Source organism: Corvus moneduloides, chromosome 1 (genome assembly GCF_009650955.1).
Source record: "Corvus moneduloides isolate bCorMon1 chromosome 1, bCorMon1.pri, whole genome shotgun sequence".
Taxonomy (NCBI): Eukaryota; Metazoa; Chordata; class Aves; order Passeriformes; family Corvidae; genus Corvus; species Corvus moneduloides.
The window spans coordinates 96,242,428-97,395,860 of NC_045476.1; the positions used below are offsets into that span (position 1 = coordinate 96,242,428).

At 39.8% G+C, this 1,153,433-nt stretch overlaps 13 protein-coding genes and 1 long non-coding RNA gene across 41 annotated transcripts; 4 read left to right on the forward strand and 10 right to left on the reverse strand.

The window, feature by feature from the left end:
- Positions 1-18,680: 18,680 nt before the first annotated feature.
- On the reverse strand, positions 18,681-227,955 carry MOCOS (molybdenum cofactor sulfurase). Of its 3 annotated transcripts, XM_032119208.1 has the most exons (15): positions 227,754-227,954; positions 201,555-201,644; positions 198,912-198,978; positions 144,253-144,891; positions 106,118-106,194; positions 72,323-72,522; positions 57,876-57,992; positions 54,754-55,197; positions 47,615-47,777; positions 40,992-41,073; positions 36,692-36,816; positions 35,961-36,066; positions 31,874-32,000; positions 29,520-29,624; positions 18,681-22,328 (listed from the first exon to the last, which is right to left on the reverse strand). In XM_032119208.1, exons 1-15 carry the CDS (start codon positions 227,875-227,877, stop codon positions 22,182-22,184), a joined length of 2,613 nt encoding a protein of 870 aa, XP_031975099.1. In that variant the 5' UTR covers positions 227,878-227,954; the 3' UTR covers positions 18,681-22,181. The 3 variants fall into 3 exon arrangements, 2 of the variants coding, with proteins under 2 accessions (XP_031975099.1, XP_031975109.1); XR_004242053.1 differs by lacking the exons at positions 18,681-22,328; positions 29,520-29,624; positions 31,874-32,000 and adding exons at positions 32,007-33,098; positions 33,191-34,095 and having other exon boundaries at positions 227,754-227,955; XM_032119218.1 differs by lacking the exons at positions 18,681-22,328; positions 29,520-29,624; positions 31,874-32,000 and adding an exon at positions 32,007-34,095 and having other exon boundaries at positions 227,754-227,955.
- A 91,490-nt stretch (positions 227,956-319,445) lies between these two features.
- LOC116448599 lies at positions 319,446-337,880 on the reverse strand. The gene is made up of 5 exons (XR_004242057.1): positions 337,730-337,880; positions 333,729-333,796; positions 324,926-325,141; positions 324,718-324,784; positions 319,446-323,109 (listed from the first exon to the last, which is right to left on the reverse strand). It is a non-coding gene; the product is annotated as an uncharacterized LOC116448599 (long non-coding RNA).
- Positions 337,881-351,058: 13,178 nt separating this feature from the next.
- LOC116448603 (poly(rC)-binding protein 3-like) lies at positions 351,059-867,657 on the forward strand. Of its 20 annotated transcripts, none has more exons than XM_032119252.1 (17): positions 351,059-351,310; positions 381,551-381,709; positions 462,671-462,808; positions 563,555-563,611; positions 691,312-691,397; positions 804,739-804,892; positions 819,357-819,380; positions 819,480-819,512; positions 822,279-822,395; positions 828,238-828,369; positions 831,093-831,221; positions 831,953-832,096; positions 836,828-836,884; positions 837,364-837,439; positions 839,239-839,291; positions 847,464-847,633; positions 853,381-855,133. In XM_032119252.1, the coding sequence occupies exons 6-17, from the start codon at positions 804,815-804,817 to the stop codon at positions 853,727-853,729; spliced, it is 1,362 nt and encodes a 453-aa protein (XP_031975143.1). In that variant the 5' UTR covers positions 351,059-351,310; positions 381,551-381,709; positions 462,671-462,808; positions 563,555-563,611; positions 691,312-691,397; positions 804,739-804,814; the 3' UTR covers positions 853,730-855,133. The 20 variants fall into 20 exon arrangements, with proteins under 20 accessions (XP_031975143.1, XP_031975150.1, XP_031975253.1 ...); XM_032119259.1 differs by lacking the exon at positions 381,551-381,709 and adding an exon at positions 486,727-486,769; XM_032119362.1 differs by lacking the exons at positions 381,551-381,709; positions 853,381-855,133 and adding an exon at positions 865,522-867,657.
- On the reverse strand, positions 862,607-874,113 carry ZNF830 (zinc finger protein 830). The gene is made up of 10 exons (XM_032119435.1): positions 873,963-874,113; positions 873,760-873,859; positions 872,645-872,765; positions 872,057-872,090; positions 870,623-870,834; positions 870,178-870,268; positions 869,472-869,535; positions 866,449-866,529; positions 865,021-865,097; positions 862,607-863,271 (listed from the first exon to the last, which is right to left on the reverse strand). Exons 1-10 carry the CDS (start codon positions 874,082-874,084, stop codon positions 863,088-863,090), a joined length of 1,086 nt encoding a protein of 361 aa, XP_031975326.1. The 5' UTR covers positions 874,085-874,113; the 3' UTR covers positions 862,607-863,087.
- Positions 874,114-876,080: 1,967 nt separating this feature from the next.
- Positions 876,081-895,966, reverse strand: BAG1 (BAG cochaperone 1). Of its 2 annotated transcripts, XM_032119481.1 has the most exons (7): positions 895,715-895,966; positions 891,174-891,302; positions 890,940-891,022; positions 890,118-890,231; positions 889,507-889,614; positions 881,872-881,934; positions 876,081-879,439 (listed from the first exon to the last, which is right to left on the reverse strand). In XM_032119481.1, exons 1-7 carry the CDS (start codon positions 895,755-895,757, stop codon positions 879,350-879,352), a joined length of 630 nt encoding a protein of 209 aa, XP_031975372.1. In that variant the 5' UTR covers positions 895,758-895,966; the 3' UTR covers positions 876,081-879,349. The 2 variants fall into 2 exon arrangements, with proteins under 2 accessions (XP_031975372.1, XP_031975382.1); XM_032119491.1 differs by lacking the exon at positions 890,118-890,231.
- A 78-nt stretch (positions 895,967-896,044) lies between these two features.
- On the reverse strand, positions 896,045-905,500 carry CHMP5 (charged multivesicular body protein 5). The gene is made up of 8 exons (XM_032119467.1): positions 905,346-905,500; positions 901,198-901,302; positions 900,431-900,477; positions 898,781-898,874; positions 898,619-898,690; positions 897,632-897,740; positions 897,146-897,258; positions 896,045-896,647 (listed from the first exon to the last, which is right to left on the reverse strand). The coding sequence occupies exons 1-8, from the start codon at positions 905,412-905,414 to the stop codon at positions 896,597-896,599; spliced, it is 660 nt and encodes a 219-aa protein (XP_031975358.1). The 5' UTR covers positions 905,415-905,500; the 3' UTR covers positions 896,045-896,596.
- An 846-nt stretch (positions 905,501-906,346) lies between these two features.
- FH (fumarate hydratase) lies at positions 906,347-920,648 on the reverse strand. Of its 2 annotated transcripts, none has more exons than XM_032119446.1 (10): positions 920,495-920,648; positions 915,421-915,555; positions 914,569-914,679; positions 913,026-913,202; positions 912,069-912,251; positions 910,953-911,118; positions 908,972-909,175; positions 907,669-907,796; positions 907,093-907,246; positions 906,347-906,553 (listed from the first exon to the last, which is right to left on the reverse strand). In XM_032119446.1, the coding sequence occupies exons 1-10, from the start codon at positions 920,621-920,623 to the stop codon at positions 906,411-906,413; spliced, it is 1,530 nt and encodes a 509-aa protein (XP_031975337.1). In that variant the 5' UTR covers positions 920,624-920,648; the 3' UTR covers positions 906,347-906,410. The 2 variants fall into 2 exon arrangements, with proteins under 2 accessions (XP_031975337.1, XP_031975344.1); XM_032119453.1 differs by lacking the exon at positions 920,495-920,648 and adding an exon at positions 917,197-917,220.
- Positions 920,649-922,591: 1,943 nt separating this feature from the next.
- Positions 922,592-937,898, reverse strand: SDHA (succinate dehydrogenase complex flavoprotein subunit A). Its single transcript, XM_032119505.1, has 15 exons — positions 937,795-937,898; positions 934,952-935,038; positions 934,502-934,663; positions 933,582-933,725; positions 933,281-933,445; positions 932,022-932,170; positions 930,688-930,812; positions 928,292-928,460; positions 927,515-927,710; positions 926,546-926,717; positions 925,126-925,244; positions 924,642-924,753; positions 923,951-924,081; positions 923,319-923,432; positions 922,592-922,938 (listed from the first exon to the last, which is right to left on the reverse strand). The coding sequence occupies exons 1-15, from the start codon at positions 937,858-937,860 to the stop codon at positions 922,852-922,854; spliced, it is 1,998 nt and encodes a 665-aa protein (XP_031975396.1). The 5' UTR covers positions 937,861-937,898; the 3' UTR covers positions 922,592-922,851.
- Positions 937,899-938,413: 515 nt separating this feature from the next.
- On the forward strand, positions 938,414-943,039 carry CCDC127 (coiled-coil domain containing 127). 2 transcript variants are annotated; one of them, XM_032119524.1, is made up of 3 exons: positions 938,414-938,537; positions 938,847-938,975; positions 939,582-943,039. In XM_032119524.1, exons 2-3 carry the CDS (start codon positions 938,855-938,857, stop codon positions 940,253-940,255), a joined length of 795 nt encoding a protein of 264 aa, XP_031975415.1. In that variant the 5' UTR covers positions 938,414-938,537; positions 938,847-938,854; the 3' UTR covers positions 940,256-943,039. The 2 variants fall into 2 exon arrangements, with proteins under 2 accessions (XP_031975415.1, XP_031975410.1); XM_032119519.1 differs by lacking the exon at positions 938,414-938,537 and having other exon boundaries at positions 938,861-939,203.
- Positions 943,040-950,432: 7,393 nt separating this feature from the next.
- On the forward strand, positions 950,433-971,015 carry SLC6A19 (solute carrier family 6 member 19). The gene is made up of 12 exons (XM_032120139.1): positions 950,433-950,664; positions 958,894-959,034; positions 960,481-960,618; positions 961,552-961,733; positions 962,471-962,581; positions 963,329-963,441; positions 965,716-965,844; positions 966,573-966,729; positions 966,867-967,071; positions 967,649-967,808; positions 970,069-970,231; positions 970,777-971,015. The coding sequence occupies exons 1-12, from the start codon at positions 950,463-950,465 to the stop codon at positions 970,981-970,983; spliced, it is 1,908 nt and encodes a 635-aa protein (XP_031976030.1). The 5' UTR covers positions 950,433-950,462; the 3' UTR covers positions 970,984-971,015.
- Positions 971,016-973,762: 2,747 nt separating this feature from the next.
- On the forward strand, positions 973,763-997,499 carry LOC116449055 (sodium-dependent neutral amino acid transporter B(0)AT3-like). Its single transcript, XM_032120247.1, has 12 exons — positions 973,763-973,919; positions 982,555-982,695; positions 984,269-984,406; positions 985,424-985,605; positions 986,009-986,119; positions 991,117-991,229; positions 991,525-991,653; positions 992,255-992,411; positions 993,696-993,900; positions 995,473-995,632; positions 996,099-996,261; positions 997,287-997,499. The coding sequence occupies exons 1-12, from the start codon at positions 973,763-973,765 to the stop codon at positions 997,497-997,499; spliced, it is 1,869 nt and encodes a 622-aa protein (XP_031976138.1).
- Positions 997,500-1,001,528: 4,029 nt separating this feature from the next.
- Positions 1,001,529-1,030,121, reverse strand: TERT (telomerase reverse transcriptase). 2 transcript variants are annotated; one of them, XM_032119535.1, is made up of 16 exons: positions 1,029,694-1,030,121; positions 1,026,769-1,028,653; positions 1,023,603-1,023,798; positions 1,019,166-1,019,355; positions 1,017,699-1,017,881; positions 1,016,233-1,016,394; positions 1,015,743-1,015,838; positions 1,013,776-1,013,861; positions 1,011,810-1,011,923; positions 1,010,128-1,010,199; positions 1,008,112-1,008,297; positions 1,006,802-1,006,928; positions 1,006,448-1,006,509; positions 1,004,582-1,004,706; positions 1,004,096-1,004,233; positions 1,001,529-1,002,047 (listed from the first exon to the last, which is right to left on the reverse strand). In XM_032119535.1, the coding sequence occupies exons 1-16, from the start codon at positions 1,029,919-1,029,921 to the stop codon at positions 1,001,944-1,001,946; spliced, it is 3,954 nt and encodes a 1,317-aa protein (XP_031975426.1). In that variant the 5' UTR covers positions 1,029,922-1,030,121; the 3' UTR covers positions 1,001,529-1,001,943. The 2 variants fall into 2 exon arrangements, with proteins under 2 accessions (XP_031975426.1, XP_031975433.1); XM_032119542.1 differs by lacking the exon at positions 1,010,128-1,010,199.
- A 7,442-nt stretch (positions 1,030,122-1,037,563) lies between these two features.
- On the reverse strand, positions 1,037,564-1,064,221 carry CLPTM1L (CLPTM1 like). The gene is made up of 17 exons (XM_032119555.1): positions 1,063,939-1,064,221; positions 1,062,905-1,063,005; positions 1,061,317-1,061,506; positions 1,060,409-1,060,551; positions 1,058,427-1,058,505; positions 1,054,473-1,054,590; positions 1,052,968-1,053,062; positions 1,051,382-1,051,466; positions 1,049,921-1,050,024; positions 1,048,518-1,048,583; positions 1,047,523-1,047,573; positions 1,046,793-1,046,875; positions 1,044,920-1,044,954; positions 1,044,589-1,044,644; positions 1,044,462-1,044,506; positions 1,041,262-1,041,377; positions 1,037,564-1,039,867 (listed from the first exon to the last, which is right to left on the reverse strand). Exons 1-17 carry the CDS (start codon positions 1,064,119-1,064,121, stop codon positions 1,039,789-1,039,791), a joined length of 1,629 nt encoding a protein of 542 aa, XP_031975446.1. The 5' UTR covers positions 1,064,122-1,064,221; the 3' UTR covers positions 1,037,564-1,039,788.
- A 3,431-nt stretch (positions 1,064,222-1,067,652) lies between these two features.
- Positions 1,067,653-1,135,508, reverse strand: LPCAT1 (lysophosphatidylcholine acyltransferase 1). 3 transcript variants are annotated; one of them, XM_032119570.1, is made up of 15 exons: positions 1,135,260-1,135,426; positions 1,131,637-1,131,707; positions 1,129,490-1,129,632; positions 1,127,751-1,127,965; positions 1,118,196-1,118,308; positions 1,116,724-1,116,784; positions 1,114,261-1,114,319; positions 1,109,445-1,109,479; positions 1,106,841-1,106,895; positions 1,103,215-1,103,297; positions 1,092,480-1,092,605; positions 1,086,788-1,086,941; positions 1,085,811-1,085,909; positions 1,081,770-1,081,908; positions 1,067,653-1,076,822 (listed from the first exon to the last, which is right to left on the reverse strand). In XM_032119570.1, exons 1-15 carry the CDS (start codon positions 1,135,348-1,135,350, stop codon positions 1,076,638-1,076,640), a joined length of 1,629 nt encoding a protein of 542 aa, XP_031975461.1. In that variant the 5' UTR covers positions 1,135,351-1,135,426; the 3' UTR covers positions 1,067,653-1,076,637. The 3 variants fall into 3 exon arrangements, with proteins under 3 accessions (XP_031975461.1, XP_031975471.1, XP_031975478.1); XM_032119580.1 differs by lacking the exon at positions 1,131,637-1,131,707 and having other exon boundaries at positions 1,135,260-1,135,508; XM_032119587.1 differs by lacking the exons at positions 1,131,637-1,131,707; positions 1,135,260-1,135,426 and adding an exon at positions 1,130,331-1,130,433.
- Between the last annotated feature and the right edge of the window lie 17,925 nt (positions 1,135,509-1,153,433).

Here is a 1,153,433-nt window from a genome sequence, read left to right on the forward strand (position 1 = left end):
TGTAGACATACACTTCTATTATTATGCTTCAGCTTACCAAAAAGATATGTGGCTTATAAAAGGACATCTGTGATAAAAAGCCAGCATATACCTCTCAGTATTTCTGCTGTTAACTGCCCTGACCTTATGAATCTGCAAGGATGCTATAACTAAAAATCTGAGTGTTCTTCATGTAGGCACACAATCCAGCATGGAGATTGAAAGCATTATCTAGAGGGTCTTATAACTTTTATAAAAATCTGTGTGAGCAGTAAATATTCACAGCTAATAGAATGCCCTTAGAGCAGAAGATGCTAATGTTTCCTGGGAAACAGATCGAACTTGTTTATTATCCACACAGATACCTCTCTGCCTATGAAGAAAGTGCCTCCAAAGGAAAGCACAAATATAACACTGAAGAGTTTGAAATGCATTGTCTTAAGGTGTTTTCTTACTACTTTTGAACAGTATAATTTTGAAGCCATACATTCTAACCAAAATAGCTGATAACACAAGTTAATCCATGAGCTGATGGAAGTGTTTCATTACTCTTTCTTTGATAACTCTCAGTGCCTTGTTCTTACACTGACAATGTCTATTTTCTTTTACTTGTGGCTTTTTTATTATTTGGGTGTTTATTATTTTTTTCTTACTGTATTTCTTAAATAATTTGTGGTTTGCAATCTGATCTTTTTTGACATGCTCCTTAGGACCAGGTACAGTTTGTAATTGAGTGAGTGAGAAAAACAGAAGTGAAATGATGGTCCACTGGTAATTAAGTAAATAAAGGAGATGAGGTAATTAACAGGAAACTGATTCTATTCTTGTTTGGCATATATTTTATGCCATGAGAAAGAGGACTCTTTTTCTGTGTTTGCTGTTAGATGCAAATATCAGTGATCACTGCAGTCCAAATGCTGTGTAGCAAAGGGTTTGGAAAGAAGTGTGAGCTACCACTATGTGTTGTGCATTTCTGCTTCACATTTCAGGCAAGATATCCTGTTTGGTGATTTACATCAAAGTAATATTTGTTCCATTTACTATATCTAGAGTGATACAAAACCAGATATAAAAATAATAGATAACATATCTGATACCCTGTCTCTGAGCAAAGATCCACTAACCAAAAATCCCAACCCTTTTGCAGGATTTTTTGGATACCTTATTTCATCAGTCAGTGTTACCTCAGCAAATAATGTCTTTCAACAGCTAATGATGTAAGCAGGTGGGATTTCTTGCTGTGAGTCAGCTTCATATTCGTGCACTTGCACTTCATTAGCATTTTAGTACAGGTGAGGAGGGAAGTGACTCTCCCAGTTCCTGTACTTAGCCTTGGCCTGAGAGAGCACCAACTGGATCAAACTCCAGCCAAAAAAAGCATTCAGTCCATGGAGTAAAAGAATCCCTGAGGTAGGGATTTTGGGCATGTTCTGTAGAGCCTCTCCTCCTGCTCTGCACTGATTGCTAATGTAGACATGGCCTCAGAGTGCTCGGTGTTTCTACTTCGGTAAAATGCTGGTGAGTGTTTTGGTGGCCAAAATACATCACCTCTGACAGTATATGTTTCTTTAAAACAAAAGGTGTTGGGGCAACAGACCGTATTAATGGAGGGAAGTGTTGGCAGGATAATTGAAACAATTCAGTACCAGGGAACTGACTGCAGTGTGGAGGCTGGGGGCTTTTTGATTGACTCAGTTCCAATTTCTTACAGGATTTTAGCTTTTTCTATATACTAAGCTAAGAACTAAGGTGTTTTAACTTTATCAAAAATGTATTTTAAAGTTATTATTCTGTTTCCAAATGAGAATATATTACCTCAAAATAAAAAAATACAAAAACTAAACCAACAAAACAACCAATGAATGAACAAAAACAATTTATCCTCTAAATCCATGGAAAAAACATCCACGATTTTGAAATACCAGAGTTTCTTACAGGACTAGATTTCATTTTCAAGGAAGCTCTTTTCTTAAATTATTTCTGAACTGGCACAACTATACCAGATATGGCCAAGTACATGTTTCAGAACAAAACCATACACTCCAATTCCTTTCAATAGCTGCTGCCACCTTGCAACCCCTCTATCTGCTGTGAGCTGTTATTTCCCAGGAAAAGGAGGCAGAAAATTAACTTGTACATCCAGATTTGTGGCAAATGCCCAAGAACCCTCACCTTTGCTCCCATTAGCTTGTTCTCCTGCCAAAAAATTCGACAGTGCTCTGCATTCACGAAGTTTTGTGCATTTGCGAAGAGTCAAAGAAAACAAATTTCCTTCTAGTGGTGCAGGCTCTGCCACTTCCAAGGAGGCACATTTCTGAGCAGGCAGAACAGCAAATATTCCCTTCCTTTCCTCAACTAATGCCCTGCCACCACCCACAACATTTGGACTCCTCCCAGGGTCGAAAATGACAGTTGTTTCTCTTCTCAACCTGAAAGATGTGGCATTAAAAACATTAACATGAAGGTGTGTGAATCTTGGAGAGCACAGAGCTTACCTGCCCTGCCAAGGCAGTGGAAAGATTTATAGTTTCTAATTTATTTGGGTTGCACCTCTTTTAATGTGGTAAAAATTATATTGCTTTTTAAAATCTTGCTACTGCTGTTCCCAGACAGGAATAAGCAGATGCTACAACGTGATTTTTCAGGGTAGTCACACAGCAGTGTGCGCAGGGAATTTAGAGCTTGTACAACAGTTGGTCAGTTGTCATGATACAAAATCTCTGTGCAAGCCTTTGGACATTCTGGTAGAATATCTCAGGTCAGGAATGGGCTTTGCATTTGACACCAGTTATGGCCATTTGTCTGCAGGCATTCTGGTTTTATTGGGCAGTCTTACCTCAGTTTCTGTGCAACTTCTCCCTCTTGCCACCCAGCAGACAGGTTAACATTTCCAGTAGAACAAAAGCCTCCTGTGATTTCAGCTGGGACACTGAGAAAGAGAGGGATCCCCTCAAGGAAGCAAGGACCAGAGTGGGGGAAAGATGCTCAGAGTGGGGAAAGATCAGGGCAGTGGTGCTCAGCTGAAATGGTTCAGACAAAAGCAACACAAGAGAAATCAGAGAATGTTTTTCATCATTACACCTTGAGCAATGACAGCTGAGGCTCGATACCATGAATACATGAGAGGCAGTGGGATGATTTGAGGCCTGACTCAACCTCCTGGTCAGCAGGGGTGGAAGTGCTGGGGCTGACCTGCCGTGGCCATTTGGGTAACCCAAAGGCAATAATCTCATTTGAGTAATTTCAAGGTTTTCAACAGTTTCTTAATCTGTGGGTAGCCACCCTGCTGTGTCATGCTTTTTAGGGACAGAGAAGCATCTTCTCCAGGAATGGCCTGCTTCCTTTTCTCCTGGCTTAGTTTCAGCAGCTCCTTTTCCTGCCTTTGCTGGGCATGGAGATAAAAAAGAATGATATATGTGTATATATATGTTTAAAGTTGCTGTTTATACTGGAGAGAAAGGAGAAGGTTGATATATTAGCAAAAAATTAAAGAACTTCCTGAAGGTCGTATTAAGACATGCTTCCTGACACCAGCTTCTGTTAGTGAATGGACTCTCAGACTGCTTTGGAATTCTGCCCATGTCTAAGAGCTTTCTCTTAACCCTTGGCTGGACTAGTTTTCAAAAGTCAAATTGCAGACAAAAAAAATCAGTTTGCCAACATTGTGCACCAAGCACACGTTACTACTAACTCTTGCTAAAGAGCAGCCAATCACAATGTCCTGTGACTCAGTTATTCATAAACTGGTCTAATTTTCCTGTGAAAACTATAAAGAAACTTTCTAATTGCTCGTACACAAATGCTTTTTTGATCAGCTCAGCTCTATATTTGGAATGAGTTCTCATGAACCCGTTGGCAGTGAGTCCTTCTCATATTTATATTTTTCATTCTGTCTGAGTTTAGGGGAAACATGTGTCATTTATAGATTGGCTTATTATATCTTTGAGTTGAGCTCATATGGGGAGTACACTGATCTAAATTAGAGTCCTTCATTATTTTAAATTGTAGCCCTAACAGAGGAGCTAAATACACAATTATATACTCATAATAACATGACTCTGGCCGAAGGGCAGTGGGGAGGTGTAAGATGCTGAGTGAGCCAACTGGTCAAGCAACAACAGAAGTCCTTTGTACAGCCAGCCATTTTCCCCAGGGTGTCCTTGAAACCCAAAGAGCACTGTTTACATTAGAAAACCTTCCCACAGAGGAAGCCCAGGCTGGGTTTGAGCACTGGCTAGCCTTACGTGGGGGCTTCTCCCTCCCTTCACAGCTCTGGTGATACCTGGCAGCCCTGGCTTGGCTCTGAATATTGGACTGGCCTTTAGATGTCAGCTCCAGTCCATAATGCCCACCTATCCCTGTGCACAGGAAAATAGCTGACTGTGACAGTGCATTACTGATGGATTTCCATCACAGTATTATGCTGGGTCTCTGGGACTTCGGGTTAAAATTTATGATGTTTTTAATGAGATCTGGGATGCTTCTGCTCTGGGGAGCTGGAAGCTGAGCACAAGCAGACAAAAGCACTTGATGCTTACTAGACACCCTGAAGGATAGGTCCTGCTTGGAAAAGTCTCATGAACTGAGAGTTAAGCATTCATAGAAAAAGAGGAAAGATAGCAACAAGATGTAGGTCATGCTCTGGAAGAGCAGATTAGGGATGGATCATTTGCAAATGCCATCCAGCTGGCAGCCAGTCTTGCCCTCCTGGTAATGAAATACATTCAGCATTTGCTATCAGTATGAACACAGTTTAAGATTACGTATAGGCTGGACTTGCAAAGCATGACTTTTCCAAAGGCACAGAATTTTTTAGCTTGTCTTCCTCACACATTTAGAAGTATGTACACAGCCATCGATGCGTACTGCAGTGCAGGATAGGGTAAGATGTCTATCACATTAGTTATTGAGATAGGTAAAGAAATTCTTTATTCCAAAGCTCCATTTCATCAGGATTATGAGACATTTCTGATTTGTATCTCATAAGATACCTATACACATGCATTTATAGAATGTCCTTAAAATATATCTCATCAAAAAAGTTGATGAACCCAGCTCATGAAGTACTGCAAACCTCCACACTACTGCACATTTAATGAGGGACACAGCAGAACACGAGCTCAGATTTAACTTTGCTGTGCTTAAACTGCTTCTCAGTTAGAGCAATGCAAGGGGGATTAAAACAGGAGTCCAAATTGTTAGACTAATTGCCCACTGGAAGAGGAAGAAGGGGATTGCAACTTTCCCTCCTAATTTGTTTCTCCCTCTTCCTATCAGGCTGGACAACTTATCTATGTGAGTGCTTCTGCACCCCACAAAAGGATAACACAGCCTCCATGCACTGAGCTCCCTGTGAGAGATAATGTTCTCTGGGTCTGCTCCAGCCCCAGGGCATAGCCTGAAGCAAAGGATGTAGTGGTGTTTAATTTGCATGACCTACTCCTTTGCAACTAGAAAACCAGGCCAAAAATAATTGCCTCAGGGTCTTTCCATTGATTCTTGCTTGAAGGTGCTGTAAAAATACAATACAAGATATATATTCAAGCACCACTCACAGATCCAGTTCCGAATAGAGTGAAGAAGAGAGGAAAGGAAAGTGTCAAGAAAGTCAGGGCACCCACGATTACATGTGTATTCAAAGTATGAGTATTAAAAAAATAGGAAGAGGAGAGCTTAAGCTTGAGTAAAGCTCAGCTGCAATACACAGTAACCACATCATATTTCACACACAAATCCATGAGGAAATAGATCTTCTCCTCAAATTCCCTAGCTGGCACATTGTCAGAGGCCACTGTTTCCTTCACAGCTTCTTCTACATAAGAGTCTGTAACATCACCATTTTTCTCAGCAGTTACACACACTTATCTGATAAAGATTTCCCAGCGTTTATCTGGATACGTTGGGACGTTCTGACCTTGAACGAGAATGTTCTGCACTTCCTGTCAGCCAGAGGCTTTTTTTTTAAGTGGGGTGAAAGGAATGCATGCTGTGGGAAAGCAGGCACTTCGGGAGTCGGTTATTCCTCCCTGCCATGAGGTAAGACCAAGGAGACCTTGTGCAAGAGCGGGGACCTGCGGGAGGTTCGGTGCCAGAGCACGGCTCAGTCTCACGCCGGGGAGAAGGGGTTAGTGCCTCATTTGTCAGTCCCGCTGAGCTGCCGAGAGCCAGAGGGCAGGGATTCCCACCAACCCGAGTCACTTCAAAGGGATATGCTAAATATATGCAAAGGCTGTGAAATCAGATGCAATAGGGAAAGGGAAGGCTGGTTATCTGTGCACCTTCTAGAAGGCTGTGCTGTGCCGTGTCCTCAGGGGGGAAGAAAAAGGCTCCTCGGGACACCATGTGCACTGGGTCATGCTTGCTGTGTCCTTGCTTCTAAGCAGAGCCAGTTAGTCTTTTTTTTTTCCTTTAGCAGTAATATTAGGGCTAAAATCAAGAGAAAAGAAAGTCTGTTGGCTCAGATCAGGACGAATTAGTTGTCAGAGCTTTCTTGTCAAGATAGGGGGAAATAATTGTTGTGGACAATACAAGAATTCAATCATGCTTATGGATAGTAGGGGCCAGTATTATGTTGCCATGCATTTAATGCAAGGACATGGCACATTCTCGTGTTCATTATCAGTCAAAACTCTGATTCAATAAAAGATGAAAGAATTACATTAATCCACGTCCCCTGCTATTTTGGAGGACAGTTGACGTCTGATCGCAAAGTGCTCAGAGGTGCGTGGTGACCCTGCGCAGAGGAAATGGAGAAAACAGGTCTCCTGGTGCCCTGAGTGAAATAGTTATGCAAGAACCAGGCACAAACCACTTCATTATCTAGGGCAGGCACCGTCCCCAGGGAAGGGAAAGGCAGGGAGCTGGAGGCCAGAAGGAGAGGTGTTGTCAGGGACTGGAGCGTGCAATGCAATGTGGCAGCAGAAGACAGCGACCAGAGAGGCTTCTTGTCAGGGAGGAGAGATGAGTAACTCTGTCCAGGTGACTCGCCTGAGGTGTGACCAGCAAAACTGCACCGAGGTCTGGGTACCCCTCTTCTAGAAAGCCAAGTCTGCTTTCTAGTTTCTGTCAAATGCCTGACCAGTGGGAGGTCAAGTGATGCCAGCAATGTTTTCTGAGCTGGGAAGACCGACTTGTCCAAGGTGGGAAAACCAACTTGAAGAAAATTAAGAGAGCTTGGGTAAGCTACAGGAAATTTCTGTGACAAGATTATTTGAAGGGTGGAGGTGAAAAAGGGAGATAAGTCATCTAAGGCAGAGCAAGCACTATATTACATATTTGTACAGCACTTAAAGAGTGATCAGACATTTTATAGAACAAATAAAAATCCATGGTCTGAGACCCTTATGCTCTAGTCAGAGGCATAACAGGATGCATGACTGAAAGAGTGAAAGGCAAGAAAATGGAGATTGACAGATAAAATAACAAGTAATACGCTGAAACTAAGACAGGACAAACTTAAATTGAAATTAAAATTCAAATAAATCATTAGGGCCATTGCAAAATCATCCAAGAAAACTGCTTAAATATTCCATTTATCACACCTGAGCAAAGTGTCATGTATAGTATCACCTGCAAAATGTGTGAAATTATTTCTCCCTGGAGGAATTCACAAACTGTTTCACACAGGAGAAAGAACAGAGATGGGGTCTCAGCAAGGGGAATACAGAAACAATGCAAACAGCAGAGCACTGGACACAAGCATTGGTCTCAATGGACATTGTCTCATTTGCCCACAGAAAATGCAGAACAACCACTGTCATATGAAGACCCATTACACCAGTGATATGTCACTCAACTGGGGTTCTCATAAATACCAAGAGTGTTTCTGGAAGCTCGCTCTGTTGTGTCAAGCATAAAGGCTGGGCCTGTATCCTGATTTCCAGAGAGATTTGGGCTTGATCCTTTGTCTTCTTGCTTCCCAGTAAATCATCTAATACCATGAAACCTGTAATACGATTGTGTGTCCCAACACTACCATCACACTTACTTTATAGCTGTTCAAAAGACAACCTAGGATGCAAAATAGCTGTTCTTTAGTAACATTTTTCTCTAATATTGAAATATTGGATGCACACAGGACCATCTTATAGGAATTTTATGCCAGGAAGTCCACTGGTGTAATTGCTAATTACACAAGACCTAGATTGGGATCAGCTCTCAGGGCAACTTTATTGATTTCCTCATTCTATTTCTGATTTCTTACACTCATTCCTCACTGACTTAGCAGCAGTGAAAGTAATGATCAATGTTAATGCCTAGAAAAGTTGAGGCAGAGAGAGAAAAAGACTTCCCTCACATTCAGCACAGCAAAATACCCCTGGGAGTAAACTGGTCAACATCTTCATCACTAGGTGAAGTAACGATGTTTGCAACATATGCCATCTTTCAAAAAAATTTTCATTGTTCTGCTTTATAAGTCATATTCCACAAGTAAACACATTTGTTAAGAAATTGGTGCATCATTCACAATTTTGTTTCCCTACAGAAACTTCCTTAGGACTCTAGGAGCTGATGTTCCAGAACTGACAGAATGGTCCCAGTAGCATAGAAAGTTTTTTCCAGTGTGGCTGAGCCTGAACACACTCACTTTTGAACAGATAGGATAAACAGAACAGATAAAGCTTGCCATCTAGAGGAACTGTACAGAAATCCAATTTTCTTTCTTCTGAATCTGTTCTTGCAGTTACACATGTGAGGGTGAGCAGACCAACAAGAGCAAGTGACATATTTTAGTATTGATCGTAACTTGCCAACTACCAAAGAGATTAGAACAAGATGATAGGGAGACTTGCCTTCAATTTTTTTTTTTTTTTGCCATCCAATTTCTCCCTCCTTTTGCACCCAGTATAAAGATCCCTGCTCCATCTTGCTCTCACAACAATTCCATGGTGATATGCCCTTCCTACTGCTTTCTGTGCAATAATCAGAAGGGACAGCAGAAGGGAGAATCCCTGCCCTGACATTTTGGTGAGGTGGAGTCTGGAGAATAGGTGAGGAAAATGCCTCAAGGGATTGAAATATCAGTCCAGGACATCATTCTCTGCTCACCACAGACAGTCAGTCTTTAGACCATGAAGAAGGTCACAGGGACAGAAAAGGATCCAGGCCACAATCTGGCCTGAAAAATGCAGTTGATAAAGCAAGGGTAGGATGGTACAGCTGTGTCCTGCTAAAATCTCAGAGGTACATTGCAGTCCCTGGGCAGGAGATGCCTCTTGGTGGGAGTCACAGAGCATCCACGTGAGACTTGCTTGGTAAAGTTGATGGGATTCCCAACCCTGTGTGTGGACTGGAGTGGAAGGAAGGTGACCATGGTGGGCAGGCATGAATGCATCCAGGCAGCAAGGCCAAGGAAAATCAGGTCTCCTGCTCCTACTCCTGGCTGTGTGCAATCCAGTCGAGGCTGCTGTGCTACTCACCCAGGCCAAACACACAAAGTGACTCCCAGCTACTTTCTCTTGCATAAGAGTGTGTTACGTAAGCACCAGCCGTGGTGCAATTATTTGTCTGGATGCAGCACTGGGCACAAGGTCAGTGACAGTTTGTTAAATTGCCTCAATTTCAGACCTTAGCTTCTGCCTCGAGTGCAGATGCTTCAATGAGATTATGAGAAGAGTGAGTACCACTCTCATTTCACTGGATGGAAAGGAATACGTTCTTCCAGCTTCAGGCACAGCAAAAGCAGTAAACAGAGCTTCACATGAATTTCCATTACATTTGGTAGGGAGAACTTAATATGATTAAGCAAATGGCCCTGTCGTGCTTCTTTTGAAATCAAAAGTTCTGCAGTTTACAGAAATCAAGAATAGAAAAACGTTCACCGTGCTTTTGCCTTTTCACACTCACACTGATATCAGAAGAGTCACATCGATGGGAGTCAGTGAGATACTGCCGACTTACACCAGGGGCGGGCGCGACTGATCGTGAGCTGTCATCCCTCAGGCTCATTATGAACTCATCACTTCAAGGATTCTTCTGAGTTCACTTTCAGGGATCAGTGTGGTTAATCCTCCAAACCTAATTTTTAGCCTTGCAATGACATACCTCAGTACCTATGTTTAACTTCTGAATTACCACTCCTTTGGGCTGGGAAACTGATAACAATTAGATGAGTCGTCCCCACATCAGTGCCGGCCTCATATTTCACCTACTCTGCTGTACCCTATTGTTTAATCATACCTCACTCTTCTTAATGAGACCCATTTATCCTTCTTTCAAGTTTCATACTATTTCCTGCTTTACTGACTTTTGTGATGAAAGCAACAGAAACACTGCTAATTGATGCCTTTCAGGTGACATTAGCCCTTGCAACAGCATCAGTCAGTGGTGGTAAACATCTGTCTGACAAGAATTTTCCTTTTTATATTCCACTTTGGAAATTTTAAGAATAGCTAAAGCTCTGCTGATAAAGGATGAGCAATACACAGCCTTCATCTGAGAAATTACAAGCACAGGGAGCATGGTAACAGAAGTCTCTCAGATCTCTGGTGGCATGGTGGTGATTATAAGATCTAGTTAAGCAGTCTGACAAAACCCTTTCATCAAGGGCTGCCCTTTGCACATTAAGTTACGTGAGCATAAGCCTGTGAACACAGTGTCCATAATAATCTGTGTGCACAGCTGGGTCAGACTATGTCAGCCCAGGGACAACAAGAGCGTCCAAGTTTAGGTATTAGTTGAAAAATAGTCACCTTGGTCTTTGGCCCACATCAGTTACCTGGCAGAAAGTGAAACTCAGGGAGAAAAGCAGCAGAACTGACTGACTGAGCTGTCCAGGCTTGTGCAGAAGCAGGCAGATCACTTTGGTCCTTAATCAAAGTAGTTATTGCTGTTTTCTGTGCCAGATGGAGAATGATCCCGATTGTCACACAGAGAGCTGTGTGTTTTCAAGAGCAACTGTCCCTAGGTTCAGGCCTTGAGGGCACTGATATGCCTCAGTTGCCCTGAGCAGTCTCCCAGGACCACCCTCTATCCCTGCTCAGCCTGAGACCTGTCTCAGCTCCGTCTGGGCACTGCGTTCAGCACTCCCCTCTGCTGCAACAGGCTGGGGCTGAAGAATGCTGGAATTAGGGACCCTTTTTGATCCCTTTGTCACCTGCCAGGTGTTGTGCTGGTATATTTGGTGCTGGCCTAGGGCTGAGGGAAATATTTGATAACCTCTCAAGGACTCCTCTCCCTCCATTTTGCTGCTCTTTTCTAATACACCAGGATGATGTTCATCCTTGAGATCAATTGCACATCACTGCAAATATTTTTGGGAATATTCCAAGTGATGTGCTGGAAAAGCCCAACTTTGTGCAACTCCTCTGTGGTTCAGCTGGATAATATGCATATGAGGATATCTCATCAAAGGGAAGAAGAGACCATAAAAGCAAGAAATGCTGACTGACTTAATAACAACCTCTGCCTGGTAATAAAAGACTTGGCTGCAAGGGTTTTCAGATTCACAAACCTCAGCTGCTATGTTTGCAATGTTAGCCTAATACAACAGAAAAAAAAAAAAAAAGAAACAAAAAATTGGGAATTATTTTGAGCTTTGCCATCTCAGCAGACAAAGAATTTTGGTTTTAACAGCTTCTCAACTTCTTCAATATAAAAACATCCTACTGATTCTGGTTCTTCATCACCTTGGAATTCATGTAGGTTATTCATCACCTAAGCATGGGGATTTCAGAATGATACTTGAGGGAGGGTTCTCTGCTCCCATGTGATTATGGTTTTTATTCACGTGTTGCACTGGCATGCCAGGTGCCAGGGAAAGAAAAACGAGGTTGCTCAGCAGTTCAGCCCTTACTTTGTTCCCGTGCTTGCCTGAAAAATCTCATTGACCTATTCTGCCTGATTCACAGTTTTTGTACTGTATATGCTAAAGAGAGAAGCACAAAGATACAATGCTGAACAGCTATCAACTTCCTCTTACCTTCTGGCAGAGAAACAGCTGATTAACTGCTTTCAGTTGTGGTTCATTTAGTAAATTAGGTAGGGGTATATTTTGTCTGAAGTTTCAGAAGTACTTGGTCTGAACGGATATTTGATTGTTGCACTGTTCAATCAACCCAATTTTTATTGAGTGTTCAGCTCATACTTATAGAGAATCAAATTTGTTAAGTATCCAAAACGGGGCATACAGAAATGGAACCGCCTCAGTTGCACAGCAACTTTCTGAATATTGTGGAGATCCATTTAGAACATATTGAGTGAAGCAAATATGATTACCGCCAACCTTAGAGAGGAAATGTGAGTTTACTCAGCAGAGAGGAGTTTAGTTCTCTCCTGACTTCAGTCAGATCAAGATTTCAACCACATTCCAGTTTTGCAAAGTATGTACTAAACACTCCCTCTCTCCCTATCCTTGAAAATAAACCCCCAAACTTGTCCTTGATTAAGTTGAGAAGAGAATCAGCCAGTAATTCAATGCTGATAGACTTATACCGTGAACTCAGTGTAAGGTTTTATTTAAAACTAAATTCAGAGCCAGTCTCCAAGGAGCAAAAATGGATCTATCACAGCCAAGTCTCTAAACTGATAATAATGTAACTTTTTTGACCCAACTTGCCAGGGAAATGGTGCCTGCATGAATTGTGTGGCCTTTCTCACTCATTCACCAAAAGGGCAGATGGGAGAATGCTGTCCAGCCCTGTAGGTCAGGCAGTGATTTTTTGAGTTCTCTGGTTTAAATTCTCCAACATTCAGCACAGGATATTTGAGTTCATGCATCATACTTCTCACTGGAGAGGAAGGTTTGAGGATTGCAGCACATGATGTATGAAGAGAAGCTGAGGGAGTGGGTTTCTTCAGCCTAGAGAAGAGAAAGCAAAGGGCAGGGTGTACAACTACCTATGCCGGGGGTAGAGGCAAGACCAGTCTTCACAAAGATGCACAGTGAAAGGGTAAGAAGCAACAGCCAGAAGTGGGATTTCAATCTAAAGAAAGATTTCTTCATCAGAGGGTGGAAAAGCACAGGAAGAGGTTGCCCAGAAACATTGCTGGACATACTCGAAACTCAATTGGATACAACCCTGTGAGACCTGATCTAGCCCTGAAGCTTGAAGCAGTATTTTGCACTGTAGGGAACCTTCAGAAGCCCCTTCAAACACAGTTACCCTGACATTGACAATTTGATTACCAAGAGACTAACAAGAAATTAATGAATGCTAGTAGCACTCAAACCAAAATTTCACATGAATGAATTCACGTAAAGCCCATCATACAACTTTTTAAAAATTTATTAAGTTGATGTTGCGCTGCAATATTTTGGCTGATTAGATGAGAAAACGACTGACTTATAATGAAAAAGGAATCACACTGAAATACACAGATTTCTAATCTCATGGTGTCTTCACCCAGCTTTAATTTTAGACAGAAATGAGAAATAGCTGAAAGATGCAGGGAAGAGCTCATTTTTAAGGCAGCATTTCCCCATTCTCAAGTCCATTCATGAATGTGTAGCTGCATTTCCAGATGGATTACTGGGCTCATGGCTCCTATTGCCCCAAGGGCACCAAGGGGTCTTGTTCTACTTACAGCCTCTTAAAAGGCTTCATATCCTCTGCCATTCATGTTCACACATCCTCTTCCTGTCAGCTGCAGTTATTTCCTCCACAGAAAATCCAGGTTAAGAAAGGCTAAGTGTATGTCACAATAATGCCAGCATAAAGAGGGCAAAAATCATGATGTTTCTGAACCAGTACATCTTGCTATAGCTAGAAAGCTTTTCAGCTTTTCATTGCAGGATTAAGGTCAGAAATTTCCTCTTTCTGAGAAAGAGTGTGTCTCTTCATGAAGCCTTCCCTTACAATTTTAAGGTTTACTTTGTCATGTAACTGCATTGATTAGAAACTTTATCTCTATGCCCATATCCAGCATGAATATCTTTGTCAAGAATAAGCTGATAACATCACTATTTCAGTGACTTCTATCCATGATCTGGTAGTTAGGGTGCTGTAATAACAAGAACTGGTAAGATGAACTGTTATTTGGGTGTTCAAAACCCAAGAAATTTATTTATATTAATGCATTCTAGAAGGCTTAGATGGTGTTATTTAGTTCCATTATGCACTTTAATACTTATTTTCATACTCTTTTTAAACTTAATCTTTTTCCTACAGAGAAAGCTGTAGAAAGTCAAAGTATGCCATTTTCATTTTAAAAAATTCCATTATTTTGTTGTGTTCTGGCAATTTCCATCTGATACCTCTTTGCCTCTCAATCTCTACCTGTTCCTTCTGGCATAAAGCTTATCACCAGAGACCTCAGGAAAATAAGAATACATACTTAAAGTAAATGTCCTAATGTTGGAACCCTGGGTTCTGAGAATTTCAGCCTTTCGGTGCTGAGAGGCAGTGATCCTCAGAAACACACGGAACTCGATCCAAAACCCTTGGAAAAGCTTCCTAAATTGTGTGATAACACTGAGGTTGTTGCTGTGTAATTAAAAGTTATGTCACTGGATGAAATATGTAGAAATGTAGAAAATTAGATTTAGAAGATATAGGTAATAAGAGGTTACAATATGGAGGATTTTGGGTGTGGATTTATGTCTTCTTCTTTCTCCTTCTTCACAAATCAATGTTCTGTCATTGGGTTAAAAGTTCTGCACTGCAGAACTTGAAAAGTTAGTAACTGGATTGTAAGTAAAAACATATCTCCTAATTGGTTAGTTTAGACTTTAAAAAGCTTGGAAAATTAAAGCTCATGGCCATTTTTTCCACCCTGACAAACTTGGAGGCACACTGTGCAGCTGTATTACTGATAAGATGTCATAAACAACTAAGTCCGAACAAGAATTCTCGATCTCCTGCATCTCAATTCAAACTCTGAGTAAAAGAACTCGAGATACAGAAGAAAAGAAGAAGAAAAGTAATATCCTAATTTGGGCAGTTTCTGAGACAGATGTGTGTGTATGTTAAGGGATTTCTCTTCCAGCAAGCATTCCTCTCTAGCCGTAACGTGATGCCTGACTGTATGCTTCTCCTCCCAAGTGCTGAATCCCTCCCAGTTTTCTTCTCTTTGACAAGTGTCATGGCCATTTTTCCAATTGGCTGGTTGTGTAATATCACCATTCAGCTAACTTGTAGTCTCTCAATTCTGAAAGCTGTGTCTTGTTCAGGCATTTTCAAAGCTCAACTCCTCTTATTAAATGGAAATTATAATTTAAACAGATATTTTGCCCATCAATATTTTGGGGCCGATAGATGAAATTAGAAGAAATACAACACAGGTTATAATGACCCTCCCAATCTAAACATTCTTTGAAGCAGAATATTGATTTAATATAAGTGCAGATAAATATGCTAATACAAATACCTGACAATCTCATTTAGATCACATATAGCTTCTTAAATACATGATTGATGGTTTGTATTGTCTTTGCACTTAACAAAAAGGGCTAGTAGGAATCCACTTACATTTTCCCTGTTTCATGCAGGTCCCTACTCCACACAGTTCTCAGTCTTGCTTGACTGATTTAACCAATTGTTTCAAATTACCCACTCAATGAAACCTCAGATTTTCTCTTCCTCAACCTAGTCTTCACTTTGCACATAAATAGCTCCAAATTACCACACTGTGCCAGGGGGAACGGCAAGGGAGACTAAATGAATACCAAGTGACTCCATGATGCCAGTAGGAGACATAAAATAGTGTAAGAACTTGACAAAGTCCTTCCCTCAGAAAATAACATGCACAACTATTTAATGAAAAGTCCTTCGAGGCTGGTAACCTAAATTAGCAATGACTGTTGGCTTTTAATTGTTCTAAAAGTCTCTGGCCACAATATACAATTCCGTGCTACAGCACAGGGCAGCAGTGGCAGCATTCAGTGTTCCTGGGCCGCTGTGCTCTCTTTCTCCCCCCCTCGCTCTCTCTCTCTCTCTCCCCCGTCTTCTTTTCTAACTGACCAGACATTTCTGAGGAACACTCTCTGACAGATAAAGCAACTCAGACAAGAACCTTCTCTTTTCAAGTGTATTAAATCATTACATTGAGCTTTGGATAGCAAGTTAAACACAGAAAACTTACATTTTTACAATCATAGAGCCATTTAGGCTGGAAAACGCCCTTAAGATCATCGAGTCCAACAGTTAACCCAGCACATCCCAGTCCACCACTAAACCATGTCCCTCAGCACCACATCTGCATGTCTTTTAAATACCTCCAGGGATGGTGACTCAGCCACTTCCCTGGACAGCCTATTCCAATTCTTGACAACCCTTTCCATGAAGAAATTTTTCCTAATATCCAGCATAAAACTCTCGTGGCACAACTTGAGACCATTTCCTCTTATTCCTTGAAGCAGAATAAAAACAAACATTTGACACAAGAAAAATTTAATTTCATTTCAGTATTAAAGGGTTTGCTGGGAGAAACTTTGACAGAAAATACAAAGGCTCCGAGGATAAGAAATAATTGAAAGCATTTGGCTAAAGCAGTGAAATTACAAATATTTAATACATGACTCACGGGAATTACATACATGAATGATGGATACCAGGAGGCTCTTCTCCATTTGTAGAATGGGTTCAGCAGTGCAGGACCTTCTGTAGTCTTCTACTCTTCTGTAGCTTCTGGAAATAATAACTCACAAACTTTTCAACAGATTTATCTGATTCATCTACCATAAGTACCAGGAAACAACAGACTTGATATTAGATCACTGCTGGCTTTTCAAACAAAGCCTCACAGAAAACACAGCCCTTTCAGAAATCAAAATCTGATTTCACTTCTGGACTGAGGAATCATCTCTGCATTAACAATCCTGGCCAGAGTGCTTTAATTCAGATGGGACCCTTACTTCTGAAAGCCAGCAAAAAGCATGAAAGGGGCTCAAATATGGAATATACTGGTTATCTAGGAGAAGCTGATGTTGAGTTCCAGATCTGAAGTGTGTTGACAAGTTTTGGTTGAAAGTTTGGAATAGATTGGCTCACAGAAAAAAATTGGTTCAACATAGAAATGCACCTAGTTATAGGCTATACATGAGACATGCAAGGGAAGAGGCTCTATATTTGATATTAGTGTCATTTCAAATTTGCTATGAAACTGCTGTACTAAATCAAATTCCCTGATCTCTCACATTTTTTCTTACTTGGTGGATATTTAAGAAATGCTTCAGCAATTTTGAGTGGCAAATGCTACAAGATGGGTTTTTTTTTTGTTTGTTCCCTTTCCCCATCCTACCTTTGCAATGGTCTGTTCCCCAACAGCACAATTCTTGAATATCAGCCTTACAGGAAAACTTCACAGCACCAGCAGAAAAATGACTAATGCTTTCTGTAACACGTATTTCTGGGATTATTAAGGAGATTTCTGATGTAGGACCGTGGCAGTGATGCTCAAAGATGCCCCATCTCAAACTTCTCTAATATCTCTCCCTGTTCGTAGCCCTGAGCAAGTCACTTCACTCCTCGTGCAGCAAATCTGCCTGTCTTCTTTTCCACCCAGAACCACCACCACACTGAGTAACCAGCAAAGCAAGCTGGTTGGCACAAAAGGGAGGGAAGAGAAGCCTCTTAAATGGTGCCTTGCTTAAGAGGCACCTCTCTGTCAATGACTTATTCTGAGTTCTCAGAATCTGATTTATGGGCCTGAGGATACTTACGTCCTTTATTTTCTGGAAAAAAAAATCATAAACTGGGTGATGAAAGCATGCGCATCACAACTTTCTCTTAAATTCTGACTGTAGGAAATGCCACTTTTCTTTCTCTCCCACATTTTCTCCTGTTCAGTCTGGCCTTGCCACTGGCACTGCTACCAAGAAGTCAGAGATGTGGGTACATTTTGACTTTGTCTTTTGATGACTCAAACTCATATTTCCCCTAATGGCCTGTTCCAAAACACACTTGGGAGGTTCTTCTGTATTCTTGCTGAAGTTCCACCTTGTACTTAAACACTGATGGCCAGAGGAAGGAGACAAGGCTGCCTCTGCAAACCCATTGTCTCACAATGCCCAGTGGAGAGGGACACTCTGCCTTCTCCCCTCTCTGGGGGCTGTGCCTATGTTTTTCCCAAGCAGTTGCCTCATGACAGCTGCATAATAGAGAGACAGGAATGTACCCACATTTCACCTCCACGGGAGTGACCTACCTGTTGGGTTACAGAGTCCTGCTCTGCTTCCCCTCCCACACTCAGCGAATCAAAAAATGCATGAACAAGTAGCTCAAAGTCACGTGTGGATACTGCCTCACTGTGCTCGTGTCTGTCTCTTGCTGGCCCTGTGAGTCACAGATCATTTCCAGGCAAACCTCTTGAGAAGGGAGGGACAAGCCTTCCCCGAGATTCCTACACACACCACCCCCTGTTTAGTCTCCCCTGCTGAGTGATGGGTTAAACAGTGGGGAAAAACAGTGTTGGATCTCTCCAGGCAAAGGAGAGGGAAATAAACCATCTCTTCCCTCACCATCTCACCCTTGGTGAAAGCTCCAACCTCTGGATAACAGAGATTGCTTCAACAGGACTGACTGTACATATTTTAAAGGAAACCAGTGATTATGAGCTCATTTTGTGCAGGGCTTGGGTGTGCAGCTGACTGGCATGTGGCTACACAGATGGAGGGAACACCTCACCTGTGAAACCCAGCAGTGGTGAGACATCCCTTCAGTCCTGAGCCACATACTCATCCATGAGCCCAGCAATGCCTCCAAGCAGAATTGAGCACCTCATGAGCTTGAAGGTCAGGAATGCAACCATCACCAGCAGACACATCAAACATGATATGTGTTTTATTGGTTTAATTTCCAAGAAAGTTAAAAACAAGATGGAAGAAGACTTGTATAGCATAATCTCTACAATTTATGAAGAATAATCACATCTTTTATGCAGTCCTTCATTTTGATTGAGTGTAATTTTGACAGAAAGATGACCTAAAATTTTTACCATACTTTGAAGGGCACCATTGAAAGTATATAAATCATAAACTGTATTTGAAATATTTTAGTCATATCAGAAAACACAGAGCTCAGAAACTTCTCCTAAAAATGCCGATTTCTGTTTTGTGATTTCAGCCTCCTGGCTATTATTAGAGCTTGTAATAGTCACCATTTCTACCTTGAGATTTGAGAATGAGCTAAGTCTCCCAGAGAATGGAATGTGTCTGAATAATTCATTGCAAGTAAATAAGGATTTGGTTTTCAAATATATAGAGGACTTTCCACATATAGCACTCTGGAAATACTGTATTAAGTACATTTATTATCCATATAAGGCAGACACATATCTGCAATTATTCCGAAGATTTAATTTTGCAGTAATTGGAGTATTTAGATCAAAGAGCCTGCATTCATATGAAATGGTCTTATTTTCTATATATTTGGAAGGTTAAGAAATAAAACCCTATAGATCATCAAAATTTTTTCTGTATAGTGTGTCAAAGTGTTTATGCCCCTTTTGTATTGGCAGTCCTTGGGGTTGCACTATGTTAAATTTCTTCTTCCTTTGAATTATTTTTTCACTTTATGGGAGGGATGTTCTTTTTACAAACTTACAGTGCGTGCCACTTAAAAGCAACTCTTCATACTTCAAGATTTTCCAGAGAGTTTTGGCACTGAGAAGAATTTGTCTTCATTGATGAAAAGACATATCAGTGGTGGCAGGAACACTCCACTTACTAGAAGGGAAATATGATCCTTTGTTGAGCTGAGAGATTCCTTATGTATCTTCCATCAATCTGAAGCGTTGTGACATTTCCTATCACCGTACCGCAAGGATGTTCCTTCCAGGAAATGCACAGGCTGTACTAATGAATATGTTCATACATCAGAGAAAATCTTTCTTTTCCCCCTGTAAAATGGCAAAATTATTCTTGATCTAATATTTCTAAGCCACAGCAGAGAGAATGTGTAATTGGCTGTAAATAATAGGTCAAAATGACCAAGCATGACATTTTTAAAGTTCAAATCCTCTCATCCATAGTTATTATACATTGCATTATGGATATTCACAAACAGTATTTGTCAAGCCACTGTGTACCAAAGTGACTTATTTTGTACTAAATGCAATAACAAGTGAAACAGAGCTTGTTGATGTTGCTTTCAATTTCCTTTTCTAACTTCTGTGCCATTTTAAACAAATGACACAGTGGTGAGGTGAAGAGGACAGAGCAGAAGACCAGAGATCACCTGAAGGTCAGCATACAACAGGTCTCTTCATATTAAAACTGCCAGAGCTGCTGGCTTTCTACCCAACAAAGCAATGCTCTGCATAACAGAAAGGCAAAGAGTGAAGCAGTTGAGAGATTTAGATACCAGGAAACTGCTTTTCAAGGTTCCAAAAAGCCTGCTCATTACAACCTCAGATAATTGACTATTAGAGAGATAAACCCCCTGCTTTTCAAAGCAGACATCAAGGAGCAGACCTTGGGCTCTGAAGTGGAAGGCACAACTGTCAAAACTGATTCTCAGTTTACATACATATGAAAAACTTCTCTCTTTCCATGTATTTTATGGCAGATTGTAAGAAACAGATAATGTTTCTTCTCATTTCCATTACAAAGCTTTGCTGAGAGACTGTTCCAGCTGAAGTAAAACCAGTTCTTCAAAAGAACAAAAGAAAAAATAAAATATTATACATTAAAAAAAAAAAAAGGGGGGGGGAATAGGGAAAAAGAAAAAGAAGAAAGAGCATTTTTGAATTCTGATTTGTGCACTGGGTGATGAGCTTCCTTTTTCCCATTCTCTGCTTCTCTGTGGTAGTTGCTCCCCTTTCTGTTTTACCAACTCTTTCACAAAGCCTCTCTCCAGGGATATGCTCAAAAAACTCAAGCATTGCTTCAGCCAGAAGCCCTTTCACACAGGTGGAGCCAAAATTGCCCCAAGGAAGATCTAAATCACATTGGATGAGAGTTTTGATGGTGGTTTTAGCAGGGTCAAAATTTCACTTCCCAGGTGGAAATAGAGCAGCCAATCTAGGAGAATTTCTTCTTCCAGAAGGACTTCCTGTAAGTATGAAATCATCCCATAGCTAGCTGGACACATGTTGAGGGTCATAAAACACCTGGCCTCAATGTATTCAATCTTGATTTACATAGACTTTCCATGTGGGTTTGTTGTTCTTTTTTTTCGCTCTGTGGCTTCCTTTATTTTTTGTAATTTTCACAATAATTGATATTTCAGACTAAGTCATAGGTTTTAGACATTTGCTCTCAGAAATCAGAAGGCATGAATCTTGTTTAGGAGCTTCCAACAGCCTTTTAAGAAGGGCATTATGAAATGAACAAAGAGATAAGAAAAAAGAATATTTTGACCTGTTCACGATGGAGAAACATCCAAACTTTCAAGAGTTCCCTTAAGCAGCCATTAGAGATTGCTGAGGATAAACAAAGTTTGTATAGGAAATGACTGTATTACTTGAAAAATATCTAATTAGAAATAATGTGTCAGCATCCACAAATATATAAGGAAACAAGAGTGTGGAACTCATGGAATCAGCTTGGGCTGGAAGGGACCCTAAAGATCATTGAGCTCCAACTCCCCTTTCATAGGCAGGGACACCATCACACAAAACATCCCAGGGAAGACATTGCATAAAATAAATCAGATGGAAAAGTAACAAATGGAAGAGAAAGAAGTTGAGAACAAATGGATGGAATTCCTTCACAGGGAATGTGTTTTGCAAATGGCATCCTGAATCTTCATTATCTTTGTGCCTTGTTGGCATCCCCACACACCACTTCCAAAGGGGAAGACAGATTTCCCAATAATTCCCTCTTCTCCATTGCTTTCAGACTGTCTACACATCACCATCAGTTTCCTTTTGGAAAAGCTGAATGCACTGCTACTCTCATGCCACTCTCCCACTGTTCTCTTCCCACCCACATTGTTTCTAAAATATGTCTTGCATCCTCTCTCCTAATTGGGGTTTTGACAAAGCAGCAGAAGGAAGTAGTGTATTATTGTGTTTACTTTCTTTCATTGAGATGTGGCTTTCTGACAACAAAGTTGGGCTTGTTTTGGGAGTCATCCACCAGTAAAACTTGATCAAACCTGTTGCACCCTGAAGCAATTGTGCAAAATAGAGTTATAGCTGCTGCAACCTAATCACAAGCAAAAACATGTAGGTGAGCTATAATTATCAACAGTTTTGCCATCTGATAACATTTACAGCAAACAGAAAATTACCAGAAGCAAATGAGGGGAAGCTTTTTCGTGGTTTTTTTTTAGTAACTGACTTTTCCCTGTACTTGCATAAAAATTTCATCTCCAGAGAATCTATCCTGAACATTTTTCTTCACTGGATGTCGGAGGCTGAATTTCTGTATTCTCCTTCAGCACTGGAAGCACTTGAGACCCAACTGATAAAATATCTGAAAAGGATGAGCGCAAGGGCTGGTTCATCAGGTATATGCCAAAGTTTGTCTGAAAAAAACCAAAATATGTATTAAGATGTAACACATGTTAGGGTAATCAAATCTATAGAGGATCTCACAACCCAGATACATTTAGAAGAACAATACTGCTTTAAGAATAGAGGTATGTACTATGTCCATGTAATTAAGAACATTCTTAACTCATTAGTTATAACAGACTGGTAAACAAAAGCTAATGCCATGCTATTCAGGAAGAATAGCTTAAGTAAGTGGATAAATAACACAGTATTTCACCATGAGCTCCATAGTATCATATATGCAATTTACACTCTCTCACAATCTTGTTATTTCATGACTGCTCTGGCTCCTTGACAAATACAGTTAATGCATTGTCACAAACAATGGCTTTGCAGGATGGGAACACTGGTATGTTCCAACAGCGAGGAAGTCTTGCATCTTCTACCAAGAATTATTTGCTTTGTTAACAGAAATTTATTCTGTCAAGCCTCTGCGAGTTTCCCTTCATTTGTTTTTATGAATGTTTTAGTATGCTTTACAGAAAATATTCAGAAAGTTTGTTTTATTATTGCTCCCACTTGTTAAGTGGCATTATCCATGGACCCATCCTGCATAGATATTAGAAATACTTAGAATATGTCTTTGTGATTCTGAGTAATAAAGAAAAGAAGAATGGAATATCCACTTTCCCCACTGACCATGCAACCCTCACAGGCACCAAAAACCTGATATAAGTGTCTGCATTCTTATGTGAGGTCTTGATCTCAATCAGTTGAATGTTACAGCTGTGGGTGTGATCTGGAAATGTCACAGGAAGAGACTGGTGAGGTTTTGTGGTTTTGTTTTCCAGCCACGGAGAATTTAGAAATATGGAAGAAAAAGACTTGTCATCTCATGAGAGTATTTTCTAAAGAATTAGATAATAATTAATAAAAAAAAAAAAGCAAAGTAGGAAAAAAAGGAACATTGAAGACCATGTTAAATTGATAACTGATTTTTAGACCTCAGAAAGTCTGCTCATTAAACTGAGGACCTTGGAAACCCAATACTAATCTTCTTGTCTCTTTTTTCAGGTTTCAAAAAAAGTATTTTGCTTTCATAGACTACAGCCAAAACATACAAGCCGTTCTAAAGTGTAAAGTAAATAAAAAAGCAAATGAAATTACTCAAAACCAAAATTCTATTATCCTTCTCTATTTCCTGATTACATTTACTGCCATTGTTCAGATCAATGATCCTGAAATTGAGTGAATTACATTTAGAGCAGGTTTAAAAAACAGTGAGTAAAAAGAATTGCAATAAATCAAAAAAAATCTGTTAGGTGAATTTAAGTGAGCATATTTCACAGCCTAAATATGAAGGCAGTATGTTTTCTCCTATTCTTGCCCTGAATAATTAAATAAAGATGCAGCAATGAGGTAACACAGAACAGCTTTTAGTCTTTGAAGAATTCATGAGAGATAAGACTGAGCCCTACTCCTAAATAAGAGAGAAGCTGTAAAGCAGAAATCTGTCCAAACATGGCTTCAGACTCTGAATTTGGGTCTTTCTGTTTCATTCATAATCCTAAACATCATTGACAAAAATGGGCCCTAGACTTAGGTATTTTTGGCTACCTCTGCTATTCCTTCATCTCACTGGCACATCCCATGTAGAGGGCATGAGCTGGACCTATCAGGCTTGTCCTATTGCTGACACTTTTTGGGTACCAGTGGCTATAATGGTGTCAACACTCAGTGGACACAGGGTATATCCTTATGGTCAGGGTTCAATATTTAATGTCGAGGAATGACTGCAGCATTGTAAGATGCCAACCCTCCAGCACAGAGACTGTGTTGGATCAGCCATGATGCCATAATGGTGTCAGTGACTGTTTCATTTAAAATATTAAAGCACGTAGTCTTATTTTTCCATTTTTGCTTTTCTCTCATTCATTGACAAGTTTCTCTATTGGCATTAATGATGTATTCTTCAGCCTTGTGGGTAATAAACTGGATTCACTTCCTATACCCTAATGCAAAAATGACAGTTGCCATGATTTTGTTTTTTTAAAAAATCAGGCAATATAAAAAAAATTGTAAAATTAATATTAGTTCATGATACACCACATTTCACACAGGAAAGAATTTTATAATTCTTCCATGTAAGTGAGCTTATTTGATGCATGAGAAGTTTTTATTTATATTTACTGCATTGTCATCTTGATGTATCTTAAAATGAGACTAAAATAAATCTGGGCAGATTGCTCACTCTGAAGAACTTAATTTATCAGTTTTTGTTATTTCAAATTATTTAGCAGGTTTTTTTTTTTTTTGGATGCACCTTAAAACATTCAGAATTATTTAAGAAAATGCATGTTTGAATAGATCTTGTCTTTAGGAGATCTCAAATACTGTTTTAATGCTGCTCCTTAATATTTTCCTTCTCCAATTGGGAATCTAAAGTATTAGTGTTTTTTTCAGTGAGGAGTTTCAGTAATGCCTAAGGAGTTTCCAAGGTGATGATATACTGATGCTACACATATTTTAGTACTAATGCCTGCTTGGAATTGCCGACCTCTTTTTTTTTGTGAATGTTCTTAAAACCAAAATTTAGCCTGTGATTGCCAGCAGTGGATTTAACATCTTTTAAGTAAATTTCCCTGTTTTTTCAATAATTACAAATAATGACTCAGCAAGTACTGATAATAGCAATCATACACACACCCCTGCCAAGCAACCACAAAAGCTGCATCTGCCACTTCAGCTCTGTTTCCAGAGAAAGATAAAATGTAGAAATAAGCCCTTCTCACATTTCTGATGAAAAATGAGGCTTTCAGATGCAGAGTTATTACAGTGAACTGCATAATCTCTCACTGCTGCTGCTACCTTTTCCTGACTTCAAGGGCATTTTATTCTGCATATAATCTTCCCAGAACACACTGAGAACTGGGCAGGGAGTGCAGGACTGCAAGCTCTGTGGCTTTACCTGGCAGTAGAGACTCCTCCCATCACTGTAAAATGTTAGACGGACAAAAAATTTAAAGCTTCTTGATTAGGAAAAAGCAGACCACTTCACTGCTGGGAGAAATAGAGAAAACATACCTATTCTTGCCAACAGTGAATCATATGATAGTCATCACACTCACAGGAGGAGCTATGAAATGCTGTCATTCTTGCATGTTGTTTCAAGTTCATTTACTGGTTCAACAGTAATATGCTCTGCTCAGAAATTCACTGACAGAGAAATACCCTGTGTGCACTATTCCCTTTTGTAAGATAGAAACCTGAGGGGCTGCATCTGACAAAGGCCTGAGCTGAGACGCCTTCGAGCTACAGTTCCCAAAGAATCAGTTAACACAGACTAGAACTTGGTAGGAAAATACCCTGCTAGAATGTGTAACAAGCACATAAATCATACTGCATGCTAATACTTAGCTTTGGATGGATGAGTTCTGGATTTTGCCCCTAGATGTAGCTCTCAGCTGCCATATCCCAGCAGATAAATTTACCTGTCCAGGTCTGATCATTTATTCACACAATAACATAACCTCCCTCTCATCCAAAGATTTGGGAGATGCAATTATTAAAATTGATTTTTTTTTAAATGCAAGAATGTTTTATTAGCTTTAGATTTACCAAAACTTAAAGCCTTAAAAATAGGAGAGTGGAAGTACTCACTTTTGACACACTGATTTTTTTTATTGGAAAAAGAAAAAATTTTAAGTTGGTGGCAATAAAACCTCATATCGTTCTGTTGAAAATATCTGGACTATAGAATGGTTTCTTAAGAACTGATATTTCTTTGCTCTACCTTAAATAAATGCATTTTCCAGTTCAGCCACCAATGAGAAAAGAGAACCGTATTATTTCAGAGGTCTATTAATTACAACAATCACTGTTCTCCAATGTTCCAGATATTTGAATGAAAAGCATTGCATGGTGTAAAGCCCTGCATTACTATGAAAATAATGATAATGATGCATCAGATATGAAAGGTCATTTGCTATCTTTGCTAGCGCTCCAGTAAGCAATACAAAGGCACAGCATCTAATTCCGCACAAAAGGAAGCTCTCCCAAGGCACAATGAGATACATAAAGGAGGATCAACAGCCCCCAGGAAAAAACACAAGCCTTTTAGCGTATGAAGGCATGTTCAAACATAATGGATTTCCCTTGATGTGCTGTTATCCATACATTTAGACCAGGGCAGACTGCTAATGCAATAATTCCCTTTGCTGCCTTGACAGCAAGTCCCAGCTTATAGCAACGCTGCAAATCTACCCACAGGGCTTCCGCTATCATTAGCGCTAAACGGCATCTGCAAAACACCAAAGAGAGGCAAGAATTCAGTGTTTTCCCCTTGCCAGCCATGTGTGTTTTGCATCAGGTGGTGAGGCATGTGAAACAGCATGTGGCCATTTGCTTAATGTAGTTATCTAGTCTTTCCTAATCTCCTGCAGTAACAGAGAGCACTCTGTCACACGAGGAGAGCTCATCTTTCTTTTCCAGGCAAAAATTACGGAAGGAATCCTTAGTGAGTGTTTCTTCAGAAAGCAGAGCTCAAGTTCACTTTGTAGAGGTGCTTGCATTTTATGTCAAACAGTGACATAAAAGGTTTCATAAAAAGCAGCTGGCAAGGCCTCAGCACCATGCTTTACATTTATCACGAAACATGCAAATTGCTTGTGTGGCTAGTTACAGTAGCTGGTTCTGACTTTCAGCTGCAATCCGTCTATACAAAGGCTCAATCTTTCAATTTGGGTAAAAAAAAGATTCTCAGAGTCTCAGAGGAATGGAGAAAAACAGGATTTCAGAAATAAATATCGAGCTACTTTTTACAAGCCTTACATTATCTAGCTCATTATTGAAGTTCATTGGCAGTGCTGCTATTTGGGCTACTTGTTTGATAAATTTCAATGTAATTTTTTTCAGGTTGATGTTCTTGGAAAATATCAAAACAAAATGGTAAATGTTAATATCTGGCACTCTTTTCTACATGCAGTATCTTTAATGTTTTGGCAAACAACTAGCTACAGCAGCTTTTCAAAAAAACTGGGAAATTATCTTAAATCTTATTTTTCCGCAATAGTTGCTTTTGTAGTTTGAATCAGATTATTGACAGATGAGAGAAAACATTGCTAAATTCCTTCACTGAATCTGCATCTGATTAAAAAAAAAAAAAGAGAATGAAGTCCATTAGACGACTCCTTATCAGAAAAGCACATGGTAAAGATATGAGTCACCAAAGGATTAGCTCTGCAATTTAACACAGTCACATGAACTCAACGTTCTTTTTCTCTCCCCACTGTGAGCTGTGAAAGGTTTGGATCAATGTCCTCTGCTAGGTCTGCTGAGCACACTGAAAATGCCATAGTCCTTCCTGGGTGCTGCTCATTGATAGTCAGCTGGTGCCCATCACCACAGAGGTGACCTGCAGGCGGGATGGACTCGGAGGTCTTCTCAGACCAGCCCAGGCAAAGCCACCAGTTCAAACTCTCCCTTTCAGCTGTCAGCTAACCCAGAGGACTCGCCCTTATGCAGAGCAGGGCATGCTCACAAGATCCCATCTGCCAGCAGCGCTGAAGGCTGGGAAAAGTAAAAAAGGCTGAATGCCCCTGTGTTTGCAGCGTGAATATCGGCGCACAGCTGAGGGAGACAGAGCACTCCCCCGCGGTGATCGGCAGCGCCTGCCTCGCCTCGCCGGGCGGCTTTTATCCGACGCCAGCTTCTTCTCGAGAGGCTGGATTGCTCTCTTTGCCTTAGTCCTGTTTGAACGAGTCACTTGGTTCTAGCAGTGTGTCAAGAAAATCTCTTCATTGCTGAATTAATCAGAGTGAAAGAGGAGCTCATCTTTGCTGTGGGAAACATGCAGAAGATGCTTTGCCTCGCCTGAGAATCTGTATCTCGAGTAAGGTTTTGTTGCTATTTTCTCCTTGAGTACAGAGTGCTTTCTCTCTACAGAGGTTCCAAGTTATAACCCAGTAAAACCCATATGGGCAGAAAAAGTCCTCTGCTTCCTACGCCCCATGTGGCAGGGAGCATTCCTGCCCAGAGTGCCCAAATGTGCTCTGAACTGTCCCAGATGCTCAAGCTGTGGCTCACCATTACCGGGAAAGGGCCCCTGTCCTCAAGCTACCTACCGTGGCCAGAAGCTCATCTCCCAAAGGCTCATGTACTGCGGTGACCTGGAGCAGAGCCTGCTGTGCAACCCTAAGTCACCTCAGGTCAGGAGAAGCCGTGCCTCGACAGCCGGCCCTGCCTGCGCCTCTCCCCAGCTCACTGCACTGGGCTGGCTCGGACACGGAGCCAGAGGAGCTACTCACCAAGGATAACAGCCAACGAAAAGAAAGCCCTTTGTTTGTTTAATGAGTCACCGAGACGAATCAATTTTTTTTTTTTTTTTTTTTTTTTTTTCCAAACATAGAATGCAGTATTTGTAACTTGTTTGTGCATTGTCTGGGTGAATGATTTTGAGCCTATTTGTTATTGTTCTGGGCCAGCCCTGTGCCCGGTGTTTGGTACTGGCGAGGCTCCCGAGCCCTGACTGCCTGAGACACTTTAACAACAGAAGCTTAACTAACAGGAAGCAATGAATTTTGAAAAAGGATTTTCAGCTAAATAAATATGTATGATGAGATTTGTGGAGCTTTTGGGATGCTGTACTGTCTAGTCATCATCTGAGCACTCTCAGTTTCAAGAAGCAATGCAACCTTAGGAAGCAGGACCTCAAATAAACACCTGTATTTCACACTTTCTCTCCAGTCATTTTCTTAAGCAATTACTCTCCACTTTGACTATATTCACATCTGCTCTGTTTTTCCTGATAACTAGTTTCCCAGGGTAAGAATAAAATGTAGTCTTAGAAGCCAACTGCATAATTCCAAACACTTTTGGATTTTTCTGCATATTTCTTTTCTTAAAAGACATCAGTGCATCAGGTTGTGTTTTTAAGAACAAAATAAACACACTGTAAATAAGTACATACTGAATAGAAGCAAGCACAGTTAAAAATAATGCATATTAATAGTCCATTTCTGAATAAAAAACATACTGAGCTTTTTATGGAAATAAACCATATCATATCTGGGTTGTAAGTGCACCCTCTTTCTACAGAAAAAATTCAGATGGTAGCAATTAGCACAACAACTTAACTGTGAATATTCTCTCAGCAGGTATTTCACTACCCATGCAATAAAGTCACTACATCTTTCATTACAGCTATTTTGAAGTACTGTACTAACCTTTCTACCTCTGGCAGCAGACAGGGACTGCAGAATTTCTTTGTTTCGTTCCCCAGACTGTTGATCAATGCAGATTATTTGACATCTGCTACATGGACCCACAACCTGAAATTTTAGTTAAAGAAAGTTCATGGCTGTTTATCAAAGCAGTACGACACTGAACAGTACAAGATTCTGACCATAATCATATCTTAAACACATACCTTTTGCATACTTTTCCTGTGGTGTTTCAAGCTTTCATTATGTAAAAGGTCAGGTCTGTTCACCTAATGTAGTAGGTCTACTTGCAAAAGCCTCACTGAATTTTTAATTCACTTTTTTCAAGGAAAACTTTCTCAGAGACAGAATCTGAGAAATACCAGACATTTACATATTTGTATTTCCGGTTGGCTTCCCTTCTTCTGTGGGTTAGCAGGGCTGCTTGCCCAAAGAACTGAATACAAAATTAAGCCAGTGCCTCAGGATTCAACCCAAGGAGGATTTTTTTGGGACTGTTTTAGCGCAGCTGAAATGCACTATATCTTTCTTATATGCATGGCACTTTTAGATAATCAGAATGTAAAATATTTACATATACAAGTTTATTAATCAGAAGAAACAATTCATCCTCTATCATCTATTACATATGATGTTAATTGTTCTTAAAGTTAATTGTTGTTTGAACTAAGGTGTGTTGCTAGGGGTAAAAAAACCCTGCAACAAAGTTATTCTTAGAGCTTTAAAATGGAGAAGGATGACATATTGCACTTTCACTTAACACTGCTTCACTAACTTTAGCAAAGCTCTACATTACAGAAATTAAGTCTTACAGTATCCCAGTACACACATTCTACTTTGGTAAAATGTGTCATAAATGTCAAATAGGGCAAATAAATAAGCTGTACACTTCAAACATTTTATGTGCTGATCTGAAGTGATATTTCAGGTTTTTGAGATGCATCTAGAACTGCTTGTATAACTCTTCAGTGTAGTCATCAACAACATACATCAGCTCTTTTAGAAAATTATTTTCCACAGCTTTAATTTTTTTTTTAATTAAAAGAACAACAAGACAGAGAAGGAAATATTACTTTGTTCAACAGCTTCTACCATTTTCATGGCATCAAGGAGCATTAACATAATTTCTACTGTTACTACATCACTATCTGAAGAAGGACTTAGCAGAGATGGGGAAAGACAATATAAGTTGCATAAGCTTTTCTATTTTAGCCTTGTATTCCTAAAGTATATCGATGCCAGGAATGCCTTTTTATTTTACTGTTTTACAGTAACTTATCAACAGGAACCTCAGCTGAGCTCCCCAGTGTAACTCCAGCCTCTAACAAGCTATACACCAAGGATTTTGTCCTTTGTGTTCCTTGTTTCTTACTTATAGGAATTTTTCCTCAGTTTTCTGTAAATCATATGGCAGCTTACTGATCAAAGTACACATAAGAAGAGAGCAGATAAGTAATATATTCCACCCTTCTGAAAAAGTTTCTTACACTGTGCTGACCAGAAAATAATAGGAGTGATGTCTATCACAACTTCTAGGTTTGACCTTGGCATTTCTGTTATTCACACCTTAATTATAATCTCTAAGAAAACAATGAATAAGCCACTTTCACATCCTAGGCAAAGCATCTTCAAATACATATTTCATACCTCAAGGTCAGACAAATTCAGCAGAACATGTAATACATGTGTGCATCATTCCCTTAGGTTTCATGTGTAGTTTCTAGAGATTCTTTGTTAAGAGTTTTTCTTAAAAGAATGTATTTGCAAACAAGGTCTGACTCTTCAGCGTTTTCCTTGAAGTACAAGGGACATTGTATTGTTGACTATAATATGAAGCACAACACACCAAAAAACCCTACCAGGCTAGAATTAGAAACGTTCCTTGAGTGGAGATTAGGATAAGATGTATACAACAGAGGGCAATAGACCATGAGTGTTCACTTGTATTCATGCCCAGTCTTTTGGCAATCACTTGCTTGATGTGCAGCAATGTGAGGTTACATTTCGACTACTGTGCTTAACAGTGAGTGTTCTCTGCTGACGTGCTGGCTAAATATGTGCTGTAAACTCTGCCTCAAAAAACCTGATTATTATTCAGTTCAGATAAAGATAAGGAATGCTATGAATTATGAAATTCAATAAAAGTGTGGAGAAATATGTCAACACCTCTCAGATATATTGAAGTATGTTTGTCACAGGACACATCACTTTTTTTTCTTTTACACACTTCATAAATTTCACCTGCACAAACCATGCTGCCCATATTCTAGCCAAAGCCTTATAAAAATTGGTTTGTCTCCAGGAATCAAAATGCTTTGTGATAGACTGGGACATGGACAAGAGAGGAAAGTTCACACCTGGAATTGCAGAGCACCTATTGAAATCTCAGCCCACTCTTCTTCTTCAAAGGACTCTGGTGCACTGATGACAATGTTGGCACGGAAACGTCGGATTAATTCCTCTATTTCCAATGGCTCCTTCAGTCTGTCTCACAGAGTTGACAGAGAAAAAGAAAAAATAAAATTATTAAATGGTTTTGCATTAGATGTTTGTGCTGTAAGAATCTGGTGGCTCATGTGATTAAGTAAGTGCTTCTCCAGAATAACCTGGACCAGGTTTTATTACAAAGGCTATGGAAGTGGCACAGGGTATTTAACTATAGTTTGTAACCTTTCAACTATAATATGTAACCCTCTAGGTGGCTTCTTCAGAGGTGTAACCTGGAAAAGTAGGTATGAAAACATGTAGACAGGTGAACCATGCATATGAGAAAATTCCCAATTTGTTATCATACGTAGGGCTAATGGTAACAAATAAAAAGATCTTTTCAGTTAGTAATCATTTAACTTGTTAAATGTTGTAAAAATAGAAGCTTCTAGAACCAAAGCCAAATAAAAATTTATTCTGCACATGCTGCAATGTCAGAAGGGACAAAACCAACAGTTGCTGAAGGTGAAAAAGGCCAGTAAAATAATTTTATGAGAGAATATATATCCCTCATATTATTATTATTTGCCTTTGGGAGGCAGCAGATTGCACCAAATGATAGGTGTTTTAAAAAAATTAATCTCTGTGTGGTGATATCTCCCCCTCTTTACAAGCATTTGAACTGCCGGAGTGTAGATTTGTGTCAGTGTGGAGAATGTATATGAGACAGAAAGAGAAGCAGACTGCATACAAATATCAGAAATCTTGCTGCATCTTTGAATTGTCATTCTTCACTCTTCTTCTAAAGGAGAACTTGAACAGCACCAGAAAAAATAAAAAAGAGACACTGTAAAATGTGCAAGAGGGTTCTCTCAGTGCCATTTTTAGTGGAGAAGAACACTTCTTTTTGCATTAGCTATTAAGGGCATGAAGAATTTTTGATACTCCATCAACTTTAGTCTGACAACTTTGGGATATGAAATCCTGCAGCAGAGACAGAAACCTGGGTAAGCAGTGAGGAGAGGCGTTTGTGTTCCAAAGAAAAAGAAGTAAGGCCATACAGTTTAAAATGTATTTTAGTTAAAAAGAGAAAAAACACACAAAAAACCAAAGTACAGGGGAAAGTTCACATCAAGCAGTCTTGGCGGAGGAGGCCTGTTAGGTAAAAAAAAAAAAAGAGCTTGGTTTTGTTGAAAATAGTCTGGATGATCTCCTCTAGCAGACAAAAGAGCATAAGGATAAACTACCTGTGTAGACTTTCAGTCAAACCTCAGAAGCCCAGCTCCACCAAGGCCCCAGTGTTCACAAGGGCTCCAGCAGCCTGGGGGTAGAAGGTGGAATTGGAAGTTGCAAGGCCAAAGGTTTTCCCTCAAGATCCCACATGCAATCCCATGGCTGAGACACAATTTGTAATGAGCGCAGGAGGTGGGAGCCAACAGGAAGCGTAGATTGTGCCAGTGCTCATGCAAACAAGGAGGAACACAGCAGTTACTTGTGAACATGTTCAGTTATGCTGCTGTGCTTCCCAGCTTTGCTGTGGGCTCTTGGAGCTTGGCTGCTGGGTAGCCTCTAGTTTCAAATGTGTTTTGCAAAATGTAACTGCCTGCCACCCCAGCCTGTACTGGTGGGGGCATCAAAAGCCCCAGTAAGCTCAGAGCTGGGCCTGCAGCGTCCTGAGACAGCTGCTGAAAACTACTTCAAGCCTCTACTAATCTACCCTTTGCTGCTGAACTCAAAGACTGCAGTGCCCCCATCCTGAGTCTCTGCCTTCAACCTGCTCAGGCTCATATCCAGAACACCTCACCTCTTTCGCACCTCCCCCAGCCCTCAGAAGTGCTTATAATTACTTGGCAACATGTATCTGAGTAAATTCCCATTATTTCTCCTCCCACAAAACATGCATTGGTTGGATGGAGTGGCAGGTACCTTCATCCTGCAAATCTCAACATGCACCTGTTTTGAAAATCACTGTAATGTGTCAAAGTCAGCCTAGGTGCTTTGGATTTTCACAGCAGTAGGCTCTGTGATGAAGAATGCATTACCTGTATTTAACAGGCACACTTGAAAATGAATATTTATATCTTCAGGGTTATATTTCTAACAAGAACATATGAGCATTAGGCCAGGTCATAGGGATTTTCATAGAGGTGACCTGTAATGGAAACACCAGAGAGACGAATGTCTGCAGGTACATGTAGTTCTCCAACAGTATGCTGTATTCTAATTTTTAATTGAATTACTGTTTCTGTTTTAAATCACCTCTCAAAAGCCAGGTGCAGACTAGAAGACTAGTTTTTACTTACGGAAGATACAAAGACAAATTATTAAAACATAATTGAAAATTGAAATTGTTTTACAAAACTTAGCAGGTTTCCATTAAGCAAAAACAAACCCACATGCCAAGAAGCTAAATAATATTTTCTAAAAACCCTCCAATATTTAATAAAGACCCATAAGTGCAGTTCTTGAAAGTACATTGGATAGTTCAGTATTTGGAACGTTTGTACACCAGGATTTAGTAACAGTGCAGAATGAGGATATCTGAATTCATTTCTCCAGCACCTGGAGAAGGCACTGCATGGCAAAATGCATGGAAGGGAGGACATTTCCAACTCATGCTACAGAGTGGGAAGCAAGATGCTTCTCTCACCATTGCAGCTCTGGTCACATCTGGAGTTTCCTTTGAGGAAAGGGAAATTACAAGCCTAGTTGTGCTGGAAGATATGAGGTATAAAATCAGTGGATCATCTGAGGTTGAATGTGTTACTGAAGTTCCTTGTTCTCTTTCATCCTCACTTGCTGCTTCTTGCTCTACATCCTTGCACTCAAATCCCATATCTGGAAGGTTCCACAGTGAGTCTCACCATGGAAAAAGCCCAGTCTGAGTAAGGGATGTCTGCAAGAAGTGCCCTCCCAAGGAGATGTAACCCAGCCAGTCAAACCTCAAAAGACTGAGAAAGAGTAGTCAAAGCACTGAGAGATGGACTGATTCAAACCCCTTCTACACACATTTCCCATGATATAATAAAATTGCCCAAGTGTCTTCTCCTAAAGAAGGAAAACCCTCAGACAATGCAAGCTCCAGTGGTCCTAGTGATGCTTCATTCAGTCAGTGGTTTTAAATCCTGAAGCTATATACATATGCTCCTGCAGATAGATAGATAGATAGTAGATAGATAGATAGATAGATTCCTCTCCTACTCAAAGCAGGACTTTTCAATGCAGGGGATGTGTTTGGTGGGTGACTAAGAGGAGACAAGATGACTCCAGGAAGAGGCAAGAGAGAAGTTTTGTGAGACAGGAAAATGGGGCTCCGAGACAAATGCTGGGGCTGTGGGATGCACAGCTATAATGGAGGCCTTGAGGGAAGATTTTCTGTGGAAATTGAACCTTGCCTAGTTATATTCAAGGAACAACAATTTCCTATGGTCAGTGTATGAAAATTCGGTTGGTAATGGGTTTGTTATCTTTGAACTGTGGGCTGACTCAGTGTTTCATTTGCTGCTTCTATCTCCCACTTTTGTATAAGTAAAGCCAAATTCAATTAAGAAATAAAATTATTCCAGTCCTGAAAATACTTTTAAAGTATTTCTGTTGTGCATATTTATTCTAAATCTTAATCGTTCCCATGGGAGGGAAGTAGTTCAGCCAGTAGTAAGACTTTATAGTTTCACCTGCCAGATGATTTATGTTGAGAAAACCTATTTCTCCATGTTCTTCTGACAAATAGAACTTGGCTGGTTCTCAATAATATCTTTCCACCAAATAATTTGACAAAAATTTCATTTAAATTTTCCTAAAGATGGTTGGTAGACAGATTATGCTCATGCATTTAATTCAAATTTTCAGAAATCATAAAATAATTATTAATTATACCAGTTTAGTAGCTATATATTTGTTGAATGTTGAAAAGTTACTATCTCTAAATTTCCACATAAAACACCTACATTGGCACCTTAAGGCAAGGTTCTGGAATCCAAGATCACTGAGAGACATTTGGAGACAGAAGCATCTTACCTTGCAGAAATGTGTTCTTTCAGCTGCAGAATGCTTGCTACATTTATCAGGAGATATTGTGCTTCATTCACAAGAGAGAGTGAGATGTGTGTAGCAGGTGACAGACCTAAAAAATCAATCCAACATTCTAAAATGATCATAAAAATTAGTAATTTCACCTCATCTTTCCTTTGACCTCTTACTTATTCTCATTACTAGTTTATTCATTTGGTTTCAGTCACTATGAAGTATTCCAAGAATGCCCTCAAACCTGTAAATGATAATAATGCAATGAAGTTAGAAACTGAGATAGAGTTGATATTTCACCAAATTTGTAAAACAATTTACAAGAGCAATATCTATGCATTTTCAATCCTCTTTCAATTTCAGTCCTCATTCAATTATTTTTATAAAGAAATTTAGTCTCTGGATAAATTCTTTGATCCTTAGATTTTTCACAATCATTTTTCTAAATGGTCTTTGAGTTTCCAGACAAAATAATGGTCATGATGGTAACTCCCCCTATACTGGTGTATCTGTACATTTTCACCAAGTTTAACAAGTAGAAAGGCAGCAAAAAGTCAGTTTGAGTATAACCATAACTACTAGATCAATGCTGGATAACTCTTTCAGCCTTTATCAGGGTACCTATATACTCAGTATGAAGTCCATGAGCCTGATTTTTGCATGAGGAATCACAAATCTTTAAGATTTTTTTAGAATTATTTTTATTTTTAAGAATGACAACATACCTTTTGTATTTTTCTGATGTGACTTGCTTTTCATGTCTGAACTTTGTCGTATCAAGCGACATGGACGACCAAGAAATGTAGAGAACCAGCCAGCAATTCTTTCTCCACAGTCATATGTTTTTACCCTGTAACAAGAAAAGAGGGAGTTTACATTTGATTGCCCAAACATTAATTTGCAAAACAGAAGTCAAATTGTGAAGATGTTTCTTCTGAATCCTTCAATACAAAGTACAGTATCCATATTGCCTGATGAATTTCTGATGTGAAGCTCTGCATGACTCTAACTCCGCATTTCCTCAACTTTACTCTGTTCCACTTGAAGTCAACTTTCACAAGATCTAATTTAGTTTAGTACAGAAAATTACTGTGGAATAAAGGATTAAATAATCATAATGCTGAAGACACTGACTCTGAAGTACAGCAAGTGGTTGCCCATATAACCATATTACAATACGGTATTATGAAAAAGTCACACTCTTGTCTGTGCTTTTTACTAGAACAGAGATGAATGATCTGAGTTCAATTTAAGATTGCTCCACTGTGTGTAATTTTTAACGATCCCATCAGGTACAATGATGTTACTTCCCTAATTTAATTCATGTTAGTACAGACATTCCACATTAAAACATGGCTCCACTAACAGAGGCCAAGTATCTCTCTAAAGATGATTTCCATTACTTGTAAAATGTCTAGTGCGTTATGCAAGCTGGCAATAGAATTGCCTTCTTTACCTGGATGTAATCTTTCCTAGAGGGATTTTGAAATCACCTTTCTCCATCCAAGAAGACCACAGATCAGTCCACAGGAAATTGACCCTATTTGACATTAGATTCCTCAGCCCTGAGTAAACTTAATGTCAATCTTCCAAAATCCAGGCATTTAGTTTAAATCAGTTGTCTGGGTTCTGCTCACAGATAATGGGTAGAAGTAAGTAGTTCTCATCTACATTAGACCTCAGGATGGGATGACTCTCAGTGTGGGGATGTTCAACTCTTTATTGACTACAAAAGGAAACTTGACTGATACCTAACTTTAAACGTAAGAGTAATGCAAATTCTTATGCTGATCTAGGGAGGATTCCTGTAGCAAGGCAAGTGAAGTAGCCACGTTCCTATGCTCAGCCTGTTTTCCTACCCAGCCAAAGTTGATCTGCATGGAAACCATCTGCTTTGTGAAACAAGAAAACAGCTACTCACAGCAAAAGGTGCTAAGCCCCAGGATTGAGAGGAAGTGGCTTGGCTTTACTAAATGCTCTGTAGGGTTCAACTGAATTACACAGGTAGAAAGCCAGCACAAGGGAAAATCAAGGAGATTTTATCACCCTGCAAGGATCAGGTATCTCTTCAGTGCTTGTTCTGAATTTTGAATTATGGTGCAGCTCTGCATCCCTCTCCCCACTTTGAGACTGGACAGATGTTAACCACAGCTGCATCTAGCCAGTGATGCCCTAGAACTGAAATGGTGTTCTGGTGTGAGTATGAGATGCAGGCACTGTGTCAAGAAAGAGGCCAAAAGGTGAGTGTCCACATGAGATCTCACAGTTTGAACTGTGATCTTGCCCACCACCGTGTTAGGGAGAAGGCTGCTAATGAGAACGCATGAATCTCCCACGGTAACAGTGCAAGTGAAACAAATGCCTCCAATATTTTTTCCCACCTTCACAGAGGTATAGGGGTGTTTAAAATATCTCCTGAGCCAATTGCCTCTAGCAGCCTGTTGGAGATTAATACTGTATAAATCAGGAACAAAATTTTGCCCTCTTTTTATATACTTACTGTTTTGAGTCACAGTGGCTGAGCTAGAGACTCACACTATTGTTGATATTTCATCAAATGTCACAGTGTACTTTTTGTATTTCAAGACTCCCATGTTTTCAAATTGCTTTCCCTTATTTTCAGACCATTTTCTGAGCAAGTACCATCATCTCTTCAAGGTCTTAGTCAAAGTCATTCTGTTGTAGCTCAATTCTACTTGTTTTCTGCTTGTGTTTATTTTTGTGGAGTGTAACTTTACATCTGTCAGCATTACATTTCATTTGGCACATGTCAGGCAATTTATAAAGAAGAGCCTATTTCTCTCTGATTTCACTTGCTGTTTGCCTTGAGTTTCCCACTCATCTTTCTGTTATGTCATTTAGCCTCAGTGCGTTACAACTGGTCCCTCTAGCAGGGTAATTTACAGAACAAGGAACAAGGACAGATGAAGTCTGAATATTGATCCCAAGGGATAAAATGCACACAACAGGCTCAGTTCACCTTGTTCTTAACTACACCTTTGTTTCCTACCACTGCTACACTTCCCTTGATTTCTTTGATGTTGCAGCCTGTCAAAGAGGAGGCTATACCCCTGCCTATTTCAGTAGAGCAGCAACCTTGAGCATTTAGGGTCTTTTACAACATCAATAACCTTATCAACATTAGCTTCTACTTTTATCTGTCCACTGTTTGATATTGTACCAGAAAGCCATGTCCCTGCAATGTAAGCAGCACCTGCTCATGGACAGTCCCTGCTGGGATGAAGGCTAACATTGATTAATTGCTTCAGAAACGAAATTTGGGCTCATTAAACTTGCGTGGCTTCTGCAAAATTAAACTTCCTCACATGACTGCTTGCAGATTCTGCATCATGTACTTTTCCCAGGTATCTCAGTCTAAATTCAGAGTAAGCCAGCAGAACTGGATGAAATAACAGCATCAGAGCACAGAATCAGTAAATAGAAAATGCCTTCACTAGGGGTTTCTTTCGAGTAAAAGCCTTTTAACAAAGACTTTTTGGTCCCACTGCTCACCTTAGACACTTTGCAGAAAAGACCCCAGACCACAAATTCCCTCCTGCCCTACTGCAAAGCACTGCTTTCCTCATTATTTTCGGCCCTGGAGGCTCCTCTGATGAAACACTGGAAACTGGCATCAATTGCTATTGGATCTCTGAGCAGTTTCAGAGCCTCATCAATGTTGTTCACCCATCCTGCCTTACTTCCTGTCTTGTTTATTTGCTAGTTGCAGTCCACTCTGTGCAATTTGCGTTCACATCCCCTTTCTTATTCATTCTGTCCTTTCCCTCCTTCTCAGAACTCTAAGAAGTTTTCCATGAAAACTTCCAATTTGATACAATAAAAATGACACGGTCATTTATATGAAAGAGAAGCTACAATAAATAGTATGGCAACAAATTTTATGCACACAGAGAGAAAGATAAGCCAGGCTATTTTACAGTCTGTAATAGATGGGCTTACCATGGGGAGGCCAGGGATGAGTCAACACTAAGGGAAGTGGGACAGATGGTTAAAACAAATGACTCTTGGGTGAATTCCACTACCTGAGGAAAATACACTTCTGAGGAAAAGATCCTCTTTATCATCTGAATAGCTAGTAGAAAAGAAGGAGAAGATAATTTTCTGCATGGCTCCATGGGGAAATTGCCAGGTCTTCTGCTGGTTTGTTTATGTGTTACTCAGAGAAGCAAATGTAGAGGGTTACAAAGAATTAGTATACCTTGGTTAAAGGAAGATATAAATCTTTAAGTGGCTCTTTTAGTTGGACTTACCAAGAGACTCATTTAAAAGAAACATAGTGAATAATGCAAATGTACTTTAGGAAGGCGCTTGATACACTGCCACTTAATGAGACTGGGGGAAGTTCTTAGAAAACATGATGGATAAACACTTAAGTTTAGGGATAGGAAATAAATTTATTCATAATGTTATATTCACTGAAGTGGTATGTCTCTTGATTAGAATTAATGTTATTTAATTTACACACCTTCAGTCATCCCAAGATTATTAAGACGACACTGAACAACATGGGTGGTCAAAACAAAATTAAAAAGCATTGTAAATATGGAAAGCTATTTATAACTTTAGAAGGTTCTAGCAATTTTAAATCCATGCAGTATGAAATGGGCAACATTGCCAGCATCATTACTGTTAAATGAGGGAACTAAATTCAAGTCCTGCTGAGACCCCCAGTTGGCATTTGGAAGTAACTGGGGACACACCTCCTTTTCTCATGCTTGGAGCAAGTGAAAAAAAAAAAGATCTCATTCATTCAAGTGAGTACTAAGTCATTTTATTGTACCACCCTTCCTCTCCTTTTTAATTAAAAAAAATTTTTACTGTTTTCTATCAGACATGTGGGGCATGCCAACTTACTTACTTAAATAGGACCACTCTCCTGGTCCACTAAGTCAGTCATTGCTTTCCACCATTTTTTCAAGGACTTCTGTCTTTGTGCACATCTGTTCACATCCTGAGTGTCACTACAGTGATTTTCAGCTTCAGTACCTCTCTGCTCTCACTTACCTGTGTGAACAGACTTTACTCTCACAGATCACAGTCTCTTTTCCAGTATTGTCTTCTAGTGACACAGATATTGGGTCCATGCCTAGATGGGCAGAGAGCAAGCCATATTTAAATAAAAAATTTACAAAGAATCGTAAAGTTATGAAAAAAGTTCTTATTTTTGCTCTTGTTCACAATCACAGCAGCCTGACAAACAGCCAATCAAAAAAATCCTTTTTCATTTTGTTAGAATTATATTCTCTGCCTGCAGGTGGCTCCAAAGGATAAAACAAAGCACAAAGGCTGCAGATGACCTTGGTATTCAAATCATATTAAGAAATACACAGTTTCAGCTTTGAGTAACTTCATTCTCTGTTTATCTCAGGCAATGAAACTGGCACAGAATTATTGCCTCAGCCACGGTTTCTGTTGAAAGGATGGTCCCTCTATCAAGTCAGGAGATGATGTTAAACACTGTCATGTTGGGGTTTTTTGGAATAGAGGGATTGAGTGATCTGAAAGGTGAAAGACGGCGGAGGGGGAAGAAAAAAAGAAGCACAGTCTGCTCAAAAAAAAAAAGAAATATACTGTGGGATAAAACTACAATAATTTGAAGACAAAATGTATGGAAAACTGCGAATGAGAGAATTATTTCCATCTATTCATCTCCAAGTTTAAACCTGGTAATGATATATGTTAACAACTTCTCCCACATTTTTCTCATCTTGAACAGAATGAGTCAAAGAGATGGAAAGGGTACTGCAGTTTACTAGTACCAAAAAGAAAAGCTGTACTACTTTTCTTTCTGTTAGTTGAAAACAATAATCTTAACTGCAGAACAAAGTGTTTTACTGCATGGCTGCAACGAATCCAGCTTTTCCATTATACTGCAACATATACTAACCAAGACTCTGACCCCCCATTTCCCAGGATTATAACCACACATTTTGATATTATATAATGTAGAACAAATAAGAATCAAGCTCTACCAGCTCTGTGATATGGTGAAATCAAGTTGGTTTATTTTCTTCTTAAGAGTAATGAAATGTAGCTCAGATTCATTATACTATGACTATCAACTCTGTTTCATGCACGTTTTACAAAATAGAAAGTGGTCTACTTCTTCTTTGGTTAATTATGTTAGTATACTTCATAAGTGAAGACAGAGAGGGAAAAGTTAGGTTCACTTAGGAAAATAATACATGCAATAAATGCTTTGAACTACCCTGTAACAACCTGAAAAAGAAGCCAATGTTATCATCTTATTGACTAGACTAATGCTGTTGGACTTTGAAACAATTAAACATTAGCATCATTCCTTCTGGAAGAGTTTGAAATATTTCATCCTGCACGCGCTCTTAACTGTTATATCTTTCAAATACTTTCTAAGAAAAGCACACTCACAAAATTTTTTTAAATAGAATTTCAGGGCTTTAAAAAGCCTGCTTTTATACATCAGCAAGTGTACCACATTTTTATTGAACAGTACACATTTTATAGTGATGTTTAGGTCAGTTAAACGTTGTTAATTACAATTTTATTCTATCTTTAAGGCAAAAAAATAAAGTAGAATATTGCCAGTTACTAAAATGTAAAAGCTGTCATTCTCCATGGTCATTTGCTCGATAATAAAATTCACAGATGTGCTCACAGTATTAATATAAAAAAATTCTTATCGTTATAGCTCCTATTTTCAGTCAATGAGGAAAATTAGAGATCTGTTATTTCAATAGACTGAAATATAAACTATTCATGTATATTCTTTCATCAGTGTATGCACTTAATTCCCATTATTTTTATTGGCAGTAACACATGACTATTTGAAGGCACAATAAACTCCATAAAGTGCAATTAGCTGCTCAGTTTTGCTAGCATCTTTCTACTCCAATATTTTAAAGTGCCTCCTCAACACTCAGAATTTCTCCCACTGTGCAGTGGCAAACTAATGCCCAACTTGCCAGACTAATGCTGATTGTTAGTGAAAATGGAAAGAGAGAAATTAGTCTTTTCCAGAAGTGTATTCTCAGCCAAATTCTGTTTGGCTACAGATTTGTGTAGGTCAGGAACAAGTGCAATCTGCACTCCCACGTATTTGATGGAGGAGGACAAAGATATTTCCCTTGATTCTCACTCAAGTAATAGGATTTCTGGAAATAAAGGCACTTGCTCCTGACCACCTTTAAGTTACTGGGAGCCAAACCACTAAACAGCAGTCAAGACACAAGAAGCTGTTTTTCTCCATGGGGGCTGATTCAGAGTTAGGCACACTGATTTTCTCAAAGTGGGTTCTGCGATAGCAAGGCTTTGCTACACTCTTAACATTAAATAAAATAGGAAATGCCTGTTAACAATCACATAGCCTAAGAAAATAATTCTGACAAAATTAATAAATACAGTTTCTCAAAATTAAAATCTCACTCCCTCTGCTGAATAAAAGCACAGCCAGTGAGAGAGTAGACACAAGCCCTGCCTCTCCTTCTGCTCTCACTTAACCCCTTCGTCAGGGATCTGGGAAATACGTGGAGCTCCTCAGCTGCCACGCAAGCCAACTAATTTTGCAGGCATGCCAGGGAAAGATCCTAAGCCTTCAGGCAGCTTTGGGCTTGTGTAGAGCCCCACTCTGCCATCTTTGCTACCCACAGTGGCGGCAGGATTGCACAGCTGCGTCGGTCAGGCAGCAGGCTCTGCCCTTCCACCACTGGGGGTTAGATCGGCTATGGAGACACCCAACATGCAGGGGTTAAAGAACAACCCTGAAAGGGTGTCCCAGCAGGATTCAGCAAAAGGTGTTAAAGTAGTTACTGTCACACCAAATCATGCTGACAAATTTTTCTTGGACAGAGAAGACCGAGAATATTAAGCCACATTGAAATAAAATAGCCATAAACAAATCTTCCACTAATGAAAAGTTCTAGAGGGAGAGGAAAGCATGTGCCTGGAGGGGAAGAGAGAACAGACTCATCATGTTTTAAAAGTGACACAGATAAAGTCTTCACCCATATCTAATAGTGTAATAGCAGAATGCTCTTTAAAAATGCTGTGTACTTCAGCTACGTGGGATTCGCCCCGCTCGGCTTTCGGCACTTACCAGAGGCACCTATTCCAGCAGCGCAGTAGCCTCAGGCTCTCTCTTTTGGAGAGAGGCGCCTCCAGGCAGCAAAGCGCGCTCTGGGTGGAGATGTGCGCCACAGCCTGCTCTCACAGTGAGAAAAGCACAGGTAGCAGCGGAACTGGCAGAGAAAACACAGAGGTTACAGCTCCTTGCAGAGCAGCACAGGGAGGCAGCCGGCTGGACTGCACTGGTCACCAGTCAGCTGGGAGCCACTGGGCTTGCACGTTCACCAGAGCAAGGAGATTGCAGAAATGGAAAGGACAGAGAAACTCAGCACAGGGACCGTGAGGAGAGGGGGAGGAGAGATGGAGGAAACAAAACTCATCTTGGAAAGATGCATGCTGCTGTGGCTGAGGAAAGGCGGTTTGGGTGGGTGGCATTCCACGTGAGAAATAACTCAGGAAGGAGCAAAGCAGGAAGAGACCTGGAGGAGGCTGTCAGTCAGCAGGCCAAGAGCTACAGATCTGAAATAACATCAGCCACCGACACAGGCCAGTGAAGGTTCTGAGCTGCAGAACAGCCTGCCTGGCTCAACCAAGTTCCACTGCTCCCCACTGTCTTGGGATGACCTTATGATGTGTATCCCATATCGCTGCCTATGCCCAGAAATTAATTTTTGTGCCTTTCTATGCCTCTAAACTGAGCCTGAGAGGGGGAAGGAAAAAACTGAGCAAAACTTTCTCAAAGCAGTTTGCACCTTGGTCAAGGTCACATAAAGATAGCAGGTTTTTTCTCCCAGCTGCGGCAGGGGAGCAAGGAAGCACCCGGCTTGCTGCTTTCCAGTCAGCTTTTGGCCAGTTGTTTTCAGTTTCTTGTTCTCTGGAGAGAGACTGAGAGTTGGACTTTGCTTTTCCTTCTCTGGAATTCCGGATTTTCTCCCTTTTCTACTGGACTGCTTTCAACCTCAGAGCACATCGGGAGGACTTTCCACCGGGCACAGAGGGCCTGGCCCTGGGCCAAGCCCCAGCTCCGAGGAGACCAAAGGGAGGACTCGAACACTTTCCCAGGTTTTCCTCCACAGCGAAACAGTTTATTATTTAGCCTTATTTTACTTTTCCCGTGTGTTTGGTAAATAAATAGTTTTATCTCCTTCACTTTCCTTTGAGGAAAATTTATTTTTTCCCGAACCTGGGGGGGGGACGAGAAGGGGTGGTTGTGCCTTCTCTCAGAGGATATATTTCTAAATTTGGCCAAACCGGAACACCCACCACATGGATCACTGCTCCAGCTTCACATGAGGCATTCAGCTTCAGGGCCTACATTTGCAAGCAGCTACAGACAGACTGGTGAGAGTGGCGACAAAAGCAGCAGGGATTAGCATGGGATTTTCAAGGAAACAGTCAACATTAACTTAAATTTGTCTGTCATGAAATGATTTAAGTGGGAGATATAACACTGACCCATGTTTGTGAAGGGATAAAAGAAAAAAATAAACAAACAAATAATGCATTTAGACTGCGGGTAAGAGGAAAAAAAAAAGTATTGGAACAACTTCCTACAGATTTATCTGCTCAGCACAAACAAACCCTGCTGGTTTGTATGTGCTCCCATCACTGTGCCATCTTAGGAGCAGTAAGCTCTGGAATAGACTCCCCAAGGAAAAGAGAGCCATTATCTCACTGTCAAGAACTTAAAAAAAATGCCACAGGTTGCAAGGACACCATGAGAGTAAAAAACAGTAGGACTACTATAAAAGAGGTCGTAGACCACATCACGGGCTAGGACTTTGGTATCTAGAGTCATTATACAAAGAATAAAATTACTTCATTCTTACACACTGGCTGTGCCAAAGCAGGCTGTAAATAAATGGCAATGACATTCCTGTTAGAGCACACTGATCAATTACTTTTGGGCAGAGAAATGATCAATAGACTTGGACAATCACTTCTGTGTGGAAATGGTGCTCACTTTCATCAAAAGGAAGGCAAATGACAGTGAAAACTCCAAAAATGACACAAAAGGTAGAATTTAAAGGAAATTTCACCCTTGCACTATGGAAAGAGATAGTAAATCTCCGTGTGAAGTGGGTACCTTGACTGGCATTTTTGTCTGAGAAAACCTCTTCCTGACTCCCTGAAGTACGTCAGTACAGGTGTTATTGACAGGTGAACATAGTAAGGGGTATGCACTTGTCTGAACAAATGCTAGTAAGGAAAAAAAAGGAAGAACAGACTCAGAATGGTCAGAAAGACAGAGAGATGGTAAGGAAATAAATTTCTAGAAATAATTAGTTCTGAAGCACTCGATAATTTAAAAGTTGTGGGAGAAGGCTGTCTGTGCAGCTGTACTACAAAAATCTGAGGTGCCAGGTGCTCCACATTAAATCTAAATGAATTAATGATAGATTTTCAAAGAAATAGTATGGAGGAGAGAGGGGAAAACAGCAGTGTGTGTGCCAGTGAGCAAGTCTGGAATCCCTAAGACGAGAGTAGATCGTGTTTGGGATTAGAAACACAGGAAGTAGCACATGATTAGTGGAAGTATCCAAATGTACGTTTTAGAAACCTATTTCAGACAAAACGAATCAAAGAGTTGGATTTAACTCTCTGGAGAGTGCTCAGACAGTTGGACAGGTCTACAACTCTAATGTACACACAGAAAAGAGATTGTAGTTACAGATCCACTCATATGGATTTCTAATAAAGGGTGAAAAATCTGAAGATAGGTTCCCTTGTTTTGTCTAGCTGCTGAAAATGTGGGCACATGTATTATTAATGGTTAAGACACACAGGCTGAGTAAAAGTTGGACCCTGGGGAAATGATGAACATCATTCAGACACATGCAAAGTCAGCATTAGTAATGACTTTGGTGGAATACAAACCTGTTCCAGTGCTCAGTGCCAATGGCACTGTTATGAAAATAAATAATTTTCACCCCTGAGTAGCAAAGGGCTTTCTGTAACACTTTACATATTGGTTTTTTTTCCCCTCATCAGAGAATAAAAAGGATTTTGATAATTCCCAGGAAGGTCAAACATCATGAAATATTTGCCTGCTAGTGCAAGTATTTAACTGAGTTAAATAATGTCTGGTCCTTATTTTAATTCATACTAATTTCCCCTGAAGACTCTACCCCTTTAATCCCACAGATGGAAGGAGGAAGAGAGATACAAAATGGGAAGGTTTTTGGCCAGGGTGTTTAATGTTAGACTTCTATTCCTACACCTTTGCAGCAATAACAATGCCTTCAGGCTATGGCACTTCATGCTATGAAGAGACATTAGTCAGTAAATTTCCACATCTGTCTGTTCTTTCTCCATCCTGGAGCATCCACTTTATGATTGCATATAGGGAGTCATTATCTACTCTCTGCCTACCCCAGCAACAAGTTAGGAACCCCCCCAGAGCTGCATATAACAGATTGGGCTTTCATTGCCCACAGCCAGCACAGAACTTGTCCCTGAAGTCCCAAGTAAGTCCCAAGTAAGCATGCACAGCATTCAGTAGTTTGGTGGGTGCATGCAGGTGTCCCTGCCTAGAAGTCTGACACCAATAAAGAAGGGAAGGAAAGGAAAGGATATTGTTTACTAACCTTCTGCCTGAATGACCATAATTTTTTGCTTCAGATCAATTGAGGGATTCACAAGACACAACCTTGGCTCCTGCTTCTGAGTCATGCAGACTCCATTCTGGTTTACAACCATCCAGTTTCGGTCATACAGCAAACCCTGGCTTCCTACCGGCCATTCTGTAACCTGGGAAGGCATTAGGAGGGGGTACAAGGGTTTAAAAAATGTTAGCTGCATTAATAAATTCATGCTGAAAAGAAAAGAGAGGGGAAAGAATCCATTTACGACACTCATTGAAATCAGGAAAGCTTTTGCAAGCCAATGTCAGCTTTTTATGAGAGAAACCTTGATTGCAAATGAAAGATAAAGATATCACTGCACAAAGCTGACAAAACAAAATCAAATTACTCTGATTTGTTACATATTATCATACCGTTTAACAGAGCTATAAGAATAAAGAATCTCTGAAACACTCTGAAAACTGTCTTTAATTTTATACTCGTCCATTTTTAGGATCTGTTTCCCCAGCAATTTTTATTTAACTTAACAAAGTACAGAAATTTTATGGGAGTTTTATGAACTAAGGCAAAACCAAAGAAACAGCAGAAAAACTGTGAAATTCAAAATTCTGTTTTTCATAAAATGGGACCACTTTATCAATTAATCCATCTGAGAAAATCTCCACCACTGAAGCTTCTGGTTTAGCTGGGAGAATAATAGTTTCTTTAGATCCCCTAACAAAAATACACATTGTCTTCTTTGCTATCTGTTCTTCCACTACTTCTGTAACACTCTTTACATTCAATAGCCCATACAAGCATATTGTCCTTGCTTTCACATACATTTTTCTGGTGAAAAGAACATCTGTTTCTGATGCTACACAGATGGTAATCTTGAAATCCAAAAAGAGAGCAATTTTAGTAATGCCTTTGGGTGACATTAATATCTGCTTTCTTCTCCAGAATGTTAAAATATTAATACCATTCTTGTAATATAAAGCTGGCCATTTAAACATATTCTTCAGCTCACGTATGCTTTCTAGTCACAGTTGAATATGGAGAAAAGTTTACAGCTGAACTTGGTTGAATTCTTATAGAAAAGCTGAGTACATCTCACATGAATTAGCTGACAAAAGACTTTTTTGAGTAAAAGATATGTCAAGCACAGCCTGATGCTCTGAAGAAAAGCATGTCTGGAAGTACTGGTTAGATTAATTAAAAATCACATTTTTGTTTATCATATGATCAACCCAAAACTTGACAGAACCCAAAAGATCTCATTCTTAAAAACTTTTCCTGTGTTTATAAAAGCCTGCAGCAGCAGTTTGACACTGACAGTCTCACTATAGAAAGCTGGGGGCAGGCATGCTAGAACTGAAAATTTAAAGCACCAAAGCTTAACTCAAAATAATTTTGCCACAGTGCTACCAATTATATTGAATACAGAAAATGAAAAAAAAAAAAGAAAAGAAATGTGTTTTATCAACCTACTTCATTTATAATATTATTTGGCAATTTTTTTATGCAAGTGTGGATGAAAAATTCAGTGATAAATAGAAATTTTGAGTCTGACAGGGTCATCTGAAATCACATTATTCAAGTACCTCAAACTGTCAGCACCTCAGTTATGTGAACCTTTGCCCTGTCTTTTTTAGGAGAGAAAGCATAACCCTAAGACTGCAATATCAGCTGAAGAACACACTTTTGTTCTTAGTGGAAATTATTCTTTGGAGAGACCAGAATTTTTGGTTATCCTGTATAATTAGACTACAAAATGCATTTGAACAGCTGGTGATCATCTCAGAGCTGCAAGAATTTCCTGCTAACAAATCTCCCTTCCAAAAAAGAAGATCATTAATTGGTAATACATCCTCCTATGAATCCAACAGATCTTTACAGGATTTGCAAGATATAGCAAGCAGAATAAACTAAGAAAGCAGAAAAATAGAAAATAGCACAAAGGTTCTTAGTTCCCTGTTGTAACATTCTGTTGTTTTGGTTCCACTTCAGGATAGCAATCTTATTCAGGAAATAGCTTAAGTGTTTTCTTACCCCTTCATGGAAGGCAAGAGGTTTAATGAGCAAAACAAAACCTCTCTTTAGTCAGAGCTTCAGGTAGTTCTTACATGCTGACAGGCACTAAAGGGTAAGCACAGCTAACTAGGTAGCAGATATTTGGATACAATCAACACCTTCCACTCAAAATACCTCTGACAGGTCCAAAATAATGGTGACTAACTCCATGCTTCACTCACATCACAAATGTGATGCAGCACGTGACTACAGGTCCCCAGCCCATTTTTCGCCCTTCCGCTGGGTATTTGCCATTGTAGTGAGAGTCACACACATACCCTGCAGTGAGTCCCTGTCCTCTCATGGATGCCCTCTGTGCACTGTCAAGTGCCCAACTCCCTCTCCACTTTTCAGTTCACTGTATTGCACATGTTGCTAGGACTCTGCTAAAGAAAGTTGCAACAACAAAATAACTGTGTGCCCTGCCTTGGATGGAGAGTCACAGACAGCTCTGAACAGCCAGAGCTGACTCGTTGCTAATACTGACACTGGAGATGAGCATGGAAGAACACACTCATTTCTTTTCTCAGCATGTAGGCCTGTGGCCTGTGCACAGCATATCCTGCCCTTATTTCAAAGAGGCTGAAGGGGTTGTTAAATGAAGTAAAATAGAGCAGGTTAGCATACGTGGCAGTGAGCAATACTGCATTGTATAGCTCGTAATGTGATTCCCTGAAGTTGCCTGGCCATCTCTGGCTCCTGAGACAAATTAAAAGTGGGAGGACAGAAGAAGAGCAGGGAGAGCATGGTTTTACTGATGGATACCGGCATACACGTTCATTCCAAGCATGGCAGGGGATGATGCATTCCAGCATCATTCAATATAAGGTCTTCTCTACCTGTCACAAGGATCATTGCATAATACAGCCAATACTTGGGATTGTCCTATCTGCTTTAGTCCACCTTTTCTTATCACAAAATAAAAATATCCACCGCAAAAACAGGTGAGGTTGTTTGGTTGTTTTGTTTTATTTCAGAATTTTCTGTAAAACATTTTGGGCTGCATTTCTCCCATAGTAACGGGAGTAACGTCACCACGAAGGCCACCACAGTTTTTGAACACATTAAAGGAATCACTAAAAAGGCTTTAAATTATCTAAGTTTAAAAATATTAGTGGTCTTACATACACTTTATCCACTGATCACTAGGAATTTGCATTGTATTTTAAATTAAAAGCTAGTTTGTCTTCTCTGTTGAGATGCAATTTTTTATACTCTGAAATCTACTGCAAGAATAATAAAGTTATTAATTAGTTATTAGTTTAAATTCCTAAACTCTTTCACTAGGCACATTGCATTATATAATTATGCAAAAGTCATTGACATGAGAGATGTTCCTGTTTAAAAATGCATGTTTAAAACACATTTTTATGTTGGAAAAAAGAAAGTGGTCTGGGATAGAGGTTACTCCTCTGCTTTTCTCCATTAAATAAAATAATTGTAGGGAAGAGAAAACACATTTGAGAAGTTGAGTTAGAATATTCTGCCCTCTGCTTCCTGCACCATGTGTACAAAATCCATGGGACAACTGTGGATAGGGATTGTCCTGTGGCCAGAAACAATCTATAAAATGCTGCAGAAACCACCCGACCTGCAGTGAGCTGACAATCTTCATGCCAAGTTTCATCCTCCCAGCTGCCAAAGCACCCTGCACTCTCATTTTCTCTGGAGGTCAAGAACCTCTCATATTAAACCACTTAGAATAGAACAGAGAAATCAGAGTTTAGGAGAGGAGGAGATTATGTGACTCTAAAGAGGAGATCAAACAGCTGTGAGTTTGCACTCACATCCTCCTCAAGTTTGTCCTCCTGCCACTAATCATCTATCCTGCAACCAGCAAATCCGTGGGCAGATTTCACTGGCAGATGGGCTGGGTCCTGCACACATGGTTAGGTGGAATTTTCCACTGCGCATATTATTTTAGGAAAACTCAAGTGATCATGTAGTTACAATAAAGCCTAGTTACTACACATGCTAAAGATCTGACCTCCCATACCAGCTGGAGGCCTGCACTTGAACCTACAGATCTATGGGCTTCCGGTCTCAAGTATCAAAGTATCACAAGGTGAATGAATTTTCTATAGCTCAGTATTTGAAGCACTTTTACCTTCTCACATCGGCTAGCTGAGAGTTACCCTATAACTGATAAACATGGAGATCAAATTTTTAATTGGGAAAATACTGTTCTAAATTTCCAGGAACTACAAAGCATCTAAAGCTATTTGAGATTTAGAACAAGACACTGAATTTCAATTCTTGGATTCCAATCAAAGACTAAAGAAACTACAAGCTACATGATTACTACTTCAGAAGTTTATGAGTTTCCTGAAGTAAGGAGATAATATAATGCTGAGTGTGAAGTCTGTATGAAAAAGACCACTAAACAAATGGCAAAAGAATAGTTTTGCATATGATTTAGTCTTTTCAAGATAAAGACTTAAGATTCTGGTATAATCAATATTTTAGAAGGCAAAATGATTTTCAGGATTTGATTCCATTTAATTGTGGTAATCTTTCCTCTCTAGCATGCCTTGCTTCAAACTCCAGTCCATGTGGCATGCATTGTTTTCCTGTTTCAAGGTTATACAGGCTGAAGTTTCAGTAATGACATATAAAGACATATATGTATATATGGCAGCCATGGCTTCCTATTCTACTCTTACCCATTGGGAAGAGACTAAGCCACTTGGTGATTTAGAATGGGATTAACTGAGTTTTAAAGTTCATTTTACAAATGGTGGTCTGTAAGTTGGCATTTTTACCTCTTCTATAGGCAGACAATGAAATTGGCAGATCTTTCACATACTGGCTATAAACATATGACAGGTCTAGAAATGCCAGTCAGACTTTTGGGAAGAAAAATCATGAAGAAAGTCTGGTGGACAGGAAGACGGTCACAAAAGCAAACATATTTTTTGTGGGGATTTACTTCAATATGAAAAAACCCATGAAAGTTAAAATACTCTTTTGACTTCAATTCCTGGCCTGGTGTCCCAATGCAGTAAAAGCTCTTTCCCAGTGGATTTGTTTGGTCAACTTCTACTGTGCTTTCATATGTCCTCATGTATCTCCTATGAACCACATGGAAACCATGTGGAAATGCAAAAAATTAATTTTTAAGAAGACGAGGGGAAGAGCTAAATGCTCTTTATAGTGAAATTCGAGTCCCTTCCAATACCTTACACTAAATCCAGTATTTATTTAATTTTCTGTTACTCTTTGGCAATACAGGCTCTAACAGTACTTAGATTACAGTGTTCTAATGGAGCTGAGGCTTTGTCATAAAAACAAAATCAAAACAGACTTCAAAAATTACTCTAGACATGCAAAATTAAACCTCATAATGTAGTTGCAGTTTTTATATCTATTTTTAAATTATTCAGATCAGCTAGTGTTAGCTGCATAATCCAAGTTGCCTTGGATTCCTCTTGCAGGCAATGAAAAGAAACAGAAATATCCAGGAACAATTTATTTCTTCTACTGCAGATGCCTATTGTACGATAAAATAAAATAAATAGCATATATAATAAATAAATTAAATAAATAAATAAATAAATAAATAAAAAGCAGGTATCCATCTCTCACTGCTTACAGAACAGTGTCTAACTTGTAGAGGTGGAAGCTGAGGTAAGGTGAGCCCTGTTTTCACTCTGGGCCCATTAACACATGCCTGGCACAAGCACTATGCATGAGGCATGGGGATTTCCTCCCCCCATATAGAATTCCAGTCCTGTTTGCCAGAGAGTACCAGGTTTGTGTGAATTTATCACCTAGAGCTGTTTCCCCTCATAGAGCTTGAAGAGGAGAAACCCAGCTCAGCTTGTGGGGAAACATAAGCTTTCTTTCATGCTGAGGTATGTCTTACCTGCTCCTGGGCACAATCACTTCAAAGCCTTCCCAGTGCTGAATGTTGTGGCATGTATCTCACAACACCAGCCTGCATGTCAAAAATAGAATTTAACCCAAAGGCATCTGAATACTGCCAACGTATTTCAGCAACTTCTATACTGGGCTTCTGTAATACAGCTATAAAAACTGCAACACTTAAACAAAGGTTAAAAAATTTTCACATGAAAATGGGCAATTAATTTGATTTTCTAAACAGTTTGATCTAGTAGGAGGTTAATAAGGGGTGGAAATAGTTTTTTCAAGTCTCATTTAATGCTCAGGATTGTGCCTCTGAATTAAAGACATCATAAGCCAACCCAAGTTTAAAAATACAGATGTTTTGCTGATCATTTAATAGTGTTTAATTGCCCAAACTCTCTGCATTGAGAAAGAAAAAAACCAAAACATGATCAAATCAGCTGAAAAACCCTATTTGAAATGCAGGGGATTCATCATTGGATTTGACCCCAATTTTCTCTCAGATGTTAGACACTGACCTACACCAGTAAGTTTTCGCAGAGAAAGTTATACCATTATTGATATTCATGAAATCACTTCCCAGTATGGTACTAAGCAGAGCGACATTCTAGGTCATGTGTGGGCCATGCACCTATTTCATCATGCATTATTTAAAAAAAAAAAAAAAGTCACAGCTAAGGTGATGATATTATTAACTTGGTAAAAAAGCAATTAAAATTTTCAAAGAGTGAACTTTCAAATAGTGCAGCAACACTTAAATGTCATATTTCTGTTGCAAATGTATTTTTAATGATAACATTTCTTTGTAATGTAAATCAGCCGCCTCTCAATTATAACATGTTAATCAAGTTATTTCTCAATTGCTGCCTACCCATCAATGCCTACGAGTCCATCAGATGTCATTCTGTAAAAGCATACTAATTATTTGATTATATTTTAGTCAAGTTTTGCAAAACCAACTATTTTCTTCAAGACAGCATATTATGTGCAGATTTGCCTGTTGTGGGGGAGGGGAGAACAGAAGAAACATCCCCCTGCCCTGTACCTTCAGCCCAATTGAAAATCCTTCAAGGTAGCCTAACATGTAGGACTTGATCCCAGAAACTGGAAAAAAGGAAGCATGGGTACCCACACACTGCTTCCTACTATCTCATGCACGTGTGTCTGAGGAAAAACAAAAGGCTGAGCTGAACAAATGCTTCCAAATAGTTCAAAGCACGTACCTCAAATGCAGAGCAGGATTTGATTGGGTAGAGGTAAATTTTGGTGACAGTGATGGGCTTGCCACCTTTCCTACATGTTGGCACTGCAGTCTCAGAAACAGCTGCCCTTATGCTTTCTGCCTCAGGCTCCAGTGGCTGCCAGCTGCCAGTTGTCTCTGTCTCAAATGGATTATTCCTGAGTTCTCCGTCCGAGACTTGCAGTATTGGAGACAATTTATCTGCACTGTTAAAAGAAAGGTGCTCATCTGGAACAGACTCTGTCATCAGCTTTGTAACAGACTGGAAAGGAATCTCAGCATCCGATTTGGAGAGTCTGGTGGCTATGATGAAATTCAAAAATGTCTGTGCATCTTCAAAAGAAGACATGTAGCCAAAGGATATTCTCACAGAACCAGTGGGACGTCCATCAACTAGGTCTATATTATCTCCACAGACATGGCCAGCCTAGTTTGAAGTAGGAAGAAAACCAGAGAGCTGTCATGAAGTTTGCTTTATTTCTCTCTAACTTTACCTAGTTATTAGTGAGTATCTTAATTCTAACCCAAAAAACTATTGTAAAAAATACAAGATTAACTCATCAATACAAAAAGAAAATGGAGAAAAACCCCACAATCATCTTATGATTTACTCAGACTCCGAAGAAAATAATTTTGAGCTGCTTGTCGTATCCTACTCTAGGGGAAGAGATACTTCTCAAGACATATCAAGAATCCCTAAAAGGTTGTATGTCCCATGATTGTTAGCTAGGACAATCCCCAGGCATATTCCAGTCTCACCTGCCTAGTTCACTGGGATTTAAACTGTGATATTATGTTCAGATAAGTGAACAAAGCATGAGACAGATGATTTTTCTGGGGCAGTTTTCTTGATATTCACTGTCAGAAGAGTTCCATTTTATACCATCAGTGGCTTATTCATGGCTTGCGTTAAACAGTCCAAACAGCAGAGAACTAACTCATCTGGGATGTCAGCAAAGCAAAGACTTGAATCTAGAGCTCAGACATCCAAAGTGACATTGGAATACTCATCATGTCTGTCTTGTTGATCCAGTCAACTCATTGCTTTCAGGATGGAGAGAACTAGTCTTTCCTCTAACACTTCCTCCTTTGAAGAGCACAAGTTTCCACTTGAAAAACTTTTGCTGAAAAATTCCTTGATTGCCCTATAGTGACCTCCATGAAGATACACATGTTAATATGTCTCTCATACAAGACTCTACGGAAAACTCTCCCTTAAGAGCAAAAGTTTCTCATTCTTTAAGTGAGTCAGCGAGTGCTGCCACTCACCACCAGTGAAGCAAGCTAGAGTCCATCCATTTAATATCTGCTCACCAATGGACATAGGATTTAGTCCTAACTCAGCATCCTATTCCCTAAGTGCAGAAGCTGTTGGGTTTTTTCCTCAGAATTTAATTTATTTACACATTTCTGTTACATTAAAAATGGAAGTGTGAATAGTTTATTTACATGAGGCCTTTCCTTAAGCAAGAAATGTCACAGTACAGTGAACACAGACGCCATTTATGCAAGGAGAAAAAAAAACCTACATCTATGTCAAAGCATGCAACACAGTAGTAAATATTTTAATGCAGTGTGATGTAGGTTTTATCCTTGACAACAGAGCAGAATCAACATTTGCAAAATTAGGTTGCATCTGTTAATATACCCTTCTGTAACCCTTCTGCCAAGTATTGCTTGATTGACTGAGGAGAGAGGTTCCTACTGTGCAAATAAGTGAACGAGCTCCTACATAACATTCTAAGAAAACTAACCACACTTCTCCAGGGACCCTTGAGGACAGAAAGTCCTCCCTCACAGCCATTTTATCATGTAAGTCTTCATCAGGGAAGGAAGAATACAGACAGCGCCCTGGGAAAATGTGAAACTGAAGTATATGTGCAAATGATGCGATAAAAGATGCCTTCCTCTATGCAGTAGTGTTGTCAATAACTCATCCTGATCTTTCTCAAGGCACTGATGGGAATGGAATGTCCCAAAAAAATGACTGTGTAACTGTACCACCTCTTTATACAACCTTTGGCAGATTAAGTGTCTCTCCATAAATTTTACTTTGGCCTATCCCCATGTAAATGATACAGATCTAAAAGAAGTCACTCACTCCTTAGCAAAATCCTCCTTGTATAAGGAGACCTAAGAGCATTGCAGGTAGTTATTTGGCATTTTTCACTTCAGTAGAAGGGTAGGCTCTTTTTTGCTTTCTCAGAGGAGAGAGCTTCCATGGTAAATCAAATCACCATTTTGCCCAGGAAGTTTTTAAAGAACTGCAGCAGCCTTTAAGTACTTGTGCTATCAGTCCTGCATGTAAATGTGTTTGCAAAATTATCTATATGTCTCTGTGAATTTATGAGGGAGCTATAATATGATTACAGCCATTAGATTTTTCTTTTTTTACCTTTTGAAGAACACCATTAATAAAATTTTTGATTGTTCTGAATTAATTTACTGTAATTTCAAACTCTGACAAATATGCAGACAGGAAGCCTCCTCCACTTCACTGTAATACATCCTGCTATATATCTTTTAATGATAGCTTATGGAAAACATTAGTAATCTTGAAAACAGTCTTTACACTCATATTCTAACAACCTAACACACCAGTAACCTAAGTAGATGCCATCTAAATTTACTTCATTCTCTGAGATTCACTGTGTATTTGCCTTTATTGTTTCCTGTCCAGTTTGCACATGTATTTTAAACTGTAACACCCAAGACCAATAGGTCTACACGACTTGAACATTATTATGTACAACAATTAATTAAGCATACTTAAAGAAAAATATGAGAGGAATTGTCCAGGAACTTCTGTTCTTCTGGAAGTCTGGATGTCATGCAATTCCAAAACCAAAAAGAAGCCCCAATTTCCTATTTTCCAATGAAATAATAACAAGCAACACATACTTCTCTGGGTCCATCAAATGATTTTGTTTCAATACCTTATTTCAATGAACTGAATTTCAGTTAATTTAGTTCTTTAACAAGGCAAGTGATTTTAAAGTTCATAGAAAGCAAATCAAATTTGTAAAGTCACAGAGACTCAAAACTGTGGGACATGATACACTTACTTTAGCTTTTAAATTTTTCTAATCAGATGTAGAAACTAACCTGCAGGTTCCTTTGGATGTCCTCATTGCTTATGTCCAAATGCATCTGGCAGGCTCCCGTGTTACAGAAACAGCCTGTGCGAACATGTATGTTGTGGAGACTGGCCATGCTGTCCACCTTCCCAATTCAGCAGAAGATATAGGAGAAGAAAGAAAAATAGACATTTTAAAGTTGTGGTCAACAAGATACAATGTTTTAAAGGTAGAAATCAATGGAGGTAAATGGTGTCTCTAAACAACTAACAACTTACTGTCGCTTTTACCCTTCACATACAGATTTAGTATTTTTCAACTTTGTTATTTCAGCTAGAAGAACACAGTGGTAGAAGCAGAGATGTCTACCTTAGCACTGAGAGACTACTACACACAAAACACCCATTCAGGTCTCGATCCTGTAAATGCCAGTACATCTGCTGAATTTTCAATCTGTGAACAGGTTTATTCACATCAGTACTGCTCATTACAGACCTGCAGCCAGGTGTTACTTGGTGTCTTGACAGAGCCACCACCTGCAGCTGCATCTGAAGAGACTGAAGAGAATCCTGGGGCACCTTTTCAGGTAGCTAAAGAAAAGCTTGTGCTCCAAGAATCTGAAAATGTAAGTCCTCATTATAGAAACTGAGGGCATCTGTGGGATTTTGGCACCCAAGTGCCGGAAGGATCAGCCCCTCAGTAAGCAATAGCATCTGCCAGGACAGGGAATGAACTGGAATGTCTCCTTGTGTCTGGCACATACAACCCCCCAATCTACCAAGTCCCTGGTGCATTTCTTCCTTGTGCTGTTAGGTATTACACCACTTCTTCATCATCCCATATAAATAATGAATGGGCAGAAATACAATACTTGATGACAAACTAGCATGAATAAATGATGGGAAGGAATGAAAATGATGTGCAAAGAGAACAGAAGAACATGCTCATATGTGCCTCAGAAGGAGACATATATATGCATGCACTGGGAGGACAGCACTGCAAGGGATACGGATTGTCAGGGTTTCATAGCACAGCGCATGGCAAGCGCACCACAGGGATCCTCTTAGCACAGCTAAGAAACCATGGAAGCTCACTGCAGGGACCTGGAAATGCTTTATATTGATTTCAAAAAGCAACAGCTGCAGCTGATAAGATTAGTTGAGCTAACACCAGTTATTTGGAAAAATGATAAACATTCCTGGTGAAGACTGCAAGAAAGGACAGCCAAATGCATGAAATCTGACCCCAGCTCTACCACAGGCTCCCAGAACAACCTTGCACAACTTGCATTAACCCCTCTCTGCTTCTGCTCCTTTTCTATGGAAGGAGAGCTGAGAGCTCTGTGAATGACCACCCTGCAGATTCAGGAGACTCCACTGTACCACTGACAGAATCCTCCATGCACGAAGCTCCGGCTCAGCGGGATGCACAGCAACAGCTCAGCCTAAAGGGGCAGGAAAGGGAGTGTCAACCAACTCATACTAACCACTTTCCTAACTGTGAGCTCTTGCTTAGTCTGAGGTATCAGTATAAATGTTCAACATAGCTTCTGTAGCTGGCTAAACCTCTACTGGCTTTTATTATTTTTAACATAAATTCCCTCTGCACAGGATAATGGCCCAATACATATACCAAACACTTTCTGGTATAATTCCATCTATCCTCTGTCTTGACATATCAATCTTCTATCTTCTGACATCTCTAACTGTGTAAGGTGCCAAGCACCTTTAAAGTCACTATCTCAGCAGCTGGAAAAGCCAAGCATTCTGTAAGAGCTTACTCCATGCTGAAGTAATTCAACCTAAATAGTATTTCGCCCTGCTAAAAGCAGTTCAAACAGAGTTCTTATTCTTTTTTCATGTGTGGGGCACAAGGGTCTCAGCACAAAAATGTGCTGTATCTACAAAGACTCTACATTGCTGTAGTGCACAAGTTCTCAAGTTCACATTTAAATATGTTCTGCACCACCAGTTCAGTTCAAATTTGTTCAGTTCTCCAACAGAGATATAATCAAAATAACTCCATATATACAGACTTGGAAAGCAGAGAATACAATTAGCTCCAAGATCCCTGTCGATGATTAATGCCTTGGAGAATATCTTGTGTTTAAAGCACGTTTCTAAATTGAAGTTTTAGTAAAAGGCATCTGTTGAGAGAGACTGTTGTAGTGTCTCTAGCTTTGTTTTGTCAGAAGACTTCAATATGGGAACAGTGACATTTTCTTGACGTCTTTTTTCATTTAGATGAGAACAGTTGTCATTCTGCCGTAGCATGGTTTGTCATGGTGCTAGTGACTTGTGGGCGGATCTGTCATTCTGTTAATGATGACAAGCAAGGCAAAAATCATGACATATATCACTACTGAAATCGTACAGTTTGGTCTTATTTACTCAGTATACAAAAAGCCTTAAAATATATAATCTTTTTACTATTAATACTTTTTAAAAGAAATATTCCTGGGGCAGCCTTTTAAATCAAAATGTATATGGTGTAATGAAGTTTCCATGATACATCTTCAAGGAATTACAAACAAGATTTTTAAAATAATTTTTTAAATTTTGTCAAATAAATTATTACTGTTCTTTAATGAACAGTAGCTCCATTCTAGCCATTCAATCCAATCCTCTTGTACAATAATACTTTAATTATAATATATATTAATCTGTACATTAGACAAGGACTACTGAGACATAAAAACATGATCATTAGAGGAATATGGGAATTGTGATTCAGGGAAAAAAATGTAAGTTATGAATAGCTTTACTATTAACTGAAGTTCATTATCACCAATGTGATAATGTGCACAGATCTTGGGAATGCAATGCACACTTTTCACTGGAAACAATGACACCATGTAAAGAAGCAGTAAAGGCAGCACTGCAAAAATATCTGTCCCTTGAATAGATGCTTGGTTTTCCCTTGGACATATGTTTTGATTTCCTCTTGTTTAGTTTCACCCTAGAAATACACTACTTGCGGAGTTAATTTAATCTCTCTCTGCAGTGCTACCACATAGCAAAACAAATAGAACATAAAACATCTGTTACAGTTATTTCGATGAAGAAAAGCTTCCTTAAATAAAACACATCTTTAAAATTGCCATAAGGAGCAATGATGGATATTGAGCTCAGGGTTATGAAATACAGAACGTCACTTGCAGTTCTGTCTGTAACAGCAGAGGCTGACTTTTGGGAGCCAGGAATGTGTTCATCAATGAAGGCACAGAAGCATGAATGGTGCTAATGATAAGTACACAGTTTAATGTACTTGGATTGTCAGTTTTGGTGATTCCCTGGGTCTGATATTTGGAACTATTGTGTCTTGGTCTTTTAGAGATTAAAGACTACAATTAAACTGCAAAACAAATGCAGAAACCTTGCAGCATTTTTACTGATTTCAGCCAGTGAGGACATGGCAATCAAGCCATCATGCTATCTTAGAGTCCCTTCTATCTCAGAGCCCTTTGGTATTCATTACTTTTTCCAAGGCTCTTTACTGTAGACCTGGTCCTGTAGGTTGCTTCACACCCCAACACTTCCAGTGTCACATTGTCTTAATTTTTGACAAGCAAAATGTGCTTTTCACACTTCCAAGCCACGGCCTTCAAATTTAATAAAGATACAGAAATGAAGTTTGCCTAAACCAATTTTTTAAAATTGTTATTTTTTTTCCATCAGTGAGCTTTCCTTCAGCATTTCCACACTGATCAAATGTTCATATTTGGATTTTTTTTTCATAGTGCTCTATCTAATAAATACATTTTTTTTTTTTTTAATATATAAAAAATATTGAAGTGGAGAGCTTTCCCCCCTCCTCACTTTAATGCATTACCCTACTGTAGTGCCTTCTTGGAAATTTGGTATTTTAGTTGACACTCATTAGCTGGAAGGTTCTGAGAAGAAATGACATTCTGGTGTGTTCTGCTTTCCCATTTCCTGTCACACAATTGCACTGGTGACTTCTCTGCATTTGCTAAATGACTGACTTCTGCTGTCCATTCACTTCAGGGCCCCTGGGGCACTCAGTGAAAGCTGTAAGCTTTTCTCTGGCTTCAGGTTCCATTGAAAAAAGTCTGAGAATGATACTTGCTGGAAGTACGTATATACTAAATGAAAGTAAAGATTTACAAATAGCACATAATTTTGCATTATTTCTAATCAATTAAGTCTAAGACTTTCACTAAGAATGATGAATGTTTTAGAAACCCTGCTGAAGTCATTCCCATAGGATGCAATTCTGTAGCTCTTATTCAAGCAAGTACTTATTTGTGTAAGTTATCTCACTGAGTATCACAAGAATTATTCACATGAACAAAGGAAATTGTTATAATACATCATGAGGTGTTCTGAAAAAAAAAATCATATAATTCAGTACTGGCAAGTACTGTCCTTCAGGAATTGGGATTAGGACTTCTCATTCTGCTTTCTACAATGCCAATGCCCAAATATCAGAGCAGTTTGTCTGTCTGATGGATTTGCTCATTACAAGAATTTCACTGCACACCACTGATGGCTGGTTATAAAACAGGCTTCATGACGCTGTTCTCCACATCCACTGGTAAATTAATTCACTGATTCATGGCATGGAATTGGAGAGAAAGTAAGCTAGCTCTTTCTGTCATCCAGAATTTGACTGTGAAACGCTGTTGCTGATGCAAATGTGTACTTAATCTTGTTTAATACAATTTAATAAGAAGTAGGTCAGAAGGAAAAAAAAAAATCAGTACTTGTTACCAAATCATTAAGTGGGGGGGGAAAGCATTTTAGTTGAGTTACAGTATCATTAATTGTTTTAACTGCATGGTTTTCGGCAACAAAGGCATTTTTTTCCACCTCAGAGAAATAATTTCTCTGTGGGCAGATTCCCTCAGTATTGAGGAATCTGATCCTCTCCTCTTTTTTGCGTCTCTAGTTGTAGACAATGGTTTAAATTAACTGAAGAGAGGATGTATATCTCTATTCAGTCTTCATCCATTCATTGCTTACTCTGACCAAAATCCCTTTGGTAGAAGGCAGTGAAGTATTAGACAGAGATATTGAAATTTACTGAAATTGTCAAGTTCAGTGTCCTGATAGTATAAATGCCATCTTATCAGGAAACCTGCAGTCAATGTGATAATTTTCTCAGCTACTTTTGAAGACAGCCAAATAGCAGGTAAGATTGCATGGGATAGAAGCAGACTGGAAACATCAGCATAATTCAGAATATGTGGGTTGCCACTCTGCAGGCACTCTCACTTAGAAGATGCCATATACATAGTGAACTGCAGGTTCTTCATGCTTAAAGGAGTAACAATAATTTTACATTTCTGAGAACCAGAGGCTAAAAGACTTCCTGGGGAGGGGGTAGCTATAAAAAAGAAATGTAACAATGAAACACAGTCTTGTTAAGGGATGACTTAACATTTTTTCAACTGCTTTTTTCTTTCCTTCTGTATATGCAGCGAATTTGGCATGGACTTATTTGAACATATGTAAACTTAATGAGTCCACAATCCAACTATGTGAAACTGAACAGACTGATGAATAGGCTAAACATCTTTCCTTCTTTGATTTGGTATCTTAATGGCCATAGGTCTCTCCAATCAGTGATACTTTTGTCTTCCATTTTTTGTGGGTTTTTTTCCTCCAGTTCAAGCTGCATTCACTGACAATGAAAACCTGGTTTGCTAAAATGATATCAGGCAACAGATGGGTTTCAGGAAGAAAGCAAAGTAAAGGATCTCAAGCCCCCTGTGGTTTCCTAACTGACTTCAACAAAGCATCCTCTTGTGAGTCATAGAAAAACATCTGTATCTGTACATCCCATTGAGCATCCCCAGCTATTTTGTAGGCTAAAGGCTTTCGGTCAAACTGCTGCTAGTCAGAAATGTGAAAGCCAGAGGTAAACTACACAGAAGGCTAAGCTATAACTCATATCAAGAGGGATAAAAGGGGAATGTAGCAGACTAACACAAGTGGAAACAATGCCTAGAAATAAAAATGTGCAGTGCATGATACTGAAAGTCTAGTGACATAGGTTTAATTCATGTCACAGTTAAAATCTTCTCCACCTTTCCCTCTTTCTTTTAAAGCAGTTAAATCCTCTTCTGTCTGTATTTAACCCCTGAAAACAGAGATAATAGAACACAGGGAGGTTGTGGGGTCAAAATCTCATATTACTTTAATTACAGCCACAGGATCCTATACAGTAGTGTGGTGGGGTAGAGGGGTGTGGGGGCAGGAAGAAGAGTAAAAGAGAAAAAGGAAGCAGAGTAGTAGAGAAGGTGGGGCCAGGCTCTTTTGTCTTCAAAGGATTCAGATGATGGACTGAAACTAGACACTGCATGCATTCAAAAGCAGCTGATCTGCTTTTACCAAGATGAAGGCAAACGGAATCCAGTGGAAGCTGTCAAAAGTGCAGTTCTTCTCCTGCTATCATGTGCTCTTTTCACATTTCTCCCATATGACAAGGTCTGTAGTTTAGAGCCACAGTTTGGCCCTGTTACCAAACAGAAAATCTTTAGCCTCCCTCATTCATCTCAGATTCTTTCATCTGAACAACTATAAGCATCTTTCTTTTATCTCCTTTTGTTTCCTTAGCAACGTGCAAGGACACTCCAGAGAAACACTGTCAGGCAACACGTTCAGTCTAGTCTTTCATGAAGCTTTCCAACCTTGATCAGCTCTGATGTGCAGTTTAATAGTAGGCAATTTCAAGCACACTAACTCACATGTGTCTTTGTCCTCCTGCAATGAGACATTACAGAAAGAACTCAGCCTGTACTCTGTCACTACTACCTCAGCAAGAAGAGAGCTTCATTACCTACTAACTAGGTTTGCATTTCTCACATTGAGCCTCTAAAATTCAGCACCTCCTTATGTTCAGTCAGTGACCCCTTGCCTAGATCAACAACGTTGCCTCCTATGTTGTGAGCTCCTTTTTGTAAGGGCTGTCTTTGAGCACCCAGTGCCGTGTCATGAAAGCAAAGATCTGGACTGTAATGATTTCTTGCCAGTTTGAAGAAATAAGGTGCCATTTATTGACATGCCAGTGTGGTTTACTTCACTGCTGCTATCTTCCTGGTCCAAGACATCCACAGCACAACTGGAAACTAATTGGAGCCAAAGAAATCAGTATATGTTCAACAGGAATCTTCACAAGAATCTTTTTGTCCTTATCATCCTGTTTGCATTCTATTATGTTGGTCCATCTGCCCTTCCTGGCTTCCTGAAATCAATGGCTAAATCCATAGCTAAAATCAATAGTGAGTAATCACCTCAGCAATTTTTAGGTAGCTATTGGGAAGATGGCCAAAAATCCCATTAAGCAAGTTAGAGAACACTTTTCTTTCCCTAACTCATCAAAATTAATATAATGAGTGGTTATGCTTCTAAAAGCATTAGTGTAACTAGCTCAGAGTCATATGACCATTGCTGAAAAGACATTCTTAGCTGGAATTAAAAAATGCTGGATTTCCATTTTCTGTGGCCCAGATGAAAAAATGCTGCACTTACAAAACTGAATTATTGTTTTACACAGAACTAAAAAGAAACAGATGGGAAAAAAACCATAAAAGAATTAAATATGAAGAGCAGCAAAGATCTCTTGCTTAATAACTTTCTATGAAGACTTATTTCAAATAGATTAAATGAAGTAGGAGGTATCTCCCATCACTGCCCACTTTTTTCATATTGTGGTATGACTTTCCAGATGAGTACTGACAAGTAGTACCAGGCTTTGGTCAATCTGATCCAATTGACCTGGTAGCAACTTCCTGTGCATGGGAAATGCTGCAGCTTGTTTCTTTCCTTCACTCCTGTCGTTCACATGTTGCCATTGCTTTTATTCTGTACCTATGCACCATGTGTACAGTGGGCTGGAGATGATCTTCTAGTGCAACTAAAAATATCTAAGACACAAACAGCAATTATTTCAAGAAATCGACCCACTTCAGGTATTGCCTGGTCGCTTTTATCAGGTAATGATAAGCAGTGATATGAATATGTATTGAACCAGCTGTGTGTATATACAAATGTATCCGCCACTTGATATCTGAAGATTTGACAGTATTTAACATATTTTCTCTCCACTCCTGTGAGGTGAGAGTAAATTGGGAAGATAAGGCATTGAATCCCTCAAGGTGACACTGAAAGCCTACAGCAGGAGGGCATTTTACCTGGCTGTTTGTGGGTTCTGGTTACTAATCTAAGTCCAGCTAAACAATTACTTAAGATATTACTAAAGGAAAAGGAAGCTTTTAAAAGAGAATATTGTGCAACTAAAGCAAAGAAAGTGTACTTGCAGTATGAAAACTCTTCCAGAACCAGCTATCACCATGATATTTACCTAAAGCAGCTGCTTTTTTGTGCATTTCCCATCCTGCCTCATACCCCTTTGTCCCATGTTACTTTTGTTTGCAGATCTGTTCAAATACAAACTGATGGAATAACTTCTACCTGCATATACAGCTCTGTCTCTTCCCTCATCACACCTCACCCATACAACACTGCTTCATGCTGCTTGTCCGATTCTTCCCTGCCTTGGATATCTGAAATCCTCTTTTTTCTGCTTTTTTGCCCAAACTGGTGTGTCTTTCTTTGCCCAATACATGTAATAATGGACTTTAGCTGCACTGTGAGAAATTTATTTTAATTACTAGGAAATATTTTGTAGTACTGACTATAGCTAAGTTCCAGAACAAATTGCTTCTGGTAAGAAATGTTTAAGTAAAGATGACCATGCAATTCTAAGATAGATTTTTCTCCCTCTACATCTCAAACCACAGGGTAGAATTTGGCTTGGCTGCTAAGCTGCTTACAAGGCAATTCACTAACATAGAATGCTTTGGATACAGATGGATAAATGGGTTAAAAGGAAAACAAAATATTATTTATTGGGGGAATCTCACTCTGATTTTGCCTTCATCAACCAGGGTGCTACTACTACCAAGGTTGTGGGGTTTATCCCCATCTGGGCCATTTACTTAGGGTTGGACTTGATGATCCTTGTGGGTCCCTTCCAACTCAGAGTATTCTGTGACCAGGAACTAAAGATTATACTCATAACATGTACTGCTAGCAGAAGGAGGCTACCAGGGTAGGAAAAGAGGCTTCCAAGAGTGTCACGGTGAGTGGTTGGATGTAAGTGATTTGAGGCCACACATTCCAATGGAAAACCCTGGTCTTCACTTCAGAATGATAGAATGATAGGGAGGAAAGGAAAAAACCCAGCAGAGGGTCATCGAGTCAATCCTTACATTAATTCAAGGGCAGTTGAGATAGAGGAAGGTAAGTGAGACAGTGGGCACATGCCATAATAAGAGCAGTCATCGAACTGTTTTATAAATTTAAACTGAAGGGACACACACTAGAAGTTGTCTCTTGAGAAATGCTGATTTTTTCTTTAATTGAGAAATGAGTGAAGAAAGTAAACTCAAAGTCTAGACCTCCCTTCACTCAATCTGGATTGATGAGGGTGAGCCAGGACATGCTAATGTAGGCTCCTAGACAAAACTGATTATAATCTATGTGAGCAGGGCTCTCAGTCTTGAGAGGCAAAACTCATTCATATGCAACACTGCAGAAGAGCCTTCCTTAGGCAAACCAAAACGTTTACATTCTCTGTCTTTGGCAGCTATTCCTGTTATAGCAGTTTGTCTATCACACACAAGTGTGAAGTGGTAGGCAAGAAGGCTGAGACTGCTAATGGACTGATGCTCATTCCCTCCATGACAGGATTTTTAGGGGACATGGCAAGAATATATATATAGCAAGGGAACTTTTGCAGGTGAGCCAATCACAGCAAGTTACTTGTGCTTAGGTCCAGGCTCCAAGCAAAGGAGGCAGTGTGAAAAAGGAGAGTAGGGATGGATGCTGGTAATCCACAGCTAAAATGTGAAATGATGGCCATTTTTCAAAAGACAGCCATGATGGTTTGCTCACTTTTTAAAGCCCATTACTAGCTCCATTACACACAGGAGGAGAAAAAAATATTGTCTCAGAAGATCAGAGTGGAAAAAGAAAATTTTGATAAGGGAAGGGCTATTTTTGACTAGTGGCGTAACACTGAACTGAAAGGTGTGGCTGGGTAAGAGCTCTCCAGTGCATATAATTCAACAAATGTTTCAGGTGAAATTCCATCTGTCCATCTGTGTCTCCTACCTCTTTCCACTCTTCCAGCTTCCAAACTGACTTTATAGAATAAAATATGAAGGAATTATAATATTACTCTGCAATTATCTACTGAATGTACAAAGAGAATTTCACAGGTCTTGTCTCCCTATCAAAACAAAGAGAAAATTTTATAAATAATGTTAGCATAAAAATCTCGCAGACCAGAGATGGTGATGTTTTATCATATCTGCAAATGGAAGAGACCCAGTTTATAAGAAATCCACTTTTTTTGTGTGTATCATTGTTTCAAATCTGTGTTGTTCTCTTATGACCGTTCCATCTCTTTGGCATTCAGATCAGGTTGGACTTCATAGAGTCCTATTCAAGTTTTTACTAAAAAAAAAGATGGCAAGGATGCAAACTGAAGCTGAGTCATTGCTGTCAGTGTTCCAGAGGCTGGAAAAGACTTGATGATGACAGAACACGTGGCATTCATATATGCTGAAGGTTGCAAATATTCATTGTTAATAAATGAGCTGCTGATGATTCTCCGTGTGAAGAGTTTGCTGCATTAGCTCAGCACCAGGTATATATCTGTAACACCATTTTTTGTTACATCACAACCCCTCTTTAAAATCTAGGGCTGATTGCTTATCTTTTTCTGGTAGCCTCACAAGGAAGCAGAAGATTGGCAGTTTGCTGCTTTAATGTCAACTCTTCTGCTTCTATCCTGCAGACGTCTTTCATCTCTACCCCTGCACTTTCGCATCTTTCCAAATTACCAGTCTGTCATCTGTCCACACTTCATTAGCAGCAAAAACCATAATGCTGGGGAATTATCCATTCTTGACTAGACAAGTATATATATGAAGAAGCCATTTGGCAAAAAGGCCATCTTTATGTCCTGGGCCTGTCAAGTACTCATCATAATTCAACCCCTGTTAGTAACAGGGGCTTTTTGATGTTGCAGTGCAAATAAACACATAACAAAATGACAGAGATGCTACTGCAGAGGACAGGCATCTTGCGTGAAAAGAATACAGGTGTCCTCCCAAGTGATTTCAAGAACAAATTACTACCAATAGTAGTCTATGAGACAGCTTTACCGAAGGAAAAAAATTTCATGGAAAGTATTTGGTGCAGCTCAAAGGAGGAAATTTAATGCAGTTTTAGTGCTTAAAGACAAGAGATTTATGGAAATTTCAAAACTGTAGTAGTTTTATTGCTAGATAAATGTATCATGAAAAATCTAAATTAAAACCAAAGCTAGTGAGTGACTATGGATGTTGGGAGTCTGAAAGTCCCTCTTATTTAATTGTTTTAATTACCATTTAGGGCCAAAAAACCTAAACTAGTAATTAAACTGTCAATTAAACCAATGATACATATAGTATATAACACAATTTTATTCCAAGTATAATATTCTAAGACGGTATTACCCTTCAACAGTCACAAAGAAACATTCAAACAAAAAAGCAATAGCAATTCAACTAACTTCCACAATTATTTCACTCCCACCCTATCACTTCTTAACATCCAAATACTCTATATCATATATATTGGGACAGGAGGCTGTAAAAATTGCTGCCATCTCTGAGAGTGCAATCATGGTGTGGCTATTTGTTTCTCACTTTAAAGAAATGCCTTCATTTGCTCTTCAGTGCTGCAATGAAAGTTTTACTCACAGATGAACATGAGACTGTGGGTATTTCCTCTTGGTGCAATTGACCCCATGTATGTAATTCAAGAATGTTTGTGTTTAGTGGCACAATCTTGTTACCTCTGGTAATTAAACTGATAACACTGAGAAATGGATTTCAATCATATGAGCAGGTAAGAATAACTTTCTTCCCCATTGCTACACAGATGAAAGACATAATTTTTTCTCTGTTTTCATTTTTCAGCAGCGGTGTTACATGTCATGTATTTCACTACATGCCTTTCACATCCTAAATATCTTGGGCTTAGTTCAGAGTTTTGAATATCATGCCAATTATGCAAATCTTGAGGCTTAAATGTAAGCTTGGTATCCTCTGAAGAGAGCATCTACTTATGAAGTCTTTCTTGCCAATCTCAAATGTTCCAAATAAACTGCTCCAAGCCTCCTCATAATATTTTCTCTGGAATCAGTTAGCCATATTGTCCTTTTCAAGCTACGAAATGTTAATGTCCAGTCACACTGTGCCCTACAATAGGCAATGGACACATAACAATTGCCTGTCAGAAAGACAAATAGAACTGGTTCAATGCCTGGTTTTAAGTAATTAATTATAGATGGGATATCATCCATAAAGAAATAGGATGGTCTGTCATTTCTCTTTTAATATACAAAGATAACCTCCTGATTCATTAACTGTTTCCCACTAGTAGTAGGTATGTCAGATAGAAACACCATCCAATTTTCCCTTCATAAAAAAATCCCCAAACCACTACAGAGCCTTCTGAAACTGTGTTCTCCTGACTCCACAAGATTGCATTTGGAGACTGCCCAGTGTATCCACATGGATGTGCAGACCACAGACACAACCAAAGCAGGGGACACTATTTCACTTCCAAACCATTAACAAAAGTATTGGATTCAACTTTGATTTGAATAAACCTATCTAATTTTAGACATGCATGCAGCTGACTGCTTACTTTCTGTTGAAAGATGAAGCTTTCTTTCTGTTGTATGTGTTTTCTTTGTAATCATAAAGAAGAAGCAGCAAAGACTTTTCTCCCCCGTAACTTCTATAAGGTGTCTATGAAAGAATTTAATTCCATAAAGAAGCCAATTATATATATATCACACATTGTAGCTTTGGAAAGAATAGTGCTGCTGCTTATTAATTTCTAAAAATCATTAAATTGCACATTATTTTAATTAAACAAAGTAGTCTAACAGACACTGCAGATGTGACTGGGATGAGTTTGAAAATTTTATAGTTATTCATTCTACATATGCCAGAAATTTCGATAATCTGGTGAACAGCACAATCCAGATGATACAGATCAATAAAGAAGCTTTTTATGATCAGCCACTGGAGCAAACAGGCCCAATGGATTCTTAAGACTATAAAAGAATTTTTAATTTGAGGGTACAGTTGAGTTTTAAAAACTGAAACACAGATGAGCCATTTTTACTAAGAAATTGTGGAAATCAGAAATCAAAGTAAAGGTTTTGGTTTTAACCAAAGAACAGAAGCAACATCAAAGTGTTTGGGGAGTTTTACAAACTCAGTTGTGTTAATATCTCCAGCCTTTTCTGAACATTGTCACACATATTGAAGGCTGCATGAATGACTAACTCACTCCTAAAATGTGGACTGCTTTGAAATGAAATGTGGTGAAGATTTGCCATATTTGGTAGCATTGTCTAAAAAAAGATTTATGTTAAGAAGAGCTTATTGAGTACTACACATTTGGCCATCCCATGTTAATCACGTAAATGTTTTAAAAAAATGTAAAACTCCACACTTGCAGGCCACAAAGCAAGTGCTTCACTTCTGTTTTCCTTTGTGAGAAATGGATCTCATTCTTGTAGACATATCTCCATGTTCCCCTCCTCATCCTGTTCTCTCAGGCAGCCAAGGAAAAAAAAGAAGAATCCAGTAAAACAAGAGAACTGTGTTTTTTCTGCCTTCTGCTGATGAGCAAGTGAGTTGCTCTCACCTCTGTGACCCACTGCCTACATGGTGCACAACCACACACACAGTTATGGTCACACACCATTACCTCTCTGCTGAAGGGAGAAAAGGTTAATGAAGTTTCATCTTAAAGATACTTAGTATACCTGATGGATAAAGGCTACAAAATGCTGCTGAGAAAGACAGCATTTAAGGATTTCTTGAACTTGAATCTCATTCTTTACACTGATCATTCAACTTTATTCCATGTTTCCTCAGGAATATTACAAGAATGCAGTAGTTAGAACTGAAGGGAAAAGAGAACTCCTCTTTCATTGGTGACTGCAATATTCTGAGGTCTAATTTCACTTATACGTCAAAGCTCCAAGGCAGTCTCTTTATCAGCTTTTCCAGACTTGCTCTTCAATTCCCAATTTTGAGTACTCTAGAGAAGGAAGCCAACAAAAAATCAAACTGCCTAGTCAAACAATCCTGTTAAAACAGCCCACTTCCAAACTTCCTATTTGTGGAGTAATTAATCTGTAAGATATTGCCTCTGGCTATTATGTATTTTGTATTGTGCTAGCACTATTTATTGGATTCTTTCTATTGCTTTAAAAATGGTGTGTATATATGGCGCAGAGCTATGAAGAAACAAACCCAAAACCTCAGAAGGGACTACTATGAATAAAAGATTTCTTTTAGGCTAAAGAATTCACTGTGAATATGCTTAAAATACAACCATAAACTCAAGTTAAGACAAAAGAAAAACATACCTGTGAAAAGCCGACCACTTCTCCATTTTCATCGAGCACGTTAAAATTAATGATTGGACCTTGGACATCAGGACTGCTGAAGTCTGTATCATTGTAAATACGTACTACAGGAGCCCCGTTGGCATATCTCAAGTTAGACAGCACAGTATAGGTGTAGTGAGCTAATGCAAAGGTATGTTGTTTTATTTTCTCCATTCCACCTACAAAAGAAAAGTCCACGTACATGTCAGGTGCATTATTTTTATGGCAATGTAAAAAAAAAAGGATGATATTTCAGAGTGGCGCAGTCTGAGGCAATTAGTACAAAATTGATAGTTTTGTGTTTCTTTAAATGCATATACAATTTTCAAATGTTTCTTTTCTCACGTAGAAGTTTCAGAAGTACTGTTGCACCAAGGATTTATCTACAGTTAATCTACTGTAGAAACTTTAGGAAGCTAAAGTTTCACGGAAATGGATTACAGGAATTACGAGATTTATAGTTGCAGTCTATACATAAAACTAAGATGTTCTGACACAAATAAATTGAAAAGCAAGTTTTTCTCCAGATCTCGCTCTGGAGATCATGGGAACACAACACAGAAAGTGAACTGTTATGTCTGAGATAAAATGAAAATAATAAAATTCTAAATGTAATGACAAAATAAAAATGTCATTTTACAAGGAATTTATTAGATTAATGAAGAATTATTCTTCCAATACTTCTTTCTGTAGAAGAAAAAGGACATTGTGAATGCTTCATTGACTACATCCATGCAATCTGGGGGCTCAAGAGAAACTTTACACACAAGTTTTCACAGAACTTGGCCTAGAAAAACATAAAGAGGAAATAAACTTTTTTTTTTTTTTTCTACACTGTACATTTTGGAAAAGAGAACCTCAGAGAATTCCTGACAGATGAAGATCTCTTCTACATCTCTGCTCTTTGAGGAGAGGTTGTGCCTTTGCTAGATATCCCTATTGAAGGGGCTTCTATTATGCACACTATGCACTGCACCATGGTGGGTCTACATCATGCGGAAAGAACAAAAGAAGGTAAAGAATCACCAAAGACTTCTTGAAGTAGAAGAGCATTTTTCCTTCTGGGTTTTAGACCCAGAGTTTTTCCTGTAAAAATGAGTATCCTCTTTGAAGCTCGAAAGCATGTTTCACATTTTATTTTTACCTTTTTTTATTAATCTTTGTAACTATGAATCTCACTTCTGTGCATATTACTTTTATATTGAGTATCTGGAAATTTCCACCCTTGAATTGAAATTTTGTAATCTTGTTGACTTCTGTGCCTTTATTCATAAAAAGACCGTGCCATTTATGAATGTATATAAAGGGAAAAAAAAAGATATATTTCTTCTGACATGCAGAAGAACTGTAGCAGCATCTGTTATTTCACTATTCTTTGAGTTTCTCTATCATGTGCTATGTCCTTTGGATAAGTTGGGAGAGCATACATTAAAAGCATAGAAACAGATTAGCTGTAAGGTGGAAGTACATTTTTTGGTGCTGAAGAATAATAATGAGGAAGAAGATTTCTAATGAGATACTAACATGCATAGCACTTGCAAGGAAGCATGCCAGAAGCTAATCAGTGCAATTTCTAGATGTTAGCCACAGTAAACTTGGCAAGCATCTCTAGAACATTTTGGTCTGAAAGATGTATTTCCAGAGTCTCTGAGAACAAAAGGTTGCCTAGTCAGAAACGTCCTAGTCATTGTTGGGTAGAAGTCTTGAAATAGCAAAAAAGAAGACCAAAACCACACAGAGAAAAAGTTATTTCTGAGCATTTGCCAGAAAGTAGCTGTCTTAAGAGAAGTGACTGCCTTGTCAGCTTCTGAGATGTGTCTAATCTCCTGATTCAGAGCTTTTCCAAATTGTCAGGAATCTTTTAATAGAAGATTAAACTACTGTCCTTGCGCCTGGTTGAAGAAATCTCTTATTCAGAAATTTCAGTCACTCATTCAGAGCAATCATCCTGCTATCATTTCTATATTGTTTTCAGCTATTCTCCTTTAAAGTTTCTTAATCACATTTCCTTGTTCATTAGCAAGAAGCTGATGAGCCTTTTAATTATTTATTCTGACAAATCCAAATGCAATAGCCTGCAGTTGCTTTCCTGCCCCGTGATTGGAGAAAGGAAGCTGTGTTGCCAGGGTCCCATATTTTTAAGTAGCAGAATAGGTGGTAATTAGGTCTGATGTCACAGAAAACCTTATGGAAAAGCTGCCAACAATCTGAAGTTTGTTCTGACAGAAAAAGGGATATATTCAAAAAATAGATCCAATTTATTTTTATTTTGTTCAACAAAATTATCTATACTGCGTATTGCATAAATCCAGTGCTTACCTCATCTCCCTTCTAGAGACAAGAATGTGAGCAAGAGAAAATAAAAACCAGAACAAATCTCTGTTTGAGAATAAAAGTAGTAACACATCATAAGCCTTTTGGAAGACTTACAATTTGGAAATTCATTGATACTTCACCTCAAGAAGGTGCTAGGAAGGACTCAAGTGCCTTGACTCCTTCTCAGTTTAGGGATTTTATTCCTTACTGCTGCATTATTTCATTAAGGTGAATTGCATCTAGTTGCTCTTAAAAATTATTTTAAAATGCATTCCATAATGTCTAAACTACATCAGATGAAGTCTATCTAATACCATCCACTGTATTTATGAGTGTAATGTGTGTAGGAACACATTCAGCACAAAGAATGCTCACAGTCCACAGTCTGCACTCATTAGTGACTTCTTGCTATAGCGGAATTGTAAGGACTACTCTGTTAAAAGGGAAACTTCTGCATTTCTGTGGATTAATATGCCCCTTACTACTTTGTCTCCATGTGCATTTTTTGACATTACATTAAGCCAGACACGATCATTTAATTAAGTCTTCTTCCCAGTAGCACCAGATTTTCCACATAAATTGTTGCTACAAAGAATGCTATATACTTCTGCAGTGCTAAAGTTTTTGAGCAGAACAGATTGACAAAGCAAGTTTGTACTTTTGTGCACAAACCTCCTTGCCAAAGTAATCTAGCAAACCTGTGGAGATGCTGTTACCCCTCATATCGCTGATGTATGTTTGCACACAACAGCATTCTGATAGGTCAGCTCCTATCAGATCTGCCATCCCATCTTTTACCTCAGTTTGCGTATTGTTATGGAAACTAACAGTGTTCCAGTATGGAAAATTCAGAGTGCCACTGCACTGGATAGCCCACAGATAAATTTGTAATGTCAGCTCTTCCATAGGAATTGCATGTGGGCCTATGCCTCTCCACAGAGACTGTTTGAGAATGTGGGACAGTTAAGTCATCTGGAAGAGAAGGAGAAGTTATGTCACGCTTACGAGAGGGTACAAACTATGTGCATCCAAACTATTCACAATTGTCATCACGGTATAGTAAATCCACTGCTTGTCTTGCCTGGTGATAACATCTTGTATCTCCATTACCTCTGTCTTGTTAGCTGCTTGTTCTATGCAAAATAGAGTAAGATTTTCTTTTTTCCAGTGGAATTTTATCTAATCAGAGACGTCTGAGATATACAGATGTCCAACAAGTATTCAGTGAAGAATGATTCTCAGTTAGCATGGACCTGATTTTGCATTACATAATGGCAAACATGTAATGGCATATCATCTCCTCTCTGAAAGAACCAGGATTTCAGCAGCCCAAATGTTCAAATGTTAGCTTTTCCTGAAAGAGCTGTAGACAAATAGGCATATGTCAACACCTATAAAAGATTTTGAATAAAGAGATTAAGATAAAGCAGAGACTGAAAATGAGCCTCTAGAATGAAAGCTCTGGTGCTTAAGGTTTTCAGGCTGCACTCAGAAACCTCTGTGATCAGCATTCAAATACATTTTTTATCTCTCTTATTACGAGAAGCTAAATACCAGAGATAAAGAAGAAGAGAGACATAAAACAAATATACAGTTATTGTTCTAACTCAGTGTGAAAAAGCCACAGAAATTGAGGTTTAAGTGACAAATTCTCTATCACTCCAGTGAATCCAATCTTCCGTCTATCTTTGGATAAGAGAAAGATCAATGTGATTCACTGTTCGTCAGCATCACCTAATAGATAGCAACGAGGCAGAGAAATAATGAGCTGAAATCTCAGCAAACCAATCAGCAGGGAGTGAAACCAAGATGTAGCCACCTTCTACTGAATCCCAGACGAGACAGATCACCACGCAGGACCGGTGAGTCAATGTGCTAATGAAACCACGGAACCTGGAAATCCTGTCAAACACTTGGAGTCCTTCCTTCATTTCCTCCAAGAAGTGTACATTAGGATTAATTTCTGAGTGGTTTTGGAGTTCATTTATGCATAGAATTGGATGTCTCTGACTGAGGTCTGTCACCTACTTAGTGTTATTCTCCCCACAAAAAAATCTCTTGAGGATGAACTTGGTAATGGTAATTTTTTGCGAATTTGAGTGCTTCAGCTTTAAACCACATTAAACAACGTATCCTAACCACTGCTATTCTTTATCACTCCTGTTTTAAGCAGAATGCTGCAGACCTGAAAATGAAATATTCTTAAGATTATCCAACTCCCTGCCACTGAAGTGCAACCCTGAAATGTTATAAATACAAGAAAAGAAAAGAAAGAGAAGAAAATATAATCAACTTGATCAGTCATCCCTTGGTAGAGCTTCTACATCTATCAATAAAAATATTAAATACGCCCATTCCTGGTGGGATTTTCCCCCCTAAATTATGAGAACAGCTGCCCTAAGTAAGACCAAATCTAGCTACTGCCTGCTTCCCAGAGTGAGGAGTAACAGATGCCTAGAGGAAAAAATATATGAAAAAAGGTATGTAATTTCTAATCAGCTACAATGAAGTAAACAAAATATATATATTAAAAAATCCCAAAATATGAAAATGTGCTTACAGGTTGGCTAACAGAAACTAAACATTAATTTTAAAAACAGAACTAATGGCTTTAAAACCCCTCAGGGAACTTGAGCTTTACAATTAGCACATTAACATTTCCTTGGTGTCAACATAAAAAAGCTCTTCTGATGTAAGAGAACTGCAATAGTGGCCATAACTGTTAACAAAATATCATTCATTTAATTCAAAATAAACTACAGTAAATGGCTTACCAGCCAATTCATAAAAATATCTATCATCCACACTCACAGAAAAGGCATAAGGCATGGACAGATTGCAAACCTCACTTTCACACTGACTCACATGACCAGTCCAATCAACCTGATTTATAAAACACATGTAATAAAAATTGGTTTGGGGAACACAAAGTGGGGTGGACCATGACTGTTTCTGCAGCTGAGGTGACTGTGTTTGAGAGCAAGAAGGGTAAAATCTGTGTCCCCAGTTTTCATTGGTACTTCTAAAAATATAATGCAGGCTTCTTTCTAAAGTTAAGATGTAACAAAAAGAATTACATAAAAAGAAAATTTTGGTTATGAAACAATGGTGTTTTTTTTCCTGAAAAGTACATAATATTGTTTGAAAGTACGTAATCGACTGGCAAGAATCCATCTCACAAGATCAGTGTCCAGACTGAAACTTCAGATGGACTCCTGCAACCTAATTATGTACTTTCTGTGTGTCCAAAACAGAGAGCTATGTCACACTCTCAACACAACTAAATCCATCCAGAATTCAATGGGTAATAGGGGGACCTTTCACTCTCTCAATACTAATTCTTCGCATAATAGCTTAAATCCTTTTATTCTCCTCCTTCTCCCACACCATCTCAATAGTTTAAGACTGTGGGAAGCAACTGCTTAATCCTCTATTCAGGATGTTATACTGAAACCAAACATGAAACACATATTCGGTGTTTATCTTAATGAACAGAAGGCTCTTTGATGCCCCATCTCCCACTTCTTTAGAGCAGCTAATTCACGCTCTGTTTTCCCACAGTGAGGGGAGTTTCGAAGTCTTTGTTCTAAATAAAATGAGCAGCACATTCTGAAAGAAGCAGCTACTAATTTTCAAACATCATAATGACAAATACTTTGCTTTTTTAAAAATTTCTTGGGAGTTGCATGAAAGCGGGGAAGTTGTACATGTCTGACTCACTTTTAGTATAAATATTTTAATTACAGATACAATTCAACTTCAGTTAACTGCTTTTTAGACTAATAGCTATCTAAGAATTCAAATAAACTTCATGTAAGATGCATTTAATTTACTGGTTGCTATTATGAGATTTCTTTTTTGAGTCAATGGAGAGTATGTATTTCTGTCCATCCTTTTCTTCTCTGTGCCCATGCCATACTCTCAGCAGAAGTAATAACTTCAGGATGACTTTTCAAACCATAAAAAGAGCAACATAAAAGATGACTGAGGAGTCTTTCTTAAAAAGGCAGAATGCTTTGCACATCTCATGGAAGCAGCATTCAAACTGCACCTCCAGAGTGTTAGATGACATGAGCCCACAGAGATTTCTGTGAGAACAACAGAATCATCCCTAAAAGTAAGTATTTATGTCATACTCACATTTTACCTCTAAAGGCTTTATCTCCCAAGGTTTTTCTCAGTCCAGCAGAACAACTTCTGCTTATGATTCTGTCATCTTAAGGACGAAATGCAAGAGAAGCTTGTACTATAAAAGCACATGAATTCTCCTGGCAGCTGTTAGAAACCTGAATGTTACATACAGGCCTGTTTTCTGCTTTGTTATGAAATGTCTCTGTCCTCTGTTTAATGGAGCCTGCTATGCACAATTCCTTGAAGTCAGCATGTGGAAGCTTTACTGCTGCTTGTTCCCTGGAATTTTTAACTCTCAACAACTAGTCTGCTAATATAAGGCAGAGCATAAAACTCTTTCTTTGTGTTACAGTTATATAATGAAAACATTTAGAAAACATTTAAAGATGGGGAAGTAAATCTTACATTTTCAAGCCAAAAAGACTAATTTGACCCTGATTTTGCATGAACATTTATTTATTTATTTATTTATTTTCTAACTTACTTATTCGAGTCAGCAACAACTTTCTCATCACTGCAACATAGCTGGAGGAGAACCATTGTCATCTTCTGCTAGCCTAAACTGATAACCATCATCAAATCTGCAGTTAAGTTGAGTTCTTCCGAAAAATAACTTTTCTATAAGACGCAGACTTTTTGCTATTTGACAGCCTCATGATTTTCTAACATCTCCACAGTTTTGTGGGTTGTTCATTATTTTTTTCTTCTAAGGGGAGGTGCAGACCAATGGATACAATCAACCTTCACCAAAAATAAACTGGATATAAAGAGAAATCCAAATGTGGGGTGTTTGTGGGAGGAAATTTCTCCCTCAGCACCAAGAGAACCATTTAAAATAGTCTGAAAACCCTGACAGCTTCCTTCCTTTCCTTCCTAAGCTGACAGGTCCCAATCTAAAGCCTTGCTAGGATATAAATCAGTTCTGCTTCAAAGCTCACCATGCCGGACTAGGTGAAGAAGAATGGCTAATGCTGTGCCCAGAATGCACACCTCAGTACCCATTGGTTTGACTCTACCTTCCTGTAAGCTTTGTATTAGCAAAACATTCAACGTAACATTTTTGGAATCTCTCTGTTAGTGAAATACTTTGGTGTTCAAGGCAGCATATTGATTTGCAGTACAGCTTTTCCCTTACTCATAATTTTGGTTGGACACCTTTCCTCTTTTTCTCTGACAATCTCTGAACCAAGGCTTTTCCTGACAGTGTATGAAGTAGTGGGGATGCTCCATGTCTGCTCTTGTGCGGCCTTTGTATCCTGCTCTTTCTAAGGTTCCACAGAACTTTCCCATCCTAGCAATACAGAAAATACCACAAGTTCATTTAATTAAACCAAGAATCACAAAACACTAAAAGAGAATTTTCCAGAGGACAAATCTTTAAGCATGAGGCTGAATAGTGATGGAACAAGAAAAAAAAAAAAACTCGATTTTCCCATTCTCTATCTGTAACATTCAGGAATACAGGAAATTAATAAAATAATTTCTATCCATTTTTATTAAAAGAACAACATTGTTCTTAGTGAAATTTTGGATTTATTGATATTCATAATTTTCTAATAGCCTGAAAGGATGCTTTGCCATTTGTTTTGCATTATCAGACTAGGTTTCTGCTGGTACTGTTATTATAATAATAATAGCTCCCATGGAAGGAAGGGTGTCATTAATGAAACAGTGGTAATAAAACAAATACAATGAATTAGAAAAACTGCCCTGAAATTTCTCTAATTTGATGTCTTAATCATTAGGAAGCATGCAGTCAATATTAAAAAGTGCTCTGAATTCTGGAACCTTATGCTAAATTGAATCACACCAGTGCTTCTCCCAGGCTTTTTAACCAGGCTAATGTTGTTTTAATAATTATCTACACTAACACCATGGGAGAGACCTATAGCTAACATATAATATTTTTGCTGTGAGTTTTATAGATCCTCCCCTGAGGACATAGCATTAAGTATGCTTTACATCAGTCACTGGACTTGTGAGGACCAAAAGGTGACCCATTGACACACTTTCCCTCTTGTGGTTGTCTTTTCTGACTGGACATAACAGGCTCAGAGCTCTTGAAGTTCATTGCTGAGTTTGTGAGATGTGTGAACACAAAAAACATTTCACAGACAGTGAAAGGAAAAACTGAGGGCAAAAAGTGGCTACTTTGGCACAATGTTACACACTCTCAACACATAGGTTTCAGCAACGATGTTATAGTTCCAGCCTCACTTCTCAAGAGTTCATGCAATAAAAGTGAGATGCCAGTACTTAAAGTATAGCCATTGCTATGGGATGCTCAGCAATCACTCCTGTAAAACAGCACCAGGTTTCTCATAAGCAGAATGTCCTCCAGTGTTGGCAGGCACAAATTAACTTCTGGCAGGTTTTTATTACATTGCTCATTCCTCTGAGTTTCTGAAACCCACCGCACCTAGAAGATTTTGTGGTCTCCAAGTCAAGGGGCTGATGAACAATACGAAATTGTGCTGGATTAAGACTGAATATTTGTAATTTTCTAAGTATGGAATAAGTATTTTACTCAATTGTAAGTTCAACAAGCAGATCTACTAAACAGAAGACTGGAAGAGAAATCTCAGGTAGAAAATGTTAATATTATAAGTAATTTATTGCCATTTTTTGCTTCATTCTAAAGAATGTAGGTAATGTGCTTCCAAAAAAAATAACCACTCTTGGCCTTATATCAGCTTCAATAAGCTGTAACACCATAAATCAGTCAAAATCTGTACTTCAGATTCAGTTCAGAAGAGTTGAAGTATTCAAGACATGAGCAATTCTTATGTGCACCACTCATTGTCTCATGCTGTAAATCAAGCTCTTCGGTGAACTGAGGAACTGCCTCTGAAGACAGACTTGGGCAAGGTTAAAAGAAAACACTGATGAGAGCAAGGCATCGGTGAAGGATGAGTGCTGCCAACTCAGAGGGAGCCACTGACAGGAAAAAGAAGCAAGGCAGCATGCACTTAGGAAGGCCTGGCCTTTTCCCATGGCAACCCATTACATTATGAGCTCTGCAGATGGAAGGGAAAAAGAGTAGGGGCTGCTGCAATTCTTTCAAATGGGGGACTTTGAAGCTAAGGAATAAACAAATGGCTTAAAAAAACTCATTTTCCTCATCATTTCCACTTCAGGTATTTTTTAACAACAGCAAGGCTTTAAAAATGAAGGTCCAGCTCAAGGCACTGTTCACATAATTCCAATTTTAGGTCACAAAGAAAAGGCAAGACAGCAAAGGTTCCCTTCTTATGGCGTAGGGATGAAGCCACAACACTCGTGGTGTGGAGGAGCCCAAATTCACTTACGTCTTCCCCTGAGGGGCTTCACACTCTAGTTTGTCACCACACATGACAATAAAACAATATATTTTACTTCCCTCGTTTCTTTGGAGCTCTCAGTTTTTGGACTGCTTTTTCTTAGACCCACCACTATTATTAGCAGTAATAGTGGCTACTGCTCTTCAGACTTCTACGAGATTCATATTTTAAGATGTTAAAGAACACTATCAGGACTAATGAAGGAAAAAATCAGAAATAACAGCTCTTCCTGTGGTTTTTTTTTATTTACTTATTTACTCTTATCTACCATGCATTTCTTTCTTTCTTTCTTTTATGCAGCGTATTTTCCAAAGATACCTACAAAGCTTTTATTCGTAAATGGAAATATTCAGGAAAGAAGCAATTTACAGTAATACATAGATAATCCTTATTACTTTCCTTTTCATTCTTGCCCCACCAAGTGCAGTCTTGCTTTTGTAAATGGAACGTATGACCATGAAGAGAGCTTCTTATTTAAATCATCATGAAAAGAAAATCCTCAGAAATGGCTCACAGTGTATATGGCCACTATGCCTAACAGACACTGAGTGTTACTACTGTTGGCAAAGAAAGTTGGCACATGCTTAGCTCCATGACCTTTGGCTATGCAGAGGTGCTGCACAACACGAGATATGCAAATGCCATACTCAAGCCTTGAACTACGAAACTCGTTGATGAAATACATGCATCTCTTCCTGGTTTTTTTTGCCTTCTTGAAAGGTGCTTAACTAAATACCTGAGATAATTTGAATGGCTGCAATGGCACACAAGACACCATTGTAGATAATGTTGTCTTGGTTTGGATTCTCCAGGTGACCAGGCAGGAGTCCTGGTTTGTAGTTGAAAGTACTTAAACCTATTAAAGATTATTATTTAGTCTATTTCATTTATTAAGTGCAACAGATATTCTTGTCTGAATTGAACTAACCAGAATGGCTGTCTCAGGCTGCCCAAGCTTCTAATATTTCTCTTGACTCAACCTCTCTAATATTTTATTGACTCAACCTTTCTGGTCTCACCACACCTCTGGTGGTCTTACATACCTAGGTGGCGAGCATACAGGAATTACGTCACCCTGCTGAGGTACTTTGCAGGAGAGAGAAGACACCTAATTCAAAGCAGCAGCAAACTTCAGACCAATTAGAAGTGGAGTGATTAATCAAACTGTTCAAACATTTGACTGCAAACCCAACAGGAAAACTTGTACAACTAAGAGGTGTGAATTTAAATGCATGTCAATGCCTTTAAAGGCTGCATGTATCAAACATTAGTGTGGCTGCATTTCATGCAGAACTCGTACATTCCCTTACCTCTCTGAAACTCTTCTGCCATCTTGGATATGGCAGAATAGGGGAAAACTATATGCAAACAATCAGCCCTGTTTCCTTTTAGGAGAAAAATAACAGTCCCACAATTTTCCCATCTGCAAACTCTTTTACTAGTACTCAGTGAAATTTTCCCATGAAACTCCTCAATAATTTGTAAGAGGTGAAGAACATCTTCAATGTTTATTATAAATGGTTTGAATTTACTGAGCAGTTTTCAACAGGGAAATTTTACTAAATTGGTGAGACCAAAAGGCAACTGCAAGGACATCAACCTTAGTGTGTTGTTCTATTTTAGGGTGACCAAAAGTGACACCAGGATAAGATGAAGCATTTATCAGATGATATTAGCTTGGATTGTGATATGGCTTCTCCACCCTTTTCCCTTTCATTATAAGACCTGCAACAATTCTCACCAGAGAGTTAATACAAACTAAGAACAGAGGTCAGAAAGATGAGCCGGCCTTTCATGACAGTGGCAGGCAGTCAAGTTGAACTCCCCAGGAGAGACAAAGCAGTAGTGACAGCTACACAGCAAGTCCTCCTTCAGCAAACTGCTGAAACTTTAACAGTGCACTGGCCTGAGAGGTTTTTACACTGGTTAGCAATTTTCCTTTTTCTTGTCTTCTCACATACTTTTACAACCATGCTCTCCAGAGTATGAGGAGGCTTACGTGACATACCTCTTGCTGTCAAGTCTTTGTAATAGTATTGTGTTCTGTTTTTCTTAATTTCTTCCGAGCTATTCTGATATCAAAACTTCCACATAGTGTTGAGAAGTGACAGAAAAGCCTACATTTTGATCTAAGGAGAGACTCTCTAGTGTCCCATGGAGTTCTACTCTCTCACATGCCATCTGAAGATAGACATTTCAATGGATTAAAACATCCCTTGTACAGCTAGGGAACAAATAACTAGATAATTAAAGAAATGTTGGTTCAAGCACATCTTCCCTTCTGTGTCTTTGAATATGCAAGAAATAAATTGATTAATATCCTGAAGTTATGATGAATCACAGAATTTTCTAGGATCAGTAGAAGCTGTGTTGAAACATTTCACCTGTCTTGGACAGAGAACAGAAAAGGAAAAAGGAAGGTACTATAAATTGAAGGGTCAGAAAAATTATAGTTTTATGGTCCTGCTGAGATTTGACTCACCTGTAAGGTCAGACCAATCAATCAATCAAAATAATAAAAAATTTTATTTTTGAGGGCTTGACAATGTGAGTCCTGCCAAATGTACTCATTACAGCTCTTCCCTTTCTTCTTTCTTTATCAGAATGATGCTGTCAAGTTCAGTATGTGATCTAATATAAAAGCCTAGATCCTTCTTTATCAGAGCACATAACAAGAAGTGTTGGTAACAAGACAGCATGTTGATTATTTCTGACTAAAAGCTGAACCTTGAAGGCTCACTTTGTTCAACAGCCAGAGACAGCAACTGCAGTCTTTATTTTCTTCTGCAACTACCAAGCTTTGACTTAACTCATACCACACTTTCTTGTACCATATGATAAGCTCTGTTACAGAGGATTAATTTGTTTCCCACGTCTCATGCAGTTCTTTCTTTTCCCTCATTTCCACAGCTCTTTATGTACAATAGTCACTGAATTGGGTATATGTGTGTGTGATATGTTTGTAATTTTATCTGAAAATATTCTGTAAGACAGAAGTTAAACACATCACTACACTGCTCAGCTATTTTGGCTTTTTGGCTATGCTGGTATTATTTTCCTGCAGACTTTGTCTTTTCATCTACAGGTAAGGAAGAGATGAAGGAGTGTGTCAGGGGTATCAGGCACTTCAATGTCAGCTGCTTGTAAGCCATGTTAGTCAGTAACGTATTCAGAGACTATTAAAGCCGACAGGATCCTCCACAGCTGTAAAGGTCTCCTGCAGTAACCAGCAAGAACATTTTTCCATGTCCTATGTGGCGCCGAGATGCAGATCCATCCTTCAAGGTGTTTTGAAATTCTTCCGTGATAACTGAATGCACCCCATTGGACTTCATCTCTTTAGTTTTCGTATTTCGTTTCCAGCAGAGACAGTGAGTATTTGACCCAAAGACAGAGGCTGGATCAGCCTGTTTCACACAGCTGCTTGTTGAGCTGACATTTATTTAAAACTCTTCCCATCAGAAGAGAATGATCTATTACTGCCACAAAATGGCAAAATGCCAAGAGACAGATTTTGAGAATTTCTGCTTCCATGAACAGGAAGATTTTATCAAGACTAATTTATGAAAAGGAGAGCAAAACATATCTTTAAAACCACTTAACACAGCCATAAAAATATATTGCTTTTAAATGCCTATGATGTTATTCAATTAATGAATTGGTATTGCTACCCTCAATTTAAAAATTACAATTTGTAAGATTCTCAGACTCTATTTTACACCCTTCTTATCCCCATGCTCCCCCTTCTATTCACCTCCAGCTTTTCTAAATTATTAAAGAAAATCATTAATTTCACCAGAACCTGTTGCCACAGGACACCTGTGCTGGGATTGGAGATGCCCAGAAACCACTGTGAAACTGCAGGGCTCTGCCCTGGTCCTGGGGGGATTGAAGGAACACAGAGCCCTGGGGTGCCCAGCTCCCAGGAAAGCAGCTCTCTCTCTCAGGAGGCAGCATCTCCCCTGGCTGCCCCTGGCAGAGGATGCCAAACACAACCATGGAGATCATTTTGGAGAACACCAACTCCCAGCCTGCTAAAGGGCTGCCGAGCCTTCAGAGGAGGCGCTAGGAGAAGGATGGGGCAGGAGGGAGAGCCCTGTGGTGGGATGGGGCCACACTGAGCTGTTTGGATGCTGAGGCCAGGCTTGCCAGCACTGGGGGGCACCCTGTGCCAAGGCAGCCACTTTCATCCCATGCCTCCCCCTCCTCCTCTTCCCACACGTGGGCCATGGGCAGCAACATGCAGTGCCTCGGGACAGCCACGGCCAGGCCTCGTCCCCCCATGGGGACAGGCTGCCACTGCTCCCAAATACAAAAAGCTTGCAGGTACCTAAGCTGAGATAAAGCACAGTTTTAAATTTCAGAAAGTATTTTTATTATCTCCAAGCAGGTGACAGCCATTGCAGGTATAAGAACTATCTTCCTTTCTTGACTCCAGCCTTCAGATTTTAAATTTTCTAAGCTTTGAAATGAAGATGTTCTTAATACCAGAGAAAGAAGCTTTGCATATGAAACAAATTATTAAACTCACATGAGATGCATCCATTTTGGAGATGAGGGATTGCATGAAAGAGAGACACACTGTGATCTTTTCCTTCTTGTCACTTTCATATTAAAACAAATGCTGTATCATTATTGGGACCGGTTTGTCCAAGGTCACTCAATTGTTCAGCATTTACAAGCTGGCAGCTCATCACAGGCAGAAGCAGCACATATAATCATTATTGATGCTGGCAGTCTCCACCCTCGCTAATGCTACTTGTTCTGTCAGCCAGCCCCTGGCTTGTCGCAGGCAAACGGAATTATTCTTTGAGCTGTGCCTCGGATCTGCAGTTCAAGGGAGCTGTTTGATGCTAGACCACAACTAAGTACCAAATGGTGTCATGCCTATTTACAGAACATGCCAGGTCAACAGCTGCTGTTTAATTAGGCTCAAATCCTCCCATGCACAGCTCAACATGAATGCCACGCCATGTGGTGGGCATCTCTGAGGGAAAGTGCCTTGCCTCCTCCCACATGTGAGATGGCTGAAGAGCTGCCTTCTCTATGCTACTGTGGCCCCCAGAGGGGGCTCTCCCTTGGATGGCGTTGATCCCATCTTCCAGCTATGGCTGAATGACTCAATTACTCAGCTCACACTGCTACTGTGAGGGAGAACTATACAAGCCACAGGAATTCCTGGCTCTAGAGCCTTGCAGAATATTCCCTCTGCTCTATAAACTTCAAAAATTTTTCCTCTCTTTTATTAATCCTCTTCAAAATTTGTATTGGTAATTGCAACTGCTGAAATTTGACACTATGTAAATGAAAATGGTATTTATTTACATGAAACCAGGTACTTGAGTTTTCAGCCCAAAACTTTAACTTTAAAACATGATCATTTTGGAGATTAAGAAGAATTCTGTTTAAAACTCCAGAGATAAATTATTTAGTACTATTTTTAAAATTACTGAATGGTCTTTTAGTTAATATGAATATGTCAAAGTTACGAGCACACCTGGAATGCCACACAGATGATCTAGAAATAGAACAAAATATGCACTGCTGAATTTGTTTGTCTGCTAGAAACTGCTGTTCCATCAAAAAAACCCTCCCGTAAAGTCCACTTCCTAATGTTAGTAGAACACAGAAAAGCCATCGACTACTAACGTTATAGCTATGCTTCTCTTCAGTACCTTGACAATTCAAAATTAGCATTGATCTAAACCACTTCTTGGTAAGAATCAATACATAAAACATATCTCTGTAAGTATTGTTTGCTGAGGGAAACACTAAAATCCAATAACAAAGAGGAAAGCACTTGTTTTGTGAAGATCTGTTGGACTTCTTTTAACCAGACACTTTTTTTAAAAAGAATTTGTGAAAGGGACATAAGCATATTTGTGTAGATGTACATAAGGAATTTTAAGTTTGATGGATAAACAGGTGCTATTGCAGACAAAGGTTTTATAAATTTGCTCTAAAATGAAGATATTCAGCTTAAAGAAATCACTGCATCAACACTAGCCTCTTAAATTGCTTGAAAATAAAAACTTCATTAAGACCTCAATCCCGGAAATAATTTATTAAATATCATTAATAGCTATATGCCTGTAAGAAACTACTTATAGAAAAACCTAGTGAAATCAAATCTATTGGGCTGCCTGGAAATTACTGTGAAAGTCCAGATAGCTTAAGAGAGAATTTTTCCTTTTTAGAGGTTGGAGGCATTTTATGCTTTCATATGGGATTCTATATCCAGCTCATAATTCTCTTCTAATTGCTAGCATATGGTTACAAATGTAATAGAAAAGCTTTTATTTTCTATTAAATCCTTGATAGCTTTTCAAGAAGGGCTAAACCCTAAATATTTGAGATTAGTTTCAATAACCATTTTTTACTATGCCCATAAAAAGCTTACAGGCTCCATCTTCTGCCCTTGCTACCATTCCCATAGGTGCAGCACAGATTGATTCTTCTCCAAATGGTACAATGATCTCATGAACCACAAGAATAACCCACTTCCTGATTCTGTGCTCATGGAAATAAATGAGAAATTTTGGTAGTGATTTAAATTATTCCTGATGCAGATACATAGTCTATATACTCAAATGCCTGTTATTACCCAGGTGTCCTTGTTCAGCTTTTCAGAAAGGCTTCCCAGCACATTTAGGATTAGTCACTGCAAAAATTTGGTTTTAACCTGACAAGAAAAATTCTATTTCAGGTTAAAAAGAAAACATGTTTCAAGGACCACCTTCTTCAAGCTCAGGAGTGGTCCATGCCAGCAAACAGGAAACATACTTAAGGCAGCATGAAGACTTTCATGGATGACCAAGGAGCTCCCCACTGAACTAAAACACAAGAAGTAGAAAGGTGAAAACAAGGCCGGGTGACCCAGGAGGAATACAGAGCTGTGGTCTGAGCCTGCATGGATGCAATTAGGAGTTTGGTCAGGAATGTAACTGGTAACAAGAAGGATTTCTACAAGCAGAAGCCCTGTTGAGGAAGGACACAGGAAAGGGTAAAGGTCTCAATGCCTTCTGTGACTCATTTTTTACTGGTGAACCTTGCCTTCAGGAATCCCAAGCCCCCAGCTCAGAAGAAAAGTCTAGTCCAAGGACAACTTCCTATCAGTGGAACAGGATCACATTATGGAACCCTTAAAATAAACTGGGCATAAACAACTTCATGGGCCCTGATGGGATGCTCCCACAAGTGCCAATGGAGCTGTGAGCTGTTACTTACAAGGCCATTCCTGATAATCTTTGAAAGATCATGGTGATTGAGAGAATTTCTCAAAGACTGGTACTGGAGAAAAGCAAATCTCATTCCTATTCTCAAGAAGGGCAAGAAGGAAGATTCAGGCAATTACAGGCTGGTCAGCTTCACCTCAGTCTCAGGGAAGGTGATAAAGCAGATGAGTCCGGAAACCATTTTCATACACGAAGGACAAGAAGATGATCAGGAATAGTCATCATGGATTTAAGAGTAAAACATGCTTAACCAACCTCACAGCCTTCTTCAATGAGATGACCAGTTTGGTAAATGAGGGAAGAACACTGGATGTTGTTTATCTTGACTTAATTAATTTTTGACACTCTATCCCATAAAATCCTCACAGAGAAACTGGTGAAGTATGGGTTAGATAAGTGGACAATGAGGTGGAACTGAAAAATGGTTTAACTGTCAGGCTTAGAGGGCTGTGATCAATGGCACAAAGTCCAGCTGGAAGCTAGCCACTGGTGATGTACCCCAGGTATTGATACTGAGTCCTTTGCCATTGAAAATCTTCAATAATGACTTGGACAATAGGGCAGCATGCACACTCAACAAATTTCCAGATGATACAACTAATGATTGCGCTGCAAACCAGAGGGACCTCGACAAGCTGGAGAATTGTAAAGAGGAATTCATGAGGATCAACAAGAAATGCAAAGTCCTGCATTTGGGTAGGAACAAACCCAGGCACCAGTACTGGTAAGGGCCAGACTGGCTGGAAAGCAGCTTTGTTATAAAAGGGTCTGGGTGTCCTAGTGAACAACCAGCTGATCACCTTGTGGCAAAGGAGGGAAATGGTATCCTGCTCTGGATTACACTAATGGAGGTAATCCCTCCCCTTTATCAGCACTGGTGAGGTCACATCTGCAGTGATATGGCCAGTCCTGAGCTCCACAGTCCAAGACATAGTGGAGTGAGTCTACTGAAGGATTACAAATAGGAATAAGGGACTAGACCATCTCTAATATGAGGAGAAGCTGAGAGAGATGGAACTGTTCAGTCTGAAGAATAGATATTTCAGGTGGGGATCTTCTTGAAGTGCATAAATACCCAAAGGGAAGATTGTAAAGAAGATGAAGCCAGGCTCTTCTCAGTGTTGCCCAGTGACAGGACAAAAGGCAATGGGCACAAACTGAAAAACAGGAAATTCCACAAAAACATCAGAAATAAACTTGGCAGAAAGCCCTCAACCTTGAACTGAGAGAGATCTTTTTCTTCATTCCATTGAGTAACACAATTAGTCCCTCTGTGGGCCTAAAAGAGACATATGGACTCATTCAAGAAAAAGGCAAAAAGGCCTATCTATTTATGCTGCTAGTTTAGTTTTTCAATGATATATTCATGCTTCTCTTACATGGACACAGTGACTAACAGTTTTAATAACTTGTGAGCAGCCAGACTTGATTATGACTCTCTTCATCGTATTATAAAAGTCAGTCTCTTTGAAGGGAAAGCAGGGCTTCTACACAACTGCTCAAGAAATGGAATTCCTGTTATATATGAAATTCTAACATATTAAAAAGTAATTCTGATTTGAATTGCAAGTATAAAGTGATGGAATTCATGCCAAGTGAAAATTTTCAAAAATCACCGCAGAGTTAATGCCCATGAACAAACATCTTCTCAGTATCTTATAAGCAGGTTTTAAAGAAGTAGTTGCTGGAGTTGCTGAAGATGTAGAATTCACTGTCCTAGAGAAGTGTCTTTCCACCAAGTACCTTCTGAGTGATGTAACTGAAAAACTCACCATGTTGGTTAGTTCTGACTCCTGAAAACTTCTAAAGTTAAAAACCACCACATCTCATTATTATTTGACAGCGTTTAACAAGATATATAAAAGCTAGTATCTTTTAAAATATAAGAAAGCCTATAAGAGATTAAAATATTTCCACATTTTCTAAGTACAAGATCAATGACATTTCTTTGACAACAAAAACAAAGCCGAAAGCTCAGTAAAGTTTAAATTTTATAAAAATTAAATGTCAGAGAATAATTTAGTTAGTAAATACATTGCTGTCCAATATATATGCAAGCAAAGGCTATATCACTGTCATCAAGGAGCTTTGCAGAAGACTCAGCTCTTTCTAGAGTTACCTTTCTGAGATTTGGTAGACTCTTAGTTGGCCTCAACATACAAACAGAAGAAAAATCAGTTTCAGGATTTAACAGTTGAAGTGAAGGTCTTACAGTTCCTTGGGAATGTGCCTTATCACAAACCATCATGGGCACTGCTTGAGGCACAAGGAAGACTACTGCCAGCTTTTCCTTCTAGCTGTATTCTACCAGGCTCATCAAGCAGAACAGAGGAGCTCCTATGTGAGCGCATAAGGACTTCGTATGGACTTACTGGGAGAAGGGAATCACCTGTGCAAGACACCAGCTCATAACATTTCATGCAGTCCTTGTGAATTTTCCACAGTTACTGAAAGTATAGCTTCAGTGCACAGAAGTTGCTTGGACACCTGAAATCATTATTGCTGACTTAAAGGGGAAGGTTTTTAAAGGGTTTTCTGGAGGAAAACATTTGCAGGTCCTGTTGAAGCCAGGAAAAGAAAAATCTGAGACTAGTAAAATTTCTTCCTTTATAGAGGAGTCCTCCCCTGTGATGAACTATAGAGTAACATATCTATTTCCTGGCAAAACCCTTCTCATAAAGATCTATAGGCTATAGATAAGTGGATATAAACTATGCTAGCTCCAAGGCTATATAAGGTGTAATAAATCCTCTACAACTTCAAAATATAGGCGTACTAATCCCATTTGTTACCTTTTTTTTTTCACTTTCATATGCTCTAAATTCAGTACTAAGCACAGGTCACCCAGACTTGCATTTCACCTGCCTCAGCTCATGAAACCCATCCTGAGGTTTATTATTTATACATTCATTTACTGAAATAAGTAGTAATGTACTCAAAGTATTGTGAAACCTTGGTGTTGAGCAAGCTTAATTAAGATTTGAATACCCGACTAATTTAACATTTATTTGGAGCAGGCCGTTATAATTTACCTGCAATAGTGCAGTATGGTAAATTCAAAAATTTCTGCTACTGCTAATCAAGTCACATTGATATACTAATAGTTAATAAGATCAGAGGAAAAAAAAACCCCAGTAAGAACAGCCGTAACAAATTCTCCATATAAAGGTAGCGTCAGAGGTTCCAGCAATAGGAAGATGAATCTCAGCACTTCTCACTGCTTAAAAGTAATGTCAGCCTCTGCCATCAGACAATGGTAACTGAGCCTAGTGTTGCACTCAGCAACCTCTGCTTGAACATTCTCTCGAAGGTCCTTACAAAACTAAAACATTTATTCCATCACCACTAGCTGCTGGACACAGAAAACTAACAAAATCTGCTGAACAATCAATCCACTGATCACAGACTGCTGATGCACATCTCCAAACTATCTGCCCAGTAAAGAACTGCATGCACACAGACTAATACTGAGCAGGCAATGCTTATTCCTGTTTGTTTTTCCCAAACATGCACCCTTCAGCCCCAGAAACACACAGGACCCACACAATTATTAAAACCTGCCATTTCATATGCTTTATGCCACTCCTACCTAACCTCTCACAAACATCAGTAGATCCAATCCAGGTATCTCAGACTATATCCATTCCTTTTCAAGGATGCAGAGAAAGCAAGTGAGGAGACAGAAACTCAACAGCTCATCTAGGGGAAATAAGATCTGGAGCAACTTAAGACAACATTTCTGACAGGTAAGGGGAGCTGGGAAAGTTGGGATAAGGAGTTCAAAGCAGCACTTTTGTCACATATACAAACTCACCATTCTTCCCTACTCCTGGTTTGTTTGTTAGTTTTCTGTTTGGTTTGGCTTTTTTTTGAAGTATGTAGTGTTACACTGGCTTTGAGGCAGAAGGAAAGCATTGATGATGTTACCAATCTTTTAATTTTCTTCGCCTTGGCTCCTCAGGCCTCAGTTCCCTTTTAAATTTCAGCTTAGGAGAATCTTGCAAAAATTGCTTCTAACTTCCTTCTGACATGAATATGAGTCACAAACACAAAAAGGTACTCAAAGATTGTTAACAGGAGAATGGCAAGCAATCTCTTAAGTGTCTCTTCCACTCTGTGCTGTAAAGCAGGTCTGGATTCTTGCTTTAAATCTCAAGGCATTAACACTGCTTCATAGCCATTCTGCCAGTTTCATTAATTGCACTTCTATTCCAATCATTTCATAAGCGGACTGTACTTATAATCTGGCTATTTATCCTAATGTTTGATGTTTCTGAGTCACATAAATACATTATGTTTGAATGCAGAGAAGTACTTTGCATGACAAATTTGAGATTTCTGCTGGAAACATTTGACTGAAATTTATTTTTGCTATCCATAGGGAATAAGCCTCTGCATTATTTGATTGTTATTCACATTTTCGTAATCGCATTACCAACCTCTACAAAGAAAAAATGGCAATGTGCATTTTTTTTTCCTCTAAGAGCAAACATCTCCCTCCCACCCTTCCAGATGCACAGACCTTGAAAAAGCATTAGGAAATCAAAAAGCCAACAGAAATAAAACAACGTATCTACGTTTGAATATTCATTCAAATACGACATTGCTTAGTCACTGCTTGCCATTTGGATGATGCATGGTGCTTAGGCAAGCTTAATGCAACAATGGGAATTTGGTCTTGTTTTTACAGGGTGTGTGGAGACTTTAGTGGACAGATTCCTAATGGTGCTCAGCTGTACTAATACCATTATTATTTTTAGGCCATAAATCACTTTACATCAGTTGGTGATCTGAGTTTAGGTTGTAAATAAGACTTCAGAGAAATAGAAATAGATCTCATTTCTGGGCTTTATTCAGATCCATCCTGATATTTCTCATTCTCTCCAGCAGCTGCTCTACCTACAACGCTTTATACTGAAGACCACATGCCTGTGTTGTCTAATGAAGTTATTTGCCCTTGATATTGTTTGCCCTTTATTACTATGGTATTATATATGCTCTTCTCTCCCAGGAACTTCTAGCAGCTCCCACACTGGCAAAAAAATTACCACACTTTAACTCATTCTGTATAGCCATTATCAAACATCACAAGCACAAGAAAGGATGGCATAAAAACATCTTTGGGCTACTAAAACCCATGAGCCAAATATATTTCTTGTTTCACCTCACAAATCACAGCAATCTGTTAATTGTGTCCCCCACTGCTTTTAGATTTTATGAGCATCAAATCACAGCAAGTTTTTTCTCTGTAATTTGATGAAAAAAACCAACAAGAACTAGAACAAACAAAACTAAACAAAAAATGCTGCCTCTACTCTTACCCTTTTTAACATCACTTTTCTAACTGGAATATCTGATGTACTTCCTGCCCCCTAACCATTTGGCAGCACTTCAGAATCTCCTTTGTTCTGTTATACTGCCCTGAAACTCCTATTGCCTATACTTCCACCAACTAACTAGCAGGAAACATTATCTTCTCTACGTGGAAAAAAAAAGAACACAAGTTATGGTGGAATGGAGACCTAGGGGAACGCACAGCCTCTCACCCCAAGCACAGCTGCTCTGCTATACCAGTTGTGCCTGTGCTCAGGGTGAAGAGGAAGGAACTGCACAACACCATGGGAACCTTTTCAAGCTGTGACCCAGCACCTCAGGCTCAGCCCTACCATAGGACAGCATGTGGCAGGCATAGGTCCTTGTAAGACACCGCCTCGGAGTAGTGTCTCACATACTGGTACAGAAATAAGGGGGGAGATTTAGGGTTTGGTTTTATTTTATTTATACACATAAAATAGTGAGGGAGAAACATGACACCAATAATAATTATATCCTTTTACCAGTTTGATAACTTTCTGTGCTGGATGCAGCCATTGACCTGATCCTTTTATCCCCTGATTAGCTGACAAGAGACGCTCCTCCCCAGCTCTCTCCAACCACAACTCAGGAAGCCAACCACATACCCTTCTCACAATACTTTATGCTAAACATATAGCATGACTTGAGATCTTTCATGTTGGACAGTGAAATAATTTGGAGGCCTGTCAAAGCCAGTGCTTTGAAAATTGTCAATTACATTTTAGCTTGTTGCAATGTGAAAGATAAAACACAGTTGCAAATCACACACAATATAGACACAAAAAATTACCTAATAGCAAAAATAGCAATAGAGTTTTGCTATTTTATAGGACCAAAAATCTCAGAACATAATGAAAATGGTATGGTTTCTTCTCAAAATCTCATGATGTTGGGTCAAGTCATGCACCCCCTTAATAGGGTTGCTCAAGTTACTGAGTCTGACTCAACGTTTTGCATTGTCAGTGTGCGGTGGATGCACAGAGCTATCTAGATTTCTTAGGGTAAGAATTCCTTCCAGACTTGTTATCAATGTAATGTCCACTAGTCATGTAGTGTGCATTAATGCCAAAGACAGATAAGTGGCTTAATAATTTAATGAAAGTGATTAACAGAAATGTGTCAACACACTTAACTGGGTAATCATTATCTTTGCATTATGCTTCTCACAACGGAACTTGCACAATCCAAACATCCACATGCATTACCCACATCAAGAAAAAGATATTCTGGAGTTTGAACTTCATTGTTTTCCTTAATAATTGGATGTACCCAGCAGTTTAACTGCCCAGATCAACAGTGCCTGTTGGCTAGCTCAAGGCCCCCTCATCGATCTTTTGCACATATGGTAAATTATTCAGACAACAGCAGCTTGCAGACCCCATATCCTTTTAACATTATTGTTCTTATTGAATCAAGTGGCATTGGAACAATTGGATTGTCCTCACAGTTTCTTTTCTTGTTTCCACTCCTTGCTTCTTGAACACTGGTCTAATTCTGCTGGTGACTTTCTAGCAAATAGGAAAAAGAATATCAAGTGCACTGTGGAACAGCAGGAACAGGAGGCATTATGGGAATGCTTCAAACACAGCAAGCACTGTGAAACCAAAGATATGTGGGAAAACACAGAGTCACAGAGTTTTGTGTTCTGCTAAACAGTGTTTTAAGCCTATGCTGGCTTCCTTTTTTTTTTTTTTGATAAGCAGAGACATGTCCCTAAAGAATGCCATTGATTATTTTAGTCTCTGTTCATGTAAGCACTCGTTTGTGCTGCTGCTCATTGCTGAGCACCCTCCAATTCTTTGGATGCACTTGTGTGGTGAGGTAATCAGGACTGCATGACACATTTTAGATTATAAGAAACATGCGATTTATAGGGCGGCACTTAAGTATCTTCCATATTATTCTCCAAGATAGTCCATGGAGCTTCTGTTCTTCACCCATACCATGTCAATATAAAATTACCAGACGCTTTATGTCTCTACTGCCTTTGGACCTGACTCATGTTTTTTTAGCTTCTACTGATATGTAATTCAAGACTCTGCTTAGAAGCCTCTGTCAGTCTACACAGCACTCTGGCTACAGAAAAGGAGACAGAAGTGGCAAACTGGCACCCACAGTCCTAACGAGGATTGTGAATTCAAGCATTCAGCCGCGGCATTTCGTGATTTTTATTTATGGAGACAGAGGTGGATGAAACTTCAGTTAGTAGGTTGGGCTGCCACCTGCCTGAGCTCAGAAGTAGGTACACTGACTACTCAGCCTCTAGGCATCAGCTCTGGCCAAGATTTGGGCGGGGGGGGGCGGGGGGGGGGGAGGGAGGGGTGTCTGGAAACAGAAACCTCTTAATCACTTAATCGGCAGTGATGATGGTGAATTAGCAGATCGTGCAAACCAGAGACTAAGTAAAATCTGAGTTTCATGTCCCTCTAGAAGATCTTACTTATCTGAAAATAGAAATAAGAAGTAGATTTTCTTATACCAGACAATAAAAACAGTAGAGAAGAAAGAAATTACAACAAAAAAATCTAATGACACTTGTTCCAATTGAAACTAGGTTGAAAAAATTGTTGAAGACATCTCCATGAATAGAGATGATACCAGTTTCCAAAATCCAACAAAAATGACTGCAACAAAACTTCCACTAATGTGAAGAGGGGGAAAAGGGAAAAATAAATGTAAAAAATTAAAAGCAGGTGCTTGGAAGCACCCTGAAAAGGCACTGGCCTGTTGCTTTCAGTTGCCCAAATAAAAAGTTTTGGTATACTTTAGAAAGTAAATTACTGACCCTTGGGCCCAGGCTCTCTACTAATTAGAAACTGAGTTTCACTGCTTAACATATAGTCACAAGAAGGAAAAAAAATCATTGTTGTATTTATGTGAACTATATTGAAAAAAAAAACCCTTTCAAAGCAGACTTCCACCTCCCTGCCAAAACAGGCTCAAATACATCTGTGTGAGTACCCATCCTACGCTGTTTATTCACTCACCTAGAATCAATTTGCTCCAATTTTTCTTTATACAGTATGGAAGGAAGATCATACCACTGTAGAGTGTTGCCAAAATTTATGAAAACTTATTTCTATAAATAAAACCAGCTCTGATCCCCAGCCTAGCTCTTTAATTTCTGGGATGAAGTTCTTTTAAGGTGTGAACTAGCCATGTCCAAGGAGTGAAACCAGCTCAATTGTTACGGGTCTGTACTCTGACGATATTTGTCAAACCCACCTATAAATGACAGCTTTTCAAGCAACATCTCCATGATCTTAGCCAAAGATTTAGGGACAGGTGGTATCAACTACCATGTCTCCACTAGCATCAATAAACTACGACAGTTTATATCATAGAATCATAGAATCACTAAGGTTGGAAAAGGTCTCCAAGATCAAGTCCAACCATTAACCCATCACTGCCAAATCCACTACTAAACCATATCCCTAAGCACCACACCTAAGCATTTTTTGAATACTTGCAGGGACAGTGATTCCAAAACTTCCCTAAGCAGCCTGTTCAAATGCTTGAACATCATTACTGAAATACTGTGTTGTGCTGCTGGACACTCAGAAGCAAATAGGTTTTTTTGCCTTAAAGGTTTTGCTAGTGTAGTTATGGTAGCAAAGTCTTTCTAACATAAAGATGGTTCACATCAGCCCTTGTGACAATACTCAACTTAGTTTGCTTGTGAAAATATCTAAGGAAAGGGAAAAGGAGGAGCAGAGGATATCTTCCAAAAATATTTTACCAGCTCATAGAATTGCAACAATTGCAATTAAAGCAGCTTACAAATGGAGCTTCTTTGCCCAGTAAACTCTTCCTTTTGTGGAAATTAGGATGTGGATGAAAATGGGGAATACGGGATGTGATATGGAAGATCAGATGTGTGGATCTCAAATCTGGAACTAGGCAAGGTGCACACAGAGTCCTGAAAGCATAACAGAACTGAAATGTCATTACAAATGCATATAAACCTAGAGTAACGTAAAATGAATGTGTGTAGGAATGTAGCACACAAATGCACAAAGTAGGTTCAGTAGGGTCAGTAGGTTCAGAGAATAGGGATATTTTACTTGAATGAAGCCAATCTGAAAAAAATCACTTATCTGAGCAGGCCTCAGATAAGGCCTTTAAATATATTTTACCAGTAGTGATTGTGAGAAAATGCACCCATTCCAACTGGAAGGATGAGATGCTACTTAGTGTCTTGAATCCACAGGTTACCCAAAAATGCAAAGGCTAATTTTGAAATATTTAGACATCTTTTGTTGGGGCCATGCAATCAATCATCTGTGTCCTTTCAGTTCTGCTTTTGCACCTCTGCAAAGTGATGCCCACCCCAAGGTATGTGAGTGTCTCCTGGGGGGGTAGCAAGGCTGGACTGCAGAAGAGGCCCAGGTGTATTCCCAGGGGCTCCTGCAGGGCCTAAGCCCAAGGGGGACTTTCTGGTAGCTTTGTTTGTGTGAGTCTTATTCCACTTGAACAGCCTCTAACTGTTTAAACCAGAACTAGAGCAGGTGGTGCTCAAGAGCTGAACCCATATCTAGCATGGCTCTATTGAGAGCCATTAACAACTGGGCAAAGGTGACAGCTGAGGCAGACCTTAATTGAAAAAATAAACTGCAAGTGTGGTGCAAGCAGTAGACACGAAACCAATCCCTGTAGGCAAAACAGCTCTTCCAATTATATCCTGTGATTTCCTTCTTTTCATTTTATATTGACTGAATCAAAATCAATGGAGACTGACGACAATTATTACGTGATTTGCAATTAGTCCTGTTCATCTATAATGGATCATAAACTCCTTTTCTCTGATAGGCACATTTCTGCTAAAAGTAGCTTGGCAGTTCAAGAGGAAGTAACATTAGCAAGAAAATAGGAAAATTTTATTTTGCCTTTATTGATTTTGTATCTGTTGATATACTACTTAACACTTCTTCCCAAACAATAAATTGAATGCTGCAGCACATCTAAAAGGTTCAAAGTAGTCATTTCCCTGTTAGCAAGTCTCTGCTTCAGAGATGTAAGAAATGGCAGTGTAGGACCTGAGGAGGAGAATGCCAGTGAACAATTTGCCAGTAGATGTCTCTGCTAAACACACTGAAGGGAAAATATTCAGTTTGAAATTTCAGTGAAATGAAAGTGGACGTTTGCATCCTTCAGCTGAAGAGCAGGATAGAACCAACTAGGTCACTAGTCCTTTTTGAAGACTGCTTTTACATAGTCACAATACAAATGGCATTTACTTAAAACTCAGTGACTCCCAACTTAGTTAAATTTGTCTCCTGATATTATCTCACTGAGTAATGAGACTCAGAAAAGTTATAAAATATATAAGTAAGCTTATATATTAACATTCTTGACAGAAGTTATGAGGCTAGAGTCTTTGGGAAAAATGTTTTTATCATTTAAATAATAACTTTTGTGAAAACAAGCAGTCCTTCCTACTTCCAACAGAGAGCTTCTTAAACTATTATATGGAAAAAGTAAATTTTAGTTTTAGGCTGAAATAGTGCAATGCATGCTAGAATAATTGTGCCCCTGATGTAAAACATTCAGAGGTTCTTATATTTTCTTTACATCTATATGTTATTTGGCAATGGTCTTATTTGCAAAAGCACAGCTTCTAAGCAAAGAAACTAATATTAGTTTCTCATAATTGGCACTTGCCGTTAACATACAGCATGATTTTCTGATTAATAATGAAAAAAAAATCTCAAAAGGCGCAGATCAGCTGGAAAAGCATCTGCTTAAAATACACACACATAATTAGGAGAGGACGTCAAACAGACTTGATTACATATTTCATGGGTATGTGTCAAAGAGTGTAAAGCATTTGACTTAACCCCAGGGTGACTTCAAGAGGATTTACTCTGTCTAGTGTTTGTGATTAGCACCATATAATCTGGATCTGCTGAACAAGTCGAGTTTTACACGATATGTAAATTTCATTTCACTTTAATTTAGCCCCTTTGGATTTAGCATAAAATCTCTGTGTTGCATGAAGGGCTGAAACAGCTGGATCCAGTTAGCTAGGAAATTAAAAATGTACTAAATGAAATAAGGTAATCTTTGCCATGGTAGCCAGTAGAGTGGGACCCTGAGATCTCTGGGGGATGGCTTAAGTGAGCACTCCTAACACAAGCCAGACCTCTTCCACAAATGCCAAAACACTGATCCCTTCTCTAACCCCAATGCGCTCCAGTTTTTCAGAAAACTGAATTATTTCACCACCATGTCAAGGTTCATTTTCCAGGCGCATGTTAATAAGAAAATTGTTCACCTTATCAGTAAAGGAAATTAGTATCCACTAGGTAACATTTTATTTCCTAGTTAGTATATCAAGATGCAGCAAAAAATAATTAGCAATACATGACACTGTTTAAAATGTAATGGAATTAATTTATGTGTAATTTTATTTGCTATTTTCCTTCCAGGTTTTAGTTGTAACTATACAGAGACAATTCTGGAATATTTCATATGCGGGTTTTAAGAATACAGCTGAACAAGATTTTTTTCTTCCCATTTCAAAAGGATATTCTAAGAATAACAAGATCCCTCACCTAATCAATCACTTGAGGCATCAAAAAGTCTTTGGAAGGTCTGCCCCCAAGTCTAAAAGCTGTCATTTCTGTTCTCCTTTGAAAAAGATGGTTTCATAGGACTTTGTATCTTAGCAGTGATAATGACAACTTTGTAATGAAAATGACAAGTCTTTCAGGTCCTAACTATATCTGACACAGAAAATGATCTTGGGAAAAAGTTATTACAGACAGAAAGTACTTCTTCTCCAAGACATCCTTTGGCCATATGTAGGCAATGCTGCATCATTGTAGGAATGAGTACATCTGAGTTCCATTACCCGTGACTGCTGTTAATATTCCTATGGCCTTTATTGAACACTTGGTCTTACAGACTTTGTCTCTCAATGGAGGGTACAACAATCTCTCCCCCTTTATTTCTGGGAAGTGATGGATTTTACCATGCTACCTTAGGCAGAACTGGGAACAGTTTCTGTATCTACAGTAAAAAAAGTAGCCCCATTCATTAATCCAAACTTGCCTTCTAAACACATTGTATATGCTTGGCTGTATTTCCAGGCAGTTGCACAAAACTGCCTCATCTCCTTGCTCATTTTGTAATACTGCCTCTGTAATTGTTTTAATTTCATCCATAGCCATTAGTAAATGTGTACTAAATTGAGCCTGTTCTTCCTAATAAATTAACCACAGTCCCAACAATGGCTTCTTTTGACCCAAAAGAACCAACTGAGCTTTCTTTCCTCCTAATCTGCTGTAACCAGTCATTTGAAAATGAAAACCACCACGGACTTCTGAAATCAGCTGTACACACAAGTTCTTTATATAAGACATCTTTTTTTACCATAACAGGCACATTTTCACCCTGGAGACAGAATTTTTTTTTGCCTTTGCAGGATAGTTTGCTGTCAGACTGTGAGCCTTTCCCCCTCAGAGAAAGCAACATCTACCTGAATAAACCTGGATTTGAAGCATGAAATATATATTGGAAATCAGAAATCATTGCTAGAGTAATGGACAGATAAAGGTTTCACAAATAGAAAACTTCATGCTCCTCAGGGTTCTTGCAGAACATTTCCTGTTATGCTTTACTGGTTTATTTCAGCCACAGGAAATGTAGAACCTGCCCGGCTCAAAAGAAGCTGCAGATTTAAGTGAAGCAAAAAAATCCCAAAACACTATTTCCACCTTAACTAATGTGGCAGTTCATCTTTCTAGTCCCACAGGGATCATTAGCAGGAAAGTTATATAAAATTAAAGAAATGTCCTATACCACACTAAGGTAATCATCTAAGCTCCTTTAATAGACAAAGAAAAGAGCTGCTACTGCTGGCTATACCTCCTCTCATCCTAAATTTCTAAAAATTCAGAGGGATCAGGCTGGTGAAGTCACTGTCTGTTCCACTGATTTCAACGGGAATCAAAATGGTACCTCAGGCATCAGTGTTGACAACAAGATAAGGTAAATGCCATCCAGAGGTTAAACACAGATCTGAAAACATATTCAGTTACCTAACTCCTTGTTCCCCTTAATATTAGTATTTACATGATTTAATAAATGTCAAGTAAATTTTGTGGCCAAGGAAAGGAACTCAAGTCTCCCAATTCCTCGCCTAGCTCCTGAGCTATTAGACTTCTTTTCGTGGCCCCATTGACTTCAATGGAAGCATTCAGCAAAGTGTCCACACAGATGAGGTACTCACAGTGAAGCACAATGTCATGTTGCAAATCTGAAAGGGAACAAGTGCAGGTAATTCCTCTGTAGAGGTTCTGATTCATCAGTAGGTCACAGCTTAGTTTTACAGCAGCCATCTGATATAAGCCTGGAAAACTACCTTTTTATATAATACCACATGTAGAAAGAAAGGCACACTTGCAAGAAATTTAGACTGTACAGTTGGTGTTCACATTAGTGAACCCCCAAATCCATTAAAAGTATGAATGAAAGGAGCACTAAGGATGAAAGCAGTAACTAAGGATGAAAGCATCACACCCATGGTGCATGTTTAGGTGATGTGATCAGACAACAGCAGGATGATGTAACAACCTCCACACAAAAGAAATCCCACTAATCCCTGACAATCTTATGTAAGAGAACTTTTTTTTTTTTTTTCCTGGCCCCTAAACTGGATGACTTGCATGATCTTAAGTGTTTAAACACAACACTGAGAATCTTTGCAGTACCATTAAATGCAGGCTGACAAACATCCCATAACTGACTGCAACCAGTCCTTGCTGTACCAGGGCAAAACACAACAAAAGTTCCAAAGACCAAGTTAAAAAACTAAGTTAGCATCACCATTTAACATCCTGAACTACATTTTGCTTTGGTTGTTTTGTGGTACAATTGTCTTTATGAAAGTCAATATAACCTTTACTCTCCAACAACCTATCAAGCATCTGGTAAATTTAAAAACAATTTTCAATTCATCATACTTAGGAGACAGCCTGCATTTTAAAATTTCTTCCCATATATATTATATTTTCTTCTGAAGTGAATTAATGTTTCTTGAACAGACATTATAATCAAAGTAAACCTTATAACAATAAGGAGCAAGTGATGTGCCTTAGTTTCATTTTTAAAGCAGAATAAAATTTACTAACAAAAATACATATCATAAACCATAAGTTTAAAAATCATATAGATGCAAGACCTCTGGGAATGGTTTAAATACACATGCACATAATTATGCAATTCTGGCAGGAAATGTGCCTTGTTCTAAATGGAAGCTGAGACAGGTCAAGGATTTATTCAGATGATATCAGAGTCAGAAACTGATCGGTATGTTTCACAACACTGACTAACACTGAAACTCTGAGTTACCTTCCATTAGTGATTTCCCTCCCCATCTTCAATAATTACACCAGAATAATCCAGCTACAGCACATCCCCTAAGAACTTCAGCAGTGCTTTTATTACACATTAGGACATGATTAATAACAACAATACTTTGGGTTTTTGCCTGTTTCTACTCCAGGCTATTTCCAACCCAGAATGAGAATAATTTTTTGTGTTTGGGGAGTGCAAAGCAAGTGCTCCAGTAGCTACAGCAAAGTGAGATTCAAAAGTGATTCACATTTGACAGTGCATTTTGCCACTGAAAACTCTGACAGTTGAAGTGGAAGAAATATGCATAAAGAGGCTTAAAACAAATCTGCAGTCCTTCTGGATTAGGAAATGCTTCTACAGCATGCAGTGGCTTTGTTCTATACACCCAAATGCTAATAATCTCTGTTCAAAAGGAATGCTGAGCCTTTGACAGAAATTAAATAACCTGCAAAACTCCATGTTGTCAATGATGTTCAGGGGACAAAAGGATGGTGAGACGAAGACGGCAACTGCAAAGCCCTGAATCTCTTGTTGCATCAGTCTTGCCAGGCACAGATATATTCAATGCCTACACAAATTGAAGGCCCCCACAGCCTTCGTCTCACAGCCTGCACAGAAGGGCCAAGAGACCTGACAGGGCTGAGCTACCCTTCACATCAGCTTTGAAACATGGGCCCACAAAATGCATTTTATGATGGAAAAATCTGAACATAACTGTAGTTGTGCCATGTGCTACTATCAACTTTGAGTGGCTTGTTTCATATCTCTTCTGTATGATTAAAATCTAATTAACAAAAACACATCACATGGAAATTTTTCTACTTACACACACATAAATGTAAGCATAATCACAAAAGTTTTAGCAGGAGGATGTTAAAAGTTCCTACTTATCTGGAACACAAGCTTAATTTATCTTTGGCCATGTATAATGGTCTAGGACTAGCCCAACTTTATGGAAAATCCTTGGATCATGTGGTGATTAAAATCCTTCAGAAAATTCCATTTTTTCTTCCACTATGGATTTCTCTGGTTTCTATATCTGTAAATAGGCAGTGCTGGCACTTTTGCTTTTCAGTGTGGCACTCCTGAATTTGACTACAGACCACTAAAGTACCTAGACTACACCACAAGCGCTGAAGTTTTAAAATTCCACTATTTGTCAAAACCATTTTTTATTTAATTTTTCAATTTTCTTCTCCATATAGGCTTCTTCTTGTTTTCTCATTTGGTCTATGTTTTCTTGTCTTTCTTTATCTTTCTATATTTTAGCAGTGTGAAAAAAAAAATTAATTGAAAATATAAATATTCCTAAATTTTTGATTTACATTTTTAATGGAAGGATTGTAAATATGAAAATTCAAAGCCAATTCACATTTTTGACAACTGACAGATCTCAACATACTATTTTTTCATGCTTCTCTTCTACCCTGTCATCCACGGATATCCACTTTATTCAGGTTCAGGGCTGAGTGTTCCCCTCAGTCTAGTATGCACAGCCAGTGGAGCACGCTTCCCTGGACTGGTGTCATCTCCTGCTCTTTTCAGGAGAATCCCTGACCCATGGCAGCAAACACAAGAGAGATTGTGCTTTTGGGTTGCTGAGCCAAAAAAGCAGCAGTCTATCCTGGAGTAAACACGGTACATGAGTGTCACTCTTCACATACAGGCTCTGGCCAGAACATCAGCTTCAAGTTTTATTTGGGACTTTAGTGTTGGCTCCACGTCAAGGGCTTTAAAGGTTGACTCAGTGTGAGTCACTCAGCTACTTTCTAGTGTTATTTTCCTATTGCATCTTTGTGAGCGTGAGGCAGACAAAAAGTGCTCCATGTACTCAAGACTTGCATATCCAGAAGAGTCTGGACCCTTTTTTTCTTTCAAACCAGGCTGGACTAATCCAACATGAATAAGCCAGTTACACTGAAGTCTCATCTTCACAACGATGAACGTGGATAGTAAAACTACAAAGGGAAATTAAGCTAGACACATAAGAAATATGACCAGACCTGTACCCTGAGCATAAATCTTCAGGCTTCAGTATTAGAGTTATATTAACTGACCTGTGAGTTTTTCCAGAACATCAAATCCATGTTTCAGAGCAATGATATCAAGAAAAGAGACTGTACCATCTTCAAACCTAAAGAATGGAACAAATGAGCACAGTAAATACAACATGCAGCTAAGGTACAGATTTTAAATCTATTTTAAGAGTTACTATTTTTATTTTCAGTGAATCTAACTTGCAGAGTGGGAACTCTTCCCTTAGGGATTCATGCCCCAGTCTTGTAGTGTCCCGTGAAGTGAAAATATGTTCCCCAAAGCAATAGAGGTTCACATAAACAGTTGCTTGCACATAGAAAGGTATAATTTCTCCTACATAGAGTAACTATGTACTAACCTACATTAAAGTAATGGTTAACAGTTATGTTAAGGTCCTAAGTTACCTTCTGAGAGATTAGGGAATAGGTGAGAAGACAGGTGGAGACTTGTGTGTATCCCCCTACCCCCTGATGTAATTACACCTAATGGAGTTGTGTTAGAAGACTCCAGTAATCTGGTGCAAAGAGGAATCAGACAAAGAGATCACTAACAAATCTCCCTCTGTGTGCTTCTCCAGGAAATTAATTTTTAACTGACCTGCAACGAGAGCACTATACAAGGATGGGGGAAGAGGTGCATCCCCTACCAGCATCTTTTAAAGGAAACATCAAATAGAAACAAAACCGCTGGATTTTATGAACTACTGCAGCTACTACTACCAAACTACTACCACAGTCCAACAGGAGAAGGTGAAGCTCCAAGGTGAGAATGTATTCAGGAATTGATGCACAAAAGCATTCAAGGGACCAGAAGGGACACCAGGGAAGCCCAAAATATGTTTAATTTAGGCTGTGTGTGCACTACAGTCCAAGAGAAGTTTTAAGGAGTGATCATTCATTTTTCTTCATCACAAAGAAGAATGCAGAATAATGCTACTGATGGACTGAACAGGACTCAATACTTTGCAAGGCTAAACCTGGGGTCACAGCAAGTCTCTGAGGAAGGAGCTATGTCCAAAACGGTAACAGTTAATGCTGGAAATGAACCCATCCCAAATCTCATGGTTCAAGCTCAAAATTAAATTCCGACCATGAGGACAAGACCCCCACAGGGACCTCGTGCTCCTTGGATCTTTCTCAGAAAGGTCAGATGATATCTACATTGAAGAATTAGTGGACAAGGTGGAGCATAAGACATGCACTCCTGGGCAAAAACACTTTACATACATGTTTAAGACCACAAAATAGGGGATTACTTTTTTTCCTGTATGCATAGTCTTTCATAATGCATGTTAAAAGCTTTTGGTGCCACAATTAAGTATGTATTGTGAAAAGGCTCAAAGTTTGAAAATGTCAGATATCAAATGTTTTTTCTTTAATAAAATAAACATTGATAGAATATCATAATAGCTCTCATTTCTATAATAATTTTTTTACTTCCTATTTTATTTTTCTATAGTTATCAAATCTTTTAAACACTGCAAGTGACACCATCAGGTGAAGGACATATTAACCTTCCAAAAATATTTGGTAAAGGTCCACACAAAAGAAAAATGCAAGAGTACTGTGTATATATGATAATATGTTAAGCTGCAATGAAAGAAGATAGAGGCAGCAAATAATTATAAACCAAGTGATAAGAGAAAAGTGGTGGACTGCTACAAATATGAATGGCCCAAAAGAGACCACTCATGTTCACATATTTTAATGTAGAATAGGCCAAAGAATCTGTCCTAGAAATTTCTGAATCTTGCCTAGTAATTATTAATAATTGATCTTGAACTTTAGGGAAGAAATCTTGCTGGTTGTCAGTGATGATATGTAAAATGGCCATTTGTGATTTGAAAGAGACCTAACCCCAGGAATATTTTCACAGAGATCTGTGGACCAGTATCTGAGGGAAGCACTACTCTATCCAAAAAGCCATAAAAGATGTGGGAGGATGGGGAAGAAAAGATAAGGCAGAGGCTAACAGTTGTTTTGGAATTGAATACAGAAAAACATTAAAAACTTACACTGGATGCAGAAAAGGTCACAGTGGTCCCATATGTCTGCCAAGGAGAGATTACAGAGAGCATCCGTGAGGGGGAACTGATCTGCTCTGCTCAGTTACTCACAATGGCCAGCAAAGCAAACAAAACACTGGGAACTGGACCAGAGCAGAGGCACTGGCACTGAGCCCGTCAATGAGACTGCACAACCCCTAACAACAACTTTATCACTATCATAGTAGAAAGCACTTGAAAGGGCAACAAAGGTGCCAGCCTAGATCGCCAAAGACATGTGAGTCTTACTCAATGTAAAAGGGAAGGCAAAAATTGTATTTCTGTTTATCAGATATGATTATTAACTAAGCAGACAACTGAGTACATCCAATGCTACACAATAGGAAAGACGTATGGACCATGTCACTCTTCTAAGATCTTAAATATTTTTATGAAAATAGTTCAGAGCTCAGGAATCTTCATTCAAATTAAAAAAAAGAGTTGTGGGCTTTGGTCAAACCTTATGCTCCAGAACAGCACAACTGTAGCGGCATGATATGCATCCTGCATTTAATCTCTCTGTATCACAAAAAAATTACCTCCTGGCAGCTCCATGGCAAGAACCAGAAGCCACAAAAGAGATGAAAATAATGCTAAAAATATCTGCTCAAAGAGATGGGCAAGTCTCTCTTTCTACAATTTAGACATGGACTGTTTTGCAACATTCCTCTCTTGTATTTTGTTTGTTCATATGGCCCCCTCTATTCCTACATTAGCAGCTTTCCAATTCTGATTAACAAAGCATGAATATTGTGGTATTGCTATAAAATGTATATTTACACTACTTCTGGTGCACTTGACTCTCACATATATTCTTCAGATTTTGTGAACACTTGGTGTGCAACTTCATGTGAAGATTTTCAGGAATCATGTATAATTTCTGGTATCTAGGAAATTAAGTCTAAAGTGCTATAGCAATAGTGCCATGGCAAAACACGATGCTATGAAGGGCAGCTATTCCCTTCTTGGGACACAAAGAGCTCTCTTTCAGAATATTTAACAGTATTTAAGATTGAGAGGAAACATGCTTTTTGAATTGCAAAACATTGGCTTCAATGGCTTATTTTTTTGATGCTTCAAATAAACTCAGTGGCAGTTGCAGTGTTAGAATAATCAGCTGAGGATGAAGTTCATTTGAATGCTGGTCTAGAAGCCACTTCCTGAAGTAATCAAGATTTTGCAGCTGATGATGTATAAAGGATACTTACAAAGGCTAATACGGCAGAATACCAACCCAAGAAACAAGAAGCTTACCTCTTTTATCTAGTTCTTATTATAATTGATCTCACTTAATCAGGTCTGGGATGAGCTCAGTTGCTTAGCTGATTGTGTTTGTGAAGTGCTAATAGCATTTCACATCCAATTGCTATCTAACAAACTGGCTAAGCAATTCGTGACATAACAAAGAACAGAGCAGCTTGCCTAAAATCTATCCAGGAGTTATGAAGCTGATGAGCTGTTCTCCCTCTCCAAGTCACACACAAACTCTGCTTCTAGAAGCAAAAATTTTTGAGTCACAAGAGAAAACTATTGCTTTACAGTGAGCAGTCCTGCCTTTGGGATCTTCCTAGGGATGGAGATGGGCTAGTTTTTCTTTGAAACAATCAACTGCTTGTTGTGACACTTGTCTGTTACACTTCTGCATACAAATGCTATTTTCCAAAGTTACCATCTCACACTTCAGGGCAACTGAAACACAGAAGGAAACTGTGACATCTTGGGCAGTTTCAATTCATCCTGCCCTTAGCCAAGTCACCTTTACACAGAAATATGATGACAAGAATTCTGGCCTGGGCAGATGTGATTGGAAATAAAGTGCTGAAGGGCTAAAAACCCCTTCATGTTAGAAAAGAGGATTTAGAGGAAAATTTGGTGGAAGGCAAAAATACTACCCTGGAGTAGGACAGCACTGACTTAAGTCAAGAGTCCAGAAATTCCCTCAAGACAATCAACCAATGCTGAGGTGACGAAATATCTGGCATAATAAAAGCTATTCTGCATATAAAAAGTATACAAGGCATGGCTTTTAGGTATTTTGGGTGGAAGCATCCGCTGCTGGATTGGGAATGCTGACTTGTTTAGCAGGTAGATGAGTGGTTGAGTTGTTTGAGGGATTTTTTTTGGTTTTGGTTTTTTTTTTCAATTCATTTGTCCAGATAAAGTAAATCCAGACATAGAGACATTTTATCTGTGCATAGAATCACAGACTCATAGAATAACAGGTTCTTGAGGGAACCTCAAGAATTATCTGGTCCAACCTTTCTTGGAAAAAACATGGTCTAGACAAGATGGCACAACATCTTGTGCAGCTGAATCTTAAAAGTGTGCAATGCTGGGGAATCTGCCACTTGCCTGAGGAGATTATTCCAGTGGCTGATTGTTTCCATCAGGAATGTCCAGTCAGAATTTTCTCAGGAGTAACTTGTACCCTTACTCCCCATATTTCCCATATGCCTCCTTGGAAAAAAAGAGAGTTTCCATCTTCTTTCTAGCCACCCTTTAAATACTGGAATATGGTGATAAGGTTTTCCTTCTAAAATCTAAAACCTTTGTCTTACTAGCCACCTTCAGCATGCTCAGCAGGATCCCAAACTCCACAATATTGTGATCACTGCAGCCAAGGCCATCTCTAACCGAGATCGAAACGAAAGCAGGTTTTCTTGGTTTGAATGTAGCAAATCCAGCAGTGCCTCTTTCCTGGCTGGCACAGCTAACATAAGGAAGCAGCTCTCCACACGTTTCCAAAACTTGATAGATGGTATGTTAGCTATTGTTTGTTCTTCCAATAAATGTTTGGGTGGTTGAAGTCACCCATAAGAACAGGGTTCTTGGTGATTTGAAGCTTGCTTAGTTGACCCAAATATTGCCTCATTGGTCTTGGTTTGGAGGTCAGCAGCAGATGCCTCCTGTAAGATCCTCCTTGGAGACGACCCCTGTGATCTTGAGCCAGAGGCATTAGATAAGGCTTCCATAATCACTCTATTTGACTTCTGTACACTGAAGGTTGTCTTTAACTCGTGTGACCCCTCCTCCTCTTCTTCCCTGCCTGTGTTTACAAAAAAGCCTTTAACTACCTATCACAATCCTTCACTCAGGCCAGTTGTCCCACCATGTGTAAGTTATTCCTACGCTATCATATCTTTCTGACCAGGCATGGAGCTCCAGTTCATCCTGTCTGTTTCCCAGGCTGCATGCACTGATATGTATACACTTGAGGTAGTTGGTGTTCTAGTTCTCACCTTGGGAAGCAGCTAAGGAACATTTCCACATGTGCAGTATCTATCCAGAACAGAGGCCAGAGCACTGAAACTTTGATAAAAATCCCATCACAAGGTCAAAAATAATTCTGCTCATTTGTGAGCATTGTTGAGTCAATGCAAATTGTAGCGAAGGAGCGCATGGCGAACATCACCGTCAGCCAGTTGCCACTCTCCCTTACACTGGGGTAATGACTCCATTTAGGTCAAATGAACAGAAGACATTCCTGAGTTTCTAAAGCAGGTAAAAGAGAAACCAAATCCACAGAGAATGCATATTTCTTGAATAAGCTGCTTTTCTTCTTTTTTTTTTCTTTTTTTTAAACACTCCTCAAGAGTGGAGCTGCCCTTTGAAGTGAGATGTTACATGAGTTCCTTTCATCTTTTCAATTCATTTATTTTCATCTAATTAAAAAGTACAACAATACAGAGAGGTTCTTGGTATGCATTTAAAAGTAGTTCATTCAGATCCTATTTTTCAGCTCTTAGAGATACTCCATATCACCACCACATGAAACATCTGTCCTGGCAAATTCAATTTTTACATTTTATACATTTTCTTATTTATTCTAAAGTGACATTTTCTGGAATTACAATAGCAACAAGGGTATACAGTATCAAGCTCATGGCTGTAGAAACAGACTGTTCTCAATCATATTCACGTTCTTAGGTTAGTAATTGCCATTTCTGATATTAGCAGGGGAACAGATTTTAATTGGTCTCACTGCTTTCCAACATCAAAACCCAACATTTGCAGAAGGAGTTCTATTTGTTTTGCTTTTCTTTAACTCAAAATATATCATTACTAGGCTACAAAACCTTTAGGGCCCTGCTCTGCTCTTTAGAACTTTTATCAACTCCTCCTGAGACAAAGTTCTAAGGTAGTTTTCCAGGGTGTTTGTGCGTCACCAGAGGACATGATTCCCTTTGTCTGGCTTTGTCTCCCACAGGTGATACTCTTCATTTTTAGCAATTAGCTAGTTGACTGTATTAGTCACTTTCTTAACCGGGGAAAATCCTCGTCACATTGACACCAACAGCTGAACTTTAAGGCAGCATCTCCCAAGACCAAGCATTTGTCTGTGGGCTTTTTGATCCTCTACTAGTAAGATCTTTGGAACAGAATATGATCCACAGATGACTAACCTCAGGTACACATTCCATTTTGACTAAATCTCTGTTTCCCACAGTGAAAGCCATTGAAGCAAGTAAATAAAATTAGGAGATAGCCTGTTGGAACAGACACATATGCTACCATTAAACTATTCTTTCATAATAATCTAACATTTGTGTAATTATGTGCACAGGAGCATACTACAGTAAGCCAAGAATTTAAATGGTAGGAGGGCAGTAATAAATGCTAGACCTCTGAATAAGACACCTACTCTTACCACTTCAGCAACTCCTTTTTACCTCTGTTAGTGGTACATTACACAATCATGAACAGTGATTGTTTCTCATACAATAAAAGGAGATCCAGTGCCCTAAAACCAGCCACTTGTGGAGGAGAAAATTGAATTGATAAATGAATCCATTTTTATTTCTCAAATGTCTCTGTGCATCTCTCCCTTATGTACAATTTGATGAACTCCTAGCTGGTAACTTTGCTCACTATGTATATCTAGAAAAATCTTCCCCATTTGCGCTGAAAAGATTAGCAATCCTTAAACCTGTTACTCAAATTGGTCTGAATGACACATTGTGATTTTGTAGATTATCAACTCCTCAGAGCTCTGAAACAATGAATAAATTACACCTCAGGGTTAACATACTCCCCCTGCCAACACCTACAAGGACCCTCCAAAGCAAAATAATAACAAAACTACTTTTTTTTCCCCACTAGAAGTCATTGGTCACAAAACAACCAATGCACTGCATGTCACAGGCCAAAAGTTCCCTTCCAAACTCACAAAACGGGCCAATATATTTTCATTGTATTGCTATGGCAGACAGGGACAAACAAAAATAATCTTTCTCTTTTAAATTCCATCATACAAAGGGATATTTCCTTGAGGTACATTAAATTTAAGTCTTTAGGAACATGAGGCCTGCTGGTTAACTACTCTCAAAGAATAATATGTTCAACTATCAGCTAGTTAACTTGCAATTTATACTCACTCATCTTAACTTGTAACTTATTAGTGTCAACAAGAACCCCATTAAGGCACAATTCAGTGCAAGCAAGCGTATTGCAAATGATTTCTGTATCTGTCTGAGTATTTAACATTTGATATGCATTATACTCCCATGATTATATATCAATAATCCAAATGTTCACACCTCTGCTTCCCATGGGAAGGTAATATCCAGATATAACCCCAAGTAATAGTTAAAGTGAGCAATTTGCAAAGTGTATTTGCATAAACTGTTCACTGATCAGCTATGAGTAATGAATCATTAATAAAAATTCAAAGCCCTTTCTTTGATTTTCTCCTTAGGAGGAAGGAAAGGATGAAAGACATTCTGGAAGTAAATTTTTCACAGGCAAGAATCTGACCAGCTGTAATCATTTTTCTGTGTTCAGTATAAACAGATTTATTTCCTCATGAAGATTGAGATGTAATCTTTCATCCTTAAACAGGTACATTTGGGGATAAAGAATAACTTTGTAATTAACTGCTAAAATTGAAATATCTGTTTAAAAATTGGCAGACAAGAAAGGAACTTGAACATGAATTCAGTCTTAAAAACCTACACCTAAAAATACCACTGTCTAATCGTGTGTGCCAGTGAGGCAGCCCCAGATCAGTGACCTCAGATAAGGTTAGCAGTAACTTATCCTCAGATAATGGAGAAAAATCCCTATGAGTGCTTTCCAATGGGTAATCTCCATTCTATACAAAGGTCTGTGCCTTGAAGAAGGGATTGCTGCATTGCATAAACTTCATTTCCACTACAGATAAAAGTGAATTCAGCAAGACTTCTGAGTGTTTTATTTCCTCAGTTGGGGTGCGTGTGTGTGTGTATGTGGGGGGGAGGCGGGGGAGGGTGTGAAAAGACTTCTCTGATGTCATCCAAAAAGCTTCTTTCTCTAGAAAAAAATTCTTTCCAGAGGTAATTTTCAGAGGCAATATATGCCCAAGATTAGCAGAATGCATTGGGAGCTGTGAATTAGGACCGTCATGTTAAACCACTTTGTGTTGAGCCACCATTTCGGGAACACGTGCTCTGCTTTCATGGCAACACAAAAACTAACTTAAAGGACTTCAAATGTTGTTACCGTCAGTAAGAAAGATGCCCACAGTGTGCTCATGAATGTGAGGGATCTGGACAGACCAACTGTATGACATTTAACAGGGTTAAGCTCTGAGTCCTGTGCTTGGGTCACAACAAACCCAGGCAGAACTACAGGCTGGGGGCAGAGTGGCTGGAAAGCTGCCCTGCAGAACAGGGAGTGAGCTGGGATTGTTTAGCCTGGAGAAAAGAAGGTTTGGGGGGAACTTTATTGCTCTTTACAACTGATCTGAAAGGAGGTTGTGGCCAGGTAGGGGTCAGTCTCTTCTCCCAAGTAACAAGTGATAGGACAAGAGGAAACAGCCTCAAGTTGCTCTACAGGAAGTTCAGATCGGATATTAGGAAAAATCTTTTCATGGAATGGGTTGTCAAGCTTTGGCACAGGCTGCTCAGGGGAGTGGTGGAGTCACCATCCCTGATATTTAAAAGATGTAGATGTGGCACTGAGTGACGTGGTTTAGTGGTGGACTTGGCAATGCTGGATTAACTCAGATAAAATACAAGCAGGAAATAATTTTCATTTTTATAAAATGGAATGAGCGTTAAGTGTATTTCAGAAGTCTTCATGCATGTAATTAATATTTCATAGGTGTCAGCAAGAATAAAATGTTATCAGTGTTTTTGTCTTTTACTTCTGATGTGAACGTGCATGTATGTGAAACTACTGTAGCTGGTGGCATACACCAACTACAAGTAGTAACAAGTGAGTACTAAGCAGCCAAATTCAGTTTAATGTATGATATATGTAGAAACAACACTGTGTATTCAGAAAGGCTGGCAGCTTGACAGAACTGGCATTATTAAATTCCTGCTATGAAACAACTAAGGTTCAGAATAAGGTCTTATTAGCTAGTTTGCATGTTGAGACCTTTGTGATAACAGTAAAACCATCAAAGAAGAATGGGACAAGACAAATACAAGGAAAACTTCAGCTAATAAAACATTCTAAGGCATACAAGTAGCCTTTTTATGCCTAGGGGATACAACCAACTATGACTTTCACAAGGAAAAACCCTTACTGCTTCTGCACCTCTTTCATGCTGGAAAAAAAAAAAAAACTGTATTGTAAGGTCTGTTACACCAAATCAGCTGCACCCTGGTAATGATTTGGTTTACTGCAAGATCCACCAAACTATTTTTCCACTTTGGGACTATAATATGCAGATTTCTTCCAATATTTTTTATTTTTTTATTTTTCAGCATTGTTGTGAGGCTTACTAATACTTCACGCTACCCTGTGAGGTCAACAGGTACCTCAGTGTATGAAGACTGGGAAGTTGAAGAAGTAAGCAACTTTTCTTTCCGCGTACCAACTCTAATTGATTTTCCAAGCATGGACTGGATTTTGAGAGCTACCATATTTCCAGAAAATCGAATTCACAGCAGCGATACTGAATTAGCAAGTACTCCTAGTTTCTCACTGTTTTAAGTAGTTTGCACCTTAAACTGCAGAAAGCCAAGAGCCCTTTCCATACAACTGCCTTGCCTCTTTAACAGGAGTGCAGTGATGGAGTCCCCAGGAATTTCATGTGCTCATATAATCAAAGGTGTCCTGGACCTGCATTGATAAGGTCAGTAACTGAAGGAAGTTTTGGAGGTCTTCCAGTCATCCTAATCCAGAAGAAAGGATCATCTTAACTAACAATTCCTTCTAGAATCAGGAAAGTTCTGGCGTATTACTCGGCATTGCTGATGCTTGAAGTAGGGCGCACAGGGAGATGACTCCTGTCCCTGGCTTTGACAGAGAAGAGCATGAGTCATGTAGCTGAGGAAACAACAGGGTGAAGGAACAGCAGATGGTTAGGAGTGCATGCATCAATAGAGAAACAAAAAACTTAATATTCATAGAAGCATTCATTATGTAAGCAATAGCATCCCAGCTATCACCCAAACGGAAAACAGGATAATGAGTGGGTGAAAAAAGCAGAGATGTTTATATGCTAAGACAAAGTACATGGGGTACAAAATGGAAGGATTAGAGCCACTCTAGGACACTACCTTATTAGTATGTGGTAGAAAAATCACAAACAGAAATCATGCTGAAGAAAACACATAAATATAGGAGAGACAGTGGTGAAGAAAACAGAAATATTTTGAATTGAAATGTCTTTGGTGAGATGTTCAAAACAAGAAGGACTAGTTGCTGAGATTCTGCTATAGGCTATATAGCCATGGAGGAAAAAAAAGTTTTTGGGTCCAACAGATACTTTTCTATCACTCTCATAGAAATAAATATATTAACTTTTCTTCAAGCAAAACCAAGATAACAGAAATGGTCAGGTTCAATTATTACTTAATATCAGGGCCAAACCCAAACAAAACCTGCTACAAATAAAATAGTTACCTGAAAAATTGCTTTTACCAACAGTTATACAATACATAATGGAAGACTTTGACTGATTGAAACCCTGGTCAGATGAACTACAAGTTTATGTGTCACAGACGGATAAGCAACCTCAAATGAGATTTTGAATGTGACTGGGGAAAAATGAGACATTAATGAAGTTACTTGGCCCGGAAAACTGAACTGAAATCATCAAATACTTAGATAAAGAGGAGACTTAAAATTACTTGAAGTTGAGGTTAAAAAATATATGGAATTTGCATCCCAAAAGTATGAAAGAAATAAAGAAAATGAACTTTTAGAGAAAGTCTCCAGCAATAACCTGCACTAAAAAAAGACCTCTTATGTGCAATTTTAGCACTTTTTATTAATGATGACATGAAATCAGAAACAGTGCTGCTCAGGGAAGGAAGCTACTGTTGGAAAGATAGAAAACACAGGGATAAAGTGAGAATTCCCAGGAGCCAAGCCCTGACAAGACAAATCACACTGAAGGGTAAACTATTCTTTATTTACAAACAATGGAAAATATTAAGGATATATAATAACATATAAATATAACAAAATAAGGAATATAAATAAAAAGAGAAAGAAAAGGATTATGATTGTTATTCAAAAAGCAAAGAGCTGGTGGAAAAGTCTGAAAACTACCTGAGTACTTGGACTCAGATTTTAAGAAGGACTGATGAAAAACACAGGTCAGGAGAGGGTGACTCATGGCTGAAAGTGTGTGGAGAGTATCAAAACTGAAATTATTGCAACTGGATGTTGCAAGTGAGTGTGGAAGCTCACATCAAAGGTTTTAATGTACTTGAACACAGGCAGATGAACACAGATGAACTATGTCCCAGAATTGTAAGAAATTGGCATGAAAAACTCCCCAAGCCAAATAACACAGGCCAGTAAGCAAATTTTTCAAATCAGGAATGGAAAGCAGAAAACACAGTATTTCTGCTGAAGAAAGGGAAACAGTAATCCAGGAAACAACATGTCTGTTAGCTTGAACTCAGTGTTATGTACGTTCTGAAAAGAAGTTCTGAATGAAAGCACAATTAAATGAGTAAACAAAAGCATGTTCAAATGCACCTTGGATTGTGCCAATGGAAAATCAATCCCAGAGATGCTGCCATTTTAAAAGCACATTATTTTTCTAGGCAAAGGAAATGAAGAATTAATTTATCTGGATTTCAGTAAAACATTACCTCTAGTGTCATATGAAGAACTATTATAGAACAAAGAATATTAGAAGAATGTTACTGCAGGCCAAGCAATTGTGCTGAAAGGGGAACTATTACGCTAGGAAAAGGTTTCCCATTTAATTCCTTGAGCTCTGGCTTTGGGGCAAGTATCTCTTTTAGTAGTCTCAGTAGTGATCCTGGCATATAAGGTATGAATGTGAAGATAAAATGGGCTGCTGAAGTGAAATCTGGAGATTGTCGGTGCAGGAGAAGGGGCTGTATAATGTGTGCATTAAGAAACAGATAATGTTGAAAACCCTAAAAACAGAAATGAGATTAAATGTATAATATGCTACAATGTATGGTAAGTACATCATTGTGCATAAACCCTATTATGCACTTAGGGATTACTGAAATTAACTTCTGCCATGAACTGGAGGACTGTCATCCAAAATATTAGATTTGCCAGTCTATCAGATCAGCTATCAGCCATGAGGATGACAAACAGGAAAACATGCTAGGACTTCCGGATAGAAAAATAACACCATTAATAAAGGTCTGATAAGACTTTCTGTGGCATGCTGTATATGACAAACAGAGAAAAGGAAAGTCTATCTTAGAGAAGTACTCAGTTCACTTAGTATGGAAATTCAAAGCTAAGTAGAAGTGCCTGGTAGATCTAAAGATGGGGAAAAGGTGGGTAATGATCAGGAAGGAAAAACAGCTAGAGGACAAAATGCAGATAAATGACCAAACTGTCCACAAGGTAATATAGACTGCAAATTAAAAGTTTGTGAACATCCAAAACATGAGATTATAGAACCATTTCTCAACATGAGAAGCAGGAACAAACCAAAACCAACATATCCTCCTTCCCCTGTCCCAAAGGTATCCCCCTCATTTTGCACACAAGCTCAGGATAAAGAGGTGATTACATAGTGTGGGTGTCTTTGACCATGAATAGGTTGATTACATGACCCAGAAGGCTTTTACCCCATGCCCAAGAATACAAAAAGAGAAAATGCCAAAATAGCAACTCCTTTTACTTTCTGAAACTACATATAAAAATAACATAAATGCAGAAGTTTGTTACTTTGGGAACCTCTGAAAACCCTGGAGTCATCCCTCTTGATGATTTTCCTGTGACCAAGTCAGTTCGATTTGACATGCAATTAGGGTGACACCATCTTGCTCAACATCAGTTGTATGAGACTACTGAGACAAGAGCAAAAGAAATGCATGTACTGACAGGGGGTTTTTCTTATGAATTTGTCTGCATATTCTACCAGCCTGAAAGTATGGCATACTGACTAGTTCTCTATGCTTCTGTAAGGAGGGTCTCTGGTGATGGTGGTGAGGAATAAGTAGATAATTTTATTTAGATTGATCATCACAGAAGTAAAAGGTGATCTTGACAGCTGTATAATTTTATAAGATGATGCTAACACAGTAAACATGGAAATACCCATCTCCATTAATGTTTTTTTCACTTAAGAGTACAGGAAATCTCTGCCTCAGTCACACCAGACACAAAAGTATCATCAAGAAAGAAAAATTGTACAGTGACATTGTAATACAAAACACTCATTTAAAAAACTCAGCATGCACCAATACAGTAAGTCATCTATTCCCTCTTATGAATAGAAGCACTTTCAAAATTCAGCTCTCAATGAATCCTCTTGGACAAGAATATATTGGGTTTGTAAATGCTATAGACAGCATAGCGGTAAGTATAAGAGAAAATGTTTGCATGCAAGTTTCACCAAATTGCACCTGCAACCACAGAAAAATAGGTATGTTTTCTGTAAAAGTCTCATTGGAAAAAACTTTCTCATAGTTCATTAACAACCAACGACTAACCAGGGCTGAAATGAACCTACTTCATCTTCCACTAGTTTGATTTTTCAGGTACAGCATATAAATATTTCAGGGACACGCATCCAGGTAACTGATGGTCGTAAAATAATAGGCAGTGAAGATATCTGAAATATCCATTAGGAGAACCAGGTGACATTGCTCCAAATATAGTACATATGGTTGACAAGATATACATATTTTCTCTTCAGACTTGCTAACCACTGGAAATGGTAGAAAACAGGTAACTTTGCATGCAGGGAATTCAGAATATGCAGAGGAAAGTAAAATCACGCTTGAAAGCATCCTTAGTACTACACAAGCAATAAAGTACTTTCCTAAAACAGAATCTTAGGAAGACAGCAAAGAGAGCAAAAATTCATTCTTGAGCCATGAGCTCTGACTGGGCCGACAGGATGCTGTGGTGGTGCCTCACAGCGCTGTGGGGAGCAGCACACAGCATTGCTGCCCACAGCTTGGCTGCCAGACTCCCCAGTCTCCCAGCACAAAGGAAAAGGGTTTGCACCACCAAAATGGGAGCTCCCCAACAGAAGAAAGCTCCCCAGTGGAAAATAAATGTGAATTTGGAGAGAAAAAGTAAGTGGAGTTGCCATTCAAAAATCCATTATACAGTTTTTAGGGAAATACAGGAAGCTTAGTAGTAAGAAGGCTGAACTACCATCCAGACAGTATTTTGGTGGTCAATTTAAAATTTAGTTCTATACTATTCTTCTGTGTAAGACAGCAGAAATCTGGAATGTCATATGCCACCTTAAAATAACACAACCAGTAGGTTTCTGGAAAGTTTTGCTTTCAAAATGATTATTCACACAATGAATTCCAAATGTATTTCAGATTTTTAATCTCTTAATATATGTAGAAAACCCCATATAAAAACCTAATAAGACTGTCAGTCCATTCAGTATTTTGATATATCAGCTATGCTTTTGGAAGACTTCTTTCCTCTACCCTCCCTTCCCCATGTATATTAATGTTTGCTTTACTGGTTATAATTACTGAAAGAAATCCAGCTGAGATTAGATTTCAGTTATAATTAATGATGAATGTGTCAAAGTATTATGATGTTGTTTATCACACTGCTTGCAATGTAATTTAGTGCAATAATACCAAGACTTGCTATGTGACAGTTATTTAGCATTTAAGTCTTCTTAAGATGCTCTGCAGAGTATCCTGAATGTTAACTATGGAAAGATTATTTTATACAAAAGCAGCTTCAGGCAAAATATAGCGACAACTTGCTAGAGACCAGCAAAAGTTCTTAAATCTTATGTCATCTATGAGCTGAAACATAATAATTAAATAATCTAGACATGTTGTAAAGCTAATGAGAAATCCAAAGGATAAAATTAAAAATTGACATTAATATGGCAGCTTAACCATATGAGGAAAAAAACAGTCTTTGTTCTTTCTGGTACAATTTCTGAAGAGATATCTTTCTTTTTAATGTGTACATTCACACAAAAGATTGAAACCTAAGATCCTGGGGGGAGAAAAAGAAAACCTTTGGATGACATAGACAGGCAGCTCAGGGTATTTTAAGCTAAGTCTTAGCTGTCCTAGTTTGGTGTGTTGGGGGTTTTTTTGTTGGTTTGTTTGTTGTTTTTTTTTTTTTTTTTTCCTCTCCTTGTAAGCACTAAACTAATTTTCTTTTCACCTCAGACATGGTCCTAAGAATTTTCTACTGTCAGGGGGTCCCCACTGTGTATTTACTTGAATGCTTGTGAATCCTGTCACTGGCCTTGGGCCTTTTTTTTTTTGCAATGAATGTGCAAGTTTGCCCTGAGGAGCTGTGTCCCAGCACAGCACAGGGCTGCTGTACATGACTTCAGATTGAAAAGGAAAGCAGTAATTTTACATATATTGCCTGTGATGACTAGACAAAGGGCACTGATTGCTACATGTCTTTATCAGGAAAATATCAGGCATGGTGGGAAACAAGAATATGTTCATTATTTTTGTAGTTAGCATAGCTAAAATGAAAAAGTTTTAATATTCAGTCCAAATCTAGATGGCAGGTCTAGTTTAAGAAAACCTGTACACATTTATAGAAAATCAGTTCACTTGGGGATGTTGTTTTCAAGTTGCAGCATGCTGAAAACTCATGTAAAAGGTTCAAACTTCACAACAGAATTTGTTTATTTTGTTGTGATTTCTCACTGTGCCATACCATTCTGTGCACATATGATATGGCATATAAAATTTACTAGCTTGTTGTAATCCTATCCTCCTAAACTCAAACACATTTGAGGGACACAATTTTAGGCTCTGATTAAAAAGCACGGTTCTCCACAAATTCTTCTGAAAACAAACCTAATGCTAAAAGTGCTGCCATTCTTGTAGACAGAAATCTAAATCGTTATTGCTTTAGTATAAACCTACAAATAAATATTACTAATATCTTGCTGACATATGTGAACTGCAAAAAATCTAAAATTTGTTTTCACTTGTAACCTATGAAAATAACTGTGTTTTCATAACAAGCATATTCTCTAGTTTTTATGGTATCTAGCAAACTAGTGCTCTTTAGGCTATTCTCTGGCTAATACTTTATATATTTTGGAGAAGGGATATATCTGATAATACACTGTTAAGAACATTATACCTAATGCAATTTTGCATTTGTTAATGTTTGTAAAGCTACATTTGTTATTGGAATTCAGCTCTGCAGATAAGATGTTTAATACAACTTGACTAACACATTTGTTCAATTAACCAACATAGCATCTATTAAAATTCTGGTGTTCAAACTCACTGGAGCCATTTCAAAGGCTCCTTTGAGAAAACCAGAATAAATTAGTGAGGTAAGTGGAAGATTTTTGAGAAGTATAATGTTTGATATTGGCACATTCATCATCAAAACAAAACTTGGGAAATTTTAAGCTATGCAACAAGAACCAGCATTTTTTACCATCTTTTGTTACCATAATAACAAATACCAATGATGGAACTGACTGAAGATAACATTGACTACCCATAGAGATGGATAGTGATTAACCAGAGAGATCCTAGTAAAATTTGACTCACAAGAAGCACTTGGCTTCAGGCCTGGAGAGTCTGGCTACTAATTTAAAGGTGAGCTCCAGAGCTTTTGAATTGTTCTAATGACACTCCTGCTACCAGCAACAAGTTCTACGGACAAATTTATCAGGGACTGTCATCAGAATTTGTGACTCTTTTTTCCCTTGCTTCCTCCCTCTGCACGTGGGAAGATCTCACCAAGAAGAGTGTTTGTGCAGGCAGGTTGAGAAAGAGCACCATGCTACCTTATTCTGCTTATAACACCCATGTCCACTGAGGGAGAGGGTGCCTGGGGAGTTTTCTGGAGAGACTGGCAGGGACACACATTGCTGGCTACCACCATGAGATGTTGCCATGGAGTACTGCCTATATCCAAGTTCACTGTCCTCTAGAACTTGCACTTTCCCTTGGTCTAACAGGTGCCATCTGCTATGCTGTCTTTACTTGCACTTTTTCCTCCAAAAGATTTAAGCTATTTTTTAATTTTAAAAAGGAACATTAAAAATGAAGGTTTACATTAAAGGTATGGGAGTCCTCTTGACTTCCCTACTTTTGGGCAGATACATGGCACTTAGGTCGGTTTCCGACCAAGTTAAATCATGCAAGTCATCCATTGATGTGAAGAAATGTGAGTTGAGTAATTTCAGATTTCTTTTCTATATACCTGTTAGATGTAAGTCATCAATGTTTATCCTGATTAGAATAAATTGGACACTTTCCAAACAATTGCTCACCGGCACCTGCTCAGGAACACATTCAACCATTCAGCTCCGCCAGTTACCTCACACCACTCTGCACAGTGGGTCAGCTCAGTGCTGCTAACCACAGTGAGCAGGTTATAAATTAATACCTTGTGTCCTACTGTGGACATCTTTCCCATAAAGATGCTAATGATGCTAATGAAATACAAGCACTATACATTAACCTAAATGCTACTCTCAGTTTATCTTCATTTCCGTTTTCCTCAGCCACTATTTAAAACCAAATCTTAGTGAAGCTCTGACTGACCTTTTTACATACGCATACAAAAAATAAATACTGCTCTCCTGCTTTACAAAGGTGAACTGGAGCTTAAGCAGACAGCTGCAGTTCCAATTTTGAGATACTAAAATAGGAACTGCATTTGGGTTCTTTTTTCAGGTGCTGGGAGTTGCTACTGTTCTGCCAACTGACCAATGCTGCATTTCAGAGTTTAATAATGCACTAGTTTGAAAACAAACCAGTGGGAGACTCCAAGTCAGAACTACAATTTAATAGGAAAATTAAAGGCAGAAAACACTGGTTTAAACTGACAGGGTCAGGATGCAACCTGACACCCTGTCGGGCAGGGTGGTGGTAGCACTCCAGTTAAGTGGTGGCTGCAGTCTTCTTGAGGTGATAGATGTGGTTCTGTTGAAGCAGTGATCCTGTAGAAGGGTCTGGTCCTCCTCAGAAGGTCCAGTGGTGGTTATGTAGCTCTTGTCCTCTGGGAATCCAGTAGGAAAGGGCTGAGTGTGGTGTTCCAAACCTCAGAGTATATCCAGGTAGGAATACTTGGTTCCTCCCACTGGGCAGAGCACCTCACAACGGGAGGATGTAATTTTATGAGTCATGCAGTGAGGCTGGACGGCCCATTAACAGAAGATATCCCCCAGAGGGAGTTATCAGGGATGTGTCATGAAGGAGACAGGGAATACTGCCCCACCTGCTTAAACAGCTTATGAAGATGGTGATAGAATACATACTTTTGGTTACACCTTACATGGTAACTTAAACAAGGGCATTAGTGTTAAACACATAACAGTCTGGGGAAAATAAAAGCTGTGTCCACTTTCAAAATCTGTGTTAACCAGCAAAGATACATATCCTTAATTATAACAAAAATTTTATGGAAATTGAAAAATAAAGATGACCCGTATCTCTGAAATGACACTTTCCTTTAGTCACAAAATGATAGAATCATAGAGGTTGGAAAAGACCTCTAATATCATCAAGTCCAACTGTTAACCCAGCACTGCCATGTTCACCACTAAAACATATCCCCAAGTGTCACATCCACGTGCCTTTTGAACGCTACCAGGGCTGGTGATCCACCACTTCCCCTGGGCAGCCTATCTCAATGACTGGCCAACATTTCAGTGAAGAAATTTTTCCCAATTATTAATCTAAACCTCCCCTGGAGCAACTTGAGGCCATTTTGTCTCATCCTGTCACTGATTACCTGGGAGAAAGAGACTGAATCATGGGCTATTACCCCTTTGTGGATCACAGTACACAGGCAGATTGCAGACTGAGTAATGAAGAGCAAGCAATCAGTATTATGTACATCTAAGACATAAAGCTGCACAGAGCGACTGTCTAAAAACAGAATGTCATCTGTAATAGGACAAGAATTCCCTAAAGTGAGTAGAGAAATGAAAATATTTAGCCTCAGAGACTCTGAAAAGCACAAATTAACATGACTGCTTAACATACACAAGGAATGCTTAAAGTATCAAGGGACTATTTGAAGGCAGCATGAAGAAGATACCAAACAAATGCATTATAAACAACAATAGCACCATACAGACTGCTGTACATAGCCTCTTTTGTCAGCAAAACTGTACCATCTGAGAGGCATGTGACCAGGTAACATGGTCTTGCTAATACCATTTGAGTACTTTGAGTCAGAAGCAGCAGCAGTGGAGGACCACAGGGCATTTCTTGACATAAAATGAAAAATAAAAAATCCTCTCTTTTCTAGTTGCTTGTCCTCTTTTTATTTTCAGAAATCAATCCTTCCAAAGCAAGACAGTGTAGGTGCAGTTCTTGTGAACAGCAGGTGTGTACATACTTGCTCTCAGCAAACAAAGCAAGTCGGCACATCTTAGCTGTTCTACCTCCTCAGGTGTCTTGGTACATACTGATTAGCCTGCAGCTAATATTTATGCTAAATAAGGGTGTAATGCTAAGTAAGTCTCTGCACTGTTCCCTCTCAGAGACAATGGGTCTTCACTCAATGTTCTGGAAGACCGTGCTTCTCTGGAAAAGTATCCGCTATGTTTAGTCAATCCAGCAGCCATAAATCTCTCTTACTGCACAAGTACAAACTAACTACCTGCCCAGGTAGGAATAATTTATATTTAAGGAAGTAGCATTTTTAGGAGCAAACAGTCTCTCTAAACTAATGAAGGGCAAACTCCACACACACACACACACACAGACACACACACACAATCTTAATCTAGGAGGAGCTTCAAAGTTGAACCACCTAAACTATCATTTTCTGGAGATAAAACTCTTCTTTCGAAGAAAATACATTGTAAATGACAAAAAAATCCATGTTTACTTCCAACACAGTCAGTTGAAATCTCACTCTTCAACAATGAACACATTATAGCAAGAGAAGTTAGAGATAAACTAAATTGAATATAGTGTAATTATATATAATTGTAATTGTAATGGTAATTATTTTTCTTAATTTGCGTCTTTATCAAATGGCTGAGGAAATATTTATAATGTAATTGTTATGCACACTGGCAGAATCATAATTCACACTGTAAATACAGAGCATTCTCTGAAGCTTTTCTTAAGAGTCAAGTATAATCAGGGGATTGCAAAACAAAACCAGAAAAAACAATGGAGTGAAAACAGAATATTGAGTCAACAGTTACTTGGAATAATCTTACAAGGAAGATCATAAAAACGTAATTTATTAAAAAAACCCTGCAAAACAGTCAAACTTACTCTGAATGTTGACATTTTCTACCCATGCAGGGTTTCTGCAAACAGGATTATTACTGATGCATCTCATATATGCCAAAGAGGTCTTATTCTCTTAGGATGCTGCTATAAGGCAATGCTGAAAGGGAGAAGACAAACTTTGAACTTTTCAGTCATAAAGAAATCCTCATTTTAAATGGTAATCAAATTGCCAGGATCAAAAGGATGCAAGGTTTTATCACTCCATTGACTATATTTTTCCGGCAATCAGGGAAGTAATTGAAATAAAAATATTGAGACAGAATGTTGGAAATAGTACAAGGTAACACTGTCTTCTTGGATCTGCCAAGAGACTGCAAGAACACCCAGGAGGGACCTCAACTTCCAAACCTAATTGGGGCTGTAGATATGTTCATCATTAAACAAATAAGGAAAACATGACAAGACACCATGCCTCACTGATTTTTAGTTGCCTGAGGTTGCAGAACCAAGTTCATATTCGAATCTAAGATGCTGTCTAAAAATCTAAGTATATGGAAATTAAAAAACAAAAACCATAGATCTAAATACTACTGCTAACTATTTTTTTTCTTTCTTTTAGGATTAGGATTTATTCAATAGTATCTTATAAAGGAGATTATCTTTCTTTTACTGCGCAATTTAGCTTAAGTCATTCAAAGAGTGTTTAAAAGGATTTTTTTTCCTTTTTTTTTCTGCAAACTGAAACAGATGCCAAAGATATTTTCCCCCGTGGAAATCTGAAAAATGGTACTGTCATTGCTTTATTTTTTTTTTCTGCAGACCAGTAATGCATATAGCAATTATATCACCATGGGATGTCAAATCACTGTGGTATTTGAAGCCATAAAGTCTCTGTTGTAATTGATAACTATATGTTTCAGTACAAATGAAGTTATACTGTTCTTTCTTTCAAGTTTAAGAACCAGATTTCATCCTCTCCTATAAGGCTGTTCCCTAGAAATTAAACATTGTTAGAATTCTGGTTTTGACTTAGAGAGAAATGGACAAGAAGCAGAGGACAAGTGTCTGAACGTCTTGTGTATTTTCAGTGGAGCACCAGCAAACACTGCCTGATTCAATGGTGTCTGAAGCTTGTAATGCAAGTTTTCAGATTTCCCAGCTGTAGCAGTTGGTCCCATAAATAAGGTTACTCCAACTCACGAGCCTTGCCTCACTTGCATTTTAGACATTGTGACTACAGCTCCCATGTCCTTGGAGTCTCAGGGGCCAGAATTTGGCTGAACACTTCTGAGCACAGCACTGTGCACTACCTGGACCACAGAAGCAGGCTTAAAACCTGCTCCTCTGGTTGTAAAAAGGAAAGAGATGTCTTCAATGTTCAGGTTTTGCCCTCTTCCCTAAACAAGAAAATTTGTATTAGAGGATTTTTCATGTATTTAGCTTTAGAATAGAAACTGAACAGACACCAGAATAATCTTGTATTAATGTTTCAATAATGTTGTATTAATGCTTAAAATACCAGCAGTGTATGCCTGGAAAGTTAGCAGTTTGAAATGAAGTGATTAATCAGTTATTATTACAGACATAGTTAAGATTCACATTATTCATTCTCAGGGCAGCATCACTCAAAGACTTTCTGGATCACAAAGGGCCCTAAAAGCATTGAGCCATTACCAGTTTACAGAGTTGATATGTTGATGTTTTCTTTAACATCAAGTTCTTCTGATGTTTTCAAACCTTTATTCTGTAGCTATAATCAACAGGCACCTCAGCACAGCCCAGAGAATAGGTGAGTAGGAGACTTGGCTTCCGCTTTTACCTTCTGTACAGTTAAGTCTACAGACATGCTGACAGCAAGGCAGGGCAGATCACCCAGCAAGATTAGAAATAGTTAGGAAGAGACTATCGTAGCTATTGCTCACTCTCTGATGGTGCACACTGATCAGTCTTGTTTGCCAGGTCACTGCCTCAGGCACTGGCCAGACAGAATTCAGAGGCAAAGGATGTAAGTTAAGGCTTATGCACAGTACCATGTGGAACTGAGAAATCTACCTTCCACAAGACACAGGGTTCCACTTCTCTGTTACTCAGTATTACCTACAGTCTTGGCTCTGGGGTACTCTTGGAAGAAGAACGAGTTCCGAATGTAAAACAGAGGGAGAAATACTTGTTGTGCAATATGCTGCATTCATCCCTATGGGTTAGACATTCTTTGGTCAGTAGTTCCATGAAAAACTTAGTGACATACTCTTCTTGTTTGTGTGTATTCACTTTTCCTTTCCATGTACGTCATTTGCACCTGGAAAATGAGTTGATAGTGCAATTTGCAGGCATAAATATAGTGAATGAACATTATTCTTCCTCCACCCCCTTCGGGACATCCAGACAAAAGCAAGGTTCACAGACTTGTCAAGTATTTTCACATCTTTTGATAGGCCACTATAGATTAAAAAACTATCTGAATTCTGAATGAACCACACATGATATTTAATGGTGGTTGGGCTTTCCTTTTTAAATTCTTTGTGTACTTGAAGAAAAAAAAAAATTCAGAAATGTTAAATTAATGGATTATTAATTGTTAGCTTGGGAAAGCAGCAGAGACAAGAAAAGTTTACTTAAATAAGATGTTCTGCTGAGAATTCTTATTATAGTATAAATTTTTAATGCTCCTGCAGCCATTTAAACAGCTGAAGGTAGATCTCCTTGGTTGTTATTACTGCTTCATTAACTACAAAACGGCTTCAAGATTCAGATTCTCACCTTTAGATCATAATTTAAATAAACCAGGCTAGGATAAGAAATCTTTCTTTATCTTTAACTCACAATTCTGATTGCCAAGCATTTGTGTTCATCAGACAGGAAAGGAGATTAAATGAGAAGTTATCCTGCATGGGATAAGTACGTGTAAATTTATATTTCTTGCACAGAGAAAACTGAAATAAACCTTATATTTGCTATACTTTAACCATAGTTATACTCGTAAGTTTGATTTGTCAAAATCTGAATTTCTGAAAATTTCATATAGTTGATCTTAAAAGGTGCATGTCCACTAAGGTGTGCATAGTATCACATTAAGGATTTGGTGACAACGTGAACAGCGTGCAGGTATTACAGAAATTTTTAGGGAACACAAAATTAATATATCTACACTCCTATGAATAGCTCAGATAATGAAAACTGCAGGTGTGTTTATGCTGTGGACATTAATCTTCATGTACTTTATTCCATAATAGAAGGACTTACAGAAAATATTTAGAATATCTGCTACAAACTGGCACACTAACAATTTCGGAGACCATTCTCCTTTACCAAGAGAAGAATAGTACAATTTGATAAGCATTTTTTATAGAAGCTGAACACATTCACGTGTCTTCACACGTAACTTCTTGGCTAAAGGTAAAATTTTACAGCAGTTTCATTTATAATGTTTACCTGTTCTCTGCTGTGGACTTACATAAGCAACACAAGATAAAGAATACAAACAAGAAAATGAGGAAGGAACTCAACCTTCTTGAAAATGCAATCATGTTGTTAAGCTAAAACACGCTTCATTATATCTTATTGTTTAAAACATTTTGCATGCCATGTACATTAATCAAGTTTTGCTTAGCAACACCACAGCATTTAGTCCTCACTAGAATTTAAAACTGCACCTTGCACTTCTGTGTATTAAACTCCTTGTAAACACCACCAGCTCGTATCAGAGCACAGGAAGAGTTACAGCTGCATGAAGTTGTTACATATAGAATGTACATTTACATGCAGTCAAAGTTTGGAGGGAGGAATTCTTCCATGGTTATTTGTCTACTGGTTAATCTACTATAGTTTCTTGGTTATGTATGCCCTTATATATATATACACACACATATATATATATTTTCATATACATAATATGACAAATTCTTCCGAAAAATCAGATAAAGTGCATGGTCCTGCTTATTTTTCTTCTAATTTAATCATCACATTAAATGCCAAGAGTGTAATTCTTACGAACAGTTAGAGAGGTGTTCTTTCTGTTCATCACCAATTCTGCAGCAATCTGCCTAGGAAAATCATCTAGAAATGTCTAGATAGAGAATCAATGAGATTAATGTATTTTTTAAAAATCTATTCACTTGATTAAAATTGATTAAATTTGGCATAAGGAATGAAATCAAAGGTCTCCTGTTGAATCCAACAGGAGATGAATTGGGTCAACAGGCCTTTACACAGCAGCTCTGTCACTCTCCTCCCAGAGAGCTTATGCTATTCACATTTACTGTGTCATGTTTTCGAATGCCTGCAAAAGCTCTTCCTGGGCTTTTAGCACAACAGAGTACAACCTCTCTGGGGCTACATGTTCTGTCCTAGCAAAGAGGCATACTAAAGTATCTGATGTGTAAAACCTTATTTTGAAAGATTGCTGTCACACAGAGATGTGATTTGAACTATACTAGAAAAATACTACAAAAGTTTATCATTAAAATGTTTAGAGATAACTTGGTGTCCACATATTGGTATTTGGCAGTGAAGGATGGGTTGTGCAGGGCTCCGTTTTAGGCCCTGTGCTCTTCAATATCTTCATAAATGATGTGGATGAAGGACTGGAAGGGATACTAAGCAAGTTCACAGATGACACAAAATTGGAAGGAGCTGTTGACTCCCATGAAGGCAGAGAAGCCCTGCAGAGAGACCTTGACAAGTTAGAGGACTGGGCAATCACCAACCCTACGAAGTTCAAAAATCCAGGGAAGTGCTGGAATCTGCACCTGACATGGGGCAACCCTGGATGTACAGACAGACTGGGGAAGGAGATGCTGGAAAGCAGTGCCATGGAAAGGGACCTGGGAGTCCTGGTCAGTGGAAAGGTGACCATGAGTCAGCAGTGCCCTGGCAGCCAGGAGGGCCAAGTATGTCCTGAGGAACATCAGGCACAGCATCAGCAGCCGGGCAAGGGAGGGGATTGTCCCGCTCTGCTCTGCACTGGGGCAGCCTCACACTGAATTCTGTGTGCGGTTTTGAGCACAAAAATATAAAAAAGATATTAAGCTATCAGAGAGCATCCAAAGGAGGGCAATGAAGACGGTGAAGGGCTTGGAGGAGAAGCCACATTAGGAATGGCTGAGGTCACTTGATCTGTTCAGCCTGAAGGAGTCTGAGGGGAGACCTCATTGCAGTTACAACTTCCTCATGAGGGGAAGAAGAGGGACAGGCACTGACCTCCTCTTAGTGGTGACAGTGACAGGACCTGAGGGAGTGGCCTGAAGTTGTATCAGGGGAGGTTTAGGTTGGATATTAAGAAAAGGTTTTCACCCAGAGGGTGGTTGGGCACTGAAACCCAAAACTCCCCAGGGGAGTGGTCACAGCACCAAGCCTGCCTGCGTTCAAGAAGCCTTTGGACAATGCTCCCAAGCCCATGGTGTGACAGGGCCAGGAGATGGACTCAATGATTCTTGTAGGTCCCTTTCAACTCAGCATATTCTGTGATTCTGTGATTCTGTGATTTCTTATATGTATACACATGCTTTCCTTAATTTGATAAAAGGTCATAAAAGGTTTATCTTTTATCTTTCTTAAGATAAAAGTCAAAATATCTAGGGCTAACAATGACTTTCGCTATTTATTTTGAAACTGTCCTTCTAAACTAACCTGTCATGATAAAACACAGAAAAATGTATGTACAGAAAACCCAAGACCTAAGTATGATATGTTCATAATAAATATGAACAACACCCTTCTCTAATACTGATGAAAACTTCAAAGCAGTTCCCTTCATTCATATACTGACAGCAGAAAACTAAAAAAAAAAAAAAAAAAAAAAACTAAAAAAAAAAAAACTATATATATATATATACACTTTCTTTTCTTGGAAAGGTTAACTGGGTTCCTGTTACTTGGCATCAACTTACTGATCTGCTTAAGAGCACAGACTTTGTCAAATCCTTTGTCAAATCTTTCATTAATAAAATCATCACACCATTTTTCCCACTTAAACTGGTCATATATTAATGTACGTAACTTAAGACCAATCAAGACACTTCTAATATAAAGCCAAAATGAGTGATAAGAAGAGTTAGATTCATACTAACCACTTTTTAGCAGTGGACATTATGGAGATAATCCATGCAATCTATATTGCTGAACTTAAGACTGTTGGCATCAGCAACAATTAAAAAAAAAGGGGGCCACTTCAGAGTACAACCTGAAAACATAATGGCAAAATGTCTGCCATAAAATATGAAATAGGAGATCCTATCCATTCAGCATTAATACTCTCCCTGCTGTAGCTCTAAAACTTTTTATCATTAAATTCACCAAAAATAAAGCTATTACAATCATTTGACACAGTTATTAAGCCATAGCAGATGTTACTTGATAATATAAATGCCTAGATATTAAAAAAGTAGATTATAATAATGCTAGAGAATCCCTCTGAATTTTTTAATTGAACATGAACAGACACAAATGTGACAGCCAAGTCTTTAATCAAATCTGCGTATTTCCATTTTTTGGAAACCGTTGCTTATATGTGAAACTTAAGAAAGACTGTAAAACCCCTTTTTCTCAAGAGCATCAATATTTTCCTTTTTCTTATAAATTAAATCTGTTTGAGAAGCCTGTAGATGTTTCTTTCGTGGGTTCCCAAGAGCACAACTGCCAGATGCACTCTTGCATATATTTGACTAGTGAGAACATGAAAAAAAAGAGCCTAGACCAAACCCGTGCTTGTACTTGTAATCTTCAAATACTAGGTTGAGTGGTGTCATCTAAGCATGAAAACTACTCTGTTTCTATATATCTCTTTTTTACCACTAGGAAGGCAGTGAACACTAAACTTTTTAAAAAAGTATCTCCCTGTAGCTTAGGTATAAATAAAATATAAAATAATACGCGTACCAAATAAGAAGCCACATAATCTGAGTCACTAAATTTAAGATAGTTCTGTAGGTCTTCTGCTATACACAGACAAACCTTTATAGCATTTCAGCTTTCTCTCTTGCATTTTGATGTCATTTAGACAGGAAAAAACATATCCTTTTCTTAAATGATAAGAGATCTCTGATGATACTGAAAAGAATAAGTCTGATAAGAATACCATTCCAAAAAGATTTTATAAGCATGAATCTGAGTGGAAGGAACTCACCAGACTAGAAAAAAATTCAGTGAAGATGAAGCTCTCTTTCAAAAGATCAAATCTGCAATTGCCACATGATATGCCACATGGAGGTGTCTCAGTCTCCTTTGCTGGACCCTTTACAGTGAATTCATGGATCTCAAGGAATCCATGCACAACATGCTGAAACACACTGATTTTTAGTCTGTTCTTGCTGAAATGGGCAAGTAAAAGTTAGCAAGAATGATTAACATCAATTCATGACATTAGAGTATAATAGTACATTATAGTAGAGGGGATGTTTCGTCATTTGTGGTCAGGCAGTTTCTATTCTAAGTATACTTTTTCATTGCATAATGATTATTTCCATTAAGGACAAAATATTAAAGGAAACTACCTAGTCCCATCCCATTTTGGAATAACTAAATTTGGATGGCATTCAGTCAGTGATTTTAATTGCCAGGCACTCTACCATGCCTTCCTCTGCTCCCTGTCCCCAAAAAAGAATAAACTAAATCCACACAAGTAGTATGGGGACAGGAACTGCTGTGAGAAGAGAGAATATAAGTGTTTCCTGAAAGTTTTGCTTCCAAAAGGATCCATACAGAAATACACCAATGCAATTAGCATAAACTTACTCGACTTGAACTACAAGCTGACATCTCTGCTAAAGCTCGAGGAGTTTGTGAACCAGAGACTGACTGAAATACATATGCTTCAGTCCTTTTCTGGAGAACAGATTCCCCTCTCCACAATTTTCACTGCTGTGCATCACTCTTTTTAAAACCCAACACAGTACTATCTCCTAAGTCTAAGAGTTGTTTCAACAGGAAAGTTTTCAACAGAAGAATGACAAAACTGTTGAAACCAAGAAGGTTCAAAATGCAGGGTTTGCGCAGCCACACAACTTTGCTCCTCAGGTGCATGTCTCTGGAGAGGCACCCCTGGCATGTCATGGAGCTGCACTTGCAAAGGCATCAGTTCATCATCAGCCCTAGCAAATGGACTGGTGTGGGGCTCACAGCCTTGGTTACTTTGCTCTACCTGAACACTGAGAGGGCCATGTGGTATTCAGCTCTCATCCACACATGGGAAATTAAACTACATCTTCACAGCTGTGAGCATGCACACCTATGAGTCTTGAATCCACATGTGGACCTGGGTGTCCTATTCTGCAGTGCAAAGTCCACCCAGCTGGCAGAATGACTGGGTGGCATGGCAGCCATGCACAGCAGGATCCTTCAATTTGGACTCATTTGCTCAGCAAAACAAAAAATCTGCAGAACTCACAGATTACAACGTCTGCTTTGAAGCCCAGGGTGGCAATGTCCATGCAGAAGACATGCCAGAAGCTTTGGTAGGTGCTGAAGGGAATGGCCCTGATCCAGATCTTATGACAGCTTCCAACAAGCCAACACTACTTGTCTGGGGGTCAGAGACACATGAGGAGACAGAGACATTAAGCCGTATTTCTTCAATTTCCCCATCTGCTCCTAACATCCCAAGCCCTCCCCATCCTGCCTGAAGAAGCCCCCCTCATCTGGATGGGTCAGCTCCCAGGGCAGATTTGCTCTCCACATCCAGAGCTGCCACCCTCGCAGCAGCAACCTCACATCACCATATCTGGCTTGGGGCTGGCACTAGTACAGACACATTGTTTCAACTTTACCTCCATTTTTGCCATCTCCATTCTGCTTTTTCTTATTTCTATTAGCTCACGCCTTTCTCCTGTTTACATTATCTTATGCTTTAAAAAAAATTGCAAAATGGAAAGTATAAACACCTTGTCACAGTCATTTCCTTCTTAAGGAGGATGGAAGCACATACACACACACACATGAAAAACCCACCCTTCCTTCCCCATTCTCCTCAAAAGGTTAGAGAAAGCAGTAATGGCTTTCCTGGGGAAGGAGGGAAGATTTGAGAAGGATTCCTTCCTGTTTGGGAGGTTCTGAAGAGGTACAGGGACATGCTCTGTGCAGGACCAGACCTGTGGGCAGCACATGATGCTGCCCAGACTTGGTGCTTTCTGCACATCTCGGGCTGTACCATGTAAACTGAGATTGAACTCGTTCCAAGGAAGCCAATAAAGTTTCAGCAGCCAACTTAAAACAATTTCAGCATCGCTTTGGAAAGTATTTAAACACACATACACATGCCAGAGGATTAAGAGCACATAAAAACTAGGTTAAAATAATGTTAAATATCTAAATTGACCCCCTGATAGTAGTTACAGCTCTTCCATATGTCTGCCTTAGCTCATGCTTTTGTCTCTGAGACTTCAGGAGTCAAAGAAAGAGCATTATACTAATTATATACTATACCATGGAGTATTTACAGCAATTCCTGTTACTAAGAACTGCCTGAGGTAAAAAGAGAGAGCAAAAGCTTTAATTTCTGCACTTTAAAGTAAATCACTCCCTTAACAGTAATTGAATAGGACTTGTATATTGTAAATACTATCTGGGTCAAAAAGCCAGTCTCACCCTTTTACATCCAGTATCATGACATTTTAAGTACACACTACAAATGGTGAAGAAAAGAAATGTGATTTGTATGCCAAACAAGTTACCATTATGTTTCCTCATATATCAAACATGTTAATCAATCACAAATGCAAAATCTACAAAGCATAATTAAAAATGTGCCATAAATTTATCAGCAGAAAACCAATTCTGTAAAGTCACAATAGCTGGTGCTAGAAATGCACAAAGCCTTTTAGAGAAGTCTTAGGGAAAATGTTTGATTCGAAATTTGAGTCCAAGAACTCCATAGGGTAAAACTATGTTATGTCACCTTGTTAGCCATAATGACTGTAACAATACATCCTAGTTCAAGCATAATTTTTACTGTATTTGATCAATGGCAAAATTGAATCCTGGTATAAGCCAGAATTCCCTTCTTTCTTGCTATCATCTCAAAACACTTTATATTTTAAGAAAAATGCATTTTACAATGAGTTCCACATTTTTCTCTTTAAAAAATGAATGTGCTGTAGCTCTCTAGCAGTTTATAAGGTTTATTTCATAAATCAGTAATTTGGTTCCATTCATATAGGGGGATGGAGTTTCCCAACAATACAGATTGGTGCTTGGTGTGATTTACATGTGCCTCTCTGTGGTAGGCATGTGGCTACACTGGGCCCATGATTTCTACTGGCTTTCGATGACACTTGCAAAACAAAAGAGGAAATATGGTTACTTGGATTAGCCTCCATCTGAGTAAGAGAATCCACGGTACAGTTAAAAAATTCTTTGTATTCTGGTTTTTATTGATTTCATTTTGCTGAACATTTCTAAAAATTTTGCAAGATCCACTACCTCCCCCTCCTGAGAAAAACACCTCCTTCTGTATTTGTTTCCATACTGTAAGATTGCATCCTAGCACCAACACTCCAGGAGCGTGCAAATGCATAGAGGTAGGGCTGGCTGCATAACAGAAGCCACCTCTGCCAACTGTGTTGCCTCTTCAAAATTTTACCTATATTATTGCTTCTGTTTTGGTGACTGCCCACTAATCCAAGTTAACAAACATGTTTTTAAGTGTCTTGTTATGCTCTATAAGCATTTATCAGGGGCACTGCTTTCAGTTTATCCCAGATTCAGCAATTTAAGGTGAATCCCATGGTGAATCAAGATCAAAAGTGATCCCCTCAGGATACCATCTGGGTCGCTGATGTACAATTTTCAGTTTATTTTGACTATGCTGGGGAATAAAACAACTTCAGTATTGAAAAAAAAATCACCTGGAAGATTAGACTGCAAAACGACATATGAATGCCTTCTTAATGATGGGACTTAGAACAAAAAAATAAGCAAAACTTTCCTTTGCATCAAATACTGAAGAATTTGGCTGGCTGCAGTGATGGCTGGCAGAAAAACACAGCAAATGTCAACTGCCACCTTGGATGTCCTGAGAGGTAACAAAACAGACTGCATGAAACTTGCCAGCAGATACTTACACTTCAACAGAGAAGGGAAAGAGTAATGGCTTACTTGAATCTTCTTACAGTTACCCTTTTATTTTTCCACAGCTCTTGTTTTGAAAAACAGTTGAAAAGTCGTAAGAATTAAGTTCTATTACATAAGTGAAAGTTCCAGCAGTTAAATGAAAGGACTTTGCCTTTCAGACATGGAGAACAGCTGAATGAGAGTCCTATGCAGTTCTTTTCAAGGACCTCTGACCTCTCATCTCTTCAGGACATGGTGGCACTGGGGGCTGAGAGGAAGGAAGAGACTTGTTCTCTGTCATGTTCCCTGTTCAGGCTTACGAGTCCATGTCAGTGGCTGCCACCGATCTGTCAGGTGCAGAAGGCAGTCTCATGGTGCAAACACACATTAGAAATGAAGACTACTTCCCAAGTGTCTAATCTGAAATCCACCACTGCTATTTGAAAAGGTGCTTGTTCATGAAATTTAGAGATTTTGAAATTCTCCCAAAAGTTGCCCTGTTTGGAGATCTCTAAATGTCATAAAAATGCAGAAGAATCATAGCAAAATGCTTAAACAAAATGTGGTTTTTGACAGGGTGATGCTTAAGTCCACTTACCACATAAAGTAATCATGGGCAGATGGCCAAAGTCCTCTTGTGTGGAGCCAATGAGCATATGCCAGACTACAAGGTGAGTTTGCACATAAAGACTGTGCTCCTCTCAGCACAGTCCAGGCCCTGGGTGATTTCTGAGCACTGTGAAGAGCTTCTATGGAATAAGCCAGCACCTGTCACTATATTCTTTCTTTCTAGGCTGACAGAAACAATCACGCTAAAGAGATAGCTTCAAGCAGAAGATCAGCTTTATTTGCCAAAGGATTGTCAAGCTGCTGCATACCCACCATCCAGCCTCAGGATTTTGTCTCAACTCCAGCTCTTAGGATTCTAGTTTTTATCCCTAGCTTTCTGCCTGTATTTCCCATTCCTTGCTTCCTTCCCCTGAGCACACACAAACCCAGAATGCCATTGCGGACTCAAACCATATCAGCGTACACTGCATAAGCATGCACAGAGTTGTCCCAGGGATCTCCAGCCACAGCATCAAGAATAAAGAAACCTGCTTTGGCTAAGTGCAATGTATAATAGATTACAAAAGTGTGTGTGCTGCTTTGGGATTGTCAAATTATTCGAACAACAGAGGCAATAGTCACTTAAACTTGTCAGGGGCAAAGTCATGCCACCTGGATTTACAAAGCTTTTGAAAATGCATTTGGAAATGAACAACACACAACAGATAATGCACTAAATATTTCACATTGGTAGACTAAGATGCAGATACCCAATTTACAGATAACACAACAGCTCCTTTTCCCTGAGTCATAAATTCCAGGATGATCAGATTCTGAATAGCACTCCCAGATACAAAAGAAAAAAAGAGCAGATGATGAATATTTTATCGCTGAATTCTTGCTATACATAATCATATCATTTTATTATCTCATGCTGTGCAGAAAAAAAAAACATGGGAAATGAGGCTAGATTTGTGAATGATAATAGTAATTTGTCAAGCTGTTTGATACAAGGATGAGAATACAATAAACATGATTTTAAAAGTTGAGATAGGAAGATTGGCTACTGACATGAAATGGGAAAACATGGAAGTGATTTAAAGATATTAAAGAAATGTAAAAGAGACTGCGGTATATTAATTTATATAGCAGGAACATCAAAATAAAATACAAGAAACAGTAGCAAAAGCTGCATCTATGAAGAAAAATGGCAACCATTTTGACAGTCTTGGGTAGGAGAGATGGATAAACCGTCGCTCGTTACATGTTTCTGCTCAAGTTTCACCTTGACTTAGAAAAAGCTATTTTCTTAGTACATTGCTCTTGGATTATGTGTGAATGGGGAATACCTTCTGCTAGCAGTACTCAGACACATATATTTAAATCCCCTTTTCCAATGACATTTGCTAGAGTTCAAGTTTCCTTATGAATTATCAGACGAAATGACGTTTCAGTGTGTTCATTCCGAATACTAATCACACACTGTAAACGAGCTTTTTTAAAAAAAATGTAAAATAAAAATAAAACCTTTTGGAATCACAAAGACAGGTCTGAAGAGACAATGCAGATGGAGCTCAGAAGAGGTGCACAAAATCAATCACAGAAGCACAGAGGCTGGAAAGGACCCCTGGGAATCTCAAATCCAACCTCTGGCCTAAAGCATGTCCAGCTGGAGCAGGTTGCTCAGGGCCTCCGCCAGTTGGGTTTGGATACCTGCAGGGATGGAGGTTCCTGACTGCAATTTGGCAGAGATAAAACCTGACTGGACCTGCTGTTACTGGACAAATAATGACCGAGGTGTTTCAGCCACTAGCAAGGAAATGGAAATGTGGCCCACAGATAAGGTAATCGTATTAACTCCAGCTATGGTGACCTGGCATTTCATTTGAACTGTAGTAGTTCTGTTCCTAACTGCTCTGCCTGTATTTTATTATTGGGAAAACACTTTAAAAACATAACAAAGCAAAACCCATAGCAGCTGAACAAAAAAAAAAAAAAAAAAAAAAAAGGTGCTATAGCTTGAAGCACATTGATTGAGGATGTCAATACAACATTGTTGTATTGTTGTTTTTACTTTTCAAGAAAGTTAGCCTCATTCCTGACCTATCTTTGAAAAATTCAAGCCTCTCCAGGCAGAACTTTAAGTCTCCACAGTTCATGAGAGGTTATGGACTGCATCAGTAATGCTCTAAACATGAACTTTTAAATATTGGCTTTTCAAATAACAACTAAAGGATCAGATGAGGCCAAGTATAAATATTGACCTATGTACAATGACTTAGACCTGTCTGCATGACACTTTGGTGTTTAATGGCAACTAGTATCCAGCTGTCAGTTTTGATTATTTTAGTTTTAATCCCTCATACCAAGATTACACATTGTGTACCCAGCCTGACTTAGAAGTCAATTTCCTTTGTTTCTAACTCTGTAGTAGAAGAAGGTTAAAGCAGGTCCTTCTTCTGACTCAGTAAAAAAAGCCCTTGAAACAGTGGGAGCCTCAGATACCTGAAATGTTTATAATTAGTCAACCTCTGAAAACTCTTGAAAAAGATACCAGAAATACAGTACCCCTTCAGGTTACCACATACCTTTCCCTTCTTAATTAAAGAAAGTATAAAAGCAGAACTGAGACATAAAACACATTTCAGATATTTTTATCTGCTATGCTATCTCAGGAGTCATGTATCAATTACCTCTAGAAAAGCTGCTTGGAAACTAGAGCCTGCCCAGGTGAAATTAAAGCTGGTTTTATCCTTGGCTTGCAGATGATGCAGGAGCACCCTGGGATCCCGTGATTTCTATGCCCTGTCATCCTGAATTTCAGTGAGAGCTGCACTTCAAAGCCTTTTTGGTTTGAAAAATCAGAAACAGGGGTCCGAATAACAATGTTTCCCTGTTCTTTTTATTTCTACATTAAAAGATTAACTGGACGTTCACGGTACCGACATCCAATTCAGAAATAATGCATGGTCTTGTATGGCAAGAGCCAGGTGAATGCAGCCAGCCTCTGCATTTACCAGCCCAGAACCAGAACTCCCAGCAGCATTCAGAGCACATACCCAGAAGAGGTGCAAACACATGAAGCATCATTTTGCACACAGTGAAAGGTCAGACATTCACATTATGGGAGATGCAGGACATCGTGCTTCTGAATACACATCCATAAATAATTGAAAGGAATTAAGGGCGTTTTTTACCATTTCCCCTTTTAACCTCTAGCCTTTCTCAAGGTCTATAATTTTATACATATCTATATATCAATATGTATTTAGTATTTGTTAGAATGCTATGGGATAAAGCCCTGGAAGGAAGAGTGACACAAGAGAGTTGGTTAAGATTCAAGGGTCATCTATTCCAAGCCTAGGAATGACGCATCTCAATGAAGAGGAAGTCAGGCAAAAACGCCAGGAGGCCTGCATGGGTTCAAGGATCATCTTTTCCAAGCCTAGGAATGAGGCTCTCTCCAGAAAGGAACAGGACACCTGGTTACCTAGGATATGAGAAGGCTGAAGTACTCAATGACTTTTTTTCCTCTGTCTTGACCGGCAAATGCCCCAGTCACACTGCCCAAGCCACAGAATGAAAAGGCAAGAACTGGAAGAATGAAGAATGGTCCACTGTAGGAAAAGAACAGGTTTGAGACCATCCAAGGAACCTGAAGGTGACCAAGTCCATGTGATCTGGTGAGATACATCTGTGGGTCCTGAGGGAACTGGTGGATGAAGTGGCTAAGCCACTTTCCATTGTATTTGAGAAGTCATGGCGGTCAGGTGAAGTTCCCACTGACTTGAACACCCACTTTTAAAAAGAGAGCAAAGGAAGACCTGAAGAACTACATATTGGTTAGTTTCACCTTGGTGCCCAGCTAGACCATGGAGAAATCATCCTGGAAATTATGCTAAGCCACATGTTAAATAAGAAGGTGATTCCTGCCAGCCAACATGGTTTTACTAAGGGCAAACCATGTCTGGCATATTTGGTGGGCTATTAAGAGGGCACTACAGCATTGATGGATAAGGGAAGAGCAGGTACCTGGACTTGTGGAAAGCACTTGGCACTGTCTTACATGGCACCCTTGTTCCTAAACTGAACAGGCATGGCTTTGACAGATGGACCACTCAGTGGAACAGTGGATGGATTGGTTGGATGACAACATCCAAAGAGTTGCCACCAATGGCTCGATGTCCAAGTGGAGACCAGTGACAGGAGGTGTTTCTCAGTGGTTGATATTGGGACTGGCGCTGTTCAACATCTCTGCAAGCAATGTGGGCAGTGGGACTGAGCGCTCTCTCAGCAAGTTTGCTGATGTCACCAAGTTGTGTGGTGTAGTTGACACACTGGAGAGAAGGGATGCCATCCAGAGGGACCTTGGCAGGCTTGAGAGGTGGACCTGTGTGAACATCATAAATCTCAACAACACCAAGTAAAACATCTTGCACATGGGTCAGGGCAATCCCAAACACAAATACAGGCTGAGTGGAGAATGAACTGACATCACTGCTGGGGAGAAGGACCTGGATGTGTTGGTTGATGAGAAGCTCAACATGACCCAGCAACGAGTGTGTTGGAAGCCCAGAAAGCCAACCATATCCTAGGATTCATTCAAAGCAGTATGGCCAGCAGGTTCAGGGAGGTGCTTCTGCCCCTCTGCTCTGCCCTCAGAGACCCCACCTGGAGTGCTGCATCCAGCTCTGGGGCACCCTACATAGAAAGGAAATGTATCTGTTTGAATGAGTCCAGAAGAGGGTCATGAAAATGCTCAGAGGACTGGAGTACCTCTCTTACAAAGGCTGAGAGAATTGGGATTCTTCAGCACTGGAAAATAGAAGGTTCAGGGGAGACCTTACAGAAGCCTTCCTGTACCTGAAGGAGGACTAGAGGAGAGCTAGAGAGAGCCTTTTTACAAGGCCATATATTGACAGGACAAGGGTAAATTCAAACTGAAAGGGTGCAGGTTTAGATTAGATATAAGGAAGAATTTTCTTACTGTGAGGGTGGCGAGGCATTGGAAAAGGTTGCCCAGAGAAGTCCTCAATGCCCCATCCCTGCAAATGTTCAAGATCAGGCTGGATGGGCCTCTGAGCAACCTGGTCTAGTGGAAGGTGTCTGGGCCCACAGCAGGGGGCTTGGACCTCTAGACAATCTTTAAGGTCCCTTCCAACCCAAACTGTTCTATGATTCTGTGATGAAATGCTGATCTCTAGCATTTCCTTTGTGCAGATGTGACACAGGAAGAAAGACCCTTTACTGCATTTATGTAAGTTGTTGCTGACATGAAGAAGGGAGACCAAGCATCACTAAGAGTGGCACTTCAGTGTGTTCAAGGACTGGTGAAACTTACCTTATTGCCCTGCATTTTCCTATGTGTATATGTTTGACCTCCTTTAGGTGTCCTCTCTTTTCTGTAGGAGAGCTTCAGATCTTCTTCAGAATCTCAGTCAAGGAATAAGTGCACCACAAATATTTGTTGTAGGTAATGTATCTTACTGAACTTGTTATTCTGATGAAGCTTCTCTTGAGGGTAAAGCGTTGCACTTGTCCAGTGAAATACATAGACCTACCTTTGCAATTTCACTAAGGGTTGTTACACTGTGTGATCGACCTTGGTCTGGCTGCTTTGGGTACAGAGTTTCAAAAATAAATCAAGTTTCCACTGAGGCACCTTAAATACAAATTAAAAAATGCATGGATTGACCTTTATGTCACTGAATGAAGCCTTATATTTTTAGCTGTTTTGGCAAACTAGATCAGGAAAGGAAGGTGCATATTTCAGATTATGTTCTTTAGATAGGAAAAAGAATAATAAGACAAACTGAGTTAGATGTGAAATACCTATCCAACTGCATAAAAAGCACATGCATCACAGCCCAGTGCATACACCAAGCCTGAGACATTTATCTGATGCAAACAGTATCAGCAAAAAATCCTGTTTTTTTAAACAAAGCCTCACCTTTCTGCTATGGATTTCATTGGCAAATAAAAGTCCTCTCCTGCGAGGTAGGCAGCTGCAGTTCCACCTCCAAAATAGGTTTTCCTCAAGAGGGGAGCAATCCGGTTGTTTACCAATAATGCTCCTAAACCAGTTGGGAATCCAAAGATTTTATAGAATGAGATGGGGATAAAGTCAGCTTGGTGAACTCCCAGGTCCAGTGGAGAACTGCTCACATACGAAGCTGCATCTAGTAGAACAAACCACTTCCCTGGTATTTTAATGGGGCAGAGTTTTCCAGATTTTATGTCCTGTATCCATGAAAGGGGATATTTGGTACCAGAAAAATTGCTCTGAGCTGGGTAAGAGAATAGATGAGGTGTTGTGCAGTTTTGTTCTTCAGCTGGTAACCTGCTTTTTGCTGACAAAATTTCCTTTGGTTTTATTGGAACAGACAAGACATTCATTGAAGCAGTTATGCCTCTCATACCCACCACAGATGTGTGGCTGTCAGTTAAGTAACAAAATCGACTGCTGGGTTGCTTAGTGCCTTCAGGTATCCAAGGGAATGATTCTGCTATCAGTTTAAGTGCAGCTGTGCATCCAGATGTGAAAATGATGGTGTAATCCTCAGCAGTAGTGTGGAAGTGTTGCAATGTTCTGAAAAATGAAAAAAGAAAAATATCAATTTATTTTCTGATTTTTCTTTTTTATTGCTGTGTGATGTATTTCAGTTTTCCTCACCATAAGTTCTACTCTGACACCAACTATGAATAGTAGACAAGTTTTGCCAAACAGTACAATAAGCTTCAACAAGGGATCTTGAATCACTTTGTCCATAAGAGACACTTTTCATTGTTGCAGTGAACGTGGCTGTGTTCTTAAGGATAGAAGCCAATTTGCCTGGCTCCAAATAGAGTGGCCAGTCTGGTCCCTCAGTGGGATCAGAATTAAGCCTGCATATAATTAAAATTACACTGTCCTTGAGAGGGACCAGTTTTATTTATAAACTATTACTGTTTTCAGTTTGCAGACTATTTAGAGCAGACAGAATATGTTTCAGTTAAGATAATCTACTTAAATAGTGAGCATCCAAATTAAGGGTCACAATATTCAACAGGGAAACCTTAGAAAACAGCTTTGCTCCTTGCTTATGTTATTAACAATAGAAACAGAAGGCACAAGAAGCAACACACAATTCCATGGGCCTTATGCACTTAAGGCTGTAATCTCTGTGCTCCACAAAGGTAAGCTTCCCAAACCAGAAGCAATCTAACGTTTTCCAATGACCCAAACTATGAAAAGCAAACTGATCTCTGGAGGCATGTCTGCACTAGACATTCTTTGATGTCTTGAGAGCACCTTGTTGGCTCTAAACTACCTTTTGTGAACACCATCTAACACAGCTTGTGGTATCCATGCTAGGCTGTGCATCTATTACGGTTTTGCAGCGTGCAAGATGAGTCTTTTCAGAGGCTGAGGAACAGCTTCAATTCAGTCACCTTTCTTACCTTTTTCACCTGATGGACTTTCTCTGAATTAACTTTATAAAACTCCTACTAATATAAACAGAAAATGTAATAAACATCCGAGAGACATCAGCTTCAGAGAATGGAGCAGAGCAAACAAAATGGAACCAGAGCATACATGCTGCGGCTCAGAAGTGCTCTCCAAGCAGCTGGCATTCTGATCTGTGGAATTCCAAGATACAGACCAGCACTTAGAGAGGCCATGAACTCTGGTTTCCAATGTGTATGATTAAAAGTTTGCATGTTTCATACAACATGATATTCCCTTGCTAGAAGAGGCAGAAACTGAAGATGCAGGTGCATTTAAATATAAGTTGCATAAAAGATTATGTGACAAATTTAAGTTAAAAATCATGAAACATAGGACAGTGCTGAAATTCCTTAAAATTTTATTCGTCCAGTCTGAAACACAAATGCTACAGGGAAAGGGTTTTAGAGCTTGATGGTGGGTGCAACAGTCAAATATTAAACACTGGAAAAGAAACAATTACAATGGCTTTGATGATTTGCACTAAAAAAACACCCTAAAAAGGCCCACTGAAATGATACTATGAATACTTTTCTCAGTTGAAGAAAACTGTTATGGTACTGGGAAGTACAGGATGCAACAGATGATTTCATAAGCCCAAATGAGACTTGACTTTTTTTAGAACTTAAATTTTTGAAAACTGATGCAAATGGTAGGTATTTTATGTCTTGGAAATAAAGACAGAATTGCAACTTTTATGAAGGAGCAGGTCATGGACTTAGGCTTTAAACATTCTGAGAAACCATTTGAAAGAATTCATAAGAATCTTTCTGAAATAGACCTGCCAAAGGATAGTTGCTGCAAGCATTCACAGCCCTGCACATAATTTTTAAAGACCATGTTCATAGAACCCAAGTTTTTCCATTAGAGTTTAGAAACCCTGTTAGCACTGAAGACAGGAACAATCACAGACGTTTTTGTATCAGGTATTGAGCTGACAGCCTGCCTCATTCATTGCTGTGACCTGTTCTCTCCAGTCACTGAATCATTCCCCTTTCCCCTGCACAGTGCTGTGCAGCCTTTCCCTCCATCACCTGCTTTACAGCTTAGAGCACGTGTATGTGTTGTGTAGGACACCTCAGTGAAGGAACCTGAAACCCTCAACCCAGCTGGTTGCAGGGTTACCACTCAGAACCATGCCCTCAATTTCAGTCCTGATTTCATTCTGCCTTTATTCTTCTTTCCGTGCATTTACCTAGATACAGAAAAGATGGAAAGCAGAAAAAGCAAGAGTCCTAATTTCTTTTTCAGGGACAGAGAAGGAAAGCATTACAGTTTTGTTTCTATGGGAATGGAATGGTGGAGAGTAGATTAGAAAGGAGGCTGGGTCTTTGTGGTTATGGGCATAATTTTCTATGTATTATCTGATGTGGCTAATTTTTGTATGCTCTACAGTCATATTGGATAAGTTTTGGAATCATCACACTGATATAAACAAAATTGCAAAAAGGTTGTGCAATTTCAAGAAAAATGATCAACAACAACAACAATAAAATATCCAACTTGCTCTATTTTTACCTCTGTGAGCTGCAGGCCAACTTACGTATTCACACACAGAATACATTTTGAGCTAAAACACTTGGTGATAGGAGCAAATTCTTAATATGTAACATCTTTTCATAAGAGTGAGCTGACAAGAGCAGCGACAAAAAGCAAGCTGAAGGCTATTATCAAGTCTGCTCCTCTTTTACTCTCTATAATTTCTCTGCTCTCCTCCCCACTCAACCTCTTTGTGCCACACATGCTCAGTGCAGGGTGAGACACACCTGGGTCAAATGCTAAATTTTGTGTAAGAGTAGTACCTGAAGTTCTCCACTGGAATTGTACTTGCTTACCACAGCACTTAATTTGACCAAAAGACACTGTTAAATGACTATAGCTAGAATGCAAAAATGGTGGAATGGGATTTAATAATGGGATGCTGTCATCCAACCATGAATATCAGAGCCATTGAGTACCTTTATTAAACATTTTCAGAATTTTACAAAACAATAAATACTATTTTGGATTGTTTAGGCTCACAAATAGTGACATCTCTATGTTTAATTCATAAATGAGTGAGACAAAGCTCATGGGTATTTTAACTATATTTAGTTTGAATTCATTCAAATTCAGAAATAGCTGAAAAGTTCTGAAATAAAATCCCTGACACAACACTGATGTATTATCTATTCAGCTCAGTACAAGAAATTGACTTTCAGATGAAAAAAATCAAGCTGTAGGGTTAACTTTTCAGAAGTCTCCAAATAAATTAGATGCTTTTTTTTTAAAGCCATTTAAGTTCCTAGAGCTAGAGAAACAATCAAGTTATATTTCTAATTGACTTAGATAGCAAATAGATTCTTTTGAAAGTCAAATTAAGTACCTATTGCATTTTGAGTCTCCAAATGCCTTATAAAATTGCTATAACTCCAGTACTTGCAAAAGAAGTGGAATTTTAAAAGTTTGAACTATTTCTTACCTCAAAAAGTAAAATAAATAAATAAAGCAAGAGCAACTGAATTCAGGGAACTTCCTTCTCCTTTTGATGTGCAGAGCAGAAAAGCTGCGAGCACCTCAGAATAAGGTTTATGAAATGAATACCACAAAATCCTGAACTAGAGCAGCACTGCCATGATAAAATCAGACTACTCAGGGATAGAAAACTGCAATACATCTTATTGACTTCTGCAGCCCACAGTACTACATCCTCTGTTTTGACATGGATATTGGGAAGCACTAGCTATTACACACAAAATTCCTAATGCTGTCTGTCTTCGTGCAAGACATACCCCATTACAGTGAAATGCAGTACACCTTTATTACACTCCAGGAAGATTTATAGCCATATATAATGTTGCTGTTGGCAGCAGGACTAAAGACTTGAAGTAGAAAACTGATAACTTGATCTACTACAGCTCACAGCTGCAAAGAGCAGTGGCATTTTATAGTATTACAAATTCCCACGTTTCAAAGGACTCTTTGGAAGAAAGGACTAAGAAGGTAATTGTGAAACATATGGATACAACTGTGCCTTCACTTGCAAGTTGGCAGAAAGGCTGAGGAACTTAATCCAGTCCCTTGCTGTCAGACTGGCAAGGCAGGGAGGAAGCTGCAAGCTCCATCTTTGCAGACATTGAAGACACACTACGAGTGGCCACCTCTTCTCCTCGTCCTCTCAACGTCCCCAGGAGCACAGATTGTGACATACATAGATCATGAAACCTGTCCAGAGAGAAGGCAGTGAAAATGCCCCCACTTGACCACACTTCCCTGTGGGTGTTTGTATTCTGAGACCTCTCTGTTAGCTGGTGTTTAATAATTTTTAAAAGTTGCCAGGAGACTTTTGTATCTTTACAACAACAGCTGAGCCAAAATGCCTTTGCACTTCAAAGCAAACACTGGCAAAGAAAGTCAATTTTCAACCCCGCCAAGCCTGCTGTCTCATTTTATACGTTTAATACACACAAAATTAGTAATGAGCTTTATACTTAAAGATTTCTATAATCAAGTCATATATTCAGAGGGAGTAGTCACATTATCTAACTTATCCAGTCCAAAAGCCCAAATTAATAGTTTAATTAGAACTATCACTCCACAGTGCCACTGGCAGCTGTGCAGAAGGTAAAGGCTACTATTTTTTCAGCTACCTTAGGGACACTGTGACACCCAAAGTTAGATGAGATGCTCTCCAAAGCTGCTTCCTGGCTGCCATTCTCTCATGTAAGAAGCCCCTTGTTCCTCCTTGCCATCAGCTCTTTGTAGCTCTCAGCAGAAAATCAGTAGCAAACAGACTTATTCCCATACTACACCATTTCCATTACAGCCTCCCAAAATTCAGCTGATTGACATGGCTTTTCTTCCATACTGCTAGGCTTAAAATACTTTCAAAAAATATGTTTTACATCAATTTCTCTCTATTCAAATCTACCTTTTGAAAACAGCTAGTAAAAAACTGAAAAGCAACTTATATTGCTAGATTTGCTTCCTGCCATACTTTAATTCCAATTGGTGCAAACGTTTCTATCTCTAGTTGGCAAGATCAAAATATGCTCAGGGACTTAGTGGTTTACATTTTTTATATTTGTATTCACATTTTTATTTAGACTGTATATGAGTTTTCATAAATATCATCAGAACAATGATTCTCTAGTCAGTAGCTGATAAAAAAACCCTTATAAAAATTTAAGTATTGCCATTGTAACAGGAGATTCAGATTTGAAGACAGAGCATAGTTACCTATACAACAGTACAAGTTTAGGTTGCATTTTATAAAGGAATCTTTTCAGCTGCACATCTAAATCTAAAAGTATTTTCTATTTTAATATTTTTTCAGTGTCATGCCAGCTGGATTCACAAATCCAGTTTAGACTTGTATTAAAAGATGCTTACCTTGGGCCTTAGAAGTATCATCACAGTGTTTTCTGCTCTATAGAAACTGAAAAGATGTGACATGCTGTTGTTTAATGAATAGGTTTTGTAAGAATAAAATTAATAAATTACTTCTGAGCCAGAAAATATTTTATTTTGGGGAGTTTTTTTGGTGGTTTTTTTTGTTTTGTTGTTGTTGTTGCTGTTGGTTTTTTTTAATTCCTTAACTGGCATTTTAATCCTTTCTGGACACAAGTGCATGTGGGAAGTATAGACAGTGGCTGAATCTACATTTCTGGGTAAGAGTGTTTTAACATTCCCTATTTATTAATTAAGAGTCAGCTCCAGCGATCAAAGCAGCCAATGGAAAAACTCCCACCAACTTTAGTGAGAGTTCCTAAGGTCTTGTAAACTGCTGTGGCTGTTACAGAGCAGGACCCACCCCTGCTTTCAGGCTTAACTTCTTGTGCAGTAGCAGTTCTGTACATGTTTTTCTCTCTACTTACACAGAAAAAAAAGGAAAAGAAGATGTGGCTATCCTCATTCAAGCCAGCACAGAAGGATACCGTAGAAAAGGATATACTTCTTAACACACAACCCAAATTTTCTTTAATTTCTCTTGCTGACAGAAGTGACAGCTTACATCTATATCCATGAGGGGAACGTTCCAGTTTACAGACTAAAAAGACAGGCCTTCTGGGTAGGAAATATATTTTATTTCATAAAGACAAGGTCTATTCAATCCAGTATGCCACAGCCTCAAGTTATATTCTCATTGTCAATTCCCAATTCAAACAAAAGCAAACTAAAATCTATAAATGCTTTAAAGAATCAAATATACTCAAGCAGGAAAAAATTTACCTAATCTGTCTCCCTTCAGCAAAACATTAACTTACTGAAAAAAGCTCTTGTAAAGGTTTAGGTTTGGGGAGTTTTGTTTGGTTTTTCATTGTTGTTGCTGTTGTTTTGTTTGGTTTTTTTCTTATAGAAATGTTTTCATCAGAAATCTATACCATATCACCTCTGCAACCTGTGCAGCTAATCCAGTGGAGATCCTCCAAATTAGAAGGATTTGCCCATGGATTAATACTAGCATGAGGAAGAGCACTGGGATAAATAATCCTTTATAGCTCTCTCTCCAAGTTTCCTCAGTCAGTTCCCTTTTCTGTTTCATTTTCCTTTCTCATATTGACAATGTACAAATTTAAAGTTTTCAGAGCGCACGCTAACTGTGAAATAGCTGCACACTGCCTTGTTTATCCTCACTAGTTACATACACATAAACTTCTTGTCTGACCATTTTACTTGAAAGGCACTCATTCTGAACCCAGCTTCTTCCCATTACTGCTTGCATGAGAGTGATTAGGATCTTACCCATTGATATGACTGTTGTTTATTTCCTCCCTGGAGACAAAATAAATGATTAGATGGAATGCACCTCAAAAGTTCCACTTGGCACAGGCAGGTGATTGAAAAGTCCCCCCCTTGCTATTTGAAAGCGTTACACTTTCTTTAGGCATTCACACTCAGCCATCTGAATTGAAGCATTATAATCCTTTACATTTATTCCCCTGCCAAGTTCACTGGAGACACACTGTGGAAATACCTATTTGCTTACAAAGGGTCATAGTCGGTCTTCACCAAACAGATCCTCTCTCCAGCTCCACAAAGCTGGCAGCTCAGCAGAATGCCTGGAGTTTCCCTTGCATAACAGCTTCAGAAGAGCAGGAGCTCTTTAATGACCACAAAACATCTTCCTGCAGGAAAAGATGCTTTGATGAATAAAGCCTATAACAAGCACACACCCTGACTGAGAGGTGTTGACCCTCATAACTCATTTCAAAGTGCACATCCAGCAGGTGTTCAGTGTCACACCTGGCACAGTGACAGAGCAAACTACAAATAAGGGTGGTATTATGGCTCCGCATGTAATCAAAAGAGCAAAACAGTCAGAAGGACTCATAAAATCCACAAAATCCGATACTACAAGCGACCTGTTGGTACAGTTTGTTCTAATACGCAACTATAACTCCTCTCACTGACAGAAGTCTCTAACGCCTGTAACTTCCTAGATGTGGCAGAAGCCCCTGGGTAACTCTTCTCTTTGAAATTAAATGTTGTTTTTCTGTGTAGAGAAGGAAGATCAATAGCTACATGATTTTAAAACCACTTTGTGGATATTTTTTCTGAGTAAGATCAGCCAGATCTGTTTATTTCAGTACTTGAATAAGTGCCAAAGATTTGTAAAAACACCCATGAAACCTAGTATTTTCATTAATTACGACACAAATGACTCTGAAAAGTTATACCATAGGTTTTTTAAAGAAGAATTCACCACCTGATATTCAAGTAACCAGGAAAGAAATGGAAAAAATAACCCATATTTTAGGGAACCATTTAAGGAGGACTAGCCATAAACATCAAACAGTTCATGAGAAATCCGTTCCAAACTGTATTTGCAAAAACTAATTGCCAAATTGAAAAACTACAAATTAATACAAATCAGTTTTTAAATCATTCACGTCTTAGAATTCAAGCTATTTCTGCAGCAAGTCTTAGGAGTCACTAGGAAGAAGCAAATCTAAAAACAAACATAGGAAGATTTTGTGCATGGACTAGCATATCACCTCAGTTGGTGTCTAGGCAACTTCAGTGCGAGATGTTTTCAATACAGTATTTTCCTCATAAGTTACACCAAACACCTAAAGTCACTGTATCTTCCTCTTACCTAGCACAGACCATAAGGTTTATATTTAGGCATGCCAGGAACAGAAACAAAGAACACAAGATTTGTTTAAATGGTGAACACTCGAGACAGCACAATACCAGCCAGAGATGTCATTTCTACCATGAATATGTGCAATATCCTATTCACAGGCTACGGGAACAAAGTAAAGGGTGTGCATATGGAAATTCATATCACTGTAAGACATCTACACTGTGGAAACCAGAGCACATCATTTTAGAGCCACCCAAAGACCACAGGCTCTGCATCAAAAAGCTCATCTGACCTAAGCTAGAGGTCTGCTTCAGGCTAAGGTGTCTTGCTCTGGACACGTCCAAATCCTTCCACTGCACACCAAAGGCATCTAAATGCCTTGTGCACCATACACAGCTACACTTATCCAGCTTAACCTCAGCATCTTTGGAGCGCAATCATCCCTCTTCCCAATCTTAGTAAGTCCTGATCTCTGACCTTTGCAGGTGTTCTGAGCTCCTGCTGGGGAGACTCAGTGTTGCAGTGTCTAATTAATACTGCTAATGCCAGCAAGCACCCACTGCCATGAGGCCTGCCTACCTGCTGTAGAGATATTTGCTGGTAACCGGTCAGAAGTTACTACACTTTGTTTTCTGCTTTTTGGAAATAATCATAGCAATAGGAAATAATCAACTGGAGCATAACACTTGGCTATTTTCAGCCAAGTATTTCAAATTTGTAAAGGTTGTTTCAGAAAAAAAATCCCACTTAGGCATTCTGATGGTTCCAAACTCTCAAGGTTTTACAGTGGCTAACCTTTTAAGTAACGTCAGATAAGAAGTTAAATATCCTTTAGGGTGCTGAAAAAACTTTATAAGCTAGCCATTTTTTAATCTTGAATAATGTACCATGGCTTCCAATCTTTTTAAAACATTATTCTTTGTTCAAATTTTATTTAGTGGAATTTGTTTCCAGATTAGATTTGGCCTTTAAACTGTGTTCTTCTGTGATATCTTCAGCCATGGTGGTTTGTTTTTTCTTTTGTAGGGGTTTTGTAGCCAATTAAAAAACTACAGCAACTTTTTCCTAAAACAGTGTGTCACATACCCCAGACACTCTGACTCTGGCCAATCTCTTTTCCCTGTAGGTGCCAGAGAACGGACGTGGGACAACGAGTCCATGACCTGTTTACAAAATGGATTTGCTATCAAGTAAGCTTGACTTACTTGCATGTTGCCTGGTATTTTAGATTGTAAGGCATGAGTAATGAAGCATAGCTGCAAAAGCATAACCCAGCAGCTCTCACACTCTCCAGCAGCAGTAGGATTTATTCTGTGGTGCATGAGTCAAGCACAGACATATGCTCACTCAGTCTTCCATTACTTATTTATTCTTTTTGGGGTGGTATTGCCTGGGACTGAGGTAGGTTTGAAAGGCAGGAGGAGAGCAGTTGTATAGACAAGCCTGTGCAACTCCTGTGTACCAGGGTTGCTCTACACCTGCTCCAAACAAGTCCATCCCTGAGCCATCCTGAGTGCCAGGGATCAAAGTGCAACAGCTGTGACAAGGTGTGTGGGTCCCAAGCACTCCCACATGGCTAGCAATCTCCTTCTACCATCTCCCTTCTGAAGTGTGAGGAGTCAATCACTCTTGTGGTTATCAGAAAATAGATACACCAGAGTCTATAGCCTGTGAAGAGTAGAGCTGCCCACCTCCCTGGTAGGATGAGCCACTTGGAAGACATCTTCCCAATGCTGAGATCTATCTGATGGTTTCTACTCCAATTCCTGCTCTGAAACAAGGCCTTGATCCTAATCTTGAAAGATATCAACTACAAATATCAGTGTTCACATATCATGCATTGTCTTGGGGTGACTTTATGATGTGTATCCCATATCGCTGCCCTATGCCCAGAAATTAATTCTTGTGCCTTTCTATGCCTTTAAACTGAGCCTGAGAGGGGGAAGGCAAAATTTTTTCAAAGCAGTTTGCAGCTTGTTCAAGGTCACACAGAGATAGCGACTTTTTTTTTTTCCAGCTGCGGCAGGGGAGCGAGGAAGCACCCGGCTTGCTGCTCCTGGGTCAGTTTCTGGCCAGTTGTTCAGTTTCTTTTTTCTCTGGAGAGAGACTGAGAGTTGAACTTTTTTTTCCTTCCCTGGAATTTTGGATTTTCTCCCTTTTCTACTGGACTGCTTCAATATCAGAACACGTCAGGAGGACTTTCCATCAAGCACAGAGGGCCTGGCCCCGAGCCAAGCCCCAGCTCCAAGGAGACCAAAGGGAGGACTCGAACACTCAAACACTTTCCCAGGTTTTTCTCCACAGCGAGAGATTTCATTATTTAGCATTATTTTCCTTTTCCCCTGTGTTTGTTAAATAAATCGATTAATCTCTTTCACTTTCCTTTGAGGAAAATTTATTTTTCCCAAACCTGGTAGGGGAGGGGTGGTGACCTGCCTTCTTTCAGAGGATATATTTCTAAATTTGGCCAAACTGGCACACGCATGTATTGTCAACTCTTTAATATTAATATTTTTCTCTGGAAAAGTTGCAAAATACAAGGTGAAAGGAAACAAAGACAAAATGCTTTCATGTCAAAAGGAGTCAACTACATAAAATGGACCCACAGTGGTGATGAAGTACTCTGATCCCAAATGTCCAGAAGCTCAGAAACTGATGGATTCCAGTATAACCTTTTGGAACCACCTCTACAACATATTGCCACAGTATGACTACAAAAAATCATCAGATCTCCTGCCAGAGCTTTCTTGCTCAAGAGGAAAAAAGAATTATGAAGAAAGGATAATTTCTTGAAATTCATAAAAGGCCTGTACAGTGAGTTCACATTTACTCAAGAAATACTTAGGCCCAGAACTTCAGAGGAACTCAGGTGCTTAAGTGGGAATTACATGATTTTGTGAATCTGGGTCTCAGTTACTATAGTGACAGAGACTATAGCAAATGCTTGCACATATATAGGTCTTATTTCATCAAGGGTAACTTTTCAAGTACTGTGCTTTGTCTGGAAATGACTTTAGATGAAGATGTTAATCTGAAATCACTTCAGTCTGCTTTCAAAATACAGAGGGCTTACATAAATCTATTTATGCATTTCAACAGCATTTTACTTTACGTGGTATCCCAGCAAATCAAACAAATCCTCAACAGCAGTCTGTACTTCACCTTGCTGTGGGGAAAAGCCCCAAGAGTGAAGTCTGGAAGACAGCTGGCCACCAGTTTTTTGCCATTTGTTTTTCATGTGATGTGATATCCCACTTCAGTGTAGCTCTGATTCCGCTTTCTAGGAAGAATATTGAAGCATTTTACACAAAACTGCAAAAACTTCCTTAAGGGCAGTGACAATAATATGAAGAGCACAGCCAGTGCTCTTGGGACATGAATTCCTGAAACCTGCGAGGCTCATACTTTGGTAAAACAGTGGACTATCTGATCACTTGTGAGGTAGAAATTACACAACATCATGAATTCTTAGTGAAAACATCTTGGTAACCATAATTACAGAAACACTCAGGAGTGAAAGGCTTTTCTGCTTGTTTGTTGAGCTGACCAACAGATTCTTGGTCTTAGTGTGCCCTTGCTGCATGCTGTTCCCACTGAACCACCTTCTTGTGTTGGCTCAAACAGCCCCAAGATTTCCCAGAAACTATGAATGGATGTTTTTTTCATATGGGAAGAATAATTTCTGCCTGTCAAGTTGCTCTTCATTCACCTTAAATCCTGACAATTGAGCTTCCAGTGCTCCTGGCAGTTGACGGAGAAACTCTTTGACACATGATGGATGCAACAAGGCATAAATGGCTGTTGAGGGATAGCCTTAAAACAAAGCTGGTCGCGATCTACAACATCAGGGAAAAAGGAACAATAAAAGCATTTTAAGGAGCTCACAAGTGACATTTTTAGAATTGTAAAATGAAAGCAGCTTACAGGAAACTTAAAACCCGTAGGATCACAAAAGCTCCATATAAAAGCCGTTGCTTTATTAATTGAACAGAAAATATGAATAAAACTCAGGAACCAGATTCTGCATATGTGAGAGAGCACTAAGAAATATTTTGTGGCTTGCTGCAATCTGTCCCATCTTTGTTGAGGATCACTCTGTTCAAACCAAAGTGGAAATGACAACTATAAACTGAAACTAATGCTGTTTAAAGTGTCCCATTAGCTAATCCTGACATAAATTAAAGATGCTATTGATTAGAAAATTCAACCCAGAAGGTGCATATGAAATAACCTTTCCCATTTGGAAACATCAAGAAGTCAAAAGTGACTAAGAATACATGTCAATCTCATTTTACAGAGAAAATCTGTGTCAGAAAATGTAGTGGCTGCCCTGAATTTCTCTTTTTGTCACTATCTAGCTCCTAGGAGGTAGAAACCTGACCCAGGAAGCCAGGAAATCCAGATGTGAGATGGTCAGTCCATATATAGAAATACAAATCCATGCTGCTTGTATTCTGGGAAACATTCTGAATAGCAAATTCATCACTGCAACCTCAGTAGATCCATTTACAACAAGGAATAATACTTAGGAACCTATTTCTGGCACTCCAAGCATGCCACCCTTCACAGCAAAGCTCCCCAAAAGAGAAAAGCAGGTCAGGGAAAGATTCTCAAAGTGAGCAGAGGACTATTCACATGCATAAGGATATTGCCGTGCACAAGATGACACACCATGCTCAGTTGAAACAAAATACACAGCATCTTGTGGGAAAAGAACCACCAATCACACCTTCAAAACAGTGATTAAGTTGTCTTTTTAAGTTCAAGCTTCTTTACAGAGCAAAAGCAGAAAAACCCCAACAACCCAGCATGGAAAAATCCCATCATGTTTGACTTCTTTGAAATGCTATTTTAAATGGGATGATTAACAGATTAGAACATTTGCAAAAATTTCTCTTTCCGATTTGAGGTATCAGTGACCTTAAAAAAACCCCAAAGTAAAGTAACATGTTGCAGCTGACAACTGAAATCTGCACTGTAGCCTTTCACCACTTGAGCTGACACCATGTGTTGAGCTAGAAAAGCAGGAACACTCATTCTTTTTGGATTCATGCAGATACACTGAAATTGCCTTATTCAAATTTGGGTAACCACAGTACTATCCATGTTCGTGCACTGGCAAAAAATATGTTCCTCACTACATGATTTCCTAGTTTTGTTGTTTTTCAGGGAAGGGGTTAATTATTCTTCTTGTTTTCACTGGTAAATGTGTGGTCACTTTAGCAGAACTAATGGTTGTGACAACACTGATGCAATTCCTGTCAATGCATGCATGTGTAGGGGCACGTGTGTTGTTACATGCTCATAGATGCATAAAAGGAAGCCCTCTACCCTTGATCACATTTCAAGGTAAAATATGGTCTAGAATTTATTGCTACTGGGATCCAAAAGTCCTGAAAGTGTACTCAAGCTAAAACAAAAGACTGGGTGCATTCATGTATTATCTTATATAGTGATGAAACCCTTTTGGGAAAAATGTAATTAAGTGAATAAATCTTTCACTAGACATAGATTTAACCTATAACCCTCTTGCATTAGGGAATCTAGGAATTCTTTAAATTCACCAAAATTGGAAAGCTTTATTAATGGCTGGAAAAATTACATTCCAAAACAACTAGAAATTGCAACAGCCTCTGTGTTACCCTGCAGCACCACATTACAATAGGCTAGTTCTTCTGAAAGTGATCTCAAAACACAAATCAGAGGGGATGTGAGCAGTAAGATCTGATCAGAGTTTTAGAGATCTACTAAGGCTGTTCTCTGCAGCCCTGGCCTCAAATTACACCAGGATCAAGCCACATTTCATATGCATGAAGTAGGAGAACAGAATTCCAAGGTGTTTACTTTACGAAGTTTTTACAGTTAAAATCTACTTTCTTTCTGGTCTGCACTTTTAAACTCAACCTATCATAATTTCAACACCATTTTGGAAGATTTGTCACACCTTTGATGCTTTGGTATTAACTTTGGTAACATCTAATATCATGAGGAGCAGAATGAAAAATGAATATATTTGATGAATATTTATTCAAAGTTCTAAGGACACTCATGGTGCATATGTCTGTGCCCTTTGTACATTGCTTTCTGCAAACATTCCAGCAAATGTACAGCAAGTATAAATGATTATAGAATGTTCTAGGAAGGTAAATACTGAGCTTGTAATTGTACACTAGAAATCTGATTCTAAGACCTATCTTCTAAAGGCCAAAGGCAGAAGTTTAACACACACGATGTATCTCATTAAAAGGTTCAAATTTTGAATTACAGGATCTCAAAATTAATTGCTGTCAAGCACTCCCTTCAATGAGGTTTTTAGCAAATTATTGGGTGAATAAAAAACCACGCTGAAGAACAGTCTTATTTTTACGGACAATTTCCAGAATGAGTGATGAGAAAATCCCAACACAGAATAATTATGTTCTTCGCCCAGCTCACGGTCATCAGCTCACTAGGAATTTGTCCAGAAAAAAAACCAAAAGGTAACTTTTTTTCAGAAGCCATATTTAAAGACAATTAAATCCCAGAAGGATGTGTGCAAGTCCATTGTACTGCAGTATATATTTTTAGCTATTACACTTCAGATTTCATTAAGTGTTTGTTCAATGTGACAGAGCAGCAGGATGTAAGTGCTCTGGTGTATCATTTCATACTTTTTAATCATCTGTCTAGACCATCTGGCTGCAACTCAAAACTGCATGTCCCTAAAAAAAAAGGTAGATGCATGAATTGTCAAGAGATCCGATCAAAGTAAGTTACCTATGAGTATTACCAGAAGAAGTCAGAAACAGTAAGTGGTCTGCTATAAAAAGCAGAAGGGCTCATTCCAAGTGTACTTTGCTTGTGATTCAAAGACAATTAAATGTGAAGGGTACAAGATACTTTATGTGTTGCTGCTCATTCACATTATAGTTCTACTGGGCTGTTTTTCATTATGCATAATTTTTTGATGAAGAAAAGGGCAAGAATTGCATAGATATTTTCAAACTTACAGTTCCAGTGTGTTGCACTTCCCAGGAAGCTCCTGAGGTTAAAAGGGTGTTTCTGCACACTATTATGAACTGGGTAATTTCTGTACTCTACTGAGACCTCCCTCTCAGGTGAAACAACCTCTACCATTTCTACTGTACTCACTGCCCATTTTGGTTAGAGGGCTGGTTGTATAAAAGTGTCACGTTGCTTGTAGTAATCCAGAAACAAGATCTTTACAGAAGAATATGAAAGTTATAAAGCTCTGTTGGTATTTATTGATTCTTTATTGACTCTTGACTTACTGCTTCAAATATATGCAGGGGTGCAGTGCCACTGATACACCACCTTTGTACCATGTAAAGAACTTCAAAAAGCTCTCAGAATACACCTCTGAAGGCAGAACACCCACAATCGTTGGCAATAAAGCAGACTCTGCTGCAGCGTGTCGGTTTTCGTCTGACAGATGTCAGGCAGGTTCTCCAATTCCCTGCATAGAGCTACTGATTGATTGGTTTCTTTTCTTGAAGCAGGAAGGTTACTGCTTCCTCTGCTGCTGTCTTCCCCTCCTCCCTCCCATTTGGCAGCTACTACAGAAAACTCCTGCAGCAACAGCAATCACTTCAAATCCTGTCTATTTTTCACTGGAAGCAGCAGATGTACCCATAACACTTCACTAAAGTTAGAAAGGGAGGGTTGACATGACATATCTGTACTACAAGTGCACTGCAGGTTTATTGGGTACTTAAGCCTTGGTAAGGAGAGTATTTAAGCATGTCTTTAACTCTCAATGTTTACCCATTGTTTTCAATTTGTCTGCAATTACACACATGCCTAAAAACCTTCTTGAACAGAGACATTACACAGTAAATTTCTCATATTCATCCTTCTTCTTCAACCCCCACAAATTATTCAAATGCCATAAATGTCACAACAATTTTATAAGCTATTCAACAGTTCTTTATTCAATGCTGAGCCATACTGTCTATTTTTGTTTAACCACAGAGTCAAGCAGAAAAATGAAAGTAGACTGCCCTCTTACTGCTTGTAGGCTGGTAGAACAGGGGGAGATGTTGAGCAGACTTGTAACGGTTTTTAGCATAGCCTTTTTTGATTCTTTTTTCACATGAATGTCCTGTTCTGGAGGTCTCTAAGAAAGAGATTCTAGATAAAGAGAGCTACTTTGTTTATAATATTTCATCAAGCTGCAGTGCAGATGTCATCAAATGTCTCTGTGCCTACACATTTCTTTAAATGTAAGTTTCAAGGTTAATTTTTATCAAAATAACTCCACATACCAAATAATAACAATAGTAGTAATAATAGTAATAATAATATTAAGTACTAGTACTAGTAGTAATGAAAGATTGCAATTAATATTTTTCATATTATTGCACTTTTAGAGCAAATTTTAGCAAATCTGTAACTGTTTCCATTGCCTTCATGCTTCACCTAACACGATGGTGAGATTAAAAGATAAGGACTGAGCTTAAAAAAAAAAAATCCCCAAAACTATCTCCTGAAATCTCAGTTCCTCTTACCATGAACTGGTAGTACAGAGACACACTTGGTCGTTGTTGTTTAATTATTTACATTCTTTTACTACACAAGAAGCTCTGCTCACCCACAGGATGCCACTGTGAGAGATGCTGTATTCGCACAGAACCAACTACATTCCCCAAGGAACTTCAGGATGGCTCTGACTGCCTTCTGAAAGCCTGCAGAATTGGCAAGGTTTACAGCACAGCCTTGAAAAACACTTTACAACCAGGCAGAATGCACAAAGCAAAATCAAACAGAAAATTTGTTTTGCTTAGATACACATCTGTGTGCATGCACAGACAAAGACAAAACCCCTTTATGCTAGGAAAAAAGACATGTAAATAAAAAGAAAATTACTCCAGAATAGTTGTAAAGCTTTACAAGATCTTTAAAATTATGCAAAGGAACAGAGCTTCTATGTGCTCCCCAGACAAAGCTAATTGACTGTCGATTTAAGAGAAAGAAAAAACCTTACAGTCTTGTGATATCTGCTTTATTCAGTGCATAAGACTTCATATGGGCATATGGAGACCATTTGTGACTTTATTGTCCTTATTGTTCTCATGAGGATTAAACTTATTTTGATTCTCAGATATTGCTCAGCCACATTACAAAGGAAGAAAAAAATACACATCTGCCACAAGGTTGCATTCCTTTACGATCAACAGAGGTACTGTTATTTTACTCTGAACGAGAAACTAAAGAGAAGTTTGCTTTTAAGTCACGATACATAAAAGGTTTAGGTAAACCTAAAAAGGTTTATATTTTGTACAATAACTCAATAAGCATTTTTACTTATTATATTGAGTAACAACTGAACCATGAGGGAATTCAGCAACTTAGGAGTTTTTTTTCTCCCCTTGATCTCTCTTTTCCCTTTTTGCTTCTGCAGAGTACTTGGCATCTGATGCTCAGAAACCAAGGTCAGAAAAGCACAAGCATTCTTGTTGTGTTCTTGTACATTTCCTGGTGCTCTTGTGCAACCACTGCTCTCTGCAGCAATCAAAGTACGCTACACTTTGATCCTTTGCTATTCTTGGAAAGCTACAGGCTGAGGCCCTTACACGAACTAAACTCTTTGCCATTTCTCTGTATGGGTGGTAACATTTAGACATTTACATGATTAAGTGTCATATCTCAGACATTAGAAACTGACACTCTTGCTAGCAATTCCACTAAATTTTTGCCAAATAAAGACTGCTAAGATAAGAAAATGTTGATGAGTGTGAACATTTCTTTCTCTAAAGCTTGTCCCAAACACATTACCAGCATTATTAAAATTCAATCATTTCTTTCAATAAAGTCTTTTGAAGAGAAATAAATAAATAAACAAACCAACCAATAAATAAATTTATCCCACTTTGAATCCTTCTGAGCTTTAGCTAAACTGCATTTACACAACCTACTATAATGTCCCAAGGCATCTGTCCACATGGACAAAATATCTAATGTAACACATTTCCCTTTGCATGCTCCTCTCTGACACCCGTCTCCCATTCCCTGTTAGCTCAAATTCTACTGCAAGAAACAGTTTCTCCTTTTGTCACTTTGACCAACTCACTGCCCCCAACTTGCTCTCCCCATCTCAACTGAACCAAAAAGGGAATTTTGTTCTCCACTGCCAAGGTTTTGACTCTTGACTCTTGTGCCACGAACCTCACCACTTATGCATTTTCAAATGGTCCCACTCCTGCTCTAGAAAAAGCTTGTAGCAAGTATCCACTAGCAGAATATCCATTTATGGGTATTTGATTACAAGTCTCCCTTGTTGCATTCCACCCCCACTACCCTCCAGAATAAATTTTCTCTCAACAAGTGGGGCCCTTCCACTGTTACTTCTCATGTTGATCTCTCTTTTCTGCTGGGTCAACTATGCTCCCTTAAACATCTGGGCCCACCTGCAGTTCCTGCTCTTAAACCTAGATAATAAATTTTCCAGGAGAGAGACTACCTTCCCCGGACACTACCTAACACATCAAGTACAATAGTATGCATCAGGTATTTTATGCACTATCAGAGCACAAAGAAAAGGAGAAGTATGGTAAACATTTGTACCCTAAATGTTTGAATGCAATCCAAAATGCATACAAAACAGGAAGATTTTGGATTTCTGATTTGGTAGCACTTCTGAAATTTAGGCTTAAGTAACACAACTCTAGCACCTACTAATGTTGATAACAGTTTATCACATTCAACTGTCTTTTAATCAATAACTGACTATATTTTAAATTGATTTTACTTTAGGTGATAATTTTACTGAAATTACTCACCCAAGAAATCACATAGAGGATGTGTGAAAATGTAGATCTCCTCTCTTCAAATTACTATATTAAGCCTACTTCCATCAGCAGTACAATCTGAAATGTTTCACAATCAGCATGATGCTAAAGGGGTACTTATTAGTACCCATAAAGAAAATAAGACATTTTTATGTGAAAGTTACCTGGAGACCTATTTTTTAAACCATGAAACTTAGCAACATCTCTGCTCTCGATGTCAGAAAGCAAGCAAATATACTAATGGGCACAGCCAGAAACTATTAATATAAAATATTTTCAAAGAATTCAGCATTAATAAAACAGGAGTAACTGACCCAAAAAATCACACACAGACACACAGAAAGGAAAAGGTTCACTAAAGAAGCTTCATTTTGAGATTACGGTATAATGGTTTCAAGTGATGTATTATTTTCTTTGGAAGTAAGAATTGTTACTGATAAAATGAAACATCCACAGGGAAAAAGAAGCTTACTAATGATAAATTATTGTTACAGAAAAGCAACCAGATTAAAAGAATACTCCGTTAAAGGATACACCTTTTTTTTTTTCTAATAACACCAAAATACCATCAGAATAAGCATGCTGCAGTACAGAAAACCTCATCTCTTCCAAGAAGCCTCTGAAATGCTAAACTATTATTTCTAGACACCAGATGTAATTAGAGTACAACCACTTTAAGTGCAGTCTAAACTGGATTAATCAATAATGCATCAACTCCATGCTCAAAATAGCAGGTCACTGTCACTGGGGATTAGCAGGTATCGCATCTGGGAAAATGTGAGCACAGAACATTTACAACTCACCAAATATATGACAGACCAAAGTACACAGCCTTTACAGATTCCAGGATCAGACACATCTAGCAGGAGAATAACGGAGTACTTTGTTGATGAGTGAGGCCAAGCAATTCTGCCAAGTGTAAGTAGTTAACCACCTCCTGCCACAGGGGCTTGGTTAGCTCTATAAAGTTTTAGTAATTGAGTAACATGCTCTTTCAGAAAAAGATATATATCCACAAAAGGGAATATGGACCAGCAGGATGCCATGACAGCCAAGAAGGCAAGCAGCATCCTGGGCTGGATTACCAGAAGCACAGCTCATCATTCTCCTCTATGAAGCAATCATCAGGAGCACTGCAGTTTCGGGCCTCCAGCGCAGGAAAGACAATGATCAAGTGCAGCTAATTCAGTGGATGGACATCAAGGTTGAGTACATGACCTGCAGGGCTTTTAGCCTCTGAAAGTGAAGACTTCAGGGAGATCTAACAGCACCCTTCCCTTACCTGTGAGGCGGTCATTAAGAAGACAGAGACAGGCTCTTCACAGTGGTGTAGCATGAGGATGAGGTGGAAAAGATGTTAAATGAAATGAGAGAGGATCAAATTGGATAGAAGAAAAAGCTTTTGCCCTATGGGGACAGCAAAGCAATGAAACTTTGCCAAGAAGTATTATACGGACTGGGGTTCTTGGAGGTTTACAAATGAATATGGCTTTCAAGAACTGCAAGGCTTTCACCATGTACCAAACACCTTCTCCTTCTATTCCTAAGGTTCTCTACATTTAAAGCACAAGGGATGACTGATATCTTTGGCTGTTTTCTTTTGCACTTTACAAAAAAAAGAAAGCCAGAAGTAGAGCAAAAACGCCTCCCAAAGTAGATACTGCTTTCGTCTTTGCAAGTGTGAAAATAGGTTTGATATATGTCACACAACAAGAGAAATAAAAACAGTTAAGTCTTAAATAATTAAGAACTTTAAGTCTAGCTGCTAATTCCAATTGGATGTGCTTCTGGTTTTTTTTCAAAGCTGACAGTGCAAACCAAATATTTAGGTTACAAGAACATAAAACGAGTCAGAAATTAAAAACAACACCAAAAACCAAACACCCCCATGCTGTTTGTCTTTCTGTTCATGCAATTAAAAATAAAGCCTGCTAATAAAAAAACCCGTGTTCTGAACAGCAGTTAAACACATACCTAGTTTTAAATGTAGGTGTGTGTCCCACTGAAGTAGAGACTTGAGATTTTAATGGATGCTTATGTGTTAGTCCAGACAGTAACAGATAAATGGAATTATCTTCTGGAATGGAGGCCTGACATTGTTTACCAGAAGGGAAGTTTAAGCTGGCTAAGAGCAGGTTATTAAAATCTGTCCATGTCTGTGTGGGTCTTTCTGGCATCTACCACCAGAGCTATCTGCAAGTCCTACACGAGAAAAGACAAGGCAGCAAAAAGGCCAGTGGCTCTAGCTTTCCAAACCAAAGCACTTAAAATCATAATCTACTTTTTGTTCACCTCTTTCCTTTCTGATGGCTTCAGCTCTGTCTGCAAAACATAAAATCCAAGGTAAAGGGTTTTCTATGGCCTGAGGTTCATGTGTGAGTATATATATCTTCCTCAGTCAGTCCTTCAGAGGAAATATTGTTTTGAACAAATAGAACAATGAAGAAAATATGCTACTAATCCATATTTTGTACAATAGCTCTTCAGTGTATTTTTTTCTCAGTTTCCCAAATTTCTTTGTATCACCTTGGTGTATGAGTATTGTAAAAATTTGAATCCAAATACAAAATGTGTGGTAGTTTTTGCATGTGCAAGATGAGGAGTTCTGATAGCAAATGAATTTTTAAATACAGATCATTACAGATTTGCAGAAGCCAGAAGAACTTGTCACTTTGTGTAGTTTGCAGGCAGATTAAAATTTCACATCCTAATCAGTCTCTCAATTGAAATACAATTTTTACAGTTTTTAACAATTTTTCAAGGAAAAAGTGGATGTTTTTACTGCACTTTGCATAGCTTTCTGTGAAACAGCTTAGCAGTAGGCATGATTGACTGAATTGGCTTGTTGCTGCTTAAACAAACTAAGAATGAACTTTTGACTGATTTTAACTCCTAATACTACTCAAAAAAGTCCTGGCTAATTATAGCTTTGCAAATGTAAAAAACCCTCATGTAGAGTTCTAAAGACATTAAGTTGCAGTCTTATGGCACTGATGGTTTATTGATTAGGCAAATGTCTTACACAGAAAAATGTATTTGTATGTAGGAGAGAGTCCTACAATAAATATCGTATGTTCTTTTAATATAAATAGGAGGGAAGCAGCCAAGAAAATAGCAAGCTATAGGAAGGAAAACTGTACAGGAGATGGCACACAAAAATATTTTGTGTAAAAAATGCCTAGAGCAAACACCACATATTATTAATCTCCAAGTCACCTCCAGTTTACAGACTGTTATACAATCACTAGGAAAAAAAAAGCACTTTAATTAGGAAATCTACTTCTTATTTAAGGGATTCAACCAATGAAGTATTTACATGTGATTAAACATGTCGTTTTTCAGACTCATAAATTTTACTTAAGCTAAGGACTGGTCTTGATGGAAATCACGCAGGTCCAGCAAGTTAAGCACAAGCTGTTGGAAATAAACCCCACTGAAAACATCATTTGAGGGTGTGGCTTTGGTTTGCACAGGTAAGCAAGAGGCAGAGGGATTCTGCAAGCATCCTCATTATGAGGAGGATTTACGAAACAACTCCATTAGCACAGGGTAAGCTGTGTCTTCTGAGTTGCAAGGAGGTTTGACAGTTAGGAAGTCACGGAAGAAGACAGTTTAGCTGTACACATTTTCACATTTGGATCATACTATTTGCTTTTCATTAAGGAAGAAGTTTTTCAACACTTACAGAGACATCTTGAGGTATGTGTTTATTTAAAAAGGTGCTGCTAATGCATCAAAAGTTTATATTAACAACAACATGGCCTGGAAAGTAACATGTTAAAAGTTTAAAATTACGAGGCCTTATTCCAGTTTTCTGCTGTGGCTTAACTATAATCAGCTATTTACCCATGTTTAACTAATTGGTAGTCCTATTCAGAAATGTCAGCAAGAAATATGATTACTTGAAAGGAATCACATTTGTATAACATTAAATCAACAGCTAATTAATGTAGCAAATAACCACTGCATTTTTATTATAATCATGTAATCATTCTAAGTGTAATGGTTACAGCAACAGTAAATTTTATTACACAGATATATCTCTGTTTTGATAATGTTGTTAAAACATAACTATCTGGCTGGCTGTTTCATGTATTAGAATATGCAAAAGCCTAATATCATGTTCTTCCACCTGTTTGGGTTATGATATTCATTTGTTTGAGCTTTAAGATGCACCCCTGAAATTATCATGAGCATTAGCTGATAAAGAAAGAGAACAAGACACATTAATGGAAGACAGAGTAATGCAGTGCCACAGCATGCTCATGCATAATGCAAACAGCCATTTATTTCCCTCAAGTAATAATAAAAAGGTTCATAAAGATGCTAAGCTTTGCTATTGTGCCTGTAGAGCCCATTTTAGCACATGTATATGTAGCCAAGAGGCCTGGAAAACTTCCAGAGCAACCAAACAGGCCAAAAAATTACGAGTCCTAGTGAAAAATACCTTATCACATATAGGCCATCTTCTCCAAAAGAAGAAGCTATGGACTTGCCTCCCCATGGTACTGACCAGCACTGAGACCCATTGCACTCTCTGGTAAACCTCTTTTATTTGTCCAGAACATCAGTAACATCTAAACTCATGTCAAAACATCTCCATACCTCCAAGGTGCTCAGAACTGTGGGCATCTATACATTATGCCATTCATATCCAGAGGGATACACCATTCTCCCACTACTCACAGTGGTATTACGCACAATGGCCTCCCAAGCCAGAAAGAAAATGCAAATCAAAATTTCAGTCTGCCCATGTGTAGAAGCCTAGAAGATAAGAGGAATAATGTGTATGTCTCAAACACCAGTGGCCGGATACTTGTGGAGCCAAGGAAGGACTATTGGTACTAACACAGTGTGAAAAAGAACAGGATGTTACTGGATAGGGGGACCATATGGAGGTATGGCTGCACTTCTCTGGGACAAACATCCTTGTTCTGGATTCTGGAGACAAGCACAGCACAGTACAACACAGGCGCAGGAATGAGGTTGAGAAGCGGACATGGACTGTTGACCAAAGGCAGACCCAGTAGGGGGGGGATCAAGATCACCAAAGACCCCCCGAGGTCCTCCAACCCATTTCCAGAAAGGTGTAGAGGAATGGACATATCATTAGTGCATGATAGTTAATTTGCATAGAAAGCAAGACACTAATCTCCAGTTGAATGTGAGCAACCAGAGCACTTGTGTGGAATTCCAGCCACATCCTGGGCAGTACTATTAATAGCATGGATAGCAGCTCCAGTGGTTATTCCTATTGCCCAGCACTCAAAAGATGTCAGGATTACTGCATCTAGTTTTGTGTCTTCAGCCTTTGTAAACTGCATTGAGTTCAACAGTGGCCCACTAAAATGGCCAGGAAGTTGAGGTATATGTCCTATGAAGAAAGACTGAAAGATGGAGTTTTCTCAGCTTGGAGGAGGGAGGCTTCAGGAGACCTCATTACTGCCTTTATTAATTAAAGAGAGGGGAGTTACTGACAAAACAAAGCCAGACTCTTCTCAGACATCCACAGTACAGAATAAGAGGCAACAATCACAGATGCAGCAGGAAAATTCTGATCAAACATGAAGAAGAAAGTCTTCCCCATGAGGAGAGCCAATCACCACAAAAGGTTTCTCACAGAGGCTGTGTCATCCTTGGGGTTAACTCAAAACTCAACTGGACGCAATCCTGAACAACCTAACCTAGCTTGGAAGGTAGCCCTGTTTGGTGACACAACCCACTCCAGAGGTCCCTTCCAAGCTGAATTATTGTATGACTCTATTTCCTAAGGGAAACTAGTCAAAATCATTATGAAATGCTATAAGGAGGTCGGATGTTGCTGCTCCTTTGTAGAAGAACAACTAAAACTGAACTGATGCTGGGGAGAAGAAGAAGCCTGTGTCAAAAATTTGGATTCACACAACATTTTTTTAAAAATGGCAGGAGAAAAATATTCAAAGAGATGTTTGAGAATAAACAAGTTACAAAACCACAGTGGCCACAACAACAGAATGCCTGCCAACCAACAACCTCTGACTAGAAAAAAACTAAGAGGACTCAAGAGCCAAAGGAATGGGGGAGGCTTACAGAAAATCAGCTCCTTCTACAGCAAGGGCTTTAGAAGTCAATGGGGTCAGTTTAAAATCGATCCATTGTCACTTTATGGGCAGAGAGTGAAAAGACTGCTGGGTGGATATAATGTGATCACAGCCACTCAGTCCCGTGAGCAGCGTGAGGCTGCACTCTGCCACGGCTGGGAGCAGCAGGCAGCCTCTTGCTGGAAGCCCTACTAAGAGAAAATTGCCACTGTTGATCCTCATGCTGCTGTTCAATTTGATGGGAATTTTTACTGAATAAATGACTGCAGGATCATAGCCTAAATTAAAACAGCATAAACATTAAAAAAAATGCTTTAACTTCACAAGCATATGGCTCCCACTGGTTTACAACCAACAGGAAATCTGTGTCAAAGGGCAAATTTGGCTCCCAACTTCCTCTTGTGTTACCTAGTTGCTCCTATAAAAATGAGGAAACAAAGGAAAAAAGGAAAAAGACATATACAATCATGGATATATTTCCATTCCTGACTTGGAGATGACCTTTTATACTGATAAATTTCTGGGGTCTCAAATATTGGAAACAATGTGTTTATCACATGGAAACTGACTGATGTGGTGGCAACATCTTTTTAAAAAACCTCTGTGCCAGCCAAATGTCAAAGTCTGTAATTTCATGTTAAATGGATTTATTCAATTCTCTTGCAAGTCAGTGCACAGCCTGACCTTAGGTAGAAACTGCAATAAGGAAGTCTGTGCAAGGAAGCAATCTTCATTACATAACTAGTCTAGTACCAAAGGTACAATAAGTTCGTAACTAACCTTCACAACACAAACATGCTGATATATCTCTAATGAACATTCTACTATTATCCTACTCTAGTGAGAATTCTAGGGAGTAAAGCACTTTCCTGCTGCTTTTCTTGTATGCAGCAATGGAAAGGAGAAAACAATAAATGTTGGCACACACAACACTCCCTTTGAAGGCAGCTCAACTACATGCACAGTACTCAGCTGTGCTGAGCTTCCCTTGATAGATCTAGTCATCTAATTATTGGGAGCATTTCCTCTCATCCTACATGGAAATTTAAAAACTAGCTATCTGTTTTCTTAGGTGCTGTTTCAATATCAAAGAAGGTGACAGCTCTTGTCACACTTCTTTAGACATTGCTCTGACATTGGGAGTAGAAGGAAAAAAGAAAAAACGAGAAATTTTGCTGTTCATTAGTTTTTTTTTTGCCCCCTCTGGTGCCTCTGTTCCATCACTATCCTTGAGGGAAAACATCTGTTACCTAACCAAGAATTTGCCTTCCTTCTTAAAACTGTTTCCCTCTGAAATAGCCTTAATTTTGCTGCACTGGCATTTTAGATGTCCTTTATTCTTTCTCTCCTTTCACTATGCTTAGGTTTTAACCTGCACAACTTTATTCTTCACCTTCATTCTAAAAAAATATGAAACAAAGAGCCATGAAATGTCATCTTAGGGGAAAGATCTACATTTTTTTTTCCTAGTCAGCTGAAGGATTTCTATCAGCATGTAAAGAGATTTCATGCAAGATATGCAGGCACATACGCTGCATGCAAGTTGTACACTTCTTGTTGCAAAAAGAGCTCACTAAAACTTTTGCCTGGGCATATATTCACAGATACTTTGCTCCATTTTTATCCCAAGCTTAAAATCTCCTCCATCAATAATCACAAAAGTTGAAATAAGGGACAAAACTGTAAGACTGTTTCTTTATCTCCAAATTTTAGGGAAGATAAATATGTGAACAAGCACCTATGATAACCACGAACTTGGGACAAAAGATTGAAAAAACCAAACCCAGCAACGATATTGACTCTTATGATGAATTTTAGTTTCAAGCTACAGTTATATCAAGTCCTTCAAAGTTATTAAAAGTTGTTTCTCCCAATCAAAAATATTAATTTATTAATTATACTTTGCCACCAGCATTGATAGCTATCCTAGCCAAATCTAAAGGCTCAGTCATTTTGCTTCAAAGCTGTAAGGCTCTTATATTGTGTAATCAATTTGACTTGCTTGTAGATGATTAAATACTAGCAAGTGACGTAAACTAGACAAGATGTATTGATTTCAATTGGATAAAAAACTCAGCCATGTTCTTTGTGATTGTTTGATATATAAAAACCTGTCACAAGGCCACCATCGTCTTGCAGCTTGAAAATTACAGTAAATGTTAAAATGAGGCCAAGGATGATATATGCATCAATCCCTCTCTCTTTAGAAAAAGGCTGTAGTCCTATAAATAGTTCCAAGGCAACATGTAACTATTAAATGAGTAAGCATGGTGGCACAGACTTCAGCTCAAGTGCCAGATTCAAAAATCACTAACGTTCACGGCACTGACAAAAGGCAGTTTCTATTAACCCCCAAACTAATAAAATATCTCAGTCTGTATTGGGGTTATTATGAACAGTGAGCCAAGTGTCTTGGCAGTCATTGCAAGTCTATGTGGCAAAACTAACTCACTGGAAATTCCACCTGCAACTCTGAGCTCTTATTTAGAGTTCAGTAAAAATAATACAGAACTTTTCAACATCCAATACTCCTATCACTGGCAATTAGACTTCAGTGTTCCACGACGATGGAAATGTATCTGCTCCTTGCAGAAAGAGATCACTGCACTGCTGTAAATATATAAAAAAAACTGTACATACACATAAAATGTAATCTCATTACATGGGCAGGTCTTAATGTTAGCTCTTCAAATTTCAAAGGTATTTTATCTTCTTTGTTACTTAGACAATGGATCACATGTATATTGGTTATGACTGAACATGGATTTCAAAATCACTATTCCCAAATACAGCAAAACTAAAAATTCTTTCAAGGAAATGGAAGTCCTGTGTCATTCTGAAAGGACATGTCCACACAGTGATTGAAAGATGTTTTCAATTCAAGTTGAACTAACAGCTATCCTCCTTAGGTATCAAAAGACACTGACTACTTACAGCTCCTGAGGAAAAAATATGATTTTCATAACAGGTAATTTGGACATGACATAAGGTGTAAACTATAAAACCCACCTCATGTAAAGAGACCTTATTAGAAAACAGAAACATTTGAATGGATATGGGACACCTTCATTTGCCAAGATGACAACTTCTTACCTTTTTGCTCAAAGCCACTAAAAGTCAAATTGTACTGAAATTCAAACACTTCCCCTTTCCCAGCCCATGTCTTCCTTCTGTCTTGAATGATTCCATTATGCTACCCAGAGAGGCACTTCCAGCAGTTTGTTAAAAATAAAACAAGAGAAAATCTTACTGATCATATCTGGTTAAGAGGGAAAATGTTTCTTAAGAGTGCACTGTGACCTGTCACCTCCCATGCAAAGGGAAGAGTTATGGTACTCTCTTAAATAATGCTTTCAGGGTGTCATTTCATGCTGATATTTTTCCACTTATTTACTCTTCTATTAAAAAGCATATCAGGTCAAGCCTAAAGTCTCACAGAGGTACATTGTTTTAGAGTAGAAAAGTTGCCACGACCTCCAAGGCACTAGGAAAAACAACTTTTCAGTTGCCACAGAATGTTACAGGACTTTCAGTCATCACCAATTTTTTTTTTTCTTCTGTCAACAGCTATCTGCAGATACCCTTACTAAATCCAGAAGCTTTCCTTAACTTTCAGCAACAGATAGAGAGTATCTTTCCTGGTTTTGCTGACGGCCATATGAAAACAATACTAATTTCCAGCTGGATCCCTACAAATCTATGGGACCTGATGGGATTCATCCAAGAATCCTCAAAGAACTGGTTAATGTCACCACAAAGTCTCTCTCAATGATTTTTGAGTGGTCTTGGGAATCCAAACAGGTCCCAGCTGACTGAAAAGCTCGCAAATGTTGTCCCAATTTTCAAGAAGGGCAAAATGGAGGACCCTGGAAACTACAGGCCTGTCAGTAGCACTTCAGTGCCTGGTAAATTTATGGAGAAGATTACTCTGGAACATATTGAAAAACACCAGTCATTGGTCACAGCCAGCATGGGTTCATGAGAGAAAGTTCTGCTTATCAAACCTGATTTCCTTTAATGACAGGATAACCCACCTAGAGAATCAAGGGAAGCCAGTTGATGTAATCTTTCTGGAATTCTGCAAAGCTTTTCATACCATCTCTCACAGTATCCTCTGGGACAAAATGACAGGACAGCACACATCTGAATAAATACATCATGCAATTCATGAGCAACTGGCCCATGGGTTGGGCTCAAAGGGTTATAGTGAATAGGGAGACATCAGACTGGAGACTTGTCACTAGTAGGGTTCCACAGAGCTCCCTCTTAGGCCCTGTGTTCTTCAACATCTTCATTAAAGACTTGGACACAGGACTGTAAGGGATACCGAGCAAGTGTGCAGGTGCTGCAAAACTGGGAGGAGCTGTTGACTCCTGTAAAGGAAGGGAGACCCTGCAGAGAGACCTCGACAAATTAGAGGACTGGGCAATCACCAACTGTATGAAGTTCAACAAGGGAACATGCCGGATTCTGCACCTGGGCTGGACACAACGCTGGATGTACAGACAGACTGGGGAAGGAGATGCTGGAAAGCAGTGCCATGGAAAGGGACCTGGGAGTCCTGGTCAGTGGAAAGTTGACCATGAGTCAGCAGTGCCCTGACAGCCAGGAGGGCCAAGTGTGTCCTGGGGGGCATCAGGCACAGCATCAGCAGCCGGGCAAGGGAGAGGATTGCCCCGCTCTGCTCTGCACTGGGGCAGCCTCACACTGAATTCTGTGTGCGGTTTTGAGCACAAAAATATAAAACCAATATTAAGCTATTAGAGAGCATCCAAAGGAGGGCAATGAAGATGGTGAAGGGCTTGGAGGAGAAGCCACATTAGGAATGGCTGAGGTCACTTGGTCTGTTCAGCCTGGAGAAGAGATTGAGAGGAGCCCTCATTACAGTCTTCAACATGCTCACAAGGTGAAGAGGAAAAGCAGGCACTGATCTCTTCTCTGCGCTGACCAGTGACAGGACCCAAGGGAATGGCCTGAAGCTGTGTCAGGGGAGGTTTAGGTTGGATATCAGGAAGAAGGTTCTTCACTCAGAGGGTGGTTGGGCACCGGTACAGGCTCCCCAGGGGAGTGGTCACAGCACCAACCTGACAGAGTTCAAGAAGCATTTGGACAATGCTCTCAGGCACATGGTGTGACTCTTGGGGTGTCCTGCGCAGGGCTGAGTTGGACTCGATGATACTTGTGGATCCCTTCCAACTCAGAATACATGGTGATTCTGTGATTCTGCAATTAATTTCAGAGGACTGACTTTCAGCACTATGGTATATTTCTATATACACTACTTATTGTAATTCAAGGAAAAACATTAGAAAAACATTAATTATTATAAGATAAGGCTTCTTTTGATAGGAGGCTTAGGCAGGTGATTTGAGATTTTGACCTTATCAGTAAACTTATAAACAAGCTTTGCACATTTCACTGTTTGATGTGACACATTTTTATATGGTGTGGATTAAGCTTAAACTGAACATTATCTTTCTTCATATGCATTTTTCTTGATTTCTGTGGGAACCAAAATCCACTGAATTCCACTATTAGTGGAAGAAAACATTAAAAAACGTGTCAGTGTCTCTAAGGTGCCTCCCCATCTCAGAAAACATGTTTTCATAAACGTGTGTGTTCTATGGGAGTATCTTCACTACTTGTTAAAAAAGTTTTAACGTATTTTAGTCCATGCCACAGTTCCTTTGCATCTCAGATACTGTCTCCCGGCCTGTAAACTCAACCTTCTTTCCTACTATTTAACTGTCTACATCGAAAAAAACCAAAAATGTAGACTATAATCTCTTACATGCATCCTTTCTTTCTGGTATATGCACAAGTCAGTTTTCCTCAACTGGCTGAACAATCTCTTTTGACTAAAATCCCCCGTTTATTTATGCTAGCAGCAGAAGTGCAGCATATGTCGGTTATACCCATGCATCTCAAGCCTTTTTGAGTCTCTCATTCCAAATTACAGATCTTTATTCTGTAGAAAGAAAATCTGTTTTTCATGTCTGGGTGCAGAACCCTTAAAACATAAATAAAAACAAGAAAATCTGTGCAGTGCTAAGTCAAATGCCTATCAAAAATCTACTATGTCAAGAGCTCTTTCTACCAATTAAACTCAGAAAATGGTCTCAAGCAAACAAAACTTGTTTTCCATGAGTTTGATTTGCACACAGATTTGCATTAAGAAAGTTGTTATCCTTTAATCTTTTACTGATTGAATCTTTCAGATGGATATCAGAACAGATGTCAAGCTCATGGATATAAAGTTACTTAAGCTTCACAGGAGAACAAATACTTTTGAACAAAGCCTGGGCATTGCAAATGACACATATGAACTCCCCTAAAAAGCTACATAAATGGTAGAATGGTACTGTACATATTTTCCTCTTCAATAAGTTATTAGGTTCACTTTTTATCTATCCAAGCCATCTGTGAGTTGAAGAACTTAGTTACAAATGTGTGTAATTTAAAATTCATCAATTTTCACAATGTGTGCAATCAGACTTGAATTATTTAGAAATTATCAATGCAAGCTGCCTCAACCCTTTGAAGAGTAAGAACATGAAAGGAGAAGAAAGTATATCCAATCAGTGGACTAAGTAATTGAAATCAAGGTACACGAGGTCACAGTGACAAAATGCTGACTTCATCTCATTGCCAAGACCAAAATGCCCAGTCACAGAGACAGCACAAATTAGCTCACAAAGAAGCCATTGTTACTTGCAATGTGGCTGTCAATTATTAACTTGTATCACTCTTCATAACCCTAAGTTTTCATAGATATTTCCCAACTAACTGTGTACCCTCCCTCCCTCACATAAGAGGGGATAAAAGAACAAAAGTACAAAAAAGGCCTATTGTAGCCTGCTTTTTTTTTCCTTTTTAACAACTACAAAAAAGATGTAGGGCATTTCAGCAGCACCAGTGACAAGAATGATCCTCTCAGTCAGCATCACTGTAAACCAGCAAACTCCATAAAGCCAAATAATTCATACATATACAGAGCAGTGGGCACAAATTTCACAGATTGGAAAAAAGAAAACACAACACCATCAACACTTTGCATATCTTGTCCTACTCAAAAGCAAACAGGTTTAAATATAGTTATTTTAAAGGTTTAATTAAAATAAAGTAAAACCTGTATACACTTTGACAGCTTAAAAGACAAAATGAGGAGAAGGTCTGACAGTTAGACCACTGGTTGGGAACTCAGAAAATAGTGGTTCATTTCCATAAACCTCATGCATCACACTCTTACTCATTTCAGGCAATTATTTCAGAAGGACTATCATGATGGCAAAAGCATTACTGCTTGTGAACACCCTTCCCTACAGATTTCAGGAGAATGAACAAAAGAAACATCAATACAAACTGAACTTAAACATCAACTATGTGTCATGCTTTGCAAGGACATAGCACACTCGCAAATGACTTAGAGAGCAATTTTGAGTACTGACAAGGCCCTAGGTCTTGTTAACTGCACTTGTGTATAGCCTTTAGAGAATTTTAGGAGCATTTATTTCACAGCAAACCATCAAAAGGAGTATGTGCTACTTATGTAAGCATAAAATACTTATTCTAAGAAATTATCAATCTGTAACCTTGGTCTTGAACTGCCCAAAGATGAAAGACACTCCTTTTATAATACTGATTGTGATAAAGTTTGCCTGCACGTATTTCTAAAATTAAATCCAATATATTATTTTATACTCAAGTATCTTACAATGATAAAATATCCTCTTATTAAGCCTCAAAAGACCTCTCTAACTCAGCGAGATATTATCTTCACATTTTACACAGAGAGAAACAGGTTCCAAGAAGCTGAAACAGAGCCTTAACACCACAGAATTTGCTCTATCAAGAAGAATTCCAATTCTTGCAAACTCCAAATCTATGATTAGCTCTCTAACTTCTAATGTAAGTGATTTTTTAATGTTTTTTAATCTCGCAGAAGATTTATAATACCTGGAATATTACAAAATCTAGCAACTGCAAACTTTTAAGATATATTATCAATAACAATAATGATCAACTGAGTATCTTGTGCTACATTCAAGGGACAATGTCACACAAAAATCTCAAAAAAGTCTGAAGAAACAGATTACTTCAAAGTTTGACCTAGCAAACTATAGAAAGCAAAGCAGCTTCAATATAGAAACATCACTTAAGACTACAAGAAGAGAATGTTTTAATTATGCAGCACAATGACTATTCAGGTTTGGAGCATTTAACCTAACAGAATTAAATTTCAGTAACTAATTGAAGTGTACAGTGTTACAGTGGGGATACTGCAACACGTGTATCAGACAACCAGACCTGTGGAAAGAAATATCTATGGACTGATTCTTGCTAGCTGTTTCAGAGATGTTTATTTCTCCAGCCGCATGGTCGGGATCTGCCGAGGAACTGCTCAATCACGGGACCCGAGGGTCCTTGCCTGGGCAGGGGAACACAAAACAACCAATGGGGAACGAGGCTGACCAGGGGCAGGGAAATCCCGTGTCTCCCCCCCAGGGCCCCTCTCCCAGGGCTACGTGGCAGGGGGGGAGACCCCAACATTTCACCCGCTTATTTTTAACAAAATGAGATTTAAAACTTAACATTGAAAACAACTGGATAAACATAACAAGAACAGTTTCAAAACAGAACAAGCCACCCTCCTGAGTTTTCAAATGTCCAAACAGATTCTCTGGAACATCTTAAGGCTGACAGAAGGGAGACAGGACTCTCCAGGCATGCTTTGTGGGGAAACTGAGGCAGGAAAGGGTCTCTTCCATTTGTACCTGTTGGAACTCTAAACAACAATAGTTAATTTCTTCCCTCCCCCTCTTCATCCCCCACTCGGCATTGGAAAGGGATTTTTGGGGAAACAATTGGTAAAGGCATGGTTTTGTACAGTCGCTGAATTAAAATAGGTTATCCAGAGAAGTTGTGGATGCCCCAGCCCTGGAAGTGTTCAAAGCCAAGCTGGATGGGGCTTTGAGTCACCTGCTCTAGTATAAGGTGTCCCTGCCCATGGCAGGTGCGTTGGAACTGGGTGATGTTTAAGTGCCCTTTCAACCCAAACCCTTCTAAGACTCTATGACTCTGTGTTGAGTTTCTTTTACACTGCTGTGTTGAGTATATTACCTACAGAATCACATGTCTGGTTTGTGTCTTCACACATACCCTAAACCTGCATTTTGAATAATCTGGCTTGTGGATCACCACCAATGCAACTGGACAACACTCCGCTACTACCCCGTTTTACCACTGGAAGAACACCTCAGGCAGATATATATTAATGAGACTACAACCAACGTATTCCCCTTCCTCTCCAGTACTTATTATTCACTGAAGTGCATTCCTGCTTTACAATGTTTTAAAGTATATTAAATGTACTAACAATGCAGCTGGCATATTAGTAGTTGTTCCATGGATGAATATAATTCTGAGTGTGAACAGCAAAGTATACACAAGGGAAGCTTGTATTTACATGCACAAACACACCTAATGTTAATTAGTCAGAATACTGGAGAGAGTGTAATTCCTTGCAACAATTTCTATTCTGCATTTTGCCACTGTAGCTGGGGCTCCTTCAGACTCATTTGTCTAAATACTTTCCTTTAAGAAGTGGGGGGTTTTAGGTGGGAAGTATATTCCCTCTCTAAATTTCCTTCCCAGACTTCTCAGAAAATAAAATCTTTTTAAATAGACCCAAACATATGTAGAAAAATTATTCATTATATACATATATCAATTGCTTGGCTTCTGATAAGAGAACCGTCCTGTGCAAAGAGAAGGTTCAGCTGAAGCTTTCCCTGTTTTATTAGCACTGGCTGAGGTGTAGCCCTAAGAACCATGCTAGGAGCCCCAGTACAGGTGAGGTTATCTTTCCTCTTTCCCATACCTGCTGGCTTCATTTGCAGTGAGGAAGGTGTTTGTGAAAATAAGAAGCCAGCAGACAGACCTCTTGGTTTAATTTTTAACACTGAAGTCTGGCTTGCACTGTTGAGAGCCAGGGCAAAAGTTTTACCCTGTCATGGCTTGTACAGCTAAGGGTAACTGCAAAACAAAATCCCTTTGCTTCATCTTACACAATCATTAAAAAGCTGTCTAGCACATTCAGTTCAGGGAAAAACATTTTAAAGTATCCTAAAGTCTTGCCACAACTTTAATATGTGGGAAAGCTTTACAGATGTATGGTACTGTGAATAACAGTGTCTGATTATCTTACAAGTTTTTTTATAATATGCATTCAATAAATAGTTTTATTTCTCCAATGACTTGTAATTGTTCCAAAAATCTGTACTTCAAAAGAAGCTAAAGAACAGGCATGTAACACTTGCTCTCCCCTAAAGAGGCTACAGCACAGAAAAAAAAAAAAAACAACAAAACAATGAACAGGCTTCTGTAACTAAGAGCTCTTCTCATTTTCACTTACTCAGCAGAGGGACGCATGGTACTGCCATATAGTCCCACCTTGCTACTTAAACCATCAGCTCTGCAATAAGAATTACATAGTCTCTTACTAAACTTATTTCACAGCCTCTGCAAAAGAAAGCTCTAAGTAGCTGTGTGAAGAGGAACAAAAGTCTAGTTTTTCACCTTCCTTGTTACACCTGCTTTTTTGTGAGCAAAAGGCTGGACTCCCAATTTTCTGAGCAAAAGATTTTTAAGGTTGGACTCCAAATTGAATAATGTAGCAATCGTGTAACATTTGAAGGACAGAGTGTGCACTACATTTTGTCTCCAGTCACAGTTATTAACTATATACAGTTATTAAGATTAACCATAACATAGTTGTTTATACTTATGGGAAACTTACTGCCCCAGAGTTGGACGGAAAAGAAATACAGTGAAAAAGAACAGCCCTGTTTTTCCCCTCTCCTTCCCCATGGAAGGGGGGGCACATGTGGTCCTAAATCTACCGAGTTCTTACAGCTTACATTGACTGCAATGAAGTGTCTGATCCTTAACTAGCAGTACTGATGCTTGGGATGACTGTTTCCCACAAACACAGACAAGCTTTGCCTTGAAGATTCCATAACATTTTCTTATTTTTCTCAGAAGTAGCCTGTTTTACACAAGTCACTGCTCCTCTCAGGTTACTGCAATATAGTAAAGTGACTATTTCTGCCACGTTTAGAAGTACAGCAGTAATGACAGCTGCCAATATCGATCTTGGTTCAATCATTTCTATCTGTCGTTGAAAGAAAAAAATTCCTTTCTTATCATCCTCTTTCTCTCCTTTTGCTGTTAAGTTCTGCATAACTAAAAAGTTACCACATTCTGGAGCAGGCATTTAATAAAATGTCTATTTTCTTCAATAAATACAATTATACAATCAGAAATGCATACAGTAAATCATCTTTTTTAGATTCTAGAACTTCACCTAAGTTTAGCATCTAAACATACACTAGTCATCCCTAAAAAAGTAGATTTATGCTACCTACCATCGATACCAATCTCAACCTGAGACGGTTAAAATAAGGTAACTAAACTGACCAACTTCTACCTGAACAGTGCCAAAACTCACATCAGGACTGGCATTGAGGTGCTGGAGCAAGTGCAGAGACGGGCAATAAAGCTGGTGAAGGTCCAGAGGGCAAGTCCTATGAGGAGTTTATGAAAGATAAAGTGGGCAGAGGAAAAGACTATTATATATATTTGGTACTTGCAACACACCTTCATGCATCCCAAAATGCATAACATCTGTACAGATTTCAGTGCAAAAGTTAAATTGAATAGCCCACCTCTCACAGCATGTCCAAACTACAGTGGGTACATAAATATAGAAATACTTTCTGACAACTGAACAGAAGTCATCAAAAGAAATCAGAGACCACTTACAGCAGTACAGACTCTGGCTTTGTGCATGTGGAATAGACTATAAAACTAAAGTGAACATTTCTCATAAAGGATGTGGATCTCTCGTAATTTACACATACAGACTTACAGGTATTATCAAATAATGTAAACAGTGCAATTGCTACCATCCAATCCTCTGTGCTCAAAGCTGCATGGCATTTATATTGTGCGATCAATCGGAGATGCTTACATGTAGATAATTAAATTCAAAATCAGTGACAAAAAGGAACAAAAGTCTGGATCGATTCTCACTGGATAAAAACCCAGACAACACATCAATTTATTTATCCACTATAAAAAACAGCTTTATATATTACAGAAATTTGTGGGATAAAATATTCTACCAGAAAAACAGTGCACTTCTCCCTGTGCTTGGCAGCAAACCAATTCTAGTGACTTAGGCAGAAAAAGATTAAGACTGATATTGCAACTGCTGCAAAGGAGTACAACTCCCTCATAGTATTATGAGTCTGCAATTACTACGGTAAGAAAACATCAAAGGCAACTGTTCCAAATGCTGAACAGGAAAGGTTTGGGGAGAACAGGTTTTCTCAAACACACAGATGTTTGTGACTTTGCTTCCCATGTTTCACGAAGGATAAGACCAAGGAGAGGTAAACTAGGAGAGGTAAACGGAATCCCCAGAATAGCTAAAATACCATTACAAAACGAGCCACAGTGTTTATTGTGCAACATTGAGACCAGGAAGCTCATGCAAATTCCAGTATCACATCAACTAACTGAAAGAGACAGAGAAAATGTGCATATTCTTTCTCCATTTTGTACTTCTTTCCCATATAACTAATAATAATTGGATAAAAGAGGTACTTTAGGGGTCAAGTCTCTTGACCAATGGTTAGTGGCACCCTTGAGGTAAAAACTGAAGCTTCAAACCCGTGGCACAAAGCAGGTAGAAAAGACTGCTTAGGAAAATATACTTGGGGACTACATGCTAGACACGCACGCGTAGGGTTTACTTCCTATTTTTCTATTTCATACATTCCCTTGCCTCTGATTATCCAACATCAATTCTCTGTTGTTGGTGTAATTCTCTGTCCTGTTGTTAGAAGCAAATCAGCACAATAAAAACTCACAAAGGATCATAAAGCCAAACACCAGTGGTAATTGCAGCCTTTTGGGGGGGATAGGGAGAACTTTTTGCCGCGCACAACCTCTGGTAGGATCTCTACCTCAAGCTCTTCCTGAGGATGCTGTCAAATTTCAAATCAGTATGACTGATGAGAGGAGGTTTCAGAGACCTCTGGAACAGGGAAAAATAAATACTGAGTTTCTCAGCTGCAGTTGAAATAGACCCACATAACTACATCCAGTGGGAAAAAAGTGAGCAGTATGCTGCTATATGCCATGTTTCAGGAGCCAAGCCAGGCAGTCAAGAAAAATGCCCATTTGAGCCTAATAACAAGCTGCAGTGCTCTTCACTAGTATTGTCAATCCAGAAGCATTCAAAAACGAAAAGAGATACCACAACTCTCCTAATATTTGCAGAGACCATGTCAGGTTTTCTCTTGGGAGCACAAGTCACAGCTGTGGCCTTTAACACCCACAATCTCACAGTTTCACAGTCAATACAAGTAGCATTCCTCTTGTAGACGAGACAAGTCTTTTTGCAGACATAAGATATAGGCCCAGATGCAAGATCACAGAGTCCCATGGAGGCACGAAAATCTGGAATCTTAAATCCTGTTCTGATGTTTGAGTTTGTCTTGTTATTACTTGGTTAACAGTTTATTCAATGCAGAGTATTTTTTTAACATCTACTGCCATGACACAGTTCTCATGTCCAAAGAATCCTTTTCAAATTTTTTCAAGACAGGCACCAGGCAAGAAGCTGAAGGCTGCTGCTTTTCTAGCAGCTCTTCAGAAGCAGCAAGGCTGATTTGACGCTCTATTTTACATAGACAATATCAGGATACAAGCAAGCTCATAGAGCTGTTTTTAACTGGAAAATATGTCGTGAAGTGCCTGACAGTGAAATCAGTGAAGAGGGGCAAAGGAGTTAAAACAGTCAGGTAAAACCAATGCAGTCTATGAAATGAGAAAAAAATACTTTAGACAGAAAACAAGCAGGAAAAACACTGAAGATCACAGAAAACAGTGATGAATGGCAGTATATCTTCTCTCCTTAAAGGGTAACTCTTCTCTGGGCAATAATAGTATGTGATCAGTCTTATCCTGTGTCATGAAGTAAGAGGATAGAAAAGAATGTCCAAAGTCCTAAAATGTGGAGCTCAGCATCATGAGGATGTGAAAATGCCTGAAAAACTTCTCAACCAGAATTTCTTATAAAATCCGGGTTTAAAAGGTGTGCCAGCAAAATGGAGAAAAATATAACCAATAAAAATAAAATCATGGCAGCCACATAGCACTGTAAGATCCCTCTGGGTTTTCAAAATTATTTTAGGGCCTCTCATCTCAGTCTGCTCCACAGAAATAGAATTGCATATGTAAAGACCAAAGAGTTTTCTTTTTCAGTCGCCTACCACCCACAGATTTGAATTTGCTGGGGTTTTTTCTCCCTTCACATTAGCAGCCTTCTAGGCACATCACACGCATTACACAGGTATAAAAGAACACAAAACCAGGGTTCTGCATATAACTTTGCTCTGCCTTAAAAAGCTCTTTTCTGCAGCCAGATCACCTGCCCACAGTAGCAGAAAGAAAACATAATATTCCCTTTGCATTGTTATGAAATCAGCAGACAAACCTGCAAGAACATATCTAGAGCAGAAAGCCTGAGGAAAAGGGAAGAAACACCTATTCAAGAAATGTATAAAATATATTATTAAATTTGCTAGAACCCTACTTCTAGTCCATTAATCATTTTGGCCTGGTACAGACTGCTGCTGGGATCCAGAAGGAAGTACAGACAGTCACTGTTTAATTTTGCATCTAACTAGCAGCTCTTCTCTCCTGACTTGCATCCATTTCTCTGGCTTTAGTTTTGTTTCAGAGAACTCAGCTATATGCTTTGGTGGTCATTTTTATCAGCTTCCCTATCTTACTGTACCCACTGCAGGTAGCTTACGTAATTTATGTTTTTAATTTTTCTGCAAAGCACCTAGTACAATGGTGAGAGGCTCCATTTAAAATTACCTACATAAATAAGCAAACGCAACACCATTAGCATAACAGATTGTACTCAACAAACTATAAACACTGTAAGTTCAGAAAGTTTAGTGGTAGTGTGACTAACAATGCACTGGAGGAACATGTCTTCATGTCCTAATAGGTCTAACAGATCTTAAATTGTTGCATAACGCAATAATAATCGTCTCACAATTTTCTAGGAAGAATTTAAGATTCTCATTTTCTTCTTTACATTGTATCAGTAGCTTTTCCTGGGCAACACACTTGCTTGTGCTAGACCCAAAAGCTTTGAAGTTATAAATAGCCAAAATCCATCTACTGCAACTCCTCTGACACCATTAACAGTGGGAATATATAGGACCGGTTGAGAACAACATTTCTTGATGTAAAGCCTTCAGAAAGCTGATCTCTACCAAGTGACACTCAGGATCCTGGATTTTCCAGCCCCAGATCCTCAAGTCAGTGCAAGTCTCAAGCAATTTGAACATCCAATCAGAGCACTGACAGAAGGCCACATTCCAGGGCAGTACTTGCCATCTTACAGCTCCACATTCAGAGACAGGACCCCAGCCTAGCAGGGATCCAAGACATGCTACATGCCATAGGCATTATTATGAGCTGCTGTGAGTCTGGCAGCAATGGGTTTGACCATGTCCATTTGCCTGCCTTACTGCCTGCCCAAAATGACCCATCTTCGCCACAGCTGGTACTGTGCACATGTGTGTGTCCCCACTGCTTCAGCTCCACATTCAGCATTTGAACTGTCAGCAGCTCCAGTCTGCCGGCATCATGGGTGTACCTCTGGAAAAGGCATGGAAGGAGCCCATGGGACACAGTAACAGCACATGACCAAAGCTGGTAAAGCATTATTTACGTCACAACTCATCCCACGGCTCCCTCAAAAGCTGTCTTCAAACCCAAAATGCTCCATCAGGTAAGTCTGCTGACCTCTGTTCACCAAATAATGCTTTGTTGTTTTTTCTTTTCCTTCTAAAAAGTGGCACTGATCTGCTTGCAACACAGAATAAATCACCCGGGCGATTCTTTCACTGTGGTTGTAAAAACAAGTTTAACAACATTTATACTTTGCTGTGATTAAACCTTCACAGAGACTTGCCACTCACAAATTTTAAATTACTTACAATATGCAGTGCACCTCAGTAATTATATTCTAAGTCATCAAGTTCACACACACTCTCCTTTTGTAGCAACCCACATGTGCTTGAGAGAAATTACTTCTGAACACGGTTAATTTTAAAGTCTTCATTTTATACACTGTATGTAATCAAACTTTTTATTAAACATTGCCAAGCAATCTGTCTCATTTAAAATGAGCATCTCAGAAAATGTAAAGGTCCATTAAGCTGTTAATTGTACACTATAACCCTGAATTCTTATAAAGTTATGCTGAATATTGTTTTCCCAAATGCTTAATTCCATATTTAGCTAGTTCTACTGCCACAGTTACTGTATTGGTCAGGTATATGATAAGAAGTTAATATAGCCACATGAGCAAAATTCTCCTGTCTAGAAAGAGGGAAAAAAAGAGAGGATTTAATTTCCATTTCTCTTGTTTGAGTTTGATACAGGGAATTTCACTATATAGGTACAAAACACAAATCTGCTAATGTAGAAATATAAGTACACCCTAAAGGCAGAGTGCTTCTGCTACAGTAATGGTTTAAGGGATTTGATAGCTCAAATTCATTGCAAGTAAATGTCAATTAGACTTGAAAATGAAAGTCAAGCAAGTGACATAGAAAATATTATATGCCACTGGTTTTAAATTACTTATAATGGAGGTGAAAAAATACTTTAGGCTGTGAAAATAAAACTGAGATTACTCCAAAACACATAAACCACATATAAATATATCCAAAAAGATTGCTACCTCTTATAAATGTTTCTGAAACAGTTCAAATGCAGGTCTTTATATACAAAAAAAACCCCTCCAGCGAAACATTTAAATGTGACTATTCCAAACTCAAGAAACTTTTTTTACATACTATCTAATTAACTAGACCTTACTTCATATCATGAACTCTTGCCAAATAAAATTGTATTTCTTATCCTTAGAAGACTTTGTATCCATCCTTATTTTTTGTTTGTAGTAATTTGATTCATGTGATAATGGAAGTCGAGAAAGAAGAAAAGGATGAAGCACATACTAATTTCTCTAAAAGACTTGTAACTCAAAGCACAGTATTACATAAATGTTGACAGTTATTTCTCCTTTTTCCCCCTTCCTATTCAATTTGCTGTACATACCTTCTCAGAACACCAAAAATGAAGTAATTAGCACTGGTAAGTGTGAATTTATTACATCTTGTAGAATAATCTTTGTTAGGGTAATCTCTGTCCTCCAAGCCTTATGACCCTTCTATAGGAAGATCTTCAGCCAAATGCCTTTCCAGCATCTTATCATGGCCATGAAGTTTAAAAATAGCAGGGTACCTTTCCAGCAAGAATTTGTGGTCAATCGCTTTCCACTTGGGAATGCCTGTGACAGCTCTGAATTGCCAGGCATGACTTCCTCATGTACAAAAACATACTTCAGTGCATTGTCCACAGGGTGTAGCCACAACCAACAGTTCCTCAGTATCCAGGTTCCAGGTGCTCCTCAGTATTCCAAATTCCAGCACCAGATTCCAGGTGCTTGAGCCCTGTCATTGATATTCACGTGCTTACAGCTCTTTCATGGGCCAAAACCATGGGGAAGGTTACCCTAGCTCTTTTTCACACAATTGAAAAAGAAATACTAGAGGAAATCAAAATTTACCGAAGAAAACAACATGAGTATTTTGTTAAGTACAAACAGCTTTGAAATATATCAGCACTATCTTTGAAATTACAATAGCTATTCAGGGTCTGAGACTTCAGATTAAGAGAATTAAATTTCCAAAATTCAGTGGAGTGTGTGCTTATTTAATTAAAAGCAGGCAGAATTTCATTTGCACTTCATTGTTAAGAATGCCACCTATAATATCACATTTTGACAGTGCAGCTTAACTCCAATTTATACTAAAAGCATACTTCATCAAACTCATTCCAAAGTTCATTAGAAAAGCTAAATGCCAGTATTATTTGCTATAGCAATCCCATCCCATTTAGATGTTTAAATAGGCAAACACGGTCAGATAAACTCACAGGAGCTTGTGAATGTTCTATGTTTTTTCAGATGAAGTCTTCTGTATCTGAACTGCTACTGAGAGCTACATGGCATATCCTTGATTTTAAATTTTCACAGGTATAGCCCAAGGCATTGAAAAACTATCCTGCTTGTAGCTGTGCCTATAAAGTAAACTAGCTTATTTTATTTTCCTCTCAGAAATGAAGCAGCATATTATACTCATCACTGGGTTACATCCCAGTCAGCAAGGACTTCTCACTGACTGACAGAAAGTTACCCTTGTACACTGCCTTCAGACAATGCATGTGTAAGGTTGCCACAAAACTTTCCCCCACCCAAAGGAGAAAGAAGGAGACTTTAGCAAGAGCATCCCATATACTATGACAGCCACTCAAGACAGCTGACAAGTGTTATTGGAACGTTGGAGGCCTCCCTCCTTCATCTAAGCAACTTTGTCAGCCAAGTAGGAGGGAGGAGAGGCACAGTTCCTACCTATTCTGGTTCAGGTAGGTCTGGTTAGCTGAACTATACCATGGTCGTTTAGGTTTCTTCCTTGGCTGAGGTAACCTGTTGCTGACAGATTTACAAACTCAGTCTATTTCTGCAACACACTGAGCTCATCGCAAACAAACACAGGCAGTTTGTGCCGAAGTCATGGAGAATAATGCATAAATTACCTGTTTGTAGCACACTACTCACATAGGAGGAACATGACCAAGAAGAGTTAGGAGGTCTGTTTTAATCTAGGCTCATTCACTGCCTTCATATGCTTTCTCAGCCACAACACTTCAGAGGTCTGTACAGTTTCACATTCCAGTTTCAAAGCATGGTAACACCCAAGTTTCTAACAAGGCAGGTTGTAATTACAGTTATTGTAAATGTGTCATTACATGATGGCAGATAAAAATCCAATGATCAAAACTGTCCATAAATACCTTTTGCAGGGAAGGAACCATTCCTCAAATATGTTACTAAAACATTATATTGTGTGTAGGATATTGATGGAGTTCACGTTAAGTATTTTGGCATAAAGTTTTACATATGTGGTGAGCTGTTTGGTCCTTGGAAGGCCAGACAGGCACTTCCCAGTAAGCTTGTACATGGGGACTTCAGGGTTTGGATTGTATTCGTGTGGGACTAAAGGCTTTCCAGCCCTGCAAGGTGAGCAAGGCAGCTATTGTCTAACAAAACGTTTTGGATTCTCATTTTCACCTTCCACAGGAAGACAGATGTGTGTGAAATAAAACAACCTTCAGCTTTTATGAATTTACAGCAAGACTGTAAGCATCTTGAGACAAGCTGTTATTGGCAGGCAGATCTCTTTCTCCTGTTGCAAGTTAGCTGGACAATCATTGAACTGGAAGATTCACACCCAGCTCACCAGAGACCCAGGCTCTTAAAAGACCGAATTAGACAACAAACAAGACTTTGGCATGAGGATTTTGAAACCAACAGGTCAGTGAAATTTTTTTTAGCAGGGGAAAAGTAACTAGGATTGTGCCTTATACCTCTGCTGCAGAGTGCTTCCCTTGTTAGCACAGAAGCTAACAGCCTCAGCCTTATATTCTAGAGGTCAGTTTTAGTATTGTTCTTATCTTTGGTCTTTTTGTGGTTTTGTGGTTTTTTTTCCTTCCTGCAAAGCAACACTGTTTTCATACATAGTTTACTCACAAGTCAGAAATATCCGGTCTGTGCCCTGATTGACAGATTTTGCAAAGAAGTGTTTCACGTGTCTAAAACCTCCTTTTTATCATGACAGGTATTTGCAAAAAAAAGTATCTAAATTTTAAACACCTTTAAAAAGGTAAAAGCAGACAAACTAAAACAAGTGGTAAGTGGATGGCTCAGAAAAGCCTGAGTGTTGAAAAGCTCTTTTGAGAACCATTGCCTGTGATCACTGGATTCATTACAAGCCTAGGGAGTCTCCATAAAATCCAAAGTACATACATCATACTCCTCTAAACAGTCTCACCATCCAAAAGCTTGCAATAAATTCTAAATTATTTGCAACATGTTATTGAGCTGGCACTCAGTAATATCAATGATGCAATTTTCTTCTGCCTTGACACATACCAAACACACTAATAAAATCTAGCAAATTAAACCTGTGTTATTGACCTAAATATAAAGGAGACAGTTCTGTTAAAAGTCTTGTTTCATTTATCTTTCATATTCCTGAATCTTACCATGACTTGTGCTGCTTCTTAAAGGCAGCCTTTAATTTCAAGGACACCATATTTGCTTACAAACTTCAAATTAGAAATAAAGTTTAAAACAGGCAAGAAACTTGAATCAATGGAATCAGCAGAGAAACAATAGAAAGAATAATGAAAATTAGAAGGAACTCACTAATATTACCAGCATACACTACAAAGGTCTATGTGAGTTTTAGGTACTTATTTGCCATTATTTCAAATTATGAATTAAAGAATTTAGCTTCAAAGAACTAAATGCATAAAGTGATCAAGTTTAATCAAATAAATTTCTCTCCTTTAAGTGATTGTGGTGTCCTAAACAAAAACTCTGTACAAAATCTCAATCTTTCATTTTTGCTCCATTCTTGTAAGTACCAACCAGTTTACGGACCACATTATCACTTTCAGCCTAGCATGAAATTTCTTAACAAAAACAAGAAAGTTCATGTTCCAGCAAATTCATTACACTCTAGAAGAATTCCCCAAATTATGTGCTTTCTTTCTCTCTGGAAATCCATTGTGCCTGCAGATTTCCTCTGTTTGAAATGCTCGTGCCATTTCCTTAGCTTTACAATACTTTTGGCCTCATAGCACCCAGAACACTTGATGAGGTCACAGCACCATCTCAAGCATCTTTTATTCTGTTTTAGTTACCAAACCCTCAATTTCCAGACTTCAGGACTTACTTCAACAACCCCATTCTATTTTGGTCACACACTTCAGAAAGATGAAGGTAATTCAGATCAAGCCCACAGACAGGGTCAGGGAGATTGGGGTGGGGGATGAAGAATGCATTTTGGAAACAGTATCTAGAGGAGCATATCTTGTTCAGCCTGTGGAAACAGGTCTCCTCTACTTAAATGCATCAGAAGGGGTTAATAGTAGAACAGACTACAAAAGCCTATAAGAACAGGAAATTTTGGTGTAGGAACAAAAGGACACTGGTTTCTCAAGACCCAGTGGAAGAGGAAGTTTTCTATTCCTTCCAATGGGGAAAGATCATCAACAGTAGATGGAAAGTACTCTATAATGCTGGAGATGAGACACAAAACCCTGAAGGTCATTTGCATTCCCATACTCTTGAACTGTATAAGTTGGGATATGTTTCTCACCTGGCTATCCTGAAACCTGGCACCCTAAAACCCCTACTGGGCACACACACACTCATTTCATCCCTTCCAGGTTAAGGTGGCTGGGTTTCATCACACCATCACCCCTTGCCAGTCACTGCCCATCCTTCTGCACTCCCCCTTCTTGGATTCTTCTCCTGCTGCAGTGCTCTGCTGGCTCTGCTCCCTGTGGTGTTTAACACATCCCCTGGGCAGCCTGGAAGCCGTGCAGCTGCCTGCTTTTTGCCACAGAGAAGTTTTCACCAGGGCAGCCATGACCTCAGTAACAGGCCGTTATATATTTAATGAACACAGCTAGCTGGCGCCTGCCTGCGGCCAAGTGCAGTCTCAGTGCTGGGGGGAGGAAAAAAAAGACAACAACTGCTAAGAGAAATGAGATATTAACTGAGAATTTCAGCAAGACAGCAGGTTGCAGAGGGCAGCAAAATAAAGAAAAAACACCCAAACAAAAACAAACAAACAAAAAACCCCCAACAGTGTTAGGACTACAGCATCTAGCATGGCTGCTGTAAACAACCTGCTCATTAGAGAAAGGGAGCTGAGGGTTTGTGCCATCATTTGACAAAGTAAATGTGATTGCTTTGTCTATAAGAAGACCAGATGAGCTACAGATAGTCTGGAACAATGCATAGAGAAAACTGGCATCATCACAGATGAGAAGGCAGCCACTTGATGTACACTTGATGTAACAGGGACAGAAAATAATTCTAAGGCTACATCACAAATGAGAGTAAAAAGAAACGTGATTAAATCACTCAAACACTGCAGAGGCACCTGTCCCAAAGTTACTACGACTTGCACATCATATCTGCTTCTGGAGAAAAAACTAGCAGAAGATCCTGAATACATTGCTATATTCAGGAGATTAGAAGTTCACCAGTAGTTAAAATATTTATATTCAAAATTCAAATAATAAATCATGAACTAGTTAGCCCCCATTCATAGTGATAAAAACATAAGCAACACTAATAGCTACTCATCTAGGTGGACTTTATAATAAAACTACATCAGTAGATACTAGTGTTTGAAGTATTAAAAATCATGATCACTAAGGATCATGCAGTGTGGGCAACAAAACCAGTAGCAAAATGCCGAGGGAACAGAGCAGTAATCAGAGTCAGAACTGGCAGTCAGAATTTTGGATGGGAGCAAAAAGTCTCATAGTGCAAATGAGACTGTTTAAGGACTCAAATCTGCTGGTCAAAAGTGTAGCAAGGTGGGGCTCAGATAGAAAATAAAGGATGAGTACAAAAAGCTCTGTCTTGCAGCAGAAATGACACCAGAAATTTCAGATTCATTGAGACACAGATGCCACCATGGAAGCCCATGGGAATGCTTTAGTGTGTCTTCAACAGCTTAATTATAACAATAAATGAAATACCCATATTACTTTACAAGTGAAATGAGTAAGATTCAAAATGGAGCTCAATACTGGGTTTGCTAACTTCACAGAGAGATTATTAGAGACTATTTTAAAAGGGGCAGCAATAAATTATCTCTGTGTTTCTAAAAAAGTAGATTAATTAGTATTTCCCAAAATTATGATTTTAAATATGAAATAAGATATGAACAGCACAGGTTAAACTTTTGTCAGTCATGTACTTCTTGCTGCAAGATCATTGAGTCAGTTTCAGATGGAGCAAAAGAGAAAGAGTCCATAGACTTCAAAAAAATTAGACATGAAAAAAAATATCAGCTGAATTTTGAACAACACACATAACTGAAGGTGGCTTTCAAAATTTCTTGAATTCATTCAGGTGGAGCACCTCTCCAGTGCTACACAACTTGTGCTGAGAAACCGAACTGCACTGAAGCCAAAACAAAGTTGTCAAGCACAACAGGTGCACACAGGGGATGGCAGAAATTATATTTGTGCTAAATATCTGGTCTTCCAAAAGCCTTACTTAAAATACAAATAATCATGTACACCAGTAATGAAGTTGTCAGGCTCCCCTGGAGTTGGCAAAGGAACTGCTAGTGTTCCTAACAGCTAGGCAGGACAATGTTACTGCTCCCTGAACATCCAAGGCAACAGAAACGTCACCAGAAACGTCACCCACTGGTGCCTCACAATGCTGCTTCTTAGGAAAAGCAGCTGCAAACCCAGAAGAGGGATGAACACTACATTTCTTCTATAAGTATTGTACAGCCTTGGGAGGGGGAAAAAAAGCTTCTATATAAATCCTGCAAAAGACAAAGAGACTGAGAGAATGGAAAAAAGGAATTTGCATTGGAGAAATTTCACTATTTTTATCAATGTGTTTTGTTCCAGTTGGACTATCTCATTCATCAGCTCATGTGCCCTTTCACAGACCTCCCCGTGGGCACAGAAGCCATTGGGTCCCTGCCAAAAAGCAGCTGAGGAGGCATCAAGGCTGCGTGCATTTAAAAAAATATGAACTAAACTGGTGGCCTGAATCCAAGTAAGCCTGTACCACTCTCCCTACTCTGAATGTTACCTAGAGAGCAATGGCACAAAAAGATCATTTTTACACTTAGTCTCCACAGCTTCTTTGTCACAGGCATATTACAAAAGCAGAGTCCTGAGGGTTTTTTTTCTGAATCAGGAAGAAAAAAAGTAAAGGTTGTATCCAGTGCTTTTCAGACCTCTATGCAAAACATTCTAGCCACCCATACTAATAAAACTCAGAATTTCCCAGAAGCATTTTATCCTTTTTGTTCATAAACTAGCAATTTTGACCTCCAGATTTTAATTTATTTTACTGAAATATTTATTTCTTTCAATAAATGAAGCATTCCAGATTTGACTCTCTTTGCAACAAAGATTAGTCAGAGTATGACAGTGCATATACCAGTTTTATTTTCTACTTTCCATACAAACTATGAAAGTATAAAGCTGACTATGAGAAGAGTAAAAGAAAGCATTAGCAAATTCCTTTCTAAAGCTTCAGCTTATCAAGTTAATGATTAATTAATTTATTAAATAGAGCTGAAAGTCCAGGAGCAAAGTTCCAAAGTAAAACAGACCGATTCTACTTCTTAAATCAGTCTCCTAACTCATTCAAAAATGACAGTACCTGTTACCCTGACCAGAATCTTTTTACTACCTTGCATAGGATTGCAGAAAATAAACACACCAAAAGTAATAGATTGACTCATAGAAACAATGTTTATAAAATGGAGTCCTTTGTAAAAAAGGCTAGGTGTGGCTGAGGGAAAAACAAGAAGCATCTGCACCAAAGCCCCTGCTGTGTTATCACTCAGCACATGGACAGAGCCCACAGTGGGGTTATCAGCCACTCACTGTGGGCACACTGGGATTGTTTAATTGCATGCCTAAATCATTTCATGAATCACAAGGAAAAAGATCACCCCTCTTGCCTAAGTTCTTCCAAAAAACCTATTCATTATTCGTAATTATCTTCTAATGCCTCTCTGATTTGCCATGTGTGCAGTCACTGCAGTGAGCATGGTGACCTTTTGCTGGACTTCACTGCCTGTGGTATTTCAGAGTTGCCCCACTGAGCAGTGGGATCAGGAAAAGCAGCGTTTGCAAATGGTGTTCTAAAACAAGCACACAAAGGGGCTGAACCACCCTAGACTGGAAACCAGGTTTTCAAGTTGATAGGTGCCATTAAGGAGGGCAGGATGCAGCGCTCAGATATCACTCATCCATACGGTCTCCCGTCAATGACCTTTGCAAAGGACAAATCAATACTAAGCAGATACTGTATCTACTACTTCTTACTGTGTAGGAAAGGTCAACCCATTTTCATGTATGTATGTGTTCCAACATTACTGTTTTCAGACACAGAATTGCTTAAACCCGGGAATTAAGAAAAAATCCCTATCTTGCATGTAACACCATTTCAAAATGTTTTAACTTAAAAAAAAAGACTTGGAATGGAAACTTATTTGATGCCATGAAGATTTTTTGCCTTTTCTTTTATACCCCTGTTATACCTTTTTACAACTTCTGTATTCCTAGTGCTTTTCCCCTACATTCTTGGACTTGTTTGTCAAGCTAAGAAACTAAACATTTTAGAAGCTTCGTAGCCAGGGATCAGTGTGCCCCAGACCCCAAGGTCCTCTCCAGAACACATTCTGTAAACTAAGATAGAACCATCCAGGGGAAGGCTCCTTGGGGAGGGGGGCTCACTCGAGCCTCTCATTGGGGAATCTTTGATAGATATGCTAATTAGTAAAACCTATAATGTTATACCCAATCTTTTGGGGGGGGGATTGTGGTGTGAGGGGATTGTGGTGTGCATTTTGATGCATATGACCTGGACGTGTGCACCTCTGGATCCTTAAAATAAATACCAAGGTAAAATCCCATTTCCCCTTCTAACCGTGTATGACTCTTGATTTTAAGACCAGGAAAAGGCATCAATTTCATAAGCAAGGTATGATGCTTTCAGAAGGAATGTAAAGTTCTACCTTCCTATCATGAAATGTTCTCTAAAAATACAATGCAAATGAAATTATAAACAGCATTTATGAGACTGCTTCCTTAGCATAATCTGGTACCACCTGTGTGTTTTACCACAGCAACAAATACATTTTTAAAACTCTAAGCCATTTACAGTCATTTTTTGCATGCCTGCTGCACCTGTTTTTGTTTGTATGCCCTGGCCACAGAGATTATTCTCCTCTTATAGTTCACTTAGATGGCATACTTTGAGACAAGCCTTTATAGAAATACATGTTTTGGTTCTATATTTTGACTTGTTCCCATTTAGCTAAGTGCCCAATCCTTTTAGCTTCAGTGAGAAAATTCTGTAATACACATATTGCCACATCTAGATGATGCTTGGTACCGAAATCATACCTGAAATTTCTGGCCTTTTTTTAAATATATATTTGAATTCCCAAAGTATGATTCAGTTTAACACTTCACAGTACTTGAAAGTTCAAGGATGAACATCAAAACTCTGTTACACCAACACTGTGTTTAAATTAAAAAGTATCCTGTTGTAGATCTTAAACACATCACAAACTTCAAACAACACTAAAACTTCAGTCTGGTTCTGGTTAGAAGACACTGCTGCACTATTTGATGTTGCAAGTGCAAGATTCACAAGGACAATGTTTTAAAATATTCAGAAATCTAGTATTTTAAAATGCTTGCATATGGGAAAAGGGTTATTTAATACTCAGTGTAATGAATTTCTGAGTTACATTAACTGCAGCATCATCAGGAGATATTGTACTCCTGCTCTCTAGCTATGTGGGAGTGGAGCAATGGCACTGCCATACATCCATAAGTAAAGTCATAAAAACGATCTATAATCTTTTGATGCATACGTTTAATACATTTCAGTAAGGCTTATTACATTTCTTGCTTCCTCTTCTCAGCATCACTCATGGTTAATGTTGAGATATGTACGATGTTAAAAATCACTCAGCAGTCCATATTAAGAAAAGAGTAGCAATGTTTTTAAGCATAAAATAGTTATTTCTAATCTTACTGCACTTGAGTTGGTCAAGAAGTAAAGCATCTTTTTATAATTTTTTAAATCAGAGAAAACATTCACTGACTCAATTATTTAATTATTTATTATTATTCTCTCACAAAGCCACATTCTAAGAGTGGTTTCTCCCTGCCCAGCAGATATAGAGGTAAGACCAAATCATTCACCTTTGTACAGCGTACACTGCCGGATTAGGAAAGTCTATTCTGATGCTGCTATCACCCATATCAGCACCTATAAATCTGAAATTAAGCTTTGTGTTAATTTTTAATTAGTTGATTGTGCCATCACATCAGAAAGTAAAATTTAAAAAATAATTTAAAAAATAAAACAGCATTGTCCTAGAGTCAAACACTGAAAAAAAAAAGCTATACTTCTGACTACAGCCATGTGCCAAAAGCCACATTCAAGCCAGTAATTCATTTTAAGATTTCTAAAATTACCTGCTGAATAATTTTTTTCACTGAGGAAATTCAATCTTTGCACTGTGATGCAGGACAGAGCTGCCTGTCTCCTTGTCTTGTCATACTGCTTATTTTGATTAGCTGCAATGGCATAGAAGTATAGATTTTTAATATAATTTTATTGCATTTTAGATAGCTGACTTATTGACAGTAGGTTTGGGGCATTTTCTTCCTGAATTTTTATGACTATGCTTTTTTGACAACTATGCTTTTTAAATTTTTATTGGGAGTTAAAAATGGCTGAATTTCTTTAGGGACAGATGACAAATTCTATCAGGTGTGATACGAAAAACGTTCATTTAGATGCAGAGGGCATCTAAAAAAAAAAACCAGAACAATAAAACACACAAAAGACCCCTCAATACTAACACTGGTATGTTCTTGTCATCTCCCATTCTGCCCTTAAAAAAGTCACAAGCTTTTTTAAAGCAAGATCCAAAATAAAACAAGCTGAAGATGTAAGTTCTTTTAAAGTAATCTAGGTTTTTACGCAGTGAAAGTCTATTGCCTTATTCCCTAACAACGAAGAACACACAATACAATAGTAATTATTCTAAAAACAGTTACACTTCCTACTGTGCCTTCATAAACAGAACTGTGAAACAGCAACATTGCAACAGCACTGAGAGTAAATGGAAATCAGAATGCTAATTCTGCATGTGAGCACACAGGTCTGCTCAAAAGACTCTGCAGGCTGTGGGTATTGCTGTAACTGGCTGTGAGTGTCTGCTTCTGAAGACAACTATTCCTCATGGGTAGTCTCTTTCATTTCACTTGGCCATGCATTAATAGGTTGTCATCCTGCACAGCATTAAGAGAGGGTTGTGGCAGAAGCAAAAAGAATATACTTTTTCCAGAAAGAAGGTAATGGGAAGGGGGAAACAGGTTTTAACCAGCAGCAGCATCCAACTAGAAATCTTGGATTTTTTACACTCTCATAAAAACAGTGGGAGAAAATGCAGCAGAAAGGCATAAAACAGATTTTCTTCATTACAACTATATGCTATTACAGTGCTATTGATCTGAATTTTGTGACGTGTTTTGGAGAAACATTTACTTCCAAGAAAGAAGATAAAATAAGAGGAATCCATGACATTCTTTACTTGCCTTAAGAGTGCCATTAAAAGCAGGCAAATAAACTCAGAGCATCCATATTCTGCGATGAAGACGTCTTTTATAAAATAGCAAGAGTTTTCTGAAACAAATCCCTAAAATGAATAACCAAGTACCTAAGTTGTATATTTCATCATGGTGTAAATCAACGGCAAGAAGTGTACCCTTCAGCACACTCCATCCTGAACTTTCAAAGGAGTATTTTATTTAGAGAATCAGTTCATTTTCTTGCCTATACTCAGAAGCCCCAACAGTCAATTTCACCTTTTTTTACTTTCTACTCTTAAAAGTTATATTAAAACTGCTTTAAAAGGTATTTTATTACTCCAAGTAATAAGTAAGTACATGCTGTACACATTCCCATAACCTTTTGTAAATTCTCACAAGCCATTATGCTCTATTTAATTTTATCTGAATTTTAACCATGTCTTTGAACCTTGTACTACCTTGCTATCTTACCATAACATCCTACTAATAATCTCTTCTGAAATTCCAAGTCCTATATCTTAATTAAAACTGTGGAGTTGTCTTACAGTACTAAACTAACTAAAGGACTTTGAGAATTGGGGCATCTGAGAGAAAAAGAACTGATATGATCCAACATTTGACTGTCCAAATACCTTGTGTTTTAAAAGTGAGGTGTTTTCTCTAGGTATGACAGATGACCCTTAGAAAATAGCATCACATCAAAGTCATCAAAACACTACAGGCCTGACCAAAAAGAAAACTATCAAGTGCATCATATAACATCTGAGAAAAGGATTATTCTACCTGTATCGAACATGCTCGATTGTGTCATATGTCAGCTTGCTGCTGAGATTCTGACTGTGAGGGTTGCCTAGGAGATAACAGAGATACAGAAATTAATCATCAATCACAATTTTGCTATTAAATTTCTCTTTTATCAAAGTATTACACCAAGCAAGCCCAAAAGATGATAAAAAAAGATTCAATGCATACTTCACAGCAATGTCCTGAAGCACCTTAGTCAAGAGAAGGGACATACAAGAGGGTAAAGTAGTTATAACAGGAAACTTCAGCTGGATTTCTCACTAATACTTAGGCAGTTCTCCTAAAAAGAAAATGAAACTGCATATGCACAAACATACTAGACTACAGACAGAATGCACATTCATAAATGTATTTGTGCGGCAGCTAAGAAGAAAGAGACAGGATCTGGAGATAACAGACAATCATGATTGGACAGCAGAATTAATCCTAGGTTTTTTTAGAGTCTGAAATTCAACTAATTCATTGAAATATAAATTTTACTGCTAAATTAGTAGCCACCTTAGCCCAGCTCAGCACAAGCATATATAACAATTAAGTCAGCATAATTTTATCTTCTTGAGCAAAAAAGATTGCAGCAATATTCACACAGGCACAGCACACTTTCTTATTAGCAAATACTTCAGAGAACATGCCAAAACAGTTTGGAAAGAGAATAAGAGAAAAATTGCCATACTAATACAGTTTTTGCAGTGGGCTCCAATATTAGCTACTCTTTCCAAAATTTAAAAATTACCCTGCTGAAAGTTGTTGAGTGAAGGTGTTGGAAATAATAACTTTAGAGCTCAAACCCAAAACTAATACTTACACTTTTCATGTCTGATGTTGCATTTCTGTAATTTCCAATTGAAGTATTCTCAATTTAGAAGTGAGACTATCTCTCACTTATATTACTTTTCCTCATTTACACATGCAACAGCTAAACTGCAGTTCTTTGGGCCTGTGGATTACCACCAAGAAAATAAAAAAGCTGCAAGTGAGACTCCCCCTTAATTCACACCTGTATTTGTTAAATTAACTCTTTCTATACAGCATTTACTGTCCTCAGAGTATGAGATGTAACTGAAAAAAAAGGGAATTGACCATACTGGAGCTCTTGTTATCATTTTAGATGAAAACACCAATAAAAACACACAATTTGTTCTCCTATAGCATTATAGGTACTATGCAAATCTGCTCCAAACTGGTAGTACTACTACTTCTATTCACATGCACTCAATTGATTCACAAATTAATTTTCTTTTCTGAGACAGATGGTACTTATTAAAAGGGTTGAGCCCAATGTTGTTTGAAATAACTAAGATCAGAGTGCATACATTTCACTTTACAATGTCTGTGGTGACAGAACATTAATTTTAATATCACTGGCATGCACTTGAATAGGAGATCTTGAATGTAATCGAATCGATGTATTTTGTTATAACAGAAAAAAGACCCTATCAAGAATAACACTTATTTTATAGTGGAACCTTAATTCATGCTCTGGATCCCAGCTTTGCCAGCACTCAAGGAAAAAAGAAAATGGGAAAATGACATGATGGCTCACGGAAAATGAAAACTACCCAAAACTCTCAAGTGGCTAGCCCAGGTGATAAGCACAAGTGTGCCAGTGCTGGAGTGAACAAGAGTTTTCTTGTAAAGCAGTGGTACCTAGTTCCCAAGTGAGGAATCCCTTTGTTCCGTGTAACAGGGAGCACAAAAAATACACAAAACTAGCAAAAAGGACACATGACCCACAGATAGTAACATACCACAGAAAATTTCATTACTTCAGTGGGACTACTTACAGCATAATACTGTGCAGTATATTTTTTTCTGGTTGAGCATGACTCACTCTAATGTAAGTTGTCTCACACAGTAACAATATTTTTTAAACAATGGATGCTGCTGACTTTGTATGTAAAATCACACTCAGTGTGTGATTCTCAGCTAATAATAACATTAGAAAGAAATGAAAGGTTTAGGTAGAGGATCTGGAGATGAAGTACCTAGAGGTGGTGCTGCAATAGTTAAATCTCCACCCAGATATTACACAGTTCTGTAGATACTTTTACTCACGTTCCTCTGTGCATTATTGCTTTGGCAATAACTATCCTTTTTCTGAGCAGGCACCAAAGTCTAATAGAGCAAAGTCGAATAGCACCTATTCCATGCCTAAATTCACTTGGGATCTTTGAGCTAAGCTTTCTTCTGAGTAAAATGTTTATACTGAGTCACAGTCTAAACTCTTTGTGATGACTCTCGCTGAGAAGGAGGGTGATTCTGGATTCTGATCCTTGCATAAGAAATTGAGTTTGCATTTTGTGTGGAAAAAACCACAAAGAATGAACAGTGGTTATAGCTGCACTGTATTTCTTTATCCCAAGCCTGGTGCCCTAACTCTGAGGCAACAGTCATGCTCCCTTTGATTTTTCTTCTTCACCAACATTGACACGTCTGTGGCAACCGAAGAATGAAGCTAGAGGTGACACAAAGAGCCTATGCCTCCTTTGTAAAAGCACTGGTCTTCCAACTACTCTATAGCAGTATTAAAAAGCCTGCAGAAGGTCTCTTCCAAGAAACTCAGTTTTGTACGATTTAGATGCAACATTGAGAAGACTAATGAGAATGTTGCTTTGCACTTACCATAAACATTTTTTCTGAGGTCATCAGTAAAAGCTTTAAGTAGACTCTCTGGGAAAAGTGCTGAACCAGCATGGTCAAGGTAAGTAATCCCTAGAATATAAATAAAATTACTACTTTCATTTTTTAAAATATTTAATGCCATTTTCTCCCACAGACTACATTGTGAAGTGCACCATTCAAATACCCTTCATTCACTAGCAGAAAAATAAAAAAAAGGATGAAACAAACAATAGAAGCCAAACATTTTGATTACCTGTGTATAACTTTTAATTAAAACCAAAGAGGTCTTTCCTTTCTTGCTTATATTACACATTCTTTGGAAGAGAAAAGATCTTTTGTTTGGCCTGTACAAAACTGAGCAAGCTGGTGTCTTCAGCCTTGCTTCTTCTAGGCACTACGTATTATGAAAACTACTATTACCACAATGATAATAATTATTATTAACAGCAACAGCAATAGCAATGTTGTCTCCTTGCTGACAGGTGAAGCAACTCTCTCAAGAACCGACAAAGCCTAAATCATGTCTGAAGCCCAAAGACAGGACTAGTATAAGTTTTAATGTATTTAATCATGTCTCGCCACTCTGCTGCACTTAACACTCAATTCATTCTTAAAATCTCCTTTTATATTATTAAGCTATTGCAAAACTTTTAAATAAATGCTTACTGGAAATGAAGGCTTTTTCATGTTTGGCCATTGTAGATTTCTTAATCTTTAGCAATTATTCTTCCATTTCTCCAGTGTGTTTCATGCTCTTTATTAGTTTTTTCATTTCACTTACCTTAAGTATTTCAACCTATTTCAAATTTTAATAATGATGAATATGATTAAGATTAGAATTTATTAAGTATTTTAAAGGTCTTTCCTTTCCACACGGATTTAAAATTGAGTTAAGCTTTAAACGAGAAGCCTTGACACTTGGAAATATATATTATTATATATTATATTACTGTAGCAGTGATCCAGTGGGTAAAGCTGTGAGGCAGTGCTAATAATAAAACCAATCCAGATGCCCACCCCTTATTTTCGAAAGAGAAGAGCCCTCTTCTGCCTTAAGAGTGCCTAGCAGAAGCAGAATTCTTAATAATGGCTTGAAGTCAATCAAGTGTTTTGGGGCGCTTCAAGAGGTGGAGCATGGACAAAAACCAGAGTCAGTTCATTTGCTGTACAGGTTTTTTAGGTTTTTACTTTTTTAAAAAGGAAGAATCCTAGGAAGTTTCTCCCAATCAGTATGAAGCAACACACACAAGCACTTAGGGGTCAAAATGCTTATGGAGGTCTGTCCTGCTCAGTTCCTGACAGCTGCTCAGCTCTGCTGGAATGCAGGGCTTTGGAGGGAGAGAGGCACACTGCCCATGGCAGGACACAGCCAGACCCCTGCCCGGTTCTGTGGCACAGCTTCTGCCAGCAAGGGGACAGCAGCGTTCCGTCCAGCAGGACATATGCTCACCATGGCCACCCCAGGACCTGCATCTTGGCACCAAAAGCTCAGATAGGCCCTGAGATGGAGCTAAAGCACAGAGCAACAGCCACAATCTCCACCAGCTCCAACAGCTGTCAGGGCAATAGGCAGTCCACGGTCACTAGCTGGGAGAGCTAGGAAAGATAGGATTGGAGCTGAGAATGGGAAGAGGCAGCCCTGAGCCAGACACAGGTGGAAGGACTGCTGTCCTGGAGGGAACCACCCCAGCTAACACACTCCCAACAAAGCCTCCACAGAGGTGCCATTTGGCTCTCATGGGCACCAGGAGCACAGCCCGGTGATGCTCCTCTGGGAGCAGCTGCCATGTTTGGACCTTTCCACCTCAGGGATGGTGACAGCACTGAAGTCATTACACAGCCCTACAGCACAAGCAAAAACCGGACAACCAGCTGAGGCTCCTCAAATGCAAACCACCCACTGACAAGGGACAGGCACTTCCCGTCCTAACCAACACTCCTGTGAGACAATTTAGACTAAAAGACCTCTAGGCAAAGGCCCTTAAGTGGTTTTTCAAATTTGATTCCTTATGTAGCTCATGATGAAGGACAATATTGCAGTTCTGTGAAATGGAAGTATAAAAAACAGCTAGTCATTTTTTAAACTCCTCCTCTGGGTGTAATACTTTTAAAATCTGTGAGGAAATTTGGCTGAGGAAGGAAAAATTATTAATTCTTAAACTTTTATTTTATATTTAATGCTGCTGTTTAATTGCAAACAGAGAACAGTGTTTCATACTCTCTCTCACTGCCCAAAAAAAGAAATAGGATCTCTCATCTTTTGAGACTGCACTGAAACAAATATCTTCATCTCTACTGCACTTTTATGATGTAGTTTTTCCTTGCTGTCTTATTTCAAAAAAATTGTATTTTTAAAGGAAAGAAAAAAAAGTGGTATATGTATAACACTGTGAAAAAAACACATTAATAACTTTCATTGGGCTTTTCCCCAGTTTAATAACATTTGCTATTTTATCTTTATTGAATGCACATTAACCAAAGAGATTTGCCAGTATATAGAGAACAATACAGTTCCCATTGTTTCACTGTGGTATTTAGTATATAGCCTGTCAGCACTATGAATTGATACTGTTTATGGCAAATAACAGAAGAAAGAAAATATAATATGATCAACCAAAAATAACATTAAAATGCAATATCCATCAGGACGTGGTTTCATTGCTCAGGGAAAATGTAAAATTAACTTTTAGTTTAATTTACATACTATTATATTTGGAGTGTGTAACCGACTTCACTGGTCTAATAATATACCAACTATTTGATAAGATCATATTTCAGAAGTAGGGGTTTTTCTTAATACAAGTATCAAAATCATTCAGTGTGTTGGCATTAGTTATGGAAAGTTATTCAGATACAGTATTGGTTCATAAGCTGCAATATTCATATGCTAATATCGTTGAAGATTAATTTTACATGAGGAACTCTTCAGGAACAAACACAGGCCAGTCTGTCCTGCTGAAAAAGTCCCAGCCCAGCTCTCTGATCTCCTTACATGCTACAATTCGCCTCTTAACAAAGTGTTTACCATCTCTGTGTGCCCTTGGCCGTCTGTAAAACTTCATGAATGCACACCTACATACAGCCTCATAAATGCCAGGGGACCATCCAGTTTAACTGAACATTTTTATCTCTTAAAAAAAAAAGATAATTTAATTTGGAACATTCCAAAATTAGAGTTTAAGACCAAGTGAGAACATTCAACTGCAAAAAGTCTGAGAACCTGCAAAACACACAAGGCAAAAAGAAACTATCAGATTAATCTTTGTGAGCCAAATATCTGCTTCTGACAAAAGCACACTTCCCTGAAACGTGACTCCACCTGACTTAGAAGAACTTGAAAGACATCATTTGATGAACTGAAAGTAGAATAAGGCAGTTAATGTTGTTACTAAATCTTTTAGTAACTACTAAGCTGTGCATATGTTTACCACCCAGAGGATGGTCTAGAGGGGAAGCACAGAGAGGCCATGGAGGCACTTCCTACAGTGGCCTGGTGCCACATGGCACTAAGTGACTAAGCTTTCTCCTGCTTCACACCCCACCCATAAACCCATGTCTAGCCACCCAGCTCCTCTCCGGCTAAATGATTACTACTTTGGTATTATGTAATATGTTCTTGTAATCCTTGAAATTATTCTTGGTGCTACACATTTATGAACTTTATCTAAGTATCACTTCCAAAAATAACCAATTTACCTACGCACCATCTGGACGCTCTGTGTTCACCACCTTAACCTTTTGTTATTCTGTGATTCTGCTACAGTCACCAAAACAAGCCAACCTGAGCAATGGCTTTGCAGATTATTTCTCACAGCCTTGGCACTTCAAAATTCCTGCACTCCAGCTGATTACAGGCTGCCAGTTATATTGCCAAAAGTCTCGTAATAAAGAATGAAATGTGTAGTTACAAGGCAGCAGCTCTACAGAGTCATGAATTTTGATTGGTGGATATAATTGCAATTCAGTAGGATTATATACACAATATTACTTGGAAAACAGATACAGAGAATGCCCTGGGGAGAGAGTATATATCTTAAGTACAGCAATATTAACAAAACCAGTATGAAATAGATTATATGAAAACAAGCTGAAGGCAAAATTAAGCATTATCTGTCAAAAGATAAATATCACATTTCCATACACCAAACCATAAGCAGGAGAAAAAACAAGTGACAAAATAGGGACAAGTGGGGTCTACAGAGCTTGTAGACAAGTGGGATAGCATTTGAACACAGAGAGGTTTTAACAGGTAGCATCACATCAGGTACCTCAGATTCATAGAATCATAGAATGGTTTGGGTTGGAAAGGACCTTAAAGATCATCTAGTTCCAACCACCCTTCCATTATCCCAGGTTGCTTGAAGTCCCATCCAACCTGGTCTTGAATATTTCCAGGGATGGGGCATCCACAACTGCCCTGGGCAATCTGTTCCAGTGCCTCACCACCCTCACAGTAAAGAATTTCTTCCTAATATCTAATCTAAACATATTCTCTTCCCGTTTGAAACCATTCCCCCTTGTCCTATCACTACATGCTCTTGTAAAAAGCACCTCTTCATCTTTCTTGTAGGCTTCAGGCACCAGAAGGCTGCAATTAGGTTACCCTGAAGCCTTCTCTGCTCCAGGCTGAACAATCCCAATTCTCTCAGCCTTTCCTCATAGAAGAGGTGCTCGGTCCCTCTAATCATCTTGGTGGCCTCCTCTGGACTCACTCCAACAAGTCCACGTCCTTCCTGTGCTGGAGACCCCAGGGCTGGATACAGCACTCCAGGTGGGGTCTTACCAGGGCGGAGCAAAGGGGGAGAATCACATCTCTCACCCTGCTGGCCACGCTGCTTTGGATGCAGCCCAGGACACAGCTGGCCTTCTGGGCTGTGAGCACACATGGCCGGGTCACGCCCAGCCTCTAGGTTATTTTAGTAATCTAAGTCAGATATTCTTTAGAGTCAGCTCCTTCCTTCCAGTCCCCGCATATGACTTAGCTCCCCCAAGGAATGCTCCTAAAATAAATGGCAAAAGTAGCTTTAACTATGTAATGTAGTACATATAACCTTTCTAAAAGTGCCTGAAGTTCCTGACACAGAACATGATATGCCTACATACTGTAAGGACAAACAGATAAAGATCCTCATTACACAAAACCATTAATGAAGTGCATTAAAAGAAAAGAAAAATCCTACTAATATGGCTTGAGATTTGCCTTTGCTGGATATTTTCTGGATTCAATATTTAATGAATATTTTTACCTGCACCTTCAGTGCGTTTTTGGCATCGATTTAGACAAAAACAATCACATCAGAGTATGTTTTCTCAATAAAAACATGCCTCTCATCTAAACAGTCCTGTTCTGCTAGACAAGGTAATGTTTTATTTCCCTTGCTTAGGGCCAAGGAGCTCTTCAAAAGACCACAAGAGCATAGTGCTTGATGGACAAGGCCATAGATGTTCAAAGCCTGAGTAGTTACCATGCAGTCAAAGGAGACACTGCTCCTCAGCATGATTTCACTTAATTGCTACAGGCCTGGTGAAGTAACGCAGCAGTCAGCCCACAGCCATGGGGCACATTCTGCTTTCCACTGCCAGTCCACCAAATTCATCAATTCGAGTAATCACAGCTTGACCTGACTGCCAAATGCTGCTCTGCACTAGGCTGCAACCAACCTGGATAATGGTACCAGTATTCCAAGGGCTGCTAACTAGTTACTGAGTTCTGTGGGAAAATGGTGTTTAACTAATGCATTTGAGTGTTTGACTTGATGGACTCACTACAAAAAGCAAAGCACGAAATGTGCAATTATATTTATCCATAAAAAGTTCCATTATTTTTCTCCATGTGCTATTGGCTTGCATTATTTGCTCTCATTGCATTATTACCTACAGCAAAGTAGGCAGAACGTCAAAACCCTTTACAGTGAATACCACACGCTCTCTTTGCTTGCTGTACTCCTCAGCAGAGGCTATACCAACTCCACAAAAGCTATTTAGGTGGATAAGGTTATTCAGTGTCATTATGCATGGACACTGATCCATGTACATGAGTCCCTACTTGCAGCTTTCAGTTTACAGCTTGCTGGTACTGAGGAAGATGCAAGGGCAAAGGAAAGCAGTGATTTCACATTTATTAAGAAATCACATCCAAGCCTATGTATTTTGTGCAGCTACAGAAAAAAATTTAAAACAGCATGGCATCAAATTTCATCATTTGCCAACTCCTGTGCTAAATGAGACTGCAGTAAAGGGATCAATCAGCACTCACCTTCATCCTTACAGCCCTACCTGTAAGGCATAGCTTTACTCAGTGCATCACTGGGGCAGGATTAAATATCGACTGCAGTCAGTGATATTATTTCCATAGACACCTTTAATGGGTTGTGTGAGACCGGTTGAAGTCTTACATGCGGGCCAAAAACAGAGGTACCCCAGCTTCATATGAATAACCTGCTGCAGCCTGCCTCTCTGTCTTTGGATGAAATATATATCACAAGTGATTCATATTCATGCATGTCTTCAAACAACTGCAACTTGCTCCGACTGAAACCAGCATTCATACCTCCTTAGAGAAGATATGATATGGTCTCTTTCTTTTTTCCCTTTCTCTCTGATGCAACTGATCAAATGAAAGAAGAGTTGAAAGAGAACACATTCCCCATTCTCCTATTACTGGAAAATGCTTTTGTTGGTTTTGATGAAAATTTCACAGAAACATTCACTTTTGTGTAGGAAAGAGGCGCTTTTGTGTAGGAAAGAGAATTGAGATGAAAAAACGATGGTAAAAAGCAATGTTTAAGGAATCATAATAATAATTGTTTATAATAGTAGTCATTACCTAAACATTCTAGTAGCATACTCCTGCACTTTTTTCCTTCCTTTTCTTCCCATAAAACAGCCACAGACTTTCAACAACATGCCAAGATAATATTTAAAACTAACTTTTCTAGTCAGTTCTACTTCTTGCTCTGTAACCTGAAATAATGGGCTTCATATAAAATCTAGGACAAAAGAGTGACTCAATATTCTCTCCAAAATACATCAAATGAATTGTGCAAAGATATATAGAAAGCCTTTAAAATTATTTTATGTGTTTCCAAAAGCACTAGAAGATAAACTAAGTTCAAAACAAAAACCAAAGAGTAACCCTTTTCTTCACCAATTTCCCTTAAAACTCATTTCATTACGCAGAAATAATTCACTATGAGCCTCTGGCAGCTGGAGCCTGGGGCTGAACTTGCAACCACAGCAATAATTAAACACCCACATGAGAACTGGTACACACTAGGAACACTCAATGACAGACAGGAAATATCAATTATCCACTGTTGAGGCCCTGCAGAAGTACTTCCCAGCCATCATTTCTTCCCAATGACAAGACCATGTTAATGCCTTGTTTCGCAAATGTAACAGCCCTCTCTGCTGCTTTTTCTGGCAAAGAAGCAAGGCTGCTGCTGAAAACCAGTGGTAAAGTTATTCTCCAATGGAAGTTCTTCGTACAAGGCTCCTCACAGACATTTACAGCCCTTGATTTACTTGCACTATCCAGCAAAAAGTCCAGGAACAAATAGGGAAGATCAATTTCAGGGATGTAAGAGTAAGTGAAGCATAAATTTCTGTTCAGCATAAATTTGATCTTTCAGAGAAAAATATGTAAAACCAAATGACCACATTACCAAGAGGAACTGTGCATAAATTCAAAGACTGTGGAATGAAGAGTGTGAGTGACGGCTTTAGCGAAAACCACTGTCATTAGATGAGAGGTCTAAGAAAATTCTCCTGGCCCACAGTGGGCAGTCCTTTGCTACAACACTCATCAGCCAAGCTGCCTCTATGCAAAACAGGCAGGCTGTTAGTCTATTTGCTCAAACCAGAACAGTGCTTCACAATTGTATCTTCCTGGTAAGAAACTACATCTCACCCTCTAGACTGTTCTTCCATGATCAGTATATTCTCATATCTCTCATGTCAGCATTCTTTTGCTTTAATATCTATCTCCAGCCACTCAGCTTTAACAGGTATTTCTCCCTTGACAACCCAGTAGCATCTCTCCATCTGCTCTGGCTAAAAATTCCACGTTTCTTTATTCCTAATAAATGGTAATTCCAACAACTCATTTCAATCCCAGTCATGCCTCTTCCAGCTGGAAGCCCTTTCTCTGGGAGCAACAGGGGATTGGAGAGCAGGAGTGGGGGAGCAGAACACACATTCCAGAAGATGATCTCAGAATTTTGGAGACCTAGAGTAAGCGTCCCTAACTTTACTGGAAATATACTTCCTTAGACCAACATATCCAGATCTCTTGGGTTACACTCCTAACTGTTACTCCTTACCTGATTTACACTCCTAATTGATTGTAGTGTAGTCAGGAAAAAACAGCATTATTAGACCAGGGAGAGGCTTAATGCTTGAAATGCCCATATATAATGCTTGGCCAAGATCTCCTGTATCACCTTTTCACCAGTGAGCAGCCACCAACAAAAACTGAAACCACAATCAGGAGACAGCAACAATAGTGTGTAAAAATGTTAAGTGTAGGAGTTTCAGTATTGCTACTGAGTAAATAATTAGGACTTAACACAAACAATTTACTTTAAATGAGGTAGAGAAAATACTGAGATTTCATTAGGGAGATAGTAAGTATGCATGAAAAACTATGTATAAGTTTTTCTTCTGCATATGTATTGGGTTAATCTAGGTATTTTTCCATCTTAAAACCCTTTGGCTCCAAGTTCCCACAGATTAATTTATACTTTATAGTAATTTGATCCAAGCTGCTCTTTCAGGTGAAACTATTCAACTATAAACAGACTGACTGAAATAGTAAGATTATACTCAATTGCTTTACCTTTACTGAAATTCATTGACCACATTAGGTATGCAGATATCAATAAGAGAACTCTTAAGTAACCTTATTTCTTATTTAGGGATTTTTTTTTTTTAAATAAGAATTGTTTTGTAAATTTTTTCAGGACTGACTGTAATTTCCTGATACCTCCACAAAATTTTAATACTTCAGTAAAAAAAGCATCTCCTACTCGAAAATAAAATTGTTCCCATTCAGACAAAAAATCTAATAGACACAAGTTTCTGTAAATAATTTAATACATATACAATTAAACATTGGCATAAGTGTTCTGTTACTGTCTTATTATACTCGACCTAAATGAGTTTCCACAGGTTATTTTACATTTCTTAGGGGTATTTCCAAGCATAGATTCAAATACTCAACAATCATTTTCAGAAATCTACTATGAATGAAACAGTACATTTATCAAAAAATACTGTTAGGGGAAACCAAAGTTTTTAATTCTGAAACAGTTTGACAACTGTAGAGATTTGTTAACTAGTTGCGACAAAAATACCAGCTTCCCAATGAGTAGGTCTGAACACAGCAGTATGTGAGGGAAATCCTACCTAACATGGGCCTGCTTTAAATACAAATAACAGCATGCAGCTTCCAGATTCTCATTTTTTTTAACTTCCCTGCTGTCCATGTTAAAGATTTCTAAAAGAAAACTAAAAATCTCCTGAGCTATTGGCACAAACACATCATTTACAATCCTCTTTCTAAAGGATGGCTGGCATGTGACACAGCTTTTGGAAGTAATCACTTTGAATCTGACTTTGGGCAGCAACAATCCACTGCTGGACACTGCCATAAAGCTGTTTAGAAGAAGGAGTTTGTGGCTCTTCCAGAGGCATTATGTTGCACTGAGTACAGATACTACATTTTCAGAGGACAGGCTGTCTGAACTCAAAGGGCTGCAACCTAGCAAAAAAAAGTCTTTTCCAAAGTCCAGTGACTCGAAAGGAACGCATGCAGAGTCTGATTGCATTTCTGCTGTACTACAATGAATAACCAAAGCAGAACTTTGCCTTCAGGTCACAGAGACCTCAACTCTGTAAAGAGAAGCAAGCTCCATTCAAACGTGAGAACACGCATCAAGGTGTCCAGAGCCTTTGAAGTAATTATGGGGCTCTGCTGAACTCCGAGTTAAACCATTAACAAATACACTATAACCAGCACTTCCTAAACATACTGCACTAATCACCTTTCTGGTTTCAGGCCAAGTTAAAGAGCTGGATTACAATCTGCACAGAAGCTTAAATGACCTTTGAAACAAGTGAAATTTTCCTTTCTTTAATTAAAAGCACTGGACTGCTCATATAGCTGTATCTTTATCTGGCACCTAAAGAACATCTTCAGTCTCTAGGATATGCATGGATTCTCTAAAACTCCAGGTATCAATTTTAAAAGTGCAGTATTTGTAGTAACCCATTGACAAGAGGAGTAGGAGTGCTGTAATAACAGGCAAAAGCAACAGAATCTCAGAATCACATCGATCAATTTACTGGAGTCAGTTACATCAAATGAAGAACTGCTCCAGAGGTGTATTTAAGGCATCCAGGTGATTGTGTTTCCTCCAAGCACATATTGTACACCTTTAGTTACAAATATGCACAAATGTGCCTGTATATGCAGGGCTGAGATGGGCATATGAATATATATGTATGTAAGGATCCCCTTAAGAGGATAGTCTTTCCCTGTTGCTTCTTGTAGCAAAACATAAGGAAAAGCAGATGTGAACCTGAAGACTCTCTTCCCTTACAGCTCTTTCCCCCTTTCTCCTCCCTAATGCTTATCCAATTGTACGTTTTGATATTTGGCAAAGTCATAACCTAGGGGCCATCACATCTGCTTTCAATCTAAATCAAAATTAACATCTACAGAACATCATCAGCACTCAACAAAAACAAAACCAACTTTCGATAACAGTACGCTAACCACAGTTACCAGTGAATATCTTTGAAGAGAGTCAGGCACACTTTTAATTTGAATAAATTTGCATCCACTATAGAATTCCAGTACTGGGGACTGAGTTCCAAAGCTGCTCAGCTCGACGCAAGTCCACTCAGTCAACTGCTTCTCCTTTGCATCTTTATCAGAATGGTCTATGTTTAAATAAAAGTAGTATTTGGGACACCTGTGAAGTTAGTCCGATTTAAGTTAGTACTAAGAGATAAAAATATCTGAGTATCATAAAAACCCAGTAACAGTCTAACGCTACTGATATAAATACACAGAATTTCAGTTTTGGTAGCAACCTTCCATTGGGTACCTTTGGCTACAAAAATAAGTTTCACAGTTCTTCCTTTTTTTTTTTTCATGGAACCAGCAATAAAGCAATTACTATGTCATCCCAGTTTTATAAGCATACACCTGTGCTTCACTGAATCACGATATAATTTCTCTCAAAGAGATTCTTTCAATACTAATGACTTTAGAAATTAAAGAGAATTATAATTTCACCATAAATTATTCAAAATACTAAATACAAATGGCTTCATTAACACTAGACTAGATTTGAGAATGAGTAAAATATTATGCATGGGAAAACAAATATTCCAGTACCCCTAATCTCTGAACTCTGAGCTTAAATTCACAACTCTGCCACAACACCAGCTATTGCACTTTGCCTCAAAACATCTAAGAAAACATTATGTATTTAAAAATCAAGGCCTTCCCCCACAAGTTGTATAAGATTTGAATAAATGACAAGACCAGACATAACGTTCATACAACATATCTTACTCAATTTCTGATACAGGGTACTTCAAAATACTATCTAGATAAAACTACACATGGCATATGCTGCTTCCAAAAGTGACTACAGGACTGGATTCCAAGTATGGGTAGCAATTTCCTATGTGGAGCCTCCTCCATAACTAGCACAGCCACACAGAAGTGATAGAGCTTCCAGCTAGTGCTGGAATTCCTTAGCCAGGCCAAAGGCCGCTCCTTCTTTACGGACCACTTCTACGGATGCTGTACAAACCAGATGGCTGAACACACCTCGTCCTTACATGGACAGAGGATGTCTGGTGACACATGAAGAGTTACACAAGCAAATAAATTCAGGAATTGATTCCATAACATGAAGTGGGGATGGAGAGGAATTTTAAGTGAGGTGAGCATTATTTATGACAATGAATGATCTAATTAATAATGAACAGTATTATCATAACTGGAAAAGTAGTAGTAATTTGCTAATATTTCAAAGCTAACTTATGCACTGTTAATTTTCAAATACTTCCTCACACTTGCTATAGCTAGAAGTAACATCTCAGAATAGTATTGAGCTTCTGTAAGGAGCTCTTTTTATATCCTCAAGATTTCTACTTTTTGTTGAATTTGTGCGTGCAGACATTTTATTTCTATATTGCCCCAAAGCAAGTATGTTAAAGGCAACAATACCACATTTGATTCCTATCACTTGCATTCTAAAGCTAGTTATTTGCCATTAAGAAGAAATTAACTTGTAATTCCTATTTGTTTATTTTTAGCAAAACTGCATGAACATTTTTCACCAAAAAATCACCCAGGAGATGCAAAAATGAAAAACCTAAACACATCAAAAACACATTCTAAAATACTTAGTGAAGGCTCTTCGTGGAGTACAAAAAGGCCAAGGGACAGCTCAGGGCTTTGGAAACTGTAAGGGAAAGGATTATAAATCTAAGCAAAGCAACAAGAAAATCAAACTGGTTTAATAAAAATTTAAATTTTAAAATTAGTGTGTTAGAATGCCCTCATTCGTGTCCTTAGTTACAGCTATCTCAAGAAGGACCTGATTTTCAAAGAATTGTAAGATCACAACTATTGTAAATCTGGTTCAGTCAGATATCTCAATCTGCCCACCACATTTCAAATTAGACTATGAAAAATTCAAACAACTAATGGGAAAAAAAATATGGGTCAAAATACCCTGAAACAATGATAACTCAAAGAATGCATCTAACTCAGTGCATACAATTGGTTCTACATGTTTCATTCCAGATCTATTTACTTCCAAAAACACCTCTCCAAACTTGTGCCATAAATACTGGAACACAAATGATCCCTATTATGTCATGTAATCACCACCACAACACAATTAATGGCTCCCCAATAGTAAACCTAGAATGAGCCAAGGCAATCAGCTGCACAGGACACTGGTTACACGTGAGATTACTGCTTTGAGGAAGCTTGTTTCTAGATGGAAAGCAAGTATTCCTCAGTATTTTGTACAGACACCAGATATTTGGTACTCTGCCTCCACAGAAAATTAGGATAAAGTGAACCTTGTGAGATCAGTTATTGCATAGTAAACACAGACTATTTTTTTCTACAGAGCAAACTATGGGCTTCTCCCATGTCTGCTGACTGAGGGACAAGAAGTATGGTATTAAGGGCAAATTTTTCCCCGTGCCTACTCTGTGCTCTTTTTCCCCTACTCCCCTTCCAGTTTGAAATAGTTTTCTTACTTCTGCTATGAAAGATGATGCTTTGTGTTCTCACCAGAGTGACAGTAAAATTCACAGATTTATAGAGAGGTACCCATTTTTTTTCTATTTTTTATGTTGACATTTGTATATATACCCACTGTAATGACTGCTCAGCGAAAAGACAATACGAAACAATCAGTTTTGATAGGAATAGATTCTTCCCTATATACCTTTTTTTTTCTCTAGTGTTTCATTCTTTCTCATATACTGCTGTCTACAAGCCAGGAATCCCAGCCAACATATATCCAGAGACTATATATGTTAGACTAGACTGCTGTTTTCTTCTGAGTCATTCTACATGGAGTACGCAGTGCACTGAAGTAGATTCAACATATGCAACACTAGCTACAACTCACTTTAATTAAGAGCCTAAACAGTAAAGTTTCTCCTCTGGATTCAGCTATTTCTGTTCTACAACTAAGGGGAAATTCAATCTACAGTAAAAAATGAAACAAACCAAAACAAAAACCCCAAACCAACCAACCAACCAAAAAACCCCCAAAACAAAAAAAGAACCCCCAAACAAACAAACAAATGAACTAACCAAACAAACAAAAAAAGGAGATATGTAGTGACTAGAAAGACCCCAAGTCATGTAGCTAGATTATAAAAGAAACAAACCAACCAATCAAGCAAACAGCACATACGCACAGAATCTCTTACCCTAAAGCAAAAGATCTGAGAGACTCCCTTCCATGCTTCACCCCTCATAGATGGAAGATTTTTATAATTATATTATAAATAACAGTTTTACTCATTTGAGAAATTCTCATGGTATTTCAATACAACCCATGTAACAATCCAAATAATTTTTAAATACACAATACATTCTCTAAACATAAAGTTTAGGAAGCATTTGAAGAAGTGGGAACTAGGCAAAGACAGGTTCTCCCCCAAATTTCCAAATATCCCACTCATTATAAATCATTTCACATGTAAGATTGAGGAGAGATCATTGTAAATTAACAGCTGTTTGATTAGTTTAGTACCTAATCATACTTCTACAACTAGAATGGATGAAAACAGAAGTGATGGCTACTGGAATGTACCCACAAGTTATCTAGCATTCAGATTTGAAGATCTGATCAGACACTTCTGGAAACGTGACAGATGTCATGAGATTATTTGGTCCTGTTACCCCCACTTCAGTTTATCCATTACTTATATAATGAAGTTTATCCAGAAAGCATTGCAGTGTAATCCTCGTGACACTTTACAAGTACACCTATCCTTCTCTGTACTTGCAGAAATGAAAGAAAAATTGATTAAACTTCTGATGGTAACAGCTCTTTAATCTCTCAGGAGCTGTCATACCCAGTGATGCTAAGTCTGGAGAATCGACTGAGTGCCTTCAAACAAGCATTGCACCCTGTGAACTCCACAACATCCAAAGGAAAAGGGGTTTTCATAATTTTTTTTAAGTGGGTAACTTTAGCACCCACAAGCTAAAAAGCTTGATTTGCCTTTCATAATTGCCAATCAGGATATAAATATTCCAACAAAAGCAGGTATTTTTAAATTTAGCATTGGGGGAGCTGAGTGAGGAAGACTTATCCCCACCCTTGAAAAACACCAGATAGAAAGGAAACTCACTAAACTATTAATGTAACTCACTAGCATTTAGACATTTTCATCATTCATAAAGTACTCAACCTCATACTATTATAGGCTTCTAAGGACAACCAAGAGGGTGAGTTGTAAGAGAGAGAAGTAGATGGCTTCAATCCCTAGAAAGCATTTCACTGGAGTAGCCTCACCCTTTGGGCAAGGTGATACTGAAAAACAGGGGATGAAGGGAGGATTTGTTTTTACACAGCCTATATCTCAAGGAGGCTTCCTATACTGCCACAGGAAGGGTTTGTCTCCTGTCTGCCAGTCTCTCCCAGTGGATCAGTAGAAGCTGGGCCCATGGCAGTGCTCACTAGAAGGCAGCCCTGGTTCCACAGCCCTGTGGTGCAGTGATGCTTTCTGCAGTCTGCAGATGAGCTTCACCAAGCCTGAACATGAGGCAGCTCCTAACAATCTCATCATTACTTTCCTACTCATTCACAGAAGTGTGGTTTCTTTCCAAGCTGTAGTTTATGACTAAAGTTCAGCTTCAATTCTGTTTTCCAAACAAATATACTCAGGCCTCCATAGAAATAGAAGATGGAAAGTTTAAAACTCAACTTTATAATAAGCTATGGAAGTTACTATTGAAGCAGATCTTTGTGACAGGAACAATGAATATTTAAAAAGCTTACTTTTTGACCCAGGCATCTGCCTCATTCCCCCTTCATACCCTACCTCTTCCTTCTGCTCGCTGTTTTTACAGAGGCTTTAAGGAATGTAACTGAAGTGACTTAAACTATTGATCAACCCTTCTCAATGAATATAGTTAACAGCAACAAATCGTAAATTGTTAGTATCTGAAAGGAAAAAAGGTGCTTCCCAAGGAATAGATTTCCTTTATGTTGGAGTTATAGTTGCAGTGTTCTGTCTATAGGAGAACCACTTCAATGCACGGTAATCTCCTCAATGCTGTAGAGCCATTAGCTATGCCTGAGTACATCAATAACTGCTATTCTAATTGACGAAAAGCTAAATTTCCATGTAACCCAAAATCAGAAATCTTTCTGCAGAAGAAAAACAAATCATTAATTTTCTGATCATTAGAGAAGTCAACCTATTTCTCAGGAAGTGACCCTGAAGGACAAAGAGCAGATAAAGCTGCTGGTATTATGACTTTTTAATCAAATGCCAGTTTAGAGAGTTTCACCTGAGCATGAATTTTGAACCATTTCACTGAAATGAACAACTCATTTACCAAAAAAATCTCAGATTTATAACTGTGGTTTCAACAAGACCTATATCAAAGAGAAGGAAGGAAGGAAGGACGGAAGGAAGGAAGGACGGAAGGAAGAAAGGAAGGCTTATTTTCACTATGACTCCAGCTTTGCAATTTAAGATGGCTTTTGGGGATATTTAATATACACAGAAAGTGATTTTCCCTTTACAACTCTCAATAGTTTTCTCCCTTCTGTATTTCTGCTCTTGGTGAGCTTGGAGTGATACTTAGACAATTCAGATCAAATGTTAACCAAAGAGCTAACAATTTGCAAAAAGAGGGCTTAATTTCGTTACCAGAAAAAAAATCTGTCAGGGACATGCACTTCAGTCAGACGAGAAATGGAAAAAACTAAATGGAAAAGAATTTGTGGGCCCCAGTTACATGGGCTGCTCTGTCCCCAGAAAAAGTGAGCTGCAGTGCAGTTCAGAGGTGTCACACTCTTATTGCCTTAGTCTATCTTAAAAGTACACCTTTCAAGCCATCCCTTAAAGGTTATTTTTGCATTTTAATGTCTCTTGCATGTAATTTCATGCTACCCAAATCACAGCTTACATGGTTTTTAGTTTATTTCTTATGTACTCCAAGTCTTCCAAGTCACTTCCAATGAATTTAAATGGCACGTATTTTCATGCACTTATAGTAATATTAAATTATCTCCTTTTTAGAAGGGCAAACAGTCAACCTGCATGTGTGATATTCGGCTGTCTTGGCAGCACTGTACCTGTCACTAAACATCCAAGCAGAAGTGGTAAGAGGAGGAATATTACCATATTGCTATACCTCCTGACAACCTTCCATGACATCAAAGAATCATAGAATCTTTAAGGTTGGAAAAGACCACCAAAGTCATCGACTCCAACCTGTGACCAATCACCACTTTGTCAACTAAAGCACAGCACTGAGTGCCACATCCAATCGTTTCTTGAACACCTCCAGGGATGGTGACTCCACCACCTCCCTGGGCAGCCTCCTGTCCAATGCCTGCCAACAATACGTTACTTCTGAGGAATTTGCATTCTTATGGGAATTTACTCATTAATCTGTTTCATCTATTGTGCACACAAACTCTGTGACCAACAGTGGAGTGCAATTTTCTACATACAGTTTTGTCTGAACATTAATTTGGTCAGTTTCCCAGCTAAGCAATACTAGCGAGTTCATGTGTGTTGGGAGAAGAAAGCAACATCTCTGTGGATGGCAAAAGCTTCTTTTTCACACAGCCTTTAATTGTGGGCCATTCAGTCTGCTGGGCAGGGAGCTCTTGCTAGGTAACCACTTTCATTTATCTTTTTTTATCCAGTCTCATGAGAAGGCAAGGTGCATTATCAAAACAAATTATCCATCACAACTGAGATTGGACAAGGTATTAAGAAAAGAAATGTCACTCTGATCACTGGGCTTACACACTCCTAAATTGATTAAATATGTAATGAATATTTTCCTAGTGTGTGACGAATGAAAGACGATGACAGACTTAAAGAAGGTTGCATACCGCCAGAGCAGCCAAGTAACATTTTGTTTTTAGACAATTCTAACTTTTTAACATTAAAAGAAATTATAGGCAGGCATACAAATAATAAAAATGCAACTCTGAGACACATTTAATAAGCTACGCTCCTCAATATATTACTTGGGAAATGAATGGCACAGCAGATGAACAGTGTATTTTACTCAACAGCAACACAAAGTCTTTTTTTTAAAGAACGGCAACATACACTGGAACCCGTTACCGATACCATCAGTTCCAAGTTACTGAATTATGATATCTTTAATGTGCTGTGTGGCATGAACACAAACATGTGGGAAGTCCAGAGTTTCAATTTCTTCCTCTGGAAGAAATTACAGGAGAAACTTTCTGATGACTGTGTAACTTCACCTGACCTGTTCATAAGTTTGCAAAGGGGTATACAGAGTGATATTTGGTGTTTAATTGTGCATTAATGAAATTAGGTCACACACCATTAATTTAATTAATGAATATTTCTTCAAATAAGCTTCCTGCCATCTTTCCAAATTTTAATTTAGAACATTATTCTGCATATTGGCAGAAGAAGTGAGCTTAGTTGTGTAATCATCCTTCACAGCTAATGATGTCACCAAAATATCACATCCTTGTGATCACATCTCCCTCTTTTAGGTAGACCATAAGTGACAAAAAACCCTGTCCAGTCATGTTCTTAACTTTCTTTTAAAGGCATTTTAGAACCTGCTGCTCCAGGGACTAATCTGAAAGACCACAGAAACTTCATCTGTTTTTTACTTCTCATGTGAAAGCCATATTCCCCTGGCTGCTACAAGAAACAAGGAGTGAGTCAGGATGATGCTGAAAGCAAGAAGGAGAAATAAAATACTGTGAGAGAAAGACTTCTCTCCTACAGTCTTGCCTTCCAATTTAATATGGGTATTTCACATACTGGGGAAAAAAAGAGTGACTTCACACTTTCCTGCATGCCACTCTCCCAACAGCTGCCTACCTGGGGTCACATCCCCGCCGCAGGCATCTCACAGACCATTGCTTCTCTACAGCAGGGCAGAAGGTGAAGGGGCAAAGAGCACCAAGGCACAGGATCCATCTGGGCTGACACAAATACAGCCAGGAGCCTAACAACTTGACTCACTAGCAATTAAACTAATTAAGGCCGACTTTTCAATGCTTTGTGGCCTGTCTTCATGCCTCCCTGCCCTACTATACCTGTCTCTCCATAATTCTGACATCCCTGTCCCACACCTTCTGTCTTGACACCACCCTTTTCCTAATGCCTCCTCAAAACACATTCCCTTCTACCAAACGTGAGAGGAACCAGTCAGTGGTTCTCAACATGCAGACATGGTAACACTAACAGCATTATTAGAAAGAGAAAATAATTATACCAACCCCAAGCTGACATATTCCTAAAAATAATTTTATTTTTTTTAGTCCCCTTTTTAAGTTCAGCGAAGCAAAAGAAAAAAAAAATTAGAAGCCCGCCTTACCAGTACGTTAGTGTCACACAAAGGAAAACATCTGCATTGATGGCTTGGGCCAAAAACAATGGATTATAAAAAGCCTGAGACATTTGGAAGCTCAAACTACTTCCTAAATATCCTCTCCAAGTTAAGCACCCTACTGGCTTCCTGTTCTCCAAACATACTGTGCTGTCTACACATTTATCAATCTCTCATATCAGTGCTTTTTACTATGCAGTGTTCTGCAGTATGGCCTTCCTGAATTCAATGACAGTCTTTTCACATCCAAGCAATCTCTCTGATACCAGGCATGCAATGAATCAAGCTGAACCACAAACAGTGACCTCTCACCTCTCCATTTGACTGTTTGTCCTTACACAGGGAGCACTCCTGAATTCTGACAAGCGGTGCAGAAATGGGAATTGCTACCATAACATCTAATGGAAATTTCAAGGGCATCAGATTCCAGCTTTGGCAGAGGAAATTCCAGTATAAATGCAGGAACACCAGAAGCAGATAGCTTCTGCTGGAAACATACATACACTCTTTAATTAATAACCTTATATTTAATACTAAAAAAAAAAAAAAAAAAAAAAAAAAAAAAAAAATAAAATAAAATAAAATAAAATAAAATCCATGTATCACACAGAAACATACAAAAATAGTCTGGGAAGAAATCAATACACATCTCACATATAGCAACATCATAACAACCCAAGAGGACAAACAGGAGAACTTAAGAGGACACAAAGGCAATAGAAGGAAGAAAGTACCACTAGGGCGGTATTTTGTAGGAAAAAGACCTTGTTGAATTTCCAATTTTTGAGGAAGAGAAAAAAGCATCTTGTGCTCTTCTAAGTAGAACATCTGCCTGCTTCAACACTTTCAAATACTAATATACATCTTGTACAGGCAATAATTTTAGAGATAATGTATCTTTTAATTAAAAGTGAAATTTTTTTAAAAATGGGCGACTGATACCCTGCCGCATCTGTGGAGTTCCATAAATTTATCTTCCAAAATCTTATCTTTTTTTACATCAACACATTGATTAAAAAATCTAATGTCTATATATGTTTATTTTTTCTTGTAAAGAATCTAGTCCCAACTGATTGACTATTTATTTCTCAAATACCACTGAATATTTTGAGTTCATGTCAGCTGTATCAGGTTTATAGGGTTTGGGACTTTGCTTTTCTCCTCCACATTTTTTTTTTTCCACTAATTAAACTTCAAAGTAACTAAAACTGTTTTCCGTGCTGAAGTATTACAATGACAATATCATTGACTACTCTTCATTTAGAGCTATGTCCATCATGAACAGCAATTGAAAGATCAGTCCTGCACAGAGTAGACCATCTCCTGAACCCTGAAATGCAGAGTAAGGAATTCCTTAGCAGTACCTGTTACTTCCGTGTAGGCAGAGGAAAACATCTGAAACTAACGCACAGCTACTGTTACTGCATTTGGGACTAAATACAATTTACGCTCAACATATGCCTCCTCTTTGCTATCAATTCTTTAGATAAGAGCTTATTTATATAGCTGCTGCTGACTTGGAATCAACAGGAAGCATTAAGGCTTTACATGAGCATATGTATATTTTATTTTTCCAAAGCAATTGTCATTAGTTGTGCGGTTACACTACCCATACTGCAGCTTCTTTGAACAATACCTTCTCCACCCACTAAACACTTCTTCCCAGATGTCTTTTAGCATTTCAAACTGTCCAACAGCAGATTCCTTCAATAAAGATAATTTCTTTTGCTTTCTTTTCCCCTCCAAAAAAATAAATAGGTGTTTCACAAAATCAAATCACATTCTAGTGGAGAGGCTATGGAGAACAGGAGCAGGTTACCAGAGATCTCACAGCCACTGAGGAGAGTGAAAAAGCCTGGACAGTGACAGAAAAAGCTCTCAGCTTTAAACACCAAATGGAAAGGTTTAGAAGATTTTTTCCTCTGTTCAGGATGAGCTAGAGATAAGGAAACTCAGTAAGATTTATTCTCCAGCACAATTAGCAACTCTTCTAGGCTACACAGAATCTTCCAACAAGACAACAAAAAGCAGCCTCATCCTTCCCCTGCACATTGCTTTGGCTGCCTTTGTGTAGGAGAAGCAAGCACTGGATTAACATTAACATATGCCAGTTTCTGCATGTGGGAGAAATAATTTGTCCTTTCCATGAGATGTTGTCTCAACTCTGGACAGCAATGGGTGGGTGTGTGTCAGGGAATTCACAGTAAGCATTGCATCTGACCATAAAATGGTACATGCCTTGTTTCTGGTGTATGACGGTCTTTAGACAAAAATTAATTAAAATAAACTTATCCCTCACTATCAAACTGGTTTTTAAAGAACATGATCAGACCTGCATACTGCTAACTTGGTCAGAGACCAGTACTGCTCAAAGAACCAAACTATAAAAGGTTTTGCTGAAAACTCAGCCAGTCTCCAAGAAAAAAAAATTGAAATAAAAAAGATTCATCCACAGACAAAAATTAATAATTAAGAAATCAGCAGAGATTAACATACACACACAGAAGATAGCTACCAAGTCAAACAGAACGGTCTTATAAAAAGCAAAACAAAACAAAAAACAAAAAACAACCCCTCAGCCTCCTCTTTCCCCAAAAGTAGTTATTATTTTAGGATGCAAAAATTACTCCTTTTTTTTTTCTTTTTTTTTTTTTTTTAAATAAAGAAAAAACCTCAGGCACAAGGTAGGATTTCTGGTTGACAAGGCAAGCCTACATTTGCAATCAGGAGGTGAGCATGACTCCTCAGGCTCACAGTCCACTCATCTTCACGAGTTTCATAAAGCGTGAGCATCAGCTACCTATCAACAAAATTACTCTGAGTTGACACACCAGAATGTATTTCTTACTTCTGTAGTTCAGCCAAAGAAAACTAGATTACTCCAAAGGTGACAAAACAGATAGGTTTTTCTGTTCTCCGAGGACAGAGATGAACTTCACTAACTGAGCCGCTGAGGACTTCTGCAGCACACAGAGATCTGCTTTTCACATTCTCCTACACAGAGGAAAAGTCACCACTCAAATAATTACCAGCAATATGAGTAAAAAAGACTTACTTTTGTGTAAGGTCAGATCCAATATGCTGCTATTCCTTAACTGAGCAATACAGTAAGTCCTCATACAGGTGACCAGTTCATGGGACATCATTTGAGTTTCAGAGAAACAAAGGACAATTCTGTTACTCCCAGCTCAGTCTGCCTTTCCTTTTTGTTTAACAGGCAAATTGCATTATTATTGTTAGTAGTATGTAATCACACATCTCATAAATGTTCTTACTAAGGTAAGATATGACATTAAAGTACAGGACAGTGACCAATTTGACATTAAATGGGACAGTTCATCTCACCTCAGCTAAAGACTATCTTCAAATAGTCAGTAGCCTTTAAAGAATACCTGATTGCTAACACATGCTGATTTTTATTTGGGGGATGGGTATCCACTGCTTACTGCTCTTGGAAAGCTCCCACTGAACTGCCACAGCTATATTAGAGGAGAATACTGGCACTCGACTTAAAATGGAGAGGTATCTTGTGATTAAATGCTGCATCCAAATCACATGTCAGCTTTTTCTTTTTTAAAACCATGATACAAACTGAAGCTGATATTTTCCTTGCAATGATAAACATCACAGAAGCATATTCATCCCCATTACTTAACAACAGAACCTATAAACTCCTGCTGATTTCTTTATCCGTTTCTAAAGCACAGTTTAAAATCCTACACTGCAGATAAGGGTACACTGCTCACAAGATTAAAGTCAAGGTCACGTATTGCACATACGCTGCTGCCTGTGAAACAGCGATCTGTTTCACAGACTCCACATGTATTTTTAGAAAGGGCTGCTCTAGTCATCAGCTAACAGCCTTTGAATTACAGAAGTGAAGATAAACTTTGGCTTAAAAGGGAAAATATAAGGTTTCTGTGCCAAAACAGACAGACCCCTGCTGATTTAAGGAAGCAAAGTAGTTCTTTTTATCTCTTCACAAAACCTGAAAGGGAAATCCCCAACACACTGAGTATGAACCTTACTTTCCTTCTGATGGAGCTAAGAGTGAAACTCCCCAAAACTTTGATACAACCACAGGTGGACCACCTTTGAAAAGTCCTGGCTTCGCAGTATGCCTGGTAGCTGGTGCTCCCTCCAGACATCTGTTGCACCTTCTGCTCAACAGGCACCTGTGCAACCACTCATACTAAAGCTACAACAGAAGAACCAGCACCATGTAAGCAATGGTCTGTAACACAGAAAAGATTTCTGCCTTCCCCAGGATCCACCATTTGCACAAGATGTCCTTAGTGGATGCCACAAAATATAGTAATCAGGAAAAAGTGAATATATTGATATGCAATAATAATTATCACATGATGCTCATAAAAAAATTACACTTCCAAAATCAAACATTAAGCTTAAATCACAGGTATCTAGACAGGGACTCCAAAATTTCTGTTCACATAAAAAGTGAGCAGCAAAATCTGAATTTTTACCAGTTTTAATGATGGAAAGATCTTTAAGGCATGCCCCAAATAAACAGAGCACAGGCTGAGAGAGTTGGGGCTGTTCAGCTTGGGGAAGAGAAGACTCCAGGGAGACCTTGTAGCACCTTCCAGTACCTAAAGGGGGCTTACAGGAGAGCTGGAGATGGCATCTACTGATTGGACAAAGGCATGTACTCATAGAACAAGGGGGAATGGCTTCCAACTGGAAGAGAGTAGGTTCAGATTACATATTTGTGAGAAATTCTTTACTATAAGGCTAGTGAGGTACTGAAACAGGTTGCCTAGAGAGGTTGTGGACTCCCCATTCCTGGAGGTGTTCAGGGCCAGCCTGGATGGGGCTTTGAGTGACCCGGTCGAGTGGAAGGTGTCCCTGTCCACAGCAGGGGGGTTGGAACTCGATGATCTTTAAGGTCCCTTCCAACCCAAACGATTCTATGATTCTGTGATTCCTGTTAACTCCCTAAAATAGCACTCCTTCTTTTTGCCCAGTGGAACTAGTTAAGATCGCTCTTTACTAGAAGGGATAAAACTGCAGCAGCTTTGTGCAGTAGGGAGACACATAGCAGAGATCAACCCCATGGACAGGTACAAGTTCCTTATGGTGAATCACTGTTTGTACAATCAGGACTTACCCAGAGAGCTGATCCAAGGCCACCAGAGATGTAAAACTTCTACGTCATCCTGCAACATGCATGTTCTGGCAGGCCACTGAAAATGCTTGATCAGCTAAATGCTAATTTTTTGTAAGTCACTTGGAGAAGGTTCCTTTATTTACTATTGCTGCCACCAACCTGTACATTAGCCTGTACATTTTCTTTGCCTTCTTTCCGCAAGGCAACAAAATTGAGAGCTTTAAAGGACTTTTTATTACCTCAACATCAGTGTGTTGAGACCATCAGCATGTGGGGATACATGGCTAAATAAAAGGAGGCCAAGAAATAAGTAAAAGCAATGTGCTTCTCATCCATACTGCTCCGCTATAAGCCAGCTCCTGGAGTCTGTCCTGGACTAGTCCAATTAGTCAGCTAAAGAGAGACATGTTAGGCAGGGGACACTTAGCCTAGGAATCTGTCGGGCACCTTTCTTTTGGCACTGCTGATAACACTTGAAGGCACAAGTTCTTGAGCACAGAAGATGTCACTGTTTTTCGGACAAGGAGTTCCAGACAGGACACCATGTGCATGTACAGCAATCACTTAAGGGATACTGAGTTTCCTCACAGAAGTGACAAACTTTCAAGGCGAATGCATGACAATTCGTGAATTGGATAACATGTTAAAGTTTCAAAGGGGAAATGAAAGGGCAGAAGGAATTTGCAACCTAGGTCACCTTACCATAGACGATTATGTGATTTCAATTAGCTAACATTATTGAAGATTCTATTTTAAAGCCTGTATTTTTTTTTTTTTCTGGAAATATTCTAAATTATGTACATCTTACTTTAGCAGGCTGCACAGCTCAGAAGGCTACATTAGGAAAAACATTTTCAAATGGAGGAAAACTCCTAATGCTCTGTCTTTGCAGTAACCTCCCTTTGGGAACCAGACTAATCCACCAAACATCATTCATTAGCAGATACACTTTATTTCAAAACTGGGGATCCTCTGAGAAATGAGCCTAATTCTTGGGAGTTTTGAAAACTCATCTGCTTAAAGGCCTAAACAATGTTTCAGTTACAAAACAGCCACTTTTCCAAAATTTAAGCCTGAATTTCGGACAAGCAACTTCTTGTGTTCAAGCTTTTACTGATGCAAATACTGTATCTAGTATCAGACTGTGACATTGACTTACTGAATCTCAAAGTTCTTCAAAGTGTTGCCTAAGTTTTTTTCATATTCATTTAGAGGCAAAGTATAACTCCATTCTAACTAAACACCTGTGTGTGAGAAAGCCTGCTCTTGTATTCAATCACCAAAATTCAGAGAAATTACAAAACAGAAAAGAGCAGTAACATGAAACTCTCAAGAGTGGCCTAAGTAACAGTTTGAGGGCATCCAAATTGATGTCATTTACTCCACTCTCTACCTGGGTCTTTTTGCCCTAAGAATTTTGAAGTGCCAATATCACAGGCATTGATACTTCTTTAAACAAAACAAGTTGCTGTCATATAACCATCACGATTAGATTTGAAGTAGCATGCACAAGGATGGTTAATGCTGGGGGATGGGAAAACCTACATAACCTGCAAAAGTATTTCACAAACACTCGTCTAACTACAAACTTTCACTAGAATGGGCTGGTTTACTATTATAATGTCTCTCCTTTCTCTCCCATCCCCCTTCTTAAAATCCATATCGAAATCCTGTTACTGAATCCACAGCACCTCTGAGGTATTTGTGTCGGAGGGAGGAGAAGGAGAGCTGCCTCTCGTCCCCCCACCGAGCCGCAGAAAAAACTGCAGTCCCCTGAGCCCAGCGCCTTCTCCCGGCGTTCCCGTCCCCGCCCCTGCCGCCGCTCCCTCGTACGGGAGACTTCCCGCCCGGGGCCGAATCGAGCTGGGAATGGTCCGGGCCTCCCCCGCCCCGGCCCGCCCCCCGCAGCCTCGCCCGGCCCTCAGGGTGCCCGCGGTACCTCGGAGCCGGGGGAACTCGCGGTCCCGCAGCGCGCTGAGCCCGTCCCCGTGCCCGTAGCCGTACTCGCAGCCGGCGGGGCGGGCGGCGCGGAAGGCGCGGAAGGAGAGCGGCTCCCCGGCCATGCCGGCTGGAAGGGCCCGGCGCGGAGAGCGGCGCGGCTCCCGCGGCAGCGGAGCCTCCCCGGCCGCCGCGCTCTGGGCCCGCTCAGCTCGGCCCGGCCCGGCCGCGCTGCTCCGCCCGCCCCCCGCCCCGCCTGCCCGACCTGCGCCGGGGGCGGCGGCGGCCCCGGGGCCGGTCCGGCCGCGGCTGAGCCGGGCAGTGGGGCCGGCACGGGGAGGCGTTTCCCGTAAGGAAGAAGTTACCCGAAGCACCCGGAGATCGGTTTGGAGATAGCAGTAACAAGTGTGTCTCTGCTCACATACCCTCCTATTGGGACATGCTGTTTATAATACTTCATGGAAATCTCTCTCCCCTAAAATTTTCCAATTCAAGCCCAGATTTTCTTCAATCCCTGTGCCATTGCTGCTAATAGCGAAGGTCACTGTCCCACACCTTGCATTTGGTGTACGATACTCCTGCAGCACGCCGAGCCAGCTCTCAGGGCCATAGATGCTGTGTGTGCAGTGCTGAGTACCACGGCCCACAGCCACAGGAGTGGTACGGGCTGGTCATCAGGGGCAGAGAGAACAGGCATGTTCTCCCGTGTAAAAGCCATTCCTGTAAAAGCCTTTGCTTTGTCAGATAAACTATAATCATACAAATAAAAAAGTCATAGTTAAAGGAATGTGTTTGTTGTGGGTTTTTTGTTTCCTTTTGTTGTTGTTTTGTTGGTTTGATTTTTTTTTTTTTTTTTTGGGTGGGGGTGTTGTGTTATTTTCATATTAATTTTTTTTCTGACATTCTCCTTGCAATGAATTTTTCTACTTACAGCTATGCAATCTGCAGAGCATTAAATGACCTCCAATATTAGTCCAATACTAAAATAAAACTGCACGTTAGGATGGACTTATATCCGAAAACTGGTAAGGCAGACTCTCATTAGATTGTTTGAAATGCTACTAGTGGGATGTCAGTGAAATGGGAAACTACAAAGAATGAACTTCAGCCCAAACTGAACTGTAAAGATTTTCACTTACAAAATGGTACTGAAATAAAGCCATGTAGAAAATCATAACATAAGCCCGATGTGAAGTATAGCATGCTAATGTGCTCCCTGCTTTATATATTAGGAAATTTTGCCTAATTTAAACATATAGCCCTGGATTCAGGGCATATATTTCTGTAACACTATAAAAGTGTATCTGTCCCTGACTCTGTATTAATGATTGGGACAGGTATATAGGACATGACATCCCCAGGTGAAATAGTACCTCTTTTGCCCAGCCAATGATTTTACCAAAACCAATTGCCAAATGAGTCATACCTTAAACATTTCCTTCCAGATGAACAAAACACTGCTGACAAAAAAAAAAGAACAGTTGCTATCAAGTGGAGGAATGTTCTTGGTTGATCTCTTGAAGTCACTTAAAAAAAAAAACAAACAAAACCACAGCCAAACAAGAACCCTGCACCAAATACCTTTTTTTAAATTATTTTAACAGCTTATGCATTGTGATTTAGGAGATCCTATGCCCTCACTATGAGTTCTTTTTTACTGCAGGTATATGTAGAAAATATCTGCTATGGATTTTCCTTCATATTTCTAGCTTCCTGTTACTAATTTACAGAGCAATTTATTTATATTGATCACTATACATAGTTCCCTAACCATTTTTATATATTGTTTATGTCAAGTAGTTTTTTTCAATTTCTTATTGAAACAAGACTAGTTTTCCCCATGAAAACAGATGACAGAATGCAGCTTTCTTATCTTACAATAAATGCATCTTGAAGACCTAATTTCCTTTCACATTTTTGTATAAAATATGGTCCCTCATAATTGATTTCTGTCTCTTTTTTTCCTCCTGATTTTTGAAGATTAGCCCTTTGGAAGCAACATATACATGGAGACAGTACTAACTGGGAATGTGCTCTGTTTGCACATTGTATGTAGCCTGGTGATGATCACTGATTACTGGGGATCTACTGGTTTACAATAAAGAACTTAGTTAATCCATCATAAAGGCTGACCAGAATCTTTAGATAATAAGAGGTGTTAAGGTCACTCGGTGTCAGTATAGAAGTTTTTGTGTTTGAAAATCAGTATAACTTCTAAAAAACTATCTAGGCTTTACTCTTAACTCTGTTTCTGAGGTAAAAGCTGGAGATTTCATGGAGTTCCGACATGAAGCGACAACTTCCAGTTCTGAACCCTGTCATGCCCAGCTTGCTTAACCATAACAGGACTATCCCAAGGCTCATCTTACAGTTTCCTGATTTGACAAAGCTTTACTGACAAGGCTGGTATAAAATACACGGACTAATGCTGTAGAAAGCCATTAGCTAGGGCTTTGTCTCTGCTACTACTTCCTTGAGCTACTACTTCCTTGTAGTAGTCTTAGATATAAATTGTTGAAAACTAAGAGTCACAGCTGATGGGCATGATTGGATATTTTATGAAAGGGTTAAGCAGTTTGGAACCATGTAACAGGAAGCATACAGAAATACTAAGAACCACCATGATGCAGTACATGTGAAAACTGCAAAATAGGTCTTGGAAGGGAGAGGTATTGCTCTCAGGCAGAACTTTTGCCAGCAGAAAGCCAGGTTCTCTTTGATCCTCCACTGATACTGAAACCACCAGTGGAAATGAATGCTACAGCCATTAAATGAGGTGCATTGAGGTCAGCACAGGCGTAGCCTTGCCTTTGTGCTTATTTATTTGGAAAGGCATTATTAACTCATTGCAGCCCAGATTACACTTGTTACATGTTCAGAACTGACATAACCCTTCTTATTTATTCATTATTTACAAAATTTATTTCACCCTGCTATATTCTTTTGCATCTTGTGTCATGGAACAATAAAAAAAACCCTGTTTTGCTCATTGTAGAGACATCCCAATGTGTGCACATAGTGCTACAGTCTCTGATGAACTGGTTGGTCTGATAAGATGTGCAGGATCAGAACTCTGATGCAGTTGCTTACTAACTGTAAACAGTTTGACTTTTGAATTTATTGGCTATAAGGAAAACTTTATCTAAATCACAACATGCTTACAATTAGTTACAAAAGGTCCACTTACTGTATAGCTCTTTGAGACCACCAGTTATAAAAAAGCTGCTAGAGCACACACATCAAAAGTCAAGATTATAACTTTTAGTTTATTCCTGTGTGAAAAAACCCTCCCAAAACCAACAAAACCACAAAAAACAAACTACACTCAAGAAAAAGAAAAGATTTTTTCACTGACACCTAGTATTCTGTTTTGCACATAGATGGTTGTCTTTAGTAAAGAAATGGCCATATTTATCCTGAGAATTAGAGATGATCATTGTGAACTGTTTAGGTTTTTGATCTGTGGCAATCTTTCACTCGGGGGAAAAAAAGTGAAAGTGAGTACCTTACATACGCAACCCCCCAGCAATTGTAGTCCAGTTGTAGCGAAGCAAGCATGGAAATGCAGTTTTGGTGGCTTAAGTGGAAGGAGTCTGTTGATTCGAATCAGTTCAAATCAGTTCCCCGCCCTTTTTGCCCTCCCATTCCACTAACGCTTACCATTTCTTTCTAGCTTCAGCCTGCATGTGCTTTCCACTTCTTCCTCCAGTCTATTTGCAGCCCACCTTCTCTTTTAGTTGTCTTTAAGTTTGGCTAATCCTTGCCCACCAGTGGTGAATCCTGAGACAGATCCCCATTCCGGAAAAAAGTAGCCACTATCAAGAGATGGAAAAGAAACTCGTGGTAGCACAGGTGAGGTGGCACATTCTGCCCAATTTCCACACTTCTCTTCAGGCCTGTGTTTTTAAGCTTTAAACTCTGGAATGCTTTTTTTCTACTATTACTGACTGCATCTGTTCAGTGTTTGTTGCAATCAGCCCCTGTTCTGAGGCAAACCCCAGTCCCTAGCGTAGGTAGCAGGTGGTGAAAATCTAACGGGTTTAGGCCATAAACTCCAACACTCGATGAAAGTATTTAATTCCTGCAAGTGTTATTATTAAACTTTATGTTCAAAGGTTTTAACAGTTACTAAAATACGATTTTTTGCAACACCATGACAAAGCTTTGCGCTTCTAACGAGAATCCAAAAGTTCAAAGGAAGACTTGATCACATAAGCCTCTGCTTTTGAAAGGCTGATTGTGTTGCAAATATGACATGCATGGCTTTGACAAACAGTAGCTAGGCCATCTTTCTTTAGTCTTTCCGACTAAAACAGATTTCAGTGGAAAGACATTTGCATACATCCCTTGTCATCCTAAGAGTCAGGCAGGGGGCACTAGATAGAGATGTGAGAAAAACAGAAGGACTGGAGGAAACACAAACCCAAAACTTGTTTTAACAAGAGGGGCCAAACCCAGTGATTTTGATGAACCTCATACCCCATATGGAGATCAGAACTGAATATGGTTTGGGATTCAGGTTTTACCACTTGTCCTCACCCATAACACCTGTCCAGACAGGGCACTTTTATCATGAGTTGCCTGTTACAAATCAGTACCGTCCACAGAAATCAACACGAGTGATAATGCAGGGTTGGGTTTGAAATTATAGTCTTCATGTCATAACACATCCACTATGACTAGAATTGCAAATGCTTGCAGCATACAAATACTTTTTGCTTTTAATGTAATGTATCCAGAAAATATAAACACTTTCTATCTCTGACAGGGCTACAAGCTTCGTGAAGATATTTTACACTGAATTATTAATGTGGATTGGAGAGTCGTAATCTTGCTGGTTGAGGCTTAGTGATGCTGACTTTAAATGGCAAAACGGCTTTTTACAGTTACAAAGTCCAAAACATTTCATATATACACATGCAGAAGTGCAAAGATTTCCCTGCTCCATAGTAGATGCAACACATCCACGTATGTGTTGTTTATAACCATGAAGCTTATAATTTATACCTGTTATCACAAGCTACCAAAAGTCATTCCCAGCAGGTTAGCTTTAACACACTGGCAACTTTGTAAAAAATTTAATTCTCTCTCTCTTTGAAGTAACTTTGCAAACTTAAAAATGTACCTAAATTTGCAATAATGTTTCTCATCCAACTTCCCATTCTTAAACTTTCCATTATCATTTGATTGTTCAGCTTGAAACATTTGGAATTTTTTGTGCCAACTAAAAACCAATATGAAACAAATATGTGATGAGCTACTGTTACAAGCTGAGCTTCATTACTTTCAGTATATTGCTTTATTTTTAGGGCAATCTCTATGTCTTTTAGGTATTATATTTGACATCTCTCTTCAAATACAAATTAAAATATATTTGACACTGTTGACCAACTGTCAGAGTTTAATGCAAACCAGAAACTAAACTTTGAACAGCCACTTGCTCCCTCCCTGCAGTGGGATGTGGGAGAGAATCAGAAAAGGAAAATCAAGAAAACTTGTGGGTTTGAGATAAAGACAGTTTAACAGGTAAAGCAAAAGCCATGCACACAAGCACATCAAAACAAGGAGTGCATACTACTTCCCGTGAGCAGGCAAGTGTTCCGTCATCTCCAGGAAAGCAGGGCTTTCATGTGTCATGACGACTTGGGAAAACAAACTCCATCATGCTGAACATCCCCCACTTCCTCTGTGTTCCCCCTCCCTTATCTGCTCAACATGACATCATCACAAGTCTATGGGGCCAGATGGGATGCATTCAAAGGAGCTGCAGGAGAGCTCACCAAGCCATTCTCCATCATTTACAGGATCACACAATAGTCTGAGTTGGAAGGCATGCAGAAGGATCAACTCTTTAAGTGAATGGCCCATGTGGGGATTGAACCCATGACCTTGGCATTATTTACTAGCAGCCTTGGCTAACTGGGAAGGTCCCAGGTGACAGGAAGTTAGCAAATGCAACACTCATCTACAAGAAGGGTTGGAAGGAGGATCCAGGGAATTACAGGCCTGTCAGCCTGACCTTAGTGCCAGGGAAGGTCCTGGAGCAGATCATCCTGAATGCCATCACATGGCACACACAGGACAATCAGGGGATCTGGCCCAGCCAGGGTGGGTTTGTAAAAGGCAGGTTGACTTGACCAACCGGATCTCCATCTATGGCGGGGTGACCTGACTAGAAGATGAGGGAAAGGCTGAGGATGTTTTCTACCTAGACTTTACTGAAGACTGTGACGTAATTTCTGACAGCATTCTCATGGAGAAACTGGCTACTTGTGGCTTAGACAGGTGCACTCCTCACTTGGTAAAAAAATTGTCTGGATGGCTGGAGCTAGAGAGTGGTAGTGATTGGAGTTACGTCCAGTGGTGCCGGTCACCAGTGGTGTTCCCCAGCACTCAGTGCTTGGGCCAGTTCTGTTAATGTCTTTATCCATGATCTGTGCAAGGGTATCATCAGTTTGTAGATGACATCAGGCTGGGCAGGAGTATTGATCTTTTGTATTGATCTATTGTAGGAAGGGTCTACAGAGGAATTTGGATAGGCTAGCAAATGGGCCAAGGTCAACAAGATGAAGTGCCAGATCCTTCAGTTGGGTCACAATAACCCCATGCAGTGCTATAGGCTGGGGACAAAGTGGCTGGAAGACAGCCCAGTGGAGAATGACCTGGGGGTGCCGGTTGACAGCGGCTGAACATGAGGCAACAGTGTGCCCAGGTGGCCAAGAAGGCCAATGGCATCCTGGCCTGCATCAGAAATAGTGTGGCCAGCAGGACCAGGTAAGTGACCATCCTGCTGTACTCAGCCCTCATGAAGCCACATCTCAAATCCTGTGTTCAATTTTGGGCTCCTCACCACGAGAAGGACATTGAGGTCCTGGAGCATGTCCATAGAAGGGCAATGAAACTGGTTTAAGGGGATGAAGCACAAGTTTTATGAGGAGCAGCTGAGGGGCCTAGGGTTGTTTAGCCTGGAAAAAAGAAGGCTCAGAAAGGACATTATTGCTCTACACAGCTGCCTGAAAGGAGGGTGTGGACAGGTGGAGGTCGGTCTCTTGTCCCAGGTAACAAGTGACAGGACAAGAGGAAATGGCCTCAAGTTGCACCAGGGAAGGTTTAGACTGGATATTAGGAAAAATTTCTTCAATAAAAGGTTTTCCAATACTGGAACAGGCTGCCCAGGAAAGTGATAGAATCACCATCCCTGGAGGTATTACAAAGACAAAGTGTAGATGTGGCACTGAGGGACATGGTTCAATGGTGGATTTGGCAGAGCTGGGTTTACAGTTTGGTTAATGATCTTGAAGGTCTTTTCCAAACTAAATGATAAGATACAGTGTAAGTGCTGCTCAGCAGTAACAAAAACACCTCTGGTATCAACATTGTTTCCAGGACAAATCCAAAATATGATTCCATACTAGCTACTATGAAGAAAATTATTTTAATCCCAGCCAAAACCAATTTTGACACTTCTGGTAGCACACTGAGGTATCACACTATTGTGAATAGTGGTTTTCACAACAAATTTTTGCTATACAAAATATTCCACATAAAAAACCACATTTACAAACAGCAGAGCTTTCATTTCAAAGATACCTTTTCTCTTGATTTCTGAAGCACAAATGGATGGTGGGAAAAATGAAGATCACTCTTGTTAAAATAATGGTATTCTTAATGAATTTTGACAGTTTTTTGTGCTTGCAGATGGTTTTCAAGCTATAGCAGACAGTTCACTAAGTAAAAATACTTACTCTTTCTACACAGAGAATCTGACATAAGATCTAATGGTTTGGGGTTTTTTCTTGAAAATGTTGGAAACACATTGTAGAAGGGATTACCTTCAGTGTGGGACAAGGAGCTTTAATTAAGTAATTATTGTTGGTCTTTTGTCATTTGGGCCTTTTCCAAAGTAATTTTTACTAGCCAGCAATTAAAAAAATTTAAAAAATCAAATCAATCATGTATTTGATAGTCTCAACTACCTAAAATTCTTCTATACTAAATTCTGAGAAGCACTGCAGACATCATTCATAGCTTTAGAAATATTGATTAGGAGTCTTATTTTATGTGAGACAGTAATGTATGCCATCAGCAATGATCAGGAAGTTAGATGTGATACAATGGCTGGTAGCCAGGTTTTCACACACCTACAAGCAATCTATTAGCTAAAACTGAAAAGGGAGGAGGAAAAAAGAATATTAGTATGCATCTATAATTCTGCAGCAGGGTGAAATAAATCACACCAGAGAAGGGAGAGGCACCTGGGCTTGACAAAGAAATTATAAGACCAGAAAAAGGAAGGTCTTAGGTTCCTGTTGTGGCTTAACCCAGCAGGCAGCTGAGCACCACATAGACGTTTGCTCACTCCCCACCATGTGGGATGGGGGAGAGAATTGGTGACAAAAAATTAAAGTTTGTGGGTTGAGATACAGATATTTTCATGGGACAGAAGAGGAAAATAATAATTATTATAAAAGAATATGCAAAACAAGTGGTGCAGAATCCAACTGCTTACCACTCACTGATCAATGCACAGCCAGTCCCTGAGCAACAGGCTGCCACCCCCAGGGCAATCTCCCCCAGTTTTATTGCTGACCATGACACTGCATGGAAGGGAAGAACAACTCATTTACTGCTGGCACGAAGGTTTGACTCCCACAGGCATTTTAACACAAAGCAGTGCATCATCTCAGGCTTCTGCCGCTTAGAAGGGTCATCTCCAAATACCTCCACAGGCTCTTTCCTCTAACCTGGGAGCAGAATTAAGGAACAAGCCACAGAAATCAGCTCATCAGGAAGCAATATAAACTAATAGAAACAAACCACAGACATATAAGCTTATAAGGAAGTACATTCTGTTCAGATCATCTGTCTCAAGCCTGGCTGAAAATAAACTGCTCCCTGCAGCTGGTGTTATGAACAAGTGCACTGACAAGTGATAAACCCTGAAAGTTGGTGCTTATAGGGTTACTTAACTGTGTCCAAATCCCTAATTCAAAAGAGGGACTTGAAATCCTACTGCACAAGGCTGCTTCTAACACTAAGTTCACGGAGTCTTCTGCAGTAGAGGTTCCCTTAGTGCTTATAGTCTGTTGGCAGAGTGGATGAAACAGAGAAATGTTTAGTCTCAGTGGACTGCATTTAACCTGATCAATCTGACTCCAGAGTATTGTGTGTCCTGGACCTTCTTCCTACTCTGTATTCACTATCAAACATCTTAACTTAGCCCATTGTTTCTGGATAGTAAAAGGACTGTACCATTTCACCAAATCACAGAATTGTTTGAGTTGGAAAGGATCTTTAAAGCTCTTGACCTAGTCACCTGTCACCAGATCAGATTGCTCAGCGCTCCAACCAACCTGGCCTTGGATGGTTCCAGGGATGGGGCATCTACCATCTCTCTGTGCAACCTGTTCCAGTGTTCTACCACTCCCATTTATAACAAAAGAGCTGCCTCCCAACACCACTGGTATCACTGAGGGGCACTAGAAGCACTTCTTGGACTCTAAAGACTTCAGAGTATGATTCAAATCTGCAGTTTGTAATAATCAAGAACTATTACAAGAACATTACCTAGCCAAAGAGAGGAATAATCACCTTGTATTGAGTCTAAGAAGCTGATAATGGAATTGAAATTAAATTACTGCACAATGAAACTTGTGCCTATTTACAGGTTAGAGTTTGGAGTCAGTTGTGCTGCAGCAACACTACAAATCTTAAATTTCAAGCTATACCCTTTAAAAGTTTTCACTTAAATTTTTTATGCTTAGCTTTATAAAAAATTAAAAGAGAGAGAGTTTTCCTGCAATTAAGAAATACTCCATGTACTTTTAGGAGGGACTTTATTTTTTAAAATGTTGGGAGGTAGCATTCTGTGATTGGAGTTGATACTTGGCAAAGTGAACATGCACACTTGACCCTGCCAGAGTGTCCATCATCTTGCACGTGGAGACATCCTTCTACAGCATCTGACTGGCAGGCAGCAGCCCCAGTCAGCTCTTCAGCTTGATGAAATATCTGGGTAGAGCAGCAGAAATAGTCAGAATTTATAGTGCACAACAAAGAACCAGGGGATTTGTGAAAAGGAAGTGAAAAAGGAGTAATTTCTGATTTTCTTCAAATTCATAGAGAATATTAATAGCATAAGAGAATTTTGCATGAAAGCAAAAGGGCAGGTGAAGCACAAAGCAAGCACCCTTTCAAACAACAAAGTGACACCTGCCAACTGTCATATAAGGAAAAGGAGTTAATGTCAGATCTTGACAGGCAGGTTTGAGAAATTTGTTACACTGGAAGTGCTCAAGATTTGGGTTTGGTATATTTTTGGTCTTCACAAGGCCTCTTAGACAGTAGCAGTTGAAGAAATAGAGGGAAAGGGAAGTGCTGTAAATAAGACAAAACGGGGAAATCAAGTCAATCTAATAAATGTTATGACATGGATATAATGACTATAAATGTAAATCTATCACCCGCAGAAACAAGAAGTTACTCTGGGATTCCTCTTTGAATGACATACCTGGGAGTATCTCAGCTTTTCCCTATCTAGCCAAAACTGTGGTTAGCTAAATCTCTGTGTGCTGGCAGTCTTGGTGTATTTGCTGTCTGGGTCTGGCAGCAGTGCTCTCACAGCCTTGTGCTGATGTCTAAAGCTCAACATTTCTAAGAATCAGAGATTCTTGAATTTATAATCAGAAGTTACTGTCACTTTGGAAAAAATGTTGCCATACAGCTTCAAATTTTTCAGCAGCCAAGTCATCCAAAGTAACGCTGTGTACATCATGTGAGTTCTTCAGTCAGAAGTCTGTGGCCAGGTAGTGACTGAAAAGATTATCTACATTGCTCAATGAAATGCAACCAAGGCTTTTAGTGCTACTTTGTACTCTAAGAATTTCTTGATAGCAGCAACTGTACGGTAGTTAATATTAACAAAGGCATTGATATACAACTGCCTGCACCTGGTTAGAACTAACACTGTGCAAATCCTATAAATTATAACGAGTTAAATTTTTGTTCATTAAAACTCCATGTAAATAAAAAAAAATCACTTGTCCACATCCCAGTTTTAGTGTGGTTAATACAATGAAATACTAGCTTGCAGCAGAAGAGATGGCACCATGCCAATGTTTGCAAAACTGTTATTTGGCAAAGTAAATCATTTATTGCAATAACACATGCTCAACATTTTTGTCTACACATACATATCCAAAAATTGAAGAAAAGAATGTGCAGTGTCACATTCGTCTTACGAACAGTTTAAAATATTACACAAAGAGAAAAGTAAAATTCTATTAAATGCCGACTGAGACTTATCTGAGATTCTGAAATTCCCACACCAGTTTACTCTTTGGTAATTTCAGTACCAAAGAGTACTTTGGTAATAACAAAATACGAACTTGGGTTCCTTACAGCAGGAAAGATTTAACATGTTTCAAGAGTCAGAGACAACTTCATGGTAGTAATAGATAAAGCCAGCCCCTCTCTTCATTTCACATGCTTTCTCTCCCTTTCTCCTCAGGAGAGATAGTTTCTCTTGTCTCAGGAATAGAGAAGAAAATCTCTTTCTTGCTGTAAAAATTTGAAAAGTGAAATTCTTGAAATATGTATTTCTTCAAACAACACTTTGAAAAATTATTAAAAACTCCAAGCCTGTCATTCCAGGTTACATAAACCCTTCTAGGTCTTTGGCTGACAAATGTTCCACCTTGCCTCCAGTATTTATATTTCTTGACATGCATGAGCACTGTATAATAAAACAATTAAGAATACTTTGGCTTACATAGTGCTTCTCAACTGAAGTTTTTAAAACACTTCACAAAGGTTAACAAATAAGGGATTTAAAGCCTCACTACTCCACAGTATAAACCAGCCCTACTATGAGGCAAAAAGAATGGCAGGGGAAAAATTCCAGATTATTTCAAAATATCTTTGATTTAGTTTCCTTGTGCCTTTCTTTGGAGCATATATATATTACTGAACTTTCTTAAGGGCCAGACAGTGTTGTGGTCAATAAGATAATGATTTTTGTTCCTACTCTGTTTTTTAGACAGAAAAGCCGTGACATATGGCTGAGATACCGTAATATGTTACCAAACTGCCTTTGAGTTGATCAGATAGAATGATTTAGACACCACCACAAACACAGACCTGCAGTATAAATTTTCCCTTTCTCAGTCCTATACTCTGACCAGTAGATCACACTTATGCTCCCTGAAGTCTAATGCCTTCAGCATTTTCACAGCTGTTGTGTAAAATATGGTAACCAGGACCACTTGTAGCACAGAAAGAAATGAAGTATTGTTACATGTATACCTCGAAGATGTGTATATTACTCTCTTTTATGATAATCTTTCACAACATAGCTAGTGGTGCTTCTTTATATTGTGTATTGAAAGAGGTTACATTTTTAAAGTAGAAAACCAATGCAAAGAAGAAATTTGGAGTGTATTTCATATGACAATTTCTGAAATCAGAAAAACACTCATTCTTTAAATTACCGGTGTTCATTGCTTCATTGTAAAAAAGTGAAAGATTAAGGATATTTGTCAACTTTTATTAAGAATGAAATCTGTTCAAATAACAAGAGACTCAGTTGTCACAGTATTTGTCATAACTATCACACTACATCCTAACAGAATAATGAAAAGCAATCATCTTCAGCTTCCACACATGCAATAGTCATCCCTAAAAGCTTTCCAAATCCCAGTGCAGGTGGTGCCAACAGAAGGGATCAGAAACTGACGAGTGATGCGAGAGAGTACAGAGGAGCTATACTGGCAGACACAGTCAGAGGATTTTGAACAGAGCTTTATCCCCATAATGTACAGCTTTGTCCTAAGTTTCCAAGCTCCATACTGCAGCCAGGATAGAGCCACTGATTTAGGAAATGTTGCAGAAAATTTGAACATTGTGAGCAAACTTCTTTCATAGATCCACTAGAGCTAGAACCGCAACCAGGACTTCAAATCTTGTGTGAGTCTTGGCATTCACAAGCCAACAACATTAATACATTTGTGCTATCACATATGACTTACTAAATTAACATTATGATATTTATTACAGTAAAGTGACTCCGTTCCTCATTTGTTGTTTAACAGCAAAGCTATGTCTGAAAAGCATAGGTGGCAAAACCGCACACACAAATTTTATAATAGCTATTGTTGAGCAAGCTACTTAATTTAGGTTTTTTGAGGGAACAACTCTGGTATAATCTGGTTTTCTATTTTTAATGTTATTCCTTCATTTTTACTTTAAAGCACAACTCCGACCACTCTTAACTGTTCTCATTCCTGATGCACAGCTTCCCTTACCTGCAAGCCATTGCCCTTCCTTCAGCATGTGCTCGCTGCACACACAGAATCTTGCAACTGATTCAAAGTTCCTTTCCTTTAAAGGGATGAAGGACTAGGGACAAGGACACCATCGCTTCCAATGAGAGGTAGTGCAAAACAGAAGGCTTAATTCTTACTCATCAAGGCCTACGTGGCCTAAAGCAGAAAGCAAAACTCAGGCCTGGAAGTGCAAGATCCAAATCTGAAAAGCCTCAATAACATATGTTTCTTTATAGACTAAATGTTTATAAGATTGACAAAATCAGCATTCTACAGCATGCTGCCATGTACTGGGAAAAATAGTTAATAATACAGGAAGACAGAAAGAATTCAGGCAAGGGACAATACATGCAGTACATCCTCCATGTCAGCCTGCTGGCATAGCTGCCAATGCTGTCGTGCTGGAGAACCTGTCCTACTGCATGCTCTAACCCACACATCTTCCCAGATGAAGAGCTAGGTGACCTGGTGACAGGAAGCACCAATTTCTTGGCCTCTTCAAGTGATGTGTATATATAACCTAGAAGAAAGCCTTTTTTTTTTTTTTTTTTTTGGTAGCCTGAGTTTCTCGCGCACAGCTTGAAGATGTCATTAGCAGTTCCTCTGAACTCATCTGTAATGAATTGTAAAAAATGGTTCAACATTTTTGCATTTCTGTCTGACATTAATTGGGGTTAATTGATGATAATGGTAAGGGTAATTAGTTTTAACAGGCACTAAGTCCCATAACCCAAGCCTCTTATGACAGAAATAGAACAGCAGTCAAAATGTGGCATGAGAAATAACATGGCACCATCCAGTCATCTGCAAATGTAGGGGGGGTGGATATTACATAAGGATTTGTATGCACTTGCATGTGATTGCATGCAAACTACTTTAAAAAAGTGGAATCACATGCAGTGTGCAGTTATTGCATTTTTGTTATTGACTTTGGCCAAAATACAGCAACCTAATGTTTGCCAACAAACACTCCAGCATCAGGTTGGGAAGTTGGACCACTTTGTCCAGGAAGAAGCAACTCCTTGAACTATTGTTTAAAACTAAACTAGATGAAGGGGTCAGTGCCAAGTTAAATATTTTACTTTTTTTGGAGGTCCCTCCCCTCTGCCCCTCACCATGTTTTATGAAGCATCCCATCTGAGAATAGAAGAGAAAGCTAAGTCAAAAGCAGAAGTTACCATTCTTCACACTAGTACAGGAGCTTGAAATCTCAGGCAGGAGCTGTCACACTAAAAACTGAGATGACAGCATGCAAAAATTAAAATACTCTGTCTCACTTGGTGTTTCCACACACCCCTGCCATTGCCTCTCCCATCAAAGATTTTCTCACTGTAAGCCTGGAACCCCTTGGGTTGGCATCAGGCTGTTTAGGGTTTGCCTCCCTAACAGTGTGCTGGGACCTGTTTCCACACATTATTAAAAGTACTATTTTATTGCAATACTGGGGGGGGGGTGGGGAGGGGAATCACCAAAATCACTATTAGTCCAGTTTTTACTGCAAGTACAGTAAAGTATGAAAATAGATGAAACTATTAGTCTGTGAAATTCATCAGGGTGTAGAGAAAACCACATATCCTGTTTGGACCTTAAGAGCAGCTTTAATTGTAGAGGCAGCACAGAGCAATCGTTTCATACTAAGGTTAATGAAATCCACATTTTTAAAATCACCTTGTTTGAGAAAGCTTGACAAATATTTGAGATTGAGACACAAATATTTGAGAAGACACAGGATTGTCTTCTAAGGTTGAAGGGAAGATGACTGTTCCTAGGACTACAGCATAACAGTAACGTTTGAGATTCTTGGCTAGACTGATGGAAGGTGTAGTCAGTGACACAAGGAAAGTTTATGGTTCGATGGCATAAAAGCCTGATCTTAAATTTTCCTAAAGTCTTTAAAACAGATATTAAAATAATAATGCAGCCAGCAAGCACTTGTAATCCCACTGAGCTCAATTACTTCTGAATGTGCTCAGCACTTTTGAACACTAAGCTATTTATTTACTTGTCTACATGGCTGTACAGACACACATTTCTGTATCTTGTTGTAGACAAGCAAACACAGGGTTTAATCTTTCCACTGTCTTACGCTAAAATGCTATTATAAGTCGTTTAAAAGGAAAGGGCCTCCTTCATTTCTGTTTTCATGGGAATAATCTGCATTTCAAACACCAACAGCAAGACAAACCAGAGACAACATTTTACCATTTCAGTGTCACCTACTTGAGCCTGGAGCATGAAAGCTGGATAGCCACTTCACGTGGTTACAGAGCCAACATGAGGGAAAGGTGATTGTAAGTCCAGTTTAGCCGCCTTGAGACTGAGAAATGAGGTGACTATTAGCAAGGCACCCTATCTCTCACCCATTTTCCCCAAACAGCTTTCAATCTACTGATAACTGCACATAACTGTGTTGAATTGTTATGCAGGTATGTTATACCCCTGCCCTACTTACAGGAACATGGGATTCAATATAAGGATTTTTAAGTGTTTTGTGAATGCTGGCACTATGAACATCATTGCAATTGCCCTGTAAGAGGAATTGGACATCACGACCACATAACACATTTCAAAGTCATCAGGGAACTTTTTGGGAGGCCTGGGTATACTGTCAATTGTATAGGTTCATCTAATATACTGTAAATCAATAGGTCATAAGACCAAAAGTAACTGGCTATAATCCTGTAACCACACTGTGCAATGCATGTTAGAGGAATCCCCTGAATTAATTTATGTCTAAGTAATGTTTTGGTGGAAAAGAAAGGCTACACAATCTTGATACACCAATTTCCAGTTATGTGAAATCTAAAAAAATCTCTGGCAAGTTGCTCCAATTTCCAGTGACCTCATGGCTAAAAATTAAAGAACATATCAGCTTTATCATAATAGACTATAATCAAATATTATCACTGTTTTCCAAGATACACACAGTAATGTTAATATTCCTAATTTAAAAGATACAATTTATATATATATATATCTAAAACATCATTTCCAATGAAAACATCATAAACACTAAGCTCTGTTAAAAACTGTGAGATGATATTCAGGTAAATTCCCTACATAGCTTAGTGTCATTTATGCTGTAGGCAAGGCCTTTAGCATTATTCTTATGAAAAACCAGACATAAGCAATCAGAATCCTTAGAAAATGTCATCTTGATGCTGCCTCTGTTATCATTCTATCTAGCATAGCATTCATCTTTCAACCCACTTTAGAGGCTACTTTGTAAGAAATATTTTCCAGAAATTTTGTGGGTAGAAGATAATATACAATAGTGACTCTATTAATATTTATAATTCCAGGAAACTCGTGACAGAAGAGGTTTCCAAATTAAGCCAAATGTCTCCTTGAACATGCTTCAAGAACATCAGCAGAAATGCTTATATGAACCCTTGCCAGTGGCACAGTCGTGAACCTCCAGGCCTAGATTGAAGAGAATGGGCCCTTTTAACATATTTAGGAACATAAAGTGTTGTGGCAAGTTTAAAACCAAAAGCCCTTTCTCCTTGCTATATGAATAAAGTCTTTCCTTTTGCTACTTATTTCTGGTTTTCAGTCTGGGGAAGAACATCCCTGCAGCCTTTGATTTCAGTGTTTTTCTGAGCCTTCAGGAGCTGGAGGATTTAATTTTTATCACCAGCTCCCAAACAGTGCCCGGCAGGATGCATCTGCAGTGACAAGCTCTCTAGCAGAAAAACCTGCAGCACCCAAATTGTTCTTTGTACCTCCACTTTTGAGGGCCAGCTTTAATATTAAAATAGAGTGCCACTTAAAAACTACATTAAAGAAGCTAATTTCCTCTGGGAATAGTTCAGGTCTACAGGTGTTCTTAAAAGGAATTCTTGATGCATTTTTGCTCAATGCCTCCCCTTAGAAGGTTTTACTCCAGAAGCCTAGTATTTCTTCATCTGCTGTGACTCTGTGAGGGTAAGACAGACTGCTAAGGTGGGCTGGGTGGGGAAAGGCAACGAGATAAGAGTTCAAGTTCCCTGATTTTGATGAGATGAGCACTCACTATGCAGAGAAGGATGCAAAGAAACTGAAAACATTTATTATGCACTATTTCATCTGTAAGTTGATTAAACAATTTCCAGGGAAGTAGTTTCCTACTGAAAAATGCCAAGTCAATGAAATTTAAATGGGTGTCAGGTAGTTCTATTATAATATGCTGACAAAAATTTATCACACCGTCTTGATACAGTTGAAACAGTTTGTTTTTAGACACACAAAAGCCAAATGTGCACTTACTCACAAGATAAATCCTGCCATTTCTTAAAAAACCGAAAACAAAACAAACAAACAAACAAAACCAAAACAAAAACCAGAAAAAAAACATTCTGTTCTTTGGCTAACTCGGTTTAGTGTATCTCCATAAATACATCACAGGCTTTTTTGGTATGCAAATAATCTCTCCTTGCTCCCTTCCTTATCCAATTCTTCATAATCCCAGTGGGTTCTTTTTCAAGAATATTCATTAGTCAAATGTTTTTTGCTAAATCTCATCCTGCCTAGCCTAAAGGTTTCTGATTGTGCTTTCTGTGACAGTTATCCTCTCTTTTGCCTTTGAAACGTTCCATGAATGGTTCTTAACAAACAATTCTGTTGATAAAGTACAAGAAAAAGAAATCAAAGTGTCTCTCAGCAGTGGTACCTCTGCAGGGCAAACAGGAATAAAGCACAGTGAAAATGTATTTGTGTCACTCAAATTAGCAGTGAAAGTGCTCTGCAAGAGAGATGGTGAGAAAAGTCACCAGTTTAACGTAGACTCATTTCAGAGAAGCACTATGCTTCAGGAGAAATAACTATCCCACTAGAAGTGGGTTTTGAGATCTAAATTACTGTCTTCTGGCTCATGAAAGTTACTCTTATACTAATAGATTGCAATTTTTTAAGAACAGGTAGAAGTACAGGAAAAAAGTGGAAATGTGGATAAACAACTTCTCTGAATAGAGTTTGCAATGATACTAAATAATGTAAAGCCAAGTATTTCTGGAGTTCATAGGTGCCTTTTTGAAAAGCATAATCAATATGAGGAAAAATTTAGGGCCATTATCTTTGAGATCCCTGAGTGGCCCCAGCATCTTATTTGGTATAAAAATTTGAATTCTGTCTTAAAAACAATAGATTAAAGAGGAAGAAACAGCCCAATTGATCATCCTAGAAACAGGGTAATCTGAATTTTTTAGCAAGCAGCTCACCTCTCCATGTTGTTTAAAATCAGTAAGGAATGCTTCATTTCATTACCAGCCTTACCACCTCAGTCCTGGGACATCTGGACAGGTGTGTGGTAACAAGCACGCTGAAAAGATTAACTCGAGCGATTCTAACCAATATTGTTTCATATATAATCTATCTTTATATAGCATTAAACTAGGAAAATAGAAAAACTGAATTATATTCACACACACTCTGAACCACTCTGGTTAGTCTTCAGGTTTTAATATTGTGCGATTTAACACATCTGATACCATCGACATATCACTGTTGTGCTACAGAAAAAGACAATACACAGGCAGTATTTTAACTGGCTCTGATATCAAGCCTAGGTTGTAAATTGGATACACCACAAGTTCCATAGAGAAAAAAAAAGTCACTAGTTTGATGCTGAGCTAATGCTTAAGAAGCAGACTGTATCACTGGTAAGCAGTAAGGCCTGTTTTGTTCAGGATCTTCATCAGCAGATTTGATAGCAAGAGCACATCCTCTGCAGATGTCTAAGGAGGTTCAGTCCAAAAAATTTGATTAACTTGGGGACTGAGCTGTGAGAGACCAAAACGTTAAAGATTAATGGCTCAAACAATCGGCCATTTACAAAAGCAGTGGGTGCTTTGCTGATGATGTGCAAGGAAACAGCCCAGGTGCAGAGGGCAGGAGCACTACAGGATGGCCATGACAAAGAAACGTTTTTTTAGCAATAAGCTGAGTTTTGAGGCAGATGAGCAAAGAGGCCAATAAGAAGCAGATTCTGTGAGGTGGGATTGTGCTTTTTATCTTGACAATGTCCTCCCCTACACAACGGGCTCAGATGTCGAAACTCTTCCTCCTGTTTACACACAACCCTGAGGGTGTTCATCCCTTCTAATTGGCTTAACTACACTAACATGAGAGCTGTCATGTTTTAGAAGGTGTCATACACCATCAAAGACCCCCAGAGTGCCCCCAGACTCGTTTCTGGGGCCTTCCACCAGAGGACTGTTCATGATCCCCAGTGCTGCATCAGTGTTAAACTCACCTCTAGGGAAGATACCTGGGTGCTCCCACATAGCCTGAGTATATATTAACCTATTAACCCACTGAACTTTTCTCATCCTTTTTTTCTTTCTTTTTGTCTCTTTCATCTCCTAGATGCTTCTTCTTGAAATATAATGTAAGACAGACTAAAAAATTCCAGTCAATGCCTTAATAAGTGCCTTGTAGTGTCTGGATAAATTGAAGTTTGCTAAGTTAAAGTTTGTGAAGTACCTTACTTTGGATGTTATTTTAAAATTTGCCAAGTACATTATTCTATCTTAATTTTCTAAAGTTTGCAAGTAAAAGTTTGTTGTTGAACCTCCTGAGAATTTTGGTTTTTCTTCTGTGCATCACCCAGAGAGAATCAAATAACCTTCCCCTAAACCCGCTGAGCATATCGGGGCATAACGTGAGCCAACACATGCCTCAAGAAGCTCAGCAAAAAGCCCAAAGAATTACACTGGGGATCAGGTGATCTGATCTGTCAGCACAGCTGGAAGAGAGCTGGGTGAGGAGCAGACCTGCTAAAATGGCCCAGGGTATTTCAGTCACCATTAGGTCAAACATGAGCCAACTCCGTGCTGTCCCTACCAATGCAGGAAACTGGTGCTGGACTGCATGAAGTGGAGCTTTCTTCTTCGCCGTGGAGACTGCAATTGGAATTTTATGCCCTGGTTTCAGCCTCCCTGTCAAGAAACGATACTGAGGAACTAAAAAGGGTACCCTAGGTTGCTGTCAGGATGCCTGTGGCCTAGAGCTGCTCCTCAGACGCTGTGTATTAAAACACACAGCTTAGTTTGATGAAGAGTTAATTGACTAAGGTTGACTAAGGTTAATTTTCTAGTAGCCTACAACTGCATGAAAGAGATAAAAGACAATAGAACCAACCTCTTCCCAGCAATAGCAGAAGTGTATAAAATAAGGGGAAGTGGCCAAGACCTTCAGTTTGAGAGGTCCAAGTGGCAACAGGAAAAATTCTTCATAAGGAGAATAGCACAGCACTGGAATGAGTTAATTTTTGGGATGGAGATGACTTTTGAAGGATTTTCTTACTTGGCTAGAGAAAATCATTGCTACAATATGTGGGGACACATGCTCTGAAGTGGTTGAAGTAGATGGTGCCTTGGCAGTGGTTGAAGCAGACAGCCTGCAGAGGTCCATAACAATCAGCACTTCTATGGCTGTGCCATCAGTTGCTGATGGTCTGTCTGCAGCTCTTGTCAAGGACACAGGGCTGCCCTAACCCAGTTCTCCTCCCTCTTTTCCAGCTGAAAGAACTGTCATAACAGACAACTCTTCTTTCATCTCTCAAGACTGATCTTATTTTTCCAACACTAACACCAACCTACTTTGGGAGCATGTGAGGCAACACTTATGGAGTGCCTCAAAGCAATCCTTGAAAACCTCCCAGTCAGCAAAACAACTGCACATCTATTTCTGCCACCTTCATTAATATGCTCTAGATTTAGTGAATTCTTGCTGATTTTAATAGGAGTGTTCATTGTAGATCTAGGGTAATAAGAAGGCCTTAATGTAGATGGCCTCTATTTCCACCTACAGCAAGAGTGAATGAAGGTTTTCACATATGTAACATTTAAATGTCATAGTAAAGACTGCTTCAGAAACACTTATGTTAGAATAAAATTTGAAAGCGTCTTTAGTTCTGTTCAGCTTTAATTTTCCCATTTCCCTAGGGGATTCTTAGTGGTCATAAAAATGTTCGAGAAAACTTTGTTTCTTTTAAAGTTTCAGACTTCTCAAGTGTGCTTTTTGGACACTTGGCTAGGGAACAAGTTTCCATAATAAGAAAGAAAAGGGGGATTAATGCACACTAAAGAGAAAATTTCTCTTCAAAATATAAAATAATTTCTATTTTTGAAGTTTTCATTTCTTTCTCTTAGGGCTGACATCAAAATACAGGATTGGACTTAACACAGATGTTTCAGTTGATCCATCCGGAAGTATTCTTTGTGGATGGAAATTTTATGCAGTGTCTCTTGTTACCAACATGAGGTGAGGATGTCATTCAATTTGAAAGTTATCCTCACACAAGAAAATCCTACTCCATTCCACTTCAAAATTTCAAGCTCATGCTTGAAATCATGAAGAAGGCAACATTTATGCAAGGCAATACATAATTGAAAATTTTTAAGAAATATAAGGGATTTACCATAAGCTCTTTTTTTCCTGTATTAATTTTTATTTTTCATTACATGGGTTGTTCTCATTTATCTGATCAGAAGTGGAACAATAAAGTGTAAGCAATGCCAATACTCCTTTTTCTTCCTGTTTTCAGAACTGACCTTGCTCCTTTGAGGTTTGAGAAACTGACAGCCTTATGTCCTATCAGCCATGTGTCTGCAAGATTTTACCATACAGTGCTCCAAACCAAAATGGGGAAAAAAAATCCATTTAGTCACTGTGCTTAAGCTGAGAAGTACATCTCTGCTTGCTGGGGTTTAACCCCAGCCAGACACCATGCCCTGCACACCCGCTTGCTCATTCTCCCACCAGCAGGTCTAGGGAGAGCATAGGAAAAGGTAGAAAACACATGGACTGAGATAAAGACAGTTTAATAGGGAAAGCAAAAGGCGTGCACACAAAGCAAAGCAAAACAAGGGATAAATTCACTGCTTTCCATGGGCAGACACATGTTCAGCCATCTCCAGGAGAGCAGGGCCCCATTATGCATATCAGTGACTTGGGAAGACAAACTCCATGACTCCAAATGTCTCCCCCTTCCTCCTTCTTCCCCCCAGCTTTATATATTGAGCATGATATCGTATGGCTTGGAATATCCTTTTGGTCAGTTTGGGTCACCTATCCTGCCTGTGTCTCCTTCCAGTCTCCTATTCACCCCAACTTCCTCCCCAGCGTGGCAGTATGGAAAACCAAAAAGGCCTTGACTCTGTGTAAGCCCTGCTTAGCAATAACAAAAACATCTCTGTATTATCAGCCCCGTGTCCAATACAAATCCATAACATAACTTAAATTTACATTTAAAATCAGTTGACCTTAGTTTCATGAGAAAACTAGGGGATTTTTCCACAAAAATAAAGATAATTTTAATGAACTAGACATCAGCTCATCTGGTACAGTTCCTCAATTATTGAAAGTTTGAACACTTACTGTGTTCTATTCTTTTTCTACTCTCCTTGAAAAAATTATATGATTGGAAAACGCTATGCTTTTTCATTAAATATATCCTGAGAAGGGAAAGCAGGACCGCGAAGTGTGCCAACAGAGTAATTTGCCTCTTTTTTTGAATTCCACTTGCTTCCATGAAAGTGGAATTCTACTTTCCTATTAAAAAAGTCTAAATAATTACTTGCCCTGCTTTCAAAAGATATAACGAAGTCAAAGAATTACAGCCACAAAGCATTCCTTTGCCCTCTGTAACATCTCTCAGTTCACTACGGCAAGTATCAAATGGACCCACAGTGTCTGATGTTCAGCATCTGCTCTGGGCAGGGGAATTCAGAGTGTGGCATGCTGCTACCATGCAGAAGCAGGGAGGAACATTTGATCCAGCATTATTTCAGTTCTGCAACTACCTTCTGCTAAGCTTTGTGTCTGTATGATAAAGGTGTTTTAATCTGTTTTTTATTCGTTTCTTGTTTTATTTTTAAGCTATTTAAGAGAAAACTATTTGAAGTATAAAGGCCAGCTGCTACTAGTACTATTTACTAGTTAGGACAGTATTTCAAATGCCTGTTGTATTCCTTTAGCTGTGATCGCAATACTTTGTGGAGTCTCAGTTGCTGCAGCACCAGTCCATAATTATGATGTTCAATCAATATTATCGACTTAAAAAAGAAGTAGCTTTTCTTCTGTTCCTTATCTTGTAATCAGAGTAATGTTCAATTTGTATATACAGATGTGCTCTTGGCATTTGTGAGGCTTTTCTTCTTCCTTTCAGTACTGCATGCCAGATCATCACAGCATCATTCCAGTTTCATTCAAGGTGCAAAAATGCCTACCTCATTAGGAAAAAAAAAATAATCCCAACCAAAAAACCCAACACCACCAACAAAAAAAATGCCAAACAAACAAACAAACAAAACACCCAATAAACTGAGTCAACAGAAAAAGCAGTATATATCAAAGCTCAGCTGGAAACTGCACAAAACAGCTTTCAGGCCCTGTGATACTTTGGGGCCAGATGTCTTGAGGAGTGCAGACTTCAGGGATCAATGGGTAAAATACATATACCTGCTCTTTGCCATATTCGTCTCACTACTCTGAAAAAGTATATCTTCTTCCAGAGCAGATTTGTATCTCCCCATGGGCAAAACACAAAAACACACTCCCATTATACCTCAGAAAGCCATGCTCCTCCTTTCCTGTCACCCACAGGTCCCTCAGCTCACTCCGCTCCTGTTGTAAGTCTTATACCAGTGAAGGTGCTGTCCAGATCCAGAGATTGCTTCCCCCACTTTCTTTAACTAGAAGTTTTATTTACTGTATATATCCAGCTGAACATCAGAGCAGTCTGTACGTGATCAGAGGGGCCACCACTGTAACCAGGAAGGGAAGGCAAAAGCTTCTACCTTCACTTGGGTAGGAAAGAAGTAATTCAGTGAGCCATGGACTGAGCCTCTCTCCCTTCTGCCCAGCTAGGTTACGGATTCCTTTTGTCTCCACAGTAAATTCACACCTTAAACTACGCATTGTGAAATGGTACTTGAGATTCTAGTATAATACCTATTAGTCTGTTATTGATTCATAGGTAGCATATCATAATTAGGAAAATCAGGAAAGGGAGGCGATTCGAGAAGGAAACACCAAAGGACAAGGATCAGGAGTTGTGCACCAAAGTTGTGAATTCAGCTAAGAGTTTAGTCCAGTTTGACTAAAGATCAAGTGAAATATGACTTTATGAAAAGAAATATGGCTTTGCTGAAGAAACTTTTTGTCATCAATTATATAAATGCTCCTCTGTCATACAGATTCTTGCTGGGTAAACATTACAAGGATGGCACTTATTTCTTTATCCTTGTAATCATCTGTGTTCTCATAAATCCAGAACGCTGCCATAAAGGAAGGATTTTAATACTGATGCAAACACAATTGGATGTGAAGATTATGAAGCAAAGTTCCCACATACATGGATTACACTTTCTCATGGAACAGAAGGTAGCTGCTTTTGAAACCCTGAAATAACAAGGCACATTCCACTGCAGCTTGGAGTTTTAAGTAATGAGGAAAATCTGTAATACTGCCCCTAACTAAAGGGTAATACAGGACTCTTCACATAAATGGGACTTTTGTGTAGGCAATTGAATGGATAGAATATTTAGGGGTTGGAATATAAAGAAACCTGAATAAGAGAGTCAGATTTATTTTAGAAACATGGGTAAGTATAAAAATGGATATTGGCAGATGGAAGACAGAAAATCTCTCTAGGGAAGGGGTAATACTGTTAAGATAAATATTCTAAACTACTCTATATTTTTAGCTCCTTTGCAGTACATGCATCATATCATTTCCATGTTTACTCTCAAACTTAAGTTCTTTCAAAAGAGATTTCAAGATACAACATTACCAAAAGTATGTTCTATCTCAGAAAATGAATAGGGACTTCTTCATTTGTATCAGAAGGATTCCTTGCAATGCTTGCAATCTGGGGAGGACAGCACCATGACAGAATAAAAAGGACAGGTAAAATAACTAAACAGCTAAGTAAAAGAAAAATAAGTGGATTTTTTTTTTTCTGTTCTCTTCACTGTGTGAGGCATCTAACCATTAAAAAAAATAGTCAGCAAGTAGAAAAGGTAATCAATAGCAATGGTGCAAGGTATTAAAATTTGCTGGTATTGTTATTTTGAGTAATTTTTAGTAATGCTGGTAAGAACTTCTCCATTTTAAATTCAGCTACTCTAGGCATTGTCTGTAAGAATGTAAAAGCCTTTTAATAACAGAGAGTAAGAGTCCTAACTGTTTGGGAGGTGATGGGAAATGCAGCTCCTAACTGAAAGCCGGGAGACAACAGGTCTGCAGAAATGCCTAAACGGTGACTCTTGATAAAATCTAGTCCTTGTTTTTCAGAGGCACCAAATTCTTCCCCCACCCCATCCCACTCGGTGTTTCTCCATTGGAGCTTTTAGCAAGTTCTCCAAATGTTGCATCCGGCCCTGCTGGGAACAACTAATGCAGGCAGAGCCTCTGGCATGCCCTTCTGAGCAGAGCCTCTGGCAGGTCTGTCTGAGTATAGTTTGTCTGTAATCTGTGTAAGCAGGTTTTCCTTCTTTTCCTGATTCTTTGTGGTGGAATAGGAAAAGTTTGGTGGAAACCTGACAGCTGATATCCATGACATTCCCAACCAGAGGTTTTGGATTCTGCTCCTGAATTCCACAGATCTTTGTCTTTCCTAATGTGCTTCCAGTGAACAGAAATTCTGTTCAAAGTCATTCCAAATGTAGAGATGTGCCTAAAGGTAAATTTGGCCTTAAATGCTTTCTCATCTGGGGAAGGCAAATAGAAACAGCATGGCAATGCAAAGGCTTCTCTGATGAAGTCAGAGCCCACAGGCAACAGTGATTTTGATCTGTGAGAACAGAATCCATGTATTCTTCCAGCTGTGTTTGTGAGGAATTACTCCTGATTTATACCTGCAAATAATTTTAAAGCACATTCCAAACCAGATATACAAACTGCAGACCCACTTCATTCATCACTGTCTTACTCTGTTTTGACATCTGTATCTACCTTCACCAAGAGACTAAGGTGAGCACAGTGAGCAAATACACTAATTAAGCTTTGGGATGCTGACTTTGCTTTCCCCCCTCATTTGCGGTTTTCTTAGAGAAAAAAAGACCGATGAAGTCTGAGATCATCCAGCTCCTTAAAATCTGAAGGGGTTCAAAAGAGAAGATCCTGCTTTGGTCTGCCTATATTTTGAGTTTCAGTTTTGTTTTGCTCATAATATGAGAAAATAAGTTCCTGAACAGGCAAGTACAGATTTTTTTTCCACTATTTCTAATGTTGTCCATATCCTTTCTACCCTATTCATCTTTCACAGTCAAAGAAATAATCTGCTATCCCTGATCGCCTTGTATTTTAAAATTGGGTTATAGTTTATAGTCTGGTTTTATAAAACACTACTTTTTACATCTTTGGTAATGCAATTCTTTCCACCTTCTCAGTAACTCCAGAGTTGAGTGAACCATGGAGCAAATAGAATTGTGATCACCCAAATTTGTTACTGCCCATCTGGAGAAATAGTTATCATAAGCAGCCACTGAAAAATCACACTTCATTAAGTACATGTATAATGCACTAAAGAAGATTATATAAACATGCACATTTAGTAAGAGAATTAAAAATCCTCAGAGGAAATGCCTACAAAGAGAGCCAAAATCATCACCTTCATCACAATAAAATTGTGCCTAAAACTGGCAGCAATGTGTTAATCAAAAATCACGTGCTGCACAGAGCAAAAAGCACATGAAGCCTGTATTATCCAAATCACCACAGGATAAAATGCAGTTAATTGCCTATTCTGTCCTTTGATAAACATATTTCTACTGCACTCCAGGGTGGAACTTGCCCTTGTCCTGTCAGTCAGAGCTTTACAAAAGCATTGTGCTTGCACCTTAGATTTCAGCAAGACAAGCTCAGAGTGAACCTGCTGACCTAGCATTTATGCCCAAGGTAAAGAAAAACAGACAGACTTCATATTCACAAAGCCACTGTCCAAAGGTGTTCAGATCTTTCTACTGCTCTTAATTTCCTGCTGAGGAAAAGCAGTCGTTTCATCGAAGCCTTAGGAAAACACAAGGTGTATTTTGTCTGAGATGTCATTACGATACATACGATTAAGTTATTTACCTGGCCACCTGAATTTAAGACAAAAATCATAAGGTAGCTGCATTGACTTGTGATTAGCAAAGTATTATAAACATATTTATTTATACTAAAAAAAGGGCATGCCTTTGGGAGAGAAATCATTCTTGAGTTTAGTTACTCTTATTTATACTAATATACACAGATTTGAAGAGTTTATGTGGAATTTAAAGATAAATTGCAGATGCTGGAAATAACTTACTTTGCCTGTCCTGCAGCATTACCATTTGTTTATAATTTCAAAGTTCACAAAGTAATGGCTTCATTATCCGTTCATCTAATTTCACAGTGAAATGATAATTCCTAGCTGCTGAGGTCATGGCCCATCAAAAATTATACTGTCTCTAATTTTATATCCTATCTCTGGTAGATCTTAATTTGCTTATCTCAGTTCTCATGTATCGACTAAATTGCTGAATTCTATTAAAATCTCTACCAGCTGTCTAAGATTTAAGACTGAACTACTGAATTGAGACTTATTGAATTAAGATGTTATTGCCAATGTGAGCCAGTAAAACAATGATTAAAATATACAAGATTAATGTGCTTTTTAGTTTCCTGTGTACCATTTGAATTTGTCCTGAATGTGGCTTTGTACACTGTACATATGATATCCTATCATTCGAGTTAGTATGGAAAAATCATGTCTCTAGATGTTTTTCCTTCACACAGTTACTGACCTTGGCTGCAAGAGCTGTGAGAAACAGAGGTAATATTAAAATTATTGTGCATATTTTCATGGGTGGATAGTGCAGTATTTTTCAAGTTATATTCTCCCGTATAATGCTTCAAACTGAACCTTCTGAAATGCTATTCTGCAGTGTGTACTGAAGACCATTCCCTCTGAAGAGTTATACTTAGCACAGTATTTAACTTCCTGCTCTAATCTCCAAGTGTGCTCATGTTCCCTACATGAAGAGAATGGCAGATACTCTGGTGACTGGTCAATCTCGGATCCACATTTTCTAATTTGGCCACTGCTGCCATATTTCTGTTACTAGAGGAGAGAAGGAGCTTGCACAAGCAGTAAATGTGGTATTTAATAAAACCCAGTTAACTATTCATTGCTTGGGTCTGGCAGGTCATGGGAAAATGTGACATCTTCACATCTTTCTTCATCCTCCTGCATCCTCGCTGAGTGTGACTGTGGACCCTTCCTAGAAGTATTATCTTACTCTGCTGCTTTATTGCACTGCTAAGAGCTACACTAATCTACTTCTCTTTCCACAAAATTCTGGTTTCTGACAGCAGCTGCATTTCCACCACCACTGGGTTACCCTCAGTTAAGAGGACTATCAGCATAAGTTAAGAGGCAGTGATATTTGCTGCTTCTTTACAACCCACAAATCTCTAAATTTGCAAACAAATGTGTAGCAGCTAGATTTGTGTTCTCGTGTCTGTTGACCAGCACCTCTGCTTCACTACTTCATCACAGCAAAACTAAAGTTAAAGCACATGTCTGAAAGATCATTTCCATTCTGAAGAGCAGGTTCCCAAGGTGACATGCAGCCTTATTTTCTACTAGGGCACAAAGGTAGCCTCTAAATGAAAGATGTAATAGAGAAAACAGATTTTCAAAGTATGCCCAGAAAGACTGATTCTTCACTGGAAGAAAGATTTAACTTCTCATTACCATTTTTCTTACATGGCAGAAATGCACTCAAAGTCAAAGAATTCTGTAGCATTCATCACCAAAGGGGGAAAAAAAAAGACAAAATATGCTTACCAGCACCTCCCACAGTGCTGCTACCTGTGTATGCATGAAACTCAGGAGATGATTAATCACAGGGCTCAAAGATCAGGTTATCATAAGCTTTTTTAGATATCCTTGGTACTTCATCATCAGCTTGGTATGGTTCAGCAGAGAGGGAAGTCGGCATCAGAAAACACACCCTGAGGTCACTTGCCTCTTATTGCCAGAGGTAGAACTTTGATTGCTTTTGTTCTTGCAAGTCATTTGGTAGTTTGTTCAAAGTCTAGTAGTGCATCACTTTCTGTCTGTGACTTCACTTGTGTGCATCTAGTGATAGCCTCAGAAGTATCCTGTTATGATGCTTCCCACTGGACTATTTTAAGAAAGTGAGGAGATCTTGCTACATGTTGACTCGGGTGACCAGGAGGGAAGGGAGGGAAAAATCATAGATCAGTTAAATATACTGCATATATATTCCAGCATACTGTATTGCTTATGCTCTGCTATGTTGTCCCTCCAACTCATATCAGGATGTTTGAAGGCCCCCATAAGGACCTGGGCTTGTGAATATGAAGCTGCTCCCATTTGTCTATGGAGGGCTTCATCTGCTCTGTCTTCCTGGTCAGGTGGCCTGTAGCAGACCCCACTTCAGTCCTGACCCATAAGCTCCCAGTTGGCTCCTCATCCATCCCCAGGTGGAGTTCCATACACACCAGATGGTCATCGACATTGACATAGAGGGTGAAACCCCCTCCTCATCTTCCTTGATTGTCCTTTCTGAAGAGCCTTTATCCATCCATTCCAACACTCCAGTTATAAGGGCGATCCCACCACATCTCCATGATGCCAACAACTTCATAGCCCTGCAGGCATGTGCATGTCTCTAACAACTGCTCTTTATTTCCCATGCTGGGTGTGTTTGCTTTCATGAGCACCAACTTCCAGGGGCAGCTACCAAGAGACTCATTCCATACAAGTATTTAATTAAAACTGAGTGTATATTGAGTGAGTGTATATTGACCAGAAAATAATTTCTTTTTTGCTTCAAATGGACCATGAACAAGTAATCATTTCTATTAGCAAATTCCTTAATGGAAAGCACTTGCCAACTAGTTTGGACATACCATGTCTGATGTCAAACTGTTCCATTTTGTCTGCTTGCTGTTTATGGTTCATAACTAGTCCTAAGTTACCAGACAGTATTTCTGATTAAATATTTATATATTTATATTTTAAATATATTTAAACAAAAGATATAAAAAGATATAAAACAAAAGACAAAACAATAAATAGCAAATACTGAATTAATGAGTAACACCACATTTCTGGTAAGAACTGTTTCATGAAAAATCACCTACACTAAGGAATCGTGAATCGTCCAGAACTCATGAACACTTTCAAAAGTATCTGGCAGTTGTTACAAACAACTAATAATACAGCTAAAGCCAGCTGCAGAATGAAGGAAGCCTATTTATTCAGATTGTATTGATGAACCTACATTAATTCAGTATTTATTGTCCCATAAGGATCTTCCTCCTCACTGCTACAAAAAGTTTTGGAGTGTCTTCTTTACTCTCATTTGGGCCCCAGACAATTACAAATAAACACGATGTAATGCCTAGCATAACACAGTTATTCAGAATCTGCTTTTAGACATGAATAATGTTTTACAGGGCCCCCCAGAAACATGCAATATCTTTATTGAGGTGTTGAGTCTGTTCAGCAGCTGCCTCAGCAACCTGCTAGTTACCATTTAAATCATGCGCTATTTACACCAAGGGCCATGGCTTGCAGGCTGATGAAAACACTTTTGATTGTGCTGGGAACTTAAAAGCACAGGCATGCAACTTCAGTACATGTTGTCTTTCCCCTACTCCCTTTCACAACATCTGGTTGTTATTTTGCTCTCACAATTAATAGATTTTGAGAAGAAACTGCATGTTCTTATAGAGGTTTTTCTTTTTGCTTTCTCCAAAATTTTCCTACTTTTGACAACATAGATTTTTCTGCCCTGAAATTTTGCTTTGAAAAACAGTGGTCAAAAGAATACAAAAAAAACCTAAGAAAACCCATACTGAGTTAGATGAAAGGTCTAGGTAGCCTAGCACCAGCCTCCAGTCATATGCTAATAACTCATGCCTAAGGAAGAATTAAGGGAGGCACATAGCAACAATGACCCACCATCCTCCTCTAATCTCAGGTGCTAACTGCTTTGAGGGCTTCCTGAAGCGGAGATGGTGCTTTAAATATTTAATAACCTTAATTAGTGTTTCATCCAGCAACATGCCCAATTCCTTTTCAAACTTCCAGGACTTTACTGTCTGTTGCACTCTGTGGCAAGCTCACCCACAGGCTTCGCCATGGGGCAGATCTTTGGTATTAACCTGGTCCATGCTGATTTTATTTGATGCCCTGTAGTCCTTGCATACACAAAACTTTCATTCCTGTAAATATATACATACATATATCTATATCGATACCTATATCATATATCTATATCTATATCTGATGAAAATTTATGTTGTCAATGAGACCATCTCTGTATCCAAAGGCAAATAGGCTGGGCAGAGGTGATAGCAGGGCTCCAGCAGAGATCCTGCCTGCTGCTCTAACATGGGGACTGCAACCATCACTTTTCAGCAGCACTCATGCCTATGGCCAAAGACGATCTCCATAACATCACCTGTCCCCCCAAAGCTACAGAATTCCAAACCTTGTTAAAATAACCACATTAACTTATCTGCTCAGGAGAAGGCCAGGCTATCTCAGGTCCTTTCAGGATGGCTCTGGCTGCCTGGCAGACTGAAAAGCTCTGCAGAAGCACAGTGTGCTCTTTGCAGAGGAGGCAGAGCTGAGCCACCCAAGCCCACCTTCATATGGACACAGATCCATCTGTCAAACCCTCTGGACAGCAAGGCTGAAGAAGACCAGATCCTGCACTGCCATTCCAGGTTAAAGCATCAGCTATGAAGTAGTCCAGATACTGAAAAGACTTTTCTAGGACTCTGCAACTGAGGAATTGTAAGCTACGTACAGGGCTCTCATCTATCAGGGCCTGAATACATGCAAAATCTTCAGGTCTGAGTCAGCATATGCCTCCCATATTTGAAGACTCCCAGCAAATCCTCTGACAACGTAAAGTATCAACCAAGGTTATTCAGTTTCAGATCTGACTGAAAAATTTCCAAGGGTAAGTATTTCAAAATCTGCAAAGTGACACTTTTGAAATTGAATATCTCACAAAAAACCTAGAGCTGTCTGCAGCGCATTCAGGATGCTGTCAATGACCTGAGCCAAATACTCTGCCACAGGAGAGCCAGTAACCATATGATTAGGCTACAGCAAAGGCCTCAGTGTTTGCCCCAATTCTGAAATGGGGAGACTTTAACCAGAATTTCCTTAGCAGCCAGCATATTGTCTGCTCTGTTGCTGACAATTGCTTTTCATGAGATGCTGAGATCTTGCACAAAAGACAGCAAGTGGACTATAACTGAATAAGGAAACAAGGTAGTAACTTGCACTTGCATAAAGTCACTCAGGCTTAAATACTTTCCTTATTCTTGGGAAAAAAACCCCAACCATTTTGCTGTGTGTGTTTTAACCAGTTGTAGGACATCAAAAGATGACACTCCTAAATAAACCCGTGCAAAATGTTATGTTGTATTTTAAATAAAGCACTTCCCACTATGTGTACATTGTGTAATATTGCAGAAAAGGTGTCAAGGGATGGAGAGCTTACCAAGCATCATTATGTCCCTGTGATGAGGACTCTCCTATTTAATTCCTCTAGGATCCTGCTGCTGGAAATATTGCTCTGACTAGGCCTGTTTACATGCTATCCATTTTCTGCAGATCCAAAGAGGAACAGATTTTGAAAGTCTATGATTAAAGCTATTTGCTTTAACTTAGATGTTGATTCTACTTGTAATGTATGGCCTGCCGTAGTTCTAAGGTATTTCCTGCAGAGATAAACCTGGAGGAAATAAGTATTTTATCCAATTTTCCATGGAGAGTTACAAATGCATAAAAAGTAATCTTTGCAGCTTAAACTATATGAACAGTGTGGCATTCTAATTCTATACAGTCAGTAGAATTTGTTTTTGTGTAGATTACACTTCATCTTGTTAACTACCATCATATAAACAGCATCATTAGTATTCGGAAAGATTGTCCTAATAAAACTATGTCATATTGTTCTGCTTCTTCATGAGAAATCACTATAATTTTAATTTCATATGGGAGTGCAACAGTTGCTGCCATGTTACTATACTTGAACGAAATTCTGCTGCTACCTTCTCCTTGGAAACAGTTCCACTAGCCTGGCTGGAAATGGCAAAGAAAGGATTTTGCACTTGGACAAATACCACTTTGGTGAGAAGGAAAGAATAACTAAATCTTCTACTGACATCTCTGAAGCTAAAAGGCACTTTAGTGCCCAGGAAAGTGATTCTGCCATTTGGGGAAGGTGGAATCAGATAAATCAAATGCATAAATTCAGGAGCTCTTCTCGGGCAATTCACATTAGCAGGGCCTATCCCACTACAGGAAGCCAGAAAATCCTGCTCTAGGTCTGCACAGAACTAATTGGTTTGCAGCAAGTTTAATGCATTTCTCATTTTGAACAAATCTCTGAAGTCTCATAAATCTAGGTTTACCATGTTTATAAAGCTGCAGACCTCCCAATTTGTACTCTAATTATATTTTGTTATTGTTATTATCAGCTTATTCTTGCTATGAATGTCTTTGTATCACTTGAAATTGATGCTAATACTCCCTGACATACAGCCTGACATGTATTAAGAATGCAGAAAATGAAATGACAGAACTAATTAAAAAACCATCTGTTCAGTTAATTTAGAGGTGTGCCAAACAGTTCAAATGAGACTTGGTCAGCAGTAAATCACATCTACCTGTACCATTTGCTTAGCAGTTACTGCCCCTAGTCGTGTTATTTCCTTAGAAACACTTCTGCTATGCAGTCCTGAGACTGCACACTGAGCAGTGAGAGCATGAAATCACAGCTATTACTCTTGAACAGAAATAGTACACATGAAAACGTAGTTTAATCCTGCTAAATGAAAAAGAAAACATACAACAAAATGCTGTATATCATGTAGACTCACTCCATTAATTGCAATGACTGTGCCTCCAAGACACGGAACAATCATGTCAGTATTACCTATAGAGATATTGCAGCTCTCTATCCAGGAAAAATTTCCCCCTTAATGTCGATGGGCTGTACTTTTCTCTCCTGTAAGCCCATCAAAGTTAATAGAGTTGTACCAAGAATACATTTGGTCCCATCTGATTATGGCACACTGAACATGTTATCTTAGAGCCTGGCTGCTGAGTTACTGCTTTACATACAGAAAACATAATAAGTCAAAAACCATTCAACTGGCAAGTTAGATCTTTTTTCTTCTAAAAAGAAAGGAAAATAAGCATGTCTTGGCCTGATGAGCAGCAGTCTGTCATGTGGCAGAACTATGTTATCACAGATTAGGTATATTTCCTCTGTACCAAAGAAATTTTTCTAGAATAAGAAAAGCACCTATATGCAAAATAAGCTACTTGGCATTTTCTTCCTGCTCGTTCTGCAGTCAGCTTCCCTCCAGCATGTACCACTTGGATTTGCATTCCAGACTCCCACACACAGAGGGACTCCCTTAGCCAGTCACTTTGACTTTTGAAAGCTTCAACCAGTGGGCAACTTGAAAGAGTTTAAAGCAGACAGCTTCAATAGGAGGCAAAGCAGACAGCAGCCTCTTTTAGCATGAAGCTAATAAAGAAGCCACTATTAAACAACAAAACAGTGGATTAAATTACATGAACTAATTATTTCTCACCAGAAAAACTTTTGCCATTTCCTGTGCTCAGCATGGTTTCAGATCAGTATTCTTATTACTGTTCCCCAACTTCTAATTTTGGTTTACATAGTGTCATTTTGGTATGCTTGGGAATTCAAACATCTATAAGCAAATGAATGGGCAACTACAAAAACACTGCAAGCTCCCAGGAAGGGGAGGCCCACCAGAACTGGGATATCAGTGTGCCAGGTTCCATGGACAGGCAACTTGCATATTACCTCCCTAAACATGGGTATTAGGAGGGAATTCCATAGACGCACATCCATGCTTTTCTACATTGCTACAATCAAAGGAATGAGCATTGGGGAAGGACAGAGCTGGCTGAGGGCCACAGTATAAGAGTGGACAGACAGAATCCAGAAGGTGTGAAGGGAGGGATGGGAGAACCATTTTACTGAGAGAGATTTGGAGGACTTTAATGACTTGGGGAATACCTTGAGAGAAAAGTAGACAAGAGAGATGAACAAAAAAGCTTGGACAAACTAAAGTAGATAGAAGTATGGGAAGCAGGAAACTAGCAAGGACCCTGGGTGAGTGAGAACTCACCTGCTTGGCAGTCCTTCATCTGCAGTGAGAGTATTTCTCATTTATTCCAAAGTCACAAAGGGGATCATATTTCTAGCTACATTAAGCCTGCAAAAGTGTGATGTGCTATGCCATAAAGGTTTGTATTCAAGAGAAGAGTGTTCATTTCAGAAGCATTCACTGAGCAAGGGAGCAACATGCCAGAAACCATATTTCATGAATTTACTGGGATGCTGGTTTTTGTTGTTCAAGTGATACCTGGGATAGAAGGGAGCTGACTATGCACGGGGGTGTAAAAGATAGTCTAGTAAGAAATTCAGTATTGACCTCAGAATGTGGGATCTGATTAGCACTTTAGTTATTTTCTATTGTCAACAGAAATAATCATTTATCATCCTTTTCAGTGACAGCAATTCACTGAGACACCAAAAAAAAAAAAAAAAAATCTCACAACTGATTTATGTCTACTAGAACAAATCTGAACTCCAGCAAGCAGTTGTGGGGGGGGGGGGGGGGACCTCTGTTAATGACTAACAAAGGACAGGTTACTAAAACTCTAGGTTTCAAAAACTGTAATGATCTGTCAGTCATTTGAAAAATAGCATCTCAGCTTGCTCTGTGTGTGTAACGTGACTTTTTGGATTGAAAGGGGCAGATTTACTAGATACTGCTTCCTTTGGGACCATTATGTTAGACAGGCTTATGGGAATGATCTAAAGTCACAGTTGTACCTTTGGTGTTTCTGGTCCAAGCCATCGCTTCTACTATATAGTCAAGTATCCTTAGAATTTACACAGCAAAGGATGTAAGATTGGACCCTGAATAATCTTTTCTGGGCTTTCTCTGCACACTTTTAGGGCAGAGCTGATCCCAACCTGTTCTTAAACATCCACACCAAGACCCAGCTGCAAGAGCAAAGTGGCCTGTGGGAGACTTCATTTGGAGCACAGTCATCACCAGAAGCACTAAAATTTAGAGAGGAGTCCTTTAACCATGAAGAAACAGGGAGAGCACAGAGTTTGCACTCTCAGTCCCCTCTCCATATTCCTACCTCACGTTGACGAGCTTGAGTAGAAAAAAGGAGACTAACTCTGTTTTGGGTAGTGGGGTAGATCCAGTCTCCTGCCATCTGACCAGTGAATTTGAGCTTTGCTCAAAATGGGAGACCTTCAATAAGAGAGACCAAGTCACCAGGGTCTTGTTGGAGCACTGCAGGCAGATGATTGGGATGTAAATAGATATTTGTCTTAGATTCACATCCCAAATAGAGGTTAAAAAGCAGGGCAGCACAGGAGATTGTTCTTCTTCATCTTGTGGATGAAGACTTCACCTGGGAGTCCTTGTTGGGCTTTGTGTAAGGCTCATGTCAGCAGCTAGGCTCCTGCTCAGTCCTCACAGGTGCTTAGCAGGCTGGTTTGGGGATCTCCATGTGAATTTAACTGCTGAGGTGTCTGGTGTTTATGTCCACCAGCAAATGTGGACAAATATGGGTACTTCAGGGATGAGGTTGTTTCCAGGCCTTGGAGCTGTAACTAGTGCTAGCTACCAGCCTATCTGACTTTAAAGCCTTGTTCAGACATAAGTAGGATAGGGAGAATAATTTAATGTTCTAGAAGGTAAACTAATTAGTAGAGGTGTAAGGACAAAGTGAAAACTTCATCTACAGAAGAGAAGATGGGACAGCTCAGTCAAGATTTAAGTGAAGATCACTAACCTTTATTACGAGTTCAGTTATATTTCTGTGGTATCACCTTCCAAAAAATTCTCCATCCCTAAAAAAAATATAATCATTGAACAATATATATGCTAATTTCTCACAACTATAGCACTTTTGTCATTTCTTATCAACTCTAGAAAAAGACTTGCACTATGATATCTATAGTTTCTATGTCCCCTGGAGGAAATTAGCATGCCATTACAATTTGTGTTAATATTTGTTTTAATTCCTAAATACTTGCTGGTTTTTATTCTTTGAAAATCTGGGATAAATTAACTCTAATCAAATCAATAGCATGGGTGCTGAATTGTTTTGTGGCTTTCAGATCACTTCCATGACAACTCTCGTAATCTAGAAATCCTCTGAAATACCACTGACAAAGTTGTGAAGTTGAAGGGCTGCACCCATAAGAGCCCCGGTTTCCATACTCCTTGGGCTCACAGCATTGTGCACAGAATCAATGTCTGATGGAACTTGAATGTTTTCCTCATAAGAGACTCCATTTAGTAAGCCTGCACTCCAGGAAAAATTTATCAAGTATTTAGGTCCATCTTCGAGCACCCTCTGAGTTTATTTTCTGCCATCACAGTTAGGTCAAAGCTACCCACACCTGTTGCCTCATCTGATCTTAAATGCCATTTTCAAGGCTTTCCAGGCTTACATGCCAACACCATTGAATTCTGACACTGTTTGAAACCCACTTAGAGAAGCACCAAGGCTGAAGGAGCTGGAACCACCATAATTTTAGTCTAAACAATATTGGTAGATTTACAGTGGTTGTAAACCCGTGAAAAATTCTGAAAAGACAGATTCAAGCCAGATGAGTGAAGAATTCAGCTTGGGATTCACTGAGCATATTATTCCCTACAAAATATTTCAGCATATTTTAATTATCCAGGTAAAGTTAGGTCCCCTAAATTGCTGAAAAGTACCTTGTATTTTTGAAGCAGAGGTATATGGTATGTTTATCTCTACTCTTCATACATTGTTGACATTGCTTTACATTTCTACACCCCACGATGGACTGAAACCTAAGTTGCACATTTTGTCCATCAATATGTGTATACTGTAAAGTTTAAAAAAAATGATGTTACTGTTATTAAATGTTAGATTCAATTTAACATTTACTCTCTGGAACATATTTATAGCACCAAATAGTTTTTTTCTATTCATTTATGCAACATTTTGCCTAATGAGCTAAAACTTACTGACTCATTTTGTTTTACTGAATGAAGATATTCATATGCAACAAGACTCATTTTGTTAAAAGGGTAACCAAGATGCACTGAGCCAAGAACTAAAGGCTGTGTGTGTAGCAGTGTGATTTAGCATTTGGTCAATGGATATATGATCAAAGCAATTTACCTATAGTGAAGACAGCAAAGACCGGTGAGGCAGGAAAAACAGTGTTGCATATTTTAACGTATACCTTCTTATATTTCTTTCCTGGCAGCTACATTCCTGACTGTAGCACATAGTGTATATTGAATTATAACCAGAAAGCTTTTATGTCCTGTTCTAAAATTCTCTCTCCAGTTCTAAAAAAGCGTAATGAAAAGTTTAGGAGAACAAAGAAGGAAAAAAATACCAAAAGACCAGAAAATATGTCCTTCAGTGAAAGACCTCCATCAGTTTATACTATCAGAAAGTAACATGAGACATGGCTTCATAGCAATCTTATCTCCTTTGCAGGGAAACAAAAAGGTTTAGGTGGTGGTTCTGCCAATACCTGGAAGATGATGCTCAACAAATTTGCATTTGAACTAAGATGTTTGAAAATTGGTCAACTATTGGAACAAGTTTCAAGGAGACGCGACTTCCCCCCTCTCTTTTTATCACTGTCAGGCAGAATATGGCTGCTCAGAAGAAATGCCTGGAGACACTCTGCAGTGCCTCACACTCTCTGGAGGGCACACAGGCCACCCCCACACTATCTGCTGCTGCCCTAAAGCACACCTCAGCTCCCCGCTCCCGGGAGGCAGAGTCACCTACAATTCCAAAGCATGGGTAGATCAAGTTCCAGCCTGCTGCTCAACAAAGCTAAGTACGTATCTTTCCTCAAACAAGTCATTCGGCTCAGCACAGCAAAAGGAAACGAGACAAAATAGAACACTGATATTCAGAGGTCAGGCAGATGGGTTTGCCATCAGCCTGAGTGCACAGCCAATGGCTGCCATATCCTAGCTCCTTCACAGCAGTGTGCCCTCTGGTACAGACAAATATGTCACCCACCACTTCCATACAGGCTGCAAAACACTTGAGTAGCTTACCCAAAGCCTAAACAAAGCAGTTACAAGAAAGCATTCTAATTCCAGTGTGGAGAAGTCAACCCTAAAAGCACAATGTCCTGATTATGATACAGAAACACTAAACATGCAGAGAGGAAGAGCAAGCCAGTTCCTAGGGACTCATCTGCTGAGGCTTTTCCTCTGGGTAAGTTTCTTCCCAATTCTTTCTGCTCCATAGACTATTTAAGTGGAAACTGGCTTATTTCCAGAACTTGAGAGCAAATGTAAATTTTATTTTATTTTTTATTTAAAGATGATGGAAGATTAAAAGTTTGAGAACATTGTGCCAGACCCATAAGGGATGGAAGTTTGCTATAATTGTTGACTTGGAGAGCTAAATATAGAGAAATTGAAGTCTAAATTGGGGGCTTTTTCAATTCACTACAATGTGAAAAAGGCAGTTCATTTACTGTGCTAAGGATACATTCAGCTGTCCCTGCTGCAGTTTGTGTCTTTGCAAAAGCCCAGAAGAAACCTCAGTAATCACAGACAGATAATATTTTGCATAATACCCTAACATTTGGGTTCCAGGATTTGATGTGTTGGAAGGGGAAGACAAAAAAACCTTAAAGCTTGCTTTCATCTGAGACTATTTTATGTTTAAGTTTGAGCAAGACACTTGAAACAAAAACATTGTTACTATGTTTTTATAGGCTCCCAGGCCTATCATTTCTAAGTGGCACATTATAATGCTTAAAGAGTTTGTGAGCTTCAGACAAAGTTTGTTTAAAGTGTTCTGGGATCCTCAGTAGGCTCACTCCAGGGAAACATGCCCTATCACTCCTTACTCCCATTTTGGTAATTTTTAACCTTGCATTCATTTTACACTACTTAAAAATACATATCCCCAGTGCTCTTATTGTTAAATATTTAGCCCAGCTGAATATTTCTTAGACAGATCCCTGATCATTTTACAATACTGAAAGAGAAATTAACAACATCAAATTGTAGCCTCAAATGATTTATTTGAATAACTGACCATATTCAAGCTTCTAACAGGGGCAGATTTGTTCATCCCCCTGTTTCATCGCTGTAAAAATATGCATTTCATTTTTGTCTTACTGGCTGTTTTCACAAAGAAGCAAGGAATTTTAACCAAGAATTCCCAAATATTAGACCAGTGGGTTTCTGCATACTCTCTGAATATCCCATGGACCACTATGCAGCCTCATCGTCTGAATTATAATTAGAAAAAATATTTTTTTCTGTTCTGCATGGTTCCATAAGCCCTAAGCTGCTACCTCAGCCTGCTAGCTCTGTTAGGGAGACAGTCCTATGAGTAAGATCAGTAGCATTACTATTTTTGAACAACTTTCAGGGTTTTATTCCAAAAAGGGAAAGAGAGAAGGTTCTCCCAATATGGGGTGTTTCTTCTTGGTTTGGTGCTTCCTCACATTGGTCCTTGTGCTCCTTTCTTTGTGCCTCTCTCCCTTATTTTTTCTAGCCAGTAATAATGCAGAAATAAAAGCTATACAGCACTGATTCCCTCCTAAAAAGATTGGCTGTGCAAAATCCTTGAGGTACTCATCAGATACCTCCCCCACTCTTTTTTCTCTTGCCAATTATGATGTACTTAAGATTAAAGTGTGATTTTTTTCTTTGAAGAAGAGATGAATGTGTTTTCCCACTTTACTAATTACAACATGATATATGAGGCAGAAAGCTTTGCAAGAGGTAGCACAGCATGCAAGCACAGATGAATAATAATTAGGCTCACATGTTTTAGAAATTAAGATTTTATTAGAAGGCTGTTATTCGAAAGTTTTAGTGCTGTGTGTAAGTGCAGTTACTATAAGTGGTTGTTTTTTTTTTTTTTAAATCCAATCAACCAAGTGCTGCTTATAATGTAGGGGCCTCTACTAACTCTCAGTAAATTCAAAGACTTCCACTCACTTCAAAGGGAGTTGACTCAAGCCCTAGAAAAAGGATTTGTAAAAGTGATTAGTGTCAGGGCTTTGTTTTAGAGCTAAATTGTAACTAACCAGAAAAAACGATTTTATTATAAAGATTTAATATGCATCTGGGAATAAGACTTTCTCTCCCAGTTACTGGGACAGACACCCAGCACTGAGGGAGAAAGGATGGTCCTATTGCTTTGTTACAACCTATCATTTCTTCATTGTTGAAAAGTTTGTGCTGACATTCAGCAGTACAACAGCATAAAAGGACAGTATTTGTGTTACCAAAGTGTGCATCTCTGAGGACATGCTGGGAGAGAAGCTCTGGAAAGATGACTAACAAATTACACAAACCCATCTTTTCCAGCAGGATATAAGACAACAAATATCCTTAGTTTCATTCATCTAACATTAGAAAAAAAATAACCAAAAAATCATTGCTAGCCCCAAGTGAAACACCTATAATAAATCACCTTTATTCTTACAGATAGTATTTCCATGAATTATGAAGCTGTTCAGCATGGCACATTACACCAAGCATGAGCACTGCACCCTTGCTTTGGCTGTGCTAATCTGAATTGCCCTTCTGTCTTTAAGTGGCCAATTCTCTGAATGCATTATTTCATCCAACTGGAGTTAGACATTCCTCAGTGATGAACAGAATCATCACTGTACTTGTTTCAGGCACTGCATCTCTTGTCTTCCCATTCTCCTTCAGAGTTATATAACCCTCAGTATTATTTTAATCCCTTTACCCTGCACAGAGATCAGTACTCACAGGGCAACATGCAGGTCTCCATAAAGATCAGAGGGTCCACCAACTGTGAGTAGATTTGAGAACTAGGTACAACTGTGAGTAGATTTGAGAACTAGGTACTCCAATATTTATTGCTTTAAGCCAAGCCTACCTTTTAGCATTACAGAAGGAGTTGCTCAGCAATTTCTTAACCAATAGACATCAAGAAACATAGAAAATACTAAAAATGCTGTAAAAAAAATATGAGCAACCAAGACAGTATTTCTGATTATGGAATCATGACAATAATCACAAGTTATGATTTATGGGTGTAATCAGTAAAAACTTAAATTGCTATTATGGACATATTCAGTTTGCAACCTATGGAGGAAACTCCTGCAAGCCTTTTATACCAGCCCAACCAGAAACTAAGGAGGTCAGGCACCACTACTGGTGTGCTAGTGGCAGCACAGAGTTCAGAACATTCTTTGCAGACCACAGCGAATCCTGGGATGAGACATGCAGTGCTACAGGCGTCCACCCTAGTGTAAAACTAGGTATGGGCACACAGCACCTTTCACAACCGCCCAGGTACAGCAGCAGGCAATAGATGAAAAAGTGCAGCTTTAACAGCACTTTATTCTGTGAGCATTTCCAAGTGTTTAGGGCTTAAAGCATAAAAAAAGGTCTGGAAATTAATAATGATAATTTTAAAAACCCCTAAAGAGCAAAAATTATAGATATGTGCTTAAGTTACTATGTTCAAATCCAAGCCCAAACCCTCTCAAATCCTGGTGAAATGTCACTCTGGGATATGGTTCAGAAGTGACCCAGTAGTGAGGGCTCAGGGAGCTGAGCAGAGACCTGCAGCCACAGTGTGAGAGAAGCCGTATACCTATGAACACCAAGTAGTGGGCAGGGTGAAAGATCTGGGGTTGAACCCGATAATGAAGGTGGTGCCCACAGCTTTGCATATCCTTTTGTTGTGAAACAAGGTCAGCATAGTGGTTCCCAAATGCATTTCTCCCTAAGAAGAGCTCCAGGAACAACAATGACACTGACAAGTCTGCTGACGTACAAGAACTTTCTATTCCACCACTTCACAAGGAGATGTTTAACTCTGTTGGTAATCAAGGGCCTCTCTGTATCTGTTTGCAGTAGGTTATCCATTGATTTTAACTGCTTAAAGTTTAACAGAGCTTTAGTACATTTCATATTGATCTATTAAACTAAATCATGATTGGTTTTATGGGCTCTGTTAAAACATATAGTGGCAAGGTGTCCCAGTCAATACCTATATACTGTTTTCAATTAACTCACTTCAAGGAGAAAAAAAAAGTCTATGGAACATATCACTGGATATTTATTTTGCTAGTCCACGTCTTGACTGCTTATGCAGCTGACCAAATCAATTTTTAAAACAATGTAACACAGATGCAAACTATCATTGAAATTCAGGAGAAGCATTCTAGTATTAACTGCTTAAGGTTGCACTAAACGTACAAAGCAATGCAAACACCAATAATCTGTTTTAGTTCATTCTCAGTTTCATTTTCTCATAAGATTATGGTGTACACTTTTGTTTGCACTGCATTGTGGATCCTTCAAAAAAGGGCTCTAAGCTTACCAAGAGGAATTAAAAGATGGTGTTACACAGTACATCAGCTCTGCCAGTAACAGGAAGGAAAAGATTTTCTCAGTGTATAAGATGTCTGCATGGCATGAAGGAAAGGAGTCTTACTTTTAAAAGATTAAGTGCCACAGTATTTTTTTTTTTAGATACCACATTTCTTTGCTAGTTTTTGTAGAAAATATTCTTCTTTATTACAAAGATGGGAAAAAACATCCTTTTCTCTCATTCAGGACCACACTAGTATTGTCAAACATCTTTTTTGGGTTTATTTCAACCAGTGAAAGTGTGGCCTGCCAATTTCACATCAAGCTTATCACAGCTGGTACAAACCATTCTTGTCCATCACAGCTGCAGTATACCTCTGTCATCCTCTGAAATTTAGAGAGAGTGTTTTAATCATTTTACTGGCTTGTGCTGGTGTTCTGACACTGCAGAACTATTAAAAAAAAAAGGAAAAGTTCTAAAACTAGGTCAGATGTATTGTTGGCATAATAAATCAGTTTGTTTAAAACCTGGTTTCATTCTACTTTGCAGTTTTGGAAAGCGCTAATGGTATATACTTCAAAATTCAGTGTTTAAGAATAAACTCCTTACTATTTTCCTCATTTCCTTCTTCCAGATTATACCTGTTTTGAGTTCCATGATGCAAATTGCCATAGGCTGCTTCATAATTGGATACCACTTCTATTCAGAAGCGTTACTTGGACAATTGTAGTGAAGAAAATCTAACATAATCCTAACCTAAATTTTAAAATAGCTAGTTTCCAGAAGAGTAATGTATTCACAGGTAAAGTGGGCAGTACATTTAATTGCAATTTATTTAAAACACAGTTTATCTACTCAAGTTTTGAGAATGACATTTTTAAGCACATGAGTAAAACAAATCCAATTTTAAACCTACAATGCATTTTACAAGGCAGAGAGATATCAATTTGGTTTATAAGCCTTGAGGCAAACCTTACCCCTGTTAAAACACAGAAAGAGTACTTGTTTAAGTCACATGAAAAAGTTTGTGTTGCCAGCACCAGAAATAAACCATCATGGAGCATTCATTTCTTCAGTGAATCAAGGAAAGAAGGAAGTACAGAAGAGCCACAGAGCTGACAGGTAATCCTCTAAAACACTGGTTTAGCAGAAATTTCCCCCCCATTCTCTCCCTTTTTTTTTTTTTTTTTAAGAGATGAGTTCCTAGGTTTTGACTGCAAATATATCAGACAAACGTTCCAGTAAATCCATTTTGTCTAATTTCTATAATAAGAAAATGGACAAAACAAGACCTAGAGGTCTTCTTATTTCTATAAAGGTACTATTAGGCATTAAATTTCTGGGTTCTATAATATTTTGTGCACATTTTATGATATCCGTTCCTCAGTTGGCTTTCTCAGGTGTTGTGTGATATTTTTATGTTCATTTAATCAGGAGCTAAAGTGAACAAAATTATAGAAGTTGCATCCTTCCATGTTTCCTGTAGAGAGAAGTTGACCATACTTCACAGATCAGAAAGCCACAAAGTCACACTAATAGAACAGCCATCATCGTTCAAAGCTTGTGTCTATCAGGTGTTTTGTTGACTTTCTTTAGGAAGTTAAAACTCAGTTCTCTTATTACCTTCTAAAGAGTTCAGAAAAGGTGTAGGTTTTTCTGTAACTTGAACACCACCCTCAAAATGACCTAAAAATGTGAAAATTGCTTACCTGAAAAGGACTGAAGTTTTCCATGGAAGATCTAGGAAGCAGTAAGATATCACTGCATTAACTCCTGTTCATGTAGTGCACACGTTATTAATGCAGCACAACTTGCTCATTTCATGGTAATGGTTCTTTCAGTTTGATTTTCAGGATTTTATAAGTAAAACATTATTTTTTCTAAGTGTATGAAAAGAAGTTTTAAATCAGTATTCTTAAATAAAGAGAGAAGCAGCAGGAAAATAAAAGGGACAAGTAAATTCTTCAAGAAGACAAAGCACAATAGAGTTGACTAATACGGGAAAAAGGACAAACTTCTTTATTTCATGGGGTTCCACTCTAAAAGAAGAAAAATATATCTGAATATGAAAAACCCCTATGGGAGCCAAATATGAAGGATGTGAACTGACTGGTGTGGAACAACCATATACAACCATGGCAGACTATTTATGTTTTTCTCTAACACAAAACTTCCAAAGCTCATTATACTTGTGGGTTGTTGTGTTTTTTTAAAGAAAACCAACCAAACAAGTAACCCCTCATGATAAACCTGTCAAGATCACCTGCAGGAAATACAGGACAGGCTAAGGAAGTTTCTGAGGAAAGGATCCAGAGAAATTTTAATTAATGATTCCTTTGACAAAAATCCAGTTCTAAACAAACCTTTTTGGATAAAGACAATCACAGGGCCACAGTAAATATATGAGATAGAGGATGTGTAACTGATGACTCAGAAAAATTTTAAGCCAGGCTGAGACTCTTACTCACAAGGAGAAACCATACTGCAGGCACAAGAAAAACGTAGTGGAAAAGGGCATTTGAAGACTCATTGACAAGCTGTTGCAAATAAACTATTCAATTACCAGGCTTTCTCTTTTCACCTGCTCTTTTCATGGCTAAATAACTTGTGAATACAAATCAACAGATGTGCATTTCTTGATTAAAAAAAAAAAAGTGTCAATAAGCTTATGCTCTATTTTCCAGCCCCTTTCACCTGTTCCCATCCCATCACAAAAAATATCACATGCTCTTTTTAATGGTGCAGCCAGTTCCAGGAATCAAAACTCTTTGCTCAGAACTGAGACAAGATCAGGCATATTTTCTCTTACAGTTTAAGTTTTGAAGGGCTTTAAAGACAGCCAGATGGAGGGTCAGGCATATAAATTAGATGATCTTTGGCCTATTTCAGAAAACAGTGACTCAGTCTACCATAAAGCAACTCTCCAGATTATTTATTGGGATGCTTGTCTCCTAACAAAAATGTCAGCAAGCTTCTACAATTGCTTTAGGTTCAGCTAAAAAGAAGTTCCAGGTTGGCCTGAGTGAGAAGGCAGCTGAATTCTGCTCTACATTTAGCAACAATGATCCACAAAAAAAAAAAAAACAAAACTCATGTCTGTGTCCTAAAAGGGAATAAAATACTTCAGCTACTCTTAATGCAGATTATGTCCTTCTTTAAGGAGACATTACTTACAGCAAATGCAGCTGACGTGCTTATTATCAAAGGTGGCTCCTGCCGTGTCCCTGCTGAAGGGCAGTGCCACCTCTCCCAAAGAAGGCACGCCAGCCTGCTTGGGCACTAATGCAGCCCTTCCTTTCCAGCTGTCTGGAAGCCAGGCCAGCCTCCACCAGCACAGCAGGTCCCACCAGCCTGGCAAGTCTGGCTGCACCCCCTGCCTGGAAAGGCTGAGCCCAAGGGAGCCTCGCTACAAGGCACAATCCACTCCTGCAGCCTGGCAGCACCTCTGATACCATCCCAAGGTCTCCATCACACACTCACACTACTCAAAAGATGCTATGGGACTGCTGAAATATTGGGTTATGTGTCAAATAGGCGCATTAAATAATCAACAATAAATAAAATAAATCCTTAATCTCCAGATTAAACTGAAATCTCTCTCTATCATTATAGGCAACTACTTAAATTTCACAACTTATTCCCTAATAAACCAGGTGAAGATGATGTCTTTTTTTTTTTTTTTTTTTTTTTACACAGTATGAAAATCTACAAAAAGAAACAGACAAGCAGAAATATCACCTGCAAATCCCTGACAAGCTGAGAGAAACTCTTGGGGCAATGAGTAGCTCATATTGTGCCACCCAAATAAACTGAGTCATGCTCTCTCTAGACACTGTTATCTAATTCAGCCTGCATGATTTGACCTTGGAGTTCATAAAAGTACATTGGAAAAGAAAAGGTCTCAGCCTATAAACCCAACAGAAAATTTCTGAGAGTTTTGAAGAGAAATTGCCTTTTTCTCTCTGGAGAAGAAATGGAATAGTTAGTCTGACTCTTGTGCTACCACACTAACTTTTTACTTTATTTATGGACATACATCTATAGGCATGCAGCATGTACAATATGTCCTGAATAGTGCAGCACTGAACTCTGACACAGCATTAGGTACAGGATGGTTGAACACCAATAGGGTGGGCAGAGTGCTGGAGGAGCAACACGGCTGAGCACATGATGTACAACACCACAACTAAGATTCAAACCATTCATTTGAAATCTAAAAATGCCTCCTTCAGCAAAAAATATTTACCCCTCAGTTAAACTTGCAAAATGGTTAATTCTTTGCATAACCTTTAACAGCTTGTTCTTAAAAATCTCTGCAGCTGAAATACACAGCCATCTGATTAGGAAAATCCACATTCATTCCTCTTCACCACAAATCAGAATCACCTGTCTTGCTCCTGCTCTTCCTATCTTCATTCAAAAGGTCAAGAGAATTCAGTGGAAGGGGGCCTATACATCTTTGGGGCATTAACATTTTGTGATTCTCTTCTGTCCTTACAGGATTTATTTTCCATTCTGCTGTAGCTGGTTGTTACTACACAGACCTGAAGCACCATGTGTTGTATGACTCAGGGTTTCAAGCCTAAGCAAAGCAAAAAGCTAGACAGAGACTTGTTTTCCACAACGGCAAGAAAGGATGCTAGGACAGTGTTACACACCATTCACAGTACATATAGCCTTTTGCTTTAACTTGACACAGGCCAGACTTCTGCTTTTCCAGAAAGACATACAGAGATAAACCTCAGGGCTAGGAGGACTTTGTACTAATGAGCTAACAGTTCACATCAGTTTAAATGAAAGCATAGCCCAGCTATTTTAGATTGGCTTTTTTTTTTTTTTTTTTTTTTTGTAAATAAGCTTTCAATGCACAGAGGTAACATTATAAAAGATATCTGGAGTCCTGTGAATAATTTATGCAAAAGCTATTAAACAATTCCTCTGTTGGTGTGCTTCTAAGTTATTACATGTATTTAAATGGTACCATCACATGTTTATCTACGTATTTTGCTTCAATGAGAGCACATTTCTCTCTATTCCTCTTTTAGAAGTTTTATCTGAAACTCAAAAGTGTGACAGCAATATACAGCATTGATAACATAGCTTAAGCAGAATTAGAAAACTTGAACTTATATGTAAAGACACTATTATCCTTTTCCTGTAAGTCCACTGAAGTCAGGCAATCATTAACAAGGAAAAATTATTTGGGGGGAGAATTGTTACCTTCTGAAGGAGGACAAAATCCCAGCAGTAAACCAGATAGGCACTAGTGTGCTAAGAAAAGACAGAGCAGAGATTTTATCCAAATAACATAGCACAACTATCAAAACTTAATGCCAGATGCACAGAGCTGGAAAGGTAAGGGAGAACACCACCAGCATTTATAATGCTCTTTCAGGCATCTGCATTTTATAAAAGCTCAGAGGATGGTCAGGTGTGATCTATCAACAAGGCTGTCTGTAGTTAAACCCCATTAAAGAACTTCAGAAATTGCTGTTGGTCATGTCCATTAACTCCTGCATATTCTTTTTAAGTGTTAAGGAGTTTTCTATTTGTCTGAATGTCACTTGTTCTTGCACACCTATAGAGAGAATATTCTAATTTCTTTAAGCCTCTCAGATCCTAGTACTTAATCCTATGCTAAACAGAGCTTGTGTCTTATATTAAGACAAAAGCTTAAGATAGGTTGCTTGTGAGGATTATTGATGAGAACCTTTTGGTAGAAGACTGGGATTTGGGTCATCCTCCTAAAGTGAAGCTATGATTCAGTTCTCCTTAACTGATATTAAATAGATGAGGCTCTCTCATCTGACCTTGAGCTTCTGCAATGATAGCTATTATGCAGTCTTTCCTGAAAGTTTATTCTTTGTCAATTTTGCATTGTACTGGAAAGTTTTCCTTAATATCGAAGTTACATTTTCCTTCTCTGCTTGAAGCTTTGGTTTCTTATCGTCCTCTCTAAATTAATCAACCATGACTGTAACATGGTTAATGTAGAAATTATATTTTGATCAACTAATTTCCTGAACAGACATGCCTAGCTCTGATTTTTTCCTTTTACATTCTTGTTTTACTATTTACTGATACTTTGCTATCTCTAAATTGTCTTCAATTTGTCTGTCTATCAAAAAGTGTGGCACACATAATCAAGTGAGAAAGTCTGTGGGAGCAATGAGTTCTTACTCATTAAAAGTGACAGTGTAAGGTAATATCACTCTTGCTTTTCATATTATGCTTACAAAGAATTCATGTGTTATTTTGATCCATTATCATCCTCACTGCTCAAACATCTTGTCATTATATCTTACAGCTGATTGAAACTCAGAAGGTATCAAATGTGCATTGCAGGTAGAGCTGTCAGAGCAACTGGTTGTCAGGATTTGATTGTAGAGAGAACACACTGTCTCTGTCTGATAAATGAACTGAAAGGGTGGTAGGAAAAATAAGGCAGTTCTTCAAGAACCATGAAGGAATGGGAGGCCTGCTAGCTATGAGATTGCTTAGGAAGGAAGTAGGAAAGAAAGCTGAAGAAGGAAGGGTAAAACCCAATGGAAAGAATAAAGTTTGAATAAACCTAAGCCAGGTTAAAAATGCAAATTTAATTTGGGATGTAAAATGCAAAGTTATAGGATTATTATGTTGATTAATTACCTCTTCCCCAGAGCTTCCATCCAAATATGCCAATATCCCATCTCACTTATGTTGTATGTACATATATAAATAAGATTGCTCCTCTGGAGTTCAGAGTACATGTACTTGTAAAACAAACCTCAAACACGGCATGGGAGACATCTGTGGTTTTTTTCTCTCAATTTCTATATTTTAGGTTCTCATATTATTGGAATTAAATCTCAGTCATGTAAACTCAACCAGCTTCTGTGGTTTCCAACAAAGGAAATTAAACTTGTGTGGAATAAATTGGGATATTTGTTATATCCACAGAGTTTCCATTGTCTTCAAGTTACATTCTGAGTGACACTGAGCAAAATTTATAGCTACAACTAAGTCAGTGAGTCTTGTTGATGTGCAATGTAGCACAGCTCTAGCAGACTATTAGGGGAATAAAGCAATTTTTATTTTTGCTAGTGAAGGCAGCTGATAGAGACTGGAATGCAAAGATCTGCACTCTGATCAAGGGAAGAGGGAGTATTTTAGGCTTCTATTTTTCTAAATAAAAATACACACAAGGATTTTGTTTCACTTTCATTCTACTTTATTTATTTAAATAATAATCTACTTATTGTATTTAAGTCATTCCCAAAACATGTTAAACTTCACCTTGATGTGTATTCTTTCTGTATTCAGCCCTAACTCTGTTCTCCAACTTTGTATTTCAGTAAGATGCTGCTGAAATTGAGAGGCTGTGGGTTTTTCTCTCAGTGTTTTCTCTTCCACTTTGGTGTTGCTTAAACAGAGAGCTATGTATGCCTACTGCTGTTTCAAGACATCCGATATCTTATTTTTGATGACTCTAAACAAACAGAGAGCTTATTTTCTGTCATCTTTGTGCTCTCTGTGCTGCACAGTGGATGTCAGAGCAGCTGGGCACTCTGCTCGCTGCTGAGGTGTGCCAACATGAAGAGTCACACTTCAGATCTTTTGGCTATCCACCACACATGTTTAGATAATAGTTTCCTAATAGTGTTTCCTGCAAGTCACAGTAACAGATTGTTGGTGCCTGAAGATCCACCACCTCATACAGCATGAGTTATCTGGGTCAGCAAGAAGAGGATTAGTAAGAGCAGCTCTTTTTTGAATTAAAGTTTATAGGAAATATTCTTTCCATAAAATTCCTGAAAGCCTCAACACATGAGGGAGAGATTGAGACCTATGCTTTTATACCTGCTTCTTGTTAAGGGTCATTTGTCATGACCTATTACCATGTCATAGCTAATGCACTCAAGGGAAATATTGTCTCCTATGGTGCTTTGCTGTGACTAAGGACTTAACCAACATATCCGTGCTGAGTTTCTCTACCAGCTTTTATACATAATGCCAATGTTTTACTGATATTTCCTAGACTTGCTCAGATAAGAGACAGATTTTTAAGGACCACACTTAGCACCCCATTTCACCTTATCAGTAATCATCAAACATCACAGCTTGTGCCAGTATAATTGAGACAACTGTTTTTGTTTGCTTTCATTTTGTTTTAAGGACTCCTTTTCCCCAGGTAGCTCTGTCTGAGCAGTATTTTGCCAGGGCAATTAATGCCCAGTTCGGGCTGCACTGTTGCTCTGAGGTCAGCGCAGTGGTGGAGCACTGAAAGCAGTTTTCAGAAATGACTGAGACCATGATAGAGCTGGAAGTCACAGGGTTTTGTGAGAAAGTTTCCACCTGAGAACATTCAAGCCTGTAATTGCTGTCAGTGCAGGTTGGATCAGCTGAAAAATTTTCAGTGGATTTTGGAAGAGATATGGATTTCCATGACTTTTCTAGAAATTTTGGAAACGGGGTTACAGCATGTTACTGCATGTTCCTATGGTTTTCATGGTCATGAGGAGAGAATTAGAAGTTATAAAAGAGGAAAGTTATTCCAACAACCCCACCTAGAAATTCTTTCAGGAAACAACTCAGCCTCTGATTTGGAAGATTAGGAGTTGACCATGCCTATGCTGTTCTCAGTGAAAATCTTTTCACTGCCTCCAGTGGGCTAAAGATTGCGCCACAAATAAAAAATAGTGTTGAAACATTGGTGATATGGACACTATTGATAAAGGGGTCATTGGAGCTTTGATAAAAGCTTACTGCGGGTCTTTAATTCTATAACTATACATTCTCCTCTTTAAGTCGTATTCTAACGTACAAATACTATATTCTTTATAGACTATTGGAACAATCACAATAATTTAGAAGAAAACACGGTGTGAGGACTGTAAGGTAGTGAGGGTGAGTCATTTACTACACATTCCCCTCCCCACATGGATATAGAAATAAATGTTCTGCACTGGAGTGCTTGACATGTACAATTATGCTGTTCATTCAAGTACACTCTGTCTTGCAGTTGCAACTGTTAAGTCATTTTTCCTCTTGGTGGTTCCTTCAGTACATTTGCCTGTCTCTAAAAACTGTGTGTTTTCAGGCTTGCAGCTGTAGACATTTTTTTCCTTCTTGAAATATTCTGGTCAGAATTTTTAAGATATCTTTAAGGATCAGGCCCCCAGTATGAGAAATGAGAACAGCATACTTCACTTTCTTAAGCACACTTGAAAATCACATTCTTCCCTCATGCAAGGTCAGGACTAAAAGGGTAAAACACATATACTTTAAGGCCATAACCTTGCAAGAATTTCTGCATACAAGGTGAATTAAATATGTGCAGAAGCATTTGCAGTATGTGGATTTAAATGCAGATTTGATTAGAAAAAGACCTTTATATATGCAAGGAAATGTCATTTTAAAGGAACATTTTAATATACTGGTGTGCCTGGGTTTCCCAGATATTTAGCAATGGAAAAAGCAAAACTTTTTAGCTTTGGTATAGCTTTGGATTAGCAAGCAGGTCCTGGACATACATTGTATTTTATATACCATGAACAGTTTCCTCTTTATTAATCCAGCATGCAAGGCTTTCATTTCTTACTGAGGCCCATTTTTTTATTTCTTGCAGATTTTAAAATCTGTTGTGTTGGCACTTCACTTCTTGAAGACCACTGGTGTCATTTTCTCCAAATTGTTAGCGTAAACAGTCTGTAACTCGAGTAAGCCAAATGTGGGTGTATTAATCTTCCTAGAGCCAGCTAAGCAAGCCTGGCAAGGCACAGTTTAATTCTGATATCAGAAGAGAAGTAAATAATAATAATCACTTTTTTCACTCTTTTTAGTGCTGAAAGACCCAGATCCCTGTAAGTATATTTAGCTCTTGTAAGTTAAAAGATGAATAGAAGATGAAGGAAATTCTTTTTATAATCATATACAGGAGCAAGGATGAGCAAGTTAGGATAGGAAAAGAGAAGAGTGGAGTATTTTAGATAGTGGTCAAAAAGTAGACTGGCATATACAGACCGTTGGCATCATCAGTGTTAGTTAAAAGCTAAGTCCACCACACCAAATAAAGCAAAGCATGACTTCATAAATGTTCTGCAAGATTAATAAGTTAAAATCCGGATACTGTTAAACATCATTCAAGATATCTGCCACTCTCCTTGGTGAGAAGCCTGTCTCACAAGCCTCTACATCAGCTTCAGCATATGGTTGCCTTGCAAGATATCCTCTTGTACAGTGACTGTGGGGTAGTCCAGGTCAGCTTCCTGCAGGATGCTTAAGCCTGGCTTTCAGGACGGAGGGTGTAATTCAAGCCTCAGAGCTTTCTCTGTGTTAGCAGAAGGTGTGGTGACAGATTTTTTACTCCTTGAGTTGAATGTCAAGAGTTGTTACTTCCACAGCAATGTTCCCTTTCCCCCGCAGCCCACACATAGAGCTCACTGGGTTTCTGGATCAGGATAGATGGCACAGAGATCCAGGAGAGCAGGAGGCAGGGTGATGCCAAGGGAAGGATCCAAACTGTCCTGGCAGCAGCATGCTTCAAACAAAAAAAATATGGAGAGCCTCAGACAGTCGGTAATGCTGTATTCGCAAGGACATTGCTGGTGCTTCAGCAGTGTACATGGGCAACGTGCTACCCCCAAAACATTCAAAACCTCTGGGAAGATTATCAGCACTCTGGAGCCAATTTCATGCCTTCTCCTAGGAGGGCAAATATCTCTCCTTGCATTTGTTACCAGGAAGCAGAGAGATCCCATCACATGCCCATTCCAGCAAAGCTCACATGTAACCTGAATCCCCATGGAATTATTAAGTCAAGCACTGTCTTTATGGATTTTATGTTCATATTCCACCCTGTGTTTAAATGCTTTGCTGGGAGGGGGCCAATGCTCCCTGCCATCTGAGCATGGGTTACCAGGAAAAGAGCAGCCTAACCTAACACCAGCTTTAGCCCCATAAAAACATCACGGATCAATTCACCTACAGGCTTCAGTATGACCTCAAATAAATCACCTAAAGCTTTTGAGATCCAAGCACTCTTAATTACTGTTGATGTGAACAGTGAAATGGGTTGCTTAGTATCGTATACCATCCCCAAAGTTTCGGTATTTACATCTATGGAAGAGGTTTGCAGACACACAGAGCCCTTGATTTCTGTAATATGTTTTCCTTGACAGGAGATAATAAAATTCCTTGGGAAAATAGGGTTGAGTAATCTGTCCCAGAAGCTTTACACATAATAATTTACTACTGTGCTTTCAGGTTCTCAGGCACACACAGTATTCCACCCCACCAAAGAGCACTGATGCACTCTATCAGAGCTCTGGTGTTGGCATATGGGGTCAACAACACATCTTAGAAAGGCTCTGAAATCATTGTTCTGCTTTGTTTGCTTTTTGGTGAGAGGGTGGATCCTCCCTGATATGCAGCAGCCATTCTCTTCCTAGCAAAATGGACAGCCAGTTCAAACCTACTGCTCTCTGAATGCCATAGCTGCTGCTTTCCTATGGCCAACAGAAAAACAAAGAGTGGGAAGGCCGCTGATTAACCCTAGGAAAAACATTTCTGGCTTTGTGCAGGAAGGTAAACACAAACTTTCAAATTTTACTTTAAAATTTAACTGTAGCTACAGAGATGTTTGTGGTTAAAAGAAAGCATTGCCTTTTCCTGCTTAAAATCAATATTTAATGTTGCATTTTCTCTGACATTCCTGAAACGAATGCAAATAATCATATATAAACAAGCAAGAATGATCTGTCAATCACAGCTCATCACTGCTTGTTCTGGAAGTGAACAAGGCCAGAATATGGGACAAGAGCCAGTAAGAAAAGTAATACTCCAGGAAGCTTTGATGCTTACTGTAACCACAGCCTGAAGCATCAGCATTTCAGATATCAATAATTTACAGGAATAGATAATGACAATAACTTGATTCCACTTCTCATATGCCCCACAGGAAACAAATCAACTCAGGTAACTGGAGATACACTGCAGTGAGTTCTGAAATGCCAGATTTTTAAAATTTGGGTCTAGTACTGTTTCTGAAGCTGTGACAGGCATGGGCTCAGATGTGAGAGGTGGGCTCAAATCTGTTGATGTAAAGCAGAGTCTTGCCATTTATTTCAACAGGCTTTTCAACGAGGCCTTTGGGACATTTCTCAAGAGGTTTAAAGTACCCAAACCAAATCATCGGCTTAGTCTTCAAAGAAGAAATGCTCCACTTTGTCCATTCTCAAAACTCAAAACATTTGTTGGACATCAGGCAGCAAACATTAAACCCAAACAAGACATTCTAGTCCCACTGAAATAAATGGGCATTTCATCATTGGTTCTGAGACTAATTTCCTATGGTGGTAACATACAAACACAGGAACAAGAGGAGGAGGATCCACAGGTGATTTAAGGAAAATCTATACCCACTCTTCTTAAGCAGAGAGTAAAACCTACTTTAAAGCTGACAAATTCTGACATTGAGACAGAAGTACATCAGCAGAAGGCTAATGTAATTGCATTTTTCTACAATGGCAATGTATTTTTAAATATCTTCAATTCATTCTCTTTTAAATAAAATACAGTGAAATAATAGAACAAGAACAAAATTCTATCAAATTATAACGAATTCAGCTACTTTAATCTGCAGGTGACAGAACCAATACCACCTTCATGCTTTATTGAAATGTGTTATAGATGGCCTCAATTTCTTTATTCCCTCTGCTTCAGGACAGTTCACTGTTTAAGAGTAAGAAGTAACAGCATGGTTCATGTTGGATTGATTCTGGGCAAAGGAAAGTCATTAGAACAAGACAGAAGATGAATAATAAACCGTCTATTTTATGTCATTGTTTTCCAGGTCTGACATAGGTGATGCTTTTTAATAATCTAATATCTATATTCTCATGATTCTGAAATAAAATTATTTCTAACTCCCAGATCTATTCTATTGATTTGTGTGACACCTTGCTCAGGACCCAAGTAAGCACCAACCCTATACATTCAAATGCCAAGGGATTCAAATTAGTCATGAGATGGTTTTTGAAATCACAAGAATCTAAATCAAATAAGACTGGGGGCAGTTAAAATATATTTAAGCGGGCATTTGTATGCACTTGTGTGACTACTCGTCCTTTATGAAACACCAGCATTATCACGAACAGGCAACCTCATGAAGAACATAACACACCTTAAGTTAGTAAGACAAGGCCTGATGTGAGAGAACTCCTATCTAAATAAACCCACCCTGCCTGTTTGGGGGCTTTGAGCTGGATCTTAAGACCTTCGTGTCCAAAACTAATAGGTCTTCTGGTTCATATCTAAGATACATTCACATATTTATCAACAAAAAGGTATTTACCAGGAAAAAATCAGAGAAAACCTCGAGAAGGCAGGACAGATTATTTGACGTTTCAGAATTTCACTAACATTTATTTCTGGACTGAAACCATTGCCACTGTGGCCCTGACACAGGGACATAGCCAATGGAAGTGGAGGAGGGGATAAGGCATCCCTGACAGCCTGAGTCAGGTCCTTCCCAACCACTGCCCCAGTGGTATGAAGGGGACCAAGATCATTCTGTGTCCATAAGTTGCTGTGGACCTAAGCTGGGGTGGACGAGGAAACAGAAGCAATGGGACCAACTTCACGGAATTCTTTCTACCTGTGCAGCCCAGCCTTCCCAAAAGTGGCTGTTATCCCACCAGGTTCCTGGCACATGACAGGCACACTGGGAGGGAATGAGCCTCCCAGACCCGTTTCAGGCTTTTTGCTTCCCACTTCTCTGCCCTGTGGCTAAAACAGATCCCCAAAGGTGTCTGGATGCTTAGTTAGATTTGACTGTCCATCAAACTGAAAGTAGCTCACGAACAGCCACATGGACCAGAAACACACCTGACCCATTTGGTCTGACTTGAAACACAGGCTGTGCATGCTCCTATTACACACAAGGGACAGAGTGTTTAAAAATCTAGGAAAAAGCAGCAGACTACAGAGCTCAGCACAGCAAAGATATGCATCCTTGGGGCTGGTCAACACCTTCCTAACTCCATGCTTGTTCCCATCTCCACACGTTGTGTGTCACCACAGTTGAAAGCAATGAGATTGAAGCACCTGTGAAAGAGCAACTCCCTCTTAGGTGTTCTGAAATACTTTGCAAATCTGCCTCTAACAAAAAGTACAAGTCTTTTGAAAAATCTAATGTAAAGGAAATAAGGATCTCTGTCCCACAGTGTCTCCGTGGGAAAAGTCAAGAAAAAATGTGATGGGGAAAAGAGGTTTCACCTAGCCCTTTTTTATCAATCACAAAGGTGTCTCCTAATAAATCAATTTAATTCAAACACACTGAATTTACATTTCACTTAATTTCCTTTCAAAGTTGTTACAAGCAATATAACAACATGGTCATTGTTTTAACTCCACGGGGATGTTGTCAAGGCAGAATATCACAATACACAAAGTTAAAAACCCCATGTTGCCAAATTTATATTATCATGCAATTTAGTTCCCAGTGCCATAAATTTCAGGTGGCAAGTTTAGCATTTTGAACAATTCATCTCGAAAAGTGACAGTATATTTACTTCTACCTTATTTCTCCTCTGAGTTCACATAATAGAAGTAACTGGAAAGCTATATCAGACTTGTAATGTAATAAATATAGCACTGCATAAGGTATTTGGAAGCCTTTGACAAGGCAAACCCATAAATGTAGTCCTCAATAAATCTCGGGTTTGGTATAGCACCTGTTGACCAATGTCATTTCCTCTGCTTAAGTATTGTGCAAATGAGTTCTGGGGCAGATTTACCGGCAAAGGGAGAGAATTGAGAAAGGGGTTTTGGTCCCAGCCATTAATCTCAGTGCTGCAATGCCCTCTCTCTTTTCTAGATGACTCGGGGTAAGTCCACAGCTACTTAACCAGTTATGCTGAGGCTCTACCTTTCTCTGGCATGTGAGGTGCACACAGACATATATATTGTAGGCACCTTGTTCAGTGGCAGCTCTTATTTGTGAAAAATGCAAGTGGTATACATAGATATTCAGTTCTTTTTGCTGGATGGTATAAACTGACCCTCAGTAATTTGTTATTAAGAAGCTCCAGCTTCACAGAACTGACATCATGACACCCATAATATTTTCATAAACTGTGAAGGCTAATAAGTGTTATTATGGAGTAAGCACTTCTGTCTTTCCATTAAGCGCTTGGTAGGATTGGACCTTCTCTAGAGGTAGGATATGATTAATATAACCTTGCCCTCAGATCTAAGAATACTTTGATTATTTGCCGAGATAATTAAAGCTGTTTACTTGTGCGATGAAAGACCAATTTAAACAGATTGTGAACTTTAGCCTAGGGAGCATTCAAGAGTTCTGCAGCTTGTTACTGGCAAAGGATGAATTTTAATACTAACATAATTATTTCATCATTATGAACATACTGAGATTGGTAAAGATGCTTCCTAAAATTGGGATTATGATCTAAGTGTGCTTCAGATATACAGAAAGCTGTCAGCTATTTCTTGAGCCTGCCTTGTGGCTAGAAATAAATCATTCTGTAAAGAAATGTGGAGCAATAACTATAACCTTTAAACAGCTAAGGGAATTATGTTAACAAATATAAACATACAAATGTGTGCAGCATAACAGAGCAACCAAGTCACTATCCAAACACACGTTAAACTATATGATTTCTTTCCCTGCAGGTTCTGGTATCACAGGTTTTTTCTTAGTACTGAGTTCATCCATATTCTCTTAGACCTCGTGGGAGAATGAATTATTAGAGGCAGGCATGATAGCCAAAATGCACGGGGTGTAAAATCTTTGCACAGGGCTGGCAGGAAAAGAAGAGGATATGTTACAGGGCCATGTCTGTGTCAGGAGGTCAAGCCTTTATCAGGTACAATGGAAAGTTAACTTGCATTATTTCCTTTCCTTTAACTCTCTCTGCAGGCATTCATATTCAGAACTAAAAGAGAATTTTTTTGGCTTGGGATTAACCAGAAGAGCTGCTTGGGGTTGAGGAGGAGTGATATCGGCAGCCACTGCTTCTAAGAAGGATACTGTGGGCTGCAAGGAGGACTTGCATTAACAGACAGAATGGATGCTCTTAATACTCTTCAGTGCAATTGCCAAGGTTAGAGGAAGTGACCAGTAAACAACATCTCCTGCCTTCCCATGGGTGACAAATTCAAGGTTTCCTGTATGTGTGCAGAACTAGTGATTGCCTCAAAATAAAATAATAATAATAATAATAATAATAATAATAATAAAATGTCTGTCTGCACATTCAAACCTCTGCTTATTTCTTGTGCCCTGTGAGGACTTCTGTCTTTCACTGGTAGTGAAGGTCAATAGATATTGCATGGAAGGGGTTTTTTCTGGTTTCTGTTTTGTTATAGATACGCACAAACATCGAGCTGATTTTGTTTTAAACACAAGAAAAGAGTGGAGAGAATTCTGACTGCAGTCCATTTCCAGTTCCAATAGGAGCTCTCATTTTCCCCCTCTAATTGTAGGCATAACCTGAAAAATGGGATCTCTATCCAGTGGCAGGGAAAGGTGTTTTGTGAAGCGATATACTGCTATAGAGGGAAATTACATAGAAAAAGGAAGATGAAAATGATACTCAATCAATAACATATGAAATAGTGGAAAAGTAGCAAAAATACATTTGGAAGGGGATATGTGAATTCATGTGGGGACTATTTCATGTAGTTCAGACATCCACTGACATATTAACAGGATATACTTCTGATTAATTACTGTAATACAAAATTCCACCCAAGTATCATGTAGATTTATTATTTTTCACATAAAAATATATTGCAGGGAATAGTTTTAAAATGTTCCTAAATTCAAGACACTGAATTTACTCTTTGAAAATGTTACAAATGAACTTGCTACTGTAGTATTTTGACCCTCTTACCACTCCTTTCTCTATATTCTTCAGGGGGCTATAGGCTAGGTGAAGCATAGTCAACCAGATTTTTTCCACTCTTGACAGCAGGAAAAAAACCAGCAGAGAGAAAAAAAAACCCCAAACAAACAATAAAACAAATTCAAAACCCGAGCTGTTAAGAAAATCAAGAAATATTTGCTAAATGAGTCAGCAAGGTCTAGATCCTTGCTCTTCAGACAGTCATGTGCAGAAATGGCTCTGTGACAAGAAATCCTTTTAAAGAATTACATTTTTACGCAGAAGCATGAAAATCAAATATAGGGTTTTAAAGCCATTTGATCTCTCCCCCAAAATACTCTAATATTCTGCTAGAGAACACTGACATACTGGGATGCCATCCTCTTTGATTTAAAATAAATAAGAAATGAGAAAAACAGAAAGCTTCCTAACCTCTAATTGCAAAATTCACTTTTCCTTTTGTTCAGTTATTTAACAAAAAACTAAAAATCAGAGTGAACGTCTTATACACAAAATGTTTTAATTAGAGTAGGCTAAGGAGGTATCTGTCCTCAGAAGACCACATGGCTTAGAAGTAAGTAATTCCACATCACTGGTTTGCTGGCAATAATGGAGTGAGGCAGAAGAATGAATTAATTTTAAATCACATTCATAAGGGAATGAATTGTTCAGAATGTTCTTTGTGCCATACAATGACTGTAATTTTAAACTGCTAATACCTTACAATAAGACCCATAAATTGGTTATTTCTTGCTTTTCATGGAGCCAAATTCTGCTCTTTTGATGTTCTTGTGTAGCTGTTATTAAGATCAGTGAAAGTTGAGCCAACTTTTACAAGTGGGGGATTTGTTTGAAATCTATTTGGACATATTCAGATAAAGTTGGGCTGCCCAGCTCAGCTGTTCCTCCCCACATGCCACAAAGAACCTGCAGCACTGAGATGTGCAAATAAGGGGTTCTTGCCTACCTACCCTCTCTTCCCACCCATAATGAGCCTTTTGGGTCAGGGATTTGCCTTCAATTTCTTTTCAGTTCTGGTTAGCTCAATGGGTCTCCCTCTATCACAGGTTGCCTGTGCTGGGGCCAGCTTGCCTGATGAGCAACTTTCCCAGAAAACATAAAATGTGAGGATGTGTCTTTGAAGCACAGGATTCATCTGACAAAGCTGAAAATACAATTACTGATTTAAATAGTTCAAAGTGTTGCTCATTCATTACCTGCAGAGGAAAGCCATTGCTGTTGTTGTTGTCGAATGTCACGCATGGTACAGTCAAGCTGGAGGCCTCGATCCACAGGATCAATTGGAGATTAAAATCCATCCTGTGTCTGGAGTTATGTTATTCCCTAGCAGCATCTACCTACCATGTTGGCTGATATAGGCTGATTTACACATGGGAGCATGGATACAGGTACTCAGTTAAATACACTGAGTTACAATGACTGTATCTTTGAAGGACTGAAACTTAAGTGATTGCACAGCTTGGTTTTGTAATTTGCTTCCTAGTTTCCAGCCTGCCTGCACAGAGAGGCACCATGTTGCAGCCCTAAGGGCAGCTGGGCAGAGGGTATGAGCTGTGACTCACACAGGGGCTCTGACATGATGACTGGCCACAGCCTCAGCAGGACACAGCCCATGCTGGGGGTAGGGCCTGAATGCAAGAACATGTCCTAAATCCCACTGGTGTCACCAATGGGCGAGCTCCTCAAGGTCTAGATGCTGTTAAATTTACCAAAGGATCTGCCAAGCACCTACAGCCGTAACTGAAGCTCCACATATCCTGCTTAAGTTGCCAACTCACCCTGAAGACACCTGAAGCCCAGAGGTTCTCAGCTCCTCATTGGCAAAGGTCCCACAAAGCCCCAGCAATGCCCTGAGCAGGTCTTTTCTGCAAACCTGGAGCTGCCCTGCTGGTGCTGCCTCATCGGCTGAGCTCTGGACAAAATGAGAGGGCATGTGAGGCAGCTCTACGTTTGTGGAAAACAGGTCTACAGCTAGAAAATTTGAATGTAGGAGACCTCATTTAAATTCAATTATCTTTCTGAAGGGATCTGAGTCCACCTCTAGGAACCTGGGAGTCATTATACCAGAGAGTAGACAACCACAAAGACGTTTGTCATCTTCCCTGGCAGGACTGCTCCCTGGCATGTGACACAATGAAAATACCTAGGCCGCAGCGAATGCTGTTTTAACTCTAAAACCTACACTGTTTCAGGCAGTATTAAACTAAATAAAGCCTTTACTGGGGTGGGTAATGGCACTCAGCTTTCCATGATTCACATTGCTAAAAAACAAGACCAGGTCTGAACCCTTTTGTAGGCTGAATATTTAATTTTTCTTTGCCAGGCATAGAAACTCAAATGAGAAAAATTCTGAGGAAATCAACTACTGTCAGGTGACACAGCATTCCTCTGGTACCACTGCAGGAAACTTTTTCAGGGGGAAGTTCTCTGGCTAAACCCTGCTAATGAATCAGCTGTGCCTCTGTGCAGGCATGGCCTTGAGCTCTCCCTTCTACAAAAGATAAATGAGATATCAGGATTATTAACTGTATTAATGTAGAGAAGCGGACAGAGAAAGATGGCATGACCTAAACAGGGGGGGACCATAAGAATGTGAAAGGAATTATACTGATGCTTTCCTACATCATTAATATTTGTGTTCAGGTGTATTCTCCTCTGAAAGCATCCATCAGCAATCATATACCATGCAAATGTGCTTCTTTTTTTCTCATATGGAATAAGAAGACATATACCTGCATATTTCTGTTTCCTGTATTGTTTTCCATAAAGTACATTTGTAAAAGAGTAGAATTGACTAGAAGAGCTCTGCAATGCTGTTAGTTCAGAGATAAGCATCCTACTCAATTTCTTTCTGTAGCTAGACATGTCAAAATGATGGAAAGAGGCAGAAGAACAGTGGCAGAAATAGAAGTTTGATGGGGTAAAGTAACAGAACAGAAAAATTGGAAGATGTTAAAAAACCTTCAGTGATCTTTGTATATATATAGGAAGTTTAGAAACATTATCCTAGTTGGAATATATCCATTGAAGCCTAATCAGCCCCTGAAGTTCTGTTAAGAACAGCCCAGAACAACAGCTACGTTGTAAGAGAGGAGATAAGCTCAATTTTTTTTTAGCTCTTACAGAGACTGAAACTTCAGCTCATGTTCCACAGAGCAAAGAACTTAAACTACAATGGAAGGCTGTTCAAAAATGAGCAATACTTTTCTTCTTACAACCAGTAAACTCCATCAAGAATTGTAAACAAGCAGCTCTGAAAGGAATCCCAAACATATCCTAGCCCAGTGACAGAAGGAATGGGTGCCAGGTCCGTAAATGAGAGCCTGGTGTGCTGGGAGCACGTTTCTGAGCCAGGGCAAGCTCAGCTCACAGAACAGCACTTGCCCCCTGCAAGGGTTGACCTTGATTCCACTGCTGCTGTGGGGTAGCCTCCTTCTTCTGCTCTCTGCCTCCGCAGCTCCCATGTGAGAGACAAAGCACTGGGGTCTGAAGCTGCTACTGTGTGTGTTAGTTGGTGGGAATTGCCAAGGGAGGGGGCAAGTTTTGGATCCTCTATTTCTCCCTCACCTATCTCTGCTTCACTCACTTTTTAGTTTTCCCTATAACTGTAATAAAGATTCACCTTAGTAATGAGCTCCAGCCGAGTTCCAGCAACAGAGAATCCTTCAGTTGCCAGTCACCTTTGCAAAGAGATTACTTCAGCCATACCAAAATATGTGGGCAAAACAAGAATCACTTGGTCTTAACCAGTTCTTCTTGCTCACAGTGAGATGACTACAGAGCCTTCTCTTCTTGGCAGGGCATCCCCCTTTTTTTTCCAGAATCATTGAGGTACACGAAGACTTTCCACAAAGAAGTGAGATTCACAAAGGGACTGTCAGAGACAGAGGGAATGGCCCTCATAGTCATTTGCCCTGAGGTTGATTTATGTTCTGCTTCATGTGTGATGGACCTCAGAGTGCACCTGAAAGAAATAAATCTGTTCATACCTCCCTAGCACTGCTGGGATGCTACAGTGGGTCCTTGTGTGAATTGAAAAAGTCCATTGCCTCTCAGCTGGGACTTGCACTGTGTTTTGCTTTTACTGGGCACAGGCGGTGGCCTAATGGAAGAAAATTTCAATATGACTGCACTGAGCAGCTCATGGAGGAGCACAGACCCTTGCTGAAACTGGAACAAAATGTCTCAAGTCTGGGTCTCCAAGGTGCACCCTGTATTCTCTGCCAATGCTTACTTGACAGAAAAACTGCCAACCATAGCGGTCAAATGTGCAGTACTTCGTCTTGCTGAAGCTGTTGCTGCCACACTCTGCAAACACACTCTCCCCAGGCAGCAATTGCAGGAGGTATTGTACCAATGTAGCAGCCAGCCCTAACCTCCTGTGCCCAGATACAGTTATTCAGCTGTCTTTGTTCTGCTCTGCCATCGTTTTACATAAGAAACCACTGAGAAGTCCAAATCTTCTGAAACTAGCCAGCGGTAGAGTGGTGGGAGGATAAAAAAAGTGACGGCTCTTGGACAACCTTGATTCTGTCCCTGACCTTGATTTATTTTGGGATTGTACGCAAGTCATTTTATTACTTTGTGCTTTTTCTGCCCGCAAACACTGCCTTTTCTTTGATGTTCTTTGGATGTTCTTCTTTCCAAATGAGTCTGCATTTCTGGGTTCTTGATAAAACTACCTGATAAAAATCCAAAACCAGTAATTAATGGTATTTCTTGGAAAGTGTCTTAGCAACCCAGGAGTGGATCGGCTAAATCCAAGCTCTCCTGTGCACTTTTCCCAGGGGAAACAAAGACATACAAAGACAGATCTTCTCCTCCTCCTCAGTGAATCAGGATGGTTCCATCATCTGTGAAAGGATGAGCAACCTCTGCAACTCTGTGACTGCACTACAACATTAGTCAGCCCTGGAGATGATGGGGAGATTGTTTAACAGTACTGAGCATCAATTTCCTGGGAGAGGTAAACACTTTTAGTGTAGAGTGCAGCCACCACATGGTTCCCTCCTGGCTGATGGGAGCTGCAGAGCTGGCCCTTACTGTTGTTCCAGTAACACAGCTGCTCTGAGTTGTTACTAACTTTTACATGGTACCAGGTGTGCTGACACAAATCCAAAAAGAGATTTTTAAAAGGCAACCAGAAAGATACGGCAGAAAAAACAAAGATAAAGGCTGGGAGCTAAGTCAGAAGCAATCAGGCCTCCAGCTTCATTGCTTCGTATAGAAAATATGGGCGGTCACTGGAAAAGTTTAAAGCTGTATCTCAGCAATTTGTGCAACTGAGAAGCATGATAAACACAAATTAGCATGCTTCTTACAATTTTGGAGTCATAATTGATAGTTTTAATGCATTATACAGGTAGAATAAGAAGAAAAATTATGGCAATGACATTTGGTATCATTTATTTTTATCAACCCACAGAAGTCTTTATTTGGGTGGAAATACAATGCTGACGTGTTTTATCATGTTTCAGGTTTACATTTTCTCAATGAGTAGACTCTAATTTTCCATTTTTTGGCATCTGGAAGGCTTTTATTGAATATTTAAGTTAAATATTTTATTTGCAAGGTCTCTTGCAATTTTGTCTTTCTGCATTTACTACACCTAATTGGAGAATAAAAGTCATAAGTGTTAGTCATTCTTGGAGAATTATGAAATACATTCACATATCTGTACTTAATATTCCTGTAAATTTATTCATTTGATGGTAAATTTAAGAAGCATCTATATCATGTTACTTTTTTTTTTTTCTTTTTGGAAGATAAATAGTCCATAAACATCCAAGGCTATAAAGCTAGCTGAACTCTACACTGTTTGGTCTCAAAAATTCAATACACTGCAGTAAGCAGGAAAGATTAAATGACTCGAGTTCAGTAGTTTAAAAATATTTTCCAATTCTCCTCTGTGAGAGGTTCGAGATTGTTCACATGACTTTCTCCTGCTGAATTATGATCACAGAAAGAAAGCAATTACTCTTTCATACTCAGTCCAGAAAAGAAAACTTGCATTGAAAGAAAACTGCTGAAGTTGTTCAGTTCAGCACTCCAGCAATGAGAGATACTGCATTTGCCACGCATTAGCATCGCTATATCAGCATCACCGTTTTACAGATGGCAAATCCAAACACAGAGAGATTAAGGTAAAAAATATCCACTAATTCTGGTTGCTCTGTTTGAAATACCTTGAACCTACTTTTTCAAAGGATTTACTGTATACAGCAACTATATCAAAAGACAGTTTCCATGGATTTCAACAGCATTTTAAAGTTATCACTTTCTGCAAATGAGATGCTGAGGTATCAAATCAGATATCCAGAAAATGAAGAAAACACAGTAAAAAGACCACCTGTGACATACCTGCTTTATATGAATTTAAATGCCTTTTTCTGCATTTTCTTTCTGCAATGCCTTTTTTCATTAGCAGCACCTCTTCCAAATCCTGCCTGTCTCCCAAATTCTGAGTATTATCCCACAGAAAAGGAAGCCTCATTCCTAAAATATTGCACACCCCCAGAAAACTGAAAATTGACCATAAAACTAGTTTGATGCTTTCCTATAAGATCTTTTTTTTCTTGTAAATCGGTGATGTAATGAAATGAAATAATTTTGAGGAATGTGCTGGCTTGAGTGCTTTGAATTTTTTTTTCTTAACTACAAAATGTTAGAATATTATAGCTTCAGAATAATACAGTTATACTTGTAATTCAAAGTCACTTTTTTTTAGATGTATTTTATTTCATGGTGTAATGATGCTTAAAGGCATAACTACCAAAACTTATATTCAACTTTTTGCACACTATGAATGAGAAACATGTCACCTGACTTTTTTTCTTTTTTTCACAATTTAATCTGAAAAATGTTTCAGTCTGTTTGGATTTTTTTTGTTTTTAATTCTTTGCTTTCCTTTGCCTTTTCAGAACATATCCTCCAGTCCCAATCGTGGAATTTCACTATTTCATACAAACTGGAAAAACTAGATCTTGCAAATGTCATGAGGCTCTTTAACACACATATATGTTCTGTTTTTCAAGTTGGGCAGTCTGCGCTCTTTCTTCCTGCTTCTTTGCTCATAAATTTCCATTTTCCTCACTGTATTTATTTTCCAGTCCCCTTCACCTTCTTTATCCACCTCTGTTGGTTCTTATTCCCAGGGATTTTTGCCTTTCCACTCTTTGCATCTTTTTCTCCTGCTGCTTACCAGCCTCCACTCCTATTTCTCTTTCCCAAGGAGCTCCTTGACAAACTCTCATTTTCTTCCACAGGCTTATTTTCTTCTTCTCTTTCTCTCAGAGGAAGCAGATTTTTTCTTAGCTCCTGCATAAGAGCATGGGGAGCTTTGATACAACCTTGTTACTCATAGTCCAGCTGGCTAAATGAAGATGAGAATGCTGCTGCTTACAGATGCATTTGCCAGATGTTGTACAGCATCACACTGGATCGTGCTCACCAGAGATAGGAAGTTTGGGGAATTTTTTCCATTAGCAATGACCATATTTGAAGAGTCTTTTTTAAACAGCTTAGTCCTCATACAAAGATACAGGATTTACCTCCCTGTCCTAATAATCCCTCCTCATCAAAATTATTGACCTTACTTCAGATAATGAGGAATAGAAAACAAAAATTACTGTTGATTAAAGAAAAAGACTATCAGGTACCATTTTGTTTCTCAACCTGTGTGAAACAACCAAAGTTTCTCAGGAATTATTCTCTAAAACAGCTGGAACACATTGAAAATAAATACCTAAATAAACCCAACAAAAGCATACAGAGGCAGACACCTTATCAGAATGAAATTTTAAACATCGGTAGTTTAAAATCTAGACAAATTTATAAGAAACTGAGGGGAGTTTCAAGGGCAACATTCACCAATTTTAATAGTAGACAGTGCTATCTCTTCCACTGCTAATAAAATGCGAAGTGAAATCACTCACGAGTAAAGCAATATGTTAGCAACGGTGTTAGCAGATATTAGTCTCCCTCTAGTCAAATCCTTCTGGTGCAACATTAAACCTACAAGGTAGTGGAAAAAAGTTGCCAGGATGCTTTGGGATTGAATTAGAGGCTTCTAGCTTCTAAAGTTACCTTGCCCTTTTTTTGCTCAAATCACACAAGTGTATGATCGAGTTTCCAGTGGTAACATGAACCCTGCCTGAACCTGAGCTGACCTGTACAGAGCCAGCTAAAATGCCTAGGCATTGATGTTACAATTTATAAAGAAAATCTAGATAAAACATCACCCATGGGAGTGAAGAAACTGGCTATACTGACACTGCCAGTGAGCAGGACACACTATAAAATAGTTTGTGTCACATGGAACTGGACAGAGCTCATGAAGGATGCTTTAGAAGGTACCAACACTGTATATCTCCTCAGCAATTAGTAAAAAAAAAAAAATTAAAAAGAGGTTGTGAAAGGTTGTGGCTTAGGTATAGTTTGCATGAGGTTTGCTGAGAATATTCCCTTTCAGCATAATAAAAGTGACTGATAATGACAGAAATCTTATTTCTTTTGTAGCAGCATTTGGCTTTATTTGCATCAATCATGAGCGTTCATTCAGTCTTTTTTATTAGGTTGGGCTGTAGCAAATACAAAACGGCTGGCAGGAAACTTGGTGTACTCTGGAGGAACAAGCTGTGTGGGCTTAGTCTCATCAAAGCCATTGTGCTGATCATGGTTATGCAGACAATGGCTAATAGCTGTTCAGAAAAAAAAAACCCTTTTTATTCTTTTTTGGCTTTTTTATTTTTAAAGAAGAAAGAATAAAAGAAGTCCTTTTTAAAATTTGGCTGAAACAAGGATATATTGGGGTTTCTTGCATAGGATGAGTCTCTCAGTGTCCACTCTTCACACTGAGCTAATTACAGATCTAGGACAGCTCTTAACACAGTATTTGACTATGGAGTAGTGCAATCATCAGTGCCTGTGCCCTTGAGATCATTGTGGTGTTTTGGGATATCAGAAAATTTTGACAAAGTGGTCCATCCTCTCTGATTTGTGAGCCACACACAAATCCACACGTATCCATACACAAAGTAGCGGCAGCCCAGCCTCCAGCTCCAGATTCAGTGAATGTTAGTTGTATAGTCTGATATTGACTGTTTATCAATTGTCACCAATATTTATCAGCAAGTGCGCTCAAGAGAGGAGGAAAAGCCTCATGAAACAAGACAAAAGTTGTCAAATGTCAAAATGCAACTTTGTATATTATTGTACTAATGCATCTAGAATTTTCCACAGATTCAACAGAATCTTGGGAGTCGTTCAGGCAAGAATTTGTTTTCTTCTAAAAAGAGATGAAACTATGGAAAGGCATAGGGAGATAATAGGACCTGGAAAGGTCTATATCTATTCTAATATATGGGGGTCAGACAAATTATATTTGCAGGATCTAGGGCATGCACTTCAATCACCAGCCTAAAAGTTAGTGAAAGAGAACAAGCCATGATACAGATATAGAAAATACTCCATTCCCAGAAAGAACAACTAGTTTGCAAGATAATTGGCTTCATATGTGAAATCAAAAAAAAATTTGAAGCATTTATAGCAGTCTTCAGTTTGGCAAGTCTGACATGCTGTTTGTAGGGTTTGTACAATCTCTAATGTAAGATCAGATTGTAGTGGGCCTCAGAGACATGGAACAGAGATAAAAAAATACTTCTGAAAATAAGCTTGAACATAACAGATTAAGAAACTGAAATTTGCCAGCCTGCAGGAGGTACTCAGATCAGATTGCAAGTTTTGATTTCTTTTTTTTTTTTGACTCCCCAGTGCCACAGTGGACTAGGTTCAAAAGCAAAATAAAACAAAACCCAGGAATATTCAGAAGGAAAATAAAAGTGAACCTGCAAGAGGTTGGAAGAAGGAATGTCAAGAGGACAGTGATAACCACAGAACTGAGTGCTAACCTGCATTTGGCAGAGTTGCTCTCTCTGTAAAGAAGTAAAGCCATTACTGCACTTACAGCCTCACTGGCAGCACCAAAGGGGAAAAAAGGCACACATATATAAGGAAATACATTAGTTAGTTGTAAAAATTGCTCAAAACAGAGTCACATCCATTGTCTGGAATACTGTCTGGAAGCTTTGACACTCCAGAGACCTCACAAATGAGTGTGGTATCTGAAGCTGGAGTGAAAGGTTTAGAGAGAAAATGTAGGCATAAGGAAAGATATAACAATGATGCAGAAATTATTCTGAGAGTGGGTGGATGTGAATGGGGCACATAGGAAAGACATATTCTTGAAAATAAAAATGTTGGAATTGTTTCAAAAATTCTCGGGCTGAACACATATATCACACTGAATTCCAATTACACTTTATAGAAGAACAGGCAGCTAAGAAGGTGGCAAACATGGATATTCAAATTAAAAAAAGGGAAAGAAGAGACATGGTTTCAGCAAGTAGCCATATAAAAAAGCCAGCTTTCTCAACTTTCAGAAAACTTGGTAACAAAATAAGTTATAGAAATGTATGGAAAAAAAAGTATCACTTTGATACGACTTATCTAAATAAAACAAAAAAGTGTTGGTTGGTATCAGATTGGTTTGGATCTCTTAGTGCTGGAACATTTGTGAGCCACTTCTTAATTCATTTCCCCATTATACAGAAATAGCACTGAGTCCCCTTGTATTTCCCCATGTCTACAACCTAGCATCATATAAGGGTATTTTTGTTGTAGACATTTTCAGGAAGTTTTATTGAATTTTTCATCTTTTATGGAGTTTTCACTTTTAAATTCTCATATGTTTTGTCTGGCCTTTCTCATTCCTCTAGATTTAATGTGGAAAAAAAAGCATTTGTGAGACAAGCCATTCTGGATACAGCCTGGTACTGAACAGTAAATATTTCTCTTGGGCTGGCACCACCTAATTGTTTCTTTTCATTTCAAACATTTGTGCCACCTTAAAATGTCATCAGTGACATTTATAATAATTGGTAGGTCGCAGATGAGAAGGACCATTTTGCTGCTGGACACAAAAGGCCTACTAGCCCCTACAAATCATGAAAATGTTGCATTATTTTATGAAAGAAAAGGGGAAGACAAAAGAGCCATTAAAAAATAAAAAACAAAAAACACTTCTAAATCTTTAATCAGCCACTCAGATTCACTGATGGAGAAATGAAAGTGCAGGGAATTTATGCATAGTATCAAGAGGGAGCATACTCTGCACAAAAAAGGCCTTTTGAAAAATCCTAGTAGTCACAGAAAAAGGATCACTGGCCCTTTATAAATGCTTACAACCTCTTTATTATGAGGAGATTTTTACAGACATGGCATGAAAAAAAGCTTTTTAAGCAACAGATGTTAGGGATCTCTTTGTAGGGAACACAAGGCGATTTTTGATAAAGCAGGATACAACTAATAAGCGTAATTGAGGAAATAAATATTGACCACAGCTTTGAGGTCGATCAGTCCAGGCTTTCATCTCCAATGAACTCTTCCTCCAAGACAAAAGCCTTTAAAGTCAGACAAGTCAGGTTTTGCTGTAGTATTAACTAAGATCCTTAACTTGTCTGAAGAGAGAAAATCTGAAGCGACTATGCCAGATGGAGTCCAAATATCAACCATTAAATTAAAAGGTTCGTAAATAACTCGTCCTTCCCACTCTGTCCTTGCAGGTGAGTCATTTCCTCAAACCTACTTTCAATGACAACTCAGAGACTCTCTGAATTGCTGCAAAATCCTCCTAGCAGCTCCTGGTCCCTGGGATGTTTCTCAGGAGAACCTGGCTCCCAGCTCTGTACTTGCAAACTCTTTTCTGCCACACGCAGTGGGCCCAAATATTTCAGCCCCAGAGAGAGAGGTTCAGTTCTCCACAACACTGTAGCAAACTCTCCTTCCTCCTGAGAATTTCATTCAGTTCAGGCTTTTTATGGAAATATAAAGCTATTGCAAATATAAATATATATACACACATATATATTTGTATTTATATATGTGTAATGTATGTGTGTATATATATATGCGGACACCTTGATAATATTATTGTGTATGACTGGTGTACCTGATGTCATGAAAGGTGATAGGAGCTTGATGCAAACAAACCAAAGGAGAGCAGCAGATCACTCAAACTCTTTCTAAAAGACGAATCCATTTTGTATGCCAAAAAATTTACATAGATATGAGCGGAAGCTAAAAGAGCATTTGGAATAAAACTCCACTGAAGGCTACTAAGCTCATGAAATCTTCAGAGCTGCAAGTAGTTGACTGCTGGGAAAGTATGAGGGTAAATATCATGTTTGTCCTGTTCTTTGCCCTAGGAATCAACTTCTGTCCATTGCTGAGACAGAATACTGGGCTAGCCCTCTGGGCTGAATCAGCACGGCTCTTCATCAACTTTTGCATAACAAAGAAAAGCTTATAAAGTATTGTTTTTCCAAACCAAAGATGTGGATGCTTACAAGCTAAGCACATAGGGAGTCTAGTGCTTTTCAGTATGCATATTTATCTCAGTATGACCTTATTGATACAGTACAGAACACTGACACATCACTACAGCAGAGTCTCATTAAGAAATCTAGCTAGATGTGTCTGCATGTATTCATGTATTTATGTATGCATGTATTTATGTATGCATGTATGTATATATAAGTAAGTTCCTGTGCACGTATGTATGTGCCTGTCTTTCTCTCCGCCTCTATCTACCCATTTTTAGCCCATCCTTTTGTTTTCTGAGATAGCTATTCCTTCCTCTTTTTATCACAACCAGCATCAATCTCAGAGTGCAGAATGCATTAAACACCAATTACAGCTCTTTATTCTGCAGGTGAGTCTACTTGTTTAGTTTTGTTTTCTTTCCAGTCATGGCCCATTTGCTGCTTTTATTCCTCAGAATACCTAGCTTGGATTATTTTTCCTTCAGTTAAGGTTTGCTTCACATAAAAGCAGACTGCAAACATATCATTTTTAGATGAGCCACCTGGATATTTTCATTGCTGTTACCATTTCCCATTTTTGTATCATTACATTTCTTTCTTTACTAAATGTTTACAAAGTCTCTGTGGATCACCTTTCTGATCATTTGCTGACAGACTGAGCACCAAACTGGTTTAATTATTTCAGGGCTGGTCACTTCTGTTTTTTCTCTAGCACTTTAGAAGATAGTGAAGCCATAGGGGTTGGCTTGTCAATTTGAAAATTTCTCAATATGAGATCTTTCTCCCAGTGAATCAGCAACTCCACATTTGGTTTGGGCCCCAAAGAGGGAAGGAAACCTTGCACATAATGAAATGAGTGTTATTTTTGAAAATATTCCTTATATGTTTCATAAATATCATGATGGACCAGATGAGGAAGTTTCACTGTAATGTTCAATGGAACATAGACTTCTACTATGTGCTATTTATCATTACTCTTTATTTCTTTTTGTTTAAATCACCCCCTACCCTTGTGAAATGTGAAGCTTGGAGTGACTTGCCAAGGTCCTGACACCCTTGCAGAGACACCAGTGTCTATGACAATAAGGAGTTGATGTTGGCTGGACCATCAGCATGAAATACTAATACTAGGTACTACATGAAACAAAAAAGCAGGACAAAGGAGTGGCCAACATTCAAATACCAAGAGATTAAATCAACACTGCAGGATCAGGACAAGGAGCAAACACCAAGTCAGGAGCAAATTTTCAGTCTGAAGGCACAACAAGCAACATCTAGGCAATGCCTACCTGGATCAGGTTTACCTACACTTAGTTATTAGAGAGAAGACAGCCAAGGCTTGCTACCACCAGCCCCAAAGACCCAGTGATCTAGACAGGAACATAAACTATTGACTAAGATTCCTCAACTACAGAAACTTCCACATCCCAAACAGACCAAATAGTCCAAAAGTAGTACTGCTGTAATTACTGCTTGTTCACAGAATCACAGAACAGGTGGGACTGGAAAGGATGACAGGAGGTCATCTAGTCCAACCTCCCTGCTCAAGCAGGGTCCCCTAGAGCATGGTACTCACAGGTTTTTGAATACAGCCCAGTTCACATGGGCCTTGTAAGGTGGCATCATTAAGTTGTACAAATGGTACAAATACTGAATTTCATGGAAATCTGTCTTTTGTTGCACTGAAGTTACTCATTATGATCAGCAGTTTGAAGCTTATGAGCAAGGGAGATATTCAGTGTCTCTTAACTACCTAACTGTGACAGAAACCAGACTCAGCCAAGGTTTTGCAGTGAAACTGCCTAGACCTTTTCTTTATAATGAGCTCCCCAAAGAAGACTGAAAGACTTTGAAACTCAGAAAGCAATTTTTTATTAAACCTAGAACCAAAACCAAAAAATTGAAAAGAAAAAGCACAAAATGTCCAATTCAAGTAGATTAGAAATAAAGGTTTCCTAAACATGTCTTCCTCAGTTACAGGTTTGCTTTTGGTCAACTCAGTGACTTCCTAAGTTTGTTGCAAACTTGACTAATCCCCTCTCATCCTCGGAAGCCTCTGAAGTCTGTCTGTCTGCTCCTCCTGAGCTGCAGGATCCCAGTTCTCTGCTGTAACTCTTCTACGTGCCACACTCAGCTGCCTTGCAAAGTTTCTCCACCCACATATGCCCAGCTGCTGGATAGACAGGAACCATCTGCTTTACCCTCCAAAGGACTGCACCTGACCTAGCCTTCATAAAGGGACATACTACAACTGTGAACAAAGGAGAAAAAGAAGATAAAAATGTCCAGTATGCAAATCTTCAGCAATTTGATGATAATCTGTTTATGGATTTTAGTATAAAGGGAAATGCTAACCCTAATAGATGCAGCACCACTCTAAAATTAGTTTTTCTGAAATATAACACTTAGACAAAACAACACTGTTACTAGCCATATCCAGATATATTTGACAGTAAGGAGGAATATGTTAGTCAGAGCCTTTTTAAAGATCTGATAAAGGAAGAGGGGCCACAGAGCAAAAGCGATTAGATTTTACATTTTCTGAAGTTGACACAACACAAAAAAGATCTGTTCTTTAAATGTTAAAATGCAGTAAACATATAAATCAGATGTCACAACTGTGGAACTGGAACAGAAAGGGATACCTGAATGAAATGTCTTGGAATAGCAGAAGACACCACTACACTGGGAGAAGAGAGCATCGTAAAGTTTTGAGTACGGGTATAAGGTGGTTATGTGAAAGTGAGGTTGATGGTTGTACATAGGCTAACCATGGTGATTCCTCTGGTTCAGCACAAAGTATGAAGGATGAGAGCTCTACAAAGGCATAGAAAATCATGGTGTTTTGGTTTAACCCCAGCCTGCCACCAAGCACCACACAGCCGCTCGCTCACTCCCCCACCAGCGGGACTGGGGAGACAATAGGAAGGGTAAAAGCTAGAAAAATTGTGGGTTGAGATAAAGCCAGTTTAATATGGAAAGCAAAAGCCACACACACAAACAAAGCAAAACAAGGAATTCACTGCTTCCCATGGGCAGGCAGGTGTCCAGCCATCCCCAGGAAAGCAGACCTCCATAACATGGTACAGTTACTTGGGAAGACATCACTCCAAACATATCCCTGTGCTTCCTCTTTCTTCCCACCATGTTTATATGCTAGGCATGATGTCATATGGTCTGGAATACCCCTTTGGTCAGTTTGAGTCAGCTGTCCTGGACGTGTCTCCTCCCAACCTCCCATGCAGCCACAACTTCCTCGTCAGCAGTATGAAAGGCAAAAAGGCCTTGGCTCTGTGTAAGCTTTGCTCAGCCATAACACAAACATTTCTATTTTATCAACACAAATACAAAATATAGTCCCATGCCAGCCACTGTGAAGAAAATTAGGTAAAACCCCAGCTAAAACCAGCACACATGGGCATGGGAGATAAAGAAGAAGGATAGAAGGACCTGGATCTCATACAGGATCAGACCCAAGTATCTTGCACATGCCTTACACAAAGGAGTTACCAGGCTTAAGTTTAAGGCCAGTGCTGAAAGTCTATAGCATAAGCCAGTCTGTCAGACTCTGCACAGGACTTTACAATCTGGGGCTAATATGAAGGCTGTGTGCCTTCCCACTACATGATGACTTTTGTGATCAGGGTGGCTCTGGCCTGAAAAAAGCAGGGAGATGAGCTATGACCTGGTAAGGTTCTACCTCTTGGATACCCTTTAGCTTGGGGGAAACTAAAAGGAAAATGCAATATTATGCAAGAGCCAACATTATATGACCTACCAGCATGGCTGTCAAGACTGAGAAACCAGTGGGCTCAAACAGCAAAGATCCAAAGAAGCAACTAAAGGCCATTAATTTGCCTGCCTTCTATGAACTACACCATTAAAATTGTTCCAACTTAAATAGTATCAAGCTAATTTACTTCAATTTCACCAAGTAAAATAATCAATCATTTAAAATTATGCCACAATGTAAAAGAACTTGACATATCCCTAGGCTCAAATTTTAAATCACCGAATCTGTATAACATGTATTCAGATTCATGACAACTCTTTCATTGAAACCTGACAATGGCAGCACTGCTTAAAGCAGCTACATTTGCAAGGTAATGCAAGTGACAGAATCCCTACATGCAGCTGGAGTAGGCTAGATTTGAAGATCTGAAGATAGGGCTTTCCATAGCCAGCAAAGATCTGGCAATAATATTGAATTAAACATGCCTTGCACTGGGCTTACTCAGAAATTTCATTTCAGTAGAACTGCTATGTTCACTTATGACTGGAACCTTATTATTTTTCTTAAAATTGTCTAGCATTTGACTTCATTTGCTTCAGTCGTGGGAGCTCATTCAGTCTTTCTTTTTGATTAGTTTGGGATATAAGGCCTAGAAAGAGCTCTGTCAGCTCTGGAGGAACAAACTGTGTGAGCTGAATCTCGTCAGATTCACTGATGTTATGCTGATCATGTTTAATATCTGTTCAGGGATGTAAAAACTTTTTTTCAGGAGTGAAATTGTACTGGCTCTGCCCAATACCTATGAAAGAAAGCTAATCTAAGGGCAACTGAGGGAATACTACTCACTTGTTAAAAATTCCTATTTTAAACAGATTCTAAAGTTGGCTCTAAGCAAAGACACTTTTTCCAGATTAATAATCCTTTCCTTTCTCAGAATACTAAGCAGATTTACATAGACCCCTAAAGTTAGTTCATAAAACATGTTCAAAGTGGCGTAAGAGAATTTTACGATAGAAGAAGTTTCACTCTTTCTTAACCCATACTAAATGTACTCAAAATTTCTATTATGTAAGGGAGCATAAGCCTATGGATATGTTTGCTATTTACTGCCTCCTTCCTGTTAAAAGATATATTTTAAATGCAGCTCTCCTCTATTCTCCAACTACCAAAAGACATGCCTCTGTTTAAACATGTCCTTTAAACAAAATAAATCAAGAGGCTAGAAGAGTGTCATATAACAATCCATTCACAGCTCTGAATTTCCAAAAGATGTAAAATCAAAATGAGCCTGAGACTTGCATGTATGGTCCTTGAAAAAGTAAATCTTTAAACCTGCTTTCTCCTTTTCAGGTAGGTGCTTGCAGAGATCCTCTGCTGTTCCTCTGCCTGATATTCTCACTCTCAGGTCTCCAGCTGCCAACCTCCCTCCTTTCATTCCTTTGCCCCTGTGGCACATTTGTATCTCCCTCACTCCTCTGCCACCACACTTTCCTCACATCTGCCAAGGATCTTTCTTTGTTTTAGGCATCTCCTCAGCCCTCCCACTTTACACCTGCAGTTGCCCACAGCAGGTGCCTGGGAGTGAAGGACTCTGGGCTGCTGATGGGCAGTCAGCCGTACTATCCAGCTATGAAACCTCCCAAGCCCTGCTGAACCTATCCTGTTCCCCAAGGCTTAATGAGAAAAGGCTTCCTGGATGGGGCAGGAGGAAAACTAAACCCTGGGTAAGACATGGGAGCACAAAAGATGTGATTTCCAAGATCCCAAGTGCTCCTTGTAAGGCATGGGGTGCCCTTGTTGAGCTGCCTCCTAGGGAATGTTGACTGTGTTCAGTAACTTTTCGGATCAGATATATACTGCAGCTAAAACTTCTGAGCCTGTTCAGATAACTCACTTAACAGAACTAGAATCCCAAGTGATTAGTCTTCTGAGGAAAATCTTCTACTGAAATATTCTGTGTCACATTCCTCCTATCCTTTAATCTATAGGCAGTGCCTTGAAAACTTATTTGGAAGTAATTTGAATTTAAAATAGGAAATAAATCCGCCCAAATCATCCCAACAGCAGCTGACTTCACTAATCAAGACAAATTTTTACATAGCCAGGGATCTTTCATCAGGAAACCTTCAGTGGAGTCACTCAGGACTATGCAGAATCTTATAAAGCATCTTTCATTCAAGCCCTGTCTAAAATTCATTATTAAACTAAGACTGTCAGAAAACAAGGATGACGTTGGGCAAGACTTATGTGAATATGTGAGGCTGTGGTCTTTCACAGAGCCTCAAACAATTCCAGCACTCGTACTCCACTCAGACATCCCCTGTGGGCAACCCTAGAGGATGAATCCTGCTGCCCTCAGCTGTGCTCAGTGGTGCTTACTCGCTACACACCACAATCTCTGTGTACTGTGAAGTGGCAATGTGTCTTCTCACCACCTAATTTTCATACCCATTATATTCAGTTAATGAAATAAAGACTTGCCTTAGTTGATGTTTTCTGTTTGCTTTTGATTGTGGACATTTTCTGTGTGGCAGACAGAACTGTCTTGGTTTCTAGAGTAAAATTTCAGAAATATCTCACTGAGTGGGAGGCAGTTAGCTTGATCTCCCACTGAAATGAGGCTTGTTTTGTCACTCATTCTGCACATGTAGGTACAAGCTGGTCTTCTGATTTCTAACCCATTGCTGAATTTCAATCAGATTTGTCAAAGATTCTCTGAGTTTGGTGAAAACAAAGTGAGACGATAAAGGGCTCTTAGTTCCCACTGGGAAAAAACCCAAATAAAATGCCAATCTTATTTTTCTTGGGCAATCAGAGACTCAAAGAGTTAAGAGAGTGAAAGAGTACAAAAAGGATGTGTTGAAAGCCAGGCTTTTTGTTTCCTCTGTCCAAGAAACATCTTGTTACATTGTTTTCTTCTATTCCTGAAGGCAGGACCTCCATCATTCCTGCCACACTAACCATTACAATTCCAAGTTTTATAGGGAACACAGTACATTCTGGTTTCCAAAAATTTCTGTTTATTTCTTTTTATTTCTTTTTTTAAGTTTTTTTTATGTATTGGAGAAAAATCTATGGAGGAATCAAAAGCTGAAAGAAAGAGAACCTGTTACTGCTTATGAACTGAAATGATGGGACTTGCTGAAGTTGTCCTGCCGATATCTTATATGTCAGCAGTCACTAAGTGTGAATTATTGACAGTTTCTGCTCTGCACTATTTTGTTCCCATCCATTGGCTCTGTAAATACTGTGGCAGGTGACAAACTGCATGGCTCAATGCTCAGCTCTTACTAACCAAAGGGCTTCCAGGAAACACTGAGTTGCTCAGAGACCTTGCTGTGAGGCAAGTATGAATCATATTTGACAAAAAACCCCACCAAAACCTTGATTAATAGAACAAATGTGATATTTTTTTCTGCTCATCGTTTAGGGTAATCCTTTGTGTCCTTGAATTAGGAAGGCCAATGTGATGCCAGCTGTATTGGCATGCTTTAAAATTCAGCCTTTAGCACAGAATAATGATGAAACTTGGCTTTATAGGAGAAAATCTGATTGAATTCCAAAGATGAAAATATACCCCCCCAAAATAGAAATAATGTTAGTAATTAGCTAAAAAATAGTGAGATTCAATGACTTAATAGTACCATTCACAGTTTTAAGCTCTTTATAATTAAGAAAAAGTTTAGAAGAACAGATTATGAACTCTCCTGTTATGAATGGAGGTAGTTTGCTAGGGGTGCTCTGGCAGTAAAGTAATTCCCAAAATAGAGCACTGGATTCACTCCCAGCTAAAAGGAGCAAAACTTGCAGATGTTGCTAAAGCAGACAAAACCCAGAACATATACATGTGACCAGATGCAGCAATTCTAAGAATCGCATCTGGCACAGAACATGTGGCTGTTTTAGCATCACACCAAGAAGTGTTACTCAGCCTTTATGTACTATATCTTTCAGAAGGCAAGCATTTTAAATACAGGCTTGAACTAAATATGTAAGTAGTCCCCATGGAATTACTCAGAGATGCAGAGGGGCATGTTTAAGCAACCTCCTGAATCAAATAATAAAAGCCTCAACAACCTGATCTGACTATGAGTCAACTGACTAACAATATTCACCACTTTTTCCTGGAGACAAAAGCTCTTTTATTTTTTCTGTGCTTTACTTGCCTCACTCTATTTCCCTCAGATTTATTTCTTCTCTTGGGTTTTGGATTGCCTGCTTCCTATTGTTATTCTTCATCAAATATTTCATGTACAAGTGCTTTCCAAAACAAGGCAATCAATCCAGAGCAACGTATTTCCAGTAATATATAACTGAGTACTTTTTCTGTCATGCAATTGCTCTAGGATTTACAAAATTATTTTCTGCATGCGTTTATGCTGATAAGCTAGAAAAGTAAATAAAATTTCATGCAAAACCCTAAAGAGAGCAATCGATGATAGCTATTCAGCCTCACATTATGCATAACCACATTTTGGATTTTCAATTATATTCACAACATGATGATGAGTTGTTGGGAAATTATCCACTTCACTACTTTCTTCTTCAGCTTCTTTCTTCAGCTCTGGACTCTCCCATCTGTCTGTATTCATGAATTTTCTGTCTGAGGACTACCAGAGTTGGTGCAATGCAAAGCCTTGAGGGCATTGATTGGTCATGGAAAATAGCAGATGACAAAGTTTCCTTAAATAAATGAAAAAGTACAACATACAATTTCCTGCTTCTAACAAAGGAAGTAAGAGACCTGTTGGTCAAATATTATAAAAATACTTTTCTTTTTTATATTCTTACTATATTTCCCTATTTATCCATTATTCTTTTCAACACTAAGACCGCTCACCTCCATCAGTGAAAAGGAAGCAACAGAAAGGTGTCATTTTTTCCCATCACCATAGAGAAGAACTGACTGGGAGACATGTTCAGAAGGGGCATTGTCTTCTTGCCTGCTGCTGGCCCTGCTTTCCTTACTTCCTGGCCTCTCTCCTGACTGCCCAGATCAGCCATTCCGCCTGGTGCCAGCTCTGGCACTTCTCACTCTTTGCCATGAGTCAGTTTAACATGCTAACTCAGCAGTTAGCTAGCCAGAGTTATTCACTGCTTTTGCTTTCTGCTCTCAGGGAGGTCCATGGCAGTTTACAGACAGGCCTGGCAATCGCCAGAGCCAGCCCAAGACGAGAGGTGGGAATGTGTGGCCATGAGCAGGGTGGTTTGTGGGAGGGGGATGTGGGAAGTCCCTCACCGAACATCATGCAATCCTTCAACTTATCCACAAAGCTTAAGATTATGCAGGTTTCCCAAGGAACTTGGACAAGAACCACTGGCGGTATCAATCTTTGATGGATGAAATTTCCATTTTTGGTCAAGGGATCAAATAGTGCCACATCTCCTAAGGAAGAGCACCAGAGATCCTGGTGCCACATGTTCTGCAAACGGTGCAGTGGAGAGATGGGGACTGGAGGGAGAAAAACCCATCAAAGTGAGTTGGCAACAGTTTGCATGCAAAAAGGACTTTCATTCTTTAAACTGTTGGTAGTGAGTTATTTACCTAACTCTAACACTTTACCTACAAGAACATTATGAGGAATAGCAGTTACGTGTGAAATTTTTTATGGATGAAAGTGCTAAGTGTCCAGAATGGAGGCTACTGCCACCAGTTGCTTTCTGGCATTCTGCAGTATATATGCAAGGGAAACAATGAATTTAAACAGGTTTTCTAGAAGCTATTTGATTAGGAAAAAAAAAAGCACTTGTGAAAATGCTCAAAGGCAAAGCTTCTTGCATGACAAAAGTACAGTCCATTTTGCCATTCTGGTGCAGAAGGACACAGCAGCCCTTGCCATCTAAATTACATGCTTAAAATCTCCTAGGTGTGTGAGAAAACTCACTCACCAGACACAGCAATGCAGTGAAATCCTTCTCCTGAGAACTAAAAAGCAGCAGATTGCAGTTAAGGATTTCCTGATGCCTCCTGGAAGACAGCCCTTTCAAAGCTGAGCAGAGAGGTCACTAGGCTGTTTGCCCCGGGAGCAGGTCTCCCAATTAATCTCTATTAAGGAGAGCAGAATAATTTGCCTCTGAAGTAAAAGGTGCTCATTCAGATAAAATCTAGATGTTGTAAACTTTGAGATTTACCTATTCATCGTCATTAACCTTCAACAGACCTAATTAAGCCCTGTGGGTAAAGCACAAGCAGTGAGAGATTTTATACCCATGTCATATTTTCTCAAGGGAGTCTAAGTACAATATCCTCCACTCCTTTTGCTTTGTGAAGTGGGCATTCTGTCATCCAGTGGTTTTCTGCAAATAGTGGATAACATCAGAGAGTACTCTGTCTGGAGTAACCTACATTTCTGCAGTTCCCATGGAACATTAAGCATCAACACTTACTTCAGGAACCCTAATTATTGCTGCCATATAAGTCTGTTTAAGTGTTCTGTGTAATTCTTCCATCAGCACTAAATATAGGACCAAATGCAGGAAGCTCCATACTTTAGAGAGAGGAGCCATAGCCCCGAATATTTTGTTCAGTGTCTCAGCAAGCAGAGCACATCTCTATATCAATTTATTTGGATAACCACTGTCAGTACACTGATGGATACTGAAGCTACTGACATGGTAGAGCCATGCATGACCTAAATCTCAATTCTGCAGCGTTTTTCATACAGTCAATTGTTTTATGGAAAGATGTCTAATAAGAGACCTGATCCTTTAAGATTCACAACTGAGTCACACATGGCTGGGTTGAAGTTGATGTGAGAGATTCATATTCCAAAATTCTCATTGGGAAGCTCTGTTACAAGAAAAACCTGTGAGAGCTGTGGCTTGTCTGCCTTTACAAAAATAGGGAAACATTTTTAAACATGCCATGTCACAAAAACTGTACAGACTGTAAAATGACAGAGTATGGTTTGTTTTTCTTTTAATTGCTGCAGTTCCTGCCTGTATTTCTCCAGTCCCTGGAGGTTTTACTGTGTTCCAGTGATTCACTTAGAAATCCCATGTTTGCAAGCAGCATGAGTGCAGTATTAAAACCTACAATGGTGATTTTCAAACTGTAGTCTTTTTTCTCTGTAGGGAGCCAAGTAGGTCTATGATATTGCGGGCAAGAATGCCTTAAATCATGGAACTGAAACTGCTGCTGCTGCTGGGACTGCTGCTGGGACTGCTGCATCAGACAGAGCCACCCTCAAGACCAGTAGGCATCACCAGAAATTCAAGACAGGAGGATGGGAACTACTGCTGCTGTAGAAAAAGCCACTGTGCAGGACTTGCTATACTCACCAAGAGAGCAGAAGAAAGATCAACAACCACTGTGATTTAAGGATCCTTCTAATGAGATCTTCTACCTATTTCATGAGAAGGGATGAGTTTGAGAGGACTGTAGGAGGGTAACAAGGTCTCTCTCTGCAGTTCATGTCTCCCTCTCCCAAGATGCCTATCTGCCCCATTCCATGCAGGTATCTCATCTTCACCTCCTGCAAGGTGGTCCCCTGAACAGCTGCTATATGCTGTAACCTGCCTTCCCAGCCCTGTAGTCGGGGGTGTTGGAGTGCTGGTGGGTACAGGCCAAGAATAAAAATGTGTCTTTGGACTTTTTTCCTTATAAATCCCCTTCACAGGCCCCAACAGGAGCATAGATCAGTGCTAAGCAGCAGAAGTTCTTTCAGCAATAGCACTAACTTTGAATAAGCAAGAGAGTCATTCTGTCACATAAGGCCAGAAAGCAGAGTTGCTTTGAAACCCCTCTGAGATGGCAAGAAAAATACACCTCTTTGCTGAAGATGTCAGCCTTTCAGAGCCTTCTTCCCCTGAGGTTCAGTGTAACCTCACTTAGTGCATGCCAAACAAAACAGGGAGCTTTGTTCACTGAGTGGGAAGCTAGAAATGTTTCCAGGAGCACTGTCATCACTATCATCTTCACCCACAGGTTCAGAGATGAGTCAGTGTGTCTGAGGATGCCACTTTAGGAAACCAAGCTGAGTGTGCTGCTCGTGCCAGAGACAGGGCTGATGTCAGGCTTATGGAACAGGAGTAGCATTAGCCCTAGCAGTCATACGCTGGTTTTACATGTTGGGGTTGTTTGACTTCTTTAATTGAAGGGTAAGGGGGGCCGTGCATTACAGTTCTGGGGGTAAAGTCACTACAAGTTAGCTTAACCAGATCTGGTTGTGAATCAGTAGTCAGAAATTGTGTATTTAAGTCAAATTACGTGAATCATGGGACTGTATTTGAATGATCACTCACTTCATTTTCAAAGACTGATATGTAAAATATCTGCAGCATCTTCAGGCTTCAGTAAGGAACATAAAATAGCTACATGTTTTTCTTTGAATGCAATATTGTTTCCATTCATAAGATGGTACTATCTTAAATAGTAGAAAATTGGTTTCATTTCAGCTTAGTTGACCTTATTTCTTTTATATTTGTCAAGATACCTGCTATTTCTAGTAATCGTTAATGATCACACTTAAAAACTATCTAGAAACCGAGCACATTTTTAAATAAAACCATATTTTTCCTGATTGTATCTCAAATGCTAGTGCTGAGCTAGAGACAGGAAAAAGCAGCATAAACTGCTCCACTGGAGTAGTAGAAGAAAAGAAATCTCCTAGGCAAGATTTGCTAATACCAGATTGGGTGGCATGGTATGTTCCAAGTGTTTAAAAATAACAGCATGACATTACTGTATCAATGGTGGAAAATCAAAGGACTGCTGTCCTGGTTTGTAGGTCAGAAGTTTGGCATACACTGCTATTTTAAGTGGTAGTAAAGTCTACATGGTGACAGTATCACCAGGAATTTGTTTCTAAAGGATGCTGGTCTATTACACCAGTGACTGAAGAAAACTTTCAGTTGCAAGGCTGCCTGTGCATTGCAGGTTGAATCTGTCCTACTTCCCATGTATTTATTCTGCTAAAGAAAAATGTCCATGTAAATGTTCACAAGCAAGGTAGACATGACAAAGAGTGCACAGGCACTTGACTAAAATCCACCAGTCTGACCAAGACAGCACTACTTGTGTCTAGTAATTATCACTTGGCTCTGGGGCCGAAGTAAGATGATCATGGAGTTGGCTGCCATACTAATTATTCTATATTTGTTACTGCATTTGTGACTTCCATGTTAATAGCAGTGAAATTAAAAATCTTATAAAAGTAGAAGCCTACTCTGTCAAGCATATCTGAATGAGAAGTCCATGCAGGTTTATATTTTGTTCTCCTACATCCATATCAAATCACTTGGATTTTTGAAAGGTAGGGAAATCCATCACCCATCTCCAAAAGTCTTAACCTAAACTTTAGAAGTCGTCTTTCCTTGGTTGCCAGTAGAATGGACTAATTTCTCTCATTAAGAGATTTCATGACCAGAATGTTGTGAACAAAATTAATTTCCTGTCAAAATTTTGCTACTAGTTAAATATAGAAATGGCAGAGTAACTCTCTGAGTGGATCATTTTAAGTCTTCTAAGAGGATTAAAATACCTGATTCAGAGACATAGCCATTAGATGGATGACTTTTCAAAGTGAAGCAAAGCTCAGCCCTGCTCTGATGTTTATCCTGAAACTTCTATACTTATTAGAGATTACTTTGAAGGTATGTTACCAGTGTCTTGATTCTGTATTTCAATAATACTGAATGTGATTGCTTATACTTAAAATGACTTTTACTTTATTCAGTAAGACATATGAAGCTACAAATATATAAATAAGGAATGAGAATTTTTTATCTATGCTCCCTCTTGGCTTAAGTTTACTGGGACTTTTGAAAGCCTTGCTGAGGTTCTGCTTTAGGATCAGACTTGGAAAATAACTGGACTTTTTCACATTCTGGACCTGAAATCCTAATGCCAAAAGGAAGTGTATTACTGCTGCTGTTCATATTGCATTGCTATGTGGAGCTCATAGCTGCCTCTTGTGCCCAGCACCGTGCAAAGCCTCAGCATGATGTCTTTCACCTAACAGCCCATCTTATCCAGATAGAAGATGATGTATCTCAGTAACATCCATCACTTATGTGTTTTCTCCAGTGGGGATGGCCATCATTTTGCCCAAACACCTTGTTGATGCTACATCAATTACTAAAACAAGGGGGTCAAGAACTTTATATTACTCCTAACTATTAGCACACTAAATTAGCTGTTGAACTTCCAGTGTTATCTCCACTTCAGCAATAAACTGCAGCACATTGTCCTCCTGAACTGCATGCTATGTCCTTTTGTAGAAAGATAGATTGTCAGAAAAATACCTTCATGTGGTTAAAAGCACCATTCCAGATTTTGTGCTGAGACACAACCAAAGTACACCAGCATGCCTGGGCTGTCTGTCTACTGCTTCTTTCAAATTCTGCATAAATTAAAGCCAGTGAATAAAACCTAAATATGTGAGACAGAATTGGACATCCTTAGTCACCTGTGACTCAGCAACAAATTAGATTCTGATCCAAAACCAAGCATTTCTCTAGCAGTCCTAAAAAGCTCTTTGCTAAGCTCCCATCAAATCAAGGTAGAATTTTGTAAGCTCTGGCCTGCAGCAAAACTTAAATTAAAATTGTGGCAAAATTTATGATTAAAAAATAAATGAGTGGTCACTCCTTTTGAATTAATTGGGTATGAATCATTTCCTTCCTGACAGCTGGAAGAAAGTCTTCAGACTCTGCTCAGACCATAACATGCTCCCTATGGCTTTCCATGGAGATGTGACAACATCTCAACACAACATTGTGTTCAACTCATTCTCTGATAAACAACACAGTTTATCAGAGAATGAGCTGAACACAGTGACTGTACTGTATGAAAACAGGAGACTACTATTTACAGTAGACAGCCGAAATTGGGAAGTACTTCATGGAGCTGCAACTACACTGGTAGTGTCTGAATTCATTCTGGATCAGTATTTCTTTTTCCTTATAGAAAATTATTTTCTTTCTCCTTTTACCTTAGAGAATCATGGCCTTCTCAAGGTGCAGGGTTCTTCAGCTGAAGATGACTAATCCAACAGTGGCTTGTCATGTAGTTTTTTCAGAAGCATTAAGCCAAGAAGAAATAAATAGAGTTGAAGTGTTGAGGTGAATTTACCAAGCTATGCTACCACTGCATTTCTATTCATTCATTCATACACGCATTCAATCAGCTTTTTAAGTTACTAAGTTACTTGCATGAGCATCAGTAATTTAGTTTATAAACATAGCATCCAACAAAGCTTACCAGCTACATAGAAAAAAAGGTGCAATCTCATAGGGAGCCTCATGTTTTAAAATATCTTCTGTCTGTTTTATGGACTGTTTTAGGACTGAAAAGCTAGTTTCAAGCCTGAAGCTGCAGAAATTAATTTTGTTAATTCCTTTCTTAGAGGGCATAGATGGAAATGAGATTGTCTTTCTTTTTCCTCAAGTATGTCTTTTAGGTAGCTAAGGGTCAAGCTAAATGCTGTAAAGGCTTTTACATGCTGGGGACATGTCTTGAGGCAGATGCTTAGGGTCCAGCCCTTGCGGATGAAGTTGGGTTCTATAAAACATGCATCTGTGAACACACCTGTCTCTCCTTGCTCTGTTTCTGCTCAGGACTTTTCAAGAGGAGATTTGCTAAATACTGAAGGAGGGTGGGGAGAGTTCTTCCATCTCTGTCACTAACTTCCTGAATTACTACTGCTTCCTCCAGTCAGACCTGGCCGTGTGTGCTGGATGAACAATGAAACAGATCCTTGACTGCTAAAAAACAGCCCTTCAATGCATTCTACTGATAGCCACACTGAGAGTCTGTCCCACTCCAGTGGGTGTCTGGTGATGTGTGTTGCAGAGTGAATGCATGTGAATCTGTAATTTATATATAAAACATTTCGTTAAAGCTTACTTTCTACACATATATTAATCTTACTGTCTCCAGGTTTTTATGGTTCATGGCATGCACTAAAGGGTTTGCTCATACAAATAAGAAGCAGTGAAAGCAACTGAGTTATTGAAAGCTTTTGTCCTTTTACAACATCGGTGTGCTAAACAGCCAGATGCATGTGATGCTCTGTTTATTTAATACATGCCTGTTTATTCCCATAGTAAAGACAAGTCATCTCTTCTAAATTTGTAGTCTAATCTCCAACATAATACAGGCCCCAACATTTCTAAAGTTAATAAAGTTACAATCTTTTTCTGATAGAAAATTAGGAAATTAGGTTCAAGTTAAATAACATAAAAATGTAGATCAATATTAAAAGCAAGAAAATGAGACCATTAAAAAGAAATTGAAGTAAAAATAATCCTTCAATATCACTACCCTCAAATGTCCTCCATTGCACTGAAATTTATATTTTGAATCCAAGTATGGGGTTCATGTGTACTCTTCTCTTAGAAAACCAGAATAATTTTAACAAAAATAAGTAGAACTTCACAATGGCTAATTGCATTTCCATACCACAAGTGATTACAAAGAGAGTAGTAGTGATAAGGGTATTCCCTTGACATGACTACCTATTCCATCCCATTCTTTTCAATAATCATTCTTTAAATAGTTGGACATTCACAGGGTTTAATTTTCCCGAACTCATTCTATCTATGTGCAGAATAGAAGTAGTGATTAATTTTTCAAAAGGCTTTGTTAGAGCCTTCACTGTTGAAAAATTAGGCGGCAGGAATGATAACACAAAACATGATTGTTGCTGTTGTCTCTGTAAGGCCTTCTCTTCTGAAGTACTAGATTTCACCAATTGACATGTCTAAATACTAGGTAGAAATTGGCACCTGTTGAGCTGAACATCAGAGTTTTTTTTTAACTGAGAAATAAATATTGCTAGAATTGAAGATTTTGCCAATAATGACCTTGTTAGGATATAAATTTTTATACTGATCAGTCATCATACACACAGCAATTTTAAAATGCTTTTTCTGTTGGTTTTTTTTTTTTTTGAAACATTGCATAACTAGAATTTTGTGCAACAAACAACGGAATGTACCAGGGAAGAGGGCACACCACCTCTTTCAGAAAGCAGTTATCAGATGTCCTAGGCCTGCCTTGGGAACAGTACTGGCATGGGGTTTTTTTGCCCTGAATTATAATGTACAACAAGAAACATGGAAAATCAGAATCATGGCTGTAGCAAATCACTAAGCACCAGAGCCACAGACAGCGAGCAGAAGACAATTCCCCAGATGCCCTTCCCATTCAATTTTCTGTGCCTTTGGCACTGTCTGTAAGTACTTATGCTGAACCTTATGACCTAAATGCAGAAGGGGTATCTTTTCTTTTTAATCATCTAACTGTAGAAGGAAATGTGGTTTAAAACAGCAAAAACCCAGTGCCAGGAATAAGAAATTTTAGGAACTGGTGTTGCCTCTTGGTGATTTCAATGACACAGTTAATGTCCTGATCTTAAACCACTGAATATTATAGCCATAAAGAAACAAAATAAGGAGAGAGAGGAACCCAAGCAACTCTGTATTACACAGCATTTCCAAGCTATATGGATTTAGTACGCAGGCACAAATACTCAGAGCAAGACAGGGCAGAGCAGGGAAAGCTACTTCAAAATAAGCTTCTTCAATTTCTCATTCAGCTTTCAGGCTGAGGGCAACTAAACAGATCCTATCTGCTTGGCACAGGCCACACTAAAGAAGATATAAACTAGCAAGCAAAGTACAAGTCTAAATTTTGCAAGTTTATGTTTAGTTTGCAAAGCCACAGAGCAAGCCCTTACGGTACATTGCTACTATTACCTGCATTCCCTGAACCAGAGCTCACACATGCATGTTTAGTTGCTGTGCCATTGCAATTCTATTTCCTACACTTACTTCTGACAAGAAGCATAAAAATCAAATTCCAAAAGAAAAACAGATCAAAAGTCTATTTGGTTTCCTCACCCTTTCTCTTCTCTTCTCTCCTCTCCTCTCCTCTCTATATTTCAGACCCTATTTAATAAATTCATTGACGTATCTGCAGGATTTTGCCTCAAGTTCTGTTTGTGCCACTCATAGGATATCACTGATATCCCACCTTCAGTAACAATCTTCAGGAATAAGCACTACCCTGGGCACCCTATGGTATTCCATCATCCTTTAGTACCACACTCACAAGCACACTTTATTCCTTTCTGTGCTAACCCTGATGACAGATGTCTGCTGTGCATAAGAGCAGCAACAGCTTTGATTTGCTCTTTGATCCTTTGAGTTTTACTTTGCTTTAATCAAAGGCTGAAAAAACCATTCTAGCAAGACTGCATGAGAGTAGGTGTCCAGGAGAAACACAAGTGTAGGGTGTGGTCTCTGTGTTCAGCAGTATCAAAATAGTGTCTCTCTCCATAAAGGAAAGTTTGAAGAAGAAAAGGATAACAGACCCTTTTTTGTGTAAAATGGGGACATCCATAATATTCCTCTAATCACAGAAAGGTAATGTGGGTACCCCTGGCAACTAGATATTCTTATTCTGCTTCAGGTAATTATCTAGAAAAATTAAAACTGTCTCACATAAGTATGTGAAGATTACTAAAACGGAAGGCAACAGTGCAAAGATAGAAGTAAACTAAAATTATTTTAAAATACACTCTCTATGCAAGATGTCAAGTCCTAGTCAGATTATAAAAGGGATTAAATAACTTCAAAGGAAAATTAATACATAAAGTTGGTTCTTAATATCAGAACCTGGTCTGCCTGAGCAGAAATGTTAGAATTCCTTTAGATCTCAAAAATGTTAATTTCTTTTTGCCCTCTAACAGCACAAATTGCCTTGCTGGGTGAAGTGCCCGTGGACAAATGGCCATCAAGTAATTTGTCAGTTTTACCTGGCTAAAACTTCTGTGTTTCTTTACAAGACAGAAAATATAAGGAAGGTAGATGCTGACATATGATAAACTGTCATTGTTTTATTGGATATATTCAGTAATTCTCCTGTGGCTATTTATAGTCATGCTGAAATTTATGAAGATTTACCAACCTGCTGGTATTGCCTTCCCTGTGGGAAAAAAACCCCAACTTCCTTACATATCTCAAAATTTTTCTAAAGTAGTGAATAAAAATGCAGTAAAAAATGAATGTTCAGAATTTTTTACAGTGGTTTTTTTATCCCTCCAATTATCTGGTTTTTATATTTAATCCTGGCCATTTTATGTTGCAGCAGGTTTGTACACAATCCTGAACTAAGTTGCAGGTAACCTTATTCTTTGCCAGACTTCATTCATTTTGGGTCACCTATAGTACTTAACTGCCCCATGAAAATTGTACGGGTTTTAATTAAAACTGGTTTTGGAGCCCTAAACTAAGGACACAATATAGTGCTCAAGAAATCTAAATATTAAATAGTGCAACTAAAACCTAAATCATTTTAGTGGAGGTTTTACTTTGAAAACAAAATAGGAACAGAATGCCCAACTCTGTTAGTCTTCTAGGAAATATTTTATCCTAAATTAATATAATTACAATTAAGAACAAATTGATATTTCCCACAGTTCATTAATTAAACTGGAACTAACTTTTTTATTTAATAAATAATTAATTTTTCTTACATCTGATTTTCCCCAACCTTTAGGATTTTTTCAGAGGATCCTGAATTCAGTGCAACTGAAATACCTATTCATTGTGTCACTACAGGTTTTCTAGGGTCAGTTTCTGGTGTGATTCTACTGTTAGCTTTTGTTGGGATTTTGTATCACCCAGATAAGTGGTTTTAATCATAAGCATTGTAGTGACAGCTGTGGTTACCACTTGGGACAGGATAATGGGGAACGCTGCCCAGATCTCTGGGTTTAAGGGAGTATTAGATATAGACCAGCAGTCCAGCATGAAGCAACTCAAGGTTTCACAGATATTTTGTGTCAACAGAAGAATGGCAGGATTCAGGAATCACTGGTTCCTTTCTGGGCTCTGAGGAGAACTGAGCTCCACTGGCCACAGTCTATTCTTTCTTGGTCCCTATTTCTTTCCCCCCTCTTGTTCCTAGTTCACAGCGTTTTTCTTTCTTCAGGTTGCTCATTGACATCCTCATTGCACACAACCAGGCTCCTCAACCATGTCTCAGTTTTTCTCCACACTTCCAGGATCTGACCTTCCATGTGTTGTTATCTCTATACAGGTGCTGTATTTAATTATTTAGCTTTGCCAGAACCTCACAGAAATATCCCCCCTAAAGCCTTGTGAGAAGTCCTTGCCTTCCCAGACTATATCTTGATGTTCTTCAGTTCCAAACTAGGTGTCCTGCAGGATTTTATATCTAGTGCCTTCCCACAGGAACAAAGGAATGAGATCTTTCAGCCCAGATGACATTTTAGTGTAGGAAACTGCTTCCTAAACCAGAAGAAACTTTGGACAAAACCGAAATATTACCTTCTCCATATCTCCTTTAATTCCTAGATCAAACTTAAGCAGATACAATTTATAAGTTTATACTCTTTTCCTTTGTACCAATATTCCACATCCCATGTTAGCTGATTTACTTACAAATTGCAAGCATGTCCTCTTTTTTGTTTTTACTAAACTAAATAAGATATGCTCTAAACTAAATAAATTCTGCTCTTCTAATCCCCCTCCTCCAGGTAAAGTTTTCCATTACCGTCTCATTTTAATTCTCCTGCTCTGCACCTGTTTGAGTCTGGATTCATCTTCATTAAATGTAATCATCCAGAATAGAACAAAATATTGCAGAATTGGCCCTAGACATTAGCACTAATATGTTCTTTTCTGTACTAGAGATGCTACATCTTAAGCTTTCACATACATTTTTAAGACTATGAATGTCAGACTGATGTCTCATATATTCCCATAATGGACTTAGACTTCCTGTTGCTTTATCCTCATCTGTTTTTAAGAGTTGACAAGTTCCAAATTTATCTATGAAATTTGTGTTATTCATCTCTAAAACCCACTTCTACAGTACTGAACCCTATTTGTGCCACTCCAGTTGTCAGTGATATTCTGAAGTGTACCCTGAATTATATTCTAACTCTTCTTGAATATTGTCAGTGCCTTACAACTGCTTGTTATCACATTTAGCACACTGCCATTTTTGGTGTCAAGGTCATTAATAAAAATATTTAATAAGTTCTGTCTCAAGACTGATCTTAGAGGAGTAATCACTCTACAGCCAGATAGATGCTCTTTCAGCACATTGTAGAGCTCCCTCTCTATTTTTTTCCTTACTAATCTTATAATTCTCCTATAAAAATTGCATCATCTACACTACAGTTAAACTAACAGCTTCACACATGACATCAGAGTGAAGAAAAGACAAAGAAAATGCAGTATCTGTAAAATCAATACCCTAACAAAGATGGGTGTGAAGTCATTATAGTGTGAGACATTGTCAGCAGAATCAAATCATATTTTATCACATTTTCACTTACTTTATGCTTTTTGTTGTTTTCCCCACGAACATTTCTGCAAAGACATACCATGCCTAGGAGGCCAAACGCATGGACCCTGTTATAATGTCCATGCCCCCACCACACACATCTCAAATATTTTTATTGTGCTTGTTGCCATTTTGTCATACAATCCAAACAGACAATAGTTCTGTTCAAACTCATTGCTATGAACCTTTCAAACATGTGTCAGTTCTTTCTGGATTCTGCAACCCATGGTGTATCCAGCCACAGTGGCTCAAGTACTCTGTGTCCTTTGTATGCTGCTTCCAGTTCAGATGAGCTTATTTCAAGTTCTAAACTCTCACCTCTTTTATACTCCCTGGCTTCAGCCCTGTACTGAACATCTCATCCTTCTCACAGAGGCTGATATCTATTAGCTAGCTCTGCAGATGTTCAAAATCAACAACCACCAATTCGCCTGGCATACCAAATATGAAGTACATCTGCAAACCAGGCTACAGTAGGATCTGAAGAAGGGAGTGACCCCCAGCTGGAAATCATTTAATCATTTTAATTTCTCCTCAACCCAAGATTCTCAGTCCAAGGCTCTGTGTGTGCCCAGATGGCCCTGCTCTCCTGCTAGTGTTGCCTGTTGTTATCCCCTCATGCACATTGGCTCCAGGGCTCCAAACAAGTTAGCTACACCCAGTCCACCACTAATTTGCTGTGCAAAGGAATGGCTTGCAGGGATGTTTCAATGCAAGTGGCAGACAGGCTAGCAGCATTGGAACTGGGAAGGATGTGGCTTTCAGCTCTGGCTGTTAGGATGGCTCCCTATCTGGCACTTAACAGAAACCAGATGAAACTGAGGACAAGAACATGATTTTGAAAAGTGAGTTGAAGGCAGCAGGATGCATCTTCCAGCTGAAGCTGGGATTTAAGCACACACCAATGCTACCATCTTAATTTGGGGCCGGGACACAAACCGGAGACCCAGCCTGCTGAAGCCCCACACCACTTACCTGCTGATTTGTAATCTAGCCCATGTCAGCTAGCTCTCCAAGAAGGGAGCAGAGATGGGATATGCTGCAAGTCTGACAGCTGCACTAGCAAGCAGTTGGCAGTGGCCATGCTCTAAAAAAGGTTTCTTCCGAAAGAAGCTCAAGCCCACCTTCCTGCACAGCCAACAGAGGGACATCTCACACCTCTGGACACCTTTAAAACCACAAATAGTGTCAAAATAGTGCTGATATCTTGGTCATTGTGAAGCAGTACAGCAGGCTCTGACTATAAATGATTTCTTCAAAGTCAAGTAGGAAACCTGTTGGCACAAAAAAAAAAAAAGGAAAAAAAGGTCAGTTTTTCCAAATTTCAGAGATAATTTCAGCCATATTTGTTCACACTTTAAAAGAAAAATTAAAGCCTTACAGTTGAAGATGGATGATCTATTCATAGCAAATAATGTAGCCATCAAACAGAGACTTTTAGTCACTTGATGTATTATCAATGAATAGACTGATTTTTATGAATATGCTCATTAGCTGTAATTGTTTAACAAATGATTTATCTGAAAAAGTTTCATCCCCTGAGTTGTCTCTGATCTACTTGCTTTTTGATTATTCACTAGATGTGGTACATGATTACTTTGCTCCCTCATAGAATAAGTGAAATATTAGCAGTATCTGTGAACACTTGCAGTATGAATATTCATTTGTGAATGCAAATGTTATATGACTTGTCATTAAAGGCATCCATTATCGCCCTATGAAGAGTAGTTTGACTCTTTTTAAAAATAAATGTAATTTATTGTGACATCTATTCATTATCAAGGTTACTCTAAAATACAACTAAGTAATTACCTTTAAATGTTAATTCATCCCTTGCTGCAAATATTTTTTCTTTTAAATACAAATTTTAAATGTTGCTGTAAACAGAGATATGGGCTTCTTAACTCTTGCACTGCCAAGCATGGGTTATTTTCGGAGAATGAGCATGTCTACACTGAAACCCCATCACAGGATAAGAATTTGCACTCACATATACTGTGGGAAAGAATTTACACTGTTAGAGGCTGAGAAGAGTGGCATCCAAAAGGTAAAGAGAAAAAAAAGAGCGAAGGGAAGAAATATGAGACATTCACAGGAAAAATGAAATTCTCCAGAAAGCAATAAAAATGCAATAAAGTAAACAAGTTGAAGTGCTGTGGAACAGCTAAAAACCTTGACAGCATGTAACGATAAATTACTCAAGAGAGGAGGACACTGAAGATGGAAATTCTGCTTGTAATTCAGTCATATTAAAGGAAACTTCAGATCTGTGTAAAGAGCTGGCATTTATTTATTTGCTTACACTGGAAAATATTACATATTGTTTTGAAATTGTTTTTTTCTTTATCCAGAAATAGCACTCTGAGTGCTACTGCTGTGCTGTTGCAATAGCTTCTCACATGTAAAATTAATATCTGCTAAATATGGCATACCAAGTGAGGTAGTGACAAATAATGGACCACAATATGATTTGTTAGGAGTTCTTCTAATGTTCTGCTAAAGAATACAGTTTTAAATGCTCCATTGTCTGGCGTACCCACAGTGAATTGCCCTTATAAAAGCTCTGCTGAATATTTTTAAAAACAGAACTTCAAAAGCCTTAGAAAGAAATTCAGATCCCTGCTTGGTGACACAGAGTTTCAGGAAATGGTTGTAATAATTGCATAGAAATGTTTTCATACAGTTCAGCAGGAAGTTGACAATCTCTTATGTCATCACTATTAATGAGAGTATAGACATTTCTTATTAGCTATGAGAAAATGAGGCAGATTATGTGATGAAAGGTAAAGGAAGTTAAAGCTCTTTCATCCATAAAACAGTAAATATAACAAGAACAACAAAACATGGGTGCAGAAGCCAAGTATCTCTTTGGAAGGTGTTACCTGCTCACTGCAGCAATTGCTAAGTAGAGGTAGATCAGCAGGAGAAACAGGAAGCCTTCTCACACATCTACAAAGGAAGGAAGAAAAGAAGCTGCACTCTAAGCCTACAAATAGTAAGTCAGAATAGGCCAAAAAGGATGCAGTGGATCAGCTGCCATAATGGAGTGAACTGTGTAAATATGTCTAGAAATTCAAATCTGGGACCTACTGTGGAGAAATACAAGACTGAAGCGACTGACTCCGACCCTTGTGTTGTAAGTACTGTGTATCTTCAGTCAGGAAGATGGACATACTTGACAAAGCCCCATTTAGTGCTGGGGCTTGGCATCCGTGGAGAATCCTAGTAGAAGTCTGACTCTTGCTCTTTCCATGAGCTTCCACAGAAAATATTCTGTATCTACCACTGGAGAGCTACACTTGGTACCTGGAAACAGAGAAACAGAAGCAAAGATAATAAAACAGTGGAGCAACTAAGCAATACAGTGTGTTTAGAGTACTTACAACTGCAGGAGTAAAAAGGAAAAGGTTCAAAGAAGAATTTGGGATCTTTGTGGAGGTGGGTAGAGCCACAGCAAAGAATAATAACTTGTTTTAATATGCAAAATGAAAAATAGAGTAGACTCAGAGTGTGGAAGAAAATACAGACCAAAACAGAAATCTACTTTTGAACAGAGTTGCTATATTAGTGATAAACAAAATCATTTTCCAAAAGAGTCTAAACAAGAATAAAATGGGTTGATAAGAACAGTTGTGTATATATTTTCATGAAAGAAAAGTATTCAGCAACAATCAAGATCATTATAATAGCATCACTAAGGATCTCCAGTGGAAGAACTAGGTCCAGCAACCTGAATAGTACCTTGAATATAAATGGAGCATGTGTTAATTTCAAGCTGCATGGCAGACACCAAATCCAGTTGCACATAAAAATTACAATAAAAAACTGAAAAGAAAACCTAGTCATGTGGAACACAGGTGGTAAATCTAACATTTTACATTAGAAAGCCTACTTCTAGTGTGAATACTTGAGAACTGGTAATTAAGTGCAATAAAATCCTGACAGATTATGTAAATTTGCTCTGGTCTTCCTTTCTGTGCTCTACTCTACGTAACTAAATTTGATTTTAATACTAATATCTTCGAAATTGTGCTGCTTGTGATGGTTAGTGTACCAAAGGTGAATCAAGCTATTCAAATGCTTCACTGTAAGTTATTCCTTTCTGGTTCTTCTGTCCTAATATAGATGTTTAAAATTTCCAACATATAGCTAAAGCTATGCTGCCTATGCCTATCTTTTTATTGATATATTATTCATACAACACAGATTGAAGACAAATTGCCTCAATAAATTGTGTTATTTGATGCAACAGCGGTTATAATGTGGTTCTTGTTGTGTTGGCATCATTGGAAAGATATTTCATTGTTGTAATGTCATAGAGATTTTTATATTTTATTCAGTTTAGCACCACGCAGTTTATTGCTTTTAGTTGCTATTTTGATTTTTATTCCCGTGCCACCAGATATTCCATTTAAAAATCATAATCATATGACTTCCTTTATGGTGAATGAATTCTACCTTGTAAAAATCCTTAACAGAATTTAATTGAATTCATTGGAGTTTTCAGCAGTTCATTCTATCCTGAATAAGAATGGACACAAATTTCTCCCTCTCTAAACTAGTGGTGAAAACATTCTTTTATAATATTAGACTTAGGAATAGAATATTTTCTTAGATTCCCACTTGAAATACTGCACCATCAGTTCCTGGAATTCTCCTGGCATAAAAATTTTTAAGGCATGAAGTAGTTGCTGAAGGTAAAGGAGCCTGCAGGTAACCCCACATCCCAGTACTTGCCTCTCAGGTTTAAGAAAAATTTCATCTGAAATCTGGTTGCTTTGTTAATTGATTGATTTTGTCCAAAACAGTTATGCAGTAGAACTGCATGAGTAAAATTGGGAATTTTCTATATTTTGGCTAAATATCTTCATAAATATTTATCTCTGGCCAGTGTGTTGGGTGTCTTCACTGATACCATTATTCTGTGTGCACACAGTTGAATGAACAGGATTCAAAAAAGAATAATATTTCAAGATTTGAAAGTACTGAGGCAACTTGTGCTACTTTCTCCAAGTGTCAGCATACAACCCAAAATGCATGGTGACACCCTCTCTCTAAAATAATTTCTTGTCTTTCTTGTGAGTTTCCAAATATATGACAAAAGAGAGTGAGAAAAAAAGAGACAAATATAGATGCTGATAATTATAGGAAAAGCCTTCTGGCACGTCCAGAAATAGAATGCAAACTTCTGACTCATATGTCTGCATCCTGGCCACTGCACCACACTGCTTTTCCTACAGACTTATTTTTATGGAGAAAACGCATATTTCATAAATATCGAGATTGAAATATATTGTAAAATTGTCACCAAAAACTCGTTTTACATACTGTTAAGGGTTTACTGTGTTTATACACATTTTAAAATAATGCCGTGCAAGAAAGCCCCCAGACTGCAAGATGTTACATAATTTCACTACCACTGCTTAATATTTTATAAATCATCAATGTTAATCTATCTGAGCTGCGCTATGAAAATCTTTCAAGAGTCAGTAATTGGAATTTTGCAAGGATCTTTATTTTATGAAGAAATACAAAAATGCCAAATCATTAAGGTGTTTTCACGAACAAAGACAGTATGCTATTGTGAATTAAATTAGTTTTAGCTTAACATTTTGTCAACATAGAGGAACACTGTGTGTCTCTGATCTTCATTATCCATTCTCTCTGACTTCATTGCTTTTAGGAAGACACTTTGTAAACAGCTTGAAGAATATTTTAATTTAAAAATCCTAAATATAAAACATTCTGGTTTCTAAGAAATATATGAGCTTAGTATCTTAAATGTGTTCTCCATGTAGTGTTTGCTGTCTTAAATATGTGCCCTTTTTGCTCAGTTCACTGAGTTCTTGGAGCACAATTTGCACTTTTTGCATACAAGTATCCCCCTGTTTCTTGGAGACATAAATTGTATGGAGAGATTCCAGTACCCGAAGGGAGCCTACAAGAAAGATGGAGTGGGACTTTTTACAAAGGTATGCAGTAACAGGACAAGGGGGAATGGCTTCAAACTGAAAGACATTAGCTTTAGATTAGATATTAGGAAAAAATTCTTTACTGTTAGAGTGGTGAGACACTGGAACAGATTGTCCAAAGAAGTTGGGGGTGGAACATCCCTGGAAGTGTTCTGGGCCAGGCTGGATGGAGCTCTGAGCAACCTGGTCCAGTGAAAGGTGTCCCTGCCCATGGCAGGGTGTTGGACCTAGTTGACGTTAAGGTCCTTTCCAACCCAGGGCATTCTATAATTCTATGATTCTATAATACATATTAGGGGAGCACAAGAAATACATATCTAAAGTCACACATTTACGCAGATTAGTAGAAATAACATACATATATGCCAAGATTCTTTATATTTATGACTTTTGGGTAAAGCAGCATTGTCTCATATTTTAATATATGGGAAAGGAGAACATTTGGGGTTTGTGGAACATCATTTTCCCTTCTATGTGTACAGGCAACCAAGCAGGATGGTCTACTTGGCACAGGAAATTATCTTCAAGAGAACAGCCTAGCTACAGCCACTGGTGGTATGTGGGCAAAAGGAGACAGAAATAAAATCAGCTCCTATTTAGTCTAAAATCTAAATGCTGAAGACATAATAAATCAAAAGACCAGAAGAAATGAAGACTCTTTATATGCTGATGTATGGGCAACAGGTGAGAGATATTCAGAATGCTTCCTTATGAGCACATATTTCAGTTATTCACTGAAGCAGGAAGGGGGTATATTAATCAAATTTTTAAAAACTTGATATATTCTAATATATTCCTTCTAAGGGATTAAACAGCAAAAGCAACAGAAGAAGGGTGCTCTTGATCATTCAGCGCTCCCAAGTCACTGAATGCCTGAAACTAAAAAGTTTTCAATCATTATGTACCACCATTCCAAGAGAAATATCACGATATGGATAAAGTGAGCATGTTCTTCCTTCCATCAAATCTGAGTGCAGAGTGAGTTCCAAAAGTATTCTCTAATAACATGCAGGGAGGAAAGTTAATTACTGTGCATCCTTTCTCTTCATCTAGCAGATGTTTCAGCAAAAACTACACTTCTGCCCCTGGAACTTGTAAAACTAGAGGTGAATACTTCCTGACCTATAACTATGTTTGACCCTGGGGACATTGTATACTACAGAAATTGCTTGATTATCAGGCTGGTGACGCCTAGTTCAGTGGGAGTGATAGAGTCTGATTTATATTTCTTATGTGGAAACAGAATGCATAACTGTGTAACCAGTATGTTCTAGACTTGGTGCTTTAATAGGCCCAACGTAGAAATGCTGAAAATAGCTATGAGTCAAATCAGTTGAGAAAAAAAACATAAACAGAAGCATCTGAGACATGAGTGGAACTACTTCACATTATATTCAAAATCCACAGTCTAAAAGAGTGGAAAAATATTCACACTGCTTATAAAAGCAACTTAATAATGGAAAAAAGCAGGTACAAAATTGTATTTAATTTATATATGTATGTGTATGTATTTTAGAAATGAAATGGGGAGTTTATCCACAAATGTTCAAAGTGTTCTGACTGTGGTTCATTATTTTAAAATGTGTATAAGCATGGGGTAAACTCTCAACATAGTGCTCATAATAAGCTTTTGATGAGAATACTCTTCATTCCTCTGTTTAATATTTATGAAATAAGCATTTACTTAGTGAAAGTAAGCCTTTAAGTGAGGCACATTTCTCTGTGACCAGAATGAAATGAATATAAATAATATAAGTTAGAAAGTAAGAGTTGTAGGAAATATATAAAATGAAGAAACAGGAACATGATGAAAAACCTCTAGTCAGCAGAGTCAAAAACAATGCAAATTAGACTTTTAAATAAACTAGGAACAAAAGAAACCCTGAAAACAGTGTCAGTCCATTGTTTATAGATAGAAATTCTGGCCTCTGTCTTGGCTCAACTCAGAATTCCACTGCCACAATGACGCAGTCTCAGTGCAGGAGGAGGTGGTAGATTTACTCCACTTAATTGAGGAAAGGCAAAGTGGTCTGTCAGAAACGTGCTTTTCCAGCAGTGGGATGATGCAGCTAAGCCCTGTGGTGATGAGGGCACAGAGATAGTTCCCATGCTACCAACACTGTGGTCACTTCTGCTTCACTGCTTCCTTACGTGAGGTGTTCTAAAGGAGCACATCTGTGTAACTGTATTTTAGACAGGAGCTGATTTTTGTTGTTGCATTGGGTTTGCACGGCCAAGCTTTGGTAGTGGGGGCGCTTATAAGGGTGGCTTCTGTGAGAAGCTGCCAGAAGCTTCCTCCATGTCCAGTATAACCAATCCCTGGTAGTCCCAGTACTGCTGGTCAAGGCAGGCCAACTAGAAATGGAGATAACACCTCCGTGATAACATATTTAAGAAGAAGGAAAAAAAAGATATTGCACAATTGTAATTGTGGCAAGAGAACAGCGGGGTGAGAACATCTGAGAAGAGCAACACTGCAGACACCAAGGTCAGTGGAGAAGGAGGGGGAGGAGGTGCTCCGGGCACCAGAGCTGGGATTGTTCTGCAGCCCGTGGTAAAGACCATGGTGAAGCAACTCTGCCCTTGCAGCCCTTGGAGATCCACAGGGATGGAGAGATCCACCCACAGTCCATGAAAGAGTGATCCAGGCTGCAGCAGTTTGCAGAGATCTGTTGCTTGTGAGATGGACTCACATTGGAGAAGTTCATGGAGAATTGTCTCCCATGGGAGGGACCCTACATTGGAGCAGGGGAAGAACTCCTCACCCCAAGCAGTGGGAGAAACAACGTGCAGTGACCTGACCATAATCCCCATTCCCTGTCCCCCTGCAGTGCCAGGGAAGGGGGCATAGCTGGGAGGGAGGGAGGGAAGGAGGGAGAGAGGGTGGGGGAAGGTGTTTTTAAGGATTTCTTTCACTTCTCATTATCCTGCTCTGATTTTGTTAGTAATAAATTCATTTAATATCTCGAATTTGAACCTGTTTTACCTGTGATGACGGTATTTGGTAAGTGATCTCTCATACTCCTTCTCTCAACTCATGAAACCTTCGTTATATTTTCTCCCCCCTGTTCAGCTGTGGAGGGGAGTGAGAGACAAGCTTTGGTGCCTGGAATCCAGCCAGGGTCAACCCAGTACAATTGTCTTGATCTTCCTACCGGGAGCTAAGTATTTACCTTCTGTTAGTTTGTTTGCTTATTCTCTCTGAAGAGTCCCTGGAAGGCTGAGTGAAGAAGACCTCTGTAAGACCTTGCATTCCCACCTTACCTATAGCATGCTGGTCAGGCAGCTGTCAAAGAGCCTTGATCACCTTCCAACAAAATGATGGAGAGCCAGAAGCCTGGAAGCTCAAGGATTACTGGCCTGCAAACTTCTCAGCACCTAGCTCTTTTGCAATCCAAACTCTCATGGGAATCTGGAAGACTACTAATGAGCTAGGAGAAGCAAGGGCCACAGGGTCTTCAATTACAGGTCAGAGAGTTACATGAACTGCCCCAGAGCCGTGATTCTTGGCCTTCCCTTTTACAAAAGGACTTCATCTGTCAGGGCTTTGACTGCATACTCTAAAAGTGAATGTATTGCAAATCCTGTGGAAAAAAAATCTGTCTACACCTGTCCTGATATCAGCTACAGGAAGAGGTAGTTTTGGAGACTGGAGATGACTCAATCTCTAGCTTCTCTACTGGAGAGGAGGAGGTGAAAAAATATCCCAGCAGAGGACACAAAGAAATTTTAGGTAGTGTGAGGTGGAAGAAAACAGCATATCAAAAGTGTGTTATTGCAGATGGGAAAATACAATGAGAATGGCATTCCTAGTCCCACAGACATGGTCAACCTATTGATGCTGATGCACTCATCCAATGTCACTATGCCCCAAACAATTATTTAGTCAGGCTGGAGCTTGGGGGTCATCTACTGGATCATCAATCAGTATGGCAGCACAGTTTGTGTGTGTACAGCAAGGTGTTTACAGAATAAGAGGAGAAAGGGGAGGTCAGAGGGGTGTCTGTAGGATCTGTAGCCAGAGGAAGGCACTGCCTGGAATTTCTGGACAGGGACATGGGAGGAGGTCTCAAAAGCTGTCATAGTCATCACACTGTACCTACCAACATGCTCTTCAGATATACTGTGAATCCCACAATAAGAAGGTCTTGAGATCTTTCCATTTTTATGGACGCTACACACAAATAAATGGTAGAAGGACTTCTGCATTCAAAGCAGTTTGGTAGACACAAAGAAAATCACCAAATAGAAGTCAGCAATTTTTTATGTCCATTCTGGTCCACAAAGAGCACACAGCTTTTTAAAATTACTTTTATGGAAGCTGTCTGTTCCTTCTTCTGAACGATGTCATTCAGGGTTGGCTATGGTTTTGCTTAGTCTCATCTCAAACTTTTAGTCAGTGCACCTACACCCATCTGTAGGCAACGTTTCATGTGATTTGGGAATGCCCAGCACCTTTTCAAGTCAAGTCCTTCCTTTTCTCAGGACTTCTTCCAACCACACAGCTAATTGTCACACCACTGTGAGCACCATGCCAGAGGTAAGTTTTCAGCTCCGTTCCTCACAACATGCCTGGACTAAAACTCATGGTACAATCTTCCAAAAAAGGCACCATCCCAGCTTTGCTGGGGCATACTTAATTCTCTTAAAGCCCAGGGCATTTCAGCAATGTTGGACTGGAAAATCAGTGCAGTTCTACATTGCATTTGAGGTCACATCTGAAGGGTTTTTTTATGTTAAGCAATCACAGACCTGTTTTTCTGAAAGCAATGTTATTTTGGAAATTTCAGTTTTACAGGTGCTTAATCAAAAAGGCTGTAAAGAATTAATTTTCTGTGAAACTACTGAGGATTTGCCTTAGAAATACACACTTAGAAAAAGAAGAAACTATTAAAAAAAAAAAAGCAAAAAGAGGCACTATCATATTGCTTTCCCTACAGTAATATTTTCTCAAATTTGTAAAACAAATTGATTTTTGGAGAATGCATCAAATCTCCTCTCTCCTTTCCATCTCTCTCTTGAAATATGGTTTGAACCAATACTTCAGACACATGTATTTTAAGCTATTTATTTTAAATTGTGATTTGCATACTGCCAAGTATTTAAATGTAGTTGTAATTACAGTGGTTGGGAGTGACAAACACCAGGAGACCATCTATCAAGCTAATTTATCTCCCTATCTGTATCAGTATCAATCCATTCACTGTTCTTCTTTTACAGTATCCGAGATAATATGGTATTTACAGTGTTATGTGTTTGCCAGATGCATGTTAATTAAGCAAGAGGAGATTTAAATGTGTCTTTGGCTGGTTTCTTCATTCAGCTGTCTTGAGAAATACTCAAAAGTAATTTCCATTAACTGCTGTGTTATTTACTGGTGAGGACAGAAATGGTCATTAGTGACTCTCTGCTGCTGAATGCAGCCCTCCATTTCATCATAATTCTTGGGGAAGATTTGCTTCAATGCTAAAAAAAACTCTGTGTATCATTGTTCCAAAACCTCTGCCTTGTCGCAAATGCCAGCATAGATTGATATTTATTTTTAAGCTTAGAATGTGAGTTTTAACAGCTGAAACAAAATCTATGCATTAGCAAAGGGAACACATTTTCTAAGAAATTTCAGGAAAAGGGGAAAAGAGCAGTTGTGAGCCCAATTAATCTGGTATTCTCATGAAAGCCTAGGCCTGGGTCTTCAACATCTTAAACCAGGAAAAGTTTTTGGAAGTTTTCTTTTACACCTTTTCTGTTTCCTTCTTTGTGCCAACATGATGTGCAAAACTGTCTGGAACAGGATAGGGGTGGTGACACTGCCAGATAAACACAAGGAACTGACTTACTGCTCATTCATGCCCTGTGCTATTCTGTGCTGTAGACTCCCTAGGGCTGAATTTATTTAGCAAAGCATTTTAGGATGTACAGACCTTGCTTGGTAGGCCTTCCGGTGTTGTATTTTCACACAGATGAACTATTCTTGAAGATTTTCTCCATTCTATAGGATAAAAATAGATTTTTCTTTAACAGCAGATGACTACTGTACATGTCCTTGTCCCACACAGCTATTCCACAACCAGTATATTTATTGCGGAATTTGGGAGAAAACATCACTTGGCATTATTTTTATAGTTCCCATATTTTTCTCTCTGTATCTCAAGGTTGTAGCAGAATAGAATCTTGTCCCCCATCAACATGGTGATAGAAAAAAGAAATACGTGGCTGTTGGTTTAAGTTTTTCTTTTTTTCTACAGTATTTTTTACTTTCTCCACAGCATTGTGACTGTTTAGGAATGTGATAAACCTTATCTTCCTGGAAAGTAACTAGAGGATGATTGTTTTGTGGGAGTTCAGTCCTAGTTAAGACATACTATGTGAATACACACAAGGCATCAGTTTTCAAATATCTTCATTAATGGGCTTCAAACCAATCAATAAATCAACCCATGGAAATTCATGGCAGGGGGAGGGGGGAAGCAGTACAATGAATCACTGCACTTTTGGCAATTTCATGTGCTTAATCACTATGGATCTGTGAAGATTCGTGTCTTTTAAGTACACTGTCTTGCAAAGGTACCAAATGATCTTTCACTCCCTTCAAAATTCCCTGTTAGTCTTTTAAACAGACTCTCCCCTCCAAAAGAGCATATGAAATATCCCTTTAATTATACAGGCACCTAAACCTACCCACAAATTGATGCTAACATGCATATCAAAGATTTTCTCAGAACCATACAATGCCAGAAGCACTTTTCTGTTTCATAAAAATCTTAATGAAGCTTAAAACAGCAACTTCTAACATCTTTACTCAGAGATATAGAACCTTGTAGGTTTTTTTAATAAATATGCTCACTGATTTCTTTGATTACATGCAATAAAGTGTACAGGTTTATATACACATCAAATGAGTAAAATGATGTTACCTAGACAAATTATGTTCTCGTGCATGGAGAATATCCATTAAAATGGGAATGAGGACCTGTGCTGGGTCTATGAACTCTGACTGCTTTGAGAGGAACAGTATGATTTATGACTTACAAGCAAGCTGTCCTCTCCACCAAGAAACTTCCTCTCATTCCCTTCCAATTTGGGGAAATTTTCATCACTTTTCAGCATTTTTGGTTAGGGAGTACTGGCCAGGTATGGGTTACAGATGACTAAAAAATAGAGGAAAATTCTATTTCACACCTACACAATTGTGACCAGTGGGGAGGTTTGTGGTTTGTAATTATTGAAAGAAATGCACAGTCTTTGCAAGTATAGGGTCTTACTTATTTCCTTTCTTTGAGGAATGATAATGCAGTAAATCATACACCTCTGAAGTTTTATTAAATATTTATCATAAAGATTTACCAGCCTTATTAGTTTCACCTCTGCCAGCAGAAGAGCTTTCACAAAATGGAATGGGATTTCTATTTTACACTTCTCAGCCTTTGACTACAATGCATTAAGACAACACAGTGACTTATTTTTCCAGATGTGTTTTTCTTTCTTTGAGCATAATTTTCCCCCTGGTTTTGTTTAATTTTACACTTGACTGAGGTGTATAAACTGAAGGAGCTGAGGTAATTTCAGAAAAACACATATGTGGGTTAAAAAATGTTTGAATCATAATTTTGAAAAAAAACCAAAACCAGTTGCAGCAATAACATAATTATCTGGAGTCTGAATAGAATTTGCTTAAGAAAACCCATGACTTGTAGCAGTGGCACAGCAGTGGTTTAAGAAGCACTACTCCTAGCTTAGATCAAGTGATAGACTGGAGATAGGTGCTCCATTTCTAACTTGACCTCAAGCTTTCTGACTCATGTCATGAATCAAGCAAGGCCATCTAGAGCTGGTTGTCCAGGACTGTGTCCACATGGTTTTGCAACATCTCAAAGGATGGAGACTCCACAGCTTCTCTGTTGGAACACTGTTCCAGTATAAAATCATCTTCGCAAAAAAAAAAAAAAAAAAACAAAAACCATAGTATTTTCTGATGTCCAGGAGGATTTTCATATGTTTCAGTTTGTGTCCTTTGCCTTACATCCTCAAGGGCAAGGGGACCTTGAGGACAGTGGGACCTCACCCTCCATTCAGAAGTTAAAATCCAAATGAGAAAAAGAGCCCTTTAAAATGCCTCACATTGTCATTATGCTAAATACAAAGTGAGATCAATGAGTCAGAACTGGAGATTGGATTGCCTTTATGATGCAGATCGTCAGTTTGTTATTTTAGGTCAAAACCCTAGTTATGTACAGCTCTGTGCAATGGGACACCTGCTTCCTGCCTGGATCTGTCCATCTTCCTCCAGCAACCTAACAAGATTTCAGGCTTTTTTTCAAGTTTGCTGGGCACTTCTGGCATTTTCTAAATTATATCAGGACTGAATTACCAACTAAAGCTATTCTTGATGTTAATAACCTGAAATATGGCCCCAGCCCTTGCAAGCTGTGCTCCCCACAACGTTGTGTCTGATTGCTTTTGTTTGCTACCAATAACTGCTCAGAAGTGATCCATCCCAGATGTGCCACCTCTGGGCTCTTCAGCTCCATGGCTGTGTCCCCCACTGACTTGCTAAAAGATTGACCACAGGACTGGCTCACATCTGAGCACAGACAGGTTGCAGTAGAAGCCTGCTGAGTTTCCACCAACCCATTTGTAACTGGAAGGCATGTGGCCTGCATCCCTCCTGTGTACAGGCCACTGCCTAAGGAATGTCTGTTCTCTCCTGACATAAGACTATTCAAAGTTCTCCAAACCAGTGTAGTACTCCCCTGTTTGCCACAGTATAAACTCCATTCTATAGCAGCAATACAGGATGGAAGATTCAGACTAGCACAAGGTAGCCGAAAGCCATATGCACCTTCGCTCCCACCTTGATATTGTCCTGGCATTGACTCCTTCTGTGGTGGCCATAGGTTTGAAGCTTGATTTCAGATTGCATGAAGAAATATTTTTTGCTGCTTTGAATTCTTCATAGACTTTGCTGTCCCAGTGTTTTTAAAACCCTATTCCTGATTAAAACATTTGTTTGCAAAACACCTTGAAATCAGCATTAAAGGTATATACCACTAATTCTGCAAAAGAAAATTACTCTCTTAGAAGGTCTGTATTGACAAAGACCTTATGCCATTTCCTACATACTGAAGTAGCCATAAATGTCCCCTCTTTCTAGATCCTGCATTGTTTGGAAGAAATAAGGCATGATGTACAGGAGGGGAGAAGCAGCCCTGGTTGTGTCCATGGACCCAAGGAAGGCATCCAGGTAAAGCTACTGATGCAAAGGTGACAGAAGCCGTGAGAGCTTCCCTTGCAATGACCTTGCTCATCTACTGGCCTTGATTTGTATTTCATCCTGCCCAGCCCCATGCCACTTCCTTGGGCTTTGTACTTGTCAAAGCAGGAACACTCCTATCCTAACTTCAGCAATTATCCAGTGACTCCGAAACCTACGGCAAAGACCACCAGTCTTTGTTTGTATCAAACCAACTTAGGGTCAAAGGCCTTGAGCTGCTTTATTGCCAAAAAAAGCCCCAAACAAAACAAACACAAACAAAAAAAAAAAAAAAAAAAAAAAAAAAAAAAACCAAAAAAAAAAAAAACCCAAACAAACAAAAGAAGAAAAAATGCTGCTGTACAAATACATTAGAGGTCTTGTGGGATATCTTGGTCTTAACAAACTCAGGCATAGGCTAAGGGATCATCTCTTTTTATTACAGGAAGGCATATTAAGTTTCCCTTGTACTATTAAAATCTGTATCTTTGAGAATTCCTTTACCCATACATCCAGAAAAAAAATTCACGCAGTGGGGTAATCCTCCTTCCCTAAGTCTTTAATTTCACTTCCTTACCTTCTGCCACCTATGGCTTTTCCTTCAACTGGGAAGTAACTGTTTCTGACAGCTCATTAATTAGTCTCCTGTTGTAACTGCTGGACTCTGCCTACCTGCTGCTCCCTGAGAGCTCAGTGAGGGTTTCCTAGGGCCATGCGATCAGTTGCATCCCAGAGTCCATTTGGGACAGCCCCGCGATCTGGCTCCGGCAGCCAGCAGCGTTACAGCGCAGTGGTGGTAAAGAAGGCAGAGAAGGGTCTCTCATGAGGGTTTGAGATGGCTTTAATCACATCTCGTCCCAGCGCTCTCAGAGGCAGAGAGATCTTGTGGTCCGGGTGCCGGGTGGTTTTGTCCGGGCCCAGGGGCAGTCCCTGGGCGGGGTTGGGGTACAGGAGCCAATAGGGAGAAACCAAGGGAGTGGCCAAGGCTAGGGCAGGGAACAGGGGGAACATGGCATCGCAGAATCAGGGGGTTAAGTATTGCTAGGAATAAGAAAAGTCCCATTTGCTTTCAGCTTGTGCTGCTCTTGTGGTATTTATTTGTGAAGTCTATCTTTGAGGTTTTCATGCCTTTCTAGCTAAACTATCCATTCCTTTAATGTTTTGGATTTTCTGTCATGTCCAGACTGCAACCATCCACAAATTAAAGGCTCGTATTACATTGCTTGTTTTGATTGGTAAATTCTATTTGCTTTAATCATAGCTTAATTCTGTGTCTCCTCAAGATCTGTTATCTTATTCAAGGTACAGGTACTCAAAATTGCAAGCCTAGCTCTTCAGTCTTAGTCAGAAACTCCTCTATGTTTTTCTCTCATTCAGACAATCTCTGCTAAAATTCATCTTTCTCTGTATGTATTCATGTATTTTCAGATGGAACACAATACTCCTCAGATTTCTGCAGTACAGTTTCATAGTCAGCCTCCTCTTTCTGGGATAGCTAAAAAATGAAAAAAATTTGCTGCTTCAGAATCTGCTATTATGAGAAATAGAGCTACCTCCGCCTTCTTACTTGTACCTTCTGCTACTGATGGGCACTTTTTAAAATCCTCTTTTATCTCTGACACCATGTGCTGTCCATCCTGAGCCAAGGATTTTAACAAACAAGTGTTTCCTACCACATCCAAATTCCAACAGATCAGCACATTATATTATGGGTTTTGGCATAAAACAACACATTGACCAATTAATACCAGAAATTTCTAAGGCTCCCTACAAGCTCTGTAGTAGTAGAGCTCCTGAATTTTCACTCCTGTTTTTTCCCTGAAACTATTCTGAATTTATCTGTATGCTGTTTGGTGGTGGTGGTGTTTTTAAAGCAGTAAAACAGCTTCACCTCAAATACTACTCTCACCATTGATACCACTAATATATTTCTTAAGGGAAAGGAAAGGCATGGAAACTTCACAGGAAAAATGTATCTTAAGAAAACCTTCAAATCAGTTTGTCTCTATTGCTTCCTCATTATTCCCCCCCACCTTCCTGTAATAGCTTTCATGTATATATTCAGAAAATTCAAAAAGGGTTTTTCCAGATAAGAAATTGTCACACTGAAATTCAAGTCTGAGGTTGCATGTTCTCAGAAGCTTTTGATGTTTTCTCACCGTTGACTTTCCCAAAGAAAGGAGATAGCTAACATCTCTTTTTTATTACCCCACACAGAGCAAGGGAAAAGAATACCCCTACTATTTGTTGAGCAAGGACTAAAGGCAAGCTAGAATGGCAATTCCATTTTCAAAGTTTTATCAAAATTGGTGAATTAAATGCTGATTATGGTTTATCTTTACCTGCAGTAATTTTGAGACTGTGTTGAGCTTCCTGCTTCATAGCATTTCTGAATCTGCATGCCAGAATGTCAAAATCTCACACAGCAGACTCAGTAACTGTAGTACAATTTAAGGTGAGTAGGAGAGCCATTCCATCCTATCCAGAAGTTTTCACAAGTGAACTGCACCAACCTGAATTCACTTGTTCACTACCAAACTTAATAATTAGACCCCTCTTTGGCAGAAAAGGAGGGACCTGACCCTCATTAACCCTCACTGTGAGGCAATGCCTCCTTGTCAGAGGTGGCTACAGCCAGTAATCTGCAGGGGGAAAAGTTCACAGGCTCTACCTCATGGAACAGAAACTGTATTTAAACTGTTTACACTAACACAGCTGATCTTGCATGAAGCAAACCGGGAGCATTCACCACTGCAGCTGGTGGCTGTGGCTCCCACCCCATCTCCTGGCACCCCAGACTGCAGAGGCCCCAGGCTCAGGGCCATGGTGAAATAAGTCTGGGACATGGTTGGAAGACTAGTTGCTCAAAGGAGACTCTTGAAAGCCCTCCTAAATCACCCAGGATGGTCCCTGTCTCAAGGGACACAGGACTTTTGATTCATCTGCCTAAGGCATGTTCGTGCTCAGGAGTCACAAAAAAATTGGTATTGAGAGCCAGTAGAAAATCTTCTGAAGAAGGTCAGATTGGTGAATAAAGGTTCTTGTACAATGGGGCTCAAGATGAAAAGATTCTTGAAATATTGATGGAATTTGGTACGTCAAATGGGAAACATAAACTATTTCCATTGTTGGTTGAAGCAAGAATAAAGAAGAATCAAATTATTCGCAGGAGTCTGCTTGTTCCTAGTTGACATAATCAAATAATACAAATGAATACATGCACTAATTCAATTAACTTGGCAAGTTCCCTGTTCAACACTCAATATTTAACAATTTCAAATAATAAATATAATTTCCTCCTATTAAAATTAAAGTAACTTGACTATGGGCCTGTCTGGATCAGACTGGACTACGGCCTGTCTGATCTTGTTATCACATACCAGAAATAGTAACACACCTTCTCCATGCCAGTTTAAAAATAAAGGTATGGTTTTTTTCCTGACAACCTCTACATTAGACTTGATTTAAACTATCTAGGTCAGTTCCATAAATCTGGTGCTTCATGCATTATTTTCTGAAAGGAGAAATTAATTGTGGTAACTGAGATTATCAAACCTGTCAGATCATGCATGAATTTAAATATAAAAGTGAGACTAAATTGGATTATGGGTCAGATTTATAAGCATAAGGGTAAACTACACTGAATACAGTTGAATTGACTCTGATTAATTCACAGATTCACAGCTATCTCTTTCCAAATATACTCAGAAGTTACTGTCCACGATATAGCTATGCAACCATTAAGTAATATGTATGTTCCATTGAAATATATTTTATTCTGTTTTGTATTTTCACTTCACTTGTCCTGGTAAGTAACATTTTCATTCATGCTGTGGTTCAGTTATTTTGAAAGCAGAATGTAAAATCCAGCGCAAAAAGAATCAGAGCTAAGACTGTTGTAAAAGACTTGATAAGTTTTCTACTTTTCCCCTATATTCTGTTGATTAATTGATTTTAGACCATGAAAAAGGTAAAACTGTGGAATATTAAAGGGCTGTTGGATATTTTAACACAACAAAGTAATAAGCATTTACATTTATCTTAAAATATATTTCTGAATGTGGAAGTATAAAATGATATTGCATTTGATTCTCATTTCATGAAATTGCTCATCAGTCCAAGGTTGACAAGGACAATGAGAACTGTGTCTAAATCTGTGATTAGGAAGCAAGAGGAAAATGACAGGAAGAAAATCTAAGGTGACAGAAAAATGTCAGAAGAACTGGTAATGGAAGGTCTGAAGATGCATGAAATTGGAAGTGGTATCATTAAGGTGAAAGAAGCATTTTTGATATGGGTTGAAGAAACACTAGACACAACTAATGATGATCTGATCCAAGCTCTCCTGGTATAAAACTACACTCATATCGCTGCAAATTCAAATTCTGATTCGTTGTAAGTCAGTAGGCCCTTCCTAATAAAGTTAACAGTGAACCAAATACATATATAAGGAAAGGGAGCAAAATGCAGTCAGCTATGGACCTGATGCTACTTTGTTGATGGGAAATTTTTGGCACAGGTCAGGGCACAGACAGAAGTTGGAAAACCGAAAGTAGAAACAAAGGGAAAAATATCCATCTTCACAATAAATCCTGCAGACACCCATGGCAAGTAGAGATTCTTTCATCAAAGCAGAATAAGATGTAACAGTAAAAATGAAGGCAACTTGAAGGAGAAAACAAAGAGATGAAATATAATGACTTAGTAAGATCTTCTTTTTCCTTTATGCATAGGGGCAAAGCTCCAGCTGCCACCAAAAAAGGTAGAATAAACACATATACTTGAGCTTTTTCCCTTATTTCCATAAAATTCTTATTATTCTATAACTGCATTATTCTTATGGGAACCAAAATTTTCCTCCTTACTCTTTTGTTCCATCTTTTCTTTTCTCCTTCCAGTTCTCGCACATCTTAGGTTGGTTTTGTTTCCTTTTCTCCAGTTTGTAATCACCCATCCCCTCCATCCCACTCTTTTTCTGATTTCTAAACTATTGCTACACACCTAGTTTGCATCTCCTCTCTTTTTCTGTGGCCCCTCAGCCACACCCTGTCAGCATAAAAATACACAAAGTAGTGAGCAGAGGTAATTCCCTTGTTCCTTTCACCACCACTTCACCAACACCTCTTGGCTCTGAACACATTAATAAGCCTTACTGGCACTAACTGGCCTTATCGGGGGCCTTGCTTCACACCACTGCCCATGGACACATAGGCTTTTTTAAGCTCTTAATCTCTTTTTTGGCTATGCAGTATGAGTGCTTGTGTTGGGCTCTGCCACATTTATGCCTGGCCAGGTATAGTTCTGATTTGCAGTCTGAATTTCCAGCTTAATCTCAGACCTCCTCTGTCATGATGGATGCACCCAGAAATCACTGGACTTGTTCTTGTCCCTGACTTGTGGATTGGTTTCACACAAACTTTTCTGATAATGTGGATTTTCACTTGAACTTGACAATGAATTCTAGTCTTGTTTTTTTCAAGTTATTTGGCTGTTGTGAGGTGAGATCCAGAGTAGGGCTATGGAGAAGATTAAAGGACTGGAGAAGCTGGGCCTGTTTAGTCTGGAGAAGAGATGACTGGGAAAGGATCTTGTCAATACACACAAATATCTTTAAGGGCAGGTGTCAAGAGGATGGGGACAGACTTTCTTTCAGTGCTGCCAAGTGACAGGACAATGGGCACATGGGCAATGGGCACAAACTTAAATCAGGAAGTTCCATGTGAATATGAAGAAAAACTACTGTAATGGTGGCAGAGCACTGGAACAGGCTGCCCACAGAAGTTGTGAAGTCTCATTCTCTGGAGATATTCAAAACCTGTCTGGATGCAATCCTGTGTAACCTGTTCTAGGTGAACCTGCAGGGTTTGAACTAGGTGATCTCCAGAGGCCTCTTCCAGCACCAACCATGCTGTGATTGATTCTGTGATTCTGAGTGATTAATATCCTTGGGATGCAAAAATTTTAAAATCTCACTGGAATTTAAAACAATTTAAAAGGCTGCTTCCTTAAGAGAATCCTGCTGATACTTTTTTACATGCACAATGTCAGAAGAGGGAAACTTCATGTCAAACAACTGTCAGAAGCATCAGAGACGAAAATAACCCAAGACCAAAAAGCCAAAGCTTGTGTATCTGTGAGCGGAGCAGGACTCTTCTCTATGTTGCTATTCTATTTTATTGGCTTGATCCTGCCAATGGTGTCCCGTAGCATGTGCTATGAGCTACTGTACATGCACTGTAAAGTCAAGTGATCTCATTCTTACTGTTCACAACACATTTGCTATAAGTACTTGAGATGAGTTGTAATCTCTGACTCACTGTATATGATGGGAAAGACAGATTTGACAAATGAAGAGCAAGCTTAGACTTTTTTTCTGACAAATGAAGAACATGGACTGACAGCCAAATGAGAAATCCATTCTAGTCTCCTTTTAAAATGAATGAACATGTCAGTAATCTTCTTGGTCAGAAAAAATTACCAATAAGTCTGAACAGATAGCCTACCAAAGTTTAATAAATAAGCTAATGGTATGGGGAAAGAGCTAGTGTCATTCTGATCCATTGGAAAGAGCTTGTAGAGGTCAGCCTTGTGTGTATGGTGCCAGTGCCAAAATAAGCAGAAAACTCTCATGCTCATGGGCAAATGGTGTGGTGCATTATCCAGGGTATGGCGCAGCACTTCACGCAGTCAAGGTGAGCAGGAAGGGCACTGCAGTCAGTTCAGGTAGTGGCCATTGCCCTTGCCAAGAGAACACAGGTATGGTGTCCCCTTGAAAGGGAGACAAGTCATTTACACTCACCAAAAAGGATGTAGTAACCCAGGCAGAGCTCCCAAAAAAATATGCAGCCATTCAGGTTTCAGGCTGTAGGGAGTGCCTGAGCCTTTCACTGGACTGTAGCAGAGATAACTGTTGTGTCAAATGTGACCAGCTGGACGATTTGCTCAGCCTGGTATCAGTTACAGGATGGGGAAGAAAGGTTAAGGAATATTAGAGAATCAAAAAGGGAGATAGACAGGTAGAATCAAGCTCTGGCCTTCCTGAGACAGAAACAGACATCAGAAATAATTCAAGATCAAGGGGATCCTCTATTCATCCCCCAGCAAGGAGAAGGTAGCAGTTGTAAAGAAAGGAGTGCATGGAGGGTAGTCCATGTTCAGTCTGGGTGGCAAGTGAAATCCTTCCTCGTCACCTCACTCCCCAGGTGCCCCAGCACAAAAGGTATGAGGCTTTGTGTGTGGAAAGCCAGCTAAAGGACAAAGATGATGAAGGTCCAGTTACACCACAGGGGTCACCACAATCAGAAATGTTAACCCACCCCATCACAACCACCTCCAAAAGTACAAAAAGTGGGTAATAGTTGTAGGTGATTCACTTCTAAGGGGAACAGAAGGCCCAATATTCTGACCAGGCCCAACCCACAGGGAGGTCTGCTGCCTCCCTGGGGCTGGGGTTAAGGAAACTTCCTGGCCTAGTGCAGCCCTCAGACTACTACCCATTACTGATCTGCCACACAGGGGTCAATTAAGTGGCAACACATAGTCCAAGAATGACCAAAAAGGATCATTTTGGGCCTTGGGGCCTTGAGACTGTTGCTAAGGGAAGCTGGGACGCAAATTATTTTCTCCTCTATACTTCCAGTTGAAGGCAGCAACAACTAGAAGCAACAGATAGACTGAGTCTATTAATACATGGCTCCACAGCTATTGTCACCACCAAAATGTTGTGGGTTTTGACAGTGGAACGGCCTACCCAGCACCGGGCATGTTGGCATCAGACGGGACTCACCTTTCTCAGTGAGGGAGCGGAGCCTTTGCTCCACAATTAGTGGGGCTCATTGGCAGAGCTTTAAACAAGATGTGATATGAGAGGGGAACAGTACCAGGCTTGTCCCTGGCAAGCTCTGGGATGGCATGCAAATGTTAGAAGGACAGGGTGCTAGCAAGGCCAGGTTGGATGGGGCTCTGAGCTACCTGGTCTAGTGAAAGTTGTCCCTGCCCATGGCAGGAGGGTTGGAACTGGATGATTGTTAAGGTCCCACCCAAACCAAGTCATTCTTATGACATATGTCATATGTCATATGACTCACTCTCTAAAATGCATTTGTAATTTCAGAAATCATTGAAATGGAATGTAATTTTGAGAACTTGATTGTTTTCTGGAAGAGCTATATTCAGTGGTGGCAGAAAAAACACTTTTCATCGCTTCTGGCGAATTTGTGACATACCTGTTGAAACATAAAAAGTGAATGGGAGTAATAAAACTTTCACAGAAGTCCAGCAGTCCTGGTCTGTGTGACATCCTTGGAAGGATTCAGGAAATAGACTGATGCTGTTACTCAATGATAAAAAGCAATTAATTGGTGGGAGTATAGGGGCTGGAAGTGTTCATCACCATCAGCTAGAGACACATATTTACCAGTTTATCCTAGAAAGGACTGACATGACTGCAGTATAAATGAATATTGAAAGTTTAGGTTTGACAACCCTCAACAAAACCCCTTACAAGCCAAAGTATCACAAGTAATCCTTAATAGTTTAAGCAGTTTTGATAGGAAGCAGACACTTAAATACAGCTGTGACTCTGGAGTAGTGATCACAATAGGCATTTTCTCTGATCGAGGGTAGAAACTTTCATATTAACAGGGAACTTAAGATAACAGCTCCTTCTCTGCTGAAGGAGAAGGGATTTCCCTCCATAACTCCATCATTTGTCTGCTCAGTTTCCAGCTCAGCTGCTCTGCCTCAGTCTGGAACAAAAGATTTGCTCACAAGTGCACATTAGCCTGGTTTATGTTAATTCAAATTATGTAAAATTGTATCCAGATCTATCACAATGCTAATAATTTTAGAGCAAAAATATGATTATGCATGTCATATTTCTATTAATATGTAGGTAGATATCTAAAATTGCTGTCACTTGCATCAAACTGCAATCAGATAGCAAACAACTCATTCAACACTACACAGTGTTGGGAATGTTTAGCATTTTAAAGACATGTAAGCTAGAATAATAGTAACATTTTAAAAAAAGCCTTTGATGATAATTGGCAAAGTAAATAAAAATTTTAACAAAACAATTGATAAGCAATAAAACCATAAGACTATTAAGGTTGGTCATCTAGTCTGAAGTGTTTCATTTCAGTGATGTTTCCTATTTTTTTTTTTTTTCCAATTCAAAAGCCTGTTTTATTTCCTGGTCCCATTTTTAGAATTCTATCTTTGCTTGCTTGTAAATATACCTTCTGTCACAAATGCAGTAAGTCTTACTCTTAAAACCCATGGAACACATGTTTCTATCTTGTTGTACAAGAGAAAATAAAGTTGCAAGGCTACACTCCTTACATAATAATAGATAATGGGGAGGTCATTTCTTAAAGGGCATAGTCTAAAGTAATTGACATATCTGAGATCTCTGGGGACTTCCGAATCATCTTCAAGTACTACTGCTTGCACATCCACACTAAATTTGAGAGTGTCCATTAAATGAAGGTTTTGACATGCTCTGTGAAAAGTTCCCAAGAATGTCTATAACCTGTGGTTATCACACTTGGGCATGATTGATAGACCTTACCATACTCAGGTGAAGCAGACAAAAGCTTAGACATCAGGGACAGTCAGAGAATCCCAAATGGACTGAAACAATAAATAAATACATTTCAATTTGTGTGAGATAATATTATTTTAAAAATCTACTTATTGGCCTGAAATTCACTTTCTAACTTATATTGATAAAACAAGCATCTGCACATACCAATAGCAAGGATAGAAAGACTGGCATCATGCCTATTTCAGACATATCACTTACATGCACCATTCAATTGATGCTTGCTGATTTAGAAAGAATTTTTTTATTACATCCCTACCCACAAAGAGAAGAGAAGAGAAGAGAAGAGAAGAGAAGAGAAGAGAAGAGAAGAGAAGAGAAGAGAAGAGAAGAGAAGAGAAGAGAAGAGAAGAGATTTCACTTGGAAGGGACCTACAATGACCATCTAGTCTAACTGCCTGACCAGTTGAGGCATGACCAAAAGTTAAAGCATGTTTTTAAGGGCATTGTAAAAATACCTCAAACACTGACAGGCTTGGAGCATTGCTCACCTCTACAGCAAACCTGTTCCAGTGTTTGACCACCCTGTCAGTAAAGAAATGATTCCTACTGTCCAGTCTCACCTCTCTTGACAGAGTTTTGAACCATTCCCATGTGTCCTGTCACTGGGTCCCAGGAGAAGAGCTAAGCACCTCCCTCCCCATCCTGAGGAAGCTATAGAGAGCAATGAGGTTGCCCCTCAGACTTCTTTTCTCCAAACTAAATGAATCTGAAATCCTCAGCTGCTACTCACAGATTTGTTCCAGCTCCTTCACCAGCTTTGTTGCCCACCTTTAAATGCATTCCAGGACCTTCACATCCTTCTTAAATGGTGGAGCCCAGAATCACATACAGTCGTCAAGGTGAGACTACACCAAAGGTTCATGTCATTTGCTGCAGCATGGCTTTGAGGGAACAATACTAATCAGCAGTGGAGATCTGCAGACATCTACAACAGCTTGAATGGAAGCAAGGTGCTTTGTGGCTGGGTCTACCTTGCAGACAATAAAATTCCTGCTAATGGATACTACCGACTGACAAGGGGTCATGGTATCCTGGTTCATACCTCTCAGCAGTATAAGGACATCAACTGCAGTACCCAAACTGAAGTTTTTATCTCTCTATTTTGCTGCTCTGCCAGTGTACATGATTTGTGTGTTTCATAATGAACAAAACAGAAAGTTTGCCTTCCTCTGGACAGCATGAATGAAAACCAAAGGAAAGCTCCCTGGCATTAACTGTTTGCAGCAACAATGACACCCTGAAGCAATACAATGACCTGTGAGGAATGATTTTGTTTGTGTCAGTTTAGATGTTCTGTCTTGTTCCCTCAATAACCTTTCTGATTACCTTTGGGTTATTTCAGCAATTCAGACGATTATCTATAATGCAGATATATTACCCTCTGGAAAAAAGAATTTCTACAGGAGCTCTATAGATAATAAAAAAATCTCTGATTTTAACCCTTGTCATGATTTCCATCCACTTAAATGTACGTTTAAGCTGCAAAACTGTCTGTTTCCCAGCATGCAAAAGACTTGAGTGCCAAGCTATGCTTGCAAATCAGACATTAAATATGCAGATCCTGTGACATGGAAACTGAAATGTACATTTTACAAAGATGTGCTGGCATTTGAACATTTTGTATTTGGGTGTTCCTGAACACCACCAGTGTGTGTGCTTTTCATCATTCAACTATAAAGCCATTCATCAAAAAGGGGTTTTGATTTTGTTGTTTTGGTTTTGGTTTTGTTTTTAACTGGAATAAAAAATAATAGCTCTGTGCAAATTTGGGAAAGTCAAAAGGGACACAGAGCTATAATTGACAGTAAGTATTACCCTGATATTACTGAGCATAGAGCAGCTAAGGGAACAGGAAATGGTCAGAGCCTCGCACTGCATACTGAATGGACCTGTGGTTTACAGTAAACTGATGCTTTTGTAACAGCACAAGATGATTCATAAATATTAAAAAACAATGAGAATTAATGTAAATACATGCTAACTGAGATGCAGTTTCTTGAAAATGAATTGAAATTAAAGAAAATATTTACTAACGTAGTGTTTAAAACCTTACCCTCACTTTAACATATAAAATGTTTCCCCCACTTAGTTATTGCAGAAATCAAGACCCAAAGTAGCACAAAGTTTATTTCCAATGTCTTTAGTCCCCTTAGCATGGCTGTGAATAACTTTGTATATATTAGATTTCTTATAAAACAGACATGATCCAAACCCTGTAAACTCTTGGGTTCATCCTTTATACTGCTCAAAATTTGGTTCAAGAAGAAACTGGAGAAGAAATGGGCAGAAATTGAGCAAGACAGAAGAGGATCTCCTTCCTCTGATTCCTGTGAGAAGCTCACTAAAGGGACTATATGCTCTTATTTTATTCCTACTTCATATGAGAGATTTTAAAAGCTCATTATTCCTTCAGTTCTTCCTTCCTGTAAACCCATAGGAAGCACCTTTTTATCTGGAGGAAAAAAAAAAAAGAGTTAGAATAGAGGATATTGAAATGGTTACTTAGTTCTGAGAAGATATTTTTCTATTTAATTTAGGAACAGTGTTCTGGTTCTAAGCAGCACTTGGGTTCAAAATATTTTGCCTCCTCCTCTATTTCAGCTGATAGTGACTGGTAAGCCAGAACACAGAAGTAACTAGTGTATCCTTGAGACCCTCTGTGGGAGTGCTCCAAAGGCACCTGTGAGGCCAGAGCCACGCTGAATGGCAAATAAAACTAGGCACTCCACATCCCTTGCCCTACTATACTGATGGTTTGGTACCCGGCAGTTTGGCCACCATGACCTGTTTATCCAGGCTGCCTGCAGACCCTCCACTGGCAGCTGGTTCACGAAACATCCTCTCTGTGGGTACCAAGGCCAATGTTTAGGAGCAACCATTTCATACCCCGGTACCTCCACAACACTCATTCCAGATACCTTTATCTACGCCAATTATCAACAGCAGACACTAGTGAGAGTAAGTGTCTCTCAGCATTAGTTTACATCCTGAAACATGCCTTTTTACTATTTACCACACCTATTTGCTATGTACATATGGAGTAACTATGTACTATTTACTATATATGCTTATCTCAGTGTAACAGTGGTGCTGAAGCACAGCTTGTATATCAGTTGCAGGTTGTGGATCCAACAGCTTGGCCTGCATTTGCTCTCATCATTTATGGTACAATGCCAATTAAAAATCACACGTCATAAACAGACATATTTACTTGCAATTGTTAATAGCACTGTAGATAGAAATAAAGTACTTTTTAAAGCTCATTCATTTCTCTGCACTTAAATTCTCCATTTTTTTCTTTTTTGTTCTTTTTTACTTCTTTCAATCTAAGCAATGAATATGTAAAAAGGTGTCCAAAGTTTTTATATTTATCTGCTTAAAAACAACTTTAACAGGATTTATTTTCAGTTGCAAAGTATTCCTGGGGGTGTTAAGCCGGGTAAAAAGCTTCAGTAACATGTAAATGTTTGCTGGATTTTGTCAGCTTTTGAGATAAACGTGACCTGCCAATGGTCCTCATCAGTAAAATGCTGAGAGTGGCTCCATTTGGACCAGAAAGGAACATCATCTGCTGGCGCCGCTCTCTGTGAGCCACACTTCTGTGTTAAAGGCAAGGCTGAACGCAGTTTTACTACTTTTGATACGAATAAGCGCAGTTCTCAGCCTCCCGGCTTGTTACTGATGCTTTTGCCAACGACACCGAGCGACGTCGATGTGCCGCCGATAAGCAGCGTTCAGCTGCCAAAACGCCGGCTGCCTTTCGGCATGCCCAACTTTCGCTTCCCAGCCCTGAGTTCCCTCTCCCCGGCGGGTGCCGTGGGACGTGCGGGCGGCACGAGCGGGGCACCGCAGCCCGGAGGGCGAGCCCGGCTCCCGCACGGAGACCGCGGGCAGGGACCGCGGTTCCCCCAGACTCGCACGGGCGCTTCTCCCCGCGCAGCCGCTCGGCTCCGCGGCCGCGGCAGCGCCGGCAGCGCTCGCTGCGCACACGGCCGCGGAGAGCCCCCGCCCCGCCGCCGTCCCGGAGCCCGCCCGCGCCCCGGCCCGCAGCGCTGGCGGCGGGGGGCGCCCGCGGGCGGCGGCGGCGAGAGCGCGGGCGCGGGGGTGGCCGAGGAGCGGCGGCGGCGTGAACGCGGCTGCACAGCCCCAGCGAGTCGCGGGAGCGGGAGCGCCGCGCCCGCCGCAGCCGCCGGAGCCGGGCGAGGAGCGAGCGCGGCCGCCCGGAGCCGCCGGGAGCAGGCTCGGGCCGCGGCAGCCCCGCGGGGAGGCAGCGAGGGGCCCCTCGCCGAAAGCGCGAACACCCCCCACACCCCCGCCCCGCCGCCTCCGCCCGCCCCCAGCGAAGAGAAACAAAACACAACCCCGGCACTGCCACGCTCTCCCTCCTTCTCCTCTCGGCATTTGGTGGTTGTTTTTTTTATTTTTTTTTTTCTTTTTAATTTTTTTTTTCTTGGGGATTCTCCTCTCTCCTGCCAGACTGACTTACACGTTCTTGATAATTTCTCTTCCCCTCATTTTTTTTTATACTCTTCTCCCTGCTTCCAAACCCTGTGTCTGTGTGTTTCAATACTATCACAACCTCTGCTAAAAATAGATCTTTTTATACCCTTCCTCCTCTCTGACCCCATCCAACACCCCTTGTTAAGGTGAGTTGTGTCTTTTCATCACTTTTTTCCTTGTGTGTTGTTTTTTGGTTTTGGTTGTTTTTTTGGTATTTTGGTTTTGGTCCCCCCCCATTTAGGGCAGGTTTCAGGGAGGAGGGGATGTGGAGGAGAGAATTTCATGGGGAGTCAGGCATGTTTGCAAAGCCTTATTTTGCCTTCTGCAGCCTCAGCATCATTCCGGACTGCTCCCTTTTATCCCAAGGATGTAGCTAGCTGATGAAAGTGGGGAACTACTCTTCCTTAGCGCTGCATGCTTGGGAGCCACAGCAACAGCAGGAAAAAAACAAGCTTCTCTTTTTTCCTTCGTCCCCCCGCCCCGACTCTCCCCCTCATTCCCTCCTCCTTTCTGTGTCCTCTTTTTGTTTTGGTTTGGTTTTTTTTTTGTTTTAATATTTTGGTGCGGTGTTTGGTTGGTATTTGGTGGTGGGGTTTTTTTTTTGGTTTGTTGTTTCGGTTTTGGTTTTTTTGTTTATTTGGTTTGGTTTTTTTTTTTTTCTGTGTGTATGCCTGGTTTCTGTTTTTAAGCAATACACAGGGGACTTGGAATGAATTGCATGTGGTGCCGGGGAAGCTGTGTGTGTGCATGTGCACGTGTGTCTCGAGAGTGAGTGAGTGTGTGTGTGCATATGCGTGTGTGCAAAGTGCATCTGTATTTCATGTTCCTGGGATGAGGAGTGTTAAAGCTTCCAAACAGTCCCTGCACATAGAGCAAGGAGCACGGCAGAGACTGCTGAGGGAGAAACCGGTCAGGGATGCAGGAAAGCTACAGAGCTCTCCACAGAGTTCAGTCCCCTCTGCTCCAGAGCATCTTTCCATAGATCATTACTGGCACCTTCAAGGTGATGGTTCCCATTCCTCTCCTGGCTTCTCACTAGAGGAGTGCAGAACAGGAAAACTTTACAGCTAATGTGAAGGGGTAGCATTTCTGTTCCTCCAGCAGCCTGAGACAGTGTTATTCCAGGGATGAGTGGGGAAAATAGAGTTGTGATCCAAAGTAAATGGATCATTTGCTGTTACATATTAGTGTTCAGTGAGAAAAAGAGACATGAAACATTATCAGTCTGGCCAGCCAGCAGAAGCATTGGAGACCGGCTTACTTCTCAATTCCAAAGTTGTTTTAGACCGCTTTTCATTCTTCAGTAAACTATGCCTATTGATGGCAGAAGTGTGTTTCTACAGTAAAACAGTCTATTATAAATCTGCTGGGGAATGATTTATTATTCAGAGGCAATCAAGTAATTTATATGTTTCCCCCAAGTCTTTTGTGTGCCTTCAATTATGTATTTTACCTATGTGTGTGAAGCGGGGTAATATAGATTTTAGTTGCATTTTAACAAGATGTTAAGGCATAACTTGCAGGGTGCCATTTGCCAAGTGTCGCTTAATATAAAGCAAAATAACAGCCTCTAGCTCTTTTTCATGGATTTTTCACATCTCTCTTGTTTGTTTCAAGACAAGAGGTGATTTTGCTTAAGAACGTGTAAGGAAAACTGGCTTCACAATGGTACACAGTTTCAGATATTAGGTCAAAAGTATTACACTTGTCTGGCTGTGAGACTTGAATTTACTTATAAAATCTAGTTAATCCAAAGTACATACAAGAACATTTTGTATACATGGTTTCGAATAGGTTGTATCACTTTTGTATCTAAAAGTTTACAAATGAGCTAAAAATTATTGTTATAATCTGTGTTTGGAGGCCTTAATGGATACAGGAACATTAATGTTTCCTGTCTAGTTAATGCAATTCCAAAATATCCTATCTTTCCACATGCTGCATAGATGACACTCAGCAAAAATGAGCAGTCATGAAAGTAGTCTTGTGCTATCAAGGGTCATTTCATCATTTCTTGTTAGTCTAAATTAAAATATTTTACACAAGTTTGCCTTGGGATTTTTTTCTTCTGTGGCTGGCTGATGTTGTGAAAGTGGGAAGCATGCTTTGAGTGAGTTGTGGCATTCCTAACGCTTGATAGCTGTGAGGGGAGAGACACCTGATGTGCTGTGTACATCATCCCTGAAGGAATGCAGGGTAAGAAAAAGGGATGGAAAAACGAGCACGGTGCACTGGCAGTCTAGATAAATAAATATGGGTGATGCATGTTAGCTTGTCAGATGCTGTTCTGCTGAACCCTGACTACTAGCTAAACACATTTTCTTGGTAAGCACTGCGATGTGATACAATTTGTCTGTTTTGATAGAGTTTGCTGTTAAAATCACATGTAGAACAGAACAGCTCTTGTTTTGTAGATAAAAATCATACCACCTCATTTTAATCCACAGAACGCTGAAATATCCACTACTCCTACTGAAGTCACCAGGAGTTACTTTTGATCAGCACTCATTATGATTTTTAATCTCGACATGTCAGGATTTAGGATATTTCCAAAGGATGCTATTGACAGCAGATCTCATTTTGTTTAGATTTTACATTGGGTGCATATTGTACGTTTACAGGTAGATATTTTCTTTTACCACAGCAACACTAAAATCTGTCAGGAGATGGAAAACTCTTAACATTGTTTTTCTCATGAGCTTTTAAAGAGAATTCTTCTGGTGTCTTTTAACTGTTTCTGGAAAAGCAGTGCTCACTTCACAAATCTACACACTAAATACCTTAAGCTGGTTGCTTGGCTGTTGGAGAAAAAAAAATATGGATTGTTTGTACACAAAAAGAGCAAATCATGTGTTTGGGTTTTTTTTTTAATAACAGCTGAAAGACAAGAGTGCTTTCGGCTGGATATGAAAGTGTTGAAGTCAGGTTAATGTTGAGTTTGATCTGGTGGTTGTTCCCGTTGGCATGAGTGACAGCACACCAACACTTAGCTTATTCTGTAGTGTACTAACCTAGATTAAACATCCCTTTAATTTGTATTTTGAGACTTGGATATGACATCAAACCTTGGATTTATTCACTTTTAAAGCCTTGTTCGTTTGTTTTGGTTTTGAAACAAGCCTTTTAAGCTGTGAACTGCTATAAACAAAGTAATGGAGTGTTCAGAAGTCACTCCAACTTTGTGGACCTTATTGCTATGAAAGTAAGGTGAGATTTCTCTCTGCTTCTAACCAACTGAAATTATTTTCTTGCATTATTGCACCTTGTTATTCTGCAATATCAGTCTAAAATACTTAATGAAAGGAGTTTTTATTCTGTGGATGTGGTGCTTCCACAAAAGAAGAACATGTATATTTTGTCTTGTCCTAAATTAAAACTACCCATCCGGTTCAGTGACATTTTGTTGCAGGACAAAGTTGCTGTTTCATTTGGATATACTTATTGAGGAAACTGTATTGACCATGGATTTTCTTAGATTTTTAACAAAGTAAATGAAAATTATCACAGGGCTGCCTGGTATTTTTGGGGATAGAGTGAAGTGGTTTTATTTGTATCCACGCAGAATGCAATCACAATATACGTTAAAAATCAGTAGCATCTGAAAACATTAATCCATTTTTTTCTTTAGATACCTCTTTCTTTACTAGTTTTAAATGGTACTATGGGTGTGTGTGTTTCCATCCAAGTGTATGTTTGTAATTTTAAGATATTTAGATGAATGATGTTACCTTGTACAAAGATGACTATTTGTTTGCATTTTTTCTGCTGGAAATACAGTTTTTATAATAAAATAGGTCTTTTTCTTCTGCTGTACTTGCTTATGCATAGAAGAAAATTAGTATTTTCCTCCTGGGAAATGTGTTACTCTGAAGAGCCAGATGTTGAACAGATCTACAAGCAGCTCCTTTCCCGGTCGTGGTGAATGTGGATGAGTGTCAGAGGTAACAAGAGCTCAGGCATGGCAGGGAAAGGAAGAGCGTGGCTCTCTAGAAAGCAGGGTGTCAAACGATGTGGTGCTGCTTTGGCTGAGTTCTTCAGGAATAAGAGAGCAAAGTGCTCCCTCACCCTCAACCGTATTAAACTCCTCTGTCTTGTGGTTTGCATTCATCAGCCTGCTTGGTTTTCCCTTTATTAGATAGGGAAGACTTAATTACAGTCTGGTAGTGCTAACACAGCTCTCTGATGACAACTGTTCAACTGTTTGTAGGAGGTCAAGTGGAAAGTAATTGTTGAGAGGGGTCTCCAGCTACAGTGTTTCTTCTTTGTGGTATGTTTTTATTTACTCCAGTTTTCCCTGGATTTGCTTCCAGCTACTATAGCCTACTTACCAGCATAGGCTGGAGGTTGTTTAGTGTGCAGAAAATGTTTATAGGAAAGGGAAAAGGATGTTACTGTTAACTTTGGACAATAACCACTCCACCAATTCCAACCAAATGCAAGAAGAGCTGTGGCATTGTAGCTAAAATGTTCAGAATTTGCTTGACATAAGTATGAGATTTCATGTCTTGTGAGGAGAGGCACATTTTTAAACATAATTCAAAGGGAATGCTTTTTTCAGAATGTGATTCAGTGTAAGTCCCAGTGATCACTCGTGTCCTGAAGAACCTGCTAGGAGCAGCCCAGGTAATTACAGGTTAAAGTGGGGTGGGGCAGTTTCTCCTACTCAGTCCACTGCTGTAACTCCATGCTGGCAGATGGGTACCTGTTCCAGCGCTGCCATTGCATCAGTAACAAAACTTAAATTTTGTTTATAGGGCGATATACATAATACATTATTGATTTCCACTAGCAGGCAAGGCTTTTAACAATAAGTATGAATCCAGTAATTTTAATTATGGATCTTGCAACATCTGACTTTGTCATCTATGCCTTAGATATATTTAGATGCTGTGGACACAACCCAAGGAAGCAAAATGCTTGTCTTCTGTAAATGACAGATAAAATACCTAATTTGTTCATTCAATTGGCCTTTGGAGGTATGGATGGCTCAGGACTACACCATATTTGATTACAATTTGTCTCTTGGTTTACTTAAAAATAGTTGCAGAAGGATTTATTAGTATTAATTTTTGACAATCTCTGTGCATTTTAAAAAATAGTTTTATAGCAAAGTTTTGGGGCCAACCCCAGAGGTCTGATGAGAACTTAGTCCTCTTAATGACTTGTAGTTAACATAATTTCATTAATATAAATGACACATTGTTGTGGTTTAACCCCAGCTGGCAACTAAGCCCCACACAGCCACTTGCTCACTCCCCCACCAGCAGGATGGGGCTGAGAATCCAAAGAGTAAAAGAGAAAACTCATGGGCTGAGACAAAGACAGTTTAACAGGTAAAGCAAAAGCTACACACACAAGCAAAGCAGAATGAGGTATTCTTTCATCCCTTCCTATGGGCAGGCAGGTTCAGCCATCCCCAGGAAAGCCTGGCTCTGTCACCTCTAACAGTGACTTGGGAAGATAAACACCATCATTCTGAACATCCCTTCCCCTCCTTCTTCCCCCAGCTCTATATGCTGCACATGATGCCATATGCTAAAGAATATCTCTTGGATCAGTTGGGGTCAGCTGTCCCTGCTGTGTCCCCTCCTAGCTTCTTGTGCACCCCCAGCCTCCCTGCTGGTGGGGTGGGGTGAGAAGCAGGAAAGTGCAAGCACTGCTCAGCAGTAACTAAAATATCCCTATGTTATCAATGCTGTTTCCAGGAAAAATCCAAAACCCAGCCCCACGCTGGCTCCTGTGAAAGAAACTGGTCCTATCCCAGTTAAAACCAGCATATGTATATAGTGACATGGTCTATTTCAAACATACTGGCATTTTGCATACTACAGTATCATTTATAATGAGGCATCTGGAGTTCTTTGAGCTCTAATAGAAGAAAACACCCATGAGCTGTGTGATTCTCTTCCCAGTTATACCATTGCCATTCTTCCACCTGGTGAATTCAGTATAAAACATCTACAAGCCAACCTTAGCAGTTTCAGGCAGTATCTTTGGGTCATGATGGCTGCCTCAGTAACCTTGAGTACACCAGTATTCAAAGACAACATGGTTAAAGACAGGGAGCATCAGCAGGGAAGTAAATAGGACCCGGAAGTGGGCTTAGAAAACCCCTCAGGATAAACAAAAAACCCAGTCTTTCTGGAGAAGACAAGTACCTGGGCACCATGTACTTGATGTACTTCCAAGCTTCTTTGGACTTCCTTGCCTTACAGTGTTTATCAGCAGTGCAGTAACTTAATGAAATTTTGTAGAATTGCAGAACCATAGAATGACTTGGGGTTGAAAAGGACATTAAAGATCATCTAGTTCCAAACCCTGTGATGGCCACCTTCCAGGGACACCTCACAGTAGATCAGGTTTCAAATTTGTATAACCCAGATGAGGCAGTAACAGGAACAGAAAGAGAGAATTTAGCAAATGTAAATACTTGTGTTTAAATAAGAATGTGAATGGTTCCTTCTGCTGTTGTCATACCAATAGAGAAGTGTGTTCTGTTTCATTTGTGTACCTTTTGAAAAGGTTTATACATTTTGCCTTATAGTATTGGATGGGGAACGACTTAGGCTATAAAAATATGGAAATTCAAAGTTAAGGCTTAGCTTTCTCTTAACCATTACAGAGGCATGGTCCATGCCTTGGGACTTCTCACTGCAGGTCTTAGAAACATCTCCTAAAGTGGCACTGAATGTGGGGTTTGTGCGATGCTGTTCCTACCTGTAAAATGGGATAGCATAGCTATGGCTAAATTCAGTAACTCCTATTCATGTTAAATAATTTCTTGACTTCAGTAGGATTGCTTGCCTAAGTGAGAGACTCCAAACAGGCTCATAGAACAGTGACAACAGGGAAGGTGTGAAGTATCTGTTATTATTACTTCAGAGAAGCTTATCTTGTATGAGATGGCTCATGTTTCAGGCAGTCTGCATAACTAAACCAAAATTCCTTGGCACTTTCATTTGATTTCTGCAACACGACACTGCTTGATTCCATCACAGGATGAAATAAATTGAAAGTTCTTTCTAAAATCTGAGGTCTAAATAAAGCATATGTTAAGTATAGGAATATTTAAAATACATTAATTCTATATGATACTAAAATATAGTGGTTTAGCTGTATGTTTCTGGTTGTCCATCTATGTGCAAGAAATTATTTTGTCTATATTTGGACTTTCACCTAATATAAAAATATTTTATGAATTCTAGAAGCAGGTGGATACTTCATTGGTTACTCTTTACATGTCAGAGAGGAGACACTGGTGAGGCACTGGAATGGGTTATGCATAGAAGTTGTGGATGCTCCATCCTTGGAAGTGTTAGAAGCCAGGTCAGATGGGGCTTTGAGCAACCTGGTCTACTGAAAGGCGTCCCTGCCCATGGCAGGGGGATTAGAATTAGATGATCTTTAAGGTCCCTTCTAACCCAAACTATTTTATGTTTCTGTGTCACAGACATCAACTAATTAGTCATCTCAGCAACCCCTACCCTTGTGTTTTGTAGTACACAGACAAAATTTTACACAGCAGTAATAGTAAAGTAAAAGACCAGGAGAAGATAATTTATTTTCCTTCTCTTTTTTTATAGTTAGCTTTCAGGGGTAATGTGGGGTAGAAACTAGAAAAGAACTGTTAATGTGACTGTTCCTGGCCACCAGCTTAGTTTTAAGACTGCTTTTTGAGTGGGGATAGGTGCCTGTGTTAGCATTTGGGATTGGCAGAACTCTCCTGCCTGGCAATACAGAAGAATCTGGGAAGAGGACGATTTTGATGCTTTCAAGTCTGAAGGTGAAATCTGCAGTGCCATATGGATAATATCAGATCCTTCACTCTGTGTGATCTTTCCAGTACGTATTGCAAAGGCAAACTCATGCTCGATCTTCAGGGCTGAAATCTTAAAAGCAACTTCTAAATTTGTACCCTCATGCAGATTTTGCTTGTGTGTGTCACCTACAAGTGCAGCCTAGAGGTGTAAGCAATGGGAGGCAGAATCAGGGATAGTAGAATATATGGAATCAAAGAAAAAGAGTAACAAAGTACCTGAGTAAGCAAAAATTAAAAAAAACCTTTAAGTGTGAGGAAGCCCTTAAGAGAGAGGATGGAAGAGGGAAAAGCATTGCTCTGGGATGGGATTAATAAGGTTTAACAGAATGCAAGATAAAAAGCACATAACAAATATCGGAGATTGAAGGCTGGATTGGAAGATAGCACAACTAATGTTAGAAGGCGAAATGGCTGGCTGAAAGGGAACTGTACACTGTCAGTTTAAAGTATACTTTCAAGATCAGCTTAAGTTGATCTAAATTCCAGCTCCTTCTGCAAAGGGAGTCCTGCACAATCCTCCTTTCCTCCAAATGGCATGCTGCAACTGGTAATACAGAAAAAAAATAAAAATTTATCCCAATCAGATCCTTTATCCATCTGACTAACTGCTGTATTAACACTACAGCTGCCTCAAGGCAAAGTGGAGGGGAGGCATAGGAAAAGGCAGCATAAAATTGACTTTGGCTGATGACGGATCTGTGCTCTTGGTCTGAAAGTCCTGGTGAGATTCTGAGTTATAAATTATTTAGAAGAGAGACTGGCTAGGAAGACATGGAGTGGTAACACAATGCAAGGAAGAAGCCACCTGGGACAGTACTTAGAGTGAGCAGTTAAAATGGCTGCATGGAAAGGAAAAAATATGCTAAAAACACTTAGGAGGCAAAATCAAGCATTTAGAAGTCACAAAAAGCCAGTATTTATGTTTTTCTTTGTATTTAATTCAGTATCCATGGGCATGCCTGCTGATGCAGTCTTTAATTACATGATCAAGTAGGGCATTTTTCCTACTCACAAGCAGCTACCCTGTCCCTCATGACCCCTGTTGAGCAGAGCAGTGCCTGTGACCTGGGGCTTAGTTCACCTCTTTGTGTCATGAATGACAAAGTCCAGTGCTCAACAGTCCCACAGGAGGCTTCAGGCTTCCATCTCACATCCTTCGTGTGCATCTTGGTCATGGGCCCCCAGCATATTCCATGGTGACTTTTTATTAACCCAGTGTTACACCCACTGTTCTATTAACCCAGTGTTTATGACTCCCAAACAAAACATCTTTCTGCCCCTTTTGTCTTAGAGCTGCACCTGCAGTGTGCTGTACATGTGCAGAATATGTTAAGCTTACTTTTAAACGGTAACGTATGCTTCGCGTTTCTCTTGGAATAAGAAGAAACAATATAGAAGGATAAAAGTAAATTCAGAATAAAATGTCTTCAGAGAAAAGGAGGCAAATATTAGAATATGTTTTGTAATGAATGAAATATAAAGCTCCCAGGTCGTATTGGTTATCTTTTTAATTGTTTTAAAATATTAAATGGGGAAAGTACATTATGCAGAAATACACAGACAGGTGCTAAACCACACTATGGATTCCATTCTTTAAAAGGGAGGGTTGAAATAAAGCAGTTTACCCAGACCTGTGAGAAATAAGATGCTGGCAGATGATGTCATGCTGTCTAGACTAGAATAAAAGATGCATTTTTAAAAATCTTAGCTAACTTATTTAAATAAAATATTTTGAAAGTCTAAGAAATCATAAGTGCTAGCTGATGATCTTAGATTTTACTTTGATCATGTTCTATGGGTTCTGGTGTCTTTTCATAACATATTTTTTAAAAACTTCATTTTTTTCCCTTTAAACATACCTATAGAGAATTGCATGCTCATAAAAATATATGACTGATTCTTCTGGGTTATCCAGTTCAGTCCCTTGCTTTTGCAGCCAAGATGTCATACAATTCCTTTCATGTACTGATCAAACTCCTTCTTACAACTATTTAGGGATTTTTTTACTTCCCATACTCCATTTGGAGGCTGCTCCAGTTTTCTGGTTTCTTTTCCCCTTAAATATGTTCATGGCCTGCTTTTATTACTTTGTTTTTGGACTACTTGAGCTGTTGTACTTGAGCTTCAATGTAAGATGTTTACTGACTCAGAGTGTGGAGCAGTCCTGCTCACTGCCAGCCTTAAAAACCAAAGTTCTTGCTGGACAGAGGTCAGCTCTAGTGATGACTCCTAAGTTCTTGTGGAGGATAGACAATGGTGTAGAGTTATTCACAACAGGTTTGTGGTCATGCTACCCACTTATGGATGACTAACTTTAAACCAGACTTCACAACTGACCTTCAGAATGTAAATGATATGTCAAGAGCCTTACCCACATTTCTCTTTTGGGAGGTTTGATCTTCCAGTGCGCAGTGCTCCACAGGGTTTTTTGCAGACTCATTTTCATTTGGCTTAGTTCTTGTTTCTCACTATAAATAGTTCAAGTAAGACAGAAAGAACCTTTGTTTATAGTTTGAAAAAAAGTCCTGTTTCCCCTCCGGATTAAATTTCAGTTGGTGAGAGTTGAGTCCTTAACATTTACACGGATACAATATTCTAAGCATTAGTCTTTGAAACAGGAGGTAGCCATTATGCTCTAAGCATATCATATCAGACTATCTAATACTCTTAATCAAGAATGCATTGGATTTCATGTAGCTTTGGCACTCGTACTTCATTTGGGAAGCCAGAAATTACTAACTTTTGATTCTGGGCACATTTTCTGGTTTCAAAATCACTGGGAAAGGGAAGATGTATTTTTTATTTGTGATCCTTGAAGTATAATGTAAACAGAGAACAGGAAATTCAAGTGGCCGACTTTTTTATGTTTCAAGAATTTATTTCAAATGGCTTTTAAAATGCAACGGGTACCAATGTTGGCATACCCTCAGCCCGAGTACTGTGTGCAGTTCTGGGCCCTGCAGTTTAAGAAAAATGTGAAGGTCCTTGAATGTGTCCAGAGGAGGGCAACAAAGCTGGTGAAGGAGCTGGAACATATGTCCTGTGAGGAGCAGCTGAGGACTTTGGGCTTGTCTGTTATGGAGAAGAGGAAGTTGAAGTGTGACCTTTCTACAGCTTCCTAAGGAGAGGACATGGGGAGGGAGGGGCTCAGCTCTTCTCCTAGTGACAAGACGCACTAGATATGAAGAAGCATTTCTTTACTGAGAGGATGGTCAAACACTGGAACAGGGTCCTTGTGGAGGTAGTCGATGCCCCAAGCCTGTCAGTGTTTAAGAGGTATTTTGATGGTAGCGTGCTTGAACTTTTGGTCAGCCCTGAATTGGTCAGGCAGTTGGACTAGATGATCATTTTAGATTCCTTCCAAATGAAATATTCTATCCATTCACAATCTTTTCAGTTTTCTATTTCTGTTCTTTTTCAAAAACCAAGGAGTAAACTTGTGATATGGAAGGTTTTAAATAATTTGCAACTTTTAAGTCATAGCTCCTATGTGTGAAATATTTTAAGCAAGTATATACATTACTATGTTATACAAGTAGTTAGTGTTTACCTAAAGTGGAATTATTGCATTTTTCATTTATAAAAAACCACTTCTCCACTTCTTTGTATACTACTTGTCATTATTTTTCTGTTGGAAATTTAACACGGATGGATAAGATACAGTTCTGTTATATTTATTAGATATTTTTAAATACCACAATAAGTAGTATCTACTCTGACGATGCTATAGTACTACTACAAAAAGCAGCATCTGAAACAGTAAAATTCCACAGTGAATGAAGCAGCTGGAACTGCAATTCGTATCAGCTGCCCAACACCAAACACTCCTTTCAGCTTTCTCCTGGGGCCAGTGACATTTGCCTTGCCTGCAGAATGACTATGCATGTTATCTGCAAGGCATTAATCCATTAGTAATGAGCCACCTTTAATCCTGGTGTAGATATCCTCTTTGTGGAAAAGGGTGTGTGTGACAGCATTAAGATTTCTGCATACCTACGTGGGCAAATAAGTTCCTTCATTGGATTTGTCCCATTTAACCTAGCGGGACTGTGGTTTCACATTTGAGTGTTTCTAGGAGTCAACTCTGAGTCGTATTTGTCCTGCAGACCTGGGCATGGAAGGGATTCAAAATCCATGTAGGGGAATAGATTGCCAGTGTGTGCATGCACAAAGGTTAGGGCTGGGAAGGAGCTTGGAGTCCTTAGCACTAACTCTGTTCGTCAATCCAGAATGTTTATGCTGGCTTAAAAGAATGCAGCAATGCACACAGAAGTGTGGTTTATGTTGCTGTTATTAAAAAAAACAAACAAACAAAAAAAAACCCCACAGAAAAAAACCCACCAGATTATTTTTAAATTATAAAATGAACTATAGGTCTGGAAAAAATATAATAATTATGTGTCATGGCAGTGCCTGATCTGTTTTCCTGGGATGCTTTGGATGCTTTTTGATTTTGAATTTCTTTTTCCACATGCTGTTGCTATGGTAAGAATCAGCACATCAGGGAGAGGTATCATAGCAAATAATGTCATAAAAAATAACCTGTAAGAGCTTTGTATTTCATGGGGCAGCATAGGGTCCATAGTTTGGAGTTATTACTGAAGCCCTGTCAAAAGAGTTTTCCAACTAGGTAGCATCTCATTTTTCGGGGATTGTTTTTACATGACCAAAACAAATCAAGAAAGTCAACCTTTTTATCAATAAGATTACATTAACTACAAATTAATTCTTACCGCCTTTAGAAAATATTAGGTCTTCCATAAATCATGAGGAAAAAATAAAATGAAAAAAAAAGGAAGAAAAAAGCCAAAAGGAAATACAATGGGGCAATGGAGATGAAGCTAAGAAAAGCAAAATCAAAGATTTTCAGCTTTTGTGGAGAATGTGGGAGAGAGAAGGAGCAGAGAGTGAAGATGATGCAAACCAAGGTTTTCTCAACTTGACTTTAGTAATCAAGTCATGATAAATTTGGATGAGTACAAGAACTTGGAAATACCAGCTGTGGTCTGTAATGGCATGCCAAGCTCCTACATGGTGAAGTTTGATCAAGGTGGTTGAGTATTGAAAAACAAGTGTCGTCTTCAGATGGTTCCAGACCTAATTGCTGCAACTCCATTACCAAGAGTACTTGTGTACTGCAGCCTGCTAAACAGAGAGCCTGTTGAAGAGAGTTTTGAATTTACTGAACGGAAGTTACCTACATTTCAAAATGTGATAAAATAAGCTTATCATGAGATAAGGCTCTACTTTTAAAATAGTAACTGTAGTTACAGGTTAATTATACGCATGAGGAGAGGTGGAGAGGGGATTAGAGACTCCAAGTTCTCTGTGTAGCCAGACATGGGATGACAGGCAGTGTCTGTGTTGGAAGGTCAGGAGATCAAAGGGAGTCCTTATGCTCCCTCTAGGAGAGGGCTGCTGGTTCTCTCGAGAGTTATGGACTTTGGATAGAGGAGACGCCAACCAGACCTGCCCATTTGATAGCCAGAAACAGAGACTGACCAAGAGGGTTTAATCCAAATTTAATGTTTTTCACTACAAAACTGGCAGGTTTTTAATAAAAATGGTTCCACTAATCCAGATGTTGCTCTAAACTGCCACCTAAATGCTATGTAGAAGAGTAGCTCTGTAATATTAAACCATTTAAAATGGAAAGTATAAAAATATGTTTAGTTAGAGGTTTAGTTAATTCTTCAGACTGCAATGACTTCACCTATTTTTGAAGCAGACACCTCCTGAATTGCAGCCAGTGGCCTCACGCCAAGCCCAGCATCCATTCGGAACCATTCGGAATCATGCAGAGTTTGCACTTCAGTAGCATTTTAGCAATGTGACAGGCTTGCTGTCAAATGTCCTGGCTGCAATTTGCTCCCTGTGACCTCATTCAGACCCACCCATGTGTTAGTTTTCTGCTGTTTAGCTGCTGTTTTGATCCAACATACTAGATCTCACTTGCAGGATGGTTTGCAAACTCTCGAAGGAGCAAAGTTGTGGTGAAGATGCCTCCTTGGCAGGAGAGGAACTGTTTTTCTCCCAAGGAATGCTGCTGCTTGTTTGGTCCTCCCATCTGTAAGCATAAGTGCTCTCACATAGTGTGAAGACAGTGGAGTTCAATAATAACTAGAGTTGATGAAGCAGGAAGATAAGCTGACAAAAACTTAGTCTTCTTGGAAAATCCCACTCTAACATCACTCACTAACTGCCATCAATATTAAAGAGGATTTTACGCCAAAGACCTCTCTGAAAATCCTGTTAACCTTCTGTCTTTGTCAATCTTAGATGTGGATATTTCAAATCAGAGTGCAGAATTACTGTTATTTTTAGACTGTTTTTCTGAAACACTGTTGGCAATGTACTTCTTGCCTTCCTCCTCTTGTCTCTGCTGATATCAGCCACATCTGCCAGGAGAATGTGAAGCTCAAAATACAATCCAGTCCCTAGAAATTTCTTTCAGATGTGTGGGTGGACAGATGAGGAGAACTCTGCAGATGGTCTCTGATGGGCTCCAAGCCTTGACAACTCCAGACCCTCAGCATACTCCAACTAGAGGAGTCAGACAACAGCTGGACCTTCTTAGACAACTAAGAGACTTGCAATCAACAAAAGTCTGTAGACCCTCTTTGTAATGCTTTTGTTCATAAGCCTGATATGATAACCACCCACATCTTTCATGGCTAACCATGGCATTCAGGGATGCTTGGCACTGTGCAGACCTTTGTTTTCTGCTGCAACTTTTGTTAGAATTGTGCTAATTTGCATTGTTGTGACAGCTTCTGGTGAGTTTTGAATAGTCATAAATTTCACTAAATTGTTTATTTAAAATGCTTCTTTGAGAAGGGTGTTATTTTGAGGTTTAAAATGTGGACGGTCTGAATGAAAAGGAATGTTCTTCTTTGTAGTCCTGTTTTGAGGACGTCTTCTGACACATGAAACTTTCATTATCCTTTAATTATTGATAGGAAGCATTTTCTTACCAGCATAGCACTTACATACAGTGAAATCACTTTTCAGGAGAAATTACTGCAAGCAGTTTTTGGATGAGTTTCAGTTTTGCAAATTGCTTAGGTTTTTTCCCTTTTGTTTTTTCTTAGTATCCTATAAATTAAGGCACAAATTATAAGCAAGATCGTTATGCTGTCATGAATCACTCAAGTACTAATGGCCTAATGCACTAAGCCTTAATTAGTAATATTGTATTTTTAAAAAGACAGTATTGTGAATGAAACCTGAACATGCACTGTTTTATAACTGGGCTTCCCAGAAGATTTTAAATGGATTCCTCTTCTTAGTATGTTTTTAAATAATTGATACGGCCACTTCAAGCCCTTGGTAGACAAATGGATTATTGGCTGCTGGTGACAAAATTTGGTTTGGGCATAATAACTTCACAGAGACATGGCACTGCATACATCTGCTGCTCTAATTAGCAAGTTTGCCTAGGGTGCTTGTATCAGAAAGAGTGGGAAAAAATAGTGCTCCACAATCTGTTGTAACAGAGTGATTCCTCCAAAATGTGATTTATACAAGATTTCTGTTTAACTCTTTCACTTCTACGGGAACATTCTGATACCATTTTAGCAAATTTTATACAGGCAGGATGGTACTGGCCTTACCTGAATGAGCTCCCTGCTTGGAAATGCCACTTTTGTATGCTAGATTTAGGGCCTGCAAGTGCATTGTTCCATGGTGCAAAAGACCATTTTGTTGTCTTCTGTAGAACAGACCATTGAGACCATTGCTGCTCTGTCCTACAGAAGTCTGCTAAGAGGTCTTGAGCTGCTCCAGCCACAGAGAATAACCAGCAACCCTAGTGCTATATCCCTTTATTCCAGGTAGGCTCTCAATTTATGATTTTTTAACACGGATAATGAAAATCAGGACTAACAGCTTAAAATGAGTTTTGGTAGCCCAGTGACAGCCATATGTTTTTGGGGCAAACTTGTTAAGCAGGGACTAAAATCAGTTGCTATGACACAATGATCAAGTGCATCTTGTTTAACTGGAGAACACACAGCACTGGAAACAAAGCCCCTTCTTACTGGAGTGGTTGGAATTCTTCCAGTTGAACAGCATCCTGCTCAAACGAAATAGCTGTTGTAACGGGAAGAATTATTTGGAAGTGTACAAGTAAGATTGGCTTTTCTTGTTGCTGACTTTAATTTACCAATTCACCAAATATATCCTGGAAAATGATCAGTTTCAACAAATACCATGTGTGTTCCATGACAACACACAGCAGGAGTTTGGTGTCATGGAACTATAATTTATTGCAGCTTTCTGAAGAAAGCTGGTAGGCTTGTTGGAGAGTGTAGAGAGCTAGATCTTGTTCTCCTTAGACCTCATTTAAGCTAATAAATAATTCCAGTACAAGGCACTTTAAGGGAACTGAAAATAAAGCAAAGTGGAATTTAATTTAAGGAAAAGGAAAGAAATTGTGCCAAAAATGTTTATGTTGCAACCTGAAATCAAGGTGTACTTTGGAATATCTGTTGTTATTTTGAAATTTCCTTATCCATACACAGAAAGGAGGAAGCAGTATGATGCCGACATAAATTTATAGACACACAGCCTGACATACAGCTGGATTTGAACTTGCTTCTTCTATGGTTTTATGCTCTGGCTAATCCAAGTACTTAAGTTAATTGTTAACTCAATGGTCAGTGTAACTATGAAAGTATTTATCTTGTTTTCAAGACCACCAATGATGATGATAAAATGGAATATAGAACATTTATACATACCTACAAATTTGTCGATAAAGAGCATAAAGTCTTTGTATTATTTCAATGAAATATCAGAAATTTTCTAAATAATGAAAATATAGTGGTTTTGTTCCAGAATGTAGGGAGGAATTAGAAAGGAATGGAGAGGAAGCTACAAATTGTTGTCATTTATTTGTTCCCCCAGCAAAGACCTAAAAATCAGAGAAATCTGATTGGAATGATGAGAGACTTTAGATCACCTGAAGTTGGAGTTAAGTTTATTTTCCCTGTCAGGTATGCTTATAGTGTTCTATTTATGGGTATTTGAGGGGGTTTTACAGTTTAATGTCTGCTGAACTGAAATATATGGTTCTAGGGAGGATCTCATAAGGGAGGACTACATAAAATTCCTTTCTTATCCATCTGAATGATTCTGCCTTTTCACTGAGTCATTAGCTTTTATGCAGTGTGCTGTGTTCATTTGTGGACTAATTTTTGACATATGTATTATTCATGTTGTGACTGGTATTCAAGTTTTATCAATGATTTCAGTGTCCAAAAGAACATTAGAAAGAATGATGAACATAAGTTTGAATTCACTGGTACTCTACATACTTGTTCATGTTGGGCATACACCAAGACTTTTTGCATATCCTTTCTCAATCACTCTTGATACACAAGCAAAATTGAATTAAGCATAGAATGGTATTTCAGCAGCAGCAAAGATGCATTCCATTCTCATTTGTCCTGCTTGCCTCATCAGCACAAAAGACCATATATACAGGAAATTTCTTTTCTGCCCTTCACGAGTCCCCAGACACTAATACAAGACCAAAAGCATAACAGGAGGCAGTTTTTATGCACAAATTACTTCCTTGTTTCAGAAATGATCACTCTTCAAAAAAAAAAAAAAAAGATAATCAGAAGCTGCTGATGGTCAAAAAGTGCAAAGGTGGCTAAAACCTAAAATGTGACAGCTTAGAGATATTTCCATGGCATCTTGTTTCCATGGCTTGAAGTTCAGGGGGCTTATATTTTTCTATGAACTTGACTTCCTGTCCAACCAGTCCTGACCAACCTGGTATAAGGAAAAGCCTTTTTCCTTTTCTAGGGGATCATGGGAATCTGATACCAAACAGCATCATGGAAGATAAGTCAAGTGAGAGAAATAAATGGGAGTAAAAACATTTCAAATCACATGTGGGTAAAACTGTTACTTCCAAGTGCCAGTTTGTGAGCTTTGACTAACACTGGAAGAGCTTTTTGGTCAGACTTTTTCATGGGAAGCAAGTATTTCTGCCCAAGTGGGGTGAAAAAAGCAGGTGGAGTGGGCATGTAGTGTTTAGCACTGAGGTATTTTTCTGTGGAAATGAGTTTCTGAAACAAAGTATTCAATCTTGTGCCATAGCACCACATGAGCAGGATGTGGCAGAATGTTGTCATAGCACCGCATGATCAGTATAAGAAGGATGAGCAGCCAAAACCCCAGCTACACATATTTTTGGGCACCTGTTAGTAGACACCAAAAGTTCCTTGGATCTTATCTGTAGCTGTAACAGAGAGATGAATGAAATACAATACTTGAAAACAATAAGGAAAAAAAGCACTAAATATTTTGAGTGTAATAGAACTACATGCCAGCAGGCAGCAGGGATTCACAGAATGAGAGTTTCATTAAGTTGTTGTATATGGATTCATACAGAGAGATGTATGAAAAAAATACTTACTTAGAATTTATGTGATGTTCTGAGCAGAAAAGAAGACAGTGCTTGTTAAAAGAACCCAGTTTATTATTTTTTATGTCAGACAACGTAAAGGTTGGATGAAGAAAACTAAAAAGTGCTGTCAGGTGACTCTGAAGGGATCCTGCAATACTTGTTTGTTAGGTACACTGTCTTAACCAGTACCAATTCTGAAGTTACTGATTTTTGATAATCCTTTGAAAATGCCTAGTGAACAGTCACTTTTTTGCAGTGCAACTTATTACAGGCTGCTGAGCTGGACTTAGCACTGGAATAAGCTCTAAGAAAAAGGCAAAGATGTCATTCTTAATAAAGTAGGTCTCAAACAAAAATAGGAGAAGGAGATGGAGAGGGATCACTCAAAAATCCTAATTGCCTTGTTCTAGTTGATTATTATTGTTATTTACACACTGCTGCAATTTATACCTAGCCTGAGTCAGTACAATTTGAGACCTGCCCTGGTCTCAAATATTTGTTGAGTAATAAACATTCTTATGTGCAATGTACCTCCTTTTCTTTGGTATAAGAACACAGTTGTGTATGAAAGGGTGTAGGAGACACCTCGATATATTTTCATTATAATTTCTTTCAAGGACAGCTGCTATCCTGCCTGGGCTCCTACAGAGTCCCTCTAATACTTGAAGCATATTTTTTGCTGGTTGAAGAGTAGGTTGGGTAGTCACATTCATATGAATTGGAGGCTTAATGAATAAGAGTGCTTCATACTGATGCTTAAAGACATTTTTCCTCCTGAGCTTGCTCTTGTGAGATTTATTATGAGGAAGACTATTCCAGGCCAGTATTTGCTAAGTGCTTAGTTACAACTGAGATTTTTTCAATCTTCTGTCTACCTAGATATTCACAGTTTCCACAAAACTCAACCTTGAGAAATGCATGCGTGTGTAGTTAGTGTGTGCTCTATTTCTCTGCAGTGATATTGCATGGAATGCACTTGTGTATCCTGTGTAGAGAATCAGCTTTCAATTTCCTTATTCAAGGCCCAGTGTAGTTACAGTCTTCTGTGGTTTTGATTTTTACTGTAGAACTTCCACAGACAGCTTTACTGGTGCTTTATAATGAGTCATGGTAGTCTGCTAGTCTCATCTGTTTCTGCCTAATCTCATCTGAAAATTTTAAAGCAATACTGGGTTTCCTTTTTGCTGAAATTTTAACCTGTGGGATAAAATATAAAACATTACTAAGATATTGTCATTCAACATGATTCAGTCTAGCTGTTATATTTCCTTCAAAATCCACCCCACTAGCTAACATGCAGAAGCATTGAGGTTTCTGACTCTGTGGATAAGCTCAGTGTTGAAATCCCTCTTATTTGTTTCACCATTTTGAACACTTTAACATATTCCACCACAAGATCTCTCTCTGCACAGAAATATTTTAAATATCTCTGTTAGAGCAAGTTCAAAGGATGATCTCTCTGACATGCATTCTTCAAAGCACGACTATATTTCTCCACAACAAAAAAAATGTGTCTTGCCTCTCCCCCTTCCTACTGTGAGTAGTGCCAGAGCTGTCATTTTTTCAGTAGGGATTGTTTATAAAAAGGACCTATATTCTGCTGTTCAGCACAGTAGAAACCCTTGAGTTTTCAGTTTCAATGTATAAATATTGATTTTTGTACCTCACCAGTTTTGTTAGTTAACTCAAAGGTTATAGCATTTTTTGTTGAATGAATGTCTTTAAGGAAATAAAATACGGTACCTTCCTGAGGACTAAGTGCTTTTTTCAGAAAGTGACCATTTAATCCCAGCAGCTAACTATAGTCCATTTGGGGTACTCTGTCTTGGATCTGATGTGTTTTGTTGCTTAAGAAAGCCATTGTCAAAAATGACCACAGATGGCTGTTTATGTGCAAGCTATGCTAAATTTACACATAGACTCATGTTAAAGATATCAAAGCTCTTGGTTCTTGTTAGATATGTATAGCTATTCTTGATGCATTTCCTATAACAGTTTATTTAATTCTTTCAACATATGTTAGATTAAACATAAGTATTATTCTTCATTAGAAAGCATTGGATTTTGCATGACCCTCTTGATTTCACATTTCTGTTTTCAGTACTTCAAGAAATTAAGAACAGAGGTTAAGTTAGAACTGGGAAAGGTCCCATGCTTTGATCCAGTGAAAGTGCTCTTCATAAAAAGCCTTTATAGCTAGTTATCCATGGAAAAATTTCACTTTGAACCTCAGGCTCATGCTGTGGGATTTGATTCCTAGAAGTCATATTTGTGGCTCAGTGACCAACCTTTGCTCCCCTTCCTGTGAACCTGACTTCAGAACTCCAGCCAGCTGGAAAGCACTGTGTAACCAGAATGAGAACAACCTCAGGCTTGCAAAGATTATAGATAGAGGATACTTGGCAATATGAAAAATCATCCTCACTGGTGTATATTTCAACACTTCTCCGAAAGCTCAGTTTTGCAGGTTGTTGAGTATTGCTTGGCCACCATCAATTCCTTCTGAAACTAGTGGACTAAACCCTCAGCTTCATAAATCAGGGAAACTGCTGCTGTCCCAAATATATGCTTGATTACTACACAAAAAAGTCACGCCAGACCTGAAGATGGTCTGAGTTTTCAGGTCTGCATATTTTAAATCTTCAGTTCTACCCAATGCTTTTTGGTACTAGGAAAAGTTTCTGATCCAATAGATTTGGGAGGGGGTTTTGATGCACAGATTAGGAAGTTCCTTTATTTTTTTCTTTTCAGAGAGTAATTTTTTTTATTTTTCTCCATAAGCATTCTGCATCTCATTCCTCCTTCACTGATTAGGATGAAGTGAAAAGCCACCTCTGACTTACCAGCAATTCTGCTTTCAAGTACCTTCAGATGACCTTTGATGTGTAGCACCAGATGTGCAATATACACAGGAGGTGACATTCCAGTTACTCTGTCCAGGTAGTCTCTGCCTCAGACTTGAGGAATTGAAGACTTGATGGTGTTCCTCAGAAAATACAAGAAACAGATCTTCATTGCATTGAGGAGATTGTGGAAAAAACAAAGGGAGAGTGAACACAGCAATTCACATAACTCAGTAACACGTCCTGCTTTTCTCAAAAAATCCACAAGTTTGACAAACACAAACAAGAGGAAGAAGGGAATGGGACATGAAAGGGTAATAAGTATTCTTGTGTCTGCACTTGTCCCCATTCTACAGTCTTCCAGAGAGCCTCACAAAGTGCTCCACACCAAGTGAGGCTTTTCAGCTTCTGAGCCGTGGCAGCTCACCCATAGAAACGGTTTCCCAGTAACTTCCACAATCTTGCCTACATGGAGAATGCCAGCTCAAGGCTTTTTGTCAGAAGGCTTTTTGTGCATTAGTGAATCAGAATGTCAGACTTGCAAGAAGGCACTCCCTGCTCAGAATCACTACTTTCTAAATGTTGCTCCTTTCATATTTAATTTTGAAGCCGTTCAGCAGGGTGTTCACTCCTAGCTCTCTCCCTCTGCCAGGTTTTCATTCCTTTCTGTTTCATAATCATCATGAAGGAGGTATTTCACACTTACCTTCAGTGCCTGAGTGACACAACTGCAGATTTTGTTTGGGGCAGCAATCTGACTCCAGTTGTGCAAGCCTGTCTTCACAGCATCAGTGGTGGCAATTTTATCTGCCTCTGAGTACATAGTTAGGAGCAAATGTTCTTGCTATGCTGTTTGTTTAGTTAGAATCTGAGTGTTACATCTTTCCCTTTGAATTGTACCTGGACATAAAGAAGGCTCAACTTTTCACAGCTCTTTTACAGTTTAATGTACTGCAGTTTCTTTGGTCACTGAAAGTGTCAACTTTACTATAAGGAAACAACACCTAGCAAGCTGTCTCAATGAAGATGAAGATACTGCCTCTCCATAACTGTCTTCCTAAACCTTTAAGCCTTTCCTAGCCCAGATTCCTGTCAAATTAATAGGAATGCAAGAAATCTAGGACAACAACTTAAAACAATTACCAAGATCAGTCTCTGTTTGAATAATGCAATAGTTGTATAAATATCCACTACATTTCTGTTTGCATTACTTCTGGCAACTAATCCTTCAAGAAGCCAAGGGGTTCATCAGTGAGAACTGCTGATAGCTTACATAACCTTGTTTTGATGCTTGTTTTAATTGTGAATCCTTGCCTGGATGTATATAAGAAAAACTTGCAGCTAAAATTCCATTTGCTACATATTAATTTTTTTTTTTAAATTGTATTTTATATATGGCACAATAGCTAGCAAAGAAGCTGCATATACTCTTTGAGATAACTTTCTATTTTTAGGGTGGGTCTGTTTAAAAATTATTTGTGTAATGACTGTTGGGGTATGGCAGTACAAATCTTACTGTCAATAGAACTAAGAGGAAGAAAAACAATTGAGAGAGCACATTAGCACTCCAGAATATATACTGTTAGTTCCACAAGAAAATACTTACTGAGCTGGCAAACACTGGGCAAGGTTTTCCTTGCTGCAGATAAAGTGAGTGCAGCTCCTCATTCCCATTTTAAAACAATATTTGCAATTAAATGTCTAACCAAATATATGTATACATATAAACATGAAACAGATTTACTGGTAACTATTGGTTTAAACTCTCAGCATGTGTGCACCCCAGTCTCCTTCTTTCCAGAGTCTTTGCTTCATACTACGCAGCATCCGTTTCCTGCTATGTATTGGTGCTCAGCATCTCTGGGAATTAGGGGGGAAAAGACTTTGAGAAAGAGAGCACTATCCTCCTTCTTTTAAAAGAAAAAGCAAATGTACAAAAACCAAATTTAAGACTTAAAAAAGAGTAATTTGGGACATGGGGCACTGACAAGGCTATAGCCTTCCATACCCTTGCTCTTGCCCTGTGTTCCTCCCAGGTAAAGGCAAAGTTCCTAGCAGTGTTTTCACCAAGGATGTGCCATGAACAGACAAGATGCCATTCTGAGACTGGTGTCCAAGCAGCAATATTCTTGACTAATTTTGAATCTTCTGATACTAAATACACTGTTTTAATTAACATAATGCCTTTGTGTGAATCTCTGTTTAACATAACCTGCATGAGAAATTCTTATCCTTGCTCCTTTAGAGTGACCTAAAATAGATGTGCACAGTCTCTGAAAGGCACCAAACTTCCACAGTGTTTTCTGTGAATCTTCACATGGCTACCATCAAGGATCTGAGTCTTGCCCTTTTCATAACCACACCTGAACTGATGTACCTATACCTTGAAGAAACTACTGTACTGAAATATTATTTGGTGAATCAACATCTATAAAAATAAGGCTCCTTTTAGTCTCAGTGAGATAGGCATTTTAGGATGAGAAGCCTCTCAGGAGAACCATCAATTACAAACACCAAGCATTTCCCTTCTTGAAAACCTTGAGAAGTTCCCTTAAGTACGCCTGTTGATCAATGTAGAGAGCTGGGAACTTTAAGAGGCCATTCTGTTATTAGATGGACCAAGATATACTCAGTGAAAAGCTAAAGCTAATCCTACCCCTAAACCTAACCCTAATCCTAACCCTTAGAAAGACAAAGTTACCCTCAGTTAACACTAAACTCAAACCCTAATACTAATCCTAACCCTAACCCCTAACGCTACACACTAACCTGAATCATAATGGTAATCATAACCCTAAAGCTAACCCTGTAACCCTGCCCATAAACATAACCCCTAAGCCTAACCCTGACCCTAACCATAACTCCTAACCCTAACCCCTAAAGCTAACCCCTAACGCTAATTGTAATCCTAACCCCTAACGCCTAACCCCTAACCCTAACCCCTAACTCTAATCCTAACCCCTAATCCTAACCCTAACCCCTAACCCCTAACCCTAACTCTAACCATAGCCCCCTGGTAAATGAAATGTTTTAATTTATCCTGAAAAGACCTAAGAAATATTTCTGTAGGAACATAAATAATAATAAGTGTTGCAAGGATCATAAAGGTATTCAGCTATGATCTTACAGACCCCCAGGCATCCCTCCTTAGGGATCAGTGAAAGGTAATTGACAATAACAACTCACTGTTAAAATTTTTAATTTTGTTATCTAGGCACCCATGCATTCATCGTAAAATTATTGGGGTATATAAACAGAAAAAAATCCCTGAAAAACACAGAGAAATGCTTCATCACAGCCAAATGATTTAAGCATGCCAGATTATGATACAATTAAAGATACTCCTTAAATAGCCCAAAATCATAAGGGGTTTTGTTGATACATCTAGAGACAATAGTTATCTTGCACCACTTCCTCCTGGGAGCTCCATTTTCCATGTTATTATGTTTTCATGGGACTCACTGAAGCTTCATTTCTCCTAAAACCAATCATCCTGAAATAGGTCTGTGTTTCTGAGTCAGTTTTCCCGTCTTATATTTATGAGGGAGAAATGGGATATTTGAAGTGCGGTGCTGCGGTTGTCCATGTGCCTGTCTGTCGTGTCTGCTTGCCTAGTAGGTAAAGAGTGAGACCTTACAAGAGTCCAATTCTTTGAGCTCATTCTGTTCACACTGATGGCAAAGAACAAAAGTAAAAAGCCATGTAAAAAGACAGAGGCAGTTCACCTCAGAAGACCACAGCCAGTGAAAGCAACAGGCACATTTACACAGATGTTGGAGAAAGATGTTACAGATGTTGGAGGAGGTTTGGTGTTAAGGGCATACTGTCAGAGAGGGGATCACTGATTCACCTTTATTTAGTGCCCGGCAGCATTTGGAGAGTATTTCCCTTTCTCCTACTTGTATTCATCCAAATCTATGCAAATTACGCTGCCTGAGGTTCTCATGACTAACCAAGAGGGACAATTTCCATTAGCAACTTTATAGAGGACTGTGTAGGTAGTGATGCAGGCAGTTGAATAAGAAGAGATCACACAAAAGGATTTTGTTCCGAAATGAAAATCTACAAAGGAAAATAAATCACCATCCCACTAGGTAGCTTAACCTGAAGTGAAAATTGTGCTTATGCAACATTTGGGTGTTTAAACATTGCATTAGAAACACAGTTAGTTTTACTCAGAAGCAAACATTAGAATCGTCAATTTACAGCTTCCTAGAATTTTTTTTCAAACACAGACCAAAAAATCCCAAGACTTCATACTGAATTTATTCATTCATGGTGAATTTTCCCAAGCCAGGCCCACAGGCTTTTGTCCTAGGTGCTCAGGAGGGTGGCATGCCCAGACCTAATGTCTGCAGTGTTTCAGTATGGCAAGTGCTAAGTTTGAAAAGGTCTGTGATTTTTCTTCTGCTCTTTTTTTCTTCAGGAACATAAAAAAAAATTCTGATGTGATTGTCATTGTCTTAAGGGGTCAGATGTCTAGTAAGTGGAAAATGGGAAATGTTTGAGATGGTAGTTTGAGTAAGGCTTTGTATGTGCTTTGTAAATGGCTGTTCAGTTGTACAGAAATAAATAGAGACTTCAAATTAATATCTTGTCTTATTAACACATGAAAATTCCACTCAAATTATGCAAAAATAGTATATTTCCTTGTCCATAAAATGCTCTTAGGGCATAGTAATTGATAATAACCAAATACAATGGAATAGGTCTTGTTATTTTTTACAGAAACTTATCAGTTTTGTAAGTAAAAGTATGTGGAGGAAGATAACAGATGAGATTGCTCATTTGGGACAGCTTCTCTTCAGGTTATTAATCTCTTCTCTTAAATGTTGATCAGCTACTCTGAGTTCCTCAGTGAAATCACTTCTGGGAGTAAACCTGTATTATCTGTGTGCAGTATGACTTGACAGAGGTAAGCAGAATGATTAAAATCTTTAAATTTTCTTAAAATAGAGAGTGACAGAGAGATTTGACATTTCAGTGGTGACTTTTTTCACCTTTCCTTTTGCCATGCAAATTTTGCCATCAAGTAGGCTTCAGTTTTGAGCAAGTTGTTAATGAGTTGAGGGGTGTGTGCATGTGTGTTTGTGTCAGAGATTTTAAGTGCATGTGGTTAGTTTTTCTAAGGAGCTTAAGACCTAAAACCTCTTCATGTGTCACAGGCTAAGATCAGGGCTCAATCTGGTGAGCTTTTCTAAAGAGCTGGACATAAAAGTGAGGAGTCAAACTCAGGTGGTATGAAATCATGTGCTGCAGATTGATTCTGCAAAAACAGACCCAGGAAAACCTTCAGGAGGCAGATACTTCCCTCTAGGGTAGCCCTTTAACAACCTGTTAGGTTTTCATGAAAGCAATTTCTCTTAGCTATTAAATCAGTGAACTCTTCTTGGCCAATATCCCTTCCCAGTTCTCAGAGGCCTCTCTGGAGCATCAACATATAATGCTAGAATAAAAAGGGAACAGTAAAGCCAGAGTTCATGTGGCTCACTTCTTCTATATCCCTATGTTTACAGATGGTAAGATGGGATCTCTTTGAGGTCATTTGTTATTTCCCCTGAAATTTTCTGAAATCGCCATACTTGTGAGATTATTCTCTAGTTCTCTATCCTACTACAAAAATGTTTGGATGGCTGTGCTGCTACACTGAAGTGCTGACAGGTAAAAAACTATGGTGATCTCTGCCACATGTTGATCCTTACACAGGCAAGGAGTTCCATATTCGGGTTCAAGACTGAAACAGATGCTGGTCTTCAGCATTTATGGCAGCAATTTCAAGCTTTCGGGTGACATCAGGAATATGCTAACATTTTGAACGATGAACCCACCTGTTCATCCATCATTCAAAACTCCCTGTTCTTGAGCAAATCATACTCTGGTTTGGGATCTAGAGTCTCCTCTGAAACCTATGTGTGTTTTGTATGTAAATATGAACAAATCAATGAGTATCTTAAGTGATGAGATTTTTCTTTCCTCTTCCAAATTGGTTTCACCTGAAAGGAAGGCTTACTATAGACCAAACAACTAATGGAGTATTTCAATCAAGTGAGGCACTTCAGTCAGCAGTTCCAAGATTCACTGAATTAAGGTCATTGACAATGCTAATTAACCACTAGAGCATTAAATCTTTCCACCTGTAGAGAAGTTCTTCATGAATCATGTTTCAACATTACAAATCTTTAGAAGTGAATTACAATAGTGGCAGTGCTTCTGCTTCTTTAGTGGAGGGAGGGTGTGTCAGGGATATATCATAAATAACCAGAGATGGTTTCATGGTTCAGACCCTGAAATTTGGCAGATGTGATTACTGGCCTGAGCTCTACCCTCGCTACAGGTTGTTTTTTGTATGCGCATCATATCTTAGTTTTCTAGCAGTAAACCAGTAATTGGCATTTTCATGACTGAAAGGGTTATGAAGCACTTGGGAACAGGCTGCCCAGGGAAGTGCTTGAGTCACCATTCCTGGAGGTACTTAAAAGTCATGTTAATGTGACACTGAGGGACATTGCTAGGGATGGACTTGGCAGTATTAGGTTGAGTGTTGGATTCTATCATCTTAAGGGACTTTTCCAGCCTAAATGTTTCTATGATTCTATGATGTATTTTTAGGGGGAGTGGCTTAAATTATGTGATCTTAAGTAATTAAAATTTATGTCAGTATTTATAGTAAGTTTAAGAAACTGAATGGGGAAATTAAAGAAGAAAGGCAGCATTTCAGTCCTCAGTTCTACATTAATATTGTAGAGTTCTATTTTCCAACACATTCAGCACAATCTTTTAAAATAGTAATTTCTATTCAGAAAATTATTGCTCAATCATTATTATTCAGCATTATTTAATTAAATTCATGTGGGTTCTCATTTGGTGCTTTCACACTGTATTTTCATTGTAGGTCGTAAGAACCATGAATTTATTCTACCTGGTAAAACAAACATAAGAAGAAAATAACACCTACATCACATACTTACTTAACATTACCTATAAATGCTTCTCTTTGTTCTTTCATAGTATTTTGTAAAAAGAAAATTTATTGTAAATTCAAGGCTGATGAGTACTTTTGCACCTTGAGATAGTGTACATCCATTAGAAGTTTTGAAACTTTTTTAAGGGAAGGGTTAAAGCTTTTGTTTTGAAGTCTTTGAAGGGTAATACGGATCATAAAGCAGAGCACAGCTGAGCAAACATCTGGTTAAATATGTTTTGAGGTAACCTGTAGAAGATACAGATGGGGTTTGATGCTTTGTTTGGGTAGGGTTTTTTGGAATTTTTTTGCTTTTTCACATGTTCAGTCCTCTATAATCGAGATAGGTCAGGTTTGTGGGGGACCAAAGCTGCATGTCCAGTCCTGAACTGTCAGTCAAGTTGATAAGTATGTTAACTGCTTCTGTCAAAAGAAAGGTGGTATGGAAATCATGAGTTTTTTTCACGAAGTAACATTTCAAAATGTTTCATTGGCTTGAGTAACATTTTTTCTGCTCATAAACTAATTTTTAACATCCAAGAAGAGTCTAATTTGACTGAATGCAATTATGAGTTGGATTTTCTCTTCCCAAACTAATCCTTCTCAATTCTGTATCAAGGGCTTTTTCTTGGGATTTTTTCTGCTACTATTACTGTTCTTATTTGCTTAATAATAGTTGCTTTCTCCTTGTAGTCCAGCTAGGTATTATTCTGTCCTGAACTTATGTCCATTCTCTGTTCAAAGGAGAAATAGCTGCTCTGCATATCTACATTTCCCAAACCTTTAGGCAGTACAATAGTTACAGAGTACAATAGGACACCACTTTGACCATGAATAATTAATACCAGCATGCTTGCTTTCGGTTTACATTTGATTCAGTAGACCAGTGTCAGTAACAGAGATGCTAAGACTAGATTTTACTGGCAGTTCAAGAAGAGCTGTTGGATATGGCTTTTAGGGTACTTGAGAATATTTTTATTTAACTTCTGGTCAGGTACCACGCCTGACGTTTCACAACCTGTCTCCCTACTGCATTAGTCTTGTTCTACCAGACACCATTCCAGTGACTCCAAAGAAGTTTTTCACCATATAGCAGGGAAATACAACAGGACATCAGGTCCAACTAAGTATGATATTTGAGATGAAGTGTAGAGACCTAGAGTGTCTTTACCTTAAAAGATTTTTTATGAATTCTTTTTTATGTGTAATGATGCTTTTATTGTCATATTGGATGTAGTGACAGTATCAGTTACCTAGGGTGGGTTTGTTGGCTAAAATCAGCTTTTGCTAATTATGATCCAAGTGCTGTGAAGCAATACTTTAGGTGGAATGACTCATCCTGGAAACAGTATTTTAGGTGAACCAGAGGGTAGAACAATGTGATGACAAATGAGCTGATGCACTAACCTTGTTCATGTGACTAGCCAATAATACCTCTGAGTTGGTCTGCATTGGCTCCCATAACAAATGCAGATAGGGTTACTCTTTTCACGTGGTTTTGGTTTGATTTTCTTCTTTCTTTTTTTCACCTTCTTGTAAGAAATATTGAAAATTATATACTGGACCTAAGACTTGTCAGAGGAAGTTGAGATCCTGTTTGTCAAGAGTACAAAAGTTAACTATTAAATAGTTGTTTGAAGCTATGACACAAGCTTTGTCAAACTCATTTTTCCTGCCTGCTGTGCTCAAGGTATTACTGATGTCCTCTGCTTTAAATGACATAGAAATCATGGTATTTTCTTGAAGGAAGCCTCTGTGGGGTTTATTATTGGATGGAGCTGTTGACTGATTTAGGAGTTTCAATACCATCCTTTTTCCGAAGTCTTAGAAATCTGCTGAAATGAATGACTGAGTGTTATCCATAGCCCCCCATTAATCCTTCATCTCCCATCTCTTTGCTTGCTGATGTTTTTTACACTAATTTGGAGCACTTCTTCTTCTGCCATTGTGAGAAACTCTTATCAGTGACACTTTTGAAACTCAGGAGCATCACAGTGCAGTGTAGTTCATACCAACCCCTTCCCATCTCATGGATTTAGTACTTTTACTGTAACCACTAGCAACTTAATTTGCTAGGTGTACAACATACCATGAAATCTATCTCTCTCTTGATTTGTCCAGAAATTAGCAGTGTCAGCTGGGTTGATTAGGAGCTTGCAGCAGTCCTTGATGTCACATGTGTGAGAGTGTCTTTAGAGATCTGAAAAATACCTCGGGGAAGAGTACCTTGGGAAAGAGAGGAGAACAACATTCAATTCTCTTTTTTCGTATTTTTTTTCCTCTAAATACTTATTGTATTTGAATAAAGTAGGTTTCGATTTTCTACGTATTTCCTACTTGCAGAATGCTGCGGTGCCCCGCCGGCTAGCACGCTGTCCCGGGCACCGGGCAATCTCTGCCTGCTCCAAAGGGCGCACGGAAGACGAATCGCGGCGCAGGAGGGCAGGCGAAGCTTCGGGTCAGGTTCGCCTTGCCCACTGGTGGCAAAGGTGTGAGAAGGAGGTAGGAAAAAAGGTGGAAGGACTTCTTCGTGGGGGCAGACGGTTTATTGGGGAGAAAAATCCACAGAGAAAGCCGAAGGCGCCTGGCTTGCAGGGGGTGTTGTACTTCTACAATATGGGCGTGGAAAACACACAGTAACCACTGGAACATCAGCCAGGGGGTGTTACCGAGGCAGGGAGAAGGAATTACAGCAAATGGGAGAAGGGGTAGGTGGGGAGGAATAACAAGGACCAATTAACAACCAAAGAACATAGAACTCTTTGGAAATACAACCAAATATGAGAAATAAAGGGAGGGGAGGGCTGTAGCCAATGGGAAGGCATGGATTTATGTATTTTTCACAGCCTTATGAATGCTCAAGGCTTTTGGGCTGTGGAAGCATCAAACCAATGGACCTTTTGGTCCACTTGATTCAGCTGATCATTGCTCACCGCAACAGCAGAACATGGCATTAGAGGTTGGGTACAATCTATGCCATGGCTGGAGCTTTGCAGGAGACACGTTTTAATTGGCTGGTTGGGCTAAATCTGGCCCATCAGTGAGTGCATTTGGGTAATGAGGGCAAGAAGTAAGTTTTGATTTTGTAGCACTCACCATTTCCCAAGGAGCGGAGAGAAAGTGTCTCCTCTGTAGCGCAGTCATCCTTGCTTTGGTGAAGGCAGTGCATCCCAGCACGTTTCACCAATAGCTCCTCTCTCCCGTGGTTTTCCCTAGAGCTGAAGCCTTGCCCTTGGCTCCTCTTCTTTCGATGTGCTTTTCCTCCTGCCTCTGCTGCTGCCTGCCTGTGGCCACAGCAGGGCACTAACTCCATGCTAGCTTCTAAGCCGATAAGCCATGCAGTTTATTACCTCCTGTTCTGTTCCAAGTGCCACTTGCTTGCAACCTGGCTGCCCAGAGACGTCTGGAGGATGTATGATTCACAGTATCACAGAGAGCAAGATCTTTTCCATTTCCCTAATGGTTTTTTTGCTTTTCTTTTTGAAAACAATGCTGCTGGTATTTTCCATGAAAAACTTCTGAATAAAAACTTTTCCTCAGTCAACCTTCTTTTACTCTTCTTTTGCTTTCCACCTTTTTTTCTTATATATATGGTATATCTCCCTTCTCCCACAAACAAATCCCAGATCCAAAAGTCAGGCAAATATTTTCAGTTTGCTTTTTGTCACCATTGTTTTTATGGTTATGTGTAACTGAAGTTTATATAATGGAATGTGGAGACTAGTCATTGACTAACTAATTTTGAACAAGAAAATGTTCTGTGGGAGAACCATTATAAAAGCTGGCATGTGCAGTGGCTCTCTGTTGTTAAAATACTTTGGAATTTAGTAGTAGTAGTAATGGAACAGGAAGTGGATAAATATTTTCAGTTTATAGCCCCTGATGTTTGAATTCCACTTCATTGTGACTAGCAGAAAATGGGACATATTTACAGCACCACAATGAAAATTTCCCTTCTTGCTGTTGCAAAGAGAAAATGAAAAAATGTAGGGAGGTCAAATAAACAGGAAATTTCACTGCGGCATTAGGCACCAAGAATAGTGAGGTACTATTTTGAAGAAAAACATTGCAAATGCTGTGGCAACTGGCATTATCTTTGAATCAGTATTCATGAAGTTTATAATTAATTAGAATGTGTTGTTAGTCTTGCAGCTGAATTTTAACTCTACAGAATTTTAGCACTCTCTTTTTTCTTTGACCTAAATCCGTCTAAATTTTTGTCTTCACTAAAAGCGCAGAACAAAAACACTATTATGTCTTGGGCTGTGCTCAAGCAGATCAAGTAAGTTTGCATTGCTAAGCAAAGCCATATACATTTTAGTCATACCAGAAATGTTTGACCCCAGCACAATTAAGTGAGATGAATGTCCACGTGATGGAAATGTTAACTGTTTTTTGCTTAAACCTATTTGTAAAACAGACAGTCCAATAGGGGAGCAAAAGAGAGGGACAAATCTGAAAATGTAATCAGGCATAATAACACTTAAGTTTAGAGAGAAGAACAGCATTTAATTTGTAGATGTAAATGAAATATCATTACAATTCAGTGTCTTCAGGAGAGTTCTTCATTTACATTGGTTACTGTTAGCATTTCTTAAGGACGATTTAATATATATATATATTTGAAAGCTTTTTTTTTAAGCTGGGAGATGATTCAGAAGAGCATGGCTGCGTTCTTGCAGATGTAATACAATCCACACGTCCCAGTCCTGTGATTTAGATTTCTATTCTAACCAGAAGAAAACAGAATACATTTAGAAATGCTGTGAAAAACAACAAAACACCCTATGTGCTAACACATTCAAGACAATTGCTCATGATATTATTAGATTCTGTTTTGTTATTTGAAAATTAGTTCTACTTACTCCCTTAAAAAGACTTGATTTTTATTAAAAACATGCTGGGTTTGTTGGGGTTTTTTTCCATGAAAGCAATGACCTTTGGTCTATTGGGAGGGTAGGATCACCAGCTGCTTTACAAGCTTTTGTCCAGGCATGCCTTGCTGGTGCCTCATGGCCCTAAGTGAAAGAAATTGTCCTTGCAGCCCCATGGGCATGTGTCACCACATGCTCACAAGGCTGGTCCTCTAAATAAGCCGTGAGCCTGAGGTCCATGCAACGCCAAACCAGGAGAAGATGCTGCTGCCTGCTAAGAAATGGGGTGGGCACCAATTCTTTTTAATATGGCTGATGAGCTGGGACTCTAAGACAAAGGCTGATGTAAAGGTTTGAGTATTTCTCATCAGGAGTGGGGACCAAACAGGAGGAACAAACCTGATAAAAAGAATTTTGAAGGCTTTGGAACGAAGTAGATCCTGCAAACTACAGTGCCTATTGCAATGTTTATTGAAGAACCTTCAGTCTACACCATAGACCTCTGGTTCACATCTCTTGCAAGATGCAATACTTGGATGCACCTCTAAATAAAAAAAAATATCAGTATGTTTTAATTTTTTTTAATAAGATTCTTTTTTTTTTTTCTATCTTCAAAACTTCTAAATGTACTTGCACTTTTTCATGAAAGATTTTTCTACACTGGATTTACAATTCACTGTCAAATGTACATACAACAATTACCTATAGAAATTTTCTAAGAGTAGCCACTGGACAGCTTGGTTCTGGGGTTTTTTTCACTTACTACTCTCCTACAGATAAACCTGTGAACAAATTAAACATCCCTGAAATGCAATGAGCATTGGAAGGGAGAATTGTGCATAAGAACAATTGCATATTCAGGATCCCACAGCAAAGAGAAGACACATGTCAAGCTAGAAATCCTGCTCTTGGTGTCTTTCCTTCTCCCATCTGGATCACTTTCTGTGGCTTGAGATACAGAGGTAAAGAGTTCCTTTTATTTCCAGGAGAAGTATTTCCCAGGCAGATATAAGAAAGATGTAACTCCAGACTGAACTTTTTGGTATCTTGGCTGTATGCACAAAGCACTGGTGTAGCTATAACAGAGTGAATTCTTTGAGGTGGATTATTTCTGAAGGTAGATGAAAAGAAAGGAAGGTCTGCTCACCTGTTTCAGGATTGTTTTATCACATCTTTATTCCACGGCAAGGAATGCGTTTATGCTCATATGGTTTTAAACTGTGACCCAGATAGAAAGAGGTATGTATCATCTTGCCATACCTAAGCCACCCAGTCTCCTTCTCATAGCTCTCGTTATTTTCTTGGACACATTCCACCTTCCTCCATGGCATTTCCTGGGTTTAGATGTTTTAGAAGCCTGTTGGTTTTTGGACGGCTGGGTTTCAGGTGTGCTGATGATCAAGTAGCCTAATTTTAAATGTTGGCAGTGCTGTTTCAAATGTGATTGTATATTTGTCATAAATGTATGTTATTATGCTCTGTATTTTGTCCATTTTTAAACTTTGAATTGTCTGATGGTTTTGTCATCTGGCAATTTCTTTTTTTTTTTACATTTTTTTCGGCCAGTCCCTGGAGTTTTTCTAGAGTTAGCCAAGCACAGTCACAGTTGACATTATCTTGTGTTAGTGATAGTCCTTGCCATGAGTGGGAGGTTAAAGTAGATAACATCCAGGGTTTTTTCCCAACCATTATTTCTGTGATTCATCATGTATTACTCATTCATTTTCTGTGTATCACAGGTGTCCTTAACTTTATATGCTTCCTGTGACTTCTTAGCGATTTTGTGATGAAGCAGGAAGTAATTTCCTGAGGTTCCACAGCAGACTGAGACCTCAAGAGACACAAACTCCTGTTAGTGACAGGCAGTGCCACATTCAGATGACATGTGCTGTTAGTAAAAATCTGAGTTCTTGTGTAGTTGGTGCTCTGATCTTTCCCTCACGGAAGAATCGTTGCACACTTGCAGGGATGGGGGAGACTTCAGAAACTGAGTGTTCAGATTTATATCAGTGGCTGTCTGAAAAGATTCACATTTTGTGCCTAGATCTGGGAGGGTGCAGTTTGATCAGATGGATAAATAGCAGAGAAGGAATGAAATTACCTAGCTGGAGAGCAGGATGTAGCAGTAGACAGTACACATGGAACTTAATTCACTGGGGTTTCTCCTGTACTATGTCAGATGCAGTGTTGATAAAGCAGTATAGTTATTTGACCTAGACCCTTGATATTTGCTTGAAAAGACATTTGCAGAACTGTAAATGTGCTACATGTATTGCAATATTTGTTGGGCCAAGGTGTGGTATCTCTCCAGCAGACCCTGTACCTGTGCACTTTCACACAGCAAGAGATAAATAGATGGGTGGTGAGGAATGGGAAAGTGAGAATCAGTTGGGGAATGACAGAGGTTGTATAATGAGCTGAAGATAAAAAATGAATAAAATTTAAATGTGTATCTTGGCTAAGTGAGAGACAGATGGAAGAAATCTACAAATTTTGGGGGTGTGAAAGCTCTCCTGGAAAATGCAGCTCTGTTGAAATCAAAATACTTTACAAAGCAGGTCAACTGCAGTAGACTTTTGCTTCAAAAAAATAAAAAAGTCTGTCAGACAGAACACATTTTAATATTTTGGAATACATCTTTTTTAATTCTTAGTTTTGAAGTGATACTTTGGATTCATTTTTTTATCTATTTTGATTTATTTAGAAATAAGTGCGAAGAATAAACAAATAATCAAAGGAGACATGGAATTTTCCTTCCAAGATTATTTGAAGTGTTTCATTTCTGATGTAATTTGGAGCAAAGCCAGAGTGCAAAATCCTTGGAAATTGCTGTCATCCATTCAGTTCTCAGGGGGCCTGGGAAGGACTCTGTTCTGTATTGCACTTCAGCTGGTATCTCTTGAGATGCAGAAGCACCAGCAATTGCCAGTAGCTGTACTACAGCTCATTTGCTTTGCTCTCTGGATTGCAAGGGATTGAATGTGCAAGTGGTTTCAACATCCTGCTATGCCTGATGTCCAGCTGTAGTGGTACCACTTCTCCTGTCACACTACTCTGGAAAGTAGAAGCCTTGCTTTTCCCCCTCATGCTACACCGAATCTCTTTCAAGATCAAAACAAATGTAAGGGAAGATTTTCCTATTAACACTTTCTGGGGACTGTATAAGAGATTTAATAGAGCTTTTCTTTCTCTGCCTTTCTTTTTCCATGAAATCTAGTACAAGGTGACTTGAGATAAGTGCTGACTGCTATGTCTGCAAGAAACAGCTCAGTTCTGCTATTGGCTATTAACTAATTGTTGTGTGCCATTGAGAGATTGTTCTTGTGTTTGTGCATGGAGAGTTCTGTGATACAATCTGGTGTTTGAGTGTTTAAGGTATTGTTTAATGCTGAAGAAGTTACTATTCTTGTGGGAATTCACAGAAAAAGTGTCTTGGAAAAGTGTTTGTTATCACTGCCTTCTTAACGGTCTGTTATAAATCTTTTACATTACAGTGAGGTGGTTTGTCTTTATTCTTAAGAGACAAATTTCCTTGTCTTTCATTATGTCTTGCAGGTAGGATATTTAAGGGAACACATAGATAGGACCTCATTTAGAAGTTAAACAATTGAATGAGCTTCTCAACTGAGCATGAAAACTGGAAAAAAAAGACTTGTAATTTTCATCCTGGTTCTGGTCCTGCACAGCAACCTTTGGATTCATCTGGTGTGAGAAATTTACCACAATCCATTCAGCACTTTTCTGCCCACTTTGATGCAGTGCTGTCATTACTGTGAAATCCATGTTCAGGGGCTTTTTTCCTTTTGGGCATGCACATTGCTCCCACTGTGGATAATTGGTTATGTATGGGTAGCATGGGAAGAAGACTTTTCTTAAGTGCTTGCAAAGACACTGCTCTGCAGAACTGCAGTAAATAGCTACTTTAGCAGTGGTTTTAAAAACTAATTTATTAGTTTGTCCTTTTTAGACATGCCAACCTTTATATTAGCAAATACAAATTGCTTTATGGTTTAAAGACATCATCTGGCATTTTCAAGTGCTTCTCAAGAGTTCTGTGTGTGTTCAAGATCAGTGGCCAATTTGCCTTGGAGAATGGAGGAGCTAGGTGTTCCACTCAGCTATCTTTTCAGCAGATCCCTTATTGGAAAGGAAATTTGTCCCTGTTAAAACTTTGGTTCTTCTGTTTCATTCTCTTTGCTCTGCACAATTGGTGATGCCACTCCTGTCTGCATCAGAACTGGGGGAGGATGGTCAGAAAATCTGTGGAGTCCATATGTGAAATGGAGACCAATGAGTCTTTCAATAGAAATTCCTTTTTAAGACAGGAAAAACTTCTATGTTGGTGCTCTGTATCACTTTCACTGGGATTCACTGTGTTTCAAGTAAAAGGTATTTGTCATAAACCCTAAAGAGAATATTCTATGGTATTAGTAGGGGTTAAATATTTTGGAAATATAAAGTACTTTTAAAATTTGAATAAATTACTTGAGGGTAGAGAAGGAATAGAGAATTTTAGCACTTCTATATCTGTTCAGAGAAGGTACTTGGGGGCTATTTTGTCTTTAACAGATAATTATCATACATAACCTGGAAATTTGGAAAAGTTACAGGCCGCATTGCAAAGTCACAATTAGAGCTACCACTGTAAATAGCACAAAAACTGAAGCTTCTTCAAAATAAGACAATTAGAAGTTCAGATTTTTGGGTTTGTTGGTTTGGTTTGGTTTGGTTTGTTAATGGAAAAGACCAAGCTGGATATGAAATAAAAAGCATTATGTACAAAAAGCAACTAATAGGTTTACATAATGTCTCTTGAGTTAATGTCTTAGGTGCATTTTGGTGTCAAATTTCATCTCTTTGTGTGTGACAAAGAGATTTCTTAATAGTAGATGCAAAGGAGTAGCCAGAAGTCTATGCCAATCTAATGACAAAGCAGGTTATGAACTCTCTTCATTTAGGGCTGAGATCAGTGTCATACCAAGAGGAGGGCCATTAAGGTTTATTAAATTTGTCTAACACTAGCAGCCATACTTAGTTTAAAAAATACATGTATTATTTATGAAATACGTACAATCTGAAACTAGTTTGCTTTCAAATTGCTCCTGTGAAAAGTAGTCCTTTATGATGATTTCATAAAGCCATTAAATGTCTAGACCAAATGTATTATTAAAGTGCTTAAGGATATATTTCATACAGCAGCAGGAAGCAATGTGTGTTCCTGTAGAAATGCTTTTCCATTCATGAGAGAAAATGTTCTTTTTTAGTATGCAAATACTGAATTTGTAAAACATGTGTGGAAAAGCTTTAAGATCCTAGGAGCTCCAGTTCAATGCTTAGCTTGTAGAAACGTCTAAGGGAGGTGCAGATGAGCCCTTTGAAAACAAAGAAGCAGAGCAATTGTTGTTCATCAAGCAGTCATGGAGGAGGCTCTTCAAAGTGATGGAGACACATGCCTCAGCCTCCTTCTGACCAGCAGGGTGTTTATCAGAATTTAGCTGTCCTGAGGTGGTCATCTGGGGTGGGAAGGACTGTTTCTCGTCAACGCTGGGGAGGCCCACTGCTATCTGACGGCAGACCTGGGAGCTGGCTGTGCTGATCTCTCAGGGTGGCAAGGTTCAGGGCTGCTGGGATACACACAAAAGTCCTAGCCCTTGGTCTTCTAGTACTAGTTGGTTCTGGTCTAAAATCCCTTCACAGAGCAGACCCCGGTGACTCAGAATAACATGGTGCTTGAATGATCGTAGCCTTTTCTCAAGAGGTATTTTGGTAACTCCATCAAACATGAGCCTCAGGAAGCAGAGGCCACTTTTTTTTTGCAAATGTTCTGCAGATGTATCACTCCTGACTGCTCATGATGGCTGGTCTTCAGTGCTATGCTCATCCAGGTGTAGTCTCGTAAACAACCACAGTCACAAACACATCTACATTTCAAGGTACAATGGGAAGATAAATACTTGATTTATATCTTCTCAACAATTTAAAAAAGCAATTAGTTTGTGGCATTTTTACCTTCTAGGTGACATAAATAAAATGTGTTCTCTCAGTGATTGAGGATTTTCCTTTTTAAACCTGCATCTTCTGTATCTTGTGCTGATCTTTCCCATGAGTCACTTAATTGCTGCCACACGGGAACCTTTGTGGATTAAGTCGAAGCTGTGCAGCAGTCCTGAAGTCCATGGATAAGCAGAGGGGGCATGCTGAGAGGTTATAATAATAGATACCAACTGCTCTGTTAAAAACCTTGGCTTGCCCCTGAGTCAAAGATTTCTGCAGTATCTTGCCTCTTTTCAGTACCCCTAGACAAGCCAGAAGCATTGCACTGAGTAAGCAGAATTCCTTTTCAAAGCCTTCCTAGACTTTCACTGCTATTTTTGTACTAGAGAAGTCCTAAAAGGAGTGCTCAGAATTCACTGATTCTATTTTTTTCTTGCAAAACATGTGGAGAGATTTTACTACATTTCAATATGTTTATTTAGTTAATCATACAGATAGAAACCCATATTTCTGTCAGGGACATTTCCACTCAGTTGTCCATCTAGGAGAGTAGGAAAGTATAAAAACAGATTTACTGGAATCTGTGTGAGGGACACAAGTATCTACTCCCAGGGAATATATCTCATAATGTCATCTTTATTGCAGTTTTTGAGCATCAGACATACTTCAGGCCTCACATGTTGTGAAGACAGAGCCATGGGCGGGGAGACAGGAAGATGGTTTAAATAGCTTCTGCTACTTTAAAAAATTTGAACATCACAGTAATAGTAATATAGCTTGCTGATTTTTTAATATGTTCAAATATAGTAATTTTTGGTTATGCTCAGCAGTGTCTGTGAATCAATGCTAATTTGTTAATGGGTTGAAAGGGCTACAGTTTTTCTGAAATTTAAAAAAAAATGGATTTTTGGTAGGCTGAAGAGTCAGCATTCTTTACAGAAAGAGTAACTATTTTTTTTTCAAATTCAATTAATAACGACAATACTGATTTAATTGCAGGAGGAACTTGCCATCCCTTGGATATGATGGAATTCAGTTCTTATTTCACTTGTTTCTTGGTGATTATTGATATGGAGCAAACAATACCTAGACATGTTGAGTTCTAGCTTTTCCAGAAGTGTTTAAAGCAGTAGTGGGTCAGATCAATTTTGTTGATAGTTGATGAGACCCATGTGTGTTGTAATTTGCAGACCTTTTAGCTATTAAACTACTAGTTCAGAACAATTTTATTCTTAGAGGATTAATTCTTTTGTAAATGAGTGCATTTCTAATGTGACGTTGATACTAAAATAAGGGGACATAAAAAAAGTAAGGCGTTCAGACAACTGCTTTTAGCAATAAAATCTTTCAAAAGAAATAAAACATAAACAAGTTTAAATAGTATTAACAAAAAGTCATAAAATTTAAATTTAATTAATTCATTCATTTTGTGATGAAAAACACTCCCTGGTATAATAAAACCACTCACAAAAATTAACAAAAAATATATGAGAGCCATAATTTTGCTTTAGTTTTATGAAGAGGCAATTATTCTTCACAGGATGAGGAGAATTCTTGTCTTTTTACATACAAAAGTGTCAGTTTTGGAAGCCATACAAAAGAAAAAGGGGTGGATGCGTGGGCCACTGAGTATATAACATATTGCGTTGCACACAGATTCTGTTAAAATACAGTCGTTTTCTCTTGACTACAGCTATTCCTCATTTTATTTTTATGTTTACTTACTTCTGCTTGCAACATTCACACAATCTACAAAACAGCTGTCTGTAAGGAGCTTTTTTGCACAGGCTTGATGAAGAGACATACAGAATGACAAGATAATATGAGAACACAATAATCCTGTTATATCCTTTTATGTGGATGTGGACAAGCGGTGTTATTTTTAGTTAGGGTCAGCTAGGGGTTTTTTTGTCCTAAATCCTTCTGTTACAGATCATGTAGAATTTGTGGGGGTTTTGACAAGAACTATTCTGTTGTTCTGTGTTAATGTAGATCATTCCTTCTAGATTTGCAGAACTGTTTTAGGCTTTGAAATCCCCTTGTCAGAAGTGCTGTAGGAGCAATGATAAGATGTTTTTCCTGATGTAACTTCCATTTTTCATACCTTAGTGTCTTAAAAACAGCAGGAGAAAAAAAAAATCCATCTCAAGCAAAACAAATTGTCATGCAGCAAGATATATCCTAACCTATCACTTTAAAAAATGAAGCATATGACTTTTCTTACAAACCAAGGGGCAGCATCACTTCTACATTAATTTTTATCACTCTTTCTGCACGCATTTCCATTGTTGTGGCAGTAAATCTTTGCCCTTGCGATCTGTCATGCTACAGGTTATCTTCTCTAGCTTCTGGGATTTTGAAGCTTATTGTTGTCTTCACCCAGGCAGTGGGGCCTGTGCAGTGAGCAGAGCTCTTTCACAGGTGGCCGTCTGTGGTGAGTCTCTGAGGAGAGCAGTACACACAATCCACCATCATCATGGGCGGGCGAATAGCAGTAATGGTGAATGGGGATTAAACAATCAATCTTTTTTTCCAGTCCTGTATGGATGCTTTTCTTGTTACTGAAAAATCCTCAGAGAAAGACATTTCTCTGGCTGACATACCCTGTTCTTCATTTCCAGGCAGCTTCACAGCCGATTCCAAGCTGGAGGGTTCCCATAGAGTGTAGTCCCTTTGCTCTGTTGTTTCTTTGAAAGCAGTGACCCTAGATCTGCAGTCCTTAAACATGCATATGCTTGATTACAAGAAACGTTTCTAAGTGGGATGATTCCCCCACTGGCCGGCTGTTACAGCAATGGGATTTATGGTTTTCATTTCCTGACTCCATCAGCTAGGTAACATAAATAGCATTTGCCTTACTTTAAGAGCTTTTTGGAAACCTGAAATTTTGTTCTTCCTTTTTAGACTAACTCTTGAATCCTACCCTTTTTTAAAATAGGTGTAAGTCTTGTTGAAGTTGAATTTTTTGAGGGACAAAACCTCTCAGTATGTTCTTCTGTCAATGAAATTTTTCTTCCAGATTTTCTGTTCTTTAGGTTCCTATGGATCATTTGCACTTTTTTTTATGAGTTCTGATGGAAAAAAAACCCAACTAAATGGTGTAATATTTTAAAAGTTTTCTTTCTTTTTAGCTGTACATGTGGATGTCATTTGTCAAAATTTTCTGATCAGTGTGGTTAGTGTATTCCAGTTATAGCACTGGAGTGGCTAGACCCATGCAAAATCCATGCAAAGCTACCCAGGATGATGCTCATTTGCAAGAGGCATCCTGTGATTGCTCTGATGCTGTAAGAACCACTTATTCCAAACACAGTCATGGCATGGTGCTTATTCACCTGAATAAGATGTTTTGATGACTCTGGTTCTAGTCAGGAGTACATGGTAAATGTACTTCCAGAGAAAAGATCTGCAGATCTGGGGGTTCCCTGCAGGATATCATCTTCAGGCTGGATCATTATGGCAGTTCAGTTCCTACAGTGAAAATCTTGATCCTGTCTAAAAGTTTTGGAACTGCTAATCAGACTGGGATGAGGCAGTAAGAGCTGCTCTTGGTTAAACACTGCTGTCCTACCACTGAAGCTCACAATACACGTTTTTCTCCCCAGGAGTATAATTAGATTGTAGGCTTTTGTAGCAAACTACAAAGTGGTCCACACTTCCTCTCAATGAATTTCTACTAAGATTTTCATTTCAAACAACAAAAAGAATATAGAACATCAACTAATAAGGCTACAGGGTATGACCTTGCCCATGGAGAGCAGCTGACTGTTGCTGTCCAGGAAGTTTTACTTTAACAGCAAGCCTTTGAACATCAGCGATGCTGAGCTGTAGCATAACAGAGCCTCTCAAAAATCTGTGAGATCTTTTGTGTACTGAATACTGAAGTAGGCTGCAGCAGTAGTAGTGCTGCTTTATATAAATGTTAAAGCTACATATGTTGCTAAATAAAAACTACTCTTAGGTATATAAACATGCTTCTTATGTGACAATACTTCTCTGAACACAGCATTTTTTATTTGATGTTTCTTTTCTGTTGACAGATATATCAACTTAAAAGTAGCCATACGGTTCCCAGTTGAATAAGAATTTGAAAGGACTGATGCACATTGTTTAGTCTAAAAGTCTAAAATAAGTTACTCTAAAGCTATTTGCTCAGAAGTTGCCAGACTTGACAGGATATACATAAATAACTTTGTGTGAAACTTGAATCCACTGTCAAAGTTAAGCCATATGCCAATTTCAAGATCTCCAGCAGAGGAGCATCAGACATATGCACCACTCCCTAATATTTTGGTGGAGCTCATGGTTGATAGGAGACTGCAGCTCATGCCTCCTGGGGGTTGAGTCAATGGAGTGACTTCTGTTCACCACCAAAGACTTTTGCTCAGGCACCATCTGTTGGATTTTTCCTCATGTTGGTAGTAGACATCTGATTATTTGAAAACAGGATCATGTCTTACATAATATTATTGCGTACTTAAGGAGCCATTGAAACGGGCAGAGTAGAAGTGATTGTTTGGATAACAGTCTGAATAAACAAAGAATGCAAAATGTTGCATTAATAATACCACAATACTAATTAATCATAAAGGAGTAAACTGATTTTTTAGAGAAAAGCGTTTCCTGAACAAATAAGGAATCTAAGAAAGTGGGGGTGAAAGGACAGAAAGCCCTCTTTCCTCCTTTCCCCCATTTATTTTTTTCGGAGGGCCACGATGAATCATATGTCTCTTGTGACTTGCAGGAATGATCCTACTGTCCAAATGGCTTAAAGAGAGCTTCACTAGGAAAGAAAATAATCAATAGGATGAGATATTAAAAGGGAATTCTTTCCCTTCTTACTCCAGGCAGCACTGTCAACTCTCTATTGAATTTGTGATCTACAGGAAATTAAACATTGACAGCATCACCCGCAAAGATAAGCATATATTGCTTAGGGTTAATGACTTGCTGAATTTTCTAAATCAAGCTATGTATACATTAGTACCTCAGATTTTTATCAAGTGACTCTTGGCAAGTAACCATGGATAATGATAGGAAACGAAAATTCCTTTTATAAATGACAGAGTCGTGCTGTTGCATTTTAAGCTCTGACTTTCCAAATATCTGCCTACTGTTTTGGCAAAGCTCATTTACATGTGTGCAGTATTTTGTTTGAATAACATAATTGTTATGTCATCCGCTTTTGCACACACTTATGGAGCCTTAGAAAATGAATTAGAGATGCTGAAGAAGTTTGCATTCTGGCAGATTTGGAAACATGTGCCCATGGTAGACTCCAAATTCATAATTAAGCATCTAAATTAATGGCTCTATTTAAAAAAATGCTGGACTCTCAGGAGTCCCTTTATTTGCTTGAGATATACTGATCTTAAAATTAGGCCCCAGCTCATGGTATCTGCAGCTGTAATCAGACTTTTTCTTAACTTTACAGCTTCCCCAGAGCTGCAGGCCCCTTTGAGCTAGAGACTTAAACAGATTGATTGAGCCCAGGGCTTTTTAGTTTGCTTCTGTTTTAAATTACATAGTAGGGGCAGGCTAGTGGCAGGTCTGTACCCTTTTCCTTTCAGTGATATCAAAGACAAGTTGCCTTTGCAGACTTGCCTTGTTGACCTACTGGAGGGAGGCTCCTTGATCACCAGAGCGCGATGCCCTTTGTGAAAGCTATGCCACACGACTGGTGATGATCAGCGGGAACTGGTTGATAAGGAAAGGGCTGTGTGATACATACACAAACAGAGAGAATTGCTACTGTTGACATTTAGGTTATCTCTTTGGAAAAAAGAGGGAGAGAAGCTCCACACAAAATGTTCCAAATCATCTGGAGGAGCCTGCGTATTTCCACTGGCCCCAGGGGGAAGCCTCATTTGTCAGTCTAAACTAGATATCTGAAATTCATGCAGCATTTCTCCAGTGTGGCAGAGTCAGAGTTACTGTAGATACTGTTTTCTTACTGTTTTCTGTACACTACCTATGTGATCTATTCATTTTTCACTAAAATTGAAGGAGGCAGTTGAAAACCAGGTTTATTTTTTGTTTTAATGAGGAAACAGAGAGGCAGAGAAAAAGCAGTTTTGCCAAAACTGCAGGAAGAATCTTCAGAGCAAAGAACATTTCCTTTGGGATGCATAATGATGGTACATGCATCTACTTTAACTTTTCTTCCTTTGAAGGCCTTTATTCAGGCACTGGTCAGGCACAACTGTCCCTTGCTTGTGTGAGTTGTAGTTGTAAAGATTAAAGCCTAGATTGGTTTGGTGTGCTTGGTTGGTACTGGGGGTTTTTTTGGTTTGTTTTTTTTTAAACTCTATTTCTTCAAGCCGCTGGGGTTGACACAATAGTAAAAGGAATAAAATCCAGGTCAAGTATATAGCACTTCTGATAATCCAGTGCACTGGCACTAGATTACCAGAAAAAAACCCCAAAACATAAACGTGATGTTTGAGTAAAATTTCCTTGGAAATTGCACAAAAAAAAGGGAAAATTTTTGCAATAAAACTTTCTCCCTCTTTCTGCTTTGTATCTAAGGCATTGTGTGGCTTTATCAGTGTTTTACAAACAAAATTACAAATTTCAAAATGAGGTGGCAGACCAAATATAGTTAATACAGACAAGAAATAGACATTTCCCTTGTATGCTTCTCCCTCTCCACCACTCTCATCCTCTCAAAGTCCTGTCAGTGAAAGCCACAGTCAACAAAATAACTCAGATATACGATTACATAGAAGAAACATTCTTCATTCCTGCTTTGAAGGGTGCTGAAGGCTTGTTATGAATGAGAAATGCCATGACTCTGACACAGGCACAAGCACCATGGTAGTAACATCTCTTCCCAGCCAAGAGTTAACCTTGTTGAAACCATTTTGGTTTATCAGCCAGATGAAAAGCCAAAGAAATTCACTTTTCCAAAAGGAAGAGTATAAGTCTGATCCCTGCACGTGCACCTACCTGTTAGTGAGCCTTTAAAGAAATCTATCTGGTAAACTCAAAGTTGGCATAATTTCAAGACTGCAATTTGTCAGTATAACTGATAGGGCACTTTGGCTTTAAGTAAAGAACAGATGATGAACAATAATATATGAATAATTTGTCATATGGCAGATTCAAAGTAGGTGAAAAGCCAGTATTTTATCACAGCTGCAGTTTTGGTGGCAGTTTAGACTTTACCAGTCTTCAAGAAGAATTGAGCATTTATGGAAACATGACCATCAGAGTAAGAATAGTACTGAGAAGAAAAGTAGTGATAGTAATGCAAGTTGCCATGTTTCAGTCTTTGTTTTCTCTGTGGATTTTGAACAGGCTAACTAAGTATATTTCTATTTAGAGGCCACTAAGGCAGCTTCTTTCTTAAGAAAACAAAAGTACATGTTTGTTGGATAGAAAAAAAATAAGTCATACTTTATATTAAATCTAGAATCTATTTAGCAAGAGTAAGATTGATGTACCACTCCAATGCCTAAAAGCAAGGGCACTCAATTTCTAGTCTCACAGAAAAATCCTGAGAATGTAGAGGGGAGAAGAGAGTCTTTCATCGAGTTGTGGAAAAGTTGTTGTCCCCATGGTGTCAGGACTCCTCTTGCTTCTGAGCAGTGTCTGTGGTAGGCCTCCCTTTTGCATGCTGCAGTTGTCAGGGAAAGGGTTTCCTTCAGAACACATACATTGTTGGAGAGAGAAGTAATTTCTGTATTTTCGGTAGCTGCATGCGACAGCCTAATCACTTGGAAACGGTACATGTTGAATCTTGGATGACCAAGTTATGAAACACACTAGTTTCATAACTAGTGTGTTTCATAACTTGGTCATACTAGACAGGGAAAATTGCTAGATTGTGCTTGAATGTATAATTAAAAAAAGAAAAGGTGTTTCAGAAAGTATTCAGACAAAGAAGATTTTCCAGATGTTCAGGATCAACTTTTCATATAGGTGGGTGATCACTGAGCTCTCATAGTTTAGGTCTGTGGAAGATCAACATCTAAAACTTTTTTTGTAGAGAAATTTCAAGTTGCAACCTGTCAGACTGGAAGGATGTGTTAAGTACCTAGAGAAGCTGGAATGCCCATAATGAGAATCCGAAAGTACAACAGTCACAGAATTTAGTCCAAGTTAGGTATCTAAGTACTGCTAAAAATTCTAGCAAGTACCTACATGCTTCTTTTGGCAGGAATAAATGCCTCTTAAAATCATGCCAGAAACTACAAAGGAATGTCCTAAACATCTATGAGAGGGAGAAAGAAAAAATGGCTTGATACTCTAAATTTGCAGCGATTAAGAACAAAGAGAAAGATCACAATACAGGAGGAAAATGGGATCACCTTAAGGGATGAAGTAATACCAGTAGAATGGAATTTTACTGTGAGAATTTGAAGGTTATGCATTTAAGGCCTCATAAAAAGCACTGATTTTTTCCTACAGAGATATTAGGCTAAGTGGAAGGAAAAAGCTCTTTTCTATGGAGCGACATAAAGATCCTGGCTTCTTATGCTAGCAAGACAAAGGCTAAGAGCAGACAGTATTATTCTTTGTTATAACACTAAGTAGGTAAACATTTGAGATGAATGAACTAAGGGACTGCATTGGCACAAAGAAAAAGTGGGCACAAACAGGAAACAAATGAAAAGGTTTTTAGCTATTAGAGGAATGAGTTTCTGCAAAAGCTTTTCAATCTGAGCAGAAAAAAACCCAGCAAGTTTTAACATGAAGATTATGGTGTTTGCCAAAGGCTTGATCTGGTGTTACAGGGCAGAACCGATGTCCTAGCAGGGGAGAAGTAAAAGGTCTTTAGAGCCTGTAATTGTTGAGGACTTTTTAATACTTTACATACATACATAGGCTTTAAAGTGTGTTAATAATGCCAGTTCTTAGCAAAATTCTCCTTAAACCCTATGCATCTTAATTTTTTTTAAAAAAAATTGATAGATTTTTCTTGTTTCTGGTGGGGGTTGTTGTTGTTATTATTATCAGCATCATCGTTATCTTGAAGGAAACATGGATAATTAAAATGTGTAAAAAATTTCAGCCAGTGTATTTTTTAAGGAAAATTCCACGGGGCTAAAACTAATCTTTCATATATTAGTTTTATCACATTTGCAGCTATTAAAGAGGAGTGAGTACTTCTGAATTTGGTGAATGTCTGCACATGTACTCATCACTAGAATCTCTATAGAACTGATCTAGGACTACTGACCTCAAGGCCTGTTGCATGATGATTATCTACCACATTCCCAGGAAAATTATGAATGTAATTCGGGCTTCCATAGTGTGTTCTCCTGGCATGTCCTGTCTGTGGCCTGTCAATATTTTAGTTACTGATCAATCAAGTCATTGCTTGGTTGTCTTTACTGAAGAAGCAATTTGGTGTTGGGCATGCTCAACTCACCAGTGCTAGGGGCTCTGTTGCGTTAGGTGCAACACAACAAAGCTGGTCTGTTCATCAGCTAAAAGATGTTATGAGCTCCAGCAGATAATTGTATCTGGTTAATACTGTGTTACAGGCGTTGGATGTGCTTGGTTATTTGCCTTGTAGTTGTTTGTTGATTACAGTTTCTAAATTATCCCTTCCCCCAGTAAAATTGGGAGGGGTTTTCTGGGTTTTTACCCATGTTTTTTTCTTTTTTCCTCCAACTTCCTGGAAGCATTGCTATTTATTCACTTTCCTGGATGTACTGGAAGTAAATAAACACTTGCTCCAGAGCAGTCTCAGCACAATGGCATTCTATGTTGTATACCCAGGTTTTGACTACTTTCTGAGAAGTAAAAAGACTTTGTTGATATAAGCCAGCTTTCAAGTATTGTTGGAAGATAAAAAATGCTTTCTACAGTCCAAGAAGGTTATTGCAATTTCACTTAAAGCTATACCTCAGAAGGGGAATGAAATATCTTTTAGTTGTGTTACTGGTAAGATACTGTGGTCCTCAGTCAAACAAGGATTTCAGAAAGAGGACTGAAATTCTGAAGTGGTTTATATTAAAAACCTAGTTCTTTTGATAATTCCAACCCCTGCAGGTGTGAAGAAATTGTGACAGAGGGGAGATAATTATTTTATAAAAAAGTAAAAGAAAAGATGTTAATACGAAATGGAATTCACATACTGGATACCTAGTAAAAAATGCTGTCATGATGGTAGAGCCACGATCCAAAATCATCTAAATGAGTAGCAAGGAAAATATGAAGAAATAATATGTTGCAGTACTAAAAATCACAATGTTACTAGTTTGTAAAAAGATGCATCCAAAGAAAAGACGAGTCAGTGCTCTATGCATGTGTATGAATACTTACCATTCTTATTTTTCTTCACCCCTCATCGTACAAGTCCGGAATGAAAAAAAAGGACTGGATTTACTTTGCATCGGAGTTGGTATCCATGAAGAGAATTTAGGGCATTCTGACTTCAAAGCAATTGTTCCAAAATTTCTGAAAATTTGAGAAGTCATCACTACAATAACCTCAGGGAATATGATTAAAATTTTCTTTAATATTATGGGAGGAGGGAAATTCTTTGGTGTTTGGGTTTTTTTGGGGTTTTTTTTTTTCAAAACCATAGAGTAAAGAGACCTACCTATCCGCATTCCAACTAACCCTCCACTCATGTGCCTCCATAATAGTCTGGAGTATATTTGCTTTCTGGAATAATCTTTAAAAAACTTCGATTGATGCAGATTTAGGAAACATGCTTACTTACTTTGTTATGTTTAGAAGAGATCTGCAGAATTCCTGAGGGGCAGCAGCCTGATGTTGAATTAGGTACAGCCAGCAAGATGATGTCCTAAGGTATCACAAACAATATTAGTTAATATTACTCTTTGTGACATACAGTGAGACAGATTCTTTTACTTGCTGAATCATTAGATTATCTTGTGAAAAACCCACTGAGAATAATGACGTAAATTAAATTCTGTGTGCTGAAGCAAAAAAGCATCTTTCATAACAGTGTAGGGGCCTAAAGTGTACTAAACACTCTCTTTGTAGTATGCAATGAAGTGTGTAAAATAAGGGGAAGTGAGGAAATACAACAGGGTCAAGAGAGGCTACTTTTGGAGGTCTCAATCATGGCCATCAACTAGAAAGCCATGATAAGAAAGATTTTCTTTTGAGTTCCATTTCCAATGGAAAATTTCATAGGCAAAACATCACCTCAGCCCAGCCAGAAATTGCTTTGTTTCTCATCTTTTTTTCAACCCACCATTGGCATAATGTGAAGAAAAAAAATTTCATTTTAATTTTAAAAATGTTTATTTAATAACCTAGATCTAACTGTATTTTTAAATACTTTTGGTCCATGCCAAACAGCTTATTTTGCCTGTTATATTCTGATTTTTTTCTTCCTCATTCTTGCTGTCTTACCATTTTCCTGTCTGCAGCTCGTGTAAAGGTCCTGCATTTTGTTTGTTCTCCCACCTTCCTGTTAACAACACTGGTGTTTAAGTACTCTAAACTGACACAGTATTGCCGGGTTTCATTATTTTTCCTTTGACTCCCATTTTAACTTCAGGTTTCTTTATAAAAAACCCATTTCTAGCCATCTCTGTTACAGAAAAAAAAATTGGCAAACAGATTCCACATATATTTTTTTAAATTACCACAAGGTACCCATTTAACATTTTATCTATGATATTATATTAGATATCTATTAGATATTTTTGATGTTGTTTTTTGGAAGTAAAAAATGTCTTTACAGCTCAAAATATTATATTCATTTCTTTGGCTTTTTGCTACTTTGGAAGCATTAGGTAGTGTCCATGTGAATAATGTGTGAATCACAGCAATAACACAGCTGTATACAGGGAGACTAAGGTCCATGGCATTCCTGTCTTATTTTTTGGTTTACTTGTGCTATGTAGCTATAGCAGTAGTCTGGGGTGACATATAGTCCAGCAAAACAACCAGAGGTCTTATCAGAAGTAGAGGATTCATAGTAATAAATTACCTTTTTTTTAGTTACTGTTTTCCATAGCTACTCTGTTGAAATAGAGCAGAGCTTCTGATGAAAGTGTGGAAGGCTGTGTCTCATTCCCTTCCCCTCTCCAGCAGCAGGAGAATCTAGGACAGGGTATTTTACACTGCTTATATTACACCACTCTGTGCATCTGGATTATCATGTAGACCGGAACTCTAACCAGGTGGCCAGCACAGCCCTTCAAAGAAGTGTGTCTGTCTGCATTAATTGTGGATGATGGTGGGCAGCTGAAAGAGAACAGCTGCCTTAAGCTTGGGGGTGTTGTATACCATGATTTGCCTGCCTTCCTTCCTTCCTTCCTTCCTTCCTTCCTTCCTTCCTTCCTTCCTTCCTTCCTTCTTCCTATCTACATGCATTGGAAGTTTGTGCTGATCTAGGTGATAAATTACAGACCTATGTAAGAGATTATATTTTTTTACCAAATCGCCTCATTTCTTCGTAAGTTACCAGTTTATCTTCATCAGCACTAACTTGAGTGTTCAGGACTTTGGAATCACTGCGGATCACTGATTTTGTTTTCAAAATAGCAAGCAGTCTAGCATGGTGTTGTTTCTTTTCATTTAGCCTCCAGCCACTGTATCTATATTCAACAGCTACCAGAAAGCACCACTTGCAGATGATCTTCTGTCTGGAAGTGAGGCAGGTTGGGCTAGCAGCACACCCTGCACAGCTGGAAGGCCACAGCACAGCTGCTCACAAACAACTCACTTCCTGAGCCAGTCAGCATCTTCCCATTCTCCTTCGGCACTCCACCTCATTGATTTCAAACCATTGGTATCTTTCCAGAAATGCCCCACTGGGGGTTTTCCTACACTTAGATGGGAAACTCATTGTATTAGATATCTTTGCCATGTCCTAAAACTGTTTTTTAAGCAGGCTTCTCCATTGACCTCACCAGGGACTCTGCTGTAAACCAAGGGCGTGTCTGGCTCTTAACAACAAGGTTTGTTCAAATAAGAGTAATCTCTGTTGCAGTCACAGGAATACTTCCACGCTGAAGGAATAAACATGCCTTCTGTTTTGAGCCTGACTTTGAATTCCCATCTTGCCCATCTTGAAATAAAAGTTTCAACAACTCCATATTTCTTATTGCCTGCCTAACACATTCAAGTGTAACTGGGACAAGATAGCATTGAAATGCAAAAGCTTGGGAAAAGATGGTACTTTTTTTCTCAGAGCAGCTCAGTGTTTGTGCTGAGAAATAGCTCTGTGCCCCACCCTTAATCTCAGGAGAGAGTACTGCAGCTCCATGTCATGAAGTCCTGCACGCATCAGATAATTTGTGACTTAGCTGAGTCTTTATAGCCCACTATAAATACACATGTGAACAAAAAAGTGCATTCAGGAGATGGTATTCATTGTTCTCTTTCAGTACCCTGGCTCTCTGCACATACACCAGGTACCCCGGAGGCACAGAAAACAAACATTTTCTCTGGACATTTGTTCCCTGGCCAAACAAGAGGAATGAAGTGCTTTACTAGAGATACATGCTTTCAAAAGCAATAAACATAAAGGGATCACGTAGTTTTATATGGATGATGGCATGAAGTACTTCCAGCAGGATGTGTAAGCATCCAGTGCAGTTCCTGAGAGGAGGGTACAACATACAGCAGCATATTGATGGAGAGGAAAGCAATCTGTTTCCAGCCTTATCTCAGCCTCAGCTCCTTATCAGGCAACCTTTTACAGACATGCCGATCCTGCAGAGAAAGGCATCATTAGTAGCTGTAGTTGCTTCCTGTGCTGGAGTGGACCATTTAAAGAAATACTGTATAGCAAATATAAATATCAGAGCTGCATCTGAAGAAGAATGGTGACAACCAGAGGCATCCTTTTCCGTGGGCAGACTGTGATTTTATGTTTAGATTGTGGAAAAATCAGTAATGTGCTGAAACATATCATTGCATGTGTAGAGCAGTACATGATAAGGTAATTATTAGACAAGACAGAAAGGGTCAAAACTGACTGTGGTTTGGATTTGTAATTTTGCTGGGAAGACATGCTGCACCTATGTTTGTCTCTGGGTTTTTTACTTTTTTATTTTTATTTTACTTTGTTGTTTTTGTTTGTCTTCCCTTTGCAGTGGTCATGAAAGTCTATTTAAATATTGCTGATAAAATGAGTGGGTATTGAATTTTGCTGTTCAACCAACTTCCTAGCACCATTTTTTAGGGTTTTTTTTCCAAAATTATGTCTCTTGACTGGGTTAACAAAAACTTTAAACCAAATTTGCTTAGTTGAGATGTGGTTTAAAAATAAGCAGTATCTAAATTGTCTCTTGGATAAACTTTGTCATTCTGTTTTAGACAGTTTTTCAGATTCTAATATTTACTCACGGGTATCATTTTAGATAACCACACAAGCACAGTGATAATTATAATAAGCAAGTACTTCCTTAGGAGTTTCAGAGATAATTTTCCTCGTTTCTGTCAGTTAGAAAAATGTTATATATGTGTTACATAATAAACCAGTGTAACATTGTGCTAGTTTGAAAACAAACCAGTGGGAGGCACCAAGTCAGAATAACAATTTAATGGAAATTAAAGAAAAGGAGAAAAAAAAAAGGTAAAAGAAAACACTATCAAACTGACAGAGTCAAGGTACAACCTGACACCCTGTTAGGCAGGGTGGTGGTAGCAGTCTGGTAGAATGGTGGCTGCAGTCCTCTGAAGCAGTGATCCTGTAGTGAAACAGTCTGCTCTTCCTCTGGAAGTCCAGTGGTGGCTGTGTAGCTCCTGTCCTCTGGAAATCCAGTGGGAAGCCCGTCTCTCTGGTGTTCAGCCTCAGCTTATATCCACGATGGGATGCTTGGTTCCTCCCTCTGGGTGGAGCATCTCACAATGGGGTAATGAGTCATGAGGCAAAGTGTTGATTAGGCTCATTAACAGAAGATAGTCCGGAGGGAGTTATCTCTGAGTCAGGCGGCAGGACAATGATGGGCAATTAACAGAAAGATAGTCTGGGGGGAGGAGGCAAGGAAACACTGCCCCACCTGATTTCAGCAGCTGATGGGGATGGTAATAGAATACACTGCAACCCAGGACATTATCCACCCCTTATTCTATTACCATCTACATTATCCCAAATCAATACCTTCTTAAACTCTAAAACACACATACATATATATATATATATATACACAGTGAAACCTACACACCGTTCTCACCTAAGATTAGGTCTCCTTGTGGTACACAACGGGTTTCCCCATCTTTCTGCATTACCCACCAAGTGCAACCAGGTCCTTGAGCAAAGACAATCCCACGGATGGGTTTGTCTTTGCCTGAGGTGGGATTAATCCAAACAGTCTTTCCTAAAATACCTCTCAGGTGTACCGCAGGGACTCTATCTCCATCCACTGTGTGCAAGGGTTCAGACTCGGCAGGACCAGCTCGATTGATGGACCCTCGGGTATTGACTATCCAGGTGGCCTTTGCTAAGTTCACTTCCCAATTTTTGAAGGTCCCCCCACCAAGTGCCTTTAGGGTAGTTTTAAGTAGTCCATTGCAGCGTTCAACTTTTCCAGCAGCTGGTGCATGATAAGGAATATGATATATCCACTCGATACCGTGTTCTCTGGCCCAGGTGTTGATGAGGCTGTTCTTAAAATGAGTCCCGTTGTCTGACTCGATCCTGTCAGGGGTGCCATGTCTCCACAGGACTTGCTTTTCCAGGCCCAGGATGGTGTTCCGGGCTGTAGCATGAGGCACAGGGTAGGTCTCCAGCCATCCAGTGGTTGCTTCAACCATGGTCAACACGTAGTGCTTGCCTTGGCGGGTTTGGGGAAGGGTGATGTAGTCAACTTGCCAGGCTTCACCATACCTGTACTTTGACCATCGTCCACCATACCACAGAGGCTTCACCCGCTTGGCCTGTTTGATTGCAGCACAGGTCTCACAACTGTGGATGACCTGTGAGATGCTGTCCATGGAAAGGTCCACCCCTCGGTCACGGGCCCATCGGTATGTTGCATCTCTCCCCTGATGACCAGAGGCATCATGGGCCCAACGAGCTAGGAATAATTCTCCCTTGTGCTGCCAGTCCAGATCCACCTGTGATACTTTCACCTTGGCAGCTCGGTCCACCTGCTCGTTGTTGCGATGCTCTTCATTAGCCCGACTCTTGGGTACGTGCGCATCCACGTGTCGAACCTTCACGGTCAGCTTCTCTACTCGGGCGGCGATGTCCTGCCAAATCTCAGCGGCCCAGATGGGTTTCCCTCTGCGCTGCCAGTTGGCTTTTCTCCAGCGATCCAGCCATCCCCACAGAGCATTAGCTACCATCCACGAGTCGGTGTAGAGATAGAGCCTCGGCCACTTCTCTCGTTCAGCGATATCCAAAGCCAGCTGGACGGCTTTAAGCTCTGCAACCTGACTCGATCCACCTTGTCCCTCGGTAGCTTGTGCAACTCGTCGTGTGGGGCTCCATACTGCAGCTTTCCACTTCCGGTTAGCGCCTACAATTCGGCAGGAACCATCAGTGAAGAGGGCATAACGTCTTTCAGTCTCCGGTAGCTCATTATATGGTGGGGCTTCCTCAGCACGAGTCACTTGCTCTTCCTCTTCTTCAGAGGATAATCCAAAAGTCTCACCTTCAGGCCAGTTTGTTATAATTTCTAGAATCCCAGGGCGATTCGGGTTTCCAATACGGGCACGCTGTGTGATGAGGGCGATCCACTTGCTCCATGTGGTGTCGGTGGCATGATGCGTGGAAGGAACCTTTCCCTTGAACATCCAACCCAGCACCGGTAGTCGGGGTGCCAGAAGCAACTGTGCTTCAGTGCCAATTACCTCTGAGGCAGCTTGGACTCCTTCATAGGCTGCCAAGATTTCCTTCTCTGTGGGAGTGTAGTTAGCTTCAGACCCTCTGTAGCTTCGGCTCCAGAATCCCAGTGGTCGGCCACGAGTCTCACCAGGCACCTTCTGCCAGAGGCTCCAGGACAGACCATTGTTCCCGGCTGCAGAGTAGAGCACGTTCTTCACCTCTGGTCCTGTCCTGACTGGGCCAAGGGCTACCGCATGAGCGATTTCCTGCTTGATCTGGGCAAAGGCTTGCTGCTGTTCGGGGCCCCAGTGGAAATCATTCTTCTTGCGGGTAACCAGGTAGAGAGGGCTCACGATCTGGCTGTACTCGGGAATGTGCATCCTCCAGAAACCTATGGCGCCTAGGAAAGCTTGTGTTTCCTTCTTGCTGGTCGGTGGAGACATCGCAGTGATCTTATTGATGACCTCAGTGGGAATCTGACGTCGTCCATCTTGCCACTTTACTCCCAGGAACTGGATCTCTTGGGCAGGTCCCTTGACTTTGCTCCTTTTGATGGCAAAGCCAGCTTCCAGGAGAATCTGGATGATTTTCTCTCCTTTCTCAAACACTTCCTTTGCTGTGTTTCCCCACACGATGATGTCATCGATGTATTGCAGATGTTCTGGAGCCTCACCCTTTTCCAATGCAGTCTGGATCAGTCCATGGCAAATGGTGGGACTGTGCTTCCACCCCTGGGGCAGTCGGTTCCAGGTGTATTGCACACCCTTCCAGGTAAAAGCAAACTGGGGCCTGCATTCTGCTGCCAAAGGAATGGAGAAGAAGGCATTGGCAATGTCAATAGTGGCGTACCACTTCGCTGCTTTGGACTCCAGCTCGTACTGAAGTTCCAACATGTCTGGCACAGCGGCGCTCAGTGGTGGCGTGACCTCATTCAGGCCACGGTAGTCCACCGTCAGCCTCCATTCTCCACTGGACTTACGCACTGGCCATATAGGGCTGTTGAAAGGTGAATGGGCCTTGCTGACCACCCCTTGGCTCTCCAGTTTGCGAATCATCTCATGGATGGGAACCATAGAGTCTCTGTCGGTGCGGTATTGCCGACGGTGCACTGTTGCTGTGGCGATTGGCACCTGTTGTTCTGCAACTCTTAGCAGTCCCACGGCAGAGGGGTCATCAGAGAGGCCAGGCAATGTACTCAGTTGTCTGATATCTTCTGTCTCCACAGCAGCTATCCCAAAAGCCCAACGATGTCCTTTTGGGTCCTTGAAATATCCATTTCTGAGATAGTCTATGCCGAGAATGCACGGGGCCTCCGGGCCAGTCACGATGGGGTGTTTCTGCCACTCGTTCCCAGTTAAACTCACTTCAGCTTCCAGTACAGTCAGCTGCTGGGATCCTCCTGTCACCCCAGAAATAGAAATGGGTTCTGCTCCCACATACCTTGATGGCATCAGAGTACATTGAGCACCGGTGTCAACCAAAGCCGTGTATCTTTGTGGGTCAGATGTGCCAGGCCATCGGACCCACACAGTCCAAAAGACCCGATTCTCCCTTTCCTCTACCTGGCTAGAGGCAGGGCCCCTCTATTCCTGGTCATGTTGCATGTTGCTCCCTTCCGGTGAATACGTTCCTGAGGTCCCTTCAAGAGGATCGGTCATAGTATCATTCCGGTACCGTCTGGAGTTCTGTGTGCGGGAGACCGGAGCAATGTTGACTCTAGATGCGCTTCTTGTGGTAGTTGTCCCTCTTTTTAGTTCACGTACCCGAGCTGCTAAGGAGGAGGTGGGTTTTCCATCCCACTTACTCATGTCTTCTCCATGTTCCCGAAGGAAAAACCAGAGATTACCTCGTGGGGTGTATCCTCTCTCCCTGGTTGGGGGTCGCCGGCTCCTAATGGCAGAGACTCTTGTTGGTTCTGGTGGGATGTGGTAAATCTCTTCCTTAAGTTCCTTTTTCAGTTTCTGATGGCCTTCTTCAATCAAGCTCCGGACTTGCTCAGCCAAAAGACTTGTTTCCACGGATGAGACATGGGTGCGAAACGGGGCTGTGACGGTGTCCTCGTAAATCCTCAGTTTGTTCACCAAGACGCCCACCCTGTCCTCGCCTTCCCTCCATTGCAGCGTTGCCAGGTAACGGGAGTATATCTCTGGTCCAAGGCGTGCAAACCTCAACCACATCTGTGACGTGCACTGGACACCATCTGGGCTCTTAGGAAATCTCTCGTCTTCTGAGAAAATGATCTCCAGCACAGCCAATTCCCTCAGGCACCGGATACCTTGTTCCATTGTGCTCCATTTTCCTTGGTGCACCTGGAGGTCTTCTTTACAAAGGTACCTGTCCCTTACACTTGTAAGCAGTCGCCGCCAGAGGCTGAGGGTTTCTTGGGTTCTCCCGATCCCCTGGTCAATGACCACATCCCGGGACAGAGATCCCAGTTGCCTGGCCTCACTTCCGTCCAGAATGGTGTCATTGGCTGCAGCGTCCCAGATGCGGAGCAGCCAGGTCAGGATAGACTCGTTTGTCTGGCGGGTGAATTCCCTCCGCAGGTCTCGCAGCTCACCCAGGGATAGCGACCGAGTGATGATCTCTGGCTCTGCCTCTTCTGCTGGGTGCAAAGGTCCTGCTGCATCCTCGTCAGTCACTATGCGGACTGATTTGCTTTTTGATTTCTTCTTCTGCACGGGGGCAACTGCAATCGGTTTAGGCTGTTCTGGTTCAGTGATGGTTTGCGTGGGGACGCTGACAGTGCTTTTGGTTCCCTTCTCCTCTGTGTCAGTCTGCGTGGACATGGACGCTGTTTTCTTGCGTCTGGGTTCTTTCTCCTCTGTGTCAGTCTGCGTGGACATGGACGCTGTTGTCTTGTGTCTGGGTTCTTTCTCCTCTATGTCAGTCTGCGTGGACATGGACGCTGTTGTTTTGCATTTGGTTTCTTTCTCCTCTGTGTCAGTCTGCGTAGACATGGACGCTGTTGTCTTGCATCTGGGTTCTTTCTCCTCGGTGACAGTCTGCGTAGACATGGACGCTGTTGCTTTGCATTTGGTTCCTTTCTCCTCTGTGTCAGTCTGCGTAGGCATGGTGTTTGTTGCTCTGCTCTTTTTCCCTCCCTCATCCTGAGGATGCTGTGCCATAGCTCTGATTCTAAGCATGGTGTACATGGTGCAGGCTGTACAGAGAAGACAAAGCAGAACTGACAGCAAGTTTATGCCGTCTTTGACATCCAGAGGGAATTCAATATTTTCAAAAACTGCTGTGCCTGGCCTGAAAGGCTGGAAGAAACCACTCTCTACTCCTCCCACCAGGGGCTGGGTGCGATTGTTGAGGAGATCCCAGACATAGGAGCCCAGACTAGGACAGCCAAACAAAACTGAGTATATACTCCGAATGGTATTCATCGCCTCACAGGTTATTATGCTGTAGACATAATAAACCATTAAAGCAATTCTCATACCATTCCCTGGTTTTAACAGGAGTAATACTACAGGCAGGTAGTTCCCCATGTGAGGAAAAATATAGAGAGCAAGATACAGTACCCACACAGACAAGCTGAGCACCATGGTGAATAGGTTTCCGTTAACACAAAATTGTAATTCTGACTTTCTCTCAGAGCTGCCCCACGTTGGGCGCCAAATTATGTGCTAGTTTGAAAACAAACCAGTGGGAGGCACCAAGTCAGAATAACAATTTAATGGAAATTAAAGAAAAGGAGAAAAAAAAAAGGTAAAAGAAAACACTATCAAACTGACAGAGTCAAGGTACAACCTGACACCCTGTTAGGCAGGGTGGTGGTAGCAGTCTGGTAGAATGGTGGCTGCAGTCCTCTGAAGCAGTGATCCTGTAGTGAAACAGTCTGCTCTTCCTCTGGAAGTCCAGTGGTGGCTGTGTAGCTCCTGTCCTCTGGAAATCCAGTGGGAAGCCCGTCTCTCTGGTGTTCAGCCTCAGCTTATATCCACGATGGGATGCTTGGTTCCTCCCTCTGGGTGGAGCATCTCACAATGGGGTAATGAGTCATGAGGCAAAGTGTTGATTAGGCTCATTAACAGAAGATAGTCCAGAGGGAGTTATCTCTGAGTCAGGCGGCAGGACAATGATGGGCAATTAACAGAAAGATAGTCTGGGGGGAGGAGGCAAGGAAACACTGCCCCACCTGATTTCAACAGCTGATGGGGATGGTAATAGAATACACTGCAACCCAGGACAAACATCTAATAAGCCTTTAATGAAAATCTTTAAAAAGCATCTAGAGTAGTCCTGGCCAACCTGCTCTAGGTGGCCCTGCTTGAGCAGGGAGTTAGACGAGACGACCTCTAGAGGTCTCTTCCCACCTCAACCATTCGGTGCGTCTGTGATTCTGCAATGCTGTAATACAATTCCCTTTATTCATTGGAGCATGTCACCACTTTACATCTAAAATGCTCTGACCTGCTAAAGTATTTACTGCATACTGTTGAAATATAAGGATGGTTTGATTGGAGTTTCTTAAATATTAAAACTACTACATTATCTTTTTTTAAATAGAAAGCATAGATGTCTTCACTTCCTAAGCATCTGATGCTGATCTCAATCACACCAGGATAGCTCAGGAGTAATTGACTAGTTTCTAGGACTGCAGTAGCCTATAAGATGAAGGGTGATATAACATCTTGCCTGCTGTGCATATTTTTTCCTCTGTCATAATAAAAAAAAAAGTTAAAAAGCTGGTTATTACTCAGTAAACCATACAAGTCACTCCCATGGGTTTTTTTTTTTTTCAGATTTTCTGGGGTGCCTTCAAAACAAGACTGGTGTTCTTTCTTTACCTCATTTGGGAGTCTCTTATGTACCAGATTATGCCTATAATCTTGGATTTTTTAGTGTTTTTTAACTAGTTACTCACTGGTGGAAAAAGTTAGTTTCTGTCAAGCAGCTTTACCTGTAAGGAAGAGCTTGATTGGTGTGAAGACCTGAGTACGTCTGCACTATAGATTTTAGTGTTGTGCAGAGATACTAAAGTGTAATATTTAAATATCTAGCTTGACTATTTAATGCAGTCTTGTCACAAAAGCGCAGAGTTCAGAATCATAATTCCATTTTCAGCATAGGTGGAGTTTCTGCTGCTTAGTACAAATTCTTCTGATGCCCAAAAAGTACATTTAATGCAAAAGTGTAGCTGCACCAGATCTTGTTTTAGAAGATAGTGTCACAACTGCTGACACCATTCCCCAAAGGTACAGCAGCTGACAGCCGTTCAAGGAACCTCCTTCAAATACATTGATTTGAGAAGACACAGAGTCCTTTCCTGCAGCTCTTTGTGTCCATAGAGTGACAGAGTAGTCTACTTGTAAATCTAGTCCTAGTGGTGATGTTTTTAGTGTTATAAATCAAACTTTTGCTTCTTCAACAGGCCATAGAACTGCATCTATGAAAAAAAAAAAGTAATTTTAAAGTGTGTTATGAAAACCAAGGAACAGAAATATTTATGTTCTGGTCTTGTGAGTCAGAGTTGGATTTTGGCAGGAGGTCTCAGAGTATGGTGAGTATGATGGCAGTACAGTAAGTGTGACTTTCAGCTGAGGAAAATTTAACACTGGTTTGGTGGCTGAGAATCAGATGGAAGTGTTGGTTTTCACTTACCTTTTAATCACAAAAGCAATTCAAGGACACATATCTCAGATTGTGCCAAACTGGGCCCTCATTAGAGGGCAAAAAGAGAAAGATTCAGCAGTAAAATACACTGGGCATGACAGGAGAGGAGGTGAGAGTATTTATAGAAGCCACAGATTATCATCCCTGGTTCACGTCAGAGTCCAGCCGTGTCAGTGGAGGTAGCCATGTGCTTCTGAACCCAGGCTGACAGTACAATTGCAAGTCAGAAAGACAACGCTGTGCTTAACTGGCTGCTCTTTCTGCACAAACCACCTTAAAACAAGAGCTTCCCCAAATTGCCAAAGTATTTGGAGATAGCAGCCTTGTATCTGTTAACCATCAATCAATATCAATATTCAATGAGGTGACGAGTCCCTGATATTTCTGACATTTAGGTGTCCCATCACACTTATTCTGTGATCTTCTCCAGTCATTGCTTCAAGTTTTGGATTCCTTATGCTTACTTTATAAATAGTGTTTACATTTTACTATGTCAGTCATTGCAAACCTCTAAGGTCGAGGCAAATTTCAGCCCAGCCAACCTGACATCCCCTGATATAAAGTTTCACATTGCTTCTTCAGTATGAGCAGGTGTGAATCAAAGTCCTGCCTCCAAATTTATGAGTTCTGAAATATCTGAGATCCAGAAATTTTGTCTGGGGCTTGTTTTTCCTCTTTCACTTTGTAGTTCTTTACATGAGCAACGAGGGATCTTTCAGGCATCTGTGAGGCTTAGTGTTACAAGCTGGATCCTAGTCCTAGGGGAACAGAAGTACCATGGGGCTATGTACCACTATTCTTGTTTCCTAAGCTGCTCCCTTGACCAGGACTGAGACTCCTCTTTGTATCTTCCCATCTCAAGCCTTTAAGGGAAATGACCTATCATATCTTAGGCAGCTGCATTGAAATAATGCCTTACTGTCTATCTGTTAGGTGAAGGGATTAGTTAAATGGGAGCAATAGAGAGCTCAGCCAGCTCCTTGGCTAAAAGGAGAGAGCTCTTCACAACTTGAGTCAGCAGTGTTCCTCTTCACCCTAGCAAGTGTCTCCTGTTTCTATCCACTCTGTTTCAGTATAACATTTAATGCAGCACTACAGGGAAAGGCATGCCCTTGTTCCTTTTCATGCCATGAAGTCAATACCTTCAGAAATAGTACTAGATTGTCCGTGAGATTTCAGGGTGATGTGAAAGTGTAGTCATAAATGCTGTGCCTCCAGATTTCCTGTGGTAAAACAGTAGGATTTAGTTGATTCAAGGTCCTAATTGTTTGTGGGTGACACTCAAATATTTTACTGGGATGTGGAGGTAAAATATGAGGCACTTCCAGTCTTGAGTGCTGTTGTAAACAGTAGCTCTTGTGCTCACTGTGAATACACTGCAAGTGCACTTCTACTTCCTTACATTTTGACATCAGTTTAATAATTATCTTGCAAATTCCATGCACTGCAACTTCATTATGGCAGGTCACAATTTGTGAGGACATGACAAAATTAATTTCTTGATGAAGGAGGAGAAGAGGAGGAGCCTGAACTATCTTGGTCCTACCAATAATTCCACATTTACTAGAATTCTAAGCTTAGGAATAGATGGATTTAGATATATTAGGACATTAGGACTTAGATATATTGCAAAGTATTGTAGCATCAAGCCTGAACAAGCACTTAAGAGACCACAGAATTTTCATGAGGTTTCTGTTAATGCTTCTTCTTACTTGGCAGGAGCCTCTCTAGATGTGAGGGTATCCCAGGCATTTGTTGTTGAGAGGAGGAATGGAAAGGAGAGATCAGATGTTGGACCAGGGCCCCTGACCATTGCCATTAGAACTGAGCAGGATTTAGTTTGCTAAGCACTGATAGAACCATTCCTTTAGTGGATGATTTTAGAAGTTTTTAGGGTAGTCACTTCTTTTGGGAGTGCATTATTGACAGCTGTGCAACGTATTCTAAATATGCTCAATGGCAAATTGGACTACTGCAGAAGATGGATTGAGGCATAAAATTGTTTAAGAGGAGATTACTGTTCCATTTTATTTTTTTTATATTCTTATTACTCCCTCTTTTACCTTTTCAGTGCCATTTCCATATGGATTTAATCCTGCTCCACATCCATTAGCCGCTAGTGCTGCATTAATGTGGATTGGCCACATAAGATCCTCCCTGGTGTATGGTCCTAGCTCCCATGGCATGTATAACTAAAGCAACTTGGTTTCCCATGACTTCTCTCCTTCACTCCTGATTTATTTACCCACCCTGCCTACTTTTCTGAATGAGTTTTATCACTGGTTATATTAGTTCTGTCCCTGAATAATGATGGGATTTGGAGATATGAAGTATTGAAAATTGACACTGAAAAGACCAGAAGCTGGAAACCAAGGGAAAAACCTTGCTGAGAGTGGTGTGTTCTTCTTAAGAACTGTCATGCACCACTATTTAATGATTTTAAATTACCTGCTTATCAAAAAGAAAAATGGTACTAATAACCACATGTTTAAATGATCTTCAGAATTCTTTTTTTTTCCTCCCTCAAGTAATTAATTCATACTACTAAATTGTTTTGGTAACTTTGCAACCCACACTTCATTTGGCAGTCTTTGTGAATATAACAATAATACTTCAGCTTGAATATGGTTTTTAATTTTATGAAAACAAATATTTGTTTTTCCTTTTATATTGGTCTACAGAATGCAATATAGTATTTCCTCAGCAGTCATATTGAAATTGTCAGATATGCATGTGCACTGTCAAAATCACTGTAGAATGTTAAATAAATTGTGACATCTGTGAGCAGCCTAGAATGACAAAAAAAGATAACTCTGTGGAGAATAAATGTAATGGCATGATGGATAGCCAAGGAAACATGTGAAATAATTTTCAAACATACCTGGTTTTTGTCCTGTTTCATGCCATACACTCTCATCTGTAAAAATGAGCTTGTATATTTTAGGTATTGCATATTTGTGAATGTGTAAAATACAGAAAAAATAGTTTGCACTCAGGAAGGAATTATTCCTTTCAAAACATTTATACTTACAGGAGAGGAGAAAAATTTAAGATATTATTTGTGTAAATATGCACACTTATCTCAGGATCACCATAGCCTGGGGTGGATGTGTGTAGCCAGTTTGCATGTTGTCTTCAGAGGAGACTGAACCAGCTCCCTCTGCCGGAGACAACAAGGTCAGGGAGTGACATGGGGGACAGGAACCAAATCTAACCTGTGTCTGGCTGGTCTTTCACAGTGTCTCAGCCCTGGAGCTGCCTGGTGGGTGTGCACTGCTGCCCAGTGCTGACTACCACAACAGGAATCTGCTGAAGAGCACTGTGGGGCTCTCAGCAAAAGGTCCCCTGGAGGCCCTGAGACAAACGAGCAGCTGGTCCCATCCTCCAGCATTTCTGTAATTGTGGAGTTAACTGATATCCCTTAATGGGAGTTAATTCAGATGGATAAGTCTCACACCTATATGTAGGGTAATGTCCATCAAGAAAATAAACAGGGAATTATGCAAGTTACATTCAACCGGAAGCTTTAATTCAGGACATGTTGTGGTCCAAATCCAATGAGGAAACTGTGTTTTCTACAGTTTATCCTTCTAGTAGAGTTTTCCTTATAGGGGAACCCAGGGGAAAGCTAAAATGCAATAAATTCTAGCAGGTGTTTTTCATAAGGGTGTTTACGACTACACTAAACAAATCTAAAGTGTGTTTTAGCAGCTACTGTATTAAAGTTGCTTAATCTATGAACCACATTCTGGTTTATGTTATTACTGGACAGGATTCTTCCGTTACCAAAATATTTGGTGGAACTGGCAACCTGTTATATTTCCATATTATAAAATTCGTCATGTACCTACAGTAGGGGACAATAGTGGTTATTCATATATATATTTGTTTAATCTTCCCTAAGTTGTATGTAGTGCATCTGTTACTGCATCAGGGACATGGTTCTCTGTTGTTCATTGTCCTAAAATAAATGTTGAAATATTGTCACAAGGAATGAGATGGGTAAATTCCATTCTATTCATGCAAGAGAAATGATCATTTGATCTTGTAAAACCCCCAACTCATATTCTACCATGGAAACAAAATCTTGCCAAGGGCCAGAGGGTTCTGCTAGGAATTTAATACCAAAGAAAGTTAATTTTTTTTTTTTTTTTTTTTTGGGGGGGTGGGGGTAGACAGGTGGGGGAGAAGGAGCAGGGGGGCATGGTTACATCTAACTGTAGTATGTTCTCATTGCAAACAAAGGACAGGCAAAAGAGTGTGACGTTGAAGAGATAAAAGCAAAATAAATTACTTGTAGTCAGAAGGTATGATCTCATATGCAGAGGTAGGAACATTTTCTCTTTTTAAATATGAAGAGTGAATGACTGGAGGCTAATAGTAATAATTATTAAAATAAAATTCCATTGTGTTCTAACCACTACAATCATTACACTCTTACAGATGAAATCCTAGACACTGAATTCAATCACTAATGCTTTGAATATGGCAAAATTATTTCCAGGGAGTTTGATCTCTAGCACCACTTTGTTCTCTGATACAGTATCTGGATCAAATTATTACTTATAATGTCTAGATAATGCTATGAAAACCTATGCTAATGCTATGAAGGGTTTCAAACAGCACCAGGTATACTTAGTAACCAAAGATGTGGCCTTAAGCATTTTTGCATGAATGGTAGAAGGTTGATGTTTTCAGACAGGTATTGATCAGACAGAATATGGGTCATACTTGTAGGAAGCTGTGGAAGAATTGTCTCTACCAGTCAAAGCCTCATGCAGCAGCCTGTTTGTTAAGGTTACACGAGGCTGATTTTTTATTTTCTTTTATGAAAAATTACTCCTGCTGTCACAAGGTCAGGTCCTTTGCAGGGCCATCTGCAATATATTCAGCATTCCTTGTATTCCACTGAAAGGTCTTTCTCCACCCATTGCACCTAAGAAATAAAAACAGCCTTTTGAGTGGAAGTTCAAGCATGGCTTGGGAACCTCTGTTTGAAATATTTACATTTGATTCACTCAGCTCATGAATTACAGTTCTTGTTTTATCTTTTGCCTGTAAGACTTTTCAGATGCATAACAGAGCTCCAACATTGTGGAACTGAAGATAGATGACATATAGGAAAAAAATTATAATTTTATATCTACCAGAAGGCAAAAGAAGATTTGACTTGGAGATGTTCTCAATCAGATCTGAAGAGTGAAGTAAATGCAGAGGATCAGCAGTATAAAGAAGTAATGAATAGCAAATTACACATAGTTGTCATAAAGCAATATTTAAGCTCTTCTTCTGGATAAATAGGATCATGTGGCTTAGTAAATGAAAATGCAGAATAATATCATTAATTTATATGCCATTTCTCAAATTTCTATCACACTCATTCCTTTGCATTGCTCAGTCTGTGCTTACAAGTTTGCTCAAATTCAGCCACCTTACAGACAGGCAGTAGACAACAGTTTCATAGCATACTGCAAAACAGTAGGAAGGGAAGAGGAATTGTGCCAAAGATATTGACATAAACCTCCCAAGAAAAATGCTGCAGAGCAAGCAAGGAATGCAGTTTCTAATACATATGGATTCATTCACACATGGGCAGGCTCTGTGTAATCTATTTCATCTGTAGTAAGCTGGTAGGATGAAAAGCTATGATTTTACTTATTCTAGGCATCTCAGTCCTGACGCATACAACCCTTACATCTTCCTTGTGGTGAAGCAGAGGCTTTAGAGAGAACTACTTTCATGGCAAAGAGATTTCTAAAGGTTGGGTATATGTAACCTAGAAGGCTTAAATTTATAGATGAAACTGTTATAGCTGGATATGGAAGAATAGCCTGCAGACAAAAACAGTGTTCCCAGCCTGACCTTTCAAACGTACCACAGGGCTCATCATTGTTTCAAGATGTTGGGCTATAGTCAAGTGTTGAGTTTAACTGCAGTCACGATATATTATCAGTATGGAAGTAGATGATGATTTTTTTCACTCAAGGTCTTGAGCAGTTAATAAACTGCTAAGTTGGATTTGCAGTGCATTCTCATGTATTTGTTTTAAGCTTGCAGATCCCTAAATTTCTTCGCTTTTTCAGTTGAAAATGATGATGGCTTTTGTTCACTTTTTTGCTTTTACTGTGTCTCTTATCAGAGAAGAGCAAGGTAATAAAAGAAAGCATAAATGAAGAAGCATCCACTGACATTTCATGTTTTCAGTCATTCAACTAAAATCTAATAATCTAAGAATATTGTCTAGGCCCTTTAAAACAAGTTCCTTTCATTAAATAAGGAATTTTAAATTATTTTTCCCAAATCCTGTCCACTGTTCTTCCATGGCTCCCTGTGAAGCCGGCCTTAGTGCCACAAGCACTCCAGAAATACCTTAATTCCTTTCCTGTAGGAGATCATTAAAGACTGAAACATTGAGATGAGAATTGTTAATTGTGTTTTTCCTCCACCTGAATTGGGTGTGATGATAGTACATGCATTATGGAAATAACAGGCTGCCTTAATACAGAGCTTGGAATTTTGCCATGGAAATGGTCATAGACCAAATTCTCTGAATATTTGTATTGGCTTGTGATGTGATGGCAGTGGGTGTTGGTATCATTTTGAGCAAGCAAAGGCTGAATATCTAATTCATTTTTCTGGTTTACTTTAATCTGTGTTGAATCAACAATGGCTCAGTAGGTTCAACATAACAGTGATTATTGGAAGTTACTTTAGTGTGCACTTTGGCATATGAATCTGTATGCGAGTTGAATAATCACATTTAGTATGGATACCCCATGAAACTGAGAGATTGTATATAGTCCTGACCTTATTCAGGTCCATGCAAAAGCCTTCACCAGGCTCCTGGGATTTGAGAACTGTCATTGCATTGTACATTACGATAAATTTAAGGAATTGCCAATAACCAGGCAATTCCAGAAGGTATTTTTTAAGATCATTTAAATGTGATACAGATACTTAAAAAACTTCACCGGGAAACACCATGTGTGGAAAAAATGACAATTTTCCTACCTTATGAGAACAAATAAAACCATAGGCACTTGTTTTCCTTGGCCTGACTAAAAGCCTCATAAGGGAAACATTGCATTCACATTTGAGAGTGGTTGGTGCAAGATCTTAATTTGGACACCATAAGCAAGAGCATCTGTAGTTTTTGGAGGTGTCAAAGAAAGACTTCTTATTTCTTATTGATGGACAGCTTAATCACTTCAATTAGTAGTTTTCCCTGTTTTCAAGTGTTCATTCATGTATTATTAGAGACAAGCTATGAACAGGATAAATTGGGTCATTTAGTTACATTTCCACTTTATATATTGCCTATTTTAAAAGAACCTGCTGTAATAATTAGATTTCCCAGAATATTCAGATATTGACAATGTCGATTTAGAGTCTAATTCTGCTGTTGCTGTGTTACTTTAAGGATCAGAAGTCAGATGAAATTCAAGGTATTCTGTGAATTTTCCTGGAAATCCATTTCCAGGTTAACAGAAGAAATACATTTTCTCTCTCTGTAAAGGCTCATGCAATACAAGGTGAGCATCAGGTGATTTTTAACCTTTTGAACTTTCCCCCCCTTTGTTGTCTTGCAGTGAATAAGACAAATTAGAAAAATTCTTAGAATGTTGAATTTTCCCCTGCTATTTAAAAATAAGAAATGTTGGAAACACCTGCTCTGATTCTTAATTTTAGAATACTTCCCAGAGATCTTAAAGATGTATATCGCAAGTTCTCACACTTCAGCTGAGACAAAAGTGTTCACAAAAAATCTCTTGTCCGAACTGTCAGTCACTATAGTTGCAGAATTTTTTAAAGAAACAAAGATTTTTTTGTGTCTAACAGGAACAACAAATTCTTTCATTTACCCAGCTTTTCTTTCCTGTTGTCCATGAGGTCCTGTTTTGATGAGTTACCTTGTCGTTGTAGTTTACTGAGGTAAAAAATCTTTGAATTTTAAGTGTAAAAAAGTAGGAAAGTAGAGCTCATTCTTCCTCAAAAAAAGAAAAAAATATTTTCACCTGCTTGATTTGTTGCACAAGGCAGAGGAATAGGTCAAAATGCCAGTCTGGTTCCATATTCTTTGCTCATTCCCTTTACAGGTAGGTATCCAGAATGACTTTGAATCCTATTTAAAATGTGTTGCAGAAAGCTTCCCTTCCCTCCTTGTGCATCCAGCCTTATCATAGTTTAGTATCTGAAAATGTAATGGATTTTAATTTATCATTTGCTTTTTGCCTGCCAGGTAGTGGACATTGCATATTGGTTATGAACTGTACTTTACTGCACTGGTATCAAATACAACACAAGTCATGATTTGTTCCTACAGGATGAAATTTCTACGGGATAAATGTTAATGCTGTCGATATTAACATAGACTATTATTACCCTATCTATTTTAAGGCTTTACAGTTGATAAGGGAACAGTTAGAAAACAATTTTGTGTTAAAAGCAAGACAGAGTATTTGTGATAAATGATAATTTGGGTCTTTTACTTACAGATATGAGGCAGGTAGTGCATAGTCTATTTGACCTGGTTTTGCTAAAATGAGAAAATTATAAAGCTGAGAACAATAGCTTCATAATGTTCATTCCTGAAGATTGGTTTAGATTTATGCAACATGGCATGTATTTCATAAGATTAATTTATTTTTCTTAGTATCAGAATTAGCTTTTTACCTAGCCACAGTTAGAGTTTCATGTCTGTAAATAGAACCGTCTGTATCACATGTTCTTCTACCCTTTCCCTTATTATCCCGGAGCCGCAGTTGTGTTGGATACCAACCAGTTTTGCTCACATACTTTGATCTTACAGCAGTTTATTCAGATTTTGTGTCCTTTGCTCATTGTTTTCCTGTGTTGTTTGTCTTTCGATGGCTCCTTTCTCATGTTTTGCTTTTTAAATAGTGTGACTCACCTGTACTTGTCACACCAGTTTACAAAGAATGACATTTTATCTTTAGAGAAAATAAGGCTTAGAGAAGTTGCACGATGCAGAGGTCAAAGGCAAGACATTTCAGGTCTTAATTTGCATACACTGCCTGCCCACTCATTCTACTTAGATACTATATGGTAACCTTACAATAACAGTGAAAATCTAGGGGTGAGAGGAAGATTCAGGAAGTAAAATCCTCTAACCCAGAACTGCATGCCTCTCTGTGTGATAAAATGGTGTACTATGGAGTTGAATAATTAGGAAGAGGTTCACTCTCCCTTAACCTTTAATAGTTTGTAAATGATTCAGTGGAGGTATGGAATCAGGGTGGAAGGATGGGGTCAGATTAGTTTGGGATGGAAATGGTGTCAGCATGCATAGAATTTTTTAATTAAAAATACGGACTGATGACACTAGTTGTAGCTAGTTGTAGCACAGGCAGTGTGTAGTGGGTTTCTTCTCTCAACAGAGTGGTACTGGACCTCAGGTAGAAGGGATCACAGCCAGTGGTATCATACTGTGTGGTGATTTAAGGTACAAGCAACAGTCCTGCAGAAAATGCCTTCACATCACCACTCGCTATCCTCTTTTGGCTGATATTGGAACCAGAGGCATTTTTCCACCATCTAAAAAGCAATCAATTGCTGTCTGAGTCCAAATATTCTTAATTATTTAGGTTTGTGTTGTAGCAGAAAAAGACTGTGTGTCAGGATATGCTTATGGATGCTCTCTATGTCTTTAGAGGAGATCTGTTCTTCATTAAATTAGCTATGTCTTGTCATTTTACATCTACCAGCAACTCCAAAATAAGTTCTTGTAGAAGCAGAAGTAATCTGTAGCTGGATTGTGTAGAAGAACTTTGGAACTACATTGGATTTTATGTTTTCATGCTTGTAATACTGGAATGATTCCTTTTGTGTGCTAAATTTATTTACAACTTGAATCTAAAGCATAGTGTTGCCCACTTGGGTATTTTGAGACAACCACTCACTAAAAATTATGAGGTAGCTAGAGATGGGATTTATGGCCCACATTCACTCTGTTGGCTAATAAACTTTTTCAGAGCTGTTCATTTTATGCAATCTCCACGTAATGTGCCATTTTATTCCATGGCAGATGGACATAGAGAAATACTATAATTTTAAGAGAGTGTTTGAGGTATCCTACATTTTTATGAAAAAAAAACAGTTGTTTTTTTTTTTATGTGTTAGGTTTATGTTATGTCCTATGGTGGACCATTTTGACTCATCAAGATTTGCAAGTGTGAGTCCCATGGATCTTAACAAATATTCTGCAACTGAGAACAACCAGAACTTTGCAAAATCGTTATTCAACACTTTGCAGAATGCAGAAAAATGTCTCCGTTGCACTCAAAGCCTAATTATTGTATTGCAGAATTTTGAGGCACTAATAAGGATGTATTGAGCTTTTGCAAGGCAATTTATTACTCAATAAATCCTCCACTGATGATCAGATAGCTGATGGAAAGTGCTCCAGACTTGAAGTAACAAAATGGGCTTTCACTATTAGCCCAATGTTTGCATTTAAAAGATCAATCAAAATATTTATTAGCACAATAGCTACAAAAGAATATTCAGATTGATCCTGGATCATTGAAAAATAATGTATTTTACATCAGGCTTCAAAACAGTCCCCCAGACTTTTGTCGTGGGCTAGTTTTCCCCCTAGTTTTATTTTCAGGCCAAAAATGTCCTTGTTTGTGTTTTTTTTCTACATCTAAGGTTTTTTTTTACATCTATTGCTAATGGATATTGAACTTCTTCCTCAGCAATAAAAATCTGAAGTTTGTCCTTTATGTGTTCCTTCTAGACATACACTGCTTTGCACAGTACCTCTCAAGAGTTTATCTAAGCTTCTTCTCTGCCAGCTGTCCTAGCTGTGGGGTCCACTTTCACGTGGAATTTCAGCAAGTGTACTGTCAAGACAGAGCTGGAGCCTGGGGCTGCTCTATAAAGCACTCTATAAAGTGTGACTTCTCTGTGGAGACGAATGCACAAGGGTGTCGTGATACTGAAATCATGGCATTTTATTCACAGAGTTAGCATTCAGTTTCTATGTATTGATAAGGAGATAGATTGCTTTGATTTTTTTCCCCTGCTAACCTTGAGCTCACCATTTCATTAACAGAAATACCACATGGCTACGATTAATTAAATGTTAAATCTTGAATTTCATTAGCCCTTGTTTGCATTGGCAACCTTAACCAACATAAAATTGAGAGCACAAATGAAAAGATCTATTTGTTGTCCAGTTCTTTCTTTAGACATGGTTACAATTGGCGTTAATCTGTTATCTGCTTTGTGTCTCATCTTGCAGCAGGTAGCCCAGGAACAGAAAAGCTGGAGTCTAAAATTGCATTCAGCTGTTAGTAGGCACTTTATATCTTAGCCTACAGCTAAGATTGCTTCTGTATGAGAAGTGTTCAAACTGCACTTGCCACTAAATTACTATGGGTGTTTCTCATGTATTGTAAAGGAGAATATGTGAGTCTGTGCTATCTTTTGAAAGTTTTCCTGAGTCAACATACAGTACTGCCAAATAATTTGTTGCTCCAGACAAGGTCCTGGAGATATTTCCTGAGGAATATTCCCTTCAGAGAGGGCAGCATCCAGAATATGCACTGACTTGAACAGTACCTCTACAGCATTTCTTTCATTATGTTACAATCTCCCTGTGGGTGGATTTTGGACACCCACTGACCTCCTTGCTACTTGTGAGACATAAATTCTAACTGAAGTGTGGTGACTTCTTCCCAGTAACTTCCTGATGACTTCCCAATGACTGGGGACAGAGACCAACATGGAGATTCTCTCACACCAGTGTGTGAAAAGTTTTGCAGACACAAGAGAGGTGTTGCCGGATTGTCAAACGCAAAGAGCAGTGCATGCTATTTACTTACACACTACTGATAATTTTAGATGCTTAATATAATAACAGGTTTCTAACATTTTGGGCTCTCCTCAACTTGTAAATATTCATTCTTTAGACAACTGAGAGGGGGCTTCATCAACATCTAATAAATGTCTGAAGGGTGGGTGTCAAGAAGATGGATCCAGGCTCTTCTAGGTGGTGCTGAGCAATAGGACAAGAGGCAATGGGCAGAAACTGATGCACAGGAAATTCCACCTGAACATGAGAAAGAACATCTGTACTGTACAGGTGACCAAGCACTGGAACAGGTGCCCAGAAAGGCTATGGAGTCTTTCCTCACTGGAGATACTCAAGAATCATCTGGACACAATCCTATGCCACATGCTCTAGGATTACCCTGCTTGAGCAAAGAGGTTGGTGACCCACTGTGGTCCCTTCCAGCCTGACGCATTCTGTGATTCCATGTTTTTTAAGGCACCTCTTCATTCTAAATGAATTATCAGGAATAAGAGCTTAGAAAATAAGTGAAATACTAAAAATTTAGACCATGGCTTCATCATGAACAAACAAAAAGGACTTAAATGTTTGGGACGTGCTGTATTTCCAGACCTATAGGAAGGGTGAGAGTGGGTTTTACAAGGCTTCCCAAGATACCTGAGGTCACAACATCTTGAAAGTTTAGAGAGATAATAGACCTTGTATAGAATAGACCTCATATAGGATATAATTTGGTTTCCTTATATCCTACAGGCATTTGCTTTTAGGATGCCATTTATTTGCTAGGCAGTTCTGAGGGACATAAGGGCTCAAATTCTTTCCTTAGAAAGAAGAGCTACTCATGTCTGGATAATAAGTCTTTTATTTCATTAGGGTGCACCAAGTATCCTGCTATCGTTTCATTTGCCAGAGTTTTCAACATGCCATTAAAGGTAGTGCCAGTAACAAAGAGAACAAAAAGAAAAACAGGGATGAGAAAAAAAAGTATTGATAAAAAATGGAAGAGGAAGTAAATCTTTATTCTCATTGTGTTACAACACACTGAGTCACTGGGCTTGAAATGAGATCCCTGGATTTGCACTTCACTCTCATGTCTTGTTTGGTTGAGATGTAAAATCTTCCCCATCCTGAGTTAATTAAAGAACTGCCATTAATGCAAATTTGTTTGAAATTAGCTTTCATGCTGCATGCACAGGGAAGAAAAAGTTGGCAGATTTGAGTGGCAGAAATCGGTGCGTGCATCTATGTGCCTCTTCAGGGTCCTAAGTCATCTTTGAAATCCTGCTCTCTTGTACGGGTGGAACTCATCAGTATTGCTGAGATACAGGTCTCCCATGGAGTACTCATTTCATTTCAGTGTGGTCCTGGACTGCATATCCATAAAAGCTCTTTCTTTTCGAGCAGGATATCCAATGTCAACTGCAGAAGAGGTAACAGTTTGCATTACTTTGCTGCTAGCTTACTTTGTCCCTTGTGCAAGGACTTCCAAAACCGCCTTGGTACTCTCCTAGACTGTATGGCTGGTTTTCCTGCCAACCATTTCTAATTCATAATTCTTTCATGCTCTGTATTAGACCACCGAGACAGGATTTTCCTGCTGCCTACAATGTGTACTCCTATGTGGATATTTATTGGCTCCAGCTCTATGAGAAAGTGTGGTGACCTTACCAGCTCCAGTGTCTTCAGTCAGAGATTCATTTTACAAGATATGTCCAGCCATTTCCCACGATGAGTTTACCTTATGTTATCAGAAAATAAGGTGAGATCCGAATTATGGGCACAAAGACTCTCAGACCTCTGTTTGAAAACCAGACCCTTTTTCATTCTCAGACTTAAATGGAGGGAAAGAGATGAAGTGTTGTCACCCAGATGAGGATACAACTACTACATATCTTTAACAACCGGACTGCTTTTTCTTCTGTTCTCCACTGTGTTGCTTTCTAGGGTTCCTCTCCTGAATATATTGTGGGCATTATTTATTCTCACTGGGAGATATAAATTGCAAGCATACAGCTAACTGTGATGACCCAGATTGTTTTCCTATGCAAGTAAGCTTCCCATTCAGGATTATCTGAATGTAAATATGATGTGTCATCGGATCAGAATAATGAAGACTTTGAAAATTCATTTATCTATCAAGTGTTGATAGAAAACCTACACCAGATTGAAATTTTTCATCATTTACATTTTAAAGTACTCTCTCTCAGAAAGATTATACTGCATCAAAAGACTTGCACTTAAGACATCATTTGAGTAAAGTAATGCTGCACAAAATCTTTGATTTAAAATCCAATTAGAAAAGGAAGCCATATTTTTTCTCTAAACAAAAGTGAAAGGTAACAATTTGTAGGTAGCCTCCCAGACATCAAACTTCTGGTCATGTTGGCAAAACGCTGGGGAGAGTATACTTTTCTTACTGAATATAGATTACAGGCTTGTAGAAATGTAGTGAAGGTTAATGGTTTGATAACTGGAAATGTTAACCTTTGCACTGCTGTTCCTGGGCTGGACATATACCATCCATGCTTCGTGTTAGCACTGACAGCTCTGGTACACACCTCCTTATTGCTAGAAGAGCATTAGGTTTTCATTTCTTCAGTATAGCCTATGATCAATGTCACAGCTGCCCTAAGCCCTTGAAAATACATTCTGTAACTAAGAAAAAATAATAAATCTGAGATGAAATAAGAATAAGCAAGCACTTTTCTCCTCTCAGAGTAGGGAAGTAGTTTTCAGTGAGTGTACAGTGGCTGTAATGAAAGCAGAGTGAAGCCCTTTGTTTGACAACTTGAATGAAGGTGTCCTTCACATGCTCAGAGGGATGAACTTGCTTTGGACTCCAGGAACATGAAATGCAAGGAGCTGAACTCTTCTGTAAAGTGGACCTATGAGATCTGACACAGTTCTTCCTGTCTCTAGCACAGAGATACCCAGACCATGGAAAGGTGATTATGACTAGCTCTAACTAGTTCCCTTGCTAACCTTCTTGCTAGGACCTGTGAACATCCAGCGTCCTACGGGCCCTGAATTCTCTGTTGTGCTCAGAGATGGGAGCCGGATTCCCCTTGGTTTGATGTTATCTGATTCTCTTGTATCTGGCCCAAACATCTGTGCTATAAAAGGTATAATTAGAAAGAATTTACCATTATTTTGCATAGATAAATAGTACATTGTTTACTAGCTGACAGCAACAGGCATAAATGAAACAGATTCTGTTCTTGCTGGATTTGGACTGCTCATAGAGATAGAGCAATCTGTGGCTGTCCTTACTCTTGATGTGTCCAGCATGGGTAGAAAGGGGATGTTGCACCAAACACTGACACAAAACCAAATCCAAGTTTTATTCACTGTGACTTTCATACCAGCTTAGTTCTTGATCATTACACTCGTAAGCAATAAAAATAAGGAAAGTAAATTAACAGATTAGAGCAAGTGAGTGGAATATAATGCTTGAAGTATTGAATTATTTCAAAGAAAGTAGAAGATGAACTATGATGGTTTTATTTTCCTTTTTGAATCAAAAATCAGAATATTCTCTGAGCCACTAAATTAGACAAGCAGATTTATGTTTTGCTTGTTGTGGTTTTTTGAGTGGCATTAGCTACATGGGCATTGAACCACTTTGGAAATTGACAGAAAAAAAGTACTGAGTGATGAATGCCCTTATTCCTGCTGAAATGAGCCAAAAAGAAAATAGTTCTTAGATTGTAATATAAAAATGTTCCAGTGCTGTCTAACCAATAGGATGTAGTATCTCGAAATATTTTAACAATATTTTAACAAAACATAACAGCTCTTTGCTATCATCCATAGACTAATTCTTTTCTTCCCAATAATCTCAGTAGTTCCAGGAATTCTCAGTAGCGCAATATCCAGCAGTACCTTTCTGTTAAAGCAGATGGCTATACTACTCTAATATAATTGTATTATATATATAAACTGTATGCTGCTCTGCAATGTAGCCTAAAGATGCTGGCTAATTTTGCAACACAGTATTTTTTTCATGTTGCAAGAAAAAAAGGCAAATATCTTTCTGGTGTGACTTCCTCATGTGGGCCATTGAGACTAATCAAATCATATTATAAAACCACTTTTTTTTTTCCCTTTTGCCTTTCTCTCTACAGCAGTTGGCTATCTATGATGCTCATACATTGCATTGAAAATTTTATCTTGGAAAAATCACTGTGTTGTTTCATAGGAATATCTTCATTTTCCTCAGGAGGCCGGTCTTTCATTCTATCTAACAGTAAAATAGCACACCGTCTACCTCGTGTTTATAGTATTTTCTATTGAGTTCTTTTTCCACTGAATGTGAGTAAATAGCATTTAGTGTCACACAGATGTGAAAAAAATCAGGTCCACATACACCCTTAAAAATTAAGGGGAAAGTTGGATGACTGAAGAAAAGAAGATGGTAAGAGCTTAAGACTAATTGATGTTGTCAGTGGCTCAGTGTGTTTGGCAGAGTTTGGGAGAAATTTCAGTCTGTATGAATTTTATATGTCCTGTCAGCTTGGTTATCTCATCTTGTAATTCTTTTTTTGCTTTCTGAAGAATCATAATTTCATGCTGATCTGTGCCAGCAGCAAACCATACTATGTTCAAGAAAATACATTTTCTCAAAAAGTTAGTGGAAAGCAAAGTGCAACCCATTTGTCAGTACTTACTCAAGTCCTTGCCAGCAGGTCATGTCTTCCTCAAGCCAGGGGGCTTTTCCTCTTTTTAGAGGGTACCATCACAAACTGTTACATATGATTGGTCCAGATGTAGGTTTTAGTGCTTGAAATGACAAATCTAATAAGGTCACAAGTGGATCAAGCTCTGCAGGATCTTGCTCCATCAGTGTAAAAGGTTATAGCATCCTGTGGGCTGTGCCCATCCATCCTCCAGTGGACAAGGGGCCTGAAGCAGGATTAATCGAAGAGAGCGTGTATCAGCTTCTTGCCTGCAAATCAGAGCCAGCACATCTACTTCAACTGCCTTTACATTAATATTCCAGGCTGTCAACTGGAGCCTCTAAGGAGCAGCCAGCTTGCTACAGGAAGATTAACATCCAGGGAAAGTGGGAAAAGAGAGGGTTCAACCAGTTGATGGTTGCATCTTAAATCTCTGTTACTAATCTCTTCCTGAGACTTTGGTAAAAGACAAAAGACTAAAATAATAGTGTTGTTGAAATTTAGTTGTATGATTGATGTCCTGTTTCCTTTTTTTTCTTCCCTATTTTGTAGATTTTTTTGCTTCTGCACAGGGAAGGCTGACTAATGGTTTTTGAGTTATCATAGCTTCTGCTTGTTTGGAGAGAAAATTTAATACCACAAGAATCTTTTGTGTATTCTTCATAAATAGCTAGAGGAGTACCATCTTCTTCAAGGCTGCAAAATACACTCATCAGGAATAACTGAAAAGGTTGTAATATCTATCCTGAACAATAATTCTGACAAGTTTGAAAAGTGTATAATGAAGCAGCTTTAACAGATCTGTTACAATAGAAAATTTATGCACCCATCATGCTTTAATACAGGAGAAGTTAAAGAATAACACTGAATAAAATGACAATGGACATTTATTTTCTCCCACTATCTGCCAGTCCAAGCACTGTACCCAGCACATATGTACAATTGAGCAGCATTTTTTTACAAAACGTCAGATGTTGATGATACAATATGGCTTTTCTTAAATATTTCCTTAAATCTTTGTCTTACCTATATGGTATTACTCAATAAATGTATGAGGATTTGAAGATCGTTCTGGAAGTCTTATATTAGCCTTCAGATTCACTGAATTATTAGCCTGCTTGAGCAAAATGATAATGCAATGATATTTTCACCAACAAATTCACCAAAGACAGGATTTTTTTTTTTCCATTTTGCAAATAATGAAATGACCAGCATGCTGATCTTTGTTCCTGGATATTGACATCATGACAAGGTTTGTGAAAATGCTGTTTCTAAAATACTGCAAAGCTTTGTGACTGCAAAGCTTCAGGGCCATATATTCTGAGTGAACTCAGAATCTTCAGTGGAAAAATCAGTAGATCCCTCATATGTAATTATGGAAAGATTCCTCTAAAGAGTATGTTCAGATAGGATTTTTCAAGGAGTCTAAAGGAATGAAGTGCCTTATTTATATATCTGTATAAAATTGTATTGTCAGTTAGTATTTTCATCCCCACAGCTGTTAGAGAGGAGAGCAAAGCTCCCCTTTGATGCATAAATGCCCTGTAACTTAAATCACTGTTTGGGGGAACACATATGTCAGGCAGGCATGGCTGATCAAATTACCGAGCACACTGGCTCTGCATGCATTTTGCCATTTAGAACTTGCTTTTCGACAAACAAAAACTATGGCCTCTCCTTTTTTATTGCATTTTCAGGGTCAGAGTGAAAGGTGAAGGCTGTAAGAAAGAACTTCACTTGGAGTTCAGCAGCCCTTGGATTTGGCATGGGATGCTTTTCACTCTGCTAATATATTTTTAATAGAATACAAGTCACTAATACCTTGTGACGGATTAGTAAGGCAGCCCTGCATAGCCCTGTCAAAACAATCTCTTCTATGTGATTCTCTTGTTTCAGTCTCCTCTCTGTTTGCTCTGATGTTGCCAAGACAGAAATGATGACAATTATGGGGGAGTAGGAAAGGGTAGGTGGAAAAGTAGATAGAAGATTGCAAAAAAAACCAACAAACAGTGATCCTGAGATGTTTATGTAGTACAGAAATATATATAGTCCTGAAATTATTTAGGCCACCTTGTAAAGCTCAACTTAAAATGTCCTGTTCCCATTTATGTTGATGGGGAATGATGTTTGGCTGGTGTTCCATCTCTTAGCTGTCCTGCTCCTCTGTTCTTCTCCCCCCCCTTACTCATTTCATTACTGACCGATTGTCTGAAGGTCTGGCAGGTTAGTAGGTGTGGGTGAGACTAGCACTGACAAGTGCCTGTAACTGGCCTTTTCATTTTTTCTTCTGAGTGCATGTGGATTAGCTGTCACTCTTTCTGGTATTTATACCACTGGCACTGATGAAGATACTGGGCTTACTGCTTGAAAGCTTTTCCATTTCGGGAAGACCTTTTTTATAAACACTGTAACAACAATGCTTTTTTCTACTCATAAAATAAGCAAACAAGAGCCTTAGTAATTACAGTAAAAACAATAATCCAAGTACAAACAATAATCCAAAACTAATTAATACTGCTGTGTCCTTCCACTTTTGTGTTGCTAGATGGGAAAATTATTTGATTCCTGTGGTAATCCACATGAGCCAAAAGGCATTTTGCCTTGAGCTCTACAGTGCAAATGTTTTCACCTTTGGACAGCTCTGTGAAGAATGCAGGGTGCTGGGGTCCAAACAAAGCAGCCCAATTTTTACAGGCAGCTTCTTGAGTGCAACTGGTCTTGTTGCACAACTACAGTTCAATTATATGAGTTACAGAATACAGCCTGTTCTGTAAATATTTAGAAGGACTGCTTGACCTCAGGATGTTAATTTTAGTTCACAGTGTTCAGTCAAAGCTGCTTAAGTTCTCTCCAAATGAATATTTTTTCTCTTTCTACTGGTCGCAGCCACACCGTGCGTTATGACAAAATATGTATATGTTTACAAGTAGGCATTTAACTGAGCCTGTATCTATGTGTAGGCATTCAGAGATTTTTGGAAAATTTAAGAATGAAATTTTCTGTATTTAGTTGTTGATCATGTTTAATGGTAGCGAATGAGGTTTATTTTTGAGGGGGATATTATAGCTTGGGATTTTTTCATGCATCAGCAAAGTGAAACAGATTAAATCTCCCCAATGAAATAAGGGGATATATCAAATTATTAAATGGCTTGTCTGAAGTACAAAAAGCAGTCTTGTGTTTTGCTTATGTCGTTAAAATTTTTTTTAAAAAGAAGAAATACTGAAGGACTTACCTGGTTTATGGCAGTACATATACAGACTTTTATTTCACAGAATCACAGCATCATTGAATTGAGGTTGGAAGGAGTGTCTTGGGATCATGCTGTACACCTCTCCTGCTCAAGCAGGCTCAACTAGAGCAGCTGACAAGGACCCTGTCTAGTTGGGTTTTGAATATCTCCCCAGAATGAGACCCTGCAACCTCTCTAGGCAATTGATGCCAGTTTTTTTAGCAATTCCCATTGCTGGCAATTTTTAAATAATGTAGTACAACATATGGCAAGAGTGAAGTTTTAAGGGCTTTTTTCCAAACTGAAGAAATAATGTCTTCAAATGCGTACAAGATCACTTGATGGAAATGTGACATAAAAAACTGTAGTTCTGAAGCTCACTTTGGTCTCAAAAAACATATTATAAAGTCTAATAAAAGTACAGACCATTGTTTTATTTCACATTTTCTACATTTCCTGTGGTTTTGAAGCTGGGGTTTTGCTCCTGGCTGGTACATATAATAGCTCTAAATATTTCTTTGAAAATAAAATGCAGTATTTAGAATAGGAGAGGTTTGGGGTATTTTTTTATCTGTGTGAAGGTTTGGGGTTTTGCCCCTAGTATTTACGTTGGGTTTGCACATATCATATTTCTTTCACTATGTGAATAAACAATTCACATGATATGTGCACCATAAGGAGTTCTTTGATAGCAAGCAGTTTTCCATATCCTACAATTCCTATACACATTTGGAGTTTCAGAATTTTACATGGGTTTGTAACATTTTCTGGAGGTTGTAGGTTCATTAAAAGTATCCACAAATATTTCTCTATGATAGATATGCAGTCTATATTATTCCTGCATCAAATAAGAAAAATTAATTTAATTTAAAATAGTTTGTTCAATAATTTTATGTTATTCTTTGTGTCCATATATGAACATGTCAAAGTGGAAGTTGATAACAAAAATATACGTGGAATTTTGGTACCAGGTGTCTTGTGTGAGACATGAAAAAACAGCACATATGTACTGAAGAGAAACATGCTAAAACCAGTGAATAAAGTATTCATTTGGACAGTAAATATTTTAAGTATAGGTGGTAAAATCTTTGCTAAAATATTTAATGACAGCACTATGTCTATGTTATGATCCAATTATAAGAGATGCCTCTGCCCAAACTGAAGTGCAAGCAAGACCATATGCCAAAGTCAATAATAAGGGTTTTATTTAACAGTTCATGTGAGGTAGAGAGATAGAAAGAAATAGGAAGGAAGGTGGGGAGGAGAACAGAAAGAAACTGAGAGAGAAACAGAGATTAAGCAAAAGATATCCTCCCCATGTGGATTCTTGTGGTGTCCTGCTGGTCCTTCTTCACTCTGGTCTTGATGGGGGAGTTCCCAGAGCTGTTCTTCTGGATCTACCACTTTTATACAGTCCAAATGCGGGGTATTCATGGGGTGTTGATGCCATTCCCATAACTTGAGATGGCATGTGCATAAACACTTTCTTCCTTTCCCACAGTTTGCTATAGTGGGAATTTTTGTCTGGTCGCATTACCCAGATCTACCTGACCAGGACTGAAATTAGCATCTTCCTGTTGTTGCCATCTGTGCTTACCTCCACTTCCATGGTGGTGACTTTTCTTATGGGCACAGTGTTTTGAGATGTGCAATTGCATTCTTTAAGTCTTCACAGTCTATGAAACCAGATTGCAACAGCCAACTAGGTAATGAAGGAAGAAGAAATAATCAATAAAATATGTGAAATCTTGCTAAGATAAGAAAATAAAAGAGTGTCTTAGAAACCAAGGAAAGTTCCTTCTTCTTTCCCTATAGAGGATACAGAGATGACCAAGCACGTGTTTCAAAAGCAGGCATTTTATATTGTTCAGACAAGTTCTTTTAGGTGGTCCAAGAAGATGTAGACAGATAGAGATTAAACTCAGACGGAATTCACTGCCAGCTGTTAGGCAGGCATTCTGAAATTCCAGTGCAATAGTGCACCTATTCACTAGTCTCTGGGTGCACAAAGCATTATTTCTCAGTGGAAGCAGGAATAAACACATCTGCGTGCCCCTAAACCATGCTAGTGGAAGGCTTGATCTGCTTGCTTTGGGCAGAATGAACATTAGAGAGAAAATATCCAGTCTGTGGCTTGTGCTTGGTAGCAGAAATGCCAGTTGCAGGTTATGGAAAAAAATGGTCTGGGAATCTGTGACTGTGACCCTCAGAAGCAGGAAGAGGGGAGACTTCTTGGACACAGGGCTTGTTATAACAGAAAACATGATCAAAACAAAGACAACTATTTGTTTTTCTTTGTTTCTTTCTGCTGCATTCAGAGAAACAGGACTTGTTGACCTTTTAATTTTTTCCCCTTTGTGTGTATGTAAGCAGCATTACACTTAAACCAAAATGCTTACTTTAGGAGACAAAGCATTATGAAGGCCCCAGTTTTGGGTAATGTACAAGCCAAGAAAGCAATAATGACAATAACACTATTTTTGTCTCTTCTGCTCATCTGTGAACATCTGGTTTATAGCCAGATCTGGATAGCCTCCATTGAATGACATTAGAGTTTTACTGAAGAAAATGAAACCAGTTCTTTCTTCTAGGAGTAAGCCTCTGAGGTGAGGAATGTCTATACAATAGCTAAAACCCGAGGGCTGCATTTGAAAAACTTTGGCTGAAAAACATTACCTTATAAATAATGTCACTGACTTTAGATGCTCCTCAGTGATTGTAAGTCAGCTAGCCTTTGGGCCAAGATGGAAACTTTGAAGACCCAATATTTCTTTGTTTATAACTCTAAGTGCCTTAAATATGTTCTTTAATATTTCTGAATAATTAGAGTATAGATCTGTGCTAAGCACTGTGCTCCACTTTGAAAGGAATACTCAGATATTAACAGAATGCATCTGAAAAAAACATCCAGAGCTCTGTGGTTGTTCACTAGAAGCTCATAGCCCTCCAGATTGGTCAGGAAGGCTTTTTCCACCCTTTGGACCTCAGTGTGAAATGGTATGATAAGGTAAGACGGCAAAAGACCTCTCTCAAATCCTGCCAGGATTACCATTGATAGCTGATCTATTTGGGCATGGGGTCTACTTAGGAAAACACAAGCAGATTACATTTTTTTCCAGAAAGAGGAGCCAAAACAGAGAAATGTCCATCCACAGATGCGCTAACCCAGTGGGGCAGGGCTGAGAACAGTCTGAAAAGACAGTGTGCATTTCTATTGAGTAGAACTGGTGCCTTGAAAGGCAAATACAGAAAATGAGTAATTCAAGGACAGTGCTTATAAGCCAGGACAACTTTTGTTATGTTCCTCTGGGGTAGCTGACAACTTGAATTCAGTAGTTTCTTTCCTGTCAGACCATTGTAACTGGGAGCCAAATCAATTCTGCTTTGTTTAAGAAAAGTTCTAGGAATGCTTGATCAATATTCACTTCCTCTTTTTGCTTCTTTTTATGGCTAAGTGATTTGTACTTTTGTTCTCTTACATAGCATCTGTTACAGACCTCATTGTGCAATGTTTATCACCTGAGAAGTTCATGACTTAGAAGAACATTTTATTTGATCCACATGGGGCTGTCAACAAAAGGATGTATTTTTCTTCAGAGTGAGATCTAAAGTTTCATTTTATGAAATAACCGTGTCAAATTGCACAGAGGAGAGATGGCTAATTTACCATTAACAAGTTAATTGCAATTGAATTTTTTTCCCCTGGAATGCAAATGAGAAGGAAAGGACCATTCCTTCTCTTATAGGTGACAGTACAGCAAATCTGTCACTTATATTCTTGTCCATTCTTGGACAGTCTTTAGCCCTCAACAATGGTGTGCCGCTGTCTGTAATCACTTTGGGTAGAAAGCAAGAAGAACACCTAAATAATTGTTTAAAATCACAGAGAGTTGTGAAAGCTTATCTCTAGCTACCTAAGTATCAAGTGGCACAAAGTGGATTCATTTCTCTGTTCAAAAGTACGGAGCAATTTAAGCTTTACAAAGCCCACAGGGTGTAGCGAGGAAAAACTCTTGTGACTCAAGTGTGTGTCAGCTAACAAATTTCTGCACAATTCACACAGAGATGGGAACTTCTCCTATTGTCTTGTCTTTGAAACATTGCACACAGTGAAAACACCTCTCCCCCTGTCTCCCAGAATTATGGGATATGTTAATGAGACTTTTTGCACTTGGCCGTTTTGAACTTCATGAGGTTTGCAAGGCATCACTTCTCAAGCCTGTCAAGGTCCCTCTGGATGCCACCCCTTCCCATCAGTGTGTCAACTGCTTGGTGACATTGGCAAGCTTGCTGAGGGTGCACTCGATGCCACTCTCCACATCACCAACAAAGATTTTGAGCAGTGATGGTCCCAATGCCTATCCCTGAGGACACCACTCATCACTGGATTCCACATGGACATCGAGACATTGACAGCAGGTCTTCGAGTGTGACCATACAGCCAGTTCCTTATCCACTGAACTGACTGTCTGTCAAATCCCTGTCTTTCCATGTGCCATGTGGAGCAGTGTGATATGCTTTGCACAATTCCAGGTAGATGATGTTGGTTGCTCTTCCCTTATCCACACATACTTTATTCCCATCAGGGGACGTCACCAAATTTGTCAGACTTGACTTGCCCTTAGAGAAGCTCTGCAGGCTGTCACAAATCACCTTATTTTCCGTGTGCCTTAGCAGAGTTTTCAGGAGAATCTTTTGGAGGTATCAAATTCTGGAGCATCAAAATTTTCAGTTCCTTTTAGTAATGGCCATTAATTTTTCTGTCAAAGAAAAAATAACATTGAATTCCTGCAACTTGTTGGATCTCCCTGAAAAAAAAGACTCTTAAGGGGCTTCTCTATGTATTTCCTTCTGTAACGTATGTTTATGGTGTCTGTATTAGTATTCACTTGACTGAAAGGATACTGTGGATAAAGATACCTGCAGACTGTCTTCCACTTATTATATGTTCTTCCAGCATCTAATGCACCATCTAAATTTTAAGATTGACTCCAGAGAGCAGAGGAGTACCTCATTGGCATAATTTCCCTATCTCCTTTTTTTTTTTTTTTTTCCCTTTCTTTAGCTTCTGTAAAATTCATTAATGAATTTTGGAGCTGATCTTCTGCTAGCAATTCCAAACAGGTAAAGCCTAAGAAAAAGTCTTGATCCTGTTCATCTTCTTTCAAAGGCAACTTTTCTGAAATGGGACACTTTTGTTCAGAGAATCTTACTTGTATACTACCTGTGCTTCTCAAATAAATGACTCTCTTGAGATGCAAGGGGAGGATAATATAATGAAAACTGCTTTTGAAATTTCACAATTCCTAGGATTTTGAGGGGTAGAGTTACTCATGCAGAACATTCATTTTATCATTGCTCTCCATGATGTCTTTCAAACCAAAATCTTCGCTGGTTTAGCTACTTCATCAGGCTAAGAAATTTATGTGGCAGTAGCAATTCTGTGTTGAAATCCTTCACAGCAGACTTCTTTACCTGTGTGATTCGGCTATTGATGCTGTCAATATGGTAGCTTGATACATGGCATTTCTTATAAATTGTTATTTTCTAAGATTGTAATTCTGTCTAAAGTCAGTAAATCACTTCTTGAAGGGAGCAGTTTAGTTATGCACCAGAAGAGGAGCACTAAAAATCTTTGAAAGGCAGGTTCTTTGCTAAACCAGAATAATGCAGTGCTTTTCCATAAATCTTTAGATGCCACTTGAAACCTGCCTTTTGAAGAAGCCCAGCTGCAGTATGTTCTCTAGCTAGTGTGACTACAGGCATTTACCCTCACAGTTTTCAGGTGTTGGTCATAGGCAATTTTATTTTCCACAAGATCAGAGGGCCAAACATTTTTCTCATTGTTGTGAATCCAAGACATTTCCCACAGAAAATCATGTACTGACAAAGTCCAGAGAATTATTTTCTTTCTCCCAAGGAGAATTTTTTCATTCAAGTAAGTAGTAAGTCTTATGGATTTTCAGTGGGGTTTTTTTGCCTTACCATGGGATGAATGGTAAGGATGAAGGATAAATTAGACCTCTCTGATTTTCACTGAGATGATGCATCCAGTGAATAGGCTCCCGAGTCTCCTCTAGGTCTTTGAAAACCTTCCACATGATTCTTTTCATTTTTTGTGCATCCATTTTCCTTTCTCTGCTGCTTTTCAAGCCTCTATAGAAAGACTCATGTGAACTTAGAGGAGATATGTGCTCTATAGTCAACTCCTAATTGCCCTACTGGGTCCATCTCATTAAATATTATGTCTTATTATCCACCTATATCTTGGCCTTCAAACATAAAACGTGACCTTGGGCTGTGATCCATCTACTAACTAGACAAGATCAGATTTCACTACAGCTTGCACAAGAGATCTTCAAGGGGAAACTAAGGTATCTGAAAAAGGTTTTTAATGTCTGGGTAGGTGACCTCAGTGAGCCACAGGATCAAAGAACCTGATACATGCTATCTCACTGTTTTGTGAAAGAAATAGCTGCATTTTACACCAGTTCTGACCATTAAATGCTTGATGTCATTTTTTCCCAAGAGTTGGTTAACAAAGAACCTAAGCTTTATCACTGCACATCAAAGCAGTCAAACCCATGCTCAGTGAAGCCAATTGTCCTTCTGTCCCTCCAGGATGAGTAAAGCCAGTTACTAGGTCCCATAATTGCTGTAGTTTTGGCAATCATAAATCAGTAAGAATTATCAAGTGGTTTCTGGTGAAAGAAAATTCCTCCATGGGATAAACAGTAGCCCCAAAAACCTTTGTTGGCAGCAGCATAAAGCATTTCTCCTTGGGTTTGGCATTATAAAATGCTCACTACACGTAATTGTTCATATACAATACCTTCATGGTGTTCTAATTATTTGGCTAATATATTTTTTCTAATGTATTTGGCTTCAGGAGACTTAAAATATGTAAAATTACAATTTAAGAAAAATTCTGGCTGTTTTCATCAAATACCTACTAATAAATAGTAAACATACTAAATGTGATACTGTCCCTTTACACAAGCAACAAGACTCATAGAGCTAGAAAAATGCCTCCATTGTGACTTCTATTTTAATATTTTTCATTATTTTAAACTTATGGAATATTGCCTTATGAAAAAAATTTGCTGATAATCAAGGCTAATAACATAAGTGTTAAGAACAGTATTTATTGTTATATATGAATGCATACACATATGCAAACACACATACAGACAAACACATACTCGTATAAACACAGTAGCTGTCTAAACTAAAAACAAATGGAGAAATCAATCATAAAATTGAGGGTTAGACATTGGGAGTTAGGGGGAAAAAAATCACAAACCTGGCCCTGCTATGGTTGAAGAGCAATGAAGCAATATGATGATTTTCTTTTCCTCTTGAATCAACCAGCCAAAACGTGCTGTTAAACCACAAACAAGCCACTCATTAAAAACAATGCTCCAGAAAGAAAATATTTCCCGTGGTTCTCAGCATAGCAGGTAATAACACCAGAGGACAAAGGGATGGTGGACTAAGTCTTACAGTAGGTAATTCATTAATTCCTTCTGTAGTACTGCAAAACTCTAGACTCAGAATCATACAGAAGAGAACCGTGTGAAGCTGGACTAGATTAACTGGATTTGTCCATACCTTTCCCATGGTGGTTGGGCCAGACACTTGCCGAAATCCTCAACATTTTATTACACACTGTAATCCTTATGGAAGACATAGTACAGCTGCTTTTTTTTCTGTGCCTCTTAGCTCTTTCTTCACTTAGTTACCTTTATAGGTAAGAACTGATTCTGTCAGAAGCCATGTATTATAGGGAACTTCAAAATGTGTTAGTGAAGGGGTGGTGGGAAAAGTCTGCTTGAAAGGTGAATGAAGCATTCTCTACAGTGGATACTTTACAGTTGGCTTCTTGAACTCAGCAAAGTAGGGGATGTTCCCGAAATAGCACTTAGAGCATTTGACAGATATAGCTGGTTCAATTCAGATGTGACATAAATAGGAGCAGACAGAGGGAGTAAGCAACACTCCTGGTGTTTGTGCTAGAGTTTAAGGTGGCATCACTTGAGTAGCAAAGCGATTGGAGAACAGAGCTGAAACAGGCAGGCAGATTTGTGAGAAGAGAAATACAGAGTGCAGGACTCTTTCTATGGGGCAGACAGATGGGAAAGAATATATGCTCTATGTAGGCCAGAGGCTGATCCTTGAAATGTTTGTGTGTTCAAGACCAGGTCAGATGGGACTTTGAGTAACCCAGTCTAGTGGAAGGTGTCTTTTCCCATGACAGTGGGTTGGAACTAGATGATCTTTAATGTTCCTTCCAACACAAACTATTCTGTGATTCTATAATGAGTATCTCCATAGGTTCTTCCAAGTTCAGCTTTTCTACAAGCAATGATGCTAATCAATGGCATTTTCCCATCGAGCAAATTTGGCTCATGGGCCAAAGAAGCCTTGCACAAGGACATGAAAATCTGTCTGTGTGTTACCTAGATGGAGGTGCTTATGGTGCCAGTCACTGCTATAGGAAGTTGCAACGTCCTTACTGGAAATACTGAAATAGCCTTCCACTTTTATTGAGGAAGAAAGCCAGATTTTTTTCTACTGTTTTCTGGAGCTGAGATCTACACCTGTTTCCAAATTAATGTATGCACATCCCCAGTCACAATTTGCACTCCCTGCTCAGTTTAGAACTTAGAAATTATCTACATACAAAAAGAAAAACCCAGTTGCATAGCTTTTATTATCATGCTTAAAAATTGCATGGAGAGAGCTTTCATTTGGTGCAGTACTGCTTTTGACAGCCTAAATGAAATCTGCCTGTAGTGGATGTTGCCTGTTACTGAATAGAAACATTTATTACGTCTAGTATGTGCTGCTTCAACAGACAATGAAAAAGATAAATAATTTATTGCAATCAGAAGCCAAAACAAAAACATTGCAGTAATGTTGCATATTTGCATAGTTACCACAAATCGGTGGACAATATAAAAAATCACTTTTAATGCATATACAGATGAGAATGAATTTAAGAAAAGGGCCTGGGGAAACAGATACCAAACACTATCAGATCGTGCATTGACTTTTGACCACTTTTGTACTGAGTATGAAAGTCATCCAAAACCTGGAAAAGCCAAAAGAAGAATCTTGATTTCAAGCTTGATGTTGAATGGGCAGCTGGACTGCCTACTTTTGGGTAAAAATGTCAATTTGGTCTCAGATGAAGGTTTTGGTGGAGTTTCTGTATTAAATTCTGCCTCTCTAAGATTAGTGTTTCTTTCTCCAACATAACTGACTGGCAGTAACAGTCCAAGGCAAAGTGTTCATGGCATTTGCTCCTCTCCAGAACTCTTTGGAAATTCTAATTTCCATTTCACCAACAATTCCAATATATTCCAATATATTAATTTCCAAAACAGAATACAACACCAAGCAATGCTTTGTCATTACATCTCTGAAACAAAGCTGGTGGAAGAAAGAGTGCACAGAATTATTAATATAAATAAATATTTAATCTTTTTCTGTTCAGGACCATCTCTGGCTGTAGTATGTACATGTCATTATATGTTGCTGTGCAATGGAAGTGCTCTGATGAGCCAACCTCTTCTACCTGTATTCATTAGGAGTAAAGGATATAATTCTGGAAATCTAAACCTGTCCCATCTCAATCCTATATAAATTTTTTGTCCTACTAGTATCTGTACTGAAACTTCAGTGGAAGCAGCACTTAGACCTAAATTCCCTAAAAAGTTAAATTTAAATGAAACTCCAAAACCAATGCTTTACCTCCTCCTATTCCCAAAATGGACTAATACATTGATTTTGAAGCCATAGTTTGGAGAATAAATCACAGATTAAGTGTGAGGGTTCTTGGAGACAGGAATTAGATGTACATCAGTGGGAAAACCGTTTAGACAAATTGTTTATATTGTCAGATAACAACTGCTTGGTTTTGGTAATTGAGCCTTACTGATGTTGCTAACGTAGAATTAGATATTGTAAAATGACATGATGTCTGTCCTGTGGGGAGAGAGGAATGCTGATGTGAGAGCACCTTCTAATGAGGAGCAGTTGATATATATGTGGGCAGTTTTATAGTTTTGTCAAACAACATAAAAGTGTTATTCTGGATTTACTAGCAGGAAATAAAATCCAGATTGAAATTAGATTTTTAAATGGCACAAAATTCCAATGCTTTTTATGTCACCACTAAAAAACCCACACATCCTGTTAAATACGAAGCCTTAAAGCTGCAGTAATATCTTGAAGGCAAAATCAGGAATATTATTTACTCAAGTAAAACTTCTTTATGTGCTACTGCCATTGGAAATTGAATAAGTGTTTTTCTCTATATAATTGAGACTTTGTTATAAGTTGTTTGCAGTTACTGATAGAAACACTGACTTCACCCTATCCTGTTAAATATGTCTGTAAGTGGTTCAATTATGACAACTTTTGTTGCCATCCTTCCATCTAGAAATCTCAGTGAGGTTTTATCTCTGTAACAATTCACTTGAAATTTGAGGCAGTTTCAAGACATTTATATCAAACGTTAGAAGCATAATCCTGAACATTCTTATAGGTCAAATTATGGTTATTGACTTTTGAAATAGAGGTGATAAGTGTTGTTGCTTTCTTTTCTGTTTTGGAATGGAATATTTATGACCAAACTCAACTTCTCCTTCTTATTTGATCCATATCATCAACTTTAATGGGAAGCAACAGACAGGGTTTAGCCAGTGGGCACATAATGTTGAAAAGCAGACAATTCCACCTTTATCATATTTCACATTTTTGCATCAATGTCTGCAGGGCAGTCAGTCGTTTGCACTCAACTTTCATGGTTCACTATTGCTTGTGGCTTCATATAGCCCATTTTTTGTTTCTTTTAAAGACTAATTTATCTCTCTCAGAGATCAAGCTTGCTCTTGCTTTAACTAGTTTTAGGACAAAGGAAGGTGATGCAGGCAGAAACCTTTTTAGAAGCAGGTCTGCTTGTTTGATGTGTTGCTTTTTTTCTCTGTGGAAAAGTAAATCTACTTGCAAATGCCTTCAAAGGAAGAAAAAACCCTCTTTTCCTCTTCCTCATTAATATAGAAGAGAACCCTCTTAGTACTGTGCAAGGTGCTTGGGACAAGATAAATGATGTTTTTATTAAAATTAACCAAGCAAACCATTTTCTATGGGTTGCATTAAAACATCCTTTTCTTCTTAGAAGGCAAAGTGCAGTGACTCTCTAACTGAGAATTAAAATAATTTTAGATATTGCTTGCATATTATCAATAGATACAGAAGAGAGCTTGTTTGCCAGCTTGTGAAAAGAACATGAAAGTGAAAAGGTGGGACCTGCAGTCTCTTCTCTGACAAGTAGGAGTTCACTGACTTTAGCACGTAAATCGCAAACACTGCTGAGGATCACCTCTTATCTGGGAAGGAGAGCTCAGAATGACTACAAAATTGGGTTACAGTGCAATATTTAGAATAATCTATCTAAATCACATTATAGGTATTCTTCTTCCCTTGTGTAGCAAAATATATTTAGAGGGAATGGAAGAGAAGCTGCGTTTAACCTGACATTGCCCTGCTGTGATATCTCACATCCTGGGACCAAAGGCTAGCCTGTATCCTGCTCTCCTTTCTGTCCCTTAATACATAAAGCAAGGAAAGGAACAATTCCCTGGTGTTTCCCTCTGTTGTAGGAGGAGGAAATAAGCTCAGCCCATGGAAGAAAGGTAGAACTGAATTTGAGGCAAAATTGTCGGCTAAGAGAGCATGGCGTGATGTGATCTGAGGTGAGAAAAAGCAGGGGTTTACACTCCAGAGCACTCAGTTACCTGCTGTAAGGATTGGTAACCAAAAAGGTATTTGTAACTGGAATATAGCAAAACTCTGTGGTCTGAAAACAAAGTAAGGCAGGCAGGAAAAATCTGACCAGAACAATTTACTTATATCTCAGACAGTGGTCTGAGACCAGTCATGGTTTTTGATAGTCGTGGCCAGGTTAACCTGCTGTCTTGCTCCAGCCTCAGGTTGCCAGAGAAGGGGAGTGCTGAAGAAAAAGCACAGCTGAACAACAAATATCTGGGAGATCTGGGGAAACTGCATTATTTTGCCTTCCAAGTTTAAACAAGTGTGGCACTCCTGGCCAGTGTGCCACCACTTTATTTGATATGGTCACTTCTTGCTGTGCAGCAAGACTGGATTAAATTGTTCTAGAAACTGCAAAGAATCAGCTCAGGGATCAGGAAACCAAGAGTGCTCCTACTCAGACATTGCTTCATACGTTCCTCTGATTTATGGATGTAGTGGGGGATTGACCTTATCATGTTTGATAACACAAAATCCCATAAGAATTGTCAGGATACTGAGTTGCAAACAGGCCACATGAAGTACAATTTTAGATGCTGTAGTTTTCTCTACGCATGCAGGTAGGATCTGTCCTGAAAAGAGATTAGCTCCTGCAGTTACACTGGATAAAGGAACCAACATAATGTGTGTATTAAGGCATTTAACTTACACTGGTCAGAATTTTATTACTTTGCTATTGCAATTTTGAGTATAGAAATCTTTCAAAATTCACAATACAGTGTCCTAGGTGAAACATGAAATAAAATAGCTAGAAATATTGCACATTAACCATGCATACATTTTCATATGCTTGCACTTCAGGTCTGATAAACTGATTGTATATGATCTGAATGTATCTGTTGTTTTAGAGTAATCAAGCCTGATTATAATTTTCCCTTTTTAGTCTCCTTAAAAACAACCCTAAACCCAAACAAAAATAACAATTTTCTCATCTTCTGGGGTAACATGCAAATGAACTGCTGACTCATAAGTCCTTGTGTTATGCACAGATTGCCAGCTTGAGAGAAAATGATGTAACATTTGTAGTTTTTTTAATTTTGTGGATGCCAGTTGCTAATATGTACATGGGGCTGATGCTAGTGAAAAAGTTGGTATTTTATCCTCTAGGCCTTCCATTTAAAAAATTAACTTGTGATTAATTGCTGTATGCTTCCATTACTGCAACGCATACGGATTTTAAAAGCCATTTGACAAAAAAAATGCACCTTGGGGTATTTTAAATGCAGCAGCTGTAGAGCACTCAGTAATTTTATTTTGTGGTTTTTATATTCATAGTGACTGAAAAAGCAACTTCAGTTAGGATCACAGGATAATAACATCAGTTCTGTTCTTCTCCAAAGTTTGATATTCTGTGTTTAAGAAGCTGACAACCATATCTGAAACTCATTGATTATCTGTTTATAATAGCTCATCATCTCAATGGATCAGATCAACAAACCTTTTCCACTTTGTCGAAGGTATTCCAAATAACAACAAAATGGAGCCAATGATATTTGAAACTGAATTAGAATAATGCTAATCTGGTTTATTTATTCAAAAAAAAAAAAAGCAGCAATTGAAGAATTATTTGTGATCAATTTAAAGGATCCTGATTTCAGATTAAATTAACTGTTCTCTTCATTTTTCTAAAGAGTACATTTATCTATTCTATAGTCTATCACTGACTCATAATTTTTTTTTTCATAAGTGAGAAGAATATCTTAAAACAGTGCATGCATTCAATTAACATTATTTAATCTATTGATTCTAAGGTTTTCTGTCCTAGATTTTTAAAAAAATTCTTGTAAAATCCGTTGTCCCACACACCAATCTTTCATGGTCATCCACATAACCTGACATTTGCTACTTCTTCGTTAAATACTACCAAATTAACATTGTTATTCAAGTGTATGGAGTTGGATGGCTTTCTTTTTTTTTCTTTGTATTTAAAATCTAGATAATCTGCTGGGTATTCTTGTTCCAGTTCCTTGGCCTGTTCCAACATACCAGAAAACAGAAATGTATCCCTTCTATGATGAAACCAAGGCAACCCGGAGATTATCTCTTCTGAAGATCACAACTGGTTGTCACAAATGAAAAAAAATTGATAAATTACAGTTTGCAAATCCCTACAATAGGAAATTAATGTAGTGGTTTGAAATAAAGCAAATTTCAGCAGTTTTAGACAATTGCTTACGACCATCTGCATAAGAAAATTTTGTTTCTTTTTCATTGAATGTACAGAGATTTTTATATAAACAGAATTGAATCCTTTCAAGAATCAGCATTTGATCACAAGAGTATGAAATGAGACTTCACAATGGATCTGATAAATGAGACATTTATATATGAACAGGCACATTGATTGACCTCTGATTTTTGAAGAATTTTCAAAAAGCAAAGTAGAAAGAAATATAATTCTCTGCTATTTATTTTGGGAAGCAAGTGGTTGAGCCATGTGCTGTAAGTGACTCAAATCTGGATGTTTGAATTTCTTATCAATATTTTGACAGAATGGTTGTAATGCACAGCCTTAAAATCAGTTAAAATGTTGGGCCAGGATGTCTGTGAACATAGAAAGTCGTGTATCATCCTAAAATACTGCCATTTGATTTTGGTACTTCACTGCAGCAAAAAAAACCAGCAGTGAGATCTGGACCTATCAGATTTTATTTCAAGTAACAATTTAATGTCCAGTCTTTAATGTAAGTAATATGTAAAAACCTAAGCAAATTTTTATGTCAGTATTTCTACCCTGCATTAGTTCATAGAAGCACGTAGAATCGGAAATTATGGCTGAAATTAAACCAGTTGACATTCTTACTTTGATCCCAGTTGAGATATGGGTTATGGCTGTCCTGTCCTGCACCCTTCTTGCTGTGGCTGAGCAACTTAACTGCCCTTAGCTACCTGTGAGTTTGTGTGACAGGGAAAATGAACCAACCAGAGATCTGGTGTGATGGGGCAGCATTGCAGCATCATGTTCTGATCTGTTTGCTACCAACAAAATGCACACGAGCTCATCTTTCACTTTTAAATGAGTCAGGTTTCCCTTGGAGCCTTTCAGTTAGAAGAAAGAAATAAACACTTAGCAAAGGCTACTGATAAAATCTACACTTTTACTACTTTTTTTTATTTTTAATAGGAAAATGTGCAACCTCCCTTCTAGCAAAAAGATGTAAATTGTGGATTTTAAGAAACAAATCCTGCTGCACAGCAGGTTTAGACAGGCTGCTGCAGTCAGGGCCTTAAGGCACTCTGTGGCTTCCCTGTGGTAAGCCATGGTTCTCATTTGTAAAGCCAGGAGAATTCCCACTGTTGCTATAATCATATGCATGATCCTTCTTCCATCTCAGTGCTTCCAGCATCAGTTAAAAAAAGAAAAATAGGGCAAATGTTGGTTGTCATGTAGTCAGCTATCCAAGAGCTTAGAAACTTCATATATTTTGCAGGATTTAATTTTGTCCTCAGGAAAAGAATTAAGCTTTTTAGATGAAATCTTAAACAAACAAAAAAAAAACCCCAAACAAACAACAACAACAAAAAAAAAACACAACAGCAAAGAGAAAGAAAATAGAGAAAAAAAAAAAAGAAAAAGACAAGGAAAAAACCAACCAATAATAAAAAGAGCAACTACCCCAAAACATGTCCTTATTCAGACATGGCAGTGAAGGCATCAGAATCTTTTTTTTAATGTAAAATAGTCTCATTTTTCCCATGAACTCCTGTTTTCCAAATATGGAAAATCCTTTCAGAAAAGGCCTGAGTTCATCCCGTGATCCTTGCTGTCATATTATCTCTGTGCTCTGTCACTTCTGCACTTGGTGACTTCCTGTCCATTGTTTGATTCTGCAACTTTCCTATTAACAGCCCTTGATGGACTTGTTTTAGCATGTCTTTTTGATTCCCGTTATTCTTTTGATACTCAGACAATATAATTCAGTGTGTTTCACAGGTCAGTTACATTTTGTAGGTAAAAGTACTCTGGTGTCTTTGAAGACTTCCCTTTGAAAATTTCATTCTATATCCCCTCCTTCCTGTACTGTGAAAAAGGCTGAGCATATGTTCCCTACTTATCTTCTCTGCGTCTTTCATGATCCTCTAAACTTCAGTCTTCCTTCTTTCTGTCCTCTGTCTTTTCCTTTTCATTGTTAAAAGGTGCTGGTCTGCTGTTTCTTGCCCACTGTGGAAGCTGCTTCAGAAATTTCATTGTGTCTTCTGCCCTCCCATCTAGAAGGAGGGGAAAACCTAGTTTGGAAGGATCCTCTGGAGGTCATCTGAGCCCACCTACAGCTGACAGCAGGGGTTTGGATTAAGTTATGCATTGGTCCAACAAGATAACTCTTGAATTAATTCCAGTAAGGGAGATTCCACAAGTTCTCTAGACAACCTGTTCCAATGTTTGGTTGTTCTCACAGTGAAGAACTTTTTCATGTAGTCTGATGAAATTGCCTTTTGAAGCAACTGATGCTGATCGCTGTGTCCTTGTGAAAAGAGTGTCTCCGTCTTCTCTATAACCCCCCTCTAGATATTGAGAAAATGTGATTAGACTCCCCCTCCCTTTCAGTTGAGTAAGCTGAGTTCCTTTCACCTTTCAACAGGCATCAGCTTGGTGGCCTTTCACTGAACCATCTCCAATACTTCAATGTCTCTTTTGAAGTGGGAATCCAAAACTGGACACAATATTCCAAGTGTGACCTAACAAATGCCAAACAAAGCAGTGATAAACTTTGATCTGCTGGTTTTGCTTTGGCTGTTGCAGTCAAGGCCCCACATTGGTTTTACTGCTACAAGGATGCACACCTCACCCAGTTGGTGCTTGGCCTGTACTGCTACTTGGGATTATTCCATCACAGATGCAGGATCCTATAAATATCTTTGTTAAATAGTATGCAATTCCTGTTGGCCCAGTCTTCCAACCTGTTGAGATCTCTGTTTGCTGTAGTGTGTAATTGATGCCTTAGGACTTCAATGCATCACAATATATACCTTGTTGTGTCTTACTCTGTTTTTTCTCATAGAGTGTGGAACTCTGTGAATCAGTGGAGGCATGGAGCCATGCTAATTTTTACATTAGCATAATAATAACAAACAATAACAACAACAATATGAATATGAATATAGATACAATATTATATTGATACCATTTTATTATTATTCTTACCTATTATTATCTATGATTTGTTTATTATTAGTTGATAAAATTTGTTTTCTGTTTTGTTTTCTGTTCCTTTACAGGTTATCAATAATGATAGATTTGCTTTTTTGACCAACACTGAAACTGACTGGATGTTTTCACTAAAATATCCATGCTGATTTTGAGATCTGTTTCATCAACAGCAGTAGCTAGTGCAGACCTAGCAGTGTATGTGAGGAGTAAAAGGGCATTTTTTTCTCTGTACATATTCATTTGAATTTATCAGCACTGAATATCATCTATTATTTTATTGCCTAGTTTTTCACCTTTGAAAAGAGAAAACTGAGATATGATATGGTTGAATATGAAATATTACAGTTAAAACCAAGTTCTCAGTGTTTCTTATAACACAAGAAACACAAGTCATCAAAAGAGGTTGCAGAATTTTAAAACCTACAGAAATATCGTTATTTCCACACTATTTTACTGATGAAAGTCCGTATGATTTCAATACTTATTTAAAACTATGTTTTAAAGTGATCTCTCAAGACTGAATAAGGATGAAACAGTCCAGATTCAGAAAGTCCCAAACCCAATGATTACAAAATTTCTTCATTTGACTGATTCTTAATTATTACCATGAATATCTGTTGTTTGCCATTATCAAAGATAGACTACTGAACTATATGTTGTGACCTAGTATAGCCATTTCACATCACACTTCTGAAGATAACCTTCATCAACTGCTCCGTCCATCTTAGATTGAAGTTTCCTGAATAGATCTTTCATGTCTACTTACTTCTGTTTCTAAAGGTGGTCAGGGGAAAAAAATGTAGTTCTTAACTGTAAAACATAGCCCTAGAACACTGATGAATAGCATACAGTCTGTTTTAGAGGAAGTCATTGTGAGAAAGTTCATTGCAAATGGCCAAAGGAATGTGCAAAGAAATGTGTTGGAAAGATTCATCAACAGCTGCTCCTGTACAAGTGCTTGTTAAGTGTAGTAGTGATCAGGCTGTGTACAAGGAGCAAGCTTTTCCAAACTCACTGAAGTTTGAGATGAATACTAGATATTGGCATAATTTTAAAAATAAACCCTTGGGAGTGTACGCAGACTGTATTTCTGAGCAATGTATGGCTAAAATAACTAGTGATGCTTTACATGACTTTATGTTTTATTTTTGGGATGTTACACCTAGGAGATTTGCACCTTGTGTCTCTATTTTTGTTTCCACAGAGCACCACTCCATTTTTAAGCTTGCCTTGTCTTCTCACAGATATAATTCTCCTTATTTGCTAAGTATTTGTTACTCATCCTTCGGTATGCTTTCCTATAAGAAGGGCTTGAATTCTAAGATGCTTGTTGCTGTAATTTCTGACAAGTTGTCATATTTTCCTCTTTCATTAGCAAATAACTGGAAGTACACTCTTGGTTGGGTGTGGCAGATAGTTCTGGAATGTAGAATGAAGAGTTCCTCTGGTTTTGGGTTTGCTTCCTTTTCTGCTTCTAGGAAAGAGGGTGGACATGAGATCAAGAACTTTAAACTTCTACTGCCACTGAAGGAAGAGATCCTGCCCTCCTTCCACCCAACTGCTTTATGTCTTAGCCTGCATTTTCTCGGGTATTACCACAAGTGTTTCTGGAAGGAACCAGCGTGGGTTACACCCCAAAGGCAGCAATGTTAGCTGAGAGATCCAGGGATACACTTGGTAGTAGCATCTGTTCATGCCAGCTTAAAGTGTTGACACTTTATCTTAAACAGGCTTTATTTGCTAATATTTGCAACATCAATGAACGGCTTTTACACTTCCAAATGGCTGTATAAATGGGTAATCACACATATCTACATTGCAGCTAATCCCTTGAAGTGGTACTGAATGACTAAACAAGTTATTTTTTTTTCTTTTCTGTTTGATAGAGAAATTTTTAAAAAATGTGGTTTTAACAGTAGACCCTGTAAGACCTCAAAAAGTAGTATGTAATAGGTTAATTTATGATTTTTCCCCACTAAATTGCTTGAATGTTCCCCTTTGAGCTGCTCAGTAGTGTAGAATTCAGCTTCTCCCTAAATAAAATGGTATCAGTAAGTACTTGTTAACTGAGGAGATGGCCTGTAACTGCACATTTAAGTTAATTTTAGCAACTATCCAGACAAATTCTCACCTCCTCCCCTTCACAGATATTTTCTAATTCCCTAGGAAAAAGGCATTAAAAAGCCTGAAAATGATGTTTCCGATTAGGGTGGCTTTCTCATATTTAAATTCTGTGTGGCTCTGCCAGATAATTGAATAAAATGTGATAAATTCTTTTGATCTTTGTTGAGATGATGTGGGCTGTAAATATTGTTTCGTTATACCGTTCACGTTGGCATAGATTGTATTGTGCCACTTATAGCTCCTTTGGCACAGCTCTGGAATCAAGAGTTCAGCAGTGATTAATGACTGAGAATACAAACACCTACTGTTGAGTCTAAGAGCTCTCTAATCTCTGCTCCTGTTCTTTCCCTCAATTCCAGCATTAGTTAATGTGGCTTCTGTGAACATAGCAGTTCTGGTGACTTGTCATACAGTTTGTACTGCCAGCGGTTAGCATAGTGGTAGCATAGAGCTAATGATCATTAAATTCTCAGTTTTCTTAATTCTTGATTATTATTGTATCTCTGATGGCTTTTCTCAGTCTTGCAATTTTTTATTTAGTGTTTAATAGAGCAAAAGCTTTTAAACCTGTGCTAGAGTCTTTTCTCAGTCCTTGCACACTGTACAGTCATTTAATATCCTTTGATATGTTATGCCAATTAAGTGATATGTGTGTTAACATAAATATTTAATTGTTAAAAGAGAGATCACTTTGGCCTAAAGCTTTAATTGAATTAGATGCTTTTCAGATGATTGTCAAGATTAAACAGTCCATTATGAACATTTGCCACTGCAGGAGACTTCCGCTTATTGAAAGACAAAAGGGTAATTTCATCTAGTACTGCTGAAAACTGTACGAGTCCTTCATACTGATAAGGGAATTCTCTCTCTTTTAACCTTGATATGTAATGTAGTAATGAATTTATGAATCTTTAAATTCAATTGCATCATTAAAGTGGGGATATGATATTAACACTGCCAAGTAAATTAAAAGGATGAAAATTTATCTACGTAGCAGCTAAAGAGATCAGAGTCAATACCAATTTGTCAATAATTACCATCGCTTTAAAAAACAAAACTAACATGATAAAAGTAGGCAGCTCGAGATCTTTATTGCATACTAACTGGAGTTTGATTAATTCCAGTGACAGGCTTCACAGGGCAAACTGGAGTTTTAGGGAAACTGATTTTCCTTGACACTGGGCTGCTGAGGCACCTAAACTATAACTCCCACAAAATGTGCTTGTGTTAATATGGAATCTAGTTGTTTCAATATCAACCAAAAATACTTCTGGTTGGGGGCAAAATGTTCCTGTATTGCAGTTTTGCCTAATTGTGTAGGCATCTTCCACAGATCAGAATCCTGTTTTTTTGATATGCTGTGGATTGTAGTCATGTATATATCTCACACTGAAAACACACCACAGCAGTTTCCTTCAAAATATAGTACAGCTATGCATAATGCATGATAAAACTAGAGAGATGTGCAATGTGAATCAAAGTTTTAATGTCCTAGTTTTCCAGATATTATTATCTATTCAGTGTGTTTTTAAAGGAGCTCTGATTAAAAATCATGTCAGCTGTGACAAGCCATAAAGCCAAGCACGACTTTCAGTGAGAACTTGAAAAAACTCTCTCTGAACAGGTTTTAATATTAAAATCATTATTGGGGAACCTTTTTCTTATTTTGCCACGGGTGGTGGATTACATCAATAGAATCCTACTTGCTGACAACATGTTTTCACTGAGCATCATAAAGCAAAGAAATTCAAAGCACAATAGATTTCCTCTTTGTGTCTGACACAGCTGTCCTTACTCGAATGGCTGGTCTGTATTGGCTTCTTTGTATTTGTTGACCAGGTCTTCTAAAGAGTAGATGCAAAATTTCAACCAGCCTTGCCATCTTGGGACATGCTCCAAAGTAACTGAATGCCTGGCTTGACTTGAATTCTTACCTGCCCCCTTGGTCTGCAAAAGCATCCAAATGTCAAAGAGGCCGTTTGAATGTAAAATATACAGCTCAGCTTCACATCTGGGTGCAATCCTGTTGTGGGACTGCCCATTCTCAGGCTACCTGATTTTTTCTCTTACCCAATATCAGACCACTGGAGTGTACCTGAAATTTTACAATAAATGCAGTTCTTACATAGGCTTCAGGCTTGTTGACTGTCCAGCCACACCCTGAGTTGCTTACTCTCTGGGGTAAACAGCATGAAAGAGTCAACAGTGTGACTGATGCTAAGGTTATGTCTATACAAGTGAGGAAGTCATATCGACTAAAATGGAAGTGAAAATCAAACACCTTGCTACTTCTTCAGGAATACTGGGAAGGGTTCTCTCATTAGTGTGAGAAGCTCTTCTATTTTGCTGTAAGGCAAATGCTTGCTTAAGCAGGCAGGAGGGTTTTCTCTTGTTCCTTGGTTTGTGCCCAAGATAGTGAAGGAATAGATTTGTGGAGGTGCTTTTAGGGTCCCAATCGTGTAACAAGTTTAAAATTAATTATTTTAAGTACTTGGATAATTCTGTTGTCATGATGTTTTCTTTAATAAAAGCTATTTACTGAGCAGTGTATTATTGAGTGTATTTATTGAGTCGTAAGCAAAATTAATTTGTTAATTTCTGTATATTTATAGTTGATGGTAACTGGAAAAAAAAGAGAGAGCAGTGCAAAACTGCTTTATCTACTTGGTATGATTGAGAACTGACTCTGTTTTATTTAAGAATTTTAAATATCATTAAAGCAGTGGGCTAGAGAGGGTGCTGTTTGGCTGGGTGCTTTACTAGCCACAGATAAAGGAGGTGATAAATTTGTATTGAAATATCATTTGAAAACCTAATACACGGGATGAGTTCTTACTGGGTTATGGATGTTCATTGATCTCTTTTCTAGCTGTATTTTTTTACTCTATTGGAGACAGTAACAGGAGAAAAAGACTGGTGGGACTGCAGAAGCATGAGGGTCAGTATGAGGAGCAGGTTAAGAAAGTGGGAAGAAATCAGACCAGTGAGGGGAAATGCAAATATTTACTTACAAATATGTTGGCAGAGATAGGAGAGCCAGTGCTGGAGGACGCAGCAGTAAGAGGTGCCTACAAAATAAAGGAGCAGACTCGTGTAGTGAGGAGAGGTTAAGAAAAGCAGGCACTTCTTAATTCCGTGTTCCTCATTGGTAAAGGTGCGCTTTGCAGCTGCGTCTCTGTTCTTGCTGAGTGGTGTGGTTGGACATGAGGCAGAATTGACAAGAGCAAGAGGGCCAAAGAAAACCCTTCCAGCTTCCCTTTCTCTTACTGCCCTTGTCCATCTCTGCCCTTACAAACAGAAGTAAAGCTGAAGGGCAGGGCATGTGCATTCGCTCAAGGAGGTATCAACAGCAGCATTATAAGGCGGTTTTGTCAGAGAAATTGTGTGCAATGGGAACTGAGCTGTGCAAGACCAACCTGCAGTAGTAATTGAATCTAGTGCAGATGAGACTACACATGACAGACTGTGGAGAAGATTCCCCCAGGCCACTAAAAATGCCATTAACTTGGACATCTCCTTTACAGATGACCTTAGCGGAGATACCAATCTTCAAAGACTTTGCCTGGCTATAGCATGTGAAAGGCTGCGTGGGACCTGCAGTAAGATTGCTTTTGATGCCTTCTGCCAATGGAGGGGAAGGCCGAGTGCACAGTGTACTGTGTACCACTTTTGCTTTCCCTCTGCATCCTCTCCAGGATGCTGACACTCAGCAAAGCATCGTAAGGGTTAGAGGTGCAGATTCAGCGAGCTGTCATTACTGGCTCCAGACTGAGTGAAAAAGCACCTACCCAAGGAAAACTCTGCATAGGAATGGCTCATGCCCCCCTTTCTTATTCCACGTTGCCCTGGGGCTGTACAAAACATCATCAGCACACATACACTGCTTTTAGCTCAATGCAGAATCTAATGCCAGCTGTCCTGCACTGTATAATCATGAAATGTGGGGAAAATATAGTGTTTGTTGTGTTCAAAATTCAGATTAGAACTTCAGCTAGCTGAAACTAGTGACTTCTGTGAGATTGAACTTGTGATCGTAAAGTAGTTGTGCATAACCACACAGTGAATTGGAGTAACCCAAATAAAGAAAAAAACCCAACTCTGAAGAGAGATGATATCTGGCATTTCAAAATATTATTCTTGCACATGTATTTCGGCTCAACTGACCACAAAGAAGGGGTTTTCTGAATACAGTTTTTGCAAACAAATATAAAAACCTTCTTTGTTTGCAAATTTGGAAGTCAGCTGAAAATTCAGCCTTAAGCAAATTTCTTCATAGCTGTGTAATAAAAAATGCCTGATAGCCTATAGAGAAGCTCAGGAAGAACATTGACCTGCACTGACAGCATTTGTGCTTTCTCTAGCTACCTCTATGCTAGCCCTGTGATTCGGTATTATGTGGGTGAGGTTTTTTTACTAGTACACAGGAAACCCTTGAACATGGAAAATAGTACTTACTAAAATAGATAGCATTCCCAAGGGGGAAACAGCAAAATTACATGAGATTCATAGAATAAGGAATAACTAAAATGGCCCAATTATTTAAACTGAGGTATTTTTCTATCAATATAATATCTTGCTGAGCTTGTGGAGCATAATTTAGAGTAGGCATTTTGCCTGCAGATCACGATATAAATATTTTATATGATCTCCCACACTATTAGAATAATAGAAGTAGTGTTATTTAATCCACTCCTGGCAAAGCAGATGCTTGCCAGAATGCATAAAGCACTCAAGGACCTGGTTTTGTTATCGTTGAAACTGGTTGGTAGAATGATTTATCTGGAGTTTGATTCCTCATTGTGGAAGTGGATTTGATGATGCTTGTGAGACACAATTTAAGGTTGTGTTGAAGCCTCATTAAAAAAACAAATGCATTGTTGATGGAAATGTTAACAATATGAGGGTGAAAAAAGCTCCTTAAATGTAAGCATGTTAAGCAAGAGTCGTGTCTGGGTAGAAGGGCTGGGAGAGACTGCACGTCTGCAAATTCTTTGATTTAGACTTAATAGAAATTGTGACCACAAAAAGTGAATTTGAGTACACCTCTTGAAAAGCAGTTGCAAGCATAGGAACTACAAGCCACAGCAGAGAGCATGCAAGAGCTGTGATATCTTTGTAGAGATCTCATAAAGTATGTTGCAAGTCAGCAGGGGTGGAGAAGTTCAAAGTATAATAAAGCTTTTCCTAAAAGTACAACCTCTGGAGTGTCATTTAATGCTTCTCTTGGCAGTCATCGTTTCTATTATTCTTTACCTGCAACACTCGTTTCAGTTTTGGTATCTGATATGCTTTGACTACAGTCCTTGGGCCTGCGGTGGGTATTTGGGTGTTACAGGATTTAGGGTAGGTGGTCCAAATACTTCTCTAGCTTCCTTTCCTACAAAGTGGATAGGAGATGAGTATTGATTGCTAAGCACCATAATTTTGCACACTTGATCCAGGCTTTAGTAATCAGAATGCTAAAATCCGATGGGAAACATTTAATGCTATGTCCTTTTCCCCTGAGGTGATTGTGCCTAAAGCTGATATGCATAGGGAATAATGAAAAGATGACAAGGGTTGTGTGCATTTGTATGTGAGGTACTATATCATTCAGCATTTCTTCTGTCTATTTATGTTTTGTTTTTCATGCTTATTGTAGCTCTTATTGATGTGTTTGATAACATGGCATCAGCTGCAAGGCAGAAATGTTTGTTGGGGTTTTTTCAAACTTTTCAATGTAGATTAAAAAATTTCAGCAGCCCCTGGATGGATAGGCTTAAACCGAAAATTTACATGTGAGTAAAAAATATTATAATGCAGATGAGCCAGACGGAGAAAAGGAAATTTATAATAAGGGACTACTCTGGCAGTATTAATCTGCCTCATGTAGATTGTGTGATGAATCATTCCATGTCGCCACAAGGACTGCTGCTGCTGCTGCTGCTGCTGCTGCTACTGAGCTCTGCCAGCAAGCGGGAAAATAAAAAGTGTGCACGGAAGAGTGGAGGGCAGGGCACACACAAGGGAAGACGAAAGGGACAAAAAAAGAACAGCTATTTGAAACTGGACATCTCAAGCCTGGTCAGTAGTGTATGTTATATATAATTCAGCCAATTCATTGGGTAAATCATTTCATATGCTCCATGAAATGCAATTTGCTTCCGTGGCCAAGCATGACAAAGGTTTCACAGAACTGCAGTTGGCAAAGAGCTTTTCTAGGACAGTTAATTCAGGGCCTTCGAGATTGCTGAGGCATCTCGTCAGAACATTAAATAATCACACAATGTCACAAGGGAATATCTAATTAAGAGTCCAATTTCTCAAGGGTCTGAGTACCTGTTACAATGTGCCGAGAACCCTTAATTCCCACTGACAAGAGCAGCAGCTTAGGGTGTTCCCAGCAGGCATTTAATAGGATTGTGCCCTTACGTCATTTAGCTGGGGTAAGTCCAGGCCAGTCAGGTGAAGCAACAGTAGTGAAACAAGACAAGATAATGACAAATAGGGTTACATTCCAGCAGGGGTATTATTACTTGCAGATGATGAAACATACCCAGGTGTGAAGTCCCTGTGAAACATAGGAAAAGATTTAAGGATGCATTCTTAGGGGTTAAATTTGTGCCTTTGAGAAAGATCTGTCTGTATTCATCCCATGCAAAAAGAGCTGTAAATGCAAAAGGAACCCTTTATCACCCCAGACCATTATCCTGTGTGAACAAGTAACAGAGTTCCCATCCGTGATTTGGTTTCCAAGAACTTTAGTGATTTAAACAACCCCATGAGGGTTATCTGCCTAACAAAAGCAGACAGCTTTTCATCTGGTGTTTGGAAAGCAGGAAGCTTGAGTAGAATAGGGAAATGGGGTGCTGAATTTCCCTGAGCAGCATTCTTGGTGTGACTCAAGAGGGAGAACAAAATATGAGGTGGACAGATGAAGACTTTCAGTAAGACTTTTCCCTCCTTCTTATATCCCTGCAGTTAGATAAAGGAGAAGAATGTTAGATGCAGCCAGGAGAGGATAAACATTGGATTTTGGTTTATGATGCTTCTCTCAGAGATGAAGGTAGAAATAGTATTCTTTTTTTGCCCTGAAGAAGCATTACAAAAAGGAGTAAATGAGTAAGGAGTTTGGCATTATGTTAAGCACTTTGGGGAGAGTGAAAAGTTAAAATTAATCTTTGTGTTGTCAGACTCTTAAGTGAGGAATGATGCATTAGACTACCTGATTTTATTTGATTGTTGGGAAACCAGAGCTGCAGTGCTGTTTCTTGAACAGAATTACAGGCTTCATTTAAAGACAGAGGCAAAGCGCACACATCATTCTGGAGTAGATCAGCATAAGCATTTTCTATATCATGAGTAATGTTTACTGGAAGAAATCAAATTACTCTTACACAGACCATCTGTTTTCTTTGCATGCAATCATGTAAGTGTTTTAGGACAAGCCATCCTTTTTAATCAATTGCAAATCTCTTATGGCAAGGCACTGTTTTCTGTAATAAAATCTATTTTTATGATAGATGTAAGAGTTTTAAATACTGGTTTCTCCTGCATAAATATAGTGTACATATTGTTCATAACATAAAAAGAGGGGTGTACAGCATTAGTTATTATCTGTCAAGAACTTAATTTTAGGGCTTTTTGCATAGCCATTTTTGGATATTTGTTGGATCTGCAACTCACTGGTGTTCAACTATTATAGCAAATAACATAATGAGTAATAGTGTCCATTTATAGCCCAAGAAGTTGATTCCTGTCTACATTTAGTAAATGGAGTATAATAGGGTCTCTATTTTGTAGCATGACTGCTGCAATAAAAGTGATTACTATGGAACGTGATTGTCCATTGTCTAAGTTCTTACACTTTGAAACACTGAAGAAAACAAGGCATGGCTTATTAAAAAATGAGCCTGTGGAATGACATAATGACACTAAGGAAACTTGAACTTGCAGTCCAAGAAGGAGTCAATGATAGAGTGTGATATTTACTTCATGTTTAAGGGTAGCTCATTCACAGATGCAATGGTCCCATTCATTTTAGTGGGTGCTGAATTGAGCCTACTATCTTATTTTTTTATCACTGCCAGCTGTCAACTTCCCTGATTCATCTATTGTCTTTGGGTGCACAGAGATTGCTCTTGAATTTAGAGGAGGCTGAAGGTCTGCATCTTTAGCAAAGTCTCTGATTTCAAAAGCAGCTGTGTGATTGCAATGCCAGAATTTGCTCTGTATTGAATCAAATGACCCTGAAATAAAAGAAAGAAACAAGAACTGTAAGTAACACAATTGAAAATTCCCTGAGCAGGTTGGCTGTCCTTCTCAATGAGGTTGGCAAGCCTGAATTTCATTTGTTCAGACACTTTCAAATCAATGCTATTTTGTCTGAATAATTAAGCTGCTTACTCCGGCTTGAAAAGTGTATGGTGCTAAATTCTTGCACTTTTTTGGGTAAACATGGAAAGGCAAAGAGGGAGAAACAGATGAACCATGCACCAGGAAAAATTATAGTGCCTACAGTCTTGTGCCATCCTATGGTACAGTGGAAGTTTCCTGCTCAGGGAAACATCAGGTGAAATGAAGGGCCTCTATAAGTCCTCTTGTGAAGGCTGGACTCAAAATCTCCATGTCCTCTGTATTGCCACTTACTCTAATGTCGCTTGTGAACTGACATTATGTGGCACAGGGAAAGCTGCCTTCTGAACTCTGCTAATCAATCCTAGCACCTGCCTAAACCTGCTCAGTCAAGGATCAGCTGAGAACTAGGGCATCAGTGATTTCCTTTTATCAGTTTGCATTAATTCAGTAAAAGGAAAAAAGCAGAACAAGGTGAATGGCTTATAAAATCATAGAGGTGATAGACAGTGAAAGATAAAACAAACTGTAATTAGTAGCGGTCTAATAGTTTTACCTGTTTGCATTTTTTTGTTGTTGTTGTTGTTGTTCAAATTCAGCATTCTTTCTTTGAGAAAATTATTAAAGATTAAATAAATTTTTACTTTTTACTCCCTCTGGTTTGTTTTTTTTTTCTTATGTTCACTCTTCTTTAATTCAGAGCGAAGAAAACTGCAGGCAAATTAAGTATGTCATAGAATCACAGGAATTTTTTTGTTAGAATAGACTTCTGGAGACCTCTGGAGGGTATCGACAATGTCCTAGTCTAAGCAAGAAAAAAATAGATAACATCACTCACAGCCCTGTTCTGCTGAATTTGGAGTATCTACAAGGATGGAATTTGCCAGCCTCTCCCAACAATCAATTCCTCAGACTTCCTTTTGTTCCCCTAGAAGCTCATCTGGTTGTTTCTCATGTTCCTCACCAGTTTCAAATCCAGCTGAGGTGTGGCTTCCCCAATTTCACCCAAGCCATCCAGAACAAGGAAGTTCTGCATTGCTCCCAAGTAGCCTTTCCAGCCTCTTCATCCTCAGCTGTCCATCTGCTGTGCCTGCTTGACTTCCCACATGGCAACCTGGGAAGTCCCAGTGCATTGGGGGTGCTTCTTTTCAGCAAGCAGCTTCCTCTTCTGGGCCACTTTTGCTGTCTTGGCTTTCAGGAGACACTTTTCAGTTGGAGCTGTCAAAAAAGTTGATGCAAATGTTTGGCTTATATTTTTTGTGTCATTCTTCTTACTTCCATCTTCACGCCTCCAAATCTTTTTCAGCAAGATATAACAGGGTAAGGTGAAAGACATCAAAACAATCTATTTCCACTAGGTTGGTTTTTTTTAGTATAATGTTTCATTTGCCTGTGAGTAAATTTACTATGGTATTTTGATTTTTTTTTGTCTTGTTGTTTTTGTTGGGTTTTTTTACCCAGAGCTTTGGAACAGTCACCATATGAGTTCTTTAGCAGCTTCAGTAGAATAGACACTATATTTTCCAGCTGTATGGCCTGTTTTTATCCAAGAAAGATATTTTCAAGTATTTAGCACTGTCATAGAAGACATTGGCCTATTTCTAAGAACAGTAAATGCTAACACTACTGCTTGCAAATTATCACATTTTTATTATCAAGAAACAATTCAGCAAAATTACTTAATTTTCTTAGTGGTAAACTATGAATTACTGTTGTCATAGCTACATTGTATTTTGATACAGTAGATTTGTTCTTTGAAACCATAATAAAATAATTTGCTCAATAGCAAGTATGATGCATATCTTAAATTACAATGAATTTCTTATTGCAATGAATATCTTAAAATATAAATACAGAACCACTGACTCTTTTTTAAGTGCAGTAAATACAGAATACTGCTGTTTATTTTAGGAATTTCCTGTGTCTCCAGTGCTGATTACACTGAAGTGGGAATCAATGACAATGTGCCATATAGGAGACTTTATTTACAGTAGCTTTATAACTGATCTAAAGTAAGACAATAGATTTTGATACCCATGATCTTTAATAGAAAACTCTCTGAAGAGAAGTTTCCAGTTTTACCTCTGAAGTAACCCCTAGTGAAAGTCCTTTGTATTTTAGACTTTGTGACGGAATTAAATAATGACCTGTTCTTGGTTTCTTTCTTCCTCAGTTACTTCTGTATCTTGGCTATTCAGTTGACAAAACAGAAAAATTATTCAGGGGATCTCTACAAAGCTAGACATTTGCCCATTTCTGCTTTTTATTATGTTCTTAATTGCAGCATGTTTGGGGTTTGCATGTTTGCTTTTCTCTCCTTGACCTATTGCAGTCCAGTGGTTGTAGAGGATATGATCTTTGCGTGTGTTCCAAATTCTCCTCTTCCACCTCTTTACCAGATGTATTTTTGAAGGAAATGGAGCAGAAAAGTGCCATAGATGATTACCACGCTTGGCTTTAAACTGGTCTCCCTCAGCTTACTTGGTGGTACAGGGAGGAAAAGAGGGAAACAGAAATGCTTGGTCACAATTTTGAAATATATTTAGGTCTGAGCAGTTCATCCTTAAAGAGGAATAGTCTATAGGTATTCCAAAAAAAACCATAAACCAGTGAATAATCTTCATTCTGGACATTCTGGAGTGAAAAACAGTAGAAAAGATAGCTTAGAGAAGGTACAGGGAAGAGAACATGTGTAGAATGGTGAGATTGAATTAATGCTTCAGATCATTGTAGTATCTGAACATTGGGATAGAAACTGAAAGTAAATGCATTTAACAGTGATGAAAAAAAACCCCTTATTTAAAATGTACTCTGTTAACTAGCAGAATTAATTAAACCATTGAAAAATGTCCTCACACACATTACTTCTCTACGACTAAATAGGGCAGTGTGAAGCATTTTGACCCTTACTAAACAGTAATTCCCCCAGGCTGCTTATTTTCAAACCAACTCTTGGTGTTTTTATTCCTCAACAGTAGCTACTGTTGAAGGCAGCAGGTAGGAGCTACCTGAAGTATGGTATGATTGGAAATTATTGTTCCAGTGCCTTCATATGCCACATTTGGTCTCTTTATCCTCTCTGTCGTAGGTAACTATCTTACAGACAGAGCAAGAAAAGTAAATTCACTTGGCTGTTCCATATCTCTGAGGAACCTGATGCATGAGTGGACTAGAGAAGAGAAAGACAGAAAAACTCCAAAGACCTACAGATCATCTGGCTGGCAGGGTGAGTAAATGTCCTGTCATCTCAGTCATGTGTTGTCAGGCACACAATGAGCGAGCCTGCTTTAATCATTGCTTCAGAAATTACTTACTGAGTAATTGTGGAGAAAAAATAAGATTAAAATATGTTGTGTTTTCAGGACTCTGACACTGGTGCCTCACACGCAGTCAGAAGTACTAAGCCAAACACCTCCTATATTTGCAGTTTAAGCCTTGAACATGCATTTACTAGATAGGTAGTTCTGTGAAGGGAAGGGGGGTTAATGCATGCTGTGATGTTAAGGCTATTTTCAAATTGGGTAGGTGAAACAGAAATATCTATTACTGAATCAGTTCAAACTCCTCATGAAACAAAAAAAAATCCAAAAGAGGAAAGAAAGGAAGAAAACTCATTTCCCCAGTGCTGTCTGTACTTAGATTCCTATGGATGTGAGCCTGTGTTCCCTGCTTTTCCTAAGCAACTTTTTCTTATTTACAAAACACAATTAAAAAAAATTACCTAGCTGAGAAGCAAACATGCAGTAGCCTTATGTGATAGTCAGATAGTAATTAAATGATCCCCTTTTCTTTCTGGCTTTGCCTGTTCCAAAAGATGGTAGAAGCAGAGACTGTAGCAGGTTCTGGAGCATTTCCTCCAGTTCACAGCAGTGAGCCAGGGGGTCTGTCAAGTACCAGCAAACCAATTCAAGGGAATCAAGAGTCACATGTACAGAGGATGACCTATTTTTCAAAAAGGTGTTGCAAATTGAAACAGGTGATGAACATGGCAGAAAAGATGACCTGAAGATTGCCTCAGAGTCCTCTGTAGGGTGGTTTGTGTCTCTGCAAAAGACATAATAAAAATGTTGCCTTCCTGCATTGGGGTGGTTAATGCTTCCCCACTGTATTTGGTCCTGCCCATTTCTGCACCCAAAATATTGGCCAGGCCCCATATGCTTCTGTCCTCTCTGGTGGGGCAGAAAAGCATGAATACAGCAAACCCATTTTTCCTGCAAACCATGCCCAGTGTAAACTTGTTTTTAGAAAAGAAAAAAGTAGCTGAATTCCAGTTTTGGCTGTTTGAAGATCCACCCTGTCTAGGAACCATGTGACAACTTACTAAAGCCTACAACATGATAAAACAAAAACAAAAGGCACTCCCCAAGACAAGATCTTTCCTTCAACTCCAACTTCAACTGCTCTCTGATAGGGGGAGCAAAACCTTGCAGTACAATAGTGCCTTTAGAATTCATATTAGATATTGTGTTTAGTATATTAGGCTGTTTTTCTTAGCATATAAGCAATATTTTGACTTTGGCGAAAGTCTGCACTTTCCTACTCCACATTCTTTGAGGGCATCTGTCTAAATGCAAATGTTGTCTGGACTTTGCCTTATGCTCCAGTTAGAAAAAGGAAAATTTTGCTATTTTTGCCTTTTGTTGTGCTTTGAGTTACTTTGATTTCTGTAAGTACTCCTCTGAGTGTGCTGGAAGATGACTTCAGTGCACAGAATTTTTACAGAAATCAGGTAATTCGCTTGCCCACTCTGAACCCAACAGTAACAACCAGCCGTGTTCTTTCTTTTGGGACTCTGAAATCCATAGGAAAAGCTGTTCAGATGCTGATGAGTCACTTTTCTGCTCTAGCAGCTGCTTCTTGCCTCCTTGTGGAAAAGGAGGTGGAGCAGATACAGCCTGGTGGCACAGGTTTGTCGGTACTTCACAAATGACAGTGTCTTCAACAGTGTTATTACACTCTTTTTTTAATATATTATTGTACTTTCTAAGCCACCACTTATTTGCCCCTTAGTTTTCTACTTTATTTTATATAATATCTGTGCAATAGAGATGGACTTGATGTGTTTTGACACAGTGATGTCACCAAAATGAGGGCCAGTGTAACTAAGAGCAACAAAGGTGTTCAGTAAGATGTCAACAGAGTTGAAGATTAAAGTTAATATTTTTTTAATTCTTAAAACCATTTCTATAAGTATTGCTTTTACAATTCACACATAATATCAACCTCAAATTCAAATCTTGTTGAAGCTTCATGAACATTACGACAAGGAAAATTAGATGTTGGCAAATGATTAAATGTATAATTAAAGGTTTCACAGTTAATCCTGTCACTGTCGTGATTATGGTTTACTATTTTGTCTAAGTAATGCACTTCTTTTCTAGTGTTTTTTCTTTCCTTCATTGTTGTTAGCAACTGTATTAGTATGGTGAGGAAAGTTTTCACAAGGACAACAACACTTTTGTTCTCAGCTGCAAGATAGAGAGGAGAGTTAAATCAAAGCATAGAAGATGCAGTGCACTTCCCACTGCAGTTGGTGGGAGAATTGTGACATGTTTACACTGCTGGGCCAGCAATGCTTTAGTTGTAAGTACAAAGGGCAGGATGTAGACTCTGTGCTTCTCGGCTGTCATATTTAGGGCTGAAACAGGTGTCTTCAGTAGCCAGTCCCAGGAAGGCTGGATAAAGACATGAAGCTGGGACACACAATCTCCCTCAGTAGTGCATGCCAGAATTGGGTGGAAACCTGCAAACGCAGCAGAAACAGCCTTGAAATAGCCCATAGCAAAGGCTGAGCGGCGTCCAGTGCCTACAGGCTGTGGACTCCGGGCCCGTCTCCAGAGGTAGGTCCCCATAGCAGGATTTTTTAAAAGGACTCATCAGGATTCATGGGTGCCACAGCTGCCCAACAGATATATGGGACCTTGTTGCTTGTGTGAAACCAGTGGCTCTTCCCTCCCTTTCAAAGCTGCCCAGCCTCTGGACTATGCTATCCTCTCTCTCCTTTCTTCCGGCTGAATGAAATTTGCAACTTCACTCTGGCAGGGCTGTAGCATAGCTAGTGAAACTGTCCCAAATCCTGTTTTCCAAACCAGCTTGTAGTTCTGCTAGACAGGTGGTGTCCACACTGCCTCCAGGTGGGGAGAGCCTGGAAATGGGATCCCTCACACTCAAGTGAGTGTTCCAAGTTACATTTGTGTAGTACAGAACACTACTTCTTCCAGCTACATCATAGAAATCAGGCCAGAGCAGATCTGAGATTTTGGGACTTAGGTGTTGATTCAGGCTCACAAAGGCTCTTAAACTTGAGATGAACATCTTGTTGCTGAGCTGGAGTTGTTTCTGGGACTTCAAAGACAGAGTGAGAACTGAATTTTCTGGTGATAGTTTTCATATTTAGATGTGAAAGTTTTTATGTGCTCCTAACTTCCTCTTGATCAAGAACCCACTTAAAGAAATAAGATTTATTCTCTTACCAACATATCGTACTAAGAGTCTCATTTTAGAGTAATTTCAACAAGTGTTATTTCCAGACTATTGCAGGATGAAATAGCTTAGATTTTATTTCTGGTTGGGCGTTTGCATTCACGTTAACTTCACCTAGTACTGTCAAGCTCAGCAGAAAAAATATGTTGTCATCTTCACAGTTTTAACCTATGACTTATAGATGCACCTCACAGCAATATTTAACATGATTTAATTATGCTCTGTTGAAAGTGTTGTATTTTACATTCTCCTTACTATTGTATAATATTATTGTGTTTCTTCATATTCTTTGTCTCATTGAAAACACTGGGGCCATTTCTTTTGATCCTCTGCAACAATTACAATAGAAACTTCCAAGAGATGTTTACAGAATTGTAGCCAAATAGAAAGAGTAAAAATGAGTTTTCTTGAGAAATGGTTATATAGAAAAGGACTTCTGTTTTGTCTTTCATCTTTTGTCTTCAGTATGTCTCTTTGTCTTTTGAGCAAGTTTTTCACTGTCATAATATTTTTCAGCTATTGTTTCTTCTTTTTTATTGCTGTTTGTTTGGTTGGGGGTTTTTTGGTTTGTTTTGGTTTGGGTTTTGGGGTGGTTTTTTTTGTTGGTTTGTTTGTTTATTTATTTGGTTGGTTTGGTTTTGGGTTTTTTTGTTTTTAAGGTAGGTAACCAGCAAGAAAATGCTGTTCCGGGGAGTTATAAGAAGTCATAACTCCAGTACTACCTTTCTTAATATCTTTTGAGGCTGATATTGATGCCTTTTGAGCAGATGTGTGTTTTAGGCAAGGATTTGTTCACATTAAACTTGTGATTTTTCCTTGAGTTGTAATAGCTAGTTTAAGATCTGGCAATCCACATGAGAAGTTCCTGTTACTCTACTTAATCACCAGACCTTTAATCAGCTGCCTGGCATTTTTCCCTGCCATTGCAGTTCCCGTTTGAATGAGAGGTCTCTCAAAATTTTGTAACAGCTTTCATCATATCTGACTAACTTAATTAGTGATTGGTTATTATCTCCTCTTCAGAATAATAATTAAATATGTGCAATAAATCTAGGCCTACAGAAGTACTGTGTTGTACCATTTTATGCTGCTGATATGAAACTGGGGGGTGTGGAAGATGCAGCTGAGGGTTGTGCTGCCATTCAGCAGGACCTTCATAAGCTGGAGAGTTGGACAGAGAGAAACCCAATGAGGTTCAACAAGGGCCAGCGCAGGGTTCTGCGCCTGGGGAGGAATAACCCCAAGTACCAGTATGGGTTGGGGTCTGACCTACTGGGGAGCAGCTCTGCAGAGAAGGACCTGGAGTCTTGGTGGATGACAGGCTGACAATGAGCCAGCAGTGCCCTTGTGGCCAGGGGGGCCAGTGGGATGCTGGGGTGCACTGGGAACAGTGTGGCCAGCAGGTGGAGGGAGGTGATCCTGCCCCTCTATTCAGCTCTAGTGGGGCCACATCTGGAGAGCTGTGTCCAGTTCTGGGCTCCCCAGTACAAGGAAGAAAAGGAGGAGGCCAAAAAGGTGATTTGGGGTCTGAAACGTCTGTTTCTAATGAAGAGAGACTGTGGGAGCTGGGCCTGTTTTGTCTAGAAAAGAAACGACTGAGAGAGGATCTCATCAGTGCATATATATATCTCAGAAGTGGGTGTCAAGAGGATGATGCCAGACTCTTTTCAGTGTTTCCCAGTGACAGGTTGAGGAGCAATGGCTGTAAATTATAACACAAGAAGATCCACCTCGACATGAAAAAGAACTTCTTTACATTGAGGGTGTCAGAGCACCTTCTGCCTAGGGAACAGACTGCCCATGGAGGTTGTGAAGTCTCCCTCTCTGGAGACATTCCAAACCCACCTGAATGCACTCATGTGTAACTTGCTTTGGGTGACCCTGCCTTGGCAGAGGGGTTGGACTGGATGATCTTCAAAGGTCCCTTCCAACCTTAACAATTCTGTGATTCACATCTTGCTATTATTTAAAGTTTCTTGGTGTAACTCATTTTATGGGTACAAAAAAGTAAGTGTGGTATCAGCTACCCCCTACAATGCTTGAGATTTGTAGTCTTGCACTGTGAAGCACAGGCATATATCACCCCACAACAAGATGAATTGTCCTGGTGGCTTCAGTGGGTTTTCAGCTTTGCATAAGTCACAGTTTAAAGATTGCAGCACTTGCCTTCCTCGCGAGAAGCTTCCAGAAGAGCACTGCTATGGGCTGCTATCCATAATATTTAGCCCTGCTTATGCTTAGGAGTGAATAATTTCTGGAGACCTCATATACAAGCATATTTTGACAACACTATTTGTTTGTTTTTTTCATTTTTTAGAAAAATTCCTGCTTTTCATAGTAGATTGAACAGCGTTTGCTTCTTCTAAGCCATAGAAATCTAGTGTGTAAATTCATTTGAGCTTGAGGATTACTATCCTTTTAGTGTTTATGATCAAAACTGTTAGCAAGACCCTTGGGACAAACTCCTTACTGGAATGAAATAGCATGGGTTATTTGAAGTCAACTGGTTGAGCCATTCCAATATATAGTAGAAAGGAAATTGGCCTCTGGTCCTTATACCAGTGGAATGTACTGGAGTTTTTACATATAGTACAAGCATATAAAAGAGTACAAAATTTGGAGGCAGAGTATATTTTCTGCTGTCTGCCTGACTCAGTACTAGAATCACAAAATCATTAAGGTTGGAAAAGACCTCTGAGTCTTTAAGTCTATTAAGTCCAACCATTAACCCAACACTGCCAAGTCCACCACGAAACCACCTCCCTAAGTGCCACATCTACATGTCTTCTAAATACCTCCAAGGATGGTGACTCAAAAACTTCCCTGGGCAACTTGTACCAATGTTCTCAGTGTAAAAATATTTCCCAAAATCCAATGTAAACCTCCCCTGCTATATTCTATAAGGGTTTGAGAGTTCTATAACATAATCCCACTGGGATATCTGCCCTGTTGGCCTTCCTTCTAAACATTCAACCCATCATTAAGCTCTAGACAGTGAAAACACTCCCTATCATACAGGGTTACCCCAACTACCTTTCTTTCCTTGTCTATCCCTTCTTAAGAGCTTATAGCCGTATGGTTTGGACTCCCTAGATGCTACAGTGTTAAATATGCCATATTGAAAGTTAAGAGATAGAACAGATATTTTCATCAACTGGGAAATGTGCAAAGTTTGAGGTTTGTAATGTAGATGCAAAAATTACAGCTGAGATCCCTGAGAACGCATCAGATTAAAGTCCTGTTTAGGTATAATGGTCCTTTTTAATTCCCATTGTACATATTTTTTTCTTTTTAGCATGGAGGTGTTATGTGATATTACAGCTTGTAGAGGGATTTCTTGCAGAACAGGGGCATATGATACCCCTGGAAAGATTGGACAACTCAGGGTTGTTGAGGAAAAACCCCTGAACTGGCCCCTGGCTGCAGGCGAGCCTGGAGAGCACCTGGCTGCAGGCAGCCCTGAAAGTCCTTGGCAAAGCAATACACCGGTCAGCTCCCCCACAGATTAGAGGCCATCTAGAGGGACTGGGCGTGAATCTTTGCAAAAGTAGATATAAGCTTGTATAGTTGAACAATAAATGGAGAACAATGCTCAAATCATATCGGTGCATGTGTCGTTACTCTGGCCAGCTCTCCAGCACTCAAACCCCCCAAAACCTGGCACCTGAACAGGGACTCGAGTGATTTTTCACTTAGATGTGGTTTGTTTTCACTTAAATGCGTTTCGCTTGAATTCAGCAAAACTGAATCATTGCACCAGTGGTGAGGAGCCTGGAGAGCTAGAGCAGGAGTGTCCCAGCAAAAAGCTGAGTGGAGCTGGAGACCGGAGCTCACACAGCCGACCGAGCCCCTGCAGGTAAGAAGCTATGGAATACTAGGCTGGCACTCGTCTCCTAGCCCGTATCCTCTCTAAGAAAGGCAAGACTGTAAAAGATCGAGATCTCTATGCCCTAATTACGCGGGCCCGGGAACAAGGGTTTTTGAAATGCACTTCGCTTTTGTTCACAACCGAAGAGTGGTGGGAAGTTGGAAACAGACTGCAGCTGTCCACAATTGAGGGTGGAAAGGAAGGTAAAGAAGCAAAAGCTCTGGGATTAACTTGGAAAGCTGTGACTAATACCCTTGCAAAAATGAAAGCAGAGAGGAAGGTGGCCGCGGCAGCCATGGAGGCACTGGGGGGTGGCAGCCCCGGAAAGGAAAGAGAGGGGGGTCTCACAGAGCGGCAGCTGGAGGCCAGGGCAGAGTCCAGGGTTGTGCAATTCTTCGGGCTGACTGCGGGCTGACCGATGAAGGGAACAACAGCACCCATACGTTCGCTGTGGGAGCTGCTGGACGCGACGGGGAAGAAAGTTACCCCAGAGACACCTGAAGGAGAAATGGCTGCAAAGGCAGAACACAGGCTCCCAACCTTGGGGGCAGGGCACGGGCGAGCAGAGGAGAAACGAGCGGTCCTAGGTTCCGGCCAAAAACGGCAGTGTGCCATTCCCCTCTGCTGGTCAGTGGATCATCATCTGACTGCGAAGCAGCCTCTGCAACTTTGTCGCCTGCAGAGCCAGAGCCAACCAGGGCTGCTGGGGGTCAGCTCCAAGAGGAGGAGAAGCACCAAGAGATGATGCATGAATTAATGAAGAAGCTTGCTGAATTGTCTACGCGTCAGGATGCGCTGGAGTCTAAGGCTTGCGAAACCATACCATCATCACTGCGGCGTCCCGTGGACCCACTGGTCAAGGCAGCCACCAGAATTCCTCCGTTCCCATCGGGAGAACTGGGCACAGGGCCTAGGGCCCCTCCCTTCCCGCAGGAGAGGTGCAGCCATTGCCTCCATCAGCCCGACGGCGAGGACTGATCCACTGCGAAGGAGATGGAACGGAGTTGTCCGTAACACAATCATTGAAGGAGATTGGCAAGCCGTAGATGCTCTAGCCTGCCCTGTACTGATACAGGGGGACACCGCAAGGTGGGAGCCCCATGACTGGAAGATCTTGCAGCAAGTGAAGCAAACAGTTTCCACGCATGGCCTCCAGTCCGAAGCTACACGGAGCATCCTGCAGTTTATCTTTACAGCAGATGTCCTGTATGCAGAGTTGTTGTTGACCCCTTCACAGTTCCTGCTCTGGGAGCAAACATGGAAGCAGCTAGCACAAGAAGAAGCCAGCAAACACCAAGGTGATACGCAAGACCCACTGTGTGCGATCCAAGCCGACATGCTAACTGGGAGCAGGGCTTTTGGAGCGACGGTGATGCAGCTGACCATGCCCACAATCATTCATCAGTTGTCACAGACTCTTGCCCACAAAGCCTTGTTGTCAGTACCTGAAAAGAAGAAGTCTCCTCCATATGCAGCAGTCCAACAGGGGCTGTCGGAGCCATATGGTCAGTTCATTGACCGTCTGTCAATAGCCTAGAAGGATGCAACTGAGTTCTCTGAAGAGCTCCAAGAGCAAATGTTCCAGACCCTTGCCTTTGAAAATGCTAATAGGCAAACTAAGACGATTCTTGCCACGCTGCCCCAGGGAGCGGGAGTAGACGAGATGCTCGTGCGTGCTAGCCGTGTGGAGCAGTCGTCGCAAACAGCTGCATTTACTGCAACGCTGCAGAATGTCCTGCAAAAGCAGGGACAAGTCATCACCATAGCTCTGACAGGAGGGGCGCAAAGTAAAAAGGGGGCGAGGGCCGCTGGCCCACCTCCTGGTCCCCAGACGGGTGGAGTAGCCTGTTTCCGGTGTGGTGAAGAGAGGCCTGTGTAACCTTCAGGAGACAGACGACCCTATTAGAGATTAGCTTAAGAGTCTAGGTATCACCAGATAGCTGTGTACCTTAGTAGTAGAAAGCTGCCAATTGCTATTTGTAGTTATAATAGGCTTAATAGTATTTGGGTGCATTTTTTCTTGCATTAAAGCAGGGCTGCAAAAGATCATCAACCAGGCCTGGGTTGCCCCAAAAGAAAACGGGGGATGTGTACAGGGATTTCTTGTGGAACAGGGGCATACGATACCCCTGGAAAGATTGGACAACCCAGGGTTGTTGAGGAAAAACCCCTGAACTGGCCCCTGGCTGCAGGCGAGCCTGGAGAGCACCTGGCTGCAGGCAGCCCTGAAAGTCCTTGGCAAAGCAATACACCGGTCAGCTCCCCCACAGATTAGAGGCCATCTAGAGGGACTGGGCGTGAATCTTTGCAAAAGTAGATATAAGCTTGTATAGTTGAACAATAAATGGAGAACAATGCTCAAATCATATCGGTGCATGTGTCGTTACTCTGGCCAGCTCTCCAGCACTCAAACCCCCCAAAACAGCTGTTCCTTCAGAAAACATGGACAAAAAGTGATTTCTTTAGGTCACAAGGAAGAACAGACACAAGGGAAATGGTCCTTGCTTTCTAAAATGCACGTATTCTGTTGTGCATTGCTGAGTAACAGGGGACAAGCAGTTAGGAAGAGCTGATTCAATGAGATGTTTTTGTAGAGGAGAGCTAGCATTGTGAAGTGAATTAATGTGAAAATATTTATTGCTTACTTGTTTCCAGGCCAGATTTTTCCATCACAAGAAGCTCACGGCACAAAAGTCTCAGGGCCCAAAGCAGACAGTTTTTCTGAGAGGGGATCATCACATTTTTGATCACTTGAGTTCTTTAGGAACTTTGATTGGTATCACATAAAGCTTCTGGATGAAGCAGAGCATGTGCCATTTGACTTGATAGGGAGAGACATGCAGGGAGCTGGGCTGCTGCCCTGTACCTCTACCATGGCATCAGGCAGACCTAGTCCCAGGGTGAAATACTTGCAGCTGGTTTCTGCTGTTTCAAGCACAAGACAAAAATGCATAAAACCTGAAGCTGTTCCTCTAGCTCTCTCCTATTCTACTGCTCTGTACCCAAATGATATCATTTATATGCTTATACATATATAATAAATATATAGCATATACTTGCTACAAAGGAACAAAATGCCATTCCCAAGAGCTGATGTAGTCAGACTGTCCTGGAATTTATAGCAAGGACCAAGTTTTTTGTAGTAGTATAGCACACCAAGGTTGAGGACTTTTAGCAGAAGGGGATGTACTCAGCAAAATAAGTGATGTTAACTTTAACGATTGTGTGAAGTACCTTGTATCTCACTTCCAGATTTTCAATCAAAACCCTATAAAAATTATTGTAAACACTTCACAAATATTATTGGGTTAATCTGGACTGAAGAAGGTGTACTAGTTTGAAAACAAACCAGTGGGAGGCACCAAGTCAGAATAACAATTTAATGGAAATTAAAGAAAAGGAAAAAATAGTAAAAGAAAACACTGGTTCAAACTGACAGAGTCAAGATACAACCTGAGTCCCTGTTAGGCAGGGTGGTGGTAGCAGTCTGGTAGAATGGTGGCTGCCGTCCTCTGAAGCAGTGATCCTGTAGTAGAGGGGTCTGCTCTTCCTCAGAAAGTCCAGTGATGACTGTGTAGCTCCAGTGGAAAGGGCTGTCTCTGGTGTTCAGAGTCCCAGATTATATCCACGATGGGATGCTTGGTTCCTCCCTCTGGGTGGAGCATCTCACAATGGGGTAATGAGTCATGAGGCCAAGTGTTGATTAGGCTCATTAACAGAAGATAGTCCAGAGGGAGTTATCTCTGAGTCATGCGGCAGGACAATGATGGGCCATTAACAGCAAGATAGTCTAGGGGGAGGAGGCAAGGAAACACTGCCCCACCTGATTTCAACAGCTCATGAGGATGGTAATAGAATACACTGCAGCCCAGGACAGAAGGAAGAACAAGTGTTCTGGGACTTCGTCACAGACCATTTGATGTAACAGAAAGGCAACATTTCTCTTTCTAACCATCTAATGCATACAAAAGAAGACTAAAATTTATTTCCCAAAAACCAGTAACAGCTACTTCTTCTTGCTTACCTCCCACTGCATCTACTTTGATGAAATAATTGCATTCATTCTTGCTAAAATATTAACATGAAACCATTAATATTTGCATTTAAAGCAGTGTGTGCTTGAGCTTTGTAGTTAATACTGTGTTAAGATGGAATATGTTATTTCATTCACTCTTTTTGGCAGCCCAATGTTGTGCATAGAACTGAAGTTCATTAAGTTGCTTTTCCAATTATGAGCAACAAAAATGCTTGTTTTGCAAGACATAGAGTGAACTTGAGGTATGATTATTTAGTATCATTTGAAGATTGACAGCAAGGTAGCAGTTTCTCTATGGTATTTTCAAGTTTTACATATCTAATGTTTTTTGGTGGGTATGAACTGAGACTAAACAGTATGGCAGCTTTTTTAGTGAGGCTTATTCCTTTTTTCTTATTATACCCTTTTGTGGAGTGGAAGGTGGAAAGTAGGTAGGTTAAATGGAAATCCCTGGGGAATTTTTGAGGCTGAATGAAAGAAAACCAATTCTGTTGAACTTCATAGGAGAATGATTGGCTTCCTCACTTGTGTGATTGCCTCTGGCTGTTGTATTTAAGAGGCAGTAAAACTTCATTGACGAGCAAAAATAATCATTTGGAGCAATAAAGATTGGAGGTTAATGACAATGAGGAGCAACTTAAGTAAATGAGGAAAGCCAGTGGGAAAGGCCAGAGTGACTGAAGCAATATTCAAGTGAAAAAAATAAATATGGGAAATGGGAAGAAAGAAAATTGGTATGATCAGGCTGGTAATATTTTTGTTCCCACAATCTTTGGCATTTATTTACTGTGTGGTGTTCATGCACATAAACAAGCCTCCCACCAGTCTGTCTCTCAGTGTATCTGACTCCACTTAATACATTAAATTTTTCTCCACGCTTACCAATACTTTTTGAGAAAAATACTCTAAAATGAAACCCATAGAAACTTAAATAGTTTTTTGTTAAAATGGAGAGATCCTTAAGTAAGCAAATGAAATAATAAATCCATATCTTCACTGTTCCCTAGCCTTTCATCTTTCTTTTTCCTCAAGCAACCCAGGACTAACCTGGGAGATTTTACTGACTTTAAATGCATTAAATATATTGATTTGCAGAAAGCTTTGGCGTCAGGCTGTCTGTAGCCTGTGTCGTGCTGTCAGAAAGGAAATGCTCCTGATTTTGTCTACAGAAAAAAACAAAATGAAAAACATTATCCTAGGTTCAGATTACTGTGAGAGCTGGAGAGGCCAGGGGAATTGGCTAATAGCAGATATATTGCAATTAGGGGGGAAGAACTTGGCTAAGAGCAGCAATGATTCTTTTTAGCATCTCAGAGAAATTAAGTGTGTAATTTTTGAAAAGTCATTTGTCCAGAAATAACCTATATATTCACTATATACCTACTCACCAGGCTCAGCAGCATTTTGGAGGGGATACTTTACATATCATTTCCTATTTATAAAACACCATATTCTTTCTTCATAATGAGGTTCACTCGAAGTCAGTACAGTCTTCTTTGAATTCTGGACTAGTTTCAAGCTGTGAGTGGATCATGTAAAGTCACTCCTATTTATCTTTTCTATTTCAGTAAGTTGCTTAGGTTCAGTGATTTGCCCCCTTGAGCCTCTTAGTGCTTAGTCAGGTGAAAGGTTAGTTACCCAAATACACTCCCCCTGCACTTACAACTCATACAAACTGTCCACCACCATCTTCTCACAGGAGCACTAAGTCAAGGCTTCAGCCACAACATGGATTGAATCGTTGTTGCTTCCTTCCGTCAGAGAGTTTAACTAAAAATAATGTGACTTTGGTCAGTGAAATCAATCTGGGTTCACCAAAAAGAGTTAAAGGGATGTGACTGCTGTCCTGAGTCACTTCCTACTCCATTGAATAATGACTTTTTCCATCAGTAATTGCCTGAAGAAACTCGTCCTTTAATCAAACTTAAATGGGAATTCTAAACACCTATTGCACAAACACATCCCCTTAGAGTAACCACCACCTTAACACCGCACAAAACTCCCCTCTTCCCACCAGCAGCCACCCACAATTCCCTGGTCCCATCACACTCCTGTCTTCCCTGCCAGACCACAGTGAGTTTCTTACTGCATTTTGTCATACTGAAGAACATCTTCTACCCCTGTTACCAGCAACCCTTGTGCTTGCATCTCCCTGTGCAAGTTTCATGTAGCCACAGGCACCTCAAGTCCCTGCCTCTTCCCTCCTGAACATAGTGTAAAGCAGTGCAGGGAGTACCAAGAGGAGTGGCAGCGGCATGGCACCCCTCTCCTGAGTTAGCCATGTTGGATCTGAGGATTAGGCATGCTTCTGGGTGCTGTCTGCTCTTCTGATATGGGAGTAGGTTTGAAGTTTGTGGGGTTTTAAAAAAATGCTGCTATAGGTATGGTCATCCTTTTTTTTTTTCATTTCTAAAACATTTTTGTAAGTATCAAAACTCTTATAGTAGTCCAGACCTCAGTGCAGAGATTGCAACTGCTTTATATTTTTATTTTTACTTAGGTAACATATACGCTAATATACTATACAGTCTTGCCTAGAAAATTTCCTTGGGGATCCATTTTTCTGAATGTCAGTGCCACCTTCACAGGTGCTGCTGCTTTGTTTTCATTAATTCTGATATTTGATTATCCTCCCAAAGAGGAGAAGAACCTTCCTGTATGGCCCAGGTGAAATGTCTCTTCTCATTACAGCCAGCTCTTAGCTGGTGCCTACCAGGCAGCACTAGGGTTTATTTATGCTGTAGAGCTCTGTGCAAGCAAGACAAGCAAACTCTTCTGGTGAGGTAAACCTGCATTGCAAATGAAAGTGGTGCGTGTTTCCTAGATTATCTCTGATTGTTAGTTACCATAAGTATATATAATAATGTATAGTTTCCTAAAGGAAGTGTGTTACTAGATTTTTTTTATTTGTGTTGTCCTTGAGCTTTGAAAGGAGGTATTATACAGTGCATTAGTAAGGGTAGTGCTGGGGTGTATTAAAGTTATTTTCTGTTGCGTAGATGTAGAGCATTCTTTCTGTGGTAGATAAAGGAAGAGGGAGTGGAAGTTGTCTTTTTCATTTTTTGCTATCAGGACAGAGATGATTTAATTACAGAAAACAACAGGCCTGCTTAGTCTCCCTGGTACTAGTGTCTTAGGGTAAGGTGAAGACAGAAGAGGTTGAGATGTGGGTGAGATGGGGAAAGGAGAGATTTGACATTGTATCTTGAATTACTTGAACACTGGTACTATTTGCTCTTTGATCAGCTTGACCTCTGCTTTTTAGTAGAAACTCAAATTAGGAGCATGGGATTGGAAAGGACCTCCTAAGTAATGCTGTCTTTCCTCTTGCTATCACAGCTGCTGTAGTATATAAATCTCTGAGAAGGCTGTTATAGTATATCTTCAATTTAGCAGGGCTCTTTGCTCTTTTATAGGCTGGCTGTTCTGTAGCTGAGCTTCTGTGAAAATTGGAAGCCTTCTAATTTTTGTCACTAAGGCAAGTTCAAAGCCAGTTTATTCATATTTATTTTACTGCTAATAGTGCCCTTTATCTTAAATTGTTTTGGCTTTTTGTTGTATCTGAAACTTCCTCAGGTTTGGTTTTTTGGGGGTTTTTTTGGTTTTTTTTTTGTGAGAATTGACAAACTAAGGTCTTTGAAATGTGTCTTTTCAGGTAAGTGAGGTGGAGAGGTGGGTTTTTTGTTTGGCAAATTCAATTAGGTGTTCTGTCTACTTACTTTCTCAGTTTTTAAAAATTGTTCTTGTTTTAGGATGTCAAACTACTACGACTCAGCATTTCAAATTACTTTTCCAACAATTTCTACAGAATCGATACTTCCTAATATAGAAACATTTATTGATCCACCTTGGGTTCTCCTATGGAGACAGAGCTTATTGGTAGCTTGTAGACTTCTGGAGTAAGGGGAGATTCATCTTTCTTTCTGCGCCCGTGTTGGAAGTGGCCACTTTGGGCTTTCTGTATTGTCGCTAGAGAGAAACAGGGTGGGATTAATCTGACCTATTTTAGTCATCTGATTTCAGATAAAAGGGATTGCACCCTAAATCTCAGAACCATTGAAGCCTAAGGTCATCCTTTGATGAGAATTTCTGTATTTTATCAGAATAATCTTGGTTCTTCTGACTGGCAGATTAGCTCCTGGTTTAGAGTGGTAATTCCTGTTAATGTCTATGGGTGCAAAGGGAGCACATTATAATGCAATCTTACTACTTCTCAGTTCTTAATGTATGATGTCAAATGACAAAGACAAAAGCTAAGACCTGCTATAGACCTGCTTGTACTAAATGGACTTATTTTCTATATATTTCTGAAATACTACCTTTGGAGGGCTCATTCTGCTCTTAATCTTGCAAAAGGTAAAGAATTTTAAACTTCCTCTAAGACTTGAAGGCAGGAGTTCAATGTTGGCAGAGCAGGAGTGTCTCAGATATTTTTTTTTAATGACATCTCTTAGATGTCAGACAGGGCAGTGGGACTTGGCTGCTGCCAAGGAATAGGGAGGCTGACAGAGGAGCCCAGACAGCGTAAAACCTTCTTTTTAATGATTTTAGCAGAAAAATGCTTTCTTGCTATTTCACCTACTAGATAATATTCAAGTAATGTTATTGAGGACCTAGAGTAGCTCAAGAATTCTCAGGCTTGGTCAGTGCTATGCAGACCTTGAAGAAAGTACAAAGGTGTGCAAAATGCTTGAAGCTCAGTTTTCAATCTCACACTGAAGCCAAGGATAAGCTCAGACTTGTATTGATTTAATTTTCTCTGTCAATCTTTTTTCTAAGGAGGCAACAATGTCTGTAAAGTCTTGCTGAATGACAGTTATTCAGAATTATTTGTAACAGCCTGTTTGGAAATGCTTCACAGCTGTCTGCAAGCCTTGTAAGTACTGTATCAGGGAACACGCTCAGAGCTTGTACAAGGCTATCAAAAGTGGCTTCTCCAACACATATCCTGGTAGTTGGTGGTGATCATAAGAGCTAATGAGTCTACTTGTACTTTAAAATTTGTCTAGCCTGACATTCTTCCCCTGCCCAAAGTGGGATTCCTCACCCAGGGGAATGACTGGTCCTTAATTCAGGAAATACTAGTCCCCCAGGGCTGGAGGGCAGTTCAGGCTGGGAAACACTTTCCACTTTTCTGGGGAAAGGGGGAGCATGTTCCTTCATTTGTAGACAATGTCTGTTTGGAGCTGCTCTGATACAGAGAGGTGACATGGATAAGAGGAGCAAATGCAGCTGAGACAGCCCAAAGCCTTAGGGCCAGGGTGGGGCAGACACTTGTGTTCTGTGGTACAGGCATTCAAAATTCATGGAAATTCTGTTATTGCTATGAAATATAAAGAGAATGAAATTTCACGGAGGGTGTTGAAAGACCTTAGGATTAGGTATTTTGTCTTGCTCACACCAGCCTGTGTAAGTGGAGGTCCCACTGATAGGCTTGTCTGCCAAGGTAGAAAATGAAGCATGCAGCTTTTGTCTTGCCACTTTGTAGGTTTTGAAATCTTGATTTATTTTTGAGGCAGAGTTGCACTTTCTGAAATAATGATAACTTTCATCCAATTGACATTTGCTGATGTGATGGTTGAGTGTCATCTTGATGACTTTCGAATGGGCAAAACCAATTTTATTGTTGAGTCATCCTTACTCACAAGTCACTCTGCTGTTTGGCTTGGCATGCATGGGCTTCACAATTGTGTTTTTTGTGGGGTCAGAGCTGACGGATGGCATCCGGAATCTGTGCTCCATTTAGAAGCACCTGCCAGAGCTTTCTCATGTCACTGCAGAATTTCTCTACTTCTTTTTCCTTGTAGTTCCTGTGGTTGTAGAACTGTGGTATGACAAAAGGGGCTTCCTCCACACCCTGTGGACAAATATAACAATTTGGGCTCCTTGTTGTATTGGAATTTCCACAAATGCTACTAATCTGTGTAAAATCACCCGAAGGGGAAAAAATTCCACGCAGCAGATATCTGAGAAAGGGAATTGGACACTATCAAGGCTGAAATGCATGCTTTAGGATGTACTTATGTAGGTTCTATAGTACTGCTTATTTTCAAACTTTTGGGATTTGAAAACTTTAGAATATTCTCTGCAGGCTGTAGTATGTGTTAGTTCAGAATCATGTGTCTGTATACACATATGTAAAAACATGGGCTAGATGTGTAAACTGATATATCTGTTACTTGAAGGTCTCTTAAGGTATCCCAAGTCTGACCATGTGAGCTTCTTTCTTTGGTCCTCTAGCAGTTTCCCACAAACAATGTGCTCTGCTTCTCTCTTGTGGACCCATTTTCTCACCTCTTGAATTGCTGGAAAGGTGCTGATACTCCTCAGGCAATACTTGGGACAATAGAAATAAGAACATTGTGAACACTGATGCAGCTAGGAAAGAGGAAGGGGCCAATCCACACTGTCATTCTTTTATAAAATACAAGTAATAATTTCTTACTGAAAGAGATGAGGATAAGGAACTAAGATAGCTACTTCAGGTGTAAAATATTTTGACTACTGAAGCTTTTAAGTGATGAGTTTAAGGAGATGTAATAATTTGCAATAAGGTCTCTAGACATTTTATGAAGGAGCAGCGTGGATGATTCTAGCTCAGTTTTATGAAACCATTAGAGGTTTTGAAATATGTAATTTTGTGCTCAAAGGAAAACAAACCTTTGGACAGTACAAAATTAGTTCATGTCAAAAGGCCTATTTTCAGTCCCGAGTCCCATTGATTAAATATAAAAGATGTTGGTTGACAGTGTTATAGCATTACTGAAGTATTTCAGCTTTTATAAAACAGTATGTTTGGCAGAATATTTATTGTCTACCCAGACCCTTGTGGTTATAAGATCAACCGTCTGAGACAGCTGTTGCAGACAGTATAGACTGGTTAGACTAAATGATTACACTACATGCTACTCAGATTTTTTGATTGATTTACAAATGTAAGTAAGTATTAATCACTTTTATTTAATATATGTGTATATAAAAGACTCTTATTCTTTGAAGTGTTAGTTTGGATATCAAAGGTAATTTAACTTTTAAATGGATTTAGTATTCATAAACTGTACATCAGCTGAGAACAATATGAGTCCCTTGTTAAAATGGTTCATTAAGTATTAGAAAAATACATTCTAAAAGTAAGTTTAATATCAAGGTAAAATATAAGGTCTGGGTTATTTTTAGTGGTTTAAACTTCCATATGTACCCTCAAGTTTCTGAGGGATCCCCACATGAGAGACTGCTTACTAAACTGTAGTATGACCATTGTTTAACACTTTCTTCCTATTCATTGTCAAGGGGTTTTTTATCTCCTCAAGATGAATTGGAGTATGGGACCTACCTATGAAAACTTCCAAACAAGAATAGTGCTTCCTCACTAAAATTTACCTGCTACTTGCTTGTTTAAATCAAGGTATCACATGTTTGGAAATGTTAAATGCAGATTTTGTCAGAATAAAATTACCAGATTTTTGCCAGAATCCTGTTGTTTTAATCCCAGCTGTCAACTAAGCCCCACCCAGCTGCTCACTCACTAGCCCCCCAGTGGGATGGGGGAGAGAATTTATGAGACAAAAAAACCCCCCTCAATTCCAACTTCTGAAGGCCAGTGAAACATAGTGTATATATGTGGATTTTTGAGCCACAGAAACCCTCAAAATGTGCACTTGTTGCTTTTAGTACAGGTCAAAGGTGTTTTCTGGAGGTTCACAACCTGCATGTGTCCTTGCCTACATCAGTCTAAACCATACCTGCACAAACAAAAGCTCTAATGCTTTTCTGTTCCTTTGGAAGCCCCATGACCATCACTGCAGGAGTTGGAGTTTTAATTTTTTTCTGTTCACAAGAAAAGGTAATATCTTGAGAATCTATGTACCAGGCAGTGGGAAGTTAGCACCAGGCTCTCACTCATTAAATACAGCCTGCCACTGTTAATGTAAAAGAAGGCTTTTCTATCAATATCAGGTCTTAGTGACCCTAGCAACTGTGAGAATTTGGGGTCATAAATGTCGTTGTATGAAAAATCCCTGTATGTTGTATGGTCTGGTCCCATATCTGTTTTTAATTTCAAACCTTACTTTTAGGAATGCTTCTAAAATGACAGTCTCTGCTGAACAGAAATAGGCTCACATTGCTTTGCTAGGACGAAGACAGACATCAATATTTCTGCTTCGTTGTAGAACCTAGAGCCACCTTTTGCTCTAAGAACTGGAAATGTAAATCTGTTTCAGCTACTTAGGATGCCTCTGTTTCATGTTTGTACAGGATCAAATATTGTGGGGTCTGGGCCCGTGATTAGGACGTCTAAATGCTGTGGTGTATAAGCAAGAATAGTTATAAGTGGAAATTTCTGAACTGGCTGTAACTTAGCCTCATTCCTAGTGACTTGGCATATTGAAAGTGTTCATCCTGTGATTCTGAACTCTAAACATGTGATTCATATATTGCTTAGGTCATAATGGTGAGTGACTGGCTCAGTACCAAGCAGCAGACCTAAAGCAAAGGAGACCTCGCATGAGAGCAGGCTTCCAGCTCATTTAGACCAAAGATGCAGTCTAGGGCCTTTCTCAAAGTAGTCACTGCCAGTTTCCTTCCACTGAGGGGATGACAGTCCTCAACAAAGTAAGATTTTTTTTTTTTTGATATATAGGTTGCATCCATTCTCCCACATCTTTGCCTTTTCAGTGAGCATCTTGGCACATGAGAGAAAGGGTTAAAATTTATTACTTTTTCCTATAAGACCCTGAGAGAAGACATAAGGAGGAGATGTAAGCAGATCCATTTCAACCTTAGTTAAGACAGCAGTTCTTACCAAGTATGTGGACAGGTTGCATTTGGAGATAAAGGGATGGGTATTTTAGGTTTCTTTTGGTTTTGTTTTTTTAACAGGTGCTATATAGTATACTTCAGGGCCTCAATAAAGTGTTCACATTTCTGTTTTTGTTCCCATTTTGAAGTACCGAGAAAACAATTGCATTATTTTTCCCACTTTCCTTCTGGCATTATTATAATAAATTTCCTGGGCAACTTCTGAGATAAATGTAACAAGTGTTAGCACAGAGCTATTAAATCTTCTAAGACTGTGAAATAGCTGTTCCTGTCTGGCCATTTGCAGCCTTGTAATAAAGCATGTTTTAACTACAAAATCTATCAAAGCTATAGAAAAGTTCTCACATTCTGTTTTCCCATCGTACTCCCTGTTAAGCCTCAATGTATGAAATAACATCACTGTCAGCTGTAACTCTAGATTCAAATATGCACAATTAAGAGTGTAATAGAAGTTTTTCTTTTTATTGTTTCAGCATAGGACTCAAATGATATAATCTTTGTTGTTCCATACTAATTTTGATACTTGTCTAGGATGAGGTCTAGAACACAGGTGCTGTTTTCAATCATGTTTTGTACCTGGTAGTATAAATTATTACTGGCTTTGGTTTAAGCTTAGAACTTGTTCCACATTGTACTGTTTAAAGTCTATTCTCTCTGTAAGATCTGTTTTGCACTTGCACACAGCACATCTTTACCACAAGCATGCAGCAACTTGTTATTTCTAGCCCATTACTCTGCATAATGAAATGCATGTGATTATGACATTTTGGAGACAGGAAAAAATCTAATACTAGTTTGAGGCTCTTTTAGTTGTGAGATTTTTCCCTTTCCATTAATTCTACTACAATGATGATGTGACTTTTTAAAGGAGTAGGATAAGGATGTAGATGAGGAATTTAGTCCTGCTTTATCTTCAAGCGCTGCTTATCCTTTTTTCACTTGAACACCTTCCTAAAAAACATGGTCCACTAAAAATATGTCTCTAGCAAATGTAAAAGTCTCTGCTAATTTTTTTTTTTAAATTTAAGTTCCTAAGTCTTTGGGTTTTTCCATCCTGCATCTTCAGATCCACTGATGTTTTATTACAATGCTTTAGATCCTTAGGGCAAGCTAAACAGTTGTGTTCAATGTTATCTCCCAGTTTTTCTTGCTTTCCCATTCCCTTCTGCCTTTAAAATTGAGAAACAAGATACCTGCTGAATTTGTCCAAGGGTAATTTTATTTAACTACTAATTCCATTTTCAGGAAGCTTTAAAGCCATGTTCCCTTACTGTTTTGTAAAGGAGTAATGTGAGTATTACTGAAACCAATAAAAGCATTTTCCTGAATTTAATTTCTCAAGTCAGTGCTCCATTAGTAATTTGAATAATTCCACCCTACCCTTTGCCTTTTCCTAATGCATTATTTAAGTCCAGCTGTTGTGTGGAGTGGGATGCTATTGTTCTCTAAGCAAGTCATTTTATTCTTGGGTTATTTTATTGGATGAATTTATAGAGTCCTACCATTACACAGACTCTTCCCTCTTCTCCCTGGCAGTAGCTGTATCTGCTCTAGCCAGATGTGCAGCACTGCTGCCCCTGCAGAGATCTGAGCCATCTGCTCTGTGTCAGTTGGACATACCATCATTTCTTAAATAATTAGGTGGTCTTAACAACAAAATTAAGACACAGTGAGTGACGTAAGGTGCAGGGAAAATAGATTTGAGACTGCAATTTCTGCATACCATTTTGACTCCTTTAGTCAATTACTTCTCCAGTAAACTTGATATTTAACTGTCCAGTGAAAGAACATGAGTATGCTTCTCACACAAACAGAAAAGTAAGAAAAAGCTGTGCTTTTACCCACTCACTTTCGGTCCTCATTGCTCTTAAAGGGCTCAGCCCCAGAGTAACAGCCTGATACCTGCCTTCAGCTGTGAGCACAAGGCCTGGGGTGGGGTTCAGAGGGATTATAAATCACAACAGAGATTTATCTTGCTCTTCTTACCTCCCTTCTAGCTGGTATGTGGCGTCAGGTGTTTTGCAGACCTACAACAACAGTCTCACTGATGAACAGAGTATTTGTTTCCATCTCAAATAGGGAGAAAAATATTGGTTTCTTAACATTGCAACATCGCAATTTCCAGAAAAGTAATTTCGAACCATTTCAGGGAGTATAACAATGTATTAGTACAAACTTCTTGACAAATTGTAGCTTGGGTGCTTGCAGAATAGAAGACCAAACAACACTAGATTATAAAGAACAAAATAGTGCTGATGCTGAAGTATTTTTCTGTCGTTAGAAATAAATTATTTGGAAACATTTCTGGAATGGGATATATCAATCTTAATTTTGCTCCTGTGGTGTTGTGGGTCCACTGATTAAACATTGAATGTTCCCTCTTGTTTATTCCAGAAGTGAGCAATGAAAGAGCCTCATTGTGGTCTGAATTGTAGCATTCATTGGAGGTAACCTCTATGACTTGCTACTAACTTTGAAACATTTAATGTGGCTAATAAGGTTCTTAGTCATCTTATTTGCCCAGTCTGGTCCTAAGACCCGAATAAAACCTCTAGGTCTGTCTTATGACATTGTTCAACAAGATAATGCCAATGCTACTTAGATCTCTGCTCACATAGAATGTCACAGAACAGTTGAGGCTGCAAGAAACCTCTCAAGATCTTTGGGCCCAATCCCCCCTGCTCAAGCAAAGTATGCTAGAGCAAGTTGCCAGATCTGCTCACAAAAGTCTTAAGCAGGGCAGGATGCTGTTGAACTTTGTGATGAGGGTACGCTGCTGGCTTTTGGTCAGCTTGTGGTTCAACAGACCCCCAAAGGTTGTCCTCTGCAAAGCTGCTTTCCAGACACTTCGTCTCCAGCATGTAATGGCACTTGGGGTTACTCCTCTGCAGATGCAGGACTTTGTACCCTGCACTGTTGAGGTTAATTAGATTCCTCTCTGTCTGTCCAGGTCCTGCTGAATGACGGTACATTCCTGCTGAATAGCACAGACTAAAACCAGCTGGTGTATCAGCCACTCCTCCCAGCTTTGTACCGTCTGCAAACTTGCTGAGAGTACGCTCAGTTTTGTTATCCAGGTTATTACTGAAGGTGTTGACTGTACTGGCTCCAGTGTAAACCTGTAGGGTACATTAATAGTGACTTTCCTCCTGCTGGTCTTTGTGCCATTCATCATAACTCTCTGGGACCAGCAGCTCCACCAGTTTCTCATCTACCCCACTGCCTACTTCCCTAACCCATACCTTGTCAGCTTGTCTAGGGATGTTATAGGAGACTGTGTCAAAAGCCTTACTAAGGTCAAGGTAAACAACATCCGCTGCTCAAACAAAATCCACCAAACTGGTCACCTCACAGAAGGTGATGAAGAGGCTCAGCATGATTTGCTCTGCACAAATACAGGCTGACACCTTTGAGCCCTTTGTCTGCTTGGAAATGGTTTCCAAGACAAATTGCTCTGTCACCTTCCCAGGGACTAAGGTGAAGCTGATGAATCTGAGCCCAAGTCCACTCCCAAGTGTGTTAAATATTTCCTCCTCTGTGCAAAGCACAGATCACACCAAGTGTTTTGACACAATAATAGTAATAACCATCAAGTTTAAGTGTAGTGTCTCATGTTTTTCCAGCTAGATGGTTCTGCTCTGAGATACAGCACTGTGGGCCAATCTGATTTGGCAGTAGGGAGGCCCTCCACCAAAGGGAATTTTGGTTGTTCCTAGTATTTGCCAGCATATATGAGAAATAGGCAGACTTCATCAGTGATAAAAGATGACATTCCTATCTTCATTGTGGTATGTTCCTCTTCCAAGAGAAAAAAAACCAGTAACAGGTTGTTCTGACACTCTGGCGCTATGTGTTGTTGCCTCTAAGCGTGCAGGTTATCCCTGCTGCAGAGATGGCAATGGGTGAGTGAGGTTTCCTTGTTTCTTCTTTGTTCCAGGCTCTCACATCTCAGTCTTGAATGTTTTCTGCAACTGTAATTGGTAAGTTGATGTACTTGAAGGGAGCTTCCCTACAAGTGGAGCTTTGGGCCTCATTATAATTCCTTTCTAGCCCACTGCAGCTGTTCCTTGTCTTAAAAATATGGAATTTAGTAGTCTTCTGGTGAATTGTGCTCCTTATACCACGAGGGGCAGGTGGGGGTGGGGAGAAGCTTTTTAAGGCAGCTATTTCATCTGTGCTCACAGTTTTACCACAGCAGCATGCTGTAACATAAAATTTAAGAGGTCAGTAAACAACTTGGCAGTAACTAAGCAATTTAAACAAAAGCTTCTCCTCAGTATTTGATGATTGGAGGGAGAGGAGGAGAATCAGGATTCTATTGTTTAGTCTGTTACCACAGTTGCTCCACTTCTAAGGAATTGTGTTTAATAAGGATAGTAACTGTTGCATTAAAATGGCAGGTTTTTTTCCCAGATCATTGTTGAATTTGTTTTTTGAAATTGATGGTTGACATATTGCCACTAATGAGTTCTGTATCCTCCAACGAATGTAAAAATTGTGTGTCTGCACTGGGGAATTTACGACTGAGTTGGTTATGCCCCACTTTTTAACAATTAGAATCAGAAAGATCTATGATCTGCATGCAACTAATGAAGGTACTGATTAATGTTATTTTTCTCTTTAAGGCCTTTATGTGCTCTTTTCCTGACCTAAAAATATTTTACAGTATCCAGTCTATGATAAAACTTGCATTCATTAGGGAAACTGTGCTAATAAAGTGATGTGGCTTGTTTCATGCAAAAACTCCCTCCTGCATGTTAATTATTAGACACTTGATTGTCTTGTTTGTTTGTACTGTGTGGTCAAGGCTTTATTGGATAATGCTATAATCGTCTAACAGATGGATGGTAGATTAACAAAAAAAATGGATCTGAATTCTTCATCTATTTGCATCTCCTTCTGTAATGATGAATTTCTAGTTGCTCTTTAAAAAATTTAGGAAAATTTAAAGATCAATTTCATATTTTGATTATAATTCGATTAGCTGGATAATTTTTCTATAATAAGTGAATTCATACCAATAGCAGATTTGAATTTTGGTATAATAGGCCACATTTCTTTTAGTAATTTAGATAGACTAGCAAGCATGATGGACTAAAGTAAATATCACTGGTTTTGGAAACAACCATACAAACTGCTCTCCGTGAAACTGTCAACTTAGCGATATTTGAGTCTGGGGATTCTGTCTGACCCTTACCTGCTGCTTCACAGACTTGCCAGCCAACACTGGTGCACACACATAGGGTTTTGGGGCAGCACCTGCTGGAGCAGGGCCGAGCATGGAGACAGCACCAGGACAGAAGTGATGATGGGCTCAGTCAGGGCAGGCACTGCAGCAGCACCACCCCCAGCCAGCGACCATGCACAGCCCTCCCAATATCCTGTAAGCGCACCAGGCCTCCATCTTCTCCACTCTGGGAGCAATGTGGGGCCCTGTGCAGAAGGACCAGTCAGTGATATGGCACAGGTTCAGAGCCATTGATTTCAGCTGGCTTTTTCAGCTCTAGATTTTGAGAGAGCAAGTTTGCTGCCAAGTGTTGCTCAGGAAAGTAGTTAGTGCTTTTGCTTTATTTCATATATGTATGTGCATGCACCCACACATATATATACACATGAAGTGTGTGTACATATATATGTATATATATACACTTTTTTCATACCTGCTGTTGTCTCTAATGATTTCTGTTAAATGATTGAAAAAAGAAGAATTATGTCTTTTTCAGATGGGAGTGTCTTTTTTCAAAATATCTTTAGTGTTGGAGCTTGTTGGCCCTTAAAATGTACCATTTACAGTCTTTGTGCTTCTAGTTCACACAAAGTGATACAGATGTGGTGGGTTGACATGGGTCAACAGCCACCCAGCCACTTACTTGCTCATTCTCCACTCCTGCAGAATAGGGAGAAAATAGAAGGAAGGCAAGATGACTCCTGGATAGGGATAATGACAGTTTAATAGGGAAAGTAAAAGCTGTGTGTACAAACATAACAAGAGGAAGAGTTAATCCACTACTTCCCATCACTGGGTACATGTCCACCCACTTCATGAGGAGCAGAGCCTCAGCATGTATAAGGGCTGCTCTGGAGGACAATTACCACAATTGTGAATGTATGTGTGTCCCCTTCCTCCTCCTTTCTAGGTGCTTTTATTGCTATGCTCTCTGAGGTACACACTGAATTCCTTCATCCTTCTGTGTTTTCCACCAAGTGCACCTGGATTCTTGACAGAAGGCAATCCTAGGAATGGGCTTGGCTTTTCCCAGGAGAGGAGAAACCCATGATGCTTTTTCCAGCTATTTCCTTATATGCACTATGAGATCTTTGTGTTCCCACAGTATGTAAGCACTTTGTTTGGGTAGTTGTTTAGATATCTTCTCCAGTAGCCTGAAGTTTTACACTTGAACAGCACTGAAACCTATGATTTCTGAGTTGACGCTGAAAAGAGAAAGTATAATAATGCCTTCTTCATGCACCTGTTTCTGAAAGAAATGTAGAAGTGGTTTAGGAAGGCAGCTGTCATTTGACAGGGCTTGTGGGTCCCCAGCCCAGAGCAAAAGTTAGGGGGAATTTGGGCTCCCGCAAAAGATGTTTGAATATGGTTGTGCTGGCTGAGACCTGCTTTTGGCGGGTCTTTTGGCTTTTGTTGGTTGGTTGGTTTGGTTTGTTTTTTGGTTGTGTTTTTTTTTTGTTTGGAGCTCTAGTGCAATTTTGAACTGAATCCCCGCCTTGTCCTCACTTGTAATTTTTCACAAAGCAGTTTTCGTACAGACAAGATTATTTGAAGGAAGGCTGTACAAAAACCAGTTCTTTCCCAGTGGATGGGGATGGAAGACACTGGTGGTCTCTTTCAGCAGCTTGGTACTGCTTCTGCATGGGGAACACCTATCCAGAGAACCATGCAAAATGTAGTTTCAAGTAAAATACCCCAGCTGCAGATAGATGTTGTGTCTTTGATGACAATTGCTTCATCTTATACTAATTTTCTAGTTACTTAAGACAGACCTAGGGAGCACTGCAGAGACTGCCAGGAGGTTTAGCTATTGACATGGTTTGCAAGCTGGGGCTTTTCCCTGAGGCCTGTGGAAGCAGCTTACTTCATATAGGTGAGCCCCTGGAGCAGCATCCACATTTTCACTGTGAAGCACTCTGAGTCCTCAGAGGAGTGAAGGGTGCTGCACTGACAATTCTTACATCTTAATTTCTGTGTGATGAGAATGCACTTGCTGCTGTGTGCCTTGGATGCTAATTGCATCACTGTTGGACTCACTTGAACTAGCTAATCACAGTAAATCCAGAATTAATGGTGATTATGCTTTGGATGGGTCTGATACCTATTTACATAGAGTTTCTTCACTTAGGGAGGGTACATCATGTTAAAATAGACCTACAGAATTGCTCTAACCAATTCCTGGAGGCAGGAGGCCTAGGAGAAGAGAGGATGTGTAAGCATTGCAGGAAGGGTTTTTCCAGGCATGAGACTGAAGGTAAAGGGTACAACTCTAAAGGCTGAAGTTAAATCCTTTGAGAGGCAGACGTGTCTGTGGACTGAAGGGCTGGATGAACATGCAGGAGATGTGGATAGGGCAGCTGTGACCTGCCAAGGCACACAGAGCTGCTTACAGGGAAGGTGCTTGCTTACCTGGAGAAGAGGTTACTTAGCGTTCCTTTGTGTTAATTCAAATGCAAGGATGAGGGGATTTTAAGAAAATATAGCTTTGCAACCAGTGGTGAACAAATCTGTACAACACCTTGCTTCAGAAGGCCTTTTTTGGCCTGAGTGTTGGAGCACCATGCTGGGTGGCTGTAATGTGATCACTGCTGCTTTGTCTCCATGGCCAACACACTGGTGGCATGCCACACTTACTGTGCGTGGCAGGAAAGCCCTGTAAGGAAACTCAATAGGGAGAGAATTACAATAGCTTGTCTTTGTGGATGCAGGGGCATGTGTTTTGCTGTTGCGAGGCTGTACAGGGATAAATAAGGTGACAACCTGTTCAAACTATGCAGCTGCACAAACTCTTCATGCTGCATCTGATGCTGTGCCTTTTTGGTGGAATGGCCAAGGTCAGAAGCATTGTAAGTGAAGGGCCATGTGGCTTTCACATATCCCGAGTGGCAGGCATGGTGCTTCATGTTGCATTTCCAGGGGCAGGATGTCCCCTGCACTGAGGAGAGCTTCTGCTTGTTATGCAGATGTCTTTTGGCCAAACTCTGTGGAAGTGGATCCAAGTTAAGCAAGTACTTCAGAAAAAGGAATACCTCATTATTATACTGATTATGCCAAAGATAGTCTGAAAATGAGCATATATTCAGGCTTTCCATGCTTCTATGAAATACTGGTTCTAATGGGAGGTGGGTATGTTTCTCTAGTGCCATAAGTTCTCATTTTGTGGAAGGAAGTTTCACAGGCATCACACAAAACAATAATCTGGTGCTTCAAAATAAGATCCACAGTAACTGTGGTAGCCAGTAAGATTTCTTTATGTATTTATTTTTAATCTGAAATTCAGGAAAAAAAATAGTTTCTATATGAAAAGAAACCATTTTCAGCTTGAAATTTTTACAGAAATGGAAGAAACACTGAGAGGTTCCATTGGTGGTCTCTCCTTCTCGGTGATTTTCTGTGCCCAAGCAGAGTGTACAGAGCACATCATACGCAGGTGATTATTGCCAAGAGATGCAGATTTTTCACTTTAGCCCAAAGGGATGAATGCTGCTCTAGAATTGCTCCCATTCACTTCAAGGCAGTATAATCATTAGCTTTGATTAACTTTGCTTTTTTCTCTAATACTCTGTGATTTTTTTTTTCCACGTCTGACTGCTGTTGAGAAGAGAGCTGAACATATTTTTCCTGATCCCTGCCATGCTGAATCTGACTGCTGACAGTAAGCCCTTTTGCAGCTCATTAAGAACTTTCATTTCTTTCCCTGCCCTCAATTTCTCAAATTTTGTAAGTTATTTGTACATCTGTGTTGGCCCTTGTTAGTGCAATCTCTATTCCAGCATTTCTCATGTATGCTAAGTAGGAGCAGGAGAAATTAAGCAAAGTCTAGAACAATAATGAGCAGTTTTCTTCATTGGTAAAAATCTTATTTTTTGGTTTCATTATATTCTGTGATGGGTAGGAGGTCCTTATGGCCCTTAGAGCCTCACCACAAATACATGTAAACTTTCCACTGTTCAGACAGTTTGCTATTAGAGCATGTCCATTTCGTTCCCACTGTGGCTAGGAATTGAGGAGGGAGGACTTACTACCACAGTGCTTCGGGGAACAAGCTGAATGCATGAGGTCGAATATGGGTACCTGAAGAAGAGAGAAACCATTCAATGCAGACACAATTTCTAATTTTTCCCCCATGTACAACACAATGCATGCTCTAGCATCGCTGAATGGTGCTAACCTGTTAAGGTAGACTGATTTTACAATTATGTACCACATGCTGTCATTGCCATTTGAAGCTCGTATGTACCTGTGATGTACAGAAAATTTAAAGCCTTTGTATAAAGATGAATTTTATAGCTTGCTTTCCTCTTGGTATTGGTCATACTAACTATCCTTCAGTTCCCCAGGGCAGTTTGAAAGAATTAAAGGGCATAAGAGGGTACAGTTTTAAATATGCAAAACCTGTTTCTCACTGAATGATGATCTGATGCTTGAATAATTGTAGATTGGGGATTAAGTAGGAGAATATGGCTTACTTTGTTGTATTGCAACTGTTACTCGTGGTCTGGGACTGAGGTTTTGCCCAAGTTCAGGAGGATGAGTAGATATGTGGAAGTTTCAGCACTCGAATAGTCACTTGCTGAGGACAAAATAGGAAGTGAACGTAGGAAAAGTACTGCATCTCTGTAAGCCATCAAAACTAACCTTCACTCTCTTCTGAGCCTTAAAGCTTGGCTTAACCACTGACAGAAAGAAATTGTTTTGTTCAGTTTTGCCTCTAACTTGTGTTGTGGTTTAGCAATGACACTGCCCGATATAGTTCTCCCACTGTGACTCTCCAAACCACTCTCTTCCCTTCTCCTCCCCTTATGGTGGGACAGAGATGAGAATTGGAGGCACAAAAGGTTAAGACCACAGGTTAAGAACAATTTACTGGAAACAGCAATGAGATAAGACAATAAACTGTAACAGAAACGAAACTAATGACAGAGGGTGCAAGAAAGAGGTGAATGATTCACCCAGAACCCTGCCCCCCACAACAGACCATACCTGACCACTGCCTCTGCCACGCAACACCCACCCAGAAGGAAACCCCCCTGGAAGAGACTCCCTTCCTCCTGCCAGGGACAATGATGTGAGGTGATACAGAATAACCTCTGTCCTAGCCATGTCCTCTCCTGGCTACTGTAAAAATTAACCCTGTCCTGGCTGGAACCAGACAGTTGCTACTCAAGTTCCTCTGCAGAAACCCCAGTATCAACCTTATCATTCTCAATGTAAAAATCCATTTTCATGGCCGCTTGCTAATGCCTCTGCTCTTGCAAATCATCAGGTTTCAGTCACATCTATGAACAAACATTAATATGCAATTTGTGGTGTTGTGGAGATGTGGATCTGTGATTTCTGCCTTCACCTCTGAACTTCAAGACTTTAACTTTCTGTGATATTATAATTTTAAAGAAGTGGAATAGCCTGCTGCCTGCTCTCTCAATGCTGGGAGGAAAGGAGAAGAAAAGAGATATTGCTTATATTTGACTTGAGAGATGCAAAGTCAGTTCAGGAGTCTGAATATTTGCTAGATGACTTGTGTGTTACCTGTAAAGTCAGACTGAATGTATCTCGGTTTTGGCTCAGAAAAATTCCAGGACACTCCTATTTGTGGAATCGTGGAGGGAGGGTTTCTTGATTTTTGTTTGTTTGTTTGCTTTCACAAGTTATATCAGGATTATGAGACTATTTCCTTCTTCTGAGCTGCATAAGACATTAGCTGAAATGATGTTTTACCCTGAAAGATTTGAATCCATGTCTGTCTTCTGTCTGTTGACTACTGCAAGGATGGGATAGCTTTCCAGTTCTGCAGCTCTGCCACACAAAGCAGAGATATTTATCAAGCAAGTCAGCAAGTGTTTATGTTGTCTGAAAGACTGAAGATTTTGATTCACACATCTGTTTCAATGCATGTATAATAGCAAAATTAGTAACCCTGTCTTAAGTTTTATGCCACTCTAGAAAAACTGATGTGCTGTCAGTGAGATTTAACTCACCTAGGACTAAGGAAATGCTCTATGCAGTAGATATTGGTTAAAAGAGAATGTTCAGTGCTTTCTACTTCTGTATTTATGTAGATCCTTTATATTTTTCTAGGTGCTTAAACGTGTATATTTAATTTGGGATTTGTTAGAAACTTGTATTTGAGCTGAATACAAACAAAAGCATTGTGAGGTTTGTGCATCCATGTTTGGTTTTGTTCAATGGTCAAACCAGGAAATGTTATCTATGCAGCCTTACTTTTGACTTTCTTTGCAGGACAGTCATGAAATACAGGGGAAATGTGAGAGATCTCTAACTGCAGTCTTTCACCATCAGCCAGTGTTATAGGACATCTTAAGATGCTGTAACATATCCCTTGGTTTTTGTTTTCAGTATGGATCCAGATAAGGTTTGGAACAGCTCGTGGGACAAAAGGTGGCTTAGATCCTTGCTACATTAGGCGCAAGCACATGAACTTTAGAGTAATAATTATTTCATTACATCCTAAAAAAAGACATAATTGGACAGCTTGTCTGAGACATACTTTATCTACAAAGACAGGAAAATGACTGCATGATAAACCTGTAAACACTAATCTTCAATTTACATTTTGGAATATACTGTTGCAAGGAAAATGCCCAGAGTAACTCTTTGTGAATGAGAAATTGCCTTTGTCCTCAATTCCAAAGTGTAACTGTCAGTAAATTGTTGGTGAAATGTTTTGCTGTCAGGGCCTGTTGCATAGAGTTTGTCATTAACAACTTTCCTGTTTTTAGGGCATTCTGCTTCCAAATTGTGCATGCTCAGAGAGAATGAGCTATTGGGGGGGTAAATCCAAGTCATTTCTCAGTCAGAGTCATCCAGGACAAAAGGACCCTTTTGTTTTATTTTATTGGCAAGATGCTGAATGGTAACTCTGAAGAAATTTGGGATACTCTTTGTATGCCCAAACTTCTGGGTTTTTTGTATTGTTTGAAGTATCTTTGAACAGGCTTCCATGCACTGGGAGTATGAGAATAGAGTTACAAAAGAGGCTACAGAAAAGCTGATGTGAGTATGAGAGCAAAGAACCACTTGAAGTTCATATTTATGTTCACTGAATGGTGTTCTCAATTTCAATTAAGTATTTTTTTGTTTCATGGAGATGTTACAGAGCTTTCTTCAACCACATCCCCACTGTTTTGCAATTTGCCGCTCAACTGATGCAAGAGACTCCTGGTTATCTGTGGTGCAAGGAGACAGAGCAGAGAAGAACAGTGACAGCGGTGGCTGCGGAAAGCAAATACAGATAATCACAAATCACGCTATAAAAACGCACAGTAAAAGTGTAACAGAGTTGACATGCTGGTGAGCTAACACTCACTTAAGCCAGCTGGACACTGGCCATGTGAGCCTGGTTATGTGGGCTCTGAGTCCAAGCTGGTTATGTCTGGAGCCAGCACAGATGCCTCGGTACCTGTAGCCCATGTAGTCCAGCCCATGGTTCTTCGTAAACTTATTTGGCTGAGTTTGATGTAAATGTACTTTCCCAAATTTTACTGGGTCTTTTGCATTATATTTCTCCCCTCAGATGAGTGTTTTTAACCCACTCTTAAGCCTATAAAACCCTTCCTCTTTGGCAGAGGATTTCTTGTCTTCGAATTGAAATTTGTGGCTTTTCTAAGAATGCCATGGAGTTGCTTTCCACAGGATGGTTATTTCCTAAGATTTCCATTTTGAATAGATATGACTGTATATAAGAGCCATTTGGAGGAAACTGAGGAAACAAACCCATGAACAATGTTTCCAGATTGTGTAGGAAACTTAGTAAAATGGAATAAATTAGAGAGATGCCAGGAAACTAAAAGCAATAAGAGGTGATTGCTTTTTCAAAAATTTCTGAATTCCCCATTTTAGCTGGATGTGAACATACTTGTTCATTAAATTGCCATTAATAATATGGAGATCGCTATAGATTATTTTAGTAGAATAGGATAAGTCTTCTAACCTCAACAAAACAAAAGGAATATTTTAATGATAAACTAAGGCCAAGCAGTAATTGGCTGTGAGCACGAGCATGGGCATGTGTCTTTCTGTAGTGCTAAATACTGCACACAAATTCCTGACTGGAGTGAACTGAAATGTGGGATAGAGGGGATGCACCCTCACTCCCCAGCATCTGCTGCAAACTACTGGATTGCTGCCAAGCAAACACATCCTCTGACCACTACAGCCACTTTTTACTGTTTTATTTCTTTATCCTAGTAAGATGACTTTCACCACAGTTTTGGGGCAGAAGGACGGTAGCTTGCATGAGGCTCCCAGTGGTCTCTCCCTCATGTGTAGAAGTAATGGTCTTTCCACAATTGTATAAGCTGGGGTAAGATTTTAGCATAAGCAAGGCAGAAGCTATGTCTCATGCCTTTGAACTGCAGCAAACGTCCATCTGTTGTTTGAATGCCATTTGGAATGCCTAACCCCTGCCAGATCCTGTTGTCTTTGAAGTTCATGGGAGCCTTGCCACTGACCCCAGTTGGGATAGAATTTAGATGACAACATTTCTGTTTGCCTTTGTTTCACATAATTTTTATTTGGACTCTAACAGGCAATAATATCTACTTATGATCAGAGTTGGATGAGGGAAGAGGGAATTTATAAGCAGTGTGTCTTTCTGGCCTAGTAATGGAGACTATTCCAGTTCACTGATTTTAAGAGGTTAAGTTTTGATGTTGTTGTCTTTTCTAATTCCCTTTTAAGAACCGTTTACTATCTGTATGTCTTGACAAAGGGAGATTTAATTATGTGAACTTGGACATCATACCAGTTATTTAGAAGTCAGTTATTCATAGAGTACTGCTTTTCCTGAACAGTGAAGAAATATTTATCCTTGTTAGGAAAGACAGATGAATGACTCCAGACACTCTTTGTAGTGAGTGGTTGTATAAAATATTTAATCTTTTGGTAATATGCAGTTCCACACTTGTGGAATCTATCATCTTTTATTTCTAGATCACTTACATACTTGTGATGTGTAGTATGCTTTTAAGCATCTGCTTAAGTATTGCCTGCTCTTAATATTTTCAGGATCTGTGATTATACCATATGCTGCCATGGAGAGGATTATACTGTCAGTGTTATGTCAGAGTAGCATGGAGTTGCAGTCTGATGTATAATTAGGATATATTCAGGAATGTTTCTTAGGTGACTGAATTTATATTGATTATTCAGAAGATGTGCACATTACAGACTTTGCATCTATGTAAGAAGCATACATACACTTCAAATGCCACAGGCTGGTAGGGTACTGAAAAAATATGAAAGGATGAGCAGAAATGGATGCGGACCAGATCAAGTGCTCAGAACAGATTAGGGAGAGGTGTTTTGTGTAAAGTGATTTTGGGCTTAGTGGCTCCTCATCTTTCTTAGTGCCAGACTGTTCCTGTCACACAGATTATAGATGGCTGGAGGGAGGATTCGGAGAGCTCTGAAAGGCCTTTGCAGCAGCCGGCACCTATGAAACACAGCAGCATGTCTCTCCGGTGCTGGGATAAGCAAGGAGAGGCTGGTTTTGTGGAGAATATTTTGCAGGTGGGAAGAAACTACACTGTTCTGGTACATGCCAGATTTATCCATGGCAGGACACATCAAAGAAGACTTAGAGCTTCAGGAAAGCTGGCCCTATCAGCTGCTGCTGCAGCTCTGGTGCTGGACAAAGAGGACGAAATAAAGGCTACTTCTCTTTCTTCTGAGCGAATAAAAAGTCATGGCTGAAGAAAGTCTCCCTTTTGCCTTTGCTTTTTTTCAACCCATAAATGCAAATTATCATAAATAATGTGGGTTTGCTCCAGAATCTCCAGCTGTTGATTAAAGGATACCTTGTGTTTACGGGCTCATATTGGAAACGTAATAGATAATGTAAAATAGCTGGTTCCATATTGTGTGAAACTCTAGCTCATTGTTTAGGGTGCTGAAGAATTTAACATGCAATCTAAATGTACTTCCAGGTGCTATAGTTCAATGCCTTGGAGTCTGTCTGTTGCTGATGAGATGCAAACCCCTATAACTAAAGAGCTTGTTCTTATATTTCTTCTACCAGATGCAAGATGGGATTTTCAGGTGTTTATCCATGTACATTTTAACCAAGAAGGAAATATATGTCTTGAGGAGGAATCATTGTAAATGTAGAAACAATAACTATTACTAATTTCCAAGGCATTGTTTATACCAGATGTGTTGTCAGAATCTTGCTTGACTTTTGCATCACTCTGAAGCTTTAGAACTCATTGGAGTTGCTGGTTTGCAAACCTGAAAAGAAGATGATAATCATGGCTTATGTCTTTAAAGTTGTGTGTAAGAATGAATGCAGGACTTGTTATGGTTGCCCAGTGCAGCTACTAAATATTTTATATGAAGTGCTATTTTGAGTATTCTATTAATTATTTAAAGATAAACATGGTTTCTCTTTATGACATATGAGATTTGTGAGTAGCAAAGGCTAAAGTGTATAGAATATTTTTGCCTAAACTATTTATTTTTTCCAGTAATCTGCTAAAGCCAGATGTATTTGAGCAGTGATTTAGGTAAGATTTCTCTTAGATAAAACTAGTCATTTTAACAGAGATTTATGAATGACCATTTAGACCCTTGTGGCCTGTAACATTCAGTGTCCTGTCACTGCTCCTAGCTGCTCACAGATTTTTTCCAAGGAAAGTTTAATAAAACCATCTATAGAATTGAGATTTTTTTTAAGATTGTAGTTAAAATTAATTCATCAAAATAATCTCATTGGTTCTTCTTTATCTCCATATATTGCTGACAAATTTCAGCTGTATTCTATGCTGCTGAAGTTATAAGCAAATAAAACTGTGTCTGTTTCTTGGAAATGTACCCTTGAAAAGCTAAAAAAAAACTATTACAAACATATAAACTATTGAAGCACCAACTGTGAGACACCTCATTGGAAAAACTCTGATATTTTAATGCTGAGAAATCTGGGTTTGTTCAGCCTAGATAGGAGAATGCTTCAGCGAAACCTTCCAGTACCTAAAGGGGGCTACAAGAGAGCTGGAGGGGGAGTTTTTACCCTTTGCCCTTGCATGTAGTGAGAAGATGAGGGGGAATGGCTTCATTCTGAAAGAGGGTAGGTTTAGATTATATATAATAAAGAAATTTTTTTTGTGGTGAGGGTAGTGAGACACTGGAACAGGTGGCCCAGAGAAGTGGTAGATGCCACAAACCTGGAAACATTCAAGGTCAGGTTAGATGGGGCTCTGAGCAACCAGATCTAGTTAAAGATATCCCTGCTCTTTGCAGGAGGGTTGGGCTACAAGACCTTCAAAGGCTCACTCCAACCCAAACTATTCTATGATTCAATTCAGTCCTAGTAGACCAGCCTTACAGTCTTTTTTTACCTGTCCTTTTCTGGCAGCCTCATTTATTAACCTCATCACTGCTTGCGTTCTATTATTGCTTTTTGATTCTGATAACAGTTTTTTTCAGATTGGTATCCCACTTAATTTCAAACTGGTGTACTTGCAACACTTGGTTTATACACCTTTTATCTCATACAAGAAAATACCTAAATTTTTCATTCAGATGATTGTTTTGTTTTGTAATACATTTTTTTTTTTCTGGTTTAAGAAGTGTGGGGGTTTTCTTGACCAAAAAAACCCCCAAAAAAACAAGGCAGTAGTAGTATACCTACTTTTCAATTTCAATTCAAGGAATTGTGCATATTTTCAACCTGATCTAGAGCTCATATGAATAATTCAGGCTTGGGATGCTGCAGTTAAATTCATGCTTGAGACTTACGGGAGAGTGTGTCTCTGGTTTTAATATGTTATGATAAAGCTTGTAAAACTCATTCTTGACTGTCACAGTCAGTGATACTTGGACGTAAAATTAAACTGAGAAGCATTATTGCATCTACACATTTCTATTTTTTCAGTGGGGCTTGCATTTATGTCCCTATTGTATCATAGATAATGATTATGGGTAGGTCTCATCCCACAGTGCTGTGCATTGGATCTGTTACCTTGCTGTAATAGAGCAAGAAGAAACAGGTAGGCAGCTCTGAACAGAAGAAATTCTGTGGCTCTGTCACTCTGCTTCTGAGTGGCACTTAACAGCTTGTGAAAGTGGGTGAGCAGACTCCTGGGATGTTGCCTTTCCCTTCCTGCCTTGGTGGCAGGCTCTCTCCTTCCAGGGCACACACTGGTCCTTTTGTTATCCCACAAAAAGAGCACCCCATGTTTCTTTTGGATTAGTCTAAGTGATTGTATCTATGGGTTAGAATCCTTAAATTTAATATCATAATCTCTCAACTTTTGGAGTTGTAACACTGGTTTTGTAGGTAAGAAACAGTAGCTGAAAGACTGCAAAGTTTAGGTAAAGCATGAGATGTATTTGACCTTTTCTTCATGAATGTTTCCTAGGCTTGAAAGAGCATGTGTGGACTCCACAAGATTCCTTTATACATAATTTGTGCCATTACAGAAAAATAACTAGTCATGTATATTTATTCATTAGTGTAAAAATGTACAGTGGTTGCCTGTTGATCTCTTTTTTTCTCCAAAAATAGCTGGAAATAGTTGAGATTTAATGGATATGTTTGTTATAATATTTTTAAGTGGAGCCTAGAAGAGATAAAGATTACTTGGATTATAAATATTTTTTCTTCTTGTAGCTAAAGGAACTATATGCCTTTTTTTTTCTAGGCAGTGGTGGTGCATGCTACTTCTCAGGGCCACTGACTGATGAAGTGTTTCCTCTCTAATAGTTTGAGGGTTTTAATAATATTTTATAGAGAAGCTGTTGAAATACGTGAATATGCACTCTTTAAAAGTCTCGATATCTTTCCTGTCCCACTTTTGAAGGCTTTGGCAAAGTTATGCTTGCATACTGTTCTTGGGATTCAGTGGTACTGTCTTGCACTTGGCTTGTTTCATTCAAAGGGTGGAAATCCTATGAGCAAAAATTCTTCATTTTGCTGTGATTTGTCCAAACATTCTCAGTGACAATGAAGTGGTTTTGATGGTAAGATGTGGTGGCTCCGGGTGTTGTTTGAGAACACAGGGTTGCTGCCAGTTCTGTCAGTGTTTTATTGGAAGATTTTCTGTGCAGGGAGGGAGCAAGTCATCTAAAGCTTTCATACACCACAGTAGCAGCCATTGGTTTTCAATATTAAAATAAAGTGAAATTTTTGCAAGAAGTTTGGGTTTACATGTCAAAGTGTATATATCTGAGGGCCTTTAAGATTTAATCCTTCATGTAGAAACTATTCCCATGGTGCTTTGCAGCACCTGCATGGTCCTGAGGGGGAAAAAAAATGTTTTCCACATCTTTGTCCTCTGCCTTTTCTACTTTTTCTTTCTTTTTCACTTTCTGGTCTAGCCTTTTTCTGCTTTTTTGCCTGTGATATTTCTTTCCCTTCCTTTAATCTGTATCTCTTCTTCCACTGGTTGCCTGCCAGCTGCTATTTGCTTTTGAGGATGGGGCACCTGTAAATGAGACAGGTGAATCCGGTATATGTTCCCATTCTAATATGAATGTCATAGAAGCAAAGAAGCAAAGCTGTTCTTATTTGCATTGGCCTTATAAGTGGTCCCTTCAGGGTCAGGAACATGAAAATATTTTGGGCTCCTTTTGTTTTAGGCAGCAGAATAGGGCACACTGTAAAAACTGGTTCAGATTTGGGTTGGGTATGATTTCTTGCCCACAAAACCTCTTGCAGCAATCCCTGTGCTGAGGACTTACAAATCTCACCTTGCCTTCTTCTCTTCCCTGCTCCTTTCCTGGGAGGACTTGGATACAGCAAAAAGTACCCACACGGGAAGTGATGTTGGCAGAAACCCAAGAGGGGCTTCCTTCCTAAAAAGCAGGCACGCTGTGGATTAAGAGAGCTGTACAGTGGGGATAAAGTCTAACACAACCAGCCAGTTTTCTGTTACCTCTCATGTTAGGAATTCATTAAGCCTTGCCCCAGGAGCACCAGCTGCAGTGCTGTGTTGCTCACTTTTTGGAACACAGCGTGCATCAAATCTTCCTTTGCCTCGTTGCACTTGATGTTTCCTTTGTTCTTTACAGATGGCTGCAAATGGCTAATTCGAAATGTGAGTGTATTAAGCATGTCCTACACCTAACACTAGCTGTGTTTTGTGCCGTCAGTGTGGGTGGCGGTCTGCTTTTTGGGTTTTGAAGGCATCCTATTCTCTTACCCCAGATAATTGTGTTGGCTAAGTTTTGTGGAGAATTGTGCCAGGGTTTCCTGGTAGCAGTAGGGTATTCCCTGTTGTGTGCTGGGGATGCATCAGCTTAGGCCTTGCACAAACACATCTAAAGCATCAGTGATGCTAACAGGAGTTTCATCAGTGACTTCTGCCAAGTCCTGGATTTTCTATGTGGCTCTAAAGAAAGCTCTGACTTTTCAGTTGCTCTGTCTTTGTACTTAGCTTGTGCACGACCCATGTTTAATCTGAGTGCTCTTGATATCAAAATTTCTATAGAAGCTCTCTGGTTTCCTATGGCTCAGTTTGTCAGGAAGAGGATTTTTAAACAATTCTTTAGCAGGCATAAGAAAAAGTGTGTTTAACATAACAGCAAGTGTGAAGTAAGCAACCTTCTGCTGAAAGTTCACATGCCAAACACAGCTAATCCACCATATGCGTGACCTAAAAAGTACAGACATATGGATATTCTTCCTTCCCCCAGTTTCTCAGCCTTTTCATGGCTGCTGCAATTGTAAGTAGCCCAGTAATACTATATGCTTGATCAATGTATGGGATCTGTGATGGTATTTTGCAGTTGGGATTGCTGCATTGCATAGCATGCCTCAAAGTGAAATGAAAGGAATACCATAAGCTTTTCAGCTGTGACATGTCACCTCGGCAGTCGTGTGCCTTTTGAAAATACATAAGAGTGACAGTTTTTCAGTAGTCCGGAGAGGATGATGTGTAACAGCAAATACCCTGTTCTTGACTCTTATTTAAGCATTTTTTATGTTTCTGATGAGTTTCCCATATAAGGGACATGAATGTTTCCTTGCCCTCTGACTCATCTGCTTCAGCCCCTGGAGTTACTGGGTTCTGGCATGGAGAGAATAAGGCTTGTGGTATAGGGAAAATAATAAGATTACATACTTTTAGAAGCAGGTCTCTTTCTTGGCCATAGCATAGGGAATATGTAGCTGTCATACCCTTGGAATTTGTTTTCTTCCCTTCAAAGACCAGTTACAAAAGATTAAGCAGTGGCCAGTGTTGCAATCCCCAAAGTCATTTGAGGTCTGATCCTGAACGGACATCACATAAGTGACAGAATTTTTACTCCTTTTCGGGTAGGCTGGCACTCATCATGGGTCCAGTTGTGTGACATATAACTCATGTCACTTATTGTGTTGCTGTAGCACGTGGTAGGTCACTCAGGTCAAGATAAGAAAAATGAGCACAGTACGTCCCATAGCCAAAGTGTAAGCACGTGCTTCACAACTCTTTTAGACAAAACACAGTTTGGCCAAAGTGAGTATAATCAGTTCATTGGTATGCAGAGCTAAAATTACTGAAGAGTAGCTTCCAGATAAGGATTCATTTAGGGAACTGTGGCAACTGCCTAATTAGCTATAGGTATGGCTTTAATTGCAGTCTGCAGCCAATAAAGAACATATTTGGTCTATAGAAAGAAGCAAAGGAATAGAATATGTGCACAAGGCAGTTTAATGTTTAAAGTACTGTTTGCAAATACAAGCTATTAAAAAGTGAATCATGCTGGAAAACGGTCCCAAGCCATAAAATATTAATTGATCATTAAGTCCTTGTAAGTGGCACTGATATATACTTTAAATGTCTCCCCTTTTAACTTCCATCTGCTTTGTGTATACCAGTGAGGGGGAAAAGCTACACTTCTTAGGGATCAGAATGTAACAATGTTTTCATTTCACACAGGGTAGGATGTCTAAAGACTGACCAATATTTCACCAACCAGAGATTTTGTTCTAATGGAATGATTACGTTCATATTATTGTTTTTCAAACCGAGAGAATAGAGAAAGCTATATCTCTTTCAGAGACATGGCAGGTGCAGAATATGGTATCACTAATTTTATATCAAAGGTCTAACTAATCTTCTAGTATAAGAGAATATACATACGATATAGATATGTAATTTAAAAGAGGGCTTGAATCTTTGTCCACCTTGGGGCTGAGTCTGGAGAAACTTTTATCTTGCAGGCAGAGCGCTGGAGTGATGACGATTGCAAGGTCTGAGTTGGGGAGAGTTTTTCAAGAGACAGCAAAATATAGGATGACTTATGTGCCTGTACTGGGCAAGAGCGTCAACTGATGGAGAGTATCTGAAGGATGTAGCAGCAGACAGAGGACTTGATAATTATTTAGCAATGTCATGATGATTCTTCACAGAATCATACAATATTTCATGTTAAAAGGGACATGAAAAGTCACCTAGTTCCAACCCTCCTGCCATGGCCAGGGACACCTTTCACTCAATCAGGTTGCTCAGAACTCCCTCCATACTGGCCTTGAACACTTCCAGGGATGGGACACCCACAACTTTTATGAGCTACCTGTTCCTTTGCTTCACCACCCTCACAGTGCAGGATTTCTTCTAATCTAAAGCTGTACTATTAAGGTTGAAGCCATTACCCCTTATCCTATCATGATATGCCCTTGTCAAAGGTTGCTCTCCAGCTTTCTTTCACTTTAGGTGCCAGTAGGCTGCTATAAGGTCTTCCTGCAGCCTTCTCTTTTCCAGGCTGAACAGTCCCAATTCTCTCAGTACAACTTCACAGGAGAGGTGCTCCAGCCCTCTGATAATCTTCTTGCCCCTCCTCTGGATTTGCTCCAACAAGGCCAAGTCCTTATGTTGTGAGCCTCAGAGCTGGATGCAGTCCTCCAGGTGGGGTCTCACTGGAGCGGAGCAGAGGGGCAGAATCCCCTCCCTTTACCTGCTGGCCACACTGCTTTTGCTGCAGCCCAGGCTACACTTGGTTTTCTGGACTGTGAGAACGCATTGCTAGGTTATGCTGAGCTTCTCATCAACACCCAAGTCCTTCTCCCCAAGGCTGCTCTCAATCCATTCTCTACCCAGCCTGTATTTTTTTTGGGATTGCCCTGACCCAGGTGCAGGACCTTACCCTTGGCCTTGTTGAACTTCATGATGTTCACAGAGGTCCACCTCTCAAAGTCCCTCTGGATGGCATCTCTTCCCTCCAGTGTGTCATCTGCACCACACAGCTTGGTGTCATCAGCAGACTTGCTGAGGGAGCACTCAATCCCACTGTCCATGTTGCCAAAGGAGAGGTTGAACACTGATGGTCCCAGTATCAACCCCTGAAGAACACCTCCTGTCACTGGTCTCCACTTGGACCACTTTGCATGATAATCAGATCTTCCAACTGAAAATGTCACTATACCCTGTTGTTTAAGCATCCAGGGAGGACAAGTCAGGTAGGTGCAAAAGGAAGGAGTCAATTAGCCAGTGCACATAGCCGTGGGTCTGTAATATGCAATATATGCACATGTGAGGAGAGACAGCAGAGTACACACTGAAGTCTGCTAGATTTCCCTTGTGCATATTGTTTTATGTGTCTATACTTGACAACTGTCTTCTGGGAAAATTTGAGTTTGATAACAAACAGTCTGCTGTGAAAACATACACAAAAGAGGATGATATCTGCATTACTTAAATATTTAACATGCTAAAGCAGCCCTAAAATACTACCAAACAGTACAATATATACTGTATTGCTGTACATTTTCCAAAACTGAAGTCTGATGGCCATATGTTAAAATAAAGGAACATGGCTTTCCCTGGAAGGTAATATTTTTTTACTTCTAAAAACAGATGCATGTATTGCTCTCTGCCAGTGAGAGGAAAATGTCACAGTTAGGAAAGGGGCTGGGGCTTATAAACCTCAGTTATAAGTCTCTAATCTTTTTCATTTGTGACTTCTAGCATTTCTGAATACAGACTAATACTTTCTCATGCATTTTACTTCTCGGTGGACTTTTTGGTAGCATTGATCCTTCCATTGAAGAAAAAACCTTGACAAACTGTTCTAATGTAAATAATTGACCTAGAGAATTTAAAAATCCATATTCCAAAACTAATACTTTAATTTTCTAAAATACAGTGTGCCCACTATCTCAAAATAGTCTCTTGGGATTGGGGGAGGGAGAGGAGAAATATAAGTTTTATCTTCTCAGTTTAAAATGTTTAAAATATTTCATTCTGCACACTTCAGGTTTGTTCAGTTTCTCTCTCCCAGAAAGTCTTGGTCACTGCTTGTGCCACGGTGGAAAAGGGAATGTGTGTAAGCACTGTTTTCTCCTTCTTTTAGCAGGGCATGCCAGTGTATTATATTTAACATGCTGTGTGGTATGCACCTGTCAGTGACAAAAATGGTGCAGGGAGTGGTGACACCAGCACTATTCTTTTTTTTTCCTTTGAACCAAGTGTACCTATGGTACTCCTCTGTAGGTCTCACTTGTCTTCCATGGATAAAGCAGCTACTGTCTCTGTTCTCAATTACACTAGTTCCACATTACAAATTAAAACCTGTAAAACACATGGATTCCTTTATTTCTTTGGCTTGTTGATACTGGTAGTCAAAGGCAGCCCCCTTCATCCCTACATTCGTATCAGTCCCCATCCAGTCCTCCGCAGTCACAGGCAATTCTGCACTGCTGTGAAGCGCTCATTATCTGCTCATATATCTGTGTGGGAAATACACAAGCAGCCATAAACTATCTATTTTGTCACAGATTTAATCTACAGAAAAGTGAAACCCAACAATTTCTGCTGTTTCTCTCCCCATAACAGTCAGTGCCCAGAGACGGTGTAAGGAATCAAGTGGGTTATTCACACTCAGTCCTGCTGTAGCACAAGACTTGGTTACAGCAAAACTGCTTGCTTTGGACCCTATACACACTTTGTGTCCACACACTGTTAGGTACAACCTGTTTAGAGCTCCTGTCAAGTCCTGAAAGAAAGAGGGAAGGGTCCTGAGGAAGTTTACAGCATGCAAAGATTAAAGGTGAGATGTTTGAGGACTTTGTTATTGTCCAGTACTTTGTGTCAGAAGGACTGGTAGGCTTTTGTTTCTCTGGAATTTGAAAACAGCCTGTAACTCCCTTTCACGACGTAGAGATGGTTGTTACATTTTTCTAACCGGTCCAGTAGCTGGAAGGACTGATGTCATGAGGTCTGAAATCTGGTGGAATACAGCTGGGAAACTGGAAGGCTGGACATAGAGAATTGGGTCCTTTCTCCACTGACTTTCTGCTGCGTGAGAATTACTGGTGTTCTGGTATTCTTACTGAGAACAGATTTTTAGAACATGACTGAAGCTCTCATCTATTGAGTGGCACACAGAGAAAGAAGGATGATTTCTGCCATGAAATGCTGACAATTACAAGAAAAAATCAACACAGGTCAGCTTTGCAAATTTTTATGCATCTACCCATAATTTAACTATTACTTAACTAAACTCTTCACCAGATAAGTGATATATCTTCAGGGATAAAAAATTAAAATAACATTTTGAAATTTCTTCCTAGTTTGGACCCAGTTAAACAAAGCATTATGGCTTGGGTTTTGCCCTTTATGCCTTTTTTAAGCTGAACACTTGTTCGTCGAAAGTTTGGGGGTTGGTTTTTTTGTAGTTGTTGTTGGTTTTTGCTTGGGGACAGGTACCTTAAACTTGTAAAATTTTTCATTTTATTTTTGCTTAAAAAGCACGCACCAAAAAAACCCCCACAAAATCCCTCCTGTGAAGAATTAGCTATAAGGAACTAGTTTCCAAGCTGGTTAATTGCATTCTAGCTCCGTACTTTTGCTTCTGAGACCCCAGCTAGACACAATGTATACCTTTTGCTAATCAGAAAGAGAGACCTTAATGAAGGACTATGGAAATTACCAAGATAATTTGTGTACTGGCACCACAGCTGCCATATAAAATAGTGCTTCAACGTGTTTAATTGATTCATCTGTTACCTCTCAGACAAGTTACATTAGCTTTAGGTCAAGTAAGTTTATCGAACTTGATGAAATTCCTATTCTCTGTTGAAGGGGAATACTTTTCTCCTCTCTGCTCTCTGTTTAAGCTCTTGTTCTGAAACGTGAAGGTGCACAAGAGTCCCTGGTGCAAATTAATCTTCTGTGGTCTTCTTTCAAGTGAAACTAACTCCCATGCTTGTCTCTTCTGTGCAGCTGTCAGGCCATTTGGAGACTTATTGATCCTCGCCACAATAGAACAGTGACACCTGAGCAACAGCAAACTGCTTTTGAATGTTTTCTGATGTACTGCTGGCATTAATGCTATTCAGGTTAGCACTTGGGCCAGATATGTTGTTTTCTTTCACTTGCTGTTGCTCTGTTCTTTGTTTATTGTCTTCAGATATGGATATTCTTACAATCTAATTTACACAGCAACCTAGAAACAGAGCTCTGTTTTTTAAAGTAGGTTGTTGTGTACTACTGTTGTTTTTATGAACAGAGAAGCAAATAAGCCCTAGAATTGCGTTTGTTGCAGTGCTGAAAAAGGAGAGGAAGAATTGCTGGATCTGTGTAATACATGAAGCCAAGACTGCTAAAGTGTATGGGTCGCTGAAATCCTCTAACATGACTAGGCACATGGAGGCAGGGCAAGTGTGGGTATATATGCTTTGTTTTTTGGAGGGTATAGGTAATGGAAGCCATATGGCTGCACTAGTCTTTGGACAGAAACTAATTGAAAGAAAGATTTGTAATAACTGAGACCTATGAGCAATTTGTGGCAATGGAGAGAAGCAGAACATTGCACAGCTTGTTTCACACTGCCTGTTCAGAAATTATTTTATTGAACTGCGCTGAAAGATGCATAAAAGATTGAGGAAGGCTTCGTGGTGAAGGGTGGGGTATGTACGGTAATAATGGAATGCATGTGACAGCAGGAACAGTGGGACAGTTGTCATACTTGATTCTTGGTGTCAATCCTTTCCAGAAAAAGAAGCTGCATAATATGTCAAACTACAGGGGGAAAAAAAGAAAAGAATAAAAATGCAATGCATAGAAATGGGACACAACTTGAAAACACTCCAGTTGGAGACAGATAAATTTTATTCTGGTATGTCCAATGTACTGAAGCTTTTATGAAGAACCCTGTAGGTTCTCTGGAATTTAAAGCCAGAGTATCATGTTTTTTGGGTGCAAGTGTTTGCTCAAGGGCATTTGGGGGGATCTTGAGGTCATGGACAGATAGCCAGATGTAGATAGCGCCTACTCTCAGAAATTTATGTGACAAACTTGAAACATTTTTTAGGAAAGAAAGCATTGATAAAATACTATTTGAAAAGCCATTTGCAAGAAGTACATCTCAGGGTAGCAGTCCCACAAGGCAGGTGTTTGATGCAGCTATTTTTACATGGCATGTGGTAAATGTACTGAGTAATACTTTTAATAACTAATCTACTGTCCCTCCAGATGTACAAGAAATGTGTCTTTTGTTTTATGCCCAGGGCTGGGAACAGTCTCAGAGATGCAATTTGGCAAAGAGGAGATAGGTGAGAATCTCAACATCTTCTTCAATGACTATGCAGAAATGCTGTCTGCTGTCTCCTTCTCTACATCTGGTAGCCCTTATAAATAGCATCAGTTTGACAACAGTTTTTTTCATGGGAAATGGTTGTGGAGGGAAGAGGTGAGGAAGGCAAAGAGGGTGGCAAAGAGGTGTGGCAGCTGAGCACAGGATAGAGGGCTTATTGAAGACTTCCTGAGGCCAAGGTGAGGCATGCGTAACAGAAGGGAAGAGGACCAGGCATTGCAAAAGGGAACAGAAGGTGATGGAGACTAACAAAGAGTCTTTGAAGGGTTCTGAAGATGGGTGCTCTGAAAAAATAAAAGTATATTCTATCCCTCCTATTTTGATTGTTTTACGTTTGTGTGTCTTTATCAACAGATGACCAAAAAGACGAACAGCATGGATATATTGTTCCTGGGTTGTGACAAAGCAGACTGCTTAATCTTCTAATGAAGTTGTAATGCAGATTTGTTATTTCCTCTCCATTACTCTGAGAAACTTGGAAAAGTGAAAATCCTAGGGAATTTCTTGTGTCAAAGGAAAATTTCAGGTTTGCATTTCTCAGTCTATGGCAGTTGGGTGTGTATCCTGTACTGGTGTGTGACAGACTGTCAGAGAATGAGCACGTTGTTAAGTACTAGTTAATTTATTGTGACATTCATCTCTTTGCAGTGATTAGGTTTTTGGCAGATGTTTTTCCCCTTTTCAATTAGCATCTGTGCAAGGAAAAATCACCTCGGCAGGTTATTTATCTGAGCTACCTTAGACCCAGTTTTCACCCATGGGTGCGAGAACACATGCAGTTCACTGAAACTGAGCTCTGCCTCTGAGTCAAGGAAGCAAGTATCCTTCTTTCTAAAGATAAGGCAACCCTCCTCTGCTGCCTGCCTGAATCTTTTCTGCTGCTTCCTTTACCAAAGGCTCTGAACCTGGCACCACTCTCCAGAGCAGCATTGCCCTCAAAGTGGTGCAGTGTTCCCTGTCCCTATAACATTGTCTGATACAGTATTCTATTCTCGCTGCAAGAACTGAAGCTTCTTTGGCATTGCATTAACCAGCTTTAAAAATAAGGGGTTGTTCAAATGTGTTTTCTGCAAATATGTTTCCATATAATTTTATGATTTAAAGACAGAAATAAATTTTTTGAAAGGTTCTAATAGCCCTTTTGTGGGATATTCAAATCTAAAACCTCTATCAATGTCTGATCATTTGATTGATTATTTATTTAAGCAAATTAAGTCATCTATTTCAGTCTTGGACCAAAGACCCAGGAGCATTTGGGTTTATGGAAACCCATAAACCTCTCTTCTCTTGGAAAATGAAGTTCAAGCTAACAAATTTTTGGGTTGAAATATATGTGTCCAGAAAAAGTGGCTGAGAGATCAGAAAGATTTGAATGTGCTGAAAGACAATTTTTTGGGGAAGACAACTGGCCTGGCTAAGCAGGGAGATTTTGCAGGAATGAAGGGGAAAAAAACAGCGTGTAGCATCTTTGGAAAAAGAGGCAGGAAACTTAGGAAGTATATGAAGATGTCATTAGATCATGTAGAAAGAAAACTAGAAAGACAAAAGCTCAGAACTTAATCTGGCCACAACTGTAAAAGACAATTTTAAAAAGGATTTATAAATAGATTAATAACAAAAAGGGCCAAGGAAAACCCCCATTCTTTATTGGATGTGGAGCAGGGGAATACAGTCACCAAAGATGAGGAGAAGGCTGAGGTACTCAACACCCTCTTTTCCTCAGTCCTCAACAGTAAGATGTGTTATCCTCAGGACCACTGACCTTCTGAACTGGTGGACAGGGACAGGAAGCAGAAAGGACCCCCTGTAATCCAGGAGGGAGTATTTAGTGACCTGCTGAGCCACTTAGATGCTCACAAATCCATGGGACCAGATGGGAGCCATCCCAGAAGATGAGGGAGCTGGTGGAAGAGCTCTCCAAGTTGCTCTCCATCATTTACCATCAGTCCCGGCTCACCGCAGAGCTCCCAGATGAGTTGAGGTTGGTCAACGTGGCACCCATCCGTAAGAGGGGCTGGAAGGAGGATCCAGGGAGCTACAGGGCTGTCACCCTGACCTTGGTGCCCAGCACAGTTATGGAACGGATCACCCTGAGTGTGATCACACAGCACGAACAGGACAACCAAGGGATCAGGCCCAGCCAGCACGGGTTCAGGAAAGGCAGGTCCTGCCTGACGAACCCGATCTCCTTTTATGGCCGGGTGACCCACCTGGTGGACAGGCTGTGGATGTGTCTACCTGGACTTCAGCAAAGCCTTCTCCCACACCACCTCCCACAGCATCCTCCTGGAAAAGCTGTCAGGCCACGGCTTGGACAGGTGGAACCTTTGCTGGGTCAGGAACCGGCTGGATGGCCGGGCCCAGAGAGTGGTGGGGAATGGTGCTGCCTCCAGTTGGAGCCAGTCACTGGTGGTGTCCCCCAGGGATCAGTGTGGGACCCAGTCCTGTTTAACATCTTTGTTAAAAGACATGGATGAGGGATTGAGTCCACCATGGTCAAATCTGCAGATGAAACTCAGTTGGGTCAGAGTGTCAATCTGCTGGAAGGTAGGAAGACTCTGTAGAAATCTGGACAGGCTGGATTGATGGGACAAGACCAGTGATATGAGATTCAACAAGACCAAGTCCTGGATCCCACACTTTGGCTATAACAACCCCATGCAGTGCTACAGGCTGGGGAGAGAGTGGCTGTAAAGTTGTTCAGAAAGTTGTTGTATGTGTCCAGGTGGCCAAGAAGGCCAAAGTCATCCTGGCCTGTATCAGGAATAGTGTGGCCAGCAGAACAAGGGAAGTGATTGTCCCACTGCCTTGGCACTGATGAGGCCACACCTCAAGTCCTGTGCCCAGTTCCGGACCCTTCAGCTCAGGAAGGACATTGAGGTGCTGGAGCGAATGCAGAGAAGGTCAACAAAGCTGGTGAAGCATCCAAAGGGTAAGTCCTATGAGGAGCATCTGAGGGAGAATGGGTTGTTTAGCCTGGAGAAAAGAAGGCTTATCACTCTCTACAACCACCTGAAAGGAGTTTGTAGTCAGGTGGGGGTCAGCCTCTTCTCCTAAGTAACAAGTGACAGGATGAGAGGAAATGGCCTCAAGTTGTGCCAGGGGAGGTTCGGGATGGACATTAGGAAGAGTTTCTTCACAGAAGGGGTGATTAAACACTGGAATGGGCTGCCTAGGAAGGTGGTGGAGCCACTGTCCCTGGAGGTGCTCAAGGAAAGACTGGACGTGGCACTTAGTGCCATGGTTTAATTTACACGGTGGTGTTCGGTCAAAGGTTGGATTTGCTGGTCTCAGAGGCCTTTTCCAACCTGATCCAGTGAATCTGTGAATGAAAATAAGAGGTTTTTTTTTAATTGAGTTTGCCAATTAAAAGTTTTATGTCACTCATGTTGGTAATGAAGTGGAAAAGAGAAAATCTGAATAGGTAGGACTGCAATGCATGTGAGGTGAACATTACTTTGGGGAAAGCTATCTGCTAAACTCCAAATTCATCTGTCCTGGTGAGACTACACCCACCAGGACATACTAGCGAGGACAGGGCACTGCAGCTGTGGCCTGGCTGGGTCAGAGGGGAGCTCTGTCTGCTTTTGATGTCCTGTTGCTGATGGGCAGCCAGCACAGTGTGGTCCTCTATCCCTTTCAGGAGCATAGGGATCAGACCATGGCTGGTGGAGGCCTAGCCTGGTGATATGAAGCAGAAAGAGCTGTGCTGAAGGAGCAGGGAGATGAGAGACTCTCTGTCTCCCATAGCCTGAATAAAGAATCCCCTTTACACTCCTTAAAATTCAAATACTGTTTTCACTCTGCTAGGAAGGATCCTGCAGGCACCAAGCACAGCAAAGGTGCTTAACAAGTAATAAAAAACAGCAATAACAACTGATTAGGTCTGGGCAGGTAAGAAGAAGGGGAATACTTTGTGAGTATTTAAAATCTTAAAATGTATTGCAAGCAAGTCCCTCCATGCACTGCTGTTAATTACCTAGACAACAGAAGCTGTGCAATCACCTTCAATCACAGGCTTCTATTTAATAAGCTTATTGTAATGTATTGCAATTAACGCTCTTCTAACAGTTTGTGCAAATTTTCAGCTTTTTCTCCCAAGGCAGCATTGTAAATCAAGCTATAAAATTCATTGGTAAATCTACTTTTTCTCTGTTAAATTAAGTGGATGAAAATACCTGCTGGCAGAGCTGAGAGTGGCACCCTCTGGGTAGCAGGATGGGATTGCCACGCAGTGCTGGACAGCCACAGCTGTGCCCCAGTGGGGGTGGCTCCCACAACTAATTGTGAAAATTCTGGGAGAGATCTCACAAATCCACTAGAAACATTTGCACATTCCCACTATTTAAAATGCTTCCAATATCAGGAGCAGGATCCTATTTGTCTCTCATCCATAGCAAAATCAAGCAAATTTCTTCTCTCTTGTACCAGCTCTGCTTAGAGCAACAGTCAGTTGGAAGTTGATCTAATTGACATCGGAAAAACGAGAGCAAACTTTATTCTAAAAAAGTTCCCTCTAAGTTTAGTTTGCCTATGTATGGATTTGACTGAATTTATTTCTCAGATGTATCTGCAACATCCAGATGTATGTGCATGCACTCGTGAGATTCAGCTGGCAGACAGCTCTGGTGTGTGTGCTGTTAACAGTCACAAAAATAAAGAGGACACTTGAGAATGATTCTGCAAGGATGATAGTACCCAGAAAGCAATTCTTTACAGGCAGGATAGTACGGTTTAGGATATAATTCCTTGGCTATGTATGATCATAGGTTTCCTTTCTGATACTTTTCTATTCCAGTTTAGATTTAGGCAGTACACTAGAATGCTGAAATTAAAGAAGCAGAGCAGTGTTTTGACAGACACACCCCCAATAATAAGCATTAAATTCTGAGAAAAATTTCTCTAGTCCTAATAATTTGTTTAGACTATTTACAGGTTTTGCAAAATTTTTATGGAGGTGAAATATCTACAACAGAGTTATTGGTGGTTAGATGAGACATTTAACCATTTAAAAATGTATGTGTGTGGTATCTGAAGATATCATGCTGCGTAGAATTGGACAATATAATGCCTTGTGTGATGTTTGTATCTGTATGACTCTTCAAGGTTGAGCAGAGAAAGAGAAAAAATTCTAAAAAGATAAAGCACAAGCAAATAGAGGCAGTTATCTCAATTGCCTCTTCTCTCTTTTTGTAGTGTTTTTTCCTAAGCACAGAGCTAGAGTGCAGCCAGCTCTCACAACAGGTGGACACTTGTCAGTCCCTTCTGGACACCCACAGAGGAAAAAAAAAATCCTCTTTCAAGAAAAATTTGAAAGCTTCAAAATTAAAATATTTGGTTTGTTTGGTTTTAATATCTGTCTTAGTCTCCAAGGAACCATGTTTTCAAAATGAACTGTTTGGGGGGGGTTTTTTGTTTGCTTCTAAGTTGTTAGCCTCTGTGTTGAAGACTGTGTAAGTCCTCAATCAGGTTTGTTTAAACAGTTTCTTTTCTGCTACAGAGACTGACAGGAGGCAAGTCCTTTAAGTTTTTAAGGGGAACAGCCTCCTGTCCATTTGGTTTAGCTTTAGCTTTAATCCCATCCCCTTTCCCCCCTCTTTTTTTTTTTCTTTTTAAATAATATTCTTTCCTTCTGCATTCGTGCACTGGTGTGGTGAGAAACAGGCAGAGAATAGCTTTTCAGAACAGCTTTTCTGTTCTCTTGGGAGTCGTGCAATGGCAGCCTGAACATGGGATGCTTAGAGAAAGGTAGTCTGAGCCAGGTCCTGCTCCCTGCTTGGAAATATTACAGCAAGCAGTGTTTTGGTGCAAGCAGCCATGGCATGTGCAAAGCTGTTGTTCAATCTGAGCTACAAGAGCTTTCTGTAAAGTTGAGTTTTTCACATCTATGAAATATTTTGATTTTGCTTGGTTATGGGACACCCAGTGCCTCATTATTGAGTTCTCAGCCAGTAGTAGTGATGCTGTGTTGCTGCTATGGGTGTGTTGTCATTCTGGTTAGTGGACTTAAGGGGCTCAGCTGTATTCCACTTCCTCTAATGTACATTCCTGTCACAAATATTATCTCAAGTTTGCAGCATAAGTCAGGAACATTTTTAACTGCACAGACCAAGGGATGTGAGAACAAGGCAAAGTGCTGGTAGAGCTGTAAGACTTACTGAACAGCTATCTTAAAGTTCAGAAAGTGCTACTAGCTGTCTACAGAAACCAAGCCCCCAGCTGAGAGAGAAAAATAAATATTGTACGGACTAATTTTCAGTTTTCATCCAAACTAGATCTGTTAACCATGGTGCCATCTATTTGTGTAAATTAAATGCAGAAAACAAGTTAATTGTCAACTACTACAAATGTCTCCTACATGTAACTATAAATGAATCCTGTATTCAGCTTTCCTTGAAGTGAGGACAAAAAAAGTTTCAAAATATAAGGGGTTTGCGTTTTTGAGTTTTGTTTTTAAATTAAACTTCTGGGAGAAAACAAAAAATGTAAGGTAAGAAATAACACTTGAGGGAACAAAATTCAGAGAAAAGATTTCCAGAAATAGTAACATTCAAAACAACAAAATCCAAACAGAGAAATATCTTCTGTAAGTCACAACTGTGTGGCTCCTGTATTTTTGACATTTTTTCTGGGCTCATATCATGTTGTTTGATCACTAAGCTTTTTCCCTGTGCCCTTCATCATGCGTGTAGTTTGAAGAATATCTAGGTAATAATTTTCTTTTCTTGTTTTGCTTAAAAGAAAAACAAGCAACAAACAAACAAGTTTTTCATAACATGAACAGGAAATATAAGGTAAGTTATACATAAATTAGGAAGCCTTATCTCTGCTTCATGAGACTGGTTTAACATTTTGATTGTAATATGTCTGCTCCCCAACAGAATCCCCAGAGGAGTTTAACACAACTTCATTCAGGGATATTTGTTTAGAGGCTTCAAAGGAAACTTTAATTAGAGGAGGTTATCAAAGCTTAGAAGGTATCACTTCCAAAGCATCTATGCAGATGTGACAACTACAGTCAGCCTTCACATCTGCACAGTAAAACTCTTCCACAATCCCTTTTTATTTCCTTTTTTTTATTTTTTTTTTTTATTTTATTTTGTGGGGTGTTGTACTTTGTTTTGAGAGCAGCAAAGACAAATAGCTTTCTTTTATATGCATATATGAGACTAGGCATGGTTCAAACACCCTATAGATTTGGGAAGGAGAGGGATGAATAGCACCTGTTACTGCCTTATCCTAGGTCACAGATTAGACCTGTTTCCATAGCAAGTTTTGTTATTTTTGCAGTAGAGTTACAGTACATTTTGCCTTTTCTCTTATATACATATTTTCTCTCTAGTTATTTATACAGAGAAGTCATACGTAAGATGATACAACTTCTGTAAGAGACAAGAAAGATTTGGCAAAAAGAAAACATCTATCAGGGAGTCATGAGAAATCTGAGATTTCAATGACAAATCTTTCAAGTTCTTTCATCTTCCAGTTTCTGACTTAGTTGAGAAACAGTGGTCTTGACATGCAGACTGTATGTCTGCATCCAAGAACAGTAACAACTGATTTGTGCTAAAATTAGTGTCCTAAAATGGAGGGGAAAACTTTCACAAATCTTGTATGCTAGGGTTGGAAGTACGGGATTTGATTACTGCCAATATTTAACAGTTCAATTTATGTATATGCAAAGTCCCTGGGTTCCTGATGTTGATGCACATAAATATAGAATGCTTTGCTGCTTAACAAAAAAATAAAATCTGGCATTATGTAGGTTTTTAGGACATCTCTCTTGGTACATAACAGATATACTGATTTCTGAAAAATGCTGAAATAATTTTGATTGTGCATCCTTTCTAAAACCAAATAAATGGACAAAGATGTTATACAGTCCTATTTGGGAAGCATATGAAAATGTGTGTAGTGCCACTGTGTTGATTTTTGTGTTGCAGTGGGGATACTGCAACACGATGTACCAAACAAGGAGTCCCGTGGAAAGGAAACTGCAACATTTTTGCTGTGCAGAAATGTCCTTGAAGTCAAGTGAAGGAAATATGCCTACACTAACTCCTTCAATTATTGTTCTTCACAAGCTTGTTTGCAGCTGAACAGATAAAAGGATATTGAGAATTCCTGGAACAGTGATGCTTGCGTGGCCTGTGGAATGTCATGGTTCTTTATAGGTAACACTGATTAAAAGACCTTGCACAGGTAACTCTATGTGAAATGGTGCTTTGATACTGGAATCACTTTGGAAATTGCTTTTAAGTCAAGCCTCTGAGTAGCTGCACAAAGAGGTGGTACTTGAGAACAAGCTCTGTGTCATCAGGAAAAAGCAAAGTCTGGCATCTGGAAGCTGAGGAAACTTCAGACTGGGAATGCAGCATAATTTCTCGATGGTGGGGGCAGACTGCAAGTAGAACAAAGAAGTGGGTGGGTAACTTGGCACTTCTAGACCTTTAGGTCAATATCAGATGGTTTTGGGAAAGATACTTTTTGTTCAAGCATGTCTTTTTATTTGAAAGGTACTCTTGAGAAGAGTATTAAGGTCGAACACAAGTATTAGGAAATAACATTCTCAGATATTATACTAAGAAAGAGTAACTAGATAATTTGTGATACAATACATTTTTAGTTTCATCAAAAGTTGTTGGAAGGGGCTTTTTGTTTTGCTTTACAGTTTAATGGTAGTTTTCCATACTATATTGTAGTGTGTACATTGATTTATTTCATGCTTGAGAGCTGGAGGCAAGTCTTTTTCACACAATGCCATTGGTTCTGTTAACATCTTCACCTTTTGGATCCCAGGCTGCTGTCTTACAAAGGCTTTGACAGAGATTTTAGGGTTTCCCTCGACCCTCAAGATGCCATTTCTTCTGTCACCAACACCAGATGTCAAATGTTCCCGATGTAGAACAGAGGCAAATGTCAATGAGTTTTTGTACTGCTCAAAATAGATCATTAATGAAAAAAAGTTTTTCTTTATTATTCTTTCTAAGGCAAAGGTCTTCAGTCCAGGTACTGAAACTTCCTATATATTTTGAATACAATTAGACATAGCAGATGTTTTAATTTCGAGGAGTTCATTCAAGGTCCAGCTCTTGAGCAAAGAGCACAAACTGTAGGCAGTGCAATAGATAGAAAGGCTAAAAGTCCTTGTCTCTCCATTATAACAAATATCCTCTTACTTTTCTGTCCTTTTGGGAAAGGAGATGGGTTAAATCTGCTCTCTTGGCTAAAGGTAGGGTTTTCTGTTTCTGAGAGTCATTGGTTTTCTTCCCTTATTCAATTTCCATGAACTCCCCACTTTCAAACTCAGATGACAAGAACTGGTTCAGGATAAGATAATTTCTGTAAACTTGTTTACTGCTTCTAAAGTCTTGTATGTGTTCCTAAAGTAGCTATTTGACTACAGTCTGAAAGGGACAAAAATTATGGCAGTGCTTTGTGGACACTCATGCAGTCTAACAGATTCTTTGTGTGTAGTACCAAATACTATCTTAAAAAATTAACAAAGCAAGCTTTTATACACATGAAATAATTCTATAATTTATGTCAAAACTTATACTGAAAATATGCATTATAGCACCAAGTAAAACTCATTTCAGATTTACTATTGCCAAAAATTTGTTCTACTATCTATGTTTTGAGTCAAGCATGACGAAGGAACACTGAAACATAGGAGATGCAAAGCTTAACTTACATTGCCAGGAATCAGCCAAATATGCTGCAGCACCATGAAAAAAAAAAAAAAAAAAGGAAGAGAAATAGACATTTCATATATAAACCAAGCATTGAGTCCATGTTGCCTGAAGCTATGCATCTTGAATGCTACTGAAAATCTCTACTATCTTTACATAATGAGGTCTCTATGGGTTTGGGGGTTTTATTACACTTGAGAAATCATCCTGCATGGAATTAATTGTAGGCAGTGGTGAAAGGCAAAGGTTTGAGTTTCTAGGTATGCCAGAGAAGACTGGCTTATATGTGGGCTTGCTACAATAAATTCAGCTTAAATTTTGGGGAAGGAAGATGCAGATGCTCATAGGGAAGCTGAGACAAACAGTTACAGATATAAACAGAGGTCAGTTTGTAGCAATATCAAAGAGCCTAGTGACTAAAGAACCCTCACTCTGGTGGTGAGGGATTTGTGTTACAGCGTTCACATTAGAACATTCACATTGCCTTGATTGTATACATGGTCTTGCACAAGATCATTTAGCTGAAAGGGCACTTCTCCCTGGCTCTGAACTGGGAAGAAGGGGAAGCTTCAGATACTGACGTTTTAGAAAAAAGAGAAGGAAGTGAGAAACAGATGTGTGTTTTTGTGGGTGAATTGAAATATCTGAGATCAATAAAAGTAAACCATATTTTATTTTATTATCCATTAAAAGAAAATGGGGAGATTTTTGGTTTTATTGCCTGATAATTGGGTCATGTTTTATGAAAGATGTGAACCTCTTTAAAAATCACATTTTCTTTTAAGCTAGTGGAATTTGGAGTGGGGGAAAGAGTCATCTTTGGAGTAGAAGGCCTCTTTGTGTTCATGGGGGTTTTATTTTGGTTTTGGCGGGGTCTTTTTATCTCTTCAAAATAACATATATCCAATATTGTAAAATTTTATGCCTTACAGACAATTTCAGGAACTCATTTCGTTTTATATCTAGCAGGCTATCTATAGGCATCACAAAGACAAGGTTCCTGTGAAAAACTGAAAATGAAAACATTTATCTTCACCTGTCAAGTTTTTCTGTTTTCAGAGAGAAGTGCTTTTAAAAAATTGCATATATGTCTAGAAGGCAGCCTAAAGCCCACTTAAGCAGCATGGAATTAATCTAGATTCCTTTGTTTTCATAAAGATATTTATTGCTCTACATTGAACATATCTATAAATATCGAATAACGTGAATAAAATATTTTTGCAGTGGAAAACTAATTTGCATTTTTTGTAACGATTTCTTTCAGATACTAGTTAATCTGCTTTAAGTGTAAGTATGCTTTTACACCATCCATACACTAATGAATTATTTATTAATCCATTTGTTTTAAATGTATCATAGTAATTTTATTTTTTTAAATTGCCATCTTTTAAAAATATGTAAATCCCCACAGTAATTAACAGCAGAAACAATGGCTATGGTATCTCAAATTCCTCTCCCAAACCCAAAGCATCCTTATCCTTGGACTACAACATATCTTTCTAGAGAACATGCAGGTTGCAACCAAGACAGGCTCACTGACCATGCAGTTCTGGAATGGGCCAGGGACTCCCAGCTGTCAGAGGTTTTTTGGGTAGCGCCCCTTCATGTAAGTCTGGAGTCAGAAGAGATCTGGGAGCTCAAGGAGGAAAATAAATAAAATAATATTTAGCAGAAGTTCCATTAAGGATTTTTGCTTCCTATGGATATTGAATGTCACCTGTGGTCTGCTATGGTCAATTTAAAGTATTTGAGCCATGATCTCTTAAGCTTTTGTGCAACTTAAGTAAGAACTGGCTTACAGTAGTGAAAAGATCAGACTAAGCCTCTTCAGGTGGTACAGCAAGACATTTGTGTAATGAACTTTTACTGAGACAGCAGAATTAGAAGCTTATCCTTCCCAGAATGGGACTCCTACACTTCTTACTGGTTTTGGATGTGACAAAGAACTACAGGATTTTGATTGTGTATGGTCAATTCTAAATTTATGCTAAAATGGGCATGACTGAAAAATGGGACAACAGACGTTTTAAAAAAATAACTGAAGGCCCTGATGCCCTCAATTTTTGCAAGCGGTTTACAAAGCGAGAGGCTTACAAAGGAAGGTTACCTTAACTTGCTTGTTTATCAGATGAAATCAAATTTATTTTTGTCTGCCACTCTTCCCTGCCCCCACTCTCTCCACAATTGTCACGGAAGTATAATTAGCAAGATACTTGACCTCAAAATGTAATCATGAATTATTTCAATTAAAATAAACTATTCTGCTTTACACTAGTATTTTGTCTATGTTATGGGTTGTTGGGGTTGTGTAGTGGATTTTAGTTTCTTTGTGTTTCAGTTGTTTGGCTTTTTGTTAGTTTTGGGGGGGTAGTGGTTGGGAAGGGTAGGGCTCTTTTTAATATAAAGTCAGCTTGAGATGCTTGTCTTTTAAAAACAATAGTTGCCAACATCTCTGGCAGGGTCAATTGGAAATATGTAAATATGAGGGGGCAGCTCTACTGAAATGAATGAACAACTTGTTCCAACTGATGATTTGCTCTAGTATTTTGTTTTTAAAATTCTGTAAGCCTGCATGAAAATATGCTTATTTTTACAACCCAAAATAAACCTTTTTTCTGATGCCCTGCAGGCTCATAAACAGCTTAGAAGCAATTCTGAGAGCTGATGTTATTAGCAACTGGAACTCTGTTTTGATTGACTGGGAGTATTAAACCAAGAGCTCTCCACTGAACCTTGTAGCATTACATCAGTAACTCTGAGTAAAAATGAGATCACGCACTCATCCTTCTGCAATCTGAGCTTTGTGTTGTACCCACTGCACACACACTTTCTAGTTTGGTTAGAATTGTCATCCTTTTGCTTTCATGGGAAGTGATTTCATTAATAGGTTTAATATACAGTAATGCTGCAGACTCTTTCCCATTGCCTTGTGGATTTGGGCTTTTTTATTTGCTATGTGAACTGTGCAATGTGAAGTTAAGACTATAATATAGTGAACAAGGAGTGAAGATTGAGCATGTTTCTGATTTTATTTATTTTATTTTAGAAAGATCTAACAGTTCTCTGATCCCTTCTTAGCATTTAGATTTGTTAGGGGGAGAGCAGGATGAGTCAGTAATCATGACACAACAGATTGACTTAAAGTCAGGGTTCAGTTCCTACTTCTGCCATCAGTGTTATTTTGAGATTCTTAATCCTTATATTCTCCCTTGTGTATATAGTGTGGATAGAAAGAGTTTCTTGTCTGAGGTGATTTTAGGGTAAATTGATTTATTTCTGTAATGTTTTGTTTGCACAGCATTTTGGTTCACAGATGAAACTGTAACAAGAATTTAAAAGAGAAAAGTATGTAACAGCCTATGAAGGGTAAAAAGGTGTCAAACCATCATGTAGTTGTCACCTGTAAAAATAATACCCTTTACATTGTTTTTCTCTTTTGCATATGCTCAACATCTCCCTTTCCTGTGCCCAGTGCCTTCATTGCCTGGAGTTTTTCTGTTGTAATGCCTGTCAAGAAAGAGTGAAGTATTTGCCATAGCACATTTAGCTGACACCATGCCTTCATTTCTCTGGCATGGTGATGTGCCTAAGTCTCCCACAGATGCAGTTACTCTCAGATTTAGAGTATTTCACACCACCGCAGCTCTGAGAAGACAGTAAAGAAGTGTAAATAGAGCATAAAAAATCCAGGCAGGATTACTTTTTGCCTTTATTTCTACCTGTTCAAAGGAGAGAGATGTCACAACTAATGTGTCATATATACAGTGGCAGTATTTTAGGTTGGAAGTGGCTGATTTATATTGAGAAGACTTGTAGAGGAGACATAGACATTCTGAGATTTCTATCTGGTGTTAATTTTGGCTTTCTCAGTAATTAGGAGTGTTTGTGATCCTCTAAAGAAGTCAGTTTTAACACAGTCAGCAAACTTGATGAGTGATTATAATGTTGAAAAGACATTTATTTTGCTCACAAATGAGCAAGGATCAGTGAAAACTGTGTTTGCAATTTAGACAAAGTTTGACAAACAGACCTCCTATCTTTAAACTTCTTTGTAGCATGTGGTAATTTTTCCTGTGACTTTCAAAGAGGGTTTGGATCTTGAGGCTTTATGTTATGGCTTGGGGATAATTTTGACAAAATGTATATGTTTTGATTTGCAAAAAGAAGCTTTGTTTTCCAGCTCCTTGCAGTTTTAAAACTGAAGAGCTGCTGAGCGTAAGACACATGTTTGGCCCTCAAAGACCTTGGGGAGGATTAGGTAGATATTCATAGGCTCTGTATGAGCCAAACGATGTGCCTAAAAAATTTGGGAAGTAGCCTTCACTAATACCTCAGGAACAGTGTAAGCAGAGGAATATACATCCAACAGATGTATGTAAAGGCTGGTTTGATTTTTATTCACCAGTGAGATGACTAAGGGATCACTAGTTCATTAGTACTGGGGAAGGCAGCAGGGAACCAGCCCGTTTGAATCCTGTCCCATTTTCACTCCAGAGGCAACATCTGAGAGAGACCTGTAGGAGTGTGTCATTTGTTGCATGAGTCCATTGCTTCTTTCTTTTGAAGCTACAATGCAGTATTGAAGATTTTTTCCACAAAGTATTGGTTTTTTTTACCTTGGTTTTCAATATGTCCAGCCCCCAAGTAAATGCATGGGGCACCACAATTTCAGCTTCCCAAAAGAAAAAAAAAGTCTAGTTTGATGCTGAAATAATGCCTAAGGCTTTTAAGTGTTCTAGTAGTTCTTTTCCATTCCAAGTATACACTTTGGAATGTTGGTAAATGTGAGTTTGGCATTGCAAAATATGGGGTATGACCCAGCCTCTTCGAAGTAATAGTATTTAAATTTGTCTGTTGTCTGATTGATCTTTTTTCTAAGTTCATATCAAGGGAAAATACCAAAACCCATATACTGTAGTTTATAGTTCTCTTCTGTACAACTGTTGTTTGCTCTCCTGGGTCTCTTAATTTTCATTCCCTCTTCTGTAATCTTACTGCTTTTTTTTTCCCCCCACCAGATTAGAGAAAAATATCTTGCTGTTCTTGTCTAAGTTCTCAAGGGTAAGACTCAGACTTACAAAACCAGTGAGTGCTCTTTTATTTTATGCCAAAAGCTACCCAAAATAACTTCCTGGCTGCCTTCATTGATAATGGTCTTGGTACAAAATTTGATGCTAGGGGAATAGAAACTGAAACCAGGCAACTTGTCATGCTTTCTAAAGAAAGTTTGTCACACAGCATCAAAAAGATTTTTCACCAAAAAATATTTTTAAGACCTAGTGCTTGATTCTGATTATATCTCCCTGTACCTCAACAATTTCAATAAATTCAATATTGGATTGCATCTGCTGTGCAACAATAAAACATAATGTACAGATTGATTTTTTGCCCCCAAAGAGCTGTACTTCTCTCAAACACTTTATTTAGGAGTCCTCCATAATAGTCTTTTTTAGTTCAGTTTCTTCTGTTGCCGGTACAATATTTTTTTTTTTCTGCTTTTGCATAGTGTCTATGGCCATTTTTAATACAGTAGAAGGAACTACATTTTTTCTAAATTAATGTTCATCAGGGATCATTTCTTAAGCTGAAATTCTTGGGGGGACTTTGCTAGTGAATAGCATTTGAGGCTCAGGCAATTCCTCTCGTGATGAGCAAATGACTTGTACTTAATAAATGATACAGCTGGAGAAGCTTAACTTCCTACGGTGCCTTTTTTTTGTCTGATGGCAGCTTTATGGCAGAGGGAGTTCAGTGGTGCAGTTCCTAGGCCCTGCAATGTATCACCCTGTGGTTGAGAGAAAACTTCTGCTTCTTTGTGTACATGAGCACAGTGTGATGGCTGGTGGCTGTCCTCTCAGATATCTCTGCTGTGAGGAAGCTAGTCTCTCACACAGGAGGGGCACAGACTGCATAGGTCAGTGACCTCTTTTCCTAGATTGTTTAGGAGTGCTGCAAGACATTGGTCAGCACTGTTCAGGGCTTAACATGTTACTAACACAGTTAACTTATCTTGTTCTTACAGCTGTTAAGTGGAAGCAGTTGCCACCATTGAGCATTGTGCAGGGCTTCTGTCCTACAGTGGCTGCTGCCTGTGCTTCATTCCCTGCACTCCAGGGTGAAGGTTTTCTGATTGCATAAGAGCTCAATGTAAACTTTTGGAAAACTGTAGGGGTCTTCCATGGACACGATTCTATCTCGCAGGGTTTGGAGAAAAAAACCCACTTCAGACTGTTCCTACAGTGAATGGGAGTAGAAAGCAGTCCTGAGGAGATGCAGGGCTTCACCAGTTCCAGGAGGAACTGAAATTCATGCATAAAACTAGAGAGAACTTTTAGGTATCTTTAACACTAAGGAGAATTCATTAACATTATTCATTTGGTGACCCTCTTTGGTACAATCAGAGAAAATGGACACCAAGGACATATAAGGAGGTATGAAGTTGTTGGGTTTTATTTTATTTCCATGGAAGCAACAGCATTAGGGCACCACTTTTTTTAAGCCACTTCCAAAGTGTTCCCCAATCAATTTTTTTTTCTATTGTTTTCTGCTTGAACAAAGAGGAAATCTGTCCTGTAAAATTACCATTTTTGTTCTTAGGAGCTCTGATTAATTTGTTTTCATTTTTCAGACAGTAATATAAAGGTCTTTGGGTAAGAGAGGGATTTTTTTTCTTACTTATATGCGGTACAGCCACTCACTCAAGAAAGTTATCCCAATGGAAATAGGAATATAATCTAAAACTTCTATTTTGAGGTTTCTTATTCCAGAATTTGTTTCTCCTAAAGATGAATCTCTAATTAATGGTCAGTCACTGACATGCTGGTTTTGATTAGCATATTGTATCCATCATCCTGAATAAGTCATCTGCTTGGTTAATGTCTGTGAAGGAATCCAGTATTTTAGATTTTTTAATTAATAAATACATACTCCAGTAACACAGCTCACCACAGTTATTTGTGTTCCTGTGTGTGCAACTTCAGCTATTTGTTAAGTTGATCCCTTTGTCATCAAGTGGCGTAGGAATTTTGGATGTGGAGTCAGTCAGCATATACTCCCTTACCCAAAAATAAGCAGCAGAAGCACTTGCATATGCGGGGTTCCTGGCAAAGGCTTGCTATCTGCTCATGCAAAATAAACATATCATTTCCATAAACACTCTAGGTATGCAGCTTCTACCCTGTTTGAGATGCATGGCATTTTAATATGAAGAGAAGAGGCATAAATCAATCTTCACTTTTAGGAGTATGCCTCTCTTCCCAATACATACTTTTTGGGTGTGCTCATTTTGACATGCAACAGATTATATACTACACTATAAATAGGACTGTTTCGCACCAGAACATGGCACTAGACCAAAACTAATATATTTGAAAGGCAACCAGAAGACTTGTTAGCATTATACTGAGTGGATGGTCTGCTCTAAGAGGAAAGGAAGGAGAATGCCTGGATTGCACTTACAAGCAGCACAAGTCAACTATTTGTGTCAGCATTTCAAACCTTGTTCTTTTTCAAAGGTGTAAACTAGAGAAGAACAATTGCTCTTGGAAACTGATATGAGAATCATCAGCAGAACACTAGCTATTGTAATGTGCACAACTATAATTAGCTTCAAAGGCAATGAATTCTATACCTCAGCTGGCAGCAGGACAGGAGCTTTGCCTTTTAGAATAAAATGACAGCACAGAGGTGGGCTTTCTAGTCATTTCTAATGTGGTTAGAGCCCCTTGCATTCCTCTGTGTTCCATAACCCTTTCTTATCTTTATCTACTACTTTAATTGTCATTAAGCACACCTCGGGAAGCATGTTTTTAATTAAACTGCTACACATACTTTGCTTTCCCCTTGCCATGTGTATTTTCTAGCCCCAGCACTACGAATTGTTGCCACTTGCCTTCCACCAGTTGATTGCTGATTTATTATGTAAGTATAATCAGGCATGATAAAACTAGTACTTACCAGTAACCCCCTTCTTCCATTCTGAGATGTTTCTGTCTCAAGTACTCACTGCTGTGTCTTGTAGATTTTCCAAAAGTGTGTGTGCATGCATATGTACATATTTTGTTATAGTTTTAAAATAAAATATGGTCACCCATATTTTAAATTGATATATTGCAAATTGTACTTGAATCTATGAAAAATCCTATAAAAAAAGTTTATTTTTCTTCCTGTTGCTTTAGTCAGTCTGGTTATTTCCTCTGTCTAGTGAGATCTGAAGATAACTTTTTTTTTACACTCAGTTCAAAACTTGGAATTAGTTGAAGGTTGCAGTAAAAACTTCTGAATTTCTCTCATACTTTTTCCTGTGATACGAATTTCCTCTTGAATGTGTCTTTTACATTAGAAGTACTGTGGTGAATTTTCTTCTTTATGCTGAATTTAATCTCTTCAGTAACTAAAATTTTAACATACGTCACTGTTGCGTTCAACTTTTTGAACACCAAAATTACTCCTTTGTTAATTCCCCTGTGTTTCCAGCATATCTGTATTAGAGACAATAATGAAAATTCTGCATAACTTCACTGACACGTGTATAGAATCATAAAATATCTCAAGTTGAAAGAGACCCATAAGAATCATAAAATCTAACTCCCTGCTCCTCAGAGGACTGCCTAAAAGTAAACCATATGACTAAGAGTGTCATTCAGGCACTCCTTGAACTCTGGCAGGATTGGGACTGTGACCGCTTTCCTGGGGAGCCTGTTCCAGTGATCAACCCTCCTCTCAGCGAAAAACCTTTCCAAATGTCCCATCTGAACTCCCCCTGACACAGCTTCCTTCTATTAGGATGTGTTTAGACACCTGAAGGACTATCCTCACAACTTTAGACCTTTCTTCACTTTCCAATTGCCGTTGTACGTTTTCCTTATGCATGGCCAAATTTTGCAGGTCTTTCTCCTGCTAATAAAAACCTCAATTTTAAATTTACTGTTTAAATACAGTCTTTTACCTGTTTCAGTGACTTAAAATTCTGAAATATCTGATATTGCTTATGTGTTTCATACTTTTGAAAGTTAATTAGATAGAGAAGCTCTCAGCTTCAGGGATGTTTGGATTTTGGTGGGGGTTTTTATATATATATATATTAGATGTCTTGTGAGTGTTTGAGCAGGCTTGACATCTCTCTTCCATTTATGCACAGATGTACTCTATACAGATATAAGAATAAGCCTGTTTATTACAGACTAGTCAAAGGGTGTCCTTTATTATTTTTCTCATTTCTGTCTGTGTTGAATTGAAGTGTGCCTGCTCTGAAATTCATTTTACGTCTCAAACTTGTTCTATGTCCAGAATTAAAATGAAAATTCTTCAAATTAAAAGGATATTATTTAAAAGATTTTTTTTTCTATACAATTTTCAAATGAAAGACAGATCAGCAGGAGACACGTTCTTTAAAAGTGCACAGAGGAGTCAAGAAATCACCATGTCTTTGCTTGTCCTGCAGAGGTTAAGCCAGCCTCCTAACTTTTTCTGGGTGACATTTCAACAGTGACACTCATGAAGCAGACCCTACTGTTTGAAGTAGCTTCTCAGGTTGCAAAAACTTACTGACCTAATCCAACAGCTGGCTGTCATCTAAGATGGTAATCCTGTTTATTCCTCCATCCAAAGATTGCTATCTGGGCTAATCTCCTCTCTTGCTTTGACTCTGCTACTTACTGTTCAGCCATCACGCTTTGCCAGCAAAACAGACAATGATGGCTTTTATTCTTTACTCAAAAACCAAACCAAAAGATTGTTTCTTGCCAACTTACTGAGGTAAAATGTCCAGGCACTGGCTCAGACAATTGCCTGTGTCAGTGGTGAGGAGGCAAAGTAACAGCTGGCAGGTACATTGGTCTATCCCCCTTTGGACTGCAGCATTTCCTAAGACTTGAATTCAGAAGATTCTGTCATGCTTGGAAAGGGCTGATCTCTCCCAAAAGAGACCTTTAACATTTGTAAAGTCGTCTTTTACCTACTGCTTGTCATCCTGTTAGCTTGATCTACCAAACCTTACATTCTGATTTGCAATACATCCTTGAGATGGATACTGGTAATATTTCTGAACCAGCTACCGTAATTCAAGAGAGCCCATCTCGAGCCAGGTTTCCTTAGATGCAACTTGAGAGCCGCCCTCTTTGCGCCTTAATTACGCAGAATTCCTTGGGGCTTCAGCAGGAGTTTTGACTGTGCAAGTGACGCTGAATAAGGTCTCTAGTTTACAGGATTAATTACCCCATACTTTGATTTGGCTCAAAGAGTGAAATTACTGCAGGAGAAAGTCGTACTGGAAGAAACCATCTCAAGGCAAAATTGGTTTAATTAATATCTTTTTATAAATTAAAGCTAGTGAATCTTTGCTCTTTCTTACTCTGCTTTTTACACTATCCCAAGACAAAATTTGTATCCAAACTGGTGTGAAAAAGATGAAAAGAATCTGTGCTTTATGCTGCAACATTTGCCTCTGTGTTTTTTGTTCACAAATGTTATCTGTAGCTGCCAACAACTGCTGTCATGAGGCATTTTTTTTAGCATTATATGTTCGTTTTCTCAGTAGACTTTTACTTTTGGTTTTCCCAGAAGGTTTCAGTGTCTTTTCTAGCATCACTAGCAATAAAAAGATCTCCCAGAAGGACAGATTTTACTTCCAGCTGGGTTCTACAAGTGACTTGAAAAGTCTTAATAACTCGTGCAGAAAGTGGCTTATATTCCCAGGGAATTACTTAAATTACTCCTTTTTCTACTTCAACTCCGAGTTCAAAGAGGATTCATATGACACCCACGCCACAAATTCTGTCTTTAATTCAGAGGCCAAAACGATATCAAACAGGAATGAAAAGCCCCTCTACTGTCCTCACCAGCTGCGCAGTGAGCTTTTAGCTCAGGGGAACTGTGATACCCAAAAACCTTCTAAGAGGCCACTTGTTCAGCAGCTCTTTCAGCTGCCTGCAGGAGCAGCCCGCAGAGCGGTACTGCTGGATGCTGGAGAAGTACCATTATGATAAATTATGCATGATAGTGGTACCTGCTGCTCCCATATCTGATGCACTTTGAATTCAGCTCAAGTTTATTTGAGGGACTCAGTACCTCTTGCAAACTGCACTTTCATAAATTATTACTAATTAAAAATAGCTTAATGTTCAGTGGTGCTTAGAACCACTGCAATTCCCATCGAAGTTGGAGACTGTGCTTGCAGCATTAAGTAGGTCTTCCAGCAAACCTTGTGGATCAGATACCAGATTCGGATTTAATTCCTGTATGCTTTTTTTGCCTTTTTTTTCAATTATTTTGTGACTTTGTTTTTTAAAAGTATGAAAAGGGCTATCTTTTTATGTAGTTAGTAAATGCTCTTTTCCTCCTTATTTCAACTGAAGTAGGTCCAAGTAGCTCCTATAAAGGACTCACATTGGAGTAACTGTGGGAAAATGTGTCCTTATTGTACTTCACCAGATAAATGTTAGAAACTGAAGAAGTTAACAAAGCTAGTGATCTTTAGAATTTTCAAGAATAGGATCTTTACCAAATACTTATTTTTCCTCTTTTTCCTTCTTAAAAAAAATGCAAGCTGTAAATTCTGATCCATATCCTTATGCCTTCAATTCTCCCCCTAGATGTCAATGATAACTCTTAGTATCTTTAAAAAATGCAAAATTGATTTTGTGTTTTTGGGCTTTTTCCACTCAAAACTCAGGGTAGGAAGAGATTCTTTATGGATCATGTCTTCCTCATTTTAGTCTTAGCAAACTGGCCTTTTGCACCATGTTTGATATAGACATCTTACAATAGAAAAAATATGATTTTGACATATGGAGTATCTAGATACCTAATAAGTTATACTAATTTTACTGGTTTGATTCAGTTTAGATAAAAAACTATGCTCCCTGAAGAAAATAAAATGTGCTGCCTAGTGCAACTGACTTCTGCAAAATTGGGAACACAAACACATACAATTTGAATTTTCCCTTGCTTATTTTTCTTTTACTTTGTCTGTCCAACCTGTTGCTATTGAAGAGTGGATGAAATAGAAGTGATGGCCATGATGTGTCAGTGGTTGATAAGTGAAATGATTTTTAAAGGCTGTTCAACTCTACATTGTTTTTTCGGTCAGTTGTTCCTGTCATTTAAATTATGATTACAGTAGGTGTTAAAAAAATCCCCCCTGATACTGCAGCTCCCTTGATATATTTAACTTGATTTATTCAAGTCAGGATGCTTTGAGGGACAATTACAGCTCCCCTTAGCATTTTAAATAATGTGAAAATGTATTCATTGTTTTCAATGAATTCATTCCCAACTAGAATTTCCACCTCAATTGTGGTTAGTTATTGAGGACTACTCTAAAAATTCATTTTAAATGATCTTTTCTCTTTTTGAGCCTGATAAAAAGCTAATGGATCTTCACCACCAAGACCAAACCCAAGGATTTATCTTTTCAGTTTTGTTTTGGTTCGGTTTTTTCCATCTCACGTCTGTGTGTTTTGGCATAACATGGGATAGAAAAAGCAGCATGAAAGAGTCAGTCTGTGTGCATCTGCATTGCTGGCAACGCAAGGGCAGGCTCTGGCTGGCTGGCTGGGGGATGCTGCTTCTATTTTACCTCATTCCCCAAGACTTCTAATTTCCATTTCTCTCAGGTACCAGAGGGAAAATTAAACAATTTTAAGATTTTTTTTTGTCTGAATGTCAATGCATTTCCCTTTTCTAATAGAAAGTATGTGACCCTTGGTTTAGGGAAAAGTAGCTCGGTCTGTGGTAAGGGGATATCCTACCTTGTTTGGTAGGGTATGGGATACCTTACCTCAGGTTTTCTCTCTGCTCAATTCAATATAGTTTTGCATTCTGTATCACTCACTGAGACCGAGCTCAGACACTTGAACCTGGGCTTCCCACTTCCTAGACTATGATATTTGTCTTAGTTTGCTTTTCTTGTTCCTAAAAAATAATTTCAGTGAAAGCATTTTCAAAATGGAAGTGTCTGCACGAAACATGTAGTTTGATGAGTTAGCACATATTTAACAGACTGTACAGATCAATCTTAGTGCCTAAAGTTGGCAGGAGAGAGAAAACGCATAAAAATAGTTGCAAACAGACTACAATGGAGTGAATGCTGAACAGGGATTTTTGCAGACAGTGAGGGAGGTGCTGTTTATTTTGCGCCAGCTCATGCTTTGTTAATTCAGTTACTGGCAACTTGTCTGGGATTTGAGTGTCTCCATTTTGACTCATGAAAACTTAATTTTGCATAACAAAAATGCAGGATTATGAGTATGTGTTTCCAGTTTGAGAAGGCTTTGAGGAGGATCCAGTCCTGGGCTAATGGAAGTCCTGCTGCTACTGTTGTGTAGTGGGAAAAGCAAGACTTGAAGGGTTGCACAGATAAGTGCTCCACTTAGCATTACATAGGGGATAGCATTTCAGCTAATGTGCCAGGCTCATTTCCTGCCAATTCCCACTCCTGTTCTTGGTTTGTTCTCCCATTTCCCCTCTTGGTATACAAGGGAATGCTTCAGAGACTTTTTTTGCTAGTGACTATGCTCTAAGCCCACTCCTTGGCCTTCCTTGCTCTTGGTTACCTTGTGCTGGTCCTGGCATGCATAAACTAGAAAATAGGATATTCTAATCATAAAGTTTACTGGATTCCCTGGAATCCTTGCCACTAAGGAAGAGGGAAAACAGTGATATTGCAGAGTTGCCAAAATGTAATATTATTATATATGAGTCTTGCATATATTGCTGAACTGATGGGGTTTATCTTCTTCTTTAATATACTCAAACCATGTTATGAGTTGGTGTACTTCTGAGGACTTTTTCTAAGCTTAGTTCTGAATTTCCTGCTATTGGGCCAACTTCTATAAAATTGAGAGTTTCAAAATCAGGTAATTACTATGCAAAACAGATCTCTGTCATAAAATGTGTCTCTGTTGTAAATGGTGTATGGGTAGAAAAAAGGGGGAATTTTTGTGATCTGGCCCTTACATGTTCTTAAAAAGCACTGTGTGTGTTTATTTGAGCCAGTAATGTTTAAACAAATTTTAAATGCATGCAGAAAAATCCTGTAGAAAATAACAGCAACAACACAGTTGGATGCTATATTGTGGGAGAACAGCTTGAGAGATGCTACTCTCTGAGGGCTGTTTTGCAATTCCAGTTTTGAATGTCACAGTTTTGTTTTTAATTTTGGGACTCTATGTGGAACCTCCAGGACTTTCACCTTTTCATTTTCCAGGTACTGAGATTTTTTTCCCGTGTTTGTTTACCTTTTTGGTGGCATTGGCTTGCCCACTCACTGCTACAGAACTAATCAAGCAGTCTGCTCAGTGAACACTCTGCAGTGTTCATTCCTTCAGTGTGGCTTTCCTCCTTTGCACCAACCAGTGTGCAGTGGATTGCTAGCAATCCACCTCCTTCTGCTGCTGGTTCTGTGGTTATGCCCACCTTGGGCTTTGTTAATTGTTTATGTCACAAAGGATGCTGCAACTTCTGTGAAATGGTTAGAAACTTGTCAGAAGTATGTAAGAAATGAGAAATCATTAACTTGATGCTGTTCTCTACTGGCTTCTGTTGCACTTGCTGTTCTGATTTCCCCAGCCACCACTGTTTCTGTTTTACTTACATAAGTTCCAAGTTTTTACTTTTTGTGTAGTTCATAATTTTCTCCAGCACTTCTTAGAATAATACTCCTGACCATCTACACCATCAAAATGGGATCATGCATGTGTCCACTAATCTCTAGTGGATACTAGCTTTGTGAAGCATTTCAGGCACTCAGTTAAAATAAAAATACATAATGCAGTCATCTGCCCTTCAAAATCCTCAACAAGAGACATACCCCGGTCCTATTTATGTTGGTGTAAATCCAGAATCCCTTTATATCCATTAGTGGCTTTAATATAGATTAACCCCGTTTTTAAATGGAATCAGGATTGGGCCAGTTGCATGTTGGCTTTACATCCTAAATGGTACTACTAGATTAATAGGGATTTCACAAGTGCTCAGTTTTCTCAGGTGGGAACACTCTGGCCATATTTGTGTTACAAACTGCAAAACCGACAATGTACAGCATTCCTTTCGTTTGCAGCTGGCTGATCCTGCCTTTGGAGCTATGATCCCGGCTTATGTACATTGTGAAGTTGCATTTTTAGCCCATTCACAAAATTTTGCTCTCAGCTGTGCTCAGATAGCAATGTAGAGGAGAAACTTGTAACAGTATTTGGATCCATTCTTGAGAGACAACAACAAGTATCATTTGGAGCAGAACCTGAAATGTATGCTCCTATATACCAAAACAGAGAAACTTATTTTAATAAATGCTATTTGAAATATTTAATAGATTACCTGTAAGATTCCTTACATGTCAGGGTTTTTATTTTACATGTGTAAACAATAACATAATAATTATTTTGAAATTTGTTCAGATTTGAAAGGTTAAATATTAGCAATTAACAATAAAGAGGATTACTAAAAATCTCACTTTTCAATGAGAGAGCACATTATTTGAAGAAGCTAATGTTTCTAATGACTTTGCTCCTATCTGGTATCAGTGAATGAAACAAATGCAAGGGCTGCTTATCTAGTTCTGCTCATGGTATATGGCCCCTAAAGTACACAGTATTGCTCTCATAAAGTCAGGATAAATGAAAACAGAGACTTGGTTAGTAGTCCTTTTTTTGTTTGGCCTTGGGGGAGGGGGACCCTGGTAATCTGTTTCCCCATGGTTTGCAGGAAACGGCCTTGAGTCTAGGTGGGGACAAGGAAAGAAAGGAGTTCTGGGAGATACGGTTGCTTCTGTGAACAGATCATCGGATGGGTACAAGTACTCTTACGTAACTTGGAGTGAGAATAGTCCATCCTTACAGTCAGGTATTCATTATTCTGAATATACTCTTCAGTGGCTTTGACCCTCTGTAGCCATTTCAATTAAAAACTGCTGTGCTAGTTTTTGATGTACGGCTAGTGAAGGTTCTAGAGAGGGAGCGAGGGTGAGTGCAGCCGGCATTCATCCCACTAAATGCAGGACTGGATAGGTATTCTTGAGCTCCACCTACAGTCAAATTAGTGCTGTGCCTAAGCACGTGTAGGTTTTTGCGGGCACCATGCCCACAGCTAAAGTTGCTTGCATATTTTCCCAGCATGGTTGTGTTAGAGTGGTGCTCTGGGGGCTGCCATTCCCTGTTTCTCAGCATAGTCTTGAGCGCTGTGCTGATAACTTTATAATGCCAGCAGTGCTGCTGCTGGCATATTCAAGCCTACCTTGCCTATCTGCATCTTTCTGTCACACATAGATGTGCCCAGCTTTGACTGGCTTGTACCAAGAGCAGGTGCAGTTTGAGAAGCTGTTGGACAGATCACTTAATTGTTTTTACCTGCCTTTCTTGTGTGTGAGTTGAAAATAATGCCTTTGAAATTGCTTTGAAAATTTAGGCACAAAGGGTGCTACCTAATATCCTCAGCACGTTTAAATGAAATAGTTTACATGGTGAGGAGGGTGGAGATAGAAATCTAATGTCCATCTGAACTGTATCCAACTGGAATGGTGAGCCTCTGAATTTAAAGGAACTACCATTTGGGATGGGCACTGCTTTTCCTTCTAAATTGTATGGTGTTCTGGGACATAGTCTTAAAGGCTCATAATGCAGTCAGGTTTTAAATTTCTGTCAGTTGTCTCCCCCCTACATGCTTTTGAATAAGTTTCCTTTCTCTTCTCCATTCCCAGCATATACATGTATACCTAGCAATAGTCAGACAAGACCAAAAGGAAGTAAAATTTAAGGTTTTGCCACTGTCTTCTTCTCAGGCTGCTACAAAGAGCACCCAGGACATATTTAATGTCCTCTGCTACTGCATACCCTACTGAGATGAGTAAGAGTTATCCTCCTGCTGTGGGTCCCCCCAGAACACTCGAAAAAGGATGGGTTGGTGATTCCTTCTTCTTAATGTCACTGGAAGATATTGCTCCTCTAAGAGATAGAGGAAGGGTGGGAATAAAAATGGGTTATCCAAGGGGTTGTTTGTTCACCAACTGCATTAGCTGCAGTCCTATCATCTGCTTCATCTGAGCAGATGTTGGATTATTATTCTAGGACTTCTGAGGATTATCGCCTTCTTCTCTTCCCGTCTTTCTCACCCTCCCACAACACGGTGCTTTACACCTCACCCTTGTCTTTTGCCTGCCCTGGTGTTCGAGGATTAAGCTGAGCAACATGACTCCAGAATAGAGAACTTGAAGATTCATCTTGCATTGTTGGGATCTTCTGTTATAGATGCTGGAAATACCGCAGTTTTGACTTTTTCATTTTTTTTCAGATTTGTTTAGTTGCTCTAAAACATATGCTTAAAATAGACTGCTATCTCCAAGACTTGTTCTCTGTTAATCAGCAGCAAACAAAGTAAGCCGATGTGGACCATGTGTGTAGAGAAAAATCAAATGGATGAAGACATAATCAGAGCTATTCTTCTACTCAGAGTAAATATTAACAACAGTGTTTTATGACAAACTATAATTGAGGACATCAACTTACTGGGGAAAATAATCTTCCTTGATAAACAGGCACATGTTGCTGTTGCATCAGGTGCTGACAGAAGCAATATTATCTAGTTTTCAGTAAGTCTGCCTACATGAGTGTCTGTCTATAAAAGAGTGTTTTATGATGCAAAAGAGTATTTTTGTGGAGGTGTTCCTGATTTCAATTTGATTTGCCCACTTGCTTTCTCTTCTTACAGAGTTAAATAGGTTTCATTTCTATCCACATTTTTGCAGCTACAAGAATAGCCTATATACATATTTATCTGTACCCATGCATATTTAGCTAGATGTGCTTTGCCAATTGCAATACTATCAGAAGCTTTTATGCAAAGGTAAGCCTCATTTTTGGTCCAAATTTATATTTAGATTATTCTGTCTTTTATTCTTGTATGTCTGAATCTGTGTAATTCTGTTGGCATCAGTGGCAATGCATATCAGATTCACAGCTGAAATAGAGAGACAAAGGCTATGCACATTAATCTGTTTTACTGTTATGTTATATTTGTACCAGAGAAAAGAACTTTAGTCCAGATTATAACAGCAAAAACAGAAATTTTAATTTCATTTCAAAATAAACCAAACAAACCCCCCACCCCCAACCCCCCCCCACACTGTTCATTATCAGCAATGGAAGAAGGCAGGATTAGAAAGCATTGGTTCTGTTTAGGATTATGCAGAAGGAAAGTTGTCTGTGTGATTTTGGAGACTTTTTGTTTGTCTGTTTTTCTCCTTGTTTGTTTTACAGTGGAACTTGCTCTATGCATGGAAATTAAATTGTTTGATACAGCAACAACAAAAGCAGAAACTGGTCACTATGAATTCATGTACTAGCAGAAAGAAAACAAACAGAAAAACATATACAGTAGATTAATGCAAAGATGGAAATGGGCAAGATCCTTGTTGCATAAAAGAAATCCCAGATATCTTCAATTTTATTTTGGCTGCAGTCATTTCTTGTCACTTCAGAAGTTTCTCAACAGCAACAACTGTTGTATGCTGCCTTTGAAACCCACATGCTACCACTGAAGCAGGGTTTGAATCAGCATGGAATTTGGCTTATCAGACTCTGTCTGGGAAGCCAGCAGTTTTTGTCATGCCAGATTGCATCTGGCTTAGAAACTGAAGAAAAATGTAGTGACACATTGTGAAAAGAAAAAGACAAGCTTTATTGGCTTCAGTGAAATCTCATAATCAAATAAATGTTTCATACTTTGTATGTATTAGTTATTTAAGCAGTAATTATATTCATTAAATATGTGCTTTAAAGTTGCTGGAGATATTTCAAGTATTAGAGATGTGCACGTAAGTCACTTTTCATATTTAGAAATCTTCTGATCCTCAGAAGAATTTCATGCTTTTTGATGTGCTTATATGAAAATCAGGATGGAAGAACAGACTATTTTTTCTAGAAGTCACAAACACAAAATAGTTTTGCTTGTGATCATGTCTTAAGAAGACATTGATGCAACATCCTAGAGCAGTATGATTTTAATTGAGCAGTGGCTTTTTTGTCTCACCCTGGAGAAGAACTGAATGTTCTTTAGGCGTACATTAGTAGCCTGGACAGAAAATTAGAAAATAAAAGTTCATATCTTAATTTAGGAGGTTAAGTTGGCTGAAATTGATTCTCTTTCCTAAAAGAAGTCTAATCACCAGTCTTGTACCTCTTTCTTACTGAGGATAGGGAGCGCTTTGGTGGCTGCAAATTGAATGATAACCTAGGAGAAACTGTATGATTGCCCACACCCTCTCCTGAACATTTGTCAAAACATATCTGTGGAAATTAGCTATTTCTAGCTAATCATAGCTAGATTATAAAGAATGTCACTTTGATGGAGATGAGGAAAGAAAGGCGCAGGAATGGGACTGTCAGAGTTAATTCTGTGAAATGACATCTGGCAAAAAAGCAATTAGGGTTATTTGGACAGCTTGCCCAGAACAGCATATTTCTCACCTTTGTCGTTCATAGTAGTAGCTGCCTCTACTAGATACATTTTTTTGTAAAGCTGCAAAAAACATAGCAATATTGTGTTTAAGCAAGCTGTCATAAAGTTTAAAACTAAAAGGGTAATCCTAGTATAACAAGTAGTTGGGTTGTTCTCTACAGTACTAACGTTCTTTCTTTAAAAAAAAAAAAAAAGTGGCATATCAATCTGTGTTTTGCATTAAAACACAGCACAAGGCCAGTAAAATCTAGTTTTATCACTGCCTGTATTAAGTGCACTGGAAGAGTGAAGGCTGAGGTGCTTTGACTGAGAAAAGCATGTCAGAATTGCAAGAGTCTTACAGAGATGAGAAAAGATGGAGAAGGAAAAATATAAACTCAGAGTAATCTGAGATCTCAGCAGTTTGCCCCAGTTTTATAATAAAACAAAACAGAATGAGATGACCAACTCTCAGCATGCCACCACCGGAGTTAGTACATTACTGGCTGATGACAGTGATTATGATGTTAAAAAATGCCTATATAAGGCACCCCTAGGATTAATTAGCAGATAAAATTAAGAAAATTAATTTCTGTAAATATTGCTGGGAAATGCAGATGAAAATATTGGCATCTGCATGGGCTTTAGGGAAGGACTTGCTGATAGAGGTGGAATAACAGCTCACATAGCATAGAATGGTCTGGGACAACAGAGGAAGACCTCCCTTGGTTTCCTTGGCACCAACCAATTCCTGAACATAGCTGGCCTACCCATGTGCATGTAGGTTCCTTCACAAATTAAAGGATTTGCTCCGCTATTTTCCTGTAGCTCTGAAGCTCTTCTGAGGCTTTCTATAAGTGACAGTAAGGTTCATCAGGCTCTTCCTCAATTTTTAGGAGTATGGTGACTCTTGGGATGCACAGCGTTCTGGATTTGTCTCCTGCTAACATTAGCTGTAATGAGAGATAAGGCAAACAGAGGTCATCATCTAACACTAGCACAGTTACAGGGTTTGGGATTTTTGTCCTTGGCTTTTGTTTCAGATGTGTTTAACATGCCCTATCCCTTTTTCCTTTGCAGTAGGAGTAGATGAACCTTCCACTTTTCAAGTACCCAGATGGTACTGCAGTCACAGAGCATGCAGGCTCACGTGGGGTTAAACGGTTTCCTCCATTTCAGATTTTGTGCCGACCAGATTTAAATTCGACAGTGTTTGTTTAGGATTCTGTACTCAGCACTTCGTATTAGATGAGGAGAAGCCCTGCATTTAAATTATTCAGTCTTTAAAATGAAAATTGTCAATCATGAAAATTGTCAATCACCTTCTAGCATATTTAACTTATCCGAAAGGATGCTTACAGGTGCAAAAATTCACATCCAGTTGCATTTATATATCCTTGGGTTTATTTTGTCACCGAGTGACTCTGTCCTCGCCTTCTGATGTATTCTTGTGTTGCTCTGCAGATGGTGGGCAGAAATCAGATTTTGGGTATAAAAATAATAAATTCCGTTTTCCTCACATTGGTAAGACTGAGAGAGAAACAAATAACAGGGAAACATTAAATATTCCATGACATTAAATAACAATGGCAGGCATGTCCTGCCTAAAGTAGGAGAAATGCCACTACGGTGGGTTATTTGCTTGGCACTAACTGCAGAGTCAGTAAGTATTATAATTATTTCCAATATTTATGTTCTGTCCAGGCATCAGGAGAAGAGATGGTGTTAACTATGAAGTGAAAACAGGGCTGAAGTGAAGGGGGGATGGGACATGCAACCTGGGAAGGTGTGTGTGACAGACCTGAACCAGAAAACCACCTTTCCCATCCTGCAGTGTCAAAATGCTTCCACCCCATATCAGGATCATAATGTTTAATTTTAAATAGATAAATAAATAAATAGTTCGCAGGATCCTTCCCAGACCAGCCTTTTCAGAACCCACCCTGGGGCGCAAGGCCCGAGCCTGCTTGGAGTGGGAGAGAGGCGTAAGTTTGGCTGCCTGTGACAGCATGTCCCAAGTGTCCAATCATCATGGGGGCAGAGGATGAGATGGGGATGGGGATGGCAGGGACAAGGTCACATGTGGGAGGCTCCAGGTTGGCACATCTGGTGCCCAGGGTGCAAGGAGAACCATGGAAGGTGTAGGCTGCCTGTTGAAATGTCTCCTCATGGGGGAGCTGGAGGCAGCACTGCCCCTGGGGTGGCTGTGGGGCCTGAAGGCTGTCAGGCACTGCATTTGCTGGCTTGGGGCTGGGTGTTAGTAGGGAGTTCTTCCTGACGTGGATGTGGTTTTGTTAGGAAAATCCCAGCCTGCTCTGCCATTTGTGAAAGAGTTGGTCAGGGCAGCTGAGTTCTCCCTCCTGAAAGAAGCCCCATGGGCATGGTGAGCAAACCCCGCAGTGGGAGAGGTTGGTGCTCTTGAGCTTGTTTTGGGTTTCTGGCTACTTCAACCAAATGAGACAGTCCCAGAGAATTGGCTGGTAGACTGAAATTCATGTTCATTCATTGCACATTTGCCCTTCTGCAGGTGAAGATCATAAATCAAAAGAGAGCAGTTGTCTTTATGCCACATCCCAGGTTTGAAACTAGATGAAAGCCAGTTGGTGATCTCCATGTGGTAACAGCCTTTAGTAAAAAGATGCTTCAAAGAAGAGTGGTGGTTGAAGCATCACCATTGAGAAGTGGTTACTGAGCCAACACTTTGAAACTCTTTAAAACCATCTGAGGGGAATTTGCCACCCAGTGCCCCTCAGAGAGGACAATGACATCATACAGCGTCATGAAGGAGTGTTTTTACTGAGCTTGTAGTTACTTTGTCCTTCCATGGTGATAGGAATTTTTGTGAGAACCTCCATTGGACTTTAAAAAAACCAAACATAAATAATGAGGAGGTAGAAATACCAGCCTCTGACCACACCTGTGTGCATATGCTTCCAGAAGGGCAGCACAGATAATATGTTTTATTTCTTCATATTTAGAAACTTTCCCTAGTGCTACTAAGTGAGAGATTCAAATTCAGAGCTATGCATTTTTTTACTACATCCTGCAGGTCTCTGTACTCTTTTTCTTTTTTCTTTCCAGTGAATCTGGATAATTTTTTTTTGAAATATCATTTTCTGCCTGACTCAGCAGTTGCCTCTATGATAAATCTGAGGGCCAGGAGAGGGGACAGGCTCTTTATCTGGAAAAAATTTAATGAGGTATGTGTTTCTTTCAGCTCTTAGTGGGAATAAAACTCTCTTTGTAAAAACCTCTGAGAAATTAATCCAACTGAGGGTTGTCGGATTTATGTGGGCTTTTTTATTCATTTGCTAGCTTAAAAAAGAAAAATCAAGCCTAGCAGTCAGGTGTACCATGTAGGTGAGCAATACACCCTAGAGGACTATGAAGCTGATGAATAGTTAGCTTCCTATAATGCCAAGTAGCTCATCCCTGATACATAATAATACTAATTTTTAATGCTCTCAGAAATTCATATGTAAAACTTTGCAAAATCAAAGAATCCACATTAAAAAGCATCCAAACACTTTGTTTAGACCTCTCTTTTTCTTGCTTTATGATAAATAGTTGGGAGTAATTACTTTTATTTTTTATAACTATTTATGAACTTTCCAAATGAAGGATTATAAGTACATAACTTGAATGTAAGATTGTGATTTCCTCATAAATGTTCAGTCCTAAAGTATTTTTGGATGATTTTGAAGTGTATCAGGTAAAAAAAGAAAGAAATATAAGACTGAATCTTTAAATTAGCATGATGTCTTGAGGGGAATAGCTGGCTAATGAAAGTCAACAGCAGCATGTCAAATAATCATTTATTGGAGCTACAGGTGTCTGTAATCATTTATTGGAGCTGTCAGATGGGTTTCCACTGAAATACTTGCCCGTTTCTGAAGATCTTTTCTTTTGTTGCTCTACTTATTTGAGGTGAGGGGATCATGCTGTCATTTTCATCACTGAAACTTGTACTTACTTGTAAGTTCAGAGTGTGCCTAGGAATCATGAAAGAAACAAATCTTTGAGGTTTGCCAAGAACCTGAAACCCTCACTTCTGATAATCTGCCTGTCATTTACAACCAGGGAGATGTTAATATGAAAGGCAGTTTTTCTTTAAAGGGCTGGGGAAAGAGAATAAATTCCCATCCCTTGTCTAGCTGATGTGTGCAGTCACCAAACAACTTTGAAGATACCTACACTGTTTAAAGTCAGTTTATGACTTTTCTGCGACTTTGGAGGACTGCCCAAACCAAATAAATGATAAGCTGCTATGCAAGCCATGTTATCAACTCTGTATTTCGTAGTTAAATCTCCTACAATCCTCATTCCCTACTGTGATATGTCCATATCTAGGCCTTGGTACTTATATCCATTCCTGCAATTTCGTGGCCTCTCTTTCCAACATAAATTTATGCTGAATTGGGGTCCTTGCAGTGGTTCACTAGGTCATTCCTCTAAGTGGTAGAGATTTGCCCCCTTGATAGCCCTGATTACCTGTTAAATATAGAGATACAAGTTTCTCCCCATCCCAGTACTTACCAGATTCATCATCATCCCAAGGCCAAAAATGGTCTTTTCATTTTTAAGAAGATCCAAAACAAAATCTGTGTCACTGACACATGATCAGATTTCAGAACTTCATCATCAAACAAATTTTCTATATCCCTGGTTGTCTTGTAGTCAATTTTGATGGGAATGGGTATGGATGCTTGGTCTGCATGAAAACTGAGAAACCACACATACAAGCTATGGGCATTTCTCTGCTCAGCACACACTTGCCTTACTGCTGCAGAGGAAAAAAGTCTTGGTGGAAGGATGCACATATGCAAAGATATTCCAGCTGTCTCTGCACAATCCAGCTCCATGGAGCAATATCAGCTAGGGCAGGTTGGGGCTGTGATCTAGTGACAGCAGTGTTGTTCCCTGTAAGGTAGCTGGGGTTTGCTGGCAGAGCTCTGCTGCTCACGCTTAGCTTTGCTGCAGTAATAGTTTGGTTACTGGTACCTGACTTAGCCTAAGTGTGTCCACAGATGACTTTGGTTGCACTTTTGGAAGGTAGTTAAACCACACATGTATTTGTGTGTGTCTTTGCATATGTGTGAGAGCAATTTGCTGAAGCAAATTACAGGTGGACTAATAATGAGGGTTGCCAGCACCTCAGGATGCAGTCAAACTTTTCTGAATTTGTCTCAGATGTATGCTCACTGTCTCTGTTCAGGGATTTAGTAATGATGGTAAGAGATATTTATGCATTGTTACCCACAGGAGTGAATGATACTTTCAGGACTAAAGAATTAACTTAAATTGAACATTTGCACTCGCAAGAGTGTAAATCTCCTGCAACTCACTCGTGCTGTGGTGATTCAACTCTAGTTGTTGCTGCTTAGCAGACTACAAGATCATAAGTATTACCATGTCATTAACTACTACTACCAAAATTCAGGAAGTGTGTGGTTAAAATATTTAATCCTTACAGTTTCCTGTTTTCTTACCTCAGAAGAATAGTGTTTCACAAGGTATTTAGGAACAATTTACGCCCACTGTCCTTCAGATTGGTTTTGTTCTGTTTGCTCAAACACCCGTTTGTACATGCATTTTTTTGAACTAGGCTAAATTACAAATGTATCTCCTATTTTCATTTACTCTTGTTAAGTAATGGAAAACCTGCAACAAAAGGTGTGGGAAATGTACTTAGTGCTTTGTATGGCTCCAAAGAGATTTGAAACATTTTGGCTTCCACAGTAGAGATGTAGTCATGAAACTTGAAACAACAAACAAATCATCTCCTTAATTTTGTTTGCCTGGAGTATTTTTATTTCTACACTGAGAGAAAAAAATATACTTGAGTGGAGAGTAGCATAGTATAAAGGATATAAAGGTTTATTTTTCTTTCAGAATAATATAGAGATAGTTATGTTCCCAATGAGCAGTGCTTGCATCATTGAGGCCCTTTTTTCTTCTCACCCCACCCCAGCAGAGGGGAGGCTGGGGGTACACAAAGAGTTGGGAGGGGACACAGACAAGACAGCTGGCCCCAACAGACTGAAGGGACATTTCATACATACGGAATCATGCTCCAGCCTATAAAGCTGGAAGGACAATATGGAAGGAGGGGATGTTCAGAGTGATAGGATTTTTCTTCCCAAGTCACTGTTGTGTGTGATGGAGTCCACCTCTCCTATGGATGGAGCACCTGCCTTCCCATGGGAAGTGGTGAAAGAATTCCTTGTTTTGCTTTTGCTATTAAACTGTCTTTATTTCAACCTACCAGTGGTCTCACTTCTACTCTTCCAATTCTCTCCCCTCTCCCACCTAGGGGAACTGAATTAGCGACAGCAAGGGGCTGGGTTGCTGTCTGGAGTTAAGCCATAATAGCTCTCTTACCACCTTTATGTAGTTGGGATTACAGAACAAGGCAGACAGACAAGTACAAGTGCAAAAGAGATTGTGGTAGGGTGATTTCTTGGGAAATATTCTACTTTGCTTGGACTAGGGGAAAAGAACACTGCCCAGTCAAACATAGTGTTGGTGATGACTGTGACTGCAGTGCAGTGGCAAGCTCTTCCACCAGAATGCATAAATTTTCACTTTGTTGCGACATTTAATTTTATGTTTTGGTTCTATCACATAGAATAATCAGTGGGACAACCTGACTCCATATTGAAGTGTTCAAGTGGTTTAAAAGGTTTGGGTCTGAAGTCATTCGGAACAGTATCATGTTTTGCTTGCCATGTCTTGAACAATTTTTTTAGTAGATGTGGTGGATTTTTTTTCTCATTTAATAGGAATCACAAGAAAAGACAAACTAGTCATAACTTAAACTTCTCTGAATAGTAACTTGAATTTGCATGGGATCAGGGAAGCTTTTGTATGTCTAGTTTTTCTCACGTACAAAATATTTAAAACAAGAAGGGAAAAATGAGCAGATTTCAGATGAACTGAAAAAAAATGGAAAAACAATAATATTTTTTCAGCAGGAACAGTAAAGGTACATAATCAAAGGACAACAAATGTTTATTGGCTTGAAGTAGAACTATATAGATGCCCAGTGGGGATTTTTAAGCACCTTCACCAGAATGCCCACAACAGATTTACCTGTTTCAGATTTTACTATGTATGTTCACACAGTGTTCATTCTGATGACTCCTGTTCCAATTAACATATTTTTCTGTTTGTTTGTTTCTTTGTTTTTTGGGGGGTTTTGTTTCTTTGTTTGTTTGTTTTTTATTTAATGAATAATCTATTACTCTGGAGTTCTCCTTAGCAACACAGAACATAAGCTGTGGTTTGTTAAGTGATCCTTGCAAACTCAGACCTTTCCCAGTAGCATCACACATGTTGTTTGATTTACCTTCAGCTATGCATGTTTTTGAAGTTTTAATGGAAACCTGCCAGAAATTGTTGATGAGGTAAAGAACTGCATTCTTTCAACATCTCCCATCTCCATGCTTTATCTATAGTTAGATCTTCATGTTTGGGCTGGCAGAGCTTGTCTTAAAGTTTATGGAATATGATTTGACAACAAAAATCTACAACTCCGTATCCCAAAGCGTGTGAGTACTGTGAGGTTAAACATAATGTTGAAATCCCCCCAGGATACTGCCAGAAAGCAGTGAAATGGCTGGGTGTTCTGAACTTGGGTCTTACCACGGTGCTCTCATTGCTCTGCAGCAGTGGTGTGTTATGACCTCACTAGTAACTGACGTGGGATTTATGCACAAGCAAAAATTTGCAAATGCGTTTTGGGAAAAAAAGAGTTTGGAAAACACTAATCAAAATAAAACACTTTTACCTATGGAAAGTCTTTCTAATGTCCATCTTGTAGCTGTCTAAAATTGCACCAAAAAAATAGGATTTTTGTCACCAAGGTTGTTATAACTGAGGTTTTCACCTACAATTTTCAAAATACGTAAGATGAAAATCCACCTAATGATCACAAACATGTCTATGATGCCTGAAAGGTATTGTGAAACTTTCTGTTATGTGAGGTATTTTATTGGCTTTATAACTTGCTAGTGCATCTATGTAGTTCTTCTCAGAGAGAAATTATAGAGTAACCAACCTTAACCCACAATTAATCTTAGAAAATATCCTCAGTGGAAACAAACCTAAGTTTCCAACCTTAGGCTTGGAAAGATTCCTGATTTTTCTTTTCATTTTCTATACTAACCAATGCAAATGTAAGCCAGAGGATAGATAGGACAAAGGAAGAGACTGAACTAATTTTAAATAAAGTTAATGATATTTTTATGGCACCATAAATATTAATAGTAATCATCGTTACTAGTGACCTCATAAATCAGATTAGGAAAATAGTGGAAAAGAGCCCTGTGGATGTGAAGAATTTGATTTTGTAAACTGAGGACAGAAATATACTTGGATTGTATCTAAAGCTCTCTTTCACTCTAGAAAGGATATCACATCTGTAATATATTAGAAAATCTTTTAAAATCTTTGCATTGCATTTTCTTGTCATGGTTTCTCAGCTTTTCTTCTCTTTTGGGCCAATCTCAGAAAAAACAGAGATCAAAACCATCATTTTGATGATGGGATGTAGAGCGACTAAATTGCTGTGTGGATAGGGATAAGAGATACATATTATTCCAATGGTTTCAATATTGATCTCATGAATTGGTTTATATTATACTGTCACTTATGTTTAAAAAGCAAACAAAAAACTCTGTTCTGATGTTAAAGACCTGACCTTGCTTTTTGAATAACACTCATGTGGCAGGTCAGCATACAGGTTAAAGCACCTTCTTCTTCAGTCCAAGGTACAAGGGTTTACATTAATGATGCCAGATTTTCTTCATCTTTATCCTGGAATGAATTTCTTTTGGAAAGGACAGTAAGAAATTCCTGACTTTGTATAGGTCTTGTTTCCAAATTTTGTCTTACTAAAGATTATCTTAATAATCATCATCTTGAAGAAGGGGGTGTGGGACCAGCAAGAATATTCCATCAAGAAACATAAGCATTTGAGACACATGAAACCTTGTTTGTCTTAGAATTTGTGTGTTAAAACACATGTGAACCATTTATGGGTTTCAAAATAGAATTAATTAGGCTGGTACACGAAGTATAGAGAAGAAGTGTGTTTTTAGGATATTCAGAATCCGCTTAAGCCAAGACATTAAAAAAAACCCTAAACCTACTTGTGTTTAGAATTTCTATGTGTACCATAACCATGCTACATTATCCGAATCATCATTTTCCATGCACTAGTTTGCCTCAAAACACAGAATATCTGGTCCTATTTTGTAATAAATTAATGTATACTAAGGCTTCATCAGACCATTGCATTTCATCTTTTTTTTCTCTGAATGTTCACAGAAAAAATATGAGATACAAAGGAAGAAACTCCCCTTCATCCTGCTTTCTTCCTGAGAATATGGGACATGGATCTGAAGCATCAGTGTGGGTGTACTTTCAGTTCCAATTATTTTGATTATGTTCTCCCACCACTAAAGCTGAGAATAAGTGCACATCCCCATTCTTGCTAATCTGTTAAGGGCATGGGATTGTGTTCCCCCAAGGTGGCAATGCTTTGGTGCAGGGCAGGAGGCAGTGCTACCCACTGGCACCATTACCCATAGTGGCCAACAGGGAGCCACCTCCCATCTGACAGATCACATCCAAATATGTGTGGAAAGATTGCTTCCAGGGCCAGCTCTGGAAGAACTCTAGGGTGGGTCTTGCAGTCTGAAGTCTAGGGAAATAAATCTCCCTGGGACCCAGGTGGTTTCCATCCACATCCATGGCAGGTGTGTTTGTGCTGTACTTGTTTTCAGCAGTCAATATAGCCTGAAGTGGCTTTCTATGGAGATAGCAGTGGTCCTGAGGAGCCCTTGCTCATCCCAGCTGCCTGACTGAGCTGCTTCAGTACATAGGCATCGTGTTTCCTAGCTTTGCTGGTCCTTGATAATTTTTTTGATTCATGGAATGAGTTACAATGTGGGTACATGGGACATCTCAGTTCCTATGCAAAGGAACCAGGCTGCATCCCTTAGTTGTTAGCTCAGTAGATGCAGCACAGTTAAAAAAGAGAAAAATGAAGTCTCCTATTTCATATGAGGGAGTCCTGCTAAGAAGTCCAAGCAGAATTCATAAGACTTCAGGCAGGGAAACATTTGTATGAGGGGGCAGAGCTAAAAATGGAATCAGTACTATTAAAATGAGAAAAAGAAGAAAAAAAAGCATCAGATGAATGGTTTTAGCAGGCTGGTGAAGAATGAGAATTTAAGAACTTTTGGAAAGTAAAAGGCAATTAAGGCAAATGCCTCTTTTTTTAGATTATCTTGTGCTTTTAGAGCTGGAAACTTCCATGGTTGACAGCCCAGAGAAATACTGATAGGCCCAGAAGGGAAGCTCTGCCTGTCTTAACTGTGACAAAATCTTTGAAAAAAGACACAGCAATAATGTCAGCGTTTTCATAAAGGAGAGCAACACTCCAGAGCCCTGAAAATGCTTCAGAGCAGCTTCCCAGTGGGGCTTTGTGAGGAGTTTAAAGAGGCCATGTGAATTCACAGAAGGGAACTAGGTTGTCCTTTCTCCTTTCTGCAAGGTAGGGAGTTACCTGCTCTCCTGCTGAACCAATAAATTCCTTTAGGAGGTGAATAAGTAATGTGAGGGGAGAGAGAAGCATTCAATGGTGGATCTCAGTTCCTGCAAGAACTTCACTCCAAAAAGCTGAAGATCCTTTTCAGCACAGGCTCCAGACATATGGCTGTGGGCATTTTGGGCTCTTGAATACCTGCCAGATGACGCAAGATCTGATTGCATAGGTGAAGCTTGAAATTAGTCTTAAAACCTCCTGAGAGCAATCATTGCCCATTGAAGTAATCCTTCTTGCTCATGGCACAAGCAGAGGGCTCAGCAAGCATGACCAAGGAACAGCACTTCTTAGTGCTACAGAGGCAGGAGAGAGCTCTTTTGTTCTATTAGGTAACAGTAGTAAAATATGCCGCTGTGGAAAATGGAGGTCCTAGAATGCCTATGCTGACAAGATTTGAGACTTCTTGCAGATGAATCCCATGTGGAAAGCCAACTGATCCTGGTATCAGTATATCATCCAGGAATGCAGGCTTTGGAATCATATATATTTTACATGTGAGATGGAAAAGCTGTTCACTTTCAGGTTCTGTAATATTTAAACCTATCCCTGCCTGACAGGCACAGTCAAAATGTGTGTGACCAATGGATGAATGATGTATTATTATATCTGTGATATCATGAATGACTGTTTGATACCCTATAGCCTTAAAAATTATGCTAAGAAAATTTTCACTGGGTAATGAAACTATTTTTTCAAGGAAAGAAAGGATTGTGGAGAGAAAGCATGGAGAGATGGATATTTTCAGCAGGTGTAAAATTATTGTATAAAGAAGGTGTGAACATTTAAATTCCTGATGTGGACTTGTAGTGATTGATCAAGGGATGTATATTGGTTGCTTGCAGTAATGTATTTACCTGCCAGCTGTCAGCAAGGACATAAACCTCAGTACAGAACAAAATCTAATACTGATGGGAAAACTCCTAACTTAGACTTTTCTTTTTTCATTTCAATTTCTTTTAGGAAATATTTTAGCGTGTTCGGTTAAAATGGACCTCATCGATTTTACTTTTTCTTTTTATTTTTACCTGTGCCATCATGCATTCAAATACGTTGTGGCATCTACAGGCTCTTTTCTGAATCAGATTAAAGCATACCATGTTTGATGAACCCATAAATAAAGACTTCTACTTTCACTTCTGTTTCAATCAATGTATATTCACCAAATAGGGGAAGAAAACACATTTTCCCTTCAGTTGTTCTGGGTTACCTGAAAGATAGAGGTGGTAAAACGTGTTTGAAATCTTTCTGTGTAAATCTGAATAAATTAAAACAGCCTATTATGCAAATTTTTTGGTACAAGACTGTTCAAGGAAACGAGAAGTAAGAAACTTACATTCATATGCACTAACTTCTTTTTTTTAAATGGAGATAGATTTTGTGATGAAGCTGTTGAAGCAAAAATACTTAACCCTCTTGTAATACTTTAACTTTGTGCGGGGAGGTAGTTTATACAAAATTTGGTGATAGTTGAGCACTTTTTCAAAGATTGTTTGAGATGGAAGTCAAAGGAACCAAGACCTCTTTGTCAGCAATAGAGCTGCTGGGTGTGCAACTGCATATAACTGTGTGAAGTCTTTCAATTGTGCATTTTATCCCCCACATTCTAGGAAAAATAATAAATTATAGAAGGCTTTTATTGCTCAGATTTCTTTTAAGCTTTTGCAAATTCAGGGCTTAAAGTGCATACAGTTTGGCATGCTAAAAGTACATTTTCCTGGACTTCTGCAGATTGAAAAGGAAGATCTTTTTCTGAGGTAGCTGGAAAAGCCAACCAGAAAATTGCTGCATCTGGTAACAGTGCCTGTGGAAACAACAGGTCACAAATGTGTGTATAGTAAGATGAGATCCGTTTGAAGTGTTTGCTATGTCTATCATCTACAGAGTAGCAGGATTTCTATTTCTCAGCAAAAAATCTAATATCTAATGGACATTCTTTTCAGCTGCTTTCTTATCTACTGTCAATTTATACGTCTGAGTGGAAAGTGGCCTTTATCAGTGGTTCGGACAAGAAGACGCATTCTTTCCTCTTAAATTTGACATAATTGTCTGCTGTTGTTTTTACCTTCTCTATTTTTTTTTTACATTTGAATTGAAGTGTACATTCTTATTTGAACATTCTTGCTTACAAACACATTTTATTTATTTTAGAGCCATGACTATTTCATTTAACAATGCCACTTCTCCAGATAGGGGTAGTGAAAGAAAATTAATATTGAACAAAAATTTATCTTCTGAAGCAGTTCTGCAGCAAGTCAGTAACTTCTGGAGTCCAAGGAGTCCATGTCTAGCAGTCAGGAAAACAACCTTTAAATAACATGGAGAAAACCCAAATTATTATGACAGTTCTGAATTTGCAGAAGTCCAGATAGATATACTGGAAAAGCCTCTTAAAGGTAATGTTTATATTTGTGAAAGAAAACTGATCCAAAATTTAACATATAACCTGCTTTGGTTTGGGGTTTTTTTCTCATATATATTTTTTCCTCAGTTAGTAACAAATTTTTACCTATTTTGTTTTGCCTCCCCTGACAGCTTTAAATTTGCCCCTGCCTTACCTTTCCATTTCCTACCAAGTGCTTCCTCTCCCTTTTGCTGGGACCTAATTTTCTGCTTGAAAACAAGCCAGGTGAGAAGAGCTCAGATGCCTGTTTATTTAAAATGCTGAAACACACAGGGAGTCATCATTTCATGCACCAGGCACTGCTTACGAACAGTGGGGTCTTCTGGAGTTGCTCTCAGGTAATGTCCTCAAGGTTCCACACTCGGAATGGTCATTTCTCCTTACTGCAGATCACACAAGGCTTGCCCTTCCTTCCCCTGCAGCAAAATCGAAGAAGGATGAGGATAACACTTGAACCCTTGCTAACTTGTTCAAAAAGCCCAAAACATGTAGCCATTATTTTTGCAGAGGAAAGCTTGTAAATGTAGAAGAGTAAATCCCAGAGACTTGGAAACAAGATGGCAAATGAAAGTACTCTGAATTTTAGAAATATCCTATTTTATTTAACAGCTTTAGCAATTTAAGGTGTATTTATGTTCTCAGGTTTTAGCAGAAAGTGTCTCTTCCATCAGCATTATCGTTCCTGTTGCTGTAATGAGCACCAGCGTTCAAGGCAAGGTGCAGATGCTCACCTCGGAAGAGGCTGAGCTCCTGGGGAGGACACAGTGAGAAACTCTCCCAGTTGTTTTAGTTAGGGCAGCAGTTGGAAATTGGGTCAATACATTTGAGTAGTTCTGGGGATCTGGAAGCTGTGGAGATCTCTGTGCTGGGAATAAAAGTGGTGCTATGTCCTCTGCTGACAGCACATTGCTTTTCCCTGTGGCCTCACTGCCAGGCCCAGGTGCAGTGGCCAAGAGCACCAGTGGCTGGGGGACACTGTGTCTTCACTGCACCATTTCCCTTCTGCCCCTGGATGTTTCCTTTAATTGGCTTCTGCTTGGATTCTGTTTAAACAAGTTTGCTGGGCTATAGGAAATGATTTGCTAAATCTAAATGCAAGTTAATATTGGTGTGTTTGTCATTTATGTGGGATATCTTGCTGTAACAACCAGTTTTATAAAACTATGAGACAGTGATCATGTTTTCCGCTACCTGACATTTTTCTATTCAACACAATACAAACACTTGTATTAAGATCAGTTTGAGGAATCTTTACAAGAAATGGCATATAAAAGTGGGTTGTTTGATAAAAAATGGTGAAACATTTCAAGATCAAAGAAAGTGATGCAGTTATTATTTTAAAATAACTACATAATTATAATTGAATGTTGATTTTTAATTTAGTCTACAGTTCCCAAAGAGCATTTAAACTGAAGAGAAGTTCAGATGCCTTGCTTTTCCATAGTCATAGACTCTAGTTAAGGGACTGTTTAGGAACTGATGAGCAATATTGGAGTTAATGGTGATGCCATGAAGATTTTTTGCCTTTTCTTTTCCACCCCTGTTGTACCTTTTTACAACTTCTGTATTCTCAGTGCTTTTTGCCTACATTCTTGGACTTGTTTGTCAAGCTGAGAGACTAAACATTTTAGAAGCTTTGTAGCCAGGGATCAGTGTGCCCCAGACCCCAAGGTCCTCTCCAGAACATATTCTGTAAACCAAGACAGAACCATCCAGGGGAAGGCTCCTTGGGGAGGGGGGCTCACTCGAGCCTCTCATTGGGGAATCTTTGATAGATATGCTAATTAGTAAAACCTATAGTGTTATACCCGATCTTTTGAGGCATACTCGGCGGGGTGCATCTCGATGCACATGACCTGGACATGTGCACCTAAGGATCCTTAAAATAAATACCAAGGTAAAATCCCTTTTCCCCTTCTAAACGTGTATGACTCTTGATTTTAAGACCAGGAAAAGGCACCAATGGACCTGAAAAGGGGTTTGCAGTAATTTTATTGGTAATGCTGAAAAAATTAATCTTAGTTTTAAACCAGCTTCCCTCAATTTAGTAAATTCTCAGAGTTGTAAGAATAACAATAGCAGTGGATTTCAGAAGACAGTGACTTGAGTCGTCAAGCACAGGAAGAGGCATCTTGCTGTACAGGTGCCTCCAAGTGCAGCAATTTTAAAGGTGTGAAAATGCTGATGAGGGAGGAGGACAGACTGCAGTAGTTTATAAGACGTGAAGCCCTACGCCTAAAGTCCCCTTTTAAGGGCTCAACTACTAGCCACACAACTCCAAAAACATTAAAAAGATCAAACTTTCAGATTGTCAACATTCAGTGTATTGATTTGAAGTAAAACTAAGCTGCAAGCTTTAAAAGTCATCACAGGCCAATTCAAAGTTACAAGTAGCCAAGAGCAAAGAGAAGGGAGGGTGAGTGTAGGAGGTAGTTGTGTGCTGATGGGAGCCCTTCTGATAGGGGGTTGCAGTACTGGAACTTCACTGATTAAAAGGCCGGGTGGTGTGGGTGTAAGGACTTCTGGTACTGAAGAAGAGATTCCTGTGTGGAGAGTGTGCTTGAAGAGAGGAAGGAGGCAGAGGGCTTTAAGCCACATTTAAAAACAAGAATTTTATTACTTTGGAAGGTGTGTGTAACAAAACTTCAAAACAAAGAAATGGTGCCCCTATTAAGTCAAAAAGGTGTTTTATGGATGACTTTGGGGCTTAAATTTCTGTGGCAGGAGTTATAATTATATTCTGAATACTACTGTATTAATTGCTGATTGGAAGTTGGGTTAGTTTTCAAATGATGGAAGAGAGAGCAGAAATTCTGTTTGAATATAGAGAACAATGAGAGGTTTGTGTAGGTATTTAACAGCATAATGATGTGTTTGCTAATAAGATTTTTACTAATTTTAGTGGCATCACAGCAAATGCTGCAATATCCATATAGGAGTAAGAATAATACAAAGAGCATTACCTGCTAATGTTAACTGCTTTGCACTTGTTCTCCTGGGTATCTTGGATAGGCACAATATCTGGAAGTATCTGCCAACAAGAAACACCCTAAGAAGCAATCACAAACTCTATATAGGGTTTTGAACTAATTGTTTTCTTTCTTTTTGTTTCTCCCTTACTTCCTTGTATAGACAGTACCTTTCTTCCCCCTTTCATCTTTGTGAGTTGACCCTTTCCATTACTTTCTTATTTCTGCTGAGGCTGGTAAGCTGGTGTAGCGGGTTGAGTTCGAAACCGGGCAGAAACACCAATTAAATGTAGTGGTTTTGATTCAAAATATCCATTATTTACTTATTTTCCTTCTGTGAGATAAGAATTAGGAGAAAAGCAAAGCAGGCACAAACCTTAAACAGTTGCAGTACAATGAAAGAGCTTTATTACTAACAGAATTAAAAGTAAAGAGAAAACAACGAAACAAAATTAAAGTAAATTCCCCCCCCCCCCCCCTTTTCCAGCACTTCTCTCCTTTTATCCAGCTCACACAAGGGATAACAGAACATGGGATGTTAGTCAGTGTTGCAGTTCTTGAAAAGTCTTTCTCTTATGCTTAAGGAAGAAAAGGTTTTCCTTCAGTTGCACGTGGTTCCCAAACTGCCACCAACAGCACACCCGCCCGGAAACAAACAGTCTGCTGTGTGTAGAACATCTCTCTCATGAAGAATTTCACAGTTCTTTCATACTACAAAACATGGGCCATCACATGGGGTTATTCATCTTTTTAAGGATAAGTTATTTTAGCCTGCACACAGAGGCTTTTCTTCGCCACAAGTCTCTAACAGCCTCTCACTACTTCTATATAGCCTGGCATAGGCATTCTTCACAAACTTCATAGGCACACGAGGATACTCCATCCCCCCATGTTCTTCAAATGGATTAAAGAGACAAACAGTTTGTGGTATTACGGTTTCTTACCACGGCATGCAAGAAGGTTTCTTTTAAGCTGCGCGCCAGAATCGCGGCACCGCCCTCTTCTCTCCTGTCGCCATTTCCAGCTCCGTCCCACGTGACTCACTTCTCTTTCTCTCTGACTCTGAAACCGCCATGTTGAAGGGTGTTCTTGTTCGGGCTTTACGGTGGGGAAAGCCTCGCTCCCTCTGTGCTGCTGGCTGCACGGTGTCCTCTTCAGTTCAGCATGAAGTGTGCTGGCTGCAGACAGGAGGCTCTGCCGGCTCCCGCTGGCTCCGCCGGCTCCGCATGGAGAGGAGAGGGACCCGCCTGTCCCCAGAAGCTGCGCTGGATGGGTTTAGCTGTGAGCAGTCCATGGCTGGTTTTAGCTGGCTGCGGCTCTGGGACAGTCCCCCCCAGCGACCCAGGGTCCGTGCCGTGGTGCTGAGAAAGGGGGAAAGGGGCAGTGGCCCCGGCCCGGCCCAGCGGGGCCGGGAGGCTCGGAGCCCCCCCCACCTTCCAGCAGGCGAGCTCCGACCAAAAGGGGAAGTCCCGCCTTTCTGTGCGGTTTAAATATGTAAATTGTGAGAAGCGTAATTGGTCTTAAAGACTGTCCATCAACTCAGGGTCAACCCAACACATTCCACCCCTCGCTTCTTAAAATTTACATATCCAAAAGTTACTTAAAATAGCAAAACCAGAGCTAAAAGAAAACAAATTACATAAACCTCCACCCCTAGAATTTTTACCACTACTACAAAGCAAATTTCTTCTATTATTCTACTTAATGTTATAACTTTCTACTTGCTCTGCTTATTATTTTCTCCTAATTAATCTTCATCTCACAGCGCTCATTAATTGCCCGCATTCTCCACCATTGATGTAGCGGGTTGAGTTCGAAACCGGGCAGAAACACCAATTAAATGTAGTGGTTTTGATTCAAAATATCCATTATTTACTTATTTTCCTTCTGTGAGATAAGAATTAGGAGAAAAGCAAAGCAGGCACAAACCTTAAACAGTTGCAGTACAATGAAAGAGCTTTATTACTAACAGAATTAAAAGTAAAGAGAAAACAACGAAACAAAATTAAAGTAAATTCCCCCCCCCCCCCCCCTTTTCCAGCACTTCTCTCCTTTTATCCAGCTCACACAAGGGATAACAGAACATGGGATGTTAGTCAGTGTTGCAGTTCTTGAAAAGTCTTTCTCTTATGCTTAAGGAAGAAAAGGTTTTCCTTCAGTTGCACGTGGTTCCCAAACTGCCACCAACAGCACACCCGCCCGGAAACAAACAGTCTGCTGTGTGTAGAACATCTCTCTCATGAAGAATTTCACAGTTCTTTCATACTACAAAACATGGGCCATCACATGGGGTTATTCATCTTTTTAAGGATAAGTTATTTTAGCCTGCACACAGAGGCTTTTCTTCGCCACAAGTCTCTAACAGCCTCTCACTACTTCTATATAGCCTGGCATAGGCATTCTTCACAAACTTCATAGGCACACGAGGATACTCCATCCCCCCATGTTCTTCAAATGGATTAAAGAGACAAACAGTTTGTGGTATTACGGTTTCTTACCACGGCATGCAAGAAGGTTTCTTTTAAGCTGCGCGCCAGAATCGCGGCACCGCCCTCTTCTCTCCTGTCGCCATTTCCAGCTCCGTCCCACGTGACTCACTTCTCTTTCTCTCTGACTCTGAAACCGCCATGTTGAAGGGTGTTCTTGTTCGGGCTTTACGGTGGGGAAAGCCTCGCTCCCTCTGTGCTGCTGGCTGCACGGTGTCCTCTTCAGTTCAGCATGAAGTGTGCTGGCTGCAGACAGGAGGCTCTGCCGGCTCCCGCTGGCTCCGCCGGCTCCGCATGGAGAGGAGAGGGACCCGCCTGTCCCCAGAAGCTGCGCTGGATGGGTTTAGCTGTGAGCAGTCCATGGCTGGTTTTAGCTGGCTGCGGCTCTGGGACAGTCCCCCCCAGCGACCCAGGGTCCGTGCCGTGGTGCTGAGAAAGGGGGAAAGGGGCAGTGGCCCCGGCCCGGCCCAGCGGGGCCGGGAGGCTCGGAGCCCCCCCCACCTTCCAGCAGGCGAGCTCCGACCAAAAGGGGAAGTCCCGCCTTTCTGTGCGGTTTAAATATGTAAATTGTGAGAAGCGTAATTGGTCTTAAAGACTGTCCATCAACTCAGGGTCAACCCAACACAGCTGGTTTGATGCATTCAGCAGTCAAAAGTGCAGTTCTCTGTGCATTTGTGTTGGCTGACTAAGCAAAGTTAAAGAGGCCGACTGTGAAAGTGAAAAGGTGATTTACACTGGTGTCATAGTGCTGTGCAGTAATAAAACTCAGGGATTGTTGGACACACATTATATTGTACAATTATATAATTATAAACAATATAATTGGAGGCAGTTGAGCTTGAATGCAGCAGGCTGTTATTTAGCAATCATCTCTTTCAAGGCTCATTAAACGCAGATTTATATACAAAACAAAAGCTTTGCTCTATAAAGGCTAACTATGTAGTGGCATTTATTCCCCAAAACGTAATGCATAGATCTAAAGTTGTCAACGTGTATATTGGATTTAGTCAGTGATTGTCAATGAGGTTTTTCAGCAGGTATGACAATCTCGAGCCCTTTGCCTTTATTTGAGGATTATTTCTGAGAGTTTATTTGTATGTCTGGTTCGGAAGGCTAAAGAGACTACACATTCACATATAGCTGTGATCTTAGGTTCTGAAATCTGACAAGCAGGGACAGAACAGATGGTAAAGTGTTTAGAAAGGCAACAAAGATTTCTTAAAGTCATCTGTATTTGGATCTTACATTAGCCCTTTAATATTTTGCAATTATGAAGTGATGAATGAGTTTATGGGGAAGAAAATTAGGAAGCTAAAAGATTTTGTTGCTGCTATCCCAAGGAATTTAGTTTTATTACCTGATATAAAATAAGTTTTTATTTTACAAAATAAAGGGATAAAAATTTTATTAATAAAGGAGAAAAGCCACAGAACTAAGAACATCCTACCACAAGATCAACACATATAATGGTCCAGTCTGACTCAAATTTTAATAGTTGGCAAAAGTTTGTCACATAAAGTTTTACTTAAATATGTATATATATAAACTGAAATTTAGGTGTTTAATTTTTTTCAGGTTTTTTAGTATCTATAATTCTATCTGATTTTTAAACAGAGTTGTTAAAGAACTATATAAAAAACTGACACCTTCTTGAAGGGAGAGCCTGCAGACCTCCTCTCTGAGTCCAGCTCTGTGAGAGCACAGCTTGGCACTACCAAGTATCTGGCCCATATGTGCTCATGACACTTTTGCATTTGTTATCATTTCACACACTAATTTTTAAATGCTTCATTTTAATGCTGTCCCTGACATGCAGTGTGTTTCACTTCCATTCCTTCACCAAGTGATCCGTGGGAGCCTGATAGCTGCAAGGCTCCTGTGAGTTTTGTCATGCCTCTGATTGCACAGATGCTCTGCCACGATGCAGGTGCTGCATCACTGTTTCCAGAATGCGTTACCTGACCTCACCAGTTTGTGGCTGTCAGCCTTTTAGTTTTGCATCAATAGCTTCCACTTTGCTGTGTCAGAAATGTGTCTGCGCAATAATTGTAGTTTACTTCATTCACTTATGATACTGGAAAATGTTAATTAATCTAGTATCAATTATTGTAGATGTTTTTGAATGCACGTAAAGCATTGTGCTGTTGATGTCTTTAGCAACTTTATCTTAGTTTTAGCCTTTGGTAACTGTGATGCAGAGCTGTGTTTCAGAGCTGTTTTTCTTCCCCCACTTCTGACTTGTTTGCTCATTTATCTAAATGTGTTAACTTGCAATGTTTCTCAGGGTCACATTAGGGAATTAACAAGGTCCAAATTCTTGTAGCACCATTTTTAAAGATAAAACATTCAAAAATGCCAGCCATGAAATTCAATGTTTCTTGGTAAAACCAATTTTTTTTTTTGCTTTTTATTTTTTAAAAAAGTGTGTATTTTCTTAGGAACATAAGGAGAATATAGCAGTCTTCACTGGCTCAGCTGTAAAATGGTCTTACAACATTATGACAACAGTTTTATAGAAAGGTTTTTGCTTTTTTTCCCCTCTCCTTTATGCAAGTCTACTCAATCTAACTAGGTAGAATCTCTTAGGTTTGGGTAGTTGGCTTGGTTTGTAAGCTGGGTTTTTGTTTTGCTTTTCCATTTTTTTTCAGAAGTCCATAGATAACGAACCTTAGATAGAAGCAGTCTTGGAAAAACTTGTACTGCTCATGTTAATTGTGTATCTTCTGAGTGCACAGGCAGTGCATAACTCATATCCCCAAACTTTCAATTTCTCAGTTACATTAAACTTTTTTTAAAAGAAAATACTGAGTTATGTTAATCAACACTGCCTTTTTTGTTTCTATCTAAAGTCCTCTCCTTTCAGATAAATTGCCAGTGGTCTCCTGGTGCTCGGGATGAAAGAAGCAATCCTTATCTAGGGCTTTACAGCGTTTCATGGCTAGAAAACAGTGCAATGTGAAAATTTGTCTTGGGTAATAACTCTAGTATTGTGCAGGCTTGTAAGGTTTAAAAATATTGCATTTAGGCCCCAAATCAAGAGCTTATCTTTCCACATGTGTTTTGTGGTTTGGGTTTGGGTTTTGGTTTTGGCTTTGGGTTATTCTTTCCTGATGTACCACAGCTATGAAACTGGAATTGCTGTATCACAGGGTTCTATCACCCTACAGAGTGGCAGAAAAGAGAAGCAGCATCATGGGATTTCTCTTAAAATTTGTGTTAGCAACATCTCCCCAGGGTGCCTGGTTCCTTGGGAGCCACAGACAGGGCAGTCTCCACCACAGGAATCCCACATTGTCTTTGCCTTGCATGACTTTTGCTCTCTATGTGTCCTTCCCATGAAGGTGAGCAGCTTCTTCTCCAGGACATGTAGTTTTGCTCTGCTTATCCCATCATGACTGGCTTATTGGGAAACTCTGCAGAGGGACAGAGCAGTAGCTAAACAAGCCTTCGTCTTTAGAGGCATTGCGATACCTGAACTGTTGTTGTTTCCCATACTTGAAACAATAAATTAATGTCTCGCCTCAGACATCAGGGAGTCATAACTTAGAGTTGAAGGTGTTTAGATTGTTACTTGAGGGAGAATTTAACAATACAAAACAATATATATATTATAAATGTAAAACAACCTTAAGAAGAAAATGGAATAACATTCCATGCCAAATAGTTTGCTCACTGAGAAAATTACACTTTTTTTCAAGCTTTAACTCTTTTAAGAACTTGGATGTTGGTTTGTGTGACTTGCACGTTTTTCCAATTGTATTTGTATCAGCTTTCATATCGTATGTTTCCTGCTCTGATGGGTTAGTCCAAACATAAAATATTCCCTGTTGTAAACAGCCATATTGCAGACAAACAGCACAGAGCACAACTAATAGGATTTGCTCGTGGACCTTTTCCATCATTGGTATTGCATAACTGTGCACTGAAAGGTGGTGGTCTTTTGAAAGAAGGAAAGAAAGAGAATATTGAGTCATGAACTCCATCTTGATGTAAAAAGGAAATGCTTTCTGTTCTTTATATGAGGAAATACATTTGAAATTAAAAGAAGGAAAACGTTGTGTATTAAACCTGGTGAATTTTCAAGCTAACTTTTTTAATCTAGGTAAACATATGTATCAATGATTGAATATGTTGCTAATATATTTTCATTGAGCCAATTTTGATTCGTAAACCTTCCTCTGAACAAAAATGCAAATAAAGAGAAATACACTATGGATTTAAAACATGGCGTAATATTCTTAAAGACATTATGGATCTTAAAGCATTAATTTTTTTTTTCCTTCAAACTTCAGCAAATATATTATAAAGATGAGATAAATATGCCAGTGTTTATCCTGCCACCCACCTTTAAAATGTTTTCAGACCCTCACAGAAAGAGTCTGTGAAAGCCCTTCTCAGTCATGGCTCTTCCTATGGCAGAGCCTGCTCAAATGCCTGGACCACCCACTGAAGCCCACAGGACTGGTGTACCTTCAGGGAAATGTAGAGAGGGACCCTTCTGAGAACAGCAGGGAATTAAATGAGCTGGTTTCACTTCCTATTCCTAATAGTTTCAAAGACAGAGGTTTGATTGCTTCCGAGGACCTAACGCAAATATTACTTCAAAGACATTCGAGCCACAGGAAGTGTAAAGCAAAGTGAAGTATAATTCACAGGGGTGGGGGTGGAGAATCAGCTTTGAGTTGTTTGTTTGAAAACAGTGGATACATCTAATCTGAGCTGCAGAGCATTGCCCAGCTGGCTTAAAGCTTGTCTCTTTTAATTATTGAAATGTTCCCTAGGAAAACTGTTGTAATAGCAAACAAGTGATGCAAATCAGCACAAAGGAATGTGTAACTCTTCTCTGGCATGAAGGTGTAAGTGCATGACAAAGCAATTTGCTTACAGGCAATATCAGAAAGTTGATGGTTTGCATCTCTTCATACCATGCAAGTGTGCTGTGACAGTATTATTCCTGAGCAAATTTCCTGATGCATTTTAAAGCCAAATTGCTGGTTGCAATGGAACCTTGCTGCACGGAACAGTGTTAGTTTTTACTTTCTTGTTTGCACTTAGCTCTGTGTAAACATGGCTCACCACAAAACAAACAAACCATGGAAATAATCCCCTCTCTCAGCTCTCCCAAACAACTACATTTTTTTTTCCTTCCTCTTATATCCTGAAATATTGATGGATATCATTCTAGCCCAAAGCAAGAAAGAGGGTCCTGGAGGATATCTTTTGCCATTCAGGCACTGCTATAACTCCCTGTCAAGTTAATGGAAGTTCTGCCACTCAGGTGAGTAGAAATGGGATTGAGCCTTTGCTTACAGACCCCATTCTGATGCAGTCGAGTTTCCTGCATTTGTAGGACCAAAAGAAATACAGGAAGGACAACGTTAATAGATATTGCGTAAAAAAAACCAGTTTCAGGTGTCATAGGTTAAATGATCCTGACTTGTGTATCTTTTTGTTGCTTACTCTGAAACAAAATTTCTTGTGCTGCTTGAGTGCAGTCAGTGAAACAATGTAAGTCAGCAACAGTGGATTCATGTTTCGTGCTTCGCTTGGGAGGTAGGTAATATAGCACACTTGCAGTTCTGTACACCGAAAGATGTAGATGGCGTGTTGTATCATCTCAAACTCGCATTCATGTTGTGTTACTGTCATGCTAATAGAGAGTTAAAGCTGTTTTCTTTTCAAGAATATCAGCATTATAAATATGTTCTACATACATTTATGAGTGTTGGGCACCTCTAAACTTCTACTTGGTTTCTAGGATGATAGGGAGTCTTGCTTGTCTTGCTTTATAGCTCAAGAAATTTCAGCAAAACTGTTCAAGATCTCAGGTTGTGTGACTAAATACTTGACAGCTATGATTTTCAGAGACCTGATTTTATAAAAATGCAACTGATATGCTGTTGGCAGAAAAAAGCCCCCTCATCTCCCTGACAGTCCTCATTATTTCTTTCCATTTCCCTTTTCCATTCCTTTCTTTTGACTTTATTCTGAGAGAAAAAATATGTAGAATGGAGCAAAGATGACAAGGGGAAGTAAAGCAAGAAAATCATGTTTTGTTTTCTGGTCCTTGCAGATTTGTTCAAAGAGCATTATAAGAATTTGTGCATACCAATTTTTAACAATCAGTAACCTCTAGGGGTTTTTGTACATCTTTCTGAGATACTTCTTAGAGCCAGATGCTGGACCCCAGAGAGCACTGTATAAATATTAAAATGAGATAGATCACTGGGAAATCAAAGTTATCTGTTTGTATTTGAATTTTAACAGAAAGTGAAAATAAATTTTTGGCATCATAAGTCGTGTGTGATGCTAAACTGCTTTTGGTTCTTCCCCACAAAAATCCATGGTTTGTTAGTCTGTTCTAAAGAGGACAAGACTTCATCATGAGTGAAAATGTGTTGCTTCATATTCAACAGGTCAAGTTTTCTTCGGATTGAGGCAGAACTGCGGCTCACGGACATCTGATGTGATAGGTAAGTTGAATTTGACACATCTTATTACATTATCAGCACATGACAAATATTGATCTTGATTATGCTAGTCTAAGTGCAATTTCTTATCTTTCTTATTTTGCATTTTCACCAGTAGTAGTGAAATGAAAATTTGCCTCCCTTTCCATCTCTCCCAAATGACACTTCAAGGTTTAAATTATTATAAATTACCATTTTATGTAGAAAAAATATACATCAGGAGATATTTAACAAAAAAAAAGTAACTTCAGTAAACCTTATTTCTTGAAATAAGGTGCTAAGATATTCTATTGTGAAAAAGGATATTTGGGCTTATGAGAAGACAGTTCATAAAATATGGGATAATTGATATATAGCCCATGTGCTCGTACATTAATAGACAATTGTTTGGGTGTAGTAATGGACAACAACACTAAATTACATAATGGAACTCTTTTCTCTTTGGCTATTTAATCAATTTGCAGTGTTTTAAAAAAGGTGTCCAAGCATGTCACTAGTACATAAAAGTGAGACTAATGTAAGGGTAGCGTTTCATATTGTTCTGTTTGCTGAATTTGGTTATTCATGGCAATTGTTTAATACTTAGGGCATGCATCTACAGATCTATTTGGTCTTATGAAACAGCAGTGTGACCAAGCAGGAGTTTTGCTTACCCTGAAATATGTGAGGCTGCCCCAGTTCTAGAGAAACAGTGAAGAAAATGTGAAAGGATTTGAGTTAAGGTTGTGTAAGGCTCCAGAAACACTTCATCATGGGAACATCTACCGTGGAAATGATTCCTGGAAGGATTTTGGCAATCAGAAGCAGTTAGGCAAATGTTGTCCTGCACTGTTTGCATCAATCAAATAAATGCATTGTGGAAAAGTGCATTTAATTGTAGAGAGTTGAGCTGAAAAAGTTGGAACTGCAGCTTAAAGTTGCAGTAGAAATTTCTATGTATAAAAAAGAAAAAAAAATGACAAATAGCTATTAGTTTGCCATCTCTGAAGAGCAGTTTAGAAGACTATTTAATTATGTCATTTTTCAAGTTGCGAGGTAACTTTTTCTGAAGTAATCTAGACAAGATATAGATATATTCCTGGTAGGATATTGAATCCTAATTACAATACATGTTGCTGTTTACATTAACATTTTTATAGTTAGGATTTAAAAATGAAGGTAGAAAAAAAAAATGTCCATGTGTTCTCTTTTAGTCTGAACATAATGATAAATTTCTGGAACTTTAATGTTTATATTTCATAGTTCTCTTTTTATGAAGTTGTGTGGGAGAGAGTTTCACTTCTTCCAGCCTGTTTTACTTTGATCAATTTATTCAAGGTATCAAATATGTTTGGGATTTTTAACTTGCATTTTTCATTCATATTGATACAGACCATCAAAGGCAAACTGGTAGCACCAGACTAACACTGGGATGATGAAGTGACAGTAAATTTAATGACAGGGAAGGTAAAACATATGATAATATTTTTAACACCAGAAGAGTTTGCCATCCAGACCTATGTATCACACATGGATTGAGCAGCTTCTAAAATGTCGGTTCATTGTGATTTACAGCTCAGAAATTTGTTTTTTCCTAGATAAGATGTCACTTAGTTTGTGTGCATGTAATACCTTGCAATTTATTGTACAGGCAGGCACTTAACGGGGTCTGAGAATGAATGCCACAAATGAGAGTCGCACTCAAAGTGCAGGAGTGCTTGAAAGAAATTGGTGTTACACACGTGTGTTATGGAAATGTGATTGGGTACACTGGATCAAATTGATGTATTTTTCCATTGCTATGTTGCCTTTTATCATGGATTGGATAAATCCATTCTTGCTTGTGGGAAGCAGAAAAGGGAAAAATGGTGCTGCAGCAATATGTGGAACTGTCCTTCCTTGCAGAAAGGGAAGGATTCATATCAGAGAACTCCATGAGCTCATCTTTTCAGTAGAGGTTTTCTTCTTTGTGTTTGTGTGTGCATATGAGTATCTGTTATGTAGCATAAAAGATCAAGGCATTTTATAGATAAATCTTTCCTTAAAAGAGGAAAAATCTAAGATCTAAGTGGACCATTTCTTTCCTTCACTGTGACAGGAGCAAGTGTCCAATGTTCTGGAAAGTCTGATCATGAGGAAATGGAATATAGATTGTACCACAGGTTTAAACCAGAAACAGAGTAACAGAATAACAGTCTGTAACACAAAAAATGTTGTCAAGCCATAAACACACTGAAAACTTTTTGTAGTAACATAATTAATGTCCTAAAATCCACCAGGAAAATAGATGTCAGGCAGTGGATTTGATGTGTATATAGCTTGTTATATGGGGAGAAGGATAGACAGACTTTTATTATTGCAAGAGGAGCAGCACTTTGCTGTAAAAGAGAGGCAGGCACACAGGCAGCTGTTTCAGGAGATGAAATTCCAGTAAGTTGGAAATATGGAGCTGAGGGGGAAGAGCCATAAAGTGAGAGCTCAGTGGCAGAGGTTATAATGCAGGAGCTACAATGAGAAGCTTATGGAGATGGGAAAGTGAAAAAATACTGTTAAAAACATCCTTCATTATCCCTGGTTCATTGGGTTTCTCTCATTGCTAGTGTCTAATTACCTGTTGTGATGGCAACTCCCCACCTTGATTCATTCTGCCTTAATTATCAGTTGTATGGCTTGAACACAGCAAAAGGACAAAGGGGATGAAATTGGAGTCATAATGGCCAGGTTCAGACAGGTCCTCTAAGGATGGCAGAAGAGAATAAAATCTGCTGAAGGTATTTGGGAAAAGCTGCTTCTCTGTTAAGGAATAATGCCAGTAACTGCTGTGTGGAGAAAATAAAGGAGCACCATCCACATGTAGTTCAAAAGTACAGGAGAGGTAAACTGTACAGTGAACATGCACTATACATGTAAGAACTCACTTTTAAAAATTAGTCATCATATTGCTTTGCTTTTAACCTAATTATTAGAATTATTTATTAAAGTGATATCATTATGTATGGTTCAGCAGTCATACATTGGGTACTGTTCCCCCCAGAGATTAATTTGGAGCTGAAAAAAGCAAAAAATAAAGTTTCAGTGGAGACAGAGCTGCAAATGAAGCTACTTCTGCTATGACAGTGTTGTTTCTATTAGAGGGCACTGCAATGTGCAGAGGCTTAGAAAGATGTCAGTAAAAATAACAACCTTACATTATATGTGCAGTAAACACTGAAGACTGGAGGCTGGGGTTTTTTTGTTTTTTTGGTTTTTTTTTTTTAATGTGTGGGTTGTTTGTTTGGGTTTTAGTCAATGCTAATCTGCTTGATATCTCTTTATCTTTCTCCTTTGGTTTCATGGCAGTCCACCAGTTTATGTTAATGGCTGCTTCTTTATCCAGTCTCATAAGGTCATCATTTGAAAATGTTAACTAAGCTCAGATGTTTCCATAAGTTAATATCTTTTTTCATTTAATATGGGCACCTGAAAAACTGAAGATCACTTAGTTTCAACAAATTGTACTAATAATATTATGGAGTCCTTTGAGACTAAAGTGCAAAATTCAAAGTCTATTAAATTGGATATCTAATCAGAGTTCATGGCAATAATATAATTGTTTTTGTTTAAAAAAAAATAAAACACAAAAGCAGACAAACAAAAAATCATGGCCAGTGAGGACTTGGCCAGTTAAAGGAAAGCAAAAGCCCTTCTCCATCTCAAAAACCCTCCAAAGCTAGAACTGGCACCAGTATGTAGGTCTTACAAAGCATTTGTAGTAAAAGTATTGTAGTAAACACTGCACTATGTGCTTTAAAAAATGTGTGAGTGGAAGGGGAGTGGAAATGGTTGCTGAAATACTCGGGTGACTTTAAGCGACTATGAGAGAATGTGTACCATTTGTATGATGACTGTTGGCCAGCTCTTGGATGTAACTGAGGAATCCTCACCCCGTGAATGAGCCACATGGTGCTGGCTGGGTTGCAATGGCAGGAAACTCACCGTTGTACCTCGGCTAAGGTTAGGAGCCATGGTGGCAGCTGTCAGTCCATTTATTGGGTGGAACTGGAAAACAGTAAGACCTCACCAGTAGGTGGATTGCTCTTGTGCTAAAGCATTGGAAAAGAGGAAGAGTGGAGAGCAGAAAGAAAAAGATATAAAGTGATTCTTGCGTGATTTGGTTTGTGCATGAAATGTTTGTATACTTTTGCAGCAGTATCTCATCCTGAGGAGCAACATACTAAGCTAGTTCATCATCAGCCAGGAGGAAGTCCTTGCTATTCTTCCTATTTTGTGGCATCAAACATGGCTTTTGGAGCAAATCGAGGATTAGATTTTAATTAACAAGTGGAGTTCTCTGTATTTTCTACACTGAGGGCGCCTGCGGTACTTTTGTCTCTCATTGTGTTGACTAGGAGGACATATTTGACTGGGCCTTTTCTCTGATACACTCTTCCACACGTCCCTGCACTCAGATCTACACATGCAGCTGTATTTGTACTATACTGAATTATCAAGAGATCCTCTATGAAACTTTAGTGTCTGCTCTAGCAGTAATTTTAAAGGGAAGAATTAATAGCAAATCTTGTAGATTATTTAATTTCCTACTAAACTCATCACAGTGCAAGAGAAATCTTCCTGAATAGTGGAGATAGTGTACTTCACCTTTTCTCAGTCTCCACCTTTCTGCCTTGCCGCTGTAGTTACTCTGAAGATCCTTTGAGTGTGGCTGGCTATTCATGCCATGGCTCAGCGAACCAGAAGGTTCTCATTCTTGAGACTTTAATGAGACTTAAATATGTGCTGAAATGTCTTTTGCTGAACAATCACATAATCGTGAGCAAAGATTGTAATGTGGCCTTAACTGTTATCATAAAACTTAACTTTGTGTTAAATATTCTGGTTTTGAAAATTGAATATGTTTTAAAACCTCTAGCATCACTTACCCATATATGTCCCATGTATACATCATAGATTGAAAGTATTACTGCTAAAATCTTGAGGAAATATCATTTTACAAGTTTCTACCGCCACTTGATCATTATCTTCTGGTGCTCTTTCATTAGTTCATGGTAGGAAAAAAATGTCCTGTGCTATGGCATTTTTGGTGTAATTTGAGAAATCAGAATATGCAAACAGATATATGACTTGTTTTCTGTAAATGCATTGAAATTTGCATTGAAATTTGCAACTCCAGCTGCAGCTGAAGAGAGCAACTGTGGGAGCATATGTGTTTGAAAATGTAGTTTTCACAGTGTGGCAGATTTGGCATGTAACAGGAGGGTCTTTCCCAGAGTGGCTGTTCTTGTGAATAAGGCTTTCCTTGACCTGCTGCTTCTCTTGAATGCCAACTCACTTTTGCAGTAAGGGATGGGGGAACTGGAAGCTCAGGTCCTTCTGAGCTTGTGGCATTTATATTGCGAGACAGTTGAGATCGAGTTCATTTTGCTAAGCTGCTCGCCCATAATGGATCTGTCACGGCGACTTGACAACATATTTGTATCCATTTTGGACAGCATTTGCTGCTCAGTGCTCTCCCTGTGAAAGTTTCCAGCAGACCACTCAGATTTACTGTTAGTAACCCCTCCTCTCCCTCCCCCTTAGAATACAGATGTCCTTTCCATAGGTTGAGATCACCTGATAATCCTTTCCATAGGCTTAATAGGCACTCATCTGTTCCAGGCATGCTTTACATTTGAATTGGTATCAAGTAACTGAGAGCACCTCTTAATTCGATCCAATTTTCTCTCATTCAGCTGAGATAAAGATGGCCCATCCAAATAATGGAAAAAAGGCATTTTATGTCAGAAACTCAAATGTTTTATTCCCTAGAATTAAAAATTTGTTTGAGTTTCTGGTTTATTGGTAATTTTCAAAGAGTTGCTGGGTTTTTTCTGATGTAAATATGTGGCAGGGCTGGTGGAAAGGGAAATAATGGTATCTCATAAACTGAAAAATCTGACTTTCCTGCCAACTGTGTCTGGGAAACCAAGTTATCTTTCAGAGAATGGAGCTGCTAACAAATGGAGAAATAAACGACTGCCTTTTCGTATCCAACCACTAATGCTGAAATTATGTAAGTGTATTTAACTCCAAGTTCTGATTCAAAATCAGGTGTCTTATTCTACTGCAGACTTAGTTGAATCTGAAATATAATTTCAGTCTTCACAGCACAAGAGGGTATTTTGCCCTCTCCCTTTCTCTTCCCCCAACAAGAGAATTTTTTCCAGTTCAAACCACTGAATAAACCTGCAGGAAGACATCCATTTCTAAATATAGTAGGCTGAGCTATAGGTGTTACCAAGGCCTGGGGAGACAAGTGAAAATGAAACCACCAACTCTTCTCTACTAATTCATCCCCTGGGTCTCTGCTTTTTGGATTTCTTTTTCTTCCTTCCCTTCCTTCTTCTCTGCCTTCTCCCTTCAGCGCTGCTTTTTTCCTTAACAATAGTTACATAATGTCTTCTCTCCATCGGGATGCATCCTGTATAGTATAGCTTATGTATGTATTAGTAGAGCTGTTCAAATCCTTATGCTTTCAGTTCACTTTAGAGACTATTTCCAAGCATGAGTTCAAACAAGCAGTGGATTTCCCAGAGAGTTCCAGCTCTCACAGCAGTGCCCTGGTTCCAGGTCGGTGCATGGAGTTTCAGTTTAATAGGATGTCCTAGTATTTTCCTTCTTTGACCTACACAGCCCCATCTCTAATAAGACAGCATCTATTCTGCTCTTTTTGTGTTTGCTGAGGCAGATAGAAATAATAATACTTGTCAAAGGGTAATGCTTGAAGGCACATTTCTTTTAAAAACAGACACAAGTTCAGTGAGTTCTGCCACCAAAGTGTGGCAGTTGAAAGTTAACTATGAAAAGAGAGTGAAGCTCACTTCATTCTCAACAAGGTCCATTTAGCAAAGCTGATCTTTTTCACTGGTGAAAATTGCTGTAATAAATAAATAAATTCTGTATCTGGTGCTTCTTTGTAGCATGTTTTTTTCTCAGCACTCTCTCCTAGAGCTGTCTGTGGCTTTCTGATTTGGTATACTTGCTGTTGGTCTTCCATTACCTCCTCTTGAAAATGCATGTGGGAGACAGGCAGAGCACTTGACAAATCCATTGCTCTTCTGAGATCTTTCCAGCATTTCCAGTGTGCATGTTAATTGTAAAAGCTGAAATGAAATACCTTGGGCTGCACTGACCTCATCATCTGTTTTTTAAATAGCATCTCCATTCCATAAATCCTCTTAGAGATAAATTGAAAATGCCTGTAGAAGAGATATAGCCTGAATGTAATAATTAAGCAGGTGCTAAGCAGCAGCCTATTATTCATATATCTGGGTTTTGTATGATAAAAAAAATTCTAAAAAGTTATTACTGCTTGAAGAGAGACTTGACTGATCATCTCCAGCTGCCAAAGCACAGAGTTGAGTAATTGGAGAAAAATTTTCTAAAAGGGACCAACCATCATCAGAGCAGAAGTTTCCTCCTAAGTAAATCAGTTTTAGGAGTAGCTTCCTCCTTGCTAGGCAGTACCTTTCACATTTTTTGTCTGAATGCTGAATGAACTTTGAAGGGAGAAAAACCTTTTGTGAGTAAAAGCTGTGGAAACAGCACTGCTTCTATATCAGTGTCATTTAAAATACATTTTTAGTTATGTCTAGAGAATAAGAGGTATTTAGCCACAAACCTGTGGTCAAGTGGTGGTGTATCAGAGACTGTTGCTCACAGATCATTCAAAGATTATCAAAGGTGATATCAAAGATTATTCAAAGATTATCAAAGATTATCAGGTGAGACCAACCTTGCAAATGAGCAAGCGTGCAAAAATTCTGATACCGTTTTTAAAATGGAAAGTGGAGGCAAAACCAGGATACTTATGTAGTGTGGCAGTAAATTCAGATATTTAGCAAGCAACTTCTGTAGTAAGGTTACTATTTTCTACATAGAGAAAGTAGCCAACTGGGATTTTGATTTTGTTTGGGTTTTTATTTTGTTCACTTCCCAAACTGCTTCTCATGAAATTATGATCTCTTGCAATTTGGGAGCTGAAATACCACACAGGGAATAAAAAGCCTCAGCTGCTTTTTCAAAATGAAATAACTGTGTCTAAAAGGACTCTGCCTAGACAGTTTCCAGAGGGCTGCAGAGCATGCTGGCTCTGTGTGTGCTGCGCTAGCGAGAGAAGAGCTTAGGTAACATGGGGTTTCCTGAAAAGTCAGTGGCTGGAGAGATTTCAAATGCATAATTGTCTTCAGAAAAAAACCTTTATGCATGGGATTGATAAGTATTACTTTAAACCCATGTGTGAAATCATGACAACATCACTGGAGAAGGGCCTGTCTGACGGCTGTGATTGCGTTATCACCAGTCAGCCACGCGTCACAGCCGCTGGATTAGAAGAAATTTGGGGCAGATAAAACATGTGCCATTGTGTTTTGTACTGTGGCAGACACAATGAGGCCTCACTGCTACCTGGCTCTGCTGGGCACTGTCAGTCTGGGAGCATTATAACAGCTTGGAAATTTGTAAAATGCACAGACAAGATGTTCAGATAAAAAGGGTACTGGAGCAGTGTGAAATTGAAAAAGCTTTTGAGAGATTTCCCAGTTAAACATTTGCTACTGTTCTGTGTTGTTTCACTACTCTTTTGTGATGTTTCATTCCCCTAAAACTGTACTTTCTCATAAAAATAAAAAAGTATGCATTCCTTTCTTTCTGTAGAGAATAAACATGAATGCAAAGTCACGGTCAGGCCTCATTCAAGGTGGATATTTTTCCCACTTCCACTTTTCACATTGTTGAAGACATCATTTTAGTTCAGTATTATATAATGTGTTAAAATCAACAAAAAAAGAAACACCTTTGAGCATTTTGTGAGTTACAAAATATATTCTTTCAGTTTAATTTTTTTCTGAATCTAGTTACGGCTTTCCCCATTTTATGACTGGAGTCTCAAACACTCTAGAAGCCTTTTTTTTGTTTTCTTTTGTATAAAAATAAGAAGTGGAAATTCCAAGGTGGAAAATTGTTTAAATTACTCCAATATTTCTTTTGAATTTTGAAATATTTAAGATTGTCATCAGTATGTTAATGAGCTTCTTCTTTTTGAAAAGGTTTCCTTTACTTATAAAACAAGAACTCACTAACTTTTCTTTATTGTTTTGATTAGCTTTTGTAAAAGTTAAATAAAATTAAATTTTAAAAAGGCGCAAGAACAGTGTAACTGTTTCCTTGTTGTCAGTTTACAATTTATCAATCTCTTGAACTTGCAATGTAGAAGTTTTCTCCACTTATTACATACTGCAAATCTGAGAGTCAGCAATTAGAAATATGTTCAGTATTTTCCTCATAAAATGCCTACATGTTGACAACTATATTTCCCATATATTCTTCTCCAGATGCCTGAGCATTTGAATAAGAGCTACCTCCTCTAACTCCCCCATAGTGTCACCCATTGACTTGGTGGGACCACAGCAGCAGTCTTGGAGAACCTTCTTTTTTCAGTGACTGACAATGCAGCAGTGTAGGGATTTGAAGGAGGCTGAGTGCACTGATAAACTTGATTTGCAGGAGAAAAAAATTTGTAATAAAGCTTGATAAAACTGAGTGGTTGACAGCAGTTATTTGATTTCCTTAATAAAGTCCCTGACTTCTTTGGGCAAGGACAGTGCTGGAAGCATAAGTCAGGCCTAATTGCTTGTAGCACTCACCTAAGACTAATACAATAGGGGAAGAAGAACATAACCAACCCTTCCTTCCTTCCATCCTTCCTTCCTTCCTCCCTTCCTCCCTTTCTCCCTTCCTCTTAATGAAATGAGTTAAATTAATCTAGGTTTCTCACTTCTAGGACTGAAAGACATCAGTATGAACATCCGTGTCTTTTGCTCTGACCTGGGTACCTGCAGGGGATCACTTGCAAAACCCCCACAGCTGGGAATGATCAGTGGAGGGAAAACAACAGTTTCCTATCTGAAGAAGGGTTGTATTGTATCTTAACTGTAGTTAAATGTATGCTGTCTTTACCAGGAGCATTTCTCTTAGCTGGAGTTGTCTTCCACATGTACTCCAAAGGCTGGAGATACTGCAGTTTGTGGCATGTTTATTTTCCTTTGAAGGTTTTGAGATACCTGTAGAGCTGTTCTAAGAAGGAAAAAAACCAGTAGTTAATTATTTCAATTATTTCAATACATTGAAAACATTTTTCAAACCTACATTTCACAGTCAGTATTGTTTCGTTTACTCCACAGTTGTTAGCAGAACTGAATGTGAGAATTTTTGTGTGAAGTAATGGAGAGGTTAAATACCCTCCTTTCTTTGCCTTCCAAAAGACTACATTGCTTTTAATTAGCTGTAGTCTTTTTGCTAAGCAGAATAAAATTTCCCAGCTGTGTAGGAGATGTGGGCCAGCAGAAGGTGTTGGAACCTGGAAGCACTGAGACTGTTTCCAACAAAAGCATTCATGAGCCAATCTCATGTTGTGAGTAAAATAGCAGTGAAGTGCTTAGCTCAGTTTGCAGATCTGGACTGCAACCATGTCTTTCTTTGGCCAAAATGTGCTGTTTCTGGATTTTAAACTTAACTGTAGTAAAACGTTATTATTGCGAATTTTCATATTTCCCAGTGTAGTTACACACTGTGATCTGAGCAGTAGTGCCATTCCTGTATTTACCAGGAATACCAGCCAGAGTTTTAGCCTGATCCTTCCCCTATGCTTGCTTGGTGGGTTAATTTGGGTCTTTCTCTAGAATTATTCATGGAAGATCAAATGGCAAAATCAATGGGGCCCCTTCTGCAAGCTGATGGTCTTTTACTGTGTCCATCAATTATTTTTCCGCTCTGTTGCATAGTCATCCTAGAGCTGCATTCAGACTGAGACCACGTGGTCTCCTCATGCTTACAGCTGATTTTACTGTGTGTTGTAACTCATACATAAGTGGACTGTGTGTTTAACTTCTCAGTTGCTTTTTTTGCCATCTAGGACTTCATTTGAAAACACGAGCTGGAAAAATGTGTGGAGAGTGATGTAGCTTCTAAATTTAACTTCTGAATTATGATTAGATTTTGTCTCTTTTTTTTGTTGAGCTTAGTTGGTTGACCTCCTCAAAATAGTCACATGCAGTTATTTAGCATTTCTGCGCGGAAAGAGATGTGTCTTTAGTACTAAAATCAACAACCACATTGTCTCAGGTGTGCAATCCTATCATGGCAGAAACAAGATAAATGCTGCATTTCAGAGTATCTTGTAGGAAAAGAGCAGCATAGAGCCAATTCTTTAATATCCTTCTTAACACACAAAGCACATAGCTTGTACACTCAGGGCTTTTTTTAATATGTATGTATATATAATCCTACAGTAAAAGAAAGATACACTATTCTGCTGATTTAATTCCTCCATGAGCATTGCAAATGCTGTTTTAATTTACCTTCTGCATATTCTGCAGGATTAAGTACTCTTTGACTTTAAAAAAATCACTGGGAAATGTTTTTCTGAGTTTTTCCTTTGTTGCTTAGTAATAAAAGTACTGTAATCCTAAAAAAAAAAAAAGAGTAGCTTTCTTACTCTACAGTTTGAGTGGCAGAAATCAGATTCTGTCATGTCAAAGACAAATTATTCTCATATATATGTGTGTGTATATATATAAACATCAGAATGTTTAGTTCTGTAGTTCTTTGTTGTCTTCAAGCCTTAATTCTTGTTTTGCCACATTCATCAAAGTATTAAAATGAGTACTTCAAATATGGATTGCATAGAACTGGCCAGCTTGGCTGATGGGACCAAATGATTAAGGGCAATGAGAGCTAACTCTTGTGGCAAAAAGGTCTAGGAAAACTTAATGTTATAGGTGATCTTTCAGAAAAATAGCAGATGAAATTTCAGATTCAAATAATAAAAATAATTCATATTTGGAACCAACCTAGAGTACACCTATTGCATTAATGGTCCTGAAATTAGCTAGTAGTGTTTAGACAGCAGGTCTTGGAGCAATGCTGTATATCACTCCTTGAAAACTACTCTTCAATCTTAGTCAAAATTGAGCACCAGTAAGAAAAAATAATGAACAGGAAATGTCTTATGGTGTTGCATGTATACCTGCATAAATCCATGGTGTGTTCACGTATTGAAGTTTGCATGCTGGTCTGGATTTCTTCCTCAGAAGAGAAAGAGGGAAATTACAAAACAAAAAAAAGGCCAGCAATTAAGAGTACAAGACAACTTTCATATATGAGGAGACAAAGTTCACTGACAGATTTCACATTACGAGGAACATATCTGAACAGTAGCCCAGAGTTTTACATAACCTTGAACAGTGTGGAAAAGAATGTAGGCTATTTATTCCGTTTCTTATGGTGCAAGGAATTGGGGTATCAAACACAATTTTTCAACCTGAAAGCTTTCAAAAATTTTTAAAACTGTTGGAAATTCTTTTACACAAGCAGGCTGTGAAATCATTTAATGAATTCTTGACAAAAGTCCCCTGAAGCATGATCAGAGCAAAGGTATAGACACATACTTTGGCTTGGGAAGTCCCTTGGCTGTTGAGGAAATATTGCTGCCATTCCCTCACTTATTTACTGTTTCCTTAGGCATCAGTTGCTTATAGTGGTAGTCAGAGGCAGAGTAGTGAAAAATAGACATTGCATCTGACTGACTTTTTTCCTACCACTGCCATACACCATGCACATATAAGTCTTTTAAAATAAAAGTATATTTTAAAGGTTGTTTGCAGTGCTTATGTGCTTGATTTAGTAGATGAAGGGAACGGATTTTGTTTAAAATATAATATCTGTATATGTTTCATTAAAAATTCTTAAGATTCGAAATACACTGAAAATGTATGTCCAGACAGAAGTTATATATTATTGCCTAGGGAATATCTGTTATTAGTCTGCCATTCTAGGTGCTGATTTTCTTTATTATCAGCTTCACTATCCTTGCTTTACCTTTTGAGCACAGAGGGACCAGCAGTTCTGATGAACAGGGTCAAATTGTATGGGATACAGTAGGAGCTCATTCGCATTCAGGTTGTGCAAGACTGTGATGACTATCCTGTCTGAGAGAAACCATAACGTTTTACAAGACTGATTTTTAATTGCATCCCTTGCTTGGGTGCAGAGCAATCTCTGGAGGATGCCTTTTGCCTCCTTGAAATGAAAAAAGGCAGTGCAAAAAGATCATGTTCAAGGTAGAAGCGGTGTATGTTTGGAACTTGCTTGCTGGCTTATCTTCCTTGTTTATTTTTAATTGAAGAAATACTGTGTCTGAGACAACCTTGTAAGAAAACAGTGGGTTTTAGAGAGACCTTTCAGTATTAGAGAATAGGATTTTTTTTAATTCTAGTTCTACAAAACAAATAAACATGACTATTTTCATAGTTTCATAGCTTCAAGGTGAGGTAACTGGAGTTTTATTCTGTTTTGGGAGCTCTTGGATAAAGAAATGGTATGTATCATAACATTAGATTTTATTTCATTAGTAGTATAACTACAGTATGCTTAGTATTAATAAAAAACAGAATGTGTGACAGGTCTCGAAAGCAAAAGTACTTCTAATTCACTAAGATTGTGTTTCATTATATAGTTTGCATGAAGATCCATGAGCTACTACTAAAGCCTAAATGAAAAGAGCATGTTTATTGTCAATGAGTTTGAACTTAAAATGCTTCTGCTGTGGAATTTTTAAAAGTTTTTAATCTCAAAATTGTTGGAAAAATTGAATTTGGGCACCTTCTGTCTTCAACTGTTCTTTGCCAATAAGCATCAAAGTATGTTATGGCAGACAAGAAGTAGCAAAGGGGCTCTCTGTTCTTGTGTGCACCCCTACCCACCTTGGACTCAGTGGGGTATGGTGCCAGCAAGTCACATATGGCATCACTGATTCTTTGTTTTGAAATAATTCACTACTAATCGGGGTTGTTTCCAGTGCATGACCTGCCTGGAAATGGGAGCAGTAAATATATTAAAAGTTTGCATGGTGTGGGTCCCCTACACCAGAATACAGGTGTGGATTGGCAGCTGTTAGTGAAGGATGATGCTGCAGCTGAGGGGCAGTAGATCATGGAGCTCTGCTGTGGGTGCTGATGTCCAGTAAATTTGCTGAAGACCTGCCCCAACTACTCTCTTGGTGACTGGGATTTGCTTGCTTGCAGTCCTGTCAGGTACATATGTTATTCAGCAATTAACTTTTTTCCTTTTACTGATCATTTTCAGGGTGCAGGATGGTGGGTTGGTTATAACTTTCATCCAATCAGATTTGGTCTACTTGGAGTTATGTTCTGCATAGTACAGCAGAAGGAAAAGGTTTTCTCTAGCTATCCATATATGACTTGTTGTCCTGTGGGTGTTTACTTACTTGAGAAGTTGTTGGATGCTGTTTGAGTTGGAAGTTGGAGGTGGCTCCAGCAGTTTTGTTCCGTTGCACTGGTAAAAACCCTAAATATTTTTTGGATTTGAGACGAAAAGGAAAGAAACACAGAATTTGTGGTAGTGATTATTCTTCTCTGAGAATTCAGCTTATGGCTGGAAGATTATTTAGTGACTTATTCCAAGTGGAATAGCTGCAGTGGAAGAGAGAAAAGCAAGTAGAATACTGACTAAAACAAAGCAGCCTGGAAGGTACTGTTTCATAGAAATTTCTTGTCTGAGAAAAAATGTTTGGATATTTCCCCTTGGAAGGTGTCAAGGGACAGAGAGAAAGGTTGTTCGTTAACGTTTTTTCTTTCCTTTGGAAAACATTTTTGATAGGAAGCTGAAACATATTTTGAAGGAAAACCCTCCCAGCCAAGTTTGATAAGTGATGTGTGAGGACAGTAGTTAAAAATTGTGCCTCTTTCTGTCCAGACATTTGAGGCTTTCAATTTAGAATCCTATAATAGTTTGGGTTGAAAGGACTTTTAAAGGTCATCTAGTCCAACCCCTCTGCAATGATTAGGATCATCTTCAACTAAATCAGAAGGTGCTCAGAGCACCTTCCAGTCTAATTTGATGGTCTCCAGGGAAACTACTCTCTGGGCCACCTGTCTCAGTGTCTCACCACCCTCCTTGTAAAAAAATTCTTCCTTGTAACTAATTAAATGGATCTAATTTGGTACATTTAAGTCTGAAACCTAAAGCAGAAGTCCTGAAGGATACCGTCTGTATTGTCTTTATAAAACTTTAGTACCAAAAATGTAAATGCTTGCAACATTTTGAAAAATACTAACTTCTAACTTTTACAGGAAAGAAATGCCTCCTAAGCAGTTTGCCAGTGCTCACGTATGTTTTTAGCTGTCATATTTCAGATACAGTCATATTTGTATGCCTGATAATGCTACAGCTTATGTGGTGACATGAATTACTCATGTAGTATCCTATAAACTTATGTAACATAGGAAAAACATGGACACCTGATCCTGACTATATTTTTCAGTCCAAGATGGTTCCCCTTAGCTGTGCTTATAAGGACTCCTATAAGGTTATAAACCTCCTTTGCCCTCTTTCTGTCTGTGGTGTGGTATGAAGAGTCGAAAGTACAGCAGTGTCTGGCCACTAGGTTATACTGCAATTCAAATTATTGATATTAAATAAGGGGTAAATGTGCAGCTAATATTTTCCCAGTTCTGCCCTTTCTTGTGTTAAATGGATGAGGTCAACTCTCCCTGCTGAGGCAGGCTCCTTGGAAAGTCAGTCAGAATGGTGTTGCCTGAGTAAGGAAGAAAGAAGAGCATCAGAACTCTGTTCCTGTTCTGCAGAATGCTAGCAGAGAAAACCTAATATGCCATTACAGGACGACTTTGTGGCTGATGCTCAGAAAATCGAAGTAGGTTGAAAATTACACAAATGCAACCTGACAGTGTTACTTTTTAAAAGCAGGACTGTCTGAGAGTCTGTTGAGTGTACCAGACTTAGAAAGGAAGCAACAACAGAAACAAAAAAAGAGGCAGTTTTTATGATTCTAATAAAGGCTACATTTGAGATTTCACCTGTTGTTTTAAGGAGAAAATAAATAAATATATGGAAATTTAATTTATTTCATAGTTCTGGTTCTCAGCCTATCAGGTTTTGTGTCTGAATTTTATAATCTGTTAGTAACCTAAGTGTTGTGAGACTGGTAAAAATCTTAAAAGGTTTTAATAGTCACTAGATAGTAAGATCTGTATTTACTGCAAATATTCAATTGTAATTAAAATCAAAGGCATTTTTTAGAAACATGAGGCATTAGCAAAAATACAAGTTCTGAAAGCTATCACTATTTTTTCTCTCCGTTAAAGTCTTATCTATAAGGATACACAATATGACTTAATGAAATTCCTCTGATATTTGAAACTGGAGATTGAATGCCTTTTACTTCTAATTCCAGTTTTTCACTGTGGTATGTAGCACCCAGAAAAGAATTTCTGCAAGCTTAGAAACTGTAGTAGTAATCTTCTATAATTTCATTTCCTTCTGATTGCACTTATTTGAATATCTGTACATTTTCAGGAAGGATTTAGTATGATGGAAGCAACCCTCCCACCAAACTTAATTAATCAGTCCTTTAGGTGACTAATTAGACATGCTGAATTTTCAGTGAGGTGTAATGTTTCATTCTAGGTCTTCACGCCTATCTTACCCAGCTGATATCTGTAAACTGAAAGAGGATGTTGCTACAATGCATGGTTCCTAATAAAATTCAAATTAAATAATCACCTCAATTACAGATTAAAAACTCAGGTTCAACAATTATCCAAAGAGCTTCATTGAAAACCCACTGTCATGTAACTCCTTTCTCTTCCTGTCTGAATTTATAGCTCTCTCACACAGACATAATTTAGATTTAGTTTAAATTGTGCCTTAAGTTGTTTCCATTATCTCAACCTGGAGCAACCTGTGTCTATTCCTGGAATATGATCTCATTATTCTTGAATTGTGTTACCTACAGTGTATGCTACCTTTTCTACACGGAACATTTTCCAGGAAAATCTTTTTCGGTTCCTGTTAGTTCTTAAACATTTGAGTCAGTTAAGTGTGGAAGGAGGAGGACTGTGTCTGATGTATTCATTCCAGTTATGGTAATTGTCTTTGAAGAACATTCTTATTTATTCACAGATTATACCAAATTTTTGGGATGTCCAATCTAATATTTATAATACAGAATTATACTATATAATGTAGATTAAGATGGGTACTGGTACTAGGTGGAAGAAGGAACAGCTGAAAGCTTTTTGTACTCCTGAGTCACTGTCACCACAAGAATACCAATTTACTGGGATGACATTTCTGGTGAAAAGGTTCAGGTTTTCAGCAACTTCATCGAAAACACACGGAAATTCCTTTCTCACAAAGGCTATTGTCAAATAGCCTTGTGTCTTATATGATTTCTCCTTTTGTGACCCAAGTTCGTTTTGATTTGCTGCTGTTATCTGGAAAGTCAGATTTCTATAAAATAATGGGAATTCTTTCTCTATGCTTACCTAAAAATGCACCTGTTTGAAGGCTGAGACTATGCAGGAACTCTGGACAGAAGTCTTTGGAGTAAGGGGCTAATCTGTGCGGCAGAAGAACACAGTAAATAACAAATTAGGATCACAGATTATTCACATAATAACCACCTGAAATCACGGACTTCATTACATCTAGTAAAACTTCAGAATTTTGGCTTTCCTTTGTATTTTGTGTCACAGTGTTTCGAGAATTTGTAGGCGCAGCTGAAGTGCTAGATATGTGCTACTGACAACGTGCGTGATGGAAAAGGTGCGTATTGGCTTTTGGGTGCTTTCAGAAGAAAATTTTTCCTTGAATTTCAGTGGAGGTACAATGCTAGCAGTTCCTTTAGACTGAAAAACTCAACTTAAGTGCAAACTCAACCACAGTGCAAACATAGAATCCTGTAATAGTTTGGGTTGGAAGGGACCTTTAAAGGTCATGTAGTCCAACCCTACTCCTGTTGACATGGACACATTTAACTAGATCAGGATGCTCAGAGCCCCCATCCAACCTGTCCTTGAATATTTCCAGGGATGGGGCATCTACAACTTCTCTAGGCAACCTATTCGAGTGTCTCACTACACTTAAAGAGTTTCTTCATAATATCTAATCTAAACCTACCCTCCTTCAGGATGATTCCCCCTTGTCCTATCACTTCATGCCTTTGTGAAAAATCTGTCTCCAGCTCACCTGTAGGCCCCCTTTGCATACTGGAAGGTGCTATAAGGTCTCCCCAGAGCCTTCTCTTCTCCAGGGTGAAAAATCTCTCAGTCTTTCCTCATAGAAGAAGTATTCTATCCTCTTCTTTGTGGCCCTGCTCTGGACTCGCTCTGACAGGTCCATGTCAGGTTATGCAGATTAGCTTGGTTGGTTAGAGCATGGTACTAATAACACCACTGTCACGGGTTTGATCCGCATATGGGCCATTCATTTAAGAGCTGGACTCAACGATCCTTGCAGGTCCCTTACGACTCAGAATATTCTGTGATTCTGTGATTCTATGTCCCTCCTATGCTGAGATCCCCAGAGCTGGAGGAAATGCTCCAGGTGGGGTCTCATGAGTGTGGAGTGGAGCGGTGTCCAAGAGATTGCTAAAGCTTTGGCCCTACTGGTCAAAGGTGAAGTGCTGAGACTGGAGCAGCTTCTGAGACTGAGACCAAGCTCAGGAGAAAGCAAATTAAGAAAAGGCTGAAGGGCTAATTTGAAGTTCTATCTGCAGCTGCTACCTTGAGTCTCTGTTGGCACAGGCACCAGGAGCAGGAGTAAGAAAGGAGGGGGCTAGCGCCGTCTATCAAAGGGATAGTACAGTTAATTGGAAATTAATTTACAGGCAGTGCTAGCAGTCCATCAGTGCTGCCATCTGCATCAGTGACAGGCCAGATCATTCAAGGCAGAGAGAATTATTCATCCTGGGGTCAGAAGGAAGAGTGCAAACGTGAGACTAGTCCTCTCTCTTTCCTCAGAAGGCAATCTTACAGAAGCTATAGAGTTTTTCAAGTGTCCCTGGACTTTCAGGTCTGATCACATTCATGCCCAGTTGTTCCAGCTTCCTCTTTCACTTCAGAGAATACTGGGCAAAGAAGCATGTGCCAGCAGGAGGGGTCAAGAGGCAGCGGCATGGCCTGGTGCTGTAGAGTTGGTGCTGCAGGGTTTTCCATCCACAAATTGCCCAGGGGAAGGGGGCTTTGCCCATGGAGCCAGAAAGATTTAAGAGCTGGTGGAGTTCACAGTGCTAACAGAGAAACTGGTGGTTTATTGTGTGACTGTGTGATCTCCAAAACCCTTTAAGGCTAAGATGTGAAACCTCTTAAGCTACCCAGCATGATGTGGTGTTTGTAAAGATTTATTAGCTTTTCAAAGTTTCCATGCTTTCCCCTCCATGGCTCCTTAAGGATTTTGAAAGAGCAAAATGAGTGTAACTCAAGAGTGGACAGGCAAACCTATATGCAAAGAAACAGAAGTGATGGTCATGTCTGAAATAATTGAATCTGGAATTCTGTCACCTTTGAAACTTGTGTTTGTGGCTGCCCTTTATGTTCATGTCATCTTTCATGAGAATGTGGATAATCTTGTATTCAGTGTCTACTCTTAAGCTGTTTGCCATAAATATGCCTCTGTGGGGTCAGCCAGTAAGAAATTGCCCATTTACAGGAAGGCAGGTAGAGCCCCTGTACCTTCTCACACGTTGTATTTACTTCACTGATTGGTTCGAACCACGACGCAACACCAGAGACCCAGTTTCAGAAGGCTGCTCAGGTATGTCCTCATGACCTACTGACCATGAAGGCAGTATCAAATTAATACTAAGCATGCATTCATGTACTTTGCTAAATGAGACTAATTGATTAAAAGCTGTGTGGGGGGATCTGATCTCTTTCAGTTGAATTCCTTCTACTTCATTGTCAAATTACAGGGGGTTTTTGCTGTTTGAAAATTATCACTTTTTTTTACCAAGGCTTCTGTTTATTACACAGATTTTTGTATTTTATCATTATTATTATTATTATTATTATTATTATTATTTATTTAGCTTACTAGGAAGTAGAAAGGGTTATTTGGGATTTTGGCAGAGAAGGAAAATAATTACTCTAAATGTGGGAAAATGTTCTTTTTCCCTGATACATTTGAAATGTAATTTTGTCTGCCAGTTAGAGCCTATGAGAGACTGACTGGCTGAGTATATCAGGTTATAGCCATGATCAAACAGAGTCCACTTTAATTAATCTGATTGTTGTATATTTTGTGGTACTCTAAAATTGTTTAGATTCCCTGACATTTATTAAGAATAAACTTCTCTTTTACTAGGGATGATTGCATGATGCAGAATTATTAATGGTTAGTCGTAAGAAACTAATCAAGTTAGAGGGAACATGAAGTGAGGGAATGAGCACCAAACCAGCAGCTAAGTTCTTAATGTTAATTTGATACATAGTCGTGGAAAAAATCACTTACTGCTCATCATGGTCTCTTGATTTTCTTTCAGCTAAAGAAGGAATATTGATATTCATCTCCCTACTTTACCAGTTTGAGGAGAATTAGCTAATGCACATGTTTATAAATAAAATCTTAGTGCTTCAAAAATGTAAATTTTTTAATCAAATGTTTATATGTGTGTGTGTGTGTGCATGCGTATTCAAATAATTAATGATGAAACTAGAGACCCGATTATGCTATTTTTATCTGTAGTTGCCAATCTGTCAAATAGGAAGGAACATTTTCTAATATCTACTTAAATGGCTTCTATCACCAATAGGAAAACTAAGAACTTCAAATAGAATCAACTGCTTTTTCAGACCTTTAGGTATACGTGTAATTCCAAATTTTACTTGCTCTTAGCTGCTCACTGATTTATTTGGAGTGAAAAAAATTTCATGTCTATTGAAATATCTATGATTTGATTTCATTTTTTTCAAGTAGTTGCTTAGGATGACATAGTGTAGAAGGAGTCTAGGATCAGAATTTGTTTCTTCTGGAGTCCTCATTTATTGCATGTAATTGCAAGGTTCTGTGAGTGTTAAATAACTTGGGCTCACCTGTGGTGTAAACTTATTTTAATTAAAGACTCAGGCTCTGAGATAAACATTTTTCATTTGTGTAAAAACTCACGTTTTCATTGCAGTGAAACACTGTAATCTTTTGGCCACAGGAATTCCTTCCTCCAGGATGTGAAAGACTGTTTGAGCACTGAGCCTTGAAACAAACCAAGGCCTCAGTGGTGTTGTGTGTTCCTTATTAAGTAATTGTACATTTATGGTAGCAAATGTTAAAAATTATGGAGTCATAGAATTATTTAAGATAGAAGGGACCTCTGAATGCCATCTGGTCTAAGCCACTGTCCCCCTCAGCAGCTGAACAAAACAAGGCTAACTTCAAAGTGGGAACTAATTTTAGACTTATACTGTGTTACTTGGGGGCATCTACAGAATGTCTATTATTTCCATTTTCCTCCAAATTTATTGTGGTGGATTTCTTATCTATCATCTGGGTATTCTTAGAATTTAGTCATCATCTACTAAACCAAGTAATGGTGTAATTCACCTGAGTCAGTCCTTGATCATCTTGTCTAGGTTTTCCTGGACACCAAGCTTTCTCAATATGTTTTGGAGGTAAAGTCTGGGCAAGCAACAAAATAATAAGGAAATATTTGCCTTGAGCAGTGCCTAGACTATTGACCGAGTTCCAAATAACAACATCTGCAATATTGTTGTACTATAGTGTGATCAAAACCAGAGTTTAGTATATCCTATTTTGAAATATTTTTAATGCTCAGAAAAATATTGTTTGTATTCCATCTCTCAGAAAAAGAGTCACACATAGGGAAAACAAAACAAAAAAAAAATCCAAAACAAACGAGCAAACAAACCGATAAAACTAACTAAGCAAGCAAAAAAAACCCCAAACCAAACATAATCCGGGACTATTTTAGGCCCTTTTTCTTATGGCTTTTAATTTTCTGAGCTGTGCCAGCTTACTGTGCATGCATTGGGAATACAGGTTTATCACTTACATAGAATTTTGCAGATTATACACTTTTCCTTATCCTGGTTGACCTTGCTTCTCCTTCTGCATTATGTAATTTAATATGGATTTGGTGAAAATTACTGCATTTGACTCCATTTCTTACCTCACAATTTACCACTCCACTAAATTTGAGCTTGAAGCTTCTTCCACAGTCTTTAACGCATTGTGGCTTTATTTAGACAGTAGTTCAATTGTTAGGTGTAGAAAAAGCATAAAGCTGTCCCATTTTAGAAGACTCAACAGGAAGGTGAGAGGTCGGACAATCAGAACGTACTGAATATCAGTCACAGCAGCTGTCTGTAGGTTTACTAAGGTCTTCTTCCAGTGTCATCCCTTGGACTGAGCCTTCCTTAGCAGGGGGATGCACTAGACACTCCTGGAGCACATCTTGTGGTTTATAGAATCATAGAATCATTTAGGTTGGAAAAGACCCTTAACCCTCAACCATTAACCTACCACTGCCAAGTCCATCTCTATGGACTGTGTCTGTAACTGCCACATCTACGTGTTCTTTCAACACCTCCAAAGATGTTGGGTGAACCACTTCCCTGGGCAGCCTTTGCCCATGCTTGACAATCTCTTTGGTGGAAAAGTCTTTCTTAATATACAATCTAAACCTCCCCTCATGCAACTTTAGGTCATTTCTTCTCATCCTATCACTTCTTACTTGGGAAAAGAGACTGACACCACCTCACTGCCCCCTCCTTTCAGGTAATTGTAGAGAGCAACTCCCTCAGCCTCCATTTCTCCAGGCTAGACCTTATTACCTAGACCCTTCACCAGCTTTGCTGCTCTTCTTTGGATGCAAAGACCGAGAATCCTGCTCATTAGCTCTGAGATCATTTTGTGATGTGAACCAGAGTGCAAAGTGAGGACATCTGGAAGATTTGCTTCAGAAGTGCACTACTGTTCAGATCAAGACACTATTGTAGGTCCATCTTAGACATTTAACAGATTTGCTTGAAAGGCCCTGAATACTTGCCCACTAGGTAGTCTTAGGATTGGCCGTGAGGTAAACTACAGTGATGCATGGAAGGAGTCAGCCCCTAGATTTTTGTTACATAAATAACATCAGAAGTAGGCCCTTTGGGTTTGCTATTGTGACAGATCAGAACTATGGGAAACCTGAGCTTCTGTGCAAAGGAAAGCAGGCAAAGTAAATAATTCCTCCTAGTGACTGTGACAAACTTTTTGTTAGAATTAAACCCAAAGAAAGTTGTGCCAGAAATGCTCAATGAAATTGGTACAGAAAACCTCTTTCAGAGGGTTGCAGTGGGCTGCCAGATCGAGCCCACTGCAACCACATGACATGTTTCCTAAACTCAGTTAGATCAGCTCACAAAACATTGACAGGAGCTTTGTTCCAGCAGGCTTCATGCCTCATTGTGTATCATCTGTTCTTCTGCAGCCAGCATAAACACATCTACAGTGCACAGTGTGCCTTGGTGAATCTCAGGGCAGTCAGTGCTGCAGCCTCAGTGCTGCCTGATTTGGAACATGCTCCTACTGCTGAGTAAACCAACAGTGCACAGATCCAGCTCTTAGGACCATGACATTATGACTGTGGGATACTCACATAAATCTACTTCCATTCTTTGGTAATGCTGCTTATTAAACATAGAGTCCCAATTTCTCATAATAATGTTTGTTAAAGTAATTTATAATGACACCAGGGTGGGCTTTTCTTTCCAATTTTTCCTTCTGTGGCATTTGCAAAATGACTTTTTAATGACTTCTAAGACAGGAAACTATTATCAGTATTAGTAGTTCATACCCTCAGAAAACTCATTTTTTTGCCTGAACAAACAATAGGCTGCTTTCCTTAGGTGTGAAAATGCAAGCAAAATATTCTGCTTTCAAAGCATAAAATGGTTTCTGCTCTGAAACAAAAAAAAAGCAGGAGATAGACATAATTAGCAATTTGAATGCTGAATAGTTTATAAAGTGAATAAAATTAAAGTTTAAATGCATACAGTTTTTCTGAGCTGAGTTGTTTCTGAAGGTATGGTTTTAGCCTGAGTCGTTAAAATATTGAGTATATGTATTAATCAGTTAGGACAGATTGCCCTCCTTTCCACAAACATACACTACTGGCTTTATTTATTTGTATAGATATACAAAAACATATTTTAGAATCACCTATTACTTATATTGGACATAAAAGGCTTGATATTTTCTGAGGGCTCTTACGACACAATAATTATGGTACAGCTAATAAAACGACATCTTTCAGTGGTAATATTTTGACAAGTATCTTCCCTGAAACCAGTGCAATAAGTTACTTCTTAAAAAATACATTAATATATCTGTTGTCTCGTTGGACCTGTGAGCCCTCAATAGTCCTGTGCAATGGTATTAGGCTTTTTCAAAGAATTCATTGAGCTGTTTACCCCCACACTGAATGTAGTATCACAGTTGAGTGTGGTGTAATAAAAAATGATGGTACTGAAAGTATTTTATGTATCCCTTGATGTCTAATGGGAGGTTTGTGTGTGGTAGCACACCAAGCTGCATTCCTGCCTGTCAGATTTCCAGCTCTGGACTGAGTCCCACCAACAGTCTGTTTCTGTTTTCTTCTGGCTTATTGCTGAGCACAGTTAATGCTCTCCTTGCCATGTACCTGTCCGAACTTCTCATGCTGCTCATGCATGGGTGGATAATCTCCAATGCTGGCATGCTGACACCACCCTTGAGAGCTGCAGCTGCATGTCCAGCCATGGACTGAATCAGGTGAGAACTGTGCAAGCAGCTCAATGACTGGCTGTCTGGTAACTGTTGTGGTGTATATCAGGATGAAGAGAATTAGACAGGGTTGGGTTCTGCTCTCAACATTCCTGGCTAGTGCAAAGGCATGGGTTCTAGGTCATGTTTGCAGTGTAAAAGAGGGGTGCTTGAAATAGGATAGAGGCTGGCAGTCAGGCCAACTGGAAAACCCTCTGCAAGATGCACAGGTATATAGAAATATGTTTAGAAATAATGGACGGGGAAGAATCACATGCTCATCCTCTGGATCTAAGATGGAAGCAGGATGCATCACTTGTTTGGTACCTGCTGACTGTATGGTCTGCAAGCACAGCTCAGGGCACAGAGTGGAGACAGACCCGAGTGGCTTTTTTTGGCAGCAGTCCTGTGGCAGTAGTGCTAATATTGGGTAATGTTCTCCAGTGTTTTTTTCTAAAAGAACAACTCTGGGTTTAAATTCCAGCTGATTATAAGATGACCTAATTTCTTTTCCTCAGAACTAGTTTATTAAAAGTGATGATACAGCCCAGAGGTAGTATTCTCAGGACCAACATTTCTAAAAACAGTGAGAACTTGTTTGTGCAAATTGCCAGGCTAGTATGTCAAGTATAGGGAGAAAAGAGTTCTGGAAGAAGGACAAGAGTTCAAATATACTTTTTTTAAAAAAACTTGTTAATCAGTGATGTGTATTGAGTCAGGAAGTTGTGTTTCTGTGAAAAGTAAAATGAGACTTAACATACATTCAAGCTATTTGGGTGATTGGTGGGTGAAACAGTTTGAGTTACTTTCTTTTCATATAATTTTAAGAAAACTTTTTGTGTGTGCGTACACAAAGACTATGTTTTTGTTTTAACAGTAAAGTAAGTAAAGCAAGATACAAATGTTCTTATTTGCAGAAAAGAACATTTTGAAGCCAGAAAAAATGGTTTCAAAAACCTTTATATTTTCAGCATTCTTGCATCCCTGGTTTACAACTGATTCAGGGCAGACGTTTTCCAAGGAAAGCGAGCAGGGTCACACATGCATGGATATTGGTTCCATTTTACAAGCAAATGTAAAACCCCAGGGATTTGTGTGCTCCTGAAATGTTTCATGACTTTGTCACCTTCTAGCAACTTGAACTAAAGTAAAGGTAGTACAGAAGATTGCACAAGATGTATAAACTTGGGCAGAATTTGATGTGGTTTAGACATGGAATTTGGTTCTCCCACCTTGCCTCATAATTCTCCCATCTAAGTAATCACAGCAATTGGTCAGTTGCTTTGTGTGGGGCTTAAATCATTACCTAAAAGTATCCAAAAACAAAAGGTTATAAGTGAGGTGAAATTTTACAAGAGAGTAGAAAAGCACCAAGTTTACTGAGGTAGGTCTGATATCTGTCCAAGTGTGGAGCAGTTGAAATTATACTACATGCTTTATTTCATTGAAAAGCATATGTGAAAGATATCAAAGAGTATGGCAACCTCTGCTGCAGTAAACGAAGTAGTTCTATCATGTACCTCTCTAATTTGCAATTATTTAACAATGGAAGATTATGTTGAGGGTTTTTTTTTTTTTAACTGTTTCTGAAGTTTCTGGCTGAACAAGATGACATTTATAATGAAGTCAGTGTTCTTGCATTAATGAGTGGTAGAGTTGCTTAACAAGATTTCTGACTGTGGCTTCCACTAGCACTGCTCCCAGATAGAAATGAAAGGGTTTGGCTGTACGTGTTATATCTCTTAAGTTCAGAAGCATTACTCCTCTGGGATTGTGGCCTCACTCAGGGCAACCAGTGTGTGTGAAAGAGGGAGGCTATTACTTTACACAGCTTTGGCTGAATCCCTCTTGCAGAACCAGAAATTTCAAGGTCTTCAAAAAATCATTGGTGGTTTTTAAAGAAACGGATGCCCTAGTCTGGTGAAGCAAACAGTCCACATGACCAAATACAATATGGATTCACAAACCATAATGTGATCTCAGTGACACTGATTTCAAACTCATAGTTTCAAATAACATTAGACAATAACTTTTCCTCTAAACGTATTTTCATCACATACGGAACAGTTTCCTCGATTTGCTGTGCCTGAAACAGTCTCATCCTAGTCCTGTCTCTCAGGACCATTTCCTCCTTTTCTGCATGCAGAAGAAAGCACTGTCACACTTGGTGCTTGCACTTAGAACTCCAAGAGCAGGTGAACAGAGCCCTGCAAAGCTGATGCAAATACCAGTGGAAAAATCAGGCCATTGAGGGAATGTTGAGTAACATGAAGGCAATGGGCTTATCCTCTCAACAGATCTGCTGCCTTCACTGGCACAGGATAACAGCTTGATATTTGCTCTGCAGTTCAAGCTTCCATCTTGTCAGGTAGTGTGCAGCCTCTGAGCCTTTGGGGCAGCTGTCTGATAGACTGCATGCATCAGGCTTCCAGAGGTGTTTCTTACAGGTGTTTCTTTACAGGAAGTAAATCTTTTCCTAAATATGCCACCTCATAGGTTCTATAATTGTGGCACTCCCTGTTAACATATTTTAAATAACTGCTCAGCAGGAATTATTTTAAAAGCAGCAAGGTTTTGAGCTATGAATGGAGATATTAATTTTTTACTTAAGAATAGCACCAATATATGTTTAAATAAGTTGAAACCTAATTATCTTAGATGATTTTATACTCGGTTTAAACTATTCCTTTCTGGGATGTGGAGTTGTAACATAGTCACCTGAAAATCATTTTTTGTTTCAAGATTCAAATTAGGATCTACCAAAAATGTTTGGTAATCTAACTTTTTGGTTTAAATTTTATAAGATTTTCTCCTAGTTCTGTCATTTTCTTGTTGTCCTTTCCTGTTACTTATAGTATCTTCCTATTTAGGGAGCAGTTGAGCTGTCACACCTCAGGATAGCCAGGGAGCTGCTGTATTGATAGGAGGCCAGCTGAAGAAATCTCTTGTCTCTGAAAGAAACCAACAGTGGGTGAGGATGCTCAACCAGATGAGCTGAGTATGTGGAAAAATTCCTGGGGAGCAGGAATTCCTCAGGCTCTGGGGAGTGGACCTGGGAATCTGGAATAACAGATGGGCCTGGCTTCCCCAGCAGGATACAGGGTCAAATCTTTGGGCTATAGAAAGGAAAGGACTGATGAAGCAGGACTGAAAGTTGTGTCTGCTGTATTCTCAATTTATCGAGTTGTGACTCTGATACGAGGATGCTGCAGTGGGTTTTTTGATATAGAGCTCCCTTTCCCACAAGCTTCCTTAGGATGAATTTCCAAAAGACATTTTAAAAGTATGAGTTTGCAGACATAAAATGTCTCTCCATTCCTCAACCTGATCCCTCATCTACCTGGGTTACTATTGTTACTCACAGTTCTAGAAAATTTCTTAGCAAAACCATTTCCTGGGTTAGCTGCATATTATTTCTTTTTCCTCTTGTGAGGCTTCTCACAATGAATCTCTCATTGCAGGGATGTATATGTTCGTATTTTTATTCTGCTGAGACTGCCCTCTCTTTTTCCTATCTCTCTATTACATGACACCATACTTCTGCTAAAGCACTAACACCAGCCAGAGACACTGTTCTGAACTGGGTGCCTTGCTCTGTCTTGCCCAGTATTTCACTTCATGTGGCACAGTAAATGTTCAGGTGATTATTTGGGAAAAGCAAATGCAATATTTTCCTCACTACCTTTGTTTAACAGATGAATTACTGTCTATTCTCTAGTTTTTAGCCTGTTATATGCAAAATTTCATTTCAATAGCAGTTAATTCTTACAGCCATTCAAGATTTGAAACATCTGCAGTGGGTTCTTTCCCAGGTCACAATAGAGTTATTGTATGCCTTGTTCGTGATCACAGCTTAAATGTGAAAACAAAGAGTGACTCTGCTGAGATGAAGGATAAATTTCTGTGGGTTCTTTCCCAGGTCACAATAGAGTTATTGTATGCCTTGTTCGTGATCACAGCTTAAATGTGAAAACAAGGAGTGACTCTGCTGAGATGAAGGATAAATTTCTGTGCCTTTGAGCATAGTGCCATCACAGTCACTTGTCCTAGGCACTCCCAGTTTGACCAGAGAAACATGAACACTTTCATCAGCATGATAAAAAGAAATTAAATGTGTGCTAACCAAGTGCTGAAGATCATATGGTCCCTATTTGGTTTTGATGGTGGCACATTGGCCTCACTTTCAGACTGCTAAACCAGTGCTTCTTAATAAGCCCTGTACCCAAATTATTGCTGGGTTCCTAATTTCAATGAACCAAGTCTCTCTAAATAGTGAGCTTCCTTTGCAACCATCTGTCTCTGAAAAATTACATGAGTGAGTACTGTAGAAGAGTTGTAGGATTTTGGTTTTATTTTGGACAATGTTGCCACTGTTTTGATAGATTTTTTTTTTCCTTTACTATCTACTTTGCTTCCTCTCCTGCTGTGATTTTCTCTGAAAAGCAATATTGTGTTTACCTAGTGACAGTGAAGGATAAGTTGTTCTCAGCTGTCAAATAGGAAATTACAATTTGTGTTTGACCTAGAAAGATTTAATGGCAACGTCTTTTTCAGTGTCAGATTGGAATGTTGGGGAAGTTGGGAGCAATCTGCAAGATTTTAAAAGGGAGTTGCTTCTCAATGCATGAAAAAATAAAACTGCGTGAGAAGGAAAATATATCTTTCATTACTGATAGAAAACAATAGGGAAAAATAAAAGAAAACTTTTTTTCTTCAACTGGAAGGAAGGAGATTTGTAAAAACAAAGTAACATGAGATAATTTTTTATCTTAGAGTACCAGATACTGCTTTTTCTCCTAAGTGGCCTACCAAGGAGCTACTACAAAAATTTTCTCTCTTCAGAACAAGCTACAGAGGATAATAAATTCTGTGCTCGCAATTCCAATTGTATGGCTGAGGTTACTACACCCTCTGCCTTAGATCTGTGGGTGCAGAGATGCCCAAGTCAATCATAAAGCACTTTACCATATTGAACAAAACTGTCAGGCCTCTGGTCAGGCAAACATCGCTGGACATTAACACCTCAGATAATTATCTATTTCTAACCATTCCTGTTTTAAGTAAATACAGGGAGAAAGTTACAGTTGGGGAACCTTGCATCATGTCACATGGTGACAGATTTGGTTTCAGCATAGTAAGACATCTTGAACATTTTGTTAATTTTTCTCTTTACACCATGAAGTGCCATGGCATGTATTTATTAAAGTTGTACCTGAACATGAAGAACACTAAGTAGTCTGCTTTTCTTGCTTTGACCATGAGTGCTGTTGTGTCGTGCTGCAGAGCAGAATTGCTAGGGCTCTTGACTGTGATAAAGTGAGAATCTTGTAGATATGATGTTGCTTAGACATACTAGTTGACTGCACTAACTCCAGCATATAAACTTTTATAGTCTGCTGAGTGCTTATTCCTCTTTAACCTTAAGTATCTGTTAGATTCACTTTGTTGTAGTTAATAACCTGTTTTTATACTGATATATAATTAGATAGCATAAGATGTTTGGGTTGGTTTTTTTATATTTTTAAATTTCCTGGTCATATAAATATTGATGCCTCTGGTTATGTGTGTCCTGTACAATTAATTGTGAGAATTCTAGGGCTTATTCCACCCTGATACTTTAGGGCATCCATATAATTAATTCTCTTCTTTCTCAAGACTATGAACTTTATACTCTTTTCATTATACCAAATTGATGGTTTGTGCCTGTAGACATAGACTTATATTGCATAGATATAGATATCATTACAGGGATTTTCTATTTTTTTTTCATTGAAAGGCTTTTGTCTTAAAATGCAGTAGCTGTTCAACTGATATTCTCAGAAGAATAGTCAGTCTCTCAGACAAGGAAGCTGATTTTTTACAATGCCGTTGACTGCACATGAATAATGTATGATTATGCCAGTCCACCTCTAGTATTACTTGAAGGCTGAAGTACTTAGAAAATCTATTTAATGACATTTTTAGCCAAGCAGCATTGAATGCTGTTGTGGATGATGGTTCATGATAGCATTTGGGAAGTTGCTGTTGTTAATTTTTGTTTGTACAGCTTCCAGCCAGCCAGTATGTTTAAAGCGGCTTGGTCATCTTACAGCTGGGACTTTTGGCAAACCATAACAATCAGGATTTCCAGATGTAGTGCAAGCAAACTCTGATTCCACTGTGTTCCAGTTTGGCCAAATTTAGAAATACATCCTCTGAGAGAAGGCAGGTCACAACCATCCCTCCCCCACCAGGTTCAGGAAAAATAAATTTTCCTTGAAGAAAATGAAAGAGATAAAAACTATTTATTTAACAAACACATGGGAAAAGGAAAATAATGCTAAATTAAAAAATCTCTCACTGTGGAGAAAAACCTGGGAAAGTGTTCGAGTCCTCCCTTTGGTCTCCTCGGAGCTGGGGCTTGGCCCAGGGCCAGGCCCTCTGTGCCCACTGGAAAGTCCTCCCGATGTGCTCTGATATTGAAGCAGTCCAGCAGAAAAGGGAGAAAATCCGAAATTCCAGGGAAGGAAAAAAGTTCAACTCTCAGTCTTTCTCTGGAGAAAAAAGAAACTGAACAACTGGCCAAAAGCTGACTGGAAAAACCACAAGCTGGGTGCTTCCTCACTTCCCTGCCGCAGCTGGAAACAAAGTCGCTATCTCTGTGTGACCCTGAACAAGCTGCAAACTGCTTTGAAAAAGTTTTGCTCAGTTTTTCCTTCCCCCTCTCAGGCTCAGTTTAGAGGCATAAAAAGGCACAAGAATTAATTTCTGGGCATAGAGCAGCGATATGGGATACACATAATAAAGTCACCCCAAGACACACTGACACATATTTGAGTGGAATAACTCTAGATTTCCTTAGAGATGTTCTCCACATATCATACGACTGAAATCTGACTCCACCAACCCTGGCACTTTAGTCAAATAAACAGCAATAATTGTAATGCAACTCAAGCTAGAATTTCATATCTGTATGGCACAAAGTCTGAAGAAAAGTAGTGAGAAGAGGAAGTGTTTTCTCTGGGGATTATTTATAGATTTTACTAGAACTCTGTGAGCAATAAATGGTACATCCATATCTTCAAAGCAGAGCTACATTATGAAGGCAAAACAAATTTTTTTTATTAGTTTTGAATTGAGCACATATAAACAGGACAGCTTTAAAATGTTAACAATTTGAAAAGAATAGTGACATTCAAAATGGTAGGTATTTACAAAGCTGGTATTGACAGTAAAATGAATGCCAGAAGAGCTTTGCATCTTCTAAAGAAGTGATAGGAAGTATTACATGAGCTTTTGAAGCTAATTGAGGGATAAGTGATTATTAATGAAAATAGACTGAGTTTTCACTGATGCTGAAGATTTAGAGGTATTTATCAGGAACAGGGCAATTAATTAAGGAAAAAAATGCTGTACTTACTGTTGACAAAGTCCTGTTCTGGAGATTTGCACAACATGCATGGGCATAAAAAGTTCTTGAGATGGTAGCAGCAGAGAGGACAGTTTGTTTAATAAGACTGCAGAAGAAGCAGGGGATTTGACAGTCTCTGATGTCCTGAATAAAGGATCTTCATTATGTTTGTCATAACTGAGTCGTATTCCTCATGCTGCAACTTGCATACATCTAATCAGACAAGGAGACAGGAGGTTTTACCCTGCTCATTTCCTTCTTCACTCAAGAGCAATTTGGCCTGAGATGATGATGATTCACAATGAACTTTATTAGAAACATTAAATAGAAAAAAGCCAAATTCGTGTCCCTGTATACAGAAACAATTAGCAACTGATTCTCCAGGAGCCCATGAAAAGATAAAAAGGAACAGAATAGAAAATTCAGGAAGATCTCTGCAGTGACAGAAGTCTGACACAGTACAGTAAAGTGCAGATGCACTCAATTTATGCCATGTGCACTGAAGGTGAAAATATTTGGAATTAATTTCTCTTCACTAAAAGGATGAGATCAGAATAATGTTGACCTTCTTGCAGAAGTTAATGTAATTCTGAGACTGGAGGTAACCAATGAATGGACATGCTTTTAAGGGAGCATGCAGAGACCTGGGGAGAATGTGGAAGTGTCTGAAGAAAGGCATGCAATCAAATAGGTGTTTTGAGTTCAGTATGAGTAAGAAAAAACACATAAGAAATTGCCTGGTTGCTATGACCTTAAACAAGGACCTTTCAGATGAAAGCCCACTTTGATACCATCAACCCTCTTTGGGTTTATCTTAGCTTTAAACTAGCAGAAATGGAATATTCAGTACTGTCTTTGTGAAGATCACAAGGTTTTAGAAGTCCTAAAAGATCTAAGTAAGAGTCTGTGCCTTACAATATGATAAAATCAATGTTGAACCCTCAAGTCCTACAAAGTGGTCTTTACTATTAGCAGACAGATATATAGTGATTGTCCAAGCAACAAAATTTTCTTAAGTAAGGAAGAAGTCTTATGTAGCATTGCTTGTGATCAACCTGAAAATTCTTAAAATTACATTCAATTAAAGATGACCAGGGCCAGGGAATCTGAGATGCCTGGACCTCTGAATCAGTGATGTTAAGTTGAGCAGTTTTATTACCTTCCCTCCTCAATGCCTTTTGTGTATATTTAGCACTCTCAAAAGAAAAAGAAAGCCCAATAGATCCTAGTTTCAGCATAATAACCCCGTGACATGCTGAATAAATGAGGAGGTTTACCCCTTGTCCTGTTAAAACAGTTGAAATATTCAACTATCGTTTGCTGTAAGGTCTTAAGAGTAATTGTCAGCGGAAAAAGAACATCAAGACTAAAGATTAAAAATTGCCTGAGGTATAGGAACCATTTATCTTGTTTTCCTCCTTAGTAATTAGTGTAGTTAATTTTTCTTACAGTTGGATGTAGATGTTATTTTACTTCTTGCACTTCTTACACGTCTTTTCCATTACAAATAGGGATCAAATTAATCAATCATTTATGTCTTTTTTTAACCTGCCTAGGACTGAGATATGCTTCCATTGTTTAAGCGTAGGATTTGAATGGCTATAGTAAAGATACGTAGCATAATGTATTTAAGCTATTTGTGATCCTCTTTAGGAAATCACCTATTTTGCCACAGTGATGCCATTCTTGGCACAGCTTTCAGGAGCACCAAACTTTCAGACTGTGTTCTTGGAAGAAACTATTAGCATTGAAGGGGATAGAGGAGGACTAAGCAGTGATGCCATGAAGATTTTTTGCCTTTTCTTTTAAACCACTTTTATACATTTTTACAACTTCTGTATCCTTAGTGCTTTTTTGCCTATATTCTTGGACTTGTTTGTCAAGCTGAGAGACTAAACATTTTAGAAGCTTCGTAGTTAGGGATCAGTGTGCCCCAGACCCCAAGGTGCTCTCCAGAACACATTCTGTAAACTAAGATAGAACCATCCAGGGGAAAGTTCCTTGGGGAGGGGGGCTCATTCAAGCCTCTCATTGGGGAAATTTTGATAGATATGCTAATTAGTAAGACCTGTAATGTTATACCAGATCTTTTGGGGGGGGGACATTGTGGTGTGCATGGAGGTGCATTCGACCTGGATGTGTGCACCTAAGGATCCTTAAAATAAATACCAAGATAAAATCCCTTTTCCCCTAACCGTGTTTGACTCTTGATTTTAAGACCAGGAAAAGGCATCAGCAGTATGTGATTGATCCAACTTTTGGTGGAGAGGAAGCTGTTTATGAGTCATCAGCATGCCCTGGAAGCAATGAAGTTGGGTAATAGATGGGTACACATTAATGGGACCGCGGTTAGATCAAAGGAGTTGATTTCTCTCAAACAAAGTTACTCTTTGTTTCTTGGACTGCTAATAAAAGGCAAATTACAAACTGGAGCACATTCAGTGAAGAATCTCCAAGATGGCTGGGAAATACGTGTTTGCCCTGTGAGGAGAGGCTGAGGGAATGGGGCTCATTCACCCTGGGGGAAGAGTGGAAAGCTAACAGTGACCTGGAAACACCTATTGAGGAGGTTAGCAAGGAAACACAGCCAGGCTCTTCTCTGAGATAAATGGTAGGAGAATGAAAGGCAAGAGCTGTGAACTGAAAAGGGAAGATTCAGACTGCTAGATAGACCAAAACACTATTTCACCTTGAAAACAGCTAAGCATGGGAACAGCATTGCTGGGAAGTCTTCATTGTAGGAGGATTTCAACGCCTGCCTAGAAGAAGCCCTGAGCAACTCAGTCTGACCTTATGGCTGACCCTGCTTTGAACAGGGGATTGGTCCAGAGACCTCCCAAGGTCCCTCACAACTTGACTGGTCCTATGAGCCTGTAAAATAGAAGACTTCTGCAGACAACCTTAAAATCTCCTGTGAGCCATCTTGTGGCAAACTGAGTTCCCCTTTCCATATTCTATTATTGCCATGTTTAAGATAAACTAAAAATGTAGGCAGCTAAACTGGGCTTTATAATGTACACCTGAAAATAAACAAGAGGGTCTGTTAGACCTTGCAACTATATGTGCTGGACGATATCTAGGTCCTATATAGTCTGGCTGCTTCCTAAAGGCAATTTAGGCAGAAGGAGACAAAGTTTGGGTCAGATTAATCTTCCTTGCTTGCTGTCCAGTTCTTTTGAGACAGAAATGGACCAGACACCGTAATCTATATCAGTGATGCATTAGAATAGCACACCAATGCACCAGTCCTCACAGGGATCTGATTACTTGAGATGTCACTGGGCTGAGGATTTTTAGATGTGATCAGGTTTGAAATGCAAAGAGTGTGATTAAACAGTCCAGGTTTCAATGTTGGGACCACACTCTTCTAGCTGGCTATTAAAGTGTTGTAAGCCAAAATGAGAAACTATGAGTTACACAATAAAGTTGTAAGTTTGCAAAAAAGCAATTAACTGACTCCTATCCTACCTCGACAGAAAGTGCAATGCAACTTTGGAAGGCTGTTTCAGAGAATCTTGATGTTGATTTTAAAAGATTCTATACTCTTGCACTTCTTGATATTTCTCTGTAGTCTTGGCATCCTACTGTGCCCACACTTACAGCTTTGTCCTTCTCTAACATTTACTGTCTTGCTGACTGCATCTTTATATTCACCCTTTTAAACTCTTTGCTTTTTAGCAGTGAATTATTTTATCAGAAAAAACTCACAGCATTTGCATCCTGTTAAGAAACCATGAACTCATTTTTTATGGCTGGTACAATGGTGACAATTATTTTCATTTGCACAGAAATTCATTTCGAAGCTTCTAACAAATTGGTGTATGGTGACAGGTGAAGAACTTTAATTTCATTACTAAATTGCGGTCATTTCAAAGGGTCAAAATAAGCATCTGTTTAATGACCTTGCTCTTGCAGAAAGCAACATGAAAAGTTTGAAAGAGAGCGATTTTAAGTGTTTCCTTTTTAATGCATCTTAATATAAAGAAAATAATCTTTGACTTCAAAATAATAGTTTTCAGAATCCTTATGCAGTTATGATTAAGTCCTAGCAGGATAGAAAAACGCCATACTGCATAGGTATTTGCTGGAGATATTAATGTATCTGTAGTGCAGTACACTTGGAAGAGAAGTCACCCACCAAACTCAGATATCATGGCTTCTGTGTGTAGCGCCTTCAGTCATGTGTGGGCAGACTTGGGGAATCTAAATAGACTAACTGAGGAGACATGAAGATGGCCTGTTTGCTCATAATCTTCACTCAGAAAGGTATTAAAAGCAGATAGTAATTCAGAGGTTTTCTGTGTCTAGTCACTGGGAAATTATGCTCAGGAGCGATGTTTTGAAGATGAACTTGCAATCAGAATGAAGTTGCATTTCATCTGCTGTAAGTTTGATTACAAAGGAAGTAAAGGGATGGAAAGAAGAGATCATTCTCTTAAAACAGTGAGGAACACATCAGCTCTTCTCTCTGAGCCACCTCAAGTCTTTGTGAAAGTGTAGACAGAGCTTGCTACTCCTGATGCTGTCAAGGGCAAGATGTCAGCTGCAGTTGCCTAGTGGGACCTTTCCTTTCTCACAGTAACCATACTCACCAGCTCAGCCTCCCTCTCTGTGGTAGCAGCAGGACTGAAGGGCTGTTCAGAGGAGTTGCATGTGATGCTGACATTTCTGGATCCCTTGTCCAGCCACGACTGCCTCAGCATTCTGCTGTCAGAGACATCATTTACTTATACCTACAGTAAGGGCTCTGTCTCCAGGCTGGCTGTTGTAAAACCAGTGTGGACTCTGCATCATGGAAAAATTAGAATAGATAGTTTTTCCCTTGAGGATATCTGGTTTCAAGGACACTTCCCGTGAAGTTTTTTTCCCTATTAGATTTCCCTGTTTTTATGTGAACTGAAATGCCTCCACGGAATTCCAAGGCATGAAGGGGAGCAAGTGACTTAATTTATAAAGTAAATCTTGTCGTGGCAGTCCAGCTTTCAGACACAGAGAAGCAGACATTGTTAGTGAAGTCGGTGCTAAAGGAACCTAAATATCTCAATGTGATTTTCTTTTAAGTCTCCAATATAAAAGCTTCAGGAACCTAAATACAGTGGACAAAGTCTAAGTTTATCAAGCAGAAGACATCCAATAAATTCTTATGATATGACCTGTGTCCTAGTTAGTGTCATTTCTCAGAGCTTTATTAATGCAGCTTGTACGTTAAAATGATAGATAAGTAAGCAATTTTTCTTCCCTCAATGTTGTATTGAACCCTGAACAGTTTTCTGCTTCTCACATCAGTAGACATTGTTCCAGCAGAATCATAGACCGTTTAGACTGATGGAAGTTCAATTTCCTATAGAAGTAGAGAAGTCCCTGGTTCTGGAGATTAACTACCTTTAGGTATTGTTTTGGCATTATGCTAATTGTATCCTAGACAGCTGATTTAGAAAGCAACTTTTATCTCAGGCAATAAAAGAAACTACTTGATATAATTTCAGGATAAATAATAGTTCCTGTACATAGATGTCTGCATGTCTGGGTATTTAAAGTTATTTGAATATCCATATACAAATTTGGTTTATGTGGTTGAAGAAATCCTCAGGATGATAGAGCTACCTCTCCATTCCCTCTCTTGCTCTCTCTGCTTCCTCCAAGGGAAGGCTACTGCTCTTTCTTTAGCCCAGCTGATATAAAGGCCTTAGGCTTTAATTTAGGCTCTCATGAGGCTCCGAAGCATTAGCTTGGGTTTAACTGCTTATAATGTCTACATTTTCAGATGCAGTGTTTTAGAGCTTTGAACTAGAGCGAATGATAAGCCATACATTAGGAGGAAGCAGTCAGGCAAATGTATCTGGTCCTTCTTACACTTTTTGAAAGCAGAACATATCACAGCTGCTCATGGATGCACCATGTTTCTATTTCACTTCCTGGCTGTTAAAATAGCTGCAGAGCATGCCCAACACAGTGTTCAAAGGCTTTAAACTTTGCTAGGTCAGAAGTCTTCCAAAAGATCAGGAGAGCTAAGCAAGGACCATGTGCTTGGGCAAGGAGCTTTTCTCACATCCCACATAGTTTTGAAGTAGCCTTGTTGAAAAGGAGTAGAATGTACAGTCTGGCGTTCTACCTCTTTCGTACAGAAACAGATGGTGGATTTTTTTTTTTTTTTTTTTTTTTTTTTTTTTTTTAAGTGTCCCCTAAAGGTACGGATTTTATAGCTTAAGCTGCATTATGCAGCCTCTCAGCTTAACAAAGTTTGTTTTGTCTTTAATTTTCAGGCTCATGTTGTACCTGACAGTGCATTGAGGATGGAGGCAGAAACTGGGGAGAGACACTGTGAACTGTGTCACTCCACTGACCTCTGGGGAGTTGTGTTTTCTATTAAGGAAGACATGACGTAGCACTTTAGAAAGAATTTTGTTTTGCTCTTCCCAAATTTCAACTGTATAGAGTAGTCATAAGCATTAAAGCCACGTTTCATTCCAGCAGGGATGCAGCTCAGCCTCATTCTATATTTAGTCAATTCAGAAGGATGAAACACAACTCTTCTTGTCTTTTATATATAACTGACATCCACAGATGCTCCAGCACAAGATGTAGTTACTGCTCATGATAAAAATCTGACAGAGCAGTCAGAGCAGGCCAAGGATGAAAACTTTTGCATTTACAATTTTGCTAGTGGTTTCTTTACATGGATTCAGATTGGAGAAATGAATGGAAAAAGAACATCAAGGTTTGCCAAATGGAAGATAACATCTTTGTCTTGGGGTGTCCTTGAGTTACTGGAGTCTGGGAGAAGTGTGTTTGGCCTTTACTCACAATTTTCTAGACAGCTACTGCTGACAATAGTAGCAAGCTTTGACTTTTGTAAGATTATTTGCAAAATTGATAATAATACCAAGCATAGAAGAACTGAACCTTCTTCAGGTCGTAAGTATATGCTATTCAGGTGTACACAGCAATGCATAACTCCAGCTGTAGCTTTTGGTGAAAACAATATGCCAGGCCGAAGAAATTAATTGAAATACCTTGCTCAATTTTTAGCAAAGCAAAAGAGAAGTAGCCAGAGACTTCCCCCAGACATGGGATGTCCAGAGGATAATCACTAACTGAGATGCTGACATTTCTACTAGGTACAAGAACAGATGTTTGGGATACTGCTTCTAAAGCAAGATAAAAAACATCGATATCCTTAAGTGAATATCTGGTTATCTTCTTTACCAAATGTATAGGAAAATAAAAACAAATGGAGAATCTTTTTAAAAGATTGCCAAGAAAGGAACAGAGCAGCGGTATGTGTACTTCTAAAGAAATTGTGTCAATTGAAGAATTAAGATGGATTCGGAATTCATAACTAAATGAAGACATGAATTTAACAGTGTATGTCGACATCTTACTGGAAAGAAGACAATCAGATAGACACTAATGCCAAATATTTGTATAAGGTGTAATACTAATACTAATATAAGTCAAAGGAGATAAGATTCAAATTACAGTAGTCAACTCACTACTGCAATTTATAACATTAGAATGAATGGATTAAAAGTCCAGGTGTGGACAGGAAGGATATATTACTTGAGCCGCATTAATGACTGCTTGACCAGAATGGTAGAACATACAACTCCTCAATAGAGGATGTTACAAATGCAAAATGTAGACTCAACAGGAAATTGGAAAATCACTTTGACAAGAGACCTGTCAGAGACTGCTTTTATTGACATTTTGGTCATTACACAGGCTCTGATGTGTCTCAGCGAGGATTATCAGCATTTCGCAGAGTACATCCTTCATTATTTATACACTTCACCACATGCTTATTAATTTCCCTCCTACTTTATAAAGCTGGAAGAAAAACTCCTTGTAACATGATGTTGAGTTAGTGATAATCAGACTGGTGACTGATTTTAAAAAGAACTGCTAGTAGCAAGACTTTTTCCTGGGGGAAGCAGAATGGAAGATCTCCCATTTATATCTCTTAATAAAGTTTTGTGTAATGAAGTAAAGTGCTGTTTCATTTATAATGTACTAGGTATGGTTCTGATTTTTAGTGCTCTTTGAAAAAAATTTATCTAAATTTCATTGTAGTAGAACTAGATCAAAAGAGTTGTAACAAAGAGTAATATTCAAATTTTTATCTTCTATATAATTGTAATGTGCTGAAAAGTATTTAGATAATTTCGGATCTGTGAAACAACTGACATTTTTAGGTTTTCAAGGGCATTTTTAAGCAGAATAAATTTGTATATGGTGCAACTAGAAAAACAAATTAATTATTTTTCAAATAAGTTTTAGCTGTTATTATGATTGAGGATACCTTACTCTTGCCAAGAGAGGAGGAAAAAATGGATTTGTTTAAAAGTGAGTAAATCAGGAAAAGCAGTAACAGCTTCTGAGAAAAATTGTGCAGAAATATAAAAAGCAAATATAAAATATGAGTATTTGGATCTGGGAGTGAGGGGGTTGTCAAATGTCTTAGAAAAAATGACATGTTGACACTGAGTTGAGAAATTATAGCACTTTTTTATGGGCAGCTGAAAAAATTCTAATACCAGTAACTCACTGAAAAAATCCTTACACTAAACCAGCCACGGTGACAACTGTGACTGCTGTGCTATAAATAAATGGAATCCCTTATGAGTCACCATGCAGGGGATTAGAGGTGGGGTTTTGTTTGGTTTTTTGTGAAATCAAAGCACTTTATAACACAGCAGTCACAGCTGTCACTGCGGCTGGTTTAGTGTCTTCAGAACACCTAGAACCTGTAGCATACAAGCAAGTCCACTTAGGAAGAATATAACTTTTATTACTTCAAGTTCATCACACAAAGTTTTTCTTGGGGTTACAGCACTGCTTGTTTTCTTGTAGTTTTGTCTTGATTCTCCTCAGTTATTAATGTGCTTTTTAAAAAGGTCCTTTTCTTTTTCACAGATTCAAATTTCCATTTACTCATATCCATATCTTAGGAGGTCTGTAGTTCCCAGAAGGAGTTCTTTTTAGAATGCTTCTCTCTGTGCTGTTTCATTGGCATTTTTATGTCTAAGCAAAGTTTAATAATGGAAATTAGGGGAATTGAGCACTGCAGTGTGGGAGGACGAGAGAGAAAGACAGTGTTCTATTCTGAAAGGGAAAAATTTCTTTGTTGTTGTTAAAAGAATGTGGGGGAAGGCTTTTTTTATTCATATGCTTCATTCTTTGCCTGATGCTCTAAAGAAGGTGTCTGTCTACAACCCTACCATGTCTTGTGCCACTGACAGTCAGTTGCTTAACGATGGCTTGGACTGTCATATGCATAGGTAAATTTTTTTCTATTATTTAGCCAAACTTTCTGTAGAGAAAAGAAAAAAGAAAAAATTAAAGAGAAAAAAAAGAAAAAGAAGAGAGAAAAAAGGAATGAGAGGAAAAGGAGAAGAGAAGGAAGAAGAAAGGAGCATAAAATTTTGTCAGGATCCTCTGTCAGGGAAGAGATGATGCCTTAAAATAAAAAATCAGCTTCCCATAGGTATATTCTGGGTAAGATTTTCTTTGCTGGTGTTTTTTACCAGCCTACAGCTCTGTTTCCCACATTCTCATCGGCATATACTAACTTACGTGATCTTGGTCTACAGCCCTGGTGGCTGCAAAAAGCAATTTTTAAAGCAATTACAGAAACTTAAAACCCAGATGCAGCTACAAAGAATTCTCAATGCATTATTTAAAAGGCAGTAGAAGCTTAAATTTTTAATTAGTTATTAGACTTGAAAATAACTATTTAGAGGAAGCCTCAGGTCTTGACTTCCCAATGGTGTCAATGTTGGAATCTAGTGAAACTAGCCTAGAATCCCTCCCTCATGCTAAACAGTAGCTGAAAACAAGAAACCAATGAAACAGTCCTCCCATGTGAAAAAAAGTTACTTTACCTGTTGAGTCTGTGTATGCAAACATTGACCTAGTGAAAGGTGTTTGAATAATTGATTTAAAGCCCGATCTTTGCAAGGAGTTCAGAAAGGTTTTAATTGATGCAGAATTCTTTCCATCATGTCAGAGCATTTTCTACTTCAAAAATTTCAGCCATTGTCTGATTCCCAAAAAGCTCAATGTGATTAAGAAATTTTAAACGAAAGTTCTTCTCAGCTGTAGGAGAATGAATGAAAACAAGACCTCAAACAAAACAAATTATGAAAAACACCATCTCCTACTCTTTCTTTTACACTGGTAAGGTACTAAAGTTCTTTGTAAACATTACACAAATGACTTAGAAATGTTGGCTAATCAAAAGTCCCAAGAAATCCATTGGATAGATGGGCAAAATATGTAGTTCCCCTAACTTCCCCAGCAAGGTATTGATATAGACAAGAAAAGAAGAGCAACCAGTTTCTGCAGACTTGCTGAAACAGGGACTGCTGCTCTAAGTCAAATGTTTGTTGAAGACCCCTGTGATTTTATCTGCACATATTTTAATTTTTTTTTTTTAGTGATTACTGCTTAGATAGGATATATTCTGAAATACATTAATTACATATCAGAAGCAATTTTAAAGGAGAAAACAAAATTGTGCATAATTTTCAAATTTTCTTGAGTAAATATCTTCTCTAATAATTATTCATCCACTTTCTGCTTTAACATGCAGGAGCAGTAACACTTTCTGCTTGTCAACATTTACACAAAGACCATTTTATCAAGCTGAGATACTGATTCCGAATATTCAGGCTGATTCTGTTTTGCAAAAAATCTCATGACAAAACTGCTCTTGTCATCTGTAGTGGAAAGATTAGGATTCATAATCTAGTTCTCCGATAATGTAATGATGCAGGAGTTATGATTACAGCTCTTTCATAATAGCAGAGAGTGAGTTAATTCACCCTTTTCTGAGATACTGAAATGACAAATATATCAATTCAAAGTATGACTAGAAAAAATCACATCTGGATGGCTCATAAACACACAGCATCTCTTTGACTTTCACAGGGTTATCAGTGTTTTATACATCACTTCCTTTCTTGCCACATTGTGTGTTACTATGAACGTATTTTAGTCGATTTTTTTAATAACAGGTAACCAGTTGGTAGTAGTTGCACCAAGTATCTCATTTACTGGATATGGATATTGTCTTCCAGTCTTTTCAGACCTCTGACCTCTGCACATTAGTATGTTTCTACAGCATTGCAAAAAGCGAATCAGAAATCAGATATTCCAGTACTATAATATGCTGTACTGTCATCTCATCAGTTTTTAATTCTGTCACTTACTGTAAGCCCAAATGGAATTTCCGGCACCAGAATGGATGTCCTCAAAAATGATCCCAACACTCCAAATCTGAAAATGTTGTGTTCACAGATTGAGGTCAAGGATTAGCAATATGAAGAACATTAACAAAATGCTAATAGAAGCAAATCTTTCCTCCCTTCCTATGCCTTTTACATCCTGGTCACTCCATAGTCATTTAGTCATTTAGTCAGCCTGAGTCATTACAGTGTTACACAATGGGGATCCAAAAAGTGTTGCTTTATAATCAGTGCTGGAAACAAGTTATATATAAAATTTGGGCTTAAAAAGCTTGCAGGGAAGATGTGGCCGTCATGGCTCATGCAGTCCAGAAAATTTTAGTAGTAAGTAATAGTTACAGGAACAGTAATCAAAGGATGCCATGGAAGCAGGCACCATACACAACGAATGGAAAAAACCTGCCATTGTCCCAGAGCCTGAGGACTGCTCACTGGGCCTGCCTGCTCACCTGGCTGCTGCTTAAGCTGTGCCTCTGGCTGATCTTCCAGTGGGTGCAGGGGTGCAGGAGAGCACATGTGTATGCAGTGTACCGTGAACCACGCCATTTCCATTCTCAACGATGTACGGAAACATGGATCCAACATCCACATATTTCTCAGGGAGAGTCACAAGGATGGATAATCTTTAGCGTGTTCAGTACTCCCTACTGCCAGTGTGGTTGGACTGGAGGGCAGCTTAGAGCCTGGATGAAGGCAAGGGTTTTGGTGTACTTCTCTGCCCTGGGTCTGAGCAGCAGCTGGGTCTGTGGATCAACACGTGGAGAGACACTGGGCATGTCTGGGCTACAGCAAAGGTTTGAGGGTGTAATACAAACCCGTATTATGAAGAAATAGTATAAACTCTTAAATAGGTTATTCTCAGACAACAGCAGAAGGAAAACATTATGCTAAGCTTAGTCTGATGATACAAAATTCTTTTGGAAGAATTATATGGTTTATTATTTTAAAAAAATAGCAATATTCCTGTTGTCTGTTTTCCCATAGAGGTGAATCTCACCATGTCCTTCATCATCTTTTCCCAGAAAAATCTCTTGTTTTCTGTTGCTTTGTGTTGTTAGGGCAAACTTTTAGATTCCATTCACTACGTCTCTGCTTTCATTTCACTTTGCAACTATTCCCTCTTTGTATCAGCCTTGAATATAAAAAGAACTTTAATACTGTAGAGTTGCATTTAAATCAAAGAAAGAAAAAGAGAGAGAAAAAAAGAAAATAAGAAGACATTTGGAACACCAAGACAAATGAGTATTTATTTGAACATTTCTACAGCCATATTTCTTGAATGCCATGCTCTGCCTTCTCTGCATATGAAAAAGAATACTCAGTTTTCTGTTCTTTCAAGTGTTCTTCTTTGGGTGACAGTGAAGAGGTTTAAGCAGTGAGAGTGAGCAAGGTGACTTCATTTCTGACACAAAGGCATGACTGGCTGATCACCTATGTTCCTAGCCTGGGAGACACCTCAAGGAATGTGGGAAGGAAATGTTACATAAGCCCATTCTCTAAAGTACAGATACAGTGCATTAGCTGCAAGGATGCAGCAGGAGCAGCTTGAGGAATCGCTGGGGAAATGTTCTCATCCATTTCTCCCTGCTTTAGCTCTTGTATGCCTCCCCTTCAGTCCTGTCCCTGGGTCCTCTGAAAGAAGTCTCTGATAGGCAATGTTCTGCAGCAGTTTTGCTTTCAGAGTAGCTGTTAGTAGGCCTGTAGTGTACACAGAGTCTTTCAGAAACAATGAAGGAATAAGTAGAAAACATTTAAGGGTTTCAGACAAACATGGTTTCATCCCCTTTTGGCTATTGTTCAGACACATATTTTATTGTAAGCCAAGGCTTGAGTATCACCAGTATAGGCTGGTGTTCCCTCCTGCCCGTGTAGGTAAAAATAATATGATAGGCTGAATTGATCTGGTCTGCAAAAATCAGTATGCACCTCTTGCCATATGGCAGGACATTAACTGAATCTCCATCTCTCACATAGGGTAGTGGGTACTAATCTGTCAGGAAAAGGAAATGTGTTGACTGTGTTAAATCTGTATAAGCACAGGGAAGAAGAGCAGAAGAATGGGAAGCACCTTGAGTTTTAAATATTGACTTGTTCTTTGAAGTTCTGTTGCTCTAAGAATTTCATTTCAGACAGTTGGCCTGAACAACTCTCTTTTGTTTCTGAATGATTTACTAAATGGGAAAAAAGTATGGTGAGTTTTATATCAATTAGAAAAAATGGATTTTTGCATAAGTATTACTGAGTTTGTATTAGAAGAAGGCTTCTTTTTGCTCTTTTTCAGAAGATGAAGCATTTTTACAGGAGGCTTTCATCCTCATTTCTAGACGAAGTCAATTCACAAACAAAGGTCAAACAAAGCATCTAATTTTTTTGGCATTTTCCTACTGCTGAGATGATGTACTCTTTTAGCCTTTCCATTAGTCAGACTTAATGAACAAATCTGGTAGGTTTGTTGGCATATGCTCACCAGCCAAAATCCTTAGCAGTAATGGCTGGTTATTCCATTTGTCAAACAATTCAGTAAATACACTGTGGGAGAAAAGGTTCTCCTCTCCAGGGCTGCTAAGGAAGCTAAAATGCTTCTCTCTTTATCTTTGTTTAATTTTTCATTCAGATAATGAAATAATTGAGAATCAGGCCTTAAAAATAAGATTGCTTTATTAATAATGGATGGGCACCATTAGAAAGGGCTAATCAACCTGTTAGACTATTTCTTTTAAAACATGCAACATAATGTCAGCATTGTAAAGCTCTAATTTGAAGGGATATTTTTCCCAGTTGGTTGCATTTTCACTATTACTGATTCACCTAGTGCAAGTGGTGAATATTAATCTGTTTCTCAATTTATCATTCCTATCAACTGAAATGTACTGGACTGGATTTTCAACAGGTGTAAGGTAATATAGCATTATTTATGTGAGATAAATACACTGATTTATATTACCCAGAACCTTAAGCTACAGTTCAGGCCAGCTCTCAGCAGAATTTGGGATCAGTCACCCACCGCTGGCTGTCTCCCGTGTACTCCTCATGTCCTGTGTGCCCACTTCCTCTCCTCCAATGCCTGACCTGCAGGGGTACTGCCTTTGTGTTGCACAAGCCACTGGTATAGCTTTCCTGGTTTTCTCCCTAGCCTTCATTTTAGTTTGTGTAATTAAGTTAAGCATGGTGCCAGCTCAAATTTAGTTATAATCGCAGCCTGAGACTGGCTTTTCAAACTCATTTTTCCTGTGTGTTCTTATGTGTCGGCCTCTAGCACGCAGCAGTAGTTTTAAAATGCTGTATATAATCAACAGTTTGTAGAAGGAGCATTAGTAAAATTGAACAGGACTTTATGATGTGTTTATTAACTGTAGGGAGAGCTGGATGGCATGCCAGAGATCTGCACACTCTTCCCATTAATGTAATTATTTTTGATAAACAATGCATGTTAGTTACACCCCATGTTGGAACAGCATGAGCTGGGGCATGCCTTTAAGTAGAAATATGTAAAATGGAAGAACAGGATGGGCTGAAAGGTGCTTAGTAATGGATTTGTGTTTTGTCAGTCTCATTTTTTATTTGCAACAGTAGTTGGAAGAGATTTTGTCAAGCTATATGCTGCAAATGTGCTGGTAATCTCATGATTTCCTGTCATTTCTGCTATAAATTGCACCCTAAAATTCTGGCAATATAGCTCAGCAATAATAAAGCCTCATTTTATTTTGGATAAATATGTATATAACTTAGGTGTAATTAGATACAAACACATAGTAATATATGCAATACATATGCACACATGTATATATTCACTGTATGTGTGCTTATAAATATCTTTCCAACAAATACAATATTTGCAAGAAACTCTGCAAATCCAATATGTTGAGTTTTGGCAAGATTTTCAGAACAATTTTCTTAGTCTTTGTATTTTAATTCGTGGTATTCTTTAGCCACCGGGAAGAAGCTGTTCCTAGAGGTTTCTCTGCCAATGGACCAGTCTTTTTTCAGTTCCTCTGACTGCCCTGATAAAGAACTGCAAGATCTCATAGCACACTGTCCAGGAAAGGGAAAGAAAGACACCTTCAGTCGATCAACATTTCAGCTGCCAAAGCTAAATCAGCAATGATATTACTGTTTACACTCATGTGTGATGTAGGACCTTACAAGACCCTGGGAGAATCCCAATTATAGGGCCCTATCCATGTGTGTAGAGTGACAGCAGTGCAAAAAAGTCAAGCGCCTCCTGCCAGCATGTCAGTATCTGCAAGAAGAGATTCTCTGTGAGCTTTTCGGATTACACACTGAAAACTGGCTTCCTTTAATCTTGGCCACATCACCTCTCTGTTCTGTCCACGATGTCAGCCTGAAGGTTTCCTTACCCTTCAGATTAAGATGAAGTGAAGACTGAATACTGGAAACCTCAGGCTTCCAATACAAGGTGTATTACACCATAAAAAAGTTATTTAGCTACCAACAGTTATAAATCCTGTAGACTAATAGGCTGGGTGACCTTGTGATCTAGCTACACACTCACTTTGATGTTAAATTTTGAGAAAAACACTTGACAGGCTGCAGAAAAAATCATGAATTCACATGAAAATGTGCTTTTTACAAAGTTCGGTTGGAATAAAACAATGAAGGAAAGCTTTTAACGCCTTTCAAAAAAGAATTTATTTCTCCTGTATTAAAATTCCACTTTTGCCCTTGCCTTCTGGCTTAACCTTTTCCTAGGCTGTATAAGACAGTCTTTTGTTGAAGCATATAGTGGAAACCTTTACATCAAAAGACAGTATCATAATAAGATACAGTGCTATGTTTAGCCCTAATTTCTTTCTACTTACCTTTTCTTTCCTTCATGCATTTTCAATTCTTTCTTACCTCTATGGCTGTTGCTTCTCCCATTTTTTTTTTTTATCATGGCACTGGCTGAACGTATGAATTGTACAGGCTAATAAAACAACTTTTTCACAATCTTTTTCACATCTCACTTTTATTCTTCAAACTTCAAACCCAAAAAAAAGAAAACCACCAAGAAAATAAAATTACTTACTGCACAAAATAAACCCAGTTGTGAATGGTTTATTCTGTTTGCAAATCCCATTCTTCCCTCCCCTTCTTTCCTGTTCTACACAGATCCTGCACTTGCACCTGCAACAGTAGCAGGAAAAAATGTTCTTTTCTCCCATTAATTGTTTTTAAGATATTGCTCGGAGAGGTTTTCCTTGTGACATAGTGCAGAACACAACTAACACTGCTAATAATTTAGGTCATTCTAGAAATCCAAAAAAATGTTTTCTAAGGTAATTCACTGCATTTCTCTCCTGTTATGAAATCTGATCACAGGACAGTGCAAATCCTGCCTGGCCTTCCTGCAGCACACTGTAGATGTGTGTGCAGTAGACTTTTGTTTTTCTGGAGGTCTCTGCACATTGCTCAGCTGGGAGCAGCCGAGTGTTCATGCTACAGCCCCAACTATAGCATGAAATACCTTCTGGACTGCTCCACACCTCTGTTTGGTCCTGCACTTTCTGGGCACAACATATCTCTGAGGCTTCAGCTTGACACAGGGAGATAAGGATGGCTAGTGCAAGGAAGGGTTTCCAGGGCCTGAAGGGCAATGTGTGCCTGTGGCTGAAACCAGAGCCAGAAACACCTCTGCGACACCTTCCAAATGAGGTGACCTGACTCCTCCTGACTACCCAGTTAGGACCCTTGACAAGAAAAACTTGTTGAAGAATCCCTGTAATAATGTAGAAGAGCTGAAATAACACCAGTACTGTTAGTGAAGGCTAAAGGGTATAACATACATAACAATATATTTTAATATTATCATGGTTTTCTGTCTCTATACAGTTTGAAAAGCAATCCTCCAGAAAGGCTCATTTACCCTTATGCTCCTTAGGTGCTTTTGACTGCTGCCCTCTCCAAAAATATACATTTAAAACCTGAAAAATCAGAATATGATTCTGTGTCCATTCATTCACCCTGACATGGTGTCTCTGGCTTCAGCACCTCTACATGAGTCAAATACAGCAGAGAAGGGCAACAGCAAAACGTCCCCTTCGCAGCTGTAGCTCAGTGGTAAATGATTCTCACCTTATTTCCTCCTTTTTCTTGCATACCCACCCTGCACACCTGATGTGCACCAGCAGCTCTCAGGATCTGTCCATTCAGTTGTCTCTGCAGTGGTTCTCCCCCACTTGAAAAAACAGCTGCTCTTCCTACTCCAGATCTTGCTTGTTATTGATTACCTGCTCCTTCTCAACTTACATGGTCATCACAAGCTTTTATATTGCATGTGATTCTTCTCTCAACTTACAGTAAGAAGCCTATCAGCTATAACTGGAAAATTGAACCTCTTCCTACTGTGGGTAGCTTATTTAGCCAAGATAGATTTTGCATGTAAATGGAGCATATTACATGTCAATTGAATTGAAAAGTGATTCTTAAAACTCTGTTTACCTTTTATTAAGTTTCAAAATTATTATGCCCAATGCCTAAATTAAGTTTAGAAGCATTTCATTTTCATTTTTGTTTATATTGCTATGTAGTCTTATTTAGCTAATTAATGTCTTTTTGGCTTATTTGGCATTCCCAGCAATAGTTTCTCATGCAGAATATAACTGAAAAATGAAAAAATAAAGTTTCAATTAAAGATGATTAACCTTCTTCACCTATTATTTTCTAAATTTGCATATTTGTGGGATTTTTTTACCAATTTAAGCAAAATAACTTGTGACTGTGATTATAAACCTATGAGAATTTTTGTATTGATTTAAATCAAAAATGATGCTATGCAACTTCTTGATCTTATCTTTCTGACTTTTATGCTGGAGTAGCTACATACAGAATTTTTAGGGCTTTGCAGATTATCACTTAAGGGTGTGGAAATCTCTGATGGTGAGTGCTTTATCACATCTTCCGTGGGGCTTCAAACAGTAATTAAAGCAGTTTCAGTACTGGCCCTGTGTCTATGTTGTAGTTGGTGACCTCATTAGTTGATTAGAGCAATAAGATTCTCTAAAAGAGTCTTGAGCTCAGTTTTGCTTGTAAAATTAAGATGAACCTGAGAAATTGTGAGTACTTTCTCATCTTGGTATCTAAATTTACTGCAACAAAGGGAAATTAAAAAAATAAAAGCATTGTCTCAATATAGTCTGGGGTTATAGTAAAAGAGGATCAAATTTGATCATTCTGAGAGTCTGATTTTTAAAACAGGAGTTCATTTTGATATGTTTCTGAATTATTCTTGCTGTGACTTGATTCTTTTCCCTTGAAAATTTAAATGTGTTTATCTGATAAAAAAATGGGAGTGGTTCCATTTAGATATCATGTGATTTGGTTAAGGATGGTAGATGAGCTAGAAGTGCTGAATAGTTAATGATCTCACTAGGGACAAGCTCTGAAGCCATATTGATTGAAACATTTAAATCACAATTGAACAATTTGTGGTAAATATCCAGTGCAGGAGTTTTCTAAATTAGTTTCTCCTTCAAAGGAAGTTGGTGTTTAAATCTATTAAAGGTTCTTATTTTTATATGGCTTTTTTTCTAAATTAAAACCGAATGCTTCAGCAGAATTGATATTAATCCCCTTGAAGCTGCAATACATTTGTCAAAATGTAAAGCAGAACAGAAGATGTGCATCCACACTGATATCACACTGGTATTTTATATATTTCATAGAAACTGCAGATATTAACATACCTGACATCAAATAGGTTATCTAATATCTTAGACTGGAAGAAGATACCTATGCTGTTTCTGTGAATGAAACTACTGTGGTTATCCAAGGGGCATACACTGTATATATATATTCATAATTCCTTACAAATTAGGGGACTGGGCAATCACCAACTGTATGAAGTTCAACAAGGGAACATGCTGGATTCTGCATGGGCTGGACACAACCCTGGATGTACAGACAGACTGGGGAAGGAGATGCTGGAAAGCAGTGCCATGGAAAGGGACCTGGGAGTCCTGGTCAGTGGAAAGTTGACCATGAGTCAGCAGTGCCCTGACAGCCAGGAGGGCCAAGTGTGTCCTGGAGGGCATCAGGCACAGCATCAGCAGCCGGGCAAGGGAGAGGATTGTCCCGCTCTGCTCTGCACTGGGGCAGCCTCACCTCGAGTGCTGGGGGCAGTTTTGGGTGCCACAATATAAGAAAGACATTAAAGTATTAGAGAGCATCCAAAGGAGACCCACAAGGATGGTGAAGGGCCTTGAGGGGAAGCTGAATGAGGAGCAGCTGAGGTCACTTAGTCTGTTCAGCCTGGAGGAGACTGAGGGGAGACCCTATTGGAGTCTACAACTTCCTTGTGAGGGGAAGAGGAGGGGCAGGCACTGATCTCTTCTCTGCGCTGACCAGTGACAGGACCCGAGGGAATGGCCTGAAGCTATGTCAGGGGAGGTTTAGGCTGGATATCAGGAAGAAGGTTCTCCACCCAGAGGGTGGCTGGGCACTGGTACAGGCTCCCCAGGGGAGTGGTCACAGCACCAACCTGACAGAGTTCAAGAAGCATTTGGACAACACTCTCAGGCACATGGTGTCACTCTTGGGGTGTCCTGTGCAGGGGCAGGAGTCAAACTTTGAGGATCCTTGTGGATCCCTTCCAATTCAACATATTCTGTGATTTGGGGAGATTTTAGTTGCAAATATTTCCCTAAGTCTTCCTTCTGGGAAGTGGCAGTGACACACCTGTACACTAGTCAGAGTTCTGCACTCTTTGGTTTTGTCCCAACTTGGGGTAATATCTGAACATGGAAATAGTTCATCTGAAAATGATGAAATGGTATAGCTGATGCAGTTGTTATACTTCACCCTAACCATTTGTTCACATAAGGTGCTACTGTAGTATAGTGATATTTTCATTTCACATCTTCAGGAAAGACCTTTTCATTTTTCTAATGACTTTTAACATTGTCCATAGTATTTGGGAGTCATTTTTTGTAGCCTTCATCATCTCCTTAAATGTTAGTATTTTCATTTTTCCCTTGATAGCTGATCTTCAAATCTGCTAAAAGTTCACCTTATGTGCTTTCTTCTTTTTCTTTCAAAACTGTTTTTAAACAATACTTTTGCCTTACCTTTTTATTCCCTATTTCCATTTTTAAGGCTTTGTTTAATTCCCTAAAATGTCAGCTCAGTTCACCTGCCTCCTACAACATGTCTTGTTTTAATTTAAATCTTGACTCTCAAGTAGCTACCGTCTCTCGAGCTTTTTCCTCTTTTTTTGTGTCCTGAGTTGCTTTTCTTTTGGAGCTGTGCAGTCAGTCACGTTTTCAGCTTTCTATCACTTGACCTCTGCAGGATCATTATTTTCACTTTGTTCCCCACTTTTTCCAGCTTCCTAATGTTTATGTTTATAAAACTAAAGTTACTTCAAAGGAAGCATCTTCCACCCTGTAATACATACTGAGGTTGAACTTCTTGTTGCTATATTATATCTTAGGCTTTATATCAACAAAAGTAGTCAGAGTAGCATGCACCTACATACAAGAGCAGATAGAAAGCTGGGGGAAAATGTGTTCTCAGAAATGAAAGTTCTCTGGAACCTGTTAGTCAGAAGAAAGTCACGTATATCTATGCCAGCTCTTGCATTTGACAAGTTTATGAACTCTGGTAATCTTTTATTTTTGTTTGACAGAGGATGCAAACTGCACCGGTAAATAAAACACTTCATAATATCTATAAATACTCAATTTCAGGGATCACAGATTTTAAAGGATTCATGAGGAAAGCAGCTGAGTTAATATTTTACATAACTCTGTCTCGCATCCATTACCACTGGGTCTTGTAACTTCTTTTAAAATATATCTGTAATTCCTAAGGTCATTGATCTTGAGAGAAACTGGTGAATTAAGGTTCTGTTATAAAAAGAGCTTTCCCACTATTTCCAGTGTTTGCCAATTAGACCACTCTGAATATAACTTGAGAGTTCTGGGTAACCAGAAGATGTCCACTGCAACAGTCACAGACTGGAACTATCACAGGCTAAGTCATGAGGTCCAAACTGGAGTCTTTCAAAGCTCTTTCAAGTTTGGTTTTTTTGGGCTTTTTTTTCCCCCTAAATAAGTGACACTGGTAACTAATGTTCAACTTTCACAAGTTCTGGTTGTACAATTGAGGCATACGGTAATACCTGTGAGAGAAAGATCCAAAGTTCATGTAAGATAGCCAAACGCTTTGATCTGACTCTCTGTTGTTCACCGTGAATATTTAGGGATGCTTCTGTGTGATGCTTATTAGTGCAACATAGGAGTGATACATGCACTTTTTTTTTTTTTATATATATAGTTTACAGCAGAATAGGTAAGTGCTATATATTTATTTTTGAATGAATTGAACAGTGCAGATGAAATGAGATGCTCCAGGGCTCACAAGAAACTCTTTGGTAGTGCTGGGAATGAAACCTTGCTCTTACCAAGTTCCCCTTCTCATGGGACACTGTTAAAACTATGTGAGCAGCACATAGGCATGTGCCCAAAGGCAGTCAGCTGTAGAAACTGAGCCTGAGGAGGTAAGAGGAGGTTGTGACCATAGGCATGTTTTCTCTTTCAACTCACCAGAGAAATTCCTCTTTGAATTCTTCTGGACAAATATCAGCAACAGGAATCAACTACCTTGTTTTGGATATTGTTTCTAAAGAGAATGTAAATACTTTGTCCAAACTCACTCACAAGTTTCTACTCATTCCCAGGTTTCAGGAGCTTTAAAAATCTGTCAGTCACCTTGAAAGAATTTTTTCTTCCTGCTTGATAAAACTTGTTCCCTCTTCTTTCACTTCAACTGAAAAATATCACCAGCCAAGTGGTGCATTATGGGTGGCACAGCCATTCCTACAGCCCTGGCTTTAGCTGTGCAGATATTCACACAACAGTTCTCCCTCCACAAATCCGGTCCAGATAGTCTCAGAAGTGGGCAAATCATTCCTTCTTCTTGGGAGGAATCTGAGCTCAGATTAGCAGTGCTCATATGGAAGCCCTTCTCCTCAACCACTTGCTTCAGTTTCATGAAATGACCTTTATCAGTGAAGCTGATGCCCCATGTGGTCTACCCAGAATCTGTTGCTTCCCTGCTGATCATGTTTGGAAAAACCAACCTTCTCGAAGAAATCAATGTCTTCAGAAAAAAGATAGAGACCTAAAGCAAACCACGATGATTAGCCAACTTTCTACTTGTTCCAAGAGAGACTCTGGGTTTTGCCTTGCCCAATGTAGCTGACCACCAAGTAGGGGATATTTGTCCATATTTTACAGGTGAATCACTAATATAGCTATACTAGGAAATTATTTTTATTCATAGAATTATGTCGTATGATCCAAATAATGCATGACAGCACATATTTCAGTAACAAAAAATATAATTAAAGTGTCTAGAGAGGAACTTCTGTAGAGGAAAACCGGCAGTTGTTTGGGGGCTTATATTTCTCCTCTTGCATTCACAGAGGAAATCTGTTTGCATTTATCATATCTGTCTTCTTCCTGTGCATCCCTCAGGAAACATTTTTTTGAAGACTAGGAAAAAATAAAACTAAATATGGCACAATAATATCCTCTTTTAAGCTCAACACAGTAATTTATATCTATTATCTAGCATATATTATTTTAAATACCAGAAAAAATTATACCCTAGAATGAGCTGTGCTGCACATTGAGTTTTAATCTCCTTCTCCCTAGCAACAATCAAAAGAAACAATAAGGGCAATAAATAGCCAGATAGGGCATAAGAAATGAATAAAAATAGTGTCTCTGGTCGGGGAAATGGATCTTTAATCACTTCTCCTCTGATGTCCCTAAAATTGAAGGTTAGAACAATTAACAGTTTCAAAGAGCAGTTTCAAAATAGCCTCAGAAATGGTCTTAGTCTCCAGAACAATAGGCCTTTTCTAAAATAAACATGATAATACCATGGGGATCTTGCTGACTTCAGGAAGTTCAAAAGACATCCATTCTCCCACACACAGAGAAAGAAGAAGCAGCAGCCTCAGGCCATGTCTTCACTGAAGAAAAGGCATGTCTTTACACTGCATTAAATTTAGATGGCGGAGGTGTTGCTTTATTATGACAGTGGGGGCAAGAGTAAGGTAGTTTTAGCTTTCTCATAGGCAATTTGAGGTCATCCTTGAGCTGAGGTACAAAGACAACCTTGATGAGGCTCAGTAATAGTTTAAAGCTAGGGGTTTAACAAGTTTTAATGTCCATCCTGGGTTATTTATTTAAATGCAAAATGGAAATGGTTCCCCATATCCTTGAGAAGTCAAGCCTGAATATGTCATACACCAACAAGCTGACAGCAACCCTATAGCAGGAACTAAAACTGCAGCTGCTCCAACTTTCTGTGTTTAGCAGAGGTTATATTAAAATAAATGAGAGTGTCTCTTTCAGTGCAGGCTCAAAGGATGGGTTTTGTATTTCCAAGGGCCAGTCTCCAACTGAAAGGGCTGAGTGGTTGAAGATATCTGTATTTGGGTAAGTAAGTGGTAATCTAGGTAGCTCTCTGCTGCATTGCTCTTTGCTCTCTATACTCTGCAAGGGAGCTGAAGCATGTTTTAGTCATATATTCATTGGGATTTTGTTGTGTTGGAGGTAAATAATGCCATATTCCTTGTTCTACTGTAAAATGTTATCTGTAGCATGCAACTAAAATGAGTATTTTGTTGCTTCTTTTCTTGTTAGCATTGGATGCTCATGATATAAAATAGATCCTGCTGACAGAATCCAGCACGGTCTTCAGCTGTGACCCATTGTGATAGGGAAACTTCTCTTACCTCCACCAGTCACTGACTGGTGAAGCAGATACACTGCACTTGTTCTTAGAGAATTTGCTGTTCCCTGAGCATCATTTTGCCTCACTCCCCTCTGCATAAATGACTGCAAAAGAAGAAGACCTGAGCCTGTATGTTGGCCGAGCGTGTAGATAGCTGTAGACTCTGTAGGTAGCAGTGCATGGAAATCTCCAATATCATCTGCGTGTCAATTGAACATCATTGATGATCCAGAGGTAAAATTTTGTTACATTTTCCTTCAAAGAAATGAGTTAGAAACATGAGACATGTAAATGCACAATTGGTTTTACTGGTTGAATATTGTCTCCTTAGGTAGGTTTTTGAAACAATGAACACACTCTGCACAACATTTGCAATCAAATCTTTATAGCTACCCTCACAAAGAGTAACTTTGCTACAAGAGATGGAAAAGAAAAGGGTGTAAATTTTTACTTAAATTCAACTTCTGTGAATAATTCTCAGGCAGAACTGCATTTCTGTCAACTTGCTTGTTACTAAAGATTGTGTCAGAAGCCCCTTCTGGGTATGTACTATTGCTCTGTGGCAGCAATTTGTGTTCAGAGAAAGTGAAATTTTAAAGATTTTAGTGTGACTACATTGCCATGGGAATATATAAATGCTTCTACAGGCTGGGGAAAGAGTGGCTTGAGAGCTGTTTGGCAGAAAGGGATCTGGGCATGCTGGTTGATATTCAGCTCAATATGAGCCAGCAGTGTGCCCAGGTGGCCAAAAGGCCAGTGGCATCCTGGCCTGTATCAAAAATAGTGCGGTCAGCAGGACCAGGGAAGTGACCATACCCCTGTACTCAGCACTGGTGAGGCCGCACCTCGAGTACTGCATTCAGTTCTGGGCCCCTCACTTTAAAAAGGACATTGAGGACCTGGAGCATGTCCAGCAAAGGGCCACAAGGCTCATGAAGGGACTAGAGGATGTTTTATGGGGAACAGCTGAGGGAGCTGGGTTTATTTAGTCTCAGAAGAGGAGGCTCAGAGGAGATCTCATTGCTCTTTACAACTCCCTGAAAGGAGTGAGGTGGGGCCAGTCTCTTCTGCCTTGACTGCAGTGAGAGGACAAGAGGAAACGGCCTTAAGCTGAGACAGGGGAGATTCAGATTAGATATTAGGAAAAAAAAAAAAAAATCACCATTAGGGTGGTCAGGCATTGGAATAGGCTTCCTAGGGATGTGGTGGAGTCACATTCCTGGAGGTGTTTAAGAGGTGCTTGGATCTGGCAGTGGGTGATGTGGTTTAGTGATTTAGGGGGCACAGTGATAGTGCTGGGTGAAAGTTGGACTTGATGATCTTAAAGGTCTCTTCCAACCTTGACAACTCTATGATTCTATGGTGCTAAGTACATCAGTGGCCAAGGTCTTTGATGCACACAGAAAACTTGTCACAAATGCATCCTCTCTTGTTAGCCCTTCAGACAACTCAGACTTCTATTCTTCTCACTAAGCACACACTTCTTGCAGAAGATATGCTCTCTCTTGGAAACTGTGCTTCAGGAATCACATCTTCTAGTCTTCACCTCTTCTTTTTCTCTTGTCTTTTTCAAAAGTCATCTTTACTTCTGAATAAATGATGTTCACCAGCTAGCTAGCCCCACGCAAAACATTCACATTTTATTCTCCTTTTCTTCCTCATAAGCATCACTAATCTGTAGCGCACAAATTCTTTGCATATGGGTTTGGAGTTGTTTAAAAAGCTAAGAGGGAAGAGGGTAATTACAGACAGGTATTGTTGAGGAAAAATTCTTTGTCTTTGTTGCCAGAGAGCAGCTCCAATACCATGCAGCATAGTCAGAGCTTTTGAGGAACTGGAGGTCTTTCCATTCAACTAATGGATTCCTATAGTCCTGTTGAAATGGTCAGTGTGATGGTGCAATCAAGGCTGACAGATGCCCAGTGCCTCCCACAGCAGTGATTTTGTTTCATCTAAAGAGATAAAAAGCAATACTGCCTGACACAGCAAGGTCTTTGGAGCCTTTCTTAGCAGGATACATCTTTCTACTCTTTGCTCCTAAGCGCTCAGTATCCCATGGCAACCTCTTTTCTTCAGGGAGCTTTAGATTTTGACATATCATTAATACATGAGTTGAGGAAGCAAAGCGGCAAAGCTGGAGATTGGTTCATGGATTTAGCTGAGGTAAATAGCAAGGAAATTTAAAGGCAGGCTGAAACCAATTTTATGGTACTTCCTGTGGGATTAATGCCTAAATTTGTTTGTCTGGTAATGAATAAAAGTTATCACCTGCAGGTGCAGGTAGAAATTGCAGAGGAGAGGTGTTTTTAAAAAGGAGAGCTGCAAAATAACAACACCAAACATTTTTTTAAAAAACTAGTGTATTTTAAAGCACTAGTTGCTAATTGAAGAAGAGGAGTAGTGAAATTCATTCAGTACAGAAGTACTGCAACCTGCTTGACTATAGAAGAGATGTTATTGAGGGGACAGCAGGACCAGTGGGAAAAAAAAGTAGGGTAAAGTATAAGCTTCATATATTCATGTATACTTTGGTATATAACAGACTGAAACACTTGAAATTACAACTGACTCAGTTCATCCCTTTAGTATGTTGAGTCTTCAGCTCCTGGAGGGTAGTTGTTCACTTTTTTGGCTGTCAGTTGCTCTAGCAGAGGGCAAAGTAGGAGACAAAAATAAAAAAGATAATATGGAGATGATAAAGAGCAACCACTATATACGCTGACTGTACTATTCAGGAATATTCATTGACTAACCTCAAACTTTAATTTCTGTCAAGCTCAGAATATGATGATTGACCAACAACATCCAAAACCCCTCTCCTCTGGAGTACACAGGGCCTTGCTCAGCAAGAAAAATGCGAGTGTATTAGCACCTCCACGTGCTTATTGCCTACCTATAAAGGTTTATATTAATATTTGGATTATATAAGGAGGAAAGATGCATGGATGCAGGCATGGAACCAGATTCTTCTTTTATTTACAAGATGCAGATCTCAGTTTCCCACAAGATGCTTGCTGATTCACCTGAAGGCAACTTTTGAAGTAAGAAACAGGCCAACAAAGGAATACGAGGAGATAAAATACATTCATGAATTTTACCTGCTGCTGTCTCTTGGTGCAAATTTGGAAGAATATGGCTTCAGATTTAAAATATAGTTGTCTGGGGTTTGGGGTGGAAGGAACTGAGGAAGAAGCTCAGGAACTTCAAAAACCAATATGTTGTGGAATAATTTTACAAGGAATTGGTAGAAGTTCATTTATTCCAGAGGAGACATGACAAGGAACCTGTGTACTTCATATGGAGAGAATAGATGATAGGTTGTATAAATACTTTACTCTTATGTCTTATTTTACCAGTGCTGACACAGAGCAAGGTGTCTGAATGCATTTTGGAAAGACAAGCTTCTTCTGCTCATACTTTATTGCAAGGACATATCTGAAGTTGCCAATCTAGTGAACCAAGCAGAAGGTCCTGCTTTGTTATTTGTGATTAATAGTTTAAGTGTAAAATGATGATAATTTGGATTGACATGGTAACTTCAGTTAGGAGATAACATTAGCAAAGACCATTCTCTCTGAATGCACTTGAGCTACAGAACATCTGAGAAATGGTAAAAAAATAACATTTTAGATATTGAACTTTCTAAATTAGATCTGACATGTTGCATTAGTTCTTCAGCCTTAAATTTTGTAAATGCATCTAGAAGATTCTGGGAGAGAAATGCCCTCATATGTTCTGATCTCTTGCCCAGTGTAATTTTCCTTAGGACAAAATAATGTTTTAGACAGTAGCACAGTTAATTTTTCTATGTCCAGCCTGAAATGTCAACTTTTAGATGTTAGGGAAAGATAACAGGATGCTACTTGCTAGAGTATTCAAGAAGCCTGTCAGAAAAAACAAAACCAACAATAATAAAAGAAATATCTGTATGAAAAAGCCTTACCTAAGCTAGCATTTGGCTTTATTGAGCCTGAAAAAATGACGTGTCTAGTCAGAGAAATGCCTCCAGCAGATGTGAGATCCCCTCTAGAAGCTGTGGAAATGCTGTGGCTCTTCAGAAAATGCCTTGGAAGTGCTGGCCACTTTTACAGATAACAGGTTACTGCTATTTTTTCTTCAATCCACCAGATCTCCATATCTGATGTACCACTTTGAACACTGAATAAATTTTTTGCACAGTGTTTTCTATTTGTATGGTCACAGTCACAGGGCATGACTTGTTCATCCCTCATACCCAAACCTTTAGTGATTAAATGGTGCTGTTATTTCTGGGAGGTTTTGCTGCAAGGCATGTAGTTGTAGTTTTTTCTTAAATCTATAGTTCTTGTGAGAAGCCAGTAGAAGAAACTTGATAGTCTTCATGATCACAGGGAAAAGTGTGAAAATACAGCCTTGCTGCATTTTGGAGGTTCAAAGTCACATTTAAAACTTCCTATTTTGTAATTGTCTTTGGCTTGTCTTTGGCTACTAATTATTGTCCTGTTTGGAGCTGGTGATGGAAATAAGATCCTGTCTTGGTTTGAAAGACAGGTGTCTGCTAAGGAAGGCAGAAGCCTCCCTTGGAATGGCAGATGCAACCCCTTTCCCTCTGAGTTATTATAATTTTGAAATCAAGGGGCTATTTAGGCAAAGATGTAGGAAATAGGAATAACAGTTCTCTACTATTATATATCTATGTGTGTATAACCAGTCAGACAAACAACAATAACTCTGGCAGTAACAGCAAACAATCACAAACGCAGCCCCAGCCTTCTCGGCTGTCAGGCTATTTCCCCTCGGGTGCAGTTCCGCTCGCAGCCGGCAGGGGCGCTGGCGGCTCCCGGTGAGCAGGGCAGGTGCGATGGTTCCCCCGCGGCTGCAGGGGGCGCTCCGGAGCGAGCTCGGGGAGCACGCGGCACCGGTGCCCTGGGATCCCGGGAAGGGATGGGACAAAGGAGCTTCACAAACCCCTGGGCAGCCGATCCCGGTGTCCGGCCGGACCCTCGGGAACAGCAGGCTGGAACAGCAGGCTGGAACGGCAGGGACGCGCACAAATCCCAGGTGGCAGACGCGATGTATCCAAGCGGGGAATCCCCCGGCGGTCTGGGCAGGCAGGGCGAGCACGGCTACAGCGCAGCGAAGGCTCGAAGCAGCGGCGGGGCAGGGCGGCCACGGCCCGGCTCTGAGCGGGGCAGGGAAGACGGGCTTGGGATCCCGGGGCTGCTCCGGCAGAAAGAAAAACGGCGGAAAAAAAACCAGCTTCCCTCTCTGTCGGAACGCAGAGACCAACTGCCCCCACACACTCAGGTGAAAACAAAAGAGTAGCCAGATGCGCCCCACTCTATAGGCAGCTCTTTTGTTTTTCTTAAGTACCCAGCCATTTGCTCCCCCAGCAACATGTATGGGCAAAATTCCTTTAACAGAAGAAAAACCAGGAGAGCTCCTAAAACCCAAACAGATCCTCAGCTGCAGATGGGGGTTGTAAATGCAACTTTGAGATATGCAATGATAGCTACAGTAACCTGAGATGTGCTGTCCCCAGAAAATTAGAAGTGACTTACCTGTGGTGGTTATCGTGGTCCAATACTCACCCTTCTTTCCATGTTTTCCAAGGAGTAACTTCTCACAAAGCAGATGGAAAAAGATACTCACTAATTCTTCCTCCTTTGGGGAATGGCAGATTTTCTGTCCACAAATGGAACATTCAGGCCTGACCTAATGAGGTGTGAGGAAAGAGAGACTTCACAGAGACTATGAATTGCTGGGTGTATGTGAAAGATGTGATACTAAATAGGAGAAGACTGACTTTGATCTTGATTTAGAAAAATGTGCTCTGGTATATTTTAATATGTCTCTAAAATACATTTCTCGGGTATTTTATTCAGCAGGACTTCCTGCCATTGAAAGATATTTAAATGATAAAAGGTCCAGAAAGATTGCAACAACTGAAAAAAATCAGTGTAAGTACACTAGTTTTGTTAGCCCATCAATATGAATTGTCTGTACATTAGATGCTTTTTATTAGGGTGGTAACAAGCAACCTCCTGCATACCTTGGTCACATTAACATAAAACAATCATATGGCTACTGTGGAAAAGAAGGTGCAGCTGTGAGTGAGTAGTGCATTTCATATCATGTTATTTTAAGAGGCAGGTTCCATGTCAGAAACAGCACAAACAACAACAAAAAAGGGGCTCTCAGCTGTGACCAGGCTTAGGTGAACTGACTGGCTGCAGATGGCCTCATAAATAATAAAACAAATAAGTGATAAAAGGCTCTTCAAATATCCTTTCTGTATTAAGAGACATGTACTTGAATTGGTCTTGCTGTCTTTAGTAATTTTAGTCTCCCAGACACAGTATGTGGCTGAAATTCCCTTGTGATATGACTGGGAATTTTTAATTTTAAATTAATTTTAAAGGTACTGAAATGCAAACACATAGAAGGGGTGAGAATGATGATGTGTCACATCCTTTTCTTCATCCCTCACCACTTCCTACCATTGGAGATTTTCAAATAAATTTTGTCACGTTAATACCTGTAATTGATGCTATTTTTCATTTGATTGAAAGCTGCTTACAGATTATGCAAGCAGAATAAAGATGCTGATGCTTGATGCTCACACAAGAAGTGGCAGCTGGAAGATGCCATGTGTCTCCATACATACCTAGAGAGACGGAAAGGCTGCTGATTCAAGCAGCTGTCCTGCCATGGTCCTACTTCACTTCCACTTCCCCAGGCCTCAGAACCTTATCTATTTGGAGCAGTTAAGCAAGCACTTAACAGTTAATATCTGTTCTGTACCCCTCCTCCACCCTCATTAACTCAGATTTCCTGATACCTCTATGAGACAAAAGCGAGCATGTGCTGTGTGTGGTGTAGCATTTCATCAGCTGGGACTGTCCCTCCAGTGGATTCCCATTTGGGTAGCAGCCTGAGGCTCACTGTCTCTCAGGTATTTTTGCAGCAAAGCACAACTAGATCAAAGCAAGATAGCAAACCAGAGTGCTAGGTGTAAAAGTTATCTTCATTAGTTCTACACGTCCTTCTGATCTCTCTGAACTGCTCAACTGTTACAGGACTTTCTAATACTCCTTGTCACCAGGTGCTCTTATTGTGCTGCCTGGGCAGTGACAAGACAAGAGACGTGTTTTCCGCTCTGATCACAGATGTGTGTGGCCTTTCTCTGTGGATGAATATGCTCATGATCTCTATCTATTCTTATTTTAGTCCCCAAGTCAGAAGTAAACTCAGAAACTAGACAACAAAATATTTGAAACTATTCCAAATACATAAATATTTTAATTTGGGGTGGCTGTTACAGTGGGTCTTAAGCATTTTGTGGTTTTTTCAAGCAAATAAGCAGGGTACTTGTGGCACAGATGAGTAATGCAAGGTGTCCAAGCAGGGTTAGTATGTTCCATTAAATCACTAATAAAGTCAGAAAGATGGACAGGCTTTCGGCAGCATGGTTCTTTATCTATGTCAAAAATACAAATGAGTATGCAATAAAGAGTGCATTTAGCAAGATGTGTTATGCTTTAGTTTTATCTTTTTTTCTATCCTTTGAGTAGGCTAGCACTTAAGCAAAGGTAGAAGACAGTCCTATTTCTGTCTGACAGAACCATATCCTCTAATAGCTTCATTTTTTTCAATACCCTCTTGCACATATATGGCCCCTACGTGTTTATGATTTTACCCATAACATGATTGTGTTACCTGTGCATGTAACAGCACGCCAGTGCAATTCTACAGAATTCTGATAATTATGAAAGCATGCCTACATTTCCTGCCTGTTTGCAGGAAGGTATAATTTTATCTGTATCTTAGACGTGCAGAAGCAGAAACCTAAACAGAATAAAAAAAAAAAAAAAAAAAAAGGAAGCCTGTAACTATATTCTTAAACACATATAATTGAAAAAATAGACTTAGGCTCAAGTGTTGCTTTGGATGGGATATGTAGCATCATCAGAAAGGCCCTGGCAGTTAAGCCATTTCATACTCTGATATTCTTCAGTGGTCAGTGTCAATCTATGATCCAGACCAAGGCAAAGAGGAAGTAAGAGGTATACAGAAGGGAAATAACAATTATCTTCATGTGTCTAGTCATTCCTTTCTCTCAAAGGTGTCATCAGGCAGGTCATCTTCATTATTGTTCATATTCTTGTAATATTAGAACAGCTGTCACAGAAAAACTTTTAAATTATACTCTATCTGATCGTGCATCTTTTTTTCTTAAACGATGTTCACTGTCTCAAGCTGTCAGTTAGTTTTGCAGAAGATATTTTTCATGTCTGATCTTTTCAATGACTTTATCATTTACCTTCACCTTCTCACAAAGGTCTTTGGAGCAGTCACAGTTAAACATGCTTAGGATTTCTCAGAGTTCAGTAGAAAGAAGACAAGTAGCAGAATTAAAACAGCAATGAGAAATCAATATTACAGTGCTAGACTCCTGAAGATCTATGGACCAGGGAATCAGGAATTCTCTGAGGTGCTGTGCAGACACTGCACTCCCTCTACACATATGTTCTGCCCTGTAGCTTCCTCAAAGAGCTGGATGGGAAACAAAGCTGGAAGGTCATGTTCTGTTGTCCTGCAGGCATGAAGGCATTCATCACAGGGCCAGGGGCTTTGTCTGTGTTGTGTCAGCACTTCATCATGTTTCATTTCCTTCCTGTCTCTCCTACCTGTGCATGCGGTCAGAAATATTTGGAAAAAAAAAATAGCTTCTGCTTTCTGACTCTTGTCCCTAAGCATGGCAGAAGGCAGCTCAGTTTCAGAGCTTGCTCTAGCAGACTTTGATTAACAGTTAGCAAGCATGGGCTTTCAGGCTTTGCTTCCAGTTATTTGGCAGTTCCCCTTAATTAACCGCTACTGTTTTCACTAAAGGCCTTTTGCTGAATCGGCCAAAGCAAATTCCATGGTGACAGACTTAAAAGTGGAGCATATAGCTTTAAATAGAAAATAGTAGGATCTTGGTATGAATCACAGATAATTTAACATCTGTTCTTGTATTCTATCTATGGTAATTACCTTTTGTTAACCAAAGTCTTAATTTTTGAGACAAATAATTGCATCATCATTGGAAAATCATGCCTTTAGCATACTTTACTCCTAGTCCAGTTCCAGTTTCTTCAGAAGCACCCTGTGACACCCCATATAACTGATTTTCTGTGTAGTTATAAGATGGTGTTGACAGCCTCCTGAGAGTCCTCCTTCAAGCTCTGCATGGTGGTAGCTGTTAATTTTATGAAAGTAAAAGGGACAGTGTAAGACTGGAAGAAAATCAGGGAGCTATAAAAGTTTTCTTGAGATTCACTGGACCTCTAGAATAAGGAAAACTAATGCCAGAAATATTACCCAGGAGGTCATTTAACATTCTTCCTGCCTTAAAGATTCAACTGTTACTCATACTTCATAAAGCTATTTATCTCTGTGGAGTTTAATAGCTCCAGGGTTTATGGTTATTTTTAGAGAAAACATAAAGCAAATGTCACCTGCTTTCACTCCCTTACTCCTCACCAGTATTTCTCTCCAATGCACTGTGCCACTGATAGCAAAGCTTAAGGCTGATGGATACTTGTAGAGTCCAACATGAGGTTTCCTACCCATTTTTACTACAGCTATTCCCATTCAGAGGAATGGGCTGACAGAAGCGTCCTCCTGGAGTTCCTCTAAGTTATATGGCAGAAGTTGTGGTGAAATTCTCATCACAGAGGAGGTATTTGTAGACTGTTGTGGGGCTCCTCACGCCAGGAGCATGGCAAGATCCTGCAGTGGGTTTTTTTTGCTGGTGAGGATTTTGCAAACCACTCCCAGCTTTCCCCTTGGGATTCATTGCACAGAGGTTGTGAGGTGCAATGTAAACCTCAAAATTTTACAGTTTTCTTACATGCAGGAGCAAACATTCTGTGGTTCCTAGATGAGTGGAAGGTATAAATGAGTGGGTTGATGAAGAGTCTCCTCGAAGGATTTGGGCTAAAATCTGATTGTAACCTAGTGAAGAGTGGGCAAAATGGAAGGAGAAAAACATAGGGGATATATTTAAAGAGGTGTTTTAAACCAGAGCCCTGGGGACTTGCAGTAGTGTATGGTAAATGAGACAAATGCAAGAACAGTGTCCCAGGGGGAATTGCCTGGTGAGTCTCTTAACCCATAAATTAATTGGAGGCAGAGTTTGAGGATTGAGCTCTGCGATGAGCCTCCCTCCAGCTGAAGCGTTTGGCAGGGCTCAAGTGCAGGTCTCACCAAGCTCTCATCTGGAGGCTGGACTGGTTCTCCGAGGCCTGGGGGCTTTGCACAGCTGCAGTGTGAGAATCCCAAACATGGATCCATATAAAATATCATAACACTCTGAAGGCATTGAATCATAGCTGCTTGCAGCGGTTTTTGTCATCATCAATACTGTAATCCCTTTGGGAATCATGATTCTAAGGCAGTAACTTGTCTGATCAGCACTATTGAGGGAACAGCTCTGCTCACCTGGCTCAAATGGTTTGGCCTATATGGCTACAGCACTTCCTAAGTAATTGCTGATGTTTACATTTTTGAAGCAATTGAATAAATATTAATGTATCTAATTTAAAGTGCCTAGTATTTGAGATATCAATGTTTTTTCCCACTCCTAGAAAAATTATGTCTAATATCTCTGATAATGGATTTTGTCTTAATGATCATTCTCATGTATCTGCTTCTGGGAATAGTCTTAAAAGTAATGGAGTATCAAATTCTGCTTGTAAGAGATCCTCTGCTTTACAAGAGGATGTAAATAATTCCATCAAAGTCGAGGAGTTAAGTCTGGTTTAGTCTCATGTAACTAAAAGAAATAAACATAGAATAATTTGCCTTTGCTCTAAAACTGTACTTTTCTTTCTTCTCATGAGCTATGCATTCAGGCTTGCAAGATAAAACAGCCTGTAAATATACTATTGGGAAAGACATAAAGTCAAACATTTCTTACTCAGTTTTGAAGCTCACATTCCAGATAAGTTTATAGGGCATTTTAACTTCATATTCAGAAAGTACTAATCCCCAGGTCTTAGTTTTCTGTCAGGGATAAATCAGCTAAAATGGTTTAGACGATCCTGTTATGCCTATATTCATGAAACTTCATATGCATTCCAGATTAGACAGTTCTGAAACCTGGAAGTATTTTAATGGTGTTATTTTCCTTGATCATTGCCATTTGCACCTTTGCCTCCAAGTTTGGGCAAGACCTCGGTGTTTCTGAAGCAAGGTATTGCAGCTCTTCTTTCAATTAAAATGGTGTGGGATTGGCTTTTATCTCAAAACGGTGCTGTTGCTGAACAGAAATTCTGCTTACTGCTCAGTTCAAATCAAAATACAGCTATTTGGGTATAGCTTCAGAGTACATCTCTTCTTACTTTTAAATATATGAAGAATCACTTGAATTAAAAGACCATGAGATATAATGAAACTATACCACAAGTAACATCCTGTAACGGCAATGCTTGTCATGCTGTCCTTTTGTTATATTTCTCATATAATAATAATGCAGGCTTACTCTGAGGAAAGATCAGTAGTATGGAAGAAAAGGGATATTTCTGGACCATTCCATAAAGATGTAAGTAAGTAAGCATAGCTAGATGTCAGGATGACAGATGCATTCATGGTGTAATGACTGTGACTCCTTCTTGCTGAGAGCATTGTCACTCCTGACTTTCTTGCTGAATGTAAGTATTCAAAATGTATTATTTTCTCATATTTGAGCCTACACTTGTAGATGTTACAAAAAATAATGTATTGAGGAATACAGGTTGTTATAGGCTGAAAACTGAATTAAGATTACAAAGTAGGGCTCTTATATTTCATCAGCATGTGTGTGTTTATGTATCTGTCAAAAACATAGAAGTCATGCATTCAGCTTGCTTCTTATTCATAAATTCCTGTGCTGGTCATAAGTCTAGTCACTTTATCTCACAGGATTTTCCCCCTTTCATCTCAGCTAAATTCATAGTGGTTTCATTTTTTGTGTATGACGGAAATGTTAAGGTCTCAATGCGATAATGAGGCCAATGAGAGTACTTCAGAGAACAAGGATTGTGAAATTGGGTCAGTTTTACTCAAAACAGTGATTAATATGCTCTGACTGGCACGGTGTTCCTGGACCTGGGCTTGAAAAAGGACAATGAAAGCTCTTTCCTAGTGCAGCACCAGCAGCCTGGAGGGCACAACTGAATGAACATGTAACATCATTCAGCTGATAGGCAATTCTACCACTGGAAGAACCCAGTGAGGACTTGCAGCTTGTCTGCTCTGCTGATCAAACACACCCATCCTTTTCTTTCCTTTCAGTTCAAGCCCCGATAAGAACTTCTCAATTTCTGAACAATCCTACTACCACACCATTAATGACAGGAAGCAATATTCCTTAAAATTTGCTTTTCTTATGGTTACTTTTCATCCTGCTGGGTTCAGGGAAGCATCTCTACTAAGAATCACAGTAGGAGACAGTAGAAGAATGACTAAGCAATGAGAAGTTTTCTGGGCCCTTTTAATAAATGAAAGGTTGAGGATACTGAATCAGGAAAGTTGTGAATTGAGGGGGCTTAAATAGGTGCTGGGCAAACATAAGCTTAATACTAAATTATTCATATCTGAAAATTTCAATTCTAATTTTTGCTACCCATTTTTGTGTCACTTCATCTTAAAAAAATTAATCTGCAGAATAAATCTAATTAAGAAAATTCTCTTTGGGAGTCAGTTTCTCTTTTGTGTAATATCACCAAAAAAAACCCCCAACCAACATGTTTTTTCCCTTGTTCTTTTCATTAAGCATATATAGCTAGCAAGTAATCTGATTAGGTGATTCCTCTTTTGATTAGTTTGTAGCAATTCAATATCTAATTCAACATTGCAATTCAGACTAGAACAAAAATCTGAACTCTTGAAAATGAATAAATAGGACACAGTGCTTCAATGTGATTCTTCAATGGTACAAGCTATGCCAAGTGCAAATTAAAACTGTCTGTACTTTCTATTGACTTTGCTGAGAATTTGAAATCAAATTCAGAATTACAGCCATTTTCTCTTGCAGTGGTCCCCTGGAGGCATTTGGGATGCTCCATCCCAGGGCAAGAACCTGCCTCAAACATACTGTTTAACATACTGCTAAACTGTTTACATACATGTAAATTTCTCACTCCTTTTAAATACAAGTGGATAACTTGCCCTATCCTGAACAAATCCAAGAGCCACACAAACATTTTTGAAAACAACAGATGGACAGTATATTACTTGCCATATTTATTTAAATTCACAACTAAACAACAACAACAACAAAAAGGTTATTTAAGTTGTTTTACATTATTTTTGTTTCCCTGTTTCTACTTGTTTACTTGTAATGAATGAGAATGTTCATTCCATGTTTTTAAATCTTTGATTAAAACCAAAAGGTTTTTCTTATTACTTATTGGACCATCTTCCAATGTTTCCTTAGTCCCTGGTTAAGTAACATTGTTTGGCAATATGGGTGAAATGTAGCTGGATGAAACAGAATTTGGGAGAAAGACGTTCTTGGTTGATCTTTCTTAGGAAGTGAGAATGATCACAGTCTTATCATTCTCACCTCCAGATACAGACGCATGTCTTTGGTACCACTTTTTCTAATGAATAAATATTGAATTCTATGCCTATTGTATTATTATTATTATTATTATTATTCTCTAAAGCAAGAAAACCTGTTTCTAAACTGGGTACCCCTTTGCACTGGGAAGATGAGAAGTCAATGAAAAGCATGCGTCAGATGTTAATTATGTTATTTAATGCACTGTTGGAAAGTGTTGGCAGCATGTTTTGTAATTTTTTTTAATTTATTTCTGAGTCAAGTTACTTGAAATGAAATATTTACTTGATTTCTAAAAAAAAAAACAAAGCAGCTTATAACTGAAAATCACTAGTGGATCATACCTCTGTCAGATCTTATTGTAAACAGCAAGAATCATACCCTTAAAGAAAGACTGTAGGTTTGCTCTCATTTCTCTTTGCACCAGAGTTCCCTCTTGGCCTGCAGTGCCAAATTTGGTAACTGAGCTTCCGATTTTCTTTTTCTGTTCTGCATGCAGGTGTGAGGAATAAAGCAGCAATTCAAATAAAATGTGTGCCTGTGAACCCTATGAAAATCTGGTTGTTACAATCCACAGATGAAATCAGAAATGAATGTTCTGACTGAACTCCATTTAATATTTATGGTCACATGCAAGGAAGTCTTTAACAGAACTGTGGATGACAACAACAGAACAGTAAATTTTAGATTGCGTTTTAAACCTTAGATTTCAGACTGCAGAAGACGTCTCAATGTCTACTGTACTGCCACGGTTAAATCTTTTGCCAAATTCATCTGTGGAATGGGGATAGTGTCTGTTTGCTATAGGAAACAATGAGTATGTGAATCTGAGATTTACACTTGTTTGCCTTGTGATATTAAAGTCTGGGTTGTGTACACTTGCATGGCACTGTATTTAAGACGAGCAATACTAGGTGGTACTTGCCACTAAATGAAATTAAGTTAGAACAAGTGTGAGATATGTCCCTGAGAACTGCCAAAAATCAAAATTCACCTGGGAGAAGAGACTGAATTTTTAGAAGAGAGCATGGAGTCAGGAGGTTCATCCTTCTCAAGGAAAAATAGTAGTGCTGTATTATAACATAAAGGCACTGGATAGACAGCCCTGCAGACCAGATGCTGACTCTATGGCTCCTACCAAATTTGTGTGATAGCATGGAAATTCTGGCACTGGAATGGCCATGGGCAGTTAACTGGAAATTTGCAATAACATGGCACTGCCTCTGGCAGGCGTTGTCAGAGCACAGATCAGTACTTTTAGTGGTGGAGGGTGCCCATCTGCAAGGTTAGTGTGCTAATACAGGGATCACATCTCACTTTCAGCTGAAGAAAGAATGACAAGAATACATCTCTTTGACAGCCCTTGGGATACAGAGAACTGAAGAGTGCTGCTTTACACAGCAGGGACCAGTGATGATGTGCAGAAAGGCTAAAGACAGGCAGAGGCAAACAGATCTTTTGTCTAAAACCAAGTGCAAGGTAGTGATACTTTTATGATACCTTGCACATTAATCAACAAAACTGAATTTAGGATGCTTGTGATGTGGCACTAGTTATGAAAATCAAATGCTTTTCCTAAATAATCTGGATTTAATTTCCACTCCGCACTGAGCTAGGCACCAGAAGGCTGCTCTGTGATAGCTACAGCAGCATGGGGCAAGCTGGCAGTAGTCTCTCAAACATAACAGATCATCAAGTGCAAGAAACTTCTGAGCGTTTTTGAATGACTTATTGGTAAAATGGTCAAGGAAAGAGTGCAGCTGGGAAAGACTGAGGTGAGTGGATGTGAAAGTAATTGTTTGGACTGCAAGCCTCGCAATACTGAAGAGGAGAGCACAGCAGTATAAGTGAAACACCCGACTGGTAGTAAAGGACCTGTAAAAAAGAATGCCTTTGAGCGACAGGGTCAGCTCATTCCAGTGTTCTCATGAACTTGCAGCTGCCACTGAAGCAACACAGTGTTGATGAATGTGTGAAATATGGATGGGGATAGCAAAAAAAAGGTGACACCAGTGTAAATTATTAATGCCTTCAGCATTTCTTGATTTCAGAGCTTGAGCAAGTCCTGCTGTGGTTTGTCTTGTGATGGTAACTATCGAAATTGCTCAAGTCCAGGGGCTTTACTTTTATTTTGCTGGGTTTTTCAATGCTACGTAACAGCGAAGTATGAACAAATTTTGTTAGTGAATGGACTGTTGTTTAAGGAGGTGATGAAAACCCACTTTGCTTCTGATTTCTTCAGGAAGGCTTTGCAATCCTGCTCAGCATGAATGTTGCAATGATTGTAGGAGATGGTGGACTATGAGGTCCAAAAAAGAGTCTTTTTATTCCCACTGAAATATGAGATGCTTTTTCTAAGAACTTCCTTGCTTGAGAAGGACCCCTGCATACATGATGGAATTGAAATGTGTGCTGGTTCAGCTTCCCAATGCTCTGTTTTGATGTTATTGTAGTTAATGTCTTGTGCTTGCTTGAGGTCTTGTGCATAGAAAATTATCCATCCAAAACTGGGTCGGGATTAACAACTTAACATGGTCTGAAAAAGAGAGTGGCTGTGAGGTGTCAACATCTTGCAAAGACTGATGTAAAAGCTGCTTACTGTATATAAGCTCTGCCATTAGCAATAGGACTAATATAATAGTTTTTTAAAGCACTCAGAGAAAATAAAGACCTGCTTATGAGGCATATATCAGTGTATTTTACAGTTATCCATTATTTATTGTACACATCAAACTTAAGACAGAAGCTTGACTACTTGCTTGTTCCAGGTCAATACAGGAATGCCTCAGCAGAAAATGTCTATGGTGTATTGCTTATGATAATGAAACTGCATTTTACTGGTTTTTATGCCAGCAGCAGACGGTTAAAAAACCCCTATTTTGCCACTGTCTTTCAAATTCTCCTTTATAAGGGCAAGTCTAACTTTGTGGGGAGTGGAAGGAATTATTTAATGGTAGACTGAGGGAAACAACCAGCTTGATACCAAAGTTTTGATTTTTATTATAATTAAATTTACTGTATATGTTATCCCCATCTGTCCTTAGGTATACATGTGCACATACACGTGCTTTTATATAGCCAGTAAAAAAGCAAAATGAAAGCAAAATATTTCTCTTTAGCATATAAATAAACCCTACTTCACTGAAGTCATATTCACCATAAAATCAACATGTCTATTAGAACAAGTTTAACTTATTTATATAGTTTTCATCTGGTGACTTCAAATTCTTCAATGGATTTATCTTCACAGTAGATCCTAAAGATAATGAAGAACACATATTTTCATTTTACAGGTGGGAATTGACTAGACAAAAACTATCAGCGATATTAGTCCTAGTCTTTTTCTAAGCCCTAGTCACTGCTCTCCTTCTATCCCAACCTCTCATCAGGCTAGCAGAAAAGTAGAAAAAAATCAGAAACTTGGATTCACTTTCTGCTCTGCAACACAACTGGCATTTGGGGGGGTGCTGCTCTGAATCTCTAATGTTCAGTAGTTTCTTTGCAATACAAGAGCAGTAACACCCTTCAGGCACTTTTAAGAACATAAAAAAGGGTGCCTGAGAGATTGTGATGGAGAGCACAAGCAAGTTTTATAATGAGACTCAAATAAATCTCCAACAATGTTAAATTTTGCTCTTTCCCCATGTTCAAGTCCAGCAGCTGCAGTGTGCTGAGGGGTGGCTGAAGAAGAGGTAGAGCTGGTGTCTTCCATTACAGTGTCCTGCACTCCTGCCAACCAAGGGGATGAAGGAGGTTTAGCTCTCTGTCTCTCCCTGGTGGAGCATTCTGAGTTCCTCAGGGCAGGTGATTGGTGATAAGTTCAGTCATAGACAGGGACAGGGAAAGAATGGAGCTTTCTTAGTAAGAACATGAGTTTCAGACATTTTCATAGATGTAGTTCCTGTTTTCATAGTTCAGCCAACTTTGGAAGGATTTGCATAAGAATAAGAAGCATATTTCTGACATAAAATCTTACCCACCAATCTTCCATATTGCAAGTTACTCTTTCAGTGCATGAGTTGCTGCAGTTTCTCAGGGAACAAACACCTGAATTGTCTGAAATTGCAGAATATTAGGCTCTTAAACTTCTTTCATGGAAATGTCTGAACAGTTGTGTCTGAAATTGGGTGGTGTGATCATGTATGGGAAATCCAGACTGTCAAAATAACAACCTAGTTGTTTATTTTCCCTTCTCTTCAGGGCTTTGTAAGAAGAATTGGCAGGTAGCCCTAGTGACTGGCAAAGCTATGAGTTCTGCCAGTGATAATGTTATTGATACAGCTACCAATGTTGTTGGATTTCTAACAAGGCACACTGGTAAAAATGACTAATGCTCTTCTTGCTGTGTTGCCAGGATTCAGTGTAGGGTATTTTAACTCCTAAACAAACATGCCCAACATATAACATCTGGCACACAAATTTATCGTTCACATTAGTAATAATGCCAGAAGATGAAGGTTTTGATGTGTTTCTCAATTGTTTACTCTGTAGGTATGTGAACATTTAATATATCCAGTGTCATGAGATAGTTTGCTCCTCTGTACTGGGATGTATATGAGAGTTATTCCAGAAAAATACAGGAAACCAGAGTTTGGCAACTACTGTAAGTGGAAAATTTAAACGTGATTCAGCTTTTAATGAAGAGAGTCATTCTCTTTCATCTCTCTGCTAGACATGTAATTCTAGCTGGTCCTTCATTAGTACAGCTTTCATCAGTATGAAGATAAAGCTGTGTTTAAGAAATTACTTAAGATTAGAGTTCAGTATGAATTTTGTTTGCTATCTAAAAATGTGTTGCATTTTTCATACTGGAGTTTGACTGAATATGTCACAGAAAGTGTGTTTCTTCTGATTTTTTTAGTTCTACTTTTTTCCTTTGAGGGTAGCATTCTGGATGCCAGAGCCACCGTGAAACTCTTCAGATAGACATGATGTCAGTCACACACAGTTATGAATTAGTGAAGGAAAGGTTCAGAGTAAATTGGATTAGCAGAGGTGCATGTACTATTACATAATTCATTGCAAGCAGTGTTTTGTAAAATTAATATAAAATCTAACATAGTCTTTAAAGGTTTAAAGTGAAAAGACTAATTGCGTCAGATCCATTTTGTCCTGTTTCCTGCTTACTGAATTCCAGCTGACAGCCTAGGAAACCCACACCTCATTACCATATTTTGAAACATCTGTTAAGGAAAACAGATCGGGTTGCCAGAATTCATCTTCCTTTCAGAAGTGCCAAGTATGTGAACAGAACCATTATTCCTTAGGCAAAAAAGACCATGTTCAGCTTTGCTGTCATCAGCCACATTAAGCCTTTATTTGGTTCAGAATGTATGTAATTAATTGAGGAAAGCTATTCATACAATGTCACCGTAATTACTGAAACATGAATATTTCTCCCTTGTATTTCATCTGAGAAATAATCCTTAGGTATCAGCCACATTTATTTTAATTCCACATTTTAACAGCTTTCTACCTGTTAATGTTGTAATTATGACATCAGAGCTACTGCTCTGTAAATGAGCTGCCATCAGAGACCAGATGCTGAGGTTGTGTTTTACATGAAGGGAGATGGTGTTCGTGGTTCTGGACTGGTGGTTCAGACACCTCTTGTGCATTGTAACTACCTGTCTCTCAAAATACCCCTTTGCAAGAACAGTACCTCCCTTAATTGTAGTCATTAAAGACTCCAGTAAGTCTTGTAAAAGGTACTTATTTAAGACCTGTTTCACAAAACCAGTGAAATTGTTGGCCTTTTATATTTGCATACTTTTTTTCTTTTTTTTCTTTAGCCTTGCTTATTCCAAGTCTCTGTGGCCTTAAAGAGATTCAGTTATTGACATGTAGGTAAGTAGAAGATGATAAGGTTCTGGAGGACATCTGTTTTCTTCTTATTTCCTAGAGTAGACAGCTGTGTAAGCACACTGTGCCTAGGTACTGCTTTCCATTTCATCCTTTGGCTCCAGCTCCCTAATTAGAACAGTTTGCTCAGAATGAAAATGAAAAGCAAAGGATTTAATGCAACTTTCTCCTTATCTCTTAATGAGACAGTGGCAACTGGTAACAAAGCAGAGAACCATGGCTCCATAACTGGACAGCTCTTCTGGACTTGTACACCTGCCTTATGGAGTCCAGGGCGATGGCAGAGTTTGGTGCTGTGAATGTGGTCACTTAGATTCAAAGAGGAATCCAGCTGAAAAGTAAGCAGGGATGGCCTCAGTTTTCAGCTGGATCAGTCCTTGTTCAGGCTCATCACGCTGCTGGTGCTGGTATCGGGAGAAGGAGGAGGGCAGGGCATTAGCACCTAAAACTTTACTTTGGTGGCAAAAGCTTCATGGTACACAAAGGTTAGTTTTCAGATGTTCTTTTCACTTTCCCCTTTGTATGTATTTATGTATGCCTTTGTAATGCTTTTCTCTTCGCTATTTCCACTTTCATCTCTTTCCTGCACTTCTCCATCAGTCAGATGTACATCTGTATATCTGAAATGTGAATTTATCTCATTAGCTCTGCATGTATCTCTAGTGCCTGCTAGAGTTAGGGTACCTTTCTTTATACTGCATGTTAAATTCATGCCCAGACACACAGATTAGTAGGCCTCTCCTGACCTTTCTTCACCTGCTTAAAACCCTGTCACCTGTGCATGGGCATCACCTGCTCTGGAGCCCTCTAATGGTGTCAACTCAGTGAAACAAGTCAAATCTTTACATTGTAGTGGGAGTATGTATTTGAAGGTGTGAAAAGAAATAAGCCTTGAGCTGATCTAACAACTTCCCATGGCCACTGAGAAGGGATGTTATTGTATTTCTTTCCATCATCTTTCCTGGCTGTCCTGGTAACACAATTCTGTTCAGTACCTTGGGTCCGCTGTAGTGCCTGGTCAGCCACTCTGGGAAATGCTTTTTTCATCTGACCTATTAGGAACCTCACCCAGCAAAGGGAAGGTACACAGACACAGTCCAAGGGAAGGAGAAGAGTCATGGGGCTGGCTGTGGGATAGTGGATGAGAGGAGCAGGAGAGGAGAGATAAGAAGCAAGACCTTAAACTTTTGACAGCAGTGAGGTTTGGGCATCCTTATTGTCAGACTGACCTCACTTCTGGGGTCCCATTTGACAAATTATCATCTGAGGTCTGAAGCAATCAAGTGCATAACATCTGTATACATTGGTACTGACTGTCAGACCACAGCCAAGCCTAACCTACTTTGTGCAAATATTGATGAGATGTTTTCCTATTGCTCTTAGGAACACTAATGACACTCAGAGTTGTCACTAATCCTTGAAAAGGCCAGCATAGTGTAATCTGGAAGTCCCCTGCCCAAGCTCTTCATGTCCTCAGTAAAGTAGTTACACTGCTCTTTCCTTTCCTTTCCTTCCTACTTTTCCCACTGCTGGCTGAGTAATTGCTGCTTCTCTTAACTCAGACAGTGCTCTCTCAGGTGAAGCACTAAAGCAGGAAGTGTAGTAGTCACAACGTAGCTAACTACATGAGTGCTGCTCATCAGTCACCTGTAAATTATTGTCCAGACACCTACTACGTGTGTGTGTGTGTGTGTATTCTGCCTCTGTTGTTTGGATCCAAAGGACCTGATACCATCAGCAGGGTTTAAGAGAAGGTGTTCATACCTGCAGATCAGCCAGGCCAAGGTTGAGGGTCCTGGCATGAATTCGGTGTGCAATGTCACCACATCCAGCAACCTGTTTTTCAAAGCTCTGTGTTTGGACTTCTGAGCCTTTGATCTCCATAATAAATCCAAGGGGAGGCTGCTAATCTCAGATTTGCTGCTTGTGTGCAAACTAAGCATTCTGAGTGGTTTAGCAACATATTGTTATGCCATGTATTTATGTTCTGGTTTACAGTTAAAAATATTTATCCTTCCTTTTGTGATCCTATTCTGAAGGCCTTCTTCCTGTGATGCAAAATGGTACTGGTAATTAACTGCTGCTCCTGCCACGTCCAGAACCACAGGAGAGGGACTGCAGTCCACTGTCACAGATGTTGGTTTGCCTCACTTTTCTGGGTTTGGAACTTGCTTTGAAATATTATTACTATCTCTGTTTCACTAACATATGTAAACTGGATCATCTCAGGCAGCATCTTCAGCATTTGGATATCAAAAGTAGCCAAGACAGAGCAACTTTCATACATCTTTCTTTCTTCTGTATTAGTGGTGGACAATGTTGCTTGTAACTCTGTGCTCATAGTAAAGATGGGTAACTTTATTACTTTTGTTCAAAAGGTACAAAACATATTGTTAGGTATTCCTCATCTTGATCTCAGCTGTATCAAAAACATAGAGAATCTGAATGTTCAAGCTCATAGCTGAAAAAATGAAGAGATCACTTCCCTATATCAATGTAATCCTGGGGTCTGAGAGTGTCAGAATTTGTTATTGCTGCCTTTTGGACATTTTTTTGTTTTCTTGGAAAAAAATCCTGTTCATTATCTCTGCCTCTGCATCCCAGTCTCACCTTTGAGAACTTTCTCTGCCTCACCCTGTGCACCTCTCAGGAACATATCGCATGGAGAGCATAACTGGCTGACAAGTTTAGCACATCCAATTCACCAGGAGTAAGGAAAAAATCAGCTTAAATTGCAACACTCCAACGTATCTTGCGCCCATTCCTTGCATCTATAGGTGAGGTGGCAAATTTTGCCTAAGATCATTTCCCTCCCTATAATGGCTGCCGTTTGATTTCTGGGAGGCTGAACCTCCTGAGAAATTCTCTTTCATTCTTTCCTTCTGACTTGGATGCCTGAAAATGTTTGGCAGTGAAATGTTGTTGCTCCTCTTTCTTTGTCCCCCATTTCACATTCATGTTACCTCTTTCTCCCCTCTTTCTGCTTCTCTCTCTAAAGGTTGAGGTGTCTAAAGTAATTTATGCCCCTGCATTTTGAATTTTTCTGAACTGTTTATAATGTGATTGCCAAATGCTTTTGTGACTGAAAGAAACTACAGAGAACCCAAGGGTGTAATATAAAACACTTTGAGTGTCTTGAAACCAGAAAAGTGTTGGGTTCAATTTACGATCAAGATGTGACCTTTCTGTAATTTTACAGAATTGTGAAGGTCTACTGTGACAAAAACTTTTTTTTAAAAAAATTCTGTTAGTAATCCAGTCAGCACACTAGGGTGAAAGTCCATTCCTGAGTGTACTGCAGCTTAAACAGTAATAACATGTAGTTGTATGTGTCTAACCTGCAGGTTATCTGCTTGAACAGTAGAATGTCATTCAGCAGCAGAGTCGTTGTATATGTGTGTGAGTGATAAAAGGAAAAAATGTTTTCCTGGGAGCCCCTCCATTGTCTTTTCCCTCTCCCTTGGTAACCCCACCTTCACCTTCCTTACCTCAAATTTAGTTTGAGTTATCGCAGGGTGAAATGTGTATTTTTAAGGAGTAGTGCTTTTAGAGGTGTGTGTGTTTATCTCAGCACAAAAGCTTTACCTAGGAAAATACAGTGCTACCTATGATAATGTCTGAGTTTGCTTTAATCTCGTGCAATGAACTATTAAATTCACTTTAAGAAAAAAGTCTATCATTCCTCTCTTGATTGGACTGAAAGCAGGAGGGGGTTGAACTCTTAGCCGTTGCAAAGGAGAACTGCTCTGAGTAAATTTTCATTACCTGCTTAATTACTAATACTTTTGAACTAATATTTTAACAGCTAGTATTTGTCTGCTCTGTGCAATAAAAGTCACACGATTGTGCAATATTATAGGGCACCCTATGGCAAACTACATCAATGAACATACTATAGCTATGTCCCTACATTTCCCCTTGTAGAAGTGAAAAGGACTCTGACTGTCTCCCTCACTCTTTGTGAAGCCACAAGGAGTAGGCTTCTCTACGGTGGAGCAGAGCAGTGGGCCAGATTGCTTTCTTTGGGTATAATATTTGGGTTTAAATCAAAATATATACAGTTTCTGCTAACATGTGGGTTGTTGGATTGGTGCAAGATCCCAGTGGCATGTGGTAAAAGAAAATTTTGCCACTGCTTTCTTGGGAGCAAGATTTATTCCTTGGTAAAGAGAGCAGAGCAGTATTAAGATTCCTTATCTAATCTCTGCAAAATGTTATTGCCCAAGGGATGCTTCAGAGTGTCTCACACCTTGTCTAAGCTCCACGAACCTTCTAAATTTGGATGCTCAAACTTTTATTGTGTTGGAGACCATTAAAATTCAGCTGTATGTACAATATAAATATGTTGTAAAACCCTTTATTCTTTCTCTGGGGAAGTTTACAGAGATCTTGGGCTTTGGAGGGATGGTCTGTGCTGGATTAAGCTACAGCAATAAGGACATTGCTGCTTCCAGGTGTCCATAGCCCAAGCCATGAGAGACCAGCAGGTATGTGGTGGAGAGGCAGAGGGGAATGCTGTTCTCCTCAGCATCCTGCTGAGGACTGTTTAAACACTGCAACTAAATCCTACAGAATGAGTGTAGTTTAAACTAATTCACTGAACTTGTGAACTCCAGTGTCCAGAGAGCCATCGTTTTTTTTTGCATGCTGTTTCTTCTGTCCTTGCTGTGAAGACCATAATTGCTAAGAGGGTGGATGTCCAAGAATGTTACATCTTGAGCTTCAGCACTTTAATCCCACAGAATAAATCTCTGGGAACACTGCCGGAGATCAGATTCTCTGTTTAGAAACATTGGTCAATTTTTTTGTTTTGCTTATAAGATCATGACTAAACGTTTATATCCTTTGGGATATGTTTGTTGTTGTTTTAATTTTCACACTGGATATAAAACTTAATGTGCAACTCTATGATTGCTTTGTCTTAAAACACAATCACTGTATTTGCTATGAATACAAATGTACAATGAAGAAAATAAGTGCCAGAGTAGACAACAAAACCTATCTATCATTATTTATTCACTCAGCAAAGCTATAAAAAAGTATAGTACATAATACACTATATCTATTCCTTTTGTTCCACCATTTCTTTTGACTGAGTTATAGCAGGGGTAAATGTGAACTGATAAATCTGTGTAATAGCTCCTCACCTGCTACAACATAACACAATTCAAAAATTATTCAGATGTGTTTCAGTTGAAGATACCCAGCTTTGCTGTCTCTGACTGTGATTCTTTCATAATTGTCCAACCATGCTTTTTTAGTTTCATGAAGCCAAATGACCACGAGTTTTATGTGACTGGTTCCATTGCTATGTATCTTTTTATGGCTACTGGCTTACATATTAATGCAAGATAAAATAAACCATGAAACTACAGGGACATCTATACCAAAGATTACATCAGAGGAGCTAAACCTTGAACTAAGACATCCTTCTCCACTTGAATGCATTTACAGCTGTGATCAGACTCAGAGAGGGAGCTGTGTAGCACAGCTGTCGTCCAAAGAAACCTTATTTCAGCACTGTGTGTACTCCTGGAATATCCCACATATCTGCCTCTGAGATGGGGTTAGTACAGATGGCAAGTGTTTATAGAGAAGGATTGAGGGGTATTCAAGCATTAACATAACAGACCCTGTAGAAGAGCTTGTGATGCTACTTTGTATTGTCTCTATTTGGTGGAAAAATCGGAAGGGGGATTTATGCCAATGTGTTTGCAAATCCTGGCTGCAGTACATCCTATTCTTTTAGAGCCAGCTAGACACCAGCCATGTGCATGCAAGATGTTGTGATTGTTTTTTCTTCACTGCTTGCTTGGAAGCAGAGATCCCTAATTTTATCTTCACCACATGCAGTAATTCAAGATTATCTTCCAGCTTCCCCATGATGAAAACAGGGAAATTCTGAAATGAACATTTTTCCAGTATTCATGATCATTACAGACATGAGTCTTGGCATGCTCCTTTTGTCTGAATTCTTACCGAGGACAACAGACACTCTACGAAGCTGGAGAGGCTTCTGGCAATAAAATAAAATAAGAATCAAACCAAAACACCACTCAATAAGAAAGGAAGAAAAACTTTTCATGTGGGAAACTCTTCCTTTCAGAGATCTTTTAGCATTTCTTGGGAAGACATGAATGGCTGATAGTCTGTCAGGTACCAGCTGAAATATCTAGTTTCATTTTTGTATGCACTTAGTACACTAAGGCTTATATTGCTACAGTTCTGTTACTGGGTATGGCACTTAGCTTAATAAGGTAGGAGGGTGCATTTTTTTTTCACAGAGTATTGTATTCAGAGCCTCCTCAGTTGTGAGTGTCCCCACTCAACTTTTGTGAAGGCTGTATGGGAATAAACTTAAGCTGAACTGCCTGATTTATTAGAGTGCATGGTGCTAACGCTGTTACGTGAACTCAAAGCCAAATACAAAAATCCCTCGGACTAGATAGTTCCTGATGTTACTTTACCACTTAGACCTCAGGACCTGGAAGGCAGTCCTTTTGAGTACATGAAATTACAATGGGTTATCAAATCAAAGCCCAGATAGTCTGAAAAGGAGAAGTTAGACTAAAGCTGACATACCCAAGCCTCCAAACTATATTTTAAGGTATAACCTTACTGTAGATAATAAAACCATACTAGGAATAAATGAGGCCCATTACTTCTTTTTTTCTCCATTGTCAATATGAAATTCTGATGATAGTCACTTTATTGCTCTGCATGAAGCTGCATATATTATTTAACTAGTATGAAAGATTTCCATCTATTCAGCTACGTGGGCAGCTTTCATGCGATGAAGTTTTATTCTGGCAGGGGAGTACTGCCAAGCTTTACTTTGGTTAAGTACATTAAAAGAAATTCTATCATCCATGTGAGTCTGCATTGTAAAATTCTGGTTTGCTCCCTAGATATTATTTTCACTAATGTTATCAATGTGAGAAACCTTTTCAGTAATCTTTAGCACATGTTTGCTATGTAAATCAAATTATAAGTAGCTGATAAAACCTTGCTAGGGCTTCTGAAACTGTGGGTGCAAAATGGATTTGAATTCAACACTAAGTCTAACTTAGAGAATGAACAGCTTTGCTGTCTTACCAAACGATAAATATACTGCTGTTAAATCTCCAGTTCCTAGCACATTGTTTTGGTGACCTTGTCACACTTACTTCAGGTGTGTTCTTCTCCCCCATAAGAATCAGTAGCATATGATTTTCCAAACTTTATTACAGTAAGGTAACACTCTGAGGCACTACCACAGTAGAAATGATAAGCAGGAAACAGCATTTCAGGAAACGAATAGCTTAGACTACTTTCTTATAAGTTTCTAGGAGGCAGAACTGTTCATCCTTTTAAAATCCTATTCTACACTCTGGAAAGAAGATGCTGATAATGGGGCAGAATGGCTCATTTTGAGCTCGGGATTGAGATTTGCCTTGACTGCAGTGGGATAGTTCTTGGTACTTTTGATCAGATGGGTTTTTTCTGAAAAACTGAGGAGTTCAAAGGCCTCTGTTCCATTCTTTCTTGTCATGATAGCTGCTTTGGAGGTTATGGTGGCACAGCTCAATACTTCTCAGGTCTGCTAGATCTACAGATAGAATAGATTTGGTACATCACAAGTCCTTTTGCGTTCTTCCCCTCATTCTTTTCCAGAATTACTTGAGGTTCAGCAATCTGATGCATCTTTTCAGTATAGTCCCGTTATCACCAAGATCCTTGCATCCTTTGAGATGGAGTGTGCTTATGTCCACCAGATTTTGATTCCTCTCAGCACTGACCATGTTGCATCTGCTTTTCCATCATTTACTTTCCCACTTTTCCTCAGATCAGTCACGTAGCTTCATAGCTGCTTCTGCTCTGCATTGTCTTCAGACCTTTTCTTGACCACATCTTTTTTCTTGGTTTGTCTTCCCATTTTTGGTTCCTTCTCTTGCCATAACTGTTGTCTTCTGTTCCTGCAGCTACCCACCAGCCCTCGACTGGGCCTCTGGGCTTATCTTTGTAGGCAGCTCTAACAGTGCCTGCTGCTTCTCAGTGCTGAGCCCTCATGGATTGTGTCTCTGAACTTCTGGTAACACAGAATTCTCAGACACTTACTCTGAAGGTCCTTGTTTTCCCACATGTGATTAAGGGTCAAACTTTACTCCTTAAATAGTTGCCAAGAAGTAAGAAGAGCAGTGATGAGTCAGAAGCTCTATAAAGCCAGATGCATAATAAAGTTTAAGTGTTCAATGAATTAGAACAATGGGAACAGTCATAAAGCCTTCAGTGCCAAAATGGTCTTTTTGTTTATAAACACCTGCACAGTGGGATTTCCCATTGCATGACTGTAATGCTTTGGCTCTTTTTCATTAAAAGATAATAATTTTTGAAAATAACACAAACACTCAGGTTGAAGACTGAGAGAGTCCATGGGGAAATTGCATTTAGATAAAGAATCCTAGCTAGATAACACACTCTCATCTTGGTTTTCTTTTTCCTGTTTGGCATTATCTTTTATACTTTATGGGATGAAATAAGAGAAGAAGATAAATTTTAGAGAGTTATTGCTGTATTTCTGAAATATATGCTTATGTCTTGCTGTAGATTCTGTTTAGAGACCTGGATTATGTCAATCTGTGACACTGGACAATAAATCAAGGCTTCGCAGATTCTCTAATTTTTCTACAAATGTTGGCTGCACAGCATAACATTCACTTCTGTACATATCCCTCTGCTTTATTAAATAGAATGAGCAATGGCAAAAATGTTTCAAGAAGGAGCTGTGCTACAGATCATATTGATGGGTTAAGAACTTTGAATGGTGGTGAGATTACACTCACGGCACTCCATTTTTGGTTTCTTCCCTGTACTTTTCTAAAATAGGAATTAAAGCTGTTTTAAAGAGCATAACAGGCATGCCTAAAGGAGTTTTTAGCATTTCCAAAGAGCTCCTAATTTTACTGAGAAATTAGAAAGAAGAAAAGTAGAAAGAAAACCCTTCAAAATAGTAAAGCACATTTTAAAAGCTGAATTTCATCTCAGTAGAAACTATCACAGGCAGCTATAATCAAAAAGAGCTTGACTAACACAGCAGTAATCAATGTGAAAGAAAACACATTCAAAGAAAGAAGACACCCAAAGAGAAATAAACTTAAGATCAAAAATATCATTAGTCTTCTCACTTCTTGAAATAGTCTCACAAGCAATACTTTCTTCCAGAATTACTGGGAAAATGTGATGGAACATGGTCTTATTAACCTTAATTTAGACTTTTTGATGTCAAAATCTGATAATGCTGTGTCACAAGCATCTATTACAAGCTTATTTCCTTCAGTTCATGACTCCTGTGCATCAAATTTTATGCAAATCTATTTATTATCAATATCAGGAAGAGACAAAACATTCAAAGGCAACATACTGTTGTGACTCTGCCTTCCCAAACTTCAGGCGTGCACTTAGTAAATCTCCTTGAGAACCACACATAGGATTTTTCTACGATCTAAATGAAGAATTTTGTAAGGGGGACTGCAGACAGTGAAGAAGCAAGAAGCAAAAATACATACAAGTATGCTGAAATTCCTTGGATCACCCTCTGAATTTTGCCTAATTTATTTCTGATACAGGTTTTCTGTTCAGTGTCTTATGGTTCTCTTTTACTGGTAAGTTTTTATATGTAATACTGGCAAGCAGCTATAGACAGAAATCAATAACCATGTGAATGCTCAGGAAGCAGCTAAAGGCTGGAGCAGTTACAGAGATGGGGGAATGTCCTTTACAAGTACAAGGGAGGCAAGATGAGATAGAGGAAAGTAAGCATCTTTCATTTGACCAAAAAAATACAAACAAACCTGAAGAAAAACTTTTCTTTCTAGGCTGAAAACAGACACAACAGCACCAAGTGCAGATTAGGAACAATTTATGTTGTTTTAAATTAATTGTACTGTTCATTAAGGTAATTTAAAAGACAAAAATCACTGGCACCTTTGTTGCAAAATGATGGTATGACAGTGATTATTCTTCCTAGAAGGGACATAAAGACAAGTGTTTGTCACTTACAGAACAAGATCTGGATAGGGAGAAATTTTTGCAGCCTTGGAAAGCGTAACATGCTCCTTATGGAGGCATACGCATTCCCAGTTATTTTGGTCTTAGACCTATTTCTTACATCTTCCTAGAGGATCAGAACTAAGCCAGAACTGGAGCTCTGTGATGGCAGTGTGGTAGGATGTTGCTGTTCTCTATCAACGTGAATTCATTCCGATGTGTAGAGAGAGTTCATTTTTGCACACACTTTTTCTTTGAAGAAAATTTATTGAATAATAAGCACATTATATTTGGGAACACTGATATAAAGTGAATGAGATCACTGAGTCCTTCCCATCCCCATACTCCATGAAGTACCTACATGATCATTTTATGTAACTTAAAACACCTTAAATTCACATAGAATCTCATTCTGAAGCTCTACTCAGTACAGCTTAAGCCACATTAAATTGGTCACAAACTGCCTTACCTCTTTCAGTGCTAATTCCATGAAGGGATTTCAAATTTTTCATTGATTCTTTTCATAGTTTTCCTTGTTCTCCCATGGAGAAGGTCTTATTACTGTATTTGTGAACAGTTGTGTGAATATATAATTTTTTTAATTATACCTAGATTTAAAAGACTGTTAAATCAAATTAAAACACACACAGTCATGGAGAGCACTCAATATTTTTCACGCTGCCTGCAAGCTAACTGCACCTATGAAGCATGTCTTCTTGACAGACCCAAGTATCTGCTGAAGCTTCCAGCAGGCCCTCCAGGTTTTGCCCTGGTGTAAACTGGCTTGCAATTAGTGTAAGGAGGTAGAAGCATATGCAGAGATCTGTTCTAAATTTGTTTGACCTTGACCCTCAAATTAGTCATGACTAATAGAAAAATATAATCTTTACCACAGAGCGTATATCGCAAGCAAACAGTTTTGCAGAGCACACGTTTTTGGAAACCTTGTCTCACATCATCTTGGATTAGCACAGGTTTTTGGCTCTGTGGAAGGCCACTCAGCAAAAGCCCATCACTTTCTGTCCAAGGTTTTGCAGGAGAGGCATCTTCATATTGAAGCTATATTCACATATATTACCATTTGCTGAAGTTTAGTGGTTGCATTTAAATTTCCCTGGCACTGTAACTCCTCAGCTTTCCTGAAAGGTGAGATGGAGGAAAGAGAATTTCACCCTGTAGCATAAGCATGGTTTGGTGAGATGGGGTATGTCTACATCAACTTTTTAGCTCAAATTAGGAGGGCACCTCTCAATGCAAGTCTCCCAACTCTCCCTACACACTGAGCTTTGGTTTGTAGTGCAGAGCTGTCTCAGAACATGTGAGATGCTTTCCTTTGGGAGGCAACAAAGCTGTAAGATTTTCTCCAGAGGTTTTCATAGTATGTTCCAGCTGAAAACAAGTATTCAGCCAGTGGAATCAGACCAGGGCTGCTCTGAAGTGAAAAGCTGCAAATTGGGAAAATTGCAAATGTGAGATCTCCAGTTACAAGTGTTTTGCTCCACCGAGCTGCTTTTGCTGGTGCATCCAACTGGCTAAGGTAGGGTCAGCCCTTGTGACCTCAGGTGTGCAGCATGTTCATGTGGGCAGAGATTCCCTCAGTTTCCAGCTGAGTACTAGAAAATAATTTGCTCCCACATATGTTGGGATAAGGGACATACAGACATATATAGGCATGTATTGACATTAAAAGACGCCTATAGGCTAAGGAAGAGCAAGGAGGATTTACAGTATGGATTGTTTGAGGTACACTTCCAAAAAACAAATATGTGCTATAGGGAACTACCTGTCCTGGTTTGACATAAATGAATCATTCCAAGCACTGGGGGTGTCTGCAGACACCTAATCCTAGAGAGTCAGTTCAGTAAAATTAAGACCTAGTTATTAAGTATAATCACCAATGTTTATAGAACAGATTGCTGCCTTTGGGTGCCACTGATGTAGATAACTGATATACCACCAGTGACGTACCAAGTGAGAACTTGATTTTTCAAGGTTCATTATGTAATTAGTTCACATTTTTTGCTGGGTGTTTTTTACTGTAATGTCTTCATATCATCTGCAAAATCTTTAACATAATTTTCACAGCTAGATTATCAGTGCAGAAATTCTGCCATGCTAATTAAATGTGAGAAATGTACTCATTGCATTTGTGAATATGCATATCATTTCATATGAGTTTGCTTGAAAATGTATTAAAGGAAGTTCTGTAAGTAATCACATTTTGGAAAACTTACAGTTGTTTTTACTATGTTCTTGTGTTTCTTTTTCTGTAAATGTGTGGATGCATTGCACGTGTGCAGAATAAATTATTTATTCATATGAGGGTGAATTCTGCTACTCCCTCAAGCCTCTAGATAGAAGGTAGTTCACCAAAATCAAGATGAATTACTCATGGACTTCATGTCCTGGTTCCTCTTTGGTCAGTGCCCATTTCTTTCTGTGCTTTATATGGAGAGGGGAAAGGGTGTGGCAGAACAGAAGGGTAGCCTGTTATGAAGTGGACTCTGACAAATCCCCTTGGTCTTGACCTCCAAGTTGAATGTAATCATGTAGCTTATTTACTCTGAGTTAATGGAGTCTGTGTTTAACATTTATTGTATTTGATTAATGAAGGTTTTGCTGTTCCTTTGCTGAAGGAAAGGACAGATGTGTTTGTGGTCCACTGCTTCCCGTTAAACAAACACAAAATCAAGTTTCAAATCTTACTCAAGGGCAAACTTCATCAAGGGAACAATATATAGCTTTCAGTCTGAAATCAGCAGTCAGAAGCAGAAAGTACTATGTGGGTTTTTTTAACCATAGGTGAGAGAGTAGCTGTCCTTGAGGATCTGGCTTTCCATACCACTGAACAGTGCCCAGTATTCTGAGCCAGTGGAAGAAACAACAGCCCTGGAAACCTGAGGTTGGTTCAGCCTTTGTATTCTTCATGTCCCTCAGTTCCAGATGCCCAGTGCCCACAGCAGACAATCTCTAATCTTTATGAAAACTATCATGTCATGTTCAGTTTGATGTACAGTACTAACTCTCAGAAACCACATGTAATTTACTGTCATTTAAAGCAAATCAAGTCCTGTATACCAAATATGCAAAAGTTTTAGTCCACTCCTCCCTTAATCTACTTTATTTACTCTATTGAATTAGAGGAGAGAACTCAGTCATTGTCTGTACATCTATCCATTTGCCATAAGCACAGCAGGGGTCTTTTGACACTCAGGGTAGTTTGCCCATTCAGAACAAAATCAGAGGAAGAATAGAATGGCTGCTTACTGTAAGATTGACTTAAAAGTAAGAAACTTGGTTTGAATCAATAAGATGTGGGTTTGTTTATGGAAGAACAGCAGGATGATGGAGTATTTTAGTAAACATGAAGCACATCTCAAAAGCAAAATTGCTTTGTTATCAGATATGTAGAAGCTGAGTACTGTAATGTAGAAGCTTAGTATAGTCATAAAATAAATAAAAATGTGTTGTGATTTGTGTTGCTTGTAGGCAGATGTCCCCATTGGCCACACTTGAAAATCTTAGATCAGTGCTCTCTCATATTTGCAGCTCATCTAGTAAGTACAGACACTGTCACTAAAGCAGCATCTTCAACATATTTGTTTAATTTGCTAGCTCTAAGGCAAGCTGCTTAAGCTGAATAAGTTCTGACTTGCTTTACAAGAATGTAGGCAGTATCCATGATGGTGACACTGCTGTGACTCTTCAGCTGATGGTGCACATAGCAGAACGTTTTGACATACATGTTTTTCAGGAAAGAGACTCTCAGTAAGATGTGCTGTGCTATAAAATGTTTGTATTACTGCTGCTGGAAAGATTTAACTGGAAATGACAATTGCATTTTTCAGCTATTACTAACAAAAACTGGAAAAATATCAGAAGAGTGACTCCATGCAGGCTTGTGCTGGGTGGTGTGACCTACTCTCTTGCAGAAGTAGCCTACTACTTTGTTTGCATAGTCAAGGCCCTGAAATGGTGTTCATTTCTCATCTATGTCTGGAGAAGGGGCAGCTTATCCAGGTCCAGTACTTCCAGGTCAAGAGATTGACCTGGAAGATCCAGGGCAATGAAGTTCCATGTATCAGTAGCAGTTTTTCTCACAGATTTTGACTGATAACGGTTCCTTCTTGGTCTTATCTCAGCAGAGTATTATGAATGCAGTCGTGTGAGGCTTACGGGGCCTGGAGCTTCCTCCACTGAGACAAAACTATCACTTGGCTTCCTGTTGCTGAAACGAAAAACAAGCTTACAGTGCTTTATCCTGTGATACAAAGGCATTTGTCCTCCTGAAAAGAAAAATATATAAAAGATTTTCCTAGAAAAAATATATGACCTACATTCTATATGTGGCCAAGGGCTTTCACATCACTTTAAGGCAAATGTGCTTAAACAATTTTAAATCTATTTCAGTACAGTGGGGAACGTGTGATAGACACATAACCTTAGTGTCTCTACAGATCATTCTGGGTATACATGAGTGCCAGTTCAGGTTTGCACTAAACTTTTCAAATCACTTCAACAGCTGCTAAAGCATGGTAATGAATTTATTTTGGAAAAGGATCATATTTTCACTTTATGTGTGTGTACAAGAATCTTTGTCATAGGGGAATCAGGTAGAGAATTTTCTGATGACATCTTTATTCCAGAAAAGCAGCTGACTGTAACTAACATATCTAAGAAATAGCCTTGGTGTATTACTGCATTACATATCAAAAGTCATTCACCAGCAGAAGAATCAGCAAAAAATGAGAAACATTATATGCCGCTTTATTTTCATCACGAATTTGCCAAGTCAAAATCTTTACAGGAAATCCATGAAAAGCATAAACCACCATGTGTAATAGACCTAATACATGACATTCCTGCTTTAGGCTACTTCCCTAGTGATAGTTTCATTGGATTTATTGAATTGTGATGGCTTCTTAATTCTGTTCTGCTTTTTCTAATCTCTAATGATGAATCCCAACAGAAACTGAGGTGCAGAGAGACAGATAGCATATGATGTAATATGCTAATGAATCTGGTAAACTGCTTTCTGTGCTAAATATGGTTAGACCTGGACAGAAGTGATTAGCAAACATTCTTTTTTACGGATTCCTGCCAATTTTCAATATGCATGACAGCTGAGAACTGCCTGTTCTTGAACACGAATGCTACCGCAGTTATTGTTTCCTGTTTCTGGCAGGAATATCATGTCTGTTCGGAATCTGTGGGCCATAATCTTATTTTACCACAATGCCAAATTCCAAAGCTTTGTAACAGGACTCCCAACTGCTTTTAGTGCTTAGAGCACTGCTATACATCCAAAGCTGGCCTCCACCCAGCAGCTCTTATCATGGCCTGTGGAATACCAGAGTGGCCTGCACAGAAAGATGGGTTTGTTTGAATCTCTAAGCACCCACTGCATTACCACAGCAGTACATGCTGCAGACATCATGTGCTTCTTGCTAGAACTGTGGTATAACTTGAGTGTACCTGTGAAGGTGTTCTTCTCTTTAAACAGTAAGCCCAGATACAGTGTTGAAACAAAGCCATTTACATTTTTCCAGGTCTATATAGCCTGTCTTAGGAAAAGAGGACCAGAATCAAGTTCATTTCCCTGTTGTGTTAGGACAGTTTTTTGTCTCTTCCTTGAGCATCACTCTTGTCCCTAATGTGCCTAATACACTGTGCTTCTGCTTGCATTCAGGGGGATGCCCTACTGTAGTAGAATTCTTTAAAGGTTTCTTGAGAATCTTTCTGATACATCCATGCTTCACATACATTTGGCATCTATCTCAACCTCACCAGAAAGAGGGACGAAAATAACTGTGCCAGCTGCATAGAACATGTTGAATCTGGAACTGTGATATAGCACAGGTATTTCTTCAGATAACATGAACACAGGAAAATCCAGTGCAGGACAACCTTCACGTTTACATTTTCAATAAGTGTATTGGAGATGTCTGGTGTTCCAGAGGCTGGTATTCAAATCAGGTCCCGTGATGCAAAAATCCTAAAAGAATCTGCTAAAGTAAATTTTTATTATGGTTAGCATTTCTCCTGGGAGGAGCTTGACTTTGAACTTAAAAGCATCCCACATTGAAGCAGAGGTAATTATCAGCCTTCCACTTCAGCATGTACCACAGAACGCACTGCACAAACCAATGAAATGGTCACTGCATGGCTCCAGACCCAGAGAATGTTTACAAAGCATCTGACAGATGTGTGGGCAGGCTGAAAAGAGGTCAGGTGTCATGAAACTGTTTTGATAGCTCTGTGGTCTGGAGAAGCTCATCAATTAATCTGTTTCTTAGTCCTAGTCATACTTCTTTAACCAAATTATGAGAATATTCTGGGGTTTGACCTGCTTTTCAGCTTCATGGGGACAAAATATCCTAACAGGTGTCACCAGCATGACCTTAGTGCTTGGGCAATTAGAGTAAGTAAACTATAAAATATTCATAGCACATGATACTGTTGTGATTTTCTGGCAGATTGATTGCTTCAGTCAGGCTTAGGGGACTGGCTGCCAAGGATTTACACTGGCTAGTGAAAAGCACTCATGATAATAGGTCCTCCTGGTAAAAATGACTAAACCTGGAGGTCAAAGCACATAGAACAACAAGTGAAATAAATATTGTTCTGTTGTGACTCTGTTCTGATCTAGGCGGGACCAGCAAGTTTGGCTTGCTAAAATACCTGGGAAATGGTTGGTTGCTTTTCCCAGTGCAACACTCCATTAGGAGTAGGGACAAAGCTCTTCTTTTAAAATGAATTCTTGGTAAGGAACTACTGGCAGAAAGGTTATAAGGTTATGCTAAAAGGTACTTGATAGAACTTGTCCTTACTAAAGAAATTAGTTTAAATTGCATACACTCAAGCTAATGCCCCTCAAGTTAATGTGGCTTGAATGAGGAAAGCCACCCTGTAAATTAACACCATAGCAATGTAGAGTAGCTGAGCTGATCAGCTCAGGAAATCAGTTTCCTGAGCTGATTTCCACTGTTGGGTAAGATAACTCCTGTTGAAAGCATAACTATTCTTGAATGAGAGTTACTGGTTTGTTGGTGGGTGTTTTTTTCATGAATGGGACCTGAGTTATCAACAGCACAAATATTAACTGAAGCTAACTCTGCAGTGAAAAAAAGTCATGTCTCCATGCACTCCCCAGCCCTCTTCACAGGCTGGCAGAGGAATTGTCTCTGTCTGTGGCCAAAGGCAGATCTTGGTAAGGATGTTCCCACTGAAATTTGCATGTTTCTCCTTTTTGCTGAGGGTATTTACCCTTAGAAATTTAGCAAACAGGATTCCATCCTCTCACTGAAATTCGCAGGAGTTTTGCTCAAGTACAAGTGAGAAGACGCAGCTTCACCTTTGCATATAGGCTTAAGATTATATTAGATGTAAGGGAAAGATATGTTTAAATAACAGAATGGCTGTCACAGAAGTGACAAAAGACAGACAGGTGTATGATACAAAGGAGGAACCAGCAAGTGAAACATTAGCTAGTGCTGTAAAAATACAAAACAAGGGCACTGCTGAGGCACTGAAGGACAGTGTTACTTTCCATTTCTTTCTCTCAGTGGCTGCTGAGGAGTCATAGTCAAGATTTAAATTCTCTTTAAAAATCATTTATGGAATTATAAAAATTGAAAATATTTGCCTGTAAAGATGAAATACCTTTTTTGGATGCAGCTATATCTCTAGAGTAAATACTAAGTTAGGCAGTTGTTTAAAATGTGTACAATTTTCCTCAATAGCTGCACAACTCTGACAGTTTAAAACTAGTTTACAAGCAGATTAGGGGCACTGCTTTATAAATTAGGTTTAAAATAAACTGTAAAAAGGACAGAAGGAATCTCCCTTGTTGAATTTCCATGTTCAACTTAATACAACACAGGCCAAATTTCCACATCAGCTCAGATCAGAGGGGATCATAAGCTTCTTTTTGTAATGACCAGATAGCCAGACTACCTCATGTGCAAGGTCAGAAGTAATTTCCTTCTTTCTGAAATACTGATCATCTGTGTATGTGCTTGGGACAACACGGGGACCACAGCTTGCTTTAGTCCAGCTAGTGATTTAGCCTTTCATTTCCTTGTTCTCTCTTTTCTCTTGTATTGCCTTCAGAAATTAAGTAGCCACAGTTGTATTTTATATCCTTTAAAAGACCTGAGTCAGGCCTGTGTGAGGGTAAAATATCTAGGAGAAAGAAAATACAGACAAAGCTTATCACTAAGATCTGGTGGTTTTTCCTACTGTTTTTCCTACTGTTGCTACTTAAGTTGAGCACAAGGACTTTTTTTTTGGGGGGGGGGGGCAGAATTTATTTTCTTTTTTTATCAAAATATTTTTTTCTTGGAAAACTCTAACATTATATTGATACAAAACTCCCTAACACCAACACAATGTGTTCCCACCCCATTATGGTCCAGTGCTAGTCATTTCAGCAATTTCATACTGATATATTCTGCTCCACTGACTCAACTGCTTAAATAGGTACAACCATCAATTTTGTGTATAAATACCTTACATGCTGATCATATATCATAAATATTCAGAGCTGAGTCTTGGTCAGCTACGCAAGTGCAGATCAGACACAGCGCCAGTAAGCACAAGAGAAATAGTTCCTCTTGCACCTTGATTTGCTGGAAAGTAGTATTTGAGCCTGTGAAGTGTTGCTGGATCTTTGGGTGACGTCATATTTATATATCACTTACAGTGTGTGAGGTTACCTCTCTACTCGGCATTACCTTTGATGTCCTTACTCACAAGAATGAAAACTGGAAAAATTACGATTTCCCTCCAATTCTGTCTTACTGTTTATAGCTGTGGGGCCTGCACACTGGCAAAAACTTTATTGTTGGCCACTTTGTGATTTAATTCCTCTAGTTAATGCTCAGTTAGGTATTGGAGTGGTTCTATCAGTATTAGAACCTTGTTTTGGAGGATAAAATAACTGTTTTGGTTGATGAGTTATAGGAAAACATCTGCTACCTTTTGGCAGTGATATGGTGTACCGGGTTTTTATGGCCACGTTTTGATAGTGCGGGACTACAGGCATGGCTTTTGTGAGAAGCTGCCAGAAGCTTCCTCCATGTCTGGCAGAGCCAATCCCTAGTAGCCCCATGTTGTAACCGCTGGACTCTGCCCAGCAGGCTGCTGCTCCCTGAGAGCTCAGCAAGGCTTTCCTAGGGCCATGCGATCAGTCACATCCCAGAGTCCATTTGGGACAGCCCCGCGATCTGGCTCCGGCAGCCAGCAGCGTTACAGCGCAGTGGTGGTAAAGAAGGGTTTGAGATGGCTTTAATCTCATGAGGGTTTGAGATGGCTTTAATCACATCTCGTCCCCATGATGTTCAGAGGTAAAGAGACCGCGTGCTCTGAGTGTGGGGTGTTTTTGTCAGGGGCCCAAGGGCGGTCCCTGGGCAGGGTTGGGGTACAGGAGCAAATAGGGAGAAACCGAGGGAGTGGCCAAGGCCAGGGAGGGAACGAGAGGAACATTCAGAATCGCGGGTTTAACAGGCCACCACAGCCCCAGATCTGGACATGCTGCTGGTCAAGGCTGGGCCAATTAGAAATGGTGGTAACACCTCTGTGATGACAGATTTAAGCTGGGAAAAAAGGTTACTGTGCAGAAGTAATGGCAGCCAGAGAAGAGCGGGGTGAGAACATGTGAGAGGAACAACCCTGCAGACACCGAGGAGGGGGAGGAGGTGCTTCAGGAGCCAGAACCAAGAGTCCCCTGAAATCCATGGTGCAGACCATGGTGAAGCAGCTCTGCCCCTGCAGCCCACAGGGAGATCCAAGGGATGCAGAGACCCACCTGCAGCCCATGGAGGAGCCCCACACCAGAGCAGGTGCATGCCTGAGAGGAGGCTGCGACCCCATGGGAGGCCCCTGCTGGAGCAGGATCCTGGCAGGGACTTGCAGACCCGTGAACAGAGGAGCCCAAGCTGCAGCAGGTTCTCTGGTAGGATGTGTGACTCTGTGGGTCCCACCCTGGAGCAGGCTGTACCTGAAGGACTGCACCCCATGAAAAAGTGACCAGCGTTGGAGCAGTTTGTGAGCTGTTGCCTGTGGGATGGACTCACTTTGGAAAAGTTCATGGAGAACTGTCTCCCGTGGGAGGGACCCAACACTGGAGCAGGGGAAGAACTCCTGTCCCTGAGCAGCAGGAGAAACAATGTGTGATGAACTGGCCGTAACTCCCATTCCCTCTCTTCCTGCACCACTGCAGGGGAGGAGGTAGAGCTGGGAGGGAGGAGTGGTGGAAGGTGTTTTTAAGATTTATTTTACTTCTTACTATCCTACTCTGATTCTGTTAAAAATAAATTCAGTTACTATCCCAAATTCAAGCCTGTTTTGCCCATGACACTATTTGATGAGTGATCTTTCCCTGTCCTTATTCAACTCATGAAACCTTCGTTATATTTTTTCTCCACTGTCCACTTGTAAAGGGGAGTAATAGAGCAGCTTTTGGTGGGTGTCTGGCATCCAGCCAGGGTTAATCCACTTCATAAAGTAACCAATTTCACAGATTTCTCTCCCCATTGCAGAGAAAATAATGTTCAAATTGCAGCTGAACACGCAGTTCGGATCATATGACAACCTCAATACATTTTGAAGTTCTTCATGCACAGCTGACAAACCACCATTGATAACTGTGCACTAAAACACACAGAATGGATACACTGTGTATCAATAAACTGGTACCATAACCACTGCCTACAAGCGCATTTTTACATCTCTCACCTTGAATATGTTGATGCTGAGGGACCATAAACATAGGCGGAACAATCCTGGAAATGGAAGATCTCATTTCCCTTATTCTTAGTATCCTTTGGCAGCAGTTCTTGCTCCTCTGGAAGGCTCCATTTTCTCCCTATTTTTTAAGGAATCAAGTTGGGTGGTTTGTTGGTTTTGGGGCCTTTTCTTATTTCTGTACTTCAGGATACATAAAACTAGATGACCACAATCTGTTAATCATAGACAAAAAGCCTCCTTACACTGTTGTCCCTTTAAGATCTTCCCCTTCTTTTGAATTGCTGTCCAGGAAGGAAAACAATTCCTGTAAGGTGGAACAGTGTAAATTGAGAGCATGCAACTCTAGGATAAATTATTTCCCAGTACCGTTTTCTTCAAATTTTCAGACGTATTTGCCAGTTGAAACACAGGACAGATTTCTGTGCCAGATCTTTCAGACAGGTGTTTTTCCTCTCTTTGTGAGACAAATTCTTATCACATTTCACCTATCCTCTAAGAGTTCCTACTGGCTGGTGGGAGAATCTCATTATCATTTCAAAGTGCTTTAACTTCTTGATCTTCTGTGGGTGACTGTGGTAAGCTGGTAGCATGGCAAAGTGGCAAAAGGTTTGGTTGCTTTATATATATTCTTGCAGAGTTACAGGTTGTGTTTCTTTTTAGGGGCAGAAGCTCTTTGTTCTTTTTAGCATTTTATGGAAGTTTAACAAGCCAGTAGGATAAAAATCAATTAAGCTGTAAATTTTTTATTTTACGAAACTGATTACAAGCGACTAGTACAATCAACAAATCAAATTTGTAGCTGGACTTGCACTGATTGTGCTTAGTTGATTAAATTGATTTGTTAATTAATTAGTATCTGTGTGAAATTAAATCAACAGCATCCAGTTGTAGATGGAAGGAAGATTCAAATTATGAAGTTATGCAGCAAAGCTAGAGAACTGCAAGGAATTTAACAACTCTCAAGCTCTTCAAGACAGTTCTTGAAGATTTGCTTCATTAATTGCTTTTTTCTTTTCTTTTTTCCCTTTTTTCTGTTCTGCTTTAGAGAAGGTGGGACTCACATTGTCAAAATAAATGTTTACAGTGTAAATGTTGACGTAGCCAATCTTCTCAGTTAGCATCTTTTTAGTTCATAGAAAGTAATAACCACTTGTAGGATGTACATGAGTCCATTCTAAATTATGTTGAAAATTGGTCATCTAAATCATATCATCCAATTTTTATTTCTCTTCCTTGACTCTAAAGAAAGTGCAGGGTATTAGCTTGACTGTAGACATCTTCATTGCAGATCTAAAATATTAGGTGGAAATTATCAAGATGGCTCAATTTCTTTTTTCCAGAAGATTAGTTTCACACAAACACACTCTTGCTGTCTCCAATGAAGCATGCTTATTGAAGGTAACATTTACTAAAATGTAGATACTGCAGTGTTAGCACTTCTTATGCTCACAGATGTGTATTCACACTTTGTGAAGTGTTACAGCAAAATCGGTAATCAGGAGGCAGAAAACCACAGTGCTATAAAACAGAAGAAAAGGAAATAGTATTTAGAGAAGAAAGAAGAAGCTCCTCTGCTTGCAAGGAACTGAGCTCTTCAGAAGTGGTGACGCAGATGAGGGAGGCTCCAAGTAAGCCTCTGGTTTGCAAAGCAAGCTTGCACTTTTCTTATTGCATAGACCTTACTGCATAAAACTACCAAGCTACTGATCATTTTTGGCCATAGAGGTCTAGAAGAAATGCACTATCTCTGGACCATAGCTGGACACGTATTTCCTTCTCAAAGAGGAGCTAAGAATAAATCATATTATCTGGTAAAGTGGCCTAGTTTGGAGTAAGAGCTAAGAATATAACTTCTAGTTAGGTAATTCCTTCAACTTTATTTTCTCTGTAAATTACATGTCATGTACTGGGTTTGGGGTTTTTATATGATATATATACATTCCAACAATCATCATAATCAAAGAAGTAAGAAAGGATAGTCTTAGCAGTAGGAATTTGCAAGTAATACTACATCCCTCTTTGGAGAAGGCAGTGGTGTTGTCACTGAGTTCAGTTTCTTTGCTCTCTGGTTTTGGTATATCCAGTTACTTTTCCATCCTTTTGGTCATTTACAGTTACCTTTTTCTTTTATCCTTGTTTTGTAAATGGGAGACTTGATAGATTCCTGATAACTTACCAAGCAGCAGAGATACCCCTTGATGAGTGCAGTCCCTCCAGTGCTTGCACCATGGGAGAAGATCCCATGGGAACTCACACTTCCTTAGTGGGTCACCCCAGTGCCTCAGGCACAGAGACCACATTGTCCTGGTGTCTTTGCTCAAGGAGCTGTTTAAGACATTTCCCCTTGTGCTGAGACCTCCTGTCTGTGTCAGGGTTTTTCTAGGGCCACCCAGCAAGAACACAAGGAGCAGAGGAGGAGGCCTCTGGTTGATAATTTCCCCAGGAGCAGGAGCCCTGGTATGCAGCAGTGATTCTAGCAGAAAAAGAAATTATTCCATGATTTCTTTTATGTGACTTGGAGTATTGACTGTCAGCTCTACTGGTAGAAGGCTGCTTTGCCAGTTCAGCTGTGCCTCCACGAGGGAAGGCTTACAAGCTGTATCAGTATTTTGTCAAATCTTAAATTATTGGAATAAATGTATGTAAATCTTCAGATACATTCAAGAGCTCAAGAGTAAATATTCATCATTCCTAAGATTAAGGAATCTAATCATGTTTTATAAGAGATAGACTCTTGAACTCTAGCTGTTTCTTATCTGGTACAATAATTTTGTAAATGATTCTGAGTAGGAGGTTCTTATTCATTTTGCTAATTTACTCTCTCTGATACAACCATCCTTTGAGAAGGATGCTTACATTTTCTTGACTGTCATTCAGCTGGTCAGCAGATAACCTTCTTATCCTAGCATTCTCTAAAATTTTCCAAATAGAACTTACCCTTATCTAAATTGGATGCTCCAAGTGCTGCTCTGACATCTTCATGCAGCTGAGAGCTAGTGGCAACACCTTTTTGCTGAAGCCTTTTTTTCTCAGGAAAAAATAAGTAATCTGGAGGAAAAAAAAAAAAAAGAGAAAAATAACAGTGCATCTGAATCCCTCAGAACTCAAGTACAATTTAATTCACATAGACAAGCTCCACTAAAGGAATATTAATATTGTAACCTAAGAAAGTGAAAGGGTTAGCGTTAGGGCTAGGAAGGGAAACATAGGAAAAGTTTAAATAGCAAACAAGTATTCACAACAGGTAATGTAGTTTTTCCATCATTCCTGGCCATTGGAGATCTATACATTGGTAGTTTTAGGTCTAATGATAAATGACAAGATTTACAGTTTAGATGGGAATGCTTCAGTTTTAATTTGTTTTACAAGTTTCACCTTAAACATAAGACAATTGGGATCAGAATTGACTTCCAACAAAGAAACTTGATCTGCCTACTCCACTAGGATTACAATGCTGCTCTAAGCTTGTAGAATATTCCTGTGCCATGTTCCCTCTCCTCTTGTGAAGCAGAGATCCCATTATACCTCTGTTGAATCATGTAATGAGGAGCTAAAAAAACTCCTACTGTGACTTAAAGACCCAAATAGAGTAAGGTTTCTGAGAAGGAGATAAGATCTTCTTTTAAATTAAAGAAAAACATCCCATCATGTTTCTTATTTTTAAAATTAACTTCTATGCCAAAAAAGTAGGGAAAACAAACACTAATATATTGAAAGCTAATATATGTGCATAAGTATACTCTGCTCAATTTCATTAAAAAAAAAAGGACTGCAGCTGTCTAGCCTGTACACTCTTCCTTTATGATCTTTTCTACTTTTTATTCCTGTGTAGGAATGAATGGAAATCTTAAAGAGAAAATTTCCCAACAAAATAATTTTTACTCTCTACCAGTGTATTTTCCATCTGCCACAATATCATTCTATTACCTTCAGTTACAGCTCTTATGCCACAGTATCTCCAAGTGTTTGTTTTTTATGCTATTGAAGTTTTAGAAAAATTGAAGCAGGTCTTTGTAGTATCCAAGAATTCCTTCAAAGAAAAAAAAATCAACAAATTGATGTGCTGTTTTTCTGCCTTTCTAATAGCAAAACAAAATATTTGAGGTTATTTCAGGTTGGTTAGGAAGACTGCAAATTGTATCCCCAGAATGATAGCTTTAGCAGAGGATGGCTATAATGTACTCCTCTGCGTTTATAAGCCAGCCTGCAGAGCAGGCTGTCAATTGAGAAATTTCTACCTGTTGTTCCATTAACAAGCAAGGAAATAACAGATCATTGCAAGAAGAGGAAATATTCAGAAAAGGTTATAGGTAAGACTTCCAATTAACTCGGCTAACACAGGTATTATTGAAATCTGGAAGCTTTGACAGTTTTCCCCATCAGATTTATATGCAGTATATCAATATCCAGCTTCTTAACAGCGTATTTTCAGATACATTTTTTGCTAGGTAGTAGCTAGTGTACTCTCTGTAATGAGGTTTCCTGTGAGCATGCTATTCATGAGACCTTGGTTTTAATAAGTAATATGGTATGCTGGCATTCATATACCAAACTTGCCCCTCTTGGCACAAAAATTTGTATGTAGGCTTTTTATTGACTATTATCTAGTAATCACAGTTTTCAAAGCGTTAGCTCAAGGGTACTAGTTGTAATAGCTCCACTACAAATGATTAAAAATCAACAACTTGATGTTAAATTGGTGTATTTGTGTAACTTGGAGGAGAAAGAATGTAAGACCTGTGTTGTTGTTGCTTCTTATGCAACTTGGATGATCATGTCTCTTAGCTGTGTAGCAATGTATGCAGTGTCATTCATTTTCATCCTTAGGCCCCAACTCATACTGACCTCACATTTTTCCTTCTGCAGAAGGATGTCTCTGTGTGCATTATTGCTGCTGCTCCTTAACAGGATTTTCTGGTTGCTATTGCTAGGTAGGGCTAAACAGAAACCTCTAAAAAAAAATCTTGCAATGAAATGGTTATTTCTCTTTAACTGTCTATCTGCCAGAATATATTCTTATGCTATGGCTCTACCACATCGTACCTCTGAGCTGACTGTATTCCCTTGCTTTGGCTCTAGTGTTCCTTGAACTGTTCAGGAGAATTCCTCCATTACTCAGTTCCCTTAAACAGCAGAAAAAAAGCTCCTCCAGGCTGAGTTTCAGGGTATGACTTTATCTGGCTTGTTAGTGCCCAGATGCAGAGCTTCAATTCTTGCCCCTCAAAGCCTAATGTCTTGCTCACACCACCCGCCTTCTGCCATCTACAGCAAACCAGTTCAGGTCACTGAAATGGCACAAAAATAACTTGGTAAAATCTGCTTAGGCAGACCTTGCAACTTCACCCTTTGCACAGTAAGCACCCCTCTACAAACAAAACATCAGAAAAGGGCCACTGAGTTTTGGTAAGTTGCCTTTTTCACCTTGCCATGATGCTGGGGAGCTGTATTGTGCCCACAGTAACTGATGGGCAAAAAATAACACAATATGGCAAAGCAGGAAAATTTCAGTATTTGTCTCAAGCCTATCTGGAAGAAAAAAGTCAATGAGAGTCTATCTAATGTAAAAATATTCTGAATTCACCTTACACTTTCAAAAATATAGCTCAGAATAATACAGAGAATCTGTGTCAGCATTTGTTATTGTCCCCTGAACTTTCAAAAATAAGCTTGATTCTCAAGGCTTACAGTATTGCATCCCACTGATTTAAGCAGTTTAGAAATACACAAACATACACCTCCACAGCCGTAAAACACTAAACCTGTAAAGCTCTTAGTGCTACTGCCTAGGATCAGTGTTTCATTTCCTCAGCTCTATAGTAACCTGGATACTTTTTTACTAACCTGGATTGATGCAGATTGCTCAGAAATACTGGCTGCTTTAATGTCTCTCTTGATAAGACTATCCTATCAGTATGTGGAAAAGCAAAGGGACTTAGTCCTAAACTTTTCTAAAAGAGTAAAATTAATAGACAGCAGTAGCATAAAAAGAAGCAAAATATGCTGAAAATAAAAAAAAAAGGACTGTCCTTCAGAACACAGACATGTTTTAGGTGTGCAGCTGGTTTAAATCTGTCTGAATGCTTTGGACAACAAGCATTGCATGGGCTAGTGTAGAGCTGGTTTACACTGCATGCAGTCATGCCCATCTCTGCAAGCTTGCCTGGGGCATGGACCTGCACCATGACCCTCTTCTGAGCCCTAGAGCAACACGTCCATTCCCTTTCCTTTTGGAAAATCTCCAGAGACTCAAATGGGGCATCAGCCCCAGGCAGTGCTGGGTTGTGACGTTATTGTCCTGCTGCTCATGGCACCTTTCAGCTGGGTAATCCTGTGATCCTGGCCAACAGGACAAAAGAATCTTGCTCTCACCTTTAACTGTAAGAGACTGCTGAAAATACTGCAAGCATTCAAGAACATATGCATGCTAAAATGAGATATAATGTACTTGTAATGTATTTTTAAATTTTTTTCCCAGGGCAACAAATTGTGAAGCCAAATTACTCAGTGAATGAAGAAAGTGCTAGGCTGTCTCTAATGAAATCCACTTTTTGTGTGTCAAGGCAACAGTATGAATCTGACTACTGACTGACAACCATTTTTCCAAGCTTGGCACACAAAAGGGATGGACAGTTCTGCAGTCAATACTTTAAAGTTCTGATAAGCAGATAATAAAAGTCAATCTGAATAAGAAATAGGCAGATTTTGGCATACCTCCAGGTTAATATTAAGGCCTGTCAGGTCACTGTAATGTTTTCTTTGGTCTACCAAAAAGTTGTCTACTAGCTAATATGATGTAAACAATACACTTTTTTATTTGTGAAATTTGGGCTTGCAGGCAATTGGTGAAGGTGAAGGCATATACAAAGGAGTCTTAGTTTAGGATCGGAGCAATACCTGTGCAATTTTTATGTTGTATTTTCCCAGTAATGTCAGACATATTCAGAAGCTTATCTGTCAGACAGCTATGGACAATGATTCAACTTTGAAGCATTTATCCTTATCATCATCCTTATCAGAGTCGCATTCATCCATTTGGACATTGCAAATCAATAACTGAGAATGATTTGGGGAGCATTGTGGCAAAACAGTCTCTCAGAATATAGCCCTTAATTAAGTGGATATTGTGTATTGTGTATGTGTTTTGCAGTTGGTTACATTCACATGTTTAATTCTACCTACAAGTTGCTGCTAGATATGCCCTTTTATTGATTCAGTGTTCAGTAGGCATCTTTTTAGATTCAGGTTTAGGCAGAACTACTTTTGAGTTAAAGGACTTCTATGCAGAAATCATGGCAATTCTCTTTAGTCCAATATGTCAATGACATTGTTTCTGTAAGTTTGTTCTGGGTTATTTAAATCTGCCAGTAAAAAGCACAACCTGTATCCAATATCTGTACTTGAACTGCAAAACAGTTTTTTAGAAAAGCATCTATCTGATTTGACATTACTGGTAAAATGTAGCACGCTTTATTTTTTTTTTCCCCAGTAGTTAACTACCATTCCTGGTTAAAATTAAATACACTAGTAAAAAACCTGCCTTCTGTCTTTTCTGAATCTGAATGTATTTATATTCAGCTTTCAACCACTGGACCTCTGATAATGAGGCAGAAGATAAACTCTTCTACTGTCAAACTTCTGCTTCTTGTATTAGATGTGAGACTATGATTAAGACCCAACCCTTAACCTCCTCTTTGATGAGCTAAGTAGATTAACCTTCTGGAGTCTTTCACTAGAAGGCATGTCTTCTAATACTTTAATCATTCCCTAGGCTCTGTTATGAACCTTGTCCAATTGCTCAGCATCCTTCTTGAAATTTGGATGCTTGAAATAGGCACAGTGTTCCAGCCACAGTGACACTCGTGCCAAACACAGAAGTAATATATTGTCCTTCTGTCCCCCTCAATCAAGTCTTACGAGTAAACTGGGAGTTGGGCTGCCTCATTTTACACAGACGAAGCACAGCGACACCGTCTCACCCTTCAGACTTACTGTCATCCTTTTTGTCATGCTATGTCTGTGGTAGCATCCAGATTCTTATTCACAGAACTGCTCTTCTGCAGGCTTCCTGGAAAGGGGCTTGGTGTGTTTGGCAGGCTTAAATTCAGCTTTCACATAGAGCTCTCCACTCTGAAAAACACATAGATTTTTTTTTTCCGTTGATGACTCTCCATTCTAGAGAAGATGTGTAATCAGCTGTGGCAGCGAGTTGACATCTTAAATAGGCACACTGAGCTTCCCTTGAGTAGCAGGAAGTGTGTGAGCTAAGAGAAGAGAGCACCTAAACTGTTTGTAGCTTCAATAATGTATCCCAATGTTTTCCTGCGTGGGGAAACAGCAGGAAAACAGAATTGCTGCATGTTGGACTTCTGTCAGTCTCACACCCCAAAAGAGAGGAGTGACTAAATCAACACCTAGAATGACACACAGAAACAAGCCAAAGTTAATATTTTATACTTTATTTTCTTTCTAAGTTCTTAAAGAGATGCAGGTGCTTGGTGGTGCTCTTTTCCAATATTGCCTCATATTTTTTAGTAATTTCTGTTCCCATAATGTTCTTACCACCCACAGAACTGTCAGCATGGAGAATTATTTAAGAGGTACAATTTAATTCCTCTTCTTGCCACTTGGCCCCTTTATATTTTGGGCCAAATTTCCAAGTTTTTTTATAAGTCTGAGGGTGAAATCAAAGCTTTGAGAAAGTCAGAAGGTACTGTGCTGTCAGTATGGCCAGGGCTAGGCTCTTGCCTCAGGCTTTGTCTGCAAGTTCTTAAAGGCTTTTATGTAACTAGCTGCCTTTGGCTCTTTTTTTTTTTTTTTTTCCAGTTCACTTTAAAATTAAAGGCAATATTTCAAATATAGTCGACTTGTCTTAACCCTTACATTGTCCCCATCTTTCAGAGGAGTGATGTCACTCAGTCCAGTGCAAAGACCAAGTGTACAGTAGAGTGCTTTACTATTTGTTGACGAATGAGAAGGTGTAGTTCCAGAGAGAGAGCTCAAGGAAGGTCAGTCCTCAGATTCATTCACCAGCAAAGGATTGTTTCCATTGAAAGGCAAGGATAGAGTTAGTTGCATCAGCTTACATAAATCTGGCATCATAGGAGAGCTTTCTTCAAACCTAATATATGTAGTTAGGATCCAATTAAAAATACGAGCACAACTGAATAAATTATGAGTAGATGAGGAATATTACAAATCATTTTGTGGTGTAGAAGTTGTGTGGTGGTAGGATTTACTTTAATGCAGGAAAGCGTTCATTGGGCTTCTAACATGTAATCCAGTTTTTCTACATACACAGTTGTACAAATGACCTTTAAAGTTGTGTGAAAACATGTTATTGTTTTGAGGTTAAATATTATCCATGATGGAAAACTTAAAAGAAATCAAACAATGACCAGAAAAATAAAGCTGGAAAATGCAGTTGCAGGCACAAGTACTCAAGTGTATTTATTTTGTCAAGCTTGGAATTGTGAGAATGAATGAGTGGATCAATGATGAGTAACACACACAAAGGGAAGAGACAACAGATTTTCAGGGGGTTTTTTTGATGAATAACAGGAGATGCTAAGGGAGTTTCACAGCTAAGAGATATTTTTTTGGGGTTTTTTCTTATTTCATGTCTATATATAGGTCGTGTTCACATTTACTGTACATCTTGGACATGTTATGTTTTTTAGGAAAGCATCTGCCTTACTTGGTTTCCTCGCCACTTTTCATTAGCAGTAAAACAGCAATATTTCTGTGTTTCACTTCACTATTTTCTTTTTTCAACAGTAACTGTTTATGAGAAAAAATAAAACCCAAAAAGCTAACAATGTTCATCGGCTCTATATGGATCAAAATTAGTCTTTGCAAGTGGGAATGGTCAGTAGTTTTACAGAAAAGAAGTCCACATGTGTGACAATGAACTGTTGATTAAGCAATGTTATAAACTGTGCAGTCACTGTATCTTAAAATTATTTCAGAGTTCAGATGCTATTAAAACATTTTAATTAGTATTGCTATTAGAGTTTACACTGTCACATTTGTAAGGTACTCCAGCAAGGGGCAGTGCAGGACACAGAAAGCAGTTCTTGACAGTAAATCAACTCCCTAGTGAGGTTTGAAACATGTTTATTTCAGTCATTTTCGTAGGGTTTTTTGTCATAGAAGTTCAAGCAAATTAAAACAATTTTAAGTTGAGAGAACACTCTTGTCATTGGTCTGCATATAATTTCTGAAATGGTGTTAAAACAGTAAAAATCCTTCTTGAAGACAATTAATGACTGTATGTCATTCCTTGGAATTTTTTACCTATATTAAGGCTAAGACAACGCAACACAAGGGCTGCAAAATCAGACCTATATCCTACTTCTTACCTTTTAAAAAACAGCTATTTTTCCAGATGGAGAAAATTCCTAAAATACCCATATATATGTACCCTGTATATATATGCTGTTACAAGCAGAAGACAGGCAATGATTTGCAGCTTTATGCAAGTCAACAGAAAACATCAATCAGACCAAAATGTCATTTATGGAGTTAAACAAGACCTGCAAAAAAGTTTTTATTGAACAAAGTTATTTTCTATAATGGAAAGAATTCCAGCCCTTTTTTTATTCTTCTGTTGATTACATCAGTGAGGCAGAAAAGGGCATTAGAGAGAGCAAAAGTTGTTCCAGGTTATTTTGCACCTTGGTTTACATTTACCTCTTGAGCAATAATTAACCTGATGATTGATAGTGAATTGAAACACAGGTGTCAGAATCAGAACTGTATTTCTCTGTTAAATTCTGGGCTTGACAAAGACATTTTATAAAAGTAGCAACCTATTTGTTAACGGCACAGCAGTATGTGAAATATCATCAGATTGAAAAGATGGAACAGGAAAATACAAGCATGTTCTGAGGTAAATCTGACATCCTGTTTGTGAAAGCTTGGATAAATTCACCTTGTCAGAACCAGTAATGTTGCTGCCCTGGGAATCTAATTCTAGTTGTCTCCTATATATTTAGTTATACTTCTTTTACTTTGTTTTACTTTATGAATTAAATTTTGCAAAGATTCTGCATTCCTCAATTCCCATTGAAGTGAGCCTTATCTTTTTTTAACCCATGAGCTTACATTTTCCTTTTGAGAAATGCAAGTGCTGTGAGTTTAGTGTAGTTCTAGGGGGGACAAATCCAGGTGCCTCATTTTTTGAGGATGTGCAAGCTATTTTAAAGGATTTGGGTGTTTTATATTAATTGTTTGGAAATTTGAGAAAAAAATAATTAGTCCATCAAGATTAGCTGGTTAACCTCCTGTTCCTCATTAAACTTCACCTGTTTGAATTAAATACTTCACAATGTTTAGGTTTTAATATGAAGTGTGGGTATCCTCAGCAGGCTGGGGTGCAGTCCTGTGTGTTGGTATGTTTGGTAGGTTTGTACTCTCTTCTGCAGTCACTAATGGGTAGAGTAGCAGAGCGTTAACATCACTCAGTTCTTCTGACCCCAAAAAGGAAAAAATAACAAAAGTCAATTAAATTTATTCTGAGCATTGTGTCAGATCACTAACACTTCATATTTAAATAGATATTGAAGACCAGCTAATATATAAATCCTTAATGGATTGAGTCAGGCAAGCTCCAGGCCTCCGCCATGCTCATACAAAGAAGTTGTCTCACTCCCACAGTTTTATTAAAATAAAATGTGACCTGCAGTGGACCTGACAGCTGAGCAGTCAGGTTACAAATCAGCCTGTGATGGTAGGGCAGACTGAATGAATATTGCCATGCAGCTTGTCAAAGGCAGGGTGAAAAACAAGGCTTAATGAATGGTGGAGCTTGGTCTGTGTAGTGCAAGGATGTGCAAGCACAGCATGAGGCACCCCAGCCGACGGTACCTTCAAAAATACAAGAGCTAAGAGAAGAGAGCACCCCAAGATTTTTACAGCTCTGTTCATGTACCCCATGTGTTCATGGATGGGGACAGTGGAGAACACAATTGCTGCATGTTGGACCTCTGTCAGCCTCATACCCCAAAGGAGAGGAGTGGATAAAGCAACATCTGGAGTGGCACACAGAAGCAGACCAGAGTTTATATTTTATACTTTATTTTCTTTCTAAGTTATTAAAGAGACATGAGCATGTTTATTTTCACATCATGTGGGCCTGAGGCTTTCATTACCAAAAATATTCCAGAAGTCAGATTCTGGATGTTCAAAAGGAGCGGTATTTAAATAATACCTGTACCAGTGACAAGCAGTGACTGAAAAGAGAGTTGAACCAAGACCACAAGCTTTTTCTTCCAGCATGTGAGTTAATGGGCTAATGAGAGTTTGTCTGAATTACATTGGTGTATGGAGTTGTAACCAGAAGGATCATTTTAACCAACAGTCTTTTGCTGTGATCAGTTAATGCTGATAAAATGAGTTCTCAGCACCTATTTGGATAGAGTGATAGGTGATCCCTTTGAGTGATTTTAGCATGTAATTCTGTCTCTCCAGGGACTGTACTTCTCCTCAGCCTTGCCTGGTAAATGTAATTGTCAGGGTAGTAATGGTGTCTTCTGATTTTGCTTTCTCATTGTGATACATGCCCACAGAAGGTGCTCTGGAATAATACTCTGGGCTCTCAGAGTCTGAGAAGTAATAAATAGTTTTGAGAAGTTAGAAACTTTAACATGTATTATCAGGGATATACAGAACTATTTTACAGATAAAGATGCTTCAGATACAGAACTGCAACTCTTCACAACAGTAGTAAGTGTTGTCACTGAAAATAACAGCAGATACAGGTTAGAATAAAGGTATCAGCACCGTGGAGTATGATTTGGGGCTTTTCTTTTTTAATTAAGGTTATTGGAAAGCTACATAATTATTACTTGCATGCAGAAGAAAGAAGATCAATGTGTGCTATAGAGGAGTTCAAGAAAATAATCTGTCTTAAGAAGCTATAAACGTACAGCAATTTAAAGAAAAAATGAACAGCAGTGGAGAACAGTGGTGAAGCAATTATGAGAGTCACTGCAGAAGAGTGTAAGAGATGTACACTATTGGCCTTGGTTTCTTTAACTTTTAGCATTTGCTGTGGCTCTGAGATAATTTAAATGCAAATGTGTAGCTCTGCCCATCAAGAGAATGGCGAGCACTGGTCTCTGCTGTGGGTTATGGCTGCAGGTTGGCAATCCAGGGCGGGCGCCCCGCAGACCTACAGGGCCACCTTCACCACGGCCCACTCCGTGCTCCTGAGGACAGGCTGCCATCAGACCTCTTAGGCTTCAAATCAGATAAGCCAGCTTTGTCTTGGTTTGCAGCCCAGGCATGTACTCTCTGCCACCACTGTTTTCATGTTTTCCAGGGCACTTGGAAATTGGCAAACACAATGGAAATACCTAAAACTCCCTGTTCCTAAGAATAATTATTGTAATATCAACACCAGTCTCCAAAGTGGTTTTGTCTCCCTCCACTTGACTGTCCTCTTTGTAGAGAAAGGAGATGCTTTAACAATATCTTAACAGCAGAATATTTTAAAGGAAGATCAATAAATAGAAATATTGATTGGCCAGTGTCCCTTTAGCTAGTACACTGCTGCCTTTCTATCATGTTCTTAATAAAAATCATTGTACTAAGAAGAATCTACTTGAATAGCTTAGAGCTATTATGTTGTCTTCTACATATACATACACGTACATATATATCAATTTATCTATCTATCTATCTATCTATCTATCTATCCTCTAAAATAAGTGTTCTGTAATGATTATTTATTTGGCCCAAAGATGCTGTAATGTAAGATGAATGGAATTTCATTCTGGTTGAGATTTCACTGAATATTTCTGAATGCACTTCAACAGTTCAAAGATGGTACAATAATGTTTTATTAAAACACTGATCAGAAAAAATGTATTTCAATCCCACGGGATCCATTTAATTCCCTCAGAACTGTAACATACTAAGCCTTAGTACCTTCAACCCTTCCAACATGATCCACTCAGAAGAAAACTGCATGTTTGTATTAGTCTTTTTAGGATGAGGTCTAAGAGTAAAAAATGGGATTTGGTGCAATTGTTAGGTGACATTTGACTCAAACATAAAGCATACTTTATAAATAAACACAGAAAATCATGCCTCTGTCTGATTGAAGAGACTGTTAAATTAAATCTTCCTCAGAGGAGATTTTTGGAAAACTTTAGTTTAAATGCTGAAATGAGTTGAAAGTAGGAAATATTGTGTTTAAAGCCTGTAGAGGTTGATACTTAGTGAAATGTAGGTCAGTCAGATTACACCATACAGCCTCAGCTGCTGTGTTTTGTCATCTGCCTGCAATAAGAAGAACCAACGCAGGTAGCAGTTATACTCGAGAAATGTATTTTTCTCCTAAGGAGAAAAGAGTGATTGATAGAAATGTAGCCATGCTGAATTGGACTCTAATGTTGATGCTGAGCTCTGAAAAACAAGGAATAGTGAGTGACATAGGTCAGTGAAGGAATAGACAAAACCACACAGATTTTTTTTCCCCTCAAAATATCCTGCATCAGAAAACTTACTTTCTTTGACTTAGAGAAAAATACAAAAGGATCAGGAGGTAAAAAACTGAACTCACAAAACTAAGGAAACAAACCTTCCTTCCCCAACACAATTTCTGCTTCTGAATGTTCCGTCTCTCACGTGCCATGAGAGCCTTGGGCTCTGATGCCGTCAGGCTCTGCACCAATACGCACACACACCATCCCTCTTCTCTCAGAGGTTCTTTGGTAATTTTCCTCAATAAAGTGGGTGGATGCCACCACAGAAAATGCAGCAGCTGATAGGTGCTATTTTATATTGTGCTATCTTAGGTGTAATGTTTCTCATCAGCAAAAGGATTTAAGTCATAAATTAGAATGGCTGTTATTAAAATGTTTCTGAAGTTATATCAGAACTAATTAATTTGTGATTATAATTGCTGAAGATGAAGTTGTCTTTTTCTGTATTGAATGCTGTCATTTTTCCTGAAACTTGACAGTTACATATGTTGAACCTTAATAGAGAGTTTATTTATGACTCTTTAGGGATTTATAATTTTTTTTTATTTTAATGAGTGGGAGGTTGTATGTGCACTTACTAATAAAAGTAACTTCTTGAGAGCCACTCAGAATTTTTGGACTCTCACAAGATTCACTTGATTTTTCTCACATGGCTTTCTGCAAGTCAAATATATAATTTTGGTTATAATTATTCAAGAAGAATTCAGCAGCTGAATCTGTATTTAAAAAGGTAAGCTACTTGCTATATTCGTCCAGTGTGGGAAAGGCTGATGCTTATCTCTGGGAAGGAATTTAAATGGTATTCACGTGGGTTCACATGAGCCTAGAGTCTGAAGGAGGGAGATACTGGACATTGTGAAGTCTGTGGTGCAGGTGGAAAGGAATGCGTTGCCAGAGATGGTGCTGAATTTTCTTACAGTAAACTGATGGGTAAGGAAGAGCTCAGGAGGGACTGACTGTCAAGAGGAGAGAGCTTACAGTGGTGTGAGATGTTTTCTAAGGCTCATGTTGTGCAGTCAGTGCTTTCAGTAAGTCCATGGCTCCACAGGCACCAGCGTACACTTCAAAGACCTTCTCTGGATTTCACCTTCACGGAGTGTCCCATACAGAGGCTTGTGTTCCTCTGTCTTCATTAATGACAGTAAATCCTATGTCATGGGCAAGCAGGCTGGCTTGATTAAAGGGTATGTTTAAAGGTATGATTTCATCTCCACTTTTGCTGCAGCCTTCCTGGGAACAGGGAACAATGCACCTGTCTGTCATCTTCTCTGCTGACAAATTATTCTCCCCTCGGCAGTTTTGTTTTCCCTGCTCCTGCCACCTCTGGGAAAGGAGCTAAGGGAGTCAGCCTTCACCCACAGCTCTCTGCTGGTGCTCTGTACCTCCCCTTGTTGGCTGCTCATGTGAGCTGGGGGCAGGAGGCCAGACAGGTTCCTGATGTCAGACTCACTGTAAGGTATTTCTTACAGCCCCCTCAGTGTCATCTAGCTGCAGGAGCCGCCACTGCTGCTGGCAAGTGTCTGGGTGTGGTACAAGGGACATGATATTTGGCAGCTGTCTCACTTTAAACAAAAAGGGGCTTCCTGCTGCAAATAGACCCATGTAAAGATAAGCACATCATGGTGGTACCAGTTCATATCACAGGAAATTCACAGGCTTGTCCTTGAAATGGATACTTCTAAAGGAGAAAATTATGGTATCAAGTCTGTGTGTTACCTCCAGGGACTGGAACAAGTTATTCATTCATTACACATTTATGAGATAGGTTATTCATCTGCTAATGTGTCTAGGAGTGCAAATGCCTATTTACTTAGATGGTGTCTCAAGGTATTAAAGCTCCTGTAAGAGCATATTTCAGTTACAGTGAACTTAATGGTCTTACAAGCTCTACTAGAAACAGAAATATGTTTCATCTCCTTCTTTCCTTTTGCATATCATGGAATTCATTGGAGATAGAACTGAACAGAGGTGTTCACAGGTTGTAAAGGTAAAGGCACTCAAATGATCAGGAAGCCCATGTTCATAGCAGATTATTTAGTAACATTTCTAATGGACTACTCCACTGTCCAGGATCTTTTATTAAAAGAGAGTTTTTCCTTGTTTCTAACCTGAACCTTCTTTTTTGTGGCCTATGTTCATTGTTTCCTGTCCTGCCTGTTGTGGACATGAAGAACTGATTTAGTTTTATGCCCTCACGTGAGTCTTCCTGGGTTGGGAGAAGCAGAAGGATCCTTTCATTTCTCTTGCAGTCTGTTGTTCTGTTATGTGTCTCCAGACAGAATTTGCCTTTCTTACAGCAGAGTGAAACTCAATGGGAATTTTTTATTAGTCTTATATCCTTTTTCCACTCTTTTCTTGCATAGACATTTGTTTTTCCATCCTGCTGTTGCATAGACACTCAGCGGGAGTGATTGATAGAGAAAAAAAATTGTGAGGATCTTACCATAGTGGAGAATCAAACCTCCTCAGCAAAATAGTTGGTGTTTGTATGGAGGTGACAGGAGTCTCCACTGTAAGGGCACTTGCAGCAGCATTTTCAGCTGTATGGGCTGAGCCCCTGAACCTCTGCTCTGCTTACTTCCTATAATCCAGACACCACCCAGCACTTGTTTAATTCATTGCTACTTATATATCTTAACTACATTAAAAAATTACTCTTCAATATCTTAACTGCACATAAAATACTGTCCCACCTGACCATTTATGCAGGAACAATTTGTATTGATTACTTACAAATGTCTTATTTACACAAAATTCTGCAGCAGCAACCAGCAAGAGCAGTCTTTGGGACACAGGGTGTTAACACAACCAGCTATACAAACTGGACTAGGGACAGCATGACCTGGGAGGAGGGAGTCATTTCCAGAAGTGTAAGTTCTCACCAGGAGGCCTGCTGTAACTCCTGTGACTAATAGAACGGGAAGTCTTTAAAATATTTTTCTTTGGAAAATTAATATTTAGTATTTTGTGTATTTTGTGGTTAAGGTAATGCCATCTAAAAAATGTTTCTTTTAAAACTGATACATATTACTTAATTTCTAACTTTTCAGGTGTATTACATAAATTCATTTCTTTCTGTTTGAACAGAGGTATGATGACAGTTCATTTTTCCTTGATGTTCCTTTGCAGAATTCCCTCCCTTGCTCCCCTGCCCAATCCCTTATTCCTTCTCTGGGCAGAAGAGGAGAGTAGGAGGTTTAATGGTGCAGTGGAATCTTCTCCTAACACCTGAACCAAAGAGGGTCATCCGGGTGCAAGCCTTGGTGCTCCTCAATTTGAATCTTTTCTTAGCAAGTAAACATTCTAAACAGAGTGAGAGTTTTGCATCCAGAAGGGTTCCTAGTTACAAAAGGTTTTCTTCTTGTATTTATATTGAAGTCCTGACACTCCAGGAACCGAGGCAGACTTTAAGATATCTCGGAATCAACAGAGAATGACCTGACTTGTGATTCCTTTTCAGGCTCTGGGCATCTCTTGCTGGCACTGGCATCAAGCTGACCTTAGTGAGCAAGATACATACCTTGAAATACCTGGTAGAATCACTGCTGTGCAGAAATAGTTCACTAGTTCACTGAAGCTGGATTATCTTTTTATTTGCTAAATTATTTTTTAAGGAATTTTTAAGGAATTTTTAAGGAATATGAAAATAAAACATGGCTTAGATATGGATTCAATACCTTAGAAATAAGGTACAGCAGAAAAAGGTTAAACATTTCAAATATTCTGTGGAAAGAAGAGTGAACTCTGATTTTCTGGTCCCTCCTGAAGGATTTGCTCTGCTAGCTGGGGATTTATTGATTGAATCTGCTTCATTCAAAGAAGCAAATTAGCGCTTTGCTGTCAGATTCTGAAATAAAGTTCCATGCTGTGATTTGGTCTGTTTCAGCACGAAAACATCTTTTTTTTACAGTCTTTTCTTGTTTGTTTTACTCCTGATGCACAGGAGTATTCTTCCCACCTTGTTTACAGCAGCGCTTCAACACATTCATTGCTCAAATTACAGAAAGAGATCAATGATAATGGATGTGCTCGTTTCATTTGTGATGTAGACAAATTACGAGCTTGTAGAAAAGACTGTATCTGGATTTCTGTTAGCCAGATTTGAGCACTAGTTGAAATCCCTGGAAATGTCAGTCAGTGACTAGGAGTTGTGTGAGCAGGGGGTGGACCATGGCTCTGGTGGTCAAAAAACATGTGGGACCTGATTCTGCCCTCAGCTGGGCTGCTGTGGCACCATGTAATGACTTCAGCAGGGAACCCTCAGTAGAAGACGTGTTCCTCAGTGGAGTGGTAAGCCCAGCACCTGTATCTTTTTTGAAATGGAGTTATGTTGGTATTAAACCACTATGCTAGGCAACCAAAACAATCTTTGTGAATAATACTGAAAGGCATTGTGGTTTTATTTGCCAGCTGTGGTGTTTATTTCCAAGTGTACCTTGATATAGATGCATTTCTGATCATTTTTTCTTGATCTTGTAAATCTAGCAAAACTAGACAGACTAAGCTCTTACTATAATCAATACATATCTTGATCCTTTTACCAGTGCTATTAATTTCTCTTTATATTAAGCATCTCTAAAATGTAACCTCTGTCAAAATCTTACACCTACAACTGAGGAAAGCAAGGAGCTCTGTGGCTTCTTGAAATGTTATGAGACAGAAATTATATTGGAGTGAATGGAGGAAGCCTATTACAGTAAAATGGAGCCTGTTCTTACAGATGATGTCAAATTCACTTGGCTTTGTTTCTCATTAGTGCAACCAAGACTATGGCCTACGCCAGATATAAGTAAATTTATAGGCAGTGAAAAATGTCCCTATCATAGAACATGAACATTTTAAATTGACAAGGGTTAATGGAAAGATCATCAGAGCTGAGTAAGTATTTGAGAATGTAGTCTACACCTCAGCATACCTCCCAGGAAAACCAATGCTCAAAATTGTTGAAAAAACATTCTTATTTTTTCCCCCATTTGTTTTTAATGCTTAGAAGATTTTATCCTCAGGAATGATGTTTCTTTGTGCTCAAAAAGCTGCCTTGGTAAGTACTGGGAAGGCTGAAGGCATCACTTGATCCCTTGATCCAGTGTATGCGTAGCTGGGGAGAGGCTGTGGAGGCTATCCCAGATTGTCCTGCCAGCGTGCACAGGCCATGCTGTGGGGAGGCAGAGCAGCTCCAAGGCTACACACCAGCTGAGTTTCTCAGGTTCTCTAACAGGGCAGCTTGTAAAATGCTAGCAACCCCTCATGACTGTTTCCTCAATATGTTCTATAAAATACACAAAGCACCAAAGCTTAGCAATGTGGGAGCCCAGCACTGCATGTTTTTCGACTTGTGCTACATCACTAGCAGGGGAGAATCAGTGTAGCTCTGAGATTAATGGTCTTAAGGTTACTTCTATCAATTGAAGATGTGACCCAGCGTGTTAAGATATGTCTTGACCATGCAGTTCAAAATCTCTTTTATTTAACTGCCCACATCTGGTTTTGAGTCCCTCGCTTTAGTGCATCACTTCATATTCTCTGCTCCACTGTAAACTTAGAATAAAGTATTGGGAGGTAGCCGGTCAGTACCCAAAAAATCATAGCAATGTCATACTGCAGGTGGCCTGGGCTCAGTTTGGAGGGTTGCATCTAGGAAATTCAAACAGTCAAGAAAAGTATGAAGCCTCCTTCCTGAGAACTGGGGGGAAACACTACGAGGTTTTCTCTGGCCCTTTGTTTTTATAGCTCTTATGTTCTTGGCTCTGAATGTGCAAAGGGAAGAAGCAACAGTATATGAAAGAGACTTTTTCTGTGCATGCTAGGAAGCCACACCTGTGTGTAGGGAAACTGCATGATTTCAGTCTGGTATACGTTTTTTGTATCAAGAGCTGGGTTTCAGCTCAGGTAAGATTCTTCTTGCAGTTTGGGTTTGGTTTTTTTTCAGTTCAGTTCATCCAGTTATAAAACTGCATTTCAGAATTACCTTTATGCAACTGCTACTGCAGGAATCAACTTACATTTGGTGCGTGGAGAACATAATGTTCTATTTGTTCAGCTTAGTACCCAATATTCAAAACTGAGTACTGTGTACCTGGATGGACAGCAACATCCCCACTTATGTGTAAAATTTGATGTGTGCAGTTGCACAAATAAATGAAGTAAGCTCATTCAACAGGGGAAGTGTGAGTCAACAAAACAAACCAAGGCACCATCCTAAAACAGGACCAAAGTATGCCTTGCCCATTGCATTCCAAAGCCAGTTTTTCCAGGTTCTCTGAGTAGCTGAAAATAATGGAACTCACGGTGCCTTTCTGGCTTCTATTTATCTTTAAAGGCCAGAGAGTAATTAATTACCTTTATTTTCAACTAGGTTGAGAATACCTTAAAATAAGCATGACATTGTACATGAATATTTACATCTATTTTCAGATGGCTAACAATGTTGTTTAATACCTGATTACTTAAAAACTGAAGCTCTTTGCTTAAGTTCATGCTTCATAGATATGGCTTCTTCCATGTAGTTAAAAGTAGATGTTTTCATCTCTTTTAATTGGCATCTTTCTGTTTGTTCTGTACTTTCCTATCAGTGGTATGTCAGCCACATGAAACTTCAGCAGGCATTTGCAGTTTGTATTCTTTTAAGGGATGCTCTTCCATACGAGCATAAAGTCATGCAAGTAAAAAAAATAGTAAATACTTTAACAAAACTTATCATTTTACTCAAATAAATGTATTTTTAATCAAATTAATATATTTTTGCAATATTTGCTCAAGTATAGTACAGTGTTCTACACGCAGATGCATACACAGGTACCTGATCCTTATCCTTGACCTTCAGATTTCTCTTTTTATATCACCATTAAACACCGATTTGTTACTAATGCATACTTTGCAATTAAAGATTAATTGCTTTAAAAGCAAAGGCAGTTTCCTGCCTAGTCCTTAATTAATCTTTATTTAAGACATTTAAATATTTATAGTGACTTACTTTATTTTCATTATAAACACTGTAGTGCTTCAAAGAACTTTTATGTTTCTGAAGGGTTTCCACTTAAACTGCAATGGCTACTCACAAAAAAATTCAGGACCCGTCTCTATCCATAGACTGTGATGTTACAGCAGCTGTAGGCACAAAGATGTGAGGTTTAATGGTGGCAGATTGGTACAGAAAGGGTCAGGTTTCCCTTAGGCCTCATTGTCCCTCACTGAAAAGTGGAACAAAGTGCAGGTAAACTATTACTGTGCCTGCTAGACATGAGCAAGGTCCTACTAACTTCACTTCATGCCAACTGCATAGATAAGGGAACAAAAAAAAATTGGATCTATTGCTTAACCTTCTGCCTGCGTCAGCATTCATCATGCCAGAGCAGCACACTGCTCTCCTGAAGGACAGCAGCAGGGAGTGGCAGCGGGGTTTTGCCACACCAAGGCATCGTGTTTCCTGGCTCCTGTGCTTTATGAAAGCCACTGTCCAATATCTGCACAGAGGGCTGGGTTATGCTTCCACCCTCGACCTACCAATTGACTGTGCTGCAAACCACTTGGCCCAATCCCCAAGACAATTTTTTAGACTTTCCCAAATTTGCTGAACCCCTGCTTATCTTGCAGATTTTCCCAGGCATGCCTGGACTTGAAATCATCAGCTGAGCCCTATTCAGTATGCAACCTTTCAATTCCTCCAACTACTTAATGCTTTTGGTAATGATGTAATTGTAGGTAGAACAGATTCTACTTCTTTATTCTACAGACAAACGTACCCTGGATCTAGATGGGAGGAATTGGCCAGTAGTAATTCCACAGCACACTTTGTCTGACCTCCTTTCAGTCTGTAGAACCATTTTTTCTCGATCAGCTTTACTTTTCTTGTCTGTTTTCTCTTTAGAGAAGAAGGGAAAGCATAGTTTTTAAGAGGAACCCTATTTTCATACACTACAACCAAACAGCTTTGCTGGTGAAAAGAAGGATACAGGTGGGAAGGGAGTAGTTTAGGCTCGTAGTTGGGGATTTGCAAAGTAAGTGGGATTCTGCATCACATATTCTGCAGTAGGTCACACTTGGTGATCAAAGAGGACCCATAAGAAGGTCCTAATCTGTAAGCAATGGAAACAACCATGGCTCTCCTTTTGGCACAAGGAAGGGTAAGGTGGACTTCTGCATGCAAGTTAAATTAGAGAAACATCACTGTGCTTCTGCTTGGCCAAATTGCCTTCAACAATGGGATCACCACAGTGTTCTGGGAAACACAGCAGGTAAAATTGCTAAGCGGATATGAGAAAACTGAAATCTAAATTGCAGTACAAGCAAATGACCTGCTGCTATAAACTGTACCCTTACAGATATGCTTACTGATTGAAACACTGTGTATAAGGTCTGGATTTATCAAGATTATTTGTTTCCATTTATATCTTGTTGGAAAGCAATGGGAGATCACTGTTTGAATGAGGTAGATTACTGCCAATCATTCTGATATGTGAAATGAGGAAATTGAATAAGCATTATTCTTGTCATTTTCCGCTGAGTTATTTAACTGAAACCATAGCTGAAAAGGTGGGATTTTTCACACTGTTTAACTGGAAATACTTAATGTAGCCAGAGATCAATATTGATGCTTGAATGGATGAAATATCATTTTAAGTACTGCAGTGCTGAGTAAAGATAACAGTATAATTGGTGATGTGTAGAACGCATCAGGGATGTCAGCTGACCGTATTAAGTGAAATCTTGCTCATCTTAATCATGTGAATGGTTTCAAGGATGTCACTGAATGAGATTCTTTTATAAAGCAAGACTATTGTTTTAATATATAAATGAAATGGGATTGTGCCCACAGATTCTTTTAACACTCATTTATTCTAGTCCTGCAATAAAAATTGCTGATTAAATTGATACTCTGCTAATAAGTTTTTCTTCCTAATATACCTGTATCTCCTGTACAGTGAGTTCTCTGTGCAAATTGTAAGTCTGTGTTACGATTGTCCTGCTTCTCTTTGCTGGAGAGTGGTACTTTAATGAGAGTCATTTTTGTGATGCTAGCAATAACTTTCAGCAAATCACACTGAGACTTTTATTTTCAGTTGCCTTCTGATAGCATCACCATTTCATTAGCCTTAGCTTATTCCAGAGGCAGAGCACTTTATTAGATAATGAAGGCTGAGTAAGCCTCACCTATGTGACATGTGGCGAGTTATGTCATTTCTCTGCCCTTACCTGTTAGATGTGTCATCTGTGTAACTCAGTCTGCAGTGATGGTACTTACACAGCGCCTAGGACAGCTCACATAAATTTTACTTCTGGTTCTATCCCTTTCATTTCAAGACCTGAGGCGGTGGCGCAGCCTTCTTTGTACTTGCATAATACTGCATCTCAAATAGTAAAGGATTTTGATACCTACTGTGGAGAAGAATGATAACTCTGGAAGTGTTTAATATTCCTGCTGAGCAGTAAGGCACAATAAGCATGCCAAATTGGCATGGTGCATGAACTAGACAGTCTCTCATTCTTAACCATTACTGATCAGTGTCTACTGCATAGAGAAGAGTCTCTACAAAGTGTGTCAGGGAAACAACCCTTGTTCTTTGCTATCTGCACAGTCTTCCCTAACTGTCAGTCCAAGCTTGTCAAACAAGGATCCCCTACTGACCACCACACTCTTTTTTGTCCATCCTTCCCAAGGCAATGCTTAGTCGGCTGTGGAGTGTTCCTCACATGCATCTTTGTGTTGTGCATGTCCATATGAAACTGAGGCAGTTAGAAAACTTTCAGCATTTAAGTATTGCTTCCTGACACACCATGGCAATCTTCAATAAAACACCAGCTTGCTTCTGGATGAGGTAGCACAGTGTCCGCTGCCTAGGATTACTCATGTACTTTCCAGCTGGACTAGCTCAGACTAGAAGAAGAGCACACCTCAAGCAGGTGGGAGATTTCTCTAGCACAGTAGCCACAAGAAATCTCAGTGCATTATGGACAGCTGGGACCAACTGAACCGTCAGTATCGAATTAAGGAGGAGACAGGTGGGAGGACTTGAAATTTTTTCCTCTCTTATCATAGATACTGTGATATTGCCAGTCTCTCTAAATGAAATAATAGGGAAGCCTCAGGGCAGATTGTCTGCTTCCCCTCTCTTGGGGAGTATGCCTTATTTTGCTCAGCATATTAGAGGTGGCTGATCCATTGTAATGCAATGTCAAAGGCCTTTGGGACTTAAAAAATGTTGTGTATGTGGTATTGGAAGGGCAAAGAAAAAGCATTGACCCTACCAGATGTGATCTTTTCAGGTGGCATGTATGCACTTGGGTTGACCAAGCTTTAAGAAAATGAAATCATTCCAGTCTGAGCTTAGAGTAAATATAATTATTTTAATTGATTGCCCCCATAGCTTGTAATCAAAACTCCTTGAGGAATATGGGAACCTTTGCATTACAGATTACATGATGGTTCCAGTAAAATTGTTTTCTTAAAAACTGATTCACTTCTGCTGTAACATTTGACAAAAATGTTTGTTAGATCCAAACAGCTATTTGACAAATACTTACCTGTGTGAGGAAGCACTTTGCCATGCTGATTGTTTTGTACTCACACACACAACAAATCCAGGTGCAATCTAGCACGGTTGCTATTTTCTGTTTGTTATTCAGTCATTTCTTAGTCACCTCTATCTTGCTGAAAATTGTTTTCATCTGTCCAGCAAGTAGAAACATTCTGGTTACTATGAGGTGGCCATTCAGGAACAGCGTCATTCTTCCTCCACCACAAGGAGCATAAGGCAGAAGTGGAAACAACTGTGAACAATGCATAGCCAATAGCAAACAGCTGACAAACCACCCACATGCTAAAAGTGCTTTGTCCAAATAATTCAATGCATAATTAACAAATGCATCTGCAGAAATCTGCCCATTAACAATTTCCAAGTGGAAAACATGGCTAGATAATGCATTTACAGTCTACCTATACTGGATGTAGTAGGACAGTAGGGTTGCATCCTCGTGCTCCCTGAGAACAGAATCATTCTTTGTCAATATAAGGGTTGCTCAGAGCAGTTCAGTTTAAATTAACTGAAGATATGGAATTGGTGCGTATAACTGAGGTGTAACAAACCCAGTCTGGACATTTTTACTGAAAGCAAAGTCACATAAATACGTTGCCTGATCCAAGGATCCAGTGGGTTGATCTTGGCCAGTGGCTAGGCACCAACCTGGCTGCTCTCTCAATCCCTCTCCTCAGAAGAGGAGCTTAAAAAGCTCGTGACTCGAAATGAATTAGATCATTTTACTGTCACAGAGAAAACAAACTCAGCTTGGGGACTTGAACAGCTTGCCCTAGACCAACACAACTCTCCTAGCTGAAATACCAGGTAACACAACTGGTAACCTTTATGGAGTGGACAGGTGTTGGAGTAAGTACATGCCTGCATAGGAAAGTCTTTTTGCTTGGACAGAATAATGATTTCATGTTCATTCATTCATTCATGTAAACTTTGAAGGAACTTACGCAGACACTCTGATTTGTATGTAAACCTCATTTGTTTCCCATCAGTTTTGGACAGCTACCATTTCTCTGTACAGAGTATGAATTTCAAGAGTAGTCACTGTTCCAATGTGGGCAATTAGAAGTATTTTTCTGCAGTATCTCTTGACCCTTGTTTTTATTTTTTGGGCAAGGCTCTTAGGAATTGCTCCAGCTAGTATGCAAGAAAATTTTTGAGGGCAGAAAATTCTGAGTTTCGCTGGCACCTGTGTACAACTACACATTCTAGGGTAAATAGAATAAATGAGGGGTTTTATTTTCAGAGTTCTATACATGACCATCCATAGTTTAGGAAATAAAAAATTAATACAATGATAAATATAATAATTCTGTGTGCAGACCTGTGACAATATGTTAGTGTTTTGGCATTTTGCATAAATGAGTAACTAAAAGTGTCTACACTTAGGTCTGTCTACCTGTCATAGGTTAGCAAGCATCGTCCCGGAAGGGACGTCCTTGCTAAGGGGTGCTTACAGTTTCCTCTGGGAACTGATAGAACCTATCAGCTGGCCAGTTTGAATATGGACAATTCTCTAAGCCACTTAAAGTTGTGATCACCTCTGTGATCCACATTTAAGAATAGGCAAACTCTCCCTCCAAGCTCTCTCTCGTTTCCGGCGCTGGGACAGGTGGCTGCAGGGCCCGAGTGGGGGCCAGAGGGCCCGGCCAGGCCCTGCTTGGGCCAGGCCGGGCCGGGCCACGGCCATCCTGAAGCCATGGACCTGTTCCAGCCATGGAACCCCCCCCCACTGCCTTGCCATGGGCAGCCGGAGCGGCTCGGCTCTCCCCCCTCTCCACTGCGATAAGAAACATTCAACATTCCAGCTGCAAAGCTGCAAGGCCGAGGTGAGATTAACCCTTTTTATTGCTGTGAAGAGCTGAAACCCTGAAGGAAGAGAGAGAGGAGATGCTTAAAGCTGAAATTCTGTTGTGAAGCTATGATATATCAGAGTATCCCGTTGTAATTCCATGAAGATCTGGGGGGTGGAGTGTTCAACTCGTAAGCAAAAGCACCTGCGCTGAGATAGGCAGATGCTGACGCAGCTGTAATTTCATGAGAAGTTTGGACAGGGAGAGATGAACCAGATGAGGACTTTTGCTCCAAATGGGAAAGGAGAAAACCTCAGTCCCTAGAGATGCTCCCAGAGATAGTCCTAAAGATGAAGATAATGAAGACCCTTTGCTCCCAGGGAAGGAGAAGGGCCTCTGTTTTTGTTTCTGAACGGCTCAACCTTAAAATTGTACCCCAAAAAACTTCAAGAGTGGACCCTCGAAAGCAGTTGCGGGAAAAGCTGCAAGTCGGGGGAGAGGACTCACACGCAGGCAGAGAGACTCCTCTTCCTAAATGGACTGAACAATATTTGGAAGTGGGCAGCTGTCTCGTTGTGATAATGTTTTCATAGCATGAGCAAGAAGAGACTTCTCTTTCTAAATGGACTGAACAAGGTTATTATGGAAGTGGTAAACAGACTGAACATCTTAAGGGTTGTCTTTTCACATTGTCAGTGGGAGAAGGGAGGAAGGTGGGGGGAGGAGGAGAGTTCTGAAGGTGGTATAATTTTTTTTCTTCTTTTAGGTCTGTTAATAAACTTCTTTATATTCTTTCAAGTTTGGTGCCTGTTTTGTATTTCTCCTAAGTCTTATCTCACAGCAGATAAACAGTAATGAGTATTTTGGACCAAACCACTACACTACCTAAGCCTGTATCCCACCTACAACAGTAGCCGAAATACCAAGTTAGCTTAGACTAGCATGACATATTCAGCTTTCAGGATACTTAACACTTTAAGAAGCCATGCAAACATTTTTTGTCCTGAACAGACATTGAGTAACCACTATGAAAGTACTGGAAGAAAATTCTCCTCAGGCTTCTGGCTCACTTCCCAGTGACTGGGATCACACCAGGCTATGCCCCATCCCTCCTCCCAAATGCTGGTTTTCAACGAAAAGTAACACGGGTAGGTAGCAGGAGGGAATAGTGATAGAAACTAAGGTTAGTGATCTGGGCAACCAAGAGTTGTGGGGCCAGACATGCCCCACAATTTAGTTGCCACCTTCACAACCAGAGATCTAGTCAGCCAAAACCAGTCAGAACATTTCTGTCACAGTCTTCTAAAAGCATTTCCTGACCATGGCCTTTTATCTGATCGGAAGCATCGGCCATCCCGTGGTGGAAGTCGCAAGCCCATCACTTGTGTCAAAAGAGTCTCAGGGCAAAGTCTTTAACAGATCTGCGTCAGATGAACAGAAGATGCATACAGAGTTCAAGCAACCTTGCTTATTCACCAAAATTATGGTATTTTATCACCACAAAAAACAGCAAGTGACAACTCCATACATCCTATGTCTATGTGGTTGTCTGGAAAAATCTCTACTCCTGCCATCATGAGACACATGAAACAGTTAAGATGAAGATCACTGACTACACAAGAAAGACCATTTTCTTCTTTCTTGAGGGGAGAAAATTCAGTATCATTTCTTATTTCCACAAAATGAGAGTTTTGTTGATCAATCCCTTTAGTCTTCAGTAGCAGTTGGATGCTTGGATGCCAGACCTGATGATCCTCAGAAAATCCTAGCCTAAAGCCTGCCTGCCTGAGTAGGCTGCACTATTTGAACTTAAAATGGTCCATAAGCCCCTCTGTATATATGTTTATATAAATCTAAAATCACATATTTGCACTAATGCTCTCTAACATCTGTATGTTGCAAGAGATTGCTAAGAGTTCAGTAAAAGAGCAAAATTAATGAGAACAATTGCAACAGCTGTATTTAAATCTGACCAAAGGACAACCTCCCCTGGTATCACTCTACAGCACTCCGTGATGCTTCTTACCCAGACCGTTTGTACCGTGCAGCTTTGTGTAAAACACAGACTGGTACTGGTCAATGTTTCTTTTACCACTACAGTGACGTGCTTTTTGAAGCCCACACATGTTTGTAGCTTCCCACCACATCCTGGGGCAAGGAGTTCCACCCTTTAATTATGATCCTTGTGGAAAGCATTCTTTCTTGTGTTTCATGTTTTTAACTTGCTAACTGCTCATTTTATTGTGACTGCTTCCTTTGCTATGAAATAAAGTGAAAACCATTCTTTATTCACTTTCTCAGTACTGTTCATGATTTTCCTGGGGCTCTGTCACAGTCCTTTTCCTCATTTGTCCCTCTTCCATATGAAAATCCTAAAGCCTTTCTTTTTCCTTTCCTAGCACAGAAACCATTAAATACCTTTGATCATCCTGACACCCTTTTCTTTATCCTTCTATTGCTATCCTGTCATTTTTGAGATGAGATGACTGGAACCATAGTCAATATTCAAAATGCTAGGTGGGCAATGGATTTCTATGTCAGCATTATCATGTTTCTTCTGCTGTTTTCTGTTCTATTCCTAGTATTTCCTAATATACTGTTGGGGGTTTTTTTGACAGCTGATGAGGATTTAGGTGACATTTTCATAAGGCTGTCTCCAGGCTCTCTTTCCCAACTAGTAGTTAATTTCACCGTGTGTTTATAGATTTCCCAGGGTACAGGTAGGAGACCTTAGTCATTTAGCCTTGAAAACACAGCTAAATTACAAGAGTGGTTGGGCTGTAAATGGGAGGTTGTTGATAGAATTTTGTACTCGCTCAGTTCTAATGGCAACTTTTATTCTTCTAGGTCTTGTTATACCAGAGGTTTCTCACATGTATGTGAGGCAATGTGAATGTTTGCCATGGATCTCACCTTTTTAGTGGGTTGTTGATTATTTTAACAGAACATTAATTCTAACAGAAAACTCATTCAGGAAAGAGTTTGTTCAATGACTTTTACAGAGGGTTTTGCTAATTTTGCCACTGCAAGGCATACCCTGACCAAAACCAAGGGGAATCCAAACAAATGCATAATCCTCTGCAGTACTAACTCGATGGAGATTTCATCCCATAGCCTTTAATATCGGGTAGAGATGCAAAGCACTTCAACCTTTTTCATAGCTGAAATGTGCTATTGGCATCATAATGATTGCTAAAAGGGAGTTCTGGAGCATAATGAAATCTGGAATTAAATAAATCACTTCAGTTTTGTAAAAACCTAGCTGCAAAAGAACTTTAAATAGTTGTTTCTAAAAGAGTGCTGACAGAATAAATCTATTGCTACAAGTCGATCAGTCTCATCTTTGACTTTAAAACACTTGCTATGTTATATTTCAATGATTGCTGTCAAACATTCCTTAATGGGCCAAAGACACCTCAGTATCATATCACAAGCACAGATCTTTTCAGCAGTCTCCTTTCATGGAGTGGGAGTCATTTGATTTTGTCCATGTTACCATAAACTCTGCACTACAGTACAGAAGTCAGAGATCTACGAAGTTTTCCTGTTAATGCAGCTTTCTCTGATCAACATTTCTGCTCCTTACTAATTCTGTTTATTCCAGTATGTTATAGGCAGAGTTTTATTAGTATGGATTTTTATCTCCATTCCAGTCTAAGTCCTGGGGATCTTGGAAACATTGGCAATGGAAACGTTATTTTATAGCTATGGTGGGCTGACTCTGGCCAGCAGCCAGGCACCCATCCCTCTAGTCTCTCACTTCCACTTCTCAGCAGAACATGGGGAGAAAATATGATAGAAAATATTACAGACTGGAATAAAGACAAGAAGGTAACTCACTGATTGCCATCATGGGCAAAAAAAAAACCCAGACACGACTTGTGGAAAATTAATTTTTTTTTCCAATTAAAAATAGTGTAGGAAAGTGAGAAACAAAGATAACACTAAACCCACCTTCCCTCTAACACTTCTTTTTCACAGGTTCAACCCCACTCTTTAATTCCTAACTCCTCTACCTCCTTCCCCCACAGTCTAAATAGATGGAAGCACTGGTCATCTCCCAGTCTTTCAATTTCATTTTGATTTGGAGAGTTAAGAGTGCTCCTTGACACAGTCAACTCCCCTGTCTGTTAACGGCAATTGGAAATTATAAAGCTTGACTTTAATGTAGAATAAGGTTTGAGTATAAAGGGATATTCTCAGCTACTAGACCACGAATGAGGAGGCCAAATACATGAACTAATCCAAAAGATAGCAAATTAACTCTAAGTCATTTGTTTGAAAGACATTTAGGGACATGATTTTCTGTGCTTGTTTTGGAAAGTCATTTACTCCAGTATAGTGGTTTTTTAAACAAGAAAGGAGTCAGACTTCTTTCATTTTCACTGTTCTCTGTCAACTGTAAGAGCTTGGAAATGTAGGTATGCAACAGAATGAGTAATATAATTACTCTTCTCATTGTTCTGACTCCCTGTGCACTTCAGGAAGTTTGATCTGAGCAGCTCAACTTCTGGAAGCCCATAAAATTGCTGCAAATGCAGTGGGAAAATAAAAACATACTTTATGAATTAATAACCCCATAAAATGGGAAAGCAATCTATTTTGGACAAGTTTCAGTTTAGTATTTGATAGGTGATAAAATTACTAAATCCTTGATTCTTCTCCTTTTCAGAGCACACTCAACACTTTTAGATATCTGAAGACTGCAAAAGCTGACCAACAACAGCAGGTTTTTAAACATCACTGCTCTTCTGACAAGTAAGTTCTCCATTCTCAGATTTTTTTTTTTTCTCTCTGGTATTCCTGACTTGTATTTTATTCTTGCATTTCTTATATGGACTACCACATTCATTTTCTGGGCCAAGTAAACGTGAGTGCAAATTGAATAGTATGGAACTGCTCTTAAATTTCCCAGCTAGAATGAAACCTATCAACATTACAGATAGAGTTGACATAAAGCACTGACTTGCCTAATTATTCCAGCTTGTAGAGCCAATGGAACTGTGGTCATATCTCTGGATGTTTTGGGTAAGCTTTTTCGGGTAAAATGTTTTTTGGATGGAAAAATTAAATTATTTAAGCATTTGCATGTTCTTGCTGGAATTAAGGAAAGGAAGATGGAAGAATTTGGAAACTGCTGGAAATAATAGTGTCTGAGGATAGCCTCTACACTTAGAGGAAAGAGGGTTAGAAAAACTGGTAAGGATTGGGAAAAGTGGAGAGGGAAAAAACTGCATTGAATGGAGGAGGAAGAGGATCCTTACAAAGAGGAACAGAAAAGAAAGTTCCTTGCTGTTCATGACTTGCTGAAGGAGAGCTTCAGAACTTTTTCGAAAATTTTAGTTTTCCTGCACATAAAGTTTAACTTTCATGAGGGACTGCACTTTAAAACACAAAATTATTCTAAACAACCATGTCCACTTACCCTCTTAAGTGAGAGATCTTATATATCCAGAGATTGCTGCTCCAAAATATCAGTGAAGATTCTCATAGCACTACTAAACTTCACCTTTCTTTCTAGTTTCATAAAACTACTGCAAATACTATGTTATTTGCTACTTCTTGGAATATATTTCACTTATTTCACTTCAGTGTATCCAGTAGATTTTATGAAATGTAGTGCCTGGTTACAGGTTGCTTCAGCTTTGACAATCTTGTTTTATTATTCTGTGGATGATTCGTATTGAAATTTTGGGTGGTTTTTTTTTTTTTTTGCCACTGCATATTTCTGAGATAAGGAATACATTGAATTTAGTTCATACAGTATAAAATATTTCATGACCTTCAATATGATAATTAAGCATGTTTAGCTACCAGCAGTCTGCAAAGCAAAAGACTTCTGATGTATTATTTTTATAAAAGAAGAAAAAGTGCTGTGAAGAATATGCGCTATTTAATAACTGCCCATGGGAATAAAAATCTTTGGGTTTATATTTATAAAAACAGCTTCCTTCTTTCTTATTGCTTGTTTGGTTGCTTTTCAGGCATTTTAGCTGTAAGAACACAGCCAAACTTTTGAGTCTTGTTTGGGGTCCTAAAGGATCACAGGGTCATGACTTTGATTTCTCTCTTCCCAGAAAGCAGAAGTACCGAATACATCACTCATTACTAAGTGATCCACCTGTCTGCAGTTCTGTGTGGTTCACCTTCCTGTTTGGGTCAGAACATGCCACAACACAAGCTTCCATATCTACTTAAGTGACCACTCAGTTGTATTTTGCTAAGACGACAGACAGGCTAGAGCCAACAGCTTCCATTCTTCTTGGATTTGTCTGTGAGATGCAGTTTGGAAGCTCTGTCCTGTTTACCATGAAAAGCAGATTGTAAGGAATATGAGGCTCTTTGACAATGAATCCAAGCTTAATAATCGAATTAATGAATCTCTGTGGCATTAAGCATGTCAGGACTGTGCATAAAACTGATTTATCAGTTCATCAACCCAGGAAATAAATAATAAATTTTGAGACAATCTAAATGGAGAAAACAGAGGGTTTCTTTTTGAGATGAAGTGGGAGGGCAAGTTCCAAGGAAGAGGCTCCATTTCTGCTTGGACAAATTAATTTATTTTCATTAACAACATTATGTTTTCAGGAAAATGCTACAAAAGCAAAGGAGAAGGACAATATACCCATAGGTGAAGTAGTGGTGGTCGTATCTCCTTCTGTTTTGTAGTACCGAATTGCAATAGTCACAGGGTAAATCCTCTCCTCTGCTAAGTAATATTGGAACACAAATCCCTCACCTCTGGTCACAGTACCTATCAGCTTCCTTGGCTCTACAGTATTTCCAGCAAATTATTTATTAGAGATTACTTCAAACTATTCAATGTTCTCATAAAACATTAACCCTACACAATGTCAATGGAGCACATGCTAAATGAAAATATCACAGAAAATACTTGGCAAGAGGAGTCGTAATTGAGGCAGAGTCTTTGCAGAATATTTCAGCAAGTTTCACAATTAGATGTTTTCAGTATTTTGCAGACAACCTGGAAGCCAACAGAATATCCTTGTCAATGAAATTTATAAATTATACCAACAGTCCAACAGGACCACTTGCTCTATCAAGCAGCCTGGGTTGCTTGGTAACCTCAGCCCATCTATGTATAGCAACATACTGAATTTAAGGCTGAAGAGTACTAGATCCATCAAGAGAAACAGGAATTGTGTTCTAAGGGGTCCTAATCTTTGAGGGAAATATTTCAGGAATCACAGCAGATAAGCAACTTCATTGAAAAAACTGATAACGTAAAACAGGGGTTGTTGCTTCGGTTGTGAGTCTGACTTTGGTGAGACTGATCCAGAAGTCTGTGTTTTGGTGCCTCTGCTTTAAGAATGTGTGCTGTAAAAACATAGAGGGTCAGAAGAAATTATCACTCTCTCTTTCTTCTGTGCATTTGCTTTGTAATGAGTTTTCTGGAGAAGGGTTTGTTCCCCTTAGCTGGTATTATTAAAGTATTTTGGCTTTCTGCCAAAGTGTAGCAGTAAATAATATGGTGGATGACCTCACTAGTTTGATAATCTAGACTGGGTAGTACACTATTACCCAAAAAAAAGTGAGTAACCTCCTTTTACATCACCTTCTCCCTGCTTACTGTATTGTTGACTGGCAGCATAATTCCTGTAGTCAAAATAATGATGGGAGAGAAGTCTGAGCACTATAATCAGTCCTGTTCCACTGTTGTGAGAATATCATACAACAGATTATTTTGACTGCTACTTTGTTTACATTAGGTACTTATATTAGTAAAGGTGGACCTATATTAAGTCTCATTTAGAGAATTACATAAAACTTTCTGATATATTTATTCAGATTCTTGATATTTGCTTTTTGTTTTCTTAGAAACCAACGAATGACATTTCACATTTTTCTGTTTGTTTATTTATTTATGGCATATATTAAGGTAATTTATTAGTCAAATTAGCCATTCTTTGTACTGAGTAAACAGAACAGTGTGGTTTTTTCTGTGCCCTGCAAGATTTTAGTATTAGCAGATTTCAGTCTCTGCTATGGTGCTTTTCCCTACAGTAGAAAGTAAGGTTTTCTGCCTTTATCAGCTCTCAAGAGATAGCTCTGCGTGAACTAGATATTGCATAAAGCTAACCTGAATAAAGTGAAGAAAATACCTTCTCTGAACAGGCAGACAAAGCTACAGATATCAAACTTGGACTAAACACTTCTGTCAGAGGCTGTTTTCTCCAGTCACTTAAACTCTCCCAGCTCAGGGGTTTGATGATCAGCAAATATTTGCTAACAGACACATAATAGTGAATACTGAATGTCATTTAATGTAAAATCAGATATTGAATTTAAGAAGTTTGGCACTACATTATTAAAATTTTATTTTTTATTTTAAATTAGCCTATTTGAAATGAAAGGATAATTTAAAATAAAAATATAGGTTTAAATTTTAAAAATGCACCTATTAATAAAAAGCAAACAGCAGTTTGAACAAAATCCATTCTTGTATTAAAAAATGATGCATGACTTCCTATGCAGACTGCCTGCAGGACAATGGAAAATGAAGCAAGCAGCTCTACTTTGCATGGCTAGTTGGAAACACTTGAGGTGTTAAAGAAGTGAAATAGTGGCTTACCTAAGGCAACAACTGCATTAAACTTACATGTTGATTTGTTTATTTAATAAACATAACAAAAAGGCAAAATACTAAATGAATTATCTTGGTGAAAATAAACAGAATTATTACTATAAAGAAAACCAATATTATTTCTTATTTCGGGAATTTCAGAACCAGATTAAATGGGCACTGAGATATAAAGGGAACATGCATTTTTTGTTTCAGCTTTTAAAGACAAGGTAGCATCCAGGCAAGTATATTTGAGTTCTGTTTGGTAGTTATGCAATATGAAGAAAAGAGAAGCTAGATATGTATTTGATCTTTCTTTTTTCCTAGAAATGCACCTTGAGTCTTAGGCACTACTCCAGCTCCCTAATGTAAAATTCTGTTCAAATGAGTGTGATGGATTTACTTTCAGATATTTTTTCTCAGATTTCTAGCAGAACTTCTGCAGTAGAAGCCAAATGGTGCTGAATTCTTTGTTGTGGAAAAAGGCACAGGAAAATTCAGATGAGTGTAGAAAGACTATAAATAAAAAACATTAGCCTCTGACCCAACAATTGTCCAGAAACAAGTGTGATTATGTGGACAAATGGTGGTGATCACAATCTTCTTTCCCCACAGTGCAGCAGTTGCTCAGCATAGAGCACTGCTGAATAGATAGATGTGCTTTTGACATCAGCAGGATGGAATATGTCTGCCCACAGTGAGATAGAGCAGTCACTGACTGGGCTGACAGCTATAACAAATAAAGATCTTGCCTCAGCGGGAGATGTTGAGCACCTGTGACACTTGTCTTTGCTAATTCAGGTTTTTGCAGATGAATGCAAAGGTGAATATGAAGGGTCACAGTCACCTGGCTGGGAGGGGTGGGCAGCAGCAGGGAAATCTGAATGAGGTAATCACTTTTAGGGAGCTTCTAATCAGTCAAGAAATGCCAGTTGCACCAGACACACAAAAAGCAAAAATTCAGATTTCTAATTGTAGGCAGGGATTATCTATTCCCTCAGGATTTTGTGCCAGAGCAGCCATTGCCTGCCTTTTCCACCTGATGCTGAACCCACAAGCAGCACCTTCACTCCCTGCCTCAGCGGAAGCTCTTCGCAGCCCTCTCTTCCTCCCCAGAAATGTCTGTGGCCCCAGGTCTCATCCTGATCCCTCAAGGGGACCCTTTGAGGGGACCCTTGTGTAACCCCCACTTTGAGGGACGCTCTGCAGGGGTGCTCATGGCAACAGGAGGAGTTAAGTGGGCAGGTCCTGCTGGGGTGTTGGGTGCCATAGTCACTGCTCTCACCCTCATGGATGCTCATTCCTCAAAAATCCCATGAACACACATCTGTGTAACTCCTGGCATCTGATGGAGGGTCCTAAGTTTAGTCATACCATCATCTTACATTCTTCCAGTTAACACAGAGGAGGAGTACTTGGAGGGCAAGACCTTGAGGGTTCTGGTCCATTTAAGGGCTGATTGAGCCTTCCAATGTGTCCAGTTTCTTTCTGTTGTTGGTCAAAAGCAACTGTTCTCCAGAACTGGGAGCTTTGGTAAAGTGCCTAAATGTAGGCAGGATCGCTGTGAACTTCAGTCCTCATTCCTGTAGGTGAGGAGAGTGGTCTCTGCTCCTTACAGTGCACAGGCAGGCTGCTGCTCTGCTCCTGCTCTCAGCAGCAGAGGCAGCTGAGCCTTCCAGGTGTGGGCTCTCCCAGCCTCGCTCCTCTGGGCACAAATCACGGATGCCCAGCAGCAGCCCTTCCAGTGAGCACAGGATTCTGGGCTGAGAGGGGCTGCAGGGTCAGTGTGCCTGCCTCAGCCCTTTGGCTGAAGAACAGCGTTGCATCACTCTCAACATTAAAAACAGAAGAAATCGATGTCGCTGCAGCTGGGATCCCTGGGGCTGTGAAGTATGTCTGTGACACCCTGTCTACAGCAGCTCCTCCTGGGGCTCTGGCAAAGGGCTGCAAATTCCTGACATACCAAAGAATTTGGGGCAGAGAGCGAGTGTTTAGCATCTTTTTAAACAGGAGTGCCTCTTCCAGAGTATGATTCCCCCATTCTGATACGACAGGGCAGGTTCAGCCCAGCTTAAGAGCAGTTTGGCTAAATGGAGTCCGATGTAGCTCAACACACATAGAATTTCTGTGTTGTAGTATAATAACCAGTTAAAAGATAACACTTATTAGACATACTATTTGCCTGTCTTGTCAGGATAGAAATGAGCAAAAAGCCAGAAATACAGCTCATTAGGAAGGAACTAGGCCATATAATTACCCTAAGAAAATTGTCTTCATCATTTTTTTCTTTCTCTCTCTCCTTTTTTTTTTTCCTTTTTTTTTTTTTTTTTTTTGGCTAATGGTTCTTACTATTCACTGAGATTTACATATTGAATAGAAGAGCAGAGCATCTATCTTCTGGCCTATTGACTTCATCAGGCTTGGGGAGTAGAGGTGGAAAAAAGGAAAAAAATATGTGAATATAATAGCATGAATTATTTTATGCTGCCATATGGACTTAAACTGGTTTTAAAAAAAGGAGATCTCCATTTCAATGCTATTTGTCTTATCATAGAAACTTTCCTTTTCTTCATTCTTCTACTTCCAGAAAGGTCTTATTCAGAGTATTCTATCCTAGCTGAAAGGTCACTGTTGTCCTACAAGAGAGACCTCCTTCCCTTTCCTGTCAAGTCTGGATGCTGTGAATAGGGCTCTATTTCTCAGAGGCTGAGAAACATCAGTTGGAAGGTGGATATTGCTCTCCACTCCTGGAGGTCAAGTGTGTCATCCTTGGTGCTGCAGAAATTGTGGGAGGAGACGGAAGGGCAATCACAGCAGTCCTCCTGGCTCTGACCCTACAGCACTCAGCATGCTGACCACCCTCCCACTGCATTGCACCATTAATTTAAATTAATTCAGTCTCTTTGATAGATAGTTCCCTAGATAGGTAATCTTTAGTTTTATATTAAATTTCTTAGTCTAGGCATTTAACATTTTTATTTGTATACACATTTTTCTTTGTGCAGTCCTGACTTTGACAAGGCATTGATGAAGTAACACATCCTGCAATATGAAGCAGTCAAAGGGATCCTCATTCCAACCAAATTCTGACATTGCCAATCACATTAATCATGTTTCATTTTAGTTTTGTCTTATGGTATTCAGTAGGAGTTCTTATGGAGTAAAACTCAAGTCCATGTGAATAATGCCCTGAGCTTTTTTCTGTGATACTGGGAGAGGACATGCAGGAAGGCTGTTGCCATTCCAGCTTGTGCTGTGAAGAAGTAAGAGACTAATTAACCAGTATGAAATGGAGACAGGACTCTACCATAAGGCTACTCAACTTGGTGATTTCATTGGTTTGTGATCAGAGACCTTCGGCTGCACTGGATGGTTTGAATCAGAGTACGACAAAGAGCAACAAACCCAACACTAGAGGAGGATTTGAGGTCTAGGACAAAAGGACAGTCTCAGACCCCCTGGCAGACATGTTTATGGAGAGATGGCCTGTACTGCAAGAAATGGCTGTAAGGGCATAAAGAGACCTTTTTCTGCTTGTATTTTCATACTTCCTAAATTAAACTGTGCCTATGTGCCTTTACAAGCATCTCTCTCTCTTCACTTGCTTACAAAAACTCAGACCAGCTCCAAGTTCTTGCTATTAATAGGAAAAAATAAAGATATTTGAAGAAAAGAAACAAGAAAGACTTATTACTTGCAGGTAAAAGCTCAGAGGGAATAGGATATAAACAGCACAGAAGAAATCTTTAGAGAGTCTAGCTGCTACTGTTTGGCATGCTTTTACTCAGTGTCTGCAAAAGGAGATTTGGGGCAAAGCTGAAAACACTCAAGAGACAGAGCAGAGGGTGCACAGGTAACATCAGGAACTCCTATCAAAATTAGCAGAGTTTCTGAGGACAAAGGAATAAGAATAGTTAAATACTGTTTTGCAAAAAAGCTACATCAGTTTAATTGTAGCCTTTCAAAGTATCTGACCTCAAATAGACAAGGAGGCTCACAGGTTTCAGACTGATGATTGGAAACTATGATAAGGTTGCAAACAATCTCTTAATTTTGGCTTAACTGTAGTCTTTTTTATGCTTAATTATTGGTGACATTTTCCATGTATTGCCACAGAAAAGGACAGACTAGAGACTCCTAAAACATGACTCTTGTAAAGCAGTGAGAGTGTAGATATCAAAATGACCAGAAAGGGACTAGATCAGTCCCCAGCAAATTAAGAATGTGTATTCACTATGCTTGTAATAATGATAGTGTATGTTTTATAACATTACATTTAAGCAATTGTAATTTCAGTCTTATGGAGCAAAGAGTGCAATCACTGAGATTTAACTTTTAAATAGTGGATTTAATTGACACTGCTTGAAAAATATTCACAGCCCTTCAATAGTTGGTATTGTCTCTCCCCTTATCCTACATGATTGTTTTAATTTAAACTAGCTCCTTGCTTTGTGCATAGAATTATTGACAAAAATATGTCTTTCTTCAGCAAATGATTAGCTAAATCATCCTTTTATTTACAAGCAGCACTGTGTCCCTGTGCCCTAAATCTTGCTAGTTGGAAGAGTAGGAGGGGAAGCAATTTAATTAAGTTAACTTTATTGACCCAGTGGAGCTGTTGTTTAATAGCATGGCTCCCTGGAGTGTAGTGCAGGTAAATTGAATGAATGCCACAGAATATCACTTCCCTGAATTGCATATTTCAAACCTCTGCCAGGCAGTTTGGGATGAGCAGCCAGTCGGGAAAAAGGTTTTTCCAGCCTTGCTGGTGTAGATGGCATTTCCCGTTATGCTCCGAACCAAGGTGCCGGGTGTTACCCATGCATTCCTCTGAGTGTATCGAGAGGGATAACTCTGGGACTATGTGTTGTGCTCAGCTGCTGCATTTGGAAGGCAACTCTGTGGATGGGCTCTTCAGCCATGTATCCAAAAACGCCTTTTTATGAAGGAGGAAAACTAGCATGTGAGTCTGAATGAAAGTGCTGTGAGTAAACTATTTAATACTAAAACCTCAATACGCTGCATGAGAAATCAGACTCCAGAAGGATAAGAGATATTTCCTCAAGCTGTGCTTGTCATTAAATACTTGGGAACAAAAAGAAAAATTGCAAAACTTCTTTTTTTAATAGGTTTTTGATAAAACAAAAGCTACAAATACTTCCACAATATATACTCATATCTAATAGCGCCTGGTACTATTTCAGTTACTGTTTCTGTTGTTAAAATCTTTGTCCTAATGTTTTATTGGTATATAAGATGAGTACAACTGCTCCTCTGCAGCTGACTGGAACACACACCCTTTTCTGCACTGTTCTTCAACACTGCCCACTGAATGATAAAAAACAGTATCTCAGTCTCTTGCACCTGTACTTTCAATCACTTCTTTTAAAAGTCAAGCCAGTTATGTAGTTCTGCAATGTAACAGCAACTTCCTACAGCTTTTAACCCCTGAAGAATTTAATTTTCCTTGATTAAAGCTGAGACCTGAAGATCCAGTCCTACAGTTTTTCTTGAAGAATTAAATACAGCCACTCAGCTAATTTATGTTTCACTTTGTAAAATAATAAGTGGTAGAACTTTATTTACAATTCATACTTTTCTCACATTCATTCAATTCAGTGTCCGAAAAAGTTTGTGTGTAATTTTTTATCTTATCTAGAAACAGATTTTTCTTTACTTCAAACTGCTGTTTCAAATTTTAAATGCCTGTGAGATGAGAGAGATGGGCTGTAGGGGAGCAGCACTGTTCTTTCTGGTGTGGACCAGAGTAGTGGAGAGACGCAGGCAAGTGTCAAGCATGTAAGTCCTTCTTTAGGTTAGACTTGTGTATCTTCTAACAATCACATTTAAAGAGTTGCAGTGATTTTTGCCCCCATGGCAGGCTGTTGATGAGACTGACTGTCCTTTAGAATGTCATGTCTCATGGCACTGAGGCACTTTTGGGGGTGGTTGGCCCTTGGGGTGATCATTTTCAGTTCCTCTCCTGACCTTTATGCCCTAATATGCCACGGACATCCTCAGAAGTGCTGCCAGGTGCTTTTAATATAGAAACCCAAGCTTGGTGCAGCCTCGGGAAACTCCAGGCACTCAGAATCCGGCCCTCTGCTTCGACCTCTGGAAAAGTTAAACTGCTTTTAATTCAATGTTAGATTAATGTGGCTTTTGACTGGCACTGCATGTTTGTCTACTAGTTTGAAAACAAACCAGTGGGACATCACAAGTCAGAATTATAATTTAATATGAAAATTAAAATAAATGCAATAGTACAAGAACACTGACAGAGTCAGGATACAACCTGACACCCTGTTAGGGTGGTGGTAGCACTCCAGATGAAGCGGTCCTGTTGAAGTGGTGATCCTGTAGAAGGGTCTGGTCTTCACCTGAAGGTCCAGCTCTTGTCCTCTGGAAATCCAGTAGATAAGGAGCACTCGTGCTTTTCCAAACCCAGGATTATATCCAGGTGGGAATGCTTGGCTGCTCCCCCCTGGGCAGAGCATCTCACAGTGGGCTGATGTAATTCTATGAGTCACGCGGTGGGTCCTTGATCGCCCACTGAACAGAGACAGCCCCTCAGCGGGAGTTATCAAGGATGAGCCATGGTAGAAGAACACGACCACTGCCCCACCTGCTTTAACAGCTTGTGAAGATGATAACAGAATACATGCTTTTGGTTACATCTTACACTGTAACCTAGGACAGTTTGCAGAAAATTATGATGTCTTGCATGAGTAACACTGAGCAATTTACTAGCTGATATTCTTCAGTGCTCTATTACTCTACTTTCATTAAATGTGTGCTTTGGCAGCCATTGCTTGAAGTCCATATTCCACATTTGTGCAGAAAAGTGCAGTTTCTATGCTAATAATTGTGTCTGAAATAAAGATATTCTGAAAGCCTTATTGTGTATCTAATGGAATGAGAAGAAAACATATTTCCATGATGCCACACCACAGTTCCTTCCAACAGACAAATTACAGTGAATCATAAGTGTTTTCCTGCATAAGAATGCATACTGTATTTTTAGGTGAAGTTCTTTAAATGTGTTAAAATGCAAATACATTATAAATGCCTTCATTTTAGTTTTACTTGATTATAGTTTTAAAGGAATATTAAATCAAGGTTTCTAATATTATTTATTTAGTATGTTTAATTTTTAACTTAAAATTATTTAATGTATGTGTATATTAGTACTAATATAAATTAATATATGCTAATTGATGGTTCTGGGTGGGGCACAGAAGTCATGCCTGATGCTATTTTAGACTTCAATATGTATATTTTTTGGTGAAAAAAATTGAACTTAAGCATCTCCCACCCCTTGCCACAGCCTTCCACCTATCTCTGCCCTTTCCTTCCCATTGTGCCGGCATAGTTCTTTTTAGGACTGAACTCTGATGTGGGTTAGTAACCTTGAAAGATTACCCATCTCCTTTCTTTTCCTCAAGGTCCTTTATAAAGCAGAGCAATGTGCTCATCTGGTTTGCAGTGTAGCCTCCAAATCATTGCTCCAGTGCAACTGAACATGCATCAAGGGGAAGGGAGCTGACTCAGTTCAGGCAGGCCAGGGGAAAGTGCCCATCAAACCACCACTGGATTTTAAGACATGCCATTTGCTTGATGCTATAGCCTGTAAACTCAACACATACACACTTAAGCAACAGTAATGGTGTTTTTTCTGAACTAAATCTTTGCTGAAAACTTTTGCCAGTACAGAAACAACATTTAGGGTTAGATTTAGTTTTCAAAATTTGAAGGTTTTACAAGTTTGGAGAGTTTTAATACCAAAAACTAGGGGAAAGTTTGTGTCAGTACACTTACACCACAGATAAGGACCATTTGTTTATCTTAGAATTGGGTACAAGAAATTTGTACTTTCTATACTTAAAAGAGATTGCTCATTTACTAGCTGGTTTTGGGTTGGGTTTTTTTTTTCCAAGTACAACGTATATCAAGTGGACAGAAGTAACATACTGTAACTTTTTCCCCCCAGATACTAAAAGAAGCTTTTCCTGTGGCCGGTCTTTCCCACACCTAAGGGACACTGGGGCAGAAGTTTTACAGCTGCAGAGGGATGGCATCTTCTGTGCTCCAGCTGTTCTGCTTAAAGATGTTCCTGCTTTCCTCTGCCACTGCCACCCAGCAGCTGGCAGTGCTGCCCCTCTGGTTTTGCTAGTGGAGTTCCTTGCATGATTTCTCTTTGGCCTGAAACCTGCTAGCTCAGCCAAGCTAGTGCAGATCCACAGGTCACATTGCTTAAAATAAACTGGCTCATTTGGCCTTGAGTATTTTAGAGAGTGTTCATGCAAACCCCTCTGCTGGCACAGCTGTTGGGCAAGGTGTGAAAACCAGGGAGAAGTAATGTGTTGCGGTGGCTAAGTCCACTTTACACCCCCCAAGCTGCCTTAAAAGTGGTCTCTCCTTACAGCAGTGTGCTAGAAAGTTCTCCCTTTGTCTAGATTCTGCTGGTCACTGGCCCTCTCCCCCCGCCCATCCCTTTTCCCATTGGCCCCTGTTATGTCATTCAACCTTGCCTCTGCCCCCTAGCCCTTAGACTATTGGTTTTGGATGCTCTGCCCACCTTTGGGCGTTTTCGGGATAAAATGGGCACGGGCGTTCAGTTCTGGGTTCTTCTTGCCTCTGGTCACTTCAGTGTGTTGCCATTAAACGCCTTGGAATTGCATGCAGAGAGCCCCTCTCACCTCCTTGTCTCCGGTTCGTGCACAGACTGTGTGTGTGAGCGGCTGTTCGCCACCACCTGCGAAGGTGAGATCGTGTGCACGCGTGGGTGCTGGGAGAGCGCTGCCTGAGCGTGTCCATGAGGGACCCAGTAGGGACAAACGCGACATCGATCCACCGAAGCCCTCTTCCATAGTAATGTTGTCAATCCAGTGTAATGTTGTGTGATAAGTTAGCTATTCCCTAAGTTTGAGCCACTTTAAACACAAGAGAAGGTGACAGAAGTGGCTGTAGCTTGGTTGTGTCCAGCAGACTTGCATTCAGGTGTGATGCTAAGCATGCAGTGATAAGTAAACCCATATGCAAATATTTTTGTTCACACTGGTATTTAGACATTCATTCACAGTTTTCTCCCCTCTAAAGACTAGCATGGGCTTATGCCTGCATTTTGAGGTTGGTTTTCTTTGCTTCACATTAATTGATTAGTCATTTATTTCAGTCAGTAGAGATCAATGATGATGTGTCGAACCTTTGCTACACTGGAGACAAAACTTCAATTTAGACTCCAACATCATCTCTAAGTTGACCAGTTAGAAACGTAAGAGTTGATTAGGAGGTGCTCTCAGCAGCTCATGGAGCTTAACCTGGCAGCAGACAGCTAATGCTCCATAATCCCAGCTATGGAAAGGCCTAAGGAGTTTGAAGAGTTCAGTTTGGTAATTTAACTAGGAAATCCCTGATCATTCCTCCAGAAGAAAAATTAAGAATATGGAGAAGATAATGTGGTCTGGACACCTCAGGAGGAACCCAGATGCTGAACAGGATTGATTGGTCTCTTTGACCTCAGTCAGAATCCTGTTGCTGCAATATCTAAGTGGATTGTCTGCCTTATTGTGTATTACCATGAAAGGATGGCTGCACCAGAGTCACAACGAGAAGATCCCTTCTCTGCTGCAAGGTGTATCATCAATGGTATTGCTCTTTAAATTCCCTACCAGTAGATGACTATAACCTTCATGAGTAGAACTGACAGAAGGACCAGGAGAATAAACGTAGTTTCTCAGCTTGGAAGTCACATATGAGAATTAATTAAACCTAGTGGGTTTTTTTCTTAAATAAGGGAGGTTAAATTAAATTATTGAGAAGAACCTTGTTCCCTTGCATAAATGCAGCGTAGTATTTCAAAAATCCTGACCACGAGAGAGAAGAAAAAAATCACAGGAAAGAAAGCTTGTTATTACAAAATCCAGGAAGTCTGAAGGGAACTCTAGTACACTGGCAGTAGAGGTATTCTGACTCAAGAAACTGCTTCACAACCACATCAGTCAAGTCAGACATGGTATTTTAAAGACTTTTATTGAAGCGCAAAAGGCCTGCAATAACCAACATCGTAATTTCTGCCAGAGAACAGGAATTAAATAGTCATTTCGGTATTTTATTTTATGATCATCATTAACTGTCTTCTGCACCCAGATTATAAGATATCTCTTAGCTGTGTTCTGCATCCACAGAATCACAGAATCAATTAGGTTGGAAAAGACCTCTGAGATCACCGAGTTCAATCTTTGACTGAACACCACTGTGTCATCTAGGCCAAGGCACTGAGTGCCATGTGCGGTCTTTCCTTAACCACCTTCAGGGACAGTGACTCCACCATCTCCCTGGGCAGTCCATTCCAATCTTTAATCACCCTTTCTGTGAAGAAAGGTTAATTGGACATGAGGAGAGCTGCTAGGTTGTTCTTAAAACCTATCCCGTTCCTTGGTCTTGAGGAGAGGCTGAGAGAATGAGTTGGGGGAGGAAAGTCATATTCAGATGGCCTGATTTCCATGTAAATTCCTGTGTCAGATGTTACCTGAAGTTTTAAAGTCTGTTAAGAGGAAAGAATTAGACACAGAAACTAGTGTTCTTATATAGGCCCTGTGACAATGTACCCTGATAGCTAAATGCAAGTAAGCATCACTCAGCCACTTTCCTCTCGGACTAGTTCATTTATGGAAGACATGGGAAATGTAGGAATAGCAGTGGTGCCACTTTAGCACAGCAAATTCACAGCTTCATTTGTGTTCTAGAGTACCAGTCACTGGCTGTCATGGTGCCCTGACTGAAAACACAAAATATCTTGTTAATCTGTGTGTGCTAATAGATTTTCTGTGTTGCAGAATATGAACATAATTTTGAATAATTCTGCTCTCATAATGCATATAATTTCTACTCTAAGTAACTACTCGGCCTTTTAGCAATAATTCTTGATATTTTTAAAGATACAGGTTATAATTGATATTTGTGAGTTATAATTACCTCTTGAAAAAAGAGTCCACTGAAATACCTAGCCACTACTACTCAGTACGTTTCCATGTGGAGTGCATGCAATTGCAATAATTCTAGTTAAATAAGAGGTTGCCTACATACTGGCCTATTTAATGGGTTTTACATCCAAGAACAATCAAAAAGAAAAATCTAATGTTCTGTCTCTAGATTTTCTACTTTTTATTTCGGGTTCCACTCTTTGGCTCCACTGTGGCAGAAAAGAGATGCTTTATGCCTGTGATACAATTGTATTCTGAAGCCCCAGGCCTTGACCAGTACAACTAGTTCTTATGGGTAGCTTCAATAATTTAAAAGCAAATCTAGCACTGGGAGAGGAGGGGAAAAACGCTTTTTGTGAAGTTAGACCCCACATACACATCCAGCAGTCTGGAAGAGTTTCAGGGATGAGCAAGACCCACTGTTTACCATAGAGTTGCAGTCATGCATGTCACTTAGAGGACCTGTTCTTGGCTAGAACAGTTCTATAGGTTATGGGACAGTCAAAAGAATGGTGGCCCTTTGCTTCAGGGGCACCTGCTGAACAGACATTACTATAGACTGTGTTTAGATCCTATTTAATCATAAAATAATGGAATATGCTGAGTTGAAAAGTACCCATCAAGATCATGAAGTCCCACTCCTGGCCCTACACAGGACACCCTAAGAATCCCACCCACCACGTGCATGGCACAGATCTTCCCTACATGAAGTACTGGAAAATGTAAAGCTGTTGGTTTTCATCCTTGTGTATATGCTCCATCAACAGGAACAGCATAAATAGAAGGAGGCTGGATGGGAATAAAAGGAAAAGCAGGGAATGACTGGTAGTGTTATGTATAGCAGAGACTGTAGGAAGAGAGAAGATGAACAGGAGGAAGGGCAACTATATGAGTAGCAAAGAGAGGAGAAGAGATCAACAGACTGGGAGAAGGTAAACCTGCAATGATAGAAGGGCCAGAAAACTGTTAATGGAAAAATGAAAACAGAGAGAAGAAAGAGAGATGGCACATTCTGTTATTTAATATAAGGCTTAATGGGCCAGGTACTCAGAAGAATTTTTAATCTAAATAAGGCAACTGAGTCATCTTCTTAACCTGAATTCTCTAAGTGTTCCCTTATGACCAGATGAATGTATGTGTTATCTCATAATGTGATTATGACAGAAGATGCAAGCAAAGCAGGTTTGAACACAGTATCTGTAGCATATAGGGACAGCTCTTAGGAAAGTTGGGAACAGATGGAAAGTCAGTGAACCTACCCAACTTTTAAAGCAGAATACTTGAGAAAGCTGCTTTTTTGTTTGAAATACTACTTAAAGATCAGCACACACACACACCCCCCTTCACTTTCCCAATCAAAGAGGGAGAATTGATAGCTGAGAGCTATGCAGATCTTGATCCTGTAATTTTTTAGCCATAAAAGATACTTTGCCTACCCACCTTACAAGCAGTCAGGTGCAGCACAGACATTATTCAGTCAATTTTTCTGCACAGAAAAAATCATAAATTCCTGCCAATGAGCAAAAAGAACTTAAGGCAACATCCATTTACTTGTGTTCATTTTACATGGCTTTATAAGGCACTGTGCAACATTGCAGCTTGTTGCTCCTCAGTAACGTTTCCTATCTCATTTATGTTGTCGGGGTGAATTTGATTTCTCTATCTGCTACCCTCTCCCTGCACCCATGTGTGACATTGAACTGCATTGCTTTGGCCAAAATTACCAAAGTACTTTCTGTCATATAGTCCTAAATGGCATTCTCAGATTTAAGGTGAGATTGTTTCTAAAAATACTTTTCTATAACTTGAAGAAGAAAGTGCTACAGAAACTGAAATTTTGACTATGTTTCCTACAGGTTTTCTTACTCTAATGCGTACATGTTGCACTGTTTGCTTTTCATGCAAGAAATACTGTGAGAAGTATAGGCACAGATTAGTTCAAATAATTTTATTCATCAGCTATGTGTGGAAACACAGAATACTGAGAGAGCCATCAGCAGGCTAAGAGATTATTTAAAGTGATACTGCCAAATTCTCAAGTGCCACTTCAGTATGTTAGTGGATTAGTGTTTAATCATTACTTTAAAATGTGTTGCAGACTCCAAAGTGGTCTGCTCTACAAGGGGAGCATGTTGAAAAACTGGAAATGTAAAGGCTAAGATAAGAACGCTGCCTAGATGCTGTACAGGTCGTAGGACAGTCTGAAATGAGAGCTGGTTCCCTCCCTTCTGTGACCAATAAGGTTTGTGTGTGTCGCGGGTTCGGTTTGTAACCGGGCGGAAACACCAATTTAGTGTAGTGGTTTGGTCCAAAATACTCATTACTGTTTATCTGCTGTGAGATAAGACTTAGGAGAAATGCAAAACAGGCACCAAACTTGAAAGAATATAAAGAAGTTTATTAACAGACCTAAAAGAAGAAAAAAAAATTATACCACCTTCAGAACCCTCCTCCTCCCCCCACCTTCCTCCCTTCTCCCACTGACAATGTGAAAAGACAACCCTTAAGATGTTCAGTCAGTTTATCACTTCCATAATAACCTTGTTCAGTCCATTTAGAAAGAGAAGTCTCTTCTTGCTCATGCTATGAAAACATTATCACAACGAGACAGCCGCCCACTTCCAAATATTGTTCAGTCCATTTAGGAAGAGGAGTCTCTCTGCCTGCGTGTGAGTCCCTTCCCCCGACTTGCAGCTTTTCCCGCAACTGCTTTCGAGGGTCCACTCTTGAAGTTTTTTGGGGTACAATTTTAAGGTTGAGCCGTTCAGAAACAAAAACAGAGGCCCTTCTCCTTCCCTGGGAGCAAAGGGTCTTCATTATCTTCATCTTTAGGACTATCTCTGGGAGCATCTCTAGGAACTGAGGTTTTCTCCTTTCCCATTTGGAGCAAAAGTCCTCATCTGGTTCATCTCTACGGACTGAGGTTTTCTCCTTTCCCGTTTGGAGCAAAAGTCCTCATCTGGTTCATCTCTCCCTGTCCAAACTTCTCATGAAATTACAGCTGCGTCAGCATCTGCCTATCTCAGCGCAGGTGCTTTTGCTCACGAGTTGAACACTCCACCCCCCATATCTTCATGAAATTACAACAGGATACTCTGATATATCATAGCTTCACAAGAGAATTTCAGCTTTAAGCATCTCCTCTCTCTCTTCCCTCAGATTTTCAGCTCTTCACAGCAGTAAAAGGGTTAATCTCACCTCGGCCTTGCAGCTTTGCAGCTGGAATGTTGAATGTTTCTTATCGCAGTGGAGAGGGGGGAGAGCCGAGCCGCTCCGGCTGCCCACGGCAAGGCAGTGGGGGGGGGTTCCATGGCTGGAACAGGTCCATGGCTTCAGGATGGCCATGGCCCGGCCCGGCCTGGCCCAAGCAGGGCCTGGCCGGGCCCGCTGGCCCCCACACGGGGCCCGCAGCTACCTGTCCCAGCGCCGGAAACGAGAGAGAGCTTGGGGGGGAGTTTGCCTATTCTTAAATGTGGATCACAGAGGTGATCACAACTTTAAGTGGCTTAGAGAATTGTCCATATCCAAACTGGCCAGCTGATAGGTTCTATCAGTTCCCAGAGGAAACTGTAAGCACCCCTTAGCAAGGACGTCCCTTCCGGGACTATGCTTGCTAACCTATGACAGTGTGCCTGTGTGATATAACAATATGTAGTGAACTATAAGGTCTGGGAAATTAAAGTAACAAATTAATGACTATTGTGACTTTGAACTCCATTGATCTTTCCCCCTGTCCAAGACAGGGATGGCAATGTGAGCTATTATCAATGTAAAATTTACTGGAAAAAAGCAATGACAGGGGAAGTTAAAATTAGAGCAGTCTTCAGTTTTTGCAATATTAAAGTATAGATGATGAATCACAGTCAATGTAGATAAACCACTTACCTTCATAAGGCTGATGTAGGATGGGAGCAAACGCTTCCCATTCAAATATCCTGTTGGATGCCTGTATACGATCCGACAGGCAGTAATCAGGGCAAAGCAGTACTGAAATTAATTCCTATAATACTGAGGGGTTTAATGAAAATCCCGATGACAAATTGTCTTTGTTGTTCTCTTCACCATTTTCTCTCTTGTATCCTAGGTTAATTATATGGCATTTTAAGAGAAGCTTTTTGAGCATACTGTACATGTTGAAGGAAAAGTAAAATGCTGTCAGTTGCTGGAACTTGCTCAGACTCTCACAAACATATATGAATTTAATGCTGATAGTATTTTAATCTGAGGGCTCATCATTTATATTTTTACCTGTCAAAAGCTCATTCAGCTTCTCTTACCATAACAGGTGGGAGCAAAAAACCAGTATTCTCCCTCTTGCTTGTCTTTTGTAAATAAAATGAAAGAAGCAGTAATTGCACATTTTACAACCTCATGATTTAGGACTAAAAACCACAATTACAGAATGTTTAAATTAGGCACTGCTGTGACTTGCAAAGCAGGCAAGACAAGGTGAAAAGTGGAACAGATGTTGACAGGCAGCAAGCAAAATTCATGGGATGCTGAGTTGGGAGGTGTTCTTTGTAATCTCTCTTGATTTTATTTTCCACCCATATTGTCAGACTTAGTCATGGATCATTATTTACAAATTAGTATTTAAAATTATAAATAATCTAAATTATTTTTAGTCAATAAGCATTAAGCATCTCTACTCCATTACTTTTCATTTCACCTTAGTGAATGAACACAATTTAGTGAGTATGGCTCCTTGTAAAAGGTCAGTTGCATCTAAATTGACTTCGATAGAGAAAAAAGTTTCATTTTTTTTTTTTTACACTTCATTTTTTTGAGAATCTTTTGTCTGAAAAGAACAAATACTTTGAGCAAAACCTGAAAGTTTTCAGAATGATAACAGCAAATGAAAATAGAGAGTTCAACAGCTCATTCTGGGAACTGTTTGGCAGGTTCCCATGAGAGATTGTCTGGAAGGGCAAGGGGAAGGGGAAGGGAAAGGGAAAGGGAAAGGGAAGGAAACCCAGAGAGGATGATGCTCTCTGAGGACAACCTCCCCAGACCTGGGCTCAGCTCAGCCCACAGCCCATGCAGGCACAACAGGGAGGCAGGGAGCTCCAGCTTCTCTCCAGTGCAAAAAGGCAGAGGAAGCCAAAGAGCGCTACTCAGGAGCAGAGCGTTGTCAGTCGTGTAGGCAGGGAATTAGGGAAGTCAGAGCTCAGCTGGATTTGAAACTGGTGAGGAACGGAAATGGCAACAAGAAGAACTTCTAGAAGTAGAATCAAAAGGAGGTCTAAGGAAGATGTGGGGCTATGAAGCAAGGCAGCAGACTTGAAGCATACCGAAAAGGCTCAGCAACTCAGCATCTTCTTCTCTTTGGTCTTTTGTGGCCAGTTCTGTCCTCACATCTTCCAAGCAGAATCTGGGAATATCGTGTTGGTGACCAAGTAAGCAAAATGGACATACACAAGTCCATGGGACAAGAGAGAATGTATCCAAGGATATGGAGAGAAGTAGCTAAGGTCACTACAAGGACTGCTTTGTATCTTCTTCAAAAGGTCCCAAGGAATCAGGAGAGGTTCCTGAAGTCTGGGAACAGGCAAGTGTTACATGTGAGCATGACGGCAGATCTGGGGAACTATTTGCTGATAAAGCTCCCTTCAGTTTCCACAAGGATTTTGAAGAAAACCCTTGTGAAGACCATGTCCAGTCACATGGAGGACAAGAAGGCAATTGGGAACAGCATGGATTCACAAACTGCAAATTGTGGCTGAACAGTCTGAGTGCTTGCTCTGAGGAGATGGCTGCCATGATGGATGAAAGAAGACGTTATTTACCCTGGCTTCTGCAAGGCCTGTTACATGGTGTTCCTACAGCCAAATAGATGAGACATGGACTCAAGACTTGAGCATGACTCATGAGACTTGAGCAGTGGACTACAAGGTGAACGCACTATTGGCCATATCATGAGGCTCCAAGAGTTGTGATCAGCTGTAGGAAGTCCAATTGATGAGTGATTTCTAGTAAGACCTATCAGGAATCAACACCAGTGCTGACATTCATTCATGCCTTCACTGCAAATGTACCCAGTGGGACGAAATAAAGCCCTCAGCAAGTTCACAGATGACACCTGATTAGGGGAGCAATTATAGTGCCCAGAGTGCAGGGCTGCCATTCAAAGCATTCTCAACAAGCTGGAGAATAAATCTGGCAGAAACTTTTTTAAGTTCAGCACAGGCCAATGCAAATTCCTGATCATGCAGCAGGACAGGCTTGGCACCAATTGGCTCCAGAGCAGCACTGCATAAAAAGTCCTGGGTGTCCCAGTAGCCAAAAATACTCCAATGTGGATCAGCAGTGCATCCTGAAAGTCAACACCATCCTGGGCTGTACTAGCAAGAGTGTAGCCAGCAAGCTGAGAGAAGTGATTCTTTGCCCTCTGCTTGGCACTAGTAAGACCCTACCTAGAGGACTGTGTCCTGTTTTGGATTCCACTGTACAAGATGGACACTGACATACTGGAATGAGTCTCTTGGAGCTCCAGATGCCTGGAGCACACAACATACATGGAGAAGCTGACAGAAAAGGGGTTCTTCTGGCTGAAAGTGAGAATAAGGGGGGGATCTAACTTCTAATAAACTAAGGTAGTTTTCACCTACCTATTGGCAATGTACAGATGAGATTAAGTCAGACACTTCTAGGCAGTGCACCAAAATAGGACTAGAAGCAGCAGTCCCAAGTTGTATTTTGTTTAAATATCAGAAAAATCTTTCCTTTCTTGTGTGGGTATGTGAGTATATATATGTGTGTGAAATACTGGCACAGGTACCTAGACAGTCTGTGGCATCTCCGTTCTTGGACATAGGACAAAGATGTCTTTGAAAGCTCCTGAGCAACCTCTGAACTAGAATGTAACTTCAAAGCTAATCTTGTTTGGGTGATGAGCCCCAAAGACATCTTCCAACCTGCTAATTCCAAGAGAATTTGGCTTTGCTTACTTAAATGGCTGCTTTAATGATTTAAACAGTATTCCTGGGACACTCTGTATTTTGAAGAAAAGGAACAGTGAAAATGCAGATCATTATTATTACCAAAATGTATGTCTTTGCTGCTAGGAAATATTGTAGGAGTGATCATGTACACCAGGATGCCAGAATAGATTGTGGGTTTTTATTGAACAGAACAAAAAAAGTCAGTTATCCCAACCTGCTTATTGTTCCTCATACAGATCCCATGCCTTACCATTAGTTATCTTACTTACTTATACATGCTTGTTTATATGTTTTCTACTTCAGGTGAGATAAGGTGTATTTTCTTTGTGACTGTATCATCTCTCTTCTATTTCATTTTCCTAATAATTCATAATATTCCTTTTGCTTTAGGCCAGTGCTTTTACAGAATGGTACCTGGTTTCACCAGTTGCAGTAGCCCTATTTCAGATTTTGTGGGAGCTCACTTAAGGCTCATCACTGGGTATGTTGTATAGTTAGGACTCCTTGGTTTTTTGTTCCAGACTGAACATTTATCAGCATTACTCTTGGTCCAGACTTTTATCACCAATCACAAAGAATTGAGATTATTCTGCAATTTTTCAGACATCTTTGGCTTTTACTACATTAAATAATCTAGTATGATTTACTCTCACCTCACTATTCAGCCTTAACCAAATTACCAAGGACTATGCTGAACAGTTTTTTCCTACACTGATCTACTAGAAATCTCTCTGAATTTTGAAGAGTGAACATTTTATTTTCTGCTCTGTGTTTCCTACTGTCTAACCAGTAAGGAGGTTGTGCCCTGTAAAGAAAGTTTCAGCCTGGGAACCTCCAAAGTCTATTACACAGTGAACACTGGTGTAAAGATTTCTTTTCACTTTGCTAAGGCAGAGTCTGATCTTATTTGGGTTCCCCTTTCATATCCAAGTTACTTATCAGCCCTACAGACATTCTGGCAGACTTCCTATTTTGGATGCGCTTAAAAATACTTGCTTTATGCCTTTGGAAACTTGCTCTTCAAAATAATTTTTTGGCTGGACTTACTAAATTTAACTTTTCACAGTTGATATTCTTGCCTATTTTTCTGGTTGGGAAACAAGTTCCACTTTCAGAAGAACTAATAATCACCACTACTGTGCTGTGTATTAAAATGGCATAGAAAAAATGAGAACTCTGGGGAGTTTCTCTTTCCCTTTTCCCTGCCTTCCCCCCAAAATGACCTGACATTAACTAAAAGAGGGTAGATTTGGATTAGATATTAGGAAATTAGATATTGAATCATGCTCAAGTTCATGTTCTCTGTTGTCAGGGTGGTGAGGCACTGAAACAGGTTGCTCAGAGAAGCTGTGGATGCTCCATCCATGGAAGTGTATAAGGACAGGATGGATGAAGCTCTGAGCAACCCGGTTTAATTAACGGCGGCCCTGCCCACAGCAGGAGGGTTGGAACTAGATGATCTTTAAGGCCATTCCAACCCATTCTATGATTCTAAGGTTTCATGTAATTAAAAGTTATAAAATAATTATTGTTCTTTTTCTGAATTGCTTTCTCTCACTTTAGTGCCTCCTCAGAAAAGATCCTAAAACATGAGGGGAATGCTCATAAAATTCAAACCATGGGGGAAAAAAAAAAAGAAAACTTTTCTAAAAATTAATTGAGAAAGGAGCAGAATTATGAAAGAACAAGCTGGGAAAACTTAAACAGATAAATAAAAAAACTGATCATACCAAAATAATCACTTCTGAAGTGCTAACAATTTCAGTGCCACTTGCTCTATGGTTCAGTGAGTCCTAGAAATATTCTGAAACTATGAAAGAGTGTGTTTTCTGAAAATTATACCCACATATAGACAGACGTGTAGATATGGATATATGCATGTGTGTATGCATGTTTTGCCTCAGAAATGCAACTGAGACAGCAAGGTTTCCAAATGCTTTGGTGAGATTTGAACAGTGAGCAGAACACCCTAACTAGAGGCAAATTTCATCCTTGGGCACCTGCCAGATTTCATCAGCAGATTCCAAATAGTGGGCTCTGTCTCCTGCAAACAGGTGTGTACAAATGTGATTCCTGGGTATATTCAGGCAGTGGCCAAGCACTGCACACTTGCAGAGGAAGCCAAGGATGGTACCAGATTATGTCAGTGCCTTTGCAGGACTGAGTCCTGCGAGCTTTTGCTCACAAGCCAGTCCAGGAGAGTTGCTGATTTCTCCCTGAGCCAGCTGCTCTGCACAAAAATGGGGGGTCGGTTTACAGTCGTAACAAGGTAAGGCCTTCCAGCCATGTATTGACAACTTTAACATTTTTCCAGATTTGCAGAGAGAAGATATCTTACCTTTTGGAACTGAACAATTATCGAACTTTAGAAATGCACCTACCACCCGTTAAAGGGAAGTAATACAAAGACTAGTATCATTCTACGTGCAAATAACATGTCTATTCTTCCTCTAGGAGTTCTGCTGGATTCTGAGTTCTTATTTGAAAGGCCAAGTTGCAGTTGCAGTTGTAAGCATCTTTTTTTTTTTTCAACTAGGCTTAACAATGAGACTTTTGATTTATATTTCTGAAGACAGAACTAGGTCCTCCAAATTATTGAAATCGAGGTAAATGATAGCATTGGTTGGTTCTGATTTGCACTTCTTGAGAATTCACTGCACAGCTAGGAGCCATCAGCACCTGGGCTGCGATCACCCCATAAACCACCTGTTTTGTAGCTCACAACAGCTTTGAGTTTGTTTCCCAGTTGGGTCCAAGATGTAAAATTTAACCTGTAAAGCCTCCTGGGATTTGAGCTGTAGCAACTTGAAGGCCTCTGCAAGGTTAGCAACTTTTTTGCACTGAGCACTGAAGAAACCTTTATTTCAGGCAGATACCATCCCCACCCTGAAGCACTCATTATCTCTGAGGCATTTTACACATCATAAGGGCCTTCATGTACCCTGAATAAAAGCTCTCTGATCATTCACTCTTTGAGATTTCCTTGTCTCCTCATCAATGAATGCTTGCAGGTGTAGTGCTCCCCTTTACCCCCATAAAGGAAGGAAATTCCTTCACGAAGCAAAGCAAGGTGGTTCACAGACACGAAAGGAAAGGCTCAGAGTAATAACAGAGCTACAAAGACCTGAGTAAGTTTGAGAATAGTTACCTATTCTCAATCTGGAGAGACTGGCAATATATAGGAGAAATGAGAAGACTGCAACAGTGGAGAAAACAAATACTGAAAAAAACCTCATCACAGATGACACAGAAAAGTGACTGAAGCAAGAAAAAGACTATACCAGGAGACACAACACAGTACACAGCAAAACAAGGTGATGGAAGTTAGAAAAGAAAATGAAAAACCAAATGTTCAAGAGACAAATTTAGGTTTTGTGGGTTTTTTAAAAAGTTCAGTGGAAAATGTACCCATAAAATGGTACATATATAAACCATTTTTCTTCCATAACACTGTAATGCTACAGAATATAAAAGGGCTCTGCTAATAGTAGCTCTGTGAGGTAGGACAAGGTTATTATTTTACATCCTTGGAGCTAAGGTGCTGAAAGATAAAGTGAATCTCAAGAGGGCACAGTGGAAATCTGCAGGTGGAGAAGGGGTCTGAATTTGCTGAGCATCACTGAATTATTTCTCCCTTAGTAAAGTTTCATATATTAAAAAAAAAAAAAAAATGGAAGTAGAAGATGGGGTTTGATATAAAAAGTCATTACAGTACAGCAATGTATGATTTTATGCTGCACAAAATTATTGTTCTACCTTTTTTTCCTGCTGTTGCTACTCTACTGGGCAACAACAGAATAATCTGTTAGAAAAGCTGCAGCAAATCTACCTGCAGAAGGCTTTAGTAACTTCAGCTTGAAACACTAATATTTACTAAAATTTGAGTGTTTTTTGCCAATACTGATGCAACACAAGTTCTGATGGTCCTGTAAAAGGAACAACTGCCAATATACATTTCAAAGCATTTTCTGATTTTACATCTATAATTCACTCTACAGCTCTCCAGTAGTTTCCTGATCAAACAAGTCATGCTCTACCCTGACACACTGATAACTCTTATGTTGCACCAGCATATTGAAATATCTCACAGTGGCCTTTTACATCAAGAATTTCCCTGCAATTTCACTTTCATAAGGAACTTGAAGAGCACAATACAGACAATATATTCTTGATCATTAGAGATGAACTATTTGCTTTTTTGAGCATGATTTTATCCTGGTGACTCTGGAGATGGAATTAAGACTTACACAAGGTGGATTTCATACGGTCAAGGCCCCTGATTCTCAGAAGCATTATGACACCAGTGGACATAACTTTGTGGAATCTTCTGAGAAGGCAGAAGAAGCCAAGTTAAATTGAGTCTTCAGCTTTCAGCAGCAACTGGACTGGCTGTGAGCAGAGGCAAAGCAGAAATCGTCTAAGGTGGCAGGCTCCTGGAAAGACGAAGCACACATCCCTTAACATCTGTCCACCCTAATTTTGTCCATGTTAGGACAGGGAAAAACAGGTTGTCTGAAAGTGCTGCTGCCCCTAAAGTAGGAGTGGAAACTATGGGTAGAATGCTCAGTGCCAGCAGCTGTGATAGCTGACTGCTATCAGTCCCTGGAGGCAGCCAGATTAACAGCATGGATCCTCTAGATCTCTCCATTGCAATTCCCCACTTTTCTGTGGCAGGCAGGGGTGGCCCTGTCCCATCTGTTATTTTAGGAGGATTGACTGTCAGTTTTGTCTGAGGCGTTGAAAAGTCTTGTGCTGGCTCTAGAATAAAAGGCATGCAAAATGATTATAGTGAGGAATATTTTAAATGAGGAATAATCATGGCATTACTTATATTTAGAAATTCAGGGAGCGTCCTTGGTCTCAATGTAGTGTGTAGTATGCTACATATTCCAAAATGTAGATGACCTTATCAGCGTTTTATTCTCCACTTCTGGCTATCTCAGTTTTGTCTTCTTCTACCCCAAGCTCTTTGTGAATTCAACAATTTAATATTAAAAACATTTTCATTCAGAATGGACAGATGGTCTACTATCACTGTCTGCTTTTGAGATTTGAATCACAAAGGTTCAGTTTTGACTTTAAAACTTCCCTGTGTTTGGGAGATTTTGGTAATTTCCATACCTTTTATCAATGGAATTTCCAGACATTACCAATTCAGTAGCCAAAGTCAGAAATTCTAAGTGGAACTTCCCAAGTTCTCTTCCACAACTGTCTGATTGATTTTTGTGCCGTGGAGCTTTGTTCCTTCAAACTGGCATACCTCAGACCTTTTAAGATGGAAGTGAACCATTCCTTTAGATTTCTGAATTGTTCTCTTGGTTCATTCTGGGCTTGTGCTACCCCCTCATGTTGCAGCCACTGTTTTTCATAGTGGCAGAATTTTTGAACGTAACTGCTTCTCTGGTTTCACAAATCAAGATAGCTTTTTTTTTAGTTAATTAATTACTTTTTACAATTGTTCATAAGTGTCACAGTGAACATATTATCACATATTATAAACCCCCTTTTTGTCGTCTGTATTAGGTCAAGGATTGTATTATGAGGCTCATGAGGATTAGATTTCTCACTCCTTATTTCATACTCCTTATGGCTGCTTCCTGTTTGGTATACTACTGCTCTAGGAGACAGGAGGAACCTTCTGCGAGTTTTGCTCAGGCTCAGTCTAGGGCTGCACTCTAGCCAGTTCACAGGCTTCCTTGCTCTTCCTATTTCTGGCATTTTTCTGGTTGGTTGGTTGGTTGGTTGGTTGTTTTTCCCAGATGCAACTTATTCCAAGAGTAAGCAAGCTCTGATGTTTGTATGCACACATCCTTGCCCTTCTTTGTGAAAACCCTTCGAGCACCGTGGCTGGAGGCTTACTTCAGCTTTGCAGTTGGACAGTGGCTCCTGTTATTTCAGTTGTCATTACTGTCAAGGAGCTTGATTGGTTTTTATAATAATCCTCAGTGAAGACTGGATATTTGCTTCCAGTTTTTGATGAACTATTAGGAAGCCACTCCAAAAAAAATTGCTTCTTTGAGTTTTTAAAAAAGAAAATGGTTGGTGATTTAAAATTATTTTTAGCTCTGAGATTAGTAGCATGTAGATGTTATTTAGACTTTATACAAAAAATACAGTAATTTCTTCTTTGTACCACACAACTAGCAACTCCTCTTACACCTGCTTAGTCACATTTTTGCCAATCAGCACAAGCAAACTTCCCAAGGGCAGCTTTGATAAAATGGCACACTCCCCATGCCGGTAAAAATGACCTGCTGCTTTCCCTGTAAATAACCAAACACAGAGTCAGAGGCTGTTTGAAAACCCAGGGCTCACCCAGAACTGTGGAGTGTTGCTTTGCCAGCATGCAGGAGAAGAATTAGTTCATGCCTGTTAGGGATAATCCTTTCCCTGCTAGTAAAGTCATCCTGAGCCAGTGACCCTTTGAAAATAGGAAGGAAATATTTGCCAGCTCTGGTCTTCTATGACCCTGCTGGAAGAGACATTCATGTCTCAAGACACCCTGTGCACCCTTCTTTGTTTTCTGCTGATCATCTACTGGTTTCACTCTGTTTCATCTTGTCTCTTCACTGCACCAGGCTGGCTGGGTGGTGAGACACCACAAAATTATGTTAAGCAAGACCTAAGGGCAGACATCCAAGAGCAAGATTGAGAGCAAAAGGGTATAAATAAAGCCATGACAAATTCGCTTCCAGAGTATACTTAAGCATGACTCCACTTCCAAGTATCCCATGAGGGATTTCTTTTGCACTGCTCTGCAGTGAGAGCAGAAGATGGTGGATACATAGTCAGATTTCTTCCCAGATGGTGAGCTCACTTCTGTGTGGCTTTCATTTTTATATGCCCTGTATTCCTCTGGGACTCTGCTTCTGGATGCACATGCAAATGCCGACTACGTCCTGTCTTGAGAGGTACCTCAGATATTTAAAAGTTTATTTTCATGTGAGCCTGGCAGGGCTGCTAGCAAAATACTGCTGATTTTGCCTCCTGAGATCAGAATTGTTGTGCACCAAGAGTATATTCTCCTTTTGTCCTTTGGCAGTCTGCTGACAAGCTGCCCCTGCCCATGAGATCCTTTAATTCTCATCATGCTCCACTGAGGTTATTTATACAATCATCATATGTCTATTATAAGATATCAGTTGTGTATGTTCTGCAAGGTTCATGATCACTGGTACCTTAGTGGCATTCTACAGACATCACACTTTAATAACATGGATATCTGATGCTGTAAAATTCATATGGTATGGGTGTTAATGCAACTTGCACCCAGTGTTTCAGATGGTGTCTTTTTGGAAGATCAGCTCCTCTTTGCTTTGCTGTGTCTAGGTACAAAGTGCATTTTCTTCTGATCTAACTGCACTAGAATTCCAGGCGAAGGATATCACTTTAATAGAGCTATACCATAATTCCATTTAAAAAAAAAAAAAAAAAAAAAAAAAAAATCCTGGTTTTATCTTGAATGTACAGTGCTCCTGGTTCCCTGCAGATAGTCTCCCTTGACACAGAAACCCAGACACTGATTTTGAAGATAGAGTTCACTTTGGACTTTATTGAGGCAATAGACCTTGGTTTTGGCTGCCTTCAGAGAACAGAATTTCAGTCAAGCAGAGCTGATGTTGTAATCTTGGATGATGATGGCATTTGTGATTGTTCAGTGAGCCTTCCAAGGGATCAGCCTACATCTCTGGGTTTGGATGCAATTATTTTCATTCTGACAAAATTATTTGTGGTGTGGAAGGAGATCACGACTAAAGCCGGGGTAGACTTAGATCTTTACCAAACATGAGATGTTTTATTGTTTGCATCATGTCCTGTGCTTTTAAAATTTTCAAAGTCAGCTGAGTAAAAGGCCTGATTTTCTTTTCAGAATGGTGTATGAGGTCAGCTGTCTAGAGATATTTCTCTCTTCACAGAATTTTTAGGAAAGAGGCAAATGTGTAGATTCTTAACATTATGCTAAAACAGCCATCATATTGAGATTTTCATTTTAGAAAACAACTGGCTATGAATGAAAGATTTCTCCTCTCTTCCCTTCACTAATTAATTTTTTAAAACACAGCTTGGCTCTTTTTTTTTTATTCCTAAAATGATATCTGTTTATCTGTGTAAGATAGCTGTAAACCAAAATTATGCAATTAATTGATTGATGTGTTTCAAATGCTGTATATGTGGGCTTTTATCCCCTTTCTCCCTCCCACTAATGAGCAAAAGAATTCTATGTTTAGGGGATTATACCACTAGGATCATGAGTTTAATGTGAAGCTCAAATAATTGGCATTGACAGTTTTATCAAACAAGAATAAAATTAGAATGGTAAAGTAAATGCAACCTAGAGAAATGAGACAGAAGGCAGAAGCAGAGGAGCAGGTTTTTTCCACCACTAGTGTTTTTGTAGTTGGTGGCCACACAAGCATCTTTCTGACATGTATTGCTTGGTGTGGTGGGCTGACCAAAGCAGGAGAGAGGTAGTAGGATCAAAAGTTTTCTCAGGCTTTCCAGCTACAGATACCTTCTGATGAACAGGGCTCCTAATCACTCGATAGAGCTATATGCTTTATGCATCACTTACCACAGCTTTCTCTTGCAATCTTTGGTTTATTCACATCTAGTGAACTTCATTGTGCTTTCATTTTTTGGAGAACTAAATTTTTACTGTTTATCTGTTTGAAAGCAAGCTCTTGTAACACATAGTATAGAGTCAATTGAACATGGGCTTTTAGAACAGAGTATTGACTATTCTTTCTTCAAAGGTTAGACTTTATTTCCAAATTTTGGATCGTTTTTTGTGCTTTTCTTTCTCCTTTTTTTTTTTTTGAAATCTAGTGCACGGTGCACTAGAGTTTGATCCAGAATAATCGAAGCACATGCTTAAGGAAAAGAATGGCATGCGGTTCATGAACCCCATAATTAGTTCCCCTTCCTAGCTCTAAGCAGTAATTAAATCTGTCACTTCTGCTCTGCTGATTCATTTATTTAGCTATTTAATTGCTCAGCTCAATACGTCTTTATCTCCGGAACTGCAACATTTTATTCAGGCTAAGGAATAGCAGAAGCCATTATTATTTTTTGTCCAAGGGCACGGACATGTAAAAGAAAAGAACACTAATACTAGATGATTTGGTGGTGTTGTCAGTTTTCACTTATCAAACAAAACAGTATTTAAGGGAAAACTTCAACCAGTGCTTGAGGAGAATTTTCCGTACACAGGTTTCCTTCCCCAGGAAATTATGTCAAATGCAAGGACCCAATGTATCTGGTCCAGGTTTCCATTGCCATAATGAGTTAACCTAAAGCACTTCCAGATAATGCATAATTCTCTATGAAATGAGTGATCTATTGGTGGAATACTTTATAAACAAATTTAAATTGCAAATATACATTATATTGTTTATAAATTAAACAGTATCTTTTCTTTATACATTTTCATTTTGGGACATTGCTCAGTCGGGGAGATTTCTGTCATCTGTCTCTTAGATTTATCATCAAATAGAGCATTTTAATCTGAAAAGCAAATGGCATTTGGAATACTTTCAAGTTTGCATAGACAACCCTTCTGAATACCCCTCTGTGACGTATATTTCCATACATGCAGTTTTTCTCATATTACATTTTCATCAATCCTTAAGGGAGATCGCAAGATTCCTCCACCATTTCCATCCACAGGTTGGAAAAGCTGGTGTAGGAAAGCAGCATGCAAAACAATGAGGAGCAGATCACGACAGATCAATACAAACAGAGCCTTTTGGCAAAAGGAGAAGTTTTTTTTATTTTTATTTTTATAACCCTTTTTATTTACCCTCTTTGAACTGTGGAATGACAGATACAAAAATTAAAGATACAAAACCCACCCGGAATTCAGAGACAAGGATATTTTTAAGTCACTTCTGGCATCGGTGACTCAGTTCCACCAATTTATTCACCTGCCTGGCTGGCTAAGTTTTTATACCATGCACACAGCCTTGCATTTCACTCTATTAGTGATATATTTTTGCTGTCTTGTTATTCAGTTACAACTATGCAGTTATTTAAGTCATTGCTCATATTTTTGCCAGGTAAGCTTATTATTCTAAAAATCTTTTACTTGCTTACCTGGAGGGTTTTTTGTTGTTGAAGATTACGTCGGGGTTTTTATTCCTTCAGTGAGAGATCTGTCCACTCTTGCAATGCAAAACATGCCTGTACTGCTGCTGTGGACACCCAGCTTGGCCACGACTGAAGTAGAGGCAGGAGCCTCTGTAAAGCCCAGCCAGTGGAACTGGCAGGGTTTATTAGCCATATTTCATTGAACACCTTGGAAATACAGCTGGATGTGCTGCCATAACTCTGGCTGCTGTGCTGGGCTGCACAGACCTGCACTATGCCTGTGCCAGAGTGAGGACCTCTGCTTCCCTCTGCCCCCGTCATCAGGGAGAGCTTTGTCAGCCCATGAGTTGGTAGCTTTGCCCCGACAATGCTCAGTCTGTGTTGCTCATGTTGGTGTTATTGTTTTGCATCTGTGCACTCGAGGTTACTCAAAACTCTTTGTTGAAATAAGGAATATTTCTGTCCCTGCTGAATCTAGGAAGTCTGGAAATCTTGTAGGCAGTTTTGTTCTTGCAAGCCTGCACATGTGATTTTTTGGACTAGAGTTTTGCAGGAGCTTCACTTAAATATTCTCTCTTTTAAATGTGTTTCTTTAAAAGATCTTCTAAAGTACACTCTTCATTATGTTGGGCACATGCTTAAATTCAGGGAATTAATAAAGCAGCAAAACCCCTCTGTGAACATCCTTTGTGGATAAGGGTGCTTTGAGAATAAATCTGTATGTGACTTGGTTTAGTTTGAGAAAGCAGTGTTCACTGCAGCAGGACAAACAAGTATGATCAGAGGAGGGCATGGGGATGAAATGGAAAAAATAACATTTTTTTTGTAGTAGAAGAGAAGTTGATTTTTGAGTGATGGAAACCTGACAGAGGCAACACAGGGTTAATTTCAGATGGCAGATGGCCTTTATCTCAGTTCTAAAAGAGCATGAGGTTGGTCAATAGGATTAACTACTTTTACACAGATTTGTACATAAACATTGAGGCACAAGACTTGGACATCAGCTGAGTGCCCTCCCTCTGCAATGATTACATTCTTGAACGTCTGGGGAGGGAATTAGGTGACAGTGGCTATTGGCTTCCCCTCAGATGAACCTAGCTGTTGACATCCGGCCATCAACAGACTGGAAATTACTATCTCGAAGGGACTGCAGAGTTTACAAGCAGTCTTATGGGACCAAAACCACTCCCTTCTTCCACTCTGCCCCCCCTCCCCATGCTAGAACCAGTGGCATCCCGCTACTTGCACAGTGTGAACTGGACGTTTTTGAAGTGGTGCACAAGCCCAAGGTCCAGGCACTGCTGGTGGAGGCTCTGTGTTTGATCAAGGGTGTGTGGGCTTTTTGTGAGGTTGGTCAGTTGGTTGGTTGGTTGTTTTTTTGTTAGTTTTAGCTATCTCCCTGTATAGTTAGAAACTTCGGGCTGGAGTTTCTCCTCACAGCACCAGAATATGTTAGTGTAAAATGTGTCTAAATCAAATTGCATTAAACGTGTAAAATGTGTCTAAATCAAATTGCATTAAACCCTCCAGTCTTCATATAAATGCACCCCTGTCTGTACTGTACCAATGTATTGCTTTACTTACTGGTGTACTGGGAACTTCTTGTTAACGTTTTAATTTAGAGAAGTCACCACTTGTACTATTTGTGTGATGCACCATATCTGTGGGGTTGGAGGCTACCTCTGCCCAGCCCTGGTCAGTCGACTTGGTTATATAAGGTGCACAAACTTGGGTACCTATAAATATTAGCGAGCAGCTGTCACAAAGGGATTGTGAACGAGCTGCTCGGGACCTCGAAAACATAATAGCTTGGCACCCAGAAATACACAACTTTGATAACACGCTACAAGGTCACATACTGGGGGGAGAGGGTAAGGAGGTGGCAACTGCTTTTAATCTTTGTCTCTTTTATAAAAAAAAAACAACCTACTTTTCTTGCTTTGTGTTTCTGGTATACATCGGATATTTACAATTTTTATCACATTAGGATATGACATTCCTGGCCTTGCCAGTGCTTTTGTTTGGATATTTATAGCAGCTTCTGGTCATTGTTGAGCAAAGGCGATTGCCCTGCCCTCTGGCCCTTTCTTAAGCAGATTTTGGGCAGAAGCTCCTCTCATGTGGCACTAATTGAAGTGACTGGCGGAGGGGGTGTTGTGAGCACACTTGTGCTGATCTGCCAGGGTCTAAGCCAAGGGAGGAAGAGAGGAAAGAACAGGGAGAAGGGAGGAAAGAGGAAGGGAAAAAAAAAAAAAAAAAAAGAGGGGAAAAAAAAAAAAAAAAGCCGGGCTTTGCCTCACTCCGGCAGAGCGGAGGGCTGTTAGGGCTGCCGGCCATCTGTCCGCGCAGGGCGGCACGGCGGGAGCTGCGCCCAGGGAGGCGGGAGCGGAGCCGCTCCGCAGGTGGGTGCCGGCCCCGCGGGGCTCCGCGCTGCGCTCGGGGGTCGCGGGGGCCGCCCGCGGTGGGCGCTGCCCCGGGTGGGCGCGGGGTCTTTGTTGTGCGGCGGCGGGAGCCGAGCGGGCCGCCCCGCGGGGAGCCTGGCGGGCCGCGTCCCGCCGCGCTGCCGGCCCGGGACGGGCAGCGCCGGGCCAAGTCGGGAAAACTCCACTTGTGAAAGCCCGAACACAACAAGTTGCTGTGTAACTCCTCCGTGCGGAGATGGGGCTGGTTTATCCGCCGCGCGAGTGAGCCGCGCTGAGCGAGATCCGTCAGGGACTGTGAGTCGGGAAGTGTGGGCTTCCCTCGGGTGAGTAACCCCGCCTGAGCCGGGGCTCCAGCGCTGGAAGGCGATAATATTATCCGGAGCCTGCTCGGTGTGTGTCCGTGTGTCCCCGGTTAATGGTTCCCTGCAAGTTTAACGTGAAGCGGAGAGAGGCCGAGGAAGACCGCAGGGGTTGCGGAGGGATTAGGAAGGCAGAGGCTATTAAGTTTCTGATGTGCTGTAAACCAGCATCACTGTCAGAAGCAACCAACCTGGAATATTGTCCCATGTTTTGGAATTTGTGTTGGCATTGGAAGTTACCACCTTTCGTTTAAGTGTTAACGTTTCTGAAGGCTTTTCTTGCTGTTGTTTTTGAGTTGCTGTGTAAACAGCCTGAATAAACAACCTTGTCGTCGCTCTGGGAGTTGTGCAGTGGGGGAAAAGTGAACTTCCAAGTGTGTGTTTCCTAAAGAAAAGTTAGAAAGTATATGGTAGTTTAAAGTTAACAGTAATAATAGAGGAGTCTGGACTTCATACCTCATTACTATGGTAATTAATATTATTATTTTTGAAGATGAAAGAAATGTTGTTCCTGTGTGCCTAAAACTATGTTTTAATGTCCTTTATGCATCTGTTAGAATGTCCTGTTAGTGGATATGATTATGTTTAGTGTACAATTTGTATTTGTGTTTCTGATAACCTTCCTAGTGCTACTGGAAAAATAAACACTCAGTTGACGCACATTACCTAAACATATTTTAACAGCTCAGGCATAAATTACAGGCTACAAAATTCAGTCATAACTGGCAATTCCTTTGCATGTCTATCTTCAAATGTTAAAAATGAATAAATAAGTATGTGTTAGAAGTGTGTGTGTACCATCCAGTCTAGCTGCAGGTGTTGTTTGTTTCTTTTGTTTATGTTTCTAGAAGTAGAACAATAGTGAAAAGTGGAGTTGAACAGCTGGTAATCCATTTGTCCATTGCTTAATTCTAAAAAGATTCCTGGTGCAAAGTTCGTGAATGGTTCAAAGCAGGGTCCAGAAATCGGCCATGCTGAAATCCATCCAGGGTTTATGAAAATAAACGGAAAAGCTGAGGTTTGCTTCCTCACAAACCTCTTAAGAAATATGTCCTCTATCTAGTATGCTGCTCGCTGTATTCAAGGCAAGGAAGAACCTTGATGGATCATGTGGGTATTGCTCCATACCGTCCTTATCTATAATCAGGCGGACAAAAATATTTTTACTTTCTTTAGTCTGGAATAGCTGGTTTCTTTTTTCTTTCTCTCATCCGTGTCCTTGCTGCAAAAACAAATCTTGAAGAATATAAACGTTTGTTTTACTGGTTATGTTCCTTATCTCTCCTGCCTTCCAATTTATGCTGGTTTGAATATTTCTGTAATATTGAAGTCAGTTGCCATTACTTCCTTCAAGGACCCTATTTAAACACATTTGTAAAGTGTGTGCAGTATGATAACGTGTAGCGCCATGGATATATTAATTTTATTCTTACATGGCTCAGTCTGTTTCTCTTGTTACTTCAGAGAAGCAAGAAACATGATGAGTGCTCCATTAGTGGTATTGGTAAGAACTACATTAACGCAAAGCGCACAGTCAATAAGAAAGTGTTTTTATTTGAAAGCTTCTTGTACCAGACAGCATACTAATAATCACAACCTGTGCCACATATCTTCAGTGCTAGATTGCATTTGCTTTTAGGTTCTTTATAAATACAATTTTTATTCAGAATAGCTGCATTTCCACCAGATGCCCAGGCTCCTTGTTCCTTTGCAGCCTTTGCAGCCTCTGAATGCTGAGGGAATTTGCTGGGCAAAGGACTGGGTGTCCGTGGGGTAGGCATTTCAGGATGCAGCCCTTCTCAGAAGCCAGCCTTGGTATTGTAGGACACTGAAGTCTGATAATAAAGTGAAGTGAAATGTGGTATTAAAAATATAAGTCAAATCCAAAGACTGCTGTGTTGGTTGGATACCCAAGAGCAAGCTGGAATAGCCACTCTGACAGATTACTGAAAATACGGTGAGCAACTTTTGCAAGCCGTGAGGGAAAGTGCTCCATTTTCTGCGTGTGAAGCCACTTTCCACAGATCCATTGCAGGGCAAGAGGCTCTCCTGGTGAAAGGACCGGGGTTCACATCCCTCATGGTGCTCAGTGCTCGGAGAGGACAGGACACGGGGGAGCAGAGGGTGAGGTGCGTCTCCTGCTTGAGAGGGTTGGGAGCCTGGGTCCAGGCATGCTGGGCAGGGACAACTGCATAGGGACCCTGCAGCAGGGTATCACTGCCGTGGAAAGTCGTGGAGCAGCTTGCAAAGCTGATGGGGGATGTGACTGCAGCCACGGGTGTGTGTGGCAGAAGTGGAAAAGAGGTATTTGTGGGAGGGAAGGGTTTTGGAGTGTTAGACGTTGTGGCAAGACACACGGTAGTCGTGGTGTAACGTTTTTAAGGTGGAAGAGAGATCAGAGGTCTAGTGGAGCAAAGCAGTGAAGGCAGGTGGGTGACACCGGGAGCCAAAGGTCGTAATGCTCCCCCAGGGAGGCTTTGCAGCTGGATGGATGACTCAGTTTGAGTGCTTTGGAAAGAGCGAGTCAGGAGCAGGGAAGAACCAGCAAGGTTCCCATTTGTCATCACGGACCAAGGAGGAAGCATTGAGCAGCTGAGCTGAGGGGAGATGATGTGCAGCAGCTGTAACTGCAGGGCTTACAGCCAAGAGGCAGGGGCACAGTGAATAATCTTTAGCCTTTTCTGTGGCATATGTGAAATTGGGAAGACAAACTTAGAGTTCAGAGCAAAACATAAGGATAGCAACCAAAATGATTCTGTAGCACTGAAGCTGTTTACTCTCATTGCTATTCTCTCCCCAAGATTTTAAGTTAGTGGGATCATCTTCTGATGTTTATAACAACATGATTGGGGATTGTAGAATGCAGAGAAATTAATTTTCTAGACTTTGCCAGATCATTTTCCTTGAAAAGAGACCTAGTTACACTTTTAATAACAGATGCACTCTGTTGTAATCATTTGCTAAGCAACAGGCTCACTGTGCTGCCTATGAAGCACAAAAGCAAGGGACGCCTTGACACGTCATGTAAAGCTTACGTAAAGTTTGTGAACAGCAGCAGAAAGAGTGAGTGATGAATGCTCTGGGTTTTGTTCCTTATATTAAAATAGTTTAAAGTTGGGTATTTTTCTCTGCTGGCTGCCATCAGCAATCGAAGTATCAACAGGAGAAAAATGGGTCGCTTGGGTTTTAGCATTAAGCAGCAAATCCAGGGCCAATAGGATTTAGCTGGGATGTTAAGGTTTATTCAGTGCATTTAGTTAATGAAATTGGGGAGGGGAGGAAGAAGGAAGAAGTCAGTGTCTGGGCTTGGGGGAAGGGATGAAATAGCCTGCTGCCAACCAAGTGCATCTTAGAGTGACTCCTCCTGATTGATAGATGCTCCGCAAGACAAAAAACAACGGAGCAAAGGAGGTTTTAATTAAAAAACAGCAGCTCAATGCCAGCTCTTTGGGATTAAAATCAAGCAGAACGTCTTCATAACAGACATTTACCTAATCTAAAGGGTGTGTTTTTACCCCTATGAGTGTAGTGTGTGTCAGCTTGGGAGAGGGAAGAGGGAGATGATAATACATGTGAGCATTTATAAAGTGGTCATAGAGCCACGGAGATGTTCAGCAAGAAAAGTTGTATGTTCATATTCATCAGTCAGGCACAGATATCAAGTTCAGGCTAACAAACTCCCATTTGAACACTCTGCCAGATTTCTAGCAGACAGCCCATCATCCCCTACGCACACGGGTGGCCCTTTGCTGTGCTCACCCGTTCTCTGAAGCCTTTGTGTCCCCTGCCAGAGGCTGTCATCTTGTGTACACACATGCTGTTCAGCATCTTGACTTGCTTTCTGAGCCCTGAAAGCCTTCAGCACAGAGACACAAAAAACAATTAGTATAGAAAGTCATTGTTATTTAAAATATAAAGGGCTATTATCTATATGTCAAAAAAAAAAAGCAACCCAACATGATTTGATCTCTTCTCCCAAGAGAGTCAGTTTGTTGGGTGTTTTAGTTCTGATTCTCTAGTTCTGCCTTCCACTTGCATCAGACCCTGTTTTTCCCAAAGTTGTAATGGTCATTTAGAGTCGGATGAAGTTTCTTTCTTCCATGCACCTCCTCGGAGGTCTGTGCCTGACCACAGTATCTCGATGCTGCTGGGAGTTGTTGAGCAGTGATTAAAACCATCAAAACTCAGCCAGTGACCTCCGCAGACTTTCCTCCTATGGGAGAAACGGGCCTCAGTGGCAGGATCTGACTAACAGTATGGAATAAATAAGCGGCAGGTTTACAAAATGAATAAAAAGAATCTATGTACCTGTTGTTCTTGGCATAATTTAGCTGCTCAGACAGCCTATAGCTTGATAAAATTCTGTGAGGAGGATGCTGCAATATTTCTTAGTAGGATTTATTGCAATGACACCTGAAAACTTTCACAAAATGGTCCAGAGAAAAACTTGAATGTGTGATATTTGGTGTTGTTTCTTTTTGACCTTAAAAACGTTTTAAGATAAATGTTTTCAAATAATAATTGTAAAAAAAAAAAGTAGTGGAAATGCTTAGGAAAACTCTGTACTTTTCTGCTTTGTCCTGTATTGTTTTATTTCTGTTAGATTCACAGTACATTTACTGAAAAACATTTACTCACATAATAGTTTAGGCACATGTCTGTAATAGGAAAGAATTTGATTTCATTAAAATTAAAAAAAACCAACAAAAGGACTTCACTGTGATGCTTACAGCAGGGCTTTATGAATGTTCAGCCAAGTTTTAGAAAATGGGGGTGGCTGTGTCAGAACAGCAGTCCCAGGCACGGCAGCAAGAGTCTGGGCAGCTGCACACAGAGAGTGTGGAGGTCTACAAAAAGACTCCTGTCATGTTTTATGTACAAATAGGTACATGTTTCTTGGTAAGCAAATACAGATATTATTGCTGATCTTAGGATTTCATGAAATGAAATCTGAACAGTCTGGTTGTCTCAGTGGCACCAAGGGAAGCATAATACCATCCCAGATGCAGAGCATGCCACAGAAAAATGAAGAGGGGTACATCTCCCAAGAAAAAGAATACTTTTGGATGTATCTGCATGGTAATGAAGTGTGTGGTGCAATGTCCACACCATCTAGTCCTGTATTTATGATGGTCTATTACCTTTGCCCCTGTTGGCATGTATTTTCTTGTCAGTGGGCAGTAAAGCACCTATTCAGCATTTGAGCCTAGACTAGAAAGACAGAATCTGAGACTTGAAGCCCATAAAATGACTTTTCTGTGATTTCACTCAGTTAACAAAACTGTGTGCATACCTCAAGGATCTCATTAACGTGGTTCTGGCTACATGCCAGCATCTACCCAGAAGAGCAAACAGAAAATTTCTCGCTGTGTTGTAGCATTAAACATTTTACAGAATAACAGCAGAGATTTTAAATGAAAAGGCTGTGAAACATTGGGGGCTAATGCAACCTTTGTAAACGCTGTAAATCCACTCAATAATTACTGTATAGGCTCAGTAATTACTATATAGTACTGGATTAAATACTGAAAGTCCCTGATCTGCGTGGATATGGTGGAGATTTCATTACATATGACCAAAGTGATTAAAACGACTTGTTTCTTTATAAAGGTATGCTATACCTGTGAGAGTAAATGAAAATGAAACATTTTGCTCCTGCAGATAGGAAGACATGAGAATTCTACCTTTGTTCTGCTAGACAAGTTTATAGTATTCATTCACAGCGATGAGAATCAGGTTTGGAGTTCCAAGTCCATTTAATTCAGAGAAGTTTAGATCGGTGGATTTTGATTGAGTAGTAGGGAACATCAAAAGTTACACCGTTCCATTTCTCCATGAAGAGCAAGGGCTCTGTGCTGTCACCGAGAGAGATGCACTTTGTTTCCCCCTTCCTCCTTCCCCCATCAGCATTCACACTGCACAAGTACAGATGCCTGGCAGGTAACGAAGAGACTGTCACTGTTAATCTGCTGTGAGCATCCTGCGGTGCTTACTGTGGGCTGGGGTGGAGTAGAGGAAGCTGAATAAAAATTGTAAGAGCTGTTAAAACTGGCTTGTAACAAAGTCCAGTGTCCCTTCAGTGTTTCTAATGTCAGATAAAATTCTCAGAATCTGAGCCTGTGTTTTAAAATGCTGTTCAAATTTTGGAAGCTTCTGTTTTTTGTATAAGAGTGATACATTTCTGACAAAAGACTCCAGCATGAGCCATGATGGTGGAGCCTCCTGGAAGCTGTTATTTTTCCGTCAACTAGAGCAGATCCCCAAGCAGCCCCCAATCCTGACTGAAATGTTGCTGCACTTGGAGGTGACCATCGTGTGCTGGCGTGGCTTTCCCACACTTCCAACCGGTGTTGCTGTTGGCCTCCTGTTTGCTTACTGGAACCTTAATTGCCAGTATATCTCTAGGAGCTTCAGTACCAATTAATCTGTTGGCATATCCTTTTATAACTTAATATGTGACATCATGGCATTCAACCTCTTATTGGTTTTTCTGAGTAATTTCCTCTATGTCTTGAAAAGCATGCTTTTAGAAGGCACTGATCTTGAGCTGTGACACAGTAACTTCAGGGATACCTGTTCTGTTCCTGGCTGTGGAGGAAAATGCATTAGCTTAAACACTAGAAATGCAAGTTGCTTCCTTCTGCAGCTATTAAGACTGTCATGACTGAGTGTAAGAATACCTCACCTGTTTTGTTCCATTTTGCTGCAAAGTAGGATCACATCCATGGCCAGTTGCTGAGTTCCAGCTGATGAGTGATACTCCTCAGTGGTACTTCCTAGCCAGTGGGTGAAACAATCTTCTTGCAGTTGTGTGATCAACTTTAATGTGCTTGGATTGACACTTTCTGATTTCTTGGAAACATCCCTCCTGTCTTCCTGGTTTCTAGTTTCAATGAAAAGATGATAAAAGGTGGATGTATGGCCATTTAAGTGACCTATCTTGATATTTCCATGTTTTCCATTACTACCCTTTTTCTGTCAAAGGTAGCCTTAGCTTTTGGATTTGGTAAACTTTGACAGGGTTCTCTTTGTTTACTTTGGGTTTTGACTGGGCAGTTGTATGAACACTACTTGTGGTGGATTACATATACGTGTGTGTATATATATACACATGTGTATATCCAGTTTTGTTGGTAGTTACTTCTTGACCCCAGATTTGCTGGGAGGAGATTGCTGACACACAATTTGGACTTTGGGCTTTGCCTTGTCATTTCTGGGTTTCCTTTTAGGGTGATCTGCTAACCAGGACCTATTCAGTTCTAATCCTATTCATTGTCTGAAAAAAAATCTCCCAGCACCGTGACCTTTCCTTGTCTGTTGTGCCACCGGTTAAGAAACAACCCTGAGCACGCTTTGAGTGGGTGTGTGGAGTTACTGGGGAGCTGGCAGTAAAATGTGAGAGAGGCTTTACAGAAGAAGTGTACAGGAATCTATTTTACTGTGGCTTTATTAAACACAGATTATTCTGCACAGATGGATGGTCTTTTACTTGGCTCAGGTGTAAAGGGCCCACCAATATATATCTAAATCTTTCTAAAGCAACTTGAATTCCCCTAGGAGAAATGCCTTAAAGTTCCTACGGAAATGGAGTTTTCTTTTACCTTGTGACCTTTCTGATTTCCCGTCCCTAGACAGGAATGACCCAGTCTCCAGTGAATATTATTATTATTAGTCAATAAAGTTAAAAGCAGCAGATCATGTAGATATTGGGGCATATATAAAAACGTAAGTATCCAGAACTAGGGTTGCCTATGGCTACTAATAAAATGTCACTTACATTTTAGCTCTGTATGCCTCTGAGATCATACTTAAAAAATACATGAAAATGTGATTCTCTCAATGAGACTATGAGTGACCTGCCAGGAAAATAATTATATTTCTGAATAATATATTTAAAATATACAGGACAATCTTAAAAGATTGCAGATACACCTAAAATAAGTTTAATTTCTAGTTCCTATGCTGCTAATGCAATTTGCATTTTTCAGATACATTTATTTTATTATATGGGGGGATTATCTCATGAGGAGTTCATGAGATTTTTGCACAATTCTTTCTTGGTTGTGTTGGTTTCAAAGATATTAATTCTTACTCAATTGAAAAAATTAGCTAGAATCTTTAACTACAACTTTCTCAGGTTTATACTACATTAAATTTCTTGCATGCTTTCGTTTCTAGAATGTGGGCAAATCAGGCAAAATTTGTGCATATGTTTGTCCTAGTTTAAAAGGAAACTAATTTTGCACTATTACCACTGGCTTCTGAAAGAGGTTTGAGAAACTTTGTTGCTTCGAATAATCACAGAAATGTCTCAGTTAAAGTTGTTTTGGATTGGGACTTTTATTTTCTTAATAGTAATTGCAGTTTTTTGGGGGGTGGGAATAGCCATAGAATAAAACCGCTTTGGCCCTGCAAATATGTCTAAAGCTAAGGGCAAAGTCTTCTTTAAAAAATCACATTAGCACAGATCCAGTCTAGTGATGAGTTTTTCTCAGCGCGTCTTCTGCCGCAAACCTTGTTTCAAGAGATTATTAGTCAAAATTTGAAAACTCTGCAGACATCTCTTGCAGAAAACTGATAATCTGTCTAATGAGCCTCAGCGCTCTGGGGAAAGCCAAAGAACAGGGTGTGTGTACTTGAATGCTTTTCATTATGAACATTTATTAGGGTAGATGTCAAATGGGTAGGCTATAGTAATAAACGAAAATGGGGTTATAGCTCATGTTGGAGGCAAGCTTTCATGTCCGCAGCTCTGAATAGCTGCTGCCTGTGACAGTGTCTCCACGCTTTCATACAAAAGAAGGACTTACGGAAATGTATTTATTCAAATAAATACCTTTTTTCATTTATGATGTGTAATCAACAAGGTATGAACATCATCTATATTAATTTTTAGCTTATATTGTTGTTCAGCTAATACTTGGTCAAATTCAGTAGTTCTGTGCAAGCACTGAGCACCTAATTTACATACCGGTCTATGGTTTGTATATATGCATAGTGACTTTGTGACACAAATGGTATTAGAGGAGATTCTGAGACATAAATATCTTCCATTTATTGTCAATCTGAAGTGTCATTGATCTGTATTCCTAGCCAGCAATGATCTTGCATTTTTAACTTTAGTTCTATTCTAGTATGGTTTACCTGGTTATTTTTTGCAAATTGAAACAGTTATTTCAATGTATTCCATTCATTTGCTGCCTTAATTATTTGGGACAGACTGTGAAGGTTGTCCTGAATTTTAACATGTGTACAGAAGACCAAATCTGATAAAAGTCCCAGCTGTAGGTAGCCTTGCCCAGTTGTAACATCCAAGGAAGATGCTGAGGACGAGATGTCCACAAAATCTGTGACAGAATTTCTCCTCGGTTAGTCTGTTGGAGCAGTAGGATCAGAACAGGTCTCTGTCTAATCCCTGAGGATTTCTGGGATCCTCTGTCCTCCTACATCCAATTTTTGTGATGACACAATGATGTTCCCAGACACTTCTGTTGACTTTGGCTGCAAAATGGCATCTCATTGTGAAAGTGATGTGCGACACTACTCCAGCTTCTATCTGGGTAAGAACAGAACTTTTTCTCCAAGTAACAAGTGATAGGACAAGAGGAATCAGCTTCAGTTATGCCAGGAGAGGTTTATATTGGGTATTAGGAAAAAATTACTCACTGAAAGGGTTATCTGGCACTAGAACATGCTACCCAGGGAAGTAGTTGAGTCACCACCGTTGGAGGTATTTAAAAGACATGTAGGTGTGTCACTGAGGGACATGGTCTAGTGGTGGACTTGGCAGGCCTGGCTTAATGGTTGGACTCAGTGATCTTAAGGGTCTTTTCCAGCCTTAATGATTCTGTGTTTCTATTGTCCATGGAAATTTTGTGTTCACAGGTTCTGTCTTCTTTCTCCATCTGTTTCTCCTAACTTTCACTCCCTTCTTCAGAAGATCATCTGAGTTTTCAACCTGGGTGGTTCCTTCTGTTGGGGTAAAAGGAGAAAGGATGCAATTTGCAAAGATGTATTGTCTCAGTGTGATAGGACCAGTGGAAAGTGAGCGTGGTATGTCCATGGGATTGGAAGAGGAGTGTTAAAGTCTTTGCAGTATGTGTGGATAGAAAAAGCTTACCTTGGTATGTGGATTTTTTTCCACATCCCAAAGAGGAGATAATATTTTTATTAACGTAGGAAAGGTCAGTGGTTAGTACAGGAACACTACTGTGTCCATCACCACTTTTCTTCAGTAGGAATAAACTTCCCAGAACTTGTGTATTTTCATTTCAACCACTTGGAACATTCAGCAGTGAAATAACTAAAAGATCACATTCTAGGCAGACTTCCCCCCGCCCTCCATTCAGAGCAGCCTTCTGGATCTCTATTAATCATAAGACCAGCTTCTTGTCTTTTTGTAGATCTCTGCTACTCTGTTGAATGTATTAGGAAAGTCACATTGGAGATTGAAGATTATTTTGCAAGTTTGATCTGTTTGCAGGAGAAGCTGTTTTTTGGTGTGCATGTGTCCACTTTTTTTTCCGTTTTTGAGGTAAATCTCTGCTTACTCATTCCAGTTTATATGAAAAGGTATGTGTTACAGTGATGTTATTTGCAAATTGGCAAGCTGGATTAATTGGGAGCAAGTCTTCTCATGCTGTTTGAGGCGCATCCTGGGCACCCAACGTATGTCCATCTTTAAGTGTTCTGATGGGTCATTTGCCATTTCAATGCCATTTTTTCCTGTCTGTGGTTAGTTTTAACAACCTGTCTCCCATAAGTTGGAGGGGGAAATAAAAATTCTTCTTTTGCACAGCCTGTATTCTAAATTTATATTCAACTTTAATGTCTCATTTGAATTCATCTGTGCTATTGGGCACCCAGACACCAAAACAAACCCCAGTCCATTTGGCATATGACCACAGGATTGGGCTGTGTCCTGTGAGGCTTGCCTATTTTACTTGGAACTGCCACATGTATGAAGTGATTCCACCTTGATTAAAATGCAGTCCCATGCATGATGGTGTGGGATATTAAGTTTTGCAAATGTCTGGCCTACATTCTTCTGTTCAGTTTTTCCTTCTTTAGCTCAAGAAAGTTGCTTCTCATCTTACCCTCTATGAGGACTCTCAATAATTCTCTTCTTTCATCTATATTGTTACCTGTAAGTTATTTATAGACTATGATCATATTCTCCTCAATCCTCTTTTCTGGATTATATAACTTTAGCTTCCTTAGTCTGTCTTCATATTCAGTGTCTTATCCTCCAATTCCTATATCATTTAAGTTAGCCTTCTTTGTATGTGCCTAGTTATTTTATCTCTTTTTTTGCAATGCGTGGAGATAAGAGCCGCATACGATATTCCATTTGTGGTCACATCATGGCTTTGTACTCTGAAATTATTACCTCCTTGGATTTATATGAGATACATGCACATCAAAGACCCGCAGTTGCTTCTCCTGCAAACAGATCAAATTTGCAAAATAATCTTCGATCTCCAATCAAATATTTTAGATTGCATATTTCAGATGGCATCACACTCTATGTTTTTAAACAACATTTAGTACTGCTTATATTCCAGCCTAAAGCAAGAATACCTTTACATATTATGAGGAAATATTGCCTTGTTTTCTGCATCAGCACATTTCAAATGTGTGTGGATTACTATTCTCATGTAGGCAAAGACAAATCAAATGGGAAGGTGGAAAATATTTCCCCCGAAGTACATGAACTTAGTGCTTGTGGAATTAAAAAAAAATAAGAAATCATTCATCTTTACTGGAAATGTGTTTGGGTTTTGGTTAATTTTCATGTGTATTTGTCATTTTTTATTTCAAGAGAGCAACAAAGTAACAGTTCTAAAATAGAAATTAACTGCGCATAAAACCAGCTGCTGGCAGGACTCTCACAAAACCAACTTCAGTTGCTGTGCTTGGGAGGCCTCTAAATTTTTAGAAGCTTGGTTGGTTTTGTTCTTCACACTCATCCCCCCCCCCAGTACATCAAACCTCTGAACTGTCTAATTTATTTTGAATTCAAAATGTTTTCAGTTTCTATGACCCAACAGTGAATTACATTCATGAATCAAATTACATAGAAATATCACGTGGTTCTATTAATGACATGTATAGTAACTTTTATTATTAAAAAATCATTATTTTAGCTTCCTGTAATTTACTTGGTGTGCATTTTCCAAGTCAGTAGTCTTTTTCTGCTAAATTTATCTTACTTGTCTAATTCTTTCTCTATTGCTGCTGCTGCTGCTCCTCCCTTGAGTAACATTTAGAACCTTTTACTTCCTTCTAGAGCTGCTTATCTGTGGAAAAGCTCACACTACTGGCATCTTATATACTTGCCTGGGTGAATCCTAGAATTTCAGAACTAGTAAGAAATAAGTTTGTTGCTTGATTATCAAATTCATCTACCCATGCTGATGTAATAAACACCTAAAAGATTATGTGCTGATTTTATCACCACCGGTGGTTTCTTCTTCTTCCCATCCAGATTTGTCATCGTCATAAGTGGCCTCATTTCTTACTTGATTCCATACTAGTCTGTGAGAGATTAATTTGTTTCATCATCTTCAGATGGAAAAAAAATTAAGCATTGCTGTAATATTTTACAAAATATTTTGCTGCAAGGATGACTCGTAGTAATTCAGGTGAAAGTTGAGTAAGGCATGCTGCCTTTAAAACATGCCTGCTTCCTCCTGTGGTGGAGGTTCTTACCAATAGTTGGCAAATCCATTTTGACTGCTAGGTTATACTGGTTATTTAAAATAGTAATAAAAAAAGTTTTTAATGCATTAAGTGCTTTAAGATTAGTGACAGAATGAATGTCATTAAGTAGTCTAATGAATCCAGTGTTTTCCCTTGTCAAGTTAGCAGTCACTGAGATCGGGGAGAGCAGTGTTAGTCCTGAAAAGTTTAAATGCAGTCGAAAGGAAGCCCAAGGAAAGGGGACATGCTGCAAAAATTGAACTGGAATTAGAATGTAACAGGATTTAGGGAGAAAATTTAGGCCATTTGGAGGAAGTTTTCAAACCCTGGAGCTGGAGTCTTATACCTTATTGCCACTGAATCTGCAGAGACATGGCTTTGATTACCATCTGCTTGGTAAGTGACTGGCTCCTTCCTAAAGTCTGTCTTGGGCTATTAGATGGGGACTTCATCTTGCCAGATTGTGCTCGGAGCAGAGGGGTTCAGGATTGTTATTCCTGGTTTGCCTCCCTGATCTGTAGAGCAGATCTCTTGAATGCCTGTGACATTACTGTTAACACAAGAGTGGTGAGGGGCATTCTTTCTGGAGGATGAGGGTATTCCATGAGTGCCTGAGTTTGGGATGTTGAAGTGGCTAGTTATTTATGTAATTATTCTACTTGGTGTCATTTCAGATTAGTAGCCTGCCCAGAAAGTTTGTGCTGTAGTACGTAAATAGCAAAAGAAAAATGTGTGGGGAAAGACAGACATGGTAGAGATAACAAGTTCTCCAGGTCAAAAGAAGCCATTTGGTTTCTACTTGTACAGCTGAAGCCGTCTGTATTGTTTGGTTTCCGAAACAAATGATGCTGCCACGTTACTGTGGTTGGCTGCAAGAGCCTGGGAGTGCCCTACCAGCCCTGCAGATCTGTGTGGCATCTGGAGATGAGGCCAGGGAACAGAAAGTGTGAGTGGGCTCTGCACCACAACTGTGTGTCCCCATGGTATTCATAGGCTCTTAGAGCATCATTGGTAGGCAACGCATGGCCCGGGAGCGTGTGACCATGCTGCTTGTGGCTGAATTGTCAGAGAGAGAGAATAGGGGTTTATTTGGGGCTTTTTGTTTTGTAGATGGTTTGGTTGGGTTTGGGGTTTTTTGCATTTTGGATTGGGTTTTTTCATTTTTCTCTTTTTTTTTTTTTTTTTTTTTTTTAAACACAGCCACCTAGCTTGATTAGTCTGCTGAGTGCAGGCAGTTGTGCTGCAGGGACTGGTTGTTGTCTCGTGTCTGTACCTTCTGGGATGAGCAGAAATGGCTGTTCCACAGCTTTACCTCACAGGCACTGGAAATGCAACTACATCTGCTCCTGAGTCAGCAGCTGCTTTTTGGGGGGTATTACTTTGCAAACAAACCAGATTTTTGAGGTCTGAGCAGTAATTTGTACTGAATTCGCTTGCATTGTACTGCTCTAGCCTTGCAAGATTAAACAAGAAAACAGGCTCCTAGTCATAGAGTTTCCTTGGGGCAGGAGGAAGTCTGTACCCATTAGAGGATCCAGAGATGAGGTGGGCGTGGGACGTGAGTGACCACTGTGTGTAACACTCCCCTTCCTGTTCCCTCAGCTGAGGCCATGCCTCCTTCACTCACAGGCTGAGGAATGCATCCCAGGCTGAGCTGGGACCCAGCTGCATTTGGGACATGAAGTCCCTAAATATTGCTGGCACTGGGCTGGGAGGAAGGCAGCTGGGACCCAGTGACAGTGCATTAATCCATTTTGACAGAGAATCAGAGCTGGAAAAGGATGATTTTCTGAAGAGTTAGGGCATCAGAAGTTGGTACCACAGCACCAGTGTGGGCTTACGGTTACTGTCTCCTGACTGGTTTTTGTGCCTGGGTAATCCTTGCACCTTAATTGCTTCATCCTTTGGCTTGCATTGAACGTGACCACCATGGTGATTGTCAGGTCTGGTTTTAAATTGGAATGGTACAGGGAATGCTTACAGAGGCAGGAACTGTTCTACTATCTCTTCTGTGCACTCTCTTTCTCCTTCCCACATTCACCCCCCGCTCCACCCCCCCGCTTTTAACCCCCCCTCCACTTTTTTCTTTTTTTTTTTACCTTCTCTGCCAAAGAAAATGTAACACACAAATTAAAATCAGAATAGCAATCATTTTGTGCACTTTTGACATCAAAAAAGAGATCACCTCAGGAGAGTTAAGTTGCAAAATGCTGGGAAACAGTCACAGTTTAAGGCCAAGTGAAAGTGTATTAGTTCATAATGCTGGGAGGGCAAAGGCACTTAACTCTCGATTTCTCCTCTGTACCCACTGATCAGGCAGTCATCAATGGTAAGGAGGCCCTTTCTGGTGTGATCTGAGTTATTTTACTCTATGTGTGGCAGTATATTTCAAATTTACTTTATTATTATGAACCAAGGGTAATAAATTTTAGTGCAAGATTCAACAGCATGTTTCGGGGTTTTTTTTTAGTAGTTTTATTAACATTACTTTCAATTTTCCCTAGCTAAGCAGCCCAATTGCCATTGTTTCAAGTAACAAAGATGCTCAATAAGTTTTCATGGCCACGTAAAGGAAAATCATACATTTTGTTTCATCCAAAAATAAGGATTTTTTCTGAAGTAGTCAGTTGTTCTTTGAAGCCACTCTGAACCACTGATTCCTAAAGTCAAGTTTTTATTTGACTTCTGTGCAGTTCTATAGTATGAACGTTAGATCTTTCAGGATGTTATAACTTGTTGGGGAAAAAGTGTACCAGTCTCTGTTCAGCATCTTTTGTTCCTCAATGAAGATTTCTGATGTTATTTCATGTACTTGATCTGGATGTCTCTGAAAGCATGGTTGCTCCTAGTTGCAAGTGAGAGGTGTTGACTCAGCCACAATGTTAGTCAGTCAGACAGACACTAAAAGAAAACAATTTTATTTTTCTTGATCAAGTGCAAGAGTAGATGCATACAACTTTTCTGCTTGATGTGCTCATGAATTCCTCTCCCCTCATTTTTGATCCATTTTTGATCCTCACAAAGAATCTTGAATGTGAGCCAGATTTCTCTGGGAAATTGTCCCCTTGATGATGATATTTGCCAAGAAAAGGATTTCCACAGTGTGTTAGCAAGGGAAAGGACTGTTAACACTCTGTAGATGGGGGAATGGCTAACATGAAAACCACCATGGAAAAAAAATGACATTATTCTTGCCTGCATCATATAAATGCGTAAGAATTCTTTCTGGTGATTCTATCAACCTATCAAGGTTTTTTCATGTTTTCTATCAAATTGCACTATCTCTACATAAGAATTCTTGTGAGTATTTTTTGAATTATAGGTCCTGTATAAAATATTGAGGGGAGGGGTTGCTGTTACAGTAAAGAGCCTGCATAATCATCTAGATTGGGCCTTTGCCAATGCATGGTGGCTGTATTGTCCTCTCCTCTCTGTAGTACAGTGTATCAAGAGAAGCCATGACGTGCCTGTGACAAACACCAGAGTTAGAGCTGAAGCTCAAACCTTTAGTCAGAGTTTGGAAAGGGGTTGGGAAAGAGAAAGTACATAGCCAGGAAGAACGTGTTCAAATGATTATTTCTTTTAAATGCCTCTGCCAAGAACGCTCTATAAAGAGTAGTAGGGATGCATATCTTCAAAACCTAAGTGTGTACAAAACATGGATTGAACTAAATGCTCCAGGAACTTCTATGCTTAGTAGGCACAAAGATACTTTTGTTTCCAAGTCTGTGCCTGAGGAGATATCTGTCATGTAGATGAGTCTTCTCATAGACCACATAATCCTGGCAGGGCCCTTTTTGTGAATCTTATCTGTTGATAAATAGGTGCACGAGATTCTCCCAAAGGAAAAGTAGAGAGATCTGTACATCTGTCAGAGCAGCAGTTCCTCCTCTGGCTCCGGTGGAACTGAGGGAAAGAAAGAATTCTGCAGGCAACTAAAATAAATAAAAAATAAGAGTTCTATAGGTTGGTTCCACGTCTGGTCATTCTTGGGCAAATGGAGGTGACATGCAGGGCTTCTCCAGGGTAGCAGGTATGTACCTCCCTGGGCCCCAGATTGTGTATTAGCATTTCACTTTGTGCTCTAAATTAAGTCCAGATGTTCTGGCTCTGAACCAAGAACAGGTGCAGATCTCACGTGCTGAAGGTCAGTCTGGGGTAGATAGACATGGGTGCTTTCCTGTGTAATGGAAGGCTGATAAACTACAGAACAAAGGTTTGCAATGCAGTTTTTACCTAAAGCCATCCATGCCAAAGAGACCTGAAAACTAAGCATCTGTGACTTCAGGTCAAAGAAATCCTGTCTGCAGAACATGAGCAGGGTATCTCTTCTTCAACCTTCCTTTTGAGGAAGGCTGTGGTGACAGTATTCTAAGCAAAACAGCTAAATTATGATCAAAAGTTGTCTTTCAAGAAACGTTTTTCAGATGATGGTCTGTGAACTGTATCTAAGAAACCCATGGCAGGTAAAGATGAAAAGCAAGCGTTTTGCCTTGGGCTTAATTTTGCAATTCAAAGGTCTGCATCTCCACTGGAAAATATTTAGGGATCTGTGAATTGAAACAGTTGAAAATCACTGACCTGAAAATATATTTCCTTGTTTTCAGAGAACCAGCAAGACTGAGTTAGCAGAACATTTGTCTATGGTGATGTTGATGTCTTTCCTCCCTACCCCCCATCCTACTAATGGATCACATGATTTGTAACTAGAATATAGCCTTTCATTTCTTATGAGCCTTCTCTAATGAGATCTTTCTCATTAGATGTGTTGAAACATCAGCATGAAGCTTTCCTAGACTGCTTGTACAAGTGTCCAATGTACTGCAAATTTAAATGCAAATGAAAAGTTCGATTAGTTTAAAAAAAAATCATGTTTTCCGCTTAATTTCAAATGGTCAGTCTTGCCAAAGAGATCTCCCATTATAATTAAGATGTCTTATAGTTCTGGGATCAAGGTTTATTACTATTTATGCTGAAAAAAATGATTGACTACTATAGATGGAACAGATGTGTCTACACTAAATGTCATAATTATCCAGGACTATGTAGCCTGTCTTTGGAATGCATATGCTACAGGAGCAGCATTCGAATATTCCAGACCTCTGACCTTAGGCAGATGTCATTATTTTAGTCATATGGACAAGCCAGAAGGAAGGTCAGAGCTCATTCATATATATTTATATCATAGTCCTTTATTTTATGTGTACATGTGGTATTTTGCTTGAAGGTTTATAGGAAGAGGTTACCCCTAAAAAGTGTTTAGGGTGGAATTTGGCTTCTTTCTGACAGAACACAGTGTTTTTAGTGATGTGGCATTGGGTTTTTTTGTTTGGGATTCCCTGCCGCCTTTTTTTCATCATGGAGGTTGCTGTTACCTGAATTATGCACTGAAATCACTGGGATTGCCTGGAGTGGACATCAGCCCAGACTTTGTTTCCCTTAAAGTAGCTGTCATCTCAAGTAACTGTCATCTTCATGGAATATGCTCATGTCTAATCATAGCCTTTGGCAGCAGTTTTGAGCAGAAAAACATTATTTCAGTTTGGGTGATGGGGGCTTGTGTGTGTTGCAGACCACTCTCAGTGCAGGTAGGGAAGCTGCAGCTCATGGAGTTTAATTGTACTGCATTTTACTGGAGTGCTGCTGTGATATTGGTGACCTTCCTCCTTTTGTTTGACTGAAACCATACAATTTCATTTTGTGCTGTTGCCTGAAGCCACCAGGTTATCTAAATAACTTGCCAGCCTCAAAGCAAAACTCTCCCCTTTTACTAAAGATCCTTTCACTACTACCACCAGCAATCTATCTTTTTTGTGGGAGGGGGGAAAAAAGCTATGCTAACCTCAAATCATTTTGCAGTTGCTTATACAGCAAGTGCGTCTAATAAAAATAAAAGGACAAGCGAGCAACAAATGAAAGGAAAGGCCCCGAAAGGAAATGAATAGATGAGCTCCTTTGTGAAAATCCACCTTTTTCTTACATTATATGTATAGGGTGACAGCGGCACTTTAGCTGAGTAATTGAACTCTGGGGTACATGCTTGCGATGCCAGGAGAGCAGAATGACTGAGGCTGAGAATTTCTCACAGTTAAATCACAGACCCATTAAAGCTGAAGCAGCAGCCAGGTAACACTGTGGTGTCATATTAGTGGTAAGAATGGTCAGAGGGATTCCTGACAACTTACACCCATGAATTTATTGAAACAAATGCTGCTTTCAGCTCTTTGATGAAAGCACCTGCCTTTAAGGAGTGGTCAAAAGATGCTTATAGGTTATGAGAGGTACTTCTTCAACTGTGTACTTTCCTACCCCTACAGAAGCATATGCAGCCTAACTATGACCTCCAAAACATAGGTGGAAAATAGTTTTCTGTATGTGTGACCTCAGTTTTGAAGAGCACTCATGGAACAGCATGGTTGCAGCAGTCAGTGTGTTGGAGCTGATTCCACCCCTCACCTGGTACAAAGTCTGGACTGCTTGGTCCTCTCCAGTGTGGTGCTCCTGGGACTGCTTGGTCCTCTGCCATGTGTTCCTCCCAGGCTGAGTGCTCAGGCAGAAACCCAGGCAAGACACCAAGCTGACAGCTGCCCTCTGGCTTTCTTGCAGTCTGTGCTTTTTGATGCTCTTCCTAAAGGCAGGGTAGAAAAGCCTGGCTTATATGTAAAAGGTTTGTTGCTTTGTTATTTATATTTTAGGGAGAAAAAATCCTTAAAGCCTTGAAAACTGTAAAAATTGCCAGCTCAATTCCTCCTTTTACCAAAACTCCTCTTTCTTGCATTATCCACTCTCCTGTTGTGCGCTGGGGCTGAAAAGTACCAGAGCAAGTTAAGGGCAAAAATTTATACTGTATGGATCTATCTCTGTCCTTAAAGGAGCCAAATGAACTGTGCTGGATTAAGATCTGTTTTATTGTGATTTTTGGCATGGTCCTCTAGAGCTGCATTCTGTAAGGCTTAAAGTTGTTGAAGTTTAAAGAAAAATAGATTAATTATGGAGAAGAGATATGAGGGTTCACTTACAGTTACCTGGCACCTGTTTCCAACCACAGGTGGAAGGCAGCATAATTTGGCAAAAAGATACACAGACAGAACCCCAGGCATTGTTTCTGTGTGGTGCTAAACCACATCAAAATTTCATAGGGCATGACAATATTTAGATCAAAGCATTAAAGCTGAAAGGTCATCCAAACCTTATTGCACCTAAAAAAAAAATCAAGTAATCCTTGTAAAAGCTTTGGCACAGCATTGCTTTGGTGGGAGGGGGAGATAACTCTTGAAAAAAACCTGATGTTTGCATTGACTAAAAGTAAAATTGAGATTTGCAGGTTGGCAAAAACCACTTTAAAGGGACAAAATTGCATTGTCTTTTCTTTTTTAATAGAGAGATGGTTAGTAACCTGATACGAAAATGTCATTTAGCTTCTTTGTATGATGTGTGAGTCAACAAATGTGCACTATGAGTTAGCCTTGCAATGTTCAGCATTGCTAGTGCTGCTGGGTTTAAGTCATTTAGGTTCCAGAACTTTGCGGGGGCCAAAGTAAAATGTGTTTCAAAATCACTGATACTCTAAAAGCCTGTTTGCTTCCCAGTTCATGCAGCTCAAGTTCTTAATACCAAAGGAATGGAAGTTCAGGGCATGCTTTATGTTCTTTCATAAGTGTGTTGTGCATCACAGTTGCATCTAAAAAATAAGAGACCAATGGGTGGGGGGAAGCTTGTGACTTTCCAAGGCCCTTGCTGGTAAGAAACTGTCCCTCGGTATTCAACATCCTCATAAAAGAGAAGAAGCTTTTAGCTGAGGTTTTGCTTAGGCATGGGAGTTCAGGAACTCTGCTGGCTTTTCTGTAACTTGGCTTTTTAAGAGTATCTTACTAGTTTGACCTAATAGAGTAGCAAGTGATGTTTGATCTAGAGGAAAAATAAAGAAGTTATAGGATACAAGCCAGTAAGTTGAAACGGGATAAATCCTTTTAACAGTTCGCAGCTTTAATTTCTGTTTTAGCCTGTAGAGAGACACATCCCTGTGTCTTTACTGTAAACCTGGCAATACTGAAGCAGAAAATCTGTTTTCTGAGCCACGTTAGAAGAGCCCTAAATTTTGCTTTAAATTTAAGGCCAGCCACAGTCTGCAGGGACCCTGATACGCTTCTATAAAACAAATGTTGAGGTGGGAAGGATCAAAACAATATAAGTGACTTCAGTTGCAATTTCTTGTTGATGTCCAGACTATAACAGATTTTGGACTGACTCTGCAGGATAGCCTTAAAATAATGTTGGTACAAATTGGTGATGTTTTGCTCTCTTTTTGCAATGTTGTTCTGCAAGAGAAAAAAGCCAAGCAAGTTCTGTTATCTGTGCTGCCAGTAGGGAGATTTTTCCTGACTGAAGACAACTGCTGTAAAAGCTTTAGCCGGTGGTAACCCATCACAGGACTGAAGGAAAACCGTTTTTATCCGCACTTTGGCACAGATGCCGTTCTTTTCATGGAGAAGAGCATGGGGAATCTCTTGGCAAGTAAATTTTGTGGATGTTGCACCTCTTAAGATTCCTCTCATTTCTATAAATCTCACAGAACAAGGTTTTTTTCTGAAAGGGGATTTATTGCTGCTATCTGCTAACTGCCTGTAAACAGTGTGTACTTTAAATATTTTATAGCTACATGAAGGGATTAGGGCTCAGGGCACTATGGTTTTGTGCATCTTATCTGTCAAATGGCTGTTACACCTTCCATTTCATAATATGTTTTACCTAGAAGTGTGATTATCAGGACACATTTTAATAGATAACTCCTTTACACCAGGAGCAAAAAGTGAGTATATAAATTAATTCCTCATGAGTCTTTACATGTTAGTCCCTTGTTTGTTTTTGGATCATGGAAACTTTTAGCAATGCATGAGAATAATCTGATCTAATGACAGGAACAAAGAACCGGCTCTCTGTTTTCCAGAGTTGCAGCAGATGCAGAGAATAAATTATAAACTATTTTCCAAACATAGTGTATAAATTCTTAGCAGTGACATCTTGATCTTGGACGAAAAACACAGCATATACATACTAAACAGAGCAGTTCAGTCTAAGCAGATGCAGGGTCGTCCATTAAGAATACTTTATCTGATTAGTATTGTTAATGGAAGGGCTTATCCGGCCATTCTGTAAAAGCGGATCTGCTGTAGATCATGATTTCTTGTCAATACAATCATCAAGGCTATCATGGTTGTGACAGCCCAGTATTAACCTATTAGAGAGAACTGGGCAGGAAAATATACCAAGCCGTCAGTGAAACAGAGACCCTTCCAGTTACTTCTCTTCCATGCATAGCGTTATCCCCTGCAGTGCTTCTTTTCCGTCATTCCATTTGGCAAGACCGATTACTTCAGCATCTTTCTTTACTCAATCTCTGATATATTCAATGGCTTTATTGTGATAATTTATGATACTTTTGATTTTTGTATTTATCATGGCCTTGATAAATGAAAAGGTAGTACAGAAAGGGTGTATTTCTGGAACTGATGGAAGTACCATAGTTATATTGTAGATTATTCTAAAACATGTAAATTAGAAAGCAAAACAAAAACTCAATCTTCTACCTGAGAAAAAAATGATCTTGAGATTGGGATATCCTACATTAACTTTGAAGATCACCTATCTAATGTTTTAATTCTGTGTAACACAATCCTGTTGTTTGTTGAAGTATTTCTGACAAGACTCACAGTATTTAATGATCTATCTTCATTTCGAATAGTATGTTTAGATACTAAAATCTGTCTTCATTATATATTGTGTGCTTATATACTAACAGTTGAGCATAATTTTAATCAAATAGAATTTATGTAGAAATCAGTTCAATAGGCTGTGTTTTGTTTGAAGTTATCTATAGTACTTTTGAGTTGATCTTCGAAGTCACTCTTCAGTTTAAATACAGTGGATTTCTTGTTTATTTTTAATAACCTGGGAAAAGCAGATCTTCTGTTTGGAGGTAAGATACATGTTTTTAGACAAAACAGGTTTTCCTTAGCTATTTATCTAGCTCTGAGGAGAAAACATTTATTTTTAATGTAAGATACTGATATATTTAAAAAGCTGTTATGAGTGTAAATTCCTTGGAAAATAATCCTAAACCAAGTAAGGCCTACTATGACTGGCATTCATAGTAACAAACACACGAAGTAGCTGTGCTATCACAGAGCTCTAAAACCACAGTGCTTCTCTTGGTGCTGATCATGATTCCAGCGCCGCACTGCCTTTGCAGCTCCCATAGGAGATCCTAGCAGCAGGAAGTCAGCTCTTTGTTGCCATGGTTGTAGAGCTGAACCATTGACTTGGGAATAGCTGATCAAACCAAACCCATTCCTTCCCCGTTTTCAAGAATAAGATAAAGATTAGTAAAAACTTCAGAAGTACTTTGAATTTTATATACCTCCTGGTAAGACAAGGTGATTTTCATTGACATTTCATTGTATGAGGGGGTTGTATTTCTTCTCCTAAAAATGTAACTGAGTTTACCTGCCTAATTTTAGGGTTTTTAAAATACCCTTTTAAGTTTCAAATACTTCCCCTACTTTTTTTTTTTTTTTCTTTTTCTGTTTCAGGCTTTACTGCATACACTTTCATTCATTCATTTATTCTTGTCTTCTAATTGTGCTTGAACTTCTTAGATTCTTTGTCCTTTTATTTATTTCCATATCTTTCTTATCTTTGCCTTTCTGTTTTTTCCATGTTTTCCTCCCCTAGATGGGATACAGGACTTTATGTCCCATTCTCAGGGTGGGGCTGAATCTGTCTCTTCCTGTTCACCTGGCTGCCTCTTTCACTCCTTAGGTAGGGGTAGGGAGTAAAACTTGAAAGTTCTGAAGAAAGATGTGTCATTACCACAAGAAGATAACAATTTTTGAAATTCTGAGTGTACTGAGAGCTGTAAAAACAAACAAAAAGACCACACCAAAAAGACCTCGCCAAAAGAAGGTAGTAAAGCCTTCAGTGAAGACAGGAATTTGTACAAGAAATAGAAGCCAGACTGCAAGATGTTAAAAAATGGAAATGGATGGTTTGAAATAGTATTTGTAAAAATGCTTGTGGGAAGTGGGATATCTGGACAGTTCCCATACTTTGTAATGAGGCAGAAGAACAACTGAGTTCAGAGGGAAAAAAGTGGAAAAGAGGGATGATCTTCAACCACATGCACGGGAGCAAAGGAGTGCAAGGCTAAATTGATAATAGGCAAAAAGATACCAGGGTTCATGACCTGGAAATCACTGAGACTTCTAATGACAGGGAGGAGGGGTTGATGCTTTGTTTTGGCTGAGATCAGAATATGGAGAAGGCTGGGGAAGAGAAGGCTCTGGGGAGACTTAGACCTTCCAATACCTGAAGGGACTACAAGTGAGCTGTAGAGGGACTTCTCGCAAGGGTCTGTAGTGGTAAGACAAGGGGTAATGGCCTTAAACTGAAGGAGGGTAGGTTTAGATTAAATGTAAGGAAAAAGTTCTTTACAGTGAGGGTGGTGAGACACTGGAACAGGTTTCCCAGAGAAGTGTTGGATGCCTCATCCCAGGCTGGATAGGGCTTTGAGAAACCTGTTGTAGTGGAAGGTGTCCCTGTCTGTGGAAGGGGATTGAAACTAGATGGTCTTTAAGGTGTCTTTCAACCAAACTGTTTGCTAGTTCTGTGAATAAACAGAGATGATCAGACATAACAGGTAGGAACCAAAAATAAGTTAACAGAAGAAAGCAAAGGGAAAAGAGCAGTTGGATCTACTGTAAGGAAAGGATAAAGGAAGCAGATGCTGTGAGGCAGTAAGGGTTATGGTGAGAGCCATAGGAGACTAGCAGATGGAACAGGATTTTTAAAAAAGCAACAAACAAAAAAAATCCCAAAAGCCAAACTCCAACAAAATAAAACAACAACAAAACCCATTAATGACATTCAGGGAATTCATGGGCTTAATCTACCTTCAAGAAGAAAAACTCATAAACAGCTAGGATATCATAGTCAAATGGATAAAATGTGAATGGTTGTAAAGTGCACGTGTGGACCTTAGATGCTGTAAACTAAAAGGTAGCTGGCACTGAATTTTTAGCTTGGCACAGCTCTTCCTGTGTTACCAGAGTGTGAGTGCCTTGCTGGAGCCTTAAAACTGAAAAGCAGCAAACCCAAGTTTCTGTGCTGCAGAAGATGTGCACAATAATGAGCCTAAACTCATGCACAGATGCCTTTTGTATGTAGTACCTCTCATCTCTTGTATTCTTTGTGTCTTTTCTGCATTTAGTTTCCTATCTGAGCACTTGGAACCGTAGTTCCCAAGTGGATTCTCTGAAAGCCTATCCCTGAGGTGAGAATTTTGCACATTTACCACAGTATCTCCTTGCATTTGGAGTTATCCAAGATCTAACCAATGGAATGCACTCAACTTCTGAGTCATGTTATAATCAAATCAGGAGATACCAGCTCAGTCAGAACTGGTGTGTTTTCGATGACAACACTCTGAATTTGCACGGATGTCCTTCTGAACAAAATCCAGCCACTTGGTCTGCATGAGTATGGGAAGCATCAGAGTTCTTCTCACTGAATGAATTACTTATTCCTTGCTAGACACACTCAGATACCAATTTCTTTCAGGTCTTTGTATTTTAAGCTTAAGGGACTGAAAATGACACAGCAGTCATCCGTGCCAAATTATATAGAGTACAGCACAATAGCAGTGACACCAATGCATCCTCTAATGTGTGCTTCAACATCCTGATGCCATATTTGACTTAAAAGCAATTGTTGTCCTGTTACTGGGAATGATAACTGCACTTCCCCTCCCTACCCAGCATCTTGACTGAACAAGCTACTGAATGGAATATGCTCTAAGTGGCCATATTTTATATTAAAATTTGATTAAATCCATTCTGTAGGCCACTTCAATGTGAATCATAATTATATTATTCTGCCAGTAATTGAGGTAATATGATAAGAAGAATGTCACATTCTCTGGACTGCTTTTAGTGGAGTATATATTAGAGCTCAGTGCTTCACATATTCAGCAATCCTCACTTAAGACAGAAATTTGATACTAAATGGCAGCTTAAAGCTGTAATACTTGGTGGGTCGCACTCTTCCTGCTCATGCATAAGCATCATTGGGTGTAATGGAAATTGTGCAAGATGAAAATCCAGTGCAGGATTTGAAAAGAAGTGAGGGTGATGATAAAGCTTCCTCATATTATTAAACATTTTTCATACCCACTCTTCATTACTGCAAGGCAGTTGGGGGCACTGTACTATCTTGGTTGACTTCCTCTGTGTCTTATTTTCAGCTGACCTCCCTCAATAAATGAGAATGGACGTGGATCTCTGTGGCAGTTTGTCTTACTGCAGCAGAGCTGGAAATTAAATTTCCTAGCCTTCCCTTGGAGAGTTCAGCTCCTCACGTACCAACATTGTTGTGTGGCTCTATGTTTTCAGCCATCTAAGACAGTTTTGGTTTTAATGAGTGTCCTTAAAAGAATAAAAGGGAAAAAATTTTGGTGAGAAACTAGAGGACTGAGAACAAGGTAAGCAGTTAGCACCTGTTTGTCAGGTTAAAGAATATAGTTTCCAAGTAGGCATTCTGTGTTGTGGCTGCATTGAGCTGTGGGTTACAGCAATCTATTCCAAAATAATGATTTGCAATTGATTATCTGGTACCAAATGGCCTGAAAATCAAATCTACAGTTGTGGATTCCTGCATGTGCAACATACAGTTGTAGGAAAATAGAGCCTTAAAAAAGATAACTGCTTGGGAAAATGTATTGTGTTTAGTGAATCAGCTGCTTAGATGATCAGTAGAGTCACTGCAGATGCCAGACTTAGAGTTTCCTTTACTATGCTACTGTTTCTGGGAGGTCATTTTGTCTTAGTCCTCTCCGCACCATTGTTCTCTTTTCCTTGAGCATGTCCAGCTACATACCCGTTGTACAAGCATTCTCAGACAAACTTCCAAGAACAAAGGGTTTGCGCTTTGTATCCAAAGAAGAGCCGCTCAAGTCCGTTGCAGTTAAGCTGTGATGGGCAAGGCACTGGAAGTAACAAAGGAGGTTAGTGGGGCTCTTTCCAGCTGAAGAAATTAATTTTCTGTGTACTGCCAGTCAATGCACCTGGATTCTCTTGGGTTTGGGCGCTCTATGTGCAAGAATTAACAGCTACGCTCTGAGCTCTGATGGAAAATGTAGTATGTTATTGTTGGTTTGTGTTTTCTTGTCCGTGCCAAACAAGCTAAAACTGTCAGAGAAAAAAAAAAAAAATTAGTGACCTTGTTCTGCTGACTTTGGCCAAGTTCTCTTGTAAAAACACCCTCAGCAACATTGCAACATGTGAATAAACAGTAAGTGTCGTTCTGATAACAACACAAAGGTTGAATATAAAAATAAATAAAAACAAGGGTAAAAACTGCTGATCTGAGGCCCAGTTCTCAATCACAGAAATCAAGGGACTTTCAGCATGTTCCAAAGCAAGCTGCCTGTGTCAGGCTGACTGGGATTTGTATTTTTCCTAGTCCCACTTGTATTTGCTTTCAGTGCAGCCTTACAGTGATCACTGTTTACACTGTGATCAGACATTAGTAGCTCTACTAGATGTGGGTCTGCTTTCACTGATATTGGAAGTGCAAATTTTTAGTTGTAGGGGGTTTTATTTTCACCTCAGCAGTAGGATCACCTTTTGCAATAATGTAATTGTCTCGTCGTGCTAGCCGGTGCCTCTTGTGGCTGTGTCTCTTCTTGTTGGGCTGGGTTCTGAATGTGGGATGTCACTGAATTCATTAATACATGGAAATAATTAATTTAAGGGAGGTTTCTTCCCCTCTGTACATGCTTGCTAATTAGCAGATGAATTTTGATGTTCTAATTGATCTGCTGCAGAGAGACAGCTGTGTGCCCCAGCTGTCCCCCACTCCGGTGGGCCTCCTCTGCAGTAGGGAGGCAGCAGCCCTGCTCCTGACAAATTGATTTAACTGGAGTGCCGTGCCTTGGGGGAGCCGCGCACCACGCTGTCGCTGCAGATGATTGCAGCCTTTGTGGATGGCAAACACTGGAGCGCTGTAATTGCCCAACAATGTCCTTTCCATTGCCTTGCTGAAATTCAATTTTTCATGCCTCACCAAGCTTTCCAGTACCCCTCCTGCCCCTAGTGTGGAAATACTGTATTCTGCCCGCTGCCATTTTAGGTAAAAACTCAGATGCTTGAGAACAGAGCTTAAATTGTACTTAATATGCTAATACTGTCAGTCAAATATCAAAGTATTTGCATTTAATTCATAGGGAAGTGTTCTCTAATTACATTGTATTTAGCAGGTAGTCATTGCTAGGAACCTTTCACACTGATCTTAGTGCATCAGTGTTCTTCCCAGTGCTGTACTGCTTGTGTAGGAACGATGGCTCTGGTGCCCTTTAAACATTTTCTCTTTCAATTTTAAGTATAAATTTTTAAGGCTTCATGTCCACTTACACCCCATTTTGTCAAATCTGGTAAATACTTTTCAAGTAACAGGTGCCTCTCCACAAAAATGACAACTGTGGCTCCAGAAAGTACAGCTATCTAATGCATCTTTTATGTCACCCTCCCTCATGAATGGATTTCCAAGCTGTGCACTGCATCGTCTCCCCTTTCTGCAGGCCATTGATTTGGCCTGAATATACCTCTGGGGGAAAAAAAAGCAGCAAGAAGTGCAGTAATGAATTCTAATGTGTGCCACACCACTACCTTTATGCATATCTGATAGATAACCAAGCATATCCAGCACATTATGTGTGTGCAGCTTTATAGACTACTAGTAAGTAGCAGCTGTTGTGGACATTCACAGGTTTTGTGTGGAGGAGGACATAGAGGTTTCCTCAGAAGTGGCTGTCCATTGTGTTTGCAGAAATGTAATGTCACTAATTATTATTATTACTATTATTTTTTTCTCAGTATGTAGCTCTTTGTGTAAACGTGTGCAAGTGGCGGGGAATCAGCAGAAAGGAAAAAAGATACGGGTTTATACCATTGCCTCTTGAGGAAAAACCAGCATATATATGTATGCAGGTATTAAGCCATAAGGCTGCTAAAGATTTTGTCAAATTGACCATATGTTCAGCCATAAGTGACAGCCCTTAAAAGTTTTGAGAAAACTACCTTTATGAATTACATTGAGCTGTAGTTCCAAAGAGTAGCAGAAAGCACACTGGGGGAGAGAAGTCGGGATTTCATCCATCTTTTATGCCACTGTTCTCCACCCCTGCAAACACAAACAGAACAGTATGGGTTGATCTTAAGCAAATATTGTTTAGGTAAGTGTGTCTTCCTTGATGTGAGGCAGACAGTTTTCTTAATTGGCAGCGCTTTTCTCAAAACTCCTGTTATAATTTGCATATCTTCAGGATAAATACCTCTCTCTCCTAGGGTCAGCCTTTGTACCACGTGTTGCCATTATTTTCATCCTTCAATAGCCTTTCTTGTTTTATTTGTTGTATTTCCAGTGAGATATAATGTAAGTAATTAGGCATTTTTCCCTCAGAGAATGACAGAAGCATATCTTGCATAATGAGTAAGATGTTTTGTGGTTAAAAATAGTGCTTACTGGTCATTTTATTTCATTGTATAGCAGCAGCTGAAGATTTACTGAGTACTGCTTGGTGATACTACATGAAATTCATGGGCTGAGGAAGCAACCTGAACTCGTAGTCTTTGGCAGCATTTTAAAAAGTGATGCCTGGTGGACCATCACCAGGAGAACTGGATTATGCTGATCTCATTTATAAGCCTTAATGTGGAGAAGGATATTCTTAGGGATGAGGTTTGCATCCCACTACTGTGTGTCGTAGCCCCAAGGGGTGTAGAAGAAGGTGTGCTCTCCTGACATGCCTGGGATCTCTACAATGTGAATTGTTCCTTGGGGAGTTCTGCGCTGATGGCTGTGCCTGCAGCTGGCTGCAAGTCACGGTTGCTGCTTCACTGGAGTGGGAATGGTATGGATGCTGTATTGGCTCACCTTTGTCCAGCCGTTTTGTGCTTCAGCCTGCTTGTGGCTTCATACCAGCAGTGCAATTATGGCTGGTAACAGAAAGCAGGAGGCCACAGGAGGGGGAGAAATCAAAAAGTCTTGTATTTTCTCTGAATGCACAATTGCATTGTGAGGCAATTTCATCCCAGAAAGGCCTGAATGAGTAAGGCGGAGAGGCACTCTTTGGCACATTGCCCAGGATAAAAGCTCTCATGCTCTGACCATGTCTGTCTGTAGGAGTACCCTGTGCCCATCAGTCACATACACTGACTCGAGGTCGTTGCATTACAGGGTATTATTTGTTGCAAAAAGTACTGCAGGTCCTGGGATCTGCATGGATGGTCAGATGTTTGTCTTGCTTTGTGTACAACTCTTTCTTACTGCCTTACGTCAGAGGTGAAAACATCCTGGTAATCCTGTTTTGTTAATACTGTGAGTATATGCCCCTCTGCAGTGCATATTCTAGATTCTGTTGTTGGGAAAAGCCAGTCCTTCCCTCCCTACCCTCCAGCTGGGATGAAAAGCCAGCAGCTACCTCTGGCTGATGCCAAACCTCTCTTTGTTTTAGTACACACTAACAAGGCAGGCTGTTTCAGAGGAACATTGGAAATTGGAAAAATGTGGAGGGCTTACCACTTCAAGGATTAATATTCTGGGATGGGATTATTTTTCCCCACAGCCAAGATGGTTTATATTGCATTTTAGGCTGTCACGTCACTACAAGGTGGTACTTTTCTAGCAGCAGGATGCTGAAGATTGCCCATCCTCTCATGCATCTCTATCGTAATGCTTGGCTGTTGCGTATTAGAGAAGTGTTTATTCCAGCGTATGCTTTTTTGTACCATTTTGTGCTGCCATTATTTAGTTGTGTTTCATAAGAAGTGAATAGAATGGTAAAGGTACACCTGCAATAAAGCTTCCACAGTATATTATCACAGCTAAGGCATTAAGGAACTGCCACTTGAAGCAGGCAAATGAGTACAGACATGAAAGAAAATGCAGTGCTTAGCTCTTTTGTTTTGACCAGTGTAATGTAATTACTTATACTAATCTTCCATTATATTTCCTTGACTAGCAGAGACGGAGACCTAATTGTGTCTCTAGCTGTTGCTACTGCAAAGTACCTTTTAAATCACATTAACATCCATACTTGATCTTCCTACTAGTTTTGACATGTAGATCACAATATACTGTTAAATTACTCAGCAAGAGTGACTGGTTTACGTTGTATCTGAGCCACAGCATAGCAGTGTATCTAGTGTGATTGATTTGATGGAAGTAGAAGAGGCACTGACCCCTTTTCTCTGGGAAAGCACTTGACCTTCCTTTTTCAAAGCATTATGAGTTCTGTGCAGCATTCTACTCTAGCTGGTACTTCAATACCAAGACACCAGAAATAGTCAGAAATTAATTATTTTACTTCTGGCTGTTCAAGAAACTATGCTTTCTTTTCTTTGGCGTGGATGTAGCATTAGTGATGAACACATTCTGCACAACCAGGCTGGATTATTGTAGCTCACTGAAGCCGAAGATAAAAGCTCCATAGAAACTTCAGCTACCGCAGAGCGCAGCAGCCTACCTCATTAGCAGGTGCAGCACCGCAAGCACACAGCACCAGTGCTGTGCATCATCAGCTGGCATCCCATTTACTTCAGCAGCCAGCTGTGGGCTCATTCAGCACATAAGGTCACCAAAGGACTGGTATGGATGCTGCTTATCTACACGTTACCACGTTGCTAGTTTCATGCCTCTGGTTCAGGGCTGCCCATCACGTGCAGAATTAAACCTCCCTGGAACTGGGCATGGCCAGTTTTGGCCAAAGACCTTTTCCAGAATCTGAGAGGCAGCTACAAAAAAAAAAGTCTCTTCTTAATTTACAGCCTTTATGTTCTTTTGAAGGAATCCTTCCTCCTACAGTAGCAGAAGAGATATTTAAAGATGTGTATGTCTGAAAGGAGGAATACTTGGGAACAGAGTAGAGTCCACTCTGGAGAAGTCTGCAGACTTCCAGTTATGACATTGCCATTCTAATGATGTAGCAAAAGATGTCACAGAAGTGCCTTAGCTTGTGTTTTACTGATAAATACACCACAGTGTACCATGGGTAGATCTTGCTGCCAGGATAGGCATCAAGAGGTCATTTAGCTCCTCTATGTAGCCTGGTTCCTACAAGAGCTGGAGACTGCTCCCACAGTCCAAAGGGAGCTGTTGTCCATGCAAAGATTTGAGAAGGCTTGGGAAGTCAAGGCAGAGGGTCACGGGAAAGGCAGCAGAGAGGATCAGGGGTGGCTACAGGAAGACAGCTCTAGGAAACAGCAGATGACTTTTGGATGATGTGCTGGCAGAGGGACTTCTGAAGAAATTATGTTGTTTGACTCCTGCTGCATGCAAAAAAATGGAAATTCTGTCATTCAGCTCTGTTATGCAGGCCTGTCTTGTCAGTCTCAGAAATACAAGACTGGAGGGTAGAGAAGTTGTGAGGGTGACTCCTCCAGGCCCTTGGATGGGAGCACCGAGCCCTACCAGCCCTTCTTCAGCTGGGATAGAAAGCCATGCTACCGGGGAAAAGGGGCTCATCCCTTCCCCTCCACGTTGTGGACCACCATGGTTCTTACACTGCTTCTGCTAGAAGGGATCTCTAAAGGTCATCTAGTTCCACTAGGATGTAGAATTATTTATGGCTACATTATCTCTTACAGAATTTTTTCCTTAAAAATCTTCAGTGAAGTGGATTTCATGCAGTAGTCTATTTCTCTGCTTTGTGGTCCTTTTAGTTAGAAGGTCTGCTCTCTGATTAATCAGAATTACAATATTATTACTTTTTTTTCCTTTTTCTTGTTTTTTTTTAAATTGCAAGTTAAATTGGTGATTTTTTGTCCAGATATGCAGAAAACCAGCACTGTCTTCATTTATAAAAACCTTTTTCTCTCAGAAAGCTCTCTTCTTTTACTGAGACAAGGAAATCCCACCGTTCAATCTCTCCTTCCTGATCAGACCTTCAGGAACTCTCTTAAATATGTTGCTCTTATGGATTCTCTCCAGTTTCTCCACACTTCTTGCAAGTGCAATGCCCCAAAACACCAAATTTGGCCTCCTCAGTGCTGAGCAGAGCACAGTCATTGTTTCCTGTTTTCTTCTGCTAAAATGTCCCAGAACAAGAATTGTCCCTCCCCCACCCAAAACAGCCTTGCTAGTATTGGTTCTTACGCAAGTCATAATTCATTGTTGGTTGCACATCCCAAGGTTCTTTGTGGGTTTGGGTTTTTTCGGGTTTTCTTTTGTTGTGCATCTCTTTTATTTTGTACCAAGCATGAAGGTGTCTGCATCTAAGGATGTCTGATTTCATTGTGAACTTTTTGTTCTAATGAAAGTAGTCCTCTGAATTTTGGTGTATTGTTAAGGTCAGAAAGGGATATCAGTAATTTTTCATGAGGTATAACGGTCTTAATGTGATGAATAACACAGTCATTGCAGCATCTGGCTTTAAAATTGATGAGAAGAAGGATTGATTCTAGTGTTTTGGGCCATGGTACATGTTGAAAGAGTAGAAACAAATGAGGATCAGCTGTTGTTTTCCATATGAAGCCAGACTGTGGCAATGAATCAGAAAGCCTCACAGAGTCCCAGCAAATTGTGTGGGTTTCCTGCTGAAATAAGTGGCATGCCTTGCAACATATGACATGTCTTCTTCTGATCTAGGACACCTTGCTTTTAGCAGCATTCATCTCTGCAATTTATATGGGCATTCATATTTCACTTTCTCTATTTAATCCTAATAACCAGCTTTTAGAAGAACATGACAGCATAACATATGGATGGTAAAACTGCTCATAAACCATAATAACATGACCAAAAAAGATTAGATAGATAGATGCACTATGCTTATTGTGACATTCTCTGATTAAGAGGTATAGCTACTTATTACAGCCATTAGCTTGGTGACTTGGAAGCAGACTGAAGCTGTTATTTGAAAAACAGGTCGTAAGTCCAAATTTTAAACAACTGTGTACTTACTACATGTAAGAGATATAATTATGTTTGAAATTCTGTTCTTCAGTGTGCAGGTGGTAATTTTGTTCATTTATGGTTTGCACACTGATAATGTTTTCTGTAGAACCAGCCTTGGCAGGGTTAAGTGTGTGTTAACATTAAGTAGGCAGTCTGTAATACATGGTTATAATTTTGTTGATAGGGTTCTGGTGGGATGAAAACCAACCAAAAACATAAGTCTAAATAATTTCTTACTGTAGACAGGCTTCCTCTGAGTGTGTGTGTGTGTGTGTTTTTGTACCTTATTATTTACTTCTATTGTGTGAAGAATTTTTTCTTTCTTCTCATTTGGAAATTTTTATGTTAGCTTCATTTTCAGCGTAGGCAGTATCTGCAAGTTTATGCCTTTAGGAATAAAATTCAGTTTCTTCTCAAAGTAATTTGAAGTTTCCTATTAGTTTTTAGGGGTTGATGTATTCCGTATACACTTATGAATGTGTATATGAGAGAGATACAAAGAAGAAATCATCCATTAACGGTACCCCTTTGATTTCAGATTTTCTGAAGCGTTACTCAGCAGATGTTTGAGAACAATTAACAGCACATTTTCAACAGCTACTCCACTTTTTCAGATTGAAAGGGGAACGTATAAATATGCAGATCAAATCTGTAAAATGCTTTTATGATATTGGAGCTAGGTGTCAGATTGTCATGGTACAGTACACCTATTTGTACAGTTCATTGTTCAGGTTTTGCACTTTTAGAATTGTGTGGCACTCTCACTTCAACTTAATTAAATAGCTGTAAAAGGGGGGGAAAAAGCAGTTATGTAGCAAGCCCAAGATGCATAATAAACGTTGTCTATTGTTTCTTGTTGTTTAGCCAGTACAAAGAGTTTTGCAATGTACTAAAGAAAAACAGCATACTGCAGCATACTGCATCTAATCATACATGTACATTAAATATATTACATACTATATAAATTATATACAAGTACACTTATTAAAAATAGACTGCATATTACAATTATCTATGCACATTTATATGTTAAAAATTCTGTATAATAATCACAAATTTTACTGCAAAAAAATAAAAAGTGCCATAGAATGTATTGTCTTAGAATGGCCCAGATGGTATAAATTCTCAGAATAAATGAAAAATCCCAATCTGGCCTTTGATATTACACTTTAGCAACTCAAACAAGATTTTGCCAAAAGCATCATTGCCACCAAAGCCACATAAAGCAAATATGATTAAAAGTATGTTTCATTTAGTATCACAAAAAGCCCTGACTGCTTTATGTTCTATAATTATCCTCTACATCACTAAGTTTGTGAAAGCAGCGTTGTGGGTAAATGAGAGTGTTTCATCTCAGTTTTCCATGGTCATGGGAGGAGATAATCACTCATGGAGCCTTTTGTGTCCTGTTAGGACTAACCCTAAAGGATCTTCCTTTTACCTGTAACTTGTGGGCTGCAGCTTGATGTGGATGGACCTTCCTCCATGTGAGGCTGTGAGTGGCACTCAGGAAAACACACTCTGGTAATTGCATTGCATACGGATGTGTTTGGTAACGTGTGTGCAGTGTTGTTGCTGTCTTTCCACTCTTACTCTTCTCTCTGAAGACCATCAGCCTGCCAAGGCAAGGATTTCATCTGTTCTGTAAAGAACCTAGTACAGTGGTTGGCAATGTAAATGTAAAAGGAATATTAAAGATCACTTATATTAACATGAACAAATGTAATCAGTACATAACCAAAACTAATTCTTTCTGAGTCTGAAATGGTTACTGTGATTTTAAAGGAATATATCATTGTTTATGGGACATTAGGCCCTTTGGCTTCTCCATTCCAGATCTGTTAGTAAGTCCTTTATTAGGTATTATAAGAACTAATTTTTTCCATTCTTCATAGATGTAACCATTCCACTTAAAGTATGTTAGGGTTGGTTGTTTGTTTTTTGGGGGTTTTTTTGGTTGGTTTTTTATGTTGTTGTTGTTTTGGTTTTTTTAATAAGCCAGCATAGAGTCAACTACCTGTGAATCAAAAAAACCCGTGAATTAACCTAAAATATTCTGAAAAATCCACAATTATTTTTTTAAAGAAAAGGAGTGTTCGTTTGTCTTGGTTTGAAAGACAGGTGTCTGCTAAGGAAGGCAGAAGCCTCCCTTGGAATGGCAGATGCAACCCCCTTCCCTCTGAGTTATTATAATTTTGAAATCAAGGGCTTTTAGGCAAAGATGTGGGAAATAGGAATAACAGTTCTTTACTGTTATATATCTATGTGTGTATAACCAGTCAGACAAACAGCAATAACCATGGCAGTAACAGCAAACACAAACCCAGTCCCAGCCTTCTCGGCTGTCGGGCCCTTTCCCCTCGGGTGCAGTTCCGCTCGCAGCCGGCAGGGGCGCTGGCGGCTCCCGGTGAGCAGGGCAGGTGCGATGGTTCCCCCGCGGCTGCAGGGGGCGCTCCGGAGCGAGCTCGGGGAGCACGCGGCACCGGTGCCCTGGGATCCCGGGAAGGGATGGGACAAAGGAGCTTCACAAACCCCTGGGCAGCCGATCCCGGTGTCCGGCCGGACCCTCGGGAACAGCAGGCTGGAACGGCAGGGACGCGCACAAATCCCGGGTGGCAGACGCGATGTATCCAAGCGGGGAATCCCCCGGCGGTCTGGGCAGGCAGGGCGAGCACGGCTACAGCGCAGCGAAGGCTCGAAGCAGCGGCGGGGCAGGGCGGCCACAGCCCGGCTCTGAGCGGGGCAGGGAAGGCGGGCCTGGGATCCCGGGGCTTTCCAGCGCAAGGAAAAGCAAGCAGACTCCTCTCTGTCGAAACGCCGGAGACCCAACTGCCCATGCACCCGGTGAAACAAAAGGAGCAGCCAGGTCTTATGTTTTTCTTAAGCACTTAGCCATTTGTTCCCCTAGCAACATGCATAGGGAAAAATTCCTTTAACAGAAAAAAAAAAACCCTAGGACTAAACTAAAACCCCAACATCGTTAATTTTGTAGCTGAGAAAAAATTACACTTTAAATACAGTGTAGTTAAACATTTGAATATGATCAGTAGCGCACAACATGCATTTGTTTTCTTGTCTGTAAATAAACTTGCTTTTCCCTGCCCCTTGTTGATCTAATTATTGATGTAAGGCTGTTGATACTTCCTTAAATTGTTACTGCTTTAGGCAAATACTCCTAATAGAGTCTTTGCTCTTCCACCAAACAGCAAGATGTCTGTCCTGTATTTAGTCCCCAAAGAGTTACAACATTAAAAATATATCCTTAAATATGTATTGCAAGTTTCCCAAATAGTTTGTTCTCCTTCCATCCTGGAGTCTCCTGGAAATCAAGACACCTACTTGCCTGTCATGCAAGCCACCCTGCAAAGTAGCATCTTTGGAAGGCATAAGCCGCAATCCTCCTAGTTCATTCCTATGCATTTCTGCTCCTCTAAGTCGTCCACCTTCTCAATTTAAAATCCTAAGTAATGCTTTCTTCCTGCCCTTTTACTCCTCCCTCACCGTTGCCTCTTTTTGCAAGAGCGAAGTCTTTGTTTCAGACTGTGTTCAAACATCTGACTCACTGGGACTTTGCAGAGAAGGATGTGGCCCCAAAAAAACCCAAACAGGATGTTATAATCTGTTTTCAGACTGTCAGAAGAGATATGGCTGATTTTGATTTAGTCAACAAAACTGGCTTTGACCATCTCTGAGGCCTTAAAATGTTCCTTAAGTAATACTGATTATTAAAAGAAAAGATAAATTGCATGAGGCAGAAGATGTTTATACAGGGGGAAAAAAAAATCATGTAAGTCTGGAGATTTCCATAGCATGTTTTTTATATAATCATTAGCAACCATTTCTTGTACAGTAGGTTGCTTTGTATGGCAACGTAAGTGAAATGTTGAAAAGCATGTCTCAGACACTTCCTTATTTATTAGTTACCAGCTAGTAAGCGTCACTTTTTGGCCCTGTTTACCTGTGAATAAAATTTTAAATAGTCTTGGAAAATAATCTGAATTGTATGTTAGTGACCAGATAAGATAGATAACCTTATGTAAATAACAAATTTACAGGCCAGTAATACTGAATGTAATATCTAGGAATGCAAGCTGTGTCTTTGCCACAAATGCTGTCTAATAAATGGGGCTTTGCAAACAGAGTCATAGGAAAGAGTGCTGCAAGGCACCTCAAAAGGTCATCCAGTGTGGCCCTGCTGTCATAAGGATCAGCTTTCCTTAATCATACCCTGAAGGTCATCATCTTCCAGTTTGTTTGAAAAATTTGCTCCCTGTTGTGGTCTACAGTTTGTTGCCCTCATGAAGAGTGTGGGAGTTGCAATCCTGGTTCTTTTGTACAACAGTGAGAAGCCACTCTGTAGCTATGGCAAAAAGGTATAAGAAGAGGGACAGTCACCTGAATGCGTCAGACCAGGCTCAAAGTTACTGGAGAAGGAAAGGAAATGAGATTTGGCTTTACTGCATCTTGGGACAGGAGAATAACTTTTCCCCCATTTCCCAAAGCTGGGCTGAGCAGTTGTCTGATGCCTGTTTGTAACTTCATATACAATAAACAACATCTCAAGCTTTGCCTGCAGCCTAATGTGGACTTCCAAGCTTTGGTATGCTCAGTTGGCATGCTGCTTTTCTCCACACTGACAGAAAGGCAAATGGTTGCTGCCAGAGCCCCACTGTCACTGGAGGTGGTGAAGCCATGGAGCATGAGTAGCAAGGCTGGTGTCTCTGGGAGGAAAAGTTTCATCTGGTCAGGTGCATGGGGTATGATGTTGTCTGGAATAGTGATGTAATGTGGTCATGTACCAGCAGATGGATGGGGAAGGAGGAAGTAAATAAATCTATCCAGCATGCATTGGCAGATGGGACATGACCTGTTTTGCCTTGTTTGGTAAGGTTGGTGGGGAGCTGTATGGTGGGGTGGAGGGCAGGGCACTGACCTCTGTGTTGCACATATGCTGTTCTTCAGGCTTTGTGGCTCTGCCTTGGAGAGGTAGCAACCCTCCTGCCTCCTAATGCACATTTATCCATACGTGCTCGTAGCTAAGCTCAAGGAGTTGTCCTCTCCGCACTGCGGTGGTGCCTACGGTGCTCTGTGGATCAGGACTCTGTAGTGCTTTGACGCTTAGGAAGACCCCTTTGGCAGCTGCAGTCGCATGCGGATGGTGCAAGAGACTGTGGTGCCTTCAGCTCTCCAGCTTGCAGTACCTTGGGAGAGCACCTGGTCTCCCTTGTGACCTTCTCGGTGCTGATCATTCTTTGTTACAAGGCTCAACTGGATTTGTGTCACGCGAATAGACAGAAAGTTAATTCATGATCTTGGCAAATGCACTCCTGGGTAAGGATGGACACAGTGTGCGTGACCAGTGGAGATACCGAGGATTGCGAGACTGTGGAAAGGACTGGCACTTAGAGCCAGTCCTCCTATTCCTCTTTGAGTCAGACTCCTCAAGGCAAATGCACTGAATTGCTTCAGTCAGCTGTGCCCTACAGCACAGGCTGATTTCTGTTTGCATTCATGAGGTGTGAGTAACTAACCACCATCTTCTGTGAAGATCTTGTGCATTCCTGTGGAAAAGGCTGGAATCTGCAGCACCCAGCTGCCAAGACAATTAACTGCCTCCCTTTGATGTGGGTTACGTCACCTCAGCATTGAGAGGGGGCCTTGTTCCTGCTCCCCAGCTCCAAGGCTTTGTGCGCTACCAGGGGCTCCAAGTAGCCTCGTAGTAGGTTCCTGGTCTCGGTCTCTCAGGTGGGCTCTGCACACCTAATGGAAGAAGTTATACTGGAAGGAAACAATATGGAAATAAATATATACTAATTTAATCAGAGTAGAACTGCTTAGTTACTCACTTTCCCCTTTTACTGAGGTTTTGAACAGTTTCTTTTTCCTGAAAATATAATTGTGCACAAGTAATTTCTAGCTTTTCTTTTCCTACTAAGGTTTTTTTTGCTCTTAGTTCTGCCTTCTCAGATGTTTCCTCATGTCCTTTCAGCTTGGTGGTTGCCATACACTTGCTTGTGAATTAGTATGTATTAAAAAAATTATATGGACACGCTGTCTTTGGTATGTAAGTGGTCCTTATCCCCTGCAGAAGCTAAGTGACCTGTGATAGTTAATGCATTTCTTTCAAAGACTCCAGGGAAGAACAATCCATCAGCTTGTAAAATAGATAAATGAATTCGCTTGACAAAGATCAAGCAAAAAGTCTTCGGGAAAGGGGATGTGAAGCGTGGTTCCGTAATGTGCGTCCTAGACCAGCCACTGTCTCTGATGAAGGCAGTCAGAAGCATTCAAAGGAATGTTTAATTTTGGCAACTGCAAAGGCCATTTCTTGGAAGCTGATACTGTCTGTATCAATTATTTCTTATATTTCTATCCATCATTTGCTTTTGATCACAATTCTTTCTTTTCGGGGCTATATTGCTTTGAGGGGGGGTTAATTTCATTACATGAAATGATAATGCTTCATCCAAAGAAAGGCTAAATTCTGATATTAAGGTCTGTAGTGTCTTTCATAACAAAAGTAGCATCAGGTCCCCAGTTGATGTAGGTCACAGGAGAGCTTCAGAATTGCATTTGAATTAGGTTGCATCCTCATTCCGGACCTTTGTTGCATTTTACCTTTGCAACAAGCTGTCATTGCAGAAGATCTGTTTTTCAGTACAAATGTGATGGGGTCATAGCTGTTCAGACCTGTCAAACACTGATGGTTATCCCAAAGGCGTCACCCAAGGACCTGCCAGCCCAGCAAGTACACATCTGGTAGGTTTTGCACCTACCAAGTGAATCCAAGGTGATTCAGTGAATCCAAGGTGAATGAGGAGAGTCCTGAGTTTTCAGTGCGTTGTTACACACCAGCTGCAGGGCATCATGGTGTGGAGGTACAGTAAAAATAAAAAGGCCCCAGCAAGGGTTAATGTACTGGAACAACTGAAACAATAACTCTTGATAAATACTTTATGCAATTTGTGTAATACTTTCTTCTGTTAATGAGCTGAATCTGGGGTGGGGTGCAGCTGCTTGGGGGCAGGAAGCACTGAAGGGGGATTTGAGGCTGTCAGCACACTCAGCCTCTAATAATCTACCAGGCCATTTTTAATTCAGAATAGAATTTCAGAATATTTGATGTAGTCCTTTTCCCGTGCTTATTGAAAGTGCCCCTAATGTTTTAATTCCCACCCCAGTGGAACAGAAAGTGAATAAACAAGGAAATGAATGGAGATGTATGAAATAATGATCTTAAACTTAACAGCCTGTTTGTTTTTTCAAGCTGCAGTATAAATCCTGTGTGGTTTGTGCTGCAGAGGTCAATGTTCTGCAGTAGGAAATGACTGGTTACATGTCAGTATTCTCCAAGAGTTCATCTCAATTACTGGATTTGTCAAACATGACAAGCCTGAATGACTGTGTGGTGAAAATAGCACACAGTTTAACTATTAAAGCAATTGGAGCATTGACATTTAACCGAACTGCAAGAGAATTGCAGTAATAAGTCTGAGGAGCACTACCACAAGCAAAACAGAGACCAGTATTTTTATAAAATCTTCAGTGAAACCAGTGCTTTTTTATGTTTTGATTAAGGTAAATTTCAGTATATTTTTAATTTAAATCATAAGATTAAAAGGAAAAGGTAATTCCTTTTTTCTACCTTTTTTGGAAGAAGTACTAAGATTTGTATAATTGGAAACTCCACTAATTTGATGCACACTTTGGTGCAATTTTGATATTGTTATGAATAATTCATGTATGTATTTTTAATGCCCTCATAAAGTATATACACTCTAAAGTTAAAAATCTGTGTTTGTATATACATGTATGTGGAGATCATGTGATGATCACCACAGAATTCGGTTTTAAATGTGTCCGTTACTTGATCTCCACTTGCTACTCTACCTTGCTAAAGAGCTATTTTTGGGCTTTCAAGCCTGAAATGTGGGATTAAAACACATTGCTTTAGTAAATGCAAAAGAGCTTTTCTAAAATCATTTAAAAGTCATTTACTTGTATCCATCTGCAACGAGGTTTTAATTTTTTTTAAAGATATTATTTCTGATGGTAAATTCTACATACATCAACTTTTCTGAGGCACATAAAGGCTTTGGAGAACAATACAACTGTCAATCACTGTGGATAATTTGGATTTATGCTTGTGGATCAGACTAGATTTTACAGTCACCAAAATTGTGTTTCAGACTGGCTTAAACCACAGCCTCTTCCAATGTCTGGAGTAGGGACTGGAGTAATGATGATTTATGACAGTAGTCTGAGGAGGCTCATCCTCAGGTGAGTTACCTGCATTTTGGTGCATTAATTTTACCTTATCTGAACTTGAAAATTTGTTCTCTCCCAATTACGGGAGCAAGTCTTCATGTGGAAATTGGGACTCACCTGTTCCTGGTGGAATAAATCAGACAAAATAATGCCAAAAGACAGGGTCAGGAGCATGATACAACCAACAATATGTCTGAAGTACCTCAATTACATTAACTTACATTTTTTGTGGGGTACAGAGTATGATTTGCCACTTCTGCAGCCTCATCTTAATTACTGTGCTATCACAGACACAGAGAGCAGTACTTATTAATTTAATTTGTTACTTGCGTTGGCTTGCTTAAGTCCCATCTCCAAAGAGCTGTTGAACATAATGCTTAAGTCTGTCTACTCTGTGTAAAAGCAAGTATATGTTTAAATCCTTTTGATTCCAGCGAGACCATATGTATAGGTGAGTTTTTAGCTCAGCAGTAAAAACCAAAATATAAATTTAACTGGTATACTGAATTTGGGGTTGAGTGATCCAAAGCAATACTTAGTCACAGCCTAAGTACAGATTTTGGGCAGTCTTTGAAAAGACCGCTTTCCTGTATTTCCCTATGGAGAAAACAAAGGAGAATTCAAGGAAATACAGCAGATGCTTGGGTATCTGTTTGCTGACCTTAGTGTGAAAATAAACCATGTGTTAGGACCAGAACAATATCTTGGGAAAAACAAAAGGTGCAGGTGAGGGTCATAGTTTTGGTTTGTTTTCCCCCTGAATTACATCCTGGGGGTCTGTATGGGCTCAGGGTTGGGGACAGGAGACGTACAGGCCACTTCAATTTTTTAAGTACGTTCTATAAAACCAGTTATCTTCTTCTCAGTCATTGATATAAATCCATTCAATGTCCTGACTTTGCTCCTGATTCGCTACTAGTGTATTAGAGATTAGATACACTTTCCCGAAGAACAAGCTCCTGTTTCAGAGCTGAAGTGGCACTATCTTTACCTAATATAATTCGATTTACTTGGAGTGCATATTGCAGTTGTCCATCTTTTAGTGTTCTTGTCAGCTTCACCTGTAAATTAGCTTTGAAGATCCAAACTCATACTGAAGTGTTCTTCACAAAAACACCTCAAGTGAAATGAAGTAAATAATTATAAAGGAACAGTAAGCTGTGCCCTTTTCTGGAGCTTGAGTGTCACAAAGTGGAAGCCTCAGATTCATGCATGCAAGAAGAAACTTCCTTATTAAGCATTAAACAGTTTAGACAGTTTTAACTGCAGAGGTTAATGTAGAGCCCCAAATCAGCTATTTGGAAAATTGGGTATGGAGGAATGATTTTTTTGTGTACCATACAGTGGAAATAGGAGAAACATCCATCCAGTTAAATCTGGAAGAAACATCCATCCAGGAAAAAAGCATAATGATTCTGAGTGAACAGTAAAACAGGAAAATAGTTCGGAACAGATTTTTTTCAAAGCTTCTGGAACAGAAGGAAATTAGGTAAAAATTGGGAGCAACATTACCTTTGGGCTCTTGGGCAGAGGGATGAAGGCAGCATGCACTCTGACATTAGGAGAGCAGCATAGCCTGTGTTAGCCATCCAGCCTGTTAACCATGTTTTGAACTTTCAGATGATGGAAACGATGCAGAAATGCCAGATACCAAACGCAGTAAATCAGCATCCAGGAAAAAGCTGCTGCCAGAGATTCTTGAAGCAGCAGGAGGACCTTGTAGCAATTTTACCTGACGTGTAGGCTTGAAGTCTGAATACAGTGAAATAATGTGTTGTTCTTGATGGTAAGAAAGGAAATGCTAGGGAGATTTTGCAGATGACTGCCAGAGAGTCACTGTCACTAGAGACACTTGAACAGATGCCAGTTGTGTTAGGACTTCTGAGACAATCTGCATAAATCTCAGGTGGAAGAGCACTCATTCCAAAATAATGAGTTTTCCTCTTGATTACTGGCCCTGCAAGAAGATGACAGTCTGTGAGGCCTAAAAATAGTAGCTCTAAAATGCAAGAGTATAGTTACAAAATGCACACAAAGTTCTTTCAGTCAGATTTCATTCTGATAAGTCTGCAAATTTGGGCAAGATTGAAAGCCATCCACGTAACTGCTCTACTGAGCAGAACTGTCTGTCCATGAAGTTTCATCTGCTTGGTGAAATTGAGTTATAAAAAGTTTAATTCCAGAGATTTGTCAGTGATTTGGCCACAAAAGAAAGCAAATCCCAATAAACTTTAGCAAATCCTATTGTGGGTGACTTATATGGAGCAGATGGGGAACTAGGCTGGGTTTTGCTCTGTGGACTGTGACTGAAGAGTTCAATTGATTCAGGCTGAGGCAGCTTAAGAAGTTACTGCTGTCTACTTTGCCCTGCCTCTGTTGGAATTTCGTATCCTTGAGGTACAAAAATAGCAAAAAGTAGTATGTCTGCTCCCCAGCCAGTGCAGCTCCCAGCTTGAGGGCAGCGTGATTCACCTTCAGGTTTCATTTGGTATTGAGGCAGCCGTGAGCGGAGGCGGTGGGGAACTTGGAGTCACTAACTCATCAGATTTAACTGTGGCAATGGAGTGGTATGGGAATTGGATGGGAGGACCAGCAAGCTCTTCAGTCACCGCTGCTAAATCCAGTAGGAATTGCTTTGCAGAGTGCTTACAGTCCCAGTTGTAGAAGTTGCAGTGAACCGTTCCTTTCTGGCAGCATGGTTGACCAGTGCTTTGCTATCTTCAGGGAATGAAGGAGCCCTCTATTAGCTGCTAACATTAGTCTTCTTCTAATTGAGCTCTTTTAATAAGTTTGCTCAGAAAAACTTGATGGTTAGTTACAAAGTTAATATTAAATACAAGTAGGAATTAAATAACAACAAATATGGAGCACACTCATCTACCTACATTGTTTTAGTGTTTTCTAAGAGATAATATCTCAGTTTCTCTCCTGTAACTGATTCAGGGCAAAAGTAAATACTCTCAAGTGACAAATGACTAACCGTGGAGTCAACAGCTGTAAAGCAGTTGTACAATTTAAAGGTGCTTCTGGTGTAATTTTTAAGAAACTGTTAAACTTGTTGAATGTAGTAACCATGAAGGCATGTTTTTGTTCTGTAATTCTTCCCCTTTTTTAGCAAATTTTAAACTGGAGGTTTGATTATTGTTTTTGTTGGTTTGGGAGAGTATCTTTCAGATTTTCAAAGGACCTTCTGCAGGGATCTTAAGTTTTGAATTTACACTAGAAGGTATTTTGTGATGCATCATGTTATTTTTACAGAAAAAAAAAAAAGAACTTTAAGTCCATTAATCTCATCCCTTTATTCATACTTGTACAAAAGTAAAGCTTTTAAAGTAAACTATCTCTACTTGCAAGGCTAATATAAGCTTGATGTGGAAAGGCACTTTGGCATTAGTATAGTGTTTAAGCACATGCTTAACTTTGAGTCTGGAAGCATTGGAGTACCTTCCTGAAATGGAGTGGCAACCTGGGGCTGTATTCAGCACAACTTAGAAGCTTTCTCAAGGAGTGAAAGGTTTGATTCGCCTTTCTTCTTCCCTGTGAGGAGACACACCTGAGCCTCCTTTTCTAAGGATTTTTACTGTAGCACTCAGGGAGAAGCAGGGAAGTAGGAAAGGACGTTTCCTAACCCATCCTACTACACGGCTGCCATGAGACAGCGTAATTTAATCATCATCTTTTTTCACTAAAATGATGTGAAAATGCTCTAGATTTACAGTATGGAAACTTGAGACTTATACTGAGTTCTGCTTTTGTATTTGGTATCTCTTTGAACGCAGAACTTAGGTCTGTGAGCTCATCAGCTTCACTCACAGCCAAAGACAGCGTTCACTCATATAAATCCCTACAAAGTCAGAGCTCTGTTTCATATTCTGACTTATTATTAGCTTCTTCCTAATAGCAGAACTCACAGCTTCCTTTGTTGGTTTTTTTTTTTGTTAAGGTAAAAAATAAAAGTTGCTTTCATTTTTTGATCAGTTATTTAATCTGAGTGTGATACTCAAGCTTCAAAGAATCCTGTGCAGTACATTTTTAATCTGTTGTTTTTAATGAATTCTAGTCACTAGGAAATACTGTTATCTAGGTCAGATTTTTTAAATATTATTTTACTGTGGCTGCACATCCCACTGTGCTTTCTCTAAAATGAGCTCCCCAATGAGGTCTTGTTGTTTTACTTTCTCACAGCTTTGTGGAGTAACTTTCCTAACTGTAAATGTAGGTTGTGCTTTGTTTTTTAATATGAGTGTATTCTTGACTGAACCATCCACCCATCTAAGATGCAGTCTTAAACTTTCTTGGGGGACAAGAGAACAGGATATAAAATACCCCCAAATTTTATCATTGATATTCTTGATCCTTCCTACATGGAAGGAATGGAAAAGAGATGATCAACCCAAAATTTATTATTTAATTTCAAAGGTGTTGATATAACTGCTTCTCAGTTAGTCACAGCAAAATGGCCTTGTCCATAAGGCAGAGCAAGACATCATTTGATGTCATGGAGAGGCTCTGAGATTTCTGAGCATTACTCTCTCTGGACCTTTATTGTCATATCTCTTTGCCCTAACTTACTTCTTAGTATGTCTCCCCAAGAGACTTTTCAGTCAATTGAACAGAAAAGCGTCAGGTCTGTTTGCTGTGCCTGCAGGACAGGACACTGAGCAGTGGTCACCTTAGATCACCTAGATCAGTGACAGTAAAATTGCACCAGGTTTCCTTCGGCTGGCTGTCCTACCCTTTTCTGACATCATGTTTTCTTCAACATGTTGTATGGATTGGGCACATACCTCTGTGTTCATTGATAGAATATCACTACTCAGCTGCATAGTTTCTTTATTTAATTGACATCCTTTGTCACTGCTGATGGAATGATTACTTGCATAAAGATATTTCCAGGTCGATGCCCTAACAAAGTAGTTCATCTCTCAGGATTGTTTCCTTCATCAAAGAAATATGAAAACTTAAAATTTTGATGACTTTCTATGTGGAGTATGACTTTCTGACCGTGATGTCAGATCACTTTATAGGTGGCTGAAAAGAAAAGCCAATTTTGTAATCTAAATGGGTAAGAAGAGAAAAGGAGAGAAATAGTGTGAAGTTTATGTCAGAAAGAGGATGCTGAAACTGAAGAGATTAGAAGAAAGCTGGATAACAGCCTGCTCAAAGCACTTCTGAGGCAGCTCAGGTGTTGGGGTTTTGGACTTTCCATCTCCCTGAGGTTTATGGCAAACCTCAGAAGTCTGAAAACTGGGGCTGTAACAGGGCACTCAAGGAGCAGTTACTCTTAAAAGCTCGAGCTTAGAGAAAGTCTGGGGTGAGTCACTGGTGCCAAACATAAATAAAACTGACTATTCCCAAGGAGTTCTGAGCTCTGTGAATGCTAGCTTGGATTTAAAAACTTATTTTTAATCAAGAAATAATTAATTAAACACAATACTGCAGCTTTACTAGAAGTTTGCAGCTAGCATTGACATACAGCCAAAAAAAAAAGGAGATGTGGACTTCAGCCAACAAGAAATCCAGGCATTTCAGCTGACCTGACCTGGTGTAATTTCATTTTCAAGTAACACAAGAAGGACTTCAAAAGGCCCTTGAATAGATGGGCGATAATTGACTCCTAGCAATGAATGCTGAATATGGAGGTGCCTGTGCTGGTTATTATTAGATGTATTGTCAGCCTTTGACACCGCTGATCACAAGGCTTGTTGACTCATGTGCTGTATGATCTACTTCATACCTAAGTTAAGCATTCAGGCAGGTGGTCAACATAACAACTATACCTCTCCCAAGTCTCATTTAAACCCTAGTTTGAAAGTTCAAGAGAGACTTAAAGCTGGCTTGCTCTCTGAAAAAAGGGAAATTACTGAGGTGAATTTTGCTGTCTGAAGGAGCCACTGGATATGGATTTGTATTTCAGTAGGCACCTGTCTCTGATTAGATCTTCTAGCACTCATTACTGGTAAGGTAGTGCATTGGGACACATCTATGGAAATGGAGGCTTTTTTTAGTAGCAGTTTGAAGGTAAAGCAGTCTTTTCAATCCTTTGCCAGGTCCATAAACATCCAATTCTGCTTTTGTAATGTAAATTAAGTGTCATTAAAGACCAGCTGTGGTGCTGGATTTGGTTTTATTTGTATACATTTTATTTGTGCTGAAGACATCCTTATATCCTTAAAAAGTACTTGTACCTTTTTATTAAAGGTTACAATTCTTCTGAAGCATATTTATTTGGACATCTCCGACTGGTGACATTTTGAGATCAGGACCTTTGAGGTTCAGTGTGTAGAACAAAATGTTACAAGTCTTTTGCTTCTGCCGTCGAATTCATTCATTGAGATGGCTGAAACTGTGCCCAGTGAATTCACAGAGAGCTGTATCTTGCCCTCTTCAAAGCTGGTGGGCAGGGATGGGAGAGGACAGCAGGGTGGCATTTAGAGAAATATGTCTTTTTCTCCACGACGTTGGTTGTCTTCCCCTATGTAAGCTTGGTGATGCCTCTAATAGGAGTGCTAGTACTGATAATGGGCCTGGTTTCCTGCAGAAAACGTGGGTTCTTGTTCTTTACTTTCTGCTCCAGGATCTAAGTAATCATGCAGTGGGAGCAGTCTGTCTGTCACTGTTTCGGTTAAGCAATAGGAGTGGGATTCTTGAGCACAAAGTGCACAAAGTCATCCAGAGAAGTGGTAGGGAATTTCAGAAGTGTATCAAACCCAACAGCAGGTCAGGGTCCCTCTTCACACTGGGCTGTCAGCACACTCCATCTGAGTTGGCAGGGAGGGCACCTTCTTCAGGTGCAGCAGCCTGGGCTGGTGCACCCCCTCTTTGGGCTGTGGGAGTGGGAGCTGACAGTCATCCAGGCTTTCTTCGAGTTCCCAAAACCTATTGCCCGTGTTTTGGAGGTGGCAGAAACACCCAGATCTAGAACAAGATAAATAAGCATGTGCCTTTCAAAAGGAGCAAACAATAAAACTTTAACAAATCAAGATGATTCATTGCTCAGAGCTGCTCGCTGAGGAAGGGACTGGAAAAGAAACCAAGACAAAAGACATTAGCACACAATGTTTAAGCAAAAACTGCTTGATCTTGCTGCTGAGTTCTTTAATGCATCCTAAAGCAGCAGTAGGGACATAGCTTTTTGCTTAGCAGTTCATCTTTAAGTGAGGAAAACAGGCATTTAAAATGTATATCTTATTCGAGCATTGTGATGGCAGGCTGATGCTCGAACACAGAGGCTGACTAACAATAGCCTAAAGGTAAATGTCTTTACATGTGTAAGAACGCCAGAGACAATCTTACATTTAATACATCTTGATTGACAGTGATGGATTTACTCTAACTTTTTCTTTCACTAATTGACTCTATAACGCCTAACATCTACATTCTACAAATGACTCTCATCCTGACTTCTTTTTTTACAATAAAGGCATGTTTGTAGGCAATTAATTTACCTACGATTTCCATTACCATTGATGTGGCTGCCATTTATTCTCATGGCACAGTTCCTGGTGTTTTCCACAAGAGGAGTCTTGGGGGTTTAATACATGTTTTTGAAATCTAACTTTTGTAAGAAAGTGTGGATTTAGAGGAACTTTTAAAAATTATTTCTTTCCTTTTAAAATAAGATTCTATTTGTAAAATGCCTACAGCAAGCGTACTTGACTATTTTTGGTACAGTAAAATGGAGCCTCATCTACCTTTCCCATCCCTATGCAGTAATACCAATAAGATAAATTAATTTACTCTAGACTTTTATTAGTCCCAGTGAAAACAACATCTAGTGAGATCAAAGTAATAAAGGCTTTGTATATGTAATTTGGATATGTATTTTCAGGGAAAAAAAAAAGTAACAACAATTCTGCTGGCTTTGGCTGACCAAATTTGTGTACAAATACAACTAGCAGATTAACAGTGCATAATGTGCTTTGTGTGTGTGCACTTCTGAAGAGCCCTCGACTCTTGATGCGTGACATTTTCAAAGGGGGCAAAACCTTCAACAGATAGCATCATATCATCATATGTGTTTGTCTGTTGAAATTTTTTTTAAGGTATTAATCACACATTTCATTGAAAAAAGGCTCATCCAAATGCTCAGCTTCAAGAGACAATTTATTCTTTTCAAGATCTGGTTCAGAAAGTGCCATATTGTTTGGATGACAACTGGATATATTTTTATGTTCATGTGTTATTTTGGAGAACTGTGACTCATTGTAAATTGGTTTGGGGCTCTCTGCTTGCTTTATGTTCTTTTCTCCATGCCTTGTTAACTTACTCCTCATGCACTCCAGAGATCCTCTTCATGCAGTGGCCTGGTTTTTGTCTTTTTCTTAATATTGTACAATCTCCCACCACTTACACATGGTCAAAAATTGCATCATCAATTTTATTCTTGTTATAACATTACCCTAGAATCTTCCAAGCAGATTACCATATGTTATCAGTATAGCAGCTGCTTTTAAAATAGAGCAGTGTCCCTGAGGCTTCTCTTCCCAGGCAGTATCCTAATGTGTTCTCCATGGCATCTTTTTTCTCTTTTTCTCTATCTAGCAGTGGACAACTGTTCTGAACAGTGCTTCTTCCCAGATCTACAGGTCCAGTCTCCTGCTAATTTGTTTAGCAACACAATCAGTGTTGCTGTTCCTAGCAAGATGAATTTCACTGCTGTGTGGATACAAAAATACGAGGCGAAGATGCGTAGATCTGTTGGAAAGTGAAGCCTTAATTCAACAGGAAGCACCAACTTTTCTTACTTTGGCTGAACATTTAAAATGCCTTTATAAAAAAAATAAATCATCTCTCTGAAGCAGTTTCACACTGGTTTTGTGCTAAAGCCTGCCAGTTTCCCAGCTGCCTGCTATTCAGTACAAAGACAGGTAGCATCCTCTGTTGTGCTTTTTTGACCCAGATTCTTTATTCACTTACGTCAGTGTTTGCAGTAAACAGGAATTTGCAATAACCAAGTGCTGAATCCTGTTGTCTTGTGACTGAACTTTACAATCTTTGAATAACTACACAGCAGCAGAATAAAAATGAAGCAGAGGAATAAAGCCTGAAATACTCAATAAAAATACAAGTGAAGATAATTTCAAAAAATGGATATGCACCGTTTATAGGAAGCTGCACTGAAGGATTTGCATATGTTGCAATTTACAATCGCATCTGCTTTGCACAGTCCACAGTCACTTCTCTATCCCATTCCTATCATAGCCAGTGCACACAAGCCTATGTGGAAAAAGACCAGAGACGTTGGAAGAATTTTTCTTCCCAGCCCCCTCCTCTGTGCGTTTCTGTGTCACTGTTGTCAACGTAACTGGGTTATGTGTAACTTCGTAAAGCGTATCGGAGTGTCATCGCCATTCTTGAGCAGGATTTGTGCAAGTTGGCAAAAGTAAAACAAATTCTACTTTTTCACAGTTGTAATAACAGTAATAAAAGGAAATCAGCTCAGAAGCCTTTAACTAATGCAGAGTAAGCTCATACATCTCCCTGGGAGGCAAAGCTGCGATTAGCATGTTTGAATGCCTTACTACAAGTGATACTTTGTGGAAGTGCAGCACTTTTTGTGGGAATGAAAAGTGCAGTTGCAGAGCAGGCCGTTAATTAACAGAAGAGTTAGTGTAGTGTTTGCTGTGATTTCATCCTAGCTTAACAGAGCAGAACCAAACTGAAGAGCCAAAAAATCAGGCGGGCAAGAGGCATGTTGTTGTTTTTTACATCCTGAGAATTTGACTTTATACGTTATTCTAGTTCCCTGTACATTAGAGTTGGGGACAGAAAATACTGGTGCTGATTTTAATTCAAGCTTCACTATGCTATGGAGTAGGTACCTCTATTTTTCTGATATTATTTCTAGTTGTTGCAAAGCTTGGAAATGAACAAAGCAGTTTTATGTTGTTGAAATCGTATTCATGTTTTAGTCTGAGCAGAAGAAATCAGAAGGAAAGAAAGTCTCCATAGGGTAAAGGCATCATGTTAAGGCCTCAGAGTGTTCTCTCTTGTAACTGCACTAATCCCACTGCCTAAGCAAACTCGTGTGCAAATGCTCATGTGACATCATCTCTATGCCACACTTGGATTTGTGCTTCGGGTTAAAGTGAGTGGACACTACTTTGCCACTGACCCACTGAAGGTTGTTATGCTCTGTGTGTTTTCAAGGTTTTACAGAATCACTGTGAACAATTTAGGATACAAAACATCACTAAATACATACCACTCAGTGACAATTAGTATTAACAATACCTGAATCAAATTTTATTAGAAAAGTCCTTCACATAGGCAGTCCATTCCAATTTTTTAATTGATGCCCTATTTTCTACATGTGAAAAGCAGTATTACCACATCCCGTTGTCAGATGAAAGTAACAGATGGATGAAGTTTGCTTTCAGTGTTAAACTGTATGATAATGCAGGGTGACAAAATGAAGTGAATTATAGATCAGTGACAGATGAAAAGTGCTCCGTCCGTAGAGTCACTGATACTGTGCTGTAGCAGAAAGACTCTCTCTGTAAAACTGCTTTATGAAATGATTTGCATTGCTTGCTATTCCTGAGCTACTGAGCCACTTTGGTGGCTCACATCATATATGCTCGTGTTCCAGTAGAGAACAAGACAATACCTACACATCCTGGCAGTCTTAAAGCAGACTCTTAGCACAGCTTCTTTGGGGAGGGGATTGAAGAATTCTTCCTGCCTGTCCAGCCTCAAGTTCCTGTCTTTGCCCAGCAGTAACTGGATAAGGGCAGAGACAGCTGTTTTTCTTTGATGCTAGGGTTAATGAAGATGGTGGTTCATTATGGTCAAAAATAATACTGTTCCCAGGTTTTGAGTGTCTTACTAAAAACCCACTCAATAGCAAGGAATGTTTGGAGGTTTTTTGCCTCAGCTCCTAGAGTGACTTCACGTATTCATGTCTCTGTTTCATTTATTCTTAAGAAAAATATGCTTTGTAAACTAATTTTCCTTAGCTTAAGGCCTGTTTATAAGTGAGTGCTTAAACCTACATGACTGCAGATGAAGACACCCTGTGCTGTTGAAGTGCCCAGGGTTGTCCCAGCTCTGGTCTGAGGCCACAGAGCTCTTTTGACTGCTGGTGCACTCTCACAACTGCACAGCATGGCAGCAGCACATTGTGGTGGCTTCCAGGGTTTGAAAGGTCTTCTCTGCCCTCAGCTTTGTCACTCCTAACACAAATCTGCCCTGAGAGTATGGTTTCTCTGAGGAAGCCTTGCCTGTGCTATGGAGGACATCACACTCTGTCCAAAATGCAAAGTAAAAGGCTGCCAGGGACAGCATGAGCAGGTCTGGGATGTGGCTTGCACCGTGTGAGCTGGCTGTGAAGAGGCACAGCTGCATAAAGTGTAAACTATCACCCACTGCCCATGGCTGGTACCACTTGGCATCTGAAACACCAAGAAATACTCTACAAAGAACAGGCTTCCCAGACCCATAAAGACATGCCAGTTGTATTGCAGTTGTATATTAATTGTGCAGCACTAAACATTAGCAAGAAAGGAATGTTTCATTACTAATATTGGTGAAAAATCAAGTGATGTCAAGTGACCACTCTGAACAGGGCTGTGGTTGTAAGCCCAAAAAATGCAAACTACAAAGCTTTCTTGTTTCCTGTGTTCAAGTTATATTCTCACATGAATGTGCATAGCAACAACTTCTGAAAACAAAAAGAGTCTTTGTTCAAAATAAGTGATTATTTGGTCCTTTTTAATTTAGCATAGAGTGACCCTTTATATTCAGAGGCTCAAACATGTCTGCAAATTTTTTGAGTGCCTAAAATTCTCAGCATATTAAAGTTGCACTTATTAGAAATGGAAACGGCAAGCGTAGCAGTTCCAAGGCTTGAAAGGAAGAAGAGGGCAGAACCAAAGGTAGTGCTGCTTTTTCTTGGCATTAGTCTTTTGCATGCAGCTCTGACTCTCATTTTAAAAGATCTTAGTGTATGATATTGTGTGATGTTAATTGTAAAGCAGAACAAAAGTGGATGTGATATTGATTAGAACAATGAAGCTTAATGAAGTAAATGCTAGGGCATAGCCTCCATACTGAGGAGGCTTAAAGTGCAAGTTTTTGCTCAGAAAGAAAACCAAACCAATCCAGACTGTGTGTGAATGAAGACTGGTTGAACACTGGGGATTTAATATCTATGCTGTAAGAGGTGCCGTGCTCTTGACTGGTAACAATATAGACTTAAATTGTATTTAGCTTTATTTCCAGATGAAGGAATAATTGTGTGTCCCCTAGTAGTGGTTCAGGGTTGTGATGCCTGTAGATTTTCCTTGACTGGTTGTGGGAGGTGAACATGAAGTTCTGTGAGGCAGGGGTTCACTCTCTTTTCTTTATGCATCTTTTTTGCTTGAAATGATCTTTCTCAAGACAGAGACTCTCTTTATATCTGTTTCCACTGTGGCACTAACCCCACGGTCAGTGCTTAACAACGAGGATGTAGCATTGCACTGAAAACCAACATGAAAAGAACTTTTAAGTGGCAGAGACAAGCTCTTAGAAGTTAGGAGAAGCCAGATGTGTGATTTCTTCTGTGCCTCTGATTTGAACTTACTATTCATACATATTGTGTTACAGTCCCGAATTACATCACTGCAGCCCTTTTTCCAGAGGACCAGCATTCCCTTTGAGGATGAGATGAGCAGTGTTCAGGACATGAATCAGTTTGGTGTAATGAATGAGGATGTTGTCGACGAAGTTAATCTAGGAATTGAAAATGGTGTGATGAAGAGCAAGGATGGCTTCAGGAAAGGAAATGACGGTCTTGTGTGTAAATCAGATGAACTGGAGACAGGAGACTTTGCTGCTGGCACTGCCCCAGGGTGGCAGGGAGAAGGACAGCATCGGGATTAGGAACTGGCTCCGAGCAGTGTGGGAAGGGAGAAGTGCAGCCAGGCTTATCTGTCCCTCTTGGCTGCTGGCCATGGGCAAGCCAGACTGCTCTGGTCCCCAAGGTTCCCAACACAGTGTGCGCAGCTGTGACAGCCGCAAGCGGGGGGGGAGGGGGCAGCTGTGGGACAGGCTGAGCTTTGGATGTTTTGTCATCCCAAGTCTGGAGGGTGCAAGACAGTGGTGGATAATGATCATTCTCTGGTTTGTTAAGCAGGGAGAGGAGGTGTCTGTCCAGGTTTGAAGATGTAGAAAAACTCATGTTGGTCCAAAGGTAGTGTTGGCAGGAGGCCACCAGGCTGCCATGCCTGCACAAGGCAGCACAGGAAAGTTTGGAGCCAAGAGCCAAGGAACAAGTGTCAATGCAGGTTTTGTTTAAGTGGGCAGGATGTGGGTTATGAGGTTGAGTCAGGGGGCTGCTGAGGACAGCAGGACCTCTGAGAGATGTGAGGAGCGTGCAGTCCTTAGCTGCTTAGATCTTTGTGGTTTTGTGGTCACTGGCATGTGCTCTCCAGCTGGCCGCAGCAGCAGTCCTTTCCTGATCCAGAGATGCTTAGTGAGGAACTGCAGATATTTTGCAGAGCCTTATTTGCATTGGGAAAGGCACTGCAAATTATTAAGATATAATATAGGCAATAATATTGTTTGATGGAGAATAAAAATAGAAATAAAATTAAGGCTCAGTTTTGAAGCTTGAATCTTTCTCTTGGGCTTTGGTGGAAGTACTTGTAATTGTCAGTAGTTAGGAAGAATCGACACTTCAGAGTTTGGCATTCCCAGCTCAGGTCTTGATTTCAACCCATCTTCAAAAATCACGTTAGCAAAATTGTCAGAACAAGATGGTTGTGCATGTCAGAACGTGCTGGGATACTGGCATAGAAACAGGATGGTAAAGTTTACTATTGGGTCCTTGGGAAAAGCAGGAAACCTGCTGCTGGTAGTTGTTGTTCCTTGCCACACACTTCAATATAAGCATCATCTTTATTTATTCCAGGAGCTTCTAAACTAATCAGATTACTCTTGTGTGGTTCTTCCCACAAGACAAAAGTGGGTTTAAATCCATTTCAGGTGAGCCAGGAGAATTCAGTTAATAACACTGAGCCATTTACACTGGAGTGCCAGCAGATCACTAAAATAAATTCAAGTTGCTTGGCATGCCTTTGACAGGACATCTGCTGCTGAATTTCACCTGGTAACATCTGGGCCCAAGTGCTTTTCTAAAATAGGGGAAATAAGTTGTCTTGGAGAAATAGTGTCGGCATTTCTACTGCATTAAAATTCATTATAAACATTTTGTGTACCATTTCTCTAAAGATGAGCAGGTGGTAATTTTAACAGTAAGGTTTACACTTTCTCTTCTTTCTGGGGATCTTGAAACATTTTTGAAATGTGGAAGAACATTTTCATTCAATAATCAAAATGTGTTTACAATAAAGCTTTCATTTTCTTAGAAAGTTATAATTAATATATAAGAAGGCACAGTAAATATGTTTTTCTTTTCTTGACTTTTCTGTCCATATTGAGCATTTAGCTGTCACAGCTTACTGGAAAAGAGTGTATGCTGCTCTTTTCAAAGGAAAAGAGATCACACCTATGTTTTGATGTGTGAATTGCTGAAGAAAATTTGCAGATTAATTTAGCCTCCCTATTTGACACATCTTTACAGTTTGGTTAACTGTGAACACTGCAGCTCTAAGACTGATGAAGGCAGCAGTAGTAAGAAATGACCACTCCTCTTGTTTTGCCAGCAGAAAGGCAGTTTGTGGCATACTGCTGTGACATTAAATTCCACAAATGTCCTCCTCCATTCATGGACCGGGTCAGCATGAGTGAGAAACAGCAAGGAATTACAAGAGATGGCAAGATGTCATGTGATCACATGAAAACAGCAGAAAATTTTAACCCTGACGAACTAGAAATGGCCAAAATGACTAGGGAAAAATTGTAGCATCTGATTCTTCAGTGCCACCCACTCTGTATAGACAAGTGTGATTACACAAGTGTTTTCTCAGCCAGCAAAACTGAGGCACCGTTCCTGCACTGTTGCTCACCCACTTCCATATTGTGCCAGATGATTATTTATAGGGTTTTGCGATAAACCAGACCCAGATTTTGGGTTTATTTTTTAGTTTGGTTTGGTTTTCAGATCAAATCAGTACAGTTTTGTTCAGTGTATGGTTGCATCAGCATGACTGAGGGGATAGCGGACTGCATGAAAGAAGCAAATATAAAGAAAAAAGTATAAAGGCTTCTTAAACTGCATTTGTCATCACATAAGATGTTTCTGTATCTCTGCTTTCATTTTTGCAGGCTGAAGGTATGCAGTGCCACTGTTCTGATGTAACAGCACCTTCTTAGGAGTTTTCTAATGAAAGAGAAAGGGGAATTGTCAGAAAAAAACATTATCTGCCACTTCCCAAATAGTTTATGGAAAAAAAGCAGTTTCAGCATCTTCTAATGAAATATTCCTCGTTGTCTGTCAGGTTACGGAAACGGGCTGCTGAGGATATGAAAGTAATAGCATGTGTATAGGAGATAAGGATGTGCAACATGCGTGTGGACTTGCCTACTCTGGCACCAGGAGATTGGAAGTCTGAGCTGTAAGTGGCTCAGGGTCACTTACAGTTTTTAAATATAATGCATAGAATATATATATTATATATATTTAAATATATATATATATACATAGAGGGGGAATTTTTTATTAATTTGAAATTATTTTTTATTCTGCGGCCATGGAAATTTTAATTCATCTTCATGGTCACATTTAAACACTTACCAGTGTTTAGAAGGGGTAGTTACATTATGCATGAAACCGCAGTCAGAAACCAGCAACCTCTAAACAAACTATTAAATTAGAAACTTTTTATTTGGATCTCTCTGTGGCTCAGGTACTTATAAACCAGATTGCATTAAATTGATTAATACTATTCTGTAATGTTAATTCAAGCCACATTGCCCTGTGATGGAATAAACCAAGTTGGGTGCACGTACAACCATTTCTGAATGCCAGGTGCTGTATGTTGTCCAGTCAGTTTGTTATTCACTGCGAACAGTTCAGGATAAACCTGGAGCTGGATAAATCAAACCCAGTACGCTAGAGAATGGCAAACACACTTGGAAAAACTTTATTTTCTTTACAGACAATTTAGCAGCAGGATAAAAACATGGTATTTGTCAAACTTCTGGCAGGCAGTGGTTGATCTAGATCCAGTGTTCATAGTGATGACTTAACTTCTCCAGAACTGCAAGATTTTGGATTTCGTCTTCTTCAGTGCCAGTATATGATAAATTGTTACTCTGTCACAAAAAGTGTGTGGTCATAAAGCACCTTAAAGCAGGGATGTGTACAAAAATTAGTGGATTAGCTTTTTACATACCAGGAACAAAAAGGACATGGAATACTCAAAATTAAATTTATTTGAAAAGCAAACTCAAATGAAGCCAGCACTTTTAATCTACTAAAGATGTAAATGGCTGCTCATCTTGCAGAGTTCAAGGTAGTATTACAAGGATAAGTGAAATTAAGGGCACCTCCTGTGTTTACAGCTTGGAATATCAAGTGAACACATTATGGCTTGTACACAGTAAGCACAGTAAACTGCTTCTGGTAGGTGTGTGGTTCTGGCCATATATTGGCCTGGAAGGTTGCATTGGCAGAGCTTTAGCCCCCAAGAGCTGCCTATTCCTGTCCTTTGACAGTGCATGCTGGCAGAAACCTGCAGTATCAATTTAGTTAACCCTTGCTAGAAAGCAGGCTAATGCTCTCACAGCTAAGCCTACATGTAGAACCAGATGTTGTTTCCATTTGCTTTGGTCCTGTGTAGCTGTGGGGGGGCCTTGGTGCCCTTGCTCTGAGCTCGATAAGTCCCCAGATGGTCCATGGGCTGTTACCGTCTTCAACGGCTGCAGAATTTGCAGCACAGGGCTGTAAGTTTGTGAGTCTTGAGGTGGCTATGCTAGGATGTATAGGTCTGAATAGCAGGCCTGGGCTTGGCCAGAATTCCTGCAGGATGTGGGGGACAGCTGCAGTGTAGGAAATAGCATAGCTGGTTGATGACTTCAGCAGCACCTGAGACCTTGGAGTGGTTTCTGTATATTCTGGCTGCACCCCGCAGAGGAAATGCTGGGCATGGGCTTTTGCCCATCTGAACCTGGTCTTAAGGATAACTGTGCCATTTTCTGTAGTGTGTGTGTTGTTAGTGCATGCCTTCGTGCCTTTCTTTGGTCATTGCTAGCTGTGGGGTGAAGGGACAGGGGACAGTGTCCCTCTTCCACATGGAGACACAAGTCCTCCTTCCTCTCACAATCCGGAGAAGTGCATTTATGTTCAAGCAAGGAGAGAACAGGTCAAGGGTAGGGAGTGTTTCCTCAAAACTCAGATTGAAACTGCTCTGGGCAAGATCTGAAAAGAGGAAAGGGAGAGAGCGTGGCCATGGGTTTTCACTTTGGTATTCTACCAGCTACATGATATTTGCTAGCTGCCACTTCATCCAGCAAAGAGACCTCTCCCTGGGAAGAGCCATTGTTATTGTAATACATGCTGCAAAACTGTTTTGTGATTAAAATTGGAAAGTGGGATTTGGAATGTCCTTCATGCAAAAAATAAGACTCCTTGTTTAAAATTATAAAGGAAACAGCAATAGAATAACTCAGTTTTCCATGAAAAAGCTGTTTTCATTAAAATCTTGAAAGCAGCCTGTCTCAGTTACTTACGCATTTAGGGGAGAGACCAACAAGATGCCTTTTGTAATAGGCTGTGCACAAATTTGCTTCCAGCCAGACCTACATGTCTCAGTTACAAGCCTGTATTTTGCTAGAATATGTGAGTCATTTTATCCTCCACTACATGGATTCTTAATTTTTTTTTTCTAAGTGTGTAATCTGAAAGGAATTTCATATCCACAAGTAAGAAACTGGTCTGATAACTCTGGTGACAAAATTAATAACTCCGTATCTCATTTTCTGAAAGAATGGGGCTGTTAGTATATTCAGTGTGCGCTTAAAGTCAAGCTTGCTAGGTTGTGTTGATAGTCCATTGGTAAGGAGGGGGTAAGACCCATTGAATTTTGCATTTATTTCCAGAAGCTGGGTGGCAAAACCAGTAAATCTCATAAGTGCCAGGATGTCAGCAACTGGGGAGTGGTGTGAGGGGGTGTGTGGGGGAAGAAAGAGAGCATAGAAGCTGTAGCTATTCCTCTACATCAGCTTCTGTGATTCAGGGAATAAAAAGACTTGGATTATGTATTTGCACGACCTGAAAAGTACTGCTTCTTAAGTATTTAGTCAGCTTTGCACTTCTCTGTTGTTTTGCTATTATTTTTGCTATTACTATTAAGAGTACAGTAACATTTCAGTATTGCAGTTACCTTGGTTGTCTGTACTCCGGGGAGAACTGGCTTCCACGGTTTTTCAGAAGCAACTGATATTTGACATATTTTTAAGTAACAGAAATAGGACTTTTAGACTAGTTTTTCCTTTAGTAATTCTTAACAAAGCACCTTGCAGAAATTTGGAATATTTGGCTTTGAGTCTCTTGAACTAGCTGGCAGAGACCTGATGCAGGGAAGAAGGCAGGCAGCATGGCTCAGAGTGAAGAGAGTTTGCCTAGGGCTTGGGGCTGTCATCACGGATATCCTTCTATTAACACATACACACCGCATGATGCAGCTTTAAAACTTCATCTTTGAAGAAACACTCTGGGAGGCAGTGATGTGATTTTGGAGATTTGGGGGTTTTTGTTTAGCTAGCCATAATATCAAACTACCTGTGTAACTCTTTTCCAAGGTCCTTCAGACTTCAGAAAAAAAAAAAAAAACAAGCCCAAGAAACATACAAAATTATTAAAATGATTAGGTTCAACATATCCAGACTGTCTACATCTTTTTTCTTCAATTTTGCCATTAACCAAATCTGTCACAATGAGAAATTGTGAAGTAGAGCCTTCTGGAGGCTATCAGTAAAGCCCAGTAAATCCTTCAAAGTGGTTCACCACCTTTCCTATTTAGAACACAGGGAAATCAAGGGAAACAGAAGGAAACAATTAACACATCAGATATGTCTGATACATCCTTTCCCTAAAATGCCTTGTTTTTCACTCTCTTATCTCACAGACATCTACCATCAGCCTTTTATAATCAACAGGCTGTTGTTTCTACTGTAGAAACTGTAAAGGAGTGTTTCTCTGTAGAAGTCACCCACCAAGTGTTGTACTGTTCTTCTTTACATGGTTTTTAGGTGCCTGATATCCTCCTTAAAGGTCCAGTTTGTGCCCAGAAAAGCACTTCGTGTGACCTCTCAGTCTGCACGCACTTGTGCTCACAGATCAGAGAAGCTGGATCATTAATTTTATATATCCACAGAAGCTGTGCTTCTGAAGCAGTGCTGCCATGCTTTTGTTTGATGCTGCAGTTTGGGGGTTAGACGTGCATGGACTTAGTTTTTTGTTTGTGCCTTTTCCATGCCAGAAAGGCAAGACCAGTGTACCCTCGCCTGTCACTGTGGCAAGGGCTTTTCATCCTACGAGATGCTGAGAATTTGTGCCTCAGCGCGATAGGGGACTCGGAATAATCTGGGGCATGTCTGTAGCCTCTGGCCGATCCAAACTGACACTTGCATTGGCAAGAACAATACATAATCTGACATTTGTGTATAGAATGACTGTGTGAGGAAAGAGTGGTTGCTGCTGCATTTTATGTGATCAGAGTAATATCTCTGAGCGCTGGAGGAGTGTTGGGGCTGATACAGGCAGTTTTATGCGTGTAGAACTCCATCAGAATGAATAGATATGTATGTATATGTGTATTGCATGGCTGATCTCTCAGTTGTCTTGATTTTATATTACAGTACAGTCTGGGAAGACTCTAGGTAGCGTGACTGAATGCTGTTGCAAAGACAGAGCTTCTACTTTATGGAAGCAGTTGAAAACTTGGAAGATCCTGCTCATGAGCTCAATATTAAACAGGCCTGGGGCTGTTGCAGTCTGGGATAATTGTGATTTTTTTTTTTAAAGTAATGCTCTTGGCAATGTTTTGGTGTCATATTCCAATTTATAGAAAATACATGAACCCTGTTACCATTGCACACTGGTTCTACAAGCACGTGTGTGGACATGAAGGTGCACTCTGCTGTGTGTTTCAGATATTGAACAGCAGCTAATTAAGCAGAGCACAGTGAAGCCTCCCACACAGACCATTTTCCTTTTGTATCTTATAACTTCTGCTGAGCTGAAGGATAGCCACGGACAGAAACTAGGTCTGTGACAAACAGGGTCCATTTTCATTTCAGCCACTTTTAGTTGATTTCACTTCAAGGATGTATAAGTAAGATATATCCTTGTGGATGAAAATCAATTGCATAGTTGAGAAATGGAGCATCAGAAAGCAATTTTAAGTAGATTTCCTTAAATGCTGCAAGAAAAATGGTTGATTTTGATGGAGCATTTCAAGGGGAAAGGGATGATGAATAATTAGTGTGCTATAGTGAGGTCTTCCTTTGGTGCTGACCTAAGAGCAATAATATGGAGCAGGTCATATCTTCTGATGCTTTGTTGGGTGTACCTAGTTGATTCCAGACAGTCTTGGACGGTGGCTGCAGCTGCTGGGAGATAACTGTCCTATACAGAAGATCTTTAAGATAGAATGACTGCAGACAGCATTTTGTTTCATGATAGCAAGATTTGCTGTCTGTGTCCACACTGGGCAGGCTCCAGGATCCTTAGTGTGCTTGAATTAAAGGGCCTAAACCACCCAGTTTTATAGTCGGCTAAGTATCTAAAGACCTGCCAGTATCAAGACACTCAGGAGGTATCTCTGCTGTTTCTGCTGTCACACGAAGATTTCACTTCTGGAGAAGCTATTCCATGTTACAGTGTAGCCTTTATAGTGTCTTCAAAAAATCGTTTCTGTGACCTGCCTAAGGCAGAGTGGGTGGGTAAAAGGCAGGTTGTGCTTGTGCATAAACTGAATCTTGTTGCTGTAGTTCAGTGGAAATGCCTTGGACAGAGCATGAACTCTTCTTCCTGCCACTCCCTGAGATGGGTCTCAAGTGATCTGGATAGGAACCTATGGTTACAGGAGGAGGAGAACTCTTTCCTGGTGAGGACTACTGACCATGTGGCAAGGCGCAAACCAATTTCCCCTGAATTTCAACTCTTTCCAAGCTGGTTATTCAAATTTGCTCAAAACTAAAGTTTTACCTCTTCAAAAATTGGTTTTAAGAGGGCAGACTGGCATCACCACAGGCAACAAGCTGACACCTCTATTGTTCTCTTAAGTAACGTGGGTAAAGAGCCACTTGTCCTGTGCTGCCCTATCCTGGCTTGGCCCTGACCTTACAAACTGCTTTTATTATCAGTGCTTAAGGGATTGCATTGATCTCTCTCTCTTCAGTTGCTACCAGTGGCTTGAAAGCTTCATTCCAAGTTCATGTGGCTAAGCTGAGGTAAACACTTGTGTGTTCAAACACTTACCCTGTCCTTAAGAACACCTTTTATGGAAGAGTTGCTGCCAAGCCACATCTGACCAGCAGCGCAGCCCTATTCATTGTCCAGCAGTGGTCACTAGCTGGTACTTCAGGAGGAAACCTATTTTCACCTTGGCTGTTAAACAGTACATTCTTACCAATTCTTCAGGGAGAAAATGATGGCTTTTGTTCTTTGGTAATGCTGACAAGATGACAAAGCCTTGTCAGACTCTGTGCATCTTATGCTGTGTACATTTTACATTGAAGCTTTAGAAAAGCAATGAGTAATTTCTTTGCATGGCCACTAGCCCTGCACAACTGCTGTGTTACAGCCCAAGGTTGTGAGATGAATAATGAGGGGAGGAAGTAGATTTGTCTAAATTAAAAGAAAAAAATAAGAAAGAAACAAAATAATTGTTAATACTCTCTGTTAATAGGATTTTCACAGCATACTCTGTCACTGGAATGTATCTCTCTTCAGGGCAGCTTCCCTACCTGATTTAGCCAACTACAAACCTTCTGTAAATAGCTGATATCTTCTATCAGATCTTCACCTCCATCTTCAGACCTTAAAGAGGTATCAGGGAGCTTGGTTAGGAAGAAGGTTTTTTTCTTCTCCTAGGTTTCAAGTAACTCATCAGGAAAATACACTGATGACTCTTCCTTTTTGCAAACTGCAAATTTTTGGTTTGGTCTGTTTTCTTCCAAAAGTCTGAGTTGTTTACTTTGGGAATTATGTCTTTTATGAAAATAACCAGGCTTCCAAATGCAGACTGTCAAGCTTGCCAAGTTACTATCACACAGGTTGGCAGAGGAGTTTTGCTTCTCGTATTGCCTGTAAGTAGATCAACAACGTGGAAGCTTTGATTTTTTTCCTGTCCTCAGCTCACCTGCTGTATTTTGCAGAGGAAAGGTGAGGCCGTGCAATACAGAAGAGGAGGAATTTTTTATCTTTCCCTTTTGTGACCTTCTCATGGGGACAACAGCAAAGTGCATGGGCACCACTTAAGAGCATGTCTTTGGTGGAGTTACATGCCCTGGATGGATGAAATCCCAGAAGAAAGCTGGGATCTTGACTGGGGCAAGAGTCATTCTGGTCATATAGGAAAGGAATGCCCAAATGTTTGTGACAGTTAAGGCCACACGACCATGGGAATCAGGCTAATACAGAATTGTTTGGGTCCAGCTATTGTGCGTTTGCATGACACCTGTTACTTCTGGGGACGATGATTTTTCTTCATTGTTTTCCCAAGAACTGCAAAGCCTCCCTTGAAATTGTCTTTAAGTAATTCCTAGGAAAATATATGTGTCCAAACCAGTTTGTTTCTGATGTGCTTGCTCCAGCAATATAGCCCAGAAGACCAACAAATGACAGAAAAAATCTCCAAAAAGAAAGGCGCAACAAGACAGGCAAGATTTTAAACTCTCAAAAGTAAGAAAGAGCATGTTAGGAGTTGTTTTGCTTGTTATCCTTATGGTCAGCTCAGTCTAGCACTTTGAATTTTAGTGGTCGTTATCTCTAAAGCCTTGCTGTCTGCTTCTCTTGCCAGAGCTGCCTTCCTGCAGCACTTTCTTATGGAGGCAGTGGATGTGTCTTGACAAATGTATGTTTACCCTCTGCAAAAAAACAAGCAAAGAGAACTAAAGAATGAAATAAAACCTGGCCAACACCTGTGATCTTTTAGAGGGCATGTCTTTAAATGCTTATAATGGTTTGTGGGTTAACAAATCCATCTATAACACAAAAATAAACAGGAGTCAACAATGGTGGTTTCCATTGTGTTGAATCAAAGCTCGGGCAGGCATTGGCATGTTACAGATGCCTTGCACTTGGTCATCTGATACACAGGTGACCCAGATCATGACTGCTGATATGTGGGAAGTTATGCTGAACTGTGTACTCGGTCCATAGCTGTGCGGTGGCACTCGGCAACAGGTGTTGGCTGTAGCTGCCTTTGGAAGGATGTCAGGTCAGGCTGGAGCCTGGATTTAGCTCATTTATTATAAGGACTTTTGTCAACTGCTACGGATCATTTCAAACTGCTTTGTGATTCTCAGGGGATGGGGCTGCAAATGTAATTCATGAAAATTGTATTAAACTGAATCAAGCACAGCACGAAGCTTTAGCTGGAATGTATTGCATCTGTGAGCTCCCCCTAAACAGTAAAAGGAACTGACTTAGTGACTCATCTTTTCATGTATCGTATCATCCATCAGATAACAACATTTGCAGAAGCACAGGAAGAGGAGAGATTATTTTGATGTCTTCTGCAGCATGCGGCATAGATCTGCTTTCTCTTTTTCCCTGGTCTCTTCCCTGTCTCCAACTCTGTCTCTGTGTCTCTCTCTTTTCCAATTTATCTGGATTAAACAAGTCTCTGATTATTCTTTATGCCACTGCAAATAAAGTCATTTTCAGAAACAGATGTCGAAAGAGCCCAGTGAAATAATCCTGGAGGCAGATGCAGTCTTCCATAAGCTGCCAAGTGCATGGTGCAATCAAAGTGATGAAACAAAATGGAACAGGCTGCAGAAAAAGTAATTAAATTATAGTTCCATTGTAGAAGCACATTTTAAAATTACTTAGATTCAGAGCCCATAATGCTGGTATTATAGTTGAAAGAATACTTGCCATGGGTCATGAGCATTTTTTTTAACAGTTATTAATCATGCTTGACTGGAAAGACGTGTAACCTACAACAAGCAGTGGCTGTAGTTGTGCCAAAGGAAGCTTTTGTTCTCTGAAGAGAATTGTATCAAAGGCCAGTGTGTCCTATTATTACGTGTGCAATAGCAACGTGCAGAATGTGAAACGGGCTTTTCAGATTTCAATACAGAGCACTGGAGGGGAAAAAAGAAAACAAGTATTGTATCTCTTTGAATACTATATGACCTCCTTTTCCTCCTACCAAGTTAACTTACTTATTGACTAAATAATGATAAAAAAATTTCTAAAATATCCCTCCCCTCCCCAACTTCAATAAAAATAATTCCATTACTCCAGTATAAATGGAAAAGAGACACAAAATGTACAAAGTCTTGGTGAATGGAGATTAATAAAACTTCATGAGTTCATTCACCTCTGTTTCCTTTACATTAGACTGGACAGTGGCTAAGATCTGCCTCCATCTTTCTGTCATTTTTAGTTAGTAGGGTTTTTTTTTTCTGTTCTCCTCTCCATTAACTCCTTCTTTTTCTTTTGCCACTTCCTTTTTTTTGTTTGTTTGTGATCATTTGGTTTGTTGGGTTGGGTTGGTTTTTTTTGTGTTTCTATGGTTATGGATTGTCCAGATGCAAATACAAAATAGGAGATGGTTGTGTGAACATAGTTGCTTCCTCTTTCCCTGCTTCAAAGTACAAGTTTTCAGCCTTTAATTTGTAGCCTGGGTCATCCCCAGGTCTTTTGTATCATCAGAGCCTTCCAGATGTGACTCATTTTGAAGAACTGGGTTTCCCAGTTGTTGTATTTGTATTGTAAATGTATTGTTTGTATTGTAGATTTATTGTCACTTTTTTTTTTTCACTGTGTTATCATTATTATCATTCTGCTCCTATTTGAGCTCTTCTCATTTTTAATGTCTGCAGTCCATGGGGGGTGTTATTTATTTAGTAGTAACCCATTCCACAGTGTATTCCTGGCATTTCTGCAATAAGTCAGCAATTATCTTCTCTTGGTCTTTACTTTTTTCTTTTGAATGAACAAATGGATCACTTTGTGGTCCCAAACCAAAGGTGGGAAGGTAAGGGTGCCATCAAATCATTCACATTAGCACAGGACCTGTCTTGTTTTCATGAAGAATGTAGAGCACCAAATTACACATCTGGTTATGAGAATGAAACTGTTAAAGGTATTGGGATTGTGTATGAGCCACAAAGCTACTGGAGCAGCTGAGGGAAAAAAAGGGAATGTGTGTCCTGTGTCTGCTTAAAGCACCTCTTGTTGGGAATTCCTCTGAATCTGGGAGCTTTTTCAGTGTATTAGTTCACTTTCAGAGTCCCCTCCTCCCTCTTTGCTCGCTCGAGGTTATCACTGGGAGAAGAGGCTCCCAGTGGCCTGCAGTGGAACGTTGCACCTCTGCTTAGTCTATGTCTCAATGAGACCTGTGTGAACCTGACATTTGACATCCCTGTATCTCTTAAAAATGTGGAAAGTGTTTGGGAAGCTTGTATGCATTCATGCACATATATGCAGGTACATGTGTATGCACGTGTTTGTATGGAAAGGGACTGAAGGTTAGACAAAAGGACAGACACTTCATGAAGCACTGTTTCAGCTGAGCAATTTGGTGAAACAAATGAGTTGTTTATTCAAAAATAGGCTCTTTCCTTTCTAAAGGTTCCACAGAAGTAACAAATGGATGGCTAGAGCCAAATGCAGTGCTAGAGTAAGATACAGGGGCTCACTTTACAACTGGCACTTTGAAGTTGCTAATAAACTATTTGATGTTTTTCTTTGGTTTTGAATACTTCATCAATTAAACTGGCTTTTGAGTTTAAAGATTCTCCTGGTTTAAATCAGTGACAAAAATATTGATTTAAGTGGCTTAAATCTTGGCATGTGTTTGGCTCTTTATTCTGAGTATTGACTGCTCATAGAAGAGTTATTTGGGCTGGGTTTTGGGGTTTTTTCTCGGTTCTTTTTTTGTTAAATCTTTTTTCAAATGAGGCTCTGGAACATTCTGGGGTTTTTTACCTACTGCAGAGTCCTGAGTTTCACAGTGAAACCTGTATAAGGCTGTATGTTTTGACTAACCATCAGTGGCTGAGAACTTAACTATTCGGGTTGTGGCTTTTGAAGGCAACAATTCCAACACCCTGGCAGGACATTGCAACATTGCTATTTGTTTTCCCCTTTTTTCCCCATGAATGATGGAAGTCTTTGCAGCACTCAGCCATATTTGCAGCTGTTACAGCTGTGCTGCTGTTGGACCAGTTTCTGAGACAGTTCCATCTTTGCCTCAAGCAAGCACAAGTGTGGTGTCCCAGGAAGGAGCCTGTGACTCACACTCCAGAGGCTAGTACTCATCCCCTTGTTGACTGAAGGATGGGAGCTCATCCTCTTCCCTTTCTGAGAGGCTGTGTGAATTTCCCTTTCTTTAAAGAAGTATTTATTTTATTCATCTGGGAAGCTTGAATGGATTTTTAAATCACAGCCTTGTAAATAACATAATTAAGGTGATGACTAAAGGGATATTTTTGCTCTTTTGTGTCAGAGATTCAATTATATCAATATATAATATTTTTATGTTTAATAAAGTAAAATGTATCATTATTATTGTCAACCTCATTTTGCTAACCAACAACCATGTCTGTGGTTTGAGTGAAACAAGTGACTCATCTTTATCAAACCAGATATGTCTAGAAAACATTTAATTTCCAAATAGATTGGACAAAGATATATTCTAGGACAGATATCATTTCAACACTGATGAAAATATAAAACCCCAAATATATTTAAATATCTGTTTGTACTGTGCCCAGTGGGAACGTACTTGATGGGTTATTGTTTCCTATTAAAGAATCTTCTGTATTTCCTTGACAATTCTTCTGGTTTGGGGAATTTTTTCCTTTGATCAACAAGAAGCTGGCAAAGAAAATTACAGATCTCTATGTCTATGAGACTGTTTCTACTGAAGATAAAAATCTCATTTTAAAAAATCATTCTATTCTTAATATTTGCTTATTAGATTACACCCCAGCAATGTGGTGCATAATGTTTTAAAATTTGTCCACATCTGTCATGTAAAAAAATATACCTTACTTGCTTCTCAGCATGTAACCATATTCTATGCATATATGCATACGTGTTGAAATGTATCTTTTTTTTTAATGTATGTACATAAATCTTACTTTAAATATGTTGGAAATAGACCATGTGAACAATTTCTCTGTTCTCTCACACATTTTAAAAAATTGGAAAGAGAACAGCTGTTTACGCTTGACTCTCTTGCATTTAGTGCAAGTACATTTATTTTTAAATCAACAGGCTTTATTTGTTTCAAATTGTATTAAATTTACAATTTAAACACTAAATGAAAATATTTATTGAGGAAATGTCAAAGTCATGTATTTGGCTTTAGGGGGCAGAGATTATTTAACAAATACACCACACGTTCACAATGTGTAGGTCATCAGAACATGGGGTTTTCCAGGAATAGGTGTGGACCAAAAATCTCTTCTTATATGGCAGGCCATTCTTGAAAGCAACTCTGTGTTGGGCAGACCATTATGCTACTTGTGATGGCTATCTGTTCAATTTTTTCTCACCTTTCCTGTGACTTACGTGTACATTTCTTTATTAGATTTATTATCTCACACCATATGGAATGATAAATCCAAGTTAGTTGGAGTATCTGTTTCTTAGTCAAACCTAAGCAAGCAAGTAAGGCAAAATTTCAGTTTGAAACAAGCAACATAAAAAATCCCAGAGGTCTGAGAAACATGGTGCTTTACTTGAGGGTTTGGAGCCACAGCATAAAGTGGCAGCTAAAGCTGATTTTATTTTTAAAGCTATAATTAGAGCTTTAGATTCTTTGGTAAATAACTGGTCTACCATATGCATAAATTGTCTTCCCTGATGTTGCAAACTGGCAGGCTCGTGAGGAAGCTTACAGTTCATTTCATTGCTGCCATTAGGAAAGGAAAGAAAGCACCTTCTGCTCTTTCGTCCTGCTCATCCTCGAATCCTCTTGGAGAATATTTGCACAGAGTAATTTATAGTGGGCTGCCACAACTTTCTTGTGGAAGCATTTATATTGCATTAGTCCAACACGTCAGCTTCTATTTACAAGAGCTTTTATCTGCCTGGCTTTTGCACGTATGCAGAAGTGCTAGTTGGCTACTGGGTTTGTACAAAGTACTGGCATGCTCACTCCACTGCTTGTTTTTTGGTTCATGGGAAATGGTAAAGGTGCTCTCTGCACTCCTGCCAAGGTAGTTCTTTCTGGAATAAGTGCAGAAAGAAGGGGAAAAAATTACAAAGATGGAAGATACCTTTGGCAAAAGAGTCACTGTGTTTTCTTTAGCCTGGAAATTACTTACTTCCCTCAGATCCCAGATCTGTTTGGCATTTGCTGAATGCCATTATGTAGCTTTTCTAGATTTCCTGATACTTGATTTCCAGATATTTGATAGCATTTATTGACATGTGATGTTTTCTGAAGGGATAACTTTCTCTATTTTGGCAGTGTTGAGCTGTCTATTCACACATGGAGTAGTATTTTGGCATTAATTTATGTTAAATAAGTAATTGGTCATTAAATGTTGATAGTAGAAAATTTGTGAACAGGACAGTAGTCTTTATTGTGCTTCTGAGATTTTTCCTCCTGTAATAAATGCACTGTATCATATTGTTTATTCAAAAGGCTTTTACAAAAAAAGCATTATAACTAGAAGAGTCAATAAATATGTTGCTGTTTAGTTCCTTTAATAAATCAAAAAGGGAACAGCCAGTGTAATTGCCTGAAGCATATGCTTATTGACTAGCATGAGGAAAAGTGATCCATTTTAAGAACAGGATTCACATACGTCAAGTTCAGCAGCTAAACATTCAGCAGTTGAGAATAGAAATGTCTCTAATCTTTTGCTGTTCTCTTCAAAGATTATTTGACATCCCGTGATCTTCAGCAGATGAGATGTCAGTTGTGTAGGGTGACAGCATTTCTCGTTTTAGGGAGAACAGGAAGGCAGCTGCAGGGAGAACACAAGGCAGCTTCTTCTATAGATAGGATAGGTTCTTCCTCAGGCAAAACACCATTAAACATATCAAGGAAAAATTAGTGCCACTTCACATACTTCATAAAATTGCATTCAAAAGGGAGCATTCCTGGAGTCTTGCCAGTTTTTATACTTGCAGTTGCCTTTAAAAGTTGGTACGTTATTTTTTCTTCATGTTCTTTCCTTATCAGTTTCACATCTTTGGCAAAACTACTACTTCCAGCTATCTGTAGTAAGTACAGAGCTTAGCATATGGCAGATAAAGAGATTTTTACAATAATTAGTAAAAGGAGCACAGGGCTTGCGAAGCTGTGTAACTGCCTTTTGTTAGTGGCTGTTAACTGGTGGAGTAATGTGTTGCTCTTTAATCCCCTTTGACTTTTGAGCTAATATTTTACCACTTAAACCCCCCCACACACAAACAGGTATTTTGTGTATCTGTTTGTGTACTCAATTACTGCTTAGTGGCCCATATTCAGCTTACTTTTATTAGTTGTTATTTATATCTCCTTGAGCATGTAATTTATTAATTTCCTGAATCCTTCTTCTCTCTAGTGTTTCTTTAAATTTCATTCTTGAGCTGTTCTTTTATCTTATTTTACCTCTTTAGCAAAAACCCATTTGCCAACTGATACATGCATGCTTTGTTCTGGTAACACAAAGAATTAATTTCTCATTTCTGGATTTTTGGACTCATACCAACTATCCCCCTACTTAAAATGGGCCATGATACGATGATTTAAGGGAGCCAGGTTCTGCAGATCTTGTTCTCTTCATGAAAGAGTTAGAGATTAGCATTAAATCTATTTTGGGGATATAAATTATAAGGATGTGAATAAAATGTATAATCTTATTCCTTTGTATAGAGTCCTCTCTAGTAATTTGGGAGATGGAAGTGATAAAGTAGAAAGGTTGATACTGCACCTGCTTCTTTAGCTATTGTTCATTAATCAGGTTCTCCTGGTGAGGCTTCTGTGTAAAACTGGAGTGTTCCAAAGCCTGATTTCTCATTTTGCAAATAGTTATTATTGGGAGAGAAATCCTTTGAAGAGCTGTCATTATTATTACTGTTACGTTATTGTGGGCTTCCTTTGAGCTTTTTGTTCTTAGTAACCTCACAACAATATCGTTTAGTAACAGTGGATGTCTTTATCCTTCAGTTGACACAGAAACTGAAGAAGTGTATGTTTAGCAAATACCCAGTTGTCTTCTTTTGCTTCTGCGGAAACTGTAAATATTGTCTGATCATTATCCTTTTTAATCATTTCTTAAAATAATGTTCCTTGAAACAATACAACTGCAGATGAGCTGGTTTTGTTCTGCATTACACCTAGAGTTGTGGTTGTTGGGTTTGGGGGAAGGGGGTGGGGGGGGAGGGTGGAGGGGAAGGGATAACTTTTGCCAGTGGTTTTTTGGGTAATTACGCTGTTTAGTCCTTTGACATCCAGAGATGCTACTTTCAAGTGAAAAGCCATAGATAATAGCTGCCTAGCCTATCAAAGAGCTTGGAAGCAAAGTAGTTATTTCCTTGTTTGATAGCATGAACCTTTCTGTGGCAGACAACTTATTTCTAATTTTAAGCCTTTTACTGTATGGCCAAATATGTCGATTCTGCTGATAATGTCATCAGTTCTTGTCCTGTGGTAATTTATGTTCCTTATTCATTCCTGTATTCCCTCCAGTTAAAATGAAAGACTAAAACTGTGTAAGTAGCATAAATCTGCTTCCAAAGAACTGTGCTCTGCTGAAAGCACAGGTTGTTTCTTCTCATCATGATCCCTGGCAGTGTGTTTCTTCCAATTCCTGGGAGGTCTCCCTCCACCTGGAGTCTTCTGATGAAGAGGACTTAGGTACAGCCTTTTCATGACTTCCAGTGTTTCAGATGTCATCTGTTCCTTTTTATTCACTCTTGCATTTTTTTTTTTTTGGGGGGGTAATACTGGTCTTTTGGAGTTCTTGCTAAGTAGATGAAACTCTGAACTATTTCTTCATAACAGTAGTGTGTTGCTGTCCAATTTCCAGTTCTTCCTAACTCATGATAAATCTCCTTGTTCATCTTCACATTACTCTGCTCATGTCTTAGTCTTCTTTTTCATCCCGTCTTTCCCTGCCCCCCATGCTTATGGCTTGATATCTGCCTAGCTACCCCTCCTTTGGGATGTTTCCATCTATTATGAAAATGACATATTTACTGTGAGAGACTCGGTGTTCTTATGTTTCCCTTATAAAAGTTATCTTTTTCTAAACCTACAGATACATGGAAACTATATGACTGAGTTTAACTGTCCTCATGTAAATTAGAAGTGGCTTCTCCTAATGTCAGTCACTATAATTTCCCTATTCTTTTATCTTTTTTTTTATTTCTTCCAATGGAACAGCTGGAATTTGTTCTTTTGAATTTCATCAGTAGATTCCTCCTTGCTTTCTTCATAATTATATTTTTCAGTTGGTGGTGATGAAGCACCATAATTAGGTTCAAGAGGTTTTGAGGCCCAAACACAGAGAATGCTGTGTTGGGTGCTCTGGCCAGTTTCCTCCTTCCCAACAGCTCAGATTTTACAACCATATAATCAAGATTTCACGCAGCAGAGCAGGCTTTCGCCTTTAATATTTCCAGGTGGTTCTTGCTTCCACGTTGATTTTTCTCACATTATTCCCTGTATCAGGTACCTGAAGGTTCATTTCTCTCTTTCTCCCTGCCTTTCTTCTCTTATCTCTGCATCTCTTTGCTTTCCAGCACACCTCTGTGACTGTGCAGCTCCGCCCCATCTCACCCTGTGCACACTCTCTTTCTCTCCCTCCTCCCTTGCATCCCTCTGGATCTTTGAGATGAGTAGCTTTCTTGCCAGATTCACAGATGTCAAATAATTTATTTGGGCTTTAAACTCAGAGATCAATTGCCTGATGTCTACCTTGGTACTTTGTTGATTTTATTCATCTTTGGCACCCCTGCCTGCTGCTTTCTTATCCTGCATGCCTGAAGTGGTTGCCTTAACATACATACTTTTTTTAAAGCACTGTGCAGCCATATTCTCTGCAATGGTCTGCTTATTTTCTTGGAGGGAGTCAGTAGGCTTGAGGGGTAGGAAGGCAGGTGGTCATGAGATTGACTTTCCATGTCTCAGGCTTCAGGCAGCCAGCTCACACTATCCCCTCAGCCGCAAGGATTCCTAACCTCCATGTGTGTGCATGTGTGGGGGTTGTGACACTGCCCTTTAGCTGTGTAGTTCATCTTGTAGCTTTTATTAATTCACTGAAATCTCTAAGGAGCTGTGTTGGGGTTTTGTAGTAGTCTGATGAACATGTGGCTTAGCTGCTTGTTGTTTTATTCGCTTAATCTACCCACAATTACAGAGAAGCCATGTTAGAAAATTGTATGTAATGAATATTGAGCATATAGGACATGTGGGTTTATGCCAGTTTGGGACAGCTAATATTAAAAATGTATAGAAACACATACTTACACATAAAAGGCATTTGCATAAGACTGCACATCCATTTTGTTGAAGTTTTAAAAAGGTTGTGGTTTTAAAAATGCATTTGGATGTCTTTTTCTACCAGAAGAAAAATGTTTCTTTTTTACATAATAAACAGCAGTGGAAATATCCACAGGACAATGGAAAAAGCCCCAAAGGAAGCAAAGACCTGCAGTTTGCTGGGATCTATCTGATGTGAGCTACTTTCCTTTATTCTGTGGGCATGATATTTTTTGCTCGTTACCTGGAGCTGCAGAGTCCCAGATCATGGATTTTGTGCATTCTGGTCCAGAGTCCCAAGGTCAGGAGGAGGATGTTGTCCAGCTGTCCTCCTGTCACTGCCAGCTCTCTGCTGAAGGCAGGCTGAAATGCATATACCCTCACTCTTAACATTTAGCCATGCCACTGACTCTGCCTCCCTGCGCAGTACTCTCTGCTCACCTGTGGAGTCCCCTGACTTCCCTCTGGCATCAGGAAAAGTGTGACACACTGGTTTTTTTTCAGTCTGAGACTCAACTCTCCCAGCCCCAAGCATAGCCATGGGACCTCACCACACAGTGCTTGAGGAAGGAAAGCCTTCTGTGTTCAGCCTCCTCTTTGCTTGCAGAGAGGCACACACAAGGCAGGAACATAGTAAATTGTTCAAAATGCTGACTTTGCAAAGGAGAGGGAAATTATTTTACTGATTAAATATTCACAATGCGCTTGTATATGACAGCAGTAGGTTTATAAATACATGGATGTCTTGCTGTCTGGTAGGAGGCTCTGTGGAGGGAACCATTCTCTCCTTGTGCCATGATCTGACATTTGCATGTGCACAGAGATCAGCATGTTTTTAGTGTTGTCTGCGGAAAAATTTGCTTTAATTAGTTAAAAGTAATGAAGTACAACAATGCATTTTATTTTAATCTGTCTTTAGAACCAAAATACCCAGGTCATTAACAGTGCTGTAGGTTTACTTTGTAAAGCTGTAAATGTTTTACCCAGAATACTTGCACTCTCAGGACAACTGAGGCAGATATAAATGACCTGGCATGGTAAAAAGTCTTCTCTCTTCATGGTATATGTATAGGTTTTAAATACTCTTCCTTAGCATGTGAGACCGCCTTTTTGAATTAATTCCTTTTGTGTCTCACACAGCTGCCTAACTCCTTGCAGGCACACACACTCTCAGCCCTCCCCCAGACATCTGTTCTGATTCTCAGTGCCAGGTGCCAGAGTTTAAGCTTGTTGGGAGGAGGGACGGTGACAAAATCCTTCATAAAATCAGATAGTAGTGATGTTTTTAACAATATTTGTGGTGGAATTTCATTTCTAACCTCTGGGTTTTTAAAAAGAACCCAAAAGCTGTTAGTCTTTATTACTGATTTTTTTCAGGTTTTATCTGGAAAAGGTCAGGCTTGGGTGAAGATTGGCTTGTTGTTGGGGTAAAGATTTTCCTCCATATCTTTTTCCCAAAGTGAAGCTGTAGTATCCCAGTAGTAAAAGACCATGGCAACTGTAAATCTGTTTCTAGCCTGGGATTATTTTTCCCACATGGGAATACATCTCATTAGAAACACAACTGTACCTTCATCACTGAATTTTGATCCACAGAGGTCTTATGTACCTTGCTTCTAGACTTGAAACACAGCTGTTCTTGAAATCTTCCAAGCATGTCCTAAAGCTGCCATTGGTTTCTAGAGGTCTCAGATGGCCAGTGTTGCTCCCATAAAGTCCAAACTGCCGAGGTCTAGGCTACTGTTTATGTAGCATAGTGCTCCTGTTTGGCTTTTTGGGTTTGGTTGGGTTATCTTTGACAGAGCAAAAAATGCTGGGCTGTCAGAGCCAGGACATTTCCCTCAGCAAGGAGCAGGTGAGCAGCATGAGACCGTTCCCTTTCTCAGTCTGGGAACAACCACAGTCATCTCCTCTGTTCCACACTCTGAACTTGTCAGAAGGGGCTGTCATCCAGTTGCAGGTTTTCCCCTGAGTTCTGCTCTGATCTTAAACAATCAGACTACAGCTGATACCTTTCTCTGCCATTCCTTAGGATCTGCCTTGGAACATTTTCCTCTCACCTTCTTGCACTCCTGGTGCATCAGCGGCATGGCCAGGCTGCTTCTGCTTTCTGCCTTCTCACCCAGGCACTTGGTTTCTTGTCTCCCTTTTTCCATTGGGATAGGGAATATGTAATGTAACTGATAAGCCTAGAAATGTGAAATAAATGGATTTATATCAGCAGCTGTGGTCTGAGTGATGGAGCATATGGAATAAAATTCACAGAGTCCATGCTGCTGGGTTAGGGGAAATCAGGAAGGAGAAAAGAGAAGTTTAAGCTGCTCTTTCTCACTCTTTCTTTTCACTCTCCTTAGGCATGTCTGCCACTTATTCTTGCAGTCACTGAAGGCACAGGAACTCTGTGGCACTAGCATTCCTGCAGAGGCTTGAGAGAAAACTCTGCATCTTCCAGTGTATTTCCCAGGAGCAAAAACACTAGGAGCGGCTTGGCCACTCGCAGGCCCTGGTTGAAATTGCAGGTTTCAGCTTCAGAAGAGTGACTTGGTGTGATGGTCTTCAGATAACACACACAGGGCAAAATGTGTGACAAGGGGAAACTTCAGTGAGCAAATTTAAGCCAGATAGAGTGGAGCACGTTTTTCCATACTAATATTAAATGTGTGAGACCACCACTTTTGGAGACCTGATATATGGATTCAAGAAGGCAGTAGACAAATTCATGGAGCTGTCCACCAATGGCTATGGAAAATGCAGGCCTGGAGGCAGTTTCGCAGGGTACCATGAATCACAGATTGCTGGCAGCTCAGCCTGTCCATCAGGAATCACTCCACATGTTTCTCATGCTCTTTCTTTAAGAATGGCGGTTGACTTCTCTCACACATAACATGTTCAACCAAGGCGGGCTTTACTTCGGTCTGGTAAAGTGCTTAGTGGCTCTTAGGATAGAGCTTAATCAAGTGGTGAAACTGCCTCATGATACTTCCTCCAGCCTCTTTAGGAGAATGATCCCATAGGCCCATCCAATTGTTTAGTTCCATGCCTGAGCACTCTTGGCAAGGGGAGAGCAGCCTGCGACAGCCATGGAACACTGCTGTACCCTCTGAAACACAACATGGGTGTCCCTAGGAGTGCTCATTAGCCAGTGCCCTCTTTATATATAGTGCAAGGCAAGTTTTTGGGAAGCCCAAAGATCCAAAGCTAATAGGGTTGTTAAAGAGGATGGGTAACAGAAAGGGATGGTTACTGAGAGGCATGATGTCTGTTTAAGGGTTTTATGCTCTGTAAGATAAGCCTGAAAAGGACAAAACTAAATAAGGAGTCGCTAAGCCTTTTCTATTACAGAATTTGCCTGCCCTTGGTAATATTCCTTCCTGCCCACATTTTTGTTTGTGCTGATAAATGTCCTTGCATTAATAAACTCATAATGCATCTTGTTTATCCCTTCAAAGCCAGCCCTTGCAGCTTTCATTAGCATTTTTGGATATTTATGGCTTTGTAAATGACTGAAAATCTGCCATTTGTCATTAGGAATTAAGAAAAATCTTCCTTCCACTTAGAGCTGAAGCTCAGCTTTGGCCTTTGAGGGACTGAGCCACCTCTGGGCCTCATAGACAAAAACAAAGTCAGACAGTGGCCAGATTTACAACAGCAAGTGGCTCTTTGTTATTCAGATGTCTTTGATAATGTGTCATCCACTGTTGCTGGCAGGGATCAGTGTTTAGGCTCAGAATTAATTTCTCTCTAGCTGGAGAGAAAACAAAAATATCTCTTCTGCAAGAGCAAAAAGAAAAAGAGGTAGTAACGAGAGAAGTGAAAACAGCACCAGGCACATGGAAAAAACCGTATGTATATATATGTATATAGCATATACACACTGCAGAGGATAACAAAGTGCTCTTCAGAAGAAAACATTGTATTTCACTCTGCTGTGCTCTGTACTTTCAACTGTGAAATACAGGAAGTTAAGAAAATTTTCAAGGTTTCAAAAGGGAGTTTATCTTGTAATTGGTGAAGGGCTAAAGAGTTGGATGGGGAGGGATAATAATCAAAGAAGCCTTTTCAGCTCTAAACTGTAGTCCAGAAAATCGAAGGAAGGGATGTTAATTGGTTTGTACAACATGATATTCTCAGTTCAGAGTAGCTTCAGCCACTCAATGGTACTTTTTCTTTCTCTCTCTCTGCAGGTTGATTAAGTGAATAGAAGAAAAAAAAAAAAAGAAAAACGAAGCTACTTTCAAGTATTGAAGATACAAGGCCAGGATGAACACGAAGGACGGAAAAGTGTCTGAAGGAGGTCTCAATGTCACGCTTACCATACGCCTTCTCATGCATGGCAAGGTGAAGCATTTTATGTTGCCTGTGTGTTGAGTGTGTGTGCAGCTACCAGCAGAGCCTGGCAGTAACACTGACAGAGGGTCTGCTCCTCCTCCACTATGAGTCAAAAGCATCATTGCCATGGCCAAAAAATCACCCCCTGCCTTTGAGGGAATCCTGCTGAAGTTAACACTGCAGCTCGAGCTCATTGAAACAAACCCTGCCTGTAATGAACCCATTTTGAGCGGATCTGACGGCAAAAAAAAGTTCTTCTTCCATTGATAGTGAGCCAAATTGAGCAGACCCTTGCAGGAGGCTGACCTGCATACAGCTCCCCTTTCTCAGCATTTGCTGGGTTTTGCAGGGCTTTTTTAGGATACCGGAACATTGACTCGTGTGAAATAATTGCCACAGAGTTACTGTCTGTTTCTGTTGAATGCAAATGGGGTAGAGTTCTTCGTTATTCTGGTGTGACATCTCATCAGAGTGGGCCCTCTGATATGCCAGGGATTCGTCCAGGTCCCCTGCGAGTTTGCTTTGGAAGGTTGACTCTCATTTCCTTTCTGTCCAGTGCAGCACTTAAAGCATGCAGATAAGTGGGAAATCTGTGCCATGGACGAAGTGCCAATTCAGTATTGTCAGACTGAACAGTCTGGTCGCTGCTTATTTCCCATTGACATATCATAAAGTGGGCTTTTAATTAAAAACCACATTTCGTAGGTTTGTCTGTATTCTTTGCACCAGGCAACTCCAGGCATTTTTAGGCTTAATGAATGAATGTTAAATAAAGAAGGTAGTTTGGTCTCTTCCTTAATGGGGAACAGTGAATATATATGCATATTATTCTGGAGATTAAATTTGTATATATAAATCTAAAAAAGTATTTTTACTCCTAGAGTTTAATTTTATAACTAAAATACTTTCACATTTTAAAATTGTGAATGTTTTCAACCTATTGCATGAACACATACATGATAAACTCATAGCACAAATAGGGCACTAAGGTATCTCCCACTGTATTTTACTTACGGACAAGTATGGGGGGGGTACAGCTTAAGTTTGCAAATTAAAAACCTCAGAAATTAGGTTATGTCAGATGAAATTACGTTTTTTCTCAGAAATGATCTAACCATTTTGTTTGATTTTTTTTTTTCCCCTGAAATATTCAGCTTCAGGCAGGCATCTGGTGTGTAAATCTGCATCTTAAATAGGGATCTGTCAAACAAATTTAATAACACTCTCTCTTACAAAACCCACCTAAAATCTGTACACGTGTCTGTGCTCAAAATTAGGTCTTCAGGGTTGATTCTACTGAGTTCTGGTCCCAATCCATTAAAGCATTTGAACACATACGTATCCCAGTGGGTATAAGCAGCCCTACTGGTTGCAGTCAAATTCCCATGTGCTTAAGTGGTGGTGTTTTGGGCTTTTTTAATCATTGTCAGACAGCTCTGCTTGTTTCAGAATCATGCCTTTAAAGCAAAAATCAAGTGTCTGTAATTTTCAGGACATTTTAGTTAAACTGTGAGCTAGGATGATTGGGGTGTTTTATAAATCAGAAATGAAATCAGATGAAGTTCATTTTCTCTGTTAAACGTCATTGATGGTGCGTGCAACCACTTTTAACAGTAATGGATGTTATGTGTGCAACCTTCAATGCATATGTAGCCCCAAGGGTCTAAATTAAACCCACAAAAGCTACAAAGCTCAAATTTTACCTGGATCTATACAATGCACCCTCAGTTAACAAGGCACGATGGGTATTCTGTTAGCTCCACTATGTTCTAATGATGTATCCTATTGTGCCTAAGTATTGGAAAGAGTACATTAAATCAGACTTTATTTTGGTGATAAAAGTCAGATGCTTTCCATTTCTTTGATATAATTTCTGTGATTTAGAAATAATATGGAGGAATGAAGGATGTGTGAATCAATATGATCTCAATGTGAGAAGGCATTCTGAAAGCTGTATATGCCTCTGGAAGAGAAGAAACACATTTCTAGACTCTTCCTTGAGATTTCTTGTGGTAATGTTGTCAGTGGAAATTGCTGATCTCTAATTAATATTTCTAGAAAGAAAAGTTTGTCTAGAAGCAGAAGTTGGCCTGTAAATAGCTGGACATAACTTGAGAGAGAAGAAGGGAAATAAAATAGGTTTTAAAAATAACAGTAGCAAACTGGATTCAGTTACTTTTAAATTAAGACAATTTTAAAGTTACTTATTTATTAATCCGTTTCATGGAAAAATGAGGATCTCTCCCCACTAACCTTAACTCTCTGTGTCTAAACCATTATTACCAGTGTACTTTGCAGAGGGAAGACTATGTGCTTTGTGTTGTTTGCATGCATTTTGGTTGGAAGTCCCTAACTCAGCTACTGTGTTTGCTTATCTTGGCTGTAAGTTCTGTAAATGTATGAAATTTTCAGCATGTACTTTTCATGTGATTTGTATAGTGGCTTTAAGTCAAGAATGGACATCTTAATTAGGCAATTAAGGTAAATTCTATACGTGCAGAAAGATTAGGATTTGTATGAATGGACAGACCTGTCCAAGATGGTAATGAATAAAAAAACCACAACAGCAAACAAATTAAGTGGCAAAAACAAAAGACAACATTATTGTGTAGTGAAAGGAAAACAAATGGGAAGAGTGCCTCCCCAGTGCAGGTAGGACACCACTCATGAGCACCTTTGCTTTGGGGAAAGGAGCATCTGCACGTCCAGCTGAGTTCGTGCAGGGCTTTGTGCAGCCTCTGGCTGCAGAGGCTGGGATGGCCCCAGGGAGCACAGCCACTCAGCCACAGCATAGCAAGGTTTGGGAGCAGCCAGCTGGCAACAAGGCAAGGCACAGCCTTGATATTCTCATGGCAGAAAACATGGTGTTAAGGGAGGGAAGCAATTTTTTTTATCAGTGGAAATGGAAAAAGAATTTGTGCAGACCCAGCAAAAAGCCAACCACTGCGAGGTATAAAAGGTTAACCTCAGGGTAACCTCAGTGTTTCCAGGGCCTGGTATGAAAGGTATCCTCCTGAGCTGGGACTTCAGAGATTCTGTGCTGATGCAAGATGAAAGGTCTAATTTCCATCTTGTGCCATGTTACATCAGTGAAAAAGTTATGATGGTGTTACAGCCCTGAAGAGAAATCATGAGCAGCACAAAACATTTGTCACATTTTCTGGTGATGAATTAGAGGGCAGGTGTTGGCGAGGATGCTGCAAGGGCAGTGTTTAGACATTCCTTGCATCCACAGAGAAGCAACTGTCAGTGTTTGCAGGAAATCTTAAAAGCAAGATTAGGAAAAACTTGTTACGAGGACATGTGAGGAGGGGAGGAGGCTGCCTGGGCATGTTGCACCATCCATCACTGAAGGTTTCTAAGGACAAGTCAGACAAAAACTAAATTCATCCTGTAAAGCTGCACTTCACAGGCGCTGCAGCCTCTGCTGCTCAGCACCTTTTTGACCAAGTTACCTGAATGCTGCTCCAGAGAGGTCAGAAACAGAAGAGCTGTTTGAAGGACATGCAGTTGGATATACAGAATATGTTAAATACTGCAGATATGCATTTTCATCCTTTATTAATGAGAAAGATGTACCACATTAAGAAATAAAGCTGTTTCATACATTTCAGAAAAGAAAAACAGAGACTATGAGTTGAGGCTGTTTACAGTGCCCTACTTTTGTATTTTCCATCTGATTCTTGCTGTTTCTTGAAGTAAAATAAGTAAAATCACTGTGTAGGACAGACACGTGAATGAATATGGGTATTTTATTATCTTTGTCTACTTCAAAAGTATAATTTCTGGGCAAGATTGGAATATTGCAGGGATTGCAAGATTTCTGCTTCCAGCAAAGGCAAGAATAGCAACATTTGCCCAGATCAGATCACTGTTTTTGAAGGGTGTAAAGAAGGCAAATGGAGTGTATGTGCATTCATGGGCAAACAGCCCACAGCCATCAGAGCCCTCTGTATGGAGAAGCAGAGCTCAGGCCCCAAAAGAACTTTTATCTTTTACTTTTTCTTCCTTCCTAAATTTCTGTCAAGATAAAAATTCTTTTGGCTCTTTGCATGTTATAGGGTATAGGTGTAGAGCTCCACATTTCTTACTATTCCTTGCTCACCTGTTGCTGAATTTTCTATGTCCCTGACTTGTGGATGATTTTTTTTTCCTTGCTTACTGCCACGGGTAATGAAGTTGAAAGACTGAAAAATTGTAGCACTGCCCACAGGTATCTGCCAACGTACCTTAGCACTTGACATCTGCAGTGTTCTTGATCTAGCTTTGGTCAGTTCATGCCCAGAAAGAAATAACTGTTGAAAAAGCACCTATTTTGACTATATTGGATAATGATTACATGATTTTGGACTAGTTTGATTTTGTACACAGCCAGTGTTCATAGGCTGATTAAGACTCTGGAGACTCACCATTAAAGGTTAATTTTAGATGTGGATGGTAAAGAGACTGTGCCAGTAGAAAGATCTTAAATCTCAGGAAAGCAGCTTAATGAAGATTTAAAAGCCAGGTCCATGAGGTGGAACAGGAGAAAATGTTCAAATGGGCCAGCACAGAAATGGCAGCAGGTCACAAATCCACTGTGAGATCCACCTCCATCTCATAGTGGTGGTGCAAAAATCTCTGCTTCCTCTCTCCAGTACAAACCTGCAGGAGAAATAATGCATTGTTTCCAAAGACACTGTGTGAACATGTGCATTGATGAAATCATATTGGGTGCAGTGAAGTCTGCAAGAAACCAAAGTAGAATATAGTAATGTATTGAGTCTGAGGAATCTTTTAGAGAAAGAGAATGGAGTTCAGCAATAAAAACCAAAATGGATTAATGAAGTCGGATGGTTAGGAAGAACAAGGAAATAATTTACAGGTAGGATGAAGGAGTGAAGGGAAAACTGGCAGGGAAGTAGGACTCTTGCCAAATACTGAGAGGTGTAAATTGGAGAGTTGAGGCAATTAACTGGAGAAGGTAATTTAGAAGATACATGTTCAGTGACAGAAGGAAATCTGGAAAGCATAAAAGGCTAAAAAGCATCAGATGTGGCAGTGGCTAGAGAGTGGCACATTTGGGATATAGTAAGTTGGAGAGGAAAGCTATTGCAGCAAAAGTGTGTGCAATTTTGGATGTATAGCGTTGGTGCATCATGGGGCAAAGAGAAAGTAATTACCTTACCACTCTTCTGGCAGAATCACACCTGCGGTTCTGTACTCAGCAGCAGGTGCCACGTGTGTGAGTGATGGTGAAGACTAAGCAGAGGGGGAATTCACAGAACGATAACAAAAGTTTTAGGAGACTGAGGAGACTGTGCCTAGCTTTCTTCAGACATCCTCATAAATAGATGGAGAGAATAAATACAAATGTTATGGAGTGTAGTTATTTTGAATGCTGCAAGTGCTTGTGGCTGGAAATAATGGTATAAAATACTGTTTCGAAAATAAATCTAATAAGGGAATCCCAAGAAAAATTTCTGGTATTATGATTTTCATTATGTTCTGTAAGTCTCCTATGCAAATTTTAGACCTGTCTAGGAAAGAATAGCACATGTACTATTAGATTGTATAACCTGCATTGGTGGAGGAAAGATATGATGACTGAGTGGAGCTTTTATTTCCTTGATACCATTTGCTCAATGATACATTTCTCATTCAGCACTAGTGAATTAGAAAGATGTACCAGCAGTCAAATGTTTGGGTTTGGACAAAACCCTACGAGTGCCTTGAATTTTAGGCACTAAACTTCCAGTACTTACGGCTTTATTTTACATTCCCTGAGGAACTCAGGGTATCTGAGTTCAAAATTGTTTCAGCAGATCAGTGGGTGATTTGTGGCACTGGAAGTACTGGATACAGTGGATTTACATCCAGCTTCAGTGGTGACTTTCAGACATGTTGATGATTACTTTGTGGTGCTACATACAGAATTTTTACAAGAAAAAGAAAGAAAATTTAGACTCATAAATTGATGGCTTATACTTACCAGCTCAAATACAGAATAAAATCATGAAGAAAAATGGCCTTTTTCATTAGTACAGATAATACCATTTTAGCATCAGGGATTTCTTTTAGTGGCCACTTTTTCAGTGCGTGCTTAATTGCCTCCCTGAAAGACTGCAAAGCAAGTACAGAAATTAATTTTCCCTGTCTTAAAGGTAATGCCCTTCTCCTTTTCCATTTTTTATTTTTTGCTTATTGAAATACAGGATGCAACAAAGTAACTTTAAGAATCACCTCATCAGTAATACAATCCAAGCTGTAAAATGCCAATCAAGCCAATGTTTGTTCTGTTCTTTCCAGTTTCCACGAACACTGTCAGGGTATTATGAGGATTGACTGTCCTGCCTATTGCTATTACAGTTCCTGTTTTGTTTGCTTGCATTACTGTGATACCTGAGAGCCCTGCTCATGGAACAAAAGTCTGCATGCAAATGTACAACACAAGATGGATCTCCTCTCAGTGTGTTTGTAGGAGCAGCCAAGAATCTCTCACTAGCCTCAAAAATCAGCAGAAAGGAAGAGAGTTCCCTCAGCCCCTGGGCACTCTCTGCCCCCTAAAACAATCTCCATAGCTGAGTGTTCCCACTTTTACCCAACAAAATCTCCTCATCGGTCCATGAGTGCAGTGAACTGAGATTGCAGAAGTCACACTCCCTACTCAGTGCTGCTGCTTCAGCATCACAGGTGTGGGGACAAACATAGCAACAGAACTGAATTTTTGGGTTGGTTTTGGCAGGCAAGGCTGGGAGCTTAGGTGCAAAATGGAATGTAAGCTGGCTAGCCATCTGCTGTCAAAAACCAAAGGAAAAATGCTCATTGGCACAGCGACCCAAGAAAAAAGTTTAGATGGACTTGCAGAAGATGCATAATACTGGAATGTCCATCAGAAAAACCATAATTTGTAGATTTCCTCATACACTACCACATTTGTTAGCATAAGATCTGCCTTGTGGAATACTCACAGCTTTTTTACCGGCTAGCCCTCGTAGTTCAATGCCTTAGAAAGCCTCGGGCAGCCTAGAGAGGTAGCACGGGCAATCCAGCATTTCAGTAGCTCTGAAAGTGGCAAATAGTAGCTGCAAAGCTGATACCACCAGTAGAAGCAAAGAGGGAGAAATGTAGCCTTTTGGTTTGCCTAATTCCTGCAGTTAGAAGCTTTCAAACAGAGACAGACACACAGATGTTGTTCGCAGAAGGGATGCAAGCCAAAGAGCGCGGGCCTGCTCTGAGGTCCCTCTTTTATTCAGGAGAAAGGAAAGAGGAGGACTGGGGGCGGACCGGGGGTGACCAGCCAATGAGACACTGCTCCAGCGTTTGAGTTTCTTTCAGTTTGGCCCACGCTTGGAACAAAGGAGTTCAGAGCACATGGCAGGGACAAGTCCTGGCTTGTTTGACCAGGGAGGGGGAAGGGCAGCTTGGAGCAGGCAGCAACACTGCCTCAGTAAGGAAGGCCTTGGACTGCAGTGCCTTTCTAAATTAGGGTGCTGAGCATCAGACGGTGACTACTGAAGCATCACCTAGGAACATGAGATCTCCCATGTCTGTGGAGCTAATCCCACACAATCCCAGAACACAAATAAGATTCTCAGTTTATCCAAGGTAGCCGTTTTTTCCCTGAGATTGACACATGACATCATGTTTCCAAAAACTGACTTTTCTTCTAGTCTTTGAAAAATGTTGATGCCCCATATGCTCCATGCAAATGCGTTGTTCAGAACATCTTTGTGGAACATGTTCTTGGGATCTTCCATGCAAGCATATTCATGAGCTTAGTCGACTGCTGGCAGCTCTGTCCTCAGGTGAAGGTGAAGAGAGAGAGTTGAGTTATGTTGTGCCTCTTTATGGATGGGAGAAAGGCAACTGGCCTGGGTCTAGAAAACTTTATCACACAGCTGTCGTGTGCTGTTGCCAGGACCCCTCCTTGCCCCATGACAGATGTGTTTCCCCACCGTGGAAGGCTGTATTTCTTTCCTTTCAAAGCTGTTTTGTTTGTAGAGTCCAGCCCTACTGGATCTGCCTTGTCCTTGCTCATAGAAAGCAGGTTAGCATGTGCAATAAGAGCATTGCCTGAAGGATTTTCAAGCTTTAGGATGGAGCCTGTTCTTTGTCAAATGTTTTGGGGTGAAAACATACATTCCTTTATTATTTCTTAAATGTGTTTTCCATCTAGACGTGGCTTTATCTCAGGGATCCTATGAATTTTTTGTTCCATTTGCCCCGTAGCGCTGATAATAAAAGTTGCATGCTAATAGAGCAAGACCTGTGTGTTTCTGTGGTCCCACAATAGCTACTACCGGTTTTTGTTTTGGTTTTCCAGGACTCAGTAATTATTAAACCAACCTCACACTTGGAAAAAGTCATGGAATTTCACACTTTATGTTTACAGATCAAAGGTTAATCTTTAAACCAAGGTTCGTTACCATTTGTTAAGTCTCTTGTTTTCTTAATATGACTGATTTCTTTCTCTTGTTATTCAAAGGACACACCAGATAACTGATTAAGAAACAGCCTTCTTCTACAGCCAGTTTTATATCTTTGTTTAGTTATTCTTACTATCAAGAGCCCTGCAAAAGCCTTGACTCACAGACTTTTTGGCTGCCACCTTTTGTTCTGCTGGTGCTGCCTCGCCTCCACCACAGATGATGCAAAATGTGCAGAAATAGCTTTCTGCTCTTTGATGGGCCCACCACTTCCCAAGTGTTCATTAACAACAAAATTCATCCCATTCTTGTGAATAAGGTGTGCAAATAATATTGTATGCTACATTTCAGCATGAAAGAAACCATCCCCTGGTTCTACCGTTGCTTTTCCTCAAGTTATCTGCCATGAATTGGCTGATTGGTTAGCAATATACTTTACTGATGCTGGGCAGTCTCCCAGGGTTTGTTGGTGAGGTTCAGCTCTTGTTGTTTTATCTACTTGATTAGAAATTGCCGACTAAAGAAAATCATGATGACAACTCACTCCCCCAGGCTTGAGAATTATCTTCAGGCTATCTGAAATCAGCACGTAGATTTCAAATTTTCCTGGGGTTTTCCAAAACGACTCCTTGAGCACAAGTGTGAGGTCCCCTGCTTGAGATGCTGCCACCAGGTGGTAATGCCCTTTGGAAGGCATTACCTGGGCTGGGTACTCAGCACCATCTGAAACTCAGGCTCCTTTGGTGAACCTCAGGATAGGCACCCCAGATTGCTGTCATTCCTTGAAGGAAAGTTGATACCCATTGTTTAGTTCCTGCATGTATATGCTGACTTCACAAATATACAAATACACCTGTGTGCGTGTGTGTGTGTGAGTATGATTCAGTGGGTGTAGGCAGACACACACTTGCAGTGCTTTAGGGTCATCCTGTTCATCCAGCATGGGTGCTGGGGCACAGCTGCTTCTGAAGGATGGCTGTTTATATGTTGAGGCCAAGGAGCCTGGGTAGTACTTTTAGCTCTGGCATCTGTCTGCCAGGTGGGTTGGCTTGGATCTTTCTCCCACTGAGTTTGAGTTCCCCCCATTATAACTTCTTTTTGTGCACTTCTTTTTGATCTGCTGTTGAAATGTGATTATATGAAACTCAGTAATAACTTTTTCCACTATATTTACATGCAGATGGTTAGTCAATAAATCAGATTGAAATTGAAGATAAATAGTTACTGCTAGCTTATATTCCTGAGCACTGGGAAACAGCAGATAGTTCAGGAGTTGTTAGTTTATTGTAATAAGCAATTACTTACTAATACAGCTAAATCAAACACTTGTCTGACCTGCACTGAGGCTGAACTTGACATGAGTTGTAGGACTCCTCTCACCAGACTTTGCATATATTAGTGTCAGTTTAGGCTGCTTCTACTGCAGATGAGAAAAGCCAAAAACCCTTGGGACTACACTTCTTCCCTTCTTTTTTAGGAACAAAATATCCTGCATCATCTCTGCCTGGACTGCAGCGAGGGTTGTCTGCCTGACTTACACTGAACTCCTAACTTGTAATGAACCAGTGTAGGTGACAGACATCTTATGCACTTAACTACAGCACATTTCATGTCTGGCAGATTTAGAAACATTTTCTGAAGAAGATAAAGCCATCAAAGTAACCTTGGTTAGAAATAATGCTAAAACTTGAGTGTCATAAAAATGGTGTTAAATATTATCTCATTTAGCAGTAAACTTACTTCAAGGTGATGTAAGGAACTGTATGAAACAAATATTGGACTGCAAAAAGAAACATTAAAGGTTTGGTGAAGTAGCTCTGGTAGTTTGAAGAATGAGGTGAAAAGAGTCTTTTGATTTACTCTGTGGCTGAAATAGGTTTCTCATCATAATTAAAGACATCATCTGTTGTCACCAATACTTCCTAGGAACTTTCCTAGAAAAAGATGAGGCCCCAGAAAAGTCTGAGGTGACCCATTTAAAATCATTCCTGGTTTGTTTGTTTTTTTTAGTAATTTGTATGAAGCAAAATTTTGAAAAAATCAGAAATGTCCATGTAAAGTTAGTGCTTTTCTCTGTCCCTGTGACCTAACCTCACATTGCCAAGCAGAATCCCATCTCCCAGTGTAGAGGGAGAGGTAGCATTGTCTTGGATGTTTTGAAACGGCCTTAAAGAATAAGCTCTGAAGTCACCCTTTGATGAGGGGGAGATTTGAAGTACTCTGTATGATTACAATGACATTTGCTAGCGTGTTCCAAGGAACTGGTCACCAGTCTTACTGAAATACTTTTTCTCAGTGGGATTCACACAGTTCTTTCACTCAGTTCTTTGGTAGTGTGTACTCTTTGTTAATAAATAACAAGGTGATGATCGGTCATGTAGAATTCCTGTTCCCACTGAAATCCAAAGCAAAACTCACACAGAATTCAGTGAAACAAGCAGCTTGAGAATCTTTATATTTTATGCTCTCCTTTGCTTGTTTAAATACTCCTAATTTCCGTGTTGGACATGGACCGTCTTTTTTACCAATGCTACAGACAGTACATTGCTTTTCTTTTCCTAAAGCAAAGTATGTTTTCCTATTTCCAAGGAAGATATTTTTGCATTTATTAGCCATGACCCATCCATTCATTTCTGAAAGAACTGCATCTGTCATTAGGACCCAAGATGATCGAATGGATTGGGATAGATTCCATACTAAGTTTATACTGACAAGGCCTTGGAGGTTCAAGACCAGGCCTACAGATTCTAGTGAAGCTTCAGATACACAAAACATGAAGCTATACCATGGACTGAAATATAGTTGCTTGCCCATAGCAACTGAAACAGAATGCTCTCACCCCTAGCAAAAGGTTCTTCTACCTCCTAAGAATTTGTATTATGAAAGTAATTATTTCTGAAAGCTGGAACTGAGAAGAATGGAAGAAGTTTTTAAGATAAAACTTCCAGATGTGCTAAGTGGTCAGATAGGAACTGCTGGACATGGGAGATTCCCAAGGCTTGTCATCCCAAGCCTTGTTCCCTGTATTGTCTAAGCCCATTCAGCAATTACTGGTAGATTGGCAGAGTTACGATGATAATATAAAAAATATTAAGATCTTAAAAATTTGGGGGAATGTTGTAACTGCTGGACTCTGCCTAGCAGGCTGCTGCTCCCTGAGAGCTCAGTGAGGGTTTCCTAGGGCCATGCGATCAGTTGCATCCCAGAGTCCATTTGGGACAGCCCCGCGATCTGGCTCCGGCAGCCAGCAGCGTTACAGCGCAGTGGTGGTAAAGAAGGCAGAGAAGGGTCTCTCATGAGGGTTTGAGATGGCTTTAATCACATCTCGTCCCCGAGATGTTCAGAGGTGGAGAGACAGCGTGCTCTGAGTGCGGGATGGTTTTGTCAGGGGCCCAAGGGCGGTCCCTGGGTGGGTTTGGGGTACAGAAACAAATAGGAAGAAACTGAGGGAGGGGCCAAGACCAGGGAGGGAAGAAGCGGAATGTACAGAATCAGGGGATTAACAGGCCACCCCAGGGGAATGGGTGTCCCAGATTTGTGTCACTGCTAACAAAAAAAGCTGCATCTCATTTGAGAACCTAGGCAGCGTGCTGGTATAGGTGTCTTAGGCACAGGAAAAGGTGTGACCTAAACCACCATATTAAGAGACAATATTACAATAATTTGGTTACAAGACAGAAAACTGCAGTGAGTCCACTTCATACATTCCCATTCTCACAGAGCTGCTTCTTTGCTTTGTATGTACAGAGGTGCAGATGAGGGTCCCAAATGGACACAAGCAGCTCTACCAAAAACACTCACACAGCTGTGTGAAGTGTAAAGGTCTACTCTACATCAGCCAGCAGAACTGTAGGTTTGTAAAGCAGATACCTCTGGAAGATTTGCATCTCCTGTCTGGACAATATCCAGTCACTGGTCAGTATGTACAAGAGAGCAGAATGCCATCTTGAAAGAGCAGTTGGAAGAGAAATAGTAACGGGAAGTGGGAAACAGGAAAAGTACAGTTTGAAAATAAACCTGAGAAGGGGCCTCACAGGACTGAGGAATTTTGTGGCTAATAAGGCATTGACTTCAGTGGGTATCAAGGCTATGACTGAAGAATCACAGACCAATGAAGGTTGCAAGGGACCCCCAAAAGTCTCCGTCTGACCTCTTGAATCAAGCAGATTCCATTGGAGCAGATTACACAGGGCCTTGCCCAGGCTGGGTTCTGACACCTTTAAGGATGATGTTTCTCCAGGTGCCTGTTTCAATGTCCAGCCATCTCCATGGTAAACTTTTTTTCCTCACATTGAGTAGGAATTTGATATTGTAGCTTGCTTTCCTTATTGTACACTGCAGTACAACTCCCCTGTCAAGTCTTTTCTTCTTAATAACAAATCTGGTTCTCTCAGCCTCTCCTCGTGTCCTGTGCTCTGGTCCCCTGACCAACTTGGTGGCCCTGCATTGAATTCACCTCAGTGTGTCCTTGTCCGTCTTGTACTAGGAGCCCAAAACTGGCCACAATCCTCCAGGCATGGTCTCACAAGCAGAAGAAGAGGAGAGTCATTTGCCCTAGCCTGCTGGCTACACTCCTGCTAGCACAGTCCAGCCTTTGATTGATCAGGGATACACTGCTGACGTACTCAGTTATTTATGTTGAAGTTCTGAGTTGAGACCCTTGGGACTTTTTCTGCAGTCAGTTTTAAGGTAGGAAGTTTTTGTCCAGCTTGTCCTGCTGCATGGGCTTTTTCCATTCCAGACATGGGGCTCTTTATCTGACTTTTTTCTACTCCTGAGGTTTCTCTCAACCCGATTTTCCAGCCTGTCCAGCAATGCATTGACTGTTCCCCTCAGTCTGGTGTTATGTGCAGACTTGCAGAGACCATAAAGGAACAGTGTGCCAGAGTTCATTGAAATAGGTAACTTCTTCTCACTGAAAAGTCTTCATGTCTTGGGAGCAGGATGTGAGAAGTTGCAAGGACAAACGGCTTCATACTATGGGCTTATAAACAACTGGCAAAAATAACTCAAAGTCACTTCAGGTAGTTCTTTCCTGCAGAGTGAAGTCAGTACCACTTTATCATGAGTCCATCACTGAATAGAGCATTGGAGGACAATTTCGAAAATCCTACACTTTGGACTGTGTGCCAGGATGGGTCACACTTAAGTGTATGGACTGGGTGGGGGGAAATGGTATATCCTACATCTGGGACAGCTCAACTATCTGAGATAGTCTTTAACTGTAGATTTCACAATCTTAGAATAGGAGAGGAGTTTATTTTCCTTTAGCTGGTCTCTCCATCCGATGATTTCCAGCCTAATGCCACAGCTGCATGATTTGTGTAACATGTCCAGACTGCTCATTTTAGAGTTAATAGTTTCATTTTTGCAACCTGTTGGTTTTATTCACCAAGCTTTTAACCCTTGGGATGTTGCCAGAACTGCTACATTGTTCCCCTACTGTTGACAGCCACATTTCTCAGTATTTTCTTCCCTTCGTGGAAGATGGTGGGAGCCCAGTCGCAATTCCCAAATCCCTAAAAAGTGATTAGCAGTTACTGTTCTGTAAGTGCTTAATAGGGAGACTAAGACAGGCCACCAGGTGTTTACACAATAACACTCAGCAGCGTGGAAATTCAGCTCTATTACAAGGCATAAGGAGGGTAAATGCCTGCCCTTGCGTAAGGAGGGTAAATGCCTGTCCTTGGAGAAAACCAGCAATTATTTTGATGTTTGTATTACACCTCATTTTCTCCAGTAGATTGTACGGTTCTGTTATTTCATAACTTCTCATTCCCTGATAGGGATTTGTCTGTGTTTTTAGTAGCAGGATTGATCTGTAACCACGAGGTCATTTTCTGGTAAAGGTGTTTTTCTTGCACGATCAGTTGGCTGCAAAGCTGCTTTTTTAGTCCATCCCTTTGGATCTAACATGACATATTTGTATACAGCAACAATGGAAGGGAGCTATGCTTCACACTGAAGCTTTGAAATAAGTGATAGTGAAATAGCTTAGAAACAGCACGAATGCCTTTCTGTAACAAATCGTATCATTCACGGTGTCTCTTTTTTTTCTGTTTCAGGAGGTTGGAAGCATTATTGGAAAGGTCAGAAAATAACTTTATTTATATTCATGTCAAAATATTGTACATCAGTTCTCTTTTCTTAGCTCAGGCTAACGGGGTTTTTTTATGTCTCTTTAACAGAAAGGTGAGACAGTGAAGAAGATGAGGGAGGAGGTAAGACAAGCCTTGATGTCTTCACTTGCATTTCTTTCCAGCTTAGAGAACAGGGAGTTCAGCATATGCAGACCGATGCTGCCATCAAATGGGCAGATCGTTTAACATCCCCATTCTTTGCAAGGGGTGAGGTATAAATATGCTGGGCTAAATTAAACATTGTTGTTCATGTAACCTCCTTATCACTGCCTCAGTCTGGAGTCATTCATTCCCACAGCGATGTGCCTGCTGCTGTCTTATCTCAGGAACAGCTCACCAGCATGATTCTGTGCATCAGACCCACTGTATCTTGCATTAACATACCAGCATCAGTCCTGCACATGGCTTGGCCTCCTGGTAGAGTTTCCAAAAATCTGAAACCAAGCGTTAGACTGATGCACGTCAAGTTTGAGCGTAGACACAAGCTTCAGAAGAGCTGGAGCCAGACTTGTGTAAGCCAGAGCATCTCCCTGCCACGTCTTGGCAAAGCCTTAGCTTTTTCTCATTTTGCAGCTGTGAGTGGATGTGGGCAGGGTAGACCTGCACATCTGCCATTCACATCCTTTGACAAGGCTGAAGACACAAAAGGATTAAAACAGAGCCCTGCATAAACCTCAGCCTCCCCAGTGACTGCAGGCGTCTTTCCCTGCCACAGATCAAGCTGTGCTGTCTTCAGAGGAGTGCACTCGGGTGAAGGCTACAGACCCACACTGGTCCTGCAAGGCAGCACATCCTACCTGCAGATCCATATAATTTTTCTGCTTTGAAGCAATTGCTAAAAGTATTAAGTCAAAAGGCAAATCCTACTGTTTAAAACTTCAGGAGTGTAGTGTATAGAGGGTGCCTCAAGAAAAGTCAATTTGGCTCTAGTAAAGCTGCACTACATTACTGTGTCAGCTGCTTTGTTGTTTTCTACTCTGATAGAAGGTCTGTGGCAGGGAAATGTCAAAGTATTTTAGTAAAGAAAATTGCGGACATCCATCTTTAAATATACACAATAGGGATTTCATTGTCAGGCTGACTGAGTTCAGGGCTCCTTTTTTGATGACATTTTCACTCAGGTTTTCACACACTTGCTAAGACTTAAAGAAAAAAAAAGGTAAGAAAAAGTGTTTCCAATGTACTAGGTAAACATAACAGTTGATTAAACACATTTCAGTTTAATTATTAGTTATGATCCTGGGCAGATATCTTTGTATATAAATTGTATGCACAGAAGGGAAGCCATCATTGGAAAGTGCTCCTGACTTCTGAGTAAAACATCTTAGAGAATACGTATGATCCTTGGTCTGTCTTTCAAGATAAATACCAAATGTTCTTCTTCCAGTCCTGGACACCTGCTGTCATGTATCTGTGGTCAGAAGATACTTTATTTGTTTGGTTATGTTTTTTTAAAATAAGGGAGTTTTATCCATCTTTATATCAGCACAGGACTAAGAGACTGTGTCTCCACATGATGATAATTTGGTCCCTCTTTAAATGACTGCTTTTTTCAGTACTTCTTTAAAAGCAAAATGCAACTTTTATTTTGACTTCCCTGGCAGATGTGGCAGGGTGCATGCCATCTTTATGGTGTGAAATGTATCTCTGTCTTTGGGGAAATGTCAGAGACAGTTCTGTCATTGAGGAAATGTCAGAAATTACTTCAAGCCTAAAGAAAAGTACAGAACCCTCAGTTCTGTACCCAGGTCTGTGGCAGCAAGATTTTTCTAGTATTGTTGAGCTTTGGTTTTTTTCATGTTGTGTGGGGGTGCTGTCATGTGTGGAAACACAGCAGCATGCTGTGAGTAAGGTCTGGGACACACAGCACATCGGGAGCTGCGTGGTCACCCTGCAGGCAAAGGGCCAAACTAACCCAGGTTGTCTCACATTTGGTCACATTTGCTGATACCTGAGCAGGTCAGTGCCTGTGGGTGAGTTGAGGCTCCAGTGACTTCTTAGGCTGCATTAACACATTTCTGTGACTGAAACCTCAGGGAACACGTAGGGTGGCTCTTACCTAAACTGGATTTGATCATTACTTACACCCAGATCCTCTTAAATATATATTTAAAAATATATAAATACAAATTTATAAATATATAAAACCCCCTGGTTAAGAAGTTTTCTCTGCACTGCCACAGTGGCATAAAGAGGACCAAGTATACCTGAGAGTCAGCCTGGCTTCTCTACGAGACTTCTGGTTTTCTAACTCCATCCAACAGGCTCCTTGCCTTATGGACACAGTACTGTTGCTGTTTCTTGTCTTACCACTACTCCTTTAAAGGGTTGCTCAGTGCTTATTGATTGACTGCCTTCACATGAGGCACATCTACAAGGAGCCTTCTCCACAGTGCAAAGTGAGACCCCAGTAGAGAGGCTGAGAGGCCAAGCCCCACCTTTGGGGCTCCAAACCAGAGAGGTGCATCATTCCTAGGAGATGCTGGTGCTTCCTGGAGACAACCACCTTCTCTTAAATTCTGTAGCTCCAGTCCTACTTAAGGTTAATCCTGCAAAGGGAAGGGAAAAGACTTGATTATGCCATTATTTGCAACTTTGAGTTACAGAGGTGCTATTTGTATACTGAGAAGGCCACATAAGGATTTACCCAGACAGAATCCAGCTTCCCACAGTTACATGAATTTTTGAATGTGATCAGTTTATGCTGAATTATACGATGTTGGGGCTGCAGTTGTAGGGGAGGGAATTAGATGCCTCAAGGTATTCCTTTCCAAACTGTATCCCTAATCCTACTTAGTTTCCTCCCTGGGAAGCATAACTTTGAAAAATATTTTTTCCTTTTGACAGAGCGGTGCTCGAATCAATATTTCAGAAGGGACTTGTCCAGAGAGAATTGTGACAATAACAGGCCCAACAGATGCAATTTTTAAAGCTTTTTCTATGATTGCACTAAAATTTGAAGAGGTAAGCAAATAATTTTTTTTTCTCCCTTCAAGTTGAAATACAAACACTGTTTGAATTTTCTCATGTTTGCTTTAATGTTAAATAGGATTTGTTTAATGTTCTATTTAATAGCAATGAAAGTGGTTGTATTTTTATAAATGCTTTTGGCAGCAATACTGAAGAAAAATAATGGGTCAATTTACAAGATGTTTGATCATTTCTTTTGCTTTTTGGAGGCTTCAGGGAAAAGCAATTGCTTCTAGTAATGTGCGCTAATGGTAGGAAAAATGTCTTGGAAAAATTCTATTCCCATTGTGGGTTTGATTTGAAAAGAATAATTGCGTAACTTCTAACTCTGTTTTTATATGAATCCAGTTGGTATGGATGTAAATGTTATGTGTGTCAAAATGAATGTATAACTCATTTAACTAGAAAATTTTTATTTTAAAAACAAACTACATGATTACCAATTACCACATTTAAAGCTTGTCTTTTAAAACCAATTAAAGGTACTCAGAGTAAGTAAGGCAAGAGCTCAATTCACTGTAGACTAACTGTTCTGTGCAGATATGTATCTAAATTGCTGAAATTTCCTTCAGTTTCATGGACCAGCTACAATTAGATGTGGTCACCATTTTAATGGAGAACCTCACAGAAAAGGCAGCAGAGTACAGAACATGAACTGTGGTCACTCTGGAGAGGATTTAGCTCCCTCTACTTTTGAAAACTGTATGTCTAGTCCGGGTATCTCTCCTGTCCTCTCTGGAGAGGCAGATGCCCCTGCAGGAAGCAGTTCCCCTTCTCGTAATGGAGGAGCTTGCAGACAGGTCAACTGAGTCACCTGCAGCAGAAGCAAAGGGCAGGGTCTCTCAAGAATGGATTAAACTAGAGAGATGTTAATCCCTTTCCTAAGAGTTCTTATTTCTCCAAGTCAGCAAGGTTAGTCTCCACATCTCCCCACAGCACAGGGAATTGATGAGAATTATCAACAGGTGCCTTTATTTACCCATGGCAATTGTTCAAGCTTAGAGCAACAGGACTAGAAGAGAGCTTGTAAGTCGTCAGATGCAGTTGTCTTCTAGAATAAACTGTATGTCTTGAACTTGCAACTTCACAGCATGATCAAAAAACAGTTAGATTTTTTCTGTTTCCTTACACTGGGTCCGCAGCTTCAGGTCTCTGATAATTAGACATACTCTTTTTGCTCCTCACCTGCATTTATTCATGAACAGTTCATGCAGCTTTGTTTCTGTGCCAGTACTGGCCATTAGTTTAGATAATTCTTGCCTTTCCATCCCTGAGGATTCCCTTTCTTGATACATATTCAGAAACTGATTTTATCTTCTCACACCCTTGCTTTTGCCAGAGAGAGTGATCCAAGCACGGTCTTTCAGAGCATGCGTTCTGCACCCCTCTCATGACTCTAGTAGTCCCTGTCCACCTTTTTCCAGATACATTTTATATTAAATGTGTGCGCTAATTGTGGACAGGTTGCAAATGAAGTTTCACAAAGGCTTATTTAGCAGCATTAACAGCCCCCTGCTCTCCTTATCGTGCTATCATATCTCTGCCACTGCTGGAAATGCCTCACCTCCTACTAGTGCAGTGCTTTGCACACAGCCATGCTTTGCCTGGTGGGTGTCCCCAGCTCCTGCTCAGGTGTTTTCACCTCTTCAGTCTTGGCAAACATTCCTGTCAGCTCCAGACAAATGACCTTTTTTTTTTTTTTAATACTGCAGATGTTAATCCAATTTGTATTTCTTCACTCTTTCATGGGTTTTCAGGTCTTCCTGTGGGATATTCCAATCTTTCAATATGTTGATGAAATTTCTTAGTTTTGTGGCATGGCGCATTTTATAAGAATGCTTTGGGATTTTTTCTTGCTGGTTATTAATGAAATAATGATTTTGATGTTTAAGCCTGCAGAACCACACAAGTAATTCTGTCTAACCCAATTTTAAAACCTCCTATTTTCATCTCTTTCTCCTCTTCATCTCCTACCCATCATGGAATAATCCCTGTTTCTTCTAGTTTAAGAGGTAGCTTGGTGTACGGTCCATACTCTCCTGTCCAGAGAGTCCTGGAGAGACCAGTGTCTCTGCTCTCTACAGGAAAAACATGTTCCTTATCCTGTAAAATGCTGAGAGAATCATTAGCACAGATAATCCCTGCCAGTTCCCACCAAAATGGGTACCCAATGGAAATAATGCTGCATTTTTTCATAAAAACGTCAAACACTGCACAGCATCAGATCCCCAGCCCACCACCCAACGTGATGTAGTCTTTGAAAGTGCTGTAGGTAGCAATAGGCAAAGCAAGCTGAAATTCAGGCATCTGGCTGGATTTTGCACCTATTTGCACTTGCAGGTTTTAGAGGGTAGTCTGGCTCTTCATATGAGCATTAGCAAAGGAGTACTGGCACTCCCTGCAGATCAAGTACTTTTCTGAAGTATCTGTATTTAGTTTTAACATAATTGGTTTGTGGTATATTTAAAAGAACAGCAGTAAAGAAATATGTCTCATATAATCAGTTGGGTTTCCTATAAATCTCCCTGCCAATAAAAAGAGGTAACTGTAACGTTCTGGAGGCAAAATAAAGTGCTGTTTCAGAAATTACAAATTAGCTAGCTACCAAATGCTATTTTTCATGCATATCTTTTTGCTGGAGAGTTCTTCAGCCATTTAAAAAAAATCAGTCCCCCTCTGGTTATTGCAGCTATGTTGAAACAGAAGAGAAAAGATGCATGTGTGAGACTGCTGCTTTGGGGGATCTTTTTTGGTATTTGTTATGCATGCCCACATGAAGACCTTGAACCCTTAATTTCAACCCTATAGCTGTATACCTGGGGATGAGCAGGTCTAGGAAGACATGAAAGTCCTGGAATGCTTTTCTAGTGTTAGTGAAAATCTCAAAATGTGTCAGGGAGATAGAAAAATAAGAAAAGTTGTATTCTTCTTGTGGTTGCTCTGTAGCCTTATATCTCTTTGCTTTGACAGCCTTCCTAATGGAAGTTGCTTTTCTAGCAGGCTTACGATGAATTTACGAGCTAGGTAGATATTTACGTAAATACCTAAAGTCTTCACTGCAGGGGAGAAAGAGAGTTGCTACAAAATGGCACTAAGCCAGGAAGACCACTGGCATTGCAAGAGGGGACATTTTAGTGCAGTCATTTTTGGACTGGAGGCTGAGACCCGAGAAATGAAGCTGTAACTTCACTGGCAAGTGGGGCAGCTCTGGCTTTGCTTTTAAGTCTGCATAATCCACTGAAAGCACATGGTACTTAAGCACTGGAATAAGCAGCAGGCGCCGCTCAGTAGTCAGACCTCCAGATAAATAAGAAAAGGGTTTTTGGAATCCTTGTCCTCTGCAAACATCTATGAAGAACTTGCTCAGCTCTAGGAATAAGGACAAGAGAAAAGCAAGGTGATAAAAACAGTCAGGATGAAGCCTTTCTGACAAACATTAATTCTTGCCAGTACAACTGTGGTCAGTCCTGTGGTGGTCATTTCCAAGTGGGGAGCCACCTCACAGAATCCTCCTTGCTGTGAAAACTGGACAGTTTAACATTTCCTTTGAAACCAGTAAGAAGAATTTTGGTATGTTTTTTCCTTGGAGGTTTGGTAGGTTTTGGAGCTGCCAGGTTAGCTTGCCTTGGGAAGCCTTATGTGCTATGACCCTGGGATGCCAAGAGCTAGGGATGCTGCTGGATCTTCAACACTTTCAGTCTCCCTGTTAGCCTGTCTTGGCTGAGGAGCAGCCCACCAAGCAGGGAGAAAGCCATGCAAGCTCCAGCTCTAGTGTCTGCCAGAGCCCTGAGGAAATGGATGCAATGCCACAAAAAGTTGGAGGTTAAAGAAATAGGAATCTCCCAGTTTGAAAGATGACTGTTCTGTGGGAAGGTCTCCAGCCATCCCTACTCAGAAGCCTGTAGTTGTGAAGGGGATTTTTTTGTACTTATTTCTCCTTTGTCATGTTTTTAAGCTGGAATAGTTCCTGTATGCACTCCATGCTGCTGAGCCCGCATGTTTCGATTTTGCTCTTCTTAAATGATGAGGGCAAAATAAAGAGAACAGTGGCTTCCAGTTCCTGCAAAGTGCTTTTGAAACCAGGAAAGGCAGTGAAGGCTTTGAGGCCAGGCCACGTATGGTAATGGAAGTAGGAGACATTATTAGGTTTCATGCTGTGTGGCTGAAGAGGATTATTTACCTACACGTGCCTCCACCTGACACAAACATGATACAGTGAGATGGCATCTTCCAGCTAAAAAATTAGTGCAACTTTATCTCAGGTGCATGGGTACTGCAAAATTCTGTTATCCCTCTGGCTTTATTTTGGATTGCAATCTCTCACTGACACAGACACTAAACAGAATGCAGCAGTGAGTTACTGCTGGCTGGCAGAGGAATGATTTTGTAGCTGTCTTGTCACATGCGGCAATGCCTCATTCCATTCAAGATTTTATTTTCTTCTCTTTTAAGCTAAGTAAGGTCATACCAAGCCATTTCTTGGATGGAAGAATGCTGCCATCACAATTGGGGAGGTACTGTAGGAATCGGTGCTGATGTCACTGGACTCCCACACTGGTTCAGTGAGATGTGCAGAGTTGCTTGAAGTGCTGAGTAGTTTTGTTGTTGATTGGGTTTTTTGTAATTTGGGATCCTGATGGCACAATATATGCAGGTTTGGTTGGGTTTTTTTTTTTTGACAAGTGATAGTCTTTGTAAGCCTAGGAAATCACGTCAGTTCTGTTTGCTGGAACTCTTGTTGCATCATAAATGACTCAGTAGGAAATGAATGTTTTCTCATTCCTCTCCTAATCTTTTGGTAACATTTCTGTGAAGAGTATAATAGTTGTGCCGTGCCACCTCACAGATGGAGGAGAGTCTTCCCAATTCATGGGTAGTGTTACCAAAACGCTCTGAGATTCTCATGAGTTGTTGAACAGCTGCAGTGCAGCTTGTGGCTTTTTATTTTTTGATCCTAAGTTCCCTCAAAGCATCCCACTGATCAGTGGGAAGATAAGCTTTATCTTTTCTTCTGTGATGAAGTCTTTAGAGGGATTGTTTTGTCTTGCCTACAAGATTTTGAACAAACAAAATATATTTAAAACAATTTAAACCTTGCAACAAGTAGTATATTGAACTGCTTATGGGAGTGTGTAGTGTAGTCTCATTGGATAGTGGGATCCACGGATATATGTTACATTACCTGAACAAAGGCAATTGCTGTTCTGCTGAGCTTTTTGTACTCTGGTTCCATAACCATGATGGAAAAGATTTTAGAAATTGTGTAGTGCTACAAGTATTTATGGACCTGCTACAAAAGAGAAATTAAATCTAGAGGGCAGCAAAACACTTATCAAAATAATCTGATTTTCTCTGCTTCAGATTATTCACAGGTTCTTTGTCATTCCTTTTTTTAACCGTTTTCCTTTGAATCAAATCTGGGAAGAAACGTGTGAAACGTAGAGACGTATTATACAGTGTAAATGTTCTAACTAAGGTGGTGAAAAAGACACCAAAACAGGTTTTGGAAGCCTGTGAATCCAAAAGCCTCTTTGCCTTTCCCACATGTTTTGGCTGGTCTAATGGCAGACACCACCTCCTCCTCCTAGTCCTGCCCTCTGGTCCCACAGCATGGATCTTGCAATGCTGGACATCCGAAGGGCTCCTCTGGCACGAGCCACTTCATGCTTACGGTGTATCACTGGCAGAGCTGTGATGGGCTTTCCTTACCACAAAAACAAGCTGCTTGCACACTCCCCAGGTCTCCACAGACAGCCTGGGCATTTGCTCTGAGCCCTTCAGTGCTCACCAGGAGTGACAAATCCCCCGCTAATACTTGCTGACATTGTGATTACAGGACATAAACGCTTCGATGACAAACAGCACGGTGACAAGCAAACCGCCCGTAACACTGCGGCTCGTTGTCCCAGCAAGTCAGTGTGGGTCCCTTATAGGAAAAGGAGGTTCCAAAATCAAAGAAATCAGGGAGGTAAGTCTTGGGATGTGTGCTGGGGACACTGGCTAGCATCCTGCTGCAGTGTGCCCTGCCAGCATCACCCACTGCACTTTGCTGATCACACCAACATGAGCATGTGTCAACTGAAAAACCTGGAAAAGCCTTGCTCTGGGAGAAGCAGGGAATCCAGCACAGCTGGACTTGTACTTTCCTTGACACTGAAGACCATGTGTGAAATAGAGAAACAGCTTTATAATGTATAAAGTCTTTCATGCACAATTAAGCAAAGCAACAGTGACAAATGGCTCTTTGAGTTTCTCTTTGCGCACAGACCCCTGCCCAGCAATAACTCAAGTGACCCCAAGTCAAAGAGGTGCAGCCATTTCCAAATTAGTTACCACCCTTACAGTGAGAGAAAAGCCCAAGCAACACTGGGGATTCCAGGCTAGTAGATCTGCTTTCTAGAAAAGTGTGATTTTCATGCTTCTTCCCTGTTTCTTCTTAATGTCACTGGGCCACTGGTGACCTGACTTGATACATTCCAAACACATGCAGAATATAGATTTAGTCCGGACTTTAGCAAGAGGTATTCATTCATTGTGCTAGCAGCCACTTTTTTGTCTAACCAAAAAATGGAAAAGGTACCATACACTGCCTGTTTTAACTCTTCTATGCATGACTGTAACAATATAGCACATGCCAAGCCAAGGATCTGGTGTTTGTAATCACTCATACAAGAAAATCAGGTACATGCTCAGTTATGTAGAGAAAATCTGAATAGGACATTTCAGAAAAATTGATTGTTATCCTGGAGGAAGTGACAATATTCCTTCTAAATTTGAATTCATTCCAGCATGGGATGAAGTGTTGAATACTAAGATAACATGTTGATCCATTTTTTTTTATTTGCCTGTGTCAAAACAGGCTCTAAAAAGTTGAAACTTCCTTTTTTTAATCTAAAATGTGGATTCAAGAGAGTAGGTTTTATGGAGCTTTTAAGTTGATTTCTTAGTTGTGGTAAAATAGGAGCAGGCATGAATGTGAACTGTGTACTGGTGAGTGCTTAGCTCTAGTTTTTATAGCTGTCCATACTTTGGATTTTATATTAAATATTGGTAACTTCATTTGGAGCACTGTGAGAATGTGCTCAGGATATAGGATTTTAAAAGTGAGATTGGTCTGTTGGTTAAGTGAAATGACTGAGGTGATTATCCTGGTGAGCATAGTTTCAGAAGCAGTTGCCTCTAGCTGGTACAAGGAAGTAAAAGGATAGTGTTTGGCCAAATAGGTGTTTTGATAAGGCTAGCGTGGTGAGAAGTCACACTGCGCATCTTCCTAAGTATAAAGATAGTGGACAAAATCTTACTCACTTCTTGCTACTGATATATGACCAAAGTCAGAGAACAAAAAAGATTAGCACTGCAAGTAAATGCATAAATGACTCTGGTATTTGGCAGTCTTTTGTGCTGGATGTACAGATACCCAGGAATGTATGTTAAAAAGCAAATACCGGGAAAAGAGGGGGAAAATGAGGAGCATCCAGCCCAAGATGTGGTCTAATTTCATCATCACACAACACACTGAGAAGTTGCAAAAGGGATGGATGGTCTTTTGTGTTCAGTCATGCACCCAGGAACAACATGTAGGGTTGCAGTACTATTTTTGAGATAAGATTATAAAAAAAAGAAAAGCACAGGGGATTGATCAAATTACAGTGAAATTCCAAAGTCTGTTATAGATCATGGAATTGATACTTTGGCCTTAAACAGCACTAGTGAACAGAAGATGCTATCAGTACATTAATCAGTCTTTGGAAAGAAGGATAATGTGTGTTGTGTATAACCAGCAGGAAAACAAATTAACTCCTTGCTGACTGACGCAAAGTCAATTGTTACTGAAAATACTTTTTTTAAAGCCCAAATACTGCATTGCAATAACAGTCAGGAATAGATCTTCTGTGCAGTATGTTAAAGAGCTTAGTCAACATCAGATGCCTGGGATTTTCTCTGTTGACTGAAAAGGTCTTCCATATTTGTATAATAATGTCATGGGTTGTTTGGGCCTCCTGTATTTTCTTCTTTCTTTGTTTTGTTTGGGGTTTTTTTTAACTAGGACACACTAGTACCAAGATCAAATTTAAAAAACAGAGCAGAAAACCCCCCAAAAGTGGCTCATTACCTTCTTAGGTTTCATTAATGAGCTAAAAGTTGATGATATGCATATATTCAATCAACACTAACTATGATTTAGAAGTGCTTCTGTGCTATATAGTATGAGACAGCCCCAAATTTCAACAAGAGACACAAGTCAGCCATCAGTAGATTAAAGAGCCATCTATCAGTAGATTAAAGAGTGACTCGTTTGATTAGCCAACCTTCTTCAATTACTGGGCTTTTTTTCCTTTTATTTTTTTATTATTGCAGAGTACTTCATTTCACCCTTTTCACTTTTTAGTCGGCATTGCAACTGTCTGTCTTTGAGAGGGTTAAAATGCTTCTCCTGAAATTCAGGTCGCAGTTTGATTCACTAACAGCTACTGAGGACTAACCACCCTAGGGTGGTAGTGTTGGCAAACTGGCTTGAACAGGCAAATCCATGTCTGGGGTAGGAGTTTCCATGTGTGCTCCATCACATATCCAGCAAAGAAAAAACAAAATGTTCAGGGGTGCATCCTCCTCCATCGCGTCAGGGAATGTCTGGAGAGGTGCCATTGCCTGCCTGGCAGTGACAGTGTCTTTGCTGTGTCTCTGCTGAAGTCCACAGGAGCCCAGGTGCAGGTGGCAGGGGACATGCTGCCCAACTCGACGGAGCGCGCGGTGACCATATCCGGCACTCCCGACGCCATCATCCAGTGTGTGAAGCAGATCTGCGTGGTGATGCTGGAGGTAAGCGGGCGTCCAGCGTGTCCCTTCTCACCAGGAGATGCTCAAACACATTATTAATAGTTGTCAGTTGCCATGGGTTCCCCTGGGGCGCTGTCTGCCCTTCCCGTGCCAGGGATTTCCAGAGGCTCTGTTAGACTCTGCTTTTCCTGGCATTTGAGAGCCTCTCACAGCAGGGTTGAGCAATCAAAGGCTGTCATGACATTGTCAAACTACAACCAGGTCCAGCACGGATCTTCAGTCATTATGACAGAAACACACTTTATTCTGATGCAGTATAGGGCAGAAAATTCTGACCAGCCAGGATTTTTTGCTTCCTTAGGGTCAGGTCATTGCATAAGGCCATAAAGTTTCATTTTGATGGCACTTTTTTAGCCCTTAGATTAAATGATGGAAAATAAATTTATATAAAAATCTGGGCATTTTAACCTTTGTTGGAAATGCCTTAGCATGCTTGATGAAGCTTCGTAACTTCATGTGACAGCAGCACTAATGAATCCACAGGTGTCACTATTGCCTGTTTTGGCTGTGCAGTCGGGTCCTCAGCTCCTTCCCCAAAAGCCCAGACAGGAGGCCTCTAGCGTGCTTTTGGTCTGATGGGGTGGAGGGCAGGGGGGGCTGGACTGGGTTATCTGCATGCCTTGTTGTCTGAGGTGACCAAGATAAAGAGTCATCTTTTTAATACAAGCTCTGCTTCATTCTGCATTTTGACTGCTTTGTGTTTTTGTCTGCAGTCCCCACCCAAAGGTGCCACCATCCCCTACCGTCCCAAACCTGCCTCTGCACCTATCATTTTTGCAGGTGGCCAGGTAAGAGCAGACACCATTTTGGCTTCAGCTGGAAACCACACCGTCCTGGCCCAGCCTCAGCCAGCGCCTGTTAGTTTTCAACTTTTACTCTTTCTTGCCTGGTATAGTATTGGTGTGCTTTGTCGACTTTGTGTGCTTACATTTGCAGGACAGGAGAACACTGCATTGTAAACTTTACACAAAATTGTGACCATCTGTTATTTTACCAAGATTTGACATTAACTTCTGTAATTAAGAAAAGTTTGCCCTTCTGCAGATTGAGAGGTGTCCAAATCAGGAGCTCATTGAGTGGGGCAGCCCTGCTTATCATAGGGGTTGGGGGTTTTTGTTCTTAATTTGCAGCTTCCCTAGCAGTATAAGCGGTTTTGTCAATTTTCAGAGATGGTGAAACAGCAGGACATTTCTGCTCATGAAAAGCATAATTTTTCTCTCATAGTTTTTATACTTTTTGGGACCAAATATTGCATTTTAAAGTAAGGATTTACACACACGTAATTTCCACTGCTTGCAGTCCCCCGGGACCAAGTAGCAATGGAATTCCGAGGTGGCTGGAACTACTTACATGCAAGTGAAGACCTTCCCAACCGTGGCTTGGAACAGCCTGATTGATAACACAAGAACAGCATTCCTGTTTCTTTCTTATGTAAGGAAGTTTTGATGATTCCCCCTTCACCTTAAGCTATATCAGTCAGGGTTCTCATCTGCCTTTAAAAACCCACGTGCAATGTGGTTCTTCTGTGTCTTTTAGTAATGTCTGAAATGGGTCTGCAGCATGTGGCAGAGGCATAGCAGGAATGCTCTGTCATCATCCACTGCAGGGGGAATTCAGCTTTCACCGAAGAGCCAGTGATGAACACAGCTGATAAATACCCTAAAAACACCTTGGGAGGGTCACAAGGGGACCTGTGTAGCCACCAGGCTACGAGCAGTGGTGGAGGAGTGAGATACTTACTGCAAGCCCTGCCCAACTCAAGGGGAAATCGACCCCATAAACCCAGCCCAGAAGAAGGCAGACATCTCTCTAGTCAGGATTAACATGTGTAAAGCGTCTCTGGCAGTAAGGCACCCCCACCCAGCCAAATCTTTTCCCCAAGGTGATGCCAAGGCCTCTTTTTAAGCAGTTACCCAATTACTCACATGCATGGTGGAACATCTGCAGGCAGCTGCCCCCTCCCTCCCCATCAGCCCGTCCCAGGTCATCACCCTGTCAGAGGGTGTGGGCTGATGGCACAGACTGTGTCCCACCTCAGGCAATTTGGAGATGGCATGAGAAGCTGAACATGGAGTTCCTGGTGGGGCTGAGGGCCCAAGGTGCTGCTAGCATTGTTGGTGTGATGACCTGTGCCACCACAATCTGCTGGTGTATAAGGAAGCTCCTGCACTTCTCAAGCATATGCCAAAATGCTTCTTACAGCCCTTATCATGAACTTTCTCTGATTTTTTTTGTCTCAGAGTTTTACCTTCTACTCTGTAATGATTCATTCTGATGTATATCCGGATTTTCATAACCTGGATGTAGTAGCTTTCATCGTGCTCGAGCCTACTACTCTTACTTGTGGTCAGAATAAGAAATCTGCTTCTTTAGTGAGCAACGCTGAATTGAAATGTAAAATAATGTGCCAGAAACTGGTCTATGACTGAAAGTTCAGAATAATTTACTCCATATCTATAAGTCTACACTGCAGTGCTTTCCTTTAAGAAATGTGTATGTGTATATATATCCACAGCAGCCCATTCTGCCAGTGTTGTAATTGCCACTGCCTTCAAAGACCATCTCTATATATCATCAGTCAAAAGTATTGAAACTGTTGGCTAGAGGGTGCTGAGCAGTTTGTATAAATAATTGAAAGTGTCCTATTTTCAGGTCTAATAGCTCTTGGCATCTTCAGTTTTATCAGTTGAAAAAAGTGTTCTCACTTTTCTAATGCAACCGTGTTGATGTGAGAAAGAGTGTAAGAGGCAGACACCTTCCGTGTGCTTTGAATTTCTGTGCGCTCTGACTAAGCAGACTTTCTAAGAAAATGATTAAGGTGTGTTTGGACACCAGTATGGAAAGACACTTTAACCAGGCTTTATAAGAGGAAATTAATACCAAAAATAAAATTTTATCAGCACTGTTAATTCCATTCAACCTTTCAGCTAAGCTATCAGAAGTTATTTTTCTCTTCTAAATTACGTCGTGGCTATCTTGAAAGGATTTTGGTTTTTTAACACTTAGTAAAATAAGTAACATTAGCAAAATATAATCTCTAGTTTCCCATAAAAGTTGGGGTTCTTCCACTTTAAGTATTGCTTTTAATTTTCTTGTGCTTCTTCGATACTGCATTGTGTAACAAAACTAAAAGGAAACGGAACACTGCTCTCCTCTGCCCCTGTTACTTAGCACGTGCGGTGGTTAAATTGGAAATTTCTACCTCGTGTGCTACATTGGTGTTTAAATGGGTACTCAGAGGGTGCAGCTTTGCTTTGTGTCTCTTACCAGTAGGATGGTCTAAATTGAGGGAGATGTGCAGACCAGGTCATCCCTGCTGTTACTTACGTCAGTAGGAAAGTTGCCCTTGACTTTGATGGAAGCAGATCCATAGCCCATGTACTCAGTGGAACATTACAGGACAGATGTCTCAGTAGCCTCTAATCAGGCTTGTGCTTAGCAAGCCCCAGCCCTCAGTCCCAAAAACACATGGTTTCCCTGAGAAGGGGTAAAGCAGACAGAGACTGTTTTTTCAAGCTAAATCAATCAAATGATCTTTTGGCAGCCTAAGAAATTAAAACCTCTCTCTTTTTTTTTTTGAAAGAAAATTCAAGGCCCATCTTGTCTATTCTGATTTGCTGGTTTTTGTGGACTACCAAGCAACCAAGTAAACCTGGTCCGAGCACTGAATGTTTGTTATTTTTGTTACTTCTCCAGTTTGTTTGCTTCCTCGTATGTATACACGGAAGGATGAGGGAGCAGCATGATGAGGGAAGGGGTGACTTCTGTTAGGTTTTCTGGTGACTTTTTTGTGATGGATTCCTGCTGGTTTGCAGACCACTGCTTGGAAAAAGCCATTAAAAGATGTTCTCAGCTGGGTTTGAAGTATGGCTGAGACCAGAAAGGACACCTGTGATCCAGCACAGAGGTTCAGACACCAAAGCGTGGTTTCCAAACCCACTGTTTGCTCGTGGACCCGCTGTAACCTCCCTGAAGCTGCTCCTGCGCTTGGCTGAGCACAGAGCCCCCACTCAGTTTGTCCTCATTTGGTAACACAGTTAAACAAGTTTTGCTTGCTTGAATACATGTTTCCATTTGACCCCCTGATGGGGGCAATCGTTTGTTTCTGTGGACTGAAACCTTTTCTTGTGGTATATAACCCATGAGTGATGCCCCTCCCCTATAGATGCACGTGAATACGTTGGCCCATGAACCTCCCATTGAGCCTGGTGCACACACTTGTCCCTGAAAACTGCTCATGTGCATAATGGTTGCCAGATTATGGCCTGGCTTTGTAATTAATTCAAAAACTAAATGAAATGTTTCTTCTCCAGAAGGGGAATTCTGCTGCAGAAATGTGCATCATGCAGTTGAGACATTAAAGGTTTTAATATCTGAACTCCATTAAATGGATTGTTTTATCATTTGCAGAGGATTCATTACTTTCTAAAGGCCTTTTGTCAAATAAGCATTTTGCAAACTAAGCTAATCAGCTCTGTTCCTGTTTATAATTCTCCCACTACAAATATTTATGTTATAATATGTCTTTCTGCATTCCTGCCTGTCTAAGCACAAGCACATTAAAATTTTTCTGGCATGCCATTCCTTTCACACATAATAGAAAATCATAAACCCTCTGGAGTTTGTTTTTTGTAGGCCGCTGCAGGGACATGAACAGGACCAGCAGGAGGGACAAAGGGCTGTGCTAACTGGTGCCAGGCATGCCACCATATCCTCCTCATTCATGTGCTTCTGTGTCCCCACATCTCACCCCAGTGCTGCCAGAAATGACACCAGAAACTATACCCCTTGCACTGCTCTTGTGGTGCAGAGTGGCTGGATTTGGAGGGAGGATATTTGGCTTGTTGGGGAAGATGAGACCACCCACCGTGCTGGGGGTCTCCATGATGCTCCTGTCTCCAAACTGACCTGCTGGCCCTGTGTCCAGGCACTGCAGGACAGGCTACCATCAGCACACATGCTCAGGTACCCACTGGCACAGCAGCCTGGGCGTGAACTCCGGGAGGCGCCCCAGGGCACACTGTTGCTGGCGCTTGGCATCTATGGCTGTTGGCAGCCAGAGGAGGTGGTTCAGAGCTGACTGGCATGTGGCCCTGCACACATGTGGCAGTCTGGAGGTAGAGGAGAGGGCAGGGCATCCCCTGAGCAGGTCTGTTCTCACTGTGCCCCTTGCCGCTGTGGCATCAGCATCTCCCTACATGCACCGGTGTCATTGGGCAGATGGAGTAGCAGGGAGGGGAAGTGGCCACCCCCTGTGCTCCTTGACCCCCTCAGTGTCCTCAGCTCTTCTCCAGGCAGAGAGAGCTGGACTAAAGAGAGGTCCTGAGGACCAAGATCATCAGAGCTTGGGCAGCGGCGTTTGGCATCCTCTGCTTGCAGGGCGTACACAGGCAGCCTGACAGAGACCTTTCTGCACCATGCCGAGGATTATCAAGCAGCACAAGACAATTAAACCTCACTCAGCGTGGAAAGCAATGCAGGTGGCATTTGCTGGGGAGGGGGGCCAGGAGAAGCTTTTCTAATGAGAACAGGAATGCTGCTTGTCCCACCTGACTAATCTGTGTCTTAACTGTGCTTGTTGTTTCCAGGCGTTCACGATTCAGGGGCAGTATGCCATCCCTCATCCAGACGTGAGTCCAGCACATGTAAATTACTCCCTTTTTGTTCCTCTCCCTCTTATTTGTTCTGGGCAGCATTTGCTTTCTACAGTTAGCAATAAAGACACAGCCTAAGGACACCTTTCCTGACCAACACACTGTATAGCCAAGTGTTAGCCCAGCTGCATCTCCTACCTTGTGCAATAATTGCTAGAAAGTACAATGGCCCAGGAACAAATGACAGTTATCTTGGTCTTCTTTGCATGTGATATATTTGAGTTCTTTTAATATGTAATTCTACAATAATTAGTTAATATTAACAATAGCCATTACATGTAATAACAGTAGAGATGTCATTTATAACCAGTTTGTTTTTTTTTCTCTACGGTAGATTAGAATGAATGATTAAACCTTTTATTTTCAATATAATTTTAATTAATCCAGTTTTAGAACACGTAAGACGGTTTCTCTGCTCTGAAATAATTCCATTTGATTGGTTAGTTCTAATTTCCCATCCTGCCCTGCAGTTGACCAAGCTTCACCAGTTGGCTATGCAGCATCCCCCCTTTACTCCCCTTGGGCAGACCACCCCTGGTTTCCCTGGTACGTACCCATGACCCCCTGGGGATGTCCTTCTTCTTAACAGCTTTGTTTCCTGTGGTCATTACATCATTTTAATAATAAATGTGGTCAATGACCAGCAATCCTTCTGTTTTTACACATTAATCTCTCTTCTTCCCTCCCGTACCTCTGTTACAGTTCCTTTCATCATTACTAAAACGTGCTTTGTTTGTTACTTTTATTAATCACAACTGCTTCATTTGTGCCCTTGGCTAAAAGCCCTGAGTTTCTTCTGTTCAGTCCTCTCAAAGTTATTGTGGACCATACAGTATGTACCAGTTGGTTCCGAGGGAAGTGCTTGGACAAACTTGTTGTCCATGCTTTGGTAACATGGATCAGAGAGAAGCAAACATGGGAAAACAGCTTGTACTCATGGCACAGAAACACCAGTTAAAGAAACTATGGCATGCTGAAAGTTGAATTCTTGTAGAGCCATATGTCTTGAGAGCATCTGTAATCATCACTGCTGGGACAAGTGCCTTACTTCCTGCAAGATAATGCAGATACAGCTACAAAATGCAATGGAAATTTAGTTAAGGACTTAAAATTTGCTCCATACTTAATAAAACTGAGGCTGGATTCTTGGTTCAAGAGTGAGAAGTCACTTAACCCTGCAAATAAACATTTTTACTGTCCTTCACAATATACATGCTTAGCATCTAAAAACTTCATAGAACAGAAGTGTATCTCTACTGGTACATGCTTTGTATGGCAAATAACATTTTATCACGTACATCACAAATTCTGTGAGCAACTTGATTATTTGATATTCAGTATGAAATAAGCTTATGCAACTCATAATTCAATGTAAACATAAAATGTAGGTGAGTCACTTTTTACAGAATATTTACTTTTTGTGTATTCTAGTTGGAAATTAGTATTTTTGGCATGTCTTTACAGATAATACAATAAACACCAAAAAAAGAGAAAAGAAGAGAAAGATTCATGACATCAAAACAAACTTTTGTTTCTTCGTGATGTATCTGATAAAATATGTACAAGTAATACTAAATTGCCTTTTCCTAGCTTTGTATTTTCCTTTTTCTTGTCGTTAACATCCTGCTCCTTAATCTTTCCCTGGTTATATTTGTGAGATGTATGTTTCTGTAGTGTTACTGTGTGTTAGAGCAGTAATTCCATTTTTCCTGAGCATTTCCTTTTGTCCACCCAATTTACAAACAAATGTATGCAGCTTAGAGTACTTTGTCCATTTCCCTTCCAAAATTACCCTTCCCAACATTTCTTCAGCAACTAATCCCACATATAATTTCCAAATTTTCTTAGGTTAATTTCTTCGTCCTTATTTTAATTTTTTTAATTATTTTTCATAAATATGTATTTTGTTCTGCTAATTGTTCATTTGACATCCACTTTAATTTTCCATGTTCTAGAACTCCTAGTAGACAGGTCCAATTTCAGCCATCCATTAATTTCTCAACTGATGTGTTTAGAACAAGCTTCAGAGACTATTTTTAGAGCAAACCATTTTCTAGAAGCTTTTTATGATGACCCTGTGGAATCTCATGTGACATTTGTTGCTTTGGTGGGTTAAAGGTTAATTAAAATAAGACTCATTTAAAATTAGTCCAGCCCTCTGAGTTTTGCATCCTTTGCTTTCTTTTCTGTTTCACTAGCAGTTCTCTATTGTTCTTTGCTCCTTTCTTTTCTCTTTTTTTCTTTTCTCTCCTTTCTGTATGTGTCCTTCTTTAAAATTTCATTTGTTGTGTCTTGCCCTTCTTGCAAACAGCTGGCGTAACATTTTCCCTCTGTCCCCTGAATAGGACTGGATGCCACTACTCCAACCAGTTCCCATGAACTTACTATTCCCAATGATGTAAGTGGACCAATAGTCCGTATCTCTTTCTCTTCTCTCGCTCCTCTGCCACCAGAGGGGACACCTTTAATCTTTGGCTGATCTGCAAGCACCAGCCCCAGAATAAACTGTGCAGCACTCAGTCTGTGGGGAGGGGTGCGAGGGGTTGGTGAAATGCTGGATGGAAGCAGCAGGAATCACTCTCCCCTCTCATGCCCCATGGTGACAGCTCCACAGGGCTTCACTGGCTTCACAAAAGCCTGTGTTCCCAGAATTCATCTCTCAGGTGACACTGGTGTGGGTGTTCTCAGCAGAGGGGCCAGAGGGGGTGGAAGAATGTGCAGCCCTGTGCTGTGTGTTGGGCTGGAGTCCTCTGTGCCCATCTCCACTGAACCCTGCACTTACCCGAGACTGTATTTTTCCTGAGCAAAAAAAGCTACTTTGGATAGGTAAAGGTGCAGTGTAAGGGTTTATTTAAAAAACAAGGGCTAGAAACGCTCCTGCTCCAGCAACTCTGGGTCATCTGTGATCAACAGGCCCAGTGTCCATGAGCAACATGGTGCTGAATCTTAAAACAGCTACTCAAAATGCCCAGCTGATATGCTGGGCGTCACATAAAAATGCCTTCCCCTTTTATTCAATTTCATTGCAGACAGGATTGGGGTCTTTGTTCAGTTTTCATTACAAATGAGTCACTTGGAAAATGGAAGTTTTTCCCTCCAGTAAAAAGAGCTTTCAAGCATGAGTGGGATCACAAATAGCAATTATATTACTTAAGAGATACTTACAATATTGTGCAAGCCCTATTAAACTCAGTGGCGATGATTTACAGTAAGAAAAAGATACAGAATCACGAAGAAGTGGAGTTGTGAGTGCTGTGATTTCTTAAGCTTTCTGTTACATAAAAAATGCCCTCCTGATTTATCAGTTCCTGCTTTGCAACCCAATTTATTTTAGGTTGAGAATTTTTTAGGAGCACCCTCTTTATCCTTACAGCACAAGTTTCTTAATCTCACTTTCAGGCAAATGTTGTTCTTGCCATCAGAGATGTAAATCCAAGGTCACTCTTCTGACTTTCTTTCTTTCAGGGCTCATAGCAGAGAAAGAGAGGGAGAAAGTTGGCCCTGGGTCCTGTAGTGCACTAGAAATTTTTAAAAACCATCAGTTTCTCATCCATGAGGTGTGAAATGCTCAGCTCAGCACTGTTGGCGAAGAGCAAACACGAATCTGCGCGGTGCCTCTCACAGGAGGCTTTTCTGGCTACACAGTGTGTTCTTGCTGTTGTTGCTAAAGGAGCAAAGCCAAGGCCAAAATGGGGTTAGGCTTAGGAAGAGCCTGCAGAGGCTCTGCAGGTGGTGAGAGGGAGTTCTTATGTTTCTATGGTGTCAAGGTGTGCAGTAGAGGACCGGAAGGTTGGCGCTGCCCGCCTGAGCTCTGTGTGCTCCTGTCTGTGTGTGCACACCCAGGGTTGCAGAGCAGAGGGAAGAACGGGCTCTTCTCCTATCAGCAATCAGGAGCTGCTCGGGAATTTTGCAGGTGCCTTCCCTGGGGTCTCCCAGTGTGACCATGCATACTAGTGTCCCATGTCCCCATCACAGCTGCACTAGGGCTGCTCTCCAGGCAGCCCAGTGCCAAAAATGTATTTCTTTCTATCAGCAGTGGCCAGCAGGATCAGGACAGTGATTGTCCCTCCGTGCTTGGCTCTGGTGAAGCTGCACCTCAAATCCTGTGTTCAGTTTTGGGCCCCACAGTTCAGGAAAGACACTGAAGTGCTGGAGCGAGTCCAGAGAAGGGCAGTGAAGCTGGTAAAGGGTCTGAGCACAAGTCCCATGAGGAGCTGCTGATGGAGCTGGGGTTGTTCAGCTTGGAGAGAGGAGGCTCAGGAGGGACCTCATTGCTCTCTGCTTGAAAGGAGACTGTAGGCAGGTGGGGGTTGGTCTCCCAAGTAAGTGATAGGAAAAGAGGAAATGGCCTCAGGATGTTGCACCAGGGGAGCTTTAGATTGGATATTAGGAGAAATTTCTTCACTGAAGGGTTGGTCAGACATTGGAACAGCCTGTCCAGGGAAGTGGTGGAATCATCATCCCTGGAAGTGTTCAAAAGGACATTGTGGATGTGACACTTGAAAACTTGGTTTAGGTGGTGCTGGGTTAATCATTGGGCTCTGTGATCTTAGAGGTCTTTTAGAACCTTAATGATTCAAAGAGAAATGAGGGTATGGGGGAGATGGAGAGATATGAGTCAGAGAGGGTGGGAAGGCACCAGCACCATCAGTCAGATGCTGTGTGTGGAGGGAGGTCAGGGTGGGAGAGGCAGCAGCAGCTGTGCATTAAAGCCTGCATGGGCAATTTGACTTTGCTTTCCCAATAAGCATCTCTTAGTCCCAGTTTTGATGGACGGTCTGTCAGTGTGGGACAGTGATTGTTTATCTGGCTGAAGGTGAAGGAAGCTGCAGGCTCTGGCATGGAGCTGCAGTGCAGCCCTGAAGCTGCACATGGTTTGTCCCCTGCCTGCTCCAACTCCAGGGATTGCATTAGTTCCACAGCTTTCTTATCATATGTGCTTATCTGTGTAAAAGTCCAGCACACATGAGAAGACCATGGAACTTGCAAATACCTGCGTGCTTTGCAGCTATCAGAGAAGCCAGTGTATATCTACATGTGCTACAACATACCTTTTAAAACCAGAATAATCATAAACACATAAAGCCAAAGCCTCAGTAAGAATCTGCTGGAGAAAAATCAGATATAAAGACAATAAGGAGCTGAGAGTTTAGCCTAGTCTACAGCAGATAGCGATTAATAACCATTTACAAGTTATGTAGCTTCGTATTAAATTTTCCTCACGCCCTCTGGCATTTTAGGCAGTGACAGAATTTTTTGTTATTAATAATTTCTGTAACAACATCATGCTGCTTTCTTCATACAATATGCTGACAGTGGCAGTTAACCTGTTGCTCAATAACAGAGAGATACTGGAGAATAAAAAAAAATATGTTTCACAGAAAGTTATTTTCCACATGCTAAAAGCTGAGGCTTCCTCTCCAAATAATGAATTCAGAAGATTTGCCTTTCTAGGTTTTTTCGTAACTTCTATGTAACTCCAAAAATAGAACAAAGAGGACACTTTTCCCAGTCCATCTCAGAACTCACTTTGGTCCTTATCTAGTATCTCACTTTGCTCATCAAAGCCTCTTACAGGGGCATTTGGTTGCCTTTCTTTCCTTGCTGGCATCTTGTCTGTCCTTCCACTGCTGCCCAAATTATACAGTAGAAATGTGTTTCACCTAAATCCCAGAACAAAGTGGCATAAACAGGTCCTTAAAAGAATCTTAAAAGAAAGAAGACATAGCATCCTTGGGTGTAGATAACAGATGTCTTAAGATTTCATGAGTCAATACCCCAAAATGTTCATTGAGAGTAAACGAAGAAACCCAATAATAATTTAAAAATCTGTCTCATTAAAAACGGCATATTTTGCATTATGTGAAAGAGACAGGGACAAGCAACAGGAAAGCATCTTACCCCTCAGGAAGCACCAAGAACATTTTAAGGCAGCTGGAAATCTGATCAGTACTCTGTAGAAACAGAAGTGTCAATCCATCCAAGATGGATATGGCAGACTTGAAGAACTGCCTTTATTTCCCTATGGTGCCTTAAATACTTCCCTGCAAATGAGTGGGACCTACATGTGCAAAATGTTCTCAGAGCAGCCCACATGTTTTCTGTTTTCTATATGGCTCATTGCAAAGTCTGTGCATCATTATAGTCTAGCTTTTGCATTGTCATGGCAAGGAAATTTCTTAACATTATTATTGTTTTGGTCTTAAGAGATGCAGAGTATTTAAGCATCTTTTTCCAGGCCCTGCTGCAAGTCTGTAAAGAACTGTAATCCTGCCTCAGGAGATATTTCTCTGTATAGAGTACTCTGCCCCAGACCTTCTGGTTAAAAAACACAAAACGAACCAACCCAAACCTGAAACTAAGAGTTTCAGCCTGTATCTTTCTGAAAAGAGATTGAAGAGTCTCATTCATGACGAGCACCTGCTTGCTCAGCTAATGCAGAGGCTTTGCCAAAGCAAACGGACTTGCTCTGTGTTGGCAGTGGGGAACCACGGGGAACCATGAAGACCTGTGGACTGGTGTGGTCAACCCCTCTGCTCCTGACAGCAGATACCAAGTTGCAGAGGCTAATTGCTGGCCCTTTTTACAAGCACTACATTATAAGAAAGGAGGCTGATTCTTTTTTACCTGTGTGTAAAATCTCCATGCCACTTCCTGTGGCAGTCAGTGCTCTGCAGGATTGAACTCTTTTATTAGACTCTGTCAGTGCTTTAGCATTACAGGAAAATTTTATATATATATATATATATATATATATATATATATATATGTAAAGAATTTCTATTTAGCATTATGGGGAAGATAAAAAAAATGGAAGAGAGGTACCTGAACCAGAGATGCCGTAGCATATTGGGAGAAACTATCGACATCAGGAGTTTGGGGTGGGAGGAATTATAGCAGATCTTTGAGTCCCACCCTTTAAGAGTCCAGAACTCCTGACTCAGTCCTATTTCCCTTTGTGCCAGCAGAACTTTACTGAAGAACAGAGTAAAGCTAGAAAAAGGCAAAAAGCAGAACGTGTGTTTTAGGGTTGGTTTGTTTGGAGTTTTTTGGCACAAGGAGAAATGAGGTACATTGAGGTAGGGGAAGATGGAGGTGGTGTAGAGAAAGTGGAAAGGGAACCATTTTTACCTGGTGCTCACAGATAAAGAATCAGCTGAAATTTTGGGGTGTACAACCAAGTAGTGATACTTAGACACAACACATCAGCAAGCTCTGCAAGTCACTGCCATGGCCCTTGGACAGCGAAAGGAGAAACAGGTTCATAAAGAAATTGTCAGACAGATGGACTATGGAGCAGAGATAGCAGCTGCTGCTCACAGGGTCTGTAAGCCTTAGGTGGGAATTTGAAATACTGGTGGAAACTTTATTTTATACCTCACACTGGGGTTTTTTTGGGTTTGGTTTTTTTTTTGTAAGGGTGGGCTACTGCCACAGTCAGAGACAGACTACTGGGCTTGATGCACATCTGATGTGAGCTCTTCTAGCCAAGTCTTGAGAGAGTCAAAATATATATGCATGTACATACTATGTGTGTGTGTATGTACATACATGTGTATGATAGATACTTATAGTACAAGTATGCAAAGAATCACTGAATGGGTCTGTTTGAAGGGACCACATTGGGTCATCTGGTCCAACCTCCCTGCTCCAGCAGGGTCATCCTAGAGCACATGGCACAGGATTGTATCCAGATGGTTTGTGAATATCTTCAGTGAGAGAGACTCCACAATCACTCTGGGCAACGTGTTCCGGTGCTCAGTCACCCACACAGTAAAGCAGTTCTTCCTCTTACTCAAGTAGAACTTCCTGTGCATCATTTTTTGCCCATTGCCTCTTGTCCTATTGCTCAGCACCACTGAGCAGAGCCTGGATCCACCCTCTTGGTGCCCTTCCTTCAGATACTCACAGACATTGATGAGGTCCCCTCTCAGTTGTCTCTTCTCAAGGCTGGACAGGCCAAGTTCCCTCAGCCTTTCCTCATAAGAGAGATGCTTTCAATCATCTTTGTGGCACTCCACTGGACCTGCTTCAGGAACTCTCTGTCTCTCCTGTCCTGAGGAGCCCAGAAGTGGACACAGCACTCCAGACACAGCCTCACTAGGGCTGAGTAGAGGGGGAGGATGACTTCACTTGATGTGGGGGCGATGTTATTTATTCCTCATGCTCCCCAGGATCTCATTGTCCTTCTTGGCCCCAAGGGCACACTCCTGGCTCATGGACACCTTGTTGTCCACCAAGACTTCCAAGTCCTTCTCCACGGAGCTGCTTTCCAGCAGGTCAGCCCCCACCTTTGTTGAATTTCCGAAGGTTCCTCTCTGCCCATCTCTCCACCCTGTCGAGGTCCCTCTGCGCAGCTCTCTGGGGTACCAGCCACTCCTCACAGCTTTGTGTCATCAGTGAACTTGCTGAGGAAGCCTCTGCCCCTTCATCTGAGTCACTGATGAACAAGTTAAGCAATACTGGGCCCAGTATTGAGCCTTGGAGGGCACTACAAATGACAGGCCTCCAACTGGACCCTGTGCCACTGATGATTATATTTATTAGTAAGTGTAGTATTAGACTACAGTGTATAGTAGGCTTGGTAGTCTGTGGTAGGTTTGGCTCCTCTCCCCAAATGGGCCAGAGGTGTTTGGATGCAGTTTCACATGGTTTCATCTCAGAGCAAGGCATCTGAGGCGGGTGTCTTTATGTTAAACCAAATGCCCAAAACCAGATGTTCCTTGAACTTCTTCAACAACACATCAGCTCTTGAATACTCAGGTACTGCTCAAATTTCAGTGTAAGTAACACATAATGTGAAAGGCATCCCAGAGAGAGCCCCAGCCCCCAGCACTGCTGTCCTTCCTGCATGGCAGATGGAGTAGTGTGTTCTGCATGAGCCACAGGCCATGTCATGGCTTGCAGAAGGTGTCCAAACAGCCTGTTGTCACAGCAATGAAGGGTGACTTTGGAGAGCTTCAGGCCAAAGGTTATCAAACCTCTCCTCCAGACACCAGCATCACCAGTGTCCTTGACCAGTGTGGACTCAATCCTCACTACCTCACTCAAAGTCAGCTAGGAGATGGCACATTCTTTGCACTGACCCACCTGGATGACAAGCTGGGCATCACTGGAGGACCCCCAGCACGTACAAGTGGCAGCTTCCTGAGTGACCCAGCAGGTGCCTTCTCTGCCTGTGCTCTGGTGCTCTCCTGCGCCACCCTCACTCCCTGCAGACCATGGAGGCCAGAGAGATTGAGGCATCGGCAGCAGAGGCTTAGGGGTCCTTGTGCTGCCCACAGGTAGCCAGTGCAGGCATACTGGTATGCACACAGACAGGCCAGAAGCTCACATCAGTCCTCTGCACTGGTATGTGTAGTCACATACTAAGAGAGATCCGTGGGATAAGGCCAGCAAGGCCCCCTGTTGTAGCAGGATGGGAAACCCTGTGTGCATTTCCTGCCACCCCATTTTTTCCCCTCGTGGTTGCTCCTCTTGTGCTCGTCACAGCTTGGTCTTTGTTTCAGCTACCTGGGTATCCACTTTGGCTTTTTGTTTGTCCCTGAGTGTGAAGCAAGGATTGCATTGGGAGATTTTCTTCTTTTGATAAAATGTCTGGACAATGTGAATCTGTTTCTGGCCAGTTACTCCAAGTACTACAGCACCACAAAGGGTGGTCAGGTGTCAGGGCCTGAAGCAGCAGGAAGGGTGGGAGGGGAAGGGCAGTCTCTCTGTCTTGGCACATCCTTCTGCAAAACTGGCAACATTATCCCAGCATCAACAGACCTGTAGAGTAATTCCATTTTCTACCCCTTCTGGCCATGGCTGAGCTTCTCAGCACCCATCCTTCCTTAACAGAGAACAAAATCCCCCTCCTCACCCTTACAGAAACCAAAACATCTCAGCCTCAGCTGCTGGCTTGGTGCCCACTTGCTCCTGGGGGCTCCCCATGCTGGAGGAGCAACACCCTGGGGGACACATGCACACACACAGAGCTCAGGCTCAGTTCTATTCACAAAATAAGAGTTTTGGTAAGTTTCTGTAAAGGAAGGCAGACAAATTTCAGTCTCTTGCTATGCCTGTTTCTGCCTGCAGTCAGAGAGCTGTAAATCCCACTGACTTTAATGCACAGTACCTGGCCAAGCAAGAACCATGTGTACCCAGGGAGGTGTAGGGCAGTCAGCGCTCTGGAAAGGTGCAGAGCCACACTCAGCAGCTGTGGATGGTCAGCCTGACTTCCAGCTGCTGCTCTTGGCTTGCTGCTGCCACTGGCAAGTCAGGTGGGGCTGTGGTTTGTTTTTCTCAGCACCTCAGCAGGCTGTCATTTTCTGCCATGGGAGACAGTGAAATAGTTTTGAAAAACCAGAAATAAGATACTGACTTAACCATGTAGCAGCAAAACTGGATCTCGAGGCATATGAGCATAGAGCCAATAGACTGCACTAGTGATTCCTTCCAAACAGCAGAGCAAAAATCTTCTTTTGCTACTGAGCTGCTCATAACCATGTTTTTAGCAATACTACAGATTGCAGTTAAGTGGTTTTTGCTTGTGTCTGTGGCACTAATCTCAGTCTTTGTCCCGCTCCAGTTAATAGGCTGCATTATTGGCAGACAAGGCAGTAAGATAAATGAAATCAGGCAGATGTCAGGAGCGCAGATCAAGATTGCTAATGCCACAGAAGGCTCGGCAGAACGACAAGTTACAATCACAGGATCCCCTGCAAACATCAGCTTAGCACAGTACCTCATTAATGCAAGGTAAGTTGGCTTTGTAAGTGATCATGCTTCTGCGAGATTGCTCTGTCTGCTCTCCAGCAAATGTCTGTCCTGGGTAGATCCAGAAAGTTGCTTTGCAGTGTCCATTTTGTGTAGTATTACCGAATTCCTAATGGTTTGTAAAGCCTGTATCATTAGAACCTGTGTTTGCTGTTGGTTTATATGGAAAGGAGCTTAATCCGGTGCAATTCCAGGTACATGTTGAATGACAAAAGCTGCAAAATCTGAATTCTCACATTAGCATCCACCTAAAATATCGGTGGATAAATTAAATGAAATGACAATCATAAATTCTTTAGAGGAAAATACTTTTCACAGACCCATTTTACTGTCCTAAATGGCAAATATAGTGAAACAGATTGCAAAACAGATCTAATTTACCGAGTGGAAATTGCCACTCAGAGTTGATAAACTGACATTAGGTTGCTGAAGAGGCACAGGATTTACTTTTTCAGAGACAGCACCACAAATCTGTAAGAAGCATTCCCTAATGAGACTGGGTGAGACAGCTTCTCCACTTCTCATTCCCAGAATTAATGAAAGCACTGGCTGTTTAGCTAAGCCACGGTGATGGCTTAGCTCTCTAACAGTCTTTATATGATTATTTAGAAAAATATTAAAATTGATCCCACTTTTATTTGCTATTACATGGAGAAGAAAGTGCAATGGATATAGTGCTGTCTCCTAGATCTACTTGTAAATGCTGGACTGAGGCAATATATTTTGGGGGAGGGGGAGTAGCTATGTATTTTATGGCTTCTTTTCTTTTATTTTCTTTTTTACCCCCACAAAAATACTGTGATATGAATCGAGCTTTGTGTTTAACTATGTTTGCTGTTAAGGTAGTACAAAGTATGTGATTTATGTGGGGGCTGCAGTCACAGGCCTACAGCTTCCTGTGGTCCAGCCTCCTCTCCATCCCAGTTCTGTAGTGCACCACTGTAATGGTTGGAGTGGAGGAACGGGATGTTTGTGCAGCTCTGTGTTATAGCAAGCAAAAATACTGCTTTTTATAATTTAGTATGAAAGCAGCTTCCTAGGGAAAGATATATCTAGGGATGGCACTGTGAAAACTAAGATAAGCCATTTCCAGAACCTTAAAACAACCTACAGCTCTTTTGATTTATATTCTTTGTAGCAAATATAAGTCACTTCCGTAAGCCCTGTAATCAAATAAAAATGTGTTCCCTCCTTTAACCCTTAAGGATATGTTCTTCTCTTGGTGTTCAGGGATTCCCCACACATCGAGACGAGAATAGACCCCTTCATTTTTAGTTGCACAAACACCATATGGCATGCATCTGGATCTCGGAAGATAACCATTTAAGATCTTCAAGACAGCTAAAGCATGCAAATAGAATAATGCACTTATTAATGGAGTTGCAGTGAGCTGCTCACCAGAGACAGAAACTCTAGTGAACAAAACTGTTTGACTCACTTTAGAAAAGCCTGTGAACTCTCACACTTCTGTTGGTTCTGTTTAATGGTTCTTTTGATGGAATGGGATCTGTATGAGGTCTTTTAACATACTTTCGCAAAGAAGAAAACTCCTCAGCAGTCATATACCACGGATCTCTATCTATACCCTGTGAAACCAGAAACAAAGTTCTTTGTTCCTGTTAAATTTCTAGATAGAAGTCAATTGTTACCATAATCTACAATAAACCATCATATATTATTATGTACCATGTGTTGGAACTGTATTTAGATGAAGTGACTTCATTTGTAAATGAAGACTCTTAAAGTAATGTATAATAAATTAAGCTGTAAGGTAACATAGGCAATTAAGGTGGCTTTTTCATTTTAAAAAGTGGCACTGTTCCAGACCTCTCCTTTCACATGGGACATTGCTGTCCAGCCAGGTGCCACCACAGCAGCAGTGCGAGTTCAGTCACACAGGAGGAAAACTGAGAAGCTCTGAGTCGGGCAGGAGGTCTGCTCTAGTGAGGTTTAGGTGCTCGGGTAGGACAGAGGTGCAGGGCCAGGCTGCTGCTGCTGCTGCTGCTGCTGCTGCTGCTGCTGCCTCTGTGTGCTGGGAGCCACTTCCTAAACCTCCCACAAGTGATGCCGTCTCTTTTAAAGACGGTGGCATAAAACAGCTTTGGGGAAGAGACTGCCCAAAATGTGGTCTGGTATGTGAAAATAATAATTAGAAAAAATAACAGCCATATAAGCATTCAGCATTAGGTAGATCTTTTTCTCCTCTACAAGATCTGTTGTTCACAGGAATCGGTTTCCAGGGCCAGTATTTCTGCATAAACCAATGTCTTTCAGCAACGTAAGATGTAAAAAACTAAAATTACCTATCCACAGTATTCCTGAAACGTACTGCGTGTATCTTCAAGCTGTCCTCCAGCCAAAGTTGCTATCTATAGAATAATTTATCAGCTTGCTTTAAGACTTTTATTGCAATCTGGTGTTGGATATGTACATAGTATATTCTAAATTATAGATATATAAATATATTGATATAATATCAAGACAGATTTAAATCTTTCTAAAGTATTGGTTTGATTCTGTATTGCTTACCCGAGCGCTGGCCTCTGTACTAATAGAGCGTGTCTTAGCTTGTTTGCAGTAGAAATGTCTTTTTTCCTGTGAAACCTTCTGTCTCTTTAACTGGTCTCCACTGTAGTAACTAGATTTTCATTACCCAGTTCCATCTTCTAGCTTTTATTAAGATTGAACTGCATTTTAGTTTTCCTGTGTAATATCTGACTTTGGATTATAAATGAACTTAGCCGGCAGCACTTGCTCCTTGTTGCAGAGCAGTTTCCTGAAGGTATTTTTTTATGAGAGGTTCATTCACAGACACAACAGGACTGCCAAAGCCACACCTGCTCTCTTCTTTTCACCAGTTTTGGGTAATGCAGGATGTGGCCTTCAGTGTATGTATTGGGAAGGTGCAGGTCTGCAAAGGGACAGTGTCAGATTGTCACCATGAAATTTTGTATGAAGGCTGCCTCGCCCACTTCCACATGCAATGTTGTTGCATCCACAGTTGGTTTGGGAAACTGCCACTGCCATGGGACAGCTGATAGCTGACCTGATGAACTCCCACCATATGTGTTGCCGCCAGTAACAAATGGGAAACAGGGCAAATTACTGCTACAGTCGTACCTGTGTGAGTAAACCAGAGACAGGGAGTTTGAATGGCTGCTACCAACACCAGCATTTTGGCCTTGGGATCTGTTCTCCATGCTGGTGCAGAAAAAAGCTTAGGCTCAAACACCCCCCCATATCAGTAAGGATTTTTTTGGTTTTGTTGAATGCACAGTAGGCAAATTTGGAGTCACTGAAACACTGAGTCCTGCAATACCTTGCTATGGGCCTCCCTCCCAGAATAATACTGAGTAATACTAAAAAATCCAACTGTATAAACTGAGTTTTTCAAAACATAGTAGGGCATCACATGTAGTTCCTACACCCCCTAGTCGAGGATGTACACTGGAGTTGAGTCTCTGATTCAGTGGTCTTGACATAAATCCCTCTGTGTGAGTAGACACCAACAGCACAAGGGTGCACTTCTCTCTGCTTAGAAAAGCTAAGAGTTGCTCATCCATGAGGACAGATAAAGACTTCAGAGCAGGAAAATGAAAATTTCACCTCCCACAAAGGAGTCTGAATTTCATGCACTCGCCCGCCTTCCCTCCCAGCTCCTCGCAGAAGATGCTCTCCTTCCAACTTCCCAGCAAGAGCCGCCGAGGTGTTTATGCTCCAAGAGCCCTCTTTCCTTTGTGGGGAAGAGAGGAGCTCAGTGCTCAAGCATTTCCATCTCTCCTCCACACACTCCTCTCCCCAGCTCAGACCCGCTTCAGGTGCCCTTCAGACTCACCATCAGGAGCAGTGCTTTGGGAAGCTCTAGTCCAGTGTCCCCATTCCCTACATAGCACTGGTTGATCCTTGCATCGTTGCATGAGGCAGGCAGTGTGCTGGTCATTGCCTTTCTCTGGCTATGAACAGCCTTGGGGCTGTTATTCTCAGAACTGTGTCTAAGGTGAGGAAAAGTGAGGCTCTTCCAAGCCATGTGTGCGGTGACCATGCTCCCCTCCCAGCCTGCAGCCTGGCTACAGCTGCTCTCCAAGCCTGCTCACCCAGTCCCCAACAGGGACCAGCACAAACCCTGTGCTGGGAAGCCTCCCTGGGCCTGATGGGGTGTGGTAAGAAAGCACCAAGTCCTCTGCATGGCCAGCCAGCAGCTTGCTGGCACTTCACTCTGGAAGCAAGGAGCTGCTACAGCTCCTCAGCTCACCTCAGGAGAAAGCCCAGGAGCCTGACAAGTTAGTAGTTGCCAAAAAGACAACCCCAAACTTCCTATACACATATAACTGTAGCTAGTAAAGGTTTTCTAACCCATAGTCCTATTTCTATGCTAGGCTGCCATAGCTCCCTGCTGGTCACCTGCAAAAAGCATCCTGAAATTGGTATTTGTGTTATTTGCCAACCCAAAAGCCAGTGCACAAGCTGCAACAAGCAAATGGGCAAAAGGAGGATTTACCTAGGCAAAAAATTTTGGCATAGGAAAAAAACATTGTGTCCTTGGAATTACTGTATTTTAATATCTAAAAATGTACAGAAAAACAGGAATATATGGGCCAAACTCATCTTGCCTGCTGATGGGTGGCGTTAGATTAAAGCGAAGGTGGTTTGATTCCTGCATCCTCCAAAGAGCCCATCACTTCCTTGGGCTCGGGGGCTGGGTCAGTCTTGAAGTTTCTGGTGCTGGCGGGGTCTGTCTGAGGATGTGTTTGCTGTATCTGTGTAGTACCTTGTCTGTAAGCTGGAAAGCTTTGTCATGTTCACTGTAACCACTGCTGCAAGCTCAGAAAGGATACCACTGCTGTGGAAGCCGGGGTGTTCTTCAGTGTTCCTTTTTACTAATTTACTTTTAAGTAGATTGCATAAATATTTTGTTGTGATATAAAAAAAAAGTCTGGGGAACGTACAAACCGAAGTGAACACACTGGCTTATCTGGTTTGCTTTATATGAAAAATGCACACTGACCTCACAGTGAATGAAATGAAAAACTAACTCACTTAAAACAAAAACCAAACCAAAACAACCAAAACTTTATGCCTTAAATGGGAGCAGCAAATTGTTGCTCAGTCTCCTCTCATCCTAGCAAAATGACAAAGGGTACTATTTATGTCACAAAACTGACAAACTGAAAAAATTACGAAAACCCCCCGCGTCCCCCTTTCAAAAATACCCTAATTTTGAAAAGCAAAATTCACCATATCAGTGCTGGAGAGTAAACTTCATAGTTATTTTAAGTTTTCTTTTAAGTTTTGTTTTTTCCATCTTTTTGCCATTACCTGCATTCCTTAGGTTTCTTTTTTTCATATGTAAAATGAACTATCAACACCCCCATACCCTCTTCTTTTTTCTTTTTTTTTTTTCTGTTCTGAAAGAACTTTAGACTCTCAGTAATGTTTTCCCCATCAAATCATGGAAAACCCTTTTGTTATTTCTCTTCTTTAACACATAACATGTTCCTCCTTTGACCCTCATTTTCCCTTTTTTTCTCTCTCTTCCCCCTTCTCTCTCCCACTCGTCTGTGCCCCTCGTCCACCGATCTAATCCTGTATCCTGCCCTTTCGTGGTTGCTGTCCTTCCCTCCCTTCTTCCCTCCCTTCCTCCTCCTCCTCCTCTTCCTCCTTCTCCCGGCCCCACCACCCTGGCTGAACCCTCCCAACCTGTTTGTTCCTCTTCCTCTCTTCGTTTGCAGCTTAGAGATGGCTAAAGTCAGCACCCAGACCGCTTCCGTCACGACCCCTGTTGACCTCAACATGAACCTCTCTCAGTCTGCCACCCCTACCTCCACCCCCACCTCCATGGCCGTGCTGGCGGCCGCCTCCGCCGCTACCGTCAGTACCCCCCCTCCCCTACCAACTCTGCCAACCACCCACTATGCCGTTCCTGTCTCCAGTCTGCTTGGCATGAAAACTGTCCCACTCCTGGCACTAAATGCCGCGGCCGCCGCGGGGGCCACGGGGAGTTTGTCCGCTTACACTGCCAAAATTCCTTCGACGAGTGGGGTTAAGAAATCTGACCGCCAGAAGTTTGCTCCATATTGAAGGGATGAGACACAATGCAAGCTTTGCCAGCTCTGCCAAGAGTCTGTGGTAGCTCCTAGTTATCAAGGAAACAATACGGCATCTTTTCTTTTCTGTTCAATTGCTAGTGTTAACTGTTGCCGACTCGTCTTCCGCTCTCCATAACACCTAACACCAGGCACCACCTCCCAACTAGTTCCAACAGCCAGCGGGTGCCAGCCTGGGCTCTTTCTCCCCGGACACCGTCCCTCCGACGGGGCTGTGGCCAGGGCTGCCCCCAGCCCACCAAGGGAGACATAGTAAAGAGAAGGAAAAAACATCAGCGAGGCAAAACGTTCACAGCCAGGTCCTGCTCCAGCAATGCTACCCAGCATAAAAATACACTTAGATCCACATTTGCTGGGATCCCTCCAACTGCAGAACAATTCCTCATGGCAAACTGGCATTTTTAATGTATTTTTCCTATTGGTAGAATTTGCAAATCTGGCACTTCTGATGATCACTAGTGCCCTTACAATGCTCTATGAAGTGCTGTTGGCCCCCTCAGCCATTCTGCTGCTCCTAAAAGGCCTGGAGACCCCTATACCCTGCCCCAAAATCTGCGTACAAGCAGGAGATGGGGGCTAGGAAGTACCAACCTCAGGTACTTCTGCGTACAACAAGTGAAGCTTTCTGGTCTGAGAAAAACTGCTAAATTAAAATGACTGGAAAACAGTCAGGAAAAAATGTCAGGAACCTGTGCCTTTCCACATGATTCTTTTAAAGGGTGCAACCATTTTTCTCTGCTTTGGAAAAACGTAATTTTAAGAACTCTGCTTTAGGGAGGGAGGGAGAGAGAGAGCAGGCTCCTCCTTTAGCACTCAAATGTTTTACATATACCAACACAGTACTTATTGCTGTAAGTACTTCAGAGCAGGTACAAACCAGATGCCATCACTATTCTGATGCTTCCTGCCATGTGTATTTTATTCAGTCAAAATGACCATTTTTTGTCAGGTTTCTGTACAAAATACATCCCTGTTTAACTCGCCGCTAATCATGCAGTCAGGTTGTACGGTAATCATGAAAAACATGCAGCGTTTTAGAGGTCATTCAAAGGCTGCTGCCTGGACAGATCCCATCCCTTGACCAAGCACTTCAGGATGTTCAGATGAACTAAAACCAGACAGGTACTTGCAGCCAAAGCCAAGAGAGCTGGGGAATGGAGTGGCTGGTTGCCAGCTGTTGGAACTAGTTCTTAACTGCATTTTCTGTTTGTCCATCCACCTTCTTTTTAATTTCTGTTGCATAACTCAGTAATGCAATATTGTTTTTCTCACCACTTCCAAATCCAGAGTCCCATTATCCCACCATGTTCATCCACTTTGCACTCCTTGGACACAAAGCTTTAACAGTTGAACTGTATTCAGTGCATTTTAATATAAACTAAAAACACAATGCAAATGCAATACTTTTTAAAACATGGTATTTCAAAGTGTGTTATTGTATAGGGCTAAGTACTATCTCAGTATTTTGTGTCATTTCTGTAATCTGTGGGCTTTTCTTCACCTTAGCACCTTTGCACTAAGTTTTGTCACTGTAATCATTTGTAGAACTGCCATTGTTACAATTTGCACTTATCCAAATGGGGTTTTTAGTTGGTTTTGTTGGGGGTTTTTTGGTTTTGTGGGTTTTTTTGTTTGTTTGTGGCTTCCATTTTTTTTTCCTTCTTTTTTTTCCTTTTTTTTTTTTTTTTGGTTGTATATAATGAAGGAAAAACTGGGAATAATGTCAAGGTACCACAGCTATTTAAAAGCTCTAGAAAAGTGCTGTAAAATTGTTCTGGACTATTGTAACTGTTTCAATAATTGACATTTAAGGAAAAAAAAAACCACCAAACTCTGTGTGAGAAAACTTGCCTGCACTGAAATGCTGTTCTATGCTGGTTGTACTCAAGTGGTATTTTTTTAATAGTGAGAAGATTTTTTTTTTCTTTTTTTTTTTTTTTGCCTTTTTTTTTTTTTTTTCCTCATTTTTGTTCCTACATTTTAGGCTGTCTTCAGAAGTTACTGGCCTGGGGGCTCTGTAATGTATCTCATCATGCCCTAGTGCATTAGCCACCAGACAGGACTTTTCCAAAGCCCCATGAGACAATGCTTTCTATGGACTAATCTACAGAGGAGTTTCTGCCATTTCTAACTTTCTTATTATTCTGAGACATCAAAAGAAAATACTTCCTTTACTCTTTAAGCAACTGTGCTTCCTAACTCTTGTGTTGCTTTCATTACTGTTCCAGTTCTAACACTGTTGTGGCTCATAACGTAAAGCAAAGACAAGTTATTTTCGGGGGTTAATTTTCATTGATGTTCATGCTTTGGCTAATCTGTATAAAAAGCATGGGCTGTTAGTGTTCTAAACCACTGTATTCAGCTAGAGACTCGACAGTAAGTTAAATGAGACGTTTTTATAAATAAATTTTTTTCCTGATTAAAAAAACAAAAAAAAAGACGTGGTAGCTTTGTGCATACAACTGTTGTGTTGTTTAAACTTTGTTCTTTGTAACCGAGTTGCTAACTTGTCATTGAAGAAGCACTATTTTATGGATTGTCAAACTAAGATCACAGACAAATGGCTTGTTTTCAATTAATGATTAAAGGTTTCATATCATCACGCTTAAGGTCCCAGTGCTCATTGGGAAACAGTGTAACACCTGTGCAAGACTGGCAGCCTTAGTAAGGATATTAGCCCGTTGTCAGGGATGATAAATCTCTTCGGGACTAGACAGAGCCAGATTGTGCAATTAGTAGAGTAAGCAGTATTTCTGTAAAACTTGATTTGGTTTTTAACGAAGCTGCTCTTTGAGAACTTCTCACACTGCATAGAAAAGATAAATTTGGCTTCAGTTTACAAGCAGCCACTGATTTGTATCTCTGGTCTTTTCCCAGACTGATTTATAGATCAGATACTGGGGAAAGGAAAACAGGAACAAAAGAATGAACTTGGATACTGAGTACAGTATTGCTAAGGCCCTTCGTACTTCCCCACTCCCAGCAGCACTGTCCAGTGGCGAGACTTCTAGTCAGCACCTTCCACCCTGCCAGGAGCCAGCCCAGCAGCCGGGGGGAGCTCGGCAGTGTGCAGTAAAAAAGGGAATGGAGAGCTGAGCAGGCCCAGGAGCTGCCTCCTCCTGCCCTGACACTCTGCTCCAGCTGTTCAGACCCTCCTCTGAATGTGCTGAAGCACTGCAGTCACAGCCTCGAGTTCTCTCTTCACACACAAGCAAAAGAAAGGGGCTGGCCCCGAGCTGCTGCTGCATTACAGCACCCCTGGCTGTGCTCTGGCCCCCTCTTGGGGCACTGGCACTACTGTCACCTGTACTGCTCTGGCCTCATGAGAAAGCAGCTTTTTGGCAGTGCAAGAGTAGCATCCTTAATGGCACAAGACTGAGTGTACAACCTTCATCTCCCTAATCTGTTAAAGGTCTCTACCTGCCTTCCTGTGTTGAGCTTGGGGTCCTCTTCCCCTCCCTGCCCCTGCTGAGCTTCGGGGCAGACCACGATTATTCTCCGTGGTCTCCAGGGTACAGACATCTCTCGAGTCTGAGCCTGGAATCAGGGCACGACCACGACATGCATACAGGCTTGGAGACCTGTGCAAATCAACAGCTTTTTCAATACAGATGCAGCCACAGAACCCCTGATGATGACAGGTGCCAAGGGACATTACAGAACAGCTCACTGCACCTCAGCACCCAGGAGGCCTTACCCAATGTTGGCAATTAGCTATTCCAACCCTTAGAAAAACTATAGGCTGTAGTACTAACCTTGATAGAACTCTTTGTTATTATTACTTAAAATACATTTTTATTACTTAAAATGTATTTAACTCCTCATTCTTGAAAGGAGAGCTGAAGCTGCTGTCACAGCAGAGACCTCCATAAGTCTTCATTTCTTCAACAGCAAAAGCTATTTCTGTGGCTAGCCTGCCTAGTATAAATGAAAAAAAAAAAAAAACATTATTACAGCTCAAGTAAGTAGGTCAAAGCTCTGCTCTCCCAGTAAAGCTGCCAGGCTAAGGGCAGCAGCAGCTCTGGGCTGTATAGTTATCTTTCACATTAATAATTCACGTGTGCCTTGCAGAATCAAAAGATTTAAACAAACTAGTGCAGGGGCATGTTTTTGTGAGGAATGAGGAGAGGTAAAATAAAGACACATGGACAAAGAAGGAAGTCTTCTGAGAAGGTTTTTGCAAAAATACAGGCAGAAATGTGATAAAATCTAAGCCTACTGCAATTTCATTATTTTAGTTGGAAAATATTTCTGAATGGCAAGAAAAAGCCCCTGAATAGCTTTAATATACAAAACAGACAAACAAAACAAGAGGTGGTAAAGAAAAAAGGGGGAAAGAAGGTAAATAATAATACTGAGACAGAAAAGTAAACCATTCATGCCCAGAGGTAGATAAGAGGAAGCGTGCACTCGCTGTGAAAAGGTCACTGCCCACACAACTCTTGAGTTTCCAGATGAAAGACAGCACAAGTTCCACATCTTTTGCATCATCAAATTGGAATTAGGTTTCTGGAAACATCTCAAATGAATTCAAACAGCTCTGTTGTGTTTCTCAAGCAAAAAAACCAAAACATTGACAGCATGAATGCTGGCTGGAACAGTCAACCAGAAGGAAAATAAACAAAGTTAGTCCTCTGCTAATACACCAAGTGCTTTCTGTTCTCAGGCATAGCCAGAGGGCATCTGTGGGCCCCAAGGTTCACATTTGTGCCAGTCAAGCTCCTAGGAAGCAGCAGAGTCTCACTGGTGACACGAACAGAGGCACCTGGTAAGTGCCTCAGCCTCAGAAGGCTGCATAGGCAAGGTGCTGTTTGTCGGGTTTCACAAAAATCCAGTTTCTTCCAAAGCCTTAAGATCAGCTGAATGTATTTCAGCACTATTTGTATTCTTGGGACAGGACCTTCCTCTTCTGGAGTGAGGGTCATGATTATCTAAAGGAAAGTCACCATGCTCACTGATCCAGTGGTTCAACAGTGCCACAGCTTCTGCAGGGAAGACTGTCACTGTCAGGCTGCTCAACTGGGTGACACAAAGTGTGTGTTCAAAGGACAGTGTCCAAAGGAGGGATTTGAACAGAGATCTCTTCTATCCTCTGTATTTGCTGCAGCCACCAATGCTGCAAGGCTTTGGTGCCTCCACTGTATTTCTGGAAGAAAGACCTGGTTTAATGTCTACACAAAGGAACTGTTTGTTTTCCCAGCTCTCAGGCCAGGATGATTCTAACTGAACTGATGAACAGAAGATCAAATGAAGGCAGATACTGAAAAACTGCTTCACATTTCAAATTTCCATCTCTTGGCCTGAGCAACACTCCAGGGATGTAAGTACACACTGCCCTTCTTGGCACGAAAGTGTACTTACTTTCCTTGGTTCCAGGAAGAAATGCAGTAATGCTGATAAAATCAGTTTCTGCATCAATGCCTGTGTCCTGTCACCCTACAGACTGGCATGTGTCTTAACACAGTAACTGAAATTAAAGAGTCAAGTTTATTTGATGGTACCAAACAAAAGGGAATTTCTGTAACATTACATACTCACACTGTGGTTTCTAATGACAGCTACAACAGCATTCATGCAGGCTGAATGTCTTAATTTTCTAGGGCAACCTTTATGGATTATAAGAAAAAAATATTTTTAAGTGCTGAAAATACTTCAGTAATATGGCTTTTCTCCTTTCTAGCTCAGTGTTTTTAAGATGATAAAATGCAGAGAATCTAATTATAGATTAGGCATGGCATGTAATAAGAAAAATTTGTCTCTCCTCAAATTGAATTTATTGGCAGGGGGCCTGGCCAAAGCTAATGTTAATGTTCTTTTTAGGCAGTATTTGCAATGTGAAGCAAATTTTAAAGTTAAATACTGTGGTAGAGGAAAAACAATCATGTTGGCAAATGAGAACATTGTTTGGTTTGTTATTTGGATCTGTTGGTTTTGTACAGTCACTTTTGGGGTGCTGTGTACCAAATACAGACCTTGTTCCACATCTAAGGCACGAGAGCAGCAGCTTACTTCTTCAAGGGCAGGAGAGAAATTAGCACAGCAATTACCATTTGTGACTGCCAGCCTTGCCAGAGGAGAGCTACCAGCAGCTGTAGCTGTGCTGAGCTGCTCCCTGCAGAGCTGCTCCCTGGAACTCTATTTCAAACATGCAACACACTCCGCCCCTGGAAGTCACTTACCAGCTCCAAAGCCACCGAGCTGGGGAATCTCAACTACTGTTTGGTGGCATGAAATTCCACAGTTCTTAAGTTTGGACAGCACTTTCCATTACTATATCAGTAAATAAGGATTACAAATGTCTTCCTCCCTAACTCCGATACTTCAGTCTTCTGCAAGTCTTGGAGATGAGAGAATTAAAACAGTCTTCCTAATGCCAATTAAAATTTCATTTTTAATAGTGGCTATTGATGGAGCTAGTTATTAGGATTATTTTCATCTTTATGTTAAAAAATAGAATCCAACAAAGTTAAGAAGTGAGAAAAATTAAGGAAGTACATATTTTTAAAAACAATCATTTCCGCTGGTTAATAACCTAGCTGAATAGCTCATCAGAAGTACATAAAATTGTTTTCTAAAACTGAAAACATACTTAGGATTACAAACTAATTATCCATGTGTTTTTCTAAGATACAGGAGATTACTTACCTTGATAAATTAGCTTGACTACTGAGTGAGGTTAGGATATTTCCCTCTTCTCCCTTATAGCGATGCTACTTTCACTGCTAAAAAGCAGGATAATTTCTTGCCCTCTTGACACAATAGCACAAGCAAATCAGTGGTCACAAGGGACAAAGTCACTCCCATCATCTTCACAAAGCTCTCTAAAAGCTTTGTTTCAAATGCTGAAGAAAGGTACAGTTGTATGCAGTAAGCTGTGAAAAACTTGGATGCAACACTATTTGGAGATCTGTGAGATTCCTCCAAGGAAAAGAGCACCAACTCCTAAACAAGACACGACCAAGAAGGACGGATGCTGTCACTTCCCCAGCAATGCACACACCCACTGGCTGGTCCATCTTTACCCTTCCAGCAAGTTATGCAAGGATAATGAGTAGAATGATGAGTGATCTAGTGTTTATTCCTGCCATCTATTCCTAACAACAATGGGCTGCACTGGTTTGGATTTGAATGTTCAAGCTCCCTGCACTGTAACTAAACTCACTGCCTTCAGGTTCTTACCACAAGATACCTCTAAAGATGAAGGCAACTGGACTAAAACAGCTAAACTGCTTTAATGCTCAGTTAATTTCCTACTCATCCAGAGCTGAAACCATGATTTGCAGATTTATGTACAAGATGAAAGTAAAATTCCAGAAAAATGTACAAAATGGAAGTGTAATTTATAAACTCAGAGATTAGCATTTCTATACTGTCAAAACATGTATGTCCATGATGCTCAGTGTAACCTGACATTAATCACATCTGTTTCTCTGATATTAAGCCAGATGCAGAGTGGTTCTGAAGTTCAGTGTGCTTTGGTGAGTGGGGTCAGTGGAAAGCAAAGATAGAACAGTTACAAACTTAGCTTAGCTCTTTTCAGGGGGAAACTGGGGGAGTGTCTTTTGGTTTGTTTGGAAGAAGACTGTCCTGTTAATACTGCACCACCCTCTCAGCTGGAAGTTCTCTTTCCAGGGATAAATGGATGTAGAGATCTCTCACTGCAGCATGACAGGCACCTTAGACATTGATATTCGTATGTTTTACGCCATACAAAGAAATTTTATTTTAGTTTTGGTCCAACTAAATTTTCTCCAACTTGTCCAAGCATTCATTATTTATTTCAATGTTCTCTGAACGCTTACTCTGTATTTCAGTACATCTCTGAATGTTGCTGTCTCGATGACAGTCCTAATTCATGTAAGACTGCAGTGTCACATCAAACATTTTAGCAGCAACAGCTACTTACACTTACTGTTACTAAATCAGCCCAAACCCAACAGCTGTAAGCCAGCACGTGAGCAGGCACGTGCGGATGTCATAACCCACTAAGGACCATTGCTTGAATTTTGACAGCTTTATAAATAGGAAGAGCTGAACCCAAGGATCATGGAAATTGGGAGTGATAAAAAAGCATCTCACTATAAGGAAAGGGCTTCTGCCATATCAAATCTTTCCTGCAAAACAAGCAAATCAAACATCTAAGTTTAATCTTTATTGCTTGGTTAATAACCATCTCTGAGGCAAGTAACTGGAATGCTTTCGTAAGAGCAAAGCTTGTTTTCTTCCTTTATAATCTCACTAATTTTAAATCTAGAATCTTAAAAAAGGTTAACCTGTTCTTCACAACTTTCCTTTTTCATAGCAATCAAGCCACACACCTCTCCTATTTTTAAAAAGTCCTCAACAAATCTGAAATCTTTGAAGATTTGCAAAAGTAAAAAAAATTAAAAATAGACACTTACCAAAGGCAGTTCTGCTTTCCATGTCCCAGTCTTGTCAAGTTTGTTGGTTCTTGGTTTTAACTTAATCTGTGTTTATCAGAACAGAATCAATTTTAGATGCTTTCTGTGCCTAAGATAGTATTTTAAGAAAATTTGCAGTATTTGCAGCTCTTATTTTACCTCCTCAGTTTCCAGTGCAGTACCTTCCACTTAGGCATTTTGTCACCTTTTCATTGAGTGATGCAGGTGTGTAACCACTGTGTTCTCATCCCTCTGGTTCAAGAAATGTGAGGTATGCTACTGCATTAAGCATGTATGGTATGATGGCTGCACTAAGCAAAACAGGAGACTATAAAGAAAAATATTCAGCAGTGCTATGGCACATCAGAGGATATATACAATGTGGAGAAGCTGTAGCCCAGCATTTCTGAGCTTAGTCCTTACATACACAGAGAAACTGTAACAGACCCTGAAAAAAAATGTACATATTTTATTGGGAGCTGGGGCAATGGACAGAAGGGCACTTAAAAATTTTAAGAAAAGATAAATGCATAATATTTTCCTTTCCCTAAACCCCCAGTCTGGGAAAACTTTGTAGACTATGCAAGTCCTTTACTTCTACAGACAATAAGCCAAGTCTCAAAATTACCAAACTGAGCTAATGCTTCCAAAAGCTTAGAGATTCTTTACAGATTTATTAATCCCATTAAAATACTTCTGGTAGGAAACCAATCATTTTAATAGGAAAGGTGGGCTCAGTATTGTAAAATATTTGCAATATACAGTTTTTACAACAAGTAATACACCACTGTAGATCTACAATTTTTTTTTAATAAGCTTAGCTCTTTAACTCATGATCCTCTTTAAATAAATACTTAACAAAAGAATCTCCGTCCTAACAATGGAAGTAACACCACAGATAAAAAGAGTATCAACCATGTTGCAGAAATGCTACAACAAAGCCCCTTTCACCCGCCAGTCTTGTGACAGCAAATCCTGCAGTTCTTCTTCATCTTCACTACCAGCATCCTCCTCCTCTTTCTCTTGTGCTGCTCTTAATCTCATGGCTTCCTTTAACTTCTCCTTCATCTCATCCTGGCGGTTCCGCAAAAGCTCGACACGGCGGTAGCATTCGCTGTTGGAAAGTGAAACACCTATTAACACTTTGGGCCTGTCCACATTAATTTGGTCATCTCCAGTGCTGGATTTTGCTTCTCCACCTTTGGATAAAGAAGCTTTACAGCTTCCCATCAATTAAAAAGAAATAAGCTTTGAAGATGCTAGTGCACCTTCTCTGTGTTAATAGAGTGGAGACAGACTGAGGAGAGGAGAGGTGTGGTCAATTCTCCAGCAATGAGAAATCCAGGTATTTAACAACTGCAATACAGTCACAAACCATTTTTTAAAAAGCACAGAACCAATATCCACTTCCACACAAGAAACACCATTCTTTCATCCATTTATGGATGGTTTTCATGAGAGAAAGGTGTGACGTCAGTTACCAATTTCGATAACTTAGTGGTGGCATCTCTGAAAAAAGCAGCACAAAGTGTTCAGATTCTTTATCTGCTTCCTCTGTGCTATAACAGAACATTTTAAGTAAACGCAATCCAAAAGTTTCAGGTTTCCATTTACTTAAAAAGTTCAGTCCTTGAATTGTGTTTTACAACTATTCTAGCCATTTTAAACAAGGGTATTTTGTTGAAAATGCCAAGTAGTACCAGCCTGATTTAAATTTATCTTTGCTCCTTTCATTCTTATTTGCTCAGAAGAGTCGACATGGAGGGATTACTATCTGCATCCTCTTTCCCCTTGCCTATCACCAATATGACTCTTACAGGCAGTCATAGCTGAAGATTTGAAGGCCAAAGAATTTATTTAAGTTTCAACTTAATTTGAAATAGCCTGCATTTAAATACACTCAGAAGACAAAAGTTACAAAAAGTCTTTAAAAATCTATTTGGAACTCTTATTTTGGGGAAAAATAATTACAGTGACAAATTTTAAATACTCCATGAATTTCTGTATTTGGTTCGATGTACTATAGCAGCCTTAGCTAGTGAGAAAAATGAATTCTCAGAGAGAGGCAGGTTTAGCTCAAGCCCTCTCCAGAATGACATGAACATTGTTAAAAGACATTCCTGTAATACCACAGTTCAGTTTGAACCCAGTGCTGTTGTTACCATACACTGATTATGTGTAGCAGGTAAACCTGCCCAGATGGTTTAAGCATAATTTCTAGTGTCTTCTTTTTGTTGCATCTCTTTCTTTTCAGTACCATTGCCATTATCACTGTTAATATCAGTTAGGGTTGAGCTACACGATAATGGTAACAAAATGGTAACAAACTGTTCCACTGAGCTGTTTTTTAGGTTACTTGAGTTTAAACCAGTGCCTATCCAACCACCACACCCACCGTTTTAGCAAAACAAAACAAACCACTTCATGTAATGAAGTGCATCATTCCACAAAACCTTGAAGTAAACTTCCACTAGAATTAAAGAGGGTTTGCCACAGGATGTTTTTAGTACAGGAGATGTTTCTTTAAAATGTTCACATAAATTATACATCAGTTGAAATTCACAGGGAAATACTAATTAAGACATTCGACAGGGGAGGAGGGACAGTTTGTTCCAAGAATTTGCCTTGTGTAGTTTCAATGATTCTAGTGCGTTCTCTCTTTGGAGAAAGTTACCTAACTTTGTACCAAAATTCATGTCTTTATTAGGTATCATTCTGCAATTTGAGGGAGTCTGTCCTTCAGATACTCAGGTGATTACTGAAAGGTAGTATCACAGATTAAAAGCGTTTTTATCACTCTAGTCAAAGAGCAATCCATTGCTGCTGGAGAACAGAGAATTTGAGGAAAAATTGATCTACTTACATCTGCTCATCAATTTCTCCAATCTGGCGATCTAGTCGTCCCTCCTCATCATCTTCTGCCACTATTGCTTCTGAAATCTAAACCAGAAAAGCGCTGAGAAAATTCACCTTCATCCTGAATTCCACTTCCGCTCCTTTACAATGTCTGTGTCCTCCCCTGCTCCCCTCCTACCTCAAGTTAGTGTCAATCTCCTCTATGTATATTCCCATCTTCACAAGGGCAAATACACAAAAAAAAAAAAAAAAGGTCTGGTTTAATTTGAAATGGAAATGCTTTTTCTTAAAATCGAAAGTAGTTTGGCTGCTTTGGGGTTATCTTTGGAAATTTTCAATACACTATGATTTGAAACTGAGCATAAACAAACTACACACACCCATAGTCTGAGGTTGAAACAGGAGCTCCATCCCAGTGCTTGGGACTTAAATACACACATTTATTGAACATACTGTGTAAATATTCCCGCTAGATCCCGAAGTGTTTCTAACCTGTTATTTTTTTCAGCATATACTTTCTCAAATCTGAATGTCTGGGAGATGCTATGCAATCAATGGTCCACGCATAACTGAGAAGATTCCTCCTAAGCTGAAGAATTATCTGAATGGCTTATGCTAGCAAAATGTATCCACCACCGCTTTTGTATGAACATTCGCTCTGTTTATAGTGCTGACTGCTTCAAAATGAGCAATGATACATTTTTCTGCACCACTTTTCTCAGCAGTTGACATATGAGTAACTATTTACAATTAAAATAATTTAAAAGATAGCAAATACTCCAGGGGAAGACTGAGAACACCAGGTATCTATAGTACAGTTTTATATTGTACAAAAGGGCAGATAAACACCTGCTGCAGGAAGACCTTCCATGCAGTGGTAAACAGTGAAAAATGGAAGTACAGAAAAACTGCGGCCAGTTTACGTGTCTCACACACAAACTCTGTAGTCACTTTCCCAGATTTTGGAGTTCCTTTCCAGTACATTTAAACTAAACATGAAACCCAGGCTACCTACACTTTATAGATACTTTTTTAAAGAGACAGACAAATGGGTAGTGTTTTGTTCTGTGTTTTTGAAAGTTAAAATATATCTCTAGATCTAAAGAAGAGCCCACAATTGTGTCCTGATCTGGACAGGACACTGATCTGAGGTATAGACTAGCTAAATAGTATTTAAATTAAATACACTGTAACAAATGTAACTAGATGCATACAATGACTGGCTCTCCATCAAAAGTTTTTCAACGTAATTTCCTTTAAGTGGAAAATACAAGGAACCCTTTGCTCATTTATAAAGTGCATTTGACCACACACTGCATTGAAACAAACAGCTGACAAATGCAGATGTCAGCCATTCTGCAGAGCTGCATGAAACTGTTGTTTTCCTTATTGTGTATAGTATTTAGAATCAATAAATATAGATTCCATTACTTACTGTGTTGACCTGTCGCATTGCCTTTTGAAATTCATCCCATTCTTTGTCCATCTGATCCTTTGGAGCATCAACTTTTCTCACCTAAGGAACATGAAAATTTATTAACAATTTTAAGTCTAATGACTCTTTGGGGCACTGTAAAAAAACCAGGAGAAATAGGAAAAATTATGCCATGTTATCAGAAAAGTCTGGTTGATGTACTTCAGTTTAAGTAATGGATATGAGTGAGAGAGTGCAGCTGCACAATGGTTTCGGAGGAAAAATCTGACTCTACTCCTGGATTAAAACATCTGTGACTGCAGCATTAAAGAATAATTGACTAAGAATGGCTGGTGTGGAATGTCTGGAGTAACAAAAGTGAGTTTGATGGTCTGTCATTTCACTGTGTCAGGTGATAACTATTACATTCTTCTGTAAGCTGCCTGTACAATTGCATACAGTAGCCATTTCACAAGCCAAAAAGCAGTCAATTGTTTGCCTTTGGCATAATGTAAAGTATCAAACTTTGCAGTCACTAGTCTGCTGGTGTTAGGTAGCCTGACTGTATTTCAAATCTAGTCTAATTTTGTTGGCTAACAGAAGAGACTGTACAGCTACAAACCAATTTTAACATGCAAAGCTTTTTATTCTGTGGTAGATGGCATTAAGTACTAAGACATGAAGTCTGAAAAAGTAGTAGTGGTAAGAATGTGTTTTAAGATCTACAGCCAAGGTAATCAATGCCAGATTGTGCTTTTAATGCAAATAAATAAACAAGCTAGTCTACCTATGTAATTGAAACTTCCACAATTCAAGTCTGGAAGATGTGGCATATAATGTATTATAGATGACAGATTATGCCTGACTCAGGACTGGGTAGAAATTCTACAGCTAGGAGAACTAAACAGTTTGAACATAATAATTTATGACACCATCTTTTTGCATTAGTTTTATTTTTCCTTTATTCATTCTGCTCTTTTGGTGACACATCAGTCATCACCTTAGTAAAGACAACAGTTTGGTGCATTTTGTTCCTGAGTGATAACACAAAATCAAGTAGTATGAATTAAGTTTATAGAATAAATTAGAAGCTTAGAAGTAATAGTCAACATTTCATTTTTCTGTTATTATTTCTATCATATGTGTATGTACTGTTATTATGCATTGTGGTTGTCTTTTGTAATTCATAATTATTTGTATTTCTTACAATAAATTTAAACACTAAAGTTATTATTTTTTCTTGAAATATTTATCTAATCCAGAACTTATATGCTTTACAAATACCTGATGCAAATAACAAACATTTTTCACACCCACAATCTCCCTTTCAAATGCCCAGTTAATTCTTAAAATAATGATTTTGTGTATGATTCCAACACTGAACCACTGCAGCCACCTCAGTGTAAGTGATGTCACAAACATTTTCCTTCTCTGAGTATCAGTTACACTCAGAAAATGCTGATTAAAAGGAAGAGCCTCTGCAAGCAACTCAAGGAAGAGCTGACTGGAACAAGTAACCACTTGTAAATTTACCAGTGGAGGCCATAATCAGAATAAAGGTCACTAACCAGTGTCCTCACAGATATAAGCAGATTCTCCTGTGCCTGCCAGGCATCCCACTTTATACAAGCTTCCCAATTCATGATGAAATTAAGTATTTGAAAAATTTAATACTTCAATTAGTCAGACACAAAACAAAAACAAAAGACAAAAAAAACCCCAAACAGCCAAAGCATGGCTTTTAAAGCTACATATTTCAGTATTTCAATAATATTCAGTATTCAAAACTATTCACATATGGCAACATGTGGGCATGAGTGGTGCCAAAAGAAGCTTGCCAGAGCAAATAAACCACCTAAGCTTGTCAGCTGGGCCAGTGGGACTAACTGAACATAAAGAATTATTATTTGAAAGGTCTCCAAATTAGATGTCATGGCTTGGCCTCACAATGCAATTTAAATACAGCAGCAGCCTTCCACAGTGTGAACAAGGAAATACGCTCAAGGAAAATAAAAAAGACTTAAGCCTGCAACACTATATTTCACTAACGAACGCAAGAGAGCCATCAATTCTGTGGCAAATTTTACAAAACAAAACAAGATTTGCGTTTCAAGTATCAGTGTTTATTTTGGTCATCACTTGGCACTGTGCAAGTTGAAGGAAATATGAATGTTTTTGATCACAATTTCAAGATTTTTAGTTGTGGGGTGTTTTTTGAGAAACAAGTTGAATACTCATGTATCTGAGCATCAAAAAACCCCAAAGTGGCAAGAGGGCTGAAGACCAAGTTCACTCTTGTGGTGTAACTACAGATGACAGTGTCTGCCATAATAGAGCTATTTTCATTCCAACAGGATGCACCCTATCAGTCACACAGTAACTCAACACTTTTCAGGAGGATCTCACAAAGGATATGATAGAACTGTTACCTTATCCCCAATTCCAAAGCAAAACTGAACATACAAATTAGCTGAAATGCTTTTCCTAGGACGACTCAGAGAAATAAAGGTAGACTGCCCAAATCTCAGTTCAGCATTCCAACCAACAAATAACATTTCTTTAAGAGCCACAGAGGAACCACAATCAAAAATACCTTCCAAGAGATGATTTTAACAAGCTCTTCCTGCCCACCTCCATCCCTTTTCACATTTTCTAATTCATACACAATGAATGTTCAAAGCTGCACCAGGGGAGGTTCAAACTGGACAGTAGGAAGCATTTCTTTACCAAGAGGGTGGGCAAACACTGAACAGGCTTCCTGGAGAGGTGGTCGATGCCCCAAGCCTGTCAGTGTTCAAAAGGCATTTGGACAATGCCCTTAATAACAAGCCTGAACCTCTGTTCAGCCCTGAAGTTTTCAGGCAGTTGGACTAGATGATTATCATAAGTCACTTCCAATTGAAATAGTCTATTGTAGTCTAAATAGTTCAGACATTTTGTTATATTCCAGTATGACTGATTACCTGGAAAAGCATCCTTACTACTCAAACTCATTACAACTGTCAGAAATAAATCCAGTAGCATGAAAAGAGTAGATCACTTACTTTTGCATCCACTTCAGGATCATCAAAGAAACCCTCTGGCAAAGCTTCAGCAGTGTTTTCTTTCCTGAAATATTTGACTAATATTAGCCAAAGTTAACACTTTACAATCTGCTTTACTGCAGAGTTAAAAATAGTCAATAATGAAATTCACAGTCCTTTATATAAGTATGTAGAAACACAGCAAGTTTTTTAAGCCCTCAGTTTTATCTACAACCATCAAAACTTCGTCTTTCAGCCTGGTCTTTCCTCACTTTGAAGGAGCTGCACAGAAAGGTTTAAATCTCACTGTTAAAACAAGAGCTGTTCCAGTGTGCTGAACACCCAAACATTGTAACAGCACAGCTGCTACTCCTGAAAGACTAAACCACTGTAAATGAGTGCTCAAGTGAGCTGAACCCCTACTACAGAACAAGCAGTTTTCTTTAAAGAATGGGAAGCAGTGGTTGATACTAAGCTCCCACAGTACCCTGTGTTAAAATTTGCAGAGATGTCTGACAGACTCTGTATGACATTGCTCCATCTCTTCTGTCCCTACGGTGCAGGATTCCTGTCTGAAATAATGCCCGAGGCTGACATATACACAAACTATTCTGAATGCAACTTAACAATAAGTTAAGATCTCTAAGCGATCACAGTCTCTATTTCCTGGAAGATAAATGTTTGTTTACAATTCCTAAGACTATCAATATTTAATCTGAGTGCTTACCTTTCGACTACTTTCTCTTGTATCTCTGCTTTCTGTATGGATCCTGAATGGGAAACTATAGGAGCAGCTGGAGTTTTGGTGTCAAAAAAGTCTATAGGAAAGGACAGAAGTCTATGACAAAAAGAACAGCTGTTGAGGCATTTTCTAAAATTCCTACTAAACAGGAATTTCAGTTAGTACCTTACTGAATCAAGGGAAGAACAGCCAGACATTACTTCCCTTGACAACCTCAAACAATTAGAACATAAAATCAATAAGCACACTGAAAAACCACCACATAAGAACAGGAGATTCTTTGCTAGTTTTTCTCTACTTCCAGTATTACACACCCTCACCTAATTACCAACCACCTAATGGCAGTAATTAGAAAAACAAAATAAAAACCTTTCATCATCAGTTAAATCACGGGTTCTCCTTACTGAATCACTATTTCAGTCAGCATTACCTGCAGGCAGAGAATTGGCTATTACGTCTTGAGCTGGAGGTGGAATTTCAGTCTTATGGACAACAGAAGATTTGCTTGACTGTTCTTGTTCCTCCTCTTCATCATCATCGTCGTCGTCGTAATTCCCCGACAATAAACTGGGACCTGGGCCCTTGGAAAGCTGGACCTTGGTGCTGTCTTGCTCCGCTTCATCAAAAAAATCTGCTGGCAGCCTGGTGAAGAGCCCACAACACAACTGCCTGAAGCTTCACACCAGTGACTCCAGTCCAGCACCAGCAGCCCAGTCCCTCTGTGAGATACTGAGCAACACCCTGAACTGCACAGCTGCCAACACAGCCAGTGCCTGAAGGCAGCACACACTTGGGGATCTCATTCTAAGTTCCCCAGAAATGCCCAGGTTAATTCTAAAAACACATTTTAGATCCATTTTTCTATTTGGGTAGTCACTATCAGGAACATTAATAAAAATAACCTGTAACAAATTGGAATGGTGGTGAAAGTAATTATTTTCCCACCTAGTAAGTGATTTGCTACTTATTTTGGGTACCTACTGCTGTCCAGGACTGCAATTTAGAACAGCCACACAGGCTTAGCAATGAGAAAACATAAATTTGCTGAGAATAGCTGCAACCTCCAAGCCAAACATTTTTCCATGTTATATTTTAAACTAATCATACCAACAAGTTCAAAAATGGACAAACCTCTCAAGTGTTAATTTTGCACAGAAACTCAAATTCCTACAAGGAAACAGCACGTGGGACCTATGCAAGATAACGACTTATCCTGTGAAGTGTAGAGGAGACCCACAGGTAGAGGAGACCCACAGGTAGAGGTCAGGTGTAGAGGTGTCACCTGACATCTGCCAACCCTGCAAAGATGTCTGAATACCATCAGAAATTTTTAGTGGCAGTTGAGATGCTTAACCCAACCCATTGAAGTCAAATACAGTCCTATATTTGTAAAAATTCAACTGCAGCATATGCACTTACATGAATTCTAAGTGACAAAAACCATCCTAATGAAGATCTGTCAATGACATTTGTTAGTAGTTTTTGTTAATAAATATCATTTAATTATACATTCAAAATTTGTCTTAATTTCAGACTGCCACCTCTTCTGTAGTATGGCAGCATTATTAGAGTACATGCTACAATCTAGTTATGTTCAAACTGTGTAATAGCACCACATGTCAATCCTTAGAAGTCTCTCAGCGACAGTAAAAGAATTCCTGGTTTCTCAGACTCTTAAGAGTTGATACAATTATCCAGGAAGATGCTGCCATGTTCAGGAATATACAACTCTGTTAGAAAACGGGATCAACTGACTCTCTGAACCTTTGCCCTTGTCTAGGAAGCAGAGACAAGGAAGAGCTGGGCAAGAATGCAGCTGTTGGTAGTTAGAAAAAATTTGTATGTAATAACAAGATCTACTTACCCAGACGAAGACGTGTGGGGCTTTTCATCTGTACCTGTACAACAGCCAAGAGTCACTTCTTAAAATCCACACTTTTTAAAGAAATATCCCTCAGACTTCTGTGACAGCACCAAGTTCCCAAATATATATATATATTTTTTTAACATATCTCATATATTTACATGTCTGGTAGCACCAAGGGAAAAAAATTAACTGTCTTTCCTCTGGGAAGAACTTTGGTGCATTGTTTGAGGTAAACCAGTGAGTGGCTTGATCCCACTGAAAAGGAATAACACCACTCCTAGGCAAGTGCTCCTACTGCCTAATTTACAGTGCTTCTCGCTCTGTTTGGGCCAAGCCCACAGTTCCATGACCTAATTTAACCCAATAATCCAGAAGAAAACCAGGTAAACTTCCGAAAGAACAGTTTTCTCCTGACACGAAACTCACAAAGAAAGAGCAAGCAAACTTCTTCCCTTTTCAGCAGCAACGGGCTGACATTAACTCAACATCTGCCATATTCATGCTCACTTCCACAGGAACAAAACAAACCAAAAACATTCAAGATGTAAAATGGACGGATTCTGGCAAGCGCTTCTCTCTCATTACCTTTTACTCTCTTTAGGTCTGTATTTTCTGTCTCAACTGTTTTTCTTTTGACAGGATGAGATGATGTGCCAGCAGCTGAGCCAGTGGCCGTCTGCTTTGTGCCTTTTAATTCTGCAACTCTCTGCAAAAAAATAAAAATTCAGGGCATGTTACTAGCAATAACTTGTGGTTTGCAGCTTAAAACACAGTGCTTTTACAACAGCTCATCAAAGTGAGCTAATACCTTTCTAGAACAAGATCACTGAAACAGACACCACAGGTACCAAAACAAAGACCACTGCTTCTGTCAGCCTCTGGAATGATGTGACATGGAGGAAGAGGAACTGACACTCACACAAGGGAGGCTGTATCAGTAAGAAAGGAAAGACTAAGAGCTGTGACACTGACAGCAGTAAGGCAATGGAGAAAAGAGCAGGAAGGCTGGAACCATTCTAAGGTCCTGGAATATTAAGTGTTTTAAAATTGAAACACGGCACTTTAACAGCATGAAAGATGTCACTGTGCCTTGCCACAGTCATCTAGTCTGAACACAGAACCCCCCTGTTCCTTTGGTCTTTTCCTCAGTACTTCTGAAATGAAACATAATCTCTCAGTTTTTGCTAAGAAGCAGCAGCAGAACTTAAAAGGAAAAAAATTTAGGATTGCATCCAAGTTACAAACTCCCTGACTTGCTTTACAAGTTCTTAATCTTTACTGCTAAATTACAAAGACAAAAAAGTGTATTTTCTTAACCCCGCATAAGCTGTCACTTGACAGCTCACAGGTCCCAGAGCAAGCCCGGGGGGTTTCCAAGTCCGAGCTGCAGACAAGTGACAGCCAAAAGCTGTGGGAACTGCTCCACCCGAGGAGCGGACCCCTGAAAGACACGGGACTCCTTTTTAAGCGCTGGCTTTTCCATCCCCGCATAGGCTTTAAGAGCACAGAACGCAGACGGAACAGCCAGGCTTGTTCCCACACTGCTCCCTCCGCCGCTCCCATTACCGCACGGAGCCAGGAGCAGCGAACCCCAGGCCCCCGTTCCGGCGGTGCGGCCTCTCCCCAATCCCCCCCTTTCCAAGTGCTGTCCCCGTGCTCCCGAACAACAAAGCCCGGCCGCGACCCGCACCGTCGCTCACCTCGCGGTGCTGCTTGCCCAGGACGTGGGTCTGCCACAGCAGCTCGCCCTTCACGGGCGCGTTGCACAGGGAGCAGCTCAGGTGCCCCAGGCTGTTGTACGTGTCGGCCGCGTTAAGGGAAGCACCGACCGGGGCGCGGACCCCCTCCCTCCCAGCCTCCCGCCCTCCCCGCCGAGCTCTAGGGAGCCCGGCGCCGAGGATATTTGGCGAAGGGCGAGTCGATGCGCTTCTTGCCCGCGTTCTGGCGCTGCTTCTCCCGCATGAGGCGGCGCAGCTCCTCCTGCCGCACTTGCTTCCGCCCCGCGCCCGCCCCGGCCGCCGCCATCTTGCCCCGGCGCGCAGGGGCGGGGCCGGCGCGCGCGGTGACGCGGCCGGGAGCGCGCCGGGAAAGGAGGGGCTGGAGGAGGGGCTGGAGGAGAGGCTGGAGGAGAGGCTGGAGGAGAGGCTGGAGGAGAGGCTGGAGGAGGGGCTGGAGGAGAGGCTGGAGGAGGGGCTGGAGGAGGGGCTGGAGGAGGGGCTGGAGGAGGGGCTGGAGGAGAGGCTGGAGGAGGGGCTGGAGGAGGGGCTGGAGGAGGGGCTGGAGGAGGGGCTGGAGGAGAGGCTGGAGGAGGGGCTGGAGGAGGGGCTGGAGGAGAGGCTGGAGGAGGGGCTGGAGGAGGGGCTGGAGGAGGGGCTGGAGGAGGGGCTGGAGGAGGGGCTGGAGGAGGGGCTGGAGGAGGGGCTGGAGGGGGGGCTGGAGGAGAGGCTGGAGGGGGGGCTGGAGGAGGGGCTGGAGGAGGGGCTGGAGGAGGGGCTGGAGGAGGGGCTGGAGGAGGGGCTGGAGGAGAGGCTGGAGGAGGGGCTGGAGGGGGGGCTGGAGGAGGGGCTGGAGGAGGGGCTGGAGGAGGGGCTGGAGGAGGGGCTGGAGGAGGGGCTGGAGGAGGGGCTGGAGGGGGGCTGGAGGAGGGGCTGGAGGAGGGGCTGGAGGGGGGGCTGGAGGAGGGGCTGGAGGGGGGGCTGGAGGAGGGGCTGGAGGAGGGGCTGGAGGAGGGGCTGGAGGGGGGGCTGGAGGGGGGGCTGGAGGAGAGGCTGGAGGAGGGGCTGGAGGAGGGGCTGGAGGGGGGGCTGGAGGGGGGGCTGGAGGAGGGGCTGGAGGAGGGGCTGGAGGAGAGGCTGGAGGAGGGGCTGGAGGGGGGGCTGGAGGAGGGGCTGGAGGAGGGGCTGGAGGAGGGGCTGGAGGAGGGGCTGGAGGAGGGGCTGGAGGAGGGGCTGGAGGAGGGGCTGGAGGGGGGGCTGGAGGAGGGGCTGGAGGAGGGGCTGGAGGAGGGGCTGGAGGAGGGGCTGGAGGAGGGGCTGGAGGGGGGGCTGGAGGAGGGGCTGGAGGAGGGGCTGGAGGAGGGGCTGGAGGAGGGGCTGGAGGGGGGGCTGGAGGAGGGGCTGGAGGAGGGGCTGGAGGGGGGGCTGGAGGAGGGGCTGGAGGGGGGGCTGGAGGAGGGGCTGGAGGAGGGGCTGGAGGGGGGGCTGGAGGGGGGGCTGGAGGGGGGGCTGGAGGAGGGGCTGGAGGAGGGGCTGGAGGAGAGGCTGGAGGGGGGGCTGGAGGAGGGGCTGGAGGGGGGGCTGGAGGGGGGGCTGGAGGGGGGGCTGGAGGGGGGGCCGGAGGGGGGGCCGGAGGAGGGGTGGATCTGCCGCCGCCGCCGCCAGCGGGATGTTTCTTAGCTAAGCCTTTGGAGCCGCACCAGAACTCGGCAGACACATCAGTCCAGCTGTGGGACACGTCTCTGAACAAAGCGCCTGAAACCCCAGCTCTCACGCTAAACCACACAAATAAGTAAAAAATAAGAAACAGTACATCCCATACATCCACATGCAGAAACCACAGAATCATAGTGGGTCGGGTTGGAAGTGACCACAGTGGGTCATCTGGTCCAACCTGCCTGCCCAAGCAGGGTCATCCTACAGCCCATGGCACAGGATTGTGTTCACACGGTTCTTCAGTATCGCCAGTGAGGAAGAGCACACCCTCTCTGGACAACCTGTTCCCGCGCACAGCGTGCAACACAACTGTGTAAAGTGCTCTTAAGAAAACAACCCCCCCCCCACACACACACAAAACAAAACCATCAACCCAGCTTTTTTAAAGCTCTGTCTCGTTGCCAATTCAGGGAACGCTCGAGGCCCCAAATCACGGTGCCCTTCGGGAGACCCCGCTCGCCCAGAGAATGCTCCCAGTGCCTCCCGCTGCCCTGCACAGCGCACACGGCAGCACCAGCGAGAGCAGTGGGCACCTTCCCCTGCTAAAATACAGCCCAAATACAGAATGTAGTGACTACAACATGACCAAGGACAGCAGACAACTTTCTGTGTTTTATTTTTATCTTTTCATTTATCATAGTACAATAATGTAAGTTAACAAAAAAAAAAAAATCTAGTGCCAACTTCCACGGTGTCAAGTGCTCCACAAGTGTCCATTAGAAGTCAAAAAGTGTTGCTCCAGGCTTACAGCGACATTACCTTCCAGAGGACTTGGTCACAGAGGATGCCACTATAATTTTGTGCTGTTTCCGGAGAGCAACCCATCCCATGGCTCCAGACTCCACAGTTCCCTGAATGTCAGGTTTGGTTCATCTCACACCAGCCCATGGGATCTGGGAGAGAAAATGGGCCAAGGGCATGTGCAATTCAATTTCCATTTTGATAAAAGACAAATCCTGTGGTACATTTTGCCAGGATGGCAAGTCCAAGGTGTGTAAACACAGCCAGAGCAACACAGCAACTGGAGGAAGACAATGGGTAAGTGCAACTAAGGCAAAAGGGAGTAACTTCCATTTTGACGTGACCACAGCAGATGGTTGGGCTGAGGAAATGATTCAGTAGCAAAACAGGTATCACAGTACACCTGGACTACAGAATCAGTGAGATTATAGTTTAAGCTTGATTATTTATATTTACAAATTCTGAAGAATATTTAAAATTTCCTCTTCCTTCCCCTTCCTCCCACAATTGCAGTCTGCTGCACTTTTCAAAAGCACAGACGCTTGCTTTTACTGAATTTAAGGCTATTATGACAAAAAAAAAAAGTTTACGACTCCCCTCTCCAAAACTAAGTATAAAAGTCAATTTGCTCTAGAATGTCTTGGATAACTCTAAATATAACCATCTGTTTCCCAAAACAAATCAACTCATTTTTATATTTGGAAGACAAAAAATTTACACTGCAGAAGTTGGTCTTCATACACATACTCTTGTCCTAGAAACCAAACGACTTAATACTGCAAGGTAGATGTGGCTCAGGACACCCACCCTCTACTGAGTACAGATGTGCTGGTGGGAGAGGTTCACCATCACTCTCTTTGCCTCAAAGTACCAGATCATCAAAAGATCTGCTATGGAACATTCTAAAGTTAATCCACCTTGCTCTGAGACAGGCTGAGGATGTACTCACATAAGCACATCTAAGGAAGCAGCAATTTCTGAGAAAGAGTGCTGGGAAGACAATATCTGCCTGTAAGTGTTCTCACCCGAGAGAGAACTGCACAGGAACAGCAGAAATGGACACAGTCCTAGCCATGACCACAGCTCCCAGTTCTCTCCATGGGCACAGGAGGATACTTGCTTATTGTACCTGTGAAAGCTCAACGCATTAGAGAACCCACATTTAGGAGGGTGAAGATCCTTTCCAGCACAGGAAAGTGGTTGATTTTGCATTCCCTGAATTAGGCAAGTGTTGCTGGTGGTTTAACAGTCAGCTGAACCTGGTCGAGAAGCAGCCACAGGTTGGGCAGGGCTTCACAAAAATTACTACAACCAATGCTTCCTCCTCTTAACCTTAAAGTGCTGGGAAAATGCAGCATGACCAGACTAGTTAGCCTAGAAATAAACTTCCACAGTCCTACCATACCATATCCTAACATGATAGATAAGGTTCCTAGGAGTTTAGACCATGAAATCCTTCACAGATGCTGATAAGAGAATTTCATAAGGAAAAAAATGTAAGGTTGTAGTAACTGGTTAACAGCAAAAAACATGGTAAGTCAAATCTTGGTATGGTCAACCAGCATTTTTAGAATACAAATGACCCTTTCTAATGCACAACTATCACTTCATTTGTTCAATGGCATTTTTCACTAAAAAAAAAAAAAAGTTCCTCCAATTACGAACATCAAAGACAATACTGTAATAAAAACACTTCAGGTATTATTTAAGTTTTATAACTTACTAGAAGTTAAGATCTTTTTACATACATTTCCTATTTTTATCTTGAAAGGACAGCTAACCTTAAAACATATGGAGAACGGCTCACTACCTAAGGGCCAATTCTAAACATTCTCAGTCTGACTCATTTGGGATGAAAGAGCTTTATTTCTTGCACAGAAAGAGGCCCCCTACCAGTCCCTGCTTTGCCAGCTGCTGTGTATCTGGCTGACCTCCCAATAAGGAGCATCAGTGAAAAAGCAGCTGCTATACATTTATGTTACCTACAGGCTGACACGCTCCACAGTCTGGTCAGAGCCTCTGAGCAACCACTGCCAAGTTGGCTGCACCCACTCAAAGTTTCTGTCTCCTGCAAAAGCTGACGTCTCACCTAACAGAGAAGGTTAAGCACGGCACTGCCAGCATCAGTCATAACCCTCACACAGATGGCATTGCTAAAATAAAGCAGTGTCTCTTTGCAACACGTTATAAAAATTCACTGATTGCCTTAACATACTGGAAACAATCACTGCATTTTCCCATTAAATATAGCATCGTGAATTCAGTAAAATCAGAAAAAAGTATTAAAAAAATCTTTCAAAATAGCTCCTTAGTTATACCTTGCTTGAACTGAACCCTTGGTATTTGAGCAGCATGAGTAATCTCATTTCATTTCTCAACATAACTCAAGACAGAACACAAATAATAAAAATACGAATAATCTATAAAAACCACAGTACATCAGAAATCTATGTAAAAAACATACGTCTGTATCAAGGAGCTCAGTAACAACTTAAAGCACCACTCAAAATTAAGTACCATACATGTTACAGTACATTCCATTTATTATGACAATTTAAGGCTAAAATAGGTACGACTCCCTTATAGTCAAGCTTTCTTATATTTATAAATGCATACAAACATTAAGTAGATACAAATGCGTAGGGTTTTTTATTGCTCTGAACTGTCTACTAGAATGTTCAACTTTCCCAGATGTTGTCTCAGTTTGCCTTTTTCAGTCAAGCTGAAGTCCTACAACTGCAACTTATGGCATTTGTACGATTATAGACCTTCTTTGATTCGAGCTGTAAATAAATTCAAAGATATATCAGACAAAATTGCCCACCATTGAAAACTTCATAACTTAGTTAACTAAACTATCTTATTGTCCATAAGATACACAATTCATCACAAAGATTAGTTCTGCCATTCTTCAGGAAGGATTTTCTTTTCAAAATAATAGTTCTAACCAAGCGGCAAACAAGACAACAAGCAAGAAATGATTGACTGGTACCAGTCTAACAGACTGGGCTTTGGGGAAAAAAAAAAAAGGAAGCTGGATATGTGCTCCAAAACAAAGAGCAAACTCTTCTTCTTGCTCATAGAGCAATTATGTTTCCTAATTATGTAAGGCGATGCCTCATTCTGCCAGTGCCAAATTCTTTGACTGTAGCTTGTCCATTTCTTGACCAATATTCCCCTCAATGGTATCACACTGGGCAAGAAAAACCTGAGAATAAGAAACAAACAAATGTTATTGGAGACACTATTTGGCAGTGGGAGGTGCTTCTGAAGAACTGAAACTGCAGTTTCTATCATGAATTTGAAGATGTCAACTCAACAACCATTTTCCAGTTGGTTTGGTAATAGTTTATCCACACCTGCATTTACCCAGAATTCAACAGAAACATGACATTGGATAAGGCAATAGCATGGCTGCACATCATCACCAGTCCTTTCAGTTGTTCCAAAGTTCATAAACAATAGCAAGAAACGTAAAGGTTCAGACAAGTTAGTGCTTCATTCAGTTTGGAACATGACTTTTAAGCTCCTTTCTAAAACGTGTTCTTCAGAGGCCAAGGCTGGGAGGGACAAACCTGCTCAGTCAAATTTAAAACAAGCTTTCATGAAACCAAGACCTTTTCTATTTCTTAAGACTAAAAGACATCACTGAATACTCATCTTTATCAGTAAGTAGCTGGTGTTCCTCAAAAGACAGAAGGCTCCTTTCCAGAAAGGGCAGTCCACAGCACCTTAAGCTTTCTTAGAACCTGCCCACAAGTTCTCACAAGTAGAGCAACACACAGAGAGCATTTAGGAGCCAGCAGCCCCTGGTCACTTTGCTCATCCTGTACACAGCACAACACACCAGCACTTTAAGCCAATAAATTGTTTTAGGCCAATCCTAAGGTATGTAACTATATTGCACTTTCTGAGTAGGATTCTCCCATTAGCTATTCATGTCTTGCCTTTGATTTTGCTATGTCTGCACCAGACTCCGACAGTCAAACCAGATACTTCATGTTATTTACATTTAAGTGATACTAAGAAAGCGCTCTCCTTCTAAAGCAGCAAATTGTTGTGCCATGTGAATGTTCCTCAACCATCACACTGCTTTGAATCATCTGTTTCCAACCAATCCCTTGAGCTGTCATCAGCTCATGTCTGTAAGAACTTGAGTGATGAAAAAGTGAAGGTGGTAACAACTGCAGTTGCTGGCTGCTACTGTTTTATATTTATCTCCCCACACAGGAAGATGTGTGACTGCCAGCAGTAAAAGGCAGTTAATAGCTCCCCCTGGCTTTCATGGATACTCAAGAATGATAAGCGTAACTTGCCACTGTTCTCCTGCTCTTGCTCTGGAAAAACAAACTGCTGTTGACAGCTCTGGTCTGAAACCTCTTAGGATTCTTCTGCAGTCCTCAAAGGGTTCAAAACCCACAGCTGCATAATGCTGTGCCTACAAAAGCACATCAATAATTCCAATCTCTGCTCAACAGAGTCCATTTTATGCTTTAACAGCAGTTCTTACACAAAGCCCCACTTACTTCTGCTGTAACTTCACCCAAGGGTGGAGACCCAGTAGCTTCCACAAAGCTGAGAACAGCCACCAGTCTATTACAAGTTTTGCTGCCTTGGTTAGGCACATGGAATTAAGAGCATGTTCGGAACCCCACATAACACAGCTACACCAGCAACCACCTTTGTTTCCATTTGCATTACCTGAACTTATCTCAGTAACTGAGTACCAACTGCTTTGTCCCTAAAGCTGTAACTAAAACCATTTCTCCTACAAAGTACTTCCCGGTAGGCCTTCCTCTATAATAGATGGCTATTCTAAAAAACTTGTGAAACACCAATGGGAAGTATTTAATAAGGTTACAGTAAAAGGCAAAATCTTTCAACTCTATATATGAATGCAAGGTACTTCCACAAACAATTTTTAGGAGCCCAACCTGGCACTGAAGCTAGCACAATACAAAGAAATCCAGTAAAACAAGTATCATTATCATTCATTTATGTAAGTTTGAGTGGCAGGGGGTGAATTCCAGTATTTATTAACAAACCTTTAATTCAAGGTCTCTAAGGAAACAATGTCTAGGAATTTACAAGCATCATACAATAGAAAAGCAATTAAACCCTCCATCCCCAGCACAGCTGCTCTTCTGTACAGATCTGAAAGACCTACTCTCCATAGAAAGTTGGTACATTGCAATAGAAGCTAAATTCTCCAAAGAACACCTCTGGCAAGGTCAGGAGTAGGTCAGCAGAAGTTACAGCTGACTGCATCCTTGTGCCCAGACCTCAGTCATTACTCCAGTCCACCAAGATTCAAAAAAAGGAGGAATGATCAGTCCTGGTGTCTTTACAAGTTATCAGAAGTACTTCACATCATCAGGCAGCCATAAGACGAACCACCAATGTAAATGACAAACATTATCTGAAAACAGCATGAACTATGAAAATCTGTATTTTGTGAGCTGTTCTATAAAGCTATTAAATACCTCTCAAAGGGAGGTCATACGAAATACCAATATAAGAACAAACACTGAAAAAATATAAGCAGCTCATTTTCACAAACTCTTGGTATACATGTGCCCAGCATTTATGGAGGGAAAAAAAAGGAAAAAACCCCATCAGAAACAAACCAAGAAAACTCACCTGGACCCTCTTCACCAACCCCTTCTTCTTCAGTTTGCAATCACTGAAATTCTCTGGCAGATTCTGCAGTAAAATAAGCAAACAGGTTGATGCAGCTTAATGCTGAAATTAACATGTTAGACTTATAGCAAAAACTGGAATTATCAAAGAATCCTCTGAATAGGCATCCTGAAAATGCCATGCCTGCTCAGTGAGGATGATTACGCAGGAAAGAATATGTAAGAAAAAGTCACTAAAAAGTCAGGAATGCAGCATGGTGACTGCAAAGAACCAAGCCAGCAAATCTACCATGTGCCTTTAGGGAATACACAGCAACAGAATACACACACTGCTTTTTCTACTGTGTTGTGTTAGCCATTTGGCCAAGCTTCATTTTCAGTATTGTTTTCAGAGATTGTAACATGAACAAATTTCTTACAAATACATTAACTCAATTACTTGCCATCATTAGAATGTATCATTAGTAATACAGCCATTGCCAGTCTAAGCTGTACATCTGATCATCTCTGCAAAGTAATCATGGAAGGCAACAGATGTGAAGTGCTACATGATGTCAGCTTTTAATTTAATTCAAACTGCATCATTTTCTGTACTCCTTCCACCCATTATGTTCATGTATGTCATCCTGGCAAGTGTTACATGCTTTGTCCTTTTTGAGCTATGTGAAATTGGGGTTGTTGCTGGGGAATGGTGCTCAGGTTTATGGTATTTTTTTAAACAGGTAAAAACATCTGTATAGATGATTATCATTATATAAAGTTTATGTTAACATTCTTAGAAACACTGCATTCTCACTGGTGAAGATGCATAAAAATCTTGGGAGTTTCACACTAGTTTACCTTTTATTTTCCAGCCTAACTCCAGATCAAGAAGAGAGGTTTCCCTAACCTAATCTGTTTCATTTCAGCCAAAATGTGAGCCCAGCTGGGAGGTTTAGATACATAAACTTTTGTAACAATCAAAAAATGCTGCTGTTTTCTTTTATTGTTCAGACAAATGGTTTCTACTCCTCCTGTTGGTTGCCCATGCTGTGTGTGCTGGTGTGAGGCACTTCAGCTGGGCTGTCAGCCGTGTGTCACCTTCCTATGGGAACACTCCTTAACTCTTCAGAGGTACTTCAGTGGTGTTTCCCTCTTGGTCCCTAACAGCTTGATGGCTGGAGTAGAAAGCTACAACCTAGTTCCATTACTGAAACTTGGTAGGACAAATCCATCACTGGAGTCATGGGATGGCATTGCCAGGAGGTTGGACAAGATGAACATTAAAGGTGCCTTCCAACCCTAGCTATTCTATGATTATACTCCATGATAAACTGGCAAGATGCACTGCAGGCTCTCACACATTACAGCCTCAAAGACTCATCTCTTGTATGCACATAACTCACATTTTATACAAGAAATCCTCAAACCAACCACCGTTTACACAGTAAAAAATGTCTGTATTTTCCTGCCTGTAGATTCTCTCTGTTCTTGAGTGTTCTTTTAACTAAGAATCCAGCATTCCTGAGCGCTGCTTCTTAGGGAATGCAGACTCTCTTTAATTTCTGTCCCCTCTCCCAGCTGATCTCTTAGTAAAACCACCTCCCTTGCCACAGAACGCCACCTTAAGCTCTGCTCAAGTTCCATTTGTTCTGGCACTGCTTCCAGTAACAATTTTTAAGTTTAGTGTTGCCACCATGTCTTTTGGTTCTCCTCTTTTGGTTCCTAAACCACAGATCCCAGTACATAGTATCTGATGCCTGAACCTACTCTAGAGCAGTGTAGTCAATCAATAAACAAAAGAAAGCTAGTAAAATTTATTATTTATGGCTATCTTATCAGAACCAAAGTGACACTATTATAAACACAGGCACTCTTCCACAATGGATGTCACTAGCAGTAATACCTAGAAATATTTTGGGGTTGTTATCAAATGGTTTAAAAAAAAAAAAAAAACCACTCTGCTACATATGGCATCAACTCTAATCAGTTGCAAAAAAGGATTTTTATTGACACTCCATCCGTCTAACAAAAAGCTTTTTCATTAGGTTCATTCAAAAATCCAAATGAACAAATAATATTTTATAGGTTTTCTTGAGTACCAGCCCTTCTTATACTAATTAGTAAACTGGACAGGTAGACTAGTTTCTTTAAAAACAATTATTAAATGGCAGCACTTGCCAATGGGTTTTCTTAATGCAGCAGTGGTAGCTAAGAATTCTGCCCTCACTGAGGGATGACAGTATTTTTATGCTTGTAGGGAAAAGTCCCAGGGTAAAATTCAAGAAAACTGAGAAGCTACAAAATCTGTAATCAGCATACAGGCTAAGGGGGGATGAAATGGAGGATGGAGCAGGGTGGAAAGTTACCAACCCAGGTATAACAATATGGAAAATTATAGGGAGAAAATGTGGTTGCTACTCCCTGGATGGAATGCACTCAGCATGCCCGACTTCCCATACACAATACAGGCTAAGGGGGCCTAGAGAGACAGTGGACTGCAGACAGCATGGCCAGGGTCTGTCCAAATCCTTGCAAGAGGGGGAATGTGGTGGTACCTTGTAGCTGGTAAGCCACGTAACAGCTGGCACCCAAGGAAGGAAAAAGATTTCCTGCTGTTGAACCAGCAACTGTGGCAAGATCACAATGCCCACCTCCATCCCAAAGTCTCCCTGAGATGCAATACTAATGTATAGCTGCAGCCTAAAGGTCACCTCAGATGCAATGCTGACATTACCCACCTCCAAAGCACAACCAACCCCCCACTGAACATGATGCATGGCTAGAGTCACTTTAGCTCCACCTAAACATAAAAATAGTATAAAAGTAAGTTTAAAATGGTGTAAAAACAGGGAAGACTCCATTACTGGGGATTAGCACTGGTTAGTATATTGCTTTAAGTACGGTTTTGCAACCAGATACTATCACCAGCAATCCTGTCACAGCTTTCTGTTGTATTAATAAAGGAGTGCTATTCCACAAACTGTTAGAGTGAGTCCTTCAAGGGCACTTACAGTCACTGGCAGCAGGTAAATATTTGACTATGGATACCCAGGAGGAAGTCCCTCTTATGCTGTTGGCATTTGTCCCTGAATCTTGCCTGGGGCACGAGCAGACCGATTAAAGGTGTGGAGGCCCAGGAGGGTGGCCTCTCTGTTTGCATGTGACCCCAAGCAAGTCAGCTGAACTACCCTCGGATCAAGTGGACTGCTCAGGGAAGGGTCGCCATAAGAGGATGCTGATAGACTGGGGGGCACAAGGGTCTCAGCTAGCCTGGGCCACCAACACACAAATCAAACAGGAAGGGTTGAAGAAAACCTTCCCTTTCACATGGCAGTGCTCCTTGAGCTTCAGAAATACCTTCCTCTGAAGCTCTGATTTCATGTTTACAACTCATGCTAAGATATTAAAGAATTATAGTAAGAAACACTTATCACATTTTAATTGATCCAGATAAATTCAAAAAGTTTAGTAATAGGTTCTCATTTTAACTGGAAAAACTTCCCAGATGTCTGGGAAATGTTTGTTACAGGCACAAGGATGGGGTTTTCTCCAGAATGCTTCTTTCTTTTAATCCTTGAAATGTTAATTTGGTATTGATTTACCCAATGACAAATATAGCAGAGACAAGGAGACCATTAAATTTCATCAGAACAGAATGGTAATTTAAGTAAGTTCTACAGAGGAACTATAATTTAAAAAAATCCTCAGGTAAGGAGGATGGGCCAACAGAGCATAATTATGAGTCAGTAACACCCAGATCGATAGATGCAATTTGAGAGATTTCTCGTGAACTTATGTTAACAAAATCAGTGACTTGTATTTCAGAAGAGAAAGCTTTTTTCAGTCATTAGAACAATCTGTTCTCTGCAATATTGTCTTTCTAGATTAAAAAAATCGGCCATTTAATAGGAGACCATCTTGAGGACAAAGTGAGTGCTCACACTGCGATATTGGTGTGTGAATGTAAACTAGAGCTGGTTCACAAGTACATTCTGTTCATGACTGTGGGTTTAAATCTTCCTACTGCTGTCAGAAAAACTTTCCCTTTTTTCTTGAAAAAGCTTTTCAGATATTTAAAAACCTGAGCCAGATGACCAAGTAAAGCATTTCCTGTGTTCTTCTCACTGAAATTTGTAGTAAGCAGTGTATTTTGACTTCTACCCTGGACCACATGTTTTAACTGATTAAATAAATAGCAATTCTGCTAATGCACATACGTATCTTCAACTGTTGAACAAGACTCAACTGCATTCTTCCTGAAGAAAACCTCTAAGATCTGTAGTTTATGGCAATGTCTGACTGTGTCACAATATCAAAAATTTGTAAGATGCTCCGAAAATCTTACAATCTTAGGAGCAGTGAAAGCAGTAGCTGTTTAAACACATTTATGTTAAAATGCTTGTTACAGATGCTCTACCCAAAAGAATCCCTTCAAGACTTTTCTTTCACACCTCTGGGGGTGACAACACTGTATTTTTTCTCTCACACCCCACCACTGTATGACTATAAACTTACTTCTCCACCTTCCAAATCCCGTCTTTTAAATTCACAATTGTTGAACACAATTAAAAGTATTTAATTGTAAATAAAAAATATTTAATTCCAAACTCAGCTCCTCTAACTAATGAGCTCATCTGCTACCAGTAAGAGAGTGATACTCCTAGAATAGAGAGAAAACAATATGCAGGCTTCCTCACCCTTAGCTCTCTGTAACCAACCAAATCTCATTTTGTACCAAGCTGTATAGTTTTGAGTGATCCAAGTAACACACAGCAGCTGAGACACTCTAATGAGCTTTGACAATTCTGCCAAAGGAAAAAACTGGAACATTTATAGTGTGAGGCTGCTGGTATGTTCCACTTCTACAATGCATCATCCATTCTTCTCAGTCAGTCACATTTTTCCCCTCTGAATTTTTTAACATGCTGTTGACAGAATCAACAGCACCTCTACATGTTCAATAGCATTTAACAGATGTGTCAGAACCAGCCTTTACTTGGCTGCCGAAAAGAACGCTAATTACTTGTATAAACCAATTCTACAATACAGATAAAATATTTTACTGCTTTGCATTTCTATTTGCCATTTTTTACTCCAGTGGAACCCATTTATTGTTCATACACACCCCTCATTACCATTCTGTACTGCTGCCTCCAGATACTGCAACCACAGTACAGCTGAGTACTGCCTCAGTTGGTGGCCTGTTCGTCTGACCTGGTGTAATACCAGCACACTGAACTCCCACATTTTATGTAAAGATTCCACCTACATGTACTTCATCTGCAAGATTTCACAGAAGTCCAGTAGTCATGACAAATCTCACAGCCAGCTTTGTATATTAAAAGAAACAAATATGTGCAGTGTAACTGCAATCACCAGTAATCCAAACCCTCATTTATTTAAACAAAAAAACAAAGACTTTTCAATGTCATAGGCTCTTATACAATAAAGTGACAAACAATTATTATGGATTTTGAAAGATATTAATTATAATTTTAGTCTTAGCTCTGATGTTGGAACCCTGGGTTTAGAGAATTTAGGTTTCTGGGATATAATAATATATATATATGTAACAATATGGAGGACTTTGGGTGTGAATTTGTTCATCATCTTTTCACCTTCTTCTGCACAAATCTGGCTGTTCTGGTATTGGGTCAAAAAACCCTCGCTGCAGGTCATGAATAGATAGTTATTGGATTATAAATAAAAACATATTACTTAGCATTTCATAATTGGTTGATTTGTACTTTAAATGGCCTTGGAAGTTAGAACTCAGGGCCATCTTCCACCTTGTTAACTAAGAGACACATCCAGTGCAGCTGTGCTACAGATAAGAAAATAATAAACAACAATTAGAAGAAAAGCCTGGTGTTTCCTGCATTTCAATCCCAACTCTGAGTAAAAGACTCGAAATTCAGAGACAAAAAGAAAACAGAGAAATTAACACCCTGACTGCTCCACTTTCTCAAGAAACAAAACTTCAAGAAACAAAACGTCAAGAAACAAAGCACAGGGACTCCATTATTTCCCAACCTAAACACCAAGTCACTGATTATAAGTCTTCTAAAACATTGTACTAGACCTAAAATCCCTTGTCCAGTACTGTTCAGAGTATTTTGGGTAAGGTGATACATCACAGCATGGTTGCTGTTTAAACCACACAGAAAATAACAGAGTTAAAAGCAATCTTGGGAAATTGAGTTTGGATTAATCAGGAAGCAGTGAAACAGTTTTACAAGGCTGCCTGCTGGGTTCCAGAACTGCACACCCAAATACAAGTACTGAGGTTTTTTCTAAATAGGATTTGGTATCAAAAATTGAAGGGGTCAGAAACAAGCTTTAATGCCATCCAATTGAGACAGTTGTCATCTTATTGATATTTCCATGACAACACATAGTAAATCTGCCACTTCATACAGGAAATCAGTTATATGAAGTCTTTATGTCTAACAGCATTCAGTAACTGTCAGCATATTCTCCATATGAGGCACAGAAGGAAACAGAAATTTGAAGACTCCAAAATACTCAGAACACAGCAATTTTTTTTAAAGAAGTATTTAGAACTGTTAGCTCTAACAAACAGCAAAGACTAGGTTATCATCATACACTCACAATGCAAAAGCAGGAAATTAGTTATTAAGCTTCCCACTATTCCTAGGAACACATCCGTATTACATAGCATTTGATGATGGCCAATTCAAATTATTAGTCTTTGATTTAGTCTACTGTTGAGCTTTTCAAAGTGTCTATCAATTAAACTACATTTATTTCACCAGTTACAGGTATTTGCATGGCATCTTTTTAAAAAAAAATCCAATAAATAATCTCCTGTACCAAGGAGGAGACCCAAAAACACCACTACCAAAGAAAAGCAGCACTTTTCCTTCAGAGCAGGATCTTACAATATCCTTAATATGCAATGTAATTACATAATGGAGCTTACAGAGAATGATCAGCAGACAGAGAAACAGAATAAGGAGATTGCCACAACCAGGGTATCTTCTCTTTATCTCTGTACAAGACCCTTATTCTCATCTAGCTCTCAGCTACTACATGATACAGAAAGATGTATATTATAGTCTGGAAATGTAATGTAAGGTTATGATCCACTAATGACTGTGAAGCACTTGGATATACCCAGTATATATATACCAGTATATACTTTCTTGAAAGAACACAGTCCTCAATATGCAGGTATCTCACATAAAAGTACTGTCAGTCCACATATGACTGACCAGAAAATCCTTCAGTCTGCAGGACCTCCTTGTTCCTCTGTGGTATAAAATATGAAGTGTATCTCATTGTTTGGTTTTTTTTCCCCAGACCTATACTGTACCATGAAAGTTTGCCAAGAAGCAAAAAAAGGACAAAACTTGAGCAAAGGATACCCATTTCACCTAGTCTTCATGGGCTGCTGTCCCAATTGAAACTCTTCTGTAGAATGGGAATTCATACACAGGCATTACTGGCACCATTTAGAAAGAGAGGCCGCCAGGTAGTCTTTTGGAAACATACAGGGTCAAGTATTGCATATTAAAGAAAAAAATGAGCAAAGGGATTATCCAATTTTCAAAGTCAAATTCAATTTTTAGTACATGAAAATATCAAGTAAGTTTCTGTTGGGATTTGACCTCTTCTGTGGTTAGTTACTTACAATGGCATCAATCTGTTCAAGGGTCTTCATGAACTGCTCTGCAGTTCCTTTTATCCTCTTGTCCAGCTGTTTTAGTGCTTCTGCTTGGAGATCCTTTGCTAAAAATCCCTGAAGAAGAAATAAACAAAATTATCCCACACCCTACACAATACTCACCTTAGAAAATCTGTCAATCCACAACAGGAGAAAACATCTTGTACTGTTTCTGTATTTTCAAGCATAATAGGGACTCTAATCTTAATCTGTATTCTTCTGTATGTTATCAATTCTTGACATGGTAAATCTGTTAGGTTTACTTAAATGATAAACAAGTAATAGACCTTCTTCTTTGGACTTTGAGAGAACTCTATGTTTTTCCAGATATAAAGAATATAACTTATCCCCTATGAAACAATATTTACCTTTTTCTGAACAGTGCCATGTCTCTACTTTGCAAACTCATATATGGCATTTGAAATTCATTAAGAATTATTACTGACTCTTGGACATTTAGAGGGGTGGCCTATTACTGACTACTCAAAACCTTCAAACTGTTTTGTTTGGGTTTTTTTAAATAGATACACCTACAAAACTGCTTTGCAAAGATGTAAAGTGATACAAAACTGGCATACCTTCTGGATACTTGTGAACTCTTTATTAACTTCCTCTAATTTATTAGCTATTTGCTCCACTGACTTCTCCAAATCTTTTAACTTCTTTAATTCAGCCTCTTCTTCTGGACTATTCTGTGTATTCAAAAGTACAACATTCACAACTAAGGGACAAATAAAGATACAATGCAGCTAAAAAGCAGCAGTGCTGACACAGACATAAAGGCTTCTGATGGTTTAGAACACACACTACACTGTGGCTATTCTTTCCATATTTCAATACCTACCAAATAAGCTTCTTCCAAAGCTTAATTACAAATACAGCTAAATCAGCAATGTATTATTATAATGAGATTAATTTGAAGGGAAAAGGAAAAGTGCAAATTTTTTTTCTTTTTGTAAACTTATCATTTCTAAAGTATAGGCAACATTTACATAATGAGATTATTACCTCATCCTCGACTTGCAAAGCCAGCCACAAATCATTTCCCCAGAAATAACCCAGACAATCAAGACACAGTAGCTACAACTGGGGAAGCGTTTTTTAAACCAGAAAAATAAGATGAGCAGATAAGGTCAGCAGTACACAGAAGGTTCATGAGCACTGACCACAGATTAGGCAGAGTCTTGTCAATAATGTAAAGCAGAAGCCAGTCAATAATGTAATTTCAGAGAAGTCCAAACTGCACTTATTTGCAGTGTAACATGAGATTGAACTCAACTTTGTGGATAGGTATACAAGATTAGGTTAATGCTACAGCTTCTTTATGTGTTCAGCAGCTGACTTACTGACAAAAATGATGACAGTTTAAGGGGGAAAAAAGGTCCAAAGGCAATGCTTACCCTTTTCCCAATCAACATGACTTTGCAACCATTTTTAACACCAAGTGCTGATAATGGTTGTTCCAATTCTTTCAGAGACTTTCCTAAATGAAGAATGAGAGAGGAAAAAAAATAGTTAAAGTACAGTTAGTGGCATAAGAATGTCTTTTTGAAGACATTCAAAACATGGACACCTGAAAGTGACTACGATGAAAGCTCATCATCTGTACAGATCATGGCAGATTTATAAGTTACCTTTGTATATCAGTTTCTGAAAAGGAACTGGCACTCCAGTGACTTGTTCAATAAGTACAGCCATGTCTTGTAGTGTAGGTTCACCATCTTCTTGTTGAGAAGCAACTTGAATACTGTGTTTTTCATTACCTAGTAGAAAAACAGTAACAGTAATACTTACTGTAACCTGAAAATATTACAGAGAAAATCCATCTCTAATATTTATTACCATTAATACAGAAAGTTCTCAAATCACAGGTTCTCATGTAGAACCATACTTTTCAATCAATTTATTCTACTACACTTCCTTCCTCTTGAAGTGACTGACCTCAGCTGAAAATTTTGGGTTGCACTGGAATAACCTGAAGAGTTTGATCAGGTGTTTTTTACTGCCATAATTCAGCTCCTGCTAAATATTGTTCCTTATCTCTTTCTAAAAGTACAGATGGTGTCCAGACATCCTACAAGCTAAAGCATGAAAGCCCACACCTTCCTGATGTATCCCATTTCCTACTTGTAGGAACTTCTGATGTCATGAGTCTTTGGTATCTGAGACAATTTATCACTTCCTTTGCTCCCTTCTTCTCAAACACAAGAAACAAACAATCATTGTCGACCCCATTTCATCTCCACCACCAACCAGAGAGAATTCTCAGAGTGCAAAAACTATTTCTCCCCATGAACTGCTGATAAGCAGACATAACCACTTGGAGAAGTCCCAGCTTATCTGTCACCTTCCACTTACAGAGCATCCTATTCAGACTCCCTATGATTACTTGCATGCAAACAGGAGGTAGCTCTCAGGGGGAAAAAAGGAGTATGCCTATTAATCTCTGCTTTGCAACAGACCCTTTCTACAACCCTCTGCTCCCACACACTTAAGGTCTGTCAGTCTCAAAGCACTCACAGGAATCAACCACCACTGGCTGCAAGGGAAATCAAAACAGGTATTTTTTACTCTGCAGGAAGAGAGAACTTAACACATACCAGAAGGAAAACTATTCTCACACCATAATTTAAAGTACATGTATCTTTTACAAAGGAGAGTACCAGAAAAGTTGATTTTAAAATGCTCCAGCCTCCCACAGTCACATGACAAGTGACATTGTAGTCTCAAAAATTTTAAAGCTCTAACAAAATTTGTTATTCCAAGACAATTTTAAGCTTAAAATCACATTATGCCCCTCTCACCCAAGCATTTTTCATGAACTGCCCTTCTTACTAGTTTGTTTTGGGGAAAAAAAAAACAAACCACAAAACACAACCTCAGTATATTTCAAAAGGTCATTTTGATATACACAACTGCTTTGTATAAGGGCTCTGCCAGCAAGCAGTTGAGAGAAAAAAAAAAATATTAACTGAGGAAAAAAACAGATCAAGTTTGTCTAACAAAATAACTAGTTTAATTACAAATTATGAGTACCACTTTGGGGAGACTGTAAACAAATTTTACTGTAAATTCACAGCAGAGTGAAATCACCATAAAAAAACAACTCATGGGTTAGAACTGGTATCACAGCTTCTCAGCTTGCTTCAGTAAATTACAACACTAATTTGAAGTAAGCACTACTGCAAAATTCCAAAATACTTATTTTTTTTAAAGCATAAATATATTTTAAGAAACAGGTCAATTCATTTTCTTGCTGTATTGGGTTTGCATGGCAAGGTTTTGGTACCGGGGGCCACAGGGGGGGTTTCTGTGAGAAGCTGCTGGAAGCTCTCCCTGTGTCCAACAGAGCCAACGCCAGCTGGCTCCAGGACAGACACACACACTGCTTACCACGGCTGAGCCCATCAGCCATGGTGGAAGCACCTCTTCGACAATGTAGCTAAGAGTAAAAACAAACCTGTGCATCACCAACTGCAACCACAGAGAGGAGTGAGAACGGGTGACAGAAACAGCCTGCACTCACCAAGGTCAGTGCAGAAGAAAGGGCAGGAGGTGCTCCAGGTGCTGGAGCTGAGATTCCCCTGCAGCCCATGGTGAAGACCATGGTGAAGCAGCTGTGCCCCTGCAGCCTGTAGAGGCAGAGATCCATCTGCAGCCTGCGGATGATCACCACACCAGAGCAGGTGGATGCCTAAGAGAAGGCTGTGACCCTGTGGGAAGCCTGTGCTGGAGCAGGCTCCTTGCAAGGACTTGTAGACCCAGGGAGAAAGGAGCCCACACTGGAGCAGGCTTGCTGGCAGGACTTGTCACCCTGTGGGGGACTCACACTGGAGCAGTCTGCTCCTGAATGACTGCAATCCATGAGAGGAACCCATGCTGGAGCAGGGGAAGAGTGTGAGGAGTCCTCCTCCTGAAGAGGAAGGAGCAGCAAAGTGTGATGAACTGACTGCAGCCCACATTCCCCTGCAGTGGTCAGGCAGGAGGAGTTAGAGAACTGAGGAGGAAAGTTAACGCCCAGGGGAGAAAGTAGTTTTTTCTCTTTTAGTTCTCATTGTTCTACTCTGATTTGAATGTTAATAAACTGCATTTCCCTGCGTCAAGTCTGTTTTGCCCATGACCTGGTGAGCATTCTCTCCCTGCCCTTCTCTCAACCCAGGAGCCTTTTGCTGTATTTTCTGTCCCCTGCCCAGCTGAGGAGGGGAGCGACAGAGTGGCTTTGGTGGGCATCTGATGTCCAGCCAGGGTCTGCCCACCACACTTGCAGATTGTCAAGTCACACACATTACTGTCGCTGTATTTTTCAGCCCTAATTTCCATCTTTCCCCACTTTCACTCCTGCACACAAAACTTTACTAAAAATGTTTTGCGCAAAGTGGTCAAGCAGCATGTGACAGCTGCAGGTGTAACTCAGACAGATGAAGCCCAAGCTGAACAAAGGCTTCTATCTGCTGTCTATTAATGACAAAGTAATTAGCAGGTAAAAAAAAACAAATGGGAAGACAAAAACATCCTCAGACAAGCAGGCTGTTGGCAAACAGCAAGATGTTGGAATTATAAATGTCAGTATCATTAAATTACTGACATCTTTGCAAAATGAAAACCCCTCAGATCAAATGGAGCTCTCTGAAGGCACCAGTTAGCACATGAATCATGATGATTCAAACAGATTATTCTACAAAATTCCTCACCAAAGACTTAAATAAAACTACCAGGAGATAAAGGAAACCTTTGAACAAAACAATTTGAAACACAATTTGAAAAGACGAATGAGCAAGCAGAAATAAACAATAAGCTCTAGAGATAGAAAGAACATGACCAACACAGTGCAAAACGAACAAAGGCAGAATTTACTATCAATAATTTTAAAAACTAATCCAATTAAAATATTACTAGGTTTAAGCAGAATACCTTGCTGATTTAATACTTTACTATCTTCTTCATTCCTCCTACTGTCTCGCCTAGATCCACTTCAAAATCTAACTATGGTGCTTCCCATCTTATTTTTAAGAACTGCAGAGTCCAAGGTATTCTCATCCCTTTGCAGTACCGTTTTATATCTATTTATAGATACAAGCCCATCTTTGCCTCCACTTTCTTCTCCCTCCTCCTGTTTTTGAGGGAGGAAAAAAGCCCAACTGTGTCAGCTGGCCTTTGAGTGACCCATTCCATCAGGTCAGCACCAGCACCCACCTGTCCTACTGAAGAAACCGCTCTCTGTTGCAGTCTTGTAGCTCACTAGCTGCAAACATCCAAGTCCCTTCAACAAACCAGAAGAAAGCCTACTGGGTAGCACCTGCTTTTATTATGCAGTGCTGACTTCAGCAATATATTTCATCTAAGTCAAGATTACCAAAACAACAGAATCACAGAATGGGTCAGGTTGCAAGGACAACAGTGGGTCATTTGGTCCAACTTCCCTGCTCCAGCAGGGTCATCCTACAGCACATGGCACAGGACTGTGTCCTGACAGTTCTTGAACATCTCCAGTGAGCGAGACTCCACAACCTCTCTGGGCAACCTGCACCAGAGTGCAGTCACCCCCACAGTAAAGAAGTTCTTCCTCATATTCAGGTAAAACTTCCTGTGCATCAGTTTCTGCCCATTGCTTCTTGTCCTATTGCTCAGCACCACTGAGAAGGCTCCATCTTCTTGGCGTCCTCCCTTTACATATTTATGCACAACAGTGAGGTCCCCTCTGTCATCTCTCCTCGAGGCAGAACAGGCCCAGCTCCCTCAGCTCTTCCTTTTAGGAGAGATGCTCCAGTCCCCCCATGATCCTCGTCGGCCCCAAACGACCTCTGCTCTGCGCCCTCCGGCAAAGGCCGCCCTGTCACCTGCTCCCACTATCAACCTTGCAGCACACCTACGCCGGCGATCCAGCTGGAGGAGACACTGGGAAGCCGCGGCCACTAAGGAGCGAAGCCTCACGGCAGCAGCCGGCATGGAGCCCAGGCGGAACGGGGGCCGGGCCGTGCCCCGCCGAGGCCGCGGCCACCCCGGCCGCCCTCCGCTCGCCCCCCCCGCCGACGCGGCCGCGGCCCGCCCGCCCCGCAGCGCCCGGTGCCGCTCCGGGCCGGGCGGGGATCGCGGGCAGCGGGGAGGCGAAGGGCCGGGAGCAGCCCCCGCGGCCGGAGATGCGCCCCCGCCCGCTGCCCCTGCCCCGGGCGCTTACTGTAAGTGACGGTGACGGTCACCGGGGCTCCGGGCGCCGCCATCTCGCCCCGCCACAGGGAACCGTCCGCGGCGCTGCCGGGCCGCGTCACTTCCGGAGCAGGAAAACGGGAATGCCGTTTTCCCGGTCTGCTCTCACGGCGGCACCGCCGGGCAGCTCCCGACAGCAGCAGGGACGCGGCCGAGGCGGGCCTGGCGTAAACGGGACCTTTTCTTCCCCATCCCAAACCAGGCCCCGCCTCTGGCCAGCCCGGTGCCCGTGACGCTGATAACCTGCCCCCCGCCCTGTCCTTCGCACCACATTCATCACCAAAAACGCCACACAAAGGGATCTGCTAATCTACGTGATTTTATGTCTCCATAGAATACATAAAGTTAATGATAACCCGAGCAGTTTTCAAGAAGGTTACAAGTACAATCGCATAAAAGTTTCAGGACTGCAGTAGTTTAAAAATTGCTTTCAGTTCTTTTATCAAACAGGCGTAGTAATAAGGGAGCTATTTTACAGAGAGTAAGCAGCAACGTGTAGTCTTAGTCTCAAGAAACATAATACAAAGTCAAAATAAACCTCAGCTATCGACAGCCACCACTAGTCTTCACATTTTACTTTGTCCATAAGATACGGAAATCAAAACCTATCAGACTGACTGTTTCCACTGAAGGGAACTGCGATGAATTTTCCATTAACAGAAAAGTCAGTAGTAGAACAACTTTCTCCAAAGAAAGAACACCACCAGCCACTCATATTGCATTCTAGGATGTAGTGATATTAAGGTTACACTGGAAGGACAAGTTCTCCAGAATTTAAAAAAAAAAAAAAAAAAAGATTCTTAATACAATTCAGAAAGTATAGTTCATTATATCCATTGTGCTTTTGAAACATTTATGTTGCAGGGATCTTTGGCAACCCAAATTCATCCACCAATACGCCATCCTGTAGGAAAGAAGAAGAAGGTGGTTAACGACTCTCCACCAACCAGAACATTTCACAGACACTTCCTTACTACTTCTACAAAGTGTCTGTATCTGCAATTGCCACTGTGTGACAACTGGAATCAAAACAAGAGCATCAGTGTTCTTCCTCATTACGAAGCTCTATTAAAGCCCCAAAAGCAAACATATAGAAGCCTTTCTTATGGTTTTAAGACTAGAGCTGTAATGGTACACTTAAATTCTACTGGCAGTGTTTGATAGGAGTGACAAAATGTCATTCTAGTTCTTCTAAACATAATTAAAAGCATTCAGTACACTGTATTCTCAAATTCTCTGTATTTAGCATCCATACATATAATACATAAATAACATACATAAAACATTAAGCACAGTGTTTTGTTCAAAATATTAAGGATCCCAAATATCAAGCAACCAACACAAATGTGATTAATACAAAACAAACAAAATGTATTTTGCTGTTAAAGAGCAAAGGACTCACTTTGTTTTTTGTGTCTGTAGGAGTGACCTCTGGGATTGCTGGAGCAGATGCGGCTTCATCTAAGTAGGAATTGTCTTCATCAGCTAAAAGCTCATCACCTAATGCATCCAGTTCTGAAATTACATTATGTTGGTTGAAAAATTTTGAAATAAGTTCCTTTTGCAAGAGAAAAGCTGCTCTTAGACTCAGGATTCATACTGAATGCTTATATTCAGACTCACTTAGCATCAGTCATCAGTCAGAAATACACACACACACAGGAGAGAACCTTCTTCCCTGCTTTGTAGCATTCCATTGGTATCTCATGTTTGTCTCATGCTCTTGTTACTTCTCTTAAAGCAAATCCAGCTTTACTGTTTAAAAAAAGCTGTTAAAGCTTTTTAAAACACATTTAAAGTATTTGACCAATGAAATAAAAAATCACTGAATGACAGTATGATGATTTTTATATTCAGTAACAAAAAAATCACCCTCCCCCTTCCTAACCTGCTTCCAAATCATCTTCATCTATCTCTGGTGTTCCATAGCTACGGCTCAGTGCCTCCTGGACTTCATTGGCTTCTTCCATCATATCTTCCAACTGATCTTGTATGTCCTGAAGCAAGAATCATTTTAAATTGGTCCATATTTACTCAAATTCAGTTTAGAAATTCCAAAATACAAAGCACTCAATTCTTTTAATGCATAAACCATTTTTTTGAAGCAGCAGTAATACAGGTCAAGACACACACATTCAGGACAAGAGTACCTGAAAATCAGAAAAGGTATGAAATGCAGACAAATTAAATCTACCATCTGGAAAATAAGCACTAACCTGAGTGGTGCCACAGCAGAATTCAGAAGATATATTAGCATAATTATTGGCAGTGTACTTGAGTACAAGTAAGGAAACAATACTTGCCTAAAGGTTTACAATGCAGGCCATATATAAAAAACAATACGAAAGAGAACTTAAAGGAGTTCAGCACTGGCATTGGGTAAGAGTTTAAATGCAGCGTACTTGAAATTATATTTAGAGATCTTATGGGGGGGGGGTTTATGCATTTTCTGAAGTCAGGGCCAGGCCTTGCGGACATTTGGCTGGTGTTTCTTTGGTTCTGGGTTTTGTTCTTTTTCCTCAGGCACTACCTTGAACTGGGAGATTAAAGGACTAATATGCACGTTACTAGTATAGGGAAACAAAAAAGGACAAAAAAAGCCACAGCAGGAAGTATCCACTGACATTTATGCTGAAGTGCAAGGAAAGGAGAGATTGAAGATTAGTTCAGCAAGGAAACAATAATCAGTACAATAAGGCAAACAACTGATTGTGCAATACCAGAAAAATCAGGAAGGAATTATGATGGTGGTCCCATAAATAAGGCAGACAAACTCACGTGAACTAAAATAGTCACCTTCAAATTACATAGTCCACTCACCACTATTTCAGTACGTTATTTTTGTTCTTTAATCATTTAAACTATAAAAGCTCACCTCAATCTGATCAATCTTGACTTGCTTGTAAGCTTTCTTCATTTCTTTCACCCCCAGTTTCATTGCATCCACCTAGAAGAGCCAAACATCATACTTGTATCTAATATCTAATCTAGCACTGATTAAACAAATTAAACAAGTTTGAGATTAATAAACTAGTACCGTTGTCTTTGTATCCTTCAGTGCCTGAATAGTGTAATTAGCTTGCTCCATATTAAAAGACTGCTGTGACAGATTATCCCTCTGTTGTTCATACCTGTTTAAAAAAAGGCAAATAACGACTTTAAAACACCACACTATTTATTACCACAAACACTCCTAATTTTTAAGAGTTGAAAAAGCAGCAGCAGTAGTCTAAAGATATGAACAGATTTGGGTTTTTATTTTTCACTTATTATAGAGAATTGCAGAATAAAGAGCTTCATAAAAATCTGGCCATTATGCATTTCTGCGTACTTGAAGCTGACAAAGCTATTCCTGAACTAAGCTTTGTTTTAACTGACAGCAACACCATATTTGCCTAGACTGACAAAGTAGGTGAGGATACAGCAAAAGTTTAATCACAATAAGCTAGACATGCATGCCATGCTCACTAATGCTGTAAGGAGAAGGGAAGAGTTGGCAGGTTATCCAAACCACAGTGGTTCCACACTGGAGTTTTTCAGGGCAGGGAGGAGGGGGAAGATAGCATACCAAAAGGAAACCTTTAAGGGTAACCACAGAGAAAAGAAAGACTTTAAAAATTAAGAAATCATCCTTCTTGAAGCTAAACTTGTATCAAATCAAGAATGTAAACTATGTCAAGTTAAACAAAAGAACGAAAACATAAAAATGAACCATGAGTCCTTCTAACATGAAAAGCAGGAGGTCTGATAGACAAGAAGGAACCAAATGCAAAACCTTCTGGACAACTAATGACTGCATATATTACTGTTCCACAAGATCTGAAAGAAATGACTGAGGGATATGACAATAGCCTATTATGAGGGGCCCAGTACTCCCACCAAGGAAGATCAGCAAGCAGCATAGTCAAAAAACAGAAAAAAAACCCCTAAAGCCCAAAATCAAGCACTCCTACTCACAACATCTAATTAAAGTACTGCATTCCTTGCCATTTGATATTTTAGATGATAAGAGTTCACTAATACTTAACAAGTAATTGAGTGAGTCCATAAAGGTACAATTCATCTGAGGGATGTGAAATACAAGACGATGGGAGCTTTGGATCAGACAGCTTCTTAGATTTGCAGTTCATGGACTATGACATATTCCAGTGAAACATTCCTGAACACTTGCCATGTTCTGATATTCTTTCCTTTGGATCTGTTGCTGGACACTTTCAAGACAGGACACTAGACAAGACCAGACCACAGGACCATCTATCCTGTCCACTTGGGGGTCTCTGTAGAGCCACAATTACCTGCACTACACATCTGCTCAAGTCCTCAAGGGTGTTCATAAAGAAGAGGTAAATTTCCAGTAAACCAGAGCAAGATCCTCAAATACACAACTCACAGTAATCAATCAATAATATAAAATGAGGCAATCTCTCAGAAAATTTAGGAGCCAAACATATTTGTAATAATGAACAGACTTAGGTCATCTTGTACCAATCCAAATTTATATACTGACATATAAATCATAAACATGCTGATGCAAAATCTGTAAGGAGATGCTTCTGAAAGACTTGTTCAGCATTTTTCTTTAAAGAATGCTCAGGAGAGTACTGGAAAGAGAAATGCAAGTGTGCCTTTGCCCCCCCAAAGAAAACAACCTTTTATTAACTACAAGCTCAGAAAGGTTTCAACTTACATCCGCTTCTGCTTTAACACTCTCAATGCTTTCTGCTTTACTGTATTCTGAAAGACACAATAGTGTTACATTAGGAAAAAATATCTGACTTTACACTTGGTTATCCTGTTTAAACCTAATGCATTGGATTTAAGTTTTCCAAAAAATTCTCAGTTACTAGTGCCAAAAGTTTAACAATAGTTACATTCAGCATTTGGCCTGCATTAATGATTAACAAAACAGGAGTACACAAAACTTCAAGTAGAAAATATTTTCAGTTTCTAGCTTCTGATTTCTGTTTTCAGTACAGAGAATAAGATGTCAAACTTAGTCCATCAGAACTAGCTTTCATTAATACATTTCAATGGTCAGCATCAAGTAATACCACAGCAGGTACTTTGACAATACAGTTTGTATCAGATATGTTTATTTTCAGACACATTTTATATTCTAAGTTCATCCCTTTAAAAATGTGTTGCCCTGCTCTGTTTAGGCATAGTGTAGAGCTTTTTATTTTGGATGACAAACAAAACAGCCTCTCTACCAGACTTAATTCAGGTAACAAGGAAGAAGGGAAGCAAGTTACTTCCCAGGGAGGAATTACATTACACTCTGGAACAAATAAAACACTGTTCAAAGATGCATGTCTAATAAAGAAATCCTGCAGGACCTTATATCTCATCTGTAGGGCAAGATAAAGTTTTAAGAACCAGATGAACTGGCTAAATCACATGACAAGAAGTTTGAGTCACATCCTCTCATGCTTAAATTCCATAGAACATTCTTACCTTTGCAGGTCCCTCTCTCATTTTCTTCATTTGATCCTTATACTTCACTAGTTCTGCATCAAGCCTAGCAATTTTCTTGTCAATTGACTCAGCTCTGCTATCCACCTTTAATACATGAGGGGGAAAACAAAGAAAACAACATTCATTAAGGTTTTATTCAGGTATGGGTCAATAAAAAGAACACCCTCCATTTTATTGTGTTTCTAGCTGAATTGTTTCTTTATAAAACCACTCAGTGGTTTTATAAACAATTTAGATTTTGCAGAGAATCCAAAACCAGAACCAAGTGAAACAACTTCTACAAGGAGCACAAGAAACAATGCTCTGAGGCTGCAGAAAGCTCTGCCACTGTAACATGTTCCCATCATTTTGAGATGCTCCCTTGCAAATGCACTCAGGTTAGAACTCCATTCAGGAATTTCTGGTAACACACAGTGCCACGGACTAAAGCAGAATGGAAAACTTCTAGGTATACCCTGCTGGCATTCCACAGAGCTCTCATTTGGGATATATTTTAACCCTTCACCATATGAGGGTTAAAAATGACAATTACATAACCAAGCATGGGTATAGGTAGTTCTAACAGCATATACAAATTCATAAAAGGCCTTTTTAACATGAACTGACTACCCCAGCATTTCTCTGGAAACAACAAAATAAAGCTTATTAACTTCTCATTCCAAGGAGCCTCTCTGGGGATTAGATTATAATGACATTCCAATTATAGCATAAGACAGATCAGTGCAAATTCACAATTCTGCCTTGCTAATGGTGTTGCTAAGCATGTACAATTATGTGGATTTTCATTTTGATGTTTCAGTGCCCTTTTAAAAGCCCACTCTATGACAGCAACATGCCTTTGCCAGAGGCATCCTGAGCAGAACATCAGATACGAACATTCCACACAAGACATTAAAGTGCCTGGGCACAGCTGGCATTGAAAAATTTGTATTAAGCTTTCTATTATGCCAAATATTTTACTAATAGCAAGAAAGAGAAAAATTTGAGATTTTAATACTCCTGTGGGTTCAAAGCATGGCACCTCCTCAAGATCTTCATCAGCTAACTGCACTTTTGAGGTCAGCCTCCACGGGGAAAAACAGTGATTTGGTTTATTTATATGATTCTTTCAAGCAGTACTACCAGGAAGTGGAGACAGAGCCTCCCATATCCATTAACTACATAAAAATTTCACACACACATGACACAGGACCTCAGCTTTTAAAAATGAGACTGGACAGGAGAGGGGAGAATGAATCTAATTTATCCAGAAAACTAGACTGTTTATTAGGACTTGAAGAGCTTCTGTCTATTACTCACAAATAAGGCACACTGAGGAATGTTTCATTGCTACACAAGGGTCCCAATTTACACAAAAGAAAGGGAACCTGAATTTTAACACCGTTGTCACAACTATTAGCCTTTTGTTCCTATGTTTCCTATTTACTACTCTGAAAAACCGTAAGTTTAGAAAGAACAAAAAGTAAAAACACTATTAATGCTTTACTTCCTGGTGCATCCTTCCTCCTACCGGCCTCATGACAGCTTTGAGTCATCTGACTGTGCTCTGCCAACAAGGAGAAAAAATCCTGCCTTTAAGTGCAATGAATTTTACGTAACTAAACTTGCCTACACATGAAAGATCATCCAAAACATAGGCATGATTACTGCCTAAGAGTTATCTATGTTTTTAACTAATGTTTCATTAATCACTGCTCACCAAACACATTTCCCAACTGCCATTTAATGGCTAACTATCACTGAACTAACATGGTAAGGTATCTTACAAAGCAATTTGACTCTTTCAAAAGGCAGAGCAAAATGTGTCTAAGATAGAAGACACCCCAGAAGCCACAGCAGTTGAGCCTCCAAACTGTTGGACTTAACATTAAAAAGGAATAGTGTAAGTTTTTTAATATCTCACATACCTCTCTTCAAAAATAATTCACATGTAATTGAAGATAAAAAAAATCTAATAATGTCTGTAGTTTTAGCAGAACCTATCCTAGAGACTCCACTACTGTGAAAAGGCAGCAAGTCTTTCACAAACCAGATAGCATATAACTTGGCATAAAAAGTTAATTCATAAAATTCAAACTACTGAAAGGAAGTGTTTCTCCCCATGCTCACTAGTATACAGAAATGTCTCACATTTTAATCCCTTCCACAGAAATTGAAAGGCATCGAAACAGTGTGGTTTATACACTTCCTGTGATGACCCACCTTTAAGGGGTCTGCTTGCAACCAGCCCTTCATTTCTCAACAGCTGACCAGCACAGGCTCTCGATTTCATGTTTTAAAAACCACACTGTAACTCATCATTGGTTGCCAAAGTCAACACATGCATAAAATGAACCTGAATTCTGCTTTTTGGTTAATCTGCTGTCTTCCATAATCAAACTTTCAGACAGTGCAATTACAAAGAACTAGAAGAGGATTAAAACTGCATTTAGCAGGATTTTTTTGGAAAAAAAAATAAATAAATTCCTGGTGTTGCAAATCAAAACATCTGTTTAAATTACACTTTTATGTACCCCAAAACTCTACTAGGATTGAACACGATCTTAGCATAAGCAGACTGCTGACCTATCTAAATTTTCCTTTGATTTAGCTCAGTATTAGAAAAATGGACATCAGCTTGGAACTGGCAAAAGCAGCGTGAAAAATCTAACAGACTAATAAGGAGTCAGTTGTTGTGAGGGACACAAGGCTTCCTGCTCTTTCACTTACATTGCCAAAATAGCAAATTTAAGTACTAATAACAGTATCTCACATGGATTTTGGAGTTCAAGTCATCCACCAAAGTGTTTACTGACAACAATGGGAAAGCTAATCCTGATTTTCAATCAGATGCTGTATTCACTGTTCTAACTAAATATATTTAGAGTTATGTTTGCGCTTAATACTGCTAAAAAGCAGTATTAAAACATTCTTTGTCAGTAAGATAAAGCACCGAGACAAACATTATGACCACTTCTCTCTCTCCTCATACCAGCCAGTGGCATACACAAGAGACTGATGTGTAGGTTTGTGGAGGTAGCACTGACAAAAATTAGGTATTTAATTTAGAGAGTCTTTTCACTGGGTAGCAGAATAGATCTTCTGGGAGAAAAACTGTGATTTCTCCACGGAAACTTCTTGTTGTCAGGTTCCAGTGACAAAGCTTAGTTAACCTACATTTATACCACAGCTGTTACTGCCCTTTGTTTACTGACACAAATACTCAAGCAACTGCGTGTTCTTTCTTCACTTCTTCAAATTAGCTTACAACAGAGGGAGCTGCAAAACCATGCTACCATTTTCCCCATACACGTTAAAGTCAAAAAAAAGACTACGAAATTACAAGATAAATCTTAACACTTTTTCTTAACCTTCTTTGCAAGCAGGCCAATACAACAGTTGTCAAGTGCTTTGCCACGTGTTTCCTGAGCATTTCTTACTTGGTCTGAGCTTGCCTATCTGTCCATCTGCACATATCTTTGGCATCAACCCTACAGCAACCCTGCTCACCCCTAAGAGACAAAACACTCTTCTGTATTGGACGGGGAGACTGATTTTCTTGCTCCTGCCCCTGCCTTGCCTCAACTTGGCACGGCAGGAGTTAGCTAGTGCAGTCAGAGCACTCCGCAGACGGAAATGCTGAGAAAATCCAGGAGGATGTAAGGAGAGCCATGCCTTCCATGCTCACTGTGAGCACCCATTTACGGGATGCGCTCCTCGGCACAGGACACAAACGCAGGCATGGGTGTATGAACATAAAGGTACATCCCTGTGTCCGTGTGCGGACACACAAACACGCTGCACCAAAACACACCGTGTACCCCTGCACATTACAGTGCTCAAGGCCAGCCGGGTGTGGCTCTGAGTAACCTGCTCGAGTGGAAGGTGGCCCTGCCCATGGCAGAGGGGCCGGAGCTGGGTGATCACTAAGATCCCCTCCAACCCATTCCGTGGTTCTGTGATGGACATACCCACACACGGACACACACACACTGTGCCCACGCACCGCAGTATCCACACACACACTCTCTCACACCTATGCACAGGTGCGCGTCCCTAGGGCCGCCCCGGCGCTCCCGCCCCTGCCGAGGCGGCGGCCGGGCCGCGCAGCGCTCCGCGGGCCCGGGCGCCCCAGGGCGGGCACTCACCGTCCCGATGCAGTCGGTGAGGCTGGGCGGCGGCGCCTTCGGCTTCGCCTTGCCGAAGAAGCGGTTCATGGCGGCGGCGGTGCCTCGGAGTCGCTCCCGACCCCGGCAGCGGCGGCAGCACTCCCGGCCGACCCGGAAGCCCACGGCCGGCCCCGCCCCGCGGAGGAAGGGCCGCGGGAAGCAGGAAGCGCGGTCCAGCGCCGGCCGGAGCTGCCAGCCCCGCTGGCTGGCGGCGGGGCTCAGGGGCTCCTCGGGCAGCACGGAGTCACAGCAGCCCCCACACGGGGACGCTTTTCCGCTTTTCTCCCCCAACACACCCCCTTGTAGCCACTGCTGGAGCTGCACCGCCGGCTTGCAGTGTAGAATCACCTCCGTAACAGCGGCTCAGCTGATGTGTCAGAAATACCAGGAAAACTCGTGAAGTGTACCAAAGCGTGCTGTGAATCAGGAACAGTGCGGCCAGCAGCATAAGGGCAGTAATTGTCCCCCTGTACTCGGCCCTGCTGAGGCCACACCTCGAGTGCTGTGTCCAGTTCCGGGCCACTCAGCTGAGGAAGGACATTGAGGGGCTGGAACAAGCCCAGAAAAAGGCAACGAAGCTGGTGAAGACTCTGGAGCACCAGTCCCATGAGCAGCTGAGGGAGCTGGGGGTGTTTAGCCTGGGGGGAGGCTAAGGAGAGACTTTATTGCTCTCTACCACCCCCTGAAAGGAGGCTGTAGCCAGGTGGGGGTTGGTTTCTTCTCCCAGGTAAGAAGTGACAGGACAAGAGGACACAGTCTTAAGGTGCACCAGGGGAGGTTTAGGCTGGACATTAAAATAATTTCTTCACAGAAAAGGTGAACAGACATGAGAATGGACTACTCAGGGAGGTGGTGGAGTCACTGTCCATGGAGATATTTAAGGAAGGACTGGACATGGCACTTATTGCCATGGTCTAGCTGACATGGTGGTGTTCAGTCATAGGTAGGGCTCAACGATCTCGGAGATCTTTTCCAACTAATGGATTCTATGATATAATATTTATTTATTTTTTTATATTAAGAACACTTTTTTTTGTACAGAAGTTACTGAGGACCTAACATATCTTTAGGCTTCACCCACTGATCAAACTGGTCTGATGTAAGGAACCCCAGCTTTATAGCAGCTTCTTTTAACGTTGTCCCCTCTTTGTGCGCAGTTTTGGCAATCTTGGCTGCTTTATCATATCCTGTTACAAAACAAAATCAACAAGTTATCCATTCGCAATTTCAGATGATTCATTAGAGGTGAGAGTAAAGTGTGACACAGTCTTTGGAAAATTATTTGCTAGGCATTGCTATTACTGCTTAACGCAATTTGCAGGAAATGAAATGTACCAAATGTTTACACCAACTCCTTACTTCAAGTAAATTTTGTTATTGTGGTCGTAATTAATTTAGCTCAAAGATTTTTACAGCATTGTCCTTTAAATAAAAAATCTCATATTGTAATATTTCACTCATCATTATTAGAGGTCAATTTAGGAAAACAGGTACACGAATTCTCCCAATCTCCTTTTGACTCTAATCAGTTATTTTTCTAATACCCTGGCATGGCCACTACAAGGAGAACACACCTTTTACAACAGCAATTGGTGATGCTGAAGTAAAGTAACTTTTGACCTGCCCTGGCCTCCAGGCATTGTGACAATACAAATAAAGTGTACAAAATAATGCTACCACAAATTACTTCAGTATGTTCTGAGAAGTTTTTGAGCCTTAAACCTACCTATATGTGGGTTCAGTGCTGTTACCAACATCAGAGATTCATTCATCAGTTTGTTGATCCTGTCCGTATTGGCTTGGATTCCAACTACACAGTTATCAGTGAAAGAAACACATACATCTCCTAGAAGTCTTGCAGAGTTTAAAACATTTTTAATCTAACAAGACAAAGAACAAAATACCAATTATTTAATTCAGGTATTACTAGTTGCACATTCTGGTACCTTTGTTCATAACCAGTGCCCTCCTTACAATATCAACTTATTTAACAGGCTGTTTTCCTTCCAGTATGTAAAGGGGGCCTACAGGAAAGGCAGAGAGGGACTCTGTCAGCAACTGTAGTGATAGGACAAGGAGCAATGGGTACAGACTGAAAGAGGGGAACTTCAGGTTTGGTATCAGGAAGAAATTCTTTACTGTGAGGGTGGTGAGATGCTGGAACAGGTTGCCCAGGGATGTTGCAGATGCCCAACCCTGCCAGTATTCAAGTATTCACTGAGGGGGGTTCTGCCCATAAATTATCTGACTGTACAAACAATTACATATAAAGTCCTAGATATGTAAAACTTTATGAACTTACCATCATGGGCTTAAAGACATTCAGTTCAAAGTGTCCATTGCTTCCTCCTACAGTAACAGCAACATGATTTCCCATAACTTGGGCTGCCACCATAGTCACAGCTTCACACTGGGTAGGATTCACTTTTCCTGGTTGTGAAAGGGAAAGAAAAAGGTTACCAAAGGAGAAGGAAGGGGAAAAACAAACCAACCAACCAACCACCAGCAGCTGTTTACCAAATCACATTCAATAGAAAATGTTTTTTAAGAGATAACTGGTCTTACTCCTCTGTATCTGTGCACCACAGAAAATAAAGTATTTCCACAAATGATATTAAATTGACTGTACTATTCCAGTATTTTCAGCTAGAATTTGTAAAACAGCTATGGCTGCTTCAGCAGTCTCCCAAGACTCAGAGCTGGATCACATGGGCATGAGCTAAGAGCTGTTCATTACCTCAGTTCATAACAGTCAAGAGATTACAACCTGTCTTTACATGTGCAAGTTGGAATTTCTGGGAGATCACTAACAAATCTCACTCAGCTCAAGGAAAGTATTACTGATTTGTCACAATTACTTGTGATAAAGTTAGTACACTTTATCAGAAAAAAAAACAAAACAGAAAAATAAAAAAACAACCCCCCACCAAACCCAACACACACACCAAGTTAGAGTGGCCTCCCAACAAGTTTGTTTTATGACTTAATTTTTAGATATAATCCTAGTCAGAACATTCATTGTTTGCTTTTCTTAGAGCCAGATACGCTCATTGAGCTGTTTCTTTTATAATTTACCACACAGGAGGAACAATCTTAAAATAGTTATTGGATGTACAATATTCATATATAAATACTTTTTTAGGAGAGGAAAGGAATGATTTCTAGTATTATTCCTTTCTTTCTCATCCTCCCATACAACAGGATCATTGCAGAAGGGAAAATGTGAGTGCATAACACTAATCATGCTAGGAAGTAAAGACAGAAGTCAAGTTACATGGTGGTATTGCTTCAATTCGCAGATTAAAGATTATTTCAGAAAAGCCTTTACCTAAAATTGTAAAGATCTTCCAATTCTAAAGGAAGGCTTTGAGAAGTATGCTTGTATTAATAAAGCCATATTCGTACAGATACTACTCTCCCCCACACACTTGCCAGCCCACAGCTGTGCAAGCATTTTTATGAACACAGGTTTTGGTAAAATACAGCACTAGATAAAACCTGAGAGAATCATTGACTTACTGACATTTGTGATGGTCTGTTAAGAGACAGTGGTCCAAAAAAAAAAAACCAAACAGGTCATTTTTCCCTGTATGTTTTCTCTGTACCTGGCATGATGCTGCTCCCTGGTTCATTTTCAGGCAGGATGAGCTCTCCCAGTCCAGAGCGTGGTCCAGAGCCCAGGAAGCGAATGTCATTAGCTATTTTCATCAGACTGCACGCCACCGTGTTCATGGCTCCACTGAGCTCCACTAAAGCATCGTGAGCTGCAAGAGCTTCAAACTTATTTGGAGCAGTGACAAAAGGCAAACCTACAAGGAGAGGTGTAAACATTAAACCAGTGAAGCATTTCCTTGCGGACATAAATCAGACAAACACATAACCAGCTTAATAAAAACTAAAAATTATTAACACTGTAAGATCATCTCTTTCCTCTAGAGCTTTCTTCACACACATTTCTTAATCAAATTGAATTAAATACAAAAATACACAATAAAAGTCACTGAAATATAGAAGAGTATAAAATTTGAGCATCTACCTACAACAAAGGTACAAATTTCATGCTTTCATAGTGTGTTTCATTCTAAGCATTGCTTCTGCACCACAGTATTTTGTGAATGTCCATTATCTTTCAGAAGTTAGCCCAACTTAGGCATTTCTTGCATTAAATCAAGTTAGAAACTTTAATTTGTTAATTGCTGTGATGCTTTCGGTTATAAAAATAGATGGTTTTGCATCGCAGTGCAGGCATTAGGGTAAGTAAGAAGTAATCACAATGGAATTGGCTACTTAGAGAAGAACTCATCTCAGTATCAGCACTGGAAGGGAACAATAAACCAGCCAGAACATGGGAAAGCTGGTTGAGACTTAGGAGGATGCCTGCCAACAGCAAAAGGACAGGAGCAATGGAAGGAACAGCTCTGTTTATGTTAATTAAATGCCTGAGATGCAAGCCTAGGTTCCATGATGAAAAACATTCCTTCAGTACTTTGCCCTGGAAGGACAGTCCCAGCAGAATGCTATGAGAGGTTACAGACATCACTAAGGACTGACTGTGGGCTGGACTTCTGCCCGCAGAACCACTGATCTGAGCTTTCAGCACCAGGTCCAAGGAGAGCAGCATAATTCCCTTAACTTCTAGTGTTTTGCACTTCCAAACAAACACCAAATCCCACACAATTTGCATGGGCCTGTGAACTGCACAGCTGGCTTCTCAGCTACAGAGATCCATCCAAACTCTTCCTTTTGTCCTCACCAATAACCACTCTCTGTAAGAGCATGAGGAACCTCAGGAGTCTGCCCTATGCATACAACCTGCCCACACAGGACAGAAAACATTCCATTGACATGGGAAAGCTTCCTAACATCACCAAAACATGCCCTGTACTGCTCCTGGCAGCTGCTGTTTACAAGAAGTTACTTCTCTCACAGGGTACAAGAAACTCTTGACCCTCTGAAAGACAGTGAATAATAGATCCATCAAAACAAAAATGCTGTCAACTAAGCAATTTCAGCTTTCACAGCAAAAGTAAATGACATATGTACTCATTTGTTTGGGGGGCATTTTGAAAACTGATACCGTGACACAAAAGATCTGGTTTACAGGTCAAAAAACTCAATTGCACTGTAAATTAAGTTTTAAGATCTATAAAGACAGAATCAAAAAAATCAGTTAACTTCTACTCTTTCATATGAAAAAACCAGACTGGCTTTGGAAGTGTTTTTTTTCCCTTCTTTTGCACCAAGTCACTGTAAATTAAGAGAGGCAGAGGAGCAAAGATGAAAACAGAACCATTATAGTTGGGCTAATAATAGAAGTCTGAAACTGTATCCATATCCAAACAGCCTTGCTTGGATAAACACCATCATTTCAGTCCCTTTCAATGCACTGAGTGTAATTATCAGAACACATTAACACAAAAATCCAAAGTAGAAGGCATATAACACATTAACAAAAGTTTCACGTTGTAATATAAATACGATTTAAGCTTATGAGAAGTATGGGAACTGGAAAGATTTAGTTTGAATTTGACTGTATGTTATATACACTGCTTTACTGACAACTCACTCCCAAGGATCATTCCTCACCCGTCAGTTCAGCCACTTTAGCAGCAACTTTCTCAGCAAAGCCAATTCTTGTGTTCAATCCTGTGCCAACTGCAGTCCCTCCAGCTGCCAGCTGATACACTCTTGGCATGGTAGATTCAATCCTAGCCACACCATATTTAATTTGTTGCACATAGCCACTAAATTCCTTTGAAAGAGAGGAGGACAAAGTTAAGGAACGAAGACAACAACCAAGAACAAGCATCTAGATTACTTTAGATTTTTAACACGATTTGACTAATTTCTTTAAAAACCTGAGAGCACCCAATCTAAGCATGTTTCATTAAGAGGGAAAGCATACCTCTATTAAAAGACTGCTCCCATGCTACCAACAATTAAACATAAACCAATCTGACTATATAAAAATGTGCATATAATGCATCTTTCTCTTGCCTTTTATCTCAGTTGTGTACTTAGCAGGATCTGATTCCATAGTAAATCAGCTCCAAGATGACACTAATGTTCTCAAAGTACAAACAGAGAAATGGATCTCGGGCTTTGTTCACTTAATCTTAGTAAAAACCCCACCTGTGCATTCTTGGAAAAACTCCACAAATTCTGCCTGGATTTCTATCAATTCAGTTTAATTCATTACTAAATTACTGTAATATAAGCCATTTCTGACAATATGGTAAGATTTGCCATCTTTTATATATATATACACATACATACACACAAGATCATGTATCAAAGATTTTCATTCAAAATACTTAGTAGTTTTCTGTGTTGGCAAAACATAACTTACACAAATTTACAGATTACAGACTACTACTACCTCTTCCTTGCAATGCCAGTGTAACAGAAAAACTGCTGGGCTATCTAGTAATGAAACATCATTTTAAAACAATTTATATTTTACTACTTTTAGAAGTAAAACACATATAGAAAAAAAATTAAGAAAAATTATGACACATGTATTGGTGTATACCATACCCAGCAAATTCCAGTTCAGACTGAAAATACTCAGGCTGAGATTCAGCCATTTTCCTGTATTTTATCTTAAACCATCAACTTAATTTAGGCATCCTTAAGTTTGACTTAATTTCCTCCAACACATTTACAAGAATTTTCCAAAGAAATGCATAATTCTTTTTTTACCTGTCCAAGTGTAAGTGGAACAGCATCTTGTGTATGAGTGCGCCCTATTTTTATGATCTGGGAAAACTCTTTGGATTTCCCTTCGAGTGCATTCTGTAGCTTCTTTAGTCCAGGTAACAAGACCTCATTAACCTCCTGGGCAGCAGCAATATGCATTGCTGTTGGGAAAGTGTCATTTGAACTCTGTGGAGAAAATTCAAGCAATTAATTTACAAGCTTTTCTCACCACTGCTGCTGTAAGATGTACATGTGTGGCTTTATTCTCTTTATCTCATAAACAATTAGAAACTAAACTAAGAGTAAGCAGCTTAGGGGTGTTCCACAAGGTCAGTTTCTCATTGATAAATCAACTTTTTATGACTACACCCACAGAAAGTTAAATTTAATAGATTGTTCACAACAACCTTGGGACAAGAAAAAGAAAAGGCAGTAGTTATGAGAGATGGCTAATGAATGGACAGATGATTGTAAAGGAATTGCAGGCAACTTTAAAGCATGCATGTGTTGCTGTGATAATGTTAAATCCATAGTTCACAGAATACTGAGTAAGCACAAAGGATCAGGAAGGAACACAACCAAGTCAGTGGTTTAATCTTTCCTTCAAGGTAGGTGAAGTTTAAGAGAGAAGTATAATAAAAATGTCTACCATGATCCAACTTTTAGAAACTGGACCTGTATTTAATTTAAGACTGTAGCAGTGGTTGTCATAAAGCCACTTCTGTCTAATACATCATGTGTGAACTTATCTATCGTGAATGAATTCGAAGTTTTTAATCATACTGTCGCTGACAAACAAAGTTCATTTTAACTGAAAAAAACAGAAAATTGTTGCCAAAGTTGTCCACAGAATTTTTTTTTTTTTTAAATCTGAACAGTGGATAGAAGAAAACTCAAAATTTACAATTCAAAGACACAGAACTTTTGCAATTAAAAGCAGTATAAAACAAGTGTAACAACCTGGCTTTTGTTAACATGATCATTCGGATGCACTGGCTTTTTGCTTCCCAATGTGCCCCCCATTATCTCAATAGCTCTGTTGCTGATGACTTCATTGACATTCATATTGGTTTGAGTTCCAGACCCAGTCTGCCACACCACCAAAGGGAAGTGATCATTTAATTTTCCTTCAGCTACCTACAATAGAAAAAAGAAAGAAAAGTTGTTCCACAAGAAAAAAAAGTAAAAGCATTAAATCTGAAAATTTTATTGCATAATTAAAATTATTCTCTCCATTATATTTTGAAATCTACATATAACATCAGGGAATTTACACTATTACATATTACATTTTTATGTAATACCTGATATTAACAGGGAAAAAACCATTTGCTATGCTTTTTGAAGACACTGGATTGTGAAATACAGAGATATATAGAATTTGATTTCATGTTCTACAGACATAGAAAATATTTTCAAAAGGTGCTTTAGGTTACATCTTCTCTCTGTGTAATTGGACCCTGGTATTTCTCAATAAAGAAATTTCATCCAGGCAAGTTCCAGACCTCTGACACCTGTACACATTACATGCTGCATCAACAAAGCCAGCAGACGGCTGCTAGTATCAAACACCTCCTTCCTGTAAGGCAGTCTCTCCTGTTTGATCAACATTTTTTGAAGCCTGCTGAATGTCAGACACATTCAGAGAGTTTTCTAAAGATGCGTTTCTGATAGTATCAGAATCTGTGCTCAGAAGTATCACTCTCACACATACTAGCCTCAGAAAAGCAAAGGATCTGTTGTCACAACTCTGAGGCTAGATAACCAGATTATCAGGATACATCAGTCCTCCTGGAATCACGCTTTTCAAGAGAGGATCTTCTGTATTTCCCATCTTATAGAGAGGCAACATTCCCACCTTCAAGAGTAACTTGATTCCTCTTTCAATTTAAGTTGTATTAGAAAATTATTTTGGAGGTGAGGGAAAGGGTATCATAGCAGGGGTGTTTTCAAAACACAACAAAAAGAGCCACAAACAACTTTCAGAATTTATGACTCTCAACTAAGGAACCTTAATCCACCAAAACTTCTAATCCACCTTTAACTAGGGGAACCCTAGAGACCACAAGAAGAGCCTGGACATATTCTGGAGTTCTCCAAAACTTTTGGGTCTAGGAAGAGTATACGGCTTCTGCCAACACTGAAATATTTTTAAGCTAGTCCGGACAAGAAAACTCTGTTAAAAATGCTTCTAGATAAACAACTCTGTTGATTTATACAAAGCAAAACACCTGGTATTATTACACTTCAAATAATGGTCACTCAGAACTCTCTGCACTTGGGTGGCATTTATCAACATGCATTTGAACATTCTATCATTTCTTTACATGCTAGAAAGAAAACAGTAGAATATTATATTAAGTAAATGATCTCTGGAAAACAAGATTTACTAACAGGAAATGCTTTTCTCTAACAACCTGAGAAATGCAATCCCCCAACCTCCTGTGAAAAGCTGAACAAAAATACAGTGGCAGTTTCAGTATTTTGAACAGCTGGTTCCTACCTCATTTGCTGCCTGTACAATGGCTTTAGCAATCTTTGGGTCGAGACCATAGTCTTGATTTACTTCAGCAGCTGCTCTCTTCAAGATGCCAAAAGCCCTTATAACTTGGACCTGAGACACAAGGGTAAGTTTAAGTACACAATTTCTTTCCCCCCAAAAGGACATGTTAGCAATTTATAGCACATGTCTACTTCTAAACCAAACTCCTCTGCTCTTAAATCCAGCAGCAGTCCATCAACCAAACCAGAGAGCAATCAGGACATCTGACCTATGCTCTCACCAACAGTAACATTCATCCAAGCAGTCCAGAGGGCAGTACACAGCTGTTTTTGTAAGCCCAGGTATGCTCTGTGTGTCAAAAGTTACATGTATCAGAACTAAACTGGTTCCATTTCTAAAACAGCCTTTTGAGGGAAAACTGACACATTTCAGTACATGGAAAGTCAGTCTATGACAAAGCACATGCACATTAATGGTCTATGCACAGCTACACATCATAAGTTTAGATCAACACATGCTATGCTAGACAACTTCAACAACAAACTATATAAATGCTACATCAGACAAATTATTCCATTTGCTTTTTCATCTTTGTAAAGATGACAGATTTCTATTCATTCTATTTATTAAAAAAATAAAGCAGCACCATATAATTATTCAAAAGCAATTTTCAATTTATTTAAATGCAACAAGAAATATCTCTACCAGAATAATATATTGCCGTGAAATTTCTACCTTTAGTTAAAATTCAAAGCTGCTCACACTTCCAGGAAAAGCTTAAGAGGAAAGTATCCACTTTCACATCCAAAACATACTCTAGAGAAGAAGAGAATACAGATTTGAAATACTTACTGGCATCCTTTCTGAAACACCTCCAATCTTGAAGTTCATTGTAGATCTAACAGTCTGGGCACCATAGTATTTGTCACTTGGGACCTTCAGTTCACCAAAGGTATCATATTCTATCCTAAAAGCCTCTTGAGAAGACTGTGGGAAAGGAAAAATAATTCAAACACTGGCAATCAGTATATTCTTTTTGAAAGCAGGTTGTCAAGAAAAAGATGTTAAAGAAGAGGGAAAAAAATACAAAGCCAAGACATGCACCTAGTCACAGGTAGTATTCTAATTAGATCTTCAAAGTTGAGACATTCTTCTAGTTTGAGCACCTGTCTCACTAAAAGCCACAACTACAAACTGTGTACCATAGCTGACCCACGGTGACAGGCAGCCCTTGTGGCTGAAGACCTCGGGTGCCCACTGCATGAAGCCTCATCCTGACAAAAGACTCTGTTTCTCCTTTCCAAAGAATTAGTAAATTAGTAATTAATTTACAGAACGGCATTTTGTTAAAACCCAACTGAAGAAGAAGCATGGTAAGAATTCGGGCAGCATCTGCCTGATCAACACATGGGCAACACAATTCCTGTTTGAAATCCACTCTGCATGGGACACTTAATACTGGAAAGGAGCAACTCACTAATCCAGTACCAAGTTACTGACCACTAATTGTCATTTCTGGCCTAATAAACCAGGAACACAGTTGCTCTTTAGCTGTGTAACACAAAGAACTCTATCTAGGTATATTTTGTGCAATATTTATGTATGGTAATATTTCTGTGTCATATATCCACCTAGCGTCTGTTATTATCTAACACAGGCGTAAGTAAATTAATTTAGGTGACATTCCCCCCAAAAATTGAATGGTTCTTTTTGTAGAACAGCCTATTCATTTGTGATGATGTGATCACATTCAGAAGCATCTCTACAAAGATTCTGGAACTGGACAGGAAGCAAGAGCAGTTTACTCTTCCTCTTCCCACTTCCAAGTGCTGACCCACTTGGTCAGCAAAGTCGCAATTTTCTGTGAGAAAAGTATTCCTACTTTCCCACAACAGGAGATTATCTTCTTTCAGAGTCTTCAGGAAGGGGGAAAAGTCTTTTTCATGTCTTTATCATGGATAAAAGTTAAACAATCCCAGCCCTGTAGGCAGGGTATATACATATACAATGCAGAGTTCCTGACCTAACCACAACCCTCAGGGGTGAGTCCTTGCGAAACAAACCCATTAATAGAGTCAAGGTTCCCCCTGAGCTTCCTTTTCTCCAGGCTAAACAACCCCAGCTCCCTCAGCTGCTCCTCACAGGACTTGTGACCCAGACCCTTCTGAGTCCAGCTTCACTGTGCTTCTCTGGACTCACTCCAGCAGCTCAATGTCCTTCCTGAATTGAGAGGCCCAGAACTGGACACAGGATTCGAGGTATGGCCTCACCAGTACCAAATACATAAAGAGTTTGGGTCAGAAAATGGGGAAAGCATCGTCTATGTTCACACAGTTCTTACTCTTCCCTAGGAGTCCACTTCTGAAGTCAGACTGCTCCTCTCTCTTCTTGGTTCATTTTACTTGCTCCTTCTTTAGTGGGTCTCAGTGTTCTTGGACAGAAGCACAGCTGGGTATTGGCCAGAACACCCTCTCCAGCAGCCCTGACCTTCTGCCTGCCCAGGTTTGCATCACCATGGATGGCAAGCTGCAGGCAGGGAGGGGAAAGTGTCCCACCCTTTTTATTATCCTAAGCATCATTCCCATCCAGATGGAAACACTCTGCCATCAGGTACCATCAGTCACATACCAGAGACATCAGCCCTGCTCACTTTGAGTACTTCAGAGGAGGTGGTGCCTGTGAGCTGGAAGAAACTGCAGCCCGGTCCACAACAAGGGTTAGCTCTCACACGGCTGTCCTGCTCCCCACATCTTGTGTTTTGGCTGATGCTCTCCCAGGCACTGACTCCACAACAACAGAAAGCTTAGTGTGGAAGAGTACATAATTCCTATGTTCTTTAATCCTCTTTGTCCTGCTTGAGTCACTTAGCATTCATTTACATGCTAACAAAAAACAGAACATAGTAAATGCTTCTTTAGTATATTACTACCAAAAATGTTTAATTGGGATGCTTTTGGGTCTTAATGTACATGTGTGCACATTAATATTCCAACAGTTGGGACCACTGACTCACAGTCTTTGAAATGCCTGCTTTTGACATTTGGGCACCTTGTAAAAGCACACAACGCCAGCTTTCACAGAGCTGGATAAGCAGAACCAAATCAGCTCCAAGCCTAGCTCTCAATATCATCAGTGGTTTAATCACCAAAAGTATTCACCCTCAAACAATATAAAAAGTTAAACTACCTGTAACCTTTTAGACAAAAAAGCTACCAGTTGCACAACTGATTCCTCAAACTTACATAATTCTAATGTCAACAATGGTGAAACAAAGATAAATAGGATCGGATCATCCTCGTTCAAGTACCTTTCAACAATGAAATCGCTATTAAAAAAACAACAACGTTCCTAGACAATTCCAAATTCATAAATTAACATGGTGAGGTACTTTAAGAAGAATGTCATTTGCTGACTCCTAGTGCACCAGGTGCCATTAGGTAAAAAAGCAAAGTGATATTTTTCATGCAAACTGAAGTAACTGAGCTGCAGCATTACTCTCAGACCGCTGCAGCAGCCACTGTCTGAATGTGAATGTAACACACATGATTCCCTCTCTCCTCAGCCAGAATTCAACCTCTTGAGTGGCTTTATGAGCTGGAGGTCCCAGTTCCTGTATGTAAAGCAGTTTCAGCAGCCACCCCCTGACCCAGAGGACCAGCTGTAAAGTGGTGCATCAGTAGCACACTCGCATCAACCCTCTACTGCCCCATTCCCCCGGGCTCAGGAAAAGCCAAAAAGAGACCTGGAAACTCTGCCACAAGCCAAGGCAATCTCCTGTGCTCACCTAGTTTCTATCCTAGCTACAAGCAAGGACCTGCTCACAACTACTGTTCCTCACATTTACTGAACTTTTTTTTTCTTAGGAGGCCTGACAAGGTGTGTTCAGCCCTCCAAAATCCCTAGAACCCAAACACAGTCTAAAGCTTACAGAGTTAGGCAAATAGAACTGTACTTTCGCCTTGTTGCAGGGAACTGATCAGAACTGATTGCACCATAACACACCAGAGATACTCAAATGGCAGAACTGCTGCAAAAATGCTTCCTGTGAAAAATTACATTCCAATATATGGATACAGCAACTTTTGGATAGAAGTGTTTCAATTCAAAGAACCATCATTTTTAGCATGTCAAAAGCAATCTTTTGAGGCCATCAGAATATGTAATTTCTGTTCAAGTGCCCTCCTTTATCAGATGAAGAACGTTTTCATTTTTAAGCATTGTTTCTCTTTTGTAACATAATTTGAGTCACAAATTCTGAAATTTACCTTTTAGACCCCAAACTCAAATATTTCACAATGTTCACCTACAGAAGGAGCATTATAACAATTTCATTTAAAACATCTTGTGCAATTTAGCTGTTAGTTAAGGCAACACAATAAACATACCAGGACAGCATAAATGTTATCTTGGATCTACACAACATGTTCTAAAAGAACTCTAGCTACTGAAAAAATCTCTACAAACATCAAAAAGTCATGCCTTGGGTTTGTTGGGAGGCTGGTTTTTTAATTTAAATACTGGTTAGTACATCTTTTGGTCACTCCTCTTTTACATAAGAATATACAGAGCTCTTCCTGTAAGAATTCAACAGCGGCTTGACTTCCCAATTCACTGAGGGATGTTTTAACTAGTGCTGTTATTTAAACTCAAGGAACTCACAATACACACAGAACTGGTCACATTTCTGACCTGCAAAGTGCAAAACACATCTCTCTTTCTTGTAAGATTGCAGATCAGATTCATAAATACCAGGTTTTCAGCAAATGAACGAAAGCCATGATCTATAATGTTTTTCTCAGATGACGCCAAGTGGCAAAATAAAAAAAGGGAACCGTCCAACAGGCCAGTGGTTTGAGTTACATATTCTGCTCTGACACCAGTTTTCTTATGCAGGGTTTCACCCACCATGAAGCTTTTTCACTCGTTGGGAAGCTTGTTCTTTTAAACGCTACTTTTTACACCTTAATCAATATCACAGATTGGAAACTAATGTTCTAGATAAATCTATTAACTAATTTAGTAAACTAAGGAACCGATAAAATCCCGAACACGCCGCTTTCTGCTGAAATTCTTCTGACAGTCTAAATTACCTCCTTGTTTTAAGGAGTGAACTCACAAAGATGCGCCTGAGACGAAGGCTTCCATGCAACATCCTACGTGTTAGCAGTGAGATTTGAAGTTCCTTATCCAAATAGTGTTTCTGTTTCTATGTTGAACCTCACGCAACAATCAAGTCCCACTCGCGTCTGAGCCCGACAATCAACTGATTATACACGAATATCTACTGAGGATGCCTGCTACAGGTACCCGGCAGTTCTCAGCTGAAAGCTCCCTAATTTTCAGGAAGCCCCAGAGCTACTCCAGTGGCGAATATTCCCATTCCTGCGAGGATGCAGCTTTCTGTTATTCGCACCTCCACAGCTCCAAGAAAACGCCTAAAATTCCTGCTTGGAAGCAGCTGCCGCACAGCACAGCTCTGTGCAGCAGGTCCTGCACCAACACCTTTCCTGCCTGGCAGGATGCCCGCCCTGCCCGGCCACACCGCGACGGCTCAGGGCCGTGCTCGGGCGTGAATCTCATCCCGGGCAGTGCCACGGGAGAGCTGCGCGCTGCACATCCCGGCCTGCCCGGGAGCCGCTGCCGAGCGGGGCCGAGCCGGGCCCGGCGCCGCCTCCCGCCCCGCCGCAGGAAGGATGCGGGAAACGGCCGCAAAAGCCCGGCAAGGGATGGAGGACTCGCCTTCCCGGTGCTGGCGAGCTCCCGACGGAGCAACACACGAGATTAAAGCCCCGGCCCTGCCGGAGACCGCCGCTCCCGCTGCCAGCGCCCGCTCCCCACTCCCTGCGGGCGGGGGCGGAGCGAGGGCGGCGGCGGCCGGCGGTGGCACTTAGAGGTCACGGCTCCCCGCTCCCCGCCCGGGGCTCACCATGGCGGCGCGGGGCGGCGCCGGGATCCAGCGGCCGGGGGTGGCGGGAGGCAGCGGGGCCGGCGGGCAGGAGAGGAGGAGGCCGGCGGAGCGGCCGAGGCGGCGGCAGGCGTGGAGTGAGCGGTGCATGGTGGCGGGGCCGGGAGCACCGCGGGGGCGGGAGGTGCGGCGGGACCGCCCCGGACGAGCGTCACCGGCCCCGGAGGCTCCGCCGCGCCAATCGGAGCAGCGGCGGGCGCTGAGTGCGGCCCCGGGGCGGGTCCGCCCGGCCTGGGAAAATCCGGGAAAACGCGCCCGCCCCGGGCGAAGGGCAGCAGCGAAAGCGCTGTAGCCGCGGTTGCTCCACGAGCGGGGAGAAAAAGTATGAGCTTGTTCTGAGTTAATGTAGCCTTTTCAAAGATGTAGAGAACTTTATTCCCTCCCTCCTAACGACAGTCAAGGCTCCTTTTATAAAAAAAGCCAAGTCAAGGCGCAGCCCCCTCTTCACTTCCTACTCAAGAAGGCAGAGTGCTCCAACGTGTTACGTCCCTCCCTGGCGCAAAGTACAGAAACCTTTCTAGAGTGAAAGAGGGCACATTCCATTTTTCCACCCACCAGCAGCAATATTCCAACACTTCAGGTTTTCCAACATTCTGTTTTTTCTCAAAGAGCAGCCAACATTCAGCTGTTAAGAAAATTTTTTGGCAAACATGGAGAATGCTTCATTCCATTGCAATCTTCATAGGTACACTTCAGTCCTACAAGAACTGTGTTATTCACAGAAATGCGGTCAGAAACTGCTCTATTAATGCCTTACAAGTTACACCTTGGCACTAAATGCACATTGAATTCGAGTCTTGTAAGCTTTTAATATTTAGGCAAGTCTTCTGCCCCTTGGCTCCTGCGAGAAAATACAGTCTAGGAAATACACAGGGCGTGCCACTAGAATGGCTTAAGAAGTTCCAGAGACAGTAAACATTGGGTAATAATACAGAATATAATATTATATATATTATTCTGTATCAGAGGAATTAAGTGGAAGTCTCCTTTTTCATTCAATAAAACAGTATGACAATACAAAGTTTTAAGTACTACTGCATCATCTTATTTTCTTCAGTATTACTTAGTCAGCAACTAAGATGCTTAAGTCCCCACATCACAAAATTCAGCATCTCCATCTTGTCTAAACTGTTGCAACGAATAGCTGGGGTTGGAAGGGATCTATGGAGGTCATCTAGTCCAACCTCCATGTTAAAGCAGGTTCACCTTGAGCAGGTTGCGCAGGACTGCATCCAGGCAGGCTTTTAGTATCTCCAGGGAAGGAGATTCCACAACCTTTTTGGGCAGCCTGTTCCAGTGCTCCACTAACGCAACCGGGGGCTTGTCAGCACAAGCCCCGGCGTGCCCTCGGGCAGAGGGGACGCAGCCTTAGCCCCCACAGCGTCCTCGCTGGACGGCTCAGTGGAATCGGCGTGAGATGGGTGCGTGCGCTGGCTCCTCCTCAGAGGAAGCACGTCGGGCAGCCGATGATCAGGCTGGCGTTAGCCCGGAGGCAAAGAAGGCGGGAGGGGCTTCTGGTGTGAGTTCCAACAGGTTTATTTGCAGGAGGGACCAGGGTCCAGCGCAACCTCGAGGAAAAGCGGGCTCGCCCCTTTATGGGGGGGGTGGAGCAAGGCAGGGAAAGAGAAAACAACCAATGGGGTACAAGCAGAGGGGAGGATACCATTTTTCAGAACAAATGGAGAAAACAGGGAGGCAGGAGTCATAACAGGGAACCAATTAATAACTACAAAAGGGAGAACTTCTGGAACAGGGGGAGGTAATTTAGGATTTGGAGCCACCCAGGGGGAGGTAACCTAGACCGCAGTGATCTCTTCTGGTGACTGACATTTGATGGTTTCAGCTCGAGAGCAGGCTGAGCCACCCGAACACTCCACCACTCTCAAAGTAAAGATCATCTTCCTCATATTCAGATGGAAGTTCCTGTGTTTCAGTTTGTGCCCATTGTCCCTTGTCCTGGCACTGGGCACTGCATTTCTTGCTCTTAAAATATGGAAATAACTACACATTCACAGTAAGAGCATTGTAATTATACACAGATCAGCATATTCAAACAAATATAAGAGTTGTAATGACTTTATTTAGACACATTTTGTGTTTTCACTGTCAGTTTTGACAGATGGGTGAAAGAACACAAGCTGTTCTGCATTCCACTTTTAATAAATGTACAGTAAGCCACAGCAGAATACAAGCTGGAGAAAAGTTTTGTCAGCATTTTCCATTCATTTTGCTAAGTGCCAACAATATTTTGGTTTGCTTGTGCTATGCTTATGTACACTGACCCCTCTGGGAGAGGGCTTCAAGTGAGATGGAAGCTGTTAGTACGAGCGAATGGCTGGTGGGACGGTCTGGCAATCCTGCTCGTTCAAAGTTCTGTCGATCACTGGTCTGTACTTCAAGGTAACCTGAAGTAAGAGGGAACAAAGACTTTAGGACAACAGGATTCAGAGAATGAGATCCAAAAAACACCAACAATTATGATTTTTATAGGATCAGAATTCAGTTCTTCCTTTGAAATACCATAAAGCAGTTCTACTAAACACCCAACAACAGGTTTTGTCACCATTACAAAAAAGCTTTTGAACTAGCCACAAGGGAAACACAATTCCAGCTCAAATAGCAAAGTCACTTCCCAAAGATCAACAGTAACTTCTCCCAGTCAGGCCTACTGCTCAACAATGGAATGTGTTCAATTTTGTGACAGTCATTTGCAGGAGTATCACCATTTCCAAGGCTGTTTATGAGAAGCAGCAAAAAAGACCCTCAAGCACCAAGCTCAAAGTACCTTCCCAGTTGGGATATCCACGTAGGAAAGCGTGTGCTTTCTCCAGTGCTCCTCAAATGGCTTCCGCTGTTGGCCTTGGAGTGGCTTAGAGTAATCAAACTCATCTACCCGTAACTAGGGAGAAAATGAGATTAGTATAGACCAGAAGCTGTATCTGCAAATCACTTCACAACCACAAGATTAACTGCCTTTCAATTACACCTGTAACCCAGCATGTCTCTGGACAGACACCAAGCTCTCTGTTAACACTGCCCGTGTCCAATTTGAAGTGCTCAGGCTTAGCAAGGGCTCTAAGGTAACTTTCCTTGCTTCAATTATTCTGTTTATGCATCTTTATGTCCTGTTTATACATCTATGATATTATTACTACAGTCCTGTTTTAGAGGTCTCTAATCACTCAGGTGTGCGCATGGAACTCTTCTCTAGATCTTTCCCAGCGTGTCATGTATTGGTCCCCTTATAAATAACAAATAAGAATAGATAAAGCAGAATAGATAGGACTCCAAACAAACAGTACACTAATCTTAACACTGAAGACTGTACTTTGAAGAGCTTACAAATCTAAAAGAATCCATCTGAGGACACATAAAGGAGATTCAATTCTACGTGCAGGTCACAGAAAACATTTATACCTTATAATCCTCTCTGGCATGGGCACCCCGGGACTCTTTGCGAGCCTCCGCAGCATAAATGGTTTGTAGAGCACAGAGCATCAGGTTCTGCAGTTCAAGGGTCTCCACCAAGTCAGTGTTCCACACAATACCTGGTAAAATATTAAAATACTATGGAAGATGGTCTACAAACAAGAGAAATACACGTGAGTGAACCAAAGGTGCATCATCAGTTGCACTTAAATAACCAAGTTCTCTTAAGATACACCACAAGACATGGCAGTTTATCTGTCTGCATCATGATCTGCTCAGCTGGAGAATGAAAACTGAGTGTCCAGCCTATGAATAGTCTTGCTACCTTTTTGCACCTCCCTGGCCTTTTCAGAAGACACTGACAAAGTTCATCATTCATCTCAGTATTCGCACAACTTCACATCATGTTCTGAGAGCAGTTTGTACCTTACACATTTAAATCCAATTTCAGTCTCTGCTTCTTTGTAACTTTACACAACTAGAAAACGACTGGTAAGGTCAAGTATTTTACCTGATTACTATGTTTAATAAGTAGGGCTTTACAAAATATTTTGAAAGATTCAAAATCTTCAGCCAAACATTCAAGAAACACATGAGGTTTACAGAAAAAAAGAAAACCAAAACCATCAATACACTTCCCAGAGTACTCTGGGCAAGGTGCTCTCTGCTATCAAATTACCTCTGTCAAAAGTCTTTAGATGAGCCAGATCACCATAAATTTGGCTAAGTTTCTCACAGCCTTCTTGAAGTACAGAACCAGTACGAAATACAGCAGCATGGTTTTGCATTGCCTGCAACACAGTAAAACAAAATCAGTTTGATATGAAGCATATCAAAGCAGATGACTTCCTTAGCTTCAGCAGAGCTTGATACAGAATTGTTCTGAGTTCAAACTTGTCTGCAGTCTGAAAAACCCCCCCATTCTTCCATTCACCCCAAACAACTGAAATCCCATTCTACTATACAGCAGGTAAACTACACAAGAGGAATAACTATGAAGGGAAGAAGGAATTAACAGAAGTGATACAACCTTTGCTGCACATCTTCTCACACAGTTTTTACTTCTGCATGGCAAATCCTGAAGTCCACTTTGCCAAGTCACCAAACTCCACTATTGCTTGCAGCTTGTCCCACCCTGTCCCCAAGAGCTTCCCCACGCTTACCTTCTGCATGTTAAGTCGTGCTTCTGAAGTCCTTATGCTTCCATCAGCAAACCTTAACTTGTCAAGATTAGCAACTGACTCTTCACCAGCATTTGGTTTAATGGGGGGAACTGGCTCTCCTAATAAGAAAATTCCAGTAAGTTTGGTAGTCAGGCTTGGGTTTGGTTTCTGGCAGTTTCATAGACTAGTAATTACTAAAAATCAGATTTGACTAAAACATAATCTGTTTTCTTCCTCTGAGGTACACAGTAAGTGTAACTTTCCTGAAGTCCCACCAATTATATCCATATATTTAAAAGTTCTCAATGGAATATGAATCCCATTCTTTCGTATAACAATTAATAGAGATTTTATAGGTTTGGCAAAATTCTGCTGTTCATTCCTTCGAAGCAGCACTTGATGAAAATTCTTCTAAACTATGGAATAAACCTGTGGAATAACCTTCTGCTATGCTTTCCTTGTCTCCTCATTCCCAAACCTCCCACCTTTCCTTGGATGTGTAAGGGACCAGGACAAGTCAGTAAGCTTGGCAGTTAGACATGAGCCTGGCATCTTGCCTCTAATACGGGAAACCATGTGTTACTGGGCAACGAAGCAAACACAGCATCTTACCAGCACAGTTCATCTCACAGGCAGCTTTGCATTCAGATTAATAAACCCCTTTCTACAATTTCAAACTCTAAAGAGTCACAGAAGGATTTGAAAAAATGTTGACACAAAGCCAAACACAGTAAGTGCCGTAATATCTAAGCTGATTCCATGAGGATTCATCAGTCTCTGCAGTTGGTGCAGTTTGGACATTAAGCAGTAAGAAAACAGACAACTACTTCTGGACTGCAGCTGCTCTGGCAATACAACTGGCACTTCCAGCATTTTGTTAGGGGTTGGAAGGGAGAGCTTTCTTCTTTGTTTCTCAGGTTGCTGAACCAGATTATTTAAAAATCTAAGATTCAGCAGTGAGAATCCAGGGAATGAAATACTGCAATTTGTAGTATCTATCTCTTATCACTTGCATGTCAGTCCTTCTAATATATAAATCAGCAAGGTGGCAGCAAATTCCACTATACAAAAAGTGCCAAGTATAAGACAGATTACATTTTGATGTAGAAGATGGTGCAGGATGTAGAGAAGTCAGTCTTTGCATTCAATATTCTGTGTTAATTTGTCAAAAATCCTGACTGTTCATGCCAATAGCATTGACCCAATAGTTCTAAAAGGATCAATTACAAAGCAAACAGTAATGTCAAAACATTTGCATGGCGAAGAACACACCTACAAAAAGCATAAACACCGATTTCTTCTTTTTCTAACAAATAAGAGCTTATGTCTATCATTCTAAATTTGAATCAGGTAGCAACAACTCTTTGTTGGGCAGAAATTACATCATGAAGGCAAATACCTCTAGAAAAGTGAAACTTACCAGGCTTGCATGTATTTGCAATAGTCAGGGCACAAGCACGACCAAAGACCACCAAATCCAGAAGGGAGTTAGCTCCAAGTCGATTTGCGCCGTGGACAGATGCAGAGGCCGCTTCCCCGCAGGCGTATAACCCAGGCACCACCTTATCCTCACCATTCACGTGTGTGATCACCTGACATTGCACACACTCCATTAATACTCAGCTTTTTTAAACAGTCTGTAACAGTGCAAACCTCCTTATCTGCAGAGGCCACGTGGATGTAAGGATGGAACACAACAACCTTAAATTTTTTCCAACTCTAAACCTAGAATTACCTTAGTTCTAAAGGGGAAGTAGTAATGTATGCAGTATGTAAATACAGATGGGACTAAACCCCAAGATCTCCTTATGTATGAAGAGTGCATGGCTCCATTTCACCACAACCCTGCAGCAAGTCAGAAATGCGCAGGAATAAAGTCTGACCTGCACACGCTTCTAAGGCAAAATTTCACACTGAAATTCAACAAGTACAATACACAAAGAGAAGAATTCAGTTGACACCATCACATTGACTTCCGACTAGTGTCAGTTGGAGGATCTGCTTTAGTGTTTAAATTACATGAACGACAGAGGAATAATACGCGTTAACTCATGTTACAGAATGCAATAGAGCCCTACTTTGATCTATGTTCAACTATATTATCCTCAGCTTGATAAACAGAGAATTGTTTTCACACGTGACAGTAACTTCATTTTAGCTGTTTCTGGGGACTCCCACCTCCAGATGGACTGGAACTTGGCTATCAAGTTATTTAAGAACACAAAAAAGACTGTGTGTTTTAAGTACTCTGACATCATTATTATATTATTAAAAATTGTATTAATCATCCTTATGTTTATGAAAAACATTCTTAATGCTTTTCTATTTGGAAAATAATTTTTTAGTATGATGATGAAAATACAGTCCAAAAGTGACGTGTATTCCTTACCTGTCCTTTGTAGTTAGTAGGAATACCTCCCATATTATAATGCACAGTAGGCAGAACAGGGATAGGCTCTTTAGTGACATCAACTCCAGCAAATATCATGGCTGTTTCGGAAATCCCTGGGAGACGGGTTGCCAGCTGCTGTGGTGGCAAGTGGTGCAACTGCAGGTACACATGATCTTTTTCAGGACCACAACCCCTAGCAAAAAAAAAGCAACACTGGAATACATAACAGGAATTTACAAACACTAGTAGCATTTCTAATCCAATCTGTTTCATCAGTGAAAATAAATAAGTTCTTTTTCAAATGTTATCTGACGAAAATTAGTATCTAGCATATTTAATAAGACTGTGGCACTTGGGTGAATTGAGGCCATTTTCCAACTCCCAGTTTTCTTTTCACAATAATTCACATTATTTAAGACTTTAAACTATTACATCTCTGCAGAAATATGTAAAAATTAGGTAAGTAGTCAAGAGAACAGAGCACCAAATTATTTTAATTGTTTGTAGTAAGAGCATATACATTAAACTTGTTTGAGCAACTGTCTCTAGACACACTGAATTCAAACAGGAGACTCTTAACATCATCAGTTCTCTGTCAGTATCATTAGGAACTAACAAGAAAGATTTCTGCCTCACACACAGAGATCAGCTTAACAGTCATTAAAGCTCACTTTCATGAATTACCATGTGCTTATCAAATGAAGTATTGCAATTCCTACAGTCTAGTATGATTAAGTATTTATTCTGCAGCTTTGTTAAGAGCATTTAACTAACCTTCCTTCACGGATTTCTATGGTCATAGAGCGAGACACTACATCCCTAGAAGCCAGATCCTTGGCAACAGGTGCGTATCTCTCCATGAATCTTTCACCTTGACTGTTGATTAGAATACCTCCCTCTCCACGACATCCTTCTGTGATAAGGCAGCCAGCCCCATAGATACCTGTTCAAGAAAGAAAATGCCATCCAAGGAGATTCTCTACACAGCTTCACAAATGTTCATCAGGATCATGAACACTGAATAAACAAGGTCTTCTCAAAATAATACAAGCAGATAAGAGGGGCAGATTTCATTCCACCCTAATCATACCACCAGGAACTGTCCCTCAAGACTACATAGAAAAAAGTGTTGTTAGTCCTTTTAAACACTCTTTCCTAAAGGTAAGCAAGTTGATCTGGAACACCTGTAGTAGTTCAAGTATTAAAACTAGAAGTGATCTGCACCCATCAATATGTCAGGAGAATTTTATGAAGACCTTGTAGACCTTCAGCAATTATTTTAGAACTTTTAATAAACCAGAAGTTGATAATCTCAGGGTCCATTTGCTCATTTTTGTTCCCTCTTCTATGCTAAAGCATAGGATGACTTCAAATCCTGTGGAATGTAAAAGCTTACTCAGTTTTCCTTTAGAGAAGGAAGGCCTACTTGTTATCCTGCAGCACTGGTCATCACAGAAAACAAAAATGCAAACTAACTCATGCACTTGATAGTTATCTTAAAAGCTACAGAATTATCATATAAGCAATGAAGCTTTAACTAGAAAAACCTTAACTAAGCCAACTGAATATTGGATCTCTATGATACAACAACATTGTAAAAGTATGCAAACCATTTACAAAAAATCACATCACGAATTAAACTGAAGCATTTAATTAGCTACAAATCTAGTTTTTGATCATTGTTATTCAGTTTAGATACTGCTCATGTGCTATAAAACTGCAGTTCTAAATATATACCTGGACTTCAACTACCCCACTTAATATAGAATTCCCTAACATTTGCACCTATACTATCCCGTTGCTCTTTTATCTAATATCAAACCCCTTAAAATATTAAGGACAATGGAAATACAAGTTTAAGAGGTGGTTTCAGCTTGTAATTCATAAAACCTGTTAGCATTGTAAAGACAGCACCTCAAAATACTTAACATTGCTCTTTAAATTACAACAGCAGAGACCTTTCTCACGTTTTATCTTATTCTCAAATTTATATTCAACAACAGTTGCAGACAAGTCTAAACACATCACAAGCAACTACTCAAGTGCTGCAGAAAAGTACAAACTGACATGAGCACACCATGTTTCAGGTGACATCAGGCTGGTGACCTGTCACTAGTGGGATTCCAGAGGGCTCTGTCTTAGGCCCTGTGCTCTTCAACATCTTCATAAATGACTGGACACAGGACTGTAAGGGATACTGAGCAAGTCTGGAGATGGTACAACACTGGGAGGAGCTGAGGAGCTGTCGATTCCCTCCAAGGCAGAGAGGCCGTGCAGAGAGACCTCGACAAATTAGAGGACTGGGCAATCACCAACTGTATGAAGTTCAACAAGGGAACATGCCGGATTCTGCATGGGCTGGACACAACCCTGGATGTACAGACAGACTGGGGAAGGAGATGCTGGAAAGCAGTGCCATGGAAAGGGACCTGGGAGTCCTGGTCAGTGGAAAGTTGACCATGAGTCAGCAGTGCCCTGGCAGCCAGGAGGGCCAAGTGTGTCCTGGAGGGCATCAGGCACAGCATCAGCAGCCGGGCAAGGGAGGGGATTGTCCCGCTCTGCTCTGCACCGGGGCAGCCTCACACTGAATTCTGTGTGCGGTTTTGAGCACAAAAATATAAAACCAATATTAAGCTATTAGACAGCATCCAAAGGAGGGCAATGAAGATGGTTAAGGACCTTGAAGGGAAGCTGAATGAGGAGCAGCTGAGGTCACTTAGTCTGTTCAGCCTGGAGGAGACTGAGAGGAGACCCTATTGCAGTCTACAACTTCCTTGTGAGGTGAACAGGAGGGGCAGGCACTGATCTCTTCTCTGTGGTGACCAGTGACAGGACCTGAGGGCATAGCCTGAAGCTGTGTCAGGGGAGGTTTAGGTTGGATATTAGAAAAAGGTTCTTCACCCAGAGGATGACGGGGCACTGGAACTCCCACCAAGGGAGTGGTCACAGCACCAAGCCAGATGAAAGTTCCAGAAGCGTTTGGACACTGCTCTCAGGCACATGGTGCAACTCTTGCAGTGTCCTGTGCAGGGGCAGGAGTTGGACTCAATGAACCTGATGGGCCCCTTCCAACTCAGCATATTCTGTGATTCTGTGAGATTTTAAAACAACACAAAAATCTGTTCAACTCATTAAAAATAATGCTGCAAGTACTATTTCATATTCTGTACCTGTAGGGTGAAACTGCACAAATTCTAAGTCCTGGCAAGGAAGCCCAGCTCGTGTGACCATGGCAGTGCCATCACCAGTACTGGTATGAGCAGATGTGCAGCTGAAATAAGTGCGGCCATACCCACTACGGAACACAAAAGTCAATAGAATTAGCAGGAAGAAAAGTTAAAACATCACTAGAACATACCACCAAACTGTGCTGTTTGCACAACTGTGGAAGTAGAGAAAAGGGTTAACAAGAAAAGTGCAGAAGTTCAATCAAAAGAAAACAAAACTGGTTTCAAATATGCTCAACCATATTTGAAAAATGTCTGGTGACAGAAAAAGAGTACCAATTCCAAAGCAGGATAGTTAGGTTAATATCAGAAGCTTTCTGCCAGAAAAAGAAGTTATTTCAGAAAGTTCTCTCAATCCATACCATTCCACTTCATTTGAACTATCACTAGCAGTTTTATAAAAAATAGCATATAACAATGGTTTAGATCCCCCTGGTTTTATATTCTTAGATTTTAAAATTTAGTTGGCCAGGTACTAAACATGAATTATTACACTGCAAACATCTAGGTTAGTCTCCAACATTATTGAGAACAGCCGATCGGCCCAATTTCAGGACAAACTCTCAGAAGAAACAGCAATGTACATATTCTGTGTACCTCAAAGTACACAAGCATGAAAAATGTGTCAGAAAGACAAATTTGGTTGCCTACATAATTTATTTGTATCTTTTACAGATACATTTATAAATATTTTTCATATTGAAATAGGACACAGCCATAAGCAGCAGAAGACTAATGCAAATAGCATTCTAATAGACATTCTAACAAACTTTGCAACCAAGTAATGTTAAGTTACACTCATATTATGATAGTTTCATCCTAGAACACTTAGAATTACAGTGGCAATATCTTAATGAAACAGATTCTCTGGAATGTTGACAAAAGCCATTTCCTACAGGAAATTCAGAACTCTACAGACACATTGGAAGCACTGCAACTATGGCTGTTTTAAAGAGTACGTTTTAAAAATCAAAGACCATCTGAATCATATATATTACTCTTACATATTCTTACTTTATGCCATTGTTCTAGAATTCAAAGTTAGACCTCATACCAAATTTATACAGGGTCACAAAATCAGCATGTGCCTTCTTTCGGAGGGAATGACTGAATTCAGTTATATTCCTTTAAGTGTGGGGGGGAATGAAGCCATAAATTATGTTTTGTCAATCAATGTATCTTCTCCACGCTGTGGATCTGAATACACATGCAAGCACACAAACTTCCAACTGATAACGCTCCCAAGTTTTGGTCCTTCATCCCAAATGTTACATTACCCAGTGGCAATGACCGTGTTTTTTGCCCTAAAACGATGTATGGTTCCATCTTCAATGCAGAGGGCAATAACACCACGGCATTCTCCATTCTCCATAAGTAGGTCCAAGGCAAAATATTCAACAAAGTAGCTTGTATCGTATCGTAGAGACTGGAGGAAAATTAGGAAAGGAACTTTTACTGAAGTAACCTCTCTTCAAAATTGTGAATACACATGGGCTGTATCAGGATAAAAAACATCCCCACCAACTCTCACAGAAGACTGTTTCCTCGTAACTATTTATTACTGAATTTGCTAATTAATCTGCTCTAGCTTTAAAAGATACAAGTAGCAGCAAAAGCACTTAACTCTGAGCAGTCATGAGTGAGTCAGCAGGACTTAACCATTTCACTCTACACTTGGCAACACATTAGCCAGCTGCAGTGCTCCATACATGTACAAGCACGTCGCAACTTAAGCGCTCCCAGAGATACGGAAAACACTTCCAGGAGCCCAATAAACCAGCAGGAGCAGGAGGCAACTAGTCAAACATTCTTTCATGCCCTCAGGGATCAGAACAGTGTTTGGCAGCATTGAGAATTTGTATGGCAGCAGCACACACAGTGCGAAGCTGGAGGAGAGCAATTAGCTGGCTACCAAGTAAATAAAAAACAGTAGCTACCGGGCACTTGGATTTCTGGTTTCAAGTAGCTCACTACCATTTTCAAACAGCCAGAATTTCCTTTAATTATCGTTTGCAGAATTAACAGGCAGACATGCTGGAACACTAGTCACTTACTTGCCATAGAACAAGCTCAGGAATGCACAGTAGGCTTTAATTCATTTACACCTTGTTTCCCCCTCCTCCCAGTTTGAAGACGAGTGAAAAAAAATGCTGGCTTGTGCCTCTTTACAGAGTTCCCCAATGGTGCTGTGTCAAATTTTTGGAAAAAAAGGGCTTTTGGGGCAAAGTTTACATAAATTCTCTTTGGGTCTAGTTAACAGACACAAAAGTACTAACAGTGCAGAACTAGTCCAGACCAAAAAGCTGACGCTAATTAGTATCCATTGTCTTCATCCTTCCACATTGCCTCAGGAAGGAAGATAACCCAGAAACGCTATAAGCCAGTCCCCTGGATTCCTCATTCATATGTGAACAGCTACATGTTTGTTTGCTCTGGGATTGATTTTTTTTTTCAACCTCTTGGGGGGAAAAGGGAAAAAAAAATCAGTCAATGCAAATGCAAAAACCCAAACCAAGTTTACTTCACAACTCCTTACCCTGCCATACAGAGTATGTAAGAGTGAATGTCCAGTCCTGTCTGCAACACAACAGCATCTGTGGGCCTGTCCTCCTTTTCCAAACTGAAGACTCTGCCCACCGAACGCACGCTGATAGATTTTTCCTTCTTCAGTTCTGCTGAATGGCATCCCGTAATTTTCCAGCTGTTGAACCCAAATGCAAGCATCAAAAGCTATTGCTTGTGCATCACAATACAAGAAGTTATTTTAAGGAGCTCTCCTTGGAAGCTAGCCTGTGTTATTTATAACTACAGCTGACAGCAAATCCCATGAGTCTCACCTCTATCACAGCAGCTGGGGCTTGCTCAGTCATGTAGTGTATGGCATCCTGGTCACCCAGCCAGTCCGACCCTTTCACTGTGTCATAGAAATGCCACCTCCAGTTATCATCCTCCATGTTGCCCAGAGCAGCATTGATCCCTCCCTGTAAATGAAAATCCATTTTCCTGGAATTACACTACTCAAGTACAGCTTTAGTAGGTTTACCTTATTTCTATTAAAAACCACACACCAGTTATGCATCTATGTACAAGAAATAAAGTCAGATTGAATGTGGCTGTGAAAAACCTCTAAACTCCTCAGTTTCACAATGGCTTGTCCTGCTGTTCTGTGTGAAACAGTGAATCACAGTTGCACTCAGGGGAGACAAGCAGCACTGCATTTTGATAATGTTTAGAAAAGGGGAAAAAAAAAGAAGCAATATCATGAAATGAAAACATAAGGGGAAATAAGGATTTTAAGAACAACTGGAAGTGAGATTAAAAAAATGTGTCTTGCAACATCACTGGCTTGGAAGCCAAATGAAATGTACCTGTTACTTACTATAAAGTTTGGCAGGGATAGGTTAATGGTTGGACTCTTGTGATCTTAGAGGTCTTTCCCCAACTTAATGATCCTGTGATTCTATGATATATTACCCCCCTAAAACGTTTCTACTAAATATGCAATATTTATAAAAAGAAGCACGGCCTTGAAACAAGATGTTCAAGTGCCCCATTCCTAGAAGTGTTAAAGACCAGGCTGGATGGGGTCCCGAGCAATCTAATCTAATGGGTAAAACCCCTGCTCGTGGCAGGGGCGTTGGAACTGGGTAACCTTTAAGGCCACTTCCAACCCAAACCGTTCTGTGATTATTCTACATCCAAATCAGCTTTCTGACAGCAAGCATTTTTTAAACATTGGCTCTGCCTCATTTCTCACCTGTGCAGCAACAGTATGAGAGCGGGTGGGAAACAGCTTGGTAACACAGGCTGTGTTAAACCCAGCTTCTGACAAACCAAAGGCAGCCCGCAGGCCTGCTCCTCCTGCACCCACAACAACTGCATCAAACTCATGGTCCACTACTGGGTATTGGGTAGAAATCTGGAAAAATAAATAAGTTTGTTATGATCACAAATAGTTCAAGAGAGGTCAAACAATTTTCATAAAAACACAAGCAGGATAGGTATAATGTTCTCAATAGACTTTTGCAGCAATTGCTACATCTGTTATCCTCTCTTGGTTGGAAACCATCATTAAAAAGAGTCAGGCATTTCAGCAACTCAGTCTCACGAAATACTAACGGCAACTTCCACTACAAGCGTGATGTTTCCTGTCTGTCAAGCATTTAGTGCATTACCGAATCACAATATATAAAAAGTACAAACATACCGAGTCAGAAACCTTTGTGGAGGCATTTTTCTTTCCATAGACTGTGAAGTGCAAGTTCCGTGCAGGAGCCTGGCACGCTGCTGGCCACTACGGAAAGAAGCCAAGACAACTATTATGGAACAAATGTTTCCATAGGATAGACTTTCGCCATTCTCAGCTACCCTACATTTATAACAAATCTTCACTTACCACTAGTAGCACATATACAAGAATATTAATGTATTTTAGAGCTACCTGCAATGAACCTCTGGCTTTCCTACAGTCATGCCATATAATCAAAAAAAGTTTGACTGATGAGAGAACAGCCTGAAGTTAACAGGGCGTCCCAGGCCATGCATTATTTACTTCACTAACAGTGACCAGCCTCTCAGACCTGTCTGAGGCTGCACTGACAGAAGAATGTATTTGCAATTAATGCTGTAATATTCTTGTAGTTTGTCATAATTAAGCAGAGATGAAGACAGCTTTGTGGAAACCATAGGAAGTAATGGAAAATTACTCTCCTGTCAAGTAATCCCCAGAATTGGAATTATTTCAGGTGGTCACAGTACTGAAAATTAAAAAAGGTTGTAGGGAATGGTCTTCCAGCTGAGCATTGCTTCAAAAGTCAGAGATATTTCTCTTATTCTTTATTAAATTAGTGACCAATTTGGAACCATTTATTAATACATAAAATAAGCACAAGGGTGCAAGTTTTACCCTTCTGCAATGTCACTCCCTCCCCCCAACATGTTCAAAACCAAACCAAAACAACAAGCACTGCACCCAAACCTACTCAGTATGCAATCTTTGCTTGGATAGATTAGAACAATCAGAATTTTAGTCTCCACCTCTCCAATGTATCAGAATCTGGTATTCCTTCTTTACACAGTTCAGAAACAAAAAGCCTAACTCAGCATGTACGATTGCTGAGAACAGCAACACAAAACCATGTGTGTGACCTGTCCAGTGACATCGGCACTTCCCTATTTGAAACATACTCTAAAATTCGCTGAGTGTTATCTGCCTTTTCCAGCAGCTGTTACATTCATGGTTCAATCACCCTACAATATGCTAACAAGGAGCTCTTCCCTGTCCATTACTTCCAAATGTGCACCTCTTCCATCATCTATGAAGTAAACTACAGTACACATTCCTCAACCTAGTTTTATCATTTCTCATACCAGTTTCCTCAAATTATCTTCTTGCATAACAGCAGATCTTACTCTGCCATTATACTTGCTAACACGTTTCTGGTTTCTACTGTCATCTTGGAATGAGAGATCAGTCTCAACACCTATTCATAGTGTTCTACCAGTACTCTCCGCCAGGCAGCTCCTCTCTCTGTTCCACACTGCTGTGTTACCGGCTTTGAGTCCGAACAAAAGTCCGCAAAGCAGAAAAAGATGTTACACTTTTCTGAAGGAAACACTGATTGCAGTGATCCTGAATTGTTATGCTGCCAGGAAGATCACGACCCTTGTGAAACTTAAGGTCCAGCCAGGGCCAACTCACTTCCATCTAGAACACGGAGACACTCTTTAAGCATTTCCCTTTCTCTGTAGTTGTCTTTTCTGCACTTGCTTTGCAACACAAGGGCAACTACAGCTCATTTTTGTAATCCCAAGCTCTTTATGGACATGCAGGATGAGAACAGTAAGAAGAAATGGAAAAATCCCACCTCACCATGGAGAAGAACAAGCCTTCACGCAGGACTTACAGCCCAGCTTACAGTCTTGTAACTTAACAGTCCAACACAAACCTGCCAGATGCCTCAGCAGCCCTTTCTGGCCACAATCACCAGCCAGGTTCAAGCAACTCAGATACACACTAGCTTCCCACACAGGTACAGAATCACAGAATGCATTAGGTTGGAAAAGGCCTCCAAGACCATAGAGTCCAACCAATGACCAAACACCACCATGTCAACTAGACCATAGCACTAAGTGCCATGTCTCGTCTTCCCTTAAACTCTTTCAGGAATGGTAACTCCACCACCTCCCTTGGCAGCCCATTCCAATGTCTAATCACCCTCGCTGGGAAAAAATTCTTCCTGATGTCCAACCTGAATGTCCCCTGGTGCAGTTTGAGGCCATTTTCTCCCATTCTGTCACTAGCTGCATGGGAGAAGAGACTGACCCCCATGTTGCTACAACCTCTCCTCAAGCAGTTGTAGAGAGTGATAAACTTCCGCCTGAGCCTCCTTTCCTCCAGGCTTAACAACCCCAGCTCCCTCAGCCACTCCTCACAGGACTTGCGTTCACACCCTTCACCAGCTTAGTTGCCATTCTCTGGATTCGCTCCCGCACCTCAATGTCCTTCCTCAATTGAGAAGGAGTCCAGAACTGAACGCAGCACTCGAGGTATGGTCCCAGCAGGGCCGAGCAGTGGAGCACAACCACGTCCCTGCTCCTGTTGTACACGCAATTATTGCTGATACAGAATGAGTCTGCGGCGAGCTTTCTACCCCGCTGCTGGACCCGCACCTGCCAGGCTCCTCCAGGGCCTTTCCCAGCACATCCCGTTCCCGCTACCTCCCTCAGTCCCTCAGGACCTACTCAGGGCCTCAGGCTACGGCGGTCGCTTCCCGAGCCGGGAGGCGCGGCCCAGCTATGCCCACAGCCACCTACTTCCAGGAACCTGCCCCCGGGACACGAGTAGCGAGGTCGGTGCCTCTCCAAAATAGCACCGGAGGGACCGAACTTGCCGGGGGTGGGGAGATTACCGGGCGGGTCAAGGTCAAGGAGGAGACAGCGGAGCCGGGCCGCCGCCGGCAGGAAAACAGGGCAAGACCAAGGGCAAGGACAGGGACAGGGACAGGGACAGGAGCAGGGACAGGAGCAAGAGCAGGGACAGGGACTCACCGCCCGGGAAGCCGCGACCGGGCGCAGCCAGCGCTTCGCCAGCCCCCGCGCCGCCGCCGCCGCCATCACGCACCGCAGACTTGGGGGGGGCGCGGAGGGGGAGGAAGGAGGGAACGGACGCGCAGGGCGCACGCGCGGGTCTCGGCGGGACAGACCAACCATGCCGCGGGGGAGAGCCCCCCGCGCGAAGCTTCGCCAGTGCGATCCCACCCCACCCAAGAGCTGCGTGATGGAAGGTTCCTAAACTGCTCATGTTTTGAGCGTAAATATCTTAAAAAAAAAAAAAAAAAAAAAAGAAAAAAAAAGCCTAGGATTGTGTTACTGCCATTATTTTTCCTTGGTGAAATATTGAAAAATGTAGTTCTGCAATACTGTAAGATTCGGCCTCTTTTTCTCTCTGACAGCGCCTTAAGTATTGCGAAATAAACAGGCCAGAATTATTTTCTGAAGTTGTGCGAAAGACCATTTCCTAAACGTAAGACTTGGACAGAAGGGCGAAGGAAAGACTGTATTTTCGCTCTAGGACAAAAAGTAGACTCAGCAAGCCCAGAAGGTGGAATTCTGACGCCTCTCACGGCTGCGTTCCGCTGTCGGCGCCACCGGAACAGAAAGGGCCGCTCCGCGGCGGGGACGGACGTCCGGCAGCGCCCAGGGCTCGGGCGAGTCCTTTTGTTGTCCCCCCCTCGGCTCCCCTCTCTTTCTCCCGGCTGATGGGCCGGCCCGGGAGGGGGCGGGGCCGGCAGGTGAGTGGTAGCGCCCGGGGTCCGCGCGCTCCTGGGCTCGTGCGTGGGGGGAGCGGGACGGGGGCGGGAATGGGGATGGGAATGGGAACGGGGATGGGAACGGGGATGGGAACGGGGATGGGCCCGGCATGCCGTGTCGCGGCCGGGGCTGCCGCTCAGAGCGCGGCTAAGTTCCCAAGTGTCGGGGCCGCCGTTCGAGAGGCTCGGGCAGAATTCCTAGTCCTCCAGCGGGAGGAGAAGGTGGCAGCGGGAGCGGCCCCGGCCCCTCTGCGCGCAGCTGAGGCCGCGTCTCCCCTCTGTGCATCGCAGGTGCCTTCATGAATAACTTAAACGACCCTCCCAACTGGAACATTCTGCCCAATCGGCGCGATCCCGGCGATGACGGCAGCAGGTGGAACTACGCCCTGCTGGTCCCCATGCTGGGCCTGGCCGCCTTCCGTGAGTAGCGCTGGGCCCCAGCCCGAGGGGGCTCCTGGAGGAGTGCGGTGGTAGAGGCATGCTCCGTCTGGGGACTTCCCATTCTTGTTTATAATGGCATAAACAAGCACTGTTGGTATCGCTAAGGCAATGACCACTCCGTACATGGAGTTGAATCCAAATTTAATAAGCTCCAGTTTACAAAGCTCTCAAGAAAAATGGATGCAGGATGTGCTGGAGAGCCCAGAGGTAACAACCCCAGATGTTGCTGATGTATATTTATATACTGGGCCTAGAACGTTCTCTGTGCAGTACCTGCATCATAAACCTCCAGTCTGTTTCTCCATGACTTTATTTCCCTTCTTTAATCCAAGTAGTGTGAGTATTGGCAGTAAAAAAATGGGGTTATTTCAGAGAAAGCATGATCATTTGAAGTGACTCACTGTGAAACAGGGGCCACGGAAACAGTTACTGTGGGGACAAGTAAATAGAAGTGAGTATCATTTGGGAGGGCAGGAAAGAAAGTTTTTTATGACTTAGTAGCTTCATTTGAGGCATAGCTAGTTAATCATACCCGCCATTGTTACCTGTTATACTTGCATCTGAAGTCTCATTTATATATGATAGGTTGGATCTGGACCAGAGAATGTCAGAAAGAAATAGAAAAAGAAAAGCAAGAGTACTACAAAAAAGAGTCGACTTTACAAAAAGACCTGGAAGGCAAATACCGGGATATAATCACGGAGAATCGTCGCACTGTTGCTCATCTGGAGGTGGAGCTGGAAAAGGAACGCAACAGGACCCTGAGTTACCGTGAAGCCCTCGTGTCCCAGAGCCGCAAGCTAGTAGAAGAGAGAAAGCTCCTAGAACAGGAGCAGGAGAAGCTGGAGCAAGAAAAACAAGTCCTTTTGCACACAGGAGCAGAAGGTACATTGTACCAGAGTTGCCTGGCAAAGGAAGAAGAGTGGCAACAGAGAGCCAATATTTTACTAAAAGAATTTGAAGAGGGACTGAAAGAAAGACAGGACATCTACTGCAGTCTTATTGTCCCCAGAAGTCAGAGACTAGAAATAGAGAAAAATCTGCTAGTTAAAGCAGCAACTGATCCTGTTGCTATGGCTTTACATGTGGAGAGTGGCTTAAAAGATATTTTCAAACATGATCACTACTGTGGCAATGTGCTGAACAGAACCAGAAGTCAAAATGGAAAGCTTATGTGGCTGTATCTGAGATACTGGGAGCTAGCTGTTGAACTGCAGAAATTCAAGAGGGTAGAAAAAGCCATGTTAGGAAAACGCTAAGTAGGGGAAGCAGAGGGATTCTGTGAGATCCACCATGCATGGTAGGGACAATCACAGTTGTAGTCCAAAGCTGTTAAATTCTTCTGCTGTGTTGCCATCTCTCCTCCTCCTTGCACTTGTGTTTGCATGGGATGTGTGTAGTTCTGGTGCCTTTCCTCTCACTAACAACAGATGCTCTGGTGAGCTGTGCATGCTCTTAAACTCTGTGTGTTTGTGTTGCAGTCTAGAGATACGCCAACTCCCACAGGTGTCAGAAGCAGCAAAACAGAGCAGAGGCATTTGCCTCACTGATGGTCACACTCCCTTAACAGAGAACGGTGATTTGTCTCCCCCAGGTGCAGCAGCACATTGTGCTCCTTATCCCTCACATTTTACATAGGGTCTCAACAGTCTCTTTTTTTATTACTGTTATTTTTTGAAAATTTGTTTAAGCAAGACTGACTTCGAGGCAGATGTTTGGGAGAGACGGTGTTGGAGCCAGATGCTCGACACATAAATCTTACGTGTCTGTATGTACAATTATATAAATACATATATGTGTGAAAGTGTGTGTGTAAGCAGGTGTTAGTATTCTGGGGGGGGGGGATTGGTTCGGTCCTGTTTCAGATTAATTAGTCTTGCATTGTTTTCCAGCTTAATATATAAATAGTGCTTTATGAATGAAACATCCAAAAACACATAAAGAAATAGACTGATACCTCATTGGCACTTGGGATCCATTCTCAAATACTAGGGAGTGTATAAACTGAAAGTTATATTTTCATATCTTTGAGATAATTTAAGAATACTTGTTTTTTTCTCAGTCAAGATTTTAGTTGTAACCCAACAATGTGCCACCATTATGGATGTCCCCATGCTGCTGCTTCTGTGTCCTAGGGCTGCCACCTGGTTTGCTTGCAGGAACCTCCTTGCCGTTGCACCTGGCTGTGCTCCTTGGACAGGCCCTGTTTGTTATTTGCAGGTGGGAACCTGCAAATGCAGCCTGCAGTGGTGGCCACTACTCCCTCTCCACCTGTCCCCCTTCTCCCACAACTGAAGTATGTACTCTTCTGCAGCTCTTAAATTTTATGCTTGTGGTTCACCACTTTACATACACATGATCATGAAAGCCTACAAATATACAAGCTTTGCAAACTTTGAAGAATGGGGGCTTTTTAATTTAGCTAGTAAAATAAAATAGAGATGGTAAAAATAAAATAATAGGTACGGTAAAATAATATAGGAAAATGAACAGATCCAGATTAAAAAAATTTAACAACAAACAAACTAAACCAAGTGCATTTCAATACCTGAAATTTCTTAGAATTTTGAGTATACTTTGAGTCCTTTTAGCAGTAGGAACCACCTTTTTTTCATGTATTTTGAATTACTTTTTTCTTCTTTCTAGTCAAGCCTTAGACCTCAAAGGGGCAGTGTTTACCCTTTTGTTTATAACATCTAGTCTTCTCTGTTACTTTGATTAGTGTTGGTTGGTTGTCAGTTCATTAATTAGCAGCTTATTATTTACTGAGGGCTGGACTTGACAAACACGTTTGCTCTAGGCAATCATGTAGAACCATGGCTTGGAAGCAATCCAAGCTAAGTGAATGCCTTTCCTGCAGATGTGGGGTTTTTCTCTTACTGTTTTCTCCTGGTTTTATTTTAGTCTGAGCACAGAAAACAGCAGATAAATCTTTTGAAACAGTGTGTGCAACTTAATCCAGTTACTAAGCAGAAATATCTAACGTAACAAAATTCCTGAACAGAATAGATGTTTCCCAAATACTCGGTTTTCCAGTTGAGATTTTGCTCACCTTGGTAGTACTAATTATACTGTTGTGTTATTAATCCTTTTTTCATACTGATTTTTTAAATAAAGTTTTAGTAGACAAACTTGGAGAAAAAAGAGAGATCACAAACACCAGAAGGGCCACAGTTTGTCTGGGTGCCAAGCGTGTGCGAGTTGGGAGATGAGAACGCAATGGAGTTACTACTCATGTGTGACACCCTGAGCCAAGCTGCTGCAGCTGGACATAGGCACACACTCAAATTGCCCAGGAGAACAAATTAGTTTGCGTAACAGCCTGTGTGTAATTCCTTCAGGGTGGAAAGTGACCGTCCAGCTGTGGCAGCCTGCTCAGCTGACTGAGAGCAGAGAGCGAATCAGTGCCAGTGTATTTGAGATTCATGCCTTCAATTTGTACAACTTAGCATTAAGAGATCAAAGATTTTATGCTTTTTCTTTTTTTTCATAGTTTGTCACTCATATCACTCAAAATGTTGAAAGAAAATGTAATCAAGGATAAAATACTATTTTTTCAGTATAAATATGTACAGTCCAGCCTTACACACTTGATTGTACAGGGTTGGATGCAATGTAGTAAAGGTTTGGTATTCACTTTCTCTTTTTTAGAAATGTCATTTATTTGTACAACTAATTGAAGTATTGTTCATGGACACTTTGAAGATCATTGTATTAAGAGTGTAGAGTTATTTCAGAAGGCTTTTTAAAAGTGTATAACTGGTTTAGAAGTACTGGTCCTGTTAGTTTCTACCAAAACTCATATTTGTAGGTATGCAGTGTATTTTTGATATGTTCCCCCTTTGTAGGTTGTTATGCTGAAAATTCTAATGTAAGTTTTATCTTGCCCAGCACTTGTTCTGAATTTGTTAATTGTTTGGAACTGCCCACGTATTTATGTAGAATGCAGGAATAATCTGTTTTCAAAGTATTTAATGAACTTATTTTTGTTATAAAATTGTCACTCAACTGTTTAACAATTAATAAAAACCTTTACATATTTCTGCACTGTTTTGTAACTTGGGCAAGGTGGGTGGGAGAACTGGAATTTTCTACTTTATTCAGATTTTCCAAGCTAATTGCACCATTTTTGGTTTTATGGATTGTACATTTTTTGAATTGGCAAGTGAAAAGTTTTGGTGGTGGTGCTGGAAAAAGAATATGTTGTAAAGGTTTTTTTTTCTTAGGAAAGAGCACTGTTACACAGGTAAGTGCAGAGCATTGACTCAAGATGTGGCATTAAAAGTGACCATCCCTCTGAAAGGCTGGGGACGTTCCTTCGACAGAGTGTTGTGTAGGATATTCTGCCTTCTTCCAGAATCCCTCAGATGTCTCCTTCTGCATGTCAGCTGCTTTTTAGTTCCCTCGTCTTCCTGCTCTCTGTGAAGAATTGCAATCCAGCTGCTGTAGGACAGTGTTCAGACACTCTGGAAATCCTCATTGCTGTAATAAAAGATCCTAAATCTGTTTGTATTTGACGCAATCCTTCACCATCCTCTGGCTCTTGAAAGCATGGGTTTGAGCACTCCTGCGTGAGCATGAGAGAACAGCGTTGCTTGCAGAGGATACAAGGCAGAAACGGTGGTTCAGTTATTGTGATGAAATCAAAGGAATCTGAGTTATTGCTGTGAAAAAAGGATGAAAGTCAAGTTTATAGTTGCAGTTGTGGTGCAGCTGGATATGGAGGCTTTGCTGCTGTGCATGCCAAGGCCCGCATTTATTGGTCATTAATTTACTGCCTGGTCCAGGAGCTTTCACTGCGTATCTGAGACAACAGCTGGACCTGCTAAGAAGTAACTCGCGGAAATTTAGCGTAGCTCAGCAGTGAGGCAATGGCCACTTCACAACAAAACAGCTGAGTGATTGCTGCAACAAAAACTGAAAGTAAACTGGAAGTAAATGTGCTTCTGGAAACAAACAGTCTGCGGGTGGAAGAGTTTGAAGAGAGCTGGTGGATTGTGAGAACAGTGGTGGCGGCTGTTTGCAGTCATGCACCCCAGCAGCCCTGTGCTGAGGTCACCCGAGCTGTCCAGCTGCTGAAAAAATGCCTCTTCACTCTTGTGCTCATCACAGGTTTATGTTTCTCAGACACTTCTCCTCTAAGCTTACGCAATCAGAACAAAATCCTCAGCTGCCGTGGCTGGTGTTTGTATCGCTGGATGCTGCTTCCCCCTTGTGGCTGATGGCTCTTCCAGCCGGCAGCCGCAGCCGCATCCTCTGTTCCCATGAGCTCCGCTGGAGCGCATCTCCTGATGCTACACAGAGGTAGCTGCCCATCAGAGAGAGCTCTCTGGCCCAAACGCCTCCACACGTAATAACAAGAAAGGCGAGCAAAAACGTAGTGTTCGGTGATCAAACCAGGATGAACTTGTCTCTACTGAAGTGGGTGCTGCGGCAGACCTCTGTGCAAAGGCGGCAGGCAGGGGTCGGGTGTAGTTCAGCAACCCATTAGCACGTCATTGTATTCTACAGCACTGGAAAACTGTGACAAACTCGATTAAAGAACACTGTTCATTGTTTAATGAACACGGCAAGAAACAATCTACAGCTGTCAACATGTTCTGCTGCCTGCTGGAGAAGAGAGTGTTGTGAGACAGTTCCCAAGCAGTAGCACTTCGCTGACTAAGAAATTTAAGGGGATGCTGACCATTATAGAATGGCTTGGGTTGGAAGGGACCTTTAAAACTCATCTAGTCCAACCCACCTGCAATGAGCAAGGACATCTCCAAACAGACCAGGTTGTTTGGAGCCCCATCCAACCTGACCTTGAATGTTTCCAGGGATGGAACACCTACCACCTCTCTGGGCAACCTGTGCCAGTGTTTCACCACCTTTGTTGTAAAAAAATTTCTTCCTTATATCTAGTCTAAACCAATGGTCTTTTAGTTTAAAACCATTATCCCTTGTCCCATCACAACAGGCCCTGCTAAAAGTATACCCCTGTTCATGATAAGCCCTCTTGAAGTACTGAAAGGCTACAGTAAGGTTTCCCCGAGTTGTTTCTTCTCCACGCTGAACAACCCCGACTCTCTCAGCCTGTCTTCATAGAAGAAGCGCTCCAGCCCTCTGATCATGAGATCAGACAATTTGGTGCTGTCCACAGAAGCATTTCTACACCTATGCTCCTTACCTGTATTCCCCCTCAAAGTTATTCCAAAGGTGAGATGTACACAAAGATGAAAGCAATATTTTGGTGATCTTTGGTATATAGTGAAATATTAAAGACAGCACATCTCCCTCCTTGGTGTCAACAAGAAGAACAAAACAACAAAGCATGCTGCCACTGGAGCTGATATTACTTCAGTGAAATGTTTATATATAAACTGAAGTAAATATTAGGCAAACTACCAGTATAGACAAACATAAAGATTGTGCCTCCTTCTGGGAGATAAAAAGGCAAAGAGGCCACACAGGCATCAGTGTCAGCTCAGTTCTGGATGAACTACGCCAGACATGCTGTTCATAGCTTGTTCTCTTTAATTTTTTCTGTGGCAAAGGACGCTGCTGCTTCCACAATAAACATGAACTGAAAGTTTCTAGGCATGTCAGATTGCTGAAAGAAACTCCTTGACACCATAAAACCACTCCAGAATGGGATGCATGTGGAAGTCACTGTGTGACATCCTACCTCCATTGTGTTCCCAGTAGACTGGGACAGTTCCAACAAGAGCTCAGTGCTGTCTTATTTCTCCCTTGCAGTGATACTTGTTGGCACAGAACTTCTGTCCCATATGGAGAAGTTTACAATCTCACGGGAAGAAGTTTAGGCTCCAAAGTTTATTGGACATCTCCAAAGTCTTTAAGGTATCCCTACTTGAACTGCTGTGTGCTGGTGGCAGCAGCTTTCAAGCACTCACATAGGAAATCAAATCATGCCAGCTGAGGAGCTGTGAGAGCTGTGCCTTTTGGTTACTTATCAGGTAGAGTTTGAGAACAACGGAGCATAAAACTTAGATCAAGTTAAAGATCTACAGATCATTTATTGGCAAGGTAAACTGCATGACCACCTGCGATTGTTTATTACCCTTAAAACTAAGCAGCTCTGAAATATTTTTCCTGCATATCTCCCTTTCTAATATGATCATTATTGTCCCCTAGGCTGCAGATTTTGAGTCTGCTCTTGAGGCTGGGGCTCCCTTTTTGCACATCTGGTCAAGGATGTTATCCATTGGCAGCTAGTCAAAGGATTTCGTGTTTTGTCCACCAATTTTAAAGGATGGGCTATCAGAGAGACTATTTCGTTTAGCCTCTCAATTTTCTCTTCTTCTTCTTCTTCTTCTTCTGCTTCTGCTTCTTCTTCTGCTTCTTCGTCTGCTTCTTCTTCTTCTTCTTCTTCTTATTCTTATTCTTATTCTTCTTTTTCTGCTTCTCCTTCTCCTTCTTCACCATCTTTACATTTCCATCTTTTCCTGGTTTAGGCTCATTACACAAGCAAGAATGATTGTGCTGCTGGATATGATGCTTTGACTACAAAGTAGAAGCTGACTGGAAAGAAAACAGGATTAAGGCTGGTAAGATATTGCTATAGAATTACTAGAGTAAGAGATTTCACACCAGTATCTGCTGCAGTACTAAAAAGGGTCAGAAAATAATGTAGTTAATCCTAATAGCCTGGTATATTGCAAAGAACAATGAAAATATCTGGAGAGTTACAGATTTGTTCTATGTCATACCAGGCATAACAGAATCACAATGAAAGGATCATATTGCATTTCATGCCTGAAACTATTGGTTGCAACCTGAAACCTAGTTGTAAACAATGTATATTGCCAGTGGTCTCTGCTTTTCTCAACAGCTTTATATGAAAGGAATTGGTTTTTAGAAGAACAGTTCCCTGTCCTGTTGTGCTTCTTCCTATTTGTCCTCCCCTTCACAGGATCCAGATAAAGAAACTTCCCCTGATGCAGTCTCCTCCAGCCCGTGATGGAGGGCAGAAGAATCATAGAATCATAGAATATATTGAGTTGGAAGGGACCCAGAAGGATCATCAGTTCCAACTCCCTGCTTCTCACAGGAGCATAGCTGTGCATAACTTTATGTAGCTGTAAAAGACTTTGGTTTGCTTTTAAATTATCTCAAATGTTTTATTGTGACAATAAATAGGAACTGTTAATACGCTATTATGAAACTGTGCAGAGCAAGTTGGTCTGAAAGCTGTTGCACAAGGAATCTGCTGAACCTTTTATGACCCAAGGCTTCAAACTTCAGGTTGTGGCACTGGATTCCCAGTCTTTTGCTTCATTTATTTTTGTTGCTAAATACAGTGATCCGTCTTTTTTAGGATGATTCAAAACCCACGGTTGGTGTTTCACCACTTCCCTGAGCAGCCTCTTCCAAAGCCTAGCCACCCTTTCCAGGAAGAAATTTTCCCTAATATCCAATCCAAACCTCTCCTGGAGCAACTTGAGTCCATTTCCTCTGGGTGCTGTCACTTGTTACCTGGGAGAATAGATGTGACTACAGGAGGGCAGCCTCACCTTGCTTGTTCCAGTCCACAGGGTGGCAATATAGACAACACCTCCAAGCACCTGGGGATCATATTGGAGCTGGTGTCACTGCCACTGTAGGTCCTTCAGAAAAAGGCACAGTGCCTTCAAAGGTCATTAGCCATGCTATTACACTGATAAAGACATTTGAGCTAGATGCCAGACCAGCGTATTTGCTTCTTCAAACATTTAACAGCTGATAGATAACTAACAACCACTGGCACCTTGCATTACCAGAGCAAGATAAAATCCTTCAAAAAGAGGATTTGCTCAATAGAAGGCAGTCAGGACTGTATTTTTGGATCCTGATAGAAGCTGCTTGCACATGAAACTTAGAAGAGAGAAACTTTCAGTAACCAGTTGCCACGTAACCACAACTAGATGTATTAATTGAACTAAATAGGAGATATAATATGAACAGGGTGGTGCAGTTGACACAACAGAAGGAAGGGATGCCATCCATGGGGACCTGGACAAGCTTGAGAAGTGGGCACATGAGAACATGATGGGGTTCAACTAGTCGAAGTGAAAGGTGCTGCACGTGGGTTAGGGCAATCCCAAGCACAAATAGAGGCTGGGTGGTTAATGGACTGAGAGTACCCCTGCAGAGAAGGACTGTCAGGATGCTGGTGGACAAAAAGCTGGATGTGAGCCAACAGTGGGAGTTTTCAGCCCAGGAGATGAATCAACCAACTTCTGCATCAAAAAAAGCGTGACCAGCAGGTTAAGGGAGGTGATTCTCCCCTGTACTCTGCACTCGTGAGTCACCACCTGGAGTACTGCATCCAGCTCTGGGGCCCTCTGCACAAGGAAGATGTAGACCAGTTGAAGCAAGTCCAGAGGTGTCCACAAAGATGATCAGAGAGTTGAAGCACCTCTCCTATGAAGACAAGCTGAGAGAGTTGGAGCTGTTCAGCTTGGAGAAGGGTAGGCTCCAGGGAGACCTTAGAGCACCTTCCAGTACCTAAAGGGACTACAAAGAATCCAGAAAGGAACTTCTGACAGGGCATGCAGTGATAAGACAAGGGGCAATGGCTTCAAAATTAAAACGAGTAGGTTTAGATTAGATCATAGGAAGAAATTCTTCACTATGAGGGCAGTGAGGCACTGGGACAGGTTGCACAGAGAAGTTGTGGATGACCCATCCACAAGCTGGGTAGGGGCTTTGAGCAGCTTGGTCTAGTGGAAGGTCTCTTTGACAATGGCTGGGAGGTTGGAACTAGATGACGCTTAAGGTCCCTTCCAAAGCATTCTATGATGACTCTGGGAACAAAGAACTAGGTAAAAATCAAATTATGATAGTAAGCTCTGCTTGAAAGCAGAAATGGTGGTCTAAGGGGAGGTTACTAGGGCAGTTCCTGAAGGATCAGTTCAGGAGCAGTGTTTTGTCATTCTTCCGCTAATGACTAAGGACAAGAAATAGTAGCATGTTAATGAAATACTCCTGACACATTGTCAGAAGGATTGTGAATGCTGCAAAAGTATCATTCAGGAAGAGCTGTGCAGCTCAATGCACTGGAGTAGCAGAAACTGAGTGAAATTGAACATATGCTTTTGACAACTTAGAAAAGGAAGTTCTGCCACAAGCTAGGAAATCCTTAGCTGGAATCAGTAAAGGAGAAGAAAGTTGCTGATCCTATGGTTAATCAGGAGATAGCACATCCACAGTCCTGACAGGGTCATGAGAAAGGCAAGCGCTATCACTAGGCAAATTGAGAGATATTTCAGGTCACATTAGGGAAATATTAATACCTACGACAAGGCCCAGGGAAAATCCACATGGGCTACTGTATACAGTTGTCCACGTGAAGGATGAAGATTTTTTTTGGTAACTTTTCTGTCCAAAGATATTGAACAGCCTTTGGAATCAACTTTGAGTAAGCGTGATAAGATTGCGAAGGGATGCTACGATGTGTTCACCTCTTTTTCCAGGGGCTGGACTTTCAAGATGTCTCCCAGTTATTTTCTTTGACCACCCTGTATCACTGCATGCAATGAGCCTGTAGCTGACAACATTCATTATGACATATACAGTGTTGGATTTTATATATAGTTTTCAGTGACAAGTGACTTATCTTTTGAAAACAATGAGTTTCAAAGGGAACAGTTTTTTATGGTTGTGCTGAAATAATGAGGGTAGGAGTAGTATCTTCAATATTTGTTAACCAGTGTCTCTTTTTTTATTTTTGACCACTATATCTAGGGTCACTGAAAAGGTGAAGGGACCTTTGATTTCAAGCCCATTTATAAGAAAGATGTTATGTTCTTCAGACCTTGTTCTGTACTGATTAGAGGCATCAGGATAAGCAGATTTTGCTTATGACTTTAAAGGTCAGATTTTATAATCCCTTTCATTTTCCATCCTTTTGGTCAGAACATTTAGCAGAGTACAATCCATTACAGAGAAACATTCATTGTGAAACATACAATTTTGTTAGCATACATAATGGGAAACTGAACGTGATGGTGAGTCACGATCAGTTTATCTTCCTGATAAAAAATGATATTAAATATCTATATTTAGTCTGAGGCCAGTGGAATCCTACTATTCCTCATTTGCTAGGGCTGTATTTGTATTTAAGTGAGTTTAAACAGGGGAGTGGCAAGGGGTGTTACATATCCTTATAGGTGATTAGGGTTTATAGCCAAATTATCTCCTGAATTACATTAGCTGAAATCGATGTATCCTACTGGATGAACAGACTGTTCTGTAAAAACTTGGCAGATAAAGCATTAATAAGTGTCAGAGCTGACTTGGTCAATCGAATGATTTGCTGACGCTTCTTTTTACCACAAGCCTGCACTTACAAGTCCAGTGCCAAAGGTTCTGTATATATAGCTGAAGACAGCAAATAGATGGTCTCTTTTTGAGCAGGGTTCTGACAAGCTGCCTGTTTCATTATTCCTCACTGGCAACCCTTTCAGTCAGGAAATTTAAAACATGGTAAAGCTGAAGCTGCCCAATCCTGGCCTGGAGGACAGGATACCTTCCCATGCTGAACTTGAGGTCCTTGAGAAAGAAGAGGCAGACTCCAGACCAAAATGGGACAACAAGGCTCAGTATATGCTGACATGTGTAGGGTTTTGTGTGGGCTTAGGAAATGTCTGGAGGTTCCCGTATCTCTGTCAGAGCCATGGAGGAGGTATGTCTTTAATACATCTTAACTAACTTTGGGTATAAACCAGGTTTAATCTCTCTTTTGGTAAACAAATGATGGAATATGTTTAGAAGTGGTCAGTTCCTGTGAGAACAATGATGTTCTCTCTAGAAGACTGCATAACAGAGAAGGTAATTTCACAGGTCATGATCACCCACCGAAGTCACGTTAGTGATGGAAGAAAAGGAAGGGTCTGTTTTTATTTCAGGACACAGGATTGAACAAATGAGTCTTCCAGAGTCTTCCACTGATGACATAGTTTATTTCTTCCATCTAAGCCCTATGTTGCTTTACATACATACATATATGTAGTGAGTATTTAAAATATTAATAAACTACTTGGGATTATGATTCTGATCATGATCCCAAATGATTTTTTTATTATAGGTTTTTCATTGGGCTTGGACTGATCCGTGTATCACCTGCAGAGTCAGTGTTTGTGTAATTTGTGCAAGGAGTAACAGCGTGAAAGAAGTTAATTTTTTTTTATCAGTTGGTGTTACTAAGTCATTTAAAATCCAAGTGTATGTTATTTACTGTATAATTTACTGGTACTCCTTAGGGTTTAGATAAGGAATGTTAAAAATCATGTTTTCTTTTGCTGTTTGTTTTGAAAGGTAATTTTGAGCTGAACCATTGCTTAAATATTATACAACAACATACGTTTTTCATTTTCTTACAGACTTTTCTGTCTGCTATCTGGTTATTGTCCATGTTTCACTCTGGGATATGTGTAAAATGCATTTGTTCCTTTGTAATGTTTGATCTTGAAACAAAAATTTTGGCTTAAGGAACAATATTTCAAAGTAATTTTCCTTACATGTGCATGGTGAGATGCTTAAAAATTGCTGTCCTGGTTAGAGTAGGGACAAATGAGGGCTCTGTGGGGAGTTGCTCACACAGACTCGGGGACATGTAACAAGAGGTGGCTCAGTTGCAGCAAGAGATGCTTTTACCATTAAGATTTCTCTAACATGCGCTGATGTTTAGAGTTTGCAGCGCAAACTGGAGGTCATTTGCAGCAGAGTCAGCTCTTGTAGCAAAAAAGTTACAAGACACACACACAGAGTCAGAAGCCCTTTGCTGTATTTGACAATTTTAATTTGAAAAAAGTGGATGCGTATCTCCAAAATTGATGGCACTCATTGGCTTCTCAGGTTCTTCTACTTAGTTTTAGAAAGTGGACATGCTCTGTTTTCCAGGATGGATTTATAGGCACTTCCCTGCTTTTTGGTATTTTTTTCCCTTGTGTTCTAGTCATGTGAAATGCACCTGAAAAGCAAGCACCCAACAAATGCAAAGAACTTGGTATGGATCATGGTTTTATGACTGATGTCAGTGAAGACTTACAAATTGCTTGTGTGTGTGTCAGTCCTCTGGCAGCAATTATTTTTCTTTCTCATCATCCTGTAACTTGTCCTTTCTCAGGAAACACTGTCAGGAACTCTGACAACTGTTAACCCTGGCTTCTTTTTTCCCTGGCACTCTCTCAGTCAAATTTTAGGCAGAAATTGAAAGAGAGCACATAGCAAAGGAATTATAAGTTAATACACAGATATGTGTCCTTCTAACCAGACTTGGTACCTTGTCTAACAATCCTTTTGCATAGCACCAAATGCTGGGACTCTTACCAGTGAACACAAGTAGTCAGCAATGCCTTCCTGTAACTTCTTAGGAAGGACTCCCTAATTTCATCACACATAAGGATGGAGAGCTATTGTGCAACCCCTCCTCCTCCTCCTCTGCTGCACAGTGCATTTCAGCCTCTTGTGGTAGGTCTAAATCCAACTCCTGCCACCACTGTCCTCCTCCCATTACAGTTTCTGTTCCCAAACTTTTCCCTTAAATCAGAAAAAAGAAAAAACTGCCTGCTCTTCTGCTCTTCGGTGGATGCCTTTGAATTTGAACACGTGATTATTTGTATTGTAAAAGCAGATCTTGAAGTTCTTATTTCTGAAGATATTTTGGTGTTGAGACAATTTCTGTAATCTCTAATTCCCGTTCAGCCACGTTTGCAGCATACCAAGCACCCAGTGGAGGCAGCACTGCAACATCTTGGATTGCAGCTGTCAGATTGCTGAAGGAAACTCCCTGACACCATAAAACCACTCCAGAACAGGATGCTTGAGGAAGTCACTGTGTATGACGTCCTACCTCTGTTGTGCTCCCTCTATCCATTTTCACCTACATGCAGTTGGAAATGTGTATTTACTAGACATTTTGGGCAAGTTTTGCCTTAGTCTTTGCCCCTCAACATGGTGGCCAAGATGATTCGTTCATCTTTGCATTTGTGTGGTCCACTCAGGGTCACAGATGTGCCTCTACAACAGAGTAGGGTAAAACTGCAACATTATGCACCTTTTTCCAGATCATCCACTAGAAAGCAAACACCACACTCATGAGCTCACTGAGGAAACTCCATTCTTCCCCGATAGTTCCAGTGCCTCTGCCCTGGGTGGTGTATGTCCTCATACTTTGTGTCTTCAAGATATGTGTTCACTGAATCCTGGGTGCAGAGCAGCAGGAATCCCTGCTCCTGCTCTCCCACTGGAAACGGGGATTATGTTCCTCCTCAGATTGTTCCCAGAGTGATTATTTTAGAGTCCTAAAGCTCACACTGGATGTGATGGTGGATTATGGTCGTGCATTAAGGGATTTTAAAAAAAGCCAGCCAGCTATTTGCTGCGCAGAAAATATCTGCGGTGGATATGAAAAGGTCCTGTGTGACCACAGATCAGATATTAGGTATGTGCAGAAACAAGGTTGCATGGATTGTCTCCTGAAAATTGTTTCTAATTTCTAAGGATTTGCTTTGCTATTTTAACTTCTTTCTTTCTGAATATGAGTTGTATGGATGAATGTTTGGACCATTTTTGATGGGTGAGGTCTGGTAGCAGTGGTGTAGAGAGTATTCCAGCCAAGGACACCCCTGAATGGGGCTGGATGTCCACCTACTCTATGGTCCTGTGCTTGCACATTTTACATCCCTTATGAAACATAAATGGACTACAGTGAAGTGTAAAATTTACCCTTGTGTGGTACTTGGACTTCAAAGAAGGGAGATTTTTTTCTCTGCAAATTGTCTGTAGTGAAGGTAGTTAGGAACACTGAGTTTATAAGTAACATTTATTTTCAGACGTTGACCTTAAATCTGGAATTATTTGAGAGCTGCTTCTTCCTACATACAACACTATGATAATATTTTAACACTGAGATACCCTAATACACTGAAAGAAATTCGTGGTTACAGAATTTACTTACTTTTGTTGTGATAGATTATGAGTTTATATTATTAAAAATTGAATACTTACCCCAGTGAAATTTGTAGGGCAAAGCACATTTTATCCTTTAATGTCTTAAAAGTTGTCAAATCCACCATTACCAAAGGCAAAATAGAGTTCAATATGCACACAATGTAAAAGGTGTGGTGTTTGCCTCAACAATTCCACCAGCTTAATGAGATAGAAATTTCCCTTCATTTGATAGCTGCCTCTGACGTTGCTCATAGCTTTTGTTTAATCTTTATTGAGCAACATGTTATTTAATCAACTGTTAAACATTTTCATTTTATCCCTGATGACCATTATAAAAAAGAGGATGCATATTTGATGTTCAAACCATTGATTTAAAAGAAGTCTCTAACTCTACAGCTCGCATATGGAAGGAAACCTTGCCACTGCATGAGGGAGAACTTTTTTATCTCTGTGCATGCCACACTGAATGAAGTGACAGTAATGACATCAGCAATTCCTCACTTAGCAGTTGATGAAATGACATGTTGCTACAGCTGAGGTCTAAGATCATGTTAGTATAGTAAAACACCTCCATCTGAAGTCTGCCTGCCTTCCCTTCATGAGGAATAATGTGCAAGCAAAAATGATTTTTTTCAATTTGACATAAGAAGCTCTTAGATTAAAGAGAGAATAACAGCTATACAGATGTTCAAACCAAATATTATTTATTTTGAAATACATTATTGGAACAGGATGAGAATCTAATATCTCAGCTGTAAGGTTTACAGACTGGAATATCAATCATTGTTTGTGTACATCTATACAGGGTCTATTTTCACATCATTGGTTCATTTGTTAGGATCATAAAATTGTGACTGCTTAAAAAGTATTTGTTTATCTTTTTGTGTCCCATGTGAACCTGGAAGTGCTCCAAAGGTGTGTGGGTGTGGCACCTGGGGACATGGTGTTGTGGTGAACACTGTGGTTCGTGTTTGGACTCCATGATCTTAGAGGTCTTTTCCAACCATAATGACTCTATGATCCTATACAGCAGCTTTTCCAAGTCAAATTACTATTTTTCCATTGTAGCTTCTTTCAGAAAGGTTGGGGGGAAACTGAGAGGTAGGGAAAATACAGCAGAGATGGATTTCTGAGCTGGCTGCTAGAATTGAACCCTAGAAACCAAAGAACCCAAGAAAGAGAAAAGAAGTGTCATATATAATTGAGAGCTGTAATTTTATTTCTCTTGAAAATACAACAATATTCCTACAGCTAAATATTGGTAGTTTCAAATACATAAAATGCTATTCAAAATGCTGAGCCCTTTGTGGCACACATCAGGATGAATGACTAATCACTGAAAAGTGATTAGTGCACCAGAAAAGATATTTTTTATTGAAGCCGGTTGCCAAAGGTAGCTGTACAGACATGGTATTCTCAGACTTCTATAAAGCATGTCATTTAGCCACACACAAAACCCCTTCTTACTAAAAAATTATCAATTTTTAAAATCAGCGTGGTTCACCTTGCTTGCAATAAAAACTAGCTACTACTGAGAAAATGCAGACTGCCAAACTGAAAAGGTTTCAGAGGAAAGCCAGGAGAAAAACTGACTTGGGACGTACTTTTTATTAGTCAAAGACTGAAAGATTCATTATGATTTGTTATTTGTAGATGTTTGCTAAACCTCCAACTTCGCTGACTATTCCTCTGTTTCTTCTGTGCTAGTCTATCCCTTCAGGAAAAGAACTATATGGACATCATCTTCAAGAAGAAGAGTATCTCATTTGTTTTCTTCCTCACTTCTCACATCTCAGCTATATCCCCTTCTCAGGAGACCAATTAGTCCTTGCAAGAACAGCCTTGCAATAGTGTGGAGCAGCTCCATGATAGATCCAGGAGCCTCAGGCTGGTGCTGTCTCACTTTGGAGAACAGTGGCTATTTTGTAATGCCAGAAAAGAGTGAACTACGATGATCCACCCTAGTTTTGAGGGAAGTGAACTCCCTAGCTGCAAATTCAAATTTAGCATTGTAGTCTTAGTTGAGATATTGTTACAAATGGTGTCAGTGCTAAAGCAGTCAATTCCTGACTCATGTCTTTCTGACTGTGTGTTTTCATGTCACAAACCTGTGAAACATGTAAGGCATATTCCAATTTTTGAGGGCCTAGGGTCTCTTCCAAAACAAGGTTCTTTCCTCTGTTTCCCACCACTCCAGGGACTTCTACAAATTTACTGACTGCAGGAGCTACTACTGTCAGATACAATAGGGCAGCCCTCTCTCCATGCTTTGTTGACTGGCAGCTGAAAGGCATCTAAGCCAGAAATGGCAATGGACTCCTCATGCCCCTGTGCCTGGCATCACTGTTGACAGTGCGAAGGTTTTGCCCATGCTGGGAGAGGTTCTGGGACTCATTTAAACCGTGTCAGACTCAGTCACTGCAAGGAACTGACTCCGTTTGTCCTTTCAGTTTCTAAAGGCTTGTCCCATTCTTTTTTTATGGACTTCCCTAGCTGTGCTGGAACTGGTGTGCACCTAAGGGCCCCTATTCATCTGATTAGACATGCAGTGCATGCAAGTTTGGCTTCAAACTGTTTGTTCTCTCCTGATTCTCCACCCTCTTTCTGTGAATAACACTTCTCCTAACTGTTTTACTTTTGCTTTCATAGAAAACAAGATTTTTGCAGTGTATGCAGTGAGTGCCCCCTCACTGTTGCGTTCCATCCCCTTACATCCTGATGGCTTCCTTTCCTTTGGGAGGGAACCCACCCTCCCCTCCTGATGGGAGAGTCAGTGGGACAACCTTCACACGCAAAGTCTCTGGCCTTTCAGAAAGACGGAGTTACTTACCAATGCATGGAAGTGCAAGCAGCTATAAATATGCCCTGTGCTCCAACCCCGTGTCAGGCTGGTGCAGTTTCCCTCGTGTCACACTCTGACCAGGAGCTCTCATGAGGGTAAGATCAGAGAAAGACGCAATCATTGTGTTTATACCAGCAGTTTTAAATTCTGGAGTATTCTTTCTGTTTCAAGCCCAAGACACCTCATAAGAATCTGAAACCTGATCCTACAGAGTTGATATGGCTGCCTCATCTGGATCTTTTCTTGTTACCTACTCTTTGAGATGCCATATAGGCCTCTGCCATACCACACTCTCAACTCTCTCTGATAAAGCCCTTCTTCAGCACCAGTAACAGTTAAGTCCAGAAGATAGATCTGTACAGCTGCCTGATCCAAACACTCCCCATTTGCACTGAGGATAAGTCCTTGTCATCCTTTGAAACTCAGCTTGCAGTGATTTTAGATCATGGACTGGCAGTTAGTTCTGCTCAGGTGCTCCTAATGGAGACACATCATTTTTTTTTGTCAGGTCACAGTAAGATCACTTAAGGACTTAATTAGAAATTATCTCCCTGGTCAAAGATCTTGTTGAATAAGGAAATGTACAACCTTTACAGTCTTTTCAAGCTATGACCAATTGTTCCTTATCATACCTGTCAAAGAAAAATCATTTTTGATAGCTACCATCTCTGTTGGCAGAAGTGGGGGAAGATCAGGCTCTTTCCTATGCAGCATTAGAAAGCATTCAAAGGTAGTCTGAACTTTTTGCTTTCAGCAGACAGCAGGCAGACTGATATTCTCATTTAGGCTCCATTTTTTGTCACTAATCTAAAGTGCACCATTCAGGCCCAGTTCTAGCAGTCTGGGCAGATGTTGCTTTCCCTCCAGGACAGGGAGATTCAGCAGCAGCACAGTCCCAACACCATAGCTCTCCCTATCAACAGCACAGCATGTAAAATTTGCTGCAGGACTCTCAGAGTTGAACTACCTTCAATGGCAGACATGCCAAGAGTGCTCTATATCAGCCTCAGGGGATTTCCTCCAGATGCTTACAGAAGTACCTTTATTAAGATACTGTAGAAGAAGTCTTTAAGCATAACACGTCTATGACAGAGCAGTCAGATAAAGGGGTTCCATGACCTTGCACAGACACAAAAAGAGGAAAGGAAAAAAATTAAAAAGGTGTGCTCTGTGCTCACAGCGCCCCAGCTTTCTTGATAGCTTGGAATCCCCAGGAAGTAAATTTCAGTTTCTGGAATGGTTTTCATTCTTCAGGTTTCCTCTTTCACTTGCTATCTGATTTTTGTTGCACATGATGGCAAAGTCAGTAAACAGCCAGATCTGAACCCTTCACATTCTGGTCTGCATTCTTTTTATTGCATTCCAATGACTTGCTCCTGTTAGATTAGGAAGTTAAAGACATTTTGTAATGACAGATAACCATAATTCTAATGTGTGGCAATATTCAAGCATTTGACTCTGCACTTTCAGAGTCCACTGCAATGTTCTATGTTATCTCCCATTTCCAAGGTACACCTTGTTCAGGAAAAAATTTATTAAGAATACTTGTCCTGTACTAACCAACTTTATAATAATTAAGAAGGTTTGAACCCTGTACTTCAGATGTCTTCAAATCAAACATAAAAGTTGTTGAACATAGATGCCAAGAACTTATTGTTGTCTTAGGCAGATAGCCCCAGGCTCCTGCCTAATATTTTGAGGTACTCTGCTTAATTTATTCAACGATTTCATATACTTTGCATGAGTCACAGCTATAAAACCATAATCTTTTGCAGAAAAATAAAAGGGGGTGGGGGGGAGCGGGGAAGTAATTCCAGGAGAGTATCTACCTTTCCTCCACTTCTACCTTTCCTCCACTTGCAATACAAAGGTGGCTTTTTCAAAGTTTAACCTTGAGAGTGTATAATTTCTGTTTATGTGTGTCACTTGGGAAGAATAATAAGAAAAATTGAGTGCCCTGCCTGGGCAATCAGGCAAAGCATTGCTCAGAAAACAGAGAAGGGTTTCCACAAAGATGCTTACAGGTCACTTATTATGTCAACATCCAACAAACTTAATGTTTTTGTTTTGTTGTAATACTTCACTGATCGGAATCGTTGTTTTTCTTGTCCATTTCAGGAGCCTTCATGATCCCTTTCCTGATTTTGCTAGTCCTGGAGGGCATCCCCCTGCTTCACCTTGAGTTTGCCATTGGTCAAAGGCTGAGGAAAGGCAGTGTGGGCGTATGGAGCTCTATCCACCCTACTCTGAAAGGGGTTGGTAAGTCAAAAATCGCCTGAGAAAGCACAAGTCTGAACTGATAATCTAAAGAACAAATCTTCTGGGTTTTATTCTGGTGTGCCATAAGAGATTTCAAGATCTATTACTTTTCCCCTCTTCCTAACTCTCTATTGAGAGGTCAAACTATTCATGATAAAGCACAATGACAATTTGTGTTCACATTCTCAAATACCATGGGCCCTGTTAAAACCTTTCTCTAATTTGAGACCAATTTCAGGCCTCAGAGATATTTTCTATGTTAGCCATACTGGCTGTTTTTACCATTAGGATGAACCTTTAGGTGTGCCAAAAATTGTTCTGTAACTGTTCTGTGGATAAATATTAGTTGAATCTTTATCTGATAGACCTCAGCTCCACCTAATTTTAGTTTTTTGCATCTGAGACTTATCATTCCAAAAGCCACAGGACCAATATCTTGCAGAAAATAACTTATTCACCTCTGTACCAGACTCCCGAGTGTTCAAACACTCCATTTGAAAATGTAGCAAAACCAGCATTATGCACACAACATACAAACCTCCACAGCTGCCTCATTACACAGGAAACACAGGAGGTGCCTCTGAACACCAGGAAACCTTGTGAGGGTGAGCAAGCAAGGCACAGGCTGCCCAGGGAGGTTGTGGAGTCTCCAGCCTGAGAGATATTCAAAGTCTGCCTGGACATAGTCCTGGGCAACCAGCTTTGGGTGGCCCTGCTCGATCAGGAGGTGGGACCAGATGACCTCCAGAGATCCCTTCCAACCTCAACCACACATTTGAAAGGGAAGAAACAGGGCTGTTTTGGCATACACTGCATTTGTAAATCAGTTACAAAAGATAATTGTTCATTGCAGCTGGAATTTTTCAAGATTCTTTAGGACCTGAGAGCCCTCAGGAGCTAATGATTAGCATTTACTGTCTGCCAGAGAAGTCCTCAGATGTTGATTACTTGGGAAGGAGCAGAGGAGGACAGATACCAGAGTGAATTCTGTACCTGGTCACAGACTGTGCCTCCTGGCAGCCATCCATCCTGTACAACACCACCTCTGCTGACCTCTGCAGGGACGTTGAGGAAGAAGGAGATATCTGGGTCTCATTTAATCAAAATTCCACATCAGTTGAGCTTTACATGTGTCCAGCATCCCAAACTCCCTAGATATTATCTGGCAAGGCTGTGAACTGATTGTGTGGTGTCTGTAGGGAATTAGTCCTCTCATAAAGATGGCTCCTAAGGGGGTATCAGCTTCGGTCTCAGAGAGGTTTCAGGATGTACCTCTACCTAGGACTCACCTGTCCAACCTTTAGGCAACAAATTCAAGGTGATCAACCTACATCCAAAATGTAGCAGGGGAGGAAGGAAAGGTTGAGTTTGATACTGTGTACTTTGATATATCTTGAAGACAAGAGTGTTGAAATGTACACTGTGATCTGATTTTTTTTTTTTCAGGCATCGCATCAATGTTTGTATCTTTCCTGGTGGGCTTATATTATAATACTATTATTGCCTGTGTGATGTGGTATTTCTTCAACTCCTTCCAAGAGCCCCTGCCTTGGAATAACTGTCCTCTCAATGACAACAGAACAGGTATATTTTATAAAATTCTGTATTTTGTTGCACAGCACAGATTTCTGTTTCTAACAGCTACACTGAATGAGCCTTTCTGTGAAATAACAGTAAGGCATGGTAGTCCTGTCAGGCACATTGCACTGTTTGACACTTATGTTTTGTACAAATTCACATTAAATAAAATCTGGCCAGCACTTAATCTTTGAGGCAAATTTTGGCTTTTTATATAAAGCTTCATGGTAGATTTTGACAGATGTGTTCATATACAGAATATTCACTAAGTGCAGATCTAGTATAAACACTAACATTTTCCAGAATTAGGCAATGTGTTTCATCCATCTCTTCACCAACAGCCCTCTGTTAGCACATTGAAAAGGGAAAAAAATGCACAATCCATTTGAAACACCTGTATCTCTCAATATGACAAGTCTTCAGCCCCTCGGAGACTGCTTGGTGACAGCAGCTTTGCTTTCCATAGCCAGCCCCGTGTGACACTGTATGAAGCAGGTTTTTCTGCTGGGTCTGTGAACAGCTGTTCAGAGTGCTCTGCTCCTCTCCTCCCAAATAAAGTATGGAAAGCCTAATTTGAGGGCAGGCCAGGGCAGAATAGTGCACACGCCAGGGCAGTGCAGGAAGCCGAGGATTCAACTTGAGCTGACAAGACCTTGAACAATGCCCCACAAAACAGAAGACAAAATATTGCTGAAGGAGGTGTGGGGGAGGAAGGAGGTGTGGGACAGGAAGGGCCACTGTATTAAAATACCTGTTAAACAGCTGTCTTTTACATGTCTCATTTTGCCATGAAACTAGCCTCCAAAAATCTGAAAATTTGCCAACAACGAATCCATTGGCATTAAGTGGTATAATTTAGAACACTGGTGTTTATTATTTAGCTTTCTCTTTTTCAAGTAAAAGAAGACAAACAGAATGACAACCATTTTGTGGTTACAGATTACGTAGAAGAGTGTGCCAAGAGCTCTCCTGTAGATTACTTCTGGTACAGAGAAACGCTGAACATCTCCACTTCCATTGAGGATTCCGGCAGTATCCAGTGGTGGCTTTTGCTGTGTTTAACAAGTGCGTGGGCTGTGCTGTACGTGTGCACAATCAGAGGCATTGAAACAACAGGAAAGGTACTCTATCCTGGGGGGATTTTTAATGAGATAATTTTAATAATGCTGTTGTGATTCCTTGTTTATACAGAATTAGTAATGCTGTAGAAACTGTCTGGGTTTTGAGTAAAAGCATGTCTAAAATTTTGTGTTATCGCCAGGACTGCTTTTTGAAGAATGATCGTGAATGAAATGGAATCTGACTTGATTTGATTTGTGTGGAGATTTTTGTGAGCAATTTTTTGAGTCTTCCTTGTCCTTACAGGTCCTAGTAAGACATTCTTTAGGTATTATCACTTTAACACTAATATTATCTTTAATGCAGGATCGAGGGACTCTCTTTTTATTATGGCCATTCTCTTCAAAACATGCCTATACAGATTTATTTGGGTTTGTGCAAATCCTAAATATTGTCTCTACAAAAGAGTGACCAGCAAAGCCCTAAGAGTCCATCCTTGCATCAGTCTGGTCTGAGAGTGTAGGTTATTTTTGATGCTGCTTTTGAATGGTCTGAGTTGAATTTCAACAATGACAATTTCTCTTAAATAGGCTACTATTGCTAAAAAGTATGTCTGTTATCAAAAATGTACTCCACATACTATTTCATTGAATATTTATTAGTGTGCTAATTGTGACTCGCTTGAAACTTGCCATTATTATTAGTCACCATACCTTGATTATTTCCCTCTTTTCTTCTCTTTTTTTAACTCAAGTGTTTTGTTTTATTTGAATGGTTTATTTACATTTTTTTGGTGCAGGCTGTGTATGTGACATCAACTCTCCCATACGTGGTGCTTACCATTTTCCTGATCCGCGGCTTGACGCTGAAAGGATCAACCAATGGAATTGTGTATCTCTTCACCCCTAATGTAAGTCACTGCTTGGGTCATTGCTCAGTGAAACATGATGTAGTTCTCTCTGTAATTAACAACTGATTGCAAATTAGTCCTCTCCACTGCTGCTTTTCTATCCCTCAGACACCTTAAAAATCTTGGTTCTATGAGGTGAATCCTTTGCATTGGATATAACAAGTGTACATACACACAAATATTTTCTCTCTCTCTCTCCATCCTCCATCAAAATTTTTTATAATGAATTGAATGATCATCACAGAGCAGTGGGGTTGCCATTTATTTGGCTTGATTTATTTTCCTGTATTCTACTTAAGAACCAGCCTAAATTTATAGCATGAATCATGTATTTGGGAACCCATCTAATTGCCATATGAACAAAAGACCTAAGAGAATGGTTTAATTATACAACAGATTTTAAACAAAATTAAAAGTGGGATCATTTCCCATGAGCAGATCTCTGAATGATCATTATTAAAGCTAAGCAATAAATATCTTTTCTGAGAACAGGCATGGCAGCTGTCAGCTATGGAAAGCATTTTTTAAATCAATTTTCAAAATACTTATATAAAAATTTCAGATGGGTTTTCTTTTAGAATAAAAAAGTAAGTTTGACAACAAGTATTGACCTATTTGTTGAAATTCTTCAAGAACAGTGAGTTTGGCATGGTTAATGTTCTTGTTTTCATTGTTGTTTTAAATGTCTCCTACTTAGTTTAAACAGCAATGTTGGATGTGCTTAAAGCTGTGTTTCTGATGCCTCAGGTTACCGAGCTGGCAAACCCAGGGACGTGGCTGGATGCAGGAGCTCAGGTGTTTTACTCCTTCTCCCTGGCCTTTGGGGGCCTCATTTCATTCTCCAGTTACAACTCTGTTCAGTAAGTAGCCAGACAAAACCCAAATTTCATATGAGTATTTCATTCTTTCAAATGAAGCATCTCTATTTTGCCCTATTATTGTGCTACTTGGGACTGGGACAGCCTCCCCTTAGACATGTAAGATGCATCTCCTCTGATTGATCCTAGCTCTCCAAACCAAGATTTCAGGTCCCTGTTCTGGCTGACTTCCTAGAGAAAGATGTGGTGATGCAGGATAGGAAGAAGGGGGCTGGCTGCCCACCAGCAGCTGATGAGCAGGAGTTTCCTCTGTGGGAGTGCTCAGTGCATGGTGAGGCCCTTGGTCTCAGTGCTGTCAGAGCAGGGTGGTAGAGCACACATTTCAAATCAATTCACAGAACACAGTTTAAAACTTAGCTTTGAGATGAGGAGATACATCTAATTTTGAAATTTAAATTCAATTTCTTTGTATGTGTGCTGTGAGGCCAGGGGGTGAGGAATCCCATCACGCAGAGACTGACCCAGCCTGCAAACTACCATGCAGCACTATATTCTACACTCTCCCTCATAAAATATTGGAGCAACCACCAATGCCTCCTGGTGCCTGCCATCCCTTCAGCACTCTTGCAGGAAAACCGTGTGGCATTCTCTAAACCTAATATTTTTGACAAACATCTCTGAATTAAGTTTGGATATGTGGTTTGGTCATGCATTCAGAAATCTGTGTTTCAGTTTTGGTTTGGGTTCAATTACACCACACCAGCATTTCAGTCACTGAGGAAGTTCCTTGCTACCCCTCTTGATTTCAGGTGTTTTTTGAAAAGATCCTGTGGAATTTTTGGTGCCCGCAAGCCTCAGTGTGAGGTGTCAAGCCCCACCTAAGGGCCAAGTCAATGTCTCACAGTCATGGGGTCAGAACTGAGAGTATTCACCTTTTCAAAAGACACAAAGGAAAGGACCAGTGCCCTCTGGGTTTTCCAACACACAGGGCAGTGATATCGGGCCATGTTCATTCAATGCTCATTGATTCATGACTTAAGGAGGAAACTGAACAAAGTCAAGGAAACTTCCAAGGAAATATAAGTAAAAAAATCCCCATGCAAAGTCCACAGTGTTACACTGTGGTGTTGGGCCACCTGCAATCCAGAACCAGCTGGATCAGGTATCAGTGACTCTGCCCTAGATGGTTTGGGAGTATAAAAACATCATAAAATACAACAAGGTTTCAATGCCATCAAGAATTCACTAACTCATAATGAGAAGGAGCTTGAGCACATTACTTTCTCTAAAAGGAAAAAATGCTTTTCAAGCCTGTCATGGAGAATCTCGTGTTACATTGCAAAAACTGACACAAGACTATAGCCAGGAATTCCCATTCAATGCCCTATGTCCAGCAGAAGCCTATTTGCAATGCTTTAAATGGGGAAAGAACACAGTGTGACAGGTCTTGGTTGGACAGGCTTGCCTCTCCTCTTGAACATGTTCAGAAAATCAAATATGACAACATCAAGTTTATCTCAATACCCCTCTCTTGCCCAGGAGAAATAAGGTATCTACCATTTTACAGCCTTCTCTTAAAACCATTAACTAAATGAATATTGATATTTTATCTTATCCCTCAGATGAAAGTCTGTTTCTGGCTCGGCAAATTCTTTGTGTTAGCACAGGCACACTGAAGTGCCTGCAGCAGAGAAGTTTCTACAAGGAATTTTTCTGTCCCATCTTATCAGCATAACATTCCATTGTTCTTCCAAAACTTGAGAACATTCTGAACCATCTTTTGTTCAACAGTCAAACAAAACTCTTCCCAAGTGCTCTTGGCTACTGCAATTTCACCATACCTAAGAGATATGAAAAGTGAAATTCTGCTCACTTTTCCTGTCTGAGTATCTGAATTCAAGCCCAAATCTTTCAACTTGCAGCACAATACACCAGCAGTGAAGGCACAGCCCATGGCAGTGTGTGTCTGCACACATCCATGACAAGCTTGAAAAGGAGGGGACATAACTCTTTTGCCCCTCATACTTTACTTCCCATGAACCAAACATGAAAACAGCTCAGGCAGTTATTCCTTATGAACAGGATTATTTGAAGTGGAAAAAACCACCAAAAGAAACCAAAACCATAGCTATTAAATTGCTTAAGGCACCAAGTTTTAATTTACTGAATCTAACAGCACTACTTGCGTGCCCTTAGAGGGTACACTGATGTACCTGTGCATTTGTAGACTACTTTTTTCTTAGTCTTGGTAGCCAGTTTCACTGTTTATTTTGGGAATGTGATTGACATCCATTGTTTCTTCTCTTTGAATTGCAGCAACAACTGTGAGAAAGATGCTGTGATCGTTTCAGTGATCAATGGTTTCACATCCATCTACGCCGCAACCGTCATATATTCCATCATTGGATTCAGAGCCACAGCAAGATATGATGACTGTTTTGACAAGTGAGTTACTGTGAAAAGAACCCCCACAGAATATGCAGGTGTTTGTTTAGCTGAGGCAGCTCTGTTAGCCTGCTGCTGATGGATTTATCATTTCTGATTAATTGCAGCTCTTGACCCACATGGCATCAGAACTACTCATTATTTATAAAAATATGGAATCTTGTGGAACAAATCCCATAGAAAGTGATAATTGTTTAAGTCACCTTATTTCCTACATAGATGTTACATAAGCAACCACATTTCACATTATTGTCCATGCTGACGTGGCATGAATGTAATATTCCCTGGTTCCTGTGTTAGCTCTGTGTTTAGATTTCCTTCTGGAGAGCTTAAATGCTTAGGTCTCATCAGAGATGCCTCATTTTACCAGGGCAGCCAGACTCTGTGGTTTCCAGTCTAGTTCCTCCACATTCAACTGTGAAACTACATGATTCAGAAGCTGCCCAGTCTGGGGACTGGTGTTTAGTCTGCAATGCTAAGACAGGCACCTAACTCCTGCACAGGTTTCTAGACTGTCCATCCATTTAGTGTCATCTGTGCCATGAAAGACAGTGCTATACTCATCTTGGAAGAAGAAAGAAAGAATTGCACCTGTACATCTGCTGGACTTTCCAGTGTCAAATCTGATCTTGATATTGTACTCTTAATAATTTGTTCAATGAGGTAAATGAATCCTGATGATGCTTACAAATAAATAATCTCAAATTACTTCCACTTCACTTTTTCAGAAATATTCTTACTCTGATGAATGCATTTGATTTGCCAGAAGGTAACGTAACCCAAGATAACTTTGAACAAATGCAGCAGCTGTGCAACATGACTGATCCAGAAACTTTTGCAAGCCTCAAGTTTGAAACCTGTGATCTGGAAACTTTCCTGAATGATGTAAGTTTAACACTCTAACACATATTGATACCTTAAATATGGTAGGAATGCATAGCCACTATTTAGTTGCCAAGTCTAATGACTACCAATGTAAATTTAAGTGCCATGTGATGTTAATGATCCTAAATCTTCCCCAGGGAGCTGAAGGAACTGGCCTAGCCTTTATTGTCTTCACGGAGGCTATTACCAAAATGCCTGTTTCACCTTTGTGGTCCATTCTCTTCTTCATCATGCTCTTCTGCTTGGGTTTGTCATCTATGTTTGGAAATATGGAAGGTGTGCTTGTACCTTTACAAGATCTCAAGATTATACCCTCCAGAGTTCCTAAGGAACTTATTACTGGTAAGTGCTTTTTTAGAGAGAAGTGACCTCCCCACTCTCCCCAGAGAACAGCTTGTGTGCTGAAAAAGAGGGACACTCCACTTCTACCTTCTGATCTGGAGTGGTCTTAAGACTCCCCAGTAACCTACTGAAGATTTTCTCATGTTCCCCAACAGGGCAGCTCCTGTAAGGTTCCATCTGAGCCTGCAGGCAGCTGTTCACCCTTAGGCTTGCCCATCAGCCTGCTCACAATGACCACTATGTCCTCCACTGGGAAGCTGGAGGACCTGAGTCCTTCACCCAGGCAGGATTTCTCTCAGAGCAACGTTTTCCCATCAGCTACGAGGAAGAGGACCTCTTTTCTTTCCTCAGCTTTCTCCCTTTTTTTCCGTGACATCTCCCACCTGTGCAATGTTAGGAGAGTTTTACCCAAATAGAAGCCAGCCTTCCCAGAGTGCCATTAAAAAATAAAGTGGTGGCCTTCAGGCTGCAAGAGTTACTTTTAAACCTTTATAGCTACTGGGGAAATACTTTTCTTCCTCTTTTTGCTTTTGCTTTCTTTGCCTAAGTGTGCTGTTGTTTTGGTTTTTTCCCCCAGGTCTCGTTTGTTTGGTGTGTTATTTTATAGCCTTCATTTTTGTGCTGAATTCTGGTAACTACTGGCTGACTCTATTTGATAGTTTTGCTGGCTCTATTCCCCTGCTGATAATTGCATTTTGTGAGATGTTTGCAGTCGTCTACATTTATGGAATAGACAGGTACGAACTACAGCTTAACCATTACTGGATATCAATGCATAAAGTGATTATTGTTGTAAAACTACAGTGTTGCTGGATCTCTGTGCACAGAATTTCTCTTACAGAATCAATGAAATGATGCAGCTGTAGTTTAGGGTTGCTTATACGTTTCAGGTTTCTTAAAGAGTTCTCAGCAAAAAGAAATAATGCTTGTTAAGAATTTAAATATGAATTCTTTCCATTTTATTAAGCCATTATAATAAGTAATGCTCTTTAACAACCAGTTCAAATAAACACATCCCTAAGATTGCAAGAGAATATTAGGCATTAACAAGAGCCCTGGAGTGCAATGATATGAGTGCAAATAATTTATTTTCAAAGTAGGCATCAGAATGCAGAAATTTGCAACAGCTACAAAAGAGCCAGTATAGTTCATTTGCCTTTTAAATATGGTGACATTTATAATAACCCTTCTTCAGGATAATTGCATTAGACATTTAATTAGCAGAAGCAAAGTACAAGCACATTGGCATTAAGCTGAAGGTTTAAAGCAGAGGTATATCCCAGGAGTATTTGCAGGGAGTGCTAAATGATACTGTCCAACACGGGGATCGCCAGGCAGGCTGCAGATACTGGTTTACAGCAGGTTGCAAATCCAAGGCTACTGAGATATGTTCTCATCTCATAAATCCAGGACTTCATCAGTTGTAGCAGTGAGTAACTATCCTCTCAGCTTTCTAGAAATTTAATAAATCAAGTTTCAACATCTTCATGTTTATAATTAATACATAAGAAATGTGAAATAAAGTACAGGAAATTCAATCACCCACAAGTTTTACTTGAACTTGTGCCAGATCCAGCTGCTGCTCCTGGCAGTGGGGTGAATGCCCTTGTGACCCATTTTCCCATACTTTTATACTACCTGAGGAAGCATGAATCAGGTTAGGTAAATTAGATGGTGTACCCTTGAGGAAGAGGGCTTATCTTAATTTGTTCAGAACAGAAAAGCCTATCTTGATCACTTTTCCTTCCCTTTAAGATCTCAGAACTCTTTACAAAGTAAATTAAAATTATTCCCAGGACACAAACATGGGTTGAGTCTATAAAGTGGGGGCAATATGTTTGTGTGTGTGTGTGTGTGTGTGTTTGATTCAGAAAAGAGCCTCTACCAAACTTTCATGTTCCTGGCCAGTACACATCACTGTAGTCCTCTATGAGAACAGAGCTATCAGGGCTGCCCAAAGGTGGTCCTATCTGCTCCAGATGAATTTCTGTGACCTTTTTCTGAGAAAAGATCATTGGTGGAAGGGTGGCTCTGTTGCTTGAAGGAGAACATGTGTGTTATCCACACATGAACTATGCCTGAACGTGTGCTGCAGTCAGGACATGGGGCTCCGTATCATTTTAAGACACCTAGATCTCAGATGTTAGGGATGAAAAGATGAAATCAATTTACATAGTAATTGAGATTCAAGTGGATTCAGTGTGTTGTTCATAGCTGAAGGACCGACTGAATAGCCCCCTCCTAAAAGTTTATCCCCATAGGATATGCAGGAAAGCCAGACAAAAGGACTAAAACAGAAACCCCAAACTTCCAAACTAACTATTTTTAAAGAAGTGTGTGTGGAAGGTTGCATTATATGGAGAGGCCATGAATTGGTTCAGGACTGATGCAGACAGTACCACTCTCAATGCAGGGCTTGTTTCTTCTTGTGGAAATATTTTTGCCCCATGGTCCATGAATAATCCAAATAACACCATTGTAGGTGTTCTTAATAATGTGTAAAGTTCAATATTGTTTCATTATTCAGCCTGAGAAAACTGGTAGATATCCAAAATAGGCAAACATTATATTATAATCTAACTATTAAATTACTGCTATTTGCCTTTGTTCTTTTTTAATATTGTGTCACTCCCTTTAATTTATGCAGCGCTGAGATCCTTAACAAAAATTTGTGAAGCAATACTGAAAAATGTTTTGGGGAAAATCCCCAAAAAATCTACACTGATTCTTTCCTGTTGAAACTATTTCACATATGCCTCCCAGACTTCTTCAAGACAGTACATTTCCACAAATAATTTTCCTGACTTGCAATGATATGTGCCTTCATTTGAACTCCTGAGGTCTAACTCCTGATGTTGTCATTTCTGGTCTCACACTGGCATTAGCTAATTCCTGGGAACCACAGCTAAGGGTAGTTTGGACTTCTCTGGTTATGAGCAGGCATTCTTTGATCCTGGCCAGCTTTTAAGGTCCTGAACTTCCTATTTTTGTTTCTAGGTTTAACAAGGATATTGAGTTCATGATTGGACACAAGCCCAACATTTTCTGGCAGGTTACCTGGAGACTTATCAGTCCCCTCATTATGTTAGTTATCTTTTTCTTTTATTTTGTGGTGACAGTCAACAAAGAACTGCTCTACAGTGTTTGGGACCCTAGCTATGTAAGTGTATAAACCAAAATATTTATTTATAATTATTTTAAGTATTCTTGTTTAACATAAGAGTCATTGTCAGTTATATTCATCTTCCATCAGTTTTCTGGCAAACTTGCTACAAGACATGGAAATGGGACTGCTTACTTTTCTCCTCCTTTGCAACCTCTCTTCCCCCTTAATAATGTTTCAGACCTCCCTCACCCTTTGATTTCAGCCTTCCCACAAAAAGGCTGATTGGCCATAAAGCCCTGGTGGCCTGTCAGGCCCCCCATTCCCACATTCCTTTGTGCCAAGGAAGTGTTCCAGTCCCCCAGTCTCCCTTCCTGGCTTTTACTTCTTACATGCCATTTTCTTTACATCATTTTAAAGAAAAAATAAATCCAAAACAGCTGAGGCTGGAAACCCTCAAGCTGTGGAATTGGCAAACTGTTGTGCCAATGGCCAGCCACTGTTCTGATGACATTTTTGATCTGTTGAATTATTGAATGTGTGCATATTCCCAGGTATTTGCTCCTCATGACTTTCTACAACTTGGTTGTTTGCTCTTTCAGGAGGAGTTCCCCAAAACAGAGAAGGTTCAATATCCCCCCTGGGTGTATGCTATCATTGTAATCCTCGCCGGAGTGCCCAGTTTGGCCATCCCTACCTTTGCCATCTACAAAGCCATCAGGAACTACTGCCAGAAAAAGAATGATCGTACTGGCCTTATTGCTACATCTGAGACTTCCATTAATGGAAACTTAAAGCATTTATCATAAAACAGTTTTTCTTTTCAAATGTGGAAGGATGCTCTGTCAGTGAGGAAAGTAAAAAAAATATATTTTTTTAAGAATCCGGAGTTAGTTTTATTTTCATGAAAGGATAACCGTGTGTTGTTTCCAGGTAAACATTTGCTTAACAATGCAATGCACTGCGAAGAGTTGATGGCCTAGCTCCTAGAAGCAAAACACTGACTTTTGCAAGTGATGGGGGCACCAGGTCAAATCATTCATGCTCTTTCTGGTTCTGAAGCCAGCCTGTTTGAAACTGGCTTCCATCCCCTCCTCTTGGGGGTGCACTGTGCGTGAAATGCCATAAGTGACTCTTCCATGTGTAATCATTCTAGTTGGGTGGCCAATATGAAGGGTAACTTAGTGCTGTCTTCTCTTGCACATTAAATTGTTTTTATTTTACATGCCACTGTGTTGCATAAAGCCACTAATATTATTTGTCTCATAAAGAAGTTTAAAATATTTAATAAAAACGTTTCTAAGTACAAGAATGGCAGCTTGATTAATTTAGAATTCTATATATTTTATGAATTGGCTATAACTCCCAAGTTACAAGCAGATAGTGCTACTTTTGCTGATGACAGCAGAGGTAATCTTGCAGTGGGGCAGCAGCAGTTCAGGAAACAGCAAAATCTGCCTTCTGTGGCACCCATGAGCAAGGGGTACACAACTTGTCTGGGGTGTCCGTGCTGATGGGAGATCCGAGGCACACAAGGGTGCAAATCTTGCTCTCCTCTGTTGCCATCAGGGTAGGTGGCTCTGGTCCGTGTACACACACTCACACACATTTACCTTAAAACTATTTCAAGGCTCTAACTTCCATGTGACCCAGTGGAGCTCAGTGAGGAGCCCCATTCCTCATGTGGCCACCAGAGAGGGAAAGGGGCACTGTTAGAGCACCCAGGCTGAGTGCCTGGAGCACACATTGTCCATGTCCCCTCTGGATGGGTGATCCTCTTCATCCAGCTGTCTGTGTACATGGACAACACACTTGGACCACCTTGCAGCAATTCCTACACCCACCTTTTGGAACAAGAATGGATCCAATTTACACCCTCATACTGATTGTAATTGAAACACTCTCTTAAAAGAAATAGGTATACTTAGGGTATATTTACTCCAGAATGTATCTTTAGTGTAGTCTATCTGCTCTAAATAGAGAGTAAAGTACCAGGCATTACATGTGTACTGCATGGAATCATAGAATCAATGGTTTGGGTTGGAAAAGGCCTTGAAGATTAGCCAGTTCCAACTTTCCTGCCATGGGCTGGGACACCTTCCACTTGATCAGGTTTCTCCAAGCCCCATCCAACCTGGACATGAAGACTTGCAGAGATGGGGCATCCACAGCTTCTCTGGGCAACTCATTCCAGAGAATCTGAATGATTAAATTCATTTACATTCAATTTTCAATTTTTTAAAATTACATTAATGTAAGTAACTATTTAAACTATTTGAAGATATTGCCCTTTAATGGGAAGAACATTTTTTGTCGGATTTTCCTGCTGATAAAAAAGCTCACCAAGAATGAGTAACGCCATGTGTGAAGCGGCTGGCTGCAGGTGCCAGGTGTGGAATTCAGGGTGTTGCTGGAAGGGCCCAAACCCGGCTCAAGGCATCTCCTGATTAGAAGAGCAGCAGAGGAAGGAGTGATGGTGGTGTGTGCCCTGGTAGCACTGACGTTGTGCAAGTGCTGCCAAACCACCTGTGAGACAACCCTGATAAGAGACTGGGAGGTTGGATTGCTCTGTCTATGAGCCTGGATAATTGCAGAGCTGTAAGCAGATGAGCTGTGACAGTCTAGGGATAGTCATGTAGCCTTGATCTGAAACCAGCTTCTGGCTGGATGATCTGCAACCTGATCACATTTGTGTGATTAGCTGCAGAGCAGGGCTTTTATTTTGGGGAAAACAATTCACCTTCACTGAGAAGCTCTTCCCATTTCAAGAGGGGAATCCAGGCATAAAGTGTTGATTTACTGAAGCAAGCAAGCTTACTGGCTGCTCTGTGTGAAGTGAACTGATTTGGCATGCACACCAGCAAAACCCTGGCATGACCGAAAGAAAACAGAAAAATATTCCCACATACTTTCAATAGAAGGAAAGCATTCAGCTCTTGCACTCATCAGTAACTATTTAATGAATAATAAAAATAGTCACTGGGGATTCATTGACAGGTGGGAAGTGATTAACTTCTAGCAACTATTGTGAAAATGGACCAAATGCTAATGTCTGAAAATACAAGGTCTAATTTTTCTTGGCTTTTTTTCTAATTGACTTTTTGCATTTGAAAAAGATGCCTTCATTTATTTACTTCTATTAATAAACTAGGAAAGGAAATGCCAATATTTAATCCACAGATTTTTACAAGTATTTTTACAATTTTAATTAGTCTGCTGCAAAGGTTTCTTTTTAATTATATTCAGCATCACACTTCTCTGGCAGAGTCTGAGAACATAAGAACAGAAAATAAAAACCTGTTTGATCCTGAGTTACCCATTAACAACATATTCCCAAGATATCTAACTATAGAAGGAGCTGCAAAAGAGGCAAGAGTGGTAACTCTCTACATAATAATAATTCCTGGTTTTGTCTTTAAACTGCAGCCTTGGCAATGCCACAATCCTTTGCATCAGATGAAAAGAAAGCTCCACCCCTCTTCCAAGATCCTTCTGTCACCCCGCATAAAACCTGTAGGAGAGACAGGTTTCGATGCATCTTCCCATTTTTAGGGAAAGGGGCTAAGGAGCCAAGGATATTTCATTAAAATGTCAAAAGATTTATCAGCAACACCTGAAATCCCTAAAGAAGATGGCAGACCCAAGTGGGACAATAAGTTCCAGTATATTTTAAGCTGTATCGGATTTGCTGTTGGCTTGGGGAACGTGTGGCGATTTCCATACTTGTGTCAGATACACGGAGGCGGTAAGGTTGGAGCGAGGCTTTGCCAAAATACTGAACTGCAATTCTCATACAACTGTACTAACTTCTGGTGGGCATGGAAATTACATCATTTATATCAGTTATATCACTTTTTAAAAAACACTAGTTCTCATTAATGTTTTGCACCGGTTAATTAGCTTTTTCTATAGAAGTATATTTAATTATAAAATGATACATTCATTTAGGAAGACCAGGCTGATGCTGACCAGACTGATGATAGAGAAAATCTATGTTAATGTTAAAGTTTTTATACTGCTACTACAGTCCCAATGAAAGCAGGAAAATGAACCTGCAGCTGGCTACCTTAAGGAGAAGTCCTGGGGAGGCCTGAGGGAACTGGTCCCTAGAAAAATGGCCACTGAACGTCCTTTTGGGATGGTGAGTGAGCCATTCCCCACCCTCCTCTGATGCTCTTAGGAGCTACCTCATCATCTGGAACTGCCACTGCACAAAACTAAACTGTGCTTTTGGTTGTCTGTGAGGCTGTTGAAAATGCTCAGCTGATGCAGCAGCAACAGGAGCCTGCCAGGTGTCATGGACAGCTGCCTAAGCCTGTGCCTGGGCAGCAGTTCCACAAGGAATTGCTTTAGAAGCAGACAATTTGGTAAATACAAATGGATCAGAAAAGAGTACTTGAAAACTCACTGACCACAAAAGCTTTTGAAATCTTCTGGTAAGCTGTCTAAAGAAGAGTGAACAAATTGTTTCAGCCTAGTTTAATTTGTTATCTTGCAATTAATTTGAGAAACCAAAAATTCACACCTGGAGAAACTGTCAAATGACAGAAAATATTATCCCATCCAAGTTTGTTTTACTAAGGTGTCTGTATTACTTGATGAACTACATATATTTCAATCATCTAAGGAACCAAGAATGGATATTGCCTGTAATGGAAGGTGTTTCAGAGTGAAGTAGCCACTTAGGGACTCTGGTAAGTAGCTTGATGAATGAGCTATAGCAGGTTGTATCAAGAGAAAGAATCTTGGCAGATATAGGCAGAGCACTAGGAAGTAGGTAGAGATACTGCTTCCTACAGTAAGACAACTTCTGAACCTCTGACTTTTTCTGAAAGTCCACTTTTCAAAGTCAACTTTAAAAATTAGACAAAATGCAGAAAAGTGCCAGCAATTATTCCAGGGTTGGAAAACTTCTGGGACAAGAAACAACTTGAGAATTCAATCTATTTAGGTGATGAAGTTGAAAATTGAAGAGTATGTTTATCATAGTGTATAAACAAGAAAATGGAAATTATTTTGGTGGCAAGGAGCTTTTTAAGGCTGAATACGTAACAGCTGAGAGTTACAGTTATACAAATACAAATAAGAAAAGACAAGAACCAGTAGGTTAGATTCCTCCCAAGACACTTAATGGTTCCCATTATTTATTTACAAGACGTGACACCCAGTGAAACTCCTGCAGAAAAGTGCCATAACTGGGTGGCTAGAAAGTCATGAGTGCACAGTTTCTCTGCACTTGTCCATGGGAATTACTGGGAAAAAACCTGTCAGTTCAACTAATTATACTGACATTAATGAGACATGATGAACATCTTTAGAGAGACATTCCCATAGCACGTATGGCATGAGTCCTGCAAAGAAAAAGTTCTTCTGGAGCAGGAGCTTTAGGTCAAATATTCCACAGCAACCCAGGTGGCCTTTCTATCTTGGAAAGCAAGGGAAAAACCATTCAGGATTAACAAATAACATAATAAAGCAAACATAATGTGATATTTTTGTAATGTAATGAATGATTAACACAAAGTGTTCAGTGGAAAGTTTGAAACTCCCAGGCAAGGCCATAGCAAGATGCAGCTCCTCCACACATCTCATTGCACAGAGCAGCCTCTGGAGCCACCAGCTGCGTGAGGCTGCACAAAATTTGTGCAAAATTGGGATTAAGATGAAATATTGTTCTACTGGCCATAAAAAGGCTATCACACTTTCCTGTGAAGCACCAATGGTTGCTTCTCTGTGGCCAGCTGTGGCCAGTGGTGTTTCAACATCTTCAGATCCCAGCCTCACTTCGGAAGACAGTGATGCTCATCTGCTCCTGAGGTTTGATCTCTGCCCTCCATCCTCCCTTCTGGGGTCCCCTGCATCCCTACCCTACAGACCTCACCACCCCAAGAGAAGCATGAGACCAACTGCAAGGAGGTGACCTATCTTATGGACAAAACAGTGCTCAGAAAGTCTGCTTGCTTGCATATCCAGCTCCAAAACTCTATTTGAACTTGTAGGGACAAAAAAGACAGGGGGTAGAGCAGGTTTAAAGGTAATAAAAACAGGAAAATGCTGCAGGGATGAGGGCTGTATTGCTCCTTTGCTCCCTGAGTAGTAATGCTGCCAGTGAAAAACCAGTTTAAAATAGCCACCAGACTCACTAGTGGCAAACAGCTACTTTGCATCACCACCAGGAGTGGCACAAGACAGTGGTGAATTAAGGTCAACATATGGATGTGCGGCCAGTGTTTGGTCACTGGGCTTCAATATATGGTTAGAAGAGCTCAGTAGCAGGATGGGCTCTGTAACAGGGTGCTCTGGGGTTTGTGAATAAGTTATCCTAGAAAGCTGGCATTGGCAAAGTTGTTATGAAATTATGGAAAAGAGTTATGAAGATCACTGAGAAGACAGAGTTCCTGCATTTACATCAGCGCATAAGGCAGCTGCATTTTCTGCTCAGGTGCAAAAGCCCAATAGATTTTCAGGGGCACTGGAGCATAAATCCTGCATGTGTGCATGTAAAGATGTGCACAAGGGAGAGACCAGCAGCACTGTGTTTAACTGGAAGCCCTGAGAGGCACCATGGCTTTACACCTGCAGCCATAATTACAAGCATGGTGAAACCAGGTATGGATATGGCATAAACATGCTTGAAGGCTGAATGGCTGCTGGGGTAGGTGATATCCTCGTTTCTGCATCTCTTCAAAAACGAGAGATGAAAACAAGGGCTTGTGTATTTGTCTCATGTCAGCTGTTCCCATCAGACCTCTGGCCCTGATTCATCGCACATTAGCGTTACTCAGTAACTCAGATCTAATATAATATCAGTTCTGCTGACATTTATCACCTGCTGCCGTTACTGATTATTTGGATTTATTGCCTGAGTTAAGTTAGTTATTTACCTTTCATGACTAATGGGTATGAAGGTTGTTTGCCACAGTCAGTGGAGACAAACACAAATGTTCCCAGGTAACTGGGACTGAAAAGAAGTCTCTAAATAGCCCAGTATAGAGTTTGTCACTTAAAACTGAGACACTAACAAGTCATACATATGAGTATACTTAAGAGAAACCAACCCAGTTCTAACTAGAAATGACTGCAGTGGGCTTTTGATTATAACTAGTATATATATTTATAAATATATATATATATATGTCATATATATACCTGCTTGCTTAACCCACGGGTATTAATAATGTGTGTAGTGCCTGAGCCTATAAAATGACTGAAAAATATCTTTAATATAAAACACAGTTTCTTTCTAGGAAAATAAATACACATAAACACTACAGTCACGCTAAAAAGGGACAACTGTTTACTTCTGGGACAACCATTTAGAGACTTTCATAACCCACAGCCTACCTGACCTTTTGCTCAAATTTTAACTACAACGTGCTGTGAAATGCCTGGTTCACTGTGTCCTCAAAAGGAAAACAAAACCTAAGAGGAACAAAATGTGTAACTGGAAGACACTGTAAAAAAAAAAAAACCAAAAAAAACCCAACAAAAACAAACCAAAACCAACTCAAACAAACCTATTACGTTGGGAAGAGCAGAACAGTTCACTCTCTGACAGAAAAATTGGGTTACAGAAAGTAACAAACTTCATTTTCTGGTTTGCTGACATGCCCTGCTTGAACCCTTGGTGAAAAGCTGTGACATGTGGAGTTGATTCTTTCAAAATTTGTTATATTTGATTGCCCTTTACAGCTCAGGTTAGTGCATACTTGTATGTGAGTGCTGGTTGCTTGCATCCTTCACATTTCACAGGGAAGTTCACCAAACTTATTTTATGAGTGATCTTTGGGTGTTACCCATCTTCATTTGAAATGGCTATTGCCCCTTTGGTCTTCTGGGCATGGTCTTAGCTCCCTCACTGTTGCTCAAGGAGGTATAGTCATTTACATGGGAAATTCAACCCTGCCAAGTTTCAGAGTCAGTAAGACGTGTAATGTGGCCTACAAAGCAATATCAGTGCCATCATAATGCACAAATAAAATATGAGTTGCTCATAATTTCCATCTATATTGAGGCATGTGGAGAAGACATAAAAGAGGTCATGAAGTGCTATTTTCTAGAGAGAGGGCTGAGCATGATTAAGTTGCTTTTATTCCTACCTGATGCCTTGATGTGATTCCTTGCTGTGTTGACTATCCTACACTGCTTAGCTGAACTCCCACGGAGAGAGTCAGACAGGTCTGAAAATCCCCTTTCAATAGCTAATATCTTTTTCTTTGTATCTGAACAAGTAGTTACCACCTATTGCATAAAACTGCATAAATTATCACAGGTATCTTGCCATTGAAGTTCTCAGTCTTTTGGAAAAGTGCACCCATCACCATTCCTATTTACCAAAAGAACTGATGAAGTGGATCTCCAAATGCTTGGTGCATTTTATCACGTTGAGAGGTGCTGTCTGAATTTTTCAGACTCTACAGATGTATTTTTTTCCAAATTACTATTTTTCCACTTTCCAGGTCATTTCAGTCTTTATTATAATTATTTTTTTCTATTCCTAAATCTCCATCTGAAGGAAAATTATTATTCATGTTCTGGCCTTTCAAGTGCTGTTGCATCTTTAGATAATCATTTCAAGTCACTTGCTTTTCTTCTGCTAGCTGATCCACAGGCACCAGTTAAGATGCAAGATTGAACACATGGATCAGTTCTTGCAAGTTTTTCCCCACCATTTAGGAAGTCTTATGTAGTATCCCAATATCAAGCAAAGCTACTGGGTCTTCTCTGCTTCTCACTGAGGCCCATTGATTTCTGCTGGTCTTGGTACACGTAGATTAGGAGGTCACCTGGCTGATACTTCAAACTGCTTTACATTTCCACTAGTCCAGTCTGCTGGTCTCTCTTTCCAAGTGACAAACCCAATCTGGTTGTTTCACTCTGCTTTGCTGGTTGCTGAGAACCAACTTTACACCGCACTCCTTCCGGAGTCTCCTGATCTCTCTGTCCCGTGGTGCATGCAGCTCTCCACAGGCTGCCTAGAGGTTCATGCACTTCCCACCCAGACTGCCATGTGCAGGTGATATAACAAAGGCTGTATCCTTCAAGTGTCATTTTGCTGGATATGGCTGGGCAGTTGCTTTTCTGACCTGAGTTGCCTGTGCATTGCAATCGAGGGGTCAGGTTCTAAAAGCCCTCTGTGTATCTCGAGTGCACCCGGTCCTTTCTTGCCTACTGCTATGACTGTGGAGCTGTCTCCACTCCAATGGCTCTTCAGCAATCGTGCTAAACACTGGTGCTCCTCATCACTTGGGACTCTCTCGTTAATGACACCAGCTTACCAGTAGTGCAGCAGTTGCAGTTGGTGACAGCCTTATTTGAAAAAGCTTTTGTAGGCCTTCTGTGCCTTCTCATGTGCGTGGGGATTGTTCCATAGCTTTGTGGTATCCTTGTGCAGGATTCCTTCCAAAAGAACATTTAACTCATGTAAGTTTTGAAGAGTTTTGGTTTTTTTCTCTTGACCTACTTTTAGTACTGCGTGTATCTACTTGCAGGATGGATGCTTTATGAATCTTCAGTGTCTTTCTGACAGAAGGAATGTTGTAGACTAAAATTTTCCTACATTGCACCCCAGGGATGCAACTAAATCATGCTTTGGCAATACTTTTGATTTTTATGGGCATTTCTTCAGGCTTTTAAAGTACTTAAAAATGCTTCATCACTATCATTTTCCTTTTTCACTTTTCAAGAGAAAAAAAATCCCTAAACATTTTTGGTTTTTTGGTTTTTTTAGGTAGAATGTGCAGACACAGGATAATTTGTTACTTGCGCTTTATGATTTTTTTCTGCTAAAGTTTCCTTTTTCTATGCCCCACGGAAGCCAAATCTACAAAGTTCTGCTGTGCCTGTGCTAAGCATCATATGGGTTCTGCTGGGGTTTTGCTGTGCTTGTGTTTGAATGCTCTGGTTTGTGATACCTACTGTGTCTTAGGTTCTCTGCTTCTTGGATTTTCTGCTTGCTTTCTCCATGGTTAGATTTCTCTTGACATTTTTTTAAAACGGTACTTAAATTTGGCCTTCTGGCACATCCTCCTCTATCTCTTAAACAGACCCCTCGACTATACAGTGCTAGAGGGTTCCTACTCACTATTCCATATCTGATACCTTTCTGTTAATGTTTTTCCATGTTTTTCTATAGGTGGGGGATTTTATTGTGGAAAAGAGTAAGCTTCAAGTGCTTCAGCAGACTGTCTGCTCTTTTCCTCTTTTCTTTTTGCCTAAAAATACTGTAGTCCAAAGGAATGAATAACTAAAAACTTATTTTACACTACAAGCCATTTACTTGAATTAGGTTTGAGAAACATTAGCTTCATAAACCATTTCTTGTTAACCCATTCTTTTGCCATATTTTCCTATTTGCAGATAGCAGATTCTTTCATATCATTCTCATGGAAAACCAGTACTTTTTTTCTAAGTGTGACATTATGTTTTGCCATGCCGTAAATATGCCTGAAGATACACACAAGTCAGCACAAAGTAAACATGCTTTTATCAGCAGAATGTCTAAACATGCTCTGCTGCCAGTGGTTCAACTAGCAAACAGAAAAAGGGAGAGAGATAACAGTTTGCACTAATTATTACACAGTTATTTCCCAGGAGATATGATATGGGAGATAGGTTGGTCTCTTACGGAGTGCTCTGCTAGCAAGGGCTCAGCATGGATAGCAGTGAGACAGCTGCTGCCCAGAGCTGCTGGAGGGCCAGGCAGATGGATGAAGAAGTAGAGTGCTCCATACTGCAGCGCTCTGGTCACTTGCCTCAGTATTTTGCTCTTCCCAGGAGACAGTCCAAGGCATCAGACTGTCAGGAAGGCTGGGCTGGCACCCTCAAGTGTCCTGTAGAGAGGAATACTGCAGCAGGTTTGAAACATAACACAGGACTGAGCAAGGCAAGACGTTACTGGGTTCTTCTGGAAGGGACCTCAAACTGAGGATTTAACATACTGGGAATTAACTGTGAGATTCCTTTTTCAAATCTGCTTCTCAGTTAAAAACATTTTAAGAATAGCGATCTTAAGGTGAGACATTCATTTCCAGGTTTGGCAGTTAAGGAAGAGTTCCTTGCCGAGAAGAGCTTTGTGATTTTTGTTCCAATGCATACCTTGATAAAAGGCTAAACCATCCAACAACATTCTGGGTGTTGTATGTATTTATTGCAGCACCTAGCAAGAGGTAGCAAAGTTATTGAAATACAACACTAGCTCAAGAGATTAGATTTTATCTGCCCAGCCTTTCTAAATAGCCAGTGATTGCAGAACCCAGGCGCCATCCCAGGTGGAGACCAGAAATCCTTATGAATTCCCCCACCTCTCTCTCAGGATAGCATAAAGAAAGTTTCCAGAGCTGGAAGAGCAGAGCTGAGCAGACCCAGATATGAGGTCTGGAGGCAAAGCAGGTTTATTGACAAAGAGACAAGGAGCACAGAATCTGTACATATTTGTAGGAGGACTGGGAGGTGGCTGAGGCAGGACTTCTGTCTTTGTTGCCCTGGAGAAAAGAGACTTTGTGGTCACAGTGGTTGTTGGTCATGGCAACACACTTCAATCTATCCCACCATTTCAATTTAATTGGACGTTTGGGCAGGTGGTATAAACATACTGATGAAACTTCTGCTCTCACAAAAATCAGTATCTGTGCAAAAGGAGGGAGACCCAAATGTGTGTCCCTTCTGAAGGAAGGTGGGGAAAGTGCACACAGTTTAGCAGGAACCAGCCAGGCTGTTGGTAGGACTGGGCCCTTCCCACAGGCAACCAACAGGACCTGCTGCTTCTGGCCCAAGGGACATGTTGTGAGGAAAACAGAAAAGACGTAAAGGATACAAACTGGGAAGAAAAGAAGTTTCATGGCTCACATGTCCCAGAGAACAACTTCAGCCTTGCTTTCAGTTTTTCATTAGCCAGAGGCTTTGTGCTCTGAGCTGAGCTTCATGCAATAACCTAGCCTGGGGTATACAATATCCTGTTTTTCCAGTGCAGGACAGAGGAGCACAGGCCTGAGAGCTTTAAGAAAAGAAATGAAGCAATGCACTGAAGAGAAAACAGAGGGTATAGGGGACAGGCAAACCCTTGTGCTTTATGAAGGGGGACAAAAGATGCTTAAAAGAAAGGGAAATGGTTGAAATAGTGAGACTACTTATAAAGGGCTGTGGCAATGCCTGAGGGAAGTGTCCTGCAGCGCTAAGCATCCCAGTCCCTCCTCCCCCATTTTCACTACCAAAATTACCAGCAACAGCTGTTACTTGGTAGGTGTCCCTAGCAATGATCCCTCTCTCAACACATCCTACAAGGATTTTGTTAGGCTCTTAAAGCAGATTAGTGATAAACCAGTAATTTCAGTGAGATGCAGATAATCATGTGGCTTAATCACACTTAAATGTCTTTTCAGGGGCTTTCCTGATCCCATACTTCATCGCTCTTCTCTTCGAAGGAATTCCACTGCTACATCTTGAGCTGGCCCTAGGGCAGTGCCTGAGGAAGGGCAGCATCGGAGCCTGGAACACCATCTCTCCTTACCTTGGAGGCGTTGGTACATCTCTTCAGTCCCAGCTCAAGGAACTGCAGACAGCTCCCACCCAGCACTCACTTCCTACAGACCTGGGCCTGATGTTTTTTAGGATATAAAAAGAAATGAGTGTTAGGATTAAAAAGAAATATTTTGCAATGAGGGTGGTGAGATATTGAGGGGTGGTTTCCCTGGAAACATTCAAGGCCATGCTGGATGGGGTTCTGAGCAACCTGGTCTAGTTGAAATGTCCTTGTCTATGGCAGGGGGGTAGGACTAGGTGATCTTTAGTGTCCCTTCCAACCCAAACCATTCTGTGATTCTGTAATTCTGTATTGCTCTCACCAGGCATTACTCCAGGCACATTTTAGGCTCATTTTAGGAGCCTGAAATGCCAACCTAATAACTTTTGCTGTGGAGAGATTAATGAACATGGGCTCTGCTACTCAATGCTGCCCCATTCCAACCACACCTTGGTGCCATACAAGAGCTGCCTGCCCACAGTGCTTCTTGCTCTTCCCTCACAGCCTCTCCCGGACCCAGTCTTCTCTGTCCATGAATAGTCAGACTCTAGGGAGGACAGAAAGACAGGAAATCAGGGATCCTGAGAGTCCAAAGCACCTGAGAAAGCTCCCCTCCACAAGAGGGTGGGGCTATTGAAGGGACTTTATCAACACAGCTGGGCACGAGGGACAATCCACATGGCAGACAGACAGGTGTGCAGTCCTGTACTGCCAATTCTTTTCTATTTATCAAATACATGAAAAAACACATCTGGGTGTCCTGTGTCCATTGTCAGGCTGCAAAAAGTGATCCAGAACAGCCACCATCAGGGGGTTAAGGCATTGACTCTACTGGTTGAGGCAATACCCTTGTGCCTGGAGGGCAAGGGGAAACTTTTGGATGCTTCAGCCAGCCCTGCGGGATCAAGACCTGCTTTAAGCAGGTGCCTGAAATGGGCTTGGCACTAACAGCCCTGCCTGTCGGCCTGTGTGGGAGGAGAAGGGGTGGGTAAGAGGACCAGAGGGCAACAAGGAAGAAATACCAAGCAGCAGGTGGGGCTTCCAGCTAAATCCATCTCCTACAATTAGGCATGTTCATACTCCCTTTGCAAAAATGCAAGCAAGCAGAAACGGTGGTGTTTATATTCTTCCCTCCTCATCACAGGAGCAAAACAGTTACCAATGTAGGGCATAGGTGCATGATTTGGGACAAGAGTGGTCTCATGCAGCTACAGACAGCACACTGTAGAAATTTGGTCTCTTTTGCCCTCTGCTATTAAAGTTGTCTGGTATTGTTGAAAACAACGGATTATATACTAGAGCAAAGATTTCAATTTCAACTTTAATCTTCTGTGTAAGGAGAGAGTGTCAGCACTCCTAGAGCAAGGCTGGTGATCTGGGGGATTGTGCACCAGTGTTTAGCTATTGAGAACACAAATGCCTAACTTTCATGGGAAAAATCTCAGGATGGGGTTGGGGGATGGAGAAGAAAATCTTGAAAAAATAGGAAATGCAAGCTTCTAAGAGCTAGTTCTGTGATTGACTGATAACTTTTTTCAAAGCTTTTCTGAAGTGAGATCTTATGCTTTCTGCAGGAGTTGGTTCATGGATGGTGTCGGTCCTGGTGAGCTTATACTACAACACTGTTTTAACCTGGGTGATGTGGTATTTCATAAACTCCTTCCAAGAACCTCTTCCTTGGAGTGTTTGTCCTCTAAATGAAAACAGAACAGGTAAGTACACCTCCATGACAACTGCTAGCAAAAGGAGGATCACAAACATCAGACTCTGGGCTAATCAAGAAACTCTGAGAAGCCACACTTTATTTGGTCCTGAGTTGTGCACAAGTCCTGGTTTGATTTCCTGTTAAAAAGGTACAAGAGTCATGACAGCCTACTCAAATTCATCATCCTCACAGGAACAGCAATAGCCAGAAAGTCCATGAGTCCTTTTGTTTGACTTCAAAACGGGAAATAAAATAAAGAACAAGTCCTGTTATCCATTACAAAACCTTTAGTAAGACAGAAGTAAGACAGTGTATGTAAGCAGGATAAGGAAGAATGCCTCAGGTTTTTAAAACTATTTTTCAAATTTTTTTTTAGAGTGTGAGAGAGAACAAGTTCCAGGGTACAGCAAGAAATATCATCTGAGTAAAAGGCTAAGAAAAAAACCCGAAACACAGCAGAATTAAACTTTCTTTTGGAGGCCTTAGGACTGTTCCAGAGTAGGAAGACAATTAGACATCACAGGTTGTGGTGTATGCCATGTTCCCAGTTCCTCTTTCTTCAGGCACAGAGCCTGGCTGTGGAATGCCCACTCCCCTGGATGCAGATGCCTAAAGTTCCTGTTCACAGAAGTCCCGGAAACTCAAACCAAAGAAGCCAATGCCTGGGTCTTTCCCCACCACAGGGCCATGACACGGCCAGGGGAGCCTGGGCTTAGATGTATCCTCAGGTGCCTGAAGTTTGTTATGGCTCCACCAACTTGCAGCCATACAGCTAAAAAATTTCAGTTTTCACTGCAATTAATTTAGATTTTACCTTGCACTATGACACTGTTTCGAATTAGGAAGTTATCCCTGTATAAAATGCTGGTGATACTCTGGTGAAGGTCTCATGGAAGTCGCAGAGTCTCAGCTTGCTGTGAGAGTTTGTCTTGCTGCACATTACAGACACTGCAGAAAGTCCATCTCTGTATTTGATTTTGCAGCCCACAGTTTATTCTAACACTTGCCACTTTTTTTTTTTCAGGGTTCAATGAAGAATGTTATGAAAGCACCGCAGTAAATTATTTTTGGTACAGGAAAACTTTGAACATAACACCTGATATTGCTGAGAGTGGCACGTTACAGTGGTGGCTCATTTTGTGCTTGGGGACTTGCTGGGCAATTGTCTATCTCTGCACCATCCGAGGAATTGAAACCACGGGAAAGGTATGGAAAGGGTAGAGAAGTGATTATCCCACACTTTGAAACCTTGCCCTCCAGATACTGAGTTTTTACCACAAGGAAAGCCTTCCCCATTTACCACACTAGCACCAGTCAGCGTGCTCCTTATCCAACGAAGTGAGAACAGCAGTGCAGGTGGCTTCAAATGATGCTTCTCTCCTTTCCCACCACAAAAACTTCTGCCCTACCAGACTTCCCTCACACAGTTTTAAGAGCCATTTTGCTACAAATATATTCTGTAAAAGTACACCCTGCTTATTTGAAAGATGGCCATATTCATCTGTAGCTGTCTGATCTAATATTATTAGGATTGTATGTTGCAATAACTGAAATAGGATTTATTGAAGTTATTGCCAGTAACTGTCTGTCTTCTGGCTCCTTACTTTAGGCAATTTATGTAACAGCAATATTTCCATACCTGGTCCTGACTATATTCCTTATTCAAGGACTCACTCTACCAGGAGCCACTGACGGTCTGCTTTACCTCTTCACCCCTAATGTAAGTATTAGAAATATTTTTCCTTGTACTCCCCCTCAGATTTCATACTATATGCTCATTTTCCAACAACTCCTGGTTTAGATGTCTATTCAAGAGCTCAGCTAAGCTCTTTTTCTGAGATGAAGTGACTTAGTATCTTAATATATTTTCACAAGACAAGAAGCAGCAAAGAATTTAACAGTTCAGTAGTAAGCATATCAGAAAATACTGGAAAATTAATGATAAGAATAGTATGGGTGCCTCAGTCTTGAACGTGTAAGTGAAACTGACGTACTTCACAAGTACATGAGAAAGATGGGATTTCCCTGCCACTGCTACAGAATTTACACAGCTTTAGTCTTTTAAGAATTCACAAGGAGAATGACTGAGGAATTACACTGTAAAGTGATTTTTTTTTGGAAGGTTGGAAGTCATTTTCTCCTGCCCCTGTTTCTTCATAGTAGGATTTTCTCCCCTTCCCCATATCTCTTCCTAAAAGACAGAACTGCTGGAGAACAGCCTCTCTGCCATTTTTCTAATCCTCCCATATGGACAGGAGTTCCAGATCCCTCCACATGCTGGCCATTTCAGGACTTTTTCTACACTGTCCTTGGCAGCATTCCCAAATGCAAAGTCAAACTGTCCCACTAAGTGGTTGCTATCCACTGTAGGCTCCTCACAACTCTGCCTTCATGGCTAAAAAGCTCCATAAAGTGGTGGGTGTAGAGGAAAAGCAGCACCCACTGACACATTCTCAAGCATCCACTGCCTCTGCAGCCACAGCAGTGCTTCAAACACAGGAGCACTGGGTTTTTCCCTTTCCTTTCCTACAACAAGAACACAGACATTGAAGAAAACAAAAGCCAAGAAGCTCAGAAATGCTTTATATGCCAGGCTGGAAAGGTAGAAGAGCAAGAGAAGGCTCAGATGAGACACCTTTTTATCCCTCCTGCTGCACGCCCAGTGGCACACGCATCCATGTAAATGCTGTCAGAACTCAAGAAGGACAAGCTTGGTTTTTACAGGAAATCAGGACATACGCTTGCATTTTTGCAGGGCCCAGCCAGGACAGTAAGAGCTTGGTGCAATGTCTTAGGGAAAAAAGCAGCTCAGGCAAGACAAATAGAACACACCTTGGCCTGTTGTGCTCTGGTCTCAGCCGAGATGTCGGGTTTCTCTGGAAGAGCTCAGGCATCTCTGGGACTTGGTTTGCAGTGATCCTGAACTGAATGATGAAAAGTAGATTTATGTGTACTCACAAAGCCTGGAGGTATTGCAGTGCTGAGGAGGAGCAGATCATCGTAAAAGAGACAGATGGATTTGTACACTGGCTACAGAAGTCAGAATGAAAATCTACCTGCAGTCAACCAGCAGCTGATGGTTAACTGGTTTGAGGAAGCAGATCCTGGGGACATCCTTGAAAGGACATCTGAAGATGGTTTTAGTGATGCTCTTATCTACAAATGTGGAAAAGCAGGTGAAACAGCCTGGTAAGTGGTATCTGCTATTGGTGTTGGTATTGCACAGAAAGTTAGTGTAAGACAGAGATGGCTTTGTTCAACTAACCTACCAATTGCTATGGAGGATTGTTGCACTTCAAGGACTTCAAAAGGACAGTAAGCACACAGCTTCAACAGTGCCCTCCTCTCTTTGTCCCCCTACCCCACAAGTGTGCAGCACCAGTACTGCCTTTGCTGTTGGCCTATTCCCACCCCTGCTGTGAGCAAACACCTGTTCTTCTTTTACACTTCTCCACAGGGATGTACCAAAGTGAGTTGTACAGGAGGGCTGTTAGGTTTTTTGGCACAGATTTACTTGGCCCACCCAGGCCACATCAGTTTACAAAACTGTAAAGCATATTTCTTAAGTGTGTGCTGTTTTCTTCTTATTTTCCTGTCTTTTTGCAGGAAAAGTTTTAGCAAAATAAAGTAAGAATTAGATCACCTACTGTCTGTTTCAGCTTACTTTTAAAATAAATAAAATCAACCTTCTTGACATCCTTCCCTAATTGGAGGCAGTATTTTCCAACTTCTTTCTAACTCTGCAGTGTAGCAGAAATTGTAGTTCTCTGTAACAGCTGCCACATTCACTATCTGGTAACTGTGACACCTCAGTGTTGCTTTTGAACATCTGTGAAAGAAAATACTATCTTGCACAAAAAATACCATCTTATCCAGTTTCAACATCATAATCACCCAACTGAATTTAATTATTTTTTTCTAAACCACAATTTTTAAAGTTTTTTTCACTTTCCAAATTTGTATTTTAGTTCTTGTTAATAAGTACCACAAGTAATAATAGCATGAATACAAATTTTAATTATGCAAGGCGATGGTTTTATTTTCATGCAGAAATATATAATCAGCTTGTGCCATCTAACACACTTTCACACCCTAAATTTTAGGCCAAATAATGACTACTTCTTTTCATTGACTTTCAGACAGAGAAGTCTGATGATTTACTCACCTTCTCAAAATTCTTGGTTACTTGGAAAATGAAGCTGCCAAGAAAACAAAAAAATCCTGAAGTGACACCTGAGAGGAAAGCAGAAGTTCTACAACAATGATGCCACAGAGGAGCTGGAACAGACTTTTGGAAAGGTTTTTGGAAAAGTAAATAACCAGAGGCAGCAGAAAAGAGATTCCAACAAACATCAGCAACAGTCTGCATGGTTCAGCTTCAGTGGACACCTGTGTCACCCAAGGAATACAAATGTCTCCTTCTCCAGTCTCTTTCACATTTGAAAGAGCTTCAGAGACCGTAAATATTTGGGGGTTCTCTGTCAATGCACAATTCCAAGAACTTGGCTGGGCAACTGCTGCCTGTGCCCAGAATTCAACAGCTATTTAACAAGCAGTGAGAATGGCCAAGAAAAAAAAAGGCAGCACAGGCCTCAAATCCTCTATTCACAGAGACAATTTGTAACTTTCCCCTCTTTTGCAGTTATGGTATGTTACTATACATGGACAGTTAAAGCACCTTTCAAGGTATCTGGTCCGTCCATATTGTTTCTGGTATTAAGGAGAACAAAAACACTACCTTAAGTGCAGTATTGCGTGTTGGCCACTTGCTTATGGCAAAAGCATCAGGTGTTTTTACACCAAAATTACACATCACAGGGACCCCAGTAATTTTTAATTCTGTGCTTCACGTATTCAAGAAATCAGACACCTTACCACTCATGAGGGAGCAATTATACTTCCTTTCCTCCTTACTCCCCTGTTCATTCATTAACACTCTGACTGTATATCTTCATCTACATGTTTCTGGCATCAGCACATTTTTTCTTCTGAAGATATGCTTATAAAATCTGCATGCCATATGAATATAAAATAACACTTTCAATAATTTGCTGAAGACCAGATAATGACATTGCCATGACATGCTTGCATGCCCCTTATCTTTCAAGTTTGGGGGTTGATTTGTATCTTTTGGAGCCAATAAATGCACTCTACCTAGTACCAGTCTAAACTACCTCCAGACTCATTTGCCAAAGTTCCCCAGTCAGAAAGCCAGACTTTTAGGAGACGCATGTGTCAGCACCACCTGACTTGGCAGCACTTAATCGAAGTGTGAAGGCCACACAGCCACACGAATGCCAAGTTTCTGCACTGCAACAGAACCTGCACAAGGTCCTGTCAAGTGAGCACTCTGGTCTTTGAGGGCTTGACTATGATCTTTCAAAACAAACCTCTAGAAGGGTTTGCCTTTGCTGAAGCATTTCAGCCAGCAATGCTTCCACGTATCTGCTTGCTGTGTTGTGTTGTACAAAAGGTGACACCAGTTCTGCTGGGGTCAAACACTGGTAATCCCTGTGGAGAGAGCACCTGCAGTAGTGGCATTGCCTGCATTCATCCACACTGAGGTGGACCCATTATTCTTGCTCTTCAAGCTCAGGCAGCTTCAGAGAAACCCAAAATGCTATGAGTGGTCTTTTGGGATACGTGCCTCTCACTCGTACAGACGTTCCCAGTTATGGACTAGCATGACTAGCACAGGCACACAGACACAAAACACACAAGTCATCCTGCATGGCTCGGATGCAGATTTGACTCAGACTGTTGTAAAACAAAGTGAAAATACTCTACAGCCCCAGTATCACTTTTGAACGATGTGGCTTTTAAAACACTCTTAACATTTCTATTCCCCTTCCTTGATAATGGATCAGAAAGCAATTCACCTGGTAGGGTATGAATATAACACACTACTTTGTAATTTCTGCAGGAAAGTAATATTTATTGATCACATTTACATTTTGTGCATTATTTATGTTTTCTCTCTTTTTTATTGATTTCAATGGCAAGATTCCTTAGTGCAGCTATTTAAAACTGCTTAACATTCTCTGTAATCCAACAATCATTGTTTGTTAACCTCCTGTATCACATTGTCCTTACATCAAAATTCAAATTTCACTTTCAGTTTCTCCTTTTCCCTTGTATTTCCTATGTTGCCTTTTTATCTTTTATTGCTGTTTTCGCAGCACTTTGAATCTCAGGTGCTGTTCTAATGAGACTTCTCTTCTTGTCTGCTTGGGCTTTTAGTTGTTTTTATTGAATTATTTTTTAAGCAAATTTTAAAAGCTATAGAATCACTTTCTGTCTTAAAACAATTACAGTTTAGTATTTGTTTATATAGCTTTAGGAAGATAATATGCTTTAACTGTAGGCTACCAAGTATGTGAGTTAAATAAAAGAAAGAAATTGAGGAAGAATGTAATGTATTGTCCCTATTGTGTTCTTAGTGTCTATCATTTAGAACCACGTTTTTATCATCAGACAGAAGAGGTACACAATAAAAAAGATTCTATAATTGTTGCACACATTTAAATAGCTTCAATGATATCCTTGAAAACACCTGTTTTACTGACCTGTTTAGTACCTATTTCCATTTTCAGAGTATTTAGATGGCAACACAACTCAAAATTTCAGAAGTGAAATAAGAGATGAGCTATAAGAATTGCAAGAGAAAATGAAGTTTTAGTTTAAGCCTAATACATGCGTTTTTTCCAATTATTTCAGCTGAACACTTTGAAAAATCCCCGTGTATGGCTTGATGCAGCTACACAGATTTTCTTCTCTCTCTCTTTGGCTTTTGGAGGGCTTATTGCATTCGCGAGCTACAATCCAACAAAGTAAGTAGAACTACAACTTTTATAAGCTGGCTAAATTCTTGCTGCATTTTGTGCAATTTCTTTAAATTTTCAAAACTCTTTCCTTAATTTTTCTAAAGGATCTTTGGAAAAGGATCTGTCTTTCCAGAAGGTGCGGTAGATTTTCTAACAGAAGCGGGGCGGGGGGGGGGGGGGCGGGGAAGGAGGGAGAGAAGAAATTTAAAGAAAAAAAAGAACAACTTTGCAGAAATAACTGAATCACAGATAAAAAACCTACCTTTTTTAATCACTTCACTTGTTTGAATGCTATCTCTAGAAATGACTGTGAAAAGGATGCTGTGACAGTAGCAATTGTGAACAGCATGACATCCCTCTATGCTTCCATCCCAGTCTTTTCTGTTTTGGGGTTTAAAGCAACCACAGCCTACTGGGACTGCTTGGACAGGTGAGAAAGTTGTGTTCCCAAAGTTACACTGTGGTTTCACTGCCTAAATAGATAACGTGATAATGTGTTATTTGAAAAACATGCATTTAGAGGATTTATTTTCTTTAGAAAGGAAAAGCATCTGTATGGAGAAGTTTAATGTAAAAATATAAAGTACTATGGCACTGAGTCAAGGATGGTCATTTGTAAGAAAGACAAATTATAAAACAACCCATTCCAAGTAGTGCATCAAGGTTTTCACTTTACTCTCAGGTTAACATTAGAAGTAAAAAAACACCACCTTTTTCTGTTTCACCAGATTCCCTAAGTTATTAATACAAGTAGTGGAAATGGTCTGGAGACCTGATAAAACAAAAATGTTTTACAGACTGCATCTGCACAAAGGACTTGGAGTTTTTGTCTGAAAGAGACAACATTAAATAGTCTGAATATTTTCTACTACTTTATATATAAGCTGTCAACTAGTATTTTCCCTTATATTGTAAATAGCAGCACAGAAAGTAAACACAACTTTTGAGTAACATCTGAATACATGGCATAGCTTTTCCAGCCAAATCATCTGCAAACTTTTAAACTAATGATATGTTGGCTTCTCTGGCAGGAATATTATCAGTATCATCAATGAATTTGATCTTCCAGAAGAAAGCATCATGCGACAGAACTATACATCCTGGATTAGTTTTCTGAATTCATCATATCCAGAAAAAATTGCTGGACTCAAACTGAAAAGCTGTAATCTTCAAGAATTTCTTGATCAGGTACCGTAAGTGCTTTCAATCAGTAATCTTTAAACAAAGTTATGCAGCAGGATTGGTATCTTCCTTTTTCTTGTAAGTACATGTACTCTGTTCTACATGCAATGATATATTACACATAATCATGCAACAAATCAACTTCTCAACATTTGAAATAACAATACTGCTGTAGGATAGTCTGCATGTGTAACTGTCTGTTATGGCAAACAAAATTACATGTTATTATCACAAAACTTATCTTCAAGGGTGCTCCCACCAGAAGTCTACCATGGGAACTAGATTCAGTCCTAGTTTGGTTTACAGAAATAAACCTAATAGGGGGAACACATCTAGATGAAAGATGATAAAAAATGGAAGCTGAACGGGAATCTCCTAAATCTGTATTTAGGAAAGTATCAAAAAACCTATTACAATGTATACTGTTTGCCACCAAAATACATCACAATCTTCTTCCTCTCCTTATTTTCCAACCCTCCTAAAACATTTTCCCTACCACTAAACACAGATGTTTCTTCTCTGTTTACTTGTCCTACCTCATTCTACTTGCTCCAGTGATCCTGTTCGGAGCAGTCAGAGTGTGCTAATGCACGACACGCTTAACACACAATGATGGTAAAATAGGCTATTTTACTCACATGATGGAGAAATCCAAGGACAACATTCCAGCCCTGGCACAAGTCAGTTTCTTTTGCCTCACTTCTTTTGATGGCACCCATCTCTCATTTACAGCTTGAAATATTTTACTTCCAAATTATAGCAACATTAGCATTTTTCAATGCTTACATTTAAATATCCTTGTCCTTGGGAGACTAAATCAAAAGAAATTTGGTTGAAAGTGGCTTTTTTTCTATTAGTCTTTTCTGCCTTGGAAGCTATGGGGGGTTTTGAGATCAATGATTCACCAATTCTCTTGGTGTTAAGAGTGGTAATCCTATTCTTATTTACACCACTTTCTTTCCAGCAGCTACTACACCATAGATTTTTAAAAAACACACTTAAGATAGCATTAGCAAAACAATTGCTATTACAATCACATCACTCTGATCTGCTTTACAATGGACCCATCTCTCTGTGCAGGCTAAAATTCTGCTCTATGATAGCCTAGATATCTCTAGTAGAATATTTAAAATCAAACTCCCCACTGCCCATTTTCTCAACTGCTGGCTGCCACAGAGGCCCCAGGCATCCTTGACTGAAGAGAAGGACAGCTGTGTGTTATAATTACTTTATACCCAAGAAAAGACATTGTAATGTGTATTTTTATCTATCTGTTTGTGAATTCTGCAGAGCGTCTCAGGAACTGGCTTGGCTTTCATTGTTTTCACTCAAGCTATCATCCTCATGCCAGGCTCCCAGGCCTGGGCCATCCTGTTTTTCATAATGTTGTTCAGTTTGGGCCTTTCTTCCATGTTTGGAAACATTGAGGGTGTCTTCACTCCTCTTCTGGAGCTTCGAATTATACCTAAATCAGCACCAAAAGAGCTACTATCTGGTAAGGTATTTGCTTTGTTCAAAGCAGCTGGCTTCCTTAGAGATGCACAAACTACTAACTGCTTAATTAGTATCATAGAGGAATTAATAATTTGTAGGGTTAATTCAGCTTAATCTCACAGTGTAAGTAAGGGCAGTGGATTGTGTTTGCAGAAGATAAGCTGAGAGATGAGGTAGCAGTTATGGCAGAAGCTGTCAGGTGACAGTATTATATTGCCTTTGCCATTTTTATTAGATTGCAAATCAAGCTGTTTCACTCTGAGAAAGCTTGTTAAATTGCTAGTCCTGGAGTCAAGTTCACTCTTAGCTGTTGCAGACATCAGGACAAGCCTTGTCTTCCCCTAAGCCTTTGACACTGATACAAATCGCTTTAAGGCACCCAGTGACGTCAGCTGCCATAACCACCTGCTCTTAAACTTACCACTGTAAGAGGGGTCATTCACCCCTATTTCATCCAGGTTTATGCTGCTACAGTTTCATATTTACTGTGAACATGACCAAGGAGAAAATTACCACTTGAAAAATGAGGGATGAAGGTGTATGATCCTGTTCTGGCACCAAAACTGGAATCTTTTCAACGAGAGACGGTTACTGAACGAAACCTGCTCCTTAAGAACCAGGCTCAATGAGAGTCTGAGAGATCCTACCGTGAAACTGGTCCAGAAAAATCTCTGGCAGTTGCAAGTAATGGATTAATAGTTCTGAAATGTGCCCTTTTAAATCCTTATGGGAAATATTGCTGTTGTGCCTTTTGTAGAGTCTTCCTGGGGCATCTAAATTGTATCCCTAATTTTACAAATTTTCATGTAGAAACAAATTTATTCCCAACTTCATGAGGTACCAATATTATTTTTAAATTGATCTTCCAATTGTGAACTTCAAAAAAAAAAAAACAAGTCTGGAGCCAACATTTTACAAAAATGAACCAAAGGCCATCTCAGAGTTAGAAGCAATTAGCAACACGTTAGAAAGACATGTAGCCCATGCATGTGTCCAGCAATACCTTTATTCCCTTCTTTCCTCTCCACTTTTTCTCTCAATTACCCCAGATCTAAATCTTAGCTAAAGAGGAACTGGCTGAAGTGTGCTGAAACCCGAATGATACATGCTGGAACATAAGGGACACACACATTTGTAGCTCTGGGCTCTTTGAGGAAATGGGGGCAGAAATCCAGGGAGTCATTACACTTCCAAGGTGCCACCTGCCTGTGCTTTGAGCCTATGGCTGCACAGAAATGAGGCACTTGAAACTCATTACATCAGTCAAAAATTAACACTGGGACACAGCACAGCGCAGCCCAGGCTGTCTGATGGAAGGAAGCATGAACAACTGAAGGATGCTCTGAGTCACATGAATGCCTTCCTCCTGCAACAGTGGTGCCTCTTGGCCAACACACAGGGGAAAACTGAGTTTGGGAAGTGGTATTAGCTCCTCTAAGGAGAAAACAGCTTGTTGTAACTCCATAGAGGGAGAGGGAATGAAAATTATTAGAACAAGAACACAGTAATTCAGAACAAAAATAAACCTACCAAGTTCAGTACTCCAGTAACAAAGATATCTTTTTTCCTTCAGGTATAATATGTCTAATTAGCTTCCTCATTGCTCTGTGTTTTACACTGGGTTCAGGGAGTTACTGGATTGACATTTTTGACAGATATGCAGGCTCAGTGCCTCTTCTAGTCATCGCTTTCTTTGAAGTGACTGGAGTTGCATACATCTATAAAATTAAAAGGTATGTTGGGAAGTTATGGAATTTTTTTCTCTTAAGACATAAATGAAACTCAGGTTGCAGTAATTTTGCCCCTGACCTGATTTGATTTGGTGCTGGTTAACTGAGACTTTTTCCTAACATGCTATGTTTGTTTCCTTGGCAATTTTGTCTTTTTATTTTAACTATCTGAATAGTTTACAGAACTACTGCAATATTATCATCATTTATTTATGCTTAAAAACCTTAGACTAGGTGCTCAGGTAATTAAACTGCCAATGTAAATTGGTCATTCATCTCTGGTATGGATCAATAAAGACCTACTTGAATGATATTATTATTTACTCAAGCGAGTAGTAAGTTATTAAAGAATGGTATGGAATAGAAAAGATTTAACAGTGCTGGTTTCCATCTTACAGAAAATTATAAAAAAAGGAAACTGTTACTACTTTAGATATGACATTATCATAAACATGCCTTCTTTTACAAGGTTCAGTGAAGATGTGGAATGGATGACTGGACGAAAACTCAATCTCTACTGGCACATCACATGGAGATTTATTAGCCCTCTGCTCCTGCTAACTGTCTTCATGGCCTTTGTTACTCTTCAGATGCAGAAGCCTCCAAGCTACACAGCCTGGAACCCTAAATATGTATGTTCTCAAATATTTTCAGAACTTCTAATAAAAGCAAGAATTACCTATTTTCCTCCCTTACCAGATCCTTTAAGATCATTGTTATCTACTGCTTAGAATGCAGTCTGAAGTGATGTAGTGCTCAGAATGAGAAGGCTCAGGTGTGCAAAGAGGTTACACATAATAAAACTGTCTCTTCTCGAGGTGTCCCACATATTCCATGCTCCGTATTTCTTACGGATGTGTGTGATGCTCAGAAGTGTTGAAGTGAAATGTGTCACAGACATTCCATACCTACAGGGGGTTCACAGGTAGAACAAATGCCTGAGCAGAGCTTTAGACCAGTATCACTGGGACCCTGGTGTACTTTTGACAGGCAGACAGGGAGGGAGGAAGGCAGTGTCTGAGAACAATGTTGGTTAATTCAGCAACAAAGGCATGTCCATGCTGAGAACATTTGATCTGGATGTCACTGTCTCACATCAACTGCAGTTTCTTTGATCCCTCTCAAATACACCCTGTGTAGAGGTTTGAAGATCAATTCTGGTCTTAAACTATATGAGGATTACACAGCAGCAGTGTCTCCCACAAATGCCATCAAGTATCTATCATCCCAAATAAACTCATAGCCACAGACTTGCAGAAATTGCTTTATCATCATTCCCTCAAAATCTCTGATATATATCTTTCCTATTTGACAAAGAACATGCTCAGTAATTGCTGAAACCAGGTAAGCTTTGAGTACAAGGATGAACACAGTTTAACCAAGAGCGGGTGACGGTTTGATAACACTTTGGGCCATCCCCATATCCCCAGGAATGTGTCACAATTCCAGCTACACATCTTTGAAACTGTAAAACATTTACAGCTGTCTCTACACACAAAAGAAAGGTTTGCAGAGGACACAGCTACTGAATGCTACCGTAGACTGAGAATAAAACTTTTGTTACCCTTACTTAAACAGTGTAAGAAAATAGCAATTATAGCAAAATCTAAGTGTACCTACCAATTATTTCTTTTGCTTGCTTTTTTTATCTCCACAGGAAGGCTTCCCCAGGAAAGAAGAGAAGGTTTATCCACCTTGGGTACAGGCCATCTGTGTGCTGTTGGCTGCCCTTCCTTGTGTGTGTGTACCTCTGGTAGCACTCTTCCATCTGGTCAAACAAAAGCGAAGGAGCAAGGACCCAAGCTTTGTACCACCAGAAGTGTTTTCATGTCAGGGGGCTAACAGCAACTTTTCTCATCCAAAAGAATAAATATCCATTGTACCTGTCTGTAAGTAAAAATAAGACAGCCTTTGTTAGACATTATTAGCTGTTATTGGGTATCATTCAACCAACCTAGTATACACAATTCATATGCTTACAGCAATCATGACACTCTATAAACAATGCTGTTGTGTTTCCTTTAATTTCTACCAATTTCTCAGCTTCATGTATCTCTCCAGCCAGAATTTAAACTTGGAAAGCCTCTTAAGTACTGTTGCTGCCTTCTGTCTTCCTTCACTTTTAAAAAACCAGTCTGTTCCTAAGGATCAGCAACACAGATTGGAATGCAAGAACCTACAGTTTCATTCACTACCCTGCCTCCCTGCTCCAAGAGATGCAGAATGGAAGCTCTCTAAGAATAAAGACTCCTCTTTTCCACTACACTCTAATTTTTGTAAATCCCTATACACACTTTAGCAGCAGTCATTTTGTGGTTATTTCATATTCTCAAGCATTGCAAGGAGCAAAGATAAAGCATCAGCAGATAAAAGAACGCATATTAAGTAAATTTGAGCAATTAATTAATTCTAATTGAGCACAAATCTTTTCATCTTAGTAGATTCCAGAATTTATTGTAGAAGAAAATACTGTGTAAAAAAAAAAAAAAAAAAAGTCCCCATTTTTTCCCTAATTTCTCATACTGAACACAATAGCTGAATGGCAAAACAAAAATGCAGATGTATGGCAGCCTTTCAGTGATCTGCAACCTTACAGAACATGACAATGAAATCAATCTTTACTGAAAACCAGGACTTCCTGTACTTGGCTGCAGATCCTGGCCACTCTGTAGTGATGGGAGATGAGGATTTCTCTTGTCAAGATACTTGAGGCCCCTGAAAAAATATAGGGAGAGAATGTGAGGATAAAGTACGAAAAAGCCTTCAGGCTGAATAATTGAGTCAAGGAAAAGAAAAGATTAGGGTTGAAAAGCTGTAAATACATAAATAACAATTTTTAACTAACTAAAGCATACACTTCATATTCATGTTTCTGACTACAGATAGCTAAATGTTCATTAAAGTCATATAGGCAACTATACGCAGCAGGTTTAAGTAGTTGGTCAGAGTTCTGCTCTTAAACAAAACCACATCCAACTAATACACACACAAGCTGAGAAAATAATTAAACTACATATCAAAGACTTTCAAGTCTATAAATCCATCCTTAGTCACTGTCATGGTATCCTGACTTGACTTTTGAGCCATCCTTTCCATTCACCAGAAGGGAGACATTATGGATCACTGGACATGCAGTTCAGCCCAGGACAGGACTCTGAGGGAGGACAATTTTCAGCTCCAGTAACTACAAATGATGGCAGGGAAACACAAGCTGAAGTTACTGTTTAGCTCAAGTGGGCATGTAGAAAATGTGTTGAGCAACTCTTGCATGAACACTGCTTTTCTGTTGTCAGTGCACCTCTGATGTGACCTCTACCAAAATTTCCATGCCAAAACTGTAGCCTTATTCCAATAAAATTAGTGCTACAATCTTCCCCTTCTTATTCATGAAGAATAAGATGATATCCTATACGTACATTTTTCTCCTGAACAGCATGACTGTGTTACTTGAGGGAGCATGTGTATGCAAACACATAACTCAATGTGTTGAAGTCATACAGACTAAGTGCCTTCTCCTTCTGCTCACTCTTCTCCCAATCTTTTCTCTCCATATTCCATCAAATCTTCTTTGCTCTAATGTGCTGCAGTGAACTCATACCGTTCTGACAGACAAGACTTTCCTAGAATTGTCTAGGCTGCAAGAACCACCTGGGTTCTTTGGGGGTAAATCAGTAAAAGACACAAACAGTCATGGTGATGTTCAGCCTTAACCAGAATCCACAGCCCTAAGACAAGGAGATCAATTGCCTGTTAAAGGAAAAAGCCTCAGAAGGAGCATTGCAACAGCACCATAAATAAGGACACATCCAAATTATCATAATACAATAAACAGAAAACAGATGCAGAAAGAAAAGCACCTTCCTTTTGGAACACAGGCAGTTTCCTACATTGTGAAATATGATACCTACCTCAGCTTGAGATTTCCAGTCCATATTTCCTTCCCAAAAGGACACAGTGGGGAGAGAAGGACGTGTTTGATGGATGCATCCAGATAGTATGAGCTCCCCTAGAGGGGCTTCTGTCAAATTCCTTCCTTACAGCTCTGTAGACACACTAAAAAACAATGTTCAGCCCCATTTCTCCCCCTGCCCATATAAACCCTCCAGCAAGATCAACTTCCTGAGTGGCTTGTAACACTTGCAGCACAGGTTGAGCGGGGAGTTACGTTCAGTGGTTTAGCTCTCAATCTCTCTCCTCACCTTCTCTTAAATACTGAGACCTTAACCTTCACTGCAACTCTCAAATCTTTTGCAATTTTCCCAGCTGTCCAATGATTGTTCGAAATCCACATTACAGATTCAGAATGCTCCTAAGGTAATTCATTTAGTATTTCTAGATTCAAGTTATTAACTCTACCCAAACGTTTCCTGACAGCAGTTGCTGTTTAACACACTGCCTTGCTACCAATTAAGTAGAATCTGCTTTACCACCATAATGAATCACGCTATTTCTTTTAGAACAGTTCTGTGCAGAAATAGCTTTATGGAATATTTCTACTTTCCCAACATTATAAACATCTATTTTTACAGCAACAACTGTATGCCCTTGCCATGGTTCATCTATTCCTTACACAAATGCTCACAGTATTTTTTTCCAATTACCAAAAGCCACAGTAGCAGCTCCAAGTTTCCAGTATAGACTGCCAGCTCTTCTTCAAATCCCCAACTTCTCCACTTGCTAAAACACATACCCAGTTTCAGCTTTACTTTCACTTGCCTCTTTGAGGGGAGCATATTTTAAATGAAACAGTTTTCTCTTGTGATTTCTACATTGTATTTGTATCTGTTTACAAGCAGCCTTCAAAAACAGCAGCTACTGGTTAAAATTGATAACTCAGCCAGTAATTGTTGGGAAAGGCAAACATCAGCTCAGAGAATTGCAAGCATTACACTATTCATTTTTATAAAATTACACCTTCAGCTGAGACCACATCACTAGATTATATTCCCACAGATAAAAATGGGCTTATATCCAAGCCATTAGTGAAGTTTACATTCCCTCTGTTCTTCATGTTGGAGCATCTTGCTGTCTCTTCCTGCCACAGGATCCCATACAATAAAGCTTTCTGCACTGCCAGGCCTCTCTTACGCAGCGCTGTCCGCGATAGTGCTCACTCATCCGGCGTCACTGCAGACCACTGTGGGGCACGGGGGTGTTTAAACGTTTGAGCTGCTGGCTGGGGAGCAACTGGGTTGTTCTTCATCTCTAGAATGAACAATTGTTCTGTGACTTTTTAAAAATGTATTCTATTTTAACAGTGCCACTTCACAGAAAGAAAAAAAATCCAAACCTGTATGACTGACTGTACATTTTGAACTGAGTTATGATGTTAATGGACAGATTGAAATACTGCAAATCAACTTCTAGGAGCTGTGCTACCATTCCCTGTGTGGTGGGGATTTGCCAGGGATGAGGCAACAACAACTTCTCTGGGCAACCTCTTCCAGCATCTCAACACCCTCACAGTAAAGAATTTCTTCCTTATATTGAATGTAAACCTACTATCACTTTAAAGCCATTCTCCCTTTTTCTCTCACTATATGTCCTTGATAAAATTTTCTTTTTACAGAGCCAAAGATATGCAAATAGAAAAGCAATATACTCGGTGTATTATCTAATCAAGAATTTTTGTTTTGTAGATATAAATGCACCAGCATCATTCTGTACAACACTGTATTAAAAATATCACAAAGTAGTCAAAATAAATAAAACATGCACCAAACATAACCAGCTTGGACAGTGAAATTTTGGTGTATATTAGTTGTGACCTGCAAAGCATAAAATTTCTAGCCTGTGCATCTTGCCATGAAATGCATTTGCTCTGTGCAGGTAACTGTTTTTTGTGACATAACCCAGCATATTAAAGATTTCTATAAAATAAAGGCCTTGGAAACAAATACACGTTATTGCAATTAACAAGACAATTTATTATAAAATAGTCTGCAACACAGAGAAGTAAAACATAGCCCTTCAAGACAACCCACTGAAACAAGAAAGTAAATAATTTTGTACAGAACATAGTTTAATTATTCCTTCATCAAGAAGATGAGAATCATGGAACAAAACAAAGTAAATTACTTCAAACAACCTGTGAATTTACAGAAAAACCGCACCAACAAAATACCCAAACAAGACAGTATTAACAGAACTGTCTGCTCTTTTTATGTCCTGGCATGGTATCTGAGCAACAAACACGTAAAACTTCTGAGTGAACTTGCTTTTGGTCCACTCTACCAAAAGAAACTACAAAGAAAAGTCACCTACAGACAGAGGATTTATTTTCAAACCTGGGAAAATTATGAAATAAACCTCAGTCAGTCCAGGATAGCTTTGAAATCTTGACAAAGAGACGTGTCTGTCACTGCCTCCAGTAGTGCCACAGTATCCTCTGGGATCTTCCTGATCAGCTGCATCTTACCTACCAACATATCAGAAACAATTCACTACAACTGCAAATAACTATTAATTCTGGTTTAGGGAAAATGTTAATGAAGTAATGAAATCAATACTAACTAAAACCAACTAAAAAGTTGAAACACCTGGAATATGGGGATTAAAAAAACCTCTAATAAAATATGCTACTATTCTTCCACCCTTAAATCAGGCTAACAAATAAAAAGGTTCAAAATTATAAGTGAAAATACTAACAAAGAAAATCAAGGAGCAAATTCCTCCTACTTTCTGTTCTTGCAGCATTTTTTTGTACAGATTTGAGAACTTCATTATATTTTGAAAAGTATAAGCCCATTTGTTCAACAACTTTACCCACCAAATAAGGCCTTCTATTAAATCATAGATACTTTGAAAGACTGAATGTCCCATCAACAGAATTACAGACAGTAAAAAGGACTTTTTAAAGATTAGGAAGAACATGTAAAATCCTAGCAACAGTTTAAGTCCGTCACTAAACAGAGTCGGCAAAATTGTCAATGGTGCAGAAAGCCAGAAGTGCTCAATAAACATTTGCCCTGTATTTGGAAAGGACACAGATGATTTATTTCTATCTGATCATGATAAGGAAAGACTCTTGCTCCTTTCCCCGCTGGAAATAATAGGAGGGATGTTAAACAGTAACTGTGTTTTAAATACTTAACTCTGAAGAATGATGACAACTCATACTGACAAGCCCCTGATGTTGATATTGAATAGGTTTGGGAATAGTGGGAAGAACCTCCTCCCCAAAACCTGAGCTTGATATTGATTCCCATGGAAAGTAATGGAAAGGCATGTGCAGGGACACAAGAAAAAACCATGTTTATATCAATTCCTGTCAACAACATGATCTTACAGAGGTAATAGGTTTTATGTAACCAATACAAACTCCAAAATGACAACAAAAAAATGCAGCTGTTAAGTCAACACAGGGGCTTTTACCAGCCTTGTTTATCTTTGTGCTACAGATTACTGTAGCATATAGAGATACTGAGCTAACTTCACAGGATCCCACCTGAAAGTCAGTGACTTCCCTGTCATGACTACTCTGACATCCACACATGCTACCTGATTTCCAGAAGACAAAACTTAAAATACAATGTTTAAAACTAGCTTTGATATCTCTACATAATGTTTAGGTCTGCAGTAACCCTCTCTACAAGATGATGTTCTGATTTCCCTCCAAAGCAGAACTGCTCTCTTTTTGGGGCACTGGACTCAGCGAAGCTATCAAAGGAAGCTTATGATACATTTCAAATCAAATAGGTGTTATTCTGGACTGAAACCCAAGAATTTCTTGGTCTTGTATAACAAAACTGCCTAAGCAGAGTGCCAATTACACAGCCAGCATCAAGAGTCTGGCCTTCACCACAGCTAAATTCATCAACAGGATTGGCTGCTTCAGGAAAGCCTCTCACTGTCCACTTCTAATATCTTAAAACTGAAAATTCTATTATTTCTGTGGCTGGCCTGCAGGCAGACTGCACAACTGCTTAAGGAGAGAGCTCCCCAGGGGCGAGGGACATGGACAGCTTCTTTCACCGAACGGAAGTGTCAGAGACACACCAACACCACAACTCTACAACAGTACACCTGCAGCACAGCCAGTGCTTCTGTTTCCAAGTGACCCATGTGACACTTTTTTGGGTAAGAGTTTAAATTGTGGGAGGAGTTTATTTAGTTGCCTGTTAATCTACATTTTTTAAAATAGAATCTTGAGCATTTATATTTTATTTAGTTACACCTGCTGAGAATACTTACATGATTTCCCCAATCTTACTAAGCCTTCTGAACTGCACAAGCTTACTGTCAAGCATCAATTGTCCTGTGAGAAAAAGGCTCTAGAAAACGCAGTGCTGAGAAGCATTTTAATCTGCCTACTTATACTAAGTAAATTTGAATAAAATCAGAAAAGATGGTTAATGTACACCTGAGAACAATATTTTAGGATGAGAAAACCTTAAAAATACATTAGTTTCTAAGTTTTATTACAATTAGCCATAGATAAAACTGTAAAAACAGCTGAATACTTACAGACTTTTAAGGGTGTAAGCAGACATTTGTAAACAGCTTTGTGATTTGACAGTTTGACAGTGAAGGCATGGTAGCAGAGCCATTCTGCTACCTGAATAGGGAATATGCCAGATACACCTTTGTTACCTTCAGCAATCCCTAGAGATAGAAAAGGAAAAATAATGTAACTGAAAATGACGAGCATTAAGAAGTATGTCTGATCTCTCCTCTCCTTCTACAAAATAACCCCAGGATTTTTTACTAGAAACCTGTGTAGTCAATGAAGTCTCATACAACAACAGAAAAACTAAAAACCAGTGCCTGAAACACAATCTTCAGAAAACTGAGTTTAAGAAGAAAAATGCACCATGATTCTTATCATGCACTTCTCAATATTCATTCCTGATCTTTATCCCAAAATTACACCATCAGACTGCACATTCAAGATTTGTTACTTGTCTAAAAAAACCCAAACCCACTACCTTCATTGCCATTAACATCCTATACCTGTATTTATTGTTTTCAGGATAGCATAGCAGCATGATGCAGTCTGAGAGATAATCCTTAGGAAGAAATGAGGATTTTTTCTAACTTGCTGGTTGAATGGAAGTTGGAGAACACAGGCATGGAACCTGTTCACAAAAACAGCCTATTTAATCAAAAGTCATTTGCAATTTTAAGTGAAACTATGACTACACAGCTTAGGGACTATACAACATTTAAAAGCACCCAACAGTCTTCAGCTGTATCAACACTGTCACTGCATGACACCTGTCCCATATATACACATTCCTGGAATGCCAGACATATATGATGTTTGTTTCTAAATTTTATGCTGAAAGAAGATCTTGAAGCCATCTGCTTTGGTAACAGAATTCTCTTCTGAGGACAGCAACTGTGTCATGTGCAGGGAAAATTAAACTACACATCATCACCAATTCCTTATAACAGACCATGCCACTAGAGAACAGCTACATGACAGAGTGTGAGAGGAAGAAAAAACAAAGCAAACCCCCCCAATAAATTCTGTTCAGGTATGCAGGACAATAGACTTCCAAATTATTCCACAGACCAGGATACTCACTCCTTTGCCTATTTGGAAGCCAACTCTATAGAAATTATGTCTATCGTATGCTTCCTTACACCTGTTTGAAAATATTTTAAAACCGCTGACTTTTTTTTTTTACCTTCAGACTCAAGCATTATAATCCTGCTTATGCTGAATATAGCCAATTACAGTGTTGATTTTTAATTAACCCAGCACATTGCAATCTCTTTAAAAAACTGTGACATTTTCAATATTTAAAGGATAAACCTAACTACGATGCTGCATTGCAGGTTTTGGCTGAATTAACCTGACATGCAGTTATCATGGTGGACAGTATTTTAAGTAACATATAAAGGCCATTGTTAGAATGTGACCATAAAACCAAACAGAAGTAACTAAGTGATCATATCTATCAGAGAAAAATCTTAAATCACCCACAACACAAAAGTTTAAGAGCTGGACACATCAGTGCTGTACTACACAAACCAAATTACACTTCTTGGACTAAGAATACAGCTTGAATGTGAACAAAGATGAATTTAAGAATAAAACTAAAATGTCCCTTCCTAACAAGGGTGAGCACAGCAAAAGAGTAACATCTGATTTCCATGAAGAGTGAAGGACTTCTCCCACATTTTCTCTGTCAAAACAATAAAAACCCAATTACTTGCTGCGGCAAATCATTCAAAGTTTTCAATGTAAAGAGTTTAGTATTTTCATCCAAGTTGCTTATCAGTTTTGATTTCTTTCCCTTATCTTTGTTCAAAACATTCACTTCCTCTGCTGATCAAGACCAGCTCACAAATGCCAAGATACTACCAGCTAAGGAGCAATTAAAATGTTATTGGCAATAACAAACTACAATTAACTTGGTGGAATGAAACCTCACTTTACCTAAAGTTACACTGGTCAAAGTTCTATATGATTTTAACAGATACGAAGTTCTAAATATAAACTGGCTAACATTTAACTGATCTAAATATAAAATGGTTAATAAGGCTTCTTGTCATACTCCTGAAGCAAAACAGACTGGTTATCTTGAGGTCGGCTGTCAAGACCGAGACACTGAAAATCCATTTGGTGAAGTATCCCTTAAACACACACATCAAATATATCCCTGTATCCTAAAACTAACAGTATTACTTAAGAACAGTGTTTAAACAAGAATAACTTGACCTACTACTGACATTTACTACTGCACACATCATACATACATAGATGCACACACTGCACACTTACGTGGCACGCTTTTTTCTAGTTCATAGCTCCTCCATGTGTCAAGAAAGAGTAATGAAATACTGACACTTCAGACGACAGTGACCTACCTGTAAGCCTGGAGTAAAAATATCTTGTAGATGTTAATGAGAACTGTTCTAAGGCTGTTGATCTACAACAGAACAGAAATAGAGCTATGAGAATATTTTAGTGTTGTAGTAGAATTTGTTGAAGATCTAAACAAAAAACATATTACGTTAAACTTTAAAGATTTCTTTAATGCAACTAAGTTAATGTTGTGAAGGATCACCTCTGGAAGACTCCACATTTTATTTGATGTCAACATTTCCAGATTACGTGGATCTCCTCTCAAAATAAACTTTTTTATGTTAGAACTCAAAGCAGCTTTAATGTTCTTCATCACTAATCACAATATTGCCAAACATCCATTTTCAGATTCCCACCTGTAAATCAAGAAATAAACTATGACATTTCAGTTTGAGGACTGCACTCAGTTTGTATTTCATGTTTTTCCCAGCTGTTCTACTTGAGTTGAAGGAAAGACTTGATCTGATAGAGGTACAGGTATAACTAGGAAAAAAAAAGTAAAAAAACGTGGTTAAACTCCATGAGCTAATAGACTAAATGAAATTCTGTAAAGTAAGCCTCATTTAACCTCCCATGTTACAGACATTTCCTGCTAATCAATGAGCCAGCAGCTAAAAGATGACCATAATTACATTCAGTTGAAGGAGACTAGGCCCTGTGGCATTAAGGGTATTAGCTAAGGGCTAATAATTTTTCAGGGCCGAAAAATTCACCCTGCAAAAAAAAGCCAAATCAATAACCTTAAAAACAAACTAAATGTATTTCTTAATCACATGGTCTAGCCAGAACATTATTAATTACTCCAGTGACAATCATCTTATCTATGATCCATTCAATGAAGGAGCTTAGGCTTGAAGCCACCTAAGTTTCTGGAACACTGATTTTCCACCTACTTAAGTCAAGCTTATCAAAAGCAAAGCCTTGTAACAAACACTGTGGTGGACTTGGCAGTGCTGGGTTAATGGTTGGACTCGATTTTAAAGGTCTTTTCCAACATAAAAAATTCTATATTTTTTGATTAGTGTCTCCCAGACCAGGAGCTTATCAACATAAACTGTTTTTTTTAAGAAGTCAGCAAATAAATCTCTTTGGCTGTTGACTTTGATCCTTTGCTATAGGAAACCATGTCACAAAAATTCCTTTCCTAAAATGACCAAACTTTTCTGTTTAGGAAGACTACTGAAGAACTTTACCATACTATTGGTGGAAAACCTCCTCCTAATAAACACTTATTTAAGGGCTGTTTATACTAAAAATGGTCAATAATGCAGCAAATATTATCCTTGAGTTAAAACAGTTTTCTTTTCAATATTTAGCAAATGTCTAATGCTATCTCTAGTAGTCCATGTAAAGGGTCTACAGAACTTTTCAGTAGGATACTTTATCCTGTCCTGAGTTCTATGCCACTTCAGGCTGTTTTGTGTAAATGGTCAAGGTTGATAGTTTAAAGAGAAGTTCTCTTCCCCACACATTCTTTCCCATCTGAAGTGTACAGAGGGAACACCTCTGATGTTGAAAGGATTGCTAGTCACTCTAGTCTATACCAAATTAATCCCCATCTTTTTGGCATTTAATTCAACTACATCACTCCCAAGACACCCTTGTGCTTCTCCTACTATGTGTGAGATATTGTAACGCTGACACTGGAGTACACAGCTCTATTTACCTGGAGTAATCGCAGTAAACCTCAAGTGTTTTTACATCTAATAACAAACCACACCACGGGATCAAACGACAGTCTGGCAGTTGTTTAAATTTGGAACATCCTGGGATATCATCAACAGGAAAATTCACCACTGTCTTATTTGGGTTTATTAAAAGGCCGTACTCAGGAATACCTGTTGCTAGAGTCCTAAAACAGATATAAACAGTTAGGCTAAGCCCCCCCCCAGCAAAGCAGACAAAAAACTGGTGCCATGCTGCAAGACAAGATCTTGAACACAAGAGCAGAAATCAAAGAATAAAGGGAACCACAGACAACTCTTTAGGTTAAGGAACACAATTAGAAATGAAGAAATTGAAGACACAAGAGGTAAATAAACACAAATAAACTTGAGGATAATGGAGAAAAAAATTTACAGATTAATGCAAATTAAGCACATCAGCCATGCAACACTTGAAAGAAGCTGTATAAACCACACTCACAGAAACCTCTGAGATCAAAATCACTGGAAAAAGACAGATGACAAGTTATTGTTTTTGGAAGTAAATAAAACCAAGGAGAATCCATATAACAGGAACCTCATTTATCTGATGAAAAGTTTTGAATTTTGAGAGAAACATTTTCTCTAAGAATGTTTTCACTGCCAGAATGCCTGCTGATTACCTGCTACATATTGGATCAGCTGTGTCATGGACAGGCAGCAGTTTGTCTTACTTGGCAATGTACTTATGTTCAGGCTTCATCCTTTTAAAGAGAGGAAGAGGTAGGCTCTTCTTCTTGAGGAGTCATAGTCGTAATGCTGGTCCTCAAAACTAATTTACTGAGTCCCCTGGTTCTAATAGTACATTAGGAAAAACTGTTACTACTCCATTTGTGGCAGAGAGTTCACCGGATCTGTAAATAGTTCCAGAAATCTCTCACAGAAAAGGCTACTTCTCTACAGAAAATCAGCACAGCTGGTGCAGAAGTTGATATAGAACAAAGATGCAGACAACTTCAAAGGGCAAGAAGGACAATATCTGCACTGCTACTCAAGTGACATCGTGTTGAAAAGATATTACAGAGATTAATAGCTTGAGGCACTCACTGTTAGTTTGATTTATCATTTCCAGAACTGTAAACCCACAAATCCCTAGAAATTTATTTCTGTTCTGACAAGGAAATGAGGACAAATGAAGTCTTCAAAATACACTATCCCCTATTTCACACAATTTATACTTCAAACTGTACTTAATTGATTGCTCCACCACATTTCAAGCTCACAACAGAGCTGCATCTTTCTGACTAACTGAAAAGCATGATGCAACTGACTACACTGCAGATGCTAAGCTTTTCTTCAAGACCTTCCTTTGGATCCTTTAAATTGACTTCGGCATCAGCAGAGCTCCCCTAAGACTGACTGTACACTCCTATCCGTGGTAAGGAGCCTCTTCTAGGATTCAATTTTTAAAGAAAAGGTAGTTCTGAAGCACAAGAAAGAATTACTGTTTTAAAACTTCTGTGTGAACTGCATACTACCATGCTATTGGGATCTTCAGATACTTATCATGGAATGTTAGTGACCCGAAAATTCTTAGCAATATTGGATCAGACAAGAGCTGCATTCTTTCCCAGGGAACAGAAAGCAGCAGCATGAGTGCCCAATAAAAACATTTTGAGAATGTAAAGAAAACATCTTAAAAATTTGAGGGAAAATGGTTTTAAAAGACAACTGTCAGCTGCTTTGGTTAGCCCACAACACTAATTTTTGCTTGAAGCTCCACCAAGGTTAGTAGGTAGGTCCCTAACTTAATCTTAAGCAGGAATCGCCCATCATGTGAACTGCAACAGATCTTTAACTGGCTATCAAGACTGTAGCTTTAGGATTCTTCCCAAGCACAGGCTACTACCAAGGGCTCCAAAATAGTCCTTGATTGTTAACTCATAAAACAAATACACCTATGTGCATAAAGACGAAAAAGAGTTATGTAAAAGGTAATAATGCTTACTACTTTGAAGACTACATCTCTAATAGCCTACCTTAGAAAAGTTCTTGCCTTCATTAAATGTGGTGTAAGTAGCAAAAAATCATCAATGAGACGTATTAGGACTCTGTAATGAAAAAAGAAACCAACACTAGAGATTTTAATACGTAATCCTTTCAAAGTTTTTTCATACACTTCAGAGCAACAATGTGCCTATTTTAATTCAAAAGTGGTAGAGGCCGATATGAACTCCAAATTGAGAGTCATGAAGAAATTCTCAGTTCTGCTTCTTTCCTAAACATAAATGAAAAAATTATATAAAATAAAAAAGCAATGATGATGGCTAGATGAAACACAAAGGAATTTACAACAGACAAACCATTCCACAGTGGCTTCTCTGGATACAGGGGTTTATACTTTTCCAAGGGAGAATTTGCAGTATCTTTCTCTACAAGACAAGGAAAAGAGGTGCCAGACCAGGTACACAAGTAGATTCTTGGTGGGCTCCAACTCCATCTTCATTTACCACATAATAACTTGTTTATGAAACCATAGCTTGAATGTAAAATGGAATACCATCTACCACTGTAAAGGCTGGAATTTTCTTTTCCAACAGAATTCAGACCCCAAGCATGCCCAGGTTTTTATGGTAAATCCTGCCTAGCAGATCACAGAGAAGCAGCTCTGGAGATGATGATGTACAGTCTCATCTTCAAAGCAAGAGTACTGCCATCACTATGACCAGATCAGCTGCACCTTGGCCCAGCCAAGTCAATAACCACCTTATTCTCCTGACTTAAAAGGACACATTAAATTGTCAAGATCATTCAACAGACACGCACTGAAGAGTGCGTTCTTCTGAACCAGTTTCATAATTTCAGTTTTGTGAACACCCCCCTTTGAAAGCAACAGACAGCTCACATCACTAGAGCATCTACCTGTGTGGAGTACTGCCATCCAGTTGTTTTTTCTTGCTTTGGAAAGAATTCACAGCAATGAAGGGAGATGTCTTAACACAAACAAGTTTCAGGGTCCAGCTCATGACTAAATACCCTAATCCAGGATTCAGTTGGGGATTTGTTCATACAAAGGTAAAAGGAAGTTCAAAATTTTTACACCTAACAAAGAGACAAAGGTTTTATCAGGCTAGCTTTCTGTCAAGCTCCTAAGGAGCAAGCACACGCGCTGGGCAGAAAGACTAAGAAGATTTACCAAAAGTCACACAGGACTTCAAACAAGAACCAACATTCCTCATAAAAAATCTGCTATAAAGATGTGACCTTGATAAAATGTTAAGATTTACCGATGGTGGATTGGAAAGCCCTCAGGCAGAAGCCTGGAGTATCAGGAAGTCTGTAATAAACATCTCATCTTGTCTGAGGTGAAAAGACCACAGATGATGCGGGAAAGAGTGAGGCAAAACCATAAACTTCTCAGAAGTACAAGAGCAGCTTGTCAGACTCTTTACAGCATCCCTAAATACAGGGATCTAAGAATAAATCTCCTACTAAAGACACAGGAAAGCTTCTCAGCATTTTCTTCCCGATCTTGTAACAGGGAAATTCTCCCAAAAAACCATCACAGTTTCACTGAAGCTGCAGAGATGTCTGTGTGCACCACACTCCTAATGAAGTTGGAAATCCTTGAAATTCAAAATTAAACATCACAGAAAATGACTAACACATATACTACACATTATGAATTATGGTAACAGAGCACAAAACAAAGCATCCCTACCCATCCTGCTGTATTCCACTGAGCAGTTTGTTTTCCATGTCTCCATAGAACAAGCTGCAAAGTAGGGTTGACAAAATGGAGCCCTGTGGAATTCCACAGCACTGTAAGTAGTACCTAGCAAAGAGTAAAAGAAAACAAAAAATCAAAACATGCAACAAGAGCACAACAGCTGTTAAATTTTCTTTTTTTTCCAAGTGTAACATAAGTTTCAATAAGAAATATGTTGTATGTTTGCCAGTTAGCCTTATTTAAATTTGCTTGTTCTAAGAATCTACATAGAGATCCAGAAGTTTTAACTTTAACAGTGAAAAAAACCCCCATTAATACACATATTCCTTTTGTATTAACAAACTCCAGGAGACAACTGATATTTGATGAATGAAATTTTATAACTAACTGCAAACCCCAAGGCCTCCTTCTGCTGCAGACACATCCTTCATTTAAGTTTTTTAATTCTTTATGTTACATCTTACGGTGACAGCTTCAAGAGAAGTGTTCTTGTACACTAAACAAATGGGAGAATTTTCTATGCTGGCAGAAACCAAATTGGTATGGCTTGAAAAATCCAAGGGAATGATTTTCACAACACTTCTTTGAAGCAGTGAGATACTACAATGTCCATTTCACATTATTCCATTAATGACTTGGCGAAGCTGAAGAGAATTAATTTAGACCACATACTACTTTTGAGCACTGATTGTACTTTCATTTTGAGTCATCTGAAAATTTTCCTTGCAGTAATTTTATTTTCTTACAGACTTTTGATAAACATATCAAATGGTATTAAAAGATTTCTTATAGGCCCCCAGCTCAACAATCAGCATTTTTCTCAAAACATCACATTAGCATTGACTAATTGTGATTTTTTCTTTGAGAAAAAGAGTCTATTTATTTACTAAACTTACACGGGTTTTTTCTGACAAACGAGAACAAGCTACTCAAAAGGGCTAACAGAACAAACAGCATTTTTCAGTCAAGTTGTGACAGAATTTAAACGTATGAAGCTGGTTTTGCCAGTGTGTGCTTCCTTGGAAACCATTAAAATTCCATGAAACATACTCACGTTGGTTAGTCATTATTAAAGTATGCTACAAGAGCAGTCTTATAATCCTGCCAAAGGGAGCATAAGCACCAATACTAGAAAAAACTATAAACACTCTTCTATGTGACTCCTTGAAAGCTTTTCTCACTCTCCCTCAGTCCTGTGAGATTCTAAAACAAGTTTTCTAAAACAAAGGTATTTTTTCCAGAGCAAGAAGCTATTAATTCTAAGATACATCACTCTGAATTTACAAATAAAGATCACGTAAATACTTCCTTTTTCAGACATGGTACACATTTGCCACCTAGAGGCAAAATACAAATACCAAGTCAGTATCTCTACCAACACAAGAAGAAACCTGCACTACCACCTTCTGTAACATCTGATTCTTAATTTTGGAGTTGCCAATAATTTTAATTCCTGTTGCTACTGCCTTTTATTTTTATTGCAACTTGCCAAATAGCAAAACCATGCAGAAAAGGTTTAATTTTGCACTACAGAGAAATAATTAACAAGGCTTTTGCATGATTACTTGGATGTTACCCTTGCTTTTGCTCACACTATGGATCCCACCATTTTAAAGTACTTTCCTTTTGAATTACACTTGCAGTTTTAAATGAAGGTTATTCCATATTCTATGGAATAATAAATTATGAAGGTTATTCCATATTCTATGGAATAATGCATTGTGTATAGTTAACATCATCCAGGTAGGAAAGAGAAATTTTATTCAATATAAATTTGTTTCTAAACTCATCATGCTTTTTTGGAGCTTAAACTGATACGCAAATTTCAAATTAACATGAAATAGAAATCTTTAAAAGACAGCTATCGAAAGTCCATAGAGTCAATTAAAGGTATCCTCTTAACAGAAAACAAACAAACCAAACATGCTATACAAAGAATAACTAGTTTCTTTTTTACCTGTTCCCAATCTCCAGGATGCTGTTATGTATCATTTGAAGGAAAAAATTAAACAGGCTGGAACTTGTCTCATTGAAAGTTAAGCTCTAAAAATGTGACAAAACATTTGAAATGAAATGAAAATGAAATGAAATGAAAAACACACTACAACTTTGAAGACACACAGAAATCTTTAAAAAAGTGGACTGTAGCAGCTCAAACCCCGAAGTAAGTGAAAAGATAAATCCTAAACGAAAAATGTGAACACACATACTAAAAAGCTGCTCACATCCAACAAGTTAATTTTTTGTTGGATGTTGGGTTTTTTTTGTTTTGTGTTAGGAGAAATCAAACATAACATCTAAACACACTTTTTAAAGTGCTGGCATAATATACTGGATTATTACAATGTATAAGACCTCTGCTCTTTTGGCCATTTTCTATCCTGTAGGACAATTTCTGTATGTCACGGTCTGTACAGTTCCCCAAGTTGAGATACACTTACTTGCCCATTCTGCTGCAAAACACACACTTTGCCAGGTATTACCAACACTTCCATGCATGACTGTACACCCAATATTTATGGAACATTTTGTTAAAAACTGTTTGATAAAAAAATCCATTTACAACAATTTAAATAACTTTAACAATGACTTCATTCAAATTAAAATAAAATTACTTATTACTTGCATAGATTAGGCAGCAGACAAATGCACCCAACTTTTGATAGAGCCAACTTTTGATTGCTTGCATTGAAAAGGTAACGTGATGTACCTGTGGTACAGACACCCAGCCTGACACAACACTTTTCTCAAAATACTCTATTCTTTGAAAATAGCAACACACAAATTGTTTTCAAATGTAAAATAGTTTTAAATAGAAGGCTGTTGCTCATGCAATATCTAGCACAGTTTTCTAAATCAGTTCGAAAAAATGTGCAAAATGTACTTTTACATGAGACGTCCAGCTAGTTTCCTTTTTCATTAGACTTTCTTATTTTTGTAGGATACTGGAACTGTACACCAGGCACACCATATATTCTACTCCTATGTCCACAGATACACAAGATCATTTTACTTGTATGTTAGAAATCACCTTTTGTCAACCCTGTCATTTTCCACTGCCAGGTTTAGAAAAGAAAAATTTAAAGAGGAATTATTAGCCTGAAAGAACATACCTGTCTGCTCATTTGATGCTCAGGAGATGCTGTAGGTTGTTATTATGGAACCCCATGATTCCATAATAGAAAAAGACTGAGCATATCAGCTACATCTATGCCTTTGTCATGCTCCTTGCACAGAAGGAAGTCTTGAGAACAAACACTTGAATCACAAGAATTAAAACAGAAGCATGCCTTCTTCTCACAACAAAGCATCAGTCAGTAAATTTAAAATACATGTAATTTTTGTATTTTAATTCAAATTTTAATTCACTGAAAGCAAGAAATCTCTTTAAACAAAAACTTTAAGAGTTGATCTTGTTTGTGTTGCACTTAACTCCCCTAAAGAAGAGTTCATTTTCATCAACCTTGACAGGTAATCCTTAAAATAAGTCAAGATGCCACATCCTTAGCTACTTAGCGTATAATACATTTTGCTCATTCTTACTTCTGTAGGTTTTGGAGATAGCAAGTGCTGAAGCCCTTCTTTAATAGACAGTTAATTTCTCACTTGAGAACTGTTGCGAGAAACAATGAAATTAGAAAAGGGAAAGAAAACACTGGTTAAAACAAGAGTTTGAGACAATAATGAGAATCTGGGACAAGTCTCAGACTTTTTGCCAGATGTCCTGCCTGGTGCACTCCTCCCACTGAACACTGACAGCCTGTTACAAACACCAAAGAGGAGTTGACAGAAGTCTTTCTAGAGAAGGTGCTGGGTAACTAGACAAGAGATAATGCAACCACATAACATGTACAAACCAATAAAAATCCCAATCTTCCTCTAATTCTTTCTTTTTCAGTTGAAAAGAAGCCTCACAAAACTCACCTGTTCAACTACTATTGCATTTTGCAATGAGGCATTCTCCTGAAGCTGGGACACAAACTGCTTCATGTCTGGCATAAAGTCCTTGAAAGTAGAAACCTGTGTAATTGTTTAAATTGTAAAGAAATAAATGATGAAAGCAGTGGAAAATTCAGTAACTGACTTCTTTTATTCAGTGGAGATCAAAGGACTAGCCTTATTCTGTTATTTTAATCCAACAATTCATCTACTGTTAAAATGAAATGTCTCACTCACAAATCTCTATTTCCATGACACATTTATCTCTATTTTTACTAATTGTGAGTAAAAACTTTAAAAGGTGTGGGCGAAAAAGAAACTTTTCTACCTCTGGAAAATATCTAACAGTAGTAAAAAAGGGTTTATTAAGTACTTAACCAATTCAAATTGTGAGTAAAGAAAGCTATAAAGGAAGACTTTTCCTGGGACCAAAGTAAGTTTATAACAGCAAACAGAAGAAATCAGGAAGTCATACATGTCTCCTATAGAGCCTCTTGGCTTTTCCACTTGGGGTAATCATAATCACAGCATAGCGCCGTATGCAGTACACAGTTCTCTTCTCAGGCTTCAGGACCCGCGAAATCACTTCCACAAGTTTCTTGTGAGGAATGGCATCATAAGCCTTGGACACATCAGCCTGAAATAGAAGAAATATCTTCCACTACATATTCAGCAATGTTGTTGTGAACATTGTGGTAGTATAAAAAAAGTATTGCTGTAGTACATAAGCAAGGCTGAAGGATAGATCACATGGGAGTAAAATTATTGCATCACTTAGGCCAAATTTGTGACAAAATAAAAACTCGCCACTTACCTGAAAAATCTTCCCCCACTCATCAAGTATTCCCTTAGAAGGGATATGCAAATCATCAGTTTTAGCACAATTCTTATTATTAACAGAAGATTATACCATATGCAACCCTAAATCTAACACTGAACCCTCAATCATTTAAGTTAATAGCTGATATTTTTATGTTTAAATATTATAAGAAACTTTCCTCACCATATGGCCATGGAAAGGACATCTTAGACTTTTGGAAAGCTGCAAACCTACATATTTTACCTTTCCCAGGCCTCATATTGGAAACCTACCTCTGCTTTTACTTGTCATAGTCAAAACTGAAAAATTCCTGTAGAAGCAACAATCTTAGGGTTATTATACACAAATTATGTCAATGACATTACCCTTTGGCTTGAAAGATAACAAGACAAAATTACGAAAGTTATTTCAGGGCAGGATGACAAGCGACTTATGAGAGATGAGAAAGGAGCCCCCCTATAATACACATAAATCTGTGTAATTTACATATTTCTGTATACATTGCCCCAGTTCAAAGCTATGAACTGAAATCAAACAAAATGTTGTCTGCTAGACAGAACTGACGAAAGTGTGAAGAACAAACTCCTTCAAATAGTGGGTTACAACAAGCACTGATTTTTTCAAAGTGGGAGAAGAAACTTATTGGAAAGACACCAACTAGAAGTCATGTGTTCATTTTCAACAGAAACTAATGACACTGAGATAGAAAAGACCAATTTTTTAAGAGACAGTGAATTTATTCAAATGCACATAGGATGTTTTTTCTGATTTTCATATGGCTCAAAAGCCTACCTGAGCTTGTATCTTTCTCCCACTTTGATACCCAGCTAAATGTAACTGCAAAAAATTCAGCACATGTATAGAAGTGAGAGCTCCTACATGACAAAAAAGTGGACAGAAAAACACCCAAGTAAAGGAAGCTCTACTGCAGCGACACCCATCCACAAAAAGCAATCAACCACCCCCATCAAAAAACTAACCAGAGTCTGTTAGGTATGCACAAAATTTTATTTAGAAAAAGAAATAATTATGCAGTCAGGTCACAGCTAATACAGTTATAAAAGTATCTGCACAAGCTGGTTTTGAAAAGCTAGTTTAAATATCTAATTAAAAATACATACCTTTACACAGTAGAAAGGAGGAATTTCACCACCAGATTCAAGAACCTTTGTAACAAACTGCTTCCATGTCTTGTAGATATCATCTTTCCCAAACACTGAAGAGCCTATAAAACTGGCGTTTATAGTCCGTTCATAATTTAACACACTAAACAGATTTTTCAGTTGAGTGTTGTAATGATTCATCTAAAGAGACCAAAGAAAATCACCTTAAACTATGTTGAAACACATTAAATTCTGTGCAATGTAAAGATAACAAATTTACATGAAGTTTGAGATTAAATTTATGTATCTACTATATTATTTTGTTCAACTGAAGCTTTCAGAAAGCCCGAATATCACTGCAGTAACTACTTCAAAGTGACAAAACAGTCTCAGAGATTTTTATTTTGGTACAGTTACATCCTATGGAAAATGCTTTTGTTCCTATACTTGACTCTTGGAAATCAAGGTGTAATAGTTAGAGTGATAAATAGATAAATGCCAGAAAATAAAACCACCATTGATCTGAAAAAAACTTCTTAAATATCATTCATTCTCTCTGCTGGAGATAATGACAGCAACAAGAATAGCAAACAGAAGGTGTGCTCTGAGACTTTATGCTAACTCCAGCTGCACCATCAGCTGGGCTTCTGGAGGTACTTTATCCAAGTAATTGAGCTAAGATTTAACTCAGCTGTGGGGATAGTCAAGCACATCAGAGCAGCACTGAAGTCGTGCAGGTTGATTAGCTCTGTAAACACCATAATATGGAATATTATGTGCTTTTAGCTGATGCTCTTTTTATCTGGTCTGCGATCACATAGCGTGAACAGAAAGTGCTATGAAGCTGTTGACACCTCACCCACCTGGGGAACATTCAATCTTGTGAATGAGACCCAGCCTTAAGGAAAAGCAATTTATGCAGCCATGCAAGATGGTGAAACTGGGCTGCCACTATGTCTTCCAGTTAACTGCCCTGTTAAATAGATTATTCTGTGCACTGAGTGTTCTGTCTCTGTTCCCATACTGCAGTTACTCTCAGCTTCCTTCCTGTCTCTCTACCATGCTTGCTCCAGCTTCCTTGCCCTTCCTTAGGCACTCTTCTGTAACACACCCAGCTCACCACTGTTCACTGGCTCCACAGACAGTTTCACAGATCAACATGCACCCATCAGTATTCAGGCAAATCCCAACAGGCCAGACTCATCCATACCAAGAAAACGGGATTACCTTACAAGTTGCATCATTCTATTGGGCTCATTTCCTAAAGACAGGTTTGCAAACAGAAGTTTGTGATTCTGGAACTGGAGGCTTGTAGTAATTAAGCATTGGAAAGGGAGAAGCTAAGCTGCAACAGACCCATTCAGCCATTCTGATTAGAATGTTACAGTGCACCATGTTAAAACTAGTTTTGTGTAACAAAAGTCCTTACTCCATTTATTAGTTACCAACATCAAATGCACATAAAACAATGAAGAAAATAAAAACCTTCTTTTCTCTGCTTTCCCTGCTGAGTGCTTGTGGTTCGACAACACCGCTCACTTTTACTATGGGTCTCAACCCATTTGGTTTGGGAATAAACCGGAGCTTTGATGCCACAGGAACAAATTTTTTTTGACGGATAGTTTCAATCTCCTCTGAAGACAGAGGCCGTAGCTGTACTTTGACAAAATGGTTTCTAAAATACAAATACACACTTAGTGTAAGCAACAGGAAAGGCAGAAAACAAAACATTCAATGTCTTTATGATAACTAAAGCCAAACATTTTTCTAAGACAATACAAATACTAACCTCTGCAGAAACTGACATGAAATTCTGAATTTCAGAACAGTATCACAGTATCTTAATGACAAAGTAATACAGTAAGAGACCACACATTTCTGCTCAATGCAAATAAAAACCCCTTTTAACAAATTAAAATTTAAGCACAAATTAGTGGAATACATATGAAAATTTTGACATATGTTTTATGCAAGAAACGGGAAGTTGGATATTGCTCATGGTTTCAGAAGTTTGAAAGACATTAACAAAGTTGAAAAGAACCTTCTGAAAACTATTCTAAGAGAGCTCCTGGGAAGGACTTACAAAGAGTAATGGGCTGTTCTACTCCCAACAATTAGGAGATCTACCACTTACTAGGAGTTACAGCTAACTAAGGTGCTAGGATACACAGACAACATAAGGGCTTTAGGTATCCAGGGCTTTGATGAGCAGCTGTCAGTTGAAATGAACAGCAGAAAATAACGAAGAACGTTAAAGGCGCTTAAGTCACAGGTTCTGAGCTTCCCAAGTTCACCTTAACGGGAAATGTGTTTTCCTCCCAGATCCCCCCTCAGGATTTACAGTTCTATGCAGCTTCATCAAAATCAATACTTTTCCATACAATGAATCAGGAAATGGTGGTGGAGCAAAAGCCCTTGTTTCTACTTAAGATGCAATGTTAAAGTACCCTACCTGCAACATAAAAGACCTGGATCAATCTCCTGCACTGCTTGTATTGTTCAGACGGACAAAATGTGCCCTACAGACTAGTGGTTATGATATTACCCTGGGAAGTAGGTGAGGCAATTTCCAAGTCCTCACAAAAGACGGGACATCAATCTAAATTTGCATGAAGACTTTTTACAACCCACATAATCCAGCAGGCTGGTTTAGCAAAAGGAGGCTACACTATTACAAAAGGCAGTGGGTGAATGGTGGAAACCTGGTAAAGATGCTCTAAGAGACACCTGAGAAGCCAAGAATGCAGGTAAGAGAGGCACACAAACACTTCTCTTTTGTATGCCTATACAACTCAAATACAAGCTCATGATCCAGCTGCTTGGGACTCCGGGTCTGAGGGATACAGTGCATGATACCTAGAAGGGATAGTAGCATGCAGGGCCAGGGAGTTGAGGTAATGAAAAAGTTTTGAGCATTTATATTCAAAATTTGAAATTAAATTCCTGGTACAGATGCTGCCCAAAGGAAAGCAGAAATGACTGCTTTTCCACAGTGAGGGATAACTATTATTTATAGAATTAATTCCTTGCTGAACACATAAAACATCATCTACTATACTATTAGGCAAATAACCAAGACAAAAACAAGTAACTCCAGTTCAACAGAAACAATTTAAGGATCAAATCTCCATCTCTTTACAGCTCACATTCAAGACTGGAGGGGAAAAAAACCCCAATGAACCTCTATCCTTATTTTAAAAAATATTATTTCCTTTGAAAGTGAAGTCAAAGGCCCGTTACTGGCAGATCTTCACTCCTACCTCTGGCCAGCTGTGGAACTGGATGCCATTGTGCCTACAGCAACATTCATTGCTTATGTCGTGGCATTTATGGCAGTGCTAATGATTTTGAATATGTGCTAATCTAGCAGCCACTGAACCATGCTGCCCTCACTGGCACCCACAGTGCTGTTAAGCACTGCAACTTGAAGGAACTTGACTAGATGGTCCTGCTGTCTTTTGACATCTCACCTCCATCTGATGGGAGAGATTCAGAATTTCTGCAGCATTTTTAATCTTCAGCAGCCACTGTGTGTGGCAAGGGCATGAGCCTTAAGAAAATAGGTGCTGTCACCACAACATTGGGTTCATTATTTTTGAAACACAACTTTAAATTCTGCAGGCTATGTAACTTGAAGTAACTGTAGCATAAAATATTTTTCTTAGTAATCCTGCTTTTAATTTGGGGAATGAAGTTTGATATAGCTTCAAAAATGAATACAAAGTTGTCTGTGTACAATGACAGCACACTCTGACCTCCACCAATACAGCAAGGCTAATATACAGAACCAAGGCCCCTCACAGAACCGTGCTCCATATCCTTGAGTGGGATTCTGCCCAGGATGATCTACTCATAAGGACAGTCCTTCAAGATGAGGATTTACTCCCAAATGACAGTGCAGTCAATGCAAAGGCAAGCTCACAAGTAAGGTCCAGGTCCACTAAATCCAGCCTGTTCCATCCATTCTCTTCCTCCAAAGGAGGATGCAGAAGAACTCAACAGGAATCAGTGGCTACCAATGCCTTCCCGTGAACCAGCTCAGAGCAACTGCCTTGAGCAGCTCCAGCTGAGGAGAACCTGAACCACAAAACAGCCATGAGGGCAACAACAGAGGTCCGCAGATACTCTTCCTCCAGCGAAGATGGAAGCAGCTCAATAGCCTTTGGCACTGATTCACCAGCAGTGCATGGAAACACCAGCTGGTTAAGAGCAGTGTCTGAACAGGCTCAAAATGGCCAAGGCAGCCCTAAACACCTGTACCCCCGTAACTGTAAACCCCAATTTCTCTCCTCCCATGTGAAGTTGGCAGCTGGCCATCTGCATGAATGCAGGAAGCTGGACTCGTGGCTTCACGAGTACACATCACACTTGAAAAAGCAGTGCTGAAAGCCCTGTCAGTGAAGCTTAACTGCAGCTGCTGGGATCAGACTAGAAGTTCTTACAAACTAGGACTCCCGCAGCCAAGAGCAAACATCCTGTTCTTAGAACACGCCTTTGACAAGCATGCAGCAGCACTTCTTTGGGATGTTTCTCCAGCTTCCAATACCCTGCATCTTAGGGACCTTCCAAGCCAAAGATGAGAAGGGGCTTCCTGCCAGGTGAGGAAATCAGAAGAAATGATACTCTAGATTAGGGTCTCTTGAGTTCAAAGCACCTTGTCCTTACACATTGGGCTTTTCTGGGAAACTGGGAAAAGGGACAAAAGAGCTAAATCCCAAGTTGTTTTCCTTTAATCACAAACCCCACTAAAAATCTATTATTTACTACTTCTATTATTATTTTTATTATAGCTCTAGTATGTAAATGTCAGTACTTGATCATATTTTGTGCCAAAAAATAGTCTTTAAGTACATTAAAACTCCATAAAACACTAATTGCAACACTACAGCTGTTCGTTTGAAGACAAGACAAACAGAATGTGTGGGACTGAAAATTACATTCTACCACTACTATTTAAAGTGCATATTCTGTGCTACAACTGCAAACAACATCAAGACTCCGTTAAGTGCAAACACAAATGCAAAGAATGGCATTGGAGAAATCAATGCTGAAATCAGGGAGTGACGGGGCAGGAGGGGAAAAAAATCACACGTAACATTGTGGACCAAGAGATCACTGCAAAAGCAAAAGGTTTACCATATAAAATAGCCACTAAAACACAAGACAAAGTATGCTAATTTTTCGCAGTTCCAAAGCTCTCTCAGACACCAGCAATTTATAATGAAAATCTGAAAGATGTGAACTACGGAGATGGGTGCACAACACTGTTCATTAAAATTGCCTTTCCTATTTTAACACTTAATTGTTTAAAATTTAATCTTAAATAATGCCCCAACTTAAATACATGCATGCATTTTTAGGACCAAAAAAACCAGCATGGAATTCCAGCTGTACTACAAAAGGAGCTGCAGCTTCTAAATCCCTTAACCTTGAAAAAAAAAAAACCCTAAAGTCACCAGGCTACTGTCTGATTTTTATGAACAGAGTATTACAGAATTTCAGCAGAGCCTTGGTTTTGGTTTTGCTGTTTCTAAATTAAAGTAGCTGAAGCAAATTGAGTATTTTTAAAATGAACCTTCACAAGGTTACCTTGGGATTCTACCACTATGCTTTACTCATTGTTAAAAGGTGTAAAATACAGACTTATCAAAACAAAATCCTCTTCATAACGGATTTTGTTATTGCAAAGATGTCTCTTCTAATAAAGAAGTCTAAATTTGAATCAGTTTTCTCACACAAAATATTTCTGAAACTACAAACTGTGTATGCTACGGTCACAGGCTGAATTTTCCTTTGGGAAATGAGGCAAACAAAAGGAGGATAAATGGGCAATAAATCAAAGCAGAAATGTAACTTTACACTACAAAACACATGATTTCTACATATCTATCCATTAATACTTAATTAGTTTTCTAGTATTACCTAATTCCAATGTTCTGTAACTTGCCCCAAATAAGCTTTCGGTAGTAGAAGAGCATGTTTTTCTGGAACATGGTCTCGGTGATATAGAAAAATGATCTGAGTAACTCAACAACATAGGTATCCATCAGCCAGTATAGGAATTTGGCCAAAAGTTCTTCACGGAAACAATGTTCATCGGCAGGAACAAAGTGACCACCTTCAATAAACAATTCAAAGGTAGTTATAGTAACTATCAACCCTTAGTATGAGTAAAGAAACAGAACACACAAACAAGAAACGTGCACAACATTCTTGCCTTAGCTTGAGGTCATGAGAAAGAAAAACGGTAAGTACAAGCAATTACACAGATTTGCCACTCCAAATTTTCAGGACATTAAATAATGCAACTGACCCAAGCTTAAAGCACAAATACAGGAACTAACCTGCAGTAACAAATTGACATAGAGGATACAAATACACACCATAGTAGACCAAAGACTTACTTTCTTCCCCCAGCATTGATTGTGCAAGATCTTTAATGCACCACGGCAAGATTGTTGTGAAAGGAGAGGTAAAATAAAAAGGAACAAGTCTACTACAATATAAAGCTTAAAAAAAAAAAAAAGAAGCAAAAGACTGAAAATACTTAGGTATACTGTAAAAATTAACAAAATTAAACTGGGATGATTTGGGGAAAAGAATGATATTCAGATTTCCCAATTACATGAAAATTAATTGGTTTCAGGGTTAGGCTTTATTTCAGACATCCTATATAAAACCTATTGCTGCAGCCAAAGGAAAAAAAAAAGGAAAAAATTCAAATCACCTGAAGTCCATCAGTACTTCCAATATTTAGATGGGACAACAATTATGAACCCAGAGCATTCCTAACTACTGTCAATTTTATGATCACATAAATCTGTAATTACGTCTAAATACGGATGAGCAGGGAATAAGACTCTGGGCTACAATAACAGTTTTTTGGCCAACTTCCAATAATAATTATTCTAATTACATTTAAAGAGTAGATTTTAGCCAAAATGAAACAGGATTCTTAAAGAAACTATACAGAAATACTAGTCTAGCTGCTTAGCACAAATTATGATTATGGCATGAATGTGTTAAAAACAGCTTAACTTTGATGCAACAGAACTGACACTAAAATTTATAAAATGGAAGTAAGTTTTCAGTTTCCTACTCTCTTTAGTTTTTGCATGCTCCAGGGCAGAGACATTTTCATGTATTTACAGCACTTAAAAAAAGACTACTACTACTTTAACAGAAGCCAGGTAACATCAGTGAAAAAAACCCACTGTTGGAAAACTCTCTAACTGAAGAGCTGCAATATGCAGTTGTAATACACAAATTAAATCAGGATGCTGATAGGTAGCTGCTCTGGAAACAGATTATTTCTTTCCTGAGTTCTTGACAACAGACGTAAACAATTACTACAATTTAGGAAATTGTTGAGAAACCACTAGTACTTTTGGAGGAAAAAACAACCATACCTACAGTGCAGCAAAGCAATTAAATGCATGTTTAAACATCAAGCACATGGGAATACTCTCATGAAAATTAAAATAAGCCTATATGTTGCTTTTCCTGGAATATGGCCAAAGAAGGAGGCATTACATTTTTAAAGATAAGATGTTCCAAATGATTATGAATCAAACACACACTTTACAATAAAGCCTTTTAAAATATTTAACTCCTCAGAATCTTGAAAAGTGTAGTTTTGAACCACAGATTCTGAATAAAGAAATAATATATCTCCTAGAATTAAGAGTTTCTTATGAAAGTGTAACCTCCCCTATTTTTGACATCAGTTCTCAAACATCTGACTTTCTATTTTCCTCCTAAACTAGAAAGAACCTGTAATAGTTTCAGAACTTATTGCACCTTTTAACAAAAGAATACCATTTTCAGCTCACATTACTGTAGGATCCACATACAGTATCAGGTAAGAATAAACACTGCAAGCATACCAGTCAAGGAAGTGCAACCCACATTGTATAAATGGAGAATAGAAGCACAAAAAATGAAAATATGCATTAGATCCTACAGCAACCAACCACAGGACTACAGCTTCAGCCTAGATTTAAATCCTAGGATAGTGTCTGAAGAACAAACTCGAGGAAAGGAAGATTCACCTGTCATTGTAAAAGAGGACTAAACAGAAATGGATTCACACAGAATTTGGAACAATCAGATGTTGCCCTCCTGAGAGCTTTTTAGCCAGGGACTGCACAGCCTGGGGACTTCTGCACCACCAACTACCCAGGCTGCAGCAGTGCTCAGTAAGGGTCTCTTGATCCTAGAGAAGGGCTCTAGAAAGGTGATGGATGATGACAGCTCTTTTTACAAGGACACGTAATGATGGGACAAGGGGGAAAGGTTATAAACTGAAAGAGAGTACGTTTAGATCAGATGTTAGGAAGAAATTCTTTACTGTGAGGGTAGTAAAGCACTGGAACAGGTTGCCCAGAGAGGTTGTTCATGTCCCAGCCCTGGAAGTGCTCAAGGACAGGCTGAACGGGGTTCTGAGCAACCTGGTTTAGTGGAAGGGGTTCCTGCCCACGGCAGGGAGGTTGGAACTAGATATTTAAGGTCCCTTCCAATCCAAACCATTCTGGGATTCTATGGTAGGCAATCCCTGTATTGAATGGGTCCCATACTCACATCTTTCTCACAGGGGTGATGTGAGGGAGTAAAAAAACCTGGGTTTTTTCACTCCCATAGCAGAGGAACACATGCCACTGCAAGTGTCTTGATTTGCTTTTAGTTCTTTCTGAACTCTTACAGTAACTAACAGGCAGACAGCCTTTATTCCTTACGTGCTTAGATCAGACTTCGAGGGATTTTCAGAGTCACTGCAATTTGGATAACAGGAGTGGATGGGAAAGAGTTTTGTTTTTTGTTCAGCCCAGGTTCTGAATTCATATTTATGAAAACATCATTCTGTTAAACACAAAAAGCATGAATGCAAACAAGTTTTGGAAGGAAGACAAACTTAAGCGTCCTTCCACCATCAGTTACAAACACTACTAGGTTTGCTCCCTCAGCTATGGTTATTACCAATGAACTCAGCAATTCGGACTCCAGGTTCAATATCCTCCCCTTCCCACCTTAAACATGAACACCAAACACCTGACAGCCCCACCACTTAGGTCTTTAATATAAGAAGTACCTTTGCCTAGACGAAGCCACATGCAGTCATTCACTCTCATCCTCCACATCAACTCCTGCAATGAAAGCTTAGCAAACTTCCCCCTGGAAATGAACACTTTGACATTTTTTAGGAACCGGCACTTGTTATGGTTTGAACCCCAAAGCTCAGCAGGGATGACCTTGTCCAGGCATTCCCTCACAAACATGTACACCTGCCAGTGGCTGCTGTGCTGCTTGAGGAGCTCCCTGAGGGCTGAATCACGTGCCTCTCCTAGGTTTTGCTCCTCACTCTGTGACTCCCCATGCACAGGTTCTGCAAGGGAAGCACCTAAGTCGTCTGGCACATCAGTGTGACGAGGTTCACATGTGCTGCTTGTCACACACTTAGCAGGCTCTTTCCCAAACTGTTCTGCTTGCTTCCGAACCTCTGCTTCCCCAGGCAAGGCTGCCTGACAAGACAGCTTGATATTTCTCATAGTGATTTCAGATATCCGAACAGGGCAATTTTTTCTCAAGAGAGCAAAGTAAGCACACTTTCCATGATTGTTTAACAGTTCCTGAAATGTATCCCTCATTTGCCAGTAACGTTTGGGCAACAACTTCTTTCTCCGCTTGCGTTTTGGCAGATTTTGGTTATGGCTTAAGAATATAGCTTCTACAAGGTGTCTTCCACCTGCCTGAGAGCTCTGCAAGCGATTCAATAAAAATGATTTAGGAAAACATTCTCGGAAACTCCTGCGAGAGTACAGAAGAGACTTCCTCTCAACATATACTGCAGAACTCAGGAATCTATTTGGTAACTTCTTTGACAAATGAGGTTGGGGACTTTCCTGCCTTCTGCATTTTGAAGAAATACCCTCCATGGGTTTGGTTTGTCCTGAAGCCAACTGAGATTCATACGTATGCACCTCTACTCCTTTCCTACGGGATTCTGCTTGCATTTCAGTGTTGGACTCTAAAGGTTTGTTACTCTGAACTCCCCGCAGAAGAGAGCTTTTACCCCACACAAACTTCTTCCTGCCACGAGATGTGCAAACTAAAGAAGGACCAGACACAGCATTGTTACCTCTTTGAGAAATATGGGGGGTTTTAATGAGACTTTCAGAATGTGGTGCTACATACTCAGTTTCACATCTCTCGGAACTACTTTGGTTTACATCAGGAATAAGACTACAAGCCCTTTCCTCTCTCACTTTCTCCCCTCTTTTTGCCTTCTTGGCTGGAATTTCAGGTTGTTCTCCATGAATCTTCCTTTTTAGGGATGGAGCTGTAGCTGAAACACATGAACTGGAGCCACTCTGTTTTTCCCCATGTTCAGTAACCACTCTGATCTGTTTGCTTGCTTTAGAAACAACTTGTGCAGAACACTGGTCACTGGGCACTAAGCTTCGTATCTTGTTATTTCTTTCATTTCTCATTCTGGAGACGTTATCTTCACATCTCTGTCTGCATTTCCACCCATATGACTTTAAAAGATAATTTCTATGAAACATAAGCCTTTTTTGCACGTATTTAAGCAAGCTAGTACGTTTATGCTTTGAGAGCCTTTGTCTAACAAATACCAGGGATGAGTCTACATTACATGATATAAGTTCATAAACTGGTTGCCCACAAACTTGGTAACAATTACTAGGGGGAACCAGCATAAAGACTGCACAGTGTTCCAATAAATACATCATCACATCATCCCCTATCCTGCTCAACAGTGTCTCCCAGAAGCCGCTGATGCGAAGAGTTTCTGTGGCAGTATTGGGTAGGTAGCTGTATAACTTTGAAAATGGCACGACTGGGAACTGCGAACTGTTTTCATCCGGTAAGGAGTATCCATATGCGAGGACATTCTTCTTTTTTTTTTCACACAGTCTCTGAACGACTCTTGTGGTGACTTCGCTCTGACTAGATAACTGAGGAAACAAAGAAAAAAGAAAATCAGCTTTCTTTACTTCTCCATAAACCACAATATACCCTCTAAATAAAAACTTATGCAAAGATACACAGCCCTACACACCAACTTTCAAACCAGTATTAATGATTCACAAGCATTGCACCCAAAAATTAAGATTTTCCAAGCGTACTGCAAGATGTTCACATGTAGCAACGCAAGCCAACGACTTCAAGGAAGTCTTTTTAATATCTGCCCTTTTGATCCCGGTTTTTACGCCCATGGAACGCCCTACACTACTCCCCTTGAGTCCCTCAGCAGCTCAGACTCCACTGCCTCCAGGTCACCCTGCCCGTGGATCCGCGTTCGCAGATCCCCGTTTGCAGGCACGCATCCGTACATACCTGCTCGCGCAGGCTCGAACCGCCAGGGAACTAAGCTAATTTTCTTGAGGCCTCTATTTCCTTTTATGTAAAGGAAAGTTCAACTAAACGACTCGGTACACAATTCCAAAACCCACTCAACAAGTTCGCAACATCTGCTTCCTACCACAGCACAGTTTTGCTCATGCGGCGCTAAGAAAAAAGCGGTCCTCCCTCTCTGAGACGTTTTTTCTCGGCTCGATCACTGACCTGCGGCCCGTTCTACTCACCTCTTCCCTAATCTCTCACGAGTGGGGCACTTTCCATTCCCAGCTGCTCGCCGGCCACATTCGGCTTGTTCATCCCTACCCACATGGGCACGCAGGGAGTCAGGGAGCCCCATGCACACAGACCTGCAGCGTTATCCGCCCACCGGCACCTGGGCTTTGCTCTCCCACCCCCGAGAGGAGGCAGGGGGCCGATCCCCCACCGCTCCCCGCTGGCTCCGGGGCCAGGAATGAGCCGCGGATGGCTGTGGGAGCCCGGGAGGCCCGGCCGGCAGCAGCCACGAGGGGCCAAGGGCCGCCGCGCCGCCCCCGCGCACGCACGGAGCGCGGGAAGCGCGGTCCCCGGGAAGCCCCGGCAGGGCTCTCGCTGCTCGGCGAGGGCGGCAGCCCCTCGCCCCCGGGCCCCTTCCTACCTGCTGGAAGGTGAAGGGCCGCGGGATGGCGCGGGCGCCGCGGGGGACGCACACGAGGCACTGCCCCACGAAGGTGCAGTAGCCGGGGGCGTCGTCGGCCCGCAGCACCTCGGCGTCCCCGGCGCCGCTGTCCCCCAGCCGCCGGACGAAGGTCTCCAGCGGCACGGCCTCGGCGTAGCAGCGGCGCAGCGCGGACAGCACGGCCGCGAAGGGCTCCCTGCCCGCCATGTTGCGGCCAAGGAGGGCGCGGGGCCACCTGAGGCAGCCGCGGCGCCCCTCCGACCGCGCCGCTGCCCCACCGACAGCGGGGAGCAGCTGCTTAGCGATGAATGAATAAGTAAATAAAAGTATTAACTGGAGAGGCGGGAGAAGAAAACCAGCCAAAACATCCTTTTAAAGCTGCGGTGCGGCTACTCCGCGCCGGTGCCCCCAGCGTGGCCGCGGAGAGGCGGCGGGCGGGGCCGGGCGGGGCGGGGCGGGGCCGGGCGGAGGCCGCTGTCCAGCTCCGCCGTCGGGGACCGAGCGGGAAGATTCCCCTGCGGGGAACGCTTTTTTTTTATCGGGATGAGCACTCCACTGGGACTCTGTCTGAAATAAGAGCAACTGTAGGAGAGGTTGTGGTGGAGATGAACAGACTAAACCCTAAAAATACTGAAGTGGCTCATCCTGGTTTTTTTTTTTATCAAACTCATGAATGGAGAAGCCAAATAGCTTGCGGGAGCATGTAACCTCCTACTCCAAGTTTGCCTTGGTATCTGAAGACTTCATGATAGAAAATTTGATGCCAGACTGTGAAAGGGATTGCTATGGAGTTCTGGGGAAGTGCAGGTCTCTAAGCCTGATGTTTGTTCCAGGCGAATTAGTAGAAATCATAGAATTACAGCATGGTTTGGGTTGGAAGGGACCTCAAAGGTCATCTAGTTCCAACCCCCTTGCCATGGGCAAGGACAGTATCTGTGAAATATCTGTGCCATAACAGAATTAGGAGATGTTGGGAGATATACAAATTGCTCAGCCAACATTGCTCTCGTAAGAGGGAGTCCTGCCTTCGAGTTCTGTCAAGTGTTGGAAAGACATGAAAATTATCATCATCTGGTTGATATATGCTACTTGAATTTCCAAAAACCTTTGCAAGGAAATGTGTCACAACACACGGCATAAGTTTAACAAACCCAGGACTTTTGAATAAATGTTTGGGCCAGATGGAGCTAGCACTCTACCACGGAGGGTCAGGTGACTGCCTTCCAGCTGGGCTTCATAGGTAGGTTGCTGCGAGTATCCTGCAGAAATATTACAGAGTTCTCTCTTTCCCAAAGATTAGAGAGTACCTCATCTTTGAGAAGAAGCATCTGACAGATCCCATCACGGAGAAGGTTATTTTTTCAGGTGTGTCACTGGGTGAAGGGAGATATTAGTGTCCCTGTGGTCATGGTGGTAGTGGTGGTGCCATGCAGTGAGTAATTCTCACCAGTGGCAGGGGCAGAGGTGTAGAAGTTGTGGGTCTACTGAGACAGAGTAATGTGTGCCTTCCCTTCCTCATGTGAAGGCTTTACAGACTAGGGAGTGAGGTCAGCATCCTACTGCTCGTGGAGGACTGGTCTCCTTTCCTACTAAAACAATGAATTTCTTCCTGGGAGCGAAGCAGCTCAGCTCCTAACAGCAGCATGGCTGAGGAGACAACTCCCCTGCACCTTGTGACCTACAAGTTGAGGCATTCCTACATCACTTCCCGTTCAGCACTGCCTGCTTCAGCCCTTAACAGAGATAGCTACCCGCTGGCATTTCCAGGTGAGGGAGAGCAATAACACCAGGCTTCATGGGACCTCAGCAAGGCCGTAACTGAAATACTGCACTGCCACTGATACTGAGGGGCAGGGGATTTGGAGACAGTCTGAATCCATCTGCACCTAGGGTAGGGATAAAGCTGATGCCCTAGGTCTGGCTTCTGAAGGATCTATTTGACATGTATGTCCCCCCACCTCTCTGTTGCTCCAAAGGTGACAGCACCCCCAAGGTGGAATGTAGCCTGTAGCAAACACATGGTTCACCATTTCCTGTGAGAAACATGTTCAGGAAGAAAGTAAGACGAAAAGGAAGAAGAAGGGGTCGATTAATCTCTACTAGCTGTTGGCAAGTCCCATCCTGTGCCTCTTCCTGATGCCTTCTCGGTGGCAGTGATCACAGGGGAGAGGGCTGCTGCAGCCAAGCTAAGGGGGCCTCTTTCCTCTTTCTTTTGACAGGTACCACGTGTTTTTCTGTGTGTCTACCATCAGGCTGGGGAGAGAATTCAGGAGGGATAGGGGGAATGAAGTGACATTGAAAAATAGTAAGGTGGCTTTTTTTGGGGTTTGGGTTTTTATGGAGGGGGGTGGCAGGATGAATAAGGAAAAGAATAGAATCACAGAGATGTAGAATCGCTGAGGCTGAAAGAGATCTATGGAGGTGTCTAGTCCACTCTGCTGCTCAAAGCAGGGTCCCCTAGAGCAGATTGCCCAGTGCCATGTCTAATCAGGCTTTAATATCCTTAAGGATGGAGACTACACAACCTTTCTGGGCAACCTACTCCAGTGCTTTATCACCCTTAAAAAAAAAAAAAAGTATAAATGGGATTTCCTCTGTTTTAATTTGTGCCCACTGCCTCTTATCCTGATATTGGATACCACTGAGAAGAGTTTGGACCCATCTTGTATTTATTCACTTTGATATGATCCCCACTGAGCCTTTCTTCCTTAGGCTAAACAATCCCAGCTGCCTCACGATCTCCTTATATGTCAGATTGTCCTACTCCTTAATCACCTTAGTGACCCTTAGTTCTCTGTGCTCACTACAGTACATCGATATCACTCTTTTACTGGGAACACAGATCTGGACAAATAATGGGGTCACAGTTCTCCTCAACAAAATTTATGCTTCAAGGCATACTTAACCTTATCCACATCCTGCTTTACAACCAGTTTTTGTGAAAGGGAGTTACCCTGGGAATGGATGATGATAGTGGAGTGATAAAAATAAAACTCTGTTTTTACGGTCAAGCAGCAAAGTGAAAGGAAATGAGACGTTATGTTTAGGTCCAGCTTCAGTAATGGCTATTTAAAGAGGTAAGCTTTCTGCAAATGTGCCTCTCTTTTCAAAGCTCCATTTGAAAAGGCTACAGGAAACTCTTATGAGAAATATCACAAGATGAAGATGTAAAGTGTCTTTCAAAAACCCGAAGCTGTGTTCAAACAGAAAAGTAAAAAATAAATCAAATAATGTCAGATTAGTTTGATGAATAACTTCTCAAAGTTGAAAGAAACATGAAACATCAGGAGTGGAACACCTTGCCCGGAAGTCTATAATGCAAAAATAGAGAAGGAACACTTAGGACAATCTTAGCAATACTGAGGAACTTGAGGGAGGCTCCTGTGTCAAATCTTTGCACACAGCATGAACTGTCTCAAGCTCAAGTACTGTGAATTATGTTGTTCAAGAAAGAGGAAAAAATTGTCCAAAAATCAGTGAGTCTCTATATTTAGATGGTAATTACCAGTGAGTTTAAAGGAACTCAGTGACTACCTAGGTCAAGCCAGAATGTGTCAGAATCACAAGCTATGATCAAGGATCCCAAAGGAGATCATGGGGACTACCTAGCAGTAAGTTTGAGGACTTAGCTGTGAAAGTTGACTAACTCTGTAGTAGAGAATGGATTTAGTCAACACGTGCATAGCTATGGCACATTGGAGGAGTCAACATTACATTTTCTGAGGATGACATTATATGGTACAAGGGGACATTCCTTTGGTCAGTTGAGGTCGGTTGTCCCAGCTGTGTCCACTCTCAATTTCTTGCCCACCCCACTCTGCTCATGGTGGGGGCAGAGTGGGAAAAAAGAAATCCTGATGCTGTCCATGCACTGCTTAGCAATACCAAGACATGGGTGTGTTGTCTGTTAGTCACAGACCCAAAGTAGAACATGAACAACTGCTTTGAAGAAATGTAACTCTGTCCTAGCCAGACCCAGTACAATTTGTCAGAGTAATACCCCTTTTTGACCCATCACATCCATCAGTCTGAGTCATCAGCGACTGGGGGATCTTCAGCAGCTGTGGCTGATCTTGGTGCCAGTCTCACCCAAGGCTACTGCTTGGGACAGATCATACACTCATATGCCTTTAATCAAGGACATCCCTTCAGTTTAACCAGCTGCTCAGTGTAATCCCTTTTTAGAGCATCTGTCACGTGTCATGGCTTTTATCTGCTGTGGAATGAAGCCTGTTGTGACAGTGACTTGCTCTCTTCTCTGTTGGCTTGCATCTGCAGTCTTTGTTTTCTTTACAGTGGTCTTGGTAAGTGGAGTTGCCATTTGGTTCTCAGGCTGGCCCTATGCAGAGGGCATGTGGTGTGGGGAAACAAGCCCTTCCTACCACTGTTACCACAGTTAACAGACTTACATGGCTCTGGCTCTTCCCATGTCTGTCCACCACAATCCTCTGGACTGGGACTCTCCCTCAGAGCTGCAGTGGTCCCTTCACCTCTTAAATGCTTTTTCCAGGCCACCATGTGTCTCTCACACTGTGTGTGATGGTACCTGAGTGGCATCACTCTTCTAACGCCAGCCCCACACTTACTGTGGGATTCAGCTTCTCCCTACTTGCTTGTTGCTCCTTAGAACAGATGTTCAGCCCTTCCTCCCACATTTGCCTCCTCGAAGTCGGGTCTTAATTGCATCAGACACACTTTGTGCCCATTAAACACGGAACTTTTCTATTCTGTTTAATAAATGCTCAGTCCCACTATTTCCTCCACAAGCTCTTTGATCTTATCTCAGCCTCTTGTCTGGCAGCCAGCCATGCCCAGGTGTATCACACTTTGCTCTTCCTCAGACACATTCTTCCTCAGTTTTCACACTGCCTTTCAGTATTAGCGAGTTTGAGAGGAAAATAATTTTCCATGTGCTGATTTTGGCTAGGGTAGAGTTAAATATCTTCATAGTAGTATTACAGGGCTACGTTTTGAATTTGTGCTAGAAGTCTTGATAACACAGAGCTGTTTTTGTTACTGCTGAGCAATGTTTACAGAGGGTCAAAGCCTTTTCTGCTCCCTACACCATTCCACCAGTGAGGAGGCTGGGGGTGCACAGGAATTTGGGCAATGACACAGATGGGAAAGCTGACCCCAACTGACTCAAGGGATATTCCATACCACATGGGATCATGCTCAGCATATAAAGCTGAGGAGAGATTGGGGCAGATGGTGCTCAGGGAGAGGCTGGGCATCAGTTGGTTGGTGGAGTAATTGCTTTAATTTGCATCATTTGTCTTTTTTGGGTTTTATTTTCCTCTGTTTTTATTATTTTATGTTATTTTATACACTGACCTGCAACCCATTCTACCCCCCCCCTTCAATCTCTCATGAGTGGGGAAAGTGGCATTTTTCATTCCCAGTTGCTCCCTGGTCACATTTTTTTTGTGATTAGCAGGACCAAAAACATGCAGATGAACCACACCAATAAAACGTCTGCCTTGCTTTAGGCTGCTTGACACAGACTAACCTGGGGCTAGAGACTGCTACAGGCAAATAATGCCTGGTAAAAATGTTCAGAGTCAACTTTTTAAAGTCCAAAATAAGAGTAAGATAGTCCACAAGTCTTTGCAGGTGTGCAAGAATAGGAGGAGGACAAATCATCAAGGCAAGCATCAGAGCTCTCTTAATAAGGATTGTGGAGCTGTAGATGACAAAAGAGAACCTTAGGGGACAGAAACCGAGAGGTAACTATACCCAAATACAAATTAAGTCTCAAAACAGCTTGCAAGAGGTTTTATGGGTACCATATGGCAAGGACTAAAAGAACAGTACCACTAAACAGAAAGCTGGGGGCACCATGGGAGAAGCTATCCTACTCTTTTAACCATAGACAAGCGTGAGCCACAATGCCCCAGTGTTAAAAGTGCCTTTTGAATCTATTTTGCTCCTTTTGATGAAGGAGGGGGGGTTCTAAAAATTAAAAAACCCCAATCAAACTAGGATTTTTGCTGCTAAAAGGAGCAGTGAGAAGTAGAATAGCTTAAAGAAAAAGCTGAAGCAAACTGATTAGCTCCAGATCTCCTTAAAAAGGAGGCATCACAGTTCTCCTTTTATACTAAGAGGAAATTCTTAAATAGAATAATAGAATGTGTTGAGTTGGAAGGGACCCATCAGGATGACAGAGTCCAGCTTGTGGCCCTGACCAGCACCATTCCTAAGAGTGACACCATGTGCCCAAGAGCATTGTCCAAACGCTTCTTGAACTCTGTTAGGCTGGTGCTGTGACCACTGCCCTGGGGAGCCTGTACCAGTGCCCAGCCACCCTCTGGATGAAACACTTTTTCTTAATATCCAACTTCAACCTCCCCTGACTTTATGCTGTTTACTCAAGTCCTATCACTGGTCACGAGAGTGAAGCGAATCAATACCTTCCCCTTTGCTTCCCCTCACAAGGAAGTTTTGGACTGTGATGAGGTCTCCCCTGTTTCCTTTTCTCCAGGCTGAACAGACCAAGTGACCTCGAGCTGCTCCTCATAAAGCTTCCCCTCCAGTCCCTTCACCATCCTCATTGCCCTTCTTTGGATGCTCTCTAATAGCTTAATGCCTTTTTTCTATATTCCCATAACCACTGGAGGATGTATTGATCCTCACAGACACAGGGCCAAACCTCTCCTAGTGGGAGAGGGGGAACAGTCAGAGACTGTCATTGGGCATCTAGGAAGGCTGGGCTCTTTCTCGCTCCATTTCTCAATACTTAGAGCTAGATTTATTCACTCACAGTGTTTTACACAGGACTATCAGGAAAGTGTAATTAGCATTGTAAGAGCAGTAAGATGCTGTGCTGGTAGTGGGCAGCCTCCCAACATCCTTTTCCACCTGTTTAGATTGTACTATAAGGAAAAGCTGTAAGTTGTAATGTAAGGGGTATCAGCATTACCAACAAATTGCAACACTTCACTTCTTCAAGATGAGATTGATCTTCTGATAGAAAAAAATGGAAAGCGTAGAGTTTGCAGAACAACTACAGAATTATGTGTCTTAATGCTTCTGTTGCCGAGCTGTAGGTGCTGTAGCTGAGTTACTGGAGTGTCGTGTTAAAAGGGAACACGTACTGGTGCCGAGCCTGCAGTTCAGCAGCATCCACAGCCCCTGCTCCAGAGGGACAGAAGCACAGCAGAGCAGACTTCTTGAGCTCTGCTGATGAAACAAAACCTGTCCGTGCCGCTGCAGTTTTGTAAATGTTTGTCCTGTGGCTCCTGGGAATACAAGTCCAAAGGGTGGAAGGTCACCTCCTGGAGAATGGCAGCAGGAAATGACGAGCAGGAAGTAGCAGGGTATGGAAGTGAAGAGCTGTGCAGGAATAGAGCAGAGTCTCCGTCACAGCTCGGCGGCACTGCACCACGGGCCATCTAAACCCACAGAGTCCAGCCAGCTGCCTTTTGTCACTTACATCCTTAGAGAATCAGACTGCTGGGGTATTATGCAGTGCTAAGTCCTGGGAAAGAGCAGCTTCCAGAAGCATAGGATGGCTTTCTCAATTAATTCTAAAACAGCCCCAACCCAAAATCACAGTAATCTTTTAACTTCCAAAGCCATTAGAAGCCTAATGAAGATGAGACTGTGAGATGGTCACCTAGTAGGTTACAGCAGGAGATCCCATTAGAAGTGAGGAAATTTTTAAGTTACTCTTGGACACTTAAACAGAGTCTAGATATTGATAATCCAGTGTGAGCTGGTACAGAACCACATTTTTAGCTGATGCCATTACCACAAGTGGAAAGTTAAAACATGTAATTTAGTATCTCCAAAGTTACTACTTACAGTTTTTTTATCACCTTTCTTTCCAGTAACAAAAGGTAACTCTTTATCCCATATGCCAAGTCTTTTATTTGGAAACGGAATGCATAAAACCATGACTTGAACAGGAAAGTCCTGCTCATTTTAAAGACTTAAAATGTTCTAATTTTATATGCTTTATGACTATTGTATAGGATATCATGAGGTCAGTGTCAAGAAATGCAAGACAGAAGACCAGTACACTCACAGTATGTAAAGGTGCAAGAGCAATTTTTCAACAGCTGTGCACAAAAATGGGCAATGAAACATCAAAAATACCCAAATATGATATTCTGGACTTTGAGAAGCTACTCTAGACGAACCAATGACTTCATTGTTTTGAAATGGCACAAAAAGGGAACGTGCTATATGCATTCTTTATATCAGGAAAACTTTTCACATACATTTAACTTAATGTGAAATACTAGTTTGCTTAACAGCAAAGAGCTCATTCCAAACAAATTCAAAACAGGTACAAGATACAGCAAATGCAACCCCAGTTTTGCATAGACTTACTTGGGTGTGTTTAATGCTAAAATCAATAATCTGTAGTTACAATTAACAGCATAAAGAGACTTTAACATGAACAGGAGATAAATATTCACTTCAAGACTCCTTTCCATTGCCAGCAGTGTGTAAGGAGGACTTCAGTATAGGAAAAACTAGTCTGTGGCAAAATACAATAGGCAGGCATATTTCCTTATCTTTTTGGGACCCAAATATTTATATGTTCAGACTTTTGCAATACAGAACTGGATAAAATCCAGTTCACAAAGTAGTTGCAGACCACAGGAACTGACCGGTGTTTTTCAAAGTTATTCAGTGAATATTTTCAATTCATGACAAATTGAGGTTAAACAGCCTTGCACAAAGAGCATGCAATTTAATAAACTTAAGTATCATTATTTGTAAACTTACTGACCAAAGCAAAACTAGAATTGGAAACTACAATTCTGCCTTTTGGATTTTTATAACTGTATTTTATTTGCTGCTGAAAGGAATGCACTCCATATTTCCCCTACTGTTACTAAGAAACTTGCTTTTAGAAATCTTTACAAAGATTTTAAATTTAAATTTTTTCTAACCATTTTTAAAAGTCGCTTCTAGATATAGCTGTGGAGTTTGGATTTTGGTATAATAATTCAACCTGATTATTTTTACAAATTTGAAAGAAACAGATCAAAATACTTCCCTCAATGATTCCATTCCCATGGAATTTTCGATTATATGAGAGGTACGAATTATTCTTTACCAGGCTATTTTTTTTTCTCTGTATCTGTGTAGTTTGTTGAACCTCTACTTGAGCAAAACAATTCCATTTGAATGATGTGTGTTTCATCTAAAAAACAGGATGGGGCAAGGAGGGAGAGGTGAAAAGACTGAGGAATTATTCCCTTTGAAACATGACAGAATTGGCCTAGTAGGTCACTGCAGTACCAAATGATGAAGAATTTAAGAAGCGTTAAAGAGACTTTCCCAGCACATAACAATGATTTGCACTACATGAACACCTGGTATGCCAAGAAATCAGGTCTGTCAACAATGCAGAAGGATTTCTATAAACTTGCATACATATTGAAAGAAATCATGTTACAGTTTTTTCACACCTTCATTCAATTTAAGGAAACTGAAACCCTCTGCCATATTGCGGGCCAAGAACATGGCGGAATTTGAAGTTTAACAACACCATTTGCTTTATCCTATATTTCCAACAATATATTTTTTTAGCTCTGAATTCACAATTTCTACAATTTCTAACTCCATTATCACATTATCAAATGAGAATGATTGGTAATTAGCATATAATCCAATACTATACCTTTTATTTTTAACAGCCTCCAGTTTGGCAATAATTCTTGATTCTGCTGTTAACACAGTGTCTTGTTTTTTCAGTTTTCATAGCCTAGTGGCACAGGCACCACAGTTTCAGTTCGTGAGTGTCTTAAAAACACAGATTTGGATCTTAATTACAATGGTCAGGATGCTTAGGTTTTCACTGAAGAGAAGCTGAAATGAAGGAAGTTTATATAATGTCATCTGGCAGACAGCAGACCTTGTGAGGACAGAAGAGGGTCTTGAAAGAGGCGGGTATCAAAACTAGATTTTGGCAATATAGAAGATGTATTGTCCATGTAGTTCTGTCATAAGCTTTAAAAATACTCTTATTAAATAAGTTTTTCCTTCCTTAAGACCAGGTAATACACAAAGCGAGTAAGAGTCCAGGGGTCAGAATCTTCTTCAGTTCTTAGTTATTCTCTATGAGCTTTTTTTTTTTGACTTTTCTTCGTAAGATTCTCCATACTCATTTACTCTGCTCTTATCCACAGGATAAAGCCTGGCAGAAAAAACCCAAATCATTAGTTACATTACAGTCTCCTATCTGAAGGAATTAAGTAGTTCTGTCATGCTTAATTTTAAAAGTTAATTTCTTTGTCATCATATTCTCTATTCCCATTTGTGGCAAACCCCAACATTTTTAAAGATTTGTACAGACATATCAGCTTCTTCACAATATGACTTAACCAGTTGTCTCATAACAGGACCTCTTAAGAGATGTATTAGCTCCCCTAAAGCTTAGCTGGAGTCTTTTCTCAAGCAATCCAGGATACCTCTCAAACTTGAAACCAGTGCCCAGCCCCTATCAGAAGCTGCTGACCTCTTAACTTCTACAAAAATAGCTCAGAAGGGGACCTATTTCACTACATTTTGGTGCAATTATATAAACCCCAAAATGAAGTCTGCAGTTAGTATTAATGATTAGTTAGATGTACATATCTGTATTCTGGTAGAATGTGAACTTGGCTTAGAATTCTTGTTTGCTCCACATAAAAATGTTTCTTCTTGGCAATAAGAATACACTTTCTGTAGCTTCACTATGAACAGTATTTCATAAGTACTGCATATAACTTTCTTCCCCATCTGATTTTAGTTACTTGAAGAATCTGAAACTAGACAGACACTTAACTTACAAGAGAACCTGGTAAACTGTGTTTGCAAACTAGATAAACAGAAAAGCAGAGCAGGGCAGTCCCCAATCAGGTAACAGCCTTTACTACTGCCCAGCAGAGCAACTTGGAGAGCATGCCTAGGACACTGAGCACATGGAGATGTGGCCCTCAGCAAGGGTTAGAAGCCCAGAACTCTTAAGTGGTTTTGTGAACAAAAGCTTAGGATTTTCTCTCCTTCCCCTTACCTCAGGTATTTATGTCTCAGGTTTGATTTGTGGTTGGTTTTTGGTTTGTGGGGTTTTTTTTTGGTTGATTGTTTTTTTGGTTTTGTTTTTGCTTGTTTGGTTTTTGTTTGTTTGTTTTTTGGTTGGTTGGGGTTTTTTTGTTGGTTTTGTTGTTTTTTTCTTTTTTTTTGTAACTTTCAAAATCTGGTGAAAAGAAGGCTGTTTTGGGGAGGGAAAAGGGGTTACTGACAAAAATTCTGAGTACTGTGAGAAGAGGAATTTTTTGACTACTCAGTATCATGTCCAGGATTACTGTCAGTTATGGGAAAATGTTTCTGTCCCTCTTACTTGTATTGAGATCTCCTTTGCAGGGTGCCCTGCTCACCATTCCTTTCACTAGGCATATACATAGCTATCATTATCCAGACCATACTATACTATACATTATTACAGTATAAAACTTCAAGTCTATCCCAATCTATAGTTCTTTACAACAACAAGACAGAACCATCTAACAGCATTGTAAAAACTGTAATGAACATTAAAGGAAGTCATACCATCTTTGGTAGAGATAGACCAGGAACACAACATCATCTCTAAAGCACGCCAGCCTATGAGATGTTGGCATAGTGATGATAAAAGCAAATATATCATCAATAAAGGTGTTGAATGCCTACAAATTAAAGAAAAGTATGCTTCAGTTGGCTGTCAAGAAAGGAAGTTATCAGTCATACAAAGTTACAAGCTTCCTATGTTTTTCTGCAGGAACACAGACTTCTTCCATATTTATAACAACACTTAAAGGTTATGCTGCAAAACTAATTAATGCAAACTTTAAAATGCATTCTTTTAATGAAGACCATGCTGTCTACTACAGACCACAAGTTACAAGTAAAAAGGAAGTAGGACTGTTTCAGGTAAGTTAGAGTATTTTTATGGGAGGGGAAAAACACAGACTCAATTTCAGAGAAATCTTCAAAAGAAACTGGAAAAACCCCCACACTTTTGTTCATTCATTACTCAAATGACAAGACTTACAAAATGTCACTTCACTTTCGTTTTCTGCAGAAATTTGTGTAAAATTTGTTCATTTATTGCTCTTTAGAAGATTAACTTGATAGCCTTGGAAAGACTTCAAAATGTTTTCAGTGCTTTTCTGGAAGTAACCATATCTTGAATAATTTTCTGTATCACTTCCAATCAATTAGACATACTATAGACTCTATTTCTGCAGCAATAATGAAAGGTAAATTAACAGAAATGCAACTCCTCTGGATCTGGCTCTCACCTAGAGGGAGGCTGCATGCATCAACTACAGTGCACCAGCTCTAGTGCTCATATGTTGCAATAAAATGTTCCAAATCACTAAAAACATCAGGAAACAAATTCAGCAAAGAATATGCACAGTTGGGTTAACAAACTGAGTCAGTAATGTGGCTCCCTGCAGTTTTAGCAAGCTGTACATTAATCCATACTATAAGAAGGGGGGCAAGTGATATAAGCACAGGATTTACTCTACAAAATGAACCAATGTTTATATGATGGAACAAAACACCAGCAGAAAATGAGGGTGTTGGACAAGAGAGAGTTCTGATTAGTTACAACAGAAGAGCTCTTTCTGTCAGGTCAAAGCAAACCCATCGATCTGAAGTGACTGAGGAATACAGATGGCACTTTTCAACCCTATGAAAAGGTTTGTCATGGAGCAAAAATAAAAACTTTGGCAAGCTGGAAAAGACAGCCTTTCCAATACTTTCCAATACTCAAGTGAGTGATCCTACAATGACGAAGGGAAGAAAAAGCTAAATGCTCCATCCTTCAGGCACACAGGCAGTCTTCATAAGCCACTGCAAGTGAGTGCACCAAGGCAACCCATCCAATAGTGTTTAGACTGGGTAATTTTTTTTGAGATTATCTCACTTGAAGGTACTCCTCATAAATGTATGAAGGGCATAAACGTTAAACCCACAGAAACTGAAAAGTCAGAGGTCAAATTAAGGAAAAATGATCACAGATGAGCCCTCAGACTCTTCCTTTCACTTGAAGTGCAAAAGAGAGCAAGCAACTTTAAATATCCATTAAAAAAAGTCAATTACTCCCTCCAAAGCTCACAAAGTTAAACATAATTGAAAACAAAATAGACTTCTTTCTCCATATACACAAGCTTTTGTTGTGGGTAGCCTAAATGCTACCATAAATGCTAACCATAAATGCTCTGTAGAAAACGCTGTTCAGCAAGGTTGTACTGCTTAAAAGGTTACTTGCTTGAATAACCTCCCTTTGTTGTTTATTTAACTGCTGATGTCTCGGCTCAGTTATTATCTCTGGTGAAGTAGAATTGAGAAATTATTTCACTAATACACCTTCTGCTCCCTCCTCTTCAGAAACATGCTGATTTGCCTAGTGTATGCCCGAAATACTGTGTTTATTGTTATTTTTGTCTCTATTTCCACATCAAACACTGTTTATTTGCTATTCTACTACCAGCTACATTTCAATCTGTTTTCCTAGATGCACCCTGTTTCCTTAAAACATTAAGGCAGCAGAAAGTTAGACTGTTGCTATAGGCTCATAGAGATGGAAAAGCCTTTAAAGTCTCTTTAGATGTATACATTTTAGGTTTTTTGTCCCAAATCTTCTATTCAGAACTGGATACCATTTCTTGAGCAGTTTTTAAACTGCTCCTTTTAACTGTTCTGGAGAATTGTAATATAGCAGCACAAAGGAAAAATAAAAGCATTTATGAGTAGAAGCACAAGTAAAAAGGGTACATGTTGATGGCATCAGGGTCTTGATGATCCCAGCACATCCAGCCAGGGTTTCTCAGGACACGACGATCAGGAAAACAAAGTACAGTACAAAAATCCTAATGACTGAGATTGGTGGGAAATGATAGAGTAAAAACACTACCAGCTCTTTACGGGTACAAGAACAAAACTAGCATATAGTTGCCATTGAGGCAGAACATAGGAGACATGGGGACTTAACAGTGGGTGTCCCTTGTTATCCATATCAGCACAAGGAATCCTGACTGGGACACTGGGGTCTATCATCTTGGTGTTTGAATACTACACAAACCACTTGGACACACAAGTGGGTGCTTGTGGATACACAGCCATCAAAGGGTTAGTGAGCTGATTTTGTTTTTCAATAAACTCACCTTCCCCTCCAAGGTCTGCTACCGAGCTTGACTGCAGCACTGCATTATTTCCTACCAGGGCAATCTAAGCAGTGGGGACACCACAGTGCAGTCCCTCTTTCCCCATGGAACAACTCCCCTCATACTGGGTTTGCCCAGAAGCTCACAATTACCACCCTAGCACAGAACAGTGTGTACATTACTTCAGTCTCTGGTAGCTCCTGGAACTTGCCAAAATAAGGTCTTCAACCATCCCTAACTGTTTCTTGAGAACTATCCCTTGTCAGTGATGCATTGACATCTTCTTAAAATAATGCATTTAACTGAGACTGACAAATTTATCTGCAGGACCAACATCTGCACTCATGCAAGACAGCTGACAGTACAAAAAGCAGTATTATCATAAAAACTAGGATGCAAGTATTCTCATTATATGGAAGTCATTATGAAAAATGAAAGTCAGTGGTTTTTTTTGGTTTTTTTTAAGGACAGCTGCAAACAAGTTTAGTTCTTAAAAAAAACGTACACCATCCTTCAGCTACTTCTTATTAGGCTGCTTTTTACAGAAAATAATTTTCAAAAGGACTGCACCCAACTTTAAATTAGAGCTTTACTTACTTTGTATGTGAAAGCCTTCCATGGTAAGTGTGCAACAGATTTCATCTAGAAATAAAAAATATCAAATTGTAATAAAGTCTGCAAGAAGAGACTAGGAAAGTAGACTTTAATCACATTTCAGTCTTACCTTGTAGTTTACAAATAGTTGGGGCAGCATAAACAGGAATCCAAAAGCATACACTCCTGAAGAGAAAGTATGGAAAAAAAACCAAATGCACAGATGTACATCACACATAATTAATGATTTGCACTTATTTTTTCCTGAAGAGAGAAGATGCATCTAATTCTTTTGTTCACTTTGAATTGATTCTTCTCCCTTTTTCAATCACTGTGATAGTTCAATAATAAGTTATTGCTCTGTATTACATGGATCCAAATGACAGCAGTTAATATTCTGCTTTTGAGTCTGGCCTTCATTTGAAGAAATATGAATAGAAAAAAGAACAGAAGGGACTCACCATTGACAAAACTGTTAATCAACCAGGAGTACCAGCTGCAAATAAAGAAGAGAGTAGAGTTATATTTCTCTTCAGCCAAAATTATAACACATCCTATACACGACTGTATGCTGACTACTCCAAGAAATGGCTATGTTACAAATTACTTCATGCAAGAACTAAATACCTCACATCTTCCTTGGATTAGGAGGGGCTCCATAGAAGGTACTTTAAGCAAAGGGTATTTATCAGTCCATACAAGAAGTTTCGAGAGGTTTATCACCTGTTTTTATACTTTTACAGACTATTCTAAGACTTCTGTGTCAATAATCAGATAACTAATATGAGATAATACTGTGCACTGAACCCTGACTGTATTAAAGCCTGCAAAGGTAACACTGTATTCTAAATATTAGAGACACACATAGTATATAAATATACTGTGCCACTCAATATGGCACAGTAAAGACTTGTCAGATTTCAAACAACAAATACCATTCAGTGCAAACCATGACAGTAGGTACTTAAAAAAAAAGGTAAATACAAGGAATCTATGTTTTTCCCTCCTTACATCTAATAACCCTCCCAGATGTTCAATGGAGCACAGTCTTAACAAAACAATGGCAGTACTACAGACAGTGATTGAATTCCATACTTCTGCTTCCAATCTTGAGAACAGCTAATAACTGTCATGCTCTGGTTACATCATTTAAAATTAAACTTGCACTGTTGTGTTACTAACACATTAATAGCAACATTACCGTTGTAGTAGTATTTCCGTAATCCACAAGCATTTAAAGAATTAATCAGAAAATATCTCCAAGATTAAAGGATAATCTACTGCCTAGATTACTTGTTGTCACATTTCCTTCCTGATTTAACAATGGCAAGACTTCTGTATTCTATTATATGAATTGTTTTCACTTCCTTAAGCTGCAGCTCATAAAACACCTGGAATATAGTATTTTTGAATACTAAAAAAATTCAAGAATTTTGTCAGAAAAGAAGAATTTTAAAATGCTGCATATTTGTTAGCTGCTTACTAAGGCAAAAACCTTTTGAAAAAAACCTGCTTTTCAAATAGCCCAGAAATTGCCCCAGTTTCTAGTATGAGTGTTATGGCTCATGTGTGCAGCAACAGCTTAAAATAACATTACAAAGAACTACTACTGCTTGTTTTCTCCCATCCCATCTGGGCCTAAGAACTATAAAAAAAATGCCTACATGGCCATCACTATGCTTATGTTTACAGACTTTTCCTACAACAAAGTCTCATGGCTGCACACTTGCTTGCATCTCTCCAACACAAAATGAACTAGCTGTTTTGAGTGCAAGGGGACAAGGGTCTCACTTGTTCATCAAGCATTGTGTGTCCAGCTCTTGCTGAAGTACTACTATGGTGCAGGAAGTCCATGGCTCTAAAGGAATAAAGAGCCCTTTCTCAAAAATGCTTTTGCTTGCTTGCCATCCTAGCTATCGTGTTTAGGAGCAGAGGAGCCTCTTGTTCAAAGAAAATAATTTTGTCAAAGTTTTTGCTTCTCTCCACTATTGGACAGGTTCAACCACTGAGTTTCTTTCATCTCTCCTATCACCAACTGGTTCTCTGAGCATCAATGGCAGCTTTCTTCCTCTTCTTCTGATTGACAGCTTGCTCACGTATGCAAGCTACTGAGTTCTATACTAAAGTAATATCAGGTTACTTGTAAAATACAACAGCCTGTTGCTTACAGGATGTTAAAAAACCATCTAGACTCTTCAGCTTTAGATAGACAGAACAAGGAAGTTTCCAGTTCCTGACTTATGAATCAAACTAAAACAACCAATTTCCATAACCACGTAGAAAAAATGGGGAATGTTTCAATTCCATATAAGATAATTTATAGAGTTACAGTACCTTTTGTATTTGACATTCAGCAAGGAGTAACCTGCACCTCCAATACACAGTGGATAGAGCAAATATGACAAGTATTTCATAGCCTAAGAGACAAGGAAAATAAGTTTGTTAGTTCACATTTTATATACAGCAGATTTTTCTTGGCATTAAACAGAAGACAGCGACATAATTTTTCCCTGAGAATCTTGGTCTATTCCCAATTGTCTGCTATCATTTCCACTATGCTTCCAGTTCTAGTGGTGGTGGTGAAAATTCCAAAGCCCAGTTCAGACAAGCAATCACCTTAGAGCATAGGCACTAAGGGACAGCACAAAGATCATGTCTAAAAGTAACTCCCTACTTAACACCAATGCTGTCACCTATGCCTAACTCCTTTCACAAATCAGGAACCACATGAACTTTCCTTCAGTAAAAGTAAGAAGTACAAATAACAAGTACAAATATCAGCTTTTGAATTTGTGAGTGACCTCTCTTCATCTAAGTCACTTGCAATTCTGCTTCTCAGAGCAAGGCTTCAACCAGATTCAACAACCGAAAGGATTATTTTGCGGTTTCCTTTTGTAAATTATCAGAATGAATCTTCACTACCTGATCATCTACACAATGATGATCAACTTGACAACTGTGAGAACATGGAAAATACATTTGTAGAAAAAAAGAGCAAAACAAGTCAATCAACAGGTCACATATACAGACTTTGTAGATCCAAAGACATAGAATTCCCTCTTACCTGGGCATCATATTCCTCTGTTTTCTTTTCAGAGTCATTGTATGCACCAAACTGCAATATATACAAAAACCATAATGAAGTCAGAACACAGAGGGAAAGCATTTGCTGTCCAACCCCCTGCATTAAGCAGGTAACAAAGCTTTTGTAAGCTTCTATGTAGGAGAGTCATACATTGTCCTGTGCAGCCTTCTAAATACAGGCAAAAAGATTAACCTTTCACCTCATATTTTACACCAAATTTCCAGGCTTCTTTGCTTAGAAAAATGCTGTTGAGACAGCAAAATTCACAAAGCAAAAGCAAAGCCAAGTAGCTAAAAATGTCAGATAAAGGAAGCATTTATTACAAACTATAATCATGGAGAGGTCGGTTATGGATTAACTCCACATGTCCAGAAATTCTGCCTGCTTAAACACAGTTCCTTGATTACTGACATAGGAACAAGCAGAGCCATCAGTCGCTCCAGACACCTAGATTTCAAGCAGCACAAAACCCCAGCACTTCTTGTGAAGAAAACACTGAAGATAGACAACTGTTTCTCCTACCAACAACATAAACTTTCAATGTAGACTGAACTTTGCCACTGCATGTTCTGCAGTCTCAGCACTTCATTTTTATCTAGAAGAATCATTAGGTTCATGAAAAAGCCAGTTTCTTATTTCAAAACATGATGTCACTTAAGAGTTGCCTTTCCAACACAGTGGCAGCAGCACAGTCCCACCTATTAAGATTTAACAGGACTGACAGAGAAGTTCTGAAGTTTCTTGCACCATAAATATACACAAATAGCTGCTTTTTCTAAAGAACTCAAAGAAAGTAACAGGTTTGAAAATGCTCATCCTGCTATTGGATTAAGCCATTCATAAAGAGATGTACACAGGAAACTTCTGTAATTTTTAAGAAGTCTTGACTTCACTAAAAGTCAAGTTACACAGTGACCTGGAAACAGATGGATGATTCAAGAGTGTAATCGTTAACAGGGCAATGTCTACTATACCTGAAATTTGGGTCTCAAACCTTGCCATCTGATTGTCATTTTCAAGGCTTTCTTCACTTTCCAGAGCTGTGATTAGCAAAAACAAAATGTGCACATAAAAGATTATACAAAGGAACATCAGGATTCAGATAATTAGAATCAAGATCCCAGAACACCTATTTTAAGCACCCATTGCATAAATCAGTAGCAGCCTGATTGCAGCACACACTGCCTGTGTCTACACAAACCAAATGCTGTGTCATCAAACAAGTACAACGTTGTGAGCCTGTACTATTAAGTCTCTTTATCAGATGATGTACTTTAAGTGAAGTAATTTAGTCCTTCCACGATATCTGGACTGCAGTGCCTAGGTGAGGTTAGCACCAACATGCCCCCCAGGTCAGGCATTTAGAAAATTCCCCAGCAGTCACCTGCCAAGCAAGTTTTTACATGCCCTCGATGAAGGTGCCTCAGAACTCCTGATTAGGTTGGTGCTTACATAGCCATTACCTTTCAGTAGTGGACTACAAGCAAAAATCAGTGAATCCACTGAATTATTTGGTTAATTACTGTACAGCTGTAACAGCCTGACCCTAATGTAAACCAAAAGTTTCAGTTCACCTGAAAATTTACTCACGCACCCACATTGCTATACAGATTTGACAACTTAGGCAATGCAGCACCCCAGGAGAGCTACAGCCCATGAAGCTTTTTGTGGACAAGGTTTATTTGTTTAACTTTAGATAAACCAATATTCTCTTACTCACCATATATTCCAAACAAAAAATAAAAAGGGGAATAGGGTAAAGACGATCCTTTACTGTTATCTCTGATGCAAGTAAGAAAATTCTTACAGCATCAATGTCACTATTAGTACTGCATGAGAAACCAGGAGTAAAGAACAAGCTGTGAAGAAGTTCTTCCTAGCAAATTCCTCTGAGATGTACTGTCCATATGATTACTGTCACTTTGAGACAACTGTGCTACCTGCAACCCACTGACTAGACGAGGACTTGCGGAATCATGCACACAGGCAGCAGCCTCCTCCTCTTCCTCCTTCCCCAATCACCTCAGTCCTGACACTGTGGGCACACAGCCTACTCTTCCACAATGCTTCCATGCAGGCTTGTTGACATGGTTGTACTTGCTTGGCCAGGAGTGAGGCCTACCAGATGATGTGATAGGTGGAACCTCAGCATCACTCTGTGTTTGGTTTCTACAGTATCCGCTGGACCATCCCAGAAAAACTGGTACTTCCAGTTTAGTTATTTGATCAAGGGACATAATCTCCTCTGCTACTGACAGCCAAGGACATGCAAGCTACAGCAAAATTTTCCAGGAACAAGTTTAGCATTCTTTTTTAATGTAAACTATGGATGTTGCTGCAAATACTGGTATCTGGTGCTACAGCTTTAAGAACTCACCTCAATCACTGCACCAACGCCTGCGGGGATCAGTACCAATAAACTTGTTTGTTCATCCAAAAGGAAAAGAAATATTACCACAGTACTAAAGCACCGCCAAAGCACTAGACAGGAAAAATGAAAATGGAAGGCTTGTTAATATTTAAATGAACAGCTGAGATGACAGAAGACTGATGACCTATTTAGTGTAATTCTGTCTTACACAGTTTAAGCATGAAGTTATTCTGATATACTTCTGATATACATATTCTGATATACTTCTTGATATATCTAGTGGTCCTAGAAACAGCCAGTGGTCTCCAGACAAATAGGGAACAAAAACATTTTATGCAATCTTTATCACAGGAGCTGAAAGAAAATTGGAACATTTAATGAACGCTTCTGTACTTCAGCTATTCAGCAATGTCTCAGTACTATTAGGAACTACATGGACATGATTCGTGTCACTAGGAAGCCGAAAGGCTGTGAGACAATATAATGTCACTCTTTGAAACTCATTTATTGTTTATAAATGTTAAGTCTTTTCAATTTGACTTTACTGAGTTTTGAAACTGGCAATTGACTCTTATTTCTGAAACTCCATGGACCGTTTTGAATTATTATGAACTTTCTGGCATACACATGCCAACAGCAGTACAACTGCTTTAGAAAAACAAATGCACTCTCATAAAAATGATACATGCATTTTCTACATGAGAAAAACATGTTGATCATCATAAATTTTTTTTTCCCCCTGGTACAGATAGTCCTTACATGTTTTAATCCATCTGTCAATATGACAGAATTAGGGATAGTCTCAGAGGTCAAGTGACTCCAGGTTTATAATTTTGCTTTATAATCAAAATTGGAAAAAATCTATTGGAAAAACCTCCATCTGTTTCTAGGAAGGCTTGGCAGGATGCCAGATCACTAGGTTTCTCTCATCTTTCTGATAAACAAATCAAATCAACCCTCCCATGCTCTCCCCCTCCCCCACCCCAGGAGCCTCTATTGCTCCTGTTTACATCAGAGCCCAAATCAAGCAAGAGATTACACTACAGCACCTTCCACCCACAAGTATTTTGGAACCTGTAGTTATCTAGAAGGAACACAAGGGACTCGTAGAACAGCATTATCCATGAAAGCACATTCTCTCCACCCACAGAACAACTTCTGGTCTTCATTCTTTTGTCAAAGTACTTCTCTGTTCCTTCAGTAAGGAAAACGTGGTAACTGACTCAATATTAATTCCTAATTCCAAGACAGTCAAACCTCAGAAGTGAAACAAGTGCTCAAGAGATACCTGAGCACAGAACTAACAAAGTTAGAACCATCTAACTGTGCAGACTGCTAGCCATCTCTTAAAAACCATCTCATTTTGCTCTCTCTGTGAACCTACAAAGTGTCAACTTAGAGCAAGACTGAAAACACACATCATAAAATAGACAGCGTATAGACAACACTTTGCATTCTAGTCCATACCTGCTTTTGTTGACATCCCAATCATGCTCCTCTTTTTCTTCCAAAAACTGATGTCATTTTTAAATGCAAGGAAATCAAAGAGAAGCTGCAAATAGGAAGAAACATACTCATTTGCTTGAAACATGCACTAATTAGAGACTGAAAATGTTAACAATGCATTCAACATGGCATTAAAAACCCCCATTTTAGAAGCTACAGAAAAGAAAATTAAGATCCACAAATAAAAGCTAAAAAGAAAAGCTGTTTCATAAGCCCATCCTCTAAAAGCAGTACAAAATGACAGGATGAGTTTCAAATACTGCTACCATTGCAATGCTGTACAAATCACCATCCTGTAAAGAAAGTCAGGGACTCAGTACAGGGTAACTCATCACAGAGGGTGAAGAACGAGGACCCAGAGGAACCACACACCTCCTTGAGGGACCACAGAAAGGCACACTAAATTAGACTGAAAATGCTCTGCATTGGACTGATAGTCAATTTAGGTTTGGATAATACCAAAGCTTTAAAAAAAAAAATCATACAATATAGCAAGCCAGGTTTCCTCTGTCAATCTGTACTTCCAGGACCTTTTAGAATTCAATTTATTTGTAGGAAGCTTTCTTATTTTCTTCAGTATTTTCATTTTGTATATTTTTCAGTATTTCCTTTAAGCATGCAGTGTCTTAAAAAAATTCGAACACAGATTCCAAAAATTCTTGCGTCCATGGATTTTAATGAGAAAGTTTTCAGTTGTTTTTGTGGAATTTGTTTGTTTGTTTATGGGAAGGGGTTGTTGAGGTTTTTTTAAAATTATTTGAGAAAATGATCACAAAAGAAAAACGTATCAGAAAAGCTTGTCCCAGTCTACAGATACTTTGCAACCTGATAAACAGAGTGGAAAAATTAAATTAATATGTCATAGAAGTCTAAGGCTTTCCAATCAAATTAACTGTATGTAATGTAAATATAAAGACACATAACATTCCAGGCAAGTTCTTATCTTTCCCAGAGTATGGGAATTATGTTGAGTGTAATTGCAGATTACAAAAATGTTCAGTGTCTAAAATCAAGATTCCAATTTAGGCCAATGCTAAGAAAGAGACAAACAACAACAACAACAAACCATGAGTGCTCCACACTTTACAGTAACATTTTTGAAAGGAATTTATTTCAGCTGATCTAAATTTCTGCAGGGATTAGAAGTAAGAGACTCAGACCCTAGTACAGGTGTTCCAGCTATGCCACTGCAGTGGTAAACCTTGTGAGAAGTCAACAAAATTTAAACCAATGTTGACAGGCATATTAATTCTAGGGACTTTGGTTCAACTACAATGTAAAAAAGTGATATTGAAGGTAATGTTTCATATTTCAGTCAAAACTGTTAGTTTCTATATAATTATCTCAAATTTCTGCCTTATTTAAATTTTTCATATTAATTCTGTATTGGAAATAGAGTTGACTTGTACCAGAAAATGGCTCCATTGCTCTAGTGAAATTGCTATTTTCAAGAATAACTCTTAATAAATAAAACAGCTGAAAGCCAGACACACCCCCCTCCTTTTTTTTTTCGTATTATGTACTTCCTAAAACCTAAAACCACTTACATGGAATGCTGCTACGAAGAATGTCAAAGCCAGAAAGTACAAGTTAGTATCAACAAAAATTCCTTTTACTTCATCTGCATCCTTTTCTGAAAACCCTATGAAAAAGAACAAGTCACTGTGCAAGAAGTACCAGACAGTTCATTGCTGTTATGCTCAAGTCCAATATGAAAGGAATCTTACGTCACCTGCACAAGTTTTTTTAAGGAATCATAAATCCAAAACATGATGGAAGCTTTACTGGTAAAATCCTAATCTATCTGTATTTTGGCAAGATATATGGCTTGCCATAAACAAAACCCATCAGTTACAAGCCTTTAACTTATATAATTACAATGTGGTTTGTAACGTGCCTTTAACATGTTGAGTAATTACAACCTAAGCTGAACACCTGACAGACAAATGGCAAGACACAGGAAATCATTTTGGCCTGAGTGAGAAGTAAAAAAAAAAGTTTTTCAAATTGACCTCTGAACTTTAGTTTGATAGATAAGAAGAGTGAGCTCCACATCAAAAGTTGAAAAATGAGAAAAAGGACTACACTGTAAAGCACAACAAAAGTCAGTGAGAAATATGGTCACAGATGCAACATTATGATTGAAGTCCACAGTTCTCAGAAAATACACAATGCTGTGTTTATGGCAATGGTGCTTGAGTTCAGCACCAGCTTACTTTGCCATCACAGCAAGAACGTGGCCATTTTCAAGTGATTTTGGAATTTTGCTACTCATCTAAGGTGACTGCTCCAGAAATTACTCCAACAGGAAATTTTCAAACCTTATGTTTCACTACCTATACACTTATGGGGAACAAGCAGCATCTTAGACAGGCTTTTTTTCCAGGCAGAGGAGATAGTCCTGGGATGAGAGGTCTTGCTATCTGTGCCTTTCACAAGACAACTGAGGCATGGAACATGAAAATTTCAATTCTGAGGATGCTTACAAAAAAATTATGGAGAAGTGATGGTGGACAAAGGCCCTACACAAACTCTGAGCAAGCAATTACTTGATTATTTCAAGACCATTATGTTTAGCAGACATACTTGTAGCTTCAATATACATTAGCCTGAGCTAAGGAGAAGCAGTTGGATTTTACTTAGGATGGCCTGCCTGTATTTCACCGCAGATATATGGCTACAGTGAGCAGCTGTATATAAACCTTGTATCAAAGCCTATGTACCACTGATCCAACTTTTCTGTTCCATGGATCAATTGGGGAAACCCATGATGAAAATGCTCTTCTTGATTATGTCCTCTTATGCTGTTACAGAGTACTATTCAAATAAAATTCATTTTAAAAATGATTAATTCACCTCTGTATTCTTGTTCCCTACCACATGTCAACATGTATTTTTATCTTTAACTTAAGGTGAAACAACACAAGATTTGTAGCATTAAACCTCTTCACCAGCTATCCAGAAAAAGAAGTGTCATCTATGTATATAAAAGACACAAACTGAGGGGTTAGGTTGTGGTTTCTTGGCTTGAAGTCATTAAAGGTAAGCGTACCAAATTGCTGGAGGGAGTACACAGCATCCTGCATGTGGATCCAAAATCGGAGTTTTCCAAGAGATATTTTGTCATATGACACTGTAAGAGGTAGCTCTGTTGTTGAACGATTTATAACCTGCATTTCAAAAAGACATAGTTTCATTTTAATAGCAGAAAAATGGCAAGAATTACTTCCATTCATTTTTTATTAAATAAAGTGATTGTATCACACTATAGTTTAATCACACAATTTTAAGAACTCAGATTGTTTTTTAAAGGGAATAAGATCTTAGACTTCTATACCATGCTTGAAGTCTTTGCGTTTTTTCCAAGAAATGTTTAAATTAGCAGCTTGTTCTGTTCAAGTTCCTATAGCAACCTCACTGTTCTTGTATATAAATGCCTCGGAGATGGCAGCATAAAGTGGGGAAAGTGTGCTTAAGATAATTCTTTTGACAGCTCTTCTCTGAATGTACACACTGTGATCACCTCAACTAGAATATTATAAAAAAAAACCCCCAAAACTCAGCCAACAAATAAATTGTAGCCCAAAAGCCACAGTCAGAAGTTTACTACATTGAGGCTGATTTTGAGAGAAATTGAAAGGATAGGGAAGCAAGATGATGCCACTAGCTCAGACTAGTGAAAACACCACAGCTAAAGCTAAGTAAGATAACTTTGGGATCTGGGGTATCACAAAAACTTTCTTCCTGCCCCCCAAAGAATACATTTCAGCTAATCCTACTCTATCATCTATGCGTTACTTAAGCTGGAAAAAAGAAGTCTTAAATTGCCTCAGCTCCTTCTGCATGACAGTTGTCCATATCCACCTCTCAAACAGGTTTAAAAAAAAAAAAAAGAAAAAACCCCTTGTCCTCTCAGATGTTAGAATACTCAGCAGCTACCTCAGTACAAGTTCAGGCAGTATGTTTTACATTTCCAAGGATAGCTCAGGACTACAGATGAGCAGACACTTTGCAAGAATTCAAGACCTACTGCTCCAGGCTCCTAATTACTCCCAATCATAATTCCCATCTCAGACCTGCTACTCTACACTGCATCTCTTTCTACAGTAATTAGTTAGCTGACACCTAACTGAGGTGAATGGACTTCTTCTGATTCTTGTGACACAGAACATAGTTTTAGGCTCCCCACCTATCAGTCAGATGTGAACTGAGGGCTACGTTTGTTCTCCCATTCGTTCTTTCCTCCAGTAAGTACAAACAAATCTCAATCTCACCACCCTCCCAAGACTCTTTAAGCTTTTCAGACAGTGGCAGAACATGCAGGCAAATGAGGGTGAGGAAGGGAAGCTGAGAAAGTTTTACGAATACAGCAGATAGAAAAGCTTGAGAAACTAGAACAGTGTCAGGGATCTCTGGACTGAACAGAACAGAAAAACAAGTGTGGTTAGAGCCAACTGTAGAGAACGCTGGGAAGATTCTACAACTGTTTACCAAAAACTATATAAACATCTTCCAGACTGCTTCTCCTTTTCAAAGGATCCCTGTAATTCGTCTCATTTCAATTTCTCAGTCTATCAAAGACAGCATCAACATATATGGGAGAAAGGGAAAAGAAATTTTACCTGTGGAGGATGAACAAGCAACAGAAATTTTGCAACTGCTTGGGTAAGCAGCACGTGGCAAGTGCACTCTCCACAGACAAAGAACTACTAGGGTGGAGTTAGGGGTAGCGTAGAGAGAAAATTGGATTGCAATAGAAGACAGAGATGGAAATTCTAAAATCAAGTTAAGATTAGAAGAATGAATTCTTTCTCAACATTCAGCTAAAAGCCCACAAGTGGTGCCTCACAACCTCGATGTGTGACGGTTGCTAAGCCTTTGAAAGCAAGGAATGACCGAATCCCTGCAATACAACCTACTCTTGCAGTATGGCATCAGAGCATCACACGTTACTTCTAGCACTCTACTTAATCAATACTACAAAACAGTGTGCAAACACTGCAAGTAAGTTCAGTGGTATGAATTTTTAAATGATCTCTTTATTAAATTCTGTGCAATCCCCAAAACCCCAGCATTGGCAAGCACATTTAAGAACATGAGGAACATAATCTCTACACTGCAGTACTTACCACAGAAGGCCTACATCTTGATCAAAATCAGAGTCAGTTGACAATCTATACAGCCCAGCACAAGCAGGAAAAATGCATCTTTAGCTCCATGATTTTAGGTCAGGCATAGAAAACAGACACTGTCTGTGCCCCTACTTACAGCAAATGTTAACCTGGCTCCACCAAAGCTGCACCACCTTCTTTCCTTACTCTTTCCTGCTCTTCACTTACCCCTCATTCTCTCACAGAATGTTTACTACAGGACCACTCTTGCTGCAGGGCTTAAGAGCCATTAGACCAGTCACTACTGAGATATCACATAAACCACTGCTGAGGGCAAAGTTGGCTGCTCTTAGTGGAATAGCCTTTGCAGCACTTCCCAGGATCTTTAATGACTTTCTGAGGCAGTGAGTTACAACAGCATTAACTGTGACATGCATGACAACTGCAGGAATGTCATTAGTAACATGAGAATGCTGAATTTATTTGTGAACAGGGTACATGACTTGACCAGTTATTAGTTCACATGAATGTACTGAACTGGACTGGATGAGCTGTGATAAAACTTAAAACAAAGGACTACGACCACTAATAGAGATATTACAAACGTGTATCTAAAGAAATACTGGACAAAACTATCTGCTATCAAGACTTGTAACAAATGTTCACGAGTTTATTTTGTTGTACAAATTTGGGGTGGAAGAGACGCAAGTTTGTAAAGATTCTCCTGAACACCAAGTAACAAAATTCTTGGTCTGAGCGAAAGTAATGAACTGGATAGACAATTTAGAAAGTTTATGGGAAGTTGACATCTACCAAGGCTTCCATCTAGAAGATGGAGAATCCAGACGTGCTCATTTAACAGTTTTGTGACATTCCCCAAGACTGCTGTTCTCAGTAACTCCAATAAACAAACTCCAGTCAGTGCAACTGAAAAGAACTGCAAAGCTTAACTAAGAGCTGCTAAGATCAACATGATTTAGATATAGGTGACTGCCATGTGTAACCTATAGCAAAAGAACTGCACGATTTCCTACAAGAGAAGAGTTGGGCAAAAACTGAATACAGAAATTCTACTTAAATTTATAATTTTTTTTTTTAACTGCTGGAGTGACTGAACATTAAAGCAAGTTGCCCATATAGGCTGTGGCCTCTCCATCCTTAGATATAACCAAAACTCAACTGGAAAAGGTCGTGAGCAACTCACTCTATGTGATCCTACTCTGAGAAGGGGCATTGGACTAGCAATCTCCAAAAATCTCATCCAACTTCACCCTTCTGTAGTTCCATTACTGAAGTTTCAAAGTCCAGATTTATTTGAGAGCACAAAATCATTGGACATACTGTTAACTCCAAGCTTTCAGGTGCTCAAGTTACTCTAACATGACAGAGAGCAGCACCAAGAAATTTAACCACAAGTGAATTTTGAAGAGGTAAGAGAATAGCTACTGACTTCTCTCAAGTGTAGCTCCACTATCAGCTGTGGATATGTCAATATGCTTATTTCCCTTGAAGGTATGAGAAGCTACTCTGGGGTGCTAACAGAGCTTCTTCATCTTAGGGAGTCAAACTTCTGAGGAGACGGCTCCTGCTGCTGCTGGTGCTACCATGACGTCCTCCATATCCACCCAAAAGGCAGAAGCCACGGAATCCAAACATCTTTGGTGGAATAGAAGACAACACTTGACAGATACTTCTGCCAGACAGAAGTCTCAAAACACATATCCAGCTTCTGCAGTTACCACAGTAATCACATTAAGTTAAATGGTCATTGAGTCCTTTTGTGCGTTTATACTTTTTCATTACAGCAAGCAACCTATGAGAAAATCTTAATTAAAACAACATTGAAGATAACTGTTAAAACGTTTAAATGTAATTAAAGGTATTCTATTACTCACCATCAAATCTTTCACTCTGTTGCTTAGCTGATCAATAAATAATATTGGAAGGTAATGCACTGTCTTCCCCAACTGAACCCTAGGATGTTTAAACATGGATTTTATGACTGTAGTGATCTAAAAAGAAAACTACTTTTATTCAAATTAGCACTCTTTCATCACTTTCAGATCTACCCATGTAATTTCCCACCATCTTGTCAGGCACATTTTCTTTTAACACACAGCAAGAAACTAGCCACTAGCCTAGAATCAATCTTTCATTGAAAGATATCTGTACTGAAATATTTTGTTTGTTTTTACTCTTCTGTAGAAGGACAGAATAAGCAAATAAAAATACAAATGAGATTGGTTGTGATGATGCTGAAGCTTTTGCATGACCAAGGGAAATTTAGAAGTCTGTGGAAGAGAAACATGCCAAAGTTTACTGCCACATATTTGTATCCTTCATCACAAATATCCCCCTCCTACTGTGACCATGACACCTCTCCACCATCTCCCCCACTCCTCTGTGCCCAGCAGGACATCAGTCACATGCTCTAGCCCACATGGGACCATGAATGTGATGGCTGATGCACAAATGGGAAGGCCAGATACTACTGCAGGGAGCATACAAGGAGCAGAAATCTTCTCTGCCATCTACACAAGCTCTCATTTGGATAGCTCTACCACCTCACCAACCTGCACGAATCCAGTTAAAACTTCCTAGCCTTCAAGCCCTCTATCAAATTGATTATTGTAAAGTTATTAGCAAATTATGATCTACATGCAATTGCTTTGTCAGTATCTTAGAGAAGTATTTAGCCCAATGCCCTAACAGACACAAATTCTTAATGTCTTCACTAAAAAGGCAGTCATCTACACTGTGATGTTCTTGGTAGAAATCTAAGTAGCATAATGGAGACTTTTAAAGGCTGAAAGTTGAATTTTAGCTGTCAACAAAAGAAGGAAGTCTCTATGCATGCTAAGAAAGACTGCATAATAAACACATAATGTGCAAGAGTAACACAGAAAAGTACTAAATTGAGGTTCAGAAATAGTGCTTGGTTATTTAACTGAAGTGATTTCTATGTAATCACTATGATTAAAGCTATTGTTAGTGATATTGCAGCAGGTTGTTCCATATCCAAACTATTTTCCTGTATAATGCAATAACAAAACAGCACCAATGCAAATCAACCAGAAAACATGTCCTCATTCATCAACCCCACTCCAACAACCCCTTCTTGCTGTCTCGGGTCTATTTTATGAGTTACTAAGTTTATCTCTTCTCCTGGGAAGCTATCCCAGAACCCCAGGGTCTGCTGGTAAACCAGCTACTTCTGGATTTAAGTAGAGAAAGGCATTAACATACAGCTGCACAAGCCTATACAGCACTACTTATATGCTTGATACTGGAAGCGATTGAAGTAGCTGTGAGTAGAAGCTACTGCCTGCACCTAGTGGCCTAAAAACCCATCCCTGCTTGTTAGTATTTTCTTGAGGAAAATGACATAATGTAGGAACACACAGTGTCAAAGTAAAATAAAGCCAATCATAAAGGGAGAAAAAAGTTATCACAGGAGATCAGCCATGCCTCTTCAGCACTTCCAGTTTGTACAGGTAACTCGTAGATGAAGGATAATTGGAAAGGGTCAAGGGATGGCAATTGCTCTGAAGGCCAGAAGGACAACTGGAGAACAAATGGGTTTCAAGCCTGCTGTAGCATTTTACCTGTATCTTCGTAGCACTGCTTTGCCTTACTATGATAACTCCACACACAGAAAGTATTCTAAACTCTGAGCTGCCCAGGAATCAGGTGTCCCCAGTAAGGTTTTCTAGTACATAATACTTTAGTAGCAATTTGTCACTACGAAAATGCAAGCATTTTTGTCTCTAGGTGCCCACTTAAACGTAAAATACGAAAGAAGGTCAGGGAGGACTTTAGAAGAAATGTGCCATAAGTTTATAATAACATATCTGACAAAATTAAGTCATTGACTTACATTTTCATGTAACGGTGAACGTCAGCAGGGAGGGATGAGCCATCAAACACAAAATCTTCCACCATGACATTTAAGGTTAGTCTTGACCTCCAGTGAGAGACAGGTTCATCCAGGGCATTGGTCTGTTTTTCTGCTTCAATTTGCTTTAAAAAAAGAATAAAAATACATACTGCTAACCAACACAAAATTTTGAACAGGGTAATAATCTAAGTCACAGAATCCAGGGAGTCATTAACTATAATAAAAATCAGAAGCCCACTAAGAAACACTTTACCGTAATTTTGACCAGATCAAGTATTTTGCTCGAATACAAAATAATGGATTATAAAGGCCCACCACAATCTGACACTGAAAAACTTCAGTGTCCATTCACAGCCTTGTTCATCAAGAAGGAATATTCACCTAATTAATCTTCATACCTTAGGAATGTGGATACTAATAAGAAAAAATCACTTTGAAAACAGGACTGTACAGTAATCAGATGTAACTCCAAAACAGTCCAAAGGATGTGAATGATCCTCCAAACATTACCTGTTTGTCTTCATATCTTATTCTGCTATTTTACAACAGCAAAGCATATTATTTCACATTAATTCAATTCACTATAGAAAGGAGCACCATGCTGTTACAGAGCAATACAGTATTTCTACAAAAAGCAATGAATCCTTGAAGCAATTATTGTTAACTAGGGAAGTACTTTAATAACTAGTCAGTGTTTTAAAGTGCTCTGCCTCTGCTCTGCTGAATAGTCTGCTAGTAGCATGATGATCAAGAAGAGGATTTTTTTTTTCCCATTGTATCATCATTAGTTTAAAGATGCAAGCACAGCAATTATTAACACTAGAAGTGTCTATAAAAGAAATTACTTATTTTGCAGATGTTATTCTATAGATGGAACACACACCTACCTGTGTGGCTGATTCACCAGTGAGCAAATTAATCTCTTCTGGTTTGGGGACCATGTATGTGGTCAGAGGGCTTACTATATGCACCTGCTTACCATCATGCCATGGCAAAATGCCAGCATGATGAAGAAATACAAATGCATATAATGTGCCATTATTTCGGGTTTTCTTTGGTACAGAGACATTCACTGTCCTAAAATACAAAATAAATACATTATGAGATGACATAGCACATGCTGAAATATTTAGCTATTACTAAACATTTGGGTTGCCTGGAACACAACAATTACTTCTGGCTGACATGTTCCATGGCTGGATAGGGTCATTTTTTATACTCCAGTACCTATCACAATATTGTCTCATTTGTATTTTTATTTGCATTTCCAAAGTTTTACTATCATCTTAAGATTAGTTTAATCTTTGTCCACTTCATAATTTACTGCCCTAGATAACACAAGACTGCATCATCTTTTGTTGCTTTTCTTTACTGATAGGTCACAGGGCCAAAATATGACAGCATTTGTAAAAAACAGCCTCCCATGTGCTAAATATGTATCACAGACCACATACATGATACAAAGTTTAAAAAGAAAATCACAAAGTTTTGCCATGCACTTTGCATTAATAAAATATCTTCTCAGCTATGGCACATCAAGCACAGAACTCTAAACTGGAGCCCCAAACCATGAAGTCACTCCCCTTGTACTAGCCAAGAAATCATCCTACTTGCACCCTTGTATAATGCCTCCTCTATTCCTGTAGTCTTGCTCAGCTTATTCTGCTCTGAATACTTTCCACGGCTTAGCAGACCCTGTCATTAAAACAATTCTTATAAGGTCTGCCAGAGATGAAGTTTAATATGACCTAAACTGCAACCAACAAGTTCTTTAATCATAGAAAACACAGAAAGTGAAAGAACCTGGGAGACTGCAGTAAGAGAGTGAGAGAGTGAGGCAATTATTATAGAAAAACAAACAAACAAACAAACAAAAAGTGAGGCAAACAACAAAACAAGTGAACAAAACAAGTAGTTCCAGTCAACTTAATTGTACAAAGCGCCTATGTAGACGGCACTGTTACACTAAAAAATTTCTCTAAGGGCACAATCTTGGCACCTCTATCTGTTCAGAAGATGCCCAAACCCTAAATTATCAGAAAGAAAGGTTTTCTTGTGTGACTATTAGCAGAGAAACAGTTATGGAACAGCATGTTGCTGAAACACAGGAAAGGAGAACATGGTCTGACATCCAAGTCCTGTTCCAAGTCTGAAGCCACAGCAGTTAAGAACAAAACATAACATGTGTAGCCAGTGTCCTACCTATGTGATTAGAGTCAAGTCTTAAGCATTCCCAGGCACATTTGTCTTTAGATTTTCTCAATGGAAGGAAATTTTTACTATTATAAGCAAGGCACGCTTCTGCAAAATGTTTGCCTATATGGCTGAAAACAGCACGCTGACCCAAGCTAACCAACAGGGAAATCTACCTTGCTTCATGCATACTTCTGTCCATGTAACTCCTAGCTAGGATGCACACTTCAGAATTAAACAAAGAACTCTGATACCTTGGATACTACTGGTTCAGATCCTTACCTTTCAAATTTGGACTCAATATCAAAATCCTCCACATTCAAAACGAGATCTATATTACTCTCAGCACCAATGCTTGACCGTGTGGTAGTATACACGCTTAACTGAAACCAAAACACAGCACAGAGAAATCAGAGTTTGGAAATAAATTCATGCATCACTACGCTTAGAGTACAGGTCTGTCTTATATCTTCACTAATTCCCCCAGGTGCAGGAAGGCTGTATACGCAGCAAAAGAAAATAGTGTACTCAAAAAAGTCTTTCAGCTCCTTTTAGGGGCAGAAACACAGCCCCTAAGTAAATTTTAATGCGATGACCTGTTCTGGAAGTTGAAGGAAATGAAGCCATTTCACAGAATCAGAGAATTGTCAGGGTTGGAAAGGATTTCAGGAGATCGTCTTGTCCAACTCCCCTGCCAAGGCAGGTTCACTTAGAGCAGGTAACACAGAACACATTTAGGTGTGCTCAGAATGTCTCCAGAGAGGGAGACTCCACTATCTCCCTGGGCAGCCTGTTCCAGGTGCTCTGCCACCCTCAACATAAGGAAGTTCTTCCTCACATTGAAGTGGAACTTCTTCTGTTTTAGTTTATGGCCATGACTCCTCATTCTGTCGCCACTTAAAAAAGTCTGGCACCACTTAAGAGCCTGGCACCATCCCCTTGGCTCCCGTCCTTCGAGGTATTCACATAAATTAATAAGATTCCTTCTCGGTCTTCTTTAGACTAAACAGGCCCAGCATTACTTCCGCAAGGCTGCTCTAACCAGGATGTGTATGACAGCAGATATACGAAATCAATAAAAACACCCGAAGCCAAGTCCTACCCGTGCACCAGCCAAGGGCGCTCTCCACAAGGCCCAGCACTACGAGAGGGCGTGGGAGCGGCTGGCCCGGGGGGGAGCAGGGACAGCGGGCAGAAGCGGGGGCAGAGGGCACGCACAGGGACGGAGTGCAGGGGGCAGGGACAGGGGTGCTGCCGAGGAGCCCGAGACTTGGGCGGTGCGCCGGGGGGCCGAGGGCCGTCCCCGCCCCGCTCACCTGCAGCTTGGGCCTCCGCGCCAAGTAGGGCCAAACGCATCCCCCGGCCGCGCCGGCCGCGCCGTCCGCCGCCGTCGGGCAGGGCCGCGTGTAGACGATGCCGTACATGACCCAGCAGGTGTGCGCCACGTACACGGCGAACACGCCCACCACCAGGCTGGTGAAGGAGCTGCGGCTCAGCATGCTGACAGTGCCGATGGCGATGGCGGCGGCCACCCCCGCCCCCCGCCGCAGCCCCGCTCGGGATCCGCCGCCGCCGCTCGCGCATCCCCCACGCGCCGCCCACCCCGCCCCGCCCCGCCGGCCCGTCCGTCACTTCCGGCGGGCGCGGGGGGCCCCGCCCCTCCCCCCCCCCTTCGCTCCCCGGCAGCCGGGGCCGGGAGCCGCGCGCGCCCCGCGGGGACGGAACCGCCCCGCCCGCGGCGCGCGCGTTACGGTGCGGCGGCGGCCGCTAGGGGGCGCTGTGTGCGGAGCCCGCCCGCGGGGTCCGCTGAGGGCTTCGAGCAGAGCGATAATGGTAACAATGATAATTATGGTGATAATGATAATAATGGCGGTAATCACAGAGTCGCACAGAATCCATGAGGTCGGAGAAGGCCTCTGAGATCATTGAGTCCAACCTGTGACGTCAGCTAGACCATGGCACAAAGTGCCAGGTCCAGTCTTTCCTTAAACACCCCCAGGATTGGTGACTCCGCCATCTCCCTGGGCAGCCCATTCCAACATCTAATCACCCTTTCTGTGAAGCAGTTCCTCCTGAAGTACAGCCTAAACCCCCATGTGCAGCTCGGGACTTTGTCCTCTGATCCTGTTACCGGGGAGAAGAGACAGACCCCCACCCGGCTCCACCCCCCTTTCAGGGGGTTGTAGAGAGGGATAAGGTCCCCCCTGAGCCTCCTTTTCTCCAGGCTAAACACCCCCAGCTCCCACAGCTGCTCCTTGTGCTCCTGACCCTTCACCAGCTTCAAGCCATTCTCTGGGCTTGCTCCAGCAGCTCAGTGTCCTTCATGAACTGAGGGACCCAGAACTGGACACAGCATGTGAGGTGACACCTCACCAGTGCTGAGTACACGGGGACAATCACTGCCCTGGTCCTGCTGGCCACACTATTTCTGGTACAGGCCAGGGTGCCATTGGCCTTCTTGGCCACGTGGGCACACACTGGCTCATGTTTAGCCGGCTGTCAACCAGCACCTATTATTTTGTTGTTATTAGGTAATAATAACAACAATAACCATAACTGTTGGAATAATAACAGTAAGAATAACAAAAATATCCTTAGGCAGTCTAACAAAAAATTACCTTTGATACGCAGGCACAGACTGCAAGGTAGTGCAATATGATGAAAAAAGAAGTTCGGGAAAGGAAAGGAGCAACATTCCAAGGCCAGGCTGGATGGGGTCCTGAGCAAACTGGTCTAGTGGAAGGTGTCTGTGCCCATGGCACAGGGATTGGAACTGGATGATCTTTAAGGTCCCTTCCAACACAAATCATTCCTACTCTTCTCTGCGCTGGTGTGGTCTCACCTTGAGTCCAGCGTTCAGTTTTGGGCACCACAATATGACATAGAACTATTAGAAAGGGTCCAAAGGAGAGCAACAAAGGTGGTGAAGGACCTTGAGGGGAAGCTGTATGAGGAAAGGCTGAGGTCACTTGGTCTGTTCAGCCTGGAGGAGACTGACGGGAGACCTCATTGCAGTCTACAACTTTCTCATGAGAGGAAGAGGAGGGGCAGGCACTGATCTCTGTGGTGACCAGTGACAGGACCTGAGGGCATAGCCTGAAGCTGTGTCAGGGGAGGTTTAGGTTTGACACTAGGAAAAGGTTCTTCACCCAGTGGATGGTTGGGCACTGGAACAGGCTCCCCAGGGAAGTGGTCACAGCACCAAGGCTGCCTGAGTCCAAGAAGTAGTTGGACACTGCTCTCAGGCACAGGGTGATTCTTGGGGGTGTCCTGTGCAGGGCCAGGAGTTGGACTTGATGATCCTTGTGGGTCCCTTCCAACTCAGCATATTCTGTGACTCTGTGAACTGGAACAGTGAAGGGTGGTGGCAGAACCCAGAAGAAGGGGAGGGTCTGGTGTCCATTCATCAGCTGCGGAAGCAGCCCCTAGGCAGCACGACTGCCAAGCAGCCAGCCAGACTCTGCTCTCACAGGCCTGAGCTTCCACATGTTGTCCCTCAAGGGAGCTGGGAAGGCTCTTTTAGGCCCTGTGCTTGGATTGAAAAAGGAACGTTTCTTGTGGTCCTTAGATGTCTGCTTGTGTGTGGGTCAACCAGAAGGAAGTGATGATGTGAGTACTTACCTCAAGTACAGCTCAGCTGAGAGGCTTGGGCAGAGGGTACTGAGGGGCAGAAGAGGCACAAGCATGGGTTACAGATAACTGCCCCAGCAGCGAGGCAAGGTGGCATAACCAGGAGTTTCCATGAAACACAGATGAGAGAAAACAGACACTTGGGTAGGTGAAGGGCATCCACGCCCATCCTGTTTTCAGCTGGGATAAACTTAATTTTCCTCCTAGTAGCTGGTACAGAGCTGTGTTTTGGGTTTAGCATGAGAATAATGTTGGTAGCACAACATGATGTTTTTGTTGTTGCTCAGCAGCGCTTACCCCAAATGAAGGACTTCCAGTGTTCCATGGTCTGCCAGTGAGGAGGTGCACAAGAAGCTGGGAGGGAGCATAGCGTGGACAGCTGACCCAAATTTCCAAAGGGATATTCTATACCACAGGACATCATGCCCAGTATATAAACTGGGGGGAGTTGCTGGGGGAGGGCTGATCACTGCTCAGTGAGGGGCTGAGCATTGGTCAGAGGGTAGTGAGCAATTATGTTGAGCATAACTTGTTTCTCGTGGGTTTTATTCCTCTTTGTTGTCACCCTTTTCATTATTATTTTATCTTATTTTATTTCAACTATTAAACTGTTCTTATCTCAACCCCCAGATTCCTTCCTTTTTTTCCTCAGTTCTCCTCCTTTTCCCACCAGGGGTGGGGGAAGAGTGAGCAAGCAGATGTGTGGTACTTCGTTGCCAGCTAAGGTTAACCACAACAATTCCATCACTTGAAATTACAGAATAACATTAAGAAAAACACTAAGAAGTGTTTCAAGTCCCTTGAAATCTTCATACCATGCTGAATGTCTGTCACTTCTCTGGTGAGTTTCCCCAGTGTTTCACTTTTATTCTTGATACTGTTCATATTAATGGTTCAGCTTACACTCACTGGACCTCAGAGGATGCCTTTTTTCCACCCTCCATTATCAATTTCTCAGGTATATAGGTGTCTTGAGTGTTGGCTCCCTTCTTGTCTGTTTCCTGGATAAAAAAATGTAGCCAGAGCTAATCCAGTCTAATTTAGACAGACTTATTCTCTGGAATTCTGGAGCGTCTTTTTTGAGTATTTTTTGATCTTTCAATATTCTTCTTTAAGCACGCAAAATAGAACTGGAACCAATATCACAATCACAGAGGGATACTGTCTTTCTCTTTTTTTTTCCATCCCTTCTCCCCCCCCCCACCTCCAACCACCTGTATTTCACGGTCCCAGTTGTCAGGTAAACAAACACTGTTTTGCTACACACACTGGCACAGAGAACACACATCAACAAATCATGCCTAAACATATACAGACTCAGTCTTACTCACAATTATGGTTTGTATCCTTTCCCTTATTGTAAACTCTGTTGTTTATTAAAAAAAAAGAAATCCAGAGGAAACCAAGTATTTTTTGTTTTATTTTTAATTTGGCTTCACGCTGAAAATTCAATTTACAAGCCATTCATGAGGAAAATGTCCAGTTGGGCAGAATGAGCCATGATTGTGTAACTGCACTCAACACTTGTAATGTATCATTTAGGTCCCTTTCAGTAAATCATCTTACACCTTCTATAGCACAGTTTAAGCACCTACATCATATGCTCACTTCATCACACCCTATAGTCCATTTTAACCTATCAGACAAATAACAAGAGAAGAATGCTTGAATTGAGGTATTTCCTTTAAAAATTTACTGATCACTGGCATTCAGAGGTAATGTTAAATCATATAGTTTTAAACATTGAAAAAATGTACAAAACCAAGTTAATTTTTAAAAAATATTATCCTTAGTCTTCCATGCATGTTAATAAAAAATATAAAAATCAAATTTATAACACTGAAGCTATACTTTTTGTTCTGCAAAAGTATTTCCACAATTGGAGCCACAAGGTATGGTCATCTTTAGTACATTACTTGTTTTTGCTCTTCATTTTATGACGTATAGTCAGTTCAGTGCGAAGGTAATAGTCTATGTACACATATAATTGGAGCCACGTGAGGGAAATTTACAGCAGAAAATATGCATTCAGATCATTATTATCCAGTAGCACTACATGTTACACATTTACACTGCTCATCCAAGGGCTCTTACAATAAAAAGCTTTTTTTTCCTTTAAACACACCAGGTCTGTTTAAGCAGCCTTGAAGTCAACAACAGAAGTTGTACCACTGATGGAACAACCACATGATACCTCACAAGTGAGTCTCTACAAAACAGATTCCTGCTCTGTCAACACAGGTTTCCAGCTAAAAGCATCCTTTTCATGGCAGTGCCTAACTTGGATTCAGTAGCAGTACAAGAAAATTCCGGAGTGTGATCATTTCAGTGTTAACTTTTTTCATTTTGTATTTAAAGTTTCAAGTGTGTTCAAAACCATAGCAATCTTTTTTTCTTCAAAATACAAAAATGATATCCTCAATGCAAGTTCAACAATAGAGATCAAAGCTATTTTTTTTTGACTTATTTCTCAGCTTGTTGATGACTCAATTTTATTTTTCCAAAAAAGATGAACTAGTACCTATGATCAAATTAGAAATGTGTCACACACCTGGAGAGGTGCTGGGAATTACAAAAAGGTTTAGAAAGTGGTCCCATTGAACAGATGTCAAATTCAGCACAATGCTGCAACACTGAAGTAGTATAGTACATAATACAAGGTTAGCTGATGCTTACTCTTGGTCCTCTTCCAGGAAACAAAGTCTATCACTTCTAAAGAAATTTAGTTCTGACTTCTATTTCTAACATTGCTGATTTACATGGACTCTTAATACCCTTAGAGCAATCCGAAAAAGCAATATAAACAAATCACCAAACACAAACAACTATAGAGACAAGCAGCTGCAATGGTTTTGCTTTTTGTCTAAGTATATACAATTGCTAAGGAGACATGTTTAACTTAAAGGAATTCTAATTCACATATGTAAAAATACAATTTCATTTTTAGATGTTTACTTTAAAACTGCTTTTGTTGTCTGGAAAATACAGCACTGGCTAACCTAAATGTCCCTTCTGAAATATAAGAAATATTTTCCTTGAAGTTCATTATAAAAGAAAACATAGGACAAAAAATATATATACTTAGGCCATAAAAGATCTTTCAAAGTTTATTTCTTTAGCGTTTAAAATACAAAATTGTCTTCATGCTGGATAGTGAATAAAAGACATGTATTTGGGTTTTCCCCATATACATTCATAGACTTAGAAACAACCTATTGTCAGATGAATTTCATTTCCAGTACCATGGTAGGATGAAAAGTGTCTGGGCATCAGCTTTCTTCGGTATCCATGAGAAGGCTTTGTTTGCAATCACATTATAGAACCTGCATTTGGAACATGGAAGTGAACAGGCTCACACTGACAGTGATATATATAGCGAGTCAGGAGTCAATCCAATTTAAGGTTGCACTGTAAACTTCTAATACTTCTAAATTTAATTTCTTGTTGCTCACAGGGACAAGAGAATCCCGTAAGCTCTTTCTGACCTGCTGTCACCTGGACACACCTGCAATGGGTGAAGTGTATGAAAAGAAAAAGCAGTTCTGTACCTAATGGCAGGCATGAGCTAAAATAGTACATGGGCTTTTAGTTTTGGGTAGCGTTACCAGAACAGGACTCGAATATTCACCTGCTGCTCCCGGCTCAGGGAGAAAGTCCATGAATGTCACGTCAGCTTAAAAAGACAGCAGGGTCTCCCTCCAGCTGCAAAAAACCTACAAAGAACAGACAGCACAAGCAAGAACTAGGGATTCAGTAAACTGAATTCACCAGCCCAAGAGGCAGAAAAGATCCTTCTTTACTGTCAGAAAAGGCCAGCTGCAGAGTGAAAACTTTGCTGCCGTGCTGAGCATGGATGGGATTTTCTACTTGCTGGTTCAGGATCAGAAGTTCAGCCTGATTTTTCTCCAGCTGACTTTGGCCTAAAACTGGCACTCTTAAATAACACCCCACTGATAATATAAAAATAGAGTATTACAGAAGTCATTATGACTTTTTTCCTCTTGCTTCTGACATTTTTGGTCAAAGCGAACAAACTGAAATGTAACACTATACCAACAGATTATCATTCAGCACCATTTTTGAGATCCCCAAGCTATCCCAAGTGAGCTCTGATGTTCATATGGCTCTGTGCAACTTCACTCAGAATAAAGCAGCATGGTAATTGTGTTCATAAAAAAAAATAACACAAAGAGCTAAGTTAAGTAACAGGAATAACTTACTGAGGTGCCGTCAGTGCTAAGGTGATTCTACTGTTTCTGTTCCCAGAGTGATCACTTTAAAACTGCAAATTCATCTATATCCCAAAGCTGGCCTGCACAGGAGTACTCTGCTCTGCCACCCTGCTAAGGAAAATGGAATAAACAGCCACTGCTATCACACAACTAGTAAAATTATTTTGCATAATGAATTTGCAAGCCAGTCTAGGCAGTATCAACTACCATGCAGAAATGTCTCAGCATATCTCACAGAAACATGAGCCCTCTATTTCATAAGCCTCTTACATCCTCTGCTCTCTTGGTATCACCCACTTCAGTTTAATCACATTGCACATGATAAAGCACATCACACCATCTGGGGAAAAAGAAGCTGCTTTCTACAAAACAAATCACTCTTCCACGTGAAGAAGTCAAAGTAATTATTAGTATCTTGAAAGAAACCTGAAATGTTTCCTAGAGAAAGAAAGTGTCTTGAGCAGTATGAGATGCAGGAAATACTCACAGACCCAAGTCCAAGCACAACTAAAGGATGTCGTGTTTGCTGCTGTGTTCTCTCAGTAGTTTTACATCAGTATTACCATTTATACGTGGTTTGACCAAAGGTGTTGGTGACCAACATTGTATACCCAGTTCACCACCATAACTGTACCACACAATAATCGTCTTGTGCCTCTGAGGTGGTGCTGGAGGGTTTTTACCTGTAAGGAGATCTTACAAGGTTCCTGTCATGGTTTGAATACTTTTCTCCATAATACAAAGAAAAAAGGCAGGGTGAGAAGATGAAGTCTCACTGTCTACACTGCCAGTGACCAAACCTCTACTGGCACGCTGCAGTACCTTCAAGAAATCATCCTCTGACTAAAGACCACCTGGCTTAAATACTACCTAGTCAGGGTAGCAAAATTACCCGAATGACCATGTCAGCCTTCCTGCTCATACGTGAAACAGATTTTGCAGCTTTGCTGGACTCTTCAATTAATAATTTAATTAATATCTCATTATCAATGGCACTGATGATAACTCTTACTTTCCATTTTGTATTCTTCCTTCTTTTTTTTTGGTTAAAGATCTATTCAGAATAATTTAAGTTTTCCTTATCAGCTGAAGTTCAGATACCTAAAAAGTAGCAAACTGTTTGAAGTGCCGGGTTCACAGGGAACTTGTGCATCAGTGTGGCTTTAGGAGCCAAATCTGAGTTTTGTTAATGTAGAAATCTTGGCCAGTGTATTTGTCATTTCTTATTTCTAGAGCACTCATGAAAACTCTGCTAGAGAAAAAAGCAGAGGCTTCACATTAAGTAAAATGCAACATTTCAGAAAGTCTTATGAGATACACTCTGACCTAAAGAAGAATTAAACTTAGTTGGTCAGAGTTTTTAATCTGAATTTTCTTTTCTCTCCAGCCTAGTTTAGTCCTGTAACGTATGCAAAGCTGTGCTTACAGGGCTTTTTTTTTTTTTCTCTGAGATCACAGGATCTACAGCAAGTGCTACTAGGGTGTTGTGGTTTTGTTGTTCTTTTTTAATTTTTAAATTTTAAATTTTTTTTTGTCTTTTAATGAGAACGCTATTTTTGAAGGAGCAGAGAGCAGAAGGTGACTAAAACAGTTAATATGAGAAGCTCTACTTACCACATGGTAATATAAAAGTAGGAAGAATAATTTAATGGCAATACCAAAGATGGACTTATCAGGGAACTCATAAATAAATAAAACCATACCTGCTTCAAAAATTTATCAGATGTTGAAGTGCATCAATGACTTTTCCAGAAAAATGTTTACTGCATTTTACGAATACAAAAGTACTCCAAGCAGTCCAATGCTTAAACTAGCTAACAGAAGTATTCAGCTTGCATGAACACATTAATAAAGAGCTCTGTGTGACACTTAGCTATTTCCTTCCGGCAGCTGTGTCACTTAAGAGGTTGCATCACTTCCTACTGCACACATGTCCTTTTCAACCCCTGTGACCTAAGGATTTATACCTTCAAAATGGGATTAGCAAACACACACAAATCTGTTTGCTATTTATCACACTTAGATCATTCTAGCTACAATAAATGCATCAAAACATATAGTGTAATTAATGAATATAAAACTAAATGTACACCCTAGTTTCTCCATAAGGCTTATAGATTGCCTATGAAGCATTGTATCTGCTATAGCAACGGACTCTCCAAAAAATCTGTAATAACACTCACCATACTGTGCTAGAGACAGTGGTTTAAACATGCTTTGCACCTACTAAACATTTGTTTGGTTTTAGTGGGGCTCCATTATGCTTGAAAAATAAAAATGAAGCAATAAAAAAAACCCAAACCCCCAAATCTTCAGTTATCTTGGATTTTGTGCTTTTCTGTGTAACTTTAAATACTTGTTCAGAAGTATTACTGAATACTTCTGAGCCTTGGCTGGGTACCTCATACAATATGTAAAAATTCAGGTTGATGCAAGAGCTCTACTTGGCAAGGGATGGCAACGTTACATAAGAGTACAAAAATGCTCATCAGAAATGTCAAATGCCTTCACACCCCTACATTTTTTTGTATAAGGATCATTTCTGAAGTTAAGTAGTTGCAAAGAATCAAAGTAATTTCTGCATATGTCTCCTTGTAACTTTAGGGGCTGTTGATAGCACCTGTTAAAATATAACAATCTGCCTATAAAATCAGTAATATTTTAATGGCAAGCATTTACATGTCAATGTTTGGTGAAGGGGAAAGGAAGTTTTCACTTCTACTCCAAGTTTGCAGCAAGTCACTGAAACTTGACTGTCAAAACCCAGCTGCTCCATAGTCACATGCCTCTAAAAAGGGTTCTCATCAGGAACTACTGAAACACTTCTGCAGTTGGAGTTTGATGGATGAGTTGTAACAAATATTGCTGCAATCATGCCACATGTTACAGGTCTTGGCCCTCAAGAGTCTGAGTTCACCACCCTGTGGTAATGTGGCTTTTCTCTCACTACAAGGCACTCTCATATTATATTCTACAGTGGAATTATATTAATAAATCTCAGTGTTGGTGACATGATGTGTGATCTAATGCTGTTTCTATGCATGCTGATCCTTCATCCTATCATTGATCCTATTATGTCTCCATCTCATTCAGTAATTTCTCAAAAGAGGAAGAATCACAATTCCTTCCAGAATATGTTGTTTTGTCTTATGCCTTTTTTTAAAATGAGTTTTAATCCACCAAGAATACTTGCTTGTGACTTGTGTTGGTCACCAGCCTTCTGCAGCAGCTCTGGACTGAGCTCACTGGTGCACAGGACTTTCAGTGCCTCTTCACCACAGAATGTGGCTCCTGTTTAAGGGCCCATCTACTACGGGCTGCAGCGCCCTTCAGTGTGCTCTGTACAGCTTAGGTGCACACAAGTACAGCTATTATACTCACCACAATTACAAAGCATCTCAAATAAAAATTTAAAAAAGCCAATGAACCTATGGGCTTTCATAAAACAGACCAAGTTACTCACACCATATGTGCAAATTAGACAATAGTATTCAGCCAACTTCAAGCAGCTTTCTTTACTCTTTCACAGATGTGGGCAGAGGATCTCTTCCTTTGGAGCTTCTCTCACTTCAAAGTTATCCACAGGATTCTATGCTTACCTTTTTCTTCTTTTCAGACACGTGTTGGGGAACTCTCCCCGCATTCTGAGATTCTCAAATTCCCAAGCTCACATACAAAGCAAAAGATAAATATCTTAGACAGCCAGCTTGAGCCACGTGCCATAGTCTTGCAGAGATGCAACATGTCCAGACTATATGTGCCTTCCCTTACATACTGTATAATTACAGAAAACAGACCATAGGGACATTTCCCTGTGACCCTGGGGCATGATCAACAAAATCAAGTGTCTCTATCTCAGCTGTCTTCTCTGTTATTAAAACCTCCGGTGAAGGAAGGCAGGCGCTTCACCCCATCTGGAATAACCCTTCTCCTTAGCTTAACTAAGTATTTTGTCAGAGACTTTTCCTAATGCTTAACTTGCCTTTTCAATTAATAGCTGGTATCTACCATCCATGAGTTCCTGTTTTCTCTATAGCAATTTTTTCCATATTTGAAGACTGTTCACATCTTCCTTCAGTCTCCTCTTCTTTGGATTAAAGGATACTTTTGATCTCTCTTTTTGAGTACTTTCTGTCCTCCAGACTTTACCCAGTTACACCCAATCTCTCTCAGGTGCCCCAGTATGAACAAGTACCTCAGGTGAGACCTTATCACATCTTGGTAATGCAAAAATACCACCCTGCTTCTCACAGGCCACATGCTGATGCATCCCTCTATCACGAGCATCTTTTCTGCAGCAATGAGTTAACAGTGCTCAGTTTGACATATTCTGTGCCATCCCTGCCTCAAGATATAACACAGTAATACCTTCTCCCTCCTCTGAGCAGCTGACTATTCCTACTTAACTGTACTTTATCATATGCCTTATTTTTTCAATCCATTTCTCCTGTTTTTCATGATCAATTTTAATTCAAGTCAGGAAGTCTGCTGCCTCCCTGTCAGCTTGGCTTTTGTTACCTAGATAAATCAAAAATTTAATTATTGTCTCTACATACCTTCATAAAGCGTATTTTCTTACTTTTTTTTCCTCCTACCGTTTTTATTAAAGCCAGTTCCAGTTTGGAGACCTGTCACATATGGTTAGGGATTTCTACGGACACATTCCAATACCCTAATGAGCTTTAAAACACCTCCTGCTATTTAAAAAAGAGTTATAAAAGCATTTGGCACAAACAGACTTCCTTTGCTAAAATTCCTTCCTTTCAAATCTAGTTTTAAATTCCTTTGTGGAAGACTCAAATCTCAACAGTTTTCCAATCACAAAATCATCATATTTTAGCACAGCCCTACAAAATTAGTCAGAAATTACTTGAAAGATTTTTTTTTGTTTGTTTGGAAGCAGAGTTGCCATCACAGTTATTTTGTGACAGAGTCCTCCTTCCTATTCCTTGAGGCTTTTGTCACATTTCCTAATCAACGAAGCTCTGTGGTTTTATAATAGTCCAGATTTTTCTCTGAGACCCCCAGTAGTAGTTAAGGCATCTGGCTTTACAAAAGGAAACGTAGGTATTACTAATAGAAGTGTGGTGGGTTTTTTAACAGTTCTAAACTATTCTAAGATTCATGTATGTTCTATGAAGTATATGTAATGTTGCTATAGAGATTTAACTAGCACTTCTTCAGGATGTTCTGTAACTTGTTGCTGGCTTGGCCTCTGAAGTGACTGCAACGTTTTCCAACTTGTGCTGATACACCAAAGTTTTCATGGTGTGTTCCATGCTATGTTATCTGTACAGGCTTTCTACAAAAGAAACCTGTGATTCCTGATAAATCTAAATCAAATATAGCTGTGTAAACATCTCCCATTAAAATGTTTTATGGACATGATTTGAATTGGTTGTAAGAGAAAAGCACAAACAGTTCGGTTACGTATTTTCAAACAGTATGTGGCATGTCAGTTTGGAAAGAATTCATGTTTAATTGCATCCGGAATATTACAGTAGAAAAGTGTTGGGGTGACGGATAAGGAGCCTTTCCTTTTCATTCTACCATGGAAAGAGAAATAATTTTGTCATTCAACAATAAAAGTAAAAAGTAATCCTTAGCAAGTTTTTGTATGACCATTTCCAAACTGTTCACTGAAACCAAAACAAAGGGCCAAAGTATGCTTGCTTTGCTCAAGAGAATAATCCCACTGAAATCAACAAGACTGACTATTCAGATATGGACAGCAAAGTCTGGCCCCAAATAAACATTCCCATACCTAGGGAAAACACTAATCACCAAAGTGCACTTTACACCATAGTAGCTACAGTTTCTTTATACATGCACGGTTTGTGCGACACTTTGTACATGGAACTAGCCAATGGAATATAAATAAGTTGTGCCGCTTCCTTTTAAATATGAACATTAATAATGAAGCACATTCACATTATTACCTTTCAAAGACCTTTTAAAAAAAAACAACCAAAAGAACCTTTCCCAAAGTAACCTGGAACATGTTGTTAAATATAGCACATACGATTCAAAGGATGGTATTAAGATAGAATTTTCACACACAAAACTGGTATTTGCTGTATAATTGGAGTGACTTATGAAAATTCCAAGAAAATACAACCCTCTCACCAGGAGAGGAAGGTAACAGTTGTAGTGTTAATTCAGTTTCTTCTGCAGGGGCTTCTTTCTATCTCCAGCGTTGTCAGGGCTGAAGTCAGTACAGATACCATTAGGAGCAGAAAGAGATGGAGTCTCCAAGCCACTCTCAGCTCCCATCTGATCAGCATAGAGATAGTCTTCTGCAAAGTGTGGGTGCAACTCAGCAAATGTGTAGAAGTCATCTAAAAAAAAAAAAAAAAAAAGTTGTTGCACAGAATCAGCTCTTTGAAACAGAAGGATGCTAAATTTGAATACTTACACATATATAATCACATGATTTCTTCAGAGAAAAATAGCAGCAGTTAACATAATGCTATCCCCCGTGCTTGTTTTAGCTTCTCAGCAAAAGTTTACCACATCCGCAGAGCTGAGATGCTGCAAAGAGTTATCTAAGCCCTCTGAAAACACTTCAGGCCAGAGCTTAGCTTGCATGAAGGGGCAAACAGGCTCAGATTTGCATTAAAATGCACGATGAGCACGACATGCCCTGACATAGCATTTCACTATTCACTGGGGAAGTACAGAAGCCCTCCAGCTGAAGATCACTGAACATCAATAGTCATTTCTTAAATTCTTAAAACTCTTTTGCAGACATGCCCTTTAATGCTTTGCACTCATAATTTGATTCAACCTAACAGCAGCTGTCATTGCCACCTTCCGCTTTCAAGAGCATTTCAAAAGTCCCAGTATTTTAGAGAATAATGTTGAGGGGATAATTTATAACACATGAAAAAACTCCTGATTTTAATGTTGGATGATAATACAATAATAATAAGAAGAGCCAGATTACTTCTTAGGGGAGTGGGGAAGCCTTAATATCAAGAAGTAACATTTTGTGTTAAAAATCAGACTTTTGAAACTTTGTCTCAATTTGCCCATATGACTTTATTCAGACATGATTTGAACACAGGATACTGTAAAGGATCCAAGCAACAAGCAGCTATTCTTATAACATAAACTGACACTAGAAAAATCTGGATGTGAATGTTTTCACTAATTCAGTCACCTACAATGTATCACACACCTCCCACTCAAATTCACTGTGCTATCCCAGAAGAGCTCATGATCAGACAGTGCTGTGAATTCCCCGGAGTGCAGAGCGGATGACACCTGAAGAAGCCTTTCAAAGGAGTGAAGCCCAGTTCCTCCTAGTACAACTGGGCTGGTATGGAAGAAGGGAACCACTGCAGCTTTCCCTCTCTGCCACTCTTCGAGATGACATGATTTTTCACTACTGCAAAGGGCAAGGGAATGCCATATGGCTCACAAGGCACTTAAGTTGTAGGGCAACCCTGCCTCTGAACTGTTGCAAAGGGATAGATGGGGAGAAGGAAATAAGTGTAACTTTATCCTTCCACTAACAAAAAAGTGGGTATCCTTTATCCACAGTTTATATAGAGTATTCTGGACCTATAACTTCAACAAAAGTTGATGAAATTTAGGTCATGAAAACCAACATTGCTATCTATGTTGAAAAACCTCTAGGTACAACAGTCTAATGGATCATATAAATGCTAAAGTCTCCATGAGGAAAGAAGAATCCAAAATATCTGAAAATGCACACAGCAAAGATGTTTCTTTTGACAGTGTTTAATGCAAGTTCAACTTAAAAAAAAAAAATCTCGTAGTGAAGAATTTGATTCATCTAACCTTTTTCAAGACAGAAACATGGGACTTTTTAATATTTAAAATATTTAACAGTGGTAGTATTTGCAAAGATGTATTAAAAACACTTGAGGGCAAACTGATTCATCAGAATCAGAACAGTTAAGTACATTCAATGAAACCAACTGATTATATTCTTTTTCTGCAGCTAACAAGGAGACAGTAATCAGCTGTCAGCCTTAATCTTAACTGGGTCTGGCCTGCAGCAGGACCATGAAAGCATTCCCTTTTTTCATATGGATGCTTTAAGCACATCCCAAGGACGTACTGTTTTTTGTAACAACACATACAATGTGTGCATCATATTAATGACCATGAAAAATAGCCTTTTTTCCTTGGGAAAGGTCATTCTAATATTTGGCTCAACTAAGATAAATACAAAAATTTCAACCAGCAGCACCAAAGATGCTCTTACAATCACATTAAACATGGGAAAGACTGGACTATTTACTGTAGATGCCAGTCTAAGTGATTTCTCAAGAATTTACAGTATTTTTTCAGAAAATAAATTCAGAAAAATCCCTTGAAGCAGTTGTTCACACAGTTACAATAGTTTATATCCAAATTTTCATCCTGATAATTATGTGAGGATCCATCCCCCAATGTTTTAGCAGTAATGGATCTAAATGAAAAACCTCTGTTTTCAGGGAGCACTGAATTGAACAGGGTAACATTTTAGATAGATCTCAGTAAGCTGACATTTTGGGTCCTGCTGAAATAAGTCCTGAAGATATTAAGGAATATTTATCAAAGTTGTACTCAGCAGAGTGTAATGAAAAGTGCTTGGAATCCCATTTGCTTCATTCATCAGAAATGTGAAACAAGGTGATGTAGAAAGAACCAGCTGTTCCAGCATTACTTCTAATCACAGAAGAGCTCAAACTGAAAGCAACTGTGAAGCACTAGACTGAAGGAAAGATTACCTCAGTCTAACTTGGGGAGGAAGGTGATTTTGCTTCTACCTCCACTAAGAGCAAAGAGACATAAAGAAAGAAAGAATCCAAAGTGGAGCTAAGACTCACGTCTGTATCTTTGTATTAAGTATGCATATGCACTGCAAGAACTTCAAGAGGTTTTTATCCTACCCTTGAAACACCCTCCTACTACTTGCTGCTCCTCCTGGAAGCTCTGTGTTCATCTCTGATTGTTCATCCATGCAGATACTCCAAATATGGCCACTTCCCCTTTTTTTCTGGTTACAGCAAGCCAGGCAGTCTTCAGAACACTTTCACAGTCTGAATTGTCTATCAAGAGCTGGTAGAGCGTTTCCTAGAATTTGAGATGCCCTCCTAGAGAACCTATTCAGACTCTCCATAATCATGCCTTAAGACTGATAAATCTTGCCTCTGTCTATATTAGACTAAAAGGATAAGCTTTGCAATCAAAGTGCATCTGAACAACTAAGCCAGCTGCACACTGCTCAAGAGAACTGATACACAGATCTTTGGCGACCAGTGTACTTTCAAATGCAAGAAAAATCCAGATTTCCAACAATTCAGACTCCTGATTACCAATCTAGTTACACAATCTTGATTTTGCTACTGGTTATTCTGTTTACCTGCAACCTGAGCTTTTCCTTTGGGATGAGATCTGTGGCTTCAAAGACTCTGCCGTGTATGCAGCAATTTAGGTTTGATACTTTTATCTTTCGTTCTTACAAGTAAGACTTGACTTACTTCTCCTGCTTTAAATTCCAACACCCTAGAAAGAAGATTGTCAGTAGACCTCTGCTGTGTGTATCCAAAGTAACATCAGTTCCAACAGATTCAATGTTTTGATTTCTCAGAACTTGTCTGGACAATATCTTCAGAACCGTGTAGTCTTCAAGTTTTTTCACCTCTCCTTTCTAGTAAGTAAGTGCAACAAATTGAGCATGTGTGAAGTTCCACATAATCTCAGGAAAGGCAAGAGGTTGAATATTTGTGGCAGGAACTTTCAAGACAGAAATGCAATACCAAAAGTTTATTTGCAACTTCTAATTCTCTAATCTAATAAATTGGATATTTATTCTCACTATTAAACTTCCAGATATGTTAAAATGACATGTTTCTATTATAAAATGAGCACTTCTCTCAGAAAAAACGCTAAGGAAAGTTTCAAAGAAATTATGTGAACACCATGCTACTATCTACTTTGTGTTGCCTCACAAAAGACTATTCTTGACTACAGGAAATAAAATGGTGAAAATGAGAGCCAAGCACTCCAGTGGCCACTGCTGTGGCTTGGTGGTCCAGATTTTCTTGTGATGGGAACATATGAGGACCACTTAGGGAAGAAGTGCAGATTAACTGCAACTATTGAAGATGAATATTAAAATACTAGTTCTTTGGTAACTCACACGACCTTCTCTGAGTTCACTTGTACATGACTACAAATTTAGCTATTCTCAAACAATGAAATGTGCTAAAATTAGAGTTCTGCCATGCTTACCAGCTAAAGATTTGTGCTGATATTTTTGAAGCTGGTGACTGGGAGGTGGGGAGAAGAGCTGAGTTGGGTATGAGTTGGAAAACACAGAGCAACAGTGATAGGCAGGAAGAAGGCAATGGGCAGGATGGATGTGGAAATACTGGGGATGTGACAGATGAGAGGCACAGAAAGGAACAGGGTAGGGCATCAGGAACCAAGGAGAGGAGACACAGTCAGGAAATAAGGAAAGGTCAGTGGCAATGACACTCATTTCAGTAACTAAAATATTTTTGTATTTGAAGATTTACATGCATATTGTATGATTGAAACACAGTAACTACTAGTGTAGAAACTATGATTTACTAACACTGATGCATTAATTTGTAAGATTTTTACAAATTAAATACGTACTGATTATCCTGAGGAAAAAACAATTGGAACAGGGTATGTCATAAGCACCTCTACTGGAAATACATAATATGTTGGCTGTCAACAACTCAGTTCATACTTAAATAATACAACTAAATTTAGAACCTTACTGCATAAAACAAAGAATCTGAAGTAACACACAAGTACTCTGACTCCCAGCACAATCTATTCACTCAGGTCTCAATTTTTCAAATTCACCTTTCTCGCCTCCGTTCCACCTACATTACAGACTACATAATAGGCAGCCTGGTTAACCCCCTCTTTTTCTGCTCCCAGACATAAGATACAAAACAACAGGACAGAGCTAAGGTAGCTTCCTTTAAAACTACATATCCACACACATGGAAGTCACAGAACAGAATATGCTGAACGAGCTAATCCTTGTATTATGTGACTTGATGTGTAAGGGAAAACCGAAAACATGCAAACACGGTATTTGATACCAAAGGTGAAACTAATTTTTAAAATGTAAATTTACTCTGTTTGCAGTGCTTTTATCAGTACTGAAGTCAATAAGCCAACTAAAAAAGGTAGAGTTTAATAGAAATGCAACTTCTTTGTTTATCAACGTGAGTGCAGGCAACTTAGACATTTTGTGCCAGTTCAGATGCAGTTAGAATACTTACCATATGTAATCTTTCCTTTTTCGTCTTCATCTACAGCCCTAAAAAGATGTGTAACATCAATCTGTGACACACCCATGGCAGTCTTCAGAATATGAGCTAAATCCTCTTCTGTTATAGTTCCGCTTTCTGACTGGTACAGCTATAAATCAAGACAGCAAGATAAATCATTGCAAAGCTGAATGCCAACTCCTAGAAACAGCACTACATTGAAGTAAAGCGAAATAAAAATTTGGTATTAGAAATTCTAGTCATTCTCAGACTGATGTGATATATCAAGGATTTCAGATTAGTCTGGGTAAAAGATATCATCATCAGTTCACCTGTGTATGCTTAGAAAGTAAAGCTTGTTATATTCAGAAGAAAGTCCTATGTTTACATGCCTAACCACTGGAATTACAGTGATACTCAGTGACAAGACTATCAATCACTAACAAGTTTTGCAAATATATAAATGAGAATAATATTCAGTCCATTAAGCTACATGTCTAAACTCCAAGACAGTCTGTGGTATCGAGAGATATATTTAGGTCAGCTTAAATCAGATACCATTTCCACTTGGTCAGATGTAAAACTCAAGATTCCTTTGACCAAAATCCAAAAGCCAGTTGGCATAAAATGCCTGTATCTAAATGGTATTAATCAGGAGAATCCTACCCCATACATCAGTGATGGGCATATAATTTTCTACAAGTATTTATTCTAGAAAACAAGAATTTGCATAATCTTACATCCTAAAAAGTTACCTCACAGAAGGAGTTAGTTTTACTACTGACAGATTGATAACTAAGAATAATTGTTCATAGTCTCATTCCATCTTTGCATATGTGCAGTTTTTCCCTGAGAAATGGACCTGAATACTTCAAAACATCTGTACGAAATACAGCTTCATTAAGCTTCCTTAAGATAACTCAATTTGCCTGTACAATGTAAAGCGAGAGAGAAGAGTTTTTGAAACATTCCTGTCTCCTTTTCAAGCATGGTAACACTGCAAACATCAAACAATGTAAAAAGTGCTGTTTTGGAAACTTCCTTTTCATTTCTCTACATCATCGAGAAGGTGGGAACTGATGAGATTGAACAAAACAGGCATAAGTATGTATTTTTCACACAAGCAGAAGCTGTTGTCATGAGGTAGCACACCTCAGTGGAATAAAAATATTGAAGTTCCATGGAAGACAACATATGCTCAAATCAGGAATCGTGCCTTTACCCCCCCAGCACCTAACCTGCACAGTGTTTCACAGGAATAGGGGAAAGGACAAGACATTTCTTAAATAAAACCTGCTACCTTTTGACAGAACAAGCAGTCAGGTAGTACTGGGTGGTCAGGTTCATGAACACCATATTGACAAGATCTACAACAGCCTTTCGTTTCTTTAGCAGTTCAGAAGGGAAGGTGTAGCACTTACACCGGAGTGCAGCTCTTAGTCCAAACCCCCTGCCAAGGCAGGGTCACCTAGAGCAGGGTGCACAGGAGTGCATCCAGGTGGGTTTGGAATGTGTCTAGAGAGGGAGACTCCACAACCTCCCTGGGAAGCATGTTCCAGTGCTCTGCCACCCTCAACATAAATAAGTCTTCTTCATATTGAGGTGGAACTTATTGTGATTTAGTTTATGGCCACTGCTCCTCATCCTGTTGCTGGGCACAACTGAAAAGAGTCTGGCACCATTGTCTTGACACCCACCTTTGAGATATTTACATGCATTAATGAGATCCTCTCTCAGTCTTCTCTTCTCTAGACTAAACAGTCCCCTCATCATCTTTGTGGCCTCCACAGGACTCTCTCCAGTAGCTCCTCATCTTCCTTGTACTGAGGAGCCCAGAACTGGACACAGCTCTCCAGATGTGGCCCCACTAGAGCTGAATAGAGGGGAAGCATCACCTCCCTCCACCTGCTGGCCACACTGTTCCCAGTGCACCCCAGCATCCCACTGGCCCCCTGGCCACAAGGGCCCTGCTGGCTCATTGTCAGCCTGTCATCCACCAAGACTCCAGGTGCTTCTCTGCAGAGCTGCTCTCCAGTAGGTCAGACCCCAGCCTGTGCTGGTACTTGGGGCTATTCCTCCCCAGGTGCAGAACCCTGCACTGGCCTGCACTTGCTGAACCTGATTGGGTTTCTCCCCATCAAACCCTCTAGCCTGTGAAGATCCCACTGAATGGCAGCACAGCCCTCAGGTGTATCTCTCACGCCCCCCACTTCCGTATCAACTCCATATAATGATACTATTTTTCAAGTTCTTCAGTCATATACTAAACACTCTCACTTCTAAAACGTGTAGCTATGTGAAATGTTGCACTTTTTCTGAAAGCAAATGACAGCAAAAAGTAGCAGGAGGCAGAGGACAGCACCTGTTCAAAGTCATACACTCATGAACTGGCTAGATCCTTCAACGGGTCCAGGTAAGCTGTGTGAATATCTTACTGTATGTGAAGTCAGGACAGGAGGTAGGAATGGATTAAAATGGCTCTTTCTTTTTTTTTTTTTTTTTCTTAGAACGAGCAAAATTTCCTCAGCTTGAGACTTTTCGTAACTCTTCCAATCATCACTAGTAGGATAAAATGAGCCAAACCTGTTTTCCCTGGCTGAGTACTTCTTAATACACACATAAAGCTTCTTTGCAGTTTATATTTTGTAATTAACAAAGTAACTCAAAATTATGTATTATGAGTTGGAGAATGAAACAGATAAGGAAGAACAGAAATTTTCCTAAGAAACAGTTTTATTAACTTCAAATGCTTCCAGAAAGAAAATAACCACCCTATCTGAGCTTTTCTTCCTCTCAAATGATAAAATGATATTGCACATTATGAAACATGACAGCTAAATTAAAAAAAAGAACTCCCCAAAGCCCCCTTTACGTTTACTTCAAATTTGTTCATTTTAGTATGAAGACATGGAGCTGACCAAACAGCACCTGACTATTTCTCTGTGCCATTTCATAGCTGAAGTAGATGAAGTCAGGACAGAGACCTTTCTGTCAGCTTTTCCCTCAGAAGAAGTAGATAACAGCAGCTACTAGTGGCAGATTTCCCACAATATTTGTAGGAACCAATAATTTTTGCTCTTTCCTCCTTTGCCAAATTTATTGGATTCTGGCCGAAGGGTAAGAATGATACATGTGAACACTAAGCATTCACAGGAGCCTCATTTCTTCAGCAAGACGTAGTTGAAGTCGTCATGCTGAAGAACCTGAACACAACTACACAGAAAAGAAGGCTGCAATGTAGCACCATGCAATTGAATGCTCTCAGCTCCATGCATTCACTAGTGAAGACAGCATCAAGACTTAGCACTTCTCAGTTTCAGTAACACTGAAGACCATGTGAATTCAAGGCAAAGAGAGAAGATGATGCAGGATGCAGCATGTTGAAACAGTAATATTAAAGAAATTAATTGAAAATTAATACATCGAGGTGTCAGAAACCCATTGGTTAAGCATTGCTGCTGTCACTTTCCCAAAAAGCTTGCATTAACAATCTATGGTGATGCTATGACAAACCACTGAGGCTAGAGCAAGATCAGGAGCACTTCTGGGAAGCATCAAGTCTGGACAAAGACTTCACGACCACCACACAAACATGGTAAGACTAAGAGGGAAGAAAATCTTTACAAGAAGGAAAAAAGGAGATTAAAAAAAATACTCTATTAACATGTAGGAAAAATTTAAAAAATACTTTATTAACTTGAAAAATTAGATTTGGTTGAAACATTCTAAGAGTAGTAAGTACAACTCAACAGCCGGTTTGTTTAGAGGAATCAATACCAAGGACTTGAGGTTTGAGACTTAATTTGCTGAAAAGGATTCTAGCAGAATTCTACAAAGAAAAATTTCAAACAGCAAGCTTCCATAATTTTACACAACTCACACTTGAAATGCATTCCCTGTTAATGTGAACTCTTAATCTAATTTTCCATTAGTACCGTTTTAAAATGTAATTAAGTATTAAAAGGGAATGTGGAAACTTCTATTGAGTCTAACGCCAGTATTAACAATTTCTAAAAATAAGTAAACTACATAGAGCAAAAAAATGCTGCTTACCTGAAATGCCAACTGAATTGTTTCCAGAGTTTTGGATGGCTTACAGACAACTGACAGAGCAATGACAAATTCCCGAATGTCAATTACACCATCTTCATTCTGTGAAGGAAAACCTCCCCTCAAAACAGTGCAGTTTGTCTGAGAATTTTCGTAACTAACAGTTGCTAAAAATACAGAATATTCAGAAAGATTTTTACATGTGCCACAACAAAAAAGCCAGTCTCACTGAAATGAAATCACATGAGGACAAGAACCTGGGTGAAAGCCCTGCAGGTCCTTCTCAGAGTCTCAGTCAAAAGTCATAGTTTAAGTATTCTTGGAAGACAGTGCTGCTTCTGTCACCCTTCACTTGCATATTTAAGATTTTTTCCATTAAACCATCTGAATTACTGGGCTGAAATTAAAACCAGAGAACCAGAGGACAACACACCCTAATTTAAGCCCTGAATACATGACATCTGCTCCAAGAGAGAACACTGTGGACATATCCACCTCCTGGTCCAGACAGCACCTCATCCTGACAAAGATAATCATCATTTCTCCATTCTGACTGATTGCCAGAGGAATGAAAAACTGCTTCATTTGCCAAGATCCTTCAGGTTTCGGGCACTGTAGAAGAACAAGTTTATTTATATTTATTTATATTTGTTTACACGGTAAATGAAATATCAGCTACCAGACACTGCATTCAGCTGCAATGAGCAGCAGCAGAGATCTCGCCTGACCCTTTCTTCCTCTTCATATTTTGCATCTAGAAAAAAACAGGTTTTGTCCAGCTGATACTCCTTTTAAGTTCTACCTGAAGGAATGCTTTATTTAGCTGATATGTGCCCTTACCTTGCTGAAAGGGAAGTGCAGCAAGCAAATACTATGAAGTGCTCAGAATAAGACCTCAGTGAATTCGATTGAAACAGAAGTAGGCTAAAGTAGAGTTTACCAAAAGTAATAAAATTTTAAAACTTAATATTGCTTCTTACCTCATCAAAAAGTGCAAACATACTTTCTAATGTCTGAGAAATTGGAAATTCCAAGTAGGCTGAAAATTCTTTAAGATCAACCTTTTCTTTCTTCATTTTCATGGCACTTGCAGCATATTTATCAAGATCATCTTCAAGTTTTTCTGGCTTCAGCCTATAAAGCGTATTATTTTTGCAGATTTTAAAAATCAACCCAGTTTTAACAATACATATTTCAAAATATCAAATGAAACAATGGATGATAATGGTGTAAAGCATTACAAAGTCTGGATTAAGAATTATTACACAACTTTATTATAAAATACTATATTTCTGTAATTTTAAAGCTCCCATTAGTTCTCAAACTGTTTTAAGAATTACTGCAAGGGCTTAAGAACCCGGGACAAACTCACGTCCTTCAGTCTACCTTGGTTATAAGCCGTATGTGTAAGCAGTTCAACAGGAAGAAACACAGTCTAGAACTAGCTAGTAAATTCCAAGCATGGAGAACGAGGTGGAATTTAAGTCACCTGAATATGGCTGTATTGTAGGACAGTAACACAAACAAATTATGTTTCCAAATTCACTAATGTCACTGAACAGGAAGGATATGATGCATCTTGCCTTTAAAAAAAAAGATCAGGGATTACATAATAGTGATTTATACTGTTAATCCTGTTTGTCAGTCCTCATTTATCACATTCAGTCTTTAGCTGGACACCATTATGAGGTAATGGTAACCCAAACAAAATTCTAGCAGTTCATACAGCTACAGCATTTCCTCAGTCCTTCCCATTGCAAAGCCATACCTTGAATGCTGAATGAACAGCTTTATACTTATGCAGATATCTACTGCGTGGTTGTTGGTTAGTTTTTTTCCTAAGTCAAGCTTCCTGTTTTGGCTTTGCAAAAGAAAACAAACACAAAAACCAAACAAAAAAACCCCTACCAAATAATCTTACTATGAATAAAATAAATGGTGCTGCAGTATGATGCAAGGAAAAGTAACTTTTCCTTGTAATACAACATCAAGCAAATCTTGATCTACCCTCCTCTGAACTGATTGAGGGTAACTTGGGCATCCAAACTTCCCACTCTGAAGGCAAAAGCTGCCAGCAAAATCTTCTACAGTGTCCTTCTGCAGTTGCCTGTTTTGCTGTTTGCTGCTGCAGACAAGGAAAAGTAGTTATTCACACAACTCAGAAGCTTACACCAGAACTGTTCCCAGACTGCAGCTGGGACTCCTCAGCAGCTTCCTCTCAGTTACAAGAATGAATAAAATGCTTAATATCAGCATTCTGAGGAGCTTCTGAAAAAAGATAAGAGCATTTCTGCTAGGAAGATTATCTGATATACCAGCTCCAGAACTTGATCACTTGCTGTAGTGACCCTTCCTAAACCTCATGACTTTTAAGTAAAAATACAACTCTCATGTTGTCTGTCATGACCTATACTGACTTACCAATATGTACTAACTAAACAATTCCAAGACCTGTATTTCTGAATTATAAGACTTGAACAAGCAAGAATTCTTCCAGAAACCCATGGCTCCTATAGAACATTCACAAGTTCTCCATCCTAGCATTAAAGCACCTATCTTAAGAATTAGTCCTAGACAGTACAAAAGAGTGAGACACCCCTCTGCAAACATTCATTTTCCATGATCAAGTAGAAAAGTAGAAGGAACAAAACCAAAAAGAGTCCATAGAGGATTTGAGACACACACAGAACTCAGCTTCTCACATGCAGGATTACATGCAAGAAGTGTCCACTGATAATACATCCCAGAGCAGTAGCTGAAATGGATTTTAACTGTAGCATGAGGACAGCTGGCATCTAAATCCTTGAGATAAGCCCCCACTGACGCAGAATATGTAGTGTAACATTTGTCTCTAAATCAAAGAGATTTTGTTTGCAATGAAGTGTCTCAAAATTCACCTTCTAGAACTGAGGGAGTACTCATCTGGTGAACAGCACTCAAGACTTGCAAGATCTTCACCAGTAATTAAGTTTGAAAAGCTAAAGAAGCTTGAAGGCAAAACCTTGTATGGGAAGTAACATGGCTCACCACAAATCTTACAGGCATCTTGTGGTTTGTGTTTTATAAATACAGAAAGAGATGCGAGGCAATCTCAAAAGCAGTATGTGGATCAGTGAGGCAAACTGTTTCAACTTGAGTGTGACTTCATTGTGCTTCTGGTAATCCAAGGTGGGCTCACTTCCCTCTAGCTCTTCAAAATCAGAAAGTAATTAATATGTTGATGACCATAAGCTGCTCAACTGAAGTCTTCTGAAGCCAAGCACAAATCTCATAATAAGTTCTGAACCAATGTGAAAAGGTTTGAATGTCCCAATTCCTTTACAGTTGTTACTTTTATCCCAATGGAGACCATAAATTCTAGAAAGCCAAAGCAAATGTCTTTCCTCATGAAATCGTGGTTGTTGGCTCAATGGTTTCCATGCAGGATCTAGGCTTTATGATATATAAAATTATTTGCTGTTGTGGTGTTTTGCTTCATTTTTTAGGTCAGTGCACATTAGAAAGGGAACAAGAAGTATTCCCGAGTCCATGAAGAGGGAAAGGACATTTTTCAAGATTAACAGCCCTGGACATTAAATTCTTCACAGCACACTTCACAAGAAAAAACAGATCCCTGAAGGTAGAATATTTTACAGCATAATTATCACTATTTTTAGCAAGTAAGCTAGTTTTAGCTGTATTTGACTATTTGAAGACAAGCTCATTTCTTGCATGCGGGGAACCTGCAAAAACCTTCTAGTGTCTCAGAGAGCTGAAAGAACAGCTGGATCTTGTAGCTAGCTACTGTAAACTGCAAGCACAGGAAAACATGCCCTAAGCCAGAAAAGCACAATACATTCAGTTTTATGTTTGCTGATGTACTTCTGTGCAACTTCTTGCCATAATGGAGCATATATATTGAAAAATTGCAAAACTGACCTTGAATACTCTTGGCACACCCTGCCTTGATCCACAAAAGCAGGGGCTGCCATGGTTGGTATTTGCTGTCATGCCTGATCCATGATCACCTCCTGTAGTGGAGAGTATTGCTTTTATCACAAACAGAGACTGTAAACATCCTCCAGAGGTTTTTTCCCTTGTCATAGATGACCTCTGAGTACTCTGAAGTTACAGCACTGGTAGGTAGATGTGTTCTGCCTACAGTCTGGACCACCATTTCAGGCACACACGGAGAGTAGAATTCTGCATTGTAGTCTGGATGGTAAAGGCTGCTGAGCAAGAATAGAAAGGCACCAGCCTATGAGGTTCTTGCAGATCTTGGTAGCCTACAGCTGCATGGCCTAAAAGGATCCTCACGGTCAACTTGAGGAAGTAATATTGGGAATTAGAACAAACAGAAGCTTGAAACAATAGGAGCAAATCAATTCAAATCAGAACTCAAGGATCTCCTTGCAGGCAACTACCAAGATACTACTTCTAAGAAGTGTCTCATAAAAAGACAGAGACTAGACTTAATTAACTGTATTAACACTTCCTGAAGGAGGAGATACCCAAAGAAGTCTTAGTAAGGCACAAAATCCAAACAAGATTTAATGTCCAGAACATGGCAATAGATCCAGTTCAAGTAAAAACAGAGATTCACTTTAAACAGTGGGGTAATTAATTACAGAATAAATCATCAAATGAAGCAGAGGATTTGCAATGTATGAAAAAAAAATATGAAAGCAATAACATAGACTGCACATAGCTTAGCAATCAGCTTGTTGGTCAGACAAATTATCAGACTGAAGAGAAACACGACTGCTTGAGGACTAATGAATGCACAATTTGAGAAGGTAAGTCTATGATCAATTGATCTCACTGATAAGGCAGTCATTTTATCACAGAGTGTGGTGTACAGCTCTGTTAACAGAGCCTGAGCTCTTCCTTAGATGAAGCATGAGAACTCTCTGCTATGCCTGCATGGATTCTGGACTGGATCCCATCCAGCTGAGCACAGACTAAGCAAATTTTACAGACAATGAAAATGAATCCTGTAGACACATAATGTACACAGAAGTAACTCTTCAGTGTAGCAAACTGAGGTGTAAGTTGATTTCAAAACATCTAAACCACAAAGAACTCTGAATTTGTCTTGCTATAGAAATCTTCTAAAACTGGACATTATCTCGAAGGTACATCATTGCTCAAAAACAAGTACTAAGACTGGATGAAAAACCCATTGGATAAAATTTACTGTTCCAGTTATTTAGGGATGTAAGTGGATGATCTTAATGCCTCCCTGGCCTCAAAACCTTTGAATAAACAGCAAAATGACTACATTATTATCAAACATGCATTAGAGATGAAGTCACATTACAATCTTCATCCAATTGTGCCAGAAAAATACCATCATAATATCCTTCTTATTGGCACATGCCCAAATTCAGAGAGGATTATAGTTCACTGATGATTAATCGCTCAAACCAGAGAGAACTTCTGTGCTGCAGCAAACCTCACTCACAAATGCATGTAACTGTTTCAGAGGCCAAAACAAAACCCTAGACAAGCATAATTTCAAAGAACAGCTTTAAATTGAGCAGACAGAAGCCAGACAACTTAACAAGAGGATTAAACTGAATCCCGGGATTATCAACTGCATAATAAGAGACATGGGTGGTTGGTTTGTTTTGTTTCACTTGCTTTTATTCCTTAGTACTGTAAATTCAGAGCCTTTGAAACAAAGTAAGAATCTTTCTTTTCCCTTAGAAGTCTCTCCTATCCTTACAGAATACTTTTCAGATGAAGGACCTGACAATAGCTTAATATATGCTTGTCATCTGAATTCATGATGTGTGCTGTCCTACATTCCTTATTCTCCAACAGAGCTTGCTCTTCTTCATTTTCATTTATGTACACAAGCTGAAGATGAAGGAAAAATTAGTGAAGGAAAATAAAATACACAATGGAAACATTAAACTGTGCTCTGTACTTTTGGGTGATGAGACAAGAAAATGAAAAAGGGTGTTTGCGTATTGAGAGTTAATAGGATGAGGCTTGTACATTTAGTTCATGGTTGCTCAATATGATCACTGGAGAAGCAGGAGAAAAATTGGAAAACAGCAGCAAGTTCTACTATTTGGTTTAGGTGAGTTTTTCAGGTTTGCTGAGGCTTTTTTGAAAGGTAAAGCCAACAGGAAATGGTGCTATGGGAAGAAAGAAGAGAGGATCCACGCTGCATGCATTGACCTACTGCTCCACTAGAAAGTCCATCTGGCAGTGACCTGCTCAGAAGATCAACTACCACCTTGTGCTTCTCAGGAAAGGGTGACCCCTCTATCTTCACTATTGCAAGGTTAATCCAGTCACAAGATGGCTATTGGCAGCACTTGTTTTCCCTGCACAGATGTCACAGGAAAAGGCAATTGACTCTTAACTGTATCAAATATTAGGAATCCCACAGTATTTGTGATCCTCTTCAGAAAGCGTCTTCTAGGTCAGGAATGAACGATTCAGACTCACTCTGCTCACTTGTCAGACTGAAAATAAGAACTTTACAACCTACTCTACTCATTAGGATTCAGGGGTGCTGCTTGCAAGTGAAGTACAGTACTAGTTTAATTTTATACTGGTGTCTCCCTGACTGTATGATGACATTCCATATTTATTTATTTATAAAAGCAATATTGTTACATGACAGGAAAACTATATAAACATAGATGCACCTTACACATAAATATTGTATATGCTCACCCAAGGCTTCTCACAAGCTTTGCAAATTCTAAAAGACATGTGTCTGAAGGCAGACGAAGTTGTCCTTCAGCCAAAGCCAGCTGACAGTCTTCAAATGTGTAGTCTGTCACTGAAACTCCCAATGCCCTTGAATAAACCAAAGAAATACTGTAAACAAGATAATCTAAGAAGACTAAACAAAATAATCACTTTTTCACAGCAAGAAATCCTGTAACAATTATGCTCTCTATTCTGAAAAACCATAGAGCTCATAAAAGTTCACATAGCGAAAATGAAATAGGGTACTCGATCCATTGCAGAACATCTACTTTGACTGAGTCCATGAAAATATGCAAGAACAAAAGGCAAAAATTGGGCAGTGCATACACTTTCATAGACATATCCATTTCACAGAAGTGAAAAACTAAGATTTCAAAATTTTTACTCTAGAACACATTTATTAACAATTGTGTCCAATATTTTTATTGTGATTTATTAATGTGTTAGTGCAATTATGTGAGCAGAACAGCTATTACCTGTAGCTAATATTAATATTATAAAAAAAGGCAACATTTCTCAACAAAGAACAGGTAGAACGTAACATAAAAGCAAGTGTAGTTAAAACTCCAAGCAAGTTAGTTATTTTGAAATGTATGACATAAGAAAAGTAGAAAAAAAAATAATCCCAAGACTTTATACACCAAAAAATTCAGTATTGGTTTTTGCTTTACTTCTGACTTGATGCTCTGTAGTAATTGTAGCACCAAAAGATAATTGATGGAAATCCTGATTTTACAGCTGCCCTGCATTTGCTGTGGCAAAGTTGAGAGAAAGACACTTTGGTGTGAAAAAGGCCTTTAAGAATTCAGTGTACAAACATAAGAAGCAATTTAGAAAGCCAACACTGCTCCATATAAGCTACTCATCTGCCACATTTTCTATTATACTTGATTTTACTTAGAGTAGTAAGGAGCATCATCTCCTTTATGCAGACCTTTCTAGTTTGATGAAATCTTCACAAAGTTTTTTTATTGACTTAGCTTTATTCTTTTCATCTACAGTTTGTCTGCCTTACTGCTAACCACCTTTTTCATATGTGAAGTTAATATACACTAATGGCAAGATTGATGCAAAACCCCGAGGCCTGCCCCACTAATTTCAGCTTTGATGAAAACTCTGCATTCAATTCTGTGCTTCATAATAAATAGTTTGTTCTGTAATGGCAGTTCTCTCTCATGCAACAAAATTTCTGTCAAACAGTCTCTTCCTCAGAATCTCATTCCAATGCCTTTGAATACCAAGGTAAATAACACAAGCTAGTTCTCTTCTGTCCACCAATTAATTATCAAACTTCAGGAATTCTGATATACAGGACATGCACTAAACCTTAAAGGTACTGATCAGGGTTTCTCTCTTTAAGGCTGAGAAAGTCAAACAATCAGGAAGAACACCTCACTAATAAATAGCCAAGCTCAAAAGTACCAAATATGGCAAAAACCCCAGATATTATTTATAAGCCATTTATGCACAAAACAAGGACATAAAAGGTAGTGATCCTGGCTGAATAGCCTCCCCCTTCCTAAGAAAAAACAACAAAGAGAAAGGAGCAAAAGGACAAAGCCAACTAAACCAAATGATTCAGGTACACAGGAAAGTCATCTTAAAAGCAGAGTGTTGAAGATTAGATTGCCTCTTACTGGGGATCTAAGCAATTAAATCCAGTTCCTCAAAAGTTTTCTCTGCTTTATCTGTTGTTGTTTCAGCAATCCACTCCTCCTATGAAGTGTCCTAGCAGTATTTGTAAACCAATAAATCACCTTAATCGAATGGACAAAATTCTTGTGATACCTTACCTCATCCCATAGACTTATGGTTAACCTAGCAACAAGTGTGTAAAATACAGATGAAGAACTCCTCCATGCTGTGGGGATTTAAATCCACTTCCAAGTTCAACCTGACTTAGAGATCAGGCATTGCAAGCATGTCAAGACTTCTGTTTTATAGTATTCAATACACCGTTGTATTATACAAGATGAAATCCCTGGTATTTTACAATACAAAATCAATTTTCCTCAAAAGAAGAAAAAGGAGTGGACAAAGGAAGCAGAGTCTATCCTGCCAGTTGAGGTAACTTCCTATTCCCCTCTTTCGTACCATCTGTGCACTCCATCGTCCCTACAGACTTCCACGTCAACTGTCTCCGGCAAGGACATGCTACAGGCAGTACTATGCAGAGCAGTTCCATTAAAGAATGGGACAATAAACAAAGGTCTTGCCCAGCCAAGCACATTACACCAAAATCCATCAGTTCTCCAGGCCACACTAGGTATAGCATGTAACAGAAACACAGGGACTTCGAGGCGATCAGCTGAAGCACAGGGGAACTACAGGCAAAAAGGGAAGCTTGTTAAAAGTAAGTTAAAAAAAGAGTAAAGTGTTCCTCTGTTGGACATATTAGGGAATCAGGAGAAGTGGTAAGGCACTCAACAAATAAGATTCCGAAAGGACAAAAAAAAAAAGTTAGTGTCATTGAAGCTGATTAAAGGTGGCAATTAAAATAAAGAGACTTTAAATAAACAAAATAAACTCAAGCGTTCTCTCAAGGGAAACAGAGAAGATGGACAAGTTAAAACATAACCATAAGGTGACAAGCCAAAGCAAGAAACAACAGCCTGTTAAAACCAAAAGCAAGACACGTTTCCAACGCATCAAAAGAAAGACGACTAGGAAAGATTAGGGCACTCAGCCTGGGGGAAGGGTTGAAGCCTGACTGACTGCCAGCCCAGCACCAATGCCAGGTTTAAATAACTGCTAAATAATGGTCCCTGATTATGTTGGAAGGAGCCCAGCCAAAGAGGAATAAAAAAACCCCCAAAGCAAACAACCAACAAAAAAATCAAAACCAAACGTAAGATACAAAACAAATTCCAAACAAAACCAGAGGTCATTTCAGACTCACCCAAACCACAAGGGGAAAGCACAACCTGCATCTTTTTATAGCACTGTGCACCCCTTATAAAAGGGGTGGTAGTTGGTCCAGACTTACATAGCTAACAGTACAGGAAAATCCCCACAACAATACCTACATGTATGTTAAATGTCAACACATACACAAAATGGGATTGAGAAAGACAAAAGCAGCTTCTCTTGTTCACCTGCTGCAATTTTCCAGCTGCTGGACAGAACAAACCCAACCAAACAAAAAAAACCAAACAGAAAATCAAACCAAATGAACTTAAAACAAGGTACATATACTTCCAGACTTTCACAATAACAAAGATCAGAAATGAGGAAGGAAAGAAACACTTTTGCTCCAAGCAGAGTTCAATCAGAATCAACCGAGGCCAGATAAGAGTTCAAGGGGCTCTCGAGTTCAGAAGAAAAATCACAAGCTGTATAGGGCTAGCAGCTTTAAGGACCTTGATTTCAGCTCAGAATGCTGAAAAAACTGAAGCCGGGGAACATATGAAGTTCATTATTTATGCTAAGACTTGTGAATTTTTTAATTTCTTAGAATAAAGCCTGGCATATTAGAGTTCACTCTAAGGCCTCGGTACAACTGCAACTCACAGGATTTTCTACAGAACCACTTATCAACTATTTTAACTTACCCTCCAGGGCAATCTTTTTCTACTTCAATTGGAAAAAAAAGGAAAAAGAAAAAAGATAATTTCCATTTGAGATGCAAATCACAAGTACAATCCTGTATATTTAATAAACTAAAAATAAAAATTTTTCCCGTATTTTCATTTGAAAGCATTCTTCCCCTCTCTTTTCTTCAAACTACCTCTGCTTTTGCAGTCAGTTAATGTGAGCCTAGCCTTTTAAGAAGTTCAGCAGATTTATATGGCCTGACATGAATGCCTGGCTTGACATACCTTAAGACTTTTTCCTTCCCTGCCCTCCCTGCGATGCTGGCTACTTACCTGTCATGATATCACACTACATAAAATTTCAAAGTCAGAGGGTCACTTGAAAATAATAAACCCAAATGGAACAAAAACCCAAAAGTTTTCCTGCAAACCCAATTGGTTAAATACAACAGTTGTACTTGTTATATCCTGATGTCTTACACCAAACAGCTCTCTATATCTAACATTTGTGCAGTCATAATATAAAAGGAATTATTAACTTCCTCATTTTCTGCATACCAATCCACTATGCAGCAAAATGCCAAACATAAAACAGAATGTGACTGCTGGAATATTATGCAAAGGGAGAAAAATAGTACAGGCAATATTGGGACATTCTGAACCTACGTCTCAACAAAAACACTTTCAAAATGTTTTACATAGTTAATAAGCAGAACTGTGAACTAATCAAGAGAATATTCCACAGGCTGCTCAGAAAAAACCCTTTATATCAACTGTAAGCTTTATAGGGTGCTGAAAACATTAGAATTCTATCTAATTTGGCATTTTTCTTCATTATCCAATATTCAGTAAAAAGACATACAAAACACAGTGGACAAGTAACTCCACTTATTAGCAGTCATCTGTACAGGAACTTCCTGAACCAGAGACCTTTTGTACCACTATGTTTTAGAATCACTAATTAACCACAGGTTTTTTAGAGTAAATCTCAGCTCTGATGAAGTCATTTTATCTATCTGCTAATGAATGCCACAATTTTGCATGTTTTAAAGACTTACTCTGTTTACTTTCAGCTGATCTACTGTTAAGTGCTTTCCATCTCTTCCGCTATGAAAAGTAAGACTTCCCTCATTGTGCTTTTCTAGAACACTCATGATTTTCCTGACCTTCAAAACAACCCTCCACTTTTTTTTCCATCCTTTCCCAAGCTGAAGAACTGTCAACTACTTAGTTTTGGAAGGCCAGAGTAGGTAGTCCATTTTCTCTCCTCAGACAACTACTATGTGACATTCTCCAAGCAAAAGAAGGTCCAGTCATGAGTCTGAAGTTCACATCAGGAATCTATTATCTCATAATGGTTTAATTTTTAAGACAGAATAAGAAGCTGCCAACAGCTCTATTTCTCCCTGGTGGTGTTTGAAAATGGGTCCTGCAATTGTTGGTCCTGTAGACTTGCCCATCACAAATCTTCAAGGGGCAAAAAACAAAGGAGGTTCTCCTTGTGTTGTCAGCATTCAAAAACCAGTTCAAACCAGACTGTCATGAAGTATTACTTCACTTTAAAAAATTTATTTCTTCCTTGAGAAAATGAATGTGGCAAGAAGCTGCACAGTTAACCCTGTTCCGTGACTATGTTCTCCACCTGCCACACTCAGAGTATTCACAGAAATGAACAGAGCACACAATGTATATCTCATCTCCATTTTTGTGTATGGCCTGAAAACCAAACAATGCACAGAATCTTTTAGGTGGGAAAAGACCTATGAGATCATCAAGTCCAACCTTTGACTGATCACTATCTTTTCAACTAGACCATGGTGCCACCATGTCCAGTTGTTTCCTGAACATCGCCCTGGGCAGCCCATTCCAATATTTAACAACACTTTCCATGATGAAGTTCTTCCTCATGTTCAACCTGAACCTCCCCTGGAGCAGTTTGAGGCCATTTCCTCTCATCCTATCACTGGTTGTGTCGGAGAAGAGGCCAACCCACAGCTTAGAACAACCTCCTTTCAGGCAGTTGTAGAGAGCAATAAGGTCCCCCTGAGCCTCCTCTCCAGGCTAAACAACCCCAGCTCCCTCAGTCACTTCCCACATGGTTTACTCTCCAGACCCTTCACCATGGATGCCTCAAATGGATGCTTGTTAACTCCAGCACTACAGTAATTCCACTTACACTGATGCTCATGCCTTTGATGGTATAAAAATACCAAAAAACCAGTTTGGATTTCAAAGCTGAATGCTGAGCATCCAACCAGTACCTGTGCAGAATCACGCACGGAACTTCAGTCAGCACAGGCGCAGAGCACAGCAGTTTTTCCAAAGTTAGACTCAGGAGGCCACTGAATACAATATCTGGCCATGAGACAGACCAGCAAACTATTGTAAACTCACATCCTCAAGGCTACTCTTCAGCAACTAGCATTACTCTATCATGTAGATAGATTAGCAAAGACCACATTCTGATGCTGTCAGAGCCTGCAAGAAAAGAAACAAACCCTGATTTTGACTGTGTAGATGACAAGAGAAGATGGACACAGAAGACTACTGTAATATTTTTTGCCTTCACCAGCATGGTGGAAAAAAGTATTCACTTCTCAAAAGCAAAATGTAATGCTCATAAGTCAGGCTGATAAGTCACTGCTTTAATTGTATGACATGCTCCAACATGGGGAAAGTGATCCTGGCAAGCACTTGTCAGAGAAAACATCAGGAAGACAGATATTTCAAGTTCCATGTCTAACATGCTGCACTTCAATCAATTTCAGTATCTACTGCAAATATAAAAACATGTCTTTAAATGCTTCTGTAAGTGAAGAAGAAAACCAAAGTTATTAGAAAAATGCAAACTGTACTACGGTATCTTGGCATTTCTACAAGAGTCTGCCTTTCTGGGCTTGCCAAAAAAGAAACTTCACAACTCCTGGACAGTGCCACACATGTTGTTATAATGCCGAGTTTAATACTTGAAAGATCTGGGAAAACAAAATGCTCAAAATCAGGAGTACTGACAGAACTTCAGTTCTGAGGTGCTTACAGTTTTGAAACACAAAGGGGCAAAGGTGTCTGGTTTCCATCAAGTTTCAGTCTCAACATGTGCCACATACAAAAAAAATTAACAAATTTGCAATATTTTGTCTTCCATTTTTTCCCAAATTGTACCACCTAAACATATTCTTCCCTGTTTTGAAGATAGTCTCTAAGAGAAACTAAAACAAAAGGAAAACAAACTGTGTTTGCATGTTAGTAAATGACTTATGTGTTTGTGTATCATCATCTAATCAGCTTATATCTGTAATTACAGGTGAGGTTACTTTGGCCTTGCACAAAGAGCCTGCAGTGCAGATTTCCACCATCAGCTGCCTGCAATACCATCAGCTCACCTATGTACAAAATCAATTTTTGCAACTTACTAAAAGCTAAGTTACAAACATACTTCTTTCAAACATATTTGAGTCCTAATAAATAGCAGGGTAACAAACTAACTTCCCCCCCCCCCAAAGTGGGAGCAAAAGTTACCTTCAAACTGAATTCTATACCTTAAACAGTACTTGGATTACAACTATGAGATGTCTTTCAGAATAAAGTTGCTAATGAAAATTAGGCATTTAAGAACAGCAGCAAAAGGCTACAACCCCACAATGAAAAGAGGCAACTAATATATTTCTTTAGGGGAAAATACTCCAAACAAACCACAAAACAAATCACTCTTTAAATAGCCATCAATAAATTAGGAACTGTGATGCAGCAAAACAACACAGAGAGGTAAAAACAGAGAGTTGCAACTGATGTAGCTAAGAAGAATGAAACCTTTTAAAGCATAAAAAATATATATAAAAATAACATAACTAACTACTAGCTAAGGATAGTAAAATTGCCATTAGGCAAAAAAGAAAAAAAAAAAATCTGTCATGTGAAATAATTTACATTGGGAAACAATTAAGACAACATGTCTTATGAATAAAAGTAAGTATTTCCCCATGTTCTAAGAGTGGTAGAGATATTTCCTCTATCACTGAGAAATTTTTAGAAATAAATACTTGTGATGGCAAGGTCAAGTGATTTGTTCCTAATAATTCTGGAAAAGCTGGGACTGAAGTCTCAAGTGGCTGACAATTTTACAACACTACCATAACTCCAGTAAATTATTACTTATTAATTTGAAGATTAAAAAAAACAACACAGGCCAGAGTCTGACACTCAAGTAGAAAATATATAGAAGAAACTGTGGAACTCAGTAACAGACCAAAACAACCCATGTTGCCTACCCCATCAACAAAAGATGATAATAGCTTGTGCACATGAAGACCAAAATGATGATTTTGCTCAAGTAATACAAAAGTAAGGCAATATAATATTTACCTACATGGCATGACTTACTAGCAGGGTGGTTTCAGAACTTTGTTAGAGCAACAAAGAAAACATGAAGTGAATTAAAGTTCAGGATAGCACCACATTTTTTTTATTGATTTTACCAGCCTGGACTGTTGCCATATTTAAAAGCACTCAACATTTTCAGTGATTTGGAAGTGACTCTAAACACAGTTCCTGATAGCACGTTGTGGGTGAGATGGGCATGGACTAAACCGAGCAGTAGTCAGAACAAGGCCAGAAAGACCAAACAAGACAGACTCACTCAAAATGGGTTGTATGAGAATACCAAATGTGAAGCATATCATTAAGGGATAAGTAGGGACCATAAACAGCAGAATAATCTATGCTGCACATACCTTTTGTGCAAATTAAGAAAATGACCCAAAGGATGGCAAGCACGTTCAGCGCCAGTGGTGACCCTGTGTGAGTAATTCCAGTTCCGATAACACATGCACACTTTGGATTTCACTTTTTGGGCAAACATGCAAGAAACTAATGTCCTAAAGAAGCAAAATTCTGTGAATGACAGCATCTCCTTCATGAAATAGTTTGTGCTCACATATATAGAAATGGAGTATCTAGAGACCACCATCACTCACATCTGTGGCTGCCCACAGAAAAGCTAGTCAAATACGGGTAAACCAAGAATTCTTCAGAGAGTCAACAAGAAGAAGCAGCATAAGATACAGAAATCTTGTCAAATGCTTTGTTCAATGCTAAATAGAAGCCATTCACAAATCAAGACTATTGTGAAGGCAAACAATTTCAGGAGTGGCAACTGTACCTATTGCTGCACTCAGCAACTTCCACTGACTCCTCCTGAAACCAGGAGCAAGACACAAGGTTTGCACAACACTGGTTCTAGACTCACGAATACATTATTACCTGGGACTGCCACCTTTGATGCTGTAAAATATCCAGTAGGATTACACTCTTCTGCCAGAGAAATATGATGGGGAGGAGGGGTAAGCAGACATCTAAATAGATCCTGAAATGACCTCATGACAACAAGATGCTACATTGCCACTGACTCAATCCTCAAGAAAAGCAAGACAAATCTAGATGAAGCAGTAATATTGTCCTTTACCCAGCAATGCAGAGTGCAATGCCAGCACCAAACAGCACCTGAGGTACTTGAGTTGCAACTGCTACAGCTCCAGAACAGTCTGACAGCATTTGAGCTGGAATCTCCTGTACCAAAAGCTGCGTGAATAAACTGGGAAAGTCTGGAGAACTGCCACAAGAAGGCATCTGGAAGTGGTCAGAAGTAAATAATTTTTAACTATGTTTATGTTAACTGGTCTAGAGTTATGCCTGGTATCCAGGCATCAACATTCTGTTTCATTCTCATCTGCATTTTAATTTCAAACCTTTGATACCCAAACACATTTATTTTCCTATTCACAACAACACAGCATCTACAGCCCGTGCTTCATCCCAAAGTAAGTCTTTTTTGACATCTCTCATTCTGACAGTCTTCCCTTTAGATCTGCTTCCCTCTTCTGTTACCCCAAATGCCTAATTCTTCAGGGGTGGGAAGGAGAAAAAAAATCATGTCTTCCCTCCTAAGTGCACTTAAAAGGACGGCTTGTGACATGGCAGTTGTTGTAAACTTTTGCAGGCTTTCAAAATTTCTCCTTATAGCACACAATCCCTGTTATCTGATTGGAGCAGAGTTCAGAATGAAGGTTTAGTAACCCGGCCTTCTACACAAAGTCTGAGGACAATACTTGACTGGTGATTGTCTTTAATTAACAACAAAAGTCTTTGAGGTCAGTGCCTCAAAGATTTTTGACTCTAAGACAAGATGATTCAAATAGGTCCTTTTGTTCTTTTCTCTTTTGAGAAATGTCCTTTTGTACAATGGATCTATTGCTATATTATCATCCCAACAACTTTAAGGAAACTCACAGACTTGGGTTCAGTCAGAGAAGAATTCTCAGGCACTACCTACAGACTGGCCTTTGGCTTAAATCCAAAACTTGGAAACGGAAGAGAAGTTACACAAAGGAAATTAAGATTTCACAAGTTCTTTCGAAATCAGGGTTAGGAAGATTCATAAACCTCTCAAGACTTATTAGTGATCACAGGCCTGAGAGTCTGCTGTAAATATGCAAAAGAGTTATCTACTGACTAATGGAAGATTTACTGAAAGGACAAAAAAAAGAATGCAGAAGATGTTAATAAAAAATGCAACAGAAGAGTGAAAGTATTAAATGTTGCCTTTATTATACCCTACAGAGAAGTGTTTTAAGTGTCATCACATTAACTTCAATTAATTTGCATTGTATCAGTCCTCTATTTCTAATGAAAGTGGCTTTCCTGCACTTTACTATTTGAAATAGCCACAGGCTAACAATGAGTACATGAAACTATTCTTAACCTCATTAAAATAGTCACAGCTTAAAATGCAACCCCAATAGCACAAAATTCAGTTACATTATCTTCCTAAGGTTCAACCGCACCCTTCCCCCAAAAGACCAAATACCCACTGGAGCAAGCAGAACTGGCTTGTTATATGAAGGCATGTTAAAAAAACCCCAAAAACAACCAACCAAGAAAAAAATATCCCAAACCCATCAACTCCTACAGTTCTTGCTGTATTTGTGGCTCTCTGGCCTCCTCAGAAGGGAAAGCAACAGCTATGTAAAAGGTCTTGCAGACACTCCTGCACACTACAAAGTTCTTTGTAGGCAAACAACCACACCAACTTGATTTTGTGACATGATTTCTTCACTCTAAACTTAAAATCACACATCTATTTTTATTCAGTATTACAACATACTTACTCTGCCATTACACGTCTGACATTATTGGCATATAACACTGGATTTTTTCTTTCTTCTTCTGAAGGAATATACACAGGAAGAAACTGCATACAGAGAACTGAATTATACCAAAAATATTTAACATTTTAAACAATATCTTACAGCACTATGGTGAAAATTGTATACAGTTTGTTGTTACTTACAAAAATGTATTAAGACTACAGAATATATTTAAAATTAAACTCTTAAATGCTTAAGTATATGTCATACTTCTAGAAATTCATATAACATTGACTCTGCTCATTTCTTACCTCATGGAACCCAAGCAGAGTTTTACCTTCCTTTTCTAAGTGGGACTAGGAATTTTAAAATAATTTAAAAGTAGTAATATTTTCTTGCATAAACCTTTCTCTTACATCTTGTATTGTTCAGCTCCTTCCAGATAACAAAAAAACCCCACACACACTAAAGGAATATTGTTCTATAGCTTAAATATTAAGAATCCAAATTTTAAGGACATCAGGTATTTACTGTTCCCCCTGCACATTTTGAAATCACGTATGACTGCCTAATGCACACATGAGAAGTGTTTTTCTGTTGTTGGACATTTTGAAAGCTTTTCCCTTCAAATTGGACATCAGCCATTAACACTCCATTGAAAGAAAAAATCTAAATGAATACAGATGACCAGAGAACCACAGAACAGTTGATGTTGTAAAGTGTAAAATTAAACCAGAACTGCTGGAGACCTGCAGCAGAAAGGGCAGCTTTGAGAATGGCATGGCCTACATGAAAAGATCTTCCAGCATTTTAAGCTGTTTTTAAGTGTCCATTGAAAAATTACATAATCCTCAAGATCATGGCCAGTCTCACCTATAAAAACCTTCAAAACATTTTGTTCTGCCAAGTAACTAACTGCTCAGATGGGAGGAATGAGAAGGCATCACTCTGATCACCACTCCTACTCAGTACCAAACAGACAGCTCTCTTAGTAGCACAGCACAGTGAGATAATTTATGCACTAAGTGAGCAAAATGCTCACAACCCTGTGTAAAGCCTCTGAATTAGAAAAAAAGCTGCAAGAAGTTTAGTTACAGTACATACAAATACCTATGGGTAGTGAAAAATGGGAATTATGATGCAGATATTTCACACTGGTCCTTAAAATAGAGCCTAACAAATGGGGAACCTATATAAAGTTTATAATTTCAGCAAATACTTCTCAATAACCATGAAGCTAGCTGTGTTTTTAAAAATACATAATGGTATGATCAACAGCACCCAAACGCTGCCATTAGACATTCATCTGTTTCCTGAATGGAAAAACATTAAATTTATTTTGAGTTTTGCTGGAGTTTTCCCTACATGCACCACTGCAGCTGAAAACATATGGCCCCTGTCTTCTAGGTTTACACTGCTAGTAGGTACACCAGCCTCACATAATATACAAAACCACAAAGACTGTGAAGTTAACAGAGATGAAAAGACTGTTCCTTCAACTTCCAGACCCCATTCCATTTATTTGAGTTGCAAATGGCTATCAAGTCACTTGTCCAAACACAGAACAAACTTGAATATGAGGTGATTTCAGAGGTGTTCTGTGTGTCTGTGCCTAATTCAACATAAATAGCATAATCATTTCAACATCACTAACAAAACTAAGAGAAGAACTCTCAGCTGCTGCAGACTGTTGTGGATGTACGAACACTGAAGTTGCCAGGTCAGTAAAACAAGCAGACATGAGCCAAAACAAGCCACATGTGCAGATGATCATATATCCTTTCTTCATCGTGCACTGCCAGCATATCAGTTTTAAGTACCTGATGGGTGGATGGGCCAATATTTACAGAAACCTATTATAAAACCTACATAGATGCTTGCTTCTCAAAACACATACTGGATGACACATATAGTATGCCAGAACGTGTATTATATGCACAGAAGCCCAGACTAGCTAACTTTGGATCCTGGTTGCTGGCTGTTAAATCTTACTGGCTGTCATTTAATCAAAAAAAACACTGAAGTTGTTTTGTAGCATGTCTCTCTGAGTTCTTGGATCATCGGCACTAACTGGGGTATCCAGGCTGGTAGGTATTTGCAACTATCTCTGTGTTGATGAAACAGAGCAGGAATATAAACCAACAAACTTCAGAGAACAGGGGAAAAATGAGACTTTGAACACAGAACAACTAATTTTTCCTCTACATTCCTAGTCCTCACCACACTTCCTTACAAAAACAGATTTCAACAAGTAGCTCTCAAATACTCTGCCTCATACTTGAGAGCAACCTTGCAAACAGGTCTGCTCCTCTATCCTCTGCCAACTCCTGCTTTATATGGAATATTTCAGAAGGTCACTAGTTAGTTTGCCTTTTTTTTCCCCCCCAAGAACTACTGAAGATCATAGCTTGTTATGCAAGACCTGTAAGAGCTGCAGAAACTCAACATCTGCTAGCAGCTGCTGCCTCAAAAATCAAGAAAGCTCTGCAGTGTTCACTTCTGTGTGAAAGAACCCATTTTACTCACCTAGGGCAGAAAAGTGTTTCTGAGAAAGGGTAAAAATCCTGCCAACCAGCTGGTTTGTCTTAGCCCTGCGTGAGCCAGTCACTCCCCGGCCCTTCTGCAAAACACAGGCCACTATCCTGGAAATCCCATTTGTTTTTTTATCCAACTAAATTGATAACACAAACCACAAATTTCTACAACACATACAACTATTGAGTGGCTGGTATTTTGCACATTCTTTGATTTTGGGAATAATTGATTGCATAAATAAGCAAACACAGAGCAATGATAAGCACCGTGATTAGCATGCAATATATGTTACTATTGTAACACAGTGTATGTAAATATGCACTAATTCTTCCTACTGATTTACCCTGCCATCAGTTCCATCTGTCAGAGCTAAATAGCCGCTTCTTTATTCAAAAAGCAAAAGAATTGCAGAACATCTGTCAAATATCCTATATAACGCTTTTCAAATACTGTAATTGTCCACAAAAATATAATTACTCTGTGTAAAAGGCGTAAGGACAACAAATTGAAAGGAAAGGCTTTAATTGTTTCCACATTTTCCCTACAATAATCTTTAGCCTTAAAATTACAGTATTTTCCTCAAAACAAAGTTAAGAATATAGATGGATTCTCTTTTTGTTTTCCAATTTCACATTCTGAACAGTGCAGCCTAATAAAAAAATTAGCCAGACATTAAATAACTTATGTGGCCTATAAGAAGCCACCTACAAATTTTTCTCTGCAAGACAGTCCTAAGTTTGTACATCAGCATTCACACACTTGAATGTCTAACATACAAAGTTGGTACACTACTTCAAACAACAATCAGGCCATTAAAAGACAAGAAATTTGTTCACAAAAGACTCTTTAAACTGAGCCAGAAATTTATCTACTCAATTCAAATCAGTAAGAAAATAAAGTCTTATGCCAACTGGAAAACTGTATTTTGCTATTTCATTTTTAGACTCTATTTTCAGATACAGATATTTATTTGTATAAAATACAAGTGGTATCTTAACCTGTTTTTACAGACATACATACAAGACTTGAATGCAAACTTTTACTGCAGAATTAAGTACAATATTATGTATTCTGCAACTGCTCAGAATACACAGGAGTTTTCTTTTACTGACCTCGATTTCCACAGAATTGTGAAATTGACATAAAGTAAGCCACAGAATTTCAAACCTAAAAGGGGAAAAAGATAGGGAATGATGAAGGAAAAAAAGATTATATATAGTGAAACCTTAGTACATCATGCTCCAAAGACTTCACGTAACATTCCTACTTGTAGGTATGATCATATTCAGATAGAAATTAACAGAAAAGGTCTTTGAAAGTACTCCTACATATTACATTCTGTAAGGTGGAACAAAAGTAGTTTACACTGAATTGGCATCTTAAAAAATAGTCAAAAACAAGGAAGACAAACAGTAAAAGGTAATATATGCATAACGTGTTAAAGGAAGAACAAGTCTGTTTCAGAAAAATGCTGTATTCAGCACAGAGTTGGCAAGATTAATTATGTAACCACTGAGATTTTATCATTGCCTCAGTTTGGAATCAAAGTTCATTACACTTCCAAAGTCTGTTAATGAAATGCAGTACGTGTGTTTTAATAGCCTAAGACACAAGATAACTGGAATCAACTTGACCTTAGAAAGCATTAAGATTCAAATCCAGGAAAGGATTTAGTACACCTAAATTAAGAAGCAGTGTTAGTAGCCACATTTTTTACAGTATCTAGGTAGTTACAGCAGTCAATCATTGTGACGGGTCAGCTGGTCAAAATCCTCTTGCACAGGTAAAGTGCAGTTCCTGGAAGCAAAACCCCACTCATTTATTGTTAGACAGTCATGTAGGGCTGCAAAACATTTCCCCCCCCTTCCTTTCTATTTAGCTTCCAACACATTAAAGCAAAGAAAAGGATCAAGAACAACAATGGAGCCTGTGATTGGAAGTTTATGTCCCTGACAGAAACATGAAAGTCTGGCTTCTAGGTCCTTGTTCGAGGGCATTAAAAATCCCCAATAAGTTACAAGTAAGATTTTCTCTCTGTCAACTCTGTAATCCTCAAGGATTAAACCCTGAATTTAATAAAAATTTAAAATGATAGAACCTGTATCTAACTCAAGTCCAATGTAGAGAATTCAAGTTATGTACTACGTTCATTCTTTGTTTTCAAGGTAGACTCAGTTGATCTGCTCTGAATACTGTGAAAGTTGTAAAAACATTACTTTCAGTAAGAGTAAGAAAGCGTTTAAATTTGCATGTGACAAGTTTTCAATCCATTTTATAACCCACAGCACCTTTAAACAAAGGGAATACTCCTAGATACAGAACCATTTCCAGGTTAAGTTTTGGCTAACACTAAGACAGAAAAGATACGGGCTTCCTTTTCTCAGCAAATGTATCAGTCTTAATAGTATTTTCTGCTAAGACATCACAAATACATTTTAGGTCACTCAGGAGAATTAATCCTAATTAAGCAAAGCCGTAATTTAAACTGACCCAGTCAATTTGTATAACATGACATGCTGCTGCAGATTCTGATTCAGCTTTAATTTAACTTTATTAGCAGAGATTGACATTTCAGAATAAGGGTTTTGTAGACATTATAGTGATCTGAGGAAACACACCTACAAGTTTCTTCCCTCTTTCTCCTTTCATGTGTTCTTGACTCCTCAGTTAGGACACTAGGGTGGAAGTAAGCTATTCACCTTTCTCCTCTATGGCTAAGTTATTTTTACATGAACTACAGTGCAAATGCAAGGGAAGAGGTAGTAGCTCACAAGAACAGAAATCCCTTTATGCAGCAAATGCTGCAGTGTCTATTTATGTTATACACAACCATGGACTTATTTACTTCCAAAGTGACAAATTAATTGTAAGCTGAACCTTTGGAAGTGATCAGTGGTTTCCTCAAGTCTCCAGATCATGTCCTTAATTAGACCTGGCTCTCAAGTGCAAAACTAATTGACAAAATTCCAAATTACTTGAATCTTGGCTAATCCCCATGGCTTCCTCATTACTACAAAAATATAGAAACTCAGGTGGGACATTCAAAACAATACAAAGCATTAACCATAGAAGCCAACTCCCCTTTACTTAAGGTTCAAAATTTGTTGTTTTCATCTTCATCTAAACGTTTTGGAATTTCTACTCAAATCCCAACATGGAAATAATGCCAAAATTTTTTAAGCAAGAAAGAACTGCTTCATTTAATATTTTACATTACATGAATTTGCTAAAGAACCTCTAGAATAACATTTTGTTTAAAAAAAAAGTCAAAATTATATTCCGACAAAATAATGGAATAGTATCTCCAAATTCTTTGAGTCTGTCGACTCTTTTCGTGAGAGTAGACCAATTTCAAACAACAGCCCTAGAAATTTTATACAATAAGATACCAAATCAACTTGCAGACAATAAAATATGTAGAGCAGAAGCAAGTTGTTTTACTTCAGGCACTTGGCTAAAAAAAACCAGAAGTTTGAAATAAAAACCTAGAATTCATTCTGCAAACCAGCAGAATCACAGCAGCACAAGTACACTGTTTACACCTGGATTCCTCTTAATGACTATTATCATAATCAGAGAATAACAGATAAAAGATAAATTAATCCCAAAGAATAATCAAATAACCAGCAACTAGTTAACTACATATGCACATAAGTTACGTAAATAAAAACTAACTGAGAAAAGCAATGATAAAAGCAATAAAACAAACCACTTACGCTCCTGGCCCTTGCCATGTCCATGTTATTGTGTCCTATGAAAAGAAGTGTGACATTTGCAATTAATTATTGTGCTTTCAATTATTTACATTGCACACAGCATAACTGACAACATATGACTAAAAAGTTTTCATGGAAATTTCTATCCTCTCTTTGCAAAAGTTCTTAATCCTGTTAGGAATCAGCCTCTCTTTTATATAGCTTTATGGCCAAAATGACACTGTGTGAAACTCTAAGAAAGGACAAACAGCAGTAAAAGCAGTGAACAAGATGCAAATAGCAAAAAGGGAACAGAGACCTGTAAAGAAATATGTAACAGGTAGGAATATGACAGTAAAAATCATCACATTTTTAACTAAGAAATAGCACAGACAAACTGGACTACCTGGGGACAAGACTTAAGTGTACAAGTAAGAATCTGAAAACCTGGAAATTAGTTCTGTTCTAACTGGGAAAAAGAGTTCAAGTCATTAGTGTAAAGACAAGAGGACTCATTAAATTCAGGTTTCTAAAAGACCAGATCAGAAAGATAATTATTTCAACCTACTGAAAACTGTTCCAGTTCAGTTCTATGCTACCATCCAAACCCATTCTATAGATTTCAGGTGATCACATGTGCCATGACCATGAAAAACTTGAGTTTAACTTGATTTAATTACCACTTAGCGCAAAAGGCCATCAAAAGTAAAAATAAAAGAAAACAAATCCATTCATACAAGGTGAAAAATGCCATTAATGTGATAGAACAACAGCTTGGAGAATAAAGTCAGTATGTCAAAGATCTATTAAAAATTTAAAACTTTACTTTTAACAATCATTTTCAATCCAACAAAATATGATAAAGGATGAGTCTCTCTGTAGCAATCAATTTATCTGCATTAAAAAACCCCATCTCCATGTAGAGGTCTTTCAGAACTTTAATGTGGACAGTTTTATTGTTACACTGTTTCTGGCTATTTTGATGTCTCTGATAACACTTCAAGCAAACACATTATGGGGTTTGCTGTTTTTCCACAAGGAACTTTCATTACAAACCCTGAGAAACCAGTGTAGATAGCTGATATCTAGAGGCTAGATCTGCCTTATAGAACACCAAGCACTACACATCTCCAGCTCAGCTCTCTAAATTGCAACAGCGCAGAGGGAGATAAAGAAAAATGTGAGCTCCACAAAGTATCTGGATCACTGAACAGTGCATAGGTTTTTCAGAATCCATGCTGGCTAGCTGGCAAGTCAAACTCAAGTAAGCCATGCTGTCTATCAACAATCCTGCAAGAAATTCCCAATGCAAATATCATAGCAGATAGACATGCTTTTTCTCATCAAAACATCAGGATGCATCAGGGATAATGGCTAGAAATGCTATCTAGAAGAAAACAGAATTCTGATGTGGAAGAGGCAGATCCATGTTACAGGAGACTCCTACCAGCGTAATCACTATTTTTATGATAAAAACAAGAAGCAGACAAAGGGAAGTGGGATTTTTCTTACATAGCTAAGTTACCTTTTGTATTTATTGCAGCTACGCTTCTGGACAACATTCACTTTGACAGCACTCTGAGTACACTTTGAAACTATTGTATCTAAGTAATGAATACTTTAAATTGTGTGGAAGTACATAAAATGATACAATAGCTTAGTTGCAAGGGACCTTTTAAGGCCATCTATTCTAACTTCCCTGCAATGAGCAGGGACATCTTCAACTATGTCATGCTGGCCAGAGCGCCATCCAACCTGACCTTGAATGTTATCCCCTCTGTTTTTTCCCCTCAGCACGGGAGGAAACAGGGAGAAGAGCCATCTTCCACAAAGTTTGTATTTGACACAAGAGGATACTGAGAATCACATGCCAACCTTCAAACAGGAGATTGGCTGTGTTTTTAAAGGCTCAGTTAACTCTGATATACCAAAACTGTACAAGAGTTGCTGCCAAACCTCTTATCAAATAGCACAGCTACTTGTGGAAGACATTTGGACATAAAATACATTTTAAATGGCTCTGTGATATTTAAACAGGTAGACAGTTTATATATTTTTATAATTTCATAACTAACAGCACTCTGACAGAAAATTCAAATGAAGAAACAACAAAAAAAAATGTAAAAAATTGTAAAAAGGATTGCAGCAGAGAGCCTATGGGTGAAGACATTAGAGCATTTATTTTAATTAGAGTATAGGTCATAGCTCTCAGGCATACAATACCCAAAATATTACCAATCTAGATAACCAGTAGCAAATATTGAATATCAGGTCTAAACAACATTTTAAGCCTTAAAATTTCTTTCTACTCATGCATCAAGAAGAGCAACAGACTAAAATACTACTACTAGAAAGCACTGATACAGGACCAGAGATGTCATCTAATGCAAATAATCACAAGGCCCAAGGCAACTGTTATTCAGGGAGCAACCTGACTATAAATAATATCAAATAGAGAATTCTTCACAGCAACCAGAACCAGCTGTATTTTCTAGAAAAAAGCTGAATTTACTTCTTCACTTTTGCCCTGTTTCAGCCCACTGCAGAACAGTAGTGCTATCCCTAGTTCTTGAATAGACTACAATGAAACAAACATGCCAGAGTGCACCCATCTACTACATTCACCTCAGGCTCTGATCTCAAAAAGCCTCCCAAAACAGCCAGGTGTACTCAAATCCAAGACTGTTCTCATCTGTACTGTGGAACTCAAAGCTCTGAACGCAGATCAGAGCAGGCACTTCAAGCGAAAAACAGTGGGGTGATTGCACACAATGTGTATCTGGAGTTCACTGTCTAAGCAAAGATCCTAAAAAATTCCTTTCTAAACCTAAAATTGTATGCAGCAGTCAAACAAAACAACAAATACGAAGCCAGAGACATTTAAAGTTTGCTAAAAATGGTGTCTTAGTGTATGAAAACCAATATTCTTTCCTTACTCTGTTCTTACATGTGTTGTGGTTTAATCCTGGCTGGCAATTAAGTACCATGCAGCTGCTTGCCTGCTCACTCCTCCTCCCCCGGAGTGGGCAGGAGAATCAGGAAGAAAAGGTAAGCCTTGCCTTGTAGGTTGAGATAAGAACAGCTCAATAATTGAAACAAAATAATCTAACTCTGTATCCTCACTAAAAGAAACCTCACCTTCATGTAGCACATCATATTCCTTCTGCCTCTCCTCATTCTAACTATGATGCAACTCTCCTGCAACCCCCAAGCTAATGTAAAAATCAAGCAGTAATAGCAGTTATTGCCTCTGTCGTTAATGCTTAGACCTTTGGAAGGTCTCTAAGAAGTACACCATGGGAGGTTAAATTACTCAGTAAGGCACTGAAAACTAAGTGTTTTACAGCAATTAAAAGTAGTAGGAAAAAGTAAAGTCCCATACACAAATTCGTGCCAGCTCACAATGGATACCTATATAAATAATTACAATTTCTTTCATGAAATTCTTGCAGTAACACAAAAATTATGATAATTTTCATGTACATTTACACTGTCGTAATTCAATGTTAAAAGCTCACAAATTTCTGTTAATAAAGTGTTAGGAACATTTAAAATTGGTTTACAAGCATTGCATATCATGCACTACAGGGAACAATGACATTTCAGTATGCACCTGGATTTTTGCAGATATTTACAAAATAACATTTGACAGCTTTATATTGCTATAGGCTTATCATTAACAAAAAGTTACAGGGCCTATTAAGTATGACATAAGCCATGAGCATATTTGCCATTTTAAATGGCACTGCCATCAAAATTTCAAACTATTTTTAGAAAAGAATCCTTCTTCCTGAAAATATAACAATTATGTAATGAGAAGTCCCAGGCAGCCTGCTACAACGCACTCGATACTATGCAAGCATATCAGGCTGCTATTCTTGTCATAGCATCTGCAAAGATAGTTTTTGGGTTTGTTACTGCAACTATTTGATTGCCATTACACCTTGTCTCAGTCAAGAGCAAATGGTGGTCTGTGTATATTAACTTTGCTTGGATCCTGTTCTTTTTTAATCAAGCATATGTTTTATATAAACCTGTAAACGACAAAGAACCGTGGACAGAAATATTTGTAAGCTACTCAGGTACCAAGAAACAAAATCCTTCCTTAGAAGAAGGGATTATTAATGGGCTACTCTGAGATGTTCTGATGTGATATGCACAGCAAAGAGACCAGGTAGTCCTTATTTTACTTCTGACACTCTCCACACCCTCCCTAAATAACTTCTACTTCAGAAGGGGACAGACTGGACATGAAAATAGCCCCAGTGGGTTCAAAGAGAAACTTCAGACATTGTAAATAAACACTGTAACCTGCATTTTACCTCAATATAATTTATACTGGATGACTAGTCCAGGTTAGCTAATTCCTTACCCAAGTGCACAGTGAATGCAAAGCACAGACAAGGTGATGCTTTACAAAGGTCCTCAGCACGTTACCCTATACCATTCAGCCAGTCACAGTAATTGGTGACTGACACACCCCCAAAGGCAGGAGATGCAGAAACATCTTCCAAAAATAAATGACGCTAAGAAAACTCTCCAGCACACGCTGCAGGAACAGGGAGCACATAGGCACACAGATCCTGGACAGAAATTGCCATTTGCCTCATCATTTGTACAGGACTTCTTGTAACAACCTGAACAACTTTCAGAGAAGAAACATTTAAACTGTCTCAGTTAAGACTCCTCATATTGCTTGAGGCTTAAGGAATAAACACTTAACTAATAAGAACTTACTAACAATTTTTGAATTTTTAAACCTAAAAGGTTGTACAAGAGCCAATGTATTTAAAGGAAAATGCCCTAAATTTCCAACTACACTGCAAGCTGAACTTACCAGTTTGTTTGGATAACGTAAAACCACCGGCTGTACAGGAACCCCAGGAATAAATGCTCCTAGAAGGCACATATGACACGTAATTAATTTATGGTGCATCTTGGTAGAGAAGAAGTTTACTGCAGCAAAAAAATGTTATACAACTAATGGACTGATAGGAAGTAGTTGATGGTGAAAAAATAGGATCTGAAAGCAGCCTCAAAAGTAATCAAAAAAGCAAGCACTGGAGAATGACAATGCATATCCACCTTTTCAGCAGATAGGCAATTAAAAATGTTTGCTGTCATTATCTAAATTATCCTCTACAACTTACATGTATTGTCATTTACACGAGTCAAAGCTTAGTACCAAATTCAGCTCAATAAATGAACAAAAAAAATATGACCACCTACAAGATGGTTAATTCCCTGTCACAATATTTTTGGTGAAGAACCCAAGATTTCTTATGCTAAAGAAGCTTTCTATTTTTATCTGAACAACAACAATTTATAGGCAATTTCTCATCTCTGAAATAACAGAATTAATGTCACTTCTATTCGGTAGCTATGGGAAAACTAATAATGATAAATTGAACTAGAGCTATACTGGACTAGAACTATTATACAGAAGCATTGCTTCAGCTCATGTGAGAATTACAGTTCTAATAAATAAACAGCACAAGTTCTATGCCATTTGCTAAGCATTTTCTTGGTTTCTTATACAAAGATTGGGTAAGCATGATAACTATCTTGTCCAAGACTCCTCTCAACATCTCTTTTCTCATGAAGAAATTAAGAGTTCCACTCAAAGTGTGTTATTCTTGACAATTTACTAAGAGCTCACTAATATTCCAATTAAAATTAAGAACCGAATAATTGAAGTACACTGTATTCTTAGCATAACATTTGATTTACAAAATAACTGTTGAGACATAAAAGGAATATATGTTAATGGAGTATAAACATCTTTAAATGAAGGTGGTCTGAATGGAATCCTTAGGAGGTTTGGAGGCCAGTGGTACCTTCTGCTCTTGAAGAACAGTCTAAGCAACTTCTGAAACAATCCGAAGCTGACAAAAGCTGAGTGGTGGATGACAACACTACCATTTAAACACAAACACAAAGCCAAGAAAACGTGTACTAAGAGCAAGGAGTGTAGGCCATGTTAGTAGAATGGAGAAAGGCATCCTGAAAGCAGTAACTTGAATAGAGACCTAAAGTAATGTGATACAAGTGAGGAATTTTGAGGCAAAGGATTTCTGGAAGGCTGGATGGATACAGAAGCCAGGTTTCAGTAGGAAAAGCGAGACAGTCAAGAGGCAGACAGCAGCATGTTCTAGACCAGAGCAGAGGAAGATAGAATGAGAATTTGAGGCAGGAAACACATGGTGCCTGGAACGTGTGTGGCACAGAGGGAGGGCAGGAAATCAGGGCTTACATGAAGGATTCAGGCTAGCTTTCAAAGCTAAAAGGATTCAGGTGGAGAGAGAGGGAGAGTAAAGAGCTAAAGGAGTGGATGTTTCCCTAACCACCATTCATTCATCTAAAAAGGTAAGAGCTGAGAGAAAAGTCTGAGATTCCTTCAGCCAAATGAATTAGTACAAGGAACCACAATGCTGACTCACTGCATGATATTCTAATAGTAATATTTAAATTGCAAGCCAAACAAAATACAAGAGACACAGCAAGACCAGAAACTAGGCAGAAAGCTAGGAAGAGTCAAAAAACACAGTCACAGCTGCCTTGCTCACTGAAGCTTCTTCATTGACCATCTCCCTGCCTAATGATAAAGGCATGTTTACATTAAAGGTTGGTGGTTTGCTGCAGTACTGGCATTTGTCCCTACTGGAAATGCAGTTTACAGCTGCAGCAATGTTCAGTGTTACACCCTCTACTAATCTGATAAGCTAAAAGGGTGATACTATTGAAAAGAGCTTAGAACATGGATCTTACATAAAAATTATAAAAAACGGCAACCTCCACAACAATGTTACATGGGAAACATTTTCGTGTCATCTTCACCAGAATGCAACTCCACGGAAGAGTTAGAGAAGGATCAGCCAGATACAACACAACAAACTATTTCAGGCTGGGCATCCTGAAATAGATACACTATTAGAGCTTAAGGTAGCAGAGAGTATTAAATGCTGCATGACAGACCGAAAATAGGAAATGGAGGGGGCAAGGAAAAAAAAAAGCTAAAAGACACAACCACAAACAAAAACCCAGTAAGAAACATTAGTCCTCCTGCTCATATGCATCTCAGAAGCCAAGAAAAAAATCTGAATTATCTAAATTGTTTTGTTCAATGGTAGAATTACAATCTTCCTGTAGCATCAGAAAATTTATATTCCAATTTCACCCAACTGCAAGATTTTTAACTCGACTTCTGCAACAGCAAGCAAATTAAAATGCAAGTGGTATTTCAGAAAATGAAGATACAAGAACATTCTGTAGAGAACAGAGAAATGAGCATAATACCTACCAGGTTTGAATGTAATTAGACAGGATCGGTTTGTGCAAGTGCCCTCTGGGAATATCATTATCTTGAAGTAAAAAAAAAAAAAAAGTTGACTTTTAAGAACTATTTCAATGTGAACTTATTTATAAACACATCTTTTCAAAGCTGTCATTAACTGATTACAGCAAAAATGTTCTCAGGGAAAAACAGTTCAGTTAGAGTTAAAAAAAAAATAAATAAATGGCACCAAAGATGTTAAGTAAAGTTCTACCTTAATAAGAGAAATATTTTTCTTTATCTGTGAATTTGCCTCTTTCTTGCCCTCCAATAATAATTCTATTTACTGGAACTGTGACCAGAAACACTTGTTAAGTATAAGAGCATTTTCACCAAAAGTTTTGGTGCTGGTAAAAATATCATATTCGGTTTTTGTACCAGAACAAAATTCCTGCTCCCAGGCTACCTGCTTATAGGCTAAGACATTATTTTCTCTTTGCTATTACTTGGCATGTGCACAGATGTCCAAATGACAGAGACTGAAAACACCTAAACAGAATTCTAAAAAAAAAAAAAAGCAAAAAATGCTTAAGTTGAACCAATTCAGCAGAAGAGGGTAGACTCTACAAAAACAAAGCCCCCCCCCCCCCCCAAATCTGCATCATAAGGGAATGAAGCAATGGACTAGAACCAACATGACTAGTTTTATTCCCCACTCTGTACTAGCTTGCTTTGAAACCTAATGATGAAAGTCATGATGCAAAAGCTATATATCACCTGTCAATTTATTTATAGCTGTTTATAATGTTTTTGAGGTCCAGTATGCAGAGGCATAACCACTGTTAGCAGCAATAATCCCACAAAAAACATACAGTAACCTAATCCCAAAAAAACCACAGGCATGCTTCAAATTTGCAAAATAATCACATGCTTCTAGGAATTTGAGATCTTAAATAGTCATCCCTTCTTTCCCATTACTCTCTTTCAAGGCACATTATAAACAGTCACACTTTAGGTACAGAAAAAACCCCTGAGCCACTTATTTATCCATGCTTTCATAATGTGGTTTAATAGAGGTGGGCTCTGGTTATTGGAACGTCCAAATTGCTTGGGCTGCCTTGCTCAGTATCACATCTCCAACAATGGCAGTGCCAAAACCTTGCTAACAGCAAGAATACACAATATGTCCCCAGGTATTCTGCTGAGCACTTCATTTTTTTTCTTCTTAGAGGACTTCCTAACCTGCTATGGGGTCTGTCCATTTAGCACCACTTAGGAGCTGTCTACCCATGTACTTACCCAGTTTCCCTTGAAACACAGCGCAATGAGAGACAGATGAGAATCTTACATTTTATCTTCTGGAAAGAGGGGGTGGGGGAAATTTCACACACACACCACCCCAAACCATCTAAAGCCACCCACAATGAAAAAAGCAAACTGCATATCCAAAGCCTGGAAATGCCAAACACCATCTCTCACAGAGTAGCAGAATACAGTACCTGTGGCCATTTACCCTCAGACTGAGCACGTCTCTTTATCTCTTCAACAGTTTTCCTGCGAGAATCCTGGTCTGACCGAGATACAAACACTGGTCGGATATATTTGATCAGAGCTGAAGAGAAGGGAAAACAAAAACAAGCAACCAGCCTTTATTTCCCCTTTGTTTGAAAAACATCTCCCCCCCCCCCCTCCACCCACCCCCCTATTAGTCCTCTGGACAAAAATTCTGTTAGAAGAACATAACCACTTTACTATATTACACTGCAAAGTCAAATACTCAGCTGAATTATTGCAGTTTTATTGAAATATTTTTGTAAGTTTCTGTGAGGAAAAAAATTTTCACAGTTTTGGCACTTTGCACTTTTTCAGTTTTTAATAGATCATTACATACAACACAGATAATGTAAAACATGATGGTACATATTATGCACAGTATTCTGCAACAATGCAGCTGTGGCTATCTATAGGCCATTTTCTCCTTCCACAAAAATCACAAAATCTATAGCCACTCCCAGCTCAGCAAAGCAGCAGGAATCTCCCTGCTACGTAAGTGCTTCCAAAAGACATCCTGTGGGTCAAACTGTCTTTAGAGCTCTTGTCTTCTATGACTGCTCAGCTCCACTAAAGGTACACCACCAAAGACATTATATACACTGATGTTATTTTTTGTGAAGAATCAGTATCAACAGAAAAAGCATGCTCTTTTTCTCAGTTGTCACTTGTTTGCCACTTCCTCATACCAGATGAATTAGATCTCAGACACCCTCTTCCTGCCTCAGTGGGAAAACCCTTGTACATAGCCAGACAAAATGAACATGAGTAAAAATCAGAAGTCAATCCACAAGATAATCTCCATGCATGTCTGTCACAAGGACAGCGAAGACAACTTTCAAAATAGTAAGAAGTCCATACAGTTCTTTTGCAGTGTCCAAAAGCACTAAAAGAGAAGCACCTTCAAATGTATGTTTCAAGCCTTTATTTAAGCAGGTTGTCTTCAAATACCTTTTAATAATTTTTCTATCGTGTAATCTTACCTGAAGGTTCAAGAGTGACTAAACATTAGCTCTCCTACTTGCCCCAAACACAGTTTCCATTTTTCCAGACACTGTGAGAGGAGTTCACTGACACCAATTGTATAATCTGCTTTTGTCAAGGATAGACTTGCTACATTAATGGATCAGCCAGTGCTTAAAGTGTGAAGAAAAAACAGTGTAAGGAATTACAGTCCTGTACCCAGCAAAAGCTGCTGGCTCTGGTGTTATCCTACTTAAAGTTTAGCCAGCAACTCACCAAAATCCTTCAGTTCTGAAGGTTCTGAGAAACTAATCTGTCAAACCTTACAGCAAGTTCCCAAACATTCGGCCAGCCTCTGAAATATTACTTTTATCCCACAAGTTGCCAAAGCTCAGGAGACAGTGTAACGGAGAAGTTACCTTACTCTTGTACTTTTTCCTACACGCCCTGCTCTCAGACAATATCTACAGAAAAACGCTTGTCAGGGGAGCAATCTTTGGCCAGCTGGGGTTACTGTCAAGGGAAGGTAAAAACAAACAAAAAAGCCCCAAAACAAATCACAAAAATACTAACACACAAAGAATAGGGGAAAACCCTGACAAACACAGAACAAGCAATAAAAACAAGGGAAATCACACTTAATATCATAATTGTTTTCTTTTAAGTGATGCTACTTCTGAGTTTGCCCTACTGTTGCAAATTACTATTCCATAGCAAAAACATTATAAAGCAAAGGAAAGCAAAAGATCCAACATCCCCAGCCTTCACTTGGAAGTTTCTTTTACATTAGGCCCAAATGACAGAATTCAGGTTACTTCAGGCCAAGGAATGAGTAAGATAATTCCAGAACTCCAAGGGTCTTTTCTGAGGACATGCTGCAAGCAGGGTCTTATTTATAACGCATGAAATTAAGCAAGCAGACAAAGCAGACAGATTTTTCTTCGGGCAGTGTGACAGAAAACATCAGACTACACTGATGTCATCTGTAGCTGAAAACTATACAGGCAAGTAGCGTGAACCTGGGAGCTTTACTGTTACAACCTTCCCAAAAGCAAGCCACTGCAATGGCACTAAGTTCCAGAGGAACACAAGGCAAGTTACCTTACAAATGACCAGCACCACAAGCAGCAACATACCCCTGTGCAAAGAAAAATAATTATGGTGTGCTGAAAGACAGGCAACTGAAATCTTAGCTTCCTATGGATTTGTCCTGCCTGTTGAATTAGCCTATTAGGGCGGTTATATTAAGCCTTACTTCCTTAGACATTGGACTAAAAAGCTGACAGAATTATTTTTTTAATATTAAACAACTGAAGCTCCTGTGAAACAACAACTATCAGGCCCCTAGTGGTTAAGCCCAACAATTTAAGTGAAATTGAAACTCTCAGTCATCAGCAAAAAGCTGAAAATACACACCAAGAAAAATCTAACTCTATAGTCTTTTCTTAACCACTTCCGAAAACAGAGCACAAGGCTACACAGACCTTTACTCTCACCACATATATTCATGTTCAGTAAATACACAGAAATCTGAAAATTCAAAGGCTGCACCAAGTCTGTCTGTGCAAGAAAGTCAGGAGCAGGGCCAAAAGTCTGTAAGGAGAAGCTGAGAAACATACCAAATAGGCAGCCAAGATGAGACTGTGGTCAAAAGGCAAGCTGAAACACAAGGAGACAGTACCTAAGGTAGTATGGGATGCAAGGAACAGGCACGACTGGGGCAAAGTCAGGCCAGGAGCAAATACATAAAAGGCTCCAGAGAGCTGGCATACTGAGCAGCTAAAGGAAACAAGCAGAACTCTGCACCATGTTCAATAAACAGAACATAATCATACCCTTCTCTGCTCAGTGATTTAACTGTCCAAGACTGGCTGTAACCAGGTAGTGAAGACCACAGCTCAGGTGGTCAGATTCTGAAAAATGTGCTTGCCCAGCTCATCTCACTCCATTAAAGCCAGCCTTGAAATATCATATCTAGTGGGCAATGACAGACAATCCCTCAATTCACAAAACTGATCTTCCGAGCATCATTATTTCAGCTTATTCTCTAGCAGTGTCAGTCCTATTTCATCTAGTCACTCTCATTCCCAATTTCAGATCATACAAGGAATCCTGAGGACAGCTGACATGCTGTACTCCACCTTCTGAGGCAGGTGCCTGCAATTTAAATAGTGCTGCCAGTATATCACTAAAACCTCTGCCTTGCAGGGCAGCCAGAATGCCACAAATACTCTAACCAACTGAAAATTGCTCAAAACAGTTTTTTTTCCTAAAGAGAGCCTGCAAAAACTCAGTATTGCTTTAATTAATTGCAGGGTGGCAGCTCCAACTGATTTCAGAACTGTAACTCCCACGCAATCAATTTCAGCACCAGCTCAATGCATAAACAAAACCCACTTCTTTTTCCCCAATAAGCTGAACACATACAGTTGGGTGCCACTAAACTTCTTAGGACAGCAGCGGGGAAAAAAATTATTTCACCTCTCTATTTGCAGGCAAATGTGTGTGAGGAAACCTTGTTTTGATTCAAGACACGAAGTGCTGTATAACACACAACAGCAGAAAGTATTGTAGCAAACCATTTATACTGGCAACATCACCACTGGCTCTACAAGGCACCAGAGAACACAAAAAGCTATGGAATAGCAACGTGGCACTACATACAATTCTTCTAAGATGTATCCATACACACATTTTTGAGTGGGCAGTTACATTTTCCCCACTGTAGAATCAGCAACAAACAAAGTAACAGCCGCAAAAGTAGAGAATGCTGAAGCTGAGGGTTTCACTTGGCCTCTCTCTCAAACAACACAAACCCCCATCACTACACTCCCCTGACACTCTAAAGGAATCCTACAGAGGCAGCACAACTGGCTCTGCTTGCCTTTAACATGGAGGTAAGCTGTACAAGCAGCCTGCAGTGGGGTATCTATTTACAGCATTTACTCCTCACTTTTTTTCTAGTATGGAAAAAATGCAATTATTTTGCTGACTGCAGTTGCCATCTTGTGCATTTTGTATTTAGGGGTACAAAACCCTAAAGGCTGAAAAGTGCCATCTTGGGCTGAGTTTTCAAGAGCTGCCTTACTCAAATGTACCTACAAGGTTCTGAACTCACAACTTTTCTAACGAAGTAACATCTACTATGAAAACTGCTCTTTCCTGTAGAGAAAAGAGGAAAAGAAATCTGCAAGAGGTTCAAAATTGTTCTGAAAGTTATAGGGGGAAAAAACCATTAAGGTTCCAGATTACAATTACTTCCTGTGTATTTGGATATAGACCTTAAAAATGGAAAAACTCAAGAACACACACACCAAATACACAAAGTTGTACCAATGCACAAAACTCAATTCAACCAAAATTAGGAACTTTTCCACTTGGAATTACACTGTTCTTACAGAAGAAGCGTTATTATAGCCATGATACTCTACAAGAGATTTGTAAAACTGGTGATAGTAACTTACTAGAGCAACAACCATACACAGAAATATATACTTATTTGACTCAAGTCTGAACCAACCACTGAAGATAAATGTATGTCAAGAACAACTTCTCCAAGTTTGACTAAAAGCTTAACAGATGGACCACCTGACAGAAGGCATACCAAGTATTCATGGGACAGAGGCAGTATTAATGGGAAAGTTCTCCTCCCTACTTCCAAAGACAAGGGCAGGAAACAATGCAGCCCGTAGGACAAAGAAAGGTCAGTAGTTGGAAATAATCAGTGTCCTCTTTAGCTTTAACAGAAGTAAATTCTGTGGTATTTGGGTTGGTCTTTCAAAATGGGAACTATTTCCTTAAGGACTTCTTGAGAGACAGAGACTTTGCTTGTATCTCAGAGATTGCTGTTTGCTCTCACACGCGCAGTAGCTGTATGAGGGCATGGGTCTATGTTTTAGCTTTCTGCTGCCAGTCTAAAAAGTATTTAAAGCAGGCAGCAGCATTGGTTTGAAGGTTTCCTATATACTGCACTTTGTAACTTCAATAAATGATATTAACAAGTAACTTCGAACTTCAATAAATTATATTAACTAGTAATGGTAGTTTAGGCATTCCAGCAGCAGTTTAAATGAGAAATAATTTTTACAGAATTTTCCAGGACTCCAAGCCAAATGATAAGCACACACCTATAATACACGGGTGACAATGCAAGTATCTTAGGTCTCTCCGAGAGAGCTTCTGTGAGGACCAAAATCTTGCAGGACCATCTGGGGGCCCAGAGTCTGAAGGAAACATTGAATTTTGAAACACAGGGTTTTAAAGGAGAAGATGAAATGGATAAGCTTGGCAACAACTTCAAGATGCTTCTCAGAAATGGGGAGCTCAAGTGTGTACTCAAGGCAGGCTACAATGCCAACGTAGCGTAAGACATTGGCATTCATCCTGGTGACCTCAGCGTTTAAGCTGCTGATTTACAGTGTATAAAAGAGAAGAAATCTGTGATGCCTTCACCTTAGAGCAGGTTTTTCCACAAGGAGTTTAAGGACTGTTTTAGTGAATCTCAGAAGTGCGAGATTCTCACTGAAGAACTATGGGTCCACCACAGTTCTCTTCCTCTTGTGCTTTGGTGGGGGGGCACTTGGGATGCAGAACTAAAATATTAGGTTGCACAACAGAGCTGGTGGGTAATTTGGCACCTTTTAAGTTTTGAGATGAAAACATACCCAGCTACCTAAGCATAAATACTTTCCCGCGAGTTACTTATTCTCATCTTTTAGTCGTGATACTTGAGAAAGGCCAATAATGCACTTTAAAAAAACAAGCTTGAACAAAAACTCATGAGTTTACTAGATGTGGAAAAAACCACCTACAACAGAATTGATAGTTTTATAGCACTGTATGATCCTCCCTTTATAGGTCTGTTGTGTTCTGCCAAACACAAATTACCTCCTTGCCCTTTATAAACCTAAGGTAACATATCATTCTGTACATTTCACAGGTACCAACTCCCTCTCCTTTTCAGAGAGTGGTGTTAGAGATGTTGAGAAGTTGCTTAAAGTTTAAATTAGCTTTTCAATTAAATTTAGTTTCTAAAAGTTCAGACTGAAAATGTTCAAATCATAAAAGCGGTCCAACAAAGTCCACATCAATTCATATTTACTGATAAATCCCTTTTCCTTCTTACTGAAGCATTTCTGCAACAGGACCCACCATTTCAGCAATGAAAATTTACTTTTATCCAGGGTGCTTCAACAGTCAAAAATAAGACAGTGAAGTGTAACTATCCAGAATTTATGCACAAACTTTGTCCTGACTCGAAGTGGGATTCAACAGACAAAATGGGAAAGTGTATGGATCTGTATTGATAAATTGATCTGACTTCTTCAGCCCATGTAAGGTATAACAGACTCCTACATGTCATTTTCCTGCTCTAAGACTTGAGGGGTCCAGCAAAGTTCACATCTCCAGTCTACCAAAACCCTGGAAAGTCATTGTGTAGAAACATACATCTTCCTTCAGCATCATGACATATTCCATCTGTTTGGCATTCTCTACTTTACAGATACTGATTTTTTTTTTTCTGGATGATTGCTGAAATATCCTTTATATTTGGGCAAGCAGTTCCTCCCCAGAGTTTGTTAACCTTGTGTGTGTGCCAAGTGGATAATTTTCCTCACTACTGACCACTGACTGAAGAGTTCATAACCAAAGAGCATTTTAAAATCTGGTTTTCTTTGTTTTCCTAAAAAGGATGAAGACGTCTGTAAGAATCACAAGACTTAAGCCTGCTTCTGAAATGGGACTTTGCAAACCAGGAGAGCTGCCTTTGCAAACCAGCAGTGCTGCCTTCAAGTTAGAAAGCAATAAAACACTTGTACACAAACACACAGTTGTGGAATACTTTCAATCCCATAAAAACCAGGCTTTTAATCATCTGGACTTTCAAGTGGATCAGAAGCTTAATATTCCATGACTGGCAAACTAAAGGTACAATAACATAGGCAGCTGTTTCAGAAACCCATTAAAATACTTGCAGAACCAATCTTGGTAACCATTTAGCAATCAGATCATTTTGTGCCTGCTAAAGCACCTGATCCCTCTGGTATATAATGTACAATGTCCCAATAAACACTGTCATTACATCCAAAAGCGAATTTATTTATATCATACTTCAATATATTGGATGAGGATGTACTTTTCACCCAAAGTCCTCATCCTTAGAAATTATCTTTAAATTTCCTCTGCCACTTCATTTTTCACATTTTCAAGTCTGCTCAGATAGTTAAATGAAAGTACTTTACTTAAAGCTTCCCAGAAGATTCAGAACAACCACTGACAAAAGACTCAAGAGATAAAAAAGTTAGGATTATCAGTGACTGGCTCCAAAACCTTACAGAAGATGGTATAACAAGTTTGCAAGACTTACAAAACTGAAGAACACAACACAATTCTGACCTCTCTGGGATAAATTCTGGATGAATGTCTAGAGTGTTGACAATTCACCAGGCAATCCAATAAAAACATGAGCACATTATCCCATAAGCATAAGAGAAATATCAGTGGTCCAATAACATGAAATATATTTTTATGTGTGTGCATGTAGAGAGGTGTAAAAAACATAGGGATTAAAATGCTAGATCAAAGAAGGAAAGGATAGAACTATCTGCTTCAGGGAAAACTTCTTTCAAAGAAGTAGAAGAGATAAATAAATCACAACTTTACTGGAAAGTTCCCACTAATTTTTAAGTCAAACTAATCAATACAGTGATTACTACCTCTCTGTTAAGGTCCATTTACTTAAATAACACAAACTGCTGTAATTAATGGTGCTCATATGGAAGTCCACCCTTAAAAACAAAAAAGATTTTTGAACTCTGAATCGCAGTTACGACCTTTGGTATGCCTCACTTCTGTGGCATTTTTGTGAACCCTTCACAAGTGACAACACAACTTTTGTGGCTGCAAGCATAAAGTGAATGCAGCCACACTAGACAAAACATTCATTTATTTGACTGCACTGTACATTCCAGTAATACTCCATCAAATCACTACATGTTCTCTTTTTCTGTAACTGGTTGTACTCACACGTGAACTAAATGAAGTGAATAATTTTTAAAATGTATTGTAGGAAGTCTAGAGTTTCGATGGAATCCTGTAAAAGTCACCTCAAAATTAAATTACGTACTTAGAAAATACTTTGAACTACTCAATACGCATTACTTGTGTTACATTCCCTGGAACTAAAACCTCCACATCCCTAGAGATTGTTCTGGTTCCCACTGAATCTACTGTGTGGGATAGTCAAGTAGCCCTTGTAGCATTCTGTCAAATGCCATCCTGCCATTTCATCAAATTGCAGTAACACAACATGGACTGGAGCTACCTCATTTAATCTGGGTGCTCCAGACAGACCACCTTCAAGTCAAAGGGAGTTCCACACAGACTCCTTTTATTTTGCTGAGCCAACAATTATTAAACAGCCAACTGAGTCACCTGAGAAAGAAGATACATCAGCCTCTGCTTCTATGCCTGGACTGCTCCTAAGGCCCAAGCTGGCCTGGATACACCTATGCTGTACAGGACTGCCAACATACTGTCTCACAACAGTATCCCCTTTCAGTACTGAACAAGGGAGTTGAGTTTCTTTTTGTTTTCACACTATGCTTGTTTGCATACAGTTGTTTTCAAAAACACCTACCTGTCTGCACCCTTTTTCTTTTTGTTCAAAGCATCTATTCATTTTTACATTTTTTTTCACTGCCACAAATTTCCAAACTCCATTAGTAAGATACTCAAGGAAATTAAGATACAACTACAGATCTGGCCTGAGCTTTACCTCATACAGGCAGACCCTTACATGAAGATTCCTTAAACGAAACTTCCATATCTAACCACTCACCCTTTGTGGCCATGTCTCAGCTTCTGGTGTATGAATATCACCTTAAAAACATATTGTCTAACTAAATTTTAGAAGGATGTCAACACCAACAGCCTGATTCCATTTAGGTGCAAAGGAACTCAAAGCTTTTGTTTATACTTTTAAATTGAAGAGTCTTACCCATGGCCAAAGTAAAATCTTTTGTCACTTTTACATTACCCATAAAAATCTACACAATGAGACATGGCAGTATTCTTTGAACTTTGCTGGTCACTAGACACAAGATAGTGAGTTTCTTCAAAATGCTTCCACACAGACTTACACAATTTTTTTCCTGTCACAACTGCACCAAAAATTACAGGTGTCTCTCAAACATTTGGGAGAACTTACATTAATAATTCCAAAGATAGTATTCAAGCACTACTGACTCAGGCATCTGCTTTTCTCACGACTAAACCCAAGTGCACAACAACCTGTTCTTGCTCATCTCTCACACTCTGCCTGAAACAAACTTATTGATGTGTGAAGGATTAGCAGCACTCCCTCAAGGCAGGGTAGCATTCAGAGCACACAACATTCCTAAAACACATTTCTGGGAGGGCACCACCATATATCATAGCAAAACTCCCCTTGTGTTTCAGTCCTTCTCATACCCACCCAGTGAACTTCCTAAGCAATAATTTTTAATTGGTCTTTAAAAAGTAAGTATCTACCAACTTACTTCCCCAAACAGGAATGTCTTTGCTTTCTGCTTTCATCACAATGGAGGCGAAGGTCATAGTTACTGGAATGGCATCAAAGTAGGAAGAATGGGGAGCCACTGTTAATATTGCTGCTTCTGCTGGCAACGCCCGTCTGCCTTTTACATTTATCCAGTGGAATCCACCAGCAAGCCACATCATCCTCATTATTGCTTTCAGCAAAATATCCACTATCCTGTAAAGAGTTGGGAAAACAGTTATGTTGCCACAGGAACACCTTAAAATAATGAAAAGAAAAACATTACATGCATGACAAAAGTTCAGATAGGATATGATGCTTAAAACAGAGCTGGAACACTGCACACACTTTGTTTTTCTCTTTCTTAGCTGATTTAAAACCACTTTCAAGGTAAGATGCTGTTTAATTTGATTTTATACCTGAACATTAATTCATTTTAGTCTCCAAGATTGGCATTTAGTTCATCATTAATTTTTACTCAGACTATGACTGTTAAGTTTCTTCTACACAATGTCTAAAAAGGTTTTCTAGTAAAACCTTAAAAAGCTCTAATAAATTGACTCCTGAAATATGCTATTAGGATATTGCTAGAATGCATTTACCATAATTCTTGGTTTCAAGTTTACCCAAACAAAACAGGGGAGAAATGTAGGGCAGAGATTCTCAAATACAGGAATGCCTACATAATACATATGGGAGCTGTGGAAATATTTTACTTTCTTCCCTTTTGCCCATCTCCTCCTAAAGTGGTTTGGATTTTAGTTTCTTGTGGATTTTTTTTTTTTTTTTTGTTTTGCTGGGGTGGGAAAGATTTTTGGTTTTTGTCTGGTTTTTTAAACTGTCACAGTCATGAAAAAAGAAACTTTGAACCAACAGAGTACAAAAATCAAACACCACAAATGGTAACACTTACAGGGATTGGAGGCTGAAGAGCAGGGTAACACTGAAAATTGGATTACATGGGGAAGGGAGAATCTAAAAAGATTCAAAATGACTGTATGCAAAACTGAAGGCAGCCAATTATTCCATTAGTTATTGTATTGATATCACTCCAAATGAAATGTAAAGTGACAAGCCTCTGTGGTTCTCAACCTCCTTCCCTCATGTAATGAAAAACACAATCAGCTTCCTTCATGCTAGTGCCAGCTCCTAATTTTAAATTTGTCTACAGAAGAGGTGATACACCCCTCCTTTCCTGCTCCTCAAATGGCAGTCTTCATGGATGGGAGGACACTATCTTACATTCTACCTTAATTAGCATTGCAGTATCAAAGCAACCACAGACTTTTAATAAGCACCAAAGTATGGGGCAAGCCCCCAGGGAATCAACACAAATTTTGTCAGTTCATCGTGGGGCAGAAAACAATGGGGTGAAGCAGTTTAAAACAACAGTTTAGAATATGAAATCTGGGCACATTCCATAGAGTCAATCTTCATAACCAAAAGTTGACATTACAGGAATAAATGCAATTGAAGATGCCACAACAAGGCTTCATGCTACATCCTCAATAAAGGTAAGAAGCCTGAGATTACCAATATAATTCTTGGATCACCTGGTAAATCAAAGAGTTGAGGCACTTCTAGTTTCCCACCTGAGGAAAGTGTTTAACAATTTTTATATTTTTCTTTTGAAGAGAGAAGCAGATCTCAGACAGGTAAAAGGTATTTCCCATCTCCTCTATTTGAAACTGCTGAACTGTATAATGATTCTCTTAGTATTTCACCACATCAGTGACTCACTTTCGCCACCAGGAGAGGGGCTTTTCAAGCTCCTGCTCATCAGATCCCATTGAAGCAATGAAGGCAAAAGGCCAGGCCAGCAACATCATAAAAGCAGCAAAAAAGAGTCGGACAGGAAACAGAGTCAAGGTCATGAAGGCAATCTGCAAAATAATAATAATAAAAAAAGCATTATTCTAACACAATCTCAGACTGAAAAGGTCAGTGATTCCTAGAAACTGATACCAGTTCTTAACTTAAAAATATCTAATAGTAGAAACAGCAGAATACAATTCAATTCCAGATATGCCAGATAAGATTAAAAAAAGCACACTTTTCAACACCACAATAGCTGGGCAAGGATGAGTAACGAGGCATAAGGTGCTGTCTCATGTTGTGTTTAATCTGACGCATCTCCAGGCTGCTGTGGAAAGCTTAATTCATATTCTTCTCTTCCCTGATGCAGATCTAGTCATCATGCAGCTCAGTTTCCACTTCCTCTCACTTCCCAAAACAGCTCAACAACCATCTCACTCTGTAGGTGCACAAATCTGTAAATCTAGGGTAGGTACAGGGAACACACAGCAGGAGAAAAGCCCAAGATACCACTTTCAAGCCCTAAACTACCAGCCCACTGCAGTTGGATTTTACAGTGATGGTTCAGACTGGCACCATCATCTTGTAACAACCATGATCTCACTCTCCAGAACAGGATTCCAGTCCCTGTGTAGACTCCTTCAGTTTGCAGAAGTGACAGAAAAAGGGGTATTTTTTTCCCTTAGAAAGGCTAGTTTCCCAAATGAACCAGTAAAACTTCCCACACTACAATGGTCAGATGAGCACCAAAGTTACACCAACTCACACAACTCTGCATCCACTGACAAGACCACCACGTCTGGCAGCAAACAGAGGAGCATTCTGGAGATGAGAGCAGCAGCCTTCTCAGTTTGTAAAATGAGAAGGACCAGCCACTAAGAAATAAGGGAAACAAAATGCAGGTGAGGACACAGACCTTTGGAATTCATGACTCCTCCATCCCTCCCTCCCACTCCTCCAAGTCTTCTCCTACTCCAGGGCAAAGCTGAACAGCGGGTGATTGGTAGTGAGGTATCCCATCCCTTGACTCTCTGTACCAATCCTTTGTACCAAAGATCATTTTGGTGCCATAATTTTAGTCAGAGAATGGAAGCAGAAGTTGCATCCTTAATTTCATGAAAGATGCCATAAATGTGCTGAAAAGCCCTCTTGATCTTCCAGAGACAGCAGGCATGGTAATGGCCAGCAAGAAGCAAATGCACCAGATGTACAGGGTCTGGCTGTGACACCAGCCCCTTATTAGCAGGTAGTAGGTCACCTGTTCACACAAGAAATTTGGTAGGAGAGAAAAGTATGTCTACCTCCTGAAGAAAGTTAGGAATCAAGAAAGACACTGACATTTGAAAAGTAGTTCAGTCTATATCTTACCTGGGAAGATGTTCAGACATCTTCGCAGGTAAGAAAGCTTCTATCTTGTAAAACCTATGTACAGCAATAGCGTCAGTGTCAGACAGAAAAAGGAGAAGATCCTGTCCCCACTGGCCACTGTCAGAGGTCAGAACGCAGGAGACACACACACTCTGGCTCTGACCTTATGTAGACACTATTTCAGTGATCACATTCCTATGTATTTGGGATGTTCACAGAGACATGTCTTCTATTAAAATTAAAAATTCTGTTTGGCAATAAGTCAGATGTAAACACCTGTGCTTTGAGATACATTTAAAAATGCCTAAAGGCCCACCCAGAGTTGTACTTGAGGGGTTCAGCTCATGACCAAAGAAATCTCAAGAGGGGGCTGACTGCAGCTTATTTAACACTTGCTGGCCTACAGCGTCCAACTTAGTTTCTCAGAAGCTGCACTGTACACTGTGAAAGACCCACGAACAGCTTGTAATGGAAGGCTGCCCTGGGACACTGATCTCCATTCTTCCATCAGAAGGTCTTAAATCGGGTGAAAGGCAAGTCACTTAAACTAAATAGGTATCATATGTTCTCCTTGTTTAGGGAGACTGCATTCAGATTTAAGTATGGCCTCACAATGAAGGTATAAAATATGAACTCAAATTCCAAGTTCTCCAAAATATCTCATCCTACTTATCTAAGCACTGAACAAGAGAATCACAGAGTACCTTTGTTTTTACTTCTCTAGGTCTGCTTCTTGTCTTGAAATCCACTATCATAGCTCTCATGCACAGGGGAGCTGAAAAAATGCAACCTGGAAATTAGCAATACAGTGAGAAACATCACTGAAAACAGTTTATTCACAACAAAGTTTCCAGGACTTGTTACAAAGTAGTGGTCACATACTGAGAAAAGAAAATAGTATTTGACATGGTAGAGGTTTTGATTTTTCTCTCACACATATCAGATAAAGATTACATCTTGCCCCACACTTGTACTTCCTCACTATTATCATCCCTATAGCTCAACTCACCAAAGACGGCAGTGAAGGAGCTAGGAATTAATTCCTCAACAATTCTCTTACCCACCTTCCCACTCTGCAAGTCCCCCAACAGACACATTCATGGAGATAAATACAGGAGGAGAAATTTTCCTGTGCAGCTAAGCCAATCTAACAGATCACTGCTGTGAAAGAGTGGTCCTATTCACTCTCTCCTCAATCCTCCCCTTGAGTCAGCTTTAGCACTATGTGAGCTAGCAGTGAGCCAATATAGCTCATTAGTGAGAAAAAACCCAACCATCCCAGCAAAAGAAAATAATCAGAACACAGAAAAAACACAATGATATGCTGGCTTAATGAGCCAAATCAGCTCACCAAGGCACCAAATGAACACCAGTACTGGTGAAATAAAAGGGCCAGAAACACTGGAAGAAAAGAAAATGGCATTGTATTGTGTTTTGAAGTAGCAGGGAAAAAAGCTGCAGATGCTTAGAGACAGCTCCAGTAATGCTTCTACCTGTTCTGAAGTGGTAACAAGAATCAAGAGCTTGAACTTACATGACAGGTAAGACATTAGTATGAACAAAATCCATGGTTAATAAAATCATGTCTGTCTTTCTCACAGAAAGAATATTTTTATTATAGTACTGAAATAAAACAGGTAGCTCCAAGAATGACTCCTACAGTCACCCTCAGATCAGAGTAAAACAGCCATCATTTCTACTAATGAGACTCAGGTCTGAAGCAGGCTTACTACTTTTACGCTCCTGTAATCTCCCAGTTTTTGTAATGTCAGTGAACAGTTCCTTGACAGCTAAATGTATTTCTTTTTGCTGTTGTTCTTCCTCCTTGTGTTTGTTTTACCCTCTGTACTTTCTACCTTTCTTTCACTCCCCAGTCTCAGGCTGGAACATGGTAAAAGGCCTCTACTTCTGAGCTGCATTAATGAATAAAAAAGCTAATCTAGTCTCTCGCAGACTGCAGGACGAGGTTGTAGCGAAGATAATGCAGCTATCTGGCAGACCATCAGCAACAGACAACAGACCACTGGACAAAGCAGTCTTGTCTCCCAGTCCCCTGGGCTCCCTACCTCTTGTACCTACATTCCTAACCTTCCTCAATAGACTGTGCAATCCCAAAAACCCCCCCGTTAGATTCACAGGACAGACAGAAAAGCCTGTGACACAATATGTGCCTACAGCTGAACAAGAAAGTGAGTTCAGCTGCAATAGCTCACACAGAGCCCTCCGCAGCTGTCCAGGGCTGTAGGGAAGAGAATGCACACTTCTGTAATTCACCTGGAGGGATTTCTTCTCAAGAGGAGCAGTTCCACAGCTCTGCTTTAACTGCTTCTGTCTCAAGCACAACTTTTCATCTGTGAAGAGGCTAGAAAAGTATGACTAAGGCAAAGAAAAAAAAATCTTCCATAGTTCCATATGCCAGCTTATCGGCTTTTCCCCACCTAAAACTGCAACAGTAAAACTGATGGGAGGTTGGGTTAAAGAACTCTGTACCACTGTGTATCAGTGAAAGACCGCTCGCTTAAAAAGTGAGTCTGAGACACAGTCTTTGGTGAGGGGGCTGTTCCTTTGGCCTGTGCACTGTGACAAACCACAGAAGTTTAAACACGTGTCCTCATCTTCACTGAAAACAACAAATCCTTGAAATCCATTGGAAAAGGTCACATCTCACACCTATGTACAGGGCAGGTGTGTTCTACACACACAGAAGGCAGGTGTGTTCTACAGCCAGTCACTTCCCTGATGAAGCACCTCAAGGTCTGTCAGGACTAACATCAGATCAGCAAGGCTAGTAGCTCCTATGAGACTCAATACTGCAAAAACTGTTAAACAGAGTCTGCTCTCCTACCAGTATTTTAAAAATTTTTTATAAATAACCTAGCAGAAAGCAACATTAATTGTTATAACTGGAGACAATCCTAGTCCATGTGAACATGTGCTATCTTTGCTTCTCTCTGCTCCCTGAAAGACTTCTACCTCATTAATCGCATATTAACCATGACTTCAGGAACAAAGTACATGGAAAGGAAAACTTTGCAACTATGCAACTTATTGAGGAAGCCCTAGATATGAACTAAATTAGGCAAATGACACAAACCTTTTCTCCCTCTTCTGGCTCAAGCAACGATTTATCAAAAACCACTGAATACATAGCGGGCAACTTAATTAAAAAGTAGAAACCTTTTCTGATGGAGTCTACTATGAACTTTTGAGCTGCCAAATATGTATCAGGCAGCACATTCCGATGTTTTTTAAGTCAGGCCATACATATCTTGTGTTAAGTATCTGGACAGCAACAGGGCAGTGCAACAACGAACTTCACTCAGAATGCAATTAAATCAAGGCTGGATCTAAAGCGCCTTGACCCAAGAGGCTCAGTATTAGTGGATCATAATTTCCAGTATTAACAGGTACCGAAGACTGTTAGGCTCCCAAAACAACAGCTTCAAAAAGCTGAAGTGATGTGATGGAAGTGGCAGAAATGGCCAGCCTCTCATTAGGTGAGGCTCTGACGGTATTTCTTCCTCCAGCAAGCGACCCAGATCTTACCGAAAGCCTAAGACAAGGGCCATGCCCTCTGAATACCCAACCACTTACTGCTCACTGTGCGAGGAGACGCAGAGGCACGGAGGGGGAAGAAAAGAAAACCAAAACCAAACAATGAAATAAAAAGCCACGCAACTGCAAATTTGCATTTTAATACTGCTTCCTGTAGTCTTACCGCTACCTGCACAATACCGAAATTACGCCGCAGGGACTATTTACCCAGGGGCCAAACTTCGGCTGCATGGGATGTCTCGGCCCAGGTTAATTCCTACCTTGACGCTGCTAAAGAGTGGCTCCGCAGGGCTGCTCCCCCGCCACCCATTTAAAAAAAAAAAACCAACACAATAAAACAACAGAACAAAAAGAAACCCCAAAACCCAGAAAAACGAAAAAACTCCCAAATCTCAAAATGCCTACACAACCTATTAAAAATACCCCAAACAAAACAAAAAAACCCCCCACCAACAGCTTTTTTTTTCCCCTTGAAGAAGGCGTTGGAGCACAAGTTGAGGCGCACGCCCTGCGAGCGCCGGGCGCTACAGCATCACGGCCGCCCCCATCCCCCCGCCCGCCCGGCCCGGGCACGGCCGCCCCCGGCAGCCGCCTCGCACACGCCCGGCACCGCTGCCCCGGCTCTGCCCGGCACCGCCGGCTCACAAAGCCCCGGCAGTGCGGAGCCCCCGCCCGCCGCAGGACGCGGCCCGGCAGCCGGAGCGCCGCGGGGGACGCGCGGAAGGAGGCGGCGGCGGCGAGGAAGGGGGGCCCGGTGGCCGCACGCCCCTACCTTGGCTTTCTCCAGGGGGCTGAAGCGCAGCTGGTGCACGAAGGGGCTCCGCGGCGGCGGCCCGCGCTCCCGGCTGCCGCCCGCGCAGCATCCCCGGCCGCGGCTGCTCAACTTCATGGCGGGGCAGGACAGCGGGCGGGCCCGGCGCAGGAGAGGGCGCGGGCGCTGCGCGGCGGCCGCCGGTCCCGGGTAGCGGCGGCGCCAGCAGGGAGCGCGGAGTGCGGGCGGCACTGGCGGCCGGAGCGCTCCCCACTGAACGCCGGCCCCCGCCCTCCCGGCCGGCCGCGCATGCGCCCTGCGCGCCGGCTACAGCGGCTCGGCTGCGCGCCGGTTTCCGCGTCGGGTGGGAATGGGAAGCGGCGGCGGGGTGGGCGCGCACCCTCCCACCCTCCTTCCCTCCGCCCACCTACCCACCCTCGGAGCGTCCCCCTCGGGCATGCCGGGAGTGCGGCCCCGCCCGGCGGCGTGAGGGGCACCGCCCGCCCGCTCCCGGTGGGCCGTGCCGGCGCCGCATCCGCGGCGGGAGAACGGGAGTGTGGCGGGGGTGGCCGCGGGGACCTGCCGGCACCGCCGCGCAGGTGCTGGCACCTCGCTCGGAGCCCGGAACGGGGGTTCCGCGGGCCGTGCGGTAGCGGAGAGGAATTTGGAAAAAAAGGGGAACGAGAAGGGGCGAGGGGAGTCGCTCAAGGCCGGAGATGGGTGTTGGGTTGCCGCAGCGGTAACGGAGCGCGCGTCGGTGGTGCTGGGTGAGCATCGCCGCCGTACCTGGGAGAAGCCAGGTGTTGTGCTGGCATCACGTGTCTGGAATTGGTGAGGTCCATGGGGAAACCTCTGTTCCAAGCAAACCTAGACAGTTTTTAATGAAGTCTGGCTAATTTGCGCCATGGGATCTTGACAGAGTTGGCTGAGGAAGTAGCTAAGTTTGGGGTTTAATAAATCTTTAAGTAGAAAGTAATTTAGTAAGAAGTAAAGAAAAACATTCGTGTTCTGTCCATTTTCAAAATACCAAGCTGGATGACCTGTTCTTGACTGCTTTAACATAAACCACAGGCAAAACAGTGGAAGAAGGTACAAAAAAGGTTTGATGAAGAAATAAGTAAGATATCCTTAATCACCTCACTTGACTTATAAAACAATTATAGCATTATTTAGTGACAGTTACAGGTAAATTGATAAAAGTAACTTCAGAAACATCATGCTTCTGTTTTTAATCTATTAGGCTTAGAACTGCAAAATGGTCTCTGAGTCCTTTGGTTAATACCATATGTACTTCCAGTGGCTACTGCTGTTGAACAGTCAATGGGTTAAGCAGAGAAATAGTTCTTGACTTCTGAAATATCAGAAGAGTTTTCAGAGGCTAGTGTTCATGGGTTTGGGGTGTGCAAGCTTCTGCAGCCTCAGCATTTTCAAGAGTTTTGCCAGAGATCCAAAATAAACTCACTGTTAATAAAATCTGTGGACGTGCTAAATGGTAACTTAGTAAACTACTGTGAGAGCAACTGCAATGTCATCTGGACTGCTTAGTAAAATTAACACTTTCAAACAGCCAAATATGCAAGCCAAATTTACTGCCAAATTTTCCAGGAATACAAGCCATGCCTCTGGAATGAGAGTTTATGTCTTAGAAAAAGTTGTCTAAAAATCATGTCAGGCAAACTGTTATGGATAAGGTGCAGTGTGTCCAGTCTGACTGTTGGATATACTACCAGCATTACAGTGTGTATTAATGAGAACAGATAGTACAAATAGGTGTGTGTGGCTCTTGACATTAAAGATCAAGTGGTGCAGAAAAGACCTGCCAGAACATTATAGTACTGGAGGAAGTCTCTTATAACAGTATGTTTTGAATGCATTATCAATTGGTCAAAAATATCTGCAAGATTTGCCATACTAAAGCTTTTTAAGATGGTAGAAAAGAACATTAAAAAAACAGTGGTCAGGAGCTGATATAATATAATGCAAATGTAATGATTTTAATCACAAACAAGCTCCTTAGTTCAGTTTGGGACTGGTAGTAAAACTTACTGGCCTGTGGTCAGAGTATGTGATCCAATGGTCCCTTTTAAAGTATTCTAGCTGCATTCCAAATGATTTGGCTGCACTCACCTTTTTTCCCTCTCCAGTGACCTCAAGCCAGTTGCTAGTTCAGCCAAATGGGGCTGATTTCTGTAATGACTGACAGAGTTCTTGCAGAGTGAAGGAGAGGCTCTCTCTAACAAGGCCCGCATGCCACGTAGCCAGGGAGGAGCTCCCCTCATTGCAGCTCCCTTCAAGGATCTTCCAGGCTCATCAGCCAGTATAAGCTGTCCTGTCAGGTCAGCAAGGAGGAGGTGGTGGCCACTGGCTACCCAGCCCATGGCCCCTCAGCGCTCCAGCGCACGCCCTCCTTCCCCATCTGGTAGGTGTAGGACACAAGGTACAATGAGGGTACAGGTTCAGCTGTGAGATGTAAGCAGGCTTCTTTATTTCTGCTGGTTGTGCTTTATTTGCTTTCTAAAGCCAGCTTCCAAAAAGAATCTACTGTTATTATTATTATTATTATTTGCACCAGAGCTTTTGGTATCTGTAGCATCTTCCTCAGTTATAAAAACCAGTGAAGAACTAGGCACGTGCCTGGTCCTTTGGCTCTCAAACCTTTGCTGTTAAGCACTTTTCTGCATTACTGAGTGCGTGAGGAGTATTCTAACTTTTTATTACTGCTTTCATGGGTTTAGTCAATTATTTTCTAATTAGCACATCTGTAACACCTGACAGAGTTTCCAAGAGACTTTGTAGTTTTATAGAACTCATTTGTTCAGTAGGGATAATATTCCATGAATTGTAATTTGATAACCATCTTCTAGCTTGTTTTAGAGGCTGTATATACATACATGAACTACTAGGATGTTAAGGGGTGCTTTCCTGGTTTTTGGTTCACATTTGTTGTCTTCAAAATTCTGCTCTGATCAGTATAACTTAAGACAGATAACTTAAAAAATGTACAGCCTAGTGGTCTTAAACTTGCAGGAATGCGTTTCCTGTATCTCTGTAGTCCCTTTAAGCTGAAATTGTAAAAAGATGAATGTAAGTCCTGTTTCCTGTGTAATAAAATTTGCGCAGTGAAGGAACTGAGCGTGAGCCCCGAAACAGGGGCAATCCCATGGCAGGACTTGAATGGAAAAGGCAGGCTAGGAATCTGAAAGCAAACCAGTTTGGCATGTAATAAAGAGAGGGGTGAAGGGACCAGCCTACATGGCAGGGCAGAGTCAGCCACACTGACACGATAGTACTGCTTACTGTGTAGTGAACTGGAAAATTTATTTGAATCCTTCCAGAGACACATGATAAAACTTGCTCCTGGAGCTTTATTATATGACCCTAGGAAGATGGGGTTAAGACTCTGCAAGCATGCATAAAAAAGGGGCAGTATTTTATACTTGTAATACACAGAATCATAGAATTATTTAAAAAACTTGGATCATTTTTGTGAATTAATTTGGAACTTGAATAAAGTATGTCTACTGTGTTGGGGTTTGATTGCTACTTTTTTGTGCAAATCACTAAAGAGGCATAACTGTGATGTTGCTGTCAAGTCTGGTGTGTGCTAAGTAACTCAGCTAAGAACTTATGAGGACATAAGGAATTTATTGCAAGATTTATGGAATCTACCTTGCATCACAAGAGGAGAAAATGTGTGATACATTATGTTGGATGTAAGTGTATTATGATACAACTGGAAAAGGAAATGTTGAAGCTGACTATCATGAGAATAAATTGCAGTAAGCTCTCAAATAACTCCTCGGGGAAACTGTGGAACCTGAAACCACTAAAACGAGACTGCACAAACATCTAAGTGCCATTCTACCCTGAAAAAGCTCTAATTGGTCCTTTCTGTCATTCATTTATATGATTTATAGGGAGCTGTATAAATAAGAGGACTCATGCATAAAAAGCATACAAATATTATGAAATCTGCTTCTCTGAGCCTTGAAGTAGGAAAAGGAGTATTCAATATTTAACAGCTAAACTGGAGTGGTTTTCTCGAAAATAAATCAAATAAATATTCATAAAAAGCAAATATATTGACCGTAGCCCTGAGCTTTATTTCAAAATTTAAAAAAAAATTACTGCCTAGGAGAAGTTCTTCCTTTGATTTTTATGATGGTCCTTGACCTTGATGGCCATTTGGTAGAATCAGCTGATACCTATTCAAGCATGATTCTGGTACACTTCCACCCTCAAAACAATTTTTCTACAGTTGATTTCACATGTTCTGTAGGGGTTTTTTTCCTTTTTCTTTCTTAGTTTTTCTCCATGACTTTAATCACAAATCTATTCTGTGTTTGTACTTGGAAAGGATTTTAAAATATTTGAAAAAAAAATGTATTTTGTGAAGGGAAAAGGCATGTAAGTTCATGTTGAATTACTAGAAGTAGTCCAGATTTTTGCAATGAAAATGCACTAACATTTTTCTTCTGATTTGTGAAGAAATGCAGAATCTGTCGGACTTTCTTGAATCTGGAAAGGAATGGCTGGAGCTAATGGCAGGTCTATGGGAAGAAGAGCAGTTTCTTGCTTTGATAGTTAAAAAACAGAAAGAGACCTCCCTCATTAAGGAATTATTAGGAAACATAGCATAACATAACTCAGGGTTTTCAAGTAATAATTTTTCACTTAATACCTATGTTTCACCTCAGGATTCACAGTGTTATGTTTCACACATGACCTTGGCTTCAGCTTTGCAAAGAAACTCTTTAGTTCCCCCTGATGATGGCCTCTCAGTAGTGGGGCAGGAGCAGGCTGGTGTTTTAGGTGTCACAGACTGCTGGATGCTGAGCTGTCCACACTTGGTGCACAAACCCTGCCCCTGCACGCTACTGGAAATACCCAGCCTTTTGAGAGTGAGTGAATTTAAGGTGCAGTGTGTGCTGATTTCATCCTTTCCCCACTGAGGAAAAAAATTTTTGGTCAGCAGGAGCCTTGTTCAACTCATTCAAAGGGTGATTTAAGACTGTGGAACAAATTGCTCTGCAGTTTGAGATCTGCCTCGTACTTGATCACTTGATCAATAGTATCCCAATTTGTCCCATGTATTTTATTTCTCTCTTATTTTTCCTAAACTGAAACACAGAAAAAAAGAGTCCATACTGGTTCTGATAATATCTCACAGACATTTAAAAATATTTGGTTCTTACGGTTTAGGTCTAGACTGAACTTCTCTCAGTTCTTACTTGAAAAACCACATCCTTGTAAATAGCTGCACACACAAGGTGTAGGAAGTTGAAAATAGAGCACAGATAAAAGGAACTAGGTACAAAACAAAGTAGCAAATATTTTCAGTGCTTTACTATGGTTGTAGCCCTCTATATATGTGTTAATTTCTTGTGTCCTTTTCTCTCTGAGTGTCTTGGCTAAAACCACTTTATGTTTCTAGTTCTGGCAGAAAAGTGCAGTCCTCAGGAGATGAAACTGTCCCTGACATAAGATAATCTTTGAAGGTAGGAATGAAATCCTTGACTTATCTGTGCCTTATCAGGTACATCTGTGGTTTGCATGCTCATCAAATTCTACAGATGTACTTGTGCTCGAAAGAAGGAGTATTTCTCTGCCCCCATGTAAATCCCATGCCCAGGTATACAGCAGCTAAAGCTCCATGACTGTCATCATAATTTCTGCAAGCTAGGACACTTGAGTAAATATTTCCCGTCTCCCAGATCACACTATATAAAGTAGATAAGAACATCTAAAGCTTTCTGAATACTCCACTTTTATCTTTGTGCAAATATTGCAATATCTTATGAAAATGCCTTTTGAATTCCAACACATTTGAACTTTAGTTTGCACTTGTTCTCTTCCACCCACTTCCTATGATTTCTCATTTCTAAGTTACTGTACTTATTTACAGAGGTTTTGTATTAGGCAACCTTTATTTAAGGAGTGCTACATTAACATTATTCAGAAGAGCAGTAAAATGGTATCCAAAGATTTATTTTAGGATTTATTTTATTTTTCATTATTCACATAACAAAATAGTCATAGAGATTGCCGATAAGATGAATCAAATTCATATAAATGATTTCACCAGAAGCAGTCTTCATGAAATTAATATCAGGATCCAATTGCATCCAATACTGTTTTCCAATCACATGAATTGCTTAATTTAATTTTCCTGAAGTAGTATAATACTTAATATATTTTAAATATTTATTTACTATAAGCTAGTAACACTGGCTAAATATGCAAAGCATAATATTCAAACATGTTATGCTTTTGGAAGTGCAAATAGGATGAGATGCCAAAAGATCCCTGGGCAAAAATGTCCAGATTCAATCTGTTGCCTTGGGAGGCAGATTTTAGGGAGGGAAAATCACAGCCTGAAGCCAAAAGAAGACCATATGGGAGTCCCAGCGGTGCCAGTGGCCTTATGCCCAGCTCATGCCCCTGCCCCTGCCAGCTCCCTGGCAGCTGCAGCCCTCAGATGGGACAGGGCAAGGCAGAAACAGGCATCCATATCTTTCGGATCTGTATACTCCCCACACTCTGCTGGGGAAAGAAGCAGATTAAGTAAGTGTGTGTGTGTGCATGGATGTTGGTGGGGAGAGCAGGGATACAACTGCTTTCCAAATACAGATGGATGCACAGGTCTTCCACGGGGTCAGTAAAATCCAGGGGTTGTGTGAAAATGAAAAATATGGCTGTGCCACAGTGAGTATTTTTGGCTTCCACAAATAAGAACCATGAAGGGCTGCACCTGTATGTCTGTGAGTCAGGATAGCCCAGAGGCAGGACAGGACACAGGGACAGCAGGCAGTGTTGCCAGGAGAACCAAGTAAGATGATAAAGAACTGCCAAATACAGATACATTGCTTCAGGATGCGTCATGGACTGCGTCATCCAGTGGAATAACCTATCTAAATCTAAGCATATTAAGTTCTCCAGTGAGTTTATTAATGTGGGCTAGCACCATCTGTTTGTGGACGCAGGGCGTTATCTCTCGTTAACGTGATATGGCAGTTAAATTTAGATGGGCTCTTCCATGAGCTCAGAATTACTTAGCTGTTCTTCATGCTATGAATGATTTCTTGGTGCTGGTGAATAGAGTGGTTAGTTAATATGACTGATTGTACCTAACTTTCCTACAGCTTTTCTTAAATTCAAGATCATCTTGCCAATAAAAAGACGATTCTTTGAATAGAACATTTTGTGTTAGTAACATTTCAAAGGAAATATTTTACAACGGTGAGCCATGATGACAAACAATAAGGTTGGCTAAACAGAGTGTGTTAATTTGATGTGAAAGTTTTAAACCCTGTCAAGTAGTTATAAGTAGTTCAGTAGTCATTTGAAATTTGAAATCATTAATTTGAAATGATTCAGTTGTAAATTGCACAGTCCTGTTCTATACTAATCTTGTACTTGGATTTTAACACTTTTCATTGGCTTTTGCCAAAAGGTAATTGATTTTTTATGTCTGCAGTGTAAAGTGGTAAGTAAGTGTGTAAGTATCCAGTTTTCAGTTTGCAGGAGCTCCCTGCTAGTAACTTTTGATTCATTCATAGTGTGCTATTGCTGGCTGGATCAGATAGTTTTCCCAGAACTCTGGTAATGATGGGTATCTTAGAAAATCTACTCAGTGGCAGAGAAGAATAGTCATAGTGATGGTTTGCAGAGCAGCCCCTGTTAAACAAAATGTCTTACAAGAGCTTTAAGCTCATCTGTGTGGCATCGCACAGCTCCCCCACAACCAGCAGTAATCACAGGTCAGCCAGCAGAGGATTTGCAAAGGGAGCGGGGAAGATTATTGCCCCTGTGCCTTGCTAGCAGTACAGAGCTACTCACTTGCTGTCCCCAGGAGGCAGAGGTAGTTGCGTGGCCTGCGTGGTGGCTGTAGCCCCTCAGCAGAGCAACCCTATCTGTGTCCTTTGATGCATGTGCTCTAATTCTCTGGCTCACATCACAGTGAGCCAGAGAGAAGGGAAACAGTATTCAGAGATGATGAATTTATTAAGAGGGCAAGGAGATCATCAGCCCACAATCAGCTGATTCCCCCCTACACAATGTCCAGGCTTCAACTCATGTCACTAGCATGCATTAACATGGCTCTCCCGTTTGGATTGAGCATGGGTCAGTCCTTTGCAGCATGGGTGAGATTGTTACCAGAGGATCACATCCTCATAAATGACACTAGTCTGTAAGTGAGGTTTCAGCCTGAAAACAAAAGAATATTCTGTGGTCTGGAAAAAAAAAAAACCAGCTGGTGAGAAAATTGGAGTCTCATGTACCCTGTAGGATTCATAATTACAGGCACTTCAGGAGATTTCCAGTGGTAGATGACTCTAACCCTGCAGAAGACAACATCATAACAAGATCCAGAGACTGGAAGTAGAAGCTAAAAGCATCAAGATTCAAATTAATTTGGACAAGAGCAGATTTGGGAAAAGGCTAGTGAAAAAAAATAATTAAATATTCAAAGGTTTCCTTTCAGATGCTTACATTTCTTGCATTAGCTGTTGTCGTAAATATTTTCAGTCTTTCTTAATGGAAATAGAAATTCATGCAAAAGTCGCTGTCTGGGATTTGGGGCAGAAGTTATAGAGATCAGTTTATGTGGTCATGTGGTGTTCTGCTTGAATGGCCATTGCTCCAGAAGTATGGTGGACTTTACCTCTTTCACTAGTGAGTTAAACTAATGAACTGCACAGACAATCTACCAGCAGCCAGGGACTTGGGCGATGACTCCAGTCAGCATCAGAGACATAAAACAAAGTGTAACCGGTAGCCAAGCTGAAATATGAAGGCTCATCTGCCCTAAAAATCTCAAGTTCACTATCTGTAGCATGGGAGAGACTGTTTTTGTCACTTGAAGTGTTTGTGGAAGTCAGGGAATGGCAATGACTTAAAAGGAGGTTTCTCAGGAAACATCTTTTTCTTCAGATACACGGCTGCTATAGTGTAAACCATTTTTTCTTCTCCTTTTTAACCACTCTTTGGGATTATTCAGAAAGCTTGAGAAAAGTTTATTCCCCTATCTGTGTCTCTTTTGAACCATTAACTCACTACCTTCTGATGTCTGACACGACAAAGAGAATCTTTTATACTGCTTTTCACAGTTGAACCATGCCAGAGTCCACAGCGTGTGATGAGCACCCTCTTAGCTTGGCTCTCTCCCTTGTGCTGAATGTCAAATTTTTAGTCATTGGCTTATTCTATGACTTGCAAGTAATATAGCTCAGCATCCTCCTGGTTCAGCAGAAGCTTTGTAACTGCATCATAGTTATAAAAATATACAAAATAATAATAATAATAATTTTTATATATTCATGCACACAGATGCAGACACCATACTTTCAGTTCTTGGTCTCACATCATTTACCATATAGGAACTGGTTGCATGCAGGTAATTTGTTGCCACAGACCACGTACAAAAACTGTAGTTTCATATCTTCTTTCAAAAGATACAGGCTGATCAACCCCCAATGTCTTGTGCTCTTCTGTGAAACCCCCAAACCTCTGTTACACTGGCATATTGCTCTTCTTCACTTGAGACTGCTGCTTAAGGCTCTTTCCTCATACAAAAGAACCCAAAGAGGGTCAACTTCACTGTATTTTGCAGTAAAGAGGCATTGACAAATTGTGCAGTTGGCATTTGTTTTATTCGTAGATTTTCTTAGCCGGTCTTTATATTCCGCTATGTTTAATCTTAAGTCATGGAGTGTGCAGCTTTTGATAACTAAATCAAAATTGTTCTTCATCTATTATCATTTAAGTTGGGGCAGGGTTATTCTGTAGCAATGAAGGAAGGAGCAGAATCCTACATCTGCATGTGGAAACTCCTGAAAGGAGCAGATTACAGAAAGGATAGCAGCTATGCATATCTGTCCTTCTTTGATGGGTTTCAATTAACTGCCAATTCCAGTTAGCTGGCAGCAGTCATTAAAGAGGCTGCAAACCCATCTGCATTGACCTGGTAGTCATGGGAGGAGGCTGCCTGGCCCTTGAGAGCACTTTCAAATTCAGGAAAGCATGATAGGCTTGCTTTGTGTTTTCACCACAGGCTCCTCAAACCAGAGTGAATCAATCCAACAGGCATAGGTCTGGTGCAAGAGGACACATCAGAGAGCCTGATGGCTTTGTAAGTAACAGAGTGAGTCCAAGGACTTCTGCTCTGGAATAGAGACCAATGTTTTTTCAAAACCCTAATGAATGAAAAGAGGCGAACGTAGGACAGCCCTGTTCGCTGCACTGAAAGGTGTTTTTTTGCCATCTCTGCAACCAGAAATACACCATGGCAGCAGTGGTTTCAGTACCTTTTCAGTTCTTTGGGACACGAGAATGCAGCCTGTTTCTGTGAGGTAGCACCAGGGCATGGGGCAGGGGAAAAGACAGGCAAAGGAGGAGATCCTCAGTAGTGAGGGCTGAAAACATGGGAGAGGACATGGAGCTGTTTTTATTTTGGGTAATATTCTGAGCACTCAGTGTCCATGACAATTCCCTTTAAGGAACTCTTTTACTAGGTGCACAGGTGTGCAGTCTGTAGCATGGAGTTAAGGCTCAGTGAGGTAAGGCAAAGTGGGCTTCCCCTTCCGTCAGAGTTTCATACAAGGGACATCTGCAGTTCAAACTTCCAGCAGCTCTGTCGCTCCCTTTCTTCTCTATGTCTTGCTCACCCAGGATAGGTTAAATGGATCAGTCAGACCCAGCCTCAGATTTCTCATTTGCCTGTCAGTACAGATTTCAGTGTTGGTCAGCCTAGGGCCACAGTCAGCGATTCCTCTCTTCTAACAAAGTAATTATTAAAGGGATTTGAAGCCTAGAGAGGAAAACAAACTGTCTTTCTCTATTAAGAGTGATAAACCAGTCTTACTATAGTAACTAGACTTCTCTGTAACTCTAGCAAACAACAGAGAAATATTCTTTCCACGAGGAAACTCAGTGTATTGGCTACACGAATCTCACCAGGAGCCCACATGACTATGTGGTATTTCCAAATGCATTGCAGCACTCTGTACTGCTCCTTCATGATGGCAGTGTGGAGTTCTGTCACAGCAAGTGATTTATCAGCAGTGTTCCAGTGACAGCAATTGTAAATGGTGATCTTCCAGATGTCACAGGAACACCTTACTTCCTGAAATCTCACGTTAGTGGATGGTGGCAGTACATTTCTGACACAAAAATTGTGATGGTGCTGCCAGCTATTGGGCTGTTCCACCAGAGGAAGCTGTTTTGAGTCAAAGACAGGCAGTTCTTGCAGAAAAAAAGAGTCTCTTTGGGAAGACTTCATAGTCTGCTCAGTTTTAGCTTCTTCCATCTCACAATGCACATGAACCCAACTCTGCTGCACACCAGTGCTGTCTTGGACTGAACTATGTCTATTTTTGGTTCTGTACTAGTTCTTAACTTTCTTTTCTCATCTTGGGAAGTGATAGTACTTAAACACTTTTGAAGAGGACAGATTTGAACTTTTTGATTCTCTCACTTGGAAATACTTTTTCCTATCTTTGATCATTTCTGCAACTCATCTCTGGAATATCTCCAGTATTCCAACATCCTTCTACATATCTTGATGTTATGAGAGGGGCTGAAGAAAAAGCTGCTCTGCTACCAGATGGAAGAGAGTATGGGAGAAGGTATCAGTAGGAGTTATCCAAGAAGTCAAAAGAATTAATGCCTCTTGTGATGTGGATCTACACTGCAATATCTGTCAATGGAATAGCAAAAGTGAGGGTCATGAAGAGCATTATTTAGGACTTTTTTTCTGTGTTGACCTGTCAAAAACGAAGAAGACGGTAACCCTTATGGAAACAGTGGAAGAGATAAAAAGAATAGCAGTAAGAATGAGGATGATCCGGTAAAGAACTTGCATAATACGTGCATATAGATATTTTTTCCTAAAGCAGCTTTCTGAGAGATGTGGTTTCTGCACAAACCTGCTTTGCAGAAAGTGTTTGAGATCCATCCTTACAGGCTTTGTGAAGTTTTGTTGCTGAAGACTGGGGCAGTCTCTGTGATGAGAAGACTGGAACATGAGAATGAAATGGAAAATATGCTTGTGAGTACTTAGCGGGTGTGAGGAAAGAGCAGAATTACTGCAGCCTAGGGATCTAGGAACGTGGATTGAGATCTGCAAGGCTCCACTTTGTGTTTGCTCGTTCACCAGCTCATGAAACAACTTGTTCCCTCTCAATGCAGCCGGTTAATCTGTTTATGGCTTTCCGAAAGCTAGGAGCACCATCTAGCGGAAACGATGTTGGTCCAGCAGATAAACCTGTTCTTACAGGACAACGGATTTTGTCTTTCCATTAGAAGTATTTACACTTGCTTTTGTCTTTATCTACAAGCACAGGAGAGAAATGCAAATCTAACATCACAAATCAAATGAATTACACAACCGTTTTTTTCTATCCTCATTCCTGTTGAGCCACTGTTACTATCAATTTTCATGTCCATGGTAAGGATACAATATCACTTTAGACAGTCCTTTCTTTTTAAGTGCTGTGGATTCCCCACTGCTATACTAAACATTTGGTGTTTTCATGTTCGTATTACAGTATTCAGTGTCCTCACCAATTCCCTTAGAGTCAGTTCATGTGCATGTAAATATCTGAACTACAACTGAGGGGTGCAGAAGAATCTGGTACGAGGGTAGAGTCTATTTTCCATGAATAATCGGCGCAACAGAAGACCATAATAGGAATTGCAAATTATCTGTAGAAATAAATGGTTATCCTTTCAATTCCTATGCTTTATCTGTAGTAAATTTTGGCACTAAACTCTCAAAGTTACCTCTTAAAATATGTACTTTCTAACATTTTATGAGAATAATTTTGCTCTGAGGAATAAAAAATAAATGAGTAGATGAACTGCTTCAGGCTAGAAGAGAGCCTTGTGAATGTATGGAAAAGAATATGATAAAGATCCCCTGATTTTTTACTATTTTCTCATAATGTGGTGAGTAGAGCACATTCAATGAAGGTGCCAAGTGACCTATTAAAAGGAAAAAAGATGAAGTGCCTTTATACACAATTTATAAACAGAATTCAGAATTTAGAATGTTGCAAGATAATGTGGAGACCAGAAACAGGTTTAAAAAAATGGGATTAAGCATACTTTTGGAGGATAAACCTGATGTGGCTGTCAAACTCAGCAGTCTGGCTGCAGCCCTGGAAATTGCCCAGCTGCTGCTAACTGGAAGCTGGTAGGATATAACAATCTTAAGAGTAGAGGAGTGGCTGGACTGGTACAGATCATGGGCTAACTAATCCATTATCCTGTCTCCGACAGTGTCCGAAAAGCCTATGGCTTGGGAACAATAAAAGCAAATGTATGAAATACTTCCCTTGTAAAACTTCCCCAGCTGAGGGTATTTCTTGATCTCTTTTTTGCAGCACTCAGGACCTTTTAAGTGCTCCTGCAGCCTCTGTTTGACACCCATCAGACTTGAAGCTGCAGCCTCTTGGTCAAGGAGTTTCTCAGCTCTCTATCTGCCATGTGGTGAGCCACTTCCTTTTGTTTGTTTTGAGTGTGGCTGCTACTAAATGAATTTTGTGGCTCTTGCTGCTGTACTGGACAAGAAAGGGAACAGTCAGTCTCTTTTCCATTCAGGGTATTGCAAAACCACTCACTGTGAGCCATTGCTGTCCCCACATTACTGCAGAACTGCTCCCAAGCTCCAGCTCTCCTTGGTGCACAAGGGCATGATTAAATTCCAGCTGCTTCAGGGGGTGTTTTCACTGCAGCATAAGGCAGATTGCTCAGGGCTACTGTGGTCCTTTTCTCTCCTCTTTTTCTTCCCTGATCCTGCTCCTGACTGCAGGCTCCTGCCTCCTTGTATCAACATCCATGCAATTCAAGACCTGTGCCTGTAACAGTATTGGGATGCTTTGAGCTGCTTTACTTCCATTTCAGTTTTGAAAATGTGGCGCAGGGATCCCTGGGCTGGATTTTCTCAGAATGGGCTGAGATGAAACCAAATGGGCTTGAAACAAAAAGGCGCAGGTTGCTTAGGGCCATGTCTCAGCTCAAAAACTTTTTAAGACCTGAGAGAACTCTGCTGGTGTTTTGTCTTCTACCACAGATCCTGCCAAGTGTGGGGTCCTGGGGAGAGGGCTGGGGGTGCATAGGCTGCCAGAGGGGCAATGTGTGCCAATGGCTCAGAGCATGTTCCTGGGGCCAAGTAAAATAAATCTGCCTTTGGAGCTGGACTCAGACATCCCGGACTTAAACAAGCGTGATGATACCACATGTCTCTATTTTGCCATCTCTTTATAAATTGGGTAACTGCTACTATCATATAAATTATGTTTTTACAAACCAGGAAAAGCTTCTAGATCAAGAAGTTTGCTTGAGACAGACTGGCAACCTCATCACCAATATTTATACAATCCTTTTCTTCTTCTTCTTCTTTTTTTTTTTTCCTTTTTCTTTGCTTCTCTGTTGCTCTTCCAGACTCTTTCTTTCCATAAACTTGCCTTACCTGCAATTTGTTTCCTTCCAGCCTTATGGGTTTGCTTTGCTGTTATGTATGCAGCATAAAAGAGGATGTTAAGGATGGGAAAGTCTCTCTTTTGGTGAATTTGGTGTAACCAGGTCACTGATGTTGTTGCAGCTGAGTTGGCTGTCTTGGGAAAGGAGTAGTACTATTTGAAACAGCCGCTGCTTTTGTCTGAGCCTCCAACCTTGTAAGTATGAATTGTGCCTGTGGCAGCAAAATTAATGGCTAACATAAAAGGAGAAATAGAAAGCAGGTGGCCTCTTGAAAAAACAGCCAGAGCTGCAGGACCACATTTGTACTACAGAGCACATCATCAGCCATGCATTTTCTTTACCCAGAGTATTTTTTGTAGCCCTTTTCCATAACCTTACTCCCTACCTGACCTACAGTCCTCCCAGAGGCCCATCCATCAGGCTGGGGAACTTGATATTAAAGTATAATTAAGATGAATATGTTCAGACCCTGGTAAAAAGACTGCAAAACCCTGCAATGTTGCACTTGTATATTCATTTATATTTGCTGTTCAGATGCTTTTATTTGTAAAAGCAATTGAATCATGAACACCCCTATACTTGAAAGAATGTGGTGCCATCATGCAAGGCAACATATAGTTGAAGTCTGCATCTTCCTTTCTAATTACAGTGAGTGACGTCTCTTTGTTGATTCCTCTCTCAAATCTTTGTTGATTTCTCTCCTCTGTTTCACTAAACTTGATCAAATACACTAAAAGTCCCTTTTTCACAGATGAATTGGAGGCATGGAGATCAGGGGGAGCTGCTTCCTAACATCTGTATTTCTTTTAACAGATCTGCAGTCTGATCCACTACACCAGAGAATCATTCCCTAACAGTGGCACAACATATGAACCTTTATTTTAAAGAACTTTTAAAAAAACCCTGCCTTTTAAGATAGGCAAAGTGAGCTACCTAGGGGTTCTTATGTGAGTAAAGGCTGATAGACTGGGCAATCCATCTGAATGGGTGATTAATTCACCTAAGTCTACATTGTGTGATACACACTGATACTACAGAACGAATTATTTGCAACATTTTGTAAGTACTAAAATTAATGTTGTATGAATTTGTCATTTCAACAGAAAAGTTATAGATTTTGTGTATTATAATTTCATCTTGTTAATGTAAAAGAAGGAATTTTGCTTTCACTGGCCTCTTGGGAAGCAAAAAAATAGTGTATCTAATTATCTGAACACTCAGGAACATAAAAGAATAGCAAGTGGTGAAATTACAAATCTCTTGGAACAACTCCATGTTTTCTGATTAAACTCTATTTCTGGTGGCTCTCAGCAATCATGTTCCTCCTATGTTCATAGTAATTGCATGTGTCAAAGCTGAGGCCTTCTGTAAACTGTACCAAATGAGTTACAATTTTAATTTAGAAGGAGATAACTGTATTTGCCCCTGCAGGCAGATTGCATCGGGTCAGAAGTTTAAAAACGAATAAGAAAGAGAGTAGGGAGGAGGCTGGAGGGCCTCCAGGTTAATAATAAGTAGAAAATCTAATAAGGGTTTCATTACAAGAGTTGAATTTTAGGGGAGGGAAGGGAAGAAAAAATGCAATTTGCAAACATGAAGCCAAACTCTGTTACTTGCATATTATCTGTGTGTATGAGTGCACATTACTAACTGCATGTGGGTATGTTTGGCTTTGGTTAGGAACTATTTCTGTATTTTATAGGTAAAGGCTACAGTGCACTTTACTCCTGTACTAAACGGATGAAAAATTTTGAAAAAAAATTTTCAAAAACTTGCAAGGTCTCAAAACCAAATGTATTTTCACAATTTAAAAATATCTAGTCAATCCCTATAATTGCATTATCTTTCAGATTGCTTTTGGCCTAAGAAAGACAGCAGATAGTTTTCTTAATGCTATGTTGCATTTTTAAAAGGTTGGTGTCCTCATGAAGAATAAAATTTTTTTTTAATCTAAAATCTTCTTTTTTTATTTTAAATTTTAATCAAGGCTATTAGAAATATGTTTGAATATGGCTATGAAACTGCACTAATTTTGTGTATATTTGAAAGCAATCACTTTAGCAGTGATTAGATACTGTCAATGATTTTGCTTAGTACTAGGATATGAAGGTTGTTTTCACCTAACCTATACAGAAGACCAGTCAGCCCCAAAGGTTGTTTGAAAAGAATGAGCTCTTACTACTGCTTATAATTAAGACATAATTTAATTTGTCTACAGCTTTGCAAAACTTCCCCTTTAAAGGGCCTCCTTCAAGCCGATTCTGTGTTTGTGCATGTTTGATTTTCACCTGAAATGGTCCAGTCATTTCTCAGAGTGATATTACAAGAAGAAGCCTGTTTTGTACCTGTTAACATTTTCTTTATAATTACTTCATTACAAAGCTGTACTTCCTTTGTGATTCAGTGCAGGATAGAACCATAGAAGGGTTTGGATTAGAAGGGGCCTTAAAGGTCATTCAATTCCAACCTCCCTGCGGTGGCAGGGACACCTTCCACCATAACAGGTTGCTCAAAGACCCTTCCAGCCTGACACTGAACACTTCCAGGGATGGGGCATCCACAGCATCTCTGGGCAATCTGCTCCAGTGCATTACAACCCTCACAGTAAAGAACTTTTTCCTAATATCCAATCTTTAACCTTTCAGTTTAAAGCCATTCCCTCTTGTTCTATCACTCCATGCCCTTATAAAAACTCTCTCTCCAGCTTTCTTGCAGGCCCCCTTTTAGGTACTGGAAGGTTCCATAAGGTCTCCCCAAAGCCTTCTCTTCTCCAGGCTGAACATCCCCAACTCTCTCAGCCTGTCTTCCTAACAGAGGTTTTTCAGCCCTCTGGTCATCTTCGTGATCCTCCTCTGGACTCGTTCCAATAGGTCCATGTCTTTGCTAAGGGCCCCAGAGCTGTACTCACTACTTCAGGTGAGATCCCAGGAGAGTGGAATAGGGGAATAAATCACCTCCCTTCATCTGCTGGCCACACTACTTTTGATGCAGCCCAAGATATGGTTAATTTGAATGGTTAATTAGAAGACCATGAGAGATGGATAACCAGCTATTCCCTCTATAACCATGTTTCAGAGGTAAACTACCTTCCCTTTTAAAATACTCTGCCTGTTTAATAATGGGAATGTCAAACTTTAGCTTTTAACCTTGTTGTTGGTGCACTTTATGCTGCTGGTTTCAAAAACTACTTAATAACTGTATTAGTATTTTTCCCTCATAGAGGTGGCTATACTGTGTAATCTCCTCTCAGTCTTCTCTTTGATATGTTAAAGTGTATGAGGTCTTAAAGTCTCTATCTCTCTATTCTTAGAGACATTTTTCACAGTTCATGAATATTTTTGAAGCACCTGCACATGCATTACAATTGACAGTGCAATACTTTCACTGCATTTCTTCGTTTAGAAGGAAGTGTGGTCCTTGTGATTCTTTACTGTCCATTTTATGAATATCTTATAAAATGTTTTCTTCTCTCACTTCCATTTGAGATCTCTTGCTCACAAGTAACAGATCTCCCTGGTCTTTGTCAGCACCAGCACAAACAAGTCACCTTTTCTGCAAGGTCCAGTACTTCCATGCATGCTGCAGATGCATCTTGTGGCTGTATGGGACTCACTGCTCTGTGACGGTCTTTGAGCTGTCAGAGTTCTGAGCAGGACCTTTCAGTCAAGACGTGTAGTGTTTTATTAAGAAGTTTAGTATTGAAGTCATGTG

Excerpts from the sequence above, each read along its gene's own strand:
- SLC6A19 (XM_032120139.1), top strand. The coding sequence starts at position 950,463 with ATGGTAAAGCTGAAGCTGCCCAATCCTGGCCTGGAGGACAGGATACCT. Across the intron at positions 959,035-960,480 it reads CCCTACTCTGAAAGGGGTTG|GCATCGCATCAATGTTTGTA; the intron begins GTAAGTCAAAAA and ends TTTTTTTTTCAG. Across the intron at positions 967,072-967,648 it reads TCCTAAGGAACTTATTACTG|GTCTCGTTTGTTTGGTGTGT; the intron begins GTAAGTGCTTTT and ends TTTTTCCCCCAG.
- BAG1 (XM_032119481.1), bottom strand. The coding sequence starts at position 895,757 with ATGGCGGCGCCCGGAGCCCCGGTGACCGTCACCGTCACTTACA. Across the intron at positions 889,615-890,117 it reads AGTTCACAAGTATCCAGAAG|GGATTTTTAGCAAAGGATCT; the intron begins GTATGCCAGTTT and ends TTTCTTCTTCAG. Across the intron at positions 881,935-889,506 it reads TTGAACAGATTGATGCCATT|AATCTGCCAGAGAATTTCAG; the intron begins GTAAGTAACTAA and ends ATTTTACTGCAG.
- CLPTM1L (XM_032119555.1), bottom strand. The coding sequence starts at position 1,064,121 with ATGCTGAGCCGCAGCTCCTTCACCAGCCTGGTGGTGGGCGTGTTCGCC. Across the intron at positions 1,063,006-1,063,938 it reads CGCGGAGGCCCAAGCTGCAG|TTAAGCGTGTATACTACCAC; the intron begins GTGAGCGGGGCG and ends TTTTGGTTTCAG. Across the intron at positions 1,044,645-1,044,919 it reads GATTAACAGTTTTGTCAATG|GAGTGTATGCTTTTGGATTC; the intron begins GTGAGTCCCTTC and ends CTTTCTCTTCAG.
- FH (XM_032119446.1), bottom strand. The coding sequence starts at position 920,623 with ATGCACCGCTCACTCCACGCCTGCCGCCGCCTCGGCCGCTCCGCCGGC. Across the intron at positions 913,203-914,568 it reads TTGTACAGGCAGCAAATGAG|GTAGCTGAAGGAAAATTAAA; the intron begins GTAGGAACCAGC and ends TTTCTATTGTAG. Across the intron at positions 912,252-913,025 it reads ATCATGTTAACAAAAGCCAG|AGTTCAAATGACACTTTCCC; the intron begins GTTGTTACACTT and ends TTTTCTCCACAG.
- TERT (XM_032119535.1), bottom strand. The coding sequence starts at position 1,029,921 with ATGGCGGGCAGGGAGCCCTTCGCGGCCGTGCTGTCCGCGCTGCGCCGC. Across the intron at positions 1,019,356-1,023,602 it reads TTACAGAACATTGGAATTAG|AAACCATTTTGTCAAAGTAC; the intron begins GTAATACTAGAA and ends TTTGTATTTTAG. Across the intron at positions 1,006,510-1,006,801 it reads GTTTATTTCTTGATTTACAG|ATCAACAGCCTTAGAACAGT; the intron begins GTGGGAATCTGA and ends GTTCTGTTGTAG.
- LPCAT1 (XM_032119570.1), bottom strand. The coding sequence starts at position 1,135,350 with ATGCTGCGCGGGCGGCAGCCGGGAGCGCGGGCCGCCGCCGCGGAGCCC. Across the intron at positions 1,114,320-1,116,723 it reads TCTAATTACATTCAAACCTG|GAGCATTTATTCCTGGGGTT; the intron begins GTAGGTATTATG and ends TGTGCCTTCTAG. Across the intron at positions 1,092,606-1,103,214 it reads GTCAGACGTGTAATGGCAGA|GGCATTGGGAGTTTCAGTGA; the intron begins GTAAGTATGTTG and ends GGTTTATTCAAG.
- CCDC127 (XM_032119524.1), top strand. The coding sequence starts at position 938,855 with ATGAATAACTTAAACGACCCTCCCAACTGGAACATTCTGCCCAATCGG. Across the intron at positions 938,976-939,581 it reads GCTGGGCCTGGCCGCCTTCC|GTTGGATCTGGACCAGAGAA; the intron begins GTGAGTAGCGCT and ends TATATATGATAG.
- LOC116448603 (XM_032119252.1), top strand. The coding sequence starts at position 804,815 with ATGAACACGAAGGACGGAAAAGTGTCTGAAGGAGGTCTCAATGTCACG. Across the intron at positions 804,893-819,356 it reads GCCTTCTCATGCATGGCAAG|GAGGTTGGAAGCATTATTGG; the intron begins GTGAAGCATTTT and ends TTTCTGTTTCAG. Across the intron at positions 828,370-831,092 it reads AAATCAAAGAAATCAGGGAG|TCCACAGGAGCCCAGGTGCA; the intron begins GTAAGTCTTGGG and ends TCTCTGCTGAAG.
- MOCOS (XM_032119208.1), bottom strand. The coding sequence starts at position 227,877 with ATGGCCGGGGAGCCGCTCTCCTTCCGCGCCTTCCGCGCCGCCCGCCCC. Across the intron at positions 36,817-40,991 it reads AGTAAAGTCTGTTCACACAG|GGTAAAAACATATGACTGTG; the intron begins GTAAGTGAGAGC and ends TTCTTGTTACAG. Across the intron at positions 36,067-36,691 it reads ACATCAGAAAAATACAAAAG|GTCTGTCACCTGCTACACAC; the intron begins GTATGTTGTCAT and ends TTGATTTTTTAG.
- LOC116449055 (XM_032120247.1), top strand. The coding sequence starts at position 973,763 with ATGTCAAAAGATTTATCAGCAACACCTGAAATCCCTAAAGAAGATGGC. Across the intron at positions 993,901-995,472 it reads ACCAAAAGAGCTACTATCTG|GTATAATATGTCTAATTAGC; the intron begins GTAAGGTATTTG and ends TTTTTCCTTCAG. Across the intron at positions 995,633-996,098 it reads TACATCTATAAAATTAAAAG|GTTCAGTGAAGATGTGGAAT; the intron begins GTATGTTGGGAA and ends TTCTTTTACAAG.
- ZNF830 (XM_032119435.1), bottom strand. The coding sequence starts at position 874,084 with ATGGCGGCGGCCGGGGCGGGCGCGGGGCGGAAGCAAGTGCGGCAGGAG. Across the intron at positions 870,269-870,622 it reads AGCCAATTCTCTGCCTGCAG|ACTTTTTTGACACCAAAACT; the intron begins GTAATGCTGACT and ends CCTTTCCTATAG. Across the intron at positions 869,536-870,177 it reads CAAGAGAAAGTAGTCGAAAG|GAAAGAAAACACTGCTGAAG; the intron begins GTAAGCACTCAG and ends CAAATATTTCAG.
- CHMP5 (XM_032119467.1), bottom strand. The coding sequence starts at position 905,414 with ATGAACCGCTTCTTCGGCAAGGCGAAGCCGAAGGCGCCGCCGCCCAGC. Across the intron at positions 900,478-901,197 it reads TGAGAGAGGGACCTGCAAAG|AATACAGTAAAGCAGAAAGC; the intron begins GTAAGAATGTTC and ends TGTGTCTTTCAG. Across the intron at positions 898,875-900,430 it reads GTGTTAAAGCAGAAGCGGAT|GTATGAACAACAGAGGGATA; the intron begins GTAAGTTGAAAC and ends TTTTTTAAACAG.
- SDHA (XM_032119505.1), bottom strand. The coding sequence starts at position 937,860 with ATGGCGGCGGCGGCGGCGCGGGGGCTGGCGAAGCGCTGGCTGCGCCCG. Across the intron at positions 935,039-937,794 it reads CGGTCGCGGCTTCCCGGGCG|TGGCCAGCAGCGTGCCAGGC; the intron begins GTGAGTCCCTGT and ends TTCTTTCCGTAG. Across the intron at positions 923,433-923,950 it reads ATGCCAGAGAGGATTATAAG|TTACGGGTAGATGAGTTTGA; the intron begins GTATAAATGTTT and ends TTTTCTCCCTAG.